The 1153433-nt window shown below is 46.7% G+C and overlaps 2 protein-coding genes and 2 long non-coding RNA genes across 9 annotated transcripts; 1 reads left to right on the top strand and 3 right to left on the bottom strand.

The window, feature by feature from the left end:
• Positions 1-202459: 202459 nt before the first annotated feature.
• Positions 202460-203208, bottom strand: LOC138580433 (uncharacterized). Its single transcript, XR_011304254.1, has 3 exons — positions 203077-203208; positions 202836-202930; positions 202460-202592 (listed from the first exon to the last, which is right to left on the bottom strand). It is a non-coding gene; the product is annotated as an uncharacterized lncRNA (long non-coding RNA).
• Positions 203209-207351: 4143 nt separating this feature from the next.
• On the bottom strand, positions 207352-486491 carry LOC138580432 (bactericidal permeability-increasing protein-like). 2 transcript variants are annotated; one of them, XM_069650972.1, is made up of 16 exons: positions 449136-449357; positions 410072-410182; positions 395466-395580; positions 364051-364179; positions 354322-354477; positions 354165-354228; positions 353718-353778; positions 333549-333640; positions 331374-331550; positions 319538-319597; positions 316071-316238; positions 269168-269235; positions 252172-252214; positions 242042-242105; positions 241862-241938; positions 207352-211513 (listed from the first exon to the last, which is right to left on the bottom strand). In XM_069650972.1, exons 2-16 carry the CDS (start codon positions 410172-410174, stop codon positions 211478-211480), a joined length of 1413 nt encoding a protein of 470 aa, XP_069507073.1. In that variant the 5' UTR covers positions 410175-410182; positions 449136-449357; the 3' UTR covers positions 207352-211477. The 2 variants fall into 2 exon arrangements, with proteins under 2 accessions (XP_069507073.1, XP_069507074.1); XM_069650973.1 differs by lacking the exon at positions 449136-449357 and adding an exon at positions 486361-486491 and having other exon boundaries at positions 211343-211513.
• A 13265-nt stretch (positions 486492-499756) lies between these two features.
• Positions 499757-1124374, bottom strand: LOC138580431 (uncharacterized). The gene is made up of 3 exons (XR_011304253.1): positions 1124184-1124374; positions 993048-993162; positions 499757-500057 (listed from the first exon to the last, which is right to left on the bottom strand). It is a non-coding gene; the product is annotated as an uncharacterized lncRNA (long non-coding RNA).
• On the top strand, positions 529852-985928 carry LOC138580430 (filamin-A-like). 5 transcript variants are annotated; one of them, XM_069650966.1, is made up of 48 exons: positions 529852-529954; positions 635491-635934; positions 757626-757874; positions 758569-758666; positions 759060-759207; positions 759453-759571; positions 773558-773635; positions 775551-775713; positions 775819-776019; positions 779146-779283; positions 779437-779563; positions 781021-781157; positions 781926-782119; positions 782442-782555; positions 783213-783356; positions 783585-783708; positions 811403-811563; positions 822268-822358; positions 822560-822729; positions 825395-825512; positions 825804-826066; positions 844023-844620; positions 845163-845336; positions 846053-846215; positions 846696-846856; positions 860000-860170; positions 860346-860469; positions 860619-860775; positions 877436-877625; positions 877828-877851; positions 893897-894144; positions 895085-895177; positions 902377-902479; positions 902951-903091; positions 903284-903412; positions 913711-913884; positions 916674-916835; positions 917110-917313; positions 931240-931392; positions 931499-931621; positions 944312-944578; positions 950747-950884; positions 952522-952637; positions 958427-958559; positions 972861-973037; positions 973138-973356; positions 973439-973639; positions 984657-985928. In XM_069650966.1, the coding sequence occupies exons 2-48, from the start codon at positions 635643-635645 to the stop codon at positions 984842-984844; spliced, it is 7860 nt and encodes a 2619-aa protein (XP_069507067.1). In that variant the 5' UTR covers positions 529852-529954; positions 635491-635642; the 3' UTR covers positions 984845-985928. The 5 variants fall into 5 exon arrangements, with proteins under 5 accessions (XP_069507067.1, XP_069507070.1, XP_069507071.1 ...); XM_069650967.1 differs by lacking the exon at positions 529852-529954 and adding an exon at positions 531249-531263; XM_069650969.1 differs by lacking the exon at positions 877828-877851.
• Positions 1124375-1153433: the final 29059 nt, after the last annotated feature.

The following is a 1153433-nucleotide window of genomic DNA, read 5'->3' as shown; positions in this document are numbered from 1 at the left end:
GGTTTCCCACAATACAAACAACGCTGTTGTTGTCTTCTTTTGTCCCGCTCTTGTTTTGTTAATGGAGGCCGTATCCCTCCAATCTGCATGGGTTCTACAGCATTTTCAGGTACACGGGGTGTGTTTTCCCTTGGTCGAACATACACTGTCCGAGGGTCCGTCTTAGACCGGTCTGCCTTTCGGTCCTGCAACTGGTGGTCTAGCTGCACCAGATTTATGAATTCTGCACAGTCTCTGGGTGGATCAACCACCTGGGCTAAGACGTCCTTCAATTCGCCTCGTAAGCCTCCATGGAATAACGTGGTTCTATTGTTTTCTGGCCACCTAGCTTCGGCAACCAGTCTGTTGAAGGTAGCAATGTACGTTAAGAAGTCCTGATTCCCCTGTCAGAGGGACAAGAGTTCATTGTCTACTGCTTGTTCCTGGGTATGGCGAGCAAAAGGTTTTTCCATTTCTCTCTGGAACCCCCCAAAGTCATGTAATAGAGGATTGTCATGGGTTACCAATGGCACCGACCAATCTGCTGCACTACCACTCAGGTATGATAAAACAAAAGCTACCTGAGCTTGGTCGTTTGGAAATGCTCCAGGCCTACAAAGAAAATGAAGGCAGCACTGATTGATGAATGCCGCATACTTCCGTGGGTCGCCTGAGAACCTTTCTGGTGGTGCCTAGGGCACTGTTCCAGGTAACATGATCTGTACCGGAGTGGGTGGTATGGCGGGCTTTTGCATCGTTGGATTGCTTCCAGGTAGAGGCGTCTGTCCTGCCTGTGATTGAAAGTATTGCCTGCTAATCTCTTCAGTGCGTTTTTGGTCACTATTAGGTCTCTCCGGAGGGCATTAGTCTCTTGTCGGGCAGAATGAACGTCAGCACGAAGCTCTCCTAGTAATTGGGCCAATTGGTCCATTTCTGATGTCTCCATGCCGCCCAGGTGGATTTATTATGGTAGGCTTTGCGTTCTGTTACGCTCACCTGGTATCCACAGGGACGCCACCCAGCCGGGTTACTCGCTGGTATGCTTCTCAGCTTTGCCCTGATGTGGTCTGCGGGGAAGGTTCTGCCTAAAAATACAGGAGGACTGTGTTCAAGACTGACCGACTGGGGTAAGTATTCTCCCTCCACCCCCGTATGATTTCAGTCCCTCTGGTGCCCTCTCATCACCTTGTGGTAAAATTAGGCGTGCTCTCCGTCCTTCCTTCTTTGCAGGGGCGCATTGTCTTTCATGGGTGAGTGCGGTCCAGTTACTTCACTGACACCGGCCGTTTGATATTGTTCAGGTAGGTCTTATTGTTGTTCTTTAGTTTTGTTGCTCTCATGCATGCCTTTCTTTGTTTAAAATGTCTCTTTTTTCTCCCTTAGGTATGCAGAGCTTCAGCGTGGCGAACTGGCTTGGTTGAGCCCCGCTGGTAAATGATGGTGCATTAAGAGCGCTATGATGCGGTAAGGAAGCGCTATGCGCAGCGCTGCGAAGTCTTGCCTTTGCTAACCTGTGTTTTCCTTCCTTGTAGGTCCCGGTTTTCTTCAGCGCGAGTTGAATGTCCGGAGTGGTGCCAGCCGAGAGGTAAGCCTTTTGAGCAGTTCGTAATTTGTAAATGTCTCTACTGCTTTCTTTAATGTTGCCTCTATCTTCCTCTTTCAGGTCGTTCTGTATGGGAGGCGTGCAGATTCGAGGAAGCTGTTCTCAGTAGCTGCAAGTGTTTAAAGATGAAGACTGCAGGTAAGATGCTGCTGCTAATGATGTTCCTTTTGTCTCCTTGCAAGTTCTGCTTCTCCGAGGTTCGAGGGAATAGATGGACACGGTTAGCGTCACGTTGCAAGCTGCAAAGTAACGCGAAGCGTGTTGTCTTGCTCAGGAGTGGTTTAAATAGCCCCAACAAAATAGTCCACGTAAAGTGTTCCCCAGGCTACCACACCCGAAACACTAGACCGTATAGCTTGGTTCTTAGGAACCAAGCTATGTGGATGCCTCCATGTTGGCTGACAATATAATTAAGTAGTTCCCAAGCACATTGTTTTTCATGGTGTATGAGCCTGGCACATAGGCGCCAGGACTGGCCCCATGAGGGCTTTTGAAGAGGATGCCAGGCTCTAGAGGCCCGAGTCCTGACTCCACCTGGCCAATGGGTTTGCCAGAGGGGGTTTAGGGCGAGGGTCTTGACAGGCACTCAATATCTTCTACATCAAATTGCAGAGTCCAATTTGACTCTTGCTGATGATATAAAGGTTCGGATGGAATTGAAGAATAAACCTTCAGAAAGTGAGCCATCCATGCCTTTTCATCAATCAGTGATTCTTGTATGTTCAGTTATATTGGTGTGCAGGGGACGGGAGTGTCTCAAGTGGTAGACACTGTGTTTGACAGCCCTTAAATATGGCAGTAATAACGTTACTGCTGCATTTAAGGGCTACCGCCCAACTTGTGATGAGGCCCTTAATCTACACTTTAGGCCTCATCAAAAGTTGGGCGGTATCCCGAATGGGATACCGCCCAACTTTATTTGTGTTACTGCCCCCCCGTCCGGCATTATTACCGCCAGATCATGGGTTGGGCAGTAAACAATATTCCCCATTCCCCATTGGACCCAATAGGGAATTTTCAGTGCAATTACCTCTGGCGGTATTACTGTGTGTTAATTGCACAGAAAATCAGCATTTTCCGGCCTATTTACCCCCAGCTCTGAGCTGGGGGTAACCACGCCATACTCATGATTGGGCATACTCTTAAATGCAGCAGTAAATCCTTTACCGCCCAACTTGTGATGAGGCCATTTCTCTTTATCACAGAGACATGGATTCCTGCATACACATCACGGTCAGAGCCTCTCTGACCATGTTGCAGAACTCTTTTTGTCATAGCCCATGTCCCCTTTGTCGGAGAGGGGGTATTCCCATTCTTTAAGATTCTTTTTTCTCACTTATGTCTTCGCCTTTGGCTCTCCCTACTTACTCTTCTTTTGAATTTTCCTACAATATTTTTTCTAAATCCTATCCTATTTCCTTCTTGCTTATCTATTGATCTCCTGGCCCCGTCAGCTCCTTTTGTCATGACATTGATCATCTTCTTTCCTATATTCTTCCTTCTTCCACCCCTATAATACTGTTGGGTGACTTCAATCTTCACTTTCTGTTGACACACTCCACTCTCCCTATTCTCTCAATTCTTGACTCTCATTTTCTTCACCCTCTTTCTACTCATCCATCTCACATCTCTGGCTCCTGTCCTGATCTTATTTTTACTTCCTCCTTTCCTGCCTCTCCTGTTTCCTCTCTCCCAGTCTATCTATCCGACCACTATCTTCTTTCTGTGCCACTGTTTCCTCAAGTTTCTTCACGTTCTACTGTCTTTTCCTCTGCGTCATCATTCTATCGACGTGATTTACATAACTTTAACTCTTCACTCTTTACTTCCACCTGTATCTCCGTCCTTCCTCCCGATTCCTCTTTTCCATCCCTAACAGCTGATGATGCTGCCTCTACTTTTTCTTTGTCTCTCTCTGTTCTTCTCTTGATTCACTTAACCCCTCATCGCCTTTCCATCCCACTCGTAAACCTCTCAACCATGGCTTTCTTCCTATCTTTGCTCTATGCACCATTTTCACTGTTGTCTTGAAAGATGCTGGCTCTAGACCAACTGTACGGCAGATTATTCTTCATACTTTTCCCACCATGCTCTCTATGATGGCTGTCTACTCTCTGCTAAATGTCTCTATTTCTCTTATCTCCTACACACACAGTCTGCCCACCCTATGTGTCTTTTTCAAATTATTCATTGTCTTTTGTCTCCTCCCTCCCTTGACTATTCTGCTAATTCTACTCTTTCAGCCTCTGACTTCACTCAATTTTTCTCCTCTAAGGTAGCTTCTCTTCTTTCTGACATTAAAGCTTCCATCTAGCCCGAAACTATGACTTCTTTCATTCCTGCCTCCTGTACCTCTATTTCCTGCTTTCAACCAATCGTCAATGCCCACCCCACTGCCTCTCCTAGCAATCCCTTTTGCACTCATTCTCAATGTCTACCCTCCTTTGGTGTCTTACCTCACCTCTTTTTTTCAATATCTGTCTCTCAACCTCAACTTTTCCCTCATCTTTTAAGCAGGCTTCCATCATCCCAATTTTAAAGAAACCTACCGCTGATCCATTACTTGTTTAAAATGTTCATCCTATTTCCCTGCTTCCCTATCTCTCTAAATTACTTGAACGGTTGGTCTATTCTCAGGTTTCTACTTTTGTTTCTAATTCTTCTATTCTCCCACAATTCCAGTCAGGCTTTCGCCCTTGCCACTCCACTGAAACTGCTCTCCTTTCTGTTTTGAACTCACTACTTACTGCACGCTATTCTAAACATTCTTCCCTTCTTATTCTTCTGGTGCGTTTGACACCGTCGACCACTACCTTCTACTGGCGTCTCTTTCTTCCTTTGGTTTCACAGGCTCGTCCTTTCCTGGTTTAAATCGTATCTGTCTCAAAGAACCTTTTCTGTTTCATGGGCTGGCAAATCATCAAAATCTTTTTTACTTGCTCAGAGCGTTCCGCAAGGGTTAGTCTTGGGCCATTATCTGTTCTCTCTCTACACTTCCTCTCTTGCTGGCTGTCGTTATTTCTTCGTTTGGTCTATCACACCACTTCTATGCTAATGACACTCAACTTTTCCTTTAATTTTCTTCTTTTTCCTCTGAGATCCGCCACACTCTTTCTGCTTGTCTTCTAGCCATCAAATCTTGGATGTCTTCTCACTATCTCACACTTAATGATGGGAAAACTGAGGTTCTCTTTTTCCCAGCTAACACTCTATCCCCTCCTCCTCCATCCGTTATTTCCTTCCCCCCATCCCAGCTTCCAATCTCGTCTACAGCTCGAAATCTGGGGCTCTATCTTGACTCTAATCTATCTTTCTCTCACCACATTTCTCTAACATCGTGCGCTTGCCGCTTTCATCTACACAATATCCATAAAGTCCATCGTACTTTTACTCTTCTAGGTCCTCTACACTGGAACATTCTCCCTTACTCTCTTCATTCTCTTTCTGTCTATTTATTTTGTAAGTCATTGAAGTCTCATCTTTTTCAACATGCTTGATTGATTGTTTTCTTATTGTTCATGCGTATCCATTTTATTGTACCATTTTCCTGTTCTCTGTACAGCGCCTTGGCTTAAGGCGCTATATAAAACATAAATAAATACAAATATCACTGTTTAACATCAACAACTGTAGTCATCGATTACCCTGGCCGGAGCATGTAGTAAGGCCATCTGAATAACTACTTGCATGCCACCAGGGACAAGAATCTACAGGTGAAGTGGTCCATACTGCCCACATCTGGTTGTCAAAATGTATGTTAACTATTCCTTTCACTTCCAGGTGTTGGTGGAAATCTTTATTTATTTCATTTGTAAAGCGTTCAACCACCCGGAGACTCTAGGAGCTGGTTACAGTGCAGAGTGTGGGTATATGCGCGCAAGGAGGCACGTAAAGAGAACAGCATATTTACAGTGTAAAACAGTCCAGGCTGGTCTGTGAGAATAGGAGTCTTGAGTTTTTTTTTAAAAAAACCCAGTAAGATTGTTCTGATCTTAGCTGATGTGGTAGGGCAGTCCAGATGTTGGTGGCAATCACTAGGAGGCTCAGCCCTCCCGATCTTTTTAATCTGATCTCGGCGGGATCAGATGGTGGGAGTTGATGTAGCGGGTGGGTGGGGTTGACTATGCCCTGGTGATCTTTTGTGCAAGGTGCTTCGGAGCAGTGTTAGAGATGCATTTGCGGGTGATGGCGAATGATTAAAGGTGATATGCTTGTGGATCTGGAGCCAGTGCGCATTTCTTCTGGCCAAGGTAATATGCTCTCTTTTGGAGATGTTCAGCCCTGCCCTAAGGGCATTGTTTTGCATGACCTGCAATCTGCTGATGTATGGGCTGATGTTCCGACCAATAGCGTGTTGCAGTAATCGAGTTTGAAGCCTATAAGGGCCTGTGCGATGGTGAAGTAGTTGTTGGTTGAGAGGAAGGACCTACAACCATTGATAAATTTAATAGTGTTAGCAACCGAAGATGCAATATCATTGACCTGTCTCATTAGTGACAGGGTGGAGTCAATGTTAATGCCAAGGGTTTTGACCTCATGTGACACAGGGATGATAATGCCGTCAATGACAAACGACTTGTAAGGTGGATAAGGTTTGCTAATAATGGATTGTGAACCAACCAGGAGGATTTCAGTCTTGTCATCGTTTAGATATAACATGTTTGTAGCCATCCAGGCTTGGATCGTTTGGTAGATACAGAGCAGTGAGTTGGAATCAGTTGAGAAGTTGCCAGTCAGTGGGAAGAGGAGTTGAGTGTCATCAGCATAGTTTGTGTAGGAGATGCCTAGATCTTCAAGTATGTCTAAAAGGGGCTTGGTGAAAATATTGTATAGTGTAGGTGAGACACAGGAACCTTGAGGAACCCTGCAGGAGACAGGACTGGAGGGGGGGGGGGCTGTCGCTCTGTCTGAGAAGACTCTCATGGTTGTGTTAGATCGAAAGGAAGAAATCCAGGCGGTTGCTTCTGCAGAGAAGTGGGCAGTGGTAATGAGGAATGGCACAGGATTTGATGGTCAACTAGGTCGAAGGATGCCAACAAATCCAAGAGGAGGAGGAGTGCCGCCTTACCTGAGTCTTTGATGTTTCCCAATTGATTTTTTAAATCAAGAAGGACTGCTTCCGTTCTGTGGCCGGGATAAAAGCCTGACTGGCAGAGGCTCAGGCGATTGTAGGATTCCAGATGCATTTGGATCTGGAGCTAAGCCGCCCAGTCCAGTATTTTAAGAAGGAATCGGACTGTGGTGATAGGGCAGTAATTGGAAGGAATGGCTTGGTCTAGCGTGGTTATTTTTAGTAAGGGCTCAACCGTCTTTTTAGTTGAATGGTACTGAGTTGGATGCGAGGAGGAGTTAATGAGGTTAGAGAAGAAAGGGGCCAGCTCTGTGGCACACTCCTTGATGATTGAAGCAGGGCAGATGTCGCCTTGATATTTGGAGGGTTTGAACCCTTTGGTGATTAGAGTGACCTTAGCTAAGGAGACTGGTTTGAAGATGAAGGGATTTGGGCAGTCAGCAGTGGGTGGGCGGTCAGGTGGGGCAGGGCTGACGTTTTTTAGATTTATCATATGCTGGAGCATCTCAATTTTGCCAGTGAGGGCGTTTTTGAATGTTGAGGTACCAGGAACTGTCTTTGGTGCAGCAGTCTGGTAGTGGAGCGGGGGATTCAAGCTCTCGTAAAATAGAAAATGATGACTACAAAAAATGATGACTACAAAGCCTCAACCTTGGCTCACAATTCCAAATGCAGGTTTATCCCTGACTTCCAACTCTGCATGGAATGTCAAAAGCAGCTTGAATAGCTTAAGTTTTTATGCGAGGTCCGACGCCTACAAGAGTAATGTAAGCTACCAAACGTCAAATACAAAATTTGCTTGCAATGCTGTGTGTAACCACACTTCCAAAAACACATCCTTCAAGAAACAAGGAACATGCTGACACTAGAGCCTCTTTCATTCAGAAAGCAATGGACCAGTTGTGGAAGGAGATGGCCCACATCCTTGCCAAGCCCAGTTGAAGTTGTCAACCTTCAGTATAGAAATTGGTAGATGGAGGCAACAAGCAACCACATGAACGCTGATGTACATGTCACTAGAGTGGTGCGCACAACCATGTTGGCATGATGTGTAGAGCCACAGACCAGGCCAGAAGAGATGGTTGTTGCCAATGCCAACTCCAAATGGCCAAGAACAAGGCAAACTATGTTGACTGCCTAAATGTCGAACCGCAATCCAACGAAGAAGAAGGGTAAGTGTTTTATGTCTGCTCCACAGACAGCAAACTCATCACAAGCCTACAGTATCTTGCTGTCAGAATAAATGCTTTTGCTAGAAGAGCTCACCTGTGCCTTCTTACGCATGGACTTTCTTTCTGGGATTTCTGTTAAGTGCCAGTTTCATGGAGAAAGGGGCGAGCCTCTCCACCCTGGCTATTGGCAGAAACTCAGGCCAGGTAGCCCAGGGGAAAACTGGCAAGGAAGGAAAAAACCTACGAGTTGTTAGGCGAATAGTGGATCCTGATGAAGTAGCTGGCGGTAGAATCTGGACAATAATCCACTGAGCGAGAACAGAGGCTCTAAACAATGGCAGTTTGGTAAGTAGATCCAAGACAGGGAGTTGGAGGGAGGATCAGGAGCCAGAACGAGAGAGGTTAGGAGGACAAGGAAAGGGAGGCAGGAAGGGTGAAATACGGAACAAGAGAGACAGGCAACAGAGTACCGAGTGCTGAGTTGGACAGAGAACCAGCGTTGAGATGCAAGATGCTCCTCTCCGGGCTTCTGGGCTGGCGAGGAAAGCCCGAAGACTAGACCGCTTAATTTGTTTCACTGGAGGAAAGTGGAGGACCATATTGGCAGTAAAAATGGCACCAGCGATTCGGAAGCAGAGTCTCCAGGCAGACCATAATGACCACGGACGGTGAGGTATGACACCGGCCAAAACCAATTCTCAGTGACAAAATTAATATTGTCACCATCAGAGACTAGCGCCTCTTTCAATGTACTGCTGAAGAAATTCAGTCAAATTACCCAAGTGTCAACACTTGAACCTACTATGGTCAGGATCCTAACCTTCAGATTTTGCATACTTATCCCATTGCTAGGATCTTCACATCTGAACTAGAGCACAATGACTGCAAGACCACAGACATGGCTGAATAGGCTGCTCAGCACAGAGGCAGAATGTCAGGACCAAATAAAGTTAATCTCTAACACAAAGGAATCAGTGGCAGAAAGGGCAACATAGGTAAGCGCCACATAAGCAAGACCGTCCAATCCAGTGCAGTCAAGCACAAACACACAACATTTAACATGTCGGACAAAGTCAAAATAACAGTTCTTTTAAAAGGCAAGCATCATAGAAATCATGGAAAGCCCTCACCCTGGCGTTCTCAACAAAGCTATCCGGCATAAGGTGGAACAACTAGGTTAAGTCTACATCTCTGTCTACATGTGCCTTCCGCGCCAGGTGATTGATTCGTAGAGGAAGACCCATTGGCCCTCAGTACACGTATGGCTCCATCATGTCCCAAACTTGCTTTTTGCTGGAGGTTTTTCCTCCACATCATCTACAATAAATGGAGGAATTATCAACAGTGGAATTGCCGTGGTGAGCCTTGCAGCAGAGGTGTGCAGTCATTGCAGGAGAGAGGAGAGTCTGTTGTTGTGCTCTACTGCTGAAGGAGGTGTGTCTTCATTACAAATACCTGAGCACAGCGCAGAGAGTGCCGCTGAGCTGTGCAGCATAGGTGTGCAGTCATTGCAGGAGAGAGGAGAATCTGTTGTTGTGCTCTACTGCTGAAGGAGGTGTGTCTTTGCTACATATACCTGAGCACAGCACGGAGCGAGCCGCAGAGCTGTGCAGCAGAAGTGTGCAGTCATTGCAGGAAAGAGCAGAGTCTATCGTTGTGCTCTACTGCTGAAGGAGGTGTGTCTTTGCTACATATACCTGAGCACAGCACAGAGTGCGCCGTGGAGCTGTGCATCAGAGGTGTGCAGTCATTGAAGTCTGTGCAGGCCGGGCAGCGAGAGCCCGGAGAGACGGCTGATGGGAAACTTCCTTCCTTCATCTGAAAAAAGCTTGCTGACTAACTTGGAGGTTTGCTGAAGGTAAGATCACGACTGAAAAGACTGTTGTACAAATGGGTGTACAATCGAGGTGTGTTACTACATTGACATTTTAACATCTGGCATTCGCAGTTAAACCTCACGGGTCAGAGCAGGGATGTCATTTCACCAAAATGCCAGGGGTAGCAGAAGTGACATCACAATGCCAGGCCCCTGCAAGTGACACCACAGGAAGTGATGTCATTTGACCCCACCCTGTGTGACATCAGAGGAAGTGATGCCATTTGACCCCACCCCAACACCACATCACAGAAAGTGGCATCATAAAGCATTATCCCTCAGTAGACTAAGAAAAATATAGTTATGATATCACTGTATTGTGACATTTCATACAAGAATGGATCATCATATGTAGCAGTGTGTCAAGGCCCATGTTGCCATAGGAAGTGCATGAACCCAAATCCCCCCTTCATGTGGATCCACCCTGTTATTTCAACAGGACTACAGAGCGAAATCACATTCTGTCTCAAGATCATTTTTGCATTGGAAAACTCAGTGGTGACGGTTTTTGGTAGTAGGTCTTCATAGCTGGCAGGCAGGAATGCACATTCTCACAAAGAAGAAATTCAGCATTTTGCAAGTTAAGATAGTGTTAGTTTATTCAAACAGTAACACTTAAACCCCCTTCTCCTCCAACCACTACTGACTACCGTGCCTGGACTGCAAGTGTGGAACATTAGTGCTACTTCTATGTTAGTTGCCCCGTTCTGGTTTTTTTATTTTTTAAATCTGATCACCCTACCTGTCCATCCTTTGGAATATGATTATGGGTTACTCCCATATACTACATACATAAAGCCCCAACATCTTTTTTAGTAGCACTCAGACTGGACGTCTTCTCTGCTGCTTCTAATAATTAAAGGCAATGGGCCTCATTCCGAGCCTGGAGGTAAGGGAAAAACGATGCCGGTAAAGGATTACCGGCATCGCTTTCCGGTACGGGCTATTCTGACCTGTCAGACTGCTATTTACGGCACCGTAAACTACGATGCCGTAATTATCGGTCTCGGGTCGCGCGCGCACCCCACCATGCTGAAAGTTGCGGCATGGTGTAAACTGGAGCTGATCCCAAGTAAGGAGCACACGTAAATAACGGCCTCCTTAAGGCCGCAAAGTACCTTACCGGCATGGAGTACATACAGGCATCTCAGAGAAGGAGTAAAGAACCCTGAGCAGTGGTACCCAGAGCCACAGGTGCACACAATCAGCACAGGTGGAGGCAATGGAGTCTGCCACAGCAGAAAAGGAGCACACACCACACCCCCTCCCACACCAAGATGAGACCAATAGTGGTAGCAGCACATGAAGCAGGAGGCCCTGCCAGCAAGGGCACAACCACAAGAACTACACCAACAACACCAGGCCCCCCCACTGAGGAGACAGTGGAATTGCCGTGGTGAGAAGGAGGGGGAGACAGGCCCAGCATGCAGCACCAGTGCAGACTCTGTCACCACCCCAGCAGCCCCCATTCCAACGCAGCAGGTCCGGACCCTCAAGGAAACCCCTGAGCAGATACACCCCCCCTATCAGCTTGACTGTGACACCATCACCACCATATTTGGGCCGCAAAATAACGCGATAAGCGAGCAGCATACAAATACACACCGCTATCCCGGCACAACTGAAGGTGTTGCCTGTGCCCCACACCCATGCCACAGGCACCTACCAGCACACAGTGGGGCCCATGCATGCCATGTCACAACCGTCCATTACACGGACGCAGAAACAAGTGCTGGATCACCTCCCCAAGCATACAAGGGGCTACAAATCCCTAACATGGACTACACAGGAGATATACGACACAAATGTTAGCCCCCATGCATTGGCAGGCATGCCAAATTACATGGGTGCCCCTGACAGCACCCACGTGGATTAGGTGGACCAGCATGTCATGCAGGTGGCGGATTGCAACTGCAAGCAATACCACTCCCCCAACGTACAGACGGAATGCAACGCAAGCAAGAACATCACACATGGGTGGGCCCGACATTAAGGAACAACTCATGACTCAATGTGCCAGCTGAACTCCACGCTACCGTGCCGCATGGGGCGACATGCAGGATGACGTGCCTGGCTGCTTGGTGAGTCGTCTGACTGTGTCATGCCAGTGCATTGGTGCCATGAGGTGGGTGCCTGCATGAACAAACTGGGTCGGAATGATGAAGCCAGTGCACGATGTTCATCCCACCAAACACTGTGCCACAGAACCAGTGTACCGGCACATGAGTACAGATTCCCACATCGATGGAGTAAGGCACACACCAAAGACACCATTACCAACATCTGACAAGGCCAAATCCCACAACACATGCACCACTCATTGGCGGCCCCCACAACCGTAAGGGCATATAGGAAGACGCACTGCATATGTATAATGTGGCTGCCTCCAGCATGTCACCACACCAGAGAGTCATCCCTGGGAGTGGATTGGACTGAGGGCAGCAGGGATACCACACCACATCACCGGTTCGCCACACCCATAGGAGTGGTGGAATTCACCATATTATGGATCAGAGCAGTATGATAAATATGAGCCACTGACTACAGCCAACACACCCAACTATGGATTCACACAGTACACAGCACTTCATAGATATAACATCAAGACTGCTGCATGCATCAACGAAGTACGTACCACGAGATGTGTGTGCCATTGTTCATGGACCATCTCGTAGACGCGCCCCCCTACAGCATTCCATTGCACTGGACACATATTGTGGCCATGAATGGCCTGAATACATCCATGGACATGTGCGTATGGGCATCAATGACCTGCTGCCATGTCAGACAAGTTCAGTCCTCCACCATGACATACCAAACACTTACCTTAATTGGCTAGACATGCAGGTGTTGGTGGCTGTCCCTTGATACCATGGTACGGGACCCTGTCAGAAACCCACAGAACAGGCCCGGGGAGCCCTGAAATACTGGCCATACCCGTGCATGCGTGCAGATGAAGCAGTCACCTGGCTTGCATAAGGCACATATGAGTTGCCGAAGCTGGACTGGTGGGGGACCCATCCACTGGAATGTGGTGTCCAAGACCCCCATGTCATGTGTAAAGCTGGACAAAATGTGCATCCCTTGGAATGTGGCTCTGTCCACTGACATGGGACTGCTAGCACCAGATGAAGATGGAGTGAAGGAGGAGGAAGGGGCAAGACAGCATCATGGAGGCGGTGCACGGGAGGGACATGTCGTGTGGCAAACATTGGTTGGACATAATAACCACAATACAAGTCAGCAGAGGGCGGCATCACATGGGCACACAGGGCACTGGGTGTGCATATACTTGTAGACCATGCACTGTCAGACATCATTATACACATGCTCAATGATGAATGTCCACAAAGGTTAAACTTTGCAACTCCAATGGTGTGTTGAAAATATAAATGGATGAGTGTGAACATTCCCTCCACCCTCCCACCCACCTCCCCCCAACTCCACAACAAACCCTCACCTCCCACGCGCTTCCCCCCAACTCCATAACAAACCCTCACCCCTCACCCACCTCCCCCCCAACTCCACAACAAACCCTCACCCTCCACCCACCTCCCCCCAACTCCACAACAGTAGTCCCGTGTTCTCCATTAAGGGCACATGTGGCAGCAATGCAGATTAATCCATGCTCCCGGGGCCCGGGGGAGGCATGTCTCGGCGCCGCATGGAACGCAGAGTACGTTGCGGCGGGCTTGCCGGGGTGGATCGGCTGGATGAGGGCGTGTCCTCCTGCTGAGGCTGCTGATTGGTATTCGCAGCCTCAAGGGCATCTGTAATGCGTCCTAGGATGGCACATAATCTGTTGCTGCTCTCTGTGACCGCCTGACGCATTTCCCTGAGCTCATCTAGCCACTCCACCCTGGCCTGGCGGCTGTCCTCCATGAACCCAGTGATGAGGGCAGTCAGCTGACTTGCACGTAGTGCATCCATTGATGCTTGTTCATCCCTACAGGGTATTGGGCCTACATGCCCTGGCATGTCCTCGACTGGGGAACTGGGACCAGGATCAGCGTCTCCCTGTGTATCGGCACGTGCACTACGGCCAGGTGTTTCAGGCTCCTGTTGCGCTCACCTGGCTCCCACAGGGGCGTCGGTCAGACCCAGACACCTGCGGTCTCCACCCACGTGATGCGTAATGCAGCGTTGACTGACTGGATCTGCCCTCCTAATCTTGTCTGCTTAACCCGTAGAAATATTCTGCTGCAAGTGGAGAGATGGATTTAGCCACTTGTAGATTCAAGTGATGGCACCCCCACAGTCCTCCCCAACTAATCACCTCTGAAATGCCCTCACAGCAATCTCACCTTATATTCTTGAAAGATGAGCTCTCCATCCTGCGTGGATTTGCAGGGGCGCGTCGATTCCAGTTACTTCACTGGTTTGAAGGCTCGGGAGAGTTCCGGAGAGTATTGACTCTGAGGTTCCTGGTGAGGACCAGTAAGTACTAAGTTCATACAGTTCAATATGTCTGATGTTCACTCTTGTTCCCCCCTTCCTTTCTTGTCTTGCAGCTGGCTCGTGAAAAGATGCTCTTGTGGCAGCTGGTGGCGCTCAGGTAAGAGTCTGTATTACCTGGCGCTGTCCAGTAAATGGTGCACGAGGAAAACGTGTTGTTTTGTCTCTCTTTACAGATGCGGCACGTGAAAATATGGAGAGTCACAAAAGGATGCCTCCGGTGGTAAATCAGGTAAGTCTATGGTGGTAAGAATTATATTTGTTGGTTCCCTCAGCTCACCTTGTGGTTTTCTTTTGTCTCCTACGTGCCGAAGTTCGGCGAAGAAATGATGGAGGCAGCGCCGACCCGAAGGATGCTGTGAAGAATGGTGAGTATGGCGCGGCGCTGCAGCTGGAGGTGCGGCGCGTGCAGAAATGATGTTCTTTACAGGTCCGGAGACAAGATGGATCCAGAATCAGGTGTGTAATAGAAATAGGTTTGTTTTCTAACCTTGTCCCTTTCTTTCCTCTTTGTTTTAGGAGCTCTGGATTCGAGGCGGGCGTGGCAGAAGACTGGATGCAGGCTGCAGGCACGGTGAGTGTTACACTGCTGGATGCAGAATAACGTGAAGCGTGTGTTGCTGGTCGGGCGCGGTTTAAATGGCCTCAAAAGTAGTCCCAGGTAAGAAGTCCCTAGAACCACACCTGAGTAAAAAATTGGCCCTGTAGAAAAATAGTCCCTTTCAGGCTTCATGTTGGATTGGAGTCATTTGCAGCATGGTCTACCTGAGGTAAGTAATGACTATGAGCCTGGCGCCTTAGGCGCCAGGACTGATTCCTACTATGAGCTTGGCGCCTAAGGTGCCAGGACTGAACCCAGATAGCCCCTAGCCGGGGCTGCTGAGGTTTTACTAACTGTCTAGATGCCTGCTCCCGGGGCTGATGGGCTTGGTCCGGATGCCTGGGGGTAGGCATCATGACAGCACTCCCCCCCCCCAAGGCCCCTCCTAAAGTTGTTCTTCCCCTGGGCCCTGGTTTGTCTGGGAAGTTCCGATGGAATCTTTTCACCAACCGAGGTGCATGGACGTGGTCACTAGCTTCCCATGACCTTTCTTGTGGTCCGTAGCCCTTCCAATCGATTAAAGAAAAAAGTTTTGATTTAACCATCTTGGAGTCCAGGATATTTATTACCTCAAATTCAGGTTCTCCATCTATCAAGATGGGGTCGGGTGGTTTGGTTAATCTTGTTCCTGGTTGAACTGGTTTTAAAAGTGAAACATGAAAGACAGGATGAATGAGCATATTAGAGGGTAATTCCAATTTGACGGCTACCGGGTTGATAATGGCCTTAATAGTGTAAGGTCCCAAATATCTAAGGTTAAAAGTCAGAGTTCTCTTCAGAGGTATGTGTTTTGTAGCCAGCCAAACTTGATCCCCAATCTGGTATTGTGGAGTTTCACTTCTATGTTGATCAGCATTCTTCTTATATTTCTCATTTGCTTGTTTCAAATGTTCTGTTGCCTCTTTAAAGGCTTGTGTAATAGTAGAATGCAAATGACTAAATGCAGGCATTTCTAAATGCTGAGGCGAATCTAGTTCTGAGGTTCGAGGGTGATGTCCATATATGGTATAAAAGGGGCTTTGTCCGGTTCCTGAATGCACAGAGTTATTGTATGCATACTCGGAAATCCATAAAATATCTTTCCAATTACTTTCGGTCTGGTGTAGCCAGGGCTGGACTGCCCCACCAGGACATCCCCTGGTAGGCCTCTGGCCGGTAGGGCCTCTTTTTGAGGGGAAGGATACACACATGCACATTAAGCACATGTGATTTCACCTCAGCCTGGGTGGTTTGCCCTGAATGGCAGGCGCTGCAATTATTTTTCTTCCCAGCAGCTGGGCTTCGCCCGCGCCTACACATGAGGTACTCCTGGGCTGGGCACCTGATTGGAACCGGACGTGCCCTGCAGCCCAAGCTGCGCACAGTGCCCCCATTGGCAGCGCACGCATCCTGGCAGGTCAGCAGGGTAGGCTGCAGGCGGCCTGTCCGGGATGCGTGACAGGCTTAGCAAGCCGCAAGATCGATGTGGATTGTCAACTAAGGAGGTAAGCAAGACGCTGAACGTCACTATCATGAAGGAACTTTATCTAGGGATTATGTGATCTTTTGCTCAACGGATCTCGTTCCTCGAGTAAACAACTCCCCTCCCTGGCCTGCCCCTCCTTTAAGTTCCCTTAGTCTAGACCCACTAGACTCACTGTCTGAAAGTAGGGGGACTGGTGGCTGTCAGCGAGGGCCTCCACCATCGACTTGGCGGCCGCTTTGTAACTCTACTTCTATGGTAGGTAACCCACACTCTCCTTGTATTGAATCTCCAGACAGTACACACATGCCCATGTTTCATAATCTGCCGCACTGGTATCGAACAAGAACGTTGCGCAACCTAAAATCAATTCACCCTGGTGTTTGTGTAATAGAACTTGTACTGTGTAGAATAGATTTTAAAACTGCTGCCATGGTGTGACAAGACCCTAAGCTGTCACACGTTTCCTCAGTTTTCAGCCTTCCCGTCTCCATCACAACCAACTCGCTGAGATCATATTACCTCAAACACGCCCCTAACAATCTCAAAGGTATAAAAAGTGGGAAACGCACGCACGTATGTTGCGAGATTGTCACGATACATACAGGGGTGGACTGGGAACCAAAAGAGGCCCTGGAAATGATTTTCAAAGTGGCCCCATACCACACATTTTAAGTAATCCCAACCCTTTTCCTATCAGAGAATGTGAAAATTAAATACAAAATAGGCCCAGCGTGCAAAGGCCCACCGGGAAATCTACAGAGTACCCTGTAGGCCAGTACAGCCCTGGATACATACGGTATGTCCCTCGCCTGCCCGGGCCGGCACTGACCATGGAATTACTGGAGAGCCACTAAAAAGGGCGGCCCGACCAATCCCATGCGCAGAACATCACCGGCCAGCTCCTAGAAAGCCAATGTCCTCTTCTAGGCGCTTCAGCAATCAAGGGCCAGACTCCCGGGTGTCTTTTGGGCAGACTCCTTGAGTTTACATAGGCATAGATGAAAATGCCCCCTCACCCTCCCATACCAGTGAAGTGTCTTCCATACACAGAAGAGATGGCAGGTCTCAAGAGTGCGGTTTTACGTCACGGAATTTACTCACTTCCGTCACTCATCTATTCATGTGTCTGTTCTAAAATTCATACAATTCAACCGCCGCCCCCCCCATCCCCATCACTCATAAAGGGGAACTTTCTTACTGTACCATGTCTTGTCCTGGAGTCTCCTCCAGCCGATCAGAGGCAGAGGGCTCTCCCTCCCCAGTAGCATGTATACCCTATGGGAAGGGTCTGACATGTGGCCCTACCCCCACGGGCCTGCCTGGCCAGGAGCCCCGCATGGCTTGTTCGGCGCCGCCGGGGGGGGTGAAGCAGAGCCCACTGTCGCCCTCTCACCGCTCTCGCCCAGCAGTGTACTAGTGTGATGTTTGCTCAGAGCAGCTGCCGACGGGCCCGTGAAACGTATTCACACCGCGTGGGCTTTCTGTTAGCAGTAGGGATGCGGATGTCGGTACATTTCATTTTTTTCAGTGTTACTGCAATCAGTTGTCAGAATATTGAGCAAGTATTTAACATTCCTCATGAGGTACCATTATTTTGGTCAATCCTGCTTTATAATGTAATCTATTGTTTAAGACCAACAGTTTACCAAGTTAAATGCTAGGTTTCATTTACGATTTCTTTTATTTGGCTTTTAAATATGTTTGTTAACGCTGGGGGAAATGTGTATTGTTTATTTTTGGGGTATATGATAAATGCTATTAAGTTGCATTGGGTTCTTCGCCTTATCACTGTAAAGCTCCATGTTCCTACTCGGTTTCCTTATCTGCGAAAGTTAAGCGTTAATGCAGCTGACCGGCCCTAGTCCTGGGGCCTCCGGAGGGCCGCGGGGCGCTGCACAGGCAGCCACAATTGACGCCTTCGCAGATCAATAACCACTGCATTTGTCCATTTGCCTTTTTCTGCCAATTATTCCTTTCCGCATGTACCCCACTGCGTTTGCTCTTTTCACACAATCAATTGGCATGACACAGTATTTCAAATGGCAAACTTGGCCGCAGTTTTATTTCCATGACAACAGAATTATTTGTACACATTTGTGAACTTCAGTCTGCAAGTGTGGCGCTTGCTTGCCGGATTTCCCTAGCTTCCCCCTATACTTTGTATAGTAGGCCCCCAACTCCCCCGACCCATTGTACCTGAGCCTATCCTGCCCGTGCAGGTGTCCGTGGGTGGGGAGAGCGCCGTTTGTTTTGGGGGAAGCTGAGCCTCATTCGTTACCACCAGACGCCCCCGCCGTTTAGGCTGTATAGTAGGCCCCCAACTCCCCCGACCCATTGTACCTGAGCCTATCCTGCCCGTGCAGGTGTCCGTGGGTGGGGAGAGCGCCGTTTGTTTTGGGGGAAGCTGAGCCTCATTCGTTACCACCAGACGCCCCCGCCGTTTAGGCCCCCAAGAGGCGCTGGTTCGGAAGAGCGAAGACCCATTCCGTTTCTTTCTGGCTCGTCCGGAGTCTATCATTTGTGCTTGGTTGCCCAAACACCGCCAACACTGTCCCATGTAGCCCTGGCCGTCCTGCGACAGCGACGTCCAGGTGTCACCCTCCTTCCTTGCCCTTTCGTGGGTGGGCGGGTGGAAAACGAAAGCCTTCTGTGGCGGCGAGTCGGCGGCCGGGTCCCACTGCAGGAGCGAGTTGACTCTGCAGCCCGGCCCTGCCGCTTATAAGGCGCTCGCCCCGCCTTTTTCTTTTGCGGGCTTTTGGGCTGTTTTGGCGCCCTGGCGCCGCTCCGCCCCCTGCCCTCCTTTTCCCAGGGGGAGGGTCCCAGGTTACCGGCGACATGACCCCGCAGCGGTTACCATGCTGCCTCCTCCATTTTGTTTTTGGGTCTTTCGTCGTCAGCGACATAACCACTGCATTTGTCCATTTGCCTTTTTCTGCCAACTATTCCTTTCCGCATGCACCCCACTGCGTTTGCTCTTTTCACACAATCAATTGGCATGACACAGTATTTCAAATGGCAAACTTGGCCGCAGTTTTATTTCCATGACAACAGAATTATTTGTACACATTTGTGAACTTCAGTCTGCAAGTGTGGCGCTTGCTTGCCGGATTTCCCTAGCTTCCCCCTATACTTTGTATAGTAGGCCCCCAACTCCCCCGACCCATTGTACCTGAGCCTATCCTGCCCGTGCAGGTGTCCGTGGGTGGGGAGAGCGCCGTTTGTTTTGGGGGAAGCTGAGCCTCATTCGTTACCACCAGACGCCCCCGCCGTTTAGGCCCCCAAGAGGCGCTGGTTCGGAAGAGCGAAGACCCATTCCGTTTCTTTCTGGCTCGTCCGGAGTCTATCATTTGTGCTTGGTTGCCCAAACACCGCCACGCCACTAAGTGGGTTCTCGCCCACTGTGGCTCCCTCCTTCCTCTCTCCCACTCGTAACTCCAGCACTTTGGTACAAATGTTCCAGAAAAGAGCTCCATCTCTTTTGCGGACAGGTGTACCCCATCTCTAAGAAAGTACTTGGGCGCCTTTCCGTTGCTCAGGCCATGCCTGATTTGATGGACCCCTCTGCCCCTGCAGAACTTTGCAATGGCCCCATTCAGCTTCCTCCTTGATTTCTCCACTGCTGAGTGGTTCTTGCCCCCCCTCCATTGTGCCCTGGGGATAACTTCCGACCATATGATCTCTGTTTCGCCCAACTGTGCCGAGATCTCCTGCAATGAGCTCGTAATGTCCATCAACCAGACCCCCTTCCCCAGGCTGGTCAGGTCGTTCCCTCCCAAGTGTATCACCAACACCTCTGGCTTCGGCAATTCCTGCACTGCCCTTTTAGCTGAGCCCACTTCATCCCTGGCACCCTGTGCCCTTAATCCTGAACTCACTGGCTGCTAGCTCCTCCTGTTGCTGAGTCCAGCTTGCCTTGGCCCTTGAGGCGAACGAGTCTGACATACCTTTCGAAACCACCATGAGGGAGGCGCAGGTCAAGAGTAGGGTAGGACTCTTTCGGTGTACTATATAGCCCTTCAAACCAACTATGCCTTCTGCCCCCTTCTCCCGTTCCTGCCCCTTGCGTCCTCTACTGCCTCTGCCGGGTTTTACACTGCTACTTACACCACGACTCATGCACACTGCAACCTGCTTACTGACCCCGGGGGGATAAAGGCTGAGTCGGCTTTGTTGCTTTGTTAAGTTACCGTCACACTCTCAGTGCCAATGCTGTACCCACTCCATTGTTAAGACGCCAAACCATAGACAATGCTGCCTCACCCGATTTACCTTGTGGATTCGGCAATGCCTGCCACGTGGCCCCTGGGCACCCCTTTGCTACTCATATTATCCCCTGGGTCAACTGACACTATCCCTATACCAAAGCCACAGTTCACCAGCCCTAGCCTCCCCATTACTAGATTCTCTATTGACCTTGGCCCACTGAAAGGCTGCGCCTACCTTGCTGACCTGCTTGATCAAACCTGCTCCGGAAGCCACCTCGAGCCCCCAAATGCCTACCTTGCCCCCCATCTCAGCAACTGAGGCCCTTCTAGTACAGGCCGTGAACCGCAGTTGTTAGGTTTGCAGCCAGACACTTCCCCACTGCACTACATAACATGGAGAAAATTACAAACACGCGACAGTGAAAAGTCCCATTCCGCTACTGTGAGTTTTGGGGAACACTATTGTATTGGTTCTTGGGGGTAGAACTTGCACCCTTTAATTGCTTTCAACCCACTTTTGGACGAAAAACATCCTCTTCATTTTGTGAGTGTGTGGATTTTATGAATGGCCACTGCTATTCGCACCGTTCAATTTGGGTGTTTATGTAACACAAATAAACTGAAATGTGTATATTCCACCTTGACCTGCTAATTTCAGGTGATGCACCTCCCCTTGTATTTGTCAATGCGTCCCCCCACTTTAATTTTTTGGGCTTGGCCCCAGCAGCAAATTGCACTGCCGTGCGCCCCAACTGAGCACAGCAATAGTCAACCTCACCTTCACTTCGCCCCAAGACGGTTCACCCCCAACCTGGGCACAGCCACCTCACCTTCACCCCCGTTGCTGCCCCCTGGCTTGATATACCCCTTTTGCTCTAGCGTTTGTACTCTGATCTTACCAACCTGTACTGACCACACCCTAAAAGCGACCCACACTTCCGAGCGTCCCCCTGGCGCTATGTTGTTGCCATCCGCCCCCAGTCCGTTTGTAAACGGAACATGCCGCTGGCCGGCGTATCCTTGCTGTTAACTGCCTGCTCTGAACATTCCCCATACTATACTCAGAAGCCAGCGGCACCACAGCACCCCTTCTTACTCCCAAAACGGCCCCATGTGAGTGACACGGACTCTTCAACTTAACAAGAGAATGCGGTGCCGACGCCCACGCAGTTCATATGCTAATCCATTGTTACACCTTGGTCTGTCGCGCAATTGTCTTCCCACCGCTGCATGGTGCCTGATCCACCTTGCAAAAGATTTACTCCTGCGCCTGAAGCACTGGAGCCCTCCAAAGGGTCATAGCCTAACGTGTAAACTGGATACACCGCAATAAGTCAGAGAAGTTACCTCGCTATTGAACTCACAATAGCCTGCAACCGGCAACACAATCAAAATGACCGCAATGAATAATTCTCTTTCCCCTTATCCTTGCCATCAAACCACCCCATGTGATCGAGCAGCCCTTTCCTGCTACTGAACAGCACCTTTACAACCTGCCTGGTTCCGCTACGAGACACCCGCCCGTAGCCGACCATACAACGAGATAGAATGTCAAAACTCCTCTTTTCCCCCACCGTTGAAGAGAACAATGTCCCCTCCACATAGCTCAGCTCAGAGCCAAGCCCCTTACTTGTAAATCACCAACACAAAGTCAATCCCCATTCTCTGCAACCCCTGCTTCTGAACAACTGTTTTCACCTGGTTCGTCTGTAGTTAGCAAGGCGTTTAGTTGGGAGAGACTAGCCAATTATCTGTCATTATTCATGCAGCATGCTTGCACAGCCCTATGACCAGCACCCGCTTAAGTCGCTAGAAATCACTGATGCAAAGTGCCCGCCCTGGGCGAATATAATAAATTAGCATATATATAGCACTATGAACCCTCAGACTTCTGAGCGCTGCTCATCTCCCTGGTGTGTGATGACCATTTATCGACTTAAAGGTTGAGTTTGGTTGTGGGGGATGTTGTCCCTTGGGGAGGGTGTGCAGCCACTTTTTAGCACTCGGCCCCATACCATTATGGCCTCGCTGACAACGATGGAGCAGTACCCCCTGAGTTGGGCAAGATCCCTCAGAGAAAGTGGTTACGCGTCGGTGTGCGTTTCGCTGCGTTCAGAAGCTGCCAACCTGCCAGCAAATCATAACATTATAAAAGGAATTAACATCGCACCGGCTGTATATGGACCTTCAGTGAAACGGCGATTTAACAGCACCCCCAGGCGGTGGCACCGCTCGCCTCCAGACCAGCAGAGGAGTCCACGCCAAGGTACAGCGACCCGAGACAGGTGCCATCTGAGCACGGCTGGCCATCCACGCTGTGTGACAATCTTAACAAAACGAGCCCAACCTTATTGTCTTAGATTTCTCGTTTGCAAATCCACCGTACCTAAAGTTCGGTCAGCTACCATGCAATTGAACCCATTGCTGTTTTCGCGACTTTTCCCTTTCCCCGCTACTGTTGTGACCTAACTCCTGATTGATTCTCTCTTCTCACTAGACTGTGCCGAACCGAATAATGGAGAGACTTTTGGCTTTAATTTTGCTGATCTCAATGCCCCTGTGCTCGGAGTCTCCCCTCAGTAGCTCAACCCTTGAGGAGCTTGGCTCGAACATAAGAATACAGGTATTCAATCGAGTAGTCAGAAACAACCACGGCCACGAGTTCTGGTTTCCCCCCGCCGGTTTCGCCCCACAGGATTGCCGCATTGTTGGGAATACTTCAGTTTTGGGGCAGATGGCAAGACGAACAACCGCCCGCGGCAGTGATGACAATGGTCATGGTAAACTCCTACAGCTTCCTTCTAGTAGCACCTCATCGTTGTTAACAGCAGATGGGTGAAATGACCATGCGCATTCAACCCTCCCTGCCCGACAGTTACGGCATTCTTGTGCCGCACCGCACATGGCGTGGCTCCCTACCCACAGAGCTGCTAATAATACCACGCCACCTCCTTCGTTGTACCGGCACACTACCACCGCTTCTATAAAATAACCGCTCCCAACTTCATGCTAGTGGCCGTCATAAAGAACTCTGCTGTCTTAAATGGCCACCCCCATACCACTACAAGTTCCAGGCTGCGCCGGTGTATAGCGGGGAAACGGTGCAGCTGGTGACATCCACTCATCAGGTCACCCCCACTTGTAGACCGACCGTTAAAGCGTGACGCCGGGCACCCACCCGCGAACACATGCCACCCAAATATCACACGTGACCATTCTACCCATGTAACACACAACTATTGGTGAGCGGGGCCCGTCGTGTAAGACAGTTATGGTTGCTCTGCCCGTGTTTTAATCCTTCAATTCTGCCCTTATGGCGAATCAGTAGGGGGACCACCCGTCCTCATTATCACCCAACTCGAAAGTATTGCGCCCCGCATTGATCCGTGACAAAGCGCCTGGGGCGCTGTGGCGCCCCACTTTCAGCCCGTCCCCCCGCGTACTCCAACAGGGTTAAAAACTCCCCAAATGACGCCTCACCCTGAGCGTGCCCCTGCGCATCCTGATGATAATTTAGCATCCGCACCCATCAGTCCTGACCCCTATTCCGCCTGCCAGCAACCCTGCGGCCTGTAAAGGGCGGACCCATTCCCCGCTCGGTTATTTGCACCCACCCTAATCCCCCCATGCCAAGGCTGAGTACTGGAAACTGCAACTACCACAATGCAATTTGGCAAACAACCCGCCGTGCTACAAGGCGCTCACCCATGCCTCCGTACACTTTCTCATTCTACTATGCAATTCCGTCCTGGACCTTCGTTTGGACCATCAGACCCGCCACCCCCGGGTCGTGTCTTCCGCCCCCTGTTACCTCGCAGCTATGCGGTCGTAAACCGCAGTCAGCCAGCCGCCTTTCCCTGTGTGGCAACCCGGACCAAGTGCTGATAGTGGGGGGAATGCCCGCATCACTTAAGCCTCGCGGCAAAAGCCGGCGCCCCGCGCCGCCCTTCGCTCCCAACCCGGTGGAGGAAATGCCTTGGCCTCCAAGCCTCCCGACAAAGGGTTGGCGCCTGCCGCCACCCATCAACTCCACGCCCTACCTTAGCTAAGCCTGCAGACCTCCGGGAAAGACCACTGTTCACCAGCTTCCCAACGACCGACTCCTTCCCGGGCTGGATCTTCTGGAACTGCCCCCGCCGGACCGCTTCCTTCACAATCCGCCAACCGGAAATCAGGAGCTGGAAAAACGAAAGCCTTCTGTGGCGGCGAGTCGGCGGCCGGGTCCCACTGCAGGAGCGAGTTGACTCTGCAGCCCGGCCCTGCCGCTTATAAGGCGCTCGCCCCGCCTTTTTCTTTTGTTAGCCCTTCGCGGGCTTTTGGGCTGTTTTGGCGCCCTGGCGCCGCTCCGCCCCCTGCCCTCCTTTTCCCAGGGGGAGGGTCCCAGGTTACCGGCGACATGACCCCGCAGCGGTTACCATGCTGCCTCCTCCATTTTGTTTTTGGGTCTTTCGTCGTCAGCGACAGAACAGGCTCTCACTTCGCCTCTTGTGTTTGCGACCTCAATGCCACCCTTTGCCCTTGCCATCGCCGCCTTGTTCTCAATGCCACCCTCGCCTCTAATCTGTTCCTGACATCTCTTAACCCATTCCTACACCATTCGATACCATGACATGTGTGTACATTACATTGTGGATGATTGAACTCAGTGGTACTTATTTTATTGACATCATAAATATGAAATGGCAAGCATCCACTCCTGGCTGCCACTACTCAAACCTCCAACATGTATGTTTCATCGGTTGCAGCAATCTGTCAGTGGCCCCGCCCCCCTTGAGCTGGGATGGGTTTACTCATGTATTTATTCATTTATGTGTGTGTTGACATCTGGCTGAGTTCACAAATGGGGTTTATATGTTGGGTGTCATGTGTATAGCGCCCATCTGCCAATGTTAAGGACTTGTAGCGCTTTGGGCAGTCTTGATGTAAGAAGACTACCAAAATGCCAGTGGTGCACTGTATATGACCACTTTACATTGCAAAGAAAGGCATGGCGGGTGCACTTTGAAAGGCATACACTTCTGGACTGTGCATAGAATCATAGAGGCTGCATTAGAATGCGAAGGCATAATGATGTATTAAAGGGCATGGGATGCATGCAGGGCTCATTAAAGCGTGCAAAAAACATGCGGGTAAATGAGGATAAGAATTGGTGGGACGCCTTGGGCTGCATTGTAGGCCCTGGAAGGCAGCGAGAAGAATAACGCTGCACAGCAAGGTAAATTAAAGACACGGGCGGGATGCATAACGTGGAGAAGTAGTGTTAGAAAGACGGGTGCCACAAAAAGCTGTAAAATGTGTGTTGAAGGCATGTACGATGCATTGTGGCCGGTTTTGCATAACATGGCTCTGCAGTCTTATATAAGAAGCATTTGGTGCCCGGTCACTGAAGAAGCATTTATCGACAGATGTGTCTCTCCCGCGAGAGAATGGTGCTAGGGGCCAAGGTCAGACATTTCCCCATTCGGGCGGAAGGCGGCAGCGCCGCACTAGGCGCTATATACGACCCCACTCACCTCCCAGCCACTTGGAAGAGATGTTCTGAAGCAGGGTGAAGGGATGCAAAAGAAACTGACCAAGAGGTCGCTGCCCGCCAAGGAGCAGATGAAAATGTTGGTGGCCGGGCGTCCGCATGGGCCTCTTGCACACCATGATGAACACCACCAGGCTGTTGCCCAGCAGGGCAAGGGTAAAGATGAAGATGTAGAGGACCAGGAATACCACCTTGACGCTCGGGGCAACTCAGGCCAGGGATGTAGACCAGGGGCTTGATGCCGTAGGCTGCGATGAACTGCTGCCGGGTCATGTTAGTGCTTGTGGAGCAGGCGGGTCAGCACCTCAGCAGTGACGTTGAGACGGCCATCCATGGTGGGTCCACAAGGTCCTGCGACAACACTGCTGCACTGGAGTCTGTGGGAGTACCTAAACCAGCTGCAAATGCAGGCCATCAATAAATCCTTCAGGTTGGCGCAACTGCTTTCTATCCAATGAGGAGGGGCCGCATGCATCTCTTGCCCATTGGATTCACTGTTAGGATTATAGCTCCTTGAAGTTCGGGCAACGATCTACCTGTCACTCAAGGTGGATCACTGAGGGGGGACAAAGGAGGGGGGCGGGGTTTGTGGAGAAGTTTGCTGTGGACCCAAATCAGCTGCATGGGTGCGGGCATCAAAAATTCTACCTGGTGCGGCAGGCAGCTGCTTTGTACCATTTGAAGCAGTGACGCGTCTTTCGCTCCTTTGCGCCAATATTAGGATTATAACCCCTAGAAATGTTCCCTGTCAGCAAGGGTGAAGCGTGCAAGGTTTGCCACCCAAACGCAACAACATGGGGTGGCCAACAATTACTCTACCTGGAGTGTGTAACTTTTGCTTACCCCCTACGGCAGTCACGCACCTATGGCCCCTTCTGCAAGTTTAGGACTATAGCTCCTTGAAGTTCATGCAACAATCGATCTGAGGTCTAAGGCAGATCAGTGCCGCAAGGTGGGATAGGAGTCTGAAGGGGTCCCCACTTTTGAACCAAACGCAGTTGCATTTCATGGCAGTAACTCTGCCAGACGCGATGGAAGTTCCTTCGGTTTTATAATGCTTATAAAATCAAGCGGCATTTACTCTACAATCCACAGTTCTTCTGCCGTAGTTGCATCTCTGGCGGCAGAACTGGGTGGCGGTCCCGTCCCTGGATAGGACTACATGTTGCGGGACATGAAAAACTCGTCCAGACGTGGTGCATGTGCTTGCTACCAACCAGGGTGGCGACACATCCATATAACGCCCTTTCCCGGCATGTGGATTGTATGAGTTACTACTGGAAGGACACCTGGGCTGGGTGCTGCGAAGGGTGCTGGTGTTTGTGTCTGTGGATGTGTGTCCGTGATGGGGTGTGTGGTGCCGTAGTTTTGGGGCTGTAACAAACATCATTTTTTTATCCATATATGATTAAAATATGGTTTAAATTCATTGATGTGGACTAATTTTATTCAACATCTTCTTGTGGGATACTCGCAAGGCCCTCATAGAAGGGTTGGACTCACGCGCTGTGCTCGCTCCTTTGGCGAAATATGGGGCCACTTTGAAAAGAAAATTCCAGGGCCACTTTGAAAAAAATTCCAGTGCCACTTTTGGTTCCCAGTCCAGCCCTGGGTGTAGCATGCAACGTAGGTACTGTTCAAGGGTCTGGTTGGTCGTCTCCGTCTGACCATCGGTCTGGGGATGGTGACTGGTTGATAACCTCACGTCGATTTGCGCCAGTTGACAACATTTCTTCCAATAATGTGAAATGAATTGACTGCCCCGGTCAGAGACCAATACGGAAGGAAATCCGTGTATTCGAACAATGTTATCGAGGAACTCCATGGCCAGAATTGAAGCAGAAGGTAATCCCTTTAGAGGAATAAAGTGGGCCATCTTGGAACAAAGATCCGCAATAACTAGAATGGTGTTAAATCCATTACATGGAGGTAGGTCTGTAATAAAGTCTAACGATAAGGTGTGCCATGGTGTAGGCGGAATGTCTAAAGGTTGGAAGAGGCCAGCTGGTTTTTTCTTCTGACTTTTGTTTTGGGCGCAAATGCCACAAGACATTACAAATGACTTTACGTCTTTTCGCCAGGTGGGCCACCAGAATTGTCTCTTAATTTTAGCTTCAGTTTTTGCGATACCTGGGTGTCCTTCCATCAGGGTGTCATGATAATTGGAGATGACTAGTTCTTGTAGTTCCTTGTGTGGTAGAAATAGCCGCCCTTGATAATAAGGTAGGTCATTGATGATTGAGTAGTCTGGGCCTTTCTTCACCCAGTCCTGCAAGGCTGTTGGATCGAAGAGTTGTTGGATCTTTACTTGAAAATCCTCTAGTGTCTGTAGAGTGGTTATGCCAAGAATTCTTTGTTCAGAAATTATAGGCACCGTTTCCAGGTTCGCATATGCTTCTCCCATCCCTATTCGGGATAAGGCATCTGCCTTGCCATTTTTACAACCTGGTCGATAAGTGATCACGAAATCGAACTCAGCAAAGAACAATGCCCATCGAAGTTGACGCGACGATTGGGCCTTGGCTGTTTTTAAATACTGCAAGTTCCAGTGATCGGTGATTACCGTAATGGTATGCCTGGCACCGAGAAGATAATGCCTTGAAGGCGGATTTGATGGCTAATAATTCTTTATCGGTAACCGCATAGTTTAACTCGGGTGCCGAGAACTTTCTGGACCAAAATGCTACTGGGTGAAGTTGACCGGTTTCAGGATCCTTCTGGGACAGGACAGCTCCCATGGCTAAACTGGATGCATCAGTTTCAACTATGTATGGAAGTTCGGGGCGTGGATGCTTTAAGACAGGTGCAGACGTGAATTTCGCTTTCAGCTCTTGGAAGGCCTTTTCAGCTTCTTCGGTCCACAAGAAGCGTTTGTTTTTTCGCAAAAGTGCTGTGATAGGGTGTACAACATGTGAGAAATCCGGAATGAATCTGTGGTAGAAATTAGCAAATCCGAGCATGCTTTGTACCCCTTTAACTGAACTGGGTGATGGCCACTTGAGGATTGCGTCCACCTTTCGAGAGTCCATTCGGACTCCTTTTGGAGTCAGGATAAATCCAAGGAATTCAACTTCCGTAGCATGAAAAACGCATTTTTCCAATTTTGCATATAACTTGTGCTGGCGTAGTTTCTCAAGGACTGCACGAACGTGTTTCACATGGTCTGATTCTGAAGAGGAGTACACTAGAATATCATCTATGTATACAACAACACAGACGTCAATGAGTTCACGAAGGACATCGTTCATAAAATACTGGAAGGCTGCTGGTGCATTGCACAACCCGAAGGGCATCACCTGGATATCGAATAACCCGTACTTAGTGCGAAAAGCAGTCTTCCATTCATCGCCTTTCTTTACACGTACCAGATGATATGCCCCTCCGAGATCTAATTTAGTGTAGATGCAAGCGTCCTTTACTTGGTCTAGTAATTCGGGGATCAGAGGCAATGGGTATCGGTTCTTAACCGTGATCTGATTTAATGTGCGGTAGTCTATGCACGTTCTGAGGTCACCTTCCTTTTTAGGCACGAAGAACAAAGCTGAAGATGCAGGGGACTTTGATGGACGAATTAAGCCATTAGCAAGGTATTGGTCCAAGTATTGTCGTATGTGAAGGTTTTCGTGTTCCGTAAGGGCGTAGTTCCTACTACATGGAGGTTGTGCACCGGGTATGAGATCGATTTGATAATCGTATGATCTGTGAGGTGGTAGGGTGTTTGCCTGTTCCTTTTGGAAAACATCCTGGAATTCTTGATATTCCTGAGGTAACTGCACGACTGGAGTAGCGACTGTGGCCAAGCCTTGGTTCAAGGGTTTTTTTGGGTAAAAGTATGTGCACAATCCGGGAAGGTTATTCTCTTCTCTCGCCAATCAATACAAGGATTATGTGTTTCCAACCAAGGTATCCCCAGTATTATTTGGAACTGCGGGGCTTTGATTAAAGCAAACACAATAATCTCTCGATGCCCATCCTGACACATTAGTGTCATCTCTGCGGTGGAATCAGTTACATGCCCAGAGGCAATTTCAGTTCCATTGACTGTGGTGATGACATCCGAAGTGGTCTTTTTGCAGAGAGATAGATTCATCCTAGAAGCCAACTCGTGGTCCACATAGTTTCCTATGGCCCCGCTATCAATGTATGCCCTCACTGCGTGCATAAGTGATGGCTGCCTTAGATCTATAAGGACCATTGGTATGATGAAGTGCGAGGTCTGAGTATCCTTCTTCAAGCTCGGCAAACGGACCTCTACGCTTGTCGGCGTGGTCGTTTCCCAAATCAGGCTCTGTTTGATTTTTATCAGCAACTCCGAATACTTTTTTAGATTTTTTTATAGGGCAATCCCGTAGAAAATGTCCTGAGGCCCCACAGTACAGACACAATTGCATCTGCCGTCTTCTTTCTCTTTCCTTTTGAGTTAAGGGTCCCTTGACCCCCCCAATCTGCATCGTTTCTGATACATCTGTTCCTTTGAGGGTAACATTGGGTTTAACCAATACCCGATTCTCGAACTTAGCTCGATCAGCCTTTCTATTCTGAAGTCGGTGGTCTAACTGGACCACTAAGTCTATATATTCTGCACAATCCTGAGGTGGGTTCACAACTTGGGCCAAAACGTCTTTGAGTTCACCCCGAAGTCCACGATGAAATGATGTAATTCGTTTTACCTCTGGCCATCCGGTTTCCACCACTAACCTATTGAAAGTGGCGATATAGGTTAGTAGATCCTGGTTACCTTGTAATGATAAAAGTTCGTTATCCAGGGCCTGTCCCTGTGAATGTCTGGCAAATAGTCTTTCCATGCTCAATTGAAAACCTTGAAAATCCCGAAGAAGAGGGTCATCCTGGATAACTAATGGAATTGACCAATCCGCTGCGCTGCCACTAAGATATGATGGTACAAAGGCTACTTTGGTTTGGTCGTTCGGAAAAGCTCCAGGTCTGCTTAAAAAGTTCAAGCCGCATTGGTTCATAAACAAGGTGAACTTTTTTGGGTCCCCAGCAAAACGTTCGGGTGGAGCTAACGGAATGCTCCCTGGTAGAACCACTTGCACAGGATTGCTCGATGAAACAGGAGTTGGATTCCCTCCGGGTAATGGTGTTTGCCCAGCTTGGTTTTGCAGTAATTGTCTAGCAAGATCATCAGTGCGCTCCTTTGACACAATCAGTTCTCTCCTGAGGGCATTAGTCTCTTGGCGCGCGGAGTGCACTTCTGCCCTAAGTTCCCCTAACAATAGGGCTTGTTGGTCGGTTTCTGAGGTTTCCATAACGCGTGGGTGGGGATTTGTAGATAGGCTTCGTGTTCTGTTACGCTCACCTGGCTCCCACAGGGGCGTCGGTCGGACCCGGACAGCTGCGGTCTCCACCCACGTGATGCGTAGTGCAGCGATGACTGACTGGATCTGCCCTCCTAATCTTGTCTGCTTAACCCGTAGAAATATTCTCCTGCAAGTGGAGAGATGGATTTAGCCACTTGTGGATTCAAGTGATGGCACCCCCACAGTCCTCCCCAACTAATCACCTCCGAAATGCCCTCACAGCAATCTCACCTTATATTCTTGAAAGATGAGCTCTCCATCCTGCGTGGATTTGCAGGGGCACGTCGATTCCAGTTACTTCACTGGTTTGAAGGCTCGGGAGAGTTCCGGAGAGTATTGACTCTGAGGTTCCTGGTGAGGACCAGTAAGTATTAAGTTCATACAGTTCAATATGTCCGATGTTCACTCTTGTTCCCCCCTTCCTTTCTTGTCTTGCAGCTGGCTCGTGAAAAGATGCTCTTGTGGCAGCTGGTGGCGCTCAGGTAAGAGTCTGTATTACCTGGTGCTGTCCAGTAAATGGTGCACGAGGAAAACGTGTTGTTTTGTCTCTCTTTACAGATGCGGCACGTGAAAATATGGAGAGTCACAAAAGGATGCCTCCGGTGGTAAATCAGGTAAGTCTATGGTGGTAAGAATTATATTTGTTGGTTCCCTCAGCTCACCTTGTGGTTTTCTTTTGTCTCCTAGGTGCCGAAGTTCGGCGAAGAAATGATGGAGGCAGCGCCGACCCAAAGGATGCTGTGAAGAATGGTGAGTAGGGCGCGGCGCTGCAGCTGGAGGTGCGGCGCGTGCAGAAATGATGTTCTTTACAGGTCCGGAGACAAGATGGATCCAGAATCAGGTGTGGAATAGAAATAAGTTTGTTTTCTAACCTTGTACCTTTCTTTCCTCTTTGTTTTAGGAGTTCCGGATTCGAGGCGGGCGTGGCAGAAGACTGAATGCAGGCTGCAGGCACGGTGAGTGTTACGCTTATGGATGCAGAATAACGTGAAGCGTGTGTTGCTGGTCGGGCGTGGTTTAAATAGCCTCAAAAGTAGTCCCAGGTAAGAAGTCCCTAGAACCACACCCGAGTAAAATATTGTCCCTGTAGAAAAATAGTCCCTTTCAGGCTTCATGTTGGATTGGAGTCATTTGCAGCATGGTCTGCCTGAGGTAAGTAATGACTATGAGCCTGGCGCCTTAGGCGCCAGGACTGATTCCTACTATGAGCCTGGCACCTAAGGCGCCAGGACTGAACCCAGATAGCCCCTAGCCGGGGCTGCTGAGGTTTTACTAAATGTCTAGCTGCCTGCTCCAGGGGCTGATGGGCTTGGTCCGGATGCCTGGGGGTAGGCATCATGACAGCTCCCCAGAGTCACTGCACAATGCCGGGGGGACATTGCTGGGCTCTGGGGTGTGGACTGTGGGGTAGAACTCCTCCTCGGATGCCCCACAGATGGACAAGGGACTGTGCACATTCTCCTGAGTTGCCATAGCTGCCACCTCCCCAGCAATGCTAGACTCCTCTGACCCTGGAGTGGGCATTGTGGCAGGCGCCGATACAGGGAGGGTTTGGGATGGTGCATCCTCCACTGACCTTTGGGGAGCCGGGGTGGCTGTTTTTGTCCGGGCTGGTATGCGTCAGACCCTGCCTCTGCCCGTGGAGGTGGTTGGACGGCTTGTCTCGGGCTCCCCGCTCTCATGCTCAGTGCCTGTGGGGGTAGAAGAGAGGGACGACATGAGTGATTGTTTGAGACGCTAATTACATTGATGGCTGCATTCACATTTCAGTCATTTGGGGTTTGTGGCCTTTTGGCGTTGCAACAGCACTAGTACATATGCATGTGTATGACATGGACGCAGGTGTTGGAGTGACTCATCCTGCCCTGGTAATGTGCAGTCTGGCTCGCACACTGCCGAACCTGCTGCACAGTGTGCATAATGGGATGTGCAAGTTAGTGCACTATGGTTGATGTGCGTTATGTACTTGCACTTGTCCCTTGATTGCGTTGCAGTTGGCTCTGCATTATTTGGATGGGGGGGAAGGCAGCATGACAAGGTGCCTTTGACAGCCCTTGGGGGAGTATACATCATGTAAATGCCATTGCCAGTGTTGTCTTTGGACACTCGCCTCCATCGGCAGACGACGTTGCCCCGCACTCCATATCGCTGACGTCCTCTATCGATTCAGTCCCGATCAATGAGGCGCATGTCTCCTCCCATAGCTCCACTCTCATTGGGGAACTTGGGCCCCCTCCCGTCTGCAGTGCCAGACTCAGGTTGGTGCAGAGGAGGCTCCACACCCACACCCGCAAGTCATCCCACCGCTTGCGGCAGTCCTTGGGAGTGCGGGGGGTGGTGCCTACTGCGCTCACCCTTTGGGCGGTTTGTGCCCAGATGTTTTTCTTCCGGATTATTGGCTCTCGGCGCATGTTGCTGCTAAACACGATGTCAGCGTGCTCCGCCAGGTTGTCCACCATTGCCTGAAGCTCTTCAGGGCTGAATCTCTTCTTGCGGAGCCAGTCCTCAGACTTCTTTGGGGCTTTAGGCATTGTTCCTGGGTGTTTGGTCCTTTTCCAGACTTTGGATTGCTCTCAAGGGTGCTGCCTGATGAGGGTGGCAATGGATTGTGTTTTTAAAGATGGCCGCCGCGCTCCTTCCCATTCCTGTGCGATGACGTTATTTCCGCTTCCGTTGTTTTGCGGTGACCGTAATTTACGGGATCCGTAAATTACGGTCACTGGTATTTACAGACGCTGCTGCTTCCGTGGCGGTGTTGTTAAGTACGTCTTGCAGCATGCCGGTAGGGGGTTTTACAGGTCATTTAGCGGCATGCCGCTAGGTAATTTTCCGGCATGGCGGAAAGCGCGTGCCCGCAAAGTCGTAATGCGCCGCAATTAGCGGTCTGTCACCAAGCCGGTCTCGTAGTTTCCGCCATGCCGGAAAGTACCTGTACTTACCTCCAAGCTCGGAATGAGGCCCAATGTCTCTAGGAGGCAACTAAAGTTCTCCTGGTGCCGTTAGTTCTGTGGGATGGCACTGCGGCCTCAGCCGTGAGCAGCACACACGATGAGGAGGACCCCCACGGCAACTGTCCCCACCCAGCACTGAGCACCCTCTCACCCCCTCCCCTAACCTGCTCACACACTATCAGTCTATCACTGTGTTTTAGCAGCCGAGGAGCTTGCTCATTGGTACACGCGCAGCCACAAGGCCACGGGGGAGAACCAGTGAATCACATGTGCCGCTGTGAGGCGAGGCTAAATGTATAAAGTGCATAATACCATACCTGAATTCGGTTTCTAATCTTGCTTCCAAGACCAGCGGGTTGCCCCTGTGCTATCCTCCATTCACTAGTTCAAAAACCCTAAACATTCTACAGCTCATTGGGCATTTGTTTCAACTCCCCCATGCGAATCACCACTGCTACCCTAAGGGCATAAGGAAACTGAACGCAATCAGTAATCAAAACCCTCACTATATCCTAAAGCCGAGCCTCAGAAGTCCCGCATTGAGTGAATCCATAATTACAATCCTTGTCGACTTACAACTACATATATCCTTAAACGGCTCAACCCTCGTCATTCTCGGGTAACCAGAATTGAATTAGTGCTTCAACCATTTGTACCCTGAGACCCGACTACAACAATGCACAGAATTAGCAGGAATGCAGCTGTACATGTAAACACCAGGTAAGTGAAAATCCGAATTCGCAGTACACCTTTTAAAATAACGCACCCTGTCACATGAAGGCACCACTTGCAATAAGTAATATACCCGTCCGCCAGGCAGTTATAGTTAACGTATGGGTGGATGCTGCATTCTCTGTCTTACAGATAAGTGCGAGGAGAGTGATACTCGAGTTGATAGGTGAATGCTAGTGTCGGGATTTGGGAACTAGGGTGTGCCACACTTACACAGGCATGGTGATTAGGTTAGTGCGACCATTTTAGGTGATCGGGAGGGGGTGTTGTATGGTATCCCGCATCCCATGGTAGCTTGTGGGAGGCAGTGTTCGGCAATCTTCAGAGCCACGCTCACTTAGATGCCCACTTGCCGAACACTGCCTCCCTCAAGCTACCATGGGATGCAGGATACCATACAACACTGCATAAGTAGCAAAAGTAGAGAAAGCAACTCCCATATGAAAGGGAGCCAAAACGCCCCAAAACAGCACTCTGGAGACAACTGTCTGATCACAGCAAGACCTCGATATCACCTCATATCACTGCAACCAATGGCTTGCTGAGCGATATTACACTTCAATTAAAGGACTGTATGGTCCGCTCCGGAAACTTAGAAATTGAAAACAGTGCTTGGCTGGGTGCAGTTTTGAAGGCCACAGAGGTCACGTTACATTATGACATATGGTGTGTCGGTGCATAGTAATTAACACAAACGTTGCTTCATCTATGCATTAAATATGTTCCTTGAATACTCCTATTACTTACCGTGTTTTAGCAGCCCAGCCCTACCAAAAAAATCTGGATTGAAAGTGGATTGCTACTGGATTTTCCCAAACATTTAAATCCTTAACTGCAGAAACTCCCATTGTACTCAGCGGATTGCTTTTGGCTTCCTTTTGGCTTAATGCACCCTGAAATATGTTAATTTGCAATCCTCAGTGGAATGCAATCTCAAAACACTCCAAGCAATCCAATCCCCAAACAATCCATTAAAAATCCAAAAGCAATCCAATCCCTAAACAATCCATTAAAAATCCAAAAGCAATCCAATCGCCAAACAATCCACTACAAACCCAAAAGCAATCCAATCCCTAAACAATCCACTACAAATCCAAAAGCAATCCAATCCCCAAACAATCCACTACAAATCCAAAAGCAATCCAAACCCCAAACAATCCGCTACAAATCCAAAAGCAATCCAATCCCCAAACAATCCACTACAAATCCAAAATCAATCCAAACCCCAAACAATCCACTACAAATCCAAAAGCAATCCAGACCCCATACAATCCACTACAAATCCAAAAGCAATCCAATCCCCAAACAATCTATTACAAATCCAAAAGCAATCCAAACCCCAAACAATCCACTACAAATCCAAAAGCAATCCAATCCCCAAACAATCCACTAAAAATCCAAAAGCAATCCAATCCCCAAACAATCCACTACAAATCCAAAATCAATCCAAACCCCAAACAATCCACTACAAATCCAAAAGCAATCCAGACCCCATACAATCCACTACAAATCCAAAAGCAATCCAATCCCCAAACAATCCATTACAAATCCAAAAGCAATCCAATCCCCAAACAATCCACTACAAATCAAAAAGCAATCCAATCCCCAAACAATCCACTACAAATCCAAAAGCAATCCAATCCCCAAACAATCCACTACAAATCCAAAAGCAATCCAATCCCCAAACAATCCACTACAAATCCAAAAGCAATCCAATCCCCAAACAATCCACTACAAATCCAAAAGCAATCCAATCCCCAAACAATCCACTACAAATCCAAAAGCAATCCAAACCCCAAACAATCCACTAAAAATCCAATCCACAAACCATCCACTAAAAATCCAATCCCCAAACATCATATAAAAATCCAAAAACAATCCAATCCTCAAACAAGCCAGCAAAAATCCCAAAACAATGCAATCCCCAAACAATCCTATAAAAATCCAAAAGCAATGCCCAAAATATCCTTTAACAATATAGGCATTGTTTCAGTTTATGACCTGGAAATAAATGTAGGAGTTTAACAAAAATAATATTTACTATAATCCTGAAAAGAAATGCTTAAAAAACACATTTGGTGCACCTGGTTGAATTGGGCTTTAAAAGCGCCACATGGCTTAATTGCTGCCCATTTCAGACAGTTGCATTTTGAAGTGCTTTTAGAGCAACAGTGATGACTTATTAGGTCACAGTCATTTAGGTAAAATAGCCATGAAAGTCAAGACCATGTAATGGCATATTAACTATATTTAAAAAGAAGCGACACATTTTTTTTCACCCCACTATATTTATTAAAAAGAGGCAGAGGTTCAATCGGACACTGTGTACATAGCACAAAAACACGACTGTAGCAATCCCAAACACGGGTGCTTTACAATTTAAAAAGAAAGGGTGAGAGGGGACCCAGAACCAGTCCAGTGGAGCCCAGCCGAGGGAGCAAGGGTGAGAGGGGACACAGAACCAGTCCAGGAGGGTCACACAAGTATGCAGGCCCACCCCAGGGAGCAAGCAAGTCCGTTGGAATCCAGCCCAGGGAGCAAGGGTGAGGGCACCCAAAACCAGTCCAGAAAGTCACACGAGTATCCAGGCCCAGCCCAGGGATGCAACGAGGGAGAACCAGTGAACACCACATGCTGCTGTGAGGCGCAGCAAAATGGAGGGACCCAGGCACACGCCGCACTGTGCTGAGTAGGTATGGCCATGCCCCTCAATTGGCCACGCCCCCTCAGAGGTCACAAGAGATTGGCAGAGGTGCCAGCCAATCAGCAGAGGTCCCTTGTGCGACCTCTGGCGACCCCTAAATGACGTCCCTGGCTCCGGTGATTCATGGAATCACAGAGGCGGAATGGTAATACGGGTCCGGTGGTAGCCTGCCGGTTTTTCCGGCACAGTTATCGCCAGACTCGTAATGAGGTCCTATGTCTATTGCAGTGTTTTTGTACTTGGCGGTCCGCCATCTTGTTCAGGGATTTGACCTATCGATATTCCTGCTTGTGTGGATGTCATAGTGTGTAAAATGTTAAGTATATCTGTGATTAAGCAAACTAGACATTTGTAATGATATGTATTGATGTTTGTGCACTATTCCGATGTAAAAAAAAGTGCCTCGAATTGCACCAAATGAATAACGCATCATCTAGCATGTACCTGTGGTATGGCAGTATCGCATCCTCTAGTTGATGGTAGTGCGGCCTGATCGCTCTCATTTGTGATGTCACATGCAAGTTTACTGCCACGTCGGCTCCCTTACTCTAAGCCATTTAGCAAGTGTATACTTAATAATATCTAAGTGCTTGCATTGAGCCTAGGATTATTAGTATGATTCGAACTTCCATGTGCTCGCATCGTGATCAGTTGTAGAATCATTCTATCTCCATACATTTGTTTTGGTCACCTCACTAGGTAAAAAGTGCTGTTGTGCCTATAAAACCACATTAGGTATAATTTTGCCTTAGTGGCCTCCAATGATGTTGGGGGATTGTCTTTGAGACAGCTGTTCTCAGATGACCAGTAAAATGCCATTGTGCTGGTGTAATGCCTAAAGTGCATTGGTGCTCTAGCAGCGCTGTATTGGGTTGGACGCCCCTTCATATGTAGTATAATCAACTCATGATCCCAATGTTCCCAATTATTAATATATATATATATATATATATATATATATATATATATATATATATATATATATATATATATATATATATCTTGTTTATTTTTTGCATTGCTCGCCCCTTCGCCCCAGCAGCCCCTTACCAACCTCACCCACAGACGACCCCCGATGCACCACAACACCACAAGCACAACTCGGCAGGGGACGAACGTGAGCAGTGACTGGACATGTGAATCGCCACTAAGCTTTGCTTGCTCCCGAACCTTACCTGCCCCATACAAGCCCCTCGAAAGGGGTGCGCTATCCCAGGGCAGCTGGCTGGCCTGTGCAGTGCCCAAAAACAACCTGGGGAGAAATGCTTTTGCGTACCCCCCCAGGACTCCCTGGTCGTCTTGGAATTAAATGCATCTGCATTACCCCTTGTAAACCACAAGCCAATGGTTTATTGGAACTCTGACCAATATCATCAACATGGTGAAAAGTTGGAACTTGAGCTATAAAGCTGTCCTTCTCATTGGCCGCCCTGCCACCTTGATCACACGAGCACACAGCTCCCTGACCCCCGCTGAACCCATTGCCGAGGCAATTGAAAAAAAGAGCAGAAATAACACATACATGAGCAGACACAGGTAGGACAAAGAATCGAAATTCCAGGCAGGAGACCAAGACCTAATATGAAAAGTATGCCCAAAACAAACAGTTTTGCCTTCTATGTGACACCCTGATGGACACCCACCCCGACAAAACAATGAGAATTGCGGAGATCCTCCAGGGCCCGTGATTTGCAAAGCATCACATTTCAGAAAACTGTCCGGACATCCCTGAGCGTTTGTAGGAGCCAGAGGCTATGCACCCAAGAGTCTGCCCACTGGTTGCAAGTACTGCAATATTATGTGTACAGAAGTGGACAGGGCCTCAGACTGAGGTGAGCACTTTATGTGGTGACTGCAGGGAGGCTTAATTAGGGAAGGGTAGTGGATTGTAGATGATATGAGGATGTTTGTATTGGGTGTATTATGCTGTGTTGTGTGTGGTAAGCCCCTAGACTCTTGGGTGCACGGCCGGAGGCCATGCACCCAAGAGTCTGCCCACTGGTTGCAAGTACTGCAATAGTATGTGTACAGAAGTGGACAGGGCCTCAGATAGCTGGCTTACTGAACCCAAGAGTTAGTGCGCGGATATATCCTCAGGCGGGCAGCCTTCATTAGTGTAGGATAGGTACTGAGGAGAGCACTTTATGTGGTGACTGCAGGCAGGCTTAATTAGGGAAGGGGAGTGGATTGTAGATGATATGGGGATGTTTGAATAGGGTGTATTATGCTGTGTTGTGTGTGGTAAGCCCCTAGACTCTTGGGTGCAAGGCCAGAGGCCATGCACCCAAGAGTCTGCCCACTGGTTTCAAGTACTGCAATAGTATGTGTACAGAAGTGGACAGGGCCTCAGACGGTTGGCTTATTGCACCCAAGAGTCTGCCAATTGGTTGCAAGTACTGCAATAGTATGTGTACAAGAGGGCAGAGTGACCTCTGACGGGCCCATAGGATCAGAGCTCACCCTCGAGTACTTTAAGACGAGATAGCTGCACCTTTAGGTGGATGGGGTGCGGGATTCTCTTACTCTAACACCAATCAATAAGGACAACTCAATGGTTTGGCAAAGGGAAGTCTGTTTAATGACAAGTATACTTCCCCAATATTCATTCAGACAGCAATAATTATAGTCAAAATTCATCATCATTGATGTGTAACACTCAAAAGCTTGTCATGCAATTCTATTGGTTGGAAAATGTAACTTAAGTATAGGTGCTATATCTGTATATGGTAACGGAGTGTGAGGATTAGATAACTTTTATCGGGTGGGCATCTACGCCCATCCCTCTACATCACTCGTGCCAGACGTCACTAAAAGTATGACGTCTCATTGGTTCTAATAGCTATAGGACCCTAGATTATTTGGTCCATTGTGATTGGGTCGGTTACACCCCTAGGCATAAATCTCCACTTTAATTAGAAGCATACAGAAGGGTCACCCAGATGCGGTATGGCCCAAGATTCACCCTGCCTCCCTTCCATCAATCAGTACTTTAGGTCTATGTGTCAATTAGTTGGCAAAGGATGGCCTCGAAACTGTAGCTTCTTATCAGGAAAAGTTATGGCATCCTCTGGTTTTGGGTTGGTACCTCTCCGCCCCTGGCTGTACACGTGTTAGTACACCGTGAATCTGCTTCATTTTCCTTCTATTTGCGCATTTGATTCTCCCTTCGGCCTGGCCACCTGCCTGGGCCTCCTTATCTCGACCTTCACGGGGCAGGCTGCTATGCTCTTAAGTTTCGATTCTCGAAGTTGCCACTCTCCTCCCTTCCTTGGGTTGACCTCGAATTCCCAGGCATGAGCTGCTTCTTGCTAAATTTGATTCCGCTGTTTCGTCTGGCTTTGTGCTGGTATACGAATCCTGGCCTGTTTGACCTCTAGCAACCTGGGTTAATTCTGCTTTTGTATAAAGTGGCTTTGCACTTATATAATGTGCTTCATTAAGGTAGATATATAGTTGGCGTTTGCCGCTCTATTCTTCTACTTAAGCATAGCAAGCAGTACTGTTTCCTTAGCTTCTTGAGTTCCAAGCCTATTTACTGGCGTTAGTTGCATATTTTCATCCTGCTTTATGGTTAAGTTTCTTTATATTTCCAACATCGCCTCTTCTTCTAAGTCCATTACATCTTTATTCATAACATTTCGTCTTTGCGTGTCATCTTTTGGTTGTCGTTTCGTTCATCTGTAAGCCTGTCCGGGCCCTTGTGTCGTCACCATTCGCCTTCTATTAAGGCCCTTTGGGTCTCTTCTGGGACAGTTTGCAAGTAGTCTTCATTTCGTGTCAGCTGCTGGTACGGTTGTCTCAATGGGTACCTTACTGCCCATGGTTGTTTGATTATTGGCACTTCAACAGGTATTGCTCTTCTGATGGGCACTGGGCAGAGCCCTAGTGCGGCTCTCTGCAGGTTTATTTGCTCATCAAACGTCACATATCTCGGTGTGTGCATTCCTGGTACTTCAAAATGGGTGGCTGGAGTGCAGGCCATTTCTGGGACCTCCTCTACATATGTGTTCAGTTTAGTTTAGTTTATTATCTTATATAGCGCACCTAACCCAAGGGCATCTGTGCGCTTTTACTTAGAAACATGGTATGTTACAGGATACAATACAGATGATACATTTACAAGGTATGTTACAGGATACAATACAGATACAGTACAGATGAATAATTTACAAGGTTACAATATCAGGCAGGTTCCATAATTACAATAGGTTTAAAGTACACTTGAGAACAGGTTGCAGTTTCAGGCTGGAACCAAGATAGCAAAGAATATACAAAAATATGCAGCTAACTGTGTACAGAAATGGATAGGGGCTCAGGCGGCTGGCTTATTTGTGTGGGTTGTGGCCAGTGCGCAGATTGTTGGGTACATGGCTGTGTTATGTTGCGGTGGTTGTGTCAGGGCCTAGAAACTTGGATGCATGGCTGGAGGCTGTAGGCTATGCACCCAAGGGTCTAGGACCTGGCCACAGCCACCACATTATAATAGAGCTGTGTAGTCAATATTGTGATAGTGGTGTATGGATTGCACATATATGTGTACAGAATGCAATGTGCAGATTACAAAGAAGTAAGATACCAATAATAGTATACTTACTGTTTGTATTGTTGAGAGTCTATGTAGTTTTGATATAGTATGTTTAGAAACATGTACAGGGCTTAGGTGGCTGGTTATTGGAGTGAAGAGTGTGGTGACTGGTTGTACGTATTGGAATACTATGTGTATAGAAGTGGACAGGGTCTCAGGTGGCTGGATTATGTGTGTGTTTTGTAACCTATGTACCGATTGTTGGGTGCCTGGGTGTGTTATGTCATGGTGATTGTGACCAGCTACTACAGTCTTGGGTGTATCGGTGGAGGTGATGGAATTACAGTACAGAATTGGACAGGGCCTTAGGTGGATGGTTGATGTGTTGATGGTTGATGTGTTTAGCTTGTGGCCACTGAGCAGATTCCTGGGTAGTTTACTGTATTATGATGTATTGGTTGTGGGCAGTTAATAATAGAGTCTTGGGTGTAGAGGCTATGCAGCGAAGAGTTTGTGCATTGGTTGGAAGTACTATAATAGTATCTGAACTGAAGTGGGTAGGGCCTCAGATGGCTGTGTTATGTTTGTGGGTGGTGGCAACTGGGAATATGTTTGCATGAATGACTTATTATGTTGGAGTGGTTGTGTGTGGCCAGGGACTAGACTCGTGGATGTATGGCCGGAGGCCATGCACGCAAGAGTCTAGGCCCTGGCCACAACCAACGCAACATAATACAGTTATGCATGCAAACATTGTGTTACCGGTAAATGGATTGCACAAATATGTGTACAGAGTGCAATGTGCAGATTGCAAGGAAGTATGACAGCACTAATTGTATACTTATTGTTTGTATTGGTGAGGGTCTATGCAGTTTTGGTGTAGTATGTCTAGAAAAGTGTACAGGCTCTTAGGTGGCTGGCTTATTGGTTTGAAGAGTGTGCTGACTTGTTGTACATATGGGAATACTATGTGTACAGAAGTGGACAGGGTCTCAGGTGGTTGGGTTATGTGTGTGGGTTATGGCAGTGGAGAGATTGTTGGGTGCATGGCTATATTATGCTGTGGTGATTGTGAGCAGCTATTAGACTGTTGGGTGTATGGCTGGAGGCCATGTACCCAACGGTTTGTGTATTGCCAGTAAGTAGTGTAATAGTATGTTTCCAAAAGTGGACAGGGTGTGTATCAGTTGGTTTGTTGGACTGTCCTTAGATTCCTGGGTGTACTAGATTGTATGCAGTGGGATGTAATTGTGCTAGCTACTATAGTTTTAGGTGTGTGGCTGGAGGCGATGCATATAGGAGTGCAACAGTGTGTCCACTGGTTGAAGTACTGTAATGGTACGTGTAGAAATGTGAATAGGATTTCAGGTGGCTGGCTTATTGGAGTAAAAGGAATAGTGCGCTCAAAAAAGTTATTATACCGTTCGTTCGGGCAAGTCGTTATAAGCATACGTTGATCGATCGTAAACATTTTTCCAATGCATCTTACCTTAGTTTTCCTCACTTTTAAAGATGCCAAAAGAATATTTTGGGCGTGGCCATTTTGTGCTAATCTTATTTGTGGATCGATCGCACTACGCTTAAGTGAGCTTTCGTCAATAAATCAAAACACCCACCCCCCAAGCTGACATCAATTGTCCCAACGATCTGCTCCAGCTATTTTCATTACGTTCATGGCCAGCGTAGTGGAACGTTCCATGTTAAAAACTGACATGCTCACACAAAGCATACCTTCTCTGTCTTGCCATAAATAGCATTTGTTGAATGAATATTTCAATAATACATCAACAATAGTTTGCAATGTTGCAATGTGCAAGTGCTTTTATTTTTCAAAAATGTTCGCAAGACATTATAAACTCCAGGAAACAAACAATTTTTTTTTATTTTGCCAGTAAGTTGTAGTTGACAATGTTTTTTGTCCTTTTGTGTCCTTGTCTTGCCATATGGAACAGTAGCAAAATAATTCAATGATTGCCCTTGGTGCTTCGGGTGGGAGAAGACAAGTCTTTCTTTGCGTTTTAAATGGGGAACGTTCTTGCTTCCCCGGCGTCTTACATCATGAATGCTGACATGTTGCACCTTTTGCCGGAAATGCAAATGGACATATAGGGGCATATCGATCGTCCCACATAACGCTGATCGAAAAAACACTGCTTATGGTAATCCTCCAATGTTGGTTCCAGAATCCGTCTGTTGGCACTTGGAAGCTGTGACACGGGCAGTACAGTAGAAAGTATCTCCAAACAAAACACAATAACAATACATTTAAGTAGCCGTTTTTTAATTTAATATAACAAGTAAGCGTATAACTCATAACTGTTCGAAACCTACTCATAAGCACAACACAACCAATATTTAACACACAAATGAAAACAAGATGTACTATTTGATACCATGAGTTGCGTACAATTTGAGCGCTGTGAATTAGGTATAGCTCCAAATGGGATGGAGAAGCACATGGAGAAAACGCAGAAGAAATATAGCAACCATTCAGCTTGAACCCCAGACAGATGTCATTGTAACGAAGTTTGCAAGATTATTGTTCGAAAAGGGATCACAGTGCACACAGACAACGTTTACCCCACCGTCCGTTAATTATTATGCACAGAACACTCCATCCTACGTGTTTTTAATACCAATAAAAATGTTATGTAAACTTCAATTTACATAATTTCTGGAAATTCCATGGTTAGGTTGTTTCCACGGGGCAACCGCTCTGTACGACGTATCACACACTTTCACACTAACTTGGCGGTACATGACCGGTCTGAATATAGTTAAAGTTATCTTTTCTTTTTTTTTCCATTTCCCACAATGTATGTCCGTTGAGCATTGATGCGTAGTGTTGAAGGCTAAATTACAATAAGCACTTGTCCTATTCAAAGGCAGACACTTTTAGGTTTCGATTTCGGGAAATAATGCAGGGAAAAAAAAGCATTGAGGCGGAACACTATTAGGATATTATCGTGTATTTCGCAATGTAACTATTGTACTTTGATAGACCTTAGCATTAGGTACATGGAGAGACGATCGTACCTTACACACGGTGCTATGAATAGACAGATGAGCAAAAAACAATTGTAGAATTACGCCCCCTATGTAATACTGTTATGTACAGTGTCTTACGAATCAACGGTGCATGTTTAGACCCTGTGTGTGACAGACTGTGTGTGTGTCAGACGGCTGAGCATACATGTGTGGCAGGGCAATCTTAAGCAATTTTGGGGCTCTGGGCATGGACAACTTTGAGGCCCCCCTCCAACAAACCAAAGGAATTACTTTAAAACTTTTAAAAAGATTATAAGTGGGACACGGTTTTCAAATAGTGTTTCCATTAGATATCGAAAGAGTAAAGCAGAAGTTTAAAACTGTAAAGAGTAGAGCAGACTTTAAAATATGCTTGCCCGATTGCTGCTCTAGCCTGTATAATCTATTCTGTCTCCCACCCGTTCCACTCAAATGGCCTACATAAGAAGAAAGATCAAGTAATGGGCTAAACGCTGCCACTGGCATGCGTGGAGGCAAATCATACAGAAGACAGTACAGTTATGTACGAGATATGGATGCATTCTGTGCTTGAGTTGTGGCCACTGGGCAGATTATTCAGTAGTTTACTGTATTATGATGTATCGGATGCGGGTAGTTAGTAGAGTCTTGGGTGCAGAGGCTATGCATCAAAGAGTTTGTCCATTGGATGGAAGTACTGAAATATTATCTGAACTGAAGTGGATAGGGGCTCAGGTGACTGTGTTATGTTTGTGGTTTGTGGTAAGTGGGTAGATGTTTGCATGCATGGCTGTATTATGCATTCAAGAGTGTAGGCCCTGGGTACAAGCACCACAGTATAATATACCTATGCAGTCAACATTGTGATTCTGGTATATGGATTGCAGAAATATGTGTACAGATTGCAATTTGCAGATTATAAAGAAGTATGACACCAATAATGTTATACTTACTGTTTGTATAGTTGAGGGCCTATGCTGTTTTTGTACATGGTATGTGGAAATGTAGGAGTAATCGTTGTTCATTCTCTGTGATAAAAGAAAACATAACATGTTAGGGTAGGTTACTCATGATGTTGTATTGTATTGCATTGCAGACATTTGTATACGTTTTGGACCCTCATAATTAGTTCTTCAAAAGTACCGTGCTTTAAACAAGGGTTCTGTGCAATATGCACAGTTCCTGTGTTTCTTTGCATAATCATTGGGTCTGTGGGAAAAACAACATGCAGGATTTTAAAAAACCCTTCTACGTTCATTTGTTGTTATGTTGCACAGTCCGTTTTAGTGACGTATGCACTGGTTACAGCAATTTTTAAGGTGCACTGTTGCAGTAGGAAGAATTGAAATGGTGTATGATTTGTCTTTTGGAAGTGGTGGTAGTATGGTTACAGTTAGATACCAGTTGGCATATTCCAACTGTTTATCTGTTTCCTCTTCTTAGCAGTATTTCTTTATGCATTTGGTTGCTGTTGACGTTTTGTAAGTACTGTGGCATTGCACAGTAATATTGCAGAATTGTCGGTTAGATACCTGTTGGCGTATTCTAACTGTTGATAGTTTGGAAGTTGCTGAGGGTATGTTTGTAGCACTGTGGTTGCTGAAGATTGAGTTTGGCAGTTTGAATGCTCCAAGTAATTTGAAGTATTATGGTTGCAGTTAGATACCAGTTGGCGTATTCTAACTCTTTATAGTTTCTCATTTTTGCAGGGTATGTTTTCAAGCATGTGCATTCTTGTTGGTACATTTACATTTTTTACTATTGTGAAGTGCCTTTGCAGCACTATGGGTGTACTTACTAATATTTCCGTATTTCTTGCATTGGTATGGGCACTGTTAGACAGTTGTTGCCTTATTCTACTAGTTGGAGGTTTCAGAGGTTACTGAGGACAGTTTGTAAAGCCACATAGTCAGTACTTTTTTTTAAAGTACTCTGTAGGAAACAATATTAGTGTGTATTTTCTACACTTATTGTTTTTGTGACTGTAATCATTGGGGAAAAAATTGTATAGCTGGCAAACTGAAGTATTTGTTAGAGAGTTGCTGTATGCTAAGTTGTTCCAGTTCCACAGAGTAGAATATATATATTTTTTTGCAATTACATATGTTCTGGTGGGTGTTGGGGAGTAGGTTATTCTAATTTTGTAGATTAGTGAGTACATTTTGGTTTCAAGAATATTAAGTAGGCATTTGCAATATTTGAGGGTAATCTCTGCTTTAGAGTAATGGAAGTACCATTGCATTCAAACCACCCACATTGCTTTTTAATGTATGCAGTATAGTGGCCTGCACTGGTTGTGGCGCCTGTGTGGTAGATTATGGCTACTGTTATGAAGGTTTTCTTACCAAGTGATACTTGCCTGTGTGTGAAGCTAGTAATGTTTTCGGTTCCATCTGCATTGTATTTTAAAAGCATTACTATTAAATATTGGCTATGTGATTGTATCTGTAAGGTGGAATGATTATCAGAATTGAAAGTAGTACATAATAAGCTATGGTTTGCATTTTGTGTGAATTGCTGAAATGGAATGGATTCACAGTTAGGTTTAGATACATAGACAAAGCACTCGTTAGAAACTTGTTCCTGTGCCACGTGGCTGCAGAGAGTGCATATATATTTCCACATGTATGAAATCTGGAAGATTTCATTTATAGGTATGTTTATGCTTTCCAGTACTTGTAGTAAGTACATTAGAAATTCCTGTGTGTTTATAGTGAATCTCACCATTCCAGCACAGTAGTCCAATTCCTGTCTTATTCCTGAGACACTGTTCTCAGGATTGTTTGTTGCATTTCTGTGAAGGAGTAGCATTTGTAAACACAACTGGCCCAAGCCGTTTAAGAAAATGTTTTCAACAATTGGTGGCAATTGGAATAGAACATTGATTGCTACATTTGCATTGCAATTTACGCCAGTTGTATTGGCAAATTTGAATGGACCAGATAGTTCTGTGTCTGAATGATTTGATGGAAGTCCACATGGTTTGTTTGAAGAGGTAGTTCTCTTTGTTTGTGCAGTTGGGTATGTATTTTCCTTTTCAGTACATTTTTCTTTGGGTTCGGTAATTGATGGTGTATGAGCTGATTTCAATTTCTTTGCTGGTACACTCTGGCTGGGCTTCCTTGCGCCTCCTTCAAGGCCCTTTGTAAATAACAATCTCTCGCTGGGGTGTCCAAAGTTTATCTTAATTTTTTTTTACATTTGTATAGAGCAGCCCTTGGCCATCGTGGCAATGTTACTTGCAGGGAGCTTAGTTACAGGGAGCTACATTTTTACATATTTTACATTGATAACACATAATACAATCAGCTAGTTACAAGTACATTTTCAGGTTAGCAGGGGATGAGGCTAGCAGTCCCATGGGGACTGTGGTGTTGATCAAGCGCACAGAGTGGTTTCATGGCTTTGCGGAAGGCAATGAGTGAAGCTCCTGCACGAAGAGTAGTAGGAAGGGCGTTCCAGTGTACGGAGGCAAGGTAGGGGAAGCTAGCGCCTCCTGCTTTGGCTCTTTTTACCCTGGGCACGGTGAGCATGTTTGCATAGGGTGTTCTGGTTGGCCTTGTGGATGTGGTGGGGTGGATTCTTTGTGATAGGTAAGCCGGTGCAGAGAGGTGGATGCATTTATGGGTGAGCGTCAGGGCTTTGAATATAACCCTCTCATTTATTGGGAGCCAGTGGGCTGATTTTCTAGCGGGTGTGATGTGTCCTCTTTCAGAGGTACCTTGGGCTACACGCAGAGCACTGTTCTGGATTACTTATAGTTTTTCCAAATTTTTGTGAAGGTCCCTAGGAAGGGTACGTTACAGTAGTCCAACCTAGAACCAATGATAGCTCTGGCTATGTTGGTGCAGAGAAAGGGCCTAGCCGCGTTAATGAGTTTTGCCTGGTAAACTGCAGAAGAGGCAATCGCATTCACTTGTCTAGTCATGGATAGGTTGGAATCCAGATAGACTCCAAGAGTTTTCACTCTGTCAGATACTGGGATTTTGATGGAGTCAATGATGAAGTGGCTAAACTGACTGTCAAGATTTTTGAGAGTGTCAGTGGATCCTACCAGCAGAAGTTCTGTCTTGTCAGAGTTGAGGCAGAGTCTGTTGACATCCATCCATGTTTGGATGGTGTTGTAGATGTTGTTAAGAGTCGTGCAGTCTGTGTCATAGTTGCCTGTGAGTGTGAGGAGGATCTGAGTATCGTCAGTGTAGTTGGTGTAGGAGATATCCATGGCATCAAGGATGAGAAAGAGGGGACGTGTAAAGATGTTGTAGAGAGTAGGGGAAAGGCAAGAGCCTTGAGGCACTCCACAGAGCATGATGGTGGGTGAGGCAGAGGCCAAGTCAGAGAAAACCTGCATGGTCCTACCTTGTGGGAAGGAGGTATCCAGGCAGTGGTGTCAGGGGAGAATTTGGCTGTGGAAGTAAGGTGGTGGCATAGGACATTATATTCTACGAGGTCAAATGCCTCAGAGAGGTCGAGAAGTAGGTGTAGGGCCGGTTTACCTTGGTCTCTCGCATCATCAAACTGGTTTTTGAGGTCAAGTAGGGTGGTTTCTGTCCCGTGCCTGGGGCGAAAGCCAGATTGGCGTAACCCTAGAAGTTTGTTCGCTTCTATAAAGTGTTGCATTTGCAAGTACTGTCAAGAACCGTTGCCTGCGTCTATTCTGGACTTCGTGGTCCCTGACCCATAGAGGACTGAATGCAGTAATCCTCCCAACATGGCCGCCTGATACGGAACGCAGCCTGCCAGTCTTTGCGCTCCACGCTTTGCACACTACTAAACAGACATGCCCCCGTGGCGCTCCACGTCTCAACGCTACCGCTCGCTGTAGTTGGACCTGTGTTGCCGGAGTTCGCTCGGGGCTTTTTCCAGTTCCTTGAATCCCCCTCCTTCCTTCCTTCCCTCTAACTTACCTCCGAACTTCCTGGATTTTCGCCCGCCCTCGAGTCACGGCGTTCCGTGCCTCTGAGCCCGGACACTATTCCTTCCTGGTTCCGTCCTGACTTCTGAACGTATCCTGGAATTGAAACATCTTTCTCATGCTGGAACCCGAAGACCAGCACACAGGCTTATATAAGTCCCGGACCGTGCAAAAGAAGTCACCAAAGAAGGTCACAAGCAAACAAGAAAAACAGGTGAGAAGGGGAAAGACTTGTGACAAGTATGCTGCTTTGTTATTGGGTGAGGTGGGGTCAAGTGTGTTTTTTTTTTAGGAGGGGTCAGATCTAGGCTTCCTTGAGGCAAGAGGGGACTTTTCCTGTAGCAAAAGAAGCGTTGACAAAGGCTGTTAGGAATGGAGCGAGGGTGTCCGCGCAGTCCTTGATAATTGCAGCAGGGCAGGAGTCACCCTTGCAGTTCAAAGGCTTTATATTTTTCATGAGGTTGATCATGCCCTGCTCCTGTATGGCCTTAAATGAGAATAGGGGAGAGGTGTCAGGAGAGGAGGAGGGGGTGGGAGGGCTTTGCGAGCACGTGTTTGGTGTTCTGGATTTTGGTTTGTAGTGAATTCAGCTTGTTATGCATGGCTGTTTGGATTTTGTCACTCCATGCCTTATCTTTGGTGAAGTTTTGGGGGGTGGGTGTGGGGATCTCTAGTTCTCTGAATATGGAGAACATTTCATTTGTGTTAGACTTGGCGTCAGAGATTCTGGTTTGAAGGATTTAGCTTTGGCGTGGATGATGGCTTTCTTGTACTCCTTTGAGCGTGAGTTAAAGTCTTGTTTGTCTTTGTCAGCGTGGGTGGCTTGCCAAAGTGTTAGGGTGGCACGTTTGTCAGTACGGCGTCTGGGTGAACCATGCATGGTGTGGCTAGTAGGTTTGGTTTTTTCGAGGTTTGAGCAGGGTGATGGAGTTGACCGCTGCTGTGATAGCGGTGTCATAGGATTGGGCGAGGGCCTCTGGGTCATTGGACAAAGGGGGTCTAAAGGCTGACCCCTGGAGGAATGGTAGGAGTCTTTCTTTCGTGAGTTGGTGGGCACTTCTTGTGAGGGTGGGAGGGAGGGGGTCAGAGGGGGAAAGGAGATTCTGGCAGTGGGGATGCCAAATGTGATGACCTGGTGATCAGACCAGGGGGTACAGGTATTGCCTGTGATTGAGAGAGGGCAGTTGTGCTGGGCGATTCAATCCAGTGTTTTGCCTAGAGTGTGGGTGAGGTCTGTGATAGAATTGCTGAATCCTAGAGTCTCGAGGGCTGAGTTGAGTGATTTAGCGGAGGGGTCTTTGGTGTCGTTCAGGCATAGGTTGATGTCACCGAGTAGGATGGCTTTGGTTGGTTTCTTTAAGTTGTCTGCCAAGAGGTGAGTGAGGGAGGGCTGGAAGTCACCTATGGGGCCTGGAGGGTGATAGACAAGGTGTATGGGTATGGTACAGTGATGGGAGAGGCTGAGTTTCAACTGGAGATAGTCACTGTTATTGTTCATAGTTTTGTCCATCTTTCTGATGGAGAGGGAATCTTTGGCTATTAGAGCAACGCCTCCACCGTTTCTTCATACCGCAGTTCCGTCCCTCGGTCTGTCATCCTGCTCTGCATGGTTTGCCGCTCCTTCTCGTGCATCGCCTTGCCCAGAGTGTGTCTCAGTGTTCCACCTTTTAACCATGTGGGGGTAGCTAATAGGTACCAGGTGTTTGTAATTAAGGTCAAGTGCCTGACACTGCCTGATCTTATTAGTGGGACATGTCCAACGTATTGCATGGGTGGTACTCCTTTCAGCCTCAGACCACTTCTTACTCAGTGTTTGTGTAGGAAAGGCAGGGATCTGGGAAGTTGGAGTATCCTATAATGGGACAGGGGTATTTGAAAAGAGGGGACACCATGTCTCGCCATCAGGCGTTTCTCCCCCACTCCTCAAGGACTGCTCACCCAGGTGATCCTCCCGCACTTGTCCACCCCAAGGATCTGGATCCAAAGGCGATTGGCATGCACTGGCCACCTGAGCAAGGGATCGCAGGAGTCTAGGCAGTGAAACACCCTCTGTTTTTTTACAAGTCCCACAAATTGTTTTGCCCAATAGCCGATAACATTTTGGCAATTTTGGACAGCACTGATACAGAGCAAGATGTATCTACATTCAATGTGTTCTTAAGAGTGTAGATGGGCACTTTACCCCATGACCTTAACAAACATGGAGAAGGTTGGATACCTCAGGGGCAATGCACTCAGCCATATGAACAAGAGGATACTATACTACCTGGATTTAATCTCAATTCGAGCACTTAGAAGCTGCAGGGGTGTGGCATTAAGCAAGATATAAATGACTGATAAATACAAATAAAAAATAGAAGTGGATGAAAAGCATTATCCTGGCTATGGCTTGGAATCCCAAATCCGACCTTAGATTTTGATGCTGCATGTATTGAGGAGGTTTCAAAAGATGTTGGTAATCCATATTTTCCCACAATGGATAATTCTGGACATTTATGGTGTCGCCACTGTTCAGCACCATGTAGGGCTGCCGTCTCACCCTTTCTCTACTTATTTCCAATATGGGTGAAATTGCCTGACTGCCATACTTATGAAAAAAATGCAAAATTGACTATATTTGCTGCAGCAGTGCAATTTTCCACTTGGTGATTTAATCATAAGTACTCATCCCGCTTTCAGACCTAAATAGTCCGAATTGATTTTGGACCCTACCCATCTTGCAGACAATATTCCTAATGGCTAATCATCTTTTTGATCATATCGTCAGTCAATATCAATTCCTCTGAAGAGTAATGCTGCTCGCAGCATCCATACAGGAAGTCAAGGGGTTAAGACTCAGTCACTAGCGTGACAAGTCCTGTGCTTTTTTGTTAACAAATTATCTAATTGGCAAAGGAACCAGTGAAGAGGAAGGCAGTTTTTCCAGGAAAGGGTTGGCCCGAGGAGATTCTGGCACCATAAGGTAGTGAAGAGGAGATGCCAACCTCCGGCTCGTGTTTGATAGGTAGAATTCTTGTGCTGAGCAGAGAGACTTCTTGCAGATCCAGGTCATGCATAAGAAAATAAAAAGAGCACTGATAAAAGTGTTGTTTTAATAGGCTTTGGTGTTTGAGGTGGAATGGTGTGAATGCCGGAGTGTGGTGGGTGACCAGGTTCTATAGTTCTGAGAGTGACAGTAATAGGAAACTAGCTGGCAAGGTTTGATGCTCCAGTACTCTATCCATTGATCCTATCTGTGCTCGCAGTCAGGGAATAAACTCAATAGTAAACTTACCTCCTGAGTCCAGAGTAGTGTGTGAGCAGGCGAACCCAGTTACCTCACTGGCAATGTTGATGTCTTGGCTGCTGGGAAGGAGCAGCGGGGATATGGTTCTGCCCTCCATGTGTGACAATCATCCAGGAAGGTGCCACTGTCCTTGGGACCAGAAGGAGTTGGTCCTAGGCAATCCTGCAGGCTAGGTTGCACAGGAGCTGCAGTGCTTTTGGTGTGAGCAGCAGCAAAGCACATGAACTGACTGGTGAAGGTCCAGGGCAGTGAGGTGGTGTCTGCCGGCCTGTTTACAGTGGCCTAGGGTGGATGCAATGTCTGTTGGCCTGGAGGTGCTGGGTAAAAGCAGCGCCCAGTAAGTGTTGCTCGGGCAGGCAGCGCAACAGTGACTGTTCATCTGGAGCGGATTTGAGTCATTGCAGACGCAGTATCCACAGGAGTACAGGGCTCTGGTAGGGGCCATGCTGTTCGGCGGTCAGCGCACTGTGTAAGGAAGGCATGGTATCAAAACAAGACAGACACAAGTGATCACACTTCAAAGGTGTTTATTAAACTGTAATAATGGGTGAGATGAACGCCTAATCTAAACCTAAATCTAGGGTGGGAGCAAGCTACGACCATCAAATAGTAACAATACAGTCCCAGTGGAGTCTAGTCAAATAAAAAGGGCCTATACTAAGAAAAACCTATTGCCAATCCTTACCACTATGCTACAAAATAGTGTGGGATTATGTTCACAAGAAAAGAAAGAAGTGTTCACAAAATGATAAGTCAGGATGTTTGGCCGGGGTCTCCCTTTCCCACATTTGAAGCACGGGACAAGGCGGGACAGTTGAGCACAGTACACTTCTGTGCTCTCCAGCCCGAGCTTACAGTTCCTTTTCTCAATATCAGGGCCTTCTGTACCCAAGTCTCTTTTATGCAAAGTCTCTTGCTTCAGAGGGCCTGATGTATCACAAACCACAAACAAAGGTTCCTTCTATTAACCTTCACGTTGGGTGATTACTCTTCACCTGAGGATCCCCCTCAGCCAGGCTCTGATCCTTTTCACAACGTTAGTCTACCTCAATCGGGCTCAGACCAACAACTCACTGTGACATCCCTCAGTCGTGTTCACGTTTGTCACCACAATGCAGTTCACTTAGCTTTTCAATTCACAACATGCCAAAGACTTTCGACTGTACAAGGAGCTTTGACCTGACCCTTGTATGACCACTTTGACATCTCCCGCTGGCCTCCCCTAGGGCCTCTTGGTTCTTGTAGTTTTCTCAGTTCAACATATCCTCCATGTTCAGAGGTGGGGCATTCGTTGAGTCTTTTGAATGAGTGCCCACGCAGCGCTGGACCACTCTAACCCTGATACCTCATTTGTTCACAAAGATCTTTGTCTATTATCTTCTTTTCTTTACGCAAATGTTGCCACTGCAACCTTGAGTTTAACACAGTCCAGTCCACTATCTGTGGCTGTGTTGATCTTTCTGGCTTTTCTTCTGCTGGAGACAAGGACCCATACCATGGCGGAAAACTCTTTTCCCGGCCCTGACTATCAGTGTGGGAGGGCCCTGTGTACCGTTAACATCTGTCACACGGCTCGCCAGCTGCGATTCCCTGTCTTACTGTCCTTTTATCGAAGGCTTCGCGGTTCTGGGTTGAAAAGGGCAGGGCAATTCCCTCCTTGTCGTCCTTTTGGTATCCACCGCCTTGCTCCTCCATTTGAACTGCCTTCCCAAAATAGCTGCTTGCTTGTGCATTCGGCCTTGCTCAAAGTCTGATCTTCTGCTCTGCCTTTTATCCTTGTGGGGAAGGGAAAGGGCCGTCAGGTATTGGGAAGAATTCTCAAAAATGTGTTAATTTCCTCCACCGTAGAGACCTACAGCAACTTTGCTGGATTTTGAGGACTTGTTTTTTGCCTGGAGAGAGTGAGACCCTTTTTCCCACTCTCTCATGTATTTTAATGTGATTTTATACACTGTGTTTCTTTTTGGTTGTGGAGTCCAACCAATTCCATAGGCATCATCTTTTACAATTGTGTCACAAAGTACCTTCAGTGCAATGCCACAGGGAAGTCTTCCAGATTTCCCAAGGTTTAAATACCTTCTCTGGGATCAACTACTGTTTCCCAGAGCAGTGGAGTGAAATTGACTTCACTTAGTCCTGTAAAATTCTAGACCCCGCACACCCTATCTTACAATAGAGTGCTGGAGGGGTTACTTAGTATCCCCTGTGTCTAGTTACTCTTGTAGCATGTATATTTTACCCTTTCCTCTGAGAATGGCTGGTGGCAGTGTTCTTTTTATGAACACGGCATGTTTTACCCCACGCAAACTGCTCGCAGCTCCGGTAACATTAAATCGCGGGAGCCATGTTTTTCAAAATGGCGCTGAGCCTCCTTTGTTAAAATGGTCCCTGGTCTTCTTTGTTCGCCATTTCTTTGTGGAAAGGTCCTTCTCGAGTTTTTCTCTGCCCGCCAAACTAGGTTTGGTCTCTTTGTTCATTCGCCTTTTGTTGGCTTCAGGAGTGAAACCCACCTCTGGCTCCAGAGTGCCTGGGGTAGGCAGGAAGTGAGGGAGGTGCCCAAAACTCCCTGTGCTTAGTCTCCTAGGAGACACAAATGCACTCTGTGGTGATTGTCTGGCTGACTGTCCGGCAAGGACAGCCACCCTGCTGGGTGAGTGACAGCTAGGCTGGAATGAATGGGAGAGAACTGCAGAAAAGGCGAGTCTTTTGGTTTGGAAGGCAGAGTTGACCACTGGACGAAGGAACCGAAGAAGAGCTTGAAGAGGGCGCCTGCTGCAACTCCTGGACCATTGGTTTGCCCGGTGAAGCCCTGCTGCAGTGACTACTTGCCAGGTTCGCATCAACAGAGAAGCACTGCAAGGACGACTTCTCCCTTTGAGTTGGTGGGACCAATCAACTCCCAAGTAAGCCACTTGGACACCCATCTCGGAGCTGGTTGAATTTCCTCAGAGTTGCTGCAGGAAACAGTAGAGCCTGGGAGAGGGACAGCAGATTGTGTGTGTTGCTTGTAAGCTGGCCTAAAGCTTTTGGAAGATCCTCTGGACTGCCACGAAGCAGGACTGACCAAGCCTGAACCCCCTCAGTCGAGTGTGTGACCTCAGATGTGAGGAAAGTCCACCTTGACAGCCAGGAACCGCGCTTATTGCTAGTTGCTGTACCGCAAGGAGATGAAACACGAAACAGCCACTGAAAGTAAAGTTTGCTGGTTGCCAGTTTTGACAGTGCCAGTACAGTGCAGGAGTCCCCCGATGTCCTCCCTCTTGTCCCCACGACTGAGGCCCAGGAACAGTGACACCTGCAGAGCTTCATAGGAACAGAAGTCTTCAGCTGCATCTTTTCTTCTTTACCAAGGTACTATAAAACAAGTCTAAGAGAACTTACCTCTTACTGTAGAATTGTTTGTAACTTCCACAACTCACAAGTCTAATCAGCTTGTGGCCCTACAATTGATTCTTCTATTCTTCAAAGACTCCAAAGAACTTGTGCAAAGACTTTTTCATTACTTACCAGAAGTGCTTTATCCTATCCAAGACATTTGCCCATTGACTTTGGCTTAGCCTATTGAATTGAATGGTGGTCAGTCAAAACCTCGAATTTATAAATCTCGAAAAATATAATCTCGAATGTATTTGACCTAAAATAAAAAATCTCGAAAGTCATAATCTCGAATTTTTTCCAGCAATCTCGAATTTATGTCAATAGTTCAGGTAAGTGCAATACAAATAATGAACCAAACCACATATTATGCTTTTTATTCTTTGTATTTTCCTTAATAACTTGTTCTAAAGTAATATAGAGTATATAAAAAAGTATTGTGATATAACATATTTAATGTTTTATACATCTATACATATAAAGAAATATAAGGTTACAGATATGTTATTTTAAACTGAGTAATATTTTCTAACATGTAATACATCTATTATCCTCTTGATGGTGGTATTGCATCAATAATAACAGTAGTATACATTTTAACTTTGTGTTTGTTTACTTATTTAAATGCACGTTACGTAGTCCTACGTAAAGCGTAAGGGCCATTTTTAAAGTTCATATTGTATCGGTTTCTGCAGCGGTCGCGTCTCCGGCAAGGTGTTCCTGGATGTTCATGGATTTTTCTGGGGTTTTTTTCCTTGGATTGCCGATTTTCACTGGATTTACTTGGATTATATGGACTATGGATTTTCAGCGGATTTCCTGGATTCGATGGACTATGGATTTCTAGTGGATTTACTTGGAGTTGCTGGATTATGGATTATGGCTACAACGTGGTATTTTTTTCAATGGGTACCTTTTTTTGGAGTAGCATTGGCTTTTTTGTCTGCATGCAGACTTTTCTTGTTTTGTCCCATGGAATTTCTTGGTTATTTTTTTATTTCGATCGCGTTTTTCCTGGATGTGTACTCGGATATTTCTTGGCTTTTTTTAGGTAATAGACTGGTTTTTCTCTTTCGCGAACGTGTTTTTCCTGGATGTGTATTTTGCCTTTTTTGATGGTTTTTTGGGTTTATTTCCAATGGATTACTGTTCCAGTTCCTGTATTTTGCATCACCAGGATGTTTTATTCGGAATCACTATCGCCATGGCACAATGGATTGCACTTTTACCCGAAACGTGAGTAATTTTTTTTAACATTTCAAGTTGAATGCTACAGAGTCTAAGAAGGTTTCTTTATTTTGGGGGTCAAAAGCTTCTATTAACTGTACCAGTTTTCCTTCATAGTCTCTGTATTTTTTTCTTGGTTGTGCCTGGTTAGCTAAGGAAACTGTGTGTGCCAATTTAAATTGTTGGTGTTGTTCTTCATCTTGCAAGTCTCGTAAAAAATGCCACAATGTGGGGTTATTGATGTTAAAGTGTTTGTTGAACCTGCTGTGCCATCCCTCCAGGGCGTTATTTGTTCTAGGTGTATTTTCTATGGTTGCCTGATAACAATTCCAAAAATGTAATGGGTATTTTGGCCTTCTTCGTGTGCCACTTCTGGTTAATTGTCCAATCCAGGTATTTTCAAAATAGTCCAACAAATCACTAAATTCCTCCTCATGATTTTTGTAAAACGCACTGTCAATTAAATGTTCATAAAAATCAATTACATAATCTATTTGTACAAATGCCAATGCAAAAAGTTTTTTAATATTAAACTGGTAGCAACTGTCCCCCGTGTATTTTTTGTTTAGACCTAATTTCTGCAATTTGCGCCATATGCTCTGCGTGAAGTGGAAAAAACATCATTGAATTCGTGTATCCTTGAAAATTGATGTAAAACCTTTGATTTGTACTGTCTCATAATCCATGATTATTGTTGTAGGGTTTGCCTCAGGGATAGTTTGTTTAATTTTACCAAACACGATTCTGTACGCCTCTTGAGTCTTTTTCGGCATTAATGTATACACAAGTGGAATTATTTTGCCGTTTATTGTGCCATGAATGGTGTAAAACTGGAGGAATGGTTGCGGGCATACCTTAAAAGTTGCGTCACTTTGCCATTTGTCACTGTTAGTCAGATGGTGGAAATTACTTGCAGTGGAGAATACTAATATTTTTTCGTTGTTTAAATCAAGTGTTGCTTGGTGAAAAATTTCTCAATTTTTTGTTATTTTTAATACATCAGGGATTGTAATGTCTTCAAAAAGCCTTGGTACACGTGGCATATTTTCTTTTTGATTTCTAGCTCTGTTTATTGTACGTTGCATCAACTTCTCAGCCGGTAACTGTGCAGCGATATGTCTTGGTAATTGGTCACATACTTTTGACACAACCGAGCCACTTGGTTCCCCGAGACTTTCTTCAGCCTTTCTTTTTAGCTCTGAGAGTGTTTTTTTAATATTATATTTGTTTGGTCAGGTAGATGATTATGTTCGTTTTTACTGTGCACATTTGTTCCCTCAGTAATAGCTCGAGCGCTGCATTTATTTTTTTTATATTCGGCGTATTTCCAGTATACACGCTCATTCTTCTCATACTCCTTATGGTAAACGTATCCGTTTAAAGTCAGCTGTTTTCCTCCCTTTTGATTTGTCACAAATTCCATTTTGTTTTCCATTTCTTATTCTAAAACAAACGGAAGAAACGTTTTCTGCATTATATCTCTAAGTGATATGCTTTTTTACTGTTTATCCACTTGAATGTTTTATAAATAGTACCTGTTGTATTGCGAAGTAAACCCAAGCGATTTCCCGCAGTACAGCATCAAATGTCGTCCTGTCAGGTAATGACGGTTTGGCAATATCGTTATTCCAATCTTGGTTCCTGAACAAGGTTCTTTACTCTTGCTTTTCACCTATCAGTTTAACCCCTTCTAAACTCTTGATTCGATTACGTATGTTGAGAGTGGGGTCGGGGGGGTGGGGGTAGTGGGCGCTGGCTGCGGGGTGCCGGGTAAGGGGGTGGAGGACGGGGGGGTTGGGGGAGGAACCCCCCCATCATAAAATGCTAATTTTGTTTTTTCTTTATTTCTACTTACGCATGTTCGTATTTTTTTTTCTCGACATATACGTATTCGAGATATTGACCCTTTTAATGCTATGTATATATTTTCGATATTTTATTTTTCAATATTTTTTTTTCGAGATTTTTGTAGTTCGAGATTATTTTTTCGGTATTTTGACTATAAACCAAATTGAATGACTCTTCTAGTGGACTCTAAAAGTATTTGCCCTGCTTATGACTATTTGTAATTTCTTGTAATAACCTTATAACCTTTGCCTTTTACCAAACTTTTTAAGAAGTGTTCTGAATGCAAACAGTAAGATATTAATGTCCCCAGCACCCTTACTACTGAAGTCACCTGTGGGTGTATGTTGTGTCTGTGGGCCATCCCAAAAGGGTCTTGTCTGATTCAGAAACTCAGAGTGTACAGTATTTAAATATATTTGTGTGTTACTATTCAATTGCTCCCTTCTGAAGAAGGCTTCATAACTGACTGATAAATAAATTATTAATTGTTTATGCAAGAAACCTTGAGTGTAAGAGTTTATTTGAATACCTGTAACTGTGAATCTTTGTGTAACTCCACTACAGCTCACATTTCCCCTCTTGAGATACGCCTGGCTGCTCAACACGCTACCAAAACAGCGTAGTACAAGCTTACACCAAAGGTTGGGTTGCCTATACCTGTAGTCATAGTTGCTTGTAGTGTTCCCAGAGGGTACTGCATTCAAACTTTGCCTAACATCAGGTGTGTGTAGTTATCAGCAATTGCCTGACTCTGCCTGACGCTTGTGTTGGGACATGTCAGGTAAACGGCTCTGGTGTTAGTCCGTGGTCTTTCGCAGTGTGAGAAAGTGTTATTGTAAAAAAAGGGCGGAGGGGTAGAGTTTCTAAATATCCTACGGGGTAGGATGGGGAAAAGGTGTCATAAGGAAGGGGGAACCACATCTCACCCTTCGGTGTCCCACTTTCACTCCCCGAAGACCCCCCCATCCAGGTGATCCTCCTGCACTGGTCCACCCCAGGAACTGGATCCAATAGTGATGGCCGTGTCCTGACCACCTGGAAGACAGATCCCTGTGGACTAGCGGGTGAGACACCTTCAGGTTTCTCACAGACCCTTCCTCCATGCGATGTAGCTGCATCTGTTCCACAGGGGAACCGGGAAAGGAAATCTACATTCAACTGGTCTTTTCCTTTTCGGTGTTCCACAGTGAAACAGTAGGGTTGCAGGTCTAGAGACCATTGCATGACACAAGGGTTGGAGTATTTGCGTTGGCTAATCCAAACTAGGGCAGACTGGTCTGTGACTAGTGTGAATTTCCTTCCTAGGAGGTAGTATCTAAGAAGGATAATGGCCCACTTGATGGCCAGGGCCTCCAATTCCAGCACAGAGTAATTTCTTTCATGTGGGAAATGTTTGCGACTTGTAAACAAGATGGGATGTTCTAGTTTGTTGAAAACCTGAGATAGGACTGCTCCTAACCCTGTAAGGGAGGCGTCTGTTTGCAATGTGAAATCTTTAGAGATATCTACTACCTTTAGGATCGGGTTCTGACACAGGGTTTGTTTCAAGGTGTTATAACACAAGGATGTTCATCCCGATTCTTGATAAAGGGACTTCTATAACTGGTAAAGGATTCAGAGGGGCAGGTAATGGGATGTGCGTGCTGGTTTTCTGTCAGGTTGTGCATGCCTGGATAAAGGTCTTTATATCAGCGTGCATAACTGGGCAGTAAAATCTCCCACTGATATGTGCCTGGGTTTTGAATTGTCCTATGTGCCCCACGGTAAAATGGGAATGTGTAATCTCCAGTACAACCTTTTCGGTGGGTTTTGGGATTACTAACAGCGTCTTTACTAAGCTTTCTGTAGATGTTTCTCTTCTATACAGCAACCCCTGCATTAGGAAGAAATAGGAGCTTCTCTTCTTTATACCTTCTCCTTCAGGCATAACTTGTAGGAAAGCTTCAGCTAGGCCAAGATAGATTGTAGGCTCTTTTCCCCTCCTTTCTTCAATGTTAACAGGTTAATCAGCGTCCCCAAAGCCTTGTGTACCTCTTTCTGTTTTGCCTGGTTCACTTTCCGTAAACTGAGGAAATAGAGCCTTTTCCAGAATTCCTTGACCAATTTGATCCCCATGATGTACTTCAAATGGGATTTCACCATGATTCTGTAAGAGAAACTTTCCGTCTCCCCAATATTCGGGACCGATGACGCCTGCTAAAACTACTATACCGAACTTCCATTCTAGGCCAGATTTTGGGGCCAACCTTATGTAACACCTCGGAGGGGGTATCAAAACCAAATCAGTAGGAATCATTCCTCTGTTCTCAGGGGGAATAACGGCTTCCCTACTGCTACAGACATTGAAACCTATTGACTCTTTAGTGGAAACAGAGCAGCTAGAGGCTCTATGACTACGTTTTTGAAATTGTAGGGTCCACAATTTGTTTCAATTGAGTCACATCCCACTTCTGGCACCATATGTAAGGAAGGCATGGTATCAAAGCAAGACAGACACAAGTGATCACAGTTCAAGGGTGTTTATTAAACTGTAAAAATGGGTGAGATAAACACCTAATCTAAACCTAAATCTGACATGATATGATATGATAGTTTATTTATATAGCACCTATACACAATGTGTTTCAAAGCGCTTCAAGGCAAGGGAGGCAACAAGGGAAAATACAATTACATTCTTGCAGGCCATGAACAGTAAGGATTTGAAATTAACTACTGTATTCGGCCTGATGACATTTCAGATAGTGCAAGAGCTAAGACATAGATAAGGAAGGGAGGAGGAGAATCGGAAGGAAATGGAAACAGGCGACTACCCTACTAGGCCTGACGACATTTCTGGTAGAGCCGGAGAAAAACAAAAGGTAAGGGAGAGGGGTGCAGAAAGGGAGGGGAGGAACAAAACAAGTGACTATCATACTAGGCCTGACGACATTTCAGATAGTGCTGGAGGGGGGCGGGGATAAGAGGAAAAAAACAAGTAAGGGGATGGGGGAGGAGACAGGCGAGGTTGCTATCATACTAGGTCCAGGGACATTTCTGATAGAGAAAGTGCATAGAAGAAAGTAAGGGGAGGAGGGGAGGAGATAGGAAAAGGGAGAAAGGGAGAGGAGGAGAGAACAGAGAGTAAGCATCAAAAAAAGTGAAGAAGCAAGAGGGGAGAGCGAATACAATTGCAGAAATCAGTAATAACACATAATGTTGCAAGCCAGGATACAGGATGAAGATAGGAACAGCATGATTCAGGGAAACCATGAGTACAAGATGCAAAGGAAGTCCATCATGAGAGCTGAGAAAGGGTGACGCAACATCAATCAATGAAGTCCATAAAAGTCAAATCCAGCATTGGCCACTAGATGGTGATGGTGAATCCAGAATGTATCAGGACAAACTCCTGCAGAAGTATGCTGGAGAGGTGTGGGAGGGGTGGGGGGGCAGGGTTGAATAATCAAGCAAAACAGGCAACACCTGTGTGCGAGAAGGTTGGGGGGCATAAGGGAACATCACGGGGGAACCAGAGGGGGTGGGGATGGCCTGTGGGGACAGAGGGAGTAAACACATGTTGGTGCATGCTTATCTGCTGTCTGAGCAGGGGGTCGGGCCCTGGATCCTCCTGATCTGAACATGTCCAAACAGGAATTGCCCTTTTCTTCATCTGCCCTTCACTATGGACTCCCGGGTGAGAGACGCCCTTGATCTAAGAGTTAAGAGCAAAAGTAAGAGGCAGGGCTAAGAAAGTGGGTGGTGCTTAGGCCAGGTGATCTAGATCCACTTGCACCTGCTCCCCATCTGCAAAGGAAAAGAGGCTGGAGGGCTCCTTAAGTAGGGGAAAAAGAACGGCAACCAAGAAGGCACCAGGTGGACGGGTCTTGCTAAGTGGGGAAAGAGAGCAGTGACTTGGAAGGGACCAGGTGGGCAGGGCTTAGGACAGGTGACCTAGATCCACTTGCACCTGCTCCCCATCTGCAAAGGAAAAGAGGCTGGAGGGCTCCTTAAGTAGGGAAAAAGAGCGGCAACCAGGAAGGCACCAGGTGGGCGGGGCTTGCTAAGTGGGGAAAAAGAGAGGCAACCTGAGAGGCCCCAGGTAGGCGGGGCTTAGGCCAGGTGACCTAGATCCACTTGCACCTGCTCCCCATCTGCAAAGGAAAAGAGGCTGGAGGGCTCCTTAAGCAGGGAAAAAGAGCAGCAACCATGAAGGCACCAGGTGGGCGGGGCTTTGCTAAGTGGGGAAAAGAACAGCAACCTGGAAGGCACCAGGTGGCCGGGGCTTAGGCCAGGTGAGCTAGATCCACTTGCACCTGCTCCCCATCTGCAAAGGAAAGGAGGCTGGAGGGCTCCTTAAGTAGGGAAAAAGAGCGGCAACCAGGAAGGCACCAGGTGGTAATTTACATTTACATGTCAGGTAATTGGCTCTGGTGTTAGTCTGTTGTCTTTCACGGTGTCTGAAAGTGTTTGTGTAGGAAAAGGGAGGGTGTAGAGTTTCTAAATATCCTACGGGGTAGGATGGGAAAAAGGTGTCATAAGGAAGGGGGTACTGCATCTCACCCCTCAGTGTCCCACTTCCACTCCCTGAAGACTCCCATCCAGGTGATCCTCCCGCACTGGTCTACCCCCAGGAACTGAATCCAATAGCAATGGTGGTGTCCTGGCCATCTGAATGACAGATGCCCGGTGACTAGCCTGTGAGACACCTTCAGGTTTCTCACAACTGACAGCAGCTGTTTTTCAACTGCCAGCGGAAGTCCAGTTTGGTCGGAGTGTGTGGAGGAGCATAGGAGCGTGTGGTTGTCTCCCGGCGGGTCCAGGTCTGCAAGGGGACCCGGCCTGCTGGTAAACCCTGGCAGCGAGTATAACGCTGAGGTGGTGTGCTGTTAAGGGTGGCCTGGCAGAAGGCAGCATTAGCGAAGGGTGTGGCGGCCCTGCGCTCTGGAGAAATGTTGCAGTGATGGAGACCGGGCCAATGCAAGCTGTACCTACATTGGTGGTAGCGGGGCGTCCGTTCCTCATCAGCTCTCCGTGGGTATGGTCATCATTACAAGGAAACAGAACGTCCCATGGTTAGGCACAAGGTGTGAGCACATATCAAGGGACCTGAGGGTGATGGACCAAGAATTGTGGGCATGGTTTGTGGACCCTGGCCGGGTCAGCGCTCACAGGGGTGTGTAGTTGTGTTGGGGAGGCCGGTATTTTGTTGTTTGTGCTATATGTTGTGGCCTCAGGTTTAATAATGTTGTGTACTGGGGTTGGTCATGGGTGAATGTTTGTTTTGGGTCTGGCTAGATAAAGGTATGAATGTTTATGTTGTGACCCCTGTGTGCTATGTCAGTGACATTCTAGTGCCTATTGTATTGTGATAAATGGTTTTTCTTTTCAGGTGGTTAGCTTGGACATGTGGGAGTGTGGTTGTTTCCTTGTTCTTTTATTATTATATTGACATTTCCTGCTGGGGGTGTTTTTGTTTTATGGCGATTGGACATTCCGTGGACATGTGGGTGCGGGGAGCGGGCTATGCTTACCTGTAATATTTTTTATGTATTCTTTTAAGATCTTTCTTTCAACTTTTGCCATTTGCTTGTTTTTGCTCCACAATTTTGGGTTTTGGCCACGTGTTGCATATGTGCATGGAGTGTGTTGGGTGACTTGCAGAATGCCTGGTGGGTTCTGCAGGTTTGTGGTGGGTGTTGGTTACAGCTGTTTTTTGTAGGCGTTTTCACTGTTGGTTACAGTGTCTGGCGCATAAGGGAACGCCGGGCAGGTTCTGTGTGTGTGGTATTGAGTTTGAATTTTCACTATTGGTTACTGTGTGGTGTATTACAGAATGCTGGGTGGGTTCTGTGGGTTGTGGTGTTGAGTTTTCACTGTTGGTTACAGTGTTGGGCATATTGTGAAACGCCGGGCAGGTTCAGTGTGTATGGTATTGAGTTTCAGTTTTCTCTGTTGGTTACAGTGTTTGCCGCATTACGGAACGCTGGGCGGGTTCTGTCAATTGTTGTATTGAGCGAGTTTCCACTATTGGTTGCAGTGCCTGCTGCCACTGTTGGTTACAGTGTTGCAGTGACCTATTGTATGGGGGAGTGCGTGTGGTAACATGTTTACATTGTCCACCTGGGAATATTACAGTTTTTCTTCTTTGCTGGAACGTGTTTGCGTTAGGCGTTTAGACCATGCTATCTCTTCAGGCTTCCACGTATGTGGGTGGAATGGTATTGGTGTTATTGCTTCATGGACAGTGTTCATCGCCATGGGTTTTTCATAGTTCCTGTTGTGGAGTGCATTGGTATGGCTCCACTGTGTTTGGTGTTGGGCATGCATGTGGTGGAAATTTTGCGAGCATCTTCATTGGTCTGTGTGCTGGCCACACATAGGTTATGCAACAGTTGGTGTGTGAGATGTGGATCCTTCCGTTTGTGATTATTAGGGAGGGAGAAGTGTTGTAATGGGCTTTAATGTGTGAGGTGGAATGATGTGATGTCATGTGGAATGCTTGAGTCTGGTTGGTGACCAGGTTCTATAGTTCTGAGAGTGACAGTTATAGAAGACTAGCTGGCAAGGATGGTTGCTCCAGTACTCTATCCATTGATCTTACCTGTGCTCAAAGTCAGACAATAAACTCACCATTAAACTTACCTTCTGACTTCAGCGTGGTGTTTGAGCAGGGGACCCTGTTACTTCAAGTGTCTGCTCCATATTTTAAATAGACAGCAATGGTTGAAAGGGTCTCTCCATGCATGAAGACATGAAAGCTGATGATGCTTAGATGGGATCCCCAATGCTGTGTGGGCGCTGTCTGGAAAACTAGCTTCCTTTGCTATGTCCTATTGATCCCACTCAATTTTCTGTCAGAGGCTCCAGATAAAAGGAGTGCCCCAAAGAACTCGAGGAACATAGCCACATTAGTTGCGCAGAGCCCGTCCACAAATAGATAACACGGCAGGTGATTTCATGATACAAACTGCATCTCAACTCACTGATTGTCATAGAATGGGAAGGTGACCTCCTTCCACCCACTGCAACATTTTCCTCAGTAGATGGCCATGCACCTCACTGACACGTGACTTAGGGAAACAGAATACATTACAAAGACATAATCTAGCACAGTGTCCCAGCGGTATTAAGGCCAACCTCAAGTAATACCCATCTGTAAATACATGAAGGCATCCTGCATTGAATCATAGTAGACAACTGATGCCAACTGAGAACACGTCTTCCTCAACCACTAGGTCACAGGACTTGCATACCTTGATTGCAGATTCACGATATTGGGTGTCATTCCGAGGTTGGTGCTAAGGGAACAACAATACCAGTAAAGGAATACCGGCATCCATTACCGCTACGGGCTATTCTGACCAGCCCGACCGTTATTAGCGGCATCGTAAAGTACGGTGCTGTTAATAGCGGTCTGGCCGCGGGCACGCGACCCACCATGCCGGCAATAGCGGCATGCCGTAAACTGGAGGAGATCACAAGGTAAGCAGACATGCAAATAACGGCTTCATGAAGACGTTAAAAGTTGTTAACGCCATGCCGTAAATACCGGCATTGCAGACCTACCGTAAAATGCCATGTGCAGTGATCCCAACTGCCACATGTGCACACAATCAGCACAGGTGGAGGCAATGGAGTCTGGCCCACTACAAAAGGAGCAGACCCACACCCCTTACCACACCAAGATCAATCCAATAGCAGCATCAACATATCAGCAGGAGGACATGCATGCATTGCAACACCAGCAACAACACCAACAACATCAAGAACCACAGAGGAGACGCAGCAGGAGAAGGAGGGTGAGACAGGCCCTGCATGCCCCACTAGTGCATTCAGCTAACCACGCATGCAGCCCCCAATCCCAAACATCAGAGCCAGTCCCTCCAACCCAACCCCGCAGCACAACCACACCCTGTACCGTCTGGACTGGGACACAGTCAACACCATTGTGGACATGAAACACGACTGTCAGCCAGATTGAAATACGCATCGCCATCCCCCCTCTACTGAAGGTAGTGTCGGTGCTCCACTTCCTCTCAACAGCCACCTACCAGCACACAGTGTGGCACATGCATGGTATATCCCCACCCTCATTCACTTGCATCCTGAAGCAAGTGGCGGATGGCCACCTCAAGCACACATCAGAATACATATCTCTACCACGGACTCCCCAGGAGATACTAGAAACAACAAAAGGTGGCCTCCATGCCATGGAGGTGGTTTACCGCAATCACAAACTATACCACTACAAACAGGTGCAGATGGAAGGTGACGCAAGCAAGGTCCTCACACAGTGTTGTGCCCAATATCCCGGATCAACCACAGGAATGCTGCATGTCACCATGGGAATAACTAGCGCAAAATGCCAAAAATTGCAGAGCCTACTGCCAACGCTCACCATCAGAAAATCCGACACAACAAATCACGAAATTCACGCAAACACATCACTAGGCGCACACAATGCATGACCTACAATACAGCAGAGCACACCGTCCATCATCTTGAAGATGCAACCCACACCATAATTCCATGGCACAGGACACATTGAGGGCCTAAAAATGGCTTGCATACAACCAGGGACATATGCATGTGACCAATGATAATCTGCCGGCAAGTGTGACTAGTACAGCTGTCCATCATCAATCGCATGACATTTACCTTTAATTGCCTCTCATGCAAGTGATAGTGGCTATCCCTTGAAGCCGTGGCTCCTCCCCCCTGTCCGAAACCCACAGAACAGGCACGAGGAGGACCACAATCGTTCCCATACCCATACCGGTGTGGACATCGAGCAGCCCTTTGGCCTGTTGAAGGCACAAGTTTGCTGCCTCAGCCTGTCGGGTGGGGCACTCCTCTACAGGCATGAGAAGGTGGCCAAGATCATCATGGCATGTGTCAAGCTGCACGATATGTACATCCGCTGGAACGTGCCCCTGCCCGCTGACATTGAACTGCAACCATCTGGTGATGATGAAGGGGAAGAAGAAGATGTGGCTGGACATCATCGCGGTGGCGATGCACAGGAGGGTCGCACTGTGCGCAAGCCAGTGATTGCACAATATTAGTGACACACATGGCAGCAGAGGGTGACATGATGGTTGGACAGAGGGTACTGGGTGTGGGGTTACATCTACACTAAGCACTGTAACTGAATAAATGACATGTGCGCAATGAAGAATGTCCACCGAGGACTTGTTTTTCACACAACCGGTGTATTAAATGTAGCAATGTAAACGTAAGTGACGAAACCCTCCACCACCCAGACTGCTCAGCCTCCCTAGCCCTGTAAATAGGACTGAAGTGTCCCTCCGTATGCTCAGGAGCAGACTGCTCCGGGGTGGTGGCGTGCTCCGTATTGAGTGACGATAATTGGGGGGATGCGGGTGGAGTTGGGGTATGGACCACATCCGAAAGGTCGTCCTCCATGGGGACCAGATGTCCTACTGTGTGTCCTCCACAGTCAGGGGTGTCGTGGCTGCCACCTCCCCAGCCAAACTCGACGCCTCAGATGGTGGTGCCTCGCATGTATCATCAGGCTGGGCAATGGGTGGAGGTGGTGGTGGTGCTTCGCACTCCACGGGTCTTGGTGGCACCGGTGCAATGGGTGCCGGGGGTGGCTTGCATCTCGGTACACGGCGCCCGCTGGGTTGTCCCCTCAACGTTGAAGGCCGGTTGCTGTCATCCTGTGACCTTTTCCGGGGTGTGGCCTGTGCAGGGGTTGCGTCCTGCCCATCGCTGTTATGGTCAGTGCCTATTTTGGACATGCACGCTGTGTGACTCGTGCCATTTCCTACTTTGTGTGGTATGTGTCATGTACGATATTGCCTTGCACCAGGCATCTGCATGTGTCTGTGATGCATCAGCTTCCTTGCTGGGAGTGTGTGTGTGGGTGGGCGACCATAGCTTAACTCTTTGAACTGACATATTGGTTGAATTTCATCAGATTTGGCATTGCAATGTTTACTTTGGACACTCACCTCCATCGCCCGATGTTGTGGCGCCACACTCCATCTCGCCTACACCTTCGATTCCTTCCATCCCTATCATGCTTGCGCATATGTCCTCCCATGGGGTGAGCTTTATCGGGGATCTGGGACCTCCTCCTGTTCCCATGGCCTGGCTGCGATTAACAGAGAGGATGTTGCGCACCCTTAGTCGCAGGTCGTCCCAGCGCTTGCGACAGTCTTTTACTGTGCCTGGTGTGTTCCCCACAGCACTGACCTTCTGGGCAACAAGTGCACAGATATCTTTCTTCTTTAGCACTGCCCCTTTCTTCATGTTGCTAGAGAAGACTATGACAGCATGCTCCTGCAGTGTGACCACCAGCATCTGCAGCTCATCCTCTTTGAAACATTCTTTTCGCATGCGGGCAGCTCCCTTCTTCAGGGCCTTAGGCATAGTGGTCTTGGAGGTGGATGTTTTGGAAAAATCAGCAGAGTCCCAGGGGTCCTGTGTGGTGAGGATGGCAATGGATTGTGTTTTTAAAGATGGCCGCCATGCTCCTTCACGTTCCTGTGCGATGACGCTACTTCCGGTTCCGCTTATTAGCAGTGACCGTAAATAGCGTATTTAGCACTAATGACGCATTGAACAATGTAGGCAGTGTTATCTGCGCAATGCTTGATGCCGCTAAGGGCATTTTGGGAGCCTTTTACGGCATGGAGCTAAATACCTTACCTGCATGGCGTAAAGCTTGTGCCCGCGAAGTCGTAATAGTCCTCTATTAATGGACTGGTGACAGCACGGACACGCTATTTGCACCATGCTGGTAAGGGACGTTACTTACCTCCGAACTTGGAATGACCCCCATTGACTCTTAAGTCAAAGTATGTAACTGCACATTCACCATGCCATTGGTATCAAATGGTAACTGTATTTGTTGCTTTAAGTATTGTCTTGAATCACAAGAGGATAAATACACTTGTCCAGACGAGGTTGATAACCTGATATTCACACATCCGAATGATAACGCTGATACCTGTACAGAAGTGAAAGAGTGCTAGGACAATCAATATTCAGTTTCTCTTGCAACAGCTTGGATGCCGTTAACTGTGCCCAAACTATTCTCAAGATGATTTGGAGAGACAGGTGAAGTCAATGGTCAATTCCTGGTCGTTGGGAGACCCAGTCCAGGGTTTCCAGGGACAAGGTGAGTCCTTCTGTACTGCACTCCCACTCCATGGGCTTTGCTGGCACCTACAATGGATCCTTCACCTCCAGTAAATAGGAGCCAGTTCCAATGCAGCCAAGAGAGAGACCTTGGTCCAGCAGCAGCAGTAGTTCACCCCCACTGTACCCTTGGGATGGTTAGGGGACAGAGCTCCCATCTGCTTTGGAGACTTTCTTTCTTCATCTGTATGGCAGAAGACCTGGAGACAGGCTGTACTCCCAACAGAGGTCCAGTGAATGCATCTTGGCCTGTAACATACCAAAGATTAATCAATTTAGGAGGGGGGCCTCTCCCCTTTTAATGGCAAACTGTCACTGGGGATTGGTCCAAAGAGAGCCAAATGTGAAGGGTCCAATCCAGGTTGTTGTAACAAGTGACATTTGCCTTTATGACATCACCCCTAGAGAAGATTGCCTGTATAAAATGGAGTGGGTCAGAAAAGGGAGATCGTCCAAACCGAAACCAAGATGGTGGGGCCCTTCTCTCAGGCTACCTCTGCTCTCTGGCTAATGTAACCTGCCCCCTTCCTTTGCCTGCTGACTTCAAAGGAGCTCCAGTGGTCAGCACTCTGGTGTTAGAGTGCCTTTTTATGTCAGTGCAGCCTTTTTAGGCACCAATTCCCAGGAGACTTCCTGGAGGACGTTCCTTGCCTTGGCGGGCTGTTAGGCAGAATTATATGCAGTACCCTTTGGGAACACCACACACAATTAAGACTACAAGTGACAGTACAAATTCACCTTTGGAACAAACCTGTACTACACAGTAAAGTGGTAGCGATGGCTGAGCAGCCAGACTTATCTCAAGAGTAAATGAGCAGTATCAATAGTTACACAAAGGACAGCAATTACTACGATTCAAACAAACACTGACTCAAGGTTTCTGAGTAAAAGAATATACATTTATTTACAGATCAATTGTATAACATTTCACCAAAGTAAAGCAGTTCAAAAATCACACTCTTAATACACTACACCACACCCAATAGATTCTGGACAAGCTAGGCTCAAAATGAAGTGTGAGCAAAATGGCACTCCAGCAGTTTAAAAGGGAGGAAAAGACAGAGTAAGCCAGAAATTGAGTAGCACCAACAAGTAAGTAAGCAGGGCAATCTAGAAAAAGGAACTACAGTGAGGAAATCAGATTCAAACAGGGCCTGGCACAAAGTCAATGGGTCAGAGTCTTTTGGTCAAGATCACACAGTTCAGGGTAGTTTGCGGTTAAGTCATTGCCAAGAATTCCGGACGAAGTTGGTTGGCAGAAAAGTTTGTTTAAAGAATGGGAAGGACAAGCCCTCGGATTGCCAAAAGGTTTCACACACTTTTACCACGGCTGGACGAAACAAACAACCGGATTTGAACAGTACCTTAAATGGAGAAGAAGGCTGTAGCTGAGGCGGATGTTCCTGGCAGGTCCTGCAGGCTCACGGTTCCTGAAGCGACTGTCGGACTGACACAAAGTAGAAAGACTTCACTGGAGGGTGCTGCACTGCCCAGGGAAGAAACCTCAGCAGAGCAAAGCAACAAATAAAAGTTGTGCTCCTTAAAACACAATCAGGGTCCGTTCCTCCTGGCTATCCGGCTCACTGTAGCTCTGTACAGCAAATTCGACCAGAGAAGGGAGCCTTGCTTGGGGTTTGGGTGAACTGGTTGGTCCCACCAGCTCAAGGGGAGAAGATTCCTTGCAGATCTTCCTTGTCGTTGGAGTATGAAGATTCGGACCTGCAGCAGGGCTTCACCGGGCGGTTCAGTCGTTGTAGGGGTTGTCTTCTGTCAGCTCCTCTTCCGTTCTCTCGTTCCAGTGGCGACTCTGCCTTTACAGCCCCAGAGACCTGCTTTTTATGCAGTTTCCCCCATTCACACAGCATGGCTGTCAACCACACAGCAGGGTGACTGTCCCGCCGGGACAGTCACCACAGCCAATCAGATCAGAGTGCGACATGGGTCTCCAAGGAGACGCTGTGCAGGGAGTCCTAAACCCCTCCCTCACATACTGCCCCCTCCCCCCCAGACATACAGGTGCCTAAGGAGGGCTTCTGTGTAGGAGAAGGCGACAGGTCGGCGAACAAAGGAACCAAACCTGGTTTGGCATGCAGAGTAAAACACGAGAAATACTATTACGAAAAGAAATGATGAATAAACCCAGCCGGAACCGTATAAAAACGTATATGGTCTAGTGGGTTTAAGTTCGAGGCTACCAAGATAGCCTAAAACAATACCAGGGTTATTTCAGATAACCGCGGTAGGAAAAATAGGGTAGTTACCACTGCCACCGCCAAGTCTTAATGAAAAGGGAGAGAAACAATGCTCCAAGAGAAACAGACATAAAGGGATAAGTATTAACCCTTTCCAGAACTCTATTTAGGATAATTTATACTGGGTCTGTGAGTTTTAAAAGAGACTGATAAAGTCAATGGCAACTGTACATGTTTCTGGGAGACAGTAGTCACACCCAGAAAAATGGGGTCGGAGTTGGGAAGTCAAAAAGACAACCCTGTGTCACTGCACTGACGGTGCTGTGTAACACACAGTAAAAAGATGATGCCTATGGAGTAGGTGAGGCTTCACAGTCTATGAACACAAGAAAATGTTAAACACACACAGCAGAACACATGTAAGAGTGGGAAAAAAGACTCACACTCTTACCAGGTGAAAAAAATAAATCCTAGAAATCCAGCAAAGCTGCTGAGGGACTCAGTAGGTAAGGGAAATTAGCCATTCTGCAGAATTCTCCCTAACACTCGCTGCCCCCGAACTAAGGGACAGGAGGATTTAATCCACTCCTGGATGAATCTCTACCTCTAGTCGGTTAAAAACATCCTAGAGAATGGGGCGTGCTTGGAGCCATAGTGGACGGACAGGCTCTGTGAGAGCTCCCGGCCGCGGCCACGCAACCGCCACAGATGCCCCAGTGATAGTGAAGTGTGCAACCTATCAAGCAATGTAGCCGCTCCGAGAGGTATGCAGGAGCATCCAGCCCAAGTTTCGGGGTCCACAATGGTGCGGAACGGTTAATTTGAGGAGACTCTTCACGACGCGGGAAACATCTGAGTTCCTCCGGCAAGATGGCGACCGTCGTTTGTGCCACCAGTGCATAAGCCAGGCACCCACCGCACTCTGAGGCTTCGGCACTCAGCTCCTCCCAGCAGCCGTGAACCCGCACCAGCTACGGAGCACCAAAGTAGGTGGATGGTTGCCCCGACCGCCCGCCTGTGGGCTAGCAGGCTCCCTTAACCCCTGATCAGTGCCGGGGCCGCTGCGTCCCTAGGAGGGTAATCCCAGGTCAGCCCTGGATCCAGCAGCCTAAACTTGCCCCTGGGGACCTGAAGTTCCACCCGCAGCCCCGGACCCCCGCCGGCAATGTATTAACCCTCAGCACCCCTGAGCCCTCCCGGATCCTCACCGGAGCGCAGGAGAACTGCCAAAGCATCCAGCCGCCTGCGGCACCCGCCCTCCTGGAGCGTAGTGGGAGTTGGATCTGGGGGAGGGACCCTCGACCCAGTCCCCCAGCTCGACCGAGGACTTGCAGTGAGCCCGCAGCGGGAGGTGAACAATCCGCTCAGCCCCCCCACCCTGCAAGACTGGTTCTCACCTCCTGAGCTCACACGCCCTCCTCTAGCCATCGACAGCCTCCTCAGTGCCGAGGGCTGCATGAAGCCGGCTCCCCAGACCAAAGGAGGTGATTCCCCCAGTCCGCGCTAATATTTCTGTGCCAGGAGATCAGCGCAGCTCCTCAACGCCCCAGGACTGAGTCCCCCTCTTACCTGGCCTCTCCCTCATCAACCGAAGCTGGCCCAGAGACTGGGGCCTTCCGGCCAACAGAACCCCCCCTGCACCTCCACGCCGGCAGGGCCTGGGCTGCTAACCCCAGCCCCTCCTGCCCCCCCGGAACCTCAACAATTACCTCAGGTATTCCTCATCTGGGCCGTGGGTCGGAGGTTCCCCCCCACTCAACCACCTCAGCAGCACCCATCATCAGGAGCCGGCGAGGACGCGGAAGGTAAGGCGGCACCTGCTGCACCTGGAGGAACAAACACCCAACAGCCGGCCGGGATCCCCCCAGCTGCTGGAACCGCCACGTAGGCAACCCATACAGGCAGCCGGGGTTCCCCCTAGAATCCCTCAAGTCACCGTTTGGGAGGAGGAAGTCAGACCCTAAAGGATAGCCCTAGAGCGCAAAACACAGGGCTCATCTCCCCTCCCACCCAACTCTGGACTCTTGAAGCACCCTGCCTGGAACTCTCCCCCACCAATATAACCCGAACAGAGCTTGGACTGAACCAAACACTCCTGCGGCGACCCCATTCTGGACACATAACCCGCGAACTGCAGTCTCCTCCCCGGTAAAGCTAGATGGGGGATGTGGGGATCCTGTGAGGGCTGCGAGTGGCGCTAAATTCCGGCCTGACCCCTTATTGGGCCCCGGCTCCCTGGACGCTCCGCAGCTTCCGTTGACTGGCCTGGGACCGGGTGCCCGAGGCTGGCTCTGAGTAATCTCTTGATAGCAAGGGCCTAGGGATCTGTCATGATCTCTGCTTCCAAAAGGTCAGGGTTTTCCCAACTCCCTTGGAAGCAGATCCATAACCCAGGTTCCGAGTGCCAACCAGTCCCAATTGGGACCTTTTGGACCCAGTCCTGGCGCCAGTGGCACCAGGCTCATAAATATGCCCAGTCCCAGCGCTGGAAGCGCCGGGCTCATAATGCTTGGGTGGACTTACCTGCAGCAGACCATGCTGCTTACTTGCCTGCCAGTTGAGCCTCTGATCCTCTTCTGTTTGGAACTACTTTTCCTGTTGGGTGGGGCAGGAGCCACTCCCTAGATTCAGAACACTGGAACTCTTCTGGAAAGCAGGAACTCTTTTCTTACCTAGGCGTGGCTGTGGAAGGAGACACCTAAGCACTACAGGAGGCTATTTAAACCACACCCGATGGATGAATCTTGCTTTGCGTTATTCTGCATCCTCTGCAGCAGAACGCTCATCGTGTCTTCTGCATCTGATCCTGGGCCTAAGGAAAAAGGCTTACCATCCTGAATCCAGTCTTCAGCAACACCTATAAAGACAAGAAAGAACAGGTTAGCATTACGGTCTTCAGTGACAGCTCTTCACTTACCTGGTCCATCGGCTGTCACCAACGCCTCGCGCTGCATTCCGGCATCTGAAAGACAAAGGCTTACCTACTCTTCGTGCGCTCCGGAGGTCTTCACACTGCATTCCGGCATCTGAAAGACAAAAGCTTACCAACTCTTCGCACGCTCCGGAGGCCTTCGGCGCTGCATCCCGCATCTGAAAGACAAAACAAGGTGCGTTTAAAGACATTGGGGAACTTTAATACTCACGTGCCATTACTCCTTTCCACATCTAACCAAGTGGGTATTCCGGCACCCTGCAGCCGCTCCGAACTTGTACCTGCAAAATAAAAAGACAGTTAGAGCGCATCGTGAAGCAGGCAACAAGCGCTTACTTACGTGCTTCCAGGCGCTTCTATTCATCACACGGGCTCCATCTTCAACTCACTTCAGCCTGTCATCCGCCATCGCCGGAACCCTGCAAAACAAGAAACATCATTACTAAAGACTTTAAAGACATTAGAATTACTCGAAACTTACCGTTCGTGCAGTAAACGACGGACAGCAGTCCTCTGAAGTCAAGAGGCCTGCTCCCCTTATCCAGTGAAGAAACTGGTTACAGCACCCTGCCCCGAGGCAGATGGAGAGCACGGCGTTCACTTACCTAAGGTGAGAGCGTTAACCTTTGGGGTTCTACAGGAGAAGAGAAAGGGAAGAAGAGAGAGACATTCAATAACCCAGTTCCTTAATCCCATATTTTCTATCTGCAGACATCTTACCCTTCAAGTCAGACATACAGTGCACAGAGGTCCAGCCCAAAGAGCCAGCCGTGTGTTACACATCACCTTTGCAGATACGGTATACGCACAGTCAAGACCAGCGCCTCTACGGGAATCAGGTGAGCGTTACAGAACGCAAAGCCTACCACAAAACTCCCGTCCAGGCGCTATGGAAACCTCGGATACCGACCAGCTAGCCCAGTTACTTGGGGAACTAAGGGCAGAAGTGCATGCAGCCCGTCAGGAAACGAACGCTCTAAGAAGGGAACTGATTATTTCCAAGGAGCGAACAGATGATCTCGCTAGACAATTGCTACAGTCACAAGCCGGACAGACCACGTTACCCGCATCTGGGGGAAATCTTCCTTCTACATCCTCTATGAATTCAGTGCAGATCAACCTACCTGGGAATGTACCTCTGGCTCCGCCCGAACGATTTTCTGGTGACCCAAAGAGGTTTGCAGTATTTATCAATCAGTGCCGGTTGCATTTCTTATGCCGGCCAGCAGCCTTTCCAACTGATCAAGCTAAAGTAGCTTTCGTGCTTTCGTACCTTAGTGGTAATGCGGCAGACTGGTCGATCCCTCTAGTAAATCAAGATGATCCGGTCCTCCATGATTTTCAAGCTTTTCAGCTCAGTATGGAAAAACTGTTCGCAAGACATTCACAGGGGCAGGCCTTGGACAATGAGCTTCTTTCGTTGCGACAAGGTAATCAAGACCTTTTGGCTTATATTGCGTCTTTCAACAGACTGATAGTGGAAACTCAATGGCCTGAGGACAAAAGGATTACGCTGTTTTATAGAGGTCTACGTGGAGAGCTCAAAGATGTGTTAGCCCAAGTAGTGAATCCCCCACAAGATTGTTCGGACTATATAGACTTAGTCGTTCAAATAGATCACAGACTGCAGAACAGGAAGGCCGATCGTTCCAAGTTTGATGCTCGAGTATTTTCCAAACCGCCAACTCCTTCCAAAGGAGTAGACTCCGGGGAACCCATGCAAATAGGGGGTCTGAAAGGTCCTCTAACACAAAAGGAGCGGGAAAGGAGAAAACAGTTGCAATTATGCCTCTATTGCGGAAACTCAGGGCACTTTCTTCGAGACTGTCTGGTGAAACCTGCCAAGAAGGCAGTAGGAGCTGCAGTTACCAAAGTTACAAACTATGAGCAGGGAAACGACCTCGCCCGACAAGAATAGAGGTCCTCTTGCCGAGCGTGAAAACCAGTTCCGTGACCTCGCATTTCGTGATACCTATGGTCCTCATTAGCCCTGATAATCCGGATCGATTACATGCAATTGAAGCTTACGTCGACAGCGGTGCCATCGGCAATTATGTGGATCATGAAATGGTTTTGAGGATGAATCTAACTCTTTGTCCCAAGGCTGTAAAGGACGTCATTACTACAGTGGATGGTACGGAGATAGCCTCCGGGCCAGTAAAGCATACCACTCAAGAGGTGACGCTAGTAAGTCAAGATGGACACCATGAGAAGATCGTGTTCGATGTGATCAAGGCCCCTCAGTTTCAGATTATTCTAGGAATACCTTGCTTAGAGAAACACAATCCTCTGATCGATTGGCGAGCAAGAACGGTCCAGTTTCCAGAATGTGTCTCTACTTGTCACCCTACACCTGGTGTTGCACTGGCAGCAATTTCTTCAGAGACTCCCCAGTTACCTCCCGAATACCTAGAATACCAAGATGTTTTCCGGTAGGATCAGGCTAACTCTCTACCTCCTCATAGGTCTTATGACTGCCAGATAGACCTGATACCTGGATCTACTCCTCCTTGTAGTAGAATTTATGCCCTCACCGAGCCTGAGAACCTTCACCTTCGACAATACCTGGATCAATACCTGGCAAATGGGTTTATTCGTCCTTCCAAGTCCCCTGCTTCTTCAGCTTTGTTCTTCGTTCAAAAAAAGGAAGGAGACCTTAGAACTTGTATAGATTATCGCTCCCTGAACCAGATCACCGTTAAGAATAGATATCCGTTACCTTTGATCCCTGAACTCCTGGACCAAGTCAGAAAAGCATGCATATATACAAAGCTGGATCTTAGAGGAGCTTACCACTTGGTACGAGTAAAAGAGGGCGATGAATGGAAGACGGCCTTCCGCACCAAGTATGGGCTATTTGAATATCAGGTCATGCCCTTCGGACTTTGCAATGCCCCGGCCGCCTTTCAATATTTTATGAACAATGTCCTCAGAGAGCTCATAGATGTGTGTGTTGTTGTTTACATTGATGACATCCTCGTTTATTCTTCATCGGAATCTGAACATCGGAAACACATGAAAATGGTCCTCGAAAGATTGCGTCAACACAAACTTTTCGCTAAGTTGGAAAAATGTGTTTTCAACGTGACTGAAGTTGAATTCTTGGGATTCATATTATCACCTGGCGGAGTGCGTATGGATTCAAAGAAGGTCGATGCAGTTCTCAAATGGCCATCACCATCCTCTGTAAAAGGTGTGCAAAGCATGTTAGGCTTCGCTAACTTTTACCGCAGGTTTATCCCCGAATTCTCTCGAATAGTCCAGCCCATCACTGCCTTGTTAAAGAAAAACAAACGTTTTGAATGGTCTACCGAGGCGGAACAAGCTTTCCAGGATTTGAAGACTAAATTTATCTCTGCACCAATCTTAAAACACCCTCGCCCCGAACTCCCCTACATCGTGGAAACTGATGCTTCAAGCCTTGCCATGGGGGCAGTTCTATCACAAAAGGACCCGGTAACCAATCAGTTGCATCCCGTGGCATTTTGGTCCCGCAAATTCTCGCCTCCTGAAATCAATTACACGATTACTGACAAGGAACTTCTGGCTATCAAGACTGCCTTTAAGGCTTGGCGGCATTATCTGCTGGGGGCCCGACACACCGTTACTGTGATTACGGATCACCGAAACCTGCAATATTTGAAAACCGCAAAAGCCCAATCCTCTAGACAACTCCGTTGGGCATTATTCTTTGCCGAGTTTGACTTCATAATTACCTATCGACCTGGTACAAAGAACGGTAAAGCTGATGCTCTTTCTCGGATGGGAGTGGAAGAACACTTGATCAACCCTAAACCTGTACCAATCATTCCCGAACAAAGAATTCTGGGTGTAATCGCCACAGAATCCATAGAGGAAGTTAAGGATAAGGCCAGGCAACTTGTAACTCCAGCAGACATACAGAATTGGCATCTGCAGGGAAAGGACTTTGCAGTAAAGGACAACTTATTGTATTTCCAAGAACGATTATACCTACCCAGCACAGATTTACAGAAAAAAGTAATCTCTTGTTATCACGATTCTTTAATGGAAGGACATCCCGGTATGGCCAAGACCTCAGAAAAGATCAAGCGCTACTTCTGGTGGCCGTCTTGGAAAAAAGATATCAGAGACTTTATAATGTCCTGTGGAGTATGCGCCCAAAACAAGAGTCAAAAGGAAAGACCAGCAGGCCTCTTACGCCCTATTGACATCCCACATCGCCCTTGGCATACGCTTTCTATGGACTTCATCACCGATCTACCTCCATGCTCCGGATACAATACGATTCTAGTAATCGTGGACTTATTCTCCAAGATGGCGCATTTCATTCCGCTCAAAGGCTTGCCAACAGCAGCAACTCTGGCCCGAAAATTTCTCGAAAAACATCGTCCGACTGCACGGTTTTCCTTCGGTTCTAATTTCGGATCGAGGTAGTCAATTTATTTCTCATTTTTGGCGAAGTTGCTGTCGGTCGGCTCAAATTGATGTGAGACTATCGACCAGTCACCACCCTCAGACCGACGGACAAACCGAGAGGACCAATCAAACTCTGGAAGAGTATTTACGCTGCATGCTGCAACAAACTGAAAAAACTTGGAAAGACATCCTTTGGATAGCCGAATATGCCTACAATAACTCTGTCCATTCGGGAACTGGGAAAACCCCGTTTTTTCTTTTGTACGGCAGTCACCCTCGAACCTCGGAGTTGGATCCCCTCCAAGATCTTGAAACACCAGCAGTAGACTACCTGCATTCTACAATCACCCAAGCCTTTAAGGAAGCTGTTTCTCACCTTCAAAGGGCTAAAGAACAATACAAGAAAGGAGCAGATCAACATCGGAAGGAAGCCCCTCAATATCAAGTAGGGGATCAAGTCTGGTTATCCACCAAATATCTACCTCTAAAAGGGCCACGCACATTCAGCCCAAGATACCTTGGTCCCTATTTCATCACTACCATAGTAAACCCAGTAGCGGTCAAGTTGGACTTGCCCCCGCACATGAAGATACATCCGGTCTTCCCTATTAAAACCCGTGCAACCTCAAACCCGACTAACTAAATCTCCAAAACCTATCCTAGTTGATGGAGAACTCGAGTTTGAAGTCAAAAGCATTCTGGACTCCAAGATCTCCAAATCTAAACTATTTTACCTAATTGACTGGAAAGGCTACGGCCCCCAAGAGAGATCCTGGGAACCTGCTGAATATGTCCACGCTCCTCGCCTAATCAAAAGATTTCACCGAACATTTCCTGACAAGCCAAAACCCCCGGAGAAGCCTGGTTTGGGAGGGGCCTTGAGGGGGGGTACTGTCATGATCTCTGCTTCCAAAAGGTCAGGGTTTTCCCAACTCCCTTGGAAGCAGATCCATAACCCAGGTTCCGAGTGCCAACCAGTCCCAATTGGGACCTTTTGGACCCAGTCCTGGCGCCAGTGGCACCAGGCTCATAAATATGCCCAGTCCCAGCGCTGGAAGCACCGGGCTCATAATGCTTGGGTGGACTTACCTGCAGCAGACCATGCTGCTTACTTGCCTGCCAGTTGAGCCTCTGATCCTCTTCTGTTTGGAACTACTTTTCCTGTTGGGTGGGGCAGGAGCCACTCCCTAGATTCAGAACACTGGAACTCTTCTGGAAAGCAGGAACTCTTTTCTTACCTAGGCGTGGCTGTGGAAGGAGACACCTAAGCACTACAGGAGGCTATTTAAACCACACCCGATGGATGAATCTTGCTTTGCGTTATTCTGCATCCTCTGCAGCAGAACGCTCATCGTGTCTTCTGCATCTGATCCTGGGCCTAAGGAAAAAGGCTTACCATCCTGAATCCAGTCTTCAGCAACACCTATAAAGACAAGAAAGAACAGGTTAGCATTACGGTCTTCAGTGACAGCTCTTCACTTACCTGGTCCATCGGCTGTCACCAACGCCTCGCGCTGCATTCCGGCATCTGAAAGACAAAGGCTTACCTACTCTTCGTGCGCTCCGGAGGTCTTCACACTGCATTCCGGCATCTGAAAGACAAAAGCTTACCAACTCTTTGCACGCTCCGGAGGCCTTCGGCGCTGCATCCCGCATCTGAAAGACAAAACAAGGTGCGTTTAAAGACATTGGGGAACTTTAATACTCACGTGCCATTACTCCTTTCCACATCTAACCCAGTGGGTATTCCGGCACCCTGCAGCCGCTCCGAACTTGTACCTGCAAAATAAAAAGACAGTTAGAGCGCATCGTGAAGCAGGCAACAAGCGCTTACTTACGTGCTTCCAGGCGTTTCTATTCATCACATGGGCTCCATCTTCAACTCACTTCAGCCCGGCATCCGCCATCGCCGGAACCCTGCAAAACAAGAAACATCATTACTAAAGACTTTAAAGACATTAGAATTACTCAAAACTTACCGTTCGTGCAGTAAACGACGGACAGCAGTCCTCTGAAGTCAAGAGGTCTGCTCCCCTTATCCAGTGAAGAAACTGGTTACAGCACCCTGCCCCGAGGCAGATGGAGAGCACGGCGTTCACTTACCTAAGGTGAGAGCGTTAACCTTTGGGGTTCTACAGGAGAAGAGAAAGGGAAGAAGAGAGAGACATTCAATAACCCAGTTCCTTAATCCCATATTTTCTATCTGCAGACATCTTACCCTTCAAGTCAGACATACAGTGCACAGAGGTCCAGCCCAAAGAGCCAGCCGTGTGTTACACATCACCTTTGCAGATACGGTATACGCCCAGTCAAGACCGGCGCCTCTACGGGAATCAGGTGAGCGTTACAGGATCAACCCATGCCACTTGAACTGACGAGTCCCCTCCCCTCAAGGATCAAAAGTGAGAGAAATACCTTGGAAGGAACCGCAAGTATCGGACCGGCACGGGCCTCCCCTTCTACCCTATTTGCACGGGGTCCCACTGCATCGTCATGTCCAAATCCAATAAAACCAAACGGACATCTCAATGCTACTAAACATGCCTGCTGGGGGGGAAAAAAAACAAGAAGAGTGAGCGCAACGAGGGTGGGCCCGTACCTGCTCTCCCCGAGGGCCAGGCAGCCATGGCTTCCCAATCTGTCACAAAAGCTGACTTGCATGACCTACTATCGGCTCTTACCAGGGAATTCCAGAAGGGCACGGAAGAAGTAAAGAGCCAAATCGCTCGTCTGGATAAGAGAGTGGGGGAGATCGAATCGAGAACCGAGGAAATCGAAACTACACTATGCGAACAGAACTTCGAGATCGGAGAAGGAGCTGACAGAATTAGGGCCCTGGAGAGCAGGTGTGAGGCACTCGAAGCCAAACAAGAAGATGCTTAAAACCACTCGAGGCGGAACAACATCAGGATACGGGGAATTCCAATTGCGATCTCGGAGAAAGAACTCCCATCTTACGTATCCGATCTCCCCCGCCATATCATCACTCTTCCAGATGACGCTCCCCTGGAGCTCGACAGAGTGCATAGGGCAAGACCCAGACAAAATCCCAATGGTGCAGCTGACGTACTGGTAAGAGTCCACTTCTTCAAGCTTAAGGAGGAGATAATGCAGGAGGCCAGGGCCATGGAACGCATTCACTTCCGGGATTCAGAGATAGCCCTTTTTCAAGATTTAGCAGCATCAACACTAGCAAAACAAAGAGCCCTCAAACCCATGGCTGACTGGCTGCACGAACGCAAGATAACCTACCGCTGGAGCTTTCCCTCAGGCCTCACCTTCACTTGGGAGGGGCAAACACAGCAAATCCCGTCCCCGCGAGAAGCAGAACTATTTATGAACCCGGACGCAGAGGAAGAGGTCCCCGGGAGCTCGAACCACTCTCCCGAGGGGGCTAACAGGGAGGCTCTCTGCTCCTGGTCCCGGGTAGCGGGTCGACGTAGGGAGCGTGGCCCGTCCTCCAGGGGGAAGAACATCAACAACTGCTGAAGGCCCCACCCGCTCACATCCTGGAGACTCCTCCTCGGTGGGTTGCACTCATTGAATTAAGCGGGCCGGGACTCCCTGGGTGAGAGCCCCCGGACGGATGACCAACCCCCCCGGGGCCCCGTCTCGGAGTCCAGAACTGTACAATCGAATTGGCCCCCCAGGGCCTAGCCGGAATAATCCCAAGGCAACAAATTCTATACCCAGAGTGACCAATTGTGCTTGATCCCGACCAATTGTGCTTGATCCCGCACTGCAACATTCTCACTGACACAGCACGAGACCCTCGGGTCTCCCAACCAGCTGGTAGCCACGGCCCGCCCGACAGCCCCGTTGGTAGAAGGCTGGTCTGGATACCGATATTTGTTTTTTGTTTCAGGTTTGGTTCTAGTTCTTTTTGTTGGTTTACCATGGTCAGAGGGAGGGGGGAAGCTGGAACCGAGGAGAGGGCTGAAAATGGGGGGGAATCGGGTATCAGGGTGCAAGTTGCAAGGGGGCTCGCCCCTCTACACGGAACCGGCACAACAAGGGCAGCTCATCCCACCGGGGAGATTTCAGACTTGCAATCGGATAAAAGCAGGATAAATCTGCCAATCAATCCAATTACAAATCGCCCTGCCGAATAGGGAGCTATCAATGTTGACCTGGAATGTACAGGGTCTGAATGCCCCCCGGAAGAGTAAGTCCGTGGAGCACAGGCTCTCCCAATTGGCACCCGACATCATATGCTTGCAGGAGACTCACATCCTCGGGACCGACGAGCGCCGCATCTCCTTTCAATGCTACTCAAAACGGTACTTTGCTTCTGCGGGCCTCAAGAAAAGAGGGGTTGCCATCTTGATAAGCAGAGACTTACCTTTAACGAATATCACTATCAAGAGAGATCCAGAGGGGCGGTATATACTGCTGAAAGGTCTACTAGTAGAGCTGCCCATCACCATAGCAGCCATATACTGCCCGAATACAGCGCAGAGCCTATTCCTTCGTAACCTCCTTCCCATACTCACAACCTTCACTTTAGGTTAGCTTTTCATAGGGGGCGATTTTAACTTGACTCCGGACCCAAACCTGGATAAAACGCTCCCTCCATCCAAGGAGGACTTTGGCAAGGCTCTCCTCATGGCAGAATTCCTGAGGGAAACCGACACCATAGATGCATGGAGATGGGCCAACGTTGGGGCAAGGGATTACACTTTCTTCTCCCACGCCCACCTAGGGCATTCAAGGATCGACCTGCTGCTTCTCTCCAGCTCTCTCATCCCCTGTGTTGAATCCATCCAAATAGGACACAGAGCCCTTTTGGACCACGCACCGGTCATAATGAAGCTGAAGGTACAGAGCTTTCCTGAGCCGACTCAGCGACAATGGAAATTACAAGACAGATCTTGACAGACATAGCGATCAGAACGGAAATGGCAGAAGCCCTCAAGAACTAGTTCAGGGAGAACACCACCAAGGACACATCAATTTCCACGATTTGGGATGCCATGAAACCTGTCATCAGGGGTACGGCAAACGACTGCACCGCCCGGCTCAGACGTCTACGCAAGCTACAACAAGATAAACTTGAGGCGGGGGTGATGGAAGCAGAACGTATCCTCAAACAAGGCCAGAACAGGAAAGCGAGCTGTGCGCTCCAAAAAGCGAAACGATCTCTAGAAATGCATTTAGCGGACGAGGCGGCCAGAGCACTAACATATACCAAACAGTTCTACTATGTGCACAGCAACAAAGCAAACCGGCTCCTGGTGCACAAGCTGAAAAAGCTGCACTCGAGAAACACTATCCAATGTCTCCAGGATGCACAAGGGACTCCTCGCTACTCTAACTCGCAGAAAATAGAAATCATGACAGCGCACCACAAGGGAATCATGTCGGGTTCCCCTACGGCCACTCACGCACACGCTAAATACCTCGCAGTTGTACAGCCGGACGACCCACACCCTCAACTGACAGCCCTAGAAGTCCCTATCTCCGCAGAAGAAGTGAGCGAGGTCATAGCCAAATTGAAAAACTCAACTCCAGGTCCCGACGGGCTCACAGCCCAATTTTATAAGAAGTTCTCATACATCCTGGCACCCCATCTGGCGGCCCTCTTCAACTCTTTCCTATCATCAGGAACTACCACCCCCTCGATGGAAGAGTCGCTAACCGTGCTGCTACTGAAACCTGGAAGGGACCGGAGTCACTGTGCCTCTTACAGACCCATCACCCTCCTGAACTATGATGCCAAAATCTTTACCAAAACCCTGGCGACCAGGCTGGCTCCCTTACTCCCAGCCATCATACACCCGGACCAGACCGGATTAATTCCGGGCCGTAGCACCCACGACAATATAAGGAGAACCATAAACATTATCGAATCGGCTAGCAGGAGGGGGCTGGAATTGATGGTGCTATCACTCGACGCTCACAAAGCATTTGACATGCTAGACTGGGGCTATATCCAAAAAACATTAAGTCACTTCGGCTTCGAATTTCATAAAATGGACACTAGCGAACTACCAGCACCATACCACCAGACTTAGAAATAACGGGACCAGGTCTGACAAATTCAACATTTCAAGAGGCACAAGGCAAGGATGTCCCCTATCCCCCCTGATCTTTGCTCTCTCCATGGAGCCGTTCGCGAACAGGGTACGTCAAAATGCAGAGATCCAAGGCCTGGCAATCAATGCCCAAATATACAAAGCCGCCCTGTACGCTGACGACATCCTCTTAACATTGACCAAGCCCAGGGGAATCCATGAAAGCCCTGTGGATGGAATTGAAGGAATTCGGGGAAGCATCAGGATTTAAAGTCAACCTCTCCAAGTCGACAGCGCTGAGCATTAACCTGCCTCGTTCTCTAACTACAGATTTGGAAAAAGAATATCTTATACCCTGGGCGAAAAAGCAGTTACCATACTTAGGGATCCAGCTGCCAGGCATGCTCAACAGACTATACAAAGCTAACTTTCCGCTGCTCCTCAAAGAGCTTAAGAGTGATCTGCTACGCTGGCAGAAACAGGAGATCTCCTGGTTCGGGAGAATCACGGCCCTGAAAATGAACCTTATTCCTAGACTACTCTACCACTGCTCAGCCTTACCAACTACCATCCCGAAGCAAGCTGTACAGAAACTGTAAAGAAGCATTATGAGTTAAATTTGGGAAGGAATACAGCCACAAATCCCAAGGAACTCATGCTCCGAGGACGGGCGATGGGAGGATTGGGGGCGCCTGATGTTGCCAGGTACATCCTGGCCACATAGCTCTCGCATGCGTTCGCCTGGCCACCCACTACTCCGAAACCCCACTGGCTGGAACTGGAAGAGGCCTGGAGCACAGCCCCGATAAACTCTCTACCACACATGAAACGCCCCAGCGACCGTGCGGTCATGGGGCCTCTGACGGCAACTGAAAACACAGTGACGAGCTGGAGGAAGGAGGCACAGCTGTGGAAAGTCCGCAGCACAGCAGGCCCACTCACCCCGATCTGGATGAATCCGGAACTCTTGCCGGGGTACAACCCCAAGAACTTCATGAGGTGGAAAGAAGGATGCCTGGAGAGGGTGCAAGACTTTTTCGAGGGGGGAAGCCCCCTGGACTTCGAGGCCTGCAAGGTGAAATTCAACGTTCCGGAAAATGAGAGATTCAGATACACCCAGCTACGGCACTGGCTCTCAAACAGGGTCATGAAAAACCTCGGAAGCAGAGACCTCACAGCCCTGGAGCAAACCCTCACAGCGACCCCCCCAAGGGGCAGAATATCATCCCTCTACAAGATCCTCGACAGAACTGACCCTACCCGCAAGGAGCCGTATATGCTCAAATGGGAGAAAGACATTGGGAGGCCCATTGAACCGGAGGAGTGGGACCACATCTGGACGCGAGCACACAGAAGCTCGAAATGTGTAGCCAACAAGGAGGGGGCATTCAAGGTATGCTACAGGTGGTACCGAACACCAGAATCACTCAATAAATGCAATACGTCAATCCCATCGTCGTGCTGGAGAGGATGCCCAGACAAAGGCACACTATTCCATCTGGACATGTCCCAAGGCCACCCAATTTTGGAAAGCCGTGCTGGATCAAGTCAACATGATCACAGGCCTGACAATCCCATGGGATCCGGGCATCGTCCTACTAGGAGCAAGCGGCGAGGGCCAATTCCCCCTATCTGGTCATAGAGCAGATCTATGTGCCCACCTGTTGACGGCCGCTAAGATCTCGGTGGCTAGGCTTTGGAAAAACCCAGAGGGTCCGGCAGTACAAATGTGGTGGATGAAATGTTGGGACATAATTGCGGCTGAAAAAATAACTGCCCTCCGGTTTGGAAACAGAGACAAATTCTTCCAGACGTGGGCCCCTTTCCTGGACTACTCACAGAAATACCCAGGCCTGGCCCGACAACCTTCCTCTCTACGATGGATGGACAGACATGACTGGAAAAGGAGGGTGGAGGGGCACAACAGAGGTGTTGACCTTGGGAGTCCCTCTCCCGCCCGCAAGACAAGAGACGAAATAACGAAGGCCCAGGACTTTGCGGTCCCTTCCCCCGCCCCTCCCACAATACGCTCCTGAAGCATAAACAGCCGCTCCGAGCTCTTAACCCAACTATGGACTCCTGCCTGCGCACTCCTCCCCTCCCTCCCTTCCCCATGGACATTTCTCTGACCTGTTGTTGTTGTTTACGCTTTCTTTGTTTAATTACCTGTACTTACAAGCACTGTAACGCTATTCGCAGCGCTTTCAACTTAGATGCCACAAGTTACAAGCTGCTTGTATAAAACCAATAAAAATATGTTTAAAAAAACAAAAAAACATCATAGAGAGACCATCAGCGTTTTGGTGGTGACATCCTGCTCTGTGCTCATTGGTGAAATCAAACCCATGCAGGCAGATTGACCATTTTAGAAGTTTTGGGTTCCCCCTTTCATTTGCATTAACCATCTCAAGGGTTGGTGGTCTGTCTGAATCACAAAAGTAGATCCATACAAGTATGGTCTAAACTTCTTCAGAGACCACACAATGGCAAAACATTCACGCTCTATGGTTGCCTCTCTTGTTTCTGGTTCCATCAGTTTCCTAATGATGAAGCAGATGGGGTGCCCCCTACCTTTCTCATCCAGTTAACAAAGGACTGCACCTATACCTGTATTGGAGGCATCTGTCTGCACAATGAAGGGTTGGTGATAATCAGGAGCTCTTAGGACTGGAGCTTGACAAAGGGCTTTCTTCAGGTTTTCAAAGGCTTGAGTGCACTCCACATTCCATCTAACGTTTTTAGGGAGTTTTGGAGAGGAGATCACATTCAAGGGAGAAGCTATGGTCCCATAGTTCTCTATGAAATTCCTGTAGTACCCAGTGAGACTTAGTAGTAGTAGGGGTGGCCCAGTTTTGTACAGTTTGTACTTCACTAGGCAAGGGTCTTATTTCACCTCCTCCCACCTCATGACCAATGTAGAACACTTTACTCTGACCAATTTGACATTGGCTTGCCTTTGTGGTCAGATGGGCCTGCTCAAGAGCCTGCAGAACATATCCTAAGTGATCAATATGTTCTTTCCATGTAGGGTGGAACACTGCAATGCCATCCAAGTATGCCATGCAGAAGTCCTCCATCCCATTCAGAACTTGATTGACCATCCTTTGGAATGTAGCAGGTGCATTCTTTAGTCCAAAAGGCATAACCTTACACTGGTCGAGGCCTGCTAGGGTTGAGAATGCAGTTTTCCCCTTGGCATGGTTTGTCAGGGCTATTTGCCAATGGCCTGACGTCAGATCAAATGTACTGAGGTACTTGGCTGAACCAAGTCTATCCACCAGTTCATCTGTCCTTGGCAAAGGATGGGCATCAGTCTTAGCGACTGCATTTAGTCCACACAGAATCTCAACTCCTTGGATCCTGCCTTTGGTACTAGAACAACTGGACTAGACCATGGGCTTGTAGAGGGCTCTATAACCCCGAGATCAAGCATCTTGTTGACCTCTCCTTTGATGTGGGATCTCACATGTTCTGACATTCTGTAACCTCTGCTTTTCACAGGTAAACAGTCATCAGTGAGAATATCATGCTGCCCCCAAGGGGTTCGGCCTCGTGAAAGTGAAAACAGGGAGGCAAACGGATTTAACAGAACTTTGCACTCCTCCTGTTGTTCAGATGTCAGTTAAGAAGAGAAATTGACTCCTTCTATTTTCTCATCCAAAGGATGGCCTCCGAGGAGGTCAGGTATAGGTTCACTCTCCTCCTCCTCTTGAGCTGAAGCTAGAAGCAAAGCTCCCACTTCTGGTCTCGAGACATATGCCTTCAAACGGTTGGTGTGAAAGACTTTGGGAGCCTCCTTAGGTCTGCCTAAATCCACCAAATAGTTCACCTCTCCAAGTTTGCCCACAACCTTGAAGGGTCCTATCCATTTGTCCTGCAAGGCCCTCTGCCTTGTTGGCACCATAACTTATACAAGCTGGTCTTGAGTAAACTCAACCATGCTGGCCTTCTGGTCATGCCAATGTTTGACCAGAGCCTGACCTGATTTTAAGTTATCACTAGCTTCTGCCATCATGTGTGACATTCTCCTCCGGAGACCTATTACATAGTCAGTCACTCTGACTGGTTTGGAGGAAGGAGCACTCTCCAACCCCTCCTTAATCAGGGCCAATAGACCTCTGACTGGATGGTCATAGCGAAGCTCAAAGGACTGTAACCAACTCCCTCCTGATGGACTTCTCTATAAGCAAAGAGAAGGCATGGCAGTAGAAGGTCCCACTTTCTTTTAAGGAGTTCCTCTAAAGCACCTATCATGCTCCTCATAGTTCGATTAAACCGCTCTACCAGTCCATTTGTCTGTGGGTGGTAGGCTGTAGAGAACTTGTAAGTGACACCACAGTTTTTCCACATGGCTTGCATGTAGTGGAACATAAAATTGGATCCCCTGTCGGATATCACTTCCTTAGGAACCCCTACTCACCAAGTAGAGCCTTAGCCACAGGCTGAGCCGTAACAGTTCTCATAGGTATGGCTTCTGGGTATCTTGTAGCATGGTCTATTACAACCAGGATAAACCTGTTCCCTGCTCCCTAAAGATAGGGGAGGGTCAAGGGGAACAACAATGTTGATGCCCACCCTCTCGAAAGGAACTCCCACCACTGGGAGAGGCACCAGGGGTGCCACATAATTGGCTCCACTCTTGCCAGAAGTTTGGCAAGTGTGACAGCTCCTACAGAATTTGTCAACTTCTGAACCCATTTTAGGCCAGTAGAAGTATAAGGAGAGGCTTTCCCTGGTCTTTTTGAAACTCAAATGACCAGCCAAAGGTATCTCATGGGCCAACTGCAGGAACTGGAGTCTGTTGGCAAGGGCCATTACAATTATTTTGTAGTCCCCAGGGATAGACTCAGTCCGTTCTCTGTAGAAGAGGCCATCTTCCCAGCTTAACCTATGCTTTCCATCTACTTGCCCATCAAGTTGGTTAGCAGCCTGTTGTTGAAGACCTTCGAGAGTAGGACACTCTCTTTGTCCTCTGCTGAAGTCTGCCCTGTTGGGTCCACCTTCTGCCAGTAAAGACTGCAGCTCAGGATGGTCAACAGGGTCAATATCTCCAACCAAAAAAGTGTCTTCCTCCAGATCTGACTCTTCAGAAACTGGACCAACCACACATGGTTGTACCTCACACTCTGCCTCAGCAGGTGGAGGAGTTACAGGTATGACTTTGGACAATCTTGGGGACGTCCTTGTGGGTAGCACAGGGGTGCTATCTAACTTTTTCCTTGAGGTCTTGGGTTTCCCCTGTGCCTCTTTCTTTCCAGAAATTGCAGTGAGCAACTCCTGTGGAGTGGGAGTGATAGTTTCCTCTATCAACTCCTCTGGAGAGCCTCTTGAGGTCCTCTCCCTTGCAGGCCTAGTGAGCTCCTGTCTCCTCTTACTGGGAGATCTGGGGGTACTAGACACAACTCCAAGGGCTTTCAGGTCATTACCCAACAGGACTCTCCCAGGCACTTCACTCTGCACACTAGCAGGTATTTTGACAGTCATATCATTACACTGGATGAGAGCTGGTGACTGGGGAAGCATTTGCACAGGGCCTCCAGCTAACTTGGTGAGGCGTTTGGGTGCCTTGAAAAATGATTCATCCACCACAGTTATGCTGGCTCCAGTGTCTCTGATGGCAGGAGTCTCCTGGCCATTCACAAGAACACTATCTTTATAATACTCTTTAGTATTATCTGGGATGGAATTATAGACATCTAAATTCTGTTGTTCCCACAAGCACAGGGACACTAAAGAAATACTAGCTGAGATGAGACTCTCATGGGTTCATCAGCCAGTAGGTGAAAGTTTCCACTTGCAATAGGTACTTCTTCCTCTGGGGAGAAGGCTAAGGAGACAGTGTGGACCCCTGAAGGTTTACCCTTACATCTGGAATCCCCTTTCACATGGTAAGTTGACCCACAAACATAACATTTCGCAAATGTCTTGATGAATGGGGGTTTGTTCTGACCTCCATCTGGTTTGGGTCAAGATGTTGCACTAGCCTGATTCGGTTTCCCTTGTGGTTTACCCTTATGTTGCGGTTTGGGGCCCTCTTTTGGATTGGAGGTATTAGAATTCTCCTTGTTATCTTTCTTTGGCTGCTTTCCCTCATCCTTCTTCTGAGTTGCCCCAGAATCCTTGTGAGTAGCCCTGTTGGCAACCCACAAGTCAGCAGCCTTAGCTAACTTCTTGGGATATATCTCCTTTGAATCAGCCAAGTACTGTCTAAGCTCAGGAGAGCAGGCATCATAAATTGACTCCAACATAACAAGATTTCTCATACCTTGATAAGTGTTCACTCTGTAACCCTTAACCCAATCATCTAAGTTTTTCAAACATTGACATACCCAGGTAGCCCAAGGGGTACCATCATGCTTTTTGAGGGTCATAAACCTCTTAAGGTACTGGGAAGGGGTCTTCCCAAATCTAGCAATTAAAGCTAGCTTCACACACTCATAATCCATCCTATCCACCTCCCCCAACTCCATCACAACATCAGATGCAGCAGTGGGTAGCCTGGAAAAGAGCCAGGGAAGCAACTGATTCCCTCTAATGTCTTGAATCCCATGGTTATATTCAAACATTGCCAACCAATCCAAAATATTAAGCTTAACCTCATACATACCCACAATTTCTTTAGGCATACAGGGTCTCTTAGGACTGGAAGAGCTAGAAGACTCTGGGGGAGAAGCATTTTCAATAGACAACTTTTTCTATTCTAAGGAATGGTTCATCTCCATTTCTCTGATCTTAAGTGCTTGATGCTTTTGTTCAGTTTGAGCATTTAAATGTTTAAATTCCAATTCAAGCCTCATCTTTTCTAGAGCAATGAATTCAGGACTGAGTGTAGGACAGGTAGGGGTCCCAGTGGACAAAGGTTAAAGTTGCTGAACAGGTAGGGGAACAGTGAGGCTTTCATTATGAGACACCTCTGCCTCTTCTAACTCATCAATAGTAGACACATTATCATCCTCATTATTTTCCACATTTGCTGAGGGGTCAGGTATTATAGACCCACCCTCCAGACTTTGTTTCTCTAACAACCTTTCAATCAATTCAGACTATTTGACTTTAACAGAGAGATTCCTTTCTCTGCACAGATTTTTCAGATAATCCACAGTATAACTAAGGGGGGTCTCCTGACTGTAGCTTTCCATATCAGACATGATCAATATTGCTTTTTAGTGATGTTAGCCTTGTGGTTAGTTGATCCAAGGTAATAATAGCACTCTAAGTGTAATCACTATACTTGATCCTCGCTGCTGTACACCAGTGTTAGGCAGAATTATATGCAGTACCCTTTGGGAACACCACACACAATTAAGACTACAAGTGAAAGTACAAATTCAGCTTTGGTACAAGCCTGTGCTACACAGTAAAGTGGTAGCGATGGCTGAGCAGCCAGACTTATCTCAAGAGTAAGTGAGCAGTATCAATAGTTACACAAAGGACAGCAATTACTATGATTCAAACAAACACTGACTCAAGGTTTCTGAGTAAAAGAATGTACATTTATTTACACATCAGTTGTACACCATTTCATTAAAGTAAAGCAGTTGAAAATTCACACTCTTAATACACTACACCACACCCAATAGATTCTGTACAAGTTAGGCTCAAAATGAAGTGTGAGCAAAATGGCCCTCCAGCAATTTAAAAGGGAGGGAAAGACAGAGTTAGGCAGAAATTGAGTTGCACCAACAAGTAAATAAGCTGGGCAATCTAGAAAAAGGAACTACAGTGAGGAAATCAGATTCAAACAGAGCCTGGCCCAAAGTCAATGGGTCAGAGTCTTTTGCTCAAGATCACACAGTCAAGGGTAGTTCGCGGTTACGTCTTTGCCAAGAGTTCCGGACGAAGTTGGTCGGCAGAAAAGTTAGTTTAAAGAATGGAGAAGGACAAGCCCTCAGATTGGCAAAGGGTTCACGTACTTTTACCATGGCTGGACTAAACGAACAACCGTATTTGAACAGTACCTTAAATGGAGAAGAAGGCTGTAGCTGAGGCGGACGTTCCTGGCAGGTCCTGCAGGCTCACGGTTCCTGAAGTGACTGTCGGACTGACACGAAGTAGGAAAACTGGATGGTCCTGCACTGCCCAGGCAAGAATCCAGCAGTAGAGCAAAGCAACAAATAAAAGGTGCACTCCTTAAAATGCAGGCAGGGTCCGTTCCTCCTGGCCATCCGGTTCACTGTAGCTCTGTACAGCAAATTCGACCAGAGGAGGGAGCCTTGCTTGGAGTTTGGGTGAACTGGTTGGTCCCACTAGCTCAAGGGGAGAAGATTCCTTGCAGATCTTCCCTGTCGTTGGAGTATGAAGATTCAGACCTGCAGCAGGGCTTCACCAGGTGGTTCAGTTGTTGTAGAGGTCCTCTTCTGTCAGCTCCTCTTTGGTTCTCTCATTCCAATGGCGACTCTACCTTTCAAGCCCCAGAGACCTGCTTTTTATGCAGTTTTCCCCCATTCACACAGCCTGGCTGTCAATCACACAGCAGGGTGGCCGGGACAGTCACCACAGCCAATCAGATCAGAGTGAGACATGGATCTCCAAGGAGAACCTGTGCAGGGAGTCCTAAACCCCTCCCTCACATCCTGTCCCCCTCAGGCATACAGGTGTAAGGAGGGCTTCTGTGTAGAAGCCCGCGAAATGTCGGCGAACAAAGGACCCAAACCCCGACGAGAAAGACTTTTACAAAAAGAAATGGCGAATAAACCCTGCCAGAACAATATAAAAATGTATATGGTCTAGCGGGTTTAAGTTCGAGACTACCAAGATAGCCTAAAACAATACCAGGGTTATTTAAGATAACTGCGGTAGGAAAAATCGGATAGTTACCACTGCCACCAGCCAAGTCTTAATGAAAAGGGAGCGAAACAATGCTCCAAGAGAAAAAGGTAAAAAGGGATAAGTATTAACCCTTTCCAGAACACTATTTAGGATCGTTTGTACTCAGTCTTTGAGTTTTAAAAGAGACTAATAAAGTCAATGGCAACTTTACATGTTTCTGGGAGACAGTAGTCAGTCCCAGAAAAATGGAGTCGGAGTTGGGAAGTCAAAAAGACAACCCTGTGTCACTGCACTGAAGGTGCTGTGTAACACACAGTAAAAAGATGATGCCTATGGAGTAGGTGAGGCTCCACAGTCTATGAACACAAGAAGATGTTAAACACACACAGCAGAACACATGTAAGAGTGGAAAAAAAGACTCACACTCTTACCAGATGATAAAAATAAATCCTAGAAATCCAGCAAAGCTGCTGAGGGACTCAGTAGGTAAGGGAAATGAGCCATTCTGGAGAATTCTCCCTAACATGGACAGAGTTGCCCTGCCTGCAGGATAATCAAAGAGGAAGTATCCTGGCTATTGTACGACATAGCAGCTGTGGAGAGAGTTAGGCCAGACACCACTAATTTCATAGCTGGGTCCTGTTCACAGAGCTGACACTAGTGTAGCATCAAATTGCTGTGGCTGTATAATTGCAGTCACCATGCCACAACTAAGCATCATTTGTATTTACAGATTTAAGTGCCATCAGACTGACTAAGCCATAGAATTATTATGATTTAGATCAGAGGTACAGATGATTAAAAAGCTACTTCCGCTGTGAGAACTTTGTGTTGCAGCAGCAGTCAGGAATGCACATGCAACTTTTGAATCTGCCCTGTGTCACTGCAGAGCTGGCAAAGGTACATTTTTTTGCTATCATTTTGGCATGGAGCATTTATGAAAGAGGGTGGTTCTGATTAGCATAACTCCATTTCAATAACAGAATTACCCATATCATTTTTTGATAATAAAAATCTAGGGCTGTACCATACTAGGCTTCTGCATCGGCTTACTTTTTTTTTGTTTAAATACACCCTGTTTATACACTTCTTGTGATGCCTATATTCTCCCATGAGGCATTATGGCTCCATGGAACAGGTATCTGAGAAACATCAATTGGCAGATGGCAATCGTTCACAGTTGTCATGCAGCAAGCTGCATTCATAAGGATAAGGAAGGTTATACATCACATAGAGAATTGACTGAACTGCAGTGATATCATTTTGGTTTTGCAGACAAACCAGAGCAATGATTAAACCCTAGAGGAAATGTGCAAAGTGCTCAGGTTGACTGGTCTAAAATTAAATTCAGCAAAACATGATTTTGGCAAAAGGGAACTAACATTTTTCAGCATAGTTTCTCAAGGTCTGGTATGCTGCCTACCCACAAGAAAGTTCAAGTCAGAGCAGAAACCCCTCCCCTTTTAATATAAGCAGCATGTGTCCATTTCTCAGAATGTCCAGCTATTCCAGTCATTATATGAAAGACTTTGCCACTATGGCTGTGCAAAATTGTTGAATTCCGTTCCATCAGCCGCAGAAGCAATATCTGTAAGAATGTGATGCTTTTCGCCGCAATCCGCCACCCTTGTGTATCAAAAATAGTGGTGCAATGATTCTTGTGCTGTCTCGAGAACCGAAACCAGCCATGCAAAATGTATTGTTTCCGCTGTGTGAACCTAGCACAGATAAAAAAAAGAGCGGCACACTGTTTCTCGTGCTACTGCATGAAACTAGCACAAATCGAAAAGAGCGGCAAGAAGTTTCTTGTCTCGTGCCGTTGCGCGAACCAACCACGAATTGAACAAAAAGCTGCACCAACTTTCTGATGCCGCTGCACAAACCCAGCACAGTTAAAAAAATTGCACATTTTCTCGTGCTGCAGTGTGAAACTAGTACAGATTTAAAATATGCCTGTGCAAAGTTTCTCGTGTCTCTGCCTGAAGCTAGCACAGATCGTGGAAAAACATAAAACATGCAAAGAAACTACCACATATCAAAAAAGACCTGCACAAAGTTTGTCATGCTGCTGCACAAAACTAGCACGGATCGAAAAAAGACCTGCACAAAGTTTCTCATGCCTCTGCACGAAACAAATAAGGATCAAAAAAAGACCCACATGAAGTTTTTCATGTCACAAACTTAGCAGGGAGCGAAAAAAAACCACCCAAAGTTTCTAGTGTCACTGCACGAATCTATTATAGAATTGCTAAACTGTGGAAAGATTCTTGTGGCACTGCGAGGAACTAGCATGGTTTGGAAAAACCTGCACAACGTTTTGTATGTCGCAGCACGAAACTAGCACGGATCGAAAAAAAAAAGACCCATGCAAAGTTTCTAGTTGCGCTACACGAAACTAACATGGAAATGAAACACCATGCTCTGCGTGAAACCGCACAAAACATTTCAGTGGTAGCAGAACCATAATTCTGATTTTGCCCAATGGGCGGAAGCGGATTCCAGTGTGGATTACACGCTTTTCGCTTTGCAGGTGAAAATATCACTCACCCCTATTCGCCACTACCAGTGCTCCCCTTGAGGGAACTAATGAAACACAATGCACCATTCTATTAGTCGGCTGTGCGCAAAGTAGTGTTTCAGAGAATAAAGCAGAATACAACCTCAGCAGACCACATGTTCATTTCATTCCCCCAGTGTGCACCAAAGTGATGGTCGATACTAGTCCTATTGGGCTAGGGGGCATTTTGGCCCAAGACAATCCAGGGAGAGGTCTAATTCTGCTACAAATTGAAACATATTATCAGCACGAAAAGGAGAGATTGCCAGTAGTGTGGCAATGCGAGCACTTCTACATGTTCCTATTTGGAAAACTATTTACCAACATAACCGATCACCAAATCTTACATCCCTTTATGGAAACTCCATGTGCAAGATGAACAATGGGGCCTCTGATTGCAAGAATACGATTTCAGGACATTGCACAATCAAGAGGAGTATACTCCAGATGATCCTATGTCCAGACACACCAGATCATCCATGATTATTGTCAGTAGTGAAAAAATGCATCAACTTTGTCACTCGACCGATGCCTGCTGAGTTTGTTCTCACACTCAAGTAACTGAATGTACCAAATGACCCCACCCTTTACAAGGTGGTGAATCTCATGTCATCCCGATGTTTGCAGCTAGTCATGGAAACCAGTATGTTCCAAGATGGCCATTTGTGCTTCCTCCTCTGCGAAGGATAAGGAGACAGTGTGGACCCCTGAAGGTTTACCCTTACATCTGGGATCCCCTTTCACATGGTCAGTTGAACCACTAACATAACATTTTTCAAATGTCTTTATGAATGGTGGTTTGCTCTGACCTCCTTCTGGTCTGAGACCAGAAGGTACACTGGCCTGATTCGGTTTCCCTTGTGGCTTACCCTTAGAGTTTTGTTTGTGGCCCTCTTTGGAATTGGAATTATTTGAATTCTCTTTGTTGTCTTTCTTAGGCTGCTTTCCCTCATCCTTTTTCTGAGTGACACCAGAATCCTTGTGAGTAGCCCTGTTGGCAACCAACAAGTCAGCAGCCTTAGCTAGTTTCTTGGAATCTATTTCCTTTGAATCAGCCAAGTGCTGTCTGAGCTCAGGAGAGCAGGCATCATAGATAAACTCCAACATGACAAGATTTGTCATTCCTTCATAAGTGTTCACTCTGTAACCCTTAATCCATCCCTCTAAGCTTTTCAAACACTCACTCACCCAGGTAGCCCAAAGGGTACCATCATGCTTTTTGAGGGTCCTAAACCTCCTAAGGTACTGGGAAGGGGTCTTCCCAAATCTAGCAATTAAAGCTAGCTTCACACATTCATAGTCCATCCTATCCACCTCCCCAACTCCATTACCACATCAGATGCAACAGGGGGAGCCTAGGGAATAACCAGCAGATCAACTGATTCCCTGTGATTTCCCGGAGCCCATAATTGTGCTCAAACATAGCTAACCAATCTAACACCTCCAATTCAATTTAGGTTCATACATACCCACAATCTCTTTAGGTATCCAGGGCCTTTTTGGACTGGAAGATCTAGAGGATTCGGGTAAAGAAGCATTTTCCAAAGACAATTTCTTCATCTCTAGCTCATGATTGAGCTCCATTTCTTTGAGCCTTAGTTCTTGATGTTTCTGTTCAGTTTGGGCACTAATTCTTTTGAATTCAAGTTCATGCCTAATTTTTCTAGTGAGATAAATTCAGAACTTAATGTGTAACCACAGGTTGAGGCCTTTGAGAAGGCAGAGGGCCAGAGGGAGTTACATTGTCAGCCTCCTGTTCCTCATCTGCTTCAACAATAACATCATCGACATTATCATCCTCAATGTTTGCTACATTTGCTGGAGGAGTAGGCACTACAGCCCCACTATCCAGTCTTTGTTTTCTAACAATCTTTCAATCATTTCTGATTTCTTGCCTTTGACAGGAAGACTTTTCTGTCTGCACAGATCCCTTAAATAATCAGCAGTATTTACAAGGAGGGTCTCCTGGCTATAGCTTTCCATCTTTGACTTTTTAAATTAACTTTTCAGTGATTGTTAAGCCTTGTGGTTAATTGAACCAAGGTACTACCAGCACTCTAAAATGTAAATCCAATACTTGTATCCTCACTGCTGTACACCAGTGTTAGGCAGAATCCTATGCAGTTCCCTTAGGGAACACTACAGAAGATTAAGACTACAGGTATATTCAATAAATTCCCTTTGGTATCAGTCTGCACCACAAAGATTTAGTTGGTAGCTGTGGCTAAGCAGTCAGACTTATCTCAAGAGGGAGATGAGCAGTATTCAGGGTTTACACAATAGGACTGCAGTACTATGGAACAAGGAAACACTGATCAAAGCTTTGTATCAAAAAGAATATATATATTTATTTTACACACTCTTAAGTTCACACACAAATCCCTATCATTAAAGCAAGTTAAAACAGTCAAGAAAAGTATACACAACTCCTTAATTAAATTGTAGACAAGTTTGAGCAATAGTGAAAACTGAGCAAAACGGCACAGTGTAAACCAAGCAGAAATGGCACTCTAACAATTTCTTCAGAGGGAGGGAAAGGACAAGTCATACAGAGTTAGACTCCTAAACACACCAGCAACACTTCCCAATTAGATTGTGAGCAAGTTAGGCAAGGCAGTACTTCAGTATAAGCAATACTTTGAACAAAACCGAGCACAATGGCACTTCAGGAATATAGAAAGGGGAAGGAAAGTTGGTTATAAGAGTTTAGGTGCACCAACACATTTCTTAATGACAAGCAATCTAGAGAAGGCAGTTGTAACAGATTTAGTCAGAGTCAAGAGGCCTGTGCCAGAGTCAATGGCACAAGGCAAGTGCCCAGGATAAAACTGTTCTAGTAGCTGCAGTCAAGTCTTTGTTTAACGAGTTGAAAAGGCGGTTGTAGATGTAAAAAGATAATGTTAGACAAAAGGGGCGGCCAAACCAGAAGGTAAGTAAAGGATTTAAAACACCTTTAGCAGTACCCAACTAAACGAGAGGCCTGGCGGAACAATGTACCTTGAAAGTGGAAGAGGCTCCTGCGGTGGTGGTAGTTCCTGGCAGTTCCTGCAGTTTGGGATATCCAGCAGAGGAAGAGAGACTCTCATCATGCAGGAAGGTTCGAGTTACTGCACTGCCCAGGGATGAAACCAGCCGCAGTGCTGCCAAAACGGAATAAAAGGTATGCTCCTTTTAAATCGCAGTCGTGGTGGACGGGTGCCTGGCTATCTGATCTCCTAGTGCTTGGCACTGGCAATTCGACCAAGGCAGGTCCTGGAAGGTGATTGGCAAACTAGTTGGCCCCACCAGCTCAAGGGAAGAAGACTCTTCAGGTGAAGATCTTCTCAAGTCGTTGGAGAAAGGTGGTGAGGATCTGCAGCAGGGCTTCACCGGTGGTTCAGTCGTTGCGGATGTCTTCAGCTTCTCTCCTCTTCGGTTTCTTAGTTCCAGTGGCGACGTCTTGTCCTCCAGTCCTCAGGACCCTGCTTTTATGCAGAAAACACCCATTCATACAGCCTAGCTGTCACTCATACAGTGGGGTGGCCATCCTGGCGGGATAACCCCCTGGCCTATCAGGGCAGAGTACGACTTGGGTTGCCTCGGTAACCCTGTCTAGGGTGCCTATTCACCCTCCCAAACATCCTGTCTACCCCAGACTCAGTGACGCCGAAAGGAGGGCTTCTGTGCAGAAGCCCGCCAAAAGGACGAACAAAGGATCCCCGACCTGGGTTAGGATTTCAGAGAAAGACACGAGAAAGAATTAATATCAAAGATCTGGCAATAAAAACCTACCGGAGTAAAGTTAATATTAAAATAAACCAGCAGTATGTTAGAGGCTGTCAGTAAAAGTGGTAGCCTTGAACAATGGGAAAATCCCGTAGGGAAATATTTGTGGTCGAATATTTACGATAGTAACCGCTGCCACCAGCCAGAAACTCCTGAGAGAGGGACTGTACGGTAGTACCCTCTCGAAAATGAACACCAGGGAAAAACGATTAACCGTTTCCAGTACTTCCATAGTAAGATGGATTTTACTGGTTTTGTTCATAACTATTGACTAGTAAAGTCAATGGGGATTTTTTTACATGCTCTGGGAGACAGTAGTCAGTCCCAGGGATTGGAGTCTATGTTTGGGGGTCGAGGTGACACCCCTGTGTTACTGCACTGAGGGTGCTGTGTAACACATATGTAAAAAGATGATACCTATGAGGGTGAGAAAAACCCCATAGACCATAAGCACAAAAATAGCCTAAAACACACATCAGCAACATGTCTAAGAGTGGGAAAAAGAGTCTCACTCTTAGCAGGATAAGAAAATAAACCCTTAAAATCCAGCAAAGCTGCTGGGCGACTCTATAGGTAAGGGAAATTAGCCTTAGAAGAGAATTCTCCCTAACAACATCATGTGGTTCCTTTTCCTGGACCATGCTGTGGAAAGGACTGTAGGGACATGTCATCTGTGTAAGCGCACCAGCCGTCCACATTCACTGGAACCACTGACCATGTCTGAGCTATCAGAAACAATGTGGAAGAATGTAGCTGCTGACGGTTGTGAACCACTCCGGGATGACAAAACTTGCTGGTTCTCATGGATGAGCGTTGCACTTCTCCATAGTATAGATGGAGGCATCCACTGCAATGGCAGCTGTTATTCCTATTTGGGATGACGTCAATGTGGAGCTCTTCTTAGATATTAAAGTATATTAAAGTCTTATCATGGCTCATCCTTCAGCGGAATTTAATTTAATCTTTCCTTGAAATAAGTGCTATGTTAAGACCGGAAAGTTACACATTTCTGGCCACAAACCAACAGCATGGTGGAACGGTTTATGGGTAGACTGAAGAGAGCCGTACAAAATAGTGAAAGTCAAGCGCTATGTGCAATGCTGAGGGAATGCAGAATATCCCACGCAGCATGACCAGAAAGTGTCATGCGGACCTTACCTTGGTACGCAAGACTTGCTAGAGATTTCACTTGCTACCACCGTTCAAGTATTCTGAACATGACACAGTCAAAGCTAAGGATTGCAGTAGAAAAGACAAAATGAAGACTTCTGCAAATTTGAGACATCCTGCCAATGTGCCCCCACCTTAAAGTGGGGGACCCGGTACTTGTTTGCAAATCCTGTACCACCAGGAAATTGGACACTACCCTTGATGCCTCCCCTTTGCCAGCACTTAAGTTAAGGATCATTGATAAGTGCAGTAACCCCTGAAAGTGTCACCACAAAGAATGCTTCTCATTTCAGAGGTACCACCGAGACGCTCGCTATTCCCCTCAACTAACTCAGCCTCATCACCTCCCCTGCCCTTCACCTGTCAATCATGATCTTCCTATCCTATTCTGAAGAGAGTCTGTAACTTCTGCTTCACCTCCCACCTGTTGTACCTTTGAACCCTGCAAGGTGCTGCTAGGCCCTCTAGATGGAGCCAGCTCTGAACAAAAATGTACATAAAATAAAATACAAATATGATAACCATTCCACCGGGTCATATAGGAGGAGCAGTGAGCAGGATTATACTTTGAATGATGCCTACCAGGCCAGTGAAAGACCAAGGGGTGTCACTTGGCGCTCGTTCAGACTAATTGAAGAGATGTGAGAGTTTCATGGTAGTACTTTCCCACCTGTTGAGGCTTCACATATCAGTTCAGGGTTTCTGGGTTTTTCAATGTCGTTCCATCTTTAGCTTCACTCATTTGTTTGTTAAGATGGCCTGAAAAGTACAAACATTTTTACAGAGGCTCTGTAGCCAGAATAATCTGGACTCAGGAATGGAAATAGACAACGTGAAAGGCAAAGCCCAGCTTTATAAACATTCAACTAAAGCAGGGACAGCATAAAAGCATACAATGTCGTCACTCTCAGCGTGCTTATCAAAAACAACAGTTTTTATACTCACTATTTGTCATAGCTGACATCATACAGTAATATTACTACGGTTTACAGGGAGTGGTTAAGGGGATTGACTACTCATCCCATAGGGGTTAAACTTCTGATTGGGTAACAACCATCTGATGGCTCTTCCCGTGACCACCTCTAAATTGAAACTAGCAAAAAGACATCATTTCTACAATAGATTATTGGCTGGCATAATAGGTACTGGGTGGCCTAACATTGAGGTTTTTGATTGGTTGGCTTTCTACTGACCAGCTTTGGGCATCTGACAGGTCGTCAAGGCATGAGCCAGACAGGAGTCGGGGCAAAGAGGCCCATGAACTGCTTTCCCTTCAACTAAAGAAAATACCATCCCTCGCTCCTAGGCCATGAGCCAGGGTGATATCTTTGTAGTTGGCCTTGTACAGTGTCTCGTGTCTGGGAATATGCATAAGGAGTGAGGCAGGTGTACTATCTGTATTCATTACTAATGAATAGACAGTGTTCTTCAATTATGGGTCTTGTGTGATGAGGCCGCATGTGGAATTATTTCACTCCGCATTTATTAGGATTTTAGCTAATATTAATGTCAGTGTTATGGTTTCATTTACCACTGGGAACACTCTTGGGTTATTCTTCATCGAGTCTTTTGGCTACTGGTTGTCCTGTACCTGGCTTACAAAGGCTGGTTGTTCTTTTAATGAACCTAAGACTATGGGCCTCATTACACGGACGGCGGTAAGGGTTAACGGTCACCGTTAATGGCAACGGTGACCGTTAACCCTTACCGCCGTACTACGAGGTCCCTTAGCGGGTTGGTGCTCTAACGCCTGCTTTTTGCAGGCGTTAAAAACCAACCCGCTAAGGGACCTCGGAGCTAATTACGGCACCGCAAAATTGCGGTGCCGTAATTAGCGCCTTCCCCATTCCCATAGAGCCCAATGGGGCAGAAATGGGAATAGGGAAGGGCAATGGCGGAAGGGGGATTTACCGCCCCACCGACCTTGGGATGGGGCGGTAAATCCCCTTACCGCCAAGGCGGTGCTGGTAATTTACCGGCATGGTCCAGGGTGCTAATTTTCGGAAAAGGGGGATGCCCATTACTCTCTGCATTTCTATATTAGTCTGCTATATTTGTGTATCGTTCATGTTGCATTCAGCTTATGTTAGTATTTTTCATGTCTTTTGGATGCTATGTTAATATTCTTCATTTATAAATGCATATATTATCTAGTGTTTGCGTTCTTCATGTTGAGTGCACATTTGCTTTGAGTCTAATGCATGCATATGTATTGTTTCATTGTCAGTTTGTTTATTCCTGCCATTTTGAGCTTAGATACTATCCATCTCCTGTTGTACCTGCTTGGGATATGGGTGGTACGGTTGCCTTAGTTAGTAAAATTTCTCACCTGTGCAGTATTGGGCCAGAAGAGGGGCAGTATCTATTGATGACGTAAGCATCTGCCTCACAACATGTTCCTTTGATTTCCATTTCTTTTGTTATGCCGATGATACTCAGATCCTATTTCAACTGAATCTTGAGCGAGATGGCACTTCTAATCATCTAAAGACCTGCTTAGCGGCAGTCATTGTTAGGCAGAATTATAAGCAGTACCCTTTGGAACACTACACACAATTAAGACAACAAGTGACAGTACAATTTCACCTTTGGTACAAGCCTGTACTACACAGTTATAGTGGTAGCAGTAGCAGAGCAGCCAGACTTATCTCAAGAGTAAGTGGGCAGTACAAGATAGTTACAAAAAGGACAGCAATTACTATGATTCAGGCAAACACTGACTCAAGGTTTCTAAGTAAAATAATATATATTTATTTACTTATCAGTTGTATAACAATTGACCTTTCTAAGCAAGTTAAAATTCACAATCATAAATACACCACACCACTTCCCTTAAATTCCAGACAAGTTAAGCTCACAAAATGAAGTGGGAGCAAAATGGCACTCCAGCAATTTAAAAGGGAGGGAAAGACAAAGTTATTAGAAATTAGGCAACACCAACAGGTAAGTACTCTGAGCAATTTGAACAAGAGAGACTACAGTGAGGAGATCAGATAGAAAAGGCTTAGGGCCAAAGTCAATAGGTCAAAAGTCTTTTGCTCAAGATCACACAGTTCAGGGTAGTTCGCGGTAAAGTTCGTGGCACAGATTCCGGACGAGGTTGGTTGGTAGAAAAGATAGTTCAAAGAGAAGAGAAGGACAAGCCCTCAGATTGGAGAAAGATTTCAAACACTTTCACCGCGGCTGAACAAAACGCACAACCGGATTTGCACAGTACCTTAAAATGGAGAGGGGGCTGTAGCTGAGGCAGACGTTCCTGGTAGTTCCTGCAGGCTCACGGTTCCTGAAGCGACTGTCAGACTGATCAGAAGTAGGAAGACTGGAGGGTCCTGCACTACCCAGGGAAGAAACCAGCAGCAGCGCCAAACAACGAATAAAAGGTGCGCTCCTTAAAACCCAAGCAGGGTCCGACCTTCCTGGCTATCCGGCCCACTGTAGCTCTGTACAGCGAATTCGACCAGAGGAGGGGTCCTGGCTTGTAGTTTGGCCGAACTGGTTGGTCCCACCAACTCAAGGGAAGAAGTTTCCTGGAGGATCTTCTCTGAAGTCGGATTCGGAGATTCGGACCTGCAGCAGGGCTTCACTGGGCAGTTCAGTCGTGGTAGGGGTCCTCTTCTTCCAGTTCCTCATTGGTTCTTTCGTTCCAGTGGCGACTCTTCTCTTCCAGTCCTAGAGACCTGCTTTTTATGCAGTTTTCCCCCATTCATACAGCCTGGCTGTCAATCACGCAGCAGGATGGCTGGCCTGGCAAGGCCAGTCCCCTTAGCCAATCAGTCAAGAGTGCGACTTGGGTTGTTAAGGCAACCCATGGCAGGGGTCCGAAGATCCCTCCCTCACATCCTGCCCCTCTAGACTATCAGGCGCCTTAAGGAGGGCTTCTATGCAGAAGCCTGCGAAAAGACAGCGAACAAAGGGGTCATCCCCTGTTTGGCGCACAGAGAAAAACACGTGAAAGACTTTAACAAATAGAAATGGGGAATAAACCCAGCCGGAACCAAAATAAAATGTATTTGGTCAAGCGGGTTTATGTTCGAGGATAATATAATAGCCTGGAACAATACCACGTTTATATAGTATAATCGCGGTAGAAAAGGTAGCGTAGATACCACTGCCACCAGCCAAGTCTTAATGTTAAGAGAGCAAAACAAGGCTCCAAGAGGATAAACGTTAACCCTTTCCAATTCTCCATGTAAGATGGGGTGTACTGGGTCTGTGTTTTAAAGTGACTATATAAAGTTAATGGCAACTTTACCTGTTTCTGGGGGACAGTAGTCAGCCCCAGAAAAATTGAGTCAGTGGGAAATCTCAAAGACAACCCTGCGTCACTGCACTGAAGGTGCTGTGTAACACAGACAAAAAGTGGTGCATATGGAGTAGGTGAGGCTCCAGTGTCAAAGATCACACAAACAGCAGAAATACACATAGAAAAACACATGTAAGAGTGGGAAAAAAGGCTCACACTCTTATCAGGAGAAAAAAATAAATCCTAGACATCCAGCAAAGCTGCTGGGGCACTCTTTAGGTAAGGGAAATCAACCATTTATGAGAATTCTCCCTAACAGTCAGTGACTGGATGGGCCAAAATTGGCTCAAGCTAAATGACGAAAAAACAGAGTGTCAGTGGTCCGTTCAGACCTCGCCTCCACTCTGAGTGGTGGATTTTTGACCACCTGATCATGGCTTTCTGCCTTCTCCTGTGAAAATGGTAACAAACGTAGGCATAAAGATCTCTAGATACCTTTTATTGGAGGCTCAGTTCCATCCTTAGCACCAATTTTCTTAAACTGATACAATTGAAAAAGATCTTACACTACATTCCTCTTTGTTTTCATGCCAAAGTCATCGCTGCCACAATCAATGGCAGCCTTAATTACTGCAATGTGGTCTTTTTGGCTCAACTGGCCTACTTACTCATTGCTTGCTGGTTCTGCAAAATGCAGCAGTTCGCCTGGCAAAGGGCATTCCTTACCCATTTGTCTGTCTCTGTGGCCCGACAAAACTTGTACTGGTTGCGGATTGCAGCCCAGATCTCTGTGCATTATACACTCTATACTCCAAAGTAAAGACTGTCTGGCTCTACAGGAGAAAGTTGCTCCCTACTGTCCCAATCGTCTTCAAGTTTTGCTTCTCAATCTATTTTGAAAGTCCCACACTATTGCCTGGAGCAATGTGGTGGACGCCCTTTTTCTGAGGCTGGTCCTAAATTATGGAACTCTCTTCCACTCTCCTTACGAAAGATCCAGGATTTTCATCTCTTTAAGAAGAAATTGAAGACCCACCTGTTTGCCTACGTTTCTCTTCAGTTTTTATCCCTGCATTCCTTTAGCGCCCTGATGCCACTGATGAAGGTTTATGTGCTACATAAATGATGGATTGATCGATTGTCATTTCCTGTATTTGTTTCATCCATAAAGGCAGACAAGGGGTTAAGGATAGCTTTTTGAGAAAGTAGTGTGTTGGTGGGCGGAGCGGGAAAGGAGAAGAGGTTTTTGGGAGAGAGTTGACCTGGTGGGTTTCTGGCGCTGAACGAGGAGAGAAGTGGAGCTGCCAAGCTGCTCTCCTGCATGATGGGGAGAAGGTCTGGGTGAATTGAAGATAGTTCTTGCAGAGCCATGTGGTTCATAAGAAAATAAAAAGAACCCTGAGAAAAGGTACTCACCTGAGGTGAGCTAGTGCCCCATGCAGGCCAAAAGGGAGGACTTTGAAATGGAATAGTCCCATGGGCATCGAGAAAGCTGTCTTTTCTATGTCAGGTCAGTGTACTGGGACCTGACAATATCCCTTGGTTGAGTCTAGGGTTGATAGGAATGTGACACTTCCGAGTTTATCAATTAAATAATTGATGCATGGCATAGGATAGGCATTGAAGGCGGAGATGGCATTGACCTCTCTGAAGTCTCAAAACCTCCAAAAATGATCAGGTTTAGTTACCAGCAAAGGGAGGACCATGGGCTTGAAGAGGGTTTGATAATGTTTGCCTTCAGCATTTCTTTCACTTCCTCGACCACTCTTTGTATGTTTTCTGGTTTATGTGAATCTATAGGGTTTTAAATGGAGCACCTTTCCCTACAGAGTTCTGATATAATAAGTGCCATGCACTCTCCCTGGCTTCTCACAGAATACATCAGGGAATGCCATAACCAGGTCGTTTAAATCTTCTTGCTTCTGTCTAGATAGTTCTTGAGGAATAAGCTCAGAATTGTTTATCTCCTCCGGTACCAAACAAGACAGTATTGAGGCAGACGCAGCGGAAGGATTTTCTTTCCACTCCTTTAATAGATTTAAGTGGTAAAGGTGGGTCTTTTGCTTCTTTTCAGGCTGGGCTATTTTATAGGTACTGGTCCCTGTTTGCTCTAGTACCTCATATGGCCCATGCCACTTTGAGACAAGTTTATTCTCAGAGGTAGGTAAAAGGACTAATACCTTTTATCCTATTGAAAAGGATCTTAAATTTACCTTCTTGTCATAAGTGGACTTCTGTTGGGCTTAAGCTTTTTCCATGTCAGTGTAGACTAGATTTCTAACGAATTTCACATGCTCTCGCAATTGGGTAGCTGTTTGTGAGAGGGGAAAAGGTGCCTCCTCCCTCTCTTCCAGGTCTCCCGGAGCATGTGTAAAACATCTCTTGGTTCTCTACTGTACAGTAGTTCAAAAGGAGAGAAGCCAGTGAATGCCTGGGGGTTTTTTTTCTACCGCAAATAGGGCCCAGGGGATTATGCTATCCCATTCCTTTCCATTCTTATCTACCAATTTTCTCAAATTCATCTTAAGGGTTTTGTTAAATCTCTCTACCAATCTGTCAGTTTGGGGATGGTAAACTGAGGTTCTTACGGTGGAAATATGTAGTAATTCTTTGACTTCACCCATGAGTTTGCTCATAAAATTGTATCCCTGATCAGTTAGAATTTCCTTAGGGGAACCAACCCTAGATAAGAATGGCAGTAGGTGTTTTAAGATTTGCTGGGTTGTATTGTTCCGCATAGGGAACGCCTCCAGGTATCGGGTAACATAATCAACGATTATGAGAACATATTTATTACCAAATCTAGAGGTTTCCAACATTCCAATGATATCCATCCCTATTCGGGAGAAAGGGATTTCTATAATTGGCAAGGGGTTTAGAGGGGCAGGTAAGAAATATGTGCGCTGGTCTTCTGGCATATTTCACATGTCTGAATGAAGTTCTTTATGTCAGCATTAATACCTGACCAGGAGAATTTCCCATTGATGTGAGCTTGGGTTTTAGATTGTCCTAAATGACCCCCTGTCAAATGAGAATGGGCAATCTCTAGTATGATCTTATGATGGGTTTTGGGGAATACTAATTTAGTTTTACTTAAGCCTTCTCTGGATGTTTCCTTCCTATATAGTAACCCCTGTTTCAGTAAGACAAAGGGGCTCCCCTTTTCTAGTCCTTCACCCTCAGGAATCACTTGTAAGAAAGCCTCGGCGAGTCCTGGATCATTTCACTGAGTGAAGGCTAGATCGGGAAGGACGGTAGGTTCTTCTTCCCTCTTTGCCTCAGTGATGGATGGTTCATCGGCCTCTTCTCTAAGCTACCTGTCTCAGTTTCTTCTGGTTCACTTTCTTCCTTAAAACAGGGAAATAGAGCCCTCTCAAGATTTCCCTGTCCAATTTTGTCCCCACAATGTATTTCAAATGGAGTTTCGCCATGGCTCTGTAGGAGAACCTTTACGTCTCTCCGGAAGTCGGGATCTAAGACACCTGCTAGGACTTCCAGACCAAACTTCCAGGCCAGGCCAGATTTTGGGACCTATCTTATATAACAACCCTCAGGGGGTATTATAACAAGGTCCATGGGAATCACCCCTCTTTTCCATGGAGGGATAGTAACTTCTCTGGTGCTACAAATATCAAAGCCTATGGATTCTTTTGTGGCGGTAGAGGGATCTGAGGCTCTGTGACTAAGTTTCTGGAATCTTAGGGTCCTCCAATTTGTCTCAATTGAGTCGCATCCCATTCCTGACACCACATGTAAGGAAGGTATGATATCAAACAGTGAAGACAGACACAAGTGATCACAGTTCAAGGGTGTTTACTGAACGTCAATGGGTTGGTTGAATGCCTATCTAATCCTAACTCTAAGGATGGGAGCAAGCTACAACCATCAAATAATAATAGCGCAGTCCTAACTCAAAAGTTCCTTTATTCTCAAGATTTCCATATTCACAAGTTCGCAATTGGTCTCCTTCATTCGGGCTCAGACAATGGATCTCCGTAGTTCAGGCTCAGACCCCTTTAACCCAATATTCACAATTGGTCCCCCTCATTCGGGCTCAGACCACGGATCCCCCTTGATTCGGGCTCCGACCCCTTTAACACAATTTTCACAATTGGTCTCCCTTGTTCGGGCTCGCACCATGGATCCACCTCGTTCAGGCTCAGTCCCGTTTAGCACAATGTTCACAATTGTTCTCCCTCGTTTGGGCTCGGACCACTTAAACTCACTTTCTAAGTTTTCCTCGTAGTACCAAAAACCAAAGACTTTTGATTGTACGATGGATTTTGCTTAAACCATTGCAGGACCACTTTGATTCACTTAATTTCTCATTCTCAGCTTTTACTTTTACTTCTCCCACTTCTTATCTGATTACCTCACATAGACCTTCGATTGAGCAAACCTGCGGTGCCGGACCACTCTGTCACGTAGCCTTCTTTGTCAAAGTTCAAACATCCATCCGCAATTAGGCTTTCCTCGCGTCTTTCATCACACGCATTACTAATCTTCGGTTTTGCTCTCTTTATACAATGTTGCTGCTTGCAACCTGGACTACAACACAGACGGGCCTTGTTTCAGTTTCCCCAACTCACCAGCTGTGTTGATCTCTCTGGCACTTCTTTGATCTTAGAGCTAGGGACAGTACCAGAGTGGCTGCTGCTCCTCCTTGAATCGGTTAGCCATGCAGGAGGGCCTGGGTATCTCCGACACACAATGCAGGATTCTTCAGTCTGGTTTTCTGCTGGAAAGATCAAGGGTATCTCCCTCCTTGCGCACGCTTTTTGGTTTACCATCTTTCTTCCTTCGTTCAGCTTCTGTCCCAAAAACGCTGGTCCTTTGTGTACTTTAACACGCTCAGAGTGTGCTCTCTAGCTCCGCCTTTTATATGTGTGGGGAAGCTTAATGGAAGTCAGGTGTGAGTGATTACCAGTAATTGCCTGACCTTGCCTGACTATAGTAGTGGGACATGTCATGTACTCTGCTTGGGTGTGAGTCTGTTTTCTCCCAGTGTGGGCTGTCTGTGTAAAAGTGTTTGTGAAGGGAAAGGGCGGGTAGAGTTCCTACATATCTTACCAGGTAGGATGGGGTAAAGGTATTGCAGGGAGGGGGATACTGCATCTCACCATCAGCTGAAACACCCCGAAGACCCCTCACCCAGGTGATACACCCGCACTGGTCCACCTCCAGGGTCTGGATCCAAAGGCGATGGCCGTGCCCTGGCCACCTGAGAGACCAGCGGAGACTAGTAGGTGAGATACATTTTGGTTTCTCACAGCGCTAATAGCATTGTGCGGCGGAATTAGCGCTGCATCACAACATGGCGTGAACGCACCCCCGACTCCGGCAGTAACGCTATTAGCGCCTGATGGCAACTGCACTGAAACAAGGGCTACTGCCGCGAAAGCAGCGCTAATAGCACTACTGCCGAAGATCCGGGTATTATTGCCGCCAGCAGAAATTGCATCACCGCCGGAACGTGAATCATTACGTTGGCGATTTTGAAAAACACAGTTAAATATCTCCACTTCCTGCAGCCATCCGGTTCTGGCAAGCAGCAAAGATGTCTCAGGAGAGGATAAGGGGCAAGGTGGCCAAAAATTGCCTTCATAAACCCAAATTTAGGAAGGGGGAGCAGATGGTCCTCACAGATGAGGTAACTTCCCACTGCTAGGTACTCAATGGCAGTCGCCAATGCAAGACCAATGGGTAGCACCGGACTGCAATCTGGAACTCTATCATCCAGAAGGTTACAGCAGTCTGAAGTGTACCCCATGATGGAGAGGATTGCCACAAGTGGTGGAATGACCTGAGGGTCAGGATGCAGGGATTGCTGTCCTAACACCGCCTGGAGTCCCTGGCGACAGGAGGAGGCACTGTTGAGCCACTGATCCTCACTGCTTGGGAGGAGAAATGTAGCACTGTGCTGGACCTCGAGGGGATAGAGGGAGTCGGCAGTGCAGAGGTGGGGGCCAGCAGCTAGGAGGCAGGAGGTGAGTCAACCCCCCAAACAAATGCATGCACAAATGATAGTCCAGCATAAGATGCCCCAGTGGACAGGGACACAAGTCAGCAGACCCAGAAGCTGTGCCTGCAAACAGGGCAGAGTGACTGGACATCAGCCACCCTCCACAGCAGCCATGGGGCAGGGCACCAAGGCCACCCCTGAGCGTCACAGCAAGTGAACCAAACAAATGCTATATGCACCACACCCCTGCAGGTGCACTGTATGCCAGTGGGATTGAGGTGCTTGAGCGATCACAACACCGTGCAGTAATCACTCCAGCATGTTGCAGGCCCAGCATGGCAGACAAGCCACAGGGACGTACATGTCCCACACACCAAAATGTGCCCAGCCTGCCAATCACTGTGCACCACAGTACAGCCCTGCTGGCTACACAGCAGTGCCCCATAGAGCCATGGCAGTGCCATGGAACAAGCCACCCCCCCACCATGTGAGTGCCACCCGGGGAGGGTATGTGGGGCCATGAAGGACTTCCGGGGTTCCTGTCATGAAGGCCATGAAGGTTCCTGTCTTGGCGCCGCGACCTGCACTGCAAACGAGTTGCTCACCCAGCGGAGGCACACTGCACCCGAACAAGCACTAAATAACCAGTGTGGTGCCCCTTTTGGTTGAATTTCTTCACCTGAACTAAGCCGCGAAAACATTTTCAAATGACTCGCAAGCACAACTAAGGGGCCAACACGTACCCTGTGCAGAAGTCTGATTAACAGTGGCATCTGCAGTAGGACTGAAGCCTACATCCATACATCTAGGACCCTCCCAAGAAGAGAAGACACCAAATAATTGGGGCACTGGTCCGCATGCATGTAAGGAAGCTATTTCTAGCTGTAAAAACACCAACAGCAACATAAATGGTTAAGCTGTTTTCAGCCCTGATGAAAGTGGTCTCCTACCACTGAAACCGGTCGGCTCATCACAACACTGTACCTACATACTTGAACGCAATATGTCAGAATACAGTACGATCAACCCTAATGAAGATACGGACTGATCAAGGACCATTACTGTGTATAAAACACACAGAAATATAGGAAAAACTTTCTAAATTAACAACAGCAAGACAAAAGAAAAAAACAAAACAGAAATTTAAAAAAAAGCTGACGCGAGGACTGTAGGTCCCAGATATACGAAATATACCCACCTCCCAGAAAATACATTAATCAGGGATAAGTGGGGGTCTTTTAAAGAAAGAACCTGCCCTCCAGGGAAAACCTAATAAAGTCAATGTTGCTTCATCTTGAGGACAGCCTTTTATGACAAAACAACAGAAGTGTTTCCAAAACCTTTTTGTTTTTTAAGGAACTATTATAAATAAAATTGCCCAAATCCTAACGTGAAGACACAATATCCAAGGGAAGATTTGGGTATTTGACCACCCTTATGGTCCAGCACGTGGATACCGGGCCATGAAGGACTACAAGCATGCATGTCAGAGATAAACTGCCCCAACATGCACACCCTGCCCAACCCAAACACAGGGCAATGACCAACAGGCCATGGGTCACACACCCATCGCTAAAAGAAACCACATGATCCTGGACCCACATGCATCCTCCCATGACCACCTATGCCCATTTGTTAATATGTGTGGGGTCACACTCTGTACCAAAGCAATTGTGTCTTGCATGCCATCACACATGGGGGAACCATGCATGACAACATTTCCTATGTCTGCTACAGGCACTCACGCATCCCCAGAGGTGTCAGAGGAGGATGATGCCAGCCCATTAGGGAGTGCCGCTACCAGGCCCTCAAGGTCTGCCACAACCACCCCGCAAAAGCCCACACAGGCCACACCAATGCATATGTCCCGGTGCATGACACTGCACCGGAGCAAGGCCAAGGCAACACCCACACCTCAGGCCACCAGTAGCAGTGCAGGGCACACTGCACCTACTCCCGCAGCCAGAGCCCCTGACATTGAGGCCACACCTGCTGTCAGGGCAACCACGGAGCTACAGGTGGACAGCAGCCCAGTGACATCACCTGCCGAACAGCCACACTCCCCAGAGAGCCCTTTATGCCGTCAATGCCAGCACTCCCTGGAGAGCACTCTATGCCACCAGCATGCACGTACACCCGAGCCAGGCATGGATACTCCCCCATATGGCTCCCCTGCTTTCAGTCCTGAGCCAGTGCAGAGCCCCTAAACACCACAGCACACTTCTACATGCAGATTGCTATGCTGATGAACAGGGCCGAGACGGCAGCAAACACATCTTCCCTTACACTCTTCGACCAACATGTCAGGGAGATGACAGAGGGCGTCTCTGCACTGGCAGAGGCCATACGCCAGAGCACAGAGGTGCAATAGCAGCAAATCATGGATCAGACTCCGTCCCATCCACGTTATGCACACACACCTGCAGAGGGGTCACAGCAGAGCACCCCGAGGCAACAGTCAGCACGCCTTCTGTGCCCACGATCACCAGGGGCCGGCAGGGGTGATATGATATGATATGATATGGCATTTATAACGCACCTATACATACGTGTTTCAAGGCGCGATGAGGCAAGGGAGGGTAAACAGGGAGGACAGAGACAGCGATCCTACTAGGCCAGGTGACATTGAGATTGCGCAAGTGCAGGTGAAGGGGGAAGCGGAAAAGTGGGGGGGAAAGGGGAGGAGGCAGTGCAGTACATAGGATAACAGAAAAATAAATAAGAAAATAGATAATAAAGTGCAGCCAGCTGGTGGCAAATGCAAGGGTAAATGCAGACATCAGGTGTCAAGTGCTAGTAGAGGCTGTAGGGATACAGGAACAGACCCCGAGTGCAAGCGTTGCCAGGGGGACAGTGCAGGTGTGCAACTGGCAGGGAGGAGACCTGGACCCGAGATCAGAGGGTAACCAGGTAACCAGTGCAGTTTCAGATTCAGACAGGAGATCAGTAGGGGAGAGGAGGAGATAATGCAGAAGCAAAGAGGAAGGTTTTGAGGTGCTTCTGGGAACCAGAGATGGTTCTCCTCAACTTTCAGGGAGGCAGGGAAACTGTTCGAGATGGAGACCCCAGCCGAAGACAGAGATCTATCACCAACTCGTTGCTTGGAGAAGCGACTGACCCTGAGGGAGTTGGCGGCGTATGAGCGAAGAGCTTGAGAAGGAATATATTTAGGAAGAGAGAGTTGAAGGTATTGAGGCCCGAGGCCCCAGAAGGCCTTGTGGACAATGCAGAGGGTTTTGAACTTAATCATCACTGCCAATGGGAGCCAGTGCAGAGATTTCAGTCCTGGAGAGATACGATCCCTGGGCTTGAGGCCAAGGACAAGACTTGCAGTCCTGTTTTGGATGAGTTGCAAAGGGCGGAGCGTGGAAGCAGGCACATTTAAAAAGAGGCTGTTGCAGTAGTCCGGCCTAGAGAGAACCTGAGCTCTGGAGACAGTGAGCATCTGGGGGAAGTAGAGGAAAGGAAGAATACCCATGAGGAGGTGCAGCTGCTAGTGTGACTTCTTAGAGACGTCAGAGGTGCGAGGAGAGAAGGAGAGTGTGGATTCGAAGATGACCCCAAGGTTTTTAGCTTCACAGGTGGGAGCAGGAAGAGGGCCAAGAGAGGCCAGCCAGAGAGTCACAGGAAAAGAGGGAGCAGGTGTGCTGATGAGGAGAATCTCAGTCTTAATGGCATTAAGGCAGAGATCATTGGTGGCACGCCCCTCCTGGATGGTGGACAGACATTCAGAGATGAGAGAAGGAGAAGAGGTGGCAGAAGGGAGTATCATCTGCATAGCACTGAAAGTTGGGGCAGAGAGTGGCAATGGGATGGGCAAGAAGTGCCAGGTATTGGTTGAACAGCCAGGGAGAGAGGTTAGACCCCTGGGGAACACCATAGGTAGAGATAAAGATAGAGGAGAGGAAGGTCCCAAGTTGGACCTGGGAGGGTCGATCGGAGAGGAAAGAGGTAATCCAAGCCAGGGCCTGATCGGTGATACCCAGGTTATCATGGAGACGGTTGAGCAGGGTGGCATGGTTGACCATGTCAAAGGCAGAAGAGAAATCAAGTAAGATGAGGACACACAGGGTATTGGAATCGAGGTTGGAGAGCAGGTCTTCACGGATGTTCAGGAGAGCAGTTTCTGTGCTTCTGGCAGCTCTGAAGCCAGACTGATGGTCATGGAGACAACCAACGGATTCAGCATAAAGATTAAGCTGGGAGATGGCTAGCTTTTCCAGGAGTTTGCCTAGGAAAGGAGTGATGGAGATTGGACGATAGTTAGTCGGGCAGGAAGGGTCAGCAGAGATTTTCTTAAGAAGAAGGTGGACAAGGGAGTGCTTCAGGGGGCGGGGAAGACTCCAGTGGTGAAGTAGTGGTTGCAGAAATCAGCCAGAGCAGGAGCCAGGGTGTCAATGTGGTCCTTGATGGTTTTGGAGGAACAGGAGTGAACTGTTTTGACGAGACTCTCATAGATTGGACTTGTCTAGAAACCTCGTTTGAGGAGAACCGGGGAAAGGCAGAGAAGGAGGGAGGAGAGGTGGTCAAGGAAGAGCCAGAGGAAGAGCAGGGAGTAGGGGGAGTAGGGGAAGAGGAAGAGAGAAGACAGGATGTCCTGAGTTTTAGAGATGAAATGAGAAACCAGGGCCGTGCAGATGGCCTGGGAGGGGACAGGAGAGGTAGAGACTGCAGCAGGATGGGCAAGCTCGTTGCAGATTTTAAAGAGTTCGGCCGAGATGTTGGATGCAGCAGAGATACAGGCTTGGATGTGGGCTCTCTTCTTGGTGCGGACGGGGAGCCGGTATTGCCTTTGGAGCAGGCGGCAGGCCAGTTTGTCAGAGGATATACTGGAAGCACGCCATTTCCTCTCAGCCACCCTGCACCTGAGTTTAAGGATGACGAGGTCTGAGTCATACCAGGAGCTGCACTTGGCTTTGGGCTTCAAGCGGATCCTCATGACAGGGGCAAGAACATCGAGAGTATCAGATATAGCAGAGTGGAGCATGGAAAGGGATGTGTCAGGGTGTGAATCAGCCAAGTGGGGAGGAGGGGCTGAGAAAGTGGCAGCGAAAGCCTTAACTGACACACGCTTCATGGGGCAGATAACCAGGTAGGCGGCAGTGCTGGAGTTGGCTTGGCCTGAAGGGTAGAGAGGGTGAGATGGGAGGAAAGGAGAAAGTGATCACTCCAGGAGAGAGGAGTGGTGGGAGAGATCAAAAGGGGAAGGTCTGAAGAGATCAAAACATCCAGAGTGTGCCCTGCAGAGTGAGTTGGGCCAGAGGGGAGAATAAACAGTGAGAGAGAGTCGCAGAGGTTACGAAAGAGTGTAGTGGAAGGACAGAAAGCAACCAGGTGGATGTTGAAGTCTGCAAGAAGGAGGAGTTGAGTGGTTGAGACCAGGAGGGAAGAGGAGAGGTCCGTCCACTCAGAGAGAAAGGAGGAGATCTGACCAGGTGGCCGATAGATGGTAGCCACAATAAGGGAATGGCCAAGAGAGAGAGAGAGCCTGCAGACAAGGCATTCGAAAAAGGAGTAGGCCTGCGTAGGAATGACAGAGGCAGGAATCCACTCAGGGAAGATCAGGGCTACACCCCCTCCTGAACGGTTGGATCAGGGCGCAGAGAGGATCTTGTAGCCATCAGGAAAGAGAGTGTCAAAGCCTGTGACAGAGCTGGCCGTGAACCATGTCTCGGTGAGACCCAGGACATCAAGGTCAAGTTCCTCCAGTTGGCGGCAGATGTCAGAGGAGTGTTTGACAGCTCCGCAAGTGTTTAGAGTGGCAATATGGAGAAGGTTGCAATCCTTGAAAGACTTCCGGGGAGGTTTACAAATCAGAGGTACGCCCTGCAGAGGTCTAGAAGCAGCCCGAGGGGGGGCAGAAGAGGAAGGAGGAGAGGGCAAGGTAACCAAGGAGGAGATAGCAGGGGTAGGCAAGGAAGCCATGGAGGGGTGAGAGGGGACAGCAGGAGAAGAAAGGAAATTGATGAGGCGCAGGAAGCGTCTATCAAAGAGGAGAAGGTTGGCTTGAGGGCCTTGGACCAAGACGGTTCCATTCAAATAAACATTAATGATGACCTTAGAGGAGTGGAAGGAGGCCAAGAGAGCCTCCCACCGGGTGCCACTATTAATGGGAGTGGAAGAGAAGGGCGAGAGCACAGAGACCATATGTAGGGTTCATAGGTCTGGCGAGGGAACGACAAAGAGGATGTCGGTGAAAGTTTACCTGGTGGAGGCACTGGTATAGGTGTCAGCGATAGGGAGACCTGGGTTGGAGACCAGGATGTCCTGTTTAAACTTCTTCCTACCAGATTTAGTGAGGAGAGCAGGATGGTCGATAGAGAAGCAGTTAGAAAAGATAGGAGAGACAGCAAGCACCATAGAGTAGTTAGGCAGAGGAGAGAATAGGAAGGGAGTGGGAAGGGATGAGGGAGGGAGGCGGGGAGAACACTAGGGAAGGACACAGGGAGGAGCGCAAGCAGACAATACAGAGAGAGATGAGACAAGTCGACAATTGGACAAGATGACATGTGCTTACATAGTGGTAGAAAGGTTTGCTAGGTGAATGCTTTGCTAGGAGACAAAGCCACAAAACGGCACTACTATCACAATACAATTTTAAAAACAGGAGAAAACACACCCAAGTTTGAGAGTCCTGAAAAGTGGGGAAAAGGCCTAGGTTTCACAATGCAATTTTAGACAGTTCCACAATGCAATTTTAAAAACAGAAGAAAACACACCCAAGTTTGACAGTCCTGAAAGTGGGGAAGAAGGCTTAGTTTTCACAATGCAATTTTAAATAGTTTCACAATGCAGTTTTAAAAAACAGGAGAAAACACGCCCAAAGTTAGAGAGACTGCTATATGGACAGGTATGCAGGGTAGAGTAAGGTTCTATACCTAATCCGGGCCATTCCTACCTTACTTGTTTCTGCAGGTTGACGGCTGGCCGCTGGCTTCCCCTACAGACACCTGCAGACACAACCTGGAGCCGCCTCTGTAGGAGCCACCTTTAGCTGCAGGGGATGCTTGGCAGGGGGCTGCCCGGGGAGGGCTCCTTTAGAGGGCCCCACGGGCCAGTGGGAAGGTGCTGGGTGGGATGGGAGGCTGGTGGAAGAGGGAACACACAACGGGATTGAAAGGGAAGAAAGGGAAAGCACCAAGTGCAAAACACAAGAAAAGGCACACACGGAAGTGGGTTGGGGGATGTTGATGGCCTACCACATGGCACCTGGGTGGCTGCTTAAACGAAAAATGCTGAAAGCGGCGCCAAAGGGTGAAAAAAGCAGCGCTCTTACCTGCGAGGCAGGAGCCACGCCGGAGCAGCAATGAGGGTCGCTGACCCTAGCAGGAGATAATACAAGGCCCAAGGGCCAATGGGAACGTGCTGTGAGGGATGGTAGGTGGGTGGAAGAGGGAACACACAACGGGATTGGAAGGGAAGAAAGGGAAAGCACCAAGTGCAAAACACGAGAAAAGGCACACATGGAAGCGTGTCAGGGAGGGAGATCGCCTACCACACGGCACCTGGGTGGCTGCTCAAACGAAAAATGCTGAAAGAGGCGCCAACGGGTGAAAAAGGCAGTGCTCTTACCTGCGAGGCAGGAACCACGCCGGGTGGGAAGAGACCATGGCTGTGATAGACTCTGGATCACTGATTTCCTTGACTGGCCATATTGTGGAGTTGGTGGTGGGAGGGGGTTGGGGTACAGTGTGATGGGGAGTGGGTGGTGGGAGGGTGGATGGTGGGAGGGGGAATTGATGGTGGGAGGGGGAAGGGGGATAGTGTGATGGGGGTTGGTGGTGGGAGGGAAGATAGTGTGATGGGGAGTTGGTGGTGGGAGGGAGAGGGGAAATAGTGTGATGGGGAGTTGGTGGTCGGAGGAGGGGCATAGTGTGATGGGGAGTTGGTGGTGAGAGGGGGCAGGGGGATAGTGTGATGGGGAGTTGGTGGTGAGAGGGGGAGGGGCATAGTTGGGGCACGCCATTCTATAAACGCCATGACAATTCATCAATGCGAGGTCATTACTGATTGTGTCATTGTCATGTTTATTGATTGGGGGATGTCACACTGTGGCTCGAGCCATGTGTAAGTGTCAAAGGAAATTGTCTATCAGTCCCTGGCGTGCCATTCTCCCATCCCTCACGTCATCTCTGGCAATGCATGCATTTGCCTCTGCTACAGGCACTGCATCCTCATCCTCTGGGGGTGGCATGTCCACGTCAAGTGGTGCAGAACGGTTTATAGTGAATATGTTGAATGACATTTTTTCGAAAGCCCGAAAGCCATAATGTTGAAAAAAATGCCTTTTTTTAAATGAGGGGGTTTCCCCTAACCTTCTGTTTTTTTATTTACAATTTATTTTTACTAGCTAAACAAAAAAAACATACAAATACAAGAAAACACATTCAAAACATTTTTTTCGCCATTCTTTTTTTCGACATTATTGCATTCAAAAACATTTTTTCGACATTTTAACTCGATACCATGCAGAACATTTCTCCTCCGGCAGATATTGTGCAACATTGCACACCTAGGCACAATTTTTTCGAGGCAGTAGAAACGTGCCTTTAGGAGTCCAAAGGTATGCTCAATGCAGACCCAGGTCCTACTGTGAGCATGGTTGTAGGCATTCTGTTGCAGTGTTCGTGGATCACGCACAGGGGTCATTAACGTCTCCTCAAAAAGCCCAATTTAGACCCCAACATACCTACTAATTATAGGCCCATCACAACCGTCCCCTTTCTCCTTAAAATACTAGACAGAGTGGCATACCTCCAAATTCAACAACATTTGGAAGACAATAACCTCTTAGGCCTGCGACAATCTGGCTTTAGACCCAGGCACGGGACCAAAACTGCCCTCCTGGATCTAAAAATCCAAATGGATGAAGCCAAAGACAAGGGCAACTTGGCCATCTTGCTCGTGTTGGATCTCTCCGCAGCCTTCGACTCAGTTGACCACCAAATTCTCACCCAACACCTTTCCTCAGCTGCCGCATTCTCACAGAATGCCACCAATTGGATTCGGTCCTTCCTGTCGGATAGGTCGACTAGGGTCTTCGCACCTTTGGCTGCAGCTGACCCGGTCCCAATCCAATGTGGAGTACCTCAAGGTTCTTGTATTTCTCCCACGCTTCACAACATCTCTACCAAGCTCCTTTTCGACCTACTTGACGAACTGGGTGTCACATATACCAACTACGCGGATGACACCCAGGTCCTCATCACACTCACTGGGAGTTATGAGAAAGATGCTGCAAAACTTAATGAAATCTACCTTGAAATTCAAGCATGGATGGCCACCCATAGTTTCTGCTTGAACAACGACAAGACGAACTGCTCATAGTAGGATCCTAGGCCCGCCTTAATTGGACCAGAGGTACCAATTATTTACCATTGATGGCAATATCATAAAAGTTTCAAAAGTAGTCAAAACGTTGGGCGTGTATCTCGACTCCACATTATCGCTCAAAAAACAAATAAACGCCACGATCTAATCCACAGCCTATACGAATAAACTCATTAACGTATGTAAGCCATTTCTCTCAACCTCCAGCTGCCTCACGCTATCCAGAGCATTGATATTGTCCAAACTAGACTACTGTAAAACACTCTTCCTGGGCTCCACTAATCACAATTTGAACAGACTCCAGGTCTTACAGAACAATGCCCTTAGATGTGCCCGTAACCTTCCCCACAAGGCCCACATCTCTACCATCAGTAAGGAAGTCCACTGGCTCCGTATCCGGGATAGAATCAAACTAAGATTGCTCGTCATTACACACAAATGCCTCTCACTGATGGCTCCACGCTACTTATCTGACAAATTCTCCAGACACACTTCTTCCAGGCCTACTAGAACCCCTTACATGCACCAACTGAACATCCCCAAATTCAATCTTAAAACGGCAGGTGGATCCAGCTTCCCTGTGTTAGCAGCGCAATGCTGGAACGCACGCCCCATTATAATCAGGGCCGAAGAATCACTCTGGTCTTTCAGAGCTAAGGTGAAAACTTGGCTCTCTTTGCAGTAAGAATACAATGCCTACATACATGTAATGTATTGTGTACTGCACTCTGCATCCTTGTCAAGGACCACACTGTAACCCGGTCCTCCTGCTACCTACTGTATTATCTTCCTTTGTATTTCGTACGTGCAACATTTCTGTAACTTTTGTTGTTCCACAAGAATAATGCACCCAGTTACCCTAGGGTTTGGCTGTGCTTTATAAATAAATAAACTAAACTAAACTAGCCAGGGCAGCTGTGGGTATCGAGAGTCACCTGCATGGTGGAGGCACAGGCATTAGTCATGGTGTCGTGTGTGCGGTTGGACTTACACAATATCAGGTCAATGGGCTACTTGTGCATGCAGATGGGCCATCATTTCACTGCATGTGCCTAACCATGCAGTGTCACTTGTGCCATGCATTGTTCATGCTTCACATGCACCCTGTTCCCTTGCAGCATATGTTACATAGAGTGTCTGTTGGTGACATGTCCAGCGGACATGGTGGCTGTCATGCGGATGTGTATTCACACCATGTATGAGGCATGATGCTGCGTTCCCCATGGATCTTCCATGGGCATCTAGTGACAATGGGGGGGCATTGCGGGCTGGGCGCATATGGGTGCATGGCCGTGGCACTGGCAGGGATGCTGTGCTGTGTGGGATTTTGGCCATTTGTCTTATTTTCAAAGACCCATTTCTAAGGCCCTTGTCCGCATCCATGACGCTACATTACCATGAAGCTACTGCCACAACCTGACCCTCCGAGGTGCTCTCAGGTCACTCAGACATGATTCTGGACAACCATGACTCTTGCTCTTCCCTCTCTGTGGGATAGTTCCCTCCTTCGGTCAACCATTTCTTATTCCTTCATTGATCTTCACTCCTCCTTCTGCTTGCTGTAACTGGTCTCCCTGTTTTCTCTCTAATGCCCACATCCTGCCACCTACCTCTACCTCATACCTCTTTCCTTTCACTTATGTAACTTTACCATAGCCATTGAAAGTCAAATTCGGGTGTGTTTTTTGTAACAGAAATTTGGGTGTGTTATTGAAAGTCAAATTCGGGTGTGTTTTTTGTAACTGAAATGTGGGTGTGTTATTGAAAGTCAAATTCGGGTGTGTTATTGAAAGTCAAATTCGGGTGTGTTTTTTGTAACTGAAATTTGGGTGTGTTATTGAAAGTCAAATTTGGGTGTGTCATTGAAAGTCAAATATGGGTGTGTTATTGAAAGTCAGCGGCCTTTGATGTCGTCAATCATGAAATACTCTGCCACCACCTTAAATCAGCTGCACACGTCTCCGATAAAGCTACAACCTGGATTAGCTCCTTTTTAGACAATAGATCTATGCGCGTGTTCTCTCCACTAGCAGCCGCCCCACCTGCACCTGTCTCCTGTGGCGTGCCACAAGGATCTTGTGTTTCACCCACGTTGTATAACGTGTTCACCAAACCTCTCTTCGATATCTTGGACTATCTGGGTGTCACTTACACCAACTACGCTGACGACACCCAGATACTAATCCCTATCTCAGGTTGACTTCACGGCTGACTCCCTCGCAATCAATGTCATCTACCAGGTCATCCAGGCATGGATGGCTCAACACAGACTCTGTCTTAATGACGAAAAGACTGAGCTCCTTACTCTTGGTTCGCCACAAAAACGTACCAAACTCGACCCTGCATTCAAGTCCTTCATCATCGATGGGAATATTATCCCAACCGCCAAGGACACAAAAACCCTAGGGATCTACATTGACTTGACCCTATCCCTGACCAGACAAACTAACTCAGTCTCTTCCGCAGCGGCATATACCTGCAAGCTTATTACAGCCTGTTGCCCTTTCCTCTCGGCAACGAATTGTGTCACCCTGGCTAGAAATCTTGTATTATTCAAGATTGATTACTGCAATGCACTGAACCTAGGCACCAATTGTTGCAACCTAAACAAGTTACGAATTGTCCAAAACAATGCGATTAGAGCTGCCCTCAACATTCCCAGGCGCCAACACATATCCGACACCAGACGCAATATTCGCTGGCTCTCAGTCCCACACCGTATCTCCCTGAAAACCCTGGCTCTTACCCACAAATGCCTTCATAACCAAGCTCCCTGCTACCTGGACAACTGATTTGCCCTCCACAACTCCATTAGACCCCGCAGAATGGCTCATTTAAACTGCCTTGAGGTTCCACGTTTAAATCTCCAAAGATCAGGTGGAATTAGCTTCCCTATCTTGGCAGCTAAACTCTGGAACACGCTTCCTAATGAGCTTAGAGCAGAACCCTCATTCCCGAGATTCAAACACCTTACGAAAACCTGGCTGGCCGCCCAGGACATTTAGCTCTGGGTTCTCTGCTTAATTTGTACATGTATGTATAATCTGCTTGTCCTCTCATTGCTATTACTATACCTGTAAATTCTGTATTATACGTGTAAACTTTGTAATTATGGTTCTGTCTGTTTTTGTTATGTTGTAACTAAGTGATGCGCCCGGTTGCCCCTGGGCCTGGTGTGCTATACAAATAAATAAAATACAAAATACAAATACAAAATACAAATTTGGCTGTGTTTTTTGTAACTGAAATTTGGGTGTGTTATTGAAAGTCAAATTTGGGTGCGTTATTGAAAGTCAAATTCGGGTGTGTTATTGAAAGTCAAATTCGGGTGTGTTTTTGTAACTGAAATTTCAGTCTGTTATTGAAAGTCAAATTTGGGTGTGTTTTTCACATTACTTTTGTGGCCTCAATTGTAACCTGCTAGCCCAGTGACTTTTCTCTAACGCTTTTCTTGCATATTCCTCATATTGCCACCGTCTCTTTACTTACTCATGGCGTTATCTGTGTCTCCTATCTACTCCAACTGTTTCTCTATAAACTATCCATCCCCTCTCACCAAGTCTGGTAAGAAGAAATTCAAAAAGGAGATCTTGGCTTCCAACCCAGGTCTCCCCATCGCTGATACCTATTCTAGTGCCTCTGCCAGACAAACCCTCACTGACATTCTCTTTTTCGTTCCTTCACCTGATCTATGGACCCCTCATATGATCTCTGTGCTTTGCCCTGTCTCCTCCTCTACCATTAATGGTGGCACCCACTGGAAAGTCCTCATGGTTTTCTTTGACTCCTCCAGAGTCATCATTAATGTCTATGTGAATGGCACTGTCATGGTACAAGGCCCTCAGGCTAATCTCCTCCTCTTTGATAGACGGTTCCCCCGCCTCATAAACTTCCCCTCATCTCCAGCTGTCGCATACTCTTCTCCTTTGGCTACCTTGCCCTTCTCTCCCTCTGCCTCATCTCAAGCTCCCTCCTCACCTCCTCAGGACGTGCCCCTAATTTGTACCCCTCCCTGGAAGGTTTTTAAGGTTGGCCACCTGATACATCTTGCCACTCTCCACTCTCGCTCTGCTGTCAAACACTCCTATGACATATGCCACCTCCTAGAAGAACTTGACCTTGTGTCTTCGGTATTACTGAGACTTGGTTTACGGCTAGCTCTGTCACGAGTTTGGACACACTCCTCCCCATGGCTACAAGATCCTCTGCGCCCCCAGACCCAACCGGCCCGGAGGGGGAGTAGCACGGATCTTCCCCGAGTGGATTCATGCCGCTATCATCCCCACTCAGACTTACGCCTCTTTCAAATGCCTTGTCTGCAGGCTCTCTACCTCTCCTGGACACTCTTTCACCATTGCAACTCTCTACCGGCTCCCTGGTCAAATTACTAAATTTCTTTCTGAGTGGGCAGACCTCTCTTCCTCCTTCCTGGCCACAACCACTCAACTCCTCCTTCTTGAGGATCTCAACATCCATCTAGATTCTCCCTGTTCTTCATCTGCGCTCTTCTGTGACCTATGCAACTCACTCTCTCTCTCGATCCTCCCCTCTGGCCCGACTCACTCCACTGGTCACACACTGGATGTCTTGATCTCCTCTGGCCTCCCCCTCTTTACTCCCCTCACCACTCCTCTATCCTGGAGTGATCACTGCCTCCTCTCCTCCCATTTGTCCATCTCCAACCCCCCAAGCCAAGTCTTCCCTAAGATTGCCACCCACCTTCTCAGACATCCGACCCATGAAGCGTGTGTCAATCGAGGTTTTCGCTGCCACCTACTCCCCTCCTCACCCACCCCAGGCTGACGCACACCCAGACACAGCCCTGTCCCTGATGTACTCCTCTATCTCTTCTACTCTTGATGTTGTTGCCCCTGTCATGAGGATCTTTTTGAAGACCAAAGCCAAGTGTAATTCCTGGTACGACTCTGGCCTAGCTACACTTAAATGCAAGTGTAGGGCGGCTGAGAGGAAATGGCGGGGTTCTTGCTCATCCTCTGACAAACTAGCCTGTCACCTGCTCCAAAGACAATACCGTCTCGCCGTCCGCTCCAAGAAGCGACCCCACATCCAAGCCTTCGTCTCTGCGGCATCTAACAACCCGGCCGAACTCTTTAATATCTGCAAGGAGCTGGCCAACCCTGCTGCAGTCTCTTCCCCCCTGCCCCCTCTCGCCTCCCAGGCTCTTGCAATGGCCTTGCCTCTTACTTTAATTCGAAAACCCAGGACATCCTGTCCACCCTCTCCTCTGCCCCCCTCCTCTCCCTTCTCCCTCACGGCTTGCTGACCCTACCTCAGCCACCCTCCCTCCCCCTTTCTCCTCCTTTCCTCTTTTCCCCTTGGATGAGGTTGCTAGACAAGTCTGAGCTGTGAAAGTCTCATCAAAACAGGTCCCCTCCTGTTCTTTTAAAATCATTAAGGACCACATTGATACCCTTGCTCCGGCCATTGCTGATTTCTGCAACCATATTTTTGCCTCTGGATCTTTCGCTTCCCCCTTGAAGCACTCCCTTGTGAATCCTCTCCTTAAGAAACCCACAGCTGATCCCTCTTGTCCGGCCAACTACCGCCCGATTTCCAATACTCCCTTTTTGGGGACACTCCTGGAAAAGCTGGCCATCTCACAGCTAAACCTTCTTTCTGACTCTGTTGGCTCTCTCCATGACCATCAGTCTGGCTTCAGAGCTGCCAGAAGCATGGAAACTGCTTTCCTGAACATCCATGAAGACCTGCTCTCTAACCTGGACTCTAACATTCCCTCTGTCCTCATCCTTCTCGATCTCTCCTCTGCTTTCAACACGGTCAACCATACTATCCTGCTCAATTGTCTCTGTGACAACCTGGGTGTCACTGATCAGTCTCTTGCCTGGCTGACCTCTTTCCTCCCAGGTAACACTTGGGTCCTTCCTATCCTCTATCTCCCTATCTACCTGTGGTGTTTCCCAGGGGTCTAACCTCTCGCCCTGGCTTTTCAACCAATATCTGGCAACTCTCGCCTACTACATTTCCATTTTCTGCTCAAACGTCCAGTGCTATGCTGATGACACCCAACTCATTTTCAGGCTTCCTTCAGCCACCTCCTCACCTTCAACTCTGATTGCCTTCTGCCATTCAAAACTGGTGTGCTGCCAACGATCTTTGTCTAAATGCCAACAAAAGTGAGATCCTCCTCATTGGAACACCTTCACCACCTTTTCCCCTCACTCTCTGGCCAGCATCCCTTGGCCTTCCTCCTACCCCTAGCTGCGAGGCTAAGAACCTTGGGGTCATCTTTGACTCCATACGTTCCTTCTCTGCACACATCTCTGACGTCTCCCAAAAATCAAACTTCTTACTGCACCTCTGTAGAGTTACTCTGCCTTTCCTCTCCTTCCCCCAGAAGCTCGCTGTCTCCCAAGCTCTGGTTCTCCCCAGGTTGGACTATTGTAAGAGCCTCTATCCAAATCTACCTGCCTCCACTCTTCGCCCTTTACAACTAATCCAGAACAAGACTGCGAGACTTGTCCTCAGCCTCAAGCCACGGGATCGTATCTCTCCAGCTCTGAAATCCCCTCATTGGCTCCCAGCGGATGGAAGGATTAAATTCAAAACCATGTGCATTGTTCATAAGGTTTTCTGGGGTCTGGCTCCCAGTGGATGCAAGGATTACATTTAAAACCCTCTACATTATCCACAATGCTTTCTGGGGCCTGGGTCCAAAATACCTTCAGCTATCTCTCCGTAAATACCTCCCTTCTTAAGCCCTTCGCTCCTCTACTTCTAATTCCCTCAGGATCAGTCGTTTTTCAAAGAAACGAGCCGGTGGCAGATCTCTGCCTTCAACTGGAGCCTCCCTTTGGAACAGCCTCCTGTCCACCCTGAAACTTGAGAACCATCTCCGGTTCCGGAAGCACCTCAAGACCTTCCTCTTTGCTGCTGCCTTTGCCCCTCCTCTCCCCTGCTGATCTGTTTCTCTCTCTCGGCACCGTGCACCTGGCCACCCTCTGTCCTTCGGGCCCAGGTACCTGCTCACCATGCCTCCCCCCTGCACTGCCTCTGGGCCACCTCCGGCACTGGGATCTGTGTCTGTACCCATACAGTCCCCTACTCTCCTTCTGCACTTATCAGATATACCCTATCGTAATAATCATGCACTTGCCACTTGTTCTGGCTGCACTACCAGTTCCACTGCATTTATTATTTATTTATTTATTCCACTTATTATTTATTCTGTTATCTTGTCTGTTCCGCACTTTCCATTTCTCCCCTTCAATGCACTTTCCCCCTTTTCTCTTTTCCATGCACTTGCGTGTTCTTAATGTCACTATGCCTAGCAAGATCGTATTGTTGTTTTCCCATGTTACCCTCCCTTTGCTTGGTTGCGCTCTGAAACACCTGTGTATGAGCACGATATAAATAAAATATCATATCATATCATATCATTGCTTTGGTGGTTGCATGTTGCATTGTGGTACCTGTAGTCATGTTGGTGTATTTGGTTGATGCTGTATGTGTACTACTGCTTCTCCATTCAGGTAAGTCCGACATGTGCATGCTCCTTGGTCTGTACTGTGATGTTGGTGCGATAGGTGGTCAAGTGCTGATCTAGCATTTGCGTGTCATGCCAATTTTTGTGTGGTCATTCGAACCCAACCCCCCATTTCGGCATGTGACCCACAGCGCATGTGTTCTAGCTTTTCTACTTACCCACTATCCATGTGCGTTGTCCTCTGTGCCTCTCCATGTATCCAGGCAGTGTGCTGTTCTATAGGCTGAAACATGTCTGGGGATGCTTGTGGTCTCGTGCAAAAGGGATGTGACCTAGCAGTTCGGGCTGGACTACCCCATTGGGGGTGGGACCAAGCCTGATTTGCATATGGTTTTTCCCCTTTTGTAATGGCTTGGCAGGCGAAGAACGATGGTCTGGAGGGTTGCCCAGAGCAATGCCAGAGGTCAAGATTTATTCTAAACCTTCCAGCCATCAACTCTTTTGTTTTGCTATTGTCACCCCGAGTGGGAAGGGTATGCCCAGACGTGGGTCCCTTGCCTGCTGGGCCTAGAGACCCATGCTACTCCTCACTGATGACGCCCAACAAGGCTGAAACATGTCTGGGGATGCTTGTGGTCTCGTGCAAAAGGGATGTGACCTAGCAGTTCGGGCTGGACTACCCCATTGGGGGTGGGACCAAGCCTGATTTGCATATGGTTTTTCCCCTTTTGTAATGGCTTGGCAGGCGAAGAACGATGGTCTGGAGGGTTGCCCAGAGCAATGCCAGAGGTCAAGATTTATTCTAAACCTTCCAGCCATCAACTCTTTTGTTGTTCTATAGGACCATGCCATCATGGGTGGAACCAGGGTAGCAGGCTCAACAGTGGTGATGATGAGGTTGGGGTCTCAGGTCGCCTGCACATTCATGGAGTAGTATTGCTTGCGGTTTCGGTACACTGCTTCGTGGGCCTGGGGGGCCACGAGCACAACATGGGTACAGTCCAGGGCAGCAATCACATTTGACATTTGGGCAATGGCATAGAACTGTGCCTTCATGGCATTGACCTGGGCTGGGGTGGTAGGCAGCAAGATGTGCAATTGCCACAGGAGGGCTTCAATCACCTGGCCCAGAACTGCATGGAATGCGAGCTGTGCCATCCCATGCATCATGGCCACAGAGTGCTTGAAGATATCAGTTCCAAGGAATTGTAGGACGGACACTAGTTTCAGCAGTGGGGGCACAGTTGTCCAGATGTTGATCCGGCTCTCTATGTCCTCCTGTATTGTATTATGCAGCTCTATTATGGTCTCCCTGTCGAGGCGGTACTGGGTGACCAACTAGCTGTCAGTGAGGGTCCAAAGTGAGGGTCTGACCCTGGGGATCGGGGCAAGCCCTGTATGGCCTCTCTTTCTCCTCCTCCTACCCACCCTACCCCCCTGTGCCCTGTCCTGGTTGTCCAGCCTCTCTACTTCCAAGCGCAGCATGAGCAGCTGCCTGTCCCCGCTCATAGTGGCTAGTGGCCGCATGGTGTTGGGTACAGTGTTTGGGGGTAGTGGTGTACCTTATGTAGCCCTCTGGGTTGAATTGGAATCACCAGTGGCTTCTTTTCAGGCACCTGTCCTCATTTACCTCCAGCTGGAGCCCAGAGGTAACTGTGCTGTGTTATCAGCGGTTTAAGCACTAATACCACCGGACATGGACTTGTGATGCGGCTGTGTTTGTGCCTCGTGTGGCCGTCTGTAATTGCATTGCTTGTAAAAGCGCCAGATGTAATAGAACTGGCCAATTTTCCTGTGGCGGTGTTTGCGCCGGTTCATGATCCGACAAAGCGGTCTTGGCGGCACTAATTTCCGTTACCACCACATTTAAGGGTTACCGCTGGACTTGTGATGAGGCCCAAAGTGATTTATGGAGCTCCTTGTGTTTGCACTAGATTATTTTATATTGTTAATAATTGACACATACTTCTGGTAAGGCACAGTTTGTGTTTATTTAAAGTGTATTCATGTTTGCAAGGTCAGACATGTGGTTTGTGTGTCAAGTTCACTGATAAATCTTCAGTATTTTAGTTTGCGGGGTGTTAAAAACAAGAACAAGATTTTAAAAATTGCAAAATTAAGTAAAACTGTTTTGTGTGTAAATGTATTAGATGTACTTGGCAATGTTTACATGTTCTAAATGCTGATAGCATGTGATGTGTGGGTGAAGAGATAGAGCCACATGCCTTGTGTTTATGTATCTTTAGAAAACAGCATATGTGTTCTAAACAATCTGCTTTAAATGTGTCAATTCTTAATGTATGAGTCGTATCCCGAAGACCTCCAAGTCGACTGCAATCAAACCTGATCGAGACATGATTCCTGGCAATGTATATGACATGGCGGAGGGATCCATTGTAATCCCACTGACCTATCAAAGGCATCTTGCCCTCATATAAACATCGGACCTCATGATGAAGACAGAGTGGGGGAAGGACCGTAATAAGAGTTTCATGGAAATACAGTGGGCACAAATTCTCCTATGCATTGAGGGTTTCCCATAACACCATGTCAAATTAACACAATTTAACCTGCTCTATAGAATATATATGGCTCACGCCAATCCATCAACGATTATTCTGCACTATTACCCAAATACATTGATGTAAACACTTGAATGCTGATTTGATGCGTACATTTTGGAATTGTTCGCTAGCCCAAACATACTATGGAGTGGTCCAGAAAGTAGAGAAGATAGGAATAGAAGAAGTTGCTTCGGATCCCATGATTTGTTTATTGGGGTTGTGTCACCAGAAACGACCACAAAATGCAAACCTTGGTGCATAAATCTAGCCACCATTCTGGCGAAATGCAGAATAGAAATGGCTTGGAACGCTCCAGGAGGCCCACGTGTGGAGAGATGGTTGGTTGACAGATTTAAAGAGGTGATCATCAGTGGAAACTGAGGTTTTGAGAAACTTTATCTCACAAATTCTTAATGAGCTCAAAGGCAATTACAAAGCTTGGATTGGGTTTTGACAAGGCCTACTTTATCCTTCGGACAACAGAACGCCTCGCAGACATGACTGTATCTCTGTGTGGACCATGACTTTCAATTCTGTTTTGTTCATTGTTAACCAGAGGTTACTGGTTGCACTGTGGTGTATTGCAGACCCAGTTCAGTATCCTTTCCATTAAGGTGGATAAAACTAGGGGATACAGTCATCAATGTGGGAAGAGAGGGTATGGAGTGGAGAAAAATATCCTTTTTTGTGGTTCCATGACAGGAGAATTGGACAGACATGTTTTGTGAGTTGACATGGGGCTCAGCTCTGCAATGTTGGATGGCATGCTATTCAGGTTGTTGTGTTGATAATCAATAAAGATATATAAAAAACACAGTTTTTAGTTTATGAATAGCCTATCTATTCGATTAGATCCATCTTATGTCATCATCTTAGCATTTGTGACTTCTTGTTCCACAAATTGGATGTTTCTCGGGTCACCATCCTTTGTGTGCTAAAAACAGTTTATTTTGCAAAAATATTTATAACAGTACTAAGGATGGACTTTTACCCAAGTAACTGTTTCTATTCCATATTTCCTATATAAAAGGTAATGAAATAGGAATTTCAAAAGCTGAAAGAGAACATTACATTTAATGGAGTTCAAGATAGTAGTCATTTATAAAATTATGGTCATGGGCTATTAGATTAAAAGTTATGTAATGTTTGCAATTTTAATATTCACTCTACTAGCGCATACATGAATGAAGGTGTTTGTTGTAAGATTTTGAGGATAATCCTACTAAATAAATTAACAGAGTGAACATTTGCTTTATGTAGCTATATAATTTCAGTGTCTAGTTTGCAGTTTGGCACTTGCTTAATATAGGACAAAAAAAATAACTATTCGCCTCATTGAGTGTAATGAATGTGTTCCTTCACAAAGCTGGATCTCTTTAGATCCCTGGCATTATCAGCCACGTTGTGGTGCCATTTTGTTTAGGATCATGTTGTCCTCAAGTCATTATGTCTATTTCAATGGTGTGGCCATGTTGGAGAGGGATTATATGTTCATATATTGAACTGTGATATTTACATATATTTTTCAGACAGAGTTTGTTATGAGTAATCCATCTATGAAGAACACCCTTTAATTTCCAATGATATTATATACTGATACAGTGCTCCATGTCATGTCACTTCTTCGTTCTGCAGCATTCATACAGCTGATGCGAGCTGCAGCCTCCCTGTCACCACGAGGCCATGACCATCTTCCTTGCAGCAACGGACCCCCAGGTAAGCCCATCAGGGCTTTATCAGTGTACTACATCGCTCCATGCGCTACATGTAATTTCGGCATCAGTTTTACCTCGAATTGCTGTGTGAGTGCCTGGTGTAATTGCGGCTTGTTTTTTTTGCTGCTTTTTCAACATTTCATTCCTTTTACTTCTGGGTGGGCCAGTTAGGCAATTGTCTTTGTGAGGCCACAAGCCTACTCCAATATGGCGGTTGTCATTTCTTGCTACCGACTGCCTCCCCAACCCACCTTGCCTTGCCTCTGATTAGCCATCTTAATCAGCCTTAATCCAATGAGGGAGCCGGCAGACTGAGCCGGCCCCCTCAACAAAGTCCACCACTAAGGCCCCTGTCTGGCTCTGTCTGGAGCTGGAGGGAGGCCGCTCCATGCCGCCGCTTCTGTAACTTGTCCCCCAACCCACGCTGCACATTAAACAAACTAACTGTACCCCTGCATTTCGGCACCATGTATAATTTGCAACTATGCTTCAACGGTAAACTGCCCAGATCACCTGCTCCTGGATCACAACCCTTTACCTGGTTGCCTGCTGAATCCAGCCTGTCTTGCCCTACAGCCTGTCTGCAATCTGTATCTTCTTCCCACATTTTACGTATATTTTGCTTTGTACTGTTTCCATTTCTTTTTGCAATATCGAATCTAGGTGTTCTTTTTAAATCACTGCATCCTCCATTTTGTGCTGTATCTAGTGCTTTTTGGTAATTTCGAATCTAGGTGTGCTTTCTAAATCACCACATCCTCCATTTTGTGCTGATTCTAGTTCTTTTTGGCAATTTCGAATATAGGTGTGCTTTTTTAAATCACTGCATCCTCCATTTTGTGCTGATTCTAGTGATATGATATGATATTTTATTTGTATCGCGCTCGTACACAAGTGTTTCAGAGCATGACAAGGAAAGGGAGGGGAACAGGGGAGAACAAAACAACGATCTTACTAGGCCCAGTGAAATTGAGATTGTGCAAGTGCATGGGAAAGGGAAAGGGGAAAAGTGCATGGAAGGGGGAGAGTGGAAAGTGCAGAGCAGAGGATAAACAGATAAATAATAATAAATACAAATAAAATATATAATGGAGCAATAAACATGGGTAGTGCAGCCAGCAAGTGGCAAGTGCTTTGTTTACGGCAGCAGAACTGGGTAAGTCTGATAAGTGCATAAAAAGAAGAAAATGGGTGGATGGGGGACTGTATGGGTACAGATACAGTCCCCAGTGCAAGGGGTGGCCGGGAGGCAGTGCAGAAGGGTGGCAGGGTGAGCAGGTAACTGGGCCAAGGGGACAGAGGGTGGCCAGATGCACAGTGCCAAAAGAGAGCAGATAAGCAAGGGAGAGGGGGAGCAAAGGCAGATGCAAAGAGGAAGGTCTTGAGGTGCTTCCGGAACCGGAGATGGTTCTCCTCAAGTTTTAGAGTGGCAGGGAGGCTGTTCCAGAGGGAGGCCCCGGCCGAAGACAGAGATCTACCCTTGGTTCGTTTCTTTGAGAAACGACTGACCCTGAGGGAGTTAGAGGTAGAGGAGCGAAGAGCTCAAGAGCGGAGGTATTCGCGGAGGGATAGCTGAAGGTATTTTGGACCCAGGCCCCAGAAAGCATTGTGGATAATGTAGAGGGTTTTAAATGTAATCCTTGCATCCACTGGGAGCCAATGGAGAGATTTCAGAGCTGGAGAGATACGATCCCAGGGCTTGAGGCCAAGGACAAGTCTTGCACCTGTTCTGGTTTAGTTGCAGAGGGCGAAGAGTAGAGGCAGGTACATTTAGAAAGAGGCTGTTACAATAGTCCAACCTAGAGAGAACCAGAGCTTGGGAGACAGTGAGCTTCTGGGCGAAGGAGAAGAAACAAAGAGTGCCTCTGAGGAGGTGCAATAGGAAGTTTGACTTTTGGGAGACTTCAGAGTTGTGGGTGGAGAAGGAAAGTGTGGAGTCAAAGATGACCCAGAGGTTCTTAGCCTCAAGGGTGGGGATAGGAGGAGGGCCAAGCGAGGCCGGGCAAAGAGAGAGAGGGGAAAGGATGGAGAAAGGTTGCCGATGAGGAGGATCTCTGTCTTGCTGGCATTCAGACAAAGATAATTGGCGGCACACCAATCTTGAATGGCAGTTAGGCAATCAACGATGAGGGAGGGAGAGGAGATGACCGAGGGCAGCCTGAAAATAAGTTGCAAGGTATTGGTTGAAAAGCCAGGGCGAGAGGTTAGAACCCTGTGGAACACCACAGGTATAGAGGAAGAAAGAGGATAGGAAGGACCCCAGTTGAACCTGGGAGGGTTGATCAGAGAGGAAAGAGGTCAGCCAGGCCAGAGCCTGATTGGTGATAGCCAGGTTCTCACGGAGACGGTTGAGCAGGATGGTATGGTTGACTGTGTCGAAGGCAGAAGAGAGATCGAGTAGGATAAGGACAGAGGGAATGTTCGAGTCAAGATTGGAGAGCAGATCTTCACAGATGTTCAGGAGAGCAGTTTCCATGCTTCTGGCTGCTCTGAAACCAGACTGGTGGCCATGGAGACAGCCAACAGAATCAGAATGAAGGTTAAGCTGAGAGATGGCCAGCTTTTCCAGGAGTTTTTCCAGAAAGGGAGTAATGGAGATTGGGAGATAGTTAGCCGGACAGGAAGGCTCAGCTGTGGGTTTCTTGAGAAGAGGATGCACAAGGGAGCGTTTCACAGGGGAGGGGAAGAATCCTGAAGAAAAGGAATGGTTGCAAAAAGGGCCGGAGCGAGGGTGTCAATGGGGTCCTTGATGGTTTTAGAGGAACAGGGATGAACCTGTTTTGATGAGGCTTTCATAGATCGGACTTGTCTAGCGACCTCACTAGGGGAGAAGAGAGGAAAGGATGAGAAGGAGGGGTGGGTTGTTAAAGGGGGGTTAGTAAGTGCAGACTGAGGGGGAATAGGAGGGGGAGGGGAGGAGAGGATGGACAAGATGTCCTGGGTTTTTGAGATAAAGTGAGAGGCAAGGTCATTGCAGAGAGCTTGGGAGGTAAGAGGAGGGGTAGAGACTGCATCAGGGTTGGCAAGCTCCTTGCATATTTTGAAGAGTTCAGCTGAGTTGTTAGATGCCGCAGAGACACAGGCTTGAATGTGGAATCTCTTCTTGGTGCGGACAGAGAGTCGGTATTGCCTTTGGAGCAGGCGACAGGCCAGTTTGTCAGAGGATGAACAAGAAGCCCTCCATTTCCTCTCAGCCGCCCTACACTTAAGTTTAAGTGTAGCTAGGTCGGAGTCATTTTTTAAAAAAGTGTTTTTATTGGCATTTGTATGTAAACATAGAGCATTTAAATACAGGTTATTACTTTCATAACATCTGGTATTGTCATATGTCTGCCTTGTAATTGGTATTTAAACATTGAACAACAATTAACTATAACTGTCCTCCGGTCGTGTCATCGCTGTTTCTCTCTCGCCTTTTATATGTAAGTCTTTAGTGAGATGCAAGCTCTTTGTCTTGGGGGATTTTCATTGGGGGGGGGTGTGATCACTATCTTGATAGCAATGTTCCAGTTGTGCAATTAGTGATTGTGTGCTGGCTCAGGGGGGTTGAAAGTTTGTCGAGAAGATCATATCTCTCAGTAGAGCTTTCCGCGCTTATATCACCTCCCCCTTGCATGTTCCCGGCCTCCCAGGCTTTGGTTTCGGCGGAAGTCCATCCCTCCATCTCTTTGATCCAGGATTCATGCCTAGGACCTCTGGGTGATTTCCAAGCGATTGCGATCGTTCTCTTCGCGAGGATGCACGCCATATCCATTAGCTTTACTATGTGTTTGATTTTGCTTAGCCTGGGGTGTGTACCCAGTAAGCATTCCTTTGGTGTCCACTCCTGCTTTTCTGCAGGTTAGTTTAATTTTTTACCAGAATGTCAGTGATTTCGGCAGGTCCAGAACATATGAATTATGTCTGCGTGTTTGTTGCAGCACCATTGGCATTGTGGCTGGGTCTGTTTGCTGAATCGGGCTACCCTGTGTGGGGTCATGTAGGTTCTGTAAAGGACATTCATCTGGATAAGTCTGAACCTGGCGTTTCTTGACACCTCCTTTGGGTATTGCAGGGCTCTGCTCCATTCATTTTCGGTGATAGGAATTCCCAGGCCTTTCTCACACTTTTCTTTCAGATGAGCGCTGCATGGGTTGGGTCTGTCTATTAGTTGGATGTATAGTCTGGATACTGGTTTCCATCCATCGCTCAGGTTGTACATCTCCTGTACAAGGGGGTTTGGTTCTGGTTCCTCAGGCCATGTGTTCCAGTTCTTCTTCACCGTGTGTTTCACCCGTTGGTACCATAGGAATTTGCTGGTTGCCAGACCGTCCCGTGTTTGTAGTGAGTCAAAATCTCTGAATTTTCCTTCTTCGAACATGTCTCCCCATGTGTAGTGTCCAGACTTTTCCCAGCTTCTCGTCGCCGGTAGGTCAGTGGGTGTCTTGCAGACGTCCGCTAGTATAGGGATTTCGGGTGCGAATGGGTGCTGTAGCCCAAGCAGCGAGCTGGCCTTGTTCCAGGTTTGCCTCCCTAGCTTCACTATCATGGGTGGGTCGGGGGCCCAACCTGCGGGTTCCATAGTGTTTCTTTGAAATATGTTGGGGCGGTCATTTGCTGTAGTAGGCCCGTTTCAGTTGTTGGCTCGTCTGATAGCCACTTTGCAACATGGCTTAATTGGGCTGCTAGGTAGTATTTCTGGAGGTTGGATAGTTGTATCCCCCCTTCTTTGTATGGGAGTGTCAGTATGTTCAGCGTTAGTTTGTGTCGGGACGAGCCCCACAGGAAATCCCTGATCAGGGTTTCCAGTTTACGGATGAAGGGTTGGGGTATGTAGTAGGTTATGCTGGTGAAGTAGTATAAGAATCTCGTGAGCATTATCATTTTGGTGATTGACGTTCTGCCCATCATGAAGAGTGGTAGTTTAGACCAGAATTTAATGGATTTGCGTAGCCCTCCCATCACTGCCTCTGTGTTGCATTCATGCGTGAGTGCTGGTGTGTGCTTGATGTTTACTCCGAGATACCGGAATGTTTCTGTTTGCCATTGGATCCCAATCGTGGGTAGATCTTCCGTTTTTATTCCCCTGAGCCCGGCAAGAGGAAATGAGCATGATTTCTGTCTGCTGAACTTTATTCCGGAATATCTTGCAAAATTGTCCAATATTTCCAGCGCCATCGGGGCGTTCACTTGTGGATTTCTTAGGTACAGGAGTACTTTGTCAGCGTACAGCGAGATTATGTTGTCTGTCCCGCCTACCCTGATCCCTGCATCAAAGAGCTGTTTCCTAAAGTAGATGGCTATCGGTTCCAGCCCTAGGATGTATAACGTTGGCGATAATGGGCATCCTTGTCTGGTTCCTCGTTGTATTGCCCAGGCTTCCGACACCGTGCTTCCAGTTTTTACTCTCGCCACAGGGGCGTTGTATAGCACTTTGACCCACCGGATGAAGTTCTCCCAGAGTCCATATTCCCTTAAGGTCTCGATCAGCCACTCCCAGAATATGGAGTCGAACGCCTTGATAGCGTCTAGTGATAGCACTGCTAAGTCTTCTTTGCTCTCCGTGGCTTGTGCCATTACGTGTTGGAGCCTCCGTAAGTTAGCTGTGGTGTTGCGGCCCGCCACAAATCCGTTCTGGTCCTCGTGTATTAGGAGTCCTACTACTCTCGCTAATGGCTTAGCTAGTATGGTAGTTAGTAGTCTACTGTCGTAGTTTAACATCGCTAATGGGCGGTAGGAGTCGCACTCATTAGCTGGTTTGTTAGGTTTGAGCATTGGTATTATGAGGGTTTCTCTCATGCTTCTCGGTAGTACCCCTGTCTCGTATGCCTCGAGGTATACTTCATGGAGTATCGGGGTAAGGGTTGTTTCGTAGGCCTTGTAGAATTCGGATGGGAGGGCGTCGCTTCCGGGGGTTTTGCGTGTAGCTAGAGATTTGATCGCCTCTGAGATGTCCCCTGCAGTGATCGCCTCTTCTAACGCCTCTCTCTGTTCAGTTTGGGGAGTCCAATTTCTGCTAGGGTGTCTCTGATGTCTTCTGATGGGACTTGTGCGTCATGGGCGTACAATTTAGCATAAAATTCAGAGAAAGTGTCATTTATTGCCTGTTGCGTCTTCTGAATTGTTCCATGTTCATCTTTAATTTCTTTCGGGATGTGCCTTGGGTGCTTTCTCTTGCATAACAGGCGAGTATTCTGCCAGGTTTATCTGCTTCCTTGTGTGCCTTAGCCGTGCGTGTCGTGAAGTCGAACTTGGATAGTCTCTGCCAGGCGAGTCGGCAGTCGTTCCTGATCCCTTTCAGCTTCTCTTCCTCCTCTTTGGTTTTGAGCTCGCTGGTTTCCAGTTGTTTTATCTCTTCCTCTTTGTCTTCTAGCTCTCTTTTCAGTTGTTTCCTGACGCCCCCCCGCTTCTGCTATTATTTCTCCTTGTGTCACCACCTTCATGGCTTCCCACAGTGTTCTCCATTTCTTCACGGTTCCCGTGTTGATGCTTACATATTCTTCCAATTTTTTCTCCTAAGATTTCCTTTAATGCGTGATCTGCCTGGGCTTCTGTGGGCATGCGCCACATCGGGCTGGGGGTTTGGGACCCTTCAGCTTTATTTGCGTGAGTAGCGGGGAGTGATCTGAGATTGATCTGCCCAGATAGCTTGCAGATTCCACTTGCGGCGCTAGTTCCCTGTCTATGAACAGGTAGTCTATTTTGGTGTGGAGGCTGTGGGGGGATGAGTAGTATGAGTAGCATCTATCAATGGGGTGCAGGTCTCTCCAGATGTCGACTAGGTCAAGATGCTCAACCATATTATTTAGTGCCCGCAAGGTTGTGTTGATAGCTGCGGTGGTCCAGACCTGTCCATTCCTCCATCTTTCACACAGTTGAAGTCTCCCCCCATAGGAAGGTTCCTTCCCTTTGGTGTGTCATTCTGGCGCACATCTGTTTGAGGTGGGTGGGCATGCTGTGGTGGGGGAAGTACGAGTTTACTATGCATATCCTGGTGTTTTCTATTGGGCCCCATACCATCACATATCTGCCTTCTTTATCCGTTTCTACCCCCAGCGCTGGAATGGTACCTCTGGACTCACCCATGTGTATACTCCGCGTGCATATTTCGAGTAGAATGCTCTGCTGCCTTGGCCCCCCCAGCGGTCCGTGATTTTGTTCATGGCTTCCTTCTTAAATTGGGTCTCCTGTAAGAGTGCGATTGATACTTTCTTTCTCCTTAGAAAGGAATGGATTTGGTTCCTTCTTAAGTAGGATCCCATCCCCCTGACGTTCCACGTGATTACTCTGATTTGTGTTTCCATTGCCTGGCTGTGGATTTGTCTGTGGTTCGCCCCCAGTTGCGTCTGTGGTGTGGCCTGGGTTTCCGATGTTTCGCATCCCACGTTATTTCTATAATCCTGTTGGCTTCGAGTACCAATGTTGTCTCATTTTCCCTTTTTTCGGGAATTTCGAGGAGGAGGGCAGTGTTAACAATAATACAAAAAACGTAACTAGAACTGGTGTGCCCAGCATGTGTCATCGCTGTGCAGAGCTCGGGCGCGCTGTCTGGTCCCGTCTGCGTTTCTAGTGCGAGTGGGGTCGTGCTGGCAACTGACCTGCACTAATCTTTTCGTGAGTTGGTGCTGTGTGCTTGTCTGTGGGAGGCTGAGCGAGTCCCATAATCATTTAGCTGCCTCATGTTGATATGGTGTTTCTGTTTATCCGGTGTGCTGGTCTACAATCAATGTCATGGGTAGGAATTGAGGGGAGCGGTAAGCAACAACAGGCCTAGCGCTCTTTGTGGGCTCTGCTCTGGTTTTCTTGGGAGGACTCTGCACTTCCGCTAAATTACTGTGTTCCATCCACATGTTGGCGGCTGCCGGTGTTTCCAGGAATATTGCTCGCCCTTTATAGATTACCTTTAGCCTGGACGGGTATAATAGCATGTACTTTAGGTTCAATTGTCTCAGCCTGGCCTTGATTGGGACAAATGCGTTTCTCGCCCTTTGTACCGATTGTGTATAGTCTGGGTAGTTGGTGATCTTAGAGTTATCACGTTCTATCATTCCGCCCTCTCTCGAGAATATCAGAATTACTTCCCTGTCTCGGAAGTTGAGAATCTTTGCTATGATGGGTCGGGGATACGAGCCCGGGTGTGGTTTCTTTTGGAGTGGCCGGTGTGCTCTCTCTACGTGGAAGCCTTGCGTTAGTTTTTCTGCCCCGATTTCCTGCTGTATTAGGGCTTCCATGTAGGCCGTCGGGTCCGAGGTTTCTGTTCCTTCTGGCACTCCGAGTATCCTGATGTTGTTGCGCGTAGAGCGTCCCTCTGCCTCCTCAGACCTTGCTTCCAGAGTGGCCACCTTTCCTTTGAGTTCCGTCATCTTGGTCTTCAGGCCTACAGTGTCCTCTGTTGTCTCTTGTACAGATGATTCTATGTTGGTGACCCGTTCTGTGAGGTTGCGGGCATCCTGGCGTATAAGTTGGATGTCGGCTTTCACCTCGTCTATTTTAGTGTCTATAAACATTTTCAAGGCCGCTATTGCTTCAAGTACCTGATTGTCCTTTCCATTTTCCTCTACACTGGTCAGGTGGGTGGCGTCTGTTGTCGTTGTTTGCATGGTGGGATGGGGTTTTGTCGTAATGAAGGGGTCCATCTTGGCGGCCCTCCCTTTATTTCTAGATGTGGACATTATGGAGCCGTGTGCGGCCCCTGCTTAGGTTAGGCGTTACTTCGGTACTTATTTTGTTCGGGCCGGGTTTGGCCGGATCGTGGGCTTTGGTTTTGGCTTGCTTTGGGGTTGTTTGTGCTTACTTCCTGCTGGGCTCGCTGGTGTCCCAGCACGCAGTCCTCGGTATCGCCCCGGTTTGGGTTGCTTTAACGCAGGTTCTTTCGTTATAGTGCTTCTTAATGCAGCCCTTAGGAGGTTCTTGTGGTGCCTTATGTTAATACCACCGTGGGGGTTGGCTTCTGGGCAATGCTGTGGGGATCTGGTGATGTTGGGTCTTTGTGGGGTGAGTGTTCAGCTATGGATGTAGTCTCTGTTGACCCTTGGGCAGATCTCAATATGTGGGTCTAACGCAGGGGGACTCGCTGGGATGCGCAGTTTATTTGGGTTAGTTATATTTCTGTTACCTCAGCAGCAGCGGCTCACCTTGATCCTGCTTGTGTCGGTTGGGCATCCCTCTATGCTTCACCTAGTGCTTGCTCCCCTCTCGTCCTCGTAGTCCGTGGGGTTACCAGGTGCGGAGGCACGCTCCTAGTTCCGGCTTCTTCCCTGTTCTGGTTGTGCTAGGCCTTCTCAACTCTGTGGTCCGAGTTGTGGATCTGGGCTTACTTGCCACCTCGATCTGGCCTTACGTGCTCTCTCTCTTCTTTCAGTGCCGCAGCAGGGTCCGGGCTCCTCTTCTTTAATGTGGGGGCACGTTTCGGGTTTTTCTGGTCTGTCACGGCATGGGGCCTACTTTCTTACTTCACCCGGCTTCAGCGCTATGGCTCCCCTGCTCTCACTCCGCAGCGATTCTGCGACATGTCCACCCTCCTCTGATGGGCCTCTGTTGGTGTCCGATCCCCTGGGATTCCCCAATTCTGGCGATTCCGATAAACTTCTGGGTTGTTGGTGTACCTCCGAGCTGCAATCCAGTCTCAGCTGGGTCCGCTTTTCAGGGGTTTTGGTGCCGGGTTAGGGCGGCCGCGCTCGTGGTTTCACTGGGTTCCCTGCTCTGTTGTCTCGGTGGCCTTGTTATCTGCTTGGTGGCCTGCCCCGTTGTTGCTGCCACCGTGCCCACCTTGTCGATCGTGATGTCGGGCCGTGTGATCATGCGGCGCCCTCCTCAGCCTCGGAGCTCACCGCAGGGGCGCTGTGTCGCCTCGGCTCCAGCCGCTGCAGTCTGCTGCCTGGGTTTGTGGGGGTAGAGTGTTCACTCTCTCCCCCGGATGCCGCGATGGTGACTTTGCCCGCCTTTGTGCTCTTGGGATGCTTTCTGGCTGGCTTCAGATGGTCTGCTCAGGCCGATCGCTGCTAGTGTTGCATCAGTGGCTCCCTACCCGCATCAGTTGAGTTACTCCGTTGCGCCTGCCATTTTGAACAATGCTTCCCGGGAGTAGGGGGAGGCCAGTTGGATGGATTTTTCGGGGTCTTCCCGGTTCTGATTTTTTCCAGGAGCGCCAGCAATGTGCAGAGATTCCCTTCTGCTGCCTCTGGACCAGCTTCTCAAGTGTTATTTTAGGTGTTGGACACCTTTTAAGGATCTGATTATGGCGACTCGGCCGGAGCTCGGCGTTTCTGCCTCCTCACGCCATGAGCACCAGGCCACGCCCCGCGCTAGGTCGGAGTCATGCCAGTAATTACACTTGGCTTTGGACTTCAAGCGGATCCTCATGACAGGGGCAAGAGCATCAAGAGTATCAGAAATGGAAGAGTAGAGAAGGGACAGGGTTGTGTTCGGGTGTGAGTCAGCCAGAGGAGGAGAGGGGGGAGAGAAGGTAGCAGCAAAAGCCTCAACGGACACACGCTTCATAGGTCGGATGTCCAAGACGGTAGGTGGCAGTGTTGGGGTGCGCTTGGCTTGGGGGGAAGAGAGTGAGAGATGAGAGTAGAGAAGGCAGTGGTCACTCTAGGAGAGAGGAGTGGTCAAAGGGATAGAGAGGGAGAGGCCAGAGGAGATCAGGACATCAAGTGTGTGTCCTGCAGAGTGCGTCGAGCCAGAGGGGAGGATAGAGAGGGAGAGGGAATCGCAAAGGTCGCGAAAGAGCAGAGATGAGGAACAGGGGGAATCGAGGTGGATGTTGAGGTCACCAAGGAGGAGTTGAATGGAAGAGGTCAGGCGGGAGGAGGAGAGGTCATCCCACTCAGAAAGAAAGAGAGGAGATTTGCCCAGGGGGCCGGTAGAGAGTAGCAACAGTAAGAGAGTGGCTAGGAGAGATTGAGAGCCTGCAGACAAGGCATTCAAAAGAGGAGTAAATCTGAGTGGGAATGATAGTGGCAGGAATCCACTCGGGAAAGATCAGGGCTACACCCCCTCCTGGCCCGGTGGATCTGGGTATGGAGAGGATCTTGAACCATCAGGGAGGAGAGTGTCAAAGCTCGTGACAGAGCTGGCCGTGAACCATGTCTCCATAAGACCAAGGACATCAAGGTCCAATTCTTCAAGGAGGTGGCAGATATCAGAGGAGTGTTTGACAGCAGAGCGAGAGTTGAGAGTGGCAAGATGAAGAAGGTTGCCAGCCTTAAAGACCTTCCGGGGAGGGGTACAAATCAGAGGTACGCCCTGCGGAGTTGTGAAGGTAGCCTGAAGAGGGGCAGAGGAGGAGGGAAGAGTGGTGCTTTTTGGCTATCTTGAACTTAAGTGTGCTTTTTATTCTGTGCACTGTTGCCCTTCCTTTGCACACCTCCTCTGTGCCTGCCTGGCTGCTAGGCCGCTAGGTGAACTCATCTGCACTGTGCAGCTCCCCTTCTTATCTCTCTCTCCTCCTCTATGCCCATGGCACTCTCCATTTCTCCTATCTATTCTAAAAGCTATTCTATCACTTATCCTACCTCTCTCACAATGTCTGGAAGAAGGAAGCTGAAAAAAGCTCTCCCAGACTCTAATCAAGGCCTACTTATCGCTGACCCTTACATCAATGTCACTTCCAGACAGACTATTTCAGACATCCTCTTCACTGTCCCCTCTCCCATCTGGTCACCACTCCTGCTCCTTTTTCCTCCTAACCGATTAATGGTGGCACTAGGTGGGAAGTACTCCTTGCATACTTCTCATCTTCTAGGAGCATCATTAATGTCTATCACAATGGCACTATCATGGCCCAAGGTTCTCAACCTACACTTCTCCTTTTCGACCAGCTCCTTCCTTCTCTCTTAAACTTCATCCTGTCTCCTGCCACCACTGCTTCCTCTCCCCTCACTTCTCCACCACCACTGATGGTAGTACCACGCCTGTGCACCCCCTCGGAAAACCTTTAAAGGTGATAACCAGCTTCACTTATATACTCTGAAAGCCCGTTCTGCTGTCAAACAACCCTCTGACATCTGCCTCCCTCTTACCAAGACCTGGTTCAATGCCAGCTCTGTCACTGCTCTTGACACTCTCCTTCCTGAGGGCTACAAAATCCTCTCCAAACCCTGACCCAAAAGGCCTGGGGGTGGAGTGGCACTGATCTTCCCTGAGTGGGTCCCTGTCTCCATCATTCCTACTCAATCCTACTCCTCTTTTGAATGCCTTGTCTGTAGGCTTTGGGTCTCGCCTACTCTCTCTCTCATCCTCGCCACTATCTTCAGACCTATGAAACCATGCTCGCAAATCTTGACTCCAACTCTCCTGCTGTTCTCATTCTCCTCGATCTCTCCTCTGCCTTTGATACGGTCAACCATTTCATCCTCATAAAACAATTCTGTGACACCCTCAGCAACACTGGCTGGGCACTGGATTGGCTGATCTCCTTCCTCACTAACCGCCCTTCTCAGCTGCCACTGGGCCCTTTCTCCTCTGCCACCACCTGCTCCACCTGTGGCATCCCGCAGGGGTCTATCCTATCACCATGGCTCTTCCATATCGATATCGGCCCTCTGATCTTCTCATTTCCAGTGTTATGCCGATGGCACGCAGCTTTCCTTCAAACTTCCCACTACTTCGCCCTCCTCCTCCTCTCTCATACCAGGCTGTCTGTCCGCCATTCAGGCATGGTGTGCAGCGAATGATCTCTGTCTCAATGCCAGTAACTTTAGATGGGGAAACTGACATGCCCTTAAGACAGTCGGTACTGGGAGGCTTTGTTTTCCTTAGCCCTTTCCAATGTTGCAACTTTTCTGCAACATGTAACAAGTGTACAATGTACCTTCCAGCATAGTGCACTTGGGTCTTTTAGTCATTTTCAAAGGCCCTAGATACTCTCGAAGGATATTTTAGGAGAAGTGCAGATGTGCCTTGGACAGGACTGGTGGCGACTTATCATGTTGTATATTTTTAACCCTTTCCTGCCAGGTAAAGTGCGATTACCACATTTGGCACGAATAGGTGACCTGGCTCCAAAATGGCCATGCCACAAGGCTCTTTGGCCATCTTGCCCCTTCACCTTTCCCAAGTCGAGCCGACCCGGGTTAGTCCTTATTTGGGCATGCATTCTCCCACAAAACGCCAAGCTTTTGCTGGCTTCTGCATGCCTTGTGTGTGTGCCTCCAGGATGTGGGCTGGGATGTCTGTTCCCAATACACATCCTGGCTGCCAGAGAGTCTGGAGTGCTGTGAATGCCTGGGACCACCGTGGTCCGTGATTGATACAGGCATACCATAAGTGGACGTGAACAGATCTCCCATTGGGTCCTCTTCGTTTTGGCGCGAAGGAGATTCTGGATAAGAGAAGGCCCCAAACACCCATACGATGTCGATCTCTGGAGTTCTTACTGAACGAAGGATAGGATAGGATAGGATCCAAGTATCCTGAAACTAAGAAGCTGAGTCGAGTAACGGCTCGTGACCCGCTGGAAGGTTTGGCACCCTAAGCCCGCTGTCGTCCCGTGGGACACCTCTGCATCTGGTTGTCTAAGAAGGTCTGCGAAGACGCTTTGACCCATTGGAATAGTGGGACCAACTATTCTCGGCACCGTCATCAAACCCTGCAAGTAAGCCTTCTCGGATGTGTGCCTGGGCCAACCGGTGGGCTGACCAGTTTACGCAGACTCTTTGCTGCGATACCAATGCCGTTTTCAGGAGGCCCTCGAAACTTGTTACGTCGCTAACTCTGTGTTCACGGCACTCTCACTCCGAATTTCGTACACTTGACCTTCTCATGTCTGGAGTAAAAAGTGTGCGCCTGAACTAGAGTATACGCGGTTGCCATGTCGCCCAGCCGTGGTGACGAACTTTGCAGGTGTGCTGCATTTGTGCCTCTCTTACCCCTGAAGCCTGCTGCAGTGAAACTGGCCTGATCCATCCACTAGGAGCAGAGAAATCATCACTGTCTCGTTTGGGAATCATCACTGAATCTTCGTCGCTGAAAGCTGCAGAGCCGCCAAATTGCTGCACTTGAACCTGCAACCGAAGTGGACTCGACTGCCGAAGTTTGGTCCGGAGTGCACCGGGGGTCGGTGAGTAATCACAACCCTAACCGGTGGCCCCTAGTACCTCCATCCATTTTTATGCATGAGTGGCCCCTGGTGACCCCTCTCCTTTCCGCTGCTAATGCTAACTAGCGAACTATTCCCAACTCTTGGAATCGACTCTGCCCTCAAGTGGAAACCCTCCTCTTTTTCTCATGTGTGTTTTTATAAATGTGGGTACCCTGTTGCATTTATCTTTATTTTTATGTTTTCTAATTTATCACGTTTGGATTTGATTACACTGTTTTTCTCTGTTTGTTATTTGGTTACTTTTTTGGATTAGACAAGGCCCTGAAGAAGGACTATTAAGTCTGAAATGTATTGGCCATTCCATGAGGTTTGCTCTTAAAAAAAAGCAACAATACATTGTCTTTTTGAAGCTCCAGAATAAATCACAGAATTTATAATCGCACATTGGTTGAATTAAATTGTTGAGAAGTTAAAATATTTGAAAAGATCCCAACGGGATATAAGGGTGTGCGGCCCACACCGCAGGCAAAATTGCCTAGGTCTCCCTTTACACAGTCTATTCTCTTCGTGCTGACACGCGGTAGCACGAGTTAGTGGGCTGCACCCCAAAAGCAATACTATCTACTACAAATTTATGTGAAAAACAAGAGAATTAGCGGTGCCCGCTCTAGTCCTCAGTCCTTTCTCTGTATCTCACACTTCCGTGTAATTCAGAGCGGTGGCACGCAAAAATGGCATATGAAGATATCGAAAAACTTACAGATTCACAAGCTACCATTTTAGGTTTTTCAACTGATGAGGCAAACACCATCCTTGGTCTAATCAAAGATACACATTCAGTGGCAGCAAACACAGACCCGAACAAGAAGATCAAACAATTGGAATATCTCATTCATAGAGAAATCAATCGCAAATTGCCTGCAGTAACACTTGGACGCTATTATAAAGCCCAACGCATCCCGCAAGGATTAAGGATTGGCCTGAAACCAACATTATGCAAAGAAAATAAAGAATTTGTAAAAAAGTGGGAACAGATTTTAAACAGATGCTCACTTGATCTCATTCTTCTTACCATCCAAGAGCTGTCATCTAATTTGTCCACCTTAGAGAAAGAAATACAGGAATTAACTGAGGAACTCACTGAACTTACTAACAAAGACTCTTTTGCAGACATTCTAGCAGACATTAACACACGACTTGAAGGTTATAAATCGGATTTAGAAGCAAGGAAAATAAGCAAATTTTGGCGTGACACGTTTGACTACTTACAAGACGAGGTTTACACCTGGGCAGATGAATATCAGAACCAACCCCCTCAATTTAAGAAACCCCAGACTGAACAGAGCAGTTCAGACACAGATTCAAGCAGAGAAGAAAATCCTCAAAACCAACCACAAGCATCAGGGAGTAGCGACAGTACAGCAGAAAGTGGTCCCAGAGCAAGAAGAAATAGTCAAACTTTTTAGACAACAGCAAAGGAGGAAGAGAACGAGGAGGGGGAAGAGGAAAAGGACCTGGTGTCCAGACGAGATTTCAAACACGGACAACTTAGTAGTAAACATCTCTAATAGAACTCTAAGTAATCAGGAAAATAGAGTACTAGAGAAATGTCTGAAATTTGTACCTACTTATGGTACTAATTTGTTTAATACAAAGATCGAGTTACACAAACCTACATGCAAACTCAAACTGAAAGTGTTTTTTGCTGAAATGGAAAGTGAACATCATATTGACGAAAATCCGTCAGACCTAGTTGAATTCAAACCTAAGAGTTCCTTTGTGGCCCCCATCAAAGTTCCTGCAGTAGACATTTTTGAAAAAATGGTCCTTGCAGGCCTGAAGAAGATACATTTCGGCGCACCTAAATACAAAAACCTAAGTAGAGGTGAAATGGCTATTATTAAAGAATTATAAATGAATGAGAAGATTACTATAAAGCCGACATACAAAGGAGGGGCATTAGTAATCATGAATACAGACGATTACAAAAGAGAATGCCTACGACAGCTTAATGATCACACAATTTATGCAAAAATAGACCATGATACGATCAATAGAATCAAAAAGGACTTAGAGTCAATACTCACAAGAGCGGAAGAACTAGGAATGATCACACGTAAAACAAAACAGTTTTTACAGAATCCTCGACCTAAAACACCACACTTTTATTTACTTCCGAAGATACACAAAGATCTGAGCAGTCCGCCCGGAAGACCAATTGTGGCAGCAACAGGAGGGATACTACAACCCTTGGGTACTTATATCGATTATTTCCTACAACCGATCATACAGAAAACCAATACATACGTTAAAGATAGTAATCATTTTTTGAACATTTTGGAACAGATTCAACTTGAAGAGCATGACATCCTGTTTACAATAGACGTTAACAGCCTTTACACCAGTATACCTCATGATCTTGGGCAAGCAGCAGTGGAATGGCTCCTACTACAGGAAGACAATATAGGAGCATATAAAGAATTTATTTTGACTTTACTCACCTTCATTTCAATGAATTCTTACTTCACTTATGAGAAAGAATACTATCTCCAGACATCAGGAACGGCGATGGGAGCCACCATGGTACCCGCATACGCCAATGCATTTATGCATCGTTTTGAGACCGAACATATCATCGAAAAAAACGAATGGAAGAACCAACTAAATGTGTGGTTACGATATATAGATGACATCTTCGGGATATGGAAGGGAACCAGCGAGTCATTGCAAGACTTTTTCAATCAGACTGACACCCGTATACAATTTATTGCAGAAATAGGTAATCCCAATATTCACTACCTTGACGTGGAAGTAAAGGTTAACCAACAACAAATCACAACCTCACTGTACACCAAGCCTACCAACAGAAACAATCTACTGCATCGCATGAGTTTTCATCCGCAGAACACGCTACGCAATTTACCTTATGGACAAATGTTATGCCTGAAAAGGATCATCAGTGACCAAGGTGAACTAAATCAAGAATTGCACAAACTGCAGAAGAAATTACTTGCTCGAGGATATCACCAAGATGAATTAGATCAGGCATCATCTAAAGTTGCAGTTAAAACCAGAGCCAGCACACTAGAACAAAGACCTAAGAAAGATGCTCCTACAATAGTGTATGTGTCAAGATTCTCCACTCAGAGTGCACAAATAACGAGATGCATTACCAAACATTGGTCCATACTCACTAGCGATGAACGTACAACAACTTTATTTCAGACCAAACCTGAGTTTGCGTATCAACGCTCAAGCAACCTATGTGACCTTTTGGTCAAGACCAAAGACAACAAAGACAGACAACAGAAACACAAACGACAGGGAACCTACCCATGTTTGAATTGTAATAATTGCAACAGCGTCATTAAAGGGAACACAGGATCACATCCCCATTCAGGAGAATAGATCAAACTGAGACACTTTGGGACATGTGACACCTAGAATTGTGTCTACTGCATACGTTGTCCATGCGGACTATGTTATGTAGGTGAAACTGGACAGAAATTAAAAATCCGGATGAACGAACACAAGTCTTGCATACGCAATAAGAACTTCAACTCAGCGGTTACCAGACACTTTGATCAGAAACAACATGCAGTGGGTCAATTAAGATTCCAAATACTAGAAGTATTGAATAATCAACAGCCAGGTATTGATCCAAGAAGAATATGTCAGCAAAGAGAAGCGTTCTGGATAGATTGATTGGGCACTCTATCACCTAGAGGAATGAATGAAGAATTTGACTTGAACTGTTTCCTATAAATCTAATCAACCTATGAAACATTTCACCTTACAGGCAACCCCTCCGGGTTGTTTAAACATATGAGACGCATATAAGCACCATCTAGAGCACCATCTAGATGACATTCTACGAATGATATCTCCATTTTTGGTATTCTATAACCTATACAGTTCATTCTGATATGAAATCACAATTTTTATGATTTTGAGTATTGCGCATATGCGTAATTTTTTCATTTGTGAATTTTAATTTTTAATTTTTTTATTTATTTTTATTTGTGTAATTTCTACTTAAGTCTAACTGCATTTAATCTTGGTTGGTTATAAATATATTTTTGTTGAGGTTTTGCATGCATGTCATGCAATATGATATATATCTTGTTGATAAGGCACCATAATTCAAGCTATCACAGATATGAACACATCAGATTTATAAAGTTGTGTGTCTATCTAATATCGACACTGCATCAGCCAGAATGAAAGATAAAATCCGCTTTATAGTCTGATATAATTAGTATATCAGCAGTATCAAATTCTAATGAGCATGAGTAATCCCTTTTTCTTTTTATGAAGCCCCACGCAAAATGGTGGTATTTACATGGACAAGCAGCCATGTTGGAGGTGGCAGTCACCATAGCAACCGTAGCCTCACTCCCGGGGTAACACTCACTGTTTACTTAGGTAGGAGCCGGCAGCAAACAATGAGTCAGCACGAAACGGCATTGACACAACACTGACATTGCACACGAGGTACGTGAAATGCACTAATTAGTCTGTTTAGAACTCGGTAAAGTACCGCTTGAGAATTAAAGAATGTCACGATATCTAAACATGTCCCTGTATACTTAAAGAACGTTATTGCATTTAAACAGGCCAACGTGTGCATTTGGACGAGAATGGTTGCGCCGCACACTGAAGCGAAAGCAATTACGCTTGTGAATGGCATTTTTTGAAAGGTTAGATTTTTGATTACGAGTGTAAGCCGCACAATAGTAACATCTTCATGCATGTGCTCACATAGAATTTACTATTAGGCACAACAATATGGCGTTTAGTTCACTGGCATTCACTTGGATAGTATGCACGCTTTCACACGAGGTGCATCAACATATTAGTATATATGCACGAAGTAGTGGATTTAGTAAAGGAGAGAACCACATACTTAATGTGATATCGCAATAAACATGTTGGTGTATTATATATGCAATGAAGAATGTTCATGTATATCTTTTTCACCTCTTTTTCTCATGTGTGTTTTTATGTACATGGGTACCCTGTTGCATTTATCATTATTTTTATGTTTTCTGATTTGTCACGTTTGGATTTGATTACACTGTTTTTCTCTGTTATATTAACAAATACTGATGTTTGTTATTTGGTTACTTTTTTGGATTAGACAAGGCCCTGAAGAAGGACTATTAAGTCCGAAATGCATTGGCCATTCCATGATGTTTTATCTTAAAAAAAAGCAACAATACATTGTCTTTTTGAAGCTCCAGAATAAATCACAGAATTTATAATCGTACATTGGTTGAATTAAATTGTTGAGAAGTTAAAATATTTAAAAAGATCCCAACGGGATATAAGGGTGTGCGGCCCACACCGCAGGCAAAATTGCCTAGGTCTCTCTTTACACAACCTATTCTTCATCGCCTCACCCACCTTCCTGAGCTGCTACAGACCCTTGAAGAGACCCTGTTTTGCCCATTTGAACTACCGTGTGCGCTAGCATTGCATGTACATTTGAGCATTAGGCACCACTCTTCTTAGGGATTGGAGTGCCTCTTAGTTAGGAGTGTGTTGGATGCAGAAGGGACTAAAGACTATTTGCATTGCCTGTTTCCTTCCCCTTTTATGTTTTAGACCCATTCCGTGCATTAACCCTTCAGACCCCATTGGTCTTGTATATATGTATTTAGATAGGATGTGTTGGCTTAATAGTATTACTGTGATTTGATTTGTGTGTTGAAACTCAAAGGCCTTGAAATAAATGTATTTGTATTTGTAATATATCTACACCTGAATGGGAGTGATTTGTAAGTGTCCTTTACTCTGTCTGCTCATTGAGGTCTTTCAGTCAGCCTCACCCCTCCTGAGGTCTAGTCTTTACCGCTGCCAAGCTACCTTGATTGGTCTGGCTTGTCCACAAGGTTACCCTGTTCCAAGAAACTAGGCTGGACTCCTGAACCTCTGCCCACCATGTCAGAGTTCAGAAATCCATCTTAGCAACAGGATACCATGAAAACACCAGCAAAGAACTCCCAAAATCACTGGGATTATATAGGCAAATGTCAGAGACCTCATATCTTTATGCAAATGCAGGCTACATTTGCTATGGGCTCTCTTAGCTAACATATGAGCCCTCCCATCCTCCATTGGCTGGCTTGCTTGTCAATCTACAAGCCCACACGACTTAACTTGGCATCCCTCACTTGACTGGCATATAGGCTAATTAAATTTGTGTGAGATCTTACTGACCTTTATTATAAATCCTTTGATGTCTAGAAAGGAGCAGTCTTTATCAGATCACCAGAGTCTTTTTGGCAGACTATGCCGTGTTTTTCATCTCATTTGTTGCAAACCAAGCAGCTGTTTGCTCTAATTTGGTACTTTCCCAGACCTCTAACTGGCCCCCGACCCATCAATGTCAGAATTGCTGCCAAGAAATTCTAAAAATATGCACCAGCTGCAGTGAACTATCCATGAACTGCTGTTAGAGAATTATTTACTTATCTTTGCATGACTATGTTTTTTTTCACCATCTTGTTTTCTGTCAGCCATTTTAGAATCTAACCCCGTCTGAATATTTGGCCTTTCTACCAAATGGCAACCCTATCTACTTTTGAGAATAACTTTTTTTTATGTCCAATTCCCAGACTATATTTTCGATATTCATGATATATGTGTACTACCTGAGATACCCTCCATTGCGTAAGGCATTCTGACCCTAAAAATATATGTCACCCTAAAAGTGCTTTTTTGGCCTAAAAATTGCCACAGTTCTGATTTTTGCAATACTGGAACTATTGTTCAGCCTAACAAGTAAGTTTTCTGCATTCAGTTTGAGGGGGCGTATGGTCTAGCAAGTCTAGCCCCTCCTGATGAAGAAACCGTGAACGAAGCTTGCTGCATCCCCCTGGACCGTTGAACAGCCCGGTGAAGCACTGCTGCTGTGCTGAAACTCCTTTTTCTGATCAAAAAGAGAAGCTCCGGAAGGGACAACTTCTTCCCTTGTGTTAGTGGGACCAACTAACCCTGAGACGAACTCCACTCTGAACTGGCTGTACTTCTTTGTTGCTGCAGGAACCGAGTACCAGGGGTCGAGAAACCTGTAGTCGAGTGCAACGTCTGTGATCTGGCCAGAAGCTCCAGGAGTCTCCCCAGGACCCTCCAGAAGCAGGATGACAAGAGCTTGAGTCCCCTCACCAAAGTGCAGGACTCAATGATTGAAGGAAGCCCGACCGGTGTCCAAGAACCACGGTGGTGCTATTTACTGAGCGCTGAAACCGCAATGTGCTGCTGATCCGAAAAGAGCCCGTAGCTGCAGCCGACCTCTGTATTGCTGCTGCAGGAGTCCCCAGAAATCCTCCCTCTTGTCCCCACGACTGAGGCCCAGGAACCAAGGATCTGCATCGCTGCAAACAGAAAGAAGCCAGCTGGACCATCTTTTCTAACTAAAGGTACTGTTCTGACTTTGGGTACTTACCTCCATGTTTGTCACTTGCTCTTCTCAGTTGCTCTTGCTCTTCGCAGTAGCTGCTTTTGTAGAGTTTATTTCAGCTCTACCCTTCACAAGTCTAACAGCTTGTGACGCTACAGTGATGTTTCTTCAACACACTCTCTAACTTTGTGCAAGGCTTTTACTATCTAAGAAGTGCCTCAGCTATATAGACTTTGCTCCAGTTGACTTTGACTGTCCTGGCTCCCTGCAGACTCTTCTATTCCATTTGACTTTGATCCTTACTGTCCCTCATAGGTGATACATTGGTTTTCAACTAATATAGCTGGTAAAGGTTTTTTATCTAGACTTAATTGGAATATTTAAAGTGCTCACATGCTCTGAGAACCTATTTAATCTTTTTCCTTTCTTTAATCTTTCCTTTCTGCGAAATCAGAATTTACAAAGTGTACTAGTGTATATAAATGCAATTACTGTCCTAGTTAGTGAATTCCCCTCATGGTTTAGGAAGTGTGTAATGAGCATCTCTAAAGAGTATCTACTAGCTTTGTGATAATTCTGAACATGTATTTTAAAGTGTATTTGATTGCTACATATATTGCCCTTTTTAAAGAATGCTTATTTAAAAACGACCGTTAAATAATAAATAATTATTTAAACTAAAACCTTGAGTGGAAGTGCTACTTTGATACGTGTATTTGTGGATTTCATTGCTACAGCTCTACAGCTCACATTTACCACTCTTGAGCTAAGCCTGGCTGCTCAGTCAAACTATAAACTTTTGTAGTACAGGCCTATACCAATAGGTGGGTTACCTAATACCATGAGGACAAGGGTTGTGTAGTTTCCCACAGGGTTACAACATCAATTCTCACATAACACTCAGTTGTTCAAGAACATGATTTTTATAAGAGAAGTAGTATGCCCCTGTTTGCTAAAGGAATTTTATTTTGAACTACACGTTGCTTAAATATATTGTAGAAAAATTGCATGTGATGGTTTCAATTCCTGCTTCTAATCTATTCTAGAAACACTGATACAAGCCAACACGTGTTTCACTCAAAGTGCTTCATCAAGGAAATTGTAAATGCGCTTTATATTATAGTGATACGAGTAAATAAATATCCTGTGCCAATACTTGATCAAAGTGTTAGGGATGTTAAAAATGAAAGATCCCATATTTTAGGCAGAGAAAGTCAGTAATATGAAAGATTAATAATTTGATATGCAGGGCAGTAGTAAGCTTATTGTGGAAAGAAAACTCTCAAAAACATAAAGCTGGCATCATTTAGAAAGACACTAGTATGACTGCTCCTTATTATGCTCAGAACCGCATTGTTAATGGGTGCCGAAAAAAGTGAATGGTTTCCCAAATGTTCCATGTCTGTGAACACTAGATTGACAACATCAAATTATGCCAAGGAGCAGGGCCAGTAAAATACAAGGTGAGAGTGGGTGTAACGCTCACCTGACTCCCACGGGGGCGCTGGCCTGGTTCGCGCTGCTGTGACCTCGTCTAAGGTGATGCGCAGGGTTCGGAAGACGGACTGGACCGGGCCCCAGATCTGGCTTGCCTGACTCGCAGAAGTATCCTTCTGTAGGTGAGAATAGGGGGTTAACTGTCTGCGGGGTAATGCAATCGGCCTCCCACTTACCCCTCTCACCCTCCTCAAAACACTTCTGTGCTTCCCCGTAGCGTCTCACCTTAGGGTCTGGAAGGACGAGCTCTCCATCCTGCTTCTGATGCAGGGGCGCGTTGGTATCCAGTTACGTCACTGGATTTTCGGATGGGTGAGAACCAAACTTGCTTGGCTTCCAGGTAAGTTTTTCTATAAGTGGTTCCCCTTGTGTCCATGCATTAATGTTCTAATGCTAGTGTCTTTTTCCCCATAGGGGCTGGGGTACGGAATGCCGGGGAACAGGCACCGACCCGAGGTGAGCGGTGAAATCCTTATGGAAATCAGGTAAGTCTTTAATGAGCGTTTTGGTAATGTCTTTTCATTCACTCATTAACGCTGATGTCTTTTTCCCCTTAGGGGCCGGGGTCCGAAAATGCCTGGATGCGGCGCGGACCCGAAATGAAAAGGGAATGACCCAATAGGTAAGTCTTGACATGGAGTTATAGCTTCCCTTTTCCCTTCTTTCTCTCACCTTTGTTCTTGTCTTTTTCTCCCTATGCGCGGGGGCGCGACTGCGAATCCGGATGGTCGCTGCTGAACATGGAGGCGCTCTGTAAAGGTGAGTAGAATGCGGCGCTGCAGCGATCAATGCGATGTGCTTTTAAAAATGAATGTCTTCCTTTTCAGGATTGTCGGCGAAATGTCTCTGGGATGCAGATTTAGCAGGTGAGGCCTTTTCCTTCTTCTGTTCTCTTGTTCCCTTCCTTTGCAGGTGATTCAGGATGCTGGCAGGTGTGGCAGAAGTCAAGATGCAGTAGCAGACACGGTGAGCGTCCAGCTGCTAGATGCAGAACAACGCGAAGCACGTGTGGCTGATCGGGTGTGGTTTAAATAGCCTTGGAAGAAGTTCCTAGAATGTGTCCTTCCTCCAATCAGGTATGTATCCTTCCCCGACCACGCCCGGGTGGTAAATGAGTCCCACATAGTTCCTTTCAGGCCTCAAGGAGGCCGGGGTTCTGCAGCATGGTCTGCATCAGGTAAGTGCACCCAAACACTTTCATAATGAGCCTGGTGCCTATGGCGCCAGGACTGACGTTTTCTATGAGCCTGGCGCCATAGGCGCCAGGACGCTGTCCAAAGGGCCCCTATAAGGGGTTGCTGGGACCTTCCCCGGGGACTTGATGTCCGCTTTCGGGGACGCAGGGCCTGAGCCGGCCCCCCGAGAGCGGGCATCGTGACAGTGGGTCCAGCCACAGCCCAACAAGCACTTAGGGACTTCCTGCAAAATCTCTGGGATGACCGCATGAGGCAAGCAACGTAATGGCTGGGTCCCATTGTCCTCATCAAAAATTATGTTATGTTATGTTACTTGGCATTTATATAGCGCCTTATGTATCATTGGTATGATCTCAAAGCGCTGGTAGGTTGAACGCCCTCGGGAACCGCAGTTCAAGTCAGTAGAGAGAGAGAGAGTCGTATAGTGCGTGGGCGCACCAGATGTGTGCAGCTGGTGTGCTAGTTGCATGATAGCTGCTTCTTAGCGGTAAGTGTGGTGGTGAAGAAATCAGTTGGATGTTTCAGTCTGAAGGGTGGACACCCAGGCTGAGTTCTGGCTGCGTTAGGCCTGAGGAGACGCCTAAACTGGCGGTATGTGCTCAGCTAGCTGTGTTTTATTCGGATGATGAGTAGTTTGTGGGGTTGTGTTTGTATGAGAACAGCTATACCGAATGTGTAATAGTATAGCTGTGTTCTAGTTGAGTGATGGTGTATAGGAGAGAGTAAGCGTAGTAGTGTGATATGCTGGTTATCAGTAACGCGCCTGTGACCCAGCGTTCTGCCCGTTCCATCTACTACATCTGCTCATCCGTTCTATTCATTCATCGCCTCCATCCACTCCATACATTTGATTCACTCCGTCCATCCACTTCATCCGTTTCATCCACTTCATCCGTTCCATCCACTCCATGCGTTCTACTGAGTCTATCCGTTTTAGTTACATTATCCGTTTTAGTCTTTCCTATTTGTTCGATCGGGTCCCTTTGCTCTATTGTTTTCTTTGTTCAACAACATTGGGTTTCTGTTTCTTGTGGCTATTTATTCCTTTTGTTCTAAGCGTCGATTCTTTAGGGGAAAAGCCACATTTTCATTAGCTTGCGGAAAGACAAGTGGTCTTCGGTTTGTCGAATGTGGGGTGGAAGCGAGTTCCACAGAGTGGGGGCCAAGGCTGAGAATGAGGATTCTCCTAACCGGACTGAGTTGGTGTTTGGTATCACTAGGAGGAGGCAGAGATTGATCTTAGAGTGCACGGTGGGTGGTAGGGTTTTAGCTTGTCCTGTAGGTATAGCGGTCCGGTTTTATGCATTGCTCGGTGGGGGATCTACAAGGTTTTGAAGGTCACCCTTCATCCAACCGGGAGCCAGTGGAGAGTTTTGAGAGCTGGAGAGGTGTGATCTCTTGGGCCAAGTGCTAGAAGCAATTTGGCTGCAGCGTTTTGTGCTCTTTGTAGTTTTATGAGGTGGTATGCTTGGACTCCGAGGTAGAGGGAGTTGTTTAGTCCAGTCTTGACATTACAATAGATTGGACAGCGGTGAGTCTGTTGGGAAAGGAGAGGTACGGAAAAATGTGTCTAAGAATTTTTAGCTAGTAGTGGCAGGATTTAGAGACTTTGTTGATTTGGCGAGAGAGGGTTAGGTCAGAGTCAAGAGTGCATCCAAGGTTTTTTACGGAGGTTAAGGTGGTCGGTGGATTGCTCATGGATAATGGCCAGGCTAGAGGGTGAGGGAGAAGATCGGTGTTGCCACACACCATGATTTCAGTTTTGGTGGGGTTTAAGAGGAGGTGGTTTGTGGTCATCCAGCGATCAATATCAAGGAGGCATCAATGAAAAAGCTTGGTTTGTGCGTAGACTTGCAAAGCTTTAACAGTATATATTCATAGACAGCTATCTGCTGCCCAGCATTTGAGAGCTGGAGCTCAATGCTTCATTAAACGAAGATGTTCTCTAAACTTGATATGAGGGATGCATAATAAACCTACATGAAGAATCAAAATCTTTCACTGCATACATCACCCTATCCAGCAATTCCTCACATTAAGGTGCACTTGCAAGTCTTTTGGGCTGGCCTTGGCAGTATCTGTCTCCCAGCAAATGATGGTCTCACTCTTGCAAGATGTCAGAAATGTTGCGTAAAAAATGTGACACTCAAGAAAGTGCTTCAGAGACTACAATCACACAACAAAAGTGGCGATCGCTGGAAGGTTTGGAATGTACCTTAACCTCTGTCAATTGCTCTGGGAAACCCTACAGACCCTCGTTCTTCAGCCTGCTAAACCATTACAGAAAGGGGAAAGACCATATGCAAATCATGCTTAATCCCACCCCAAAAGGGACAGTCCAGACCAAACTGCTTGGTCACATTCCTTCTGCACAAGACCACAAGAAACCCCAGACATGTTTCATTTGGCATCATCAGTGAGGTGTAGCTTGGGTCTCTAGGCTCAGCAAGCTCAGGACCAATGTCTGGGCATATCCATCCCACTTACAGTGACTATAGCACAACAAAAGAGGTAATGGCCGGCATGTTTGCAATTAATTTTGAACTCTGCTATCGCTCTGGTCAAACCTCCAGGCCATCGTTCTCCATCCTGCTAAGCCATTACAAAAAGGGGAAAAACTATATGAGGCCATAAAGTTCCAGAGGGAGGTTTATTAAGGTTGCAAAGAGAAGACCCCCTCCACACCCCTAGCTTAATGCTACCAGAGGCCTGTTTGGGACAGAAAGCTTTGCAGCAGGGTCAAGCACTATAGAATGTGCTCATGGACAATGGTCTCACAATGTATGCACAGCATGCAGTGCACTCCATGATGCAATCCTATGGCTCCTTGACTGAGCTGCGTGCACGCTTAAATGAACGAGCGTGAAGTGGCACTTCGGCCCAGAGCAGATGCCCTCACCCCCGGCTCCCTTACCCGACAGGCAGCCACATTTTCCTCACCATTGTAAATATTTGCCAATATATTCTTGTGACGAATAAAGTACAGCTCTGCCCAGTGCTTTAAATGGAAAAAGTACAGGTACTCACCAAGCTACAAAGCCAGACATTCCGGCACAGCGCTTTCGGCACCAGCCTTATTGGTGCAGCACCTTGGACCCAGGTCCCTTTTAGGTGCACCCTGTTACTTGCAGGAAATGCCCAGTGAGATTAAATGATGTGCCAAGGATCACACACTTTAGTAAAGCAGTGTATCTGGTAGCCTTTCACACAAACGTCCAGTTTGCTGCTATGCTTTGTATTAAGAAAATGCGAATATCTGTATAATAATAATAATAATAATAATAATAATAATAATAATAATAATAATTTGGCATTTATATAGCGCTACGAACCCTCAGGTATCTGAGCGCTGCTTATTGTTACCCACGGTGTGTGGTGCTAATAATATATAATAATAATATAAAAAGACTTTCTTTTTTGTGTACAAGAGATATCACAGCTGTAAACTAAGCTTTAAAAGGGGAGTTTTATCATTGCTCGCTTTCATTGCCTAATAAGAAATTCGGTAGGTAACTGGAGCTGTGTGCGAGTTTTCATTCGAAAATGTTCCATTTATTAATGTATTTATTTATTTGCATTTATAAAGCACACAATCGGCCCTGGCGCATTGTGGCGCTGTTACAAAAGGCTTGCTTAGGGAACATGGTACAGCGAGCAGCTAACATAAGGACTTGCATGGTGAAGACATGATATAGTTAGAGGATAAATACAGTCCATCAGAAATCCAATTATTTAACATTTACATATTAGAACAGGCGCAGCTAATAAGAAAGAAACATCTTAATGAAGTAATTTCCCGGGCTTTACTAATCAATCCCTGCTCCATCAAGGGACACCAATGGTAATAGGTGAAGCCCACTTAGGGAAGCAGTGTGCCGCGCCCGCGTGCTGAGAGCACAATAGCTGCATGTTTGTCTCTCCTTTTGTTCTACAGGGTGGACCCTGAAGGAGACATTATGGGCACTGCAGGTGGTGAAGAGAGGAGGAGGGAGGGGGCGCTGCTTTCCCCAGCAAAGACTGGCAGAAGCCTAGTCCTCTTAGCTGTGATAAAGTGAAATGAAAAGCTTTAATTTTCACCTAGCTACATTACCAGTACTCTCTTCCAGGAGTGTAGACGTGCAGGTACTCAAATGCTCAAAAATAAGACGTGCAGGTACTGGGGGCCGGGTAGGACCGGCCCATTAGAAGCACTGGCGGCAGCACCTTGTTGCATGCACCAGCTAACAAACCAGAAAAACACTTGTTCAGGTTGCGTGTTGCGTTGCATGGCAGTGACCAGAGCGATAAGGATCCGCTGTGTGTGCTGGAGGCACACCTGCAGCTGAACCTAAGTGCTGCAGCTAAGACACTGATGGCATCACAATACGGCGGAGTACCAACAACCCGCAACGCCACCCCCCACCCAACAACCGGACCCAATGAAGAAACCACCTCTGATCTTCATCCGAGTAGCATCAGAGCAGAAACACCAAGACTAATCAGCCCTGTTATCAACTTACTAGACCGCTTCAATGAAGAAGCCGATCTCATCACCACCGCACCCCCAATTCAAATACTTTGGAGCCACCACCTCATTATTCCGTTCATAATCACAATGGCCGCTCTGACAAAAAAGCAACAAGAAAAGCAACCCATCAGGATGAAAAGAAATTGGAGAACCATAAAAAACTCCAATCTAATCGAGCTCCTAGAACTCAGCAAACCACAAGCATCAACCATGGAATAAGCAGACCTAGACAAAAAAGTTGCCCTACTTCATACCTGGATCGCAACAACCCTTGACGATACCACCAAAGAAAAGCCCTTCACCCCATCACACAAAAAAACTACAGAAAAATGGTTCACCCCACTACTCAACGCCATGAAAAGGAAAAACAGAAAACTAGAATCTGAATGGAGGGTCAACAACAACACTGCAAACAAATTGAAATACCTACAACAGATCCGCGCATATAAAAAGGAAATACAAAAAGCGAAGAGGAAACATTACGACAACCAAATCTTCAGAGCACCAAACGCTCAAAAAGAACTATTCAAAATCATAAACAAAATAAAAAACCCACCGGCCTGCAACAACACGCCAATCCCATCGTCAAAACTTTGCGAGGACCTCGGAGACCACTTCAAAAACAAAATAACCTCCATCCAACACACCATAAAAAACAGACCAAGCATTCACAGCTCAAACCCCACCAACAAAGACGAGGAACGCGCAAACAAGCTACGAAACTTCCCAGAAATATCAGTTAAGGCTTTCGTCAAACTGGTAAACCAAAGCAACAAATCAGGCTCTCCTGAAGACCCTTGCCCCCCGGACATATACAAAACAATTCTTAAACAAGGAACCCCCATGGAATACCACAGGAACTTCCTCAACCTCTCAATCTCAACAGGTAAAGTAACGCAGGCCTTCAAATCGGCTTACATCAAGCCACTACTCAAAGACACAACAGGAAACGTAGAGGACTTATCTAACTACAGACCCATCTCCAACATACCCTACATAGCCAAACTGCTAGAAACGTACTTCTACCAAATAACCCAAGAATTCATAGAAGAGCATTGCCTACTAGACCAGGCACAAGTTGGCTTCAGACCCATGAGAGGAACTGAATCGGCTCTCCTCCCAATATGGGACGACCTAAAAACAAACGCAGAATCAGACAACAGCACCACCCTTATTCTCCTTGATCTGTCTGCAGCCTTCGACACTGTCAACCACGCCATCCTCATAAAGAGATTAGAAGGATTAGGGATAACAGACACTGCCCTACTATGGATCAAATCCTTCCTAACAAACAGAACAGAAAAAATATGGATGAAACCTTGTAAATCCAAACCCAGAGTCTCCACGTGCGGAGTACCACAAGAATCATCCTTCTCCCCACTTCTATTCAACATCTACATGTACCTATTAATCAAACTCCTAAAAAAACACGGCCTCACATGCTACAACTACGCCGACGATACTCAAATAATCTTCAACATACAAGACACCCGAGAAGAAAACACCACACTAGAGAATTGCCTTTGTGACATCTTCAACTGGATGAACCTCAACCATCTCAAAATCAACCCAGGCAAAACAGAGATAATGATTGTTTCAAAAAAGGGAGGAGACATCAACTACATCCCCTGGCCAAGAGAGCTCGGCACCACACCAGAACCAACATCAACTGTAAAAAACCTATGGGTCCTGATGGATAACAACCTCACTCTGGAGCCACAAGTAAACTCGGTAATCAAGAAATGTTTCTTCCTCCTGCGAGCAGCAAAAAGGATCCTACCGTTCCTGTCATTCGCCAACAAAACACTTACCATCATCGCTCTGATCATGTCCAGAGTGGACTATGCCAATAGCCTATACCTGGGCATGCCCGAACGACTTCTAAAAGAACTGCAACGGATACAAAATGCAGCAGCCAGACTCCTCCTCAAGCTACCCAGAAGAGAACACATCACACCCGTGCTAAAAATACTACACTGGCTACCACTGAAACAGCGAATAAAGTTCAAGGCCATGTGCATCACGCACAGAGCAATACACAAACAAGGCGCAGAATTCCTAAGCGACAAACTACGCCTACACCAACCGACAAGAACACTAAGATCAAGCACCGACATACGCCTGGAACCAAAACCCTACAACAGAAAAAAACTCGGAGGATCGTCTTTCTCACACCAGGCACCTAAAACCTGGAATGACCTACCTAAGAATTTACGGAATACAACAAACCACCTAGCATTCAGGAAACTCCTCAAATCATGGCTCTTCAAAGCATAACCGCAACGGAGACGCACTAGAATGCCCAGACATTAAAACAATGACGAAAATAACTCCAACCTTGACCACTCTCAAATTGGACAAACACTCAAACCAAAGAACCAACCACTCGACAGAGCATAAGACATCATGGAAAATAGCCACAAAGGAAGGCTGCAGAGACTGACCACATACCTAGACCCACATGAAAGCCCAATTGACTCTCCGACTCGCACGTACCGGACGAACATATCCAGACCAGCAGACGCATCTAGATAGACGCTGGCCTGCGTCGCATCTGGATAGGATCGATTGAAGGATAACATGCCCGCACCTAGAAAAAGCGCGAATGCTAACATGGGCCACACCTGGAGTTGTGAACACCAGCCTGCGTGGCGCTCAGATGGAGTTGTGAATGTTAGCATGCCCACACCTGGACCAGTCTCCAGACACTATTCTGCGCCGCATCTGGGTGGGAGTATGAGTGTTGGCATGACCACACCTGGATGGAGTCCTGAGCGTTGGCCTGCGCCGCGTCTGGATGGGAATGTGAGGGCCGGCAAGTGCCACACTCAGACAGAACTGTGAATGTTAGCATGGTAAAGGTCAGGTAACCCACTAACCAATATAAACTCAAACTCTGCATACTTATCTCACTAAAAAAACTCACACAACCATCTCTCGCACAAGCCGCATGCACTTCACAACACTGCAACAACACATAATCCGGAACAACAGCACACGCGGACTGACTCTGATCCGATACCCGCACCAAAGCTCAGCACCCGGTGTATACCGAGTTGAAGCTGCCAAAAGAACACCACTCTTCTCACTATCCTACTCCCTTCTTCACCTTACTAACCCATCCCACCTTTATCGTTTACAGATCCGCCTGAGCGTCTGGGGACCAATTCCCTTGGTGACGGTGCGCGGTACAAATATCTTTAACATTTAACATTTAACATTTAACATCAGAGACAGAGGTGGCACTGGCCTACATCAGAGACAGAGGTGGCACTGGCCTATAGGGAACTCGAGATTTCCTGGTAGGCCTCTGCACCCCGGGCCTCTTTTGTGTGGTTACCTATTTTATTTCCAAATGTTCTCATAGGAAGATAGTTGGGTTTGCTGAAAATGTGTAATATGGGGCCTCTTTTTGTTGTCAGTCTACCCATGTCTACTGGTCGTTGTAGGTTGAGAATTCATCTATGCTTATTTTGAAAAATATATTGCTCGATAGCGCCCTCAAGCTATCAAAAACATATATATAACATATATGTAACATATACATAACAGGCAAATTGACGATGAAACAGCGTGCAGAACACAACAAATACATGAAACAAACTTTGCTTCTATTTCCTGATGTACTCGGAGACATCCTAACGGGAGGGCAAAGGGGGCACGTGCCCCGGACCCCTCCGTAGCTGAACGATAAACAAGTCAGTAAATGTGTGTTTTTTTTTTTTTACAAAACATAAATAGCACATGATATTTTAAAGTGTGCTGAGGAGGCTCTACGCCTGCTGCCTGGCTGATGACAAATCTAGTTCTGATTTGATCAATTAATCCTGCAATGGGTTCTTTGTTCATCATAGCACATTCATTGTGTGCGTTCACTATTGCACAACTTGTCAATTGTGTTCACCTTTGTTCCTGAAAAATATGAATCACGTGCAAATGAATAGCCAAAGTTGACATGCATACTAATAAGCTTCAGTGCCTCAATGGTCCGGAAGAATTCTCAGTGTGTTAAACGCATGCTACAGAGATTTATGCCCATATACCACATTATATTTGCGAATCCCAGCAAGGACGAATTAGGACTTGATTACACGTTTAACAGTATTTCCTTTGAAAATGCCACCAAATTGATTGACCATCACCGCGTGCAGTAACTTGAAGGGTATCCCTGATTCTGAGACACGCAGACCCTTGAGCCATTATCCATATTAGGGTCCTACATAACTCTATAGATTAATCCCAAATCATCTCATGCGATCATTTCGCATGCAGTGATGCATTTGCGTGGCAGTAATTAAAGGAATGGTTTGGTCAAAAAATATTATTGTCGCTATGGGTCTGCCATGTGCTTTTAATCATAATTCGATCGATCGTATAAACATTTCCTATGCACCTTACCCGAGTTTTCGTCTCAGGAAGCAGGGCGCGGCCATTTAGTGATAATCAACTTGCCGCATCGTCCTGGGTGACCTGCGTTTGAGGCACTAAATCATATCCCCCGCCCCTGAGCCTGACATCACTAGACGCGTACCGCCCATTTCACAACGCCAAAGCACATCTCGTGTCAACATTCTCTGCGCCTCAGCTAATGATGTGTCGCCATGGAAACGGCAGGAAGCCTCTTTCCTCGACAAGTATAAACAGAGCGTTTCACAACAGACAACAGCAGATTTTATTTTCCATTCCTTTCGCTGTATTTCTTTGAGTATTCTGTGACTCGTTTCTGTGCTCTGGTCAGCTTCCTTCGTTGCTTGTAGCCCGTGTGAACAGATACCAGTACGACCGCTATAAATTATTTTCGTTTCTTTACCACACAATGGCAACAATAATGCCCTACCTGTATGAGGCCGAGTTTTCCGAGGAGGAATTACTGGAAAGAGCAAGATCTGTAGACGATGGGGATTTGGACAACAGTTGGGCGGATGTTTCAGCAGATGAAGAGCCTGGGCCTAGTCGCATGGACGGTGTTTCCACCTGGTGTACCTGCAATCGGTGCACGCTAATGCCAACCGAGGTGGAGAACTGCTACTGCCGAGAAAACTCTGGATGCTTGTCTTACATATCGCAAGGCGATCCACAGCCGCAATGCGTTATCGAGCTGCCAGACTTCACGGCAGTTTTGTCTCACGCGGTCCGTGTTGAGGATTTTGATGGTGCTTATGCACGAACTTCGCACAACAGTTCGCCCTCGTAATCCAAGTAACGAGTAAGTGTAGTCGGGTTGTGATGTCAGTTAGGCCACTACTATTTCTTGGTTCTCCCCTATATTCTCGTAACTTCAAGATATCATTGTCATATCCGTTTAGACTTGCAATTCTCTAGTAATAGTCGCATAAAAGTCATTCAATATTGTGCAGTGTCTAGTTATCATTTTTCATGGCAAAAATGCCATTGCATACAAGAATTGTCATTGACAACTAAGGTTTAATACACATATCTTGGTCATTTAAAAACAGATTGTATCTTTCTCTTTCATAGGTGGTACCGGCTGGTGGCCTATCGTTCGTACACATGGTGGCTTCATGGGAGGCTTGGACACCGCATTCGACGAGTAATACCCGCCTGTGTCATTGGCGCCATTAGACAAACTTTCCCCAGCGACAGTGGTCAGTACAGGGGATTTTCCCTCACTGAGCTGCAACCAGACCTTTACAATGTCTAGTATTATTGTGCCATCAAAATAAGAAACCAAATAAAATGCAACATATTTTTTATCAATGGTTGTTTCAGTTTTTAAGTGAATCAAGTGTGTCTCCATTCAGCAGTGTTCTGGTGCCTTGTCTGCACACCTCCCGGCCCATCCATCCCACCCCCCACTATGAAAGGCAGTTTGCACCAGTGGATGTGCGCTGCCATGGGGTGCTGTCAGGGGCGCGAACGGCCAAGGTGCCAAACAACGTGTACACTTCAAAAGGTATCCTACGCCCAGGGGCCATTGCTCACATGGCCTCCTCAGACCCTGTGTCTCCAGGCAGGCCTCCCCTGAAGCAGAACGTGCCCCTGCAATCCACATAAGTGTGTCTCCATTCAGCAGTGTTCCGGTGCCTTGTCTGCACGCCTCCCGGCTCATCCATCCCACCCCCCACTATCAAAGGCAGTTCGCACCAGTGGATGTGCGCTGCCATGGGTGCTGTCAGGGGCGCGAACGGCCAAGGTGCCAAACAACGTGTACACTTCAAAAGGTATCCTACGCCCAGGGGCCATTGCTCACATGGCCTCCTCAGACCCTGTGTCTCCAGGCAGGCCTCCCCTGAAGCAGAACGTGCCCCTGCAATCCACATAAGTGTGTCTCCATTCAGCAGTGTTCCGGTGCCTTGTCTGCACGCCTCCCGGCTCATCCATCCCACCCCCCACTATCAAAGGCAGTTCGCACCAGTGGATGTGCGCTGCCATGGGGTGCTGTCAGGGGCGCGAACGGCCAAGGTGCCAAACAACGTGTACACTTCAAAAGGTATCCTACGCCCAGGGGCCATTGCTCACATGGCCTCCTCAGACCCTGTGTCTCCAGGCAGGCCTCCCCTGAAGCAGACCGTGCCCCTCCAATCCACATACTACCACGACATATACACGTCATTCATTCACAAACACACCCATTTTTGTTATTCTTTATAAACCACTGGATATTTACCATGAGGACATATTTCAGCACAGCAAGTCAACTCGTGAGCGTGCTACTCTGTGACCGCTTCGAGTTAACTCGTCAGTGTGCTACCTGTGAACATCTCCCTGTTCTCCTGCCACTAATTACTCTGCTTGCTGAATCAAACTGTTTGTTGGTCAAGGTAAGGGCATGTATCCTAATCATATCTCCTTCATTTGTAAATTTATATCTATTCTGAAGTATCTAACTCTGTACTGCTATGTTAAGTTGTATCATTGCTATTGACTTGAGTTTCTTGTGTTATGTTATCGATATATCAATTTTTATCAGTGTCAATTGGCATCGTATTGCATCCATCGCGGACCGTGCCTATAGTATAAGCATGTTTCCTTTTCGTGCATGATAGAACATTCAAGGGACGAGTAACATGTTCTGATTTTCAACACATCAATGAATCTTTTGTGAAATTTATCCTATAATACAGCCGCACACGCTGTACTGGTTTTGCTGTGGTGCCCAAAAGAAAGCGTGCAATGAACAATGTATGGTCCAATTCATTCTTTTTCACATGCTTATGCAAAATATTTTTTTAATAATGTTGACCTTTATTTTGCAGAATTTACATCAATGCCTGAATGTTCTATTTTCGGTTGCCCTTCGAAGGCCCATGACAAATCCGAAGGCATTACAATGCATGTATTCCCTAAGACTGTTGATCGAATAAGAGAATGGGTCAGACGTTGTGGATATCCACCGGAAGACCTTGAAAGTAGAGTCAAACAAGTCTTGGAGGACAAGAGGGGTAATCGATACCGCATCTGCAGCCGGCACTTCTCCCCGGATATGTAGGACACATCCTTGTACACAAAGAGGAATCGATTGAGAACAACTTGGAAATTGCTCCCAAACGTTATTCCGACTTTACTTGTGAAAATGCCGCCACAGGTGAATCACTCTTCCAGATTTAGCTTTACGCCTGTATTTTCGGTGTAAATGCCACTTATAGTACTTTCCATATTTATGTGATTGAATAGCTGTTGAAATAATGACTTTTTTGCTAAACATCAGTCCTTGTTTTGTAGAACCCACATAGAAAATTGATTTACGGAGATTGGGTACTAGGCTATATTGTGCATTTCAATAAGTGTAATTTTCTCATATTCAGTCTCCTTAAATGGCATTTTGTAATGTTGGAATTTCTAAATCGAATAATACTTTCCCTTTACCACTCCATGACTATCCACCGAATATGAAGGAACAAGATTCAACATCCATGTCTTGCATGGCGTCATCAACTACTTCGAGTGCATATCAGGTAATGTTACCTAGCTATTCTGTTCCAGACTGGTTTTATGCACGGAATTCTAGATAATGTGATCATATTTTCGTAACGTATCATTGCATTACACAATGTTTCTTTACTACTTTACTGTTGATATGTACCTTTGTCGTCTTTCCAAATTGTGTGTCCCGTTTCCAATCTTTTCGACCTTACTAATGCAAGTACTGTGTTTCAGGGAGATGCTGCAGCCTCCACTACAATTAGAACATCCCTCTTAGTCGATCCGGTGCCAGTGGCATGGGTCTTCATAGCTCAATAGGACAAGATAATCTGATCATAGTTTCATGTTGTGTAATTGTTTTACACAATGTTTCATTCCTACTTTACTATTGATATGTACCTTTGTCGTCTTTCCAAATTGTGTGTCCCGTTTACAACCTTTTCGTCCTTACTAATGCAAGTACTGTGTTTCAGGGAGATGCTGCAGCGTCCTCTATAATTACATTATCCTTTGTGGTTGTTCCGGAACCAGACCTTACAGTTGATCTGGACCCAGAGGTATGTGCACTGACAGTACCATCGAATGAAAGAAAGTCGGTCTAATTAGATGTGTAATGCCAATGACTTATTTTAAATGGATACTATTTTTTGTAGGGATGTATACAAGATCCGTATATTGAACTGGAGGAACGTGTATCTGAGTCAGTGCGTCAGTTTGCTGATGTTAGAGTAAAGAAGGTTTCAAAGAAAAGAAATAAAAATAAGGTTAGTTATAAACACTTTCTATTGTTGGCAATAGTTTTGTGCTAAGGCCTTCATTATATGCTTTTTTTAATGTCAATTGTACAACACTGTATGTTGGATTTACACTGAACATCCCTTTTCCTATCTGTCCTGTAGTTGCCCGATGGAGCACGGACTATGCAGACACAGACAGCGATACAAATGACAGATGCGGCTTGCCAAACTGTTTTCACCATGGAGGAACTATTCATTGAGGTGCGTCGTGTTCACACTCGAGATGCCTATGTCCAATGGCCAGAAAATTAATTTAATAAGACAGGCGATTCCTCCAGCAAAGTGTTCTTTGACCATTGCTACAATGCGCCCGCTCCGCCAGAGGAAGGTGAAATTGAATTTATAGATGATAGTTTAACATTATTAGATGAGCACTTGACACAATCTACACCCGCCAAAAAAATGCCCCCCAAAAAACAGTCCACATTGATCTTTTCTCCTATCCATTGTCAAGTAACAGATGTTGAAATGACAGAAACTGAAGCATCTACACTATTGACCGACGAAACAGACAAAGATATCGACTATAGTATGTCCGGTTTGGCTGATATGTCCACAACGGCTCACTCCGAATCCACAGTATTGCCAGATGACAGTATAATAAAAGAGGCCAAATACATAGTATTCAACAGCAGCTTGATGGAGATTATACAGATGCTGAAATGTGTGCATTCAGTGGGAGGGGAAGTATGTGGAAAGCCATTTGTGAGCGTGACTCGTCTATCACAAGGCAGTAACCTCAAAATACATGCCACCTGTGAAAAGTCACATAAAGCATTTTCATGGTCTGCTCAACCAATGCTGGGGAAACTACCAGCTGACAATCTACTGTGTGCAGCAGCTTTACTTTTCAGTGGCTCCAGTTTCATGAAGTTATCCAGTTTCTTTCAGTTTGTGGGACTCCATTTCATTTTCTAAAATGCAATACTACAAATACCAACGTGATTATCTATTCCCTGCCATTAGTGATGCTTGGAGAATTGAACAATTGGCTATTTTAAGTACATTCCCGACTAACGGTTTCAGGCTAGCCGGCGATGGACAGTGTGACAGCCCCGGATTTTCTGCTAAGTACTGCACCTACCATCTTCAGGACATGGAAAGTAAGAAATGTGTGAGTTTGGTGGTCGTTCAGGTGTCCCAATGTAATCCTCGGTGGCCATGGAGAAACTTGGTTTTATAAAATCACTGGAAGATCTACAATCGAGGGGAATGCAAATCCACCTCATAGCCACGGACATACATGTTTCAATAGCCAAGACAATGAGAGAGCAGTATCCAAATATTAAACATCAATTTGATGTATGGCATGTTGCCAAATCAATCAATAAAAAAATCTCGTCTGCAGGGAAAAAAAAGGTTTGGAAGGTATTTTGCAATGGTCCCAGTCTTTCAGCAACCATCTTTGGTGGAGCTCAAAAACATGTGATGGGTCTGTGGAAATTCTACTGGAAAAATGGTGGTCACTAATGCACCACTGTTCCAACTTTCACCACTGGACAGAAAACCAACATTTCCACCAATGTGAACATGGCCCTTTGCCCCAGAGCAGGCACGGAAGAAGAAGTGGTTGATCACATCTTCACCTCCACACAAAGCCCTTGAGAAGATTGTGTTTGATAAAACTCTATCAAGAGATCTTAAGGGACTCACAGAATTCTGTCTCACAGGAGATTTGGAGGTGTTCCACAATATGTGCCTAAGGTACAGGCCAAAGAGCTTGCATTTTGGCATCCAGGGGATGAAATGCCAGACTTTACTTGCGGTATTAGCGCATAACGAGAATGTGGGCCAGGAACAATCTAGGACTGCAGGAAATTTAGGGATGCTTCGCTACACTATGGCCTTTACGAAAAGAAGCAAAAAATGGGTTGTCAAACCAGTATATGAGAAAATGGAATTTGATTTTGTGAAAGATCTTATTGTTAATGTCGTTGAGATGCATACTCATGGAATCGCGCACAAATCTGTTCAGAGCACACATACATTGCCACAAAATATTGCCAGCGTGCCATGTCCACCCAAAGCAGAGCTTGTTAAATCGTTCAACTCCCGGTTGAAATGATTACCGTCTGTTTTTATTTTTGCAAACGTTTTTTCTATAAACTGTACAAATAAAGTATGCATTTTGTCTTTCAAAATCTATCCTCTCAGTCCTTTTCTTAAAAATATATTACAATTTTTACGATTGCTTTCACATTGCACAGTTTAGTTGAGATACTGTGGGACCTTTGTTTTTCGTGTTAATGACCAATGGGTAACAGTGTGTAAGAATATTTGGGTTTTGGCAGTTGACTTGCAATAAAGTTCTGCAAAAAGCTGAATAACTGCTGGACCTACAAAAGGGATTAGACCTAGGCCACAAAACATTCTAGGCATGGTAGGAGGCCATGAGATAAGCAGAGGTGGCCCTATTATTAGACACATTTTGACTCCGTTTTTGTGTTACACCGACTATAATTTGGGAATAGGGGGCATTCTGTCATTGGAAAATTTCACCTACAGCTGAGCAGCGCCATGAACAACGAGCAGTGATAGCCCCCAGTTTTCTGTGCCCGTGCTTCAAAATTCATGTTATCATGGATGCGTTGACACGGGATGTTGCAAAATAAGAATGTATGTTCATTTTGAGTGAAGGTCACCAGCTTTGAATTTTTGCTTGGGAGCTGGGAGGCCCACACGTCCCGCGCACAGAATAAGGTTCTATTGTTTTTTTACCTTGAGAGACAGGGACATTCCGAAAGGAATTGAATTGAAGGGGGGTGTAATAACGTATGATATGATAAGGTTGCCCGTTCCAAAACTGCACCTAGTTACATATATGTTCAGTTTATGAGAAAACGTTGACACGAACGGAGGAGACTGCATTACGGTCTGCATTACGCCTAGAGAATGGAAATGCCGGATATAATGTAAGTTTCTCTTTAGACGATTTCATACCAGAACTAATCGAAATACGAATAGCTGACCGTTACTGCTGGGTGACATTGTACTTGTTCGTTCTGTTTGACATAATGCAATGAAGTGCTAGTACAACCTTTGTGTGCAGGGCTATCTACCGGGCACATGGGCAGGCCAGCATCGAGACGCATGTAGACCACCACTCGTTTCTCCCTGGCTCTACGCTAATAAATCATAACATAGTTTTTGCACCTCGAATTCTTGCCCCAGTTTACGCATTACGTTTATAGCTCAACATTCTCATTCGCACTATCCTCGGAAGCAAATAGCAGAGTACTTTGATATTCCACGTTGTATTCTCTCGGTTCACATTGTGTCACCTCTGCGCTAATAAAGGAAATGATTAATTGTAATAAAGATTGGCTATTGAGACACTTTTTTTGATTTTTATCTTTTGCAAACAAGTACATCGTGCCGTTCTGCGATTGTCATCTATTCCAGACCCCGACCGATGGCTTCTTAAACCGCCAGCTGCAGCTATGCGTCAATCACTGGATCTACTTGACCGTATTTTGGGACGACAGACAAGGTCCAATATGTCCGTACGCAGTACCAGCGATTAGGAGCAACATAACAACCTTTACGGTGGTCTAGTGCCAAGTTGAAGCACCAGCCCTGCATTTCACCGTGCGACCGAAGTGCTTTGTTTACCCAAATCAAACACCCTGTGTACCCAAAAGGAACAGCGCGTGACTCACGATAAACATTTGTGGATTTATGAAACGAGAGCAAAGAAAAAAAGTTCCATTTGAATTGATTAGGTCAGACGCTGAATGTCATCAAAACATTTAATGACAAATAAATGTACTTTACCAATTGTACAGTCTTGTTGTTTCCTTTTAAAGTACAGTTTCATATTCCTAATTGTGACGCGCCGCGCTGTGCGACGATGTGTCTTGTTTTCTGGGTTCCGGGTTCCACGTCTAGTTGCGTAGGTGACGACTGGGTGTGTTTGGCCACGCTGCCCAGCAACGTCACGGAGAGAGGCGGAGAATATAAATGATTTGGTGAGCGCTCGCTCTGTCCTGCAAATGCCTCCAGGTGCTAACCGACAATCATTAAAGGAAGCGGGTTGGCAAAACCACGATTGACACGCAATGCTGTCCCAGGGGTAAGCACTCCACTAATTGCTTTTACGATTCTTAGCAGCTGGAAATCTGGTATGGGAGTGTGGGCTAGCCAATTGTAAAACTTTGCTTTCCCATAGCCCCCCTCTCCCCCGGTCGGCTGTTTCCCTTTCTCCTGATAACGAGTTACCCAATATCCATTTGCTGGCAAAGGGTGGAGGAGGAAAAGAGTCACTACATCCCTGTAAAAATATTAGTCTACATCCCAGGATCTGGGAGGTGCGCAGCAAGCTTGCTGTGTAGGCGCTGTGAGGTGACTGTGGGACTAGGTCCATTTAACCTGCGCCGAGGTGTGCTTGATAGGAGTGTTGGCCCTCCCTTCCCTCGACCATGGTTGCTGTGCTTTGAAGCATGTTACAGACCCAGCAAGGAAATCTTGACTGCTCCCAAGGAATACCATTGACTGCGATGGAAAATTCTACGGCACAAAATGACCTGGGCCCGAGTAGTGATGTTGCAACCTGGGCTGAATAAGGAAGGGGGTCCCGTTGCGATCAAGAATAATAAACCCACTCGCTGGAGCACCTGCATCAGAGGCAAAGTCCCAGCTAATAATACACCCTATGGAAAACGGCCCTCCAAGAGGTTGCACAGAATGCATTACAGCTGATCACAAGCAGCTGGATGAAGGTACTGTAAATCCTAGCCCTAAAATTGCTTATGCCTTACCCATTCATTTGGAACCATGGGGGTCCCCTCCATGGCAGCCTGAAACTGGCCCACGGCAGGTGTTCATCTCGAATGAGCAGGACTTGGTGTCCGATGTTTCTATTCTGGTTCCCGCGATTTGCCACGAACTGGGGAAATGAGTGAGACTCGCACTTGACTTTATGTCAAATCAATGGGTATTTCCAGGCCCTTTTGACGAGGAGGCGGAAGTTGCAGAGGTTCTGTTACATCAACCAGCTGTGCTTAGTGCCCAGAACAATGAGAACACTGGGGCTTCTCCTGTACGCAACCTTACAACAAATCTATCTCTTTATTGAAGAAGCCCTGAGGACTACGGTGAGACTGTAGCCCCCGGGAGGGGAGATGGGAAGGTTCACTTGTCAGCTACGCCAGTTAAGCCTGGGGGATCGGACCACAACCAGGAGCATTCGGTGGTCGATGAGTTGTCATTCCCTCGTTTGTTGGACTCTATGGACAGGGGATACAATAATCTTAACTTTGAAATGAGGGAGGTGCGGACAGTTTAAAGGATTGATGTGCAAAGGTTAATTTCATCAAAGGTTTTATTACTGGTAGTATTATGAAATACCACCATACCCCGGTGAACCCCAGTGAAAAGATATTGCAAATACCACACTGCCACTCCCCGAAAGCCCCTAACCCTGACTTTGATATGTGGCTTGTTGCTCCCCTACCCTCCGAGAATATCTCGGTGGTCGACCCCTAGACACCAACTAGGAGGATAAGTTTGGTGGAATCGACTCCCGATAAAGAGCCTCGCCCAACTATCTCTATTCTTGGTTAAAATACTGTGGCTCTATGGGAGAGGGAATGTGGGTCTAGTAGCAATAGCAATATGTTTGAAATCCCAGCGGTAATCCCACAAAAATGATCATTCAGGAGCAAAATCAAGGAATGTAAACCTAAAAATCAGGTAAAATCTAAAAATTTAAAAAACCTGGAGAAGCGTGCTAATAACGGCTTCAGGAAATTAACTTGCTGTGAGTACAGGAGGGGACCTAAAAGGGCAAAGAGTGGAAATGAAAGGGGCCCAGAGGAGTTAGAAGTAAACAGAACATGAACATGTCCCTCTAAGGCCATGCTTGCAAAGGGGGACCCTGGGGGGAACGCGAAGCGTTTCCCCTCGGGGAGGTTTTTGGCGCTGCACACGGCCAGCGAGTGGCCGTGGGGGGCAGAGCGTCTCTCGGGTATTTAAGGGGCCAGGGAAGGTTCGGGAGGCAGGTGACAGTTGGACTTGGCGATTGTGAGCAGTCCGGGTCATCTGCTCCCGAGCCTTCCCTGTTAGCGGTGGTTTCGTTTTTGGTGCGGTGAGGTAGCATAGGTGAGGGGATTAGAGTTAGTAGTGGGGGAGGTTAGGCATAGTTAGCGGGAGCATTTCTGCGTATTTTTTATAACTGTATGCTACATTTACAAAGTGGTAGCATAGTCGGGGGTACCGTACATAAGGTGCCCCCTCTTACCGGTGTTTCTTTTTCCTGGGGGTGCTGCCCGTACCAGGGGGGGCGGGAGTTTGTTTCTGCCTTGTCTCCGGGGGGTTCGGGAAGTGGGTTTTGTTTGTAGGAGCGGAGCGTGTTAGGCCGGTCGGCGTCCGCCCCTCTCAGTCGCGGGTCCTTGGTGTGTTTTGGGGGAGGGGGTTGAGCCTGCTTTACAAGCCCGGCTCATAGCAGGGGGGCAGCTCGCTGCCGTCGCTCGTACAGCATTAGGGGAGAGGGGGCAGGGTCTAGCAGTGGAGCGACCGGCAAAGGCATTGGGTTAGCGCTGGGGGGGAAAGAATTGTGGTTATATCCCTCCGCGAGTGCCCGCTCCTTATTCAGTTGTACGGGAGCACGGTAGCTGTCTTCTGTCAGAGGGGGCAGTGCGGGAGCCTTAAAGGGCCCGCATTATATTGACAGAGGAGGGAGTGCGGTGCGCACGGCAAGCCGCCAGAGGGCGAGTGTCCCGCGGCCTGCTGTCACAGAATCTGGAGCCCGGGTGCAGAGTTTTTGGGGTTTATTGGCGCTGTTGGGGGGATAAGGGGAATTAAAGAAGGGGTCCACAGGGCAGGTTAGTTCAGGGGAATTAAATGTTTGGCACCAAGTGGGGTTAGCAGGTAGGGGGTTAGGTAGGGGGTTAAATAAAAAATAAAAAAATAATAATTTTTGTGCTTGGTCAAGGGATTAGTTATCTATTAATCTTATACCTTGGGTATAGGTATTTTTTGTTTCCAAGGTAGTTTTGGTCTAGGGGCAGTTCTTTTTCCTGGGTTTAACAATTTTCTAGGATCTTGTCCACGGGTAGTTTCCGGCTCGGGGGCTTAGCTAGTTAGCGGCAGGGGCATAAACCTAGTGCACAATCCAGATTAGTGGTGCACAATGGTGGGGCAGGGAGCCAGCAAGAAGGGCTGGTAGACACTAAGGCTCTGAGGGAGGCCTTGGAAATAATTAGTAGGGCATCTAGGGCCCGGTTGGAAGGGGCAGTGGGGGAGGTCACTGGGGGAGATGTCACGGGTGACGGGGGGATAAGTGGGGGTAGGCCGCAGCGCAGAGCTGCAGCTGATGGGGCTCTTGCGACAGTGGTGGCTTGCAGCCCTGCGGCGGGGAGAGGTGAGGTATGGGAATACAGGGGCAGGAAGATGAGGAGGGAGATAGACAGGAGGGCGTCCGGGGGAGAAATGAGTTTGGGTGGGCAGCCATCAAGGGAGGGAGTGATTGATAGCCCTAGGGAAGATGGGAGTGCTCAAATGGAGGTGGCTCAAGGGAACCACAGCGGGGCCAGGGTTGGGGCACAGAAGGGGGTGGCAGGGCAGAGGGGAAGAGGGGGTAAATACTTGCAGAAGAGTGCAGGTGGCAGAAGGAGGGAGAGGTTCCCATCAATGGAGGAAGTTAGGGTGGGGCGCGGTACGGCCCCCCAGGTAGGAGGAGTGAGGGCGGAGGGCGCTGCGCAGCCCCCACTGGTCAGGTGGAGGTAGAGGGTTTTAGAGCGGCCCCTCCTCACTCAGCGCATGGAGAGCCTAGAGGGTGCAGCACGGCCCCTAGCAACGAGGACTCCAGGGTGGAGGTCGGAACGCCTCGCCCGAGAGAAGAGGACCAGGCAGGGGTTACCGCAGCCCCGCCGAGAAGACGTCAAAGGAGTGGCGGGGCGGACGCCCCGGGCTCGCAGGAGGAAGATCAACTCGATTGGGGCACGAGCTTGCACCCACAATGGTATTTGAGGGGTGATGAAGTTGGTTTGGAGGATTATGTGGGGCAATGGGAGGTGGAAGGTTATAGGGCGGTAGGGGAAAGGGGGGAGGAGAGAAGAAGTTGGTGGGGGGATCTGGAAAGGCAGGTGCAAAGGGGTCGGGGGGCAAGAGGGCGGGGGAACTGTTGGCTGGGTGAGTCTGCTGACATGTTTTATCCCCGCAGTAGGAGCCCTCTAAGAAAAGAGATGAGGAGCATCGGTGTGGACGCCAGACCGCAGACGACAGGCGTGGAAAGAGGTGAGCAGGAAAGGGAATGGTCATCTGCATGGCAGAGAGGGGTCACAAGATGGGGGATGGGAAATGAAGGGTCTGGATTGCAAGGAATAAGGAAAGACGTTGGGGTACAGGCCATGGGAGCCTTGGGGGTTGAGAGGGGCAATTGCTCAGTGGAGGTCCAAATGGATAAGGTGGTGGAGCCATTGGTGCTCGAGGGGCAAGCTGGGAAAGAAAAGGAGTTGGAAGTGAAAGGAAAAGAGAAAAAACTGCCATACATGGGGATAACAAAACCGTTGGGGGCGCACTTGATGGCAGCAACCAGGGAGAAGATTCAGGCAGGGGAATTTGTAGATGTTTTTAAATTACTCCATAGGGAAGTGAGAGCTAAGGAGGGGTCTAAAGAAGAAGAGAGGGAACTGGCTTCGCGCCCAAGGGTCCCGGTAACTATTGAGAATTGGACGTCAGCATTTATCATTTATGCCAGTGTTTATTGTGAAAAATTCCCGGAGCGTTGTGTGGCCCTGCTTAAATATATGGACGTAATTAGGAAGGCTTTCACGAGTTTTGGGGGCTTTGCCTGGGTAAGGTATGATGAGGAATTCAGAGCGAGAATGGCGTAGGACAGTCAGGTGGTCTGGGGGGAGATAGACATGGATCTTTGGCTGCAATGGATGGCTCCAACGAGGCCTGCCCCGACATTGCACACAGCAAGTGGGCTGCCGGTGCCTTTCCGGCCCTTTCTTGGTCGCCCTGCTCAGGAGGGGGCAGGGGGAGGAGGCAGAGGGCAGTCCTCAGCAGCATGTTGGGCGTTTAATAAGGACGGCTGCACAAGGACCCTGTGTAGGTTTAAGCATGAGTGTAGCAAGTGTGGAGGAAAGCACCCTCTTACTCAGTGTTTCCAACAGGGAGACAGGGGGAGGGGGAGAGGTTCAGGTAGAGGGGTTGTGGGGAAAAGCTTCTACGCCAATTAAAGTGGGGGTGCTGCAGAAATGGTTACAATTTTATCCAGACAGGGAAGGGGCGAAGATTTTGAGTGAGGGGTTTAGTCAAGGTTTCAGATTAGGATACCAGGACCCAAGGGTGCGCCGGTGGGCTGAAAATCTGAAGTCAGCCAAAGAAAATGTAGAAGTGGTAAGACAAAAATTGAGCAAAGAAATTGCGGTGGGAAGGATTGTAGGGCCATTTGATGACCTGCCGGGTGACCTAGTTATATCCCCACTGGGGGTGGTGCCCAAGAAAGCTCCGGGGGAGTTTAGATTAATACACCATTTGTCATGGCCGGAGGGCATGCCAGTCAATGATTTCATTGCCCCGGAAGAATGTGGGGTTGTATATGCAAGTGTATATGCAAGTGTTGACCAGGCAGTGGAGCTGGTAAGGAAAGAAGGGCGAGGGGCCTTCATGGCCAAGTGTGACATCAAGGCGGCTTTCAGGTTATTGCCGGTGCACCCGGAGGATTTTTGGTGGTTAGGTTTGCAGTTTGAGGACCGCATATACATAGACAAAGTCCTGCCAATGGGGTGCGCAATTTCCTGTGCGCTGTTTGAACGATTCAGCTCCTTCTTACAGTGGGTTTTTTCATTTAACTCGGGTTGGGAGAGTGAAAATCTGGATGATTTTCTGTTCATTAGTGGTGCGGAAAGAGAAGGGGAGTGCAAGGGAATGCGACAGTTGTTTCAGGAGCTAATGGAGGAGTTGGGTGTGCCGTTAGCGGAAGACAAAACAGAAGGGCCTGCAGTGGTGTTGACATTTCTGGGAATTTAACTGGATTCAGTGGCCATGACCTCACGCTTACCGCACGACAAGGTGAGCAAACTGGTGGTGCTGCTGGAGAGAGCGGTAGGGGCCAAGAAAATGACGCTGGTTGACATGCAGAGATTGGTAGGGCATCTGAATTTTGCATGCAACGTGGTGGCCCCAGGATGGACGTTTTGTAGGAACATGGCAAGGGCTATGGTGGGAGCAAAGTGCCCACATCATCGGATAAGAGTATCGGGGGCAGTGAGGGAGGACTGCAGAATTTGGTTACGTTTTTTGGAGAATTTTAACAGGGTGTCAATGTGGTTGCAGGGAGACCCGGTGACATGGGAAGTACAGATATTTTCTGACGCAGCAGGAGCAGGAGGTTTCGGAGTATTTTGGGGGGGGGGAAATGGTGTGCGGAGAAATGGCCAGATCTGTGGTTGAAGGAGGGAAGGAGTATAGCATTCCTTGAATTTTTCCCATTGCTGGTGGCATTGGAGTTGTGGGGGAAGGATTTGCGGGATAGGAAAGTGAATTTCAATGTTGACAATGAATGCGTGGTCCATGTGGTAAACAGGCAGTCAGCAAGTGATCAGAGGGTGGCAAGACTCATGAGAGAGTTTGTGCTGCGCTGCATGGAATGGAATGTGGTGTTTAAGGCAACACATGTGCCATGGAAGGATAATGGCATCGCTGATGCATTATCTCGTTTTCAATGGTAGAGATTCCCTGGATTGGCTCCAGATGCGGATCAGGAGGGGCAGCAGATTCCGGAGGAGCTGTGGAGGATAGGAAGATGAGAGCGCTGGCTTTGGTGGAGGGTTCATTGTCAGGGGCGTCTAAGGAGTCATACAGGAGGGCCTGGGAGGATTTTATTGGGGGGGAGCACGTAGTTGGAAGGGTAGATGGGATGCGGAAGAGCGGATGAGGGATGATGTCATGAACTTCCTCCTGAGGTGCATGGACAGGGGCTGGTCAAGAGCAACTATAGCAGGGAAGTTAGCAGGAATTGCTTTCTACGGGAAATGGTTTTGGGGTTTCCAGCCGAGTGGGGGGGAAATGGCGAGTAGAATGTTGGAAGGATGGGCAAGGGAAAGTAAGAGGGACAGGAGTAGGCCGATATCGGCTGAATTGCTGCAGAGGTTGGTTAAGGCAGTAGGAGGAGTTTGCTGGTCGATATGGGAGGGGGAGCTTTTTGCGACCTGTTTTACGTGGTTATTCTTCGGGGCTTTTCGGGTTTCGGAGTTGGTGGGGGGAAAAGGGGGTCTGGGGGATTGCAGTGGGAGGATGTGCAAATTACAGAATCGGGTTTGGACATCAAGATTAATAAGTCTAAACAGACCAAAAGGGGAAGGGTTCTTGGGTTTTGTTGGGTCAGGGGAGCAAGGATTTATGCCCAGTGCAGACAGGCAGGTTGTGGAAGGAGCGGTGTGGGGGTAAGACAGGCTTGGTGTTTAAGCATGAGGATGGGACGCCGGTTTCAGCGGCACAAGTCTTGGGGGTATTGCGGAAGGCTTTGGTAGTGGTAGGAGAAAAGGGAGAGGATTTTGGTACACATTCATTCAGGATGGGCGCAGCATTGGAGGGTAATAGGTTGGGTTTCTCGGAGGATAAGGTGAAAAGTTTGGGGCGTTGGAGGTCTGGGAGATACAAGGGGTATGTCAGGGAGTTTCATAAAGGGGAATTTCGAAGGAAGGTGGCAGAAGTTAGTTGACAACAGGGTGTGGGGAGAATGTATTATGGTAGTAATTTTGTAATTTCTTTTTCAGATGCTGTGCGAAAGGAGGGGCAGTTGGCGCAAGTGTGGATTGTCGGCAATTCAATTGTTAAATGTGCTGGGAAAGAAGCGGATAAAAGGGTTGTGGGCAGGCAACTGGGGTGTAGCTATAAGGATGTGGTGGTAAGATGGCACAGGTTAGGGGGCCTGCACTGGGACCAGTTGCTGCCTATGTTGGCAGGGTTGCGGGAACGCTACGGGGCGCCAGAGGTGTTGATTATTCATGCTGGGGAGAATGACCTGCTAAGGGATATGGGGGTGGCTCTGCTAAGGAAAATGAAAAGGCATTTAATCTGGGTGCGGGAAATGTGGCCTCAAGCGGAGGTGTTGTGGACTAAGTTGTTGCCGCGCAGAGTGTGGAGGGGAGCGAGGAGCGAGGGAGCGATAGAGCGGGCTAGAAAAGGGATCAACAGAGAAATGGTGAAGTTTTGTGCCTCTGTGGCGGTGCAAGTGATGGAACATAAGGAAATAGTGTATGAGGGCTTCATGATCTTTAGGGAGGATGGTGAACACTTTTCGATTTATGGAAACAATCATTATCTGGCGGACCTGGGCTCTTGGCTGGGAGATTGGTCAAAGAGTTGGAAGTAAAGTGGTGGGGGCGCAGAAAGAACACCTCGGGGGAGGGTTTTTCTGGTGCCGGGGGCATGGCCCCTTTTGATGTGGGGGGAGGGAAGCACAATGGGGGAATGACACGGGAAAGGATGGGGTGGTGCTGTTTGCACAAGCGGGCCACCCCGGGGGAACAGGTATTGAGCCTGGAGGGGCATGGCCCCAGGGAGAAAGTGGGACGCCTGGAAAAGGGGTAAGGAGACGGTAGGGTCCAGGGGACAGTTAGGGAGGAAATGGCGTTATTTAATTATTTAATTGTTGGGGGAAAATGAAAAATGTGTAATTAGTTAATTGGTTGTTTAAATATTTCGTTAGTCTGTAAGGCCATGGAGCCAGGTAAGCGTTTAATTGTAAGCTTTGGCCTGTCACATTAAAGAGACCTTTTCCACTTTTAAATGAGTCTGGGTTTTTGTGCAGTAAGCCAAAAGGGGTGACCCGGGGGAACGCAAAGCGTTTCCCCCGGGGAGGTTTTTGGCGCTGCACACGGCCAGCGAGTGGCCGTGGGGGCAGAGCGCCTCTCCGGGGTATTTAAGGGGCCAGGGAAGGTTCGGGAGGCAGGTGACGGTTGGACTTGGCGATTGTCCCGCCCTCCAACCCCTTCATTTTGGTTTAGGTCTGGGGTCTGGTTTATTAAAGGAGGGGGGACCATTGTATTTTGGTTATGCAGGGGTTTTTTTTACGTCCCATGTCAAGTTTTTAGGGTTTTTTTTGGTGTCTGTTAAGGGGCGATTGGGTGGTAGTTTTGTGTGACAGGTCGGGGCATTAGTGAAGTTGTGATGTAAAAATGTCTGTTGCTGATGTGGCAGGTCAGACTGGCTGCAGGTCATAGGAAGGGGGAGATTGGTGTAGAGGGGAGACTGAGGAGTATTGAAGTGGTTCTGGGCTCCGGGGGCATGGCCCCTTTTGATGTGGGGGGAGGGAAGCACAATGGGGGAATGACACGGGAAAGGATGGGGTGGTGCTGTTTGCACAAGCGGGCCACCCCGGGGGAACAGGTATTGAGCCTGGAGGGGCAAGGCCCCAGGGAGAAAGCGGGACGCCTGGAAAAGGGGTAAGGAGACGATAGGGTCCAAGGGACAGTTAGGGAGGAAATGGCTTTATTTAATTATTTAATTGTTGGGGGGAAATGAAAAATGTGTAATTAGTTAATTGGTTGTTTCAATATTTCGTTAGTCTGTAAGGCCATGGAGCCAGGTAAGCGTTTAATTGTAAGCTTTGGCCTGTCACATTAAGCAACCTTTTCCACCTTTAAAGGAGTCTGGGTTTTTGTGCAGTAAGCCAAAACGCCTGGGGTTCCATTACTCATTTTTTTGTCCCCGTAACTACGATAAGTGAGTCCTTTAACTTGAGCAACATCTCAGTGTATTCTGACTTTGAAGGTCCAGGCCAAGATGGGGACCAGGTACAGGGAACCATACCGTGGGGGGTCGAAGAAAGTTGAACAAAAGTTGGTATTGGCAAATGTCACACCTTGCTTGAATCGTCATTAATGGAAGGGAGGGAAGGGTTGAATCAAGTTGCCCTGAGAACCCAGAGCTTGAATGTTGTTTCCAATATTCAGGACCTTGGAGGAAAAAAAAAGGAATTGACTTCAAAGCCATCACAAAAGGTTTTCCGCAAATGTTCAGTAGCACTTAGCCCCCAATATCAGCCCCTAAAACGGGGGTCAACCCTGGCACAAAAGCGAAAGAATTTAGGCCGTGGTGTAAGTAAGGGAAACCACAAAGTGAAATTTGAAGAGGAGCAACATTATGTTTTTTGTGGGGCGTGTGTTTGAAGAGTATGACAATAACCCCTTAAATCGTCAGCACATCTTGTCTGTGTTCTCTGATGGGCCACGTTTAAGGTTAATTAACTCTAAAGACATCAAACAGGTGTTTTTTGTCTATGAAGACAGTTTGAATGTTGTAAAGGTGTACCTATAATCAAACACAGTTAATAATGAAATTCTTGCTGAGGGTAAAGCCTTGTCGTCAATGGGGTATGAGATTTTTAAAAAATGTAGTGGTATCATTATCCACCCCCGACAGAGACTGCATGAGTGATAATCATACTCAATGACTGACAATTAACCTCTGTAATAAACCGACCCATGGCCCCCAGAAGTTACAGTTTAATAAGGTGGATGGAGAGAGAGAAGCTAAATATGACTGGGTTAGGATTGTGAACTCATTGCATGGGGAATCAACCAGGTCAGACCCTAGGCATGATTGTCTTAACATCGATGATGTCTTGGAACTCTAGGGATGTTGCTAATATATCTAGACATAAAGAGGAATTGAGAGCATTCTCTATTGTTAGCCTTCAGGAAACACTTAAGTGCGACTCACCTATTATGGACGGTAACAAGGTTTTTGCAATCAAGGCTGAACGGGGAGAAAGAGGCCGCCCATATGGCGGGCTGCTGACAGCCATTAAACACAACCAAGGAATTGAGGGTACATTAATGAATTCAACAAGAAAGGACATGCTGATCATGCTACTGTTCTGGAAGCCATCGGCATCTGATAAGTATTCAAAGGGCCTCATTACAAGTCTCGCGCTAACCCTGCCGGTGCTATCGGCGGGTTGCCGACCGACTTGTAAGATTTACCGGTGGCTGGCTTGCTGGTAACACCGGGGAATAACAACCCAGGCGCTCCGGAAAGTCAGGCGCCGGAAAATTGTAATTCACCATTCCCATTGAGTACCTAGCACTCAATGCGAATGGGGAACATGGAAGCACCAGCACCATTAATAATGGTGCCGGTGCTTCGGTTATGCCTTGCTTATCATGGCTGATGTGTCCGGCAGGGTCTGCCCTGCCAGGCACAGCGGCTCCGGTAAGCAAACCTGTAGCGTACCATTCCGGAAACAACGGTGCCGGTATGCTTACCAGCACTGTTGTTTCCGGACCGGCACACTTGTAATGAGGCCCAAAGTGTCTTATATTTAATGTGTATTTCAATCCCGAACATGTAACTCTGGAGGACTTTTTGCTGGATTTCTCCTACTCCATGCTTGGAGAAACTCCAGAGGAAGGCGCATATGTTATAGTTGTGGGAGATTTCAACTCTAAATGTCTCGATTGGTCATAGTATCAAAAACAAGGCAGTTTGGATGTTTCAACTAAAAAGCTCCACAATGGAAGCCTGATTTGTCAAGTACCATTGACATGGGACTTGGTCCCACTGAATGGAGTTTTGCAGCCGGATATTCATCCTAAATTCTTGTGGCATAATTCTCTCTGGCGTTCGACTATAGACTATGGGCCTCATTACGAGTTTGCAGGTAGCCATGCCCTTAACAAGGGCATTGCAACTTCCAAACTCGGTCCGGGTCCTGCTAAAGGGGACTTAGCGGTCCATTCTGACCTTGGAGGGCCTGGTAAATCCCTTCGAGGGACCCCATAGGGCTCAATGGGAATGGGGAGGATGCTAACAACGGGCCAATTAATTACAGGCCCGTTGTTAGCATCCTGGTCTGCTAGCGTGTCCCGCTAAGGATGCCTGATCTGACCAGACGTCCTCAGCGGGACCCGCTGCAGATCTCATAATGTGGCGGCCCGGAATGAACGGGCCGGTCCCTTACTGGCACCGTTCATTCAGCGGCCGCCACACACCTAATGAGACCCAATGTTTTTGTGTCCTCAGAGTTGCAGGGAAGGGGTGGCTCCTTGGAGGTATGGCGTACCCAGTTAATCGATCACTCAATGTTAGTGTTTGAGTTCCCAGCTCTGTGGTCTTGTTATGCTGGCCCAGAGGAGCTGACATTAACAGTTAATCCAAGGGACCAAAGTGTGCGCTGGGAACATAGATTTGCACGAAAATGTAATGGGATAATGGAGACGAGGCTCCAGGAGAGTCTCCCCTGACTATGTAACCCTAATAGTTTTGGACCCATTGTCCAATTAACACTGGGAGTTTTATGCTCTTCGAGGTCACTGGCAAAAGGCACCTGTTCGGGCGCCTATGTTCACGCATTTGATAGTGCAGTAATGCTACGCAAGAAAGAGCTGAGGTTCATCAGGGGTCTAAATAAAAATAGCCAGTCATTCCTCGCTGACATTCATAGGTATATTTTGTTCCGATGTCACAGCAATTATCCCAACCTGACTTTGCATGGAATCTTCTCGAAGATGCAGACTTCCTAGCTGCCAGAGTAGGAGCAGCTCTTTGCATTTTGAACTGGATGTGGGCTTGGTATGAAAAGTGTTTTGCAACCAATGTTTGTTTTTTGCTGCATCAACTAAAAAAGGCCTTTTTGCTAATCTCGTGAAGTAGGCCCAAATCAAACAAAGCTTGTCAAGGCTGTGTGGAAAAGAAATTAACCAATGCTTACTGGACTGGTGATGTTCCTTTCCAGCTGCAGAGTCGGCTCAATGTTGAATCTTCAATCAACTGAAATGCTGTCCTTGTTTCCCAAGCACAGGAATGCAAATGAAAACTGCACAATTCTTCTCGCAGTTGTGGCAACGTCTTCACGATGGAGGAAGGTGTGCTTAGCTGCTGCAGGTCATGACACATGCTGTGCCATGATGTTTTTGTCTTCAAGGTGCTGTGCTCAGTCTGAGGTTGTGCTTTACATCACTTGTCTGGTCTGGGGATGCTCATGTATGGTTGGTAGGTGCAGTTGTCGAGGAGTCTGCTGAGACTGCACTGCCTTGCTACCGCCAGCGGTGGAGCGACTGGTAGGCAGGAGGCAGGAGTATGTGGAGTGTGCACACATTGTGTGTCTAGGAGAAGTGCAAAATACAAAATGTAAGTTGTCTGCATTTGACATTGTTTTGCTGCTATGTCATTGCAGAACACTTGCTTCCTGCATGGATTTCTACACTATTCTAAAACACTTCTTTCTAGTTCTTTTCCTTTTAGGTTTTCTAGGGTTATATGCTGATTTTCTTGTTAGGGTGTGTATATTCACTTTGAGTATTTTATTTATGTAAGTATTAAGCAATCATTTAATCACTGATTTTATGAATATGTAATAATATGTATCATTTGATAACAAAATGTTTGTGAAAGGTTTACATTTTTAAAACCAAAACACAATAAAATATTAATTTAAAAAAGCATTGTCTTCTGATTCTGTTAAAGCTGCTTCTGAACATGCTGGGGGGCTTCCCCAAGATCACACATATTGTTTTTGTAGATTTTTCTAACTTCCTGGCTTAGCAATTAGAGATGTTTCACACACTGGGCCTCATAAGTATGGGGGTGCAGGAAAAGTGGTAGTAAATGTGGTGGTCATTTTATTACCACCACTTTTCCTGCACCGCCAAACTACAAGTTTGCTGGTGGAGGTTGACTGATTTACCTCCAGCCAAAAGCTGGAGATAAGTCGGGTCCTCACTAGCAAAAAACAGCTGGTATTAATGGCACCAGTAGCACTGGTGCCGGTAATACCGGCAATCCCCCTCATGGAGTCGCTCCATGGAATTGGGAATGACTTCCGTTGCCGGCATCTGTAATACCGGGATATCAGGAGCTAGTAATGGAAGGTCCGTTTGCCGGTATCCCCCCGGAATTATTGGCAGGATACCGGCAAACCTGTAATGGCCCTGTATTGTCTATCAACTGCTGTATTTGCAAACATTGACTCTCTGTTAACACACATCAGATGTTGTATAGGTCTTTCCAATTACATTTTTGCACATTACTGGCTAGGTAAATTTTCAACGTCCTACTTGTCTCATAGGGATGAATGGTTACCTTAACTGTTAATCACATTCATGGCTGCGTTCTGTGAATATTATACAGTGCCAGATTCAAATGGCCAAACGAGGCCTGTACCCTTACCTCCACTTGTCTGTGTACATAGCAATATTTACTGAGAGCTCTTTTGGGTGGTTTTAAGAATGGCTAGAGTCTGCGTTGGTAGCAGATGATGTTGTTTACAGTCTCCCCTTGACTCGAACTCATAAAGAAATTATCATTACCGTTTAAATGCATCTTCATACTGTTAACAGTGGCGGATAGCTTCACTGTCGCATAACAGAGCACTAGACCTTACACTCAGCTAAGCTGGGAGCCGGGGGAAGCCCCCCCTTAAACTCAGAGCTCGAGATGGCCGGGGTGATCCTAAAGGGACAGGCAACAATTTGGCACCCAACATGGCGCTGGAGGGCTCCCTGACCTGTCACTAAGTCACAATCGATACATGTGCCTTGCCTTGGCCAAGGGGGGCATGGTTCAGTTTAATTAAATACGACTTTTCCTGCTGCTTATGTTTTTGTATTTTCAGGAAGGCCTTCTCCATCATTAAAAAGACATTTAGATAAGGAGCCAAGAGAGTGCATACTTATCTCCGCCAGGAAAGCACTGTTCAAACAGATCTCCCGTGCAGAGAGCCACGAAAGTTCGTAACATGTGGGTGCATTGCAATAGATTTATTAGGAACAAACACCTGATTGAACTGTACACCATTAGTGCTTCGAAAAAGTGCACAGATGCAGGTTATCCTTCTGAAGGTGCGACAGAACGGGTCCTTGAGATTATGGTTGATGGGACCTTCTATTCATTTCCAGATTCAAAATAAATTCCCTTATTATGCATTAACCAGGGGAACTCCTGGTTGTATGCATATAAAATATAAAGGGCCAATCAGGTTTTTTGTATCTGGGTGCCACAGCTGAGAACGTAGATCTCTTTACCTAGAGAGGTACTGTATGCAGATATGAAAACACCCTCAGTGAAAAGCAGAGGCAACTTCAGGTGCTTAGCATATTGTGCACATCAGGCTGGGATTACCTATGTGCCTAATTACTGAGCCAGAACTTTGGCTGCCAAGAGAAAGGTATGTAATTTGGTTCCCAAATGGGCTGCAATGCCCTGCAGGTAATGCTAGGCATGGCCATTTAGTTGAGGCGCCTTGAAGCTATGAAGAAAGGCTAGGGTTTCACCCCATCAACGTTAACTAGGTCAATAGATGATAGAGCTTATCTTCTCTTAAAATATCAATATGACAAACTGCGCAGGTGGACACTGAAACAGAAAGCAGAAGTCCAACCGCATGATACTAGGCAATCAGCTCAGAATCAGGAGAGAGCTTATGAGTCCATTCAAGTTGACTTAGGCTTACAGACATCATCATCATGTCATGTAACAAAGTTCCCCCTCCCAAATGGTTCACATGCGAGTTGGCTTGTGTGCAAGGTGCGGTATCTAGAATTGGTTCATTGATGATTAAAGAGTCCACAAAACAACAAGTGTTAGAAAAATCCCAAAAGCAAACACCAGCAGGCTCCTCCTCTGTGAAAACAGAGGGTGTGAAATATCCTCTGCTTTACTTGAAAGGGTTCCCCAAGAGAATGCCTAAGACATTCTTTGATGGTTGGCCAAATACACATCCAAATATTGATTAAGTGCAATAAAATGTCACCCAGATAAGGCGAGAGAACGCCTCCCTTGAATCAGACTGAGGTGCTGTGAAATAAACCTTCTCTGTAAGACGTGATGGGCTTAGACCACAGCTAATCCCTTTCCTGGGGGTAAAGCATTAAACGTGTAATGACCGTGAGCATAGCATAGTGAAGTAGGATTTCACGCAAACACAAACAAATGCAGAGCAAAAATCATGTGTGTGCTTTTGCTTAAGCCCAGCGCCAGCAGCTGTAACCAAGTATAAAACACCCCTATATTAGACACATATAATATGTGCACATAAGAGTGAAAGAATACAAAGGTGCTCTCCTTTTAATGTATGTCAGTGTGACTTGATGGCCATCTGTGTAGCATGCATCACACTCTTTTCTTCAAGCACTTCATTCTACTAGGCCTTGCAAAGCCAATGCCAGTTTACTTATATGAGGGGAATTCTGACATGAATTGGTATTTGACCTTTTGCTCCTTCTTCCCAGCAGGGCAGAATGGGTGAAATTCCAGGACAGAATCTTTCTTCCTTGGGCATCTCATGTCTGCGGTCATCGGTGAGAATTGAGGTGCAAACTTCAAATAGTATTCAGCTAGCCCCAGAAGAGATCAAAACTCATTTTTATTCTTTGGGGCATGTGCATATAGTGTTTCCCATTTATTCATCTTGATCTGTCATTGTATCTTTTTAATTTGACTCCTGCCGCTTGTAGAGATTCTCAAACCTCTGTCAGCGCTTCATCAGGCATTTTCTCATCTATAGCATATATCAGGATGTCATACTGGAAGTATGAAACCTTTCCTACTTTGTTGGATTTTTGGGACCATCACCTGTTGAAAGACTGACACGGCATATGATGAGCCAAATGTTTCTCCAGTATACTGAAAGGTTCCAAACAGTGTAATTAAAGCCATCACAGGCCTTGACTGCATGTCTAGTCAAATCTGATACTATGCATCTCGCATGTCCAATTGACAGAGGATTCACACTCTTTTCATCATGACTATGAAGTCGTTTATGGTAGGTAAGGTGAAACTGTCGATGATCACTGCACAAGTTGATGATTGATTGTGTTATTTTTTATTAAAACCACTGGGCTCAGCCACTCCAATGACTCCACTGGTTCTGTGGTACCCTTGTTCTGCATTTTCTGTATTTGTTCTTCAAGTGCACAACATTAAGTAGCCGATAAATTGCGAAATGTATGCATTAACGGAACTGCTCCAGGTCTAATTTATATTATGTGCACATAATCCTTAATGCACCCTAGAGAATCAGAGAGCAGTTCTGGATAGTCTTTTTTAGAGAAGGAATACTCTTGTTGGTCTACTGATAGTACTTGATTGATGGCACTGGGGTGCAACTTATTTTCTATTTTTCCTGTTCATCCCATCCTACAACCGCTGTTTCATTTCTTTGAGAAATATATCTTTGTTCTGACTATTTTCCCCTGGAATTTCAAGCAACCGTCGATGTATCTCAGCAGCGGAATGCTGGTCACTCTACATTCTTCTGGATGTTCTCTCGATTATGCACCTCATCCTGAGTTGGGTGGTATCCTGGCGCTAATTTCGCCGGGATACCGGCCAACGCTATTAGCGTTACTGCAACTCGGTCCGGCGCAATTTGCGCCGGATCCCGAGTTGTGGTGGGGCGGTAAATCCCCATTGCCATTGGGTTCTTGGCGCTATTAGGTAAAACTCCCACTTTCCGCACAACTCAAGATTGGGCAGAGCGGTAAATGTAGCGGTAATTCCATTACTCAGGATGAGGCCCTATGACTTTATGTTGTTTGCCATTGCATTACGTATGACCATGGGCAGTATGGTTAGATATGAACGAGAGTTGGCCAGGCCTCTCATCTCCTCCGCAGCTGCCTGGATTATACAATGTGGTTTTTCTTTTCTGCACTTGCCATGTTCACAATCAGTATCATTTGCTTCATCTTCCAATGACTCCTCATCGGTTCTGACTGCTCCTAATGCTGCATGTGTCAGCAAAGCGTTTATGCATTATCTTTTTCTGTCTGGACACATCCTGCTGTTTCTAGCTGCCTGATGCTGTTCCACTGATGACATCCCAGAATGTCTCTTTTCTTTTCCAGTCCTTCCTTATTGTGATTTTGATGCCTCGGCTCTTCTTGGCTTCTCCTTACTTGTGCTGTTGTACTTCGCTGGCAAGAGCGTTTCCTGCCATTTCTATCTGTTTTTGTGATGTTTCTGCAGGCACCCTAAATATATGAATCAGTTTGTCCAGCGTGAGTTCTTTTTCATGTATACATTTGTCTTGGATTTTCTTAGTTTTGGTGTATACCATTAACAGATCTCAAATCATGCTCTCAGTGTTGTTCCCAAATTCACACATGTCCGCCATATCATGCATTCTGCTGATATAATGTCCTACTGATTCCGCATCACTCACATGTCATTGAGCTGCTCATTGCATCTTGTGTATTCATAAATTCTTTCTGTGTCAGTCTTCGGAGTGTCGAAGGTCCCGCCTCATTACCAATTATGTCATGTCCTATAGTATTGATGAGGCATATACTTGATGAGGATAGATATGCAATGCTTTATATAAACATATTGGCAGATCGTTATACAATTATACATGTTTCTGAGGAGTAGTGAGAACGCAGAGCTTCTATATCTTCTGCTCCTTTCATAATGTGTTCTCTTGGGAGCGGGCTCTTCTCGCTCCCTCTCCCTCACGTCTTCTCGCAGTATTTCATCTCCACAGCCAGCTCCACAGCCAGCTCCACAGCCAGCTCATACTTCATATTTCCGTTATAATGGGAGACAAACCAGTCAGCAAAGTTCTGTTGGTGATCTTAGGGTGCTTAGCAACCACTCAGCAGTTACTAAACACGTACCTTTTCTGCCCAGGCGGTATGCGTCGCATCTCAGAGTAGCTCCAAGTTAATTTACTTGCACTTGAGACTGGAATGGCACATGGAGGAAAGAGTCTCAGACTTGTGGAAAGCACTTCACAGATTTGCTTTGGCTGGATGGAGTGAAGGTCAGAGTGGCCACTCCATTGTTCCTCTTGCAGTGACACCAGGAACTGGCTTAGTTGGATTACTTTGGGGAGTAGCTTAATTTTTCCACGATAGATGCCAAGTTCTCTCGATCTTTTAAGAGGCATTTTACAGTACGTTTGAGTGGGTTCCATGTGTTCTGTATTAAGCTGGGTCTTTTGTCTTTCACTACCTCGCTAACACCCTTGAGACAATCCATTAGATAGAGTCCTGTACTCTGTCTTCAGGATTAGGAAGGGTCATAGAAATGTAGCTGCGTCCCCTCCCAAGAACTCATGACCTAGAATACACCGCCAGAGTAAAATATGTTTCAAATACCATGAGCTGTTAAGATTTACAGAATGTTTAAGTTTGGCCACAGTCAATCCATCGTAATCTTTGATGTGCTTTTGCAGAAAACTATTTCAGACTGTTAACACTTGATACTAGCTGGAGGTAAATGAACACAGGTGCCATAAATTAAGCCACAGGTCATCCCAATCCACTCAAGAGGGCTGCATAAGGCATACCCCTTCCCCACACACTGTTTCCAACACCATGCTGCCAATAGCCATTTTGAGCTGGGACATGCAGCTGCACATGCTGCTCCTGGATGCAGAGATGCAGCACAACCAGGCCAGTGTACAGGGAGTACAGGTAGGAGGAGGAGGAGGAGGAGGAGGAGGAGGAGGAGGAGGAGAGCCCAACCAAGGCATGCACCCATCCCCAGGGTCAGGCCCTCACCCTGGACCCTCACTGACACCCAGCTGGTGACCCTGTACTGCCTGAACAGGGAGACCATTACAGGAGGACACAGGGAGCAGGATAGACATCTGCACAGCTGTGCCCCCACGGCACAAGCTAGTGTCAGTACTGCAATTCCTTGGTACTTGCACCTTCCAGCACGCTGTAACCATGATGCAGGGCATTGCACAGCCCACATTCTGTGCAGTACTGGCTCAGGTGCTGGATGCCCTCCTGCGGTATGTGCAACACCACATCGCACTGCCCACCACCGCACCCCAGGTCAATACCATGAAGGCGATGTTCTATGCCGTAACCCAACTGCCCAATGTAATAGCAGCCCTGGACTGCACCCATGTCGCGTTGGTGGACCCCCAGGCCCACAAAGCAGTGTACAGAAATCGCAAGCACTACCACTCGCTCAATGTGCAGGTGACCTGCAACCCCATCCTCATCATCACCCACTGCTGTGCCTGCTACCCAGGTTTCACCCACGACTCCATGGTACTGTGGAACAGCACACTGCCGGGATACATTGAGAGGCACAGAGGACAACAGACCTGGATGGTGGGTGAGTAAATCTGCCTGCACGCATGTACTGTGAAGCACCTGACCAAATCGGGGGGGTGGGGTCTTTGAGTAATGACACAAAGCATAGCATGACAAGTAAATGCAAATGTAGTGCCTGGCCAGCCCCTGCACCAATGTCAGAGTACGCCCAGGGAGCAGGCACATGTCGGACACACCTGGATGGACATGCTGATGAACACATACAGCAGCAATCCAAACCACACACATGTATTTATTTTTGTTTATGTATTTTAATTTTTATTAAGCGCTACACTCCCATGGGTCTAAGGGCGTGACTACAGGTACCACAATGCATCATGCAGGATCCAAAGCAATACCAAACAAATGGTAACATTGCATCACACAACTGCAGCCCTGCCAGTGCCACAGCTATGTACCCACATATACCCACGCCACAATGCTGCACCACTGCCCCAGAACAGTAGGGAAGGCCGATGGAAACCCAGCATGTCACATGCAAGAGAGCCATACACAGCCACAAGACCACCTACAGGAACACATGTCACCAACAGACACATCACAAAACATCTGCTGCACTGTAACAGGGTGCATGTGATGCCAAAAGAATGCACGATACCAGTGACACAGCATGCACAGACATTGTAGAGGCACATGTCTTGTGATGAAGGCCCATATGCATCCATATGATGTCCTTTGCCCTGATAGAATATGTAAGTCCACCCCCACTCATCTCACAGTGACTAATGATTGTGCCTCTCCCCATGCAGGTGACTCAGATATCCGGAGCTGGCCTGGCTGATGATCCCTGTTCATGATCCGCTAACACTTCACGACATAGCATACAACCATGCACACAGCAGGACCTGTGTGTGCATTGGGCACACCTTTGGACTCCTGAGGGCACGTTTTCACTGTCTAGATCGTACAGGCAGAGACTTTATGTACGCTCCAGAAAAAGTCAGGAAAATAGTGCTTGTGTGTGCTATGCTACATAACATCTGTATAAAGAGGAATGTACCCCTACCCCCTGATGTGGACATGCCACCCCCAGATGATGATGACACAGTGCCTGAGGCAGGTCACACAGCAGGCAACGTCAGAGATGACGTGGGGGATGGGAGACTGTTTCACCAGGCACTCATTGAACAGTTTTAATGAAGTGATGTGCCCCAACGATCCCCCTCCCTTCACCCACCACCAACTCCCCAGCACCATATCCCCCCTCCCTCCACCAACCACCAACTCTACAGCACACTATCCTGCCTCCCTCCACCCACCACCAACTCCCCAGCACACTATCCCCCCACCTACCACCAACACCCCAACATGTCCACTGGGGACAGGAGTCGTGTCAAGGTCCCTTCCGCGGCATCTTCTCCCTCAGGGCTTCCCCCAGTGACTTTTCCCCCAAATTGGGTTGTGACCGGCACCTAGGTGGGCTGGGCTGGGCGTAGGGGGTGGCAGAACTGGAGGGTATTGACCCTGGCCCCGGATGTGTTGCTGGGTGAGTTTGTTGCTCTCCCGGGTGGCCTCTGCAAAGGCCGAGATCCCTTCAGTCATCTCCCTGGCTCACTGCCCATACACTGTCAGGGCAGCAGTACTGGCAGACACCACTGCCCGGCTCCAATGGCCTCCATCTCCCTTTGCCGCCTCTCCATTTCTCCCAGACTCTGTAGTATGGCTTGGCTTGATGGTGTATGTTGGATGGGACTGGGGCTGTGCAGAGGCACAGAGCTGAAGGCCGGAGAGCCATATGACGGTGCGTCCTGATCCAGCTCAGGTGTTTCGACATGCTGGCGGAAGTGAGGGTATCTGGGGAGTGTGGCCCTTCTGCAGGCTGTGTCACTGAACTGATGTCCCCCTATGTCTCTATGGTGGATCTGCCAGGAGTTTTGTCCTCTTTGAATGACACTGCAGCTCTGGGAGTGCGTGCAGTGGCCTTGGAGGTGCTCCTGGTGGCTTGTGGTGTTGGTTCAGGTCCTGCAGTGTCACCTGCAGGCGTGGCCTTGTGGGTCAAGTTGTTTCACGCTGGTCCATGCGTCTAGGCATAGCTTGTGTGTGCCTTTGTGGGGTGGTGGTGGTTGTGGCTGACCTTGAGGGCCTGCAGGTGCCACTTCCAGATGGCCCTGCCACCTCATCCTCCTCCGATTCCTATGGTGACTGGTGTGTGCATGTAGGGGACATGGAAAATTTGGTCAGGCATGGGTTCACCACATGTGTTGGCAAGCAAGACACATTTACGTTGGTACAGAGTGGGGCACCACACATTTGGGCAGATGGGCATGGTTGATCAGGGGACATTGCATGTGGGCAGAGCACTGTGGGGACGGTTGCTGCAATGTGTGTTTGTGACAAAAGGCCAGGTGGCCTTTGGCCTGTGTGTGCGGAGGGAAGGGTGTCCATGCTGGGGCAGTTGATGTATAGAATGCATGCTTGTGGCCCTTTATGCCCTCACATCCCCTCCCCTGGTGGCACACACTGTGTGGGTGTGGTGGCTATGTCTATGGCAATGGCATCGCTCCATGGGGGGCTACTGTGCAGCCAGCAGTGTTGTGCTTCAGTGTACCGTGATTGGCTAGCTGCACCCATGTCAGTGTGGGGGGGACATGTACTTCCATGTGGCTCGACTGCCATATCAACATGGGGCTGGCCAACTGGGCCCTCAACATGTTGGTGTGACTGCTGCATGGAGGCATGGTTTCTTATGCACCACAATCCCCGCTGGCACAGGGCACAACAGCAGGGGTGTGGTGTGCATGGCACTTAGATAGGTCAGTTGCCACCCCTTCATACTGCTGTCACGCTCTGGGTGCCCTTCGTGCCCTGCCCCATGGCTGCTGTGAAGGGTGGCTGATGTGGCACCCCGTCACTTCACCCTGATTGGCCGGCCCAACTGCTGCGTCCGCTGACATGGATCCCTGTCAACGGGGGTAGTCTTATGCTAGGCTGCCGTTTGTGCATGGACTTGTGCTGGGGGGGGTCGACTCACCTGCTGCCTCCTGTGGTGTTCCTCAAGGGTCATCCTTTTGACCACTACTCTTCAACATTTACATGACCCCAGTCATGAAACTCATCAAGGAACACAGACTCACATGCTACAACCATACAGATGATACTCAAATCATCTACAAAATCGATACCAACAAGAATACGGAACAAATCTTTACCAACTGCTTCACACAAATCAACACATGGATGACCAGAAAACACCCTTAACCCAGGCAAACCTGAAGTCATGAACACACACATCAACCTCCCTATACAACAACACATACCAGGCCCAACTGAAATGGGAGCCAGACCGGGAGACTCCAAAGTAGTTACAAATCTCTGAATGTTGATGCACAACAATCTAACACTGAAATCTGAAGTCAACCCAGTAGTAAAGAAATGCTTCTTCTACCTATGCACTATCAAGCGGGTACTATCCTTTCTCACCTTCCCACACAGAATACTTGCCATCATCTCCCTCGTCATGTCAAGAATAGATCGTGCCAACAGTATCTACCTTGGAATACCAGATTACCTCACCAAAAAACTGCAACTGATACAGAGTGCAGCAGAAAAAGACCTCCTAGGACTCACAAAGAGAGAACAAATCACACAAGAACTAACATCCACACACTGGTTTCCGTTCAAGAAGAGGATATGTTTCCAAACACTATCTATTGTTCACAGAGCAACTCATGGCCAAGGAGCATAATTCCTAAAAGAAAAAATCACCATCTAGAGACCGAAAAGAACCCAGAGGTTTAGCACGTCTTGAACACAAAACATTATTCGAAAATTTAAAAAGGTGGATCAGCCTTTTCAACCATCTCAGTGGAAGTCTGTAACTCTCTCCCAAAGGGAATACCCACAATGAAGGAAAACCTGCCCTTCAGGAAAGCACTAAAACCTTGGCTCTTTCATCTACCAATCTAACTCACCACAGCATACCCAATGGTCAAAGAGAACAACACAGCTTTAATGGTCTGACTGGTGAGGAAAACAGACACTGGCAAGTGGCGGCTGCTTATTTAGGGTGGGGGTCCCTGGGGAGGGGGGCAATTCAATAAATAATTATAGCTGCAGGCAGCGTCGGTGTGAAATGGCACATGCCCGTCTGCCTGTGACATTTCGCACCGTTTTCTCTTTTAAGATCCTGCGCTCATTTGGTTCTTGTGTAATGTAGCGCCACGTGTTTCACTGAGTGTGGTTGGGGTGGAGTAGGCAGCGGGTGCACAAGGGCCTGAGCGCCAAGGTGCCGCAGTAGTAGGGCCCGGCTGGGCCATGGTTGGCTTGGCTTCCTTCTGTGCATCAGTGCACGCTGCAGACAATACGAATGATGACCGTGTACATAGAGAGTAAACGTTCCACCACTACCAGCGTGACTCGTGCCCACGGATTCATCTCTCCACTCTTACCTGTTAGCAGCAGATTGCATTCTGGGGCTTGTAGGCCACGTGCAGAACTACAAGTCCAGCTTGCAAAGCTCAGGGCCAAATGACAGAGGTTTCCTGCATTTAGGCCAGAGGGTGGCTCTTTAAACAGCTCAGTGTTGCCTCGAGCGCCTGCTGCAGTGATCTGTGTGAGACCTGACATGGATATACAAAATGGCAATAGTGTTATTGTGAGTTTTACGGTGGGCGTTGGGGAGCACATCATGGTTCCCTGTGGTCCGCGGAACAGAGGGCCATATATGGTCACAGGACACACGGCCTGGGAAAGGGCAGGCCAACTAGGGTGCACTGTGCACTAGCCCACACAGCTAGTCGTATATGCGCACATGGGTGCTGTGGTGCCAAGGGTTTACCCGAACAAGAACTTGAGGGCGCAAGGTATTTTCAGCTTTCAGGGCACACACTTTCCACTTTATGTACTTTTTCTTTCCAAAGATCATATCAGCTACGATATGGCATTAGAAAGGACGGGTGCTGCTCACCCTGATATGTTGCCCCTCTTGTAAGTGGGTGCTCATGAGTTGGGCAACGTGGATGCCGTGGGCTGCCCAGTTGGCACTGTGTGGGCAACGTACCCATGTGAGGGAAATCCAGGGGCATGGGCAGGAGAGCTGTATTGCGCATGCACACTGTACCCATTGACTGTCAACACACTGCGTGTTGTTGTTACCGCTATTTACACAATCTGTTGTACAGTGTTGTTTTGTAACTCCTTCAGCTGTTGAACTGCTACATCAACCGCGGGGGCACTTGCTCATCTCATGCTGTGGAGTGCAGAATGCACACTTTATTTCTCCTGTTCCACTTGCAACTCTGCGCTCGTCTTCCAGAGAGAAGGCAACCCCAAGGGCTTTATAGAGGCAAACCTAGGAGGTGGGCCCGCTTTACCCATGATTTCATTATATTTCAGAAACTTCCTCGGTGCAGCTGTCTCGCGGCATAGCTGCAGTTTCACTCCGTGTCCCGTGCCACACCTTGCCCCAGTCCTGTCGTCACTTTGCATGTTGGCCCATGTGGTCCAATAGTTATGTGAGAACCTGTACCACAGCCCTCGCGCTGTTTTGCTAAGCGCTTTACATGTCGCCTTTTTGTTGTTTTTCTACGCCCATCCCCCAGCCACTGGTAGCTCTCAGTGTGAACACTGAACACCCTTTCTCTGGACTCTGAATGCAACACGTAGATCAGCAGCAGCCAACTCCGTCAGCCGCCAGGTGTTTGGGCCTACACAGCTCCCTTCAGCTCATGTCCTCCTAGCCAGGTCATCCTAGCCAGTGCTGCAGGACCTGGAGTTGTAGGCCAAGTCAAATGGAGGGTGACAGTTTGGCTACCACTGGTTTCGCTGTTCCTAAGAAGCTGGGTTGGCCTGGTCTCTTAAAAGAGGGCTGCGGCGGGTGTGCAAGGAACTGTTGGGTCAAGCTGACATGGGGATACCTGACCACTGTAACACAGGCTCTGCTGCAGGGCTTCCTTGCATGGGATAATAGAATAGCGGCGCTAGTGATGTTGAGGGAATTCTTCTCACCCGAATAACATACATAATGGCAACATACCTCGAGTTTCCTTCACCCAAATACATATTTAAATCCCTGGTGAAATCGGAGAAGTCAAACTTCATTTTGTAAAGCGAAACAGGAGATGGGAGAACCTCTACTTCGCTGACAAAGAGGAAGTAACAACAATAATAACCGTAAAGTGTGTCAGCGGAAAAAAAAACAAATTATGGAGGAACCCGTCTATAGAACTAGGAGGGGGGCATCCAAATTCAGAACCACAGATCAAACCATACCAAAAGCAAAGAAATTTAGAAACCATGAACATTTTATTTGTATTTCATTATATGTTTAAAATATACATATTAAATCATGTTTAGAGCTCATTATCTGAATAATACCATTTAATTAGAAAATTGAAAAACACAGTACTTTTCTAAAAACACGACTGATAATTCAGTCAATGCTAACTTAATGTAGCCAAGCAGTCTGAACGTCATGTCGGTTGAAGGGGATCATCCAGCTGGCGGTCAGAGGCTACGGCCACATTTAACAATATAAGAACCGCCGTAGCTTACTAGACAAGGGGCCTCATTACGACCCAGGCGGATTTCGCGGTGCTAAATGCACCGCGAAGCATGGCGGAAAGCCGCCGATAGCGCCATGGGGGTTGGCGGATTTACCGCCCCATTCCGACCTCGGCGGAGCGGTAAATCCCCAATCCCCATTCTGCCCTTCCCCATTCCCATTTTTGCCCCATAGGGTATAATGGGAGTGGGGAAGGAGTTAATTACGCCACCGTAAAATACGGTGGCGTAATTAACAACGAGGTCCCGTAGCGCCATGGTTTTCTCCGGCTGGTAAAACCAGGCGGAGAAAACCTCCATGGCGCTACGGGAACTCGTAGTATGGCGGAGAGGTACGCCATGCACTACGCTGGCGTAATACCCTCTCCGCCAGGGTCCTAATGAGGCCCAAGGTAATGTTGGTTACTTCTAAAGTTAAGACCAACAGAAAAAGGAGGGGTGCCGTACGTCAACTACTATACTGTCATGACCTATTGAATACACTGGGTCCGACATGTAAACAGACAGTAGTTTCGATGGTACCAGGCATCTAAGCTGATTCACAATTGATGCCCATCTTCTTCAGAACGGTGCACTCCCATCAGATGTATGCCACAGGATTTTATAATGTGGAAAACTGCATGTATGAGGCGATAATGCGTTCAGCTGTAAAGATTTGTGCAGGCTGAATCCATAATTTTGCCTAAAACATAAAACAGAAGTAGAAAGACACACACATCAGTCATACGAATTCAAAAATAATTGGTGCAATAAATATTACGCTAAAACTTAAACATTTACGTAATAAACTAAAAATATGGTTTTGGTAGGAATGATCTTGTGAATAACGAACAGGGAGAGTGCCTCCCTCCAAAATGATAAGGCAAAAAATCCTCCAAACTTGATAACGGGAGAAATGGGTATAGCAATTGAATTCTTAAATTACCATTATCTCAACCTTGAACGCTGGTCACCTTTTCCCGAATGTGAATCCTGAGAAATAAATGTAGGCCAGCAAAACCAGTTCTCTATGAAGTAGAACTGCGGAAAACAAAAAGCGACAAGTAGGGACATGTTATGATCACAGAGAGGCAATGATAAATTAGAAACCTCTCGGAAAAATAGAAAAAGACCACCGAGGTGCAGTCCTTCCCAATGTAGCCATAGGGCAAAGACATTCTGCTCACCTGAATAAGGATAAACAAGGCGAAAAAGACATTGATCTTGACATTGTGTTGCAGGCGACAGATGGCATCAAGGCGTCTGCAAAAAGTTGTCCTATCAGGATGGAATGTTGTTCGGCGTGGCGTAATGAGCACACCAAAAACTAACTAGATAAATAAATAAATAAATAAACAATATGCCGCCAGTGCAAGGTGTTATCATAACACAACATAATTGTTTTGAGATGGTTGGCCTGATAGTAATCGAATTGTGTTCCCAAATGTTTCGAAATATTTCAACACAGAGCAAAATGCTCAGCAGATGTGGTTGCTGCCGTGCTCATAGAAGTGTCAATAATGCAAAAAAAGTAAAACATTCCTGAATGTTTTAAAGCGTTTTGCAGAGCATTTTCAGCAGTTAACTAAAACAATAAATGTGTTATAGGCGATGCATGTTATTATAACACCCATGCAGCTGACTAGCAGTTTCCCAACCATTAGTAAAAGCCAGATATATCTGCTTGGGAACAATATCCAAATAATGTCCCGTTTTTCAAAATGCACGTTGCTAGAGGCGCAGAGCCTCGGCTTTCAGAATGTGGCTGCAAGCCTTACAAATATAAAGTAGACAGATGGACACGAGATGCATGTAGACAAAGGCAGTAGTACCTCGGCTCTTAGCATATGGCTGCAAGCTTTCCAGTAGTTAAATGAACAAGTAAAACAAAACAAAACAAAACATCCCTACCCGATTTACCTAAACAATGTTAGCGTCTTGAAATTGCATACATCCATGCCCCCGGGATTTCAATGAATCTCACGAGAGTTGTCAACGGCAGGGGTTTAAATAGCCAAAAGGGCGGATGACAAGGTAATTAGTCAAAATAAGCCCCAGCTGGAAGTGCATGTGTACGAGCCCAAACTGGGAAGGGAAAACACACTTCTCCCCGATGCTGTGCAGTCCCAAAGACTCCAGCTGAGGCAATAGCAGTAAGCACACGTGCTGTAAAGTAAAAAAGCGTCAATCTGCAAGATCGCCTCGTGAGCAGTAAATCTTACTCGGGGGCACATTTGCAGGCTACTGCAAGAAAGTTGCACAAAATGTTCAAATGAATGATGGCTGTGAATACTATCATTTTGTAACCTAGAAACATCAATTTGTAAACCAACAATGTCTTCAGTTAAGTGGCAATGGATTTCTGACAAAGAGCAGAGCTGGGTTCAGGAAGAAACTTGCCAAGTCTGGGGTTTGATTTACAGAGGGCTGTAGCTTTCTTTTGAAGCTCTGCCCTCCACATGTAGGGTGACGGATGGTCCTCCTCGTTTCTTAATTTGCTCCATTTCTGTTAGGTTTGCGATTCCATATCCCCTCCGATAAGAACCTGCATGAATGGCCTGGCACACCGGCGTGTTCAGGATAGCAGGATGCCCGGTCAGACTTCACTGCATTAATGAAGGTCCTCCTACTAATTTTGTTAGCTCTACTGGAAAATGCATAAACGTGGTGACAGACAGAGCAGTCCGCGTGGGTAGCCCTACCTCCCCGGTTCACACGCAGACCTTCCACGGTCTCCAGCTTTGTTCTTTTTTTGTATCCGGTATGTACTACCGGTATACCTTTAGCTGTCTTCTCTGCTGGGTGTTTTTTGCATTAGTCACACTGCTAGTAGACTCTCGCCCTGTCATTAACGTCTTTCCTGAAAAAGGAATATGCAGCAATGACCCTCTTGACCCCACAGGGCTGATATTTTATTGGGATCTCTAGTTCTTGTGAAACCATTATTTTCCCTTCCATTAAGTGTTTCTTTTTAACCTCCCCCTCGGTTTTGTACTGAGCTACATTCGCAACTCTGTCTTTGTGGGGCTTGTTGTGGCTTAAATTATGGACCTTTTTGGTAGTCGCTTTGAACCCTCTGAACCTTTTTGAGAGTTGGCATCCACAAGAAGAAAACGATTGGTTGACTGTACGATTCTATGTCACTGGACACCACTGTTCCAGTCTAGGCTTTTGTTTAACAAGCAGATGCATTCTGGGAGTTGTAGTCCGTCCACTTCAGTTGAACAGATTGGGCTGTGCTCATTACAGCAATGATTAGCAAAAGGAAAGCCCAGAACTGGAATCCTGCTATCTTGTCGGCATCTCATGTAGTCACCATAAGATACATTAGTCCACAGGAGACCTGGCTGCTGATGTCTTGAGAAGTATGGGGAGGGAGGATAGCTCAGGGCCCAGGGGCAACGTTGTCTTGGAAGCAAGGCAAAGCGGTGCAAAATAGGTCGTCTTTGTCATTAATCATGTTCATGTATTGCTTATTTCATTAAACCAATAGAAAGCATTTCCTTTATATTCCATACTTTTAGTGAACAGAGAATACAAGAGGCGCTACTGTTGTCCTATTAATATTAATTTGTGAGGTAGAATCTGTGTTCCACTAGAGGAACCCCTCTGTTCTTATACCGATCCATAATAAGACGAAAGATCTTGCTAATGTTTAGAGATGTAAAAGGACACAATTTGAGATGAGCTAAAGTCTTAGGACGAATAGAACACCCAAATGTCCCTTGAAGTAGAGCTTGTCGTGTCGCAAATTTGCATTCCTCGCTTGCACACTGTGGAATTGGAGCACTAAGCACTTGCTCAATGGTGGGTGGCTGGACTGGCGCCGCCCAGTCACAAACCACCACCGGTCTTGCAGCGCATCACTCAGTTGCGCACATGACTGAAAAACAGCCCCCACACAACTATTCTTTGGAGCACACAGCCCAAAGACATTTGAGGGAACATTGCTGGACAGGCACACAAAATCCCACATAAGGACTCAAACATCCGATCTCACACTGATCCACTCCACTTAGAAGCAAACCCAACACACAGTGACCGTTTTTTCCAAACTGACAAAAGCAACACAACAGCAAAAGCACTTGTGCACTCTGACTCTCCTCCAATTAAGAAACCCACCCATTTCTGGGTTTTTTTCAGAACCCGAGAGTGCTTGGAGACCATGCAAATGGCAGCAGTGTGAGGTATAAATCACATTAACATAACAAATCAAAAACATCAACATCGCTGTGCTGAAGGCCACCCGCTCTATCTGCAGGCAGCCCTTGCACTATCTCAACATATCATTGCATCCCCCTGAACCCACATTGCCTCAACTCACAATGTATACATACTGATTACCCCTTGTGCATATTCTTTTATATATATATATACATATGGCCTCATTACAAGTTTGGTGATAAGCAGCGAAGTTGGCGGTAACTCAGTTACCGCCAAATTTACCACTACACCAAATTCTGAGTTTTGTCCTGGAGTGGAAGATTTGCCTCCAGGAAAATCCTGAAGGTAAATCCTCCAACTCAAAGCCAAAAAATCAGCAGAATTGGCAGAATTACTGCCAAAAATGCCCCATTGAGTCGAATTGACTCAAATTAAATGGGGAATTACACCACCACCACCGCTTGTAATCCAGCGGAAATTCCACTAGACCTTGGGGCCTCATTACGACACTGGCGGTAAGGGGTTTACGCCAGCGTTAGCTGCGCCGACCCCTTACCGCCAATTACGAGGTCCCTTAGCGCCATGGAGCTTTTAACACCCGCTTTTAGCGGGTGTTAAAATCCATGGCGCTAAGGGACCATGGAGTTAATTACGCCACCGTAATTTACGGTGGCGTAATTAACGCCTTCCCCACTCCCATTATGCCCTATGGGGCAAAAATGGGAATGGGGAAGGGTAAATGGGGATTGGGGACTTACCGCCCCGCCAAAGTCGGAATGGGGCGGTAAGTCCGCCAACCACCATGGCGTAAACGCAGTTTACGCCATGGTGGTAAAGTGACGGCCCAGGCGGTAACTTACCGCCTGGGTCGTAATGAGGCCCCAAGTGTCGGTAACAGTAAATCAGTTTGGTTCAGGGTACGGATGTTTCTTCCCAATTTCCTCTTCTACCCCATCCCCATCCTAAACTGGACCATTCTACAATTGCCAACTACCTACTGTAAGGCACCCACTTTGGGACTGTTCCAAACTCTGCAATGTTTTTTTATGCATGAGTTTCTGGTTGAAACCCAATGTCTAAATGTTTTATACCCTTGTGTTCGGTGGAACTTGGTGCTTACTGGCCATTTTCCCAGACATTTCACAGTGTATTCCTGCTCTTTGAAATTAATTTCATGTGTTTCTAAATGTCAGCACTTTCTTACACTCAGTACTGCACTACTAATGTGCTGCAACCAGAGGCATAGAACAAGACAACATCCTAGCTGTTAATCCGGATTCATTTATCTACAAGGTATGTTGCATTTTACATGGTAAAGCTTTTATTAGAAACCCAAAGCTATCAATGTAAAAGATTATTTCAAGGAAATGAGTAGGAAAAGTTCACAAAGAGTTAAACAGTAGATTAAGGACAATGTAACAACAATGCACACATATCTCTCCAGTGACAAATTACACAGCACAATAAAATTAACAACACACATAGACAAGACATAATAACAAAGTTATGCTACACACATAGGTTCACAATTCAAGTCCAAACAAGACCCTGAAAATTATAGACAATGCGTCCACCATAATATAACACAACAGGGATGTATTATATCCATATTTAGTTGTAAACATGTCCTAAGTGTTACTGTGTATCAAAACGTCAATGACATTGATCATGCTGCCAACTGAAGTTTTGGCTGTGGAGGCGGGTCAGATTTCATGCCCGCTTTCTTTAAGGCAAAATCGTATTCTGTTACCAGGGAGAGTATGAAGGAAAATCTAAAAATCTACAGAAAAACAGAAGTATAACCTCTAGAGGCCTACCAACAGAGTTAATCACCAGTATATTTCATAGCAATGAAAAAAGGAAAAGCACACCTTTCAGTTTGCACGCAGCATTTGTGGAGTCAGAAGAGCCATCAAATAAAAATGAGTGTCCACACCCAACATCCTGGGGTGAACCACATACTGAAAAAAGAAATTCAAACCATCAACCACTGTGATGTTCATTTGAAATTTCCAGGGATTACATGGCAAAAAAGGGAGGAGGTAGGATTGAAAGGAATTATTCAAAATCTTTAGTCACCTAAAAATTTAAAAACCAACAATAAACAATGGCCGTGTAGCCATACAAAAGCATCGCCATTTAAAGAAAAATAAGTGCATTAGGAATCATGCGGTTAAAGGCCGAAAACTCAGGCCGAAAACTCACTACTGGGAGCCAGCACGGTTAATTTCAGCACTGTTGGATGATTAACTGGAACTAAACCCATGGCCAGCACACCGTCCATCCATAATGCAAGGCACTCCGCAACAATAGTCTGTCTTCGCCCGAATACGTTCTAGGTTTTGAGGGCGACAAACAGCAACACTAGTGCAGCAGCTAGAGAGTATGTAGACAGTGCATATGGCCACGCATAGCAGCCATGATGAGTTGTAATATTTATTGTGCGTGCAACATTAGAAAAGTCACGTGTGCACCAGAGGGTTTAAAAATAAACCGCATTTGAATCAAGAACTGCTACTGTGAGATGAAAAATTGTAAGTCGAACATGGAAAACACGATAGCCAGCATTATTTATATAACAATAGATTGTGGGCATCTCTGAAAAAGCAAAACAATTTACAAAGACATAACAGTATAAATTAAGAAAGGAACAAATTCCATATTCAACCTATGATGGCTGACCATTGGATGTCCTCATTCAAGCCCATTTGATGTGCAATTAGGCAGCAAATCCAAATTTGTTCCAGTCTCAATAGCGTCCTGTTCATAGAGTAATTATGTCCGTCAGGAAGCAATTTATCTATGACCATCCATTTAAGGGCATGATCTTTATGGTTACATTCTGTAAAATGCATATAAGAGTGTGAAGCGCAATTAACCGGTGCATTCCTACAAAGGGACTCATGTTGTAAAAAATTGAAATGTACTTTTATTTGCCTAAAATGCCATACACTATAATGAATATTGCATTTGTATGCTCTGTAAAATCTCTTTTGCTTCCAACCTCCGAATGTAGTGAGTAAAGTATTCCTTATCTCAAAAACTGCCCAGAGCAATCCCTGCCCTTTTCGCAAAATGACATTTTTGAATCAGGCAAATAGTCCAGTGCAAATTTTCTGTATAAAAAACAAAATCATTAGGATTTTTGGTTCATTCAGAGTTTGATGAATTATCATAATTTTCAAGGGATCCATTTGGAGAGTCAGGTGGGTGGGAAATGCAGCATTTTGCATACCTGTGTACACATGACTACTGTCACTTATCTATATACTGAAGACAACAAAACCTATTTTCTCTATTATTATTCTGTCATTAGTCCAGGCACTTCTAATTAAAATGTCGAAAGGTTATCCCCTCCCTGCAAGGCATTTAATAATTTGAATAGAAAAGCTGCACTCTTATGCAGAGGGTGCTCTTCTGAACACAGCATTAAAAGGATTAAAAAAAATAAAGAATGTTAAATTCAAGGCCTTCAGAGTATTCCTACATAATTCTCCCCGACCCCTGACTGATTGCTCTTGCACGACCCATTATAGAGAGATGTTTCGACAGTCATGAAAAATTTAGCTGAACTGCACCTCTCCCTTAGGTTTATGATTGAACATCAGGTGCACATTCTCTCATGAGATACTTATTGCACATTGTATAAATTCTATCCAGAATTTAAGAATTTTTGACAAAGAAAAATGGATCTTGGATAGCCCAAAAAGAATATTTCTTTTGATTTCCTAGATAGTCTTGTGGGTGATTACAGATATTTTGATCCCAGTTCGTCCAGCATGAGGATTTAAACTACTTGTGCCTGCCATGAAATAAACATCTGGGATTTGTTGCCAGTCCAGCTTTTTATGATCTCTTGTCTAGTAAAGATCATAACATTAAAGATATGTTTCTGCTCTGTGCATGCCCATTCTTGGTCGTCTTCTATATTGCCTAAAGGATAAGGGAAGGATACAAAATAAATGGATTTGGGATTAAGACTTGTGGCAACAGGGATTGTATAGCTGACCAGCATTTTTGTAAGCAACTACATCGTACTATTGAATGTTTAGAAAGTCCAATATCTTCATGGCATCTGATACATCTATTATTGTTTTACATCCCCATCTAGAAAGTCTTCTGGGCTTTTAGTGTAGTCCGCATTGTTTATAGTTTTGATTAACTTTCATAGTTGGTGCTCAAGCTGAATTAGGAAGATAGTCCATTGATGGTTCTGAGTTGTTGATATGGATTTCACATGCCATTTCTTTTCTCCATCATAAAGGAACTTCATCAGCTACTTTGGAGATTTGTTGATTAAGGAGAGAGTAATAATCGGATCTATAATTATCTATCCTGAAGACAAACCTCGATTAGGTCTTCTTCACTTAAGACATTTTGATGAAGGGCCCTATTAGCAGTATACATACAGCAATAAAGTAATTGTTATTTTTATATCAGTAGCTCAAGTGAGAGATATTATTGAGTCTTAGTATATAATTCCCCTGCTCTCTATAATGGGTATGTGTCAGATAAGTGATTCTTGGTGGTTTTGCCTGAAAGTGGTCAGTGGATGTCCATTAATAACCTCAAATCCACAGGGATTGACAGGCTGGTTGATGAAGGATTCCCCATCTCTACCACCAAAGGTATTTTCGGTAGCTAGTAACCGTATTGCTTAATGTAACTGGATGCGGTTTAGGCATACATGTTCATAATCCATGCCTACATTCTGCACACTGACAACTTTGTATATCCTTTTTCAGATAGAGCTTATTCAATGCACTTCTTGGTTCAAGGAGAGGATACAGGGGAGAATAAATGCTAAAAAAAGCCTTTCAATTCTGTGGACTATCTGCAAAGTTTCCAGATGTCATCCCATTCACTATAAACTCGATGGTTCAGCTCTGGACTTTCCTAGAACAAACAATTATATTGTGTTGTTTTAGTACAAACAGTAAATGTCAAGTGAAGCAAAAGTACAACTCCCAGAATGCACTAGGATGGTTAATGAAAATCAAGGCTTGGAAACATGTGGCTCTTAAGGCACTGCATCATCTGATTTCCATCTGTGTGAAGGTAAGGAGAGAAGGAGAGAGAGACACACAGAGAAAGACAGAGAGAGAAAGTGAGGGGGATTGGCTTATGGCGAAGATGGGTGTGTGGTAGAAGACATTTTGGTAAGGCTACATTTATAGTAGAGGTAGCACAGTAGGAGGGAATGGGTATGTGGTGTAGGTAAGTGAGAAGTTCACAGTTTTGGTAGGTTTATGAGGATGGAACTTTGGTAGAGGTGGGCTGATGAAGATGGCTCTTGAATGGTGGTAGGTCAGTGACTGGTTGGGATCTTCATTCTATTCTTCAGCTCACCACCCCTATCAGTGCTGGTGCCACTTCTGTAGTTTCTTGCATATTCCATTGCCATTGTTTCACGCGGTGCTTTGGTCAGTACTGCACATCTGTAGTGATCAGCATGTGGCCCTGTGGATACAATTTGAAACAGTTAAAAAGTGTACAGGCATGGCAAAGCATTGTTCTGCTCTGAAACATCCTATGGGCATCAGGGCACAGTGAAAAGGGCAAAGCACCAAGAGTATAGCATGGAACTAGGAACGCAGTAATGCACCTTATGGGGGGAGTGGTAGCTGGAGGATGAAGACACCAGGAGTGGAGCCGGAAAATAATGTGGTGGGTACAAGGAGAGGTGTGAGGCATTAGCAGAGAGGTGAGTATCAGGAGCAGGGCTAATCCCAGAAGAACAAAGACGTAAGTTAAATAAAGGCAGAGGCAGTACGGACAGGAGAAGAGTTATATTTAGTAATGTCCAAGAAACAGCAGGCACTGCTTTCCTGGCCTCTTTCTCCAACTGCAACTGCAACCAACTTCAAAACATATTCTAGAACCCCCAAACAGGAGTAAACATTAACAGAACCAGAATCTCTGGCATCACAATATACGACTAGAGATTCTTCACTACAGAATAGAAAAACATAACAGTAATACAAACATAATGATAACAAACATGAAAGGTGATGCAATACTTCTAAACCTAACACATCTCCTCCCTTTACCTTTACAACAGATTAGGCATTTCACTCAGAGTAATAATCTTTGAAACGTATTGGCCTTTTCCTGGCTCTACCTTTACACGTTTCTAATCCTGCGGTCAAACCATCCTCACTGCATTCATTTTCATTCATTTCACTTCCACACTCATTTGCCTCTTCTCCCATGGTCTCGTCATTCAAATTAGCTTCACCTCTATCCATAACATTACCCTCACCAACACTGGATGAACTTTGTGAACTTTTGACCAACCTTGACATAGACCAACACTCACCTCCTTCTAAAATCACCACATTTCCACGCACAGCCGCAATCCTTCTCGGTCCTAGGTACTTACTCTCCACACATTTGGAACCTAACCGAGGATTCTTTATCAAAACAAAATCACCTACTTCAAATTCTACTTCCTCTACCCTTGAAACATCATCAAATCTCTGTTTGTACGCATTTTGTGCCTCCAATATTAGTCTCCTAACTTCTTGACGATCCACAGCCACACATCCTGCCATTTCCAACCAACCCGGACATAGCTTGGTTCCAGGTTGTCTACCTTTTAATGACACAAGAGGAGATATTTTTGTGATAGAGTGAGGAGTTATGCAGTAACTCCATACCATTTCCTTGAGAACCTTCATCCATTCCAACCTTGCACTGAACGCTAGTTGTACTCCCCCTTTTATGAACCTGTTGGCACACTCGACTAAGCCATTGGCCCTAGGATGATATAGTGCAGTGCAAATATGTTTGATACCAAACTTCCTTAGAAATTCTACCATCCTGTCAGAGCAAAATTGTACTCCGTTGTCGGTTATTATTTCCGTGGGAAATCCCTTCCTGTAAAATATGTCCTCAAGAAATGAGATTATCTCCGTGGTAGTAGCCTCTCTGAGTGCTCTCCACTCTAACCATTTGGTATGATAATCTGCCATACCACCAAATATTTGTAACCATCACCAAGTCCTTGAAGAGGACCCACCAAATCAACAGCGACTTTTTCCCATGGTTCACTGGGTACTTGCACAGGAGAAAGAGGTACTTCTCTTACACATTTCCCTTTGTCACTTTTTTCAAACTCTTTACAAGACCAGACTTTCTTTTCAACATCGCTATCCATGCCTGGCCACCAGAATGACTGTCTTAACAACCTCTTGGTCCCCCCCATGCCTAAATGTCCTTGGTGAGCTAGATTAACCAAATGGGATCTAACGCGACAAGGAGGTACTACCTTCCTTCCCCTCCTAAGCCTACACCCATCCTCAGAAAAGCTTAGTTCCAATTTTACTTCAAAATATTCCAAATTTTTCTTATTGGGTCAACCCTCAGTGGTCCACTCCTACACTTTTATCAGAACATCATCCTCTTTGTCTGCTTCCAACCACTCACCCTTGCTTACCGCATCACACGCAACCTCAGCTATAGTCAAATCCTGTTCTCTGGATATCTCAACCATGTTCTCATTCTCCACAGGAAGTCTAGATAGGCAGTCAGCAACTACGTTCTCTCTACCCGGTATATAACTCATTCTAAAATTGTAACCCAGCAAACCTACCATCCACCTGGCAATCCTGGGCGAAGCCTTGGCCCAATCAGAGCTGTTCATGAGGTTTATTATCCGTTTTCACTTTGAATTCTTGGCCCCATAAAAAAACTTGAAATGAAGTATTGCCCAAGATACCGCTAGTGCTTCTCTCTCTATTACTGAATAGTTTCTTTCTGCCCCCCTCAATGGTCTCGAGGCAAATGCTATAACATGCTCCATTTTACCTGAGTCAAATTGAGATAATGTGGCACCCAAACCTAAGAGACTGGCATCTACCGACAGTGTGGTCTTACTTCTTGACACAAAACCACCTAGTGATGGAGCCTTGGCGATGCCCTCTTTTATGGTCGTAAAAGCTAATTGACAATCCTCTGACCATTTAAAGTTGACAGCTTTGTTGAGCAAATTTCATAATGGGGACGAAATAGAATGCAAACCTGTTCACAAATTTGTGGTAAAATTCTGCTAGTCCCATAAATGATCTCAATTGATCTTTGTCAACAGGTGCTGGGGCTTTACAGATACTCTCCACCAATGTGCTCTTTGGCGATATGCCATGACTGGAAATTTTATGTCCCAAATACTCTACCTCTCTGACCCCAATCTTGCATTTACTCCTTTGTACAGTGAGTCCTGCCTCTCTCAATCTTACCAACACACATCTTAGCACCCTGTCATGCTCATTTGCATTCTCAGCATACTCTTAAATGTCATCCTGAAACACTGTCACTTTTTCTATGCCTCTCAAAACCTCTTCCATTACTTTTTGAAAAACTGAAGCGGCCGAAGCCAAACCAAAAGGCATTTGAAGAAACTTAAATGTGCCTTCCGACGTAACAAATTTTGTCAAATGCTGACATTGCTCAGAGAGAGGAACTTGTGGTATGTAGCAGACAAGTCAATTACAGAAAACCATTTGGGTTCTCCCAGTGTGGCCAAAGTTTCTGCTATGATGGGGAGTGGATGTCTCTCAACAAGGATGTTCTTGTTCAACCCCTTAAGGTCAACACAGAGCCTCAATTTGCCATTCTGTACCACCAATACATTCAATTACCCCCGCCGGAGCCAGATCACTCAATTCTTCACAAAGCTGTTCCCTCGTGTTCAGGGGAACCTGTCTCACTTTATGTATTATTGGTTGGGCATTCATTTTGAGTTTGATGTTGTGTTCCTAGTTTATCTGTGAAGACTTCTGCAAACTCTCTAGACCATCTGTCGTCCATTTCTGCTATAGTTACAGGTTCCGCCGCACTTGCTTGTATCCTCACTCCAAGCTTCCTCTGCTCATCCCAACCAATTAGTGAGGCACCCTTTCTCGCAACCAGAATGTCCGCTGTGCACTTTCTGCCCATGTATGATACTTGCCCTTGGAATTGTCCCACTATTTCAATGGCAGATTCACCATAGCCACACGGCTGAACATCGGCAGATTTAAGAATATTCAGTCCCTTTCTTAGCTTGTTCTTCAGGGTATCTTCTGATATAATGGTCCATGGTGAAGCTGAGTCAACCTTCATTTTGATGTGATACCCATCAACTGTGAATTTATCAACATGTCCACTCTGTTCTCCTGACGTGGCAGAGATTTGAAAGATATGTCTCTGTGTTACTTCCTGAGTCGGTGCTGTAATTGGCGCACTCGTACCTACCCGGTTCATCTCACCACATTGTTCCCTTTGTTCCAGCATGTTAATTGAATAGTCTCTACACACATTGGCAAAGTGACCTTTGCGTTTGCATTTAAAACACTCCGCAAATCTGGCAGGACACGTAAAAAAGTTGGATCCATGTTTGGGACTACCACATTTGGTACATCTTTGGTTCCACCCTTCTCTTCTATTTGTGACAGGAGTCGACTTCTTCCTTGGTCCTACCGCACACACGGCATGTGATACTTGTTTATCTACTTTCATCTCTTTAATATATTGTGTGGTCTGCTCAATGCTCCTAGCAAGTTCAATTGCCTGTTCCAGGGTAACATCTTTGGCCAATAGCTTTTCCTGTACTCTCATGCTGATAGTACACCTCACCAACTGGTCCCTTATCAAGGAATCAGCCAATGTCTCAAAGTCACAGGTGTGACTCAATGTCCTGAGTGATGCAATATACGACTCGACAGATTCCGATGCCTCTTGAGCCCGTTGAAAAAACTTGTGATGTTCAAATGTTACATTTTTCTTTGGCTCAAAGTGTTCTTCTATCTGCTTAAGAGCTATTGAGTACTCATCTGTGTCTCCCACATCCACACTTTGATTTCTTGAAAGTCCGTCGAATACGCTGCGTCCTACTGGTCCTAATTTATGCACTAACAGGGCTTTTTTTCTCGCTGCGCTAAATCTGTCCCCTCCTATGGCTACCACATAGTTTTCAAATATGCCCTTCCATCTATCCCATCTGATGAGGGGACGGCCTGGTTCAGCCAGGAAAGGTGCAGGTGGTGGGATGGCTGCAGCCATCACCTCTGACTCAGTGGCTGACAGAGTGTGTGTGCAAGTTTTCTTGATATGCAATCACAGGATTGATTTAATTGCAGACAAGATTTAATTGCACTTGTAGTTCCTTAGCCCAGAAAAAAAGTTCTGCTTTTGCTGTGATGTCACAATTGCCAAGGAATGTCCTGCAGCCTTTACAGTACAAGGCTGCTTTTGCTGTGATGTCACAATTGCCAAGGAATGTCCTGCAGCCTTTACAGTACAAGTGTGCTTTTGCCTTTATGAGGTCCTTCACTAGTGCAGCTGATTAGAAAAGGCTTTCCCTTTGAAGCAGTTGCTGCTAGGTAACTGACATCACAATGCTCAGGAGAGAAGACTGTGGACTTGTGTAAACAGGCCACGCACCTTCCAGAACTTCTGCATGGTGCGTAGTTGACTGGGCAGAGCTAGAAGTGATGGCGTGAGGGGCCTCGCGCGGGTGCGAGCGAGGACGAGCCCCTCCTTCCTGCAGACTGGCATTGGCCTCGCATGGCCACACGCAAGCGAGTCTCGGGTGAGGGCGAGTCCCTCCTCTACTCTACTCGCCGGCAGCGCATGAGCAAGCCCCTCCTGCCAAACGGCTTTGACAGCTCGCGCACCCCGGCCACTGTCCCCCAAACACACCTCCTGACCTGGGACGTGGGGGCGGGGTCACAGTGCGGTGCCTGCTGTTTAGGCTTCCACCTTCTCGTCCCTCTTGGTTCCTCTGACTTTCAAGAAGGGTGGCATGCACGGCTGGGCTGCAGACCAAGAAGCAGGATAATAGCCGGTGCAAGGTGCCGCACGCTAGGCTGAAGTCCTCGTCGCCAATGTTAAATAAAGGCGGAGGCAGTACGGACAGGAGAAGGGTTTTATTTAGTAATGTCCAAGAAACAGCAGGCACTGCTTTCCTGGCCGCTATCTCCAACTGCAACCAACTTCAAAACATATTCTAGAACCCCCAAACAGGAGTAAACATTAACAGAACCAGAATCACTGACATCACAATATATGACTAGAGATTCTTCACTACAAAATAGAAAAACATAACAGTAATACAAACATAATGATAACAAACATGAAAGGTGATGCAATACTTCTAAACCTAACAACGTCCCAGTGAAGTTAGGCACCAGGAGGAGCACAGCTATGGGGGAGGGCACCATAGTGGGCATAGCGCTGGAATTGGGATAGGGTAATAGCGGAAAAGCAGAAGAGGGTGGCAAAAAAAGAGTGGCGCGGTATCAAGAATCCATAAATATGGTGCTGAGGCTCCATAGTCCTTCTATGTGTAGAGGTCAGCTGGACAGCTAGAAAGAGAATCTCTGAAAGACATGCGAGTCTGAAAGGCCTTTAGGGTTGGATGGGGATAGTAATGGAGAAGAGGCAGCCACATGTCAGGCCAGTAGTACCAGGACAGGCATGCACATGTTAAGTCCATTAGAATGGAGCAGAGTAAGCCTGTGTCAGGCTAGAGCCTCTTAAAGGCAGCATGAGCCAACTGTCCGTCTGGGGCTTAGGCTCTAGAACAAACTGAGCGGGGACAGAGCCTGTCACAGGTTTGATAGCCTTGGAATACTCCATCTTGTTTGACCACAAAGTGGGGAACTTAAAAGTCAACGTACTATTTCTAAATACAAAGGAGTCGGACAAAATTGTGGCATTTCAACTGCAAGTTTTTATTTCACAAAAAGGAAAAGGACATTTCTTTCCCTGCAATTAGAGGGTTTGCCCTACCTAACTGAATTCTAGCTCGGGGCACCCTACCACAAACAAAAGGTATTCAGCGAACAAAAGAAGGTCACAAGGAGAATTACTCCCTTTTCCTGGTTCAGCCTTTGGGCTGTTTTCTAAAACAGCTTCTGATTCAATAAAAGGTAAGACCAGAAGACGGTGTCTCTTCTCCTGGTCAAACTGCTTAGTCTCAATGGCTGTTTTCGAATAGTCTCTGGTGACAGCTGTGAGGGGTCAGTAATGCAAGGCGGACAACTGCTTGTGTTTTTCTCAGAATTAAGCATTTTATTAAAGAAAAAGGTTCAAATAACTTGCTGAACCTACTCTATCAGGGAAATCCCTACCTAGTCTAAAGTCTAAGGGAATTCCTAACATAAACTAATTGCCCCACACAATAAACAACCAATCATTCAAGGAAAATCATAAGCAACATAAAAGAACAAATAAACATTAATGTAGATGACCTTCACCTGACCTGGGTGAAGCCCCTCCCCAGGTTTGTTCAAAGTCAATGGGCCTCATTACGACTGTGGCGGTAGCCGTGCCGGTAAAGCCGGCACGGCTGCCGCTGCAGTCGTGAAAATACCAGCACCTGGCAATGGGGACTTACCGGGGCATTCCAGCCCTAACGGGCCCGGTAAATCCCCATTGCCGGATGCCGGTAATTATTACTCCCCATTCCCATTTGAGCCCCATAGGCCTCCATGGGAATGGGGAGGGCGTATGCACCGGCATTATTCATGAATGGTGCCGGTACATCCATCGAGGTCTGCTCGCGAGTGCCGGTTCGCCTACCAAGTCTGACCTGGCGGGCAGAAAGGCACCCCCGAGCAGAACTCGTAGTATGGTGGTACGGTGGCAACGGTGCTGGTTTGTTGTTACCGTACCGCCATACTTGTAATGAGGCCCAATTTCTTCAAATGTTCAAAAGGAAACGTAAAGTCTTGAACCAGTTCTTGTAAGTTCCAAGTAAAGCAAAAGTTCATCAGACACAAATCCACTGGTAACAATTCTTCAGCTTTCAGTTGAAAAGATCCCCTTCCAATTCAAGCCATGAAAATATCACTAATGGTAATCCTGGATATCCCTGTTCCAAGATTGTTTTGCTACAGTTCAAAGAATATAGTAACACGTTCTTCATCTACTACTTGACAAGTGCTTATGACCTTTGGTGTGTATTTGGTATAATTGTCAGGATGCTTCTTCTTGGGTAGTTGCTTTCCTCTTAACAACCACCCTTCTACTACTGTTACCGTGGGAACAGAATCTTTTGTTCCACAGTATGCCACCCAACTTCAATGTAACATCCACTGACAGTATTATACACAACCACAGTTCTGGTAGTTCTGCTTCAATTTTGTACTTCAAGATTGTTGGGCAATTTAAAGACAAGTCTCTTCGACATATACAGGTAGGCAAGGCACTCTTCTTTCCTATGCTACAAGAAAAGGGCATCCTCTTTGCCTCTTCTGCCTTACTACCACAAGTATAACCTGTCTCTGCTTCCACACTGACTAGCTCTCAACTTCAACAGTCTCAGCATTACAGATTATTGGGTCAATCTTCTTACAAGCACCCAGCCACCTACCCCAGCTTTATTCACACTTTCTTGGTTCCAGTAGCTAGCTCAAAGCTGTATTGTCACACTTCCAGCTTCAAATAGAAATGTCACACTTGTATCAGAGGACACTGGACCTTTAACAACTTCATCAGTTAGGTGGATACATTTAAACAAGGGTTTCTTCACTATAGAAAGGGTTAGCCTCTTGGCTTGGGTAATGCTTATTCTTCTCGGTAATACAACAATGTCTGGGTTTAAAGAATATTTGTTCTTAGTGTTATAAGCTTCACTCTTCAAAGGTAAAACAGATTTAGGCACACACGACCATTCTTAAAGGTAGATCGTTAGCCTTAAATACTTGGAAGTGGTCTGACTCCCACATGTTATTATGGAGATGCTTTCTAACTCCTGTCGGGAATCACAATAGGCCACATGCGACCTTCCTTTGATGCTGTAATTGTAACAATTATGAAATTCAATATTAGGTTTTCAGAGTGTTTAACAAGCGATCCCTCTTTCATTAGAGACACACGACCACTCCGGCAACATTAAGAGTTTACCAATGGGAACTTTTACTGGAAGTGCGTGTGATACATTTCGATTGTATAGAATAGCTTTCATGACAACAAACTGTTCCTACTTGCTTCTGCTCTTACGCAAGTGAATTTAGAGTTGGTAACAGTTACTGGCAAGGGTTTCTGAGTGATCCTGAATGTGGAGCTTCACTCACCGGCTCTAGGAACACTGCGGTTGCGGGCTGCTTCAACTTCCCAACTTCTTCCTCTTCTACTACGGCTTTAGGCATACTTGGGACCCATACCCCTCTGCAGCATGGGTGCCTCACATCCAGCAAGGCCAACTTGGAGTCTCTTACACTCCTGCATACCTCGGCTTGCTTCTTGCTATGGGCCGTCGGGCTCCAGCACGGTCAAGGCTTTGCAATTACAGACCCTAGGCGCACCTGGGAAGACCGTCACTCTCAGCTTGTCTCTCTCAGTGCAGCCACGGCAAGGCAAGGTTTGTGAACACAGGGCTCCCTCAGAACTTCCAGGGGAGATCTGCTGTCTCCATGTCCCGGCATCCCTTCTGTCATCACACTTCCTCATGAACTGCCAGCCTCGTGCCTTTCTGCTTCTGCTACTACTGCAAGCCCTCCAGCTCCTACTCCCTCTCCGTCTCCTTCTGCCACTCCTTCTTTCCTCCATCTGCTGCTCCAGCCTTTTATGCCTCTGAGGTGGGGCAATTAGTTTCAGGAGAAGGCCATTACTATCAATTGACTCACCCTCGTAAAGGCTGTTAGGCCTAATTGCCTGTCTTCTATATCTGCTTGGCCCTTCAGCCCTTGTCTCAATCCTACTGGATTCTGGGACATGTATTTTATTTTCTCAACTTCAGGTTTTTCTATCTCTTGTGTAATTTTAAGGGTAGATTGAATTCCTGTAATACTTTTAACTGAGGCGCTATAGCTTTTAACCTTATTAGAGAAAAATGGTGTAGAGAAGGCAACACTTTCATTATTCCTTGTAATGTAACTTTGGTATTGAGGAGGGCATTTTAATTTAGGGATCAAAAGGATTCTTTGTTGTAATAGAATAGGCTTGGGTATTACAACCATAGATTTTACCATCTTAGATTTAACAATAGGTTGCGAGATGTTAAAATGGTAATAAGCCAACCTCTTCTGGCATAGTGGTAAGAGTCTCCTTTTCGGAGGAAAAATACTGTGTCTCCTCCCACGGAATCGCCTCACTACCCTGGGCCCCGTCTCCACTGAGGTGATCCTCCCACAGTACATTGCCCCCAGGGTTGGGATCAGTAAGCGTTTGCCTTCCCCTGGCCACCTAGGAGGAGACTTTAGGCAGGATTTTAGTGAAGGATCTGCACTGTTCTATGGCATTTATTCCACTCAGGAGGTTTTACAACCATGTTTTAGCTCACTTCACCCTTCACAGAGGAAAAATACCCATTTGCATATCAGTCTGGTCGCACCCACAAGGGCAGTCCAGCTGAAATGCTAGACAACTCTACTGTGAACAAGAGTATCATCTGCAACCCCAAACACGTGTTTCGGCCTTGTTGGGCCTCCTCAGTGAGGTGAAGCTAAGATTCTCTAAGGCACAGTGAGCACAGTGAAAAGGGCAGAGCACCAAGAGTATGGCAGGAAACTAGGAATGCGGCTGGTCTAGCCTTTGGGCTGTTTTCTAATAATCTTTTGAAACAGCTTCTGATTCAACAAGAGTTGAGACGAGGAGTATGACTCCCTTCTCCTGGTCAAACTGCATTAGTCTCAAAGTCTGTTTTCAGATAGTCTCTGGTGAAAGCCTTTAGGAATCCTTGCAGTTACTCCCATGGACTTTCCTTGGCTCGACCAATTGTCCAACAGTTCTTCCTTTTCAACACAATGTACTCTCCCAGGCTTCCCTGGTCTTCTCCTTCAGCAATTAAACCAGGGAGATCACTCCCAAAGTGTCCTTGGCTTCGTCCATTATTCTTAACAGCACTATTGTTAAAGAGACCACATTGACTTCCTTGATTCATAATGTCTCTCTTAGGATTATTGTGACGCGGAAGAATCCTCCCGAGGCACTCTTCACTTTTGAAATCTTCCATTTGATTATTCTGATGAGGAAGATTAGTCTTGATGCCTTCCTAACTTGTGGTCATTTTGGCACTGTTACTGTGACGAGGGGAATTGGTCCCAAGATGTTCTTCAGTCTTGATACCTTATCGGTAATTACTCTGACCAAGGAAATTGCTCCTGAGGTGTTCTTCACCTTTAATACCTTCTCAGTAATTACTGTGATGAGGGAGATTACCCCCGAAGTATTCTTCAGTATTGCCCAGGCCACTCCTAGGTCTCACGTGACTCCTGTTACCTTCTTTCTCATAGGGGCACGTCACCAGCTCTTCCAGGGGTGCTGGTCTCACGTCTTCTTGCTGATTGCTCTCAGCGTCACTCACTCTCTTGCTCTCCCGTTGGCTCCACAGTTTATTGGGCTTTTCTGTGCCAGCGTAGTTGAAGGTCTGGACTGTCCACCTCCCCGAGATCACGCCACCATTAGCCTGGTTCCAGCTTCTGCATAGGTCAGTTCTACACTCTAAGACAGGGAATTCCTGCAAGCCTTCCACAACATCCTCACCTCGCTTCCACGTTCCCAGGTTTGAAACTCCTGGGTTTCAGCAGACTGCCTTACCTGAGACTTCACCGTTTTGCTGGAGCTGATGATTTAGGGCCGGTCCCCTGTAGGAGCTAGGGCACACCAGCAAAACAATACGCAGAGGCTGCCAAGTCCAAGCAGAAAGACAACCTGATAGGGGTAAAAATCCTTGTAGATGAAGCAAGCGGTTTGTAGCCTTTCAGAATGATGCAGGAGAGAAGAGTTGGTAGCAAGGTTAACGATGGCCAGCAGCAAGGAAGCGCAGCAGGAACAAGCAAAGAGTGAAAGAAGGAGGGCAAAGTGAAGGCAAGAAACAGAAAGAGCGCTGAGGCAACAAGGAAGGTTGTGATGCACAGCTTATCCGGAGAACAGCACCTTTGTTCTGAACGGTGTCTGTCCCCGCCTCTGGCGACATGTCAAAGTGTCGGCACCATCTTCTGAAAACAGTTCCCCTGTTGGTTGGCGATGTTGCAGTAATCCATCACCATTGGTCCCAAAGGGACCAGGGTGTAGGCGAAAAACGGACATCATGCCCCCTCGATGCCTTACTCCTCAAGACTTCCAAGGATGAATTCTATGAAACTGTTGTGTCAAGGTAGGAGGGTGGACATGTCGAACAGGTCCCCAGGTACGATCGGCAGGTCCATACCGTTTACAATCAATAAGATATTGTAAGGTCCCTCTATAGAAACGTGAATCACAAATTTGCTCTCCCTCATATTCCAGATGTTGGTCGGTTATCATCGGAGGAGGTACCTTCTTGGGTCGGTGCAAGCTAGATGGTGCTGTATATGGCTTGAGCAATGAGGCATGAAAGACAGAATGTATCTTCTTCCATGATGCTGGAAGCTTTAATTTAAATGCCACTGGATTGATTATTCTGCTGATTTTGAAAGGACTGTAGCATTGGGTGAAAATGTATCCTTGGTAATACGTGAGGGTAGATAGTGACTAGAGAGCCTGACCTGATCACCAGTCTGATAAGAAGGAGTATGGGATCTGTGGAGATCAACGTATGTCTTGGTCTGTGCTCTAGCCACTTATAAAGATTGGAGTTCTTGTTGTTGAATGTCTTGTAACTCCTGTAGAGTCTCTTAAACTGCAGGTACCAAAGAGCTGTGCGTTGGTAATTACCACAACCAAGTACGATGGAAGTCGTAATTGCAAAATAACGGGTCTTGCCGATGGATGAATGAGTTATTGTAAGAAAATTCTCGAGATGGTAGCAGAGAAGCCCGATTGTCTTGTGTAAACTGAGATGAAACGGCAGAGATATTGTTCTAGCGTTTAGTTCGTTCTTTCTGTCAATCCATTAGACTCTGTGTGATAGCCAGAGGATAAACATCTGTTGATGACTATATTCTTGCAGAGGGCGGTCTAGAATTTGGAAGTGTATTAAGACCCTCGATTGGAAATGATGGCCTTAGGAAGTCTGTGAAGTCTGAATATGTCCTGAAAGAACATTTGACTCATCTCAGAAGCGGTTGGTATAGTGGGACATGCAGAAAAATGTGCCATTGCATCAATTGCTACCATGATAACTGTCTCTCCTTCTGCACAGGGTAGATCCACAATGAAAGCTGTGGCAACTGATTTCCAAGGACGGGTTGCAAGGGTAGGTTGAAGTAACAATGGTACTGCTATTGTGTTCCTGACACTCAGATATTTCCTTCCCTGACTTGTTGCGGCGCTTCTACTGTTTCGTTCCACTGCCGGAGATGTGATCTGTATCAGGATTGACATTATCCCTAATCTTGGCATCTACAGCTCGTTTTGGCTCTGGCTTCTGCCATGAATTTCTCCTCTGAGACACTTATTTGGCATCCTGCTCCTGTGACTTGTCCAAAAACTATGCTCTCCTAACTTCTTGCGTCTTAAAATATGTATACCTGACTGTTGCTTCCTGCACTGATCCTAATCTCGCTCTGCTATCTTTCATACCTTTTGTAGCCCCATTACTTGCAGGTGAAGCCTTCCTTTGCTCCTGTCAAATTGTGCTTGGAGGCCCCTGTTTCCTGACTTTTCTACTTCTCTACCTTTGCTGCATCACTTATTTCAGCCTATAGCGTCCTCTCTCGACCCTAGTCTCTGCACTCTTTTTCTATGTTTATTTAACTTCTTGCTACTGTTTTGTTCTCCACATTCTTCTGTACTCCTGTTGTGTCCCTTCTTACCTGTGATATGGTTGCCCCATTTGCCTGCAAACCACTGCTGTCTGCATGTCTGATGTAGCCCACGATTCCATGAGGTGAGGCTTTTCCAGTCTGCACTCACTTACCTGCCTGTCACTACTACTGTCTGCATGTCTGATGTAGCAACCCAATCCAAGAGGTGAGGCTTTTCCAGTCTGCCCAGCCTGAACTCACTTCCTGCTTGCTTGTCTAAACTGCATTTCTGGCTACTTAATGCAGCCTACCTGCTGTTCCTGCACTTACCCAACTTGTGTTTGTTTTTTGTAACCTCTCTCCTCTTCAAACTTGCACTCCCCTTCCTCCCCCTTCATGTTCTAGCACTTGCACATTCCAAATAATCTCATGACCTAGTCAGAATGGTGTTTTTGTTCCTCCCTCCTTCCCCTCCCCCTGCACTTTCCCTCCTCCCCCACTCTCCCCTGCCCTCAAGCTATAGCACTTGTACCTTCCGAATGTTTCAAGACCTTGTAAGAATGTTATTGTTTTTATTTGTAGCCCTTCCTTGTCCCCTTCCCTTCCCTCCCTTGTCTTGATACGCCTCGAAACACATTGTTGTATAGTGTGCATTACAAATGACCAATAAATAAATAAATAAATAAATAAAATAAGATCAATAATTTGCTGACTGGCTTAGATCTGGGTGTCCTCACCTGAGTGCAGATTTGGTCATACGATTTTACATTTTGCTGCACATATGGCCACCAGAAGTGTCTCTGTACAAGATTCAGGGTTGACTGTATACTTCTATGTCCGCCTATCCTAGAGTCATGACACATTTTATGCACTTCTTGTTTTAGCCACTGCGTTGGTATACATAAGGCAGTGCCTTTAAACAATAAGCCGTCCCTATCGATAAGATCTTCAACATATGGCCAGTTTCGTGAAGCAACCAGGTCTCAGTAGCCTTTCTAACCTTCTGCAAAAAGGAGTTAACCTCAAACACAAAGGACTTTTGTGGAAACATCCTCTCTGGGGTTTGCTGCTCCTTGGGCAGACCACAACGCACCTAGATAGTGCGTCTCTAGGGTTGTTCTGAGGTCTAGGGATATATGTTAAGCGGAATCGAAACTGGGAGAAAAGATACGCCCATCTAGCATGTCGGCTGTTTTTGCAAACAAATGATTGAAGGAGTAGGTCTCGATGATCAGTCCTGATCTCTGTCTCTGTTCGGCACCCAGCACGTAGTGTATCCATTCTTGACATGCTAACTTCATTGCAAAAAGCTCCTTTTCCAATATTGAATAGTTAATCTCAGACGGTAATAAGGTCTTGGAGTAGTAAGCCAAAGGATGCTCCTTGTGATCATTAGAAAGTTGTTTCAATACTGCCCCTACAGCTCTGTCTGAAGCGTCGGTTTCCACAATGAAGGATCTATGAGTATCTGGCTGACTTAGGACTGGTGAAGTAAGGACTTGATTTAAACTGTAAAAGTCTTGTTCAACTTCTTGATCCCATTGAAAGGATGTTTTCTTCTTTAAAAGAGAGGTCAAGCGCAATAGCTTTTGGGAAAAGAAAGGTATGAACTTCCTGTAGAAGTTGGCTAGATTGAGAAAATGCTGCACTTCTTTAACAGACATCAGTGCTTTCCAGCCCCGAATTGCCTTTAACTTACATGGGCCCATTGAAACACCCTCAGGAGAGAGTATATAACCGAGGTAAGGCACTGAAGGAACATCAAAAAGGCATTTCTCCAGTTTTACTTGTAACTGATTTGTCTGTAATCGTTGAAGCACTTCAGAAACATGACGGGTGTGGTCTTCGGGGGAGCTGGAGTAAACCAAGATGTCATCTAACCAGACTATTAATGAATAGAACAGGAGGTCCACAAAGATATGGCCCATAAATCTCTGAAATATGGCAGGCGCATTGGCTAATCCAAATGGTATTATTGAGTACTCAAAATGCCCAAAGGGCGTACGAAAAGACTTGTCTCCATGTTTTATTCTGATTAAATGATATGCACCCCTGAAGACGAGTTTGCTGAAAATACAAGTCCCTTGAACTGCATTAAGAATATCTAAAATCAATGGTAAAGGGTATTTATAACAGTGTTTAAACCACAGTAATCGAGGTAGGGTATTCATTTTGAAGCTTCCTTTTTTGGTATCAAAAACGAGAGACACCAGCAGAAGAAATGAATTCTCTAAAGAGTTAATTGGCTAGGTTCTCCTGTAAATAAGCCTTTAGAGCTTCCCTTTTCAGTGGAGTCAAGCAGAGCATATGATTGAACAGCACAGTAGTTCCAGGCAAAAGCGTAATGGCAAAATCTTCCGCTATGTGGGGAGGGAGGGACTTAGTAAGCACCTTCTTGAATACTGACTTGTAAGTGTGATATTTTTCAGGGAGGGCACAACAGACCGACAGCGTAGATCTGCTATTGAGTGTAGGTGGCATGGTGATCACAGAGACTGCAGCTTTGTCTTGGCTACAAGTAGAAAGGAAATATTCAGAACCTAGGTAAGTTGGTATCCGGTCAAATGTTCGAATGCATTTGATCGAATGACAAAATGCTCGAGTCAATTTGACCGAAAACAAAAAGGTCGATTTTTTTTTAAAAAGTATATATTTTTTAGATCGACGGCACTCATCTGCATAGGTTATTTGGTGTTATGGCCCAGATCAAGCCAGAAGCCCAGGCGGTGGCTGTGTCTCTAGATGCCGAAAAGGCGTTTGACTCTGTGTCATGGACGTACCTGTTCATGGTGCTTGAGAAATTTGTACTAGGCCCTTACTTCCTGAAATGTGTCAAGGTACTATACACTAACCTGAGAGCTAGGGTGTTGACTAACCGCACCATGTCAGAATGGTTTGAGCTGGGGAGAGGTACGAGACAGGGTTGCCTGTTCTCCCCCATACTGTTCGCCCTGACAATGGAACCAGTTGCACCAGCAATTAGAGAACATCAGGTACGGAGGGGTATATGGATGGCGGGCCTGACCCAATCAATATCCCTATATGCAGATGACGCCCTATTATACATCCGGGAACCGGACACACATTTGGGTTCAGCGATGGAGGCAATGCACAAATTCGCAGAATATTCGGGATACAAAACTAATCGTTCTAAATCTGAAATTTTTCCCCTGACCCCAGCTACTAGATGTCCAAACAACACGCACGGCCTACAATGGTCCCCGGACAAGATAAGATACCTGGGGGTTATAGTGTCGGGAGACAGAACATCCTTACTTTTGAATAACAACGAATCCCTATTGAATACGATTGCTACTAAACTCTGCTTCTGGGCTAAACTTCCCATTTCACTTATTGATCGGGTAGGTATACTAAAAATTGTCATTCTTCCTAAGCTACTGTACATATTTACTAACATTCCGATTTGGCCTGGTAGGCGGATCTTTGACACTCTTAGATCCATGGCGGTGGAATTTGTCGGGTGCGGGGGGGGCGGCCAGGATGAAGTGGGAAAAAATGGTGGAACCATATAACAAAGGTGGCATAGCAGCTCCTGATTTCGAATTGTATTATCTAGTTGCACAGGCCTAGTTTGTTAAGCACTGGTATGATGAGCAGGACACCTCACCCCACATTTGCCTAGAAAAGCACGCTGCACGCCCAACTGACATACAGTCAGTCATCTTTGAAGGAAAACACAGAGATGAATGCCCATTCGATCCAGTTAGTACAACAGCACAGGCATGGTCCAAACTCTACCGTAGGCTCGGGGTGGAGACACCTTACTATGCTGAGGCCCTGTTCTGGAACTTCCCCGGTATAGCACCCACATACGATCCAGGTATACAAAACAAATGGGACCCGGAAGAGGAATTCAAAATCAAAGACATATTCCCTTATGGCAAATTTATAACGTTGGAGGAATTTAAAACAGGGATGGGAAGTGACCAATTGATGATATTGCAATATCATAGAATGAGAATGGCTTTTAAGGCTAGGTGGCCAATGTTCCCAGATGAACCCCCACCACACCCATGCCTGCTGACCCTGTCAACCCGGTCGGGAACAAGTGTCTCATGGCTATATGCGGCCGTGCAGGCTAACACTCCAACTGTAAATGTAATGAAGGCCTCCTGGGAAGCAGATCTGGGTGAAAATATAAATGACAGAACCTGGAAGAGGTACTGTGAATTGACCAAGAGGGTATCCATGAACGCGGGCCTTACGCTGATCCAATTTAAGATGTTGAACAAGTTTCACTATACCCCCAAAAAAGTTGCGAAGTTTACAAATAACAGTCCCGGTAAGTGTCAGAAATGTGGGGCGGATCAGGCTGATTCGATACACATGTACTGGAGCTGTCCTCGTGTGCATGAATTCTGGGGCGAGGTAGCAAACATTCTAGAGGAAGTAACTCAGATACCGGCAGACCTCACACCACAAAAATATCTGTTTGGGGATATTGGTAAACAGTCAGAGGTAACAAGAAGGCTCTTTAACATTGCATGCGCAGTGGCAAAAAAGTGCATTCTGCAAAAATGGAAGAATGCACAGGCACCACAAGTGAGCCACTTTCTTAAGAATAATTTAATTTTAGCATTTATATTGATGAAATTGAAATAAGAAATTGATGTATGTCAATGAATGTGAAGAACACTATGTAATGTCACTCCCGAGTTCATGTAAACCGAAGAACATTTGGGCCCCGTTTAGAATATATCTATGCGAAGCAGACTCGGCCAGTAACAGCCCGGCAGGGCCCAGTGATGTGTCAAATGAGTAATACTGTTTATTCTGTTATATAACTGAACTGAATGTTGCTGTTCCGGATATATGTGATATGTGATGTTGTGGCAATGTTATGTACCACAAGCATTAAATAAAGTTAAAAAAAAAAAAGTATATATTTTTTTTTTTGCTCTAGTATAGGTTAAAAAAAGGTATTTTAACACCAAAAACTGGGGTTTCGGGGGGACCCCCCCCCCCCAAAAATTATTCAACCCTTTTTTTGGTCAAATTGACTCGAGCATATTGTCATTCGATCAAATGCATTCAAGCCTTTGACCTATAACCAAACAAGGTATGTGCTCTCCAATTTATATAAGGATTATTCATGATGATTCCTAAAATGAGTAGACGATATGCAGCCTGGATGATGTCATATGCCAAGGTTTCCACATGCTGGCATATCTACATTTGTAAGGGACAGGTATAGGTGGTAATGGGTCCGCTTTCTAGGAGTCTACCATCAACTCCTTCTACCGGATACCTTTTCTTACATAAAGGTATTGCCATGTGAGATGTCCAAGTGGAATCCATAAAATTGCCAGCTGCACCAAAATCCACTAATGCTGATACCTTGATGGAGTAGCAGAGAGAAGTAGGTCTACTGTCAGCACCAGTAAGAGAGTGGTTTCTTTCAGAGCTGATTGAAAAGCACTGTTGTCTTGCGAGAAGGGACGTAGGAATTGCTCCCGGTTCTGTGTCTCTGCTAGGATCAGGAGTTGGTGTTTTCTTTTCTCTTAGGGGCCAGATGACAGGACCTCAAGAGATCAGAAGATGATCCACAGTACATGCACAGACCATTGGTACAGCGCCTATTCCTTTTTTCCGGAGTTAATAGACCCCGAGCGGCACCTATTTGCATTGGCTCTGGGGGTTCCTTTTTCACTTCGGAAGGTATCTGGAGCTGATGGAAGCCACGTGAAGGCCTTTGATGTTTTCTTTGTCATTCCTGACGTCGCTCCTGCAACCTAGGGTCGTGGTACTCCACACAACTTGTCTTTTAGTTCTTCAGAAAGGCCACATCGGCATGAAGAAAAGCATGCTTCACCAATCCAAGTTGCCTGCATAGCCATGTGTTTGAATTTTGTAGTGTATGCAAGCAGATTCTTTTGTCCTTGATGAAAGTCCAAGAGGTCTTTCTGCGCTGTACAGCCGAGTTCTGGATGATCAAACATCTTCTTGAAGGCAATCACAAATGCAGCATAATCATTCAAGAGAGGGTTGTCAGTCGAAACCAATGTGGCAGCCCATGCCAGGGCACTTCCTGACATGTGAGTGATCAAAAAGCCCACCTTAGACCAGTCGGTCTTGAAGGAGACTTGTCTGAAAGCTCCTTATGCTTTTTTGGTCACCTTCATATATTTCTACCAAAGTGGTAGATCCAGAGAATCTCATAGGAAAGGCCTCCCTAGCCTGTAAGGCTTGTCTGAGGTATAGATTTTCAGTCTTCTGGTTTTGAAACTCAAGTGTTAGGTTTTGTACAGCTGCCTTCACATCATGCAGGTCTGCCATCTTGTCAACAGATTTTGGGCGTCGCAATCTTTTTGTAGACAGCCTAACCTGAGACTTGACAGTTTTGCGGGAGCTAAACAGATAGGGCCTGTCCTATCCAGCAACCAGGGCTCTTCGGAAAAACAGAGTACAAAGGCTGCCAGAAAGGCTAAGTCCAAGGAAAAAAGACCTGATAGGAGTAAAAACCTTGGAGATGAAACCGCCGGTTTGCAGCCCTTGAGAATGATGCAGTCGGTAGCCAGGTGAACGATGGTCAGGAGCAAGGAAGCGGAACAGAAATGAGCAGAGAGTGAAAGAAGGAGGATAAGGAGGTATATAGAAGGGGCACAAGGGAAGGCAAGAAACAAGGAAAGAGAGCAGCGAGACAAGGAAAGCTGCGGCGCGCGGCTTACCCGGAGAACAGTGCCTTTGTTGTGAATGATGTCTGGCGATATCAAAGAGTCGGTGCCATCTTGCGGTTGCCGGCGATGCCGAAAAACAGTTCACCTGTCGGTTGGCGATGTTGCAGTAATCCATCTTCATTGATCCCAAAGGAAGAAGGGGCATAAGCGTAAGCTGAGACCGGGGTTAACAGACTTCATGCCAGGTTCTTCTTTCAAGGAGCCCTTCCTAGCTTGTTATGTCCTTTAGCTGTTTAGTCCCCAGTAGAGTACTGCAGTCTTTCCTTTGTGTCCATGAACTACTCTTCGTGTATCCTCAGTGCCATCTCTTCCTAATACTATCGAGAGCTGTAAAAGGAGTAGCTTGCATAACTCTTTCAATCTTCATCCTCTCAGTACCTTTAGGAGATGGCTCAATATTAGTTTGCATAGTCTCAAGGGTAGGAGGGGTACGGAGTCCCATCACGGAATGGGAGTCCTTATCCCCATGAGGGGAGTCTGTCCCTGTGGGGTCCCACTTTCCACCAACCCTGGGAGGAATATTGGGTAGCGGCCTCACCTCCCTAGCCTCACAGGGAAGGGCTCCCCTGTGGGGAGAAGTAACGAGATCCCATGAATCGTCACACCAGATACTGTAACCCTAATGCCCTATTACTGCATGCACATTTTTATGTTACTTACTAGTAATCTTTGAGTTCTACACTTCCTCGTCACAGCTCATACTTTAAGAGCATGAGTCCATGTCTGGGGCAGAGGAAACTGCACTAGCCCTAATATTTAGCACAATCTTTATTCTCTTGCATTGCCTTGAAGCCATGTACCTAGAAATTCACTGAGGTGGCCTTTAGCAATGCCCTAAGCAGTAGCATATCAATCAAAAACACATCCTGATGGCGGGAGATGGAATCCAAGACTGAAACAAGCAAGATTTCACCCAACTGTAATGAAGATTACTGCTTTATAATCGAAGCATTACTGCTTTAACCTCCTTTCTTGACACAAATTGCACTTTAGGAAGACAAAACAAGCCTCACTGAATCTTCGATGGTTATGCTTCATTTCCTGCCAGAAGCTCAACAACGCAAGAGACCACAGAACCAACATTCAACAGTTATAGAAGAACCCCCACCATAAGCCCATATTTAGAAATAGAAAGAGCTCAGACAGAGATATACCCGACCTTCAAGCAGCTGCCTGTGGGAGTTCTCAACCACTCGATGAATAGTACAGTCAGGCGTAGAAGACGAGACAACCAAATCAGCAGATCAAACTAATACAACCACGGGGTCACAGTAATCAGAGACCCATTCAAACTTCAGAAACAGAGCAGACCAAAAACAAAACACTTTGCAAAATGGCTGAGAAATGAGAACTCTAAACAAAGGCCCCATTGGAGTGCACCCAGCAAGAGAAGTACAACACCCGTCACTAGCGAGCCATGTCACAATGGTCAATTTCAGCTCAAAATGAAAAGGAGGAGGGACAAAATGGGCCACTGGACATGACTAACCACAACCCAAATACATACAATCAAACAGGTTCCAAATGATTAAGGAGCCTTGGAGCCCTGATCGGAAAAAGATCAATGGCTACAACAAAAAGAATACTGGTTCTGATCAACCGATACTACTCCCATGCAGACGATGACTACCAGTGCAATTGACCTGGTCTTAGGCTGCAGCACCAGGGCCATCATGCCTTACAATGGAGAGCCATAAACATGGCTTTCCCCTTCCCCCCATCAAGGGGAAGATCTGTGCTATTGAGGGAGTTGTTTCCAGCCACCTGCAAGAAAAATTAAGTGTGAAAAATACAAGTACCAGAATCCTTAGAGACACTATAGTCAATTAACCTGCTACACCTGAAAAGGAAATGAAGTCAAGCCTGAGAAAGTAAAAAAACACAGCCTCCCTGAAGATTGATGGAGTCATGAAAAAGTGCGTTTGGAGGAGAAGCTAATGCAGGAAAACTTGAATGGCAACAGAGTGCGTGCCTTGTCACTAATTCTTAAACATTACAATAAAGCAACTCTAGGCAGATTATTATGGTGACCTCAGCAGGAGCACAGCACCCACAGTTACAGGCCTTACAATGCAAAAATAAGGTCCCATTATGTCAACACGGGAGGCGGCTTCAGTCTTTGCACCAGTCTGATCCTTACCCTACAGGATTATGGTTGAAACACTGGGTTCATTGGTGACAGGCTGATACAGCCTCCTCCACCCTGCACCTTTCTCCCACTCCCCCAACAGGCACAGGTAGAGGCGCCTCTCAGGAACTAAAAACGAGTATTCAGAGATGTATTCCTGCAATATTGTCTCTGAGTACCTGCATAGAATTGCAGAAGGAAGCCCTCATCACAACAGGCGTCAAGGCCCAAAACAGAGGCTATTGGACAAGTATGTAACTGAAGATTTAGCAAAGGTTTGACTGGATATATTCCATTACCAGAGAAATACACCAGAAAACTAAGCTAGTTAGAAATGTGCAAAAAGTAGCATTAATCAATGCTTTGGGGGGCGGGCTTGACTTAGAACAGCCAAGAACCTCCCCCCGAACCCCACCCCGTGTTCATTAAAGCTATTAGCACGCCTTGGCCTCCAGATGTGATGCTAATTTTGATTTTCTTTTTTTTTTTTTAAAGTAATCAAGTCTGCACCTACAGGCTAGCCCAATTTCCTTTTTAACAAAGCTAGAAACCAAGATGGTCGTCATGCAACATAGAAACGGGTGTAAGACCCTCTTCTAGGTTGCTGTCGGCATCTCAGGAGGACGGACCAGGGATGGATTGAAGCCGTGGCCTATGGCTAAGGGGCAGGGGAAGAGTGGATGGAGCTTGCAGGGATGCAGGGTGTGCTCTATCCATTGGGGGTTGGGAGGAGGGGAATGAGAAAGGAAAGAAGACAAACATAAAAATGATTGACAGGGGAGAGGCGCAGGCAGCCCACAGTGGAATGCGGCCTGATTCTGGCTAACCCACCCCCTCCCCAGGGTGTTAATTCAGGTTCAACTATGTCACTTAAAAGTATGGAAATAGGTACAAGGGATCTGCACGCATGGCACTTCGTGTTTATATGTTCTTGTAAGAGGTCAGGTATATCCTCTCTCTTTAGAAGTCAGGTATATACGTTCTCTGGGATGGGGAAGGGTTAAAAATAGAGAGGGTTCGTACAGTTGCTGACTCCCCTTCATAAGGTGAATACTCTGACTTGTAAGGGTGACAGAGGGGGATGCATGTAAGGTACCATAGTCCCTAATACTCAATATGTAAGAATTTAAAAGCTCAGTGTCTTTATTTTGCAGAATGAATGGATTGAAGGAGCGTGTGTTAAATAATATTAAACGTGAATCCTTCAAAGGGATCAGTGTCCTTAATGTTCAAGTGGGATACACAGAAAAATTGTGATAAAATGTGTAATGCACCTAAATATACTGTTAATACATATTAGCACTAATTATGTAGCCTGTGGGCCCAACACCAGCAAAATGGGCTTTGCTATAGCATAGCTTTTGTTATTTGTACTGACTCCCAGCACTTTTTAGTCATGCAATTAAAAAGGTCGGATTATGGGTAGGTTTGTGGTTTGTGGGAAGCAGAGGGGTTGTTTATAAATTGGCTCCCTGAGAGAGGTTGTGTGTTTTATTGTTGCCTATTTGCGCTTTTGCATCTGCTCGTCTGTGGTATGCATTAGCAGGGCCGGCTGGTGAATTTTTTAACTGGTAGGGCATACAGGTATGTGCCTAATATGCATGAGTAACCGAGGGCAGTGAGGGAGCCCGAACCATACACAGGTTTTTTTGGGGGGTTCTCCCTTCCCGCAAACACATTCAAAATAATGGGTTCAAATTGTGCATTTTACAGCACTTTCTGGGAAAATAAATTATAAAATGTCACACCGTTTAAAATCAATTTCGTATGGTAGCACATGAAAAATCTAAAAGATGCAACTTACAAGCCATGCCGAGGACCATTTCCCAATGTATTTTCATTATGCCTTTGCCCCCAACCTATGCTACTACTGCCAGCCAGTATGTCATGCCACAGAAAGAAAGTATATCCAGATGGCTAGGCTGGCCTACATTAGATGTTGGCAAGTATCAACATTTGTCATGTTTGTTTTACCCTTGATGCACAGTTAAAATGCACAGTAGCTGTGCATCTAGGGTAAAGCAAAGTCAAGGTTTATTATGTGTGTTAGGCAAGATTGTATGTAGTAACCCTGTTGGAGACTACACCAGCCTTGTCCTCTTGGCAATAGGTAACCCAACCTTTGGTATAGGCCTGTACTACACAAGTTGGTAGTGTAACTGGGGAGCCAGGCTTATCTCAAGAGGCGTTAATGTGAGCTGCAGGGGTTGTAACATAGAGTTTCACAGTGACAAGTATTCAAAAACACTTATACTCAAGGTTTCTTGATTAAAATAATTATTTATTAATTTAACAGTCAGTTTTAAAATAAGCCTTCTTTTGAAGGGAGCAATGTGCAATACTTAAAACGCACTTCAAAACAACACACTCCTTCAGTTCAATAAAGTAAGTAGATACCCTTTTGGGATGGCACACAGATACTTCCTACACCCTGAGGTGACTTCAGTAGTTCAGTAATTAGGGCACTGTGGACATTATTATATCACTTTTCACACTTAAATACTGAGGTTGTGGCAAAAAGGAAAAAGGTTAGGGAAGGAAACAATGGTTAACACGTTTCTCAAATAGGTAAGCTTTTTTAAATCCGCCAATGCAATGTAGGCTAACCCTTTCCCAGCTATACAAGTAAGGTATGTATGACTTTTTGGAGGAACAGTTAAACACAAAGTTGTTCAAATGTTCACTAATGTATGGTATTCTCTTCTGTTTGTAAATAATGTCTGTACCTTGTACAAATGTATGAACAATTGCCTAATCTGTCTGTAACCACGCCGTGATACCCCAGGGTCTGGGTGTGTAACAAATGAATAACAAAGAAAAAAAAGTCAGAGGGTAAGAAAAGTCTGCACGGAGCCAGGACAGGTAATCTCAATTGAGCAAAGTCTAGCGGCTGATGCACTTGGGGCAAAAGTCTTGCACAATGTTAAAGAGAGTTTTTTTGTAAAAAGAGTCACTGTTGGGTCACAAGCTGGGAGGCTTGTGAAGGGCAAAGCTGCAAGCAACTCTGCAAAGGGCAGCAATGCAAGTCTCCAGTCAGAGCAAGCAAACTACACACAAGAGGTAAGTACCCCTGGTTTCACAGTACCTTGAGTCTGAAGAAAAGGTTCCAGCTGGCTTGTGTTCCTGTTTTAGTCCTGCAGATCCTGTTGTTCCTGGGCCTCAGCTGTGGGGACAAGAGGGAAGACGTCTGGTGACTCCTGTAATATGGTTTGAAGGTCGGCGACAGCAATGGGCACATTTCAGATCAGCTGCTCTTCGCGGTTTCAGCTACTCACAAATAGCACCATTGCTGTTCTTGGACACCTTGCGGACTTTCCTTGCTTCTGGGGTCCAGTACTCGGTCGAGGTGGCTCAGGCTTTGCTAGTCCTGCTTCGAGGGAGTCTTGAAGATCTTCCAGGAGCTCGGGTCCAGCTTAAAGGCGATGCACTCGATTCTGGTGTTCCTGTCCCCTGGCACTCGGTTCCTGCAACAGCAAAGAAGTACAGCCAACAGAGAGAGGGGTTCCAGTCGAGTTTGTCTTGGGGCTGATTTGTCCCACCAACCCAAGGGGAGATTTCGCTCTTTCTGCCCTTCTCCAGTCAATTAGAAATTCAGGGCTTCAGCACTGCAGCAGGGCTTCACTGGGCAAACCAATGGTCCAAGAAGGTGCAGCAAGTTTCTCTTCCAGTTTCTTCTTCGGTTCCTTCATCCAGTGGTCGACTTCCTTGCAAAAGACCTAGCCGTTTATGCAAATTTCTCCCATTCATTCGCAGCCTAACTGTCACTCACACAGCAGGGTGCTGTCCTCCAAGGACATCCAGCAAGCCAATCAACTTTGGTTGCATTCCTGTAACCAAGGGGACTAAGCACAGGGAGTTTCAGGAACCTCCCACGCTTCCTGCCCTGCCAGACACGTTGGAGCCAGAGGTGGGCTTCACCAGTGAATCCTGCAAAAGACAAAACAAACAAATGGGCCAAACTTGGTTTGGCATACAGGGTAAATCTCAAGAAGGACCTTTCCAACAGGAAATGGCATAAAAAGAAGACTCAGACATTTTGACAAAATGGGCACCCATGTGCGCAATGCTGCAGATGAGGATTCAGCCTGCGGAAGAAAACGCACAATGGTAGGAAAAAGTAAACCACTGCCACCAGCCATAACATTTAAATGTTACATGAGAAGGTAGACAAAAGGAATACTAGGTAACCCCTCCAGCACCCTATTGTAAAATAGTGGGTGCTGGGTCTACCAAGAGAAAAAGGTAAGTTAAGTCAGTTTCACTTTACCACTTTTGGAAACAGTAGTTTATCCAAGAGAAGGTATTTAAACCTTAGCAGAAATCCAAAGGATTTTTCTGTGACACTGTGCTGAGGGTGCTGTGTGTCACAATACAAAAAGATGATGCCTATGGAGTTTGTCAGACTCCAAAACCAAAAGAAACACAGAGTTAAAATCAAAGAAAAATACACGAGAGAGTGGGGAAAAAAGGTCTCACTCTCACCAGGATAAGAATCAAAAGTCCTAAAGTCCAGCAAAAGAGCTGGGGGTCTCTAAGGTAGAAGGGAATTAACACAGAATTGAGAATTCTCCCTAACAATGTGGAATGACTGACCTACATTCAATGTAGGACAGTCTAGCCAAGTAACAACCAGAGCTGTCAACTGATACACCAGACGCGGGTTCAACCCACAAAAAAAAAACTTGTGGCGGCAAACTTGTCAGAAAACCCACAAGTAGGGCAGGCTGAGAAAAACAGTAATCACTTACCAAAGTGTGATGACCGTTTTAAATTCCAAGCAAGTCTATCATCTCTGCACAATGGCTTTACTGAGGCCTGTTTCTGCCAGTGGCAGAGATTTGACCACTTGTGATCTATTAAAGTTGGCAGACTTTGCACCCCAGAAGTGTATAGCCTTGATTTCACATCTCCCAAAAAATAGTTTGAGTGCTTTGGAGTTCTACATTTTGAATGTAAATCTTGCACTGATGTACAAGTGTTTAAACTTGGGTTAATTACAAGTCCATATAATTGTGTTTGCACCATCACTACAAATGTTCATTACTGATGTTTCAATTTGTTAAGAAAGTCACTGCTAGTAAACACATTCCCAGAGCAGCTGTACCCAAGATCACAAGTCACTCCAGTGCAATCCCATCATATCTAATTACCTATTAAAGGGTAACCCAAAGGTCCAATGCAGTGCACACTTTATCTGAGTGATGCAAATAAGATGACATGCTAATCACAAATCACATCTAATTATCAGCTCTATTGGAGAAAATACACTTGTTTATGCTATTAAACACTGTTACAGAAATGTAACTGTGTTTACTTCTAATTCTAATGTAACTGTACTCAATGTCTTGGGTTCACAGTGCATGTTGTCCTTTAGTGAGGTGGGCAGAGATATACAAATGATGCACATTTTTGGAGTGCAGGCTATGGGAGTCTGAGCAACGCATAAGTGACCCGCGAGCCCACTGTGAAAGGTTAACATTTATTGCTAATAGCACTTGTCATGTTTGCTTTACCAGTGATCCACAGTAACTGTGTGTGCATCAAGTGTAAAGCAATGAGAAGTTTTATTACGTGGATAGACTGGCCTACATTGAAAGTAGGCAGGAACAGCCTTAACCCTAACAGCACCCCAGGCGAAACATGGGAGCTACCCTAACAGCACCCCAGGCGAAACATGGGAGCTGGAGACTTTTCACTTCAAAAGGGTGGCTCTAGTCCTTGCTTTAGGAGGGCTCAAGTCTCCCACTTTGAGGAGGTTGCAGGAAGAAGGCAGCACTCTGCCTTGATGTCTGATAGCCAAGCCCTGGCCTCTGATGGGAAAGGGTGCTACCAAGACCCTCTCAGATTTCACACCTGGGAGAGCAGACTATTTACAGTTAAACATTCATTATCATGGCAGCAGCAGCAAACATACAGTGGCAGAGAACAAAAGCCCGTCAACACCATATCAGTACACTATCCCCATAACGACGCGCTTTCAAATCTGTCATGCAGCCACACTTCACACTGCAGCCACGTGGCTCCACCACGCCAGCTCAGGGGGACACCCCATGCAAAAGAAAAGCTCCCGGCACGAGCATGGGAAGCTTTCTGTCATGGGGAGCAGGGCTGACCCGGGAGATTCCCACAGCTGCTTCAGGAGACTTGGCGCGAGATTGAATGCGGAAACAGGCAGCCTTGCATCCTGTTCAAAAGATGTCCAAATATGTCTTGCAATTTACAGACATTCTTATGTGGCCAACTTCCATTACCCACTGAAAACGGTATCCCTACAAAATATCCCCACCAAAAATATTGCTGTACATATGGCCTTTTGTCTCGACATAGGCAATATTTTGTGGGGGCGGGGGTTGTGGGGGTGTCCCCCGCACATTTTAAAATAATGCCGGGGTTGTGGGGGTGTCCCCCCAGGGTCAATGAGTCAATATTGCTCCAACAGAGGATCAGGGAACCTTTCACTGAAATGGGGTGCCAGCTCCACACCAGCTCAGGGAAGCCTTTCAAAGGCTGCCCCATGCTCGTATGGCAGCGGACCCCTATTAAAGTGAAAAGCTTCCCACTCCTGCACTGGAGCGGAGAGCTTTTCACTTAAATAGGGCAAAGCCACCATGCCAGCTCAGGGGGAGACTTTGAAAGGCTGAGCCATGCTGGCATGGCAGCAGTTCCCTATTCAAATGAAAAGCTCCCCACTTCCATGCTGGAGTGCTGAGAGCCAGCACGAGAGTGGGCACTTTTCATTTAAATGGATTGGCTCCACCGCGCTAGCTGGGAGGAGCCCTTGAACGGTTCTCCCGAGATGGTGTGGCAGCTGCGCCCTTTGCAACAGAAAAGCTACCCTCATGCTGGCGGGGCAGAGGTGCTCAGATTAAGTTAAAAGCTCTTCCCACCGGGGTGAGAGGGGAGGTTTTCACCTATTTAGGGCACCATTGCAGCGCCACCATGGGGGAGCCTTTTATTTTACATAGGGCTCTCTCACACACACACACACACACACTCTCTCTCTCTTACTTTGACCCGCACATTCACACACCATTCATACCCTACAAAAAATAAAATACATAGATACATGCATACAATCCATACATGCATGCATACATAATACGACCATTTCTTTTAAATACACTAACCTTGCCTACATGCCTCCACATGCACCTGCGCAGTCACAGAGAGGGCGTAGACACGCTGCCTGACAGGAGCGAATACCTCTCCATTCAGTCAGCACGTTCACGTTGAGGCTCCTCTCCTGGTCAGGTAGCGTGTCTATGCTGCTGGCATAATAATGAGAGCCTGTGCGGCCAGTCTTCCAACGCCCCCGCCGGCTCCCATTATCTGCCACTATGTTTGTGGCAGAGCTCAAAGGCGCTGCAAAAAACAAACAAAAAATTGTTTAGCGGGGGACTCAACCCTGCCGAGAGTCAGGCAGCATAGTCCGCTGTGAAAATAAAGGACACATAAAGGACACAGGAGACTGTGCTGCCGGCCTGCTACTCAGACAGGTGACAGTGCCTTGCACCCATAGTAGCGGGTCACCGTTGTGCATTAGGGTTTTGCTGGGTGTTACTGTTCAGCAAGTGCAAACCCAGCCCCTGCATGCAGATTACTGTAGGAGTATGGTGAGGTGTCAAGAGTGTGCCAAGGGCGGGTGATAGAGTTGGGGAGTTTGAGGCATGATCAATGTGTGTGATGCCCATTCTATGGAGACAGGGTGGCAGGTGGAGGGTCGTACTGTCGAGATGTGCAGGGTAAGAGAGTGATATAAATCTGTTAGCCATAGATTAGAAATTAAAATCATTCAAAACACAGGAAAGATCCTGGACGCCGCAGTCACTGTCATACACTCAGTCATTAATGAGGCCAGTAGCTATTGGAGTAACACTGTCCCTAATGTTACTTTTTTCTCACTGACCTAAAAGGGAGCCCATCTCTAATTTACCATTGCCCATTTTCCATCATTAAGACACAGCTCATCAGTATGCCACGTGGTAACATTCACACTCTGAAGGAGATTCTAACCCAACATACTTACTGCATGACCAGTCCTGTGCAGGGGGGCCTCACAGGGATCATCCATTGACATTTGCCATCGCTACACACCACTTGCCTTGTGGAACAGAGGGTCATTCATAGAGAGCGCTCTGCGTCTTCACTCATAAGCCTACACGTCCTAAGCACTCCAGGACGCACCTTATGTAGGCTATGACTCACACAAAAAGTGAAAAAAGACTAATTTGCCTGATTGAACCTGGACTCAAACCCTGAAATTGATGTCAGTGAGAAGTCCTCACACACATGGTGTGAATGGCAATGAAATGCTGCCACAATTGGGAACAGCTTGCCAGCAGTGGCGTGTGGCACACTCTTAAGGGTGGCAAGGCTCGTCCACACTTACCTGGTTTACAGTGACAGTGGGTGTCACTAGTCTGAGGTTGGCAATGGTGGGCAGGGGAAATCCTTCACGCAGCTTTGCTGGAAAAGAAATTCAGGCATAGGTCAAATATTTAGCCCCGTAAGGTGACCCAAGATAAGCAATGTGGTGGAGAGGCTCAGGTAGAACGAAGAGGGGCCTCACCGTTCACTTCTGGAATCACGACCAGCTGCAGGGCCCAAAACAGCATTGTCTGGAGGGTCTCCACCTGTAGATGTCAACAAAAGGAATTGTTATGGTGATTTATAGAGCACTAGGGATGACTTCACTCAGGGACGTCATTTCACCAAAATGCCAGGGGTAGCGGAAGTGACAACACACAACCCTTGACCCCTTGATGACATCACAGGAAGTGATGTCATTTGACCCCACCCGAAAGTGATATTGCGGGAAGCGATAAAACACGACTTTTCACTCGTTGACAGAACAGGAAGTGGCATCACATAGCATTGTACACTACGAAAAATATGGTTACGATATCACTATATTGTGATGTACATTTCACACAAGAATGGATCGCCATATGTATTGTTAAGATCAGTGTATATAGGCCCATATTACTAAATTACTGTGAATGCAAGCAGACATCCATGACCAAATGATAATGAGGTGTTATTATATAGCACTTACGCTTAAGCGCTTTTTATAGAAATAATATACACCCAATATCACCCAACCTGTCTTGGTACTCATTTATCGACCTCAGAAGGATGAAAGGCTGAGTTGAGGCATTTAAGAACAGACTAAATCAGTGACTCACCCGCTAAAGTGTGCCTGAAATAAACCTTTAATGAGTCTAGCAATTATTGTATATAATTCCAGAAAGACACATTATTTGGTATTCCTATTCTTTCTTATTTAGGATCTGTGCTGAAAGTGTTAGACTTGTGGCACTCCTTTTCTTATTTTTCTTATTTTTTTTTTTAAAGAGGCCTGATCAAGAAAGCCAGCCACTCCAGAAGTAAAGAGCCACATGTTGCTGGCCACAGCCCAGGAGCTTGCATTACCAAAAAAAAAAAAAAAAGTATAATTTTTCTTTTTTTTATGGTAGAGGTCGCAGTTGCGACCTCTGGCGACCCCTAAATGACGTCCCTGCCTTCACTAGAGACAAACCTGGAGCACAGCCGAAAATCGGGTGTCTCAGGCCAAGAGTTCTGGGGCAGTGTGGGGGCTTTGCCGGAGACGTGCCAGTCTCTGCCTCAGCCTTGAGGGCCCTACAAAGGTGCTGGCCTCTCCAAATTCATCAAGCATGCCTTCAAAGTGGCCTCAGTGTTGCAGTCACCAATATCTGTGGTCTTTCCTGGATATCCACTGACCTCTTTATTGTTTTATCATTATCTACCTGACGTAATTAATGGACCCTGATTATATCAGGACAGACGTAGAGGAAACTTTTTTAAAACAATTCTTTTTCATGAATGGTGGTTTGTGTACATATTCTGACCCAGATATATTGATCTAGCCTGCTGTAGCGGCCGTGTAGTTATGGTTAAGTTGCTGAACTCATAGAAATATTACTTTTTGGGTGACTTATAACTTCACCCCACCCCCCGGATGAATCCTTACGATACTTTGCAAAACAATTTTTATATGGCCCGTCACAATGATTTTGCAAGGTTTGGTGCGGGTTTGTTAAAGGGGACAAAGTTACAGGGGGGTCCCAAAATGTGTCCAATTCCTTGTGGATGCAATGGAAAAAGAATTTGCTCACGCCTACAGCCCAAACCGCTGGACGGATTTTCACCAAATTTGCGACAGGAGCGGCGGCTTGGTCCCAAAATCATGCTTTTGTAAATTTGGTGTAAATCCATCCAGCAGGTTTGAAAAAACTGGCAAAAAGTAGGTCCAAAAGAATTTGTGAATCAGAGAGTGCAGTTAAATCCGCAGACATCTAGGCGCCTGCTGATTGGACAATTAAAAACATGAGGTGCGTCATTTTTGTAAATGATCGCCATATTGGATACGAGGACAGTCGCTGTTGTCTGCAAGCATCACGTTAAAATATATAAAAAAACACAACATTGCACTTGTCAAACTAATGCAACAATCTCTGGGGAGGTGAGAGGTGATGAAGAGGGAATGGGCCATAAAAAGCCAAAAAAAAGGTGTTTTTTCATCTCCAAAGTCTGGATGTTCGGGGACAGCCCTGTGATGTTCGCGAACATCTCAGATGTTCGGGGGGCTTCCATACATATTTCTGCATTACAGGGTTGGTGAAAAGCAGTTATTGGATGGCTTATAACTTTGGCACCACTCAATAAAACTGCATGAAATTTTGCAATATTGTGTTGGATCTGATCTGTTTTGCCAAAAGGGAGCAAAATTAGACGGGGGGTCATACAATATTTTAAAGGCTTATGAATTTGATGTCCTTTGACAGATATGCACAAACATTTGCAAAACGATATTAGACCCAGATTTGAATATTTTTGAAAAGGTTGGTGGGATTTTGTCAAGTGGGGGCCAAATCAGATGGGGGTCTCAACATTTTTAGATGGCTTATAACTTTGTTGCGGTTTGACGAATGTGAACGAAACATTTCAGAAAGATTATAGACCCAACCTTGAATGTTTGTGCAAAGTCTGAATGGATTTTGTCAAGTGGGGGCTGAGTTATATGAATAGTTTATGTACATACATTTTGACACTTTAAAAAAATAAAATATGAACGGATTTGCAGCAAACTTGTGCAAGGAACATTGGCAAGGAACTGAAAGCATGGTTTTGCAAATGTGTCCTTGTTTTTCTTTTTTTTTAAAGTGTCATAATGTAGGTAAAAAATAGTAATATACCTTTGGTGACTGTGACCATGGGCAGTGGCCAGATTGTCCGAGTCATGGCTCAAATGTCATTAATGACATCACAAATTCAAAATGTGCTATATAACTAGACGTGAACACTGTCCTATGTTAAGGTACTTTCCTTAGGGTTTGGCCTCAGTTTATGGTGCACATACATGGGGAAATAGGCATGCCTCAAACACACAATTGATTTGTATACACAATGAAGAACTCTAATATTATTGTCATTTTCTGGAGTTTGTTGATATTTCCTACTTACTGGTGTTTCCCTGTATGTGCCTCAGATTTCTATACATTGTGGCTCTTCATATGTTTTGTTTGTACTAACACAAGTGTGTATTAAGCCTTGAATTGTTAGCTATGCATTCCATAATTAACATAAGTAAACATTCTGATAGGGTTGAAGTTATTATTTTACTGGCCAATATTACCAATATGCTGTACTTCTATGGTGCATGGTGGAGCCATTGCCTATGTGTATGTATGATTAGGCTGTTGTAAATTAAATCACTGCTGACTTGTACTTGATGAGCTTAACTTTGTAGTATTTATTTGATGAGAGTCCGCAGGTGGGTGCACGCTCTGATAGCTCAGCTTACAACTCGCATGGTTCTGGAATGCTCTCAATTCCAGAACCATGCCAAACTGGAACATTACAAAGACATTACCTCACAACTCAGTCGCTAACTAACATAACATCTCCCCGCCTACATAACACCCCAACAGAAACAGAAACAGGAAATAGGGTGGAAAGATGGAGAAAACAAAGAGAACAGGATGGCTAGGGTAAAAAGAGAACACAGGGAAAGTATATCGCCATAAATATTCAAAGGATATGCATCATGTAACCACGCTCTGCACCGCAGGAGCCATAGGTGTTGTTGGAGCCTCATCATGCGGGAGATCAAGCCTGTAAAGTCTAATAATAAAGTCTTTCTTAAAGTCCTGTATGATTCTTCTGTTCTTAGGTGACATGCCACCTCTCTCAGATGGGTCTCTGCTACTCCTGACAATCACCTGTGATTTTTGTACAATACAATCATCATCCAATATCGTGTTCTTCTCCGACGGTATCATATCATTACATGACCATCTCTTGCCATCTTCCAATATCACTGATTTTCTTGATGCCTTCACAACTCTTTGGGGAGCCCTAAATTTGGATTGACCCTTCATCACTTTCTTGGGCTCTCTTACTCAAATCCAGTCACCTTCTTTAATCTCACTCTCTGCTACATTTTTAATGGTATCATAATACTCCTTATATTTGGTTTGCCTTTCCTTCATTATTTTTACTGCCTCTTCCATATCAATTTGTTTGTGACTTCTTGATACCAACCAAGCAGGTTTAAGTCTATTGGATGGCGTCCTCCCTCTCATTATTGTGCAAGGTTCCTCCTCAGTTACTGAATGTGGGGTCATCCTGTAATTATTCAAAGCTTCTTTTAATGTGTCCTTCCAAGGCAGAGCATTCACAATTGCCAACTGTATGATGCTCTTCACAAAGCCATTCATCCTTTCACCAAGGCCATTAGCCATTGGGTGATAAAGAGAAGTTGTCTTGTGTTCAATTGCTCTTTCTTTCATAAAAGTCTGTATTTCTGTTGACATGAACTGAACACCATTGTCTGATAGTATTCCTAGCGTGTCCCCCTCTCTGTTGAACATGTCTTCCATAAATCTCACTATCTTTTCTACAATGCCCCATGGCACCCATTTGGATGTGTAATCCAACAGTAAAATAATATACATTTTCTGAGCCTCCAGAGTTTCATAAGGTCTTGTGATGTCTATAGCTAATTTAGTCCATACTGAATGGGGAATGTCAACTGGCTGTAAAGGCGTACACCTCACTCTTTTTCCTTTGTCACTGACAGCACATGCCGTGCACTCGTTAACTAACTCTTCCATCTCACTCCACATACCTGGCCAACAGTAGTTTTCACTCATTCTCCTCTTAGTGAGACTCCTTCCGAAATGACCTTCATGTGCAAGATCTATTCTTCTTCTCCTCAATGTCACTGGTGGAATGATACGATCACCTCTATGGACACATGTAGCCTCACATGAAATTTAATTTCTTATTTGAATGTACGTCTTAATACTTTGATCCACTTCCTTCCAATCCCCTTGAATGGCTTGTCTCAAATAATCTTGTTCACGATCTTCCGCCACTGCTTTGGTCCATTCTTCTCTGGATATGCTTGGATTTACGTGTGCAATGATACACTCTGCACTATGGTCATCATCGAATGCCTCAAACCCCTCACGGTTTTCACCACAAACCCAGGGTCATCTTGAAAAGCAGTCCGCCACAACATTGGATTTACTCGGAGTGTATCTCACACTTACATTGTACTGCATAATATCTAATATCCATCTCTGGATCCGAGCTGACACCAGATGTGGACTCTTCGAGTTTAGTACATGGATCAACAGTTTGTGATTAGTTCTTAACTCAATAGGCAAACCCCAAATGAGACTCCTAAAATGTTCTAATATCCACCTCAACCCAAGTGCCTCTCTTTCAATAGTGGAATAGTTCTTCTCTGCCCCCCTTAGTATTCCTGATGCAAATGGCACCATTTTGCCCTCCTGGATTTGTTCTAGGGCACCTCCCAAACAATGTTACTAGCATTCAGTGAAATTATATTTCGAGCATTGCAATCGAACATCTTCAATGTCGGTGCTTTATTTATACAAATTCTTTATTTGTTCAAACTCATGCCTGTAGTCTTTTCGATTCCTTGTCTAACATAACCTGATGATAGTCTAAAGATTAATCAAGAGTTGTGAAAAATGTTGCTGGTTTCATTGTTGTCAACATCTCTCCGATGTTAGGTAAAGGGTGTCTGTCCACCCAAATGTTCTCATTCAACTCCCTTAAATTTACGCACATTCTGATGGAATCATTGGGTTTACGCACAATCACAATCGGGGAGAGCGACTCTGAACTTTCAATTGGTTCAATGATATCTTGTTCACACAGTCTTGTAAATTGTTTCTGTAACGCTTCTCTTGTGCCTCTGTGAATATGTCTTACTCTGTGCGCAACTGGCTTGGCACCTTTTTTTAATAGGATTTTGTGTTTGAAGCCTTTTAATACACCAATGGTGTCAATAAACACTCTAGGAAAACTCTTTGCCAGTTTCTCACCAGCGTCACAACTGTCTTCGGATATACTCAAAATGGGGATATTCTCTCCAGGATGTTTTCAGATTTGTAATGCGGCTTGTTCCCCTATCCAACAACCGATGAGCCATTTTCCACAACATTCAGTTTGCAGTATGTTTTTCTTTGTTTAAAACATAGGTGTACCCAAGTATATCCAATGATGTTAATGGGAGTCTTGCCATATCCTGTTGCCCTCACTCTTGTGATTTGCAATTCATCCCACCTGCCATTCAATTCCTTAACATAAGTCTGTATATCAACCATAGACTTGCAATGGCACTCCATTTATCTGCATGGGCACCCAAGGCCCTTGATTCTTTTCACTCGATGTGAGGGTCAAAATCTGGACTTCCTCCTCTATATCATCTATGATTGATAGTAAGCTACTCTGACCTCCAATTTCTTCCAATGCTTTGATGCTTGTGTTATTTTCACTCATAGAATGATTGCCTTCATTCTGTATTCTGCTTGTAAGTTATGACCCAAATCTTCCTCTTCCTCTGATATTGCGACAAACTTTACCAAAGTGACCTGTGTAGCCATACATGAAACATTCAACAGAGTATGCTGGACATTCTCTCTCAATATTTGTCTGTCTGCTCCTAACACATGTGTAACATCGACCTTGCATTCTATTTACAGGTTCCCTGTCTTTCCTGGGATTTGGTTTGAATTGTTCATCATCATCTTCTTTACTAATGCTAAAAGTGTCTCCTCATTGTTCTCTTCTTTTTCATCTTGGATAGATTTAATTTCTTGAATCTCCATTTTATTCTTCATCTCTTTCATACATTTTTCGCCCAGTTCCATTGTCCTAGCTATTTCAATCGTCTGTTCCGAAGTCAGGTCTTTTGCCTGCCATAACCTCTGTCTTAGGTGGGGATCTGCAACATGTAATACTAATTGGTCCCTCAGGTTTTCATAAGCTACTCCTGTAAATCTGCATGTTGAAATTAAACCCCTTAATACTGCAATGTAGGCATCCACAGATTCTTCTTTGTTTTGGCGTCTGGAGAAGAACTGGTATCTTTCAAGGATAATGTTACTTTTGTTTCCAAAATGTTTGGATAGCCTGATTAAAGCACTTTCATACTTTCTACTACTTGAACCAGACCATCTCCTGATGCACCATGTGGTATATATTGACCCACTCAAAGGCATTGCCTCCACATCAGTAAGCTGAATTTGCGCAGAAACAACCACAAAAGGGTTGTGCTGGCTTCTGTGAGCGCCATGGCTCAAAACTGCGTTTTGCAACAACAGCTAAAATGGCTGCACCGTCCTGACAAGCACACATCGGGCAGGATGGAACCAGGGGGCACATTAAAGGAGATTGCCAGTGGGTTCTCACATAAACAAAAGGAAGAAAGTGGAAAAAGCAGCGTTGCTTTGCTGCAAAAGCCAAAATATCCATTGAAAAGAAACCCTTTTTCACGTTTAAAAAAAAATGCACCTTTGATGCTAATTCCCCTTGTTCATTAAAGTTACTGTGATTAATAAACCCTAACAAGCCCTGCCTGTTTCACTGTGCCTCAGAAAAACTAGGCATGATTCTGAATGGACAAGCCCAGTCAAACCAACTCTACAAAAATCAACCAGGAACTTTACTTTTACTTACACGGGAAACATGTTCATTTTGTTTGTAAAAGTATCCAAAATACAGCTGTTCAGAGAGAGACTCTAACTAGCTGAGCCATGTCTGTGTCAATGTATCTGTGCTGCAGACCAACTCCAGCATTCAGGAGAATAACTATAGCTGCAAGACAGTGTGTGAATCTGCCGGAGATGAAAAGTTGAATTTAAGAAGGAAAGGCTGCTGCACCAGGTGTAAAAAAATGGGCTTTTGCAAATTAAAGAAAAACAAATGCCTGTGTTTTGGAAAAGTACACTGGTGAATGAAAGCCTGCCAGTCTTTAGCAATATGAAGGGGTTTGTTGATGGTGAGACTAAATAACATGGGTTATTTTATGCAACCTGCTTGCTTTAATTCTGGATCTGAGATCAGAAATCAAAGATTAAAACTAAGGTGGCTGGAGCTGCAAGTTGAAAAACAGGTTTTCTGCTTGGAGGGGTGGCACCAAAAGGAGGGCTTCCTCTCAGCAGATACTGACAACCCTCTGATAATTACGGGGTTGAACAGACTTTTGTCTCTGCTGGGACCCAAACAATGAAGCTCCCAGGGAAGGAAGTCTGAAGTGTGAATGGGAAATATAACTTCAATCAAGGGAGAAACCCCCACCATGCTCTAAAGGAAATGACAGTTGGCAGCAGTGAAGGACAGAAAAAAATGGACACAGGAACAAAGAGACTGCCATTTGTTCCCAAAGACTATTTCAGGAATAAACTTTAAAGACTTCTATCTTTGCAGCAGTTTAATTGATTTTTTTTGTGCTTTCATTTGAGACATGGTGGAAGTCACTGACACATTGTGGACAGAAAGGGCAAAGTATTGAGGATAAATCGAAAGGTATCAATGCTGCAAACATACATTTTTGTACATGCATCCCTTGGGATAATTCGCATCTGTGTATAAAATTATGGAATTTAGGCCAAATCTTTCATGTTTAAAATTACCAAAATGTATCAGAAAGACGAAACAAGGTCCCACAGACTTGAGGGCTGGACTGATATGTGCTGCACATAATATGTAACCTGAGTATATAAGTTGGTAAGAGATCGCAATTGTAGAAATGTATGTTTTTGGCAAAATCGGATTTTAAGTAAAGAAAATGTGTGAGTTTGTGAACATTGTAAAACTCACCTCATAAACCTGACATCATTCCTTTGGAAAACCAACCAGTTGAGAGCAAGGCGGAGACTAGCACCTCTGCCCAATCCAACTAGTTTTGGGCGTGCTTAGTTAACCCTACCCAGCCTATAATTTGATGATGTCATTTTGCACTATAAATAAGGGTCCCTGACAAGACAGACAGAGACTCTTCTGGATTTCCTGCGCTGCTTTCCTGTACCTGGCATCTTCCTGATCCAGATCCAATTACCAGGCCAAGCATTGCTGATCCTACTCCAGGGCCACTCCAAAACCCAAGCAGCGCTGATCCCATTCCAAGCCAGGCCTCCAATATTAAAAAAAAAAACACTAAATCTCCCATTAACAAGGGGAAAACTGTGGTACCTTTGGCATCCTGATCCAGCCTGGCCGACTGCCACTCACTGCATGCTGCTGCAATCCTGCTACCCTGATACCTGTATTATCCAGTGACCAGAATTGCCAGTCCAGAAGTGCTTCCCAGTAACCAGAACTGCCTACCTATTTCCCAAGTGCCCTGCCGTTTAGTGACCAGAACCGTTGACTGTCCAAAATCCAAAACCAAAAACTGGACTGTGAGTATCAATTGCCACCCCATCTAAACCCATAGCCTATCTTGTCTTGGTCTTTATCCCACTCACAAAGTCATCCTATCCTTATCCTGATAACTTGTAAAACTGTCAGAATCATTCTTGCCACCCTGCCATTGATTTCTAGTGCTAGCACCATCTCTTTAGTAATTTTGTCTTGCGAAACCCTAAGCTACTAATCCTATTTCGAGTGATTGGACTGGTTCTGCCAGGGTGGGCGCTGGGGTGAGGGGGTTGAACTCGTGAATCAACCGTAGAGCTTACTGTGTCCCTCTTTGGTGGCCTAGCCTGAATACTCTAGTGTAGAGTAAAACTATTCTTGTCACAGCTGATGTTCTTTCCTTTATTACGCCTTCATTACTCAAAGTGCACCTTCTTAGCTCTTGCATAACTTGCATAACTTATTCAATTTACTAGCTAGAGACTTACTTTCACTTCCATAGTGTACCTATGGCCTAACAGGTACCATTCAGGTCAGGTAAGTGTTTCCTTGTCTTTTAATTACAGTGCTGACCCCCTGCCATGCACCCCTTTCACTAAGGATGCAGGTATCATCCCCCTCTCATTGAGGCTGATGATCCCTGCATCGATAATCAGATCTATCGCTCGGTATCCTCATCACAGCCTCTTGAACCCACTCTTTGCTGGTCCTGTAGCTCCTCGTTATGGCAAACTCTGAAACCTCCATGAACACTGAAACATGAAAACCGAAATTGGCTACTGATTTTTCATTCCTGTCCTACAAAGCAATCCAAGAACAGCGCATCAGATTCCTACTAAATATTCTTGCATTGCTTACCTTATCCTCCCATCCTTCATTCCATGCACACATCTCATCCTCTACCTAGTTTCACTCTCGCCATCCATTCTTCGTTTTGTACGCTCACATTCTCTCTCCTCTTCCAATCTCTTCCTACTGAAAATGGCAAGAGAGACACTTTACCTTGAAAGGGCCGACATCAGAGTGAGTCAGTGACACGGTGAAGCTGGAAAAGAGAGCAAACAGGAGTTATTGTAGGCCTCAAAAATATGCTTTATGGAGTTGCAGAAAATGTCAGGTCGAAAACCACCCAAAAGGTAGAGCTGTGCTCCCAAACCCCATGGCAGAATAATAAAGGATTTGTGAATTTGTGGCACTGTTGGAGTACAGAGGATTGTTTCGAATCCAGCAAATGACTTTCATAGTTTCACATTATAAATGTGTCTGATGTAAAAGCCAGCTGTGCATTGGCCCGTCTATCCTTCCCAATTGCATGATGCCCCCCTCCCATGCCATCACATCCAGGTTTCGGTAAGCCAGCTATTACTATATCTGCAACATCTCATCATGTCGAAGATGCTTCTGGTTCAAAGGTACTCACCTTGGAAGCAAGATGAAGTGGAGCAAGCCAGGTTCAATCCCTGGGTCCGTGTTTAGAAACCTCTGGGTATAAAGCGCGTTATAGATAACCAATTAAAATATTTAATTGAGCTGGAGAGAGAACTATGCTTAGTTGACACAAGGTTCTGTCTTGTACAAAATAACCCAGCAAGAGAGAAAAGGCTGGCTTCAAAAGACCCTTTGCCATCTTTTTGGAAGATCACGAAAGCAAAGTCTGCCTTTCAAAGTAATTAAAATTATGAAATTCAATCTATAATTAGGCAGTGGATGGCCAGCTGCTCCCTGGTGTTACCTCCAGAGGGGTCTGTACAAAGTAACCCACCACGGCTTCTCCCCAATCCCAACTGCTCAGTTTGGGATTACTGCCCACAGGCAAGTGAGCCGCACAGAGAGAAATGGTGTTTTCAAGCATGTGGCTTTGGAAGTGCTCAGATAGCAGTGTCTGCCAGGGCTAGAGGCATTAGGCAACCAAATCACATAGAGACAAACATAGGGTGGATGGAGGGAGCAGGCGGCGACCAGGCTGCCACCAACAAAGGGCTTCCAGATTCGAAAATGGCAGCCCCATTATTTGTAACTTCAGCCCGCAGCCCTCTAAACTTCCATACTAAACTGAAGATAACAGGTATGCGGTTTAACACTCCCAACCAATCCCCATTGCCTGATCAATGAACCTACACAACCAATCCCCACTGAGTCCATTATTGTTGCAATTACCCACAGGCCCAGATTACAAAAAGAGCTGGCCCTTGGGAGACGTGAGGGAATTTGGAGACAAGTTGGTACCATGTAGCAAGAGAGTGACTGAGCAGGAGTAAGGAATCAAGAAAAGGTTCAGAAAGAGTTGGAGGAGGCCATGACCTAGAGAAGGAAGGCAGCAGATGAGTAAAGACAAGGGCAGGTGTTGACAGTAGTGGTGAACAGTGAGGTCCAGAGAGAAAACCCAACCCGAGAAAGCAAGAGGCTGTAAGGGGTGCTAGGTGGTGGACGGCAAACCAGCGGGGACCGAGTGAAGTCAGGATACCAGAGCTAGAACAGTTGAAAGCCTTTTGGTGCTGGGGCCAGAGACTGGTCAGGCAGGAATCTAAAGAACGGAGAGAAGCTACATAAGAAACCATAGAGAGGCTATCCGAGAGCCATAATCTAGATCGAGTAGAACAGACAAACCCACCAAGGAAAATAAAGAACATCTGACGACGCAGGAGTAAGTAGAAGAATGCCTGTGCTATAGCGCCCATGGCCAAAGGCTGAAATGTTGAAGGCCTGAAAATACTCTTGGAACTGATGGGGAAGAAATCAACAGCCATTTGTATCTTTGGAGAGCTCTCATCATCAATAACTAAAGAGGGGTTCAAGGATCCGTGATCCACAAAACAAGTGTGTGGGACTCTGTTCCAGCTCTGCAAGAACCACCTGTCGTGACCAAAAACTCTGGTATGCCCTTGTGGTAGACCACGGCAGTCATCTCTGCGTGAATTGATACTGAGCCCTAACAAGATTCATTGCAGCTGTTCAGCTCCCCTTGCTTCCTCGCCCTGCTTTAAGGAGACACATCAACTTTGATTACACTCTAAATCCCATCCCAGTGATTTAAACACAACAAACTTGGTTTGTTAAACACTGATTTATGTCACAAGTCCTCTATTAGTCCCTCACATTATGACATAGATTTGAACAATGTAAAGAAATGATAATCAAGTTTTATAATCAGTTTTTAAAGAACATTAGTACCCGGCGTGCTGTTGGAATCCAGACAGCTGCATACCGATTGGTGCCTTTACGAGCCTTACCCTATGGTAAGGCCGGAGACGTTCATCTGTGCTTCGTGTGCTACTCCCGTTCATTTTACAAGCGCCCACCATGGCGGCCATTTATTTTGCGTACTATGACCGCCACGAAAAGGGATAACAGATTACGTTTCCCAGTCCGCAGCTGCCATTTTTTTAAATGCTAGGCTCAGGCCTGTAACTATGGGCCCTGCGGGAATTACTTTACGCGGTAATGGCCCACCAACTCAGGGATAATTGCCTTCGTAAATGTTTACTTAAACCAAGCAAGCATAGTAAATAAGAATTCTAACTAGGATATCCCAGAAACAACGTTTTAAACCCTCAAAGAGACCTTCAGTGCCCCAGGAAAACTTTGCTAAGCATAAGTGATGAAAGGTAATCTTAATCAGGCCTTAGATATTCAACAGCAAAATTTAGAGTATACTGTTGCTTTCTAGAGACTCATAATGACTGTGTGATATTGGTTTAAAAGAGCAATATTTTTAATACGACGTGCTTTTAAAGTACCACCTAATTATGAGTCAGGATCACCTGGGATATGTATCCATGCAGTACTTTGATTGTACACAATGCTGTAAATAACACATGCAATCCCAACTCCTAACAATGTGATAGTTTAGAAAAAGGAGGTATTTAATATACCACAGGTTTCTACCATTAGCAGCATACTCATAACGAGGCCTTAGTCTCTGAATGGAAAATGTCACCTGCTTTAGTCGGAAGACATTGGGGGTCATTGCAGGTTTGGTGGTATCCCAACAGTAATTACGGTGGGATACCAGCAAACGGTATTACCGTTTCCGCCACCCGATATCCCGGCATTGCTGGGATATAACAAGCAGCGAAAATACCGGTAATTCCCCTTTCCATGGAGTACCATGGGACTCCATGGGGCGGATTGCCGGTATTTCAGGCACTGGTAATACCGGTGCCGGAAATACCAGCTGTTTAATGCCATTGTGGATCTGAGCAACCTCCAGCTCTTATCTGAAGGAAAGTCGTGTTACCCCCACCAGCAAACGTGTAGTTTGTCGATCCAGAAATGTCACTACCAGCACCTTTTTTCCAGACCGGCAAACTTATAATGCGGCCCAATATTGTGCAGACTTTCACAGTTATGGACTTGAGAATTCGTAATTTTGGGTTGCAATGGAGTGACCTTTACTTCATTTTAATCTTTTTAGCTTGGTCTTATCAAGGAACATCTCTGGGGAGAGCAGGCTTTTCATTTCGGTTCTCCACTTAGCGCCAAGCAGCTGCAGCATTGGGGCTACACTTGGTGATCCCGAAATATCCCTGGACACAGAAGTAATAACTTCTGTTGCACTGACCTAGATTCCAAGCCTGTGGGAACTCTTGCCAGCAGGCACACAGTTCACCTCTATTGAGAAGTGGCACAGGCACAATGTCTGTAAAAGGGATTTTCCCTTGGCCCTGCAGGTAATATGGAAGCCCCTCCAAGAGCATCTGTAATCCCCCAGCTGGGAGGATACGCGGGCGGATGCAGAAACAAATGCATCAAGGAAAACAACCAGCCTTGACATGGACACCTTTTCATTAACTACAATGCTATCAAAAAGCCCACTGCCAGATATGGGTCTTATCAGTAGGCATCCATTGTTTAAAGGCACCGAAGGCGGAGAGGCGAGAAAGGCGGAGAGGCGAAGAGAGACAGTCAAAGAGAGACCCTCTAATTTTGCTGCAGACTGTTTTTACTTTCTTTCTGTGGAGGCGGCGTTGACATAAGAAATACCTTGCCTGCCGCGCAGCAGCGCAGAGAGGCGAAGAGAGGCAGTCAGAGCGAGACCCTCCCATTTTGCTGCAGTCTGTTTTTACTTTCTATCTGTGGAGGCGGCATTGACATACAAAATCCATGGCCTGCCACAGAGTGGCGAAGAGAGGCAGTCAGAGCAAGACCCTCTAATTTTGCTGCAGTCTGTTTTTACTTTCTTTCTGTTTAGGTGGCGTTGACATAAGAAATACCTTGCCTGCCACGCAGTAGTGCAGAGAGGCGAAGAGAGGCAGTCAGAGCGAGACCCTCTCATTTTGCTGCAGTCTGTTTTTTTATTTCTATCTGTCGAGGTGGCATTGATATACAAAATCCATTTGCCTGCCACGTAGCGGTGCAGAGAGGCAAAGAGAGGCAGTCAGAGCGTTCCAAGTCAGTTGAGTGCTCGATGCTCTGTGCGATTAGTCTGCCCCTCATAGAGAAACTCTGTGGAACTCTAAAGGTGTGAAACGGATTACTCCATGACTAGGATTAATTTTGTGCGGCTGGGGTTCTTATTGTATTCGACCTCCTATTTTTAAAATAAATTTCAAATTTTGTAATAATATTAGTCAGCCATTATGGAGCAACTCCATACATCGAATAAATTTGGCCTTGACGGGAAACTACTTTTTTACCTGTGAAATCTTTGGGAACTGTGCCTTCCTTTTTCCTTCCTATTTATGGTGTGCTACTATAGATGGAAGTTAATCCCTAAAGTCAGTGGGAAATAAAACGCCCACTACTTCAAGGCATCACCTTTTGGAATTGATGATACCTGGAGTCAGAGGAGTAAGATTTTCTTTTCTCCACCATCTCGCGGAACGGAAAATAGTCTCTCTATATATGGTTTGACTTTAAGGGCGCTTATTCCCTTTGATTTCAGGATGGATAGTCCTGTTATTTGCTACATTTTGTCTGGTGACTGTGGGCTTCGAGGCCTTTCAACTGGTTATAGCGGTATAGTGTTTTGGTCGGTGACTGCAGGCCCTGGAGCCTTGGAACCGATTGTAGGTTGTCTGGATGGTGACTGCGGGCTCTGGAGTCTTTGAGCCAACAGTAGGGTGTTTGGTCGGTGACTGTGGGCTATTGAGCCTTTGAGCCAACTGTGCATAAGATACGATCTCTTTGTTAAGGGAGGTTCTCGTATGTCGTACGCATATACACTGCAAAACATTGATGCCACGGAAAAAAAAACAAGGGGCAAACCAAAGTTGAGCAGGACCCTCTTGCATGCCGAAATCCAAAGAAAGAAACTTTGGAATTGGGCAGCAAAGGGGTAGTAACTGACATCAGATCTATTGGGGAAATAAAGATGGTCAAAATAATCTGTCTGTGCCCCATAATGCGATGGAGTTGGCTCTTGTCCACCCGCAGGAACAGTAGAGAAACAACAAAAGAGATCAGGAGATACTCCCAGTAAATTTCAATGAACTCCCGTATTCAGCCATGGAGGAGGAACCCTTGCAAATGGAGGAAAAGGGCAATGCTACTACACTTACCGATTCAATTCACCTGATGGGTCAGAATATAGAATTGGATAAGGATATTCAAACTGGGCCTCTCTCTACAACAGAGGCCCAAGTTCATTTTGACCAATCTGCAGAGAGAACCTACTCAGCCCACACAAATTCCAGACACACCATTAAAGAAAGATCAAGAATCAATAATCATGCAGGACCAGAATATGCCCCTAAGGAATAAGGGAATTATGATAGACATTTTGAAACAAAGTGAAGTAATATTGGTTCAAGAAACGCAAATACGAGAACCAGTTATGGCTATCCCACTAAATCTATCAGGTTGCCCTATTATGTATCCCGAGTCGCTAAATTCCACAATTAACTCCTCATCGCCCTCTGTAGTTTCCTTTGTAAATCCTACCACAAGAATGTCATTTGGTTTGAATCCCCATGGGTCTCTCTTGCTTGAAATCACTTAGTCCTAACACAAATATTTGAAGCAACAGTGAAAAAACTGAAAAACAAGCATTGTTATTAAAAGCATTAATAGAGGACATAGAAGAAATAGAAGAAAAGAAATCATGCAGATGACTCCTGCCCAAACCTTGGAACAAAATGGTCATCGAGATAATAGGAAAATTGATAAATGTACATTGGTTTTATCGCCACACATCACAACATCTGAGGTGATCCAAATGGAAGTGATCTCTAATGATGGAGAAAAGAGAATAGATTATCCATTGAACTCAAGGACTTTGGATATGGTTATGTGACCTCATACTTCAGATACTCATAATACGATTGAAACAATAGATCAGCAGAATTTGGACGTTGAGGAGCCCCCTTTTCAAATATTTACAAATAAAAAAACAAAGGCAGATCAGAATGTGAAGAAGCCTAAAAACCAGCCCTCGTTGACAGAATCAACACATAATGGTTCAAGGAAGTTCTTAGGCGCGCTGGCTTTCCCTGCTCAAAATCAGGGTCTCATGAAACTAGACAAAAGTAAAAATAAAACAAAAAATAAGAATCCAATCTCTGCCTCAGAACAGCGATTAACAACAGGGAAAGCATAAGCAATACATAACTGATCAATTGATGAGGATTTGTGTAATCTCTCTGCTTACTCAATATCAACTCATTCATTGCACCTTTACAAGGCCAGGAGAAGCCGATAGAACATTTAGATTGCACCACTAAAAAAGGGAGTCAGACTCAAAGGAAGGGGAATATGAGAAGAACTAGGAGCTCCGAGCTCCAAAAAGAAATCTATTTTAAAACCCCCATAATTAAAAAAAATAGGGAACCTGTGGCCAAAGGAAGGAACCAACAAAGGGATGATTACTTTTCTCTATACTTCTATATGAAAGACAGACAAAGACATGATCCATATCCCAACAAAATTAATTCCCTAACACTTATGGGAACAATAACGGGATTAGAATCAATTTGACCTAGACACAGCCCAGGTACGCTTTCTTGATCATAATACTCTGGACAAAGTAAAACTAGTGGTTCCTTCTAAACTGGTTAGAGAAGCTTTATGGGTGGCAAAGCACCATTTCATAGAGAGGGGATCTAGGTTAGAGAAGGAAATATTGGAACACAAATTAGCGTATGTAAACCCACAGATTGGGACTCCTCGATTCAAGAACACTCACCCAGAATATTTACCTTTGTGTATCTCCTGTCAAGGATAGCAGGTAAATTTAGTAAGGGAAGTGGCTATTATACATCCCTCAACTACTAGTGCTCATACTGATTGGTCATGGCTACAAGGTGCTTTAGGGAAACAAAGAGACTTCTCACGGAAATCATGGCAAGACTCTCCAACAAAAAAGATGCTCCGATCAGCCTCATGGAACACCAGAGTCTTCAAGCACCTGTTGACACAAAGGAATAACAACTTGGCTGAGGCAGAAATCATTTTATTTCAGGAAACATGGCTTTGGGAGTCTCCAGTTTGGTTAAAATAATGCAGTTTGCTGGGTTCCGGCTATCAAAGGTCAAAAAGGGAGGCCTTTAGCTGGTTTACTAACGGCTTGTAAATTGGACTCAGGACTAACCCTGGAATCTTGGGCAGTCCCACGTCCTTTTATCCAGCTCACGAGACTCCAAGTCCCTGAAACTAAGGATTATCCAAGAAAGCAGTATCTTTATTAAATCTATATTGGAATACGCAAGTGATTGCAGATAACCATTTCATAAGAAGACTATGTTGGATATTTTCCAAGTGGATGATAGTGTAGGTACGGTCCTCTTAGTGAGTGATTTGAATATTAATTGCATTAATGTAGGAAATAATATGAAGACTTCTAGAGCGCGGCGATGGTTGCAGATAATGTCTAGTAGGATCTTTATAATGTTAAATGGAGCCTTCAAAGGGGATATTCCCCCGCAACCAACATGGAGACGCTCCTCTCATTAAACCATAATTGACTACAGATTCATCTCTATATAAACGTTTAATGAAATAACTGATTTTCGAGGATCTTTCCAGCATTCAAGTGATCATGCAATTTTAACAATAAATTGGCACCAATTCATTTCTCTCCCTACGAGAACCACTTATAAATCATAAAGTGGAGATTGAATTGGGGAGAAATAGATTAAAACATACGGAATTCAAACTGGAAAAATTAAAGGGGTATTTAATGAACAAAAAACAATACCTAATAAATAATGGTGGCCAAAAAGATGATTATGTAAGGGTTCTAAATTTGTTTACACAAAACAACTTGCTTGTTCATCAAACTATTTTCAAGCATAGACATGTATTTGACCCGGAAGCAAAACATACTAAGCTAAATCTAAAATCTAAATGGCTCTTCATAAAAAAGGAAAACAAAAATTTAGAAATTTGGCAAAAATGCATAAGCAAACGATGCTCCAACAAGATGGAGAAGCTATGCTGTTCCTCATAAATGCCAAAACAAGTACACTAACATGGTCACTCTTGAAGCTGGCCTCAAACGACCTACCCTTTCCGTTAATGATAAACTCAATTCAGGAAGAAGAGTGGAAAGTTTATTTTTGTAAACTCTCTGAGAGAGTACAGAGCCAACCTCAGAGGAAATATAAATCACGAGATGATCCACAAAAGTTAGTGATCGAGGAGGAAGATATTTTATAAGAAATTAAAAGACTAAGGGGGTCATTACGACCTTGGAGGGAACCATGCCGCAATTTGCGCCATGGTTACCCCCTTACCGGGTACCGGGTCTGGGTTCCTTGAATGAGGAATTACCGGGCCATTCCAACCTTGGAAGACCCGGTAATTCCTCATTCAAGGAACCCGGACTCGGTACATCCCCATTCCAATTCGAGCCCCCATAGGGCTCAATGGGAATGGGGAGGGAGCTAACAACGGACCTGTTAATAACGGGACGTTGTTAGCTCCCTGTTCTGCTAGCGGGACTTCTATATACCAGGCACCCTTTGCGGGTCCCGCGAGCAGACTCATAATGGGGCGGTAAGGGGTTGACGGCTCCGGCACCATTACCGGCGCCATTGACCCCTTACCGCCGAGGTCATAATGACTCCCTAAGTGCTTACCGGGCCCTAGGTACAAATGGGCTAACTAATCTAATGTTCAAAGCTCACCCAGAACTATGGGCATCCATTGTAGATTTAATACTTATTCAGGTGCTACAGGAGAAAAGAATTCCCTTGACATCGAAGCATTCCGTTCCAATTCTGATCTTCAAAAAGGAGATAGAAATAACCCGCTAAACTACCATCCAATAGCCCTACTGGACGCACCAGGCAAGCTGTTTGCGCACCTGTTGTTAAAAAACGTAATGAAATGGATAGTTGAAAATTCCCATTTTGATTTTTGCCAATCAGGCTTTATAGCAGGGATTGGAAACACCCAAAATCTATTAATATTGTCATCTATAAAAAAGAAAGCAATCCAAACAACTCAACCAGTTTATGTAGCATTTATTGATTTTAAGAGGGCGTTTGATTCTATACCTAGAGAACTACTGTGGAACAAAATAAAGGAGGCAGGCTGTGCAGATTACATCTTGAATTCGATTATACAATTATACTCTGAGACACACATACAAGTCAAATTAAATATGGAAGGATTTAAGGGATCTAGGGAACTATTTCACCCAAATAAATTCCTTCCCACCTAAACTAGGGACAAAAATAATAATATCATGACTGATATATCTGGATGATTTGGTCCTGCTGGATAAAATTCCAACAGGGCTCCAAAGAAAGTTGCAGGGTCTAGAACAATACGCAGCGGAAAACTCTCTAAATATTAATGTAGAGAAATCTAAAATACTTGCACCAAATAAAATGTATTAACCTTTATTTCGCTGGCAAATATGTAATCAACCCCTGCAGATTTCAAGAATATACATACTTGGGGCTAAATATAAATATCAACCCTATTGAAAATCCCTACAAATTGGTGGTGAGGCAGAAGATGGAGACAATGGCGGCACAAACAACCATTCTCCATAAAAAATGTGGTGTGTTTTCAACTGTCTCAGTAATCACTTTTTATAAACAAAAGGTAGTGCATATAGTAATATAAGTGGCGGAGACAAAGCTGGTGGAGCATAGACCAAACTGGTAGAGATTAGAAAGCTTATATCGAAAGAGAATATTATTACTGCCTAAAAGTTGCCCTATCCAAATAATTCAATTTGAATTGGGCCTACCATCATTGAGAGGGATGGTGGAATAGCGTATGTTAGCATTATATAGGAAATGCTTTATAAATCATCTCTCCAATACCTCCTTGTTATCTGCAATAGTGCAAATATTAACAACACAGACAGATATCTCATTAAAGTCTTTGAAAAATGAATGAAAGGAGTTGATGGTAAGGGCAGATATTGACTTTGATCTCTTATTACAAGATCTGGATTAGGTGGAAAAAAAAGCTTTATAATGATTGGATAAAGACCTGGGAAGAATGCAATAAGTATAAAGTATTTAGAATAGGAATGGTTACTATAAAAGCTCTTAATCAAATGCCAATGTATTTACAACAATTCCCTAATTCTAGATGCAGGAACTTGTTTTTAAGACTACGTTTAAATCTATGGTTGACTAGAGAAGTATCAGGAATGTACTTGAAATGACCAGCTGAGAAGAGAACGTGTAGATTCTGCGAAGAACGGAAGAAAGTAGAGACTATAAAACATTTTAATCTGTCCTAATTTAATGATGCAAATGAGACCGTTTTTCCGCAGATACTTTATGGACTACACATTTTTGACTGCAGATAAAATGTGGGAAATGATTTTTAGTGGCCTCTCGGTCTCAAATTTATTGAATTGATTATATTCTATTGTATGTTTGATGGAATTAATATTGAAAGGCTGAACATTGACAACCAAAAAATAAAATAAATAAATAAAGGCACCAAAGGGGTCTATGGGATAAGCAGTGGGCAATGTACTAGTACAATCATCCTCTACCTCCCATTTTTAGTGACCCACACCTCATCCTACTCATTGGGGTTGAGGGGTATTTTCCCTCACTTACCTTTCCAGCGACTGCTTGGAAGACAAGGATATCTGCTGGGAATGAAGTTACCGCATAGGTGGAAACCTTAGTACCCCCTGCTGGTCAGATGTGGGTTGTCCTGAATACAGCGCATTCTGCAGCGGTTTGCAAACACTAACCAAGTTAGCCCCGAATGACAGAATTGCCATTGTTTAGGATCTTCTGCTAACCTCTGAAGATCAGGAAAATAGAACCAAGCACTTACACATTTTAATGAGCCTTGACTCCTTGCAGCCATGCACAGGTGCTGTCACAACATCAAAACAAATAGAAATTGTGGTGTAAAGATGGAGACTCCACATCTAATAACACTCGCCGCATGCTTGTATTGACACACATAACAGTTTGATTCATTTCATTTGTGGCTGACAGCACTTTATGCGGCCATGGACAGTCACATTTCTCTTACCTAAACATCACACTGAATCATCACATGGCAGACCCAGCATGGTAGGGTGTAGACTCAGGGAAGTGAGAATAAATGGACTACTACAAAGATGGAGGTCCACTGCATCAAATAGTGCCAGTTGAGGAGCTTTCCATCTAAATCCAATATAGCATTGAGGATGGACGGAAACCCAACTCCACGGCATGTACTATGGAGATACGGAGGAAATGTCATGTGCAGAGATCCACTGGCAAAACAAATGTCTGCTAAAATTCCTCCTTCCGGACAACCGCTACTGATGAGAGACAGTCAGGTGTTTGCTAGGGCACAGCCCTGGCACTAATTGTCTCAGACACAGTTTGACTATAATGTGCTGTTTTGGCAACTTCATTATTTTCACTGTCAGTCACATAATAAACACCTGTAGAATTGGAGCAAAATATAAATGATGATTATGTTTAAAGACACACTTAAACATGTGTCTCATGTCATGACACGACAAGTACGTTATTTAATGTGCATGTTGATTGGTATTTGTAAATCACACATCTCCTGTAGTGAGTACATCCATCAACCACTCTAAGCAGGTGGGAGATGCTGCTTTAACCCCTTATATGTTGACAGCATGTGTAGCAGTCATGGGTGGTGGCAACAGTGGGTGTGTCATGGGCGTGTTAGAAAATATTTAAGCCCCGGCACTTATTTGATAACAAATTAAGCACCAGAGAAAGCTCCAGAACGCGTGTATGGTACGGCAATATGCATCTCCAAAAACCAAAAGATGAAAGGGTGCTCCATTGCTTTACCTAAAGAAGACACGTCAAACAATGTCTGAACAACATTCAACAGTGCTTTATCAGGGGATGAGTTCAGCAATCATGACAATGACTCTGGATAGGAGAAATGTCTCTGGCAATAAAAAGGAATGATAGCAAAATAGTGCCCCTCCCCCCCCTTTTTACAAAACATAACACTTGTAAGCAAACTACCAATAAATAAGAAGTCCTTGCAATGGTAAATCTAAATAAATGAAAAGTAAATACATTTGGAAACCAACGGATAATGATTAGGGTCAGCCCATGAATTATACCCAATACACTCCTGTTCTTAATGCTTTTAAAAAACAAGTATAAGGGAATGGGCTCCACCTCCAGAGCCAGTCTGAGACATGGCCTGTCAGCACCAGAAGCAGTGTTAAGGATCGACCTACACGTCTAGAATGTCAGGGCCTGACCCCACAGATTTGGATGGGTTCCCCAATGCCCCTGGTTGAAGAATCAATCCCACGAGATTTAAGTTGCTAGATGGGAGTGCCTTCTCAGCATGTGTTACGGCCCAGATACTCCGCAACGAAGTCCCCGAAGGATGGCAAAGCACAATGACTGCCACACTCTCTTGACTGCCACACAAGTTATATTAAATATTAATGGCGTTGTATTTAGGGATTGTATTGAGATTTTTTGCCATGCACATTTCCAATTTGTGAGTTTGACATAAAGCGTTCCACCATGCTCTGGTAGAGAGCGATCGAAAGTCTTTCCAGTTTGCAGTAATACATTTTAATGCTATGCATATGAGTAGGTCGTATAATCTAGCAGAGTCCGGTGGAATTTGCATTGTGATGGCTACGCTTCCTAAGAATATACTTAAAGGAGAAAATGGAACATATACAGAGAAGATGCGCTGAATACATTTCCAGATATCGTACCAGAATTTGACAATATATGAACATTCAAAGAACATATGCATATAAGTGGCAGGAGAAAGGCCACATGACCAACATTTAGCGTCGTGATTCGGGTTAGTCTTCGCTAATTTATCCGGAGTAATGAATGCTCTATGTATAAAGAAATAGTAGTGTTGTGTAATGTTAGCTGAGACTGATACTTGTTTGATTTTAGAAAACAGGCGGTGCCATATGTGGTCCTCAAACTTATATCCTAAGTCAAATTCCCATTTGAGACGAATAGGACAAATATTAAATGTTGAGGTTAGCATATTATATATTTTTGAGGCTCTGACCTCACCTGTCATGGTTAGCTGTAGTAGTCTAAGGGCGTCTGGGGAAAGAATCTCATAGGAGAAATGATTTAGTGCATCAAGGCAGGAGTTGATTAATTTATTGTAAAACTGAAAGTCAGTCTTGGGTATGTTGAATAAGGTAGAGAATTGTTGGAAGGAGAGAATAGAAGGACCATCTATAATGTGTTGGATGAATCTAATTCCCTTTCCAATCCATGCTTTACGATTGAGGATCTTTTTATTTATGACAATATTTTTATTATGCCATAGTAAAGGGGATAGATGTTTATTGGGATTTTTAGTATGGGGGAAGAGAAAGGATTGTAGCGCTGAAACGGATGCTTTAATAGGTTCTGAAATGTTCTTAGGAGAAATATTAAATATGTATATATGGTCAGTAATATCGTGTGGATGAACTATATGTTTCTCTATTGTACACCATATAGGGATATCTGCAGATTCAGGATCTGTGAACCATTGGCGAGATTGTTTTATGAGAAATGCAGAGTGGTATAGCTTAAAGTCAGGGAATTTAACACCACCCATTTCATAAGGTGCTTTGAGTTTAGTTAGCGCAATTCTTCTGCTTTTTCCTATTCCCCAAAGAAAATTTAGTAGTATGGAATATATAGATTTGAAAAAGGAAAGGGATAGTGGAACGGAAAGGAGCTGAAGATAGTATAGTACAATAGGGGATAGCATCATTTTGATAGTATCCAACCGCCCCCACCAGGAGAGGTAAAGAGGGGACCATTTGGATGTAAGGTCTTTCAGGGTGTCCAATAGTGTTTTAGTATTGAGTTTGATGGTTTCTTGAATTGTAGGGGCAAAACGAAGTCCTAAATATTTGATGGATCCACTACACCATTTGAGGCCAAAAGATTCAATGTCATGCTTGAGGCAATAGGGATTTAATGGCATAATTTCTGATTTTTGTCTGTTAAGTCTATATCCTGATACATGACCAAACTGAGATAGAGTTTCTAAGAGGTTAGGTATATGGAATTTAGGGTTTTTGATCAGGATAAGAATGTCGTCTGCATAAGCAGCAATTTTGGTTATTGAGGTGCCTACTTGAATCCCTGGGATATTTTTGTTTAATCTTATTGATTCCAGCAACGGTTCCAGTGAGAGAATATATAATAGCGGTGAGAAGGGGCAACCTTGCCGTGTGCCCCTGAGTAAGGTGAAGAATGAAGAGGTTTGTCCATTTAAATAAATAGCGGATTTGGGGGCTGAATATAGAAGTTTTACCAGTGAGATAAATTTCTCGCCAAATCCGTGCCAGCGTAAGGATTGGAACATGAAATTCCAGTCTACAGGGTCGAAAGCTTTTTCCGCGTCCAAAGCGATGGCAGCATATCCTTGTCTGTCTTTTTTGTTCTTAGCTACTAGACTAATGGCATTCAGTAGGAGTCTAGCATTTGTGGATATATTTCGTCCTTTTACATAACCTGTTTGATCTGCTTTAATCAAATTTGGGAGGGAAGATTCGATTCTATTAGCAAGTATTTTAGCGAAAATTTTGCTTTCTATGTTGATAAGAGAAATGGGTCGGTAGTTACTGGGGAGGGACGGGTCTTTGTCGGGTTTAGGGAAAATGATCAGTAGAGCTTCTGAAAATGATCCAGAGGTGGATTTTTGCGATATAAAGTATGAAAAAAGAGTTTTGAGTTTTGGTGTCAATATATGGGATAAATTGATGTAGAATTCAGTTGATAGTCCATCTGGACCGGGTGCCTTGCCCTTGCCCAGGCTGTGGATGGCTTTAGTGATCTCTGAGGAGGTAATGTCGCTCTCAAGGTGAGAAAGGTCTGATCTAGGGTATGAAGTACGACTGATGTTTTTAAAAAAGGAGTCAATTTCATCTTTTGGAATAGAACATTCTGGAGTGTATAAATCCGCATAAAATTTTCTGAAGCATTCTAGTATAGCGTTAGGACGGTGATGAGATATGCCTTGAGTGTCTTTGATATGTGATATTTGAACTCTTTCTTTTTTAGTTTTTAAATATGAAGCCAGCATTTTGCCCGCTTTGTTTGAAGTTTGGTATATCTTTGTTTTATATTTGAGTATGGTTCCTGCTGCAAGTTCTGTTATTTCTTTGTTAATTTCAAAACGTAATTTTATTACTTGTCGTAAGTTTGTTGAGTTAGTGTCTGCATAATAACTTTGTTCTGCAAGGGTGAGTTTCGAGTAAAGGTCATCTATATGTTTTTTCCTAAGTTTTTTGTTCCTACCGGAGAGGGCCATTATGTGACCTCTCAAGGCGGCTTTGAATGCATCCCAATTATTGACAACCGAGGTATCACCATCAAGATTGTTAGCAAAGTATTGTTGAATGAAGGCTTGAACTGATTGGTTAAACTGTGGGTCATTTAGAAGGAAGTCTTTAGCTCACTGTCCCTTTCACAGAGAAGAAATTTCCCTGCATATCAGCCTTTGTCCTGCCCAGGGGCAGCCCAGCGCCGAAATGCTAGGCAATTCTCCTCTGAACAAGAGATTCCCAGACCCCCCTTTGTTTTGAATAAATTAACTTTGGGTTTCACCCTAAGTTAACAGGGCGATCCAGACGTGGACCCCTTGCTCACTGTTCTTAGAGAGGCAACAGTTTCACCTCACTGATGATGCCCAACAAGGCTGAAACACGTGAATGGGCTTACTGATGGTACTCTTGTTCAGAGGAGAATTGCCTAGCATTTCGGCGCTGGACTGCCCCTGGGCAGGACAAAGGCTGATATGCAGGGAAATTTCTTCTCTGTGAAAGGGACAGTGAGCTAAAGACTTGGTAGAGTCTCTCCCAGGGGTTATTCACCCAAGAACAAGTCATTGGGCTGTGTTCGTGCTGGTAGAGAGATTCCCAGACCCCCCTTTGTTTTGAGTTTAAACACATTAGGTGGGAGGGGTTGGGCTATGTTGGCAGGTTTTCTTAATTTGTCGTATTTGTTATTCAAGAGGCTTGTTTAAACGAATTAAGCGAACACTCATTAAATGCTTTGCGATTCCTTGGGAGAATCTCTCCCATAGTGTTGTGTGCTTGTTTGTGAATAGGTATCATTATATTGTCTGCTGATGTATTTATGTTCTACCATTGTTTGTCAGAATCTTCACGCAAATAGAATGTGAACTTTTACAGTATAATTACAATATTCTCTTATAAAGGATGTGCACATACTTCTAGTTGGTATACCCCTAAAACTCTATAATAGGAGGCCATGGTTTCCTTCCCTGGCGGGAGTCTCGACTCTATGGCACTTGGCCATCTTAGCAACACTGATGATAGTGTGGACTCTCTGGCACAAGCCCATTTCTTTTCTAACTATAGGAGCTTACACGCATTGATGCTACGCCACCCTTTACTTCGCTGGCAGTCGGTTGGACTTTATGGTAATAAAAAGCCATCTTCCCTTTCACTAGCTGGAAGGTGGACTCTGTGTTGGTAGCAAAATTTCACTTTCATGCCATAAAGCTGGAATTGCGGTAGTAAAAGCATACTCCTTCACTAGCAGTAGCCTGCATGCCATTGTTTGTGTTCCCATCATTCCCTGCCACGCACTCTATGGTTAAAATCCAGTAACAATTTCACATTACTCACTTATTAAGCGCCAAGGAGCCGCTGATCTTCTGTTCAGAAATGAATACCTGCCCCTTCACAGTGGAGTCCTGCAAAGAGAGCAGACTTTGTGTTATCACACCCCAGTGCCTCAAATGCATAGAAATACAGTGTGAGGAACCTCACCTGTCCAAAGATGGCAGGGCTTTGGATGCACATAGGCGGCAGCACCTGGCATGCCCATTTCACAAAGCCAGAGGTGCCCCACGGAGAAGAGAGTACAGAACATTGCATTCATATAGAGTACAGAGCTCTGGGTGCCCGCACAGAGTACAGATACATGCCCATAAGGTACAGAGATACAGAATGCACCACCACACATGCACACAGATAGACTACAGAGCCATGAATGTCAACAGAGTACAGTGCCCTTAGAGTGCATATACCTACATGCCTATGGAATACACAGCCCATGTGCCCACAGTGTATGGATGATTGCATGCCCACGACATAGAGATTCAAGTGCACAGAGTATACAGATGCAGGTGCGCATGCACACTATGCACACAGGCACAGTGCTAAACCCAGCATGCCCACCAACAGGGCACAGAGCCTTGGGTGTCCACCCGCAGAGTACTGAGATCTAGAAGCCTATGGGGTACAGAGGCCCAGGTGCCCACACATTGCAGATACCTACAAGTCTATGGATGACACATCACATACATCTACATGCCTAGGAAATATAGAGCCTTAGGTACCCGCAGAGATATCTACATGACTAGAGGTACAGACCCTCAGATGGACACAAGAGTAGAGAAGCAGGTGCTCACATATAGAATGCAGAGCTACATGCCCACAGACAGAATGTAGAGTGGCAAAGCCCAAATTGTATGGCTATCTATGTGCCTATGGGGTGCAGAGCCACAGCTGCTCTGGGGCACGGGCTGATACATAAAGGTCATCAATGATAAAGCAGGCATTATATGTATTAGTGGCTAGACTGGCATTTTGGTACAAGCGGTCCAGTCATTTCTTACTGTGGCATGACATTTTTACAGGGCATCTATAATAGAGTAAGCATGACAAGTGTTATTACCTGTCTAGCCTGGCATTTGGGTGCAGCCAGTATAGCCCTTTCTTACTGTGTAATGGCATATTTTCTGGGCATATATACAGAAGTAAGCATCACAAGTGTTATCATGCAGCTAGACTATCATTTTGGTGCAGCTAGTCTAGCAATTGATTACTGTGGCTTGACATTTTGAACTGGGAATCGCTGATAAAGCAATCAGAAGTGTAATTAGCTGGCTAGACTGGCATTTGGGTGCGGCAATGCCAGCCTTTCCTTACTGTGGCATGGTATAATTTTCTGGGCCTCTACGATTAAAGTAAGCATGATAAGTGTTATTCGGTGATCAGATTGGCATTTTGGTGCAACCCATCTCGGTATGTCTTACTGTGGCATGGCATATTTTACTGTGCATCATCAAAGCTACAGCACACATAAGTGTTATTACATGTCTCGCCTATATTTTGCAGCCAGTTTTGACATGTTTTCTTATTGTGGCATTGCATTTTTGATAGCATAGAAGTAAAGTAGCTCAGCGGGTTGAGCACTTGATGCTGCAATCTATGTGTGATCTGCAGGTTTCAGGTTCGAATCCAAGCAAGGCCAACTCAGCCTTTCATTCTTCTGAGGTTGATAAATGAGTACCAACTTCGGATGGAATGATAATTGTATTAAAATATGTGCTATGTATAGTGCTTTGGTGAAAGCGCTATATAAATAACAAATCATTATCATGAATCAAAGCATTATTGCTCCTGTGCATTGTTGGTGACTTGCATCTATTGGATTTTTGAATACTGTAATATCGCAAACACTGGCAATGCGGGGGCTCTACTAATCGTATAATGACAATACCTGACATGCAGCTATTACTGGTATAATATGGAAATAATTGGCCATTCAATGCTGAAGTGGCATTTCCACTACCCAAGGCATTTTGGTGAATCGACAACCCAGCACCCCTGGACTATTAGGACATTGAGTATGGCAGCATGGCTTGTGCCCTCACTTCATAAACTCTGTTCCATACAATAACTGGTCATTTGACATCACGGATGCTCAGAGCCTACATGGGCTAGTGCTTGGAGCATTCCTGTTCTCTTCACACAGCAAGCGTGGAACAGCGGTTGAGGCCATGTATATGTGGGATGTATAAAGGACGAACCTATGAAACCTAGGAAGCAAGTGAACGCTGTATCTAGAGGATGCACCCAAGAGGGTTACAAGTAAGTGTCCAGGAGTAGCATATGGCCTGGAATGGATAGGAGAAGCCTGGCTGTGGGGGTCTCAAGAGGAGGTAAATTAGTGTTGAGTGGAGCGATTGGAAAAAGGTTCTTTTTTGACGAACAGGGCCTTCATCTCCATCCTGAAGTGTAGTACATAGTGTTATCTGAATTTGCAATGCGTTCAAGAGACAGGCTGTGGGAAGGAAATGCACATTTCCTGTTTTTACCCTTGCATGTTTCCTGTTTTCGCCCTCTTGCAGTTCTGTGTTTCTAGTCTGGCACTGACATGGGTTCTAGTGTTGTGCTGGTCTCCCGAGATGATGTGTTTCTCCGCCAGCTAGAGTGATGCTTTGGTTGTGACTGGTGTGCAGGTGATGCATGCCGTCTTGAACATAATGCATGCTTGTAGGTGTAGACAGTGCAGCTCCCTGAGCAGGGGAGGGATGCAATCACATGTTATTAGTCCTGTGATAAAGCATGCTTCAGTGTCCTGGATGGCATTCAGAGAGACCAAGGTGGCATTTGGAACGCCTGTAAATAGGGTTTTGCCACCGTCCAGGTGGGAGATGGCCGTGGTTTGGAAAAATGTCTGGAAACTCTTGGTAGGGATGAAAGTCTGGACGTTGTGGAGCGGCACCAGCTGGTACCATGCTGGTTGGGTCTTCTTGGTGATGTGTGTTTTGAAGGAGATGTCATGCTAAAGGACGCCCATCTTTTGGTACAGGCTTCTGGGCACACAGACCTTATGGTGGTCCATTATCAGTGCAAACTTGGAGCCGCACACCAAGTATCCAGCACGCAGTTGAGGGAGAGCATCCTCCTGGTTTGCGGTTTTTCCTTAGTGCCGTAAGTGCCGTAAAGGCAGTGGTCGAAGTGGGCGGGAGCGGTCTGACGGGTGCTTTTCTACTTTTATTTTTTAAAGTGTTACTGTACCTATACTTTCATTTTAAAAAGATACTGGTCTGGAATGTGTTACTTTTAAAATATAAGTGTAAGAAGAAGTTTAAACTTGTACTTCGGTGCACTGCACTGAACATTCCCTTAAACAGCAGGTTTGTTTGTTTGGGGGTTTGGATTGCGCGTGGCAGGAGGCGTGGCGATGGGGCTTGTGGGGACGATGGCAGGCTATCAGGGAACCTAGTTCCACTACTTTTCATACACTTAGACGACTGCATAAATGTAGTAATGATGCAAGGAAAGGAAGGGCTGGAGTGGAATAGTTTAAAGAGAAACTCTATGCACTGGGGTGTTAAAATGGATTTCTAAAATCTTACCTGGTGAACAGATTGTAGAAGACCACCCCAGCTATAGTGAACAGGGGAACTCTGGGAGTTTGGCCAAACCAATCAAGGTAAGCATGGAGAGTGGTCAAGGCTAAGTCTCAGAAGAGGTGAGTGTGGTCAGGGGTCCACAATGAGTCTGCACTGTGAAATACATGATGATTCTACTTAGACAAGTCAGTACAAAAATACTCTATTTATTATAGGCCCCAAAAAAGAATCGAGCAGGTAATATTATCACACAACACTATAAATATAAAATATATATACAGTCAGAGTTGGTTAATTCAATGCATACAGTTCACCATTACACATGAAAGGAAAAGTCCACGGGAAAAGAAGCCCCAACTTTATGAGTCCAACCCTAACTTGAATGGTGACTTGTGCCCAAAAGTTCACAAAGTACCTTTAGACGATGGGACAAAGTTAGTTCAGAAATGCACATGCAGCAACTGGAAGTAGAGAGGCAGGACAACCAGGCCAGGGCACAGGGAGTACAGGTGGGGGTAGATGGGAGCATAAGCAGGAGGAGGACAAGAGCCCAGGAAAGGCGTGCACCAATCTCCAGGATTAGGCCTTCACCCTGAGTGCTCACCGACAGCCAGTTGGCCACCCTGTACCACCTGAACAGGGTGACCATAACAGAGTTGTGAGACACAATACAGGACAACAAAGGGAGTAGGATCAACATCGTGACAGCTGTGCCCACACTGCTGAAGCTAGTGTCTGTCCTACAATTCCTTGGAACGGGCACCTTCCAGCACCCTGTTGCCATGATGCACGGCATGGCACAGCCCACATTCTGTGCAGTGCTGGGCCAGATGCTTGAAGCCCTCCTGTGGCAAGTGCAACGCCACATCTCACTGCCTACCACCCCAGCCTGGATCTGTGGATGCTGGTGGAGTGGAGTGCTCTCTGGGGTCTGTAGCCCTTTGGCAGGTGGTGACACCAGGCTGGTGTCCCCCTGTGACTCCACACCCCTGTGACTCCACAGTCGCCCTGCCAGTTGGTGTGGCTTTGGTGTCTGTGCCTCCAGCTGCAGGTGTGGGTGCAGTGTGCCTTGCGCTGCTCCTTGTGGCCTGTGGTGTGGGCATTGGCTTGGCTCTGCTGTGTTGCGGTATTACACGGCAAGACATCTGCCTCGGTGTAGCCTGACTGGGCCTTTGCAGGGTGGTGGTGGCAGACCTTGGGTGCCTGGATACACTGCTCCCAGATGGGCCTGCAACCACCTCCCCCTCTGATGCCTGCAGCAAAGTGTGAGTGCCTGTAGGGGACATAATAAATGTTATCAGGTATGGTTCCCCGACATGTGTTGGCATGCGAGAAACATTTGCTATGGTACAGAGTCGAACCCCACACATATGGGCAAATGGGCATAGTTGGTCAGTGGAGATTGCATGTGGGCCCAGCATCATGTGGGTTGCTTGCAGCGATGAGTGTGTGACACATGACCAGTTGGTCTTTGGCATGTGTGTGGGGAGGGCAGTGTGTCCATTTTGGGGCAGCTGATGTCTGGCATGCATGCAGACGTCTGGCATGCATGCTTGTGGTCCTTCATGCCCCCACATGCCCTCCCCTGGTGGCACTCGCATGGTGGGGGTGGGGGTGGTGGCTTATTCCATGGCACTGTAAGCTCTATGGGGCACTGCTGTGCAGCCTGCAAGGCACATATCAGTGTAGGGGATGTATACTTCCCTGTGGCTTGTCTGCCATGCCAACATGGGGCAGGCCAATTGGGCCCGCAACATGCTGGTGTGACTGCAACACAGTGTTGTGGTCACTCACGCACTCCTGTCCCGCTGGCACAGGGTGCACCAATAGGGGTGTGGTGTGCATGGCATTTGGTTAGGTCAATTGCCACCCCTTTCCGCTGCTGTAACGCTCAGGGGTTCCCTTGGTGCCCTGCCCCATTGCTGCTGTGGATGGTTGACTCACCTCCTGCCTCCTGGCTTCTGGCACCCGCCTCTGCACTGCCGATCCCCTCTATCCCTTTTATGCCCAGCACCGTACTGCATTTTTCCTCCCAGGCGTTGAGGACCAGTGGCTCCACAGTGCCTCCTCCAGTTGCCAGGAACTTCTGGCAGTGTTGGGACAGCAGCCCCCACACCATGACCCTCAGGTCATTCCACCGTTTGCGGCTGTCCTCTCCATCATGGGGTACACTTACCACTGCTGTCACCTTCTGGCTGATGGCATGCCAGATGGCTGTCCTACGCTGTCCAGTGGTCTTCCTCTGCCGATTTGCGCAGGCGATGTTCTGCCACCTTTTCAAAATGGCCACCGCAATACTTCCCATTCCGGCGATGACGCAATTTCCACCGGCGCTATTAGCGCTGACGCTAATAGTGCCAGGATCGCTGGCGGTAGCACTATTAGTGCTGTTTTTTCCGCAGTAGCCCTTATTTCGGTGCAGTTTCCACTCGTTGCTAACAGCGTTACCGCTGGAGTCGGGAGCACGTTCGCGCCAGGTTGTGATGCAGTGCTAATCCTGCCACACGACCCGGCAGTAACGCTATTTCCACTATGCAGACATTACACCAGATTACCGCCAGACTTGTGATGAGGCCCACTGTGCCACGATTTATTTCAGTTGCATAAACAATTTATATCTGACAGCGGATCCTGTGGGGCATTTACTGTGCCCATGCCCATTTTACTTCCCCAGAAGGTCAGGCATCACCTTCATCCAAAGACTTGGCGCCCTATTCCAGTTGTAATTCCAGACCATGAAAAATGCTTGTAAAATTGCATCTGAGACACTCAAGCCTCATCTCTCTTCCTGCATTCAAATGGGTCAATTGGCTTTATGTGAGATTGAATATCCTTTGCAAACACTGGGCTTTTCTGAGACAATTTCCCGCTATCCCGCCGTCGACTGACACTGGCTATGATAGCGTTAGATGCAGTAAAGGCCTTTGACATGATGACATAGCAACTTCTATCTTTGTTTCTATTTGTTAATGTTAATGTTAAAGGTATTTGTACCGCGCCCGTCACCAACGGACTTGGTCCCCAGGTGCTCTGGCGGATCTATAAATGACAAGGTGGGATGGGTTAGTAAGGTGAAGAGGGAGTAGGATAATGAGTGCAGTGGTGTTCTGTTGGCAGCTTCAACTCGGTATACACCGGGTGCTGAGCTTTGGTGCGAGTATTGGATCAGTGTCAGTCCGCTTGTGCTGTTGATGCGGCCTATGTGTTGTTGCAGTGTAGTGAAGTGCGTGCGGCTTGTTGTGCAAGAGATGGTTGTGTGGGTTTGTACTTAGTCCAACTCAAGTATGAGGGAGCTGTTTTCAATTCTAAAAGAACTAGAGTCGCCCACTCTGGATATATGCACAAAAGACAAAGCCTGGTGCACGGAGATACAACAAGCATTGACCAATAAAGTCACCATGCTTCAAAAGAAAATTGCGGCTAAAAAAGCTACCCTCAATCAACCACCAATACTTAACACCAACCCACCCCCAATGGAACAAAATACAAGAAAACCTCTATCCTGGAGATGGAAAAGACTATCCTCTCTCTTAAGCCTTCCAATTGTCAAGGTGACCTGTGCCCGGCACAACTCATAAAAGATGCTGCCAGAGAACTTTTGCCCTTCATATCTAAGCTCGTGAATGCCTCATTCACCTCAGGAATTGTGCCATTCAACATGAAAGAATCATGGGTAGTGCCCCTACTAAAAAAACAATCCCTCGACCCCCTCATCCCCACCATTTACCGCCCCATAACAACAGTCCCCTTTCTGCTAAAAATCCTGGACAAGATAGCATACACTCAAATGCAAAAATTTCTAGAACAACATAAGCTCCTAGGAACAAGGCAGTCCGGCTTCCGCCCACAACATGGAACCGAGACTGCTCTCATCGACTTGAAGGCCCAAATTGATGAGTTAAGAGGCAAAGGCCAAACAGAACTCCTACTTTTGGATCCCTCGGCCACCTTCGACCTTCTAGACCATAAAGTCCTCTGCAACCACCTTAACTCTGCAGCTCACTTCTCCAAAGAAGCCATACTATGGGTCGAATCTTTCCTGAATCAAAGGACCAGGAGGGTGTTCTCCCCTCAGATGCAGCGGATCCTATTCCGATCCTGTGCGGTGTTCCCCAAGGCGGCTGCATATCTCCGACACTATGCAACATATTTACCAAGCCCCTTTTGATGATCTGGAACTTCTTGGTATCACCTACACTAATTATGCAGATGATACCCAGATCCTCCTTCCACTTTCCGGGGATTACAACAAGGATTTGGCCTTGGTAAATATGGTGTATCTCATCATCCAGGCATGGATGGCAACCCATGGTCTATGCCTGAATGATGACAAAACAGAGCTAATCATTCTAGGCACGCACTCCACCCTCAAAAATCTAGGCCAGAAATATCATGGCTTCAAGATCGATGGAAACACTATCAATGTTGCCAAGGAAGTGAAGACTCTTGGCTTCTACCTAGATGCCACCCTCTCCTTCAACAAACAGGTGAACTCTCTGGCCTCAGCCACAGCTTACACATGTAAGCTTATCAGAGCTGGTAAACACTTCATCTCTGATGAGAACTGCTTGATCCTAGCGAGAGCCCTAATTTTATCCAGACTCGATTATTGTAATGCCCTATATATTGGGGCTAACAAATTCATCCCACATAGAATACAAATTCTACAAAATAATGCCTTGAGAGCAGCTCTTGGCATCCCTAAACAAACCCACATCTCTAAGACAAGGCGGAATAACAACTGGCTGTCGACCCAAGACAAAATTTTACTGAAAGTTTCCTCCCTCACTCACAAAGCCCTGAACAATGCGGCGCCACCCTATCTCTCTGATAGATTCACAGAAAGAAGATCATCCAGACCCTCCAGAAGCTCCTATGCCAACACCCTTATCATTCCGAGATTTAAACTGACTATGGCCGGAGGTGCTAGCTTCCCCGTCCGGGCGGCCCAAGTATGGAATTCACTGCCCCAAACAATACGTGCTGAGAAATCCTACCTTAAATTCAGAGCAATCGATCAACTAACCAGCACCCCCTGCCATCCTCTTGCCTTAAGTATAGATACATATTGTATACTGTAAATTGCTCTGTACTGCTTTGCCCGATGCTACACTACCGGCAAGCATTATATAAATATCATATCCTGTATATAACCTATTGTATAAATACTGTATAATACCTGTATATAATGCACTGCATTGCTGCCTATCCTGTCTATAGTATTTTCACCATGTAAAGTGCAACATGTAACTATTGTAACCCTTGTAAGATTTGCATACCCTGTGCTGCTGCGCCCTCTTACCCTCGGGTCTGGTGCGCATTATAAATGAATAAAACAAACAAACAAACAGACAAATAATGAAAAATGCATCACAGAGAAACCCTGTACAAAGGGCATAGTGATGGCTGGAGCAGTCCTGTTGCAGGGCGTGTTACATAGTCATGATCACGCTTTCATTGAATGGGGTCAGGCAAATGTATGCATGTCCTCAGTGAGACTCATTATAATTGGCTATACGACATGTGTCCTAATGAACAACTTCTTTTCTAGCTACTTCTCACAGTCCTGGGGGTTCCATTTGATAATGTCACCTGGAAAAACTCGGCAGGTAGGTGACTTTTTTTTTTCCTGAGCCCTAAAATACTTACCCGAAAATTCTAGGAGGGGTATCATTTTATATTAAAAACTCCCATCGTAGAATATTTGCAGAAAGTGTTAATGCATTTTTTGGCGAATGTCGCCCCCTTTTGTCCATTTCCTAGACGACTTTATCACTGGGCTCCATCCTGGGGCACTAGGCATGGGAGGCCTTTCTCACCCTGTCTCTTTCTCGCTATGAAACCATTCTTAGAAGCATGAAGAGCAGACGCCGGCAGTCAAAGTGTAAGGTTTCAAATTATGACTATGAGTTTGGGGGTAACAGGCGTTTGGGCCGCAGCAGAATTCATCGAAGTAGAATTCATCACATTTTTTTCATCGGATTTTGTCCCAAATAAATGTGAGGGTGGGTTAAAGATAATAATTAATATTCCAGTGACCACAATTTGCTGAAAACAACATGGGCAATCCATAACAGTCAACACCTGCAATATGACGCTCAAATTGAACCCAATGCGCAAGGAAATCGACTGAAATTATCAGCAGAAAGAATAAGATCTTTGAATGAAAATTACAAAAGTAAAATGGAAAATACAGAGTTCAACATGACACAAACTCCAGATTATCAGCCTTTAGTGAGCCCGTACAAAATTAAGAACAAGCAGAAATCTAGCAATAAGGTACATAATATTCATCAGTACGATAAGATCTTAGTCGCAAAAAGAGCCCTGGTGAGACGCTTAAAAAGAGCAGCAAAACGAACAAACAACCCATTGGCTATAAAAGAGGCGATTATGGAAACGAAAGCATACAAAGCATGGCTGCGAAACCACTGGCAATATATGTACCAATTAGACTCGGAAGACATGCTACGCAAGCTGGGGAGCAAAAACACAGGTGAATTCTGGGCCTTGATTAAATCCACAGGGCCGCATCCGTTGACGTCGCAGGCAAACTGTGTACATGAAAAAGCTTGGAAAGTACACTTCACAGAACTTTTTCACAGCTCTCTAGAACCAATCCAAACACCAAGCAAAGAACCCGTCACGGCATGGTGCTCCCTGGAGAATGAAGAAGACATCAAGGAAATAATTCGGAAACTAAAACCATCTTGTGCACCCGGCCCTGCCGGAGTCACAAACGCGGACCTCAAATCATTTCCAAATGAATGGATTCCATTCATTAGCAATGTCTTCGCAAACTATACGAACACGAAATCAGTTCCAAGCTCTTGGAAAACATCTGTGGTGGTGCCGATCTTTAAGAAGGGCGACAGAGCGGATCCAGCCAATTGCAGGCCGATTGCGCTTTTAGACTGTATAGGGAAAGTCTATGGCATGCTACTGCTCCACGAATTCCAACATTGGGCAAAATCTGCATCATTGCATGATCCGTTCCAAGTTGGTTTCCAGAAAAATGCCGGGACCTCTATAAACATCTTGATCCTCAGCCTCATGAAGAGCAAGTCTTTTGAATGTTCTACAAAAATCTACCTAGCCTTCATAGACCTGTCTCAGGCTTTCGACAAGGTCGAAAGGAAATTACTCTGGAAAAAGCTTCAAGAGGCTAATTGCCCAGCGAACATCATGGGACCTATAAAGGCTTTATATTCCGGAACATCCATGCGGGTAAAACTAAATGAAAAAGGTATCTTATCGGAAAGCATCCCAATAAAGAGGGGGGTAAAGCAAGGGGGCCCTTTGGCGCCGGCTTTATTTATAGCCTTCGTTGGTGATTACAAGAACTCAACGGAAGCAGTGAAGGCTTTTCCCCCAAAGGTGGGTGGAACTCAAGTGCCAAGAATTCTCTATGCAGATGATATCACTGTGATGGACCAAACCCCGATTGGCCTTACGCGCCAATTAATCAATCTAGATGAGTACATTAACATCAACAAGCTTAAGATCAACATCGGGAAAACAAAGGTAATGATCATGGGAAAAAAAACAAAGCAACCCAAAATAAGACATGGCACCTGGAAAACTTGCCGATCGAATCAGTTCAAGAGTTCAAGTATTTGGGGATCATGCTTGATAACACCAGGCAAGAATCGAGCATGCAAAAGCACACTCCTTGACCATACAAGCTAGAATATTAGATAACAGATTTGGACGTTTTTCGCTACTACCGGCCTTGAACTTTTACAAAAACAAAGTCATTCCCTGCTTGACATATGGCGCGGAAGCCATGCCCATGTTGCCAGGTAAAATCTGGACAAAGTTTGAAGGCTTTTTCTGCCGATCTTTGCCATCAGTCCCTAAATCTACATCTCTACCAGCAATCAGAAAAGAACTGGGACTGATCTCCCTAAAAACAGCGGTGGACAACAATAGACTATCTCTCTATAGAAAAATCCTTCTGGAAGAATCTCCAACATTATACAATCTGATGGCCAAATAAATAAATTCAGGCAAGTCAAAAATGCTAACATCATGGGCAACAGAAAATAAGGAGAAACTAAAATCTATTGCCTGCTCCGAAGAAGATATGCTGATGAACCCGCTTAAAGTAAAGAGAAAATTGAAAGAACTAGATTGATCTCTACTCAGGATCAAACAGCAAAGAAGCAACAATGTCCGGGAGTACAATTGTATTGGCGGGATGTCATTGATAGGATTGATCTGATTTATGGAATAAACTTACAAAGGTCTGCAGCTAATATAGTTCTATTGTCACATAAAAATAGATGTGTGCGTTCTAGAAAATGTACTTATTGGATTGATAGGGCAGTGATGGTAGCAATTAAATTAATTCTCAGAATTTGGAAAAAGAGGAAAAAGCCTAATGTCGAGGAGTGGTTAACGGAGTTGCATATTCTATCACAGTATGATAAGGTTTCATTGGAAAATAAAGATAAAGGTGAGGAATACATAAAGTTATGGGGCCCATCTTTGGCTCTTTATGATTAATGTGACAGTGGAGCTGATCTGGTGGATATGTCATCTGAGGAGGAAAGGGGGATAAGGCAGAGGTGATGGTGTTTATTTTTTTTAATTATTTTATTTTTCTCTTCGCCCCACTTGTGTTGTCTCTTGTGTTGTTCTGTGTATATTTGTCAGTTTGCTGTTATGTTTCGCAGGATAAAGCTATCATGACAGATTGAAGATGTATGATGCTTATATTGTTCTGTAAATTAGGTTGTGACGCTTTACTGTGAGACATTGTTTACTTTATTGGTAGTTGTTGTTGTTCATTGCAAACTTAATAAAAGTGTTTTAAAAAATTCCCAAGCAAACCGCTGAGACAACTCTTCATAAAAGCGAGGCTAAATCTCTTGCCCACAAATGAAATTCTGCACATCAGAGGCTTAAGTTCATCAAACATATGCAGACTGTGCAAAGGCGAAGACGCTGCAGAAACAGTTCGACATTTTCGACATTTAGTTACCTTATGCCCAACATACAAGACATAATACAATCGTATTTGACAACTGTCCTGGAACACTCATCACTGCGCGAAGAGGAGGCGTGGTGGCCTCGCCTGATAAGAGGAGAAAAAGCTGCCTGGTCAATTGCCACAGTGAAAATTTTGCAACATGCTCTGTCGTTGATCAAGGAACATGAAAACGAAAAAAACAATCGAGAAATCAACGGAGAGCAATGAATTTTGTCTATGCCTTGTTTATGTAAAAGCGAAAACAATCGACAATCTTGTTAAAATCAAATGGTTTTTGATAAATACAATTAAAAAAATTTAAAAAATTAAAAACAAAAAAAAATTATAATAATAATTAATGTAGAAGTATTAAGAGGGTGGCTGTGGATGGGGTTCCCCCTACATATATTTGCGGCTAAATATATCAGTAAAAAAATTAAAATGGGATCAAATCTGTTAAATTGGGAGTAATCTTAGTCGGAACATAATTCCCATTCACAAGTCAAGTAAAAATATACTTTCTCTAACACTGGCCTATTTTTGTAATCCATACTCCATGGCGCGCAAATTGAGATCATCTTCAGAAGAGGCGGTATTATTATTATTAGATCTCCTTCCTGTGGTACCCAGCTGCTGATACCACTGATCAAAACATATCCCTGGAGCAGCCTGGGTGGAAGCACAGGGCAAGCTCCGCTGTGTCCGTTTTTCTTGATTTTTGTTATGCATATTTTTACTCCCTATTTTTATTTTGTGTAAGTATTTGCCTGTTTTTAAGGGGTGAAAGTGGCTGATACGCCGCTTATCTCTAGGGCTCTGTATACACTTAAATGTTCCATGGTTGAATAGCAGAGCCTGGACTGGAGTGGATGTTGCGTGAACTCAATTATACCGGGAATATTGTTCTCCAAGGATTTATCGGATAAACTCAAGCTAGATAGTGAAGGCATGTTAAACAAGATCAGAAACTCCCGACAGTGATGTTACTGTAAAGTCTTCCAAGGTGGGGAAAGCCTGCCACGATTAAAATGATAAGCGCCTCCCAGGCGATCTCAATGTCACCTGGCCTAGTAGAATCGCTGCCTCTGTCTTCCCTCTGCCCGCCCCCCACCCTTGCCTCGTTGCGCCTTGAAACACTGGTGTATAGGCGCGTTATAAATGCCATATCATATCATATCATATATCAGGAGCTGGAACCCCTCTGCATGCTGCCAGCACCACTATAACATTCTCGACTCCACTCTTGTTCGGTTGATATTGCAGAAGAACTTCCAAAAATGCATGAAATTGGGCAATACGAATATTCCTGACTTCAATGGATACTTTTTGGCCTCAACTTGGGGCAGGCTCAACATTGGTTTGGGGCAGTAAATGGACACGATCTTCCACTATGGCTAAGGCTTGAAGGCTCCCTGCCTCCCTTAGATTTGGCTTGAATGACGCCATGTTATCCCAGATCTAAATACGTTGCTTTACACTTCATGTCTTAATGAGTGGCTGGAGTGGCATAGTAGGGGATGGGTGGCCTGCAGGCGTCTGCATGGCATAATAAGGTGATTCAAATCACTAAGGCTATCCTGTTTTGGGAAATGGTGTCAGTGACTAATTACAGAGGTAGGTCAGCTAATGTGCCTTTTGGATGTCTTCAGTATTGTCTGGTAGTATATGTCAAGCGCTCCTCATCTACCATTGTTATGACCAAATTAATTATATTCCTGTTTTACAGGCAAATCTTTGTGGCAAGGGGGAATTACCTTGGACCTCAAAAATGTGCACCACCTGCCCCCCTTGACAAGTGAAGACTTGTATTCTCAATAAAATGCTAAGGCCCAACGAGAACTGACTTGTGAAAGTAATTGAGGGGAGGATTTCAAATGCATATGGTCTGTCGAAATGTGGGTTTGAATTGGGGTGCACGACGCCCTTGGTGAGGACTGCAGCCATTACATAACAGCAATGTTCTAGTCAGGATTAATGGGTGGTCCCTTTACATGGTGGAAAGCTTCTTATCCCATCAACATGTTGAGCAGCTAGTGGACGAAGGACCTGCTCGATGGAGTTTGGACGATGTTTGTGATAACTATCCGTAGGTCTATGGCCAACTCACTTCTTGGCAAGTTGGGAGAATGCACTCTGGGACAGTTGAATCGCCTAAGCTGCTGAACGTGTGAATTAATGTAGGGTGCAACCCCGGTCCTTCTATTTGTAGAGGTTTAGCCACCATCTCCCCTAGTGCCTGGCCTAATGGAATCTCCTTCTTCGTAGACTGGAAAGATGCCTTGCCTGAACCCTGATGGAATAGGCTAGCCATGTGGCCTAGTGTCACCCATTTATACCTTCTGGTCCGAGCATAGGGCGCACCCCGATTCGAACATGGCCAGAGGGAAACCCAAGTGTGCAAGGTACCCCAAGGCAGTGTTGCCACAGCAACATATGTTTCATTTTTCATTCCACAGGTACAATGTGAAAGCGGCAGCTATGGTAATTATTACGCCACTGTTGAAATTCCAAGTAACCTGCTTTTCCGATTTGATGCAGAGTCCATTCTGTTTTGCATAGTATTATTACTCCAGGATGGGTGCTTTATTTACACTTTGCTGCACACCAGGTGCCCGTGTATCCATGAAGAGGTTTAGAATCAATTTATGCCATCCCTTGTGCGTCTTTCATCCCTCGCCCCACTCCCTCCCCAGGTCCGTTCTCCTTGTTTTGGGAGTTTCAAAATCTCTGCTGACTTGTGGTGTGTTGCCTAGTGATTGGCTGGATGTGCCTTTACTATAGTTCATAATGCACTGACGTCTTGTTATCTTCATTAACATTGCAGTGCACAGGCTTCCTGTGTTGCGGAACACATTTTGGCATCTCCGATGTATTGACTGCTGCTTCTGACTGAGTGTTTTACAGAACCTTAAAATGACTTCTTAAATATAGTTTTGGACCATCACTTCTGCAATGTATTTGGTATTTTGTATAATATATGAAATTAAGGTTTTACGCATACAAATAGAGTTCAGGGTTCAGGGCATGATTAAGGTAATAAGGCAAACGGCTGTGGTGCAGCCATCATGAGGGGCAGGTGCTGGGTGAGACATGGGCTGGGGCATTTGATGTCCATGGCGTAAACGGCTGTTGTGCATCCATCATGAGGGGCAGGTTCTGGGTGATGCATGGGCTGGGGGCAGTTGATGTCCATGCTGCAAACGGCTGTGGTGCAGCCATAATGAGGGGCAGGTGCTGGGTGAGATATGGGCTGGGGCAGTTGATGTCCATGGCGTAAACGGCTGTGGTGCAACCATCATGAGGGGCAGGTGCTCGGTGAGACATGGGCTGGGGTCTGGGGGCAGTTGATGGCCATGGTGTAAATGGCTGTGGTGCAGCCATCATGAGGGTCAGGTGCTGGGTGAGACATGGGCTGGGGGCAGTTGATGTCCATGGTGTAAACGGCTGTGGTGCAGCCATCATGAGGGGCAGGTGCTGGGTGAGACATGGGCTGAGTGCGGTTGATGTTCATGGTGTAAACGGCTGTGGTGCAGCCATCATGAGGGTCAGGTGCTGGGTGAGACATGGGCTGGGGGCAGTTGGTGTCCATGGCGTAAACGGCTGTAGTGCAGCTATCATGAGGGGCAGGAGCTGGGTGCAGGTGTTGTCCATGGCATAAACGGCTGTGGTGCAGCCATCATGAGGGGCAGGAGCTGGGTGCAGGTGATGTCCATGGTGTAAACGGCTGTGGTGCAGCCATCATGAGGGGCAGGTGCTGGGTGAGACATGGGCTGGGGGCAGTTGATGTCCATGGTGTAAACGGCTGTAGTGCAGCTATCATGAGGGGCAGGAGCTGGGTGCAGGTGTTGTCCATGGCATAAACGGCTGTGGTGCAGCCATCATGAGGGGCAGGAGCTGGGTGCAGGTGATGTCCATGGTGTAAACGGCTGTGGTGCAGCCATCATGAGGGGCAGGTGCTGGGTGAGACATGGGCTGGGGGCAGTTGATGTCCATGGTGTAAACGGCTGTGGTGCAGCCATCATGAGGGGCAGGTGCTGGGTGAGACATGGGCTGGGGGCAGTTGATGTCCATGGTGTAAACGGCTGTGGTGCAGCCCTCATGAGGGGCAGGTGCTGGGTGAGACATGGGCTGGGGGCAGTTGTTGTCCATGTTGTAAACGGCTGTGGTGCAGCCATCATGAGGGTCAGGTGCTGGCTGAGACATGGGTTGGGGGCAGTTGATGTCCACTGTGTAAATGGCTGTGGTGCAGCCATCATGAGGGGCAGGTGCTGGGTGGGCCATGGGCTGAGTGCAATTGTTGTCCATGGCGTAAACGGCTGTAGTGCAGCTATCATGAGGGGCAGGTGCTAGGTGAGACATGGGCTGGGGTCTGGGGGCAGTTGATGGCCATGGTGTAAATGGCTGTGGTGCACCCATCATGAGGGTCAGGTGCTGGGTGAGACATGGGCTGGGGGCAGTTGGTGTCCATGGCGTAAACGGCTGTAGTGCAGCTATCATGAGGGGCAGGAGCTGGGTGCAGGTGTTGTCCATGGCATAAACGGCTGTGGTGCAGCCATCATGAGGGGCAGGAGCTGGGTGCAGGTGATGTCCATGGTGTAAACGGCTGTGGTGCAACCATCATGAGGGGCAGGTGCTGGGTGAGAAATGGGCTGGGGCAGTTGATGCCCATGGCGTAAACGGCTGTTGTGCATCCTTCATGAGGGGCAGGTTCTGGGTGATGCATGGGTTGGGGGCAGTTGATGTCCATGCTGCAAACGGCTGTGTTGCAGCCATCATGAGGGGCAGGTGCTGGGTGAAACATGGGCTGGGGCAGTTGATGTCCATGGCATGAACGGCTGTTGTGCATCCATCATGAGGGGCAGGTTCTGGGTGATGCATGGGCTGGGGGCAGTTGATGTACATGCTGCAAACGGCTGTGGTGCAGCCATCATGAGGGGCAGGTGCTGGGTGAGACATGGGCTGGGGCAGTTGATGTCCATGGCGTGAACGGCTGTTGTGCATCCATCATGACGGGCAGGCTCTGGGTGATGCATGGGCTGGGGGCAGTTGATGTCCATGCTGCAAACGGCTGTGGTGCAGCCATCATGAGGGTCAGGTGCTGGGATAGACATGGGGTGGGGGCAGTTGATATCCATGGTGTAAATGGCTGTCATCGTGAGGGTCAGGTGCTGGGTGAGACACAGGCTGAGGGCAGTCGATGTTCATGGTGTCAACGGCTGTGGTGCAGCCATCATGAGGGTCAGGTGCTGGATAGAGATGGGGTGGGGGCAGTTGATGTCCATGGTGTAAACGGCTGTGGTGCAGCCATCATGAGGGTCAGGTGCTGGGATAGACATGGGGTGGGGGCAGTTGATATCCATGGTGTAAATGGCTGTCATCGTGAGGGTCAGGTGCTGGGTGAGACACGGGCTGAGGGCAGTCAATGTTCATGGTGTCAACGGCTGTGGTGCAGCCATCATGAGGGTCAGGTGCTGGATAGAGATGGGGTGGGGGCAGTTGATGTCCATGGTGTAAACGGCTGTGGTGCAGCCATCATGAGGGTCAGGTGCTGGGTGAGACATGGACTTGGGGCAGTGAATGGCCATGGTGTTTCAGCTGGAGCACAAGAGGTCTGCACAATAGTCAATGCTTCACTTAGGGGAGAATTATTTGGAGGAAGGGATGGGTTCGGTCTGAACAAGGCAGTCAAGAAGCATTTGTAAGAGAATGAAGTCAGGTGTCACAGTATGAGGGTCGTGTTGGCACTGCTATTGCCAAGGCAGGTATACGGTTGAACATGAAGAACCACACCCATAAAGAGGATCCCCCAGAAGACGGGTTGTGTACAGTGTGTGCTGCATGAGGAAATACAATTCATTAGCACCCTGGAACAGCACAGCGGCCAATCAGGACATGAGGACCGAGACGAGGCAGCGTCCACAACATTCACTCACTGCAGCATCCCCAGAGGCATTTTCCCTCTCGCCTCCCAACCCCTCTCTATCATCCAGCTTCTGCCACCATGCTCAATCTTCCTCTCCTGCTCTGCCTCCCTGCCCTCAGGACACTCTGCAATGTCCTGCCCATGGCACCTCTTGTCCTCTGCCACTCAGCAGGCATACTAATATCATCCCCATGCATGTTTACCTTCGCCCTTTTTTCTTGACGTTTTACTGCTCACTACGATTTTGCCAGCACCCAAAGGGTGCTAATGACAATAATGGCAGAACCGACGCGGCTATCACAGTGCGGCCCGCCACTTTTTCGCTTTGCTTTGCAACCATTATATCGCATTGATCGTCTCAATAAGACTCATGTTGCAGTGCATAACCTTTCACTGCAGCGCCACTACGGCCAGCATCTCCAAGCAGCATCGGTTCGATCCAGTTTACAAGCTTGTCAGTTTTTCGTCACATGCTGACAGCGTGCACATCGCAATCAAACTACACCTTTGATAATCTTAACACACTACCAGCATCAGGTCCTTTCAACAATTTGGATGAGTGCTGAATGTAGGACGACGCACCTAGCTGCATATTGCACACCTGGGCCGGGACAAAACGTCATGACCTGCCTTGAGAGATTCCTCGTGACACATAGGAAGCTTCCGACCCGGCCACCTGCCAGCGTTTGGTCTCCTAGTGACAGTACAAGGTCTGTCCCGCGATTTTGACCACCCTCGATTTTTAACATGTAGCTCATCTGCCACATTAGCAGTAACTTTGGCCCTGAAGAAGGCTGGGCTCATCAGAATAGATCGAGCCACCCCGGCCGAAACTCGAGTAGACTGTTCCGTCAGCTAAAAGGTGGCAGATTTGCTCTGTCGTAAAGGCATGTTTGAAAGTTACTAGGCAATAGATTGCACTATATGCAGAACTGGACTAAGAATCATATCCTGTCAGTGAATTGCAGGTGTTTCTTATGATTGTCTGTATAATCAGGTTTTCTACTGTTTTTGTACAAAATTCAAATTAGGATAGTATTCTGATTTGGAAACTCTTTGTTACCATGTGTGTCCTTTCCCGGTGACACCACGGCTTCATGCTTTTTTGGTGATGTGTGTGGACCAGACAGGAGACTGGTCTTAGCTATGCATTTATGGATTCAATTATAAAGGTATGAACATTTTACGTATTGTAATTGTATGATTGTGGTAACTTAAGTTTCATATATAGCAACTTAGTGTCTATCCTTGGATAGATGTTTAAGTATGAACAAACACGCATTTTTGTAATTTACTGTGGAATTGACCTTACTGACGTCTAAATGAATAAGAATATGGCAGACGAGATTGTTTTTTGATATTGTCTTTGATTTTCCACTTATTTCGATGCCTACAAAGGAAGTCTGTGGAACACCTCACATTTTTTGGTAATAATGCCCGCTGCAGCAGATCAGACAGGCCTGGTAATGGGCCACAACCATGAGTAATGCCCTGTCTTCACTTAAGCAAATACTTAGGGCTGAAGGCCTTTTAGCGACCAGTACCTGCCGTAGTGCCATGCATATTTTAGACAGAACGGGCCCTACATTTATTTTTGAGCCCCAAAATATACCTTCCTAAGCTTATGAATGTGTTAGAGCACATCCATGAATTGTACCAATCACGGGAGGAGGGGGCAGGATAGGAGGCTTCGGAAAGAGCATCATCTGTAGTCAGCACATTCTGAGTGCTATGCGATCACTCGAATAAGTAGGTTAAGGAGGAAGCTGAGGTTTAAAGGTGAAGACTGAGCCATGGTAGGCTTTCAGGAAGCCTTGTCCCGGAGTGGTAGGCTGTCTTGGGAGAGGTAAGCTCAGATTTAGCATAGAAAGATGAGGACAAGAGAGATGTAAGGTGGCCTGAAGCCCAGGGAAATGTTTGGCCCACTGGCTGGGGAGGATCATAGGTGTCAGGTGGAGGCCAGTGGATCATAGGTGTCAGGTGGAGAGGGCAGTGACTGTGAGCCTGTGCCCGAAGACCAGGGAAGTGACTGTGAGCCTGTGCCCGAAGACCAGGGAAATGTTTGGCCCACTGGCTGGGGAGGATCATAGGTGTCAGGTGGAGAGGGCCGTGACTGCTAGGCTGTGCCCGAAGACCAGGGAAATGTTTGGCCCACTGGCTGGGGAGGATCATAGGTGTCAGGTGGAGAGGGCCGTGACTGTGAGGCTGTGCCCGAAGCCCAGGGAAATGATTGGCCCACTGGCTGGGGAGGATCATAGGTGTCAGGTGGAGAGGGCCGTGACTGTGAGGCTGTGCCCGAAGCTCAGGGAAATGATTGTCCCACTGGCTGGGGAGGATCATAGGTGTCAGGTGGAGAGGGCAGTGACTGTGAGCCTGTGCCCGAAGCCCAGGGAAATGTTTGGCCCACTGGCTGGGGAGGATCATAGGTGTCAGGTGGAGAGGGCAGTGACTGTGAGCCTGTGCCCGAAGCCCAGGGAAATGTTTGGCCCACTGGCTGGGGAGGATCATAGGTGTCAGGTGGAGAGGGCCGTGACTGTGAGGCTGTGCCCGAAGCCCAGGGAAATGATTGGCCCACTGGCTGGGGAGGATCATAGGTGTCAGGTGGAGAGGGCAGTGACTGTGAGCCTGTGCCCGAAGCCCAGGGAAATGTTTGGCCCACTGGCTGGGGAGGATCATAGGTGTCAGGTGGAGAGGGCAGTGACTGTGAGCCTGTGCCCGAAGCTCAGGGAAATGTTTGGCCCACTGGCTGGGGAGGATCATAGGTGTCAGGTGGAGAGGGCAGTGACTGTGAGCCTGTGCCCGAAGCCCAGGGAAATGTTTGGCCCACTGGCTGGGGAGGATCATAGGTGTCAGGTGGAGAGGGCAGTGACTGTGAGCCTGTGCCCGAAGCTCAGGGAAATGTTTGGCCCACTGGCTGGGGAGGATCATAGGTGTCAGGTGGAGAGGGCAGTGACTGTAAGCCTGTGCCCGAAGCCCAGGGAAATGTTTGGCCCACTGTGAGGCTGTGTCCGAAGCCCAGGGAAATGATTGGCCCACTGGCTGGGGAGGATCATAGGTGTCAGGAGGTGGGGGCCGTGACTGTGAGGCTGTGCCCGAAGTCCAGGGAAATGCTTGGCCCACTGGCTGGGGAGGATCATAGGTGTCAGGAGACGAGGGCTGTGACTGTGAGGCTGTGCCCGAAGCCCAGGGAAATGCTTGGCCCACTGGCTGGGGAGGATCATAGGTGTCAAGAGGGGAGGGCTGTGACTGTGAGGCTGTTGCAGAAGTGTTAAACAGCTTAGCTGGAGCAATGCTTTCTGCCCGCATTGCAAGTCCCGTGATTACAGCAGGCACCACAATGAGGAAAGGGCACGCCTGCACCCAGGGCAGCTAAGCTGTCAAGGGCCTGTCGGGCGGGGGATGTTTGCTATGCCCTATGTATTTGTCTGATGATAAGGGTATGTTTTAGTGAGATTGGGAAAATAATGTACTTGAAAATGTGCTTGAAAACTTGGAAAGTTGGAAAGCAAGCAAGTCTGTTTGTGCAATCAAACGCAAAGGCTCACATGTCCACAGAGGGAAGATACGAGCTAGCTGCTCTGTCCTCTGCACCCGGCCACGCTGTGGGCTGCAAATCCATGTTCAACAGCCTAACCGGCCGTAGCGTGCTCTGCAGGAGAGTCAGGTGGCTCTGAAGCATGAGGTTTCCGGTTTCGCGCATAGCTAAATTGAGGATCTCGCACCAAACGTAACACATGTCTTCTGGAACATGGCTGAGGTACAAGATATTTTGAAGGTTCTGAAGTTCTGAAGCCTGGACTCTCTATGGCACCTGATGATCTGCGGTATGCGTTAGGGTCGCTTGATTTAGTGTGACCTGAATCAGCTGCTGCTGCGAGGAGAGGTGGCAGCCAGGCATGATTGGGTTGAAAATAAAGAATGCTGTTTAAAGTTTCCTCTGCTCCGTCTCCATTTTGTCCCGCCCACTCCCGCTCATCGCTCCCCGGTCCCCAGCTCAACCTGCAACCAATTGGCCCATTATTTCAAAACATTAGGATGCTGGGGTGGCAATGGGACTTCCGAGTCTGTTTCTGTGCTGTGACTTTATGACGGGAAATTTGAATGGGCGGAATTCATGTTCTTGACTCTTTCCTATTTGCAGAAGTGCAATAGGAAACACTGGTGGAGGAATCTCACACTGTGGGCACTGCAGGAGTAATCTCACACTGAGGGAAATGCTGAAGGAATCTTGCGCTGTGGGCACTGCTGGGAGAATCTCACACTGTGGGCACTGCTGGAGAAGACTCACACTGGGCACTGCTGGAGAAGACTCACACTGTGGGCACTGCTGGAGGAGTCTCACTCTGTGGTCACTGATGGAGAAGTCTCACACTGTGGGCACTGCTGGGCGGATTCCAAGCTGTGGGCAATGCTGGAGAAGTCTCACACGGTGGGCACTGCTGGGGGAGCTCACACTGTGGGCACTGCTGAAGGAATCTTACACTGTTGCCACTGCTGGGTAAATCTCACACTGAGGGCACTGCTATAGGAATCTTACACTGTGGGCACTGCTGGGGGAATCTTACACTGTGGGCACTGCTGGAGAAGACTCACACTGTGGGCACTACTGGAGGAGTCTCACACTCTGTGGTCACTGCTGGAGAAGTCTCACACTGTGGGCACTGCTGGGCGGATTCCACGATGTGGGCAATGCTGGAGAAGTCTCACACGGTGGGCACTGCTGGGGGATCTCACACTGTGGGCGCTGCTGAAGGAATCTTACACTGTTGCCACTGCTGGGGAAATCTCAAACTGGACACTGATGGAGGAATCTCAGACTGCGGGCACTGCTGGAGGAATCTCAGACTGTGGGCACTGCTGGAGGAATCTCAGACTGTGGGCACTGCTGGAGAAGACTCACACTGTGGGCACTGCTGGGGGAATGTCACACTGTGGGCGCTGCTGGAAGACGCTTTACACTTAAGGCATGTCAAGTCGAATTTAACAATGAGGGTTCCTCTGGTGTAAACTCACAATGGGGGCACATCACTTACAAGCTCGCAACAAGGCCACTGCTGGACAAAGATTGCACTAAGAGCACTGCCAAAGGCAGCATGATTTTTAGAGAAGAAACAGACCGGTGAAGAGAGGGTGCCAGGAATAATGACTCGCAGAATGAAAGGTGTAACTCGCTCTTTGGCCAGACCCCAACTGCATCAATGTATCACAGATATGACAAGAGATATTCTCTCAGCAGCCATTCAACCCGTATCCAGTTGATGGTTTCGACGAGACAGAGGTCTCACCAATGGCCGAGGTTGACTGAAAATAAAGCCAGGTATCGATGACGTCATTAGGAACATCACGACATAGCCACGTTAGCCATGAAGAAAATATGCATCCATTCATGAAGCTACACAAATATGCACTAGTTTATTGCTTGCAGACATGAAAAACATGCTTATGACTCCTGTAGGTAGAGGACGCGACATTTACATAATGCTAAGAATCTTTCCTTTCTTTCGTCAAAGCAGAACCGGAAGATGCAGAATATATGTGGACCATGCTTGCATATGCTTTACTGCAACTAACCATAAGAAGCCATGGAGACACATTGGGAATCTATAGGGTGACTGAAGTGAATCAGGTTGCAAAGACAGGCCTCAGATACATGCAATCGGAGACATGATCCCTGCAGCACGAGGCCCAGATCTGGTGTTCACAGTCAAGGACAGGAGTGGGTGGAAAATTCCTGACAGCAAGCCACTTGCAAGAATTCAGAATAAAATCCTCATAATTTCATACAGAAGAGCTTCGTATCGCAGTACTCTCACACGTGACCCAGTAGAACAGAGCAATACTCATTTACTTGTGGTGGGGAGAGAAGCTGTTCCCAGCGAGACAGAGTGCAATGATACAAATGTTGCCCACCCAAACTGCAACCTGCAGGCAATGTCTCAGGCTCAGGTGATAAGAGAGTGGTGACAGCCCTCCATGTTCGTTCCCATCACCTTGAAAAGGTACACTCAGCTCTGTGACCAGACAGGGTACCAGGCCTGAGAGGACCCACTCTAGCCAATCCAGAAGATCTATTTGTGACGTGGTATAAACTGTTGCACGGGCCAATGGTCTGCCTGCGACCTGGCAACAGTGTAGTTTGCAACATTTCGGCAATCTCAGGCAGAGTAACCTGATATGGGGACCCAATCAAAATACTAATGTATAGTTTTCGTATATGTAGCCAGCCCAAACTGACCAATCGGGACACCCCATAGATTTTTGGGGTGGACCTGATTTTGTGATGTCATACTTGTAAAAAAAACGTATGACAGGATCAGAAGCTGAGAATGCTGGAGAATGATTTGTCCTGTGAGATCCCTGTCTGGTTTGGATACTAAAGACAGTATATTTTGCCCCATGCCTGAGTCTTTCATTCTTGCGCTGGGGAGTCTTTGATGGGCCCAAGTTTCTCTGCTATGTATCTGGACAAATGCTGTGAGGTCCCATCCGCAAGTCCTTAACAGCTGGCAGCAGAGGATGGTTGCTACATTCGATCGGCAAGAGGCGTCTCGTCCTGCTGCATGCCTGGAGGGCTGTGAGGTGACCCGCGGAAACCAAGAGTGACATGGCAAGTACACACCATGAAGAGGTCATCAGGAACCACCTTGGAGAAATTCCTGCCCAGTTTATGTGGGACGCCCAGCAGACCGGAAAGGCAGAGGGCAGGCTCGAGGAGAGTCAGTGCCCGAACGACAAGAGCAGACCACACAGTGTAAGTATAGACTCAGATATATAGCAAAAAGGGGAGGATGAGAAAAGGTTTCGCTTGATGTTTGTGTTGGAGTTTTTTGTTTGGTAAGGAGCGTTGTTGTTTAACTTTTGTTCTTGGCTACAGAACATACAGTCATGGGGAGATCAGTTTGGGTAGTCAGTTTAGATGATTGACTTAAGGGTACAGATGAAAATAGGTATGTAAATATCGAATTTCCTGTGGGTTTAGCGTTATAGCTTTGGTCATGGATTATGGTATTCCTGTGTGTAGGGTTTAGCAGATGAAGCTAGCGTGTATCACGTAAGGTGCGTTCCTGGTTAAGTCTTGCAGAGACGTTTTATCTATAAGGCGACGCTATAGATACAGGACCACGTGAATTATTGGTGTTCCCTGGTGGGTAGGCAGGAAGGCGGCTGCGTTTATGTTATCTGTGTTCTGTCAGGTCTGTCATTGAGTTCGGGGAGTGTATGGGTGGACATATTGGAAGGACAGGTATCAATTATTTTTTTTAGGTGGATAACACTATACACAAAGCTTACAAAGGGAAAAAGATATGCAAACAAATGGCCATATTAGAGTTGAGGAAAATGTTTCAGGACGAGGTTGGGGTTCTGGCACAGTGACAGTGGATGCTGAGCCAGCAAGAGGCAGAGAGTGAATCGCCCTTGGCTCCTCCTCCTCAAACAGAGAGCGAAGGAGCAGCAGCAAGAACCCAGGGATTAAACCTTGCAAGGGAGTTAAAAGCAGTGGCAGGATACACCAATCCCACATTTTCACCTCCAGTATACAGTAAGAAGGAGGGCAAAGCGAGGCTGAACAGGCGATTAAGGGAGTGCAGAACGCAGGCAGTGAATGTAAGGAGCGCAGCAAGATCCAGGCAAGGGTGACAGAAAATTACCTGGGCAAAGGGGGAAGCTTTAAGGGGCAAGAGCCAATAGTCCCAAATGAATGTGTAGGTGGACAGATATTGCTTAAATTGGAAAGGAGGGTCGCAGGAGAGGCAGGGGGCATCAACAGCGAAGTAGCAAGTAACACGGACATAGAAGAGAATGGGCAGAAATAATGGAGGAAGTAGAAAGACAGGAGAGGGAAGAGAAGGAAGAGAATGAAAGGGTGGGCAGAGAGAAACAGAAAGTAGAAGCACGAGCGCGAGAGGAGCGGGAAACGAGAAGACAGTGAACTTGAGGAGATAGCAAAAAGAAAGGAAGAAGAAGAGAGGGAAAAGCAAGTGCAAATAAAGAAGGACAAAAGGAACTTGGAAGTCCAACGACTCCTTAGGGAGTGACAGCGCAAAGAGGAACAGGGACGCTCTCTATGGGTGGCAGAAATTAAGGGGGATTTAGCATGTTTAAGGGATAATGAGGAAGAAGAGACAAATAGGAGGAAAGAATGAGGCAGAAGCAGGAAAAGCAGCAAGGGTACCCCATGGATAGACAGAAACAAGGTTGATTCCTCAATGAGGGGGGAACGCGGAAGTACAGGCCAAACAGGAGGAAAGCAGCAAGGAGACGCAGTATTGAGAAGGCTTAGCTTTGAGGAGGATAGTGACAGTACCGATGGGGACACAGGATTCAATGATGATTTATTAGGGAGTGAGGATGACAAAGAGGAAAGACCCTCTTACTGCTCCCGAGGGACAAGCCCAGATAGAGACACAGTGTGGGGAGACGATAAAGACATGGACGGACTAAGGGAAGACAGGGGAACGGCTGCAGCGTCCTAAAGGTATATCGCACAGCACAGGCAATATTACCCCATGTGTGCAGAGGCTTAGAGATCTGCCTGGGCGGAGGAGAGGAGCATTTCGTTTACCGCCACCAACGACATCGGTGGACAAAGCAGAGGGATAGGACTGACACAGTGTCAACTATAAGAAAAGGGAGGAGGGCGACCTCAATATATGCCATGGCAGCAGATGGACAAAGACAATTTGAGATGTAAACTACCATTGTTGACTTGTGGGGCTGGGAAGTGGATCTGTGAGCTAGAGAGACTGACAGCAGGGACAACATTGGTAGTGGGTGACATGAAGAGTTTGCTTTCAGCAATTCTAAGGAAGGTTGTATAGAAAAGAGCTGGTTACCCGTAGTGACAGTACAGAACATGGCACATGGTGGTTCGCCGTTCAATAATTGTCGAGCGGCCATTTGGCACGCTCTGAGGGTGCAATACCCAGATACCTCACATATTAGGGTGATTATGGCATGCAAAATTAGGGAAGACGAGGATCAACTTCAATATATTCAAGCTATTCAAGAGAAATGGAGAATGGAGACACGTGCACTGTGGGACAAAACAGTGGGATTATTTTATCATATATTGTGTCAGGGATTACCTGAACAAGTGCAAAACCAGTTTAGGAAACTAGTGGGGATGGAGGCCAAGCCATGGTCGGATATTCAGCTGACTATAGTACACTATTGTAGGCTAATGCAAGAGAGCACAAGACAAAAGCGTAAGGGCAGAAAATAGGAGGCAGCAAAACTAGTGCAGACAAAATTATCAAAATATACAATGGAAGGGGCGATGTTAACCAGCGGGGAAGGAGCAGATATGCTGCATAATCAGCACAGACTGCCACCAGCGAGGGGGAGGCTTTGCAGGGTGGGGAGACAAGAATCAAGGGTTTAGAGGGAGAGGAGGAACAACCAGGGGAAGAGGGTATGGACATCAAATGCAGCAAGGACCACAGAGGTTTCAGGGGGGCTATCAGAGACCAATGGGGGTTCCCCAAAATGTTGGGTGTGCAGACAGATAGGTCACATTTCACGAGTGTGTAAAAGCAGAGGGGGTACATAACAGAATGGAGGAATGCCACACCAACCCACATACCAGGCAGAACAGGCATACTATTATGCCCAGGACCAAACACAGCGACAGGCGCAGACCCAAGATGCGTACATGCAAGCATTTCAGCCTATGACACAGGCACCGCAAATGCAGGGACCCGTACAGCCATACCCGCATGCGCCACCTGAACATCAGATGCAGAGACACATGCAGCCACCACAAGCAGCACAGCAGGATACTGGGACACTGACACTCGCAAAACTCTATGGGATCAAAACCCATTCGGAAGTTGGGGGGGCTACTGTTGTGGGGGGCAACCCATTCACAGGGACAGGGATGTCATTATACCCACAATAGGACACTCCACAGACAGACCTGATGTATTCAATCCCATCGGTTACACCCAACCCAGCAGAGGAACCACATATAGGGGTGAAGATAAGTGACAAGACTTTTTCCTTTCTTGTGGACACAGGGGCAACTAGATCCTGTATCAGGGAAGGGAGATACCCAATGTCAGGCATTGCCATGAATGTGCAGGGATTCTCTGGGGCAACAGACTTGGTTCCTTTTACAAACAAACGCTCACTGTCATTAGGGGAGCATGAGTTTTGCCACAATTGTATTCCCGACAGACACCGGTGAACATAATGGGAAGGGACAAAAAAGGTAGCAGGCGCCCCTCTCTCGAAAGAACAAGGCATGATAACCTGTTCAGTGATTATTAACCACATTGAGAGTTCGCAGCCATTGCTTTTTGCTCACTGTACCTTCACAGATGGGAAATAACCATTTGCATATCAGTCTTTGTCCCGCCCACAAGGGCAGTCCAGCACCGAAATGCTATGGCAATTCCTCTCTGAACAAGAGTACCATCAGCAACCCCATACACGTGTTTCAGCCTTGTTGGGCATCATCAGTGAGGTGAAGGCTCAGCTTGGTCTCTGATAGCCCCCCTGAAACCTCTGTGGTCCTTGCTGCATTTGATGTCCATACCCTCTTCCCCTGGTTGTTCCTCCTCTCCCTCTAAACCCTTGATTCTTGTCTCTCCACCCTGCAAAGCCTCCCCCTCGCTGGTGGCAGTCTGTGCTGATTATGCAGCATATCTGCTCCTTCCCCGCTGGTTAACATCGCCCATTCCATTGTATATTTTGATAATTTTGTCTGCACTAGTTTTGCTGCCTCCTGTTTTCTGCCCTTACGCTTTTGTCTTGTGCTCTCTTGCATTAGCCTACAATAGTGTACTATAGTCAGCTGAATATCTGACCATGGTTTGGCCTCCATTCCCACTAGTTTCCTAAACTGCTTTTGCACTTGTTCAGGTAATCCCTGACACAATATATGATAAAATAATCCCACTGTTTTGTCCCACAGTGCACGTGTCTCCATTCTCCATTTCTCTTGAATAGCTTGAATATATTAAAGTTGATCCTCGTCTTCCCTAATTTTGCATGCCATAATCACGCTAATATGTGAGGTATCTGCTATGGCAATTCCTCTCTGAACAAGAGTACCATCAGCAACCCCATACACGTGTTTCAGCCTTGTTGGGCATCATCAGTGAGGTGAAGGCTCAGCTTCACCTCACTGATGATGCCCAACAAGGCTGAAACACGTGTATGGGGTTGCTAATGGTACTCTTGTTCAGAGAGGAATTGCCATAGCATTTCGGTGCTGGACTGCCCTTGTGGGCGGGACAAAGACTGATATGCAAATGGATATTTCCCATCTGTGAAGGTACAGTGAGCAAAAAGCAATGGCTGCGAACTCTCAATGTGGTTAATAACCACTGAACAGGTTATCATGCCTTGTTCTTTCGAGAGAGGGGCGCCTGCTACCTTTTTTGTATTTTTGAAAGGAACTTGGGGTTGGTCACCTTAGGTTACCTGGGGGCAACCAGACGTGGACTCCCTGCTCACTGTGCTTAGAGAGGCTCAGCTTCACCTCACTGATGATGCCCAACAAGGCTGAAACACGTGTATGGGGTTGCTGATGGTACTCTTGTTCAGAGAGGAATTGCCATAGCATTTCGGTGCTGGACTACCCTTGTGGGCGGGACAAAGACTGATATGCAAATGGATATTTCCCATCTGTGAAGGTACAGTGAGCAAAAAGCAATGGCTGCGAACTCTCAATGTGGTTAATAACCACTGAACAGGTTATCATGCCTTGTTCTTTCGAGAGAGGGGCGCTTGCTACCTTTTTTGTAATAATGGGAAGGGACATAATGAGTAAGCTCTATATGACCATCTCATTTACAGACCAGGGGATAATGTGTTTGACACCAGCAATTCAAGGGATATTATTCAGCCATATTGGGCCTCATTACACGGTAGGCGGGGAACCATGGCGCTATTAGCGCCATGGTTCATGCCGGTAAAATACCGGCACCGCCTTGGTGGAAAGGGGAATTACCGCCCCATTCCAAGGTTGGCGGGGCGGTAATTCCCCCTTCCACCATTGCCCTTCCCCATTCCCATTTTTGCCCCATAGGGCATAATGGGAATGGGGAAGGCGCTAATTACGGTACCGCAAATTGCGGTACCGTAATTAGCTCCCTGGGTCCCTTTGCGGGTTGGTTTTTAACGCCTGCAAAAAGCAGGCGTTAAATTCCCCAACCCGCAAAGGGACCTCGTAGTAAGGCAGTAAGGATTTACCGGTACCGGTAAAATACCGGTACCGGTAAACCCTTACCGCCTACCGTGTAATGAGGCCCATTGTGTGTACACAATACATTGGGGCGTGCCAGCAGACATTGAACTGTTCCAATACTGAGTGGAAGTTTTGATGGCATGGCTTCCAGGGATTCAGGGAAAGCTATGGCGATTACCCAACGAGTATATATTCAGGCCAGAAGTTTCATCAGATGAGCCTGAAGGGATTTAAACCTTTACCCCACTACCATATACATATTTAATTAATATTTTCAGTATTTTTTCAGTATTATGGTTCTCATTAAAACATACCTCTCTGTTTTGTCTTCGGTAAAATGACTGGATCCCGAAGGGTACGGGTTGACTGACGTGACTGATGAAGAACTGTCCCAGCACGATCGATTAGATCACGAAGTGGTGTTTGACATTGCCATGAAATATTGGGTGAGAATACACTACAGGGAAGTACCACAGAGAATGTCCATGTTGCAGAAAGCACCATCACCATTTCTCGAGGAAGACTTGGGGAGGGTACCCAGTGTCTTATGGACCAAAAGTCCCCATGACGTGGGGCTACTGAAAGGGGTTGGGCAGTGAAGACAAAGCTTAAAGCAGGAACAATTTTACTGAGGGCAAAACAGTATCCCTTGTCAAGAGAGGCAGATGAGGGCATATGAGACAATCGCAGTTAGTGAAAAAGGGCATTCTAGTACCATCGGAATCACAGTGCAATGCTGCAGTGTACCCTTTGAAAAAGGCAATAGGGGTTGTGGCATTTTATACAGGACTTGCAGCCTTTGAACCAGATTGTTGAGGCAGAATTTCCTTTAGTTCCAATTACAGCAACAATTTTGTGTAGCATTCCGACGGAAGCTACCCACTTGACGGTGTTAGATTTGAAGAATGCTTTCTTCTCTATACCACTTCATATAGAGTCACAGGACTTGACTTCATTCGTATATAGAAACCTGAAGTGGAAACACACAAGGCTACCTCGTGTGTACTGTGAGTCCCCCTCCATATTCAATAGGGTCCTCCAGATGCACCTAGGCAACGTATAATTGTAAAGTACCATCATACAGTACGTTGACAACATTTTGATCTGCAGCAAGTCTGAAATGCAGTGCAGAAATGACTCAGTGCACATGTTGACAGTATTAGAAGACAAGGGGTACAAGGAAGATAAGGCAAAATTACAGTATTGCCAGAAGGAGGTGCTGTACTTCGGACAGCTAATCTTGCAGGAAGGGTGGAGAGTGACACCAGAAAGGGCAGAGGCAATTTGTAGGACGCCGACACCTACAACAGTGAAACAGTTGCAACAGTTTTTAGGTCTCTGTAATTATTACAGAGCTTGGGTGTTTCACTACAGCACATACACAAGACCTTTGTTAAGTGCACTGAAGGAAGCACAAAGATGGGAAGGCACCCTATAGTGGACAGAAGAGTTGACAGATGCCTTTGAGGAGCTGAAAAAAGCAATATGCACAGCACCCGTGTTAGGGATCCCAGATTACCAGGACACATTTGATCTGGTCTCACACTCCAATGGAGTAGTGATGACCGTGATACTCACACAGAAGACTATGTTAGGACACAAGCCATTGGCATATTATGGTGGGAAATTAGATCCAGTAATGAAGGGACATTACCACTGCAAGCAAGCACTGGTTGGTGCAGCATTCGCACAAGAGAAGTCAGCGAGTATCACAATGGGGTGCAGCACCACTCTTTTTCTGGCGCATGTTTGCAATACTCGAACAACCCAAGAGTACTTTGCCCATGCAGAGGGCTTTGGGGTCTGAGGTAATCCTCTCAAATCCAGCCACAAAGGTAGTAAGATGCAGGAGTGTGAACCCGCGTCATTTGTAGCAGAACCAATAGAGGAGGGAGACTACATACAGTATTGCACCACATACATGGAACTGTATGATGACCCTCCAAGGGTGGGAGAAAAGCTACTTGAGGAGAAGTGCTTTATATTGACAGTTCGACAATAGACCAGACTACGGGAGAGAGACAGCAGTAGTGAAAATAAAGACAGATGGGACAGCTGAAGTAGTAGCAAGTGCAGGGTTGCAAGCAGCAGAATGAGTGGCTCTTATACTGGCATGAAAGCAGAGCAAGGACCAGGAAGTGACAGTGTATTCAGACTCAGCCTATGTGATGTCTACAGTACACTGTGGGCTGTCACGATGGGAGAGGAGGGGCTTCTGACGTGCTGATGGCACGCACCCCTATTGGGAAGACTCATAGAGGCGCTTCAACTCCCAGCAGACATAGCGGTCTTGAAATGCCAGGCCCACATGAGGGGGGAGGACCCCGTCTCCAGGGGCAACAAAGCAGCAGATGCAAATGCAAAGCGAGCAGCATATTTTGTGATATTTCAGACTTTGATACTCCATCCCACACACGTATTTGTGTGCATACGATGGTGTTACAAGAAGGGTACAGCGCGCTGCCAGTGATACAGATAACGGAGTTACAGGGAAGTGCACAGAGGAAAGAAAAGTAATTATGGGTAAAAAGGGGATGCTCTATATCTCCGTCAGATGCCGCATGGCGACAGGAAAGTACAGGCAAGCTGGTGATTCCACTATTATTATTACAGACTGCACTCACACAACTATACCATCCTACCCACGTGGGGAAGGATGTACTTGCTGCTCACATTGGGAAAGATTGGTTTTGTCCCAATTTAGAGGAACATGTGGCCACCTTTGTAGAGAGTTGTATTAGCTGTATGCGTTTTACTGCAGGTTATACCTTAAGGGTAGTGAGAGGGGCCACTCGGTCCTTTCCTACACCTTAGATTACATTGATATGATCCAAGTCTATAAGGGCTACCGCTATCTAATAGTTGTTGTGTGCCCATTTTCCCAATGAATCGAGGCCAGTCTCTGTTCACACCTCGATGCTCTTAGAGCTGCAAGGTTCCGGGCTAGAGAGGTTTTCCCACACTGGGGGGTGTGCAAGGTACTATGGTCTGACAATGGTCCTCACTTTGCAACAAAGTATTCCAGCACATAACAACTTTACTCGGGATACAGCATACATTTTCCTGTGCTTACCACCCACAAACGAATGGAGTGTGCGAATTCCTAAAATGACCTGTTGAAAGAAAAAATAGTCAAAATAAAAGCAACTCTAATTAAGAGTTGGCTACATTGTCTGCCCTTAGCCCTGTTCGCATTGTGGAACCAGCCTGGGTCCGACCACCATTTAATGCCACACAAGGTGGTAACCAGACGGCGTATGTGACTCCCTCTGGCTCCTCCCAATAGGGCTTTAACTGATGCAAATTCTGTCTCTGATTTTTTTGGCAAAGAGATGTATGCATATGTAGCTTCTTTGATGGCTAGTGCGCCTTTTATTTCTCGCCAACGGCAGGTATGGCGGAAGAGGTCAAAGAATAGTGAGGAGAACAACATCCAAGATGCCAATGAAAATCACTCAGCACCACCACTACTTTCCCTGGGGACTCAGTACTACTAAGGAACTTTATAGGACAAAGTACAAGCCTAGGTTTAGTGGCCCCTATACCGTGGAGGAAGCAACCGATCAAGCAGTGAAAATACAGGGAAAAGAGCTTGGAACTACATTGGAGATGTAACAATCTATCAGGCAGGGACCTCTCCCAACCGCGAAGAAGACGAGGGTGATTTGAGGCAAGGGGGAGAACCAAATAGAAGGCCAAGACAAAGACAAGCAGACGAGTTGCAGCCAAGACTAACATGCTCTAGAGCGACAGAATTAGGGCAAGGACTTCCCATACAGCTAGATTAGGCACACTGGGCCTCATTACACGGTAGGCGGTAAGGGTTTACCGGTACCGGTATTTTATCGGTACCGGTAAACCCTTACCGCCTTACTACGAGGTCCCTTTGCGGGTTGGTACATTAATGCCTGCTTTTAGCAGGCGTTAAAAAACGAATCCGCAAAGGGACCGGGGTGCTTATTACGGTACCGCAATTTGCGGTACTGTAATTAGCGCCTTCCCCATTCCCATTATGCCCTATGGGGCAAAAATGGGAATGGGGAAGGGCAATGGAGGAAGGAGGAATTACCGCCTTCCCAACCTTGGAATAGGGCGGTAAATCCCCTTTCCTCCAAGGCGGTACAGGTAAATTACCGGCATGAACCATGGCGCTAATAGCGCCATGGTTTACCGCCTACCGTGTAATGAGGCCCACTGTCTTTTTCTTACAAATAGCTATTACCTGGGCCTTCCCACATTGAGAATCAAGGAGGGAGAATTACCAGCTGCTGTGGTACTATCCTTGGCTCCAACAACAAAGCAGCACCAGTGAAATCAACACAGCCAATGAGTTGGGGAGACCGATACCAGACCGGGCTGTGTTGAAGCCAAGGTTGCAAGCGGCAACATTGTATGGTGGGTGCTCAAGCAAACAGTGTATGAAACGCATATGATAACCAACGCAAGAAAAATTGAACAACAGATGAATGATTGAACTTTGAAACCAAGATACTTTACCTTTGACAGAGTGGTCTGGCACCGCATGTGTGCTCATTCGCAGGTCTCTGTAAGGTATCCAACTGAGAGTTAACAAAGGTGAAAGAGTGGCAAAGACAGGTCAAGCAAAATCCTGTGCACAATCGAAAGTCTTCGATGTTGGTACTGCCAAGAAAGTTGATGGCAAAGTAGATGAAGTTGGTCCAAGCCCAAACGAGGCCGATCAATTGAAAGCATTGGGTTAAAGCAAGTTTGTGTTAAAGAGAATTAAGTTGGTCTGAGTCCAAATGAGGGCGATCAATTGAAATCTTTGGGTTAAAGTAAGTTTGTGTTAAAGTGAATTAAATTGGTCTGAGCCCAGCGAAGGGAGACTGATTGAAGAGTTTGTGTTGAAATGGATCTGAGCCCAGTTGAGTGGGATCCGGGGTGAACCGTGAATCACCTTAGAAAATGAGTATGTGTGAAATCCTAAGAGGAAAGAAATGTATTGTTTGTTTGTTGCATCAGGCCCTCTGAAAGAAGAGACTTTGAAAGGCAAAGAGACTTAGGCACAGAAGGCCTTGATGCTAATGTTTGACCTGCACCCTCGTGCTAGAGAAGCCAGAGACTGTGCTAAGTGTATGCCGCCCTTATCCCATGCTGAAACGTGGAGAAGGGAGGCCAACGGCCTGAATTTCCTGACATATAATTTTTTGAACATTTCTTTCTTTTGCATAACATTGTTTCCAACAATATTTGTATTTGGAGCTAAGGATTGGCAGTAGGTTTATTAGTATAGGCCCCTTTTATTTTATTTTATTTTAGGAGTGCGTTGTTATTATTTGATGGTCGTAGCTTGGTCCCATCTTTAGATTTAGTATTAGGTAGGCATTTTTTCAAACCCAATTGAAGTTCAATAAACACCCTTGAACGGTGGTCATTTGTGTCTGTCTTACTGTTGATACCATGCCTTTCGTACAGTAGTGACACAAAAGGAGTTGCCATGTCCCAAAAGGGGACCAGTAGAGATAAGGGGAGAACCAGGATGTTGGGAAAAACCACAGATGCTGGTGTATGGACAAGTATACACAGCTGACGGGTGGAAAGAAGGAGTGGTGGGGAGCCAGGCGCATGCGCTCCTAACAGTTCCAGTTCGAGTAGTACAAGTGGAAAATGACAAATGCCTGAAAGAATGGGAAGTAAGCGCAAAGTTTCTAACATGGGTAGAAAACAAAGCTGGGCCAATGCCCATATTACCAATAAAAGGAGCAGAATTATGCTTCGAGGAGGATGGCCCAGTAAAGGTTGGAGAAAATAAGGAATGTAAGCAGACAGTAAAAGTTCCAGGTATGATGGTTGGAAGAGCAGTATTAATGGATCAGTATTGAGCCTGCGGATCAAAAGCATGCGTGAAACTACCACCCAACTGGGAGGGACATGCTCTACAATTACACACTGGTGCATCTGAACACACCAGTGCTAGTAGTACCCCAGAAGGACATCAAAGTAGATGGATTTCCCAAGATGGACTCTAGTAGGAGAAAGAAGAGGTATGTAGAGCTGACCAGAGTAAAGAGGGGAAACTATGCATCATCAAAAATGGATGAGTCCCTGGATGCAATACCACCAGAGTATAGACTGTTTAGCAGAACATAAATATTCTTTGCATCCATCATGCCAGCAGTGCAGGCCAGGACAAACTCAAAACGGCTCCATATAACGAAGTGGAAGCTAATGCAGACAATAAATTTGACCGTCAAGGGATTCAACACAATCAAAGAAGAGCTCCGAGCAGTGAGGGTTATAAAGCTACGTTTTTTATTCCAGCAAATGATAAAGAAGACGGCACAATCCCAGAGGCGGTTACCAGGTTATCAGGTTATCAGAGATGCATGCCAAAATGGAGGCAGAGACGAACGCTGCAGGAAAAGATGAAGGTTGGCCGTCATATATTTTCTCATGGATACCACCATGGATGGCCAATCTACTGAAGGTATTAGAAGCAGTGCTAGCATTAGTATTACTGACCTTCTGTGTCATCAGAATATGCATCACACAATGCCGAAAGACAACTGAAAAGAGTATAGGGATGAAAGAACTAGTAGATTTGGAAGCAGACAACAACAAAATAATAAGGGCTCCAGATACGCTGAGGGCCCAAATAACAGACTGTCCTGTGTTTCTGGTACCAAAGACTATTGGGGAAAATTGGTTTGGTGTAACCCTGAAGGAGACTGCAGTTACGTTATATGGAGTATGGATATTCATGCGAGATTCTATGGACACCTAGGGGGGGTGACAACGAACTGGCTCCCGAAGGTGAAGCTGAATAAGGCTGGAGGTGTGGTCGACAAGTCAGCCAGAAGGGGATTAAAGAGAGGGTCCGAGGAATGGCCCTTATGACCCCGATGCAGATGTCGACTCTCAGAATAAAAAATGAAAGCTGTAACTCGCTCTTTGGCCGGTCACCGACTGCACACATATCACAGATATGGCAAGAGATATTCTCTCAGACAGCCATTTAAACCATATCCAGTTGATGGTTTCAAGGAGACAGAGGTCTCATCAATGGACTAGGTCGACTGACAATAAAGCCAGGTATCAATGACGTCATTAGGAACATCACAACATAGCCGCGTTAGCCATGAAGCAAATATGCATCCATTCATGAAGCTACACAAACGTGCACTACTTTATTGCTTGTAAACATGAAATAAATGTGTATAACTCATGTAGGTAGAAAACTGATACATTTATATAATGCTAAGAATATTTCCTTTCTTCCGCCAAAGCGAAACTGCAATATCCAGAATATACGTGGCCCACACTTGCATATGCTTTATCGCAACTAACCATAAGAAGCCATGGAGACACATAGGGAATCTATAGGGTGACTGAAGTGAATCAGGTCGGAAAGACAGGCCTCAGATACATGGAATGGGAGACATGATCCCTGCAGCATGAGGCGCAGAGCTGGTGTTCACAGCCAAGGACAGTGACGGGTGAAAAATTCCTGGTTCCAGAGGCAGCAAAAGCCCCCTGCAAGAAGTCAGAATACAATCCTCATAATTGCAGACAGAAGAGCTTTGTTTTGCAGTCCTCTCACATGTGACACAGCAGAACAGAACAATGCTCATTTACTCGTGGTGGGAAGCAAAGCTGTTCCCAGCGACACAGAGTGGAATGATACAAGTGTTTCCCACCAAAACTGCAACCTGCAGGCACTCGCTCAGGCTTAGGCGATCAGACAGTGGTAACAATATGAAACATGCAGCCCCCCAGGTTCATTCCCACCACCTTGAAAATGTTCACTCAGCTCTATGATGAGACAGGATCCCAGGCCCGGGAGGGCCGCTCTAGCCAATCCAGAAGCTCCATTTGTGAGGTAGTATAAATGTTGCACAGGCCAATGGTCTTCCTGTGACCCAGCAATAGTGTAGTTTGAAACATTTAGGGGTATACTCAGGCAGAGCCACCTGATATGGGGAACCAATAAATATACTAATGTATAGTTTTTGTATATGTATTTAGCACAAACTGACTAATAGGGACATCCCATAGGTTTTTGGGGTGGACCTAATTTTGTGAAATCATACTTGTATAAAACCATATGACACATGCTGAGAAGCTGAGAATGCTGGAGAATTATTTGTGCTGTGTGATTCCTGTCTGTTTTGGATAATAAAAACAGTATGTTTTGCCCCATGGCTGAGTCTTCCGTTCTTGCAGTGGGGAGTCTTTGATGGGCCCAGGTTTCTCTGCTATGTATCTGGACGAATGTTGTGAGGTCCCATCCGCAGGGCCTTAGCAGAGGGCACGAAAAAAAAGGGGCCCACATTTGTAAATTGCAAACATTATTTTTGACAAAACTGTTTGAGCAGTCCTTGTGGGCACAATTTTGGGTACATCTATTGCAGGTGGTGGGACTTAAATCACTTTGGGCAAGTTACATTGTCAAAAAACATAATTGAACTGGCTCACATTGGCCAGCAAAGGTGGCCCCATGGGGCTGGCAGTTCATGCGGGTCAGTCTAAGCATGCCTTGAAGAATCTCACACAACAGGCACTATTGGAGGAAGCTCAAACAGATAGCACTGTTGAAGTAAACTGCCACAGAGGGCACTGATGGAAGAAGCTGGAAGTAAGGGTGCTGCTTGATAATGCTCACATGGAGAGCACTGCTGGAGGAAGCTGTCAGTAAGGGTGCTGCATGCGGAAACTCACATGGAGAGCGCTGCTGGAGGAAGCTGTCAGCTTGAGGCAGCTCACATGGAGAGCACTGCTAGAGGAAGCTGTCAGTAACGGTGCTGCATGTGAAAGCTCACATGGAGAGCACTGCTGGAGGAAGCTGGCAGTAAAACCACTGGTTGAGGCAGCTCACATGGAGAGCACTACTAGAGGAATCTGTCAGTAAGGGTGCTGCTTGAGGAAGCTCACATGGAGAGCACTGCTTTCGGAAGCTGGTAGTAAGGGTGCTGCAGAGCACTGCTGGACGAAGCAGTAGGAGCGCTGTGTGAGCAAGTTCATGAGAGCAAAGCTGGAGGAAGCTGGCATTAAGAATGCTGCTTGAAGAAGCTCACACAGAGACACTGCTGGAGCAAGCTGGCAGTAAGAGCGCTGCTGTAGTAAGCTAACACAGAGAGCACTGATGGGGGTAGTGTGCAGTAAGAATGTTGCTTGAGGCACCTCCCAGAGAGAGCACTGCTGGAGGAAGCTACCAGTAGGAGCGCTGTGTGAGTAAGTTCACATCAGAGCACTGCTGGACGAAGCTGGCAGTAAGGGTGCTGCTTGAGGTAGCTCACTGTTAGGCAAGATTGTATGTGTTACCCTGTGGGAGATGGCACCAGCTTTGTCCTCTTGGCAATAGTTAACCCAACCTTTGGTATAAGCATGTACTACACAAGTTGGTAGCGTGACTGAGCAGCCAGGCATATCTCAAGAGATGTCAATGTGAGCTGTAAGTTTGTAACACAATGTTTCACAATGACAGTTATTCAAATAAACACTTATACACAAGGTTTCTTGATAAAACAATGATTCATTTATTTAACCGTCAGTTGAATAAGCCTTCTTTAGAAAGGAGCAAACATGTAACACTTTAAAATATACTTCAAAACACACTCTTAGTTTCTCTATCAGGTGATACCCATTGGGGATGGCACACAGAGACTTCCCACACCCTCAGGTGACTTAAACAGCTAGGACACTGTGGACATTGATGTATCACTGGTACATTCAGAGCAATACTGAGTTTTGTGCCGTAGGGTAGATATGGGAATGAAACAATGGTTAACAAATCATTCATAAACTGGTAAGTACTTTTTGAACCCTCCAATGCAAAGTAAATTAACCCTTTCCTGGAGGAAAGGCAAAAGCACAAAGTCAGAGGTAAGAAGAGTCTCTCAGGGAGCCAGGACAGCCAATGTATGTTAGTTGAGCAAAGTCTAGAGGAGCAGAAGATCTTCTTGTAGGTAAGTAAAAGTCGTGCACAATGGTTTTAGAAAAGTTTGTAGAACTGAAATCACTGAAGGGCCACAAGCTGGGAGGCTTGTGAGGGGCAAAGCTGCAGGTAACTCTGCAAAAGCAACCAAGTCAAGTCTAACTGAGAACTAGCAAGGCTACACAACAAGAGGCAAGTTCCCTTAGTTTTACAGTACCTTTGGTTTGAAGAAAACTGGATCCATCTGGCTTCTGTTCCTGTGTAGGCCTGCAGATCCTGTGTCCCTGGGCCTCAGTCATGGTGACAAGAGGGAGGAAGTCTGGGACTCCTGCACTATGAATGGAAAGTCAGTGGCAGCAATGGGCAAACTTCAGATCAGCGGCAATTCGCGGTTTCAGCTCCTTGTGGCTCTCGCAAACAGCACCACTGTGGTTCTCGGATACCTTAATGAACTTTCCTTGCATCTGGGGCCCAGCACTCTGTTGAGGTGGCTCAGGCTTGGTCAGTCCTGCTTCATGGGAGTACGGAGGATCTTCCTAGAGCTCGGGTCCGACTTAAAAGCGATGCACTCGATCTGGTGTTCCTCTCCCTGGCAATTTGATTCCTGCAGCAGCAATGGAAGTCCAGACGAGTTCACTTCGGGGTAGCTTGGTCCCACCAACCCAAGGGGAGAAGTCGTCCATTGCAGGGCTTCTCTAGTCAAGGCGAATTTGGAGCTTCAGCACAGCAGCAGGGCTTTGCCAGGCAAACCAACGGTCCAGGAGTTGTAGCAGGTGTCTCTTCCAAGTTCTTCTTCAGATTCCTGCGTCCAGTGGTCGACTCTGCCTTCCAAGCAAAAAGCCTTGCCTTTTATGCAGGTTTCTCCCATTCATTCGCAGCCTAGCTGTCACTCACACAGCAGAATGGCTGTCCTCCAATATCCAATGTGCATTCTCTGTGATTTTTTGCAACAGTGAACCTCTCTCTAGCTAATACCAATGGGTCGAAAATCAAGTGATTCACGAATCATTGTTTGTGAATTTTAACTGTTATGTTTTGGTAACCATGTCCAATTTGACACAGGTCTTCATGTTTATGTTCTATATGATTGTTTCTCACAACAGTTCTTTTTCATTATTACTTTTTTGGTACACTGTATTTGCTTTAGAAGCAATTTCACCTTTAGGGGTGCCATTATACTTTCTTAATATTGTATTGTTAATCGTGAAAACAAGCCCAATTTTTCAATATAATTAATTGAACTTACTCCTCAGTCTGTTTATGTGTTTCCTTTCGGACAACTTTTGGATTTTATGATTTATCCGATCAATAATATTGGGGATCTCCAATTAGGTTCTGTTTAATATAATGAACATGGGGCATACCCCTTGGTAGCAGTACCCCCTTTTCTGATTGTCTCCAAGGACAGCCAGCCAGCCAACCACCTTTGGGTGCATTCCTGTAACCAAGGGGATTACGCACAGGGGGTTTCAGGCACCTCCCCCACTTCCTGCCCCTTCCAGACACGTGGGAGCCAGAGGCTGGCTTCACCAGTGAATCCCACCAAAGACAAAATGAACAAAGGGACTAAACCTGGTTTGGCACGCAGAGTAAATGCCAAGAATGACCTTTCTAACAAGAAATGGCAAAAAAAGAAGACCAGGGCCATTTTGACAAAATGGGCACCCAAGGGTGCTTTACTGCAGCTGCGCTTGCAGCCCGCGGTAAAAACACACAATGGTAGGAAAAAGTAAACCACTGCCACCAGCCATTAATTGTTGAAAGGGTAACATAAAAATGTTAAATGATCAACTAGACAAAGGGGATACTAAGTAACCCCTCCAGCACCCTACTGTAAGATAGTGTGTGCTGGGTATAGAAAGTTACAAAATGTAAGTAAAGTCAATTTCACTTCACTACTCTTGGAAACAGTAGTTTCACCAAGAGAAGGTATTTAAACCTTTGAGAAATCTGAGAGACTTCCCCGTGTCACTGAAGGTGCTGTTTGTCACAATGTAAAGATGATGCCTATGGAGTTTGTCAGACTCCAAAGCCAAAAAGAAACACAGTGTTCAAATCAAAGAAAATGCATGAGAAAGTGGGAAAAAGGTCTCACTGTCTCCAGGTTAGAAATTAAAAAGTCCTAAAGTCCTGCAAAAGTGCTGGGGGTCTCTAAGGTAGAAGGGAATTAGCACATTTCTGACAATTCTCCCTAAAACTTACACAGAGAGCACTTCTGGAGCAAGCTAGCAGTAAGAGAACGGCTTGAGAACGCTCACATGAAGAGCACTGCTGGGGTCAACTCACAAAGACGGACATTGTTTGCTAGGATCAAAGCAGGCAGGGTAGGGTGCCGGTAGAGGAGTGTTGGATGCATACAGAGATTCCTCCAGCAGTGCCCAGGGTGTGAGTGGAATGGTGTAAGCAATGAGGTGCAGCTTGAGCTGGGTAGAGCACAGGCAGTGAGAGTTGAAGCATGACAAGATAGGCTGTAAACTGGTCTGTGTGGAGGCACGGCTGCAAGGGCATGGTGCAGACATTTAGGGTATGGAGAAACTAGACATGAGAGAGTGAGTGCTAGAAAGGCAGCTGTGTAATGTGATGACTCTGCAGGAGTCATCACTAGGCCCCCGCCTAAAATTTCCTTCCATGTGTCCAGGGCAGCCACTACCTGATCCTAACCCTGGGGATGGTATCAGGAGGGAGGATAACATAGGAGGAGATGGCTGTCAAGGGGAAGTGGCAACTCCTTTAGGAGGGATGCAATATTCATCCTTTTCTGAGGATAAGAATATTACAATTCCCAGATACGTAATGGCATGTTATCATTGCTCAATTCCCTCCCTTGGAACTACCCAGAGAAAATGTTGTGATAAGTCAATGATCAGACTTACATGGGCACCTTGGGAGTTCAGGACTTAACTGCAACACCCTCTCATTATCATGAGACTATCTTAGATAGAGATCCTAATCTCAATGATAGACCAGAAACCTCGTTTCCAATTTCTAACTCTGACAAATTTCAGTCTTCAAAACAATCTGAACGAAATAAGTATAAAAGGGTGAACATCACAAAGAACGTCATGGAGAAATGAAGTGCAGCTGAGAGAAAGTGGGAGCGGTGCAGCTGAAGCAGACCAGAGTGCTGAGATCGCTGTTAGAGCAGCGGTAGGCCCAGCTGATGCTGAAGAAAAACTGGCAGCCGGAGAACCGTGCAGTGTTCGCAGCTGGAAGCAGCAACAGAAGAGGGAAGCCAGATGAAGGGGAGACGTGTTCCCATTCAGGCAGGCACTGCTGTGAAGTGTGAGGTAAAGCAGCGAAGCACCGGAGCTACCGGGGCTTCAGAGGTAGAAGCAGTCCCCCAGAATCGGGCGGACGCTGTCAGGAGAGTGGGAAGACCACGGAAGGTCCACCCCCTCTGAGGTGCAGTCCACTGAAGTCGAGAGGACACTGTCAGGAGAGCAGGCAGACCATGGGAGGTCTGACGCCTGCAATAATCAAGAAGCAGAGAAACCAAGTCAATCCGGTGAGTTGGCCTAAACCCAGAGTTCACACCGATCTGCTCTGAAAAGACTGTTTCATAAGAACAGAACATTTTGAATACCGAACAAAGAAAGTAACACAACAGCGAGCCGGGCATAATTCCTCATGTATGAGATATTAGCTAGAGGTAGCCTATGACCCACATTGCCAACAGTCAACAGGCTGTACAGAAGCTGCATATAACAAACAAGGGCATAATTCCTCTTTTGTGGGATACCAATTAGGGAAAACCTACAACCCGCATTACCCACATCAAGCGGCTGTACAGAAGTAAGAAAGAAGCAACAAGGGCGCAATTCCTCTTTGGTGGGATATCAATGGGTGGGAGAGTTTGTAACCGATATTGCTAAGAGTCAAAAGACTATAAAAGATGCAACCACTGTTCAGCTCTCCTCTCATGGGATGCTGGTGTGGAGAGTTTTGGGAACAAATATTGCCACAGTGAACAATTGTAGTTTTAGGAGTTTTGATCCTGGCAGGCGAATAAACCAGGTAAGGGACCAATAGTAGTTAGTCCTGGCAGGCGAGTGGACCAGGAAAGAAGAAGATGATTTCAGACACTAAATTTGTGGCAAAAAGGTGTGGCAGAAAGAAAGTATAACTACAATGATCATTTCTTTACAAACTGCCATTTCGCGTCAGAAGTTGTTTGCAATCCTTTATAAACTGTTGCTTTGTAAGAAGAAGTTCATTACTATCCTGACAGAAGTAGTCAGTTGTAAAAAGAAGTGTGGTATGTTTATAATTGCTCTGTATCTTGAAGAGAACACTTTCTGTAATTTATAAACGGTTGATTGATGAGAAAGGCATTGGCCTTGACAGGAAGGGTATCGTGGAAGATATCAATTGCTTTAAAGTGGAACAATAGTGTTATGGGAAAGAAATGTGCCTTATCAAGAAGGAACTTGTGAAGAATAACAAGTGTTTTATTTTGGAAACAATTGTTTATGAAGAGACATTTACTTTACCCAAAGCAAGATCGTATTGGGAGAAAAGGAACTTTTGTGTTGGACTAAAAGGAACTTTGTTGAATCTGAACTGTTTTATGGGCCTCATTATGAGTTCGGCCGGTAGCCATGCCGCTATTGGTGGCATGGTTGCCGCCGAAATTGCATCCGTGTCCGGGTCCTCGGAATGAGGACTTCCGGGCCATTCCGAGTTCGGATGGCCCGGTAATTCCTCCCACAAGGACCCGGACACGGTCCTTCCCCATTCCCATTTCAGCCCCCATACGGCTGAATGGGAATGGGAGAGGGAGCAAACAACGGGCCATAACGAGATGACCCATTGTTTGCTCCCTCTTCCCCTCGCGGGACCCGGTAAGCACGGCTGGTTTTCCCAGGCGTGCTTAACGTGTCCCGCGAGGGGACCTCGTAATGTGGCGGAACGGGTTGAACGGCGCCGTCACCTTTTACGGCGCCGTTTAACCCGTTCCGCCAGGGTCGTAATGAGGCCCAATGAGTGTTCCTACATTGAGCAAGGGGAAAGAACACAACCCGGCCAAAAGGAGTACTCTTTGAAATGTAGGGGTGTTGAATTGAACATTGCCAAATATTCCTTATATTATTTTGTTGATGTATTAGTGTGAAGGTCAGAGACGTTTTGGACACTAGGTCATCCTTCTTAAGTTTAGTTTGCCGGGTAGGGACATTTGTGTTAGGATGGGGAAATATATGAGTTCATCTCACCCTTTATTGTTTAATAAAATGGCAACATCAGAGAAAACTATACATTTGTGTCCTCCTCCCATTTCTGACCCCTCACAGTAATCAGGTAAATACAAGTATGGGGCAGGCCGTGCAAAATATTGAGCATGGTATGGAGCAGATATGGACGGTGACAGGGTTTAGTGCAATGCGGACAGGGCAGAGTACAGACCGGTTGGGGTGCAGGTAATGAGGAAGCCAGGGAATTATGCGGGCAGGACAAACCGCAGTCTTGACTGGACGCAGTGCAAGCAGAGTAGGGTATACTCAATATGCGGTGGAGGGGGTGTGCAGGGTAGTGTAATGTGCCGGAAGGACATGGAGTGGGGTAATATGGCTGAAAGAGCTTGAGGCTCAGGCAAATAGAGGTTGAATTAGCAGAGGGTTGAGTGCAGAAAACAAGGGGACCTGGCAGAGAAGAACAAAAGGGGGACATATTAGCAGGTAGGAAAGGAGGGATGAAGGTAGGATAGGTGGAAGTTTGGGGTACAGGCGGTAGAGCAGCATAATCAATGTATGTTGTTAGTGCACAGTTGGGTGCAGGTAGAGAGGAGTGCAGATAGCCCAGAGTGCAGAGAGAGAAAGGGGTGTAGGAAGGGGTTGCAAGTGGAGCAGAGAGAACTGCAGACAGAAAGAGTGTGCGCACAGGTCAGGGTGCAGTGCAGGCAAGATAGGGGGCAAGCAGATAGAGTTTTAGAGAGGGTGTCACCGGATGGGTTTGGTCGCTCTCCGTGGGACTCTAACATTCCCCTCTACTAAATGTTTCTTCTCCGGCTTCTTTGTTCCCCCTTATACCATACTTACAGCATCTCTTCCCATTCACATCAGCAGGATCTGCTTTACAAAGTCTGCACAGGGGTACTTGCATCCGGGGCTCTGTTGATCAGAGGCAGCCCCACGCATGGATGTGGCTGGTAGAAGCAGGATGGGCACTGTCTTCCCCAGAGAGAAGCAGGCGCAAATCGAGCGCACTAAAAGCTGAAACATACACTTTTCCAGTGGGACAGCAGCCTATGTCACCCTATCGTCATGACTGAGAAAAGCTCTCATTTACATGCAGGCAATCTGAGGGCTACACTTCAAAAACACACACCAAATGGCAAAAGCTGATCGTACACCTCCACCCCGATCTGTAAGATGCTGCCAGATCAATGCTTGTCACTCACCAGTTGCAGAAGAAACACAGGAGCCAGGGTGGAGTTGCGGAGGATGACGAAAGCTGCGACGGATCCAGAGGCTGCCAGGTCCAGCCTGCCCGGCTGGCAGGTCAGCATTGGCTGCTTTAGGGCCGAGAGGTGCAGCATCATCGGCATGCTGGGGTAACGCTTGGGTAGCTGTGGAGAAGCAGGGGAGTGAAAAGGTTAGGGGGTGATTACTTTGCATTCTCAGTGACCATCAGTAATCTGCAAGGGGATATGGACAGTGCATGGATTTCTCAGTGGTGATCAGCTCCAGGGGCAGGTGGACAATGTCTGTATGCAGCTCGGGTTAGGTTCATAAGTAGGGTTCTTTGCTCACAAGTGTGAATGCATAGACAACTCTGCTGTACATAGAGCTTCTAGGAGGAGATGGTAACTTAACTAAAAACGTCCTGGACTAAGTTTAAGAGTGGGATAGCAAAAGGACAACACAACGCACCTCCCCCACATGTGTGAGGGCAGAAAACTGGAAACCTGTGACTGTGAGGTCCCGTGTCTGTACCTGCCAATAACACCTGTGCGCCTATGGCTGATGAGATTAGTGGAGATTTGTGGCTATGATGGGGTAGGATGGGGCAGTCCTGGGATATCTGTCTAATCTCTGAAGTGGTTTATACGTCGCTGGGTCTGAAATGTACATGAAAAGGGAATTGGCAAAGTATTAGAAAAATCATTGAGTCTGAATAAGGGGGCTGCTGCTTTGAAATTCTGCAGAGTCTGTCTGAGTCTGTTAGTGGGGGTGAAATCTTCAGTTCAAGGGAGCGCTTGCTGTTGCCTGTTATCTTGACCCTTCTGGGAATAACCTGACCAGCGCATACGTTCTTCCTCTTCTTGGATTCATGTGTATTGCTGCTCGCCACTGTTACTAAGATGAAAGGACTCTATGCCTGGAGGGGAGAAGATGGATTGGCGAATTCCAACAGGAAGTCACCACTACTTTTGATCGGCAAAGACAGCGGACCCAACATGAAGAGCCAGAAATGCAAAAGACCTGGAGTATTGGTAAAGGGCACAGTTTAAAGCCTGTCAGCACTAACCATCCCAAGAACAGAATAACTGTGAAAGGAATTTTGAGGCACTGAAAGCCTGGACCCTACCTAAATTGCAACCCCTGAACATCTACTGCACCTTTTTGTAGCAAGACGTATGATGTCTGCACCCACAAATCTGCACATCTCAGCAGCTCCAGCAGATCAGATCCTCTTCTATACCTCAACTCCTGCACTATCTTCCACAGACCAGCTCAGCTGCAGAACATCTCTATTGCCATGGAATCCATTTCTGCATCACCAGGGATTGGCTTTGAGTATCAAAATAAATGACTGATATCTGCGGGAACCAGTCAACGATTCTGGGCTAAGGTGTCCCCCTCACTTGGGTCTCTCAGGTGAGGCACCAGAGAAAACCCTAACCACAGACCACTCTTTGTCATCGGACCTACACTTAACATTGTGAACACTGCAACATCAGGACCAGTATCCCATCAGGACCAGTATCCCATCAGGACCAGTATCCCATCAGGACCAGTGTGAAGCATGTGCATCTCTGCCACGGCTTCCAAATAGAGACAAACTCTTGGCTCAGTGGATACAGGCCTCAAAGGGCCCCTTCCTGCTACCACCCAGTTGGTTGTTGGACATTGTTGGGGACCCTAAAAGTAGGATCACAAAACTTAAACTCACCAAAATTCTTTTTAAACAATTTACTTACCTTTAAACTTCACAGTCACCGTACTTACCTTCACAGAAGATTGTATAGTGTATCTTGATCTGCCCTTCTTCCCTCCTAAGGGTAGACCCTGGGCCTCATTCCGAGTAGGGTGGTAAGGGATACCGGGCACCGGTAAGGAGACCGGTGCTGGTAATCCCTTACCGCCCTACTACGAGTTCCCTTAGCGGGTCCCTCCTTTAACGCCTGGTCTGACCAGGCATTATGGACGGGACCCGTTAAGGGAAATCAGAGCCAATAACGGTACCGCAAATTGCGGTACTGTTATTAGCTACTTCCCCCTTCCCATTGAGCCCTATGCGGGCTCAAATGGGAATGGGGAATGTTTTTTTCAATGGGCACTTACTGGTCCTGCAAAGGTCGGACTACACCGGTAAATCCCCATTGAACGAGACCGGTACCATTATTGGAGGCAGTCATGGCGCTAATAGCGCCATGACTGCCTCCAATCTCGGAATGAGGCCCATGTCTGCTCAGTCACTGCTACCACTGGGTGAGCCAGCATGGTGATAATGATGCACTTAGCAAGATGGAGACATAGGGTGATAGATGATGATTGTACGAGCCTAGGCTAGACAGTGATATGGGTCAACTTGGTGAGATTCCATCAGAAGTCTTTCTTTGACCTAATTTACTACTGAATTGGACTTCTGCCATGATGCCAATCTGCTATCCAAGTATGAAAGCTTCAAGATTTGTATGTTTCAATACCACATTAACTGAGGCTCCTTTCTTTCCCAATGTTTTAGTCCTCTGCCTAGCATCCCTCTTCCCCTCTTTTATTCCATCCTTCGCCCTCAGTATTCAATAAGATCAACGTCTTTAATCTCAGGAAAACATTGTCAAATTTGACCAGCATGGTCAGCTTTTCAATATCAAACGAATTTGGCCTTTATTAACTTTGTATTCACTCAGACCTCTCCTTATAACTGTCCCCGGTTAAGCTTCAACTATTGTTCCTCACTTTGTGGGTGTCCTCCAGCAAATGCCATCTGGCCCCTCCAATCTATTCAGGACTCACGAGGTAGGGTCCTTTCTTACTACATTAGTCCACACATTTCACCTTATCTAGCTTATATATACTGGCCCCCTTTCTCCTCACTTCCAAAGCCACTGTTTTCTTCACAGTATTCAAATAATTTTAGCATCGTGGTCCATACGATCTATCAAATCTTATTGAACAAAAATAACCCACTTTCTGCCTTGCGATGTGCTTCTTTTGTTCAAGAGACCCTCCTCCCTCCTGTTCCATTCCTTTGCGCTTCTCGATCCCACCTCAGACATGCCTTATAACTATCCTTACTCTCTGAAAACATAAAGCTTTCCCCAACTTATCCATCAGCACTATGACCTTCTAGTGTCTATTACGTATTACTTTCTGGTCATTATTGCAGGTACTGCTCTTGTTTAAATTCACCTGTAATTATGTAAAGTGCCTTGGTTAAAAACACATCTGAATCAAAGGATTAAATAAATAAATAAGCTGGTGGGATGATGCTGCGGGGGCAATGGAAATAAAGAGCAGGGTTGGTAGTATCTGATGGTGTAAAGATGGGGCCTGCTAGAGGCCACATTAGAGGATAACTGACAGGGAAATAATGAAACAGGATGAGGTTGCCATGGCACGTTTATGATCTTATTGTCTGACATTTTAAACTTGTTAGATCAACCTCAGTTCAGTAAAGAAAGACTTGCTGTTCACCTACCTCAGGAATAATGGCACCAAAGCTCTCAGTGTTCAGTCGGATTGGTGATTCCTTTGGGATCTGCAAGGAGACAGAGGGATCACTTTCATCGTTGCTCCCAATTGGGTCGAAGGAACCAACCTCTCACAAAATCAGTGGGATCACTAAATCCCCATTTCTGACATCCATGCTTCCAGCGCCTTTTATGCAGATAAACCATGCTCTTATAGCCATCCCGCCACAATGCCAGATCTACATAGAACAAATGGATGTTGTGCTGTTTCTTAATACAAATCACTGCTTGCACTACCAAATCTCCCCCTCTCAATCTCTAGCTCTCCCTCTCGCACAAACACACCAACACACACAGATAATACACACTGGCTAGCACTGCAAATATCTAAGACTTGAGTGCATTGGTAAGAGCTTGCATGGTGAGCAGTGTCAGGAGCTCACACAGTCAAGCTAATGCGGGTGAGACATGTAATGTAAGATCTATCATTACAGAATATTTTAGGCTTATTTGAAAAGGAACATTCATTGCCATGGTAGACCAGATCCTTAGCAGATTATGTAATTCCACCTTCTGCCCACTCAACCCACACAACCTTTGGTTTGCATCCATTCCATCCTTTAGTCAACTGAAAGCATGTAACTTATTTTCTAGCCACCATCATTCACAATGGCAGTTTCTAGAAATATTGTGTTACACTTTTATGACCACCACATTCAGACAATATATGCATTCCAGACCATGCACATATGTGCATGATAAGTAGAAGCACAGGAGAGCGGCTCTACAAATGTAAGACAGAGAATGAGCATACAAACCATTCTACATCCTGATCATATTGTCAATGTGAACAGGGATGAGGATGAGGTATTTTGGAGTCACTGCCTTTTGAACATCCCTCTTCTTAGTAATTTGGATGTATTCAAAGAAACTATGAGAATAAAGGTGTTTCCACTTTGACATGTCTAAACAATCATTTAAGTCATCTGTACTGATAGGTAGCTCTGCTTTCTTTACAACCTAAGATTAGGCACATTTTCCCAAAGAAAAAGAAAAAGGGATTAACAAACACAGGTATTTGCTCCTTGCTGCCACCTACACTGCTTTGCTGATGCATTGTGTTGTATTAGTCATTTGTAGCGTGCCTTTTCCCACTTGTATGGTGTCAAAGCGCTTTGTGGTATGAACACCCTTGGGGAACGCAGTCCAGGTATGGGAAAGTTCTCAGAGGAGGCTTAAGAGGCCTGTGTGCATTTGGTCAAGATTAGGACTTAGGAGCGCTGGCTAGGCTCCAGTAAGCAACCCAAAAGGTCAGGCATGTGGACGGGTGCTGAGGGGGGTCAAAACAGAGTAATAGTGCAGGGGGCTCAAAATGTACCCAGCTAGATGGAAATTTGTCATAGGTTGTCGCTGGATTCTAATGGAAGAGGTGTTGAGGCAAGTCTGGTGTTTCAGTGCGAAACGGTTATGTGACCAGCTAGACCGAATTTGTCATAGACGTAGCTGCATTCTAAAGTGCGTGGATGGATAGCCGTACCTGCGGCAGATGCCCACCGAAGTGGTGCGTTTGTGCATTCCTAAAGCTCAGATGGAACTTATGTTTTCTGTGGCTGTGTCATTTGATCTTCTGTGGGGAAGAAAAAGCCAGCTACCTTCGTAACTAACTTCGACGAAGAAACCTGGAAGCAGTAAATGGATGCAGAGTGGGTTGGTCACCTACAGCTCCAGGCTCTCCAGAACCCACCCATGCCTCAATATATTCCGTTCCCATTGCACTCTGATGATCATAAGGTGCATTTCAGTTTAACTCTGCATCAGCAAAGCCCAGGAGCTCAACTGCTTACCCAAGCAAAACAACTGGTTAATCCAATATATTTATCAGCTGCGGGATTCATTGCGCTTCCTTGAGTATCAAGAGTGACCCATCTGGGCCTATGTAGGGCGCAGCATCATGCCCTATTAAGCCCAGACAAGAGGCATCCACCATGTGTGCCACACTGATGAGCTCTACCATTGTGTTATCTGATCTAAAGAGGGCCTAAAAGCGCAAAAACATAATTTATAGCAAATATTGGGTACAAGGAAAGTATGTGTTATAGCAAAAATACATTTGTGTTTTCAAATGTAAAGGAAAATGTATTGTCACTAAACTTAAAGTGCCCCAGTGCACAATGAGAACCCCTACCGCAAAATGTTATACCCCAGATTTCAATAGAGTTAGCTAGCCAGCAAGAAAAATTAATGGCCTACTTTACGCAATAACAAAATTCGAGCACAATTCCAAAAGCTGAGATAGAAATACAATTCAAGATCAAGCAGCAGAAGTGCTGGACTGACGACCGAAAAAGCGCCAAATTGTGCTGCTGCAAACATGGCGGATGGTCTTTAGCGAGTCACTTCATGAATACCAGGAAAGAGTTGCTGATTCTGTGAGAAGATGTTTTTGTTGGAAGATCACTAATGAGATAGCAGAAATGATAACGTTCAAACATTTAACACTTTCGTTTATAGCGGCACAATCCCACCCTAACAGTGGTATTGAATTGTTCATTAACAAGTGCCAATTTGCCCAGATTTGAAGGGTTAATCTCATCAATTAGAGGTGAACTTCAAGGACCCTTAGGTAATTAGGGGAACCCATGCTGTGAAGTCTTGGAATGGCCCAGGACCACGTGGTACAGGGACAAAGATGTATTTATTTCAAGCACTTACTGGTTGCATTAATTCAGATTGAGATTGATACCCAGGGGTCTTGACTGGCATTAGACAAGAGAAAGACAAGTTCCTGTGTTTCACTGAAATTCCTCTTGTAATCAGTATGTTTGCACTTTGTACCAATAGTCTTCAACATGACTGTAGCTTATGTTACCTCTAGGGGTGTGATTCGAATCAGTGGTACTTTTTTCCGTTTTTATTTGCAAAGTGGAACATGACAGGGATGACTGCTCGAACACCATGTTTTTTGTTCTAGGCTTTAGGGGTGACCGACGGGTCACTGTAATACGGTTTGAGGAATTAATTGGTATATGCAATATATATTCTGCGATTTGTTTTCACTACTGTGATGCTGCTCCCAAGGGGGGTTGACACCAGTCAAAGATTCAACACTGTATCTGGTTCCAAGACACCAGGATTCAGGAAATGCCCCATGAATGTACTGGAATATGACCTCATCTCCTTGATATCCATGCCTGTCCCCTCCGGAAACATCAACAACTTGCTCATCTTGTTCAATTTCACCATGACAGAAATAGTCACCATCCATGCACCATCAAAACTATGCATCATCATGCGCAAGTCTTTTGCAGAAGGTATTCGGAAGACATCTCTGACAGCAAATGTGCTATATGCATGCAAGAAAATAACTCAAGAGCTCAATGACAAGACAATCTAGGTCGCCAGAACTAGGATCCCCAAGGAATCCAACAAGAGCAAAGCACTCCTAAGGCCATCAAACACTGCTCCAAGCCTCTGCAAACCATCAGTTCCCACAATCTAAGGGTAGAACCAGCAAAATAAGGGTGATCAGGCAACTTATTAACAGCCCCATCCCCACCACAGAAATCCTGTTCTCCTTGCAGAACACCCCAAATGGACCAGTTCAAGAGCACCACTTTGGAAGACCTAACCAACCTTCTCACAGCCCGCAAAGCGACCTTCTGTGGAGGCGACATCATCCCCTCATCCTCCTTTGGAAGATCACAAGGGAAGCCTTCACACCACTCCTATGCATCATCAATGAAACGCTATCACAAGGTATCCTCCCTTACACCCTGAAAATAGATAAGCTCAAAGGCTATCCACGGTGAACTCAGAAGATCTGGTCACCTTCCATCCCTTCACAGACCTATCCTTGATAGGAAAGGTCATCAAAAAACGATTGTTCTCAAGCTACATGAACAAAATCACTGAACAGAACCTCCATCAAGAATTTGAGTCGATCTTCCAAACAAGATGCAGCACCGGGACTGCCACCATTCTGGTCTGTGATGATGCTGTACACAGACCAGATAAATGATCATGTGATCATGTCTTCTAGTCCACTCGGCCTCTTAGGTGCCTCCAATACAGTACACCACAAGGAAATGCCCAACATACTGGGCCTATGTATGGGATGTAACAAAGTTGTCATACACTGGTTAATGTCCTACCTCCCAAAGAGACACCAGTTTGTCCTGATGGGTGTCAACCGATCCCTCTGCTACTCGGTATCCTACAGAGTTCCATAGGGCTCCATTCCCTCACCAGCCATCTTCACACCCTACATGAGGTAACTGATGGTCAAACACAACATCAGCATACACCACAAAGTGGTCCTGCCAAAAGTTGTTGAAGAAACTGGGCCATACTTCAATCTAGGTGGCCTTTTCTACTTCGCCATCCACTCCAGCCCAAGTTACATTTGTGATTGTGGCTGGAGTGGACAACCACCTCTTGAGGGAGGCGTGTCTGTTGCTCTACTACTGTTCTTGCTGAGGACTCCATCTCCCAGATTCCCCTGGTACCAAGCACATGCAGAAGACACCTTTCGTGGCTAGGGCTAAGCCTCCTCTGTCTCCTGCTTAATGACGATTATAGGCTTGCAGAGAAGGCTTGCATATAAATGCAACTAATATTTGCCACCGTTCGCCACCAAGTATCGCTGGATGGTGTCTACGTGCTTTCCATTTTAATTATGGGTACTGTCTTTGCTTTGTTAAGTTCCCTTTGGGGGCCTTACTCCATCAACACTTCAGTGCAAACCACACTTGCAGCACTTAGCTTAAAATATTACCATTCCCACAGGTCTTTCTACAACTCTGTCCACCTTGAAGTGGACTAACACGATCAGTTTAAAGAAGGCTAATGTTGGATCAGTCACTACGACGAAATGCATGACAGCTAATCGATAACCACTTCGACATTCTCTGGACACCTGAAACCGGGATTTTCGGCTTCATCCAACCATAACAATTTCAGGTGTTCCGGCGTGCAGTGGCCATAGTTTTCTATAACAGTTCAGGCTCAAGGTGGTACCCCAAACCTTTAACTGTCTGGAAATATATGTTTATCTCAATGACCACAGAAAAGGGTCAGGATGTAGGTGGGATAGTCTGCGGTAGGTCTCCAGGCTCAAGTCAGAAGAATTCATATCTCGTCCTTGATTGTCTTGCAGAGCTCATTTCACAATTCATAACTTCAAGATTTGTTGAGGTTTTAATCTTTGGGTAGACAACTCAATGATTCCATGGCAAATTACTGTAAGGAGTCCCTTTGCTCCATGGGTCTCCTCCAGCTATTCTCTCACTTCTATCTCAGCTGTATTCCTAGAATGTTATTTGGTCTGATCACTTTTTGATTATTTTCTTCTTTTCCTTCACACGCTTTCATTTGTATGCATCTAAAGAAAACATATTTCTTTTGTTAGACCTAAGGTGCTAGTTACAGAATCAGTGCGCACTCTGTGAATGATTCTTTCACTTTTTCTTTTCACACAAATTTAAGCTTGCCTGAACAATGTGATATGTTATTTCAAAACTACAAGTCAGGGTTCACAAACGTCTAATGCCCTGTGAAAATCAGTAAGCAAATAAGGCCACGTCAACCTATTGCTGAATACATTTCTCAAATAAATTCATAGACGAAAGCAAGGTAGCAAAAACCTAAAACAGCCGGAAGGAAACCAACCCACACTCAATCCTTAAATCGCTATAAAAGTTGAATTTGAAAAGACTGAAAATAAATCTGGATGGCAAAGATCAAGACTGCCTCTAATAGAAGTGGCACCCATTTTAACATCATTACCACTATGACCAATCCATCTGCAGCTATACCGCCCACTGCCCTGTCTCTCTTTGTGAAATGCTCAATTTTTAAATCAAAGTAATTAAACTCAGTTTGGCCATGATTGATAAATGACCCAAATGTGAAATTTCTCTCCCTGACAACTTTCCGCTCACTCTCTCCATCAAAGATTAGTTTATGTTGAACAACCCCCGCGGCCTTCTGTTAAAAAAAAAAGAAAAGGACCCTGTGGCGCCGGTTCCCAATCACGGAAGTGAAAGGGAACTGGCGCTGCAGGGACCCAGCGTGAAGATGAAGGTAAGTGGGGTTTGTTTATGTTGGGGGTGTGGGTGGGGGTGTGCTGAGGGTGTGGGTGGGGGATGCTATGGGTGTGTTGTGTGTGAGTATGTATGTGTGTTCGCATGAGAAAGGTGCAAACTTTTGGTAGTTCGCACCTTTCTCATGCGAACGTTTCAGCCGCGGCCAAATCACTTAGATTCTCAGATATTGGGTCAAATACCCTTATCGAGCAATGCAGTGAAAAACTTCAGAGTCATATCTGACAGCACCAAGTCCCTCAAGATTAAGCAGTAGTCAATGGCAACTTCTTCCAACATAGGCTTTTAAAGCGAGTGATGCCTCTGCTCCCCCACCATCGGTGTGCCATTAATGCTTGAGCTATGGTGAACACCCTCCTGGATTATACTAATGCATTGTATTCTGGCCTTCCCATGACCTCGATTAATACACTTTAAAGGGTCCTAAATGCAGCTGTTAGGCGTATCTGTTGTCTGACTAGGAGGCACCATGTGTCAGCTGCAGCCAGTCCCTACATTGGCTCAAGCACTATGAACACATCCAATTTAAATTGACATGTGTGACATTCAAGTTCATTCATGGTCTGGCCCCATCACCCTTAAGCAAATCCTTGCTTCAATATATCCCTTCCCATCCACTAAGAAGCTCCTCACCCTTACCCTCTGACTCCCCCACTTTCTTCTAACAGATGTTGTCACATTTCATATCAATCTGCCAAGCCCTTGAATGGTCTCCCTGCTTAGATTCAAAACCTGCAGTCTCTATTCCCTCTCAGGAGCCAGGTCAAAACATTACTGGTCCACTTGAAGTTTGATGACCAGCTCCCAGAGATGTTTCCAGCAGGTGTGGTCCTCTGTATCAATGGACTCAAACAATCAATGAGACCCAGCACCACCTGAAGGCAAATTGAATCTATGACATCTGAGGAGTGAATGTCCGCCTCTTCCTCACAACAGGTTTGAGGTCAAGTGCCTACTTAAAGTTCAAAATGACAAATGTAGAATGTATCCTCATTGGAAATTCAACTAAGTGCGCCAATGTTCAAGGTTTACTGTTGAAAATGGAGCTTCATGAATTGATACCACAGCTCACCCGCAGAGCACGATCACTTGGGTTCATCATTGATAGTGGCCTCTGCATCAAGGCTTGCATCTCCAAGAAAGGACATTTTTCCTGGTGTTAGCTCACTGTTCAAGCCTTTACATTAGCCTCATACATCATTACAGTTGTCAAATCCCTTGTCCACTACCATCATAACAGGTCCAACTCTCCACTCGGACCTTGCTGAAAGTCATCCAAGATTAAGCAGCCATTCTCGAAAGGTGCAAAGAGGTTTGACCAGATCATGCCGTTCCTCAGGGAGCTTTACTGACCACCCCACTGAGCTGGCATCACCTTCATGATCTATTTTTTGCCAACAAAGCAGCGACAGTGAGGGTACTCAGCTAGCTGCCTGAGAAACCAACCAGCTGCAGGGGTTAATGCAAATCAAGAAGACATGACATTGCCAGTAGAAACAAGAAAATGCAAGAAGCAGAATACTTGCAAGCCACCCTTCCTATTCTACTTATCTGTATTCCGGAACAACATATCACCTCACCTCAGCCCTCGATCCTGCCCTCAGAAGGGAACTCAAGACACTCTTCTTCAAAGAACATTGTGTCTTCTGATGAGCACTGGGTCCTGATCACTCTCTTGTCCATCAATAGGCGTTTAAGTATGACTTTTTCAATGACTTGTTTGGTATATTCTCTTTTTCACTGCAAGCTAATGAGCCAGTTTAAGCTTTTTAATTGGTGTAACACAACTTCATAGTTTTAAGGAAATCTTACCATTACATTATTTGTTACTATTGCCTTGTTCCATAGTTAACAGCTAATCTCACATTAAAGTGTCTTCTGATCTCTATGCACACCAGTTCACACTCTTGCATTGTTACATTGGTTTTGTGGTTCATTAATACTACATTTCCCAATATTCTTAGCGGGTGCTGCCATTACATTATTATTCAGAAGCATCTTGCAGATACAAATGCCGTGTACTATGGTGAGCGTTCCTTAATATGATGTGCATTCAGGTTATTGTGAGAACGTTTTGGAAGTTAAGTTACTCGTTTTGCACATTCTTTTTCCTTCCAAGCTAGCAAGCCATTTTCAGGTTGTTAAATGTCTTAACAGAACTTCATCATTTTAAGGATATCCTATCATTATTTTATTGTTACTATTGCCCATTACGAACAGTAAATAGCTGTGCTTACAATAAAGGGCATTCTGGCTCCAAGGAACGACATCATGCACTTCATCATTGTTACATTACTTTTGTAGTTCATTAATACTAAAATTCCCAATATTCCAACACTAATGTAGATGTGCACACATGTAAATCCCCCCTTTTAACACTCCCATGTCATACTTTTCATAAACTATTTATAAATGGCATTCTTAACCTATCCTATGAATGCCTAGTAGCCATTATTAACTGGACAGGTGCCAACATTTTGAAAATTAACCCAGATAATACTTACATTCTGATCACAAATTCCAACCTGGCGACTCTCTCATTCTGCCCAGAAGGTTTCGGAAAATGCCCTGAGCCCAAACATGAAGTACAGAATTTGGGCGTCAACGTTCGTTCAGCAGTACCTAATTCGATTTCAATCCATCATTTTATTCTTGAAAATGAGCCTGATATTCTATTCTTAAAGTAAACATGTGTGCCTGGCACCTCTGTCCAACTAGATTTCAACTTAGAATGTCTACAGCGTTGGGAATAAGCCAGTGACCTGCGCTACAAGCAAGGGATCGTAGAGAGCACTGAGTCGCAATTGAGACAGTCGGGTAGGCTTCCCTAGCATGCCCCAGATTTCAGATATACCAAAAACACACAAGGCTGATTACTTGTTTTCTCAGACTGATTACTTGTTTTCTTCAATGATTGTATTAATTTGAAATGATCTAATATATCATGTAATACTTACAAAAATTAGTACATGATTCTGGAATTCTTAAGTAAGAGGCACAGCTTGACCCTTTGTGGTAGATTTGGTAGATTTCAACATACCTCAATAATTTACAGTCCAACCCACTTTGATAGACAAAATAAAGGGGTAAGAGTGTTAAAGCAGTGAGTAGTCAGGCTTACTTGGATCTTCTTTAAACTACTATGACTTCCACTTACTGTTAGCAGCAGCACATTCAGCGCTAATTCTGCCGGAGGAATTAACACTGACTCCTAATTCGGCAGTATGGTAAAAGTGGCGGTAATTCCGTTGCCACCACTTTTAACACATATCCGCCAGGCTTGTAACAAGCCCAATAGTTTCCTCTGTTAAACAGTCAATGGACAATAACTGCCTCAATTAGCATTGTAATAAAACTGAAATATTTATAATTAACCTTAGGACCATGATTAAATCAACTCCAAACTCCCCTACTTCTTTTACAACTGGTTGCAATCCACTGTAGAATTTTCAGAAAGTCAAAACATTGGGATCTATTTTTGCTTCTCATTTGTAATTTGCTTCAATTTGTTAGCTAGCAATATAAGGTATTATCTGCAAATGTTTAAACAAATTACAACTTATCGCAATGAAATACATTTAAAAACTATTGCTCACAATATTATCGGAGCAAATTTACCTTATTCTAATGCCATCTATATGGATGTCAATAAGAGTCTGATATCCAGACTACAGATTCCGCAGAATAATGCTGTCTGAGTGGTCACTCAAAATCCTTACTTAATCCAGGTGTCCCCTGTTCACCATCAACTGCACTTGCTGCCTGTATCATCCGGAATAAACTTTAAGGGGGGACCCTGCTTATGAATGTGTCTATAAAACAGCTACTCAGCACTAAAGCATCATATACTAAATAGGGTTCTAAGACCTAAAAATAATCTTCTATTTGCCATCCAAAAATGCAGACTACAATCTACTGGAGGGAAGAGCTTCGCTGTACAAGGCCCTAGATTATGGAACTGCCTGTCACTCGATCTTAGGGCTGATTCAAACCTTTAAAAAAGCTTGCAAGAAGTTTGTTTTTGATAAATGTTACCCTGCGAAATCCTCACCCGAATTTGCCTTCATTAGGCATCACTCTTATTCCTTTGGGTTTAACACTATATAAAAGCATATAACATAACATAACTACCCTTTCCTTGTCCTCTACTCTGACAATACACTCTCACCCTCTATTGGGCAGCGCTCTCTTGCTTTATAGCTAGGGTAAAACTCTGCGGGGAACAAAGTAAAAAAAATAATAAAAGGTTCCTCTGTGCACACGGGTGTCTGAAATCAATGCTGCCTCTCCAGCACTCCTCCTTTCATCGCCAAAGTCCCCAGGCTTCTTCATTAGAGGTGCTTCCCTAGCGGGTAGCGCCCAACATTACAGCTGCCTCCCAATACCAAAAGGCTCACCCCCTGTCAGGCGCCCCACAAGGACTCCCCAGGCCACTGCTGGCAGAGGCCACTTTGGTCGATGAGGTTTGTGGGGCCCCCCATTACACTAGGTTCTCTCTAAAGTGTATACCTCCAAGCATACATACATGCAAAAAGACCTGACAGGGTGCCACAACTAAGGCTTCACATCTTTTCCCGGAAATGTTGACTGGAAGGTCTTTTATAGGCTTATTTCATCTGTATATACTGCAATCAAACTGGCAGACTTTGTTGTGAGGATTGCTCTTTTTATATCTTTTCCAAAACATACTAACGTATTCTGTGCAAATGGTTAGCATTGGATACATTCTGTCAAGGTCCCGTGGCAAGGGAGTCTCCCATATGAAATGAAACATTGCAAGAGATGGACCTGGAGCAACACCACGAATATACTCACTAACCTATTCTGTGCAAATGGTTATCGATGGGTACAATCTGTCAAGGTCCCGTGGCAAGGGAGTCTCCCATATGAAATGAAACATTGCAAGAGATGGACTTGGAGCAACACCACGAATATACTCACTAACCTATTCTGTGCAAATGGTTATCGATGGGTACAATCTGTCAAGGTCCTGTGGCAAGGGAGTCTCCCATATGAATGAAACATTTTGAGCGATGGACATGGAGCAACACCACGAATATCCTCAATAACCTATTCTGTGCAAATGGTTATCGATGGGTACAATATGTCTGGATCTCGGTATGTCCAGACAGGTAAACTGGAAGAGGGTTGCTGACCCTCTGATTCTGCTAGGGGACCTTAATTCTGCTTTTAATAATAATCCGGTCATCATCTCTCCTCGCTAAAATGCATTCACCCACAAGGCTTGTTCTGCTGCCTGGCGTTCTCCAGAGTATAGTAACTGGTGACTGCTGCAGAGCCATACCCAAGGACCTAACAGTATAAGCTTTTATCTCAAGCGCTTGATTTCCAGAAACCCTGATTCATGGTTACTATTATTGCTGATATTTAAGATGTTTATTCTTAGGTTGGGCATAGAGTTTTCATATGTTCTAGAACATTCCTGAATATTATTGTCTACAATGAATTGGCAGCACTAGCACATGTAGAAATAAAATTAATGTTAAGAAACAGTTAATGTTTTCTTACACATATAAATGGCAAGCAGGGCAGAGACTCCTGTCTCCTAATCTGTTGGACCACAAGGTGAGACTCCTATGTTTGGACACAACATATAGACCCACTTTGCAACCTTGTTTGGGCTTCCTATCATGCACCTGTAATTGTTTTTTTATTCGGAAACACCCTTCTTTTATACCTCCACCGCTACCCCATTTTCATCCCCGCCACTGCCCCAGCTTACCATGTTATCTGTGAGGTTGATCTGGAGGGCTCCCGATGTGAAATAGACGAATCCCGCTGAATTGGCAAAAAACTCAGAGACTCCGATGTACAACATCTGGTCACTTTGGCCAAGGATGGAGAATGGTGCAGGGGTATAGGGTGGTTCACTGTGGTGCCCCACGTTGTAAAATTCCCCCTAGAGGAGAAAGGGAGAAAGATGTGAAAGGAATTTGGTGAGAGAGAGAGATAGAACAAGGAAATGGTGAAGAGCAATGAGGGGAGAAAATGGAAAGGGAGAGAGGTGTTGACGGGGTTGCTTACCTTTACACTGCCATTTTGAACAAGTGTTCTACACTCCAACCCATTGACTTTCACTGTTCCCCCCTCACACATCCTGGCACCAATTCAAAGGAATGACCTATATTCAAACGCTGTTACTTTCATTCCAACTCTCTGACCGTCTCTCCCATCCATAACCTTGGCCATGCACTGCAGGAACACAACATCATTTCTTAAACCTTGGACTGGACTGGTATCTTTTGACTTTCCCACCTCCCAGTGCTATGAATTTTAAAACCATGATCTCCACCCAAATCTCTAGCCTCAGCTCCATGATTCTCATTGCCACTCCTACTCCATGACCAATTCTATAATCTCAGATTACTACAACCTTTTGACACCAACTTCACCCCTTTGAACACCGCTCCAACCAAATGCCTCCAATACAAAGTCCTGACCCACATTCCAGCCACCTCACGTCAACCGTCTGATCTTCACTAATAATAATAATTTCGCATTTATATAGCACTACGAACCCTCAGGTATCTGAGCGCTGCTTATTTTTTTTTTACCCACCGTGCGTGGTGCTCATTTATCGACCTCAGAAGGATGAAAGGCTGAGTTTTATCGACCTCAGAAGGATGAAAGGCTGAGTTTGGCCCTGCCGGGATTCGAACCTGTGTTAGCAGGCTCTGCACACATGTCAAAGCGAGCGCTCTACTCGCTGTGCCACTTGACCAGCAATACTTCTCAACTTTCATTCCAACCCAGTTATTCACTTCTTACACTTTGCGTCCTGCTTCCATTAAACCCCCTGCACTGCCAGTATGACCAAAATCAAACAAACTGGCTTTCAAAACAGAACTATTGGCCTTCAATCAACCACCACGAAAATAGCAGTACCCAATATATCCACATTACCATCAAAATATCTGTCTCTGCAATCAACTTCGTAACCATCTCTTGGCCTTATCCCCACTCCAAATCAATGACCTTCACATAGGACCCCTGACTTCAGTTGCAATTGTTCATTCAACCCTCTGATCCCATAACCCATCATTCACCCACAATCTAACTCCCAATCAAAAAACATGACCCTTAAGGCAAGACCAAGGCTTCCAGTGGCTAATTACCTATGTGCCAGACATCATGATCAATGAGATCCGTACTGAGAGCATGCAGCGGTCCTGCCCATCCCCTTCATCTAAACCCCCAGTTACAGCTGCACATTCTACCAACACGATGATTCTGGTAATAGAGCCACCGCCAGGGAGACACCCCGGGTGGTCTATACAAAGTGCAAGATTTGAAATGGTGGCACTGACACAAATGGCCTCATTGGAGGGACTTGTAGGCCTCATATCTTAGGAGAGATATGCATGAGTGCTCCCAATCTAAGGCAGTTCTGAAATCTGGCCTTTCATGGAGATTCCTGAAATGCTCCTAACATTGGCCGGACATACCTCCAGCCTTTATCTGGGTGCAAAAGGAAGCTGTCAAAGAAAGAGAGCATTTCCAGTCTCCCCTGTAGCAGGTAGGGAAGAATCCCAGACCCTCCTTGTGCTGGCCAATCAAGGCCCATCATCTCCAGTGCTGACCAATCTCATCCCTTCACCAGTTTATGTAGTGTATCCATAGATATCCACCTCCCTGGATGCCCTTATTCCTGCTCCCCACTGCTGACCAGTCCCTATGCTCTTTATTCTGTGCCGACCAGTCCCTGCCCTTAACCTTAATTGCAAACCCTGTCAACCACATAATGTTTCAAATGCGGACACGCCCATCTTCCAGTGTTCCACTTAGATCCCTGACTTGTTACTGCCTTCAAATTGGCAGTGCTGAGCAGTGCCAGCCATTAACTCTATTACTTCCCAACCTTCTGCCTTGAATCGCTACACTTTGAGTGAATTGTTACCTTAAAATCTAAGTCCATGTTCTGATCCGTGATCTGTGGGGCAGAGACCAGTGAATAATCGATTTCAGCAAAGGGGTCAATCTGGGCTGAGACTGGGGAAAGAAGCAGAAATGCTGGACATTAATTATTATCCATCCCGGATTCCCCACACCTATGCACTTAACCCCCCCCCCACCCTACTCTCATTTGTCCACCTTCCTCTCACTCCATCTCCACATTAACCGTTTACTTTCTGCTTTGAAAGATTGTTTTGGATGTTTATATAGCACACACTACAAGCAGAGTTGTCTCTTAAAAACCGGCATTTTTGGGCATGGTGGATGAGAAGAGGATTATAAACCATAAGGTTTGCAATCCTATCATTGGGGCATTTACCAGGATGTCTAGAATACATGTTTTCCCTGCCTTTGTAGGTCATCTTATCAAATCTAAAATCCTAACAGCAGGCATACCAGTGAAGAAGCCAGTGAGTGTGGATCACTAGACAGGAATGTTGCAGGAAAGGACACATAGGTGGAGACCTAATACAGCTGTTTCTTGTACTTGAAGACAAAGACAGCATAAGTGTCCCAAAAGGGACAGTATGGGAAGTGTGCAAGGCATGGTGGAGGGGGGTAATGTAGAGCACGCTCTGGAACAAAAGAGAGTGGAAGAAATGGTAGGGGTGTGCATGACAAGATCAAGATATAAGGAAATAAATTGGTTCGGAGCATCACACACACGCGGCCTCAGCACGAGTTGGGCGGTAACCCTTAAATGCGGCGGTAACGCTATTACTGCCGCATTTAAGGGTCCGCCCAATCACAAGTCTGGCAGCATTTACCCCCAGCTCAGAGCTGGGGGTAAACGCACCGGGAAAACTAAAATTTTCTGGCGCAATTAGCGCTGCGCTATCAGTGCATGCTAATTGCGACGAAAATCACTCATTCGGTCCAATGGACCCAATGGGGAATGGAGAATTACAATTACCGCCAAACTCTTGATCCATCGCTAATAGCGCCGGACCGGTTGGCAGTAGCGCTATTAGCGCAGGCGGTATCCCAGAGGGAATACCGCTGGGATACCGCCCAACTCATGATGAGGCCTAAGTAGCCTGTTTACACAAAAGGTATATTTCTCATTGCATAAAACCAAAAATGAGGGAAAGCAGAGGCAAAATAATTCATAGCCGGCAGTGACCACATTATAGTGAAGGCCTTGGTTCACAGCAAACCTTTTTCATGAAGCAGAGTGGTTCCAACAAAAGTCTCAACAAAATAATATCAATCTAGCTAAGGCTACTAGGGTTATTTGTAAGGTTGTCTGCTAAAGGAAAACTGAAAGAACTGAAACTAGAATGACTCTCACAATATCCCTTGTGGATTCGAGGGGCTCAGTTCATCCGACACAGTCTCTGGATGAAGTATCTCTCTTTTTTTTGTTAGGTGTGGTCTTTGGGTAGCTTGAATACGGTGTGGTGCAGGGGCGTGGGGTCACTTATTCCTCGAAGCTCGTGGCATTTTGGCTGGAAGTCTGGGTATACGGTGGAGGAAAATACTGTGATCATATTACCATGTAACCCACTCCCCATAATAATGGGAGCTTCCCTCGAGGCTCTTGTGATGAAGGCATGGTTTCAAAGCAAGACATACACAAGTGGTCACAGTTCAAGCGTGTTTATTAAACTGTAGAAATGGGTGAGATAAATGCCTAATCTAAACCTAAATCTAACATGGGAGCAAGCTACGACCATCAAATATTAATAATACAGTACTAGTGGAGTCTAGTCAAATGAAAAGGGCCTATACTAAGAAAAAACCTATTGCCAATCCTTACAGTTATGCTACAAAATAGTGTGGGATAATGTTCTCAAAGAAAGAAAGAAGTATTCTCAAATGATAAGTCAGGATTTTAGGGCCGGAGTCTCCCTTCTCCATGTCTGAGGCACGGGACAAGGCGGGTCTCTCGAACACAGCACATTCCTGGGCTTCTCCGGCTGGAGTTTACAGTTCCTTTTTACAATATCAGGGCCTTCTGTGCCCAAGTCTCTTTTATGCAAAGTCTCTTGCTTCAGACTTCCTGATGTATCACAAACAAAAGTTCCTTCTATTATTCTTCACATCAGGTGATTACTCTTCACCCGAGGATCCGCCTCTGCTGGGACCCGATCCCCTTCACAACATCAGCCTCCCTCAATCGGGCTCAGACCAACAACTCACTGTGGACATCCCTCAGTTGGGTTCATGGTTGTCATCACAATGCAGTTCACTTACCTTTTCAATTCACAGCATCATCATCTTGAAATATTCAGGAATCTTAATGTATTTTTAAACAATCCTTCGGGTTACCTTCTCCACTTTACTTAGGTCCCCCTCGCTCGGGCTCAGACCTTCCTTCACCTGCCTCCCAAAGCATTTGCCAATTCACACAGAGACTTCCGAAGGGTGGTTAAGTCTCATTGGGTCACTCTGTGATTCTTTGGCAAGTGCAGGTTTCACGCTATGACAATTTTCATGGCGTTCCCCTCAGCAGCACAGTTCACTTTATTTTCACAATGTGTCAAATACTTTCAACTGTACGAGGCGTTTGGTTTGACCCTTGTATGACCACTTTGACGTCTCACGCCGGCCTCCCCTAGGGCCTCTTGGTTTTTGTAGTTCCTCTCACTTCAACATATCTTCCTTGCTCGGGAGCAGGGCATTCATTAACAATACCTTGGCTGTTCACAAAAGACTTTTGTCTATTATCTACTCTTCTTCTAAGCAAATGTTGCCATTGCAGCTTGGAGCTTAACACAGTCTGGTCCACTTTCCGTTTCCTCTGACTCACCGGCTGTGCTGAACCCGTTGTGGTGTTTTTCTTCTGCTGGAGTCAAGGACTGTACCACAGCGGCAAGCTCTTTTCCCCGCCCTGGCTATGAGTGCGGGAGGGCCCAGTGTACAGTTGACATCTGTCACACCAATCGCCAGCTGCAATTCCCGGTCTTAATGTTCTTTTATCGAAGGCTTCATGGCTTTGGGTTGGGAAGGGCAAGGGCAACTCCCTCTCTGTCGTCCTTTTGGTTTCCACCGCCTTTCTCCTTCATTTGAACTGCCGGACCAAAATAGCTGCTTCCTCATGCGTTCGGCCTTGCTCAAAGTGTGCTCTCAAGCTCCACCTTTTATCACTGTGGGGAAGGGAAAGGGCTGTCAGGTGTGTGTAGTTATCGGCAGTTGCCTGACTCTGCCTGACCCTTGTGTTGGGACCAGTCAGGTAAATGACTTGGGTGTTAGTCCATTGTCTTTTGCAGTGTGAGAAAGTGTTCATGTAGGAAAAGAAGGGGTGAGGGTTAGAGTTTCTAAATATCCTACGGCATAGGATGGGGAAAAGGTGTCATAAGGAAGGGGGTACTGTGTCTCACTCATTGGCGTCCCACTTCCACTCACTGAAGATCCCTCATCCAGGTGAACCTCAGGAACAGGATCCAATAGCGACGGCCGTGTCCTGACCACCTGGATGACAGATCCCCGGGTCTAGCATGTGAGACGCCTTCATCATTCCCACACTCTGTACTTAGTTAACTCTTGAAGAAATGAGTTCACCACCTATTTTAAGCAGCAAAGCTGTTAATTGAATCGATCGAACCTGTGTTACGCTCTGCTCCTTGCAACTCTGGGACAAGGCTGCGTCTTAGAGGGGCTTCAAGACAGGGTTGGGGTCCCCTCTCCCTGGTGCCCTGGAATTCCGACGTCATGCCAGGGATGAACCCTAAAGCCTTCGAGCAGTGGGATTCCCAGGGGACCTTGGGATTAGGTGATCTGTATAAAGAAGTGCTCCCCCTTACGCATCTGGAATGTAAGGAAATCTTCTCCCTCTCCGAAAGGGAACGTTTTCATTACACCCAATTAAGGCATTGGATTTCACATGGGGAGGTGCGTCGTGGCGAGGAGAAACTTCCATTTGTATTTGTATTTGTTTATTTGTATTGCGCACCTTGCGCTGGGGCATCTGGGCGCATGGATTACAAGAAGATGGTTACATACATGGTAGCAGTTTCCACATAGAGGCACAATCATAGCACAGAGAGTAGCTTGGACAGAAAAAAACATGTTACATACATACAGGTGCATCATAGCAAAGAATATCTATAGGGGTACAGATGGAATAAATAGTAGCAGGTGCGAACGTTAAGAAGATGACGAGGATGCATCTAGCGCGAATGGCCAGAGTTTGATTTTGTTCTTAAATGCGTGGAAAGTTGGTTCTGTTCTGAGTGTGGTGGGTATTGTGTTCCACAGTTTGGCCGTGAGGACTGGGAAGCTTGCTCCCCCGGCAGTCTGCAGCTTGAAGCTAGGTACAGACAAGGTATGCACATAAACTGACCTCAGTGGTCTGTTAGCAGAGTGTCGCGTGAAGCGATTGATCAGATGGTCAGGAGCAAGGTTTCTTTTGGGCCTTGTGGGCTAAGGCTAGAGTTTTAAGAGAGATTCTGTGCACGACAGGGAGCCAGTGTAAGTTGCGTCTAGTATCAGAGATGTGAGATATCCTCATGAAGTTAAAGGCAGCCCTGATGGCATTGTTCTGAATCACTTGTAGCTTGTCGATGTTTCTTTGGCTGGTCATACATGCTTAGGTGTCAACGTGAGCTGGGGATTGACATACTGTGGGAACCATGGGAACATACCTAGTCCAGGGCTCACAATAGTTCAAGAAATACTGTGTTGAAAGAAAGCTGCACTGAAGGTTTGCTTCTGCTGGTACATGACCCCCAGAGACTGCACATAATACATCCTGAGCACACTGACCACTGTTGGCACAGATGGCGACAATTAGGGGATCTTGCTCATACGTAGTCATTCTGCCCAAATATTAAATCCTACTGGGAGGAGATTAGAGTGCACATTAAATACATCACTGGCCGCCTCCTCCTGAGGGCCCTGGGAGATGTCCTGTGTGATGATTCTTACGCTATGTCAAGGCTGAAAGCAAAGTTGATAACATAGCTGCTCCTGGCGTCCTGGGTGACTTGGGGTAGGTTTTGGAAAATCTCTGAAGGGCCGTCACCGCCTATTGGTGGATTAAGGTCTGGGAGATGGTTGGGCTGGAAAGGATCATGGACTTGGTCAATAATACTATGGTTTCTTTATTTGCAAACTTGGGGTCCCTTTTGAACTTTGTTAAGGAAAAGGAACATTTGTTTTTTTAGACCACAATTCATAAAGTACTTGTCTCTAGATTGAGTGGTTCTCCCTGACTTGTATTTGAAATCCTTTTCATGCTCACATGCAAGAAGTTTGCTGGCTCCAATTACAACACATAGTTCATCTTTTCCCAAATTCTATCATACACAGTCAACTTATTCTTCAATTTATGGTTCATCTTTTCCACTTTTGAAAGTTTGTGTATCTCCTCAACCCATTCGTCAAACAAAGGAGCGATACTCGTATTCCACCCTCGGAGAATCAAACGTTTGCCCACAATCGAGCCCCTGAAGATCAGTTTCTTCTGAGCAGTACTGAGTTCATGTAATTCAGAGTCATCTCCCAATATAATTGTTTTGAAGTCCAAGTTCAGATTCAGATCCAAAATCTTCACACAGGCTTTGCACACATCAGCCCAAAAATCATGAACACGTATACAACTCCATAGCATGTGTTCCAAGGTACCTATTTCATGGATGGATGCAGCCACAACAATTATCACTGTTAGAAAGACCTCTTTTTTTATAACTTTCTGGGCACCAATAAACTCTGTTTATAATTTTTATTTGACGAGATCTCTCACCCAAATTAACCGAACAGAGAGCAAATATCTTGCCAATTTCTTTTTTTTTTATCGTGGGGGTGGAGGGGCTATTGTTTTTTGTGATGTATATTACATTTGTGGCATCCTGTTGTATTTATATGATTATCTTGTATCTTGTTACTGTTTTGTATTTAAAATGTAAATAAATCTGAAAAAAGAAGGTTGCTGGCTTGTCTGTGTGTAGTACTCGAATGCCTTTTTTTCGATTTCGGCGGAATTTAATTCATTTGTAATTGTTAAACTGAAATTTCGGCAATGTATCTGGACTGTTTTCAATTCTCTTTCTGTGCTGTTTTGGCATCGAGATTTCAATAAAATGTACTTCGCACACACAAAAAATCTCTATGAGACAAAGAGCCATGCATCGCCACACATGCTCAGTCTTTGTGGGTGTTAAGTAGTGCTTTGCAGTTCAATCCCTCGATACATTTCCCACCATGGCTGAAAAACTGCCGCTTAACACCCCGGGTCTAGACTCCCTCTCATTCTCTCTGTGGCCTAGCCACAGATATACCATCATTTACCTAACTGCAGGTTGTGACTGGGACCATACCAACCGATGATGAAATCATTTTCAAATCATTTCAGGAACATGTACAGTATGCCTTCTGTTTTTAAAATGTGTTCATCAAGACCATTTTTTTGTTGACGTCGTGTCCTAACTTTGTGTTTTGGTTTCCATTAAATCAGGGCCATCTTAAGCACTTTTGGGTCCCTGGGCATGGACATCTTTGGGGCTCCCCTCCACCAAACCAAAGGAATTAAGTGATCAAGATTATCTGGTCGCACCCCCAACTCCCCCACCTCGTCGCAATCACAACCTATAACGTATAGGTTGATATGCTCCCTCGAAGCATTCAAAATAAGCATGTTTACACCCTTTAAGTCCCCTTTGCCTCTTCATTCTTGCCCTAATCAGAATGTTAAACAAGTAGCATTTGAAGGCCAACATTAGCAGTCTACGAAGAGGTTACTTCTATTCTAGTATACATACAGGATACTTTTGATCAGAAGCATCCAGAAAGGTATGCAGCCTCCAATATTAATGCAGGACCATATGTAAAATAAACCTGTAACCCAGAATAGACAGCTACCTCACAGAATGCAAAAGTGCTCAAGCATGAAGAGAGGAGACCATTTGGAAGGCAAGAGAAAGCTACCCATACTATAGCATGGACAGTGGATGGAGATTCGAAGCTACCTGGAGGGTATCTGTATCCAGACAGACTGAGATTAGAAGTGGGACATGGTTTTCAAATAGTGTTGCCATTAGAGATCAAAAGAACACGCGCCTGTGGTGTGCAATATATCAATGCTCACTATTATAGCAGAAGCAACACTCTAGCCAATGAACCAAAGAGTGAGGCGTTTTTGACGATCATAACCTGAGAAGGAAATCACTCTGAGGGCTGACAATTTTGAAAGGTTTAAGGACTGGCAATGTTCAGAGGTTGGCAATACAAGATTAAATGAGATGCCCAGGATCACACATTGGTTATGGGGTGAAGCTGAGATTTGTGCTAACTCTGCAATTTCTGCATTTGAACAGTTTATTTTCCAGTTCTTACCATGAACTCAAATAACCTAATTTTATAAAAACAGACTTGCAAAGTGCACAAATCACATTTCCAAACATGACAATTGTTTTAAACAAAATATTATAGAAGCTTTTTTTCTCGCAAAATGGGAATTATTCTAGCTTCATTCTCTCCATCATCAAGAGAGGTATATAAGTACCAGCCTACCAATCAATTTGATTTCCCAGATGTAATCTTTTTATTTTTTATTTTAAAGCTTTAAATACTTTGAAAAAACTGGCTTGTGAAATTGCGGAAAAACGTTTCACTTTTATGAAAAAGCAAACCTTTTTTTGGGTCAAATGAGCATACCTTAAAATATGCATGTAACTGGTTGCCCCGGGTGTTGTGCCAAGATCACTGAAATTTAAGTATTGCACTAGAAATGTCATATGGTGTCTTTAATGAAAGTGTGCCCCCTTAGTCACACGTGTTTCGAGCGAGCTGACTTTGCTCTTTTTTCAAACTTGGGCACAAAGTAAACTGTTCTCACAAACTTAAGTAGCACACAAATTGGCAACACAGTTTAATGGTTGTATAAACCATTAGTGTACCCGGAGTAGCAACAGGCCAAAGCCTTGTTATTTGCCTAGCCTGGCGCAGAGAGGAGCGCAATTACCCCAAGCTCTTTCTGTACCTTAAAAAATGCTTGCACAAGGCCTACAACATCTGGTCCGCTCTCTTCTGTCTACCACCCCTTCCACTCAAATGGACTACGTATGAAAAAAGATCAAGTAATGGGCTTAACGATGTTACCAGAAAGAGAGAAGGCAAACCTCACAGAAGACAGCACAGTAAGAGATATTAGATGATTTGACCAGGATCACTGTATCATCTGCTGGCAAAGGCAGGATACAAACATGAACCCTTTGGTTCTTGAATTTGGATACTTATTCACCTCTTGGACTAACAGTTTATGCTTATCGCTGGAAGTGATTGACTAGGTTTTACATCACCCCATCTGAACAAACCCATTTCTAGACCTTCACCATACGGATTACATGTTTGTTTTTATAGCAACCTCTATCTGGTGCAGGTACCTTGCTGATAAGAGCACCTGTTGTGCTGCAAAACCAAGTACATATGCAGGCAGGTTTATAAATTGCAGTCATAGGAAAGGTTCAGCCATCCTTGCTGCAATGTACTATTCTAATCTTGTATATGAACACATATCTCTGCAATGAATGCTTAACACACTGAGCTAATTTCTGAACCATTGTGGCACTCAATGTATCAATATGAATTTCAGCTTTGGCTATTGTACACGATCAACATAATTCCCCCAGGAAGAAAAGAATGCTACAGGGGTTCCGCAGTAGTGAACACACAGACTATGTTTACCACAGTGAAGACAGAAAGCATTACATGATGGATTGGTCAAGGCAGAATATACTTGTCAACAACCGGCAGGCAATAGGATTAGAGCCCCAGCAGCATGTCATAAAATATCCTAACGTGTGCTACTTAAGCCTGGTGAACAATGCAATCTTACTTCTTTAGATCAGGCAGCCTTGTGGGGCCCTCTCCAAGGGGGGGCTTGGGGCAAGTGCCCCTTTTGCCCTCCCATAAAAACGTCTCTGCATTAAATCCTTTCACATTTTCAACCTGCAGAGTTTGCGTCCCCATTACAAATGCCATTTGATCATCCAGTTGTCAGTGATCGAAGGAGGGGGCATCAGATCATTCCGACACATGCATTGCTCCTCGTCAGTTCGAACTGAGCAAGATCTCAAAGGTTTTCTCAGGGCACATCCAGCCTTGCTCCAATTTGAGGCCCTGTGAATCAGGTAGTAGGTGCAAATCGGAGATGCTCCGGGGTCTCACCTCATGTTCTCCTCTGCAAACTTTGTGAATCAGACCTAATGAATGTATGGAAGGATTCATTGAGAGCCCAAAGAAATTGTGAGCAAAGTAAATGATCTTTTCGGAGGTCGTATGCTTGGTGCTCGAGGAGGATAAACAGTGGCACAGCAACATTTGGAGATGGTGCATCTTTGAATGGGCAGAATGAACTTTCCATAAATATTAGAACAAACCGTAGTTGAGACAATCATTTTGAGTGAAATAAGATAATAGCTGAAGACTGACAAGTGTCTCATTTTTAGCTAAAAAGACTGTCACAGCTGCATGTCACAAGAGCACTGCACCAGGAGAAATGACCAACCACAGAGGCTGCAGCGTCCTATTATTTAAGGAAAGCAGCTGGGCCAGCAGTTAATGCAAATGTCAGGAAAGGCTGTTTTTTAGCAGTGGCAGAGGAGCTGTGGACAGAATATACCATCAGAGAACAACAGGCCTGGCTAACAGCAGTGTTGCCGAGGTCAGACGTAAGTCAGAGTCTGTAAAGTAGATGTTCAGACAAGAGGAAACAAGAGGAAAGGCACAGAACAGCACAAGCAAACAAAGAAGCAGGAAAGCTGAGAAGCCCCAGAAGACAGATGGAGCAGAATTGAGGAAAAAACCTTCAGATAGCAATAACAAAATGATGGATGTGGGAAAAGGTCTCCTGTGAGGGGGAATTAAGCACAGAATAGATTCACCGCATCATCCTGCATTGCCATAGCACACATTTCTTTGTTCACATTTATTGAGTCGGGGGAAAATAAATATACAATACAGGCTCCATCTTACAAGCCGGGAGGATCACATAACACCTCACCCTTCATTGACATCCCTCTGAACAATTGAACACACTATACCCTACAGGATACTTTATCCAAACAGCACAGTCAAGATCTTATATTAAGTTTACAGACATTTGACCAAGCATAATAACACTGCTACAAGAGGTAATTTGACATGTCTATCTGCCAGGGCAGGCTTTTTGGCTTTCCTGTCTCAGCCTTCACTGATGTCTGGTCACTGAGCACCTCCCCTACGTGGCTTTACACAGTGGCCCAGAACAAGTGGTGACCAACATTTTAGGAAGCTGGAAGCAACATGTTGCTCGCCAGCTAAACGTTTGGACTCCTACACTTTGCAATAGTGCAATTTAGTTGTACCAACTAATGCACCCTCTATGTTTTATCCCTATGTGTGGTCATGTTTGTAACCCTACTTCATGTTATCAATTCAAAATGTTACTCCCTCGCTTATCCACCACCGTTTCTTGTACTATAATGCACCCCCTTTTTTAAAACTATGGTATATCAGCAACTCTCGGCTACGGCCACGAAAATAAACAAAACGCTCTACGTTTTCGAATCTCTTCCAGATGCAAGTCAAAGGTGAAGAAACCACTCGCGCTGCGCGCTTGGCCAGTAAAGTTCTCAATAATTGTCCAGATATAAAGTGTCCCAAAGTCTTCAACTAATTGGTATTCCAGTTTATTGTCTGGTAATTAAATTAGGAGGAACAGCCAACATGTGTTTCGACTAAAAAGTATTTTTAAGGGTGTACATTAGTATTTCATAAACATGTCACACCATAATAGATACCACAGTAATATTAGTTCAACATTAGATGTTTACCAGTCAGTTGTAAAATACAGATGGACACACATAATATGAAGATAGTTATGTATTACAGTTAGTTACATAACATTTATCGGTACATACCCGCAGGTAGCAGGGTTCAAGGAAGAGAAAAGAGTATTAGGCGCATACAACAATGCGTTATTCTACATGTTTAACAGTGTCTCATTGGATTTTGTGCTACATGTGCTCAATAGTGTAAAAACAGTGCTTCCAATACAGGCCTGTGCAGAGCCCCATGCATCGTGGCTGTCAATTGGTGTCCTTAAATATCCCGCCATGGTTATTTCCATGTATGTTAAATACATGTATGTTGCTGTTATTCTTGCCAAACTTTTTTTTTAAAACTTTTTTTTTGATTTTTCAGTGAACATACAAAGGAAATAAAACCGAACAAAAGAACGAGCTGTGCACCAGTTGATCTCCCACCTCCACCCACCCCCTTTTGCCACTGTTACAGAATTAGATGTGCAATTGAGTAAACAAAGAGAGTCAGATTGTCCGCAGCGTCTCATGGGTCAGTTGGATTGCCTTAGGGAAAGAAAACTAATGGGTCGAAGCGGGAGGCCCTAGTTGCAGAGGAGATTAAGTAGTTCACAATATCACGCAGCCGCATTTGGGAACTTGGTGGTTGGCCTCTTCCCCAGGTCATTGCCACTCTTCTTTTTTGCTAAAACCAAGAGGAGACCCACTAATTTTCGTGTATGAGCCGAGACCCCGCTGGTGAGTCCAAGTAGTGCCGTCGTGGGGTCTTGCTCGATAGTCTCTCCCGCAATTTCAGTTAACTTCCCCAATACCTCTCCCCAGAATCTGTCTTAATGTAGTTTGTTGGAACGCAAGTGCAGTGATAACTTATAAGGTTTGGTCGTGCATAAGAGTAGGAGGTGAAGTGTAAGCGTAGTATTGAAGCCCTATGTGGCGTGCATATGCCAGGAAGTGGCTCCCATGGTCGGCTGTGCCAGGAAGAAGTCCCATGTCTGACGCTTGAGGTAGGGGTATGGTAGCCATGGGGATTGGGTACTGCCACCTGCCAACAGATGCTGTGCCCGGGGCCGGCACAGAAGGATCCCTTGACTTATCCCTCCATGCCCCAGTTAGATGGCAGGGGCTTGTAAAAATAAGCGAGTACCTGCCCATGCCCCTTTGACTAAGAAAATGTAACATGTAACCAGCACTCAAGCACCCTGGTAGTATCATGTCCAGAAACAATGAGTTCAACAACTAAGCCTCAGGCACCCTCATAGTGAGAGGCTAATCAAGTCATGTTTAGGACTTTTAATATCAGGTTGCTCTCACTGTGTGAACAAAATCAGGGTCCCGCTAGTCATGGTACTTGTGATCCTTTCCCTGTAGATCAAGCACAAGCCACAGCAGCCACGGATAAAGGGGAGCAAGAGCTGGATCCAGGAAGAGCGAGGAAGGCGCATGTGAGAAATCCTATCTGTGCCACGCAGAAGATCTAAGATGGTTTCAGAGGTTCCCACAGGAGTGGGGGTGTCTGGAGACAGCAAAGGAGCGGGTTTGGAGAGAGCTGGATGCACAAACAGTAGGAGCTAGAGTCGAAGAAGGAGCAGGAGAAATATAGCTTTAGAGAGAGGGATAGGAGGGGTTGCTGAGTAAAGAGCAGTAAAAACCAAGGAGGAGGTGAAGTGTAAATAGGAGATGAGGAAGTGAGTAGTGGAGAAAAGAAGATTTGGAACATCAAAGGGAGTCAGGATGAGACTTGAAAAGACCTCTTTGGAGAAGTGGAAAGTTGTAAGGAGAAAGTCAGAGATGGAGAGAAGGGGAGTCGAGACAGGTGAGGAGGGGCTGAAGTTGTGAGGGAGAAAGAGCAGGTAAGCTACAAGACTGAGTTGAGGAGGGCTAGAGGAATAAAGTACCTTTTAGATCATCTAGTCCATGCAAGAAGAGTGAGTAGTGGTGTCCAGAAGAGAGGAGGAGGAGGCCAGGTCCTCTTAGACACAAGATGAGATCATTCAGAATTGTCAAGGAGATAGACATGGATGAGGTGTTAGGGGCTAGAGCCACCAACCCATGACAGAAAGGAAGGGTAAGTAGCCTAACTGAGGACACAGTCAAGAACAGATGGTCAACCACCTGATGGAAGCTATTGGATTTGTGTGTCACAGCCCTACTTTCCACCACACTAGGGGTTTAAATTGCGAGCAGACATGCAACCTCAAAACCCTGGAAAAAGGATCTCCCAGGAGTTCAGGATGAGAAGCAGTGGATCAAACCAATGGAACCAGGAAATAAAGAAAGAACGGTTGGGACAAGACTGATTAGGAAGTGCATATATGTCGGAGGAAGGGCTTATCAGATTGGGGATTGTAATGCTTGGGGAATTTTTGTTGTCTCAATTTCCCCCAAAGTAAAGGCCTCCTGTTGTGGAATTATATGTGTAACTGTGCACACGTGTGTAATGAACCTGAATAAATTCAAATCTTTTAATCCCTACTTCTGTGCCAGCCTCATATTGATCCTGTGACGGTTTGTGGCAGATGGTATCAGAAGTGAGATTAATAGAGGCTGACCAAGAAGTCCCACCATGCGCAGCACTGAGGTCATATCAGCTAGCAAAAGGGCTAAGCACCCCTTTAAAGTAGCCCCAGTTTCGGCTGGCTACAACTTACAGCATTGGTATTGGTGAAGTTGTCTGACACCCAAACCACCACGTGGCACATGACACCCATAGAAGTGTCCATACGGATCCTGAGAATAAGCTATCCAGAGAACTTAATGTAGTTTGTTGGAACATTGACTACTAAAACATCAAGATAACATAGATTGGTCCAACTTTATTTCTGTATATGATATAATTTGTTTCCAGAAATCTGGCCTACGGGAGTATGGAGGAGAATGCTAATATTGAAATTCCCACGGCGAAACCAAAGGGTGCCAGAGGGCGTCTGAGTGGGGAGCTGAGAATATAGGAAAAACTGTGCTGAATGCGCAGGTTGATATTTTCGCCCATAAAAGCACTGGCCTACTGTGTCTTAAAATACAATTATCTAATCAACATTGTCTGTTCCTGGTAAATGTTTACAATCACCCTTATGGAAACAATGCTCCCCAGACATTACTTAATCTTGAAACCGTTCTGCATGGGTTCTAATTTTGCACGCAACGATACACATGGGTTCTAATTTTGCACGCGGCGATCTGAGCTTGGCAGGCTTTGATCTGTATGCTGCAGTACGGAGAACAGAGAGAAGCCAAGGTCCATACATCCGGCAAGAAGATGGATGAGCAGAGAGGTAGGTCCATGCGTGCCGGGCATCAGAAGTGCGGACCTGAATATCCTAGGCACAAGCCAGGATGGCCACTCTTAAATACGAGCAAGGGATTTGTTCTGATCCTGGGTGACTTCAGTTTGCAATACAAACATCAGCATGAACTATTGGAATATCTGGAAGAAGAGGATCTAATGTGGGACATACCCATTCTACAGCTGGCTAAACCATCCCGTCAATACAAAATAAAACCTAGAAACAGCACAATGTTATGTAGAATGGGTGTGAGGGCGTGCAATTGATGTGATGTGCTCCCGGGAGCCACGTACAAAAAGGTAAACTCTAAGAGTCATATTGATTATATTCTCTTAGATATGTGGCATTGGGAAATCGCCCAGGAATAAAAGTGCTATCTAGAACGGAAAGGGATCACTTCCCGATCTCGATTGCTCTTAACATTATCACCCCAACCAGAAAGAAAGCTTCTGCCCCTGACAACTCTGTCCTTTCTTCTTCCAATAACAGGAAGAGACTGAAATGGGTTGCAATCAATTTTGAAGTCATCATGCAACATATTTCCTCAGGTATATTGCCCTATATGGAGATAGCTTTTGCCCACGGGCCCGATAATGACGGGAAGCTCTGAGAATTGAATGATAAAATATCAGAACTGTTAAATTATCATCGGACCCAACAGTCCAAAACATCAGACGCTAAGAGAATGCATAAACGTAGCACTGGTTGGTTTGATTTAGAACGTAGAACCAAAAAGCTTGATTTATTAACCATATTAAAATTAGCCAGCCGGTTTGACCAGCGGTGGCTACCTATTATTAGGAAAAAAAATAAGGAACTGGTAAACCAAAAAGAAGAAGCTAAGTCAATCACTTGATGGGAGAATGTGATTACTGCTACATGAATGAAAGATCAAAAAGCCTTTTGGCAAATTGCCTAACTAGACGATCGAGATGAGGGCAATACCTTTTAGTTTGCCATCACTCAAGACACCTGGTACAACCACTTTTCCAACCTCCATAAAGAGGATGGATTGGCTTTTCCTTTATCCAGGGAGAAACGAGAATTTGTTGTTGGAGACAATGAGGGGGGCCACCTAGTATTTTCACTAAAGGAGGTAGGCATTGCTGTAGTATCTCAGTGCGGGGGGGGGGAGGCAGCTGAACCCGATAAAAGTCTGGTGGATGTTTACAAGCTAAAACAAAAGAAATGGGTCTCTTATCTCCAGCTTGTGTTCAACCTTTTCTGCAGGATAAACAGAGCCCCCCCCCATGCCCAGTCTCAGGCAGAGATTGTCCCCATGTAATAGAAGGGGGTTAAGGATGATCCAGGCAACTATCGCCCCATCTCCCTAGTTGATGCTACAGGCAAGATATTTGGCAAATCAGTCCATAAAAGACTAGAGGAATGGGCAGAAGAATCCAACTGCATCAGTAACATCTAAGCAGGCTTTGGGAGAGGAATCCGTACAACAGACCAGGTCTTCAAACTTGCTGCCATGATAGAGAAGTATGTCGTTCTGGGTTCTGGCATGTTGAATGTACTCTTTGTCGACCTTAAGACAGCTTTCAATGGTATCCCCTGTTCTGAGCTGTGGAAGACACTACAAAACAAGAATACCTCTAGCTCCCTGCTTAGTGCTATCTTGCTGCTATACATCGGAAACACTGCCATGGTTAGATGTGGGAGCAGGGAAGAGTGTACTAGGCAGTTCTCAGTAGAGAAGGGGTGAGACGGGGCTGTGTGCTGGCCCCAACTCTCTTTTCTATCTATTTTAATGACATTGTTAGCTATCTAGCGATAGGTCTTGTTGATCCACCTAGCCTAGAGGGGAATAAATCAACATCTTCATGTTTGCGGATGATGCAGTTCTTTTATCCCGAACGCCCTGTGGTCTCATGTTGTGCAGTTTGTTAGGTTTTGTGAGAAGGGCTGAATCGTCAACACTAGCAAAACTAAATGTATGCAAAACACACTAGTATAACCATCCAAATCCGAGGTAGACAAAGTTACGTCATTTGATTATTTGGGTTTTAGATTGTCAAATGGCAAGTGGGGCAAACATATTGATAAAGGCCATTTATCACAGTCTCGCAGCTGCACATCTATCGTGAACTTCACTAAGAAGTTTGTTAACAATGATTCAATCCCTCCATGGAAATCTATAGGTATCAGGCTGTTGGGGCAGTCACTTAAGGAGCAGAACTGTGGGGCCATTATAGACTCACTTGCATAACAACTACAGAAAATACTTATTTTATTAAATATACTAATGCTCTGTACAACTCTGCCCAACCTACTACTGCACCTTTAATTAGGATTGACTAGTGTAATTGCCCTTAAACCACTGCTATTCTGGGCCAGGTTCTGGTCCAATCAATAGATGGGGACTTACCGTGAAGTTCTCATGGCCCTGATCAGCTGTGAAGGAGCCAACTGGCTCCCATGGTTGGCCTACATTCGGTCAAAATTGTATCTTTTTAATTGAGAGCATCTTTGGCTTATTCAGGGAAATAGCAATATCTTAATCAAAGACGCCTCATAGAGAACAGGCACAGACAAAAAAAGGCCACCGATTATTTATCCTTGACTGCCGGATGGACCTATTTGACAATTAAAACTACATGGAACTGTGAGAGCTACATGATGGATATTAAATCCCACTTGCGCGCTTCATTTTCATGAAATTCCATTTTAATATCCTCCCTCTAGCGCACCTGACAAACCTATGGTATAAAACAGAAAATGTTTGCTGCCCTTTTTGTGAAGGGATTATCGAATCTCGCCAACATTTTCTGTTCATCTGCCCAGGGTACTCCAAAATCCATATAGGCAACCTAGGACCTTGCATTAAGAACCACAGAGTACGAACATTACCGAAACCTTGTGCAGGAGTTCTTTCCTCCCGGATGTGGTGTTTGCTGTATTAGATAGCTAAGGCCTGGAGAAGGAGAGAATCCAAACTCGAAACTCCCTGATCAATGACTTTATGTTGTTGGTATTTTCAAGACTTCTCAAGACCTTTCTTCATCGTTACTGCTTAAGCAAAATGGATTTATATTTATGTTATGTATTTTTGGTATATATGTAAAGGGATTCTTATATGAATGTTATTTAACTGTCTGTTTGATTTCATGGTCTTGTACCAAAATAAAGTACTTTCTGAAAATATATATATATTCTTGACCTTCTCCTAGGGCCAACCCTTCATGTGCCCCCATCGACCCTCTATCCCACCACATAGTGAAACTCATAGCTCCCAGTGTTGCTCCATATCTTAATTCCCTCTTCAACTCCTCTCCTGACAGTGCCACTTTTCCATCATCTTACAAGTCGGCTACTGTCATCCATGTCCTTAAGAAACCTGGCTTAGATCTCAACTGCCCTGCCAACTTTCGTCCCATCTCTATTCTACCTCACTATTCCGGAATGCGAGAGCGTGCAGTTTTCAACTGACTCACTGAGTTCATTGACACACACAACCTCTGGCATCCTCTTCAATCTGGCTTCCGACCTCTGCACTCCACTGAGTCAGTTCTCCTCAATGTCCGCAAATACATCTCTTCTGATCGTCATGCTAACGGTTCATCTATTCTTATTCTTCTCGACCACTCTGCTGCCTTTAATACCGTCAACCATTCTGACCTTCCCTCACCACCACCTCTCATAGGCATCAGTGACAAGGCCCTTGCTAGGTTTGCTTCCTATCTCATCCCAGACACTTCCAGGTGTCCTGGAACAGCCTTACCTCCCCACTCACCTCCCTTACTGTTGTGTGTTCCCCAAGAGTCAGTCCTGGGCCCACTTCTTTTCACTCTCTATACCGATGTTGTTGGCATCTTGATCTCCTCCTATGGCTTCTCCTATTAACTCTTTGTTGATATGACACTCAGATCTTTTTTACCTTTCCATTCTTATCTGATGAGCTATGGTCAAAAATGTTTAACTCTCTCCCCGTCATCACATACTTGATGGCATCTCACTTGCTCATTCTCATCTCCACTAAGACTGAAGTTCTCTACTTTCCATCCAAACACTGCGCTGCTTCTTCCTCTCCCCCTCTTTTATTTATTCTTCTCTCCTGACTACCTTCTCTACTCTGCTTCTGCACGCAACCTTGGTGTCGTCCTCGACACATCTCATAACTTCTCACTCTTGATCTCCAAATCTGCCACTGCAGCAAGACTTAATCTCCTCAACATCAGAAAAATATGACATCTTCTTCCCTTCAACACTGCAGAGCACCAACTCTCCTCTTTAGTGCTATCTTGATCTGATTACTGTGCCAGTGTACTCTAGGGCCTTCCCAACTCTGCTTTTTCACCTCTCGACAATGTCCTCAATTTTGCTGTCCATACACTTCAACTTTCCCCGCGTTACCTCCACCTCCCCAGCCCGTCGTCATTTTGGCTAGTTATCTATGAGACAGAGGGTAAAGTATAAACTCATTATCATTATCTTCAAAACTATACACAGACTTCCCTCACACTGCCTAGTGGCCCATCTCACTCCCTACTATCCCCCTCGCTTCCTACGATCATACTCGGCTCATCACATGTCCTGTGCGCTCCCTCTGTTTTCCGCTCTCGTCCTCTCCTCTCCTCTCTGCACTGCTACCACTCTATCTCTATTTAAATGGAACCTCCTAGCTCTCCTTCTTTCTGAAGAACCACTTGCATAGCAATCTACGCCACCACATCTCACCTGTTCTCCTCTCCCTACGACAATCCCACAGCACTTATCCCTTACCCCTTCATCCTAAAATGTTGCACTTCCACCTCCATCCCGTTCCTATATCATGCTCTACCGTCCTTGTACCTTGTTCACGTTTCTACCTCCCCAGCATTATTTGGTCTTATATCCACATCCTCTCACCCATTGTTAAGGACACTGGTCCTCCGCTCTGTAAATCAATGTTAATAGGGTTTGTAAGCATTTTTGTGCCATTATTTTCTCTGTAATTTTCATTACCCAGGCAAAAGGTTACACTCGTAGTAATGTGCAGGGACCTTACGCCAGTGAATTTGTAAGGTCCACTGAACAGCTACTTGGAGGTGCTGCCTATGGCAGCGGCGTAGGGTGGTTGTGTGGCTGTGTGGGGTGTGGTGTGTTGTGAATTTAGCAGTGCATTCTGTACTGGTGGGGAGTGTAGTGCAGTCATAGGTCAACAATCTGAGGAGGCAGTAGCTGTCAAGCTCTCCAATAAGAGTTCCTCATCCATCCCTGCTGTGGCGCTACTCTCGTAGCCCATTTTCACTATGCAAATCCTCTTTGGGGTTGAAGATGAGAGTCCTGTATATGGCGGTATTGGGAGAAATAACGCTGGGTAAGAAGATGGCACTGGTCACGAGGAATCAGCATCCTGAATAGATCATCACGCATGCGCTGGAGGATAGTGGTGCTACACAAACCCTCCAGTCTTTATTGCACATGTGTGCACTGGCAAGAAGGGCACTACCAGACCAATCACAGAGGCCAGCAAAAGGAGGAGTTAACCGCCAGCACCAATGCTTCGCTACTGATCCTGAGAGCAGTTGTTCTCCACCTTGGGATCGTCCACTCTTCAAGCGGTTCTTACCGTGAATTTGTCGGTTTCCCTCGAGTCTTGAGCAATCATCAGGTCTTTCAATTGTTTCTCCTGCACTGGCTCACTGGAGCTTGTTTTGAAGCAGCTTTATTAAAGATCCTAACTCGCACTATAATGTGAGTCCAAGCCTCTCTTGGTTTGACCCGTGAGAGTATCTCGTCAATGAGCTCTATATATAAGAGAAGAAGCCATCAACCTCTCAAAAGCACTGTGTATACCTTCTGAATTAGCAGCTGTTCTGCAGGGGGCCAAGAGACATGAATCTTTGGATAACCATGCTGACCTCATTCTATATGTCTGCCTTATCCCTTAGAGATAGGAACTGAAAGGGGTATTGCCTTCTTCATTACTTCTACCATGTGTGGAGATCTCTAGATAGCCACTGAGATCCTATGATGAGGTTCGGTGGGCATCGCACTGCAGAGTAAGCGGAACAAGGCTATTTAACCCCAACCGTGTCTAAGTAGACTTGTGAGACTTCAGTGTGTGTGTGTGTGAGTCTGCAGGGGTGTACGTCTTACCTTGTATGGTTTTCAAAATGCCTTCCAGCTGCCCGATAGCAGTGTCAACCTCTGGGCACAGCTTGAGAGGGAAGCAAAGAAGAAGCGTTATTATCACCAGGAAGATTGGACTCTACAAGGTTTCTCCTCTGGACACACTCCGTTTTCTGATCATCTTCACCCCAGACTTCACTCAGTTACTCAATGCTCACTTTTAACACTCCTCACTCTTCACACACCTCACATGACACATTATCCATCCCTCTTTCCTCACAAACATCTCCCCCACATGGTCTGTATGCACCATGCTGCTCACACCTCAGCCCTTCAAACCCTATAGTGCATCACATCTCTCACCCCTCAATATCTTACACCCATTTAACTAATTTAATAGCTCACACCTAGAATTCCCTCTAGACGGCTGCACAAGGAGACTTGAGAAAGGCTCCACCGAATAAGATGACTTACATTTGCATTGAGCTGGCCTCGCAGGGGGCCTTCCAGAGCTCCTGTAAATAGGTTGTACAGCCAGCTGCAGACAGGGGGAGAGAAAAAGGTGAGTAGTTGATGGGAATTACATCATTCAGGAAAGGAAAGGAAACATACTTTGTCTGCAGCACATTACCTCGCTCCACCATGGAAGGTGACATGGAGGCCTCCAACATTGGAGCTGCAGCCGGCATTCCACACCGCTGGCCGTCCACTCTCATCATGGGTCACTCCCAGAACAGCCGAGATGGTCAGGCCATCCACAGAGAGGTCAAATGAGCCGCTGTCCCGTCTGTAGAGACAAGCCATTTTTGACCGCGGATAAGGAAACTTATGATTCACTGAGTTGCTCGCGTAGCCATAATTTCATAAATATATTAATAAAGAAAATGACACGCAGCCTAAGGCCTTTGCCAGGAATTGAACCACGCAATCCAAAGCAAATAAATCTAGTTGGCTACTTAAACGTATAACAAAGCACTAAAACACAGGCAAGCGCCACATGGATACAATCACAAAGAATGATGATGCTTCGCCTTACCCGGTCATTTCAATGCTGGACTCTACTCCCTACAGTTGATGTTCCGATTATTTTGTTAGTAACAGCTGCCCTACCTGTGGTCTATACTTAAGGGGTCACACTTTGTCCCACCCTATACAAGATTAATGAACCACAACGTCTTAGAGGCGTATAAGGGAACGATACTAAAACACAGGAAGGTAAGTGCTTGGCACTGGTCTATATGTGGAAAGGAATGCGAAGGTGGGTTCCAGTCAGCACACGTGTCTGAACATTGCAGGTCTGGGTCTGAGTGTGGTAGGTGTTGGTCTGACAGTGGCCGCCGCAGATCTCATGGTGACAGCCATGGGCATGAATACGACAGCAGGCGGCCTCAACACAGAGAGAATGGGTTTGAACATTCAGGAATTGGTCTAAGCCTGGCAAGAATGGGTCTGAACATGGCATGAATGGGCTGAAACAGGGGAAATGTGGGAATGAATGCAGCAGTCATGAACCTGAACGTGGCAGATTGAGAATGAATGCAACAGGCATGGGCCTTTATGTGGAGGTGCATGTCTGAACCTGATTGGTGTGGACGTGAACTTGGTATGCATGGGTTCTAATTTTGCACGCTGCGAACTGAGCTTGGCCGGCATTGATCTGTATGCTGCAGTACGGAGAACAGAGAGAAGCCAAGGTCCATGCATCCGGCAAGAAGATGGATGAGCAGGGAGGTAGGTCCATGCGTGCCGGGCACCAGAGGTGCGGACCTGAATATCCTAGGCACAAGCCATGACACAGAGGACATAACGGGAGGCACTGGGATTATACAAGTAGGCGTCATGGTCAATGGTGGAGGCAAATATGCAACGGTGCAAACATGCACTATGGTGGAGGCATGTGTAATATGTGAGTCAATATTGGTGGTGTGAATAGAGGCAAGTTAGCCATGGGAAGCACCATATGTGCATTGGGGAGGCAAATGTGCCATGGGCACAGTTATGTGGGATATGAGAGGAGGCACTTGTGCAATGGGAGGAGGCATATGCTTGTTTGGACAAGTGCGGATTCATATAGATGTGAGGGCTGGCACATGCAGTGTATGGTGATATAGAAGCATGGTAGATGGGGTGTCGAGGGTTCCCCTATTCAGTAGAGCACGGATTCCAGCTTGGTCTCTAGGCACACTCCAAAGCTGCCCTAGTTCCATTTTTGGTTATACTCACACTCCTTCAGAGGTGCACTGAGTCCACTGTGGTATGCACTCATGCTGTAGGACACCACTTTCTTGTCACAAAGAGAGACAATCTTTTGACATATTACGCCCAGGTCCCACACCTATCTTTCCCAAACTGATCCGCCCCTGCGCGTGTTACCTATGCCATGTACCAACCGAGAAGTGACTGGAGTGTGAGACCGGCCACTGATGCCCAAAAGCACACTGTATATCAAGGGCAATGTTCAGAAGATGGACGTGGCTTGTTCTTTACTCCCAAAGAATAACCTGGTGGTTGTAGTGGGGAGGCCATAGGGAATATATGAGCAGGCACTACGGCATATCAAAATCAGAAAATGAACAAAATAATTCATATATGGTGCCTAACAGAAACCTGCAATGCATTATTCCAGGAAATGGAACCGTAGAGATAAACCCATGATGCTCATCATCAGATCTGGTGACTCCCTTTGAAGTATACACTACTGCATTCAAAAAATGAAACATAGTGTTAAATTGAACAGAAGTTCTTTCCTTTTCTTGGTGACTTCCTTTAATGATGCACGCAGTGCCTTCTTCACAATTGAAGTGGCAGAAGCCAAAGCATTTCGGACCTTCTGTCCTTCATCAGGGCTAACTGTATGAACAATACAAAGATACATGTTTACAGTTCTTCTGTGTGAAAACTATCATACTATACAAGTCAACGTGTAGCTAACTGTCCATACCTGTCTGCTGAGGCACCTGTATCTCTGGTGGATTACACCTATTGATAAAAATGTGAAAATGATGTATATTTGTGTTCTATGGAATTTGGCCTTCCATCTGGTGACTGCCGTGACTATCTAGGGATCAGGAAGATCATTACCCAACAGACATGGGACAGGGAGTGAGTCTTTCACCGTTGCACGGCGCTGGATAATTTCACCCTGCCAACTGAACTCTACTATTGCGAAAGGGAACTTACTCTTTCCATCAAACCCACTGATGCTACAATCAGGTCCAGCAATATACTAACCTGGCTATACTCACTGCCATGTGACAGCAGTGATGCTAGAAGCAGTGTCTCTGACCGCAGGAGATTTGGGTCCATTGATATACACATGTTCTAAGAACAGTTGAGTATTGTTGGGAACTGGGATCTCTACTGGAGATATGGTACCGTTCCCACTCAGTGCAACCAGTCCACATTCAGCCACTCCTTAGGCTAGTGGGAAGTCCTCCTCTCGAGGCCCACACTAATGATGGCCTCTTCCATGAGTCCAACATTCACTATGGCTTGCTTCGGTAAGCCCATACAAGCAGCATCCCCTTTCCAAAGGCTCAACTCCTTAAACATGAAACAACCTTTAGGTTGTGAGAATGTAGTTACCCCAGTGTAAGGGGTGCCTGCGCTCTGCTTTTCTGAGTGCACGGTTGAGCTAGAGTTGTGGGATTTTCCGCCATGCTTTTGGGGACCTGACTTAGAAGAGGAGTGTTGTCCTTCCCATCCTTGTTAACTTCCTTGTCCGAGGATTTCTCATCTGGTTTGGGTTTGCTCGCCTGAGCCTTTATCTGAACTCGAGGACTGACAAACCTGTCTGCAGTTTTTGCAAGCTCCATAGGGTCTGTAATAGTCTTGTCCACAAGATGCTGGTATTGGTCGACCTCAAAATTCCTCATCCCTTTAAATGTGTCAACTTTGTTACCAGCCATCACCCGCTCAGATATTACAAGGACAAGTGTGTGAACGCTTCAAATGTCTGTCCACTTTTCTTTATGAGCTCTCTGAAGCTCTTGGGATGTTCTGGGGATTTACAGAACTTCCTGAGAAGCGCCACCTTCAGGCTCTTATAAACGGGCCTTTCTTCAGGAGTTAACTGAAGAATTGCTTCAGTTCCCTGTGTCGGTGAGTGACTCATCAGGGCTGCACCCCACAGTACCTCCTCCACCTTCTGTTGCTGAAAAGCAAGTTTGAGTGCTTCAAACCAATCAAAAATGTTCATCCTCACTTGATGGGCCTGATTACGAGGTTGGCGGTAACCCGCCAGTGTGACGGGTGGGTTCCCGCTGACCTCATTACACGGTTTCCGGAAACTAGCTTAACGGTGCCAATGGGACATTGCAAGTCCAGGGGGACCGGGAAGGTAGGTGCCAGAAAATGTTATTCCCCATTCCCATGGAGTCCCTGAGGACTCCATGGGAATGGGTTCACGGAAGCACTGTCACTAACGGTGCCAGTGCTTCTGTAATGAGTCTGCCTACTGGGTCCTCTCTGCCCACCAGGGTCAGACCTGTGGGGCGCAGCTACCCGGCAGACAGACTCAGAGTGTGGCGGTCCGGAAACAAGGGTGCTCGTAAGCTTACCGGCACCCGTGTTTCCGGACCACCACACTCATAATGAGGCCCCATAAGTCTGCACTAAATCTTTGGGGATGTGGCACCTTGGCTTGTCCCGGGCACCTTGGTTTGAGCCACTACTGCTGCTTTCGCTAGAGGTGGATCTGTTGGCCTCCTTCTTCTCTTTGAGTGCTCGCTTGCACAGATCTGCAGTGACTTTGTCCCGCTGTTTTTCTTACTCCAGGGCCTGTCACCTCTCCTATAACATGAGCATTCTATACACTACATTATTTACAGCCGGAAACAATTACGTGGCCACTTAGAAGCTGTGCCCATGCCAGGGACCTGCTGGATACCGCACTAGCCCCTGACCTGGATGACACTGTGGGGTGTTGAGAAACCACACTTGCCTCCCTGAGGGGTAGCTGGTGAGAAACACTATTCATGCTGTCTTCCACACCATCTTCCACCACCCCTTATGGAAGATCATCTTCATTGGGTTACACAGGGCCTAGCCCGTCCCCTGGGACCCTAGCTTCTACCCAAACTTGGAGGCTGATCAGCAGCTCAGGTTTATTAATCCTGGGGCTGCGGGGAAGTCCCCTCTCTTGACATAGGACGCGCAGGACATCTTTGCTCATGCCTCTCACAGTCTCTATGTCAAGATCCATGATTATTAACAAATACCTGGCAGTGTTCTAAACATTGACTGCAACAGTACTTTTATCATTGGGTGACTAAGCTGTGCGCAAGGCCCCAAATAGATCCGACCATCTGCCACCAATGAAACAAATCAAATAACGGGGTACCAGTGGGGCAGGGGTGAATATCGGTTTCTAAACCATCAATCAGCCCTGCACCTCTAATACACCAGAATGGATCTGAACAGATTGGATTACACAAGCATACATTTGAAATGATAAACCTCCTTGTCCAGGTTTGGTAATATGGACGGAACAGCAGGCAGCATGCCTCCCTTAAAAGTTGTGGATCGTTGGTTAGTTGCAACACAGCGAAAATACAATTATTAGCCAATGATAAAAGAAGTGTCCTGTCAAGATTGTATAAAAATTTCACAACAGACATTCCTTCAGCGAACACACTGTTGGCCTCATTACACGGATGGCGGTAAGGGTTTACCGGTATTTTACCGGTACCGGTGAATCCTTACCGCCTTACTACGAGGTCCTTTTGCGGGTTAGGGAATTTAACACCTGCTTTTTGCAGGCGTTAAAAACCCAACCCGCAAAGGTACCAGGTAGCTAATTACGGTACCGCAATTTGCAGTACCGTAATTAGCGCCTTCACCATTCCCATAGAGCCCTATGGGGCAAAAATGGGAATGGGGAAGGGCAATGGTGGAAGGGGGAATTACCGCCCCGCCAATCTTGGAATGGGGCGGTAATTCCCCTTTCCACCAAGGCGGTGCCGGTATTTTAAAAGAAATGAACCATGGCGCTAATAGCGCCATGGTACTATGCCATCCGTGTAATGAGGCCCTGTGACTTTCTCTTTACCACTGATCTACAACCTATTACTCTAATGCTCTGTAATTTTCCCTTGCAAGCTGTGCCTTGATGCCTGAGGGTTTAGTGTGCAATACAGATGTAAACATAAATAAATAAAACCCCAGACAGACAGTTCTACAAAGGAAAAAAGATGCACTCTGCATGATGACAGGAGGGTAGTTGGTAGGCTTAACAACCACAATGTTTGTAAAGATCTCTTGGCTTCAGCAAAAGGGGAAAGGGTCTTAAAATGTCTCTAGGGCGCTTCTGGGAAAGACCAGAGTGACATAACCACAATGTACCTTTTGTTGCACATGTTCTTTATGCTCAGCAGGGTTGAGTCTGCTTCAGGGCGCTTTGCAGGCTTCTGTGACAGTGTTTGAGATTGAAGTCAGCTGCGGGTATCAGGTGGCAAGACGGTTCGGTGAGCGAAGCTTGACGAATGGCTGCAGGCTGGCCTACACGACGCTCAGGGTCAGGAATCGTTGTCTCAGTGCTGATCAACGGTTCTGAAGCACTGGTCGAGACATCTCAGATGTCTTTAAGCGACTGCGACTTGACAATGGTCAGTGTTGCAGTCAGTTGCAGATCGAGGAACTCGAATGGCTCAAAAATGTCCTTTAAGGCGGATGGCAGTAGATGCTTGTCGTTGCACTTCTCCTAGCTTTTTCAATGGGCTTGTGTCGTCTTTTAAGATGGACGTCCCACAGCTGTGGAGTGAGTTGCACGCAGCTGCCTAGTCCTTCGTTTCGGGTTCAAAGACCTTCTGTCACTTCCTATCCAGAAAGCTTGCTGCAGAGCCTAGCAGGGCGTTCTGTGGGTGGGCTGGGTACTGGTTCTGGAGCGCCTGGCGGGTCCTCTGAGTTCTTTTCTCTCTCTGCTCCCTGGGAGAAATTTAGGGGAGGGAACTTGGTTCCCTCTTTGGATATCCTATGCTTCCTTCACTGCCGGAAGATGTAAGGCAGACTGTACCTTCAGCCAGGGTCCAGGTTTGAGTTCTTCTTTCTTACTTCTTGTGAAGTCATCAGATAATCTGACAAACGAGAGGCTCAGCCCTCTTTTAAAGCCTTGTGGGCCACAGTGATTGGTGTAGGCTAAGACTACCTTAGTGAAACAATCCTGGGGTCCCTACCAACAATATGTGTGAGGTTATAACCAGAGTGCTTTGCAACAGGAAAGGGTAAAGGTGTGAAACCGGACATGGGGATGTCCCAGAACTAATATGGCAGCACCTTTCTCTCAAAAGAAAGAGTCTTGAGCTCACTCCATTGTGTTACTAAGTCCCACCCATCTTCCTGTCTGTTGTGATCAAAAAGTATCTTTGATTAATGGTGCTCCCTGTGTGGTTTCTGGTAAAGTGGCAGGTCTCCCTAGAAGCTGCAGAGAGACCAGATTTTCTGGCTTCTGCAAAGCACATTCATGTACCTCATGAATGGGGTCACCCCAGCGGGGTGGCCTACTGCAACAATAGATCCAGATATGTCAGTTCACTGTCCTTGATACTAAAAGGGTGGGGGGGGGGTGGCTTCAGGTTGACAGAATTACATATGACAGGCTGTTGGGTTTCCTGCCTCTTTTGTTATCCTCTGCAGCCAGGCCCCGTGTGGGCCTGTTTGAAGTACCCCATGTTGGTATGATAATTGGTCCCACCAGATGCAGGGCCTAACAAAAGAGCAGGGTGGTTCCGTGGAGCATATGTCAGTTAATCAGGCGGACCATGGCAGGGGAATGCTGGTCTTCCCCCTTCTACAAGATGACATTGTGTACTCCTCGGCTGTCATATTCCAATTAAATATGACAGGGGCGGACTGTGCCTGTAGGCGCTGTCTTCCCCAGAGTACACAGGTCTCTGCTTTGTCATGGTGTGAGTGTTGGAAAATCTGTGTGGATTAGTCCCACACATTTTCCTGAGGCCGGTCTACCATCATTCAGTTTATTTAAAAATGCCAATAAAGCCAAGGTGAGTGCACGCCCAGCATGCGGGTGGTTGAATTACTCACAGTAAGTTTGATATTAGAGAAAGAGAGACTTTCAAAGACATTGGAGAAAGGAGAAGTGAAGGAAACCCAAAGTCAAGGAACCCTAATCAAGAGTATATTGGAAAACCAGGAGAAGGGGAAGCCAGGGAGTTGGAAAAGTTGCCTAAGTGAACTGAATGATTTAATGCAAGAGCTAGCTCAGAACTATCTGAAGATTGGCTACTAAGGCTGAGGAAGCCAGTTCAGGAGAAGTGAGTCATTCTCCTGGACATTAGTTGTTTTGTCTTTGTGGTAGCGTAGCTTAGTTTTGGACCGAGTGCAGACTTTACTTTTGGACTTCACAAACTCACAACGAGCACCCTAGTTAGTTTTGTTAGGCAGGGAAACCCATAGACTAAGGATAATGAGGCATTTTTCTTATTATTGCGATAAAGGGATTGTTGAATATGACAAGTTCTGATCTGTCTTCTTCTTCTGACCCGCCACAAGACATAATACTTTGTCAGTATTGTGGTGCTTAGTTTTCTGGACCTGGCTTTGCATTGAATCCTCCAAACACAGTTGAGTAGTATTTTCCTTTTTTGTCTGTCTTTTCCTGATTTTATCCTTGATGCTTTTTAATTGACATTGTGGATACACAATACTGTCCATAGAACACAAATATGCATAATTTTCACATTTCTATTGGTAGGTGTAATCCCCCAGATATATATGTGCCTCAGCAGACAGGTAAGGACAGTTAGCTAGATGTAGACTTGTATAATATGATTGTTTCCACACAGAAGAACTGTAAACATGTATCTTTGTATTGTTCCTACAGTTAGCCCTGATGAAGGTCAGAAGGTCCGAAATGTATTGGTTTCTGATTCTGCCACTTCAATTGTAAAAAAGGCATGGCATGCATCATTAAAGGGGTGTGGTTATACTGTGGAGAAAAACAAGGCGGGCTGTGACAAACATTTACATAGAGTAGCACTGCTGCCCCAACATGTGCACGAGTGCATGGGGAGGAGATAGAATAGTGTCCCATCGCATTCTCCTGCAATTCCCTCTGGGCTGGAGGATATTGCATCCATCTTAGGTACAGGTTCCCAGTCTATGGGTATTATAACATGGGTGCTAATGGGACTGGAGAGGGAACACTGAGGAGCACGAGTATTGTGGAAATGTTGGCCTACGCCAGAACATCTGCAAGCTCTGGACAGACACAGCTTTCATCCTCAGAAAGAAAAGGGGTCTCATTAATGTTCTTTTTTCACAGCCACCCTTTCTCCCCATACAATTCAAAGAGTTTGGGGGCTAGTTTTTCAGGGTGCAGATGTACCGGGAGATATTTAACACCTTTGGGAGTGGTTTTTCCTCATCTGGGCTAGCAGTTTCAACGGAATTTTGGATTACACACCAGCGCTCGTGACCTCTAATGGCTTGCTTAGGCTAGTGCCTTGAGCCATGGGCATGCATCTGTAACACTGCCTCATCTTATTTGCGCTACGCTCGGGTGTCTATAGGTATGTGAGTTGAGTCCATGTTCATTGCATACTTTGTGGATTATGGTAGTTTTGAGTTTTTTCTAAATTCTGTGATTTTGTTGTGCAGTTTGTAGAATTGTGGATACTTCTGGGTCAGAGTTGACTAAATATTTAAAAAAAATTGAAATGCTCAAAATACTAGTTGACTTCTTGCTTTGTTATTCTTTACAGTTACAATCTGGTGTAAACGATTATTTGCAGGTGCTGGTGATTATTGCATGGTCGCTCACGGAGAGTTTCTCTGACTGCCGCAGGACCCTCATGATATATGCAACTGGCCCTTGCTGAACTGTGTTCATAGCAAAACTGGTTTCACTTTCAAAGGGTCTCACCATCAATAGATACATTGGGACCACCTTCAGGATTACTCACACTGTATGGAACTTGACTAGGCTTACATTGGATGCCCTCACACTCTCCAGAACAACAATGGTTCTACCCTGTGGTGTGCTGGTTTTTACCTTGTGATGTATGGACCCACTCCAGAGCTGCATTGATACCACCTCTGGAAGTCAATACCCAAAGTTGCATTGGTTTCTCTTGGGATGTACTCACACTTCAGAGATGCACTGGCCTCACCTTGGAATGTACTCACATTGCTGAGAAATATACTGGTTCTGCCTTGAGGTGTACTGGTTCCACCTTGTGGTGTATGTACACACTCTAGAGCTGCACTGGTACCATTTTAGGAAGTATTCACTACCGAGAGTCACAATGTTTCTACTTTGGGATGAACTCACACTCTACTGTCTTAACCTTTCGTAAATCACACACTCAAGAGCAGCACCAGTTCCTCCCTGGGAAGTACTCACATGAACATCACCTTTACGTGCCAATACCCTGTAATCAGAATCTTGGCGTTGCTGATGGATAACTTTATCCCTGTTCCAGGAGATAAGCCGACCACAGATTCTGGGAGCTGGAAATCCTGAATCTGTATCCTAGAGTGAGAGGAAGAACAGTGTGAAACCTTCTGGGGAACATCCAACTATGTCAATTTTATAATCCTTCCTTATCCACCGCCAACCCCGTCCAGATCCCTTTGGGCACCACCCACCTGTTATTAACAACATCCATCATCTAAGTCTTTAACAGAAATTACCCCTGCACATATAAAACATCTTCCAACCCCTCCAACAGCACCCAGCCTTTGCATGATTCAACACTACTCAGTCCGGGAGGATCTCCAAACACCATCCACCCATCTTCAGTAATGCCAGTTCCCTCATTCTACAACCCCACCCAACCCCTCCGCCCAGTGCTCCAGATAAGATTTGGAAGTGGGAGTTTTTTTACTCCCTGTTTTTAAAGTTGGGAGTAAAATGATTGTTTAGGGAGTAAAATGTAAGTTCAATTCCTAATGGGAGTATATTATAAGTGACTAAAATGATGTTTTTGTAATAATTATTTCTTTGCACCTAGTTATTAATGCATATTAAAAGATAGAGGTTTATGTCTTCCGATCAGGCAGTAATAATAGTACTTTTATCCTATGGTACTACGTGCACTTCTAGTCCAAACATATCCTTCGAGCTTTGTGGGTGAAAGTAGGGGTACAAGGTTCTACGTGTCTGTTTCCTATTTTTTGTTGTGAGTATTTTTACTCCCTATTTTTATTGTTTGGGAGTATTAGCCCATTTTAGGGAGTAAAAGTGGCTGATACATCCCTTATCTGTCAGGCTGCCTCTGCCCTCAACAGTACCCACACCTCTCACACTCCAATAGCGCCCACCTCCATCCATCCATCTCTCTCAATGCATAACACCATCCACCAGCCTCAACCTCCAGACAGGTGATCCTAAATCTGATGCCCAAGAGCAGACAGTAGACAGACTGGTCACAATTCCTAATACAGAATTCAGTTAACTTGTTTCTGCCCCTAAAGAAGGAGCCTGTGGACACCAAGATGGATGCACAGCCCTATTTCTGCCTGCAACTAACATCGACTCATAGCTCCTTTTGTACAACCGGTTGACCCTAACATTCAATTGTAGATGCAGCCCTGAATCGGGGGTGTGCAGGCTGTAACATCAATTAGCTAATGCAATCCTGATTTGGGGGCCCACAGGCTGCCTGAAGTCTGTAACATCAATGTGATATGATATGTCATTTATAACGCGCCTATACACAAGTGTTTCTAGGCGCGACAAGACAAGCAGGGGAAGACAGACGGAGGACAAGAGAAACGATCTTACTAGACCTTGTGTCATTCAGATTGTGCAAGTTCGACAGTGCAATGGTGCAGGGGGAATGGAGAGGTGGGAAGTGCCAGAGAGAGGGAAAGGGAAGTGCAATCAGAGCAGCAATGCTCTGGGTAGGTGCAACCAGGGCAGTGCGGCTCTGAGTAAGTGCAAGGAGGCGGGCAGCTACAGGGGTTAATTACAGCCCCTAAGTGTGGGGTAGGCCCACAGGCAGTGCAGGGTAGACTGATCGTGGAGGAGCCTGCTACCCAGTGAGACTCTGGGGGTAGCCAACTAACCAGTTGGCGCAGCAGGCAGGTAGGTCAGCATGGGAGAGAGAGAGAAAGAAAGAAGAGGAGAAAAAGTAAGGTCATGAGCAGCTTCCGGAACTTCAGGTCATCCGGCTCAAGTTTGAGAGGGGCAGGGAGGCCATTCCAGAGGCAGGCACCTGCAGAGTAGACCGATCTACCCCTCATTCTCAGCCTGGAGAAGCGCCTGACCCTCAGAGAGTTGGAGGTAGCTGAGCGAAGGGCTCGAGAAGGATGGAATTTTGGAAGAGAGCCTTGGATGTAGTGCAAGTCCCGGACCGAGAAAGCTTTGTGAACGAAGCAAGGGTCTTGAACTTGATCCTTGCAGCCAGGGCAGAGAGTAGATGAAGGCAGATTGAGAAAAAGGCTGTTGCAGTAATCCAGCCTAAAGAGAACAAGGGCTCTTGAGACAGTGAGCTTCTGCGGTAAAGTAAGAAAAGGAAGAATACCCCTGAGAAGGTGCACCTGGGAGTGGGCCTTTTTGGCAAGGTCCATGATGTGAGGAGAGAAGGAGAGGATGGAATCGAAGATGACAACAAGGATTTTTGCCTCATAGGAAGGCTAAGGAAAGGGGCCGAAGGAGGGCAGCCAGAGTGAGAAAGGGAAAGCAGGAGCAGGGATCCCAGTGAGAAGGATCTCCGTCTTACTGGCAGTAAGGCACAGATCCTTGGAGGTGAACCAATCCTGAATCGCAGATAGAATATCAGGAATGAGCGAGAGAGGAGAAGAGGCTGAGGGGAGCCTGAAAGAGAGGTCAGTGTCATTGGCATAGCACTCGAAGTTAGAGGAGAAGGTAGAGATCAGGTGGGCCAAAGGGGCCAGGTCGACATTGAAGAGCTAGGGTGAGAGGTTAGAGCCCTGGGGGACACCACATGGGGATAGAGAGGTGGTGGAGAGAAAGGACGCAAGTTGGCCCTGGGAGGGTCGGTCCAGGAGGAACAAGATCAACCACTCCTGGGCCTGATCCAGGACAGAAGGAAGGCTGGAATCAAGATTAGAGAACATATCTTCACAGGTGTTCAGGAGAGCAGTTTCTGTGGCGCTGGATGCTATGAAGCCAGATTAATGGTCATGGAGGAAACCACGAGATTCAGAGTGGAGAGTAAACTGGGAGATGGGCAGCTTTTCCAGGAGTTTGCTCAGGAAAGGAGTGATAGAGATCAGGCAATCGTTTGCTGGTCAGGTAGGGTCGGCAGAAGGCTTTTTAGGGAGAGGATGCACAAGGGAGTGCTTAAGGAGAGAGAGGACGAATCCAGTGGCAAAAGAGTGATTCCAGCAATCTGCCAAGGCAGGAGCGAGGGTGGCAATGTGGTCCTTGATGGTTCTGGAAGAGCAGGGGAGCACCTGTTTGGACGATACTTTCATAGATCAGACTTGTCTAGAAACATCATCGAGTGTTGTCAGGGACAAAGCGGAGAGGGGGAAGCGGCCAGGGAGGAGCCGGTAGATTGAGAGGAGAGCTAGAACAGGATGGCTTGGGTTTTAGAGGTGAAGTGAGAGGCCAGAGCCATACAGGGGGCCTGGGAGGGCCACGGAGAGGTAGAGATTGCAGAAGGATTGGGCAGCTCCTTGCAGATTTTAAAGAGTTTGGCAATGTGCTTGTGCAGCATTGATTTTGAGGCCTGCGCTCAGAAACATTAATGTGCTGGTGCAGCAGGGATTCTAGAGCCTGCTGGCAGTAACATCTATGTGCTGGTGCAGTCCTAATTTTAGGACATTTTCACAGTTTATAGACGTGCGGTGCAACCCTGTTTTTTGGGCCTGTAGAGTGGGCAGTAACCGTGATTGTTGGTTGTGTTGTGTTGTTTTCATACAGAAATATGAGCTGGAGACAACAATAAAGGAAGTATCCCAGAAACTTGAAATGAAGACTGCTGGTATTTATTTCACAACAGGGTGAGTGCATGTATAATAATGCCTACATTAGCACATTCATGAGTTTCTCCTTTCAGTTCACTTTCCTGCCAAGAAAGCACAGCTCTAATCCTGAGCCTCCGGAGGTTGCTTTTTCCAGCCTCGCAGTGTCCCCACTTGGGCCTTGATTTAGAGCCGAGCAGTGCAGAAGCGAAACTGGAGTGACACGTAAAACCATGTCTGCCTAATTAGTTTAGGCTACTCAGAGGCGACTTCATTTAATTAAGTCTTACTATCAAACGTTGAACTCAAAGTGCCTGCCAGTGTTTTTTGCAAAACAGTTTTCTGAGAGCTAATTGCTTAATTGGAGCTGTAAATGCGCAACTGGTGTAATAAAAATTTCTTAGCCATGTCTGCCTTCAGCCACTCGATTTATAAACACTATGCGTGTCCTTCACTGATGTCCTATTAAAAACAAGCATTGGCAAAGCCAACAGATTTGGCTTGTGTAAAAGTATTAGGCATTCACCAGGCACTGCTATTTGAAACCCAGGTAGTCACACCTCTGTGCACCTGCTACCATCAATGGGAAGTTAATACCACTGTGGAAGTGGGTGCCAAGTACCTCTCCCATGCATACACAAAAACCCAAACGGTTGGCATTGCCAATGCGTGTTTTAACTTGCAGCGAGGATGGTGCCAAACAGGAGAGTTGCTAGGGGGGGTGCTAAGGGGGCTATAGCCCCTGATCTTTTGGTTGTAGCCCCGGATAGAATCTCAGGAGCTACAGCCAAAAGACTAGCTAGCCCCCAGTCCGAACAGTTCCGACATCAGCTTAGCCCCGGGTCTTTTCCAGACCTAGCAACTCCCCTGGTGCCAAAGTCCTCACCGCCCCATTGTCGCTGTGCTAATTGACGGTTGCGCTGAACCTCGTGGTTGTGTATGTAGCAACCAAGCTAGGTATCCCTGGAAAACGGCATTTATTTGGGGGGGGGGTGCAAAAATAAGTTTTGCATTGCTCTCCATTTAGCCTGCGCACGGCTCTGCAATTAGCAGGCGGTTTTTGCCACAGCAGGGGGCCACCATGCATATGTGTAGTGGGCTGCAGGTTCAGGCAATAAGGCACAGGACTGTGGATCAGGTTCGTATGCTTTAAAATGTAATTTATAATTAAGACAGATAAAGATTGCCATTACAATCTCTAGGGGCGACGTGCAAGCCGTCCGTCTGCTATGCACCTTCGATCCGCTCATAATTTCCTTCTGTCGCCATCGCCAGCTACACCTGCGTCTCTCATCTCGAGAGACTTCCTCATTATGTCTCGCGAGACGTGTACTCTGCAAGGTGGCTTGCTGCTAAGCAGCCAGTGCTGTATACATCTCTCATTTATGGCATTATTAAAGCGTATGCTTTTGAATGCAATATTGTGGTGCTTTGACCCTGCAGTCCCTGCGGGGTACATGGAGGTGATGGGAGGCCTCACTGCACGCCAATAAACCACACCTGACACACACACAGTGGTTGGAGAGGAAATGCCTTACGCCGGAAGGGTTCACCCCTTTTATTGTATTCCTCACGTGATGTGTGCCAGCACGCTACCGCACGCGGATGCATATCACCACATCCCTTTTATAACCGCCTTCATACAAGCAACATAAACGTAACCCCCCAGAGTAACGCCACAAAAGCTCACATACAAACAATCACGGCTTTTGGCTCATGCCTTCATACGATACACAGATCTCCTTCTCATCCGTCTAGAGAGTCGAGCTCATAGTCCTGCAAGTGTCAAGACTGTGGTATGCTGATGATCTGATTCTCATGGACCAGACGGCAATAGGTCTACAAAGACAATTACCAACCTATCTGCATACATGGAAAGCAAAATTCTGGTACAGTCTAAAATACCGTACAAACGCCAATCCAACATTTCTTGGTTTCTTGAAAGGACGAAAATCGAAGTGGTCAAAGAATACAAATGCCTGGGAGTTATGCTTGATAACAAACTGAAAGAAAACTCTCTCCAAAACTCTCTTCAGGTAAAAATGAGAAATCTAATTGCTCAAACACGGGCAGTGGACAAAAGATTCGGGAAGTTGTCATGGATTCCAGCCCTCCAGTTCTATAAATCGAAAGTAGTCCCAGCAATAACCTACGGGATGGCGGCAAACTTAAACCTGCCGGCTGAGCTCTGGATCCAGTTGGAAGGATTCTTATGGAAATCGGTGTTGCGTTTGCCCAAATCAGCTCCAATTCCAGCGATTCGGCGTGACCTTGGCCTATCATCCTTAGCCTCTGTGGTGACCCAAAGTGCTACACAACTTTACAGAAAAATTCTGTTGCCAAATTCACTTCCTATTTTTCAGGTCGTAGCCCTAGAAATCAACAAAGGGTCCTGCAAACCCCTAACTGACTGGGTCAAAAAAATCCAAATCAAACTAGAAGAAGTGGCTTGTAACGAAGAAACCCTTATCACAAACCCAGCTCGAGTAAAGACCAAACTGGAACAACAAGACTGGATCAACACAAACGACAAAATCCAGTCCTACAAATCCCTAAAGCACCTCCTTCCATCTCACAATCAGTTAAAGGTGCCCCTAAAGTACTGTGAAAAATTCCCAGAGAAAGAACTAAGAAAAACCTATATGCGTGCTCGGCTAAACCTTCACACTAGGGAAATTCTGGCCACTAAAGCGCTTTCGCCTGTATCAAACTGCCAGTTGTGTGGAGTTTTGGAACAAGTTGAAACACTACGCCATCTTCTCATGACGTGCCCAGCTTTAACACAGGAAAGACAAGCTTACATGACACCACTTATCGCACAGCCGTTGATAATGGAAGAAGAAACATGCTGGTTTCGGCTGATAGCAGGTGACTCCACCAGATGGTCCAGGACGGCAGCCAAACTCCTGACAGTGGCCCTAATAAAAGCCAACACGACAGACGTCAGTTAGTCTCCTGCCGTCTTCCTGCCTGGGCCCCCACAAATTACGGAATCTTACATACCCTACGAATCGACTTGATCAAAAGAGGTGTCTTAATGTAGCGGGTTAAACACAAAAACAAAAAAAACAAAAAAAAATTGTCCTGCAACTTGCCCGGCATCTGTTCTCTTCCCACGCATTGGAATTGTGTCCAACACCTGTGCTCCAAAGCGGTCCACAGGTGCACCTGGGAGCTCACAGTCCACCTCTCCATCCGAGAAGTCCATCAGCTGTTCCTGTTTGTTCCCAGCCGCTGGCTGGCTGGTGCTCCTCTCTCTTCTTTGGCAGAAATCTTCCTAAACCACATTACTAACTCTCTCCACCTGCTGGCCGTGATCATGAATCCCTTTCAGAGTGTCACCTTCCAGGACTCAGCTCATATGGAGGGCAAAGCTAATCTGTAGGCCTGCAGTTCCGGATCAACGTCATGTCTGCTATTTGAATCGGGGACAGCTCCATGCCTCTCCTGACAGATTCTTATTATGCAGCTGCTGTTCCTCCCGAACCTTGCCAGCATCAATGTCCACCTCCACCCACCTACTGAATCAGGGTCCGGCACCAAAGATTGCATTTTCCTACACTTCAGCACCTCTGCCAGGGTGATTCCTGCAGCCTTGAGTGGGGTGGTGGGATATGCTGCCAGGAACATCACGGTGCCTTTTCCAGTGCAATACCCTGCTCCAGCGCTATCAGAAACCTTATTGAATGTGCGCATGAAGCGCGCCACATCCCCATTGTCTCTGGGCCAGGATGGGGTGATGCGAACATGCTTGATACCATTGAAAAACGCAAAGTCCTCAAAACTCTTGCCTTGAAACGGCGATCCATTGTCTGACATCAGCATCAGGGGGTTTCTGTGTACGGCAAAAATATCCATGAGCATGGTGTTAGGAAAGATTTCTCTAAGTGCAATTTTCCCTCCATTTTATGGAACCCCCAAACTTTTTGCTTTTGCTTGGCTGACCTAACCAGACTTTTTCCAGTGGAACACAGCCTTCAGCTGCGCTCCCCTGAGATTTTACTAATGTGTTATGGGGAAACGGGCACGTCCTTCAGACTGTCAGTACTGGGAAACTATGTTTCCGTTAGTGTTTGACTTTGTTGCCATTTCATGGTAACTTTTTATCTGTGTGCCAAATACCTTACTGTACTGAGCACAGGGGTCTTTCATTTTATGGCACTAGAGACTCTCTAAGTTATAGGCACGTTGTGAATGCCATATCATATCATATCATAAGAAATTTTTGGAGGTGAGACAAGAGTGCCTAGGAAGAACTGGTGGCAGCAGTATGTTTACTTCTTTTTATCGTACCATACCACATTTATCACGTTTCGTCCCTGACGGTGGCCAGTGCTTAAAATGGCTGTGCCACAAAGACTTTTGTTCTGTCATTTGGCCATCTTGTCCCTTAGCCTCCCCCAAGGTCGAGCTCACCCGGGACTTCCTTATTTGGACATGTAGCCTCCTGTGGAGAAGAAAAAACATCTTTTGGGGGCTCCTGCATGCCATGTATGCTAGTGCCCAGGAAGAGGGTTGGGAATGCCTGGTACCAATCCACACTACTGGTGCCAGGATGTCTGATGTGCCTGAATGACAGACCATCATGGGCCGTGATTGGTCCACGTCTGGCGTGCATGCAAGAGAGCAGATCTTCCATTGGCTATCCAAATCAGAGCACGGCTCGAACTCTGGATAAGAGATGGGGATCTGCATCCATTCCAGATTGGTCTACCGTGGTTCACACTGAACTATGAAAGGAGCCAAGTGTCCTGTAAACTGGAGCCGACCCGTGAACCTGCTGGAAATGCGCAGGAAATGCGCTGGAAGGTTTGGCACCCTGAACCCCCTACTGTCCCATCAGACCCCTGTTTTTTCATCGATCTTAGAAGGCCTGCAAGGGTACTTCGACCCATTGGAGTAGTGGGAAGAACTACTGTCGGCACCTCCTGCCAAAAGAGCCTTCTCGGAAGTGTTCCTGTGCCGTCCAGTGAATTCACCAGCTCTACCACGGGACATTGCAAAGGAGTGTCGCTTTTCTGAGTTGCAACTTGAAACTTGGGGAATCGCTTGCTTGTGGTCCTCAGTCCTCTCCTGCCAGATTTCAAAGGCCTAGCTCCTCTGGCTTGCGAAATAGGAGACTGTGCCATGCCGCGTAGCTGTGCGGTCCCTGTGTCATTACGCTTTGGTGACAGTTACTGTGGGTGTCTTGCCTGCCTGCTCGCCTAAGCCCTGAGTGCTGATGCACCGGTACTTTCTTCGTCCTCCCTTTGTGAGCGGAGTAAAGGCTACTGTCCCATCATGGTCCACCGTCCTGCAGCCCCTGAGAGCCGGAACAACGAGCAACTGCATGATTTGAATCTACCAGCAACCTCGACTAAACTTGGGAAGTTTGGTCCGGAATGTGCCAAGGGGCGGTGAGTACTTGCTTAACTTACCGGTGGCCTCTGGCACATCCATTGTTCTTTTACACACAAGGATTCCTTTAAGATGCTCACTTTGGTTGGGATAGCCTGCGCTTCCTAGCTATTCCCGAACGTCGAAAGTCGCTCTCCCTGCAAGGGCAGACCCCCCCTCGAATAGTGGAACTTTATTCATCATCACCTCAAGCCGTTTCCCGAACTGCTACAGCCTCTTGAAGAGGTACCTTTTTCCCTCCTTTTGCACAACCGCCCGTTGAAAATGCACTGCTGTACTTTTGAGCACAAGGCTCCCAACTTCGTAGGGCTGGACTGCTTAAATTAGGCTTTTGATCCTGAAGTCTGCCCAATGCAATAATTGTGTTAACCCGCCTTCTGTTACAATTTGTGGATGTGTTTTCCCCCTGACAGCATTAGGCTAAATTGATTGTATATATGTTACATAGTGATACCATTGTGTGATAACTGTTGCTCTATTACTGTGGTTTTTCGTGTTTGATTATAAGGCCTGTAATAAATCTATATGTATTTTTGATCTACACCTGTCTAAGAGTATTGTGTGGCAGGTTACTCTGTGTGCTCATTGTGTGCTTCCAATCACTCTCACCCCTCCTGAGACCTAGTCTTGACCGCCCTTCCCAATACCTAAACCGATTTAGGGACCACAAGAAGAGAGATGGTAACTTGTGGGCCACTTGGGTGTGTGAAAGCCTTCATGCTGGAAAGTATTTGTGATGCCTGTTCCCCAGAGCTGAGGCAGCACCTTGCTGACTCTAAGGAACTGGGCCCCAAGACGCTAGCAGTGGCTGCTGACTTGTGGGTGGCCAACAGGGCTACTCATAAGGATTCTGGGGCTCCTCACAAGAAAGAGGTTGGGAAGAATTAAAAGAAGTATGAGAAGGATCATTAAAAAATCACCAAAAGAAGCCCACAAACATAACAAGGGTAAATATCCACCTAAACAACCTTATAGGGCTAGTGAAACCTCTGGACCCAAACCAGAGGGAGGTTATTAAAAACCCCATTCAAAAGACATTTGGGAAATGTGTGGTTTGTGGGTCTGGTGACCATGTGAAAGGAGATCCCAGATGTAAGGGTAAACCTTCAGGCATCCCCTCTGTCAGCTTGATGTGGATACCCCAATGACAGAGGCTAGTTTTCAACCTCAAGCTGAGTAACCCATTGGTGTTCAGGCTAGAGCATTTTTAGTATCTATGGGACTGTGGGAACAACAGAACACTGAGGTCTATAATTCAATTGCTGATAATACTAAAGAGTATTATAAAGGTAGTGTACTTGTAAATGCTCAGGACACCCCTGCCATTAGAGACACTGTGGCCAATATAACTGTGGTAGATGAAAGTTTCTTTCAACCTAAGGAAGTTTCTAAAACTCCCAAAAGGCTTACCAAGTTAGCAGAAGTTCCAGTTGAAATGTGTCCCATATTACCAGCTATCATTAAATATAATGACATGACTGTTAAGATCGCTGTGAGTGTTCAGTCTGAAGTGCCAGCTAGGGTACTCTTGGGCAATGACTTAAAGGCCCTGGGTGTAGTTTTCAGTACCCCAAAAGCCCCCTTCTAAGAAGAGAAGAGAGCTTACCAGGAAGGCAAGGGAGGCAAACTTAGACCTTCCAACTGAGACCAAGGGTAAACCTAGAGTCTCCAGAGGAAATAAGGGCCCCAAGACCAAAACATCCACAAGGAAAAAGGTTCCTGTAGAAAGCCTAGAGGTCACCCTATTACCCCACCACCAGCAGAGGATGAGTAGGTGCCAGAACAATCCCCAGAAGAAGCATATTCTGATGAGTCATAGGTGGAGGAGATTCAACCCTGTCTGGAAGATCTGGATCCAAGAGGCCATCGTGAGCTGCAGACAGAGAGAGGATCCCTCTCTAGAAGGACTGCACTAGGAGGCAACTTCCCAGAGTGAATGGCAAGACCATGGGAAGCATAGGCTATACTAGGAGGATGGACTCCGCTACAGTGAGCATATGGGGTCTATTCCAGGGGACCTCAGGAGACTGGTGGTACCTCAAGTATTGCGATCCAAATTCCTACAGTTGGCACATGAAGTACCCCTGGCTGGTCACTTAAGTTTTAAGAGGACCAAGGAGAGGATATCATTGTACTTTTACTGGCCCAAGATGGGTGCAGAAATAGAGAGACATTGTAGGAGTTGCCACACTTGCCACTTGTCTGGTAAAAGTGGAGCCATGAATGTGGCACCTTTAGTGACTTTCCCAGGTGTGGGAGTTCCTTTTGAGAGGGTGGGGATTGACCTTGTTGGTCCCCTAGTCCCTCCAACTTCTTCATGCAACCAATTTGTATTGGCTGTCGTGGACCATGCCACTAGGCACTCTGAATCTATTCCAATGAGAACTGTTACTGCTCAGGCCATGGCTAAGGCCCTAGATGGTATTTCTACCATAGTAGTATTTTCTAAGGTGGTTTTATCTGACAGGGGGTCAAAATGTATGTCCCACTACATGCAAGCCATGTGGAAAGCCTGTGGGGTCACCTACAAGTTCTCAACTGCCTGCCACCCTCAAACAAATGGGTTGGTAGAGAGGTTTAATAGAACAATGAAGAGCATGATTGGAGCTTTGGAAGAACCACTTGGACCTCCTTCTGCCATGCCTTCTTTATGCCTACAGATGAGCTCTTCAAGATTGAGTGGGCTTTAGCCCCTTTGAGTTACTTTATGGTCATCCTGTCAGAGGCCCTTTGGCCCTGATCAAGGAGGGTCTGGAGAGTGTTCCTTCACTCAAGCCAGTAAGGATTACTGACTATGTGCCTGGCCTCAGACACAAGATGGCACATGTGATGACAGAGGCTTCTGAGAATTTGAAAGCTGGTCAAGCTCTGGTCAAGCATTGGCATTACCAGAAGGCAAACATGGTGGAATGTACCCCAGACCAACAAGTTCTCATCATGGTTCTAGTAAGAGAGAGGGTTTTACAGGACAAATGGGCATGACCCTTCAAAGTGGTGGGGAAACCTGGTGAGGTAAACTATTTGGTAGACTTGGGCAACAACGAGGAGGCCCCTAGGGTCATTCATACCACCCATCTGAAGGCATATGTTGCCAGACCAGAGATAGAAGCTTTTCTCTGAGCCTCTGATCAAGAGGAGGAGAGTGAGCCTCTCCCAGACCTTCCAATGGGACACCCTTCGGATGGGTGAGTAGAAGGGGTAAAACGCTCTACTAATCTGACAATGCAGCAACAGCAGAAGTGCAAAGATTTGGCGACTCACTTTTCTCCTCTGCTCTTTTTTTACACCAGGCTTGACCCCTTAGGGCCAACATAACATTGACACTGGTGATAGTTCACCTGTTAAAAGCAAGGGCTACGGGATGTCAGATAATGTGAGGATTCACAGAAAAGAAGAGTTCAAGAAGATGCTTGACCTTGGAATGATTGAACATTACACAAGTCCATGGGCTAGCCCAGTTGTATTAGTACCAAAGGTAGGAAATAAGGCACTTAGATTCTGCGTGGACTATAGGGCATTAAATACAGTTACCAAGACTGATGCCAATCCCTTGCAAAGGACAGATGAACTGGTGGATAAGCTGTGCCAGCAAAATTCCTCAGTACGTTTGACCTGACAAGTGGTTATAGGCAGATTGCCATGACTGACCAGTCCAAGGAGAAGACAGCATTCTCAACTCCAGAAGGCTTGTACCAGTTTAAGGTCATGCCCTTTGGCTTAAAGAATGAACCTGCCACATTCCAGAGAATGATTAACCATGCTCTGAATGGGTTAGAGAACCTCTGTATGGCATACTTTGATGGCATTGCAGTGGTTAGCCCTACCTGGGAAGAACATCTTGACCACCTGGGGCATGGGTTGGAGGCCCTTCTGCAAGCCAGTGCGACCATCAAAGCAAGTAAATGCCAAGTTGGTCAGAGTAAAGTGGTCTGCCTTGGTCATGTGGTAGGAGGAGAGGAGATTAAGCCCTTACCCAGCAAAGTATAGTCTGTACAAGACTGGGCCGCTCCAACTACTCAAACACAGGTAAGAGCCTTGTTGGGACTTACTAGTTACTACAGGAACTGTAAAGATACTGGTGGGGGGTGCCTGTACTTCCGCTCTCTATATGGTAGAGGAGAGGCAAGAGGACCCCAGCCAAGATTCTCTATTGTGGTAGCAATGGACGAGCAATCAAGGCCTAGCTTCTCAGGAGGTGATGCGGCTGGTTCTTAAGTACAGTGTAGTCCCCGAACTCCCACAAAGGAATGTCCATACACTATATTACTGAAAACACAGTCTTTATATAATTAATATTCAAAGGTGTGTACACGATCACAATAACACACTTTATACTCGGAAATCAACAATGATAAATATATACAATTCTAAAGTGGTACCACCAATGTTATCAAATCTCCTTAAAAGTGCATCAACTGTATGGTTAAAATGTCACACAGATCAATAACGAGGAAACCAGCAATAGAGATAGGAGGGAAAGCAAGATGGTTGAAACAATAGGCAGAATACTGGCCCCTACCGATAGACACAGTTATGTGTGGCGATCCCCCCATCTGGGCAACCTGTAAAATAAAGATATATAGCACAGGCCCAGTCCATATATTGTTCAATAGTCTTATTTCCTCCTTTAATGTTTTACCACCCCCCCAATGTACCTGTTGGAGTAGAGTTCTTCGAAGACGCGTCAAAGGATCCTTCTTGAGTGACTCCCTTTAAAGCAGGAGCCACGGATCGTCGAGAGGCGCCGAAGATGGTGAACTTGGCGTCGAAGGCGTCGATGAGAAGTTCAAGGGTGCCGAGACCACGACGTCGATCCAGGCGGGGCTCGTCAGCGACGTCCTGTGAGGATGAGGTGTGCGGGGCACCTCGGCGATGGATTGTTCAGGACCGCAAAGAGTTTCAGAAGAACTGTGGCCCAACAAGGGCGTTGAGTCATCAAAGTCTTTGTGGCCTTCAGGTGGCGGGAAACCCACCGGGGGATTCTCCTCGGCGTGTTGGTCGTCCTCGACTTTCTCCGGCGGGACAAAGCGGTCGACGTTGCGGACAAGGGAGTCCTTCGATTCAAATGTTCTTAGGCAAAAGAGCGGGCGGCTCCGGTCGTCGGTGGCACGGCGTCAAGTGGTCCCCACGGCTGGTCAACACAACTTCGACAGGCCTCCAGAGGTTACACAAACCTGTGAACCTTGGTCGACGGCAATAGACTTCCACAGCGGCGAAGTCCGGGTGCTTTGCTTCGTTCTCCTCGGCAGTCCCGTCTCGGGTCGGCAGCCTTTCGAGGGTCTGACTTCCAGGGAGCTTCGACGACGGTTAGCGGTGCTCAATGGTCCCTCGGAGCACGGGAAGAGGGCGCCTTACCAGGTCCTCTCTCGGATCAGTCTTCGACAAATTCGGCAGCTCTCAGATCAGGTCGAAGCAAATGCAACAGCAAGTCTTCTTCTTCCAGCTGGGCGTCGAGGATCAGCAGTTCCAGTTACTCTTTAAGTGTAGACACAGCTTCTGAACAATTTCCAGTGGTGAGAGGTCCCCAGATATACTATCCTGTCTCTCATCCACACTGCTGGGTCACACGCAGCAGCCAATCATACAGAAGGGCATTCATGCAGTCAATCAGCCAATCAGGCACACAGTGCATTCAGGCCATCCTCCTCCCTCTCAGACACTCACAACAAGGAATGTGGATTGGGACAAGTACCCATCCATTCAACACTACCCACTGCATTCAGGCCAGTTTCGGGCAGGGCTGTCTCAGTCTTTGTCTCTCATACCAGAAACCAGACAGCCACAACAAGAAGTGCATATTGGTCACACACTCCATTCACCCAGGTCCCACCCACAGGGTGTACCTACAACATACAGTCCCTGGGTAGGCTCCAGCCAGTCTGGACTGTACTTCTCAACAACACCATATATGGAACTTCCACCCAACAGCCAGTCAGGGGGAAAGGACAGAGTCAGGGCTTCCCGGGACTTTGGGAAAACAAGGTAACCGGCTATAGAAAGCAAGAGGCCACAGGGGCCATCTTGTTTTCCATCAGGAATCAACTGATTCCAGTGGCAGGGCCTGGGTATCCCAAAATTGAGGATACTCAGAGCACCTGTCAAATTTAGCATGGAGCTGCCACCAGCCCATATCCTGCTCTGTGTGCAACCCACAGGTGCCCAAAAAAATACACTAGGGGCACAGGGTTGTACTCCCACCCATGGGTGCCCTAAGGGTATCCCATGGGTCTGTTCACCAAACCAAAAGAGAGAGAGCTGCACTGCCAGGAGTCCCACATGAACTCTTGCGCAGAAAACACAACAGAACACACGATAAAAAGACAGTAAAGGACAAGGATACAGAGGCACTGTCCCTCCGATGCATTTCCAGCATCACAGGATCTTCATTGAGAACTCTGGGACCATAGCTTCTCCTCTGAATACTGTAGCTCTCCCAAGTACCCTAAAAAGGTCTGTAAAAAATGTTCCAGAGGCTGAAAGTTGCCCTCTGTAAAGCTATAGTGCTGAGAGCTCCAGATTATACTCAGGCCGTCTTAGTCCAGACTGATGCTTCCAACACAGGGATAGGAGCAGTCTTGATTCAATTTGATAGCAGAGGTAGGGAGCACCCCATCTGCTTTATTAGTAAAACATTAAAATATAGGGAAACACGGTGGGCAACATTTGAACGTGAATGTGTTTCTATTGTGTGGGCCCTGAAGAAATTCACACCATACCTCTAAGGAACTACTTTCAGGATTAAAACTTTAAAACTGACCACCAACCCTTATGGTGCCATCCTGCCTAATTTCGAATTTAGATGTGCCCAGTTGCTGCGTGTGTTGTTCACCATCCTGCCTAATTTCAAATCTAGCTCTGTCATCTGTAGCCTCATCTTCCTCCCGGTTTCTCCTCCTTACCACCTCTATCCTAGTACTCCCCTCCTCTTCTATCTTCCATGTACTGTCTATTTATTGTCGCCCCTCTGTTTCCAAGCTCCCCCCCTTTGGCCTCCCTAACTTCACTAAACGTAGTATGCCCAGTTATACCCCTCCTACACTCCTCTTCCTATATCACCCACCCTCCCACCCCCCTCCACTGTACCTATGTCTTACCTCTATATATTGTATTATCACTGCATAGTAACTTGCTCTGTTTCTACCCTGCCCCCCCACCTACCCACCTTTACCTTATCTATGTAAGGCATTTTGAAAAACTAAGGATTGTCGTAAAACATGAAAGAGTATCACGACTGTTATATGTATTACCTGCACTTATCCCTGCACTTACCCTGCACTGTACAGGCCTTTATCATTCAGAAAGTCAAGGGCTCTGAATGAATGTTGTTTTTTTTCCCACTGACCCCCACACCCCCCGCCCCCCTGAGCACTTTGAAACACTTTTCTGTGTGTAGGCGCTATACAAATAAAAAATAAATAAATAAATACAATTATGTATATGAAAGGAGAAAACCTAAAAGTGTTCAAGTGGTCCATTAGCCTACAAAGATTTGACTTCACTATTGAGCACAGGTCAGGTACCCAGCATAAGAATGCTGATGGTCTCTCCAGAAAGTATGAGCGACTGGATCCAGAGAGCCTCCAGGAGTGGATTAGATCCTAATATCGCTAGTCGAGAGGCTGGGCGGGATGAGTGTTAGGGAGATTTATCATTTTTATGCTTCATCCCCTGTCCTAGTGAGACCCCCAACACATTTTGCAGGACTTCTGGACTTTTTTCTTTTATCCTGAATGAGTGGAATCTTATGGGCTCTGTCTTTTGGACCTCTATTCTTTGTATTTTACCTGTACTATGGAGTTTATTTTCCTCCATAACTCTTAAATCCATCTGTATTTTACTATTGCAGCACACAACTTCCGATGGGCAGTGTTGGTTGGACTCTTAGGGTCTTCCTTTGAGATTATTTTCTTTATCCTACTTAGTATCTCTCCTAAAAACGTTATAGACTGAGAGATTGGCACACACCACCTTAAGTAGAGTGTCAAAGGGATACCTAGTGTCACCCTTCTTTCTGCTCCTGTCACTTTTTAGTCACATAGACAATCTCCTAGTTATGGCTGGTGGCAGTGGACGTGTTCTACCAACTATTGTGTAATTTATGTACCTCAGGCCATGTCCATAGCCTCGGTAGTGCACAATAGGGGCATCTAAGTATCAACTTGGGGCTTGCCTTCTTTTTGTTGCCATTACTAGCCTGGCTGTCCTTTGTTAGCCCTTCTTCTACCATTCTGGGAGGGGGAGGCCATTGTGTGTATTTTGCCTTTGGTGGGAACACTTGTGTGTCTCTGCCGAGACTCCAGAGTGTCTGGGCAGGCTGGAAGTGGGGGATGAGTTTTCCACACCCCTGTCCTTTGCCTGCCAAAGTGCCTGAATAGAACCAACTCACACTGGGGGTCTGGCTGTCCTGACTGGATAGCCAAAGGACCCTTTCTGTAAATTGCTGAGAGAAATTGCAGAGGAGTGTGGGTGGTAGAACTGTATAAAAGGTGAGGCTCCTGGAGTGAAAAGCAAGTCGACCACTGACGCCTGCAAGCCCTTTGCACCACCATGAGGCGACCACTGCTGTCCTGGCCCTGTATTCTTTGTGACAGAGGATTTCCGAAGAGGACGATTCCTTCCCTTTGGCTGGTGGGAACAACCAGTCCCCAGACAAACTTTGATTTGAACCATCTCCCAATGCCTGTGAGTTTCCAGAGCTGCGGAACCCCAATACCAGGAGACCTGCTGCCTATTTCTAATGCATTGTCGTGGAAAGGCCGAAAATGTCAAAACCTTTGCGGAGCCCTCAAGAACATTCCAGAGATTGGATCCAACTCGCCTAGACCCCCTAATCAGAATGCGAGACTGCAGGAAGGAAAGAAGGTGAGCAGGCGAACTGCGTCCTTTGTTGGTGCTGCGGAAAAGGCTCCAAAACCGCACAGTAACCATAGAAGTTGCTTAATGTCATGCCAGAGATCTGCCCTTGAGACTGCTGCTGAGAGATCATGTCCATTGCCCTGCATTCAGTCATCAGACCAAGGAATCCGGAGGTCAAGTCCATAGCTGCAGCATCGCAGAGCATCCACCACAAACATTTTCTTCTAACCTAAGGTACTGTGGGGAAAAGGGTATGCTTACCTGATTACAGAAAGTCGCTCCAGAGCATTGGAGTGCATATTGAAGAGTCCAGGGCAACCCACTCTTACCTCTGACTCAAGCGCTGCCTGTGTCCCTTCAGAGTCCTTTAATAGGCTCTCCAGCGTTGGTTAAGCCTTCTTGCATCTTCCTTCCTAGAGGCTAGAAAGTATCCACAGGAACTTTTGACTTCTACTGCTTTGCAAGACTTTAAGCTGATGAACTGTCTTTGAGCTAGGATTGCGTTTTTGACTTTGAAGACTTGCTGTACCGTGAAACTGCCTCTAGAACCTGAAGCTCTGCAAAGATAGCACTAACCAATTGTTTTCCTTCCCATAAATCACTATCTTGTTTCTGTATGCAGACTAAATGCAATTACTGTATTACTTTGTGGGTGCACAGTATTACCATTAGAACTGTCAAACTCCTGTAACTATTGTATATGTTCAGCAACCACCAACTAAGAAGTGACCCTTTACAAGTATTGTAAAATACACGTACGTGTGTTGGTTTATTGTGCTAAGTATTTAACAGTGACTCTTGTGTATATATAATAAATCTATATTTTAATATACATGGATGTGTAAGTGTTTCTTTGATGTGCATTGCTGACTGGGTTCAGTGTACTTCCCTACACCTCACATCTTCCTCTTAAGATAAGACTGACTGCTCTGCCAATCTACCAAGGTCCTCGAGTAGTACAGACTGATACTAAGAGTTGGGGATCTACAAACCCTGGGATAGTTTACTAAAGTCTTATCCCCAAGTGGGACTTTATGAAAACACTCCTAACAGCAGGACACCTCCAGCTCATTGTATACATACCTCCACTTCGTTTCATGAGCGGCATGTGTTTATAAAAAATATGCTCCTGTGCGATGTAAGCCATCCATCACTTTAAGGACCTCTGCAATTGTTAACATCATTTGAACATTCTGTTTGTATCTTTACAACCCTCCCGGCCCCTCACTCTAACAGCAGCACATGCAATGAGGATGGCCCTCAATTTTCTGACCGACTGAGTGTGCAGTGCAGAGAACCCTGCAGCGCCCATCTTTAAATCGAGACCTTGGTCTTTCGCTCACCTCGCCCACTCGACCCGCCGTGGCCTCATCCGCAGAGGAGTGTGTGGGCCGTTTTTGGTTTTTACAGAGATAAAAAGGCTGGGCGCTGCATTCACTTCCCCATATGCATGGTGGGTGGGGGGGTGGGGAGGCTAACGGGAAGTGGCATAGATGGTAGTGGAGATAAAGCCTAGGGGGCAGAGCCGGCGATAGGCAAGTGTAGCATATGCAGTCGCACTTGATATCGTGCTCATGGGGCCCCACACAGAGGCTGACCGCCAGCCTCTGAGAATCTCCAGCGCTGTAGCGAGTGGCGGATCCAGCCATCGTGAGGCCCGTCGCATGACCCTTCTAGGCCAGGCCTGGCTTCTTTAACAATGCAAAGGCACATCAAAAGAGGGCGGGGCTTTCGTCGTCATGTGCGTTTAGGCCTGTGGAGAAGGTTCCCAATCCCGGAAGCTGCAGTTTCAAAGCTCAGGCAGATTCTTAAGCAAGGCCACACGCTTCCCGCAGAACTGGGTTTTAATGATTTGCAACAGGCCCCTTTCTCCTACCCAGCACACCCTGTATTTGACACTGATGGGCGCATTACCTTGGCAAGAAGGTATTGAGTTAAGATAAAGCTCCGCTTTGAAAGGTTTGCCCAGATATTTGACATGTAAAAAAAAATGGTTGCCTTATATGAATAGGCAAATGCTCTTAATATCTTGCACAACAGCCTGCTGGAAGTGTGTGACAAAAGTAACCTTTATCCAAGTAGTATTTTGCATTGTGGTCATTCTAGCTTTCCATTGAGGACGTGAACAAAAAAAGCAACAACGATATTCTTTTGGCTCTAAGGATTAAGGTATTGTAATGTTGCTATAACATGAGATATGCGTATTTTATAAGTAAACTATCTGAGCTCTGAAGTTTCTCAGGGCCACGTATGAGACACATGTGAGAACGCCATGACGTTCCTGCTTGTTTCTCATTTGGATTTTGGGGCCTGAAGTTTTTACTCTCCCCTTTGAAATTTAGGAAAACTTCATCCCAGAATTCCAGGGAAAATTCGGACTGGGTGGCATTCTCGTGCATGACCATGGCAAACATGAGAGCTCTGCTCTACGAGACATTTTTGTAGGCCATGAAATCCAAACGTTAAACATTTGTGCCAAGTGGAGCTTGGAAGGTATGTGTTCAAGTGGTTAAACTGTGCATGGATTAAAATCCCAGCTTCACTGCTTAACCACAATGTGTGATCCTGAGGTGGTAAATTTTGCATTGTCACTGTACAAATTACCCATAAAATAAACGTATGAGAAGGCTACAGACTGCATCCCAAAACCTGATGGGCAGGAATATTGGGTGAAACTCTGTGTGAGGACTCCAAAAGCTAGTGGTGAATTCGCTGCCCTATTGTGTGGGCCTTGCAGGGTGGGTGTGAAGCCTACTAGTGTCTGGCCTAGTGAGACTCGGTTGCAAATGAGGGGGTGGGGGGAGTGCCAATTCGCTTTTCTTACATATACGGTGCTGTCTAGGCTGCAGGGTCAGCTTTGCTGGGAGTGGTTTATCTGGGTCCGTGTGACATAATTTGCAAATTAAGGTGCCCCGCAATTAATTTGCCTCACTTGGCCCCACAATTCCTAGGGCCGGCCCGAGCAACCTCTTGTACAAAAACAAAAAAACACACAAAACTGGAGTGCCGACGCTGGCGTTTTTTGCAGTTGCCTTACAAAAACAGCAACTTCACACAAACACGCATTTCATCACAAGAGATCCACATGCCATGCAGTGTACGAAGGTTTGGCATTTGGCAGTGTCGCCTACACAATTCAATTTACTCGCGGACCACTTGCACAGCTTCTTCATAACTCAACCCAAAGCATCATTTCAAAAAAGGAGGTGATACAACTCAACCCAAAGCATCATTTCAAAAAAGGAGGTGATACTAGCAAACCTAACTCAAAACAGGGAGCAGAACAGTTTGTTGTCTCACGTCCATCCAGGCTTGTGCTTGGCATTTTGTATTCCCCAGAAAGAACATGCCTTTCCCTTTGTGGTGAATTTTAGGACAATGTTAAGCACAAGACCCTGTGACTCTGAGCTCTGCTTGTTCAACTTGTTGCAGTCTCCTGCCTCTCTCACAGATTCACTTTGAACGGCGCACAGGCCACGCCCCATCCCTGCTCCACCCAAAAGAGGGGCCCGCTAAACACAGACGGCTACAGGCTCAGCAGATGCACCAGCCAACGCAGGGGCGCTAGAGGGGCAACTGGCATAGCGGGCCACCCCTCTGCCCCTCCCTTTCCATTGAACTCACCTCCTCTCGCTGAGGGGGCGGAAGCGCGTGCCCCCCTAGGGTCCAGCCGGAAACAGCCTGGCCTAGGGAGGCACTTAAATAGCTTGGGCTGAGAGGGCCGGGTCTCTTTTCCAGCCAGGCACCAGCAGCCACCCTCCCACCCAAACTGTAGTTGCATAGAGAGGTAGAAGGATGAAGTTTATCAAGGGTTGAGGACAAATCTGATTTTGTTTCTTCAAGTTTGGTGCAGTGGCCTTGTTCACTCCATTGACTAACATGGGAGCGACTGAACTGGCAGTCGGATACCAGGGCGGGCCGTTCGCGCAAGAGCGGAAACAGAGGTGAGATTGGCTCACCGGTTTCGAATGGGACTATGTAATACGGGATTGGCAGAGCCACCCGGGAAAGGATCATGTTTTTGGGACAGCAGACTTGTGGCCTGAGCAAGGATAGGACCACCCGTTAGGATGACTCTAAGAAAGCGAGCGTGTATTTTCCAATAAAATGTAATATGTTTTTCCAAATCAGAAAAAGGTCTCGGCCTCATCTCATTATGTGTGGACAATGTATATGATGTATTACTGGGTAGGGGACCACGTTAGGGGTAGCCCCGCTATGCTCCCTGTCAATGATGTACAGCAGAGAAGGCAAGGCTGCTCTTACTGGTCAACTTTTACCAATCAGAATGAACATGTGTGCAGAAAACTGAGACCCCAAAAGCAATGAGGAATAGGAGGGGAGAGTGATGAGGGAGAAGACTTGCATGTGGGTGATAGTTGATGACTGAGGGTTAAAGAGGTGGGCACGCTATGTAATGTTATTTCTTTTATATTGTGCACTTCACCACCGTAGTGCTCTTAAAACGCTGAGACTTGTGGATTGTGACGCTACACAGGGTGGCACCCAGACTACAGTCTGTGGGGTGAAAAGGAAATCGGGGGAAGGAGAACAGGAAAGAGAATAGTTGGAAAGGACTGGCAGAGAGAGAGAGAAAGAGAGACAGCGTGAAGTACAAACCTAACTCACAGCACGTAGGCAAATGAAGACGCAAGGGTGAGTGATAGTGATCCTTGGGATGAGCGTATAAAAGGTGAAGTTAAGAAGTGGCGTTTGAGCAAAGGGGGTTTGGATGTGGAGCAAGGTAGAGGAATGAGATATGAAAAGTGGAGAATAATTATGATGGAGCACGTTATGAAGTGTGAGGCAAACATTGAGTAATCAACCCAAAGAATTAGGAGTGAGGAGTAAGAGGGAGAAGGGAAAGGACGCTATTAGAAGTCAAGTTAATGACTCATGAGTGAGGAGAAGTGAGGATTCAGGTATGTGGCGGATGAGTGATGAATGAGGAGAAGGAATGCATATCAAATAAGAGGGAATAGGAATGTGGAAAATAAGTTAGGAATGGTGAGAAGGTGTGAGGTTTGAGGAGTTTGAAGGATGAATGACGACTGAGAAAGATGAGGGAGGAGTGAGGAGGTGAGTGAGAACTAGGATTTGAAGAGTGATGAGAAGGGTTTTGGTTAGAGGACGGAGGATGGTGACTGATAACTAACGAGGAGCAAGGTAAGAAGGAGACAAGAGGAGGGAGCTCTTGGGGGGTAAGAAGGGCAAATTATGACTGAGGAGGATGAAGAAGAAGTAAGGTGTGGTAAAGTATGCCTCCTTCACATAACATGAATACCAGAAGGTAAGTAGTTTACGTGTAGGTTTTTTTCTCTAGTTCATAAGTAGAGAAAGCACTGGGACATCCATCCAGCCCACCACATTAGGTCCAACTGACACCAGTAGAACCCAGCACTCCAAACATCCATCAACATTCCACCTAGAATCCCAGTGACATCACCACACCAACAACAATCCTGCAAAGAAAACATTTTATAACAAACATTACAATTGCCAATGGACACCACACCCACGAGTCCATACAGAAGACCCAGAAGAAATATCCTAACAGGCCACCAACATATACACGACAGCAGTAATAAAGCTGTACAGGCCTTAAAACAACTAATGTTGACCCCAGACCCAAACCAATACCTGTACTAAACCCAGAGGCCACAACATAAACACAAACGGCATTAACACCAAAACCGGCCTCACCAAACACCTACCTCTATTTAGTCTTCCTCTTCTACGCATGCTTCATCTTGTATGTATCCCCAAGAATCTGGATCCAGCGCTCGCCATTTTGCCAATCTTCTTGTCTGATCTCCTACTTGTGGCTTCCACCGTCATCCAGCGCACACATTGTAGATCCCCAGAACTCCAGAACTGGCAACCGCGCTACCCAGCAGCTCCAATGATAAACGTCTTCTTGCAGACATATCCTCCGCGCTCACCACTCATGCCGAAATATTACTTATTCCAGGATTGCCCAGTCAATTTGTGGAACCAACAACCTCAGCATGTGTCCCAATCCCACAGTTGTGCTTCTCTGGAACGCAATAACTTCCGCTTCCAGCGCCGGCGTAACATTCATGAAGGACGTTGCATTCCAAAGGAACGTTGCTGCAGCATTCAACGTTGCGTTCCAGCTGATAATGCTGGAATGCCTGTCTTTCTCCAATAGACGCCGGCCCTGCTCCAGCCGACGTCATGAAAATAAACAACAGCACTAAAGGAGCAAGATCCTGCTCGCCAACTGCAGCGTCCTCCATAATGCCGCTCATCCTTCACTGCACAGCTCTCACTCCCGCCTCTAAGAGTCCACAGTGAGGCGGGCCCCTCTGTGTCAGAGCCCCTTTAACAGTCCTACGCACACCCGTGCAACCGCATCCAGCACCTCCACTGCTCCTGCACCCGCCCGGCTTGCAGGGCAAAACGGCCGCAATGTCTGGCCTGCTCGACCTGACCCTTCACCTTACGCTGCTACTGCACCAGCCGCCCCGAGTTACACACGCCAACTACCTCCAGCCAATGTAGAGCTGGACTCCAATGGACTCCACAGGCATCCACTGCACCTGTGCCAGCCACCTCGTGCTACACAGGCCAAAGTGCACCAATGGACTTCTGCTTCTCCACGTCCACCACCACCTCTAGCCGCCTGACAAATGGACTTTGAGGATCCACAACCTGGACCGCGACCTGGACCTCCACTGCACCGCCCGGCCTGCAGCCTCTTCCTGCTTGATGGATGTCTCCCTGGAAGGCAGCGCTTCTCAGTAGCTGCCCCTTCCCAGAAGCACAGGAACCATCCTCATTGCCAGTGTGGTAAACTATGCCTCCTTCACATAACATGAATACCAGAAGGTAAGTAGTTTACGTGTAGGTTTATTTCTCTTGTTCATAAGTAGAGAAAGCACTGGGACATCCATCCAGCCCAGTACATTAGGTCCAACTGACACCAGTAGAACCCAGCACTCCAAACATCCATCAACACTCCTAGAATCCCACTGACATCACCACACCAACATTCCACCTAGAATGTCAGTGACATCACCAGACCATCATAACACTCATAGCCATAATCAGGCCTCAGCAAGATTATGACATAAGGCGGTGCTATGAGGGGTAAGAAATATATGTTTGATGGATTAATGACAATGTCCTAAAATGTACAGTGTCGTGAGTGAGTGAGTGAGGAAGAGGGTTTTGCAGGAAGAGGATGTGTGAAGAGTTAAGGCTGACGAGCGAGAAGGATAAATAAAAAGTAAGGATTAGGATTCAGGAGAAGAAATAAAAATATGTTACAACAGACATGGGACATTCGCATCTGAAATAGTTTGGTTCCTTGTGATGGAGGATGGGGAGAGAGCAAGGCCAACAGGACCTAGAAGCAACCACTGGCAATTCGTGCTTTGGAAAAGGAAGTAACAGAAACTAAGAAGGGGGAACTCAAACAATGGGCAGGAGTTGAGAAGCAGTGAGTCAGCTTGGAGGTCAGAAACACTATGGTCTTGGCTTGGAAGGACATGCCAACCACTCATATGGTCTACAAATTCATCAATTTGGCACCCAGCAGCGGGTGTAGGGCTGGTGCAAAAAGGTTGTGCCTAGAGTCTCAGAAGAGAGCAGGCTGCTGGTAGGGAACCTAGGAAGCCCTTCAAGCAGAGGCGTTGCTAGGGGGGGCTGAGGGGGTTATAGCCCCGGGTCTTTTGGTTGTAGCTCTGGATAGAAACTCAGGGGCTACAACCGAAAGACTATAGATAGCCCCGTGTCCCGCCAGTCGAGACATTAGCTTACCCCCTGATCTTTTCCAAACCTAGCAAAACCCCTGCCTTCAAAAATGCTATATGCAGTTGAAACCTGATGGCGAAATGAAAAGTGGTTAAGGACCTATCTACAGGGCTTTAATGGAAGGAAGGAAACATTTAAGGCTGCGTGGATCAGTGTGGTCAGGGATGCTTGAGATTAAATAATAACAGAAGCATTTTGTACAGAGTAACATTGATGGCACCAGAGACAAGGATCTCAGAGCAAGGAACAACATACTATGGAATGAGTTGGGCAGTGGAGCACGGAGTGAAAGAGCAAGGAGCTTTTTACAGTGAAGACAAAGCATGCACTGCTTAAAATCAAAGTGTCTTCAAAACTAAGTGATAAAGAAAGTATGCTAATTTGCTTGGGTGAAAACAACTAGAGGGAAAACACGTCAAAACCTGCCAGCATCTGAAAGTACACCATCAGAGATAAAGTTGGCAAATGCTGCCATCATGAGAGAGAATTATACCAGAGGTGGCGCTACAAAATACCTGCAATCGTGTGCGAGCTGTGAAATGCATGCTCTCGTGTGGGAGCATGAGCAGAGAGAGCTGTGAAATGCCTGCTCTCGTGTGGGAGCATGAGCAGAGAGAGCTGTGAAATGCCTGCTCTTGTGTGGGAGCATGAGCGGAGAGGGCTGTGAAATGCCTGCTCTTGTGTGGGAGCATGAGCGGAGAGGGCTGTGAAATGCCTGCTCTCGTGTGGGAGCATGAGCAGAGAGGACTGTGAAATGCCTGCTCTCGTGTGGGAGCATGAGCAGAGAGGACTGTGAAATGCCTGCTCTCGTGTGGGAGCATAGGCAGAGAGAGCTGTGAAATGCATGCTCTCGTGTGGGAGCATGAGCGGAGAGGGCTGTGAAATGCTTGCTCTCATGTGGGTGCATAGGCAGAGAGAGCTGTGAAATGCCTGCTCTCGTGTGGGAGCATGAGCAGAGAGAGCTGTGAAATACCTGCTCTCGTGTGGGAGAATGAACAGAGCGAGCTGGGAAATGCCTGCTCTCATGTGAGAGCATGAGCGGAGAGAGCTGTGAAATGCCTGTTCTCGTGTGGGAGCATAGGCGGAGAGAGCTGGGAAATGCCTGCTCTTGTGTGGGAGCATGAGCGGAGAGAGCTGTGAAATGCCTGCTCTCGTGTGGGAGCCTCGGCAGAGAGAGCTGTGAAATGCCTGCTCTCGTGTGGGAGCATAAGCGGAGAGAGCTGTGAAATGCCTGCTCTCCTGTGGGAGCATGAGCAGAGAGAGCTGTGAAATACCTGCTCTCCTGTGGGAGCATGAGCAGAGAGAGCTGTGAAATGGCCGCTCTCGTTCGGGAGCATGAGCAGAGAGGGCTGCGAAATGCCTGCTCTCGTGTGGGAGCATGAGCAGACAGAGCTGTGAAATGCTTGCTCTTCTGTGGGAGCATGAGCAGAGAGAGCTGTGAAATGCCTGCTCTCATGTGGGAGCATGAGCAGAGAGAGCTGTGAAATGCCTGCTCTCGTGTGGGAGCATGTGCAGAGAAAGCTGGGAAATGTCTGCTCTCCTCTGGGAGCATGAGCAGTGAGAGCTGTGAAATGCCTGCTCTCGTGTGGGAGCATGAGGGGAGAGAGCTGTGAATTGCCTGCTCTCCTGTGGAAGCATAAGCGGAGAGAGCTGTGAAATGCCTGCTCTCGTATGGGAGCATAGGCAAAGAGAGCTGTGAAATATCTGCTCTCGTGTGGGAGCATGAGGAGAGAGAGCTGTGAAATGCCTGCACTCGTGTGGGAGCATGAGCGGAGAGAGCTGTGAAATGCCTGCTCTCGTGTGGGAGCATGGGCAGAGAAAGCTGTGAAATGCCTGCTCTCGTGTGGGAGCATGAACAGAGAGAGCTGTGAAATACCTGCTCTCCTGTGAGCATGAGCAGAGAGAGCTGTGAAATACCTGCTCTCCTGTGGGAGCATGAGCAGAGAGAGCTGTGAAATGCATGCTCTCGTGTGGGAGCATAGGCGGAGAGAGCTGGGAAATACCTTCTCTCCTGTGGGAGCATGAGCAGAGAGAGCTGTGAAATGCCTGCTCTCGTGCGGGAGCATGAGCAGAGAGGGCTGCGAAATGCCTGCTCTCGTGTGGGAGCATGAGCAGACAGAGCTGTGAAATGCTTGCTCTTCTGTGGGAGCATGAGCAGAGAGAGCTGTGAAATGCCTGCTCTCATGTGGCAGCATGAGCAGAGAGAGCTGTGAAATGCCTGCTCTCGTGTGGGAGCATGTGCAGAGAAAGCTGGGAAATGTCTGCTCTCCTCTGGGAGCATGAGCAGAGAGAGCTGTGAAATGCCTGCTCTCGTGTGGGAGCATGAGGGGAGAGAGCTGTGAATTGCCTGCTCTCCTGTGGAAGCATGAGCGGAGAGAGCTGTGAAATGCCTGCTCTCGTATGGGAGCATAGGCAAAGAGAGCTGTGAAATACCTGCTCTCGTGTGGGAGCATGAGGAGAGAGAGCTGTGAAATGCCTGCACTCGTGTGGGAGCATGAGCGGAGAGAGCTGTGAAATGCCTGCTCTCGTGTGGGAGCATGGGCCGAGAAAGCTGTGAAATGCCTGCTCTCGTGTGGGAGCATGGGCCGAGAAAGCTGTGAAATGCCTGCTCTCGTGTGGGAGCATGAACAGAGAGAGCTGTGAAATGCCTGCTCTCGTGTGGGAGCATGAACAGAGAGAGCTGTGAAATACCTGCTCTCCTGTGGGAGCATGAGCAGAGAGAGCTGTGAAATGCATGCTCTCATGTGGGAGCATAGGCGGAGAGAGCTGGGAAATGCCTGCTCTCGTGTGGGAGCATGAGCAGAGAGAGCTGTGAAATGCATTCTCTCGTGTGGGGGCATGAGCGGAGAGAGCTGTGTGCAGAATATCTGACCTAATGATAGGGTCACTAAAATCTACACAGCCATCCAAACCTGGATGGCAGCCAACGGCCTCTGCCTAAATGGGGACAAAACAGAGATCCTACTAGTTGGCACCAAAGAAACATCAAACAAACTCCTGCCGCAATACAAATCCTTTAACATTGATAACTCCACCATCACAGTCTCCTCCGCAGTAAAAACTCTAGGAGTATACCTTGACTCCACACTATCCATGACACGGCAGGTCAATGCAATAGCCTCCTCTGCTGCGCTTACCACTAAGGTAATTAATTCAGTGAAACCCTTCTTATCAACAAAAAACTGCCTGGCAATAGCCAGAGAAATACAGGAGGGAAAGCCCCAAAATGTAGCACAGGACAAAGGGCTATCAATAGAAGAAAAACACAAAAGGGAGTCCTGTCTAAAGAAACAAAGTTGATTGCAATTAAATTATATGCAAAAAGAATTTAAAGTGTATCTGCTCCTATATAGCCAGGGCCACAGTAGGCACAACATTGGACTACTGCAATGCCCTCTTCCTAGGCATGTCTACAAAAAAATCTAAAAGAAAATGCAATTCACACAAAACAATGCCCTGAGAGCAGCTCTAAGCATCCCAAAAAGGGAACACATCTCCCAAGCCAGAAAAGAGGCCCACTGGCTACCAATAAAAGAACGTATCCTATCCAAATCCATGGCCATCACCCACAGATGCCTCTCCGCCGACGCTCCGCCTTATCTTTCCGAAAGAATCACCCTCAATACATCCACCAGACCCACCAGGTCGCACCTGACTAACCAGACCTATGTTCCCACATTCACAAGAAGTAAAGCCAGAGGGTCCAGCTTCCAAAACCTAGCACCAAAAAACTACAACACACTCCCCACTACACTAAGGAACGAAAAATCATACCATGCTTTCCGCATACTACTCAAAACCACTCTATTCAACTAACCCTCTCCACCCTCTTCCTCTTCTACGGTATATGACAACTATATGTATCTATGATATGTCCTCACAAAAGTACTGTACCCAATGTTTGTAAGTAACGCCCTGTACTATGTTCCTGCTGTAATCTATGCAAAATGTATGCTATGTACCAAGTAAGACTACTTTCAGCGCCACGGTGTCCCCGGGCAGATGTGCGCTATACAAATTCAAATAAATAAATAAATAGGGTATTAAATCAGAGCTACAAAATTGCAGAATGTCTGGCATCATAGGATAGTATAATATCAGAGGGCAATCTGTAGAACACCTGTCAAATTCGGGCAATAAAAGCGATAAAGACACAGAATACATGCATTTAGGCGAGACCATAATGATAGATGTAAACTGCAGGTGCGCACCATCAGGTGTTTGCGTTTTATGTGTGCAGCATTCTGCAGGAGCAGGTGTGAATGACTGGCCACTCCCGTGTCTGGGTGCACTGCATTAGTGCAGGAGTAGCAGCGGCGGTCACATCAATAGGTGCAGTGGGGAGACAGACAGTGATGGGGGACAACACTGACAAGACAAGTGAGTCTGGGGATTGGCACCGGGCCGCCGGGAGGGCCATGATAAGAGGCAGGAGACAGGTGGGCTGGATGACGAAGCCAGAAAGGAAGGCGCAGGGGAAAGAGGGTCTGCCCTTTGAACTGCTGAAAAGGGGAGGGGGGGGCAGGAGCCCCACAACTGTAAGGGATGGTCATGGTGGCAAGTGGTCCGTGCTGGAGAGCCCCACGTCCTGGGAGCAGCCACAAGGGGAATGTCACGTAGGAGAGGCGTGGATCCCTTTTTAAGCTAATGCCTTGTATCCGTCAGAACCCAAGCAAGGACTGTGACGCTAGCTGCATGGCGGGGCTGTCATGGCGCGTCAGCTCTCTATCTGGTGCTGCCCTGGCTAGCAGCCAGAGGGCAGGTACCCGTGCCGCCATTTCCCCCAGCTGCTCATCTCACAAAGAGGACACTTCGGGTCAAGGAACACAGTCTCAGATATTATAATGTAGTGGGTGGACACCCGCCACTGTATGGCAGACGTGCGGATTCAGACGCTCCCCTCAACGAGAGGAACATCCGGGTGCCATCCAAGTACACGAAGAATCCAACCCCAAAGCAATGGATAAGGGGGGGGTGGCGGGGGGTCAATATCAAAAACAGGAAGGTGGGCCAAATGATTTGCAGAGTGTTTGAGTGGTAGACACACCACCATCGGAGCCTTTTCAAAAAGAAATTCACAAATTCAGCCAGGAGGGGTCCCACGGATTGACAATAAGGCCAATTACAGGGGGAGAAGTGAATGTTCAGTGGTGCCAAGTGCAGCAGAATGGTCTAAAGGGCTCATGCAACAGCACAGCCACCCTCCATTTCCCGCTACTGCTCTGTGATGATATACTCTCGGCGCTCATTCCATGCTGAAAAGCAGTCTGGAATGCATCCAGGATATGGCGGACCATAAGAGAAGAGGGCAGATGAAAGGTGACAACATGCTCCGGCAATTTGGGTGGAGGGGGTAGGCATTTGGGATATGACATGATCGGTGTTGCTCCGTCTCGTCTTGCTTCCAGGGCAAGCCCGTTGCCCCTGAGCTGTCCTCCAGAGACAGGGTGTGATAGAGCACTGGTCTGACCAGTCAGGGAAGAGCATTTCAAGCGACGGTACCACTACTGCACCTTGTATTTTTCTGGGCCCAACATTCCCTTAAATGTTCTAAGGAAGGGCTGGCACCAGCCCTAGGGGAGATGTTGCGTGTTGGTTATGCTTGCAAACAAACACAGCTGATCATGTGAGGGACTGTTGCTACTATGCACCACACCATCCACAGAAGAAAGGCCACTCATTGTGATTGGGTCCATTCTTTCCCATGGGAGACAGATGCTGATTGGACGGTCCTTTGCGGTTCAGTTCTCTGCCAACAAAAACCTATCAGCTCCCATGGGATTTTGTGGTGTCACGCCAACCATGCTTTCCTAGATGAATCAGCAGTTTATGAGATCTCGGACCACTTACCCAGACACGGTGTAATCCACATCTCCAACCACTGGGACATGGTGGGTGCCGGAGATGTCTGGAATCACCATTTTCTGCAGTTGCGACTTGAGGACCTCCATGCCGACCTGGCGTCCTGCAAGAAGATGCGAGTTCAGGAGTTACAGCAGGACCAATGGCTGAAGTGGGTAGGACTATGTACAGTATACAGTGATCCCATGCCTTCGCCCCCCCCCCACACTTCATGAAACCTGAGCCCATCCTCACTCTTCCTACTGCCAGTCCTCCTGTGTGGCCCTCTCTCTGGATCACGCAAAGGCGATAGGCCCCACCAGATGCCACACAATCCTAAATAGACCCAAGGGCGTACCTCTAAAGTTAAAGCACCGTGGCTTGCATTCGCCTGCAAGGGGTGTATTAAGGGGCAGATCCAAGCCACGTGAATGAATTCACAAAGTTCCACATGACAGCTTGCCAGAGAAACTCTGGAGTGTAGACACAGAACCCTGCTTCCCAGGTTCCATAACAGGATGCATTGGACACTAACATCATGCCTCACATTTCCATGGTGATATTTGGGAAGATACCTGAGATGTTCCCTGGCTGGCTGGGTGTCAGGAGTCTATACCCTAGGGCCTGTTTCCCAGGGCGTTGCCAGGAGGAGGCTAGAAGGGCTATAACCCCGGGTCTTTTGGTTGTAGCCCTTGAAAGAATTTCAGGGCTGCAACCAAAAGGCTAGCTAGCCCCGAGTCCCGCCAGTCCCCACATTAGTGTAGCCCTGGAGCTTTTCCAGACCTAGCAACACCCCTGCTGTATCCTAGAGTAGATGGGTTGGTAATTGCTGCATATGTACTTTAAATAAGAGCACCATTTTATGTGTCCCCAACATCTTTGCTTATAGATGGAAGATAATGGTGTGAAGGGTCAAGTCTGGGAGGATGCCTTTATTCTGTAAGAAAGCAGACACACAGAGGTTTGAAACACTACTATCCGTAAACGGGTAGGGAAAGTGATCAGTCATGTTGACCTCTAAGAATTGCTCGTACAGGCGGCAAGCTACAAGCATTACATCCGCGTGAAAGCAAAATAATGTTAACTAAATACATTTAAAATTAAATTATAGCCCAAACAAATAACCACGCAATGAAATACAGTGAAATCGACACACTGGATGTAACACACTGTAACTGCGCTGGACAGAACACAAATCTGTGTAGCAGCCTTTCGCAAAGAGCAGGCCCCCTCAGTGCGCAAGAAGCAGGCCCCCTCAGTGCGCAAGAAGCAGGCCGGCTCACCTCAGGTCAGTGCGCAAGAAGCAGGCCGGCTCAGTGTGGCAGGATGGATGATCTGAGGGTTGAATAGAAAATACACCCCTATGGAAGTCTCAGGGCGACCGGCTGGGTGATCTGGGGGCTCTCTGGCTACATCCCCACACGAGCGGGCTGCCTCCTGAGCTAACTCCCTTAGTAGACGGGGCAGGTACGGTCCCAGCGCTGAAGGCTGCACACACATTCTCTTATGTAGGTGAGAGGATTCAACTAAAACGTTTTCTGAAAGGCCGAAATGCTTAGATCCGCAGTGGGGATGCCCCGGGTGAAGCCAGCATCTGGGCGCGCCCCGCACATGGCCCGAAGCCTTTCTGGGTGATTTCTTTCAAGACCACAGGACTTGTTCGCATCCAGGGCTTCTGGTTCTGGGTGGTAGCTTTGTGTGCAGGCTGGGATAGCGTTTACACTCATTGAGAAGTGCTCTAGCCACAGCTTAGTGTGCCATTTTATTTCTTTCAGCTTTCTTTCTCTCTGCAATATCTGAAGAAGAAGTCTGTGGGACTTCGAAGGCCATGGGTGTGATTTTAGGTGGGGACAAGTGTGTTTGGCCCCGCCCCCTACTTTTATGACACACCAGTTTGTCCTCCTCATTGGAAAGGGGTCTCTTTCCTTTAGATGTCATGTCCTCCCAACATTTTCAGCAAAGTTACTCCACTGAGACGGAGACCGTCCTCATCGGCACACCTGCACCTTCTTTTCCTGCCACTCTCTGGCCGGCCTCCCTTGGCCCTCTTCCTGCTGCCACTTGTGAGGCTAAGAACCTCAGGGTCATCTTCGACTCCACACTCTCTTTCCCTCCTCAAATCTCTGATGTCTCTAAGAAGTCAAACTACCAGCTGCACCTCCTCAGAGGTATTCTTGTTTTCCTCCCTTTTGCCCAGAAACTCACTGTCTCCAGAGCTCTGGTTCTCTCTAGGCTTGACTATTGCAACAGCCTCTTTTAAAATCTGCCTGCCTCTACTCTCTGTCCTCTACAGCGCATCCAGAACAGGACTGCAAGACTTGTCCTTGGCATAAAGCCCAGGGATTGTATCTCTCCAGCTCTAAAATCTCCCCATTGGCTCCCAGTGGATGCAAGGATTAAATTCAAGACCCTTTGCATTGTCCACAAGGCCTTCTGGGGCCTGAGACCACATACCTCCAACTCTCTCTTCGGAAATATCTTCCTACTCAAGCTCTTCGCTCCTCCACCTCCCACTCCTTGAGGGCCAGGCACTTCTCCAAGCAACGAGTCAGGGGCCACTTCCTCACTTCGGCTGGCGCCTCCCTCTGGAACAGCCTCCCTGCCTCTCTGAAACTTGAACAGGACCATCTCCGGTTCCGAAGCATCTCAATACTTTCCTCTTTGCTTCTGCCTTCTCTCTTCCTCTGCCCTGCTGATCTCCTGTCTGATACTGCAATGGTCACCTGGCTACCCTCTGAACTTTGGGCCCAGGACCCTGCACGCCCAGTTGCACACCTGCACTGCCTCCTGGCAAACCATGCACTTGGGTCTGTATCTGCAACCCTACAGTCCCTTTACCTGCACTTATCAGACACATGTTGTCTGCACGTAACCCTTGCACTGCCACCTGCTGGCCACACTACTTGTTTTTGATCCTCTGTCCTGCACTTGCCCTTCCTCCCCTTCCCCTGGCACTTTTCCCCTCCCCTCGCTCCTGCACGTGCACGTTCTCAATGTCACTAGGCCTAGTAAGATCGTTGTCTTTGTCCACCCTTTGTTTCCCCTCCCTTGCCTCGTCGCGCCTTGCAGCACTTGTGTATAGGCACGTTATAAATGTCATATCATATCATATCATTATCACTGTCCAAAGCTAATGCTTTGTTTCCATCTTTGCATAATAGTTTCAGTTAGTCCAATTAAAGGTATCACAACCTGCCTCTTGTGTGATAACCAAAAAGCAAACACAAGGAGGAACAAGTAACAGAGGACTTCCAACGGAAGAACGAGCCACACAGACATAAGAATGTACATTTGCTTTGAATATATGTGATTTAACTTCATGTGGATTACAAAGAAGTCACCTTTTTGTTTTCTTTTTTAACTTAGCCGTTATTAAAACATATATTTCAACCAAATAACATTAAGGGGCTGAACTTAAGTTTGTGATTAGTGGTAAAACGTGGTACTTTAGAATGCTTGATGTGTCACCGCTTCACCAAACTACGATTGTCAGATGTCAATCTCATCTTATAGGCTTGCTTATGTGTGGATGTATTTACCTCGACACAAAAGCATTACCGCATGTAGCCATTACCACTTGCAGAAATTACCACATGTGGTAATATGAAATCCCCATGGCGTCCTATGGGTCACCAAAACAGGGAAGACCTGAAAGGTCCACATGAATGGGAATCATGCCGATTCTTCAAGTTGCTGCCTGCGGTAACAGTATTACCATCTGATAGTATTTCCCGAGGAAATACCACCGACCTTGTAATCAGGCCTTTGGTATATTTTCTCTTTTTGAATTAAAGTTAATTTTCTCGTAGCACCCCAGTCCTGTGTTTTGAATCCCAAAGACCACTTAGGTCTTGGCAGCATGAACCACAGTGTAGGTTTGGTCAGGTGCCATGGCTTCATTGAGCTGCCAGTGTCAGGACCCATTGAACGGTGGGAGGAAACGGAAGGAGCTGCAGCTCAGAAGCAGACAAGTTCCATCTGCTCCTGAAAGGGCAGCTATGGGTGGGCTTCACAATGGCAGGTGTGGGGAGTTGGAGCTGGAAAGGGCTCTGGGACAACAATGATCCCAGTGTAAAACCCTCTGCTGGGAGCGTGAGTAATGAGGATGCATCCAAAGTCTTGAACCGAATTGGGGCTTTTATCCTTAAAGTGGACAACATCACCTCTGTTCCCATTCCATCGCAATACAAATATAATATCATATAATATCAGACTTACAACTATCCATACATTCATTCGCTAAAGTCAATGAGGTTATGGCAGTCTACCACCAGGAAGCCAGTCGTATTCATGGAAACCTTGGTGGCTACAAATGACCACAACAGTAAAGACCACAGTGTGAAAGGTTTAGGCCAAGTTCTTAGGCCTGACTGTGACAAAATGACCACTGCTCGGCAGGAGTATGGGGATGAATAGTGGATAAAACTCCTACTCAGACCAACACTACTACTAATCCAGCATTCATCCCAATCATAAATGTGAAATAGGCAAAGCCGGACAGCTACACCTCCTTTGCCTCTTGTGGTAGCATGGGCAGAGGGCAGGCTTCATTCTTCAGAAGAGATGTGAGCTAACAAGGAAGCTTCCAAACAGCAATAGTACTGAGATACCAAAATAAAAGACTGAGGTGCTCATTACAGATTTTCCAGTATCCCGCCGGTGAAGGTGGTGTGACCTAGCAGTTCGGGCTGGACTGCCCCTTTCGGGGTGGGGCCAAGCCTGATTTGCATATGGTCTTTCCCCTTCTGTAATGGCTTGTCAGGCGAAGAACGATGGTCTGGAAGGTTGCCCAGAGCAATGCCAGTGGTTAAGATTAATTCTAAACCTTTCAGCCATCACCTCTTTGTTTTTGCTTTGTCACCCCGAGTGGGACGGGTATGCCCAGACGTGGGTCCCGTGCCGGCTGGGACTAGAGACCCAAGCTACTCCTCACTGATGAGGCCCAACAAGGCCGAAACATGTTTGGGGATGCTTGTGGTCTCGTGCAGAAGGGATGAGACCTAGCAGTTTGGGCTCGACTGCCCCTTTCGGGGTGGGGCCAATCCTGATTTGCATATGGTCTTTCCCCTTCTTTAATGGCTTGGCAGGCAAAGAACGATGGTCTGGAGGGTTGCCCAGAGCAATGCCAGTGGTTAAGATTAATTCTAAACCTTCAAGCCATCACCTCTTTGTTTAAGATTTAGCAGAGTTACATGTTTGCAAAATGCTTTTCATCATGGAATATTATGAAAGTGAGGTCTGTTAAGCAGATCTCACTTTCAGAGATCGAATTGCTAGCATCGGGTCATATTAAAAAATTTGAAAAAGCTCAGGCTACTATGCTCTAACAGGTGGCATTCCAATAACACTGAGTCTGATTCACAGAGTGTTTTTGAATGGGTTTGCACCATTATAAAATGCTTCTGTGCATTAGGCGGATTGACTCTGATGAAAAGCCCCAAAAAGGGGTTGCTGGCATCTCAATGTAAATGCTATTCTCTGTATCTCTCCTGTTAAGAATGCAATCGACCTGTCCATGATTCTGTTTGCAGACATTCCCAGTGTCTTGAATGCAAAGGTGCAAACTTTCATAATATGGGAAACTAAGCTCCTGGCTCTTACAGTTTTTTGACTAACATAGGAAATTCATTTCATCATTGTTTCTGCTTTTGTGCATTGAATGTATATTGATCAAAAACAATTCTAAATGAATAGTTACAAAATAAATGACACTTGACACTAATCCAGAAGTGACAGTCTGCATCAGACACAAGTGTATAAATGTATTGCTTATTTACACACTTAAATTCATGTGCAATATACATGCTGTTTCTACAAAACCCACCCTCAAGCATGGTAACGGCTGTTTGGAATAGTACAACAGGATTGTTTAGAAAACATCAAAACAGCAGCTCAGATAGGACTGTTAAGCTAAGAGTGGCTTATCCACTAACAGAAGTTTGCTGCTTCTTCTATGTCCCTTGGAGTCAGATTTGTGTGGCGGATATTTATATCTGCTAAAAGCAATCAACCTTATGCCTGTGAAGACAGAGGTCCAAGTATGGCCCTCATAACCCCCACACAACTCTCAGCCCGAAGACTGAGACACAACAGAAGCACCTTACTCTAAGGCCCTTCACCACCAGCGTTAATGTATCGCAGATGTGAGAAACCTTACTCAGGCAGCCATTCAGGCCGTGCCCAGTTGATGATCTGGAAGAGTTGGAGATGCCTTCAATCTAGCAAGTGCATTGACCGCAAATCAAGAAATCAATGATGTCATCACTGACATCACAACGTAGCCGCAGTAGACATGAAGTAAATCGCCATCCATTTATGAAGCTACACAAACATGCATTAGTTTTACAAAGGTAGCGGGCGCCCCTCTCTCGCAAGAACAGACATGATAACCTGTTCAGTGGTTATTAACCACTTGAGAGTTCGCAGCCACTGCTTTTACTCACTGTGCCTTTCACAGATGGGAAATACCCATTTGCATATCAGTCTTTGTCCTGCCCAGGGGCAGTCCAGCACCGAAATACAATGGCAACTCCAATCTGAACGAGAGTACCACCAGCAACCCCATACACGTGTTTCACCCTTGTTGGGGATCATCAGTGAGGTGAAGCTGATGCCTCTCTAAGCACAGTGAGAGGGAGACCACGTCTGGTTGCCCCCAGGAGACCTAGGGTTACCAATCCCAGGTTCCTTAAAAAATAGTTTTACAAAGGTAGCGGGCGCCCCTCTCTCGCAAGAACAGACATGATAACCTGTTCAGTGGTTATTAACCACTTGAGAGTTCGCAGCCACTGCTTTTACTCACTGTGCCTTTCACAGATGGGAAATATCCATTTGCATATCAGTCTTTGTCCTGCCCAGGGGCAGTCCAGCACCGAAATACAATGGCAACTCCAATCTGAACGAGAGTACCACCAGCAACCCCATACACGTGTTTCACCCTTGTTGGGGATCATCAGTGAGGTGAAGCTGATGCCTCTCTAAGCACAGTGAGAGGGAGACCACGTCTGGTTGCCCCCAGGAGACCTAGGGTTACCAATCCCAGGTTCCTTAAAAAATAGTTTTACAAAGGTAGCGGGCGCCCCTCTCTCGCAAGAACAGACATGATAACCTGTTCAGTGGTTATTAACCACTTGAGAGTTCGCAGCCACTGCTTTTACTCACTGTGCCTTTCACAGATGGGAAATATCCATTTGCATATCAGTCTTTGTCCTGCCCAGGGGCAGTCCAGCACCGAAATACAATGGCAACTCCAATCTGAACGAGAGTACCACCAGCAACCCCATACACGTGTTTCACCCTTGTTGGGGATCATCAGTGAGGTGACGCTGATGCCTCTCTAAGCACAGTGAGAGGGAGACCACGTCTGGTTGCCCCCAGGAGACCTAGGGTTACCAATCCCAGGTTCCTTAAAAAATAGTTTTACAAAGGTAGCGGGCGCCCCTCTCTCGCAAGAACAGACATGATAACCTGTTCAGTGGTTATTAACCACTTGAGAGTTCGCAGCCACTGCTTTTACTCACTGTGCCTTTCACAGATGGGAAATATCCATTTGCATATCAGTCTTTGTCCTGCCCAGGGGCAGTCCAGCACCGAAATACAATGGCAACTCCAATCTGAACGAGAGTACCACCAGCAACCCCATACACGTGTTTCACCCTTGTTGGGGATCATCAGTGAGGTGAAGCTGATGCCTCTCTAAGCACAGTGAGAGGGAGACCACGTCTGGTTGCCCCCAGGAGACCTAGGGTAACCAATCCCAGGTTCCTTAAAAAATAGTTTTACAAAGGTAGCGGGCGCCCCTCTCTCGCAAGAACAGACATGATAACCTGTTCAGTGGTTATTAACCACTTGAGAGTTCGCAGCCACTGCTTTTACTCACTGTGCCTTTCACAGATGGGAAATATCCATTTGCATATCAGTCTTTGTCCTGCCCAGGGGCAGTCCAGCACCGAAATACAATGGCAACTCCAATCTGAACGAGAGTACCACCAGCAACCCCATACACGTGTTTCACCCTTGTTGGGGATCATCAGTGAGGTGAAGCTGATGCCTCTCTAAGCACAGTGAGAGGGAGACCACGTCTGGTTGCCCCCAGGAGACCTAGGGTTACCAATCCCAGGTTCCTTAAAAAATATTTTACAAAGGTAGCGGGCACCCCTCTCTCGCAAGAACAGACATGATAACCTGTTCAGTGGTTATTAACCACTTGAGAGTTCGCAGCCACTGCTTTTACTCACTGTGCCTGCTACCTTTGAAAACTAAATTTCAAGGAACCTGGGATTGGTAACCCTAGGTCTCCTGGGGGCAACCAGACGTGGTCTCCCTCTCACTGTGCTTAGAGAGGCATCAGCTTCACCTCACTGATGATCCCCAACAAGGGTGAAACACGTGTATGGGGTTGCTGGCGGTACTCTCGTTCAGGTTGGAATTGCCATTGCATTTCGGTGCTGGACTGCCCCTGGGCAGGACAAAGACTGATATGCAAATGGATATTTCCCATCTGTGAAAGGCACAGTGAGTAAAAGCAGTGGCTGCGAACTCTCAAGTGGTTAACAACCACTGAACAGGTTATCAGGCCTTGTTCTGTCGAGAGAGGGGCGCCTGCTACCTTTGAAAACTAAATTTCAAGGAACCTGGGATTGGTAACCCTAGGTCTCCTGGGGGCAACCAGACGTGGTCTCCCTCTCACTGTGCTTAGAGAGGCATCAGCTTCACCTCACTGATGATCCCCAACAAGGGTGAAACACGTGTATGGGGTTGCTGGCGGTACTCTCGTTCAGGTTGGAATTGCCATTGCATTTCGGTGCTGGACTGCCCCTGGGCAGGACAAAGACTGATATGCAAATGGATATTTCCCATCTGTGAAAGGCACAGTGAGTAAAAGCAGTGGCTGCGAACTCTCAAGTGGTTAACAACCACTGAACAGGTTATCAGGCCTTGTTCTGTCGAGAGAGGGGCGCCTGCTACCTTTGAAAACTAAATTTCAAGGAACCTGGGATTGGTAACCCTAGGTCTCCTGGGGGCAACCAGACGTGGTCTCCCTCTCACTGTGCTTAGAGAGGCATCAGCTTCACCTCACTGATGATCCCCAACAAGGGTGAAACACGTGTATGGGGTTGCTGGCGGTACTCTCGTTCAGGTTGGAATTGCCATTGCATTTCGGTGCTGGACTGCCCCTGGGCAGGACAAAGACTGATATGCAAATGGATATTTCCCATCTGTGAAAGGCACAGTGAGTAAAAGCAGTGGCTGCGAACTCTCAAGTGGTTAACAACCACTGAACAGGTTATCAGGCCGTGTTCTGTCGAGAGAGGGGCGCCTGCTACCTTTGAAAACTAAATTTCAAGGAACCTGGGATTGGTAACCCTAGGTCTCCTGGGGGCAACCAGACGTGGTCTCCCTCTCACTGTGCTTAGAGAGGCATCAGCTTCACCTCACTGATGATCCCCAACAAGGGTGAAACACGTGTATGGGGTTGCTGGCGGTACTCTCGTTCAGGTTGGAATTGCCATTGCATTTCGGTGCTGGACTGCCCCTGGGCAGGACAAAGACTGATATGCAAATGGATATTTCCCATCTGTGAAAGGCACAGTGAGTAAAAGCAGTGGCTGCGAACTCTCAAGTGGTTAACAACCACTGAACAGGTTATCAGGCCTTGTTCTGTCGAGAGAGGGGCGCCTGCTACCTTTGAAAACTAAATTTCAAGGAACCTGGGATTGGTAACCCTAGGTCTCCTGGGGGCAACCAGACGTGGTCTCCCTCTCACTGTGCTTAGAGAGGCATCAGCTTCACCTCACTGATGATCCCCAACAAGGGTGAAACACATGTATGGGGTTGCTGGCGGTACTCTCGTTCAGGTTGGAATTGCCATTGCATTTCGGTGCTGGACTGCCCCTGGGCAGGACAAAGACTGATATGCAAATGGATATTTCCCATCTGTGAAAGGCACAGTGAGTAAAAGCAGTGGCTGCGAACTCTCAAGTGGTTAACAACCACTGAACAGGTTATCAGGCCTTGTTCTGTCGAGAGAGGGGCGCCTGCTACCTTTGAAAACTAAATTTCAAGGTACCTGGGATTGGTAACCCTAGGTCTCCTGGGGGCAACCAGACGTGGTCTCCCTCTCACTGTGCTTAGAGAGGCATCAGCTTCACCTCACTGATGATCCCCAACAAGGGTGAAACACGTGTATGGGGTTGCTGGCGGTACTCTCGTTCAGGTTGGAATTGCCATTGCATTTCGGTGCTGGACTGCCCCTGGGCAGGACAAAGACTGATATGCAAATGGATATTTCCCATCTGTGAAAGGCACAGTGAGTAAAAACAGTGGCTGCGAACTCTCAAGTGGTTAACAACCACTGAACAGGTTATCAGGCCTTGTTCTGTCAAGAGAGGGGCGCCTGCTACCTTTGAAAACTAAATTTCAAGGAACCTGGGATTGGTAACCCTAGGTCTCCTGGGGGCAACCAGACGTGGTCTCCCTCTCACTGTGCTTAGAGAGGCATCAGCTTCACCTCACTGATGATCCCCATCAAGGGTGAAACACGTGTATGGGGTTGCTGGCGGTACTCTCATTCAGGTTGGAATTGCCATTGCATTTCGGTGCTGGACTGCCCCTGGGCAGGACAAAGACTGATATGCAAATGGATATTTCCCATCTGTGAAAGGCACAGTGAGTAAAAGCAGTGGCTGCGAACTCTCAAGTGGTTAACAACCACTGAACAGGTTATCAGGCCTTGTTCTGTCGAGAGAGGGGCGCCTGCTACCTTTGAAAACTAAATTTCAAGGAACCTGGGATTGGTAACCCTAGGTCTCCTGGGGGCAACCAGACGTGGTCTCCCTCTCACTGTGCTTAGAGAGGCATCAGCTTCACCTCACTGATGATCCCCAACAAGGGTGAAACACGTGTATGGGGTTGCTGGCGGTACTCTCGTTCAGGTTGGAATTGCCATTGCATTTCGGTGCTGGACTGCCCCTGGGCAGGACAAAGACTGATATGCAAATGGATATTTCCCATCTGTGAAAGGCACAGTGAGTAAAAACAGTGGCTGCGAACTCTCAAGTGGTTAACAACCACTGAACAGGTTATCAGGCCTTGTTCTGTCGAGAGAGGGGCGTCTGCTACCTTTGAAAACTAAATTTCAAGGAACCTGGGATTGGTAACCCTAGGTCTCCTGGGGGCAACCAGACGTGGTCTCCCTCTCACTGTGCTTAGAGAGGCATCAGCTTCACCTCACTGATGATCCCCAACAAGGGTGAAACACGTGTATGGGGTTGCTGGCGGTACTCTCGTTCAGGTTGGAATTGCCATTGCATTTCGGTGCTGGACTGCCCCTGGGCAGGACAAAGACTGATATGCAAATGGATATTTCCCATCTGTGAAAGGCACAGTGAGTAAAAGCAGTGGCTGCGAACTCTCAAGTGGTTAACAACCACTGAACAGGTTATCAGGCCTTGTTCTGTCGAGAGAGGGGCGCCTGCTACCTTTGAAAACTAAATTTCAAGGAACCTGGGATTGGTAACCCTAGGTCTCCTGGGGGCAACCAGACGTGGTCTCCCTCTCACTGTGCTTAGAGAGGCATCAGCTTCACCTCACTGATGATCCCCAACAAGGGTGAAACACGTGTATGGGGTTGCTGGCGGTACTCTCGTTTCGGTTGGAATTGCCATTGCATTTCGGTGCTGGACTGCCCCTGGGCAGGACAAAGACTGATATGCAAATGGATATTTCCCATCTGTGAAAGGCACAGTGAGTAAAAGCAGTGGCTGCGAACTCTCAAGTGGGTAACAACCACTGAACAGGTTATCAGGCCTTGTTCTGTCGAGAGAGGGGCGCCTGCTACCTTTGAAAACTAAATTTCAAGGAACCTGGGATTGGTAACCCTAGGTCTCCTGGGGGCAACCAGACGTGGTCTCCCTCTCACTGTGCTTAGAGAGGCATCAGCTTCACCTCACTGATGATCCCCAACAAGGGTGAAACACGTGTATGGGGTTGCTGGCGGTACTCTCGTTCAGGTTGGAATTGCCATTGCATTTCGGTGCTGGACTGCCCCTGGGCAGGACAAAGACTGATATGCAAATGGATATTTCCCATCTGTGAAAGGCACAGTGAGTAAAAGCAGTGGCTGCGAACTCTCAAGTGGTTAACAACCACTGAACAGGTTATCAGGCCTTGTTCTGTCGAGAGAGGGGCGCCTGCTACCTTTGAAAACAAACATGCATTAGCTTATTGTAAATAGACACAAAACACATGCTTATGACTCACGCAGGTAGATGAGACACACAGAAATACATATCTCTATATATCGTCACATTGTTCGTCAAAGCTGAACCACAAGATGCCAAAATATACCTATAGCAAGCTTGCATATGCTTGATTGCCACTAACATGGAAAAGCTTAAAGGACAAATATGGAAGCTATAAGAACACTGAAATAAAAGAGAAAGGGGAGACAAGCTTCGAGTACATGGAAGGGCTGGCACAATCCCTGCAGCCGGAGGCAAGCAGAAACAAAGCACCCAGCCAAGGACAAGTGGAGACGGAAAGCTCCTAGTTACCAAGATGATAAGCCACCTGTGAGAAATTCAGACTAAAACCCTCATAATTACAGGCAAGAGATCTCCATTTTGTGGTCTCAAAACATGTGACCCAGCAAAACAAGACAATGCCCAGTCAATCGAGGAGGATGCAGAGAAGCTATTCCCACCAAATCAGAGGTGGAAAGATACACGTGTTGCTCACAAACTGCCAACTGAATGCACTCTCCCAGGCTTAGGTGATCAGAAGTGGCAACATTAGGGAGCACGCAGACCCTCCATGTCCATTCTTATTACCTTGAAAAGGTACACTCAGCCTGGTAACAGTCCAGGGTCCCAGGGCTGGGAGGATCCATTCTACCCAATCCAGAGTCACCTTTCATGTGAAGATATAATATGTTGCAGGAGCCAATGGTCTCCCTGTGACCATGCAACATTGTAGATTGAAACATGCAGAGGTGTTCCCCCCAGGAGGAGCCACCAGATATGGCTATCCAACCTTGATTCTTACCTTGATTCCAGCATTCCTTCTGTCCTCATCCTCCTTGATCTTTCCTCTGCTTTTGACACGGTCAACCACACCATCCTGAGGTATTCTTGCTTTTCTCACTTTCCCCCAGAAGCTCACTGTCTGCAGAGCCCTGGTTCTCATTAAGCACGACAACTGCAACAGCCTCTTTCGCAATCAACCTTTCTTCACTCTCCACCCTCTGCAACTAACTCAGAACACGACTGAGAGACTTGTCCTTGGCCTCAAGCCCAGGGATTGTATCCCTCCAGCCCTGAAATCTCTCCACTGGCTCCCAGTGGCTGCAGGGATCAAGCTTAAGACCCTCTGCTTTTTCTCTCTCTCCCCCCTGCTGACCTACCCATCTGCTGCGCTGACTTGTTGCCTGGCTACCCTCAGAATCACAATGGGCATCTGGCTCCTCCACGACCAGTAGCCACTGCACTGCCTCCGGGCCTACCGCACACTCTGAGCTTTATCTGTATCGCTACAGTCCCCTTGCACTTACCCAGAGGCGTGCTGCCATGGCTGCACTTACTTAGAGCAACTTTGCCCTGACTACACTTCCCCCTTCCCTTCCCCTGGCACTTCTCCTCTCCCCCCTTGCACTTGCACGATCTGAATGGCACAAAGCCTAGTATGATCGTTTGTTTTGTCCTCTCTCTGTCTTCCCTACCTTGTCTTGTCACGCCTAGAAACACTTGTGTACAGGCGGGTTATAAATGACTCATAACAGATATTGATAGTAGAATTAACCCCTATAGAACATATACCTAGTTCTGACCAATGTGAGTGACATCACACCTGGATAAAACTGGGTGACACAAGCTCAGAAGACTATACCCCTGGAGAATTTTTGCTTTTCTAGAGTGATCCATTTCATTTTGTTATATAATAAAGTCAGCAAACATTGCCCCATGGCTAAGTCTGCCGTTCTTGCAGTGAGTTTTTGTTGGGCCTGAGAGTCTCTCTGCTGGTAATTGGGGTGACTGCTATAGAGCCCTGCCGCTACAACACCCCGAATCACAGAAAAGCTCAAAGAAGGCTCAGAACAGGGGAATTACCAGTGGTAATCCCCCCCCCCCCCGCTCCAAGCTGCCTCACGACTGGAGGCAGCCATGTTCCCCCACTGGGGAACAAGGTAAGTGTGGTCCCCCTCCCCCAAACCCCTCCGTCCTCCCCCATCCACAGATTAATGTTTCACTGTATATTAATTCTTTGTTATTTCATTCGTTATAATCAAATAAAACTATAGAATCTACATGCAACCTTTGGCTCTGCAGATGTTTTTAACTACAACTCCCATCAGACCAAGAGAGCGTAGTCAATGGTTAAGGATTATGGGAGTCTTTGGGAGTCTTTTCCAGAACATCTGTAGAGGCACAGGTTGCAGATCTCTGAGGTATAGGAGCACTAATACACTCTCCCAAATACATTTCTTCTTGTGGTTGTGTAACTTCATTCACATCAATTTGTCACTGAGAAGACTTGCCTTGGCCATTGCGAGGAGAGTGGACCTTCACATCAATTGTCATTATGTGTTGGGAGGGTAAGGCAAGAGTTGTGGTACATACCATAATCCAGGCCCTTCTGGGTGATGCGTCCTTTCAATCCAGCGTCAGTCTGGAAAGTGCTCTGGACAGAGCATAGCAGAGCCAGGGCTCCAACCCAAAGCATTCTGTGACCTGTTGTGGGGACAATGAAAAGGACACATATCAGCCACAATCAAATACTATACAGAAACACAACTCTGGAGAGATCTACTTAGCCCCTATTGTAGGTCTAGCTAGAAAAAGCATTGATCTTTCCCCTGGCTCGCGGAGATAAATGTAAGAGAGGGCATTATCGTCCAAAAGCTGTTCCATTGCCTTTGGCTTTCATGAGTCATTTTCCATCAAGAAAAACTCACATGATACCCACAACCCAGTGGGAGACAGACCTATCATGCAAGATCCAAAATATGATTTTAAATATGTTAATAAATAATTGTATTAAGACTTTGTCCAGTCCCATAGACATTGAAAAAATACAATTTTTATGTATAGAAGCAAAGTCTTAATATAATGTTTAATTGGTGTATATACGGTTATATTTAGAGTCCTGTGGGGAAGGGTAGATCCCTATAGGGCTGTAAGAATTATTTTCTTTTGTAATGGCCGCCCTCATCCCAATTAGAAATAGAAAAATGTATATTTCTAGTGGGGCCTGAAGGTGGTTTATAAACATGCCCACAGTCCGCTCTGGGACTGTCGTCTCTGGCAGGACCCTGAATATAATCTCTACGAGTATTATTATGTATTTAAAAGGAAATCATCCTAGGCCCATTAGAAAAGTATTTTCTGTGCTAAATATTTGAAAGAAATTATTCTTAATACTTGCAAAATTAAATGGTGTGTCCTGAAGGGGCGGTCATGCCCTTGCAGGATTAAATGTATTGTTATTTGAGGACCCTCCATGTCCCCATTGTAACTAATACTGCAACCATTTCTTATGAAGATCGGCAGGATGCGTAAAGAACAATGGCAGCGTCAATACGTCTGGCTTTGTAAATGATATGGTATGATATGATATGGCATTTATAACGCGCCTATACGTAAGTGTTTCAAGGTGTGAAATGGAGCAGGTAAGCTTTACTTTTAAAGCCCCAACAGGACAACAAAAATCAAAACCCCCTACATTTTCAAAGCCACACCTATTGACTTTGTAAATGCTTGTAATTTATAATTAGTACTTAGGATACTGGACGCCTGACAGGCTTCCATTCAGTCCTGCATAAATTAGCACCTCACCATGAGAAAAACAAGATAAGACAGATAGCAATTGCAAGAAAATATACAGTGTGGCCTAAGCCAATCAAAAGATACCCTTTCCATCACTGCTTCCCTTCCCCATCAGGGAAGTGAGACTTAAGGTCTCAGGGGTACTCGGAAGAGGTACTTAAATAGAGAATTCCGTGGAACCCGCAGTCCAAATGTGCCACCACATAGTGTTGGAAACTTCTCAGTACACAAGCAATTTGCTGGACATCCGAAAAGTGGGTTTTTTTCTTGATTGAACTTCTGGCTCTTTCTACAGATTAACTTGTGACACGCCCATCCCAATTTAACAACTCTCTGCCCAGGGTAATTAAACACTATGAGGTTCTTGGTAAGCTTTTACGTTGGTCTTGGCCTGGTAGGATCCAAATCAACCGGAAGGTTAAGTTTGGCCATGAACACACCTTGTTGGGGTTGATGGAGCAGCTGCATCCAGTAAAGAATCCTACATTTGAACTTCATTTTTCCGGCATCTAGGCAGCTGGACGACCAGGACACCTGGCTCCATAGAGGCATTCTCCTAGGCTCTAAGTGTACAAACCCAGACTGGAAGAATTTGCCAGCTGGCCCAAGAAAGACAAATGTTGGCGGAAACGTACCCTGTTTGCACACTTGTAGACTTGTACTTTTCACTGTCTTGAGGTTCACGCCCAAAGGCTATCTGCAGGCGCTGTTCTCTGAAGATTTCTTTTGTGGAATTTCTCCAGGAACTCATATTCCCCAGTGTTGATAGTGAGGCCAGGCACTAATCCACCAACGTCCTTTTCCAAAAACAGCTATGCTGTGCGCTTGAAAGCTGCATCACGGGTACCCCCTTGTGGTCTCCCCACATGGTCTCGCCCGATAGACTGACAGTGGGTCCTCCTTCCTTTGCATTGGCCGCCCCTTTCAGTGGGGCATCTGCCAGCAGAGGGCCACGCTCCTCTGCAGAAAGCTGGCGCGACAGATAAACAAAGGAACCACTGAGCATCAGCACTGATCTGTCCTTCCTAGGGAAAGTCCCTTCCTGAGGGAACCAGCAGCCTCAATGCTGCCAAGCTGCTGAGAGCCTGCATGGTCAGTTCTGCCAGTCACCCGGGCAAGGTGATCTGCCGTGGAGAAAAGCGTGAGTGCTACACTAGCACTATCCCACTAAAGTCCTTTATAAACTCTTGTGATTCAGAGGTGGGCATTACATAGGGACTTCCGGAGGGAGGAGGCTGAACATGCTGCTCCCCCAGCCCCATTATAAGACCCATCTTCTCCCCCTCTGATAAGTGCATAAACAAGAATGTGGTGACAGCAGATCCACAGGGTTGGAGGCTGGGAACATGAGGTTTTAGTGTAATGAGATTATCATCCGTAAGTAATCCAGACATCATCCCTGCATCCCTCTTATTGGCTCGAGCCCTTCCTTTAGTGGGGGTGTAAAAAGAAAATAGTATTCACCACAAAATAAGAATCCAGTTAAAATCGGATTGGCAGTAATTTGGCCCATTATGCTGAAATTGCCAGGGCCCTCTCAATTCCATCTTGCAAAAATTGAAGAATAGAAAAATGATGATGCAAAGGTGAATGAATTGATCCTCGCATAAATATGTTCATGTATTTATTTGTTTACTTTATTTATAATGTTCTTATAAAAAGGCATCAGTCACCTGCAGGCGTTGTTATGTTTCATTTGTACACGATAGTTGCAGAGAACACAATTCATGAGCTATTACCTGGATGGGGAGACAATCAAAGGCAGAGCATCCTTTATCCCAACATGGCCTCCCTCCACAGCACTTGGATAGGTTTCCACTGGAGAAGCATTAAAGGAGGCCCTCGTGAATCATCAGCATGGCCCACCCCCGCACATATGTCGATGCATTTTCCAGTACCGGGAATAACTCTGAAGCGCGTGGGGCACAGAATTGTTGAATCACTACCACCAGTCGAAACCCTCTAACATTCCAAGACTATGTGTGTGTCCTGATTGAGGGAGACAAAAAGAGGAAGCCATCTTGAGGGGAAAGGGACTAAAGAATCCTCCACTTAGGTGCCTCTAGCAATTGCTTGAGGAAAATACACCACTGCATGCAAAGCCAGCATGAGACAATCAACAGAATCAGAACCGAATTGGCATGCGCCGGGGTCATCACATGGGCATCTGGTAATTGTTTCGGGGTCACTGATATCAGGGTTGCAGAGATGTTCCTGGTGGTAGGACCCATGTGCTGACAGGATCGGGATCCACATCACCCGGCATGCACCATGACTGCCTGGATCTAACTTCTGATGTTGCAGGTGGGTTATCTTTCACAGAAGCCTATTCCATTGCATGTTATTGATTGCTTTGTGGCTGGCTGGAGTGCTGGGAAGAATCATTAACCACCATAACTGCCTCTCACTTCCTGTCACGTGGTAAAACGTCCTGTAAATGAAGGAGCACGTTGGGAAGGATGGTGCCAATTGTCCACTTTCTTCACATCCATTGCTGTGGTGGTCTGGTATCTTGCATGGACTGTGCTGAATCTCTCTGCTAAATACAGGCAAAAGGATGTATGTGCACTTGAATATTTTTATCCTTGGTGATTTACCTTTGTCTGTGGTTCCTAACACTGGGTCACTCTCCTTGTGTGCAGAGGTGGCACAATGGCATTGAGGAACAGTTGCCCATTTATCCAGCCCAAAAAAGAACAAAAGGGGGTGGGGAGAACCCTCGCTCATGAGATTTCACCAACCCTGCATCTGTTCCACCCAATGCATATCCATCAAATCGCTTCGAATAATCTACCGTGCACTTTAGGGGATTGACCCCAAGATTCTACAAAGCACACTTTGCAATCAACAACAGAGACTCAGCCTTTACTCTAAAAAAAACAGCTGGCTATCAAAATCTCACATTTCTCAAAATGTCTCCTGGCTGGTGCTCTTTCTCAGACCAAGCCACCAAGTCCTGGTAATTACTCCCCAACCTGTCAATAAAATCGAGGACCACCTGACCTTCAGGAAAGCGTGTAAAACCTATTTCTCTCTTTTTGGAACTGAGCACAGCACTGACCTGCCTCCGTCCTGGATAACTTTGCATTGGCTTCACCCGACTCTGCCTTGGATCATCAAAATATCTGTTCAGCCCTGCAAAAACAGCCTACAATCCAGGTTATCGTCAATGTTATTGGGCAACCTCTTAGCTACTTGTCCTGTTAGGCAATACAAAGCTGCAGCACTATCTACAGGCCCACAGTTATCAGTCGATATGAACCACTTCACAGTTCCCACGTAGTCTGCAGCAATGGACATGAAGCACATCCCTATGCCTCGTGGAAAAGACTGGTCAATGCCACATCGAACGTCCATCGACCTCAAACTGAAGCCTCCCCCACATGATCCATAATGTAGACAGCACGCCTCTACTACATGCCTGGCATCTTTTGCAGATAGGGAGGGATACATTGGATGCAGCAACAAGAACACAGCACCACAATCTGATGTCATCTCGGGTCCTGACAAACGATACCCAACACGTGTAATTGTAATTGGTTATTTGTAGTGCGCTTAATACCCAGAGGCTTCTAAGCGCAGACCTGGAGATCGAACCTGTTGCCTGCTCCTTTATACTTAATAAAGTATGTCCTTTAAAACTCATCTGGCGTCTGACTACATTCAACACTGGCGACGAGGGGTACTGAAGCAGGAAGAAGTACCAGAGACGAAGCTCTGCCGACTTCCATGAACTCAACGCAGAGTGTCTGATGACCCAGGCCCCGGACCGCATGAAATGCGGGACGATAGAGGGTCTGGGAGTTTAGGCGCGGGGTGGAGGAAAATGGCGCAAAAGCGTAGGGAGGGGCGTCCGAATGGCGCCACAAGAAACAAAAGCCCAGGAAGGGCAGGAAACAGCACCTGGGAAGGTGCGAATTGTAACAGCAAGGGATCAGGGGGGTAACCCGGCCGCCCCCAGGAAGGAACAAAAGGCCGGGGGGGGTATAAGTAAGCCTGGAAAAGGAGAGGCGGCACAAACCAGGTAAGAGCTCACCTCTCTCGGGTAGGCTCTTGGTACCTGAAGAAAACGTTTGCTCTTGCGGGCTCACGCATTTTTCTACTTCTCTAGAAGTTCATACTATCGCGGTGGTTACAACAGTGCCAGAGCAGGAGCGAACCAGAAGTATCAGCGGGGAACGAACAAAGGATACTTTCGCAGTGGTCAAACAGAAGCGTGCCGACAGAATTCAGACGAGAAGGATGGCGGAAGGAAGAGCGAAGAGGGCCTGAGAATTCTCAGAATGGGCAAGAAAGGCGGAGAAGGAGTATGGAGCACAATGGGTGCTAGAAGTAATGCAGAAAGAGGAAAGAGCAAAGGCAACATCACCTCTGCTGTTCATAGAGCACAGCAGCAGCGAAGGAGAAGAGGAGGTACCGCAAGGACAGAAAAGGGGAAGAGCGGAGTCGAAGAGATCAGAGGAACGGACAGAGGCACCGACCAAGAGAAAGAAAAAAGATAAAAAGAAAGGTACTGTGAATAATAATGTGGGGAATGAAATAGTAAAAAAGTTTCAAAAAATTGCGTCACGGTTTCGGGTAAGTCGCCCAGAACCAATGACAAGAAGAGCAGACGGGGGAAGAAAAGCAGGGAAGAGTGGCAGGGGAGTTCATCAGACAAATCAAGCAGTGATGACGAAGAAAGGGATCACCTAAAGGCTTGGGTTAAATGGAGAGGAGTGGTGAGCAAAGAAAGGCAGAGTGGGGTAGGGGGGGCAGGGGCAGAACCCAGAGAGGCCCCGGTCCCAGCGCCACAGGGGGCACCAGCTGAGTCCAGGGAAGCCCCGGTCCCGGCACCACAAGGAGCACCAGTAGTCCCGGTGCCGCAAGGAGCACCAATTCTACCGACACCACAAGGTGTACCGGTAGGGCCAAACATAGGGGCAGGGGCCACACCACCGGGGGCAGCACCGGCGGTGGCAGCGGCGGAAAATGAGGGGCCGCTTATGACGAAATATGGCAGGCCAACCATGGGTAAAGACGCACAGGGCAGTTCAATGAAAGCGATGGCTTGGTACATAAATGACAAAGTAAAGGAAAAAATCTGGAGGAAGGAATTGATCGATATATTTACATTGTTAGATTGTCAAAAGAGGGGGATGAATGTGGCCCTGGAGGACATAAAAGAGGATGAAAAAAGCTTACTAAAAAAGGGGCCAGTAGTAAGGAACTTTGACAATTGGATGTCGGCCTTCACCATAATGTCTACAATCATATTACAAAAGTTCCCGGAAGACGGGGTAGCTTTAGTGGCATATCAACAGAGGGTGCTGAAGGTCCACGCAGCATTTGGAGGGGATGCATGGCTGGAGTATGACCATGAGTTCAGAAAGGAGATGGACTGCTTTCCGGATATGGGCTGGGACGAAGAAAACTTTAACCTCTACATTTTTAACGTGCTAAAAGATAAATGGGATTCCAAGGAGTGGAGCACAGGGGGGCAGCAGAGAAGGCAGTACTGGCAGAATGATTACAAAACGGATTATAGATCGAGTGGCAGAAGGTATGAATCCAGCTATGACAGGAATAGAGACCAGAGTTTTCAGAGCAGAAATTACGGGTCACAGAGAGGATGGCAGAGCAGCCTGCCCCCGACAACATAGGGTGGGGGCAGTGGGAGCACGGAGACGGCACGAGCGGAACCAGGTCAATGCATGAGCTTTGAAAAGGGGGTACCATGTAGCTGGGGTTGGAAGTGCAAATTCAGCCACAAGTGCGAGAGATGCAAGGGTGACCACAGCAGCTCCAAGTGCACAAGGGCCGCGGCGCCAAGCGGCAGAAGAGATGAGACGCGGAAATAAAAACTGGGACAGGAAAGGGGCCATGCCGGCAAAAATCGAGAGGATGGAACGGTGGCTCCGTAAATACCCCGACCAAGAAGCGGCAGAACAGATCAGGCAAGGCTTTAGAGAGGGTTTCAACATCCCGATAACCGGGCAGGGAGCACATGACATTCCTAGGAATCTAAAATCAGCAAGCGAAAACAGGGAGATAGTGACCAGTAAGATCAGGAAGGAAGTAGAACTAGGGAGGGTAGAGGGCCCGTTCACGGCCCTACCATTCAAAGAATTTTTATGTTCACCACTAGGACTGGTGCCGAAAAAAGAAGAAGGGGAATACAGGTTGATACACCACCTGTCCTACCCCCAGGGTGCCTCAGTGAACGACGGCATCGCTCAGAGCGAGGCGACAGTATCATATTCAGACTTCGAGGAGGCGGTGGAACTTGTCAGAAAGGCAGGGGAAGGGGCATGGATGGCGAAAGCAGACATCAAATCGGCGTTTCGCCTGTTGCCAGTCAACAGCAGATCACAAAGATGGTTATGCATGCATTGGGAGGGGGAATACTTCATCGACAAATGCCTTCCGATGGGGTGCGCCATCTCATGCGCATATTTCAAGAGGGTAAGTTCATTCTTACAATGGGCAGTAACACCGGAGATGAAGGAGTCCATGATGGTGCATTACCTGGACAATTTTTTATTCGTCGGCCCCAAAGGTGCGGATCTATGCACGGCAACCCTCGACAAATTCGTAGAAATAACGAGCGAGTGGGGTTTTCCTCTGGTGGAGGAGAAAACGATGGGGCCAACGCAGGTTATCCAATTCCTAGGTATAGAAATTGACTCAAACAAGGGGAGGTGTCGGATCCTGGAGGACAAGGTGAGTGACGGAGCTGCTGAAGACAATAAAGGAACTACAAGGAAGAAACAAAGCAACAGTGAGAGAATTGCAAGCGCTGGCAGGTAAACTGAACTTCGCAGGAAGAGTCATACCTCAGGGGAAGGTGTTCCAGAGAAGTATCGAGCTGAAAACGAGAGGTGCTACCAAAGGGCACCACAGGGTCGGGCTAGGGGGAGGAATCAAGAGAGATCTGGGAGTATGGGCAGAATTTCTGATAAACTTCAACGGGCGGTAATATGGCGCTCACCGGTGAATGATGAAGGTAAAAGGGTGTTGTTCACTGATGCAGCCGGTGGCTTTGGTTTTGGCGCAATACTGGGAAAAAAATGGTGTGCAGGCAAGTGGCCAAAATCATGGCAAGTGGCGGAATGGACAAAAAACATAACGCTGCTGGAGCTCTTCCCGATATGGGTCGCGTTATGCGCATGGAGGGAAGAGCTAGGGAACAAGGAGTTGGCAGTATGGTCAGATAACATGGCGGTGGTGCACGTGTTAAACAAAGGAAGTGCGTCATGCATGATAGTATTAGAATTAATGAGGGCAATCACACTGGAAAGCCTAAAAATTAATACATGCATAAAGGCGAGGCATATCGCTGGGGAAGAAAATGTGGTGGCTGATGCAATCTCTAGCTTTCAGTGGCAGAAATTCAGGGAGCTGAGACCGGACGCCGACAAGGAAAGAACGCCCACGCCACGGAAGGCATGGGTCCCGTTGGAGGCACTAGAAAGGAAAGCACGGTTGGCCTCAAGGTTGACTCAAAAGAAGTGGGAGAAGAACGGAGAAAAGAAAGGGTCATCGACACGCTGACCAGAAATGCCCTGACATACAAAACGGGTAAGCATTACGAAAAGCATGTAAAAGATGTGTTGAGGGAAACAGGTGGAAAAGAGGTGGAAAAAATTTCAAAGGAAAAAATTTGTGAATTTCTTGAAGGGGCATTTGCCAAAGGGAAAAAGAAAAGCTGGGCAGCAGTGCACCTGGCGGCGGTGGCATATACCACAAAAGTGGAGGGAATACCGGACCCGACTGACAGCGCTAAGATAAAATATGCAATGAGGGGATGGGCAAAATTAGAGGGGAAAAAACCAGATAGCAGGAGGCCGGTAAATTTTGGGAAATTGATAATTCTGCTAAAAGCGCTGCAAGACACGTGCAGCAGCACGTACAAAACCGCGCTGTTCAGGGCAGCATTTGCGCTAGCATACTATGGAGCATTCAGAATAGGGGAACTGGTGGCCAGGAATACGGTGGCAGGAGACGGCCTGGCAAGAAAAGACGTTAGTATGGGTATCAAGGGGATGTCGATAATGCTAAGGAAATCTAAGACAGACCAAATGGGGAAGGGGGGAGCAATAGATCTCAATTGCATCAGAGAAAAGGACCACTGTCCCAGATGCATCACCCAAGAATTCCTGGTGCTGCAACCAGAGGTCGACGGACAGTTATTGATCCATAGGGACGGCAGCGCGCTCAGCAGGTACCAGTTTGAGGCAGTATTAAAACAAGCGGTGGCGAAAGCGGGATGGGATCCAGCCGAATTTGGGACACACTCTTTTAGGATAGGGGCAGCAACCTCTGCGTGGGCGGGGGGCCTGGGAGCAAAGGGGGGTGAGACACATTGAGGGATGGAAGTCGCAATGTTTTAAGAAATACATAAGGGAGGAACTGATATGACACTTATCTCTCCCGTTTCTACAGAGGCCGGACCATACAAATCGGCATGGATAGTGGGGCACTCTTTCGTGACCTGGGCAGGCAGGTGGCTGGAAGAGGTGAAGCAAGGACTACATTTCAGGAACACAATTACGTCATGGTGGGGCCTCCCGGGGATGCACTGGGAGGACATCCACGACAGGCTATCGGACCTGATAGGTTTCAGGGACCCCCCCGAGTACCTGGTTATACATCTAGGGGGGAACGACCTGGTGAGCACAAACTGGGGTAAATTACAAAGGAACATCTTCGAGTCACTGCATAGCATAGCCCGCAGCTGGTAGAAAACCAAGATTTTTATGTCAGAGATAATACCAAGAAGGGTCTGGCATGGGGCACAGAAGAGGCACGCAATTGAGATAGCCAGAAAGAAACTAAATAAATCAGTAGAAAAGTACTGCAAGAGCAGAGGGCTGCATTTCATAAGACATGGTTTAAACCGGAACAATCCGGACATGTTTCATCAGGATGGGGTGCATCTATCAAAGGAAGGGATGGGGGTTTTTTCCGACAACATTTTTAGGGCACTCCAGGAACGGGGTTGTAGGTAGGGTGCTTTTGGGGGGGACCTGAGCGGGCATAAGGAACACCCACTCAGGTGTGGCGGCATGTGCCCAGGAACGAAGGCTCAGGGATAACAAGGACTCAGGAGGAGCCTTGGGCAGCTTCGGAAATGGACACAATGTGTCCAAAAGCATATGGCTGTGTAATTATTGTTGTTGTGTTGTATTTTCTGTAAGACAATAAAATGCCTAAGGCCTACAACTTTTCCATACACATAAATTGTCTATAATTTATTACTTAGGTAGGGATCTGGTAAGAGAAGCAAAGTGAACCCACACTACTCAGCCTAAGAGGAGGGGCACTGCTCGCTCGATCATGAGCGGAGAGGAGGAGAGACGGCACTAGCAAGAGTAACACAGCAACAGGCACCGCAGTCCCTGGCACACATGTCAGAAAGGGAGTAACGGCCCAGTTTGGGGTTTGCTCGCACACAACCGCGAGACACACAGCGCGAGTCCCCGTACAGATGGTGTGACGTCTGCGTGCACTCTCAGCTAAGGTGCCCTAGCAACGCTTAGCGTCGGAGAAAGCAACTCTTGCGCTCTCAAGCCTCAACCCTTTTGTGACGCATGTTGCTAGGCAGCGCAGCAATCCTGGCAAGCTGCATTGAGGAACTTGGAAAGCTTGTGGCAGTATTGCGACGACAAACAAAGCCCACAATACAATAGAATTTAGCAGAGAACAGCTGCTTAGCTGGGAAGCCATCGGTATTCAGGAGTGAATTAACAGTGACGGCCAGATATGTAGTCAAGACTTTTCAACCACACCAGTGCTGTGATGTAACAGAATCAGGACCACAGTGCATTCATAATTCCGCAGACATCAACATCTCCCAACAGAAAGAGGACAGTTGTCCAAATTTTAGTGGACAGCAGGAAAGTGTCCAGTGGCATTTAAAACAAGGACAACGTGTCAATTTGGAAGATAGAGACTATGGCTGCATTTCCACCACCTTCTCCTTTCTTGGCAGAGCCTGGAAGACCTCCAGTCAGATGGGAGAGATAGAAGCGCATGTTCGAGAACTACTTAGTAGCCGTAGGAGGCTTAGCGCAGCCAGGAGGAAGGCACTGCTACTGCACAATAAAGGTCCTGAGGGAGGATGTGTGGTTGACAGACTGGTGGCTCATCAAGAGGAAGGTGCAGGTGATGCAGATGAGTATTTTCTGGCTGTCAAACAAATTGAAGAGCATTTTGAACCTAGGAAAAATGTCACGTTTGAGAGACACACATTCTTTCAGCGTACGTCTGTAGAATCCTAGTGGCTTCTTTGGGAACATTAAGCCACACATGTGAGTTTGGAGACCTGACTGATTTGTTAATTAGGGACCAGTTGGTAAGGTGTACCAACAGTTTAAGAGTTCAAGAAAAATTGCTTGCCAAGGGCATAACGTTAGAACAGGCTGTGGAGCTAACACGCAGCATTGAACAGACGTCACAATAGATGAGGGAAATGAAAGTGGACAAACAAGTGGCGCAGGGTGTTTGTGCAGTTGGCCTGAAGAAAAAGTCACCGGGCCCAGGCCCAAGAAAAGAATGGTGGAATCAGAAGTGTGCCAAGTGCGGCAGCACGAACATGTTGCAAATAGTGCAACCTGCCCTGCAAGATTTGCAGAATTTTCAAGTGCAGACGTAGAGGCCATTTCGGGAACATGTGCATGGAGACCTCTATAAACAAGGTCGGATCCAAGAGAACACAATGGCGACTTACCAAATCAACCACCCACAAAGGTACCCAATGTGGCCCCGCCCATTCAAGAAGGAGTACCATGACATGTTTTCAAGATTTCTGCTGTGTCAGGTGAATCAAGTGATCCTGTAGATGATTTCATATTAGATGGGTGCAGTTTAAAGATGGAAGTTGTCTCTGCGTCTTCATGGACCATATTGTCGGAGGAGACACTCAAGCACAAGTTAGACAAAGAGGTGCAGGATCTAGTTCCTGCCAAGGTGCAGCCCTGTGGCTATGGGGAATCAGCCATTGAGTTGATTGGGGAATTCCAGGGCCATGTATCCTAAAAAGGAAGGGAATGTACGACTAACATTTTGGTTGCCAAGAAGGGTGCATCACTCTTAAGGTGGGAAGAGCAAAGGAAACTGGGAGTGAGAATCCAAGCAAGTGCTGTGACTCCTGTTACCATTGCGGGGGTGGATGACAAGTGGTCTAAGGAATTCCCGGAAGTGCTCACAGAGAATTTAGGAAAGCTGAGAGATTTTGAACACAATATTAAATTGAAACCTAAAGCTCAACCAGTAGTGCACAGAGTAAGGCCAGTTCCACTGAAGATGAGACAGCAGCTACATGAGGAGTTGGTTAATCTTGTCCAGAAAAGAGTTATTGAACGTGCAGAAGCAACTGAGTGGTTATCCTCTGTGTTTCTGGTAACTATAAGCAATGGGAACTTAAGGCTTTGTGTAGACCTCAGGGAACTGAATAGAAACATATCGGTAGAGAGACATCCTCTGCCGATTATTGCTGAGACACTGGCCACACTTGGAGAACCTAATTGATTTTCAGTTATTGACCTTTCAGCGGCCTATCAGCAGGTGCCATTATCTGAGAGAGGTCAACATGTTACGGCGTTCGTCACTCCTGAGGGAACATTTAAATACTTATGCATGCCATTTGGATTGGCCTCGGCTGCCTCTGTGTTCCAAAGGGTGAAGGAGGAAGTGTTGAAGGGATTGAGAAATGTTGCTGTGTTCCAAGATGACATACTGGTGTATGCTGATAGTGAAAGGGAACATGATGTGGTGCTGAGGTGTGTTCTGGAAAGGTTGAGGAAGGCTGGCTTCACTGTACAGAGGAGCAAGTGCAGGATTGGTGTGAAAGAAGTGGAGTACTTAGGGCACAAAATTTTAGGACAAGGAGTTTCTCCCAAGTTTAGTCTGGTAGAGAGCATACGCAAAGCTCCTGCGCCAGTGGATAAAGAACAGTTAAGATCTTTCATGGGTATGGCTGAGTTCTACCACAAATTTGTCAACAAATTTGCCACCATATCTAGTCCTTTGAGGAATTTGCTAAAAAAAGTAGTTAATTTCAATTGGTCGGTTGAGTGTTAAGTAGCTTTCAAGAAAAGTAAGGAAGGCATTGAGAATGCGCTATCATTAGGTGGTTTTGTTTGTGGTAGAAAGACTGTTCTATTCATTGATGCAAGTTTATTAGGTTTGGGTGCCTCATTAATTCAGATCAATTCAGGGAAGAAGGAGCACGTATCACTTTTGCCCTTAGGCCTTTAAGAGGTGCAGAAAAAATTATTTTGTTATAGAAAGAGAAGCCTTGGCTGTGTTCTGGGTGATTTTACATTTTAAGTTTTTCTTGTGGGGTCAAGAATTTCAGGTCAAGACAGATCACAAACCTCTGGTGCAGTTGTTGAGTAGCAGTGGGTGGGTGAACGGTTCACCCAGAATCTCCAGGTGGATGATTGGCTTACAGGGGTGCAATTTCAGGATGTGCTATATACCAGGTAGAGAGAATGTTGTAGCTGATTGTCTGTCTCGGCTTCCGGTTGAGGTGATGGGGGATTCTGTTGGAATGATCAGGGAGGAAGACATGATAATTGCCAATATTGAGAGTAGTGCTGTGAGTAAAGCAGAGTGGCTTGAAGTGGATGGAGAGGATGTGACAGTGTCTAAGGTAAAGGAATGGACCGTAGGAGGGCAGCCTGGTAAAGAAGTTTTGGATAGGAGTTTTGATCGATTTTATAAAGTAAAACAGGAACTAACAGGCCGATTCATGGAATTAATGTGCGCTGAAATTTTCGGCGCAAGCGTGTGAAAGCGTGCGAATTGCAGTGCAAGTACGAAAATCGCAGTGAAACCCGTGCACAGCGATTCATGGAAGTCTGTGTGCGTGTAAATCCCTGGATGTGCGCTAAAATTCTGCATGGCGCACGCTGGCGCACACGTCTCCAAACAGCATGCGCTAAGCGCACAGCGAAAGCGCACATAGCGCAGCGCACACAACAAAAGTAGGCGGAACAGGGGGGCGTAACACGCAGAATGGGGAACAACGCGTGAAAATGTGGGTGTCATGGGGGAAGTACAGGAGGCAAATGCGTGGAACGGCCACACACGCGTCTACAACACCTATTCATGGAATCGAACGGGGCTAATGTGTGCGCCAAAAAAGATGCGTTAATCCGGAAACACGTACGCCAGCAGGAAGCAGGCGTACGTGGACCCGCGCAGCATAAAAGTGCGCGCAAACAACAAACAAGCTCACTCAGACGCCAAGATGAATATACCATTCCTAGCAGCAGTGGTCGTGGGATACCGCAGGAGGAGGACGAGGATAGTCAGGCCCCAAATCTTTACACACAGAACCAGCCTTTTTGGGATGCCTGATGACCAGGTGTATGGGAGGTACAGGTTTCCACCTCACATAATACTCGACCTGGTGAGTGAGTGGGAGGATGACCTCACATCACCCACCCTGTGCTCCCAAGCACTCAGCCCCCTAGAGAAGGTCCTCAATGTACTGCACTTCTTGGCCACTGGATCATTTCAGTGGACAAGTGCTATAGTGGGGGGGGGGGTGTCACAGGCCATGCAGTCACGCTGCCTACACTAGGTGTTGGCCATCATGACTGCCCGCCCATCAGTCCGCAGGCACATATACCTGCCCAGAACACCTGCAGAAAGGCAAGCTGTCGTCCAGGATTTCTATGGGGTGGCACAATTCCCCAAAGTGCTAGGTGCCATTGACTGCATCCATGTGGCTCTACGTCCCCCCCAGGGCATCTGAGCACATCTATAGAAACCACAACCACTGGCATTCCATCAACGTGCAGGTAGTATGTGATGCCAAGGGAATCATCACCTCAGTATATGCCAACTATCCAGGGTCCATTCATGACAGTTTCATTTACAGAATGTCAACCCTAAACCGGGACCTAGAAGCTGGGCGGCATGGCGATACATGGCTGCTTGGTGAGTATAAATGCCACTGCACATGCATGCATGTCAGATACTGAGTAATGTCACAGCCCCACTAATGATACCCATCACCACCTCCCCAGCGGACAGTGCCTACCCTCTGAGCACCCACATGATGATGCTAATTCGGAACCCCACCACGCCAGCCGAGGTAAGATACAACACAGCCCATATTGCAACCCGGAGCATATTGGAGCGCACATGCAGAGTGCTCAAGTCACGCTTTTGCTCCATTGACCGCTCTGGTGGGCAGCTGTTATACACTCCCCCAGTAGTGTGCAGGATCATAGTGGCAGCATGTGTCCTGCACAACGTTGCAACACGCCGGTGCCTGCCGGTGGACATGGTGGTGCCCCCACATCCCCAACCACATGCACGCCCGCTGCGCATGGGAGGGGAAAGGGCATGTGGTGAGGCAGCCCGTACGCAGCTGGTGGCTAATTACTTCACATAAAATCACACCCCTGTGGAGTGCACACAGCCCTGGCACATACCAGCAGACAATCAATGATGATGACATAAGGGACACTCAACTGTCACAACCATACCAACCTGAGATTGGTCACCTGGAAGTGTTACATTGTGTGCATCCCTACCTACCCAAACACCACCAATGCTGTGTCATCAAAAGACATACATCTATGCTGTGAAATTCATTACCCCCTTGCTAAATACAACATGAGAACAGCGCCATGTCACCCAACCCCTCCCCAGCTCCACCACCAAACACACCATGGCATGTCATGTAATGTGAAAGCAAACAAAGCAATGAACAAGACCTGACACAAGTCTCACCAAGTACACTGTCCCTAATGGATACTGCCCACACAAAATATGCTCCCAGTAATGTATAACTAACAGCACACATTACCAAATACTTACCACCAACACAATGCTGCAACACACCATGGAAAAATGCAAAAACATGACAGTACTAAGTTCAAGTAGTGGTAGTCTTACAACCTGAATACGCCAGCACATCGACCCCTTACAACTGTAGAGTGTTGCTGCCACGCAAATGTCTCAGTGTACTGCATACAACATGAACTGCATCTGCAAAGTAGACGGCCTTGTGAAGACGTGAGGAAGGAACCTGCAGATTAGGAGGAAGACATGGATGCACAGGCACATATCAATACACCATGCAGTGTACAATACAACAACAATATCCACTAGGGATGTCTACGCAGTATTGACTACAGACTGCCCACACAGCTCATGGGAGCCCAACGTCACTGTGTAATTCACTGTCACTTGGTCACACCCTTTGCAAGCCCATGGAAACTGGAAGCAGGAGGGGTGTGTGTCTCACGAACCCAAGCATCTCACCCAAACTCAGGACAAGCCTGCATGTGCCCAGCCGAATACAGTGGATGCCCAAGGGAGCCACACAAGGCAACACACTGTAAAAAAAATGATAAAAAATCAAAAATGGCCATGTGGGGGCGGCCACCCAGGAGGTTCGAGGACAGGGTGCACACCAACACCCACCTGCGTGGATGTTGTGAGAAAAAAAAATACCTCCTTGGGCTCATGGCCTGCACGGCTATGCCATTGTGGGAGAACTGCTGTTGTTCTGCTCATCCTCTGTTGCTGCATCAGGAGGCGGTGGCACTATGGAAGGCAGCCCACGCAAAGCCCTGGTATGATCCTCCATGGCAGCAAGCATGCAGGTCTGGAAGGTCTGATTCTGGAGGATTAAAGTGTGGAGATCCCCATGCAGCACATCACGGGTTGCCTGCATTTCTGCACGCATGGGCTCGCGTGATGCCCGGATCTCCTCACGTGTTGTATGCAGCTCAGCTGAGAGCGAACGTGTGAGCTGCTCCAGCTGCTGTTCTGCCCTAACATTTCGGGAAGCCTCAAGATCAAGCAGACTCTGCCTGAGGTTATGGAGTTCTACCCTCAGGGCTTCCCTGTGGCCCTGGGACTCTATTGATATGGATCGAGTCTCCAGTGCCGCCCGTCGGTCCCTGTTGGACGCCAACATGTTTTCCCTGTGTGATTGGCAAATGGAGTCTGTTGCCTGCTGTTGTTGCTCCATCTGCCTTTCAGGGGGGATAATTGAAGTGGCCACCCTCTCCATTGCCTGAGCCATCATTTCTACTGATGCTGCCTGTTGGGTTGCCATACTGTACATGGAGTTTTCCCATAGAGTATTGCCCGGTGGCGCTCGGCCACCGCGTCGACTGGCACCACACCTGTTTGGGGCAAGGCGATCTGCACCTTGCTGTGCTGGCACTGCCTGAGGCTGCAGGACTGCATTCCCCCTCTGATCTGCTGGCCCAGGAACAGGCTCAGATGCCGTGGAGTGTGTCCCTGCATCCGTAACCACCAAAGGCGGACCTACCAACACTGACATCCCCATAGAGGGTTCTACCCATGGTCCAGATGGGTTGGACAGAACAGAATCCCTGCCAGAAACACTTACCAGCGACTGCACATAAGTCTCATCATCCGACTCAGCACCTGAATAGAGGTCTGGGGAGGTGCACCCAGAGGCACCCCTGGACAGTATGGTCTGCAGTAACATTGGGTTTTTACCCACCACACCATGTCCCCCACTGGTGCCCGGTCGTGCCTGAGATTCCTCCTGGGTCAGCACCATCTCCTCAACCTCAACAGAATCAAGTGCGTCATCACCTGCAAAAAATGAAAGACAACAAATGGAAACAGGCATGAGCACCATAGCACACACATAGGCCGTGACAAGCCAGAGATCCAGTACATGAATTACACATGTCCCACATGACTATAACCCTGCCATGCATGCACTGTCAAAGAGTTGGAAGTGGAATCAAAAAGGCAGACACTGGGGAGAGCAAGATGGATATGCAACACATTTGCAGCATGTTGGGTAGCACTGGCATCACACATCAGGCTGTGAGTGGCATGTCCAATACACATACATGACACATGCCACCAAACAGATGTCATGTAACATAGCCACGGTAAATTACAAAACTACAGCAATATGTCAGTGAATGAGTACTGTCACACATCCATGTCACATCGACATGATGCGAAGATTGATGCTGAATAGTTTTGCAAAATATGCATGTGCCACACACTGAAACACATCCAGTGTCCAATAACACAGTCATTGTGGGCTGATCAATGGTTGGTCACTTTAACATTACAGGAAACACCTGTCATCTTCCACATGCAAACAGGCCGTAATAGAAAATGTCTGCAGCCCAATACTCCATCGGCCTGAATGGTGTAATCATTAACATAACCAGGTAAAAGTAGTGGCCCAGTGTGGGTTGTAAACAATGACCGAAGCATATCACATATGTTGCAAAAGGGCAGAATAATGCGTACTAAAAATGGGAGAGTGGAAACAATCAGCCTGAATGAACACTTACAAAATCTGACCAATGTAGTTGCAAGATGACAGTTCAAAGTAAAGTGCACTAATCTGGGCATATTTGGCAACGGTGGGCAGAAGGGATACAGTCATACCCAAATCCAAGGCACATGAATGTATGGGAGGAAGCAAATGGGTGACCCATAACACTCAAGAGTACACACCCTCACCTGGCACTCAATCAGAACCCATCACCCAAACAACATACACATGGATTACACACACACGCATGGGCACTCACCGGACAATTCCTCGTAATCAGGTAGTTCTCCCACACCTTGGATCTGTTCCTCTGTGACAAAGGTCCCAGCAACAGACTCATGTTCAGTGAGTTTGTTGTCCTCTTGTGGAGACCCACCGCCAGTCACCAGAGTAGCGGCATGATTTGAGGCCAGATTGTTCTTTGCTCTGCGTTTCAGGTCATTCCACCACTTGTAGCAATCATCAGCTGTCCGCCTCACAAATCCAAGGGCACTTATGCGGTCCGCGATGGTCTGCCAGTGTGCCCTACGTTGACCAGGTGTGGTCTTGCACCCTGCAGTCACCAACATTTCGTGGCTATGTGCCGACACATAGGTCACAAGTGCATCAAGTTCCGGGTCATTAAAGCTAGACTTCCTTGACGTGCCGGAGTGTGTAACCGTGTCTTGGGTCTCAGCCTGCTGTGCCAGAGCACCCTTCTTCCTCTTTTTCAAAGGTGGAGCAGAGCCTGAGTGACTTACGCCGCTCTGGTCAGTAGGGGCAGAAGCACCGGTGGCCTGGGTAATAGGAGTGTGCTAAAGCACAATGACCATAGGCCTTGGTAAAGGCATTGGCAGAAGTGTGATGTTGGCAGGGGGAATGTCAGTTTGATGGACCTGGACCGACACTGTCCTGGCTGGGAGACTCAGAGCTGGGGTGGATGGAGCTGCAGCTGCCCCTGCAGCCTCCCCACCCTGCCTACTTATGGCAGCAGATGACATAGCTGCCCCAGATCCACGTGGCTTGGTGACACCAACTTGCACCGCCACACGTGGCCTAGACTTGCTGACCTGGAAGTCAGCCTGGGAGTCATCCTGTGCCAGGTCAGGTGCCACAATGGGCTGGTCCAACAAGGGCTGCGCTGGGATGGTGTCAGCCACGTTTCCCTCAACCATGGGGGGGGCATGGATGTCCCAGATTGGTCCTCCACACATGGGGGTCTAGGGGCAGCCTGCAAATCCCGGCCACGTCCCCTACCACGCCCACCACACCCACCACACCCACCTTTTGAAGGTCAGCCACCTTTGCCTCCCTTACCGCTTGGTCACCTCCCAACCATGGCACTGATGTTGTTGTGCGTATGGAAGTAGCAGTAAACTATTGTCCTGGGCAATTGGGGGTGAAAGGGGCAGGGTACTAGATGGAATTCGTACTCTAGCGCTCTAACAAGGCTGTCTGTGACCCCTGGGGGAAGAGGACGGGTCACGCAACGCACAGGCAGCCCAAAATCAAAAAATAACATGCACGCAACCCCTCGTAGACCACGTGCCTGAAAAAATGAACCCACACTACGCTGTGGAACCCAGAAACACAAAAATAAGCGTATGCATAATACACGCAGCCTACAATGACCTCTGAAGGGGTACGCGACACACGGGGCAAGCACAGTTTGTAAATACGTGCGTGACTCACTGTCTGCCTGGAAAAAGAAAGTGAAAAAGACGCGCGTGTGCGCATTGGCATCACCCCCCACCAAAAGAAGAATTGTACGCTGTCTGAGGAGACAGGACAAAAGAAGAAGTGAACGCTGTGTGAGGAAACAGACCCAAAAAAAATAAAGAACGCTGTCAGAGGTAACAGGGAGTACGAACTTGAAACGCTGTGAAATAATCGCGTGTGAACCGACAAGAAGTACAGAATTCACCCACTCGCTCTCCACGAAAAGCACATACATGGGAATGGGGTCCTACACGTACCTTTTAAAGCACCCCACACATACAGCGTCACTTACGCGTGTACGCGCTAAGGCCCTTTCCTCCAATTACATGAGCTGACACTCAGACGTGCAGTTTTTGGACGTGTACGATGAACATGCACCCTTGTTGATGGAAACGCCCGCACGCATCACGTCACTTACGCGCGTTGGCCCTTTCCTCGGATTACACGCATCCACACGCGGACGTGCAGTTTTTCCACATGCGCTGCCACGTCACAAGGGAAATGCCTGCGCGAGTCACGTCACAGAAGCGCTTACGCGCTAAGGGCCTCTGGTCCAATGAAACCGTGTACGTGTGCTGACGTGCTTACGCTCGAAGGGCCTTTCCTCGAATTACACACTGACGTGCAAGATTTTCACGTGCCAAATCACTCCGTATCAAGCTGGCCACGCAACAACACACAGAAGACCACGGTCCTGCCCAGAAGGTCGAATTACTGCCCCCCAGAGCCCTGAGCACGCTCCCACCTGCCATCTGCTGCTGCCTGACTGCCTGCTGCCCACGTGCCCTGCTATTTGCTGCCTGCACGTCAGCCAGGGGTGCAGTTGCTGTGACCACCCCTGCTGGAACCGAAGACTCCCGACTAGGATAACATCACTCCACAGCCCAGCCCCAGGACCCGGTTGCCCACCCACTCCTGCCTCTGGGATTGCCATGTCGGGCACAACACCATCTGGCACCTCTGGCAACCCCCAGCCAGAGAGGCAGAGGGCCACCAGCTTCAGTGCCAGGGAAGTTGGTGTCCTGGTGGAGCAAGTCCCGGGGCAGTATGATGCCCTCTTTGGAAGTTCGCGCCCCGACAATAAAGGACAGACCAGGATCTGGATGGACATCGTGACTGCCATCAACGCGGAGGGGGTGGCAGTCCGCGACTTACACCATGTCAAGAAGCGCTGGGAGGACTTCAGGTCCAGGACCCTCAACAAGGCCCGGTGCCTCTTGAAGGCAGCGGATGCCAAGGGGCGCCGAGGCCACCTGTCCGACCACCAGATGAGGGTCCTGGAACACATATACCCAGCGCTCCACGTCCAGGTCCTTGAGAGGCAGTCCCGTCTGGAATAGAGCTGTGAGTGTACATGCATACTGATTGGAGGCTGTGTGTGTGGTGGTGTGCCAGTAGTGTGCAGGTTGAACATGTGTTTTCGTAGGGCCATGTAGCGATGTGTATGAACAGGGGCGTGAGGCTGCCACATGCGAGTCCTCTTAGGTGTGAGACACATTGATGGTGTATGTGTTGGTAAGCATGCTGTGCAAATGCAGGTGTGGTAGCACACATTTTTGAATTTCTGTGTATGTACGTTGGCATGGTTGTGGTGTCACAAATGAATGGTAGTTCCTGCTGCATGTATCGGCACTGTGTACATGTGCATGTGTGTGTATTTGACAAGTGTGCAACTGTGATGCAACATGGATGCACGTGACACTGATATGTAGAAGGCTGAATGCCAGATGTGACATGTATTGCGATCGCATCACTGCGACAGTTAGAGGAGATGTAGACATGCATGTAAGTGTGGTGGCATGTGTGCATGTCTAGTGCACTCCCTGTGTTTCATGTGATGTCAGGTTCACCTTCGGCTGTTCATGCTGTTGTATGTGTATGGATGTTGCTGCCTGGTGCAATATTGCTGTGGAAATGCTCATGTGTGTGAGTTGAAATGACATGTGTGTCGTGGAGTGTGATGCCATGTCTGAAGTTTGACACTGCCACTCATTCCAACTGTCATGTGTGTATCAGTCCATTGTACAGTGCCCTTATGTCTGTGTTTTATCTCTCCCTGTCTGCAGCGTCAACTGATAAAGAGGGCGGAGAGGTTGCTGTGGAGCACAGCGGCAGGGATCGCACCACCAGCCGGAGACGCAAGGCCCGGCACCCCTCCCAGATTGTCATCTCGTTGGGAAGTGAGGAGTCTGGTGCCGCATTCCAGGTTGTAGCTGCCGAGGGTAAGTCCAAGAGGCAGAGGTTGGCGGTGGACTCCTCTGCAGCAGAAGGGGCAGCTGAGACCCCACAGGATCCAACGGAGGAAGATGGCACAGAGTCATCCAGGTTGGTGGGGGATTGGTGGAGGAGGAGGCCGCAGAAGGGACACACATGGGGTCTGGAGGTGGGGATTCCACTGGTGCAAGTGGTGCAGTGCAGGGGGGGGACAGGAGGCAGCACAGGCCGCCGTGGAGGTGCCTGCGTGTATTCCTGTCCCCGATCCTGTCACTGCATCATCTGGCACCAGCAGGGATGCCTACGTCCAGACCCGTTTTCAGGGAGGGGATGAGCGCACAACAACTGGCCTTCCTCTCCCTGCAGACGTGGCTATCCGGGACCGTGTTGAGCCTATCCTGAGTGGGACATGTGTGGGACATGAGTGGGGGCCCACTGGCAGGTGCCCCTGACTGCTAGGGGGTGGGGGTGCTGGGGGACATGAGTCGGGCTTGCTGGCAGGTGCCCCTGACTGCTGGGGGGAGGGGGGGTGGGGGACATGAGTGGGGGCCTGCTGGCAGGTGACCCTGACTTCTGGGATGTGGGGGTGCTGGGGGACATGAGTGGGGACCTGCTGGTAGGTGCCCCTGACTGCTGGGGGGTGGGGGTGCTGGGGGACATGAGTGGGGGCCTGCTGGCAGGTGGCCCTGACTGCTGGGGGTGGGGTGCTGGGGGACATGAGTGGGGGCCTGCTGGCAGGTGCCCCTGACTGCTGGGGGCTGGGGGTGCTGGGGGACATGAGTGGGACATGGGTGGGGGCCTGCTGGCAGGTGCCCCTGACTGCTGGGGGGTGGGGTGCTAGGGGACATGAGTGGGACATGAGTGGGGGCCTGCTGGCAGGTGCCCCTGACTGCTGGGGGGTGGGGGTGCTGGGGGACATGAGTGGGGGCCTGCTGGCAGGTGCCCCTGACTGCTGGGGGGTAGGGGTGCTGGGGGACATGAGTGGGACATGAGTGGGGGCCTGCTGGCAGGTGCCCCTGACTGCTGGGGGGTGGGGGTGCTGGGGGACATGCGTGGGACATGAGTGGGGGCCTGCTGGCAGGTGACCCTGACTGCTGGGGGGTGGGGTGCTGGGGGACATGAGTGGGGGCCTGCTGGCAGGTGCCCCTGACTGCTGGGGGTGGGGGTGCTGGGGGAAATGAGTGGGACATGAGTGGGGGCCAGCTGGCAGGAGACCCTGACTGCTGGGGGTGGGGTTGCTGTGGGACATGTGTGGGACATGAGTGGGGGCCTGCTGGCAGGTGACCCTGACTGCTGAGTGGTGGGGATGCTAGGGGAACATGTGTGGGACATGAGTTGGGGCCTGCTGGCAGGTGACTCTGACTGCTGAGGGGTGGGGGTGCTGGGGGACATGCGTTGGTGATCAGTAGTGCAAGGTGACATGTGGCTTGGCTGGTGGGCATGCCCATGGTGGATGGGCTGCCTGCAGGACATGACCAGGGGTGCAGGGTAGTCCCCTGTGGTGTGGACTGCCTGCAGGGTCCATGGAGGGTGTAGAGGGAACACCTGGGAGGACCCACACTGCCAATTCACGGGTAGGACTCCCCGCGAACCCCCGAAATTCACGTACCCCGCTCTGACAGCAAAATCGCACGTGAAACTTCCCGCGCACCCCCGAATTACACGTACCCAACTCAAACAGGGCCAATCGCATGTGAAACTTCCCGCGCACCCCCGAATTACACGTACCCCACTCGCACAGGGCCAATCGCGTGTAAAACCTCCCGCGCACCCCGGGAATACACTTACCCCACTCGCACAGGGCCAATCGCGTGTGAAACTTCCCGTGCACCCCCGAATTACACGTACCCCGCTCCAAATGTGTGTGAAAATTCCTGCGCACCCCAGGAATACACGTACCCCACTCGCACAGGGCCTATCGCGTGTGAAATTTCCTGCGCACCCCAGGAATACACGTATCCCACTCGCACAGGGCCAATCGCGTGTGGGACATCCCGCGCACCCCCGATTTACACGCACGCCACTCTGAACGCGTGTGAAAATTCCCGCGCACCCCAGGAATACACGCACCCCACTCGCACAGGGCCTATCGCGTGTGAAACTTCCCGCGCACCCCAGGAATACAAGTACCCCACTCGCACAGGGCCTATCGCGTGTGAAACTTCCCGCGTACCCCAGGAATACACGTACCCCACTCGCACAGGGCCAATCGCGTGTGGAACTTCCAGCGCACCCCCTGAATTACACGTACCCCGCTCCGAACGCGTGTGAAACTTCCCGCGCACCCCACGAATACACGCCCCCCACTCGCACAGGGCATATCACATGTGAAACTTCCTGCGCACCTCAGGAATACATGTACCCCACTCGCACAGGGCCTATCGCGTGTGAGACTTCCCGCGAACCCCAGTAATACACGTTTCCCGCTTGCCGTGTGCTGTGTGGCGGCCCTGTATACTGGTACAGGGTTAGCGCAGCCCTTTGCGCTGGATTGGGGATTTTGATGGCTTTTCCTTGCGTGAGGGGCGTTCTTGGGGGTGTAACTGGCGCTGCTGCAGGGTTGCTGCGCCACTGTGCGCCACGGCTCGTTTTGGTAGCTAAAATCCATGAATACGCTGTGCGCGGAAATGGATTTTAGCGCACACGGCTGGCGCAGAGTTTCGCATGCGCACACTGTGCGCCAGCCGCGTGCGCCACTTGTGCGCTGAATTCTATGAATTACCCCCTAAGTCTCTCTGAAGATGGGAGCAGGCTAAGGAGAGGTTTCAAAGTTGTACCCCCCTCAGGAGTCAGGGGTCGGTTGGTTAATTTAGCCCATCAGGGTCACCCAGGCATTGGGAGCACGAAGAGATTATTGAGACAATCGTTTTGGTGGCCGGGTATGGACAGTGAGGTAGAAAGGAAGGTTTGTTCTTGCAGGGAGTGTGAGAGGAGTGACAAAGGAAAAGTTATGAGAGAGATTCCACTTTCACCCGTGCAGGTTCCGAGTGAACCCTGGAGGAATATTGCAGTGGATCTTCTGAGTCCCATACAAGGGTTAGGAAATGGATTCAAGTTTGTTGTAGTGATGGTCGATTACCACTCTAAATGGTTAGAGTGAGAGCTTTGAGGGAAGCCACTACAAGTGAGATGATAGCATTTTTTGAGGATATATTTTTCCGAGAAGGCTTTCCAACTGAAATAATTACAGACAATGAGGTCCAGTTTTGTTTGAAGAGAAAGAAGGAGTTTCTTACACGCTTTGGGATCAGACATTTGCGTACAGCATTGCATCACCCCAGAGGGAATGAATTAGTTGAACAGGCCAATAGATTTCTCAAAGGAGGAATAGAGTTGGCATTTAGTTCGGAATTGTTGTGGACGGAGGTATTGAAAGAGATGGTTTGGAGTTACTGCATCACACCTCATTCTATCACCAAGGTTTCCCCATTTGTATCGTTGAAGGGCCGTCAGCCAGCCACCAAGCTGTGTCCTGGTTGGTTGGAGTTATCAGGGTGTGTGAAAGTTGACCGACAGGAAGTTATGAAACTGATAACAGAGGCTCAAAGTGAGTATAAGCCCAGATTTGGGTATAAGTGCCTGGGGAGCAAGTTTATAGGACCAAAGAGAATTGCAGCAGTTTGTGGCAGTGTGGTAATTGTAGAAGGAGGTGAATGTTGGTCAAAAGGGAGGTTGGTCAAATGTTCTGCAGTGAGAAATGAAGAAGTGGTGTCGGAGAGTGCTGAGAGAGTGGAAGAGGATGAAGTTCACCATGGCAAAAATGGTGTGGCTGATCAGGCCACGGTCATGGACATGCCTAAAGGCAGAATCAAAAAGATGCCTATTCGTTTTAAGGATTTCTGTTGTGAGTAATGAGCTCAAGCATCATTGTTTGCTATGTATAAGGAGGGAGATGTGTTAAGATAAATTCTTGTGTTGACGTTTCTTGTTTTCTTTTGACAGGGTTCCAGAACTATCTTTGGTTCTGGAACCACTTTTTACTGTTGGTGCGTACTGTGTGCAGTGCCTGTTGCCTGCTCCTTTATACTTAATAAAGTATCTCCTTTATAACTCACCTGGCGTCAGAGTACAATCAACACAGAGCAATACTTGATATTACCTCAGGTACTGTCAACGTTTCTATGAGCATTACAGAGAGAGCTATCGATCAATTAAAATTAGACAGGCCACAGCTTCTATGGAAGAGTGCTACATTTGAAGGTACTGTAAAATTAGTGTACCGAATGTGTGCCTACATATCACAATACACCACAAATATTGTACCTCTGGCTTTCCTGACGTTTTCCCCGGACCACTCCCTTCAGTTACTCTGCCGTCTGAGTCATTTTTTTCCAGCGCCCGGCAATGGGAACCTACCAGGGCATTACAACTCCGGCAGTCCCAGTAATTACTCATTGCCGGTCGCCGGACAATATTACTCCCCATTCCCATTTGAGTCCCATTGCACTAAATAGGAATGGGGAAGACGGTTGGTTTCATGAATAGTGCCGGTGCATTCGTCAAGGTCTGCGAGCAGGTGCCATTCCGCCTGCCAGACCTAACTAACGGGCCTCATTACGAGTTTGGAGGTAGCCATGCCGCTATTTGAATGGGGACTTGCCGGGTCATTCCAACCTTGGAGGACCCGGTAAGTCCCCATCAGGGAAGCCATCCCCATTCCCATTCAAGCCCCCATAGGGCTCAATGGAGATGGGGAGGGAGCTAATAACGGGCCCGTTAACAACGGGCCTGTTATTAGCTCCCTGGTTCTTTAGCAGCTCCTGCAACAGGACCTCGGAATGCAGCAGTAAGGGGTTAACAGCACCGGCACCCTTACCGCTGCACTTGGAATGATGCCCATAGTTTGTTGGTTCAGAAACAATGGTGCCGGCAAGCTTACCAGTACTGTTGTTTCCGGACCGAACGGCAACCTTATAATGAGGTCGAAGCACCGTCTTCGTTTGAACTATTACAAACAAATATTAATTGTTTTCTCAGTAATTTGTTTGATCTATACATTTTAAAGATATTGGGCCTCATTACGGCTTTGGCGGTAGCCATGGCATGGCTGCCTCCAAAACCGGGTCCGGGTTCCCTGAATGGGGAATTACCGGGCCATTCCAAGTTTGGAGGGCCCGGTAATTCCTCCCTCAGGGAACCCGGGCCCGGACCTTCCCCATTCCCATTCGAGCCCCCATAGGGCTCAAGGGAATGGGTGCAGGGAGCTAACAACGGGCCGATTACGACCCTTGTTAGCTCCCTGGTCCCCTTGCGAGACCCGGTAAGGACGCCTGGTTTTAGCAGGCATCCTTACCGGGTCCCGCGAGGCGACCTCGTAATCAGGCGGAATGGGTTTAACACATCCATTAGCGGCACCCGTTAGCAAATTCCGCTAATGTTATAATGAGGCCCATTAAATACTCATACATTTTTCAATAGCGGTTTTCTTCTTGTTTAACTTTTGCTTCCGAGAATCATGTGCATTGTGATTTAGGTGCTCCAAACATGTACCCTTCCTTTGGGAATATCACTTGCTAGCACTATATGCCCCTTCTCACGTTGGGGGCATGCATTTCTAGGGTTTTCCCTTTCAGTAGTCTCAGCTGGCACAGAAGGGAGACATCACCCCAGCAGTTCTACATGCCCAGGGATATCACTCTCTAGTGTACCCAGTTCCCAAAGCAACTGGGGGTTCCCATGTGTTTCTAGATCTGGAAGGCGCCGGCAAGTCTCTGGCACAGATCTGTTTCAAGATGGAGACCCTGCAATTAATAGCACACATGACTTCTGAGGGAGACTGGCTCGCATCAATTAAATGATTTTATGGTTATCTCCACGTTCCCATGAGAACAACAAAGTATACCTTCTTCGGATCTGCTATGGGGATGCAGCATTTGCAATTTACAGTCCTCCCTTTCGGACTCTGCTCTGCCCTAAGAATGTTCAACAAAACACTGGTACCAGTGGCGGGCTTGCGGCATACAGCGGGAGTGGCCACCGGTCTGTACTCGGATGACTGGCTAGTGGAAGGAGTTTCCCAGAAGGATGCAGAAAATAGGTAGTCGAGTAAGACTGACTGGTTAATGACCATTTAAGGTCAGATCTCACTTCCCGACCCCCGAGACAGCAAATGCAGCAGGAACTGACGCATCCTTTAGCAAAGAACCAAGCTCCAGCATAAAAATGGCTTTGGGTGCAAGGATTAATGGCAGCCTTAGTGAAGCCATGGGCAAGGCTCCAACTTTGCTATCTCTCACCTCCTTGCCACTTCATGGGGGCACATGAAATTAATGGATTTCGAAGCCCTGATTCCAGTTACGCCATAGGTCTATCCCTTCTGAGCCTCTGCCAGATCCAGGAGATCTTCTCAGGAGATTCCATCTCAACTCTCTGGAACCCGCTGTCATACCCACGGACACCAGCTTACTGTGTTGACTCTGTTATGGGACAACAAGACTACCCAGGGTTGTAGGACCTCTCAAGTGGCAAGAATGTCATTGAGTTGAGAGGCTGCCCTCAGGGCACTGAAATCCTTTGTGGACTAAATCCATGGAAGAGTGGTTCACATCCGAATGGAGAACACCACAGCCCTAGCCATAATCAACTGGAGAGGGGCACAAGTTCTCAGACACTGGACGCACTGCCTTATGGCTGGAAATATGGCTGGAAAAGATCCCGCTCATACACACGGCTTCCTGTGGGAAGAGGGAGTGTCAAACACTGCAGTGGACACACTGAGCAAGATGTTTCCAGTGTCCCAGAAACTAGCCATAAACCCTGATGTGTTCAAAGTCCTCCAAGAGACCTCCGGCATAGCCCCCTTATTACCTCACAGAAGAAAAACTGCATGTTTGTCATTTGCTCCACCAAATAGTGAGCCCAGGGTTCAGAAGAAATGCACGTATATGCATTCTCTCTGATTCCCCTGTCTCCAAAGTTCAATTGAAGCTGAGGTACAGTCTGGCCCACTTTATACTGATTGCTATGTATTGGGCCAGGAGGTCCTGGTTCCTCCTCCTACTATAAGTGCCATTCTCCCCACCTCATCCTGTTCCATTCCTGGTGAAGGGTGTCAATGCCTATCCCTCCTCTAACAACTGGTGGATGTGGGTGGCTCTTGAGAGTTAAGCACACTGTAAACAAGGTCTCTTGGGGGGAGTTGCTTCAGGGTTCTAGGAGAACTTCAACTCTTCTCCAAGCACGGGTCTCCCTTCTCGTCAGGGTGCCTCAAGAACATTGTGATTCTTTTCGAATGCGGGATCAAGCACATCACCCCGTTCCTGCCTGAGGGATTCCAAATGAGTCCAGCTCACTTTTCACCTAGGGCTCAAAGATGGGCCACCTAAGCATTCAGAGAACGTTACGGTGAAAGTCCATGTATGAGTCCATCATTGTCCAAATCCTCAAAGGTTTTTCATAGCCAGATCCAGTCAGGTATCTAGCGACTGGGTTTTTATCCTTTGACGTGGCGTGTGAGTCGCAGATTAAAGGAAAGGACACCCGTGAGCACACAAGTCAGCTGACTTGTGATGCTGCTTGCTTTTGCAAGCACAGAAGGAAAGGAGGCCCGGCATCAGAAATGCCTGCCAGTGGTCCCCAACCGCCACGTGAGGCAGTAACGCTGCAAAGCGGTTCCTGACCTCCCATTACTCTGATGTGGTGAACGTGGCATGCGCAGACTGTCTTGGGCGCCCGGACCGCAGTGGAAAGAGCAGGTGAGTCTGGGTCTGACCGGGACCCTAAGACCTGCTGGGTTAAGGCTTTGTGAAGTGTTAGGAGGCAGAGGCGTTGCTAGGGGGGGTTAAGAGGGCTATAGCCCCGGGTCTTTTTGTTGTAGCCCCGGGTAGAAGCTCAGGTGCAACAGCCAAAATGCTAGCTAGCCCCGAGTCCTCCCAGTCCTGTAATTAGCTTAGTCCGAGATCTTTTCCAGACCTAGCAACACCCCTGTTAGGAGGAGTAAGGAATCCTAAAGCAGCATGCTGGAAAGACAGCTCAGCAGTTTAGGCAACTCTTGCTGAGATGTTATATGTTTAGACGTCCTGTAAGACTGTAAGCCCTGTAAGCCCTTTGTCTTTTTTTCCCAATTCCTACTGCTAAAGGTGTTGTATATGTTGAAAAGGAGTGTGGGAGCCCCTCTACTGAGAACGAACATGGGTCAAGTACCCTGTTCTATGGAATGTCTTTCACTCAGGAGGATCTACAACCATGTTTTAGCTCACTGCACCCTTCACAGAGGAGGAATTTCCATTTGCATTTCAGTCTTTGTCCTACTCACAAGTGCAGTCCAGCACCGAAATGCTAGGCAATTCTCCTCTTAACAAGAGTACCATCAGCAACCTCAGACATGCGTTTCAGCCTTGCTGGACCTCCTCAGTGAGGTGAAGCTAAAACGTGTTTGTAGACCCTGCCGAGTGGGCAGCTTCCCACAGAACAGGTTATTTGGCAGTGTTTGTTCTCATTAGAGGGGCCCCCAGTCCTGTTTATGTGTGTTGTAAAATGTGTTGTTTCGACCAGGGAATGGGTACGGCTCCCCGCTTTGATCGGTTTGGCACCTTATGCCCCAGTAGTGAAAATCAAATCAAAATGTTGGGAAAATAATAACTTGGCAACCATGCATTCTGGCACTATTAGTTTTACTTTCCCATTTGTCAGAGATGCCAAGTGGATCACTGTTATTCGTGCCACCTGATTCCAGTCCTGTCTTTTTAACAAACATCTTTTGTAAACTGTTATTCCCGAATCAAAATGGAATGTAAGAGCAAAACGTCCAGTCTCACCATGGAATGTGTTGTAGACAATAATGCCAGGACTGGATAAAGGCGACTGATGACATGGGGCCAGTGAGAAACTCTACAGCTTAAGTGATTGGATTGAGAGAGGGCCTGACACACTATTAAACTCAATGGCCTACCTAACACCTATGCAGCCTACAGCATCAAAGCTTCCATTACTGGGTCGCATGTTGCTTTAGGGCTGTATCTAGGCTGGGGGGCAACCTTCCCCTTGAAGAGAAGGAGCTGCCTAAACAGAAGCAAAACAATACAGTAAATGTTTCTTATCATAAGTACCCACTGTCCTTCAGCACCTCACTCCTACAACCATCCAAATGGCTGGTCCCACAACAACACAGCACCTGTTTACCTAGGTCAGTTAGTGAACTTGAGGTTATTACTTCAGTTGCTACCGAGGCCTACCGTTGCGGGTTCAAGTCCCATAAGTGCCACTTGATTTGCACCGAGAGCCGTTACATTTATTTATTTATTTATTATGCAATTGTAAGGCACTTCTACAGCAAGTAAATTGTGTTTCAAAGCGCCCACAGGACAACAGGGAGGGAACATGGGAGTGAAATGCAAATATAACAATGAAAGAAAGAGGTGGTCCTACTGGGCCTTGTGAGCATTCAGAACGTGTAAATGCAGAGAGAGAGAAGGGATGAGGGAGGGGGCTACATGTTGGGAGTACCACAAGGGAAGTGCTGGGTGGTAGGCAGCTGTTAAGTGACTTGGTGAGACTGGTCAACTGCCAATAAATAAGTGCAGGCCTGTGGTGCCACAGGACTGGGGTGCCAAGGCAATTGCTGGTAGCGGGCAGAGGCTGAAGGTGATTGGGTGTGTGAGGCCAGGCCCCGGGTGGACACAGAAAGGACCTAGTCACCAATCTCAGCAATGGTGGGATTTAGCAAAGGAGGGAGGAAGGGAAGGAGGAGGTGGAAAGGAAGTTCTTGAGGAGTTCCCAGAATTTGAGGAGATTCGACTCAAGATGAAGAGGAAGGGGGAGGCTGTTCCATAGGAGGGAGCTAGCCAGGGAAATGGACCAGCCACCATCTCGCTGTTTAGCTAAGCGCTTGACACTCAGATAATTGGTGCCGGAGGAACGTAAAGATCTGGAGGGAGAGTATTTAGTGAGGGCAAGTTGTAACTAGCATGGTCCCCATCCCCAGACAGCATTGTGGATGATGCAGAGGATTTGAATTTGATACTTGCAGCAAACCAGAGCTAGTAGAGAGATTTTAGGGCTGGAAAGATGCGGTCCCTGGGCATGAGGCTAAGGATAAGTCACGCAGCCCGATTCTGGATTAGCTGGAGGGCTCGTAGAGAAGAAGAGGATATATTTAGGAAGAGGCTATTGAAGTAGTCTAACATGGAGAGAAACAGAGCTCTGGAGACATCGAGCTTCTGGGGGAAAGTGAGGAATGGAAGGATTCCTTTGAGGAGGTACAGTTGAAAGTGGTCATTCTTGGCAAGGTCCTGAATGTGAGAGAGGAAGGAAAGAGAGGAGTCAAAGATGTCTCCAACGTTTCTGGCTTCCAATGAAGATGAGGGGGAGAACCCATAGAGGGTGGCCAGAGCGAGGGGGGGGGGAGAGAGCAGGAGTTGCAATGGTAAGGATCTCAGTCTTGCTGGCGTTGAGGTAGAGATCATTGAAAGTACACCAGTGTTGGATTGCAGAAGGCAGTCAGGAATGATGGAAGAAGTAAGGAGAGGATCAGAAGGAAGTTTGAAGAAGATTTGTGGGTCATCTGCATAACACTGTAGGTTAGTGGAGGTGGTGGTGAATAGGTGTGCAAGTAGAGCAAGATAGATGTTAAAGAGGCAGGGAGAAAGGTTGGAGCCCTTAGGGACGCCGCAGGTGGAGACAGAGATGGGGGATGAAAAAGAGCCCAGAATGACATGGGATGGACGGTCATTGAGGAAGGAGATCAGCCAGTCCAGTGTCTGCCTCGAGATACCTACAATATTGTGGAGACGTTTTATGAGGATGGTGTGGTTGACCGTGTCAAATGCAGAGATCAAGTAGAATGAGAACAGTTGGATAGCTGGAATCGAGGGATGCGAGCAGTTCTTCACGGGTGTTCAGAAGAGCGGTTTCCATGCCACTGGATGCTCTGAATCCAGATTGATGGTCGTGTAGGCAGCCAACAGGTTCAGTGTGCTGGGTCAGTTGGGGGAAGACCAGCTTCTCTGAGATTTTGCCAAGGAAGGGGGTGATAGCGATGGGGCAGTAGTTAGCCGGACAAGACAGTCTGCAGAAGGTTTTTTCAGGAGGGGCACACAAGGGAGTTCTTGAGGGAGGAGGGGAAAGATCCAGTAGCAAAAAAATGGTTGCAGAAATCAGCAAGTGCAGGGGCAAGAGAGTCAATATTGTCCTTAATGGTTCTGGAAGAACAGTGGGAGACCTGTTTGGAGGAGACCCTCATGGAGCGGCCAACTCTGGTGACCTCATCAGGTGTGATAGGAGAGAAGGAGGAGAGAAAGGCAGAGGGTATGAGAGGCCACAGGAGGCAGAGGCAGGGGGAAGCATAGGGGGAAAGGGAAGCGAGAGTACTCAGGATGTCCTGAGTTTTTTCAGTGAAGTGTGTGGCCAGTGCATTGCAGAGGGCCTGGGAGGGAAGAGGTGAGGTGGAGACTGCGGAAGGATTGGCTAGTTCTTTGCAGATTTTAAAGAGTTCAGCCATGTTGTTGGATGCACCAGAGACATGAGCCTGGATGTGGGCCCTTTTCTGGATCGAATGGAAAGTCAGTATTGCCTTTGGAGCAGGCGATAGGCCAGTTTGTCAGAGGGTGAGCCTGAGTTCTGCCAATTCTGTGCCGCAGCTCTGCACTTGTGTTTCAGGGCTGCAGGTTCACAGTCGTACCAGGTGTTAGGCTTGGAGGCATGTTTCAGGCAGATCCTCATGACTGAGGCACAGGGCCGGTCTTTGCATAAGGCAGTGCAGGCGGCTGCCTGACGTGCCAGCCTCTTGGGGGGGCGCCAAGAGGATCAACACACAAACATGCTTTTGCATAATTTAATTTTAAAAGTAGTACGTACACCATGTACAGCAGTAATGTTATCTATTTTTTTTTTAAAGTGTTACTCGAATTTGAAATTAGACTCAGTCTGAGAGCACTGTCTGACTCACTGCAAGATGCCTAGGCAGGGATGACATTTGGGGGTTGCTCCCTAACAAAGCCTGACTTGCCCTTTGCGACACCCCAAACATATTCGAAAAGACAGACGTAAAAACAGAAGCTCCGTTTTTGCGTCTGTGCTTTTCAATAAAGGTGTCAGCTTAGTGTCTGTGCCGCTGCGGCGGGCGCCACTTGGTCTCCTCCTGCTTTGAAGAGATCTGTACCTTGCAACCATGAAAAGTTACAGGTCTTGAAAGCACGGGTGAAGGAGCCGAGGGGGTGGTTCTAAATGACATTGGGTGTTTACTTCCTCCTTCAGTTCACATACAAGGAAACACCTTGCAAACATGAAAGCTGGTTCAGAACATCCATCCAGTCTTTTTTTTCCTGTGATACTTATTGCAGAGGAAGCCTCTGCTTGCAGTCAGCACAGGAGGCAGAGCCAAACCCCCTTCGATGTCTGCCGACTGTCGTGCCTTTCACCACACTGGCATTTCCTTCAAGTGCTTGCCGAAGTGGAGGGGAGGTCCTTCCCATGCCGGCCGGACTGTGTGGTAAACTGCAAGGTTCCACCTCATGTATCCCACAGCAACAGGGCATTGAGCGGTACAATTGGAACCTGTGTCAACACACCCAGCATAGCGACTCCAAGAAGATGAGTGATCGAGTCGGTCATAACAAGCAAAGCAATACTAATGAGAAAAGGCCCTGGCAGACTTCAGACTCCAAGGTGATGCGGTTGTCTTGTCTGTCACTGCAAGGACACTGCTAAGATCACCATAAACACTACATGTTTAGTCATGAGCAGTATAAAATGCATACCACCTATGTGCTAATTTGATGCACAGTGTTTTCCCAGGCTAGTGTGGCCTAGACTGAATGGGCGAACCGCCCTTGCAATGACTTTGTCTAATCAGTCACTAATAAAGGCAAGTTGTTTGATAAGTCCTGAACCCTTCACAGAATTATCAAGGCCATCTATGCGCTTACAGCTTCTGCATAGAGTCTAAATAGACCTCGGATGCCGGGCTTGGGCACGTGGACGCGGGGGCTTGTTTTTATAAACGTACTGAATGCTGTGCCGTGGAAAGAGGAACCGTTTCACTGAAGCCAGAGGACCTCACGTGCCTGTCAGACCTGGCAGTTGTGGCTGCAGCCTCTCGCAGTGAAGCCACAGCCCAGGAGCTTGCAACTCAGGTAGAATGCATGTTGCGTTCACCATGCTTTTGATGTTTAGTACATAGAAGAAACAAATTGGCTTTTATTTTATTTTTTGAACAGTTGAGAAATTCTGTCAGCAGCACCATGGTACCTAAAACATTCCCTTCCAGTTATCTTCATGGCCTCAGTGAAAGCTCGGATCGCAATGAAAACAAGCATTGGCAAAGCCAATCTTTTTTTTCTGTCACATGCCAAGTGCTATTCCACATGCTCTCGTAATGCCATTGTATGCCTGGCACAATCGCCATACCTTAAGCATGAATGGCATCAGGGCCTTTCAACTTTTTCAAATGAAAGAGGCCTCGAGCCTCAGGGGGTCCCCCAACAACTGGCTCCCCATGTTGCCAGTCACCAGTCTTGCAACATTGCAATATATTTATTTCACTATTTTTGTTCTATGACTTAAAATATGCACTTTACGGCACTCATTACAAGCTGCATGTCCTCCTCTCCTGGGATATACAGAAGTGTTATCACCTCATGCCTTTTTGAACACATGGAGCTCATTACAAGTATGATGGAGCAGTAAAAAAATTGTCGGTAATGGAATTACTGACACTTTTCCCACACCACCATACTACGAGTATGGCCCTGGAGTGGGGGATATACCTCCAGCATCATGCCAGAGGTAAATCCTCCCACTTTCTGCTGAAAAGCAGCAACATCAGTGGACTTACTGCAGTGGTAATTCCGCTCGTGGTAATTCCACTAAAAATGCCTCATAGAGTCCAAAGGGGTATTAACTCTCCCAACACCACTTGTAATTTGGCAGTAATTTTGCTGGACCAAGTGGTGGTAACAGCAATTCCGTTGGGTGGTATTGCGGTATAGGATTTACCACTGCAATACCACCCAACTCGCGATGAGACCCATAATACAGGTAACATTCTAAGACTGTCACCTAGTATCTAAAGTATGCATTTTCTATTGAATTTGTATTTCCTTCTAGTTATTTATCGAGTGCCCTACTTACAACATTTGCAACATACAATTTTTGTTATTGTCATTTTTGGGGTAGGGGGCGCCAATGATGCTTCTCGCCTGGGGTGCAATCTGGTGTAAGACCGGACCTGCTGGGGCAAGAGTGTCGAAAGTATTAGTGATGGCAAGATGGAGGTTGCTGAGAACGGAGTTAGGGGTAGAGTCTGCTGTGCGGAGAGAGGAGGTGGGTGAAGGTCATTGCAAAGGCAGTAGCAATCACTTGTTTCATCAGATGGATGTACGTGAACGAGGTTGGCAGGGCTAGGGGAGGTGCGGTCAGATGGCAGAGAGGACCACGGTGAGAGGAGAGAATAGTCTGACCAGGAGAGTGGAGTGATGAGTGGGGAGGAGAGCAAAAGATCAATGTGGATAATGGCATCGGGATTGTGTCCAGTCGAATGAGTAGGGCCAGGGGGGATAATGGAGAGGGAGAGCGAGGTGCAGAGGTCACGAAAGAGAGTGGATACCATGATAGAGGAGTCGAGGATGTTGAAGTCACCCAGGAGAAGGAGTTTAGAGTGGTTGTGAGTAGAGAGGGGGAGAAATTAGCCTTTTCAGAGAGGAACAGGTTGGTAGAACCAGATGGCCTGTAGATAGTTGCAATGGGCAGAGAGGAAGTGGGAGAGATGACCAGCTTGCAAACCAGGCTCTGAAACGAAGAGTAAGGCTGGCTGGGTATGATGGAAGAAGGAACCCACTCAGGGAAGATCAGGGCAACCCCACCGCCAGTACGGTTAGGGCGAGGCTTGGAGATGATCTTAAAGCCATCAGGGAAATGGGAGTCAAAAGCAGTGACTGAGCTGGCATTGAACCATGTCTCAGTAAGAGTGAGGATATCAAGATAAAGGTCTTCAAGGAGGAGACAGATGTTGGCAGAGTGTTTGATAGCAGAACATGCGTTAAGAGTGGCTAGGTGCAAGAGGTTACTGCCTTTGAAGGTTTTCCGAGGAGGGGCACAAGGGCGTGGTACAACAGTCGGAGGAGGGGGCACTGAGAGAGTGGAAGAAGGAGTAGCAGGTGTAGGAAGGAAGTTGACGAGGGACAGCAAGCACTGGTCAAAGAGGAGGAGGTTGGGTTGAGGACCCTGAATCAAGATAGTGCCATTCTGATAGACATTAATGATACACCTGGAGGATGAGAAGCCTGCCAAGAGTACTTTCCATCTAGTGCCACCATTAATGGGTGAAGATGTGTGAGGAGAGAGAGTAGAGATAAGATGGGGAGTCCATAGGCCTGGGGGGGTGGCAGAAAAAAATCTGTGTGGAAGTTGCACTGACATATGTGTCTGCGATAGGTAGACCAGGGTTTGTGGTTACAATGTCTTTTAGGAGTGTTTTCTTCAAGACCTCATGAGAGAGGGGGGGTAGGTGATAGTATAGCAGTTTGAAAAGATGGGAGAGGTGGTGATTGTCAAAGGGGCGGCGGACAATAGGAGGAAGATAGAGGAGGGGCTGCACAGCACAGTACAAGCACAAACTCACTGGCAGCCTAGTAGCCAAGGGGAGCAAGAAAACATGTAATGGGAACACTTTAGTACTGAAAAAATTGGTGCAGAAAGGTTAAAAAACAAAGCAGGGTTCGAACTTACACAAGAGGCACAGAATGCAATGCAAAAAGGGGTGCAGTGATGTTAAAAAACACACCAAGATTTGAATTTGCACAGAAGGCACACAAAGCAATGCAAAAATGGGGTGCAGGGGTGTTAAAAAAATACACCAAGACTCGAATTTGCACAAGAGGCACACTATGCAAAATGGGGTGAAGGGAGGTTAAAAAACACACCAAGGTTTGATTTTACACGAGAGGCACAAAAGGTGTTGAAAAGAAGGATTGAGTAAGGGCGGGGAAGCAGAATGGCATAGGCACACCTTGATTCAACAGCTCTTTAGGTTAGAAAAAAAGCGTTAACAGTGTCCAGCCATGACTCATAGGTATTCTTGAGAGGTGCACAAAGTACCAGAGGCCCAAGTTCGTAGGGTAACAGGCTGCACTGCTGTCGTTATATCGGTGGTATGGAAGCGCAATATAAAAACGGGTTTTGATAACAGCTTGGCTTTCCGCGGGACTCGTGCACATTAGTGTCTTTACACACTGTCTGATTCAGAGCAGGGTGTGCAGTAATCCATTTCGTGCCGACATTGAGCGCAGACGTGTCTTTTTGTGTCCGTCCTCTCTGTGAGCACAGGGGAATAGAGTGAATGTAGCACGAGTTTGGAAAGCGGGCCCCAGTCTCCTCCTACTGTCCGGGCTGCAGGTGGCGCCCGAGTTCGCCTCAATGCAAACAATGGTGAATGAGCTTCTTCGCAGCTGGCATGGGGCAACTCGCACTCGCTACTGCTTGTGGATGTGCACATATTGATTAGATGCCACAGCATGAAGGTGCCTTAGTTTAGCTAAAAGCCAGAACTGGCTAAATTGCCCACGTGATGCTGGCAGCCCCGTACCCCGCAGCTATGTTAACATTTCACGTCTGACAAGCGGCAACCTGAGGGGTGTTCGCCCGAGCCCCTTCTTACGCCGCCCCAGCCCATTCCTCCAGACACCCGGATAGGGGCGCAAACACCGCGATTCATTCACTCACCGGATACAAAAATGGCGCCGCGCCAGAATCCGACTCTTAACAGAGGTGCGTGCAGGGACAGAGCGTGGAGATGAGAGGCGGGCGCCCGTCGCTTCAGGAGTGAGAAGGAACCCCCGAGACGCGCTTCTCATAGCGAAAGAACACACACGAGGAAGTGGCCCAGGCGCGGCGGTGGGGGAAGGCGCCGGGCTGTGCCTTAAGCGTGCACCACACATCCCGAGTCCCGTGATGCTGCGTGTCACTCTCGCCAACGGCCCTAGCTGCCTCCACCCTTCCTTCAGAGCACGGTCTGCCTGCATCGTCGAGCTCCCAAGGGGACTCCCCCGAGTTGGGCAATGACAAGTGAATGTGGGGCTTTTCTGTTTGGGTGTGTACGTTTGGAAACGCCTGGATTTAGAGTGATACGTGATGCCGAGAGCCTGACCTGAGGTCTAAGAGATGTCATAAGTAACTCCCTGCCAGGTCCACCCCATCTTCCGAAACCTGAGCAGAAGCTAGTGAGAACATCCTTTTATTATTAGTATTTATTATTTGCAATAAGTGCTACAAGCCCATTGCCAAAGAGCGGCAACAAAAGCCTGGAGCGTGGCCAGTTTTTTTAAGAGGTCCAGGAGTGGCTCAGGCTGAACAAACGGGGAAGAGCTTAAAGGAGGCTTTCTGGCCCAACTCTTGTTTCCAAATTCCTGCATCAAGCTCATTGAGGAGGTAGAGATAATTGCGGGTAGCCAATCGGTAGCCCTACAGATGTGTTGACCTACAGCACCCACCAGCCCTAGCCAGGATTGTCAATGGCGAGGGATCGTGGGAGTCTGGAGCCAAAACATCTGGAGGGCTGCAGGGCGCCCACCAATGTGTGATACCTGAGAACGAGGCCCAACCTTGGCACTGCTGCCATGATATCTAAGAATGCATTTTGGATTATGTGGCCGTGAAGTCTTTTTTTCCCCCACTTGGTTACCCAAAGAATACCCTACACGGGTGTACTGAAAGATCTATACTTTAAGAACAAATTACACATAGTATGAACAAAAACCCCCAGTAATGGCCAGTTCCCACATCCCAACTAGCCTGGGGTTTCCAATACCTGCAGGTAAGCGCATCAGAGGGCAAAGGAGTGGGAAGAAAAGGGGAACAGTAGACAATAATAGCACACAGTAATAAAGTCATGTCAAGGACCCCGGGTGCCCACACAAAAGCCTGCCGCAATATTCCTTTGCCCCGCACAATAGTATTATTAATAATACAAATGTGCACCATTTAGCGCCTAGAAGGAGGAAAGGGGTGGACACTTGAGAACACACAGCCTGAGGCCGCCACAATTTGGATTACATTTAGACTTATGGCACCTGATTGCACTCCTGGAAGCATGAGAGTTGTAAGAATGACATTGCTCATACTCAGGAGTGTATTGAAAAGCTTTAAAACGACATCTAAAATCAGGGGTGCATGGTGAAATTCAAGTCATTGGCCTAAAACTCACTAGACCCAAGGGGGCCAGAAGAAAGGTGTGCCGTGGCAGGGAAGTAGATGCTTAGTGAAGTTAGGAAGAGTTTAAGGTGACTTCACACGTTCTCATGGGTATCAATGGACAAAGTCAGTAGGCACATCCGTGGTTATAGGGTCAAGGAAGGTAAGAGCCAGTTCTATCCCATGCGTGCAGAGAAGACAGCAACTGTTCCCTGGGGAATGCCAGATGAAACTCTGAGAGCTCCAGTGCCAGGTTTGAGGCCCCAGAAAGGGAAGCAGCCAATGGCGACAAATGGCAAACGTGGCAGAAGAGAACCTGCAGACAGTTACGACCACAGCTCTTATTTTACAGATGCAATTTACAGGATCCAGTCACACAGGGACTTGAACCCTGGACCAACGGCGGCCCGGACGGTCAAAAAAGAGGAATAATCAGTCTTCCCAGGAGTGAGACACACCAGCAAGAAGTAGATGCAATGGCATAAATGGCTCCTAGAAGACAGAGGAACCTAGCCAAGCAGATTCCAACTGTTTATGGAGGGTAAAGGGGTGCAGCGAGCCAGCAGAACACAGTCCCACAAAGAAGACTAGAGTGGAGGCAGCCCCGAATGGCTCAAGTAAACAGGAGAGGTGTGGTATTGGGGTCCCAATACCATTATGGGATATCAGCTTCCTACACCAAGAAGGACAACACAGGCGGTAAAATAGGAATACAGTGCTATAACGGCTCAGAGATGGTCCCAGAATAGGTGGGCCAGACAATCAGGAAGACCAGGAGGAGGAAGAGGACACCCCAGGAGGGGCACCCAGCAGCCAAATATCCAAACCGGAGATAAGGTAACGAGAAACAAGCCCAGGCAATATGGCCAAAACGTGGTCTCAAAATGCAACAGCAGCTTTTCTTTGCCATAATCCTCCAGCCGGTAAAAGTAAACCTGCAGCCCTCCAAGAAATATCAAGCAGAACTGAGGGCAGGATCAGGCCTCCCCTAAATAAACCTACACACTCATCACCTGGCCTAAGCCAGCCATCCAATCACACACTAGGAAACATAACAAGTTTTGGCAGCCAGCCAAACTGGTTGGACCCAAAAACCACCAAATGTTCAGGTCCAGCTCCTATAGGATGCATAATCCTGTCATCCTCCCTTGTGTCCCTGAGAAGTGTTCTACACACAGCCGCACCCCCCATCAAGGGTCTATGAAGATACAACCTCCTCACACTAGCCCTCATCAACCTTCACTGGCTCCCACTGCACACACAAATCATCTTCAGGTCTTGCTGCATCATCTATAAGGCATCAAGTCACCCAGCTACCTCGCGGATAAACTCTGCATCTCTGGCAGACAGCGCACCACCAGAAGCCAGGACACGTGCAGAATCGAAATTTGCCTCTGCAGAAAGGAAAGGACCAGAAAACAAACCTTCTCTGCCTATGCCCCAAGACTATGGAACCTCCTCCCCATTGGCATCAGACTCGCTTCCACGCTCCTACAATTCAGAAAAGAACTCAAGAGCCAACTCTTCAAGGAGTCTCTCCTCGACCACTAGGCCATCACGGCACCCCATGCACCACCTGGATTGCTAGACGCTGCCTGCCCATCTCCTCCCCACCACCCGGTACAGATGTACCCCTCCTCTGTCCCCCTCTGTATCCTACCCCTGCTGTATCTGCTGTATATCTATTATGTTGTTAGCACTGATAAACACTCCATTAGGCCTCTGTAGTGTTGTACACCTCTGTAAAGTGCTCCGTTATGTATCTGTATTGGTGCATTCCTCTGTAAAGTGCTCTGTTGCATCTCTGAGCTAGGTCCGCGCTCAATAAATACCATAATAATACATAATAATAATAATGGCCTCTTTAGTGCCAGAGGTTGATCAAACCCACTGTAGAGGGTGCAAGGCTGGGCTAAGAGTGTATCAAGGTGTGCACATTGGCCATTTTAGGCATGCCCCATGGTTTCTGTAAAGAAAGAACGTTCTCAAAAACAACATGGCTGAGAGCAGAAATAAAAAAAAGACATTTGTACCCCCATGGCTACCACAAGGGTACATTGGGTTGCTAATGTGGTAAATCAGTGTGCACCCTTAGTGCACCTGAAACTAAATTACAGCTGCCACCAGCCTACTCCGTAAAACGAATGTAGGGTGATATAATCACCTTATGGTCAGAATGGGGTGTTTCAAAAGGAACGCTGTCCTATGAGCCACATGGGCTCCCATAGGACCAAATCCTGAAAAAGATTTGCAGTGGCAGGGGACATCAGTAGAAGTCGCTCTGTCCATAAAAAGAGGTCAGAGATCCTAAAAACCAAAGGGGAAAGAAGCAAAACATTTAGGGGTCCAGCACATGGACACCTTCCACTCTATACACACAGACACCTCATCACCATTGCTGCCAAAGTAAAACCTGCACACTTTCTAGATGATGCATGTCCTCTTTAAGCCGAATCCAATTGCATCACTACCCACGCTCCCCACTGGCTCAACATCATCAACTCATGTCTCTAACATGACACTATGTATGTATTTATATATGTATTTATCACGCGCTGCATCCCAAAGTAATCAGGGTGCACTATCCCCTCTGCCCTGAAAACTGGACACATTTCACTCCTCAAAAAATCATCTCTCGACCCGACTCGCCCTGAATATTACCGCTGCATCATTATCCTCCCATACCGTTCCAGAATCATGGAATGCTTTGTCACTACCTAAATGCAACACATCCTCCCTACACACAGCCTCCTCAATTCCTTTCAATGTGGCTTTCGACCTGCACGCAGCACAGAGACTGCTACTAATCCTTAATGACCTCCACAGCATCACTGACATAGGACACACAGCCCATCTCATACTACTCGATCTCTCGGCAGCCTTCAACCCCATCGACCACACCATTCTACTCAACATCCTGCATGTTGATCATAGATGGCCTGATTTCTAGGAGCCGATGTCGAATAGTGATGGCCCAGTACCCGGGAATGAATGTTGAGCAATAATTACTTGATATGTGAGGGTGATGGCCTACTATCTTGTAATGAATGTTGGACAAAGAGGACCTGATATCTAGGAATGATTATGAGCAGTGAAAACCTTATCATTAGGAATGACTATACATCAGTGAGGCCTGACATCTGGGAATAAATGCTGAGAGTTGATGGCCTAAATCCTTGGGAATGCAAGTTGATCACTTATTCTGGGAATGCAAGTTGATCACTTATTCTGGGAATGCAAGTTGAGCACTTATTGTATGATAATTGGTAAAGGATGCTGAGCCGGTGAGGGGTGAGGGTGGCTTTATATTTGAGAATGTATGTTAATCAATGCTGGCATGGTGTATGGGAATGAATGTTGAGCAGCAATGGCCCAGTATCTGAAATTAATGATGTGCATTTATGGTCTGAAATCTGGGATGCTGATCAATAATGGGTTGACATTTCGGAACAAATGTTGCGCACCGAAGCTAAGATAGCTGGTAACAAATGTGCAACATTGATCGCCTGCTACCTGATATTGAAGGTTGAGCAGTGATTGCCTCTTACCTATGCATGAATATGATCAGTGGAGATCAGATATTGCCAAATGGCTGTGGATCCATGATGGCCTGCTATCTGGGAATGCATGTTCTATACATATTGTCTGATATCTAGTAATACATGTTCAGCAGAACTGGCCTGATCCGTATGAATCCATGTGGTGCAGTAATGGCCTGATGTGTGGGAAGGGGCGTTGGGTAGAGTTAGTTAGCAAGTTATCTGGGAGTTAAGGTCAAGCAGTAATGGAATATGAACGCTGAGCAGTAATGGAAGTCGTCATAGGCACTCTTTTTTGATACTCTCTTGCAGAGAAGGTCAAGAGAAGCTATTGCAAAAAAGCAGAAATCCTTCTCAAATCGCAATGTAAGTGGGTGGATGTTAAGCAGCTCATCCAGTAAAGTGAAGGATGCTGATAGTTTGAACAGGACAAAGGAAAACCTCTGTGTCTTGTCCATGGACCATAGATCCTCAATTAAGTAGAACAAGGTGGTCTCAGTCCATTATGTAACTGGGTGGCCTTAAGAAAGCTTGTGACCTTTGAAATGATCAAATACCCAGGATATGACCTCTCTCTCTAATATTGAAATATTGAAGACTGTAGACTTGTTGATAGTTGGCCAGAAGTTCAGCATTCAATCCTGTATTTCTTCAGGAGTCTTCTTACCTGGGCCCTTTCCCAAGACTATGGGACTAAGCCTTCCAAAGGGCAAGAGAGAGCCAGCATGGCCAAGTAGCTCATCAATTCTGCCGCTCAGCACTCACACTTCTTAAGGATATGTGGACCTTCACTGCTGAATTAACATTAGTTCTAGATCTATCTGCTGCTCGAACTGTGCCCAAAGTTACTCAAGACGACTGTGACATTTGAGTGGAAGTGGAAGGCCACTGAATAGAGCGGGGCTGGGCATGTGATTACAGTATAGGCTTTGGCTTGCATCCTAAATTGCTATGTCCTTTGATAAGTGGCAATGAGGTGTATTAATATAATCGTGCCTTTGGCAGAGGCCAACCTGGGTAAATCACTTACAGCAATGGTGTCGGAAGACTGTTGAAAAATGGTCCGAAGATTTATCTCCTTGGGTTCAGAAATACCAGAGTACAACAGGAGCACATGATAACATTTGAGAATCTCCTTCATCTTCCTCAGTTAAGGAGCTTATAATACCTGCATGATTGGGTTTGAGTGGATGAGGAGGTCTTTTACCCACTTCTCCTTCCCGGAGCTCCATCACGGCACTACATCACTCTTCTAAGCAAACCTGGGACAGACAGACATTGTGTTAGGGACCTTGCCACGAGTGGACAATGTGAGGAGTTTGGGGACCAGGTGTGATGCTCTTGGGCCCCATGGACAGACAGTGTGAGGAGCTTGGGTAACATGCAAAAACACATGTGACAAGCATGGGGTACCATTATAGACAGGCTGGGGAGTGTGGAGCATGGCGACATACAATGAAGCTGAAGGTCGCTTACATTTCTGTCAGGCAGGCTTTGGCCCACGCATGGGAACCGAGTGAATTATGATTTCGGTAGGGGGGCGTGGCTATCTGGCCATGGAATAGGACATGCTTCGTGAGGAGCTCCTGATGATCCGACTTTATTTTTGCTAAAGTTACCCGCTGAAACTGTAACGAGCGCCTAGAACTTTGGGGATCAGGCGTCGGAAGCTGCACGCTAAGTGGAGTTCGTGGGAGAAGTTCATGGTCCCAGGGAATCGTGAGATATATATGTTTTTGTTGGTACGGCTGTGTGGCCACTTCGGTGCCAAGATGGCGGCTAACAAAGGAGAGGCCTCCGAGGAGAAACAAAACTGATTCCCCGGAACTGCGGGACATGGCTGCGGACGATTGCCTGGAGGATGAGTACAACAGGGCAATATTGAAAAGTGTTCGAGATAACTCAGAGAGAGTGCCCGGCCCGGCGTACGCTAATGGAGCCTTGGCGATCTGACTGCAGGAGGAGATAGCATTGGATACTTGGGCGACAAGGCCTACGGAAGTTGAATGAGGAGTGTGAGGCCATAGCCCACCCGAAAGACAATTCGAAGTGCCATCTTGAATGTGAGTTAGGAGACCTGGGTGCCAGACTATTGTCGGACCAAGGACAGTGCAGCAGCTGCACCAAGACAGAGCCGTACAGGAGTGGAGGGCAGCGCCATGTCGGCGAAAGGGTTGAGAGTCAAGTCCAAGCAACCCACGATGGAGGTCTTTACGAAAACGCAGTGGACCCCCTCAACATCGGTGCAGAGCATGGTCGTGACTCCCGCAGAAGAAGACCCCTAAGGGGATAAGCACCAGATCCTGGAGGCTATAACGGGACTGAGTGCTAAATGGGACTTGGCAATGGCGGATTTACGCACAGCTCTGGAGAACAAGATTGATGCTGTGGGTACGGAACTCACCCTGTTGCGTCAAGATGTCAGGGCACTTGCAGAAAGAACTAGTGGTCTGGAAAGTGAGGTGAAGGTTAACACCGACGTTAGCACGAACAATGCGAAGGAGATTCATGTTTTAAAACAACAGGTTGCTAACCTGGAAAATCGTGTGGAAGAGGCGGAAGGAAGGTCGAGGAGGAACAACATACGTGTGGTCGGTCTGCCGGAGGGGAAGGAAGGCCAAGACCCCACAAACTATGTGGAAAACATAATCCTACAAGGGATTGGAGCAGGGAATCTTTCGCAAGGATTCACGGTGGAGCAGGCGCATTGCGCCCTAATGAGGAAACCCTGGCTGGGGGCCCCGCCAAGACCGATCATCGCGAGGTTCCTGAATTACAGGGACAGAGAAAAGATCCTCGAATATTTTCGTAAGGGCGGTACGATAGAGAGAGCATCCACCAACAACACAGCATACCCGGACTATACAATGCTGGTGCAAAGGGAGAGGTATAGTTACGTCGCCGTCAAAAGAAGGCTGAGGGTGGCGGGAGTCAGATATATGCTGCTGTATCCGGCATGATTGAAGGTGCTACATAAGAACAAAGCGCTATTTTTTGATACCCCGGAGGATGTTGTCACATGGCTGGACTTGCAGGGTTGCCCGGAACAAGAAGCGGATCGTGATCGGCAGGAGCATACCCAATGAAGATTTTGTAATACGGACATTATGAGGGTGAGTGGGAGGAGGATCCTGATTGTACAGGGAAATTGTAACTGGCTGAACTTTGAGCAAAATCCGAGCCTGGTGCTCGACATGGACTGGAATATAGTGAGTGTAACTGCAATTGGTAACTGTCTAGCATCTGTATGCGTAATATTTCTTAAAAGGAGCAACAGAACGTTGACGACCTACCCCGATAGATTATTAGTTTTAGCGGCCATTAGGGCGCCTTTACCCTACTGAGCCCTGACTAGAAGCTTGTGCTAGGCAGGGCTAGATGTGGGCGGGCCTGAGATCCAGGAATGGAGCTGGGCAACAGTTGGGGAGTTTTGTTTCGAGCCTATTTGGAGGAATCAGCGTGTTGCACTCGCGTTGCATGAGTGGGCGGAATTGGCGGAAAATCGGGGGGGTGCTTATCAACGACCTATGGGAGACCTCAGGATAATAACGTGGAATGTCAGGGGCCTTAACAGTTATTTGAAAAGAAATAAAGTCATGATGTATCTGAAAAGGCAGAAAATAGATATTGCACTACTACAGGAGACGTACTTGACGCGAGAGAAGTTGTACCTGGTTAAGAGAAAGTGGAGAGGGACTGTGGTGGGCTCGCCATACCCTGCATACGCTCGGGGTGTGTTGATCTGGGTGGCACCGCTTGTCCCGTACCAATCAATACAAGAGGTAGTTGAAACTGATGGAAGGATGGCTATATTGCGAGGGCTGGTGGAGAGCAGGGAGGTATACATAGTAAACACGTATGCCCCCAACCAAAACACAGCAGCATATTTCAGAGCTCTGTGTACCAACCTTAGTATGTGTATAGGGAGCGCGGTGATCTGGGGTGGGGACTTTAATTGTGTGTTGAAGCCTGTGGTGGACAGATCTGATGGTTGGGTGGGTAAACCTAGCCCGGCGGCGAGAGCGTTGCAGACACTGCTAGTCGATTTTGGCTTTACAGATGTGTGGAGGATGAAACATCCCACTGAGAGGCAATACTCGCACTATTCAGCCCACATCAACTGCACACTAGGCTTGATTATGTCTTTGCTACAGCAGATGTGATGTCTGAGATTACTCAAGTCGAATATAAGGCTAGGGTCCTCTCAGATCACTCGCCCCTGATCCTCGGATGGCAATATAGCCCCCCGAGGGCGAGGATCCCTACATGGCGCCTCCGAGCAGAGGCGCTTAAAGATCCAGACTTTAGGGAAGATATAAGGGAAGAGATTACTAACTTCTTTGAGGAGAATACTGGGAGTGTTGATTCTGCGGGCACATTATGGGAAGCTTTTAAGGTGGTGATGCGGGGGGCGGTCATTGCTAAGTCAAAGGGGTTACAGGGTGGGGTCTTGGCTGACCTACAGAGGATGGAAACTGAGCTAGAAACAGCATTGAAGAACAGTGACGTGGACACAGAGCTGGTACTCCAACTACAGCAACAATGTGCAGGGCATTGGGAAAGACTCTGCAATCTCAATTATAGGAAATATGTTGAGAGGCAGCATGCGGGGGGAGATAAGACAGGCCACCTTTTGGCCTGGCTATACAAAAGCGAGACCCCTAGGCCTCCGATTAGGACCATTATTAGGAAGGACGGGGATGAAGTGGCCACACAATAGGGGGTTAACAAAGAGTTTGCGGATTATTACAGAGTGCTGTACGGGGATGATGAGACGGGTGACCAACGCAAGATAATTGAAACGTTAGAAGACATAGGGCTGCCCAAGATCAGTGAAGAGGAGAGTGAGGAGCTAGATGAGCCAATTACGTTAGAGGAATTAGAGGCGGTTGTGAAGCAGTTGCCTACCAGTAAGACCCCGGGAGCAGATGGGTTCCCCAGCGAATTCTATAAAGTATACAGAGAGGAAGTTCTCCCCCCAATGCTGGACATGCTTAACAAAGCATTTGAAATTGGACGGTTGCCTGAGTCGCTCAGAGAGGCGATCATAATACCGCTGCCCAAGCCCAACAAACCGGAGCATAGATGTAGCTCCTACAGACCTTTGTCGATGCTAAATCAGGACAGCAAGATTCTAACGGCTGTCCTGGCAAATCGATTGCAGAAAGTGATTGGTAGACTGACACATCCTGATCAAACGGGTTATGTCCCGAATAGGAATATAACACACAACCATAGGCGACTTCACCGGGTGGTCGAATGGGGTAGCAGGAATGAAGGTGAGATGGCGATAGTCTCTCTAGTTGCAGTTAAAGCTTTTGATTCGGTCAAGTGGTCATGGCTATTGGCTGCCTTGGAAGGGTATGGAATGGGGCCGGGCTATATCAGGTGGGCGAAGATGTTGTATAGTGAGCCGCTTGCCAGGGTCCGAACTGGAGCGGTAATATCCGAGAGATGGCAACTTGGTAGAGGCACCAGACAAGGGTGCCCCTGGTCCCCGATGCTTTACATTTTAGCCCTGGAGCCTCTGGCAATATGCCTTAGGGCACAGTATGATGCGATAGGCATTGAGGTAGGAGGGGAACGACACTTGATATCCTTGTACGCAGATGATTTGTCACTGTACTTGCAATACCCAGAAGAAAATCTCCTATACATACTTGAAGTGATGGAAAGGTATGCAGAGTTGTCGGGCATAGCGGTGAACCCCCAAAAGTCTGCCAAATTCCTGCTAGGTAACTATAAGGGGACCCCTGTAGATAGACTACCGATGCTACAAGTACCATGGGCAACTAACTCTTTTCGTTACCTGGGTGTAGATGTATACCACACGGTGGAGGAAGAACATAGACATAATACAGAAGTAGCCGTTGAGAAAATTAGGAACAGCATGCAGTTCTGGGCAAAGCTGCCCTTGGCGATGATGGGGCTGGGGGCTATGCTCAAGATGGTAGTTCTACCCAGGCTCCTGCATTACTTTAGTAATATCCATACATGATACCCAAGAGGTTTTTCAGTAAATTGAACAGCATGTGTAGGGACTTCCTGTGGCATGGTACCCGAAATAGAATGGCGTTTTGGAAATTGCAGAACTTTTATGAAAACAGAGGTATCAGACTGCCTCATTTTGAGGTTTACTATTTGGCGGGACAGCTACAGTATGTGGCTAAGAGGCTCTCTGATGAAGTGAGCCCTGAGCACAGGGTGCTTGGACAGGACTGCGCCCCGTTTTATTTGAAAGAAATTATCTGGCTGCCTGAAACCGAAATGAGGGGGCGTCCTGTGATGTTGAGGTTTGGGTGGAAAATCTGGCGTAGGGCATGTCGTTTGATAGAAGTCCCATGCTCGTGCCTCCCGCAGATACCGCTGGTTGCTTTGACAGGAGGGGATAATCAGTTGAGGGTGATTATTAGGCCCTACTGGGAATCGGTGGGGCTGGTAACACTAGGCGATGTTTGGCAAGAGGGGTCAATTAAGGAGTTTATAGAACTCAACAAAGAGGCGGGGCTACATACGGGCCAATATGACACGTACATTAGGTTGGTGTGGATGATTAGGAACACCTGGCCAGAGACAGTGTTGATAGAAGAACCAGATGCGGTTTTGGGAGCAATATATGATATATCCGAAGGAGGGCATGAGATCTCAAGACTGTATGAGATGGTGATGGCTAAGGTGGGGAAGGAATTGACACATCTGAGACTGGACTGGGAGGCAGAAGTGGGGGCCCCAATGGAGGATGGGGTGTGGGAGCGTGCCCTGGGCTATCACAAAAAAGTGTCTAGAAATGCCATATTAAAACAAATACAGCTGTATGTAACGCATAGGGCATACATGACCCCCTTGAGGATATCTAAGTTTCCAAACACTGGAAGACAAGCGTGTCCTAAATGTAACCAAGAAAACGCTGACATGGTACATATGTTTTGGTCGTGCCCGATCATTGGGTGTTTTTGGGGAGAAGTAGCGCAGAAACTGGCTGATAAGGGGGTTGCTTTTGTTATAGACACGGCCTGGGCCTGCTTACTGGATTCTCTAGGCCACGGAAACTCAAGCATATTGAGAAACTGAGAGGTCTAGCCTATGTGCTTGCAAAACATAGGATTGCCATGGGGTGGAAGAAATGCCACAAGCCTAAGGTGGATGTATGGTGGAAGGACTTGCAGAAATGGGCGGAAGCTGAAACGGTGGCATGGCAAGAAGCGAGTGGCCTGGCTGGAGAAGGGGAGGTGGGCACCTTGTTGGCTTGGAAATCGCTAATAGCAGAATTGTTTGGAGTAATATCAGATCCAACAGACTCCGAAGAGAACGAAAACCGGCCGCATGTACTAGACATTGAATTAGCTTGACAAATAGGTTCATGGGGGACGGAGGGGTTGTTTTAGCAGTGATTAAGATAAAATGATGTGTAATGGAACTATTATGATTATGCTGCTTGTTTGGTTTGTATTGTTTTGTTTGCATAAAATCAATAAAAGAAATTAAAAAAAAAGAAAAAATGATTTCGGTACTCGATGACCTGGCACTAATGCAAGATCGCAAAGAGGTCAGAGTCTTGATTCTCCTTGGCCTTTGACATGATTGATCATGCTATTCTACTACAGCGTCTTAAACAAACTGGGATGACAGGCATACCTCTGGCCTGGATTGTTTCTTTTTTTGCAGAGCGCCGGCAGATTGTTTCTCTGTTTCCGTTTGCCTCTGCCCCCTTTTCAGAGACATGTGGGGTTACTCAGGGTTCCTCTCTGTCCCCTCCACTGTTTAAACTGTATTTGCGTTTTCTTGCTGACCTCATCTCCTCTCACGGCATACGCTTTTATACGTATGCCGATGACACTCAGCTGATCTTCCGCTTCGGTGCCTCGGCCTCGGGCCCCCCCTTTGAAAATTGAGGGGGTGTCTTGCCGAGATTGGGGAATGAATGGCAAAGAACTGGCTAAAGTTAAATGGGGAAAAGACTGAGGTCCTTGTAGTGGGCTCCAGTGACCTTTTGTCCTACTGGAATTCTAACTGCTGGCCTAATTCGTTTGGTCCCTGTCATGCCCCAAGTAGGTGTGTGAAAAGCATAGGGATAAAACGTCTCTCCTTTGGCTCACGGGAGGCTCACATTTCCTCAGTTTGTAACGCCGGTTTGCTGAGGCTGAAAATACTGAGGAAAATCCTGCCTTTCTTGCCGCCTACTCATCGCTCTTTGGTGGTTATGGCCTCTGTCATGGGCTCTCTGGATTACTGTAATGGCATCTACTTGGGCCAGCCTGATTTTTTGATCCAGAGACTCCAGACTCTTCAAAATTCTGCAGCGCGTCTGCCTCTGGGGGCCCCTAAACTCTCCCATTCTAACCCGATGCTAGCTAAGCTTCACAGTCTCCTGGTTAGAAGCCGGATTAAATTGAAGGTCCCGTGTATTGTGCACCATTTGGTCCAGTCCATAGGTCCTGCCTTTCTTAGCTCTAAACTCACCAACTATGTACCGGTGTGAAGGCTTCACTCTACAGGTAACAGCCACATTTTCATAAGGCTAGGCTCGGAGGACGCTCTTTCTCTGACATGGCTCCCACTTTGTGGAATTCACTCCCACTGAGTTTACGTGCTATACCTGACCATTTATCTTTCTGTAAAGCTTTAAAAACGTTCCTCTTTTAGGCTCTTGATATGCCCCTTTTTCCGGTCTTCTAGTAGCGCCCAGATGCCTTCAGGAGAGGTTCTTCTTGCGCTTAATACATTTAAATACATACATACCTGATAGGCGCTTCAGGCACATGGAAAGGCCCAAATAAGGAACATGGTTAACAGACAGTGTGGGGAGTTTGACTTGTGTGCAAACCCACTAGGAGTTGTTCTCACTGCAACACCAAAGCCTGCATTCGATTCAGCTCAAAGCGTGCACTATATGAAAAATATAATGTTACCTTCCATGCTGCTCACGCAGTGCAGGGCGCCAATGGTTGTTAATAACTCTACATATGAATAAATGTCATATGTCCGTTTCTGCATACATTTCCACCATCCTTGGACGATCTGGGCACCATGGGGCAGTGCTGAGTTGGACCCTCATTTATTATCACTGATCCGCTCCCAGAGCCGGGTCTAAGTTCATTCTATAAGAGGCAAGTAACAACATAACACCTGGCTTAGACTTGTCACTCCAATCCCACAATGAAAGAGTTCCGCTGCCACAGAGAATTCCAAAGTGCATTTAATGTAGCAACCAAACACTTTCCGAAGGGATTTAAATCCATGTCTCATTTTTGAGTGACCTTCCATTACAAGCTCATCGCTTTGTTCCACGAGCTTTATCACTCAAGGTTCCCTTTTGAATTTTCATTCTCATAATGTTTATTTAATCCTTAATGAATGTGTATCCATTATTATTATTTCTAGACCCGAAGCCCGCGAGGAGGGGAAGGGCATGGGTGTTGTGCTCCTGCCTAAGCCGGCTGAGACATGTGCAGTGAGTGTGGTGGCACCGGGCCCTGCTCTCCGAGGAGCAGGGGAGGAGGCCATTGGCACCAGTGCCTGCCTAGACTATCGCAGATCACATTATTTTAAAGAAGGGCTGTGCTGCTTCCTTGGACGCTTTGCGCTTTTTCCGAGGGAGGCCACGGTGTCATCTCCTAAGCCATTGTGATACTCTGAAGACAAATACCCCCACCCAGGTTGTCCAAGTGCAGACGCTTACCCACAAGACCACATAAAAGTGTCATCAAAACACATGTCTCTTACTGGGATTTTGTTTTCCTGGGAATATTTCACTGTAGATTGTTGGGATAAAAAGGTGGGTACCTTTTACACTTTGCCAGCATAGTTATTGGAAAAGCCACCCTCTCAGGTCATTTTCTAGTGTTGATTAATGTTTTTTTAAATGCCAATGCTATTTTGTCTGGTGCACCTTCTTCTAAGGGGAAAGGACAATTGAATCAAACGTGTATATTTCACTTTAAGATACGTACACTTACTGTGCATATATTCATAGGTGCCAGCTTTTGATTTTTGCTATGGGGTTAGAAGTTCCCACACCCAGGGATGTGAGTAAGCCGTACCCATCTCATAGTCGAAACACCACATTTTACAGCACATTTTGCAGCAGGAATGGGAAAAAACATATGATTTACAGGAAGATATAAACATAACATCTCAGCAACAGTCACCTAACCTGCTCAGTTGCTATTGCAACATTCTGGTATGGCATCCCGTGCTTCCCCTTTCAATTCCTGCGCCCCGCCAAACAGTTGTGGCCTGCTCACACCCTGCAATGAAGGCTCAGCGGGTACATTGATGAGGCTCCCTTCTCATTTTGTCTGCTACTACAAAATAAAGCCTGACTCCTGATATTGCCACATAGGTAAATGTTAACAGTGACAAATCATATGCTGGATCTCACATTGTATTTTCTGCCTTCCTAATGGCAATGTGTTTTTAATGTAACTGCCCATGATATTTTGTATGTTAAAGACTCATTCTGTGAAATCATTTTCTGTAATATCACGGGTCACCATTTATGCAAATAAAGGAGCCCAGCACATTTTATGCCATCCAGGGCCCTGCAAATCCTAGGGCGGGCCCTGGCACCTGCAGCCCCCAGCATCATTGTGTCCCAGGGAGCTCTCTTCCTGCTACCCAGCAGCAGCACAAGCAGAAGCCACACCCCTTACCACCAGCCCATGTACGTCAGTAGGGTGTTTGGCACATGGAGGCAGGAGAACAATGTTGTGTAATATTTGGTATCCCGTATCTTTCTGAGAAACCCCTGTCTTCGGCTGTCTTCGGGCCATAGCTGATTGGCTGTATTAGCATCAGCACCGCCCCCGTTAGCCCATCAGCCATGCTGTTCATCTGTTAGCCCTATTTTTCATATGCGGGTTTGTAACAGTGTATGTTAAATGTGAAATGTTAAAGGTATTTGTACCGCGCACCGTCACCAACAGAGTTGGTCCCCAGGCACTCTGGCGGATCTGTAAACGAGAGGTAGGATGGGTTAGTAAGGTGAAGAGGGAGTAGGATAGTGAGAGGGGTGGTGTTCTGTTGGCAGCTTCAACTCGGTATACACCGGGTGCTGAGCTTTGGTGCGAGTATCGAACTGATCTCAGTCCTCGTGTGCTGTTGGTCCGGCTTATGTGTTGTTGCAGTGTGGTGAAGTGCGTTCAGTTTGTTGTGCGAGAGATGGTTTTATGAGTTTTTGAGTGAGGTAAATATGCAGGAAGTTTGAGCTTTTTGGTTAGTGGGTTATATGACATTTAACATGCTAAAATTCACATTTCTGTCTAAGTGTGGCACCTGCTAACCTTCATAATTCAATCGAAGTGTGGAACTTGCTATCCTTCACAATCCTATCGCGACAATAATGACAGAAATACAATGTAAGACACTTGTACAACATTCTTATAAAACTGTCCATGAAAGAGCTAACTTGCCCTTGCCTTTAAGAACCAGCAATGACAAAGTGATTCAAATAGCTAAAAAAGAGTTGCGACATGCAATCAAACATATGAACTGGGTGGAACGGATGAACTGGGTGGAACGGAAGAACTGGGTGGAACGGATGAACTCGATGGAACGGATGAACTGGGTGGATGGAAAGGATGAACTGGGTGGATGGAAAGGGTGAAGTATTTGGATGGGATGGGTGAAGTATGTGGATGTAACGGGTGAAGTATGTGGATGTAACGGGTGAGTATGGGGTTGGAACGGGGAAGTATGTGGGTGGAACGGGTGGAGTGGGTGGAACGGGTGGAGTGGGGGAACGGGTGGAGTGGGTGGAACGGGTGGAGTGGATGGAACGAAAGAAGTGGATGGATGAAACGGGTGAAGTGGATAGAACGGATGAAGTGTGTGACGAAACGGGTGAAGTGGGTAGATCGGGTGAAATGGGTGGAACGGGTGAAGTGGATGGAGCGTGTGAAGTGGATGGAGCGTGTGAAGTGGGTTGAACGGATGAAGTAGGTGGTTGAACGGATGAAGTAGGTGGTTGAACAGATGACGTAGCTAGATGAAGTGGGTGGAACAGAAGATGGAGCATAAAACGATCAAAGTGCATAAAACGATCGAAGTGCATAAACAATCGAAGTGCATAAACAATCGAAGTGCATAAACGATCAAAGTGCATAGAATGGTTGGAGTGCATAGAATGGTTGGAGTGCATGGAACGATTTGGGGTGCATGGAACAGTTTGGGGTGCATGAAACTGTTTGGGGTGCTTTGAACGGTTTGGGGTGCATGGAACGGTTTGGAGTGCATGGAACGTCGGAGTGCCTGGAACTATAGGAGTGTGCTCGATCTCAAGCACCTAAGGTAAACAACCATATCATATCTCCACGCTTACTCTCTTCTTCACACCACCACACAACTAGAACACAGCGATACTATGACACCATTTGGTATAGCTGTTCTCATACCATCACTTGCCTCATACTGCCCATCATCCCAATAAGCACAGCTGGTTACACACCATCCAGCCTAGGCGTTCTGCTCAGGCCTAACGCAGCCAGAATCGGTCTGGATAACAACCTGCCAGAACAAACACATACTCTTGATCTCCCAACCACCACACCTACCGCTAAGAAGCAGCCATCACACGAATGCCACACCTGCTGCACACATTTCCGTTGCTCACACGCACCTTATGACTCTCTCTCTCTCTCTCTCTCTCTCTACTGACCTGAACTTTGGTTCCCGAGGGCGTTCAACCTACCAGCGCCTTGAGATCATACCAATGGTACATAAGGCGCTATATAAATGCAAAATAACATTACATAACATAGCATACCATTGATCGTCAGTATGAAATGCCTCCCGGGTCTACGACTGCCCAAATCAGGACTCTCAAATGTGCTTATAAATCGTGGTTAAAATCTTACAAAAAAAACTTGAGTTGCAATTTTGGCAGAAACTTGCCATTTCTGCCTTATCTGGAGATGTTAATGGGATACGGCAATTGCTCTCGATGAATAAAAACCGCAATCTATCTCTAAACTGTATCAATGAGGACACATGGGTGACACATGTGAAATCCATCCTTGGATGGGTAGAACCCACAGCTAATGCTCCTCCGATTCCAGATGCACCATGGGATTGCAAAGCATTTGTACTTGATATTATTACTATTATTGAAAATCTGAAATCTTTGCGCGCTGCTGGCCCTGATGGCATTTGTAACCTTGTTATCAAGAGTGATCCCCCACTTTGGGGCGCAGCTTTGCATATCCTCTTTACGCATATTGGGAACCATGGATCCCTTCTGCCGTCATGGCGACTTAGTAATGTATTGACTGTTCATAAGAAAGGTGCTTGGGACGTGCCATCCAACTACCGTATGTTAGCCATGTTAGATTCCACCTCCAACATTTTCACCAAAGTACTTCTTTATAAATTGAAATTGTGGATATCCGAAAACAAGATTCTGCCTCAGAACCAAATTGGTTTTAGGGACAAATCAAGCACATCTCACAATTTGCTCATATTGAGTTCTGCTATTGAACATTCTTGGCAGCGTCGCAAACTAGATGTACATTGTGCATTTATTGATTTTTCCACCGCATTCGATACTGTGTGTAGGAATCGCCTGCGGCGGAAACTCGTTGCCTGGGGGATTCCTCTGGGCTTGCTCCATATGCTGATGTTGCTTCATGAAGACACATCTGTCCGCATTCGCCTAAATGCACTAGGAAGACTCTTGAAACCGATAACAACACTCTGTGGTGTTAAACAGGGGTGTATGATTGCCGTCCCATAGACTATGAACTTTGTTTTAGCAATGAAGGAACAGCTCCTGTTGGCGCAAACACACAGTGCAACCACACTCTTGTGATCCCTGATAGGACGAAAGGTACGACAGCGGTGATGAATTACTACTGGGTTTGTGGCCGACAAGCCTAATAGCACCTCCCACCATCCTGGACGGGCAAGCGTTCACTGGCCACCCTGCACTCAGTGCTACTAGTAATCCTGGAAGAACACCTGAAGGGAGAAGAAATGCCTGTCAAGGTGCCAACAGCCACTCCAGCACCTAAAGAAGCAGAAAGAAGCTTGTAGATCACACAAGAATTTGACGATTAAAACAGTGGGAAAGAAAGAAGAGATCCAACTATGTCGCAAAAGACTCCTCCACAATGCTCAGAAGAATACCTGAAGAGTATTGACTTTTTAGCTCAGCAGAGACTTTCTTTTCATCTTTTTTGGCTTCTGGAGTACAAGCAGCTGCTAACGCCAAGTGGGTTGAAAATGTTGGGAAGCAGCTGCTGCACTTTTGTACCCCAGAGGATGCTGAGAATGGGTCACTATCCCACGTCATCAGAATGGGTCACTATCCCACGTCATCGAAGTGGTGCACAATCTAGGTGTTCAAATGAAGAAATAAGGTTGAATTCAGAACACTGATTGGCTATTGCTTGCCTTTGATTGGGACCCGTCATGGCTGGAGGCAGCAGTAAAAATACTGGTTCCTGTTATCGTATTCTTCTTGGTCCTCTTCTGCACATGCCAATTGGGTCTCAGATGTTATGTTAATATAGTCCCTAATAGTGCAAAGATGATGGTATCAATTGGGGGATCTAAAACACCTTGCCATACAATAAACAGCAAAACTCAAATTAATATTTCTGGGGTAGTAAATATGTCAGGCAGGGGTGAGTTTGTTACTGTAGAAGTAATGAAAGGGGGGAATGTTGGGAAGGAGCTAGCGCCTTCCATCATTCCCAAACGCTTTAGGACTAGGCAAGACTTCTTTTAACTGTTTCTAGGCACGGGGGCATGGCTAGACAGCCATGTGATAAGCTGGGATTCACTGCAGCTCCTGCAGATCCAAAAGAATCCTGGAACATGCCAACACAATATTCATTCATATGGCACCAAAACTGACATACAGCCGTAAGAAGATACACAGCGTATGATGTCCGACAAAGGAATTGAAAACGTGTGCAGAAACGGCAGCTACAAGACAAAGTTCGGGTACGGGCACTCGCGGATGTCGTGAGAAAATGGCCGCGTGCAATGGATCAAAGGAAATGAGACCAGTGCCGTGGGACCTGCTGAGGGACTGGGAGAGTGCTCCCCTCACGACCGGAGAAAGGGAGGACTCCGCGCGAAGGCTAAATGACCTGTCAGCGGGCGGGGAACACCTAAATGCGGTAGGTGCCTAGCCCCTGGCGCGAATCCACAACACGCAAGCTGGAGCTGCGAGCAGCAGCGTGCGCGTACTGCGACCGAGGACCAGACAAATCACCTGTGGCAGCGGTGTACCAGCTGTCCAGCTGCCGAAACTCCCCTGGCTGAGGGGAGAGTGGTAAGGGCGCAGGAGCAGAGCGGGAGGTGGTACTGATCCCTGGTGGGCAGCACAGGAGCGGCTGTTGAAGGGAGCGGGCTCGGGGAGCAGCTGACACCGCCAGCTGTGAGCCTGGGTCCCGCAAAGTAATCATAAAAACCCCGATCTCCTGTTGTGACACTGAATCCTACCTGGGCCCGGACATGCACCAAACTGCTGGGCTCTTTCTCCCGTGGTGATGCACGGGCAGCGGACGAGAGGCGGCAAGGAGCAGTAGCCGGAACCGGGTGTGCCCCTTTGCGGCCTCCTGGCCAGCGCGCACAACAGCATAGACCGGGTCCTGGGTCCGCCAAAAATACGGCTGTAGAGCCTCGCTCCCCTCTGTGTACATCAACAAAGGGGCAGTGGCACAGCCGGGGACAACGGCAGACCAACCAAGGTGGCGGCGGACCGGTGGGCGGCTGTCCTGGACAACGAAAGACCCCAGTGCACGACAGAGCCCTAACACGGAGGCACGCAATGTAGGCCTGCCCATTAGGGACCATACAGGAGCTGGAGACAAGCACTGAGACCCCAGACATACAAGGGCTGCTAGCTAAACTCATAAGACACTGCACTGCACCCAATCCACCTGCGTGGTGCTTGTAAACAACCAATAAACCGAGTGCGCAGCACTCACACTACTCAACCTAGAATAGACCGCGACTGGCACTAAGGAGCAACACAGGAGCATTGATAGATCTTCTTGCGCAGCGCCAGCACTATTGTCAGAGGCAGTGATGTGAAAGAACGCCTGAACCTGAATGATACGCCACCATAGACCACAAGTCAGAGTTAGCTGCTGAAGGCAACCGGAAGCTGGAAAGGCCCCTGCATGGGCTCCTGCCATAGAAGTGCCCGATAAAAGAAACCATGGTCCCCTACAAAGCGAGTGATCTGCTAACAGGAGAGTTTTGACACTCTCACGCAAGGACAGGGACAGGGCAGGCGAGTCCTGAAAAACTGAATCCCACCAGTGAAACGGCAGCACAAGAACACGGACACCCTTCAGGCTGGCTGACACAATAGGGGTTGCAGGAGGAGGCACACACAATCCAAACCGGAGTGTGCCAGAGCTGTGGAGCCTAACACAGGCTCAGGAGACACAGACACAGAAGCAGGCCAGCCCATTATTGGTGTGATTGGGCAAATGGAGTATAGGCTCAAAAGGATTGCACAAGGCCAACCGAAGAGGTAAACAAAAACAGGAGGAACAATAAGGGAGAAGCTGCCAAGGCACCTGATGGTGCAGAAAGTACTGAAAAACAGAAGATAAAGCGCTAGAGCACAATCACCACACACACATGTGCTCCACACGCCCAAGGGAAGCACCGTGCCACGCAGAAAACACGTGGAGGAGGAGAAACTGGCAATAACTAATCAAAAGAGATCCCTGCCGGCGCACAAGTGGGCTGAACTAGCGCAGAATAGTAAACTTACCCTTGGCGATGGACCAAGGCATTGAGGGGTGCTAGGATGGCCTCTAAACTGCCAAAATCAAAAGGGAAACAAGCAACTAGGGAGGACTTTACTAAGACACCCCAAGCAATGGAAGGGGCCAGAAAGAAAGACAGAAACACACAACAGGACACTGCGCCAGAGAGAAGCGATCAGCAAATCCTAGATGCGATTGCAGACCTGAAGGCGGCCTGGGAAACTAAGCTTGAGGCAGCCATGGCGGACCTCAAAATATCACTAGACCTCATAATTGGAGCGGTGCAAGAGGACGTGAACATCCTGCGATAGGATGTTAAAAAGGTGACGGAACTCACTGACGATTTGGTAAAAGCAGTAAGCTCCAACACAGGGGCCTGCAAATCATATGCCTCGGAGATCCATATACTGCGACAGCAAGTGTGCAATCTGGAGAGCAGAGCTGAGGAAGCCGAAGGGCGGGCCAGCAGAAATAATATACGCATTGTTGGGCTCCCGGAAGGCGAGGAAGGCCCAAACCCTACGGAATACATAAAGACAATGCTGCTGCAGGAGCTACAGGGAGGAGCACTCACTCAAGGGTTCGCAGTGGAGAGAGCGCACAGGGCTCTCACCAGAAGACCACCACCTGGAGCCCCACCAAGACCGATAATTGCCAAGATTCTGAACTATCGAGTTAGGGACAAGATCCTTGAATTCTTCCGCAAAGGAGGCACAATACGCAGGGCGACGGCATCCATCACGGGATACCCAGACTATACGCTCCAGGTACAGAGGAAATGGCTGAACTTTGGGATGGTGAAGAAGAAGCTACGAGATGCTGGCCAAAGGTACATGCTGATGTACCCAGCAAGGCTGAAGGTGCTCCACGAGAATAGGGCCCTTTTCTTCGCAACACCAGATGAAGCAACAAAGGGGCTGGACGGACAGAGCTGTCTGGATGAGATGGACCGGCAGACGGAGGATGGACTAGAGAAGTGAAGCAGCGGACCCGGGAACCGAGGTGCTGTATGACCTGAGACAATGGGACTAGATTATAAGACAGAGCACACAGAGACGTAATAGAGCATTCTAAGCCCAACATAAGGAGATTAGCATGCGCAACCCACTGAGCATAACGCAGGAACAAAGTGAACCCGCTTTCACACCATAATAGTTTGGATTAGATAGGCTACCGATAGAGTGGTAGCCGCCCTGCTGTGTTCCTAGTACCGGCTAGCCGAGACAGGGCTAAATGCGGGATCACCTGAGATCCAGGGATGGAGCTGGGCAACAGTTGGGGACGGATGGGGAGGGAGGGGGGAGTTGAGGGCATTATTGGGGGAGTTGAAGTGTTATGAGTTGGGAGTAGTAGCTAGGATAAAGGGGAGGGACAGTTTGAAGTTGGGGAACAAGCCTACATAAACGAGCGATGGCCTTCAAATAAGACCTGGAGACTTGCAAAGGGAGGAGCGGGATGTGATTGGATTATGGGGGACCTTAAAGTAATCACTTGGAATGTTAGAGGGCTCAATAGCTACCTAAAAAGGAATAAGGTTATGATGTACCTGCGCAGACAGAAAATAGATATAGCCCTAATACAAGAGACTCACCTCACAAAAGAAAAATTAGAGGTGATCCGGAAGAAGTGGAAGGGGACCGTTGTCGGTGCAACATATTCTGCTTACATTAGAGGGGTGATCACCTGGGTAGCACCGCATGTCCCATTCCAGTTACTACAGTCCACAGTGGAAGCAGATGGGAGGATGGTTGCAATAAGGGGGTTGGTGGAAAATAAAGAAATATGATTCATAAATACATATGCCCCGAATCAGGACACAGTGGTATATTTAAAAACCCTGTACAACAAAATGAGCATGTATTTGGGGGGGTGAGGGGGGGGGTGATGATCTGGGGGAGTGACTTTAACTGAACACTAAACCCGAAAGCAGGTAGATCAGATAACAAAATAGACAGACCCACCCTGGCTGCTAGGGCGTTGCGGACACTGCTGACGGATTTCAGGTTCGAGGACGCATGGAGGGTGCGCCACCCGCAGGACAGACAGTATTCACATTACACAAAATTTGCACACTAGGCTAGATTATATGTTTGCCACACAGGAGCTAATGACAGAAATAGTACAGACAGAATACAAAGCGAGGGTCCTATCAGACCACTCGCCATTGGTCCTAATAAGGCAATACTGACCCCTAAGAGCAAGGATACCAACGTGGCACCTCAGAGCTGAGGCATTAAAAGATAAAATGTTCAGGGAGGGCTTAAGAGAAGAAATAATAAATTACTTTGAGACCAATACCGGCAGTGTTGAGTCCGCTGGCACGCTGTGGGAAGCCTTCAAAGTGGTAGTGAGGGGGGGTAGCCATAGCTAAGTCCAAGGGACTACAAGGAGGGATATTAATAGAACTACAGGAAGTGGAAAAAGAGCTAGAAACAGCGCTGAGCAGAGAGGGTAACACCAAGGAAGATACTGAAACCATACTAAGGCTGCAACAGAAATGTGCAGGACACTGGGAGAGACTATGCAATCTAAACTATAAAAAGTATGTAGAAAGACAACATGCGGGAGGAGATAAACCAGGGAGGGTGTTGGCATGGTTATATAAAAGCGAGACGCCAAGACCTACAATTAGAGCATTAACGAAGGAGGATGGACGTATAGTGGACACCCAAGAGGGCGTGAATCGTGAATTTCTAGAGTACTATCAACAATTGTATGGGGATGAAGGGGGAAGCGACTGCAGAGAAATAAGGGAACATAGGCATGCCACGAATCAGCACAGAGGAGCGAGAGGATTTAGATGTCCCGATAACCTTGGAGGAGCTAGAAGAGGTGGTAAAGCAGCTACCCACCTGCAAGACCCCGGGGCCGATGGTCTCCCCAGTGAATTTTATAAAATGTATAGAAACAAGGTGCTTCCCCCACTATTGGCAATGCTAAATGAGGCATACGAAACAGGAAGGTTGCCAGAGTCCCTGAGGGAGGCGATTATCATACCGCTCCCTAAACCTAATAAATCCTAGCCTGGCAAGGATTGTGGATTCTTCAGAGCGCTGTCAATGCTTAATCAAGATAGCAAAATGCTCACGGCGGTTCTGGCAAACAGAATGAGACGGATCATTAATAAACTAATACACCCCGATCAAACTGGATATGTGTCAAACAGGAATATATCCAATAACCTTAGACGACTTCACCGAGTCCTAGAACACACGAAAGGGGGCGCGGGGGAAATTGCAATTGTATCATTGGATGCAATAAAAGCCTTCGATTCAGTCAAATGGCCTTGGCTGATTGCAGCCCTGTCCAGTTATGGGATAGGGCCTGGATATATTAAATGGGTCAGACGGCTTTATAGCGCACCGCTGGCCATGGTTAAAACGGGAGCAATAATATTGGAAATGTGGCAACTTAGTAGGGGTACTAGACAGGGATGCCCATGGTCCCCTATGCTGTATATCTTAGCACTAGAGCCCCTGGCGATATATCTAAGGCAACAGTATGACATAATAGGAATTAACATAAAAGGGGAGCCGCACTTAGTCTTCTTGTACGCTGACGATATGCTGTTGTACTTGCGATACCCAGAAGAAAACCTACAATATGTTTTGGAAGTGATGGAGCTATTTGCATCGCTATCTGGCATAGTGGTGAACCCCACAAAATCATGTATGTTTCCGCTGGGTAGATATGTAGAGATCCTGTGGGATCAACTACCAGTTCTACAAATACCATGGGAGGTCACCACGTTCAGATATCTCGGGATAGACATTTACCATACGGGGGAGGCAGAGCACCAACATAATACTGAGAAAGCGGTCAGGAGTACCGAAAATAGTATGAAATTCTGGGTAAAGCTCCCCTTGGCGATGATGGGAAGAGGGGCAATGCTGAAAATGGTAGTTCTGCCAAGATTGTTGCATTATTTTGGGAACATACCATATCTGATACCAAGGCGATTTTTTGATAGGATTCATAGCATATGTAGGGAATTTCTCTGGCACGGGACAAGGAACAGAATTGCCCTTTGGAAGTTACAAAATTCGTATGATAAGGGGAGAATAAAACTGCCAAACTATGAGATCTACTATTTAGCAAGCCAACTACAATATGTGGCAGAGTGGCTATCAGAAGATCCAACCTCAGAATCTAGGTTTTTTAGACAGGTATGTGGCCCATCCTTCCTGAAAGAAATGATATGGTTGCCCAAATCAGATATGAAAGAGCGCTCAGAGATGATGACACTGGGATGGAATATATGGCATAGGGCCTGTCAGATAATGGAGAACCCAGCCCTGTGCTCCCCGCAAGTGCCACTTGTCGCATTGACAGGAAATGAAGGCCAATTAAGGAAGACGATCAGGAAACACTGGGATCCGGTAGGGATAGCAACAGTGGGAGACATATGGCAAGAGGGGAGGATAAAAGAATTTGGGATGTTGGTGGAGGAAACAGGGTTGCATACGGGACAATATATCACATATCATAGGATGGTGCGGTGAATCAAAGAGACCTGGTCCGAAATAGTATTAGAGGAGCAACTGGACTCCGCCATAGAAATGATATATGATATAGCAGAAGGAGGGCACGAGATATCCAGGATATATGAGCTGGTAATGTCCAAAGTGGGGAAGGAAGTGGTACAACTGAGACAGGACTGGGAGGAAGAAGTGGGTGCCCCTATGAGTGATGGGATGTGGGAGCGGGCCCAAGGGTTCCATAAGAAAGTGTCAAGGAATGCAGGACTACAGCAAATACACCTGTATATAACCCACAGGGCTCATATGATACCCCAGAGGATAGCTAAATTCAAAAATGCAGAACAACAAACATGCCCTAAATGCGGCGAGGAAAATGCTGGGATGACACATATGTTCTGGGCATGCCCAGAAATTGAGAATCTTGGGGAGAAGTAGCCCACAAATTAGAAGAAAAAGGGATTAAGATAATTGTTGAAATAGCATGGGCATGTCTGGTAGGGGGGTTTCCTAGATCACGTAAACTTAAACATGTAAGTAAACTAAAGGATTTGGCATATATACTTGCTATGGGATAGAAGGCAAGCCAAAGGCCAAGGATAGAAATATGGTGGAAAGACCTTCAGAAATTAGCAGAAGCTGAAACTGCAGTATGGCAGGAAGCTAGTAACACTGGAGAGGAGGAAGAAGCAGAAACCCTGACAGCCTGGAAACATTTAATAGCCACACTGTTTGAGCCCACTCAGAACTGGTCGAGTGAAGAGAACACAGTAGAGGGAACCTCGCTGCAAGATGATGAAGCAGATCATGAAGTAATGTAGGCTTGGTTGGGGGAGAGGGAACGGGAGACGCAGCAGACATTGTTTGAGTTGCAAAAAATGTGTAATATTGTAATATGTACTGCAAGTTTGGTTGTTGGTTGTTTGTCTAAAATAAAAACAATAAAATTGTTATAAAACAAAAAAAACTGTTTCTAGGCACTACAAGAGACCAGGGGGGGAGGGGCACTAAAAGAAGTCAGTTATGATTTAAATATAAGGTGTAAATAACTATTAGCTGAATACATTTGTAAGTGTTAAATTCTATTTAGTTTTAAAATCTCAACGCACGATAGAAGCAGGCTCTCTGCCAAAAGGTATGTGGCCTGCGCTAAAAATAGATTGCAGAGCTCATGCTGTGTTGCGTCACTGAGTAGCTCTGGCAGAGCACACAAAGTGGCTCACCAGCTGTTGGCTGTCTGTCAAAAAGCCCATGCAGGCTAAGGTCTATGCACACAATGCAGAATTATGGAAAACTAGGTTTAAAAGAAATTACAGGACCACATAAAAACATGAGTAGAATGAATGAAATAGGGAGAGCTTGACAGGAAAATGTTTTTGTATATAAATGTTCATAATGTAGCAAAATGATGAAAAACAGGAGCTACGGTGTATTCTTGCATATGCTAGCAGTATGTTAAGTAGCATGTCCTAAACGGAAATCCGACCATGAAGGAAGGAAGACTGCACCATCCCTTGTAGGGAAGAAGGACGGTTTTGGCTAGAGCCATGCCCATATCCAATGACCAAGTTAAGAGTATATAAGTTCCTGTCTGGCTCCAGTCTGCAGGAGCTTGGAACAGAAGAGGGACAGAAGATGCCGTTTGGGGAGCAGAGTTATTTGTCCCATCCTCATGTCTCTATAGAATAAAATTGTTATCCTTGCAAGATAAGACTCTTGGCCTTGCTTCCCTAGAGGGGTGCATTCATTCTGGTCTGAGCATGATTAGGGATACCCGTATAATTAAGGGGTACCCCTGTAAGTTGGGCTACCCTTACAGGTGATTTAATAGACCCCAAACAGAGAAGATAAAAGTGGTAGTCATTTAGAAGTGTTGTTAGAAAGGAAACTTCACACAGGTGTAAGGCTCCTAGCAGCATAGCCAATACCACACCAAGTGTGGTTTGAAAACCATAGAGTGTATGTGAGGTTGTGTTAGTAACAGTAGCCCCTGAGGAAGTTCTATGGACATGTGCCAATGTTAAGAGAACGAACATGTTGGTTTAAATAGACTCACTAAACACTATTGGGATTAGTGTGGTATACCTGTGTAAAAGACTATTCATGCCAATTGTTCGATAGAGGTATGATAATTGAATAACATATAACTGTGAATTGTGGCACATTGCATTTGTAGCTTTGTTTTTAGGATTGAGCTTAGATTTTATGATTGAAGCTTCCTGTATGGTTAAGTGAAGTATTACTGCTGTTTTGATACACCTTAACATACTGTTATATTTTTGTAATGTCTGAATTAATTATTAGATAAATTAAAAAATCATGTACTGAAAGCAATGACTATCGTATCCTATCTGTAGCAGTCCACCCAGGTTTCAAGTGTTTGCTTGCGTGTATTGTCTAGGGGTAACCTGAGTGTTGCATGAACAAAAGTCCCTGGTATCTCTCATAGTATTGATGTGACTAACACCGCCTACCACCACTCCTAATCCGATCGTAATACTGCCAGGCCAAGTGGCGGTAACGGTAATACAGTTTGGGGGTATTGCGGCAGAATTTACCACTGAGCTACCACTAAAGTCGTAATGAGGCCGACTACTGTACACTCCTTGCTTGGTTTTCAGGTTATACTTTTTACAGGGTTTATCAGCATGCTTGTCTGCCTTGAATACCCTATTGATTTGTTCCTCTAAGGAGCCTCCAAACATGATTTACTCTCCAAATAGAGGTTGCATCAATGCTGATTTTTGGTGGCACTCTGGATGCCAATCCATGAAAGGCAATTGGCAGAATTGTGACAAAGTTGCCCTCATGGTCATAGCATCATGGCTGATGCTCGGATTCCAATGTATGCAAAGTCTGATAGCAGGTCGACATGCGTCCTCATGTCTTTCAAGGTCAGGGCAAGCACCTAGAGATTGGAATGGATAATGTGGGCAACTATGCATTGGGAGATCCAGGACACGATTTTTAGAAATGGAGGCACAGATGCGAAACAAGTCTGTCTCTCAATTTCTAAAAATCGTTTTGGATTGGGTGTATTTGTACATCTGTGCACCCCTCTTGAGAAGAGGGGTGCACAGATGTAGAGGTACACCCAACCCAGAAGGATTTTTAGAAATGGAGGTACAGATGCAAAGCGAGGGAGGGGGCAGGGAGAGGCAAATGAGACTGTTTGCATGTCTCTGAGTGTGCACGTGGTGAGGGTGAATGCTATGGGCGGGTAGCGGAGGCGTATGAGCCAGCACTTTCTAGTAGAGCTGCCATATTTGAAATGGAGCAATGCTGGTACTCCTCAGTTAGCTCACTATACTCTTGATGGGATAGTACTGCTGTAACAGGGCTTCTATAATTGTTGAATCTTCTCAGCGATAATACTATACTTTTGTTGAGGCAATGCTAGTTCATCTTCGTGGGGCTGCTATACTTTTGATGGGACAACATCAGCACTTCTCAGTTGAGCTGCTACACTCTTATTGACAAGGCCCCAGCACTTCTCAACAGATGTATTTCTTTTTATTTTAATTGGTTATTTATAATGCGTGTACTACCTAGAGGTTTCTAAGCGCGGACTGAGGGAGTGAACCTGTGATGCGCGGGATCGAACCTGTGTTGCTCTGTGTCGTCTTGCTTCCAAGGCGAGCACGTTGCCCCTGAGCTATCCTTCCGATACTCTAAAGATCTGAAGTACATTTAATGATACAGAACCAGAACTATTGAGCAAGTCTGTCATCATCAGAATAACTCAACACTGTCGTGGTTATACAAGAGCTCATATATTAAAAGGGATGGAATTACTCAGAATGTAGCAGCACTATTCAATAACCCAAAGTTCTTAAGCATAGAAAATACTACACTTCTCACCATTGGGACAGTACTGGCACTTCTCACAGAGGCTTCTACACCTTTTATGGGGCAGCACTGATCCAGCCTACTGCTCACATGCTCAGAATTGTCACTTCTCACCAGGACTGCAACACTATACCATTGTGTTCTGTATGTTGAGTGCTTCTTCACCACCAATGTGGATTCATGGCTCTCTCCCAGTGTCTAAATAGTAGATCTGGCTACATTCAATTGGCAACAGGCATGTCCGGAGCTGCCTGCTGTCCATAAGCTGCCGCTCAGGATGTTGGGAGCCATGATGGGGCAAGGGATAGAAGGCTCGAGCCTGTCGGATAGCAGAATCAGCAGGGTCTTAAAACCTGCTCACTCCTTCTGGAGGGGCCATGGGGCAAAATGAGCCTGATCCCACATACAGGGGGTTGTTACCCCTTTATCTCTCCTGAATGAAAAGATGAGCTCTCTCAGACACAAGTTATCACCCCTGCACACACATTGATTGAATATGGTATGGATCTATAGATCGAGAAAACTGGACTGAAGCTTCAGAGTGTTTTAACAGAAATATAATTGACTTCCCAGATGGGAGACTGACTCCATTAATATACATGGGGTCACTGAGATGACCAAGAGTGAAACTGTACATTCAGTTGTGAGATTACCAGCAACGGTTGATACTATGCTCCAAGGAGTGAGGTGCCCACTCAATATATCACACTGCTTATAGGTGTGAGACCCATCCTGAATGCTTGTCCAAAGAGCCTTGGCCAGAGTTTCACACTGAAGAAGTGAGCATGTGATCCGGGCTCTGCAGCCCACACACACGCAGGGGATTCCCATGCTCCCACTTGCGAGATTTGCACCAAATTAGTGAGATTGTGCTCCAAGGTAGGAGGCACACGCACAGTCTTTGCTCTGACGTTTCACACACTCACAGGATGGGACGGCATTTCGTTCTCCCATCCTAGTTGTGTTGCTCTGCCTTTTGAGGGCTACTACAACCTGGATGATTATAGAGGGGTGGATTAGGGGCAGTGATGGCCTACTGGAATGCAACTCGAAGGCTTAAATCTCCTTCTTACTTGACTTTAGTGTATGCAGCACATACTAGCCAATGTTTCCACTGTTCTGCGCTGCGCGCGCCTCCACCCCCACACACCGTTGCACCAAGTTGGCAACTACATGCAAATTTGCGGTGCTATAACTGCCAGTGATGTCACTTCCTGTATTTGGGCCACCCCGGAAATTCATAAGTAGGCTCCCCTGGCTATGACTAGGAGCCTAACCGTTTCTCATTGGCAGTTGCCTGGTCAGGTTTTTTATTTTCTTTAATAACAAATTTTATTGGATTTTTGCTTCACAAAACACAACATACAAAACACAACCATATATCCTTGTACACAAATAGCATTACTAGAGCAGTGCGACCAGGTTCTACAATTTTATTCGCATATTTAGAGACACAGATGGAATAAGATACAACTGGGGTTGAAACAGTGAACCGCAGCAGGTGATAGAGTTTTACTCCTATGCCATGGCAGACCAGCGCCCCCAGGTTCGGTGGTTTGAGCTGTGCGTGTCTTACAATGTCTGTTCCCATTTCTCTGAGATTTTGTCTGCTTTGCCTGGACAGCCCCTTGCTTGATAAACTCGACGCTCCATTGGGATGATGGCGTCTACATCTGAGGTCCATTGTTTGTAACTTGGCGTAACGTCTGAGCCCCATAGCTGTGCTGTGTTTCTTTTGGCGATTCCTGTGGATGTTGAAAGAAGTAGCTGTTTGAAGCGGGACAAGATTCCTTGTTGCTGAAACGGTCTATGACTATGTTTCTCTCAATTGGCGTACACTCTGGCATGTCCGCTAGCTGATCCCTGTGTGCACTGAGTGCATGCTGTAGTTGCCCACAGTGATAGCTTTCGGTGGATGGAAGTTCATATGTGATCAGGATCTCAGTGAACAGTTTTATCTGATTATTTGCATATATTTGCTGGACGGTGTGTATACCGGCTGCCACCCAATTCGGCCACTTCAGGAGGTTACAGAGAACTGTGAGGTGGGCATTGTTCCAGATGGGTTGGATTGGGGTGAGTTTGTTGCTCCATCCTATGTGTTTGTGTGATTCCTTCCATACCAGGGCCAAGTGCGCTACTATCGTGTTTTCGGGAGGGCAATTCTGTCTAGTGTAGAGACTTTCAATCGGGGACATATCATGTCTTGCCGCTAGTTCGGCTTTTATGTGTGGGGTGGCCGGGTCACCATGTAGTATATCGTTTACTGTTGCCATTTGAGACGCCCAGTAATATACACGGATATTCGGGAGACCTATTCCCCCCTCGCAGACTAAGCGTTGAAGGGTTTTGAGAGCTATTCTCGGGTGTTCCCCCCCCCCCAGAGGAGTTTACACATTGTATTGTCTATTTTGCGGAACTCTACGGCGGGGATATGGAGCGGGGCATTTTGGAGGATGTATAAGAACCGGGGTAGGGCTAACATCTTAAAAAGCGCTGCCCTGCCTAATAACGTCAATGGCAGTGCTTCCCAGTGGATCACATCTTGTGCGTATCGTTTACTTAACTGATGTAGGTTATGGGTCAGGTAGTGTCCAGCCTGTTCGTGACTATGATACCCAGATAGTGAAACTGTGTGTGTACAATTTGGTATGGGGATTCAGACAACGGTATACAGTCTACTCCCTTCACTGGGAAGAGCACAGAGTTGGCCCAGTTCACTCTGAGACCGCTGAAGTCTCCATAGTTTATTAGTATTTGGGTAACTATAGGGCAAGAGACCGCCGGGTCTCCCAAATATACTAGGAGGTCATCTGCATAAAGGCATACCTTGTCCTCCCAACTTGGACTCCAGCGGAAGCCAGTCCACGTGGTCGTGCCCCTCAGAATGACTGCTAATGGTTCTATCAGTAATGCAAACAGCATTGCCGACGGCGGGCATCCCTGCCTGGTGCCTTTTCCCAGTCGTATGCTGCACGAGGGCCAGCCATTAACTCTTACTTCTGCTGACGGATTGCTGTAAAGGAGCTGTACCCATTTTATAAATGCTTCCCCGAATTGCATTTTACGCATTATTGCCCCTAAGGCCTCCCAGTAAACCGAATCAAAGGCCTTTTCAAAGTCCTTTTCAAAGTCTATGGCCAATAGTGCCAATGAATTTTGTAGCGCGGGAGCCCTTTCCAGGGCCAGATGCAACCCGCGAATATTCATTCTCGTTGACCTTTGGGGCATAAAGCCGCATTGGTCCGGGTGGATTAACGCTGTAATAACTGTTTGTAACTTATTGGCTAGTACTTTGGCCAGTATTTTGGTTTAACTGTTGATTAGGGATATGGGCCGATAGGAGGTGCATTCATCCGGGGGCTTGCCCTTTTTGGAGATCACTATAATGGTGGCTTTGCAGAGATCAGGTGGGAGCTCGCTCTTTGCTAGGGAGTGTTCGAACATATTGAGTAAATGTGTAGGTATGTCTAGATGATTAACCTTTTTCCGAAAATCCAGTGGGAAGCCGTTGGGTCCCGGGGTTTTGCCTGTTTGGAGTTGTGTGATGGCTGCAGATATTTCATCCACTGTTATTTTACTGTCTAACATGTTGGTTTGCTCCACAGTGAGTGTTGGGAGATCGATACCATCCAGCATGGTGCTGGTTACTGCGACAGTGGGGGGTTTATAAAGATCCTCGTAAAACTCAGCAAAGCGCTCAGCTGTGTCTGCGTCGGAGGAGACTAATTCTGCATCCGAAGTCTTGATGCACTTCACCTTCTGATGACCTTCATCTTGCCTCTCTAACCATGCGAGCATCTTGCCAGCCTTTTCCCCAGTTTCATACAGGCGTGCTCTCATGGTGCTGTGCGCTTTTTTAGCACAGTCCAGTGATAGGTTATGCAGGGTCTTCTGCGCCAGTATAAGGGCGCGACATCTCGGGGCTGCTGTTAGCAATGTGTTCTAATTCTTTGGACACCACTTCCGCTTCAGCCTCGATGATTCGTTCACGATGGGCCTTCTTCTGGGCCGATGTCCACGAAATGATTTCACCCCGTGGCACTGGCTTGTATGCCTTCCACAGAATGCTAGGGTCTTCAACCGAGTCTGCATTTAATTCGAAGTAGTTGGAGGTGGCTACCTCTATCTTCTCTTGTAGATCTGGGAACTCCAGATAGTACGAGTTCAGCCGCCATGTGGGAGGCGGGCGAGGCCGCTCTGTTTCCAATGCAAGTAGTAATGGGGAGTAATCGGAAATCCCCCGGGGGAGGAAGGATGCTATTCTGGACATGGAGGCGTGAGCTCCAGAGTGGAATGAGTATTCTCGAGCATCTCTGTGTAGTTCTCGCCATGTATCGCATAGCCCCATGGCAGACGCGAAAGAGGCCAGTTGGGTGATAGTAGTTGGATTTCTGGCTCTCATGTGAGTACGATCTAGCGCGTTGTCCATGACTTCATTAAAGTCTCCTCCTATTACCCAAGTATCTGCGGAGTTGGTTGACAGGATGGGGGTAATGTCGGTTAGCAGAGTACTGAGGAGGGTCCGTGAGGAGTACACCGCCATGAGAGACAGAGTTTGATTCCAGAGTGTTGTCTGGATGTGTACATAGCGGCCTCCACTATCTTGCATTATGTGCTTGATCTCCAGTGGCAGCCTTTTATGAATTAGTATGAGCACCCCTCTCGCTCCCATTGAGAAACCCGCGTGCACCGCGGTGCGATAGTTAGATCTTTGGAAGAACTTGCATATATTTCCCGCTAGGTGCGTCTCAGTCAGGAAAGCTATGTCCGGGGAATGCCTGTTTATGTGTTGCAGTACCAATCTTCTTTTGATACAGGAGCCTAGCTCGTTCACGTTCCATGACATTAATAACAGTTTCCTGTCATTCAAACCAATCATATGCGCCATCGAGTGTCTGAAGTTTATATGCGCTTGTGCGTTTCTGTGAATGTAGTCGTGGTCTTTTTAATGCATCTGCCCTGTTCTTTAGGCTCTTCATACCGTTGTGTACTAAACCTTGTATAAAAGCCAAAAACTCTAACTCCCCCTCCCCATACTCCTCCCCCAACTGAAGTATCTCTCGGCCCATCATAACTTTCAATCAACCAAACTTTGTCCTCATGCGCTCGCCTCGTTTTGCTTCGCACCAGGCAGTGTGGCACCTGTTTGTGGTGCTTCGGGTTTGTGACCTTGTTCGGGGGGCGGCTGTTTGGTGGGCCGCCATCTTGATATAGCTTGTATCTTACTGTACTTTGTGGAGCGAGGGCTTCAATGCGTTACTTTTGCAATATTTCGGGCATCTTTCGTGTTCCTTACAGCTCTTTATGCGTTGCCAGGCTACGGGTTCTCCAGTTGTTGTCGTTGCTGCGGCTCCATGTCTGGTGGACGCTGAGGGTGCAGTCCATCGTGCCCGTCTCGTTTCCTCCCCTCCGGGCCCCAGTCACCGTCCAAATGCCTCTCGGCCCAGTTCCACGCCTCCTTAGGGTCTGTGAAGTGCACCGTTGTGCCTTTATGATATATTTTAAGCTGGGTGGGGAAGATTACCCCGTATTTAACACCCATTGAGTGCAGGCGCTTTTTGAGTGGAACGAATGACTGACGTGCCTTTTGTACTTCTCTGGTGAAGTTTGGGAAGAAGGTGATTTTTGATCCGTTATACGTGACTGATCACTTGGATCTTGCTAATTGCACCACTGCGTCCCTATCCCTATAATTTAGGAATCTTGCAATGACTGTGCGCTGTGGTGCCCCAGGGACGGTTTTGCCGGATGGGATGCGGTGGGCCCACTCAATGGAGAAGAATCGGGAGAAGGATTGTGCATCATACGTGTCCACCAGCCACTTCTCGAGGAATAATTCCATAAATCTCCCTCTGCTTTCTCAGGAAGGACAAGTATTCAAATGTTGTTTCGTCTGGATCTGCCTTTGCTGTCATCCACTCTCGTTTCCAGGAGTTTAATGCGTGCTAAAATGCCAGACATGTTGCAGTTTATTCCCCGCAAACTGTCTTCGGTTTCCGAGATCTGTGCCTCCGCCTCCCCAGTGCGTGAAATCAATTTCTGCAGGTCATGCCTTAGTAGGGACACGTCCGCGCCGATACTGTCCATCTTCTTCTCCATTGAAGTTCTGGACCTGGCGATGGCACTCATTATGTCTCTAAGGGAGATATCTTCCTCCATGCAGTCAGTCTCAGTTATCGGCAGCGCTCCGGGGAGCGGGTTGTTGGTGTGGTAGCATACTACTCAATTCTGCTCTGCGTAGATGTTTTCCTGGGATTGTCTTTCCTCGTTGTCAGGTAAGTGATGCAGTGGCAGTGAGGCTTTGTCCCTTATAACCAGGGAGAAGCAGTGAGTGACGGGACGAGCAGATAGGTGGGTCCGTTGGGACAAGGATGGTACCGCTGGTTCCTGGCGCTATGCGGCTGATGCTCTCGTGGAGCTGCGTCAGTTGTGTTGGTAACGTTCCGGTGGCACTGCACGTCTTGGGTGAACACAGTTTGCAGGGCTCCTTCCGGATTTAGACTGACTATGGGATTACACGTGTGTGTGCTCAGTTAGTATTGTTCATCTCGCGCTAATCTGCGGTGCTTTGCAGTTCACAAATAGGAATGTGCTTTGCTTGTTCACTGTGCAATGTGTCAAGGGTTACCGCAGTCCGCAATGCACCTTGAGTTCCGCCTCGTGTCTCCTCCCAGGGCGAGGGGGAATGAAAGCCCCTCTTCTGCTGCCAAGATGTGACACCGCAGAACACCTCAATCCTTCACTCGAGACAGCAGTGTGCCGGTGCGCGCAAGGGCCCACGCCGCGGCACCTCTGTCCGGTATGGGTAGTGCTCTGAGGCTCGTCCGGGCGGCTGGAGCCGTCCCCAATAGGCCCGCACAGAGCGGGAGTATGCAGTGCAACAGCGCGTTACTTTGGTGGCCTGGGGTCAACGCCACGGGTGTTTAGTATCTTCTTCTCTCGACTTAAATGACCCTCGGAGGACCTGTGGGGGGGCCTGCCTCCTGCCTCCCCCCAACAGCAGTGAGTGTATAGGTTTGTGCTTCTGTTGCCTCACCTGGCCCCCTTGATGCTTAGAGCAGCTAGTTGTGTGTGAGCACGGGAGGGGGGGAGAGGGACGGGCAGTATCCTGTCTTCTTATCCTCTGCCTCCCTTTTTCGCACCACCCCCACCTCCTTACCACATTAGCTCTCCTCCGGTAGTAGGGCACAGTATCACTGGGCCGGCGGTGGTGTGGCTGCAGCAGGCGCTCGACGTGGAGCGGAGCGCCCGCGAGCCCACCACAGGTCCTGGCAGAATGGCGGCCACTGCACTGCACCCCAACAACTTCACAAAAGCGGGCACGGTAGATCCTGGGTCCTGCCCGTCACAGAAGCAGGGGCCGCGGTGGGGAGCCCCCAGTGTCGCAACAGTCAGAATGATGTCCTCAGGTTCCAGGGATCGACAATGGAGCGCGCGAGCCCAAGCTCTTCCACCGTTGTAATGCGCGTTGTCTTGCCCGCAGCAGGTTGGGTGGGCAGGGAATCAGTGAGGTAGCCTCCGATCCGCCATGCGGAGCACACCGCCGGATCCAGTCCACTGCACACTGGCGTGGCTTCTCTCCGGGCCGCAGCACTGACGTGTGCTAAGCGCCCCGCATGTCTCGTGCGCCGTGCTGCCCCCGCTGGGTGTCCGGGTCCGTAGACACCGCCTTACACGCACCGCAGCGCGTCCGGAGGCTCCCGCTCCGTGTTAGCGGTGGAGCGACACGATGCGGGCAGGCCAGGCTGCACCTCCCGCCTAGTCCTCACCTAGCTCAGGGTGCAGTGATGACTGTGCCACCAAGAAGGGTCAAGGCGTCTCGTTCCACCATGGGGCAGTAATTGTCTGTTCTTCTCCGCGCTGACTTTATTCAGCGGCGCCTCCCCTACTTCGGCTGCAGTGTCGCCTGGTCAGGCGCAGACAACTCGCCGATCTCTGTGGCGCTTCAGTTCGCTGGTGCCATTCCTCTTCACTCTTACACTGCGGCGGCCATTTTGAGCGGCCGTTGACAACGCGAGCTGCTGCTGTGATTTTCTCCACGCCTGTGCTCCGATTCAGCCTCTCACTGTCGCGCTCCACTGCGGCACCGTTCCCCAGCACGTGGGTGTCGTTTTCAGGCTAGGAAGTGCCCGCTTTCACCGGATAATATCAGGATTCAGCTGGCGGACCCGGGAGCTCTGAGGGATCACGTCCTCATCTCTCTCGCTGGCCACACCCCCCGATTATCCTGGTCAGGTTTGTTGATACTGCAGTTGATGTCAAATTACTTTCCCTATTTCTCAATATTGAATTTTCGGTGCAATTGCAGCACGGACATAAGGCAATTGCAGCGTTCAGCGCAGAACGGACGTGCTTGGTAATTCTTTTCAGTGCCTCAATCTGCCATCGAGTCTCTTGATACTATTTAACGACTCAGAATTCTTGAGGAAAGCCGGCTGCCATTACATAAAATGACCAGAAGAGGACAGTGCAGGTTTACACAGCCTTAGATTTCCCTGGACGGAGCATGACGCTTAGGCGCGACCGATTCGGCGTGGGACATTTCGGCGCGGTTACTTGTCCGCAGGTCCCGTTTCGGCGCGCCCTTTGGCCGCAGCTGGATGTTTTGGCGCTGCAAGTGCACTATTCCTGTACATGAGTCCACTTCAATTGTTGCTGCAGCGTCGTACTCATGTTTTGGCACGATGTTATGAACCTGCACCTGTAACATGATTAAGTTACAGGTGCAGGTTTATACATTAAAAAAAACGGCCCGAACTGAACATGCACAATATATAAACATTAAAAAGTTAATACAATAAAAAAAAATCAGTGGTGTCAGGAAACCTGGCCTGCCAGACCTCGAGGCCCAACACTTAACCATAAGGCTACAGAGGTTAATGCAAACTTGTAAAACAGCAGTTTATGTGCTGGGTCGCGAACCCTGGGGAACCAGGGTTCTGATACATATTTGTTCTTTTTCGGCCATGAGCTATGATGACCGAACATCCCTCTGGAATATGATTTTCTTTTCTCCCACGGCATGACACTTCCGTGGCCTCCCCTGTACTTCCGGGTGGTACTCTACAGATGCAGTTGACCCCTGATTCCAGCAAAAGGAAAAGGATGCTATCACCTGCGGGTGGCGCAAATCCTACTCCTCCTACTCCTCCTAGCCTCACTCCTGCTTTCCTTGCCAAACTACCAGAAACAGACATCAGTGATGGGTGGGACTTTTACGATGTGTAGCATAAACATTTAGTATGACTATTCATCGACTAAACGGATACACCAGGACATGTTGCCCGCCTTCACCCACACATTCCCATCATTCTGAAGGGAGGGCACCCATCAAGCTACGAATGTCTCGTTTCGCCTTTCCTTTTAGAGCCAGTGTGCCACATCCCCTTCAGATGCAGTCCAAATCCAGCCAGATTTGCCAGCAAACATATCCTTGCCATGGGTTGCCATGCCTGGAACAGAACCTGCAGGCGTGCGCAGCCCTCACCTGATCCCTGGGCTCAGACTCCCTCTTGCACCACCAGGGGAGTTGCTAGGTCTGGAAAAGACCTGGGGCTACGCTGATGTCGGAACTGTTGGGACTGGGGGCTAGCTAGTCTTTTGGCTGTAGCTCCTGAGATTCTATCTGGGGCTACAACCAAAAGATCAGGGGGTATAATTGCAATTGGTGCTTTATAACGCGCTTAATACCCAGAGCTTTCTACACGCGGACCCGGGGATCGAACCCATGGCCCGTGTTGCTCCTTTCGTCTGGCTTTCGTCTTGCTTCCAAGGCGAGCGCGTTGCCCCTGAGGTAAGACACTGATAATCAATATGTCCCATTTCTTGCTGATGAGTGGCCAGTCTTGGACTTCTTCAGACACTCTGGCAAGGAGAGCTTATAACTGTCAGTTAAGACGAGGGGCCTTCTGGGAGGCACACGAGTATAATATGTCCTCTTTCCTGTCATTTTGATAAAATAGATATTTGGTATTTCTGGTGCATTTTATTTCTGCATAGTTTTTGTTGTCATGATTGTATAGTAGGCCAATCACACTGGCCGATCCAGGTTTGTGAATCACCAAACTCCAGCAATCTAGCAAAATGCCCGGGGGAGTTACTTGGGCATGCAATGGCAATTCCTGGCATTTAAGGTGAGGACCAGGGTAGATGATAGATCAGATTTAAGTTCTTGGAATACCCGGCCATATCATGCCAGTACGTGCTATACAGCAGGAGTACTAGGGTAAAGATGTCCTATTTCCTGGGCATATGATGTAAATAACATGGCGTGCGCATGCTTTTAGGTCTTAATGCATCTGTCCATGTGTGCCAATGTGCTGCCAGTAACTCGTGTAGGGTTGCAGTGGCTGGCCTTATGATCTGATCTTAATACACGCGTCAAGGCAGGCGCTTAATGCCCCCCACCCAACCAAGTGGCTGCTGGTATGACAATGGGTAACTCAGTGAGTTAAGCGTCAGCTGCTCTGGTTATGCATTCAACAGGAGGGTCACAAGTTGGATCCAGTCATCCTTCTTCAGCCAATAATTGGAGCACAATCAGATGCAATAGTTGTAACAACAGTTACTTCTCGGGCTCTCTGTGCTAGAAGGTGCTTCATATAATATTATTATGGCAGCAGCTTCCTGTCCATAGCTCACTTCCACGTCCCCTCCTCTCCCAACCACCAGGACCCCTAGAGCCGAGGCACAGCAGGCAGTTCATTAAAGATCTCTCAGAGTTCAACATTGCCAACAGCCACTCATCATCTTGCCTCCCCAGCAGCGGGAAGGGGCAGGAGGCAGACGCTGGAATTACGTGTGCTTGGATTTAGGCCAGTGCACATTTGTATGGCTGGATGTTTGTGTATGCGCATATGTGTATTTGTGAGCGTCTATGGGTCAGGGTGCTTGCATCTATGCGGTGTATGTGGGTGATGTGTGGATATCTGTGTGTGTGTGTGTGGGTGGTGTGTGGATGTCTGTGTGTGTGTATGTGGGTGGTGTGTGGATGTCTGTGTGTGTATGTGGGCATGTGTGGATGTCTGTATGTGTATGTGGGTGGTGTATGGATGTTTGTGTGTGTGTATGTATGGGGGTGGTGTGTGGATGTCTGTGTGTGTATGTGGGTGGTGTGTGGATGTCTGTGTGTGCGTGTGTATGTGGGCATGTGTGGATGTTTGTGTGTGTATGTGGGCATGTGTGGATGTCTGTGTGTGGGTGGTGTATGGATGTCTGTGTGTGTGTATTGGGGTGGTGTGTGGATGTCTGTGTGTGTGTGTATGTGGGTGGTGTGTGGATGTCTGTGTGTGTGTATGGAGGTGGTGTGTGGATGTCTGTGTGTGTGTGTGTGTGTGTGGGTGATGTATGGACGTCTGTGTGTGTGTATGTGGGTGATGTGTGGATGTCTGTGTGTGTGTATGTGGGTGATATATGGATGTCTGTGTGTGTGTATGTGGGTGGTGTGTGGATGTCTGTGTGTGTATGTGGGTGGTGTATGGATGTCTGTGTGTGTGTGGGTGGGTGGTGTGTGGATGTCTGTGTGTGTGTATGTGGGTGGTGTGTGGATGTCTGTGTGTGTGTATGTGGGTGGTGTATGGATGTCTGTGTGTGTATGGGGGTGGTGTGTGGATGTCCGTGTGTGTATGTGGGTGGTGTGTGGATGTCTGTGTGTGCGTATGTGGGTGGTGTGTGGATGTCTGTGTGTGTGTGTGTGTGTATGTGGGTGGTGTATGGATGTCTGTGTGTGTGCATGTGGGTGGTGTGTGGATGTCTGTGTGTGTGGATGTGGGTGGTGTATGGATGTCTATGTGGGTGGTGTGTGGATGTCTGTGTGTGTATGTGGCTGGTGTGTGGCTGTCTGCGTGTATGTGGGAGGTGTGTGGATGTCTGTGTGTATGTGGGCATGTGTGGATGTCTGTGTGTGTGTATATGGGTGGTGTGTGGTTGTCTGTGTGGGTGGTGTATGGATGTCTGTGTGTGTGTGTATGTGGGTGGTGTGTGGCTGTCTGCGTGTATGTGGGTGGTGTGTGGATGTCTGTGTGTATGTGGGCATGTGTGGATGTCTGTGTGTGTGTATGTGGGTGGTGTGTGGATGTCTGTGTGGATGGTGTATGGATGTCTGTGTTTATGTATGTGGGTGGTGTGTGCTTTGTAGGTATGTATCCAGTAATAAATGTTTCCACTTAATTGTATACATTCATATTGGTATGGGTGGCCATGTAGGAGTGCCTGCTTCTGTGGACTTGTGACTACGGCATGTGTGTGTGGTATTGCATGTATATGGTTGCAGTACAGAATGTGGGCATCATTACAATACACGGATTGTGAGGGAACTGCCTGAGCATATGACGTGAATGCCTCGCCAGACTGTAGGAAGCCAATACCTGACACGAGGTGGGCACCAGGACATACAAAGGTATAAAACAGATGAGAGCGTGGGTGAAAGGTGTTGGTCATGGACTGGCCTATAATGACACTACCTGGTATATGGTTCCAGCAACCAGCACAGGAAGGACAGCACAGCAAGGATCAAGCTAGCAAGCGAGACTTATTCTTGGCCTCAAGCCCAGGGACCGCATCTCTGTGGTGTTGAAAACCCTCCACTGGCTCCCCGTGGCTGCAAGGATCAAATTCAAGACCCTTTGCATTGTTCACAAGGCTTTCTGGGGCCTGAGACCAACCTACCTTCAACGCTACCTACCTAAACACTGTCCCTCACGAGCCCTCAGCTCGCCTACCTCCATCCTTCTGCGGGTGAGCCGGGTCTCCAAGCACAGATTTGGAGGGAGATCCTTATCCTCAGCAGGTGCCTCCCCCTGGAATAGCCTCCCTGTAGCCCTACGTCTGGAGTTGGATCTCCTGAAATTCCGGAAACTCCACAAGACCTTCCTCTTCTCCTCTTCCTTCTCTCATTCTCTACCCTGCTAACCTAGTTCTTAGTCCTTTCCCTCTCTCCTCTATTCCTTACAGCATTGCTGACTGGCCGCCTGGTGTACCGTAGAGTCTCACTGGTCCCCGGCACCCCCGCCAGTCCTCACTCGCACTTGCCTCAGGGCCCTACACCCCACCCACACTGAATGCACTGAGAAATTAATCAAGAGAGTGGCTCTCTCTGCACTTACCCCAGTCTCAACCGACCGGGTGCACTTGATCCTCCCCTCCCTGTGACCCTCTGTGCACTTGCTCGATCCATACGCACTATGCCTGAAGATCGTCTGTCTGTTCTCCCCTGTCTTCACTCCTAATTACACTGTTCAATTTGCAGAATCGCCACAAGGCCTATTTGCTATATCCCATACTGCTAAATGTATTTTATGCACTTAATGTGCAGACTATTATTGTCTCAGATTTTCAGCTGTGAACAACTGTTGTTTTTCCCCGTGTTCCCACCCTCCTTGAGAGCTTTGAAACACTTGCCTGTGTATATGCGCTATATAAATAAACAATACCATACCATGCCATTTGATGGCTATACATGGCATAGTGGGCAAGTACTAGACATGACATTGCAACAGTGCACGTGTATATGACATTCTAAACCACACAATTGTCCACACTCTCCCAATAACAGCAACTGTATACAACCCATACATTTAAAACACACCAGATCAAATTGCTTTGCCAATGCACGTTTTCAATGTGCTTAATACTGCATTCACACCGTTCCCAATTGCTGCCATTTTCGGAAGATGAGTGAAAAGAAACTCAGAGGGCCCATTGATATGCTAATTTCTGGTGACGCCACAATCAATAGGTATTTTTTCAACTACTGTCTATATATATATATATATATATATATCGTTGCAGGTTAACTATACAAGTTACATGTGTATGCCTGTAGGGGAAGCAGAACTTGTATACTTACAGTGTAATGACATATATATTTGCACAGGTAGAACAACAAACATTTACATATATTTGACAGGTGTTTATTTTTAAATGATAATAAGCATTAGGGTATCAGAACCCTGATCCCCTATATTCATGACTCAGCACATAACCACAGGGCTAAAGGAAGGTGGTGGTTTACATGTAAGCAAAACACATATACATTGGTTCCAAGGTAACATATTCAATTGCAGGCTAGGTATGACACTTGTCCATATTGACACACGAAGTTCTCTCTGTCCTAGTGGGTAAGTGCTGGGCCTGGAGCCTGGGCAGACCAGTGTTCAAGACTGAAGCATTTATTTTGGAATTTCATTAATTTGATGTATGTGCTCGTTTGGTGCAGGGCTTTAAGGCCCAGCTGCTAAATGTTAGCATTTAGCAGCGGACCGTGCCGCCGATTCGGATAACAGGCCTGTGAGCAGCGGATTATTCTTTGAAAATGAAACACGTTGACTGGCTGTGTGTACCCCAATAGGTGTCAACGTGCAGCAGTTGTAAAAAAGAAGCCATTTACATTTGGCAAGAGGGCGTTTAGACGCGGCTGCAATGTCACCTGCCTCTAAACATTGCTCGCACCAAAACGACGACGCCGGAATGGCTTTCGTCCAGTGGTCGAAGTGAGCGGGAGCGGTCGGGAGAGGTGCTCCTCTACTTTTTTAAATGACCTTTTACAGCTACTATACTTTTATTTTAAAAAGAAACCGTTCTGGAATGGTTTCGTTTTAAAATAAAAGTGTAGGAAGAAGTTGAAACCTTCATTTTCAGTGCACTGCACTGAACGTTCCCTCAAACAGCAGGTGCAAGTGTTTGGGGGTTGTATTGTGTGTGGGAGGGGCCGGCAATGGGGTTTGTGGGGAGTGGGTGCAGGCCATCAGGGAACATAGGTCCACTACTTCTTTTCATACACTTCGACCACTGCTTTCGTCCCACTATGGCCGCACTGAGACACTGCGCCCAGAGTGGCGCACCAAACTGGTCGCCGAAAGGATGGTGCTGAAAGCGGGTGTACCGTTCTTTGAATAGGTTCCAAGCTCTTCAGGTGGGTGTGGCCCTGGAAAGTAGAACATCTGTTTGTTTCTGGAGGGATCGTTGTTAACTACGCTTAAGACTTATCTCTGTTTCGAAGCCAGGGATCTCGCTTTGTTACTTTTACACTGAAGGCCTTGCTCCATTCTAGGCTCAGAGGCGAACCAGGGCCATCTTAAGTGATTCGGGTGCCCAGGGAACAGACGCATTTGGGCCCCGCCAGAAATGAAGGGGGACAGCATCTCCGGCCTTAATCATAGTTCAAAGCTTGTTTTCCTGCCCCAGCCGCACTTAAAATAAGCATGGGCACTCCCTCCAGGTCCCCTCACCACCTCCCTCCTTGCAGGAGTGAGAATAATAAACACCTTGCATTTCAGAGGCAACATTAGCAGTCCATGACTAGGGCACCTGTGTTTTTCCACAGGTACAGGACACCTTTTAACAATAGCAGCCACGAGAAAGGTATATGGGCAGTAGCAGAACGCAGACCAGTAGCCATATGAAAATAAAATACCCATAACCCAGCAGAGTACTCAGATGAGTGCATCATGTAATGTGCAAGTGCTCAAGCCTAGGTACAGGAGAGGGACTGTCAGGGGTGCACACCAAAACACGGGGAAAGAAGCTACCAGGACGTTGCACATATCAAGACACAGAAAGAGTAGTAGAGGGCTGTTGCCACGAGGGAGACAATAAACACATGCCTTTGTTTGGTGTGCATCTAAATCACTGGTTTTCAAACCTTTTAAGAAAAAGAAATTGGCCAGTGGATTTCTAGGACCTGCAGGGTCCACCCTCTGGAATGGTTCACCCCATGCCATGAGATCTATGGAGAACCACCTTTACTTCCAGAACAAAAATACCAAAAACCTTCCCCTTCAAGAAGAAACGTTGGCTTAGAATCTTAATATTGTCCACTGGGTTCACTCGTATCACTCCTAATGAACTCTTGTGATAACATGAATATTTGAACGTGGAGTGATCAATTATGTACTGGACATTGCTCTATTTTGATACCCTGTGGCCTTGCATGGAAAGACCACCCAGCCCGTGTTTTCTTGGAAATTTGGGATTTGTTGTTTTTCTAAATTTCAAATTAGAAAGAAAAAAATATAAGACCCAGAATCTAAAGGGGAAAAGGAGGAGATTGAGAGCTGTGCTTTCTATGCACTTGTATTTGTATAATGTGCTTCCCACTACCCCATGGATTGCTTAAAGGCATGGTCTAGTAAAAAATGTTATTTAAAAAATAGATAGGCAACATAAAAAAAATACTAGCATTCTCTTTTTTAAAACTTCCTATGTAAAATTTTGAGCTATTCAAGCTCAAAATTCGCAAAAGCAAGCACATGGGCGCATCCATTTTGTGAAATGGATGCCCTCCTGTGCTGGCTTTTGCTTTTGCGGCACTAATGAAGGAAAAGCCAGCCAGCTGTAGTAAACAAAAGCTACCGCTGGGTGGCTTTCCCTTCATTAGTAATGTACGCGGAGGACGGGGACCGGAGACCAGAGCAGGAAAGCTGCAGCTGAATCTCGGTAAGTGCTATTTATTTTAAAAAAAAAATAAGCACTAGCTGCAGTTTTTTTTCTAAGTTTTCCGGGCTGGAGGAGCCCGGAAAACTTAGAAATAAAACCACAGCTTTAAAAACGTCGCTTTTGAAGTGACCGCAAACATAAATACAACGTTATTGTGTTGGAAAACGCTGCAGTTTTTCTTTCCAAGTTTCTCAGGCTCCTCCGGCTCGAGAGCCCCAAATGGGAAATGCTAAATGCTGCGTTGTTTCTGCCTAAATCTGCTTTCCCAAAATGGGAAAGCAGATTCAGGCAGAAACAACGCGGTTGTTTTCCGCAATGCAGCATTGTTTCTGCCTAAATCTGCTTTCCCATTTGGGGAAACATCCTTTCCCATTTGGGGCTCTCGGGCTCCCCGTGGGGAGCCCGAGAGCCCCAAATGGGAAAGCAGATTGAGGCAGAAACGCAACGCGGTTGTGTTGGAAAACGCTGCGGTTTTTCTTTCCGAGTTTCTTAGGCTCCTCTGAGCCGGAGGAGCCTGAGAAACTTGGAAAGGAAAAACAGCAGCGTTTTCCAACACAATAACGTTGTATTTATGTTTGCGGTCACTTCAAAAGCGACCGCAAACATAAATACAACGTTTTTAAAGCTGCAGTTTTATTTCTAAGTTTTCCGGGCTCCTCCAGCCCGGAAAACTTAGAAAAAAACCCGCAGCTAGTGCTTATTTAAAAAAAAAAAATAGCACTTACCGAGATTCAGCTGCAGCTTTCCTGCTCTGGTCTCCGGTCCCCGGCCTCCGCGTACAGCACTAATGAAGGGAAAGCCACCCAGCGGTAGATTTTGTTTACTACAGCTGGCTGGTTTTTCCTTCATTAGTGCCGCAAAAGCTAGCACAGGAGGGCATCCATTTCACAAAATGGATGCGCCCATTTGCTTGCTTTTGCGAATTTTGAGCTTGAATAGCTCAAAATTTTACATAGGAAGTTTTAAAAAAGAGAATGCTAGTATTGTTTTTTTTATGTTGCCTATCTATTTTTTAAATAACATTTTTTACTAGACCATGCCTTTAAGTGATCTGAATGCTACCCCTTCCCTCCCCGGCCCTCCCTGCTTTGGTAGTACTACAAAAATACCCTGCCTGTGCTTAGCACTTTTGAAATGAGACATCAAATGTGTCACTGCTTCTCCAAACACATCCTAAATGGAATCAGTTTCCTTGGATTCTATAAATGGCAAGCTGAACTTTTTTGACTGTCCAACCACTGAAAAATAGTGAAAGCGCTTTCTTCCTACAAAGTGCAAAGTATTTACTGAACTAATGACCTGCCTGTCGAATGTCTCAAGGAGATCTTCTTCTTTAGGTCTGTGGGGTCGAATGGAAGCTCCAGGATCAAATGACGGAAAAGCCACGTTAGCCCCAATGTGTGAAAATACATTTTTAATGGAAAGGCACAATGGCAAACTGAGAGACATCTTTCCTTAAAACTTCAAAGCTGCTAAAAGTGCCTAGCAAATCCAAATACATGTACTTCTGCAGTTGAGACCAGGAATATGCTGAAAAGTACAATCAGATTGCAGAAGGGGAAGGCATATTACATTGTTGGCGGAGAGACAAAAGGCAGTATTTTTCATTGAAACTGCCATACGTCAAAATGCTGTGCACCCTGAAAATTGAGAGTACAAACTGGGCCTCCATGCAAAATTCTAAGACATGTTATAATTTTCATTTCAGGTGACTAAGGTCCCCTTTTCAACACAGAAATTGACATCATGTTCAAGGGGAAAAGTGGGTGCAATTTGCAACTTTAATGAAAGACTTGGAGATAAATGGCCTCTTGCTAAAGTGAACATATCAGTAAGAAGGGCATTGAATAGCAATGGCAAGTTATTAAAAGAAATAAAAGGCTTCACATGTAATACATGCCACACATTGAAATGCAATATGTAAATCTCTTATGAGTCCATGAAAGACATGATTGTATGTTGCTGGGCAGAATACTCGAGTGACATCCCCCATTGCAGGTCTGCTTGTGCCTGTATCTGGAAGTTAGATCTCTTTGAGGCTCAAACAGAGGGACTAGGCTCATGCATAGCAGGTATTTACGACTGGCTGATCAACAACAGAGCCAGCCTGGATGAGTGCATCTCTGAAAGAAATGCAAACTGTAGATTTGAAACATGGTGGACTCAAGCTTGCAAGGGCTAGTGACAAATATCAGCCCAGCACCTTGATGTCCAAGAGGGCAGAGGCGGGCCATATGCTGGAAGATAAAATATTTTCAGCATCCTTTAGCTCTCAGAGAACAAAGGCTAATGCATTTACTCCAGCCTTAAGTCAACATTTGGGCTCAGAGACTGGAACAAGATGTTGTTGCATCCCAGCAACTTAAATTGAAGAAATAAAACTACAAACGGTCTATGTTAATTATGTGACCAAAGACTTATATTGGAAATGTCCTCTTACTCAGTACATTTTGAACTGTAATACTTACGGGGTCTGGACAGATGTCATTGTAAAGCGGATTACAAGGCGGTGGTGTTGATATGACTTTCATTCAAATGCGATTTGGGGAATTTCAGTTACAACCTAGAATGGGTTCCTAACTTCCCCAGAAATGTCCTGCATCTGAAAGTTGGGAAACTAATGCCTTCTTAAGTTAGATATATGGATAGGTAATTTCACATTTCTAACTATGATAATTTATGCATAAAGGGCAAAATTCCATAGCCTGCACATGCAAAATGCAAACACAGCAGTCATATTGAAAAATTCACCATGAGTAGGGGAACACAAAAATCTATATATTATCATGTTCATTTGTAAAATGAAGAAAGTTGCCATGTAGTGACCTTTTAGGTGAAAAATGTAAATGCAAAATGACGAACTCCTGATGGGTGGATTCATTCTTTCCAAAAAGTCTACTTCAGAACTCCAAGAGCCTATCCATAAAAGAGGGGCTGAGCCTTGGGAAAGTGGTGAACTGTAGGGGTCATTGGAAATTCAGGACTAATAAGTTAACACCTCCTGGTTTTTGTAATTTGGGGTGTGGCATAGCGGGTAAAAAGTGGCTACAGAAGCCAGAAAAGGGGGAGAATTGCCTGAAATCATCTGGGTACCACCTTGCCAGGACAGCTGCCTAGAATGGACCTGACAGAATCCTGACAGAACTACATGGTACTACCTGGGTTGGAAAGGAATCTAAATTGCTGCAGGATTAACTTTGCCTGAGGAGACAGACATTGGGATATATTGCAACAGGTGGGGACATGCACCAGGAGAGGGGACAGAGGCTGAATAGAGCGATTGGGCTGGGGGGATATCCCTGACTGGTGGTGTATTATGTGTCCCTGTCCGATTCTTGCTGATTTTCCTGAGCACGAAATCCAAAGACATCCCATGTAAGTTGTCTGTCCAACAATAATCAAGTCTGTGGGGGATCTGCTGCATTCATATGTTCCCTTGATAGTGGGTGGGGCAAACTACGTAGATCCTTAGCATATTTTACTGAATAATAGTAACCTAATTAGCTCCCATATAGTTTGACGCAGGGGGAGGTCAGGGCAGTTTTAAACCTCTGCCCTCTTTCTAGCACTAATTCAAGTTATAGGAATTTCAAATAATTGCACATTCCCATTTTTTTGTCAATCCCAGGCTTCCCTAAAGGAAAGGGCTATCCCTGTCCAAAAATGGAATTCCTAACTGCCCCCATTCCTTAGCTATAGCCTTTAAGCAGAAGGGTGCTGAATGTCACTGAAGGACTGGGTGTGGTGCTGGGTAAGAGGAATGCATTGGTAAGTGCAACCAGGTGCAATTTCAACTTGACAAACGTAGTCTCGATCCTGAGAATGAGCATGTGACTCTGATACAAGTAAAATCAGATTGCTATGGGGTGAAGAATGAAGAAGAGTCTTGTGAATCCTAAGTAGTTTCACAAGTGTGTTTACATTTTATAAGTGCTAGCATTTTCCAGTGTGCAGGGAAATTAAACATCTAAATTGCTGCACGTGTGAATTTGCCTTTGAACAACAGAGAAATGTTCCATGCTCATCTGGTAATGTGATCAAGAATTCAAATTTTCAACACATGCGTCATAGAAAGTCCTAATTCTATTAAAGACACAGAGGCGAAGGATTATGCTTCTCTTCACTTTACTTTCTCGAGCAGCATAACAATAACAAAGCCAAATGGACAATAAAGGGAAGAAAAACTACAAATCCCTGCAGTTCAAGTCTTTAGTAGACCTTTTTATTGGTCCAAAAATAAACATTTGTCCTTAAACAACCAATAGTCCATATCCATCTCCATAAACCTTGACCACCACCTTTCAGCCTCCTCTTTCTTTCGCTGGTCTTCTAACTGTTGCATTCCAACCGGTAAATGCTTGACCCGTCTCCAACTCCAGACTGTAAAATACAATTCTGCCTCTTTGGCCTCCGCCATGGACCCTGAAACAATAAATAACAATCCATGTATCCAGTCTTTCTGGGTGGGTAATTGTGTTGCATCAGACATTTGTATAACAATTGATTGTATTATAAATCACATCATCACATTTCATCATTATTCAGGATTAGTAGGGTGGGATAATCCTTCGCCTCTGTGTCTTTAATAATGTTATGACTTTCTATGACATATGTGTTGAAAATCTGAATTCTATGTCAAGACCCGGAGCCTCGGATTATGCTTGTTTAAAGCTTACTTACCGCCAACCTTGTCACCATTTCGACTGGTTTGAAATAAAGTGTCTTCAAAACGGACTCATTTGACCAATCTGCTGTTTTCGTGATGTCTTCCATTCGATCACCTACATTAAATGGCTTAGACGCCATTGCACACCTTGCTTAATGGGCGCCATAACACATAACGTCAATGCCTGCCTGACTCATTACTCATCTCATCCATCTCACTAGAATGTCTTCTCAGTGCAATGAGTAATTGTGTTACTCCCGCAGGTCGTATGTCCTTTGTCATGTTTATATATGCCTGTAGACACCTGACCAAGCCTAGTGTGGGATGACCCGGGAATGAAACATACTCTATAGTTCTCAGATACGTCTTTGTTCTCTTTAATATGTAAAACAGTACCCCTGTGGGTGTAAAAAATGTCCTATAAATCTCTAATGCTCTCATGTCTGAAACTTGTTTGCATGATAGCAAACATAAATGCACTGTCAATTTTGCTGATAACTCCTTCCTAGATAACTCACTGTTGTCAGGACATGAAGTAAACATTTTGACCACTCTATCCACATCCCACAACTTATCGTATTTCACTATGGTGGGTCTGAGCATTCTGACTCCTTTCAGTAGTGTGCATATCAGTGGGTGATCACCTACTGCCATACCTTCTACCCGGGTTGTATTAATGGTCCTGTAGGCTTAGCTTGCGCTGCCATCTGTGCCCAAAAATGTGCTACCTGGACTTCATCTGTTCTAGCTGGATGTATGTCCCTCTCCATACACAAGCTATGCCAATTCGCCCATGCTGATCTGTAAGCCTTCCTGGTCCCCGCAGCTCAGGCTTCCTCAATGATGTGTTCAGCCTTGCTCGATAATCCCGGCCTAGTCCAGAATCCCCTGAGATCGCCCACGTAACAAGGTTGAGGTTGCCCGATCTCACCAGTTGATGAATGTCCCACGCAGGGTCCTGAATTATTGTTTCGATCATCGGTAGAGCAACTGTGTTGTCGTATGGCATCTCCAGCAGATCTGGCAAGCATGCTTGGCCCCCCATGCCGGCATTATCATGATTATCGACACTCGTTGCCTCTTCACCTGAGCTAGGGTTCTCGCTACATTCAGAATGACATGAATGCATACTCCAGGAGGGGGCCCCAATTCTGCAGGAAAGCATCGGTCACTAACGCTTCGGGGTGCAGTCTCCAGCTGAAAAACCAAGGCAACGGTCTATTCTGCTTCGATGCAAATAGGTCCCTCCTACATGGGCCCTATCTCAACATCAGTTTCTGGAAAACTCCCTTGTCCAGCCTCCAATCGCTGGCATCTCTTATGAACCTGGAGTTCCAATCCGCTACCTCATTGAACTGCCTGGCAGATATTCCGCCATCACAGATATTCTTCTCTGGAGACATAAATACCAGAATTCCTTCACCAATTCTGCCAACTTTCTGGAACTCGTGTCACCTAACCTGTTTATGTATCTTACTGCGGAAACGTTGTCCATCTTGAAGAGAATGCAACATTTAACTCTCTCTTGTGTACAACATTTTACTGCAAACGAGCCTGCCAGAAGCTCTAAACAGTTTATATGTAGATCTAACTCTTTGACAATCTGCCTCCAGTTGTCAGATTTCCATACTGGGCCCCTCAGCTACATATGCTGGCATCGGATTCTATTATCAGGTCTGGGATGAGCCAAATATTGCTCTCCCATTCCATGCCTCCATATGCTGCAGCCACCACTCCATTTCCTCTCTGACCTCTTGTGAGAGAGATACCTTCTGTTTGTACGACATGCCCCTCCTGAGATGTTGAATCGTCAATCTTTGAAGGACGCTATAATGGAGTTGTCCTGGGAACATTGCGTGCATTGAAGATGTCAAACGTCACAGTAGCCTGGCTATCTCCCATAGCGATATCATTTCCATGGTTAGAGAGTTCCTGATTTCTTTTTTGATGTTGTTCACCTTGTGTAATGGTAGACTCAGTGTACCTCGAGAGGTGTTCACTAAGAATCTCAGTAACTCCATGGACTGCTCTGGTTGCAGTAGTGACTTCTCCCAGTTCACCAGGAAGCCCAGCTGCTGTTGCAGACCCTGTGTGATGTCTATCTGTTTCTTGTTTGTTTCCCTGTCTTGACACATTATGCAAATGTCATCTAAGTAGATAATCAGTCGTATCCCTTGTTCTCTTAGATACGTCACTACTGGTTTCATCAATTTTGAGAAACACCATGGGGCCGACGCTAGCCTGAAGGGCAGACATGTGAATTCCCATATCTGCTCCTTCCATCCGAACCTTAGGAATCTCCTCTGATCCGCCGCAATAGGAACCGTGAGGTATGTGTCCCTGAGGTCTATCCTGACTAGCCAATCGTCCTGCTGAAGTATTTATTTAATTATTTGCATTTGTTAAGTGCACTTGCAGCCCAAGAGGCATCGAGGCGCTGTTACAGAGGATACAAAGATTTAAGATTACATATGGGTGCCAGAGGCTCTTAGTTACAGAGGATACACATATTTAAGATTACAAACGGATGCCAGAGGCTCTTAGTTACAAATTGGCAGGCATATAGGCAGTGGAGGATACAGATTTAAGTCACACAAAGAGTCTGGTTTTGATAGCCTTACGAAAGGCTAGGTGGGACTCAATGAGTCTTAGGTGAGGAGGCTGGGCGTTCCAATGCGTGGCTGCTAGGGTGGGGAAACTGGAGCCACCAGCGCGCACTTTCCGAGAGGTAGGCCTAACAATGGTGTTGGCGTAGATGGATCTGAGCGGTCTTGTGGCAAAGTGCATGGTAATTCTGTTAGTCAGGTAGGGGGGGCAAGTTTGTGAATGCATTTGTGGGTGAGGGCAAGAGTTTTAAAGACAATTCTTTCTTTAACAGGGAGCCAGTGTACTTGCCTTCTGATTTCGGAGATGTGGTTTCTCCTTGCGATGCCGGTGGCTGCCCTTAGAGCATTGTTCTGGGCTAGCTGAAGTTTGGCGAGGTTTTTGTTGGAAGTCCCGACGAGAAGGGCATTACAGTAGTCAAGTCTTGATCCGATGATAGCCCTGGCAATCGTGAGGCAGCTTTGACAGGCCAAGAAGGACCTGGCTGCGTTGAGGACTTTGGTGTAGTAGGCTGACGAGGCGTTGATGGCCTTGACCTGTCTGTCCATCGACAGGTCGGAGTCAAGGTAGACTCTGAGTGTCTTAACATGGTTTGAGACCTTAATTGGAATATTGTCAAAGGTGAAGGAGGCGTACTGTTCTCCAAGATTGCTGAGAGTGAAAGGTGAGCCAATAAGAAGGAGTTTGGTTTTTTCACCATTGAGGCAAAGCCAATTCTCCGCCATCCAAGATTGGATGGTAGAGTAGATAGAGGAGAGGGTGTTGGAGTCTGCTAGGTAGTCGCCCGTGAGTGGGATGAGTACCTGCGTATCGTCCGCATAGTTGGTCTATGAGATAGCAAGGGAGTCCAGGATGCTGAACAGGGGCCTCGTGAAGAGGTTGTAGAGAGTGGGTGCGATACAGGATCCCTGAGGGACACCACAGGTGAGGAGGCTGGGGGTGGCGGCGGCAACTTCAGAAAAGACTTTCATGGCCCTTTCTTGGAGAAAGGAGGTGATCCATTGGCAGGCTTTAGGGGAGAAATTGGCTTGGGTGGCTAGGTGGTGACACAGAGGGCCTCATTACGACCCTGGCGGAAATGGAAAAATGATGGCGGAAATGCAATACCGCCATCGAACACCGCTCGTTGCGATTATGACCCGTCACCGTAAAGTACGATGCCATTAGCGACACCGCAGTGAACGGCAACGCTAACTGCACCAAGTACGCGCACGCGCGCCTTGCAAAACCGGAATCACCGCCATGGCGCAACGGTACGCGAATTCTGACCCTAGCGGACATGTAATGAACGCCATCAAGCACGTCGGAAAGTACCATTCCGCCATGGCGAGAAATACGGCATCGTGAATCAACCGTAAATGGCCCACTGAGTGCCTGTACTCCACTCCCTGGCCACATTGCACAACCCCTGGCAGGCGCAATGTACTCACACTATGCAACCAGTGAAATCCACAATTCACCCATGCATGCCAACGTAGAAATGCATGCAGGGGCTCAAAGCGCCCCGTGAGTGGGCATCCATGTACGGCATGCCACCATAGCCGTACTGATGCAGCACAGGCATGTGAAGGTACAATACATCAAAATGAAAATCAAGAACACATGACACAAAACAACAGTAGTCCCCCATCGCTTGCCACCAGCGCAAGGCAACATCCAAAACAGCAACCTGAGGGGGACTGCACCAGCCCTGTACTCTTGCCAGTAAACAAACCAACCATCAGCAGAAGCATGTACCACACAAGTTGGCAGAGTGACTGAGCAGCCAGGCTCATCCCAAGAGGGGCCGATGGGAGCTGCAGGGCACAGATGGCATGAATACAGAAGCGATTCCAATGGACATGACCCCAGTCCCCCTCCAACAAACGCACGCAAACACAGGCACCTGTGACCAGCCACATTCTGAACATCCCATCATTCCACCAATCGACCTGGCTGACAGGCACCAGTCGGCCAAAAGCCAATCCCCCGCCCCTGAACAGCACATCATGTAAACAGTCACAATGGCAGCCCCTATCCGTGACCATACTGTGCTACGTAGGCAAACGCGGCCAGTACAGTACCACACAACTCAACTCAGAAGGCGGAACACAATGCAGATCATCTCGCAATACATACCGCCACAAATCGAAAATCGCTACATCACCTGCAAAGAATAACGCAACACGCCAAATATCGGAATACAATTTAAATGCACATCCAAATGACAAAGGCCTCACAGCAATTTGCAAAATAACACCAAAACATCCATCATCACCGAGGGCTGCATCTGCAATAATTGACCAGCTTCCACTTGTGTGACGCCCTGTACCATCATGGCACACAGGGCCTACATCAACGTTCCAAAAGGCAACATGGAAGCGGCAAGAACCGCAGGTCCGTCCCATGAGGCAGGCACTAGTCCAGCTGAAAGGCCGAAATGTTGCACCTAGCCACCAGTACAGCGTAAGGGCATGTGGCCCATTGGCGATCGTCCCATAAGATCGTAATGCTGCTCCACTGATTCACCCGAAGCTGCAGGTGTCGAGAGTAAAAACCATCTGGAGGAGTGGCGTACAGATGGCATCTGCAATAGGGCAGGAGATACCTGTCACCCAAATGAAACACAAATTAACCGATTGCATTACGGGACTCATGATGCATTACAATCTTCATTCAACACACCAAATCCAGACCCATATGCATGCTAGCCCACTCCAAAGGAATATACACACCCCTAAATCAATATCGATTCATAACGAAATCAATCGAGGTAAATACACCATTGGCAACGTCGGTTACTGTGCATGCGTCCGTCAAGACAGAACCCATGACATGGGATTAGTAACGTGCCTAGACACAAGTGTATGAAGGCGCGTCGAGACAGGGAGGATCCGACAAGGGCAGATAGACGTAAGTCCCACTATGGCAGCCTTGCATCACATAGCGCAGGGGAAGGGGATTGATTCAAAAAACCCATGTACATGGCAGACCCTAAATGGAATCATCTGTCCATGCATCCATTCATCATTCCCTCATCCCGCAATGAAAACGCATGAATATTCACTCACATTATATTTGAAACTTCCATCGCGTCTGTGCGTAATGCAGTCTGCAAAAACCACTGTGCTCCTGGCCGGATCTGTAGTGTTGTGAAGCAAGATGGATTTGGGAACGTCCTGCCTTATCGTCCACTACGCTATTGCGCATCCCATTCAATTCATGTCATTCATTGCTTGCTCGTTATGGGCCCTGTCCCAAGGACATTCAACAATAGAACGTTACATTTCCAGGCAGACCTGTGGGCGTCTCCTCACCGCTACTTCGAAACCAAAAATGCTGGCCTTCGAATTCCACACTTGCAACATTACGTCGAAAAGGCTTCTGTGAACGCTTGCATTCACAATTACATCAATGTAGTGCGGCTGTGTGTCATAATGCTAACTGGCTGCAATCACAAATGGGACGCCACGCCCGTCGGTGAAGTTCGTTACTGTGCTGCATGAGGGTCGGCCATCGATCGAGCCCTACATACCACTGACTCTTCACAGGTATGTAAGCGGCTGCAATCATAGCATGTGTAACAATGGGAGCATAGCATGAAAATCAGTCAAAGTACATCACACTGCCATCGGGATTTGATACATGATTCCTATCCCAAGATGCCATGCGGCCAAATGCAGCCTTACGTGCGGGACGTGCTCGGCCAGAAGGGATTGCATCTGCCACAGATTCATTCAATCAGCACAGGTGGAGGCCATACAGGCCGACAGCACATATATAGCAGACACAAACCCCTCCCACAACCACTCGCACTCCAAAATGCTACCGGCAGGACTAGCGATGTTGGCCCTGGGGGACCAGATAGCACTGCAAGTGCTACAACTACAAGAAGACGACGAACAACAACAGGTACAACAACCGGGCGCACAGGGGAGACGGAGGAGAAGGAGGAGGAGGAGGGCAAGGCAGGGTCAGCAAGGCCCACAAGCACTGCCACTACCACCACGCAGGCGGCCCGCAATCCCACGCCTCCGAGCACATCCGTTCAACCTCACTGCTGAGCAGATCCACACCCTCTACCGTTTGGACCGGGACACCATAATCGCCATTGTGGACATGACACATGCTGACCTCGTGAGCATGATAGATAGCCCAACCGCCATCCCACCCCTACTGAAGGTGGTGTCTGTACTCCACTTCCTGGCCACAGGCACCTACCAGCACACAGTCGGACAGTTGCATGGCATCTCACAGCCACTGTTCTCACGGACACTCTTCCAAGTGCACGATGCCCTCCTGAAGCACGCCGACGACCACATCACACTACCACGCACGTACCAGGAGATTACCAACGCAAAAGTGGGATTCCATGCACTTGGCGGCATCCCGGGTTGCATTGGTGCCATCGACTGCACCCATGTTGAATTGGTTGTCCCACATGCCATGGAGGTCCAGTACCGCAACCGCAAACAATATCATTCAATCAATGTGCAAATGGTGTGTGACTCCAACAAGATCTTTATGCATTGTAGTGCCAGATTTCCAGGATCTACCCATGATTCTATGGTCCTGAGGAACACAAGAATACCACGCTACATGGAGCGACACGCAGGGCACAGATCCTGGCTACTCGGTGAGTCTCATTCCATGCATGACATCGTGGCCCATTTGATGCGTCAATGACCTTGCAGGAAGGGGGGGGGCTACTTAGCACTATCATTCCACTGACACCCTTTATTCGTCTCATACAGGTGATGCCGGGTATCCACTGAAGAGATGGCTCCTTACACCAATCCGGAACCCACAGAACCAGCATGAGGAGGACTACAACCATGCCCACTCACGTACCCGTGTGGTCATTGAACAGGCATTCGGCCTACTGAAGGCTCGTTTCCGCAGCCTCAGCAGGTCTGGCGGGGCACTCATGTACAGCCATGAGAAGGTATCTAAGATGGTCATGGTATGTGTCATGCTGCACAACATGTGCATACGTAGGAATGTGCCCATGCCCCCTGACGCTGTACTGCATGCACCTGAAGATGATAATGATGAGGGTGGGGATGTGGAGGCACCTCAAGGAGTCCATGAGGCACAGGATGCACGTGCAATCCGACAGAGCATCATAGATGCATGCTTCTAGCAACCACGCATGGTGCCTATTACATGGGAAGGGGACCTGTGGCACTGTGTGTGTGTAGTACGGGCACATTGTGGACTGTACGCCTATGAGGGCCTCGTACGCAAATATCAATGTCCACACATGTCATTGGATGATAATGAAGTACTGTATTGTTAATGTGATTTGATTTATACACCCTATGGACCCGCCACCCAGTGAAGCCCAACACACCCCCTCCACCCTACTACCTCCCCCCCCAACACCAGTGTCCAAATATGCATGCTGTCCGTGGGTAGACGCTATTGCAAGCCCCCTCTACGGGTATCAGGGGCACCCCTGCCCGTGGAGCGCAGGTTCCTGCCAGATCTGCGTTGGGGGCTGCCCTGGACGGAACTTGCCACGGATGATGACTCTGCCTGCTCGCGTCCATGCATGTCTCTGAGGGTTTGTGAGAGCTCCGAGAGCACACGGCGCACAGCAGCAAGTTCAGCACAGACGTCTTTGGACGTCGCATGCAGTTCCCCCCTCAGGCTCTCGGTGCTTTTCTCCATTTGTGCTCTCAGGCTCTCGGTGCTTCTCTCCATTTCTCCCCTGAGGCTCTCACTACTTTTCTCTATTTGTGCCCTGAGTGTCTCGGTGGATGTTTCCATGGCTGCCCTGGAACCCCCGCATTCATTTGCATGGTCCTTGAGTAGCGTGGACACTTCCTGCTGTTGCTCGATCAGCAGGTCGAGGGACTGTTGCCTCTGCTGGGCCATGGACATTTGCGGTGGTGTGACAGGGGGGCTGCTCAACACATGTTGCCTTGGCACAGGACTTGTGGGGGTTGGCCAGTCGTCGTCTTCAGGGTGCCCCTGCGTGGTTTCGTCATGGTGTAGGGGATGGGACATGCAGGGGGATTGGGAAAGGTCATGGATGGTACCTACGTCGCCAGCACTGTTTTCCGTGTCGGAGCATGCTGGCATGACAGCTGTGTCACCTATGGTGCTGCTACCACCAGAGGCAGTGCCATCAGATACGTTCTTTGGGGGGACCTGTGGTGCTGGGGTTGTGGACTTGCTGGCTACTGGGGTGCCTGTTGCAGTCCCCTCCAGTGTGCTGCCACTTGATTCCTGCTGCTGCCGTGTCTTGATCCTTGCACCTGAGGTGGAGGCTCTTGGGACGTTGGTCCTGGCCCTCTTTGCAGGCGTGCTGGTCGGGGTGTCCTGCAGCTCGTCGTTGGTATCGGACCCTGTGGTGGAGTAAAGAGGGGCGAGCGTTAGTTATGGGTCTGTGGGATTTGGAATGGCAACGTATCATATGCATTGGGGTGGTACATGAGGGTGATTTGGGACTGGGCCTTGGAGGTGGTCTCATTTTCGTGTGGATTGAGGATGCATTCATTTGGCTGCCTGCAGTTAGGGGGTGCATGCTGCACATGTAGGGGTTGTTTATGGCATCTTGATTAATTTGTTTATTCTTTCTGACTTTTAGAGGGCGCTGTCAGGGCAAAGTATGTATTGCACTATGGGGTCACATGGTACTGCACATGTTCGTGCTTTGTGGATTTCGCATTGTTTCTCTTGACCAACCTACCTGATTCTCCGGATGTCGGCACTCCTTTCTCCATCCCTCCGACTCCCTCTATGCTCTCCATTCCTATGGTGGAGGCGCAGATATCCTCCCAGGGGGTCAACTTGATGGGCGACTCTGATCCCCCCCCGGTAGCTGTGGCGATGTTCCTGTTCGCAGAAAGTATGCTGCGTACGCGGATCCGCAGGTCGTCCCACCGCTTGCGACATTGCTGTGGCGTGCGGGGTGTTGTCCCCACCGCACTTACGCGCTGTGCCACCAGGGCCCATATGGCCTTCTTGTTGGCAAGGGCCGTCCTGGTCATTTGACTGGAGAAGACGACGGCGGCATTTTCCTGCAGGGTCTCGGTCAGCACGGTCAGTTCCTCTCGGGAGAAGTGGACCTGCCGCTTGCGATCACACGCTTTCTTGGCTACCTTTCCCATATTTATTTTTTTAACTGGGGTTGCTAAGGTGTTGGGATGTGTGTCAGGGTCGGATTTTTAATGGTTGTGTTGGGATTCGGTTTTATAGTTGTGCGGCGTGCTGTTTCCCGTTCCGGCCACATGCTTTTACTTCCGTTTCCGTATATTTACGGTGCCCGCTCATTACGGTGCCCGCTCATTACGGTGTCCGCTCATTACGGTGACCGCTGAGATGGGTGGCGGTATTGCACCTGGTGCAGCGTACGGCGGCGGTAAGGGCCGTTTTGGGGTCATTTCCGCCATCGCAGCCTTTCGGATTCCGCCATGGCGTAATGCTCGTGCCCGATGGGTCGTAATTAGCCGCAATTTGCTCCTTCGTGCAATGGCGGAAACGCTATTTACGCTGTTGCGGTCCGGTCAGTCACTTTCCGCCAGGGTCGTAATGAGGCCCAGAGTATTGTGGTCAACCAAATCGAACGCTGCAGAGAGGTCAAGGAGCAGTAGTAGGGCAGGTTTGCCTGCGTCTCTGAGATTGTCCATTTGGTTTTTAAGGTCTAGGAGGGCCGTTTCAGTGCCATGGCGGGGGCGGAACCCAGATTGTCGTGGGCCGAGGAGACGGTTGTCCTCTAAGAACTTCTGGACTTGCAGGTAAGCTGCTTTGTCCAAGATTTTGAGCAGGAACGGTACAGTCGTGATGGGCCTGTAGTTCCCCGGGACGGTTGGGTCGAGTGAAGGTTTCTTGAGAAGTGGGCGTACCCAAGCTTCCTTAAGTCCTGATGGGACATGGCCTGATTGGAAGGATGAGTTGATAAAGGCCGTAAGGAAGGGGGCTAGGCTGGGTGCGGAGTCTTTGATGAGGTTGGCGGGGCAGGCATCACCTTTGCAATTGGAGGGTTTAATGGAATTGAGCAGGGTGATGACCTCTTGCTCGGTAATGTTTTTGAATTCGAACAGCGGGGAGGACGTGGTCTTCGTGGGTGGTTTAGCGTGCATGTTCGCTATAATGTCGGAGAGGGCTTTTTGGTGGCCACGAATTTTACTTTGGAGGGTGTTGAGCTTCTCTAGCATGGCAGATTGAATGCTATTACACCATTTGTCATATTTGATGATAGAGGAGGGGGAGGGGGGCCAGATGGTTTTTCGAGTTCCCTGAAAATGGTGAAGAGTTCCTTAGATCCTGATTTAGCGTCAGCAATCCGGGTTTTAAAGGAAGCAGCCTTTGCCAGAGTGATGTTGGTCTTGTATGATTTGGAGAAGGCTTTGAACTTCTGTTTAGTGGCTTCAGACGGGTTTGCTTTCCATGTGGATAGTGCAATCCTCTTCTGTGCACGTTGGTCAAGGAGTTCTTTGGAGAACCAAGAGTTGGCATGTTTGGTTTTTTAGCTTTTTTGAGAGTCAGGGGCGCAATAGCATCCACAGCTGACGTGATGACATCCTTAAAGGTGTTAGCTAAGGTATTAGGGTTGTTTGAAGAGGGGGCTTGAAGGGCTGGTTTAAGGAGGTAGGGTGCCTGGTTCTCAGCTGTGAGAAGGCGTGAGCTTCTGGCGTACGTGGCAGGGCATGGTGGTGGCGGAGAAAGAGCTACTTTGTTAGTTCCGAGGTTGAATTGGATGTAGTGGTGGTCGGACCAAGGAATAGGGCTGTTGTCCTTGATGAGAAGGGAGCAGTTGTGATGGCTGACCCAGTCAAGGGTGCGTCCTTTGATGTATGTGGACTGAGAGATGGAGTGCGTGAAGCCTAGGTTGGAGAGTGCCTTCTTGAAGTGTTTCGCAGGGGAGTCTTTGGGTTCATTCAGCCCTAAGTTGAGGTCACCGAGGAGTAGAACCTGTGAGGTCTTTTTGATGTTGTGCGACAGTGCAGTGATAAGGGTGTCGTGGAAGTCGGGGCACGGTCCTGGAGGTCTGTAGACAATGTGCATGGATATAGTGCAGTTGGCTGAGAAGTTAATTTTTAAAGGGAGGTAGTCGCTGTTGCTGTCAAGGATGCCTTCAACTTCTCTGATGGACAGGGTGTCTTTGGCGATGAGGGCGACGCCTCCATTTCGCTGAGAGGTGCGGTCTTTCCTAATGTCTCTCAGGAGGTGAATACCCTACATATTGAAGTGCCTATACAACACACAACTGTTCAGTCCATTTAGATGTATAACTGGTCTTAGCTTGCGTTTCTCTTTTACCAAAAACCTATCGCTTATGTAGCTCCCTGTTTGGTCTGACAACTGTCTTGTGGCTGCCTTCTGCATCAAAGCCACTATTTCTGCGTCCAATATCTCCCTGTCCGTTGCGTTCTGTACCAACTAGTTTGGCAACCTTTCCTGAATTGGTTTGCAGTGAAAATCTATTCAAAAACCTTGTACTGTATTTATAACCCATGCATATGATGATACGTCGTGCAAGTGTTGTATGCATTGTGCCAGCCTCCCGCCTACTGCAGGCACTTTTACTTTCACAAACTGTGGTTCTCTGTTGTCACCCATGTTAGGTTGCTGCTGGCGCTCTAGCTGCGTACCGCCCCTTCCTCTCCCCCTTCTTCTTGATCGGAAGAAAGGGTTTGGCTTTTACTTGGCCTGCCTCCACTGATTTCTGTTGTTGAAGGACCTGTTGTATGTAGCGGCTGGCCTCCCTGCCCCCTGCTCTGCCAGCCCGCTGTGAGAAACCTGAAGGTGCCTCCCTGGCTAGTCCCAAGGGATCTGTCATGCAGGTGGCCAGAAAATAAGTATCGCTATTGGATCCAGTTCCTGGGGGTGGACCAGTGAGGGAGGATCACCTGGATGGGGGCTCCTCGGGGAGTGGTATTGGGACACCGACGGGTGAGACGTGGTATCCTCCTTCCTTCAACACCTTTTCCCCATCCTACCACATAGGACATTAAAAACCACTGCCCCTTCCCCTTTCCGACACGAACACTTTTGCACGACACACAAGAGAACGGACTAACTTCAGAGCCGTTTACCTGACATGTCCCAATACAAGGGTCAGGCAAAGTCAGGCAACTGCCCCGAATCACACACAACGACTGCCCTTTCCCTTCCCCACAGGGATGAAAGGTGGAGCAAGAGAGCACAGTACGTGCAAGGCGAGAATGGCAGACAGCACAACAAGATGGCTAATCAGGCGCGGCAGTTCAATAGAAGGAAAAAGGTGGCAGGAATCGAGAGGATGGCGAGGAAAGATGTGACCTTGCCCTTTTCGTTCCAAGCCCACGGAACCTTCGTGGAAGAGAACCTAAGACTAGGAAAAATAGCACAAGTGTCTTGCAGCAGATGTCAACGGTTCATGGGGCAAGGCTAAGTCAATAAGCAGGAGCAACGGAAGCTCCTGGGACCGTGGTACCGGCCTTGACTCCAGAAAAGCTGAAAGCCAAGCATTTCAGCACAGCTGGTGAGTCGAGGGGAGAATCGATAAGAACCGGGCAGTGTTGAGTGAGAATTGCAAAGTGGCAAGTTTGAACAAAGTTTAATTAACTGTAAATGCGCTGTACAAAGTGTAAAGGGGAGACCAACTACAAAGGTAAGCCGGCACCACTTGGGTGCTAACTCAAGAGACTCTGGTCGATCCCCATCAGAGCAAAACTATGGGTTCCTTTAAGGCCATAGGAGAGTCGCAGAAAGAGGTCAAAATGGCCCTAAAGGAGGTCTAGTAAAATCCTCATACAGTCGACAGACTTTTATCTACAAATTGTGTGAAAGCAAGGGAAGTGAATCCCGCAGACTCAAGTGAATATGAAGTTGGCAAGAATGAGCCCGACCGAGGGATGCTGACGAGAGGGGAAAAGTCTAAATTCCTGAGAAACAGTGTGTTGACAGAGGTAAACCTGGGGTGAGGGATGTCCACTATGAACTGTTTGAAAAGACATTGAGAAACCAAGGGAAGTGAAACCCGCTAAAGAGAAGAGAAGGGTCTGAGCTGGACCGAGGGAGTTCCGGCTGAGATTGAGAAGGATCAGGGCCCAGAAGAGGGGGACCCAGGGGTGAAGCGATCACCCTACATGAAACAGTGGTAAGCAATTGAGAAGGGTCAGCGCCCAGAAGAGGGGGAGCCAGGGTTAAAACCATCACCCTACGTGAAACTGTGGTAAGCAAGTGAGAAGGGTCAGTGCCCAGAAGAGGGGGACCCAGGGGTGAATCCATCACCCAGTGAACATTGGAAACAAACTTTCATTTGTTAAAGGAACTTTATTTTGGAACTGTAGAGGCCCTCAAAAGTGAGAGAACCTAGCTATCCGGGGTCTTGATATCATTAAGGAACTTTCTAGGGGTTTGCGCCCAGAAGAGGGGAATCCCAGGGTGAAAGTCGTCACATTTTAATACGTCAGGTCCTCGAAGGCAAGAGACTTTCAAGTGAAACGAGACTTGGCCATCAACGGTCCTGATAGCTGGAACAGAACTATCATCTCGTACTAGAGAAGCCCAAGTCTGTACTGTGTTCCAAGCTCCCATCTTGCCCCGTGCTCAAAACGTGGGAAAGGGAGACCCAAGCTGCCACATACTGACATATTGAGAAACCCTTTTTCTTTTCTTGTAAACTATCCCGCACCAATTTTTGTATTAGCTGTGAGGTTTGGCAATAGGTTTCTTAGTATAGGCTCTTTTATTTTGACACAACGCCACTAGGACTGCCTTATTTTCATTTGATGGTCGACGCTTGTTCCCATCTTAGATTTAGGTTTAGTTTAGGCGTTCTTCCACCCTGCAAACATTGTTCAATAAACACCCTTGAACTGTGATCCCTTGTGTCTGTCTTTACTGTTGCCACCATGAGTTCCTCACACTGCCCAAAAATTTGCTTTGCAAACACCCTTGCGCCTTGTCAGTGGTTGCGTACGAGTTCACAAATTTTGTAAGCTCCTTTATAAAGGAGTCACCAAAATGCTTTTCTTTTGCAGCTGACGCTGTTTCAGATGTGGCTAGCTCACTGAGCTTGGGGTCTATTTTAACAAGGACTGATTTGTACCTCTCTGTCAAGAGTGCACAGTTTGCGTTGCCTAAAAGGCAAATAACCCTCTGTGCCCATTTATCGTGGGGGTCTATGACCTTGTTCTTTTCTTTGGCCTCCGCCACCATTTACAAAATCTTGGTGAGGGGCCCCACGATGTCTACCATCTTGTCCTGGCAGGATCGCTAAAACCTATCTAGACCATTTTTTAATGTCCTTTGCATATTTGCTCATAAATGTTAAAATGTTTTCATCTATCTTCGGGATTTCTGCTATACCCTCTGGAAGATGGGGTTTTGGGCATTCCGCCATAAGTTTGTCCCTGGCCTCTTTTGTTAATGGTGTTCTTAGCTGTTCTTTAAGAATGAGGCTATTTTCGCCGGTGACTCCTACTCTGCGGAACATGGATGTATTAGGGCATCCGGGTCGAAATCATCCCCTGCATCCTCCTCTCTTGTCTGTTGTTTTCTTTCTATTAGGAGCTCCCTCTTCACTAGATGATGATATAACTTCTACCTCCTCTGAGGATTGCTCTTGCCACTCGTCATCCACCTGTGAGCTCTCCGAGGATGTGTCTTGCCACCTGCTCACTATCCTCTTGCACTTCAATGCTTTTTACTTATTCTCTTTTTTCTGTGGTGTGCCTGCGGGGGTCTTGGTGTCTCTCGCCTTACGGGCTCTTTTTTCCCCCTTTCTCTCTGCCGTGTCCACTTGCCCTTCTCAGTTCCTCCATACCCTGAGAGAACTTTATCCAGTCCTCCATAATGGCCCGCCAATGGGATCTCCCCAATCTGGCTGCCAGGGCCTTTTGAATGATATGCCCCATAATAGGGTGGCTCCTCTTTTGGCTCACCTGAGCCCCACCTTCTTCACTGGAACTGGCCATTCTATTAATTCCCCCTATGGAATCTGCCACAAAAAACTCACAAACAGGGTGGTTGGTCTTGAACCCGTCCTCAAAGATCAACACTATTGTGTGTGCAGTGGTCCCTTGTGGCTTATAAAGCCCAGCAGGTTTTACTTCGCACTGTGCCCGTCAGATAATGCTTTTTTGCACGTTATATGAGGAGTTACCTGCAGGTGGCTCTGTAATGCTCTGTCGAGCGAATTTCTTTCCTGATGCTCGTAGCTTTCTTTCAAACACCTGCTGCGCTTCCTGTTTATGTGCTCCGACACGCAGTGCGTTTTGCCGCGTCAACCAAAAGATTTCCCTCTGGGATAAGGCTCTCAACGGCCTATACTGTTGCTGCAGGGATCGATGTTGCAGCGAGATGTGTGGCGCATCGGAAATGCATATTCCAGATGCGCCTCACCGAGTTCCGTGTCTGCTCTGCCCACTAATGTCGGTCTAGCGGCACGGTGTCTCGAGAAACGCGCGACCGTTAAAATGAAAAGTTTTGTTAACGTTTGCGAATATGCTCTGCCTCCGTAGATCTAGCGTGCTGCACTCATGCTGCAGTTCTTCACATGTTCATGCTGTTGGCAAAATATATTCACCTATTCAACACTTTCAGAAAAATACAAGTGGCTCACCGAGCAACAAAGTAAGAGGAGGCTTCAAAATGGTGGTCAAGCTTTATGGAGATGGTTATGGACTATTGCTTGTTTAAGGACACATGTTTTTTTGTACCAATAACAAGATGGACCTCAAGACTCAAACTACAGGGATTTGTAGTTTTTTTATTCCCTTTATTGTCCATTTGGTATTCTTATTGTTATGCTGCTCGAGGAAATAAAGTTAAGAGAAGCATAATCCGAATCCGGGTCTTGGCATAGAATTGGTTAATTTTCACATAAAGGGGAAAAGCCCACTGCGAGGACAAGGGCGCTGCTGGTTGGAGCTGGGGGAAAGTGAAAATTGCTTTTGTTTTTGTTCGAGTTGCTGAGAGGATTTTGGCTCCGCCCCCTGCATACGAGGACTATAAAATTGACACCAGCAGCCCTCGCGGCAAAAAGCCCGCTGCGAGGTCAAGGGCGCTGCTGTTTGGAGCTGGGGGAAAGTGAAAATTGCTTTTGTTTTTGTTCGCGTTGCTGAGAGGATTTCGGCTCCTCCCCTTGCATACGAGGACTATAAAATTGACACCAGCAGCCCTCGCAGCGAAAAGCCCGCTGCGAGGACAAGGGCGCTGCTGTTTGGACCTGTTTGGCCGGTCCGGCTGGATGGCAGGACGCCCAAAAGACAAAAAAACTCCCAAACGCATCAACCTGCAATCGACCATAAATACCCATAAAGGGAATCAGGTGGGTCAGACCCCATAAGCTTGATTGCGGGAGGCGAACCTACACTAAGAAACGTCTTACGACCACTCACACAACCTGATAATCACCCAGACCCACTCGCCATTATTGGCCCTGAAACCTGGGGAAGGGAGACTGTTGGGTCTCGACCCCTTTGATCCCGCCCAATGACAATTTGCTATTTTTATTGCCTTGGAACCTGGCCTTGGAACTTGGAACTTGGAAAAGGGAGACTGTTGTGGCTAGACCCCTTTGATCCCATCTCCCGACGTTTTTGACATAATTAATATACAAAGGCAACAAGGCAGCATAATTCACAAAAGTGGCAAATCAAATCTGACAAAATTGTTTACCAACTGGAGCACGCCCGGTAAACGAACTAGAGAAACAGTAACGGAAACTGGAAAATTACACAATAACTAAGCACGAACGGTCTGAAACGTCAACCTCACTTGAAGGTCTCACACCGACGTGCAATCACAACGAACACATGACATCCCAACAGTCAAACGTAGACCCAATACTGGCTGCTACACAAGGGGATCAACCACTAACAAAGGACCACATTGAGGATACTACGCTATCCCATTACAACAAGGCTGCTCAAGCTGTGCAAATCACTAATCCGAGTTCTGAAATTAAAGACCTCAATCAGGGGGGAGGAACCCCCACTGTTCACGATAGAGGTGAAATTCGGCAAGCAAACTGGCTTGAGCCTGCCACTGGAGGACACACAACAAAAACCAGTGAATGAAGAGAGAAACCTGGGCACGGATAATCACACAATCCATCCCATAGACAACACGATCGAGATTGAGCAATTACCTCAGACTCAGGAAAGCAATGCCGATTCAAGGGAAAGGAAGGGAGCCTCTTCACCGAAGACAATTGAAATACCTGATACAAACAAACAAGAGACAGAACCAACAAGGAAGGACAATTACTCAAAGGAAGGTGCGTTAGGCAACCCATCAATCGCACCAGAAGTAAGACTAAACGAACCAGCAGAAAACACACTCAAGGAAAGTGAATTAAATCAACTACCTGAAGAAAACCCAAGGACAGAATCTAACGCCTTGGGTAAACAGCCTGATAAAGCAGTAAATGGAACCCATAATGCAACAAATGGCAGAACAACAACTCCCAAATAAATTAGAATGGACTTCATCAGATACATGGACTTAGATTAAAAAAAACATGGAAACCTCGAACATTATCCTCAGGAGACGCCCAAGACAGAAACAATCATTTCTTTGGAAAACAATCTCTACTAAATTGGGGCAGGGGAACCGTCAACCATACACCCAAAAAAAAGCCCCTTAAAAACATTACATTAAACGAATCCCTGACGCGTTATTGTTGGAAAACTCTGCTTTAATGGACAAAGACCCTCTGACCACAGAGATGGCAACACAAACTATGGAAGGGGTAAAGAAAAATAAGTCAAATCAAACAGATAATTGGCAGGAGCCAGACTCGACAACGAAATCCCTGACGCGTTATTGTTGGAAAACTCTGCTTTAATGGACAAAGACCCTCTGACCACAGAGATGGCAACACAAACTACAGAAGGGGTAAAGAAAAATCAGCCAAATCAAACAGATAATTGGCAGGAGCCAGACTCGACAATGCCACAATCGTCAACAGAACCCCCTCAAACACTGGGGGAGCCGGTTCTCAAGCCGAGGCCAACGGGACAAAAATTAGAAAAGGACCACTTTCTGATTATCACCACCATGGCAGCAATATTGACCCCTTATAGGAAACTGCACGAAGATGCCACCGACACCTTAAAAGACCATAATACTTTGTTAGCAATGGTACACTCGAAGACAATCTTTATTGAAGGATTTATAACGGCCATACAAATGACATGCAAGACGTCAAGCAAAGAATCTCTGATATGTTGCATACCATACTGGTACCTATAATGAAAGAGAGGGAAAACCGGTGGGAAAACCCCAGAAGAGACTCACTAGGAGGTCCTTACTTTTCCACAATACAACTGAATGAACTAGCGAAAGAACAACCACAAATGGAGAAAAATTCCAATGAAGAACAATCGGAAGAGTGCCCTCAAAAAACATCAAAGAGAAGAATTCAGAAGGGCCAAAAAATTCTATCGAGGACCCAACAACGTCTTCGGTGGAAGGACGAAGTAATGTAGCCCTGTCACCTGCGGTGAATGGCAGCAAATGAAAAAACAAAGACAGTGATCCAATGTCAAATAGTTTCAAAACTCTCCCATCTAACGAAGTACAAGATAGAGAGTCACAGAATAATGATCCACAAGAAAACACAAAAAAAAAACACAAAGAAAGACCAACAAACACAACTAACAACCACAGATACTTCACAACCAGAAAGGGAAAACGAAACACCCAAGGTTGACTATCAGAATTCGAACCTGTGCGAAATCTTCAAAAAAAGAACGCTAACCAGAAGGTGGTGAACGCCTTGGTCCGGTCAAAGGTGAAAACTTCCATTAGGGAACAGAATGTTAGACCTACGCAAACAGTACAGGTAGTTAAAAAAATGAAAAATAAGCCCCCCAAGAGATCACGGAAATCAAACAAAAGTAAAACATTTTTCAAATGTTTGACTGTGCCAAAGGAAATAGCCACAATTACAGCCACTCAAAATACCTGGAGGTGAAAAGGGCTGACACGCAGGTAAAAACGAGTCAAGAGGACGAAGAGGCAGCAGCAATCGACGATTCAGAGTTGGAGTTAATGGACTTCTCCACATACTCCATCTCGGACGGAAATTATACGACCTCGAGCGACTCAGAAGAAGATGAACCCGAACAAGCAAACGAGGAGCGAGCAGAGACTAAACAACCAGAACAACCTAAATCAAAAACATTGCAGGAAGGAAATGGAATAAATGAGCAGAACTTAAATAAACCAGAAGTACCAAAAAAGAAAAATAGCATAATTGATTCCGGACTCGTAAATAAACTAGTCTGTAACAGTACAAAGGGCAGACAAAAGAAAACACTGAAAACAGCAGTGATAGGAGGCTCAAGTACTCCAACTAAAACTCCAACATTGAAGCTGGAAAGCCAAAACAAAAATAGTGCCCCGCTTACACTGAAGATCAAGGATTACAACACAGAAGAAAGCGATCACAACATGGGAAACGAAAAATTTGTGACCAGTCCCCTGAGATTACCAAAATGAAGGCTAAACCCTGAAAAGAAGGGCAGAGGACTCCTCCTGCAAAGACTAGAAAATACAAATGATGGACTTATTCTAAACAGGACCAATGTACTAAGATTGTTCCACCGAATTTCCCGATAAAACTTATATGGACAGAATATGGCTTTCAACTTGCCCGCAAGTTATCCATCAGTTATTACTATCAGAAGAGAGGACCATATGGAGCATGGGATTTAAGATAACTGAAAAAAATAACAAAGAAGTTGAACCGGACGCACTCGAACAAGAAATTCTTTCAAAGAAAGCCTGATTTCAAGAGGCGTACGACACGCACAAAAAAGCCATGAAACAATCCCAAGTAACTCAACAACAGGAGGGAGAACAGGAGAGATGTGAATGGCTGGCAAATTGAGCAGCGGGAAAAATGAAAACCCTATAGTGCCGAATAGAAAGCCGAAAGGAAACCTAGTCCCTTATTACATGGAATACAAGGGGATTCAACCAACTTCTAACAAAAAATGAATTTGAAAAAAACATGCCAGACATATTATGTTTGCAAGAAACTTGGTTGAGAGAAACTCCCCTGATTGAAGGCTATTCAGTAAACATACATCCAGCAAAGAAAGGGGAAAAAGGAAGACCAATGGCGGGTTTGCTGATAGCAATAAAAGAGGAACTAAATTGGAACGTGATCCACTCATTGAATTTGTCACCAGATATTCAAGTTCTAGTTGTGGAAATACCTGCGAGTCCAAATGATCACCATTCACAGCACTTATTGCTGATGAACATATACTGGATGCCGGGAGCCAAAGCAAATAAATCACTCCCGAAAGAAGTTGCAATCTCAATCGATGACCTTAAAACCAAATGGCATGACCCTTGGATTATACTGGGGTGATCTAAACTGCACTTGTCTTGACGAAAACAACAAAGTACTTCAAGACGCACCTAAAATGGTGATAATTAAACAAAAAAGAGGAGTCCACTGGAGATCCACCCTTCTATCTAGGGATTGTACAATTTTAACTGGAATCACGCCAGGCGACATCCCGGGGAAACCGACATGGTGAGGCCAGAAATCGGAAGCCATCCTAGATTATGTTACAATTTCATCTAACTTGTCAGCATTTATCCAAAAACTTGAGGTACACACCACGCAGTCAAGTGACCATAACCCAGTCAAACTTACATGTCTAAAGGCCTCATTACATGTTGTGCTGTAAGGGAATAACGGTACCGGTAAGCGATTACCGGTACCGCTAAATCCCACACCTAATTACGACCCGGACTTGCCGCTATTAGCGCAACCGGTAAGTATGGTGCCACTAATAGCGGCAAGTCCGTGTGCGCGTGACCCCCAGGTCGGAATTAGCGGCATGGCGCTAATAGCAAGCCATCACAAGCCATGCGGATATGGCAATAGCGGCATGGGAAAGACCCAAAAATCCCTTACCGGCATGGCGCTAATACCGGCATCGCGAACCACCCGTTAAGAGACCTGAGCAGTGTTCCCACCTGCCACAGGTGGACACATCCAGCACAGGTGGAGGCGGTGGAGACTTACAGCACAAAAGAGCACACCACACCCCTTCCCACACCCCTTCCCACACAAAAATGGTTCCAATACTGCCAGCATTACATGGGCTGGAGGACATGATTGCAGTTCAGCAGCACCAACAACAGGCAGCACAGAGGAGACGCAAGAGGAGGAGGAGTAGGAGTAGGAGGAGGGCAAGACAGGCGCTGGAAGCACCACCAGGGCACCCAGTAATACCACAGAGCCAGCCACCAATTTCCAGGATCCAAGCCAGTCCATTTAACCAAACACCTGAGCACATACATACCCATACCGTCTGCACCGGGATACCATCACCAGCATAGTGGATAAGATACATGACGACAGCGTGAGCCTCATAGACATCAGAACTGCAATCCCCCCTCTAGTGAAGGTGGTGACTGTGCTCCACCTCCTGGCCACAGGCTCGTAGCAGCATACTGTGTGGCAGATGCATGGCATCTCACAACCAGTATTCCCATGCACGCTGAACCAGGTACACAATGCCCTCCTGAAGCTTGGACATGAACACATATTCCTGCCACGGACTGCCCAGGAGATAGCAAACACCAAATTTGGCATCTATTCACTTGCAACCATCCCAAGTAGCATCGGGGCCATCAACTGTACCCATGTGTAATTGGTGGTCCCACATCACAATGAAGTATTCCACCAAAACAGAAAATAATTTCACTCAATCATTGTCCGAATGGCATATGAGGCAAATAAGAGAATCACACATTGTTGCGCCAGACATCCCGGATCAACCCATGATTCAATGGCCCTGCAGAACTCCACCATACCAAGCAACATGGAGCGACAAGCTGGCCAACAATCGTGGGAACTTGGAGAGTAGCAGGGCATGCACAGGGCGGTGTGATGGGGGGGAGAGAACGATACACCAACTGTGATTTGGCTGTCGTGCGTGGGCCAAATGGTCATACAGATGTACGTCAATGTACATTGGGGGACGCCGCAATGTACTTGAGAAGACCCCACATGAAATGTGAAGCTGCACAACATTGAATACAATCCACCATTTGAAACATTACACATCCATCCACACCCACATTTCACATCATGCCACTCCACATAATACACAAATCATCAACATGCCATCAGGTCAGTCATACAGAATTTGGCCAGCACAACATCAATATCGCAATGTGCCCTAGAATGCATGCAAAGGGATCACCCCTAGCCATAGCATCTGACCACAAACCCATAGCACCACTGAAGTGATGCTTCGCAGCATAGCAACATGGATGTAGGAATGGCAGTACACTGCCATAGCGGTACGAAAATTGCCTGGGCCCAAGGACACCTGAGACCTGGCCTCACCCAGGACATTTCCATTACTGTCGGAGGCATGTTTCGGCCATGTCGACTTGCATGGTCTAGCTCAGCCTTGTACATTGCAGTCACGCAGATCGTCTGCATGCATGCTGTCAGTTGGGCTTCCAATCACAATGCAAAGAAGATATGTGTGACATGTACAGGCCACAGCAGAGGTGGCCGGTAACAGGTACCCATTCTTCACCCCATGCAGGCAAAGCCGGCCATCCCCTGAAGAGGTACCACTTAACCCCTGTATGGAACCCACAGAAACAGCAGGAAGAGGACAACAATATTGCACATACCCGTACCTGCGTCATGACGGAGCAGGCATTCGGCCTCTCCAACACACAGCTCTGGTGCCTAAGCCTGCCGGGTGAGGCTCTCCTGTACGGCCATGACAAAGTGCCGAAGATAACCATGGCATGTGTGATGCAGCACAAAAAGTGCATCAGACTGAATGTGCCTATGCACCCTGACATGCAAGCGCCAGATGAGGATGATGTGGATGGTGATGAGGATGGTTGAAATGTCCCGCCAGGACATGCAAGAGGCAATGTCCAGGAGGGACACGATGTGCGTCAGCATCTGATGTATCAGATTCCATGAGATCCAAGGTAAAACTATTATGGATGCAGATGGGTATTTTTGCCCTGATGCATGTGGTGAGTCCCACAAAGAACCATCTCCCTAATACAGTACACATACACAATGATGATTAGCAAGGCTGTGTTTCAACTTTTCAACAGTGTATTGTGAACAAAAATCAAACAAAAAGTGCATGGCCCCAACTGTGCAAATGACCTTACCCCCCTCCCCCCACAACACTCCCAAAAACACCCTTAGCCCCCTCCCCCCACAACACTCCCAAAAACACCATTACCCCCCTCCCCCCAAAACACTCCCAAAAACACCCTTACCCCCCTCCCCCCACAACACTCCCAAAAACACCCTTACCCCCCTCCCCCCACAACACCCCCATGTGAGCCTCATGGTGTGTGCATGTCCTGCTCCACATGTGCCACCTAGTCCTTGCTGGCCCTAATTCGCAGTGCCTCCTCCGCCATTGGGTGGTTGGAATGTGGCCTTTTTGGTAGATGGGGGAGCAGGTGTCGCAGTGTGTGTGTCCTCAGTTTCTGTCTGTGATCCTGTAGGGGTGGGAAATGGGGATTTTCAGCGTTTATGGATCAACATGTCTTATGCTGAATGCTTACGTCATGCCACTCTATGCATTGGGGCCTCATTATTGTGGATTGTGGTAAAGGGGATGTCGGGTGGGTCATGCATGAATGGGTCTGTGTTGCACGTGTATGTGGTGATGCATGCATGTATGTTTGTGGCTGGATCCATGGCCTTCATACGGACACATATTTGGGGGGCACCTCACACTTCACTGTGCATTTCTTGATATATACACTCACCTCCATCGGATGAAGTGGCCACACCATGCTCCATTTCTCCAACACCCTCTATGGATTCCACTCCAATTGTTGATGCGCAGATCTCCTCCCACTCACGGAGTTTCAGAGGTGATTCGCCGCCTCCTCCTGTGCCCATTGCCAGGTTGCGGTTGACGGTCAGTATGTTCCTGACAAGGAGCCGGAGGTCGTCCCACCTCTCACGACAGTCCTTGACTGTGCGGGTGGTGGTCCCCACCGCACTGACTTTGTTGGCAACCTCTGCCCAGATGGTCTTCTTCTTGAGGATGGTCTCCCGCCGCATGTCATTGCTGAAGACCACATTTGCATTTGCCGCTAGTGTCTCAGTCAGCATAATCAGCTCCTCATTGCTGAATTTCTCCTTACGTTGGCGCTCAGCAGTTTTTTTTACCGCCTTGGGGATCTTTGGGCTGTCCTGGATGGATTTGTGTCCGAGTTTCCTGGAAAGGGGTTCTGGATGCGGAGGGTGGCAATGGATTGTGTTTTTAAAGATGGCCGCCGTGCTCTTTCCCGTTCCTGTGCGATGATGCTATTTCCGGTTCCGCTTTTGTACGGTGACCGCTAATAGCGGTGACCGCAATTTGCATGCAGCGTGAAGGCGGAGGTGCTATTAGCACTTTTTGGGGACTTTTATGGCATGGCGGTAGGGAGATTACCGGCATGGCGCTATGCTTGTGTCCGCATACTCGTAATGGTCCGCAATTAGTGGCCTCTTGCGAGGGCGGAGACGCAAATAACGCCATGCCAGTAAATGCCTTCATTTACCGCACAACGTGTAATGAGGCCCTAAGTCTTCCCGTGAAAAAGGAAATGGAAATGTTCCCATTCAATCTGGAAATCAATTCAGGGAGAAACAGACTAAGAATGAATCCAGCGAAACTCCCAACGTTGAACGGAAAACTGTCAACAATGATAAACGAATTACAGTCACAGGCCGTCCTGCAGGTCATTGATTATATTCCATTGCTAAAAAAATTCAAATCGCAAGCAAGCCCGGAAGTGCAAAACCAACAATGTCACACCGGCACGTATATGACCGAGCTGTGGTTGAGAAGAAAGGAACTTTGAGGAAACATCTAAAACACCTAAAGCATTTAAACGAGGCGAATAAAACCGTGGAAACACGGAAATTAAAACAAAAGTTTCATAATTGGATGAAGATGAACAAGAAATACAATGTTCAACCACGACTCGCAGGCTATGATAAACACGATATGCAAGAGAAACACTGCAGAGTCGTGGGCCTTGATAAACAGTAAGGAGAAGCTCCAAGACGCTTTAACATCCAACTCAGTTCCAGGGAAACAATGGAAAGCACATTTTAAACAAAGACAACCAATATCCCAACCTCTAACAAACAAATGGATTTCAACGAGAATGGATGAAAATTTGCTGGACATAGATAACAAATGGATTTCAACGAGAATGGATGAAAATTTGCTGGACATAGATAGTTCGACCTTAGAACTTTCATCATCAGAAAATTAAAGAATTCAAGAGCACCGGGACCCGATGGGTGGATGAATGAAGGATTGAAAAAGGACACAGTGGAATGGGCAAAAATCTTACATCAATTGTTCAAATACATTTTGCAATCAGGAAAAATACCAGACTCATGGAAGACGAGTGTCGTGGTGCCAATTTTCAAAAAGGGACTAAGAACTGATTCAGAAAATGATAGGCCCATTGCCTTACTAGACGTGGCAGGGAAAATCTTCGCCACCATACTACTAAAATCTTTGACCAAATGGGCAACGCAAACTGGCCACAAAGACGAATGGCAATCAGGTTTCGTAAAGGGACACGGTACCCCATTAAACATCTTTATCTTAAACCTATTAAAAGTGCAAACCCTTAGAAATAAAGAGGCAAAATTCTATATGGCCTTTATAGATCTATGAAAGGCTTGCGATACAGTAGATAGAGAGAGGATGTGGAGAAAATTAATCAAATGGAACTGCCCGGAAGTTCTCCTTTACAATATAAAGGAGCTACATACAAACACTTCTATCAAAGTGAGGCTAAATAAAGCTGGTCTCCTGTCTGAGACAATTTCCACGATAATAGGGCTTAAGCAAGGTTGCTCCTTGGCTCCAGAACTATGCAACCTGTATTCCTCAGACATGGAAGATGCCTTTGTGGACTCAAGAATTTTTCCGGCAAAACTTGCTAATGTATCAATTGGAAGACTAATGTACGCGGACGATATAGTCCTAATTGATCAGACTCCAATAGGACTTCAATGCCAATTAAGAGCTTTGGAGTCATATGTAGCCAAAAACAAAATGACTATCAATTCGGAAAAATCCAGGATTCTGACTTTTGCCAATACTAAAAAGGGGAAAAATACAAAACACGCTCAATGGTACCTAAACAACAAAAAGATAACGGAAGTGTCTAATATTACGTACCTGGGGTTCTGCGTCAACACTGACAGAAACGAAGCCCCAAGATGTCAAGATCTGAGAAACAAACTCAGTCGATTCTTCTTGAAACCCCTCATAGACTTTTTTCGAGCAAAGGTGGTGGCAATCCTCACCTACGGATCGCAAACCTTGCTTCTCTTGGACGCCAATATATGGTCCCGCCTAGAAGGCAAATTCTGGAGAACAACCTTGGGATTGCCAAAATCTTTCCTAATGCAAATAATTCGAAGAGAACTGGCACTATCCTCTTTGAAAGTCATTGCAGAGTGGAAGATAATGTCTTTCTTCAGGAAATGCCTTGAACCATCAACAAAGGGGGGATTTGCAGCAATAAAAAAAGCGATGGTTGAGAGGTCGGAACCGATACTAGCTGAATGGGCTAAGGCATGTCAGATAATCCTCCTTAACCTGAACGAAACGGAAGAGTCTCTATTAAGCAATCCGGACCAAGTGAGAAAAAAAAATGTACACCAGAGACTGGATGGAAACATTGGAAGACCTCTATAAATATAAAGGCTATGAAGATTTCTGGGCAGTTCCGCGAAAACTGAACCGGCAACCAAAATACCTAACACTATTCCCTAATTGGTTTTTGAGAATGGGCTTTTTAAAACTTCGCCTCAACCTTTGGCCTAGTAGAACAAACCATTACAGAAAGAGAGGAAAAGAAGAACCAAAGGAATGTAGATTATGCAAAAACGCAAAGACGGTGGAATCCCTGAAACATCTGCTACTGGAATGCCCAACCTTGAGAGGGGAAAGACAGACCTATTTACGTCACATCTGGCAGGATTATAGAATTAAGGAAATTGATCTCTGGTGGTCACACTTTGTGGAAGGAGACAAGATTTCAAACAACCTTGTGGTAACAAAATTTATGCTGGTTATCTTTTAAGAAAATCGAGGGAGAAGATTAAAATTCAGGATGACGACAAGGCTTCGAAGCATAGCGGCCTCACTCAGTTACAAGCATTACGTAATGTAAAAGAATAGAAAGAGAAAAGAAACTACGCTGACCCTTGTACAAATTTCTACTAACATTTTTGCATATTTTTAGAATTGTGGATCTTAAGTGTAAATTTAGCTGATTTCCTTCCTTTTTTTTTATCGATTAATTGTTTTATTGACTTTGTTCACCTGAGTTCTTTTCCTTCTTTTCTTTTTTTCTTGGTAAAATAGCCAAAGGTTTTCCTTCTTGTGTAAACCAAAGAGCTAATAAAAAAATAAAAAAATAAAATTAAAATAAAGGGGATTGTGGGACAAGTGGTTTGCACTGTTTATTTGCCCTATGTTCCGTGTGCATGAGACAACAGTAAAATTAGAAAAGTACATGTTGCATTAAGGCTTTGTTTTGTGCCACAGAAGGTGGCGTTTGCAACCCTTTGGTATAAATATACATTGAACCTATCCATTAAATACATATTCTTTCTGTGGTTATTTGCTCACTGGTGGCACCGGGGGAGGGGTCTACATGGCTCTATATGAGTCATTAGCAGGGCTAGATTGAATCTAAGAAGAATAATCGAGGTGTTGGGTGGCACCTTAATTGGCAGGGGGAAGGAACTGCCAATGTTAAGGGTAATCTTCCAATATATCCCTACAGGTCTGCACTGAGAGCGTGCAGAGGGAACACGTTGAAATACTGTACCACAATGTCTTAGGTCGCTGACTCCATATATTAATGAATGGTATCTCATGATTGTTGATTGAATATCTACAAGCTCACATTAAACATAAAAATCACCAATGTGTGCAATCATATCCCGTCACCAAAAATAATACATATTGCACAAGACTTTAAGCAGCAAGGTATATTAAAAAATAAATGTGATTGTTCATAATCCAAGCTATGCTTCTTGAGGCTTTCTGAACAAATTTCAAATATACAAAATTTACACCAACTAGTTTCGGCTATGCCTATTGCAGACATGCTAACCTTCCCGATTTAGGCGGGAGACGACTCCCGATTTTGAACTGAAAAATATTGCTATTTTTCACGTTCTCCCGCCTAAAATAATTCTAGCCCCAATGTATGCCTATGGGGAAATTAATGTCTCCCAAATTCTCTCGTGAACTCTCCCTCCTACGTGCCTCAGAATGTTGCATAGCTCTCAAATCACATGCTTTTGGCGGGTGTCACCCCCCTTGTAAAGGGCTGACTCACCCGCCAAGCCCCCTGCACGCCCATTCATTCCAATGGGCGTCTCACCCGCCAAAAACAAAATTGCATGATTTCACCCGCCTTTGCGACACAAACGGTTGAGAGCTATGAATGTTGGCATGTATGCTACTGTATTTGGCTGCATATATATATATATATATATATATATATATATAATATTATATTAATTATTTGTCAATGAATGACGTTACAAAGATTAATGTAGCATTACAATACAAAAAAGACAGCGCATTTGATGTATTCAAAGACTATCAAATAGTATGCTGCAGCCACCACCTGGTTATTACCAGAAACCCTCTATGACTTGTGCGATTACAAATCAAATATCTAGTCACTTCTGAGTGTTACCAAAAGTGAAGCAAATAGATCGTTTTTCATTAAAATACACATTTTGAAATTGTGTATGTTACAGGTCCATAGTCACCTCATCTCAAACAGTTGAATGCTGTATGCTATGTTCTTCTGCGGTTAGGTAAAAAAAAATTTCTAAGAAAGGGGGTGGGGGGGATCTTTGCGGTTGCACATAATTGTTCACAGTGCACCACCTTCCAAGATGGCGCACGCTGAGACCAATCCCCTTTAAATCCCGTCATGCAACGCGGTCTTCTTTCCACTGGTACGCCTAGACCGGCGAGTTCGCACCGCCCGCATCCAAGAACGCGGGTGAAAGTACTGCGCTGCTCACTACTGCTCAATTTTTACAGTAAGTGGTCTCCATTAGATCTATAAGGGCGCACGCCCACTTATCCATTAGGTTTAGTTTGTTGGCTCAATACTTATATATTAAATGAGCCCTTCGCTATTCTTAGTGGTGCACCGAATTCCAAGATTTGACAGGGTTGGGTTTTCTTTGCATTAACGGGACCTGCCCTGCATTAACGGGTTCGTCCTCGCGTGCGTCTCCAGCATGACAACGCGAGTAATCAGTGACAAAACCAGTACAGTATATAGTAATGCAGTCTATTCTGCAAGACACCCCCCCCCCCACACACCAACTATTTGACGGAGCTAAATGCGCCCCCTCCCCTTTTTTAAGTTAACTGCTGAAGAACATTGCATTCGATTGTTTGAGATGAGGTGACTAAGGACCTGTAATGGACACCATTTCAATATGTGTATTTCATTGAGAAACTGTTATTGTACCACAAATATTTAATGTGATTTTTATTTCTCTCTATAGGCTGCACTTTTGGCAGCACGCAGAAGTGATTAGATATTAGATTTGTTATCGCACAAGTCTTAGAGGGATTCTGCTAATAACCAGGTGGTGGCGGCATACTATACAATATGGTAGTCTTTGAATACATCAAATGCGCTGTCTTTTAGGTGTCTGTGTACATATGTTGCCTTGCCAGGTCTTTTGGCCTAAGGCGCTATATAAATAACAAATCATTACTTCTGATACACACCCCGAGGAAGGCAGCCAAATACAGTGGGCATAGCCGAAACTAGTTGGTTTTAAATCTGTGTTTAACATTTTTTTTTCTAAAAGCCTCAAGAGTCATAAGCTGGATTATTAACAATCGCGTTCATTTTTTTAATGTATCTTGCTGCTTAGTCTTGTGCAATATGCATTATATTTGGTGATGGGGATTTAATTACACAATGGGGAATTCTGTGTAATGTGTTTGTAGCTTTTCAATCAACAATCATGAGATGTCCTTCATTAGTAAACTGAGCCAGCGACCTATATTTGTCTATTGTGTCCAGCGGTCCATTCCTGAGCGCACATATATGATTAGCATTGACTTTTTGTTTAGGCTTTGACACAAATTGAATTTGTCTAGCTAGTGAGTTGTTCCAAGAGTATACTTTTTTTTTTTTTTTTTTAATACGTCTTTGTCTAACCCTGGTACTTGGTTTAATTTGTTTAATTTAGGTCCTTTCCTGATTTTGTGGAAGCCAGGTGTCGGGGCAAAACGTGCAGCGACTTGCCCAGTAGCCAGAAAAGGCTCGCCTACGGCTTCTCGGAATCCCTGCAGCTGCGCGTGTTTATATTGACACCCCGTAAGGTTAGATTCCACTGAGCTGCCAAGAGTGATGAAGGGGGGCGCCCTTTTGTAAGGGCGTGGAGCATTCTTTCCTCCACGCCTTGCATACATCCTATCACTTGCCCGGTGCATTCTAGTTCTATTTGCTTTTGAACAGATCTGGGAGAAATTATAAAAATCTTAAATGTATTGAATGAGGGGTTTGCGCTATTTTAAAATTTACCTTACGGGTCAACTTAATGAAGAGTCAGAAATATTCAGTTGCATGGGGGAGCAGTAATGGGATCAGGATGCGTTTATGAAAAATGTAATGATGCCGATAGTGAATGAGCGGGACGGCAAGGGGAGATTTAGGCAGGCGAAGGGGTATAAGTGCCAGAAGGGCCTCAAACGAGGAGGTTAAAGGGAGACTGCAGAGAGGAAAGGACAGTGAGAGGTGATGGGGGGGTGGGGGGGGAGGGGTGAGGCGAGAAGTGGAATCGGGCTATTATTGTCTGCGATGCATTATGAGCTATTTTAAACCAGCCACGAGTTCTACATAAAGTATTAATCGGCCCTTGGCTGGGTGAATAGCTGATGGGTTAAGTGCTACCCTCTGACATGGAGCACACTTCCACTTCAAAAGTTAAATGCTTGCGTCCCTTCATAACAAAATCAAACTTCCATGCCATTAAAATGGGTAATGTATTATCATTACTATTTCAAACAATAAAAATAAAAAAATGGGTAATGACTACAGCCCTGCGAAGCCCAAGTAGTATGACATGAAGCACCACATATAAAGCTGCTAACCTTTCAATACTGTTGTGACTCAAAGCATTGACCTGTATAGCGGGAAACTACTTGCTCAACAGAGCACTTCCACTCTAGGCCTCGGGTCCTGCGACATTTTTTTTAGACTGAAAGTAACCAGCTTTTGATATTGGCTGTTTAATCTATTTTTGTGTACAGACATGTCGCTAGCTGTGGCGGCTGGTGAATTTTTTTTAAAGTGGAGGGGCACATTTATTTGTCCTGCTATGGCAGAGCTACCTAGTGTAGCTACGGATCCCAAAACCCAAAGAAGAGTTTGGGGGGGTTTTTGCCCTCCCGAGAATTATTTTAAAATAGGTGAAAATGGTGCATTTTAGAGCACACTTTTTAGACAAATTGGGTAAAAAAAGCCAAACACTTTGCAATTGGATTTTGCAGGCACTCGTGACAAAAATCTAATAGATGCAAGTCACCAACGGAGCACAGGAGCATTTCGCCAGCACATTTTCATGCCTTTTCCCACAATGCGTGCCAGTATTTCACACTGGCTCTGCCCATACGTTTCCATGCTGACTGCAAGGCGTATACCCTATTACCATATAAGAGCTTATTCATGTTTGCTTTGGGCATGATGCCAGCAATGGCACTAAGAAAACATATCCATGTTTGTTCTGCAAATATATGGCAGTATCCCCCTTTACAAATATACTCCAGTTGGCTTTACCATTTAAAATCTATGCCAAAGCATGAACAAATGTCCCAACTGGCTGTACTAAAATGCCAGTCGAGAGCTGCATAACACTTATCATGCTTGCTTTACCAACGATGCCCGATAAAAATTGCCATACCAGAATACACAATGACTGAACTGGCTGCATTGAATGCCACTCTAGCTTCATAACACATAATTCATAATAACGCTTAAGCTTGTTTTACCAAAGATGCCCAATACAAAATGTTATATAGGGCAAAGACCTATATAAATGCATTAGGGGAGTCTCCCATGATGGCACATCGCACTCCTGACTGCCAATACTTGTACAAACACCATCTTCCCCTTCACACTTCCTTTTCCTTGTATCGCTCTATCCCCTTCTCCACCAATCCTCAATATTTAACTTCCGTTGTCAAAAACCATTAATTGGGCAGGCACCACAAATGCTGCCCATGCTCTGGACCACACCCTTTGGGTCCCACCCAGTATCTAATTTGCTGCAATATGTGTCAATCTGTCTGTGCAGAATCCACTTCTGCTCGCAATTAAATTACTCCTCCCACTGGCACCAGTGCAACACATGCAGATATGCCTCAAAGAAAACCCCACTACAAATGCAATTCTTCTATCCCCAATGGGAGGTGTGAAGTGTCTTTCTGCAGCTCTCGCCGACAGGAAATCCATGCATAATATCCCTGATGGAGATTTGACATGCCCCGTGGGATGGGTTACCCATAATCTTATTTGATCCCATTATATAAACCTTTCGCATCCCAGTTTATGCTTTGCCTAGATTGACTTATTTACCTCTATGGATCAGCTGAGACCCTCTGTGTCCATCTTCCCCACAATCGATCACTTTCCTTCTGCGGTGCGGGGCATCCTGAGTGGAAGTTTCTCCAAGGCGGCTTCTGTTCCCTTCAGTACATGCGTATCAACAGTCTCCAGAGGTCGCCTTGCAGTCACCCAGCTCATGAAAGGCAATTTCAACAATCCGATAGTACTGGCCGAACTATCCTCTGCTACCATATGTGAAAGAGCAGGGAAAAAGCCTTTGTGCTCAAGGACCTGGTTCGCTGGGAAATCCCAGGCTGAAAGACAATGTAAATGGCAGTCTGCTTTAACAATCCATATAAAGCGGGGATAGTCAAAAGCATCCAAATTTCCAGAACTGTCGTTTTGCGTACAAACGCAACCTTTAAAACCGAAAAGACTCATACATGTGTCTGTGTAATCGCATTGGCAAAACCTACGGGGTCGGGTGATTGGTTAGGGGAAGTAGTCTATGTAAACAAAATAGAGGTTTGTATCTTGACTACAATGTTTCTGATGGCCACATCTTGGACCACCTCTAAATTGATAAAAATAAGACATCAAAAGTAAAAATGATTGGTTACTGCAACATGCATCTAACCACACCCCATGGAGCCTTTTTATTGGTTGGTATTAGGCTTGCCAACCTTGTCTCATGTGGTTGTTCGTCATATCAGCACAGCAGTGAAATAATTAGTAAGGATAAGGAAACCCAAAGATTTGTCTTGAGCTGCTATTTGTTATTCCTTAGACCAGGAGCCAGGTTAATCCCCTTTGTACTTGTCCTTGGTGTGTCTCAAATTCTGTGACTGTCTTGCGGTCAAGGCAGTTATCTTATCTGACTGGGCTTAAAGAATGGGCAGTGTTAATTTGCATGTCACGTGTTGTAGGACCTTGTTTGAACTTATTTAATTGTGAATTTAATATTTTCACCAGTGCTATTGCTTTCTCTGAACACCGAAGACTTAGTCGAGCTATCTTTTGACCAATGTTAGACTCCTTATTAACAGTCACCAGGTGGTCTAACATTGGTCAAAAGATAGCTCGACTAAGTCTTCGGTGTTCAGAGAAAGCAATAGCACTGGTGAAAATATTAAATTCACAATTAAATAAGTTATACGGCTATTCACTCTAGACTGAAACTAAGATAAGTCTTTTTGTTGGGAACCGTTATTGTTGATTCCTTTTGCAGGGCTATCCAATCCTTCCGTATTTCCACCATACCTTTGTAAGGGGGTTGTGCAGCAAGTGCCTAGGTCTGTACTTCAGTGAATTCGGCAGTTTGATTTTCATGGAGTCTGTGTTTCTATTCAGTTCAGTGCATGCTATGACGTCCATTTTTTCAGATGCCGGTCAGTTACGGTTATGTGTATACACCGAGCATCAGTTTGTTTCATTTCTACGTGTGCATTAGCGGTGTTATGTTCTTCATGAAGCAATTGAAGTTCTTGCTGTCTAAATGCAAATTTGACCTATTCTTGTATCTTCATGGTGGATGTATATTTACTTCATGTCCAATGTTCAAGTGTATGCATCCTTTGAACTTCTATCTTCTCATATGGTTCTGGTCCAATCCCTGTACTTGGGTAAGGCTGATAGGGTTGCCTTAGTGAGTAGCACTTCTCGTCCAGCAGTAGTATGCCAGGGAGGGGCAGATGCGAAGAATGACTTCATTGGCCTCTCAACCCCACACCCATATATATTTGGCCACTCCTGAACTCTGTTCAATTAAACAATACACATCCTTCTCTGGGAGAGACTGTCAGCTCGTTGTGCGGCTGCTCGACAGTATCTCTACGACTGCTTCGACCACAACATGGTAAGTACTGCACCCCTCCCCCTCTGCTAAGATGGGACTATTGGAGAGTGACTGATCTGGGGATGTGGAGACCCTGGCCCACTTGGGGGGGGGGGGGGGGGGGGGGGGGGGAAGCAAGGTTGGATAGGCCCGCGTCTGGGGGATTGCGGGCAGCAGATGGATTCCTCTCCCCTACTTAGTTGGCTATGATATGTTCACTCTAGTATTCCATGGAGTACTAGACAAAGTGATAGTCTATCAAGGCAACCACATATAAAGTGTCAATGGACCTCGCGCCAGTACCGCCTCTCACCACCAGTAGTGGGCACTACGTTTCAGAAGCCCTGATGGGTGTGGATCAACGCCTCCAACTTTTGACCTGATTGGCTTCCATTATGGCGCATGAGGCACACCAAGATAACTGGACACTGCCCCATTCAAACCATGGTAACTTATCTTGTTTTTGGCACTTTGTATGCAAGCCATTATCCGGCATGAGGTGCAGTGAGAATGTTAGACATTGCACTATTTAAATATTTTTCTGCATTGGTTCTATCATATGCAAGCATACATAACTGATGCTGGCTCACTATAGAGCCCTGACATTGCAGGAAGGCTGCAGACAATGTATACTTGCCCCTGACTTAATGCTCTGGTTCAACAGTGTTTCAATGCACCATTCCTAAGAGTAATTAAATAATGCCATGGATGTGGCAGCCAGGGAGATTCAGGCATTTTTCTTGTAAAAACATAGCCTGATATCAACAATGGAATTTTAAGTAGCCCTATACACATTTTAGAATGTGACGTAACCACGACACGCATCCTTCTTTTAAATCGCTAATTTCATGATTACCAGTGGAGTAACTTTGCTGAAAATGTTGGGGGGGACATGACCTCTAAAGGAAAAGGTGCCCCTGCCAAATGAATGGGGGCAAAATGGTGTGCCACAAATGTTGGGGGGTGGGGGATACAAACACCCCTGACCCCCCCCCCCCTAAAATTATGCCCATGATTACCTACAATACCTTTTCATACTGGTTGCTTCCGCTTTTAAGACTCCTTGCACTTAGGTTTGTGGTCACCTTCCCCGCAACACTGTTGCGGGGCTAGTATTTGTCTGCGTGAAAACCTATTTTTACGTACTGCTAGCATTGCAAACTATTTTCCAATGGGTTAGCCTGATGTATTGCTTGGTGGCTGTCCAGGACTGAATGCCATGCACACCCGCCGCCGCCAATGGGGATTACATTGAATGGTGTTAACTTTGTGCAATGTCCAGCACTGTCGTGTTCTTGTCACTGCGTGGCCATCGTAAGAAGCTATGGGACTTCAAAAGCTAACGATCGCAGCATGAACGGTAACAAAACGTGGGTGTTGTGTATAATGCATTTTAAGAAACTAACGTGAGTGCATCTTTCACACGGGTATGGCTACATATTTGCTTGGCTTGTAAAGGCACTTCAATATTTACAGTAGGGATTACAGGGTCACCAGCTCTGACCTGCTTTAAAAATTATCTGCATTCTACTAATCAGCTGTTTGCTCTTGCCCCTCCCTCGTCTGGATAGTGTTGCTCTGTGGCCTCGCGCTTCAGATAAGCCACCAACTTTACAGAAAGTCTGCAGGCCAGTCCTCTCTCACTGCCTGTACCACGTGCTCTTGTGGCACAGCCCAGACATGGTGCGGTTCAGTGGGATCTCTGCTAAACACGGGCTAAAACCAGCCTTCCAACTACCAGAAGTGGGGAGTCTGGGAATGCTCGGAATACTTGCCAGTAATCTTAATTACTCCGAGTCCTTCTCTTCCTCCTCCCATCACTTATCAATGAGGTGCCCACCTCTTTACAGGAACCCTTTTTCTACTTATTTATTTTCATTTGTATAGCGCACTTGCAGCCCATGGGCATCAAGGCGCTGTTGCAGGGATTTTGTAGGAAATTAGACTAAAAGGAACCGGGCGACCAGAGGTCTCTTGGTTACAGAAACAGGCTGTATGATGTGCAGATGTTAACAGTTAATACAAATGATCAACAGAGTTACATACAGAAGAGTAACACATGCTGACGTTTACATGTTGATGGTGGAGATTTTCAGTCAACGTTTGCTTTATGGAAAGCTTGGTGGGACTTGATCGTTCGCAGGGGGTGGGTAGTGCGTTTCAGTGGGTGGCTGCAAGTGTAGGAAAGCTGGAGCCTCTGGCGTGGACTTTGCAAGTTTTAGGCGTGACGATCATGTTGGAGTAGCCTTTCCTGAGAGGTCTTGTGGCGGTGTGCTTGTTGATTCTTTGAGCCAGGTACGGGGGTGCCAATTCATGGAGGCATTTGTGGGTGAGGGCAAGAGTTTTGAAGACAATTCTCTCTTTGACCTGGAGCCAGTGGGCCTCCCTTCTTACTTGGGAAATGTGTTCTTTTTTTGAGGTTCCTGTGGCCGCCCTGAGGGCATTGTTTTGAACAAGCTGGAGTTTGGCCAGATTTTTGCAAGAAGTCCCAACAAGGAGGGCATTGCAATAGTCCAGTCTGACACCAATTATTGCCCTGGCAATGGTGGCAGTTCTGGCGTGATAATCCTGCTGCGTTGAGAACTTTTGAATAGTAGGCTGAGGAGGCTATGGCATAAACCTGCCTATCCATGGTCCGATTTGAGTTGAGGTAAACTCTAAATGTCTTGACGTTGTTGGAAACCTTGATGGGAATGTTATCAATGGTAAATGAGATTTACTGTTCATCGAGGTTGCCCAGAGTGATGGGGGGACCCTATGAGCAGAAGTTTAGTTTTTTTCACTGTTGAGGCAGAGCCAGTTGTCTGCCATCCAAGATTGGATAGTGGAGTAGATAGAGGTGAGTGTTAGAATCTGCTTCATAGTCCACAGTGAGTAGAATGAGCACATAGTAGTGTAAGCATAATTCGTATACAATATGCCCAAAGTCAAGGTTGCTGAACAGGGGTCTCGTGAAGAGGTTGTATAGCGTATTAATTTCCTGTGGCACGGGGTGGCGCAGGCTGAGTCGGAAGACTTTCATAGCCCTTTCTTGAAGAAAGGAGGTTATCCAATCACAAGCTTTGGAGAAGTTGGCCTCAGAGGCTAGATGGCGGCATAGTGTTGTGGTCCACCAAGTCAAAGGCTCCAGATAGGTCTAGGAGCAGAAGGAGCACAGGTTTGCCTGTGTCTCTCAGATCGTCCATTTTGATTCTTTCGGTCTTAGAGAGCCGTTTCGGTACCATGTCGCGGGCGGAAGCCAGATTGCCGCAGGCCCAGGAGACGGTTATCTTCCAGGAATTTTTGGACTTGCAGGTAGGCTCCTTTGTCCAAGATTTTGAGTAGGAATGGGACAGTTGTGATGGGTCTGTAGTTCCCAGGGACCGTTGGGTCCAGGGATGTTTTTTTAAGGAGTGGGAGTACGCAGGCTTCCTTAAGTCCAGTTGGAACGTGGCCAGCCTGGAAGGATGAATTGATGAAGGGAGCTAGGATGTGTGACAAGTCTTTGATGAGTTGAGCAGTGCAGGCTTCTCCTTTGCAGTTAGAGGGTTTGGATTTGCGCAGGACGATAACTTCCAGCTCGGTCATATCTTTAAAGTCAAAAGGAGGTGACGATTTGGATTTAGTGGTGAAGGAGATTTCCTATGCATGGAGATTTCCTATGCATGTTGGTTATGAGGTGGTGGTGAGCTTTTTGATGGCCGCAAATTTTAGTTTGAAGAGTTATGCTTGTCTAGCATAGCGAATTGAATACTATTACACCAGCCTTCGTCCTTGAGGAGTTGACTGTTTTTCCAATTCTCTAAAGATGAATATTTCTTTGGACCCTGATTTAGCATCATTGCTCCTTGAGTTGAATGCGGCTTTGGCTAGGGTGACAGCTTTGTATGAAATGGAGATGGCTTTGAAGGCACCTGTTAGCTTCAGAGGGGTTAGCTTCCCATGCGGAGAAGGCACGCCTCTTGTGGGAGCGTTGGTCAAGCAGTTTAGAGAACCAGGTGTTGGAATGTTTAATTTTTTGGGCTGTTAAGGGCGAGTTGAGCAATGGCATCAACTACTTGGGTGACTATCTCTTTAAAGGTGTTGCTAGGGTGTCTGGGTTTTTAGAGAATGGGGCTTGTAGACCAGGGACACGAAGAAACGGTGCTATGTTTCCAGCTGAGCTGTCAATTGGCTTCTAAATCCTTCAGGCCCGCCCCCTCTGTCCATAACAGCCCACCTACCCCAAGACCCAACAGTAAGTAAAGCTGATCAATAGACCCATTCTACACTAGGAAGGGCGAGGTGGGAATCTCGTGCTGGGACAAGAAAGAAGAACTAAGAGTAATGAAGATTACCAGTAACTAATAAGCGCATTACCTCCATTCGAGTGAATGGGCCGAGCCCAAAGAAACAGCACGAGGCAAATGGAAAAGCAACCCGAGCAACACTAATTTATTGAAATATACTCCAGACCGCAGCAACAAGATATTTCACAAGAGCGCCACACTCTAAACACCTGCCCCAAAGGCTCCCACCTCCTGGTGGTGAAGATTCAAACCATGATGGTTAATGAAAGTGTTTGGGTCAGACCAGGTGGTGGTACAGCAAATGTCCTGGATAGGAACACCAGGCTTCAGCCCAGGATGCAGCCATCCGTGCATGGGCTTGCCTTGCACTCCAGATGGAAGGGGTGACCCCACGGAGGTGTAGCCGAAGAGATGGCATCTCTGAGCCAACGGCTGGTGGTGGGCACATACTCCTTCTTCCTGGAGACTGCCCCCCAAATGTGACAGAGGCTAGGAGAGGAATGAAAAGCCCTCTAGTGTGATCCAAATTGAGCAGAACTGCCCGCTGCAGGGTAACATGAAACCTAGAAACCACCTTGGGGGGGTTGGGGGGGACGGATGGCACTTAAACAACGCATCGTGGGGGAAACCACCAGGAAGGGTGACTCGCAGGAGAGGGTACCAAGCTCCCCAAAACGCCATGCTGAAGTGATAGCCACCATGAAAACCACTTTCAAAGTAAGGATGCAAAGGGAAACATCCGGCAAGGGCTCAAAGATGGAACACAGCAGAGCCCGAAGGAGTAGTGAAAGGAGGGCAACCCAGAAACAGACTGGCCAGGCAAGAGAAACTCTGAAGAAGTCCACCCACCAAAGTGACCACCCACACTCCCAAGGAATCAGATTGCAACCCACTGAGCCCACAGGGTGGAGACGCAAGTTGAACCCATCCTGAAGAAACTGCAGCGCAAGAGCCCCTGAACCCAAGCAGGAGGTACCGCCATGAAGCAGACGCAGGACATGAAGTGCCTCTCTTAGGCCCTTAAGGTAGAACAGGGTTTGAAATTGCCAGGAGCTGGAAGCTACTAAGCTCCTGGTTATACCAAAGGGGAGCCTGGTTAGCTTGAAACCAACAACTACTGGGAGCTGCTTTGGACTTCTGTGGCTAAGGAGAATAAAGAACTCACCTGAGGGACATTTGGAGCATATTGGATAATATAAAATGGACAAAGTTAAGTTTGCATCTTGCTTAAAGTTAGATTTGCTCTGCGCTACATATTGGCTCCTGTTTCCCCACAGGTAGCTGCTGCCTAACTGATTATGCCTGATAACCAGGAGCTTCCTTTTGCTTCTGGTGAGCAAATCCCAATTTTGACCCCTGTAGAAGGACGCCGGCCCCTCGATGTGAGAAACCACCTCGTCGGAGCCCCCCAGAAACTAGATGTGCCCTTTCAGTCGCCAAACCCCGCGACCAGTTGGGCCCACCACCGGGTCCAGACTCGTTGAGGGGCAGCATGGGGGACACAGCCAAGTCCTGGAGAGGAGGAAACCAGCACCTGTGATGCCAAAGCGGAGTCCCGGATGCGCAGTAACGCCTTCTCAATGAGGGTTAGGGGCAGAAGGGCATACAAGAGCCCCAGTGGCCACGGAGGCCAGAGCATCCACCCCCTAACCCACAGACGGCAACCTGGCGAATAACCAGGAGACTGAAGAGGCAAACAAATGTGGAGTTGCCAGAGCCCTGCAGATCCTAAGGACCACCCAATCCCCAGAGGGCAACACTCTGCTTGGGTGATCCGCCACCACATTCTCCCGGCCCCTGACATGACCTACAGACTGAAGAGTATGGAGGAGAAGAGCAAGAGACCCCAAAGACTGAGACAGGGCTCACCTGGTGGATGATCGTCTGAGCGGAAGAGAACAACATGCCCTTCCAAGACCAGGAAAAAGGACTTGATGCCTGAAGGCTGCTGAGAGTTCCCTCCATTTGGAGGACCTGGACGCATCCCCCAGGAACCACCTCCTGCCGTTCCTGTCCCAGGACCACCACCACCCCCATCAGGCTGCCGTACATGGTAACAATGATCAGAGGTCAGGCAAAGCAGGAACCCCACCAAGAGATTTGGCAGGTGCAGCCACTGTCGAAGCTGATCCCTGAGAGACTCGCAGGGATAGGAGCTTCAGTCAAGAGATGACTGCTTCCAGAACGTGTGGATGTTGAGCAACAGGGGACGATGGTGAAGTCTTGCTCAGGCAACCAGGAAGACTCATGCCGCCATGTACCACTGAGCCTGAAGAAAGTCCCTGGCCGACTCAGAGCCAGAAGATGCACCATGCAGCCCTGATAAGGGAAAGAACATAGCCCTTCACAGTCCAGAACCTGGCCCCAATGCACTGACGATCCTGTGAGGGCTGCAGATGACGGCTATGCGAAACCCCAGCGAGGTCAGCAGGGCACAAGTAGACCAGGTGTTGCAGCAGAAGGTCTCTTGACACCGCTTTAGTCCGGTAGCCAACTTCAGACCCAAGGGCAAGGTCCGGAACTGGAAATTGCCCACCGCAAACCTGAGAAACGTATGGTTAGGCCAAATGGGAAAGTGCAGGTAGGCGTCCTGACTATCTAGGGGAAACCAGGAAATGCAAGTCCTTTAACAGAGGAATGACCCTCTGAAGACACTTCACCTTGAACCTCTGAGTCAATATGTGTTGGTTCAAGACCTTGAAGTCTATAATCGGATAGAAGGACCCCAAAGAGTTGGGCACCAGGAAGACAATGGAGTAAACCCCAAGACCACCTTTCTGATCACGGCACTAGCCAAAGGACCCCATTGGAGCGAAGTTCCCTTGGTGCCTGCTGCATGGCCAACCTCTCGAGTAGGCACCTGGGAAGGGGTGCATCTGTCACAGAACAGGGAGACCAATTCCAACTTGTACCCCCCCTACCTGACCAGACGATTGACCCAGGCATCCGCTGAGAGCTGGGATCATTGCTTACAAAAGAATGTCAGGTGGCCTCCAACAAGCCCAGCGTCAGGACTTGTGCTGGTGAGGCGGGGGGGTTCAGAGGGGTCTGATCCCCTTCCCCCTCCCCCAACCCCCAGCCGGAGTAGACTGGGGCGAAGTCCAGAAAACCTATTAATGGGACACCTGAAGAAGGTGGCACTTACCACTGTCAGTCGACCTCTGGGAATCGCCCATGTTGTAGGTAGGAAGAGTGGAAGGTGACACCCCCTGCTATGAGCCTGGAAACCCTCCTCCTGCAGGGCCTTCTTAAAATGCACAGGAGCCTGTCCTCTGACACCCTACGACTCCCCCGCCCCCCTTAGGAGGGGAAGAGGACAGCAAAGGAGAGCGATGCTCCACATGCCTAGATTTGGAAGTGCGTTTTTCCATGGCGACAAAAGTTGTGGTTTGGACAAAAGCAACCAAACTCCTACTGTGCCTGACCAAGCAGGAAAAGGACTGGTTGCCCAGTCCAGGAGGCCAGCTACATATTGTAATCCCAGCGAGGAGTACAAGGAGACCGCACACACCCCGACCCCTCCCCCCTTTCTTGCTTACCTCATGGCCTGAGGTGATCACACCCCAGGCAATAGACCTGCAGAGCGAACTGATCCCAATGCCCCCCCAAACCCTGCCCCCACCTGGGGCTGGCTATCTCTATCACCTCCCCGGCCGTGCCGGTGGTGGTAGGAGGGTCCAAGCACCCCGTCTGACACAACGGATCCCCTGAGAACGCCTGCAGGCCCCTGCTCAGCAAGGGTCACTCAAGGCAGCGGGAAACCGGAAGAAATCCTTCTCCCTTGGCTATGCCAAGGGGGGGGGGAGAAGCGCAGTCCCTGTTGGGTCTCAAGGAAGGTGGGCTGTTAATGCCTGGTGAGAGGTGGAGGGGGCGGGGCCTGAAGGATTTAGAAGTAGAGGGTTCTTGTAAATGAGATGGGACACCTCATTGAGTGCTGGGACGAGTAAGAGTGGAGGTAATGTGCATAGGGTGCTCTGGCATGGAGAGGGTGGAATTCCAGCCCGCCTTAGTGAGTAGCGGAGACTAGCGTCCAGGATCCTCTTAATGATTGGTATTCCACATGCTGCAGAGTATACCGGATAGTAGAATTTGTGTTGCCCCCTCAGGGTAAGCGGAGGCCTCCGCTCCACGCCTGTTCCACTTTTGGCTTCTTTTGAGACACAAAGGGGGTCAAGTGCCACCCAGTAGTGAGGGTGACTCTTGGATGTGATCGTGCCAGTACCAGCGGTGGAATGACGGATGGGAGGGAAACACAACTGTTATTTTCAAGAGCCCACTACCTCTCAACGCCTTTTACTCAGTGACTGACCCCCTTCTCCGCCCGCCCCATCATTCGGAGCAGCTTTTCAGAAGCACTGGCTGTCCCTTTGTCTTTTGAGTGCTCAATCCACCTCAGGTGGCCCAGCTATGAAGATTTGTGGCCATCTCAAAGTGCTTTGTCTTTCGGCTGCTTGCTTAAATGCGAGGTTTAGTCCAACCCATAGCACGATTTTAATGGCCCCTTCTTGAGACTAAGTTACACTTGTGCTTCACCTATAATTGTTTTCCCACATTCGGGAGGGGCGGGGTTTACAGAACCAAAGGTTAATATTAGAAACGTGTTGTGCTACAGAAGTGGCAGTTAATAGAAAAGACCCCAGGAGAAGATGTGGAAAGACAAATCTGGGCACCAGCCGTGTGAGCGAATCTGGAGACCACCAGGAAGAAGGGGCAGGTTGGGTGTGCGCCAAGAGCCCTATCTACCATCGCTCCCCTCCTGTGCTCTCTTCTGGCAGTCGCTTGTGGTTACAGCTCCTGCGGGTTGATTTCTGCCTGTGGATAGTCTTGTTCGCACTGCTGGTTTGTTTACTGGCGTTTGTCATTGTAGTACCTCAGGGTGGGCTTTCCGTTATTGGGTGCAACATTTGTTCCGTTTGCAGGTGGCGGCATGGGGGCACTGCAATAGTCCTGTCTCGATACCACCTCCACACTATCAGTGGCACGCAGGGCGTTTGAGTGGCCCATATATAATGGTGGATGGGAACAAGCCTATGCAGAAGAGTTGGTTTTATTGGTGGGATTGTTGGAGCTTGAAAGGGGCACTCGGCTTGGAAGCGTTTTTATATGAATAGGATCCTGGAGTGGGGTGGAGATTCCATTGACATTCCAAGACAGTGGTTCTACAGTGGAGAAAGATGTGTACCGTCTGTTTAGACATTGTCACCATCCGAGGTGATTCTCACGAGTGCCACTAGAAACCTTGCAGGCAACCTGAGCCCAGGTCTTTATTCACCAATAATGCGAGTGGTCTGTCCTTTAACCTTGGCTTTGGTAGACTATGGAGGTCCTCAGAGTGCCCTACCTATAGGCCAGGGGGTGCACCACTGAAAAAAGAACGGTCGAATCCGCTACAGGCAGCTCTCAAAAATCCTAGTAGTGTAGATTCTGTCGGCCTGACTTCCAGCATCCGGAATCTTCTGCAGCAACGCAAACCTTGAATTTGTCTGCAATAATTGCACCATCATGGAATCGGGAATCCTCAGCTGTCTAGTTTTTGCATCAACCGCGTGAAACTCACGTGAAAGGGTCTGCAATGTTTGTCTCCAGATGTTTTAGACTAACATCCCCCACCCCCCAATATGCTCTAGGTAGCATAGTCCATGGTGAGGCATCACAGGCGTCTTGGTACAAAATATCTAGAGGCTAGTCCGTTTGTAGATGCTTGCTCTGGTTTCAAGGGATCACAAATTTTGAGCAGTGCAGTTTGTCTATATTGATTAAGTGTCGTTTGACGTTGCCTGGCTTTCAACGTCCTGATATTGCGAACGTTGGAATATGCAGCGCTGTTGTCTTGTGCATCTCGGGAGGATAGCTCAGGGGCAACGTGTTCGGCTAGGAAGCAAGACGACACGGAGCAACACAGGTACGATCCCCAGGTCTGCGCTTGGAAACCTCAGGTTATTTATAATGTGCTTAATACCCGATCATATCATTTCAATTAGCACTGCTTTCAGGAGTTTGTACATGAATTCTTTTTTTTTTTAAGTTGGAAACTGCATGACTCTCCCGGCCTGTGCCAGATCTAATCATTGCTCCCTTTTGAAGTGAATGGAGTCCCCCGAACCCCACCTCTTCTGGATAGACCGCACAGTCCCACAGACTCGTGCAGTCTGACCCACAAACAATGGCTTGTCACTCCTGCCTGACACCCATAGCGCCAAAGACCTGAAACTGAGTCTCACAATGTGTCTCTCCCTGGGCCAAACCCATTGGCGTTATAGACTGGAATATAAGTTACCTTCAGCATATTCTCCAAACCCCCTGCATCTGGCTGCTGTGTGGGGAACAGGCTTTCTACTTCTGCCTCAGAATGTCCGATGGTTCGGTCGGATCAAGGGGTGTTGGGATAATAATTGGTGTAGTAACACTGTGAGACTATACAACACTCATCTGTTTGGTATTAGATGACCCACCTTGTGGTATAGGTCTGTACTACACAAGTTGGTAGTGTCTCAGCAGCCAGGCCCATCTCAAGAGGGGTAAATGTGAGCTGTAGCAATGAAATTCGTATTTACAAGTACCACTTATACTCAAGGTTTCTGTTATCAATAGTTATTTAACATCTATTTTTAAATGAGCATTCTTTAATAAGGGCACTGTATGTAGCAATCAAATACTTTAAAAATAAACTTTTCAGGATCAGCACAAGTTAGTGGATACTCATTGGATATGCTCTTTACACCGTTCCTACACCCGTAGGTGACTACATTCACAAGGACAGTAATGGCCTTTAAATATCGCTAGTTCTACTTTGCAGATTCTGAGGTTGCATAAAGCAAAGGTTAAAGGAAGGGAAAGGTTAAAACAGGTTCTCAGTATAGGCGAGGACAATTGATCCAGACAAGCCTTTCCCAGCAGTAACAGTCTTCAACAAGTTACCACCTAAGAGGGACTGAAATATCGTCAATGGGCTAGAAGTCTGCAGGGAGCCAGGACAACCCAAGTCAATTGGAGCACAGTCTATGGAGCTGAGGCACTTAGTCTTGCACAAAGTTAGTTTGTACTGACCCCTTGTAGGGTCACAAGGTGTAAAGCCTGTGAAAGGAGAGCTGGTATCAACTCTCAGGAGCAGCTAATGTAAATCTAAACTGAGAAGAGAACAGCCAAGACAATGGGGTAAGTACTCCAAGTCTAAATGGTACCTCTGGTTCGAGTAGTCCAGCGGGATTTTGTCCTGTTGCAGCAGTGCAGACCCTGGGTTCATGAGCCTCGGTTGTGGGGACAAGAGGGAGGACGTCTGTAGGGCTCCTGCGGCTGCATTTGGAGGTAGTTTTCATCTACGGGCGCTTTTCGCTTCAGCTGCACTTTGTGGTTTTATCGCTCAGTAAACTTCACCACTGCGGACCGATTGGTCTTCCTTCACTCCTTGGTCTTCCTTCACTTCCTGGGCCCTTGAGTTGACTCTAGCTCTGGTTGTCCTGCTTCTGGAGGGTCCTTAGATTCCTGGAGCTTCTGGCCAGATTTCAGATGTTTCACTCGACTATGGATTTCTCGGCCCCTGGCACGCTGGTCTTGCAGCCGCGAAGTACAGCCAATCGGGGAAGATGGTTCAGTGGAGTTTGCCTCAGGTTAGTTGGCCCCACTAACCCAACCCGGAGCTTCTCCTTTGATCAGAAAAAGGAGTTTCCGCACAGCACCATGGCTTCACCAGGCAATTCAAAGATCCAGGAGGAGGCACAAACTTTGTTCACGGTTTCTTTGGTGTTTCTTCCAGTGTCGACTTCCTCTAATCCCAAAACCCTCACCTTTAAGAATGTTTCTCCCATTTATGCACAGCCTAGGCTGTCCTGAAAGGCCAGCCAATCGGGATTGGTTGCATTCATGCACTCCTAGAGACAAAGGACCGGGTTTTGGGAACCTCCCTCACATCCTGACGCTCCAGACCTGCTGGAGCCAGACGCGGGCTTCAGGGCTAAAGCCTGCCAAAGGAAAAACTAACAAGGGCTCAAACCTGGCTCAACAGAGTCAAACCATAAGAAAGACCTCACAAACAAGAAAATGGTGAAAAAAGACTGGGGCAATTATGACAAAATGGTCACCCATGGGGGCTGTACTGCAGCTGATGATTCAGCCTGCAGTAGAAAAGCACAATGGTAGGAAAATTAAACCACTGCCACGAGCCATTTAGAGTAGAAGTAGTGAGGGTAACATTAAAATGTTACATGAGAACGTAGGATAAGGGGCTACTAGGTAACCCCCAGCAATCCATATAAGATGGTGTGCTAGACCTTCAAAGAGAAAAGGTAAGTAAAGACAATTTCACTTACTATTCTTGGGTACAGTTCTCACAAAACGTATTTAAACCTTATGAGAAATCTAAAGGATTTCTGACCCTGCACTGAAAGTGCTGTCGCCATACAAAAAGTAGGTGCCTACGGAGTTTGTCCTCATAATCGGAGGTAGCACATTCCGAGTCGGGTCCAAACTCTCACGCCAGGGTTAAAATTAGGTCTTAAAATCCAGCAAAAGAGCTGGGGCATCTCTAAGGTAGAACGGAATTGGCACAGAAATGAGAATTCTCCCTAACTAGGGGTGCTGGGTAGGCTGCCGGGCCTGTTACTCCCTTAGCTTTGGCTACTCTCAATTCCTCGCATTCCAGCTGTCAATCATGCAGCACTGCACAGGTTCCTGGCAAGCTGTCATACAGATTTGGTTTGAATAATTATGTTTAACCTCCTCGCCTTGCGAGTGATAGCTGAGCCGGATGGAGTGTGGATCAGGATAAATGGTGGCGGAAGGATTATGGCTGTCGGGCATCCTCACAAGGAATCCTGTCTGCTGTGTTATGGGAGGTGGGTGGGGGAGGCCCTGGGTGGCTCCTTATGGTGGGGCCCTGGTGGCATATGATGGTGAGGGGCAGGTTGTATGATGGGAGGCACTAGTGCAATACTGTACTGCCTGTGATATTATGTGGGGCAGGGAGCTGGTGCTATGTAATGTGCAGGTATGTATAATGCTGTGTAGAGGTGCTGGTGATATATTGTGCGGGGGGTGGAATGTGATGTGAAAAAGCACTGGTGGCATTTAGTGATGTGCAGGGGGTGGTTGATATTTCGTGTGGGAGCTAGTGACATGTGTAGGGTGCAGGTGATGACGTGTGGGGCTGGTATGTGATGTGTGTGTACCCTGGTAGGTACATCGTTGTGTGGGGGGGGTAGGAGCTGTGTGATGTGGAGAGGCTCTAGTGATATACTGTTAATGTTAAAGGATATTCTATTTTTGTTAAAGGATATTCTATCACCACCAGAGTGGTCCTCTGGCGGCTCTGGGGTGGGGTTGTGTTAGTGGGAACGAGCGAGGTGCGAGAGCAGTGATGTGCCCTTGGCAGCCTCCGCCCGGTTGGCTCTGGGTGCTTTCCGTTCAGTAGTCGTGTGCTGTTCTGCGAGTCTGTGTGGTTTTGGGGTAGTGAAGCTTGTGTGGTTTGTTGTGCTTAGGGTTGTGGTTGTTTGGTTGGATTTTGAGCGGTGTATGGAGAGGGGGGAAATTGTTAGTCGGTTAGTTATTGGCATCGCTGTCTAGAAGTGATGTGCTAAATGTCCAGGTTCTTTCTAGGTGTGTTGCATGAATAGATCTGCATTTCTATCTATATCCGGTACTGTCTAATATTCACAATCCTTTCTATATATGACACTACATCTAACTGCGATGTGGAGGGGCACGGGTGACATCGCCTGGGGGGGAGGTGAGAAGGCACTGGTGATATTGGTGTTATATCTTCGGCTGGAGGGCCCCGGTGCTATGTGATGTGGAGGGCGCAGGTGATGGCGTGTGGGGAGGCAGCTGGAGGGTACGTGGTGAGGCCGTGGTGATGTTTCGTGACGTGGAGGGGCGCGGATGATTTATCTGGGTGGGGTTCACAGGCAGCTGCATCTCAGGAAATTGGGGTGGCACTGAAAACGGTATAGTCTGGTGAAGGGTGTGTCACCAACCGTGAGGCCGCAGAGTTCTCGGAGGCCGAGTGAGAAACGAGGCTGTCACGCGCCTTCTGGAGCTCAGTGGCGCAGGCTCGGGGGATAGTCAAGCCTCCCTCCCCCCTCCCCGTTTCTGCCACCTCATTGCGCCTCCACCCAGCATTTCCCCACCTACTAGCGGCATGCATTTTATCGCCGGGCAAATGCACGTGCTCCAAAAGCGGTTCATTTGTCCCCGTGAAAGCAAAATAAGAGGGGGCAGCATCACCGGGCCACACCACCCTGAGCCCCTGGGGAATGTTATGTTGTGTGCACCTGTAAAAACATTATACATTACAATGAAATAAATAACCATACATGAAACTTTAAGCAAAGCTATCCCAAAACGTGACTTCCATGAAGCTAAGCACAACCGGCCGGCGCATTAACACACGTACACACAACACACGTGTCAGGTGGTGAATAGCAACCAAGCTTGCAAATAAGCTCTCACAAGTCTCGCTTGATACCACGACGTGAAATCTAGTTGTGGGCTCGTGTGCATGTGTTGTGGGTTTATGCGGAGCGAGCCTAACTCTACAGCAAGGGAGCACAGTCGGAGTGTGCAGAAATGGGGATAGAATTCTATTCAAGATTCTACCTGAAGGGTGGGGCGAGGGGATAGGGAGGGTGGCAGGCAGGAATGTAAGATATGTTTGGCAGGGAAAGGTAGACCTAGTCTTAATGTGTTGGTGGGTTTGCCGCTGTGCACCTGTGGAATCTATAGTCCTACTATCGGACCTTGCGAGCTGCCCTGTTGAGGCCTTGGGTCTGCATCAGTTCCCTCTGACTTGCTCTGCTAAGAAAGGACCAAGGACGGTTATGGGCGTTACTTCTCAGAAGGGCTGTGAGGAGTGTGCTGCCAAGTCAGAAACGGGGCAAGGGCTAGAATGTGCAGTGCACACGGGATGGGCACTCCCACTGCATGCTCCTCCCCAAAACAGAAGGAATTTGACATTGCCCTGGAAAACGTCTACTCGGCCTCTGCCTGTTCGCAACCCTGCACATGACACTGGGCATGATCCTGGGAGACCTCTTCCAGACTCACACAGCTTTCCCCGGAATTGGCACATCTAAGTCTGACACATTGTTTTGCAAAATACAGAACCGGGAGAGTGGGGGTGTCCCCCACCCCTTGTTGGTATTTTGTGTTTGCGGGGGTGCCCTGCCCCCCTCTTCCGTGGGAGGCACCGGCCAGAGACAAAATAAAAAATCGAATGTGCGTTTAAATGTGACCCGAACAGATGAATTGCGGTCAGTTTGCTGTGAGAAAAAAAACGCTCAAACGACCCCGACCCTTCCCAGAGTGTAGATTTTGAATGGCAGACTGTGGTTGTTAATATGGCTGGCTATTTCATCTGTGGGGAAAGGCTGGTCTCTTTCCTCTCTCAGGGCTGTTGAACAGTATACATCCACATACTGTTATCTCAAGACCAGTCGGCATCGGCGTCATGTAAGGAGTTTTGGTCCAGGTTCTATGGTGACAGCTGTGGTCTCTGGAGACGTAAGGTTGAATCAGGATTTCCACTCGTACCGACAGTGTAGCTGCAAGAGAATCTACACACTGAAGGGGGCCGCCATCTTGAATATGCCATGGGGCTACTTTATTCATTAGACCCCCCTCACTCCCCTCCCTCCACGCGCTTCCTGGCGACGGTGCACTCTGGGCGATAACCTCATAAGGAATAACTTTTCTACAACAGCCAAGATTGGCTCCTTACATAAGTCATGAAATGGAGCCGCCTGCAGCAGCAAAGTCACTATAAAGTGGGTGAGATCCTCCTCTTAAAGGAATCACTTTGAGATTCTTGTGGAGAAGCATCTTTGGGAATCGTCTTTAAATCATGATGGATTAACTTAAAGAAGAGTATTTCACTGGAACCTTGTTGAGCTAACGGCTGGCTAAGTTCTCATCCATTGGGGTACAGACTAGGACCTCCAAGGAGTGTGGACACTCTCCCGCAACACTTCTAGGGACCATTTGAAGTGACCTGCTGGAGGAAAGCCTGATTGCTGCTGGACACTGGTACCCAGTACTGCCTGCTGATGCAGTTAAACAGGAGAGCAACCAGAGACAAGAGGAGATATTGCAATCCAGAATCGGCATACATGCATGGTTCCTGTACATCTGTAGTGCTGCCGACCTGGCATACGGATCCCCACCCACTTTATGGAATATGTCAATGGATTGAGTATGTGAGCTACCTATTTTTTCCATCCACATCACAGAAAATGTGGGCGTGAGTTTTCTATATTCAATGATCCAGGGCCGTAGGAGACCCATACAATCTTGCGGGGACAGGGGACACCTTGGGACTTTGCTTGTTTATTTATTGTGTTTTAGTCCAAGAACTCGACTTTTTCACCAAAAGAAAATGGCAAATAAGTATATTGGGATCATACCGAAATACCTCAGCCCTTCACTGGGAAGCCCAAAATAGCAAATTTTGAGAGCCCAATTTCATCATATATATGTGCGGGGGGTGGTGGGTGGTAGAGTGGGTTAAGATAATTTTAAAAAAAAGTGGAGTATTTTGCGAGGGTCACCCCGCCACACCGCATGTATTTGGTGAAATGGGGTAAAATTATTATTCAGTATTTTGGGCTTCAAATTTGTTCAACATATTCCCGTAAATCCCTCTAATGGTATGAATTTAAAAGGCATGGAACGGTGCTTAGTTGGTTTAAATGTGCTAATCACTGGCAATCAAAAATCAGCAGCACATAATTTCATTGGACAACATCTCATCCCTGCTTCCCCTCTGTTCCCCGTGACTCAAGGAAGTAGTCTCCTGCTCCAAAAGAGATGGCATAGAGCCAGGTGACATGCCACATATGCAACCATTGCTGTGCTGAAAGACCATAGAAAAAGGGATCCTATAAGATGGGACTCTGTGAGATGCATTCATTCCAATGCCTTTTGTGAATTGGGCATCTCCTTACTTGCGGCAAAAACGCTTTGAGAATCTGGCCCAGTGTGTCCACACACGAAAGGACAGTATGAAATATATAATTCATTCTTAAATATGAGGGTTTAACTCACACTTCCCTATCTCTTTTAAATAGCTGTTCCCTTTTTAATCCCTCTGTCCTCTTTGCTTGTTTTCCTATTTAGTAACTGTTTCTACTTAGCTATCTGACTATGTTCATCCCGCCATTCTGCCTAAAAACGCTCATTAAAGGATTCTGCACGTTTCCATCAAACTGACTGAGCAGGGATAGAAGCCATGCCACTCGAGATCTGGATGGGCCTAAAGGCATAGCAAAAAGGAGTCCATCACCTCTTCCAACGCAAATCTCGTCTGGCATAGGCGACTCCCGTGAGGGGGCGGGATACCCTGGCATGACTGAGTCATTGAAATGCCCATGCCAGCCAGCCAATATGCAACACAGCTTGTGTAGAGTATAGGGGAGCAGATAACTTGACACATGGGTGTCTGAACCAAGGATCTGAATCCCAGTCCTACATGCTTTCCCACAAAGAATGAAACATTTAAAAGCACAACTATTAAAATGGCCTTCAACATTTCTCTTGTCGCTGTCGCATTGCTCTCTCCAGTTGCTTCAGGCTTTCCCATGGTGCCCATGCTATAATGTGTGGATAATAGCAACCCTCTGGCATTCTTTTGTCTATTCACCTGTGTACTGCAAAAAATGACATGAGTCCTAGTCCCCCCCCCCCCCTCCCCAGAGACACACTCTTGCAATTTGGGCTTTACTGTAACCCACCCACTCGCAAGGATGCAACACTCTTGTGCTCCGCAAACACCTGACTGGTGGAAGGTGCTCTTCTTGGATGTCCTGCACAGTTCCTCAGGCTGTTCAATGTTGCTGTAGCTCGCCATGGAGACCAGTGGCCTCAACACCCTTGGTCCGAGTCCCTCTGCACTGGAAACACAAAACCCACTGCTGGTTAATTGGGTCAGCAGCCTTCCACATGCCTAGCCCTTGTGTTGCCTGGCCATCATGGCAAGTTACCAGGGCTATCTCCTTTGAAACCCACCATCACATCATAGCGCCCAGGGCTGGGATCTCCACAATAGCTAAATCCCCCTTGGTCTCCTAGGAGCTGGCCACTCAGGATAAAGTGACAGGCTTCAACATTTGGCAGCAGGAACCAAATATTGTGGTAGTTATATTTAATTACAACAGAGAGATAGTTCTAAACTTACAGAATGCCGCTCCAGATTAAAAACCAGCTCTACTGAGACAGTGCATTTATTTAAATACTGCCTACTTTTTAAGGGCACTGGTATTTTGGGAATCAAATATCTGAATCTACGACATGGTGATTAGGCGACCTCAGCTGTTAAATGGTGTGATTAACTAGGCATATGATGGCTGCGTCGGATAAATGCCTACCCGATTCCTATACAAAAGGCAAAGTGTTGGCTTGCCCATGCTTGTGTTGAAGAATTCAGTACAAGAAACAGATGGGAAGGCATATATATTATAGCACCCTAAAAGTAGCGTGGTAAAGCAAAAATGAGGCTACCTACACACATTGTTTTCCCCAGAAATTGGGGGTTTCAGGTGGCCCAACTGTGTATGATTAACTGTTATTCAAGTCACTATTCCCTGTTATTCAAGCCAAGAAAGTGCATTCTATCCACCACTTGCATGCACAAGACCACAATGTGCACAAGATCTTCGGGCGCACACAGATCTCCACTCTGCGTGCATTTACTTACTGTAGGTGCATACAACTGTTAACGAGGATATCAACACTGCAACTCCCAGAACGTGAAGAGCTTTTGGCTCAAAGGTAGCAGCCACACATTTACACGAGATGCCCACCCCGCGACTCCCTTCCACGTAATCCACCACCAGGGTGTGCAGCCACAATTGCAAGACTCCCGGAATGCCGAAGGGACTGGTCTGCACAAAGGAGAGCGTTGCTGCCACGCGTTAACGGCACGTGGCGTGACCCTGTCGGGCAAAAACAAAATGCATGATTTCCACCGCAGATTACACAGGTGGGGGGGGGGGGGGGCGAATGAGGGCATTTATGGGCCCCCCCCCCGGTGACTGCGTGATCGATGATGAAAGGAAAAACGGCAGAATGAGCAGCATTCATGCTAACTGCATAGGCCTGGGCGACCCGGACATTTAAGCAGGAGTATGACTAGACGTTGCAACTTTAATAACAAGTATGCATCAGTGATATCAAACAAAGTTTGGCTCAATCTAGTTTATTAACTAAGTCATTAATAAAGGAGTTAACAGGCGCATTACCTTAACTACAGTACTAACTGGAGATTCACAATGTAAAACAACGCTATTGGAAGTGACTGTCTCCCTCGATAAGTTAACACACTGTCAGACAGTGACGCACTCACTGGAGCATGTGTCGCTGCCTGGCTTGGCTTCTCCTTCGTACTGAAAGAAGGCTGAGGCTGCGCAGCAGTGCACTACGCAGGCAGGGCATGTGCAGTTTTTTGTTCCCTTGGCTGGGCACATTTCTTATGCGTAGGCGCGTGCCAGTGGCGTAACACAAAATGTGGGGGCATACCAGCGAGCCATGCTGAGGGCCCCCCAACTCAGCAACAAATCACGGGTCACGCCACACTCTGGGCCGGCCTAGATGATCACGCTTGCGCAATACGCACAAATGTGCTGTTGAAGGGGTATGCCACACACTGCACTAGGAGAAAGATGTAAATGTGCTTTAATGCAACATACAGCAGACTTTCTGAGAAATTGGCTAAAAACCAGAGTGTTTGCAATGGTTTTGTAGGCTAACAACAATGCAATACATTCAATCCACCAACAGTGCACAGGAACATTAATGTTTTGCTATTAAAAATGCCATGCCACAATGAAAACATGTCCAACTGGCTGCACAATGTAGACCAGTGTAATAACATTACAGTAAAGCATGCCAGACCACATTTAGACATACCTAGACTGGTTGCACCAAAATGCCAGTCTAAGCAATAACCATCAAGAAAACACACACTCAAGCCTGCGTCTCTGTGGCCTCCAGCAACATGGCCAAAGTCTTGTAAGTAACTGGTCAATCCTGTTGCGGTCTTTACCACTCCCATTCCCTCCCAGGCCCTATGTATAGCTCTGTTCTCTCATTTCTATGCTAAAGACATCCAGCCCCCATCTCCTCTTCCTCTCTTGGTCCCCCATTGGCCAGCTCTACTTCTCTTCCTCCTCTTTCTCTCTGACAATACCTGATTTTCTAGACAAGTCCGATCTATGAAAGTTTTGTCCAAACAGGTGCTACCAGGCTCCTCTAGAACCATGAACGACCATATTGACACCCTCGCTCCAGCCTTGTCCGATTTCTGTTCTCACTCTTTCACCACTGGAATGTTCCCCTATCCCCTTAAGCCCCTCCCTTGTGCACCCACTCCTCAAGAAGCTGTCTGCCTTTCCTGCTTGCCTGGCAAACGATTGACCAATATCCATCAATCCTTTCCTGGGCAAACTGTTGGAAAGAACTGCCATCTTCTTACACTCCACACTGAATATGTTGGTTGTCTCCATGACCATCAGTCTGGCTTCAGAGCTGCCAGAGGCATGGAAAATGTTCTCCTGAACACCTGTGAAGATCTGCTCTCTAACCTTGATTACAGCATTCCTTCTGTCCGCATCCTCTATTTCCTCTGCTTTCGACACGGTCGACCACGCCATCCTGATTAATCGACTCCATGAGAACCTGGGCATCACGGATGAGGCCCTTGAGTGGCTGACCTCCTTCCTCTTGGACTGACCCTCCCAGGTGCAACTTGGTCCCCTTCTCTCCGCCACATCTCTCTATACCTGTGGCGTTCCCAAAGGCTCCATCCTCTCACTCCTAGTTTTACAACCTCTTCTTGGCCCTTTGACCCACCTGATCTCTACCTTCTCTTATGCAGATGACGCTCCACTTTCCTTCTGGCTCCACTCGGACTCCTCTCATTCCCGACTATCCGCGATTAAGGATTGGTGCGCATCCACGATCTCTCCCTTAATGCCAGTAAGATGGAGATCCTTCTCATTGGGACCCCTCCCCCTGCTTTCCCTCTCGCACTCTCTCCGCCCACCTTGGGCCCTCTTCCTTTGCCTTCCTGCGAGGCAAAAAACTTGGTTGGCATCTTTGACTCCACTCTATTTCTCTCCTCACATCTTGGACATCACCAAGAAGTCCCACTACCAGCTGCTCCTCCTCAAAGGGACTCTTCCCTTTCACACTTTCCTCCAGAAGTCCACTGTCTCCAGAGCCCTGGTTCTCTCTAGGCTGGACTACTGCAACAGCCTCTTTCTCAGCCTGCCTTCCTCTACTCTCTGCAACTAATCCAGAACAGGACTGCGAGACTTGTCCTTGGCCTCAAGCCAAGGGATCATATCTCCAGTCCTGAAATCTCTCCACTGGCTCCCGGTTCCTGCAAGGATCAATTTCAAGGCCCTTTGCATTGTCCACAAAGCTTTCTGGGCCCGGGACCACACTACATCTATCGCTCTTTCAAAATACCTTCCTACTCAAGCCCTATGCTCAGCTACCTCCAACTCTCTAAGGGTTAGACACTTCACCAGGCAGAGTTGGGGGGGGGGGGGGGGGTAGATCTCTCTCCTATGCAGGTGCCTCCCTCTGGAAAGGCCTCCCTGCCCCTCTCAAACTTGAGCCGGACCACCTGCAGATTCGTAAATGGCTCAAAACATTCCTCTTCTCCTTTGCTTTCTCTCTCTCTCCCCTCCTGGCCTACCTGACCTACCTGTCTGCTGTACCGACTGGTTGCTGAGCTACCCTCAGTCTCACTATGTCCAGACTCTTTCTTGATCAGTCACCCCTGCACTGCCTCTGGGCCTACCACGCACTTAGGAGCTGTAACTAACTCTACAGTCCCTTCTTCTCCTTGCACTTCCTAGAGCTGCACTGCCCTGGCTGCACTTACTCAGAGAATTGCTGCTCGGTTTTTCCCTTCCCTGTCCCTTGCACTTTCCGTCTCCCTTTCCCCTTGCACTTCTCGCTCACACCTATACGATCAGAATGACAGGAGGCCTAGTAAGATAGTTTGTCTTGTCCTCCCTCTTCCCTTGCGTGTCTTGTTGTGCCTAGAAACACTTGTGTACAGGCGTGTTATAAATGACTTGTATCATATCATTTTATCACAGATGCCCAGAAAAATATACAATGCCCCAGTAAGAAACAACTAGTCTGGCAGCACCCAAATGCCAGTCTAGCCAGGTAATTACACTTAGCAGGACTGATTTTCTCAGAAATGCCTGTTATAAAAAAGTCATACCAAACTGAGGAAGGACTAGACTGGCTGCACCAAAAGGCCTCTCTAGCCACTAATACCACATATCCTGCCTGCTTGGACTGGACACGGACAACCATTATGATTTGTCACACAATCCGGCCTCCCCCAAAAAAATCCCCTCTCCCTCCCACCCCTACCCCCAAAATCAGCTCCTTAGCCCAGAATTACCTCCACGTCACTCTTCCTTGTCCCAGAGCTTACATATGAGGCTCCACTCATAGGGAAGTACTGGGAGGAGGTAGAGTGGGACTAGGAGTAATGAAGATTACAAGTAGCTAAGTGAGGCATTACCTCCATTGTACCTTTTGCCTCATACACAAGTAGTGGGATGAGGAAGAATAGGGCTAGGAGTAATGAAGATTACCAATAAGTAATCAAAGCATTAAACACAAGTAGTGGTGCAACACCATTGAGTTGACTGGGATTCAGCACTCCTCCCCACCGAAATGTTGGGCTATGTTGACTCGACCTGGCTGACCTTCAGAGCAGTTGCCGGACAGAACAGGACAAAGATGTTAAACGGCACCTGGATTTTGCTGTTAACAAGAGCTCAGCAGTTATTAACAAAGCATTTCACTGTTAGTACCTGCAATGAAATGCCAAATGTTTTGGCCAATTGAAATCCGTTTAGTACTTGCATGCCAGGGGAGTGATTGGAAGGGTAGAGAGGGAACAGGAGACCACTCGATTCTCGCAGCAGTCCATAAGTGGGAACTTTAAACCTTAAAGGAGAGAGTTAACTGCTTGTAACATTGAAGCTGCACTAGAATAGTCTCGTTAAAATGCATAAAGAAATTGGATGCCCCCACACAAATAAGTTTGCGCCTCTCCCATTTGATGGGTTACCCCCCCGAAAGGTTTTGTTGCACCCCTGAACACAAGAACACACACCATTCCCCATATACACACATGCACACCCAGCTCTCCATAGATTTAAGTGTGCACTCTTTCACCATACACTCACCCGTCATGGGGTTAAGGGGAGCCCTATTACTGCAAAAAGAAATTTTCTTTTTGAAGTGACATTGACTTCATAAAGAAATGATTTCCTTTAAGGACTGAACCATAACAGCAATTTCTTTATGAATGCAGAGTGACTTCAAAAAGATGCTGGGGGTCATTATGACCCTGGGGGTAGCCGTGCCGGTAATGGGCAATTGCGTGCCGGTAATGGGCAATTACCGGTGCATTACAGCCCTAGCGGCCCCGGTAATTGCCCATTCCTGGGCACCGGAAAATATTATTCCCATTGGACTCAATGGGAATGGGGAAGCCGGATGCACCGGCACCATTCCTGAATGGTGCCGGTACATCCGTCGAGTTCTGCACGCCGGTGCTGTTCCGCCTGCTGGGCTGAAAAACACCCGCTTGCAGAACTCATAGTTGGACGGTCTGGAAACAACGGTACCGGCAAGCTTACCAGTACCGTTGTTTCCGGACCGGCAAACTCATAATGAGTCCCACTGTTTCTTTTTGAAGTCGTAGGTCTTCTCCAGCCTAGGGTCTTCCATTGCATGGAGTGGGGGATCCCTCGGTTTTCAAAAAGAATGTTTCTTTTTGTAGTCACTGCCTTCATAAAGACATTATTTCTGTTACAGAAATAATTTGTTTATGAATGCAAAGTGAAATAAAAAAAAATCATATTTTTTTCTCCAAGAGGGGCTCCCTCCAAGGACGTGCTGGTGCTCCCCGCACCGCAGGGGCCCCTGTTGCTCCAGTGGCGTGGGGCAGCATTAACTTTTGTAAGCAAGTTTAGTTACATGACGCTGCAGTCGTATTGAACATGCTGCGAGCAGCATAATCTGAGGGATGAAAGCTATATCCCCCCAGAAGAACAAACTTTTTCATACATCCGGGCTAGGCAATTTCAGTATGAAATGCGTTCTTAAACCAGCAGGCCCCATGGGGCCAAAAAACGGGCAGTGCTGGAGTATGTGCTCCAGGGATATTAATAAAGCAAGGAGTACCGAGTCTCTGCCACAGAGTGGGAAGGCTTTCCTTGTGTTGGAGCTTGCCTTTCCTGCGTCTGTGTGAGTTGGAGTCGGAGTGTTAAGTGGGTTTGTGGAATGTTACTGTTCAAGTTGATGTTCTAACTATGTAGCCTGGGTGGTGGGAGCCAGAGGGCTGTATGCCCTAATTCAGCTTTTATTCCCTTTTGAATCTGTGCTTTACATCTGATTAACTTCATGCTTAATACATTTACTGGAACTACCTGCATCTCTAAGAAACCTGCTTTACAATCGAGTACATGCTTCACAAACCATAATATGCACCGGAGAGCAGAGACTCCCTGCCATAGGGGTAGGGGGGTGGGCAGGCTTGGGGCACATGGGGCCAGGCAGAGTGAGCAGTCTTGGACTACATACACTATAATATGCCCAGGAGGGCAGAGACTCCCTGCCATAGGGTCACGGGGAGTGAGCAGGCTTGGAGTACTTGTTCCGTGCACCAGGAGAGCGCAGACTGTCATATGCTAAGACATTCTCACTCCTCCGCCCCCTCGCAACATTGATGTTGCTTTGATGTGGGTCCACGGATTGTTGCCGCCCCAGCCTCGCCGTCCTTTCAGAGCGGCTAATGCATACGTGCCTGGCAGGTGACGGCACCGACATGTGGTTTTACGCTGCACATCGTCTCAACCATGCATCCCAAAGCCGTTTGTTTGCGATGCGGGAGGGCTATGGAGGCTGCAGGAAGACTCGATCGGTCCCGAACCTGCCTCGCTTTACAAAAGGACAGTCCGCCCTTGCAAGAATAGGGCTGGGTTAAAGAAACATCAGCCTGGAAAGGGACACACAGATCGAGGTCCAGAGGAAGCGCCTAAAAAGAAAACCATCCGAGGAGCGGGCAAAGGAAAGCTATTTGGGAGGTGGGCAAAAGAGTGGAAGCGGGCTTCCATTCTTGGAAGCAGTGACCCGCCTCGTGCAGCCGAGGCCCTGCCATATCCGGCAGCGGGCCCCGTGAATTCCAGGCATGAGTAATCCGTGTCTGGTAGTCGTGTGGTCAGCCATCAATGGAACATTTCCAGTCGCCCAACTCGCCCCTAGCTTCCAGTCTGGGACATCCTCCCTCCTCCCTCCCCCCCCCCTTCCCAACCAGCCCTCTAACCCTGGCTCCCAGGGAGCACTTCCAACCTGGTCCATCCACCTCCCCGCCGAGCGCACTCATCGCTGCAGTCTTTCTTCCCTGGACACCTGGTTGGATATGGCGGGGGAATATTAGCCAGTATCTGTTTTTCTACGTTTATCCTTTTGATTTCCTTTCATGGATCCGGTTTACCGGGCCGCGACACGTGACTGGGAGCCATGGTCTACACTTCTTGACATTTTACTGGCTTCTGCTTCCTTCCTGATTGGATTATTTTCCTTTCCTTGTAGCTGCGATTGCGGTGGGAGTTTGCCTGGCCCTCGCTCACCAGAGCTCGGCCCGCCTAGCGCTCTTATTTATTTCACTCGCGGCAATCGCCGACTGCAGTCTGTCCTGGCCACCTGGTTGTGTCTCAAAGGATTGGACTCTGCGATATCATGTGCCGTTATAGGGCAGCCAAAGGAGGCGCAGCAGGCGCACATCTTGCGCGACTAAGTCGAGCCACTTTCCGACGTTTCCGTAGTGGGTGCCAGACACAACATACTTGCTGTCGGTTGCTCTCGCTTGCACTACCGGCTTGTGTTGCCGAAGTGTAGGGTGCAGAGTAACGCCCATCACTTTAAGCCTGTTTCTCCGCGCTTTTGAAATGCCAGCTACCAAACTCCTGTTCCGTAGTTGCCCATTCGGCTCATTGCAACGATTTGCATGTGACCTTAGCCCCGCCATTACATGTATTACGGAGACGTGGCTTGGTGGAACATCCGGCCCTTCTCTGGTCCAAATACTTCCGCCCAATTTTACACTCTGACCGACCCCCACCCTCTAGGATTGGAGGGGCATCACAGCCATTTTTAGCGCTTTGTACACTGACTTCCTGCTTAACATCAGCCACCAGATTAACATGGAGGTTGTACCAGTATGTTTTCATTCCCCCCCCCTCCAACTTGTATCTGCTGGTCTTTTACTGCCCTCCCTGGATATTACCTCTCCTTTATTGATACTATTTTGGGACTTTGTAGCTGACATTCAGCTCCGACATGCTCCCCTCCTTATTTTAGGTGATTTTTAAATTTTAAGGTCAATGAGGTTTACCTTAAAGTTCAATACGTCCTCTCCTCTGAAAGTTTCCTTCACTCGAGTCAGATCCGCTCCTAGGCGAGATAACACCTTGGACCTAATTGTTTTCACTACATTCGGAGGTTAAATATACCCTGCCTTTCCGGTTATTTGGACTGATCCTTGTCGAGTTTTATTGGGACTTTAGGGTCCCAAAGTTGGTTCCAAAGGGCCATGCCATTCTTCGGGGGTGGTGTTTCATCCCACCAGATGACCTTGTTGCGTGATCTGCACTCAGCATCCAGACTGTGTAGATCTTGACGCACTGACACTAGCTGATCAGTTGGCCCCTCCGAAGAGGACTAGACTGTTGGCACCGCCATTGCAACTATGGTTCACTGATGAAGTTCAGGCTGTTATTCTGAAACGCAGCTCGAGCTTAAATGAACTCTCCTATACTCCCACTGCCATGATGCCTTGCAGTACCATCGCACCATCATTGGCGCCAAACGATCCCACTATGCCTCACACATTGAAACCTCGATCTACCACTCCAAAGATCAATGTAAAGTTGTTTATGGTCTCCATTTCGCTGCCACTTCTGTCCCTCTTTATGGATAAAATCAACATCAGGTCTAACTTCAACCCTGCACACTCCTGTGTTCCGCCCTTGCTCCTTATGGAACGTCTCACCACTGCTTCTTGGTCTGTCCTCTACTTTGATTCATCCATGGCTATTTCTAAATTAAAGTCCTTCTCTCCTCGGGCTCCTATCCCACTCAATATATTGAAAGGCATTGTGCCCAGTTTTATTCATATCCTGACAAAAGCTGTCAACACCTCCCTCTCCACAGGGGTCATTCTTACCCCCCCTACTCCCCTGCAGCCCCTTTAAGCATGCAACCATCATCCCGCTGCTTAAATCCTCCTTGGACCCTCTGATTCCAGCTAACCTTTGTCCTATTTCTCTTCCCTTTTCTATTAAGCTTGAGTCTCTAGTCTGTCCTTTTTGATTACTACTTGTCTTGAAGAATCTTTTTCACTCTTCTCAGTCTGGTTGCCATCCTGGGTGTGGCAGTGTCCTGGTCTGTTATGAACGATCTGGCCCGGACCCATGCTGCTCAATCTTTGTTGCCTTTTGATACTATCGATGGCTGCGGTCTACCTCTCTGGCACCGTCCTGGCCTGGTTCTTTTCTCGGACTGTCACCAACTACCTTCTCCAACGGCTTCCCTGGCTGCTATTGTGCACAACACGCAGATCCTGGTCCATCTTGACCTGTCATAACTGAGTCTGCATGTTTCCATGCCTGTTGAGTGGATGCAGAGTATGCTCCAGCTGAACAGTGAAAAGACTGAGGTACTGGTGGTGGACCCCCTCGTCCTCTACTTTCTGGGCCTCTGACTTCTGGCCCGCCTCTCTCACGTCTCCCAGTCTCTGACCTAGAGGTTCAACTCTTTTCCTCCCATTCTATGGAATCCCAGGTCAGTTCAGTCAGCGGGGCTACTGGCAGCTCGAGCTCATCCCGCCAGGTCCTTCCCTACATCCAGCACACCTTCAAGCCCTGGTGGCCTCCTCTCGTTTCATCTTCAGTTGTTTTTCTTGCCCAACCTGCCTACGTGATACAGCGCCTCCAGGTTCTTCCAAATTCGGCTGCATGTCTGGCCACCTCACCCCCTGCTGTTCTCACATAGTCTCAAGCTGCATTGGCTCCCAGAGGCCAAGCTCATCGCTGGTTCACTATGCCTTCTACAGGCAAAGAGCAGAATGTTTACAGGGCAAATTTCGGCCTGGCGTTCTGCCGACGCCAGTATTCTCTCCATTCCCACAGTGAAATATAGCCGCATTGGGGGGGGGGGGGGTTATCTTTTCCGTGATAGCTGCAGGCATTTGGAACTCCCTCCCACGCCCTCTGATCTATAGCTAACCACCTGGCTTTTTGTAAAGCCTTGAACACTCCTTTTCTAGATCTTTGACTATCATCCTGCCAGGCGCACAAAGATGCCTTCAGGCAAATGATGCGTTTAATAAATGTCCATCAAATGCAATTCCTGCTCGCTCTCCCAGTTACACCAGAGTGTACAGATTGATCAGCAGCGGAGCAACATGGCTGAACATGTTGTTGGGGGTGGGGGGGGGAGGGCGGAGCGGGGGCTTGACATCTAAATGAAAATGGCCCCTGCCAAATGACTGGGACAAAATGATGGTGCAACTAAAGTTGAGGGCTGGGGAACACCCTTGTTCCCCTAATATTACACCAATGTTGATTTACCCAGTTCACCCAACTCATCCAGCTAGCACCTACAGTCTGAGCCACTTGCCTTCATAAACATCAACTAACTCGGCTCCTTCAGTGTGGGCCATTTTCCCCATCCCACACTTGCAAGCTCCCATCTTGATCCACTCTGGACCAATCTCGTTCCTACCCGGCATCCTAAAACAGGCTCCTAATTCCATCACTCTTGTGCATCCTCCTTCCTACTAGGTCTCCTAACACACCATCTCGACCCCCCCCAACTCCCTCCAGTCTGGGTCTTTAACCTTCTTACACAGCTTCCTAACACTTTTCCAAGCTCCCTGTCTGGGTCATTCACCTTCTTACCCAGCCTGCCCGCTCCCTCCAGTCTGGGTCCTTAACCCTCAACTCCCAGCCCCACATTCCCAGTCGTACAACTGTTTACCCAACCATGCAGCTCACCCTGTCCATATGGCAGATCAGTCTTTAACCTGCTTGCCAGGCACATTGTAGTAGAGTAGTGTGGCATGCTCTTGGCAACGAGGGGTCTGGGTTTGGTGGGTAGACATAGAAAATGCAAGATGGCATTGCTGTTGTGATGTGTGCATTTTGCAATGACCTTGCCATTGTTTCTAGTGGTTTGTGTCAAGAGCACTGGAGGTATTTGTCTCCAGAAGGGATATGAACTCTGGCGAGGGATTTGTTAATCTCCCCAATTACAAGCCAGACTAACTGGGCAGATTGCGTTAAGTGTCAGCAAGCAGTTAATATGTATTGTGCAACTTGCGGTTACTGCATAGCGAAGTTGTCCGTCCTCTAGCTTAGTGAGTCATAAGCATGTTCTTCGTGTCTAAGAGTAATGTGGTTGAGGGGGGGAGGAGAGAGCCAGCGACTATATACACCTAATTTCTGTGTCGATGAGGGTGGGACCAGTGCAACAGGTGCCACGTTTAGGACTCCCTCTCCAAATACTTGCATGCTTGCAGTGTAAGGGTGTGTTGGTCGGGACTGTGAGAAGTAATCTGAGATAGAGCTACAGGTGGAGATCCTGATGCTCATTTGGAGCCTTAAACTGCAAGGCGAAATAATGGCAGCAGACATCCAGGAATAAACAGTAGAACTTCCATAAGTCAATGTAAGTTCTCTTGGACAGTGGTAGCAATGGGTAATACCTCACACCTCCAGGAATGGAAAGCTGACAGCGGAGCAATAGAATGGCGCCAGTCCCCAAGAACACAGCAGGTTTTCGAGATTCACGGTGCAATGACATTTCTAGGGCACCTGGCAGTGAAGGGTACCAAAAAAAGCCCTGCAGGTTACCTTTCTTGATATACTAAATTTCCTCCTTGATGTACTAAATTTCCAGACCTTACTGATTTGGACACAGAACTTAGCTACCCATCCTTGCCAGAGTGTTTGAAGAACTCATTCAGACAAACCACGCTATACAGTACCCTTCCTTGCCAGGGTTATTTAGTCCTTATCATTCAAACGGTGATCTGGGTTACTTGTCCTTACTAGGTTGAGTATTCAGACCTCCAGACTCGGTCCAGTATCAATGACCTACCTGCTTTTTTCAGTCTTGCAAACTCGCTGCAACCATGGGAGTAGGTTATCCACAAAGCATCTTGGACCCCTTTTTCTAGAAATGTACATTCAACTATTGTGCCTCGCTTATCCACAGGCCAGGCTGAAAATGGCTGAGGGCAGGGTCGGACTGGGACAAGAAATAGTCCCGGACACTCAAAAGTTGCCCATCCCTTGTGACCCTTGACCTCTGATACCACCAGATGTGATGTCACTTGACCCCACCCAAAAGTGACATCCCGGGAAGCGATGAAACACGACCTGTCACCCCAAACAGGAAGTGGCATCAAATAGCATTGCTCCTAAGTACACTGCGAAAAATATGGTTATGATTTCACTAATGTGATATACATTTCATACAAGAATGGATCACCATATCTATCATTAATATGTGTTTAGATCCATATTGTCATATTACTATGAATGCAAGCAGACGTCCAAGGCCAAATGATGTTGTTGTATAGCACTCGCGCTTAAGCTCTTTTATTCTATTTTTTTTTATAGAACAAATATACACAACATCACCCAACCTGTGTTGGTACTCATTTATCGACCTCAGAAGGATGAAAGGCTGAGATGGCCTTGCTGTGATTCGAACCTGAAACCTGGAGATCACACACACATTGCAGTAGTGACCGCTCAACCCACTGAGTGATCATATCGGCTATAGTAAAAAGAGCAATTACTCTGTAGTGGCTACCATTAAACTGGTAACTGAGATTTACAGTTACCTTCATCTGAAGGTCTGGTGCAAAGTTGGCCGCATGCTGCAGCAGCCTGTGAATGATGCATGCATCATAATTTATGATGTGCAAATCAATCAAAGCAAGGTAACATTTGTTACCTTGATGAATTATGCCGTTACGGGTGCTTTTTGTTCAAACTGGCCCAGGCGTAGGCAGAAACCGGCCCCCAGGGACTACACATGATTTCGGCCCGGCCACGGGCTGAGTGGCAGATGGGTCAATCCGACCCTGGTTGGGTGCCCATTTCAACATGGTTAAGGGGCAGCGAGACCTGCTTAAAGCAAAGTCTGAGGCACCTGTGGGGGTGCATACATGACGATGGCAAAAAGCAGAGTAATAGCCTCTGCTATCACTAGATTGCCAGTTGGCATGGAGTCTAAACACTAAATGCCCACCAAGAGTCCTAAACACTTGTCAGCAAGTGGCTGATTTGGTGGAACCAGTGTTAGAAGGCAATTAGGTGATAACACTATGTATATCCTGTGGGAAGAGAACTCTGCTTCTAATGGAGTGCTGCAAAGTGCACATTTTGAGCCCCAGAACGAAAATTGAGAAATTAGTATATTGCTGTTACAAGACTGCTGACCGGCAACATGGATGTGATGAATCAACTTCTGGGGCACCAGTGGTCCAGCGAATGAACATCGGTTTCTAAACCAATCCGCCCCAAACCTCTAAGACACCAGAAGCGATCCAAACATGTAAGTAAATTACCTTGTCCAAAGTGGACAGAACGGCAGAGTTACCTCTGTGGTTGTGGCTCATTTGTCATTTGCAACACAGCAAAAATAGAATTACCCAATGATGAAAGGGACTGGCCATGTATAAAAATCTACTTTATTACAACACCGTTCTAGCACACTACAAAAGACAAGCCATCTTGTGAAGGAACCCTTTCACAAAGGAAAGGGATGCACTCTGGATACTGACGGAAGGGTAGTTGGTAAAGCAATCTGTAACTATTCAAGGTTATTTGGTTTCAGCACCAAGGGGTCGTAAATGTCACCAGGGGCCTTCAGAGTAGGACCGAACCACAATGTTGCATGTAGCTGGTGCTTGATCTTGATGCTCAACAGAGTTGCGCTGCTACTAGGACGTTTTGTAGCTCCTGCGACGGAGTTCAAGACTGGAGACCACTGCAGGTGTCGGGCGGCAGGCAGTTTGGCAAGCTAGGCTGGACGGCTGTAGGCAGGACTACACAGCGCCTTGGTCAATAATCGTTCTCTGCTGGTTGGATCTGGAATGCTGGTCGAGGTCTTGGCTGGCTTTAGTGACTGCAGTGTGACAATGCTCAGTGGTGCAGCTGGTCGCGGTTCGAGGGCTTGGATGCTGGTTGTGGCACTCCTAGCTTGTTCGCTGGACTCCTTTTAAGGCGGACGGGCCAAAGCTGAGGAGATTGGTTGCAGGCAACTGCCTTGTCCTTTGGTCAGAGGCTCTCTGGCACTTCCCACCCAGGAAGCTTGCTGGCAGAACTTAGCTGGGCACGCTGAATGGTGGCTGGGTACCAGTTCTGGAGCTGCCGGACGAATTCAGTATCTTCTATTCCCTGGGAGATGTTTAGGGGAGAGATCTTGCTTCCCTCCTTGTAATCATGGCCGTCCTTCACTGGCAGAAGCTGTAAGGCAGACTGTACCTTCAGCCAGGGTAAAACGCAGTCCTTGAAGTCCTGGGATGATCTGCCAAGAGGGTCTCAACCCTCTTTTAAAGCCAAATGGGCCCCAGTGATTGGTGCAGGCTAAGCCTAACTTAATGAACCAATCCTGGGTCCCCACCAACCATCTTCTGTTCATGAGGTCCTAACCAGAGTAGTTTGTAGCTGGAAAGCTAAGTGGGACAACATGTACTAAGTCCCACCCATCTTCCTGTCTGTTGTGGATCAGTGTCTCTGGTTCATTTTGATCTGTGGCTCCTGATCGAACCGCAGGTCTCCCTTGAAGTTATGGCGAGAACAGCAGGGGACTAGGCACAAAAGTATGGCGCCAGTGGTGTGTGGGCGACAGATGTGGCGGTGGAGGGGGGGGGTCACATAAGCAGGAAGGGGGGGGCGGCTGTTGACTTGCGGAAGGCGAGTGGTGTCCATGTAGTTGCATGAACTCAGACAGGGAGGGGCAGTTGAGGTGCAGTGGGGTCACTTGTGGTGCGCGGAGCATAGTGAGCCTTTTGAGTCTGCAGGGTTGGTAGAAATGGGCCATTTTATATTTGGCAGATGAAAGCTCATTGAAATGTATGGATGATTAAGGGGCTTGGTGGCGAGTGGGAGCTGATTCCATGGCCGGTGACGCCCAACAAAAGCATGCGAGTTGAGGGATACCAGAGGTAAGATGGGGCTGGGGGTGAAAACAGCATGGGTGGAGGTAGCCAAGGTGTCCCTGTCTTTAGGCGGTGCATGAGGTAGGGAGATGGCTGGGCACGGTACAGGAAGGGCGGGGACGAGTGGCTTTAGTAAAGGAATCCAATCAACATGATACTGTGCATGCCCCTCACTTTCAGGATGGGTGGTCTCCCAGGGCATATCACTCTGCTCCATGCCCAACCAGGCACCCAACATCATGCCAGCTCTCCAAACATGCTCAAAGTATCATTGGGCTTGTATCCACGAACACCATGTAGTCTGTTAAGAAGAATGACACTGGCAGCTAGTTTCATTGGGGGGGGGGGGTGGTGGTTAAAGTGCTAAGTGGGAGGTGGAACTCATTAACATAACAATAGAATGTGATTTCACCAGAAATTGGCAGTATGCACATTCATGCAATTGGCTTTGCGTAACCATACAAAGTTCACAGGACGAATGGCATTTGCCTTTACCAAAAACCAATACCAATGTTTTCCCTGGAATCCGCTTTAGTTGTGCGTTGTATTACATCAGGTTATTTGGTGAAGTGCCTGGACTGCGACACCTGGCGACTGCGTTTCGAGTCCTGAGGTTGGTGTAAAAGATGGTCAGTTTCTTTGTTTTACACACCCCTCCTAAAAATACCTGGGAGACTGCACCTGCCTTCTGGAAAGTGTGGGGCGGGGAGGGGGGTGGCGTCCAACAGCATGTAGCCTCGACTTGAGCCCTGGGTTTACTGGGTTTACTGAACATGAAAAGGGATAACCAGGAGCAGCTTCTCTCACTCCCCTGCAGTCTCTCGGAACCTATATTCTAATGCACATATTGCATGCAGCTGCTACCTGGATACTGACCTCCCACAAAACTCTGCCACCTTTAGTGAGGATGATCCATATTAAAGTCGTTGAAGTGGGCCAAATTCAATGCAGCCTCAATGGATTGTGGGATTTAGACCCTTGGGCACCCCCTATACAAACCTTGGAACTCCGAGCAGGTCGGTCACAACCCTCACCAGTGTTGCCAAGGGTCTGCTGTAACAGTGCCAAAACACATTCAAGCTGCTGCCTGATCATGGGGTAGAGTATGAGAGGATGGGGTACATCATTTCACACTCCATTGTGGCACCCGACTAACTGGCCTTGGCTCCACTGTGGCCCATTCTCCAACATACTACCGAGCCCATGACCCAAGGGTTGTAGTCCTTCCCACCCAATCTGGGGTTCCTCACTCACCCATGAATGGCGACTTACCTGTCCATCTCATTCTACCACCATCTACTGTATCTGGTATGGGCCTCTTCCGCATACACCAGTCTAGCATGCCAACGCTGGTGCTGGCTCACACATGGGCGCTGCCCCTTCCGAGCTGCAAAATGAGTGACCCCTGTTGAATGAATGAAGTTTCGTGCAGTAGGCCGGACCCTGTCCCTCAAAGTAAATGCACCCAACCTAGAGGCCCGAGCCAATTGGAGCGTACCCTTGACTATCTTATTGAACATTTCAATGAGGCCATTTTGCCTGACAGTATAGAGCAGTGGTCTCGTGATGCACACCCTGTGGAATACGTGACCAAATTTGACTTCAACTATATGCCAATGTGCGTTAGCGGGATCACAGGAGCCCAGATCCCTGAATACCCAGTCAGGTGAATGTATTACACAGGTGGCAATGGCATCACAGGCCCATGATATTTTCGACCACGTTGAGTGGTACCATCCTAACAAACATCTGTGGACATGACACTGGCCCAATGATAACAAGGTCCAGCTTTAATCATGGAATGGCAGGGAATGGTCGCGAAGGCGCGTCAGCTCTTGTGAGGTTGTTTGGTCTTAGCTCGCAAACAGAACTTTCCAGTTGCTTGTCCATACTGGCCCACCAGTACCATTCCTGGACATGCTTGTTTGGACATGGGTCTGCCAGGATGGCCACTGTACACATCAATATTGATGGATTGCCACATTTTAGGGTGGCAATCGTCTTGTCCCTGAATAGTAGCCCAGCAGCTATGCACAGTTAATCACACAATTCACCAAATGGCTCTGCCATAATGGCAGCCCTGTCTGCGCCACCCTCAGAGTTCCTCACCTTCTGCTGCTCCATGTCGAAGTCCCTGCTGTTGATACAGAGGCTGAGTCATGATGGCACCTATGGTCCGCTGCACTGCTGTGGCCCAAGAGATGTCTTCCACCTCCCCTTCAGGACCCTTTTAATAGCAACCCGGCCAAACAAATCAGTCATTTTTGCAGCTCTCTCGAAAGCGCTAGCCTGAAATTGTACTCCTGCAACACCAGTGCCCCCCAAATTCTGGATTAAGTGCATGGGCAAGGGACTTCTGGTCAGTTTTAACCTTGAAGAGTATGCACCAGGCCCAGCGCTTTCATTGGCTATACCAAATAACTACCAACTAATTAGAATGGACAGAGTGGCAGAGGAGGCGGGCTACCTATCGTAGCTAAAACTAACCTTGCTCTAAGACCCTCAACTTTATCCCCCTGAAATCATGCAAACTACTCACTGCCAACTGCCTATCTCCAACTGTTGTGCTCTATCTATATATTTAATATACAGGCCCCCTGCCCCTAGCGGCACTTTCGAGGAGGACCTATCTTGCTGTTTGCTAACAATATAAGACTCATCACAACTTTTAATAGGTGACTTCAACCTAGGGTTCAACGACCCAGAGGACAAACGTGCCCAAACTATAGCAACCATACTTGAGGGACATGGCTTAACTCAAAGTCCTTACTCCAACACACAACAAAGGAAGCACCTTTGACTGGGTTGCCAGATTGAATTGTCCTACTAATATCACTAATACCACCCCCAACTATGGACAGACCACCACCTTATTTCTCCCTAACATTAGCCAAAAAAAATTACATCTGACCATCTCCTGCCACTCCTCCTTCCTACCAGCAACGCTCTCCCGAATAACCTCGACCCAAATCTCCTTGTGGAAACCTACAATAAAACGATGACCAAGGCCCTGGACTCCTTGCCCCTCTTAAGCTATGTAAGAGCAAACTGACACATCTCAATGCATGGTTCACACCCCACCTTAACGAAATAAGATTACAAAAAAGGAAACTGGAATCCCGATGGCGACACTCCCTGTATTGCAAAAATAAAATGCAACTCTAACAACTATAAAAAAAGAAATCCTACATACAAAAAAACCCTATACAACAAAAGACTATCCAATGCCAGTTCTAATACTAAAGAACTGTTTACTATTCTTAGGGAATTAGAATCCCTGATACCTCCTCCAGACAATACCCCTAAAGACAAACAATGGTGTACTAGTATTCAGAACGCCCTAGCTAACACGATAACAACTCTTCAACTTCAAATTGCCAAGAAAAAAGCCTCCCTGTCCTCTAGTGAGCCACTACCCACCAGCCTAACTGAAAACCCGACACGCCCTGCTCCCTTCAAATTTGCAAAAGTATCCGTCCAGGAAACGGAAAAAATGATTAGATCTTTAAAGCCATCTAACTGTAAAGGTGACAGCTGCCCAGCCCAACTAATTAAGGATGCTGCAAAGCATTTAGCCCCTTTATTGCTAAACTGGTCAACACCTCCTTCTCCACGAACATCGTCCCAAGTAACTTAGTCATGTGTTTTTACCTCGCCTCAAGAAACAAACCCTTGACCCCTTCCCCCCCCCCCCCTCCCCCTCTATCCCCACTAACTACAGACCGAAGCGGATTTAACGCTCGCCAGACAGACAAATGGCGAGCGGGCCCCTGTGCCAGGCCCCGCCCCTTCCACACAGCACAGGGCCCTTTCTGCTGTGACGTCACTCCAGTCCAGCTCCCTGGACATGATCCCTCTGATCTAAACTTCTGTTTAGACCTATTTAAAGGGCAGTGATTTGCTGCTGCTTCGGTGCTTTCTTTTATAGAGGAATGGCACCATTCCCAGCTCCCAGCAGCAGGGACCCATTCACCTCCACCCCTGCTTCCTGTATGTATTTAGCCTCACCCTGCCCCCACCACCCCCGGGGGGCACTCTTGTTCAACATATGCAGGTAGTTTTCACCTCTCCCTGGCGTTTCTTCCACCCCAGCCCTGCGACCCCTTCGCTGAACCCCACATACCAATCTGGAACCATTCCAGGCCCCGGCTCGGTGCCATTGCCACATGGCCCCCTGCGCCTGCGCATCCACTTGCAGGGCAGTAGCCTCCGCTCCGCATCACACATGGACGCCGAGCTCTTGTGCTACACACCGCGCGTGCGCGCCCCACAGACACTCGCCTGCCCCGCTCCACGCATGCGCGCCCGCCCTGACACTGTCTAGACGCGCATGCGCTTTTAAATACATTACGAGCAGCTCCATTTCATTCCATGACGGCACTTCACCTGACTCAACGCACACGGAGGAGCTGCCCCAACCTCATCTACATTAAGCTAGATACAGGTGAGCATATTCCAGCCCCCCTGTAACTCCTTTTCAGGAAAGTAACCATTTCCTCTCTTATGAAGCCCTGGTCAGAGCACCAGCTCAACACATGGCAGTGTCATTCACTAATACAGCTCCACCTTGCCTTTCTTTCTTTTAAATCCTTATCCACAGGGCCGCTTTAATCGACCCGAACACTCAGGCCATTATTGGGATGTAATTTACAGCCTGTGACTCCCACGCACAGCCTATGATTAATCACCCCCACAGAACTCTGGAAGCACAGGAGTTTCCACGCAGCTTCTAGGCCAAGTCAGTTACTGGACTTTGAGGGCCCACAGCCCTTCACTTTTCTATTATAGCAGCAGCAATATGATGCTTTTTATCCTTCCACTTGTAATTTTTATTTCTACAGAAACACTTGGTACTCTCTTCTGAGTGGACACTTCTTCTGAGTGGACACTTTTGTCTTTGTCTATCTTTAGGGAGACCTGCATATATAAGGCCCCAGAAGAAGATTGTGAATTAGAACAATCGAAACGTCCGTGATCCTCGTGGGAAATTGATTGCATACCACATTTAAGGACCACACTGAATTTTCTCCACTGTTTAATAGACGTCGGACCAGTCTGTCTTGGTCAGGGATCAGCTACAGCTGACCACATTATCTAACCATTGTCACATAGACCAATATAATTGTCTCTATCCACAATAACCCGGTTAGGGCATTATATCTATGCCTCATAACAAAAAGGACTTTGTGCTTTCCTAACCTTACCGGTCTGTCTGAATGTATTGTGAAAAAAATAGGAATTGAATACAATACTACACAGCATTGAAACTATGAGATTGTGACCTCTATGAAGTAATATTGTGTACTCCTCTAGTTCAATTATAACAATTACAGAGAATCGTTGCATATTGTTTGTACAGACCCGAGAAGAATTGCAGTTTTTCTGCATTGTTCATCTTTATCTTTACCTATATACACACACAGTTGTTGACCTGTTTTTGACCAAGCTATGTCAAGTTAAAATCATGGTGTTTCTCTGTGTTGTCTCGTTTATCTGAACACTTGATGCTTTCTTTTTTAAGAATAAAACTCATAAGACTAGCCACCAAAATAATAAAGAGGCTACCAAAAAACCAGTCCTAGTTAATGGTTGTTTTTTCACCACATGATTAGGAATTATCACTAATGCGTGGGTCCCTTGGGAAGGTTTAAATCACAAACTGCTCAAAAATAACTGCAGTACGCAATTAGAGAGGACAGGAACACCTAATATACACATACCTTGATTTTCCAGCCCACTAGTTCCTGTCCGACTTTAGGGCTGTCCCTCCAGTTACAAGTATTGTTGTAGTTGCAGCTCAGCAGTTTTATAGACCATTGCCTGACTGTCAGCAGGGTCTCTGGGTCACTATTATAAGTGCAGAGGAGAGCAGTGTGGCAATCTGTTAGCGGGCGGATTTGCTCAACGTGTGTTTGGAAAACGTGAAAGCCCTTGGGTCGGCCGCGAAGCGCTCTTCTGGTCCAAGCCCTTGCCTTAGAAGTGGCTCGGTTTATCCTGGAAGTCCAATTTTTTTTTTGGCTAAGGTCCTACTGTGATGGGAACAGATTGAGCTCAGATTACCCAAGGGCACCCCCTCGCTGAAAGACGGGGAGCCTTTAATGCATGTCCTTGACACGTGTATTTTTTATAAACCCCGTTTACGGCTCTAGTTTAGCAATTTATATGGGCATGTTTACAATTAAATGTGCTTTTTTCCTTTGAATATAATTGTCCGCACTAATGAAAGATTGCCCTAGACACCGTTTTTCCTACTAAAAAGCATGTTTTTAAAATAATTTGTATCTCGGTCTGAAGCGCTTTAAAGGTGTAATATATTGGCGCCCACTTGCTCGTGTAATAACGCATGTATATTACACGGTTCCCAAATACAAGGCGGCCTTTGGCCACAGACAGCATCGTTGTGCCCCTTTCAAATTACAGTTTGGAATATGTGTTTAAAATACTTATAAATTAGCCACTTCAAATTACATTTTGTAGTAGTTATTCACAATGCTTTTAAAATAGCGATTTATTTTCTAAGGGCCGGATTTACAAAACATGTTTTCATTGGGACTTTCCAGTGTTAAAAAAACATGTGTAAATCAGGCCGTATGTGTTTCTCTTACAGGGAGTGTTTTTTCACGGCCATACTCTATCCCCCATAGAAATGATGCATAATACTCTGACATTAGAACAACTTCTACCCCGCTCGCACCCAGAATACCACCAGACCTAATCCCTACAAAGACACATCAAGGTAAAGCTGCAACAGGGTAGCAGAAAGAGCATGTTACGCCATGTTACTGGACTAATACCAAGCATTGCCTGTTTCCAGTTACTCAGACCCCTAGGTAACTGTAATAGACAACGTAATAAAAAATAGCTTTTGTCCCTAAAGTTTGCCATTGTGCACCTATGACCACAATTAACTCCACCCACCCAAAGCTCTGCCTCCATGACCTGCCCACCTAGGGCCCTGTGTCAGGTGCTGCCCACGTGGCCCTTTGGTCTGTAGTCGGTGGCAGATTTAAGGCAATCACCACGGTACCTACCCTTCCTCAGGATTATAGATCGAGTGGCCTACTTACAAATCCAGCAATATCTTCAAACGAATCATCTCCAAGGCTCCCGCCAATCTGGTTTTAGACCACAACATGGCACTTAGACGGCCTTAATAGATCTCAAAACACAGATTGACGAGCTCAGCGACAAGGGACATACTGCCATGCTGCTCCTCCTTGACCTGTCTGCGGCCTTTGACTTGATGGACCATGCAATCCTTTGTGAACACTTGGTATTGGCGGCCCACTTTTCTAGAGAAGCTACAGCCTGGGTCCAGTCATTTCTAGACAATAGAACAATGGGATTTCTCCATCGGCATCAGCGGATCCTATTAAAACAGTATGCAGTGTGCCCCAAGGTTGCGTCTCGCCAACTATGTATAATATCTTTACGAAGCCCTTATTCAACAGACTGGGTGTCGCCTACACTAATTATGCAGACACCCAGATCCTCATTCCACTTTTGGGCAATTCTCTGATACGGCCTTCGTAAACAAAATATACCTTATTTAGGCATGGATGGCAACGCATGGCCTCTGCCTGAATGACGAGAAAACAAGATCCTGCTCCGCTGCCAACCTGAAAAGTCAACTCTGACTAATCCGCATTTAACATTGATGGCAACATTAAAGTAGCTAAAAAAGTGAAACCGCTAGGCTTTTACCTTGACTCTACCCTAACATTGAAATAATAGGTACATTCTCTAGCATAAACTGCCTATACCTGCAGACTTATCAGAGCCTTCCTAACTCAAGCTAGCTATATTATCCTCGCCAATGCCCTCATACTTTCCAGATTGGATTATTGCAATGCCCTGTACTTAGGAGTCAATAAATGTATCACGTACAAAGTTCAGATATTGCAAAACAATGCTTTGAGAACTGCCTTGAACCTCCCCGCCAGAGAACACATATCCAATATGCGAAAAGAACATCACTGGCTAAAAATCAGGGACACAATCTCACTTAATACCGCTTTGCTAACCTTCAAGTGCCTTAATAATGCAGCCCCACCTTACCTCTCAGAATAGTCAAAAGAACATCAACAAGTCCTACCAGAGTTGCCAACTCCCACTGTCTCTCAATACCGAGATTTAGACTAAAATCTGGCAGAAGTAGTTTCCCTGTTAAGGCAGCCCAGTATTGGAACGCACTCCCACTTGACCTCAGAAAAGATCAATCCTACTACAGCTTTAGATGTAACATTCTCACTTGGCTACACTCTGACCACCTTGTTTGACAATGTACACTGTATCTGCGACAGTGGCCGAAGTGTACGAAAAGAAGTAGTGGAACTATGTTCCCTACTGGCCTGCACCCACTCCCGACAAACCCCATCATCACGCCCCTCCCACACACAATACACACCACCAAACACTTGCACCTGCTGTTTAAGGGAACGTTCAGTGTAGTGCACTGAAAGTGCAAGTCTCAACTTCTTCCTACACTTTTATTTTAAAACGAAACCATTATGGAAAGGTTTCTTTTTAAAATAAAAGTATAGGAGCTGTAAATGGTAATTTAGAAAAGTAGAGGAGCAGCGCTCCCGACCGCTCCCGCTCACTTCGACCACTGATCTGCGATTATCTGATTCTATGCTCCCTTTTGGTTCCTTCCCGATGTATATTCACTAGCTAGACCTGCTGATTATGTATTTCCTCCATGTATGTATTCCCTCTTCATTCTGCAACTCTGTAACCAAGCTTGAAGTGCCTTGTATGCTGTGGTGCTCGGTTACCCAAGGGTCCGGTGTGCATTACAAATTAATAAACCACAAAAATGAATTTGAATAGGTCGACGGGCCACTTTAAAGCCAGGGCTGCTTCAACTGGAGAAATTCCTGATTGGGTAAAAATGACTGACGCAAATGCAATAGTTTCTCTCCCCTCCTGCTAGTGGGTGGGATGATTGCCAAAGCTGACGTTGCTCACTTTGGTGGTCATAACTGGTTGCACATTAAACCTGCCCAGGGTGGTTGTAGTGGTAATCTCTTAATGTTTTGAAAGCCTTTCTGCACTCATCTAACCATCTATGCACTTTCCATGGAGAAATCCTGAACAAACTTGTAGCACAACTCTGGCAATCCTGAAAGCACATATTTAGCGACGCCTAGTTCTGAAAAACAAGGACAAATCTCCTCCAACAGGCTTACTTTAGGGTACGTCTGGGCTGTACTCGCATGCCCCTAGTACATCAACTAAGGTCCCTAAACTTGCATTTTGTCAAATCTGCTCCATTGCATGTGGTCAACACATGCATGAGTACTGTGTCATGCTCTTTTGTGAAGATCAGGATGTCTTCCTTAAACCACTCCTCCATAAGCTGCTGGAACACAGCTGAAGTGAAGGCCAGACTAAAAGCATGTGCTTGAGCCTGAATTTCCCCAGAGGTGTAATGAAGAGGCGGGGCCTCCTCTCCGTACACAATTGAATCTGGTGGTATGCACTTTACAAATGAGACCCTGCACCCCCCCACCCCCCTCAACAAGGTTAACCTCTTGGAATCCCATGGCGGGAAGGCCTATGCTCCCAAATCCTTCGTTTAAAGGCTTGATATCTTCGTAAAGTCTAATGGAGCCGTTTCCCCTTCTGGCTATCATTATGTATGCCATCCACTCGGACTCTGCTCTTTCAATCATATTATTGGCACAGAACGTATCTAACCTTTTCAATGGCCATTGAAGCGAGAGATGTTGTGCGCTTCGGGGCATGACGCGCTGCTCCTCTGTTCAGGACTATTTTGTTCTTTCAGTTTCACCGCTGTTACCTCCACGTACTTAAACCAAATCTCATTCTCGATCACTTGTTTAGTGAATTGCAATCCAGTTTGATAACTGGGGTGCCCCTGTGCATCACCCACAATTTTCCACGGATGATCTTCTCCTTGAACTCAATTTATATGAACCCCCACAATGTAGATCATGGTGCCCCAGAAGCTATAGGGTTAATATTCGGGTCCAATTCTTCCCTAAACATAACCTGGTGTCTTTACTGACATTGTTTTAGTGGAGCCATATTTGGCTTTCATACTCCACATACTGCCATCCACTCACTTCACACCATGGGGCCTCCGTCCTCATCCACATTGGCAATAACTGGTCACTCCTTCTGCCCATCACCAGTTGAACTTCTTTTTCCACAAATCTCACATCACGGAGCCGCCCTGACAGACGCGTGCCAAAGGACCCTTTGTGCTGCCCTTCCAGCATATGATGTTGCAGACACAGCATTGGTGGTCCCAACCACTGCACCTCAAACATGCATTGGAAGTGTTTTACTTACTGTTTTTTCAAATTGACATTTTTTTTATGGAGTAAAAAGTTATTCTCACTCTGAATTGGGGTATTAAGGTGGAGGGGGAAAGTTTAACTCATCTTTCTGTAATTCATACTTGTTTGCACCTAATGGTTAATGCACATTAAAAAGGAGGTTTATCTGTAAGGCAGTAATAGAGCTTCTTCCTATGGCATTGCTCTGATGGTACCCCTGCTCCGTACGTATCTGTGGGGCAGCCAGCAGCATCCTTTTTGTGCGCAGTTTCCCTTTATTTTTTGGGAGTATTTTTTACTACCTCTTTTATGCTGGGACTTTTTGCCGGATCTCGGAGTAAGTGGCTGGTGCTTAGGTTTGAGTCTAGCAGTAAGTCCTCATCACGATGTTCGTTTTTCATTTACCTCACTTTGCCTTATCTGGATAAGGCACTACGATCATGAAGTATACGGTTAGCAAGCAGCATTCGTAAGAGTTAGAATGAAACGCTAAAGCACAAATGTTAATTTTACATGGCAAAAATGCCAGGTTGTAGTAGGCTCAAAGCACCTCGGGAGTGGAATTCCAGAGGCTGGCAGCCTGCACAGAGCAGGACCCGTCGAGAGCCCAACATACAGACCGTTACAAGAGTGCGTTGGGTTCGTGGGGACGTAGGAGTGGTGCTGTAGATAAGTAGGTGCTAGGCCATAACATGGTGTATGCACTAATGTCATTTGAAGGGGATGCTGCTCTTTACAGGAAGCCAGTGTAGCCTAGGCAGAACTAGGTGGGGGGGGTTTGGAAATGTTTGTCTAGGGGTGTTTGTAACTATCCTGGCTGTTGTAATGTGTAGAACCTGTAGCTATTGGAGAATTCCTGCATCAAGGCAATCGGAGTAGAGCAATCTTGAGACTTGCCCTACAGATAAGGGTTGTATCGGCAACATTTAATGCCTAAAAATAGGGAGTAAAAATACTCCCAACAAAACAAATGGGGAAACATACCTTATGCCCCCGATTCCACCTACGCAGTTTGGATCAGTAATGCACCTAATACAACAGGAAGAAACTACTAGTATAACTGCCTGATCAGAAGACGTAAACCTGTATCTTTTAATGTGCATGAATAACTAGGTGCAAACAAATTACAAAATCAAAAATCGTACCACAGGTTTTGACCTTTAAAGACGGGGAACGTTTTGGATAGATTTCGGTTTTACTCCTCAGATAATGTTGTGCCATCCATTTCTCAACCATGTTGGAAGCGGCTTGAATTGTTTCAAGATTGAATTCTTAATCCGCACCCAATCGAAAAATGATCTGCTTATCAGCATAGTTTTGGAAAACTTGCAGGGGCTTAATATAAATGTTAGGGCGATACTAGACCCGTGAGGAACAGGTTCACCTGGTTCGAGTTCAGATGTAAAGGATTCAGTTATGAACAGTCTGATTTCTTCGGCTGGAAGAAAGCCATTCCACAGCACTTTCAGAAGCTTGAAGCGTTGTCGCAATAATGCGTGATCAGTGGTGTCACATGCAGCAGAAGATGAGTGATCTTGGCGTGCTCTTGTTTCTCTGATCGAGGGCACCTACATACATCTCCCAAGGTTCTGGCGGGGGTGACGGAATGTTCTGTCGGAAGTGATGCCAAGTGGTGCTCTGGGTAGGAAGGCCCGACAAGGGCTTGTCGTTCCACTGAGACAAACGGCTGCTCTCACTCGAGCGTTCCCTGCTCAATTACATTTTCGCTTGCCCACAGCTCCGATCATATTTCTTGATTCCCATGCCAGAGTGATGGAGTCCCTGACAATTTTGTGGTAGGGCATGTTCACTGAGAGCGTGTTTCGTTAACAGTACGTCGGAGAGTTGGCCCCTGTCAGAGCTAGGGTGCTCATTAAAATCGTTAGAAACCCGAGCTGCAAGACACGCAGGCAATTTGTAATGGCACCAATCTTGTGGACGGTGGGCTGCAGTAGCTCCGACAGGACTGAACGAATCGGCGGACACTCCCTGTTCAGGAGTATGAGAGGGACTAGAAAAGGGTTGGTATGCTCCTGAACAGATGGAAATGTAATATAAAAGATTGGCGCTGTACCACTAGTTTGTTTGCTTTTAACTGAGTGCATTTAGTTCAAAGGTTTTAGAAACGTGTTTGGACCCTTTTGCTTTCTCCTGAGCTAGGTAAAGAATCGGCTCAGGCCGGAAGCACTGCCAGGTTCCCAAGTCTCAGCTAGGCACACACACAGCAGCCGCGGCTCTGCAGGTCGTTAAGGTGCTGAGGTTCTGAACACATTGCATGATTTTGTTTTCAACTCAAAAGCTCGCAAATCACCTCTGATAAAGTGAGCAATATAAAGCATCCATTTAAAGATTTGTTTATATATTTGACTACTATCTTGACATGAAATAAAGTTGCTTTATGTCACTAATCACATTTTCAGCATCTTGAATAACAATGAGCTGGAGGTTTGCTGCAAAGAATATCCATACTTACCTGAGTTTGGGTATCGTTTTCGGCCAATAAATATCACAACCAAAATTGATCAAAGCTCACCATTCGATCAGACCCTGGAACAAAACTAGACCTGCATCTTGAGCAATTGCCCCTAATCTGAGGTTGGACCAGAGCAGCAGACGGGTAACTCAATTACCTCTATGCATGGATTTCAACCACCCTGAACATACTGGCCCATAACATGGGCAGGAGGCCAAATGGTTAAACCTGCCCACCCTGCCACTACACTAATCAACTGCAAAAAAACCTGATACATGAGAATCGGGAGGGAAAATTACCTTCATATGGGCAACATGATTTACCACCGATAACTCCACTCTACAGAGCAAAGTGTCATATGTATGCCTGTCTCGCTGCCACGATGCCCAGCACTCCTGTGAGAATTCCTTTGGAAGGACCAAAAGTCCAATCTGTTCGATAAATTACAAACTTTTGAGAGAATCATGAAAAATCTTCGTCCCAACAAAGTCCATGCCAGTAGAGTGCAAGCAACTGACACATTTCGGGGCTTGTTCAGTGTGTATGTATATTTCTGATGTTTGTTAATCTGCTTAGAATCACATGCTGTGCATAGGTCCGACATTCAGTGGTCACTGCGGAGTATTGCATTTTGTTTTTCGTAGTCGTAAAGGGGACGTCGACAAGGCGTGCCTGTAACACTATCCCTATAGTGACGTGCATTGTACCCACAATCCCTCACGCGTCGACGTCCCTCAGATTGTTTTTTTCCACCCAGCTACTGGTCGCTTTTATGCGGAGCTCCTTGAGAGACATTGCCAAATAGTTTTAGACCTTTGGTCGTTTGTTATTAATATCAATAGCGTAGATCCCTCCCTCGACGCAGAGCTGTTTCTCCGCCGAGCAAGATCTTCGACGGAAGGACGAGCAGAGGGGATCCTTCGGCGCTGCCGAACACGTGGCCTGGCCTCGCCGGCCATACACAGTAGGGAGAGTGGGGTTGTGTGGTCTTTCTTTCTCTTTAAGAATGCCTTTCTCTTCCCCTCCCTCTCTTTCGAGGTCGTAGTCTCACTTCTTGCCCTCAGCTATGGAGAGGACGCCATTTAGGTTTTGCCCGCTTTGCAAGGGTAAATATACCTGGAAGGATAAGCATAAACGGTGCAACCGTTGCTTACCCCTCGATCACTAGGAGGACGCCTGTGCGGCTTGTAAATTACTAAAGCCCAAAAGTCTAAAAGACTGCAGGGTCAAAAGGTGGGCGGCCTACGCCATGTCTAGGCTTGACTCCTCGCCCGCTGCCGCCACCGCCGAATGTGACGAGGACAGTGACTACACGGCCCCCGTAACGGAGGTTGAAGACCTCTCAAAGGAGCGTTCACGCTCATTGTCGTCCGTCCCCGGCCCGCCCGGCTCACACCCAGTTTTTGGGGATGAACACCCCGGCGACAAGGACGCACATGGAAAAACACCAAAGCACATACCCCCGGCACGCATTCGTCGAAGACAGCCATAGCGCCAACGGGGGCGCCGAGCCCACCGGCGTCTTCCGCCGACCGTAAGGGTCGTCAGCCCTCCCTGCCTCCGCGACAGGCGACTGGGCATTCTAAAAATAAGGGCGCTAACACCAAAACCTCCGGCGACGCGCATCGTAAGAGCGCTCACGTTGCCAGCAAGGACTCGACGAGCAAGGACTCGACGTTACATAGCGCGACGGCGACCGATCCCTCAGAAGAGAGAATGATCGCCGAAAGCCTTGCGCGCAGAGCATCTAAGGACGGCCAGAGATGTACGGGTAGTGAGACGCCGAAAGCCGCGCATAAGGCCAAAGATACGCCAAAGCGCCGGAAAACAGATCAGGCCAGTTCCCGATGCCGACGAAGGCCCTAGCCAGCGAGAAGGCTACTCAGAAGGCGAAGGCTCACTTGCTTCGATGTTATGGAACAGAACCAGACAGCTACAGGAGGAAGAAACTCCCTTTTCATTCCCAGACCGTCCTGGCCGACCTCAGTGGACCTTTGAAAGGTTCCAGACCTGTATGGATAAACTAGACCGGTTCATGTCCATCCCAGAAGACAGGGCACCCAAGAGACCAAGGGAGGCACCCCTGGAGAGTCCAAGGGCTAAATACCAGAAGTTTTATAACCCCATACAGGAGGACATATACTACTACGACCTGACTGAGGAAGATACCCTCTTCAAGGAGGAAGATGAGTTCACCTATGTTGAATACCAACAAGAAGAGGACGGTTTTCACGAGGACGCTAACCTAGGTGAGGAGGGATTCCAGGAGGACACAGGCGAAGGCGACCCAAATCCCTGGCAGTCACCAGCTAGGTCTACAGACACAGGCAGTAGCAGTATAGTCATCAGGTTTACTGAAACTACACCAGTCAGGAACCCTTCGCCTGTTGATGATCAACCCACCTTCAATGCACTGCTGAAGAAGGCAGCAGCACATTTTGAAATTGGGGAGGTCACCCCAGACACTGATTTTGTGGAGAGGATTATCAAGGAAAACCCCCCCACTAGCCAAATTATCCCCATCCTCCCCTCAGTTAAGAGACGTATTACCCCTTCTCTGTCCACTCCTGCACTGGTGAGAGGGGTCAATCCGAGGATTGAGAAACTGTTCTCTCCCTCTCAATCGGACCCATTATATATTAAGGGTCACTCAATCCCGGACTCCCTGGTCGTAATTAAACACCAGGAAAAGGGCCGGAGTCCCACTATCTATCAGTGAGGCACCCCCAGATAAAGAGGGGAAGAAGCTTTATGACCTAGCCAAGAGAATCACCACCTCTGCAGCATTCTCTACCAGAATTGCCAATAATAACACACTATTCGCAAGCTACGCGGATGCTCAATGGGGAAAGCTTAAACAGGACATTAAAGAAGCTCCTGAACCCCTAAGAACTCGTTTGCTGGCTACAGTTAACGAGGGTTCTCTGGTCAACCAAAGCATCGTCAAGAATACCCTGGATGCAGCAGAGACAGCTGGCCGCACTTTGGTACAAGGAATTTTGCTGAAGCGTCACGTCTGGCTTCGCAATTCCGGGTTTAAGGCAGAAACGCAAGCGTCCCTTATTAATAAGCCCATAGAGGAGTCCAACCTCTTTGGGAAAGCAGTGGATGACGCGCTGGAGAATGCGAAGAAAGAATTTGACACAAAGACCTTGGACCAAATTTCTAAACCACCTAACAGGTGAGGATTTGGTAATAAGAGCTTTTTTCGTGGCCAACGCCAGCAACAAAACCAACAATACTATTCTGCCAGCAACTACCAAGGAAATAGTGTCCAGTAAATCAGAGGGGTCAACGCCGCGGCAAAGGGAGAGGCTGGGGTTCCACCCCCAGAGACTCCCAAGCCACCAACACCACCAAGTGACGCGAAGATTTGCGTCCCCTCCCATGCAATGCCGGTCGGGGGCCGGTTAACATCCTTTCTTCCAGCATGGGAGGGAATAACCTCAGACTGCTGGGTACTTTCCACCGTAGCCCGTGGCTACTGTATAGAGTTCAACAGTTCCCCAACATACAGACCCCCGAAGGGATGCCGCATGACACCAGAACACCTCGCCATCCTTCTCCAAGAAGTGGACCAACTGCTGGAAAAAGGAGCCATAGAGGTCGTGCCTCTATCTCGGGTAACGGAAGGGATTTATTCAGTTTACTTCCTTGTATCTAACCATGCGCCCTGTATTAGATCTGCACCCGGCGAACAAGTTTGTCAAACCCCAAATGTTTCGTATGGTGACCTTACAGGAAGTGATCCCACTGCTAGCACAGGGAGATTACATGACAACACTGGACGAAAGATGCATACTTTCATATTTTAATGTTGCTAGCGCACAGAAAATACCTCAGGTTCATGATAGAGGGCAAACGCTACCAGTTCAGAGAGCTACCCTTCGGCATAGCATCTGCACCAAGGGTATTCACGAAAGTACTGGCAGTGGCAGCGGCCCATCTGTGCTGGTTATCCATCCCAGTATACCCTTACCTCGACGACTGGCTCATAACCGGGGATTCTTACGAGACATGCTTCTCAAACACCCAAAAGACTGTAGACCTTTTGTTCCAACTGGGCTACTCCATCAACGAGAAGAAGTCCAGCTTAGACCCCAGCCAAGTCAAACAATTCCTAGAGGCTCTAATTCGAACAAAGGACGGCCTAGTCTTCCCTTCCAACGAGAGGGTCCAAAACATGCGGTTTCAGATCCCCCAATATGTGGCAGGTCGAGAGGTGACGGTGCGCAAAGCGATGCGCTTGCTAGGAATGATGGCGTTGTGTATTTATTTGGTACCTCACGCGCGCCTGCGCCCAATGCAAGAGTGGCTCAACAGCCAGTGGTGTCAGGCCAGCGGACAATGGGACAATCTAGTGTTGGTCTCGCAGGCCTTGGTTCTCTCGCTACGGTGGTGGACAAAGGAAAACCTGATAATAGGGAAACCTTTAGCCACACCCGCGGTGGAGGCCACTCTAACCACGGACGCATCCCTCACAGGATGGGTGGGGCTCACCTATCCCATCAGACTGCTCACGGAGTGTGGACTCCGAGTGTAGCATCCAAGCACATAAACCTACTGGAGCTACTGGCGGTGTTCAAACACTAAAAGCCTTCCAATAACCCCTACAAGGGAAGACAGTGATGGTCCTTACAGACAGCACCACAGCCATGTACTACAACAAGCAGGGGGGCACCCGCTCTCCAGGACTGTCCAAGCTGTCCCAGAATATATGGAAGTGGGCTCTCAGACACATGTTCCTACTGTCACAACACGTACCAGGGGAACTCAATCTGCTAGCAGACGAACTCAGCAGAGACTCCCCCCCCCCCCTCCCCCCCCCCCCCCCCCCGCCCGAAGAGTACGAATGGCGATTGCACGAAGACATTGTCTTAGACGTCTTCACGCAATGGGGATTCCCCGAAATGGACCTGTTTGCAACTCTGGAGAACTCACAATGCCAAAGTTACGCCTCCAGGTACCCCCAGAACCAGTCCAAGGGGAACGGTCTGTCGATTCAATGGTCAGGGAAATTTGTTTACGCTCCCCCCGACTCACCTTCTCAACAAGGTTGTGCACAAGATGCACCAGTAACAAGTCACCATGATACTAGTGGCCCCTATGTGGGCCCGGCAGACATGGTTCGCTCACTTGATGGAGATGTCTCGCTCTCCCCCAGTGAGACTTCCCTGCCCACACAACATGCTGTCACAGGACAAGGGCAGGACACTGCATCCATGCCCTCAGACCATGAACTTAGCAGCCTGGCTCCTGAGATCATAGAATTTGGACATCTACAACTCCCGCACCGATGTATGGACATCCTCAGGGAAGCCAGAAAACCTAATACTCGCCACTGCTATTCTAGCAAGTGGAGAAGATTTGTCATCTGGTGTAGAGGAAAGAGCATCAACCCGGTTGACTGCTCTCCCACACGAATTGTTCTGTACCTGACCCATTTATTGGATTCAGGTCTAGTGTTCAATTCCATTAAAGTCCACCTGGCGGCACTTTCTGCAAACACCACTTCCCAACTTAGTGTCGTGGTGGAAGATCCCAGTTATCAAGGCCTTCATGGAGTGGGTAAAGAGAATACACCCTCCGATACCCGGATGGGACTTAAATGTGGTACTTACCAGACTCATGGGCTCGCCATTTGAACCCATGCACAAGGCAACTCTTAAGGACCTCACTTTTAAGACTGCTTTTCTAATAGCTATCACCTCCATTAGGAGAGTAAGTGAACTAAAGGCTCTTTCTGTTCTAGACCCCTTTGTAACAGCACAAAAGGATAAGGTGGTTCTACGCACACACCCAAGGTTTGTATCGAAAATCATCTCGAAATTCCATGTAAACCAGTCAATAGAACTACCAACGTTCTTTCAAAACCCTTCCAACTTGGGAGAAAAAAGTCTGCATACACTGGATGTACGCAGAGCTGTCATGTTCTACATGGAAAGAACCAGACCACTGAGAGACTAATCAGTCCTTTTCTCTGTGGCAATTGGAAGAGAAGGAGATGCAGTCTCAAAGTCCACTATATCTAGATGGATTGTTCCATGCATCACTCTGTTTCTCTCTTGTTAAGAGAGAACTACCCTTCAAGCCAAGAGCACATTCTACTCGAGGCACTGGGGCATCCATAGCATTCATTGCAAATGTTCCCCTTGAGTCCATCTGCAAAGCGGCTAACTGGAGTTCTGTGCACACCTTTACAAAACACTACTGTCTAGATGCACACTCTAGATCTGACTCCCAGGTGGGACAGGCAGTATTAAGACATCTTTTCTCTACTGTTCCTTCTCATAACTCACCGCCAACTCCGGGTACTGCTCGCTAGTCTATGCACAGCATGTGATTCTAAGCAGATTAACAAACATCAGAAGACACTGCATTACTTGCCGTAAGAGCATTTCTGGTGGTTTTATCTGCTTAGATTCACATGCGCCCACCCTTCCTCACCGCTCGGATGGAAGGAACATAGACATCTTTCTACATCTCTCTCTTTTCTGTACTCCCTCATGTATAGAAGGCTCCCTCAGGGCAGAAAATACAGAGGGACCTCGACGCGTGAGGGATTGTGGGTACAACGCATGTCACTATAGGGATAGTGTTACAGACACGCCTTGTCGACGTCCCCTTTTCGACTACAAAAAACAAAATGCAATACTCCGCAGTGACCACTGGATGTCGGACCTATGCACAGCATGTGAATTTAAGCAGATACAACCATCAGAAATGCTCTTAAGGTAAGTAATGCATTGTCATAATCGATTCGGCACACACCCGTCAGAACGATGTTCAGACACTACAGCCTATGACGTGGCCTGGACTCCATTGCAGTAGACTACCGCCAGAAAGTCAGCTATTCCAGCACCACCTATAAGGGGACCATCGCTACCAATCCCTGCAGTCAAAGTAACACCAGGCTGATGACCAATCCCTGTACTTTCCATCCCATCTCGATAGTTTTTTCTTACTACGGTTTACGGCATAATCTAGCATGTTCACCAGAAGAACCATGTCTGCCCCAACATCTACAAAGCGATATCTCAAACTGCAATTCACAGCCTATTTGCTATCCCTCGACAACTCATTGAGCAAAAAAGTCCATGATGTCACTTGGAACCCACGGCGGTCCCCACCAATGCATCAAACTGACAATCTCCAACGCATCCTTTCCTACAAAAATCCTTTGTTTATAAACCAGCAGCTTGGAACAGGTGCAAAGCATCCTCCACGTGCGCATAACACTTATTCAGGCCAATGAGAGGGAAATAAAATCTAATGCTAAAAAGGTGCAGACGCTAACCTACCTAGTGCACTCATCCTACCATACACCCCTGCCGTATTTGAAAGCAACAGCCAGAAAATGCTGCTAAATGATTGAAGGGCATTGCATTAAAAGGAAAAGCCCTACACTGATCACTTCTTTATTTAGCAACAACACATATCCTTACTAAACCCTCCTTTCCTGTCACTGGGCTGTGACCAGTTGGTAAGGTTAGCCTCAAAATGGGTGTTTGCTGTTGTAAGTTGCTGAATCCTGCTTCCCTGTCACTGGGCCCTGCTCTACTGCATCAGTGGATCTCCTCCAGGTCATTCTATTTATTCGGAAATGGACATTTACATCAGACTAAAACGATGATATGAAACACAATTTGTACATCGATGCATAAGTAAGATTAATCAAATTTAAAAACAAATCATTTGTTTTTTTTAAATCAAACCAAGCATACTTATTTACGACTGACGCTGCAATAGAATGGCTTTCAATATAAGAATAAACGCACTGTGCAGTGAACAAGTCGGAGTTGATAGGGCAGGGGAACCTCATTTAGGGGTCTCCCTTGCAACTTTTTTAAAACATTTTTTGTAATGCAAGCTCCTGGGCTGTGGCCAGCGCCATGTGGCTCTTTACTTCTGGAGTGGATGGCTTTCTGTGTTCAGCCCCCTTTTAGAAAAAAGAAAAATAAGAACAGGGGTGACACCAGTGTACTTTCAGCACCCTAAATAAGAAGGAATAGGAATACCAAATGTCTTTCTGGAATTCTATACAATAATTGCTGAACTCATTAAAGGTTTATTTCAGGCACACTTCAGGGGGCGAGTCACTGATTTAGTCTGTTCTTAAACGCCTCAACTCAGCCTTTCATCCTTCTGAGGTCTATAAATGAGTGGGTGATACTGGGTGTATATTTTTTCTATATAAAGCGCTTAAGGAGAAGTGCTAGATGATAACACATTATCATTTGGTCATGGACGTCTGCTTGCATTCACAGTAATTTGGTAATGGGCTTATACACACTGATCTTAACGATACATATGGCGATCCATTCTTGTATGAAATGTGCATCACATTATAGTGATATCTTAACCATATTTATTGTAGTGTACAATGCTATGTGATGCCACTTCCTGTTTTGTCAACGGGTGAAAGGTCGAGTTCCATTGCTTCCCGAAATATCACTTTGGGGTGGGGTCAAATGACCTCACTTTCTGTGTCATCCGGGGTCAATGGTCATGTGATGTCACTTCCGCTACCCCGGTATTTTGTTGAAATGATGTCCCTGGGTAAGGGAACATGTCTCACTTCCCAACTTAGTATTGGAGACATTTTCTTTCCTTTAAAATGGCATAAGCAGGGCAAATAAAATCTAATGCTGTAGGTAGTGTACAATGAGCAAACGCATTTAAGGTCAATAATAGAATTACTATGGAGAGGGCACTATCTCTTGAAGTTTGCGCTAAGACAAATTGCCCTTTGCCTCTGATTTATGAACCATTGGACATAACCTGGCTTATTAACAAGGACATTGTGATAAATTGTACACGTTTTTTCTATTCGATTTCCTTCCTGGAATTTGCTTTGAAGGAAAATGCTATCCACCAATAGCCTTCTCTCTGCATTGCTAACAGTTCACTCCTTAATGAAGCGTGCAAGTACAAGGATGCTCAAGGAATGATATGTATTTTAGCCAAGGATTTGTGCTACATGCCATCTTCTACCAAACGTCTGGTTAATGCCATTGAGGATTTTCCCATAATCACGACCAAAAAAGTAATGGTTACAATATGTGGTCTTCAATATGTCAGGTCACATTCTTCATGTAGGAGACATACTGAGAAGCCCAGAGGCATCATTTTCCTTGAAATGTGGTTTTACCTGGGCTGCCTTTGTGGCATAATGCCCCCCGATGGCTGCACCATAAATCAACCATGGTACCGATTTGGCCTCGATCTGAACCATATGAGCTAGTGGCAGGCCCACCTAATTTCATATTCAATCGCACGATTGAACCATTAATCTGCAAAGCCTTGGCTATTAGTTTACCCTCGTATCACAGGAAGTTAAGCTGACCCAGTTCATTTTACTAACTTTAATTGAAACTGCATTCCCCAACTTATTACTACCGATGCACATTACCTTCGATTTTATTTATCTATGTTCATTTTTAAGACTTTTAGTCCCATTTTATTGAACCCATTGACCAATATTTGAAGAGCGTGCTTTGTTCTTGCCCTCAGGGCAGCATCATCTGCATACAGGAGCACATGTCCTGCCCTCTTGGGAACATAGCTCGTCAAATTGGACAGTGCACACGGTAGCGAATTTATGTAAAGACTGAAGAGTAAAAAAGGGGCTAAAATGCACCCTTGTCTCAATCCTTAATTTAAATGCCTGGGTGGTTTTGCCTTGGTTCCCCGTTTTAACTCTGATAAATTTGAATGTATTGTGACTAGGATGTGCCAAATCGCCACTGGCATAACCGTGCATATAAAGCTTTCCAAAGCTTGCCACGATTGATGCGGTCAAATGCTGTTGAAAGGTCCATAAACCCATGCTTTTTAAAGCTGTTAACAAATGTATCCAAAACTAAGCTTAGGTTCATTATTTGATTGGTCATGCCTATGCCCTACCGAAAGCCACACTAATACTCCATTAAGATTCAGTTCTGCTACAAAATCCATGATCTTTGCACGCAGCGCCCAGCCAAACCACTTTGCAGAGGTGTCAAAGGGATTGGCCGGTAACCTGCTGGATTTTTTAGATGGCTTTCTTAAAGCTTGACATCGTTGCCTCCTTTGAAGAGTTCAATATGGTTTTCTGATGTAATGTTAAATATTGGGGTAGCTTGCTGCACCTACACTGCCCTATCCTGCTTGAAGAACTCGATTGGGGCCGATTATGATCCCAATGATTTACCGTTCGCCATCCCAGTTAAAGCTCTGGATACTTCACTTAGTCAATGCTAAAATGGCATCACTATGATGCCTTAAATTGTGCTCGAGTGTCGCCAACTGTTATATACAGTTTACCTCACCAGGTCTATTTGGTAATTTGTGGATTTACCATCAATGTTGAGTCCATTTGCAATCGTTTCCAGTATGCTTTTTGGTCACCTATGACCTCTGCCCTACCTAGGTGCAACCAAGCCTACTTCTAATGTCGTCTTATGAAGAACTCCGGCTGCAGCAAGTTCCTCCTGGTCTCTACTTTTTTTTTTTTTTTTTTTTTTTTTTTATTATTGCTTTAACCTATTGGTTTTAACAAAAGATGCTTCACTTATGCTTTGTGTTTTGCTTTGTGTTTTGTACTTGTACTTAGGACACCACTAGTCCCAACCGGGCTTTGCCCCGGCTGTAGTTTCTCTTGTACTACTTTCAATGGCCGCTGCCGTCTGGAGGGTTGATTTTCTTTAACACTCCCTCCAAGAATTTGGCTGTCGACCTAGCCCATCTTGGAGAATCTCCTGCGATCAGACGGAACCACAAGGTCTCTTCGTCCATTATTGTTAGATCTGAAGTGAGTGGTGCCAAGTACATTTTTCTTTCACCTGCTAAAGCTGGACAAAACATGAGCAGGTGTCGGATTGTTTCTATTTGGGCATGATCGGCGCAGAGCCGGCAATGCGCATTGGTTCCTGGACTTCTGATAGCCGTAATTTTATTTGTATTCAATAAATTCAGCCTGGCTCTCATGAAAATTTTTCTCAGGTTCTTCTCTGGAAATTTCTCGCAATAATTCAGAGGGACTTTTAGACGATTTGTAGTGGGTGGCAGATGTTTTAGTGATTTATAGCGAAGAATTTTTTCAGTGGTGCGTATCCAATCTTGATTTTCCAGTTTTTTCTTTACTTTTCCCGGGTTGCTCAGGAGCGTTTCTGTTGAACAGGCCACTTCTTCTAGGCTTTCAAGAATCTTTCTTTCCCAATCACATAAGGGTTTGCAAGACTTTTTTGCAATTTCCGCTTCCATGATACGAAATATCGGCAACGAGCTAGGTAACAGGATTTTTCTGTACAGTTGGACAGCACCTTGGAATATCACTGAGGCTAGAGAAGGTAACCCCAAGTCTCTCCGTATGGCAGATATGGGGGCAGAATTTGGTAAGGATAACACTGATCTCCATATGTGACCTTCCAACTTCGCCCAAATTTCGGATGGTAGGTGTAAATTTGACGCCATGCCGTAAGTTAAAGCTGGGACTACTTTTGATTTGTAGTACTGCACGGCCGGTATCCAGGAGAATTTTCCGATTCTTGTCTACAGCACGGGTTTGGGCTGTGAGTCTTCGAGTTTTTTCCCATAATGTGTGCTGCAAGGCCATGTCTTTAGTCGAGTTGTCCAACTGCACACCCAGATATTTAAATTCTTTTACTGCCTCAATTTTTGACTTCTCCAAAAACCAGGAGTGAGATTGCTGTACTCCCCTTGTATGTTTGCAGAATGACATAATTTTGGTTTTTGTTGTATTTATCTTTAGGTTGTTGCTCTCCATGTATGCTGACAGATTGGCTAACTGTCTTTGCAGGCCTATGGCAGTCTGGTCCAACAGAATCAAGTCGTCCGCGTACCATAGCCTTGAAATTTTGACTTCTCCCAACTTAGGCGGGAAGGCTCGCACGAGCTCCTCGGTGGTTTGGAAATCGCCCATAAAGGCTATGAATAGAGCTGGGGCCAACGGGCAGCCTTGTTTCACTCCTCTCTTGGGTTCAATCTTGTCTGAGAGTGTTCCTTGTTGGCATAATCGAATTCTTAGAGCAGTCTTCGTGTGGAGGGACATGATAGGATCCAAGATCTCTTTTGGACATTCCCAGTTTGTTAATTTCGACCAAAGTTTTTGACGATCCACCATATCAAATGCCTGAGATAGGTCGATCATGGCCATATGGACATTGGGGGCGCCTTCCTTCACCTTTGCTTTGATTGTATTAAGGACCAGAAGATTGATTCCTGTTCCCGCTCCTTTTTGGAAGCCTGTCTGAAAAGTGTCAGTAGCCGGCGAGTTCTTAGCCCATTTCTTAAAGCGGGTGAGTATCAGTGACGCGAAGATTTTTCCAATAATATCTAATAGGACTATGGGCCTGTAATTGGATGGTATATTTCTTGGTCCCTTTTTATAGATGGGAACAAGTACAGCCTCTGTCCAGTTAGTCGGTATCTGTTTTTGATGTACACACTGTTTGAACAGTTCTTTAATCACCCTCGCCCATGCTTCAGGGTGTTGTTTCAGATCTATGTTAGTTATACCGTCTGGTCCGGGAGCCCTGGATTGTTTCAAGCTTCTGATTGCCTTTAGAATCTCTTCTAGACTGGTGATATTCGCCCAGCCCACGTTTTCCTCCTTTGGGGGTTGGTTTTGCGTAGTGGAGAGGGTGCCAGAGGTCGGAAGTGCGTATAATTTCGCGAAATGAGTGATCCACTGCTGTTCTGTGACGTCACACAGAATCTGATTTGGTTTCTGTCCATTAACGGTTTTGAGTAGTGACCAGAAGTCACGATTGTTCTTGGACACACAGACTTTCAGCATTGCTTCTGCATCGTTCTGATAGAGATTTTGTCGTTCTTGCTTAAGCCATGCTTTGTACTTTACTTTACCTTCTTGATGTTTAGCCCAGGCTTCTTTGGTGTTGCTTTTTTTTGCCGCTCTTTTCAATTTTGTAAGATCTTTACGTTTTGCGACCAATGTTGCATTAAACATGTGTTTGTGTATGGGTTGGGTTCCATTCTTCCCCCCAAAGCTTACTTTGTGGGGTATCAATAGCGAGACATATTCTGGTTGGGACGCTTCCCTAGCGCTGTTTATCTCCATATGGGTTTTGCGAAGCTTGCTCTCCAATATGTTTATGTTACCGGAGGTCAGCCGAATTCGATTTTGTTGCGTGTTGACACCAATTACAAAGGGATAAAATGATCGCTCTTTGGTTTCACCCCTCCACGACAGAATTAGGAGGTTGTGGTCACTTTCTCTGGTTCTTTCCACTTTGAATTCCACAAAGTATGGAATCAAACCTTCAGTAACAAAGATGTAGTCGAGATTTGCCGCAGCCGGCGCTCTCTCCCAGGTTGGCGTCTGCACTTCGAGTTCTTGGAGAGAGGCGACGTTGTGAAATTGTCTCGATTTCATCAAGTCCATCCATGCTTGACCTCTTTTGTCCCTTTTCCTCAATGCTACTGCCATCGTGTTGCCTATCGATTGTGTTCCACATTTTGCATTGAGATCCCCACAAATGATTATATTGGGGGTGTCGAAGTTTACTCTGATTTCGTCTATTGTTGTTGCAACTTGCTCACAAAATGTTTTCGTAGCTGTTTTTTCGGGATTCCAATAAAGGTTTATTATGACCAGATCAGGGCTCATCTGGACATTTTTCCCTTGAACCTGGGGATTCCACTTTGTTAGGATTGCCAGCATACCATATTTTTCACAGATGTTGATCTTAGGTGAGATTCCTGAGCCTAATCGAATTGCTGTTAACAAACCTCCAGAGGGTCTTCCTGATCCAGGTCTCTGAGCTGGCGAAACTTCGATACTGTATCCCTCGAGAGTAGGTTTCTCTGTTAGCCATGTTTCTTGCAGGCAAATTAAGTCGAAGCGGTTCAACTTTACATCGCTGGGCTTCGTTAGGTGACTAAATCCTCTTGTATTCCACGACGCCATCTGAAGAGAGGTCTTTTCCTTAAATTGGTCTGGGACCGTTACCTGGATCTTGTTATTGACGGCGTCATGGATTGACTGCTAGGCCTTCTTCTTACGGCCGAAAGTATCTGCAATCCATTTCCAAGGTTTGGATGACGTGGAGGGGGATTGAGCTGGTTTGAACTCTGTCGCCTGATCCCTCTTTATGTAGGCGTTACGTGAGCTTTCCACTCGTCGCCTTGGCGTAGTGAATGGTATGTGATGATTTCTGTCCCGTTTCCGGGGGTAGTCTTCCCCTTTCCCTCTTTCTTCTCTGTCTCGGCCAGCGTCCAGCTCCTCCTTTCTATTTTTTTTTGTCACATTTTCTGATCTTGTATCCTTGTCAAATTTCGAGGGGGCATATCTTTGAGAGCCTGTCGTATCTTCATTTTCCTTTAGTTTTTCTAATTTTAAGCCCAGACACTGTAGCTCTTTTGCCACTTCGAGAGGCCATTCTTGCAGGGCTTTCGACCTTATGTGTAGGTATGCTTTAGCTTTATGGTCTTTGTGGTAGGGTTCCACCAGAACCAGGTCCCTTGTTGATAGATGCCGCAATTTGTCAATTTTTGCTGTAATTTTTAAGACTGTCCTTCTATTTAGGACCATGTATCTATCTTTGGATGACAATTGCTCTAATTTAAATAGCGATGTCCCTTCGAGTTTTAGGAGTTTTTTTTCTGCCAGTTTTGATCGACCGTAGTCCTTTTTTTTTTTTTTATAGGAATTAATCCTATACTTTCTTTGCTCGTGATTAGGGATCCGTTCTTCGCGACGGTCTGTCTCTTTTTTAGGGACTGGCTTCTCTTCCGTTTTCTTTAGGGTTTGGATAGCCTCCAAACCCGTGGTGGGGGTGCTAGAGCGAGATCTACCATGGTCGCTTGGAGCCTCCACAAGTGTAATCCTCCTTGCTCCAGACCGCGTCCTAACGCAAGCCGGCGGGGTAGCTATTCTTGGATGCTGCGGGCTTAAAATTTCCTCTTCAGCGCAGGCAAAGTCGTCAGAAGAGTTAGATGAATCGAGGGCGTGGATCAGCGTGGGAGACCTTTGTGCGATTTCGGGGGGATCATGCTGTGAGTGATTTCCCACTGTGGTCGCCTGTCGCTTTTCTTTGCTGGAAATGGCTCTGTCGGATCTGTCGACAAGGGGGTCCACAGAGGAGGTAAGAGATGTTTTCACTCGAGTGTTTGGGAGACTCTTTGGAGGAACACACAGGAGGGGGCTCTCCATTGCATGTTTCGTCATGTTTTTTGACTGCAAGACTCGACTCCGACACACCTCCTGGTAATTTGGCACGGGCATTCGTGAAAATCGGAGCCACTTCTGTGACTCTGGCCATCTCTTCCGTTTGAGTACTTTGAGAGGTCATTGCACGTGTCTGCCTGGTTTGTCGATCCATCTTGAGCAGCTTGTTTTCGAAATTCGTTAGTTTAGTTTCAAGGCTCCTTTGTATGGTATTTGAGTTCCTTTCTTCTGCTGTTAGATATCCTTCTATAAAGGTCAATTTATCCTTAAGTGAGGTGATCATGGACGTGTTGTCCTTTAAGGCCTCATGAATCGCCTCATACAGTTTGCTGAAGGGGTTTAGCGCTATTGAAAAGGCTGACATGATTGATAGTAAGTCAGCCTTTTTTTTCTTTTCTGAGGGTGTTTCTTTCTCGAACCCTACCGGGATGTCACTTGACCTCCTGTTTCTGGTTGGCGTGTAAAGTTCTTTTTCGTTATGGAGCTGATTGGATTTTTCAGAGAATCTTTTGTCCCCTCCTGCAGTCACGCCTTGTAAGCTGGCTGAAGTTTCCGCCCATGATATGTTACTGTGTGCCTGGCTATGCGATCTATTCCACGCCGCTTGTTCTTCGACGTAGGACTGTCTTTCGCTTGGTTTGAGTCTTGTCTGAGTCTCTTGATTAGCCATGACTGCTAGTGCTTGACATTCAGGTTGGGCTAAAGTGTCTTTTTTGCTCAATAAGCTGTGTGGACCTTCACTGACTACATTTGAAGGGTCTAACGTTTGATGGTCTCTTGCCGTTTTTTTTTTTTTTTATTGTCTTTTTGTTTTGAATCTCCTAAGTGTGGTGTCTCCCCACTTGGCTCACTAGTGCATTCATCATTTGTCCTTGGGATGTTTAATTGTTCTGCATTTTCCTCTGATGTCATAAGGTCCTTCGCACTAATTTCTGCCGGGGACTTTCCTTTCACGACTTCAATATTGTGCGTTCTGTTTGGTGAAATACAAGCATGCCATTTGACTCTTGGTAGTGGTTTTTCCTTTGTCTGATCAATTTTCTGGGCTTTACACGGTGAGGGAGGCTCTCGGATAGCCGCCAGAATTTCAGCGTCTGACATTTCTTGGTCTGTGGCTTGTTTTTGCTTTGTTTGTTTTATAAAGTAATCCCTCAAGGAAGCTGAGAGTAACGCTGTTTCTTGTCTTTTCGAAACTTCACCCGTTTGAGGGCCTACTTTCCGGCATTTCTTTTTAGGTGGAATATCATTCCCTGCCCTGGCTTTGCCTCCAGCCTTCTTGGTTTTTTTGAAGATTTTTTTCCTTGTAGTCGTATCTCTAAGTTGTTTATATTCTTCGTCCTGTGATGTAGACTGATCAAATGACAGTCATCTCACAATTTCCAATTTGATCCCTGGGCCCTTTGTTCTCTGGATTTCTGGCCCTTGACTCTTGTACGAGATCTTCTTTTTCTTGTTGTACTTTTTCTAGTTGAATTCTTTGGGCTGTTGTTTCTTCTGCTGATGGATCTTGGCTGGATATGTTTCCGCCATCCGACATTGCCTCTATGAAAACGGAGTCATCTGCGTAGTCCCCCGACCCTGGCTCCTCTCGTTCTTCATTTTCGAGTGTCTTAGGGGAGGGAAGCCTTTCCGACGGCGAAATGGCCTGCTTTTTTCTGTCTCTGTCCTGCATGTTTCTGTCTTTGGCCACCACAGTTGGGGCCCTTTTTCTGACGCTGTTATGAACAATGGCCATTGCCAGGCCTCTCACCTCTCGGTTCTGGACTAGGTCATCTTTTTCACCTGTGCCTACCATGCCTATCCTCATGTCTTCACGCGGCATTGGTGTAAGATGCCGTTGGTGCATGGGTTGCCCCATGTCTCCTTCCACCTGAAGAGTCCCTAGCCATGCAGACCCCAGCCGAGGCCGTCCTCCGACAGCTTCAGGCCTGGTGTCACTCGCCGAGGCGGTACGCTCGCGGGGAGTTTGTGTGGAATCCGTGGAAGGGGCAGGGGTAGGGCCTTTTGTTCTTTCCAGGTTTAGGTTGCCTTTCTGTTTATTTACGGTCGCTTCTTGGAGGGAGGTCTCGGGTGGCACATTTAGATCTATTTGGTCTCCAGTTTTCACCCCCCTTACAGTGGCTGCAGGATTCGCTGGGGCCATGATGCTTATGTTTTTTACTCCTGAGGTCCGTGGAAAAGCATCTAGAGACTGCCCCTCTTGTGAGACATTTAACATGCTGCTGTTGTGTTCTAGCATCGCACTGTTGGACTGCTTGCTGGCCACCCTGTGGCCATGTTCTAACTGTATTTTGTCGCTGCGCATCCACCTCCCGGCCTCCACTTCTGTCGGTGAGGGCGGCGCCATTCCCTTTTTGATATTTTTGAATAGTCGTTCGCTTGAGAATGACACGCGAACGGGGGTTGTGGACGCTCAAGTAAGGCAAAAAGTCTTTAAGCGAGACTTGCGTAGGATCGAGATATTTACAGTGTCTTAGTGTCTTGTTCACAAATGTCCCCGGAGCGGAGCGGCGGGAGAGACAGCAAAGGAAAGGTGCAGGAAGGGACTAGAGGTAAGGAAAAAGAAAGAGGGAAGAGGGAAGGGAGGAGAGGGAAACGGAAAAGGGATAGGGGGATAAAAGGAGGAGGAGCGAAAGGGAGGGAGAGGGAAAGGGAAGAGCTTCGGTTGCTGCTCACCGCTCTTTGCTTCTGGCTCCGTTTATCTCTCTCCGTTCTTCGATCTTCGGCCTTAGGCCTTAGGCCACTGGACACTAGACACACTGTGCCGCACACCGCGCCGCGCTCCGCGCGTGCGCAGTGATTTTAAAGAGTCTTTGTGGCAATAGTAGACACTGTCACAGGAATCACGGAACGAAACGCACAGAGGTCTGTCCTCCGTCCTCACTAGACACACTGTGCCGCACACCGCCTGGTCTCTACTTTGCTTTCTCAGTGCAGTCATGAGCCTATCCTTAGCCATCTTGCATTTCCATTGAACCACAATGCTCTCATTGTACTTTTTGACCTAGGAAGCATTTTCCTAAAAGCCTGGCTAGTTGTTGGTATTATAATTTCGTAATTTCCTGGGCTAATAGGTTGGCCTAATCAGTGCTACTGGTATGCAAACACATCTGTGTCCAGGGTTGAATGTATGGCCCCGGCTACATGTTGATCTAGGTCAATGTTTTCCCAACTTACTGTTTTGTACAGACCATGCCCCCCCCATTCTCTGCTGGCAAAGATGATTCCCCCATGTTCCTTATTGTCAGGAAAATGGCAGCATGAACACTTTCGATCCTGATGACCACCTCAAAATCTCTAACCCGCTACCAATTTTCTGCACCTGGTGTGAAATACTTTTTCAACAGGGTCTAGCGTTTACAAAAGTAGGCTTTCTTGGATAGGACTAAAATCTCCAGTTTACTTCCCTAAACAACTTCATTAAGGGTGCCTGTAAAGGTCTTTACCCTATTATCAATGCTAGCCTCTTAAAGCCTATGGACGGATACCAAAGACAAAATGTCTGAGACCAAATGTCCTCTTCTCCAGCACCATGGACATTTCCACTGTAGTTTCCCATTTTAAAGTGATCATCACCCACTAAAAGTTTATTAGACGGGGGAGGATCTAAAGGGCCTTACTAACTCTAGTAAGGGCCCCCAGTGGCATTGCCACAAAGGGAGTTGTAGAACTAGTAGAGCGTACTCTGTGGTGCATAGCACCTTTCTATATTTATAATCAAATATGGGCACACTGACGCTTTAGTTTCTGATTTCTTAAAACACTTGACACTTAAGTTGCCACACGAGTGTGGTTCCTGCCCTTTATATACTATGATGCCTTTACACTGAAGGCTTTGACAGTTTGGAAATTAATTTTGTGCAAAGCCCATGTTTCCTGGAATAACCATGTCAGATTCAGAAGTGCCATAAATTCACTTCCAAGCCCAGCAATGTTCCATGAGACCATTTTTATAAAGCACAAGCAATTGCTAACTTTAGACTGGGGACGTGTGATGCATCCATAGAGCGCGTCCTTCACCCTGCCCCTTAGCACGGGGTGAAGCAAATCTGACCTGTGCATCTTCTAGGAGTATTTGATCCAGATCCATCACATTCATTGGGCATTGAGGACCATTAGTACCAGGATTCTTCAGCTGTGCAGATCCAGAAGTGTGCATATTGGGAGTGATGTCATACAGTGGTGGTATGTGCCAGGTGTCCTGTAGATGGCATATATTATGCTGCATGTCCTGATACACTTCTACGCCTCTGTGCCATTTCGTCTGCACAGTTCATTTTAGCTGCTTGAAGATACTGGTTTATCATCCCAAACCTCAGACTGCAGCCACCACAATGCATACAATCCCATTAGGCTTCCTGTAACAGAAATCCCCATTGTTTCCATCACTGCCTTAATCTTTTATAGGAATTCTTGTTGCCATGATTCAGGCCTTTGAAGCAACACATGGCGTTTCCCTCCATCCCTCCTAATGGATGCACCACTGCTGGCTCCTGCAGATTTCCTGTATCTGTGCTTTCAGGTGACTTGGGGTGCATCGGGGGCAGCTGTGATGGCTGACCTGTGTTGGCCATGTCAGAAACCCTGTTTGATTGAAGCATCTGGTTTGTCATCTGTGCTGCTTACTAAATCAACCAATAGATTCACTCCCCCGGCGACGCTTTGCCATTCGAATCCCCCGTCTGTAGCACTGCTAAAACCTCCTCCTTTCCTGGCACTTGCCCGTGTTGGGCATCAGTTTGTCTTCCATGCAGTGTCCTTTGCATTGAGTGGATGTTCTGAATGCCCCTGTGTGTGATCTGTTGCTTCCTTCACCCCTGGCACTGGACCCTTGCCCAGTTGCAGTGAGTGGATGTTCTATGTGCCCCAGTACGGCCACTGCTGAGCTCTCCTCCCCTGGCACTGGCCCATGACCCTTTTGTAGTGGCTGGGTGGTCTGTGCAGCCCAGTTTGTAACGTTGTTGCTGACTTTTCTTGGCCTTTCGATCTATACTGGATTGGTTGTTCTGTGAGCCCCGCGTGTGATCCTGCTGAGCACTGCTATATTGGAGTCATGCTCTCTGGCCTGTAGTTGATGGGTCCTGCTGAAATAGGCTTCCTTGGCACCAGGCTATGCGGGAGTGGGTGTCCTGTGTGCTCCCGGTTAAAATCTCTGCTGGGCTGCCTTTCCTGAAACTGGCACTTTTGGACTGAATGGCTGATCTGTATGCCAGTGTGTAATTACTACTGAACCCTCCGCCCTCTTCCTGGCATGGGACACTGGCTCTCTTGTAGTGAGTGAATGTTTGTCGACTAATGTTTGTAACCCCTGCAGAGCCTCTTATATGGCACTGGATCCTGGCGTGCACTAAATTGAGGATGTGTTCGCCAGTTTGTAAAGCCTGCTGAGCTCTTCTTCCCTGGCAGTAGTTGCTGCTCCCTCCTCCCCCCAATGTAAGGAGTGGATGCCAACTGGAGGCCAGTTTGTAATATTAACTCTCCTTGTCTGGACACTGCTATAAAGTGGAGTGGATGTACTTTTGCAGATTGTACCATTGCTGAGGCCTCTCCCACTCTCCTCCCCACCGAGGTACGGGAACATGGCCCGATACATTGAGTGGCTGTTCTGTTTTTCCCAGTTTGTTTTCCCTGCCCTGTTTCTCTGGCACTGTTGCAGAGGGTCTGTTCTGTGATTATTCCACTGCTAACCCCTCCACCAGACACTGCCCCAGAACGGATACAGTTGCTATGGTGCGCCCCCTTCCATTGGACCCTGGCCAATCGCTGCTGAGCCTCGGTCATTTGGACGCTGGCCCGATTGCAGCGATATCAGACGCTCTGTGGGACCAAAAGAGGCCCTGGAAATAATGTTCAAAGTGGCCCCATATAACACTTTCTCAGCAAGCCCAATGCTTTTCCTATGAGAACATTTGGAAATGCCACATAAGAGGCCCAGGGTGCAGAGGCCGTTCCCTATAGGCAAGTCCACCACTGGTGGCAGCATTGCGGAGTGGATGGTTTGAGCCCCAGCTGGCACCCCTGCTCAGGTCTCTGGCCCTGCAGGGACTATAGTTTAGTAGATGGTCGCTGGGCCCTGGTTTGCAATCCCCTTTTGAGCCCCCTTCCACTGGCACAAGAGCCTCATGGAGTCGATATGCTGTAGGCCCCAGCGTGAGTCTGCAGAGCCCTCTGCCACTCGGCCCTGGCCTCTTTGCAGGGTGGATGTGTTGCCCCATCCCTGTAGTTGAGCAGCTGGCCTGGATTTGAGCGCGGCAAGTAGGACACTCGCCGGAATAAACGTGAAACAATTTATTGACAGCAGCCGGGTAATGCTTGCGCGACCCCCGCCCCCTTCTTTTATGACTGCGGAAATCATTATCCATGTGTCTCCCTTCGCTGTAACAAGTTGGAGAGCTTGAGGAATGCTCGGCGAGCCGACGCACTGCCAACACACACTGCTCCTGGGCCTGGCGCCATTACCTAGGCATTTCTCGTTCATGTAGTTACTCGCCCGGCCCTCGATTGCAGCCTTTCTTTCATGTGGAGGTTGGGTTCTTGTGCCTGCAGACGTCAGTCTCCCAGGAAAGATCCTGGAGGGGTGACTTTGCGCTGCCTCGCCCTTTTCCAAAGCTCATAAGCCTGGAAATAGAGCCATGCAGGGTGAGACACAAGTGACACAGTGATGACAGTGTACCAAAAGGAGAGGTCCAAATGAGATTTGAGGTGGAAAAACTTTGGCCACAAGCTTTATTGTAACAATAGGTATGGCGCAAAAGAAAAAACAACCATAGAACATCAGAAAATGAACACAAATATTTTGGGGCTCAGACCCACGTAGGGCCAACTTGAGGCTGATCCCTGCTGCCCTTTATGTAAAAAGCTTGTGACGTTTGGACCCAGCGTGTGAGCTGTGTCTTGTCTCCTTTTTGATTTTGCAGCTTACTTTACTCTTCATACATTTTGTCTTTTCCATGTCTGTGGGAGGGGGTATGTGCGCTTTGGGGAATGTGCATACCTGCTTATCGCTCTGGTGTCCCACTTGTGATGTGGCCCCCTGAGGGGTTTTTGGCAATATCTTTACCTCTGAATTCTGGAGCATTGGGTTGCCTTTACTAGTCTTCAGTTTGGGGGCAGTGCCCTTCCCTTGGTCTTTGCAGTGAGACTCTATTACTTTTCCAACTCCGAGGTGTGTTCTTTAGCTGAGGTGAGTTTGTTTCCACCTGCAGCCAACCTGATCTACCTGGTGGAGAGGTATGCCTTTCATCAACCTTTAGAGCTTTCGCACGCTTTGAGGCATGCGCATACCTTATCGCTCTGGTGTCCCACTTGTGATCTGGCCCTCTGAGGGGCTTTCATCATTTATCCCCAGAGGTGACTTCTGGGGCATTGGATTGCGTTCACTTGTCTTCAGTTTGGGGGCATTGCCCTTCCCTTGATCTTTGTGGTGAGGCGTGTGAGCCTATTCCACTGTTTTGGCATCCTTTTTAGCCCACTCTGATCCACTTGTGATACGGCCCCTGGTGAGGCGCTATTTTCCATCCTCAGAGGTGGGTTCTTGAGCTTCCACTTGCAGCCACCTGATCTGGGGTTGGGGCTTGTGCTCACAGGGTGAAGTATTGCTGTTCTCTTGGCTCATGATCCACTTGTGTTTGAAAACCCCTATGTGTTACTGCATTGTTTCTCCTCGGGGGTGGGTTCTTTGAGCCATTGAATTTGTATATTATAATTTGACCATTTTTTGCAGGCGTTTTAGTCTTGGTTTATAACAATTTTGTGTTTTTAATTCGCATTTTCTCAGCTCATGATCCACTTATGTTTGAACCCCCACCCCCCCCTATGTGGCGTTGTTGCATTTTCTCCTCTGGGGTGGGTTCTTTGAGACTGTGTATTAATAACTGAGCATTTTGAAGGTATTTCAGCCTTTTGGCGTTCACTTGGCTCATGAACCACTTGCGTTTGAAACCCCCCTCCACCCCCATGCATTGTTTCTCCTCGGGGGTGGGTTCTTTGAGCCATTGAATTTGTATATTATAATTTGACCATTTTTTGCAGGCGTTTTAGTCTTTGTTTATAACAATTTTGTGTTTTTAATTCGCATTTTCTCAGCTCATGATCCACTTATGTTTGAACTCCCCCCCCCCCCCCCCCCCCTATGCGGCGTTGTTGCATTTTCTCCTCTGGGGTGGGTTCTTTGAGACTGTGTATTAATAACTGAGCATTTTGAAGGTATTTCAGCCTTTTGCCGTTCACTTGGCTCATGAACCACTTGCGTTTGAAACCCCCCTCCACCCCCATGCATTGTTTTTCCTCGGGGGTGGGTTCTTGAGCACCGCCTTTCATCAACTTACTTCAAGTTTAGCATCCTGTCCTTTGTTTTTTTTGGTTATTTACTTGATTTGTTTTGAGGCATTTGCCTTTTAAACTATTTTTGCTTATTTCTGTGACCCTAAGCCATTTCATTTGATCCCCGATTATTCGTCGATATTACTATGATCTGGCGGCAGGGAGGGTTTTTTTTAGTCGCTGTCCTGCAGCTCCAGCTTGCTGCCACGAAGTGTGTACCTTCCGCCGCTCGAAGCTCGCTAACTGACTGGCCCGCAGGGAAATCTGGAGATTTTTGCATTCTGCATCGTGGGCCTTGATTTCCACATGTTCTCGTGGGAAAGGGGTTGGGCTCGGGGGCAGCTTTTGGTGGGGGTCGGGGCCAGTGTGGATAATGGGGCCCCAGCGGGAGGCTGTGCACCCCTCGCTCCCGCAGTGTTGGGTGACAGTTTTTAAAGACTCTCCTTGTTTTCAGAGCAGATTTAGAAGCAGGTTGCTGAGCTGTGATTATGGTACCCCTGGGACCTGCTGGAAGGACTGGACCCTCCATAGATGGTACCATTGGGCTGGAGAGCATGGCTTTAATGCGGAAGTCCCACACCGGTTTCTCAATTCTAGGTAATATTCGGAGATCACCCCTAGAAATGCCGAAGGAGCAATAGCACAAAGGATGGCGGCGCCTGGGGCTGAGCTTGTTGAGCGCCCAGTGCTGCCATGATACTACACATTCTGAAGGGCCCATCTTATGCCCCACATGCAAGCCGACAGAAGTCTAGGTCTCCTGCGTGCCAACCAGTCCCATGCCATTCCAGAGATGCTCTGCTATGTGTTTGTTTTCTTTGCATTCCGAGACTCGCAGACCTGGGTTTTTAATGGGGGCATTTCCCAGAATGGGCAGAAACGCGCAGGGCTGAAACATCCTCTGAAATGCCGCTGGCCTGTTATGCATGCGAGTTACCTACTCGTTTTTCTCATTCATCAACCTTGGTGCAGGGGGCTAGCTAGGTACCACATGGTTTCCACCGCTAGGCATTCGTCTAAGGCGGCAGCAGGCGCATTAACCCTCGGAAATGTTGTAGACTGGAAGGCTTGACACGGAAGGGCATCCCGAGCGCCCGGGTGTTGGCCGCTGTATGTTTCGCATCGCATCAATCTACCCTCGTGTATGGGTCGCATATTTCATGCGTGGTTCCCCGCTGGTGCTCGCTCGTCCTTCCATTGTTCCGAGATGTCTGGCTTGCTTTAAGGCTTGTGTCTTTGTAAAGTGTTGGACCTGAAGTCTCGGAGTAATTTTCATCGATACGGCATTGGTGTCCCTCATTTAGGACAGATGTGCTGCAGGCTGGCTTATCCGATTACAGGGATGGCATAGGTGTCTAGTAGAGATCAGAACCTTTGCTGGGGGGACCGACGTTGCACGGTTTTACATGGCGCTAGCTTTAGGGTGACCAGAGGTCCGGGTTTTCCCGGGACAGTCCGGGGAAATCACCCTCCGTCCCGGGAGTTTTTTCATTTTTGAAACCCCGTCCCGAGTTTGCATGTTTGGGGGTGTGTATGACTGACCCCTAGTGCGGGCTCTCTAAAAGAGCCCGCAACCTGTTATGTCCTCATATTGGCTCTCTGGTCTGTAGAGGCTAGAACACACTATGCTGAATATTTCGCAAATGTAACAGTTTCACATAATTTATTCTTTGAAAAAAGAATTAAAAGTACAATTTCTAAATATACATATGTACAGGCAAACCAAATGAAACTAATGGCCCTAAAGTCAAAATCGCAATGAAAAGACAGAAAAGGGAAGAAATCAAAGGATTCTGAACAAGTGCAGCTGGTAGCCGTGGTAGCCGTGCTTTGTTCCCTTGGCAACTCATAGCCAACACAAAGCCACACCTGCCCTGCAACCACAAGAGAGGAGACACGCCATAGTGCTCCTAGTGAAAGGTAAGCCCCACGACTGAGCGATGCATAGCAACTAGCAAACCTCTTCCCTCCCAAACCTACCCACTTTCTTCTAAAGCTAAGCAACCATAACTTGCACTACCACCATGCCTTGTTAAGACGAACACCCAGGACATCAAAAATGACATCACAAATGTCATTGACCTTACATATCTGGGCCACTTGTTTTTGTTCACTAACCTATGTAATCTAGGCGGTTTTGTTCACCGACAGTCAAAATATGAAAATGTTGTGCATATATATATGGGCAATAAGCAGACCTCGCACAACTAACATGATGATTAACTTAAATGTTATTGACATTTTCTATTCTTTTAGTTTCCCTGCATGTGCCTCTAATTTGTATGCACTGCGGGTCTTTATATGTATTCTAACACACGTATGTAGTAATACTTCAATTAAGTATTTATTCCGGGTTAAACATCTGATAAGGGAGCATTTATTTTACTAGCCAACATTACAGGTTACAAATATTTCACTGCTATGATTCATGCTGCAACCATTACTTGTGTATGATTAGGTTCCTGTATTAACAAAAACACTCAGCTATAATTTGCTTAGATGAGTACCTTTAATACATGAAGTACTTCATGAATAGTCTTCTGATCACCCCTGGCATCGTGTTAACATTGTAAACACAACCCCTTGCAATAACTTCATCAAAATTATTTTCATTTGATATCAGACATTTGTGATGTCATCTTTGATGTTCTTGAGGATAATCTTAGTGCGCGTTGGCAGCGCGTTTTATGGTTGCTTAGTTTATCATGACTGGCACATTTCTGGGGTTTTGCGGTTTTAGTTGAAACATAACGTCCATTTAACGTTTTTACAGAATTTTATGGGCTAATTTGCTACTAATTCCTAATATATCCCAATGTAGCAGCTTTATCACCAGAGTAGAAAGTTTGACCTTAACACTGCCATTTCCCACCTCCCCCCACCAACATTTTTAACACTTTTGCAACTTTTTCCACTATGTGTTCGCTGACGTTTGGAAATGTCATTGTGGACTTTCTAGACTGTCGCATGACCACGTGTTCGCAAATGGCTCGGCGCTTCACAAACAGTTAGAAACTGCATTTTTAGATCTAGGGAGTTTCAAGTGGACAAGGTACCCTTGCACCGCTCCTAGACCTATTTTTACTGCATTTACAATCCAGGACTAAGCACATGTTTAGAAGAATATTAGCAGAACTGCTGTTTATCTTCAAAATGGCATCCGCTATTGTCACACCTTCTTCCCAGGAGCCACCGCCAGCTTGAGGGCCTACACAATGGAAGAAGCGCAAACATTAAGAAAACAATCAAGAGGACCGGGAAGATAATGGCTGCCTCTAGCGCCCAGAGAGAATCATGGGTGTGGCAGTTTATTACAACTGTTGGGGGTGGGCGGGGGGGATGTGTACCTAAGGGTACCAAGTTGAAATGCACTCAGTGCAAAGTTGTACTCGGTCGCAGACAACCTGGGCATTAGTCCTACGGGACCACCTCCTGCGCCGCCACACTAAATCCAACCACCGGAATGCTCTGCTCTCAAAGATTGTTACTGTCTCAGGAGGTAGCAGGCTCTTACTCAACCACCTCTTCCTCAACCAATACTAGCACCACACTGGCTACTCCTGTGTGGGAGACAATCCCACCATCTACCTGGTAAGCCATAAAAGAGGCTGAGTCCTATCTTTCCAAGACAACAGTACTGTGTATGTACTGCAACACCACTCTGCAGAAGTGCTTTCAAGGCTGTAATCCAGGAGCATGAGAAACACTGCCCCTACCTTTAACGCACGGCCAACATTTTCCCCTGCCCACCTGCTCCTCTATCTGGGGTTGGTGCCCCTCCCCTTCATTTCCCTCCCCCACATTACTTCCTAGCCTCTCAATCAAAAACACAAGTTCCTTTAGGAACCACCTTTCATAGTTTACAAATGGAAGTAAAAAAATAAGCTTAGTTACATTTTTCTGTGAAGTAGTTTAGTTCAATAATCTCCAACAATCCCCGTGGCATTTTATATATGCTAGTGGAAATAATGGACAATTATATACTAGAGAGAAAGCACAACCATAATCCATGGCCCTTCAGGACTATCCGCAGTCCCCTCTCTAGGCCATGCATTATCAAACCCAGATTGCACGTGCACTCCATGGCACAAAACAGCCCATCTGCGCTGTTTGCTGTTAGGTTTGTAGCAGTCTTGCCTGCTTTGAAACAGTCACATATATATCCACCAATACCTTCAAAAGGTCTTCATATAAACCTATCAACATATTAAACTTGCACACAACTGCCACTTAAAAAAAGTTTACCAACTCTTTTGCATATGCATTTCCCTTGCTTATCTGCAAAAATTGCACACTGCTGCTATAAATGCTCATATGAATTGTGCAATAAAAGAAGTGAATGAATGGAAAGCGGAGTAGAGATTGTCAAGTGCTCATTGGAGCCCAGAAGTAAAGTGCCAACGGAGGTCAAGGTAGGAGGATACTAGCTACCTGCTGGGGCAGAGGAGTCCCAAGGTGTGGTACACAGCTGTCACGCGCTAAACCCACAAGGGCAGTGCTGAAGAGGGGCAGGGACACTGCTGGTGTAAACTAGTTATAGGGCCTGGAACCTGTAAGGTTCAATCACCACTCAAGTAGAAAAGGAGCAGGCAAGCTGTTTGAAAAGGCACCAGCCGAAGAGACCTGCTTCCCGCTCTGTTTCAAAAAGCATTTGACAATGACAGTATGGGAGTTACAGCAGCAGAGGGCTCTAGCACAGCTGTATTTGTGATATATTGTAGTCCTGGCAATTGGCAGGGGCCAATGTACACACCGTAAGGCTGCAGCCATATGATCCCTGGGCTTTAGGCCAACATTAAGTCTTGTCGCCCTATTCTAGATTAGCCAAAGGGGGTGTACAGGACAAAGGGGGAGGTTGAAGAAGAGGTTGTTGCAATAGCCCAGCCTACACAGGAACGGGGCTCTGCATACGGTCAGCTTCTGGGGGTAGGTGAGGAACAGCACAATGTCTGTGGAGGGCAAGCTGAAAGCGTGAGCTTTTCTTACATGCTCCAAAATATAAGTAGTAAAGGAGATAAAGGACTTAAATATGACGGTTTGGACTCGCAGGATGGTGAAAGTAGAGGGCCCAATGACAGTGGCCCTAGGATAGGAGAAAAACGGGGTACAGGTATCCCAATAAATCTGTCTTACTGGCATTGAGACAGATGGCTAGCTGCACACAATGCTTTAATGGCGATCAAACAATCTGGGATAGAGTATAAATGAGTTCAGGGAAGTTTAGGGAAAGCAACAAAACACTAGAAGTGAGAGACATCTGGTGAAACAGAGGGACACAATGTATATGGAAGAGCCACAATTATAGGACAAAACCCTGGGGGTACTCTGCAGGTATACAGTGAGGTGGTTAAGTACAGCAGACAGCCCAGTTGCAGCTGGCAAGGGCGGTTAGTGAGTATAGCCAGTGCCCAGTCCATGATTCTAATGGTATTGTATAACTGTTTTTTGAGGATACAATGATATGGCATTTATAACGCACCTATACAAGGTGCTACGAGGCAAGGGAGGGGGAAACAGAGGGAAGATGGAACAATCTTACTAGGCCAGGTGATGAGATTGTGCAAGTGCAGGGGAGGGGGAAAGGGAAGGGGCAGTGCAGTACATAGGATAAACAGTAAAACAATAAATGAGTGCGGCCAGCTGGTGGCAAGTGCAATAGTAAGTGCAGACATGAGGTGTCCAGTGCTGGTAGGGGGTTGTAGGGATACAGCCCCCGAGTGCAAGGGTTGCCAGGGGGCAGTGCAGTTTCAGTTTTGACCAGGGGTTCAGCAGGGCAGGGGAGAAGAAAGTGGAAGCAAAGAAGGTCTTGAGGTGCTTCCGGAACCGGAGATGGTTCTCAAGTTTCAGAGAGGCTGTTCCAGAGCGAGCTCCCAACTGAAGAAAGATTTACCAACTTGTTGCTTGGAGAAGTGACTGACCCTGAGGGAGTTGGAGGCGGATGAGCGAAGAGCTCAAAGGCAGAGTTGAAGGTATTGAGGACCCAGAAGTCCTTGTGGACAATGCAGAGGGTTTTGAACTTTATCCTCACAGCCCCTGGGAGCCAGTGCAGAGATTTCAGTCCTGGAGCGATACGATCCCTGGGCTTAAGGCCAAGAACAAGTCATGCAGTCCTGTTTTGGATGAGTTGCAGAGGGCAGAGAGTAGAGGCAGGCAGATTTAGAAAGAGGCTGTTATTGTAGTCCAGCCTAGAGGGAACCAGAGCTCTGGAGACACCGAGCTTCTGTGGGAAGGAGAGGAAGGGAAGAATACCTCTGAGGAGGTGTAGCTGGTAGTGACTTGGACGTCAATGGTTCACCGTGTGAAAGATGGAGGAGATATCAAGAAGCACTATCCTCAATTGTACTATCAAATACATACTTTATAGTACTCCATATTACAAATACTGTATACTCCCACCTGCAGTACCTATAATTACTATGAACTAAGTTGCCAGTGAGACATCGGGTGAGCCAGAGGGATGAAATGCATATGGAAGAGCCACAAACCTAGGATAAATCCCTGTGGTACTGTGTACTCCACTACCCCACTGTGTACCTGCAAACAGCCCAGTTGCAGCTGGTAAGGGCGGTTATAAGGAAAACAAATATCAGTCCAGTGCCTGGTCCATAATCCTAATGGTATCGTGTAGCTGTTTAATGATACAGTTGACCGTTTGAAAGGCAGAGGAGACATGAAGGAGCACTGCGAATTGTACTACAATCATAAATATCATATACACTTTAATTGTATCATTCCACCATATTACAATCACTGTATACTTCTTTTATTACCTATAATTACTAGATTGTGTTGACAGTTGCCAGATTTTGGATGGCATGCCCTCAATCTGGCCACAACACCACCATAGAATTAAGCAATTATAAGTGTGTACAATACTTCACCTAACTTGCCCTGAAGCCCATGTAACTGAAATGATGTCCGGACACCAATGTTGACCGTGGACTCGGTGGCATCTGCAAACACTTTTTTTTTCCCAAATCTTTATTCCACTCCCCTACCCTTTCCGCGCCTTCTTTCAGCCATCAAATAACCCTAAACGTGTTTTCCAGACTTTTCCCCAGCAATTCATCTGCGGACATAAGTTGCTGTCTGCAGATCCAACATGGCGACAGTTCCAATAAATGACGCACTTCACGCTTTCACCATCCAATCAGCGGGCGTATCTGATGTCCAGACATCACGCTGCCCCATGATTTGTCCAGGGGGGTGTCCCTGGACCGAATAGACTCTGCCCCCGGAACCAGATATCACTAATGTTTACCTACTTTTTGGCCATTTATTAAACTACTGGACAGATTTACACCAAATTTACAAAAGCACACTTTTGGGACCAAGCTGCCACTCCTGGCGCAAACTTGGTGAACCTCTGTCCAGCGGTTTGGGCTGTAAACAGGAGAACACTTTATTTTCCTTGAGTCAGTATTTCCACACATTTTGGGACCCCCCCTATAAGTTTGCACCACCTTGATGAAACTGCACAAAACTTTGCAGAATCCTTCTGAGGGGGCCATATACTTTGGTGATTCGTCCGGGAGGCAGTTATAAGCCGCCCAAAAAGTGCTTAAAGTATTTCCTTGATTAAGCTGTGGAAGTTAAGTTTCCATACTACAGGTGCTAAGACTTGTCCAGGTAGTGGCAAAATGGGCCCACACCTTTGTCTGCCATGGAATGAAAAAGGGCATCCAAGGACAGGAATGGTGAAGGGGTGCAGTTTTAAGCCACCATGAAAAAGATTTCTAAAGTTAAGATGCGGGATGAAAGGTAGGTTTAGTGTGTGATAGTTCGCATTCATGCAGCATCACAGAGCATTCAAAGAATATTGCTGATTGGAAAAAAGAGCGAGCGCATAATGCTCCTGAGAATGAAGGTGTAACCCATGATGGCAGTTTCTCTAATAAAGTACCAAAAAGTAATTAAGTGCTTGCATGGTGGGTTTGTGTGCTCAGCATACCATTGAAGTATGGATGCTTGATGTCTGTTAGGTGTTACCAATCTGCCAGACAAACATCTGGGATTGTCCAGCTAGCCGTCAGAAGTGACAGCTCAAAGTGTGGAAGGTGAATGCTGTGGACCTAAATGGGAAGGAGTGTAGACCATGACTGAGTGCAGCATTTGTATGCCAGGTCCTGCGGCCTGTGTGTGACTTGGATGGAACAGTGGAATTTACTATGAAAGTTTAGATAAACGTGGCCAAAACCTCTCATTGGTTTAAGCAATTTCACACTAATCCTCAATACAGAGGACCCATGGAACGAAATAACCCACACGCCTGAATAGAGCAACTTCCTTTTCATCATGAGAGAATTAAATAAGTATTGTCTTGACTGCCTTGTGGTTGGAGCATTCGGGCCTGTTTAGCAAATACCAGCATTTATGGTGGGTTTAAAAGGGCATTAAAATCCTATTCCCCTGAAATATGAAAGTAGAATAATCAATTTGAGCCAAGTCTCACATGCCACAGCGCCACCTACAGATCACATAGCAAAGCATTGTGGGTATGGAAATAGCCCAAGTGCAAGCCTTTTGCTCCAGGAAATGGTTTTATCAGGCACTGATACTTTATACATGGTGGAGGTCTGAAGAACGAGTTGGACACGTGGACATTTCTCTAGGTTTATTCCAAATAGTAAAAAGATCTAATTTGCCCTGTCTGTATGGGGATGTTCCCTACCTAACCAAACTAATGGTGCTAGTCTGTCGTCAAGATTTCAAAACAAAAATGTCCTCGATCCAAAACCTAATCCTATCTGACCCTACCACTAAAACTGAAGCTTGTCAATTTCTGTCTTCTGGCTCCTTCGCGTCAGCGGTTTGTCTTGCAGCTTTCTTTCCAGTGTTTCTTCGTTCAGTTACTACAAATCTTGATAGTTTCATTAACTGGAAAGAAGTTCTTTGGGAATATTCCTTCCGACTCCCAGTGGCTTAGCAATGAGCTCCTGTAGTTACCGATGGAGCTTCTAGGTCTGTTTCAGACAGGCTGAGACCCATTTATCTGCAGATATCTCATTATGGTTTCTCCTAATCTAGTTTCTTGCAGGGGTCTTATTTTCCTTCGTTCTTTCCTTCCATTTGATTCTCCTGCGGTTTAGATGCCTCTTTAATACTGGTTGGACACCACCACTCCTGGCGCCCCTCTACTTGGCTCCCTGCTGTTTTCTTGGGGGGGGTTAACTTCTAGTCTTGATTGAAAACAACTTTAAATTCTCTTAATGCGGCATTCCAACTTTCCCCAACCAATAGCTTTGCTAACTTTCTCCCTCATCCGATGCCGTCCGGCTTCGTCAGTCTCGCAATCATAGTCCTCAACAGCGTCACTTGGGAACGGCCAAAATATGTCTTAAATCTTGTCCTTCTCCCTTCTTGGACTGTCGTATGTCATGGTGAGAATGTTCAGTGAGTGTGCTTGTGTGGAGTTTCTCCCAGCCCAGGCAGTTGGAAGCTATGCAGCCTGGGTGGTGGGAGCCAGTGGGCTCCTGTCTTGTCCTAATTCGTGTGATCTTAATAAAGGAACAAATATTACATTGTACCTGCTCCCTCCAGATTCCTGCTTTGTATAACACGTGAAGCATGCGCGCATGCATGGTTTAGCGATTTACACACCTTTTTGATTCTGACAGCAGTATTGTGTGCCTCCCAGCAAAGTGAGTTTCAGGGCGATTTCTGTCCAATGGCCTTTGTGCCATTGGATTTTACAACATGCAGCGCATTTCAGGTGCATTTTGTCATGTTGATTTGTTTGTGCAGAGCTGGTCTGGGGTGGGATGCCTGCCACATCTCGGTTCTTTTGAGCTATTCATGGATTTATGTGATATCTTGTTATAAGAACAACTCATTTTATGTTGTAGTTTGAGGGGGAAGTTGAGGTGTCATAGGGAAGATGGAGACTGATTATTTTGAGGCACTTTACATTGTAATACTAGCTTAATGAGAATATAGGTTTGAGCCCTTTCTAAAACTTTCAAGCTTTTGTTTTTGACCAACAGCATCACCAATCTTGTTATATTCCAGTGTGGTTGCTGGGATTCCATCTAATATTTGGTTGTGGGAACATTTTCAACATCTTATGGTGCAATCGATTCATTGGTTATTAGTGTGGCTCTCATCTCACCCTATAGCTCATTGGTGGTCCTTGTTTGCCTGCCAGCAGATTAGCAGCTGGTGGTAAAGGTTTTCTTAAAGTTGGTAATCTGTTGCGCCATGTTGTGTAGTGTGAAGCCAGGATATGCTTTCCCGTTTTGATTCCTGTTTATTTATAGCGCACCAAACACGTGGGTATCTAAGCGTGTTACATGGTTGCATTAAAAACATGTAGCAAAGTTACAGAAAAGCACATGCATGAGATTTACAATGCATTATTACATTACTGTATTTGCGGCGTTACTTTACAGAAATGTACAAGGATGGCTGTGTAATACAAAATTATACATCATGAGAAGAGCCATATTTTAGTCTAATTTTTTTTGTTAAAATCTTTTTTTTTTCTTTCTAAAGCTGTAGTAGGATGGTTCTGTCGGCAGGGAGTTCCAGTTTGGCTGTCAGTACAGGAAAGCTATCTCTCCCCTCCCCCCTGCTTTCTGGAGCTTGTATCTGGGAACCTTAAGGCAATGGGAGTGGTAAGGTTCTAGTAGGACGTTCTGATATGTTTTTGCAGAATTTGTCAGCTAAATATTTAGGGGCCGAGTTGGAAAGGCATTTGTGGGAGAGAAAGATTCTGGCCTTAACTGATAGCCATTTAGTGTTATGTCTGACATCTGCATGTGCTGTGTTTTGGGAATACTTTCTTGGAGTATTTGCAGTTTATTTACCTATTTGACCCTAAGTATAACACATTGCAATAGTCTAGGCACTTTTACCAAGGTGGTACAGCTTGCTGTAGAGGAAAGGTTTATAAGAATTAAATAATTTGCATGTGTAAGCTGTGGCCGAGGCAGTGGCATTGACTTGTCTGTTCAGGTTGAAGGCTCAGTCAAAGTAAAAGCCCAAGGCTTTTACCTCTTTGCATATTTCGTTATTTAATGCGTCAATGTTGAATGATTTAAACTGGTTGCTTAATTTGCTTAGTCTTACTGTGGAGCCAATGAGGAGCTCTGTCTTCATCATTAAGACAGAGGCCATGAGTGGCTATCCACACTTGGATAATAATGTGCATTTTATTAAGCAGGGATCGCCAGTGATCAGAATCAGTCATCTTTATAGTTAGTGTAGGTGACACCCAGACTGTCAAGGTAATCAAAGTGGCTTGCTGAAAATATTGTACATCGTGGGAGAGGCACACAACTCCTGTGGTACTCCACAGGTGATGTGTGCAGGCGCTGCAGAGGCAATAGGTGAAAAGACCCCCATGAATCGATTATCCAAGGAAGATTGAATACAGACAGTGGCTTCGTTGGAAAAGTGGGTGGCTGACATCAGACAATTGCATAGCACTTTGTGATTAACTAAATAAAAAGCAGCTGAGAGGAGGCGCTTCCCTTTGTCTTTTATCTCATCCATTTGATTTTTCAGATCAGAGCCGTTTCTGTGCCATGTTTAGGTCTAAAACCTGACAGAGTCCCAGGAGATTGTTGGCTTCAAGGTAGGCATGTATCTGTAGGTAGGCTGCCCTATCTTCAATTTTCCAGAGAAATTGAACAGTAGGTATTGGTGGTCTGTAATTGGTAGGAATGTTGGGGTAAGATTAGGTTTATTTTTAATGAGGGAGGACTTATGCATCCTTTAGATTGGTTGGGACGATACATGAGGCAAAGTAAGAGTTTATTAAGATGGTGATGAATGGGGCTTTGATTATTGGTGCCGGGCACATGTCCCTCTGGCATCTGGATGGTTTAGGGGAGGCTATTATGTCCTCTTCATGGATGGAAACCAGGGTGAATTTGAACCAGTTGCATGCTTTTATGGGAATAGTCTGCAACTCCTGCAAGGGCAGGTCCCTAGTTTTTTGGCTTCCATTTTTTCTTGTAAGATTTGTTTTTAGAGGGTATGACGTTCTTTCATAGTCGGGCATATCAAAGCCTGCAGTTTAAACGTGTTTGACAGTTCATCAATCTTTTGGGTGGGAAAGGGCAGATACGTCGTGGGGGGGGGGTTGTGTATAGTTAAAAATAGGTGCAGGAGGGGTGGTTTGGGGGGGAGAACCCCCTAAAATTTGATGAACTGTCAAACACGTTTATATTGCAGGCTTTGAAATGCCTGACAATGAAATGACATAGAACCTTAGAGCATGTTTGATATTTGTACAGTCTTGTCCGTGATGCAAGTTTCAGTAGGAGGCATGGGGGACCCTAGTTCTCTTGATGAAGAGTTCTCTCGTGCTTGAGTTGGCTTTATTAATTGTCGTTATAAGTGTCTTTTAGTTTGCAGGATATTGGATTTATATATAGTGGTGATTTTAGAATTTTTCCTTGTTCAAGACTGTAGGGTAGTTTTTCCAGAAGGCTTCTGCGCTCCCTTTTTTTCGTCATGTAAGGCTTTAAGATTCAGGGTGAACCAGGAGTTTAGGTTTGATCTAAGTTTACCTTTGCACATTTTTAGGGGTGCTATTTTGTCAATGGCCTGTTTCAACGTAGAATTCTAGTAGAGCTACTAGATCTGCTTGGTCTGAGCTGGTGGAGGTGGGATTGGTAATAGTTTGGAGAAACGGTAGTAGATTGTCCACTGTTAGTACGCTAGTTTCTAGTAAGATCCTACGCTAGTTTCTAGTAAGAGCCCGGGGGGGAGGGGGGGGGCAGGAGGTTCGTCAAATTGGGTTGTGAACTGTCTTGTAAGGTGGAGATGAGGTGATGGTCAGTCCAGGCACAATGTTCGTTGAAAGTTATTTTGGTATCACAGTTGAGGTCAGCTAACAGTGAAGTTTCTTCCTTCAGTATGTGTTGGCATGGTCATACAATGGGTGAAGCCTGCTTCAGCACTTGCTAATCCGATCACCGAATTGTCATTGTACGAGTCGTTGAGTCCTAGATTAAGGTCTCCTAGTAGTATGATTTGAGAACTAGGTTTCCTATTTATGGTGAGTAGTGAAGTGATGGCTTCCTCAAAAGTTAAGGCCAGGTGGTCTATATGCGAGGCACATAGTTATATTAGAAAAGATTGTAGTTCGGGAGGATATCTTGCGCATCCTCCCGAACTACAATCTTTTCTGTTTACTTGCTACAAGCTCTGTGGGAAGCTTGAGGGAAGATTACTTTCTGCCAACCTTTCTTTTAGGTTTTAAGAGTGGTAAATGGCGCATGCAATCCAATAGCGATCCCACAAAGAAACCGCTAGCATAGTTATATTAGGTGGCACTGTGAGGGCAAATTTGACGGTCAAGAGTTCTCCTGAGGGGAATGGGAGATGTGGGAGGACCCTTAATCCCAATTTAGTTTTGGCAATGCCGCCTCCTCTGGAAGGTTCTCTTTCTAGCCTTAGTACAGTATAATTTTCTGGTATAGCTAGTGAGTGCTGCTGCATGAAGCAAAGTCTCGGTAAATTGGTTTGAGACAATGAGGTCCGCTATGTCTAATGCATGAGCTACCATGGATGTGGCATTGATCAAAATACCTTTGGCATGTGGTGCGTTGTCAGGTAGGTTTGGAGGATGGAGCATAGTTTTCTGTTGAGTTAGGTTATTGGTAGAAATATCATGGTTGAACTTTTTTCATTCTGATATTTAGTGAAGTTTGAATGTTTAGTTTGTCACTGTGTAGTTAACGGTTGATGAACATTCTGGATACAAGCCTGTCATTTCTGAGGTTAGTGGCGCATGGTTGGATAGGCGTTGGCTGGTGGCATATAGTTGGATCCATTGAGCTGCGGGGTTGGGGGGGGGGGGGTAGTAGACCTGTGGGGCTAGTGATTGTTTTGCCAATAGAAGTGGGAATGCCGGTGACTGGTTGTAGGGGTGGTAGGAATGTAGTTGGTTGTGGTGTAGACCTAGTAAGAGAAAGCAGAGGTTTAGGAGGCATGACCATTGTGGTGTTTGCTGTCGCCCAGGTGTTGTGTATCTGGAAGTTGGCAATAGTCTGTGTTATGTGGAGGCATTGTTGGGATGCTGAGGGAGCTGACTAGCAGCCGTATGTATAGAGTAGTTGTGGTGAGGAAGTACATGACTTGAGGCACAGGAGTGATGCGCACAGGCGTGATGCGCACAGGCGTGATGCGCACAGGCGTGATGCGCACAGGCGTGATGCGCACAGGCGTGATGCGCACAGGCGTGATGCGCACAGGCGTGATGCGCACAGGCGTGATGCGCACAGGCGTGATGCGCACAGGCGTGATACGCATGTTCGGTGGAAGTTCTGTTGGTTGGTAGGGAGGGAGGGCCAGGCGTGAGATCATGCAAAGGAGGCTAGAATCGACTTTAGCATTTCACAATGGGCAGCAGCAGTAACTAGCAAGTGACTATGGCAAGATGCACATTTACAATGGGGTTCGGGGGGGGTTCATAGTGTTGAACAAGTGGTTAGCCGTAGCGGTTGTTTGTGGGCTTACCATGTGAGACGGCGGATATGTTGGTGTAGAGCTCACGTTGGTAATTGTTGACCGCGGTCATGGAGTGGTGCATGCAAGTCTGTTCTGCATGAAGGGAGGGGTCATCTTAGTTCGTAGTACTATAGTCTGGTTTAGGTGGCAGATGAGCTGTGCTTGGACAGGGGTGGCCTTGTGCTAGGGGAGGTCTTTGTGATCATTGAGCTTGATGGTGGTTTTTTGTTTTGTGCAGTAAGTTTAGCACTAGCCCTATAAGGTCATCTAGTTCGGAAGGGTGGCAGTAGTGTTTAAAAGGTGTTTGGTTAATTTTTTGTAGTTTGAATGTAGGTGCTAGGCCAGAGTAGGGCGGCCTGTGCTCAAGCGTGGCAGGCTTGAGACCCACTGGTGGGTATAAGGTGACTTGTTAAATTTTAGTGGTTGTGAGTAGTTGGGTGGTGTCCCCTTGGTTCCACATTTGGGTGGCCCTTTGCTGTGTTGGTGCATGTAGAGAAGGGAGGTGCTGCCTTGTCCTTCCTTCTTGGACTGTGATGTATTGGTGAGAATGTTCATGGTGTCTAGACTGTTCATGTAACCTTAATGGAACATGTTACAGCTTGCCTGCTGCCTCCAGAATCCTGCTTCATTATATGCCTGGGTGTTGTCCCGGCGTCAATATTGTAGTCTCTACAACCTCTTGTGTAAGGTATGGGTCTCCTGCCACCTCATCCTTGTGGGTGGCTTCACAGGGTTGGGCGCCTGCACTGTTGGATTTCCATGCCTTTTCAACCTCCACACGGCAGACCCGCTCTCAGCGCCTCGTTCTGTTATCTCACTCGCACTCTTCTGCCGCTGGGAAGTTTCAGTTCTCCCACATCTACGTGTTATGGTGTAGTTGCACAGGCCCATCAGGGTGCTTCTGTGGTCACGCCACCATGTCGGACGACCTCCGTGTCGTCCTGCCGCCATTTACTCCACTGTTTACCAAATGGGACACTAGAGACCTGGTATACCAACTCTCTCCAAGCTTGGTGTGGGCTACGCTGTTTGCTCCACCCCTCCAAGACATAGCGATGTCGGAGGACATCCCTTGAGTATGGCACTCGTTGAATCTGTTTGTCCTTATGTACAAGTTCACGTTGAAAGGGGTGTTCCCTTTTTTTCGTCAACTAATCCCACATTACTTGAAGCCAAACAAAAGGAAGGCACATTACTATTTACTGAAGGCAATGCAATATAGGCAGACAGGGTTGCTTGCACTTGGAGTTCCTGTGGGAATGAGTGCTTGTCCCCTAGATGGGGTCACTACCAGTGAGGTCCAGAGTGAAGCGACAAATGCTCTTGATTAAGTTTTATCAACCAAAGACTGAAATTTCTCAAGGCTGCAGACTACTAAATACCTAGTCACCCTTATAGGGATCATCCACGCAGCATTGTCTTGACATACTTGTGGTTGGAGCATTGGGGCATGTTTAGCAAACACAAACGTTATAGTGGGGTTTAAAAAGGCTAGAGATACACCCAACCAAATACAAGAGTGAATGTACATAGATATCCACCCAATTGGGTCACCAGACAAAATTGAATAGACTTTGGATCAGTGTTAACAGGAATAATCCTATTGAAATTGGATCAGTGTGAATATTTAAAGAAACATCTGGCTAGAGTGAATATGGAGGGGAAACTGCTGCAACATTTGAACAGCGAACATATGGAGACACCACTTTGAAATCACGCCAAGGTTCACACCTACACAGCTGTGGGATCAGACTAGAATGAACCTCGATACATGCAATGCCAACATTAGGCAAACGTGAATATACGGAGACACGCCTAAGGTATATACTATCCCAGAGGTAGCAGATGGAGGGCGTGGGGGGGGCGGCATACATCACTGATGTCAGATCTGTGAATTGGCACCAATACAATTGATTGTAACAGACCAGAGACGAGCCAAATTGAGAAATATGGCCAACTAACTACATAATCATAGTTCTGAAAGGACTGCTGATACATAGGTACACATTGTATTACCATACCTGACAAGAGGAATGTACAGCGAGACACAGCATTGTGACCTATATGAATAGTTACTCCATGCGCAACATCACAGCAGTGTTGCTTGTTGCTATAAAACTGCACATTGTGCTATTCCACCAGTAGAAGTAAATAATGCACCTACATAGACTCATCCATCAGATTGAATTTATAGACCCATTGTAACCTTGAGATACTCCGTATATAGGGCAAAAGGGACCTGTGATATATTACTACAGTTGTAACATAAATACCAATTCAGGCCGAACAAAATATGGAGACCCCTTACTGTGACATCAACTCGCGGGGGGGGCATACAAGTAGACACTCCACCAGTACATCTTCAGTGTGACTAAAGAAAGATGCTCCATTGTGAAACCATACCAGTATGAATATATAAACATGCACATGTATTAGTGGGCCAGAGTGAACATATGGAGAAACGCTCAATTGTTAACTCCGAACACACTGAACCTGTGTGGTTGTGGAAGTGTGTGTGTTATGGGTTTGATTTTGATTGTCAACCCAGCTACTGTACCATCTCTCTCAAGCTAGGTGCCATGATGCCATGCACCTCACCCTTGACCCCTCTTGGTCCCCTCGTGTTGTATGTGCTGACCGACTTATTTGCGGTAATTGCATCCTACGGAGCTTGCCTTCACCTGTCTGGTGTTTGTGTGTAGTTCATTTTTCCTGTCAGAAGTGAAGTGATCTGCACAGTACATGTTTGTTTTGGGGGAAACTACTGCTAACTATGTTAATGGATATATTTTACATACCATGTGCCGACCCCCTTCTCGCCCTATGTGCTGACTCGTTTAACCCAGAGCCAGCCCTCTGCCTTTGCCAGGGGTGTTTCATTGACCCTCTGCCACTTGATTTCCTCCAGGTGTATTGGAGACTAAATGCTCTTGCTATGCTTTTGTATTCTAAGTGATTAAGCCCTGCAGACAACCTCCCTTGTAATTCTTCTCCTGGATGCACAGCCCCTGCAGCTCCCCCCCCCCCGCCCCCTTGCCAGATGGAAGCATAGCAGTCTTGCAGTGTTTGGCATGTTCTACATTGTGTGAATTAAGGCATGGTAATTATCGAGCTCCCCGTTTACACGCAAGAGGAACTGGGCCAAGGAAGTCCCCTGTACCAAAACCGGAAGAGTCCAGCCATGTGACTGTTTATTCAGAAATCATCAGGGATTGAGATGACCAATGCAGCAATCTCCAACACATCAGTCTTGAGCCTGTCGTCCATGTTGATGTGACGCCACAAAATCGACACCTGAAAAACCTAATGTGGATCAGGATTGGTTGGTTGGGTATGCTATATACACATTATATAGGGTGTTCGGTTGTACGCAATCAATGTACTATCTGGTGGCCCCTCTTACTACCTCTAAATGTTGCCTTTGAAAACATTTCAGGTTACTGTGCTGTGATTGGGTGCTGCAATAAAGTGTGAGCTGAAGGTGGATAGGGATTAGGCAAATAGGGTCTACTCAGCCTTGGAGCTTTGGAAAGTTACCAGACAAAGTACACATTTTCAAGGTGGTAATAACCCCAAGGGTGCTGCATGTTATCAACCTGTTACCATCACTGATCTCCAAGTCCTTGAGACAGAACATTCGTCTTTGAACCTGGCATTACTTTTGTATCCTCCTGCCTTCGGTTGGATGGGAACAGCCACCTGTGTCTGGCTCCAATGAATAGGCTATCTTGTAGGTTTGAATCACGTGTGTAGGCACCACAGATTTGATTCCTCCTGCTTGCATTTGAGGATTTTCTGTTTGTTGCACATGCAGGTGTCCCATCTTTTCTGTTAACTTGAAAGCTTTCCTTTCCTGGTCTCCATGGCAAGGCTGTGCAGTGGCTGTACTGGGTGCCTGGTCTGCACGTCTCAGCAAAGTCAGCATGTTGCGTCTCCCTCTGCTTTCGATCCCTTCCAATGTCTTCATTTCAATGTGGCTTCCATCTTGATTTTCATGGTAGTCAGTGAATTGCAGTTAATCGGCAAGCGGTTCATATGTATTCCTGTGGTTTCTGCATAGCAAGAGTCAGTTTTCTAAGTATAAGCATGTCTGCCAGCAATAAATCTGTCATTGTCATAATTTCATGCAGGGATGCATGTGGTCAGTCATGACATCCGCTTACTTTGAGGTTGGTCGACTAGCTCCCTCGATTGCAGGTGAATCTCCAATTACTTAATTCAGCTACAGTCTAAATTGCTGTCTAAGTGAAAGCATTTTTTTCACACCTGCGATACATAGCCTATGAGGAGGAGCGCAGCTCAGGAACCATGTACACCTTTTGTTTCTCTGCTGCGTGGGTGAGTGGGGATAGGTGCAACAAGGGCCACGTGTAGTTCCCCCCCCCCCCCCCCCACCCCCCCTCTTCAGTTCCCCCTCTTCAGTTCCCCTGCCCCTCTCCCCTCTGGTCGATAGATTGACCACACTTTGCTGGCAGTTCTCTGTTCATGTGCGGCTTTGAGATCCATAATTTTACCACTCCTCCCAAGTGATTGTGATGCTTCACTTGCTCGTCAAAACTCCATGTCCTGTAGCGGTAGTCTCCTTCGGGCTTGCGCTATACCAATCTTCCCATATAGTTGCAGAGAACTGTGGGAAGTTAAAACATTGCTTCAGATGCAATTACAATGTCGCGTCGTTTTTGTCTCTGTCCAGTAATTTCATCCCCATATGCTCAATTTTCTTGCACTGTGCCATAGCTACTCTAACACAGAGTGCTAGTACTACTAGCACTAAGGCAGCTAGGAGTACCGTCAGTCTGCTAGCCGTCCACAATGGTATCCTGGAAAAGATGTTATGTCAGCCAAACCTCACCTTCTCATACTGTTTGTCAATGCCTCCATCTTGGTGTGAAGGTCTGATAATGGCTCGATTGCCTCTGTGAGGGTACCATTCTCAGTCGTGAGGGCATGTATGTGCAGCAAGATGGCCCAATCTTGGTGCACACTCCTCCTTCCATGGCTGGGAGGAGATCCAAAACACATCTGTTCTGTGGGGTCACCAGTCTGACGGGTCGGTTCTTCTTTGATAGCATTGAACACCTTGACTGAGTAGGTCTCATCTGGTTCCCATCTGGCTGGAGACATTTGGCCTGAATGCCTGACGATAATTTCAGTTCTGCTGAAGTCTGTGCTCTGTTGACAATGATGGGTCGACAAAGATTGCAGACACACTGGATCCGATGCCACCAGTTTCCTCTTTACTCTTGTCGGCTATTAATTTTGGGGAACCAATTTTGGGGAACCAATCTACTTATATCACCTTTTTTGAGGCGCTACTAATGATGGCGTGTTCAGTTGTACTAGAGGGCATATGCCTTCCCAGTCAGGCAGTAGTTGCATATGTGCCTTAGACCCGCAGGCCTAGTAGTGATCGACTGCCATACCAACCTTCATACCCGGTATCTTTGATGTTTGCATCCTTTGTTCTCTCCATTCACTGGACCGTCATTTTGGAAGCATTCTCGATTGGCATAGGACTGTCCTCATTCTCCACCCGTGTGAGCAGCTTGGTGCTTGCTGCCATTCCTTGAGGCAGTTGTCTTTTTCATTTTGTATCACTAATGCCGGAATTGCCAAGAGTGGATGTGCTTTGTATCCCACCACCCATCCTTCTGCTGTGAATATTAGCCCATATACCAGCATCTGAGGTCTCTCCCAGCATCCTGGCAGCCCTCCCATCTCCTTTTGTCTTGTCTTTGGATATTGCAACTCTTCTGGGTCACTGTTCTGGCTGCTTTGTTCGGACCATCTGGAATGTATTCTATTGTCTTCTCTGTACTCTGCTATCATTTCTTGTCTTGATGTAGCTATCTTCATACAGGAATGTCTTCTGTGACATCCATCTCGGTGTGGGCCTTTTTTCTGAAATCGACCCCTTGTTGTGCATAAGGCATTGTGCTCTGTTGGGATTTCTGTGGCCATGAAAGTTCTTCAGGCCCTCATGGCATAGGGGATGAGAGCACACAACAGATGTCATTCATTGCCTCTCTTCCCCTCCTTGGTCATGTGGTGATACCACACAAGACACATGGGCTTAATCGGCTAGATATGCATTTACATGTTCAATCTGTCAGCACTTCGCCAGTCTCCTTACCTCTTGGGCTGCAGTCGTTGCTTGGTCAGATATGGCTTCAGTCATAGCAGAAATAGGGGTTGTGTTAATATATACTTCAGTTTGTGCGTGAGACAATGCAACCTTTTGTAATGCAAAGAGGTAGGGATGGCAGAATACTGAAAATATCGATACAAATGCTTTAGCTGTAGCTTCCATGCCTAGTAGAGGTGTTAGTCTGGCTCTACTATGAATGGGCTGTCAAACCACAGCTTGTGCCACTAAGTTCCTCAAGAGTACTCCGTCTCCTGGATAAAGAGGTGGTTGTTTGTTCTACTGGTGCTGTCTTCATCCGTCTTCGACCTCCCCACCCTCCACTGTTCAGCGAGGAGAGGAACTAGCCATCATTGAAGCAGATTCACCATTTAATCACCAAGAACAGTGACTGTATTTTGGGCATCTGTCAATGCTCCAGTGGGAAGAGCAAGTGGGAGGTGCATGCATAATGTTGCCACCTCTTGAGTGTTGAATGGTTGTCCGATCAGGTTGATTCTGCAATGTGACCAATTCTAGGGGCAGCCAATGAAGCCATCCATTTTTTGTCAATTATATCTTTGCAATTTTCTCTTTAAGCAGGCCATTCTTGCGGGTGAGAGCAGGAGAACGTATGCTTTAATCGCCAGCACGGCTCTGATGTGCTCATAAACGTTGTTTGAGGAACATTGTCTGACCGCAGGACCTAGTGCACACCCCCATTGTGGGAACACCTCCGATGAATGACGAACTTGCATTGATTTTTTTTACAGATATCTTCTCTATGGTTGGATTCCAGGAGTAGTCATTTTGTTCCTCACAGATCTTTGGCACATTTTGCTTTTGAAAGAGTGCTTATAATGCGCAATCCACTTGTCCTCTGTTACTAGATTGCATAGACTCACCTTCTGTGGCCTCTCGTTCGTTTATTGCTGTCCAAAAGTCTTACATTTCTTTAGGCTAGACGCACCATGTGTTCAGCATCTTTCTGTTAAAGTGCAATCTTGTACCATTTCCGCCAGTTATTATATTGCATCTTTTTGTTTTTTTCTCTATCCTTTTCGGCTCTCATCGAATTACCAGCCTCCAGAGCTCTTAACTGTTTTCTCAGTTTTTTTTAACCACTACGGTGTCTTATACATGCTTCTTGGGTAGACCTTTCGCTGTTCCTTAATGTTTTATAGGGTTGCAAAAGTGCGTCATATGCAATCAGAATACCGTCACTTTTGGTTCCTGGTATGTCAGAGGTTGTCATTTTATTTATTTTCTGTCCAACTTTCTTAACTATCCATAAACATCCACGGCAACTGAACCTACTGTTGCAGCAAGAGTAACTTCGGGTGCCCAAGTTGTAAGTAACTGCCACATTGGTGCATTAAGTGATTGCTACCACCACTGAATAAGAATTTAAGTAGCGACTGCAGGCTTATTGGCATTTGAGAGCTCTAAAGAGTGCTTCTTGAGTGACTCATTGTGCAATATGGCTTGCTACCACATATAAGAAATGAGTGGCTGTGGTCCTCTGCTTTTGAACTCTTGAAGGGAAAAGGAATGAGATCTGATTTGTGGAAGCATGCTTTGTTGGGTTATTTGCTTGCTGTCATTGACTGAGTAGAGTCCCGAGTGACTGGGCCGGCGTGCCTTTGAGCTCTTTTGTGCTAGCCTTTTGCTATAAATGGATTTACCTACTAAATTGCCCCCACTCTTCAAAATCTGAACAGTTGGTTGCTCGGGAGGGACACAAAAGCAAAACTGCGACCAAAACCTTAAAGATTTTCTGCCCATTGCCTATGAGCTCCCAGTGAAAAACTGTCTGAACTGTGTATGAATTCTGTTTGTGCGATCCAATAGGAAATCAATTGATTGGTAATTTATTGTTGCTCTGAGTAATTATACCTGCCAATTGTGGATCATTGAAGTCGGTGTATTATGTTGCTGGCCATAACTAGAATCTGCAATTTTGAAAGTATTCTCCAGCTGTAACTGTAAAGGATAACCGGCTAAAAGGAGAAATGATAACAACCTGGAAATCTTGGTCCGTACTATTTCCACTGACCTGGCTATGTTGGTCTTCTGAAACGCCAACAACATAAATGGAGTACTCAAAGGACAATATACTTAAAATTCTAGGAAACTGCAATTTCTGGAAGTTGCAACTTCGGTTGCCGGTAATTGGATAACTGACTTTTATCCCTATGCTGGATAGAGCACAGAAATTAGACACTTGGTACCCCACACTGCATGCGTTTTGAAGGATCTGGAGAATCTAACTGATATTAGTACTCTGGAAGGTGGAGGTGCTATGGGTTGTCAACTCTGAATTGAATGATGGGAATCAAAATAGGTTTGTTTATAGATCAAATACACGGGTGTTGGAAGGAAGGGTCTCCTTTCTGGAGTGGCCCAACACCAGGTTCTCCCTTCGCAATTATTAGAACTACTCAAAGTAAGATTGCACATGGATCGGATTCCAGCAGTCCAAAAATAAGCCACCACTGCACCAAACAAAGAAGCAGATGATGTTAAGCTGCCATCAACATCTCTCTGCGCTAAATACAATTTTAAGTGCATTAGTGTAACTATATCTGGGTCAGTCGGGGATTGCACACATTTCCTCTCAATTAAGTCTTGACCTACTAAGCAATTGAGCCATGGCTTCCAAACAGATGGCCCCAAAATAATCTCACAAGCAAGTAGATCTGAGACAATAGATTCCCCCATGAGAAATGTTGCCCTAAAGGCGAAAAAATTGATAGCAGACAAACGGTCGAAAATGGAAAAATGGCCCAAAAAAGCATTAAAAATCTGCAAATGGTGAGGAATTGGCTAAGAAATAACGAAATTAACATGTCTACGTAATTTGCATTTTCAGATGAAGTAGCGGAATCTGATGGTGGAAATTATATGGCTCCAGGTAAAATTGCCATCAACAATCAAAGCAAAGTCTGCCCACAAGTTCTCGAAGTGCCCCGTAAATGCTCAAAATCTCAGCCTTGCAGTAACTAAGATGGATGTGGGCATAGTCGTCACCCCAATTAATGTGAGTGAGAAAGTGGTTAGGGATACAGCTGTAACATCTAGAGCACTAACCATCCCTTGATGCCAGCTGAGGCATGGACTAGGTAATTACCGGACTGTGCTGACATCAGGGCTGGGGGATTAGGTAGAGGCCAAACTTCCACCATAGCTACACAATGCCAGCAGGAATTGGTGGCAGAGCCATGGCTAGGCAAGGGAATGCATTAAAGGCTATGTACTCCGAAGTGGCTGATTAGCTGTGCAAGGATCTAGCTACCAAGATAAGAGGTGTAGTACCGGTGGCTACATCCCAACCTAAAAGTACACAAATATCCCCACCAACATCGGCAAGACTGCTGGCCTTCAATTTATAGTTCACAAAAAAGTACAGCAGAAACCTACTCCCTTGAATAGTCCTAAATCAATTGGATCTTTCACAATTGGCTCAAGACCCCAAATTCATCCAATTAATCAATTTAAATAAGCACATAAGGCAGCTACAGTCCCAAGTTTCAGTCAATGATTTGGGCAGTCTCGAGTTTGGCTTGCCAGGAGACTGTAAATGAGTGGGTGAGGGGAAATGGGGCCAGTAATATCTCATGTGTAGCTCTAAACAAATGGGGAAGGGGACATCGAAACTGGGTGAAATGGAGAACAGGATTTTATCCTTGTCAATTTGTCCCCGACAACGCTAAATGTAGTCTTAAATCGGGCAAATATTCTAAAATTACTTGGGCAAATGACTACTCGGGGATATTGTGTGAGCTTTCCATTTGTTGCCCACACTGACTTGGTCGCAGTCCATTCAAGAACAATATTTGAAGAGGGGAAATTAGATATTGAAATTTGGATCTTTAGTTTACTTTGAGAGGAAGGAAATTAAATACTACAAATGGCTAATAACGGTCAAATTGATAGAGTAATAAATCGGAGGAATGAAAGATGGAATTTACTTAGATTGGCAAATGGTGGGGGTCATGTTCTGAATAAGCTGTACACTCGAGCAGGCTTGAGCTGGAAATTTGGAATGGGCTAGTGAATTTTCTGAAAAAATTGAAGGGGAACCTAATTTGTGCCTGAAGCAGTGAAATAAAATTACTGGGCTTTTTGAAATATGAAGCAGTGAACCAACTCTTGAGTGTGACATTGTAGTGTTCCAGGAAACCTGAGTTACCTTTTTGAAATTTGGCTGGACGGCTTTACTATTAAACAATCTGCAACTAAATCTGATGGTGGTAGACCATCGGGAGGCTTGCTGATTGCCACAAGGAACTCAAAAATAAAAGCTGTTTAGGTATTCTTAAATAACATCCTAGCCGTAGCAGCAATAAGAATAAAATCTGTCACATTCCATCTGTATTGGAACCAAATGCTTGAATTGGATCTATTTCTGAAACCTATTGCTGAGATACGAGGGTCATGGCTAATGGAGGGAAATTAACATGTGATTATGGCAGCTGATTTTAATTCGTGTTGCCTGAATATTGGGGGGAAAAAAGTATGCCAAAACCTAGTGGGAATAAAGAAGTCCATGTTTAAAGAGTGGGATCTGCCAAAAGCAAATGAGAGCGTAAGGAGGGATTCTAATACATTGAAAACTTTGAAAAGCAGTACCCAATCTTCCAGTATTGACTGTTTAAAAATCTATGCTCTAAGCGTGTAGTAAATTTGAGATCAAAGATTCTGTGCTGAGAAATCCTAACCTACTCGGCTGTATGTTTGAATTCGGTATGGTAGTACAACACATCTCGATAAACCATGGAGAGCTGGTGAGCAACCCTGGGGGCAACAGAGTTCGGAAATTTACAAAGGGTGGAATCCCTTTGGTAGCAAAAATTGACTACTTTCTCACTAAGGGCCTTATTGGAAGAATTAAAAACTGCATGTACTTTAGTGGATTGAAGTCTTTTCTGGGGAAAAGAATTGCCCCAAAACCTTAAATTTAATAGGCCGTCACATAGTCATATTTTTCATAGAGGTGTGGGAAAAGAACATATCACGCCAACAATTGCAAATACTGGGGTTAAATTAGACCAGTGCAGTATATAGAAAGAAACCAGCTCTACTCCAAACTTAAGACATTGGATCCGTTCCCATAGAGCTTTAATGGTTCAAATGGATGGTGAGCACATGCTAAATGTACTGCTCCAAAAGATTCATGTAACCTTTGGTCATGGATAAATAACCTAAGATGCAAGCAGATAGAGTAGCTGCATTAGTGTTGAGGTGCAGGTATTAGAATAATGCAAATGGTAATATGCCAGCTATAAAGAAAAATGTTAATGTAGCATATGCTGGGAATGACGATGGTGGTTCAAACCTAGTGCTTGAGACCTACAATTTGAGTTGGAGGATATAGAGCGTCTGATATCCAGTTTCCTCATCCAGTGCTGCTGGCCCAAATGGTCTATCTAATGCCATATGAAAACTGAATAAAGGTCCCTGGTCAATACTTCTATACCAACTTTTCAGGGATATCTTAATACATGAAGAAATGCCAGCTATGTGGAAAGAATCCATAATTCCGATTTTATAAGACTGCAAAGACCCATCTAACTATAGACCAATAGAGTTACTAGATGCAGATGGTGAAATATTTGCATAGGTGGTCTTGGAATATTTGGAATCTTGGGCTGAGGAATTTAGTCAAATCTACAAACCGGTTTCAGGAATGGAATGTGGCCTCGCAAGCACCCTGCTAAAAGTAAGTGTCCAATTGCCAAATCATGCCACAATTATATGCAGCTATGACTGACTTCTCTAACGCATGATATGGTCAATTGATCTCCACTTTGGTGAACATTTAAAAAAAAAATGGGGGGGGGGATTCCTGACCCACCTTTGTCAATATTGGAATCCATCCATAATGATACTTGGATACAAATAAGGTTGGATTCCTCTGGGAAAAAAATTAAACCTCAAAAGGTTTGAGGCAGGGCTGCATCTTGGTGCCCTGCCTCTGTAATCTATATTTGGCAAACCTGAAGGGAAGTATGCAAGTCCAAAAATAGGAGGATTTTGTTGGCTGGCATATGCCGATGACATTGTCTTAATTGGGCTCCGACTGCTAGATGCCTTGAGTGGATATGCAAAAATGTATTTAGTAATAAATGATAAATAACATGATCCAGTTTGGAGGTAATGAAATAAAAAATGTACTTCAAAATGGATTGATGGGTTTGAACTTAGTTCAGGAGAGTATATACTTGGGTTTCCATATTGCCATGCAGACTGAGAACTATCAAGAAAATTAATAAGGGTGATCAATTGACTTACCAAATGACATTCTTTTTTTATTAAACCATTACTGTAATATATTGGAAAGGTTTCCCCTAAAATTTTGTATGATTTGGAAATGGACATCTTGTCATATGGGAGAAGTTTGAACATTGTATATGGAAAGAAGTGTTCAGTCTTCCCGCTTACATCTGTGCGATGAACTGGCTATGCCCTTTACAATTTTGGTTTCAATATAAAGGGATAATACTCATGGGGAAAATATGGTCATCAAACAAGCTCTTGCTGAATGATTTATGTAGGATCATTGAACTGGGGACTCCCAGCCCTTTAAGATGAGTAGCAATACCCTTGATGGATGAGGATTTGAATCAAACATCAATTTTTCAAATGACACAAATAGCTTGGCAAAAAGTTAGTCTGTTTTAATGTAATTAAGTAAAACGGGAGTTCAACGAACATCAGCAATCGTTCGATACTCTACTCTCAATTCATTTAAGAAAAATGTTTTATAGACCAAATGTGTCACTACTGACGTACAGACCTGCGTCATTACCAACTTCATCCTACGTGACATGTTTCTAAAACCTATAGAGACACGGGATTGGCTCTAAGTGAAATACTAATTATAGGCATAATATCTGTATAGAGGAACAGACCTAATTGGATAGTCAACAACACATGGGACATTTAAGCCCTCCCTTTTAAAATGGCTACTATGAACGTCACTAAATGTATGACATCCCATTGGCTACACAACTATAGAACCCCCCCAAACTACGTGGTACTCTACAATTGGCTGGCTACTAACCCCCCGTCAACTTTCCACCTACGTGAGCAGCATGCAGACTGAACAACCGGGTGAGCTTTTCTTGATACCAGCTTCCCACCAATTAAAAGTACTCAATCACCTCAATGTCAATTAGTCCGAAGTTGGCCTTGAGTTTGTACTGTTCTCTGGGATTTTTTTTAAGGAGTATGGATACTGTCTGGCTTCTGTGCGTAGGTGTGATCGCCTCGTGCATCCAACTTTCTTCCATCACGTGACTGGACACCATGAGTTAAACCTTTTTCGTGTATTTAACTGCATTTTCCAACAGTCCTCTGACATCTTTGTTTATTAACCTTCTTGAACAGGAGCTTCTGTTCTTTCATGTTAATTGTATCTAATGTCAGACAATTTTAGTTCTGATAAGACTTTGGCTCTATGGTTCATTCAACTCCTTAGCTGAAATATATTCAGTTAATTCAATTGCTTTTGTAACCAACACTGAATTCGAGGCCTTCTTTGTTCAAGACTGCTATATATGTAGTGGAACCTTCATTCTTTATTTAATCCATATGTATCTGAGGTATCTATGTGTATGTTGGCGCTTGCCGCAATCCATTTACTATAAGCATTTGTCTAGCTTCATAATTGCTTTGCTGCTTGCATTTCATTGCATCTGTACACGTTTAAACTAAGTTTCTTCCATGAGTTTCATCTTGATCCCAAAATGTCACTTATCCTTAGTACTTCATTTTTCATAAATAGTCTGCCTCTCAGGTCTGATTTATCTTCTATCTATGGAATCGATTCGGTTTCGTATGACGTCACCATTCATTCTGGTCATTCAGTTTATTTGTTTCGTCAGGAATCGCAATCAATCGGCCATCATATTGTCTTGAATGTATGGCTTCCTTAATGGATACTTTGTCTCCTATTCTCTTGGGTATAGGCATTCTTATGGGTACTGCAGAGTCGTGCTCTTCTTGCCTTCTGATTGGTGTAGTATGTCGCATACTTTGGTTCATACTTCTCAGGTAAAGTAGGTGGGGTAGGGGTACTTGGCTCCTCTAGATCATGCTCGTTGATCCCCAGAATATGTTGGGAATAATGGTGGGATGCAGAGGACATTCTATATAGAAGTGACAAACAACAAGATCTGATCGCCAATCCTCTATGGGGTAACAAAGGATGAAGGAACTAGAATTGATTTATACTATTTTGTGGGCTCGGAGATTAAAGGTACACCAGTCTGTCTGCAATAGACTAACCTTTGGGTTTGCTGCCCAAATATCTGGTGCAATTTCCCTGCTCTAGGATGAGAGCAGTTTGTGGTTCTTCCTTGATCTCTTCTACGGGTAAATTGTATATGCCCAAGACAAAGCAAAATCCACTGACTGCTGTCTGTAGCTATTGTAAAGAAAATTGGATCATACAAACGCTAAGGCATGTAGTGCTTCAATGTCCAATGCCTGGGGAAAAAGCAACTCTGATATGTTGTCCTAAGAGAAGGGTGTTCAACTGATATTGGAACCAGCTGAACACTGTTAATGAATAGTTTTTAACTGCAGAAGTTAGAAGCAGAAGTTAGAAGTATGTTGGTTGAATTAGGTTTAAAGATGAAGTGAATTATTTTATATCCAGTGTCATATTTATGTATACATTTAATATGGAATGAATATGCTTTGAACATAGTATCGGATCTTTTTAGAGTAATATTTTATATTTGATCATGTAATTCTTTGTGAAGCCTTGTATTAAAAACAAAGTAATTGGCTCCAGGTTTGTATCGCTTGTAGGCACCACACATTTGATTTCTCTTGCTTGCATTTGTGTATTTTCAGCTTGTTACACACACAGGAATTCTATATCTTCTGTTGACTTGAAACCTTTCCCCTCTGTCCTTGGAAAGGCTGTGGACAGTGGCTGCATTGGGAGCCTGGCCTGCACTTCTCAGCAAAGTCTGCATGTCATCTCTCTGCTTTTGATCCCTGCCAATGTCTTCATCTTAATTTCAACATGGCTGTCTGTTAATTATGGTACAGCATCAGCAATCAGTTCAGATGTATTCTTGTGCAACTTGCGGTTTCTGCATAGCAAGAGTCAGTCCTTTAAGTTATAAGTGTGTTCTTTGTGTCTGCCAGCAATAAATCGAAGTGTCTGCATGACATGCAGGGATGCCTGTGCTTCATGTGTACACATTTGTCATCGTCAGTCGTGGCATCAGATTTCTTCAAGGTTGCGGTCAGTCGACTTGACTTGCTTTATTGATTGTAGGTGTCTCTTCAATGACGTCATCAGGATAGGGTCTAAATAGCTGAGTTAATAGCATTTCTTACAACTGTGATTCATTGACGATGGGGAGGAGGAGCCCCGAACAATGTACACCTTTTTGTTTTTCTGCCACCGAGATGAGTGGGGTAGGTCCCCCAAGTTTACGTCTCCCTCTGTGTATGGCTATTAATCTGAATGTCCAGTTTGCTCCTATGCCGGAGCTCAGTATCTATGTGGGGGCAGCGGGAGTTTTGGTTTTATATTCCAACTGATTAGTCTGCAGGCCCTTCTTCATCTCTGCTCCTACTGTTGCATTGAAAACTAGACCCCCGCAACCCCTGCAGTTTGTCTGTGACGCCTGGAGGGCTTGTGTTGTAAGAAATGCTCCAGTGTGTAATGTGTTCATGCTTATGCTGTTAACATCCAGTGCATACTCTTCTGACTCCACTTCTCTCTCGCCCTAGGTGACGGTTCCATTAACCCAAAGCCAGCTCTCAGACCTCATTTTCCTCCTCCCTGCGCCGGACACCGAAGGCATTAATTGAGCAGCTCGTAGGGGTGCCTGTTGCAGTTGGGTGTCAGAGGTGCAAGAGCAGGAGCTGCAGACAAGGTCAAGATGCCGGTTACCGAGAAGGACTTGGCGGACGATGCGCCATGGAAGAGGATTCAGCAGAACACGTTCACCCGCTGGTGCAATGAGCACCTTAAGTGCGTGCAGAAGCGCATCGCCAATCTGCAGACGGACCTGAGCGATGGGCTGAGGCTCATCGCGCTGCTGGAGGTGCTGAGCCAGAAAGTGATGTACCGCAAGTACAACCACCGGCCCACCTTTAGGCAGATGCAGCTAGAGAATGTGTCGGTGGCCCTGGAGTTCCTGGAGCGCGAGAGCATCAAGCTGGTCTCCATAGGTAAGGAGTCATCCACCTGGTGAGGCGTGGAAAGGGCGTAGTTGAGAGGATGTGGATGACTGCTTAAAATGTGTCCTTTTGCAAGGAGCTTTCCATTTGGGGTCTATAGGGAAGAGGGTCCTACTGCTGGCCATGTGAGAAAGTATTAAACTTCAGTGCGTAAAGAGTGGCACTGAGGGCATAGCCTAACTCACCCTGGTGCCCTAGAAAGAGGCATTGGGGTCATAAGCTGGTGATGAGTGGGTGAGGTGTCAAACCAGTTCCCATGGGTAAGGAGGTGGGTTTGCTGTGGTACAGTAGGTGGTGGGAGGGTGTGGTTGTAGGCCTCAACCGCTGCAAACTTGTGAACCTGTCTGAATTTCTTTGTAGCGGCATAAAACTGCCATCTAACTTTGGTGCAGGATAAGGGGATACTGCTGCTAGTTTTGTGCCAATGGCACCTCGAAACCTGGCAAAGGACTACTGTAGGTGCAGGCAGCCGTGTTGCCAAAGGGATGTCTTTCCTCATATGAATGTTGCAACAGGGTATCCGGTTCTGGATCCACCCTGTCTGATCGAGGCCATGTTTATATGCCACTCCTTAGTGTGGGGTGGTGGAAAGTGGGTGGGGTGATGGTGCCCACCTGCTACTCCCCTGGAGGATTTTGGTTGGTGTAGCTTCCACTGGGGTGGCACCCTGTGTTTTCTGTGGGACCACCTCTAACATGTGTAGCACTAAACACAACCAACATTGAGCCCAGAAGTGTGTGGTTTTGGGGGGGGGGGGGAGAGGGAGTCATGCTTTTAACTGCAGCACCACCCTTGAATGGTTAGAGGGGCGGTGCTGCAGCTGGGCAACCCTAATAGCACATGACAAGACCACTGAAAGGAGTTGAGCATGAAACATGTGCTGGGATGGGTGGTGGTCTGCAGTCTGTGGGACACTGGTTGCCCTACTTCCTCTCTGGATTCCCATGTGCATTCCGGTCACCTGTTTACCCCGGCAGTGCAGTCGCATAGCAGCACATGGGGCAGGCCGCCACTATTGCCAACTGCCCCTGACCATGGGTGAACTTTGCAACTCCTAAATATCCCCTGCCTCCCACCTGCATTATCTAGCTACCTGCTTTCAAAAGGCTGGGGAGGGGCGGCTACTGCTGCCCATCGATATTGTATGTATTTCAGCCACTCCTTAAAATGACAATTTAAGGCCCTCTGTAGCTATTGTTGGCATTTCATAATGTCATGGTAGTGGCCATTTGCTCGGTTTGTTGGGTAGGCAATGTTTGCTGGGAATGCCAGTTTGGGCTGTGGCCCGTTCATGGTTTGTGTGGGTTATGCAGTGTTAGTGGGATGCCAGTCTGGTGGCACTCTCCTGTATGAGGTGTGCAATGGGTAATGTGGTCAACCCATTCCTGATAGGGTGTGTACTGATTGATCGGACTGCATGGGTGGTTATTCCCTTGGTTTGCCTGTATGGGGGGTGGGAGGAGGGGCAGTAGTCTGTTGCTACCTGATTGCAGTGATTAAGAATGTCAGTGGTAGTTTACTCACTCTGTATGGGATGGTCTGTGCCCCTCCCACCCCCCTTGCTAGTTCTATGAAGTGGACAATGGTCAGTAGGAAATGCAGTGTCAGGTTGGTGTACCCTTCGCTCACTCCCGATAGGATGCAGGTTTTCTTGAGGGTGGAGGTGGTTGCTACACATTTATTTTACTGCTCCAGCATAGTGCCCGGCCAAGCTGCCTCTTCTGCAGATTAATGGTACTCCTTGCTTGTGTAAAACCAAGCGGATGCAGAGTGAGATGGCCGCGTTGGACCAGACCTCTGCACCACGTTGACACCAACTGCTATATATTGACTCTCTCCCAATGCACAGCCATGGCCCCTGATCTGGTGGGAGCGCCCAGTGAAGATCCCTGTAACAGGTGCAAATAGTACACCTGGAGAGGACAGTGAAGTCCCGGCGAGTGGAAACCCAGACTACCCAAGAGTGGGGCTCAATCGTTGCAGCAGTGGGCGAAGGACCACACATGGGTGTCCTGTGACGGTGTCCAGTCAACTCGTCGAAAAAAAACTGGTCGACTGCAATTTGGTCGACGCAATTTGGTCGAACCAAATGGTCGAATTTTTTTTTATTTATATATTTATTTTTCGGGTTTTCGTTTAGTTAAAAAAGGGGTTTTTAGAGAAAAAAAGGGGGTTGGGGGGGGGGGGGGGGGTACCCCCCAAAAAAAAAATTTCGACCATTTGGTTTTCGACCAAATTGGTTCGACCATTTGTCTGGTCGACCAATTTTTTTCGACGAAATGTCTGGCAACCTCCTGTGACATCTGTGGACAGCCACTGCACGACCGAGAAGTGTCAGGCAGTGGCTGCCAGGGATTGCTTGGAGAGCCTGGGCCACAGAGCAGTGATATATGGTGCACCCTGCAGGGTCAGCGGCAACAGGCTGTGTGGCGGTGAAAGCACCTTCAGAGTGGGAGAGGCGGGAGAGTGCTGGCTCGGACAACACCCCTCCCAGCCCATATGATGGTCTTGTGTGGGCGCCCATCAGAGGTGGCTGAACACTAACGGGAGGGGCTACAGCATCATGTGCACCCCCCCCCTGGCTGCAGTCTTGGCCCAGTTGAGAACCACACTGTGCTTGCATTAAGCGGGGAAGGTGCCGTGCCAGAGTGGAGCCTTGTTAGTGGGCTGTCTGTGAAAGACGTCTAGACTATTTCTATGGAGCTTGTTGCATTCTGGGCAGAGGTACAAACCTCCTTGGGTGCCATCACTGAGATTCGCGAAGGTAGAAAAATGGGTGGAGAACCTGGGATGCAATCAGCGAGCAGTGGAACTAGCAGATGTGAATCAGAGCTTGAAGGTGGAGAAAGGAGGTGTGGAGAACAGCAAAGGGAGGATCAATCTGCGGATATGGCGTCTCTAGCACAGAGGCGGTCACCGAGGTATCTGAAACTCCCGTTGACCCTAGTGCTAAAGAAGCTCATGGAGGTGTCCGACAAGTCTGCTTTGACACGGTCCACAGGGGTGATGGGGGACGAATGTTCCCTGCTCAGTGGTGGTGAAATGCCACTATTCTAGGGACATGGAGGACCTTATTCAGAGCCTGAGGTGGGTGACCTGGACTGGGAGCGTGCCTCAGTAAACCTTTTCCAGGACTGATCTACCTACACTCAGGAACCGAGGATGAAATGCAGGCCCCCCAAGGAAATGGCTACAGCAGTAGGTGTGATATCGTTGGCGGGTCCCCTTTGCCCTCCCTTTTGAACATGGGTGGAACATGACCTTGCCGGGGGAGAAGGCAACCCAGGTACGGGCGAAGTTGCCAACGGAAGGAGCTACCCAAGGCCGAGATGGCAATGCAAGTTGCACAAGCCTTTCAACAGCACCTTTGTGCAACCCAAGGGACGTTGGAAGGAGACTGTTGCTAGAAAATCAAAGATCCAGGCGACACAATCGAAGGTCTCCAGCTGAAGGGGAGTTTGAGAGTCCATTGCTGTTAGTTTGTTATATTGGTGTTTGATGAGATGGCAGTATCTACATTACCCTAGTGATCTGAGTGTCTGTTCACTAGGGTAATGTATGGTGCCCTGGGTGGGTTTTGGGTCCCTGAATTCTTCTGGCTCCTTTTGTCTAGTTGCCGTTGATTTGGATCCCTTTGGGTTCTGGTGATGTATGGGGTGATGGTGTCATTTCCCTTTTTTCCTCCTTTATCTTTCTGCCTTTGTCTTGCAATGTCCAGGTGTCCTGTATATTTGTCTAAGGTTTCTGGTGAGTTAGCTGCCCTGTAGTGGCCTGTAGCGAGGTATAGTGCTGGGTATGATTTTTGTCATGTTTTTGAATGTTTTGTTTTGTTGTGCTTGTCTCTGTGCTCCCTCACTGTGTTGGCATTTGATGGCATGGTGGCCTGTTGTGGTTGCATGTAACCTTTCTTCCTGTTCTGTTGCAATGACCATTTTCTAAAGATTTCTTGGTTTTCACGTTTGTTGTGGTTTGGGTTGTAGGGGCCCTTGCCCACCTCCGACACTTTTCCCAGTTGTTGGTTGGTCACGATTGTTTGAATGTTGCTTTTTAGTTTTGGGATGTAATGTTTTCTTGGCAGTTTGTCTGTATATTGACCGGAGGTGGGTGAGTGTGGCTCGTTCGGGGTGTCTGGTTGCAGAGTGGGTTGGGGGAAGTTCCTAATGGGACAGGGCTGGGAGGGGTTTTCTGAATGTGTGCTATGGTGGACTAGTCAGAGTTGGAGAAACAAGTCGGAGAGACACCCAGGAGTGTAATAAACGTCTAGGGGGGGGGGGGGGGATAAGGACCTAGACTTCCTAAAGTATGGGGGAACCCCTAGGAAATTGGGACGCTGTGTTGGGGAGGAGCAGCTAGAATTGTAGGAATCCGAAGTCTGTGGAAATGTCCAGAACTGGAACACAGCTGTAGTGGAGAGGTTCTCGGAGCCGACAGTGCTAGTGAGAGCACCTAGAAGAGGAGGAAAAAATGGCAATTGGAGAGACCCTTAAGTGTGATAGATCAGCTATGCAAGTACTTCTAGATTCAACAGTCTCCTTGTGGACCCCTGCTTCTTGGGCCCGTTACCCAATCCAGTTAGTAAAGTAAAGAATTTAGGAGTTATCCTTTCCGCTTCTTTGTCGATGTCTAACCAGGTCACGGCAGTGTGCCAGTCCACCCACCACCAGATTCGAATTCTCAAGAGGGTCATGCCCTTGATCCCGGAAGCCCTCTGCCCCCCTGTGGTGGCCATGTTGGTCCTCACACGACTGGACTATTGCAAGATCTGTCTCAACCTATCGACCTTATACACCGCCTTCAGCGTATACAGAACCTTGCTGCTAGGCTGGCCACTGGCTCCGCTTATGGTGCCCACATCATGCCAGTGCTTCGCCAACTGCATTGGCTCCCGGTGAACCAGCAAATTCATTTTATATCTCTGCATTGTTCATCGGGCAATTCATGGTCAGGGAGCCGAATTTTTGCAGCTTAAATTTACCCGATACCGTCCGGACAGGGACCTCCGCTCTGCTACTTCTAACCTGCTTACTGTCCCTAGGTTTAACCAGGCAAGGCTCGAAGGTAGAGCCTTTTCTGTCACTGCGGCCAAACTTTGGAACAGCTTCCCTGTATCTCTTAGGGCCACTGTTAACCATCTAGGATTCAGAAGAGCGTTGAAAACTAATCTGTTCTAAGCCCGACCACTCCATTGGTCTTCGATTGGGTAGCTTCCTTTCCAGCGCCATGATGCCTTTGGGCGAACGTGCGCTTTACAAATGTTAATAACAGCCAGTAAAAAGGGCCACAGATTTGACACATGGCAGACGGAATAAACGCCAACCTTCGAGAACTCTCTGCTGATTGAAAGCACACAAATTTGGGAAAAATTGTTACTTTTGAAATGCCACTTATTTTATATCCAACACCATAAAATCTATTCATTTTCACACATCTTAAGAATATTACATTAAGAAACAGATAACATAATTAATACATCACTAAAATACAACTAGAAATGAAGTTCACAATACTGTAATTGTAAAACTATTAAAGCGAAAAAACGATTTAATGCTAAAATGAATGCGAGATGTCTAGACCAAAATAGAGCGTACACCAATTCAAGATGGATTTCAGAATTGAGTAAACAAGTTTGAGCAAGCTGAAATAATGACAATATTTCAATGTTTTGAGTTGTGTAATAGTTTCAAAAACGACAACTCTTGGTTGAGTCCGATTCAGTAAATGATGCCCAGTGCTCAGGCCTTTCCCTAGTTGTGAAGTGACCAAACCTAAAACACATATGTAAAACACATAGTGCTCATGCTCTGTTGCAAGAAAAATGAGTTCTACAAAATTCTTCCCTTGTCCTAGGGAATAAAGCCTATTCCGTGTTAGGTCCGTATAGTTTCAATAGTAATTAGCCAGTCGTGTTTGTTTTTTACACTACAAGATCGCTTTTATGAGTTCTTCAGCATTTTAATCAATAAAACAGACAAGAACACATTCTTTGCCTCTACCTATGAACACATGCATGATTTCCACCACTATTCGACCCAAATACACATACAAGTTACTGGGCGAGTCTTGAAATGCGAAACTTGGAAGCTGCCGCCATTGAAGTCTAGCATGTGAAGAAACTAGACACGGCTCGTGCCCGATAATGGCATTTGGCAAAGCTAGAAAAGACAAATGCAGCTTTCCAGACCAGTCTTTGTAGGCAGTCTAGATATTCACCATGATCCAATAAACCCTCTTACCTATAAAGAATAGGCTGCATCTTCAATATGTGGCAGTTTATTGCTGGCAACAATGAACCTACACACCTTGGCATAAGCATTTCCTGTGGGATAGAAGTGGCTGGGATTTTGCAGATGGAGAATCCTTCCGCATAACTATAGAATTACATGGGTTATAACCCAACTATCTAATTTCCAAAACTCTTTCAAAGTTTTCTTTACCACCTGCGATCTCTCTTCATTCATACAAGAGAGCTTACGGGCGCCAGTTCCACAGACTAGTCTGTGTAATGGTAAATTTGGTAATGGTGTAAATTCAGATCTGAGTGTATTCCTTGACTGAGCTGCTAGTTTGCATTGGTGTAATGCAAGCCTACAGGGGTAGTGCTTCTGCCAGTTCAGTGTCTGACCTCTGAGGTGTCACTAACATGGCACACTCCAGCCAGGGACTCCTTCCCCTGACGATAACGCTTTTTATCTTTACTAAACCATGGGTTCTTTTATTTGATTAGACCCCCACTCATCTTGCACCCAACCTTCACAAACACCCAGAGGCGTTGCTAGGGGCGGTGGGGGGGGGGCTAAAGGGGCTATAGCCCCTGGTCTTTTGGTTGTAGCCCAGGATAGAATCTCAGGATCTACAACCAAAAGGCTAGCTAGCCCCCAGTCCCGACAGTTCTGACATTAGCGCAGCCCCGGGTCTGTTCCAGACCTAGCAACACCCCTGCACCCCATGTCACAATGGACTAGCAACCAGGCCAGTGTGTATAAATAAGATATTTCATAATTTATGATTTTATGAAGGGAGAAAATATTCAAAATACAACCGCCACTAATATGTGGCAACACAAATTCAATGCTTCCTACAGAACAATTGGTTCAGAAATCCTAACCCAGTTCACACAGATCTTTAATGGCAAAACAGGAAAAACAGTGAGTCAAGTGATGGTGCTACGGTTTAGCACTCACCCCTGCAACACTAACCGCCAAACATCAGCTAACTTCCCTTTGAATGGAAGGCAGTGGCAAGGCGTAAGGATAGAGAGAAAAATCGGATTCGGAATAAAGCCCACCACCCCAAGATGGGAAGTTGGAAAAGAAAATGAAAAACCCGTTTTTGGAGCTGAACAGCAGAATCAGTTTGGATTTTTACTTGCACAGTTACTCAGGAAATTTGTGTTGCTACACTGGAGGAGATGAAGCTTAGAGACTACTAATCGGCACACATAACGTGGAAATGAGGTAGGTAAATCTATTTTGGGGCGAAAGCGAATGCAAAAGGAAAATATTAACGGCAAATGGAAATTCGATTTACACAGGATTTACAATGACCGGTAGCAAAGGGTTTAGCTTTCGAAATCGGTTTTCAAGGACAATGACTGAGGCACATAACGGATAGGATTCTAGACAAGAGGTTGCTCTCAAATGGTCCACGGTTTGAGTTTTTATGGGACTGATGCAAGGTAGCAGTTTGTGGGGCAGTGCACACAATACACGGGCAAACTCAGTTTTCAGTTAGACTAATTCTGTTGAGGCTATACTTTAATGACTATAGTTATTAAAGAAAGACACTAGGCACAACTGTGTCCATTTCGAATTTTAACCAACTCTTAACGTGAATTTCATAGGGGAATTACTTGATTTAATTCAAAATAATGCTACAGATTTATGTAGACAACTGAGATGAATCACAGGTAATACACAAACCTACACCGGCTAATACAGATTCCACTATCTAGAATCTATCTAGATATCTCTCTTCTCGTCAGCCTGGCGGGCATGGCAGGAGCCCCCGCAGCGGTCGACTGCAGGACCAGATGAGGCATCGTGAGGATCGCCGCTGCATCATGAGCCTCTGCACAACGCTGGCCTAGAATCTAGCTTGCGTGTAAGTAAGCACAGGGAATTGCAGCGTAATTGCCTCATTGCCACCATTATATCTGCAGCTTACCCAATCCAAAATGGCTGCACCATTTCCCAAACTCTTGATGTCCAGACCTACTGTTTTTGCGACCTGCTGATTGGCTGTGCCGCGCTATCTAGGTGGAACCCCCTGACCGAAGGCAGAAGCCAGCCGCTGTCCCAAAGGGCCGCATACATAACGGCCTGTCTGTGGCTGTCCGTGGTGGGCCGTTGGCGCATGGCGTATTACTCTGTCCCATAATCCTACAGCCTGTCGCGAGCCGTTGGAACATAATGCCATGACCGCTGAGCTCCACTTATGCTTGAGGTAAGAAATCACTGCTGCAACAGTTGACTTCTGAGCACGACATCCACTAAACTCTCCCATGACACTCCGTCATTCCGAGGCTTGTGGGAAGACTGAGAAGCATGCTCACATCGGAACTTTTTGTGACAGCCATTTGCCGACATGTCACTTTCAGTGAACAGTGATTATAGAACGTATTGTTTGTCATTTGCGCCTTGAAATGCATTGTTACCCTTATCCATATATCCAGTTATAGTGAGCTTAAATTAGTGTCCAGAAATAGCACCATAGCAGTACTAGAGTCTAAACACTCTATAAATGAGTGTTCGTCTATACATGCTGCTACAATATACCCGGCACATCCACTACCGTCTTAGCCGGATTGCACCATAGACTTTCCATAGCATTTTCTGTCTACGTGAAGAATTGGCGCCTTCCGCCAGGATCAGACTTCTCCCACATCTCATTACTAGCACTACCTCATCCCTTGCTGTGGCACTCCTCGTATATACTTGCGTATATATCAGTACCTATTGGAAATAATCTCCCTAACAGCTACCTCAGTAGATTTGCCTATTTGTGTGCACCATAGCCAATTTTGAATCTGCTTATCTGTGTGAATTCCAGCCCAAGCTATAAGCTAAACACCCCAACTGTACCCCAGCAGATCCCTACCATGCTTACCTGGTTCACCCTCATGTTCCCGTTTTGTGTCATGCAAGATAGTGTACCTTCCAGCGGAAACGACTACATAGATTTCAATAATGGCCTAGACAAACCCGCATGCCCGAGACTCTTCCCCATCCCCTGCCCCACACCGTTCCTGCCCACTACACCACCCTTCCCACCTAGCTACTACCAAAGCCATACTACCAGTGACCACCTTGTTGACACTCTAGCTAACCTCATTACTGACAACTCATGTCACCAGCCTAGACTTAGCCTACCATGCCTGGGTGCTGGTGCCAGTCCCAATCACTCCAAACCCATTAAGTTTGCAACAACTAATCACCTTGGCTACATACTCACCGTCAACTCTAACCTCACAGACCGTAACCTTAGACTAGGCACCAGACTCTCCCATATGAATAGCAACCCATTAGCCAAACTCCTTACTAAGACCAATAAAAATAGCACATCCCCTAACAACTGCAAACCACTCCCTTTAAAAGGAGCTCTAATAAATGTCAGGTCCCTTGTGGCCCATACTAGAGAGATAGCTGATATCATCCTGACCGACAACCTCGACTTCCACGCCATAACAAACTTGGCTACATGAGGCAGCAGGACCCTATTTAACCCTAGCTATTCCTGACTACTCCATCCTCAGAGCCAACAGACCTAATGCTCGTGGAGGAGGCGTAGCTATTTTAAAATCCTCACTAGACCTCAGATCAGTCTAATCTCCAGTAAAATCATGTGAACATCTCATAATCAAGCAGCAGACTTCTCCCAAAAGTACAATCTCCATTCACCTAATATATAGGCACCCAGGTCATCCTGGATCCTTTGAAGAAGACATCACTTCTCTAATAGCTGAGAACTCTAAACCGTCAGCACAAACCATCATCCTCTAAGACTTCAACCTTGGGTACAATGATTCTAATGGCCCCTCAGCCTCCTCCTTGGCCAACAACCTAGCTGAGCATGGCTTCATACAACTCCGTTCTCAACCCACTTATCGAAAAGGTAGAATTATCGACTGGGTCGCTGTGCTAAATTGCAATATTACCTGCAAGGCCTCCCTACCTCTCACATGGACTGATCATCTCATCTCACTAGATATCAATAACCCAGAACCAAAAAAGAATTCCCCCATTCTACCAGCCTGTCCTACCAGGAATAGGCGCAACATTACTGTTGAAGCCTTAATACACTTGTTACTTCCCACTCAATGCACTTCCGGCCACTGCTGACCTGAACCTACTGGTCAACACCTATAACGATTCCAAAGCCATTGACCATATGGGAGGGAGGGATGGAGTGAGAGAATATATTTGTCAGTCTGGGTTTAGACCCCAACATGTAACAAACTGGCTGTGTCGACCTCAAAAGCCCGATTGATTAACTTAAAGGCAATGCCGCCATCCTACCTCTTTTAGACACCTCGGCAGCTTTCGACTTGGTTGACCACGAAATCCTCGGCAACTAGCTATCATTAGCAGCTCCCTTCTCCTCCTCTGCTGTCATGTGGATACAATCCTTCCTCTCTAATAGAACCACGAGGGTCTTCTCCTGCAGTGGCAGCTTACCCTATTCCCATCACATGTCCCACAAGGCTCCTGTGTTTCACCCACTTTGTACAACATAATTACAAAGCCACTCTTTCACAAACTCGACCACCTGGGTGTTGCCTACACCAATTGTGCAGATGACACCCAGATACTCACCCTATCTGGGAACTACAACGCTGACGTTACCCGGATCAACAAACTTTTCACCATCGTTCAGGCATGGATGGCCACACATGGCCTCTGCCTGAATGATGAGAAAACCAAACTCCCCCTTGTCGGCTCACCCAACAACCTGCTGAAACTCTGCCCTTAACTACAATAGTATCATCGATGGAAACACTATTCCCATTAAGTGTAAAAACTCAAGCACCAACCTCTCTAAACAAATCAACATGACTGCCTCCGACACTGCCTACACAGGTAAGCTGATCAGGGCTTGTAGACCTTTCTTGTCCTCCAATAGCTGCCTCATACTGGCCAGGGCTCTTGTACAGTCTGAATTGGACTACTGCAACAGTCTTTACCTAGGTGCAAACCAATCCATAATCAAAACTGCAGGTACTCCAAAATAACTCTCTACGAGTGGCATTAAATATTCTCAGACGAGGGCACATCTCTACTATTAGAAAATCATGCAAATGGCTCTCCATACAACAAAAAATCGACCTAAAAACTATCTGGCTCACATGCAAAGCCTTGAACCACCAAACCCCCCACTCCCCGCTACTAGAACAAGATTCTCCAACACCTTATGCCTAATGGTGCTCAGATTCACCCTAAAAAAAAGCTGGAGGAACTAGCTTCACGGTCCTTGCCTCCATACTTTACCACTGAACATCTAATCAATCTCTACCTTTCAATCATTCAGAAAACATGTCAGCACATGGTTACTGAATAAAAACTAACAATCACTCTCCATATCCCTCCTCCACTTGACATTCTTGCCTTGTACTTTAAATGTGATGTATAACTAGTAAAATGTATCCTGTAACCGCTTACCTACGCACCCTCTTACCTCCGGGTCTGGAGCGCTATATAAATAAAACAAACTATGGGAAGGTGAATTAATTCTGGCAATTGGGATTTTCAATGGGGTCATCTGCTACTTAAAAAGTAAGCCTTGGTTTGGGATTCTGGAAAGCCAGCTGGATCTCGGGACTCTTGACAGCGAGGCAAGGGGTCTGGTCTCTGCACTCTGCAAGATGGTAAGGTTCAGCTACCTCCCCTCCGTCCTTCTCCTGTCTCCCCGGATTCTTATCTCCCCTGTGTCTAGTACAGTCCCCCCTTATATAGCCCAAGGGACATTATTCATTTTACAATCAGGCAGGGGGAGGGAGTACTCTAGAATTAATCGTACCCTGGGATAGGATAGCCTACCACTCCTCTCTCCGCCCCCTGGCCTTATTGGTTCAATGGGAGAGAGCATCATCTGTCTGTCATTTATTATAGTTTGTTCTCCGGTCAACTTTTTAGCAAAACTGAGTTAGCAGAACTTCAAACTTGTTTCAGGGGGGTCATAGGGAATTGGGCAAACCGATCGCCAACTCTGTGCGAGGTAGCATGGCCCCTTGTTGTCATTGTCTTGAAATGCATAACAGTTATAACTCTGCAAATGACTAAGCATGTTCATACTCATTTTCAATCTTTCCACCAATGTTCATATTTGTCTCATTTATAAATCACCCAGAAACGAGTCTTTATTGGCCATTTCAGTCCACATGGTCCTAGGAACATGCGCTTTGTCTCTAAACTGCCTGGAAATCACATGGAAAGAGCAGAAAAGAACTTGTCTTATTCTGAGTGCCAGGAGAAATGCCTAAAATGAATGAATCGTTTAATGTCAATTTGGAGGATCTGTCACATGGAGGGCTGTGCTTTATCCCCCCCCAGCCAAATGTCATCCCCTGGCTCAGCTTCCAACAAAACTTGTATTACACCCTTGTCAGTTTGTCCTTGGTAGTGAGTGCAAAAGGAACTTCTTGATCAAGCTCTGGCCACGCTAGTACTGCATTCCACTCTGGCAGGGCAGAGCATTGGAACGCCCTCTGCCACATCACATTGCGGAATGTTTCACTTATAGGTGCAACTTCCAGTGGGAGGCAAGGCTTTCAATTGGGTTTTGTGTCTGAACCCAAATAAGGGTTTTTGTGGTATTCTGAGCCTTTTCCAAGGTGATTGAAGTGATTGTGGGGGAAAACATGTACATGGCTTTAGTTAACACCCCACCCACAACATATTTCACTGACATTTTCTGTGCGAGCAAAAGCTATTGTCTGCTTTGACATGGAATAAAAGCAAAAGCCACGCTGTTTGTTTTCATTTGCAGTGTTTTAGAGCGCTGCTGTGCACATGAAAGGGAAAACAAAAGCCATGTCGGGTTGCATTGTTGAAATCCTTGCCCCTCATGTGGTTCAGTAAGACCAGGCCATTTTGGATGTAGTGCATAACTTTGATGTTCAGAAGCAAGAAAAGCAAACGCAGAGCTGTTCTTGGAGAAATGTTCAAATGCTTGCCACCCATGTGCCAGGGAAAGCAAAGCCCAGCTGCTTTTGGTGGTAAATGTTTAAATGGTTTTTACATTTTTTAGGTGACCTGGATTTTTGCTTCAGGGCCTTAAATGCACCCCACAGAGGGATTCTTACCAGGCAGTTCTTCAGGTGTTCAACCATTGACAAGTGCTGCTTGAAATGAGGCTCATGACTCTAAAATACCTATACCAAGCTAAAGACCAGGGGCGCCATCAAATGCTAGCCCTATGTCTGGCTTTTAGCTGCCATTGGTATGCCAAGGCTCCAGATGCCTGGCTTTCGGATGTACTGGGAGAGCAGACCCAGTTACCAGCAGGCAGCCATGGTCTGATCTTTGGGAGCCTATGGGGGTTGAAGATGCTTCAGACCGTCCCATAGTGGAATGCATTGCTAAATGGGGACCCATTAGAAGTTCTGCTTAGGGGAGTTTTAGCGTATCCTTCAATGCCCCACCCCCTTTCAAAAGACTGTTGAAATACTCCCATTTTAGATGGGTGGCGGGGCTAGCTATGGCCTGCTTTTACTTATCACCTGGCTTTCACTGTCGCTGGAGCCAATATTTTTTTTGTGGCAAGTGGGGCTGAAGTCGAGGGTAAACGTGGGTAGACGTGAGTCACTACTTTTTTCAAAGCGCACCATAATATGCTAACTTCTGGTGGCACCACATTCAATCGTTATGTTGAGGAGCACCCCCCCCCCCCCCCAAGGAAAGCTTCTGAATGAGTGCCTCCGTAAAGTGTGCAAGAACTGCGTGAGTTTAGGCTCTGATCTTGGTGGTATTTTTGGTCCCTGGCTTACTGAGCACTGTTGCTTTAGCGTGAAATGGTGAGTTTACTGGAACCTGCTGCTACATAGAACTAGGAAAGAACAAAGTAACGTTCCTGGAGGACTGTAGTGCTGTCCTAGCCACAGGACAGGCAGATGCCAAGTTGCTTGCTGCTGTTGCTTGGGGTATGGTTAGACCAGTCGCACGTGAGTAGCGCTGCTAGAGCTCATGAAGTGAGTTGGTACTGGATGAGAGCTGAATGGATTGAGACCATGTTTGAGCTCCCCTGTTCTGCACAGCGCCCTCACTGTGTGCACGCGATCTGTTGCATGGTTCTAGGCTTGTGGCGTATAGTATTGAAACACTACTGCACCTCCCTCTAGTGCAGACAGTGACAGTTTCACAGAAAGCCAAGCCCTACTTGCCTGCCATTCAAGCCACAGGTCTTACTTGGAGGCGGGCAGTGAAAGGGGGATTGGGCGGTCTGTGGAGTTCTGCCCCCCCAACCCCCCCACTCCATTGCTGTGGAATTCTCTGGAGTCAGAGTGCAGGTTTTTGGCCTGTGGTGTATTAAAGGATCGGAATTCTGCTGTCCTATCCCTGAAGGTTGGGGAACCATCTTCACTGACTTTATTTTGGTCCAAGCCCACTTGCACATCTTCCTTGTACCTGTTTTCACCACAAACTCTGACTATTGCGCACACCTCTTCGATTGGTGTCCTGAACTCATTGTGTCGTGGGCGCGAGGACTTGGCGGTGCCATTGGAATGCTGCAGGTGTCCTGCATTCAGTGGCAGTGCCTTGTCTTGTGAAACATGCCTGATCCTGCCTCATGCAGTTTTGCGACCTGATGGAAGCGTGTGATCAATGGGTGCTTCCCTGCCCCCATAGTCGAACAGTACCAGATAACAAATTCTTGGTTTCCTTTCTCTATGGACCATGTTGGCGAAATGAATGGCAGAATTGGTCCTTGAAGGGCTGTCTGTTTTCCACTGCAGTCACAAGGAACCCTGGACACCATGCATGCTGCTAGCTGGTCATAGCTATGCTTTAAGGATCTTGGAAGGGCGGGGGTGCACTACCTAACTCCAGTACAGTGCGGTCACATTAGCAGGAATACCCCCTTGGTGCCAAGAACTGGTACGGCACAGGTTACTGCCATGCACCAGAGTACAGGGTTTAGAGCTCTGCTGGTCCTCTGCTCATTGTGGCTGATGTACAGTAATTGGGACCTGTTTTGAAATGGTGCTCACAGGGATTTGCACCTTTTTAAAAACCACTCTGCCTTTCCAGTGTGCTGGTAAATGCAAGCTGTAAAACTGCCTTTTTTGGAGGGGTTATGCGGTTTGCTTGAACTTCAATATCAATGGGACCCACTGGCCCCTTTCCTGGAAGTGCTTGGGGGTGCCTTATTGTCTGCCCTCTTGCTCGAAAGATAAGCCAGGAAGTGTCTTATCGCGAGGGGCCCATTACTCTGGGCGCTATTCCCTTCACCCTTTCAGCTACTGCAGTCTTTCCATGCGCATTGTATCTTCTTGATTAAGCTGCATCCTGCCCAAGAAACCTGTAATGTGCAAGCAGTGGCTAGTTAATACTTGGAAGGAAGCGGGCTGCTTCTCGCGCCTATGCCCTACTTTGGTCTGCATACACAACCTATACACCTCCTACCTAAAGATCCTTTAACAAACGTTTTTGTTCGCGCCTATGTTTCAGCGACTACAAAAAAAGGATCATGGAAACCATGTCGGATAAGCATTTTCAATAACCTAAAGTGCGTGAATTATGATTTTAATGACAAAAAATGTAATTTACACATTTTCTAACGGTGCTCTCCATACTTTCCTTCAAATTTGTATCTACCCCTCTGATACTGCCTCAAACCCCCGCTTGCCAGCAACCAACAAGCCAAGTATGATGAATCCAGCATTACAACATATTCATTAGTGTGAGGCTGTGAGTTTAACATCTAGTGGGGCAACATGCTCGGTCTATGCTGAGATAATCCCTTAATCCTCTATAAACTGCTGTGCCACTCGGCAGTCCCAGCTATGCCCCACCTCTGCAGATTTCCTGCCCCCACCATTCCTCGATGCTAGGGCCCGCCGTTAACTTCGGGCATCACAATTCTATGCTTGGCCAGCATGCAAATTAGGGCTTTCATTTTGGCGAGATGTGCAGCCCCTCTTGCCCAGGAGCAACCCCAGTAAATGTACTTCTATGGGGGCCACCTGCATGGCTATACCACTTCTACCACCGCTAGAAACCCTGTTTGCAGTGTGACTTGAACTGCCTTTATTACAGGGCAAGCCAAAAACGCATGCAGTAGCTATGCATCCAAGTCTGCGCATCTTGGACATCCTCTGGGTCTTGGAGGATGTGTCTCCTTGGAGCGTTAGATCTTTTTTGCTCAGATAAGGTTCTCCTGTAGCGTAATTTAGATATTTCCGGGATTTATATTTGTTTTTTCTTGTATCGTCTTGGTTGAACCTTGGCCTCCGGGTCGTCTTGTTGGGTGCGCATATACAAATAAATAAATAAAAATAACAATCCCTGACTGTCTGCACCATGGAAGCAAGTTCTCTTCTGTCAGGTATGCCCTGTGAATGATGTATATAGGTGCATAAGTTTAAACCTGCCATTCCATGAGATTGTTTTTTCGTGTAAAGCAATATCCGTGCCTGCTCCACATCCCACAATGCACTGCTCAGCACTGCCTCCCACATAGCCCGTACCCCAAGGTCCAATGGATTTGTTCAGGGACGGTTGTAAAGTCTGGCGATCAAGTGGCCACCCTCTGACATGTCGTACCTTGTCTTTCACACTGGGTTGATATACATGCTGCTATAAAATTCGGGCCATCTGTTTGCTATCGTACGAAAATGCGCCCTTATGTATGCCAAACCGTTCGCCAAATGCAGTGAAGTACCAGTCAACTTATCGTCTTAAAGTAGCTCCTCGCGTATCTGCCCAATTTACTTCCCAATGTTTCTTGAGTCTCTGTACACAGATTGGTTGTCTGGGGAACACGGCTACCAGTGGTATATGTTGGGAGTACAGATCCCTAATATCTATGTATCAAAGCACACAGCATTTTGTCGAGTGCCCGGAGCTGCAGTTCTGGATGAGTTGGGCCACAGGTATCTTTTGTAATATCGTTGGACCAGGGGCTGCAAGAGCGTCGTATCCAATGATGTTAAAGGGAACCTTCACAAAGTAGAACCACCATTTTCAGGAGGCTGCCCTGCTCGCCATCGACAAATGGAGCTTCTTCCAGAAGTGGATGGAGATGCCTGTGTAATTGCGGTCATTTGAAGTCTTAAAATCGTGCCAAATCTTTAAGCTAAGGTGTCTAAAGGGGTTGGTGGACCATTTAAGTTCCACTCTGTCCCCCTCAGGCCTGCGATTGGGTACACTGAGCATATATACAGCTTTGCTTTGTTAGAGGCAGCACAAGCGCCATTTCCAGACGCCGTCCCTGCCACAGCCCGCACTGACTTCTGCAGTGTCCCTGGGCGCTCTTCATGGACTGCTTCCCTGCCAGCTGCCACTGACCCAATTCACAACGCTGAGCACTACCAGGCCCACCTGAATCAGAGCGCCATTTGAACCTGGGCCTCATCTCTTTATTGTCCGCACCTGCACCCAATGGCCCCCCTGCGCCATCAATTCATGCCCCAAGTGGTCAGTTCTTCTTCCCATAGGGAATAATGATGAAACCTCCCCGGTTCATCCACCTTCACTCTCAGCATTGCCAGCGTGTTCTCTGACTCTCTTGGCCCCAGAAGAAGGCGTTCACTTATTCTGCCGAAACGTCTGCAGCACACAGACCCAGAACTTGTATGGACTGTTCATTACGCCGCACCTATACCCCTAACATCCTAGACGTAACTACAGCAAAACATAAACCCTTTGTAATTTCAACATGCAATCACTTTAAACATTTTCACTAGAAAATATATTTTGCATTAAAACTATGCAGAAAAATTTTACATATGAGTAAAATGTGTTTTTTCACCAATAAGGTTGTTTTTTCAAACAATGGCTGCCCCAACTATATGGGTATCTCAAAGGGTCTAAAAACCAGTTTGCACTTAAATCATTGATGCAACTTTTTCGAACTATAGAGGGAAGGACAACCCCCTAGTCAGTCTGCATTTGGGAACAGACATGATTTGTTGTGGCAATAGTTATGCTTGAGAGCAAATACACAACATCCAGCATGTACTGCAGATTGACCTCCGGGTGCTGTGTATGTAAAGCAGCAGATCATGGGCTTACAATGACACCAGATGCGTTGTCCCATCTATAGTGATGTTGGTGTATTAAGGAATGCTGCATTTGGTTCCAGGGCAAGAATGAGTAACCTTGGGGCCAGCGGGCATCCCTGCTTGGTATATTTAATAGTTCCCATCACAGATTTATGCCTGCCAGTCTTCACTCTGGCCATGGGCCTAACCTAGACCAACTTCAACCGTTACAGAAATACCTCACTGAAGCAGAATGGCCGTAAAGTGGCATAAATCCAGTCCCACTTGAGTAACGCCTTGATGGTGTCCAGTGAGGCTATTGCACATGATCCTCGAGAGGCATGGTCCTGTCAATGTCTCTGGTTCCAGGAGATGTTTCTCCCTGTAACATAGCCAGTCTGATCTGGGTGTATTGGTTCCAGAAGATGTTTCTCCCTGTAACATAGCCAGTCTGATCTGGGTGTATTTGTTAATCTATTTGCAAGGAGGGTCGTGAAGATTTTACAATCTGATTGGCCATTGATAAGGGTCTATAGGAGCCACATTCGAAAATTGGTTTATTAGACTGAAGTATGGGTATTTTAATTGACTCACTCAAGCTTGGGGGAAGCAACACCACTCTGTCTGCCTCCTGCAGTGTCTCCAGGAGAATGGGTGCTAGTTCTTCTACCAATTCCTTATAGAATTTGCTGGGTAATCCATCCTCTCCAGGTGTTTTGACCAGTTTACTATTAGCCAACAAAATAACCGTGATTGCACTAGAATAGCAATGTTTTTCCAGAGTTCTTGTATCCAAAGTTTTCGCGTGGATGCCTATATACACTTCAGGTCTATGTGCACCTACGTTGTGACGTTGGTGATCACATTAACTTGGGTTATAGTCGGTCGACCTGTTCACTTGATGACGCCTCCATTAGTCGGACGTGGTTTCAATGGCTGCCTAAGAGTAACGTTTTCTACACCTGCAATAAATTTATGGTAATGAGGGGCCTAGAAGTGATGTAAATCGTCATTTCTGTCTTCGAGCTGCAAGTCTGGTAGGGGGTCACAAGGGCCACACTCCGCAGAGACTTAATGGTGAATTTCAGTTCTTCGACCGAGTTTGCCATCAAGAGTGACGACCACCACGTCCAGGTGAGGCAATTTGATTTGGGAGAAGGCCTTTAGTTTCATCTCACCACAGCCGCCATCCAATGAGTACAGGGAGCCATAGGATCTAAAGGTGTCGTTGATGGGTCTGCTCTGGTAGATGTTACAGCAAAGACCACTGGTAGCAGTTTTTAATTCTCACTACAGAGGCCCAAAATCCCTCCCCCTACCTTGATTATGTACAAGCAACAGGGCTGACTGCCTCCTGAATTCAAAATGGTGCATTTTAAAGCACCCGTTAGACAAAACTGGAAAGCCTTAAGATTGCATGCTGTCCTGAGTGACATCTCCGCATCTGTCACACATTCGCCTGAGGTTACCTGTCGGCCTTCTACGTTAGGACTTGTCGGTCACTTTTCAAGGGATTGAACATGGGATGTGTATCCATAACATTGCACACTGCATTGCTAACCACACGGTTCATGTGCATGATTTACAGGCAAATGATCTCAAGCACTATTGATAATGCAGTCTTATGTTGGATGTACAATCGAACGATCAACTATAAACCCCTCAATAGGGGTTACGTAAGATTCCTGTGCCGTTAAAGATCGAAGGGGCTTTTTTGCCCTTCTGCACTCTTTGCTTATGGCAAAGACCACTAATTGCATCAAATTATTCATGCGCATTTGTTCTTATTTAAACAGGATTACAGCAAGGGCCACTATTGGGGCAAAACTGGACCAACCCTTGTGTATGGATGGACCCAGTCTTCAGGCAATCCAGAACCGTTGCTCGAATTGTCATATGCTGCTGATCTATCCGACATTACTTCAGTGCTCCACTTACACTGGCTCCTGGTGCAAGCCAGCATTCATTTCAAGGTTGTGATGCCTCGTGCCAGGACCTCTTCCTACCTAACTTCCGAAGGCTCTCCCTGTACACCTGCCAGGACGGAGTTTGTGCCAGCCCCACAATTGTGAATCCAAAACGCACCCTTAAAGTTCAGTGGTGGGAAGAGCTTTCCAATTCAGCAACGACCAGGAAGTCCTTCCCTCCTGACATGCAACGTGAACACAACTGTCTTTCAGAAAGCCTCGCAAACAGCCCTTTGCAATAGTTGCAACATTCTAAAAGGTCCCATCCATCCGATTCAGTAGTCTTGGTGGTTTCGTGGCGGGGACTGGAAGGGAGGTAGACTATAGCTGTAGACACCCTCTGTAGTAGTAACATTTTATATCTAGCAATTCAATGTCAGGTTCCACCTGTGAAGCACTAGAGTAGCTGCTCAATACCCAACTAAGTGTGTGTCTTGGGATTCCACAGCATGTTTTTATGAATTAGATTTTGCACCGATTGGTGCTCTCAAACACAGATCCATATGCAGTCTCCTGGACTTCTCGCAGGGCAGAAGATGACGTTTGTAAGGAACACCTTGGGTCTGACTGTTCCACTTATATCCTTTCAGTCGGGTGAGTGCAAGTGTTTACGGTCTTCGTGCTCCTGGGTTACCGAAGCAAACCACTTGTGAAACTTGATTTGCCCAAACATTGAGCTATGGTCTGCCTCCGCGACAATCCAACCTCTTGCGCCTGGAGTCTGCCTGTACCTTGTACCCTGATCGGTCTGTGGCCCGCTCTACTTAAGATCAATTAGTCTTTTCTTGATAGCACTTTTTTGTGCAAATGCCATGGGTTTAACTAAACCCACAATTTTGTTTTTGAACTTTAGTTTCAATGTAGAAAAAGGACATCAATGTAAAAGGCAGTAACAAATTTACAAAACATTATATACAAATTCACAAACATCAAAAACAGTACTTTAGGAACAAAACCCACCCTAACCCGCAGTTCACATCTCATTATCTACAAAATCAAATTCAATACAGTTCCAAAAACTTCCCCCATATCTTTGCAAACAAACCAGTCTTGCTCTGGTTCCTATATACAAGTTCCTCCGTAGCTTAGCCACATTTCTTTCTCTAATGTAGCAGCAGATTTCCAATTTCTAAGGATAGTTTTGTTACCCACTGCAGCCCCTCTAAATAACAGTTTCTTTTGGCATTGAGAGAGATCATCCAAGATGGAATCATTCCCCAGAATTATTGTCTCGAAATGAAAAGCAATTGTCACATTCAGGATTTCTTCACAAATTTCACCGACATCGTTCCAAAACCCACAAACCTTCACAAATCCCACATGTTCCATCGTACCATTCTCATGAACACATGCCCAACATTCCGGACCATCTTTTAAACCTCGCCTCCATAATTTTTCCGGGGTCCAATAGACCCTATTCACGATCATAATTTGTTTTGTCAGTTCAGTCAGAACCTAAGGAACAGTTTGACATTCTCGCACATCCTTGTCCAAATTCCCAGAATAATGTCCGTGCCAATTCTCCGACTCCATTCAATTCTTAGCAAATCATTGCCTTTGTATTCAAGCAGAATCTGTCTGTCCGGCTCGCTAAGCCGCCCTCATTCACCAAAGATTTCCTCGTAAGAAATTCTAGGCTCAGACTATTTTGAAAATCAATCACACCAACAGCCAACTTCAGTTTCCTGTAGCCTGAAGTCTTGAAAACTTCAATGCGATATGCTTTTTAAATCTCTAGCACTTTTCCACTCGCCCACAGTGAAGAGGTCACCAACCCAGCAGACGCCACCTAAAAACCATTCAGGCCAGAATATCGTTTTACCATTCAGTTTGATAGAGGGATTCATCCAAATTGACGCATTCGGATCTCTGCATGCATTCACACCCAACAAGACATTCAAATTCTTCCAGGAATTTCTCAATGATGTATTCAATCTATCTTTCCCACCTTTCGATGCTGTGGTTAACAATGCCCTAGGTGACAAAGGACCATTAGCACTCTCCTCGGTCGCAGCCCACACACTAGGATTTGTCTCCATGAAATCACAATTTTAAGGCTAGATAGGCCCTGAAATTTGGTACTCCTAACCCACCTTTCTCCAATGGTAACTGTAGCTTCCACAAACGCAATCTTGGCGGTTTCCTGTTCCATAAGATTCCTTGTATAAGCCTGTCCGATTCTTTCCCATGAGAAGCCTCAATATTCAATGGGATCATACCCAAGATATAGTTGATTTTAGGGGCAGACACCATCTTTAAAGCATTAACCTTCCCCAAAGCGAAAGATTCAGTAAACTCAATCGTTCCAAATCATTTTTTCCCAACTAAATCCACATCTAATGCGCTAGGCTAAAGTCTGCCTTGAAACTCCAGTTGCTGCCAGCTTTTAGTTTGGAGTTTACACTCCATTTTTGCTGTAAGTGCCGGACTTGAGGCATTGTTACTCGTATGGTGTGAAGAGCGAGATAGGGTGCCAGAAAAGCAACCAATTTGATCCCCATACACCATCACTAGTCGTCACCAAAGGCATCGCTTGGTGTAGAAACACAGGTGGTGGTTGTACACATGAAAGCACCCTCCCATCAGTGTTGCCTCTACTCAGGCTTCCCCATCCTGCAGCATGCTAGTTGGCACAGCTTTAGGTGCTTAGCTAATCCACACAGGTCTAGACCCAAAACGTATGCCCTTGTGTATCTGGCTATAGGGCATGTGCCACTTTACACAATTCCACCCTGGCTTCCCAACAGCACTAGCCTTTCTCCCCCTGCAGACAACTAATGAGCACCAGAGTCCGCCATGGGACCTGAGGATTTGACTGATCGTTTACTATTGCATTGCCCTGTAGCCCACTATTTGATTAAATCTTCATGTCGGCTGCCTCCTGCACAGTGCCTCCCTGCCTGGACGCTTGCCTCCTCTGTATCACCACATTATGTGGGACCCAATTGCTTGTTCATCTTTGTGTCTAGAAAATACAGACAAATCCACCAACACCCTCCCACTACTCCTTAAAAGTACAGTGCTGTTCTCACAGCATTGCCTTATCGACCACAGCTGTCCAAACCACTTATACCCTGCACCCTGCCGATGCCCACCGTCCCCTGAAGGCACCCCAATGATAGTCCTCCCTATCCTGAAACATTGAAATTTTGACCCCCCAGCCCCCTCCAACCTTCAGCCAGTGTCACAACTGTCTACTGGCTTCATAAATGAATGGTTCCCCAACATACACCGGTTTTTGTTTAAGGCTCGCCATTTCCCCTGAACCATCTATAGAGTAATAGCCATTTAGACGCCAACCTCTTGATAGATGGGCATTTTCTTTACTCTGGCCTTTATCATGCTGCGTAGCGCACCACTGTGAGTTGTGACTTGGATTTGCCCATTCCCCCACACCAAGCAAACCTTCATCTTCCAAAGCTGACATCCTATGTCTTAATCCCCCACAATAAATTTCCAACATCTGGTTGTGACCTTGTCCACCAGTTGTGCAGGGCCCACAGACCTGGGTTCAAGGCATTCTCAATTGGGTCCTTGGGCACTCTGTACCACAGGGGCAATTTCTGGCAATATTAGAATGGGTAACCTTTGAGGTAACACTTTACTCCAGTGTGCAGTGCAACACGTGTCATTTTGCCTTCAGCGACTGGGGCTGGGGGACGTCAATAAGTTAAGTGACCAAACTCCACTTTTGAGATGGTTTTGATTATTGAAGGGGTGGCCCTGTTGCCATCCCTGAAGAAAGTCTTAAAACCAGCCATATAAAAAGTTCACTGAAACCACTGCACACACTTGCGCTTGTGCCTTGAGTGACTTAAATGTATTGGTTGCATGGCCCAATTGCTGGTGGTTGGAAGGACTTGAGCCGCTGTCGCATAATGTATTTGTAACCGACCCATAATTGCCAGAGAAGAGCAAGAACCTTGCAGAAACACTAGCAACGCGATTATTTTGGCTTGCATATTATAGATAAGGTACAGGCATTTGGCAATCACTTGACATAATACGATACCACCGTAGCATGGCAATTGCTGGCAAATGATTACCTGGGTATATCGGTGCCTGGCAAAAGCCCATCTAAAAGTCAACCTTATGGCCTTGCTAGTGCAACAGATTGGGGACACATGGTTTAAGTAAAGTGGCTGTTGGGTGGCATTGCACCAGGTGCTGATCACATGACCTTTCAAAGGCTGCCCCATAAAATACCAGTTTGCTATTTTGGCCCTATAGACCTAGCTCCCGCACAGGCTGTTTTGGGTGGAGGTTCATAGTGGGTGCAAATGGCCCTGGATAACGGTTTGTAAAACCCAAATACCCTTAAATTGTCGTCCTATCCCTTCTCATCCTACCTGTACTCCACCGTCGATAGTTTTGGCTTTAACTGGTGCAAATGCACCGCCTATCCAAAACTATAAATGGGCTGGGAAGATAGATGTTCACACCTCCAAAAAGGGGGCCTTGCCTTACACCAGGGTAATACTAGTTTGTAATTTATGGTTGCTGTTTGACAGCAGCGAGCTCATAAACTTCAAATGAAGGGTATGCTGTACACTGTAGGCAAGATCGCCCATATTCTGAAACTATGCCCTGCTGCTGCTGCAGCAGCAAGCATTTACGAAGCGCAGGTCCAATGTTAACAAGCACGACTGGCTGAAGTCCGTTTTGGCCGTCGGCATGTTCTAATCTTTTGACTGGACCAATAAATGCAATTGTATGCAGCAGGTCAGCTACAAGACTTGTGTACCTTGGCTTATACCGAATGACCCAACAAAAGATTGGTCTTGGGCACTGCTTCTCTTGTTCCTTCAAGATGGGGTGGGGGGGGGTTGGAGGGCTTTGAAGAATCAACTTCCTGGGCACCAGTGGTCCAGGGATGAAGATCTGGTTCTAAGCCATCAATCAGCCCCACACCTCTACTAAACCAGAAAGTTTCCGAACAGATTGGAAACTCAAGAAAATTTAAACCTTGCCCAACTTGGACGGAACGGCAGGCTTAGCTCCAAGGTCGTGCATTGTTGGTTAGTTGCAACACTGCGAAAATACAATTGCTGCCCAATGATAAAAGGGACTGTCCAGTCAAGGTTGTATAAAAATATCTACTTTATTACTATCACAACAAACAGTTCTAGCACACTACAAAATACAACCCACCCTGAAAAGGAATGCAGAGGACAGTTTTAAGAAGGAAAAGGATGCACTCTGGATACTGACAGGAGGGTAGTATGTAATCACAATAGTTCAAGGATACTTGGTTTCAGCACAAAGGGAGTAATGGGTCGCAAAATGTCAATGGGGGGTCTTTGGAGAAGGACCAGGGGGACAGAACCACAATGTACCATGTGCAAGTTCTTGGTCCTCGACTGGGTTGATTTGGTTTCATTGTGCTTTGCAGCTTCTGCAAGACTGGAGACTGCTACGGGTATTGGGCAGTTCAGCAAGTGAGGCTGGACAGATGCTGCATGCTGGCCTACACGGCAGCTTGGGGTCAGGAATAAGCTTTTAGCTGGTCAGCGGTTCTGAAGCACTGGTCGAGATCTTGATGACGTGAGCGACTGTGCCATGTTAGTGCATCGGTTGCTGCTTGAGGGGCTTGAATGTCCTTCAAGGTGGATGTTGGTTTATGCGTGTTGATGCACTCCTAGCTTCTTTACTGGGCTTGTCCTTTAAGGCGGATGTCCCAAAGCTGAGGATAGTATTGCCGGCAACAGCCTTGTCCTTGGTTTGGTTCGGAGACTCTCTGGCACTTTGCACTTAGGAGGAAGCTTGCTGCAGAGCCTAGCAGGGCAAGCTCTGTGCTGGCTGGGTACCAGTTCTGGAGCTGCTAGAGGGTACCCTGGATTCAGTATCGCCCTCTGTTTGCTGGGAGATGTTGAGGAGGGATCTTGCTGCCCTTTTTGGAAATCCTGGCCTTCCTTCACTGACAAAAGCTGTAAGGCAGACTGTACAATCAGCCATGGTCCAAATGAGCTCTTCCTTGCAAAGCCTTCAGATCTTCCTAAAAGTCAGTGCTCAGCCCTCTCATAAAGCCAAATGGGTCCCAGTGATTGGTGTTGGCTAAGCATACATTAATTAACCAATCCTGTCCCCACCAACACTCCTGTATGCGTGAAGTCAGAGCCAGAGGGCTTTGCATCAGAAAAGGTAAAGGGGTGAACACATGGCATTCTACGTCCCACCCACCTTCCTGTCTGTGGATCAAAGGGTCTCTCTGGTTAATTTAGCTCTGTGGTTCCCGATTAGGCAGGTCTCCCTTGAAGCTGCAGCCAGAATAGACTGTCTCCAATCCACATGCTCGTACCTTCTGAATGGGGTCCCCCCACCCTTTGCGGGGGTGACTACTGTAAATACATAATCCCAGCCATGACGAGTCACTGCCCTTGATGCTGAGAGGCGAGAGATGGCTTCAGGTTGGCACAGTGCATATGAAAGGTGTTTGGGTTTCCTGTCTCCTTCGTTTTAGCATCTGCAGCAAGGCCTCCTGCGGCCCTGCTTGAATTAACTGGTTAGTATGCAAGGCTGCCACCAGCAGCTAACCAAGGGATGGGCAGATCCACTGAGCCTTTGTTAGTTAAGCTGTGCATGGCAGGAGGAAGGTTTGCCCTCACCCTTCTGAGATGCATCATGTACTCCACCTGTTGGGTCGCAACTAAATGATGGGGAGGACAGCACCTGTAGGATATGTGCACCCAGAGTACACTGGTCTGTTGTGCAGTGAGCATAGGAAAATGTGTGGGTTAGCCCCACACATTGTCCAGAGGTTGATCTACCATTACATTCATATTTCATATAGAATATATATATTTTTTTTAAAAGCCCATGCGAGCACACACCCACCTTGCAGATGGTTGAGATCCTGACAGGGGCTGTACAAAAAAATCTTAATTTACTAAGGGCTCCTGTGTTCGTCCTGAGTTCATAGCAACTCGCTGCAAGCCACGCCAGTTCAGCCGTTGGCAGACTTGGCTCCCAGATAGGGATTTGAGACTGAAAGCAACTGGTTTCAGTTCGGTATAGCCTTGCACACCCCAGACACTCTGCTCTACTGGATGTATGGGGTGCATTTAAAGGCCCCAAACAAGTCTTCACATGAATGGCATGCATTTTAACCACAAACTAATGACCTGGCTTTTCTTTTGTTTTTTCAAGTAAAGTTAAAGAGCCATGTGGAAAGGGGCCTACCTGTTATTACCAATGGACAAGCTGCATTTAATTTAGTAAAGGAGGAATCGAAGATCCCTGTCACATGGAAAACAGACTTTTAAACATTGTAAACAAAAATGGCCTGCACATGTGTGCAAATAAACAGCTTTCAAAAATAAAACTGAAACGCTGCTCGAAGAACAAAAACAAAACATGTGTGGGTTGACAAAGAGCAATGTATATTATGTTTCACCCACAACTCCAGTGGCATTTTAAGAGCCACTTTGTCTTCATGAAAGAAATGGCAGCCCAAGGAAAACCTGTTTCTGGCTGTAGTTAAAATTTCAAAGGAAATCTTCTACTTCCACCCTGGATGTCACATCTCCTATTTAATGACCCCCGTAATAAAATGTGTTGCTGAAGGTGTTGAAAGCCCAGTGTCCTGCAGACCTGCTGGCTCTGAAAGCAGGGGCTTCAATGGGAAATCATCCTTGGCTGGAGCATGACTGAAGTTGCAGCCCCCAGTCTTCACACCTTTTAAAGAGCAAGGTTCCAGCATAAAGGATACTAAAATGCTCTGGGCACTGACTGACCCAGTAAAAACAAAATGGCCTGAAAGCAGGAACTGCCATTTGTCCCACATGAACATTTGCAATTAATAAAAGGACCATTATCATTTAGATCTTTTTTTTCTCAGCAACCCTAATGTGGATTTAATTCATTGTACTTTTATTTTTTAAATTTCATTTCCAGGTGGTTTTGGGGATATAAAATGCATTTTACCTGTGACTCTGGGAACTGTAACGGCCAGTTAGACTAGGTTTCTGGCTGATAGGAACATGTTCCAAATGTGAGTTTGTGGTAAATTAAATTAGGGATATGCTTAATTATATATTCGTAACTGTTGCTGTTTTTATGGAAACGGCAGAATGTGCCAAATGGCCATGCTACATTGTACGGATTTGGCTCATCTAATTCTCCATGATCAGCTAAAACAGAAAATGTTTAGTATGGCAGTTGCTGGTTAAATTATGATGTTGTGATACATAACTAGTTTTTGCCCAAAAATTGAAAGGAGAACAAAGGGGTGATGACAATGGGAATAGACATGTGTTGCTCCACACCCCTAAACCAATCCTGACTTTGAGGCTGGGTTTGGGCGGAGAGAGTGGGGTAACTGTCCAATCCTAGTGGCAGGGATTATTGCAGGGTACTTCCCAAGATTGTAAAATTGGTAATGTCATTTCTGCTAAAGGGAGGGGGGCTGCACTAGGACAGGTGATACTCACAAAAACCAGTGAGCGAGAAAGGAGACAAAAGAGACGACCAGGAAATCTGCGGTAAGGAGACACCAGAGGAGATTGCTGAGACTGCATCTGGGTGGAGCTGTCTATTTCTAGGAAGGCCTCAAAGCTGACTGGGTCCTGTGGTGGAGAGTGGTAGGGCCATCTTTGGGAGTGGAGTGACCAGACCCCTGCCCTATCTTTCCAGAGTGTCCTGAGATGCAGCTGGCTTTCCTGAACCTTAAACGGAGGCTTGCTATGTAAGTAGTACTAAGCCTTGAAAAACCAAAAGGTGGAAGTTAGCTTGCATTGAATCCTTTCCCTTTATAGTGGGGTGGGGTGGGGTGGGTGTGGGGTGGGGGGGGTGGGGAGGGAAACTGTGTAGATCTTTAGCCGGTTTAACCAAAAATATTTAATTTATTCCCCATTTGCCAGAACATTATGGGGTGAAGATTGTTAAAATTCACTTCCCAGTGTGTGCAGAAAACTATAGCCTATAAATTAATTGGGTAATCCTTGTCCAGCTGACCTTGACTCTATAAGGAAGAGGAGTGTCTTTGTTGTTAAATCAATTCATCCTTTTAATCCAGCTTCCTCAACACAGGCTTTTCAGTAAGGGGGGCGGGCAGGGGGTGGGGGGGTCTGAAATCCTAAATTCCCCAAAGCATTCCAGTTTTTCTGTCTGACTTCCCAACATAGACCAAAGCAAAGGGGGTGGGAGGGTCTGGACAATAAAGCAATAAATCACCCTGTGTTTATTTTAAAACAAAACTGTGGCTGAAATCGTCATGACCATGATTTTGAACCAATCTTGTTCTTCTTCTGCTAGCCTTCTGCATGAAAATAAAAAACTCGCACTACTAAAGAGCCTTGGGCATTGATCAGTGTTATTATTTTGTGAAGTGAAATTTCAGAAAGTAAGAATTGTCTGTTCTTAAATCTTTTTGTGATTTATGCTTAGAAAATGTAATAATGTTGTGCCACAGAAAGTGGTTTTTACATTTTCATGCTAATTTCTATTACTTTCAATACCAATGTATTTCCCGTATACCGGCCTGGTTCTTGGCTCAGGGGCGAGGGATCCAAGGTGCATGATGTTTCTGTGATCAGGATAAATCTGTTAAAGTTTTTAACCACTAGAGTGGGGAGGGAAGGGACTCCATGTTGAGGGTGGCTTCTCAATAAACTGTTACAGATGGACGTTGATACGGTGGACACTTCGAATGCTCGAATGTTCAATGAGCACTTGCCTTGGCCATAGGCGGGTCTCTTACCCAGGAAGCGGTGCAAATTGAGCTGGATTTTGAAGCACGTCAGTGGCTAAGATCGTTCAGGTCTGATGGCCGAGCTAGCTACTGTCATCTTGGAAACGGTTAATGATTTTCTCAAATGAGAGAACTGCAAGTATGCATCTCTGTGGACCAGAATGTTGCTTCAGAATGACCTTTTCTAGCTCTTGAATCGCCTTCTGTTTACTGGCATGGAAAGTCGGTCATTTGTCTTTGTCCTTTATCTCGCTGTGGCATTTTCTGAACTCCTGTGGGCTTAGACGACCCGTAAGGGCAGTTTGCCCATAGTGTACTCTGCCACCTTCTGTTTGAAGGGATAGGCAGCACAGTGTTTTGAGAGATTAGACAAACTGACTTCCTTTGCTGTAAAGCATCAGTCTTCAACCTTAGTTCTCCAGATGTTTTGACCACCACTCCAGTCAGCCCTAGCCAGCATTGCCAAAGGTGAGGGATCATGGCAGTGTTGGTCCAAAAGATTGAGACCGCAAGCATCTAGTCTTTGAGTGTACACCTCTAAAACAGAAAAATCTTTACTGCGCTTCTATGATAGTGGTGGTTAAATATTGCAAACCATGGCACTGGAGGTCAGGGGCTCTTAAGGTTGGCAGCCAAAAACCTATATGCCAATGGTACTGCGGGTTCGCTGATTTACCAATCTGGCCGTTCGTATCCATACTCTCCCTCCAGATGGCTTTTACAGAATTAATTTTGTAAAGTTAAACCTTTTGGCCCATGCCTTCTCTTTGTTCCTTGTTCAATGCAGGCAGGGCAGTGACAGAGCAGGAATCCACTGGCAGAACAGGCGCCATGGCTTTGTGCTCACTTGGCAAGTTTCTTGGCCTCGGGAATGACTGTAGCTTCCGCAGAGCTTTTTAGGGTTGTGGCGTCCGTCCGATATGGTTTTCAGAATTGTTCTGCTTAATTGTCTGCCTTCTGGGACAGGGCTAACTTGCAGTGGCGTAACACAATGTGGGGGGGGGGCCCCCTGCCAGCATTGCGCAGGCCGGCCCACACCCAACTCTGCAACAAATCATGGGTCACGCCACTCAGTGCTGGCCTAGATTCTCACACTTGCGCAATAAGCATGAACATTCTGCTGAAGGGGTAGGCCACACACTGCACTAGGAGAAAGATAAATGTGTTTTAATGCAACATACAGCACACTTTCTGAGAAATTGGCTAAAAAGCCAGAGTGTTTGCAATTGTTTTGTTGGGTAACACCAATCCAATACATGCAAGTCACCAACAGTGCAAATGTCCAACTGGCTGCACAATGTAGACCAGTATGGATATAATTAAGCATGCCAGGCCACACTTGGACATACCTAGACTAGTTGCACCAAAATGCCAGTCGAAGAAATAACACATCAAGAAGAGAGCACACATGCAAACCCACATCTCTGTGGCCTCTAACACAGCCAACCTCTTCAAAATCTGAAAGGAACTGGTGTTGTGGTCTACACATCTCCTGTTCCCTCCCAGGCCCTCTGTATGGCTATGGCCTCACACTTCTCTGCTAAAACTCGGGACATAATTCCTCTAATGGCCCCCCTTTGGCCATCTCTACCTCGCCTCCTTTCTCCCCTTTCTCTGACAACACCAGACTAGGTTTCTCAACCAGTTCAATCTATGAAAGTGTCCAAACGGGTGCTCCCCTGCTCCTCCAGAACCATCTTGACGCCCTCGTCTGATTTCTGTAATCACTTTCGGCACTGGAATATTTCCCCTCTCCCCTTAATCACTCCTTTGTGCACCCACTCCTCAAGAAGCCATCTGCGGATCCTACCTGCCCAATCTCCATCAACCCTTGCCTAGGCAAACTCTTGGGGAAAGCTGGCCATCTCCCAGCTTACTCTCACCACTGAATCTGTTGGTTGTCTCCATGACCATCAGTCTCGCTTCAGAGCTGCCAGAGGCACAGAAACTGCTCTTCTGAACACCTGTGAAGAGCTGCTCTCTAACCTTGATTCCAGCATTCCTTCTGTCCTCATCCTCTTGCGTCTGCTTTCGACTTGGTCAACCACGCCATTCTGATCAATTGACTGTGAACCTGGGCATCATGGATCAGGCCCTGGAGTGGCTGACGACCTTTCTCTTGGACCACCCCTCCCAGGTCCAGCTTGGTCCCATTCTCTGCCACCTCTCTACCTGTTGCATTCCCCAGGGCTCTATCCTCTCACCCTGGTTTTTCAACCTCTATTTGGCCCCTTTGGGCCACCTGAGCTCTACCTTCTCTAACTTTCAGTGTTATGCGGATGACACTCTGCTTTCCTTCAGGCTCCCTTCAGCCTCCTCTCACTCATTCCTGACTATCTGCGATTCAGAATTGGTGCGCCTGCAACAATCTTTGCCTTAATGCCAGTAAGGTGGAGATCCTTCTCATTGAGACCCCTGCTTTCCCCTCTTCCTTAGCCTTCCTGCAAGGCAAAGAACATCTTCGGCTCCTCTCACATCTCGGACGTTGCCAAGAAGTCCCACTACCAGCTGCTCCTCCTGAAAGGGACTCTTTCTTCCCTTTCACACTTTCCACCAGAAGCTCACTGTCTCCAGAGCCCTGGTTCTCTCTAGGTTGGACTACTGCAACAGCCTCTTTCTCAATCCGCTTTCCTCTACTCTCTGCAACTAATCCAGAACAGGACTCTGACTTATCCTTGGCCTCAAGCCCAGGGATCGTATCGCTCCAGACCAGCCATCTCTCCATTGGCTCCTGGTGTCTGCAAGGATAAAGTTTAGATCCTTTGCATTGTCCACAAAGCTTTCCGGGGCCGAGGCCCGCACTACGGCCTACACTCTTCGAAAATACCTTCCTTCTCGAGCCCTTAGCTCAGCTACCACCAAGATTAGATGCTTCTCCAGGCAGAGAGTGCGGGGTAGATCTGCAGAATGGCCTCCCTGGCCTTCTCAAACTTGAGCCGGACCACCTGAAGTTCCGGAAGCAGCTCAAAACGTTCCTTTTCTCCTCTGCTTTGTCTCCCTCCCCTGTTGACCTACTTGACCTACATGTCTCCTGTACCGACTGGTTGCTTGGTTACCCTCTGTCTCACTGCATCGAGGCTCCTTGATCAGTCAACCTTGCACTGCCTCCGGGCCTACCACACACACTTAAGGACTTTTAACTGTAACCCTACAGTCCCTTGTGCTCCTTGCACTACCTAGAGCCATACTGCCTGGTTTTCCACTCCCCCATACCCCCCCCCACCCTTTGCTCTCGCACGATCTGAATGACACAAGGCCTTGTACGATGGTTTGTCTTGTCCTCCCTCTATCTTCCCTCCCTTGTTGTGCCTAGAAACACTTGTGTACAGACGCCTTTATAAATGACTTGTATCATGTGTTTTATCCCAGCTGCCCAGAAAAATACACAATGCTACAGTGAGGAACGGCTAGACTGACAGCACCCAAATGGCAATCTGGCCAGGTAATTGCACTTGGCAGGACTGCTTTATCAGAAATGCCAAGTAAAAGTCACACCAAACTGAGGAATGACTAGACTGGCTGCACCAAAATGTGCCTCTAGCCACTAATCCCACATGTCTGCTACATGGACAACCATTACTTTATCACACAATCCCTGGCTGACTGAAGCAGTTGTGCACAGAACAGGACAGATGTTAAACAGCACCTGGGTTTTGCTGTTGACCAGGCCCCAGAAATTACTAATGTAAAGAATTTCACTGTTTTACTACCTGCATTAAAATCCCGCATTTTCTAGGTATTTGAAATCGTGATGTGGGTTTAGTACTTGTCTGCCAGGGGAGTGATTGGACGGATAGAGGGGGAACAGCAGACAGCTCATTCTAGCAGCAGTCCGTAAGTGGGTGCTTTCAGAGAGTTAACTGCTTGGAACATTGAAGCTGCACTAGAATAGTCTCATTAAAACGTGTAAAGTTAAATGCGTCCACAGAAAGTGCGCCCATTGCCCGTGAAGTTGGCGCCTCTCCCAACATTTGAAGGGTTAGCCCCTCCCGAAATGTAGGTTTTGTTGCTCCCCTGAACACGAGCAAACACCATTCACCATATGCACACACGCACAACAGCCATACATTTCTGTGCACCCTTTCGCCATACAGGCACTCGGGCAGCTACCCATACATTTGTGTGCACCCTTCCACCATACACTCACACATGCACACGTCATGGGGTTGAGGGGTGTCATTATTACTTTAAAAAGAAATTGTGTAATTTTTTTTTAGGGAACTCTTGACTTCATAAAGAGTATTTCTGTTAAGGACCAAACCATAACAGAAATCATTTCTTTAGGAAGGCAGTGTGACTTCAAAAATCATAGGGCCCCACCCCCACCGCATGACATAGGCCTCCATCCTAGGGTCTTCCATGTCATAGGGTGAGCCTTTGGAATTCAAACGGTTTCTTTTTGTAGTCACTCTGCCTTCATAAATGAATTACTTTTGTTACAGAAGTAATGTGGTCATGAATGCAGAGAATTGAAAAACATGGTTTTTTGGGGGGTAGGGGGGCGGTGGGGCCCTCTCAGAGGACATGTGCTGGTCGGGCCCCCTGGTTTCGCCGATTCTAGCTTGTGGCATGAGACACTCGTATGACCTCAATGCCTCATTGATGGCAAACGTCCCAGGCTTTGAAGCTGGTCTTCATCAGCATGGACTGCCTCTGAGCTGCGATGTCGCATCATGTTCAGTGTCTCAGAAATAAGTTTAGCCTTTTGTGCTGGTTTGTTGGGGTGGCGGTTTCTGGCAACTGCAATGTGTGTGCTTCAGTTGCATACGTTTTTCGGAAAGAATTAATTTCTACTTGGCCACGTGATGCCTTTTTGTAGGGTTTCTTCAGTGCTTGGTTTGGTGTGACCGTTGCGTGCTCGTCTGCTTTGTGGTTCTGCTCGCCTGTTACTGGAAGGGTTACTGCTTGGTGACATGAGTCACTCTGTGCCCCATGCATGCCTAGCATTGCAAAGGATTGGGCGTGCTTGGGACCCACTTCCCCCTCTGTATTTAGGCGTGCTGCGGTTTGGCTATTTTGACTACCTTCAATCTTGGGCAATCGCAGTATTTGGCAACCTCAAGGTTGTGCCCAGTTTGTAAATGGATTGGTGTTAGTCTGCTGTGATTTGTGGCTCCTGGGCGAGGCACCTTGACAGTCCAGTAGCTAATATATTATTCAGAACCTAATTTTCTTAATGCCTCACTTGTATGAGGTCCCAGAGCTTCCGTTGATGCTCGGCCCCGTTTTTCATTGGCCCCTTGGCTGAACACGTTTGAGACACTTGATTCACTCATGGTTCCGAGTGGAACCAGTCTTTCCTGGCTTCCAATATCGCAGTGCTACAAAGGGTGCTCGAGCGCATGGATGAGTGATGACTATACCCCTTAAGTAGCGGGTGCATAGGTACACAGATCACTGCCACTATGCCAATGTGGTTCCCTGGCCGATTGCACTTCAGATCCTGCTGATGGAGGGTTGCCCCTAGACTGTTTCGCACAGTGTTCCTCACCCCAGAGCGTCCGTTGTTGCTTCAGGTTGCCCTGTCCCCTTCAGCAGCCTTGCATTACTTGCCCTAAAGTGGCCTTGTACAGGCAGTACAGAAGCAACTGACATGGGAAGACGTTACCACTGGACCCTCGCACGTCAGGGTTTCTATTACCACATAACTGATGAACGATATGCATGCATCATTATTGGCCGACCCCGAACCCTCACCCGAAATAATGTCTCACCATTTTGTGAAGTGTTGGCAATAAAAGGCCGTAGGATTTTATTGTGCAGATATGGTTATGAAGATAATCGCATCATAATTATATCATACTTTTGGGCACTGGGTCCTGAGGTGGCCCCCTCTGGCCTGTGCCGCCACACGGCAGGTTACCGGCTGACTGTGTTCCCCCGAAAGTATCTCCTAGTAACAGCCCCTGAAGGACAGGTTTGCAGTAATTTCTCAAAAGAAATGTTCCATGCCCTGGTTTGATAAGTGAGTGCCGTCTTTGTGAAAAAGATCTGGGTCACCCAGGGTAATGGCCGGGTGTTTTATGAAGCCCAGCCCTCTTGCTGCGCAGAATTTCTCTAGCCCCTTATTGAGTTTTCTTCTAGCAATGTCTAAGGATTTGTAGCAGTTGGACCCCTGCCATTTCTTTCTGGGTAGGATGGCCGAAAGGTATATTTCTGTTTCCCTCCAGTTGTGGGAAATGCCCCCTAGGGAGGAGCAGATTTCTTCAAATAAAGTTTCTCCTTCCTGTGTTACCCAGATCATTGCCCTCTAGATGTATTATCGGAAATTCTGGCGGATCTCTGTATGTGAGCAAATCTGTTTCGTGGATGTCGGCCCACCGAAGGCCTCTAACACCAAAGGGCGGACCTTCTTTGGTTTCTTCCGCCCATCGGCCTGTTCTGAAGACTGAGTGGCCGACGATCCATGCTGATTTGAGTGAGTTCTTCCCTTTGCCTGTTGGTTCTGCAGGAGGGGGGGGAAATGAAAGGGGATGGCTATATTAGCTGTGGTCTATCTTTTGTAGCAATCTGACTTCCATCCCCATATGTTTTTAGCTGTAGTGGTGCCAGGCCTCCCTGCCATGCTGAGGTGGCAGCACCTATTCTAATCAAGTGGGTGCCAAAGCCCTTGAGTCCCTCCCTGCGTTGCTGATTGCTTTCATCAGCACCCCTTTAAATTGGTAGCAGCTTAGTGCAGAAGCGTCCATGTGGATAAAATCCCCCCCCCCTTTGGGCCTTTGTGCGTAATAAAGGTTGGTAATACATACTGGGCAGTTTATTACCCGGAAAGCCCCGAAGTAGGCCAGAAAAAATGCTGTTTTTAATAATATCTCATATGGGTGCCAGCATGTGGCTTCCAACTGGTCTATTTTTACCAGTTTGTAGAAATCAAAGGGGCGGCAGGTGTCTACCTGGGGCCCTTCCACTCTGGGTCATCCTTTCATAGCGCGCAGTAAATGAGGGCGTTCTGGGTGGGATCTGAGTCACCCCGTCATTTTGAGAAATGAGATTGCTACTAGGTGTCTTTTTGCCCAGTTAGGTTTAACCCTGTGGCCCGAAATACTGTTTGCAAACACTGTATTCAGCTCCAGTAGTGATTGCCAGTGCTTTCTCTGCCATCTCTATTAAGAACCCTGAGCCACGGTTCGTATTTTCTATGGGCAGCGAGTTGGTGGCACCCGTTTTTGAGCTGCCTGGTTTTTGTTGAGCACCCCAGCCATTGCTCTTTGGCGCTGGCGTTGATGCCGTTATTTTTGTATTCCCATTATTTCCCAGCATTCTTCTGGTATTGGCATCTGTTTGTGGCGTGCGGCGCTAGCTCCCAGAATCTTGGTCACTGAAAGCGAGATAAAGCATCTGCAATATTGTCTGCTCCAGCGATGTGCTTTGCTTTGACCACAATGTTTTCTTGCAATGTGACTGCTGTAATGGCTCGTAGGACTTTCAGCACTAAAGGGCATTTAGTGGATGTTCTGTTTATGGAGCCTACCACGGCCATGTTGTCGCACCAGACCAAGAGTTCGTGTTGGCTAGCTGCCTGCCCCAGATGTGTAAATTAAGCCAGATAGGGAAATATTTCTAGGAGGATGATATTTTTTGTCCACCCTGCCGCTTGCCATGTTATGGGCCAGTGTCCTGCCACCCATTCTGAGTCTAGTATGGCTCCAAACCCCCTGCTCCCGGCTGCGTAGGTGAAAAGGACCCTTTTTGTTCATGTGTTCAATGGCGTACGCCAAAGTGATGTCCCGTTAAAATCTTTAAGGAAATTCCCCCAAATTTCCAGATCTTGTTCCCCTCTGTGCCTAGTCGAATGTGCAGGTGGGGTTTGGTGTAAGATTTGATTTTTAGTTCAAGACTTTTGGAGAATACCCTCCCCTGAGGGATGATTCTGGCTGCAAGTTGAGGCCTCCTGCTAATGACTGAATTTATTTTACTGTGCCTTTGTCTTTTGTTGTCAGGCTTTGTATTTTCTCCAGTAGTGCTGCTATTTTTCGGAATTCTGCATAGGCCCCTTGCGGAGTCTATTTCAATGCCTAGAAAAATTATGTTGGCTTTGGTCGTTTTTTTCCGCTGCCAGAGGGATACCACACTGTGTGGCCATTTCTTCTATCTTTGCCAGGGCTCCGCTGCTTTCTTCAGAATTTGCTGGCCCCATTACCATGAAATCAAGGTAGTGTACTATCCTGGTCCCTGGTCTGTTTTTTGGAAAGCCCATTGAAAAAAGGAGCTGAATTGCTCAAATGGAGCGCGAAATACTGCGCATCCCATGGGGAGGCATCTGTCTACATAGAATTTGTTTTTAAAAGTAAGACCTAGCCATTGCTGGGAGTCTGGGTGAACTGGCAGTAATCTGAACGTGGATTTAATGTCCAGTTTGGCCATCAGGGCGTTCGTGCCACATTGCTGTATGAGTCTTACCGCCTCTTGAAAGTGTGTATGATGCCGCGGATTCTGTGTGCGGAATGCTGTTGTTTAGTGATTGGCCTTTAAGATAGGATAGGTGATGAATTGGCCACCTTTTCCCTGGTTCTTTTTTGGGGACCAGTCCTAGGGGCGATATTATGTACTCTTTGAGAGGCATGTGGTCCCAAGGTCCCACAATCCTGCCTAGTAGTAATTCCTTCTTAATTTTGCTTTCCACCATTTGCGGGTTGTCCCTGGCTGACTTCAGGTTATTTGGAACATTCTGAGACCCGATGCCTTTGAACGGGATGAAAAAACCTTTGAAAATCTGCCAGATTGCTTTACTGGTTTCTGTTTGGGTAATTCATGAGCCTCTCTAAAATTGTTTGGATTGATGGGGGTACAGCCCGGTGCCAAACATAGGGTTGGCGGGATGCATTTGACGCTACTCTTGTATTTTTGGCTGGCAGTCTGGTGCAGTTGCTTGCTGCGTGGTCACCGTTGCAGTTTGTGCACGTGCGTTTGTACCAGCATTCTTTTCCCCATGTGCACAGGTTTTTCTGAAGTTCTTACATGGGATGTTGGCTTTTTGAGTGGTTGTTCTGCCTGTCGGTATTAGACTTAGCCGCCCATGGCTGTTCGGGTTTTTTGTGGTTTTTCATTGTTGGAGAATCTGGGGCCCTGTCAGTTTTTGCTATTTTTGGTGTTGGTCTCTTCTGAAGGAGGCTCTGCGTTTAACATGTATACATCGTTCTGGACCTCGTCCCATTCTATGGATGGCGTCTGACATGCTTCTCCTGAATCCATTATCATATGCAGCCAAGTTTTCCCTTTGTGAGCGATCTTTTTTTTTTCTTTCTTCTCTGATTTTATCCACATATGCCCATAATTTTCTGCCATCATTGGGGAATTTTTCTTCATAGATAGTTGCCAAGATGGCAAAAGCCTGTAGCGAGTTGTCCCAATTCTGTTCTACCTGGGCGTTTCTGGCTATGGCTTTCTATCTTTTTTGGATCCCTAAAAGCATCTTTCCCTTTGCGTTGGGCTTCTATAAGTGAAAAAGATTTCGAACTCTTTCGCCCATATGGCTTATTTGATTGTAATGTCAATGTTGCATGCTAAACACCTTTTGTATCTGTTGAATATTTCTGTTTGAAAAGATTTAAGTTTTGGGTCTAATTGGGTACTACTAATCATTACCGTGACCAGTGTGTTGTTGCTGCTCGCTCCTGTCTGTCTTGGTGTATTTGTATTGGGGGTTGACCATGCTTTTAAAGCACCTGTTGTGTCAGGAGCTGCCGTTGTTGGTGTAGGTAAAACTGTAATGGCTGCTGTTGTTGGCACCTGTAGTATTGGTGTTGCTGGGACTGGTGCTGCTGGAGCTGGAGCTGGTGGGGGGGGGGGGGTGGTAACCATGATGTCTGGTATTAGTGGTATGGTGGGGTTTGTGTGCCTGGACTCTGCTGTGGGAAGTGTTTGTTTGCTCCTAATTTCTAGCAAAAATTGGTGCATCTCACTCATATTCTCGTATAATTTAGTTAACTTTTCCCAAGCCTTCTGTAGACTTCCTTCTCTTTGATGGTGTCGTCTCGTTCTCTTGACTGGTTGGTATGGGTAAGCCGTACATATTTTCTCTGACCCAGGCCCAGCCATAATGCTCTGCTGCCTCCATGGCTGCTAGCAAATGGGGTGATCTGGGTTTCTGGGAAGGTGTTGGAGGTTACTGTGATTTTCGCTCGGGACCCATGATTTTTAGGCCTGCAAAGCTGAAAATGACACGGCCGCCTGCGTCTGGGCACTTTGTTTTTCCCCCCATGCTCGCTCGTGCCGGCTTTGGATCTTGCTTCTGCACGTGTACTCCCCAGGGATTCTTCTGTTTCAGTGAGGTTTTCGCCGCTCGCCTGTAAGTTTCTGAACAGTGCAATGTTCAAAGAGGGGAGAAAAGACGCTGCGTATACAGTGAACTTTTAAAGACTGCTAAAGAAGCAAAGTGTGGAAGACGCTGGGTGAACAGCGAACCTCCTGTTTGGGTCCCTGTAACGCTCACCTGGTATCCACGGGGACGTCACTCAGCCTGTTCTGACCTCTTACGACCTCAAACCCTTCCCTGGAGTCTACTCGACTGGAGACTGGGCCTGAAACACAGGATTGGTAGAGTTTAACTCCCTATTGTCTGTGTGCTTGAACCCCTTCTTCCCCGGGGTCCAACCCTTCCCTTTGATCCACAACTCACCTTGTTTTCTTGGATAATGTGCTCCCCGTCCTGCTTTCAGCGCAGGGGCACGTTGATTGATGCGGGCTCGTTGCTGCCTAGTTACTTCACTGGCAAGAGTCCGACAGGTAAGTATAATGAGTCTTTTGAACAGTTCTCTAACTTCGTTCCTTTCCTTCCTTAGATGATGGCCGGTGTCCGGGGATGGCGACGTGCTGCTGAGATGAGTAGCGCTGAAGGTGAGTGAGAGCGCGATGCAACACTTTCGTATTTGTATTGAACGGAGTTCTTTTTCTGTGTCTTAGGTGCCGCAACGTTTTCAGCGTGAATGCCGGTGAAGAAGAAATGCGGTGAGTAAGTGCAGTATGCAGTGCCTCTAGATGTTTCCACACTAACCTGGAGTCTTTGCCTCCGGAACTTCTCATCCATCTGCAAGAGGGAAGAGTTCCCCCAGAGCGGCTGGGATTCAGGTAAGCGTTTGAAGCTCGCACAGTCTTTAAAAAATAAGCAAAGATTTGCTGAATGCTTACTAATGCCTTTTTTCTGTTTTCCCTTTTCCTTAGGAAGTGGCGTGCCGGGATGGGAATGACACCGCCGAAGATGCTCGCAGAACAGAAGGAACGATGAATGATGGGCAGAAGCACCGCAAGGTAAGGCTGTTCCTAACAGTGTTCTTGCAGGAGCTGAGCGCAGAACAAAGATGCAGGCCTACTGGAGACCGATCCGAACACGGTGAGTGTCATGCTGCAGGTGCAGAAAACACAAAGCGTGTTCCTCAGCCTGGGCGTGGCTTAAATAGTCTCTGGGTATCCCAGGTGTGTCTGGGCTGAACCACACCTGAAAGATTAGACTGCACATGCAGTTCTGGGAACCGAAATATGTGGGGCATCCATCTTGTCCCCATCAATGCACTACAAGTCCAATCCCCAATGTTATCCTATGGGAGTGAGTGAGTCTGGTGCCACAAGCGCCAAGTCTGACTCCAAGTGGGTCTTTGGAGGGATGGAGAGGCCCTTGAGGGCCATGTAGGTGATCATGGTCTGGCTCCAGCCTGACATCTTGGAGGGCTGGGGACATGAGGGGCAGGAATCATGACAGTCCCCGTTCAGGGTCCACAAACAGATTGTGTTTTCTTAGAGCATTCTACTCTTATTTATAAGACCCAGGGAAGCCCTGGGTCTTTGTGTATAGTAGTGGGGGGCTGTGCACCAGCCCCTGGCCGGATAACTAACATGTCTGGCCCCCTGAGGAGGGGGCAGGTCTTTGAACCTGGGCCCTGCCTGACTGTTGGTTTTCCTTGGGTGCTTACCACCTTGTTGCTTGGAGGCAAGGTGGGGCGATTGTTTGCACCTCACCTTTCCTCAGCTTTGTGTGACGGACTGCCTGTCTCTGTAGCTTGTGGGGGAGAGGAGCACGCGTGGGGGCGGGAGCTGCACCTCTCCTGGCCTGCTGAATGGTAACATCAGTTACCCTGCCTCGCCTTGGGTGGCCCTGCGGCATTGCCCAGAAGATGCCGCATTAGATGCTTGAGACTTCTGCACACTGGTTGGACCTAATGTGTGTTGGTGTGGCGTCCAGACCCTAGATATGCTACATCCGGCGACTGAGTTAATAATAGGGACTCTTTAATCTCTGCCTTTTAATCTTGTTTGTGGATAACTAAAGACGCTTGAGTGAAAAGGCAGCAAAGGGGTCGGTTAGTGTAGGTTGATGCAGTGAAGAGGTGGAGGGCAGGGCAATGGCCTTCAAGTCTTTGAGGTCGTTTTTGGTAAATTTGTCGTCAAGCTCAGCATTACAGCTTTTTCAGGTCGAGTGTTGCATCATGCAGCCACTTAGCAGTTGTAGGACCTGTAGAGAATAGCTTTGAAGTGCTAAGCAAAAGTAAAGCGGGATAGGGTGGGAGTCTCCTTCCAGGGGGGAGGGTGACACTGACATTGGAGGTTGTGAGTGGGGGTGCGTGGAGGGAAATGGGGGCGGGGGGGCGCGGAGAAAGCACAATCCATGTAAGCCCAGAGAATGCAGGTCTGACGGTCAGACTAGCGCACCACAGTTGAGGGCAAAATGTGGGTTGTGCCCTGTCCATTGTGTTTGCAATTAAAATTCAATTAGCAGGAGCTAAAGCCAGCTCCTGGGTGTCTGGCATCACCCAGAAGGCAGGAGCTACCGCTGGGTAAGCGGGAGCCAGCAGTCGGCATACCTCGAATCGAACTTCCACATGAGATGCACATTAACCTTTTGTCCTTGATTCGTTATGAAGTGTATTCATTCTGCTACATTTGCATACTCAAATGTAATGTCTCATATGCATGTTGTATGGTACCGATTGGCCTGGAGAGCCAAAGGTAGGCCCTGGTACCTCCAATCTTACCAGACTGTCCTAGGCTAGAAGCAGGAGCTAAATAACTCCACTCCCCTCAATTTCCAACCCTGGATACAGTCTCCTGTTGTTGGTCTGTGATAGCGGTAACCAGTGCTTTAAGTGGGCCAGAGCCCGGCAATCTCCAAAAAGTGGAGCCGAGCCGGGGTCCTGCCGGGGGGCCCCGTCACACCACAATTTTGGTGGGACACTATCCCACCGCAACGGCAGATGCGCCTGCCATGAAGTGAGGCAAGCTGAAGAAAGTGCCAGCCAGAGTGTCACTGTAGCTGGCTGATACTTCTGTCGGGCACTTCCTCTGGTGACCCTTACACAAGGGAGTCACCAGAGGAAGTTTATTGTCCCTTTGGTTTTCCCAGGTCGCTGATGCGTCTTTAACACTCAGCGAACCTGAGGATTCCTGTAAATATTTCAAGGTTTATAAAAGATGAAATACCCAATTCAAGCTATCTTTTATAAAGCTTTCACGGACAAAGACGCCTCGGGCTTCGTCTATCGTCAAAGCTTTATAAAAGATGGCTTGAATTGTGCACTTTTCAAGCCATCTTTTATAAACCTAGAAATGTTTTTGAAAAAAATATGGCTTGAAAAGTATGCAAACCATTAGGTACGCACACAAATATATAAATATTATTTATTTGTGTGCGTACCTTACTATGGCTTGTGTACTTTTCAAGCCATCTTTTATAAAAGGATATTTATAAAAGATGGCTTGCATAGTGCACAATCATGGTAAGGTATGCATACAAACATATATAAATGCTTACATGCATTTATATATTTGTTTGCGTTTCTTACTATGGTTTGTGTACTTCCTTAGGCCACGCCCCAATATGAGGGCCCCCTCGATTTCTTAACCTACTTGAAGCCCTGGCTGTAACTTGCTATCAAAGCTTTATTCTCTGGCCACAGCTCAATGACCACGCTGGTAATAACACTTGGGTTGCCCCTGTGCACTAAAACCTGCCTGCTTACACGCTTGAGGACTTGCCTGGGATTCTTACCCAATGCTGCATGCCTGGAGGAGCCTGCAGGCAGCCTGTGCCAGCGGCTGCAGTGCAACTGAGCATTTAGCTGTGCCGACGCCATGCTGAAACTTCTGGGCAATGCTGAAGTGCCTCACAAAGCGAGGCAGGGTAACTGCGGTTACCATCAGCAGGCCTCTACACCAAACCCCCCCCCCCCCCCCCCCCGGCGTAGAGACACGCAGTCTACCCAGCACAATGCTGAGGAAGGGTGAGGTGTGAGCAAGAGCAATCACCTCACCCTTCCTTCATGCAGCTAGATGCTAAGCACCCAAGGAAGCCAACAGGCAGGGATCAGGTTCAAATATCTGCCCCACCCCCCCCCCATCCGGCCGGGGGCTGACGCATAACAGCCCCCACTACTATACATATCAAAGACCCAGGGCTCCCCTGGGTCTTATAAATACAGAGCGGCATGCTCTGAGAAAACACAATTAGTTTGTGGACCCTGAACGGGCGGGGACCCAAACACACAGGAGGTGCACTGTTGACTCCAAACCTTTGCTTCTTTACCACAAAACCCTCCCATCCTACAAAAAAACGGGAGAAGAACAAAGGAAAAGTAGTACAGGACACTGGGACGTAAGAAGGCGGGCACGGGCCAGTGGGGGTAACCCCAAGACCCGGCGCCCAAAAGTATCTGTATTATTGTTTGATATGCGATTATTATGTGCATAAACATATCTGTACAATTAAAAAGCTACGGCCTTTTATTGCCAACACTTGACAACAATGTGTGAGCCAAATTATTCTGGGTAAGGGTAGGGTTTGTTTAAGTACCATGATGCATGCATATGGGTTCAGCAGTTATGAAGGAGTCCCATTCTTTCAATTCATCAGGCCTTCCCTACTGTGTGGGGGAGGGGATCGCTTGGTAACTCGGCCTTCTTAAACATAAAAACACAGGCGGGACCTGTTCTGCAGAACAGCCAACCCGGACTCCTGAATGGAAACCTTTGTTCCCCCTTCTCCCTCTTGTTTGGCTGCGGCAGCGGGTCAGCACTAGGCATCCGCACTATTCGGAGAGCGCCAGTGGAAAAGTGATATGTATGTGGGGGCATGGGGGGGTGAGGCAGGGGGTATTCTAGAAGCTCTGCTCTGAGTCACGCGGAACAGGAGTGTGGTTCCATGACACATCAGTGGTTGCAAGGCAGGGGTGGCGACCGCCCCCGTGCCCAGTGCATCCCCATGCCTCCTGCTGGTGCCCCATTGCCACCCCCTTCAGCTGCCTCGGCCACTGAGCTCCCGTCAGTAGATGGGGCAAGATTTTCTTTTAGCCACCATTCTGGGTGAAACCCCTATGTTTTGCGATTTCGTTTTCTTATTCCCTATCCACGCAGCAACACACTTTTTCATGCTTAACCTTTTTGACAATTCGTTTCATTCAAGTAATTGCACCTGCTACATGTGTAAATGAACATCCTCGTCCTTCTTATACACTTCATCTATCCTTGTATCATGGACTATCGACTAGTAACAGAATGCAAAAACCAAGGGGAGGAACCAGCACTGCTTATGTAATCGAAATAAAACGTCACTGGTGTATATAGAGCGTTAAGCAGCTCCCCATCATAACCACGGAAAGGACCTGTCATGCGGCCAATGGTGTACCCCGCGATCCTCATTTTGACTTTCAAAATGTGTAAACTGACGCCATTCTATGTCAAATTTCGGCATCTCGCCCTTAAGGCTGCCTCGATCTTGCTCATGCAGCCACGTAACACAATTTCGACCACCATTTTCGTGTACCTGGTTTTGTGCCACTACTACCCGAGCTGCTACCAGGCGGTGGGTTATCAATCCCGAAGACTTTTCCTCTAGTTGGTAGCAGGGACGTCATTTCACCAAAATGCCAGGGTTAGCGGAAGTGACATCGCACAACCCTTGACCTCACATCGCAGGTAGTGATGTCATTTGATCCCATCTCGAAGTTGCATCACGGGGTGATGGAACGTGACATTTTTCCCCTTCATAAAACAGGAAGTGGCATCACATAGCATTGTTTGCTAGTGCACTGCGAAAAATATGGTTACTATAAAGTCATTTCATACAAAAATGGATCACCATGTATCATTAATATCAGCGCGTATATGACCATTTACCAAATTACTATGAATGCATGCAAGCAGACGTCCAAGACCAAACGATAATGTGTTATTATATAGCACTTACTCATTTATCAACCTCAGCAGGATGAAAGGCTGAGTTGAACTTGCTGGGAGCCGAACCCACAAAGCACACGGACATTGCAGCAGGAAGCGCTCAACCCACTGTGCTATCTTGCTGGCTTTAGCTATCAGAAAACGAGCCACTCAAACGCAGAACCACATGCTGCTGGCCACAGCCCAGTACCTCAGTTTAAAAAAAATATATAGCAAGGGAGACCTCAGGGGCCGTAGGTGTGACCCCTGGCGACCCCTAAATGACGTCCTTGGTTGGTAGTGCCTTTCAGATTCTCCACCCCTCCATCACCCGAATGCACCACCAGCGGCTCCATGGCAAATCTACCACGTATTCTCTTAATTTATGCTGAAACTTCTTTCCAATATGTCTGTAGGAGTCCACCTAATGTGAGAATGTGCCTGGGGTATGCATCCAACAACCTGGGGTTATCGTCCAATTCACTTCATGGAACCTTTCAGGAGGAAGGTACCATTTGTACATTCATTTAAAGTTATTTTCTTTCAATTGCACGAATCTAGATTTCCCTGCCTTGGTCCAAATATTCTTCCATTCTAGCTCATCCAATGGGGTGTTAAAATCTTCTGCCCTGTTAAACATGAGGTTCAACTCTACTAGCACTGAGATCCTTGTACAAAGCAGCCACCCTACATGCAGGGCTTTCCCCTATGAAAGATTGTGTAGTTTCCCTTTTAGCCTGGTTTGCCACTCTCCTAGCCGCTATTCAATGTTCTGGCTGTATATAGCCAGATCTATACACATCGCATACTAAACAGATCTGCTTAAACGTATCCAAGTTTGAATAATTGGCCTAATCGCTCTAGCCCCCTTCTATCCATCTGTTGAATCTACCAACTTGGTGTCCCTGGGGAATTCAGGTGTAGCAAATGCGGGTAAAGGGGGATGGGAAAGTAGTCTATTTACAGGCCGCCTTATCCCAATTGCTCAGCATAATTCTGGTGGATTTATTGGACATTTGTATGGCGCCTATACACGGGTGTTTCCAGGCGCCAGGTGGCTTGGGAATCTATCACCAAACCAGTTATACTGGCCTTGTGATAATCCTACCATGCAAGACAAGGTGGTCAGTGTAAGGGGTGGGGGAGGTGGGGGAAGTGCAGGGGTAGGGTACCCCTAAGGGTGGAGGCCGCTCAAGAGGGAGGGGCCAGCAAAGGAAAGGATCTACCTGCATGGAAGCAACCAAGCCACATTTCTTTCTCATTACGGTTGAACACCATTCATGCAAGGGGGAAACGCAATGGAAAAATGTTTCTATATTCACCCAGTTTTTAGGAACCAGTCTGCCATTCCTGCTATCTAATAAAGGAGCCAATTGTGCCTCATGGGTAGCTTTCTAGGTCCGGAACCACAGGACAGCCTTTTTCCCTTGCTGCCATTAATGCTAGACACTCTTGGAGGTTTCTTAGCCCATATAAACCTGAACATCTTTGATCACCCCTTTGGGGATCTAAATTGGAGAGCCGGGAAAACCTAAACCTTGGTAGGAAGGGAAGGGGTGGAGGGGTCGGGTGGGGTAAGTGCTAGGAGTGCCACATGGATGTGCTAGGGAGGAAGCGCTGTTAAGTGACTTGTGAGTGGTCATCTGCCAATAAATAAGTGCAGGCCTGTAATGGCACAGGCCAGTGAGTGCCAAGGCGAGTGCTGGGAGCGGTCACAGGATGAAGGCGATTGGGTGAGGCCAGGACCCCGGTGGACACATGGGCACTGGTCACCAATCTCTGCAACTGTGGGATTTAACAATGGGAGGGAGTTGGTGAAAAGGAAGGTCTTGAGGAGCTTCCAGAATTTGAGATGTGGCTCAAGAGGAAGGGCTGTTCCATAGGAGGGAGGCAGCAGAGGAAGCGCTTGACAGTTCATGCCAGAGGAACGTAAAGATCTCGAGGGCCCCAGCCCCAGAAAGCCTTAATGATGCAGAGGGATTTGAATTTGCTTGCAGCAACTGGGAGCCAGTGCAGAGGTTTGAGGGCTGGAGAGAGGCGCTCCCTGGGCTTGAGGCCAAGAAGTTGCGCCACCCTATTTGGGATTAGAGGGGGTGCGGGGGGGGGTCATAGAGAAGAGGGTAAATTACGGAAGAGGCTAGTGCAGTAGTGTAGCCTAGAGAACCAGAGCTCTAGAGACGTTGAGATTCTGGAGGAAATTAAAGAAATGAAGGATTCCTTTGACAAAGATGAGTTGAAAGTGGGTCTTCTTGGAAAGGTCCTGAATATAAGGGAGGAAGGACACAGGGGTAGAAGATGACTCCAAGGTTTCTGGCTTTTGATGGAGAAGGTGGGAGGGGCGTAGAGGGTGGCCAAAGTGAGGGTGTTGGGTTTCTGTCCCAATCTTGACTGGCGCAGAGGCAGCACAAACACCTACCCATTGGGTCTTGGCACCTGGGACTGTTATTACCACATGCCACCTCAACCTGCCTGTGAGCGAGGGTTAGTGTCTGTTGTTTGGATGGGTAGAGGAATTCAGGAAAACTGGAAAGAGGGTTGGGGATTGGTAGTGGATGGGTAAGGGGTTTTAGGGTAACATTCTCCTCGACTCCTGCTGCTGGTTCCAGAATGTTTACTCCGCCCTTGCTCTCATGCACTCCACATTCATACTATGTGCCAGAGGAGTAGTGCCTTTGTACTGGAGCTCCTAAACAAGAACACTGTGGACCCTGTCAATGGGTTATTGCCTGAATCAACCAACTACATAAGTATGCGGTTATAGCTTTACCTAAACACTTGTAGTAATGCTCAACTGAGTTCTAGTACACCCTGCATTCACTCATGCAGAATCAACCTCCCGCATTAACATCTATGCAGGAATAACCTCCTGCAGTAACACCATGCAAGGTATGTACAAGACTTCTCAACGAGAAGGAACAAAATGTGAAAACACTGTCCCAGTCTCCTGGCCTGTCCGTGCTGCTTGGGCATGCTGTCTTGATAACGTGCTGAATGATCGCTGAAAGATACCATAGCAAATATAAGAAGTACGTGCGGTCGCTGCATTCTGCTTTCCTTAATGCACCCAAGACTAGATTGGTAAACGTGACACACAATTTTGGCTCGGCAATCACGTTCCTCATGGTTGCTGTCAACTCAAGCGTATGCAAATGTTCCTAATGTAACATGCAAGGGCTGATTAAGGCATGCAAGTCATGCAGGGATCATGCATAGCGTTTTTCGTGCATTCGCCCCCAGTCAGGAAGTCTCTGCCTCGCCTGCGTTCCTAGCCGCATATTCGGCTTGTGTGCGACTTTGCGTTCTCAAGTGCACTTGCTGCAGAAATAATGGCAATGGACTTATCTTGTTGATGTATGCGGGGCCTGGGGTGATCAGGCGGGAGCTTGTGCCCTGTGTAAGCGTGCCTGCAGGAGCTCAGTGAAACACGTCCTCTCCCTCCAATCTCTGGAATTGAGTGCTTTCACTAGAGCATGGCCTGCGCAGTAGCTCGGGTGTGGCAATCTCTACCGGCAGGCTTATGCACAGCACGTCCTGCTGGGTAGTGCAGTCTTTGGGTTGTTCTCCATCCCTGAGCCGCCTTCCTGCAAAGGGGGATGGAGAACTTGCCTAGAGTACAATGTAGTCTGCCCAAGGACTGCTTTAACCCCTCCGATGCCTCCCATAACAGCAGCTACCTGCCCAACGGCCCCAGGTACATGCCGAGCCCCGACAGAGGGGGAGAAAGAGTAAGCCGGAGTCCCAATGGGAAGGGTCTCCGTCTTGCTGGCCTTGAGGCAGAGATCATTGGGGGCACACCAGGACTGGATGGCATATATGCAGACATGAATGATGGAGGAAGTAAGGGGAGGGTCAGATGGAACTTTGAAGAGTTGTCCTTAACACTGGAAGTTAAGGGAGAAGGTGCAAATTAGGTGTGCAAGCAGAGCAAGATGGATGTAAAAGAGCCAGGGAGAAAGTTATGCACCTTGGGGGTTCGCCACAGGTGGAGTTGGAGCCCAGAATAATTTGGGATGGATGGTCATTGAGGTAGGTCAGTTAGTCCAGTGCCTGCTCCGAGATATCTAGGGTATTGGGTAGCTGTTTTTTGAGTATGGAGTGGTTGACCATGTCAAATGCATAGATCAAGTAGAATGTGAACGGCTGGAAAGTTAGAATCAAGAGATGCAAGCAGTTTTTCATGGGTATTCAGAAGTGCAGTTTCAGTGCCTCTGGATGCTCTGAAACCAGACTGATGGTCGTGTAGGCAACCAACAAATTCAGTGTGCTGGGTCAGTTGGGGGAAGACCAGCTTCTCTAAGAGTTCCCCAAGGAACGGTGTGGTCTGCAGAAGGGTTTTTCAGCATAGGGCTCACAAGGGAGTGCTTTAGGGAAGAAGGTAAAGATCCAGTAGCAAGAGTGGTTGCAGAAATCAGCAGAGGCAAGATACAATGTCCTTGATGGTTCTGGAGGAACAGGGGAGACCTGTTTGGAGGAGACCTTCATGTGTGAACATCTCTGGTGACATCAGGTGTGCGTAGAGGCAGAGGATGAGGCCAAGGTGGAGCGGGTTGGGGAGGGGGGCAGGGGGATGTGTGTAACGGTTCTTGCAGACCAAGCTCTCGCAGGAAGAGTAAGGCTGTGTGGGTATGAGCAGAAGGGACACACTTGGGGAAGATCGGGCAAACCCACCGCCAGCCAGCATGATTGGGGAGAGGCGTGGAGATTATTTTATAGTCATCAGGAAGAAGGGAGTCAAAAGCAGTGACTGGGCTGGCATTGAACCACATCGCGGTAAGAGTGCGGATATTGATGTTCAGGTCTTCAAGGAGGAGGCAGATGTCGGCTGAGTGTTTGATGGCAGAGCAGGGCCACTGCCATCCAGATATTGTCATGTGCCTGGCGTCTGGGGATAAACCCGGTTTGATCTAACCCAATAATCCCTGGGAGCATGCCTGCCAACAGAGTAGCTAAAATCTGACATAAACCTAGTTTACAGGTCATAACTTTACGAGGGCTTCCCCTGATGCAAATGTTGTTCCTCCGTGAGTGATGCTCAGTCCTCCAGCTTGTCCTGCACAGAAGCTCTGTATGTTTCCAACAGTCACCCTCTGCTCTAATTGGTCATGGGTATTTGCCCTGATCACAAAGTGGTCTCCAGATCTTCCAGCTTGTTCCGCTTGTTGAACATTGTGGCAATTTTTGGAAAGACTCTTTTCAGCTGTTGGCCAGTGGCTGCCATCTTTCTGAATAGATTGAAATAAATATGCGATGTCTCCCTTTGTGGCCGGCTGCGCGGCTACATCTGGATTTAGTGTTTGGTCCAGGCCAGATGACCCAGTTGGGGTGGTTCCATGTGTTTAAAATCGTGGCAAAAATGGCCGTGGACACATCGCGGCAGAATGGCTGTGGTTTTGCCACTGCAATCCATGTAAAGGATGCGGGGGACACCCCCACAACCCCCAGTCTCCTGAAATGGCATAATGGGGGTACACCTTTAACTGGTCAAACCACAGCATTTTTGCCTTGATTTTATCACTGCAAACCGTTGGGGCCTGCTTATGCGGTAGAAACATTTCTTTAATAGAGGCTGCTGATCGGTCTCTCGTTTTACTTGCTCTCATGTCTGGTACCTCCTTGACTTCTACTGTACTTACCTTACACCTTGTAAGGTAAGATTTTTCATATCGATGATCAATGTTCCTGACCTGTGTCAACCCCAGAACATTTTGCTTTACTGGTGGATTACTTTTCCCTATACCTCAGTGAGTGGGAAGGGTTACTGGAGTTACAGGGTTACAGGAACGGTGGGAAGGGTCACTGGAGAGTAGAGTTTGCATAAAATGGTGAACAGTTGACGAGAATTAGACTTGGCGCTTTCTCTTGTTGTAGCTGTTGGCTTTGCGGTGTGGCTTTTTTGTACTCTTTGGCGAGAGAAGTGAATTGGACTTTGTTAGCTGAAGGGTTTCCCTCCAAGTCGCTGCAGAACGTTTTAGAGTGCGCGAAGCAAGGAGCTCGGGGGGTGGGGGGGTGAACCATTTAGAGCAGGTTTGGCCTTGTGCTGTTTGAGCGGGGCGAGTACATCAACTGCTTGAGCAATCGTGGCGTGGTAGAGATCAACTATGGCCACAGGATCGGTCAGGGTTCTTGAGGTCTGAGGAATGGTAGGAGGTGGTCCTTGGTTAATTTCTTGGTGCAGCGGGCTAGGCCATTAGGTTTTATTGTGTGGCAGGAGAAGGGCTGTTTGCTCATCAGTATGTCAAAGGTGATGGTGTGGTGATCTGACCACGGGCAGGTCGAGAGGGTCAGGTAGATGTTGCAGTTGAGATCAGAAATCCAATCAAGGCTGCAGCCATTGATGTGGGATGGGTCGGTGATGGAAGCCAGCATGATCGAGGGACATGGCTACACTTTTGACATGTATGTCGGAGGGGTTGTTGAGGCCCAGGTTCAACTAAGATGGAGCTTGGTTTTAATGAGGGATTGACGTTCAAGATCTTCCTCAAATGAGGCGATGGTGTCAGATGAGGTGGAGACTGATTGTGCATGTTGGAGACATATGCTTGATGGGGAGTGTCGCAGTGGGGGGGGGGGGTAGGGCTCAAGTTGTTGTTTCTGATGGCAATGGTGTTTTTGAAGAGTGCGATGCTGCCACCTCTGGTGAATCTGGCGTTCCGTAGGATGGCGTAGCCAGCGGAGATGGCAACGGATAAAGCAGGCCAGCTGCGACCTGGAGCTATGTTTCGGATATGGCAAGCACTTGGAGGTCATGCATATTGGGGCATGAGCTGGGCCTGTCTTTGCGTTGATTAGGTACATTTGAGAGGAATGATATCGGTAGGAACGATAGGGTGGTGAGGGTTGTTTTGGGCTGGGCGAGGTGGGTGGAGGGTTGGCCATGTGTGTGTATGGAGGAACTTGTTTCTGTTAAGGGATTGGGGAGGAGCTGTGGATGGGATAGTGGGTTGGGTGTGGAGTCTCCTGATTCAGCATTTCAGACAATAGTTCATGGTGGTGGGTGAGTGGTGGAAGGCTCGCCAACTCGGTTTTGCTTTTCCTGGTCCGTGTTATACAGATTCTAAAATGGTGTTGAGTTTATACATACCTTTTTTAAGTTGATGGTAGCTCCTTTAAAAAGATGCAGGTTTTACTTGCCTTGAGTGTGCCATACTAAACTAAGCTAGTTATTGCTTTCCTCAGTGTTCCACTGAGCTTAAAAGCAACTGTAATAGTATATTACAACCTTATGTTTTACCTACCGAGAATAGCTGTGTGCCATTCTTGGTGTTGTATAGTTTTAGCTGACCTTGGTCTGCCTGGAGCATCCTAAATTAGTGCAGAGTTCTTTCTCATTTTAGACTGTTCCACTGAGCTGAAAAGTTATTGTATATTACACCAAAATATCTCACTTAGTATGAGTCTTCTCCTGAATAATAATTTTAAGTTTCTGTTCCTTGAATGAGTGTTCCACTATTCAGGAAAGTATCCTGGTAACCGAGTTGGTTGATTATGTGATTTCTTTGAGTCACTGCATAACTGACAGGGTCTACTACCGTTGACTTACTGAAAAGTAATCTAAAGGTAACCTGTGGTTTTACTCCCCATGAATAGGTGCCTTATACTAAATGTGTATATACGGTCTACCCTACCTAGAATTATTGTTTGGTATTCTGAAGGTTTTATGCTTTGGTCTGTGTACCTTCAAGCATTGTGGAGTTTTTATAAATGTTTGACTCTATGACCAACTTGGCCTACTTGTATTTATAATACTCCATTTTCTATAATAAATCTAGTTGTCAGTGTTTCTATTGAATCCTTGGTGTACTGCAGGTGCTATGTTCTTTCCTACAGCCCTATCTACCTCCTAAAATAAGCCTGGCTGCTCTGTGTATGCAACTTTGAACTCTGGTGGTACAGCCTTATACCAAGAGTGGAGTCTTGTACTGTCTGTTGAATGGTTTTACTAAGCCATTAGTTGGACTTCAGAGAAACTGTCCTAGCATCCCTGACCAATGTAAACCTGTTTGTTTTTTTTTTTTTTTTTACCTCTACAATTTTGTCTTTCTACAGCCGGGGTCTGCAACGTTTGGCTCTCCAGATGTTTCAGACTACAAACTACCTCAGCCCTAGTGCATAGTCGGTGGTCGGAGGTCCTGGAAGTAATAGTCCAAAAGATCTGGATAGCTACAGGTTGCAGACCCCCAGTTCTGCAAACCTTTGTGGTCGTGAATCTTCACCCCATCTTGTGGGGGACAGAAAGGGGGGGCGGTCCCTGCCCCTCACCCCCACCCTCTGCCTCTTCCCTACTACTCTGTGGTAGAGCCTGAGCAGGCAAAGCCTGTCCAGAATCTGTAAATGCTCACTCAGCAGTGCTGTTTGGGCATTTACAGAGGTTACTGTGGTTGGCCTAACTAAATTAGCTTCAGACACCACTTGTTAGAACATCCTGGCTACACCTCTGCTACCAATCCAGTGACAACTCCCACCATCCCACTCCCCTTTTTCGGATGCAGCCAGAGTACCATTTGTTCCTTTTTTCCACTTCCACCACTATCCCTACAGTCTGTCCTGATCCTCCGTTTCTATGAGTAAAAATATTGTTGCTGGGTCCTTATATAGTGGAAGCAGTCACCATGGTCCCCTTTGGAAGAGCCTTGTTCCCCTTTGAAGTTCTTTGGGCCCCCGACGGGCGCCAGCTGAAGTTTGAAGACCACTAGGCACTCTGGGCAAAGAGGGCACCAGGTTACATGCAGGAGTCGGCTAGGCTCTATTGGCCTTTTGTCGCTGGAATGAGTTCTCAGAGTACCCTTAATAGACTGAGATCGTGGCGGGTAGCCAGTGATCTGAGGCCATAGCCATCCACTTAAGCTGGGCTGCATGTCTGAAATGCAAACCGGTTTGAGGAGCGCTGCCGAGTGCAGACGTAACATGTGAGTGCGGGAAGGCATGGGGAGTGTAAGGGGAGGGAGCAGAGTGCCGCATAACGCTTCACAATGAGCTGGGCTTGGCGGGCCCCTCTTGGAGGAACGGAAGCCGGCAGTAGCCCTCTTCCGAGCCTGCCGATTGCTCCAACATTCACCATATAAGGCAACAAACATGTTGGAAAGTGTGGTGATTAGCGGAGGGGCCTGACGCGGAATGGATTCTTTTTTGGCTGGGGTGTGGCTGCTGCCTCATCCCTTTTAGCTGCTGTTTCAGGAGTTTTTTTATGCTTGGTTTCTTTGAAATCTAAAACAGTAGCTCTGCCCCTCCTCCCCTCCACCCTTTCCAGTCACTGCAGAAGCATTCCCACTGACGTCCTCCAACTTTTCCTTTTGAGTTTACAAGGCACGACTCTAGGTTTCCTTTTTTTTTTAAAAAAATGTTGTTGAAGTTGAACACCACCCCAACGCCGCCGAAAGACTGCACTCGACTCATTTTTTTTAAAGGCATTATCCCACACTTCCCCCAAATATTCTAGGACTGGAGTTGTCATTGCACCATTCCTAAAATATGTTGATGTGGTTAGTTCCTTTTCAAAAAGTCGCCCTGTTTTTTACAGTGCTAATATCGCAACTGCTGGCTTCAGGGCCAGAGCAGAGCACTTCAGGGTCACCCGTGCAGACGTGGACCCAGGCTGTCCTGCCCAGGTTTCCTTCACCCCTTCTTTACTTTATTTATTTGCTATAGCGGCAATGGACCCATGGGCATAAGGGCACTGACAGACGTAAAAAAAAAAAACATCAAGAGCAGGAGTCCGAGAAACAAAGGGGGGGGATCCACAAGGATAAGACTCTAAGGCCTTGCTTTACACATCCTGCTTCAACTATTGTCACAAGTAGAGGTGTCACGGTATTTCTTTTATGACGGTACGATAACCTTCTTGCCAAATGACGGTATATCATGGTTATCGCGGTATAGCAGGTGGAGTTAAATAATCTTAACAAATATTTTCTAAAAGGTCATACATTGACAGATGTATCTCAAACAAAACCTGGCACCCAGGGCCAGAATTGGGCTTTTCAACATACTTTCCACTGAAATGCCTTGCTTCCACCAAACAAACACACGTGTGGAGAGGAGGGGGTGGGGTGGAGGCCTGCTGCAACTGGCAAAGCAAACTGAATAGCTTTTCTTAAGTGGTCATTTAGGCTTTTTGCTCCCCGACTGGCTACTGGTGAAGATGAACATGTTGCCATCTTGATAACCTGCATGCCACAGATCAATGGAGGCTGATGGTAGTATATGCTTGTGTGCGCGCTCTTTCTCTCTTTTTCTCTTTCTCTCTTTTTCTCTTTCTCTCTTTTTCTTTCTCTCTTTCTCTCTTTCTCTCTTTTTCTCTTTCTCTCTCTCTTTTTCTCTCTCTTTCTCTCTCTTTCTCTCTTTCTCTCTTTCTCTCTCTTTCTCTCTCTTTCTCTCTCTTTCTCTCTCTTTCTCTCTCTTTTTCTCTCTTTTTCTCTCTTTTTCTCTCTCTTTTTCTCTCTCTTTTTCTCTCTCTTTTTCTCTCTCTTTTTCTCTCTCTTTTTCTCTCTCTTTCTCTCTCTCTTTCTCTCTCTCTTTCTCTCTCTTTCTCTCTCTCTTTCTCTCTCTCTTTCTCTCTCTCTTTCTCTCTCTCTTTCTCTCTCTCTTTCTCTCTTTCTCTCTTTTTCTCTTTCTCTCCATTACAGCCTTTAGTTTACTTGCGGTCCAAAAGGTGTTCAGTAATCACTGACATGTTACCTTTTGGTATGGCAGCAGGGAATACCCACAGAGATGAGTGAATTTCGCTTTGACTTATTATATGTAAATTCAATGATAGAACCAGGGAAATCCCCCATTGCCATATGTTTAGAGAACATTATCCATTATAAATATATGAACTCCAAAGCCGCCAACCCAAGTAAACCCCTTTACTTCTTGGCACTGTATCTATTCTTCCTATTGCTAACACATTGATTTTGTGTAAGGCACGTGTGGTTTATGGAATGGCATTAAAAACTGCTCCAACTGAAACTACTTGGCAGACGGCACATCCAACAGTGCAAAACCAAGACTGCGCAGCAATTGCTTACTGCAGCCTTTCCAAATCAGATTGAAAAGCACACTTAAGGGTATGAACGGTATAACGGTATAAACAATGTGACGGTTATTATTGTTCAATTAAGTGGTTCACGGTATCTTTAACGGTATACCGTTGCATCCCTAGTCACAAGGCAGATTAGCTGGACAATACGCATCCGACTGCACTGCTGTTCTAGTTGGAGAGGTCTATAGTGGGGCTTTAGGAAGCGGGCCACTTCATCACTTTTGGGGCCCAGGGTGTGAACCTATTTAGGGGTGGAGCCCTCCACCTAACCAAATGTCTTGAGGGATACAAAATATCTGGCTGCAGCCCCTCATTGCAATCACAACCCATAGCTTTGTGCTGCCCTGCAGTGATCAAAATAAGCATGCTACTCCCTTTCAGTTTTCTTGGCCTCTTACTTCTGGCTGTAATCCGAATAATAAAGTAGCGTTTCAAGGGCAACATTGGTAGTCCACAATGAGGGTACTTGTGGTCTAGCTAGGTACATGACGCATCAGTAGCAGCCATGGGGAAGGTACACAGTCATAACATAAATGCAGGACACACCCATCTTATGCAAAAGGTGCACACAATCAAGAATAGATACTCTGATTAGCTGCCTCACTGAATACATGGATACAGAAGACCAATTCGAAGCAAGGAGAAGGCTACTCATACTATAGACGGTGGATGAAGATTAGAAACTACCAGGAAGGGGTCTGTATCCAGACGGACTGAGATTAGAAGAGGGACATCGTTGTCAAGTAGTGTTGCCATTGGAGATCCAAGGAACCGTGCCTGTGCCGTGCCGTATAACAATGCTCGCTATTATACTTGAAGCAACACTATTGCCAGTGAAAACACGAGGGGCTTTTTTTGAAGATCCTACCCTGAGAATGAAATTGCTCTCAAGAGTCACTATTTTGAAAGGTCTAGGGATTAGCTATTTTGAAAAGCTAAGCAATACACGATTAAATGAAAAAGGCGAGGATCACGCATTGGTTAAGAGGTGACGCTGGGGTTTTCACCCACTTTGCAATTTCTGCACTTTACTGCTTTCTCCAGTTCTGTGGGATAGTATCTGCCGACAAAAATGAAGAGCAAACGTAGGCCTCTAATGTTAAATACATTCTTTTGTTGAAAAGACACACTGGCAGAATGGAAAGCCAGCCTCAAACTTTAACATGGCGAAGGTGCTTATGAATTCGCACATGTATTTCTGCAGTTGAAAAATGTGAAAAATAAAATAGACTGCAGAAAGGCACATTGTGAATGCCAAAATAGCATTTCTCTTAATCTGCCACTGTATAAAGGCCTTTGTCAATAAATATACTTGTGAGAAATGGGTTTTGCATGCGAAATTCAAAGCTATGAAAAATGCTTTTTGTTATTACAAGTGATCATGTGCAAACCCAGAAACTCATCAAAGTGGGGGCTTTGGCAGCTAAAAAAAAAATGCATGAATTCAAATTGCCCTTGCTAAATGGAACATATTTCAGATGCAATTCTTAAAGAAATTATGGGCCCGTGTTTAGCTGAGCCACCCATTGGTAAGGTCTGTGTGGGTATGGGACCCTTGATCTAGCCTGCCCACACTTTTAGTGCATTTTCTAGCTTTCTCGTTTTTTGTTTGGAGCCTTTGCCCTCGTTTGCGTCCGTCTCCCTCCTTGCCCCTGCCCTTCTTGCCGCTGATGGCTCTTGCAGCCCTTTTAGGCCATCCTCACAGGATAGCCCTCCCCTAAGGGCCTCAAGGCAAAGGGCTGCTCCTGCAGAAGCAGCTCCAGACCATGTTTTCCCGCCACATCAACAACTGGTATGGTAAGTGTGGTCCAGATGGGGACTACAGTAATTACTGTATTCCCGAGAAGCCCTACCACTCTACTTACTTGCATAGCCTAGTACACCAATGTTGGCCAGCTAGGAAGTATTGTACTAATCATTGCTTTTATTTTACTTGTGTCCTAATTTAGGCTTTTCCCCCACTTCTGTTCTGTCCCAAATCTGGGTTGCTCTTCTCCCACATAGGCGTTCATTTATCTGCTGCTCTGCCTCAAATCTACTTAACTAATCTACTGCCTCTAGTTTTTTTTCTGTGGGCTGTTCATTGGCAAAATGCAGTACGGAAAATTCTATTTGTGGTGACTCTACCCTTAATGCTGACCAAGGTCATACCAGACTCTGCCCCGTGCCTTACCACCCCCAAACCAGACAGTCCCCTCTGCAGCCCCTACCCATCAGCCGACGTCTCACCACAACAAAGGCGATTGGGGCAGCCCATTGGTGCAACACCCACCACAACCCACTCAATGCCCTCCCCACCCGAGGTGGAGGCCTAGCAATCATAGCTAAGATCAGCTTAGACATGAGAATTATCACAACTACCTCTTTGAAATCCTGTGAATGCCTCACGGTCAAACTAGGCATCGCTAATTCACAAACACTAAACATTATCATTATCTACAGACCACCAGGCCCTATTGGAACCTTCGCTGAGGACATCTCTACATCCCTGTCCAATAACCTAAAAAATACATCCCAAACAATAGTGCTAGGTGACTTTAATCTAGGCTATAATGATATTAAGGATATCCAATCTACAGCGATTGCCCTGACCCTGAAAGAGCTAGGATTCTCCCAGAAAGTTAATTTACCCACCCACAATAAAGGTCGTATCCTTGACTGGATAGCAGAACATAACTGTGAAGCAAGTATCGCACGCTCCGTACCTCAGATCTGGACTGACCACCACTTGCTATTATTCACAGTGATGACTAACCCGGCTACTGCCCAGTCCTCGCTTGCCCCACCCTTGCCCATGAGGAACAAAAAACTCATGACAGCGGAAAATCTGATGCCCATCATAATACCCAAACTGAACTCACTCCCAGACATCATGGATTCTAATGTTAGTTGAACAGTATAATGAAGCCATGAACTCAGCCCTCGACCACATAGCTCCGCTCAAACTAAAACAGCAAACCGAAAAAACGCCTCAACTCGTGGTTCACGCCTCATCTAAAAAATCTCAGGCTAACCAAAGGAAAACTAGAAACCATTTGGAGACTCTCACCATCAGTCGAAAATAAACTTAACCTTTCCAAAGCCTCCTCCCATTACAAGAAAGAAATACTATTAGCCAAACAAACGTATAATACTAGAATATCTAGATCTAAATCTAGTGCCAGAGAATTGTTCAGTATTCTGAAAGAATTGGAAACCCCCATTGTACCTCAAGAAAACTGCACCAAGGATAAAAAATGGTGCTCTAGCATACAACTTGCCCTAACAAACAAAGTAGCTAATTTACAAACTAAAATTGCTCTCAAGAAGGCATCTCTAATGCCTCACACCCCCCGGAGCTCAGCGCCACCATCACAGCCCAATCAAAAAGCCCGATTCTGCTTCTCCAAGGTATCTACCATCGAGGTAGAAAAGGTCATTCTGGGACTTAAACCGTCCAACTGCAAAGGCGATCAATGCCCAGCACAACTTATCAAGGATGCTGCACGAGAACTATCGCCATTTATAACCAAACTTATCAATTCCTCCTTTACCACAGGCATAATACTGAATAACCTGAAAGAGTTATGGCTTCTGCCACTATTGAAGAAACAAACCCTCGACCCTGCCATTCCCACAAACTTTAGGCCCATCACGACTGTGCCCTTTCTTCTAAAAATCCTAGATAAAGTGGCCTACATGCAAATACAAAACTTCCTAGAATCCAACCACCTACTCGGAACCCGCCAATCAGGATTCCGCCCGCAGCATGGGACTGAGACAGCTCTAATAGATCTTAAAGCCCAAATAGACGAATGCAGAGACAACGGCCAAGCAGCCCTACTCCTCCTCCTGGACCGATCTACGGCTTTCGACTTAGTGGACCACACAGTCCTATGTAGCCACCTTGACTCTGCAGCCCATTTCTCTAATGAGGCTATAACATGGATCAAGTCATTTCTGAGTAACCGGACTATGAGTCTTCGCCCCATCAGCCTCAGCAGACCCGATCCCTATAACCTGTGGTGTACCACAAGGATCTTGTGTCACCCACCCTCTACAATGTCTTCACGAAGCCCCTCTTCGACGAAATGGATCATCTGGGTATCGCCTACACTAACTACGCAGACGATACCCAGATCCTCCTCCCGCTCTCAGGAATTTACTCCAAGGATTTGGCTCTAGTGAACAGAATCTATAGCATCGTTCAGGCATGGATGGCCACCCACGGCCTATGCCTGAACGATGATAAAACTGAGATGATCATCCTAGGCACCCCAACATATATATCCAAACTTAGCCCTGACTATGCCAACTTCATTATTGATGGGAACAACATAAAAGTATCTAACGAAGTGAAAACCTTAGGATTCTACCTAGACGCCACCATGAACTTTAGCAAACAAGTCAACTCTCTAGCCTCTGCTACGGCATACACATGCAAACTTATCAGAGCTAGTAAACAATTCCTCTCCACAGACAGCTGCATTACACTTGCCAGAGCCCTTATACTATCCATACTGGATTATTGTAATGGACTCTACATTGGGGCAAATAAACAGACCATTCATAAAATTCAAGTCCTCCAGAACAATGCCTAGAGAGCAGCACTCAAGATTAACAGAAAGGAGCATATATCCTCTATAAGAAGAGAACACAAATGGCTCTCCACATCTGATAAAATTCAACTCAAGATCGCCTCCCTCACCCACAAATGCCTCAAAAATAAAGCACCACCATACCTTATGGACAGGTTATGTAAAAGAACCTCATCCAGACCCACAAGAATAGCTAACGCAAACTGCCTCCAAGTCCCGCGCTTCCAACTCTCCACTATAGGAGGTAATAGCTTCCCAGTCAAGGCTGCACAGTTATGGAACTCCCTCCCCCAAGACATCAGAGAACCTCAACCCTTCACCAACTTCAGACAGAACCTAACCAGGTGGCTGAGAGCCAATGACATCTAACTACTCTACTCTAACCTGCACTACCCTTTAATTGCTCCGCCTCTGACTCCTACTCTCCGCTCCTGGAGCTCACTTACTATGCGATCGAAGTTCCATGTGCAGCACATCACTCTGACATTGGTGTCCCGATATGTCACATTGTACATAATTGTATATTACTGCCCGATAACTATGCAGGAAACAGGCACCTGTTTCCCTTTGTTGCTGACCTCTCCTTGTACTTACTTGCCTACTGTAACATAGTTTGTCTGCATTTCCTTGTACATACCTGCCTATTGTAATACTGTAGATGTTTGTATTTTTTTTCCTACTTATCATGTACATGTAACTAAGCTGAGCATATCCTTGTCTGTTTGCGCCCGGATGCCTCAGGGTGTGGCGCGCTATATAAATAATAAACTAAACTAAATAATAATAATAAACTAAACCCCTTACCTGTCCAAACCCTCCCCAACCACTGCCTCCCCTGCACAGAAATAAAGCAGCTTGGGCTGCAAACAACCTGAACACCACCTACAGCCCTCTGCACCGCACTATTCACCTCCCTCCTACACTGAACACCTTTTAACTTACCCCTCTCCCTCACCCCCCATGGTAATGCTACACCACCCCTCGGCCACCACCCTACCACTATCCACCACACTTCAGAAACCTCCCTCAGCGCAGCACACACAGCACTGGCTAACACAACCCTGTCTGCAAACCCTCCCACCCTTCTGCATACCACAATGCCCCTCATAGGCTGTTCAGACCATACTGGTGACAATAGATCCCCCTCATATTGGCCCCACTAACTCGTCACCCTGATCCTACCTCTACATCCTTCACCCTCCCAACCCTGAGCACTTTTCTCATCCCCAAAACACCCTTGCCTGACCAGCACTCTAACCCCGCGTCCCACTGAACAATCAACCAGACTACCAGACCCCCAAGCACAACCACCTCCCTCTCCTGAGGCCTACCACACAGCAAAACCATCTATCGTCCGTGCTCATCAACGGCAGATTGGTTGCCAAAAATAAACCCATTTCTTCATCTCAGCTGAAAACGAGGACTACTTATTCATCACGGAGACCTGGCTCTCTGATTTCTACCCTACCGCACAGTCTTTCCTCCTGGCTACCACCTGCTTGTACACAACAGGTCCAGCAGGGTGAGGTCCTATCCATCCTGCACAAACCACACATGTCCGTAATTTCCATGGAGATTCTGCCTGGTGACTCAAAATGCAAATCGTTCCTCGCAGAGTTCTGCTTCAGCCAATCAGTCACCCATAGTTTGTTTCTCCTATATAGACCACCTGGCTACGGTCTCCACTTTGCAGATTATCTCTGAATTGCTCTCCTGCATGCTGATCCAGCATCCTGAACTCGAGTTTTCAGCATATGGTTTCACAGCAAACCCCATTACTTGCTCCCTCACTGACCACCTGGAAGCTCTCGGCCTCTCTCAATTGATCTCACATCGCTGGACGCCTTTTGACACATTCCTCTGCACAGCTGACCAAGTTTCCCTTCACTTTGCCTGCTCATCTTGTCTGATCAATCTGAACAGGATAGCGTGGTGATTTTCTCCCCCAAACCACCGCCCCTACAATCCCCCTCCTGCACCCCAGCCACCTTCCCTCTTTGGAATAAACAAATTCCAGACCTGGTCAATTCCCTCCTTACTCATCCAGACCTCTCCTGCAAGGAAGGGTACCCCTACATTGATCTTTGACCATTGGCTCGGCCATGCCATGATCCCCTCGCGCCTCCAGACGATCGACCACCCCCCCGCTCACCACACCAAAAGTGGTACACACCTGCTCTCAAAGTGCTCAATACCCTCAAGCATCACCTAGAGCGAGCCTGAAGGCCCACCCCCACCCTTCATAAAATGCCCTTTGAAAGACTGAACAGGGCATACATGTATGAAAGCTAAAACAAACCTTTATGGGAACAATCTCCAACTCCAAAAACCTAAGCAGGGATCTCCACAAAATCATAGGGAATTCAATTTCCCCAGCTGTCTAACTCCCCTCCCCCCGGAACTCTAAAGCACTGAGCTATCAAACTACTTCCATAATGTCGTGCTTGAAAGACACTCCTTCAATAAAGCCCTCAAAACCTGACTTTTTACTGCTTTATCCTGAATACCGTGTAATCACAAAGTAAATGAACTGTTCTCCCCAGGCTGGGCTGGCTGCATCTTTGGCCTCTCAGGCTCTCTTATATTACCTGACTGTGGCGACTGTTTGCGGTGTCCCAGACCCCAATCCTGTGACATGGGTAGGAGGGTGTGAACAACTACACCAGGCAAACCGACAGGAATACTGGCTAATCACAATTATTGTAGAAGCACCTGTCGAACACACTCACAAGGCTTCTGGCTTCCCATGTCGACTAGTTGGAACATAGACTAGTGTTGCGGCAAAACCGTGTTTTTATCTCCCCCCCCCCCCCCCCCCCCCGCCAGGCGCCCTAACATCAAAGTGCCTTCAATTTGATATGCTACATATATTGCATCACTCGAACAATACATATCAGTATACAGCTAGGACTACAACAATCGGGCCGTGCTGTTAACATAAACTCTCTGCCTACCTACACCATACTACGCCTATACACCTCTTGACCGTAGAATGGGGCGGAGTCCTATGATGTATTCGGGCATGCTGAACATGTCGCTAGCACTGACTCCACCCTCCGCCTTCTCGGCACCCATCCAGGTGCCTTAACTACACCTTTTCTACTGGAGCCTGGCCAGCCCTGCAAGATTTTCAGCCAAATGCATGCATCATTGTGTTCCAGGACCTCCAACACTCTCGACTTCGGTCTTCTGAGGGTGTTCCCACTAACCGTGCATTGAAACTATTGTAATGGTAAAAATTGCCACTATATAAATGACAAGTACAATACAAAGAATTGTATGCGTCGGTTTGCTGATGCCTGTCTTTAAGTTTCAATTCCTGAGAGCCCAGTTGCAATACTGAAAACTTAGTGATTCTGGAACTTTGAGGGCCTGGTCTCTGGGAGAAGCAATAAGATGACCATTAGAAGTGTGAGAACAAAGGGCTAATGCATTTACCCCAGGCTTAAGTCAATATTCGGCCCATAGACTAACAGATGCGGTAGCCTCCCTGCAGCTTCAATTTGAATCTTCTAATGTAAATATATGGACACATAATTAACAATGTCCTTTTACTCTACTTATAGGGTTTTTGTTAAAGGTATGTATACCGTGCACTGTCACCACTGCTGTGGTCCCCATGTGCTCTGGCAGATCTGAAAAGGAGGGTGACAAGAGGGGGTACTAGGGGGCGTTTGTAGGGTGTAGTGGGAGTAGGAAAGTGAGTGAAGTCTTGCTGGCTGCTTCAGTTCGGTTTGCTGAGTTGAAGTGTGCTTTTTTTCGATCGGTGCCAGAAGTCCCATGTGCTTTTGTGGCGGGTTATGTGTTAGTTGCAATGTGGTGAAGTGCGTGCAGATTGCTGTGCACAGGTCGTCGTGAGTTTCTGTACGTTGAGTAGATGTTGACATTTTTAAGGTATGGTTATAATGGTTTTCAAGTATTGATTACTTACCAATTTCGTCTTTGCATTTCTGCGCCCAACCTCCACGGCCATCCTGTGTTTGGTACTCCAACTTGACCGCCTAGCTGGCAGGCATTCTGTGTAGTCTGAGCTCTGTGTGGCTCTAGTGGCTTGTGTTTCTAGCTCATATTCTGCTACTTTCCCTGTGGCAGGTGTAGTTTTGTTCACAGGACTTGTCCCTTATCTAGCTTTTATAATGGAGGGGGAAGCTTACAGATTGATTCCTACCGGAGTAATCATGGTTTTGTATTGGTCCTTTCCTCCTAGTTGATTCCTCTTGAATCTGGAGCAAAGCCAGGTTTAGTAATATTCTGAACTCCAAATGACCTTGTTGCGTATGGTTTTTAGGTTATTCCAGGTTGAGGTTGCCAGGTGAGTGAAAGATGATCCACTGAGTTTACTGTTTTAAGCTTTTGTAACTAGGCGAATGTCATTGCTTGATCGGAGTGATCTTGTTGGGTGGTAGATGGTTATTTTATTCTTTTAGGAACTCTGCTTCCTGGCAGGGTACTGCTATGTGCGTTTTGCACATCGTTTTAAACTTTATTCTTTTATTGGCAGCCAGTGTAGCATTTTCAGCGCTGCGGGCAATGTGTTCTCTTTGGGGTAGTCTGAGCAAGAGTCTTTCTGGTTCTGCTGAAGTGTTATTTATTTTTTCTTAACAATCGTCCTGGCATTCCTAGGCTCAGGCTGTTGGCATAGTCTACTCTGGACAGGAGTGCGATGATGGTGAATGTTTTGGGTGAAAGAGAAATGGTAGGATCCTTTTTACTGTGTGTAGCAGGAAGAAACACTTCTTGATTACGGGGTTTACTTAGTACAAGTATTTGTTGTCCATCAAGACTCCCAAGTTTTATACTGTCATTGATGGAGTTGGTGCTGTACCCAGTTCCGTTGGCTATGGGATGTAGTGGTTTTCCTCGCTTTTAGCTATGATCATTATTTCAGTTCTTCCCTGGTTGAGTTTGAGGCTGTCGAGCTCTTGTAGGCAGTTGAGCGTTGTGTTCCTGTATGTCTTGTATTTTGTAGACTGAGTCATCTGTGTAGTTGTAGCATGTGAGGCTGTGTTTTTTGTTGCGTTTGATTAGTGGCATTAGGTATATATTGAATAATGGGGAGAAGGATGATCCTTGTGGTACTCCGAAGTTGGATTCTCTTGTAGTAGTTTTGAATGGTTTGATCCAGTTTGTCCTATTTGTGTGGCATGCATTTACAGGCCCTAATGGAAACCCCCTTCACCTAAAAAGCGCATTTAAACATTGACACAAAAAAACGCCTGTGCTCTCCTTCCCTGGCACGTGTGGCAAGCAGTTGAACACTGCATTGAAAAACTGCTCTACAATTGCTTTCCTTTCATCTGAAATACCAGTTATGCGCTGCATTGAAAAACAGCCCTCCATGCTTTATTTGGGCAATACATCAGGAAATAGCCTTGTATTGCAGTTCATTCACATGAGGGGCTAAGATTTCACATCGCAACCCAACACCGCTTTTGTTTTCCCCTTCATGTGAATGGCAGCCCTCAAACACTGCAAATGAAGGGAAAACTGCTTGGATTTTTCTTCCGTGTTAAATCAAAAGAACCCTGTGCGGAGGGTCTCTGCCTCCATGTATCAACTACAATTGTAAACCCACTCGAGGATAAATCAAAAATCCCCTGACTTACTGAACCACACTTCAAACTTTGGTTCAAATACAGCTTGCACACTAAAGAGGAAAATCACTTAAAAGTTACAGTGAAAGGGTAGCTTTGCTTGCATAGAATTGTTGGTGAATAGGTTGTGGGTGGGGGCTGGCAAAGCATGTACGTTCCCCCCCCCTCACAAGACCTCATTGAACTTGGCAGAGGTCCAGGAATACCAGTAAAACCAGTTTGGCTGGAAGTCTTGCGTCCCACTGGAAGTCACTTATCAGTGAACTATTCTGCAATGACATATGCAGTGGAAGAGGGTGTGATAATTACCTGTTCCACCAGACTAGAAGGCATCACTGGCAGAAGAGAACGCCAATGGGGCTAATGTTTGACCGAGAAGTGCAAGTTCCTCCAGCACCACTTTAAAGGACAAACTGTCGAACTTCAAAGGGTGCCATAAGGTTTCTTTTTTTTTTTTTTTTTTTTTTTTGGAAGCTGAGCCAGGGAGGGACAGTTTGCTGTGTGGGATGAGGCACCGACCCCATATGTGACAGGCCTCCAAATTGATATTAAATTAGAGATTCATCTTAGGTATTTTTCCCCAGCACTCAGAATAAGAAAGGTCATTTAATGCTATTTTTCAATGCAATATCCAAGCAGATTTTAAGAGACTACATTTTCCTAGCACTCTGAACTGCTGGAATGGCCAATCGAGACTCGTTTCTGGCTGATTTTAAATTCAGACAAATTTGACAGTTGGTGGAAAGAGTTACATTCTGAATATGCTTCATTATTTGCAGAGTGATCACTTTTATACATTTTTGTTAAAATGACCAAAAGGTGCCCAGGGGCCATGCTACCTGAGTCGGCGACCGGCTTGTCTAATTCCCCATGACCCATTGAAACCGCTCATCTACTTCCTTATGGCGGTGACTTGTATACATTTGTAGTTATGAGGCATAGCTCAGTTTTGCTAAAAAGTTGGGCAAGAGAACAAAACGGTCAAATGGCGATCCCTTCCCCTGAACCAATAAGGCCAGGGGGCGGAGAGAAATGGTGCTGTCCAATCCGGGGGTAGGGGTAATTTGAGTTCTCCCACCATACCCCCCCATATTGTAAAATAAATCTCATCTGGGCTATATAAGAGTGGACTGTACTAGACACAGGAACACACACCTACATAAAAACCGGGGAGACATGAGAAAGAGAGAGGCAGCTGATATCACCCAGACTGCTGAGGCCAGACCCTTGCCTAGCTGTCCAGAATCCCATCCAGGAAAGCGCAATGACCAGATCCCTTGCCTAGCTATCCAGAGAGTCCTGAGATCCAGCCTGGCTGTCCTGAATCTAATCCAGGAGAGTGCAGAGACCAGGTCCCTTTCCCAGCTGTCCAGAGGGTCCTGAGATCTCGCTGACTTTCCAGAATCCCATACCAAGGTTTACTTTAAGTAGCAACCCCAGTCCCAAATTTCATACTCCTTTCCTTGTTGCAACATTATCCCATTGAAAATCCCAGTCCCAATTTGTCAGTATAATCCATTCACCTTTCCATAGAAGAATCTGTATTAGCCTGTGTATGTTGGTGCATTCCTTGGATCTTTCAGAGTTCTGGATAAACCCTTAGCATTATTTGGAAATCAATTTCTTATTGAGATTCACGTTCAATATTGCCATTCGAAATCAACAATTTTGTGTTTTTACTCACTATAGCCTTTAAAATAAAGTAGAATTAGCCTCCTTGTCACTGAACACTGAATCTGCCTGTGCATTACCCCAACTTGCATCTGTCCCATTGAAACCCCAAACTATAGTCTCTTTGAGAGCAATCCATTGTGCTAGCATCTAACCTGTTATGTGCCTTGACAGCTAAGCCATTTCCTTAGCTGCCTGTCATTCCAAATCATGTAAAATTAATTTCCATTGCCATGTGTATTTCTTCTATTGCATTTGCTGTCTATCTTCATATCTTGTTTCCATGTTCTGTGTGCGGATTAGTAGTCTGTGTTTCTCAAAGTGTAGCATTCTGTCCCGTAGCCGTGTGCATAATGAGCGAAATCTGATTCTGCCGCTTTGCTCCTGAAACAGGTTTTCATTTTTCTGACCTCCCATCTTGTGGTGGTGGACTGTATTCCAAATCTGATTTTTCTCTATCCTTACTCCTTGCCACTGCCTTCCGTCCAAAGGGAATGAAGTTGGCTGATGTTTGGGGGGTGAGTGTTGCGCGGGAGTGCTTAACCTTAGTGCATCACCTGCTTTAAAATTATTTTTCCTGTTTCGCATTAAAGATTTATGTGAACTGTTAGGTTTTCTGAACCAACTGTTCTGTAGGAAACATTGCATGGTGTGCCACACAACACCGGTGGTTGCTGTAAATTGTATTTTGAGTATTTTTCCTTTTTTTTTCTCCATGAAATAATACATTAATAAATAACTGATACACATTGGCCTGGTTCCTAGTCCATTGCGACACGTGGTGTTTGTAATTTGTAAATGCGGGTGCGAGATGGGTTGGACGCCTACTCAAAATAACTTGTGGGTTATTAGAAAAGCATTTTGTGCGCCACGTTCATTGTCCGGGGAAGAGTCCCTGGCTGGAATGTGCTGTTTTAAAACCGTGACATTCGAAGGGATTGTGTCCTCTGACGTATTCCTTATCTTAGATATCTCTTTCCAGCTTTGCTGGCCTCGGAAATTTTTTCTCTCTAGAGGGCGGTGCGCGTCGACGTCCGCCGAGTCGATGTCACTCGACAGCCGCCGTATCGACGTCATCCTGCCTATAAAGGCCGCGCGCAGCATCCGTTGCTCAGTTCCGTTTTTCCGCGCTTACTCAGTGCCAATATCGTTGCTCAGTTTCGTAGAGAATTATTCCAATTTCCTCGAGATATTCGATCCATATTCGATGGCTTCCTCGTCTGAACCGACGACCCCTCGGTCCGGTTTTAAAAAAATGCTGAGACTGTGGGGAAAAAAAGATGTTGCTGACTGACCCTCACAGGGTCTGTCTGTGGTGTTTGGGAGCTGAACACCATTGTTCGGAGTGCGAGGACTGTATGTCCATGACATCTAAGGCTCTGAAGGAGCGTAGGGGGAAGCTGGAAAAAGGTAAGACTTCTAAAGCTTCTTCTTCCTCGACGAAGTCGAGACGTTCGTCTCCTCGTCACCATTCGCGCTCCAGGTCTCGAAGCTGGTCCCATCACTCCTCAAGATCGAAGCACTCGAAAAGGAGACGCCGAAGATCCCCCTTCTTCGTCCTCCTCTTCCTCTTTCACCTAAGAGAATCCCTTGCCCCACGAAACATAGTTCCCGTGCTGAATTGGAGGAATTCCAAAAAAATATGATGAGCGTCTTTGAGAAAGCGGCCTCGACCCCCCCCCCCCGAAGACTGCCGAGAGTGATGCTCTTGTCGAAAGACCCGAAGGTCCAAAACGCCGCGAGTTGCAGTACCTGGCGAAGGAAGCTTCTCGAGCGCATCACGAACCCTCGAGTAAAGCAAAGACCTCGAATCCTTCTTCGAAGGTTCTGTCGACGAAGGTTCCGTCGACGCTGAGGTCGGTGTCTTCGACGCCGTTGTCGAAGGGACCTTCGACACACTGGTCTGTCGACTCGACGCCATCCTCGACACCGGCGTCGACGCCAAGGAAAGTCACGGTTGCGGCGCACCCAGTGGCTATTCCCAGGTCTTCGATTACGATGTCGTCGAGATTGTCGACATCCTCAAGCAGAATTCCAATTCTATCGAGGACCTCGAGGCCTCCACCTTTGTTTTCGACGCCACGTTCGAAGCCGTCGACGACATCAACGTTTTCGACACCGATTACAAGTTTGGCACCCTCTGCCTTGGAGATGGGTTTCACACCCTTTGTGAGTTGAGACCAATTGAGAACAATGTCCTCAATTATGGAAGAGGGAGAACTATCTGACCAAGAAGAGACCTTTGAGTTGCAGGGATCTGCAACCCCGGTTCAAGAGGAGTTATCCTCAGAGGAACGCAGATTAAAGGAACTCCATGACTCCTTACATGAGGCAAGTGGTTTAGACACTTCCCCAGAAGTGGAGTTTGCTAGGCCAGACCCGGGGGAGCATGCTGAAACCCCTTATAGAGCCTTAATGGCCAGGGTCACAATTTATGGGGTGGTCAACACCTTCACAGGCTTTCCAACAGGATGACCTCATGGATATTCTTGATAAAGGTCCACAGGAGGATCCTGTAGTACCTTTTCATAAAGCTATTCAAAGAAAAATCATGACGAACTGGGAAACCGCAGATGTCGTCCCGGCAGTAAATAAAAAACTGTCTACTAAATACAGGGTATCTTCTGCAGACCCGGAGTTTTTGTCCAAACACCCATCCCCAGAAAGTCTGGTGGTACAGGCAGCATCTTCTACTGACATCAAGACTGCTTACCCTACCGTCCCACAGGACAGGGACGATAAAAAATACGATGCTATGGCTAAGTCTTTTCGGCATGTAGCATGGAGTTAAAATCTATTAATGCTACTTGCACCCTTGCTAGATTTAGCCATACACTTTGGGAGTGTGCTTCTACAACGGCTGACTGCATCCCGGAGGGAGAAGAAAGGGAGGCGTTCCTAAATATCATAAAGGACGGTAAAGACGCTATGTGCGAATCCCTCCAGACGGGCATTGATTCGGCTGACAGTATCAGCAGAGCAATGGCGGCAAGTACAACAACCAGGAGATTTGCTTGGTTGAGAAAGTCTGGTTTTGCCCCAGATGTGCAAGCCAGGCTCTTGAATATGCCATTTGATGGCTCTTCTTTGTTTGGGAAAAAGGCGGATGACAGTTTAGAGAAACTGCAAACATCAAAGGCAGCAGCAAAATCCCTAGGCGCTGCAATCCGTCAGACACCTTTTCGTCTTACAGGAACCTCTGCGAGAGGCAAGTCCTTTTGCTTCTCCGCATTCGGAAGAGGTAGAGGACGACCGGCTCAAAGGGGACAAAACTACCCGAGGTGGACGGGGTAGATATTCAAAAGCCGCAGCAACCTCAGGTGCCTCTTTACCATCGGCATCTGCTGCCCCAAAACCACTCTGAGGACTTCCCTCACAAGACACCTGTAGGAGGCAGGTTAACTCAACATCTGGCGGAATGGCAGGCTATCACGTCAGATGCTTGGGCATTGGAGATAGTTGCACAAGGTTACTGCCTGCCTCTCCTACGCATACCTCAGTCATCCACCGGGGATCAGCTCTCAAAAAGCTCCAGATCTGCTCCTCTTGCAGGAAGTTTTAGACCTGCTAGAGAAAGGTGCCATAGAACCGGTACCTGTAGCGGAGAGGAACAAGGGCTTGTACTCCCCTAGAAAGACAGAGGACTGAGACCCATCTTGGACTTGCAAGAATTGAACAAATTCCTCAGGAAAGACAAATTCAAGATGGTAACTCCTTTTCTCAGATCCTTCAGGCCCTTCAGTTCCAGGACTGGTTGGTATCTCTGGACCTTCAGGACGCTTATTTCCATGTGCCAATCCATCTCAAACACAGGAAATACCTGAGGTTCGCAATTGGCACCTCTCATTATCAATTTCGAGTGCTGCCATTTGGGCTGACCTCCGCCCCGAGGGTCTTCAAGTTAATGTCGGTAGTGGCTGCAAGTCTAAGGAGGGAAGGGATTCAAGTCTACCCCTACCTGGACGATTGGTTGATCAGAGCTGTATCTTTGGAACAAGCTCAGATCCAACTAAATCACGTGTGCCACTCCCTTCACAGACTGGGCTTCTCCCTCAATTTAATGAAGTCACAAATGATACCATTGCAGAGACTCCAGTTCATCGGAGCGATTCTGGACACTTCCCTGGGAAAAGCCTCGCCACCAGAGGTGAGGGCTCAAGATATTCTACAGATGGTCACCAAGTTTCAAAATGCCCAACGTCTCCCAGCCTTTGACTTTGAGTTTGCTAGGCCTCATGGCATCCTGCATTTCCTAGTGCCAGAGGCTCGCCTGAGAATGAGATCCCTCCAGTGGGCACTGAGAACTCAGTGGTCACAATTCTCAGGGAGAATGACAGATCTTCTTCAGGTTCCCGACAGGGTGGCTCGAGACCTTCAGTGGTGGGCCTGTCAGGAGAACATTCTGAAAGGAGAGCAGTTTTGGCAACCCTGGCCGGAGATAACAGTAGTCACGGATGCCTCACTGACGGGGTGGGGAGCCCACGCCAACGACTTGACCATCAGCGGTCGTTGGTCTCCATCGGAGTCCAGACTACATATCAACCTGTTAGAGCTGAGGGCCATCAGACTTGCGCTGAAGGCTTTTCTGCCATCTGTACAAGGAAAGAATGACCTGATAATGACGGACAACACAGTGGCCATGCACTACCTCAACAAAAGAGGCGTAGGATCACTACCTCTGTGCACAGAGGCTATGCAGCTCTGGTTTTGGGAAATCCAAGAAGGAATCTCTCTATCGGCAGTTCACCTAGCCGGAGAGAAGAACTTGACAGCGGACGCTCTGAGCAGGCAGAGCACAGTCTCCCATGAGTGGGAACTAGCTCAGGAAGTCCTTCAAGAGATCTTCGCCCTTTGGGGAACCCCTCAGGTGGATCTGTTCGCCACCAGTGTCAACAGGAAGTGCGATCTGTTCTGTTCAAGGGAATTTCCCCCGAGAGGAGCTCTGGGAGACGCATTCATAGTGGACTGGGAGTTTCCGCTCCTGTACGCGTTTCCACCGGTCCCCGTCATTCCTCAAATGATCAGGAGGTTGAGAAGATTCCGGAGAACCATGATCCTAATTGCCCCGGATTTGGCCAGGAGAACGTGGTACCCGGACCTTCTAGACTTGTCCATCTGCCCTCCAATTCGACTTCCACTCAGAGAATCTGGTCTCACAGAAGGGAGGTCGGGTTCTCATCCAGACATCAAAACCCTCAACCTTCACGCTTGGCTTCTGAAAGGATGAGGTACAAGGATTGGGACCTCCCGTTATGGAGGTGTTGCTTTCGGCAAGAAGGCCAGCAACAAAATCTTTATACCGCTGCCGTTGGAACAGATTTTGCAGCTGGTGTAGGGAAAAGAATATCGATCCCTTTTCATGTGGTACACCAATGGTTTTGTCCTTCCTACTTTATTTAGCGAATTCAGGCCTTCAAGTTGGCACCATCAAGGGCTACTCGCAGCGCTATCCATCTTTAAGCGCACTGCAGAAGAACATCCTATTTCAAGTTTCCCTTGGTAATACAGTTTCTAAAGGGGTTAACTAAAGTTTATCCCCCAAGACCATTCCAGGTTCCCCTATGGGATTTAAATTTAGTCCTAACTTTCCTGTTGGGCACACCTTTCGAACCACTCCACTCTAAGATTTCTTACCCTTAAGACTGTTTTATTAGTAGCACTTACACCTGCTAGAAGGGTGAGCGAGTTACAAGCTCTTTCTTGTAAACCCCCTCATACAATCTTTCACAAAGACAGTTGTTCTGCAAGTGAAGCCTAATTTCCTCCCAAAGGTGGTTTCTGAATTTCATATCGCACAGAAGATTACCCTTCCATCTTTCTATCCTCCTCCCCATCCGGGGAAAGAGGAAGAGAGGTTACACAGGCTGGACCCAAGAAGGGCTTTAAGTTTTTACATTAGACTGGCTAGGATAAGACAAGCAGACCAGCTGTTTGTAGGCTACGCAGGTCACAAGCTGGGGTTACCGACAACTAAGCAGACAATTTTCAGATGGATCATTTTAGCCATTTTGGAATGTTATAAACTGGCAGGAAAAGAGCCCCCTCAAAATCTTAGGGCTCATTCAACCAGAGGTATCGCAGCTTCATCGGCCCTCAAAAGGAGAGTGGCGGTTAGAGACATATGTGCGGCTGCCACATGGTCGTCCGTCCATACCTTTACACGGTTTTACAACTTGGATTCCTCCTCAGTCAGGAAACTAGGTTTGGAAGGGCAGTATTGCACTCTATTCATCAATAAGAGGAAGCATGAAGTCAGTACTCCCACCTCCAATAACAGAATACTGCTATGGGAGCCTATCTAAGATAAGGAATACGTCGGAGGACACAATCCCTTCGAAGAACAAGTTACTTCTTACCTTGTAACGTTCTTTCGATGGGATGTTCCTCCGACGTATTCCTTATCGACCCTCCCATCCATCCCCGCAGTACTACTTCCCTTGTTGTTGCAGCTTACGCTCCTTCAGGGTGATTAGTCTAGTCCAGAAAATTATTGTGGGCTACAAAACGGAACTGAGCAACGGACGCTGCACGCGGCCTTTATAGGCAGGATGACGTCTGTCGATACGGCGGCTGTCGAGGGACATCGACTCGGCGGATGTCGATGCGCAGCGCCCTCTAGAGAACATTTTCCGAGGCCAGCAAAGCTGGTAAGAGATATCTAAGATAAGGAATACGTCGGAGGAACATCCCATCGAAAGAACGTTACAAGGTAAGAAGTAACTTGTTCTTTGTTGGGAAGTATTTAATCCACAGGGCTGTCGGTGATTCCGATTTCTTCTATTCTTCCGATGAGGATTTCATGGTTGATTGTGTTAATTGCTGCGCAGAGGCCCAGAAGTATTGGAGCTGTGCTTTTGTTTGAGTCTGCATTAGTCTTTAGATCATCCCAGATTGAGAGCAATGCAGTTTCCGTTCCCCCTCATCAGTCTGAAGCCTACTTGTGCTTGTTCCAACAGTTGGTGCTCCTCTATGAATTCTTGTTAGTCTGTAGATTTATGTCTTGAGGTTTAGCTGGGTAGGCAATGTTGGAAACGGGTCTGTAGTTGGAGGTCTTCCACACTATCCTTGAGGAGCGGCTTGATGTATGCAGCTTTGAATGATTGCAGTACTTTCTCTGAAAGTGATTGGTTGAAAGGGTTTCTGTAGTATTCCATGGGAGCTCCTTGTGAGGATTGATTTGTGCATGTCTGGGGGGAGGGTCATGGATCCAGGGGGAGCCTGCTTTCTTGCTGTTACCAGCTTGACTAATGTCTCAGCTGATAATTGGGGAAACTTCGGAGTTTGCTCTGGTGATCCACTGATGGCTGGGTAGGTCACTTGGTCTGCTTTGTATGATTTGTTGGATGGTGGTGGTTTTGTCTTTGAAGTAGTCTGTAAGGTCATTGCACAGCTTCAGTGAAGGTATCGGAGCATTGTTGCAGCCAGGAGGGTTCCTTATTTCATGTATGATTTTAAACAATTCCTTTTGGGTGTTGGTGGCTTTGGTGATTCTGTTGTCATTTCTTTTTGGCCTTATATTTATTTCTTGTACGAGTGGATTTATCTCTGGAGGTAGTTTCTTCACCTGATCCTTTTTTTTTTTTTTCCCTCCATTCGAATTCAAGATTCCCGTTTTCCTTTTCATAGCGCAGGGTAAACATTTTGCTGTCATCTTTTGCATGATGGTGTGAAAAGGTTTTCCTTTTGAGATCCCGCTGATCGTTCCAGCAATCCATTAATGAAGTAGTTTGTTTTTTTAATTCGATGTCTGCTTCGTCTAGGGTTGTTGTCGGTGGTTTCATTTCTAATTGTTCTGCTACGTTGCTAGCTCTGGTTCTCCAGTTTGTTTTCATAATAGTTGAGGGGTTTGTCTTTTTTGCTGTTGTCGTGGGGAGTGTGATCACGAATGGAATGAGGTGGTCGCTCCGGAGGATCTGTTGTGGTGGCATTGTGGCGATTTTTGTTGGCGTCCATGTCATGCAGTGTGGGTTGCTCCTTTGACTAGCTTATGTAGTTTCATTGTCTTCAGTTGTTTGACTTGTGATTTCATTGAGTTGGCGGGTTCTTCATCAAACCAGATGTTAGTCTCCAAGCATTACCAGGTGTTCCTGCTTGGTGGCTAGGTTGGTGATGGCTTCAGACACTGTCAGTGAAGCTTGCATCATATGTTGGTTGTCTGTAAACCAGGACTAATTTGAGGTTTATTTTGGGATTTGCTGTCAGGTGCTCCATGTATTCTGCTTCCTTGCAGAAGCGATCTGTTAGGTTGATTGTCCGGTTGATAAATTATTTGTCATGTTTTCCTGTTTTGCTGTGGTTGCTTGTGGTGCCCTTGTGTTTTTGTGATGTAAGGGGTGAGATTTCATTCCTTTCCCCTTCTTGGGTCATCTCTTCCTGCGGGGTTACGGTTGGTTCTTGTCATGCTTTCACGAATTAGCGCTGTATAGTTGTCGAGGCGTTTGAGATAGTGTTAGATATAGGGATTTATCGTGAGAGGTTTGGCTGCAGTGTTGGCGTGTTCAGTATTTGTGCAGGTTTCGGCTGGAGTCGGAAAATAGTACAAACCAACAGGACACATGCCCATTTATCTTTGCCAGCGTCCTGCTCTTTGACTGGGAATCTTCAGCGTCTTTGGTGCTGCAATAGCTCGAACTTTGGTTAGAGGCTGTAGCCCGCCTGTAGGACTTTGTGCTGTTTGATTGGTTTTGTCCTCTGGATATGTCATTTTCAAGTTGATTTCTAGGTGGTGACGATGATGTAACTTTCATCCAATTTCGATTTGCAGAAACAAGTTGGATCCAAAAATGTGTTTGTAGCTTCCCAGAAAATGTCATTCAGGGGTTGGGAGTTGATGGCTTATTAAATTACCTGGGTAGAACATTTCACATTTCTAACTGATAATTTGCGTGTTATGGGTGAAACACAATATAGCTCGCATTTGCACTACTCTGCTGAAATGAAAAGTTCCACAGATCTATCATGATTAGGGGGACATTAATATCTAGGTGTTATGTTTACTCATAAATTACAAAATGTCTTGTGACGTATGAGAAATCTGAAATGTAAAACTCCAGTAGGTGTTCCTCTGTCCCATCAATTCAATCATAGGCTCTTGGAGTTCTATCGGTAGGGGGAGATATGGGGGGTGGCTGAAAGAACTGTAAGGGTCCAATGACAATTCAGTGCTCATGTTCTCCTGAGCTCAATATTTCGGGAATGTGGCTTCTAGAGTAAAAAGCCCTTGCTCTATGGGGAAAAGATCTCCCTAAAATCCTGAAGGTTACCACCTTGACAAGAAAGAGCTCATTAAAAAAACACTTGGTTGAATCTAGACCTAACTGCCTGACTTTACCTGGGTGGAGAGGCCTCAACGTGGAGAATAAACCTTGCATGGGAGACAAACTGGGCAAACCTAACAAGCTGATTGGGCCCTATGATTAAGGAGAGATGGATGCTGGTGACTATCTTGTGACTGGTTTGACCAGACCCCTGTGCTGTCCAAAGATGAGCCCTGCCATCTTTCCAGGGTGCCAAAACAAAGGATTCCAGTGTGACTAGATTAATCCAAATGAAAGTGTGTGGGGGATCTGCCTGCCTTCATATTTTCCCTTAACAGTGAGTGGGGGGAACTTGGCATATTTCACTGAATATTTTAATTGGCTCCCAAATGGATTGCTGCTCTGGCCTCTACCTTGCAGGAAGTTTTAGAGGTCTTAAAGTAATTGGTACATTTATTTTCTGGTGAACCCCAAACCTCTTTAAACTAAGGGAACAAGATGTCTTTGCAAAAATGAAATTCCTGTCACCACTCCATAACAGAGGGGTGCTGCATATAACTGATGCTTGGGTTGTTGGTGCTGGGGAGAGAAGTGCTTTGCAAAGTGAAACCACGGCTAATTCTCTATTGAAAAATGTATTCTTTCCTGAGAGTAAGTGACCCTGATATAACACTCTATGTATTGCTTTTGGGGTGAAGAAGGGTTCTGTCAAAGATATTTTCAAAGGTTTGTGTGACCTCCAACTACTAGCATTTTCATTTGTGCATGGAATTGGCACGCAGAAAGGGCTGCATGTATAATTTATATTTTTTTTGTGAAAACCCAAACTGCAGTTTTTTTGATCTAAACCTTATCAAGTGATATAAAAGGAGTGTTGAGGCTTTTTGTGCCACAGAAGATGGCTTATGAAACCCTTTGGTATAAATATACATTGAACCTATTGATTACATATTTCTCTGTACACTGGCCTGGTTATTTGCTCATTGGTGGCACACTGAGGGATCCATGTGACTCTGAGCAATTACCTGGGCTAGAGTGAACAAAAACAAATAACCAGTGCTATGTGGGATGCTTTAACTGGGGAGGGAGATAAACTCCTTGTGCTAAGGGTGGTCGCCCAATATAGCGCTACATACCATGACCTAAAATCCTATTTTATGGAACTGATTTGGAAAGTACACATAATCGACATGACATTGTTTTAAAACTGTTATAGAAGCATATTATGCAAAATTGCAATGATTCTAGCTTGTCTCAAGTGAAGTATAAAAGTATCTGCATGCTAATTGTGAACTTAAAATATTTTATCTGGGTGTTCTTATATTTTGAAGCTATAAATATGCCCAAAACACAGGCTTGTGAAATTATTTGACATGCAGAAACGAGCCATCTGTTTTGCTTCAAATGAGCAGACCTTATAATGTGCTTGCCAGAGGCCCTACATATCTGGTCTGCTTTCTTCTGAGAAGGAAAACCAAAGGAAAGGCCGAGTCGGCTGGAATTTGGTATTATAATCTTGCCTATGAACACAGATTTCTGCAATGAGTGCTTAACATACTGAGTGATCTTCTGAACCAGCACTCGGTTAATATGCATTTCAACTTTGGCTGTTGTACGTGATCAATATAATGGCCACAGAAAAGTGGGAATGATACAATTGTACTGAAGTGAATGCACAAATGATATATCCCACAGTGAACACCAAGCATTATAGGATGAATGAATTGATCAGAGCAGAATGTACTTTTTTTAACAGTTGGGCCTGGGCAGCATGCCATAGAATATCCTGACGTGTGAGATTTAATTTTGGTGAACAATGGGAACTGACTTTAGCTCCTGCAACCTTGGGGGCCTGGAGCAAGTGCCTCTTTTGCTCTCCCACAAAGACGTCTGTGGTCGTAAGTATGGCACTGTGCTACCACACAAGTTTATACCGTCCAGCGCCACCTATGGGACTAGGAACAGACTGCGTAGACATATTGGGAGAGCACATGGAAGCATCGCCCTCCAAGAAAATGGTTCCTCACGCTTTACTGACTTGTGCATATTCCAGCTCAAAATGGATGAATCCCTGCACAGATTAAACCTAAACAGCCATCTTCGCCTACGGTTACTGAATTGCCTGGTGGGACTGTAGGGGAGGCACCGTGGCTAAGGCCTTTCTCGACCCATTACAAGCACACTACCAGCTGAACTGGCCAGCCCCAGTAGCGGACATGGTTTGGCTCGTTTTTTTTTGGCTGGCTGTACTGATGTCTGCTTCAAGAGTGGGTGAGCTGTAGCAACTTTCACTGATTCGCGAATGCACTTTGTCTCCTCGTTCAGTTCACTCCCTCGTCTAGTGCACAAGTCCAGGGGTCTCGGGTATTGCATGTGGCCTGCGGCGCCAGTAGTTCACCTTGTACATTCTACTCCGGTTCTATGTCTTTGCCACCGTGTTTTATATAGTTTTCAATTTAATTTTTTCAGTAAAAATTCCGTCAAACTCCTGCCGCCAAATTGTATAAGCCTTTGTTGACAATGGTGACGTGTGTCAAAGCACTTTCGGCTACAGTTGTCTTTTTCAAAACTGCTGGGTTTGTGGCCTTAATTTTGCACTGGTAGTTTTCACCCAGAACCACTCTTAAAATCCGTTGCTGCTTAGTTTCCCATTTTTTTATCGCATTGCGCAAATGCGGCTAGGAAACCAATCTGAGTCAACATGAATCTGTGGTGCATACCTACCACGTCAAAAGCAGACTGAGATCAGTAGCTGACCTTGTATGGAGAAGCAGGCTGTTTACTAAGCATTTAAACCTCTACTTAAGCCATGTTCGTCCCTTTGAAGCTGCTGGGTACAAACAAATGCCATGGCTTTTAAGCACTGGCGGATGTGGACTGTGGTTGTCAGCTGGCAGACTGAGCGAGCCTCGTGCGAGCTGAGACCAAACTTCCTCTTGGTGGTTGCGGTGTTCTTGAGCATGAGGCCTTCTATTGAGGGCCACATGCGCTGTTGAATAACTCTAACTTGCCACTACAAGCAAATGCTGGGGTGGCAGCAATCTGACCTAGATAGGACAGAGCTTTAAAATGAACTAAAACAAAACCTTGTACTCGGCAGGGATTGATGAGAATGACTGATATTTTGTGATTTGTAGCAGTCCAATGATGTTTGGTGGAACGGCTGTCAAGTGATTGTAAAGTAGTCCAGAGGATTGGGGGTTCACATCACAGCTTAAAATACCCAGGGACCACCAAACCCTCCCCTGGCAATGATGGAGGACTCCGCCATGGGGCAAAGCAGAACTGCCTTGTGTTTTCCACACACGGGGATGCTACAGGAAATACAACTATCTCCAGCAATCGCAGCTCCTTAGCCTGCGTCGCAAGCATTTATCCCGAAATGTCCGTTTCAAACCCTTCGCCAAAAACATAAGTTCTTGCTCTGGTGGGTAGCTCGGATAATAACACCTATGAATGTCCCCATATGAATCGTCCAACTAGTCCTTCCATAGCGGGTGGGTTTGCCTGAGACTTCCCCAAAAACGATCTATTACGTTGTTGCAGGGCTACCATTGGCCCATGCTCCATTACACACCACCCCAGGATTTGTGTGCCCTGATTGGCTGGAGCGGTCCTCCTCAGCCCTGGGACCCTGTTCTGTTCACAGCGCTCGGTGTACTGTTTCAAGGTCATGACTGTCCCAATTGTTGCCACTGGTATAGCCAACTAGCCTGGGAGAGTGGCTGCAGGTTGCAATGTTTGGTGGACAACTCGTGTAAAAATGTTGTCTTCACTGGGAATTGCTTCTCTTCCCACCATGGGTAAATGGCTATTCGGCTCAGTCACTTTGGTGAGGACGGCAAAACTGAGCTTCTGTCTGTAATTAGGATTTATTGTTGTTTTGCAGGTGGTTCCCTGCTCTGCAAGCCAGGAATTTTCCTCTTGTCCTTGGCTACGATCACTGGCCCTGTGCTTCGTGCTGCAGAGTCTGCATCTTTGACCCTTATTCTGAGGTCTGTGGCTTAAATTTGCTAAAGGGACCTTATGGTTACAGGTAAAACCAAAAATCCTAATTTGCCAGTTGTGCTAAGCAACCAGAACTCGCGCCACTACGGTGTACTGTTAAGACTAACACCGAGGACATCAAAGACGACATCAAAAATGTAATTGACGGCATATCTGGGCCACTTCTTGTTTGCTGACGTATCTAGGCCAGGTGGTTTTGTTCACTGACAGTCAGAATGTTAAAATTCAAAACGTGCTATATAGCTAGATGTTAAACTTGTCATGGGTTCTTAAAGTACTTTCCTTAGGGTTTGGTCTCCACTCATGGTACACACACTTTGTATACATGCAGATTAACTTTTATGTTAACATTTCGTGATGATGCTGTTTCTTCCTTACTTTAGTTTCCCTCTGTGCCTCTGATATGTATGCATTGTGGGCTTCATATGTATTGTTTGTACAAGTTTTATAAAAAAGAATCGGGGTGGGAGATCCGAATACAGCTGTGTGGTTTTGAAACTACAATTTTATTTCAAACCAATCTTTTGCACAGATTTTTCAATTATTTACAAGACTTTCGATAAGCACGAAAGTGACACGGACAGGTTTGATTATATACATAGGAAATACAGGTAAGTATCAACCTCTGAAATATCGAGGTAAAATCCCCACCATGGAGCACAGGCAAAAAATGACAGTTGGGTGAACACAAGACTGAAGGTGCTACCCAGGACTGTAATTGGTCCGGGGTAAATAAGTGTACACAACACTATCTACAAAACATACAATGGGGGTTAAACAGTTGTCACAGATTATCGACATGCGGGATGATGGACCAATGAAAGCAGGGGTGTGTGCGTCAACTGATGTGTCACGGTTACAGGCTCGAGGAGTACCCAATCGAAGGGATTGGGAACCACGTGACTTGATTGTCCCTTAGAGGAGCAGCCGTAAACCGAAAGTGAAAGAGGGTTACAGATATACAGCTCTATTACTGGGCCTTGTGAGGGCAAGAGGCGGAGTTGCCTGGATGTGAAAGGACTCCTGAATGCACAGAGTGATGTGGGAAATGTAGTGTTTATAGGCATGGTTGCTAATGCCAAAGTGTAGAAAACGCACTACGTGACATTGCAGCTGTTTTCGGATCTCTCACCCTGATTGTTTTTATATTAATACATGTACCCTCCTGGCCGTATCAGGTCCTTGCCAGGCACCCTGTAGATTTACTTGTTTGTACTAGCACAAGTGTGTAGTAAGTCTTGAATTGTTAGCTAATAACAGCCGGTCCAATGTCAAAGCGAGCACTCTACTCGCTGTGCTATCGGTGCAGAGCTTGCTGACACAGGTTCGAATACCGGCCAAACTCAGCCTTTCATTCTTCCAAGGTCGATTAATGAGCACCACACCGTGGGTAATAAACAGCGCTCAGAGGGTTTGTAGCGCTATATAAATGCTAAATTATTGCTCAGTAACGTTTTATTTTACTATTCCAAAATTACAAGATTATAAATATTGTACTTCTATGGTGCATGCTGCAGCAATTGCCTATGTTTTATGTATGATTAGGTTTTTGCAGTTGTATTAACACTCCAATGCAATCTTTAGATGAGTACATTCTTTAATAGATTAAGTGGTTCATGACGGGTCTCCCGATCCCCCTGACCTCTTGTTGCCAACATTATAAACAAAACACCTTGTAGGTACTTCAAAATTAAGTTCACATGTGATGTCGTTGGCGATGTCATCAATGACATTTGTGATAGCTTTGTCCTGGGTGTTCGTCTTAGCAGTGCACGGTCGCACAAGTTATGGTTGCTTAGCTTACCATAACTGGTGAATTTCTGAGGTTTTTCAGTTTTACTTGTAACCATAACATCCCTTTAACAAAGTTTTTTTTTTTTCCAGTGAATTACATGGGTTTTACCAGTGCATGCTATTTTCCTACAATTTACTAATATCATACTTAAACCAATGTAGCAACAATTTACGAAGTTTCACCTTAAAACTGCAATTTCCCATCTAGCATAATTTTTAACACTTCTATAAACTTTTTTGCAATTTTATCCATTGTTTTTGCATTGTCGGATGTCATTGCGGATATTCCAGACAGTGCCATGTGACCATGCACTCGCACAAATCTGTCTACGAACGCGTTCACACTTCGCAATTGGGTCAGTGCTTAGAGTACTGTTCGAAACTGCATTTCTTTTCTCTAGGAACTTTCAAGCTCAATATGTACCCTTGCACAGCTCCTACACCTACTCTTATTCATTATACATTAACAATCCAGTACAAAGGACATACTTGGAAGATTATTAGCCAAACTGCTATTTATCTTAAAAATGGCATCAGCTATTACAATCTCTCCTGCCCAAGAGCCAGCACCAGCTGGAGGACCTACACAACAAAGTGCAGTACTTCCAAAGACCATGAAGAGGACCAAGAGAATTAGGTAGAGGGAGTGCCTACCTCTAGCACCCAGGGAGAATCATGGGTGTGGCCGTTATTTACCACTGTTGCGAATGTACCAAAGGCTAAAGCAAAATGCACAGAGTGCAACTTTGTGCTCTGTTGCAGACTACCTGGACCTTTTTTCCTACGGGACCACCTCCATGCGCTGCCACACCAAATCCAACCACTGCAATGCTCTGTTTGTTCCTTTCTTTGCATGTATTAGGCTGTCTTCCTCTGTCGTCCTCAACCAATACTGTAACCACAAAGCCTACTTCTGTGTGACACCAAATCCAACCAGCTACCTTGCAATCAAAGGGACTGATGATCCATATCTTTCAAAGACCACAGTCCTGTGTATATACTGCAATACAGCACTGTGCAGGGTGGGGGGAAGCAATTTCAAAGTGCTTTTTGTTAGGGAGAATTCTCAGAAATGTTCCGATTCCCTCCACCTTAGAGACCACCAGCAACTTTGCTGGATTTTGAGCACTTTAATTTTTTTTAACATGGATAGAGTGGTGCATTTTCCCACTCCACCGTATTTTTTTTTTTAAATTGTTTTTATTGACAATATTCACATTCGGTTAGGCCAAATGGCCAATTTGACCAGCAACAACTGTTGGTTAAATCACATTGTCAGTAACGTTTTCTTTTTTCCATTGTCTAAACTCCCTTCCCATTCCCCCCCCCCCCCTCCCCACCCTCCCTAACAATAAACATGCCAGGTTTTTAGAAGAAATGCAAATAATTAGTTTATGGGAGAACACTTGCATACCACTCGATTGTCCAGTGCATTCCTTGAATCAGTGGGGTACTACCGGAATACCATTAAGCACGGGTAGGGCCAGGTCTTTGAGGGGTGTAAGGATGTGTTAGGTTTGCTTCTAGTCTGTCTCCATTCTACAAGCGCATGGAAACACAATCATCGTGCAATAGGACAGCTGTCCATTCTTGTATAAAATCAGGTATGGTATCATTTGCTATTGCAGTCAATTTTTCATAAGTAAAAATTGCCCTAAGTTTGCAAAGCCACTCCTCTTTTGTGGGGGCCAAGTTACTTTTCCATTTTTGGGCTAGTGCCAACCTCCCCGCTCGCAACATAGCCCCGATGACCCTGGGGTAGCCATTTACTTCCGAGTCTGGCGTGGGGATGCCCAGAAGGATTTCCAGCGGATGTAGTGCCGGACAAAACCCCTCGATGTCCTTGATCCAGCTAAGCAATTCCGCCCAGTAAACCTGTATGGCCTGACAATCCCACCACATGTGAAACCAGGTTCCCCGCTGGTGGCATCCCCTAGGACAAAAAGGGGAAACATCCCGAAACATCCTTGACAACAGGGCTGGGGGGCGATGCCAGGAGTGGAGGACCTTGAAGCTGTGTTCCATGGCAGCTGTGTACAGGGAACCCGTGAAAATGCACTTAAAAACATCCCTCCAGGTGTGGTCGTCAAGGGACATCCCCAACCTTTCGTCCCAAATGCGCTTACCCTCTAGGTCAGACGTTATTGGTACACTATAGAGCTTGGACAGTGAACCCTTTCGTGATGTGCTTTTAGCCAGTATAAGTTCAAACGGGGTGAGGGGGCGACCAAGCTGCTCGGACCACTGGGTTTGGGTCAAGGTCCCTTTCAGCCGCAAGTATTCAAAGACCGTGGGGGGCCTATCTACCAAGGCATCGGCCAGGTCTTTATACTCTATAAAGCCCTCTTCCCGTGAGAGCTGGGAGACTCTTTCCAGGCCCATATCAGACAAGGCCTGCGTGTCCCTAAAACCCCTTGTGCCCAGGTCTATGGGCGGTCCCCAAAGCGAGGACAACGGAGAGGGCCAAGACGACAGCAGCTTATTTGCCTTACTGGGTTTCCATGACGCCCACAGGGCTGCCAGGGTGGGATGCGTCTTGAGCTGGGATGGGAGGGTCCTAGGAGCGGTCCAAAGAAAATCCCTAACCTTCCTCGGGTGAGCGTGGATGTCTTCGATATACGTCCAATCCGTTCGCATTTCGGCCCGCATATGTTCCAGCATCACCCTGAGCTGAGCAGCTTTGTAATAGAGCCTGAAGTCGGGAAGTCCGAAGCCCCCGTGAGTCTTTGGGAGAGTCAAGGTGGATGTTTTAACCCTCGGTCTTTTACCGTTCCAGATGAAATATAGGATACGGGACTGGAGAACCTCAAAAAAGGATTCGGGTATTACAGCGGGAAGAGCCGTGAAGAGAGAGAGAAGGCGTGGTAGGATATTCATCTTCACCGAGACCATGCGTCCGAGCCAGGAAAGCGTGAGGGGTGCCCATCTTTTAAGGTCACTACTGACCTGAGCGAGGATTTCCGGGAAGTTGCACTGGTATAGTTGCGATAGATCTCTGGGGATGACGGTGCCCAGGTATCTAGTGGATTCTCGTTCGATTCTAACCCCCATAATATCGGCATTATTCCCGATGTCATGATCCCCCGGACCCATGGGCATGATACTCGATTTAGAGGTGTTTGATTTTAGCCCCGAGAAGGAGCCAAAGTATTGTATGAGCTCAAGCAATCTCGGTAGGGATTTTTGAATATTGGTTAGGTAGCTAAGTATATCATCTGCAAATAGGGAGAGCTTGAATTCACACTCACCGCACCGTATTCCTGTGATTTTCGAGTCAATCCTAACCGCTATAGCTAGGGGCTCCATTGCCAAGGCGTACAGGAGAGGGGACGGGACATCCCTGCCGGGTGCCCTTGGAGAGGGAGAAGGGCTCTGAAGTACCCCCATTAACCAGCACTCTCGCCGAGGGTGCGTTATACAGTGCTGCGACCCACCCACAGAAATTGTCCCCCAGACCCATCCTCCGAAGCACCTTGATCACGTATGGCCACTCGACACGGTCGAAGGCCTTTTCTGAGTCAAGTGAGAGGAGGTACCCCTCCATTTTCTGTACAGATGTTTCGTGCATAAGGTCAAGGGTTTTTCTTATATTATCAGACCCCTGGCGCCCCGGGATGAAGCCCACTTGATCCCCATGTACCAAGGTAGGGAGGAGTTTTGCCAATCTGTTCGCCAGGAGTTTGGCCAATATTTTTACATCGGTATTAAGAAGTGATATGGGGCGATAGGACTGGCAATAGGCGGGGTCTTTGCCCTCCTTAGGCAGGACTACAATTAAAGCCGACATCGTTGGAGGGAGAGAACCCTGATCCAGTGCAGCATTGAACAGCTTAGCCAAGAATGGGGCGAGCGTAGACCTATAGGTCTTATAGAATTTAACTGTGAAACCGTCATCTCCCGGGGCAGTGCCACTCTTCAATGAGGATATGGTATCAATTACTTCTTCAGGGGAAATGGGATTTTCCAGTGTCTCGGCTTTGTCCGGGAGAAGGCCCGGGACAGGGAGGGAGTCCAAGAACCTGTCGACGTCTTCCCCATCCCCCATATATTCGGCGCAATACAATTTCTCGTAATATAACCTAAACTGTTCCGCTATTCTGGAGTCCCTTGCCGTAGAGTTCCCCTCCACGGTGCGGACTGAGTTCACCCTCCTGCTTTGCCTGAGCTCACGGAGTCTCCAGGCTAGTATCCTATCCGCCTTTTCCCCTTTTTCCATGTATTTTTGTTTCAGAAAAGAGCTTCCTCTCCATTTGTCCCACCTGTAGGTCGGCCAATTTGGCTCGCAGCCTCTGCAATTCCTCCCACTTCCCCGGGAACATCTGTGTTTTCAACTTCCCTCCTGGTTGGATAGCTTCTATCTTTTCCTTCAACACTTTCTCTTCCCGGTCCCTCTCCCTCTTTTTCCCCGACACAATACCAATAAGGGTGCCTCTAATAGTTGCCTTAAATGCCTCCCACACCCCCATGGTGTTGACCTCCCCGTTGTCGTTGAGGGTGAAGTAATCCTCTATGGCCATCAGGAGGGTTTGGCGTATCTCCTTGTCGTGTAAGAGGAGGTCGTTGCAACTCCACCGGGATCCGGCTGCCGGGGCAGGGGGGAGGCCAATCCTAACCTTTACCATGTCATGATCTGTCCAGGGGACAGTTTCTACCCCTGAGCTCGAGACCTCTCCCTGTAGTGCTGTGTCTACCAGTATGTAGTCTATACGAGAAAAAAATGCGTGTGGCTTAGAATAAAAAGTGTAGTCCGGGTTCAGGTCTTTCTCAGGTGAGCACGTATCACTGAGCCCCAGTTCCCCATTCACTTTTAGAAAGGCCGACGCCAATTTTTTGTGGTAGCGGATGTTGGGGCAGGGGTTCACAGATTTCCTGTCCCTCTCGGGACAGAGCACCATATTGAAGTCCCCCCACCAGGAGGGTGCCCTCAGCGAACGCCATTATTATCCCTTTCATACCCTCCCAAAAGGTGTCCTGCGCCTCATTTGGCGCGTATATGCAAACCAAGGTGAACAAACGTCCTCGCACATCCCCTTTCACCATGAGATAACGACCCTCCGGGTCCACCCTTAAAGCTTTAAACCCAAAATGGGCCCCGGGTGATACCAGCAAAGCTACTCCCCTCTTCTTTGCCTGGGTAGAAGCCATGTACACCTGATCTATGGTTTTAGCCTTAAGTTTAGGCTCCTTCCCACGAACCCAGTGAGTTTCCTGCACGAATAGGAAATGTAACCTTGTCCTAACAAATTCCCTCATAAGTAGCGACCTCTTCGTTGGCGAGTTAAGCCCGCGGACATTCAGAGACCCCACTGTCAAGAATTGAAGCGAATCATCCATTAAGGCTTTAGTCGTCGCTCATGACTCCTTTTTCAAAAACGCAAGCATTGTTGCTCCCATGTTGCTTTAGCAACCCACGGTGGGCTCAAAGCCGCCTCCGGGGTGCAAGATAGTCCCAAAAACTTGGCTTTCTATAACTGTCCCCCCACCAACCCAACTCCCCCCTCCCTCCTGATCGCCTGGTTGTGTTGTGGCATCGTCCCAAGAACTCACACCAGGCCACCAATGTCTCCCCCCCCCCCGCCCCCCTCTCCGGGCTCATAAACTCTCCGTAAACCCCAACTCGAGCCCCCCCCCAGGATCTATGCAAATCATGAGTTACAACAACCCCTCCATCCAACAGCAACAATTATTGAGTTATTCGTTGATCTCCGTTAGCCCGCTTCAGCCATTCTGGGAGCCCGGTGACACTGGGGCAACTCTCCTGAATTTCCTCTGGCCTCGGACTCTGCGCCTTTCCTTGGAAGCTTTATTCTCTTTCGGGCCTGTCGGGAAACGCCCCGGGTCTTGGTTCCCTGGCCCCCCACTTGGGCTATCCAGGAGTTCGCCTGAAACTCTCTGGATGTCGTCTTCAGTGACCAAGGCGTGTATATATAGCCCTCGAGTTCAAAAGAGTGAAAATGGATACCCCCACCTGTATCGGACTCCCCTGGATTGGAGCATTTTTGTCAGCGGGGAGCAAAGGCGCCGTCTCGCAAGGGTGAAGGCCGAATGGTCTTGATACACCGAGATCTGGGCCCCCTCCCAATCCACTGGGCCCTTCTTGCGTGCCAGTTCGAGGATCCTGCTTTTCTCAGAAAAGTAATGAAATCGGACTAGGATGGATCTGGGGCCCCTGGAGGAAGCCCCTGCTCTATGGGCCCTGTCAATGGTGGGTTCATTGGTGTTGGCCCCCTCCTACAACCGCGTTAACAGCCTTGACGATGTCTGCCTGTGTTTCCCCGTCGCGCTCCGGGAAGCCCAGGAAGGGTAGGTTACAGCGCCGTTCCCTATTTTCCAAATCGTCCATTTTTAAAGAGCATTTCTCTTCTCTTCTTTCAAGTTCCGATAGGCGCATGTCAAATTGTGTCTCGAGGATATCGCTCGAGGCTGTATTATTCTCCAATGCCTGGACCCTGTCATCTATATTGTCCACCTTTTTGTCTAGGGTGTCCAGCCGTAGGGCAATATCCGCTCGGAAGCCTCTGATTTCTTCCAGCAGGGCCGCCATCCCCTTAGAGACCGTGCTTGCATCAGCGGATTCCTGCTGCGTCTGGGCCGCCATTCCAGGGGCTATCATGGGTTCGGGAGGTGAGCGTGAGCGGCGAAACTTCTGTAGGGACTCTCTCCAGGTCATAGGCCCTCCCCGAGCTCTCCTGTTCCCCGGGCTTATCTTCAAACGTTTGTAGTGACTGTGGTCTGCTTCTCACCCCAGCTCCTTGGGGGGGATGGGGCCACTGTCAGCCTTGGGGGCTGGGGGTGGCAATTTCGTCCTTCGACCCGCACCGTTCCCAAGAATGGGGGTCCAGGCACCACAGTGCTCCCCAACGTCTCTCGCCCCTATCAGAGCCGTGTTACAATATGGTGCTTCAGAGGCAGGGCGTGCTGTGAAGGGGTCTTGAGGTCCTCTGCCTGTCCCACAGTGGAGCCTTGGGGAGGTAGTCCCCCTCTGCCGGGCCCCGTGTGCTCCTCAAGTCCAGAGAGCTGCGCAGGGGGCCCCTCGCTGTCCCCGGCCCCCCCGGAGTTCGTATGCTCGCCTAGGGCAGTTTTGGCCTCCCTCTTCCTTCTCCCTCGGTTATATAGACTCTCCTGGCGGTCGCCCAGGCCGAATCCCCTTACCTCAGAGGCTTGGCTGTGCAACCCGGCCTGTGAGCAGTTCTCGTGCGTAAGCCCCGTCCGGGGCCGCCGGGGTCCTCTCGCTCTCAGGGGTGCGCCTCCGCTCCCGTCTCCTGGATTGCGGAGCTATCCTCGTCCTGGGCCCCTGTCTTGTAGTGCCTCCCCTACGCACCTCCAGGGCAGCCGCGACTGCCTCCAGGCTTGTCTCTCCGGCCTCCGGCGATGCCCGGTGGGGGCGGGGGCCGCCCGCCTGGGTTGTCTGGGCCTCTACAGGCCTCGCTCGGGCCCGGGCTCAACGCCGATCTCCGAAGAGCCGCAGGGCCGGCAGGGGGAGGGGCCTCTGCCGCTCGTAGCTCGCAGGTTCAGAACTCCGGTTCCGTTCCACCCCGGGAACTCAGACTTGGGCCAAGGGTGCCCCGCACCTTCGTGTTGGCGGGGGTGGTGTCGGCTCTTCACTCCGGGGGGGGCCCGGGTCCCGCGATCAGCGCCCTGCTCGGGAGACGAGCCGAGATGCGTCAGAACATCTCTGCGCCCCCTGGTGGATCCTCCATCGTATTTTAATGTGATTTTGAACACTGTTTCTTTTGGTTGTGGAGTCTGACAAACTCCATAGGCATCATCTTTTACATTGTTGCACAGCACCTGCAGTGCAGTGACGCAGGGACATTTTCCAGGATCCCCAACGGTTTAAATACCTTCTCTGGGATAAACTGTTTCCCAGAGCAGTAAAGGGAAATTGACTTTACTTACAATTATAACTCTTTAGACCCAGCACACACTATCTTACCATAGGGTGCTGGAGGGGTTACCTAGTATCCCCTCTGTCTAGCTCCTCATGTAACAATTTTATGTTCATTCCACGATGAATGACTGGTGGCAGTGGGTTACTTTTAACTATCATGGTGTGAATTTACAGCGGGCTGCGTCGCAGCCGCCGTAAAGCACCCAAGGGTGCCATTCTTGTCAAAATGGCCCGGTCTTCTTTTTTTGACATTTCTTTGTGGAAAGGTCCTTGAGATTAACTCAGCACGCCAAACCAGGTTTGATCCCTTTGTTTTTGGCAGGATTCACAAGTGAAGCCCGCCTCTGGCTCCAGGGTATCTGACGGGGGGCAGGAAGCAAGGGTGGTGCCTGAAACTCCCTGTGCTTAGTCTCCTTGGAAACAGGAATTCACTCTGTGATTGGCCAGCCACCCTGCTGGGTGATTAACAGCTAGGTGGGAATGAATGGGCGAAACCTGCATAAAAGGGGAGGCTTTTGACTTGGAAGGCAGAGGTTACCACTGGACGAAGGAACTGCCTGCTGCAAACCCTGGACCATTGGTTTGCCCGGTGAAGCCCTGCTGCTGTGCTGACACTCCAAATCTGTATGGACAGAGAAGCCCCTGCAAGGACGACTTCTCCCCTTGAGTTGGTGGGACCAATCAACTCCAAAGTAATCCAATTGGACATTTTCTGAGTGGGTTGACTTTCCATAGTTGCTGCTGGAAACAAACGCCAGGGAGAGGAACACCAGATTGTGCGTTGCTTTTAAGCTGGCCAAGAGCTCCAGGAAGATCCTCTGCACTGGGAACTCCCAGGAAGCAGGACTGACCGAGCGTGAGCCCACTCAACAGAGTACGGGGACCCCAGAAGCAAGGAAAGCCCAGCTCAACAGCCAGGAACCGCAGTGTTGCGATTTGCGGTTGACGCAAGGAGCTGAAACACTGAACAGCCACTTGTTTGAAGATTGCCAGTTGTGAGCAGTGACTGTCCCATTGCAGTGCAGGAGTCCCCAGAAGTCCTCACTCTTGTCCCCACGACTGAGGCCCAGGAACAGGGAGATCTGCAGAGCTGCTCAGGAACACAAGTCATCTGCTGCACCTTTTCTCCAATACAAAGGTACTTTAAAAGTCTGAGAGAATGTACCTCTTCCTGTAGAGTTGCTTGCAACTTCTAATAATCACAAGTCTTAACCGCATGTGGCCCTACATTGATTCTTCTTTCTTGTGCAAAGACTTTTCTTACTTACCTGCAAAGTGCTTCAGCTCAGACTTTTGCCAATTGACTTTGGATTAGCCTGTTCTACTGAATGACTCTTATTAGGGGATCTGAAAGTATTTGCCTGCTTAAGAATATTTGTCGTCTCTTGTATGTTCTAATAACCCTTTCCTTTGACTTACTCTCAAATGATCCTAAATACAACAGTGATATATTAATGTCTCCAGCACCCTAGCTATTGAAGTCACCCATGGGTGTTGCTTGTCTGCGGGCCATCCAAAAAGGGTACTCCCTGATTTAGAGCTATTAACAGTGTGTATTTTGAAGTATATGGGAGTATTACTGTTATTGCTTCGTTCTGACGAAGGCTTACCTATGAAACCTTGTGTGTAAGCATTTAATTGAATACTTGTCACTATGAATCTCTAACTCCCCGACAGCTCACATTGACCTCTCTTGATGTATGGCTGCTCAACACGCCACCAACCTGTGTAGTACAAGCTTATACCAAACTTTGGGTTCCTATTGCCAGGAGGTCAGGGTTGTTGTAGTGCACTGAAAGAGTACTGCATACAATTTTGTCCAATAGTTTTAAAGCTGTAATCGAGGAGCATGAGAAACACTGCCCCAAACCTTGGCTTATGTTCTAACCTCTTGCAAAAAAATACATTGAGTTCGTTTTAGAAACGCCTTTCACAGTTGGAACGAAACAAAAAAATTAGACTCATCTACTTTACATTTCTCAGTAAAGTACATAGACTCTAAGATGTTCCAACATTTCATTAGCATTTTTGTTATGCTAATGAGAATAATGTGGGGTTCATCCCCGTTCCAAGTACTGGAATGGGGGATACCGGCCCAGCAGCCCAAGTTATCTGCCCAAGCGAAGTGTCTTTGCGCCCTGAGCCCTGTGGGCTACCGTTTGTTATTAATAACGAGGTCTCCGGACCATAATTGCCATTTCAGCCCCTGCAATGGGGGATGATGGCCATTGGCCCCCCCCAGTTACCAAAGCGGGAACTCTGGGTGCTAAAAACAAGGATTTGCCTTCCTACAGCGGGATGCCTGGAGTGTCCTGCTGTAGGAAGGAAAATCCTTTCCAAGATGGCCACCATGGAAAGAGAAGTCAGGGCTCCGTACAGAGCCTCCCCTTCCCTTTCCATGGTGGCCTGCAGAAGGCGAAGAGAACTCCCAGGAGCACTTTTCTTTTTCTTTTTTTTTTTCAAACCTATCCCACTTTCGAATGACCTTACCACATAGCAAGTCTCAGGTGGACATGGCCAGTGGCCGGATTGTCCGGGTCATTAACATATCCCATGACCTGGACAATCTGGCCACTGCCTATGGCCACAGGCTATACCTCAGTCACCAAAGGTATATCACTATTTTTTTTGTACCTACATTGACACTTGCCAAAAAGATAACACCTGCACATTTGCAAAACCATGCTTTAAGGTCCTTGCCAATGCTCCTTACATGAGTTTCCTTGAAATCTGCACACGTTTTATATTTTCAAAGTGTCAAAGTAAATTCATACAATAGTCATCTAACTTGGCCCCCCACTTTACGAAATCCATTCAGACTTTCCATTCAAGGTTGAGTATATAACCTTTCTTAACTTTTCTCCACATTCGTCAAACGGCAACAAAGTTATGTCATCTAAAAATGTTGAGACCCCATTTAGCCCCCTCTTGACAAAATCCCACCAAACTTTAGAAACCTATATTTATAACTAAAATCGTTTTGCAAACTTTTGTGTAGATTTGTCAATTGGCACCACATTTATAAGCTTTCCCAATATTTTGGGACCCCCTCTAATTTTGTTCCCTCTTGAAAAACAAAATAGCTCCACACTTTCCAAAACCATTCAGCATCGGGTCTAGAGAAAAATTCCAAAATGTCATGCAGTTTCATTGAGTGGCGCCAAAATTACAAGCCATCCAAAAACTGCTTTTCACCAACCTTGTAATGCAGCAATAGGCATAGATGTCCCCGAACATTTGCAGTGTTGACGAACATCACAGGACTGTCCCCGAACATCCGGACTGTTCGCAAACTTCAGGGATGAAAAACACCTGTTTAATAGCTTCTTACAGCCATGTCCCATTCCTTCCTAATCGCCCCTCACCTCCCAAGAGATTGTAGGATACATTTGTCAAGTGCAATGTTTTAATGTTTTTACTGTAATGTTAGCACACACCGGCTGCTGTCCACGAATCCAACATGGCCGGCGTTTCCAAAACTCTGGCGCACTTCACGCTTTTCACCATCCAGTCCGGGGGGCATGTCCAATGTCCACCGACATGCAGCCCTCTAGATGCCCATCAGCGGGCCGAACAGGAAGTGGGTCTGCGGACCGAACCCAGACATCACTAATTGTTTTACTTTTGGCCCATTTTTTAAAAAAAATGATGGATTTATACTAAATTTACAAAAGCACACTTTCAGGACCAAACCGCCACTCCTGCTGTGAATTTGGTGAAAATACGTCCAGCGGTTTGGGCTGTAGACGTGAGCACAATTTTTTTTCTTTCTTCCCCCCATGGCGTCTATAGAAAAAATAGGTTTTGGGACCCCCCACAACATTGCCCCCTTTACAAAACCTCAACAAACTTGCCAGAAAAATTTAAACTGGGCCATATACTATTTTTGCAAAGTTTGGTAAGGATTCGTCCAGGGTGAGGCAAGTTATAAGCAGCCCAAAAAGTGCTTCTGCGTGGTTGCAAGCTTGCTTTGTATGACATTTTGCTTTCTTGTGTTTGGCTAGTGAAAAGGAAAGGCTTCTAACGGTATGTATCCGTTCTCGAACTACAGAACGGTGTAGGAATATTCGTGTGTGCACACGTGTCTGTGTAGCTTCGTGCAGGGATGTGAGTTCACTTGGTGACTAACGTTACTATGTCATGGTGGCATTAATGACTTCCGCACAGCTGGATATTGATCAGGAGTCCACAGGGTCCAGTGATGGGGCACCTGTATCTGCAAAGACATCGGCTGGATGGGGTTTGTACGGGTGCCGAAGAGTACCTGCTCACATACGTGGAATGCACAGCTGCCCACCTGGGGGTTGGCTAAGAAAACTGGCATCTGGCATTTCTCGTCCTTTGGGCAGTCGTGCAAATGGGGGACACGAGGGCCTGTGGGGGTGTGGGTGTGTAGTTTCCCAAGTGGGTTTAGGGGAAGCTGTTTGAACAATGAGGAAGAGGAACATTGCAGGGGAAAGGCTCCAAAGAAGCGTGGCGATGGGGGTGGGAGGGGGTTGGAAAGTGTAGGTAAAGGGGACGAATGTTCATCGTTTGGCATTTGTTGTCTAGCTACTGACACGTTTCTGTGCCAGTGCCTCCTGTGGTCTTGAGGTAAGTTTAGTAGAGGGCTAGCGAAGCCCCTTATATGGATAAATCTGAACAGTGTAGCCCACGAACCCCCTCCTTTCCCAAGTGCTGACTCAGAAGTCTGGTCGTTTGTGCGTTCTGCTATCTCGTAATGTCATTCCTTATTACAAGAAGTAATGCTCTGGGAGCCGTTAATCGTTCAGGAGACTGCCGCCGTGGCTCACCACAGCCTCGCTCAAGATTTGCTCTACTCTCCTATACAAAATCCGCGGAGCATCGCAATGCTGGCCTGGAAGTATGCGCTCCGCGGCAGTAGGGACCGCATTCTGGTCTGGATGAGTGGGAACGTCCTGGTGTGAAAGACTGGTGGGGTGACGTGCTCTAGTCCAGGGTTCGACAGGGGTAGGGGCCAGTGTCCCTTCGCACTCAATCGGCAGACTTTAGTATATGCGCATTGTGGCATATCTGTACCTTCGTGTGCAGGCATGGGCGTCCACTGCAGAGTGTTGCTGAACACGGTTTCCCGCACTCCTTTCCGTGAAGCATATGGTCCTTTAATCATGCTTGCTTATTGAGTGAAGGGAGTACACACGGGAGGAGGCATGACTGTTACTGGAAGTTAATATTAAATTGGCTAAATGCCCCTCTTATGCTACCAACACAAGTGAAAAGTCCTGCCACAAGCTGCTCTTGCCCTTCACCAAAAGATCCCGTGGAGGTTAGAATCCACAATGCCCTGTTTCTATGCTTTGTCCAACCTAGCCTGTTGCTATGGTGGTAATGCTGAAACATGCCCCTTAAAGGCACAAGTAGGCCCTCATGGTAGCAAATAGATTCTTGCCCAGGTGCAGGTGACTGAGCAAGATGTGGTGCTGGCTACCCAGCCTTTAGCCCGCCTCACATGAATGAGCATTATAACATTGGCTCATCAGAAGGCCTCAATTGTTGAGCTAGTTTCCTTCCCAACATTTCAAATCGGTGTTCGCTTTCTTAACCATGTACCACTCTAAAAGGCTCACCCCAAGGATCCAAGCGCATTCACTGACTTTTGGGGGGCTGTAGCAGGCGTCGTCAAACCTTCCCTAGTTTTAGCTTCTGTTGAGCATCTTGACGAGTGTACATGCCATGAACACCTTTAACAGTACAAAACGAATGGGCTCTAATGCCACATTACAGCCCGGGACAGCTTGGTGAAGCTTGAGTCAAGAGGAGTGCATATCTAGAATAAGCTACGAGAACACCCGACCTCTACCCGAGGGGTGTAGTACCATTATATGGCTAAATGACAAAACTGCAACTAGAAGGTGGATAAGGTGCTCGGAACCATGCAGTGGGCGTTGTTGCCCTGGCAGAATGTTGGCAAATGGAGACACTGGGCACAGGTGTAGAATGCTGGGTGAGGAGCATCAAGCTTTGTAACTGAACTATAAAACCAGATCCGTGCCGGGCCCATCGTTCTTTGTAGGCCTGAAACTTCAGCCTGGGGCTGTAAACACAGGTTTGGCTGGGGTGCCATGTGTTGTCAGATTCAGCCAGCGATCCGAGCAAGCTGATTGGTTGGCTTCCTCACCTCGGGTGATAATACCCTGTTCCATGGATTTCACGATCCAGAAACTGCCCAGGGTCCAAGTTAAAAGGCCCAAGGCCTGGTTCTTTTACCAGCCAGTAAAGGCAATGGAACGTGGTGGTTTTGCTATTACAAACCTGAGGTTTTGAACCAGGGTGCAGAGTGCAGTCATTTTGTCTGAAATACCGGGCCATGGCTAGTAGGCCACCAGTTCTTCATGCCTGCCATGGAAATGGAAAGCTAGCTGTGTACAGAACCTTATTCCATTTTCATGGCATGATCAGTCTGTTGTAGTGATGGGATACCAAGGTGGCACGTGGGGCTGGAGGAGGGTTTGGTGCTGTGGTAGCTGCCTGGCCAGTGAGTGTGGGATGCGAAGGAGGTGGTTGCACACAGCGTGCAGCTTGTGCTGGACCTGGGCTTGCAGCATGAGATTCAGCTGGGGCTTGGAGGAGCCTGCCGGGGTATCCATTTCTGGCCATTAGTGCCCTGAAAGCCTAACTCAACAGCCCCGGCTAGGGCAGGTGGCCATGGTTGGTAATACTACCACCAAGGCTGAAGACTTTGGTCACCCGGGGTGCGGAAGGGTGATAGCTGCCAGACCCCCAAGCATTTTTAGGGAGTTGGTGTGCCCAATGCAGTGTGTAGCTAGATTGCTGCACACCAAATACTGTGGTGGGGCAGTGTGGGCTGATGAAAGGTGGAACATCCCACCTTCAGCTAGTGCAGATAGATGGGAGTCCAGAGATGAAAGTCCACGGTGCTGGAGCCACACGATTGTGCAAGGGGCGTGGATCTAGTGGGCATAGGATGTAGAACCAGAGATGGGTCCGTGAAGTGGGAAGGGAGAATGTTGGCTCTCACCTGAGGCGGGAGTTCTGAGCGCCTATTGGCAATGGTGCCTGCATCGTGCCTGGCTGAGGCGCAGCGAATGTTTTCAAAGGGCACTGTCGGCAGTTAATGCCCTTACCGACTCGTTATTTGGAATATTGCCAGTCCTTTGTAATGTTATGATGCTCTGCCTTGCAGTGATTTAAATATAACGTTCATCACAAGATGGATTACCAAAACAATGTGCGTGTAGACCAAACCTTTTGGCGAATTCCTGGCCAACACTAAATGTACTTTAAGTTCCCTGGCGCACCCCCATTTGGGAAATGTGGGTTGTAATGGGGCGCGTGGCTCTGCTGCTCTAGCCTGTCCTCGAGCCAATCCCTCGCGTTTAACAGGTCCGCATTCTGCAGCGCTCGGAATAGAAGCCGAGCGAGGCATTTGGCAGCCAGCCTGCAGCGGAATGGGGAGTTAATTGCCGAGTTCCTGGACGACGTCTGGAAGGCGGGGGGAGGGGGTGGGGATGGGGGGGGGGGGTGGGAGTACAGCGGCCAATGAGAGCTGCGGGCAGCACAGCTGCCGCGATTGCCTTGCTGACATGCTGCTGTGGGATTCCTCGGGAATGCAGAAAACTTGCAAACATCCACAGTGAAGCACGGTCTCTTTTCTGCCGGCAACCAGTGCCCTCTTTTGCAAGCCGCCGGTGGTAGTCCTGTGGAATGTGGACCGCCTTTTACTGATCATGTCTTTGCTGATGTACAAGCCTGCCCCTGTGCATGGCACATGCAGCCCCTGCCCCCCGCCCCATCTTTGCACACCTTGGTAACACATCGAGCTAGGGTCTATCACGCGGAGCTTCTCTGGATACAAAGTCTTAACAAGGAGGAAACTGGCTCCAGATCAGCCCCATTGGATTCATACCTGCCTCTTCCACACTAACTTTCTACTCCGGCCACCCTTTTTTTTTTTTTTTTTTTTTTTTTTTTTTTTACAGAACCGTACATGCACCAGGGGGTGCCAATCTGACACAAGTATTACTGTAGAAGACCTCTTTGTATTGCATTTCTTATGCTGGCAGTGTGGAAAGCACTAAGCGGTGGCCTGGTTCTCACTGCTGTGCTAGGCTGTTTTCCGAGGCCTTGTTGCCTCTCACTGGTTGGCAGTCTGCCCCTCCGCCTTACAGGAAGAGGGTGGGAGTTTGACCAATGGTGTCCAAGGGGGCTAGGTTCCCCCTAGTGAGTCTTCTTCCTTGGCCCCAGTGTATGGGTTGCATCTCGCCTACTTGATGGTTTCTTTGTGTAATAGGCCAGCCAACATCTTGGCTTCCGAGAGGTCTTGTTGAAACTTGCTTGTTGCAACTCTGGCCTTTCTCTGCCTACATCCCATACTCCTTCATGCCCCCTACCCACCCCCCCACCGCCCAGCATAGACTCTGCAATCAAAGATCCAGGATGACCTATGTGGCATGGTTGACTGCATTACTTTGTGAAATACTGTTAAACTTGGCAAGCGGAGAAGGTCACTTGTAACAATTCAGAGGCTTGGGGACAGATGAATAGGTTTTTAGTTTGGGCAGTTGGGTGTCAACACCTAGAAGCTGAAACCATTCTATTAGAGTGCAGATTGGGAGGGATGGCATGAGGGACACTGCCTGTAGGTCTAATATGCCCGCCCATTGACTGTCCAGGGCCATGCTAATCCCTGTGGCCATTACCAACCAGTTCTTGCCCCTCCCAAAACTACTACTCGTGGGAACGATTGGCTTGCTTTAACCAAGCCTTATCAAACTTTGCACTGAAGTGCCTGCTTTTGGTTTTTTAAGTTGTCCTTTGAGAGTTAATGGCTTAATTGGAGTTGTAAACCCACTACTGATGTATAGCCACTATTTACAAGTGGTGTCCTTCACTGAAGTCCTGTAAAAAACGAGCTTTGGCAAAGCCCACAGTCAAAGCCCACAGTTTTGGCTTCTGTAAGTATTAATCATTCGAGGGGATTGGGTCCTCCGACGTATTCCATATCTGACAGTAATCACCACAGCTGTGTTTCGGAAAATCTTTCGGCTCCTGCGTCGATGACGTCGATATGCTGTTGTCGCGGGCCTCCGTCGAGCCGACGTCACCGGATGAAGTAGGACGCACAACGCCTGTAGCCTCAGTTCTGTTTTTTTCCACTAACGTGTTCGCTTCAGAGATCTCAGTCCGCCTCGGTTCTTCTGAGTTCTGTTCTTTCGGTTCCTCAAACCTGTTAGTTTGTGAAGATCTATGATGTCTCTGTCTTCTACCCCGCGGCTGGGTTTTAAGAAGTGTCGGGACTGCGGGTCCAAGATGTCGTTGACTGACTCGCACAACACCTGCCTCTGGTGCCTCAGTGAGGCCCCCGATACGGATGATTGTGTAGACTGCCAGTCGCTTACGTCGAAGGCCTTACGGGAGCGTAAGGCTTTCTGTAGGTAAGGTGGCCAAGCCCCAGAAGTCGAAATCCACCGGGCTCTCGACTGACGATTTGAGGGGCGACTTTCCGCATGGGTCCGGGGGTGTCTCGGTCCCGGAGTGCGTCCCGCCATTCCTCTACCTCTTCGAGGCACTCACGGAAGCGCCGTCACCGGTCACCTTCCTCGTCTGAGGACTCTGCCCGTCGGCGGTTGGCTTGTCCCAACAAACATTCCACTCCTCCCGAATGGGATTCATTTCGGAAGATGATGCCGATTTTATTTTTATATTTTTTTTTATTATTTTTTTTTTCTTCAGTCGCAGGGCTCTGGTCTGTCTGCACCGTCGAAAGACTCAGACCGTGCTAGAGATGCCACTCACACCTTCAGGCTCGAGCGGTCATCGCGATCACCGGGCGCCTTCGAGGTCCCGGTCGGACAAGGATGGCCTCTCTAGACATGCCCGTTCCTGGTCCTCGACGTCCTCGACGCCCTCGAGACCGTCTGAGCCTGTGATGTCTTCAAAGAAGACATCGACGCCTTTGGTACCGAGTTTGTCGGGACTATCTCGAGGCTCCGCCTCCGAGAAAGCCATTGGCGCCCTGGCTGTCGAGGGACACGCTCGGGGCTCTGCCCTCAAGGACTGTCAAAGCCGTTGATGCCGATTCCATCGACTCCTTTCAAGGCTCTTTTGTTGGAGGTACCCCATGGCACGGTGGAACCCTAGAAAGGCTCTGGCCAATGCTAAAAATGTCTATCCCTTTTTCTGTGCCCTCATTCCAGCTTCTGGATTATATTTCTGAGGTGGATGAAGTATCTGAGGAAAGGTTAGTTCCTGATGAGGTACCAGACCAGAGTTTATTTGGTCATAGCCAGATTGAAGAACTTCGTCAGTCGTTGCATGACGCCAGTGGTCTGGACACCGCTCCGGAGGTGGAGTTCTGTAGGCCTGAGCCTGGCACCCATGCCGAGTCCTCGTACCGGCGCCTTATGTCAAGGGTAATGGAATACTTGGGGTGGTCTGCGCCACCTGTGGATTTTCTGCAGGATGACCTGACGGATATCCTCGACCAAGGTCCAACAACTGACCCGGTACTGCCATTCCATATGGCCTTGCAAAGAAGGATGGCAGCGGCTTGGACTGCTCCGGAGATTCTCCCGGCAGTGAGCAAGTCTATGCCATGAAAATACCATCCAGCCAGTAGCGACCCCTGCTACTTGTCCATACCCCACTCTGGAGAGTTTGGTGGTGCAGGCGGCTACAGCCCCAGCAAAGCAGGCGTCGTACCCTACCATCCCTCCTGATGGGGACGACCAGTGTTTTGATGGCTGGGCGAAGAAAGGGTTTTCTTCAGGGGGTATGGCTTTACAGGCAGCCAACTCCATGTGTGCCTTGTCACGTTTCACGCACACTCTGTGGAACTGTTTCGTTGGCGGCTGATCATATTCCCGAAGGGGAGGAACAGAATGGTTTTCTTGCTATGGTGCAGGATGGCAAGGATGCCCTGTGTGAGTCCGTTCAGTCGGGTGTGGACATGGCAGATTGTGTCAGCCGGTGCATGGCGGCGAGCACCTTAATATGCAGGTTTGCGTGGTTGCGGAAGTCGGGGTTTGCTCCTGATGTGCAAGCCCGGCTCCTCAACATGCCCTTTGATGGTGAACATCTTTTTGGTGCAAGGCTGATGAGAGCCTTGAGAGGTTCCAGACCTCCAAAGCTGCAGCAAAGTCATTGAGCGCTGCAGTTCACCAGCCTCTGCCTTTTTCGTCCTAGTGGACAGCAATGGAGGGGAGATTCCTTTCGATATCTGATCCTCCTTTAGTAGATCGATGGGAGCTGCAAGTCAAAGGGGCCAATGTAGCAGTACCAGAGGTGGCAAGGCCGCTCGGGCAGTTGCCTCTTTACCCTCAGGCAATGCCGCTTCAGCTCAGTCATGAGGCCATGCCCATGGTTCGCTGGTTGGGGGAAGGCTGGCACAGCATCTTGTAGAATGGCGTGCCATTACTTCAGATGTGTGGGTTCTGGAAATCCTAGCCCACAGCTACTGTCTTCCTTTCCGGCAGAGGCCTCACGACAATCGGAGTCCGGATCCGCTCCTTGCGCAGGAAATAAAATCCCTGCTGGAGAAAGGCACCATAGAACTGGTGCCTGTAGCGGAGAGGAACAAGGGATTGCATTCCCCTTATTTTTTTTATTTCGAAGAATGACAGGGTTTGAGACTCATCATTGACTTGCGCGGTTTGAACAAGCTCCTCAGGAAGGACAAGTTCAAGATGGTTACTCTTTCTCAAGTCCTCCAGGCCCTTCAACTTCAGGACTGGTTGGTGTCTCTCGACCTCAAGGACGCTTGCTTTCATGTGCCGATCCATCCAAACCACAAGTAGTACCTGAGGTTCGCAGTTGGAGACTCTCACTTTCAGTTTCGGGTCCTGCTGTTCGAATTGACCTCTGCCCCGAGGGTTTTCACCAAGCTCGTGGTGGTGGTGGCAGCATATCTCAGGAAAGGGGATTCATGGCTACCCCTACCGGGACGATTGGTTGATCAGGGACCGCTCTCCCGAGCAAGTCCTGGATCATCTGTCAAGTCACCTGCCACTCCCTTCACAAGCTGGGCTTCTCCCTCAATTTAAAGAAGTCCCACTTGATGCCAACTCAGCGGCTCCAGTACATCGGAGCAGTGCTCGAAACATCCCTGGGGCTGTGTTTCCCCTCCCCAGGTGAGGGCTCATCACATTCAGGAGATGGTACACAAGCTTCAACAGGCCCAGAGTCTCCCGGCGTTCGAGTTTTTGAGGTTGCTTGGCCTAATGGCATCCTGCATTCTTCTGGTGCCAGAGACCAGGTTGCGGATGAGATCTCTGCAATGGGCTCTAGATGCAGTGGTCACAGTCCTCTGGCAGGATGTCGGACCCCATGCAGGTGCCACCCTCGGTTGCACAGGACCTTCTGTGGTGGGCCGATGAAGGCAATCTGATGGCGGGGGGGGGGCTCCGTTTTGGCTACCCTGGCCAGAGGTGACTGTCGTGACGGACGCATCCCTCACGGGATGAGGAGCTCATGCCAACGAGTTGACAGTCAGCGGTCGTTGGTCTCCGGAGTCCAGACTCCATATAAATCTGTTGGAGCTGAGGGCTGTCAGGCTTGCCCTGAAGGCTTTTCTGCCGACTGTGCGAGGAAAGAATGTCCTGATTCTGATGGACAACAGTGGCCTTGCACTACCTCAACAAAAAGGGGGGGCAGGGTCACAGCTCTGGTTCTGGGCCATCCAGCAGGAAGTTTCGGTCTCGGCAGTTCATCTGGCTGGCGATGAAAATGAGACGTCAGACGCTCTGAGCAGGCAGAGCGCAAAAGTCTCTCGAGTGGGAGTTGGCTCAAGAGATTCTCCTGGAGATCTATACCCTTTGGGGGACCCTCAAGTGGATCTCTTTGCCTCAGTGCGAAAGGTTCTGCTCGCAGGAATTTCCTCCAAGAGGAGCCTTGGGAGACGTGTTCGTGGTGGAGTGGTCCTTCCCACTGCTGTACACGTTTCCTCCAGTCCCCGTCATCCCGCAAGTGCTGCAGAGGTTACGGAGGTTCGGTTCCCGAATGATCCTCATTGCTCCAGCATGGGCCCGGAGGACGTGGTACCTGGACCTTCTCAACTTGTCCATATTCCCTCCACGTCGTTTTCCCTACCTAGCCGATCTGCTCTCACGGGAGGGACGGGGGTCAGGTTTTCCATCCAGAAGTCAGATCCCTCAACCTTCACGCTTGGCTTCTGAACGGTTGAGGTATAAGTATGGGGACCTCCCTGAAGACTTGATGGAGGTGTTGCTTTCAGCCAGACGACGGCAACAAAGTCCCTGTACCGTTGCCATTGGAGAAAGTTCTGCGACTGGTGCAGGGGTAAGAATGTGGATCCTGTTTCATGTGACATTCCTGTGGTTGTCTTTTTTTGCTTTCTTTAGCCCACAAGGGCCTGCAAGTGGGTACCATTAAAGGTTACCTGGCAGCGCTGTCCATATTTAAGCGCTCGTCTGAGTGTTCTGATTTCAAATTAATTTCTCAGTTTTTGAAAGGGCTCGCTAATGTGTTGCCACCGTCACCTTTCCAGATGCCCGGGTGGGATTTGAAACTTGTTCTAAAGTTCCTAATGGGTGCTCCGTTTGAGCCTTTACATTCTTGTCCTTTGAGACTTAACCCTTAAAACTGTATTATTAGTTGCGGTCACTTCCGCTCGCAGAGTGAGTTAGTTACAGGCACATTCAGTTAAGCCACCCTTCACTGTGTTGCATAAGGACAGGGCTGTCCTTAGAGTTTGTCCTTTCTTCCGAAAGTGGTGTCAGAATTTAATTGAAGCCAGAAGGTAATTCTTCTGGCATTTTATCCTCCGCATCCTGGTAAGGAAGAGGAGAGTCTCCATAGGTTGGATCCTAGGAGAGCTTTAAGTTGCTACATTTCACACATGTCCCGGGTCAGAGTGGATGATCAGCTCTTTATAGGTTACGCTGGAAGGTGTTTGGGACAAGCTGTTACTAAGCAGACTTTGTCTAGATGGATTATCTTGGCAATTTCTGAATGTTAACGCTTGGTGGTAAGGACCCTCTGGTGGTCTTACAGGCCCATTCTACTAGGGGTTATGGCTGCCTCTACTGCCCTGCAGAGGGGTGTTCCTATTCGTAACATCTGCGATGCAGCCATTTGGGCTTCGGTCCATACTTTTGTACGACACTACTCCCTAGATTCTATCCATGGGCAGGATCTGGCCTTTGCAAGGCGGTCCTTTACTCTAAAATTTGATTGGGCATTCTAAATTTCTATATTCTAAATTCTTTTTACCTCCTCATGCGTTGGTGCTGCTTTGGGAGTCTGTCATAGATATGGAATACGTTGGAGGACCAATCCCCTCGAAGAACAAGTTACTCTTACCTGGTAACGTTCTTTCGATGGGATGGTCCGACTTATTCCATATCGCTCCCACCCTGCCTACCCCGCTACAGAATATCTTATGTGATTGCAGCCTTACGTTTCCGTAAGGCTTTCTGTGGTCATACTGGCAGAAGATTGGTGACACACATTCTGGGGAAAAACTACAACTGAGGCTACGAGCGTCGTGCGTCCTACTTATAACATCCCGTGACATCGGCTCGACAGAGGCACTCGAGGACAGCGTATCGACGTCGACGGAGGACGCAGAAAGATTTTCCGAAGCAGCACAGCTGTGGTGATTACTGTCATAGATATGTAATACAGCGTCGGACCATCCCATCGAAAGAACGTTACCAGGTAAAAGAGTAACTTGTTCTTTGCTAGGCACTGCTATTAGATACCCAGGTACCTGCACAATTTTGCACCACCATCAATGGCCAGTAAATTGCACTACAGCAGTGCCTGGTGCCTTTCCCATGCCTACACAAAAGCTCAAACTGTTGGAATTGCCAGTGCTTGTTTTTATTGCCGCCTAGGTAGCCAAGCATTAGTCGGAAACAAGCTTCATGCAGAATCCTGGAGGTAACTAGAGTTGCTTGCTGCGTAGATTCAGTACAATATTGCAGTCCTTTGCTCCCCGGTAAGGCAGTTCTTTCTTACCTTTGCATGCCCATTGGATTATTGGCTATTCAGTTTGCTTGTGGTGTCTACAGATTTTGATGACTCATTCTCGTGCAGGAACTGTGTGCATGCAGATCCTGAGATCAAGTAGCTTATTACCTATGTCATTCTGTTGGCACTCGTTTTAGTGCTCTCTGTTTAGGAGCCACAATGCATCAATCGCAGTACTCTTGGCTTTCTTGCTTATACAGTAGCACACTGTTTCGTGATGCACTAACCAGGAATGCTCTTAGCCAGGCCCTCTGTAGACTGTTACTTTGGCTAACATGCTACAATGTTGAGACTGGCTCAGTCTGGCTCATACTGGCAGAGCTGCTATTTTTATATTGGGGTTTATTATATGGTTCTCCTAACTGGTCTACTGTTGAAAAGGGGTTTGGGTTCCTGCTTGCTTACTAAATTCATGACAGGAAAGAAGGCCAGGAAACACCACAATCCTCCATTCCATTTCGGACGAATCCCTAACGGACCCATGATTGACAAATACGTTGAGGTTACCCGTCAGAATACAGACCAGGTGCAGTAAGGAGCGATCACTGTCGATGAGTCACAGGCCATTGTCGGAGACCTATATGGACAGCCTGGACTAGAGCACAAAGAAGCCATGCTGCTGACATCGTTGGACACAGCGACATGGCGTTAAACATGATGCACATGTGCCATCTGCACTTCGGGGCATAAACCCACTCAATACATGAACACGAGCGCACAGTTCTGTAATTGGAAGACGGATACGTAGACCTACTGTGAACGCTTTTATTATTTTTGCCAGTAGCCAAATGCAGTAACCGCAAGAGATCCTGAGCAAAGCTTGCATATGCTTAAACAGGAGTAACCCTGTGGAACTGCATGAGCGCTTATGGACCTGACGGAGCCAAGTGTGACTAAGCTATGGAGAATGTAGTATAGCATAGACACTGTAGAAACTGCGTTATAAGGTTTAGGAAAAGTACAGCAGGCCTCGGGCCTCTGAGCAAGAGATGAGCTGACTCAGGCTGGACAGAGCAAGACGTGAGACTGGACCCGCAGGCAAATTCAGGAGATTTGGATGTCACCAGCTGCAGAAAATACTAATCAATACTTGAGCTGCAGAGCTCAAATCTGTGGTCTCTGAACACGTGACGTGGCCGAAGCGGACAACGGACGGTGGTTGGAAATGAGAACGGTGTCAAGCAGCCAGACAGAATTCAACAAGTCTGCAACAAGTGCTGCACCAGACAGAATATTCTCACAGCAAATTTGGTACATACAAGTTACAATACAGACACGATTGTTCTCATCACCTTGAAGAGGGACACAGTAAGTTGTCATTGCATATCCGAGGCCTGGGGGCATCAGCTCTAGCCAATCTCCGTTTAGTACTTTTTTGGGGTGCGTAGCAATGGGCAATAACCAGTAAGTCCACAACATTGCAACAATGTTATAGTTGACTGGGAATGAGACGGGCCAGCCACCTGACATGCAAGGGGCAGTAGGATCATTTTTAGTGTGATCTATATGATATAGAATACTCGGTACCCAATCACTTGGCCCAATAGGGATCCTGGCGAAGGGCCCAGGAAGTGCTAATGCCAGTTGGGAGCAAAACCGGCTTGCCAGCCGAGGAAGAGCGAGAGGTTCATGAATATTTTCTGTTCCTGTGCTGGGCCCTGTTGGTTTTCTCTGTAATAAACTGCAGTTTGAACTTGCCGTTGACAGCCCTCAGTGTATACTGAGGGAGGGTGTTGGGCCATCCAAGTCCACTAACTTCAAGTGTCCCGGCATACCTGGGGGCTCTTCCTAACACCGTGAATCCCTTTCTGATCCTTGACAGTAGCTCTGCTGTTTCCATAAGTCAAATGAAGCATTTGCTTGAACCCTAGCCCACATCTGGTTTACCTTCACACCCGCACGTGACCATTATGACACTTTAATCACCAGAGGGACATGTAAGGACTACCATTAGTCCAGGGCTTAAAACATCCTGTACTTTCACTTTGGCAGCTTTTGGCAAGCAAGTGTTTTAGAAAGTTGCAAGGAATTCTCTTTTCCTAGTTTATGCTATGGCTCCACAGGACCCAGCTAGTATGGGCTATGTGCTTGGCCTCTAATATAAATGGATGCTGACAACAGGGTAAATTATATGTGCAGTGTTGCATTTGTCTGGACTGAACCATCTATCCCACCATGGGGTTGGATGGAATGTTTAAAAGAAAAGAATGGTAGAATAGAACCAAACATGCCTACCCAAGAATGGGCTGGGCAGGAGAGCGGAGAATCCAAAGAGGACTTAAAATAAAAAGTTGAAAAAGGACAGTTTGAGAAGACAAGAAAAGGGAAATGTACCTGGGTTGTCGGGGTGTTGCTGCCTCGAACAGCCCCATGCCCTAAATCCAGAAAATTCTGCTAGGCGGGGAGCTGAGCAATCCAGAGGGGCGAGCTGGTTGTTGGGTGCAGCTTGGCCATTGGACAGGTTCTGCAGACGCCAATGCAAAGTGGTGCCTGGCGCAGAACGTGTGTGTGGGGGGGCACGCCAGACTTCCCAGCTGTACCTCTAGACAGCACGCCTCATGGCCAGTGAGGTGGGCCCTTAATGAAGGTCCTTCTGGACGGTGTATCCTAGGCAGAGCCTGGGAAGTGAAGAGTGGAAAAGCCCACTCCACCCAGGAGGGCGGAGCAGTGAAGAATAAACCACAGGTTGGACTCGCCAGGTGAAGACAAAATGCTGGCCTTCTCCGTTGAGCAGCCTAGGTGAAGGAGAGCCCCCCCATGCCAATGGGGCCCACCCTGAGCATTACCCAATGCCATTGGGCGCTGTGGAGATTAAGGGCAGAACCGGCAGACCCCCAATCATGCAGGGAATCACCTAGGACATTTAAACTAGCACTGGCTGCGTGGTGAGTGCAGGTGGCCCCATTTTGTGAATGGAGACCACACTGAAGAAAGAAGGGCCAGGCCCCGTTCATCCACAGGGTACAAGCCAGTAGCTATCACAGCTACCAGCAAAGTCGCCAGCCTTTCCTCCAGCAGACTTCCCAACCAGCACCACTAAGGACCGACCCAGGACAGTACTGTAAAGGGGTGACTTCAGCAGTCACCCCATTGTGACATTGTTGTATGTGTTGTGGTATGTAAATGTTATAAATATTGAATGTTAAGTAGGTTTTTTAGGGAGTAGGGGTTTTAATGGGTCATGTTAGTAGCCTTTTAAAGGTGAAGTAGGGGGTAGGATGCTTAGGATAACTAGTTTTGATTTTTTGGGGGGTGTTGGACTGGATTTGTAATCTGGATTGGGCAGATGTTTAGGAGGCCACCCTTGTTAAACAGGGGACACTTCTGGAAAGATAGCCAGACCAATTAATGACAGCTTGAAGAACAGTCAAGGCTAAATCTTAGTAGACGTCTGGGTCGTCAAGTTGTCTCCAATGAGCACACAGTAAAAGACCAAGAATTGCCATTAGACAGAAGTATACAAACATTTATTATAGGCGCAGTAGCCATTCAAATGAATTACAAAATGCAATAGTAATACCACACAAGCAACACTATTTGTAATATATGCACTCACGGGAGTTAGTACGAGAAAGGGTGCACGTGCATGGCACCAAAGAGATTGCAACCCCAAGTCCAGTCCTAAAATGTATGGAGCCATGTGCCCAATGTTCGATGCGTGCCCGGTTATGCATAAAATTCACAAAGTACTTTTAAAGGAACTGGAAAAAGTTAGGGGAATTGTGAAAGGGTGAAACAGATTCCAAGTCAGGTGAGAGCTGTTCCTGACTTTGAGGGATTTCAGGAGCGACTATTGCCAAAGCAAACCAACATGACCTTAAATGCGTAAAGTAGTTTGGATGTTACAAAGGGCCACTGGTAAGCGACTTCACTACTCACTGCCCAAGCTCTGTTGTGGTCCAGACTTGGCAGGTCTAGAGGTGGTTGTCGAAGGTACGATTTCCCGCCCTCTGTTCAGCTTCCACATGCACAGGTGGTGCGGGAGCAGATACAGGTCCGGTTTGGGACAGGAGCGGTTATGATTCAGATGAAAAACAATGAAAATATTGATGCAGGTCTTGAGGGCACAAGAATGCGTGAAAACCACCTTCAGGGACTGACCAGTGACGCAGGAGCACCCAAGTCTCGTGGCATGACGTAACCTCCTTTCTCGCGACCCAAACGTGCTGGACTAGCTTTGGTAGAAAGGTGCTCTGTTGGATAAGCTGGAATTCCCCAAAGTCTCTGGTTGAAACGACACTACTGCATGGCAACCAAGGATTAAGCTGGACAGTCCACTGGATGGCCCAGGGACACTTCGGAACACTCATTTGCAGAGTTAACAGGAGGCATCGAGGAGTTGTTCCCACCACTCCAAAGCTTCTTTGCAGGTTTTATGAAAGATTTCCTTTGGGTGAAATTTTCCCTCCATTTATGGACCATTCAAACTTTTTGCTTTTATTTGGCTGGCCGACTTTTTCCAGTGGCGCACAGCCTTCAGCTGCACTACGCTGGGCATTTGCTAATCTGTTAAGGGGAAACGGACACGTCCTTCAGGCTGAGTACTGAAACTAGATTTGCCTTGTGTGATGCTGGAAATGCATCGGAGGGACAGAGCCTCTGTATCCTTGTCCTTTACTGCTTTTTATCGTGTTCTGTTGTATTTTCCGCGCAGGAGTACAGGTGGGACGCCTGGTGGTGCAGCTCTTTTGGTTTGGTGTACAGACCCATGGGATACCCTTATGGCACCCATAGGAGGGGGGGGGGTTCAACCCTGTGCCCCTAGTGTTTTTGGTCACCTGTGTGGCCCACAGAGCAGGGTACGGCCTGGTGGCACACCCATGCTGAATTGACTGGTTCCCTGAGCGTCCTCCATTTTGGGATTCCCAGGCCCTGTCATTGGAATCGGATTCCTGATGGAGACAAGATGCCCCATGGCCTCTTGCCTTCCATCGCCTGTTACCTTGATCTTCCGGAAGTCCCGGGAAGCCCCGACTGTCCTTTCCCCCTGATTGGCTGTTGGGTGGAAGTTCCATATATGGTAGTGTGGGGAAGTGCTGACCAGACCGGCCGGAGCCTTCTCAACGACCGTATGCTGTGGGTACACCTGTGGGTGGGACTTGGGTGAATGGAGTGTGACACATATACACTTCTTGTTGTGGATGTCTGGTATCTGGTGGTTGACACAATGACTGAGACAGCCCTGCCCGAAACTTGTGTGAATGCAGTGTGTAGTGTTGAATGGCATGGTACTTGTCCGAATCCACATACTGTGTTGAGTGTCTGAATGGAGAAGAATGGCCTGAATGCACAGTGTGCCTGATTGGCTGGCTGAATGCCCTTCGAAGTGATTGGCTGCCTGAGTGTGGCCCAGCAGAATGAATGGGAGATCCCCAGTATATCTGGGGACCGCTCACTGCTAGGAATCATGTTCAGAAGCTGAAGTCCAAACTACGAAGAGTAACTGGAGTGAACTGAAGCTTGACCTTCAAGCCCTGCTGGAAGAGAAGAATTGCTGTTGCTCTTCATCCATCTGAAAGCTCCTGTGTCTCCAAGGATTGACCCAGAGAGGACCTGGTAAGGCACCCTCTTCCCGAGCTACGAGGGACCATCTTTGGCCAGCTGATCATTGCCAAAGCTCCCTGGTAGACAGACCAACTAAAGGTTGCCGATCGTTGACTGGGACTGCTGCAGAATCCCAAAGAGAAGCGGCCGGACTGTTGTCTGCCACATCTGCCGCCGTCGCCGACCGGAGAACCGTGCTCCCGTTGCCAAGAACTTTCAATTCATGGACACGCTCGTCCACACCACCGCCCGCCTTATCCGTCTGAGAAGGCCAGGCCGTCGACACGCCAGTGGGTTTCCCTCCACCCAAAGATCAGACGCTGACGACCCAACGCACTTGCTGGGCCAGTTCTTCAAACTCTTCAGAACTATGGACATCGAGGTGTCGCGCACACCTTCCTTGCACGACGTTAATAAGAGTATTCTGCCATTTGTTCTACTGCTTTCCTCTTATCTATTGTTGGTTTGCTTTACAAACTGATTTGGACATTTAATCATTCAGTTGATGCACTTTAAAGAGATTGAATAATAATTGTGGTACCACGTAGAACTGTATAGATTTGCCATTCTCGATAACCGAGAACAAAAGTAAGTTATCGTGATATTGTACATAACCTTGAATATTAATTATATAAATAGAACGGTATGCGGACATTCCTTTGTGGGTGCTTGGGGACTACACTGTACTTAAGAACCAGCCTGCATCACCTCCTGAGAAGCTAGGCCTTGATTGGTCGTCCATTGCTACAGTAATAGAGAATCTTGGCTGGGGTCCTCTGTGCCTCTCCTCTATCGTATAGAGAGTAGAAGTACAAACCCCCGCCCCAGTCTTTACACCATGTTCTTTGACTGTGTTGCCATTTCTTGGTAACTTTTTTTAATCTGTGCCTAGTACCTTACAGTACCACGTTTAGGGGTCCTTTTGTTTTATGACCATAGACACCCTGCAAGGATTTTTGGTGATTGTACTAGTGTGCCTAGGACGAACTTGTGGCAGCAGTTTACGTTATTATATTATTTTGATTTCGCTTTTATGACCCATATTGCGTTTACCGCGTTTGTCTCAAGACTCGGGCCAGTGTGGAAAATGGCCGTGCCAGTCTTTTGTTCCGTCCTTTGGCCATTTTGTCCCTTTGCCTTCCACCAGGTTGAGCCGACCCGGGAATTTCTTCTTTTGGCACACAGCCTCCCGTGAAAACCATCACTTTCATGGGCTCCTGCATGCCACGTGTCCTAGTGCCTAGGAAGAGAAATTGGATGCTCTGTTCCAATCCACACTACTGGTTTTGGTATGCCTGAATGACTGGAACCAATGTGGACCATGATTGCATGCAAGAGCAGATCTTCGATTGGGTATCCCAGATTTCAGCACATAATTTATCTTGGATTAGAGAAAGGACTTTGCATCCATTCCAGGTTGGTCACTTGAAATTCACACGAATTACAGAAGCCGCCAAGTATCCTGAAACGCTCAAGCAAACCCAAGGAACCATTTGAGACGTGCTGGAAGGTTTGGCACCCTGAGCCCACTGTTGTCCCGTCAGACCCCTGTAATTGCATCCTCATTGAAGGACTGCAAGGGTGCTTTGGCCCTTTGGAGTAGTGGGAACCACTAGACTTAGCACCTCCAGATTACCCTCCCAAAGAGTCTCATTGGTAGTGTTTCTGGGCCTTCCAGCGAACTGACAAGCTCAAACATTGGTTACCACTTGGGAGCACCAACTTCCAGAGTTGACACTTAAGACTTGGGAATCACCAGTTTGTGGTCCTAGCTCCTCTGGGTCACACATGCGCCACACTGCGAGCATTTGCGTTCCCTGTGACACCCTGCTGTGGTGATAGTCGTTGTTGGAGCCTTGCCTGCCTGCCCCTCTGTGCCCTGAGAAGTGCGGCACTGGAAATGTCCTCTTCAGAGCTGAGAAAAGGCTTCTGTCCTGCCACGACTATCCTCCATTCCTGCAGCCGCTGACAGCCGGAGCGATGTGCAAATGCAGGGGTTAAACCTACAAGTGACCAGGCCTAGACTGGAGAAGTTGGGCCCGTACTGTGTCGAGGGTCAACGAGTACTTGAATCACTTACCGTTGGCCCTCTGGCACATCTATTGTTAGTTGCGTACGAGAATCCCTAAAAAGATGCTCTCCTTAGCTGGGCTAGCCTGCGCTCCCTTGCTATTCCTGAAACCCAAGTTGCTCTACCTACAAGGGTAGACCATCCTCGAAATAGGACACTGTTCACCTCAAGCCCCTTCCTGAACTGCTACAGCTCCCTGAACTGCTTTCTCATTGCGCACAACAGTGCATTTTCAACGCACTACTCTTTTGAGCATAAGGCTCTCCACTTCGTAGTGCTGGACTGCTTAATTTGGGGATCGATTCCGAAGAACTGCCTAATGAATGTGTTAACCTACCCTTCTGTTGCAGGTTGTGGCTGTGTTTCTCCTTTACCGCATTAGGTTAAACATAACTATGTATGTTAAATAGTGAAAGGCGTGTGTGTTGAAATTGTTTTTATATTACTGTGGTTTATTCGGGTTTAATTGTCTAAGCCTATTCTGTGGAGTCTTACTGTGTGCTCATTGTGGGCTTCTGATCACTCACCCCTCTTGAGACTTGGTCTTGACCACCTGCCAAGCTACCGTGATTGGTCTGGCTTGTCCAGAAGGGGTTCCTGTTTCACTAAACTAGGGTGGCCTAAACTTCTGTTCACCAGGTCAGAGTACAGCAGGTCTTCTGAGATCAATCGCAAAGTAGGGCACTACTGGAACAATGGGATTCGGATGCCAGCCACCTTCAGCGTTTCTCAGGATAGTCCTTTGTTCTGCACCGCTTGTCAGGATACTTGGTTCCATTTGGAGGTCGGTTCTGACATGTTGCTTATCTGCTGGAGTGAATGCATGACCCCGCCTCATACCCAAAATCTGGCGACTGCTCACACCCGGTTCACCATTGAAGATCGGCTCCATGCATGCACACCAGCAATGCTGCAATCGGGGACTACTGGGGTTCTCGTGCACACCAGATACCCTGGCACCAGTAGTGTAGATTGGGATTACAGTGCCAGCCCAGTTCCTGGGTACCCGCACACATGACCTGCAGGGACCCGCAAAAATAAAATGTGGACACTAGCCAGAGTCATAAGCCAAGTGCGGTAAACTTGGTATGGCTCGGTAAAACGTTACCAAATAAAAGAAAAAGCTACTGCTGCCACCAGCCTGTTCCGAGGGTTCTGTGTTTATTCATTGGCTATTTTTTTGTGCCATTTTTTTGGCCAAAAATTATTTGCTGAAAAAGATTGAATCTTTTATTAGGGGCCCCCAATTCCGATACACCACCCCACACATTATGCACTCTCCCTGCCCCCCATTTTTTTAGATTTTGCTGGGGAAAAAAAGTGTGCCTCCGGGGGAGGGGGGGGGGGGACTGCGATGAATGAACGTCCTACTGCTCCAAGGCACACAACTGTACAATCACCAAACATTCCTTGCAGGGTGTCGGCCATAAAATGGATCCCATTGCGGAGTACTATAATGTACTTTGCGCAATGCTAAAATATAACAAGTAGCAACAAAGTCGGAATACTAGGAGAAACAACGTTGCTCTATACTGACAACCTAAAGGACGTGTCGGTTTACCCAGAACAATGAGCAAAAGCCCAGTGGAGTGCAGCAGAAGTCTGTGCTCCACTGTAAAGTCAGGTCGGGATACTGTAACAAATACAAAGTTTGGTGCTCAATTGACTATGGATGTAAAGTTACTTGGAGATCTTTGCCAATTCCCAAGGGGGTGTGGGGGCAAGGAGGATGAACCCTGGCGTGAGGTAGTGGGATAGTGTTGTATCCAGTCTTAGGCCATCTAGTGAGAGGAGACCACCCGAAGAGGCAATTCTCTGGCCTCGCACGCCATGTGGGTGGTACCTGAGTTTAGGTAGGCGGTCTGTTGCGTCACTCATGCTATGGGTCAGAGACCCTCCAAAGAGTGAGTTGACGTAGCAGGTTCTCATTTGGATGGAGCTCATGCCAAGGGAGAATCCTACGGCGGGGGGGGGGATTAGTGTATATAAGTGGTTTCATAAATAGTGGGGTCCCCTTTGGCATCACTATATAATGCACTCGTATTTGTCCATTAGTATTCTAACAACTCTGGGTGTGTCCCATCCCCTATGAGAACAGTGCTTTTATTTAGCAGGTGCAGCACCCCTCCCTTCCCAGCGGGGTGCGGGTGGCATCCATGGGAACTGCCACTGATCCGTGGATGGGAAGAGAACACCCTTGCGCAGACCATGGCTGGGAAACGGAGGCTATATTGGTCTTCCAACTCCCTTCCATGTTTAATCCGGTCCTGAGATCTGGTGGATTAGGGTGGGGGAAAGGCCCCCAAAATAACCTACCTCAGGCCGCTTCAATTTAAAATGTATGGCTTCAAGAGCTCTGCCAGCTCCCCCTTGGGATGTTAACTTTGATTTCTCTACATTGACCCTTCAATGTAGAACATTAGCGCCAATTGGAGAAGAGCGCTGCTCCCCCTCTTCCACCCTGCTTTAAACCCAGCTGCAGAGGCCATTTTGGTGTCTTGCATAGTGTACCAGAGACTGCCCAAGGACTGAGTATTGGGATGTTTTGATGGGAGGCGTTGCTCTTTCTCCATCAGATTCTTGACTTTGAGAACCATAGTGCCAGCTACGCCTCCTGATGGACTGCAATGTTGCCCCTTAGCCTGTCATGGCATCGTTGCGTGTATAATGTGTTTACTGTCTTCTGGCAAGTGAGGTGGAACAGAACATGGAAGGTGAAAGACCGTCCGATGTTTATACTTCATGTACGAAGTCTGCAACTAATGAGGGGCCTGGGATTGTAGGAATGTAAACTGTAAATAGTCTGCCATGGGCAGAAACTGGTGGAAGGTGTCTGGGATGAGTTGCTTCTATGGCACTGGGGGCAGCACTCCTCTGCCTTGCGTGCTGTACGAAACATCGTCCGGCCTTGCTACCTTACTGCAACCAGTGGCATTGTTCCTTCTGTTTTTGGATGGTTTCCACTCGGTCTGTTCTAGTTCTGTTCTCTGCGAATGTTCTGACCCCGAGCTAGGTTTCTCGTTGGAGCCTGCCCTCCTGTGTGGTGCACTTCCGGAGCGCCAGCCAGTGCTGGGCCCCAAAGGCCAAGGCCAAGGATGAAGGAATGGAGCCAGGAATGTGTTTTCTGAGAAGTTGGTGGGAGTGGAGTGGAGTGGAGTGGAGTGGAGTGGAGTGGAGTGGAGTGGAGTGGAGTGGAGTGGAGTGGAGTGGAGGGGGGGCGTGTGGTTTGGTTTGGTCTTCATTGCCAGGAAGCTGTTAGGAATGCGATCTATCCCAGTCTACATTCCTGTGTTCCAAGTGAGCTTGACGCAGCAAGTATTTCTTTCACAACATGTTGCAAGGCAAAGATGAGCATATGCCATCTGATCTATCTGCAATTCGAATGCTCCGCCTACTGCGGGGGACGGAAGTCAACCTGCAAGGGTGTGGCCCAATTAGCTTTCAAAGGAAGGCATCGGTTGACTGAAGGCATGGTGCGAGGGTAGGGTGTCGGGATTCGGACCCATCTGCATCCGTTTGAAGTATTTGGGTAGTATTTCTCTTCCCATGCGTACATTGGCCTTCAGATGTCCACATTTGACACATCAGCATATTGGTTTTTGGTAATGTTTATGGCTAGATTTGGTCCCATTTTCAGAATTTGCTTGTGAGGAGCACCTGTGCTGGCAGAAGTCTGTTTTATTTTGTTCTAGCCTGTAGCTGTTGGGCAAGTCGATCCTGCCCTTTTTGGAGGACTAACTACCATTTTTAGAATGGTCCTGTGGCAGAAGGAATCAATGGCTGAGTAGCAGGGTTGTTGCTGCTTGCTTGGTGTGACTGCTGGTCTTGCACCTTTGTTTAGATGTGCTAGTGGGTTTGAACTTTGAGGTCTGTGAGGGTATGTAGATGACATTGGCAAGCAGTGTCCCATGTTCACGCTACTGTCTGTGCAAGATCCAATGGTTATATGCGGATCAGTAATCTGGTAGACTGCAAATTCCAGCTGTGCAGAGCCTGCAGGCCCACACCTGGAACTGCTTACACCGCAGCATTTTACTGCTCATCTTCACATCTGACGTGCTGCAGGTCTAGCTAGCCATTCCTCATAGCTTAAGTTGGTCTTTGGGGTGGTGGGGGAGGGAGCATTTATGGTGAAGGATGTAGGTTTAATGCAGGGATCTAACCTTTGGCTACCCAGATGTTTTTGGCGAGTCAGGAGTTTACGATACTTGCTCCAATAGCACTTCACTCCCCTAAGTCTGTACCCTCTGCTACAATGCCTGCTTATTGAATAGTACAATGTGCTTGAGGGGGCAGGGGGCAGAGTAAACTGGTGGGATTGTGTCTACTAATGGACAATGTGAGGAGCTCTCAATTCAGGGATTGACTTACATTTCCAGTAATGTAGATCTCGTAAGGTAGCGCAAGTAATGGTCTGCATGTTCTCTGCAGCTATACTAAAATCGCATTGGGCAGATGCCTTTGCCAGCATGTGGAAATGTCATGAAAGCTCTGGCACTATTGGCTTGCGAATGCCTGTGCACAGTTGTGAACGTGATGGCGGTGCTTAATCATCAGTGTGACTTCAGGAAATGTGCTGTAAATGAGTTGCCTACTTGGAAGAACTTCTAGATCTGCAAGGAGGGCTTACAACAGTTCATTGGTGGAACCTAGTTGCAGAAACCCAGAAAATTGTGTTGACGAGGCCATGCAAGAGATGTACCTTTTTTTTGGCTTACTTCCACCAGCTGTACAGATATCAGATGTACAGCAAACCTTGGCCAACCAAATGCTGCGAATACTCCTAGTGTTTAGGCTCTGAATGTCCTCCCTTCACGCAAAGTGTGGCTTAGATGGCAGCAAGAGGTGCCTTAACCACAACATACTGCTTTTTAGGCAGTGCACCTGTACCTTGATTTGCCTAGCTCGGATTACCTTTGTTTAATAGTTGGCAATTTTCTTCCAGGTTCTTGCTGAATGTAGTCACTTTAACAGGATCCTTGCATGTGCTGCAACATAACGGGACACTCCAAGCACCAAGAGGTTGAAGCATCTCTGCATGCTGCAGCCCAGAGGTCACGCTAGCTTCTTTGGCCTGCTAGCTTCTAGTGATCGCAGTAGCTTTGCTTGCGGGCAGCTTCCGCGCAACCTCGACAAACCGCCACACGTTGGGACAACCCGGCTCAAAAGAGTCTTGCAAAGTGGTTGCCTCTGTTGGCTTGGCTTCCCCGAGATGGAGTTCTCTTATGGGTTAGCTTAAGACTCCATGATGTTCCCTGGCGCCATTCCTCACCTTGTCGGAGACATGATATTGGGTGCTTTTCTTGAGCTAATTCTAATCTGAACAAGGTGTCTAGATTCTGGTTTTCGACTTCCATATCCCTTCCTGAAGCAAGGTGTGAGCTCACTAAGTCATGGTATGGCGTCCAGTCGGGCCGCCTCCTGTTGTGAGAGGGCGTGTGGTGTTCCCCATTGTAGAGCTTGCCTGTAACCACCACAGGTAATTGTTTGAAAATGTATGTTTTCCAATGTAATGTGAAACTCTGATTCCGACCGCCTCAAGCTAGATCTGTCTGCAGGAAGGAGGACTGCAAGTACCAAACATTCCTTGTTCAAAAGCTCAATCAATTGCCATAAGTCGCTTTGGCGTTTGTGCCAGCACTCTCAGCCAGAGATTTTCGTTTGAAGAGTAAGTGCTGAAGGACTTTGAGCCGGGTTGAGTGCCGGCATCCACATCTTGGAACTGTGCGAGAGAAGGGCTGAAGGGATGGAGCATGGTGTGGCAAGGTCAAGACGGCCTCCGCCTGGCTGCAGTGTAACATACCAGGATCCTTCTGGAGAATCAGTGCGGGGGTTTGATAGTACTGTTAATAGCTTGTAGGTGCACTTTCGCCACGAGTGGCATTTTACTGTTGCAACATTAAAGGTGGAAGGATGATAGTTGAAAGATGCAGTGGTGTGAGAAATTGCCTTTTGCTGTTAGGATCGATGGGGAAATGGTGTGAGTTGAGCACTCTGGCTGTTTGAAGAAGGAAGTGGGCATGATCCGGATTTGGGCATACGCCGCCTAGGTGCAGTTTTGGGTTCCTCGTGAACCAGTTGGAATGCTTTTTCTGAGATTTAAGTTTTTATTTTCAATGTACATCAAGAAGTGATATAAATCATCAAATAAAATTATCACTACATCACAAACCTAAATGAATCCTATATATGAATAACACTTTAATCTACAACAAAGAATTCAAAAATAGAGGGAAAGGAAAGCAGGAATAACACATGAACAGAGAACCATATAGCAGCTTTTATCAGTCAACATTATCACCAATTAGATCAATAAATAACGTTCTTAAAGCTGTGAATTCAAAAGTTAAACAATGTAAATGCCTTCTTATGTTGGCATGGCACTTTCGAGGTGTCTAGATGGCTGGTCGCGCACTGGTTTGGAAGCTGTTAGTAATATGTACACAGCAGGGGATTGTTTGAATAGTGGGGCCATAAGATGCTGTAGTTTCAGAAGCCAAGAATGCAATGTGAATGATTTTCTTAAGTCCCTGGGAATGTAGGTGGCCCCAAAATGCTAGGCCAGTTTCATTGCCATACTGGCTCTTAATGAAAGCAGTGAATGGTTATTTGTAGAAGGGTATAATCCTAGGCTGCTACATGTGATTTACCTCCTCAATCTTTTTAAATTGGCAGTTTTTTAGCTCACAATCCAGACACGCCATTGACTTGGTTCCACAAGCCTGTATCCCCTTGATGGTCTAGCTTTTTTAAAGCGGCACACTGATCAGAAGTGGCACATCTGAAAACGGCCATGCAACGATTGACCAAAATGAAGGCAAACTTTAATGTGCCACCGAGAAATATTGGGCGCCTCAATGAGGCGTGATCACAGGATGGGCGCAAAGGTGCTGCACCGTAATCGATTGATTCAAACCTGAAATAAGAACAATAAAAGCACTTAATACTTTTAATCATAATAGAAACTGTATTGCATGATATAAATCTTTAAAAAGAGGAAAACTGAACTTGGCCTAGGCATTTTAGATGGAGCCATTCCTTGAGGGCACCTCCATGTTGAAACTACTTAACCGTGAATGTGACCATCTGCTGCCACTCGTTTGGTCTCCGGGTTAGTTGCTGCTAGGTTGCCAGGTGGCAGAATGGTGGGGATAGAAACTTTCTTTTTTAAATGGATAAGATTGCCTGGGTCATTATTTATAATTACTGGTCAGCTGTTATCTTTGAACCAATGTAGTACATTTGAGAAAGTTTGAAGCATTTTATGGCAAATCCTACTTTTAATTCTCAGACAGCAAAGCAATAGTCGATGGCAACCTCAAGCTTATCCTGGGCCTCATCTGGACCCTCGTTCTACATTACTCGATATCCATGCCCATGTGGGATGAGGAGGAGGATGAAGAGGTGAAGAAGCAGACACCCAAGCAACGGCTGCTCGGATGGATCCAGAACAAGCTGCCCCAACTACCAGTCACCAACTTCAGCCGCGACTGGCAGACGGGAAGGGCTCTTGGTGCTCTGGTGGATAGTTGTGCTCCTGGTAAGGTGCTGTGAATAACTTGGCAGAGGCACTTTTCTAGGCATAACCTTAAAGTGAATGTGAGTGTATAATGTAGGTCTTGCTGTTGCATAATGTGAGCGTAATGTGGACTGCAACTCTGGTGCACTGCTAGACTGATATATCGCGAGTTCTGTGGGTGTGAAGCCTGGTGGCTGCCTCTCCAGTAGAGGTCTGAACTAGAAATGGTGGGTCCTGGTGCAGAAGGTGAGTTTTCGGCTGATGCATAGAGATCAAGAGATCTTCTTGCATATGGTCACTGGTATAGAATGGCCGCAATGCACCAAAAGGCTTTAGAAATTTTTACTGAAAGTTCCTGATAGTTCATGCCCATTCTGCCTGTAGATGGTGCCTTTATAGGGTCGGATGACTGCAGGCGGGGGCGGGAGAGGTTCTTTATATTGTTCGTTTTAGTCGTGCCTTTATACCTTGAAAGAATGCACTACAATAAGATGTGGGCTGTGTTGGTTGTACTTATAAATTTGACTCAAGACACCAGTAGTGGAGCATGGTAATATTTGAACTGGTTTGTAGTAATGTATCTTATACATTTGTGTTCGCGCTGCTTTTTGTGGCCACTCAATGTTGCACTCCTAAGCGTGCCTGAGCTGGGTGGTGAATTTACTGGCACAGCAACATGAAGTTCTTTTAGTGAGCCTTGTCTATTTTCCCTCAGGTCTTTGTCCAGACTGGGATTCTTGGGACACCAGCAAGCCAGTAGACAATGCTAGGGAGGCCATGCAACAGGCTGATGACTGGCTGGGCATCCCTCAGGTAGGTACAGCTGATTGTAACTTCGGTAGAGTTCTGTGGGGTGCTGGGACAGTCTTGATAGTCTTGCATGTTTGTGCCCTTGGTCTCGCAACTTAAACAAATGCACGTTCCTGTTGATAATCCTTGTAACCTAAATTATGAGTAGAACCTCCATTATGATTTCACTCCCACTAGCCCTCATTCCTCCACCCCAAGATTTAAGTCCTTGAACAGCAATATAGCTACCTCTTCTACTCTGGGATTAACTGCAAGTGTGGATGCTCTTTTTTTTTTTTTTCTTTTGTTTAAGCATTCACTACCCTCCAGATCTTTGCCCTGGTAATGGCCAGTGCTCAGTGACGGTTTCTGTCTACCATGTGTTTTCACATCTTAATGGTGGAATTTGCCTTACAGGTGATCACTCCTGAAGAAATCGTGGATCCCAATGTGGATGAGCACTCTGTCATGACATACTTGTCCCAGTTCCCCAAGGGTAAACTGAAGCCTGGTGCTCCCCTGAGGCCCAAACTCAACCCTAAGAAAGCAAGAGCGTATGGGCCAGGTGAGACCGTGTTTACATCACAAGTCCTGTTTTTCAAATGTTCCTTAAATAGTTGCTTTGCTGAAGGAGCATTGTTATCTTTTGTGCCCTGTCTTTAGGATCTGCAGGCCCAAAAGGAGTGGAATTACTTTAATCTTCCTACTCTGAATTTACCAGTTGGAATTGAGTCTTGGTTTGTGACAAGTTGCCCCAGGCATAGATAACTGCCTTCCCTTTGACAGATTTAATTTTTTTAATTCTTATAGGCGTTGAGCCTACTGGAAACATGGTGAAGAAGCGTGCAGAGTTTACTGTGGAAACCATCAGTGCTGGGCAGGGTGAGGTTCTCGTATATGTGGAGGACCCTGCAGGACACAGGGAAGAGGTAATGCTGAATGCCACCCATTGAGTACCTGAGCTGGAAAACCCTTACTTGCAAAGCCAGTGTGTTCAGTCTAAGGTTGCATGTGAACGGGGTTTACCACGAATGTAATATGAAATGTGGTTGTAGGTATACTACATACAGTAACAGAACTACAGAAGCTTTAAAGATAAACTTTTTAATCTGCATTGTGCAAACCTGACCAGAACATTTTTTGCTTTTGGCCCTATGTGGGTTTATTGCAGGGACTAAGGCAAAACCAGAAGTTGATGGCTGGAAGGCTTTGATTAAATCATAACCACTGGCACAGCTCTGGGCAACCATCCAATCGTTTCAGCCTGCCATCACAGATGGGGATGGGGGGGAACCTATGCAAGTCAGGCTTGGTGCCACCACAATAGGGGCAGTCCAGCCCAAACCACTAGGTCACATCCCTTCTGCACAAGACCAAAAGCATCCCCAGACAGCTTTCGGCCTTGTTTGGCGTCATCAGTGAGCAGTAGCTTGGGTCTCTAGGCCCAGCAGGCTTGGGGACCCACATCTGGGCATACACATCCCACTTGGGGTGACTAAGGCAAAACCAAAAGTTGATGGCTGCGCCATAGGAAACCAAGCTGCACCTCACTGAGGACCAACGAGGCTGAAACATGTCTTGGGTTGCTTGAGTTTCCCTGTAGATCAGTGCTGGATTACAGTTCGGGTTGGGCTGCTCCCATTGGTGGCAGTACCTGACTTATTTGCACATGGCTGAACCCCTTTTGCAATGGGGCAGACAGGCTAAAAGTGTCTTATGGAAGGTTGCCCAGAGCAGTGCCAGTGGTTCAGATTAATTAAAAACCCTCCACCCGTCACGTTTCTGGTTATTGCAGGGAATAGCCTGAATTGGATGACCGAGGTTTAATTCCACAATGTCCTAGTCCTCTCTTCTTGCCTATGCCGATATGCAGATTTTGTGGCGCCTTAAGGATATTTTACTAATTATTCCACCTACTCACACTCTAGAACACAAAATAATTTACGAGTACTACATCCAGTGTATGAGGAAAGCAGAGTACTATTTTTATGGCAGGCTTTACAAACTAAAAGTTGATGCTTTGCCGGCTACCAACATCCTATGCACTGAGCATTCTACAGCTAATGACCCCCTAAAATACGTTTTGGATGGTCCTATCCAAACTACTACACCAGTGCATGCAAGTCGCCCAATAGCAGTCTTGACCCACTGCAAACCCGCCAGCGACCCTTAAAGCTACCACTTGATAACTGGTTTCCTTTTAAACATGGTGAACTCGTACCTCGCCTAATCCCGCCCGCACTGCAAGACGCTACTGGCCTCCAAACAAAGGTCTCAATCCTAACTAATAAACTCCCATCGCCCTTTCCTTAGAAAAGTTCATGAGGGGGGGCCCTGTTGAGCAGCGACAAGAATAGCTGCCTAACTAGTTAAGTATCACGGTTTGATTCCACGGCACACGCCAACTAGGAACTCCTTTCCCTACAATGGATGTGGTGCACAAAGCGTAGACCTCAACCTGTCTCGCACCCAACCTCCACAAACACCCTGTCTCACAATGGACTAGGAACCAGGCCGGGGTGTACCAATAAGATATTAATGTATTATCCAATGTAAAGGAGTATAATCAAAATACAGCAGCCAGCAAAGTTGTGGCAACACAAAATGCAATAATCTCTACAAAACAACCAAGTTATGATATCCTATTACAGTAATTCAGACTTTTAATGGCAAAACAGAAAAACGATTTACCACAGTGATGGCACCTACGGTTTAGCACTCCCCCGCCCCCTTGCAACACCCACCCCCAAACATCAATTAAACTTGATTACTTTGAATGGGAGGCAGTGGCAAAGAGTGGGAATATGGGGTAAAATCAGATTTGGGGTAAAGCCCACCACCGCAAGATGGGAAGCCAGCAATGAGAGGGAAAACCTGTTTTTGGAGCAAAAGGGAAGAATGGGGTTTTGGTTATTTCTCACAACTGCTAAGGGACAGAATAGGACATTCGTATTGCTTACACGAAAACTGGTAAAGTTTTAGCGAATACTAAACAGCACATCAGGGCAAAATGGCAATGAAGTAGGAAAATCTGTTTTTGGAAAGCAAATGCAAAGGGGAAAATGCAGTAGCAAATGGAAATTAGTTTATATTGGGACTTAAAATGACAGGCAGCTCAGGGAAGGGGTTTAGCTTACAATAGGCAAAACTCTTTTCAGTGACAAGGACAAAGGCACATAACTGGTAGAGTTCTAGGCAAAGGTATTGCTCAAAATGGGGACAACGGTTTGGGTTTAATAGGACAGATGCAAATAGGAATTTGGTAATGCACACAATACAAACAAATTCGGGTTTTAGTTACAAGGAGAGTAAATCTTTTGAGGCAACACTTTAATGAGTATAACAATTAAATAAAAACACCAGGAACAAGATGGTTGATTTTGAATTGCAACAATCTTAAACCGTGAATTTCAATAGCGGATTTAATTGATTTTCGTAAGGAAAATACTAAGGATTTACCCAGACAACAGAGGTTTTTCAAACTAGATATGCTAACATACACAGGCAAACACGAGATTCTTCTATGGGGAGATGACTGAATTACACTGGCAGTTTGGGGTTTTCAGTGGGGATATTGGATGCACTGCTACAAAAAGGAAGGGCTTGTACCATTTTAGGGTTGGGGGTTTTATGCTACCTGCATAGCAAGCCTTGGTTTAGGATTCAGGAAAGCCAGCTGGATCTCAGGACACTCTGGACAGATGGGAGAAGGGGTCTGGTCACTCCACTCTCAAACATGGTAAGGTTTCAGCAGCCTGCTCTACGTTTTCCTTCTCCTGTCTAATCCTGTTTTTGTGACTTGTCATTTCTGCTATATAATGGGGACTGTACTAGGACATCACTAATTTTACAATCTAGGGGCGTACCCTGTAATTACCCCGGCCACTCGGATAGGACAGTTGCCATCCCTCTCTCCACCCCATGTCTGGATTGGTTCAGGGGAGGAGAGCACCATCAGTCTGTTTGCAATTATTACCATTCTTAGTTCTCATTACAACTTTTTGGCAAAAACAAAGTATGTATTATGACGTCATAATTATACTAGCCACTGCCATATGAAACATATATTCGGGTTTTAGCTGGTCATAAGGAATTGGGTAAGCCGATCGGAAATCTGTACGATGTAGCATGGCCTTGTGGCACATTTGTCACTTTCATAAAATGTACAACAGATATGCGATTTGATGAAAAGGTGGAAATTGAAATTAGGAGCATTCGTGATCATTTACAGATTCATAATTGTCACATGTTCAGATCAGCCAGAAATCTAATCTAACTGGCCATTACAGTTCTCGAAGTCCCAGGTAAATGCAATGTATATCCTTAAAACCACCTGGAAATGACAAATGAAATAAATCCTTAGTCTGATGGCTGCGCAAAATGCCAAAGAATGAAATGGTCTTTTATATGAATGATGAGTGTGTGTCTGTCAGCAAATGGGCTGGCCGCTCCATTCCCCCACAGCCATCTGGTCCCCTGGGTCAGCCTGTGACCAGTGTTTTCTTTTTTGTTATATGCGGCCCTTTGAAATTGGCAGTTTGCTTTTTGCAGTGGGTGCTATCATGGCGCGCCCCTTCTTGTCCTGCTTCAGCCACATTTTGCCTTCTTTGAAATCTCTGGGCACCTGCCATCATGTCTGCAGACTAGGGACCCTCAGCAGCATCACACTTCATTGCAGGATTGTTAGAGGATAGGTTTGATGTTCAGCAGGATGTGGAGCTTGTCAGGGTGAAGGTCCTACCTCAGACCGAACCAGATTTTCCTGAAGTCATTTCAAAGGTGACTAGAGTTTTGTGGGTGAAATATAAGCTTTGGCCATGCCCCCCCACCTCCAGTTCTGCTTGACATTGTCTGTGTGGGCAATGATATCTTTTTCCATTGTGGCTTTTTTTAAAGCCAGTTTCATTTGCAAACATGTCCAGGCTGATTTTGCTTTTACTGTTTGAAATCCTGTCTTGCAAGTCACGGGATTCTTTGATTTCTCCTTCAGTGAATGTACCTTTCTGGTGATCCATTAATGATGGGTAGGCCCCTTTTCGCCTGGTTCTTTAATTTGACATGAGCAAGAAGAAAAAGCAAGGCTGTTTTTGGTTGCAGTGTTTAAATGCTGCTGTCCAGGTGAAAGGGACTTCCGTTTGGGGCCTTTAAATGCACCCCACAGAAGCCCTGTAACCACATAGCCTGAATTCCAAGGCTTTAAATAACTGCAGTGAGTGCAGCACATTGCGGGGGAACCTATGCAGTGTCACTAGAGCGATCTTGGTCAAAATCTCTGCACGATCAGGTATGAGATTCCCCCCCGCCCCCCTCTTGAAATAACAGCCTTGCAGACTGATAGCAGAGCGGGCCCCTAATCTATGCGGCTAGACAGCTGCTAGGGTAATACGCAGGAAACTGAGCCGGCAATTTAGGGACAAGCTCCAAGGACTTCAAAGAGCGGTAGGGCGGCCCTTGCACATTCACTCTTTCCGCTGCGTATTACAGCAAACCTGGCTGGACAGCCCCACCAGGGACATGCGTACCGGAGCCAGGCTTACGGACCATTAAATAACAAAATACGGGCGGCCGGAAGGCCGAGCCCGGCACACTTGCCTGATCTGCGCCTCGCTCATACACACGGCCTCAGCTGGCACTGGCCCGTTAATGGTATGGGTGCTGAAATTAACTGCATAAGGACATTTCACAGCAGAGTGCAGGCACACCCATCTGCCAACCCAAATTTCAATTGCCACCTGCTGCTGACAAGACCCCAGCTGCACCAGAGGACTTGGCTGACACCAGCCTTGTTAAACATAACAATTTGCCCCAAGGACACGAATCCCACAAACTGCAGTGACCACAATTTGGAAACACTCCAGCATAGCGGCGATTAGGTGCAGGTGGCTGAACATCAGTCGCCCACTAAGGCAGCAATTTGAACAAACCACAACCCCAGTACACTTGTCCATTACCACTACCAACACATCCTGTGCCTGTTTCCCATTGAACAAGGAGTGCATGCTTGCCCAAACCACTACCAGAGCCTGAACAACACTGCTCCTCCAACTAGGGGGGGCGGCGGCAAGAAGGGCCCCATGGATGCATTTGCAGGCACATCCCGGCCTGCCCACAGTACCTACCCTTTGACACCTGTTCCTCCACCAACCCGGCCATTGATCCGTATATGGCCGCAATTCATGCGGGCGGCGGCTAGACCATATTGGCTGAACTGTGAAATCACTTGTAGCAAAACTCGAGGTAGAGTGAATGAATCACACAGGCAAAAAACTGGGTTCGAGGCCTAGAAGATACGGTTGTCAGGCGGAAAGTACATTGAACAGAGCTGAAAACTGTACAAAAATGTGGTGACCTATACCTAGAACCAGTCGCGCCGCAATATCAGGATAGTGGGCGTATCAGAGAGAAACCACTGAATAACCCCATGGAGAATTTTGCTGAGGACATGCTACGTGCTTTGTTCCCGGAGGCACAATTCTCTGCACAATTCCTTGCAGAAAGGACGCACAACTCTCTGGCTCCAACCCCCAAACCTGGCGGCCATTCGCACAAGTATTGCCTGCCTCCTCCATTACGTGACCTGATATGCAGACTATCCCGAGAAAAGGGCCCCCTTCAATTCGACTCGACCAGGATACATATGTACCCAGATTGTTCAACTGGAGTCCAAATGGCCTGTTGTAACTTTGACCAAGAAAAACGCACTCTACGAGAGACAGGAAAATACCGTATGCCATGATCTTACTGATCTACAAATACAACATGCTGGCAGAACCCACTACTTCGAAACCCCAGAGTGTGCCTCATCCTACATTGAGCAAACCATTCCAACACTAATTGACTTAACCCACATGGCATTTCGTCGCCTGATCATGTGAACTGTTGACTGTCAAACGCTATCGCCAGTTCCTTGACTGCAGCCAGAATGAAACACTGTGTAGCTGCTCTCATATTCTCCCCCCCCCCCCACATATATACCTTGGGACTCTCTGTATGGTGGTTGTGGGAGCACTAGACAAAGTTCAGAATTTCTTGCTGATGTTCGCAGGACATCTCCCACTGTTTAGAGATGTTATCTTTTGGTTATGGGGGCAACACTGTCGTGTTTGAGGTCCAGTGAGGGTGGGGGGGTGGGGGTTGGGATGTTAAAAGGTTTAAAACACAAATACGGTCACACATGAGCATTTGTTGGGCAGCTATTGCACGGTCACTGGGGAGATGGATTCTCTTCGGTTATATGATGGGGGAGTGATAGTCAGTCCATTAGAATGCTTACATGGAATATTAGTGGTCTGAATAATCCCATCAAGGCTAGGAAATAGAACTGTATGCCAAAAGGCACAGAATACAAATATTAATGCTGAAAGAGACCCATGCGTTGAGCAGAGTGGCTGACTTCTTTGCACGCAGCTGTGGCCCCCAGAAATTCACAACCAATTACTCCTCACAATCTAAGGGGGTGGGGGGGTTCTCATTCATTACTCCTTGGGCTATTGGGTGGGGGGTGTCTCAAACCCTGTAGATACATTAGGCAGGTATGTCACTGTCTGGGTTGACTTGCATGGACAACCCACTGTGCTCATTAACACATATTGTCCAGATAATTGATCCAGAGTTCTAACTTAACATCATAAACCTGATATCCCCATAGACAATACCTGGGTACTTTGGGGCAGGGATTTCAACATTCTGGACCCACTGTGACAGGACCTTCAGAAACCCCTGTACATTGACCTGACCAGCTCATGCTATTACCCAATCAATGATACCTACCCCTGATTGCCATATGGTGGGAATTATACACCCACGATGAAGAGTTCACTTTTCACTCATCCATAACTCGGGATCACGTATCGATTTTTGGTTAATCACACCTGATTGTGCATTCAGTAGTGTGGAGTCCAATCTTCCCACGCACAATCTCGGATTACACTCCCGTACTACTTGACATTAAGCGGACACTTAAGAGCCCTAACTCTGGGGAAATTCCCCCGGCCTGCCTTTGCGATGCTACTGTAGTGACCCCCCACTGACAGATTAGTTTTTGGAGCGTAGTTAGGGTACATTAGACACACTATCCATGGTGTGGGAGGCATTTAAAGTCTATCTGCGAGGCCAGATTATATCCAAGATGCATGGCTCCCTTTGCACCATCCGCAGAAACCTCCAAACGGCCAAAGCTAAAATGCGCACACTGGAAAATGATTATGCATTAGCTCCTCCCGAATCAACACTGGCTCAAATTCACAACATTTTTTAGAAACTAGCCAACAGATTCTATGTCACTAAACTCATCAGAGGGAGGAAATATGGCGAGGGAGATAAGGCCAGTAAGTCGTTGGCAAGATTGATCAAAGCTGAAAACGTGAGACAGCTAATCAGTACATGTAACTGTGAAGACCGGAGGGGGGGGGGGGTGGGGGATCTGTACTTACATTCTCTATATGGTAGAGGGGAGACGGAGACCTCTGCCAAGATTCTCTAGTATTGGTAGACGTAGTAAAGCAATCGAGGCCTAGCTTTTCAAGCAGTGATGCAAGCTGGTTCTTAAGTACAGTGTAGTCCCCAAGTACCCACGAAGTAATGTCCACACACTATCTGTTAAAACAGTCTTTATATAATCAATATTTAGGGTGGTGTACATGATCACGATAACTCACTTTGTATGCAGAAATCAACAATGACAAATGTATATACACAATTCTACAGTTGTACCACTAACGTTATTAGATCTTCTTAAAGTGCATACGATCAGAATGACACAGATCAAAATAAAGATGAAACCAGCAGTAGAGAGGAAGGAAAGCAAGATGGTTGAGCAATAGGCAGAATACTGGTAACTACCGTGTTAAACACAGCTCCGCATGGAGATCCCCCTCCCCCTCCACCTCCAGCCCCCAACCTGGGCAACCTGTAGAAGAAAGATATAAGCCCAGTCCATATATTGTTCGCACTAGACTTTTCAATAGTTCTGCAACCTCAAAGTACCTGGCGTTGTAGCATTCCACATCGGGGAAATCGACAACCCTTCTTGAGTGCCCTCCCTTTAAGGCAGGAGAACGGTCGAGCTACGACAGTGAAGTGGCTGTGTCGTCCCTAGCGGTGCTAGTTGACGGGGAAAGCGTACGTCCTGCAAGGAAGAGGCGTGCGGACCTCATGTCAATAGTTCTGGACCGCAAAGAGTTGAACTGTGGCCCAGCAAGGGCGTCAAGTCGTCGGTGTCTTTGGGTGGTGGGAAACCCACCAGTGGATGCTCCTCAGCGCGCGACGGTCAGGCCTTCTCCGGCAGAGATGCAGACAGGCATGATCACGCAACATTAATTTGGAAGTCGAGATGTCAACTGGAGTGGCAGAAATCACGATATAGCAGAAGATTGATTTTTTTTAACAGTGTAATTGTGGTAGACCTGTAATAGCAATTTGGTTATTGTATGTAGTGTTCCCCTGAAGAAACTCCCATAATAACTATTTTGAATGAGAAGGAGCGAAACATGTCGGGATCTATAGAAAGTGAATGAGTGAATAAGGTCATTAGAGGATGTAAAATAATTTTTTAATTGTAATTAGATCAAGTGGAGAGCTAATTGGAAACTACAGTTTTTTGTATACACTACTACTTTATCTACTAGCTGTTTAATAACACAAGTTCTACAAAACTGAACTGCACAAATTAAATGATGGAATAAACTCTTTTTTTATTGATAAAAAAGTAGAATTGGTTTGCTGTCTGTAATAGAAATGTATTGAGTACAGGTGTCAGCACGCTTAATGATAAACGGCTGTACACTACTAGATGTTACAACGACGGACACTGGTTATGACACTAAACTACACAGGGTTCTACAATGCATGACCTAAAGGAATATTTTGGTTTTTGTATTCTCGTTAGATTTGAGGGGGACTATTCCTTTTGGGTCGTTAAATTACCCTCTAGTTTCCACATGTTCGGGCTTCTCCGGCAGGATACAGTGGTGACTATGCGGACGAGAGCGACCTTGGGTCAATGAAGTTCTTAGGCAACGGGAGCACGGCGGCTCCAGACGGCGGTCGGCGACAGTGGTGGACAATAGTCCGGGCGCTTCTCCTTGGAGTTCCGCAGCAATCACTGTATTGGGTCGGCAGCCTGTCGAAGGTCTGTCTACCAGGGAGCCTAGGCAAAGATCAGCTGCGCACGATGGTCCCTCGTAGCTCGGGAAGAGGGCACCTTAACAGGTCCTCTCTGGGTCAGTTCTTGAAGCACAACAGCTTTCAGATTGTGAAGGAGAGCAACAGCAATTATTCTCGTCCAGCAGGGCTCAAGATTAAGCTTCAGTTACTCGTCGTAGGGGACTTCAGATTCCGAACACAATTCCTAGCAGTGAGAGGTCCCCAGATATATCTCCCATTCGTTCCGCTGGGTTGTACTCAAGCATCCAATCACGACTACGGGCATTCATGCAGGCAGCCAACCAATCGGGTACACAAGGTATTCAGGCCATTCACGTCTCTCCAGACATTCGCAACAAGTTATTTGTATTGGGACAAGTACCGAGCCATTCACCGCTCCAAGCTGCATTCATACCAGTTTCGGGCAGGGCTGTCTCGACCATTGTGTCAACCACCAGATACTAGACAGCCACAATATAGAATGGATATTCGTCACACACTACTTCACCCAGGTCCCACCCACAGGCCTACCCACAACATACGGTTGTTGAGAATTCTCCAGCCAGTCTGGTCAGCACTTCCCCACACTACCATATACGTAACTTCCACCCAACAGCCAGTCAGGGGGAAGGGACAGGCAGGGCTTCCTGGGCCTTCGGAAAGATCAAGGTAACAGGTGATGGAAGGCAAGAGGCCATGGGGGCCATTTTGTCTCCATCAGGAATCTACCAATTCCAATGACCGGGCCTGGGCATACCAAAATGGAGGACGCTCAGGGCACCAGTCAGTTCAGCACGGAGCTGCCACCAGCCCATACTCAGCTCTGTGGGTCACACACAGGTGCCCAAAAACATACACTAGGGGCACAGGGTTGTACCCCTACCCATGGGTGCCATAAGGGTATCCCTCGGGTCTGTTCACCAAACCAAAAGAGACCTGCACCGCCAGGAGTCCCACATGAACTCCTGCACAGCAAACACGACAGAACACACGATACAAAGCAGTAAAGGACAAGGATACGGAGGCCCTGTCCCTCCGATGCATTTCCAGCATCACAGTGACCCACATGGGGAAATGTGTGGTAGAACCTGCAATTAAGTGTTTGCCGAATTTTAATCTTCACTGTATACAAATATTGATACCATATCTTGCGATCTCCCCAATTATATATATATATCTGCAATCCCACTACCCGCTCTAATCAGAGGCAGCTAAAACTCTAGAGGCACCCTTTACCACTAACAATTATTTCTCCTAGCATTATTGTACGAGGCACAACGGGGGCTCTTCCGCCATCATTTAGGTCTTTTCTGTTTTACTCAAACCAGACTCCCACAGGAAGTAGCTTCATACTGCCAACTCAAACTATTTGCCAAAGTCCTTGCTAACCACTTGCAACCCTTCATGACTCACTTGGTAGACCCTGATCAGGATTTATACCCACCAGATCGACCTCCCTGAACTTGCGTAGACTGGCCTTGGGATGTAATTGGGCTACAATAGCGAACAAGGTTATTGCAGCATCATTGGATGCCAAGAAAGCGTTTGACAGTGTCATGACAATATATGTTCGCAATTCTCAAGCAGTTTGGGTTCGGCCCTCAATTCCTGAGTTATATTCAACTTCTCTACACCAACCGCAGTGCCGCTGTCCGAACGAACTACCCTTTTGAATAAATTCTCCCTAGGCAGAGGCACATGACCGGATGCCTTTAGATCTCCCCCCCCCCCTTATTTGCCCTCACAATTAAGCCGCATTAATTTGCTTTAAACACTTGCATAGATGCGTTCCTATTAATGCCACACCCCAACTGATCGCTGTTGCTGACGCCCTACTATACATTTGTGACCCCAAATCAATCTTGCCCCAGTCATGAGAGATGTCCACAAATCTGAATTGCCTCATGCCTGCCAAGACACAGTCCAATGATCTGATGGGTTCTGCTGGGCCCCAACATTTATCTATCTAGGCGTTGCGGTGTCATTGATCACTGATCCCTGTATGCAAACTATCTCAAACTATATTTACATCAGTTAGATCTGGAACAACCTCCCAATATCAATCTATGGGCAGATAGTTATTGATAATGATTGTTCTACTTAAAATGTTGTACCTATTTAGTAACATTCCCATATGGCCTGGGAGGATTTTCTCCTCCAAATTGCAATCGATGGTCTCCTTGTTTGTTGGGACGGCTAGAATGAATTGGGCAAAGATGAACAAACCATGCGAAACTTGAGGCCTCTCGGCACACCACTGCAAAGTACACTGTTTGGCGGCTCAGGCCCAATATGCAAGATATTGATTCTCTGCCTCGGACGACTTTTTACATCTTAAGGTAGAAAGGTACACTGCTTCCCCTACTGATCTTCGCTTGGTCTTATTCTCTCAATGCTACACAACCAGGTCGAATGAACTAGCGTCCAAGACCACAGTAAATGCGTGTCCAGAGTATTTAAGAGGGTTAACATTGATATGCCCTACAGCAACACTGCCCCCTGTGTCGTTTCACTGGGATAGCCCCTACGTATGACCAGCCTTCAGGAACACATGGCACCCCCATGCCCAACTAAAACTAGGCAACCTGTTCCCCAACAGGAAATGTGTGTCACTGGCCAACTTTCACTAAATTGGGACAGGGACCGTTGAGGGCCCTTCAATATCACAGAATGAGGGCAACATTTCATAGACGATGGCCCTCCTTTCCTGGGTGAACCAGAGACTCGCCCATTTATGACCAACGCCATGGCACCTGACTGGATTAGCAGTGGAACCTCCAAATTTTACAAAACAATACAAACTCTCGCTCCCTCTCGTAATTCCATGAAGGGTGTATGGGAGCGGGACCTGGGTTTGTCATCGACGAAACTCAGTGGGCCAAATACTTAAAACGGTGTCAATCACTGCTAACTTGAGATTTAACCAATTCAAGATCCTGAGCCACTTGCACCTCACTCCCAAAAAGTGGATACATTCTCCCCTGATGTATCTACTGGCTGCCCTAAATGTCCTGCCCAACAAACCGACTCGTTCCATTATGTATTGGGCATGCTCTCACATACTTCAATTCTGGGAGAAGGTGGCCAAGGCTATAGAGGACATCCTTGATGTCCCCATTCCCCTTTCCAATACCTGTTTGGCGAAGTGGAAATGTCCTAGTTAGAATGCGCAGGTTATTCAACGTGGCCTGTGCAGTTGCAAAAAGGAACATGCTCAAATACTGGAATTCTAAAACTGCACCCACATTGAAATGTTGATTAAGGACATGATATATGTGAATAATGAAGGCTTTATACAAAATGCCTCTCCCACCGGCCGTCAAATAATTTGGTCACCATTCAGAGCCTACCTCGCTGAATTAGAGACCATATCACCGAATAACTCTTGAGAACCACGTAGTGCGACTAATAAATTAAAGGCCCATGTATTCACAATTGTACCATTGTAATGAATTGACCAAATGTATTGTACTTCATGTTCTGACCGTCTTACAAATGAAAAGAATATATTCAGAAATGTGTATGAAAACTTACTTGCATTAAAATCTAAATGTTTCGCTCCTATTAAATGATGAATGTACAAGTATCTTTGTGGTTTTCTAAGCTCATGTACAATTTAGTCGTGCAAGTTTAAGGAAATGCAAATTTCAAGTATGTCCATAGCCCAAAATAAAGGTGTGATGTTTTCCCATAAACTAAGTGAAAATTCCTTTGTTGCTGGGATTTTTTTCTCTTATGATTTTAGGTGAATTAATTATCCCAACTATTTTTGTTCCAAGTTAAAAAGGTGATTGGAGTTCACTTGCATTTATTTGTTAGAAAAATGTTACAATGCATATGATTTAAGTTATCCACGTTTCCAAAAGAGTTGATGGGTAAAGTGTTATAAAGTAATCCCAAACTTATTTTTAGTAACCACTATTTTTTCTCTGCAGTAACTTGTCAAACCTCTATTCAGATTAACATTTGTATTAATTTAGTGTATGTAAATAATAAAATACATCCTCTGGGCGAACTGCAAAAGTTCATGAGCCAGCAATTACTAGCCCACAAAGATGGTCCCAGCTGGCCTCCGGACCTGCTACAGCATGTTACCTGGAGGATATTAATGTACAAGTTCCTACTTGCTCCCCAATTGCTACAACCATCCAGGCACCCTGTTGTAAACCACAAATAAAATTTGAAATCCAGTAACTCTGACCGGAAGCACTGAATTTGCTTTCTTTATGGACCCTTGGGCCACTTATATAATTCCACATATCACGATATGTAGTAAGTATTTATATAGTAGTCGTCTTTGGGGGTATCCTGTGTCCTTCTGTACATAGGAGCCCCCACCAATTTAATGTGAGTATTCAACCTGTACACAATACTTCCAAAGCAACGCTGCAGGCTTTGAGGTTGTTGCATATAGTGCCATGTTAGTGAGACCATACATGAATCTAAATGCGGATACATCGTAGACCACTGTGTGCACAATCCTGCATCCTAGCCATGGAAGTAAAACGGTTAAGCATTGGCAAAACAGAAAAATCTTATGCGTGCAGTAAGCCAATTACTGTTTTTGATTGTGCCGCTCCCTTTGTCCTGGAAAGATGGTTATCGGACCTCGCATCTTGCAAGTATTTACCACCTCTATAATCTGGGTGTTCACAACCGTGCCCTGGTGGCTGCCGTTCAGCTTTGTATGCCACTCTTGGGCTCGGGTGTCTGCTTGGCCTATTTACGGTGTGAAATCCCTACGAAATTGACCCTTTTTTACTACTTCACAGGCCAAAGTTACAGCGAACAATGACAAGAACAGGACTTTCTCGGCCTATTACATCCCGAAGGTGACTGGTATGCACAAGGTAAGAATGACTGCTAGTGTGCTGGCCTGGCCTGCTTTTTTATTCTGTTCATCTTAAAGGTATTTGCACCGTGCACCTTCACCAACGGAATTGGTCCCCAGGCGCTCTGGTGGATCTGAAAAAGGGGTCGGGGTGGTGGTAGGGTCAAGTGGAGGTAGGAATGTGAGAACGGTTGTCCTGTTGGCAGCTTCAGTTTGGTTTTCACTGTGCGCTGAGCTTGGTGAGATTATCGGATCGATGTGGGTCCTCCTGTGCTGTTAGTGCGAGTTATGTTTGTTGCAGTGTGGTGGAGTACATGCAGTTTGCTGTGCGGAGAAGTGGCGCTGTGAGTTTTTGTGTGGGATGTATGGGGAAATTTGAGTTTTGGGATTAGTGGGTTTTTTCTTGCCTCCTAGTTCCTGCATTTCTGTTCCACTTGCTTGATCGGCCTATGGGATTGGCACTGTAGTTCGTCCATGTAGTTGATGGGGTGGCAAGTCTCCATCAGAACTACTTCGAGGCTTGTGTACCAGGTTGATGCACACATTGTCCCCAACCTGGTATTTGTGCTGTGTATTTTACAGGATTCAGCTCCCTTTTTTCCCATTCCCCTGTTGGTGATATTTAGCTTTGCCTCGACTAAAGGTGTGTTGACATGTAATAACCTTCTTTCCTGATCTCTAATTCCTTAGTGTGATCCTAACCTACCTGTTTTTTTGTTAGTATAGTGATATGCCGTAAAAAATAGTTTCCGCTGCATATGTGCCACATAGGCGTTCCTTCTAGATATGGGGTTAAGAGCCAGGTTTTGAGTAGTTTTCTAAGTGGGTGATCTCTCGTGTTGTGTTTTTTGGTGGCTATTCCAGGTTATAGGTGCAAGGTGAGAGGATGAGGCGCCTCCGAATATTCTTTTGTGGTATGGTTTGGTTCTGTGCGCATGTCGCTGCTTGATCCGAGTTGTTTTGTTGGGCAGTAGACGTTTTATTTTCTCTTTAAGGTACTCTGCTCCTTGTCCATGGGTGCCAATACTGGAGAAATCTGGGTGGTGCATGAACTGTTATAACATTTTCCTTTAAAGTTGCATGCATATGTATTGCTCCGTCTCCTCTGAATGGCTGGAGGCCACCTAGCTTTTTGGACTTTGTAACGGCAGTTAGTACAAAATGGTTATGGACAGGTACACTGGACCTAAGCAATCTTTCATTCTTCAGAGGTCCAGGAGATTACAAATATAAGACTGAGATGTGGTTGGAGATGCTGATCTATATTACTCCCTTGTGAACCGCCTACATTTCCTAATGGTATAGCTTATCCTGTGCCTGCTCCTCCCTGAAGATCCTCCCTGTCAAACACCATTTCAGTTTCTAATGGGTGAATACTGACCAATCCAGACTTAGCCAAACGGGCTGGCCCACCCACAGAGGATGAAGACTGGAGAGTGTAGCAGACTTCAAGCCAGTTGGCCCTAGTTTAAACTCTGGGTCTTTGGTGCCTCGGAATTAGCTTATGCCCACAACTGGCATTTTGGTCATGCTTCGTGGGCCAAAACTTAATGGCAAGGACTTGGGCTATTCAATGCAGTAAGTGACTACACGCCTGGAGAAACAGACTTTAGTTGCAGCTGCCTTCACTGTCTGGCCAATTAAAGCACCCTAGAACCAAAAGGGGAGCTTAAGTGGCCATGTGGGCCACTAAGGCACTACATCAGCATTGCTGTGGCAGAGGGAACGTCCCTTTTGAACACAAGCCAAAAAAAGGAAGACTGATGCAGATATGACACCAGAAAGCATGCCACCTATAAAAGTAAGCCATGGGGCCTTCTGATCTCAAGATAAGTCTGTGTGAAGGCAGACTTTACTTTCTCTAGTTCTAGTTGATTGTGAACAGCGTCCCTTCCTTTGTGTGATGGTCTGCTTTTTGGGTCACTCTTCTTTAGGTCACTGTACTGTTTGCTGGTCAGCACATAGCCAAAAGCCCCTTTGAGGTGAACGTGGATAAATCCCAAGGCGATGCCAGCAAGGTCACAGCTCAGGGGCCTGGCCTGGAACCCTCTGGAAACATTGCTAACAAAGCCACCTACTTTGAAATCTTCACTGCAGGTATGTCCTTTTAGCATCCAATCCCATTGCAGCTGCTTGACAGTGCATTGTGAAATGTTGGGAAGCTGGGCAATATTTTGAACAATGCTGTCTTTCCTCTTTAAGGAGCAGGAGTAGGTGAGCTGGATGTGACTATCCAGGATCCAAATGAGAAGAAAGATACTGTGGATAAACAGCTGGAGGACAAAGGCAGCAGCACATACCGCTGCACCTACAAACCCACGTTAGAGGGGGTCTACACCATCTACATAACCTTTGGGGGAATTCAGATACCAAAGAGCCCTTACACTGTAACCATTGGTCAAGGTAATGCACCTCACCACAATACCTGGGTGTATTCAGAGTGCCTTGCCACTTTTCTGGTGCAGTGTTTTAGTTTGTACTGACCGTTGTGGCGCTTCTCTTGCCTGTCTCTGCCTTGTAGATTCTTCTCCTTTCCTTTTCAGTGTAATAACTTTGCTCCCCTGACCAGAATCTTTTTGGAGCAGCCTGCATCTGCCGCTTTTTACGGTGTTCGGTTAAAGGTTCGACACCAAAAGGATCGAATGACCAAAGGGTCGAATTTTTGAAAAATTTGTTTTTCGTTTAGTAAAGTTTTTGCACCAAAAACTGGGTTTTGGGGAGGACCCCCAGAAAAAAAAAATGTGACCCTTTGGTTTTCGGTCCTTTTGATTCGACCCTTTGCATTCGAACATTTGACCTGGCACCGTACACATAGTGCAGACCTAGATGTGAAGCAGTCGCCCACTGTACAAGGGGATAGAGTTAGTACAATATGCATATGGCCTGTGTAATAATCATGCGCCAGCGGATGCATTGCCACAAGTTGGGCATGGCTGATGCAGGGGCCTCTGACCTGGTCCACAGTGGAGTCTGCCTAAATCAGAAGACTGGTTTACATAATGGTGTAATGAAACTGGTAGCATGCATGGTTTTCTTCTCACAGATGTGACATGGCATTTATAACGTGCCTATACACAAGTGTTTCAAGGAGCGACGAGGCAAGGGAGGGGAAACGGAGGGAAGACAGATCCTACTAGGCCAGGTGACATTGAGATTGCGCGTGCAGGGGAAGGGGAAAAGGGCGGTGGAAGGGGGTAGTGCAGTAGATAACAGTAAAATAAATGGAGACAATAGTATAAGTGCGGCCAACTGGTGGCAAGTGCACAGGTAAGTGCAGACATCCGGTGTCAAGTGCTAGTAGGGGCTGTAGGGATACAGAAACAGTCCCGGAGTGCAAGGGTTGCCAGGGGGAGCAGTGCAGGTGTGGGGGAGACAAGGGCCTGAGATCAGAGGGTAGCCAGTTTCAGATGAAATGAGTAGTGTCCCGGGTGCATGAGCTGAAGCAGTTTCTGAATTCAAACACACCCTGATTTGAACTGCTTGAGACTGCGATGGGCCACAGCCTAGGGTACTAACTAGCTTGATGCCCCATTCCTGATTAATCTTAATCCATCCTGGTGTATTGTTTGGAACACCTCTTGGTTTATGGGAGTGGCATGGATGTCCAATTGAGCATAATGACACGAAAGAGCACTTGCTATCATTGTCTTGCTGTCTGACATTAGAAAAAGCCAATATATGGAATTTAATTTGCCCACACTTCATGGTCTCGGTTTCCTTTAGCAACAGATGCTAGTTTTAATTTCATAGACCAATCCTCAGAGGAATGGTAACTGCACCTATGAATGCAGTAGGTTATGGTGGTTGTGGCTTCCAGCTCAGCCTAGTCTAACTAGATATCCAGGAAATAGTAGCCAGGAATTTTCAAGGATTTCTTGGGCGTGTTTGGAAGGGTCCACCAGGGTGGTTGTGATCAGTCTGGTCACCTAGCTGCAACACGTGCTTTAAAGGCAACTATCCAGAAACTCAAAGCATTTCAGATATTCACCAACTATTACAAGAGCTATTTGTTTGCCCTCAGTATGGCCAGAAATTGTGATAGCCTGGCCAAATAGGGACAATCTTTCGACAATGTCTCTGCCTATAGACCTGACTTCTGTTATCTGAACTTTATGGCGGTCTTCAGTTAATTGCCATGGAGTCTTTTAGAATCCAGATGAATACAGTTAGTATGGCTGCATTTGCGGTATAAATGCCCTCTTGGATGTTCTAACGCTACGTCTGAGGTTCTTGGCCCCTAATGCGACTGCCTTATTGCCAGGGGGTGCTCCGAGCTGCAAGGCAACTGTTCGTTATTCCTATTTCTTGCTTTTGTCATTGCTTTCTTGCAAATCTTTGTCTTTCTTCTGTCATGCTTCAGTCTCTCTGTGGGAGGAGCCCAGCTCTCGAACTCTTGATGTCTCTTCCTGCAGTTTCATCGTAGTGGTAGGTGAAAGTGTGATGCACAGTCCGTGCATGGGTGTGTTGTGGGTTGTGCAGAGCATAGGTGCCAGTTTCTCTCCCACCTCTCCTTTCTTTGAAGATGCTGTACAGCGTGACCCCAGTCAAGCATCAAGCTTCATAATGTTGAAATGCTGGTTGTTGCCACCCAGTCTGAGAAGGCCTTAAGCTGTGGGTTGCTCCTCGACTAGTAGGACTGACCAATTCAATGATTCCATAAAAGCCAGGTTGTCTGCTGGAATTGGAGTTGCCCAGCTCTCATTTTGGCTGTCTTTAGTCTTGCCCTTCTACTAATTCAGTCCATACCCTTGAGCTGTGGGCTCTGATGACCCTCCTGAAAACATGCACCAGACTAACCTGCTACAGACAGTGCTGCAAACCATTTGCACTTGATTGTGCCTTTCATTTAGGGAGTTGGGGGAAATGCATGCCCAAGAGAAAGTTATGCCTACGCTCCTGCCCCATATCAGTCTTGTCCCAAGAGGATCCAGGACCTTGACCAATTCCAACTAACCAACTCTGTAGTCCCCTCCCTGATAGACTGGTCAGCCATATACACAATATGGGAAAACGCCTGCTGGAACACTCCAGAAACAGTGCACCACACAACTCTACTCCTGCATGTTGGGCTGAAATAATACCAACTAACCAGTACGATGGTAATTTGTGGTGTTGGCCCCTTCTGGAAATGCACACATGGCTAAACCCAAATAACTAGAACACGACTCGGTTCTGCTGTATGCATTGGCGCATGCCTCTCCCTTCCCAATAATACTGCTGTGCCTTTTGCAGGATCCATTGCCAAGAGGCTTCACAAACAGATAGTTTTACAAGATCCAGTTACGTTATCCCACTACATGTCGGTAGGCTGTTGCGCCACTAAAGGTCCTCTTGTGGGAGGTACTTGTATCTTTGTTTTGGCGGGGTAGAATGTTTTGGGTGGTTGCTTGTGATATCCCCTGTTTTTGCTATTGAGTTTCCACTGAAACCTCCTTTGCTTTCTGTTTGGCTCAGCTGGTCTTATTTACCCTGAGTCTGGTGGTGGAATGACCATAGAACCCGTCCTGTTAACCTATTTTTCCCTTGCAGCTTGCAACCCTACAGTCTGCCGTGCTGTTGGCCGTGGCCTGCAGCCAAAAGGTGTTAGAGTGAAGGAGACTGCAGATTTTAAAGTGTATACACAAGGAGCTGGCAGTGGAGAGCTGAAGGTGGTTGTAAAGGGGCCCAGTGAGTATGGTCTTGGAGCACTCTTTGGTCTTGCAATGCTTCTGTTCCTGGCGATTGTCATCTGAGGTTGTGAAACTATTAACCGAAATAACTAAAGTGTATCGGGGTTGAACAGATGCTGGCAATCTAATACTTTCTCACTCTCTAATTTAGAGGGTGCAGAGGAGCGTGTCAAGCAGAAAGACCTGGGAGATGGCATGTTCTGGTTTGAATACTACCCGACTGCTCCTGGAACCTACACGGTCATGATAACATGGGGAGGTCAAAACATTCCCCGGAGGTAAAGACCCCTTTACAAATATAATTTGTCTGCCAACAATATTAAGCTTGTTTTTTTTTTAAGGTTTCATCCTTCAATATGGCCAGTCATTCTGGCACTTGCTCTCCCTTGGCCATCTTGATCATAAAATAAGAAAAGTGAGCCATCCCACTTTACTACGTCTTTGACCATAGGTAGGGTAAAACGTTGAAAACCTGACCTTGAGCTAATGGCTTTATGGCTTTGTGCTCCTATTTAATAAATGAACAGTGGCTGTGGTAGCTGACTTGGCATTTGCGGGGGGGGGAGCAGAGGAATCCTGACATGCCAAAACTGCTCTAAAGTAGTTTTGTTAACTTCAAGTGATTGTGTAGAATCTAGTCTTGTCTGTGTTGTGCTAAGGCAGCTTTTAGCCTTAACGCTCATTCTTTCGCCACGATACTGCCCTGGGTGGGGTGCAACAGAAGACAGAAAGTGGGGTTGTTGACTGTAATGGGAGGAGTGGGTTAACCCTTACTTTCAATGGGTATACTGCACCCCAGAGTCTCAAAGATCTGCACTGGAGCAAATTGCGAGATGTGCCCGAGCATTTAAGATTGAACCTTCTGTTGTGGCTGATTCACAATGCGTAAAACGGGAGCAAATCTGGAGATGCCTGGAGCATTACTTTTTCCTTGAGCGCATTTTTGTTAATCTGATTTTGTTTAAGCATCTTGGATGCTCTGGGCACTATTTCCTCATTTCAGTCTTTGAATCCGGCATAAGACAACAGATGTGAATCTAAGGTGCTCCTTGGCATCTCTTTGCTCCATCGAAAACCTTTGAGAATAAGGCTCTATACATCTGATCTTTTCTAGGTACAGCTTTGGGAGTCTATAAAAGATCTGGGTTGATCCATAAGGAGGCAAAGATGACCTATAGGAAGGATGAGTTTATATGGCAGTATGGTTAATGGCCGTGCAAGAGGGATGTTTATTTCTTCTACCAAGAGAGGCAGCGTGACTGCTTCCAGCCACACTTTGCCGCAGACGGCTGCAGTGACCAGTTTTAAGACCCAGTACTTGCTAATTATGGGGAGCAAAGGGTGGAAGCCACATTGGAACTCCTTTCTGGAAGACTGGATGGTTCTTGAAGCCTCCCTTTTGTTGTTCAAATGAGGCGATCAGCATGCTGGACACAGGCCCAGACCCAACCATCCTTGGGAGGCAGGCCGACATGCTGGCATCACACTACCTTGCAAGCTGTGATGTAAGGTGGTCCACCCATGTACTTTGTTAGTGGATATAGTGGAGCACTACCACTTGTTAAATGTTCTTGAATAAACTGCTGACTTTAGATTTTCTAAAGACAGTGGCAAGAGGTTTGACAGGACACAAGGAATGCTACCACTGTGTTTAGAAAATTGACTTGTGTGGTGGCTTGAGCTGTAAGCCATCGTTTTGATGTATACTTACGTACTGCCCATTTTCCCGTGACAGCCCGTTCGAGGTGAAAGTAGGATCAGAGTGTGGAAACCAGAAAGTCCGGGCATGGGGTCCAGGTCTGACGGGAGGCGTAGTTGGAAAATCTGCTGACTTTGTGGTGGAGGCCATTGGTGATGATGTGGGCACTTTAGGTAAGTACCTGGTCTCTTTGTAGTGGCATGGAATCCTTTGTCCAGTGTTTGTTTGGCTCCAGAACTATTGAACATTTAGTTTCCCCACCATTTGGGCTAAATCTTTTTTTGGCCCAATAAACTTGCATAAGCAACTCCCCATGCTGACCCGTTTATATTTGAGTGTCCTGAATAATGCTGACCTCTTCATTCTGGTTTATGTTCTTGCCCTGATCTCTCCATGATGAATTGCTCCGGTAGTCTTTTAGCTTTTTGTTGGTTTACTTGGTATGTTTTCAGTATTCACAATGAATTGTTACATTTTGACCTCTAGCCTGAATTTACCACCCTTCCTTTTGTGAAGCTCTGCAGATTATTTTATCTGAACCAGAGACTACATTATCAGGCTGCTTTGACTGCTGGGGTTACTGTAGCATGCAATCGGCAGTACAAAAGCTGAAATCCTTGACGGTGGTCGCCATGTACTGTAAACATGCCATGCAGACGGCTCTACTTGCATATCCTTGAATTAAAATGAGCGGCCCTTCTGGTGTGTGACATCCAGAAGGCCCTGTCGATTTGGTTGCCATGTCACATGACTGTTGGAATTGCTCCAGGGGAACAGTGAATGGGAAGGTTGGGTCAGCATGACTGTGTACAGTGATGTATTATATTTTTTTGCATAATGAATGTCTCCCAGCAAATTGTTTAAATTGTGTGGTTTGGACAGCCAGTCCTTGCTGTGCAGGAATGGAATGTTTTTTTCAAGATTTCTGTTGCCTTGGGCAGGCTTCTCAGTTGAAGGGCCAACGCAAGCCAAGATAGAATGTGACGACCGTGGCGATGGGTCCTGTGATGTCCGGTACTGGCCCCTGGATGCTGGCGAATATGCAGTTCATGTCCTGTGCAACAATGAGGACATCAAGCACAGCCCCTTCATGGCTGAGATCAAGCCTGCACCCAAGGACTTCTACCCTGAGAAGGTAACTGGATTGTAACTAGAGACCACGGGTGGCAATTTCTAATTCACAACTATTAGCAGTTTCGGGGTGAAACGTACCTTACAAAACACTGCTTTTTTTATTTTTTTATTTTTTTTTACTCTCGTTTTGGAGACATTTTGATCAGGTATTGGAAATGTATGGAATCACATTGTGGGGGGCAGCTTGCTTGTGCCCCTTTTAGAGACGCATCTTTTCATCAACCAAGAGTGGCCTTTTGACATGCTTGGTTTATAGGGGAGTGCATCCGTTCAAGCTTGGGGCTAAACTGTTCAGTGTTAACTGGCATTTCATGTCTCTGTAGGTAAAGGCTTATGGTCCTGGAATAGAAACTACTGGTCTCGCAATCAACAAACCAGCAGAGTTCACGGTTGATGCCAAAAATGGAGGGATGGCTCCCCTGCAAACCCTGGTTCAGGTACTTTAGTCCAGATCTCTTCATATGAATAGTGCCCTTGTGTATGGCACTTCTGTGGACTTCTGGAGGCTCTAAACACTGCAGGCCCAGCTCCTAAGATTGTTGAGCTGCTGAAGAAGAGTACAATCCAAATTGCTACCTTTAGGGTCTATTAACCTGTGAAAAATATGACCTTGTGAATGGAAAGCACTTTTCAAAACATCCCCATCATAGAATTGAATCCTCACATTGCTAAATGACCAAATCTCAGCTAAGCCGGTCTTTTTGCACTGCAAGGCATAGGTCAACAAATCCTGGATGCAAGGTCCTCCATGGCAGGGCTCTTAAAAATTAGCCTTTGAGCACTTAACCTCATGGATGGGTTTCCTTGTGTCCTTATATCACAGTTGCACTCATGTAGGTGTCTTTGCCCAGAAACAGTCCTGTTTGCAATTGTGGGAAGCAACACTGCAGGGGATGGGTGGCGGGGCCGGGGGGGGGGGGTTCGGCACGGATGGTGACATTTGGGGGACGGGGTAGAGGGGCTTAAAGCCTGTCTAGGATCCCATGAGTTGACCGGGATAATTGTTGCAGGAGAGAAACATTCTTCACGATCCCACCATGGGGGTCTCATGTGGTATCGCACAATGTTGCAATCATGGTGTGATCTCTTCACAGGACGGTGACGGCACACCAGTTGAGGTAACCACAAAGGACAATGGCAATGGAACGTACAGCTGCTCCTATCAGCCAAAGAAGCCCCTGAAACACACAGCTGTGGTGTCCTGGGGAGGGGTGAACATTCCCAACAGCCCCTTTAGGGTAAGTAATAGACTACTACAGCGGGCTAACCACCTATTCTGGCTTTCTAGCACGGGGGCTAAATATTAAACTAAGCTTAAGTGTACTATACTTTATAGATGTATCTATCGCACATATTCTTCAAACTTGGCGAGGAGGGTGGTGCTCAGTTTCCATGTCCCCATTCGCTACATTTGCTCACTGTCATATGATGGGCCTGGGAGGTTAATCGTCCCTTTATGTCCACAGATGAACGTTGGTGCTGGCTGCCACCCCAACAAAGTGAAAGTGTATGGGCTAGGTGTGGCCAGGACTGGTTTGAAAGCTCATGAACCCACCTACTTTACTGTGGACTGTGCAGAGGCTGGGCAGGGTGAGTTCTGTCTTTGCCAGGCATGGTGTTTCCTCTAAGCTTTTCTATGTTGCTATTGTGTAGCCTTCACATGTTGTGGAGTATTGGAGCGTCCGTGAAGTCTAATCTCAAACTGGTGTAATTGTTGTTTTTGCTAAGTTCTGCAGTGGTCAACGGGAAGGGGCAACATAACGCCATCTTGCTTGTGTCTTGAAGTTTGCTGTGCGAAACACTATGGTCTTTGTCGCTGCTGCTGCATGCACCCCTCATGAAATGGCTGCCTTCATTGGGCGAGGAAGCAGAGTTCATGTGTGGTAGGAAGGGTCAGAACTAGTCCCACCTGTGAGAAGCAAAGGTATGCCCATTTAGGACCACTGTAGCCGCAAGACTTTGATTGTTTATTTGTATAGCGACTAGACTATACACCGTGTTTCAAAGCGCTTCAAGGAGGGAGGGAACATGGGGTGGGGGGAGGAATAATTACATTCTTACAGGTCCTTGAAACAGTACAGAATGTGCAGTAACATTACTATGCCTGACCATTGTTGCAGTACAAGAGTGACGAGGATTGGTAGGATAGGTGGGGGGGGTCTAGAAGGGGTAAGGAGAGGAACAAAAACAAGTGACTATCCATAAAAGGTCAATGACTGTTCATGGTAGTGCTCGGAAGGGGGGGAGAAAACAAGGGTAAGAGGAGACAGTCAAGCGTATATCACTGGTCAAGGGACGATGATAAAAGTGCATTAGATATAGTTAGAGGGGTGGGGGGGGAGAATGTAAAGTAAGACTCAGATGAATTGCCTAGATATAGAGTGCATGGCCACCCTGACTGTCCACCCTACCTTCTGGGGGCCATGTGCGCAAGCAGATGGAGATGAAAGTGGAGGACTTGCACAAGTATGCTGACGAATCTCACCCATGGCAGGGTAAGGGTCTTGACTGCCTAATAATAAATGGTAAGTCTGAGGCTTATCAAATGCAATTCTCAAGGCAAGACTCCTAACAAATTTCCTTCCAGTTCACGTCTGTTAACCTTGGTCTGTCTGCATACGTGTTTCATGAGTCGTACAGATTCCAAACTACAATGCCTTGTTCTGTCTGGTGGTGGGGGGACGGGGGGGGGGGTGGTGAAGCTGCATGTTGCATTGGAGTTTCATCTGATCCGTACAATACTCTGCAGAAATCTGCAGCTTCAGGCAGACTGCCCGCTTTACTTTTTCCCACTGAGCTTAACTGGCAACAGTTCTACAACTATGCTGCTGGTTCACACCTGGTTACCCATGAGAGGAGCACAAATTCATTTACTACTCCCATAAAGCTAAGGTCTGGTACTTCTGGCATTGACCGGCTGGCCAGTTTAATATGTGGGTAATCGATAATGCATTCATGGGTAACAAACTTTCCATTTAAATAACGGTTGTAATTTCAAAATCCAACCACTTGAGGGCGCCATTATAAAACCGCATAACCTATATATGAATAACTTATTCCATATCCCATGCTGGCTATGGGGGCTATCACCTATTTGGATGTGTGATGTCCCAGATATGTATTAACGTAACACATGACAAACTATTGGTGCACTGCATTATTGCACTCCAAGAACTATGCACCACATGTATGGCATATTGCAATGTGCAAACTAAATGCATGTGTAGAACATTGAAGTGCTACGATTCATTTTGAAGGAGAAAATGTCCAGGTAATCGCATTCAGGGAAATCCTTTCAAATGGTGTGGGTAGGTGATCCAAACTGGCGAACTGTTATAATCTAGGCGTCCCCTCCATAACACCTTGCATTTGACTACAGATTAACTTGGATCCTTCCACCTCTGTGTAGTCGCAAGGGATGGACGTTGGCTGGGAGGTAGTGGGGATATGGGGCAGTGTGAGCCCAGATGCATGCTGGCTTAAGCTTGTTTTCAGAGGTCTTGCCAGCTACCTTTTTTTATAAAGGTTTGCAGGCATGCCACTTTCTGGCATTTGTGAAAGCTGCTTGCAGCAGCTGCACCAGTGACCCAAGTGCCTTGTCACATTTTGGTGATTTCAAGTCACTTGCTCACACCGTCCTCCATTAAATATGCTCCAATTTGTATAGAAAAGGTACATTCTAATTTGAAATGGGTTGTACAAAACTGTAATGGACAATCTGAAGGCTGATCTGGTGGGAGGTGCGGGGGGTGTGCTGATAGAAGGGGAAACCTCCCTTCAGATTCAATATCTTTGGACTTGACAGTAGGTGGTGATTGTACTTCATACCCTTTCCACTGTACCTTTTGGGGTGTCCTTTCAAGGACTGCTCGTGGTGTTTTGCCGAGCAGATCATAAAGCTTGCTCCAACCAACCGGGATACTCGTGTGCAGGCCCCTCATGAGAGATTCTGCTCTCAATGACCTGTCCCTTTTGCGGCATGCATTCACTGCCGGGGACGCTTGGCGGGAATAAGGGTGTGATGTATGGAGGAAAGGGAGAATGGAGAAATGACCCCCCCCCCCACTTGTCTCCATACGTTTGCGGGACCATCAATGCATCTTGACAAATGGAAGATGTTTGTCGAGAAAAATAAGTTCAGATCACTTCCCTATGGGGTAGTCGGACAGGTTTTTCAAATCTTCCTGGCCAAACCTCTGATCTGCATGGGAACTGGACTCCAGTGAGAAGTGCTTCCAGAACTGTGTGAAGTCTCTTGATGGCTCCATGCCAGTGAATCCTGGGGGTATCCAAAATGTAAAACCACCTTTGGGTGCTGGTGGCCTTGGCTGCCTGGGTACCAACGGGGGTATTGCCAGAAGTGTCAAACAACCTGAACGTCTCTTACCCATGGTTACATTTTAATGGTCTGCCATATCCAGAACATGCAAGCTTCTCAATCTGAGGGATCCAGGAAAGGCTGGGAGCTCTTGAGATGTAACTGTCATTACCCTACAGAGAAGTCTGCGTGCACAGAACTATCTTATCCTTGATAAATTGTATAAAGGGCTCCTTACGGTGGAGTCTGCATGGAAGACTGCATTCTTAGTAGCTCTTTAGCTAGGCGCAAGGCAGAGCTGCAGAGTGAAATATGTGGAGGTGATGTGTTCAAAGAGCTTGTGTATGAATGCGTTAGTTAGAATTCTAATGTCTGTGCTAATTTCCTTCAACCTTCGAGACCCCCAGCTCTTTAACTGGACTTTAGGACTTTTTAATTTTAACCCTGGAGTGAGTGCCCTTTTTCTCACTACCTCTCGTGTTTTGACCTAATTTGGATTATGTGTTTGTTTTTGGAGTCAAACTCCATAGGCATCTACTTTTTGTATGGTGACACACAGCACCCTCAGTGCAGTGTCACAGAGAAATCCTTTAGATTTCTCGTAAGGTTTAAATACCTTCTCTTGGGTGAACTACAGTTCCCAAGAATAGTAAAGTTAAATTGACTTTACTTACCTTTTCTTTGTGGGTCCAGCACACACCATCCGAGTGCGGGGTTACTTAGTAGCCCCTTTTCCTACCTACTCATGTAACTTTTTTGTATGTTACCCTCACGACTTTAAATGGCTGGCAGTGATTTCATTTTCCTACCATTCAGCCTTTCTACCGCAGACTGAACCCTTTGCTGAAGTATTGCACCTCTGGGTGACCATTCTGTCAAAATGGCCCAGTCTCCTTTTTTCGCCATTTTGTGTTTGAGATATTTGTTGGGTTTTACTTTGCACGCCAAACCAGGTTTGACCCCTTTGTTCATTTGGCCTTTGGCGGGCTTCAGTGCTAAAACCTGCCTCTAGCTCCATTGTCTGGAAGGGCAGGAAGTGAGGGAGGTGCCCGAAACTCCCCTGTCCTTCGTCTCCGGGGAAACCTGAATGCACCAAGTCCTGATTTGGTGGCTGTCCTCCAAAGACACTATGCTGTGAGTGACCGCTAGGCTATGCATGAATGGGCGAAACCTGGTTAAAAGGCTAGGGCTTTGGGACTGAAGACAGTCGACTACTGGGAAGGACATCCCGATGAAGAAACTGAACAAAGCTTGCTGCATCCTCCTGGACTGTTGAACTGCCTGGTGAGGCCCTGCTGCTGTGCTGAAACTCACTTTTCTAATATGATATGATAGGTTATTTATAATGCACTTAATACTCTGAGGTTTCTAAGCGCAGACCCGGGGATCGAACCTGTGTTGCTCCATGTGGTCTTGCTTCCAAGCCGAGCACGTTGCCGCTGAGCTATCCTCTGAGCTAATCGAGCGAATCTCTGGAAGGGACGACTTCTTCCCTCTGGTTAGTGGGACCAACTAACACAGAGACGAACTTTGCTGCTGCAGGAACAGAGTGCCAGGGGTAGAGTAGAAGGTCTGTAGTAGAATGCAACGTCTGTAAGCTGGCCAAAAGCTCCAGGAGTCTCCCTGAGGACCCTCCAGAAGCAGGAGGACCAAAGCTAGTCACCTCACCAGAGTGCAGGAGTGAAGGAAGCCCAACCAGTGTCCAAGATCCACAGTGGTGCTATTTACCGAGGGCTGAAACCGTGAAGTGCTGCTGATCCTAAAAGAGCCCGTAGCTGCCACCGACCATCGAATTGCTGCTGCAGGAGTCCCCAGACGTCCTCACGCTTGTCCCCATGACTGAGGCTCAGAAACCCAGGATCTGCATTGCTGCAATTAGACAGGAGCCAGTTGGACACTTGCTCTATCCAAAGGCACTGTTCTGACTTGGGGTACTTAGTGTCTGTAACTTGAGCTTCTCAGTTGAGATTTGCAGTGGCTGCATTTATAGAGTTGATCTCGGCTCTAACGTTCACAAGTTTGACAGCTTGTGGCCCTACAGTGATTTTACTTCAACAAACTCTAATTTTGTGATGTGCCTCAGCTCCATAGACTTTGCTCCAATTGGCTTCGGCTGTCCTGGCTCCCTGCAGACTCTTCTACTCCATTTGACTTTGATTCTTACTGTCCCTCATAGGTGATGCATTGGTTGTAAACTAATATTTGCTGGGAAAGGTTTTTATCTAGACTTCATTGGAAGATTTAAAGTGCTCACATGCTTTGAGAACCAGTTTAACCTTTCCTTTCTGCAAACCTCAGATTTTACAAAGTATACAAGTGATATATAAATGCCATTACTGTCCTAGTTAATGAAGTCTCCTCAGGGTGTAGGAAGCATCTCTAAAGAGTATCTACTTGCTTTGTGTTTCTGAGTATTTTAAAGGGCATTTGATTGCTACACATTGTCCTTTTTTTAAAGAATGCTGATTTAAAACTGACCGTTAAAAAAAATTATTTTACTAGAAACCTTGTGTAAGTGATATTTGGAAACGTGAATTTTATTGCTACAGCTCACATTTACCCCTCTTGACAAGCCTGGCTGCTCAGTCACTCGAACAACTTGTGTAGTACAGACCTATACCAATAGGTGGTTACCTAATACCTAGAGGACAAGGGCTGTGTAGTCTCCCACAGGGTTACATCAATTCATGCCTAATGAAGAGTAACTAGCAACATGTGAAGATCAAATTGAGGTAAGAGTCGATCGTATGACTAGCATCTAGTTTTATTCCTAAACTGAGACCAGGCCTGAAAGGAAAGTATAACATTGCAGTGAGGCTTGTAGTTGGTGCTGTGCCCCAAAGGTCCGTGATATCTTCCATTTACTGCAGTATTGATTCCTAGTGGTTTCTTGGCAAGCTTCCTGAAGGATGGTCCAGTTTTCCTTCTGTTCTACATTCACATAGACTCTAGGTTCTTGGGAAACTGAGAGCGTAAGGTAAGCGCAAAGTTCTACTAAGCCTGTCCCTCTTCACAGAGGGTTCAGGACAAGAGGAAGGATCAGTTTTCACCACTCAGTTATGTTCAATATATAGCATTTCTTCTGCAATTAAGAGGTTGTTTGCTAAGTCCTACAATTCTGCGCTCTCCTGAACTGGTGGACGGCTCTGCCCAATAATGGGATTGGAGGTAAAGGGCATAGAAAAACAATCTTCCAGGGGAGCAGAAAAGGGTCTCCCTTAAATTAAGTGCCAGAGACTCGTACATCAAATATTAAATATTGTGCTTTCAGAATATCAGGGGAGGGCTGTCAATTTGAAAAAGTCCTATATTAGGCCCCTGTTGAGTTACCACTCGTAGATGGTGTTGGTCATTCTGCACAGCACATCTGCAAGCTTACAGCAGCCTGATTATTCTGCTATGGCCAACACACTGTGCTCCTGTAGATATGGCTCAAAATCTTGAAGGGCTGGCAACATGGCCTTCAGCTTCCTTTTGTGCAGACTAGAGGTCATATGCTTAGAAGGCTGGCTGTGATGCTCCACGCTGACTAGTACTCATCCATTCTGCTAGGAAGGGTCCAAAGTAGGAGTTCAAACTGAAGATGGATTTCTTAAATTGGAGTTGAGGAGCTCAAGTCCCAAGGTGGCTGGCACCAGGGCCAATTGGGTCTGGACATCCTGCTTCCAGTGACTGCAACTGAAGCAGTGTCCATCTCTTGCGTAGCCTGGCAATGAGGATCACCAGGACACAAGAGGATTGGAGGTCGAAGTCTCTGGAGAATCGGAACATGAAGGGCGGGGGGGAGGCTCTAAACCTGTTGCAAAAACATGATCAAATTCACCCCATCACTGGGGGGGGCGGCAGTTGGGGCTTCCCATTCCAGGTGTCCCGCACGAGTATGGCACTGGGGGGGTGGGAGGGGTGGGGTTGAGATGAGATACTTCAAATTGAGACCAGTGCAAATCTCAGTTCAAAAACTATCCCCATAACCTTGATGCCTGAAATGGAGAGGAAGCCCTCAGCAGCCAGTCATCTAGGTAAGGGTATCTGGATGCTCTCCTTCCATAGCATGGCTGTGAGCAGGCCTTTGACAGAATCATGGTGAGGCCAAAGTGGAGGACCATGTACTGGAGGCTTTCAGAGCCCATGGAGAACCTCGAACTAGCAGGCCAAATGAGGATATGCGCACGGCCACCGCACATCAATCCCTTTTATGCAGGAAGGGCAGAATCTGTGCTGTTGTCATATTCTTTGAGCAGGTAGGAGGCACTAGCATAGGCTGAGAATTGGCCTTTTACTCACGTTTAGGAATGGAATTGGAGGCTTTTCTCTGACCTGGGGCCCCCTCCGCTGCTGAGATCCAGTAGCTTGCCATCAGGCGGAAAAGAGGAACCAGCGGGAGAGGGAGTTTGAAACTGTCAGAATTCAGGGCCTGAAGGGATCTCGGGTGATGGGCATCAATTAGTCCTCATGATCACCTAACCTAATGCAGTAGTGAGGTGGGACATCTGCACTTACTGCTTTGTCTTGTGGATGGTGAATGGTGAGTTGGGGGACAAGGGGGGGGGGGGGGAGAGTCCAGTCCTGGTTGGGACCACCAGCAGACCAGACTTGCTGCATTTTTCTGTCCTAGGAGTGCTGCTGGAACCTTCCCGCCTTAAGGGCAGAGAAGGATGGCGTTTTGGTTTTGATGGCGGTTAAAGATTTGGGCACAAGCATGGTCAGGATTTCCCTTCAAGTTCTTCTGTTGTGGCATGGAACGGCACAATTCCATCAAAGGGAAGGTTCAGCCCCATCTCTTGAGCATCCTGAAACTGCATAGTACTTTTTAGCCATGCGTGTCGGATGTCTGAACTGATGCACACCTTTTAGAGGTGGTCTATAAAACGTTTTCAGCTGCCACCAGCATATCTCCCACTGCAATCTTTGCCTTGGCACCTTCAATAAATTAATCCATGCTGCATGGCTGTCCCTTCCTAGGGACGAGACACTTTTTCACCAGGAAAACCTTCTCCCCCCTTTCAATTTCAGTGTGCAGGGGTGCGGCCCTGGTAGCATGCGCTACCCTGACTCCACCCTCCAGTGCCACACCTCAGTCACCTTTTCTGCGTCGACAGGAAAGGGCCAGTCTCACCAGCGCTCCTGGGTTTGACTTTGGCCATGTAATACCACATGCTCTTCCCCGGATATTTCTTATCTTTTTGTCTTCTTTCTTGCCATTCAGGTAATTGGTCCTCTGGCGCCACGCTCCTCACTGGCGCATGCCGACTTCAGCGGGCTTCAGCAGGTGTCTAGCCTGCAAGGGACTCTTCCCTACGTCCAACCCCCACACTTTTTTGCCTCCGCTGTCTTGGCCCTGACCACGGCTGGGAGGGTTGTACCGCATGCGATCCACTGATTCCATGTGCACTGAAGAACAGGCTAGCTAGGTGGAGTGAGCTCTTCGAAAGATTACCTCCAGAGGACTTGAAGAACTTCGTCAAACAGATCGAGGCCGAAGGGAGGGCCACTGTTTTAACATCGCACCCCGTAAGGACGACTCCTTCCCAAGGAAGCGTCTGAGCAGGAGGAACCTCTCCGGTTCTCACACCAGTGCACATTCCGAGGCTAGTCCAGCTACCGGCCTTACGGCCAAGGGGTCAGTAGATCCTTCCAGAAGTAATGGTGAGGGACCGCAAGGTTCTTTTACCAGGTACACACCCGAGAGACAACACCCTAATACTGGCCAAGTCTGGGGGTGCCTCCACGCAGCAATGCCAGCGACACTGCCAAGGGTAATACGCATTCCAGGCCTGAGGTGCAGGGTAGGTCTTTTGCTCCACCACCGAGTCTTGGAGGAGCCCGGGGGGCCAAGCACCACCACTTTGGCATATACAAATTGCGCTCCGGCTCCAGCAGCCCCCACCCACTCCGTCAATATCACCTGCCACTTCTTCTACCTCTTCTGCCTCAGACTGGTTCTTTGAAAGGTTCCTGGCACTTATGCAAACCCCTCAGATGGGGGCCATCCTGCAGGATGCAGTCGGGGACTTGCTCCCTCAGGTCACTCCACCTGCGCCCATAGCCACTCTTCCTATGGCTCCGGCACCCCTGTCACCAGTGCTGCCCCTACCGATTCCAGCTTCCCTGCCTCCCACAGCACAGGCTCTGCAGCACCCTCTGGCTCTGGTCTCCACACCGCAGCCCACGGCGCCTAGCATTCCTCTCCCTGCTCCGGACCAGCAGGGTGCCAGCAGGACACCCTGGTGGACCCAGATGACGAGGAGGTGGACCCTGACACGCCGTCGTCCGTTAAGGCCTTCCATGAACCGCTTGCAGGTTTGGCAGAATATTTGGGCCTTGGATCCACTCTTGCTGTTGGCACACCCTCAACCGCACTTGTCGATCACTGCGGCGTCGCTCTACTCTATGCCTCAATCGTCCTCTGCCACCTTGTCCTCGGCGCTGCTAGGCAAGGCAGAGAAGATCTTGGAGGCATACCGGAAGAAGCTGTACTGAAACGCCTCTACACCTGCGTCAATCCAACACGGATGCCAGGCTGGCAGCCGTTCACCAAAGGCTTTGTCTGGAAATGGCAGATTTCCTTCCAGAACTTACGGTGCAAAGCCAGGCACGCTTCAAGGCTGGCCTCGGAGAAGCGAAGCTGGTAGCGCAGGACATCATGGAGTCTACCATGGCCCACATCGATACCTCTGGCTGGCCATATGCATCCCTATGGGCATGAGAAGGACTGCCTGGCTTTGGGCTATTAAGTTTAACCCTGATGTCCAGGAACGCATACTGGACCTTCCATTTGATGGTAGGGACCTCTTTCACTCTACCAATGAGGAATTGGATAAAAAGAACCACTCGCAAACTGTAGTCTTTATCCTAACAAAGGCCACACCCAAGGTCTATACCCAGTCGCATTAACGCTCTGATAAGGGGTGGGCTTTCGGCGGGTTCCAGGGCTTCCAGGAACTGAGGTCTAGGTAGTCTGACCGCTCTGAGTCGGCACTGGTGCAGACAGAGGGTCGGGGGGAGGGGGGTAGGGGGCAAGGGCTTTTTTCAGTTCCCCTCCGCAGCAGCAGCTTTGGAGGGAACAAAAGCATGACGCATCCCTTCAGGTCCCTGTGTCTCTGGTGGGGGGGCAGGCTTGCCTTTCACATGCAATTTTGGCACCAGAACTTTTCGGACACCTTGATCCTCTCGGCGGTGTTAGGCAGAAACCTGTGCAGTTCCCTTAGGGACCACTGCAAAAAGTTTAAGACTACAGGAGTAAGCGGTAAACCCAATTTGTAGCAGTCTGCACCACCCTGATTTACCTGGTAGCTGTGGCTGAGCAGTCAGACTTCTCTCAAGAAGAGTTAGGCAGTATATAGAGTATACACAATAGGGCTAAAAATACAGTAGAACAAGCAAACCATGACCAGAGCTTTGGTATATAATTAGTTATTTAAAAAACCACTCATGAAAATACACTGGCACTAATTTATCAAGCAAGTTCAAACAGTCACTATAAGGATATACACCTCCCTAGTTAGTTATTCGACAAGTCTAGGTTAAGACACCACTTATTTAGCAAAACAGAGGTGAGCGTGTAACCGTAGATGGCACTCCAATAATTCATTTAGAAAGGGAGAGAAAAGGCAGAGTAGGAAAATACAGTACCAACACTTTTAAGAAACCACAGCAAGTCAAGAGCAGGGTCTACTGTAGAGCCAAAAGTTCATAGGCCAGGCCCACTCTTGGAGAGAGCAAGGCAGAATGTGCCCAAGATCACAGTGGAAGTGCACTCAGTCTTTGCAGAAAAGTCAAAAAGAGGTTGGATCAGTTCAGAAAGGTAAAGTTAGCAGGTCTGAGGTCAACCCAGTGAGAAAGTCAAGGATTTACAGGACACCTTGGACAATCTGTTGCAAGGGAGACCAGGCGGGACACAGTACCTGAAATGGTGTGAGAGCTCCAGCGGTGGCAGTTGTTCCTGGCAGCGGGTGCAAGTCGTGGCTTCGACCAGAGGAAGTGATGATCTCTACGAGGAATAAAGCTGGAGGTCGTTGCACTGCCAGGGAAGAAACCAGCCGCAGAGTTCCCGATTAAAAAGTACAACCCTTTTATTCGCGGTAGTGGTGAAGCGTGGCTATCCAGCCGCCAGGGTGCTTGGCACGGGCGATTCGACCACGAGACGTCCAGGAAGGCGAAAAAGGCAAACTGGTTGGTCCCACCAGCTCAAAGGGAAGAAGATTCTCCTGGAAGATCTCCTCTCTCGTCCGGAAAGTGGTGAGTTCGTACAGCAGGGCTCCACTGGTGGTGGTGTAGATGGCTCAGCTTCTCCCCTCTTCGGATTCTTTAGGTCCTGTGGCGACTTCTGAAGTTCCAGTCCCCAAAGCCCTGCTTTTATGCAGAAAAACCCCCATTCAACAGCCTAGCTGTCACTGAAACGTGCTAAGTGGTGAGCCAGGCGGCTCACCACTGGGCCATCACACGAGTGCGACTTGAGTTGGCAAGTCAGTCCAGGGTGCCTAATCCCCCACCCACACATCCTGTAGACCCCAGACAGAGTGGCACCATTTGGAGGGCTTCAGTGGAGAATTCCACCAAAAAAGTTTCAGAGGTGAACACAAACGCCATTTTAAAACCGAGTCCTGGCAAAAAGACCCAACCGGGGAATAAATATTGAATAAATAACCCGGCGGTATCTTTAACATTGCACCAAAAAGTGGTGCGTTTAAAGTCCATGAGAAAATCCCATAAATATTCCGGTGGAATATTTCGCATTATATCCACTGCCACCAGCCAGACTAGACAAGGGGGGGACTGGACAGTGTCCCCTTGGAAAACAGACCCAGGGGCAATCTAATTACCCCTACCAGTACTTCCACAATATGATGGTTTTGTACTGCTTCTGTTCACAGTTTGAGACTAGTAAAGCCAATGGTGACTTTACATGCCCTGGGAGACAGTAGTCAGTCCCAGGGTATGCAGTCTATGTTTGGGGGTCACTATGACACCCCTGTGTTACTGCACTGAGGGTGCTGTGTAACACACATACCAAATACACATGAAGCCCTATGGAGTAAAAGACCCCATAAAACACATTTACAGTCAAAGGACATTCTAAAATCATGCCTAAGAGTGGGAGAAAGAGTCTCACTCTTAGCAGGAGAAAAAATAAACCCCTAAAATCCAGCAAAGCTGCTGGGGGACTCACTAGGTTTGGGAAATTTAGCCTTAACAGAGAATTCTCCCTAACACGCGGTATCCTTGGGGTACCGCCACCGGTCCCTCCCGCAGATTGGGATGGAAACTGTTGGCGGAGATTCAGTCGCTCGGCGACAGCCAGGCAGTGGAAGTCCCAGCCTCCCAGAGAGGATTTTCACCAATACGAAAGAACCACCAGGCCGGGCCTGAGTTGTGCTGGACCTATCCACCCTCAACCTCCTTCAGAAATTCATGGTTACTCCAGCACTCATTGCGGAGATGCTAGACAGGGGAGACTGGATGTGCTCCCTTGATCTGAAGGATGCTCATCTACACATCCCGAGTTTGGCAGCCGCATCGCTCCTTCCTGCGCTTCAGGATCATGGGCTGTCATTGCCAATACAAGGTGCTACCCTTTGGCCTCAACTCAGCACCCAGAGTATGCACCAGAATCATGAATGGGAGTGGCAGCCCTCCTCCCAGCCCAGGGCCACCACGTCTACTAGTACCTGGACGACTGGCTTGTCAGGGTGAGATCACTGAGGTGATCAACACCTCCGCACTGATGACACACTCCACGACCTGGGGTTTACGATCAACCTCAAATCTCAGCTGCAGCCCTTGCAAAGCCTCACCTTCCTGGGCTCATCTTGGATAAGAGCTCTGAGATGGTCTTTCCCTCTGAGGACAATATTATGGCCATCAAGAGAGCCACTACTCGCTTCCTTGCCAGAGAAGTGACCTCGGCCTGGTGGTATCAACACATAGCAGTGCCACACATGAGACTCAACGAGGAGATTGCAGCTGCACTTCACATCCTCATGGAATCCGGAGAAGGGCTCCCAAGCGGAGCCGGTCAGCATCCCCCTTCTCTCCACGTGGACCTCACGTGGTGGTTCAGGCACTGCAACCTGTTGATGGACAAGCTCTTACGGCAGCTGACCCTGCAGGTCACCATCACGAAGGATTCCTCCCTGGAAGGCTGGGGGTCACCCTGGACAGCCAGAGCGTCCATGGAGTTTGGACCCGGCAGGAGTTTCGTATCAACTGGCTGGAGCTCAGGGCCATCTGGCTGGCTCTTAGTGCTTTCCTTCCGCTCATTGGGGGCAAGACAGTCGTCCTCCAGACCCACAACTTCACCAGCATATACTATGTCAACAAGCAGTGATCTCAGGTCCCCGCCATTGTGCTGCCTACTGGTCAGCATGTGGGAATGGGCCCTGGAGAAAATCTACCTCGCGGCCATCCACCTCCTGGGGGAGGCCAACTTTTAAGCGGACAGGCTCAGCAGACTGGGAGCGACAATTACAAATGGCAATTGAACAAACCGGTGCTTCTGGAGGTCTTCAGCCGATGGGGACATCCTCAAGTGGATCTGTTTGCTTCCTGGAGCAACAGGAAGTGGCAACTGTTAGTGTCCTGGCAGGGCCCATGCTCCCTGAGCGACGTTTTACAGATACGGTGGGACGGCATGACAGCCTATGACTTTACTCCCACACCCCTGGTTCACAGGGTAATCCGCAAGATAAAGGAATGGTGTCACCTCAGCATCATTCTGAAAGCTCCATGTTGGCTGGCGAGACCGTGGTTCTCCGAACTGCTCAGCCTTACGAACAGACCCCCCCCATCCCCCATACACCTTCCGATGGGGCCAGACCACAGCAGGGGGAGCGAGGGGGGGGGGGCAGGGTCATCTACCCCAGTTAGCTCTCAGCGTGGTTCCTGAGCAGGTCACTCCAGCATCTGCGCATATAACAGCTAACCTGGCAATCATTCAGGGTGCCAAGAGCAAGGCTACCAGGAGCCAATACAAGAGTAAATGGACTAGGTTCTGTCATTGGGCGGTCTCGAAGATTGACCCCTTTACGTGCATATTGGATGTGCTCTCCTCAGCACATCTCGCGCACTCAGGAGTACATGTGGACACATGTTGCACCATCTGTCAGCCATTGGGGCCTACAGAAATTTGGAGGAGGAAGTCTTCTCATTGTGCAACCCGATGGTCAAACATTTGGCGGGCCTATCCAGGCTCTACCCACCCATCAAGAAGCCACACCCTGTGTGGGACCTCAATGTGGTGTTGGGCGCCTTGACGCACAAACCCTTTGAGCCAATGTCTGCGGACATCAGGCTGGTGTCTATTAAAACATCTAAGTGTGCCCCCACCTCCGTGCGCAGAGTCAGCGAGATCCAGGCTCTGGTGACCTCAGAACCCTATACCACCTTTCACAGGGATAAGGTGGTCCTGCGGACACACCCCTTGTTCCTACCAAAGGTACCCTCCGCTTTCCATCTAAACGAGGAAATACTCTTACTTATGTCTTTTGCTGACCCGAAGGACGAGGCTCCGAATATTGCACTGTCTGGATGTTGGGCGTGCTCTGATTCTATCTGGACTGGACCAAGGGCTTACGCAAGGCGGACGCACTGTCACCTTTGGTAGATCTAGGCCCGGGTATCAATCATCCAAGGCCTCTATTGCATGCTTTAGTGGTTGCAGCCATCAGGGAGGCTTATGAGGGGCAGCACAAGCCACTGCCGGTTAACATTCACGCCCACGCTATCGGGGCCATGACCACGGCCATTGATTTCCAACGTCCGGTTCTGTGGCAGGTCATCAGGGCGGCCACCCCTTCAGCTTTCTGTAAGCATTACTGTTTGGATGCTGGCTCAAAGTCAGACGTGGCCTTCGGACAGGCGGTTCTAAGGAACCGATTTGCTTAAGGAGGATCTCCTCTCCACCCTGGGGCTACATTGTAATCGCCCATGCAGTATGGAGTAAAGGGGACTGGGACGCAAGAGTAATTGTTAGTCACCGTAGTGACTAACATACTCTTAGTCCTTAGTCCACTTTCCTCCATATGTCTCACCATCCTCCCTCCCTGCCCCCAATGCTGGTGTCCATTAGGTAATGTTAAATATTGTCGACGTGTCAATGGGGAGTGAGGGTAGCGCATGCTCCCAGGGCTGCATGCCTCTAAATTTAGAGGGGGAAGATTTTTTTCTGGTTAATAAGGTTGTCTCCCATCCCTAGGAAGGGCCGCCCATGCAGTATGGAGGAAAGGGTACTAAGGATTAAGTGTACGTTGTTACATGCTTCAAGAATGCCTTCAGTATTTGCCTTGCAGAGTTGTAATGAGGAATTGCCGTAATGCTTTACTTCATTCGCAAGATCTTTTTCAGGAGAAAGTGAGCATGCTGCTGTGTGGATCACAAGGACACCGTGACAACTGAACCTGCAGGTAACTGGGGCTAAACAAAGCTTCTCCAAAAGCCAAGATTTGTCGTCCCAGCATTTTGTGGAAGTTGTATGGGGTTTATTGATGCCCTCAAGTTGCGTTTCATAGGGACCCTGTCGGTGGTTTACACAGTTGTGCTGAGGCTAGCACACCAGTCTCGAGTGATACTGGTTCTGGCAGTCCAAGAAACTCAACCCTCTTTGAATCTTTTCATGGTAGACTGATGGGTGACTTGTTTTCATCTTCCTGAATGGACAGAGTGATCCTGGGAAGAGCAGACTCTCTCCCTAGAGAAAGTGCTGTCCGAGCCTGTTGGGTAAGAATTGATGCAGTCACACTGTGTGACTACACAACACGTATCTGCTTGATATTTGGTTACCCACATTTTGGTATAGGTCTGTACTACACAAGTAGTGTGACTGAGCAGTCAGGCCCATCTCAAGAGGGGTAAATCTGAGCTGTACAAATAAAATCCATAAATACAAGTAACACTCAAGGTTTCTGTTATAAATAGTTATTACTTTTATGTCCCGTCCCATTTCCTCCTTCCAAGGGACGGGAGACGCAACTGTTTTCACCAGAAAAAACCTTTCTCTTTAAATTTAGAGGCACGCAAGGGGTGTGGCCCTGGGAGCATCCGCTGCCCTCTGGTGCCATACCACAGTCCCCTTTTCCACATCGACGGGAACGGGCTGAATTCACCAGCGCTCCTGGGTTTGGCTTCGGCCATGTAATTCCACGCACGGATACTGTCTTTGTCTTTATCGTTCAGGTGCTAGGTACTTGGGCATCACGCTCCTCCCTGGCGCCTATCGACTTCTGCCGGGTTCAGCAGGTGTCCATCCTGCAACAGGCTCTTTCCAACTAAAGACCCCCACGCCCTCTGCCTACGTTGCCTTGGCCCAGACCACAGCTGGCAAGCTTGTACCCTATGCAACGCGCTCTCCACGAGTTCTCTGAAGAACAGACTAGCCAGGTGGAGGGAGCTCTTCCAGAGATCGCCGCCAAAGGACCTAAAGGACTTGGTCTATCGTTGAACCAAGCCCAAGGTAGGGCTGCTATTTTCCAGCGCACCCCGCAAGTGAGACTGTCCCAAGGACTCGCCCACTGGTGAGGGACCGCTCAAGGTCCTCATACCAACACGATTACCGAGGCTACATCAGCTACCTGCCGACAGGCCAGTAGATGCTCCCAGTGACAGTGCTGAGGGACCAGAAGGTCTTTACCGGGTCTTTGCCTGAGGGGCCACACCATAGTACTGGCAACATGTCCGAGGGGGCACCTATACGCAGTTCTACCGGCAGATCTGATGAGGGCGAAACACCTACCAGTCCTCGGCCTGAGGAATTGGGTAGGCCCCATGATCCACACTCAAGCGTCCTGGGCAGGGCCCAGTGGGCTGAGCAACACGATGCAGGCACGTGGAAGGCAGCATGTCAAAATGGCCACTGTGCCAGACATTCCTGACATCCGCCCAATACTACACCAAGGCAGGGAATAGGTAGAGGAACATGTGTCTAGGTAGGACTGTGGCCTACAGCTTACACTTTTTTTGTGCAGGGCAGGTTTCCGCTGCGTCGTATGGGCAGGGCACGCAACGGCTCTAGCAACCGCCTGCTACCCCGTCAATAACGCCTACCACTCTGGCCTTTGAGGACAGATTTTTTTGAGGTTCCTTGGGCTCATAATCTACCCTGATGGGAGTCCTCCTCTGGGGCATCATCAGAGATGTGCTCCCGCCAATGGCCCGGCACTGCAGGCACCAGTACAGGCGCCCCTGGCCCCTGTGCAGCTTCAGCCACCCGCTCTGGCCCCCCAACTGATCGGGCAGGCAGTTGAGTACCAGCCTGCGGCTCCGGTCTCCACACCCCCAGCCTTTGGCTCCCAGCACCCCCTCCACCATTGCTGGACCAACCGGTCCCTCAGGTGGACACGGATGAGGAGAACCCCGACACTGTTAGCCAAGGCCTTCCACAAACGTCTTGCAGGGCTGCCAGAGTACTTTGGGCCTTCCTCAACCCGAGGTTGAGCAACCAGCAGAGGGGGGTCCTCGCAGAAGTCCTCACGTTGCGTCCCACAGCAAGAACCGGGATCCCAAGGCAGAAGGACGTGGTCGCCTTGGCCAAAAAGGGCTGGCTTAAGCCACGCCTGGATGCCAACTACAGGCATAAGGAAGGGGATACACTCTTGCCATCAGCCCACCCTCAGCCGCACTCCTCGGTGATTGCTGCAGCATCACTATACTTCAAGCCGCAGTCGTCCTCTGCCTCTTCCTCTGTGGCGCTGTTAGGCAAGTAGGAGAACATCTTGGAGCCATCTGGGAAGAAGCTGTATTCCAACGTGTCCCTGCATCTTTGTCAAGCCAATGCGGATGCCATGCGGACAGCCATTAACCAGAGGCTTTGGCGGGAAATTCATCCGACGCAGAGCCAATCGCGATTCAAGGCGGGGCTGGCAGAGGCGAAGACGGTGGCACAAGACGACATGGAACCACCATGGCCCACGTTGACACCTCTGGCCAGGCCCTCTGCATTGCCACGGACACGAGAACAGCCTGGCTCTGTGCTACTACATTCAACCCGGATGTCCAGGAACTAATCTTGGACCTTCCGTTCGAACGGGGTGACCTCTACCACTCCACCACAGACGAGGAGCTGGACAAATAGAATAACAGCTTACAAATGGCCAAGTCTTTATCCATCCTTACAAAGACAATGCCCTAAATGTACACCCAGTCACGGCAGCGATTTGTCGAGGGCTGTACATACGGAGGGTTCCGCGGCTTCCAAGAGCGGAGGTCCAGACAACCTGACCGTTCGCTGACCCAACATCAGCACAAGCAACAAAAGGGGAGTGGGGGAGAGTAAGGGCTTTTTCCAGTCCCCCCCCCCTTCTCCGCAACAGCCTCAGTGGGAAAGAAGCCATGACCTGCGGGTCCACGTGTCTCAAGTGGGGGGCAGGCTTGCTCTCAATGCACATTTTTGGTGCCAGAATTTTGCTGACCCCTGGATCCTCTCCGCTGTATCCCTTGGGTACCGCCTCCCTATCCCAGCCTCTACACCCGCTTCCCCTACTGTCCCCCAGGTTGGGGGACAGCAACTCTTTTGGCAGAGATCCGGTCGCTCGACGAGAGCCAGGCGGTGGAGGAAGTCCCAGCCTCCCAGCAAGGCTTGGGCTTTTACTCCAGGATTTTCGCCATTCAGAAAAATAACCAGGTGGGCCTGAGTTGTGCTGGACCTTTCCACCCTCAACCTCTCCTTACTTCTACAAAAATTCAAGATGGTTACACCAGCTTTCATAACGGAGACATTGTGCGAGGGAGACTGGATGTGCTCAGTGGATCTGAAGGACGCGTACTTGCACGTCCCGATCTGGCAGCCCCATCGTTCTTTTCTATGATTCAGGATCATGGGCTACCATTTCCAATAAAAGGTGCTTCCTTTCGGCCTCAACTCTGCCCCCAGGGTCTTTACCAGGCTGAACACAGTGGCGGCCCTCAGGTCGCAGGACCACCACATCTACCCGTACCTAGACTGGCTCGTCAGGGCAACCTCTCCGGAAATGGTGCACCGCACTTCCCACGCTCTAATGAACACGCTGCACAAGCTGGATTTTTCACTCAACCTCCAAGTCGCAGCTGCAGCCTACACAGAGACTGACCACCTTGGGCCTCATTTGGGACACGTGCTCGTCGGAGCACAAGATCACAGCCATCAAGAGGGCCACAACGCACTTACAAGTAAGCAGAGAAGTGACCTCTGCCTAGTGGTACCAGCACCTACTGGGTCTCATGGCAGCAGTCCTTTTGGCTGTCCCCCACACGAGACTCAGGATGAGGATTCAGCTGCACTTTGCAGCAGCTTGGAACCAGGAGTGAGGCTCCCAATCAGATCAACATTCCTCCGTCGCTTCGCCAGGACCTCACATGGTGGTCCAGGGACTGTAACCTGCGGACGGGCAAGCCCTTTCCAGCAACCTACCCCACAGGTCACATCACCACGGACTCCTCTCTCGGGTTGGGGGGGGTCACCCTGGACAACCACTGTGTCCATGGCACCTGGACCCGACAGTAGTACCACATCAATTGGCTGGAACTGAAGGCCATCTGGCTGGCGCTCAGAGCCTTCCTTCCGGTTATCGAGGGCAAGGTCGCCCACATTCAGTCCAACAACTCGACCAGCATGTTTGTCAATAAGCACGGAGGTGCCAGATCCCCTCCACTGTGCAGACTGGCAGTCAGCATGTGGGAATGGGCCCTGGAGAACATCTACCTTTCGGCCGTCCACCTGCCGGGGAATCCAACCTGGAGGCAGGCAGGCTCAGCAGACTGTAGTGGACAACTATGAGTGGCAGTTGAACGACCTGGTACTGCATGAGATCTTCAGCAAATGGGGACACCCCCAGGTGGACCTCGTTGCCTCTTGGGACAACAGGAAGTGCCAACTGTTTGCCTCCTGGCAGGGTCAGGGCCTGGTCTCCCTGGGCGATGCATTCCAGATTCATTGGGACGGAATGACAGCATATGCCTTCTGACCCACACCGCTGATATACAGGGTGATGTGCAAGATCAAGGAGTCTCGCCACCTCAGCATTGTTCTAATAGCCCTGTGGTGACCAACCAGGCCATGGTCCTCGGATCTGTTCAGCCTCTCGTACAGAGCACCCATTCGCCTCTCCCTGGGCCGAGCACATCTTCTGGTGCAGCACAGGGGCAAGGTCATCCACCCTGCTGCACAGAAACTAGCCTCGCAGCGTGGTTCATGAGCAGGTCACACTGTCACGTCAGCCTTTCCCAGGCTAATCTACAGATCATACAGGGCGCCAGGAGCAAAGCTACCAGGGCCCAGTATAAGAACAAGTGGCCAGGTTCTGCCACTGGGCAGACTCATCAACATCTCCCCCCTTGCATGTACCTTGGACGATGTGCTCTCCTTGGCGCACCTTTCCCATTCAGGCGTGCACGTGGACACTTGGGGGCGCTTACTTGGCAACCATTGGGGCCTACAGAAGCTCAGAGGTCTTTTCCTCTTCCAACCCGATTGTCAAACATTTGACAGGACTCGCCAGACTACCTGCCCATCAAGAGGCCACACCCTGTGTGGTACCCCAACATAGTCCTGGGTGCCCCTGCACACAAACCATTTGAACCAATGGTATCCTTGGACATCAGGCTGGTCACCATTAAGACTGCCTTGCTAGTGGGCCTCACCTCAGCTTGCAGAGTCAGTGAAATTCAGGCGCTGGTCGCCTCGGAGCCCTATACTACACGTCACAGGGACAAAGTAGTCCTGAGACTGCACCCATCATTCTTACCTAGGGTGCCTTCTGCATTCCATTTGAACTAAAATTGTGCTGCCTATGTTCTTTGCTGAGCCGAAAGACGAGGCACAGTTCTGCACTGCCTAGATGTCGGGCGTGCCCTGAAATTCTACTTGGACAGGACCAAGGGCTTCCGCAAGTCGGGCGCATTTTTTGTCCCATTCAGTGGATCAAGACCAGGGTATCGGGCCTCCATAGCCCATTGGATGTTCTCGACCATCAAAGAGGCATGCAAGGGACAGCATAAGCCACTGCCGGCCAACATGCATGCCCAGGCGGTGTGAGCCAAGGCAATGGCCATCGCATTCCAGCAGCATGTCCCCTGGCAAGTCATAAGCAGGCAGCCACATGGGCCACCCCTTCAGCTTTCTGCAAGCACTACTGTTTGGATGCCAGCTCTAGATCAGATGCAGCTTTCGGACAGGCGGTTCTTAAACCTGTTTGCTTTAGGAGGGTCTTCCCTCCACCCTGGGGCTACATTCAGTTGTAATTGCCCATGCAGTATGTAGGAAAGGGGACGTAAGAGTAATTGGTCACCAAAGTGACTAACCTACTTAGTCCTTAGTCTCATTTGCTCCATACGCCCCCCTCCTCCCCCCCCCAATAAAACTGGTGTCATTAGGCAATGTTAATCTATTGTCGATATGTCTATGGGGACTGAGGTGTGGCGCCGGAGGGTGGATTCAGGCCAGCGCATGCTCACAGGGCCGCACCCCCGCTCACCTCTAAATTTAAAGGGGATGAAGGTTCTTTCTGGTGAAAAAGGTTCCGTCTCCTGTCTTGGAAGGGACACCCATGCTGTATGGGGGAAGGGGACGAAGGACTAAGGGTACGTTAGTCACTATGGTGAGTAACTTATAATTTATTTAACACCAATTTTTAATTAAGCCTTCTATAAAAAGGTAATTCATGTAACAATGTAAATATACTTTAAAAGTACTTTTCAGAATCGGAACAAGTCGGTGGATAATCTTTGGACATGCTTCTTACACTTCCTACACCCTGAGGTGACTTCAATTATAAGGACAGTAACGGCATTTATATATCACATGGGTTATACTTTCCAGATTGAGGTTGCAGAAAGGAACTGTTAAGGAAGGAAAAGGTTAAACGGGGTCTCAGTGTGAGGACAACTAAATCTTCCCTTAATCTAGAATTCCCAGCAATAAAAGTTCACAACAAGCTACCACCTATGAGGGACGAACAATATCAAAGTCAATGGACTAGAAGAGTCTTCAGAGAACCGAAGTCCATTGGAGCAGTCTATGGAGCTGAGGCACTTCTTAAATCAGATGGTCTTGCACAAAGTTGGAGAGTTTGCAGAAAATCACTTGGAGGGTCACAAGCTGTTAAGCCTGAGAAAAGAGTTGGAATCAACGCTAAAGGTAAGCCACTGAAATTCCCAACTGAGAGAAGCACAGCTAAAAGACAATGAGCTATGTACCCCAAGCTTAATACCTCTGGTTTGAAGAAGAGTGGCCCAGCTGGATTCTGTCTTGCTACAGTGGTGCAGACACCTTGTTCCTGTGGGGGTACTTCGGTCGTCGTAGGCAGCTACGGGCTCTTTTCCATTCAGCTGCACTTTGCAGTTTCAGCACTTAGTAAACAGCACCAGCGCAGATCTGATACCTGTTGGGCTTCTTTCACTCCTTGGATCCTGCACTCTGGTGAGGGGACTCAAGGTCTGGTCGTCCTGCTTCTGGAGGGGTCTAGCCAGATTGCAGATGTTTCACATGACTACAGATTACTCGACCCCCTGGCACTCTGTTCTTGCAACAATGAAGTACTGCCTGTCGGGGAAGAAGATCCAGTGGACTTCGTCTCGAGGTTAGTTGGTCCCACTAACCCAAGGGGAGAATTTGTTCCATCCGGAGCTTCTGTTGATTAGAAAAACTAGTTCCAGCACAGCAGCACGTCCTTACCGGGCAATTCAAAGGTCCAGGAGGATGCAGCAAGCTTCGTTCACTGTTTCTTTGTTGGGTGTTTCTCCCAGTGGTCGACTCTGCCTCTAGTACGAAAACCCTCACCTTTTAAGCAGGTTTGTCCCATTTATGCACAGCCTAGGGTGTCAATCACACAGCAGGGTGGCTTTCATGAAAGAACAGCCTGCCAATCAGGATTGGTTGCATTCAGGCACTCCTAGAGACAAAGGGGGGAGTTTCGGGAACCTCCGTCACATCCTGTCCTTCCAGACACACTGGAGCCAGAGGCGGGCTTCAGGGCTCAAGCCCGCCAAAGGGCTCAAATCTGTTTCAACACAGAGTAAAACCCAAGAAAGAACTCCCAAACAGAAAATGGCCAAATGTTAAGGGCCCTTTTGACAAAATGATCACCCCTGGGTGCTGTACTGCAGTTGAGGGGGTCAGCCTGCTGTAGAAACGCACAAGGGTAGGAATATTTAAACCACTACCACCATCCATTTTAAAGTGGTGTGGGGGTGGGGGTGGGGGGGAGAGATAACATGGTTACATGAGAGTTGGATAAGGGGCTACTAGGTAACCCCCAGCACTCCACGTAAGATGGTGTGTGCTGGACCTACAAAGAGAAAAGGTAAGTCAATTTCACTTCACCTTTTCTTGGGTCCCAAGAATAGTAAACTGGATAGCCAAGCCCCTTTGATGAGCAGTAATTACCCTTGAGAGGGATGGGTATGCAGATCTTATTCCTACATCAATAATGGAGCGGACTCAGGAAGTTGACAAACTGCAAACTGTTTTAATATCAATTATCTAAAACAAGGAGCATAACGAACATCATTGCAATTGTTTGATCTTCAAACTCAAAGTACTTTGAGAAAAAACTGTAGTTTTTATAAGCAAAATGTGTCCTCAATGACATCTAAATCACGTGTACTAACATCCTCCTACGTGGCAAACTACAAAAATGTATGCATGAGTGATTGGCTCTGAGAGAACATCTATATGATCCATACTAGTCTTAAAGTGTAACTATGTGATTGGTTACTCAACATCAGGTGGGGCAACTAAGCCCTTTCTTCCAAATGGCCAGTATGAACGTCACAAAATAAATGATGTCCCATTTGGTTTACACACTATAGGACCCCTAAATACGCAGGTCCTCTACAATTGGTTGGCATTCTATTCACCTTCAGTACTTTTGCACCTACGTTGGCAGCCTGCAGGCTGGCCATCCAGATGCTGGTACGGTTGCCTTAACTTTAGCTTCCCAGCAATTAGCGTATCAATACATCAACTCGGTCTACTGTCAATTAAGCCTTTGAAATTCGTCCTCGAGTGTTCTTAGCTCTGAGAAAATTAGTGAGAAGCAGTCTGCCTCTGTGCATAGGTGTGACCACCTTGTTCATCCAACTTCATGCTTCCATATGACTAGAGACCATGGAATTGAGCCTTTTCGTGCAATAATATTTTCTATTCTTCTGACTTCTTCCTTGTTATGTTCATGCCTTTGGATACACAATCATGTGAAAGAACAAACTCCTGTTCAAAGTCAGTTCACTCCAGTTTTGAGAAGACCTTGGCTGCTTGGCTCACTCAACCTCGCCTTTTGCTGACATTCTGCTTGTAATTCAATGTCTGCTTTTTTTTTTAACTGCAACACACTGAACTGAGGCATTTTGTGAATGTCCAACCTGCATTAATGTTTAGTGGAAACATCATTAATTCTCTCATTCCTATGTATGTATACGTTGGGGCTTGCTGCAGTTTATTTACTATAAGCTTAGAGCTAGCTTCACGATTACTTTGCTTCTTTGGTTTCTTTATGCTGTATGTTGTAAAATGACTTGATATCTTCTGTTTCTGTGGCATAAGTTTCTTCACCTTGAGCCCAAGATGTCACTTATCCTTGTTGCTTTCTTGATGCCTTATAGAATATCTGCATTCTCTGTTCACTGCACCTTTTATGTATTTCATCTACAGCTTTGTAATATACTGGCAATGGTTACTGACGCTACCATTCATACTTGCCGTGTATTGGCTCTGCTTCTTCAGGAATTTCATTCAAATGGCCATCATATTTCTTTGTATACAGATATGGTTTTCTTAGTGGGTACCTTGGATCCCAGATTCTCTTGGGGATTGGTACTCTTATGGGTACTGCAGAGTCCACACTCTGCTCTTTGTTGATTCAACTGTTCCGCATATGTCACATATTTTGGTTCCCAGCATACAGGTAAAAGGGGCGGGTTGATTGAGGTGGGGTTACTTGGCTCCTCCTCTACAAAGGTCTTTAAACCTTATGAGAAGGGTAATGGGATTTCTGTGACACTGCACGGAAGGTGCTGTCACCAACAAAAAGTAGATGCCTATGGAGTTTCAGACATCAAAAACACAAAATCCAAATCTGGTCAAAACACGAGTGAGGTCTCGCTCCAGGGTTACAATAAAAAAGTCTTAAAGTCCAGCAAAAGAGCTGGGGGTCTAAGGGTGAAGGGAAGTGGCACAGAAATGAGAATTCTCCCTCACAGTACCATACCGAAGCCACAGTAGAGCCCGAGGATTCACTGGGTGGTTTGAGGAAGTTGACATTGCCTGTGAACACTGGCTGGACTAATCAAGTCATTGGAGGTACAATTACAGTAAGCAGTAGTGGAATGACTGTTCAGAGTCTAATGTCCTTCACAATGTCCCAAAAGACCATGTCTCCCTGATTGAACGTACTATGCTGGAAGTTAAAGTCCACTTTACAGAATAAAGGCCCCTGGGGTGAAGGGCTATAGTTGCCCAAACTGGTACAGGGATTTTAAAGATCTTAGGTCTGCTGTCCGATGGCAACCCTGCTGCACTGGTGATGACCACCAAACCAGCCACAGCCAGTCTGTCTGAAATAGGGCAACCAGAGCCTCCCCACCACTGTTTACCTGGCACATGTTGGATACTCTGTAGACTTCAATCTCCAGAGGGTATCTGCTGAAAGCAGGAGTCAAAGTATGGGGATTTAGTGCTCTCCCAGGGCAGCCAGGTTTAAGGCACAAAGGTGTTCCACTCTACACTGAGGATCCATCATCTTGGGGACCTGGCCATATAGGGATTGGTGTGGTGAGAGGACGCTACAGTAGGGTGACCCAACACACTGTGTCTCAATCAAGGAAAGCTCTGAAGCAGCAGTGCTCTTCCGAACCTGGCTGGGGTATTGGCCCTCAGGACTTGGATGATTTAGCAGGCCTCCTTGGGCACACTAAAACTCCAAAACATGGTAACCGGGGCGATGCATTTTATTTAGTATCCAAGAATAAATCTCTAGCACCAGGAATCGCAGTCTGTAGTATTGTTATTACAAAAATGCATATCATTACTCTACGAAGTACCTTTATATGTTAAATCGTACACAATCATGACACACCTACTACACTTAACATACCAACACTCACTTTCCCCATCACAGTACACAAGCAAAAAAATATGAATTATGTTTATTACATTAATGCCAAAGAGGTCGAACTGTTCCGGCCCAAATATAAGTCACTGTTATACATTTTAGTTGGTTATTTAACATGGCAGCACTCGCTGTTTAGCTTAGGTAGGGTAATGCATGACACTGCACCATTTAAATTACTCTACATCTACCAGTTGGTTCAGTGTCCCTCAGACAGCATAGCCTGTCTAGATCCCTCAATAGAGCTGGCAGTGAACCACCTGAGCAACACCTCTGGGCAAACCTGATAGGATCCGTTGGTCATGCAGGGTTGCTGGACCAACTGCCAGGCTGGCCTTCGGGCAAGTGGGCGAAAGGGAACTGACCTTGTAGCGCAAAACAGCTACTCATGGTCTGGTCCCAAGTAGGTCAGGCACAAGATTGATGTCCACTACTGAACTCCTTGCTGCAAGAGTGGCCGCAGGTGCAGCCCCTAGTAATGGGCCATACTGCTGGATCGGGAGAATAAAGGAGCCATTGGAGCATTAGGTGCCTGGCAAAGAATTTGGCATGGGCGTAATGAGTGCGCTTTACCCGATCGCATGGACTGGCGATTGGAGCCCAGGAATACTTGAGGGAGGGGCCAGTGCACTTGTTTCTTGCATGCACTATCAGCAAGCGTATTTGGTCTCTGGAGTGCCCCATCCTAACACATTAGGGATAACAGTCCAAAGGTATGGAGGAAGGGAGATGGGATGCAAGAATAAGGGGTACATTATACCATGATCCTGTTATCTACACCATGTCCTAGATGGTAAGGCAAATGTTGGAGCGGCAATTCAAGCCTAGTATATATTAACAGTTTAATCACAGACCAGTGAGGGTGTGTGGTCTTGCCCCACCCCCCCGAACCACCAACACTTGTACCTTGCATAGAATATTGGCCAGCCTAATGGATTTGATATTGGACAACCACATTAAAGCATGTCTTCAGGCTGGTCTGCTTGACGCACATGTAATGCCGCCTGGAAGTGGCATCCCCCGCTTAAGCTCGTACTCTATGGACCATTTTGTCACCAGTGCCATGATTGGGGTTCCTGGTCCATGGCTTTCTGGAAGACTTCATGCACTTCTCTATTTTATTGCTGAACATTTATTTGTATTTTATTTAACACTTGTAAAGCGCGCCTAACCCGTAGGCATCTGGGCGCTGGACAGATATTTACAGACATCGTTACAAATGCATAGAATTGAGCAAACATATAATATAATGTATGATTTATAATGTACAATATTTACAGGTCTAGCAGATATTTTGCAAGAAGCCCTTATTGGGCACAAAGTGTTTTCTGGGATTTAAAGGTGCTAATGTTTGAACGGGAGGAGCCAGCTTTTGAGTTTTCTGTGGAAAGATGTGTGATGGGTCGGATCTGATGGCAGGGAGTGTATTCCATTCTTTGGTGGCTGACTGGAAAGCTGTGTCTGCCATCCTTGGAACTTTTGTATTTGGGAACTGTGAGGAGACAGGCTGTGGAGGCGTGAGAATGTTTCTTGGATTGTGTAGGGGTTAAGGGGTTAGTCTGGTATTTGGGGGCTGTTTTAAGGCACAAGATTACCAGATGGACTACTTTAGGAATGATGAACAGATTTAATAGAACAGTGGTCTGTGGCAGCCTGTATTTGCAGAAATAGGTGGTGGGAGAGGGCACCTTGTGTGGGGGAGGCGAATGAGGGAGATGGTTTTACAAGGTCCAAGCTACAAACCTGTAGCGACCTGTTAAAACGTGCGCCGGGGCCTGCAATCTAATGAATTGACCCATTAGTGTGGAGTATATTGTATTTAAGTTGGTCTCGTGTCTTGTTCTTTGCATTTTCTTGCTGAGCAACAGTTCATTGAAGCATTCTCTTTGTGTAGGTGATGTGAGCATTGGGATAAAGTGTGCACCAGGTGTGGTAGAGCCAGCCGAGACAGACATCGACTTTGACATCATCCGGAATGATGATGACACTTTTACAGTCAAATACACACCACCAGGTGCTGGAAGTTATACCATCATGGTGCTCTTTGCTGATCAGGTGAGGTTCTGAGTACCCAGCACTTTTATGCATGGTCTCCCCGAGTGCAGTATGGATATCGTTTGCAGCTGTTGGATGGGTTGCATACACTCCTGTTGGGACCTAAAAAAGCAGGTGATTTACTGGTTTTGTATTTCGAGGGGTATGTGGGAGCAATCCAAATTTGTTGTGCAGATGCAAGTAAGCAGACCAGGGATTTGTACGGTGTTTTCAGAGCTTGTAGCATCATCACTATAGCCATGCCACCAGCCCCCCTTCCACTACCTACAATTTGAAGAGTCCATGCCCAACAGAGTACTCCTGCCCGCATTGTAGCTGGCTTCCTACTCGCTGTGAATGCAGCAATTTTCATCTTTCACAGTTGCCATATTTAAACGTGCTAACGGCCAATGTTGACTCAAGGGGGCATATTGTGCATTAGAGTGCTGCCACGGTTGAGGGAGCAAAGGTGTGGGACTGCAGAGATTGCCCGCTGGCAAGACTACCATTTCAAGTCATACAGCTTTCTTGGAGAGCCAAAGTAAAGACCCTGATATAGTAGGTACTTTTTAATACTAAAACTCAACCACTCGCCACTTGAAAGCCCGATCAGGCAGCACAGCAGAATAACCGGCCCAATTGAAGTAAGCATTGCAAAACAGGCCTAGTCTGATAGCTGGCATGGCTGGTTATCCGTCTCTTCCAAATCTAGCACAGGCAAATCGCTAGTCCTTCATGTAGCCTCCAAAGGCTCACTTGCAGGGCTTGAGTGCACCCGCTACAATGACAGTACTTCCAGACCCATGTGAAGGTTGGACTTGAAGGAAGATGAAGTAAATTATCTAATGTAGAATGTACTGTCTTGACAACAGCTGCAACTACTGAAGCCGTCTTATCCAGGTCCTTCAACTGCAAGCACTCCCCCAGTACACCAAATTCGGTGCACCCTTCAGAACCTTAGTCTGCAGCTTGTTTTGATGAGCTTCACCTGCAGTCTATTCCACAAATAGGTGGGCTATGGTGGAGCCGAACACTTCTGAGGAGTCCAGTTATTCAATGGGGGACTCTGCCGTAACACCGATGATACTCAATTCTTTGTGATTTAATAATTCTCCATATTTTACTCCATCTGTGCAATGGCGATGGTTGGTAAATGTGTTCTGCAGCTCTATGAGCCAGAGGTTCCAAAGCCCCATATTTGTAGACCTTTTGGAAGCAGGACTTCATTGTAAGACTCTGGCATTCAAAGCATCTGCTTTTTTATTTTATGTAAGCCGTTCAAGGATTCCAAAATCTGTTATTCCCTGCTGCAACATATGGACTCGTGATTAGTCCCACTTTTCAACGTACAGGTGTGTTGCTGTTTCCCAAATAAGGCTTGTCTGACCCATGGATTTATTTTTCTGCTTTGCCTTACTGATAGCTGTGACCAAAAGGGAACCACCAGTCCGGTGCATCTAATCCCTTCCAAACTACATCTAGTGTCACGTAGGCCAAGTGGACCTCCAACGGTATGCAGTAATAAAATTGCGGCAAAAATATCGCCTTTACAAAAAGCGCTGCAAAAAAGCTGTGGTTTGACCCGGTAATGGTGTACCCCATTATACCATTTAAGGGGAGTGGGGATGTCCCTCGCTCCCTTTAAATGGTATAATAGGTCTGAGGGTTGCAGGGGTGTCCCCTGCATCCTTTACATGTATTGTGGCGGCAAAACCACAGCCTTTTTGCTGCGATTTTAACACATGGAACCCCTCCAACTCCAGTGTCTGCCAACCTAGGAACGCCACTGCTCCCTCACATGAGAAATGCAAAATTGTTTTTCCATAACTTTACTTCCGTGTGTTGTCCCCCCAGCATATCTTTGTTCAGTTACTTATTGTTGAGGCTTGGTACTGCATCGCCTGCATATTTAGTTTGGGGTTTAAACTAAATAGTAGTTTTAGAGTAGCACACACCTTCAGTGGAGTTTCTGCAGGAATACAGAATTTTACATCCATGTTACTTTTGTGATGTGTACTGAACACGCTGGTAGTGTAAGTTTCACCTTTCTCAGTGCACTGCATTATACCTTTTTACTGCAATGCCATTTTTAAATGGCATATACTAAAAATGGCTGTTCCTTTGGTGCACGCAAAGTTCTTTTGCATTTTGTTGACATTTTTCCCATTTCAAATTGATATTGATATTTTATTTCTCTCGCGCTCATACACAAGTGTTTCAGAGCACGACAAGGGAAGGGGAACCGGGAGAACAAAAACGATCTTACTAGGCCCAGTGACATTGAGAACGTGCAGGGTAGAGGGAGAGGTGGGAGAAGTGCATGGAAGGGGAACAAAAGGAAAGTGCGGAGCGAGAAGGAAAAAACAAAAATAATAAAATAAATAAGGCAACAAACAATGGGAGTGCAGCCAGTAAGTGGCAAGTGCTAGGTTTATGGCAGCAGGCCATGTAGGTCTGAAAGTGCAGGAAGAAAAGGGGAGGGCTGTATGGGTACAGATACAGACCCCAGTGCAGGGGGTGGGCCGGAGGCAGTGCGTGAGGGTGGCAAGATGAGCAGGTACCTGGGCCCGGAGGACAGAGGGTGGCCAGGTGCATGGTGCCGAGGGAGAGTAGAATCAACCGGGGAAAGGGGAGGAGAAGGCAGAAGCAAAGAGGAAGGTTTTGAGGTGCTTCTGGAACCGGAGATGGTTCTCAGGTTTTAGAGTGGCAGGGAGGCTGTTACAGAGGGAGGCCCCAGCCGAAGACAGATCTACCCCCAGCTCGTTTATTTGAGAAACGACTGACCCTGAGGGAGTTAGAGATGGAGGAGCAGAGTGCTAGAGGTGGGAGGTATTTGCGGAGGGATAGCTGAAGGTATGTTGGACCCAGGCCCCACAAAGCCTTGTGGACAACGCAGATGGGTTTGAATTTAATCCTTGCATCCACTGGGAGCCAATGGAGAGATTTCAGAGCTGGAGTGATGCGATCCCGGGGTTTGAGGCCAAGGACAAGTCTCGCAGTCCTGTTCTGGAGTTGTAAAGGGCGGAGAGTAGAGGCAGGTAGATTAAGAAAGAGGCTGTTGCAATAGTCCAACTTGGAGAGAACCAGAGCTTGGGAGACAGTGAGCTTCTGGGGGAATGAGAGGAAAGTAAGAATACCTCTGAGGAGGTGCAGTAGGAGGTTTGACTTTTTGATACATCAGCGATGTGGGCGGAGAAGAAGAGTGTGGAATCAAAGGTGACACCAAGGTTCTTGTCTCGCAGGTGGGGGATAGGAGGTGGGCCAAGGGAGGCCAGCCAGAGAGTGAGGGGAAAGGAAGGTGATGGTGTGCCTATGAGGAGGATCTGTCTTGCTGGCATTAAGGCAAAGATCGTTGGTGGCACAACAATCTTGGATGGCAGTTAGGCAGTCAGTGATGAGAGGTGGAGGAGGTGGCCGAGGGCAGCCTGAAAATGAGTTGCGTGTCTGCGTAGCACTGGAAGTTTGAGCAGAAAATGGCAATACAGCGGGCGAGAGTTGCCAGGTATTGGTTGAAAAGCCAGGGCGAGAGGTTAGACCCCTGGGGAACACCACAGGTGGAGAGGAAGACAGATGATAGGAAGGACCCAAGTTGGACCTGAGAGGGTCGATCAGAGAGGAGAGGTCAGCCAGGCCAGAGCCTGATCGGTGATGCCCAAGTTATCCCGGAGACGGTTGAGCAGGATGGTATGGTTGACCGTGTCGAAGGCAGAGGAGAGATCAAGTAGGATGAGCGCAGAGGGGAATGCTAGAGTCAAGGTTGGAAAGCAGATCTTCACAGATGTTCAGGAGAGCAGTTTCCGTGCTTCTGCCAGATCTGAAGCCAGACTGATGGTCATAGAGACAGCCAACAGAATCAGAATGAAGGTTTAGCTGAGAGATGGCCAGCTTTTCAAGGAGTTTGCCTAAGAAGGGGGTAATGGAAATTGGGCGATAGTTGGCCGGACAAGAGGGATCCGCTGTGGGTTTCTTGAGGAGAGGATGCACAAAGAGTGCTTAAGAGGGGAGGGGAAGGATCCTGAGGCAAAGGAGTGGTTGCAGAAGTCGGCAAGGGCCGGAGCGAGGGTATCAATGTGGTCCTTGAGAGTTTTTAGAGGAACAGGGATGAACCTGTTTTGATGAGGCTTTCATAGATCGGACTTGTCTAGCGACCTCTTCAGGGGAGAAGAGGGGAAAGGAAGCGAAGGAGGGTTGGGGGGTGGCTGGAGGAGAGTCGGTGAGTACCGACTGAGGGGAGAGGAGAGGGGGTGGAGGAGAGTGTGGACAGGATGTCCTGGGTTTTTTAGATAGTGTGAGGCCAGGGCATTGCAAAGGGCCCGAGAGGCAAGGGGAGGGGTAGAGACTGCAGCAGGGTTGGCCAGCTCCTTACAAATTAAGAGTTCGGTCGAGCTGTTAGATGCTGCAGAGACACGGGCTTGAATGTGGACTCTCTTCTTGGTACGGACAGAGAGACGGTATTGCCTTTGGAGAAGGCTGACAGGCCAGAAATTGCCAAGTAAGGTCATGCACCTTGACAACAATCCAGCCAACCTGCTTTTGAAACCCAGAACCCGTGCTGCTCCTTCGGGCACCAACATCCACTCTAGTCTGCTCCCAATTAGTCCTCTGCTGCTGGCACTGAGTTCAAGTAGTCTTCACCCTTTCCTGGGGTCTCCACCTGAGCCTTGCCTAAACATCTGTGGAAGCCTACAACTTGTAGCCTGGGAGCTACATTATCACCACATATTCCCTGTCCTATGGTGTCTGCTGTTGCAAGCTGGAGTGTGGCAATAGAGATGCAATTTATTCATACTCCCCATCTCTGACTTGCATTGGGGCGTGAAGCCCACAGGTTAACATTCACCAGGCCAAAGGTGTTGAGGCTATAGGCTTCCCTATACTTACATAAATGTCTCCAGGTTGGCCAACACAATCATTTGTAAGTTGGTCATCCCTACGCTGATGCAAAAAGTAAACTCTATTTGTGGGAAGGCTCCTTCCGGAATAAGTTTGTCTTCACCTTCTCCCTTTCTGCTATTCCCTACGGGTTCCAGAACCTCTCCTAGAATTTATTTTTTTGACTTGCACCTCTTAGGTTGCCTCAGGGTCTCAACATCCTTTTTGGTAGCTCCCTTCACTCCCTGCATCCTTCTCCACGGCTCTTGGAATTTGCATATGACTTCCATGATCTCGGATGCTTGGATTCGCAAGATTCCCCATGGACCTTGGGCTTTTTAGGGTTTCACAAGTTTGCTCCAGAAGCTCTGCTTTCTTAAGGTTGACCTATTCCTCACTAATGTCCAATGAGGCCAAAACACATCTGGGGATACTTCTCATGCAGAAGGGATGTAACCTAGCAGTTTAGCCTGGACTGCCCCTTTTGGAGTAGGGGCAAGCCTGGCTTGCATATGGTCTTCCCCTTCTGTAGTGGCTTGAAAATGGTCTGGAGGATTGCTCAGAGCAGTGCCCATGTTTAAGATTGATTGTAAATCTTCCATCACCTCTTCGTTTTAAGTATTTTCTGCAGGTCACTCATGGACCTTGGTTTTTGAAGGTTTTCTTGACCAGTCCCACCTGATCAAACTTTCACAATCTTCCTCCACTTTACTGCCATTGAATCTGACCAGGATCCTGAATGAGAGGAAGGTGTTTCCCTTTGGTCACTGGCATGGTGCCGTCTCTAAACAGTAGTGATGGTAAACCATTCTTCTTGGCTTGCTAATTCCCATGGGAATCTGTGATGGGAGTTTAGCTCTAGACCAGGCCCCTACCGTGGCAGCTCCCAGGATCTTCCTCCAGACTTCATCTGAACAGTCTTTATCCAGCCAGTGACCTGCCCATCTCTTCCAGACTGTTCTCTCTCCAGATTGTCCAGTTCTCTGCAGTGCTTGTTATGGACTTCTCTGGCCAAGGGAGTGGTGCATAACCAGTGCTCTTTAATAACTACTCCCAAAGGTGGATAAAAGGGATGGGAAGAGTTACGAAGAACTGTTCCAGTTGGTTACCCCTAATTTAAATTTCCTGTTTGGATTGGCAAAGAGGCTGGATTACGTGAACTAGTTAATCCTTAACTAGTAATTGACCTTTGTTGGTGAATTACCTTTTGTGGTAATGGGTTGAACTGCAAGGTTTGAAAGGAGCTTGTGTGCAGTACCATCTCGAACATGGCTCTTCAGGTTGGTAGCTTGTGCAAGCTCACTTGTCTGACTGGAAGGCAGTGCACTGTGTGGACTGTACACACACTTGGACATCTTCAGATGTCCTTTAGTAAGCAATAGTTCTGCAGGTGTCGGATTCTGCAAGGCTGTTCCCTTTGCTTTCACATTGATGTAGCAGTTATCTGGAGTTCAGACAACTCGTCACACTGATCAGAACAGTCTGTGGGGTGGGGGAGGGGGCAGATAAAAAGGATATGGAAGCGATACAGGCTTCCCCTGACCAAGAGACAGAACTCGGCTTAACTGGATCTGGTTTTAGCAATTAAGGATTTAGGCAGAGTTCCCAGCATACCCCTTGCTGCTTTTGATCTGGACCTATTTCTCAACTAGGGAATGGCTCCAAAGGTTTCCCAGATATACAAAAGTTTTGGCTGGGGCATATCTTCTACCACCTACCATAAGGCATACAGCATTCCGACCTTGCATTCAGGATTTTGCTCATACACCCTAATCCGCATCCCTTTCCGAAAACTCAGACCCAGCCAAAAACAGTTTGCATTCACACAGCTCATGAATGCTCTGCCCAGAGCCCTTGAAAGCGACTATATATGGCTATTCATTTGACTATGCGAATAACAAGGGGGTGGGGAGTCCTGGGTGCCTCTCTGCCAGACACTAGTCCTGGTTACGAGGGCTTTAGCCAGAGTCTTTGGCTCACTATCTCTCAGAGGAGAAATATCCAAAACATAAGTCTTTGTCCTGCCCTGGGGCAGTCCGGCACTGAAATGCTAGGTAATACTCCTCTGAACAAGCGTGCCAACATCAACCCGAGATTCTTTTCACTAGACACGAGGAAGGCCAACAAAACCTAGTAATATATACTAATGCTGTCCTAAACCAGAGTATTTGCCACCATTTGAGAGCCTTGCAGACTAATGTCCAGGGTGACTGAATTGCCTGAACTAATAATGTTAGTTTTTGCTCTCCCTTTATGCAGCGCAGTATGGAGGGAGTTTACAGTTGTATATCACAAATGGCCCAAGGGACAGCTCACCAAATTGTTATTCAGACTACAGAATGAATTGGCAAGCAAACAAGATGGTATGCCCCTAAACTAATACCCATGCGTTTAAGTGGGGTGCCCTGATTAGCAAAAGGAGGAAGCAACTTAAAACTGATTTAGCTATAACTTTTAAAAGGCCATGCCAGTGGAAGAATGTTTCTTTTAAGAGATGCAAGAATATAAAAACTGGCAAATGGGGGGGCGTTGGGGGAAACCTGGTGAATGTGGTATTCTGGACTGATTTTTATGAATTGTGGGGCATAATTAAGAAATGAGCTTAAATTAGGATCAAGGCTTATAGTAAACAGATTTAGCTGGGGAAACTTATACAGAGGACTAGTTACAGGCCACAACTGCAAAATGTAAAACAAATAGCCTGGCCATCAACCTCTGTGTAATTTCAGGGCAAGGACTTAGCAATTTATCTGACAAATGAGTTGTGTGCACCTGGAACCTCATGTCCTAGCCAATATTGTAATCTGTGCTGAATTTTGTGCCAATTATCGTATGCTGGTATTTAACAATATAGTGAGGACGGGTTATCTACTCTGTTGCTGTTTAGAGGCTTTTTAGTCCCAATATTTGAGGCTTACAGATCCCCTAGCTTATACTTGCACTTCTGGCTGGTGTTAGTAAAATATTTGTTGCAATTATCCTGAAAAGACTGACCAAATGGGTGAGATCCTGTAACCTTTTGAGAATCGTGCTCAACACTTCACAACATACTGATCCTTCAAGAATGCAGTTCTGCTCAGGCATTTAAGGATCGACCCACTGCCCTGTGTATGTGGTTTTTGAGTTGTCCTCAGTTTGCAACACAGTTGGTAGTGGTGGCGTAGATTGTTGGGGTAAGGCTAGACCAACTAGGTGACCTCACTGATAAAATTGCCACAAGGAAAGGTGTAACAAAGCTTTAGTTTAGGTCCATTTGTATTCAGTGTGTACATGGCTGATTCTTACAATTTAGCAAAATCGTCTCTTCCCAAAATTGAGCTTGCTCATCTCCCCAGGACCCCGATATGCTGATGTTTGATATTGTAAAGAAATGGAAATGCAAGCCTCATTAAATGCTTAAAGACTTTAGACGCTAATCATTAACTGTCTACACAGGAAAAAGTAACTTTTATATTTACAGAAGGTAGGACAAAGGGGTTTAAAATGCTCTTGGGAGCGCCCCATTGGAGGTGATTAATGAGTCAAAGTGCGGAGGCTTAGAAATGAATCAAAGCATCAGATACATTATGCTCAAAAGAAACCATAGTGTAGCCTGTCTAGCTGTGGTTTTGTGGGGCTTGAATCGCCAGCACGCAAGTTTTATGCAAGCTGATTGTTTATACCCCACCTATTTTAATATGGACTGGAAGTGATAATCTGACAATGTCTAAGGATATCTAAAAGAATGCACTGCAGTGGCACTCCACATTAGGAGCTTCTAACAGCCCCCCACTCGTCCAAAGGTGCAAACTATGGTTGGTTTCTCTAACTAGAAGTATATGAAGATGTTCCACATTTAAATCACTGCTATTAAAGGCCATTTCAAGTGGCAAAAACTCTAAATTAATTTGTTTTAAATAAACATTGTCTTTTTTAAAGACATTGATTTCTCTGAACTTTGACAACCCTTTACCACCTTTTTGAGAGGCCAAATCTTTTATCTGGCGTTTTGTGCATAGGAATTTAGGCACTTAGTTTCCATTTTATTTAATGGAGAAACTGGAGGTTATTGGCCCCAGATGAGATTCTTCTGGAGTATTGTTTGTGCAGGCTATAGTAGCCCCTCTGCGATTGAAATTCTGAACGGGTAATTCAAAATTGCCTGTCCATTGAGTCTGAAAGCTTTTGGCTAGGCATGAGCAGCATGCAGATATCTTGAAGTACTGCGATTTTGCAAAGAGGAATTATTCGAACCGAGCATGTATATATTCCAACGTATTGACACCATGGATTACTAGTGTAAGGTTTTTAATTTTAATGGAATTTTTGATGCAACATTGCATGACGAATTTACTCTAAAAATCCACTTGAGTGCGGCTGAAGTGAGTTGGGAAACTGTAATAAATGATACTGCATTTGTACATCTTAGTTGTGTGAAGTCTTATTTGTAAACCATGAATACGCATAAATAAAGCCTATGTTCAGTCAATATTTTCATTAACTCAAATGGAACCTTTTTTCCAGTTGTAGTATAAACTAAGGTGTGCTCTTCATTGAGGGAAGCTGCCATGGCTAAAGCCTCCACGTGGCTGTCAAATGGACTGCACAAGTGTATTGGCCCAGAGGTGGGAGCAGAAGTGTTCCTGCTGGTTGAGCTTTATCCTGTGGTTGGTCTCTAGTTAATTCACATAGGAAAGCTTGTCCCAATTAAATGTGGATTGGGCTATGTTGTAATGAACTGCAGAGCAATGGGATCAAGTTGGGGCTCCAGGTTCAGAGTAGATTAGTTTGGCCCAGTGTTGGTGACTGGCAGAATTTGGCAGTGTAACCTTAGTCTGGTGTATATGGCTGCTTAGATATCAGGCTACGTCAGTGCACTTTAATAGTGGGGAAGGTTTAGCTAGATTGCAGGGTCCTCCTAGTCCTGTTGTCTAAAACAGTTAACTTGAACTTCTGGTCTATTCATACATTTCATGGTGTCAATCTGGCTTGGCTAGCATTCATATAGCACCTATTCTCGGACCTGCTCCACCCACCGCCAAGTGTTTCCTATGACATGGGATAATTTGTGATCAATTGTACATTGTTTGGCCATATGATTTTTTTTTTGTTGTATATTTAAGCAAATTAGGATTTACTGGCATTCTGTGGTCCGGAATTGATATTCAAGCCAGCCAGAATACTGAGGCTCTATGTAGCCTCAAACTAGAATGGTCCAGAAACTGGTGATTCTTGGGTGTGGTCTACAGATTGCCAAACCCAATCACCTCTTGGTGCACAGTGGCAAAGGAAGTCTTAAACATCCTGTGTAAAGACTAAAAGACAATTAGTTATGCCATAATTGCAGTTAGTCTCATCCTCCATGCATAGGATGAGGGTAGGACCAACATTCTTGCTTTATGTAGGTCTCCCAGCTATATATGAAGATCTGTAACTGTCAAAGTGCTCAAAAACAAGAAAATGTGCCTCTGGCGGTTTGACTATCAATCTCGCTCTTCAGGCTTTACTTTCAATGCCTTTAACAGCAAAACAGTGGTCATGGGACAGATTATTACCTTGTGCCTTCCACTGTTTAGGTCCTGTGCAGACTGCAGTCAAAATGAGTACTTTGCAGTCTCTCAAGCTACAATGTGTCTTGGTCAATGTCTTCAGCTTGAAATTGTCTGGGAAGGTAGCAAGGGTATGGGGGCATTGCTCATTATATATACTCAAAGTTCTTGGTGTATTGTGTTGTGTTCTAACAAGCTTGCAGGTCTCTTCACCATAGTGCCAATTGGCAGGGGGCAGAGAGGTTCCATTGATCAGGATTATGGTTGCACCCTTTGGAGAGCCAAGTTGGTTAAAAAATGTTCTATTATTCTAATGTCTTTGTAGGTTACTCCAATGAGTCCCATCCGAATAAAAGTGGATCCCTCTCATGATGCCAGCCAGGTTAAGGCAGAGGGCCCTGGACTGAACAAGAGTGGTGAGTTTGAAATCTCTGCAAGCTAGCCAATGTGAGTAAGGTTTTCAGCTTAACTTCACATCCGGGAGTTCCTTGCCTGTAATGTACTTATTGCATCTGAAAGTGTTTCAGGAATTTTAAATCCAGTAGTCCGATGTGCAGTCACTGATTTACCAAGTCAGATTTACTTCTATGTATAAAATAAGCACATTTATCTTTTAGGTGTTGAAATTGGGAAACCTACGCATTTCACAGTGAACACCAAAGCTGCTGGCAAGGCAAAGCTGGATGTTCAGTTTACTGGTACCACCAAAGGGGAAGCAGTGAGGGATTTTAATATCATTGATGACCTTGATAATGCCTACACTGTCAAGTACACGCCAGTGCAGCAGGTACGTTTGTGTGCTACTTGTTAAATGCCCTGTACGAGAAACTAGGAACTGATCAATACACCATTACTGCACATATTTTATGATATATGGGTGAACACGCTTGTGGTAACGACTACCGCAAGGTTTCTTTGAGTTAAGTAGACTAATGTTGCTGTATGCAAGCCGATGGTGGTTGGCTTGCTAGGACAATGATTTGCATTGCAAGTAATGAACGTTATGTGCATCCTTGGTGTCTAGTTAGAAACCCTATGGGCTTGGTGTATTCTAGGACTCTTGACGTGTGGTGTGACCAGCTGCCTTACTACAAAACAAATGTATTTTGTTTTTGCCACGGGTGTCGGCTTCTCACACCAATTCCATGGCAAAGCCTAGCGAACCTGGTTGTGCCAGTGGTTTTCACTTATTGAAGTTTAGGTCAAATCATGACAGACTCCAAAAACCGGACCACAAATCTTGGTGGTTTTAAAATTTTGCCCCACATCTTGAGTCTCCTCTTATGCTTTCACCAATCTCATGGATGTTTTAGGGGTCCGTACTTGGGAGAATTCTCATTTCTGTGCTAATTCCCTTCAACCTTAAAGACCAACAGCTCTTTTGCTGGAGTTTAAATTTTAACCCTCGAGTGAATGAGACTTTTTTCTTACTCATGTGTTTTGACCCGATTTGGATTGTGGTTCGTCTGTTTTGTGGAGTCTGACAAACTCCATTGGCATCTGCATTTTGTATGGTGACACACAGCACCCTCAGTCCAGTGTGACCGAGATATCCTTTGGATTTCTCACAAGGTTTAAATACCTTGTTTTGTGTGCACTACTGTTCCCAAGAATAGTAAAGTGAAATTGACTTTACTCGCGTTTTCTCTTTGTAGGTCCAGCACACACCATCTTATGTGGAGGGTTTGGGATATACCTAGTAGCCCCTTATCCTACATTCACACATTTTTTGTTACCCTCACTACTTTAAATGGCTGGTGGCAGTGGTTTTATCTTCCTGCCATTGTGCCTTTGGTACCTCCAGACCTTCTGTCAACATGGCCCTGGTCGTCTTCTTTGCCATTTTCTGTTTGTGGTCTTTCTTGGATTTTACTCTGAGCCAGGTTTGGGCCCTTTGTTTGTTTTTGCCTTTAGCAGGCTTAAGCCCTGAAGCCCGCCTCTGGCTCCAGTGTGTTTGGAAAGGCAGGATGTGAGGAGGTTCCCAAAACTCCCCTGTCCTGTCTCTAGAAGTGCATAAATGCAACCAGTCCTGATTGGCTGGCTGTCCTTTTACGACAGCCACCCTGCTGTTTGAAAACCTAGGCTGTGCATGAATGGGAGAAACCTGCTTAAAAGGCAAGGGTTTTGGGACTAGAGGCAGTCGACCACTGGGAGATACCGTGAACGAAGCTTGCTGCATCCTCCCGGACCTTTGAATTGCCCCGTGAAGCCCTGCTGCTGTGCTGAAACGCCTTTTTCTGATCGACAAGAGAAGCTCCGGAAGGCGCGACTTCTTCGCTTGGGTTAGTGGGACCAATAACCCCGATTAACTCCACTGGACCATCTTCCCTGATTGGCTGTACTACTTCGCTGCTGCAAGAACCGAGTGCCATGGGTCGAGAAATCTGTAGTAAGAGTGCAACGTTTGAAATCCGGCCAGGAGTCTCCGAAGGACCCTCCCGAAGCAGGACAACCAGAGCTAGAGTCCCTCGCCAGAGTGTAGGACACAAGGAGTGAAGGAAGCCCAAGCGAGAACCGCAGTGGTGCGGTTTACCGAGTACTGAAACTGCAATGTGCCGCTGATCCAGAAATGGACCATAGCTGCCTACGACCTCCAAATTGCTGCCGCAGGAGCCCTCCAGATGTCCTCCCTCTTGTCCACACGACTGACTCCGGAACCCAGGTTCTGCACCGCTGCAACAGGACAATCCAACTGGACCCCTATTCTTCAAACCAGAGGTACTGTTTAGACTTGGGGTACTTACCTCAGTGTCTTTTTTGAGCTGTACTTTTCTCAGTTGAGACTTGCAGTGGCTTCCTTTTCACAGGCTTAACAGCTTGTGACCCTACAAGTGATTTCTACAAAACTCTTGGTGCAAGACTTTTATGATCTAAGTCTTAGACTGTGTTCCAATTGACTTTGGCTGTCCTGGCTCCCTGCATACTCTTCTAGCCCATTGACTTTAATATTTCTGTCCCTCATAGATGGTAATTTGTTTTAGATTGTTATTGCTGGGAAAGGCTTGTCTAGATCTCATTGGAAGATTGAATTGTCCTTGCCTATGCTGAGAACCTGTTTTAACATTTTTTCTTCCTTTAACCTTTCCTATCTGCAAAGTATAACTAGACTAGAATATTGCTAAACCTGTTGTGAAGTTGCTAATCTTTTTGTTGCTCCACAAACTGTACTCTTAATAGGCTGGTATTTCAAGCTTTCTGCTCCAGTGGATATTAACCCATATTGCCTCTAGCTAAAGATCACACCACCCTGCAAAATGGTAACTTCAGGTTAAGGCGATGTAAACTCCTGACCGAACATCCTTAAGTAGGGGGTGTTGGACTAAATGTTGAGAAACAACTTGTTCTGTTGCAGACGTTGCAATATTGTAGTAAAATGAAAGCATGTTGAACTATCTAGGAACGGAATGTGTCTGCATGCTGTTTAACATTACATTTTCTTACTCCTTATTTAGGGTAACTTGGGTGTGAATGTAACTTATGGTGGGGACCATATTCCCAAGAGCCCATTCCTTGTTGGAATTGCCCAAACCCTGGATCTCAGCAATATCAAGATTTCGGGTCTGGGAGACAGTAAGTTTGTAATCTGCCTCTGTGGCAGCTGGTTGTAATTAACTCATGTAATAGAATGCCTTTGCTTAAGGGACAATGTGATCTCAAATGGCTTAAAGTGGCATTTATACTTGGTACTTGCCCAAGAAGCAGTTTTACTTGCATTTGCAACAGATTGGGTTAATATTTTCGTATCTGGGGACCAGTGATTGATAACTTCATATGTTTTATGCCTGTGGAATGGGAGGAATTTTAAGTGCTACAGGTGTTGCTTGAGACCATTATTTTGATGCACGTGTCTCATATTTACAGAGGTTGAAGTTGGCAAAGACCAGGAGTTTACTGTTAAATCAAAGGGTGCTGGGGGCCAAGGCAAAGTAGCCTCAAAGATCACTGGCCCCTCCAACAAGTCTGTGCCCTGCAAGGTTGAACAAGGAGTAAGTCCTGACAACAGCACTGTAAAGTTCATCCCTCGGGAGGAGGGTCCGTACGAAGTGGAGGTGACCTATGATGGTGTGACTGTTCCTGGAAGCCCCTTCCCAGTTGAAGGAGTTCCACCTACTGATCCCTCAAAGGTATGACTTTATCAGTTTTCCTTTAGAAAAACTGTTATGGGGTATATTGCTAATGAAACTTGTTTTTCTGGTGTTGGGGTTGGTGTTCTACGTGGATGCTTGGATGCACTGTGGCTTGCAATGACTGCTGGGTCTTGTAAATACTCCACTCTTTTCAATGCTCATGGTGTCCCAGCAGGAAAGGATGGCCTTTTTTAAAAACATGAAACCAGGGCAGTTGCATGGCTGCTGCTGAGCCCTTTTAGTTTCAGCCATCCCTTTTCTCAACCCAGTAGGAATGGATGACTTAAGACAGTTTGCGGGGTCTTCTAGATTATCATTCTGTTTCTTTAGTAGTCTTTGGCTCCCGCTCCTCCCTCTGCTTACACCAAGTGACATCGCTGCATCTCTCATCCATATCCACATGTGCAGACCCTTAAAAGGTACCCGACAGATGGTTGGATTACTGATTTGGAGTGTGAAGCTCTGACTGAGGAAACATTTTGTGCAGCTTAATTACTGAGTTTGTATTTATTTGTATTTAGTTAGCGCTTTACTCCAAGGCGCTTTACAAGAGGAACAAGCAATACATGACAAATGAATCTGAACCAGAAAACAGTACACGGAACAATTTACATTATTGATGAGAGGTGCTGAGGGAGAGGGACAAAGTGAGAGAGGGGGTGGGAGGAGTAGGTTGAGTCAGTGAGAGAGGAAGCAAAGGATGCTAGGGGGGTGAGTGGAAGAGAAGATTTTAGAGAAGTGCAGAATGAGTAGCGGGAAGGGGCACAGGGTGGAGGAGAGAAGGAAGAGATCCGTGGAGAGAACTGGAGGGAGGATAGGTGGGGAGGGTCAAGGCCATAGAGGGATTTGAAGACTAGACAGGTAATATGGTACCAGTGCTAAGAGGGTAACCTGTAATGGTTGACCTCAAGGGTAATTCAGTAGTCTTCACCCCTCCCCTTGGGCACATGCTCCTCAGATCATGTACCAGGGACCTACATGGGATCCAGAACCGTTTTACCCAGAGTGATGTCCACCTAATACCAGGACTTGCCATAAGACTTCCCTTTGGCTCCTCAGATGTTTGGGCTACAGCTCCTAGCGGCACAATGGTGAGGGATCATGCGAGTTGTACAAAATCAGGCGAAATGCAGGGGCCAGACCCCCTGCTCTAGCAGGATCCTATTCATGGCTATAGTGGGTCGAATCCCCTGAAAGCGGGGACAGTCTACCGTAATTGACCCGTTCAACCATTTGCATGGCTGAGGACCCCCTTTGTGGCCTCCTGCTTCAATGCAAGTGTTGTCCTGCCTCCAGCTATGAAGTGTACAGACCCTTCACGTCAACCCAAGAGGACCCCTGGTTTTTGCTCAGCACGTGCTGGCTCGGTTTCTGCTCCTTTGGAATCATTTTAAGATCCAAATCTTTCAGGGTTTCAACACCAGTTTGGTGAAGCTCTTGACCTGATAAAATGGTCTGTTAGGTAAGAATTGGTGCAGTCACACCCGTGAGACTACACAACACTTAACTGATTATTGGGTAACCCACCATTTGGTATAGGTTTGTTCTACTCCAGTTGGTAGTGTGACTAAGCAGCCAGGCCCATCTCTGTACATCCTACCCCAAGGAGACCTATGTCTCCGACAAGTAAAAGAAACTTGGAGCAACCAGGTTTGCAAAATGAAAGGTTGTTGGAAGCTACTTTGCAGGCCATGAATTTTGCTATACAAACTTTGGGGAAACTCTGAATCAATTGATAGAAACAGACTATTTTGATAAAGTATGCATGCGTGGCAAAATATTGGGATGGCTACTGGTACCAACTTACATTTAGCAGGCTCCATCATGCAAAAAAAGACAGGGATGTCAACAGTGGCTGTGGAAACATCTCCCACAACACAAATATCTGGCTCGGTCATTCCGCATATTGAAGGCATTATTGTAGAAAATCTAGAAAATGAGAGGGACTTGCCTGATGGTGAAATTGCAAGCAGGTCGGAATTTAATGTGGTGGCACTGAAATCTACTACGCTTAAAAATAGTGTATACCATCTTTACCACCAGTAAGGGGGAAGCAAATAAAACTGATTTTTAGATAGTTTACCATTGGGTGCAGAGTGCCACTAAAATTGTTGCGAACTCTCGCGCCAATCAATTTTTTAAAGCTCTCTCGTTACCAAAAAAACCACTATTGTGGCATTGCAAGCAATAAAAGAAAATATAAATAGCAGTTGCAAAGCCATTTTGGAGCATGCACTTCCTCAGCCCATAGACTATGCACCTCTGAATGCATTGATGAAGGAAGTAAACCGTCATGAAGCTGAAAATCCACAGAAAAAGTGGAGAGGCAGAATTGGAGCCCCCTAATGTGACAAATTACACTGACGGATATGAAAAATGAAGAAGCTATGCGGGCATATAGATTGGAAATTAGAACGGCAGTTGATGCATACATGTCTGGACAGTATGCACCAATTCCCGCAAGCTTAGATAATGTGACCATTATAAAACCATTGGCATCTGCTGGAGTGATTGAGCAGAATGTAAGGTCAGAGGTACATCAACTGGCCATAAAATACATGGACCCCCCTACAAATTGGAGGGAGTAATACTCAAGTACATTTGCCTCCAAGTCAACCTCCTCTAACTTCTTTAGTAGCAGGAGGTGACCTAAATTCTAGGGGAAACCTGCATATAAAAACTAGATAATCAAATCCCGCCAGCTCTTCTGTTGAAGCCAGTGGAGAAAAAAGACCGGCAGCGTATTCCCTAATCTTGGCTTGCAGACCACCACCTTACAAGCAATATGATCTTAATAGGAAATCAGTTATGGCCATTTTTTCTGAATTGCCGCAGTTGGACGATATTCAATCAACGGATATTGAATAGGTGGAATTTGTAAGAGATGAGAATCTCAATATTGTGAGATTGTGGCTGAATTCCTGTGTGGTGCAAAATCACATCTGGTCAACTAAAACAAATCTATACAATTTGGGATTTGAACTTGTAATAAAAAATAACACCACGCTCACTTTCTAACAATGTCCCATCACATTCAGCAAAACAAACGGGGGGGGGGGTGTCATCAGAGCAGGGATCACAGGGAGAAAATTCAAAGGTCAGCATGTGCCATTGTAAATGTGCCCATGAACATCTGTAACTAGATCTTGTGTGTTGCCAGAACCAGCGTTCCCTGTTGAGTTGGAATACCAGAGGGTTCACCCACCTTCTTAATAATGACTCCAACCAGCTCAGAATGTATGATCTAATTCTTACAGGAGACCTGGCTTATCGAAACCCCAGTTTGGAATGGCTTCGACATTCATGTCAATGCTGCCTATAGACCATGTTCTGGCCTACTTGCAGCCATAAAAATTCGTAAGGGAGTGTCTTCACAATTATGGGCTTGTCCAAACAAGCGCATGCTCTTGGTGAAGGTCCGAGTTGAGGGAATGCAGTCTCTCACTTAATAGTGGCTGGAGATTTAAATATCAATCTCCTAACCAAGAAAACCACTACAAGCGAGGGCAGAGCATATAGATGGCACGTGCTTAGTAAATCCCGGCATTCATATATGCTAAATGGCATTTTTAAAAAAGATACACCTCCGAGGGCAACCTGGCATAATGGTCAATTGGAATCAATCATTGATTACATCTTTGCGAATGATACTATGCTCCCAATGGTTTGAGTTTTGTGGTCAATAATGCTGAACAGAGTGATCATAGAATCTTAACAATGAAATGGAGGCAGAAAGATCTGAGAAAAGCTAATCATACTGGTCACCAGGGAGGTACTTTGCAAGTAAATCCGGGGCTCAATAGACTCTGATGGTCGGATGATACCTTATACCAATTTAATCAATACATGGTAAATTCGATAAAAAAAACGCTACTGATATAGATATGGCACTACAATATAGTAACGCAATGCAACTTTTTTAGAATGTAAGATCGAATTTGCACCAAAAAGGGAAACATCGACATAGTTTTGACTTAGTCTTAAAACTAGAAAAAGCTGAGAAGTGTGCCGAATTGAGACAAGCTGAAGGTATCCTCCGGACATTAGATGCTTACTTGCAAAGAAAATCAGAATGAAATATGCCAATTGGGTAAAATGTCATCGGGTAAAAATGTATCAAAATGATGGTGCTGTTATGCTGAGCACCCTGGCAACAAAAAATACTGCAAAAATGTGGTCCATAATTAATTGTGCTACGGGGACTTTGCAAATTGCACCTCAAGCAAATGCTGTGACTGAACAATCTTGGGTACGGCATTTCCTTGAACTATACTCAGTCCCGCAGGGTGTGAAATCTTTTGATCCCAATGTTTTAGAAGACCATTTTGAGATTGAGTTTGATTATGAAGATATACTATCATTAATAAAAAGAGCATCCAATTCCAAAGCAGCTGGACCAGATGGTCTCAAACTATGCTCTAAAGCTTCATCCTGGGAGGTGGACATTGATATTGTGTACCATCTTTGCAGCAATTAATGCAGCCCAAGCTTTACCGCAAACATGGACGCACTCATTACTGTTCCGATAATCAAGAAGGGCTATCGCCAAGCTCCTAGTAGCTATCGCCTGATCTCCCTTGATGTTTCAGGAACATTTTTTGGCAGATTACTATTGAGGAAATTTAACGCTTGGACTAATAAACTGCAAATAAGAGTCATCAATCGGGATTTGTAGCTGGTTCGGGAACAATCCCAAATATACTATGCCTAAATTTGATTAAGAACCATTACGCTGCCCGAGGCCAGCCTCTTTATATAGCGTTTATTGATTTTAAGACAGCATTCGACTCTATAAATCGAGTGCTGCTTTATAAAAAGCTAGTAAAGCATAATTGTCCAAAATCTCTAATTCCTCTGTTATTGCATGGAAGAACAAAGCAGGTACGATTAACCTACGACGGTCTACTCTCTGCAATCATCCTGATTATGAGAGGACTGAAACAGGGGTGTCCGCTGGCCTCAAGTTTGTTTAACTTTTTTATATTTGATATGGGAGACATCTTTACAAACATCTGCTGTGACCTCCCAAAAGTAGGTAACAAAGTTAGTTATCTGCTTTACACAGATTTAGTATTGCTGTTGCAAACTCCATCTGGTTTACAACAAATGTTAAATAAACTGAATCAGTATACATTAGCCAATCACATGCAAATAAATTCAATATAATCCCAAATTTTAGTCTGCCATAACACTCGTAAGCGCAAGACAAGGACCTATACTTGGACAATTCAAGACAAGGCACTTGAAGTGTTGGAACATCATAAATATTTAGGTTTCACCTTTACGCACTCCGCTAAAATGAAGAATGAGAACTTGGTACTACAATGCAAACTACAGATGCTGACCTCGCAAACTAAGATTCTTGTGGCCAGATTTGGAAAATTCTGGATCAAACATGCATTTTCCTTTTATCAAATGAAGACAGTCCCTATATTACTATATGTAGTGGAAGCTGGAAAACCACAAAATCGGCAATATTGGGATAAAATAGAGGCCAAATACTGGAGGCAAGTGCTACAATTACCAAACTGCACTCCTCTTCCGATGATATGCTTTGAGTTGGGCTCATTATCACTGTATGCGCAGGTCTTGTGGAAAATGTGCGCTTTTTTGCGGAAGTGCCTGTTAGGACTTAACAACGTGAATGTCCTAGGTATTGTAGCACAGGTATTGCTTTCCAATTTTTAACTGGATTCTCCAGAGATTGGAGCACATTACTATATAATGAAATGGCTGATGCTGTGGTGAGCATTGAGACATCCAAATTTAGCACAAAAAAAATCTATGAATGTGATTGGATTAGAAGTCTAGCGGCCTGTCAGACGTTATAAGGACTTTGATATCTCTGTACGGATCAAAAAGATATGGTGTGATGGCTAAATACTTAATTAAATGTCCATCTCCCCATATATTCGCCTTCATTTATGGCACACCCGAGAAATATTGCAGAGGAGAAACTAAATCAAGTTAACTCAAAATCATTGTCGTTATTGTGTAGATAAACAGCAAATGGAAACTTTGCAACACTTGATTGTGGTATGTCCTTGTCTAAATGTGCTTGGAGCCAAACTATTTCAAAATGTATTTATGGTATTTTCTGATTTGGATGGGAGCACAATTTGGAAACTATTGTTCACAAGTGCCATATTGGCCATGAAGGTTGCGATTGTGCACTTCCTTGAAGCTACAGTCCCAGATTTTGAGCCAACATAACAGCATTAAGGGTCAAAGAGATTATAGGTAATCAGTCTGGAGTTTAGTTTTTCAATAGATGGTATTCATATAATCCATTTGCTTTTACTTGCAGTAATGATTTCTTTTTTAGTCATGCTTGGTCCTTTTGATTTCTGTATGTTTGACTGAGAGGTTATGTAAACATGTTTATTGTGGCTGTTGTGAATTCTTTAGAAAATGCATAATTTGCACACTTGTATAATGTGTATGTTTGCATAGATGTTCAATGTCTGTATAGATTATAGTTTTTTCTTTTCTCTGATTGCAAAATGTAAAATATTTGAAAAGTTGTTTTCAACAACTAACCAAATAAAAAAAGTAGAGCTGTAAAAATGAAATCAGTAAATACAAGTAACGCTTACACTCAAGGTTAGTTATTTATCAATTTTTTTAAAGTTTTTTTTTTTTTTAAAGCCAATTTGTAACAATATAAATATACTTTAAAATCACTTTTGAATCACAACAGGTTAGTGGATACTCTTTGGATATGCTTCATACACAATTCCTACACCCTGAGGTGAGTTCAATCACAAGGACAGTAATGGAATTTATATATCACACTAGTTTACTTTGTAGATTCTGAGGTTGCAGAAAGGTTAGGGAAGGCGAAAGGTAAGACAGTTTCTCACTACATGTGAGGACAGCTAAATCCTCCAATGAAGTCTAGATAAACCTTTCCCAGCAGTAACGGCATACAACAAGCTACCACCTTTGAGGAACTAACTATCAGTCAATGGACTAGAAGAGTGCCTTCAGGGATCCAGGACGGCCAAATTATTTTGACAATCTATGGATCTGATGCATTTCTTGGCTCAGTCTAAAAATCACTTGTAGGGTCACAGGCTGTTAACCCTGTGAGAAGAGTTGAAATCAACTCTTAAAATGGTAACCCAATGCATTTCCCAAGTGAGAAGAGCACAGCTAAAGTAAATAAGGTAAGTACCCAAAGCCTAAACCGTACCTGTGGTTTGAAGAAGTGATCCAGCTGGATTCTGTCTTGCTACAGCAGTGCAGACCCTGGTTCCTGAGCCTAAGTCGTGGGGACAAGAGGGAGGACACCTGGAGGGCTCCTGCAGCAGTACATGGGAGGTCGTCTGCAGCTACGGGCTCGTTTTGGGGCAGCAGCACTTTGCGGTTTCAGTGCTTAGCAACAGCATGATGCGGATCTCGGACACCAGTTGGACTCTTTGCTCCCTATGGCCTGCACTCTGGTGAGGGGATTCTGGATCTGGAGGTCCTACTTGCACAGCAGGGTGGCTGTCCTGCATGGACAGCCGGTCTATCACGACTGGGTGCATTCAGGTTACCAAGGAGACTAAGCACAGGGAGTTGAGGGCACCTCCTTCACTTCCTCCCCTGCCAGACACACTGGAGCCAGAGGTGGGTTTCGGTACTGAAACCCGCCAAAGGCAAAACAAAAAAAGGGTTAAACCTGGTTCGGCGCATGGAGTAAAACCCCCAAGAAAGACCCCCGCAAGAAATGGCAAAAAAAGACCAGGGCCATTTTGGCACTGGTCACCTATGGGTGCTATACTGCAGCTGAGGATTCAGCTTGCTGTAGAAAAGCACAATGGTAGGAAAATTAACCACTGCCACCAGCCATTTAAAGTCGTGAGGGCAACGTAACATTTCTTTACATGAGGAAGTATTTAAAGGGGCTACTAAGTAACCCCCGAGCACTGTACATAGATGGGGTGTGCTGGACCTACACGTGGAAAAGGTAAGTAAAGAGAAGGTATTTAAACCGAGAAATCTAAAGGATTTCTCTGTCACTGCACTGAAGGTGCCGTGTCATACAAAAAGTAGATGCCTATGGAGTTTGTCAGACTCCCCAAAAAAAACTGAATCCAAATCTGGTCAAAATACATGAGCAAGGGAGGAAAGACTCACTCTAGGATAAACATTAAAAAGCCCTAAAGACCAGCAAAAGAACGTTGGGTCTCTAAGGTTGAAGGGAATTGGCACAGAAATGAGAATTCTCCCTAACAGTTTTCGGTTGTGTTCCCATGCTGGCCGGTCAGTCCAGTTATGAGTTGGCTGTGTTGATTTCTGTGGATGTGGCTGTGTTGATTTCTGTGGATGTGAGCACTATTTTTATTTTTGTTGCCGGGTTCAGTTTGAGGTTTTTCGTTGTCATCCAGTTGTAGAGGTCTGTGAGGCAGTTTTGTTCCTGGTTCATGGTCGTCTTGTGTCAGTTGTGTCTGCGTAGTTGCAGACAGTCTGTGGGTTCGAGCGATTTTCATCAGAGGGTACATGTAGATGTTGAAAAACAGTGGAGAGGCTGGATCCCTGTGGAACTCTGCAGGAGATATTTTTGGTATTTGAAATGAACGGTGGTAAGTAGGTTCGGGTTGTGAGAAATGAGGTTAGCCACCTTGGTGCGGATTGCTGTATGCCACATTTAATCAGCCTTTTTTTTTTTTAGTCTTGCGTGGCTTACTGTTGAAAGCCGCAGATATGTACAATAGTAGAAGGGCTGATTGGGCGGCGTCTGCATTTATATTCAGGTTGATACTGATAGGAGCGCTGATTCTGTTCCTCTCGTTGGTCTGAAACCAACTTGTGACTTGTCGAGTTTGTTTCAATGTATTGAAGTAGGATTTTGTACACATGGTTCTCCAGGATCTTCTCTGGGAGGATAAGTTGGATATCTGCATGTAGTTGCTCGGGTCTTCTGCCCTTGGATTTCTTTTTTTTTTACCAGTGGTTTGATGTATGCTGATTTGAAGGCACTTGATAAAAATCCTGCAACATTGTTTTTCCTGAAGTCCACGAGGTAAGAATTCATGAAACTATCCCTTGGTATACAGGTCCCCAAAGGATCTTGATACAATGGTATCCTGAACCCAGTAAGTACCATAGTCCCAAAACACTTTTATTATATTAAAATATACATTTATTATATTAAAATATACATTTATTATATTTACACCAGGTAGATACTTCACTTAACCAACAAACAGGAATTCTTAATACTTTTCAAAGGGCATTACTTCAATAGTCGTTGCTTGCAGTCAATTGTTAGTTTGACACTATGAACAGTTCTACTGCATTATCGGTACTACCGCACACGCGTTACTTCAAATATACAGTAATTGTATTTAGTTAGCAAAACCATGTTAGTCTTTTAGGAAGGAGAAATGTTGGTTAACCACACAGCAGTAGAGTTTAACCTTCTAGAGACAATTTTCAGGCTAACTAAAGTTTTTAAAGTCCAATCCCTAACTATACAAAAGTCTGCATCGGAGTGGATCCAAAGTCTTAAATAGCAGAACACAAATGTTCCTCAGGATACTTTCAGTCTCTTGGATAAGTTACTTGGCAATGGCACAACAAGGGGTACCCTGCAAAAGGACTTGCGAAAGTGACACAAGCTTGCGTCAGAGGTAGAGTGGACACCCCTGTGCTCACTCCAGTCACACTAGAGCGACTTTGGTTCAAGGCAAGTTATACTTTTCAGCCCACAGTACCTTAGGTTAGATGAAATGCTCATAGCTGGGTTATGCTCTGTGCAGCAGCGACAGACAAGTCTCCTGAGTACTTGCTCTGGTGACAAAAGGAAGGACTGAAGGTGATGTGTCGGCAGCAGTCTCAAGAGGGGACACTTGGAATGGATTTCTTCCGTCTCCTTGGTCGGTCTGTGGTTTTGCTGCCTTTTTCTCGGCACCAACAAAGGACGGTATGCACCCAGTCGGTCTTTCGCTTCTGTAATCTGGTGAGGGGACTTGGATGAGTCGGATCGTGCCTCTGTAGGTCAAACTGGAGCTCACCAAAGTTTTGGATGGATTTGGCCTCGCAAAGACGTTGCACTGCAAATGGGTTAGAGGTTGTCTGGTATTTGCGGTCTGCAGCTCTGGAAAGGCACAGCACCTTGGGAGATGGCTCAATTTGTAGTTTCCTATGGCTGGTTGGTCCCACCAGCCAAATACAAGTCTTGTTCGGAGCTCCTCTGTCATGCAGAAAAACAGGGTCAGGACAGCAGTGATTGGAAGTGTCTGCAGGAGTCTCTGGTCGTCTTCAGCTTCGGCTCCAGTGGTTGACTTGCCTTTCACCTCAGGAACCTCCCATTTTAGTCAGTTTTCCCACTCCTCTGCGAACTCAATTTTACAGAAAGGGGCCTGTGGCTGTCCAATTAGGACAGCCAGACACTCCTCCCCCTGTAATTGGGAACTGGTTCCATTCAGGCACCCTGACAAAGTGCATGGGAGTGAATAATTCCTCCCCACTATCTGTCCAGACACTGGCGCCTAGGTGGTGCAAGCAAGGTTTCCCGCCAAAGTCAAAACATACATGTCCCCCTCCCAGAATGATAGAAGGGGTAACCAAGAACCACAATAGAAATGGTGAAAAAAGAAAGGAGCCACCATGTTGGAACCTATTGTGCACACAACCAAGACTTTGAATAAAGTCTGTGCTAAAAAAAATAGCACGATGGTTGGTAGAACAGATGCACTGCTATGACTATAGGGTTGTCGGAGCAGAGAAAAGGGACTAGGTATCCCCTTAGCACTCCACATAAGGTTGTGTGTGTTCTATCTCTCATAGTGTAACGTTTTAGGAAGGATACAAGTATCCCTCTAGCCTTAAGAACTGTAGTTAGTAAGGATAATGAAATGATCTTAAAACCCAAAGGGTTCCCAGCAACACTGCACATAAGGTGCTGTATGTTGCAAAGGTTAAACACAGGTGCCTTTTTTTTTTTTTTTAAAGCGATATGGAGGAGAGCGGACTCCATAGTAAAGAGAAAATGCAGAACAGAATTTTAAGTCAGAGCAAATAAGAATGAATGAAGGGGGATCGGGGGGGGGGGGCGAGGCTCCCTGCTCACCTAACTGAGCGACTGTTATTCCCTGAGTTCCTTCCCTCCTCGAACGCTTTGAAAAACTTGCCGGTGTATAGGCTCTATATAAATGAGCATTACCATACAGGATAGAAAGAAAGGTCCAGAAATCCAGCAAAAAGTGCTGGGGGTTTCACTAGGAGAGGCGATTAATCTCCCTAACGGAGGTTGATGTCCTTGATCCGTGTGGCCACGGTTTCTTCTGTGATTGGTTCTATGCACATGCATTTTGCCGTAGTCTGTTTCGCCTGTCTGTGGTATGGCAGTTGTGATTGTACTAGCCTGGGTTGTGTTGGTCTTCATTGTTCTGATTTTGATGTCCAGTGGTTCTTTGTGGATTGTTTGGCGATTCAACTCTTGTGGCGTAGTATTTGAGTGCTGCTGATTATACAGTCTGAGCTGTTTTTGACATTTTATTTTGTCCTGTCGGTTGTGCTGTTTGCTCCATGTTTTTGCCATTTTCAGTTCTTCTGTGACCCATTTTGCAGCCGGTTCCCTTTTTTTGCTGTGTCTAGGAAGGGTTTTACTTGTGCCAGGTGGTCTAGGGCCTCAGTGATTCAGATGTTGAGTGTGCTCCTCTGTGTCTAGGGTTGTTTCGGTGGGTTCTGTGGTGCTGGGTAGGGTTGAGTCTAGTATTTGTCAATTTGTGTGCCTGTACAACAAGTAAATTGTGTTTCAAAGCGCCCACATAGCAACAGGGAGGAAACATAGGATTGAAAACAATGTATATACTGGGGAATAAAGACAAACCTGCTAGGCCTTGTGAGTATTCAGAACGTGCAAGTGCAAAGAGAAGAGGGGTCAGGGAACGGTGGTAAGTGTTGGAATGTCTGTGCTCGTGGGTGAGTTGCAAGTATAGCAAATGCTCGGGAGCGTTGAGCTGCAATTAGTGTTTAAGTGCAGGCCTACAGTGGGGGTAGTACAGTGGGTGCCGAGGCAAGTGCTGTATCTAGGCAGAAGCTGAGGCGATTAGGTGCGAGAGGCCAGGGCCCCGAGGACACAAGGGCCCTGGTCACCAATTGTAGCAACCTTTTGAGGTTAGCAGAGGGAAGAAGGGAAAGGAAGTGAAAAGGAAAGTCTTGAGGAGCTTCCGGAATTTGAGGTCTGGCTCAAGACAGAGGAAGTAGGATGTTTCACAAAAGGGAGCCTGCTGAAGTAAGCGATCTGCCTCCGGCCCTCTGTTTAGCAAAAGGCTTCACACAGTTGATACCAGAGGAACGTAGAGGTCTAGAGAATATTTAGTGATGGGAAGTTGCAGATAGCATGGTCCGTGGCCCCAGACAGCCTTGTGAATGATGCAGAGAGATTTGAATTTAATCCATGCAGCAACCGGGTGCCAGTGAAGAGATTTCAGGGCAGGAGAGATGCGGCCCTAGTCTTGAGGCCAAGGTTAAGTCTTGCTTCCCTATTCTGGATTGGCTGGATGGGTCGTAGAGGAAGAGGGTAGATTAAAGAATAGGCTATTGCAGTAGTCCAGCCTAGAGAGAACCAGAACTCTGGTAACATTGAGCTTCTGGAGGAAAGTAAGGAAAGGGAGAATTCCTTTGAGAAGGAAGAGTTGAAAGTTGGACTTCTTGGCAATGTTCTGAATGTGAGCGAGGAAAGAGGAGTCGAAGATGACTCCAAGGTTTTTGGGATTCGGATGGAGAGGGGGAGAGCCCTTAGACGATGACCAGAGTGAGGGGAAGGAAGAGGGAGCATGGGTCTCAATAGGAAGGAACTTTGTCTTGCTGGCATTAGGCAGAGATAATTGGAAGTGTACCAGGACTGGATAGCAGGCAGTTCGGGATGATGGAAGAAGCAAGGGGGGGTCAGCAGGTAGTTTGAAGAAGAGTTGAATGTCATCCGCGTAGCACTGGAAGTTGGGGAGAAGGAGGAAAATGCGTGCCAGCAGAGCAAAGTAAGTGTTAAAGAGCCAGAGAGGTGTTGGAGCCCTGGGCCCACCACAGGTGGCTAAGGTGGCCAGAGTAACCTGGGACGGATGGTCAGCTGGGAAGGTCAGCCCGCTCAGATACCCAGGGTATCATGGAGCTGATTTTGAGTATTAAGTGGTTAACTGTGTCAAAGGCAGAGGGGAGAGAGTCCAGAGATGTGAGGAGTTATTCATGGGTGCTAAGAACGGTTTCCGTGCCTCTGGATTCTCAGAATCCAGATTGATTGTTGTGGAGACCCCCAACAAGTAGTGTCAGGTAAGTTGGGTCAAGGCCAACTTCAGGAGTTTCCCAAGGAAGGGGTAATAGAAATGGGGCGATAGTTAGCTGAACAAGTCTGGCTTGCTGAAAGTTTTTTCAGGAGGGGTGCACCAGTGAGTGCTGAAGGGAGAGGGGAAAGATCCAGTAGCAAGAGTGGTTGCAGAAATCAGCAAGAGTGTGTGCAAGAGACAATGTTGTCCTTGATGATTGTGGAGGAGCTAGGGGAAACCTGTTTGGAGGAGAACTTCATTGAGTGGACAACTCTGGTGACCTAATAAGGTGTGACCGGGGAGTAGAGGAAGGCCGTAGGAGGCAAGGGGGGTGTGCCAGTGGTTGGGGGAGAGGGTAGCAAGGGTGCTGAGGATGTCCAGAGGCTTGTGTGGCCTGTGCGTTGCAGAGGGCATGGGAAGGAAGAGGGGAGGAGACTGCGGCAGGGTTGGCTAGTTCCCTGCAGATGGAGTCTGTATTGCCTTTTTGCACAGGCTGCAGGCCAGTTTGTCAGAGGGTGAGCCTGAGGGTTGCCACTTGCGTTCCACAGCTCTGCACTTGTGTTTCAGGGCTGAAGTTAGGAGTGGTACCAGGTATTGTGCTTAGAGGCAGGTTTCAGGTGGATCCCCATGACGGGGGCGAGAATGTCCAGAGTGGTGTTAATGGCCAGATGGAGGTTGCTGAGCAACATCAGAAGTAGTCTGTGGTGGGAGAGCAGGGAGGGGTGGTGGATGTGAAGGCAGTGGCTGACACCTGTTTCATCAGGCGGATGTACGTGAACAAGGTTGGCAGGGCTGGAGGAGGTGTGGTCCGAGCCAAGGGGACCCAGATGAGGAGTGGTCTGACCAGTGGGGGTGACTGGGAGGTTAGTGAAAGATCAGAGTGGAGGGCGGCATCAAGGGCGTCCAGGAGTGTGTTGAACCAGAAGGGAGAATGAGTGAGTTGCAGAGGTAAAGGAAGAGAGTATTTGCTGTGACTGAGGAGTCGGTGGATGTTGGTCACCCATGATCAGCAGTTTAGAGGTGGTTAAGAGTAGCAGAAATCTGCCCATTCAGAGAGGAACAGGGTGGTAGCACCAGGTGTCCTGTAGATGGTGGTGATGGTCAGGGAGATATGACCAACTTGCACACCAAGATTTCAAAGGAAGAGCAAAGCTGGGTAGGTATGGGGGAAGGAAGGAACCCACACGAAGATTAAGGCAACCCCACTGCCAGCATGGTTAGATCGGGCTTGGAAATAATCGTGTAGCCATCAGGGAGAATGGAGTCAAAAGCAGTGACTGAGCTGGCATTGAACCATGTCTCGGTGGGGGCGGGAATGTCTAGGTCAATGTCTTAAAGGAGGCAGATGGTGGAGTGTTTGTTCGCTGAGCGGGCATTAAGTGTCGCCAGGTGAGGGTCTCATCCTAAATTTAAGCCATCCAGGTCTAGACTCTTCCAGTGTCTTTTCTTGCTTGCATAAACTATTGCCTTTCCGGCCAGTACACTGGTTTGGAGTGTGATGTAGAAAGGTATCTGGTAATGGTCGCTCCATACTACCTGTGTAGGTGGCGCTAATGTGCATAGTCCTTCACTGCAGAAGATTGCATCCAGGGTTTGTGGTGGCTCCATTTAATATTTGCTTGAAGTGCAATCTTACCAGGAGTGGCAGAGGAGTTCACTGCGGTTTCATTTATTTTCAAACCAACTCTCCCTATGGGAATTGATTCTATTCAGGCAATCGTGTCGTGGTAGTTTTATAAAATGGTGGGTTGTCTCCTAGTTTTCTTTATCAAGTTGGGGCTGTAGGATGGTGGTCTGTCAGGAGGAACACTATGTTGGTTTGGTAGTTGAATCTTGATGAAGAGGAATTCGGTCTTCTGTCGGTTGGGTTAAATGGAGCGGCTAGGATGTGGTCATTGTTTATGATTGCGATTCCGCCTCCTTCGGTTTTCTGTCAGCGTGTGGATTTTAAATTGTACGGTATGGCTTCATTCACGAGGGCTTTGTAATTGTCAGAACCAGGTTTCTGTAAGAGCGTGTCTGTGCCTCTTTCGCTTAGTAGGTCATGGATTTCTAGTTTTGCCATGGATCCAACGTTGAGCAGGCTGCAGTGTTTTTTTTTTTTTTAGTTTTCCTTGTGGGTTGTTTGACAACACAATGAACAGACAATACAGTTGGGTTTCCATTACTGGTGATTCTCTCACGGTAGTGGCTGTTGGGATGAGGAGTTCTTTGGTGGTCAGTCTCTTCGTAGTCTGATTAGATGGATTTAAGGGTTATTTGTGTTTGCTTCATTCCGGCTGGTGGTGCTGTCCTTTGTTCCAGTCTTTGGTGGTGTGGGGTGTGTAGAAGGTAATGGATTCAAGTTTGTACCTGATTCTTGTTGGAGTTTTGTCCATGGTGTTCTCCAGGTTGGGGTGGTTCATAATTTGTTTTGCTTATTGTCTGTTTGTTGCTGGCTGGGTTTGATGTGTTAATTTCCCAGCAAAATATTGCCGTATGTTTGCGGCAATATTAATGCATGGAACCTGCAGGGGACACCCCGCTCCAAAAAACCTTATCCCCACAGAAAATATTGCATATGGCCGTTCCCAACAACCATATATACAGCAATATTTTTGGTGGGGATATTATCCGATACTGCTGGTTGTCCGTCTTTACTTACAAAGGAGTCGTATGTGGAGAGGTAGCGAACAATGTAGTCTGTCTTTGCTCTCTTCTTTGTATGTGTCCTTGGGCCATTTCTCTTCACCAGGTTTTGAGTTCTTGCTGAGGTTTCTTTTTCTGTTGTCCATTATGGCTTATTTGTCTTTCTTGTGGCGAGGCACAGTGTTTGAGTTGTGGGTTGTATTTTTTGAGCGGGGGTCCTCTTTGGATTGGTAGGTTTCCTGGTCCCTGGAACTAAGTGTTCACTGTTTGTGGTTGTAAAACCACGGGTTGTTTACCCTTGTGGCTTTGGATGTTTACCTTTGTGGCGTGATGTGGTTTTTGGTGTCCTTTTTGTGGATAGTGTGGCCCTTTGGTTGTTGTAGGGTCACCTGTCTTGTTCTGAGGCTTTGGAGTTGTCACCCGTTGCTGTTTTGGCTCACTTTGGGTGGTTGAGTTTTGCTTTGGTTCATTTGAGTAACCGGTCTCCACTACTGGGTGGGGCTAACTAGGGCAGTGGGTTTTAGGGTTGACTATGGGGTTGTAGTTCCATTTGATTATTAGGGTGCGGGCGCGAACAGTGATAAGCCATCCATTGTTGTGGTATATAACCTATGGTTTGAATACAGCAGTGGAGGTATGACCCCTAGGATTTAGACATCAGAGCGGATGGGCAACCCCTGGGTTGTGGACACAGCAGTGAAAGGGAAACAGCTAGGATTGGAACACAATAGGGGAGAACACCTGCAGTAGGAGGAACAAGTGATGGGAGAAAGCATCTTAATTGGAGATGCAGTCAATGCACTGTCCCTAGATTTGGGATACCTGGCCAGTGGGTGAAAAGCCTGGATTGGAGACAACAGCAGACAGACACTCCGACCTGAGGCACCTGAAAAGAGGGAAAACGCCTAAACTGGGGACACCAAACTAAAAGCAGCAACACCTAGATTTGGGATGCCTGGCAAATGGAGAAATGCCTAAATTGGAGAGGCAAGTAATATAAAGTAAACCAATATAAAGCCTAACAGTTGGTACACTGCAGTGAACAAATTATTTACTCGTTGGCTAACTTTGTTGTAATATGTTGTGTATGAGAAGAGTGGTAGGGCTTCTTGGAATAGAGTAATTGGTGTATTCCCCACTCAGTCCACGCTTACCTTGTCAGTCACTGCTGGTTGACGGCTTACTTCCCAAGCGAATATGTGCAAACACAGAGCAGAGTTGCTTCTTCTGGAGCAGCTCTTTGCCTTGGGCCCTTAGCCGAGGGCTTCCCAGGCAGGCTTCCCTGGGTCCCGGGACTGAAATGGGGCTGTTGGCCCAATCGCGGAGCATGAGGGGCTGGGAGGAAGGCAGGGATCCAAGGGTGCAGGGACAGACATGGGCGAAGTGCACACGCTAATGCGAAATGCAGCAAAAAAAAAACCAAAAAGCACTAACAGGCAAACCGGGTCGCAGACCCAGAACATGACTCTGCCACCATCAAAAGCTGAAGTAGGCTCTGGTACAGGCAAGGGGAGAGGACACGGGAGACACAATGGGCTGGTGGGCCCAATCATGGAGCTCGACTTAAACAGGCTTCTTGCAAGAAAACTGACAGGTTGCATGAAGAAGGGGGTCCCTCCATCTGGCAAGGTAGGATAGCGTAGGATGATGCAAAGAAATTTGGCAGAAAGTAACTATTTCGTTTGTTCCGAGTATGCTTGGGAGGTAGCATACAGGTATCCCTAAAAGAACGGGACCGGGTCCTCACCGCACTCGATAGATGGCTTGTGTTGCGAACTGTAAAATAAGTCATAAAGGGGAGATGACTAGTGTGCTGAGGGACTCTCGTAAACCCAAAACTACATTGCATCAGGGACTCTTGGCATTCCTGGTAGCGCACCACAAGGTGGGGGTCCTGTCCTAGGAAGGCATGGAGCCAAAACGAAAAGGTCTCCCTACACTGGCACCTTTTTTAAGGAAGGTCCAGTGTTGCCTGTGTGAATGGTGCACAGATTTGTTGCTTGGGGAGTAGGGGTGGCTTTTTCTGCTTGTCCATTTGACTGATGTTTTGGTTGCATTTTCTCCTACAGGTTAAGGCCTATGGTCCAGGATTAAAAGGAGGCAACGTTGGTGCTCATGCCCCTTTCACCATTGACACAAAAGGGGCTGGCCTTGGTGGCTTGGGCTTGACGGTCGAAGGCCCGTGTGAGGCGAAGATAGAGTGCCTTGATAATGGTGATGGTACTTGCTCTGTGTCCTATCTTCCCACTGAGCCAGGTGACTACAACATAAATATCCTTTTTGCTGAGGTGCACATTCCCGGCTCTCCCTACAAGTCTATGATCGAACCCTCTTTTGACCCAACCCAGGTGAAGTGCTCTGGCCCTGGACTTGAACATGGCAGAGTACAGGAGGCTGGTAAGTTTAGCGTTGACTGCTCCAATGCTGGCAATGCTGAACTCACCATTGAAATAATCTCGGACAGTGGCATGCAGGCCGAAGTGCACCTCCAGGACAATGGTGATGGCACCTACACAATCACTTATATTCCCCTCTATCCAGGTGTCTACACCATTACCATAAAGTATGGAGGCCAGATGGTGCCTAACTTCCCAAGCAAGCTACAGGTGGAACCTGCTGTCAACACCAGTGGAGTTAAAGTCTATGGACCAGGAGTGGAAGGCAAAGGTGAAGTAGCACTAAGTGGTGTGAAAGGATTTCTGGTGGATTATGGTGGTTTCCTGTAAATTTGAGAATCTCACAGGGTGTTTTTAATTCAATCCATTTGATGCTAATTAAGGATTGGTACATAGTAAATCCCATGTATTTGAAGCCTCAACACTTGAATTGAGCCCTAAAGCAGTGCGACTATTAGCCTTTTGTGAAATCTGCATCCTGAACTCTAATCCAGTGTCTCTTTAGAACTAATTCTTGGGTTATTCGTCTCATTTTAATGCGTCAAGCCTTTTAATCTGAAGACCAACTACACAATTAATAATTGATTAATAACCAAGGATCAGAAACATGTAGTCTGAGGGTGCCATTTACACCAAAATGGGAGTTTTCAGTGTTTTGCCCACCTTTCTGGATTTCCTATTGTCTGGGTGTGAGTGATGTCATGGAGGTTTTTTCAGGCAGAATATTTGCTGCAATTGCTTAGCTGTGTTTGAATAAGGGAGTTCGAATACATGTCTAGGAGGTCAGATTCTGATCTGTTCAACCTTTTGCAGGAGTTTTTCGTGAAGCTACTACAGATTTCAATGTGGATGCCAGGGCCCTTACCAAAGTCGGAGGACCTCATATTAAGACCAGGGTCTCTAATCCATCTGGCAATCTTACCGATGCCTTTGTGCAGGATAATGGGGATGGCACCTATAAAGTTGAATACACGCCCTACGAGGAAGGTGAGTGTGGAGACTGTCTTTCAGACTTTAAGAATGGAATGGGAGGTGTTCACCAACTTGGGGGCAAGTCTGACGGGACACAATGATGCATTTGCTTTGAAAGATCAAACTATTGATATCCCTGGATAGTTGTAATGAGGGCCGAAATGCTAAGGGTCCTGAGTTGAAAGCGCTGTAGGAGTTCTCCCAATCAAGACATTCAAGTGAGTTCTGCAGGGCTGGATCCTTGTGTCTGTAGAAAAGTAATGCATGCACTGAGTGGAGGTGCATTCAAAGCCATGTTGGGTCTAGGTTCTGAATACAGGGTCTACATCAGGTCATCATGTTCATACAACAAACTTTGCAGTATGATATGGCATTTATAACGCACCTATACACAAGTGTTTCAAGGTGCGATCTTTGTTCTGTAAGGGGATGCAGCTGGTCGGGAATGCAATATGACTTCTCAGTACACCAAGGAAAAGGAGCAAAGAGAGCGTTGAGAGCCATGGTACTTTATAGCTGCAATGATCTGTCGTTCAACCACTTTGGGAATAAAAAATTGTATGCTACGTTAACAGGGTTTTGTAATTGCCTTAATGTCTATTTGCTGAAACCATTTGTTGTGAAACTTGTATGGCCTAATGTAGTGAGGTCCATATAGAAAATTGAGCTTCAGTCCAAAAGCCTTGATGTGGCTTGGAGACCAAACATGTTTGTTTTCTGTTGCTTTTCAGGCCTCCACTCTGTTGATGTTACATATGATGGAAGTCCTGTGCCCAAGAGCCCATTCAGAGTGCCTGTGACGGAAGGCTGCGACCCCACCCGGGTTAGAGTTCATGGGCCTGGAATTGAGAGTGGAACTACCAACAAGTCCAACAAATTTACAGTGGAAACAAGGTAAGCTCCCACAATTTTCTGTGGGAAATGAGCACTTAGGAAGTTGGGCAAGGCCCAGTGCTGAAAATGCTACGGGTCGGGCGACTTCTTTTCTGATGGTGACACTAGGCATTATCCAAGGGATTCTTCATGTTCATGTGTTTTGCTCAAACATCAAAAGTTTGAATTTGTCTTGCTGCATTTACAGTTTTTTAAAATATATTTAAATTCTTTTTACACTCCTTCAGGTAGATGTTGGGTTGGGGGTCAGGCAGTGTCAAGAGGGTGATGTGGTTAAGAGGCACGCGGACGCCTCCCTCCATTTTGCAGCAGAGTGGTAAAACATTCACACTTTCTGAACTTGACAAGCCGACAATTCTGCTTTGGTCCAAAATAAAGCAATTGGGATTAGTTTGCAGAATGTCTAAGGAAACTAAATTGTGGGTGGAGTGTGCCTGTAAATGTTGAATTCATTTGATTTTTGTCCCCCCTGTGGCACAGGGGTGCTGGTACGGGAGGTCTGGGACTGGCAGTTGAAGGGCCCTCTGAAGCCAAGATGTCATGCACAGATAACAAGGATGGCAGCTGCTGTGTGGAGTACATACCCTATGAAGCTGGGACTTACAACCTCAATGTCACCTATGGTGGTCATCAAGTTCCAGGTGAGACTTCATGTTGCACTTGATTTCTTTCTGTGCTATTAATGTACTTGCCACAGCCCCTTACTAGGTTGACTGTGGTCGTCTTAGGTGGCGTGCAGGCCTGTTAAAGTATTCTTTTTCCAGTACGATTGCATGAGTTAAAACCTCCCCTACTGTCCAGTGTTTAGGTTGAGGACGGGGGTGGGGAGTGGTGGTTACTTTGACTTTAGTTGCATTAAGTTGGTTATCAGTTCAATCCTATGCTCTCACGAAGATCTCCCTTTTTCCACTCTACTTTAGTTAGCTTTTTGCTATTATATTTTTAATTTTGTATCCATTGCTAACTTTTTCAAACCTACCATCAAGTTCCTTAGTTATTGTAGGAAAAATCGGTCCATAAACCACCTGTTTTTTATGCTTGGAGGTTATTAAATGATTGGCAAGTGCATGTGTTAAACCTTCAAAACGAATGAGGAGCCTTCAATAGCAGTAACGGGCGATGCTGCATCCTCCATGATTTATTCCAGTTGGGGCAAATGTGTTTTACTTTTTAATTCCTTTGCGTCAGGACATAAACCTTCTTAAAATGCTACTGTCAGGACGGCATGCCAGGGAAAAGGCAATTGGTTTTGACCCTTGTCCCATACTGTACAGCTGAACTCCAATGCATCAATGGTTAGTTCAACCTAGACTGAGGGTATGTTGGCCTGTTCTAGAATGACTAGTGAACACTGCGGGCCAATTGCTCGAAACAGCCACCATCCAGGTGGTGGATGATGCACTCCAAATCATGTGTAAGGGTGACTCATGCCTCCTCGTCCTTAACCTCTCTACTGCATTTGACACCAGTGACCACCACATCCTTCTCTCCCTCCTTGCTGACCGGCTAGGATTCTCTGGCACTACCCTTAATTGGTTTACCTCCTACCTCTCTGGCAGATACCAGGCAGTCCAAATGAACTTGTATTCTAACCCACCACCGGTCTCCTGCAGAGTCCTCAAGGAGGTGTCTGTTTCCACAAGCTCTCTTGGTCCTTTCCACCTGTAGAAGGCAGGTGAAGGTAGAGCGAAGATTTTTTGGTAGGCTGGTATATGGTAATCCTATTTCTTAGGTAAGTCGGGGCCGTCCCATAGATACATTTTATGGCACATAGTCAATACTTTAAAAGTGATTCTAGCCTGTATTGGCAGCCAGTGCAGTTCCCTTCTAGCCATAGAGGTAGGTTCATGCCTTTTCATACCATAGATTATGTGCACAGAAGTGTTCTGAATTTTCTGCAATCTGAGGATGTCTTCTCTGCTGGCACGCCCTAGTAGAGCATTTCAGTAGTCTAGACGCGGCAAGGTAACTGCTCTTACTAACTTAACTCGATTTTCTTTAGAAATTAGGGTGGGCAACTTGTCTCAGTACTCGGAGATGATATCGGGTGTTTTTTTTCAATGGCCTCTACCTGGGCTCCTGCATCCAAGGAGGCCTCTAGGTGTGCACCCAAGGTTTTTACCTTGTCGACCACTTTGACAAAGCTGTCCTCTACCATAACACTGGCAAAGGTAGGAGCTAGTGCCTCTAGTTTGTTTGTTTTTTGTTTTTTTTGGGTCATAAATCATTAGTTCCGTTTTGCCTGCGTTCAAACATAACCAATTTGATGTCATCCAGTTCTTTATCACTCTGTAGACTTCGTTTAATCTATGCTGATCCTCCAGGTAATCTCCTGACGGCTCCATATATAGCTGGAAATCGTCTGCATAGTTAAAGCCTAGCTTTTCAAATTCTCTAGAGTGGAACAATGTAGATATTAAAAAGCAGGGGCGACAAGCATGCTCCCTGGGGGACACCACACAAGATAGTTTCTACCTTAGAGGATGCGTCTCCCCAGTGTACCCTCGATCTTCCTTCCTCTAGGAAGGACCTAACCCAATTTATCGTCTCGGTGGCCAAGCCACCCGTATCCGACAACCTATTTAGTAGGATCTTATGGTCCAAAAGATCGAAGGCAGCGCTAAGATCTAGAAGTATTAGCAGTCCTGATCTACTCCTTTCTACCCAGGATAACATAAGAGTTTGGAGGTCCACCAAATCGCTTTCTGTGCCGTGAAAGCGGCGAAAACCTGATTGTCTTTCGTGTAACCTATTTGTATTTTCGATATAAAGTTGAAGATGGATTGTAGCAACTTTATCAACCAGTTGCAACAAGAACAAGGTGTTTGTGATTGGTCAAATTAGTGGCGTCTTTAGGATCTAAGCCAACCTTTTTTAGGAGAGGTGTAACTGCCACTGTTTTGATAGCTTGTGGGACCATACAGTGTCTGAAAGAGGCATTCATGAATCTGCATAAGAAAGGAGCAAAAATGCCCAAATGACCCAAGATAATTTTGGGAGGTAAGAGGTCTCCCGGGCAGCTAGTCGGGTTCATAGTCCTCATGATACCTTCAATCTCTACAATAGAGATCTGGAAATTTGAATCCTATGTGAGTATGTTTTAATTCCTCTTTTAACGTAGGTATCTGTTAAATTGAACTTTTAGTTTTTACGTTCTGTGAATTGAAGGCGGCTTTACTTAAGGTTTGGTTTTGCAGCTCTCTCCTAATTTTGTCTTGGGTGCTTTTCAGTTTGTTAGCAAAGGCTGTGTTCTAACGCAGTCCACCTCTGTAGGAGTGATGGTGTGGTTTAGAACTTCTGGCTTCTCCCAGGATCTAAAAAGGCGAAATAGTTCCTTAGTGTCCTCTTCTGATTCTATTTGGTCATTGTAATAGGTTTGCTTAGCTTCCGTGATAGGCTTCTTTGTATGTTTTCTCATGGGATTTCCAAATGGCCTTATTCTTTGGATTTGGGTCTTTAAGCCAGATTCGTTCTGCGCATCTTTTGGTACCTTTCAATTTGGTCAGCTCTGGTGAAAACCAGTTATGTTGCTGTACAGAATTCCTGGTTGTTTTTAGGTTTCAAAGGGGCCACGTCATCCAGCAAACTGGTAATATGCGTGTTATATTCCTCCACCAGTGCATCTGGGTGATCAGATTCATTTGTTTTGGACATAAGAGCATTCATGCATTCCCATAGATTATCAGCGGTAAAAGCCTTGTAATTTCTGCGCATAATTTTACGCAATGGTTTGTTACGAAGTGCCTCTGCTAAAGCTGCCGGCATTTGTAAAATATTGGTGGGTAGGAGTGTTTCTTGGGAAGACCAGAGTTTATTACAGTGTGCCTCAGCAAACACTGCTGGTATCCCTGGTGTCTTGATGGGTAGTAGTGTTGTCAGTGAGCGGCTGCTGGCATCCATGTGGTATTGGTGGATAGGAATGTTTTTTGTTTGGCGAAAGTTAGAGGGTGAGGATTCAAGAGGGGGAGGGAACAGCCAAGTTTTGAGGGCCTTTCTGAATGCCAGGTGGCTTTCAGTATAGCAAATGTGTAGAGGTAGAGAGTTCCAGATGAGTGCTTGGATGGAGAGAGGGGATCCACCTAGTCTGGTGGAGTTGTAAACTGGGACCACTAAGATGCTGTGAGATCTGAGACTCTGAGGGGTGGTAGAGAGTGATTTTGTCTTAAAGGCATTCAGGGCCGGGGTTGTGTATGCCTTTTGAAGGTAGTGCGTCGACCAATGGAGAGCCAGTTAAGGACTTGGTGTAGGGCTGATGTGTTCTCTGGGATGTAGGTTAATGAGCAGACATGCTGCAGCGTTTTGGATTCTTTGCAGTTTCCTTAGTTGAAACGCTGGTGCGCCTAGGTAAAGGTAGTTTAGGTGGGAGAGGCTGATGGGGATGATGGCTGAGAAACGGTGAGGATATGTGAGGTAAGGTAAGAGATGGAAGAAACTGGTTTTAGATAGTTAATGTTTTGGGAGAGGGGTAGCTTTGTCCAGTGTGCATCCATGGTTTTTCACTGAGGGGGAGGTTGCGAGTGGGGTCCTAGGGATTGTGGCCATGGAATCGGTTTGCAGAAAAAAAACATGCTCCTTCCCAGACTATGGTTTCAGTTTTCTCAGGATTGAGGATGAGGTGGTTGGTCGTCATCCAATAGTCAATATCCAGGAGGCACGATAACTGGTCTGGATGATTGGCGCGTGGCAATTTTGGGATTTTAAGGATGATCTGAGTCATCTGCATAGTTGTAGTAAGTAAGATTTTGGGAGCGGATGAGTGCAGTCTGAGGGTTTACATAAACAAAGAGCAGGGGGATAGGGATGCTCCTTGTGGGACCCCCTTGTTACTGGTTGTGAGGTGGTGAACTGGTGGCAGAGCATGATTTGTGGGGGATTGGAGATGGAGATCCATGCAAGGGCAGCATCTTTGATTCCGAGTTTGTAGCCTGTCTAATAGGATGGTGTGATCAATGTTATTGAAGGAGGCAGATGATTTGAGGAGGAGTACAGTGCAGCCTTCTACATCTGCTAGGTAGTCCCAGACACACTAGGGAGGATTCTCTTCCTCTGAGTGGTCTGACGCCCGATTGCGCAGGGTCAAGGAGGTTGTTGGCTTCTGTGAAATGGCCAAGCTGCTTGTATGCCATGTGGTCCATGAGTTTGGCCATGAAGCGGGCGTTGCAGATTGACTGGTAGTTGTGTGGGAGGAGTGGGTAGAGTGTATGGTTTTTGAGGATTTTGATGTAGGCGGTTTTTGGAGCTTCTGGGAAAGCTGCAGATGTAAATGAGTGATTGAGGATTGAGTGCGATATAATTCCTGCACAAGTTGAGGTTCATTTTTGCGGGTGGGGTGGGCGGGTGTCCTCCGGGGAGCCTAATGGGCGTCTTTGTGCTAGGAGCGACAGGAACTCCTGATGTGAGATGGTAGCGAGAGTTTAAGGTTTGTATCGAAGGGGGGGGTTTTGATGAGTCAGCCGGTGGGTGGGTAGGGGGCAGGGACCCGTGTTCCAATTTTTGAGATGATGGCAGTGTCTGTTAATAGCAACATTGTGGAAGTATGCGGACAAGGTTTCACATAGGGATTGGTAGACTGGTGGGGTTGGAGCAGGCCGGGGATTTGAATTCAGAAATTATTATATGCTGTTCCTTGCTCAGGTTGTGAGCTTTTAAGATTCTGTTCCTATAGAATACTTTCTTGGTTTTTCTGATTTCCCCTCTGTATGCTCTCCTTAGTCTTGCTTGGGTGGTTTTTGTCTGGGCCGTAGGGATTGTTCTCCAGGGCTGTTCCAGACGGTGCTTGAGTGTTTTTAGTGATTTGAGGTTGGCGGTGAACCACCTGGGTGTGGGTCCTGATTTCTGAGCGGTCTGTTTTGGAGGTGTAAGGGCGTTTGAAAGCCAGAGGTGGTTGGGGTGGTGGCAGGTCCTTCCTGGAAGGAAAGGGGAAGGAGTTTGCTAGATCTTGGGTGATAACGACTTTATTCCATAGCGGAGTGAGGAGCAGGGGTTGGGGGGTGGTCGTGTGGCCTTGGGTGCATGCTGCTGTGGTCCGTGGTACAGAGAAGAAAGTTGCTGAGTGATCAGTCCATTATCTGGGACGTGGGGGCAGTGTGAAAATGTTTGTGGTGCTGAAGATCGCATCGAGGGTGTCCTCCAGTGTGGGTGGGTGTGGAGATGTGTTGTCAGGTGTAGTGATTCTAGATTGTCTAAGTGATCGGGTCAAAGGGTTTGAGGGTGAGTCAAACCAGATGTTGAAATCCCCTAGGGCTCTAGTGTTGGATGAAGGTAGAGGTTGGTTGCCTGAGCTTAGCAGTTGTAGCCAGGGGTCTGCAGATGAGTAGGAAGCTGTGTGGTGGAGGTTGAGTTGCAGTTTTACCAGGAGGGATTCATAGTCTGTTGTTGGTTGAGCTGTCCTTGGTGGGTACTGCTGTTTGTGTAGTATCACAAGTCCTCCACCCCTTGGCAATCTGTAACCGGGTGGGAAGGCCTCGGTTGCAATGGTCTCGTGATAGTCAGCAAACCAGGTCTCTGTGATGAAAAGGATGTCTGGATTTTCTTCTGTGATGAAGTCAGGTGTGGAATTGATTTTTTGAGACTGACCTGGCATGGATGGGACGCAAGAGTTGGTGGGGGTATCATAGCAGGTGGGGTTGGGAGTGGTAGAAGTTGGGGGTGGCTGGAGGATGGGGAAGAGTGCGACCAGTGGTGGGTGTTTGGAGAAGGGGGCAGTCGTGGTTGGCAGGGGCAAAGGGATGGGCGGTGGTGCAGTGGGTTGGATGAGGAACAGCAGGGATGGAAGAAGGGAATAGGGCCTTGGACCGGGTTGGGTGTCGGTGGGGAGGTTTGGGCCCTCTAGTGTGGTGGCAGGGGTTTGCTCTCTGGGCTGTACAATGGAGGTGATGGGAGGGACTTGAGGTGGTCTTGGTCTGGGCATTTGCTTGATTTTTGGGTAGCCTATGGGGTGTGGTGAGAGTGGGAGGGACTAGTTTTTGGCCAGGGCTGCTCTTGCTGCGCTGAGACTAGGGAAGAACGAGTTGGAGGTGCTATTTTGTTGGGTAGAGGTGCGAGCAGAGGGTGCAGATGAGTGGTTAGCGGTGGGGCTGTGGTTGGTTGGTCGGTTGTTTCACATGGTCGCCAGGCGGTCTGTTATGTTCTGGGGGCCAATAGTTTCTGCTCCCTCCATCTTGCTGCTCTTGATTGAACAGAGCTGGATCTATGTGTGGGGCATAGCGGATCAGGGGGGATGAGGGTTGGACCAGCGAGGGGGTTAAGGTGATGGGGTGCAGGGTTGGGATGATGGGCTGTGTTGGTGGGGTGCTGTTCTAGGGTGTGATGGGTAATTGGACCTACCAGTGCACCAGCGTACAGCTCTGATCTGTCTGCATGGTAGGTAACTTGTAGGAAGTGTACATGTGTCTGTAGAGGGTCTCGTCCAACTGGGGTACAATGAAATATTTACCTGTCCTTGGGCACCTGGACATGGCAATAGGGGTGGGTTTGGAACCCTGGATGGAGGATGAGGGTGCACCTAGCTGGGGGTACTACAGGAGAAAGTAAAACTTAACAGTACCTAGATTTTGGGAAGTTGGGAGACTCCTAAATGTGTAAACAAAAGTGCATATAAATACAGTAGCACCTGGATAGTGAGAAATACCTAAGTGGGGGTTTCAACAAATGTACAGTAGAACCTTGATTTGGGTCACTTGGAAAAGCAGTGAAACACCTAGATTGGGGGGTGACAGGGCTAGTAGCCGGACAGTCAGTATTTTGTATTTATTTTATGTATATAGCACACCAGGCCCCAGGGCATTTAGTCGTTACAAGGTTTGGGATACCAGGGCGAGGGGAGTTGCTTTTGGTGTGATCCTATGTGATCTGCTTCTTCCTGACCTATGTCAGAGTATGAGACTTGTCTAGCTTAACCGTCTACCTAGATGCAAGATCTGGATAGGGGGCAGTCTATCTAGACAACAATTTGATAGGTTGCTAAATTTAACAGTAGACAATGATTGCTGGTCCCCCTCCCTCTCTGTCCAGACCTTGCCTAACTCTGCTGGTTGACGGCTGCAGGCACCAGAGGTTAAAACAGGCCAACACGGTCTGGAGCTGCTTCTGCTTCAGGTTCTGTTCTTTGCCTCTGTTCCTTCGCTGGAGGGGCTGCACAGGCAGGGGATTTCCCTGGCTGGTTGCTACAAATGGGTCTTGGTGGTTCAGTCCGTGGAGGGGGGGGTGGATGAGTGGCTGGCTTATGGAGGGGAATGAGGAAGCTTGGTTGAGGGGAAGGGACAAGGGGCACTGTGCGCGCTAAGATTAAAAGGCCCGAAAAGCAACCCAACATGCCCAGGCGATGTTGCTCTTGAGAAATACAAATCACTGTTTGCTTGCTGCTTCCTGAGGATGGGGAGACTCCAAGCAGACCCCTCTTACACTCTAACCATGTCTACTTCTGGAACACTATCTGCACTTCAGGAAGCCATCCCACAATGGACCAGCAACTTTGATGCTCCTATCCAGATGACTGCAGGGATCCTTACCCTCCATCCATCAGATCTGGTAAAGATAACTATCACCTTTTGCTTGAAGGAACGAGTCTCCCTGAAGCTCCTGACTGCCTGGTCCAGAAGTGGGTGCCCCTTTGCTGCTTGAGCCCTGACGGCACTCCACACTGTCTGGACCTTTTTCTTTAAGGACATCTGGAAAGAAAGATACCTGGCTCCATTCCACTGACCACTGCCCCAACAAATCTTGAAAGCTCTAGTGGTGTTATATTGTTTTTCAAATGTGTGACTATCCCCAGAAGCTGACACGTAAGCAGAGCAACTGTGAAACCCTGCATGGCAAACTAGTGATGGGCAGCTACTTTGCCTTTCTGCTGCCCTGGCTCAAACCCTTAATTAGGTAGGCATTCTTTTTGTTTTTCCCCTCCCAGGTTCTTGGGATCCCACTTGCATTGGTGGCACTGAAACCCTTGGTTGCCAAACATGCACAGGTACTGTCCCAGAAAGCTATCTGCTACAGAACCGCTTCTTGGATCCAGGGTATTTCTTTGTGCAACGGCATTGCTGGAGAGTCATTTATACTGCTGCATCTTTGGGATATCCCTCTTCCACAGAGTGTCTTCTGTGGCCAAGACTACACTGAAATGTTAAACTGCTTTGTATATTTTTATGAGTTGAATGAACTACTGCAAAATCCTGCCAAAATAGGCAAGTGAGGTGCCCTTGTTATCGCAAACACATTGGTTTACCCTAGGTATGAAAAGTGTTGTACTTGCAGCTGTATCTTTTCCAGGACAAATTCATTGCTGAATTTTTGAGAATGCTTAACCACGCTATTTAACTTTTATTGTAGGGTTATTTGCTTTGTAAGGTTTACTTTTTTTTAAACATTTTATTAGTATGTCAACAAATACATTTCGTCACAATATTTTACAGGGGTGTTTAGCAAATTCATGTTTGACTACCTATTGAATATACAATTTTAAGTAAACTTTACAATCAAATGTACCCCCTTGGACACACTAAACTTTCCATTTATGTAAGCAGTACAATAAAAATATAACCACTTTCTTTTAGGACACATACACAAGACTTCACACAGACAAACACCAGACTAATCTACTAATAAAGATCAGGATAGATGTAAACATTCTATAAAATACAATTGGATCGATAAGGTCATGTTAGTAGCAATGTAATTGATTCTCCGGGTCTGGAAAGCTAGGAAGAAGCCTTCAGTGGAAGACTGGTTAATGGAATTGCAGACCTTTATCCAACTATGAAACTCATTTAAGGCAAAGGGGAAAGAGGAATACATTTCGATATGGGGCCATTCAATACCTTATGACTGAATACCTAAGATGTGGATAGTGGGATACTTTCCCTATTTTTTTTCTCTTAATACCTCTTATTAGTAGATTAGTCTGGTGTTTGTAAGGTTTACTTAACTGTTGATAAAACACCATGTAATGAATATTTTATATAAAAACGAGCTTAAGTACCTAGCTTTGCCCGCAATGTCCATTCTCAGATTTTTTTCATGTTCCACCGAAAAAGTTAAACAAGCCACTAAGTAAAAACGCTATACATTTTCATTTATCGAACAATTGTTAATTTATCTCCGAATTTCCACATGAATGTCATGTTTGTATGCTAACTCTTATTTACTCGGTTGGCAGTGGTGGCCATTTTTGCTGCTAAACGCACACTGCAAATAATCTGAGTAAGCATACAAATATGATATTAGTGAAATTAACATTTATCGAGTTTATTGCAAAAGATCAATGAAAAGACACTCGCTCTCTTTAAAAAAAAAATTGGAAAAGAGAAAACGCAAGACCAGTTTAGCATAGATGGGGCGATGAGCACTTTCTACAAATAACCTGTAGATGGTGCACAGAACACCAACACGCAATGCCGAAAAAATTAATTCTTCTCTGGAACAGGATGACCTATCAAGCTAGAAATGGTTGCATTAATTCAGCAATGAAATAAAGAATATTCCGTGCAAAATTCATGACACCAGACCTCACCGTTCATGGGGAGTTGCGTCCCCAAGATCAACGCCACATACAAACAAGACTTTGTTATATATATATTCGATAGTGTGGACTAGCTCATTTGAGATGTGTAGTGTACTTTACTTGTTAACCAGCCCTCACGCCTACGAAGGGTAAAGCCTGGATTGCATTTCCACAATACCCACTTGAATATCTTAGTGAAAAAGAAGGGAATCCCTGGTACTGAAATAAGGAAAATGGAACTAATGTCAGACCACGACTTGGACAGCTAACGGTTGTCCACAGCAAAGCAGATGTGCCTTAGTTTGTAAATTGCATTGGTATGTGGGACCATATACCAGTAGTCTCGTTATGTGAAGGGTCCATCATAGTGCATCATGTTAAACCGGGTCCAGAGGGATGGTTAGTTTGCCTTTATATTAAGGCATATATTAGGGGATTAGTCTAAGTATTTGTTCTGGGTTTTTATGAACGGTGGCTGAGTTGGGCCTACAGTGCCGATTTTACTACCAATGCGGATTGCAGCCACTGTAACCTCCACTGTAAACTGTGGAAGTCCACGTCAAAGATTGAAATGTTCAGTTCCTGGACCAATCTTTTCCTGTACACAGGATTTACGTAATGTTGTTTGAAAATGTGGACTGGGCACTACTGTGCAATGAGAACCTGCACAAATGGACTGAAAAGTTTAAAAATACCCCCAACTAAATGAAGGACATTGGGGACACTGAGACCTCCTCCTGCATTCACTTAAAAGACTTCATCCTAGTTTCCTTCCCCTGAAATATGGGCTTTGCTGGCCACCCCCTCTAAAACAGTTGCGGGCCTCGGGTTGGTTTCTCACACTTCAGTTGTCCTTGATATAGGTAACCTTCCAAATGACTGAGGGCTGCCTATGAGCGGCCTTGATGGGCCAAAGTAGCTAGGTTAAATAGACATTATTTCATTATTTCACCAGGAGCAATGTATGGAAGTTATCTCATCAAATGGGGTCCTGACAACCAATATGACTGTAGCATGAAGGGCTGCCTTAAAGGGAGGCCATTGCAAGCCCAGTGAGGTTGGTTTCTTGTGTCTTGCAGGGAAATCCACCAAAGGTTGGCCATTTCTAGAAATAAAAGGCTTAGCTTTTTAACAGATGAAAATGTGCACTTAGTCGAGCACTTTATATGGAATCTGAAAGAAAGGGGGAAGCATCAAAAATATAACCCAAGATTTTACATCAGGAAAGGCAGATGGAACTTCTGACACACAACTTTGTGTCAAATGGGAAACGACCACAAAACTTCAATTGGGCAATTGAAAAATGTATCTTTGAGGAATTTAACTCCAGGAAGTGGGACCCCTCCCTATCCTCAATTTCCCTTGGTTAGGAAAGTTGTTTTGCTGCTTTCTTCCCAGACATCTATTCAACACCCTTTCTTTTTGATTTGTTTTGACTGTGAACCTGACTTTTGGAAGAGTAAAGACTTCTTCTTTACTTCGCTTGTCTTTTCAGATCAGTTAATAAAATGTGGTCCTTAGTCTGAGCTTTACGCTCTAGCTACCTTGACTGGGTGTAGCTAGACTTTAGTGTATTTCCTGTTCACCATAATACATTGGCCTCCAAAATCCACCCCAGGGTAGGCTTTGGGAATCCATCTAAACACCCCTGAAGGCAGCACCAGGGAATCGCCACCACTGACACAAGTACAACTGTCAGCTGTGGACGGATACTTTGCAATCTCCACCCTCCCTTCCCTGGGTACAGTGAGCAGATACAATGGTGCATGTAATTGACTAATCCCTACAGCACACTAAAAAGCATTGCATGGGAACCCAAGCAAACTGCACCAGTTCATTCCTCCTGGCCACGGGATGGACAAATTCCGTCAAGGACCACCTCCCACTTCCTTCTGGCCCCCTGATTGGGAGCACCCCCCTGAAAACCAGCCATGTATGCACACTTGTACTATGCACTTTAGGGGCGAGAACTAATCACCCATGGCCTGTAACTTGCAGAGTTGCCTACCTAATACATGCATATAGCACTGAACTAGCTGCGTGGCGCGCATGGGCATATCAGTCCAGACAAGGCCATTCAATGGCACATTTGTTAACACATGCCACATACAATGTAAGAATGTGGCTATTGTTTTGTGGGAGGCTCTAAATCTGTCCCCTTTCAGATACTGCTGCCATACTGCAGCTCCCAAGTGGGACCCACTCCTTCCAGGTTTGTCTTGTATTTTCGATCATCCATTTATTTTATTTATTTTTTTGCATCCTCGCAGCAAATGCCATATAATAGTATACCACATCACTGAATGGGGTGAAAGTCCCGCCCCCCCTCGCCCTTGCAATGTAGGTCTCTCACCAGCCCAAATTTTAGCAAGGATGCTCCTATTGGCTAGCCAGGATTGTCGCAATTAAACTTGCAGACTGCAAGTGACCCAATTTCCCCTCTAAGCGCACTTCTCCACTCCCTCAAAATAAATGTAGAACATTGACGCTCACTGTCCTTGCTGCTTGCCACTATTCTTGCCATGATCCCAGATGTTCCCCATTTGGGCAGCATTCAGCTGCATGGACACTTAGAGAGCAGTATGATTCACAGCTAGAGGAATCTTGCATCATCCCAAGGACTAGCCTCTAATCTGGAAGGGAGGAGGTGGGGGTTCCAAGCTACTAGCCAGCAATTGTCATTTATCTCTCAATGTTCCTCATACACCACACGTCTTAATCCCCAAGTGTTCCTTTTCACTATCCAGTGGCAAGTGCACATTTTGAAGCTTGCTCTAGTGTTCTCCATTGGTTTGTTTTCAGACCGGCATTGAGTGCAGGTAGAAGTGTCCACTTGTGGTACAAGTAGGGTTCACCAGTGGTGTCATTTAATTCACAAGTTTCTGCCTTGAGTAATGTGCTGTCCCACACCTTTTACAGTTTCAAAAGGACACTACTGGTGCTGGAAGATGAGCAAGCATGAGGGGGATGTAACTGTGCAGGTCATGGGGAATGTTGGTGGAGTTCTAAATGTGTGAAAGCCTAAACTAAGTGGCTACCGGCCATGTCAAACCAGTGCATTGGCTCTTCCCCCACCCCCTCATGTGTAATTTGTGGATTGCTGCTTACTTGGGCAAGAGTATATTTTGAGTAATGAGCTCCTTGCTGGTGTTCCCTGTTGCCCTCATTCTATCTTCAGTACCTACTGATTGTGCCCCCAGACCAAACTAAAACCAAACCTTGGGTAACGAAGAGCTAGAACCAGTTTGGATTCTCCTTAATTGTTTCGTGGTTCCTCTTCCCTCAGGAAGCCCATTCAAGGTACCAGTGACTGATGTGGTGGACTGCTCCAAAGTTAAATGTAATGGCCCCGGACTGAGCCCTGGAGTTGTACGTGCAAATGTCCCACAGTCCTTCAGTGTGGATACTAGCAAGGCGGGTGTTGCCCCACTGAAGGTTAAAGTGCAAGGACCAAAAGGTAAGATTTATTTTGTTTTCCTTTCCAGAGAGCCAGATCTAGTTTCAAATCCTTGTACCAAACTATTTAGTAATGGGAACACACAGCACTAACATATCTCATTAGCCTGTCTTTCCCACTTTTGATATTCAAGTCTTGGCAGTTCCCTACCAATTGGTGTGAATTTGTTTTGCAGGTGTGGTTGAGCCTGTTGAGGTTGTCGACAATGGTGATGGTGTCCAAATAGTAAATTATGTGCCAACACGAGAAGGCCCCTATAGCATATCTGTCCACTATGGTGATGAAGAGGTTCCACACAGGTAATGTATCTACTAGTGTTTGCTTTAATACTTAAATGCACTGGATGATGAACGCTTCATCCTACCCATTATTGTAAACCTTAATGCAACTAGATGGCTGATTCTAATCCTTTGCTCCTGGGCGGGTGGGGGCACCATTCTCTTTACAGCCCATTCAAGGTTAAGGTGCTTCCGACACATGATGCAAGCAAAGTGAAGGCTAGTGGTCCTGGACTGAACACTACTGGAGTGCCAGCCAGTCTGCCTGTAGAGTTCACAATCGATGCCAAGGATGCGGGCGAGGGAATCCTTGCTGTCCAGATCACGGTAAGTGCTGTTTTAGTAGCTGGGTTAGATTTTTAGAAATAAATCCATGCAACAGTCTCCTAAGAATAGGTGAAGTAAAGTGGCTGCCTAGATTTAGTAAAAGGTGCCTGCTGATTTGTCTTCAAACAACAATTTTCATTTACTAAGTTTGGAACATCCCTGGTGCTGGCTGCGTCTCTAACATCTGCCCAAATAATGTGTTCTGGATGTCATAACTACTTAATTTTCCATTGTCCAAAACCAGAGGCACCATTTTAGTTCCTCTTGCCTTGCACTGCATTTTCTTGAGGTAGGGAGGGGGCAATCGAGGTATGATCATCAGGGTGTCGTAGAAAAATGTCACGCAAGGGGAGGCTAAACCTGCCACAGTGACCAATTCTAATGCAAATGATGTGGGGACGTCAAGTAGCTTCTGAAACTGCAAGCCACCAGAAAAGCTGGTGTAGTTCTTCGGGACTGTTTGGTAAGAATTTGTAGAGTCCAACTGGTGTGGGACTTTACAATTCACCTCTTGATATTGGGTAACCCACCTATATAGGCCTGTACTACTAGAGTGACTGAGCCGCCAGGCTTATCTTTAGAGGAGTAATGTGAGCAGTAAAGCTGTACAATGAAATGAGTAAATACAGGTATCAAGTAAACACTTGGGCGTGGTGTTGTGCGCCTGTAATCAGCATGATACAGAGGCTGAGGTTGGTGAGGGGTGGGGGGTTCGAGGCTGCTGTTGGTTGTCGACTGGTGATCTGCGCTAGAGCTATCCTGAATATATTCTGTACACACTTACACACTTAAAGTTATAGTATAAATATTTATGTATACACAAAAGGCTAATTTAGACAATCTTTAGAAAGCAGCAACTAATGGTAACAATCCCAGAGTTGGGATTCAATTCAACAGGAGCAATAAAGGTGAACTTTTCTTATGTTAAACCTATTCTAGAACACTGAGTGACGTCATTTGAGGTCCGTATTAGCACCTATTTGTGATCACCATTACAATATTGAGTTTCATGGAGGGAAAAGGTAGTTGGATCATTACAAACTTTGTAAGTAGTAAAATCGATTCTCCCAGAGGGATGTAGGCAGTCTTTTATCCCAGTGACAAGTGTTCAACAATTAAAACCTGCAAGGGAAAAAGCACTGCCAAAGCCAATGGGTTCAGAAGGGGGCCATTGGGGAGCTAGGACAGCCAAAGTCAATGGGACAATTCAACGTTCTGAAAATCACAGAAGCTCAAGAGGAGCCACCTTGAAGAAGCACAAGCTAGGAGGCTAGTGCAAGTGAGTGGAGGTCAACTCAGAGTTTAAAAAAATAGTGCTCCCCAAGCCAGTAAGAACCACAAATGGCAAAAGGTAGATGTAGCCTGTTAGGCTGAATTGCATGCAGTACCCTCTGGGACCACCACATACAATTAGGACTACAGGTGTAAGCAAAACCAACCTTTGGTATAAGTCTGTACTGCAGTTTTGTGGTAGCGAGCGGAGCAGCCAGGCTTTTCTCAAGAGGGAATGTGAGCAGTACAAGAGTTTACACAGAGGTCCTACAATCAGTGGTTCAAGTAGACACACAAGGTTTCTTGGTAAAACACTCATTAATTTATTGCACAATCATTTAGAAAACATTCACTAGAAGGAGGCAACTTAATATTATACACAAACACACTTCATTATCAACCCAATAAGTGTCTGAACAAATTAGGCTCCCCTGAAATAGGAGATAAATGGCATTTCAGTTACTTTCAATGGGAGTAAAAAGTTAGCAGAATAGATCACAAATACTTTCTTAGGCAGTGCAAATAGTTTTAGTTCACTAGAGGACTCGCTTCAGTTCAATAGGCCTAGGCCAAAGTCAATAGACTAGTGCCTTGGATCGGAAAGGGCAGTTCTTGAAGTAAACAGTAAAGTCTTGTCTTTGCCAAAGTTCTCAGAAGTAGTTTGTATGAAAAATAATCATATGTTGGGTCACAAGCAGATTAGGCCTGCAAGTTGGGAAAGTTCCACAAACTTTCACTGAGAGGTGTTCTCTCAATTGGGTTGGCATAGTACCTTAATATGAAGCAAAAGATGCAGCTGAAGACGTTGGTTCCTGGCAGTTCCTGCAGATCTCACTGTTCCTGAGCCTCAGTCGAGGGGACAAGAGGGAGGACGTCGGGACTCCTGCACTGCACGCGATCGTCGGAAAACGCTGACAAAATGAGTCCCTTCAGTTCCAGTAGCTGTAATTCAAGCCCACAAGCTGGTGTCCTTCCACCTGGTTAATCATAACCATCTCCGAGAATGGTATCCAGGTGGCTTACGGGTTGATTGGTCCCACCAACTCAAAGGAAGAAGTTGTCCTTGAAGGGGCTTCTCTGTTGAGATGAACTTGGCAATTCGGCCCTGCTGCAGGGCTTCACCGGGCAAACCAACGGTCCAGTAGTTGCAGCAGCCGTCCTCTTCCAGCTCGTCTTCAGTTCTTTCGTTGGTGGTCGACTCTGCTTTCCAGTCCAGGAGCCTCTCCTTTTAAACCGTTTTCTCCCATTCATTGCAGCCTGGCTGCCATTCAACCTGCAGGATGGCTGTCCTTGCCGGAGAGTCAGCCAGACAATCACGCCTGAGTGCATTTGGGTCTCCTAGGAGACTAAGCATAGGGAGTTTCGGGCACCTCCCTTACTTCCTGCTCCCCCTCGACACTCAGACACCAGAGGCAGTCTTCAGTCCTGAAGTCCGCCAAAGGCATAGAAACAAAGGGACCAAACCTGGTTTGGCGTGCAGACAAACACTAGAAGGACCTTTCCAAAAAAGAAATGGCGAAAAAAGACCGGGACCTGTTTTAAACAAAGGGGCGTAAGGCCGGGAAAAATCATGGTAGTTCGTTGTAAAACCACTGCCACCAGCATTTTCGATAGAAAAGGGTAGCATTTGGCTGTTACATGAGTTTCTAGACACAGGGATACTAGGTAACCCCTCCAGCACTCTATTGTAAGATAGTGTGTGCTGGGTCTAGGCATTTAAAGATTAGTAAATTCAATTTAACGTTACATTCTCTGGGAAACAGTAGTTTATATCAGAGAACGTATTTAAACCTTTGGAAAGTCTACAAATACATCCCTGTGTCACTGCCCTGGGTGCTGTGCAAAACACATGAAAAGATGCCTATGGAGTTATCTTAAAAGAACAGAGTAAAACGCACATCAAAATACATGAGTGGGGGGAAAAAAAGTCCCACTCTTCCCAGGTTAAAAAAAAAAAATCAAATCCTCAAAATCCAGCAGAGTTGCTGGGGGGTCTCCAAGTTGAAGGGAATCATCACATTTTTGAGAACATAGCCAAAGCCTCATAGTACCTCTGCAGCAATGGATTCTCCTTGATTCACCAGCCTTTTGTGGTTTTGGTGCCCTTTTCTTGGCACCAAATAAGAACCAACGGCTCTGGTTGGAAGTTACTTGATCCCTTGGTTTGCACTCTGGTGAGGATGCTCTGTAGGACGATGTCCCGCTTCTGTAGAGTCGTATGAAATCCATACACTCGATGGTCGGGGGTCCCTGAGCATTGGGATTCTGCAGCCTTGGAAAGTCACAGCAAGTCGGGGGTTGCTAGTCTCAAAGCTAGTTGGTCCCACCAGCCCAAGTGAGGAAGTCATCCCTTATGGGTCTTCCCAGTCGAAACGAAAATGGGGTCAGCACATCTGCAGGGCTTCACCAGACACTTTGCAGTCCAGGGGGGTGCTTCTGGCGTCTCTTCATGGTCTCCGTCGGATGTTGTCCTCCAGTGGTCATCTCTGCCTCTAGTCCCAAAAACCTGGTCTTTTAAGCAAGTTACCTAGGGGTGTCAATCACCCAGCAGGGTGGCTGTCCTGCCGGACAGCCAGCTTGCCAATCGGAGCTGGTTTCACTCGGGCACACCTAGAGACAAAGGAAAGGGACATTTTGGGACCATCCTTCACATCCTGCCTTTCCAGACACTGGAGCCTGGGCGGGCTTCGGAGCTGAAGCCCTCCAAAGGCAAAATGCATAAAGGACTCAAACCTGATTCAAACAGAGTAAAAGCCCAGAAGGAACTGACAAAATGTCAAGACTACAGGGGCCATTTTGGAAAATGGTCACCCTTGGGTGCTGTACTGCTGCTGAGAAATCTGCCTGCAGATACATGGCACAAAGGTAGTAAAAAAAGAAGCAACTGACACCTTCAAGTTAGTGTAACAGAATGTTACATGTGAAGTGGGATAAGAAGTTACCATGTAACACCAGCACGCCACATAGGTGGTGTGTGTTGGACCCACAAAAGAAACATTATGAGAAGTACAAGGGACACTGCACAAAACGTGCTGTCACCATGCAAAAAGCAGATGCCTATGGAGTTTACCAGGCTCCATTAAACAGTAAGACACAGTCCTAGTCAGGTCAGCACATGAGGGAGTGGCTGGGAAAAGTCCCACTTGCTCAGGAGTAAACCTTAAAAAGCACAGAGTCCAAAGAGCTGGGGGTCTCTAAGGTTAAAGTGATTGGCACAAATGAAATTTCTCCCCGATGGGGATTCTGCATAAAAGGTGAGGCTTTTGGGACTACAGTCGACCACTGGAACAAGGAACCCAAAGCAGAAGACTAGCAGATACCAGCAGCACCTTCCATGACTGTGAAAGCACTGGTGAAGCCTAGTAGCTGTGCTGACCCCATTTTCACATCGATTGGGAAGAGCCACCAAGGATGACTTCCTCCATTAGGGTGGTGGGACAACCTAGCCTGGGGACCTTCATTTTGGCCCATCCCCTGACTTGCTGTGAGGCTCCTGAGCGGCAGAATTCCAATAACTGGGGTACCTGGACGATTATCGAGTGATCATCTTCTGACCAGCTAGTCAAGTGGCACAGCGAGTAGAGCGCTCGCTTTGACATTCGTGCAGATCCTGCTAACACAGGTTTGAATCCCGGCGGGGCCAAACTCAGCCTTTCATCCTTCCGAGGTTGATAAATGAGCACCACACACCGTGGGTAAAAATAAGCAGCGCTCAGATACCTGAGGGTTTGTAGCGCTATATAAATGCCAAATTATTATTATTATGAAGATCGAATCTGGCTGAACTTTGCAGGCATCCACATGGACCTCCAAATGCAGAAATTACTCCTACGTCCCGTCCCCTTTCCTCCATACTGTATGGGCATCCCTCGCTAGGGACGGGGAGACAGAACCTTTTTCACCAGAAACAATCTTCTTCCCCTTTAAATTTGGAGGCGCCCAGGGTTGTGGCCCTGGGAGCAGGCATTCCCCTGACTCTGCCCACCGGTGCCACTCCGTCATCTTTTACGCGTCAACGGGAATGGACCGTTTTTACCGGTGCTCCTGGGTTTGGCTTCGGCCTTGTAATTCCACACCCTCTTCCTGTCTTTGCCTTTTATCAGGTACTCTGTCCTCTGGCGCCATACATCCCCAGTGCATGTTTTCGTCCTTGGGCATCAGCAGGTGTCCAACCTGCAAGGGGCTTTTCCCTACGTCTGAACCCCATGGCCTTTGCCTCTGCTGCCTTGGCCCTGACCACAGCTGGTCCGGTTGTACTGCGTGCAACATTTATTTTGCGCGCTCTGAAGTACAGGTTTGTTCGAGCCTTCGCCACCGAGCTATTGCCTCCAGAACACTTGAACTTTCAGACAAGTCACGGCCCAAGGTAGGGGTTCTTCATAAGCAGCCCACAAGGGCGACTCCTTTCCTAGGAAACGTCCAAGCGGGAGGGACCGTCCAGGTTCTAATACCAGCAAGGGTACCAAGGCTGTTTCAGCTACCGGCTGCCATGCCGACGGAAATCGCTGAGGGACCACAAGGTTTTTTTACCAGGTGTCCACCCGAGGGGCCACGCCCTACTACCAGGCGAATGTCTGAGGGGGGGGGTCTATAGGCAGCATTACCAGCGACACAGCCAAGGGCACGATGCCTACCAGGCCCCGTCCTGAGGTGCAGGGTAGGCATCAAGCTCCACCGCCAAGTCCTGGAGGAGGCTGGGCCCAGGGCGGCAAGCACCACGATGCAGGTACGTGGCATGCAGCCCTACAAAATGGCTGCCGTGCCAGGCAAGGTGGCAGCTCGTCCAACACACCACCTTTCATGGAGCAGGCGGGAGAACGAGTTTCGAGGCGGGACTAGTCTTCACCAGGTACGTGGCTTACAGCATATCCTTCAACGTCACAGGGCATATACGCCCAGCAAATGGCAAGGCAGAGTACGCCCAGGCCTCAGCAGCCCCCGGGTCCTGCTCGTTCGCTGGTGCCACCTCGCACCCCACCAGCCTGTGAGGACAGGTTTTTTGAGAAATTCCTCACGCTTATGAGATCCCTGCAGAGGGGAGCCATCCTTCGGGATGTGATCAGGGACATGCTGCCTCCGGTCCCTCCACTAGCACCCACATCATTACACCTGTGGCTTCTGCACCTCTAGCCCCAGCTGCCCATGCCAGACCCCACAGGGACAGTTATTTTGCCTCCAGCTGCCCAGGTGGTTCCATACCAGCCTCCACAGCAGCCTCAGGCTCCGGTTAGCACACCTCAGCCTTCAGCAACCTGTACTCCGCTGCCCGCTCTGGGCTACCAGGACACACTGGCAGACACCGATGAGGACAATCCCGAGACACTGTGGTTAACCAAGGCATTCCATGAACGACTTTCAGGACTAGCTGAATACTTGGGCCTTCCACAACCTGAGGTCAAACAGCCGGAGGTAGGGGTCCTGGCGGAGGTCCTCACTCTACGCCCATAGCTTGAACAGGGATTCTGATGCAAAAGGACGTTGTAGCCTTGGCCACAAAGGATGGCTTAAACCCTTCAACACAGGCCACGAGCAGGTGCCTAGAAGCCAAATACAGGCAATTGGAGGGGGATACTCTTACTGTCAGCACACCGTCAACTACACTCCTCGGTGATTGCTGTGGCCTCCATCTACTTCAAGCTGCAGTCTTCCTCTGCCACCTCATCCTCGGCACTGCTAGGCCAGGAGAAGATCTTGGAGTATGGAAAGGAGGTGCGTTCCAATGCCTCTCTGCACCTTTGTCAGTCTAATGCAGATGCCATGCTCGCAGCTGTTAACCAAAGGCTTTGGTGGGAAATGGCCGACTTCCTTCTGGTGCAGAGTCAGGCGCTCTTCAAGGCGGGGCTGGCAGAAACAAAGATGGTGGCTCAAGACATCATGTAGTCTACAGTGGCGCATATAGACTCCTCAGTCCGTGCCATCTGCATTGCCACAGATATGAAAGACTGCCTGGCTACAGGCTACCAAATTCTACCCGGATGTCCAGGAGCACATATTGGACCTTTCATTGGAGGGTAGCAACCTCTTTCATTCCACCACCGATGAGGAACTTGATGCGAACAGTTCCTAGACTGCAAAATCCTTATCTAACCTCACCTATCCTCACGAAGTCCACGATCAAGACGTACAGCCATAAGCACCAGCGTTCCAACCAGGGGCAGTCCTTTGGCGGGTTCCGGGCCTTCCAGGAATGATCCAGTCATTTGGACTGATCTCCAAGTCAACACCACTGCAAACGGCACAAAGCCGGGAATAAGGGCATCTTTCAGTCCCCCTCCTCAGCCCCAGCTTCAGAGGGGAAAAAAGGCATGACATTCCCCTCCGGGTCCACATGTCTCGGCGGGGGGGGGGGGTGGGAAGATTCAGGCTTGCCTTTGCCTTTTGCGCACAGTATTGGTGCGCAGACCCTTGGATCCTTTAGTGTCCTCTGGCTACCGCCTACCATTCCCTTCCACTCCTTCCTCTCCTCCACTTTCAGTTTGGGACAAGAACTTGGTTGGAAATTCGATCACTTGTCTAGAGTCAAGCAGTGGAAGAAGTCCAGTCTCCCGGCGGAGCATGGTGTTCTACTCCCAGAATTTTTGCCATACACAAGAACCACCAGGTTGGCCTGAGTTGTGTTTGACCTGTCCACCCAGAAGCTTTCCCTACCGCTTCAAAAGTTTAGGATGTTTACCCCAGCGCTTATTGCAGAGACACTGTGCAGGGGAGATTGTATATGCTTCCTGGATTTGAAGGATGCTTACCTACACGTCCCAGTTACGCACCCTCATCCATCCATCCTTCCTGAGATTCCGGATCATGGGGCTCCCATTTCCAATACAAGGTTTTATATTTGGTCTCAATTCGGCCCCCATGGCCTTTACCAGGCTTATGAATGCAGTGGTAGCACTTCTCGGGGCTCAGGGGTGTACCATGTCTATCTGTACCTACACTACTGGCTCATCGGGGTGATATTTCTAGAGGCGGTCCATCACACCACCTCGGCCCTCATGAATACGCTACACTAATTGAGATTTTCCATCAATCTCAAGTCACAGCTGGAGCCGACAGTCTACTGGTCCTGGGCCTCATATGCGCTATGAACTGAGTCTTTCCCTCGGAGGACAAGGTAACTGCCATCAAGAGGGCCACAAGTCATTTTCTCAAACGAGAGGTGACATCAGCATTGTGGTACCTGTACCTCCTGGGTATCATGGCAACATGTCTTCTGGCAGTGCCCTACACAAGGCTAAAAATGAGATTACAGCTGCATTTCACAGCCTCAAGGAGTTGGGAGCATGGTTCCCAAGCGGAACTTCTCAGCATTCCTCCTTTCTCCACCAGAACCTTGTCTGGTGGAGCGCGGACTGCAACTTGAGGATGGGCAGGCCCTTCAGGCAACCAGCACCTCGGAATACCATCACCATGGACTCTTCCATGAAGGGTTGGGGAGCTACATTGGGCAACTACAGCATCCACTGAGTCTGGTCTCTTCAGGGACAAGAGGCCCATATCAACTCGCTAGAGCTGAAAGCCATCTGGCTTGCTCTCAAGGCCTTCCGGCCTCTCATCCGTGGCTAGACGATCCTAATCCAAATGGACAACTCCACCAGCATGTATTACATAAACAAGCAGGGTAGCACCAGGTCATCTCTGTGCACCTTGGCGGTCAGCATTTGGGAATGGGCTCTGGCGAAAGACGTGCACTTGACAGCGATCCACGTCCCGGGGGAGTCAAACCTGGAGGTGGACAGGCTCAGCAGGTTGGGTGCGGACAATTAACAAATGGCAATTGAACGATCAGGTCCTTCAGGAGATCAGCAGATGGGGTCATCCACAGGTGGATCTCTTTGCCACCACAACAGGAAGTGCCCTCACTGCGCATCCTGGCAGGGGCAGGGTCTAGGCTCTCTGGGTGATGCGTTACAGATGCAGTGGAACAGTATGAACGCCTATGCCTTCCCTCCCACTCCCCTGATAGGTGATCTGCAAGGTAAGGGAGTCCCTGCACCTTGGTATCAGTCTGGTAGTTCCTTGATTCTCTGAGCTGCTCAACCTGTCGGACCAACCTCTGCACCTTCCACTGGTCCAGATAATCTACTGTCACAGCAGGGGGCACGGTCATCCACCCCGTGCCACAGATGTTGGCCCCTGCAGCGTGGTTCCTGAACAGATCACACTAAAGCATCTGCGCCTCTCGCAGGCTAACCTAGACATCATACAGGGTGCTAGGAGCGATGCTACTAGGAGCCAGTACAAAAGCAAGTGGACTAGGTTTTGCTACTAGGCAGAGTCTAAGGAGGTAGATCCTCTTACTTGCACATTTGACGATGTGCTATACTTTTCAGCACACCGCACACTCGGGGTGCAAATACACATGGCGCACCTATCTGGTGGCCATCATAGCCTACCGAAACTTGGAGGATGTTTTCTGGTCCTCCAACCCGGTGGTTAAGACATCTGGTGGGCCTCACCAGGCTCTACCCGCTATAAGAAGCCACACCCTGTGTGGGACCTCAACATAGTGTTGGGCGCCTTGGCACATAAACCCTTTGGGCCAATGGCGTCTGTACACATCAGGCTAGTCCCTATTAAGACGGCTCTTGGTGGGTCGCTGCACGCTGGGTCGGCGAGATTCAAGCTCTGGTGGCTTCGGAGCCGTACACTACCTTTCATTGGGACAAGGTGGTCCTCAGAATGCATCCCACGTTCTTGCCTTAAGTAGTCTGTCTCGCCTAAACGAGGAGATGGTGCTACCTACTTTCTTCGCAGACCCCAAGGACGATGCCCAGAGGGTGCTGCACTATCTGGATGTTAGGCGCGCCCTAAAGTTCTACCTGGACAAAACCAAGAGCTTCTGCAAATCTGAGGCTCATTGGGTCGAAGCCAAGATACCAGACTTCCAAGGCCTCCATAGCAAGGTGGATGGTTTCGGCCTCTGAGGGGCAGCACAAACCACTTATGTAAATATGCATGCCCATGCTGTTTGAGCAAAGGCCACGGCTGTCTCGTTCCAGAGGCACGTCCCATGGCAGGTCATCAGCAGGATGGCCACGTGGAGCCACTCTTTCGGCTTTCTGTAAACGCTATTGTTTGGATGCCAGCCCCAGGTCAGACGCAGCATTCAGGCAGGCAGTATTAAGGAACGTGTTTTCTTAAGGAGGGTTACCTCTCCACCCTGGAGCTACATTCATTTGTAATCGCCCATACAGTATGGAGGAAAGGGGACGGGACGTACAATTAATTATAAGTTCGTCACCGTAGTGACGAACGTACTGCTAGTCCATAGTCCCCTTTCCTCCATACATCCCACCATTTTCCCCCCTATAAAACTGTTGCCATTACAATATGGTAATATTGTTGACTTGTCAATGGGGACTGAGTGGGGCCGGGGGTGGGGGGGGGGGGTGTCAGGGGAGTGCATGCTCCCCTGCGCGCATCGAAATTTAAAGGGGAAGATTTATTCTGGTTAAAAAGGCTCCGTCTCCGGCGAGGTACAGCACGGAGGAAAGGGGACTAGGCGTACATTAGTCACTACGGTGAGTAAATTGTACTCTTTCACCAAATAAACCCTCATCAGAGTTCAGGAGCGAGTAGTTGCAGAGAATTGGACTGGTGATAATCGTTTCTTCTCTAAAAAAAAAAGCTAAAAAAAAGAGCTGCTGAAGTGAGCGCTGAATCCATTGCTGCGATTCCTTATCCCAGAGATCCCCCCCCTGCATCACCACGACCAAGGAGCAGGAATCCGGGTCTGCACCTAGAAGGAAGCCAGGTACAATTTCTTCACTTTCAAGGTACTGTGGGGCTTGGGTTGTAATTCTCTTGCGACATTTTCGGTGCTTCCTGGCTTGGGCAGAGCTGTTTTCTTCAACTGAGGGTTGACCTCGGCTCCTTTGTGCAGAACTTGCAGCTTGTGCACCATCAGGTAGGATCTCCTTGAGCTCCTCGTTTCTTCAAGAACCAATGACTGGTTAACTTTTCCTCTGAGGATCTTCATCAAAACTGGAACTGTCCAGTTGACTTGGGGTGTACTGGTTTCCCAAAGGTCCATCTTCTTGATCCTACTGGCTTTGGCAGTGCTGGTTCCTCCATAGGTTTTAATTGTTAACACTTATATTGCTAGGAAAACTGCCTATATCCCTCTGAGTCTACCTGTTAGTCATTGACCGCTCACAACTCCCTAAAATGAGCCTGGCTGCTCAGCCTCTCTAACGACTTGTGTAGGACAGCCCTATATTAAGTTACTTCCCTAATACCAAGTGAAGTCTTATGAAGTCCCCCAGCAGTTGGACTTCAGAAAAACTTACCCAACAACCGCCACTTTAAAATGCTATCAGCTGCCACTCTTTACTATACTGTTCATTGGCCTTAGAGAGGTACGTTTGAATCCAGTACAAGTTCGACACCCTGGTTTTATTAAGTAGACTGAATATGAATTATTTCTTTCTGCCATGTTTCATTCAGACATATCAAAGCTCTGGGAGATCTGGGTTGGTCTTGCATTACTTTTCACTGATCTCCTATGGTACCTGGCAGCACAAACACCGGCAGCCCAACAGTTCATGAACTAAACTGTAGAAACTTGGTCAATAATTTTCTATCTTGCTAGACTTTTGCAGGTGGGCTTGTAATAGTATTGGGAGCGTTAGCTCTCCCACTCCAACCTTTGTGTATGTGGTTATAAATGAATGTCTAAAGAGTGAAATTTTTATTTTTGGTACTGCAGTTATGAAAACTTTAAGATGTTGAGTAAATGTCCTGACTGACATAAGATTTGCATATGCGGCTCAGATTAAGCCCTAGAGTTTTGGGTTCCTGACCAGGAAAGACTTCATTGCTGGCAATCCCTGCAAACAACTTATTTAATCTATTTCAGTTCATGCCATTTACTATTATAACTTTCATGTTCCATTGCACATTTATAAGGATTTTCCAGAGCTTTTTTCCATCATAAACACGACTGTAGTCTTTTTTCAATGTAGACCGAAAAAGTGATGGGTGGAAGGTATTAAAGAAATCTGAACCACTGACACTGCCTGAAGACCCAAGCTGCTACTCGCTTGAGTCTGAAACCTGTCTGGGGATGCATGTGGTCAAGTGCAGAAGGGTTGTGACAAAGCAGTTTGGGCTGGACTGCCCCTTTTGGGGGTGGGAACAAAGCTGATTTGCATATTAGGACAGTAAAGTCCTTCCAACACTTCCTAGAAATCATACCTGTGGCAGTACATAAGCTCAACTCTTAGTATAAGGCTGTACCACCTGAGAATGTGGGTAGCATGGACATAGCAGCCAGGCTTCTGTTAGCAGGGAGAGGTTTTAGCTTGGTACAAAGAAATTGTAGCAGACATACGGTCCAAAGAAGCACTATGGATGGTAAAAATGAAGAGTTTATTTAAATACAAGTTGACCAAGATAAATCTTGGGTAAGTCCAATCAATCAACCAACTAGAAACCAATGCAATACGTATGGGATACAAACCAAAGTATAACCTTATTGAGAATACAATCTGTAGTCCAGGTGAGTCAAACTTACTAAATTACTAAAATCAGTAATTCAAGGCTAGTAGACCCTATCGGTCATGCAGTGACTCAGTTATTGAAATCACATAATAAACCAAACTAACCTTATTACAAGTATACATCTTGCAACATTACTTTTTAGAACTCAGTTCAAATCTACTAAAATTACACCTACTTTATGGAGGGGCCTCAAGCTACTCAATGAGAAGTATGAACACTCAACTATTTTAGAATGCACTAAGCAAATCTGGGAAAGCAAAACCCACTTTAAGAGACGCAATGTATTTCCAAGCAAGTAATTGACCTATTGGTACAGAACTATAAGCTACCCACCAAAGACCAAACTTCAGCCAGGATCTTTCACACACAGAATCGCAGAAGACCCAAGAAGCAACAAGTAAACAAATGGCAAAGCAAGCCCACCATTCTAGCAGAATGGTGGTCCTGTGCATTACCGAGGCTGATTTGACAGCCTGCGAGTGATGACTACGTCATACAAGTAACACCACTGCCACCAGCCATTCACGCAACTATAGGGATGGAAATCCCAATTTACTTCTAGTGAATATAAATTTGCCCAAATTTTTTTTTTTTAAAAGGAAGCCACTGCATTTAAAATGCTGTGTGTTGCCATAGTGGATTTGTCAGTCCAATGTTATAGGAAACTAACTCCAATCACCCACTATGGAGAGACAGTCGCCCATAAAAAGAGTAAGACTAGGTGAGAGGGGAAAAAGATTCCCACTCTCCTAGGGACATGGTAAATTAATGACCAAGTCCAAGCAAAAACCTCTGGGGTTGACACAGGTCAGGATGATTTATCATAAAGCTGAAAATCTTAACCACCACATGGTCTTGGCAGGCGAAGAATAGTCTGGAGGGTTACCCAGAGCAATGCTAGAGCTTAAGATGAATTCTAAACCTTCCAGCCATCACACCTTTTGTTTTGCTATGGTCTCTTTAATGTAGGTAGTTTCACCTAAAAGCTTTGGCCACTGCCTTGCGCTCTTCCAGCTTACTTTCAAAGTCCATCAGCACCAACTGGAAGTCATTTTATCCCTTCCAATGCTGAATGGGTTAGAGTACTGTTTGTGAATGCTTTTAATGCAAAGTATCTCTGTAGTAAAGGAAAAGTTGTATTGCCCCAATGGCTAATGTGCACTTAATGTTGAGCTCAATTCTGTTACCAAAAGGCATCCTTCTCACTTTACTCTGCCATTGGGTCGGCTGTGCCAAAGCAGCAATATGGATGTTTGCATTTTTGCAACCCTAATTGGCTATCTCTGCTAGCAAGTTTGGCTCCCCCTCCAACCTGCTCCATCTATTGAAGCAAATGTCTGTACTTTTTGTTCGGTTCACTGAATGGCACCAAGAATGGCCATGTTGGAACACCAATGTGAAGATTTTTACTAGTTTGCTGATTGGGAATTTTCAAATGAAGCCATACTATGGTGAAAGTAAAATTTATGCTGGAGCAAAGTGAGTTTAAAGGGTCAACCTTCCAAAGTAAGACATTTAACTAAAAGTTGGCTCATTTAAATTTCTGGTTTACCCAGTCCTCCCTTGGCCGTGTCCGGGTTGTACAAACATGCCAATTTTCAGTCCATGTCCCCCACCCTACCCAGCAGTTGTACTTTTTGCTGGGCAGCGTTGGAGATGTATCAGTTTTATGCTTTATCCACTCTCCTAGTAGTGAGACACCTATCACTTTTTGCTGGACTTTGGGGCCTCTTTCTTCTCCTGGATGAGACCAGGCTTCCCTCCACCCCCGTTCATTGTTTGGTCCAACCATGGGAACTTTGTTCTACCTTATTTTATGGTTTCTTGCTTTACTCCATATCTCTTAAAGGCATCTGTGTTTCACTTTTGCAGCACACTGCACCTTATGTGCAGTGTTGCTGAGGACCCTTTGGGTTCTCAATTTATATTTTCATTTTCCTTAACTACAGCTCTTAATGAAAGAGGGATACTTTGTATCCTTCTTAAATGTTTACTTTTGAGAGATCAGCACACACCTTGTGGCGTGCTGAGGGTATACTTAGTATCCCTTCTCTGCTCCTGTAACTTTATGGTTAATGACAACCCTTTAGTTGTGGCAGTGGATGTGTTCTACCATAAGTTGTACAATTTTCCACAGCAGTGTGTATTCATAGCTACAGTAATGCATAGGAGGGTCACCTATGTTTTTTTTTTTTTCCATTGCTTGTGTGGTTGTCCTTTGTTGGCCCTTCTAGCATCCTGGGAGGGGAAGGTCTTTATCCGTTTTGTCTTTGGCTGAGCACTTTGTGTAGCCTGTCAATGCTCCAGTGTGTCTGGACAGGAAGCAGAGGAGGATTTTGTAACTCGCCATCCTTTGTTTGCTGATATGTCTGAATGGAACCAGTTCCCCTTGGGTGCTGGCTGTCCTGTCTGGACAGTCACCCACCCCTTTCTATAAACTGCAGCGAGAGTTTGCAGAAGAATGAATGGAAAATCCTGTGGCAGAAGGCATCTGGACCACAGAAGATCTGAAGCAGAAAGACCAGAGACACAGGCAGGTCCTTCAGTAACTGCAAAGAGACCACTGCTGTCCTGACCCTGCTTTCTAATCGACACAGGAGCACCAAAGAGAACCACTCCTTCCCTTTGGCTGGTGGAACCAACAAGCTGTAAGGCGACCTGCAGAACAAGCTGTTCCCTGACGTGCTGTGACCTTCCAGGGCTGCAAACTGCCAGTACCAGGGGACCTCTGACCCACTTGCAGTGCAGAGTCTTCCTGTGAACAAATCCATTCATAACTTTAAGCTCAAGTTGGCCCTCCAGAGGCAAGATCCCCCTCAATGTCCCCTCACCAGAGTGCAGAACTTCAGAATCAAGGCAGATCGGGCAGTAATCGTTCAATGTTGGAGCTAGTAAAAAGGCACCAAAAGTTGCAGACTGACGTGGCAGTCCGACAAATTCCTTGCTGAGGGTGCTTTCTTGTGACTGCTGCTGCGGCATCCCTTTCAGTCACTCCTTTTGGCACCATGACCAAGGAACAGGAGACCGGGTCCACTGTGGCTGCACAGGAAAGAAGCCAGCTGCCCTTTCTTCAGAACTCATAGGGTACTGTGGGGCTCAAGGTAATACTTACCTCAATCCACCTGGTCACTGGAGTGCTGTATCCAGCGGTTGGGTGTTCACCCATAGCCCAGGCCTAACAGCTTGTGCAGCCATAGTCATTTCCATATTCACTTTTTTATTCCACTAAAGCATTCTACTTGAAAGTAACTATCCTGTGGAACCTAGCCTTTTCTGCTGTTACATGACTTTTGCATCCCTCCTCAACTTACTTTGAAGAACTCTTAAACTAGTTGGGGAATGGACTGCTAAAGTATTAGAATAATTGAAAAGTATTACTAAGTAGCATAGTGCTAAAAAAAAAAACGTTTTCCTTACAACTGAATATTGTCTTGAGAGACTTTATAAAGTGAGTTCTCATTGAACTGTGTTCATTGCTGGAGCAAGCCACTACTATTGAAGCCTTTACCTGGAAGTGTTGCTTCTATTTTCCATTTGTGTTGGTAGTCTAAATTGGATGTACTTATCTTTGCCTTGTGTATATAAAATATATTTCTCCAGAACTACAAGTGTTTGAGAGTTTCTTTGGGCTAATGTATTACTGGGTTCATTGTACTTGCCTACAGCTCACATCCTCCTAAAATAAGCCTTGCTGCTCTACTAGTCTACCAAACCTTTGGGTAGTACAGACTTGTATTAAGAGTTGGGGCCTGTATACCAAAGGATCGTATAGTCTCAGCTGCTGGTAGACTTTCTCCCCTAACAGGCAGTATTTACAAACTTGCAATACTGGGGTCACTGGTAGCAACCTATTCTTTCTGCAGCCCTCTGAGAACTTTATTCATTCCAGGATCCTGAAGGCAAGCCCAAGAAGGCCACCATCCGTGATAACCAGGATGGCACCTACACGGTCTCATATGTACCTGACATGACTGGACGTTACACAATTCTCATTAAGTATGGTGGAGACGAGATACCATATTCTCCGTACCGCATCCGGGCTTTGCCCACTGGGGATGCCAGCAAGTGCACAGTCACTGGTAAGTGGAACAAAACAAATTTGTCTTGTTTCTATTCTTTTGTAAGAATCAAACCATACACACTTGGCTTTTTGTGATGTACACGTCTCTATGCAGCACACTTAAATAGCTGGTCTTATTTATTTTTTTGTGTGCACTTTTTCTCCCCGCTGTTAATGTCTGTCTCACTTATCTTTCCTTGCTCTTTCACCTCTCACCTCAGTGTCAATTGGCGGTCACGGGCTAGGTAAGCCACCATGCTGGTGCTCCTTTCTTTTTGTTGTTTTTTACTTTGGGAATGTATGCAGTGTGGGTGGTTCACAGCAGTTTCCCATACTTGCTTTTTGGTCGTTTGGGCTGTGACTGAGCAACTATGCAAGGAATTTGGCTTACACTTTAGCTGGGACCGTAAGCCTTCAATTTACATTGCATTTATTAATGGCACAAAAGCAAGTTTTCACATGGGAGTAAAGGTCGGAGAGGGACAGATTAGCTGGATGGTTCTCAAATCTTAAAAGGGGCAGTGACATGTTTTGGTAACTGCTGTGAACAATTCAAGTGACACCTGTAAGGGGGGCTGCCAAACGTGTGGAGCATGAAGTTCAGATCTCGTGTATTTCGCTGATTGGACTAGATTTCTATTGGGACCATTTCACATTGGGTTGATGGGGCAGTCTCCCGAGACTGATCTAGTGGTAAACAAGGTATCCTGTTTGACCTGGGTGTGAAGTGCCTCAGCTGAAGCTGCATCTGAAGGTGTTTGCTTGGTCGCGGCACTCGTGACTTAAGAACACCACCAGGACTAATGTTTCTGTTCTAGACCAGAGGGAAACCTATTGCACGTGCTTGCCGTTAACTGATATCATGCAGGCAGCCAACGTCCAGAGCTATTAGCTATGTCTAGATTCTTTGACCACTATTGCTCTCAAACTGGCTTCAGCTAGTTTGTGCCTACGATCTTTGAAATTATGCTCCTGAACCACAGTGGCAGCCTTCCTTGTTTGTCTTGCAGTACGCAGGGAAAGTTATGGCTGTTGCTTGAGCATGCCTGGAGTCTGGGGTTTTCTTTGGGAGAGGATGTTCTGGGATTGTTAAGCCTGCAGAATACTGGAGTGCTGGTGGTAACGAAGTGTGAATAATCTAAATTGACCTGGACAGTCTTGTGACTGTAAAGTAAGAAGCTCTGTACAATGACTTTCTATTTCTGCCCAACGGTCAGCCCTTACCTGACCATACTTTGCTCTTTACCTGCCCCTCTAAATAGTTTCAATTCTTTCTTGGATTGTGGCTCTAATCCTTGTTGGCAAACCTTAAGTCCTCCCCACCCTTCGCACCTACCAACCCCAACATGCCCAGATCCTTAAATCAATGACTTTAAGCTCAATAGATTCAAGGCTCAACTTTGACCCAGTGCAAAATGGGACTTTAAAAAAAAAAACCTGCATCAACACGCAGACCCATACCGTGATACCGGCTTTTGCTTCTCCAAGTTGATGACCTAATCCCTGCTGAGGTTATTGTTCAACCCCCCTGGCCATCTCCAACCTGACTGGCAATGGCCATACTTGCAGGAGTCCAGAAGCCCCCATTGCCCCTCAAAGCTGTCCACATGCTTCCTTGCAAAACCTATAAATTCAACTAGCACCCCATCCTCTGAGCATTTGTTGGGACAGTCTTTCTAAAGTGCAACGAAGGCCTTCATAAAACAATACATCTGAGGCAGTGCATAAGCTCCACTCTTAGTATAAGACCTTAGCACCTGAGAATGTGGCGGCATGGACAGAGTAGCCAGGCTCATTTTAGGCGGGAGTGCTGTAGCTTAGTACAAAGATTGTAGCATACATATGGTCCAGGTAAACACTAAACCAAAGTAGACAGATAAATCTTGTTCAAGTATAACCTCCTCCTATAAACACAATCATAAAAACCAACTCCATACCTATGGTATGCAAACAAAGGTATAACCTTATTTGAAGGAGCAAGAAGCAAGCCATGGTGAGTCAAAATTAAGGTTATATTGCAGGATAGTAATCTACCATTCTTGGAAGAAGACCAGGTTAAATATACTTTTAGAATAAAATCAATATTTCAAGGGTAGTTGATCCTGTCAGTCATGCAGTGACACTTGATTATGAAATCCCATCATAAACCAACCCTGTTGCAAGTATATTCATTGCAACATACTAAATTAACTCGTATACTTTCTGGAGGGGACTTAAGCTACTCAATGATGAGTATGAACACTGTTAGAATGCACTAAGCAAATCGGGGAAAGCAAAACCCTATGACACTCGAAGACAGGCACAATGTATTTCAAAGGAAGTAATTTACCTATTCGTACACAACTATCTGCTATGCAATATCTAGTTATACTCTCAAGAAGTGTATAATAGTTTCTAAGGTAAGTAAGAACTTTATGAAACTCTTAGAATAGCACCAAAGCAACTTGGAGAAGCACAACCCAGGGTTACAGGTTTAGAAGAGCACCAGCTAATCAAGGTGATTAAGACCTATATACTTTTTTAAAGGAGCCTCCAGCTACTTAGTTATATATAAACCCTAAGACTGTTTTAGATCTGTATGAAGCAGACCAGGAGAGAAACAATACCCAATGTACTCTTACATCCCGTCCCCTTTCCTCCATACTGCATGGGCGTCCCTCACTAGGCCGATTTCACTAGCGCTCCTGGGTTTGGCTTCGGCCATGTAATACCACGCACTCATCCCCGGATACTTCTGTCTTTTTTGTGTTATCATTTGGGTACTCTGTCCCCTGGCGCCACGCTCCTCCCCGGCTCATACTTCAGCTGGCTTCAGCAGGTGTCCAGTCTGCGAGGGGCTCTTCCTTGCATCAGGTCCCCATGCTCTTTGCCTCTGCTGCCTTGGCCCTGACCACGGATGGGAGGGTTGTACCGCACTTTCTTTGCATGCTTTGATGAACAGACTAGCTAGGTGGGGTATCGGGTATTAATATCGCCACATATATGGTCGCCGTAAATAATATCGCCGGCAAAATGTCGTGGCGATATTATTTGGGTGACCATATATGTGGCGATAGGGGCACATTTTTTTTTTTTAAATAAAAAATTGGGGGTTGCGGGGGTGTCCCCAGCATGTTCCATGCAATAATGTCTCCACAAAAAACGACCATTTTTCGGCAATATTTTTGTATGGCAATATTTTTGTGGTGACATTACATGGAACCCTAGGTGGAGGGAGCTCTTCGAGAATCTTAGAGTACTTGAACTTTGTTGGACATAAGTCAAGGCCCAAAGGAGGGCCGCTCTTTTCCAGTGCACCCCGCAAGGGTGACTCCTTCCCAAGGAAATGCCCGAACGGCAGGAACCTCTCGGGTTCTCAAACCAGCACAGGTACTGAGACTAATTCAGCTACTGGCTGCCAGGCTGAGGGGGGTCTGTAGATCCTTCCGGAGACGGTGCTGAGGGACCACAAGGTTATTTTACCAGGTGTACACACGAGGGGCTACGCCTTTGTACCGGCAACATGGCCAAGGGGGTGCTTGCACACAGCAATGCCAGAGACGCAGAGGGCGACGCGCCTACCAGGCTGCGGCCTGAGGTGCAGGGTAGGTCACGGCTCCATTGCCAAGAGTCCTGGAGGAGGCTGGACCCAGTGAGCCAAGCACCACGTCTTTGGCATGTGGAACGCAGCTCAACAAGATGGCGGCAGCACCAGACAAGATGGCCGCTCGGCCGATCACGCCCCGAGGAACAGAGCAGTTGGGAGAATAAGTTACAAGTTGGAACTGGTGTCAAGCAGGTAAGTGGACTACAGCTTATCAATCAGCAGGGCAGGTTTACCCTGCAAACAGCTAAATGGAGTATGCACCGGCCCCAGCAGCCGACCGCTACCCTGTCATTATCGCTGGCCTGCGAGGACCGGTTCTTTGAAAAGATTGTCACGCTCCTGAGATTTCCTCAGATGGGGGACATCCTTAGGGATGTGATCAGGGACATGCTCCCTCCAGCCCTTCTGCCTGTGCCTATAGTCATTGCTCCCATGTCTCCAGCTCCGCAGGCTCCGGTGCACCCCCTGCCTCTCGCATTTCAGGTGGTTCTGTACCAGTCTCTTCTGGAGCCTCTGGCTCCAGTCTCCACACCTCAGCCCTCTGCGCCCAGCTCCCCTCCACCTGCTCCAGACCAGCCGGATGCCCTGGTGGATACAGACAAGGATGAAGACCCTGGCACACCATCGTCTGTCCAAGGCCTTCCACAAGACTTGCCGGTCTGGCAGAGTACTTGGGCCTTCCTTAACCCGAAGTCTAACAACCAGGGGCAAGGGTATTTGCAGAGGTCCTCATTCTACGCCCTGCGGCCTGAATGGGGATCCTGATCCCGAAGGACTTTGTCGCCTTGGCCAAAAAGGTTTGGCTCAAACCCCACTCGGCCCAGCCTGTCAATCGGCGCCTCAACGCCAAGTATAGGCAAATGGAGGGGGATCCACTCTTGCTGTTGGCCCACCCTCAACCGCACTCTTGCTGATTGCTGCAGCATCCCTCTACTCAAAGCCTTGGTCGTCCTTGACCACCTCGTCCTTGGCGCTGCTAGGCAAGGAGAACATCTTGGAGGCCTACAGGAATAAGCTTTATTCCAACGCTTCGCTGCATCTTCGTCAATCCAACGCAGATGCCATGCTGGCAGTCATTAACCAGAGGATTTGGTAGGAAATAGTGGACTTCCTTCCAGAACATCTGGTGCAGAACCAGTCCCGTTTCAAGGCGGGACTGGCAGAGGCTAAAAATGGTGGCACAGGACCAAGGGCTTCCGTAAGTCGGATGCACTGTCACCTTGGGGGGGGGGGGGGGGGGGGTGAAGGCCCGAGAATCGGGCATCCAAGGCCTCCATAGCACGGTGAATGGCTTTGACCTCAAGGAGGCCTATGTGGGGCAGCACAAGCCACTTCTGGCTAACATGCACAACCCACGCTGTTGAAGCCAAGGCCACAGCCATTGCATTCCAATAGCGGGTCCCGTGGCAGGTCAGCAGGGCGGCCATCTGGGCCACCCATTCAGCTTTCTGTAAGCATTACTGTTTGGACACCTGCTCTAAAGTCATTCAAGGCTTTCGGACAGGCGGTTCTAAAGAATCTGTTTCCTTGAGGGTCTCCTCTCCACCCTAGGGGTAGTCGTTTTTAATTGCTCATGCAGTATGGATGAAAGGGGACGGGACATAAGAGCAATTAAGTTACTCTAGTGACTAATGTACTTAGTCCCCTTTCCTCCATAGGTCCCACCATGCTCCCCCTAATAATACTGGTGTCATTAGGCAATGTTACATATTGTCCAGGCGTCAATGGGGATTGCGGAGTGGTGGCAGAGTCAGGGAGCACATGCTCTCAGGGTTGCGCGCCTCTGAATTTAAAGGGGGAATGTTTTTTTCTGGTAAAGGTTGTCTCCCGTCCGTAGCGAGGGACTCCCATGCAGTATGGAGGAAAGAGGACTATGGACTAAGTATTTTAGTCACTGCGGTGAGTAACTATTCATTTACACTTTAAGACACCATGTTTTTCAAGGCAGGCAAACCCTATTGGTAATATTTTCAATTCATTCAGTTGATCAATGGTAAAACTGTACCAACACATTCCTTTTTAGAAGGGGGGTCGGTGGGGGGACACCATTCAAAATTAGTATAGAAACTTCTACACTTGCAGGTGCAGAACGCAACTCAAAGGTAAGCATAAACTTAATGACACTTTGTAACTTATTTTAGTGATAGTTGCCACACTAACATCTTTAGCAAGTAAGTACTTTTACACTGGTTATACTTTCATGGCAGAATCATTTTCTTATCCCGTCATTCCCATGTCTATTGCATGAGTTCTCCAAGGCGGAAGAGGGACCCAAGTGGTCTTGGTGCCAGCTGTAGGCAAGTTGAGATGGGATTTGGTTGCAGGAAAGTTAAAAGTTCCAGTAAGTATTCACTTTCAGAGTTGGTGTTCGGGAACTTCTGAGAAGTCTCCCTATGTGTTCCAGCATTAGGCTTGGGCAAGGTGTCTGGGCAAACTCCCCACCACATGAATCATCCACTCGGCCTCAAAGGACGCTCACCAGACTTAAGATAAGTATTACCCAAGCCCACACAGTACCTTAGCGGAAATTTCAGAGTGGATACCTTCAGGATGCAGCTGGACAGGACCTAGTCCCTGGATTCTTCATCTGGAGATGAAAAAACTGGACACTGGATGGGAAGGGTTCAGCAAAGGTTTCTTCAGATTCCCACGGCCCTGTGGATTTGGTGACTTTTTACAGCAGCCAGACGAACGAATATTGCCAACCGGATTCTTGTCACGCTCTCGGTCCTGCACTCTGGAGGTGCAGCAGGAGTCCACCAGTTTCACCTAAATTCTGCACTCTGGCTCGAGGTCCCAGGTTTTTCGGTTTTGCAGCCCAGCAAGGTCACAGCACGTGGTGGGGGGCCTCAAAATGCAGGTGGTTTTGAGACTAGTGGATCTCACCAGCCTCTGGGTAGGAGTCGCTGCGTTCAGGGCCCCTAGGTCGATTGGAAGGAAGGGTTGCATCAGGCTCTGGTTACACAGCTGGCGCTCTGGTTGTTTGAAATCACTCCATAGGTCTTTTCTTAATCTTTGGTTTAAGCTCCAGTGGTCTACTTGTCAGCAGGTTCCAGGTTCGGAGTATTTATCAGGAACTACAACACAACTTCTGCAATCTCTTCCTGCATTTTACAGAAAGGGGCAGTCTGGCTCTCTAATCGGAACAGCCAGCCCCCCATTGGGACTTGATACCTTTCAGGCAAGGTGGAGGACAAATGGCTGCAGAGTTTTGGACTCCTCCCTCACGTCCTGCCTTCTCAGACACTCTGGAGCCTATGCTCGGCAATACAAAATATTCCTGCCTAAGACAAACCTTCCACCGAGGTCTTACCTGCCTAGAATGGCAGGGGAAGACCTTGAACAAGAATACTTGAAAATGACAAGGAACCCACCATACTCCTACGTCCCGTCCCCTTTCCTTCATAATTATGGGACATCTCTCCGTCATGTGGGACGGGACTGGAGCACATTGTAAAAAGCATCCAACATGTTTTTCAAATATGTTGTCCTTCCTCTTTCTTGCGCGGGGCCCGGCATGCGGCTGTAACCCCGCCCATCTCGGCTCTGCCCTGCACATCTCCCATCAGTCCTTTTCTCCGCTTGTTCGGGACTGGACACACTTGCATCTGCGGAATGCCGCAGTTCCCCTCAGGTGATGACAAAATGGTGGCTGTTCCCGCCACGACCACGGCGGCCATTTTGGGTGCTACCCCTACAACTACGCCATCGGCCTCAGGTGTAGGGCTTGGTTCTGTGGATGAACATAGAGTTCCTTGTGCGCCTCCTTTTCAGCCAGTTTATGACGAATGCTCAGATGCCTCTTCCGCACAATATTTCGTTGCCTGTGGGGGTCGGCACCTTTGATTTTTGTGGATACATCGGGAGATGGGCCGGTGTGGCAACCCTCCCCGTTGTGTCCCTGGAATTATCCTCCTCATGAGAGGCCTCCTCGGTACCAAAACAGTCCCCGGAGGACGCCTTTTTCGGGAAATTATCAGACCCTCATGCATACCGACCCCATGAGGGAATATTTCAAAGGGCTTTATAGGGAGATATGTCCATCTGCGTCTCCGGTTCCACCCGTTCCTCCGGTGATTCCGCTGGTGCCTCCCTTGCCTACGGTGCCTTTCGTGGCCCTTCCGCCTTTGCCCCCATTGTCCCCTGTGGACAAGGCAGTGCCCGACAAGGCTCAGCAGGATCCTGACCTGTTGGATGAGGTGCAGGGCGATCAAGACAACGAGGACCTGCCCTGCTCTTGGAGCCTTTCATGACCGGGTAATGGACATGTGCTTTTTGGATATTCCGGTGCCAAGGGACCCGCTCCGCAGGAGGGCGTGCTTTCTGGGGCGTTCACCATGTCTCCTTTTGGAGCGTACCAGCCTATTCTTGCAGAAGGACTTTCTGGCCGAGGTCCGTAGGGTCTGGGAAAAGCCACACTGGACTTTTTGTCAATAAGAAAATTGACGCGCGATACAAGCTGCATTCTTCAGAAGAGGTTGCCCTGTTGTCTTGTGCCCCCACCCCTCCTCCACAGTGGTGGCTGTGGCTACTTTACAGTCCAGGCCTACGGCATCCTCTTCTACGACGGCTACTCAAGTTCTGTGGAAGGACAATCTCCTTTCCTCCCTTGGGAGGAAGATTGGAAAGGTCTGTCGCAATTTGAGGAGTTCATTCCGGTCGAAGCTGGAAGATTTTAAGGTGGGATAATCTGATGCCAGGGTCCTGCCCAGGATCTCCTGGAGGCTGCGGCTCACCACGTAGACACTTCGGCTCGGGGCCTTATGCTGGGGGTTGATACCTCCCGACAGGCGTGGCTGCATGCCACCAAATTTTCAAAGGAAGTGCAGGACAAGGTATTGAACCTTCCGTTTGACGGTAAGGAGCTGTTCCATTCTACAACGGATGTGGAGCTGGCCATGACGAAGGACAGCACTCAGACAGCTAAATCCTTGTCGGTCCTAGTTAAAACCTCCTTTAAGACCCAGAGGCCGTTGTTGCAAAGTTGGCCCTCCTCTGGTTTCAGGGGCTTCCTAGACTGGAAATCTCAGAGTGAATACCCCTTCGGGGAATAACCGCCGGAGGCAACAACGGACCGCTCCTCAGCCTCCTCCGGTTCGGGTGGCAATACCACTGAAAAACCTACAAAATGAGGGTTCTCCGCACTTGCACGAGACCCCAGTGGGAGGACTCATTGCATCTCATTGGGAGGCGTGGCAGACCATCACCGAAGACAGGTGGGTCTTGTCGGTCACTCGGGCGGGCTTCCGCTCACCTTTACCCCCTACCCTTCAACCCTCCTTTCCAACAGTTTGGGTCGTCCTCCCTAAAAGCTGAGTTTCATCGACTGCTGGACCTCAGAGCTGTGGAACCCTTTCCCCTTGGGGAGTGAGGGAAGGGTTTCTACTCCCGGCTGTTTGCGGTGCCCAAACCCAACCAGGCTGGCCTGCGCACCATCCTAGACCTTTCCCAGTTCATCTTTTCCTACCCCAAGAGAAATTCAAGATGATCACGCCCGGCCAGATACGGTCCTCCGTGCAAATGGGCGATTGGCAAAGCATTGTGGACCTGCAGGATGTGTACATGCATAGAAAAAGGGGGAGGTTCCCAAAACAAGCTACCTAATGGTGTCACACTGCTAGGCTGGTTAACATGAACTGAAATGGGGCAAAAGTGAATCAGTCTTGTGTCAAACAAATATCACAAGATATGCACCAAGCTAGTATTGCAATAGAACAATTATTTGGTTTTATTTTTCTAATACATGTTAAAAAATTGGAGCTTAATAGGTCCAAAATGTTAATGGAACAAAACAAAGGGAAATCACAATCCTATAAGGCAAAAGTCATGTGCAAACAATCACATAGATCTGTTGGCTTAATTCAAGTTATACATCAAACCTATTGTATTTTCAAAGGTGATGTTAGTAGTGACAAGAGTGACTTCATAATATAGACATCGAATGGTAATACTTCTGTATAAACCAGAGTCGGGACAGTATGTAAACATAAACCCGTGTGGGGGAGTGTGTCGACAGGATGATTCTGTTTCCAGCCTTAAAAGAATACAGTCTTCAGAGATATAACAGGTGACTGATGTCCATTAGATGAATATAGGACCAGATGAGGCTTTCGTCAGGCCACGGAAAAACGACAGCTGAGGCCCAGGTGTCGTATTCTTCTTAGTGAGTATAGGATGTCTAGGGATGTATCTCTAAGGACAAACAAAAATATGTTAAAAACTAGCTGCTATGAATGGCAAAAGTAACACATGCCATAACAGTTCATGTGAAAAAACAGCCATTGTATTTCATATATAGTGTGCAACCTGGGTATATTCATGGTTAATCATGTATATATCTGTTATTTAAATCGCCATTGTAATTGGGCTGTTGGAAGTATATTATTTATCTAATTTGCATTTGCGTGTGGAAACAGTGATTCCATCAGACAAAGAATGGAGATTAATATAATTGCCCCATTCTGTGCAACACAAAAATGTGGTTCCTTACGGTTGAACTTCACCGGAATGTTCTTTTTAAATCACACAATCTGTGTCAATATTTCATAGGCGTCTCGAGGACCGAAGATGCCTATGGTAGCCATTCCTGGCTGTATGAAAGACACAAGGTGCAGACAACCGCACATTTGTGCGTGATCAGAAGTATATGTTTTTCTGTTCCATCTTGCATGAATACATATATATGTTGCTTCATACCTTGGATAGATCATCGCGTGGATATAAATGTAAACAGCACAGAGAGGTTCAGAATAAGTGTTCCAGTGATGCTGCTATTATGCGTACCAAATATAACGCGTGCAGTCCTGCCGTTCTGAAAAGACCCGAACGGATGCAAAAGCTATTACATAGAAAATGCTAGTATTGGTTGCCGTTGAAGAATCTAATCTATTCGTGGGTAAGGGAGAACTTACTTGTGGGTTCAAGCCCTCGGTACCTCTACTGCGGTGGCATCACCATTAGCGAGTTCGTCCAATAGGTCATATGCGTGCCAAATCTAACGCGTGCAGTAATGCCGTTCTGAAAGACATGAGAGGATGCAAAGGCTATTAAATAAGGAATGCTAGTTTTTGTTGCCGTGGAAGAATCTAATCTATTCGTGGGTGAGGGAGAACTTACTTGTGGCTTAGAGCCCTCGGTTCTTCTACTGCGGCGACATCACCATTACCGGGTTCGTCCAATAGATCATGTGATGTTTGTCACATGGTTAAATACTCACGTGTAGACGTGAGCAAGATGTAAAGGAAAACGCCCATCTTTAAGTGTCTAAAGGATGCCCTGCATCCATTGGCATAATGGCATTGACCAAAAACAGTGCGGATCTAGTAAGGGGGAAGAAAAGGAGTCTAGTGTCTAAAATGACCCCTTTATTGATTTGAAGGTACAGTGACCGAAAAAAACGGTACAATGTGGAAGGTTTACAGACACTTTGCCAATTGTACACAGGTCCATAGGCAGAGTATACTTTAGCAAAGCTAGCTCGATGTCTTGCTTGTGCTTCATATTGGCCATTTTGGAGTTTCTAATGCGAGCCATGTATGTGGTGGCGCTATGATAATTAACAAGGCTCTAAAACGCAGATGAGGCCGCATGTATGAATAAAGAGAGGGGTGTGGCATATGTCTAATACTTGTCTGTGGCAACAGACTTGATAAGAGATATTCATAGGGTAGCCGGGCCATTTAGGGGGGCTTCAGAGACTGAGATCCACTTGGTGATCTCTTTGAGCTAAATGAGATGGAAGGCTTTACTTATTACGTGTAGGTGGACCAAATTGGTGGATAGAGGCGGAAACCGTGTGTTAGTTGTGCTTACATAAGCTTCTCTTGGACAAGGCCAATTGTGGGAGAAGAGGCCATGTGTAATTATGGCATAGGAAACGATTACTGATGAGGCAATATATATCGGGGAACTATTTGTGTAGGAACAGGTTCCATTCGATATAAAGATTTAGACCACCCTTCACCGTATCTTGCTTGTAGATCCATTTCTGCTCCAATTTCCGCAGATTCAAGTTCCTATCACCTCCTCGGGGATGAGCGTCAAGAGTTTGCAGCACAAACCATGTCATATCATTGTGAGAATGTTTCATCTTGTTGAAATGATCTACTAATGGTTTGTCTTTAATATTATTCTTGATGCACGAACAGTGTTCTCCTATTCGGGTCCTAACAGTACGTTTTGTTTTGCCAATGTACATCAATTTGCATGGGCAAATGATGCAATAAATGGCCCATTTGGTTGCACAATTAGAGAATGATTCTAAAGTCCAAGTCCCGGTTTTTAGCTCGATACTTAACATTTTTTGTAAAATTACACATTAGACAATTTCCACATTTGAAGTGGCTTACCACCAGAGGTAAACTCCATAGTGTTTGTGTAGGTGTTTTTGTAGGCTGTCTGCGATATGTGTGTACTAGTCTGTCACCAAGATTTTGTAACCGTTTAAAAGCAAAACGGGGGGGTGGAACAAAAAAGGACTCTATTTATCATTTTCCAATTTTTTAGAATGGATCTTCTCAGGCCGTTGCTAACGGGAGTAAAGGTTGTCACACACGTGATTTTATCCAGTTTGGTTCGATCTTGTTTGGAGAGGCAATCAGCTCTTGGATTATTTTTTGCCCTCTTAAAAGATCTCCTAATAGTGTGTGGAGGATATCCTCTGGCTGTTTGTCTTTTAGTATTTGACTATGGACTTGAAAATCTTGTTTTTCGGAGCAGTTCCGCCTGATCCTCAGGAACTGCCCAAAGGGAAGGTTTTCTTTCAGAGATTGAGGGTGGAAACTCCCAAAATGGAGCAACGTATTCTTCTGAGTAGGCTTTTTGTAAAGACTAGTACCAACAGATTTGGCCAACTTATATATGGATCATTTTGAGAACCTCCATATATACAATGACACCAACCCTTTTGGCAAAAACATCCACACATGACATCGCTATATCGATGACGTATTCATGATCTGGCGTGGTACCATGCAAGAACTCACTAGCTTCAACATCTGGCTTAACCAACGTGAGCCTTCTCTTCTTTTTACCTGGCAAGCGGACAATAGAGAAATAGCTTTTCTGGACCTTCTCATATACCGCACACCCAACAACGCTATTGGTACTAGTGTTTACAAAAAGCCTACTCAGAAGAATACGTTGCTCCATTTTGGGAGTTTCCTAAAATACAACTGTCGGTGTATCTGCTGATCAGGTTAGCGGTGACCCCCGATCTTCTTCACTAGGGGGAACAGCAGCTGTGACACCCCTCCCCACAATCGCTCAGCTTGGCGGCATGGTGCCGGAGTTCAAGTCATTAGAACATCTTAATTTGTCTGCGGATAACATGCGTATTATCCAGGCAGCCAGAAAACCCTCGACTAGGTCCCAGTAAAGAAGCAAATGGCTCAGGTTATGTCATTGGTGTTTAAACGAGCAGTTGGACCCAAGGGTGGCTACAATTGACAGTACTGTCCTTTGTATCCTTAGCAGAGTCGGGTGTTCACGAACCTATCTTTCAGCGGTTTCCGCTTACCTTTCTACGGACCAATGCTCTTACTCTCTGTGTAACCCAGTGGTTAAGAGGCATTTTGCAGGCTTGACAAGCTTTTAGCCTCCAGTTCGTAATCCGCACCCAACGTGGGATCTAAATGTGGCCCTGATGGCGTTGTGCCATAAACCTTTCGAACCGATGGCCATGGTGGACCTCAAGCACCTGTCATGGAAAGTGTCCTTTTTGGTCGCTGTTACGTCAGCAAGGCGTGTGAGTGAGCTCCAGGTTTTGTCGGTGGAGCATCCCTTCTTGGTCTTTCACAAGGATAAGGTGGTCCTATGGACAAATCCTGCATTCCTGTCGAAGGTGGTATCTGAGTTCCATCTAAACCAGTCGATCTCCCTGACGGTCTTTTTTTCCGAACCCTGCCTCAGAGGCTGAAAGGTTTCTGCATTGTCTCGATGTCAGAAGGGCTCTTAAGTTCTATCTGGACCGAACAGCCGAGGTTAGGAGTTCTCAACTGTTTGTGATCTTTGGGTAACTCGCAAGGTAAGCAGGCGTCTAAGGCGACTATTTCTCAGTGGATTGCCGCCTGCATTACGGAGTCTTACACCGTCAAGGGCTGAAGCCTCCTAAAGGTATTCATGCACACCTGTTGCGGGGCAAGGCAGCTGTGGTTGCCTTTCAGAAATGTCCCCTGGGAGACCATCGCGAGGGCGGCTACTTGGGCCTCCCCATCTGCTTTTTGTAAGCATTGTCTAGACATGAGCTCAAGAGCTGATGCTCAGTTTGGTCAGGCTGTTCTGAAGAACCTGTTTCAGTAAGGGGTTTTTCCATCCACCCATAGTTCCTGTTAGGAGTGCTTGGGAATCTCCCATAAAGTATGGAGGAAAGGGGACGGGACATAGGAGTATAACCAGGTTACTCACCGTAGTGACCACCTTACTCCTAGTCCATAGTCCCCTTTCCTCCATACGCCCACCCGCCGTCCCCTCTAATAAGGTTCCTCTGTTATTGTTAAGAGTTCTTTGGTTATTCTAGCATGTATATGAAAGAAATTAATAGGGGCAACCAAGCCTAAGCCCAAAAGGTATAGGAAACTAACTACAATCATACACTGTGGCGAGACCTAAAAAGGTCAACCATAAAGAGTAAAAGGTGAGTGGGGGGGCGAGGGGTGGGGAGATTCCCCTACACCTAGGGACAAGGGAAAATAATTACCAAGTCCAAGCAAAATGTTCTGGGGTTGACACAGGTCAGGAAGCTCAATCACCAATATGAAAACTTCAAGGCAGCTTGCATCCCTTACAAAGCACCAACCAAAATCTTTCTGCGCTTCTGGAGATGGAGTAGGTTTTTCTGCGAGACGATCTCCTTTAAAAACAAGAAACCGAGAACTGCAGGTATGGGACTAGAAAACTGGCAGTGTCCCGCTGAGCACCTTGTATCTAGTTACCAATGCACAAAACGCCCCCATCCTGCACTCCACCCACCCTCCACTTTACACTACTCATATGGCTATGGTCCCTGCTGCCCAGCTCACTACTACCCCCCCACCCATACCTGTAACCTCAGTCCATCCTTTGTGCAGCACTTGATTACTTGCCAGCTAAGTGCATGCTTATGAAATGCAGAACTAAAATGTCTAGTAGTTTGTGTCCTGGGTAGCCAATGGGAGAGCTAGTCATAAGCAGCGTCTTACATGCTGACCCAATGCTGTAGCTTTGTGCTTCGGTACATGGCAATCTGCTTTTGTAATCCAGGAGTACTCTAGTGGGAGCTAGTCCGCATGCTTACTTTAAGCAGTTGCTAAATGGGAGCCTCAGGTGGGTGGGGTACTGTGTATACATTTGGTCCATTTTAAAGTATGTATTCATGGCTAGGCTATAGTATGTTACTGATTCATTAAGATGGTCCACACTAAAGTAGCTTTAGCTTTCCAGAAGATGGAAAAAGCAGATAAATCCATCAAACAGGAAGTGCCAGTTGGGATATTCCATGGAGTCGTCCCAGAGCGCTTAGTTGCTGAAGTTTAACTTGTTTGGCAGACTCGCAGGTACTTTGGGGGTCAACGACATTGTTAATGAAGCCGTGGTACATGCTCTTAATGTAGATCATGCACAAGATGAGTGGAACATAGTCGACCAATTGGTAAATCTGTTCAAGCTGTGCTGTCTCGCGTAACATTCAACACCACACACTCCATGAGACCACTGGAATGAGTTGGCAGTGGTGCATGTTCTTGGTCCTCCCTGACATGCTGCAGTCTATAGCTCCATGTCTGCCTGCTTCTTCCAGCTTTGGGCACTAACTAGCTGTTGCATTGTGTACTTGCCTGCTGCTGTAGACTACAAGTGCAGTCCTCAAATGGTCAAAAGCCTAAATGCCAACCAAAATGTTTCCATTTTGGAAAATGCATTTTGTGCTAAATTGGTATGATCTACCATTTCACATGAAGCACTGATTGGGTTTTGCATAAATTGCTGATATGGGGGTAATGGTGGCAGCTTGGATATTAGTTTCAACCTGGTTGACAAGCGAGGAAGGTCATCCAAAATTATTAACAGCACTGACTGTTGTGTGTGGCAGAATAGATTTCTTTCAGCTGGATGTTCGTCAAGCTGAGTGGCCGGGTATCATAGGAGTGGTGCACGGTAAGACGAAGGTAGAATTGCAGAACAGGACATGCAAGCATTTGCACCTGGCCATCAGGGTACCAAGAATAGTAAGAACCGTGACGGATGAGGCTAGTCAACCTTTTTACCCAGTGAGGCATTTGCCAAACAGACTTGGCTGTCATTCTCTCTGGTTTGTTTGAAGACCAGAGGTCTACTGATTGTTTACTGCTGTAAACCGCATCTCATGGCTGAGGACCTTTCATGCAAACTGTTTGTTTGCAGCTCTTACAACCGCTGCCAATTCTGTTTGCATTGATTTTATTTTTTGCTTTTTATATATTGTTTTTTCCCAGCGTAAGTTTGTATTTGCCGGTCTCGCTTTAAAACAGTGAAGTCAAAAAGCAGCACTAGCAGATGTCCTAACTTTTAACTTCACGTTATGTATTCATAGTTTCAGATGTATTTGTGTTTTTTGGGACATTTTTGGGATGACAAGAGCTCCATTGTTTTCCAAGCATGCACGTCACCATAACAAATCCAGGCGATTGATGTGAGGTGCACTTGTGCATAGGCCTTTCGTTTACTTTTCACCTTTTTTTCGGACTTGTCAGGGGCTGGTATTGGACCAACCATCCAAATTGGTGAGGAAACCGTCATAACTGTGGATACCAAGGCAGCTGGCAAAGGCAAAGTGACCTGTACGGTCTGCACCCCCGACGGCGCTGAGGTAGATGTGGATGTTGTGGAGAATGAAGATGGTACCTTTGATATCTTCTACACTGCTCCCCAGCCGGGGAAATATGTCATCTGTGTGCGGTTTGGCGGTGAGCACATTCCAAACAGCCCCTTCCAAGTCACGGTAAGTGCGGCATCTACCTGGCAGATATTGGGGAGTAACATGGCATTGTAGAATGGCCTGCATGATTCACAGCCATGTTTGACTAGCATGACTTTGGAAGCTGTGGGAGGTGGGGCTTAGCTCAGGCTTGCAAGTGACTTGAGCAATGGAGGTTTCGGTCAGATTGTGCAAATGTCGATGGTACATGTGGCAATTAAATGAGGCCACTGAGGGCCTCATGGCTGTGTTGGCAGTGCATGAAAGTGGCGGTAATTACTGTATAGCCAAATAACTTTGGCGGAATTACCAGTGGCAGAATTACCTAGTTGCAATTGTTGTTTCTGGAGGATTCAATCCTCTAAATCAGTGGATTTACCACTCTGTAATTCCGCTGGTGGTAATTCTGCCAACAATCCCCAGTGGTGTACTGGGGACGCCACAAATTGGGGATTTACATGCATGCCACCACTTGTAATCCCATGTTAATCCCACGGGACCAAGTGGCGGCAACTGTAATTGTTTGGCGGATTTACCACTGAAATACAACCAAACTTGTAATGAGGGCCGTAGTGTCTCAGCCACAGAGTGAAAAGTTTGTAATTTACTTAACCACTCAAATAAACTAACAAGTAGTGTTTGCTGGCATAAACCATCCATTTATAATTTGTTTTCTGGAGCACTTCCATGATCCTTTGTTACGTGAAAGCTTCATCTGATAAGCAAGGATATAACAAAGTTCCAATTTCTGGCCATGTCACACACCAGGGTGTGCCATGCGTTCTCATTCTCTAGAGCTTGCTCACTCGGTCTCCTCTTTCCTCAAGCAATGCCAAATCTGATTGCCTTACTGTTCTGTTGCAGGCTCTTTTGCTACTTCAGTGTTCCTTTCCATTAATCTTGACACTTTGTATGGTCTAGATTTCTCCACTTTTCTAACTTTTGCTTGCCCCCCTCCACACAGGCCTTGGATGGAGAGCAAATGATCCCTCAGCAGATGGTTCCGCAGCAGCTAGCTCCATCTTACGCATACCCGCCTGGCATGCAGCAACCCTGGGTACCCTTCCATTTGAACCAACAGTAACTGTATCTCGTGTCAATGAAAAGCCACCCTGGTGCATTCCGGGGGTAGTGGAAAGCCATGGAATTTAATGCAGGGACACTAACACCACTGGAGTCCTTATCTGCACTCAAATCTTTCCCTAGACAATGCGTCACTGCATTTGCACCTTTAGCTTCCAAGGGGGGGTCACACAGCTGAATCAACGAAATAGATTTTGGGTCTTCATCATTGAGCAATTGGGGGCCGAAGTGGTCACTGCAACTGGCATGCAGCAATGCGTTTACGTAAAGGGCCATATCCTGCTGCATATTGAAAACATCACTTTCTACAGCGCCTAACTTCAGGGATGCCATATGCATTTGCTCTTTTACTCTACTGAGCATGCAGCCCTCTTTGCTGGTAGACCAACTCTCCACAATCCATGGCAAGGCCTCCCCTCCCCTGCTGGGAATGCATTAGTGTTGGCGTTTTCCTACATGTTCCATTGACTCAACCTTTCATCTATTACTTAATCAAATTCAGCTGGGGTGCTGGTTGTCGGGCTTCGTCTTTGTGCCTCCATCCTCCTAAATCATCCATTACGATTTTCCTAGTCACCTTTGTGCCTGCTCACACCCTCCTACTATTCCCCCCCCCCCCTCCCTTCCTCCGTCACAGGAATTGGTCTGTTTTGCCTTCATACCATCATGGGGGTGGGCCATCTTGTGGAAATGTTTATTGTGATCATGTGCACAGTTTACAAAATGTCTATTTGTATTACTTTTTGTTTACTAAGGATGAACAATGTATTATCTGCTCAGAGTTACCGCTGATCCTACCGGAGGCATAAACTAGGTTGGGACTGAGCATGCAAGGCCCACCCAAAATCTGTAAATGTCCACTCAGCAGCACTGTGGGGGCATTTACAGACGTTGTCACTGCAGTGGGACCAACTAGATTACATTGAAGCCCCAGTTGTTAGACAATCCTGGCTGCGCCTCTGAATCCAGTCTTAGATTACGCCTCTAACCCCATGCAACCAAATTAATCACACTTGTCCTCATTTGAACATGACATTTGTGGTATCCACCTTTTTAATTGGTAGTGGCATTTTGACCAATCAACGGTAGCTTGATCTTCCTGCAACAAAGATTTTAGGCCACCCTGGTTATGGTCAATGGGGAGACTGAGTTTAGCCCAAACCCAGTCAAGGCTTGGTCTGTGTGAGTGGTCTAGGGCCAAGCAGAATAACACAATAATTTGGCTAAGATACTTGACCCAGTTTCAACCAAAGTTAAGTACAGAGGGAGTTAGCACATGGGAATCTGCACCCAATGTCCCTCTATGTAAAATGGGGGGGGGGGGGGGGGAGAAATGGGGTTATTTACCACCTTCCACTAACTCTGATTTTCCCAGCTCACACTGGGTTGTCTGTGAATCACTGGACACATCTTCTGTTCCTTGTTTCGGGGGGTAGGGGGGGTGCAGGGGTTGCAGGTTCAAGCACTACTTTCGTCGGGTTCAACTTCATGATCTCAAAACTATGAGTGCAGACCCCTTCAGGGCACTTCACAGGCTGGAGGAAGGGGAGTTCAAGTGATGGTCACCACTTGCGGTGCCGACGGGCGATCTTTCAGGCGCAGCTACAGAAGCAGCTCCAGCACAGCTTCCTTTGATAGGAAGCTGACATTTCGGGAGGTGAGATTTATGACACAAGCTGGTGACCCTGAAGCTTAATGTAGAACGGGGACTGCTGCAGCGGTAGCCCAGGAAGGAGCTTGTCAATTCACAGGCCGTCAAGGGATGCTGCTGAAAGCTCTGGGGGCATGCAACCTAAAGCAGTAGTCCAGACTAGTTGGTACCAGAACTCCAAGGGTCGAAGCACCAGCAATGGTCTTGCCGAGATCAAGCAGAGCTCCATGGTCCAATCGCTCAAGAGGATACAGGTCAGCTGCTGAGGTCTTCCTCTGGTCGTCAGGTGGGCTGCTCTTCGTGGTAATCTTGGTTTCAATGTAGTTCTGAAGAATGACTGCCCTCTTATCCAAAACTGGAGCGGGAAGCAAGTTCGAGCCCACCAATGGTAAGGGTCTGCACCATTTAAAGTTACTAGTTGTCCAGTCAAGGATAACTACTGGTTTAGTGTATGGCCAACAGTAGACTTACTGGTACCAGTGGACATGAACTGGTACCAGAGACAGCCTCGTCCCTTTGGCTCACTAAAGCAGCAGCGTTCCCTGGCAAGTGCATGACCTTATTTGGGATTTCCTGACTTGAGGGTAGGAGGAAAGCCAAACTTCAATATAGCCAAAGAGGGTCTAGACGGCTCGAGAGTGCCCGAGCACCACAACGAAGATGTAGTCGCTGGGCGCACCAGTTCGAGTTTTGTTAACAGTTTTGTTACTTATACAGTCTTCATACCACTACTGCTGAAGAAGCACAAGATGGGCGCATGCTACAAGTCGGGGGGCGAAGAACCCGATTACTCCCGTCAACAGTCTCGTAACCTCGGATTGGCATTACTTACAGGCTCCAGAGGAGCAGCTGCCAGCCGGGCTCGAAATATTGAACCGATGGCGTCACAACTCAGTGATGTCGTGGAACGTGAGAGGGATGAGCTCATACCTGAGACTAAACCGAATACAGTCCTATCTCCGCAGGAAAAAGGTTTCGATTGCGATGTTGCAAGAGACGCATTTTACGGAAGACACCATGTCCAAATTAACAGATCGATGGGCTGGGACCGGGAGAGGATCCCCCCTACTCTAAATACTCAAGGGGGGGTGCTCACATGGGTGAACCCGAATGTGCCCTTCCAATTGCAAGGATTCGAGTCCGATAAAGAAGGGAAGGTATGTAATAATGTGGGGCACTATCGAGCAGACCCCAATTTGCTTAGTCAATTCGTACTTCCCGCAACATGGAATACCATCACACCTTAGAGCAATATGCTCACGGATGGCACACCATCGAAATAGGACCTTTATATGGGGGGGGGACTTCAACTGTGTCATTGATGGCTCTATGGACCAGTCAGCACCACCCTCCCCCCCCCCCCCCCCCCCTCACCCCCCCATCTAAGTAACCCTGCAGCATGCGCTCTGATAGAAACGCTGCAACAACTCGACTTGGTGGATATTTGGAGGGAACAGCATCCTGCTGAAAAGATCTATTCTTACGATTCAGCCCCGCACAAGATCCACACGAGAATCGATTATCTGTTCATCGACGGAGAACAAATGCCATTGGCAGAAACCACGGCATATTTAGGAAGATCAATCTCAGACCACTCCCCACTGATCATGCAATGGCAACTAACGGGGCCTAGACCACCAATCTCCATGTGGAGGCTGCCTACTGCCGACGCGGAGTTCAGAGAGGAGCTCGCTGAAAAACTAGAAGAATACATTGACATTAATAAAGGCTCAGTATCTACCTGGAGCACATTGTGGGAAGCCATGAAGGTGGTGGCTAGAGGAGAAATATCAAAAGCTGGAGGCACTCGCAGGCAATTGAGGACTGAACTCTAAGCACAAGAGGAAGAGATCTCCCGTCTAGAATCCACCTCAGCCATTACTCCAGAGGTCGAAATTAAGTTGAAGGAAGCCCGCGAGAAATGCCAATCTTTCTGGGACAGATTAGAGAAGTTTGACTTCGCAACATACATTACCAGGTCTCAAGGAGTCCGACAAACCCAGCAGACTGCTGGCCTGGCTGTGTAAGCGTGAACGCCCCAGGCACCTCCCAACGGAGATACTGGACGAAAACGGGATACGTCACAAGACACAACTAGAAGTTAATGAAGCGTTTGCCAAATTGTACTCCAGATTGTACTCCATGACACACAAATAGACAGATGAAATTAGAGATACACTGGATGAGAAGGGCCTCCCCAAATTATCCAGCGAACAGAGGCACTGGAGATGGAAATAACAGCAGAAGACGTGACGGGAGCAATCAGATCGCTGGCCACGTGTAAGGCTCCCAGAAGTGACGGCCTCCTGCCTGAATTTTACAAAACATACGAATCCACCCTCACCCCAATCCTCCACGAGGTCTACCTAGAGGCCTACGAAAACGGGGTCTTACCTAACACTATGAAAGAGACAATAATTATTCCCATGCTCAAACCAAACAAACGACTGACTGACTCTTATCGCTCTCTGGCCATGTTTAATTATGACGGCAAGATTCTCACCACTGTGCTGGCCAGCAGACTCGCTAGGGTGGTAGGGTCCCTAATCCACGAAGACCAGAATGGTTTTGTTCCAGGACGTAATACCACAGCCAACCTGAGAAGGCTTCAACACATTATGGCCGAAACCTACGAGAATGAAGAAGACCTAGCAGTACTATCACTCGATGCCATCAAGGCCTTTGATTCTATCTTCTTGGAGTGGCTCGTCGAGGTGCTGAGGGGGTTCGTGTTTGGCGAGGGCTTTGTCAGATGGATCACAGTACTCTATAATTCTCCTGTGGCAAGAGTTAAAACCGGCAGAACGGTGTCTGAATCCTGGAAAATACAAAGGGGCACCAGACAAGGGTGCCCACTGTCGCCCATGCTATACATATTGGGCCTGGAGCCGATCGCCATATATTTTAGGAAACAGTTCTTTGACGCTGGCATCAAAGTGGGCAACGAACATAACATAATATCCCTATACGCAGACTGTCCTTTTATACTTGAAAGATCCCCAGGTCAACGCACCAATCACATTGGATGTACTAGACAACTTTGCGAAATACTCTGGGATCAAATTCAGTAGACTGAAATCCTCTGCCTTTCCCTTGGCTAGCCTGTGAGGCATAGAAGAAACTGATCTCCCGGACATTGGGATAAAGTGGCAACTTGACACGTTTCGGTACCTAGGAATTAATGTGAGCCACACCCCGATAGTCACACACGAGCACAACACGGAAGTAGCAATAACCAGCCTTCGCAGATCCATGAAATTTTGGTCTAGACTCCCACTTGCAATGGTAGGCAGAGCAGCAATCGTTAAGATGATGATCCTCCCCTGATTTCTGTATTTCTTCGTCAACATATGCCACTACGTCAGACCGCCCTTCTTTAAGAAATTGGAGGCACTTATCAAGGACTTCCTATGGGGACCCACCAGGCATAAATTGACTTTGGCTACCCTATCCCTCCCGTACAAGGAAGGGGGAATACAACTCCCAGACCTCCAGTTGTATTATCTTGCGGCATAGCTTAGCCACGTGACGAAGTGGCTCTCAGATGATCCATCAGCCGAGCTGGGACTATTGCGACAATCTCCCTCCAGAATATTCCCCAAGGAAACTCTTTGGAACCCTCTACGTCAACCCCCAGATGCCCCCCTGATCGTCGAACTTGGTGGGCAGATTTGGACCAGAACCTGCTACATCAGGCAGGTGAAACACCCTTACTCTCCAGACAACCCCATTCTGGTTGACGTGTGCAGAACAGAATCGGATCCCTCCACAGCTTGGAGGTGGGAGGGCTCCGGAATTTACACATGAGGGGGAGGGGGGAATATGTTTGAGGAGGGCGAATTCAGGGATTTAATCACTGCAGGCTAATGAAGGGCTATCAAGCGGCCAATTTCTCTGGTATCACCGGCTCAAAAACAAACCGCCAAGAAGATCTGGTGCAGCTGGCCGGAGGAACCCACCTCAGACCCACTGTTACAGATGATGCACGACCTCCCGGATGGCTGGAAACCGGTCTCTCGACTCTATCAGAGGCTCATCGACAAACCCAACCCCAAAAGTGCGACACTGAAGGCGAAATGGGAAACGGACCTCGAAACTACGCTCACAGACAAGGAATGGGAAAGGACGTTACTATACCCCAAGAAGGTGTCGAGAAACTCCAGATTCGGTCAGATACAACTAAACGTCCTATATCGGACGTATGACCCCACACAGGGTGGCCTCCTTCAACAAACCAGCCTCCCCGGCTTGCCCATGGTGTGGGAACGACAAAGCTGATCTGATCCACATGTCCTGGACCTGCACCAGGACAATGGCGCTGTGATCCAAAGTTAAACAGACCTGCACAGATGCCGGGATAAGCAGATATGAATGGACACCCAGGGAATGCTTATTAGGGGTCTACCCCAGACCAAGCATGTTAAGTTGATGGACATTGCATGTATCCTTGCAAAGAGAACTATAGCCATGGCATGGAAGACACCAGGGGGCCCTAGACATGAACGCTGGATGAAAGAACTAGAGAGATGGACTGCAGCCGAAACCAGAGCCTGGCAAGATGGAATCATCTCTAGCAGAGACATTGCGAGTGGCACTCTAGACTCTTGGAAGGCCCTCCTGAGAGATATACACTTCAGTGCAGACCATAAACCCCCTAATAAACCCCACCACTTTGCCATAACTGATCCCTCGCACTCGCCTGGATATGGTGCTCTTCTTGACCGAGATCCCTCCCACTTCCCGTGATATCGGAAACCCCTATTTGCAGCCAGGCCCACCTAAGTAAGAGGAACTGTTTCGCATGAAGACTGTTTACGTTTATTGTTTGTTAATTTTCTTGTATTTGTATGCATCCAATACAAATGCCAATAAAATACGTTTAAAAAAAAAAATGGCCAAAGAGCAAGTGAAAAACCTTGTGGCACAGCCGTCTTTGGGTGCTAGTCCCTTTAGTGGCCAATCGCAGTAAACATGAACAGTAAAAACCTCACTGCCACCAGCTTGCCTTGGGCACAGCCACTAAAAACACAAATGGTCAAGAGTTGTAGGAATTTTCACTGCACTGTAAGGTGCAATTTGCAAAATGCAGGAGGTCCAAAAGTGTCTCCTTGACAGTCTGGGGACTACCAAGTTTCCCCAGAACAGTGCGCAAAAGGAACTGAAGCAGAGGACTTTTCTTCCCTTCAAATGGTTGGGACGGGTTCAAAAACGAGCAAGAAAAAGTGAAAGTCCATGGAGATAAAGGTGCAAAAGAGAACCCTATTTTAGTGGTTATCCCCTGTAGTCCCCATTACCCAACATCTTTGGTACACTTGAAGTACCATGCTTTGCAGAAGAGTTTTCCTTTCAGGTAGAATGAGCAGTAGAGCTGGTGGGTCTTGCTTTCTTTCCAGTGATTGTTTTTAAGCATGTTCTCACATCCTCCAGTCCTGACCTTCCATCAAGCATTTATCTACCCTTTCGTATTCTGTTCTACTCCCTTTAAAGACGTTACTCACAATGTTTTACTTAACTTTCTGCAGGCTACTGACCGCCCTCTGATGGGAGTGAATGGATTGGATGTGGCTGGCTTGAGACCGTTTGACTTGGTGATTCCCTTCACAATTAAAAAAGGAGAAATCACAGGTACTGTTCTACTCCAATGTCTACAGTGTATGCCAGAGGTTTGCTTAATTGAGTTAACAGAGAACGCCTCGCGTTACCAGAGAACGCCTCCATTGCAATAATTGGGATATCTGGGCTAAGGCAAACAACCACCCTTAAGTGTAAGGCGGTAACAAAACTGAAAAAGCCATGTCCCACCAGCTGACAGTATGCGAGTGACGTATACGCTGGCCAACCAATGATTTGTGTTCTGTTAATCAGTTGGCCACAAAGTGAATGGTTTGTAAAGAGCTCTGTAAGTGAGTGATGGTTTGTCGTTGAGTCCTGTCATGATTTACCCATGTCTATATTTTCAGGCCCTTAATGTAAGTCTTTTTCTTTCCTTAAACTAAGACTTTTTTGCCCCCTTAAACTAAGTAAGCTATAGTTGGTAATGAAGATTTGGAAGTCCTACATTTCCCCATTTGATTTCAGTTTACCCCCTCTCGGCAGGTGAAGTACGAATGCCATCTGGGAAGATGGCTAAGCCCAATATCACAGATAACAAGGATGGTACAGTGACCGTGCGGTATGCACCTGTTGAAGCTGGGCTTCATGAGATGGATATAAAGTATGACAACATGCACATACCAGGTACGTGCCTGGGAGGAGTCTGCTTGGTTTTAGCCAAAGTAGCTTTTACTTGTAGGAAATATCTGTAAATTCATAACCTTCTCTCCTTCAAGCCCCTTCCATTGTTGGCAAACCTACCCTGTAGATTATTTCTTGCCATTTATGAAAAGGGTTTTCTCTTCACTTAATGATGTGCTTTCTGTTCTTCCCCAGGAAGCCCCTTACAGTTTTACGTTGACTACATGAACAGTGGCCATGTGACTGCATATGGTCCAGGGTTGATCCATGGCACTGTGAATAAGCCAGCTGTCTTCACTGTGAACACGAAAGATGCTGGAGAAGGTGGGCTAGCTGTTTAATCAAATAGTTAAAAGTTGTCATTCTTGCTAACAATCGCTAATTGTCCCACTTACTGTGTTTAAGCTTGATGCAGAGAGGTTGTCAAATGAGGTTGCCATTCATTGTATTAAACTCATTTGCAGGAACAGTTGTGACCGCAGGGAATCTGCACAGATAACTTACTTTGCTGATGGGCATTTACTACACTAAAATACAGCATGATTGGAAGTGAAGACTTTCTTGGTGATCCAGGTTCAATACTGTTGGCTAGGATCTTGATTGACTTGGAGGCAACGGGTACACTTTATTTGACCACATGCTTACTAAAATGTAGGGTACCTTGATGGGCTTACCTCACTGCCTAATTAGCATTCTTGATTGGCACCATGCAGCATCGCCCCTTTATTGGCAGCATCGCCCCTTTATTGGCAGCATCGCCCCTTTATTGGCAGCATCGCCCCTTGATTGGCAGCATCGCCCCTCGATTGGCAGCATCGCCCCTTGATCATTGGCGTCATGCATACAGTGTCACCCCTCGATGATTGGCGTCATGCATGCACCATCACCCCTTGACTTTAACGATAATGCTGGTGATAATCGGGGGTCAAGACCTAAAAAAGCAAGTGGGTACTCATTAACATACCAATTGAATGTGTCATCGCCAGAAAATGTCATATCCAGTTGCCCTCTGAAAAAAGTGGGATGGCAGGGGGTGTTTCTGTCCACACGCATGTACTCCAGACTTGAGCCCTTGTGCTAGTGGTCGAATTTGGGAATCGGCTGGTCTAGAAAATACCAGCCAAACTGCTTGGTTGATATGTGGCTAGATGACCCTCAAGTGGTTGGTCTTAAGAACAGATCTGAAGCATATGGGAAGACTCCCCCCCACCCCCATCACCCATTCTCTCTGCACCCTCCCAAACTGTAGCTAGTTAACCTGGCCCACTAGCCTGGACTCTGCCTAATTCTGATATCAAAGATTCACAACTTGGGCTTCTGGCACTTACATTTAGGTGAGAGAATGGCACATGCTCACCTTGAAGTCGTCCTGCCCTACAGCACCAGGACACAAGATCTGTTAGGCAACGTTTGAATTATGCAAACACTGTCTGTGCTGAAGAGAAAATTAGTATTCAGAACACTTGCAACTTGGTATCCAGTCTGGATGTAGCACTCATTTGGCTCACACGTGCCCCGTGATGTATACAGGTATGTGCTGATGCATACGATTAAACGGGTGGCTTTTGGGAAGCAAACTAGTTATGTTGAACAGGCTAGAAAATAGACTATGGAGTCTAGTTGGGTAGCACTGTAAGGCTTGCGCAGGAAGGCTGTGTTTAAGGATAGAATCAGTCCACACAGAGCAACACAATTCCAGTTAGATCAGCAAGTACAAAATCTAAAATGATTAGGCTGTTTAAATGCACACGAAGTAGTCAAAACCACTAGGCAAATATTTTCACTTACTACATACATTTAAATCACTTTTTTTCTTCTTACAAGAGCAAAACGGGTGGAATACATGTACTTGCGTCCAGACCAGCGATTATTTGGGCCTAGTGCCTTAAAGTCATCTGTTCCAAACCCTATACTTTTCATGGTGGTTTATTATATGATTGAACGGTGCCAGTGGATGGGATTCAGAGTTCCAAAAAGTTTTTGATATTTCATGCGAGTAATTATCTCCATCCCAATATAGACCAAGGTTGGCCTAGGAGGGGAATCCTTGATTAGACCAAAATCGATTGAAGTCCGTAAAGAGGTGGGGGACATGACTTTACACCCATGTATCCCTATAGGGAATGGGGGGGAAAGGAACTGGGGTTGACATACCCACTTTACTCAGATTGCTCTAAAGACCATTGCTGAGTTTCCAGATTCCATTGGTGACCCTTCTTCTGTGCTTGGTCTGGTGGTCGTAGGAGGCCCAGGGGTCACAGTTGCAGAGGTAACTTTTGGGCACTGGATTTAGTTGGTTTGTGATCAAGGCAGAAAATGCAGCTGGTGCATTTTTCCACGCATTTATATGCAGGGGAAATCCCCCTCTGCAGCTATATGTATGTATATTTAATTCTATAGCTTCCACTAGTTTTCGGCCTATGCATAGCATGTGCTCTAAGCAAATCCCACAAGCATCATATATAGATATATCGATCTACATCTGAGGCTTGTAGAATCTGCTTTAGAGCACATGCTATGCATAGGCTGACAACTAGTGGAAGCTGCAGAGTATTTGTTTTCAAAACTCAAAGGGACGGTGACAGGGCGTGTCAGTAATACTATCCGTAGTGTGTGATGTCTACTGTACCCACGGTGCTTCACGCGTCGGTCACTCAGATTGTTTCTTTCCGCCATCATAGTTGGTTGCACATCGCAGAGTTCCTTCTTGGCTATCGCCGTTGCTTAGAAAAATTAAACTGATATTAAAGGACAGAGATGATTCTGTCTACTGCAAGATCCTCGGTGACTGCGAATTATCATAAGACTACTACAGCAAGTCGTCTCAACCAACATTTGCCACGGCGCCGGAAGGCCACAACCTGCCTCGGCCCTCACAGTAGGGAGAGTGGTTCATGTTTAGTCTCATTAAGAGAATGCAATTTCCCTTCACGTATTTTGCCAGACTGCCGTACATATTGGAGAATACACCTTTTTACAGGGCCAAAATGCTTTGCCTACCACGCCATGCAGGCTGTTGCCGCCATGGACGTCTAGGAGCCTCCAGCGATGGCAGTATAGACGTCTACAGTGATGATGGCGATCAGGCGGTTACCTGCATGCAAGCCCTGACCCCAACAGGCAGGCCGGCAGTTCTGGTACGGAGACAACACCCAGCGGCACTAGCATGACCAAGTCGAACCACACAACTCCCACAGACAAATGTCGACCATGACGCCGACCGGAAAGCCACACATGGTGTCAAGGGGGAGGTCTGACAGTTCCCTGACCTCTGGGCCATCGCGTTCGCCACATGACAGGCCCCCAAAACAGACCAGTCAGTTTCTGACTGTCTAAAGCCACAAAGTCCTCACACGTTGACGAACGGATGTCGAAGGACACATCGAAGTTCAGCGCTCGAAGCTGAGCAAGCTCATAAAAAAACACACCCCAGACACTGTTAAAGATGTCAGAAGTCATCTAAAAATACAGCAAAGGGGCTATATTTCAGGGGCTATGACCCAGGAGAGGCCCTCATTTCCGGGGGGGGGGCTATGTACCATAAAAGATCCCCTGCATCAGAACACCCACCCCCTGCCTCTGTTCCCCTAGTAATCACAAATTCATCTCAACGGATGGCAGACCAGATTAAGGTCATGAGGCGTATGTCCTCCCTAGCTAATTTTTTCGATGACCATCCTGAGGTCTTGCAAAACCTTCAGGGTGCCCCACACAGTGGGCCAGTAACTACTACAGCAGTTGCCCAGCCTTCCACCAAGAGGGGGCGCCCAGACCTCACACAAGCTTCCACCTTGCAGCAGGATTTAGGTCAGCATGCTTATTACACCATGCAGGACTCTCAAGACCCTGGAATTTACTTAGACCCAGATGACCATGGGGACATGGGTAATGTTGACCATTTTATGACGACTCTGATATGTCATCCAGTCGCCAGATCACTCAGACCCACCAGTGGATAACCAAATACAGTATGACCTGCTCCTAAAGGTGGCAGAGCATTTCAAAATCGATGCAGAGACACAAGTGGATAAGGGCTTTGTTGAGGACATACTAGGGGATAAGAAGTCAGCTACCCAATGTATCCCCTACTTCAATCAGTACAGACTCATCCAACCCTCTCTGATTACTCCTAATCTAACACGGACAGTCAACCCGCACATTGAGAGTATTCTTGCTAGCACCCTCAGACCCCCTTTAAATCAGGGGACAGTTAAAACCTGACTCTTTAGTGGTGAACTACTAGAAAGAGCAGGAATACCTCTGGCCTCTTCTGAAGCCCCTCCTGATAAGGAGAGTAAAATGATTTACACTTTTGGATGAAAAGTAGCCTCTTCAGCAGTTTACCGGACTAGAATTGGTAAGAAACCAACTTTATTAGCTAGTTTAAAACTGCCATAAGTGGGATGAGATGGCCGAGCAAGTAGTGTCGGTTCAGGAGCCCCTTTAAACACGTCGCTTTCCATTGCAAAAGGGTAAACAAATGGCAAACTGCATCCTCAAGAACAACTTGGATGCAGCAGACAATGCAGGAAGAATAGCAGAGGTCACGTTGTTCAAACCGCACCCGTGGCTATGCCTGTCTGGCATCAAGCTTGAGACTCTGGCTACTGCAGAGGACGAGCCAAATACCCCTACCAAAAGCTTTGCCCCATGTTGCCTATATGTTGGAAACCGGAAATTGCGACCTGTGCAGTACGAGTGAGGATGCCTACATCGCAAAGAATTCTTGAGACAAGGACTGAGAACCCTATATGCATTCACAAAGAAGTAATGGTCTTCTGGAGGGAGTCCCGGAAGAAGTATTAAAATTAATGAGAATAAGGACTGGTGACGTCACGTGAAGCAGAACTGACACACCTAGAAAAGACACAAATGAAGAAGCAGCATGAACATTCTATAAGATCTGAAGAGGAGGTGTTGAAAGTTAAGCAACATTTTGGGTTTGAAATGAAGCTGCTCGTGTGAAGAAACACAGAAGTAAATGCGTTGCCATTTACAACTGTACAGATGCTGTAACGCATGCAGACTAATCCTGAGGCTGGCTATGTAGTGAATAGAGTGCTGTGATACACCAATGTGTGTATGTATATATGTATAATATATAATTTTACTGGATGTTCCACAATGCATTTTAGCAAACTCGAACCCGGTGAATGGAAAGGGCTTGAAGTGTGGCACAGTTGAAAATAGCTGATGGCGAAGGAGAGTTCAAGAAAGGCTGAGTGGCACAGCACCAAGAGTCGAGGCCATCGTGAGCCTGGTCGTCAAGAAGCTACATGAACGTCAAACTTCTGTTTGAGGTGAAATGGAAAAACACTGAAGGTGTCATTTAGTAGTTTTATGCAACAAAAAGCTGAAATGTGGTCTCCAGTCACAGGATCAGATGAAAATAGACTGTGGGTCGAGCTACACTGAAACCAGAAGATAAGACCATGCCACACTCCCTTTTCTCAGGCACAGTGAGCTTCTACAAGGTCGAGTTCAAAGCTTAATTTGAATGGCAGACCGCAGGAGTAATGATGGATGTTGGGCTAATTGGGTGGGGAGGCATGACCAGGCCGACCCTCCTAGCACCTGGGGTAACCAGCTTGCATGCTGCTAGCAAGTGGAACATTCCAGAAGGGTACAAGATTGCCAACCATTTATAGAGGGCCATGTATCAAGGAGCCCTATAGTTTGTGTTACCTATAAGGTGTCTAGTATTAGTATGACACAGAAGATGACTTGCACTTGGGATGGGCTCTGTTGTCCATCTAACAGAGACCCAATCACGATTCCCGTCGGTATGGAATGTATAGATGTTCCCGTTGAGCCGATCACATCCCCAAATAGGTTTTCTTAGTTTGCCACGTAGTGTGACGTCAATGACTGGTTTTTACAATAAATGTCTTTTTTCATGAGAATGCGAGGTTATGATGTGCAGCATCCGTTGTAACTCCCTGTTTTAGATAATTGTTAATAAAACAGTAAGTTTTGCCAACTTCCTTAGTCTGTATAATTATTGATGTATGAGTAAGTTCTGCATCTGATCCATGTATTGCTACCTCGTCTTAAAGGGCCTCAGGGTTCACTACCCTTCTTAATATGCCCATAGAGCCCAACGTATTTGGCAAAGTGGTGGAAGACTCTCTAAAGAGCACAAAAGAAGAATAAGACACCCTAAAATCATTGGGGCAGCTCACCAATAAACCTGCCGGACAAAGAGGGGGCTCTAATTGTCACTGTTTAGAGGACAAAACTCAACGAGCATCTGGTTACAACCAGGGTCAAAGCTCATCCTGGGGTTCATCTCTGGGACCGTCCTCTCCAGGGCTTTCAAATAGGCCAAAGAAGGTCTCGCAGTAGGGGGTAGGTTCTCCTCCAAAGGTGCCTTACCCCCCACCCACCCACTAGCAAATGACCACCCACTACAGGTTCCCTCCCATGGTACTCGGGTACTTTCGACCGTGGTGGGCGATTATTGCATAGAACTGATAAAGCTCCAACCAGCCACCCACCAAGACAAAGGAACACCTCGCAGAAACAAAGTATCCTGTTGGAAGAGGTGACAGCGCTGCTCTTAAAAGGACGCTGTAGAAATCGTCTTAGTGAACCAGGTAAACAAGGTTATTTATTCTATGTACTTCCTTGTGCCAAAATAGACCTCACGAGGCACCCCGTCTTAGATCGGTGCCCTGCAAACACCTATGGCAAGCCACAGAAATTCTACATGACAACACTACCGGAAGTAATCCCACTACTAAAGTGGGGATTACATGGCAACCTTGGATATGAAAAATGCTTAATTTCATATTTCAATGTTCCAGCGCACAGAAGATTCTTGCATTTCAAAATGGCGTACCAGCACTGCCTATTGAAGGTGCTACCCTTCAGCATAGCCTCCACTCAAAGAGTATTCACCAAGGAACTGGCAGTGCATGTTCGCAAGGAATCCAACCCGGTGTACCCTTATTTGGACGACTGGCTGATCACAGGGAGAACCCCCAAATTTGCAAGCAAAATACCCAAAGAATCCATTTACTTTTTATATTGGGTTTCTCAATCGAGACTCGAGCCTTGTACCAGACCAAACAGTTCCTAGGAGCTGTTGTAAAAACAGAAGTTGGTCTTGTCTTTCCATCGAACGAAAGAGTACAAAAGCTACTGCGGCAAGTACCTCAGTATGTAGCCAGTCGCCAGATAACCGTAAAGCAATGCGCCTAATCAGAATGATGGCATCGTGAATTTACCTGGTACCACATGCACAATGGCGCATGCACGCGATGCAGGTGTGGTTGGCGAAACAGTGGTGTCAGACAAGCGGTCAGTTGGACGATCTAGTGGTTGTTTTGCCAACCCTAGTACAAGATCTACGCTGGTCGACAAAGGAGAAACTGTTCAAGGGAAAACCCTTTCACGACCCCAGTGGTGCAGGCGGTTGTCGAAGACTCATCCCTCACTGGGTGGGGCACCCATTGCCTTCATCTCACAGCACCTGGTCTGTGGACTCAGATCACAGCACAGAATCGCATCAACTTTCTCTACATCTAGCAGTGCTCAAGGCATTACAAGCCTTCCAAGCACACCTGACCGATCAGACACTACAAATGCTCAGACAGCACCACTGGTATGTTTTACATAAACAAGCAGGGGGCCACACACTCTGTCGGTCCAGGCTAGCGCAAAAACAATCTGGAAGTGGGCACTTGAGTGGGGCATGTTTCTAACATCGCAACATGTTCCAGGGGAACTCTATTCTCTAGCAGACTCACTAAGCAGAGATCCTCTACCGGAAGAGCAAGAGTGGCAACTCGACAAAGATATCGTAGACTGCTTTTTCACACAATGGGGCTACCCCCCCTCCCCCCTAGACTTGTTCGCAACAAGACAAAACAAACCATGCCCAGACTTGGCTTCCAGGTTCCCCCAACATGACTCCAATGGGAACACTCTGTGGATGAACTGGTCAGGGAAAGAACGCGCCCTAGGTTTTCACTTAAGTTCATTTCAAAGTTACTTGTCGGGCCATCGAACTACCAGCTTTCTTCCAAAAGCCATCCAGCTTGGCTGAGAAACTCTGCATACTAGATGTAAGGAGGGCAGTCCTTTACTATATAAACAAGACCAGACCGCTAAGGAAAACAGACCAACTGTTTGTCTCCATAGCTCCAGGCAGGGAAGGAGACTGCATGTCCAAAAACGCCATCTCCATATGTATAGTAAAATGCTACTCTATCAAATAAAACACTGCTATTCACACAGAGAGCTCACTCCACCAGGGGTAGAGGAGCTACCTTGGTTTTTATCACAAACATCTCACTGGACGCCATTTGCAAAGCAGATGCATGGAGCTCTACCCAACTATTTATTTTTTGGCCAAAGATTTAAATAATTTTAATATGCATCATTTGTTTAGTTTATTTGATAATGCGCGCCAAACCCAGGGGTAGTCGGGCGCAGCAGTCACAAGAATACTTAAGCTTAGGTTACATACATGCAAAGGATACATACAAAGGATACATACAGGAGAAACATTATATAAGTTATTAACATATTTACAATAAGAATATACAAGAGATGGCCACATTTTAACCTTTGGTATTAAAATTATTAGGTGTAGCTTTGAGCATTAACTTTAACTGCAACCGTTCAACAACCCTTCCCCTGTCCCCATGCCCCTCCCAGTTCCCCAGTGGCATGGACCAGTCCTTCTGCTTTCCGATGAGATTGTTGTGTTCTGGTTAGTTGACTTCTGCCTAGGATCAAGGCTCCTGTACTTAGTTTGTCAGTGCTCAGTTTTGAATCGCTCTCAACAGGTTTGGCCTTAAAGTATGCGTCTGTCTCTGACATAGTCAAAGAAGGGGTCCCAGGTTGCCCGGAATTTCAGGTACTTGCCGTCCTTCAGGGCCCCTCCCTTCTCCATGGTCATTACGTTCAAAGTTTTCACTCACCAACATGCTGTTATTGGGCCTTCTGGCTTTTTCCACGCTTCGATCCAATATTTTTACTCGGCACTACTGCATTGACACACTAAGCAGATTCCCAGGTGGGACAAGCAGCGCTAAAACATCTTTGCCGCTGTACCTTCTCACAACCCACTACCTTCTCCAAACACTGCTCGCTGATCTATGCATAGCATGCGATCTAAGCCGTTTACACAAGCCTCAGAAGGGGATACATTACTCGCTGTAATCATATTTCTGATGCTTTTATCTGCTGAGATTCACATACGCCCACCCTTCTGAGTAGAAGGTGCATAGATGTTTTCTGGCCTTTATCTGCTACATAATCTGCTTTCTATACCTGTACTCGAGCTACACTTCATGCAACCTCATGTCAGAAACAGAACAGTCTGAGGGACCATGGCGCATGAAATACCATAGGTACAGTAGACCTCACACTAGGGATCGTATTACTGGCATGTCCTGTCGACTTTCTTTTGAGTTTCGGAAACGAATATTCTGTAGCTTCCACTAGATGCCAGCCTATGCATAGCATGTTAATCTAAGCAGATACATAACTCACCCTAATCGGATTTGATGCTTGTATCATGTATATCTATGACCCACCCCCACATGCGCTTCGGAAAATGCTTTTTTTTTTTTTTAAATCTGCTTTTTTTCCACAAGATCATCAGTGGATATTTTAGCTTTGGTCTGTCGTCGTACTTGATTCGCAGTTCTAGGCTTTTTTCAGCTAAACACTTGTGAAGATTTCTTCTGTGGAGCAGGTGACCTCAAAACATCTCCAGGAAGTGAAGACTGGTTGCAATGGGGGTCACCACAATCGGGTGACGATGGGACATCTTCAATGGACAAAGGAGCAGGCCATGCATGGTTTCCATCAAGTCTAAAAGATTGAAAATGCAGGAGGAAGCATCTTTTAGCACAAGCTGAAGATCCTCCACGTTCCAAAGATGCACTCGGAACGATGACTGCTGCTCTCTAGTAGCACAGTCATCTTGGCATGCTAGCAACTCTAACATGTGCAGTATTTGAAAGGGCGCAGGACTATAAGGTCCAAAACATGGTAGAAAGATCTGCTGCCACAGCCCATCTTGTGCATATTGCAGTTGCAACCAAAAAGTTAGGATGCAAAGTACCTTAACCACCCCTCACTTTTTAAGGTGGTGTGCAGCTTTTAAAAATAGGTTTGCCAATACTTGGTCTTAGACCTCATCAATTTCCCTACAGGCATTGGCAGAAAGACAAGGGAAGTAAAGCGCAGGTCTATGGGAGGAAAGCAGCAAAAAAAAAAACTTTCTTAAGAACGGAGAAAAGGTTGATCTTGCAAGGATACTAGTTTCCAAGCATAGGTCCCTTTGGAGAGTTCAAACTTTAATCAATAGTGCTCGCAAAAGCTTGGGGATGTATCTTTGCAGTAAAGGTTAAGCTACCAAATCCAACTGGGGTGTGGTGTGGTGGGGAGGGTGGGGGTAGGGGAAAGGGGGCACAAGAAATGGCAACAAGCCAAATCTTTAATTGAGGCCTCGGAGAACCTGTAGCACGCAATACATTGAAGTTACCAAATGAGTGTTTGAGGTTAGTTGCTGGCTTCTGTTGATGGCACATGTTTTGGTTAACCAATGAACTATTGTATGTTTCATTTTTTTTTTCTCCTAACAATCCTTTTTGTTACCTTAGGTGGCTTGTCATTGGCCATAGAAGGTCCTTCCAAAGCAGATATTGGCTGCACTGATAACCAGGATGGTACCTGTACAGTGTCTTACCTCCCAATGTTGCCTGGAGACTACAACATCCTAGTCAAATATAATGATGAGCACATTCCCGGCAGCCCCTTTGTTGCCAAAATCACTGGTAAGTCCTCCTTGGAACAGTATTACTATCGCTGAACAAGAACGCTAATAGTATCCAAACTCAAATGATCATGGACATTGTGTATTATAGTACAACTCTGCTCGCACATTTGTACTAGTGTGCATGATTTGGGTGAACTGATAAATGCACTTGGTGGCCGAGTCTTGTCAGGGGAGTATCCAGCCTTGCATGAGTAGGGAGGAGGGGAAGAGGGCGAGCCACGAAATATCCTGCTACTTCCCCTCCCAAAATGCAGTGCAAGTGATTCCATACAGTCTCGTTTGCATCCCCCCACCCCATCAACTTTTTTTTGATATCAGTGGCAGATGACATTTTAACACTTACACATGAGAACTGCAAGCCCCTTGTTGATGCACAACACATCTATTAGAGCTCTGACCAGACTGTGAGGCAAAATACACGCAACCCTCCAAATCTGCATATGTATTGCACCAACAGATGTGACTTCACAGAAATGGACATTGCAAGGAGCATTATCAGTCTTTGATACTTGGAGGCACTAAACTGCCATAAGCCAAGTGTCAAATTATTTTGTGGTGCAAAATACCTAAATTGCACTATTATATATTGTCCAACTCTATAGTCATTAGGCTTTTTTTAATTATAATGGCAGTCATGATATATTAACATAAGCTATGAAGTGACTCAGAGCTGCAGATGGCACAGTGCGATTAAATGATTTGCCCAGGACCACACACTTTGGTCAAATTGTGAAACTGTCATGTTATAGTGCATTAGTTTAGCGCCTGATGTACCATTGGTATGATCTCTAAGTGCTATGCGTTGAATGCCCTTGGGTGATGTGGTCCGTGAGTGGCCAGACACATGGTGGGTCTGGGTGGCTGGTGGGAAGGTGTCATAGCAGCGGGAGGCGGTGTGGCTGGAAAGGATGGAGCAGTTGGAGTAGTCTGGGATAACGTCTGTGGGCTCAGGGAAATGAGGCGGTCTGGTGAGTACGAAGGATGTAGGGCGTCTAAGTATAAGATGATTCCGGACCCGGGGAGGTGGGGGGGTAGAGGTGTGGCTGTGTAGCTGGAGTTTGAGACTCAAGGTGGGTGTCCAGACAAACTGGTCGAAAGACATGTGGTCGACGCAATTTCATCGAAAACCAAATGGTCGAATTTTTTTAATTATATATTTATTTTTGGGGTTTTCGTTTTTAAAAAAAAGGTTTTTTTTAGAAAAAAAGGGGGTGGGGGGGGGACCCCCCAAAAAAAGGGTGAAAATAAAAAAAATTAAATTTCGACCATTTGGTTTTCGACCAAATTGGTTCGACCATTTGTCTAGTCAACCAATTTTTTTCGACCAAATGTCTCGTAACCCTCAAGGTGCTCGATTGGTGGCGGTGGGCCTGGGCGCAGTGCGTGCTTGCTTGCCGGCAGGTTTCTTTTGTTTGCTGGTTGGAAAGTGAGTGGAGTGGTTGTGTTCAGGATATCTGTTCAGAGTGTGTAGTTGCTGGGTCAGAGTTGAGGGGGTGGGGGGTGGTCTTGGTTCATGCTCCGTTTTTCAGATTGGAATTCTTCTTTTTGGTAGTGTAAGGGAGCATTGCAGCATGTGGGAGTGTTCAGTTCTCGGTGGGGTCACTGCAGGTAGGGGAGCCCTTTGGTGTCTCACGCCACCAAGATACCCCTGACCAAAGTCTGGTAAATGCAGTGACAGCTAGATTAGAGATGGTGGTATTTGCAATGGTACCTACAAAGGGGAATGCACTTGTCTTTGCTGCACTTACTATGTCATTCGATGCTGGTTGACTGCTGCAGGCCTCACAGGCCAACACGGTCTAGAGCTGCTTCTTCCAGAGCTGCCCTTTGCCTTGGGCCCTTAGCTGGAGGACAATTTAAGCAACTGAACACATCTTCACAGGTTCAGTTGATGAAGGTTTTGCTTTGCATTTCATGTGCTTAAATACTTTATAGTAATGCTTTGGAAGCAATCCACATAACATGATAAACTAGCCTTTCATTATAAAGTATACATCGTCATAGAAATCTGTGCCATAAGAGTACAGCTTTAGTCATATTCTCCCCATCCTGCATGCAAAGTCACAATAGTATCATGCGGATTAATGTGAGCATAACAAATCCCCTCCCCCCGGGTTTTAAAACCATGGTCATTTCATAAAGAATGCAGCATTAGACGCCCTTCTCACCCATTCACATTTCTTGGGGGAGAAATGTCCCTGCTAGTATTCCCCTCCCCCCCTATTAATGTCTAATGACTCCCATTGTAATGCTCTGTGCCAGGACAATGGTGCTGAGTAGGAACACTCTGCCAGTGTGGGCACCTTTCCCATTCGACATCCTGTGAGGGTGCCAAACAGAAGGTTTCACTGCAAAATGTTCCGGTATGGTTCTAAAAGCCACGGGGGTGGGGGCGGGCACAATCTCTCCCCCTCCGCATCCCCTAACCCCCTGGCCCAGTCCGCTACATTGTCTTGTGACCCACTGGGTCAAATGGTTTCTGATTGCATTGAAACCATGGTAATGAGGCAGAATCGTACCACTCCGGTCTTGAGCAGCTCTTACATCTTTACCTAATGCAAAAGGTTAGTTCATCAAAAAATGTTTTACAAGGACTTCAAGGTGCTCTTGCAGTGATCTGTGCTGGCAAATTCACTTGCATTGATTAATGTAGACTATCAAAGGCAACTGTTGCTGGCTTTACGTGGAGTTAAATTGTAAATGCCTGCTACAGCAACTAACTGCACGTGGCTAACCATGCATATTGCTAGATGGTCAAATCACCCGTTGCATTTGTGCTCATTATAGGAGATGATAGCATGCGTATGTCCCACCTGAAGGTTGGTTCCACTGCCGACATACCCCTCAACATCACGGAGACAGACCTGAGCCAGCTGACTGCCACCGTGACCCCTCCATCTGGTCGCGAGGAGCCATGTGTACTCAAGAGGCTCCGTAATGGCCATATTGGTAAGTTGTGTCTAATGATCCTTTCTGTGGAATCACATTGTCTTGTACGTTCTTCAGCTTCTCAATCCTGTCCACATTATGGCCTTTGTCCTTCAATCTCTACTTGCCGAGGTCTGTTTTGCACACTTCATCCACAGAGATTTCACATGTTTTTCTGGCATCTAATGGGACTCTGTAAAGTGCCAGGCACTGCACAGAGGCTACAGTCTAGATCTGACTTTTAAGCATTACTTGTGTTGACCCCCCCACCCCCATTTCTGTTTAATGCCAATAGGTATCTCTTTCGTGCCAAAGGAAATTGGAGAACACTTGGTCAGCATCAAGAAGAACGGGCTGCACATCCCCAACAGCCCCATCACTGTGATGATCAGCCAGTCTGAGATAGGAGATGCCAGTAGAGTGATTGTCTCTGGGCCTGGCCTTACTGAAGGACGCACTTTTGAGACCTCAGAGTTTATCATCGACACAAGAGAAGCAGGTACGGTGCTTATTGATTTGAAACAAGTAGTTAAATACCAGTGTACCGTTCTGGAGAGGTATTTGGGGCAATGCCTTAAACCTTGCCTCAGATTGGGATGGCCTAAGATGTATTGCAATTTAACCCAACCTAGGTTCACCTACTTTGTGTTTGTGGTGATGCAAATTGGCCATAAATCGCTTTAGTCGTTGCACGTGTCGATAAAAAAATTAACTTGGATGCTTTGTGAATGCAGGTCTACTTAACGGTATTACCCAATTGATCGAAATAATGTGAACGAATGGTAGATTTGACTGAATTTGTTCACTACCATTAGTTTGTTTTTTTGGCATTTACACTGAGGGCAGTCCAACTGCAAACAAAATTTTGCCGGCAGACAACCCAGATCCTACTTAAAACTTCTAGGATCTGTGAAAATATTAAGTAGTGCATCTGTTTGCTTTAGACATCTTAGTCCGTGTTACTTTATAGTTTCATGGCTTCTGTAGACTGAGATTATATTTTGGACATTTGCCACTTAAAAAAAATTAGCCACTATGATGGAACGTTATATTTCACAGAGCAGTGTTTAAACCCTTACTGGTCCACTATTCTGAATGACGGGCAGCATGTTTTTAACCATTGGAATATTTGGGTCCTGTGGGAAAAGTGAATACAATATTCTGGTGCTGGAGATTTTCCACAGCCCTCTGCGGGTTCTGAAACTGTCATAAGGCTCACACAAGTGTAACCACAAGTATCTTTACCCTTGCTTGGCAGATGTAACAAAGGAGTCTTTGCTTCACTTGGGTGAAGGCAGAAGATTGCTGGACAAAAGAAGTGAAAGTACCTTGGTGTATAGACCGAGCCCACTATTAAAGCTAATTGTAAAGCCTATGCCAGGTGGCCAACCCTTTATATTGTAATACTAAGAGTGGGGAGAAAAGGGATTACTGCAAAACTGGTAAATACATTCTCATCCAAGATCACCCTGCCAGTACATGGGTTTGAGTTTTGTGTGTTACGACACACATGCAGTACCAATCAGAATTAAATGGGTCCACATGCCACCCAAAAATACAATAGTTATGTGCCAAGCCTAGCAGGTCACACCATTCCCCACTGAAACACAGTAGCACATTGCAAGTGTCCAATGTCAAGCTTCTCCTATGTGAAAAGTGAATTGCAGTGATTTATATTCAGTGCCCTAATACATCACTGGTACCTGCTCAAATTAATTCTTTGCTGCAACCTCCAGGGCCTAAAGGAGGTGGGGTCGGGGGGGTTGAATACCAAAATTAAAAGTTTTCAGTTTGTAAGGGTTCAAAAGTATGTATGCTTTGCCTGCAGAAAATGGGACAAATTCCATGGGCAAGCTGCAGTTATGCACAAGCTACATGCAACGGGTCCACCTCACCTAGGTGCAGTCAAAGAAGCAAGCATTCCAAGAAACCGGGGCAATTTGCTCCCACCCCACTGTTGGAGTTTTCCTAAAATCCACTGTGAAGTAAGACTTCATAAAACGATCACAATAGTTTGTGGACCCCCCAACTCTTGCAATCAGTCTCTACTAATCATGGAACCTTGGTACAGTGGCAGAGCAGTCAGGCTTATAAGTGGAAGATTCGTAAGAGGAAGATTTTTAGCTGTAATTGAGTACACTGAACCTAGTTAGTAATGCAATTTAAAGAAACACACATCAATGTATATTAAAATAGTTTTTATATTTACATAAAATATTCTTTAAGTCATGCAAATTAATAAGTTGAACTCCTCACGTGCCCTTGGCCCTGATGGCTTATCCAATCACCATCTCAAAACAAACCCAGAAGCATGGGTTGAGTTATGTCATACCATCTTTAAAGTGATCTGTGTCCAAAAATAAGTGCCTGAGACATGGAAAACAGCAACCTTAATCCCCATATATAAACAAGGGAACAGATCAGTGCCTTCTAACTACAGTCCCATAGCTTTACTTGATCTGCAGGGGATACTCTTTGCAGGAATGCTCCTTAAAAATCTAACCAACTGGATGAAAGCCTCCCAACGAGGAGACCCCACACAAACTGAATTTGTCAAGGGGATGAGCACAAATGTCAATCGACTCATTCTGAACCTTGAGGCAATTAAAACAAAGACTAACTTGCATGCAATCTTTATAGATCTAAAGCAGGCCTTTGACTCCGTGGATTCAGGTATTTTATGGGACAAATTACAACAATGGGACTGTCCGCAGATACATTGGCAGCCATCAAAACACTTTACTCCTACACATCAGTGAGAGTGTGCCTATCGGCGAAAGGGCTAGTAACAAGGAAAATAGTAACAGCAAAAGGCCTGAAACAAGGCTGTGCCCTTGCAGCAACACTCTTGACATATCTCGTATTGCAATATCACAAGAGATTCATGCCTTTACGCCCATCCTGAATGGCACCCCCGTCCCATGGCTGATCTACGCTGACTATTTGGTCTGCTGGACAAAACCCAGATAGGTCTTCAGAGACTATTAGATGGTTTCACGGCATATGTTAAATCCAATAACCTAATGATCAACATCGCTAAATCACAGGTCATGACCTTTACCATCCAAGGATGCAAATAGAAAGTTAGCAGTGTACCTACAATCAACACGACTAACCCAAGTTCAGACATACAAGTACTTAGGCATTCACCTCAACACAAGCATTTGTGAAAGTGATTGGGAGAACATCCTCTGAGCTAAAACACTATTGTTAGCCTGTCAAGGAGTAATGCTGCCCAAAAAACAGGTATTTCTCTATGCGGCCATTACATACCTTTTTATAGGCAAAAAGTGATTCCCACTCTGTTATGGTGCAGAAACCATCTTGAACCTCTCCTGCCATACATGGGATAGACTGGAAGGCTTATTCTGCCGGAAAGTGCTGGCACTAACAACTTCATTCCTTATCGCCAGAATACGATTTGAAATGGGTCTTCAATCCATACAGTCACGATTTCTATGGAAATCTCTTGACTTAGTCATCCACTATTTTTCGAAATATCTCCCTGCTTTCAAAATCGAGAAGACACATCTACCCACCTCAAACAATTTTCTACTGAATAAATAGACCATCTGTATAGGATGAATTCATGAACTGGAAACCTCATTAGAAACATTAAAATGCAATCCGCTAGCAGTAAAGAAAAAAAGACAAAAATGAAGATTAGTTACAGGCGCAGAATCTGAAGGCACTCAACTATCCATTAATTGTCTGGTTGAAGCCCAAAAGCTGAACCAACTGCCTCCATACCTTCAGCATTTCCCGTCTCCAAAACAATGTGATCTCTCCCTACGCCCTGAGGCTCAACCTTCTGCCAGCACATGAAGTTCTTGGTTAAATGAAACAATTGGGAGGCTCACCTAACACCTGCTGTTTTTGCCATAACACTCAGGTTGAAACACTACACCATATGGTGATGAAATGTGAGGCCTTAACTGAGATGACGGATACACGCAGCCTCTATTGTTAGGGAGAATTATCATGTGCCGATTCCCTTCACCTTGGAGACCCCCAGCAACTTTGCTGGATATTGAGGACTTGATTTTATTTACTTGGAGAGAGTGTTAACCTTTTTCCCCACTCTTGTATTTTGATGTGTTTTACTCTTGTGTTCTTTCATTATGGAGTTTTGAACAACTTCATAGGCATCATCTTTTCATTTGCGTCACACAGCATCCTCAGTGCAGTGACGCAGGGAAGCCTTTTAGGCTGTCCCAAGGTTTTGTATACCTTCTGTGGGATAAACTGTTTCCCAGAGAAAGTAAAGTGAAATTGACTTTACTAGTCTTCAAGTTCCTAGACCCAGCACACACTATTTTACAATAGAGTGCTGGAGGGTTACCTAGTATCCCCTATGTCTAGAAACTCATGTAGCAGTCAAATGCTAGCCTTTCCTCTCAAAATGGCTGGTGGCATTGGTTTTACAACGAACTACCATGATTTTTCCAGACCGTGAAAACCGGTAGCATTAAATCGCGGGAGCCATGTTTTTCAAGATGGCGTTTGAACCTCCTTTGTTTAAACTGGTCCCGGTCGTCTTTTTTTTCGCCATTTTCTTTTTGGAAAGGTCCTTTTAGAGTTTCTCTGCATGCCAAACCAGGTTTGGTCCCTTTGTTCTTAAGCCTTTGGTGGGTTTCAGTCTGAAGACAGTCTCTGGGGCAGGCAGAAAGTGAGGGAAGTGCCCGAAACCCCCTATGCTTAGTCTCCTAGGAGACCCAAATGCACTTTGGTGTGATTGGCTGGCTCACTGTCCGGCAAGGACAGCCACCCTGCTGGGTGAGTGGCAGCTAGGCTGGAATGAATGGGCGAAAACTGTTTAAAAGGCGCGTTTCTTGGTTTGGAAGGCAGTCGACGACTGAAAGAATCGAATAAAGAGCTGGAACAGGACAGCGGCTGCAATACTGGACCGTTGGTTTGCCCGGTGAAGCCCTGCTGCAGGTCTGAATCGGCAAGTTCATCTCGACAGAGAAGCCCTTCAATGACGACTTCTCACTTGTGGGACCAATCCATTCGTAAGCCACCTGGATACCATTTTCGGAGCTGGTTGCATTTTCCTCAGAGTGCTGCAGGAAACCGAATATCAAGGCAGAAGGCCACCAGTGTGTGTGCTGGACTACAGCTACCGGAATTGAAGGTTTGCCTTTGCCAGCTTTTTTGACCAGTCCCTGTGCAGTGCAGAGGTCCCCTGACATCCTCCCTCTTGTCCCTACGACTGAGGCTCAGGAACAGGGAGATCTGCAGGAACTGCCAGGAACAGATGTCTTCAGCTGCATCTTTTTCTTCATTATAAGGTACTGTGAAAACCTGACGGGGAAAACTTGCCTCACTGCGAAAGTGCATGAAACTTTGGCAACTTGCAAGCCTAGTCAGCTTGTGACCCAACATATGAATCTGTCTTTTACAAACTACTTCTGAGATCTTTGGCAAAGACTTTTCCATTTAACTTCCACAACTGCTTTATCCTATACAAGACTTTAGCCACTTCTCTTTGGCCTAACCTATTGCATTCTCTGAACTCAAACTATTTGCACTGTTTTAGAGTAACTGTAATATTTGTTTTATTAACTTATGCCTTTTTGCTCCTACTTCAAATGCTCTGCCATTTTTCGCCTCCTTCAAAGTAGTTTAAATGCCTCACAACCTGATCTTGTGGAGTACTAAAGTGTGTGTGTGTGTGTGTGTGTGTGTGTGTGTGTGTGTGTGTGTGATCTAGATTGTCTCCTAGTTAATGTTTTATAAATGAGTTTTACTAAGAAACCTTGAGTAGAAGATTATATTTGAATACTTGCAATTCTAGACCTATAACACCCTTACATCTCACATTCCCTCTTGAGATAAGCCTGGCTGCTCAGCAGCGCTACCACAACTGTGCAGAACAGACTTATACCAAAGGTTGGTTTTGCTTACACCTGTAGTTCTAGTTGTGTGTGTAGTGGTCCCAAAGGGTACTGCATACAAACTTTGCCTAACATCTATCACGAAACAACACCGCGCTCGCTCCTGAGGAGCGATGGAACTCTGTACTGTTGGGGCAATGAAAAAACTGATCTTTGCAGTACTGCAGTTCTGGATTGAAATTTCGAAAACTTGGGTGCTATGGATATCAACTGGAGGAAGACTTTTTGGGACTTTTTGCTTTGGCCCCTTTTCCTACCTTTTCTTTTATGTAAATGACTAAATGAAAAAAAAGTTTAAACTAAATTCATAATAAAAAAAGATGCCTTTAAATACTTAGTACATTTAACCAAAACACACAAATACTTGTAGATATTTTTGAAAGGCCACTGCTTAGTTTGTAGTTGCTTGCGATTACAATTGTTGCAGCGTTTGCACGAATGACCGTTCTACCTTAACTGTACTACCGCGCACTTGCATAAGACGGAAGAAACAGTAATCACATTTAGTTAGCAAAACCACATACGATAGTCTTTTTGGAAGGAAAACAGTTTGTTAGGTAAATACTAGCCGAGCTTAAGATTCTAGAGGTAGTTTTTTGCACAGCAAGGCTTTTAAAGTCTTCAACACAACCCTAGCTAAAAGGCAGTTTGGAGAGGCTCAAAGTCTTGTAAAGCAGCAGAACGAAAGCACCTGTGGATATTTTCTAGTGTCTAGTACTAAAGATGCAAGAAGATCAAACCAATGTTGGAGACCTGGTTAAAGACTGTCTAAAGGGACACAAGCCGCAGCTTAGGTCTGAGGTAAGAGGTGGACACCTACGTGCTCTAACGCTCTGGCACGACGGTTTGCATTAATAGGTTTGAAGAAATATTTGTGGCTGGATTCTCCTTGATGTGGGAGCACTGGACCTGACCTATGGATTCCTTTGTCTGATTACAAAAAGCAGGACAATGGACGATCTCACAGCAGCAGTCTCGAGGATGGACCTCTGGCACATATTTCTTCAGCTCTTGTCAATCTGCAGTTTTGGCACCTTTTCTTCAGCACCAACAAAGGACATGATTCGCACAGTCAGTCTTCTTTCGATTCCTGGAATCCAGCACTCTGCTCAGTACTTGGATAAATCCGATTGTGTCTCTGGAGTTTCACCTGGTGCTCAACAAAGACTTGGATGGATTCGGCATTTCAAAGATGTTGCACTTCAATTGGGTCAGAGGTCTCCTGGTATTGGGGTTCTGCAGCTATGGAGAGGCACAGTACCTCGGGAGATGGCTCAGATTGGAGTTAGTCTCGGTACAGGTTGTTCCCATCCTCCAAAGGGAAGGAGTCCTTGAGTTCCTCTGTCGCACACAAAACATGGTCCGGACAGCAGCGGTTGCTTCATTGTTGCAAAGGGTCTGCAGGCGTCTCTGGTCGTCTTCAGTTTCCAGCGGTTGACTCGACTTTCACCTCGAACCTCACCTTTTATTCAGTTTAGCTCTCACTCCACTGCAATCTCAGGCCGACAAAGGGCAAGGGAGTGAAGAACTCCTCCCCCCACCCCCTTCCTGCCTGCCCAGACAAACTGGAGCCTAGGCTGGGGACACTCAAGGGTTCCTGCCAAAGACAAAACGCACAGAGACCTCCCTCTCCCAGAATGGTAGAAGGGCTAACCAGAACAACCACGCTAGGGATGGGGGGGGGGTGGAGTGAGTAAGGAGCCACCAAGTTAGAACTTGGGTAGCCCCATTGTGCACAACCAAGACTGTGAACACAGTTCTGCAGTAAAAAAATAACTTGATAGATGGTAGAACACATCCACTGCCACCAGCCATAACTAGAGGGTTGTCTTTGACTAAAAAGTACCAGGAGCAGAGATAAAGAAGATGCAAAGTATACTCTTGGCACTCCAAATACAGTGGTGTGTGCCTGTCAGAATATAAAGCTTCCTTTCTTCTCCTGCTGTCCCTTCTTTCCCTTCTCTGGATCCCTTGCCTCTGCCCTCTGCCACCTCTCTTGCTTCCCCTACTTCTCCGGCTGCCCTGTTGCCTCCAGCCTCTGGCACCTTCATCCTCCTTGGCTACCTTGCCCTCTCCTCCTTCCTCTTCTGCCCTCCCTCTGGCTCCTTCTACACTTCCACTGGGCATACCTCTAACCTGTACCCCTCCATAGAAGTCTTTCAAGGTTGGCAACCTTCTCCACATTACCACTCAACTTAAGCTCAGCTGCCACATTCCAACATCTGCAATCTCTGGGAGGAACTCTACCTTGACGTTATCGTTATTACCGAAACATGGCTCACAGCCATATTTGACACTTGGATCTGGGTGCAGAGAGTATCTTGTAGCCATCAGAGAGAACAGTCTTGAGGGGGGTGTACCCTTGTTCTTCCCAAAATGGATCCCTGCTTCGATCATTCCTATACAGGTCTAGTGCTCCTTTGAATGACTGGTCTGCAGGCTCTATCTCTGCTGGCCGCTCACTGTCGCTACTCTCTACCAGCCAACTGGTCAGATAACCTCCTTCCTGTCGGAGTGGGTGGACCTCACCTCCTCCCTCCTGGCCTTGACTTCTCAACTCCTGCTTGGAGACATCAACATCCACCTGGATGCGTCCTGTCCCTCTGGACTTTGGCAACCTCTGCAATTCTTTCTCTCGCTATTCTTCTCTGGCCCGACTCGCTCTGCAGGGCACAACCTGAATGTTCATCTCCTCAGACCTCTCCCTCTAACCCTCTCACCACTCCTCTCTCCTGGAGTGACCACTTTCTCCTCTCCTCCTACACCCCTTTAGGCCGAACCAACCCCTGCACTGCCACCCACCTTCTCGGTCATCCGACCACGAAGCGTGTGCGGCTTTCGCCGCCACTTTCTCTCCCCCTCATGCACCTCTGGCTGACTCTCATCCTGACACAGCCCTTGCCAACCTCCATTTTTCTGATACTCTCGATGTACTTGCCCCTGTCATGAGGATCTGCTTGAAGCCCAAAGCCAAGTGCAACTCTTGGTAAAACTTAGACCTCTTTACTCTTACATGCAAGTGTAGGGTGGCTGAGAGGAAATTGCTGAAATTTTGTGCAGACAAACTGGCCAGCCACCTGCTCCAAAGGCAGTACTGACTGTCCACATTAAGAAGAGCGCTCACATCCAAGCCTGTCTCTGCTGCATCGAACAACTCTGCAAGGAGCTGGCCAATCCTGCTGCAGTCTTTACCTCTCCTGTCCCCTCAGGCCCTCTACACTTCCTTTGCTTCACATTTTATCTCTAAAACGCTAAAACGCAGGACATCCTGTCCTCTTCCTTTCCTTTGTTCACCCCTGATGAGGTTTCTAGACTAGTCCGATCTATGAAAGTCTCGTCAAAATGGGTTCTTCCCTTTTCATCCAAAACCATCAAAGACCACATTGACATCCTCGCTCCAGCCTTGACCGACTTCTGCAACCTCTCCTTTTCCTCTGGAGCCTTTCCCTCACCCTTGTGCACCCTTTTAAACCCTCAGCCATCCCCTCCTGCCCAGCTAACTATTGCCTGATCTCCATTACTCCTTTTCTGGGCAAACTCTTGGAAAAGCTGCCCATCTCCCAGCTAAACCTTCACACCGAATCTGTTGGCTGTCTCCATGACCATCAGTCTGGCTTCAGAGTGGCCAGAAGCATGGAAACTGCTCTCCTGAACATCCGTGAAGATCTGCTCTCCAACCTTGATACTAACCACCCTTCTGTACTCGTCCTACTCAATCTTCTGCTTTTGATACTGTCAACCATGCCATCCTGCTCGACCGGTTCCGTGATAACCTGGGTATCACTGATCAGTGCCTGGCACAGCTGACCTCCTTTCTGACTGTGACCCTCCCAGGTCTCTAGCTGTGGTGTTCCCATGGGGTCTAAAATTTCTCCCTGGCTGTTCAACCAATAGCTGGCACCTCTTGCCCACCACATAGCACTGAACGTTAGAGCAGAGAGAAGCTATGCGATGACTCTGCTCACTTTCAGACTCCACTCAGCTGCCTCTTCTCCCTCTCATACCAGATTCTGTTCGCAATCCAGGAGAGGTGCTCCGCCAACTATCTCTGCCTTGATGCCATTAAGACAGAGATCCGCCTAATCGACTGACCATTCCCATCACTCTCTGGCTGCCCACCCTGCTCCCACCTGTGAGGCTAAGAACATCTGGGTCATCTTCAACTCCACACTCCTCCACTCCTCTCCTGATGTCTCGAACTCTAACTACCAGCTGCACCGCCTCAGGTATTCGTCTTTTCCTCAGAAGCTCACGATTTCCAGAGCTCTGATTCTCTCTAGGCTGGACTACTGCAACAGCCCCTTTCTTAATCTACCTGCCTCTACTCTCCGTCCTCTACAACTCATTAAGACTAGGACTGCAAGACTTGTCCTTGACCTCAAGCCCAGGGATCATATTTCTCCAGCTTTGAAACTCTCCATTGGCAGCAAGGATCAAGTTCATGACCCTCTGCATTGCCCACAAGGCTTTCTGGGGCCTTGGACTGCAATACCCCCAACTCTGTTGAAATATCTTCCTACTCCAAATCTTCGCTCCAACTCCTTGAGGGTCAGTTGCTTCTCCCAGCAATGAGTTTGGGGCAGATCTTTCTTCGGCTGGTGCCTCCCTCTGAAACTGCATGCCTGCTTCTCTGAAATTTAGCAGAACATCTCTTATTCAGGAAGCACCTCAAACTTCCTTTGTGTCTGACTTCTCTCTTCCTCACCCCTGCTGACCTCATGTATGATACATGTACTGGTCACCTGGCAACCCTCTGAACTTGGGGCCAGGACGCTGCCTGTCCAGCTGCTTACCCGCACTGCCACCCCCTGCACTTATGGTCTGTATATGTAACCCTACAGTGCTGTTCCCTGCACTTGCTGTCTGCACCTCTTACACTCGCACTTGCCACCTCTTGGCTGTACTACTGTGTTCTGATTCCTTGTCCTGCACTGGTCCACCCTCCCCTGGCACTTCTCCCCTCCACGCTCCCTTCCATTTGCACATTCTCCATGTCACTAGGCCTAGTAGGATCGTTGTTCTTGTCCTCCCTCCGTTTCCCCTACCTTGTCATGCCTTGAAGCACTTGTTTTATAGGTGCATTATAAATGCCATCTCATACAGACCAATCATTAATCATTTTATGCAGGTCAGTTTATAAGGAGTTAGTGGCTGCAAACCCGAACCAGTTTATAGCAGATAATGGAATTGGGTATTGAAGGGGCCAGGCCCTAAACCTTTTTCCAAAGTAGGCCCTGCAAGACATTCAAATCCGCTGCTGCGGAGGCTGCAACAAAGGCAGTAGGCACTGCAGGGATCGGCCCTGCAACTGCATCGACCCAGGAATAGGGGGTGGGGGGTGGTAAGCACCTCCGGTGGAAACTCCACGAAATGTGGACCCAGTTCCTGCTTTGGGGAAAATCGGAGCAGATCTATTTGAGCTCTGACGACAGTAACAATGATTTGTCTGACTACATGGACCATGAAGGAGGTGAATCTGAAAGCAGTGGGACTACATCCCCTGAACACAAGGAGGCACGTCAGTCCAGACCCCATGCCACTGGCTCCTTGCGTCCCTCAGCCGAGGGATGTGTTGCTGGATATTCTAACGACTGCACACACTGGTTATGGAGATTCAGCAAAGGATGCTCGCCGATGCCACCACAGGGCTCAACCTTGGAGGCCTCTGAAGAGTCTAAGGGAGGGTGGGGGTGCAGACCCTTGACGTCATCCGACTCCTCCACCCCTGCATCGCGACCAGGCTCCAACTGGAGCCCCGGCCCTGCACACAGGCACGGACACGGCAACCATGGCTACAGGCTTAGAGGACGACTATTTTGTGCCAGCTGACAGGGAAATACCACACGTGGATGAGCCCCATGGGGCCTCCCCACCAGATGAAGTTGGATCCTTTCATTCCATGATGTCCAGAGCCTCTGAGCTGTTTCAGGTATTACCTGTGGAGCCTGAGGGATTCCTATACCAGCAGTGTGAGTCAAGGAGAAAGACCTGACAGTTCCTTTACTGGATGACATCTGGGAGGAAGGCCTGGCGCTAATGAACCAGAGTATGTCCCCGCCCAAGTATGACAGATTGGAGAAAAAGTACACAGTACCAGATTCAGCTCCCAGGGGCCTAAGATCTCAGCCAACGCCCAACTCTGGTCTCGGCTGCAGCCAGGAAGCGCCTAGCGAACCAATCGTCTGCAGCCATGGTACCTCTGGACCAGGAGGTGAAGATGCTGATGCAATGGGCAAGAGGATAATCTACACAGCAGCCTCTACCATCAAGGCAGCTAACGCCCTGGCCATGTTGTCCCGATAGGACCGGGAACTACTGCACAAGCTGGAACCTATTCTAGACTTCCTGCCAGAGGATGACAAGGTTGAGGCGCTAGAACTATTTTTAAAGAAGTGGCCTCCAGAAGGGTTTCTGCCACATGGGGAACAGAGTGGCCTTGCGTCAAGGCTGGTTGAAGGCAAACTTCCTCAAGGACTTTCAGGCTAAGGTACTGGATATGCTGTTAAATGGTGAAAACCTCTTCGGCAAGGCAGTCGACAAGTCTTTACAAGCCATAAAGATGGACACTGCACGCTCCCTGAAAAACCTACAGCAACGTAGACTGTCATACATTTGTTGGTCCATGGGAATACCCAGCAGATATTCCAAGGGTTATATTACTCCGTACCAACGGCCTTCACGCTCTGCCACCCGAAGTGTACAGGGGTTGCTCTCAAGGCAGCGTAGAACCACGCTGGCACTGCCCACAGGGCAGGACACCTACCCCCAAGCAAGCCTGAACCGGCTGTGGCCTCGGGCCCCCACTTATGCACCCCAGTGGGAGGCCGGTTGACAAAGTTAGAGTGGAAGATTACCACAGACAGATGGGTGCTGGACGCTCGCGGACAGGGGCACAACTTAGAGTTCCAACGCAGGTGTCCTTGTGTTCCACCAGTACAGAGACAAGAACACTGACCACAATGTGATATATAAATGCCATTACTGTCCCTGTGAATGAAGTCTGGGTGTAGGAAGTGTGTAAAAAGCATCTCTAAAGAGTATTTACTAGCTTTGTGCTGATTCTGGAAAAATATTTTTAACGTATATTTGATTGTTACGTAGATTGCCCTTTGAAAGAATGCTTATTTAAAAACTGATGTTAAATAACTAAAACCTTGAGTGTAAGTGTTACTTGGCTACTTGTAGCTGTGAATTTCATTGCTACAGCTCACATTTACCCCCTTGAGAAGCCTGGCTGCTCAGTCACACTACCAACGTGTATAGTACAGGCCTATACCAAAAGGTGTTACCTTATACCAAGAGGACAAGTGTTGTGTAGTCTCCCACAGTGTTACTACATCAATTATTGCCCAACAGGCGCCTTCTCCCAGCCCTCTAAAAACGCCTGTATTTAAGCGGTATGTCAGTAATAAAATCGCGGCAAAAATGCTGTGGTTTACACCTGTAAAGGTGTACCCCATTATACCATTTTAAGGGGAACAGGGGTTGCGGTGGTGTCCCCCGCATCCTTTACATGGATTGCGGCGGCAAAACCACAGCCTTTTTGCTGCAATTTTAACACATGGAACCATTTAAGCAGCACCAAAAGATGGAAGTTCACCCAAGGGGCAAGAGGGCAGCAAAGCAGTCACGACTGAAAGAATGGATGGTGGTGACCCCAGGCAGACATTATGGCTGTACTGGTGGCCCGCCACTCATCCAGGCCATGAAGGCGCCCCACCTCAGAGGCAGCACAGTAACATCCCAGAAGAGATTCTCAAGATGGTAGTCACTCCAACCAGCAACCATTTGTGGGGACGAGGGATTTGGTTAGTAGTTACGTAAAGTTGAATTGTACTGTGCACTGCTACCACCCAGGGGTAGTCTGAGCTTAAAAAAAGGGCAGGACAAAGGAGCCAGGTTCCAGCCATTCTGATCAAGCCAGGTCCTAAGATTCATTATCCCATCTAGATGGAAGTGCTCCAGCAGCGAAGATATTTGAGGAATGGACAGGAGGGTTTTGGCTGGATAAGTACTCACTTGGTGTCTGGCTTAATCCAACCCTCGACTCCCACCAGACCGACCAGTCTAAAAACCACCAAACCTTCATCCACACACAGATGTGCATTAGTTGTCGGGCTAACCCAGTTTAGCCTACTCTGGACTGGGCTCAGAGCCCACAAACAGCTATTTTAGGCCTACCTCAAGGTCCACATAAATGGCCAGCGCAAAATGGCGAGGAGAACAGCTTAAATACATTGGTACTCCCATAGCTACCATACTAGTACATTAGGCTACAAATGCAATAGAAATGGCTGCACCCCTGGTGAAGCTAAATTGTGATGGACCAAAATGGGGTGCTTAAGCACACTTACCTTGGTAGATTAATGTCTTACATCAAAGGGCTGGAGTGGCAGGGGGGACTTTGGTGGGCACAAAAATAGTCCATACCATGGAAGTTGGTAAGAAGGAAAAAGGGGGTATAAAATAGGACAAGAGCCCCCCCAAAAACACGTTGTGCTCTAATAAGGTATTTGTTTCTCTTTTAGGTTATGGTGGTCTGAGTCTATCTATTGAAGGTCCCAGCAAAGTTGACATAAACACTGAAGACCTCGAAGATGGCACCTGTAAAGTAACGTATTGCCCCACAGAACCTGGAAACTACATTATCACCATAAAGTTTGCTGACCAACACATCCCTGGTATGTGTTTACACTTTGTCGTCCTGTGTGCTCCATGGTAGTCTTTGAAAGAGGCCAAGGTGAGTTTAGGTACAGCATTTGAGCAAATTGTTTGGTTATTTTTCAGGAAGTCCTTATTCGGTGAAGGTGACTGGAGAGGGACGCCTTAAGGAAAGCATCACCAGCAAGCGTCGGGCCCCATCTGTTGCGAATATTGGCAGCCAATGCGACTTGAGCCTGAAAATACCAGGTAATTGATGTTTTTGTCCTGAGGCATGTTATGTAAGATTTCTCTTTACAGCACCTTTCCCTCCAAATGTATGGCCCCCTCCAAACATTTTTGCTTTTATATATTTTTTTTATTTGAACTGCTGTATTTGCAGTGAAGACATGGGGAACCTGACTTGTCCTTCTGGCTGTCAGTACTGGGAAACATTGTCAGACTTTGTTGCCACTTATCATTGTACAATGCATCTTACATTGCAGTACAATGGGCTTCACCTTTTGTTTTGCCCTAGACTAACACTGAGAGGATTTCGGATTACTCTAGGTGTGAAGACCGTGCCCCAGCTTATTCTAACGATGACCGAGGAAGGTCCGACTAGACGCTCTAAATCTGGCGAAAAATCATCTAGGGTGTCGAGAGAAACCTCTCCGATACCTCACAAAAAGCACAAGACAGGCCGATCTGTGCATAAACCGAAGGAGACACCAGACAAAATGGTCAGGTGCCAAACCATCATCAAAACCTTTGTCCAATGTCTCCTTAATGCCTTTGTCGAAGACTTGCTCAACACCAGTGTCAAAGGTGGCGTTGAACCTGCCTCGCCAGTGCTTAAATCTAAAGCTTGTTCAACTTTATCAAAGCCAGCGTCTACAATATTGACACCATCAATGCCTTTGTCGAGGGCAACATTGATTCCGGCACCAGTATCGACACCTTTGGCAAAACCAAGGTCAATGCCCTCACAAACAGGTAACATTTTTCACCCTGTGCCAAGGAAAGACTTTCCGGTATATGGCCTCTATGAGGAGGAACAATCCTCGGATGAGATTTCCCCTTTTGAGGTAAAATATGGAAAAGGGGATTTTCCTGAAGAACTAATTGACCCTCAATCTAAAATGTGTGACCTCCGACTGTCTCGAAACAGCTAGTGGTGTAGATACGTCACCTGAATTGGAATTCGACAAACCTGACCCAGCTGATCATGCAGACTCTGCATATAGAAATATTATGAATAGGGGGGTGGAGTTCATGGGGTGGAACAGAAATGCACCCACCTACAAACAGGATGACATGACAGACATTCTTGGTCAAGGTTCCTTTTGTTACTTTCACACAGCACTTCAGAGGAAGGTTATGGCTGCATGGCAAACCCCAGAATCTGGACCAGCGGTGAACAAAGATTTTGCTAGGAAATACCTTCCTCTGACCCTGACTATTTAACTAAGCATCTTTTACCTGAAAATTTAGTAGTCCAGGCAGCTACATTCACTAGACAATCGGCATACCCTTCTTTTCCCTCAGATAGGGACAACAAGAGAATTGATGCCTGGTCTCGCAAGATTTTTTCTTCGAGCAGTCTGGCTTTAAAGTCATCAAATGTGACTTGCACCCTTGCAAGATTCACATACACCCTGTGGGAATGTATTAGTGCAGTGGCTGAACACATTCCTGAGGGCGAGGAATGAGACTGCTCCCTTGCGATTGTGAAAGATGGAAAGGCGGCTATGGCAGATGCCTTCAATCAGGACTGTACACTGCAGCAGTTACACAGCAGGATTTTTTGATCCTCTGGAAGTGGCTGTGGGTGTCTTAGCTCTTATTCATTGCATGTTCGATTCCAGTAATCTGCTTGTCTTCATCTCAAAGATCCAGCCCTTTTGTACAGGGACCCAGCCCATTGGCATTCATGCCACATTCAAATGTTGGGGGGTGGGGAGGTGCCTCCCAGTTATAACTGGTTCCAGGCACGCATGCCAGAAGACGAACAATGGAGTGTCCAACTCATCACCTGCTTCCTGTCCTCACACTCTGGAGCTTGGGGTGGTCTTGGGCAGGGTCTCCTGCCAAAGATAAAAGTCACAAAGGCCTTTCACACCCTGAATGATAAGGGGGGGGGGGAGGACCAAGAAAAGTAACTGAAAAAAGACTGGTGCCATTTTGGGAAAATGGTAACCCAAAGGTGCATTACTGCAGCTGTGGAAACAGCCTGCAAGTAGTTGCACAGAAATGGTAGAAAAGGATCCACTGCCACCAGCCATTTAGGTTAAGCTTGTCACTGTAACAGCAATGTTACAGGAGCAGTGAGAAAGATGCATTGTAGCCCCTCAGCACTCCACATAAGGTAGTGTGTGTTGATCTCGCAAAAGAAAAGGTAGGAAAGATAAGTGTTCTTCTATCCTTGGGAACAGTTCTCGCGCAAAATAAAAAAGGAAGCCCATGGTGCGCCCCAGAAACACTGCACAAAGTGTGCTGCAAAAGTAAAATACTGATGCCTGTCATGACTCGTGAGAGTGACTGCGTGGGGAAGGAGTCCCACTCACTCGGGAGACAAACCATCAAAAAAAATCCAGAAGTCCAGAGAAGTGCTGATGGTTTCACAGGTGAAGGGAATTTGGCATACAAATGGAAAAATCTCCCTTACAGCTGCCGACCAGAAAAGAGTTCAAACCTGCAACCCTTGTGCATGCAGGAGCCTAGCTGAAGGTGTGAAAAGTGACCTCTGACTCTGCAGAAGATGTGCCAAGCCCCAAGTACAAAGGATGAGTTCGAACGATACATGAGCCCCTGATCTCAATTTTAAAAGTTTGTTACTTTTAGGAACTTTTACAACCGATTGGCTCTGCCATTGCTTGCACAAGCATTCAGAAAGTTGGGCACTTGTTAGAATAACTTGGAACTCTTCATTGGACCCCAGAAGCCCAACACTAATTTTCCCCTCTAACGGTTTCAGAGGCCACCCTCTACCTGCCCTCCCCAATCCAGGAGTCGCACAATAAACTGTTTAATGTTCAGCCTTATTTCAGATTCTTATCATGCCGCTTAGATGCCGCCTCCTGTGCCACCAATAAGCCAAGAACCAGGCAGGTGTACAGAAAATATATTTGAATTATAGGTAATGAGGTTCGCATTAAGACTGCACACACCACCTTATCTGTGGCTCACAAACTTGTTTATACATATCACACAAGTTCATTTGGAAAACACAAATCACAATACTCTACACAGATATCAATTGGAGGATTAATCGACACTGGTCCATGAACAAAATCAATTTACATATGCAGTGCTGTGCAATTTTGATTTTTCCTGCACGCTTAATAAGCCTAGCAATTATGTTTACAGATTTGTTCAAATGCATATGCAATTAGATCACCCAAAATGTTGCTTCAAAATAAATACCGGGTGACTAACTTTAAAGCAAGACCTGCATCACATTATCAGTGTTGGATACATGAGGTCTCACTTTTGCAAAGCCCTCCCCACCCCCGCAAACTCCAAAAACCCAAGTATCAATTGCATGCAGAACCCTTCTATTCATAGGCCAGACCGAGGGCGTGGGGCCACTTTAGAAGTTTGGTTTTCAGACCCCCCTCACTTAAAGGCCCATGTTGGGGAAGTTGGACTGTTGGAGATTTTTTTACTTTGGGGACAAGGACACCCACTTTAAAGAAGTCGTGGACAACAGGAAAAAATTACATTAGTGTACAGTTTACAGCATACACTGGGAATTACCTTTAATTTTGCTTGTTAACAAAAATAGACAAATATGCAGCGCCCCCCCCCCCCCCCGTTCCACATTAATGGAAAATAACCCACCAATGAAAGGGAATAAGTTAATTGGATCCCCATGCTGACCGTTTGTTAGACAATGTACTTTTGAAAATCTCTGGGCTTGGCACTCTGGGACTGAGCAGAGTTTGTAGGGAAAAACGGGATTCAAGCCAGCACTTGAATCTCACAGCACTTCTCTTTGGCTCCAGTGAAGAATCACAGCCTCTGCTTTCTAGTCTCCCCAGCAATAGAAATCGGCACTTTTCCAATTTTGCCCCAGATGAAATTTCCGTTCTTCTTTGGTAATATTTTTGCAGCTCTTTCTTAGTCATACAGTTAAGGGGGGCAGGGAGGGTGGTATTTGCTGCTTTTGATCCCTACAAATAGGCAAATACTCTGGAAGAAAAATGGTGAGTAAAAATACTCAACAGAAAATAGGAAATGGGCATGTAGGACCTTGTGTTTCTGCTTTCACTCACCCAGCTATATGAATGTTTGGACGAATGGTGCATGTAGTACCACAGGAAGAAACTATTATAACTGCCTGATTGGAAGACGTAAACCTGCATCTCTTCATATAAATGAATAAATAGTTGCAAAGAAATAATTATTACCAAAAAGTTGTTTTTCACTGAACTGTTTTAATCTTCTTTAAAATACTCCTATTGGGAATAAGTTACATTTATACTCCCAAAAAAAATATACTCCCACTTTCAAATCTTATCTGGAGAACTGCTCATAGTGCATTCACTCTATATACCAGGGATCACACAATCCAGATTTAAATATTGTGCAGTACCTTGCAAGAATTATCACAAATTTGATTGGTCCTTCACTCAGCGCCCCACCCTAGAAAATGCCCCCCACACCTGCCCGCCTCCCCCCCTGCCGACAGATGGGTCCCTGAGGTGGTGACATTTAAATTATGAAAATAATGCCGGGAGGTGGCAAATCCACTGTCTAGAATGACATTTGTTTGTTACTTTGCAAGGTTTCACCTAAAAGGGTCCCTACATGGTAATTGTCTTTATTTTACATGTAATCCTTATGTATATATTTCTGTGATCCTCATCGTGACAAATCTGTGGGTCTCATGCCCGCACCATGTTGCATGCGCAATTGGTGGATTTTTCCTAATTACATGAAACCGATAGCAGTGATAATGATCAAACGTTACCACCGTTTTGTTTAGCCACTATTGTACCAAGCTTCAGATTCTTCCCACTTTTTGGGTGGGGAGCTGCAATTGCGTTATGGATCGGTACAAAATTAGCTTAAAAATAACAGCTTCCACAAATCTAACTATAACCATTCATCAATTGCTAAATAAAATCACATGTCCAATGTAGGTTGATGGCCACATTCATATTATATTCAGTTTCACTTCAAAAACAGTCTAGCTCTTCGATTTCCTTGATGCCTTTTAATACAGAACCTGTTAGGCAGCAATGTTGACACTGTCTGCAGTAAATCCTCTGGCCTTTTTGTACTTTGAAAGTTAATGGGCTTCTGGTTGTCAATAATTGGGATGCATAGCCCACACTGAGATCTCCCATTGCAGGTGGATCCAGGCCGGCCCTGTGATGTCCTAATGTCCTGAGGCCATGCTAACATTTAGCATTCTGTCAGTTCAGCTACCCTTAATTGCATCCCCTGTTTGCACAGAGCCCCCATACATTCCATTCACGCACTGGCTGGGCCATTTGCCATGCAAAGAAATGAGCATTCAGAGACGACCGATCTGGCAATGGGGGAAGTTTGTTTGGAACACCATTAAGGGCAGGCCACACTGACCAGAATGCTGTACTACGTTTGTCACTATCTTTAAGCATGAATCCTTTCTAATATGTTAATTTGGCAGCTGGACACTGTTCTGTTACTTTACAGTTGCAAAACATACACACTTCAGAAAGTTTCAATTTTTGGCCATTGATTTGCACACAGATATTTTTTATTAATGTTGGAAACTTTAAGGCAGGGCTTATGTATTGGAAGGTGGGCCTTGTGTCGCTTTTGGCTTTAATACCCCCCCGGCCAGGTCCCCTCTGTTCACAGCATTTCAATGTGTGGCAGTTTCAGTGAAATGCATGCTTCATTTATCTCAGCCAGCAATGTTATGTGCCTTTCTAATCTTCACTCTTATATTTCTTTTCAGCATTATCTGGATTTCAAATGCAGAAAGACGCACACTTTCCTTAAGCCATTATTCCTTGTGTCTTGCTGAGGATGACACACTGGTTCATTCACCAGGCCCTTTCACTGTATTGCAGTTTATTTTAGTCCTGTTATTTTCTTTAGTGTGCCTGTCCTTTCGATGCAATGTCTCTGGCAGCAGAGGTCTACTTGGCCTTTCATGAAAGGCCGTCATTTAACACCACACCCACAAACTCTGTGGAGCTTTGAACATTTGGGCACACGGCCCCATACATCTTGGAAATCGACTTCTAAAGTTAATATGGGGACTCTGTGGACCTGTAGTGCTGCATACTAATACTTTCATTTGTAGGGGTTTATGTAATTTGCCCTACTCCAGTGTTTATGTGGATCTTGTATGTAGTGTGTGCTATTACATGCTAGTTTTTCATAGTGTTATATGGCATAAATGAATGATTCTGATGCTTGTGAATCTGCTTAGAATCACCTGCTGTGCATATAATCCGACATCTAGTGGTAATCGCGTGTATTGCATCTTTCTTTCAAAGATCAAAAGGGGACGTCGACATGGGCGTGACTAACGCTATCCCTAACGTGACGTGTAGTGTACCCAAAATCCCTAAAGCATCGAGGTCCCTCAGATTGTTTTTTTTTTTCCATCCACCTAGTTGGTCGCCTTATGCTGAGCTCGCAAGAATTAATATTGCTCAATAGTGTTTGTCCCACGGTCTACAGTCGTCTAGTCTCCCGACTACTACTTTTCGATGACTGCCTCGTGGACTTCTGCTGCCGAAGACGTTCACTACGGCTCGGCTACTGGTGCACTGATACGCATGGCCTCGGCCCTCTGGCCAGGCCCTTCAGTAAGAGTGGGGCCCTGGGTTTATTATTTTTCAAGAATTCATTTCCTTTTCCCTTCCCGGTCTGGCACCCGTCTCCCTCTGCTATGGAGAGGATGCCCTTTAAATTTTGTCCATCGTGTAACAGAAAATGCCCTTGGACACCCATTGCCATTGCAATAGGGGTCTACCTCGAGACCACGATGAGCGTTATGGGAAGTCCTGCAAGATTTCATCCCAATACGTTAAAGGACAGGCTGACAAAACGGTGGGCGGCCTATGAGATGCAGGCCAAAAGTCATTCCCCATTGGTGCTGTCACTTCGGATGATGAGGAATCCATCGGCAGCCATGGCTCGAAACTGGAAGCCATAGACCTTTTGGGGAACCATCAGATTCCCAGATGCCCTTCCCTGACATACAGGCCACCGGCACTGTTATGGGGAGTTCACACCCCAGCGACCAGGGCGTGCGCACACCACCTAAACACAAACACAACCGCAAAGGCCTCCTCGACGGAAAGGTTAAAGCGCGTTACGCCAACAGGCCCGCCAAAAACTTCAACAGTGTCTTCTGAACCTAGCGGTTAGACGCCCTCCAGCAGTCTTCTCGGAATGCAACTGGGCTTTCCTCTCACAAGGGCATTGCCCTAAAACACACCGACACGGCGTGCAAGCACCTAAGGCTTCAACGTGGAGACCTGGCATTCAGCCGTCGAAAATACGCTGGAGTCTCGCAAGCTATTTCAGCAGCAGGAGAACGCAGTTGCGTCCCCTCTAGTCAAGAGTATTTGAGAACCCTCAGCCTCTCTCAAAGGCTTTATCAGGGGAAAAAAAGTTCTGCCCAGTCTTTTCCATCACCAGACCTGTCTGCATAGTCCATGTGTACTAGGCAGAAATTTGAGAAGGACAAGATGGCCCAATTTGTAGACTTCTCAGATAAATATATTACTCCCAAGGGAAGAGGACTCCTGCCCCATTCCACAAAAATTGCAGAAACTTCCCATTCCTATACAAGTCCACCAAGAGGAGGTCTTTGCTCAGAACAGGATACATGAGAGGACTATCATTTTGATGAGGATACGGCTGACCTGGACTGGGATCAGGATCAGCCAGCATATCAGGGGCCTTGGCTTTCAGCCACACATAACCCTGACATTATTTGTCTAGATCCACCTTCACCTCAACAAAGGCAGTCATCCCCTGTGGATGACCAAATGTTATTTAATGCCATTCTATAGAGCCACAGATCATTTTGATATTGCTACACGTGAGGCAGCCCCTGATTCTGCCTTTGTTGAAAATATTCTCAAGGAGAAGTCTCCCACTAGTCGAGCTATTCCATTACATAATTCAATAAACACCCAGCTCCTACATTGTCACCATCCCTCACAAGGGCAGTCAACCCTCTACTTGAACCATTAGTCTGCCCCTATGTATATACAAGGTCATGCCACAACTGACTTCCTGGTTGTTACAACCACTAGAAAGAAGGCAGGGGTTCCACTGTCCAAAGCAGAAGCTCCCCCGGATAAAGATTGCAAAACACTTTATGCCTTAGGGAAACGTATTACATCTGCTGCCTATTCTACCAGAATAGCTAAATATGACTTTCCTCACTAGTTACAGCAATGTCCAATGGGGCCTGCTCCAGGAAGGCCTTCAAGGGGTCCCAGAGCCCACGGAATCACGCCTGCTGGTGGTAGTGACTGAGGGCAGACCGTTGACCCATAATATATTGAACACTCTGGACGCCGCTGGACACTCTAGACCAGGGGACTCTACTTAAGAGACACGCCTGTCTGAAGAACTCAGGCTTCAAAACAGACTCATGCCTCTCTGATTAATACACCTGTCGAAGACTCAAACTTATTTGGCAAGCCTTCCACCAGCGGGGAGGCTCATTGTCGCTGTTCCTTTTTGTGGGCAATCTTTCTCCCATGGACAATATGGCTCTGGAAGTACACCGTGGTCCTCCGGCCAAGGCTCATGCCACAACCACAACAACCAGTACCAACAGAGGGGTCAGTATAGAGGCAGGAACTCTGTGGTGGAGGCCAGGAAGCCTCTTGGAGTAAAGTGACTTGCCGGTTCGGGTCCACTCCCATGCCTCCCTGGTCGGGGGTCGCTTGTCATTAATTCACGCTTGGGCAGGGATCACATCAGCCCAGTGGGTGTTAGAATGTTACCCATGGCTACTGCATCGATTTCACCGGCCACCTCGATACCACCCACCAAAGAGCAGTGCCTATGCACATCCTGCTGGAAGAGGTGCAGATCCTTCTGGAAAAGGGTGCGGTAGAAGTTGTCCCCATTCACCAGTTAAACAAGGGTATTTATTCAGTGTACTTCCTTGTACCCAAAAAGGATCTCCCCATGCACCCTGGATTAGACTTGCGCCCAGGTAATCCCACTGCTGCTGGGGATTACATGGCCACATTGGATATAAAAGATGCATACTCGTATTTCAATGTTGCCAGCGCACAAAGTACCCAAGGTTCAGGACACGCACTATCAATTCAAGGTTCTTCCCTTCAGCATTGCCTCAGCTCCACTTGTGTTCACGAAGGTACTGGCGGTAGTAGCTGCTCACCTGCGCAGGCAGTGCATCCTTACCTCGATGACTGGCTCATAACGGGAGATTCGTACGGAACATGCCCAACAAATACCCATAAGACAGTAGATTGCATCTTCAGCCTAGGATTCTTGATCAAAAAAAGGATCCAGTCTAGACCCCAGCCAAGTCAGTTTTTGGGGGCTCTAATTTGTACCGAAGACTGCCTCATCTTTCCCTCCAACGATGGGGTTCAAAACATGCTGTTCCAGATCCCTCACTATGTAGCCAATCACGAGATGACCGTTCGCAAAGCCAATGCGACTGTTGGGGATGATGGCCTCCTGCATCTACCTAGTTCCACATGCTTGCCTGCGCCCCATGCAAGAGTGGCTATCGAGCCAATGGTGTCAGGCCAGTGAACAATGGCACGATCTAGTGGTTGTCTCTGCAGCCCTTGATCAGTCTCTGCAGTGGTGGTCAAGGGGAAACCTTCACCACCCCACAATAGAAGCCACAGATGGCGGGGGGTGGGGAGTTCACCTCCACCAGACTGCGCACAGCATGTGGTCCCCAGCAGTAGCATCCAATCACATAAACTTGTTACTGCTAGCAGCGTTCACGGCCCTGAAGGCTTTCCAAACTCACCTCCCTGGGGTAGAGTGTTCTAATCCTCACGAACAGTACTACGGACATGTTTTAGCTAAACAAGGGGGCACTAACTCTCTAGAACTGTCCAATCTGTCCCAGAACAGATGGAAATGGGCTCTCAAACACAAGATGTTCATCTTCACGTTCTAGGGGAACTCGATCTTCTGGCGGACGTACTCGACAGACTTCCCCCTACCCATAGAGCACGAGTGGCGACTACACAAGGACATTGTACTCCACGTCTTTGCAGACTGGGCCTTCCCAGAGATCAACTTGTTTGCAACTCTGGAGAACGCACAATTCCCAGATTACGCCTCCAGGTAACCTCAGAACCGCTCCAAGGGTAGTGGTCACTGGATAACATGGCCCAGGAAATGTCTGCTTCCTAGCCCCCAAGGATTCCCCTGCTCAACAGAAAAGTGCACAAGATGCCACAAGAGCCAGTCAGGGTGATTCTGGTGGCCCTGCCAGCATTGTTTCTCCAATCTCATGGCAATGTCAGTCTCCCCTCCAAGGAAGCTGCCATGCCCATACAACATGCTGTCTCAAGACCAGGGGAAAGCACTACATCCATGCCCTCAAACTCAACTTAGCAGCCTGGCTCCTGAGGTCAGTTCAGGCACCTCCAACTCCCACAAAGATGTATGGACCTACTCGGGGAAGCACAGAAACTTATCAGGCATTGCTGCTCCAGCAAATGGAAACGCTTTGTCATCTGGTGTAATGGCAAAGTCATCAATCCTATTGAATGCACACCAAGTCATATTGTCCTGTACCTAACCCAACTGTCGGATTCAGGTCTGGTTTTCAATTCCCTAAAGGTCCACTTAGCTGCTCTTGCCACATACACCACGTTCCGGAATAAAGTTTCATGGTGGAAAATTCCAGTAATGAAAGCATTTATGGAAGGGGTAAAAAAAGCTCATCCACCGCCCCTCCCATTTCCAACCCAGCTCTGGGATCTGAACGTTGTACTTACCAGACTAATGGGGCCTCCCTTTGAACGAACCCATGCACAAGGCTAGCCTTAAAGCACTCGCCTACAAGACCACCTTCCTGGTTGCGATCACCTCGATAAGGAGTATTGGTGAACTGCAGGCCCTTTCAGTTCAGGACCCATTCGTCATGGTTCACAAAGATAAGGTGGTCCTACACACTCGCACAATTCGCACCTAATTTATTTTAAATGTTAGTGGGATACACCCAAACTGCGCCACCGAAATCTGGTCTGCACAAGTCCTGGGTTAATCCCTGTTACAGTTCTGCGGACCTGAATGCTCGCGTCGGCACCCTTTTCGCTACACGGGTGCCGATGCGAGGAATCTGGTCCACAGAACTGTAACCGGGATTAACCCGAGACTTATCGGATCACAATTCGAACAAAATGATTTAATTTGCCCTTAAAATAGGTTCTGTTTTGAGAAAGGCCCTTGAGAGGCCGAAACGCGTGTTAACCAAAGGGGCAATGAAAAAATAAAAGGTTTTGCTGACTGCAATTACAGTGCCTAAGGACATTTATTTTTAGAGCAGACCAGATTTCGGTGGCGCAGTTTGGGTGTATCCCACTAACATTGCACAGAAACCAAGGAGGGGGAGGGTTAGGGGGGGGGACTGGTCCTTCCATGAACTACCACACCAACGTGACACCATAACCAATTGGGTGGTACATTAGGGTCGCCGGCATAAGAAGCTGTACCCAGAACAAACCCCCAAAACAATACCGACATTTATTTTAAAGTTCCATGTAAACCAGTCATAGAACTGTCCACCTTTTTCCAGAACCCCACTAACGTGGCAGAAATAAGCCTCCAGACACTAGATGTGAGGAGAGCAGTTATTTATTATCTGGAAAAGACCAAGCCACTAAGAAAAACCTGTTTTTCGTTTTGCTGGTAGAGAAGGGGCCCTGTCTCTAAATCAGCTATTTCATAGTGGATCGTAAACTGCACCTCACTGCTACACTCTTGCCAAGAAATCTGCCCTTCATGCCTAGTGCACACTACTCTGGGCACAGGGGCTACCATAGTATTCATTGCTAATGTTCCTCTTGTACATTTGTAAAGCAGAAACCTGGAGTTCTGTACATTACATGCCTTTACACAACACTACTGCATAGATACACACTCTAGGTCTGATTCTCAGGTGGGACAAGCAGTGCTAAGTCATCTTTGCTGCTGTTCCTTCACACATCCCACCACCTCCTCTGGGTACTGCTCGCTAGTCTGTAGACAGCATGTGATTCTAAGCAGATTCACAAGCATAAGACCTAGATTCACATGCGCCAACCCTTCCTTCCCCTCGTGGAGTAGCGGGAACATGGACATTTTACACCTACTCTTCTGTACTCGCGAACTGAGGCTTTCTCACGGCAGAAGAAACCCAACCAGAGAGACCTCGACGCGTGAGGGGTTTTGGGTACACTACACGTCCTGTTAGGGATAGTTGATCATGTCAACGTCCCCTTTCGATCTTCGAACGAAAGGCCGTACTCCGCAATTACCACTAGGTGTCTGACTATATGCACAGCATGTGAATCTAAGCAGATACAATCCTCAGAAATGCTATTATGGCGCGTATTGTATGTCATATTTTTATAACAGATTGTCGAAGTGTGTTCTATGACTTTTCACTGTTTGCTCATTGAGGACTCCTTAGAGTTGTCACCTCCTAGAGACTTGGCCTAGACCACTCATCTAGATACGGTGAACTGGTTTGGCTACATCTCAGAGTTCTGGCATTAAACTAGGTTGGCCTTTTATACATCTGTCCAGGCAGAGTATGGAAATTCAGTCCTAACCAGGCTGTAGGATCCGAGAACCTCTTGTACATTGGCTGGTGTTCTCTTTAACCCATTATAGGGCTTCAGTGCAAAAGTGTTTGAGTAATTCTCCAGCACTATGCATCAATTGCACATTATATGCGTGTCCCTGTATTATAACTTGATCAGCTTTTCCTACCCTCTGCAGAGATTGACATCCATGATATGACTGCTCAAGTAACCAGCCCTTCTGGGAAAATCCATGATGCCCAAATCCTAGAGGGGGAGAACAACACCTACTGCATCCGCTTTGTGCCCACTGAGATGGGAGTCCACACAGTTAATGTGAAGTACAAGAGCCAACATGTGCCAGGCAGTCCATTCCAGTTCACTGTGGGGCCCTTGGGTGAAGGTGGTGCTCACAAGGTCCGCGCAGGTGGACCTGGCTTGGAAAGGGCAGAAACTGGAGTGCCAGGTACGTAGTCCATTTTGGCCAGGTTGGTAAACTGGTACAATCCCGTGTAGAAGGACAAGTCTAGGCTTGCCGAGACCCGATAAAAGCACATACTCTTGATTCTGCTCTTTCACGGTTGAACACTTGTTTGCATAGGACTAGGACACATGCACATTTTAAAACCCTTCAGACATTTTTAAAGGGTGTCTTTCTTAATGGGCTATTTTACTTTGTGCATGCGTCTTATTTGTTCTGTGCATGAAAGCGTAATTACTTTAAAGGTTTTTGGTGTGGGGTTGGATTAGTTGGATCCCAGATATGGGGGATGGTGGGAGGGTAGGTGATGAAGAGAATGGACTGCGGAAGGCTTTGCTGTTCTTGTGGAGGTGCAGGTGATACCGAATCCACAATGCTCCTCTATCGTGCCAAAGCATTCTCAGCAAAATGTCCTTCCATGAATGTGTAGACTAACATCGCAATGCTAATTCTTGTATTTAAGTTTCCTACAAAATGTAGATTTGAGACTGTGTTCATTTGTAAATCAAATCCCAGTTAACTTGCTGTGTTTGATGCCAATCTAGTTTGATACCAAGAAAAACGACTCAGCTCCGGTTTAAGACTTGATTGTTTAATTGCACAATCTGTTACAAAGCCCTTTACTTGGTTACGCGTTTCGGCTCCCACGAGCCTTTATCAAATCAGGGCCAATAATAGAACTATTTGATCCGTACGACTGTTGTCCGAAATATAATAGGGACACATCCCAACGGTAGAAAAAGCTGCCGCTCAGAAATCCCTCGCGTCGGATGCTCGAATGGTGAAGGCTTTCGGCGAGGGATTTCTGAGCGGCAGAATTTTCTACCATTGCGATTTGTCCCTATTATATTTCGGACAACAGTCGTACGGATCAAATAGTTCCATTATTGGCCCTGATTTGATAAAGGCTCGTGGGAGCCGAAACGCGTAACCAAGTAAAGGGCTTTGTCACAGATTGTGCAATTAAACAATCAAGTCTTAAACTGGCGCTGGGTCCTGGAGTTTCTTGTTTTTCCTGTTACTTTGTGGACGGTATGGGCTTAATATCCGTCCAAATCCAGTGACCTGCGACAATTGATGACAACCAATATTGCCTAATTACCTGACATTTAATAGGGATTGAAAGGAGTCGCCTGCCAGAGCAACTTTGTCAAAAATAAGCCCCACAATCTTACATTTGAAACCTAGTTTGATACCAAGTCATTGTATCCGAACACCATGCTCTCCTGCATGTTAGTATGTTTTTGCACTGTACATAGCTTTTTAGGTCAATTACACAAATGGTGCCCCACTACAGTTCCTAAAGCCCCACTCGGGCCCAAAGGGTACCCTGAAAGTACTGTTTGAAAATCATATGAAAATGGATTACCAAGTTATCCCTCCAACATAGGGCAAATTAAAAGGTATGGGCAAGGCTACGATTCATGTGGGTTGGAGGGACACCAATTCGAGCAAAGCCATGTTGGATAAGATTTTCATATTGATGATAAATCTTCCTGAGCTGTGTTAACCCTAGAACTGTATGCTTGGACTTGGTAGCTATTGTACCTTGTCCCTATGTGAAGGGGAAGCTCTTCTCTTCCCCCCCCCATCCCCCTCCTCCTAGTCTTTTACACTTTTTAGAAAAAAATATTTTTGGGTTACCTTTTTGTCCCTCCATAGTGTATGGTTGATGTTGGTTTCCAACAACTTTTGGGCTTAGGGAGGGTTGCCCCCTTAGGCTCCTCTGTTAATTTTTTTTAATGTATTTGTGTGAATTACTGTTCCCAAGTAGTAAAGGGGGATTTCACCTTATGTGGAGTGCGGGGGATGCAATGTATCCACTTTGTTACTTACCTGGTAACATTGTTTTTCCTTGCTTGAAAGGAACAACCTCCCATTTTGGGGGGTGGGAGGGGTGTTTATGTGCTGTCCTGTATGGACAGCTGTGGTGCTGGAAAAGCATTGGAGGGACAGGGCCTCCATATCCTTGTCCTTTACTGCCTTTTATCGTGTGTTCTGTCATGTTTTCTGCGCAGGCGTTCATGTGGGACTCCTCGCGGTGCAGCTCTTTTGGATTGGTGTTTAGACCCATGGGATACCCTTATGGCACCCATAGGTGGGGGTGTAACCTTGTGCCACTAGTGTGGTTTTGGGCACCTGTGTGGCCCACAGAGCAGGGTACGTGCGGGTGGCAGCTCCATGCTGAAATGACCGGTCCCCTGAGCGTCTTCCATTTTGGGATGCCCAGGCCCTGCCATTGGAAGCGGTAGATTCCTGATGGAAATAAGATGGCCCCCGTGGCCTCTTGCCTTCCATCGCCTGTGACCTTGATCTTCTCGAAGTCCCGAGAAGCCCTGACTCTGTCCATTCCCCCTGACTGGCTGTTTGGTGGAAGTTCCATATATGGTAGTTTGGGGAAGTGCCGACCAGACTGGCTGGAGCCTTCCCAAAAACCTTTTGTTGTGGGTGCGCCTGTGGGTGGGACCTGGGTGAATGGAGTGTGTGACGAATATACACTTCTTGTTGTGGATGTCTGGTTTCTGGTGTTTGACACAATGACTGAGACAGCCCTGCCCGAAACTGGTATGAATGCAGTGTGCAGTGTTGAATGGCTGGGTACTTGTCCCAATACACATTCTGTGTTGTGAGTGTCAGGATGGAGAAGAATGGCTTGAATGCACTGTGCGCCTGATTGTCTGGCTGACTGCTGAATGCCCTTCTGAGCAATTGGTTGCCTGAGTGTGACCCAGCAGAATGAATGGGAGATCAACTAGTATATCTGGGGGCCTCTCACTGCTAGAAATCGTTCAGAAGCTGAAGAGAAACTGAAGCTTGACCTTGAAGCCCTGCTGGAAGAGAAGTAGTGCTGTTGCTCTACTTCATCAATCTGAAAGCCGCTGTCTCTCAAGGACTGACCCAGAGAGGACCTGGTAAGGCGCCCTCTTGCGCTACGAGGGACCATCGTGCACCAGCTGATCTCTGCCAAAGCTCCCTGTTAGACAGTCCTACGAAAGGCTGCCGACCGGAGACGGGGGACTGCTGCGGAATCCCAAGGAGAAGCACCCAGACTGTTGTCCGTCACCGTCTACTACCACTGTCGCCAACCGGAGCCACAGTGTTCCCGTTGCCTAAGACTTTCGATTCACGGATGCGCTCATCCGCACCGCAGACCACCTTATCCCGCTGGAGAAGGCCAGGCCGTCGACGCGCGGAGGAGCATCCACCAGTGGGTTTCCTGCCACCTAAAGACCAGACGCCGATGACACTACGCCCTTGCTGGGCCACAGTTCTTCAATCTTTGCGGTCCTGAAATATCGACATCCAGGTGCCCCGCACGCCTCTTCCTTGCGGGATATCTACGGTCCGCGTCGACTAGCCCTGCTAGGAACGAAGCTGCCACTCCACCGCCGTAGTTCAACCTGTTCATTGCCGGACGTTCGACCCATGGCTCCTGTCTTAAAGGGAGTGCACTCAAGAAGGACCGTCTATTTCCTGACGAGGAACTCTACAACACCAGGTACTTTGGGGTTGCTGAACTATTGGAAAGACTCTTGTGAACAATATATGGAATGGGCTTGTAATATCTTTATTCTACAGGTTGCCCAGGTTGGGCGGGGGGGTGGGGGGGACATCTCCACACAGAACTGTAATGGTAGGGGCCAGTATTCTGCCAATTGTTCTAACCAACTGCTTTCCTCTTATGTCTATTGTTGGTTTCCTTTACAAACTGATTTTTGACATCTAACCGTATAGTTGATGCACTTTAAAGAGATCGAATAGTAATTGTGGTTCCACATAGAACTGTATAGATTTTCTATTGTACATAACTGAGTACAAAGTGACTTATCGTGATATTGTACATAACCGTGAACTTAATTATATAAAGACTGTTTTAACTAAGTGTGCAGACCTTCATTTGTGGGTGCTTGGACTACACTGTACTTGAGAACCAGCCCACATCACCTCCTGAGAAACTAGGCCCTGATTGCTCGTCCATTGCTACCAACAATGGACAATCTTGGCTGTGGTCCTATGTGCCTCTCCTCTACCATAAAGAGAAGTACAGACGCCCCCCTCCAGTCTTTACAACAGCCAGACCACCCCTTGCTGAAAAATGCTGGGAGAGAATGCAGAAGTTGTGCTGTAGTTCCTGATAAATACTCTGAACCTGCTGACAAGTCTACCAATGGAGCTGAACCCGAATAGTAAAATTAAATGACCATAGCGATTTCCAGTGATCAGAGCCTGCTGTGTAATCTGAGTCTGCTGGTACTCTTCCTTCCAAATGATCTGGGTGTCCGGAAAACACTGACCCAAAGCCCGGTGAGATCCACTAGACTCAAGAATACATGCATTTTGAGCCATTTCATGTCATGCTGCTACCTTGTAGTGCTGCAATACCCAAATACCCTCGGAACTCAAGGTATTCCGAATTGCGCTGAAACTTTGACATCCTGCTGGAACTCCAGGTTCCCCCCACTTCCCAAACCTAATGCCGTTTACTTCACCTACTATAAGAATGTTTACCAACTGGGTCTTGCTTCCCCTAACTTGCTGTATAGCCTGTCTAGAAGTCTGCCTTGGGTTTTACTTGCCTTGAATAGCTGTGTATTGTGGGTGTTATTAACCTTGGTCTGCATTTACCCTCCTACAGTATGTTTGGAGAGTTATTACTTACCTTGGGTGTTCCACTGATCTGAAAAGCAACTGTAATAGTTTGTTACAAAATTAGGTCTTGCTCACCTGGTATAACAAGGTTATCCTAAATGTAGTTGTCGGTTCGTACTGTTCCGTTAATGTGTGTTCCACTAGTCAGAAAAGTAAACTTGTAACACTGGTTTGTGCCTCCCCTGAATCTGCTTAGAGCATTTCCCAAAATGTCACAAGGTCTATTAATTACCTTGAAATACTGCTGCCTTCCTTAAGTGTAATGGGGTTTTACTGTCCCTGATTTGCTTAGTGCATTCTAAAATAGTGTTAGTACTCGTCCCTTTGTAGTTTAAGGCCCCTCCAGAAAGTAGGAGTTTTACTCACTCTGAACTGAGTTCTAAAAAATGTTGCAAGGAGTATATTTGTAATGGAGTTGGTTTGTTATGTGATTTCATAACTGAGTCACTGCATGACTGACAGTCTACTACCCTTGAAATACTGACTGTATTCAAAAAGTATATGCAACCTGGTTTTACTCCCCAAGAATAGCGGATTGCATTCTGAATGTGTAATAGTTTTGACTTGCCTTGACTACTTTTATTAAGGTTGTATCCCGTAAGTGAGTCGGTTTTTATAAGTGTTTACATATAATGTGATTGTACTTATTTACCCAAGATTCATCTTGTCCTACCTGTATTTAAATCATTTATTTGTACAATACATAGTGTTTCGTTTCAGTGTTTCTTTTGGACCGTATGTATGCTACAATTTCTTTGTACCAACCTAAAGCCTGCTCTCCCTCCTAAGATGAGCCTGGCTGCGCTACCATATACTCAGGTGGTACAGCCTTATACTAAGTGTCATGTCTTGTACTGTCTCAGTTGTATGGTTTTACTAAGCCCTTAGTTGGACTTCAGAAAAACTGTTCTAGCATGCCAATAATGTCTGTTTTTAGCCAGGACTAGGCTTAAACCACAGTTCCAAATATTGGTATCACCTGGAACCCTCAAAATTGGTAAAGTGGTTCATGGACTCTGGTCCTGACTCATACCTTTTGTACGGGTGATGGTAGCTTACCTCTGAATGGACCTTTACTTTGACTAATTGATGGGCAATGCTTAGATTGCTCTGCTGGAGCATTATACCTCAGTAGTGCATTCTACAGCCATACTAATGAATTCAGTTGCTGGTTCTTAATTGCAGCATGGGATCTGATTGTTGGCTTGCGATACTTTTAGAATGTTACTGATCCTTTTGGTTTAGGCGATGCTACAGTACAGATGGTTCATTATAACCAGGCTGCCCCCTGCATTTTTCTGGAGTCTGAAGTAGTTTGTTGTAAATGGTCCAGTGGTTGATACTTTGAACACCATGTTGGTTATTGACATGCAAAAGGGTGTGTGCAAAACGGGTCTCATCCCACCCATACACTTAGCATGAAGTTAGGAAATTGATCAACTATGAAAGTAAGGTGTTTGCTTTGCTTGAAGGAAAATCTAAACTCTTGTCCTTATTTTGCAGCGGAGTTTAGCATCTGGACACGTGAGGCAGGAGCTGGCGGTCTCTCCATTGCTGTGGAGGGTCCCAGCAAGGCTGAGATAGCTTTTGAGGACCGGAAGGATGGTTCATGTGGGGTGTCATACATCGTGCAGGAGCCTGGTAGGTGGTTGTTGCTTGCTGTCCTTGCATGAAATGTGTTGCGAACATGGTGCATCTGTCCGACTTTACAGGCAGTGTGGTGTATTTGAGCGCAGAGGTTGGACCAGGTGTAAAAATCCCTTGCAGGTCGACTAGTTGGCTTCCTAGAACACCACATCAGTGAAATACAAACACAACCAAGCAGTGGATTTATGTGACAGCTGCAATCTGCTGGTATTCCATCAGCAAAGCAGGGCTATCTACATGGTTGGTGTAACGCAATTGTTAGGTAGCGAACTACTAAACCAAAGGCCTATTCCGCTAGACTAGATCAACCTGGGCCACACTTAATGTTTACCACATGTCCCATTTGCTGACCGGTTCGGTGCATATACTCGCAAAGCTGCACTGCATGAACACAAACCAGAGCAGATTCACAAGTGGGGCAAGCAGTGCTGAAATGATTCTTGACAATGCAAAGTGTTAATCAAAGATTCACATCTTAAAGATTAACCTGACTTTTTGCAACATCCATCGGTTTCACAGTCACCAAAGCTAGCAGGTGGGTAGAGCATTGACCTTTCTACTTGGTGATATATTGTGATTATAAATGTACAGCTGAGTAAACCTTAAAAGAAAATAAGATGGGGTGGGGGGCCATTGTGGATGGCACATTGTGTGCAATTGATGCCTAGTCCTTTTGAAGCCGCACTGAAACCTTTGTGTAATGCTGCAGGTCAGCCACTGCATTAACTAAACCATACTATGCCAAGCTAGGGAATCTAAAACTGGTGCAAGCAAAAATACTGTTCCAGGTCAGTAATGTTGTTATTGCACTAATGCCCTAATCACGCCATGCCCGCTGGCTGTTAAAACCAAGACCTTGCAAAGTTGACAATCCTGTTCATTACCCGCATACTATATAATTTGTGTAATCGTGTGGTGTGGGTATAACCCTATTAGACCTGCCTTTTTGGCTGAAAGAAGTTATTACATTCGGTGGCATAGGCGGGAGAGTTATGTGGATCTCATGCTTTTGCACATTTCCAGCCCCCTCCCACTGACCGAACCCTCTGCAGCAAGACTGTTCAGCAAAGTGCAGCGCATTGTCGCGAGCTGGTGAAGCTAACTTGTTGAGCAACAATGAACCCGCAAAAAGCTTTAGTTTAAGAAACCCTCTCCCACAGTGGTAATGGATTATTCTTGGGCTAATTGCAGAACATATTGTGAATTATTAATCACATTTGCTTCTGCTAAAATGAACTTTGTTAGTTTCTGAACCGGAAACTATGATGTATTTTTATATAGCCCCGTTTTTTTAAAGGGCATTAAATAGTCGGCTAAAACTATTCATGCTGAGCAATCACTTTTGGTAACATTTTGAGCCCAAAGATTGTTGTAGCAAAGCAAAGTAGCAGCACCAGATTGAGCATTACTTTGCTTTCACCAAATGTGGTCGTCTTCTGCAAGACACCCTATAGCCCTCGAGGCTAATGTTACAGCAATTGCCCCGGCCCTGCAATTTGCAGATTCGATTTTTGTTGCAAGTGGTCACATTCTAACCAATACACTATATTCTATAAAGCTTTTGCCTTTGTTAATGCAAACCACCGAAGATGACTTTATAGCCCCTTTACATCTGTACATTTCTCTTGCAGGAGACTATGAAGTGTCTGTGAAGTTCAATGATGACCCCATCCCAGACAGTCCATACGTCGTTCCAGTGACCACGCCATCAGATGATGCCCGCAGGCTCACTGTTGCCAGTCTTCAGGTGAGGCACTGGGAAAAACAATCTTCCTCGCCCCCTTACAAGCCAGGGCTGGGGCCTTCACTTCTGACTCATGGCTAGAACCTGAAGATCTAAGTAAGGGCTTATTCAATTGCACCAGGGTCTGCAAACTGTGGCTCGGTAGTGCCAAAGATTGTATACCTTGGAGTTGGACAATGAGACCAGTGTAGAAGGGGCATCCTATTAAAAAAAAAAAACTCAGTTGGTGTTCGCAGAGTTTTCTGAAGTCCAACTAATGGCTTAGTAAAACCATACAACTGACAGTACAGAAATCCACTCCTAGTGTAAGGCTGTACTGTACCTGAGCATTTGGTAGCGTAGACAGAGCCGCCAGCCTCATTTTAGGAGGGAGAGGGCGGTAGGATCAGTACAAAGAATCTGTAGCATACAAATGGTGTAAAAGAAACACTAATGCACAAGTTTTATTTTAAAAAATAGATTTATTATAGATACAAATAGGTCAAGTTAAATCTTGGTGGGTAAGTACCAGGATACTTTCCTGAATAGTGAAATACACATTTATGCAACACTATAAACCTATGACTACGTTCAGGATAACTCAGGTGAACTAAGGTTGTAATAATTTATTGCTTTTAGTTAGGCAAGATTTTAATAGCAGCGATGCATCTTCCTGACCTGTGTCAACCCCAGACCTTTTTGCTTTTACTGGTGGATTACTTTTCCACCAGTTCTCACAGAATCTTTTACTCTTTTCATGGGTGTCATTTTAAAGACTCTAGTGTCTTTTTAGTTATCCTATGAGAACTTTTTGGCAATAAGTGCCTACTGTTGCTGGGTTGCCCTAGGGGATACAATTTTAACTTTTTCTGGCTAACCTTGTGATAACTACAGTTCCCAACGGTCGAAGGGGTCTTTGGATCCCTTTTGGCATTTTATTAGGTGATACCAGCACCCCTCACCTTAGGTGGAGTGCTCGGGGGATACTGGGTATCCCCCGTCTCATTTTAAATGTAACATTTGTTATCAGGACAAACCTGCCTTTAATGGCTGGTGGCAGTGAACCTTATTTCCAGTCTCAGTAAAGGCGCCCATGGGTGCTCATTTTACCAAAATGAGCCAGTCTTGTTTTTTCACCATTTTAGTGTTCCTTGTCCTTTCTTTTTCCTTCCCCTGACATCCAGGGCAGGAAATTACTTTGTGGGATTCTATCTTCGGCAGGAGTCCTGTGGACTCCCTGCCCAGGCCCAGAGTGTCTGTGAAGGCAGGAAGCAGGGGAGGAGTCAAACTCTGCCGTCCTTTGTCTTCCAGCCTAAGTGTGAGAATCCAGTTCAAATTGGGAGGCTTGCTATCCTGAAAGGATTGCCAACCCTCCCCCCTACTCCCCCCCCCCCCCCCCCCCAAGGAGGCCGGAGAGCCTGCAGTAGCCCTTCCTTCCAATCGACCTGGGACTCCCGACCCTGGTGAGCCCCACTAGACTCAAGAAGTCCTGCATTTTGAGCTATCCCACACCGTGCTGCAACCTCAAGCCATTGTGCGGTGCACGGTCTTCTGAAACTTTGTGGGCATCCTGCTGGATCTCCGGAGGCACGATTCCAATCTGCAAGATCCAGCACTCTGGTGAGGGGACTTCTCAAACAAGAATCCAACTGGCCATATTCTATACATTTCTAAGGTAAATCACTTTTGTAACTGTTCACTCTCAGTTACCAACCAAGTTCTTTTGCAACTAAGTAACTTTCAAACACGTATTCCCTTTTTCCCCTTTTCTCAACGAAAGGCCCAATCCTTAAGTCTTTCCCTTATTCTTGGAGCATGTGGCAGAATGGGGGTGGGAGTTCACTAGGGTCTAGTGTCTAACAGGCGGGTCAGGATAGGTTAAGTAGCAAAAGTCTGAATTCCTAAGGAAGACGTTTAGAACAAGTAAGTACCTTACTTTATAGTTGGGTGATGGTCCAGGGGCTATCCAGAAGACACCATGGGAGGATTCCAGCAGGGGCCTGGGTGAACTGGACAGGCCTCCCAATTACATTGGACACCCCAAAACTACACCGGCATCACAAGAGACTTAGTAAATGCCCAAGCCAACACAGTACCTCCGCACAGAAGTGTTTGTAGCAGGACAACTTCAGGATCTGCAGCCAAAAACCCAGTCGATGAATTCCTTGTCATGAAGACTGGACACAAAGGGATTTCGCAGCTGGGATAAACTGGGAAGGCTCCAAGCAAGAGTTTATTTGCGGCTGTGGTTTTGGTGCCCTTTTCAGGAGCTAGGAGAAGACTATCGCCAGTCTGATTCACAACGCTGATCTGGTCCAGCACTCGGGTGAGTTGACTTCAAGGACTCAATTTGTGTCTCTGGAGGTACAGCAGAAGGTCCCAGGTTTTTGGTTCATAAAGATACAGAAGACTGTGCCCTGCACAATGACCAAAGGTCATAGGGTTTTGGGGGTATTGCAGCCCCTCAAGGTCGCAGCGTAACATGGGATGGCTCAAAATGCAGGTCTTAAGTCTAGTGGATCTCACCAGGCCCTGGGTCGGTATCGCCCTTGTCAGGATCCCCATGTTGCTTGGATGGAAGGGTAAACTGCAGGCTCCAGTTACGCAGTAGGCTCTCCAGTTGCTGGAAATCATCTCAGCCGGCTTTTCTTAATCTTCCTCTTCGGTTCCAGTGGTCGACTACCTCTTCAGCTTCCAGGATCCAACCTTTATACAGGAATCCAGGCAATAAGACAGGCATGCAACATTCAAACCTGAGGGGGTGGCAGTCCTTTCAGAACAGTCAACCTCCCAGTTGCTACTGCATTCCAGCAGGAAGGCTGGAAGACTAAGAACTGCAGAGTTGTGGATGCCTACCGCTCATCTTGCCACCCCAGACACTCTGGAGCCTGGGTGGGCTTTGCCCAAGGTCTTCCACCAAGACTGACAGGGGATGGGGGGACGGACCAAGAAAGGACTAACTCGAAAAGGCAAAAAGACCAGGCCATTTTGGGTGCCTTTTTACCACAGCTGTGGAAACGGCCTGCAGTAACAGTAAAGGTGCACTGAATTAGTAAAAAGGTTCAATGCCACCAGCCATTCAGGGTACGCTTTTCCTTATAACAGGAATGTTAGTTAGAATGAGAGGGGATACACCATCTCCCCAGCACTTGACATAAGGTGGGGTGTGCTGGTTTCACATCGATATCCTTTCTAAACTTGGGAACTGTAGTACTACCAAGGTTATCCAGAGAAAATTAAAAGTGAAGCCCAAAGGGCAACCCCGCAACAAAAGTTATATTCCAAAATGTTGTCAAAGTATAAAATCCGAAAGACTGTCTTTAAAAATGACACCCATGAAGAGTAAAATAAAGTGAGTGTGGAAAAAGGTCCCCACTCAGAGGTATAAGGAAAAATAATCCACCAGTGCGTTCTGGGGGTTCACAAGTGAGCGAGGTTTAGCACTAAACATCGCATCTTATTTAACAGTTCAACAATGATCTCAAAGTGTAGTGCTTTTGGTGTAGGGGCTTGAGGCAGGTTAGTTGGAAGCAAGTTCCCAGGGAAGGTTAACAGAAATTGTGTAACATGGAAGGGATGGAGTCAAACTGGCGCAGTCTGATGGGCAGGATGCGCTGTAAAACATGAACTGGAAAGTGTACACAGCTGAACTGGCAGGGTATCATTGGTGGCCATCTGTGCATCTTACATTCCTTTCTATGCTCACCCTATGCAACTGGCTGAGTCTACAGGAACACTTCATTGGTGGTTTTCTAACAATCTAGAATTGTAGCTTTCATGAGGCTGTTTCTACCCAACTGGGGTTCTTAATATTGACCTCTTTGGTATGCAAGACTGGCCACACCCTTTGGCATTCCCTGTGTCCTACCAAACATATGTTTAAGCTGCTTTCATTCCTTTGCTGCACATGTGCAAGCCTGAATTGCCTGTTCACACCTGCACATGCAGTAGTTGTGTCAATGTTTGCTCTTAACATTTCAGGGACACAATATTTGCTGATTCAGAATGGGGTGACAGTCACTAAACCATTAAAGCAAGGTCCCACCAACCTCCAGGGGAGGTTCTGTAAACCTAAACTAACATGTGCTCAGTTTAGACCATCGCAGCAAGCAACTCTTCAGATGAAGTAGGAACAGTGAAGCCAGGACAGACAGCATAGTCACACACTCACCCAAAGATGCAGAATGGTGGAGGAGACATCCCCCCCACCCCCCCTTCCCCCAAGCTGGCCAAAGAAAGGGGCGGGGCTGTACATGTTTTTCTCGTGTCTCTCTTAAAGGCTTGTAACAGACTCTTTTCTGTCTGTATGCTTGGATCCATGGTGCAGCTAATGCTTTAAAGAGGAAAAGTTTTGGAGAGCACTGCAGTGGTATGGTGCGCGCACCTTTGCTTTGAGATTGGGGGATGTTGGTTTTAATGGGATTGTATTAACTTAGGTTGCTAAGTTTGCTATACTTTTGACACACCTAGACACACTTGTGTACAGGCGCGTTATAAATGACGTATGTATCATATCGCTATGCTGGCAGAGGTTGGCCTCGTGTTCAGGTTTGACTGGAGGATTTGATGATTGGAAGGTTGCTACAATACCACAGAGTGCCTCCTGTCAATCTTCTCCCTCTTTAAATCTTTTAGCTGCACACAGGTAAGATTAGGGTTTGCAGCCCCTGGCTTTTAAGGCTGGTATTTCGTTTGCGGTTTAAGTGGGAATGGTTTGCTGAACTGCCACTTCTAATTTACAATTTCTGAGGAGCTCTTCAACTAAACATTTGTCATAGTGCAATGCCATGGTATCACACGGCAGTTAAAAGGGTGTTCCAAAATGCATTTGTAAATTGTCTTTTTAAAGATTTACATTTTCTAATACAAATCTCCCCTTGTCTAATTTCCATGCAATAAGGCTTTCCAGACGCTCCCCCCGAATATGTATTGTGGCTACTTGATGTTTATTGGATGAACCCTGTGGTTGCCTTCTCCATTGCTTCCTTCCTTTTGGGTACTTTGTGCCTTTTGTTCCTTTGCGTTTTCCTCTCATACATGCCAACAGTAATTTCACTACAGAGACAATAGTCCAGTCTGGATTTTAATGTTGCATTGTAGGACCTTCTTAGTTTGGGGTTTATAATGAAAAGCCCAGGACTAAAAGTCCTAGAATGCAAAGTTAAAACCAGTTCTGGACTGGTGTCTTCCCCAATGTAATGGATAATGTTGGTATGTATGCTTGGGAGTACTTCGGCTTTTATTCTGCACACTGCTGCCCCACCTCACTCTGGAGTTAGGAAATTAAGGTTCACTGTTACCAGTCAGCTCTACATAGTTTTGTTAAACATGTTTTGGTTCATTAAAAGGTTTGAAGGGATTGCCATTGAGTAAGGCATGCAATGTCTTCTTGGTTATGCTTTCGATTTAACCTTTCTTTGGCCTTTGACTCCTGATTGGGTATACCAGTGGCTCCTTGTGCTTTAGACCTTCAGTTGGGGCAGCTCTGAGTATCAGATACTCTTGGCTTTGCAAGGGGTTTCTGCTTTACCCAGAGTAGCAATAACCCATGCAGGGCACGGGGTGGCGATGGGGTAGGAGTGATGGAAATAAGGGGAAAGATTTTTCGCTGTTGGTGCTATAATTCAGTTTCTTATAAAGTAATATCCTACTTTGGGATTCCATGCGATACTAGTTGTAGCAAAATGGTAGTGGGTTCACCCACTGTTTTATGAAAGGAGGCAGGCTGATTGGTATCTGGTAATCCTACCTGTGCTCTTGTCGTGGAGCAGTTTTCGTTTTTTGTCTTACTAACTCTTGTGATGTGCTCCTAGGAGTCTGGGTTAAAGGTCCACCAACCAGCCTCTTTTGCAGTAAGTCTCAACGGTGCCAAAGGAGTCATTGATGCTAAACTGCACAGCCCTTCAGGGGCCCTGGAAGAGTGCTATGTGACAGAGATTGATGAAGGTGAGATGGGTACTGTTCATGTGGTTTTCACAGAACAAAGTGCCTTACTTTTTGTGGTAATGATTTGTATTGCACCTACATGCAAAACGAACTGTAGGGTGAAAGCAAAGTGGGTGGAGGTATGGACAAAATGGGTTGGATTACAATTTGAAGGGTGTGGATTTAAAATCTTGCATTTCATGTAAACAGTCTATATTCCTAAATCTTGCAGAGTCAAAGTCTTTTGTACTGTGGAGTAACTTAACCACTTGCTCTCTAGAGGTTTATAGAGCAAAAGTGTCCTATCTGTGTTGGGGACACTTCCATTCAGTGTCTCTGGTACTACTAGTCATTACTTCAAGCCCGCAAAGCCCCAAGTGGTAGTTGTGACTGTTATGATGGATGTTAAGATGGGTTGCTGAACTCTGACCCGGTGGGCAGAGGTTTAGAAAGCCAGCCTAGTTTCTTGGAGCAAGGTAACCTAGACAAGCCAGACCAATCAAGGTAGCATTGGCGGTGGTCAGGACTAGGTCTCAGGAGAGGTGAGGGTGATCGAAAGCCCACAGTGAGCACACACAGTAAACACCACAAATTGCTGTCTGGTGTATATATCATAAATACATATACATTAATTAAAGTCCTTTTAACAAAGTAAAACTCAACAATATTTACAAAACTAACACACTAACTAGGAAACAACAGTAACTATTGGCCTAAAGGAATATTGCACAAGTAGTGAACCACAACCTGCAACAGTAGGGGATAGTCGGAGTGCGAATATACGTTAGGCAGTACTTCAAGAATTCAAAACCTAACGAATGGCAGTCCAGTCACTACGAAGTGCTCAAAAGTACATTCAGTGCTGGAGCACTCAATCGTGCGGTTTATTATCAAAACGGGTCTCTTCAGTGCGCTATAGTGACTCAGGAAGGTGGGTGAGGTGATGAAGAATAAAATTCCACTCTTCAAGGATGGTCTCCACAAGAGGGCAGAGCGATTTCTAGGAATCTGTTGGCAGCACAGTTACCTTAAAGAGTGGCTCTCAGACACGTGTGCGTAAGTCTTTGGATACACCAGGGGCCATGACCCTCAGCGCACTCCAGACCAAACTTCACCTATCCAGTTTGTTCGCAGATTCGAATCCTGCAGTTTCGCATCTTTTCAGTTTTCTGGGGCTGCGTTCTGGGACCTCAGTCCATGGTGTGACAGTGGTGGTTTCACGGCTTCTGGTGAAGGGATCGGGCCATTTCCACTGCAGCTAGTCTTTGGGCACAGCAGCAAGGCATCCACGAAGATAGTCACCACTGCCGGGTGACACGGAAACCGCATATGCTCTGGTTCAGGCGGACTCCTAATTTATTCCCTAGGAATGGTAGGTTTACGAAACTTGGCGGCAGAGTGCCTTTTACCAAGGGCACATGCTCCCCAAAGACTCAAGTCATTGGCCATTCCAGAGCAAAGATCCCGTGCAAGCTGGTCCGTTCACTGGGCGGTCCAGGATCATTTCCGAAAAGGCTCGCTTGCAGGTTAAGCTGAAGTTGCCGAGAGTAGTTAGTCCCACTACTCCAACAGTTTAAGCTCCCTTAAAGGCCTTCTGTGATCGATGAGAAACTGGGGCTCCAACGGGACAATGGGGGTCAGTGCCAAACCTTCTGTGGGTCACCAGCAGTTCCATGATTCTGCTTCTTTGGTTCAGGATACTTGGCTCCTTTACGGAGTTTGGTGTGAAGATAGATCGACCTGGAATGGGTGTAGGGTGCCTTCTCTTATCAAATCTCCTTTGTACCGAAACAGAGAAACCAATAAGGTCTGTTCACATTCAGCCACCCCAGACGTGCACAATCACAGATCACGGTGGTCCCAGTCATCCCAGCACACTAGACAACCTGGCACCCAGGACGTGTATTGGAACTAGGCTGCTCCAGCCCACACCGTGGGCATGCGCACAAGGCATGCAGAAGCCCACGAAAGCTTCGGTTTGCGCGGGGGTCTGCATTGCCAAATAAGACATTCCCAAGTCTGTTTGACCTGGGGAAGGCAAAGGGACTAAATGTCCAAAGGACCCTGTGGCATGGCCCTTCTAGGCACTGTCCACTGTCCTGGGCCAAACGCGGTTTAGACCATAGAAAAGTCAAAAATGCTTTAAAAGCAACTGCTGCCACCAGCTCTGTCCTGGACAAACTTGTACATTCACCAACAATCCTTAAAGGGTGTCTAGGGCCTTAAAAATGAAAAAGGGACCCCAGCACACAATGTACAAGGGACCCCAGTGCACAATGTACAGGAAGGTACATTGTGCACTGATAAAATGTTAAATCCCAACGGAGAACAGCAGAAGGCTGAGCTCCACTGGTGAAAGTCAGGCTAGGTGGGGGGGGGGGGGTCACAACTAAAGGGAAAATTGGCCATACATGGACATCTGTCTTAACAATGGATTTCTAAAATCGACCTTAAGATTTTAGAGGCCACGCTAATTGGGTGAACAGGGAGTTTTGAAATTTAGCCAAAACCCATAGTGGGAGAACAGCCAAAGCTTTATTTTAGGAGAGGGTGGTCTTGGGGCCCCAGTGAGTTCGCACAGAATAACACAATGGATCAGCTTAGACGTACGCATAAAATAGGTTTTTATTAGGCCTTTAAGAACACACTAAAATTATACTTGGGGGGGGGGGGGGGGGGGGGGGGGTAGTATTACACAAAACCATATACCACAGATCTATACATTCACCCGTAGGTTCACTTACAATGCATCAATGAATAATTGACCAGGTAAGTAATCGGATGCAGTTAAAATGAATAGAACCAGCACAATCACAAGTCCCATTTACTTAAGCCGTCCCACCCTGTGGTGTACGGGGCCTAATGACCAAATGTCTGGTTCCAATAGGTTTCTCCAGGGAAGGTATTCTCTAAAAAGATGCAATGGGCTAGTGGTGGCAATTTCCATCAGTTCAAAACTACTTAATGGTGGACTAAGTATGTATCTAAAGACTGGCACGTTTTCCACTCTTCATCCCAAGGCTAGCCCAGGTATAGGATACTTGACCTAGGTTTGACCAAACGTAAATAAAGAGGGAGTTAAGAGACGAAAGGGCTTTTTGCACCCAATGTTACCCTTTGGATGATGACGGGGGTCGGGGGGGGGGGGGGAATGAGGGGTGGTCAGCAGGAACAGTTATGTTTCTTACCCCCTGACTCCGTTTCCCCAGGGACTTCCAGATTATCCGTCATGGGACCTGGTAAAATCCCATTCTTCTGTCCTTTTTTAGTGAGTGATGCCCAGGGATTCCAGGTTGAAGTGCTTCGCCCAGTTGGTCCAGCTTCAAGATGCAACACCAGATGACTATGGGGTACAGACCCCTTCAGAACACTCCACAGGATGGATGAAGAGGAGGTCCAGTGACGGTCACCACTTGCAGGTAGCAAGGCAATCGTCCGAATGTGGTCACAGAAGCAGCTCCAGCAGTTTCCTTTGATGCTAGGACACTGACCTTTCAGGAGAAGGTGAATTATGGCACAAGCTGGCAACCGCCAAAGTTCTGGTCTTCAACACACTTCTCTGGCAAGGCAGCCCACAAGGGTGCTGGTCACCCCACCGTGCAGTCCAGGGTCACACCCGAGGGCTGTTGGGGTATGCACCCTCATTGTCATTGAGACAAGCTGATCCCACTAGTCCAAGGGCTGAAACGCACTTGGATCTTGTAGGATATTGCAGAAGGAACAGGGCTTCACTGGGCCCGACACTGGAGGGAATGCAGGTCCACTGCAGAAGTTGTCCTCTGGTTGTCAGCGGGCTGTTCTTCTTTGGATTCTTTGCTCCAATGTTTCTGCAGAAGCTGTCCTCTTATCCGGAATTGGAGCTGGAAGCAAGTACAAGCCCACCAATGCAAAGGATCTGCAACATTGAATCGGGCAGTAGTTTTCCAATCTGGGACAACCATTGGTTTCACATCCGCCCAGCAACAGACTCTGGCACCAAACATTCCCAGACCCCTCTGCTCACAAACTCGCTAGCCCGCAAAGCAGCATGGCATTTCCTGATCTGAAATTCAATTTTACTGCTACCACCAACTTCTCTTTGGCTCATAAAGTGAACAAAACCCCCAAAAGATAGTTATATTGATTCTTGGTATACCCACTGCACTGTAAGGTACTCTGCAATAACCAAAATAAAAGAATTGCAAAGAGAAACTGTATTGCAGTCTGACTGGTTAAACAAGCAAAAGAAGGGTGCCTCGTTGAAATCAATGGAGGGAAAGGTGTAAAAGAGAATGTTTCCCAAGCAGCCCTGATGTAACTCAGTGGATTCATTCACAAGTACACAATTCTTTTTGTCTATACTGAAGAGGGTCCACATGCTGATTGCCCATTCCTAATATAAAGATTATATACAAAGGGACGAACAATAATTACCAGGAAACCAGACTTTGTGAATCAGAAGTTACAATGTATCAGTTGCTTATTGATTTTTATGAGGTTTTTTTAAAGGTGGTGATTTTCCGTGGAGGGGGGAGCGGCAATAACTGGTAAAATGCTTTTCGGTTCTGATGGGCGAGCTCCCAAGACCAAGCGGGACCAGTATTGCGAATGGTGGCAGTCTTTGGCAGGAGACACATCCAGTGTGAAAGGGCCCATAAGGCACAGTTCCTGGTTTTCTATTGGCGAGGAGACGCTCTTGTGAAGATGAAGAGTAGGCCTTGTGATGGCGAAGAAAATGCCTACCTAGAGGGTCTGTGCAATACCATGGGACTGGTCGCCAGGTCTGCAGGTTGTGGCCGACAGTTTCCAGAGGATGGGGCTTCGCAGCATGCAGTAAAGCACACCAATGCAGATGGGACACCCAGGCCCTTTGGAAGGGTGGTTTATTTTTGATTTGGACACTTCCATTTCCTGGATCGGAGCAGAAAGCAAAGGCCATTTGGTTGCTGCCAGGTTTTCCTCATTCTCTGGCACGGGATGCCGCTTTGGAAGAAGGGATGGGCTTGAAAAGTGGATGTTTAAGAGAGGCCTAAGAAATGCAACTGCACCTTTTTTAAACTCTCCTTCCTGGTCAGAAGATTCAAGGCTGTGCCACCTGGAACCTCTCTGGCAATTGGTAATAGAATTGGTGCTTCCCTCTGGTTCTACGAATATTTGTGTTAATGGGTGAGGTCAAAAAAGGACCCATCAAAAATGTATTTCACCTAGTGAAGTTTTACACAGGCAAATCCATCACCAGCTTAGCCACATGACTAACAGGGAGACTAACGGGGTCCTTTGGTTTGCCACCACTGGTGAAGTTAAGGTCTCAAGTCAGAACATTTGCAAGCCCAGGAACGCCAGTTAAAAGTACAGGGGGACTACCACTTAAGGCTCTTGTAGTTTCTTAAATTTTGTACGATTCTGATGGCTTTTGTCTGGTGTCGAGGCATTCCAAAAATCAAGGACTTTGTATTGACTAGTCTAGAATGGTTATAGGTTAAAGGTTCGAATCAAAAGGTTCGAAATCCAATGGGGTTGAAACAAAAGGACCGAAAAACAAAAGGTTTGACTTTTTTTTTTTAGTAATTTTTTTTTTTTTTTTTTGGTGGGGCTCCCCACCCAACCCCAGTTTTTGTGGAAAAACCACTTTTTTTTACCTATATGGAAACCCCAAAAAATATATAATTTAAAAAAAAATGTAACCTTGTTTTCGGTCCTATTGACCCGAACCTATTGCATTCGAACCTTTTTGTAATCGCACCTTTAACCGGACACAGTCTAGAATGTTCAATTCTTGGAGGGTTTTATCAGATTTGCTAATGACTACAGATGATGAATGAAAAATGTCACTGATGTTCTGTGCCAATCTTGCTTGTAGTACTAAGGTGTCCAGAACACCGGCTGTAGAAACTGTGTAACCAGGAAACACTAAAGGAGAGGAGGCTCAAATGTAAGGCAACTGATCAAATGGGACCAGGGAATCTGCAATACCAATTAAGGAACACGCTGCAAAGTGAATTTACTATGCAGGCACCAGATGTTGTAGTCTAATCCTGAAACACTGATTAGATTGTAATAAGTGTACTCTTATGCCCCCGTCCCCTTTCCTTCATACTGCATGGGCATCCATTCCAAGGGACGGGAGACAAAACCTTTTTCACCAGAACCTTCCCCTTTAGATTTAGAGGGGTGCAGGGTTGTGGCCCTGGGAGCATGCGCTGCCCTGACTCTGCCCTCTGGCGCCACACCTCGGTCCCCTTTTTCACATTGATGGAACGGTCCGAATTCACCAGCACTCCTGGGTTTTGCTTTGTCCGTGTAATTCCACGTGCGGATACTTCTTCTCTTCTGTCTTTTTATCATTCAGGTACTCGGTCTGCTCCTCCCCGGCGCATGTCGACTTCTACAGGATTCAGCAGGTGTCCATCCTGCAATGGGCTTTCTAACTTCAGACCCCCACGCCCTCTGCCCGCGTTGCCTTGGCCCAGACCACAGCTGGCCAGCTTGTACTGCTTGCCACGTGCTTTCATCTAGGTCTCTGAAGAACAGACTAGCCGGGTGGAGGGAGCTCTTCCAGAGATCGCCTCCAGAGGACCTGAAGGACTTCGTCAATTATCGATCCAGGCCCAAGGTGGGGGGGCACTTTTCCAGTGCACACCGCAAGGGAGACTCCTTTCCAGGGAGGAACTTATGAGGTTCTCATACCAACACGAGTACCAATCAGCTACCGGCTGGCAGGCCGGGGGGGGGGGGGTCATTCAATCCTCCCATTGACAGTGCTGAGGGACCGGAAGGTTGTTTTACTGGGTCTGCACGAGAGGCCACACCCTACTACCAGCAACATTTCCGGAGCGCCTATTGTCATGATGCCTACCTCCAAGGAGCCAGGTCCGACCCAGCAACCCCAGAGGCAGGTATCATTTCCCCCAGGGGAGTGCCAGCGGGCCCAAGCTGGGGCCCTTTGGACGCAGTCCTGGCGCCTTAGGCGCCAAGCTCATGTTGGACCTCTGTCCTGGCGCCTTAGGCGCCAGGCTCATAAAGCTAGATGTGTTCAAGTGTTTTAATGTGCACTTACCTGATGCAGACCATGCTGCCACATCCAGGCCCTCTTGAGGTCTGAATAGGAACTACTTTACCTGTGGGACTACTTTCCACCCGGGTGTGGTCGGGGAAGGATACATACCTGATCGGAGGAAGGATACACACTTGGAACTTCTTCCAAAGCTATTTAAACCACACCCGATCAGCAACTCACGCTTCGCGTTGTTCTGCTCCTCGCAGCTGGACGCTCACCGTGTCAGCTCCTGCATCTGGACTTCAGCCACGCCTGTCGGCATCCTGGGTTACCTGCAAAGGGAGACAAGAGACCTACCAGCTAATCTGCACCACGGAGACATCACCGACGATCCTGAAAGGGAAGACATCATTTTTAAAAGCATTTCGTTACGATCGCTGCAGCGCTGCATTTCACTCACCTTTCCTGCATCACTTCCTCCATCTTCAGCAGCGATCATCCGGATACACAGCCATTTCCCAGAGCCTAGAGAGAAAGACAAGAATAAGAGGTGAGAGAAGGAAGGGAATAGGAAAAGCCCAGTTTCCTTCTAAGACTTACCTGTTGGGTCATTCCCATTTCATTTCGGGTCTTGCTGCTTCCAAGCAGGACCCCGGCCCCTATGGGGAAAAAAAGACAGACTTTAGATGAGCGAATGCAAAAACATCACCTGAGCGCTCATCTAGGACTTACCAGATCTTTACTGGAACTGCACGTTTCACTTCGGGTCGGCGCCATATTTCTGGCATTCCGAACCCCAGCCCCTATGGGGAAAAGACATCAACATCAGCGCTTTGTTGCAAGAAGTCTCCAAAGGAATCTTCATTCATCACCTGAAAAAAGACAATGAACATTATTATTTAAAGCTTGAACTTTTGAACTTGCAACAGAACTTTTACAGCGCCTTACCAGTATAATCAAGCTTACCTGAACTCCCATCCAACCTCAATCCAGTGAAGTAACTGGGTTCAACGCGCCCCTGCGTCAGAAGCAGGATGGAGAGCTCGTCCTTTCAGACCCTAAGGTGAGACTTCACGGGGAATCGTGGAAGGGTATCGTGGAGGGTTGGAAGAAAGTGGGAGGCTTGAGCATAACTCAGTCAGTAGGTAATACTCCCTTTTCACGCACAGGGGAATATTCCTGCGAGCCGGAGAAGCCAGAGTAGAGGGCCCTTCCTGTCCATCTTCAGAGTCCTGCGCTTCACCATTGAAGAAGCATCAGCACTCGAAGCCAGACCTGCGCCTCCGTGCGAATCAGGTGAGCGTCACACCTATACGCAGTTCTACCGGCAAATCTGCTGAGGGCGAAACGCCTTCCAGGTCTCGGCCTGAGGAACAGGGTAGGCCTCATGATCCACACCCAAGAGTCCTGGGCTGGGCCCAGAGAGCCAAGCAAAATGGCCGCTGTCCCAGACATGTCTGACATCTGCCTGATACCGCACCAAGGCAGAGAGCAGGTGGAGGAAAGTGTCCAGGTGGGACTGTGTGGCCTACAGCCTGACATTCATTTGTACAGGTCAGGTTTCAACTGAGTCTGTATGGGCAGGGTACGCAATAGCTCCAGCAGCCACCCGCTACCCCGGCAATATCGCCTACCACCCCTCCGCTTTGGCACTGCAGGCCCCAGTACAGGTGCCCTTGGCCCCTGTTTAGCCTCTGCCGCCTGCTCCGGCCCCTCAACTGATTTTGCAGGTGGTTCCGTACATGCATCTGCTGCAGCCTCCGACTCCTGTCTCCACACCCCAGCCCTCTACTCCCACCAGCCCTCCACCGGTGCCGGAACCACCAGACCCTCAAGTGGACACAGATGAGGACCCCGACAGTCCCCAGCCAAGGCCTTCCGTGAACGTCTTGTGGGGCTGCCAGAGTACTTTAGGCCTTCCTCAACACAAGGTCTAGCAACCATCCGAGGGGGGGGGGGGTCCTCGCCCAAGTCCTCATGCTATGTCCCGCAGCAAGAACAGGGATCCTGATGCAGGATATGGTAGCCTTGGCCAAAAAGGGCTGGCTCAAGCCCCACTCGGTCCAGCCGGTCAATGCCGGGACGCAAAGTACAGGCAGATGGATGAGGATACAATCTTGCTGTCGGCCCACCCTCAACTGCACTCTTCAGTGATCGCTGTGGCATCACTATACTCAAAGCTTCAGTCGTACCCTGCCTCCTCCGCGGCACTGCTAGTCGAGGAGAAAATCTGGGAGGCGTATGGGAAGAAGCTGTATGCCAACGTGGCCTTGCATCTTTGCCAAGCCAATGCGGATGCCCTGCTAGCAGCGGTTAACCAGAGGCTTTTGCAGGAAATTGCTGATTTCCTCCCAGAGCTTCCGGGCGCAGAGCCAATCGCGATTCAAGGTTGGACTGGCATAGGCCAAGATGGTGGCGTAAGATGACGTGGAGTCCGTTGCCCACATTGACACCTCTGGCCGGGCCATCTGCATTGCCACGGACATGAGAACAACCTGTATCCGTGGTACTAAATTCAACCTGGATGTCCAGGAATGCATATTGGACCTTCCGTTTGAAGGGGGTGACCTCTTCCACTCCACCACGGACGAGGAGCTGAACAAAAAGAAACAGCTCACAAACTGCCAAGTCTTTATCCATCCTTACAAAGACAACGCCCAAAATTTACACCCAGTCACAGCAGCACTCTGACAAGGAGCATACATACGGAGGGTTCTGCAGCTTTAAAGAGCAGAGGTCCAGGCAGCCTGACCGTTCGCCGACCAAACATCAGCGCAAACGACAAAAGGGTGGGGGGGTTGGGGAGGGAGGGGGGGAGCTGGGGGTTGAGGGCAGGGGGAGAGGGGTGAAGGGGGAAGAAGGGCTTTTTCCAGTCCCCCCGCCTCTGCAACAGCCTCAGAGGGAAAGAAGGCATGACACGCCCCTCCGGGTCCACGTGTCTCCACTGTGGCAGGCTTGCTCTCCATGCACAGTTCTGGTGCCAGTTTTGTAGACCCCTGGATCCTCTGTAGTGTCCACAGGGTACCGCCTACCCATCCCAGCCTCTCCTCCCTATTCCCCTCCACTCCCACAGGTTGGGAAAGCAACTCTTTTGGTGAAGGTCCGGTCGCTCGTTGAGAGCCAGACAGTGGAGGAAGTCCCAGCCTCCCAGCAAGGCTTGGGCTTTTACTCTGGAATTTTTGCCAAAAGAACCAGGCTTTCCCGAGTTGTGCTGGGCCTTTCCACCCTCAACCGCTCCCTACCTCTGCTATTAAAGCTGGCGTAACCTCTTGAATTTTTGCAGTGAGATGTGCAGGGGAGACTGGATGTGCTCCCTGAATCTGAAGGGTGCATACTTGCACGTCCTGATGCGGCAGCCTCATCGTTCTTTTCTACGATTCAGGGTCATGGGCTACCATTTCCAATACAAGGTGCTTCCATTTGGCCTCAACTCTGTTCCCATGGTCTTTACCAGGCTGAGGAATGCAGTGGCGGCCCACCACATCTATCCGTACCTCAACTGGCTCGTCACCGCTTAATCTCCAGAAGCGGTGCACTGCACCTCTCATGAACACACTGCACAATCTAGGCTTTTCGCTCAATCTCAAGAAGTCGCAGTTGCAGCCTACGCACACTGACTTTCTTGGGGCTCATCTGGGACACAGGCTCAGAGCGTTTTTCCTTCGGAGGACAAGATCATGGCAATCAAGAGGGCTGCTGCGCACTTACTTAGCAGAGAAGTGAATTCGGCCTGGTGGTACCAACACCTACTGGGTCTCATGGCAGTGGTCCTATTGGTTGTCCCCCACACAAGACTCAGGATGAGGAGAATACAGCTGCACTTCGCGGCATCATGGAACCAGGAACGGGGCTCTGTCGGAAATGATTGTTCCTCCTTCTCTTCGCACATGGTGGTCCAGGGGACTGCAGCCTGCAGACAGGCAAGCCCTTCTGGCAAACTACCCCGCAGGTCACCATCACTACGGACTCCTCTCTGGGGATGGGGACACTCTGGAAAACCATTGCGTCCATGGCACCTGGACCCAGCAGGAGTAAAACATCAATTGGCTGGAACTGAAGGCTATCTGGCTTGCACTCTGAGCCTTCCTTCTGGTTCTTATGGGCAAGGTCGTCCTCATTCAGACCACTCGACCAGCATCTTCTATGTCAACAAGCGGGGAGGTATAAGGTGCCCTCCACTGTGCAGACTGGCGGTCCAGGGGAGTACAACCTGGAGGCGGACAATTATGAGTGGCAGCTAAACCACCACGTACTTCAGGAGATCTTCAGCAGATGGTTACACCCCCAGGTGGACCTCTTTGCCTCCTGGCACAACAGGAAGTGCCAACAGTTCACCTCCTGGCAGGGCCCCGGCTCCCTGGGCGACACATTTCCGATTCAGTGCAACAACATTGCAGCATACGCCTTCCCGCCCACACCACTGATAAACAGGGTGATATCCAAGGTCAAGGAGTCTCACCAACTCGGAGCTGTTCAGCCTCTCAGACCTCCCAATCGCCTTCTGACAGGCCCAGCACATCTTCCAACACAGCAGGGGGGCAGAGTAATTTCACACCACAGAAACTAGCCCTTATTGTGGTTCCTGAGCAGGTCACGCTAGGACACCTCAGCCTGTCCCAGGCTAATCTGGAGATTATAAAGGGCACTAGAAGCAAAGCTACCAGGGCCCAGTTTAAGAGCAAGTGGTCCAGGTTGTGTCACTGGGCAGACTCCAAGGATATCAACCCCCTTGCATGTACTTTTGACGATGTGCTCTCCTTCTCGGCGCACCTCGCTCACTCGGGCGTGCAGGAGGACACTTACTGCACCTACTTGGCAGCCATTGGGGCCTACAGGAACTCGGTCTTCTTTTCCAACCCCATGGTCAAGAAGCATCTGACAGGTCTTGCCAGACTCTACCCGCCCATCAAGAGGTCACACCCCGTGTGGGACCTCAATATAGTGTATGGTGAAGATCTTGGAGATTTGTCGATTTATTTACCTACCTGCGTAAATTCCCTCATTAATGAAGTCAACAAGTGGCCCTATTCATGTTCACTTCTATAAATAAATAATTTCTCTATATACTTTTGATTTTTTTGTGATATGTGCTTTCAACAATGGGTACAAATGAAGGTCTAGTATGACTGGTGGTATAGTTTATATGTTAAATTGAATGATTTATTCTGTTTTAGCTACCAGTTGAGTATTCACTGACAGCTTGCTAAACCATTTTATAACTTTAGCCATATGGGAACGTCTTTTGTTGTATGTTAGCTTTTTGCTCCATTGTGTTCCGAGGCTGGTCACCATTAAGACGGCCTTGCTAGTCGGCCTCACCTTGCAGGACAATCGAAATCCAGGTGCTGGTCGCCTCAGAACTCTACACTATGTTTCACAGAGATAAAGTAGTCCCGCGGACACAACCAGCATTCCTACCTAAGGTGCCTAAAGCATTCCATCTAAATGAAGAAATGGTTCTGCCTACGTTCTTTGCTGAGCCCAGAGTTCTGCACTGCCTAGATAACGGGCATGCCCTGAAATTCGACTTGGATATAACCAAGGGCTTCTGCAAGTCGGACGCACTTCGTCACCTTCAGCTGATCAAGACCGGGGTATCGTGCCTCCATAGCCCTTTGGATGGTCTTGGCCATCAGAAGCGTACGAGGGACAGCATAAGCTACTACTGGCCAACATGCACGCACATGCAGTCTGAGCCAAGGCAACGGCCATCTCCTCCCAGCGGCATGTCCCCTGGCAGGTCATAAGCAGGGCGGCCACATGGGCCACCACTTCGGCTTTCTGCAAGCACTACTGTTTAGATGCTGGTTCTAGATCAGACGTGGCTTTTGGACAGGTGGTTCTTAGAAACCTGTTTTCTTAAGGAGGGTCTCCTCTCCACCCTGGGGCTACATTCAGTTGTAATCGCCCATGTAGTATGGAGGAAAGGGGATGGGACGTTTGAGTAATATGTTAGTCACCATAGTGACTAACGTACTCTTAGTCCCCATTCGTCCCATCTTCCCTCCCCCCCCCTCCCCCCCCACCCCACCCCACCCCCCCCCCCCTTATAAACTGGTGTCATTAGGCAATGTTAATCCATTGTCGACGCGTCTATGGGGACTGAGTTGTGGCACCAGAGGGAGGAGTCGGGGCAGCACATGCTCCCAGGGACGCGCACTTCCAAATTTAAATGGGAAGGTTGTATCTGGTGAAAAAGGTTCTGTCTCCCCTCCCTTGTAAGGGACGCCTATGCAGTATGGAGGAAAGGGGACTAAGAGTACGTTGGTCACTACGGTAAGTAACTTGTATTCAAAGTACAACAATGTGTACTGTTTATGAATCACTTAAATATGCCTTTATGGCTAGCAGTTGCTTGAACTTCAGCAAAAGTGGGAAATATGTTGAACACAATCTACGATTAGACATTTCCATTTTTAATCAACAGATGCATATTTTCTAGGAAAACACATTTTTCCCATCAATGTGAAATGATGAATTCCTACTGATGCAAAATGTGTGATTTTTGCATCCTAAATTGGGGGCGGAGGGGTTAGGAAAGTAATCTTTATTTTGGATAATCTTAAACTGATTCTGAACAGAGCATGAAAATTATGCATCTAACTTTCCAGATAGTGCTGTACAACCTTCCCAACTGCCTTATAAATAAAGCAAGTGGGTTTAAGGGTAATAACCAAAGCAATTGCAGAGTTTACATAGAATCCTACAGCTTGGGGTTGTACCAGCTATAGTTTGGATTTCTTGGAAAAACCTGGGTACACCCAGTTTGCCACACTGTATATGGTGGCACACACATTGGCAGTTTTTATTCATGAATCAAATGACAAGTCCCCAGTAGATTGAGGTAAAAAGGTGGACTCCTTGATTGGCTGCTGTCCAAACAAACATCGGAAGGTTTGGCTTGGAAATGGAGTGTGTGAATATTATCTTCAAGTCAGGGACTAAATGTCCATGTGAAGGAGGAAAGCCATTGTTTGGTCTGTGGGTAGTTTACATACCAATGCCTAGTGCTAGAATACGGTAGTGAACTCTGGCATGCTGACAGTAGGAACAGCGTAAATGCTGGAGGTAGCACACAAGGAAATGTTTGGACACTGTCCTGTTCCAAATTCAGTAAAGCAGCCTTGATCAACGGAGTTCACCCTTTTGTGAAGGCAGGTCAACCTAGTCTAGTTTGAAGTGTTTAAGATTCTCTTTGATGCTTGGAACCTACTGTATGGTATCATTTGTCAACACATAGTTTGAGATGGGGGCGGGGGGAAGAATTGCAGGGGTAGAGGGTAAACCTAGCATGGGTAGCCAGTCACTGGGATTACTTAATTTTGTTTAACCATTTTACATTTTAGATAAGTACGCAGTGCGCTTCATCCCCAGAGAAAATGGCCTCTACGTGATTGATGTGAAGTTCAATGGATCCCACATTCCTGGCAGCCCATTCAAGATTCGGGTTGGCGATCCCAATCAAGCTGGCGACCCTGGCATGGTGTCTGCCTATGGTGCTGGTTTGGAGAGGGGCATCACAGGTATTGCAGTGAATGCCGTGCCCTGGGAGTTTGACTCCATGGAAGGTTCCGTAGTCTAAACGAGCTCACTTTTTTTTCTTTTCTTTTTCCCCTTTTGCAGGAAATGCAGCAGAGTTCATTGTAAACATGACTAGCGCTGGCCCTGGAGCATTGGCTGTCACAATCGATGGGCCATCCAAAGTGAAAATGGACTGTCAAGAGTGTGCAGAGGGATACAAGGTCACATACACGCCCATGGTCCCTGGCAACTATCTGATCTCCATAAAGTATGGTGGACCCTATCACATTGTGGGAAGCCCCTTCAAAGCAAAGATTACTGGTGAGCTTTTGACGTTTGGGGCTCGTTAGCTACAAGAATCTTGAGACCTATTCAGTTTACTTACTGTTTTCCCACTCCACAGGATCTCGTCTAGTGAGCAGTCATAGTAACCATGAGACCTCATCTGTGTTTGTGGACTCCATCACCAAAGCAGAAGCTTTTCCACAGCAAAGTGCATTGCCAAAGTTGTCCTCGGATGCCAGCAATGTGGTGGCCAAGGGGCTTGGCTTGAACAAGGCCTTTGTGGGCCAGAATTCTTTCACCGTTGACTGCAGCAAAGCAGGTTAGTGCCTGACGAGTGGGCCCTTAATTTATTCTACTCACTATGGCAAAATATTGTTTGCCTTCTGCTTAGAAGGTAGACTGTCATTTTGAAATCTGGCTTTCAAGCGTATGGCAGCTGGGGAAATGTGTCAGATTGACTGTTTTGATGTGATTATAGGGGCAGGTTCGATTTAAATGCAAGAAACCATGTTGTGTACATCACATCGGTTTCTCAAAATGGCCTTCACAAAACAGCCTGGAATAGGACAGCATCTTGTCTTGTACTATTCAAATGTAAGTTGTCTGTATGTTGACTTGTAGATGTGGAAGTGCTTGAGTCACATTAGCTGTCACTGCCTTCGCACAGATTAAGATTTTGTTAAGTCCCTCTCAGGCCAACTGATTGTGCATCTGCTGCAAAGAACCTATGATCAGGCATAGGGCATACCTACTTATTTGCCCATAGGATTACCCCTGACCATGCAAAGTACTTGAGGGCTTCTGCACTGTTCTTCCATGTGCATACCTTGGAAATAATTGACTGCCAACGTGCACACATTGAAAGATGTACTTCCAAGTGGGTCTAAAGCAAAGGGGCTAGCCAAGGGTTGCTGCTCTGTTTTGCAGTACATACAATAAACCCAATCAAAGCATATTGTCAAAGACTTCAGTGTTAAATTGCTAGTCTCTTCTCTGCAGGTGTCATGAATTTACGGATTCTAAAGGGCGATTACCACTATTGTAGCCACAGCAGGACATATGTGGGTCTGCTGGTATGTATGTTTGTGGTAGCTACAGAGCCACTGCATCCTTGAAGGTTATAGGCACCTGAATGGTTAGAATGACCCACTCTTAATATGGTTGCCTTCAATACGTTGTATGTCATTTCTCCATTTATATGATCAGTTTGACTTGTCATTTGGTCCTGTGAGACAACTGGTGTCTGTCTGGATTCTCAGCATGTAAGCGAGCTCTGAACTCTTTGACTTGAGAGAACCTATTTCTCATAAACCTTGCCAACATATGAGAACTCCAGGAAGAGCAAACTAACTGTCTTTGAATGCTCGTAATTGGCGAACCTTGAAATTTAGTCGGCCTGTAATGTAATTGACCGTTGACATTCTTGACTCCAATTTTAGGATGGTTCTGACTTGTAAATGGGATTGACAAACCTCTTCCTTCTTGAAATGGTTTGTTCATGGAACTGATGGCTAGGATGAGGATGATTAAGGCTACACTGTTGCTTAAGGGTTCTTTGAGTTGGTCCCAGAGCAACCAATATTGCTCTTAGTTTGAAGCTAGCTAAAATCTTGGTGGGGATTGGGGGGGGGGGAGGAGAGTTAAATTATCCCCTTTACTTGTGTATATTAAGTAAAATATCTGGTCTGACGGCCCCCTAATCCATAATCTGGCCCAGTAGCATTTTATCCTTGGGTGAGAATGCAATTGGTAGGTTGACTACATAAGATAGCTTTGCCCCATATCATACAGGACGGCAAAGCCCCACCAATTTGCAAACTATCTGCCCAGCCCTTTTGATTTCTTGAAGGAGGGGCAAGCAATAAGATTGGTGCTAGTTGATTTCAATGAAGGTAGAGATTCATACCACGAGGCGGTTGATTTCAGGTAGCTGGGGTATTTCTCATAAAGACACTTGTGAAGTAAGGTCGTCGCTTTGAATTGACATCGGGTCGCGACCGGTAGCCAGTTTTATTCCTGCCGATAGGTTGATATGGCATCTTCTTGGGACTGTTTTGATGACCCGAACCGCGTCGTTTTGAATAGTCTGAAGGCGGTTGATAAGTTTTTTTTTTTTTATCGGCCCCTACTAGGTGTGCGTTACAATAGTCTATTGATAGAATAGTTGCCCAAGCGATGGCTTAATTGTCCCAGTTCAGATATGGACGAATGATCCTAAGTAGCTTTAGATGGTATGATCAGTTTTTGGCAACTAGGTTCACATGGGATTCTGCACTCAATGTGCAGTTGGTTTGTAGAGTTTTGATTTTCTTCACTGAGATGCTAGTTCTCGATGGAGAAGGACTGGTAGCAGTTAGAAAGTTTGGCCCTAGCTTGAGAGGAGTTAAAGATGAGGAGCTCAGTCTGGCCCTTATTGAGGCACATCCAGTTATCCGCCTTCCAGGTGTCTACTTGATTATAGATACGTTGAAGGAGTAGGCTGTTGATGGGTGGTTAATTCCCTTTCTCCATTTGCAGAAGAATATTCCTACGGGCCAAGCAAACTAAGCTAGGTGGGCCAGTCCAGTCCGTCATCTCGGCCCTACGCGTCACATTGGTGGAGACCGCAGCTGTCCAGTCCAAATCGACGCTTCTGTGGGAGCCAGGTGAGCGTAACACCTTCCAAGATGATAAACGTTCCTCCATCTCCCCACTCGGACCTTACTTGGTGGTCCATGGACTGCAACCTACGGACGGGGTAAGCCCTTTCGGCCGCCCTCTCCGCAGGCCAACCTCACCAGACTCCTCGCTCAAGGGCTGGGGAGCCACCCTGGACGATCTTTCGGTCCACTTCACCCGGACTCGACGGGAGCATGAATACTACATCAATTGGTTGGAGCTGAACGTCATCTGGCTAGCGCTCGGAGCATTCCTACCATTTCTCAAGGGCAAAGTTATCCTCATCCAGGCAACTCGACCAGCATGTACTACGTCAAGCAGGGAGGCACCAGATCCCCCTCCTGTGCAGACTGGCGATCGGCATGTGGGAATGGGCTTTGGAAAACGTAATTTACCTCTCGGCAGTCTACCTTCCAGGGGAATCCAACCGGGAGGCGGACAGGCTCAGCAGGCTGGGAGTGGACAATTACGAGTGGCAGCTAAACAACCTCATTAAGGAGAGCTTCAACAAGTGGGTTCATCCCCAGGTGGATCTCTTTGCCACCTGGCACAACAAGAAGTGTCCCTCAGTTTGCACCCTGGCAGGGTCAGGGCCCCGGCATTTCACCACCAGTGGACCGGCATGAAAGCCTACGCCTTTCGGCCTAGCCCCTGATCCACGGGGTAATTTGTAACATCAAAGAGCCTCACTGACTCCTCATTCTGCTAGCTCCATGGTGGCCGGCCAGGCCACGGTTTTCGGAGATACTCAGCCTCTCGGATGCCCCCATAAACCTTCTGACGGGCCCAGCACATCATCTGGCACAGCAGGTGGGCAGGATCATCCACATCACGCCAAGGAAACTAGCCCTCACAGCATGGTACCTGAGCAGGTAATCCTTTGGCACCTTAGCCATTCACAGGCCAATCTGGAGATCATACAGGGCGCCAGGAGCAGGGCCCAGTACAAAAGCAAATGGACCAGATTCTGCCACTGGGCAGATTCCAAGGAAATCGACCCCTTGGCCTGCAGTTTGGATGACATGCTCTCCTTTTCAGCTCACCTCGCTCATTTGGGCGTGCAGGTGGACACCTGCCCCACATACCTTGCTGCCATTGAGGCTTACAGGAACTCAGAGGAAGGAATCTTTTCCTCCTCCAACCCTAGTCAAACATCTGACTGGTCTTGCTAGGCTCTACCCGCCCGTCAAGAGACCGCACCCTGTGTGGGACCTTAACATGGTCTTGGGCACCCTGGTGCACAAACCATTCGAGCCAATGGCGTTCATGGACATTAGGCTGGTCACCATCAAGACGGCCTTACTAGTCTCTTACCTCGGCTCGCAGAGTCCGTGAGATTCAGGCACTGGTCGCCTCTGAACCATATACCACCTTTCACAAAGACAAGGTAGTCATGCGGATGCACCCGGCATTTCTGCCCAAGGTTCCATCTGCATTTCACTTGAACAAAAATAGTCCTCCTTACGTTCTTTCTCCAGCCCAATGATGAAGCGGAGTGCTGCACTGCCTGGATGTCAGGCGTGCCCTAAAATTCTACTTGGACAGGACCAAGGGCTTCCTCAAGTCTGCTCTGTCACTTTCGGAGGCTTGAGGCCAGGCTATCGGGCCTCTAAGACCTCCATAGCCTGCTGGATGGTCTATGCCATCAAGGAAGCATACGAGGGCCAGCACAAGCCGCTCCAGGCCAACATGCATGCCCACGCAGTCAGGGCCAAGGCAACGGCCATCTCATTCCAGCGCCATGTCCCCTGGCAAGTCATAAGCAGGGCGGCCACTTGGGCCTCTCCCTCGGCATTCTGCAAGCATTACTGTTTGGATGCCGGCTCTAGATCTGATGCAGCTTTCGGACAGGCCGTTCTCAGGAACCGATTTGCTTAAGGAGGGTCTCCTCTCCACCCTGGGGCTACAATCGGTTGTAATCGTCCATACAGTATGGAGGAAAGGGGACGAGACGTAACAGTAATTAGAAGTTACTCACCGTAGTGACTAACGTACTCTTATTCCGTAGTCTCCTTTCCTCCATACGTCCCACCAACCTCCCCCCTAATACTGGTATCATTAGGCAATGTTAAATCTATTGTGTGAATGGGGACTGAGGAGTGGCGCCAGAGGGCGGAGTCACGACTGCTCCCTGGGCCCCGCCCCGCATCTAAATTTAAAGGAAGAACCTTTTTTCTGGTGAAAAAGGTTCAGTCTCCCATCCCTTGGAAGGACGCCCATACAGTATGGAGGAAAGGAGACTATGAACTAAGAGTACCTTAGTCACTACAGTGAGTAACTTATAATTTTCTCCACGTTCAGTTGTATTACAGGAGATGAGCTGAACTGTTAGCAGACGGTCTTCATTTCACCCATTGAGGGGGGGTGGGGAATGCCTAGAACCTATGGACCATACAATTGAACAAGTGGGCTGATGGGACCCTTGGCTGCTGCTCCTTTTTATAACCTTACTCTTTCCACTTAGGTTACATTTAGTCAGTTTGAATGATTCACTGGTGTTCGGGTTTGGATTTGACTGTTTCGTGGGCTTTGTGGCCTTCGTTATGAGGCACAACTCATCTCCATTAGGAGTACCTGTTGAGCACTCCTGGGGAAGCCATGGCTAAGACTGTTGAGATGGATTTTTAAAATCAACCGTGAGGGGAAGATTTTAGGAGGCCTCCCTAGGTATGGTAAACGGGGTCGCAAAGCAGTTTTAAAGTGAACGGTCTGGGGCCGCATTTACACAACATGCAATAATTCACCTTGGACAGTATGTAAAGTTATTGGGTTTTTTATAATGGCACACTAAGAAATGAAATGAGGGTAGTAATATATAGATATATATATATATATCATTTTTTAGTGTGCCATTATAAAAATATATATTATTCCAGTGGATCCACTTTGAATGCATCATTCGATTTTAACCAGTTTAGTCCAGTTATTAATCGGATGCATTATAAAAACGAATACCACATACAATCACACTTTCCTTTCACTTAAGCAGTCCAGCCCTACGATGTTTTGGCTTATTGTCCAAAGGTCACATGTTCCAATAAAAGTTTCTCCATGCAAGGTATTTTCTAAGGGTGTAATGAGCTTGTGGTAATTTCAAATTGCTCAAATATGTGGAATAAGGATTTTTCCATAGACTACAAGGTCTCCTTTCTCCAGACCCAAGGGTAGGGTACTTGACCCAGGTTCGACGACAAAAGAGAAGAGGAAGTTGGGAAACAAAGGGCTTTGCAACTAATCTTCTCCTATGGAGGACAAGAACCCCCCCCCACCCCCCCGTCACTCAGATTTTCCCAGGTCAGATAGATTGTCTGGGGGGAAGAAATGCTTGACTTGAAGGCGGGTCTGCATGCTCACCCAAAGAGTAGACTTGCGCTTGTGCCGCTTCTTTTCTGGCAAGCAACAGTGATTCAGCGATGTAGGGGTTCTGGTGCTAGCTGAGCAGAAGGGTTGGAGTTTTGGCAGGGTCCTGAACTGAGGGCTAGATAAAATGCCTAGTGGCCTTCAGGGTTTGTGCTAGAAATAAATGTGAGTGGGCAACCCTGATATGTGGATTGATGGACCCAGAAAAGGTGTGGGACAATAGGCGGGTGCCTGGTGTAATGAGCTATGCTACCCTCCCATTTTCAAGGTGGGAGGGGAGTCACAATCTGCAATCCATGGGGAAACCCCCAAACTGGTATCGCATTCACTACAACGGAGGCTGTAGAACCAGGCAGGGGCTTGGAGCACCTCCATATCGCTCTGAACCAGAACTTATTCAAAACAAATGCTATGTGGTCCCTTAAAGTGGTTTGTGGTAGGAAGTGGAAAAATATGCCACATGTCTTGGACTCTTATAAAATTGCCAACCTGTAGAGCAAGAACTGGCCAGGCGGGGGTCTCTGGTGCCATCCACCTGTTCTAAGGAGTATGCAAGTGCTGCCGTGTTTAAATGTGCAGTCCTATAGTGTAAACAAAGTGCTATATAAATAAAATCCGAACCCAAAAAAGGCTCTAGACACAACCGAAACCATGCCTAATCTCTACTGAGCTTTGACTTCATGAGCTCCAGTGCAGACGGGAAATGGAGCGTGCAGGTAGGAGCTTATTCACTGTATAATTGTGATTTTGCCATATAAATGCTGCTGCGCAATACACGCTCTGGTGCCATTCCAGAAGAGGTTGAACAGTTATGTATGGATAAGTATCAACATGCTGCATATATGAAACACTTTAAAGCGAATGTGCTACTCAACAGCTTCTGGCTAGCATGTAGTACCTAGCCACTCGCTGACTAAAATCAGATCGACCCCCTTTCTATAAGGCCAAAACACAGGCTACCTTAGCCCAGTATAAAAGTAAATGGATCGGCTTCTGCCACTGGGCAGACTCCAAGGAAATCGACCGCCTGGCATGTACTTTGGATGATGTGCTCTCCTTTGTGGCGCACCGTGCCCACTCCGGTGTGCAGGTGGACACCTGCCGTACATACCTTGCAGCCATCAGGGCTTACAGGAACTCTGAGGAAGGGATCTTCTCCTCCTCTAAACCTATCGTCAAACATTTGACAGGGCTCACAAGGCTCTACCCGCCCATAGAGGCCTCACCCTGTGTGGGACCTTAACTTAGTCTTGGGCACCCTGGCGCACAAACAGTTTGTGCCAATGGCGTCTGCGGGCATCAAGCTGGTCACCATCAAGACGGCCTTGCTAGTTGCCCTCACCTCGGCTCGCAGAGGCAGCAAAATCCAGGCGCTAGTCGCCTCGGAACCATATACAAACTTTCACAGGGACAAAGTAGTCCTGCGGGGACACCCAGCATTGCTGCCCAAGGGGTCGTCTGCTTTCCACTTGAACAAGGAAGTAGTCCTCCCTACGTTCTTTGCCGATTCCCAAGGATGAAGCACAGAGTGCTGCACTGCCTAGATGTTAGGCGTGCCTTGAAATTCTACCTTGACAGAACCAAGGGCTTCTGCAAATCGAATGCCCTGTTTGTCACTTTCAGAGGCTCAAGACCAGGCGATCAGGCCTCCATATCCCGCTGGATGATCTCGGCCATCAAAGAAGCATGCGAGGGCCAGCACAAGCCACTTCCAGCAAACATGCATGCCCACGCAATCAGGGCCAAGGCCACGGCCATCGCATTCCAGCGCCATGTCCCTTGGCAAGTCATAAGCAGGGTGGCTACTTGGGCCACTCCCTCTGCTTTCTGCAAGCATTACTGTTTGGATGCAGGCTCTAGATCTGATGCGGCTTTCGGAACCCATTTGCGTAACGATGGTCTCCTCTCCACCCTGGGGCTCCATTCAGTTGTAATCCCCCATGCTGTATGGAGGAAAGGGGACTGGACGTATGAGTAATAAGTTACTCACTGTAGTGATTTACGTACCCTTGGTCCCCTTTCCTCCATACGTCCCACCAACCCCCCTGGACCCCCTAATACTGGTGTCATTTTGTTGACACATCAATGGTGTGGCGCTGGAGGGTGGAGTCAGGGCAGCGCATGCTCCCAGGGCTGCACCCCCACACCTCCTAAATTTAAAGGGTAAGGTTTTTTTTTTTCTTCTGGTGAAAAAGGTTGTCTCCCCGTCCCTTGGAAGGGACGCCCATGCAGTATGGAGGAAAGGGCACTAAGTATGTTAGTCACTACGGTGGGTAACTCATTTCTTGCTGACTGGGTAGCATCAACATTTTTGAATACTCTTGGAAGACTGTTAGCTGAATTGTTCATTCCTGATCCCTAATCAACCTTGTGTGTGATCTTACACAAATGTTGCAGGCACTAGCTGTCATTACCTTTGCATAATCAGTCTGGCATACTGGGTATCCAGCTCTTCTGGCAGGAACTGGTGGTTTATTTACCTTTCTCAATGCAGAATGTCAGTTAACGACTTTGTAAGGAGTGTTTGTAAATGAACTCAACGGTCACTTTTTGTAAAACTAATCTATTTAAATTGCAGCTCTGTACAGTGAGCATTTTAGTAGTTGCAGTAGGTAGGATGCAAAACTAGGCGCACTGACCTGTGAACGCAGAACCCCAGCCATAAAGGTGTGGTTGACTCCGTGCAGCTCAGCCGGGGCCAGTACAACTCTCTGTGCATCACACGCTTGCTATGACCATCTACAGCATTTCCTTGGTGCAGGAATAACCCGGTTGGCAGGTATTGCTTTAAATGTGGATGTCGCTCTCAATCGGAGGCTGTGCTTTGTAGATTGAGCATGCGTTGTGCTTTTGTTGCTCTCCAGTCCTTGCTTGGAAAAACTGCTAAAATACTGACATTTGCCCAAGTGCTTAATTTCAAACTATACAGAACTATACTAAACATTGTTGTAGAAATTCGACTTAGTTTGAAAGGTATTTACTTGTGTGGATAGAAACTGCAGCTGTGCTTGTTCCATCGGGATGCCCTTGAGAGAACGAGCACACCAGTGCTTATAACTTAAATCGAGCCTAAAATGTGTTTTGTGATGTCTGCGATGCAAGGGGTCACAGTTGTAACTGTGGTTCGTAAAAGGTAAATTCCCATTCAAACTCGTAAACCCAGACTGATTCACTAAACTTGGATGAGTAGTTTGTCTTGGATAACCTAAAAACCTCCTGGGTTGAAATGTGTTTTGTTTTTTTGTTTTTTTATAAACGAATGGGCTTTCAAATTAATATTGGCACTATTATTTGCAAACAGTTTCATAACTTCAATTCCAATCGCAATCCAGGGGTGTGATTCACACAATTTCCCCTCCCGTCATGATGGGTGTATTTTAAATTCTTTAGTCACTATTCTAGTATGTAACACTAAGGCAGAAACTGATGTTTTGTTTAAGGAATTGAAGCGAGACGGTTTAGACTTTGCGTCCATGTATAGATGAACTGCCTGTTGGCAGGTTACCATAGTTACAAGTGCATTGCAATGACGGATCTAGCCCTGCTTCCACTCCAACAAGCGCCCACCTTTTTTCCTTTTTTGACTTAAAAGCATAGATTTTTTTTTTAATGTCTGAGCTGCAACCAATTCCACCTTGATGTTGTTGTCTGCAATCCACTTCCTCCAGAGGACTAGCTTTGCAGAAACTCGGGTAATGCATATTGTGGATGGACAGAGGGCAGGACAGGGTTAATTTGCTTAACACGTTTTTTCAGACGTTAACATGCCTCTCCTTGGGCATTTCCGCTCAAGTGACAAATGAAGTTGGCAGACCCTGGTTGAAGCATATTTCCCAGAAATGGCTAAGTGGCCTTGAGAGGAAGCAAGGGAGGGCAGTTCTCTCCCGCAAAACCTCACTTCATGGAGAGAAGCTATGTGTCCTAAAACACTCCTTTTGGTGCTCAGTAGCCATTACCATATGCCAAATCGCGTCCAGGCACACTCTGGGCCCGGCCTGTTATCCAGGTACTCGTGTCATGGGAAAGGGGGAACAATGGAGGCTTTGCCCATCAACAGTATCACATAATGCAGACAATTACTGATGCCTATATCCTGGATGCTGGAGTGCAACATTGCAGCCAGGTGGCTTGCCCAGCAGATCTGTAGCATCAAGTTTGTTTCCTGGCTTGCAGAGAACTGGTTCTTAAATGCCAAGAGTATCTATGCTGGTAACCAGTATAGCTCACGCTGCCCAAATGGTCAGTGGGAAATGCCTAAAATGGAGCCTACATTTAGAAGAGTTGCCTAGAGCCATGCGAAGTAGGTTCAAATATGCCCCCTCGTGCATGTCGTAAGCAACCATATCCTAACCAAACAAATGGTGCATTCTAATTAGAATCGGTTATTGATCGCTTGCTTAATTCCCAGATGTTTCCAAGTGCCGACCTGGGGTTTAAACCTGCTGCTCCACGTTGTCTTGCTTCCAAGGCGAGTACGTTGCCCCTGATCTATCCTCCCGAGTTGTACTCTGCAGAGGGGCACAGGAGTTTAATAAAATCTTACAGAATTTGATTTGCAATCCTTTCCCTTCGTTAAGAGTTGCTGGCCCTCAAGTTGAAGGCTCCCATCATTGATGGGTTGGGTGACTAGGGAAAGCATGTCAATTGTGGATGCTGTTGGTTGTTAACTCGTGATCCTGTCAGTACATCACAACCAAGTGTTTAGAAGGGATTGCCTGATTAATACATGCAACATTGTGTTTTGAATTGAGTATATTTAAAAGTTAAGCGTTTGAATGGTGCCTTTCTGAGAGTTATATTGAAAGTGGTGCAAACGTCAATGTAAAGTTTAACTTTCCTTGCAGAGCAATTGGGGCTGATCTGACTGATCAGAATCTTATTTTCCACTCTGATCTACCACCTTAAATCTCCACCTACACCACTTTTCCTCCAGACTAGTTGGAACACCCCCAGCAAAGGTACAATGTGCCAGCACCGAGACCAAGTAACTGTGCTGTAAAATCCTGAAGGTGGTGCATTTACGAATGATTCGTACCATAATGACCATCTGGTTTGTGATGGAGGAGATGCTACTTCGCCAGATTAATGGCCCATAATCCCCAGGTGCCCCACCATGAGTTGACTGACCAGCCCCTTCTGACTGGCTTTAGCTCAAAATGACTTCTTAGTACTTTGACTCAAACCCAACATACCATTTGACTAATTGGCCTGGATCACGCTTTGGAATTGGTTTACTGGGAAAAGAATGTGTCACTATGCAGGGAAATTCATACTTGACACTGCTTTCAAGTTTTAACTTTGTCTATTTGTTCCTTTAGGAAACAACATGCTGCTGGTAGGTGTGCACGGTCCAAAAACGCCCTGCGAGGAGATTGTTGTGAAACATTTGGGTAACCGTGTCTACAACATCACATACCTTCTGAAGGACAATGGAGACTACGTTCTGGTTGTGAAGTGGGGGGAGGAACACATTCCAGGAAGCCCCTACCGTTTATCCGTGCTGTAACTTGCCTGTGCTCAAATACGCCACACTGCCACCCACCTTCCAGCCAGAAAGTAATGGCTATCTCACTCTACCGTCTTTGTAAAGCTGCTTTATGACTACTTGCCTGAGGGGAGACCGGTTTGTGACCTCAGACTAAATTCACATCATGGTCTCGACTTCTCCTGTGCAAAGATGGAAATGGAGTGTTCAGGTGGCTCATGGGGAAGGGTGTAATTTTTGTCATTTTTTTGTACGATTTTTGTATGGATATTAAGAATGGTTCTTTCGAATGCCCCTTTTCAGGAATTCCCCCCTCCTGGCCTGTTCGTCCACACCATCTAGAATCTTTCTTTGTATTAAATCTCTGTAGGCAAACTTTGAGAAAGGGAAGCACCATTATGAAGAGGGAGGGAGGGAGGGAGGACGGACTGACTTGCCTTCCTGGTAAAGTAACAATCACCCTTCTCCCTTTAGACCAGGTGGCTGGGGCTTGATGTGTCCCTTTGCACTTTATTGGCAAATAGTGCCTCATTGCCAACCCCCAAGTCATATTGGTTTTCATTTTGGGCAGTGTTTGTGGGAAGTTGGGAGGGGGGGGGAATTTGGGAGTGGCAGAAATGGCTCTTGAAAAACCTACCCCGCCTGTCAGGCTTTAACTGTATGGGTGGCCCTGTTCCGTTGTGAGAAGGGAGCGCCCTTGTACATGTTGAACCAGATGATCTTCCACATTTCAACTGAACGGACACTAGTTTTGCTGCTTGGTTTTTCTTCCTGGATTCAGTGCCTCTCCCTCATGACTCCTTTCCGTCATCTGTCTGTACATCAAGCACGCCATGCAGGTTGTGGCGACTACATCCCGTACCTCGAGCAGTTCCACTGTCCTGTGAAAGCTAGATCTGTTTGGATCCGATTTATTGGGGCACTGGTCTAAAGGAATCTGTGTGCATTACTGGCCATGCAGAGAAGTGGAGGGTTGCACTCTCATTGCTGCTGGGTTGTCTGCTTACCAGCTAACTAAAACAGTACTTTTTTATAAATATATTTGTGTACATGACTACAGTACTTGCCTCCTCATGATATTGAAATAAAGGTCTGCTAGAACTCATGTCTGGTAGCATCAATGTTGTCTCCATGAGCTTTGACTGAAGTGGCAGAGAAGCAAAAGACTAGAGTTTCTTGGCGATGGAGGAAGAGGGCTCAGAATTCGGAAGGCTTAATTTGTGGAGAATAATTGGTTGGGGGGGGAGGGGGTTTTGTTTATGCACCATTGAAAGATTGGCCATTTGGCATCCGTAACTGCTTGACAAGCTACTGTGCACGACTGATTCAAGCTTTAGGGCTTAGCGTCCTATGGTACGATCTTCAACTTTGCTTTTTTTTTTTTATTTGTTTTGTTTTACAAAGTATAAACCTTTACAAAAGAAACACAAAATACACATTTTTTACAAAAGAGATTCAAGAGCAATTAAAACAATTTGAGCAATTTAAGAAAGAAAAGAGCAGATCCTAGTTTTAACACTAAAAGAATGTCCAAACTAGTGTTGTACCATTCCTATCTTAAACATGAAACATTTACATACATTTATATATATATATGTATATGTGTGTATGTTTTCCTCTTCACATCGATTTTCCTATTTCGATTTTTTTTAAAAATCGAAAGAATTACTACACTGTGGTCAGATTACATGTTTCGGCCAAAAATTTCACAATAGCCAATTTCAATGTATTAAGTTTACCATACAGCATATTCCACCATAAATCTTCAATATCTACTCTAGAAGCATTGTAAATAAATTTATCGAATATTTCAAGTCTTTGGATTGCCAATGCCTGACAATGTAATAGCAGATGCTTCAAGGTTTCAGAGGATTCTTTGCTGTAACAAAAGCGGCAGGGAATTATTTGTCTGGTGTTTGAACGAATTTCTAAAATTTCCCCTGTCAACAAAACATTGAAATGAAATCGCATGTATGCAGCTCTCCTTTTAGGATCAGGGAATTTAACTAAATATGATTCCGGGGTACCCATTTTTTTCCCGTCATAAATGATCTGCTTATAGATCCTGGAGGACTTAACCCGTTCCATTGACTGTATCCAGTCCAGTGATTGAAGTTTTTCCTTAACTCTCAATGGGTTAATCAGGGACTCCAACGTTAAGCTAACTGAGTCAAGATAATTCAGACAGTCTGTTTTGTAGGTTCACCAACCACTTTGAGGTCGAAGAACCAGTTCTTAGTCTACAGCCCATCAATGAGTATAAATTATCTTTAGCAAGTAATAAATTCCGATAAAGGGTTAGTCTCCAATTTGATTTTATTATCGAGGGACAGAATACCCAACTCAAAACGGATGGCTGACATTGGAACTCCCTACGGTAGACAATACAACATTTTTCTCCAGATTTTGGATTCCAGTTTGGCAGCTAATTTGTGTCGGAAATGGTAAAATTTCTAAACCATATAACAGTTTGGGTAAAACTTTAAGGTTGTAAAACATGATTACCGGATTCACAGAATACTTGGAATATTTGGTAGCTACCTTTTGCATTTGATAAATAAGTTTGTCTGCTTTATCAAGATAGTAGTTCCAATATATGTGGACATGGGATCCACTGAAGATGGGAAAACCCAGGTAAAGTGATCTAATCTTTAATAATGGGCATCCATCAATCTTCCATGTGAACACAGGAAGTTTTTTCCAATTGGTCAAAGAGATTACAACTGTTTTTTTCTCATTTATAATCAGACCATTATCATCCACATATTTTGAGAACGCCAGCAGTTTCCGCTGAAGACCCACTGGAGTCAATCAGATGTATATCGTCAGCATAGGCTTTCCAGGATATTTTCCCACCCTCAATCCTAGGTGTCACAAGCGACGCTGCCGTTATAGGACCATCCACATCTCTTATGTATAGATTAGAGAGTGGGCCCAAACAAGCACCCCTGTCGCAGGCCATTACTACTTTGGATAATCCGTGACAAATCCCCTGAGAGGTTTAATCGAATTTGAATTGAAGAGTCTTCATGTAAATTAATAAGGATAGTCAGGAGTCCGGGAGGGATGCCCATTAAAGCCAGCTTGGACCACAATCTTAGCCGGTCCACCTTGTCAAAGGCAAGGGAAAAATCAATCGAGGCAAGATGTATGGGAGTGGCAGCTTTCTTACACGCCTTTTCTAAGAGGAGAGTAAACATTAAGCCCCATATCTCCGTACCCCTCCCTTTTCTGAAGCCAAATTGTTGCATGCAGAGTATCCTATTTTCTAACATCCATTCTTCAATTTTCGAGAGGACTATTCCTGCAAATACTTTTGAGTCCGCATCCATAATAGATATTGGGCGGTAATTACGGGGGGAAATTCTGTCCCCTTTTTTTATATATCGGGACTATATAAGAAATCCTCCAGGAAGGTGGGATAGTACGAGCTAGCATGATATCAGAAAATAATATATAGAGAGCCTTGGCCCACAATTCTGCATTTTTCTTAAGAGTATTATTAGTGAGCCCATTTGGGCCTGCAGCCCTAGAGGTATTTGAAGCCTTGATTTGCTTTTCAATTAGTTCTACATCAAAATTGCAGTGCCAATTTCCCATTTTAGTTGTTTTAAGGCTATTTGTCATTGCAGACTTTCCTGCATACAGGGTGGAGAAATGAGAGACCCAGACATCCTCTTGGACACACACGGTTTGTTGCTTAGCCTGTGTTTTTTCTAGTGAATTAATTAAGGTCCAAAGTGCCGGGCAGATGGGTCCCTGTATACAGTTATCGCTGTGTTGTCTTTCTCCAGCATATGCATCCTGTGGCATTTCAGCCAATTTTTTTTTGCTTGTTTAATAACCCTGATTGCATTTAGCTTTATGTCCTGTTGATTGGATTTTTGGATTGCTCGAATTTGTCTTGGTTTCATTTTTTTTTTGCTCTTACCATAGGATCGTAAATATGTGCGTGCTGAGGCCTTTTATTTTTTTTGGTTTTATAGAACTGTCGATTAGACATTTTGCATACTGACTGAAAAAGGGGAATATTATTTGTCTTGTGACGAGCGGCGTACAGTCATGTTCATAGAGAAAGGTGGCATTAAGTTTTCCTATATTACCATTATGCCAACAAATCTGATTACCACTGCAAGACACTGTCATAGGGGTTGGAAGGGAAACTTAGATTTGTTTAACAGGGCTCCAACACAAATTGGCCACCAAAGTTCTGTGATCACTTGTGTAAACTTCACCCACACAGAAATCGACACAGTAGGCTGCAAGGCGCTCTGACAAAAACATATGGTCTATTGCTGATTTTTGTCTGCCATTCGACCATGTATACTCATTTACTGAGGTTTGAAATACAGGGTTCATATGGATGAGTCCCCATGAGAAAAATAGTTTGGACCAAATGTGCCCCTGCATGCTTTTACGAGAAGTAAAAAAGGGAGCACCATCAGAGGGTCCTGAAAGACCCATAGATCTAATTGAAATAGAGCCCATCCTCTTAGGCATTCCCACACCATGCTTAATTTCCTAATTAAGGTCACCCAGTATTATAATTTCAAGACCTCTATTTGAGTAACATGTTCAAAAGGCAGGTATTGATTGGTGGCAAAAAACTTTTCCATTGCGTTCTTTAGTGGATTATAATAGATATTCATTACCAGCATGAGAGTAAGACAATTCAGATTCCTATATTCAAATATAGACACCAAGACACCACTTACAGGATTTAGTACTTCCAGGATACGTGTTCCATTGGCTATTTTCACTGCTGTCAATAGGCCACCGGATGGTTTACCTCGGGGCCCTATTGCGTATTGATATTGGCATTCAAAACCATCCAAATGAAGCGGAACACTCAGCCAAGTTTCTTGGATGCAGATTACATCCATAGATTTAAATTTGATAGATACCTCATTCGAGGTCATTAAAATTGAGTGGCCCCTAGAGTTCCATGATAGAATTTGCCATGACTGCGAGAGATCGGAACCTCTAAAGTTTCTTTTGCATGGTCTGAATTTGGGAAATAGATTCACGCAGGGATAACGCTAACCACCTCCAGTCTTGATCATCGCCACCTCTTGCCTGAGTATTCGCGTCCCTATTCATACGCCTCTCCTCCTGTCTTGGTGGAGCAGTGGGTATCTGATCTTTGGAGTCCCTATCATTATCCCAACCATAACTGAAAACAAGAATATCATACCCCATTTTGTTAAAGTGCTCCGTCTCCTGGGTTATGAGGTCAAAGATATTTTGGGACCTTGGGACTATTCTCACGTGATCCATCCGTGAAGGGTGAATAAAATCTACCAAGCTGATATCAGCGGATGAGATTAGTCTCAATTTTGGGATGTCGTTAAACAGAGAAAGCACACAGTCCCTATTTAGGGATGGTGGATCTCCAATATCACACAAGTTGTATAACAAAATGCTTGGATAATCAGGAAGTGCCGGTTGTCGCCAGGTCATATTACGCAGGTCACTATCTTTAATATGAATTGGAGGTACAGGGTTTTGGATAAAGCCGGTATCCCCATCATGATAGTGTTTTATTTGACCATTTCTGGAGTTAGAAGGTTGTTCCAATAAATTCTCCCGGACCCTTTGAGGGTTGTCCCTCATACTAAGCTGAGTTGTCTGAGTAAGGTATTTCGGAGGGTGCTCATCCTGTACATTGGTAATAGAGGGAGCCTCCTCATGGGCCTGCTGGGAGTTACTATTTCCCTCGGCTTGGCTTTCCCTTTGATCCTGAGTTCTAAGCTTGGATGCATCTGGTAACAGATCCAATAGAATTTTTTTAACGATGGTAGGTAGGTCACTATTATCATTCTTCAAACCTTCTGCAGATGTTTGTGGAACAATGTCTAACCCCAATGATACTTGCTCAGCAACCTCCTTTTTTGTTTTACCAAAGTCCATTTCTGAATCAGGGACCTTGACCGGCAAAAGCCAGGAGACCACGTCCCCTGTTACTAGGGGTTCAAAATTGCTGATCCTGGGTTTGGAGGTAAAGCCCAATCTGTTAGATTCCAGGGATGTCATTGGGGCTTCCTCATTCTGATTTAAAATTACCTGTGGTAGAATTTGGCTTGAGGTACTCTTTTCGAGGACTGTGTAAAAGTTAGATAATAGAAGCTGTTTTACTTCTTTATCCTCCCCCTTCAAAATTGGTGCCCCGAATTTGCTTTCGAGCCCAGGAATTGTATTTCCGCCAGTAGCATTTCCCCCCCCCCCCTGTTCGATCTTTACATTTACGTTTTTTGTGATTTTTTTTTTTTTTTTATTAACCAAGACAGGACTGGTGGGTTTTAGGACGGGGCTAACATTTTGCACCTGCAAAGCCTTGCGACTTTCCTCATTTAGCTGTATCAAGTCACAGTGCCACCTCGCTTGTCACGACTATGCTTTCTTTAATTTCTTTTTGGGCCATGTCGGGGAGTAGATTCTTTTTTTTTTTAACTGCCTTTTCTTTGCTCTCAAAGCCATCAGTTTTTGGCGTCTTGAAAGAGAGTAGCCTTCGCAATCTTGAATTGATACATCTTCAATGTTTTGAGAGCCCACAAACGAGGTGTTTCCATCTTTGGATTTTTCCAAAAGATCTATTAGAGCTGATGGACTATCTAGAGGAACTGGAGGTGATTTTAAAGTCACCACACCTTTTTCACCGTCCCTGTTGGTTGTTGTACGGGAGGGGGTCAGAATCAGTGTGGAAACATCCTGTTCTACTTTGTTAATTTTTTGATATAGCTCTTTCATTATTGTAAGGATTTGATTTTCCCCTTCGTTACTTGTTTTTAAACTGTTATTTGCAAGAGCAAAGTCAGTCATTGTAGATTTAGTTTCTGTTGTTGGCCGATAGCTTAGGGCATTGCATGTTTGAGAACTTTGGGTTTTGGCTATCCCATGAGGGGGGATAGCTGATTTCCCCACTCCTGGGATATCTTTACCAATGTTGCCCATTAAGAAGCCTTCCACACGATTAAGTTTTGCTTGAGAGTCTAATACAACCCGTTTTAGATCTTATTTCCCAGTGAGTCAACTCGTGCCCCTTATCCAGGAGATTCAGTATCCTAGAAATTACTGGCAAGGATTCCTCAAAATGGTCTTTGTTCCCCACAATTGGGGAGCTAGTTAAGGAGCCCCTTGGAGGGGGGGAATGACTTTTGGGTTCAGAACTCGAATTTTCATTTTGCACCTTTGAGCCGCTTCCACCCTCTTTTGCATGCAAGGCTATATTTTCTTCCAAAGGCCATTTTTGGCCCATATCAGAAAAGATTGACGCTGAAGGAAGAGGGAATTTCACATTTGCAGAAAACATTCTATGTGGAGCCATGGTCTGAATTCGAGGAAGGGAATTATAGAGGTGAACCTTGTCAACACCATTTCGTGCTGCGTGGACAGGGGTGGAGGGGCCTCTTGAGAGCATTACACGTTTGCTCAGTTCTAATTTCAAAGTTCGTAACATCATTGACACATCCAGTTTTGTACCCTCAGATTCCACGAATAGCTCCACGGACTGGAAATCAGGCAAAGTATCCTGGATACTACTTGTCTGCATCGCAACGTGAGATTCAAACGATAGGCCCACCGGAGTGAATTTATCATACTCCTCCTGAGTCATTACCCCTATCCTTTGCATGTACCTGCACAATCAAGTGAGATAATTCCACTTCCTGTACTATGTTTGTTATTTTGTGATTATTAGTTGCCACAATCCCCAGATGGTCACTGTCTATATCCACCTCCTGTCCCACAACCGTAGAACTCTCCTCTTGTTCCTTTGTACCAGTTCCCATCACCCCCTCAGTCTTAGTTTCAGCCATATCATTTCCATTTTTTGATACAGGGGAGTCGTGGCCCTCATTTGATGGATCAATATTAAGGGTTTTTGTGACCGGAGTCGGAGACAGATTTTCCCATTTCTTAAGATTGTGGCCATGGTGAGAAGAGAATTACAGAGGACACACCTTTCACATTAACCAGCGACTCACCTCCACCACAACCTCCTTGGACTCAAGATTCGAGGTTCAGGCTATAGCTTGGAGTGGGCTGGAGAAAAAGCTCAGGAAGATGGGTTTTCTATTGAAACGGTGGGTGGTAGGCACCTATTAGTTGACCAGAGTGCAGCAGAATCGTAACTCGTAATTGTTAACGTGAAGTCGCAGTGGTATATACTGCATACAGAGGAAGTACCATGTGTGGGGACACCTACAAATTATTTTAATATTCTTACCTGCCCTCGCGCCGCACCCCCAAACAGCCAGACACTTACGGGGCACTTCCGGTTGCGCGATAGTCAGGCAGAAGTAGCGTGGCCAGGCAGCAATGGGAGGGGCCAGTGGAGGGAACTGCAAAGAACCAAAAAAAAGACTGGTGTAAGTAACGCGGTCAAGGACGTGAAAGCCCTAGTGATCAACACATTAACATTAACACAAGCGAAGCACAAAGAGCACAAAACAAAGAGCAGGAGCTGCTAAGAATTACTTTAGTAAAATGCACAGTCAGAGTAGAGCCGTGGCAAGTTACGCCACAATTCAGATGAATGGACCTTCTTGCCGACGGCCGCGTTCGTTTCAATAGTGGCTGGGAGCACGAAGCAAGGAACACAGCCAAACAGCCAGACACTTATGGGGCACTTCCGGGTGCAGAAGTAGCGTGGCCAGGCAGCAATGGGAGGGGCCAGTGAAGGGAACTGGATCGGGTGTCAGCAACTGAGGAATGGACTTGGTAGAGTCTCTCCCAGGGGTTATTCACCCAAGAACAAGTCATTGGGCTGTGTTCGTGCTGGTAGAGGGATTCCCAGACCCCCCTTTGTTTTGAATAAATTAACTTTGGGTTTCACCCTAAGTTAACAGGGGCGATCCAGACGTGGACCCCTTGCTCACTGTTCTTAGAGAGGCAACAGTTTCACCTCACTGATGATGCCCAACAAGGCTGAAACACGTGTATGGGGTTACTGATGGTACTCTTGTTCAGAGGAGAATTGCCTAGCATTTCGGCGCTGGACTGCCCCTGGGCAGGACAAAGTCTGATATGCAGGGAAAGTTCTTCTCTGTGAAAGGGACAGTGAGCTAAAGACTTGGTAGTCTCTCCCAGGGGTTATTCACCCAAGAACAAGTCATTGGGCTGTGTTCCTGCTGGTAGAGGGATTCCCAGACCCCCCTTTGTTCTGTATGGGTGAATGTTTGTGTGTGTGCTGAGTTGGGGGGTGGGGGGGTTTGGGTCTGTATGGGTGCATGTCTGTGTGTGTGCTGAGTTGGTGGGGTGGGGTGTTCGGGTCTGTATGGGTGCATGTTTGTGTGTGTGCTGAGTTGGAGGGGTGGGGGTTCGGGTCTGTATTGGTGCATGTTTGTGTGTGTGCTGAGTTGGGGGGTTTGGTTGGGGGTGAGGTGGCCATGGGGCATAGTGTTTGGTTGGGGGTGAGGTGGCCATGGGGCATAGTGTTTGTTTGGGGGTGAGGGGGCCATGGGGCATAGTGTTTGGTTGGGGGTGAGGGGGCCATGGGGCATAGTGTTTGGTTGGGGGTGAGGGGGCCATGGGGCATAGTGTTTGGTTGGGGGTGAGGGGGCCATGGGGCATAGTGTTTGGTTGGGGGTGAGGGACATGGGGCATAGTGTATCTAGGGTCAATAAAATATATACAAGTTAATTAAACAGGCGAGATACAATAACTAAATAGAAATAAATTATAACAATGGAAAATGTGTAGTACAAAATGTAAGTTTGAAATGCAAATAAAAATCGTTACCCCTCAAAAACATTCTTTTTCCATGTGTTTAGTACAAATTGGGGGTTTAAAAAGCCTCCTGCCACGCCCCGCCTACCGCCCCGCCCACATTTACTTTTCGGCCCACTATAGCCCTCATGTAAGGTACTTTTGGCCCTCTGTCAAAATCAGTTGTGCACCCCTGGCGTAGAGGATGTGGGTGCAAGAAACCCCAGAGATATTTTGAATCGGAGTGTCTTATTAGTCTTCTCGAGTTCGGATCCCGAAGCGGAGAGCAGCAAGGTCGGCGTCGCGCTTCGTGATCTTCATTGTTTTCGACTCCCGATATCCTAATCAACCACAAAAAGCTGCTATTCACTCCTCATCTTTCTCAATCTCAGGGAAATTCCATATGACAAAGCCTGCTCGTCATTCTGTTTGGCCTGTAGCAGAGGCTGAAGACTTCCAGATTTTTTCCCCAATGGTACTTATGGCTTTGGTGGTAACCGAATTAATCTGCACACTGTCTAACCGGATTACACAAGATTTAGCTTTTTTCGACAAATGCCTAAAATCATTTTCTCTCCTGTTGTGTTAAGTGAAGGAGTAATGCAGAAATGATTCCTAATGGCCATGTTTATGATCATGTAGGTGTAGAGGGGCATTTAGCAACTTAAGATCAGCATAGCTATGATTTTTAAGAATGCAAGTACTTTATAAACCTGTTACCCATTTCGGAGCAATATGTAAAGATTCATTTGCGGAAATGTGTAGGGGAAAACCTTGTGACAATCTGCTTTTTGTTGCACACTGTTACTTTGTGGTCCATTGAGGACACTGTAGCAGCCCAGCTTTAGTGAACTTCTCTGCATCTTATTTGCTAGGCCTCATAGGGTCCCATATCGTGTATGGTAGTTCAGTAGTATCCTTCCAATATGGGATAATGACCATTCTGTCCTGAGTTTAGTGTTTAATGGGCTGTGTTGCAACTATTTTGTCTTTATCAAACCAGTGTGGAGGTTTGGGGGAGACTACACAAGGTGCTTGCTATTGTCTTACCTTCTCTGTTCCCTATATATTTGCCATATATGGAGCCGAGATCTGCGTGGTGTGTTGGGTAAGATGGTGTAGAGTGCAACTGGTGTGGGACTTTACAAGACTGATCTGCTTGGTATTACTGACCCAACTTTTAACATAGGCCTGTACTACACAAGTCATTAGAGTGGCTGAGAAAAAAGGCTTAGAAGGGGTACTGTGAGCTGTAGACCAGAACAATGAAATCAGTAATGACTAGACAAGTGAACACTGACGCACATTAAAGTTATATTACAATTATTTATGTACATAAAGCAAATGAATCACACTAGGATATGCAGCAACTAATAGTAACATCAAATCTAATAGTAACATCAAGTAGGATTTCAGAATCAAGTTATTAAAGTAGCAATAATGCAGATAAGTACATTCTTTTTGTACACCATTTGCAGCACACAGTGACTTCATTTAAGGTTAGTAGTAGCACCTACGGTTCACCATACAATATTGAGTTCGTAGGGGAAAAGTTAGTGTAGAATAGAACACTGTAGCACTGTAACAACGGTATTTTCTCCCAGAGGGATGTTGGCAGCCTTTTATCTGAGCAATAATGCGGTTAAAACAGTTAAAACCTGTAAGGGAACAAGCACTGCCAAAGCCAGTAGGGTTCAGAAGGGATGCCTTTCGAGAGCAGGACAGCTAAACTCAATAGGACACTTCTAGTTCTGATGCAATCTTAGAAAAAGTTAGTTGGACAGTCAGTTAATTGAAGTAAACTCCAGGCGCTCAAGTGAGCCTACCTGAGGTGCACAAGTGAATTGCAGTAATTCTAAGGGATAGAAAGGAGCACTCCTAAGCTAGGAAGTGCTAGGTTTGGCTAAAGGTGGTTAAACCCAAAGCCCCACAGTACCTTGGAATTGAAGCATATGTTCCAGCTGACTTCCTCCTTGATGCAGCACAGCAGACCCTTGTTCCTGGACCTTGGCCGTGGTGGTGAAAGGAAAGACGTCTCGTGGGCTCCTGTGGCAGCACTCTTGAGGGACTCAACTTGTTTCAACGCCTTTGTGATTTTGGCGCTTTTTTCTCGGCACCAAAGAATGACCAGCTCTTTGGAGTTTCCTTGATCCCTCGTCCTGGGCTCTGTTTAGGAGACTCTGGATGAAGAATTCCTGCTTCTGGAGGTCCTTTAAGATGCCTGAAATTCTGGCTGAATTCGGTGTCAGGAAAATGTTGACCTAGTCAGTGGTCCAGGTACCCCAGATATTGGAAAAATTGCAGCCCATGAAGGTCAATGACTCGGGTTGGCCCAGAACTATGCAGATCTTGAGGCTAGTTTGTCCCACCAGCCGAAGGGAGGAAGTTGTCCTTGGCGGAGCGTCCCTGTCGATGGGGAAAACTGGGTCAGCAAAGTTGCAAAGCTTCACTGGTGCTTTTGCGGTCCTTGAAAGTGCTGCTGGCGTCTGTCTTCTTCGGATTTGATGTTCCAGTGATCACTCTACCTGTAGTCCCAAAACCCTTGCCTGCTATGCAAAATCCCATTCATTCACAGCACTAAACTGTCAATCACCTGGGGGGGTTGTCCTCTAGGACTGCCACCCGCCCAGTTGGAACTGGTTTCAGCCAGCCATGCCTACAAAAGACAGAAGTTTCGGGGTCTTCCTTAACTTCCTGTTTCCCAGACACACTGTGGGCTTCATTGCTGAAGCCTGTCGGAGGCAAAACACACAATGGACTAAAGTCTGATCTAAAAGGAGTAAAAGCCCAGAACAAACAAATAAGAAATGGTGAAAAAACGACTCGGGGCCATTTTGGTTAAATGGTCACCCATGGGAGTTGTACTGCATCTGAGAAATCCTCCTGCAGATGCATGAGACCAAAGGAAGTAAAAAGAAACCAGTGCCACCAGCCATTCAAGTTAGTGTAACAAAAAGCTTACATGAGATGAGGAGTTACTATGTAACCCCCCCTAGCAAACAAATAACAGAAGGTGATGTGCTGGACCCACAAAGAAAAAAGGTAAGTAAGGCAAAGGTTGTCCTACTATTCTTGAACTGTAATTCACACTAGAAAATATATTTAAACATTTGGCACTGCACAAAGGGTGCGGTCACTTTATAAAAAGTAGATGCCTATGTAGTTTAACTGACTCAATAAAAACATAAGGAACATAAATATCTTTGTCAGAGGGAAAAGGCGTGAGTGTCATGATGCCTACCCCCGGGCATCCGGATAAGGCCCTCAGCCCCGGGAGCAGGCATCCAGACATTTACAAAAACCCCAGCAGCCCCAGCTAGGGGCTGTCTGGGTTCAGTCCTGGCGCCGTAGGCACCAGGCTCATAGACATTACTTACCTCATGCAGACCATGCTGCAAATAAATCCAAGCCAACGTGAGGCCTGGATGGGACTATTTTACTACAGGGACTATTTTTTACTCTGGTGTGGTCCTGGGGTACTTCTTTCCTGGGACTACTTTGGAGGCTATTTAAACCACGCCCGAACAGCAGCACATGCTTCGTGTTCTGCATCCAGCAGCGTGACTCTCACCGTGCCTGCAGCCAGCATCCAGTCTTCTGCCACGCCCGCGTGCCTGCAGCCAGCATCCAGTCTTCTGCCACGCCCGCCTCAAATCCGGAGCTCCTAGAATAAAGAGGAAGAAAAGGACAAGGTTAGAAAACAAACTTATTTCAAATTCCTCACCTGATTCCGGATCCATTTCATCTCCCGACCTGGAAAGTACATCAGTCCTGCACGCGTCGCTTCGCCAGCTCCAGCACAGCGCCATACTCACCAGTTCTCACAGCATCTTTCGATCCGGCACTGTCCATTTCTTCACCGTACTCCGGCACTTAGGGGCACAAGAATAACAAGGTGAGCCAAGGGAATCAACAAATAGCTCTTACCACCAAAGACTTAGCTGATTTACCACCGGCGGTGGTATTCTCCAAATATTCATACGCCATATCTGTAAAGAGGGAGAAAAACACGTCAACGCATGCAATAGTTACCGGACAGTGTTGGGTAACGCAGATTCTTACCTGAACGCCAGCAGCAGCTACGAGACCTTCTTCTCACGAACTCAGTTGCAACTTAAGGAAGGAAGGGGACAAGAGTGAACATCGGGCACATTGAACTCTTTGAACTTGATACTTACCAATCCCGCCTGGGACTTCAGAGTCAATGCTTACCAGAACTCTCCCAACGCCTTCAAACCAGTGAAGTAACTGGTATCTACGCGCCCCTGCAAGACACGCAGGATGGAGAGCTCATCTTTTACAAACATAAGGAAAATACTTCTTCGGGTCCAGCAGACAAGATTAGGCGGGCCAGTCCAGACAGTCATCTCTGCACTACGCATCATGTTGACAGAGACCACAGCTGTCCAGGTCCGATCGACACCCCTGTGGGGTCCAGGTGAGCGTAACAATGAGTGAGTGGCTAAAAGCCCACTCAGAAGGTTAAAATCAAAAAGGTCCCAGATTCCAGCAAAGGGCTGTGGGCCTCCAAGGTTAGTGGGAATTGGCACATAAACTGAAAATTCTCCCCAACAATTGCTCTTCCCCCCCCCCCCCCCAATCAACTAAGGGACAGGAGGATTTAATCCACTCCTGGAGAGACAATCCACATTTTGATTACACCCTGACCTATGCTCAATGGTAAATTCAAATCTTTGGAGGCTGATGGACCATCCGAGCAGTTTTTGATTTGCCCCTTCATTTACATTAACCATCTCAAGGGTTGGTGGTCAGTTTGAATTAGGAAAGTAGAACCATACAAGTATGGCCTAAACTACTTCAAAGACCATACAATGTCAAAACATTCACATTCCATTGTTGCCCACCTTGTTTCTCGGACCTTTAGTTTTCCACTGAGCAAATGGGGTGTTTCCAGTCTTGTTCATCCAGTTGGCTCAAGACTGCCCCAATCCCTGTATTTGATGCATCTGTCTGTTCAATAAAGGTTTGGTTGTATTCTGGAGCTCTCGAGACTGGAGCTTTGCAGATTGCTTTTTTCAGCCCTTGAAATGCCTTGGCACACTTCATTCCATCTGACATTCTTAGGAAATGTTGAGGAAGAGATGACATGCAGGGGAGAAGCGATGGTGTCATAGTTCTCAATAAAATTTCCTTAGTACCCAGTGAGACCTAGAAAGGCTTTTACTTGGGTCTGAGTAGTAGGGGTGGTCCAGTCCTGTACAGCTTGTAATGTACTAGGCAAGGGCCTAATCTTGCCTTCTCCCTCATTCCCAAGGTAGACCACTTTGCTCTTAACAAATTGCCTGCAATACATATCCTAGGTGATGAGGATGGTCTTCACAAGTGGGGCTGAACACTGCCATGTCATCCAAGTATGCCATGCAGAAGTCGCTAAGCCAATCGGAATCTAGTTCAGTCCTTTGGAATGTAGCAGGTGCATTATTTATTCCAAAAGGCATAACCCTAAACTAGTGTCCTTTTGAGGTAGAAAATGCTGTTTTCTCCCTGGCATGGTCTGTCCGAGCTATTTGCCAATAGCCTGAGTTCAAGTCAAAAGTGCTGAGGAGCTTGGCATATCCAAGTTTGTCCACCAGCTCATCTGTCCTTGGTTAAGCATGGGCATCAGTCTTTGTGACGGCATTCAGAGCCCTATAGTCCACACAGAATCACCTCTTTGGTTCCTGCTTTTGGGACTAGTACAATGGACTAACCCATGAATTGGTAGATGACTCAAACCCCAAGGTCTGGCATCTTGTTGACCTCTTACTTTGAGATCTTATTTGTTCTGACATTGTATAGCCTCTGCTTTTGACAGGGTGATTGTCACCAGTGTGAATCTCCTGCTGGCCCAAGGGTTCAAGCCTGCTGTTGGAGAAAACAGGGATGCAAACTGCAGCAACAGGAAGAGTGCATATCTGACTCGGATCTAAAGAGAGTTTAACTCCTTCAATTGTAGCATCTGAAGGGTGTCTCCTGAGGGGATCTGCTTCCTCCTATTGATCAGAGGCTTGAATCCAAGCTCCTAGTTCTGGTCTAGACATTGGCCTTCAATCGAGACCCTAGGGACTTCCTTGGGTTGCCCAAGTCCACTAAATTATTAAACTCTCAAAGATTCCCTTCAACTTTGAAGGGTCCAATCCATTTTTCCTATAAGGCCCTCTGCCTTGTAGGAGCCATAACGAGAACTAGCTGTTCTAGAGTAAACTCCACCATGTTAGCTTTCTGATCATGCCATTGCTTGATCGGGGCTTGACCAGCCTTAGTTTTGAGGCTTCAGCAATCTGCTGTACCATCCTCTTTCTGAGACCTAGTACATAGTCAGTGTCAGACTGACTTTTTGGAAGGAGGACTCCCAACGCCTCTTTGATCCGGGCCTGGGGGCCCGTCTTATGACGGGATGGCCATAGGAGCCCAAAGGGGCTCAAACACACTACAGCTTGAGACACCGCTCTAAGCAAATGGAAGGCATGGCAGGAGAAGGTCCCACTTTCTTCTCAGTGGTTCTAAGGCACACATGCTCTTCATTGTCTGATGATTCAGCCTCTCCGCCAACCTATTTGTTTGGGCAGTGGTAGGCCGTTGAGAACTTAGTAGTAACTCCAGTTTTTCCACATGGCCTGCATGTATTGGGACATAAAATGTGACCCCCCCCTGTCAGATTACTTCCTTAGGAAAACCTACCCTGGTAAAAATAGCAAGGAAGGCCTTAGCTACTGCTTGGGCAGTAATAGTTCTCATGGGTATTGCCTCCGAGTACCTAGTAACATGATCTACTACAACCAATATAAATTGGTTGCCTGAGGTGGTTGGAGGGTCTAGGGGACCAACAATGTAAATCCCTACCTTCTCAAAAGGAACTCCCACCACTGGGAGGGGCACTAAAGGTGCGACATTCTTGGAACCACTTTTGTGAGAGGTCTGGCAGCTCCTACAATGTTTACCAACATCTGCACCCATCTTGAGCCAGTAAAAGTAAAGAGCCTCTTTGGTACTCTTGGAACTCAAGTGACCAGCCAGAGGTATCTCGTGTGCTAGTTGTAGGAACCTTTGTCGAGTGTCCTGGGGGACTACCAGTCTCCTGAAGTCCCCTGGGGTGGGCTTTGTGTAGGCTCACTGTAGAGGACATCCTCCTAGTAGTCTGATTCCCTGGCTCCTGCCTTTCCAGATGGGAAGTGGTCTGTGGTCTTATACCTTCTATTGTGGCACACTATTTGTCCTCTGCTTGCAGAAGGTGGACCCTCTAGGGCAGATTTCAGCAAAGTCTGCACCTCAGGATGGTCTCTAGGATCCTGATCTACCAAGCAGGGAAGGAACTCCTCTAGCTCTGTTTTCACCAGTAGCTGTGTCTACAAGAGTTTGTTCAAGCACCAACTTGGCCTCAGCTGAAGGGTGGTGTTCACTGGAGTGACCTGGGACTTTACTCTGGGGGAAGTCCTTTTGAGTGCAGGTTTGGGTTTGAGACCCTTTGTCTTCCAAAAGACTCGAATTCTCCTTGGTCTCGTTCTTCCCAGAAGTAGGTTGGCCTGCTTGTCTGTAGCTGTGATGTCCGTTTTCCTTTCCCCGTCAGTGTTCTCTGTCCATTCCAAAAGTGACCGAGTGGGTTGGATCTAGCCTCTGTGGGCAATGGATGCCATGCACTCAGGCGGGGAGCAGGGAAGCTGCCAAGCCATGTAACCACAATATCTGGAAAAAGAGTTGGACGTGTAAAGGTGAATGCAGGGGCGCAGAGCAGGGGAGGAGGGTCGCAGAGTAATTTTGATCCTCTAAGAGCTGTTTCTGCTCGACAACTTGGAGGGATGAGATTCTCTGATCATATTAAAAAGTTCAATGTTTTAAATGTAATACCCATATATAGAAAGAAAATTTACCCTGAGCTCACTATCCAGGCAGTGTTCAGTAGGCATGTGTTGCAGATAAAGGGAATGCTTACTGCCCTCCATGGAAGAACGAAAGGCAGAACAAAAGGCATTCATGCAGGGGGGGTGATACCCCAAAGTCTACTTGAAGTGCTAGTCATCTCTTCCTCTGCCTCCAGATGAAGGAGCCATTTCAGTAGAAATGGATTGAAGGCGGTGCAGTTTAGACAGATTAACTGCTTTGGACTATGGACAATCTCGGATCACCTGAGTTGGTGTATTCACAGCAAAATGCACAGCCTGGCCACCTGGCAACTCTGGGGTCCATTTTAAAAACCTCATGGAGAGTGGTTGCAGTGCTCTGGGCACTGGGCTTCTCTTAGACAAGTGCTGTTGGGCTCTTTGCAGTATCAGCATAGTCTTTTTTTAATTTATTTTTTTAACTGGCACCACTTCTCCAGTCTGCCAACCCTTCATGCAACTCCTGTGTACCCCTTCACCCCAGACTTTCAATGAATTAGAAACCCTAACCAGCTGTGGCATCTCCCCTCAACATCTTTCTGGGATCCTGCGTCCTTGATACCAGATTACTACTATCCAACCCATCCTCTACAATCCCTTTGTGGATCCCAATAACCTTTCTCACTACGCCCAAATACTTTATTGCATAGTGTGCCATCGTATTACTGCCTACCTGAACTAACATCCTTGCAAAACACTCCAATCTAGGTTCAGCAGCAGGCCCTTCACGGAAACGACACTCCGTCTCAACCTCCATCTCTGTCCACCACTCCTCTATCCTTCTGGACTGCTCTGCTGCCTTTGACATTGTTGACCATTCTTCTTAGTTTTCAAAATTGACATCTCGGCTGTAGACTAGATTGCCTCCCATCTGACCACTGCTTTTAGATCTCTGCCCACCTCTCTCCTGCTGGGTGTTCAAGGATGTATTGGGCCTACTTCTTACCACATTAAACTCTTCCTTAGTCTGGTCTTACCATCTTTCTGGTAATGACTCGAATTATTTTCTCCTTTTCTATTTTTCTCACTGACCTATGCTGCCAAACAGCCAACTGACTTTCCCATCTGTCACTATTTAACAATTGGGTACCTCCTCTGGTGGCCAGGTTTAGCCTCTATTTGTAAGATTGTCTCACTACTTGTACTGTAATTTTGGTCGGTAAAATCACATGTAACCCAATTCTCGCTTCATCCTCCTGTTAGGAGTGCATTCCTGGAACGGCACAGCCTTTACCTGGCCAACTCTCCTTCCGTCACCCTCTTTGCACCCTGCTCTCTGAACCCCAACTCAGTCTGACCCTGCTGCATTGCCTACCGTTTCTGCTCCCTTGCCCGCCTTATCACAGACAACTGTAAACCATCCCATTCCCGCCCAAAAAGAAACCACAACATAGCATCTCCTGCCCTTCAAAACTGCTGTCAGAACACGCCTTTACAAGGAAGGGGCACCCTAAGTCTGCAGGGGTATCGCCACTCCAACTAGCAACAACTTTACACATATGTTGCACATGTACCAATACTCATGTACATAACCTATGTTTACTTTGCAAGGTCCCCAATCAATATTCCCACGTGCATTTCCCTCCCTGCTCCACCAGGTTAACCAGCATACCTTCCTCACCCTTGGTAAAGCACAATGGATGGAATTGCTATGCTCTGGTTGTCTTATTGTGCAGCACTTCTAGTCCAAGTGGCCACCCTCCAATTCAATAACCTACAAAGTGAAAAATGCACTCTTCTCTACCCCCGCCCCCCTTTCTGGGCGGGAGATCAGATCATCTCAGAGTACCTGGGGCTTTACAGCAGCATATTTATGCAGATCGCTGTGTGGATGCAATGTCCTATGACTGCTTGAGGATGAAGAAACTCCTGGTTTAGTTAGGGATGTGCACATGCTATAGGGTGAACAAAACCACTGAGTGCTATGGGAACTTGTTTGGGTGGGGAAGGGGGGGTATGGGGTGTGTGGGGGTGAGCATTCAGTAGTGAACTGTCGTTGAGAAAAGTGTTGCAGAGTTTGTTCAACATTTTCAGATGAGCTTAAGGGCAAACGATACGTTTTAAGGGACTCCAATGTGATTCAGATGTGAGATGAAATGCAAGATACGAAGACGTTTGGGTGCAAAACAGCATGCAGAGTTCTAAAGAGGAGGCGAGAATCTCATTTCATCCCACTCCCCAAAGAGCTGAACTCCATGATTTCTATGCAAGGGCTGCTGCTTTACTGGTTGGATATTTTTTTACATGCGATCCCATGAGGAAAAAGGATACTGCTCTGAGCAAAAAAACGAGAGTGCAATAGAACCATTGGGAAGAAACTATTGCTGGGATTAGACCGCAAATCCAATGTAAGCATAGGTGGCAACTGAACTGGTCTACCACTGCACCCTCCCTGTTAGCCAAAGCAAATTGGAAAATGGAGTAAAAAAGCTTCTTTTGGCTAGATGGAGAATTCAAAGATCACATTGGGAGCCTTATGAGCCTTCCCAGAGCGATACAAGGAACCCAATGAAAGTATCATAAAACCCAGATACGTTTTCCCTATACTGCTGCCTCTGCTGTCTGATGCTTCGAACAAAGATATAATGTAATCTACAGGAGAATGTCCTCGATCCAGAGAGATGGTGGAAAAAGAAGCCCTTGCTGTGACTGGAGACCTTATCAGTGGAAACATGCAGCCCACACACGTTCCTGTGGTGGGGAGCGGGTAGACTACTTGAAATTAACCAATGGATCAAGAGACAAGTGAATCCTCATTCCAGGGCTGCACATTAAAAAAGATGGAAGCACCTGGGGACCAATGATGCCCTCCTCACCACACTGGGATGTACACAGAAATGAACGAAGGCACCTGGGAACAATGCACCTCCATTTAGGACTATAGTAAGAATTCAATTAAATCCAGAGAGAATTCCTTCTTGATCTTTGACACTGAATCTATAGAAATTGCAGGGGGCAAGGGATTGTCCAAGGGGACCTTTGAGGCAAAAGACTGGCTAGATTAAAAATACAACAGACCCCTCTGGAGAAAATGGAACCTTACTAGGCGCAGACCAGGAAATTGATGGGCCCAATTGCAGAATAAAAACCTACCCTAACAGCTTGACTTAAATTCGAATGAAAACCTCAGGATACAATGCCTGTGGATTCTCAGCCTGGCCTCCTGTTAAACCAATGTATATTTTGCTAACCAAAAGAGCAGTCAACCAGGGGTCATGTGATCTTTCCAGTTCGATTTCAATAAAGTGCTTGTGGGTAGAGACCACCTCTGAAGGTGCTGAATGGAGAATGCAACGCCAGAGCTCAACGAGAAAACAAAGTACGCCATCAAGCAGCAAAGGAATCCTCCATGTACTCAATCTTTACACAATTGTATTGTATGGGGCAACATGGTGCAGGAGCTCAACCGTGGTGTCTATGGAACTTCTTCCCATCAGCAGGCAGCTGCAGAAGGACACCAATGTTTTGGATTTCGAGGAACATCGCAGACCACTGCTGCTCAAAGAGGTGTGGGTGGTTGTGGTTGAGACAAGAGTCTCTTCTTTGGTCTTACGATAACCGCCTACAGGTCACAAAAGCAACCCTATAAGACATACTTGGAACAAATTCATCTCTCACTGACCCATTCCTGCTTCAGATTCAATGGAAAGGCCATTTGTATGTTGTAAGATACTCTATCACTTTGTTTTAGCATTTTAAGTAGTGATGTTTTTCTGAAACTCTGGATGCTTCTAGCTACTTAACTGCATCATGATAGAATCCCCCCAACATCATGGTTCAGACTATTAGTTATAATTACATATCAGTGACTACAGCGTCTGTGCTGCTTGACCAAGACTCTTGTGAGTGCCCAAAGCCCATGAGCCACCCTGCTAAAGGGCGGGTGGGTTTCAATATGTAAGTTTGCAACTGAGTAGAGGGGTCCTGTCTTCTGTCCCCTTCTACAAGTTTCCATTGTTGGCTGCAGTGGCGTTATGAAGACCAGCTCCCTCATAATACAGTGGAAGGCGCCCTTTTCCAAAGAACGATTTATATTCTAATGCAGCACTTCATGCTGGCTTCCTCCCACTTCGAAGTGTTGTGAAAAAGATGTGTTCCTTCCAAGGTATTTAAATTAAGTGGGGGGTTTGGCGTTGGGTGGGGGGTTGTGGGGGGTTTCCCCCCACATATATGGTACAATTGACCTTCACAATTCGGTCAATTGTGAAAAGGTCAATTGTCATTCGAACAGTTGTAAAACGAACAATTTGTATACAACCGTAGTAAGAGAGGCTGAGTCAGCCCTGCTGTGGGAACTGATCTTGCCAAGTGCAGGCTGGCCCCCTGTGAGCAGCAAATCCTAATCCTCTCAAGTAAAGGGGCAGCATGGAGACCCTAGAATGTTTACACGAGGGGCTAGAATTGCTGCAAGTGCTCTCTTCACACGAAAAGCAGTAGAGTTGAGAAAATGAAAACTATGGAAGTATTAGCCTAGAGTGCAGTCAAAATGAGACTGCCAGGTTACTGAGTGGCAAAAGTGTCTGCATTGTGAATCTTTGTGCTCTAAGCTTCTGGCAACAAGGCTGTTCCTCCAACTGCTTCCTTGAGCTTGCCATCTGAGACTACATGTGCACATTTTCATGCAACCATGTTTTCTTTTTTTTTCCTTCTAGAAAAGGTGACAACCATTTTCAAAGACAAAGCAATATTCGTCGAACAAAGGTTCCGTTTTCAGTAAAATGAGGAAAACAAATGCTTACGGCTGCTTATAAGGCACGTACTATGCACGGGTACTTCACCTGTGTGTTATCGGGGGACCTGTTTCACGAGGGGAAGCTGCACATCACAAAATATACACAAGGAAACGTGGTACCCCCTCCCTTTTGCACTAATCAAATGTTTGTGGTACACTTGGTCCCAGCTGAAGTCCTCACAAATTATCAGCACTTAAAATAAATATATTCTTTACAAATACTGCAATGGTTTAATTATTTTTTCATAAAGATAGTTCTTATAATGCAAAACATGAAAAATTCATTGACGAATTTCATTAACGTATTTAGGCCTAACTTTAACAGACATGAAAAGCAAGAAAACTATGTTCTTGCCTCGGGTTTGGTACACCACTGTGTGTGTGTTCTCTCCAAAGCCACCAAATCAAGAGACTTATTTCACAATAAAATTGTTTTGCACTAATATGTAGCTTTTTTGCACAGTATATTTTTTTTGCAGTATGTGTTGGTATGTGTGTGGTTGTGCTGGATGAATGGTTGGTTGTAGACGGTATCGGCTTTGAGTCGGTTGTGATATGCAGGACACATGGTATTGTCTACTAGCACAATGTTGTCTCTATGCATTCAATGAACAATTTAGATGCAAAGTCATGAGGGTCGCACCCCTGCAGCATATGCAAGTCCCTCCTGGAACATAAGGACAAAATATTGTATCTATAATCGGTATACCTATTTACTTGATGCTAAAGTATTTTTATTTATTGACTTAGTATTTATGCTTATAAAAGTTCTGTTAAGAGCTATGTACAATTAAAATAAAAATGAGGACAACAGTGATTTCCCGGGACTGTCGTTTGGTTGTATTGGTGAAATGCTAATAGAAAGGTTTTTAAAAAGACAGTCTGTAAATATAGCACGGAATGGACTTGTGGCACAGAGGGCTAATTGGCAAAGCCCTGGCCAAAAGAGGGAGCGTCTCCAAATGTGTGCAGCAACAATTGCACACGCACAAAGCTTATTGGTGGGGGCTAGGGGGAGGGGGGCGGTTTAAGCAAATGGATGGCCGTATTCAAGTTGTGGAAAAAGTTTTAGGAAGGGGACCTGGTGTGGTGACAATATATGCTGAGCCAGAGAGGTAGTGCGTATCGCCCTCGGCTCCACCTCCCTCATCTAACAGAGCGAAGGAGCAGCAGCGGGAACCCTGGGGTTATACCCCACAAGGGAATTAAAAGCGGGGGCAGGTTACACCAATCCCACCTTGGCACTTCCAGCAAGAGGGAGGGTCAAAGCGAGGCTGAACAGGTGACTAAGTGAGGGCAGAGCGCAGGCGGGAAATGCAAGGAGTGCAGCGAGGTTAAAGGGGAATGATCCAGTGAAAGAACCAAGCCTTTATGGAAAGGAGCCCATAGTCCCGAATGAATGGGTAGGTGGACAGGTATTGCTTAAATTGGAGGGGAAGGTCACAGGAGCGACTCGTTGCGTAAGCAAGGAACCTACAAGTAACAAAGATGCAGAAGAGGCGAGAGAATGGGCAGAGATAATGGAAGAAGTAGGACTGGAAAGGGAAGAGAACGCAGAGAGAAATAAAGTAGAAGCGCAAGAGGAGTGGGGAGCGAGAAGACGGAGCTTGAGGTCATGGCAAATAAAGGACAAGAGGAAGTTAGAAGTTGAGCGACTCCTCAGGGAGTGACAACGCAAGGAGGAGGGGGATGTGCTCTAAGGGCCACACAATTAAGGATTAGTTTAGCACGTTTTGGTGATGAGGAAAAGGAGACACAAGGGAGGAGAGAACTAGACGGAAGAAGGAAAATTAGCAGGGCTACCCCACGGATAGGAAATGAGATCACTCTCCATGAGGGGGAACGCATAAGTATGTCAATTGGGAGGAAAGCAGCAGGGAAACATGGTATTGAGGAGGCTTAGCTTTCAGGAGGACATTGACGGTACTGTTGGGGACATTGGGTCCGATGACTGTTTATTGGGGAGTGAGGATGTAGAGGAGAGGCCCTCTCACCGCTCCCGAGGGGCAAGCCCTGATAGACACTGTCACAGGAGACGACAAAGCCATGGACGGATTAAGGGAAGATGGAGGGGGGCGGCTACAGCGTCCTAAAGACATATCGCACAGGCAGTATCAACCCATATGCGCTGAGGCTTAGATCTCCCAGGTGAAAGAAGGGAGAAATTCTAAGGCATTTACACAAAGCGGAGGGATAGGATGGACTGTGGTCCACTATTGGAAAAGGTAGCAGGACAACATCAATATATCATGGCAGCAGATGGGCAAAGACAATTTAAGGTATGTTACCATCGTTGACTGCTGGGAAGTGGATATGTGAGCTAGAGAGACTGACGGCAGGGATGACATTAGCCATGGGTGACATGAGTTTGCTTTCACCAATTCTCGCGGAGTTTGCAGACGATGTATGGAAAAGAGCTGGTTACCCCGTAGTCACAGTACAGAATACAGCGCATGATGGTTCGCTGTTCAATAACTGTCGAGCAGCTGTGTGGCACGCTCTAAGGGTACATTACGCAGATAACTGACATTCGTGCAATTATGGCATGCAAAATGAGGGAGGGCGAGCATCCACTTAAATATATTCAAGCTGTTCAAGAGAAATGGAGGTTGGAGACATGTGAACAGTGGGACAAAACAGTAGGGTTATTTTATCATATATTGTCAGGGGTTACCGCAACAGGTGCAAAAGCAGCTTAAACTAGTGGTGAAGGCGACCAAACCTCGGAAATTCAGCTTTCTATAGTACACTTTTGCAGGCTAATGCAAGAAAAAAAGCATGCGGACAGAAAATGGGAGGAAGCGAAGTTAGTACAGACAAAATTATCAAAGTATGCAATGGAAGGGGGGATGTTAACCAATGCGGAAGGAGCATGCATGCCCCAGGCGCAGTACACTGCCACCTGCAGGGGGTGGGGACGGAGATATATCTATATCAAGGTTTTAGAGGGAGAGGAGAAGCAGCCCAGGTAAGAGGGTATGGACATTAAATGCAGCAAGAACCAGAGGGATTTCAGGGGGGGCTACCAAACACCAATGGGGAGACCACCGCAGTGTTGGGTGTGCAGACAGATGGGGCATATTTCTTAAGTGTGTAGGAGCAGAGGTGGAATGCCGCACCAGCCCAGGTAACATGCAGAACAGACTGACTAAAGACCAAACAGTGGGGGAAACAGACTAAAGACACATACAAGGAAACATATCAGCCAATGACACAGGCACCACAAATGCATGAACCAGTGCAGCCATACCCACAAGCACCACCTGCACAGTGGATGCAGAGACGCATGCAGCACAGGACGCTGGGACACCGACACTTGCCATAGGATGGACTCCCATTCGGAAGCTAGGTGGGGGTGACTGTTGTGGGGGGGGGGGGGCCAACCCATTCAGGGGGGCGGGGATGTCATTCTGTCCACAATAGGGCAGCTCACAGAGTGACCTGATGTGTTAAATCCTATTGGTTACACCCAGCCTGGCGGAGGAACCGTGTTTAGGGATGATGGGTGGCAAGACTTTTTCCTTTCTTGTGGCCACTGGGGCAGCTAGATCCTGTATCGGAAAGGGGAGACACCCAATGTCAGGCAATGCCATGACTGTGCAGGGATTCTATGGGGTGATGGATTTGGTTCCTTTTACAGACTAACTCTCACTCTCTATAGGGGAGGATGACTTGGCTTTGCCATTATTGTATTCCTGACAGACACCAGTGAACATAATGGAAAGAGACAGGAGTAAGCTCAATATGATCATCTCATTTACGGACCAGGGTATAGTGTGTTGAACACCTGGGATTAATTACATGAATGTGAGGGAGATTATTCAGGTATATTGTGGGCACACAGTATGGAGTGGGGTGCCAGCAGATATTGAACCATTCCAATAGAGAGTAGGGGTATTGGTAGCATGGCTTCCAGGGTTTCAGGGAAGGCTGTGACGATTACCCAAAGAGTATATGCGTGGGCCGGAAGTTCTATTAGACTACCCTGAGGGGGAAAGTGGTCGCAATAGAACTCGAGGCGGCAATAGTGGGGGAAGACGGGATAACATTGCATGGAACAGATGATGCAAGACAATCTTGGAGGACAGTGATTGCAGTGGGGGAAGGGGTACAGGTTGACTGATGTGACGGATGAACTGTTTCAGGACAATCGATCAGATCACGAGGTAGTGTTTGACATTAGCATTACATATTGGGTGAGAATAAACTACAGGGAAATAACACTGATTGGCTGTGTTGCTGAAAGCAACATCACCATTTCTTGATGTAGACTTGGGAAAGCTACCCAGTGTCTTATGGACCAGAAGTCCCTATGACGTGGGTCTACTGAAAGGGATCCAGGCAGTAAAGATAAAGCTTAAACCAGGGGCAATTTTACCAAGGGTGAAACCATCAAGAGAGGCAGATGAGACCATTGCAGCATTTGTGAAATGGCATTCTGGTACCAACAGTCACAGTGCAATACTGTATTGTACCCTGTGAAAAAGGCAATGGGGTAAGGGTGGTGTCATGGCGTTTCATACAGGACTTGCGCCCTTCACATCAGATTGTAGAGGCAGACTTTCCTTTAGTTCCAAATCAAGTGATAGCTTCTGTGAGAATGCTACATCGAATTATCAGCTTCACTGTAATAGACTTGAATACGTTCTCCATACCAGTTCATGGTCACAGGGCTTGACTTCCTTCCTATATAGAAACAGGAAGTGGAAAGACACTAGGCTCCCACAGGGGTACTGTGAGTAGCCTTTCTTAATCAATCCTCCAAATGGATCTAGGCAACGTACAAATGGAAAGTACTGTCATACAGTACGTTGACAACAGTTTGATATGCAGCAAGTAAGAAAAGCAGTGCAAACAAATGACACGGTGCACATGTTGACGGTGTTAGTAGAGAAAGGGTACAAGGTAGATGAGGCAAAATTACAGTATTATCATGAGGTGCTGTACATTGGGCATTTAATCTTGTGGGAGGGACAGATGGACACTGGAAAGAGGGGAGGCAATCCATAGGATCCCGAAACCTGCGACTGGGAGGCAGAGGCAGCAGTTTTTAGGTCTCGAACTATTGCAGAGCTTGGGTATTTGACTACAGCATGTACACAAGACCTTAAGTGCACCCAAGGAAGCCCAAAGAGGGGAGGGCACACTACAATGGACAGAAGAAATAACAGATGCATTTGAAGAGCTGAAGAAAGCAATATACATAGCTCCCGTGTTAGGGATTCCACATTATCAGGACAAATTCTATTTGTTCTCACACTCCAATAGAGTAGTGATGACTGCAGTGCTCGCACAGAAGACTACTTTAGGACACAAGCCATTGGCATACTATAGTGGGAAATTAGATCAAGTAATGAAGGGACAGTACCCTTGCAAGCAAGCATTGGCTGCTGTTGCATTCACAGTAGAAAAGTCAGCAAGTATCGCAACGGGGTGCAGTGCAACCCTTTTTCTGGAGCATGCTCTTTGCAATACTCAAATGGCCCAAGAGTACACTGACCACACAGAGGGCTTCAAGGTACGAAGTGTTACTATCGAATCCAGCTATAAGGGTAGTCTGCAGGACTGTGAACCTGGCAACATTTGTAGCTGAGCCTATAGAGGAGGGAGACTACATACATGGAGCAGTGTAACGACCTTCCAAAGGTGAGAAAAGCCACTTTAGGGTGGACCAGTGCTTTACATTGATGGTTCATTGACAATAGACCAGACCCCGGGGGAGCGACACACTGGGATGCGACACACTGGGACAGCGATAGCGAAAATAAAGACAAATGGACAGCTGAAGTAGTAGCAATTGCACGGTTACTGTCACGTTTTTCAGCAGAGGCAGCATAATTAGTGGCTCTCATTTGCATTAGAACAGAGCAAGTGCCAGGAAGTGAGTTTTATTCGGACTCTGCCATTATGACAACCCAGAGTGTAAGGGCTGCCGACATGCTAATAGCATGCCAGTGCAGCACGCACTCCTATTGGGCACACTTAGAGGTGCTTCAACTCCCAGCAGACACAGCATTCATGAAGTGCCAGACCCACACAAGGGTGTAGGTACCCGTCTCCAAGGGGGTATCACAGTGGCAGATGCAGAAGTGATGCATGCAGCATATTTTGTTGATATTTTGATATTCCATTCTTCATGCTTATTTGTGTGCGCAAAATGGTGTTTCAGGAAGGGTTCAGCGCGTTACCAGTGACACAAATAATGGCGTTGGCGTGAAGTGCGCCAAAGGAAGAAATAATTATGGGTGAGAAGGGGATGTTCTATATCTCCATGAAATGCCCTAGGGCGAGAGGAATGTACAGGCAAACTGTCATTATTTCAGACTGCACTCGCACAATTACACCATCTTACCCACGTGGGGAAGGATGAACTTGCTGCTCACATTGGGGAAGAATGGTTTTGTCATAATTTAATGGAACATGTGATTGTATTTGTAGAGTATTGTCCCCTGCAAAAGTTTCACTGTTGGGCATACATTGAGGGTAGTGAGAGTACTCGGGTGAATCAATTGTATGTGGGTTATTTTGGAATTTATTTCATTATATTTTCGATATGCCCTCCTCTCAGGATTTTTTGGGGGTCAAACTTTAAAACTGCTTCACAGATTAAACATTTTCATAATCTTTATTCCATCTCTGTCCACAGGGTTTAAAATGTCTGGCCAGAAAAACAATTCGGAACTGCCAGTAAAAACATGCCGTAGCGATTTCTTCGGTTCTCCTGAACACTTAACTAGTCTTCCAAGTTTCTTAAGGGACTCAGTTCAGAGTGTGGAGTCATCCTCATTTTCTCTTCTTTAGGAGGATCATTATCCAAGCTTCCACCGAGTTTCAAGTTTGTCTCATCTGGTAGGTTGGAAAGGAAAAGCCTTTTTGGATTCAGAATAGTTTTTCTGGACAGAAATTTTAAACCCTGTGGACAGAGAAATGGAATAAAGATTGTGAAAAGGTTTAATCTGTGAAGTGGTTTTAAAGTTTCACCCCCAAAAAATCCCGAGAGGAGGGCATATCGAAAATGAGAAATTCCAAAATAACCCACATACAATTGATTCACCAGAGTCCTTTAATGTGTGAATACAGTTAATAAGGGTACACTCGGGTGTAAGACCCTTTTGGGTCCTATTGGTGTAAGGGGTAGTGAGAGGAGCCATACCTCGCCCATTAGGTCTGTTTCTACATCTACATGTAGATTACATAGACCTGCTCCAATTATGTCAAGGCTATCGCTATATGATAGTGGTTGTACCCATTTCCCCAATGGATCGAAGCTGGTCTCGGTTCACACCCCGATGGCCTTAGTGCTGTAAGGTTCCTGGTTAGAGAAGTTTTCCCATGCTGTGGGGGGGGGGTTCCCATGCTGGGGGTGGGGGGGGGGGAGGGGTGCAAGGTCCTGCGGTCGGATAATGGGCCTAGCTTTGCTAAAGAAGTATTCCAGACACAACAACTTTACTGGGGATACAGCATAGGATTTCCTGTGCTTTGTCATCCACAAGTGAATGTGATGTGCAAACGCCTAAATGGCCTTTTGAAAGAATAAATAGCCAAAATAAAAGGGATTCAACGCAATCAAAGAAGAACGCTGAGGTTGATGGCACTACAGAATAGATATGTTTTAGATCTACGAACAGCAAAGGAAGGAGGAGTTTGTCCAAGATTGTGTCGTCTTGCTGTACATTCCTTCCAGCAAATGATGACCATGGAAAACTCACTGAGGTGGTTATCAGATTTATTTGAACATTTCTAAAGCGCACCAAACCAGAGTGCATCTAGGTGCTGGTTTGCATGACAGTGGTTACAGGGTTTCAGAAAAGGTAATACATAGGTGCCAGTTAATAGTTGCAAGGCTTAGTTGTAGTTTATACTAGCGATACCTGTACAGCACAGGCTAACTAGGACTGAGTTTGGCTGCAATAACTGGGAAACTACTCCTGCCTGCTTTCTGGCGTTTGTATCTGGGGATATCCAGTAAATTTGAATAGGCAGCTTGGGTCGGTCTGGTTGATTGGACTTTAGAGATTTTTCTGGCTAGGTAAGTAGGGGTGGTGTTTGAGATACATTTGTGGGTCAGTGCTAGCATGTTGATCATGTGTTCTTGGACTGTGAGTATGTGGATATTCTGACTGGCTGTGGATGTCTTTTCTCGCGATGTTTAGCGCTGTACTTACTGCATCATTCTGGATTACCTGAAGCTTGTTGCATGCATTGGTGACTGCAAATAAGGTATTGCAGTAGTCGATCCTGGATAGTATGAGGGCTCTGGCGAATGTGATACAGCTTTGTGGAAAGGAATTGTCTGCAGGCATTGATCAGTTGTGCAATGTTACTGCTGCTGTTGCAATGGTATCTACTTGTCTGGTTAGAGTGTGGAGTCTAGGTACACTCCTAGGGTCTTTACCTCTTTGGCAACATTGGTGTTCCCATCGATGATAAAGGCTTTGTATGAGACATTGTGTTTAGCTGATATTGTGTGCCAATAAGGAGCAGTTCTGTTCTCATCGTTAAGGCAAAATCTGTGTTGTGCCATCTACATTTGAATGTTTTGGTATAGTTTGCTTTAGCTTGCTTAGTGCGTTGGAGTCAGTGTCGTGATCACCAAAGATTGGTTGGAGGATTTGGGTGTCATCCGCGTAGTTAGTGTAGGTGACGCCCGGGACATTGAGGAGGTCGAAGAGTGGTTTGGTGAAGACATTATATAGGGTGGTGAGATGCAGGAGCCTTGATGCACTCCTCCTGTGACTGGGGTGTGTGCTGCTGAGGAGGAGAACACTCCTTGTACAGTTGGTTAGGAAGGAGGCAAAATGGAGACAGGGATGAATGCTGCAAGCAAAGATGAAGGTTGGATGTCGTATATTGTCTCATGGGTACCAACATGGAGGGCCAATGGACTGAAGGTCTTTGCAGCAGTGCTAGTATTAGTATTGCTGACTTTCTGTATCAGAATATGCATCACACAATGCTGAAAGACAACTGAATAGTACTGGTAGACAGACTCAGAAGACAAGATAATAAAAGTGTGAGATACACTGAGGGTCCAGATAACAGGCTGTCCTGTTTCTGGCTGGATTATTGTTAAAGTATCCCTACGAAACCAAAGATTGTTTGGGAAAATGTGGTTGGTGCAATCCTGGAGGAGACTGCAGTTACGCGACATGGAGTTTGGTTGATCTTGCGAGATTCTATGGGCACCTAGGGAGAGTGACAAAGATATGGCTCCCAAAGCTGAATAAGGTTGGAGGTGTGGTTGACAAGTCAACCAGAGGGGAATAGGAGAGAGGGTCCCAGGAATGGCCCTTATGTCCCCTATGTGATTGTCAACCCGAAGAATGAAAAGTGTAATTGGCTTTTCGGACAGTCACCGACTGCACCAATGTATCACAGATGAACAGAGATATTCTGCGACAGCCATTCAAACCATATCCAGTTGATAGTTTTGTCATGATTCCTACCCCTCATGTCCCCAGCCCTCCAAGATGTCAGGCTGGAGCCAGGCCACGATCACCTACATGGCCCTCTCCATCCCTCCAAAGACCCACTTGGAGTCAGACTTGGCGCTTGTGGCACCAGACTCACTCACTCCATAGGATAACATTGGGGATTGGACTTGTAGTGCATTGATGGGGACAAGATGGATGCCCCCACATATTTCGGTTCCCAGAACTGCACGTGCAGTCTAGTCTTTTGGGTGTGGTTCAGCCCAGAGACACCTGGGATGCCCAGAGACACCTGGGATACCCAGAGACTATTTAAGCCACGCTCGGGCTGAGAAACATGCTTTGCATTTTCTGCACCTGCAGCGTGACACTCACCGTGTTCGGATCGGTCTCCAGTAGGCCTGCATCTTTCTTCTGCGCTCAGCTCCTGCAAGAACAAGAACACCGTTAGGAACAGCCTTACCTTGCGGCGCTTCTGCTCATCATTCATCACTCCTTCTGTTCTGGGGGCATCTTCGGCGCTGTCATTCCCATCCAAGCACGCCGCTTTCTAAGGGAAAAGAACAGAAAAAAGGCATTAGTAAGCATTCAGCAAATCTTCGCTTATTTTTAAAGACTGTACAAGCTTCAAACGCTTACCTGAATCCCAGCCGCTATGGGGGAACTCTGTCTCCGCAACTTCTCATCCTTCTGATCCTTCTGCAAGAGGGAAAAGACACTCCAGGCTAGCGTGGAAACATCTAGAGGCACCGGATACCGCGCTTACTCACCGCATTTCTTCTTTATGTCCGGCATCCACGCTGAAAACGTTGCGGCACCCTAAAGACACAGAACTCGGTTCAATACAAATACGAAAGGGTCGCCTCGCGCATTGGGCTCTCACCTTCAGCGCTACTCATCTCAGCAGCACGTCGCCATCCTCGGACGCCGGCCATCTAAGGAAGAAAAAGAACGAAGTTAGAGAACTGTTCAAAAGACTCATTATACTTACCTGGCAGACTCTTGCCAGTGAAGTAACTATGCAGCAACGAACCCGCATCAATCGGCGCGCCCTTGCGCTGAAAGCAGGACGGAGAGCACACTTTCCAAGAAAACAAGGTGAGCTGTGGATCAAAGGGAAGGGTTGGACCCCAGGGAAGAAGGGGTTCAAGCACACAGGCAATGGGGAGTTAAACTCTACCAGTCCTGTGTTTCAGGCCCAGTCACCAGTCGAGTAGACTCCAGGGAAGGGTTTGAGGTCGTAAGAGGTCAGAACAGGCTGAGTGACATCCCCGTGGATACCAGGTCAGCGTTACAGGTTTTGAGGGCACCGAGGTCTCATCAATGGACCAGATAGACTGACTGCATTGCGAGGCATTGTTGATGTCGTTGGACATCGACACAGCTGTGTTAGTCATGAAGCAAATATGCGTTCATGCATGAAGTTAGACATATGCCCTAGTTTATTACTTCTAGACATGCTAGAAAAACAAGCTTGTAACTCTTGTTAGAGGACGGATACATTTACATAATGCTAACATCCTTTCTTTTGCTAAAGCGAACCTGCAAGACTCAGCATATACCTGGACCAAGCTTGCATATGCTTTATTGCAACTAACCGTAAGAAGCCATGAAGACACATAGGGAGCCTATAGGGTGACTGAAGTGAATGGGGTTGGAAAGACAGGCCTCAAACATTGAAGGGGAGACGCATGCCCTGCAGCACGAGCCGCAGAGTTGGTGTTCACAGCCAAGGACGGGTGGGTGGAACATTCCTGAGGCATCAAGCCACCTGCAAGAATTCAGAATAAAATCCTCGTAATTGTAGACAGAAGGGCTCAGTTTTATGGTACCTTCACACGTGAAGGGAAGGAGAACAGGACAATGGGATTTACATATTGTGGGAAGAGAAGCTGTTCCCAGCAAGCCAGAGTAGAGTGATAAAAGCGTTGCCCACCAAAAACTGCAACCTGCATGCACTCTCCTAGCCTAGGTGTTCAGACCAGTAGCAACAATATGGAACACTCATCCCTCCATATTTCTTCCCATCACTTTGAAAAGGTACACTGAGCTCTGTGACCAGAAAGGGTCATAGACCTGGGAGGACCCACTCTAGCCATCCATAAGCTCTATTTGTGAGGTGGTGTAAAATGTTGCACGTGCCAGTGGTCTTCCTGTGACCCTGCAACAGTGTAGTTTGTACATTTTGGGATTGGTCTCAGGCAGAGCCACCTGATCTAGGAATTCTATTAGTTAGTGATTGTACTGGTTTCTCATATGTAGTTAGCCCTAACTGACCAATGAGAACACTGTGTATTTTTTTTGGGTTGAACCTGATTTTTGTGTTTTCACTCATACAAATGTGACACAGGTTCAGAAGTTTACATTGCTGGAGAATTGTTTTTCCTGTATGATCCCTGTCTTTTTTGGACAAAGACCGTAAAGTGTGCCCCATGGCTGAGTCTTCTGTTCTTAAATTGGGGAGTTTTTGATGGGCCAGAGATTCTCGGCTAACTAACTTCGGTTACTGTTATTGCGAATCCCCAATGCCTCTGGCATACAACAAAGCTTTACATTAAACTGTTTTACAATTGAACATCAGTGTTTTAGAGGTTTCATTGTCAAAATATACAACATGTTTGTTTAAAGAAGAAGAAGTTGCTGATAAAGGAACAGATGGAGTTTTTCATGTCACTGCTGCATTAAAACAAGGTATTTTCTCAAACTTCACCTCACAATAAAAGGTCACTTTACCTCCCGAACTGGCCCGGCACCCAGAATAGTTCTCTCCACTCGCATACCCCTTCTGGCTCAGCGCTGTCAGGCAGTGTGTTAAAATGTTGGTGTTGTGCGTTTTACCAGAGCCACAATTGCTAGATATAATGTACTGGTTAACGTGCTTCTTAAGCATAGTGTGGTACACCACACCAGCAATGGCAAACCGCCCTCCTGGTCCCTATCCCTATTATAAAATGCACAACTCTAATCTCCCACTACGCCAGTTCTCTTCCACCTGCTTCCAACAAAGTGTGCGAGGTAACCATACCTCACCCCTTCCAACAAAGCCGGCGAGATAACCATACCTCCTGTAACACCTAGCCAGCTTGCCTCCTTCCTCAGATGCCATGTCTCTACCTTAACTCATCAACTAAACATTGCACTCTGGAATGCTCAGCCTGTATGCAATGCAACTTCTTTTATCACTGACTACTTTCACTTGAGCGTTCCTCCCCTAAACCTTCATGCTATCAAGGAGGATTTCTCCCTTTGACACTGCCACTCTGGCAGGCCTACACAGCTTCAAACCATCCTTAATTCACTCTCTTGACTGACTGGCAGAGGTGTCTGACATCTACTCTTCCTGACTCAATGCCTCACAGATCTGTCGCATACTCTTACCTTTTTTGAATTCACCATCTCTACTATTGCTCTGCCTCACTCAGTTCACATCTCCATCTATTGCCCTCCCGGTCCTGCTGTACCATTCTTTGATAACCATGGGCAACATTTTGATTCTCTTTCCACTAAACATCATTATTCTTCTAGGTGACGTTAACCTTCTCCCTCCAACCACTTCTCAGAACTCTGAAATTCAGTCTTTTCTAAGTGTCCATGCTCTTCACTCAATCCATAACTAACCACACAGCAGGTAACTCTTTGGATTTTATTCATCTCCACCTCTCTCTCAGCCACTAACACTACTGTCACGCCATATCGGATCACTCAATTATTTCCACCACCATCTCCTTTCCAACTTCTAACCTTTCCTCACCACTTGCTTCATCTATTACTAAATGGAAATGTAAACCTTCTCCCATTTCCCCCTTCTCTCTGACCTACCGTTCTCACTCATCCTTCACACCTGATACCTCATCCACCAACACTGCCTTCTCCAACTTCCAATCCCTACTATGACTCCTCTCACTTCGACCGCTAAGTCACCACCACGGGTCACCCCATTCATACGCTCTCTCCACACAGACATGTCATCTGCTGCGCAAATGGAGGTGTACCCACTTGCACAAAGACCTGAAACTCTACCCTGAACACTCAAGTCCACTCTTGATGGAGCTAAAGGGAAATTGGTTCCATGTCATTTCATCGCGGGATGTTTTTTCACAGGGTTTTTTTTACTGCAAATTTGTCATCAAAAAAACCCATAGAATTTTTTTTTTTTTTTTACATTTATGTTTGGGGGGGTCCCTCCAACCCCCATTCCCTTTCAGTTTTATCTATTGCCAAAAACCCACATCCCATAGATATTTTTTTAACCCCCCCAGAAAATTTCTATGGGTTTTTTTGGATAAAATATTTGCGGTGAAAAACCCACCAGGAAATTCTACCTAAGCCTCGCTAACTCTCACTCCATCCATCTTTGACGGCTACAGAGCAGCCTAAACTCACTCCTAAGTCTAGGACTATCACCTCCACTCCACAGCTAATGACCTAGCTGAATACCTCACTGCAAAAATGACCAAAATTAGAAACCCTCTCCCGACCTTCCTCGCACTCCCTCCTTTTACATTCTACCTAACTACCATCATCCTCTGCCTCCTTCTCCCACTTTAGTCACACTAATGCTGACAGAGTTCTATCTCTGTGACCGCTAACCCCTCTTGTACCCCATCAAACCCTTTTCCTCATCAGCTATTCAAGCCTATTGTCCCTATAGAGGCCTCTCACCTTGCTGAACGCTTCACTCTGTCCTACAACGCCACTTGCTTTTGAAACAGCCGCAGTCATCCCTCTCCTAAAAAAGCAAGGTGCTGACCCAAACCTAATGGCTAACCTTTGCCTTGTTTCTCTCCTTTCACACTACTCTAAAGTGCTCAAAAGGCTTGTGTTCAACCGTCTTACTAATTTCTTAGACATCCAGAACCTTCGAGACACCCTGAAAGCAGGTTTTTGCTCCTGTCACTCCACGGAAATGGCTATCATGAATGTGTCCAACTACATTGCCTCTCCTAAGCACTCAAGCCTATCCTAATACTCCTTGATCTGTCTGCTGCCTTTGACACTGTCGATCACTCTGATCTCCTTAGGTATCAGTGATTATTTTTTAATTTAAAAAATATATGATTGGGGTAAGGAAGTAAAATGGGTGGGGAGGAGCTTGGGGTGGGATTATTGAAATGTCTAATGGGGGGGGGCTTGGAGGAGGGAATCACTACAAATTTTGTGTTTAAGTTTTGTTGATGTTTTTGTTTAACATTTTTCAAAAACATCGTAGATCCATCTCCCTAATACTCTTCCTGCTTGCGATTCACGATCAAGCCCTTTCCTGGATTGAATCCTACCTTGCACATCGCCAATTCTGTGTCTCCTGGAGCAACAACTCTCAACTCATTCCTCTAATTGTTGGTGTTTCGCAAAGCTGTGTCTTGGATCTTCTCTTTACACCTCTGCTCTTGGGGCACTTATATTCGCCTTTGGGTTCTCGTACCAACTCTTTGTGGACGACCGAGATCAGAGGCGAGTTCAGGAAAAGAGAAGATTTGTCTATCAAAATTTCCAACTCTCTCTGCCATTAAATATTGGATGGCTTTGCACGCCCTGATGTTAAACTCTTCCAAAACAGAGGTACTGTTCTTCCCGGCCAAAGGCTCTAATCTCTTCCTCTGCCTATCCAGTTACCACCTGACACACTCCCCTGCTATTCTTCAGCTAGAAACTGGTCTCATTTATGACCCTTATCACACCTCCACTACTTTCATCTCCAAAACTGGAACAGCAGCTCGCCTCCGCCACCTACATTTTAGGAAAATCAGGCACCTTGTTCCTTTCAACACTTCCAAGCATCTCTTAACCACTGTTCTCTAAACTGAACTACTGAGCCAGTATACTCTTTGGTCTACCCCCCCCCCCCCCAAACTATGCTTTGTCCTCTTGACAAGATCATTAACTTCACTACCAGGACTCTTTGAGCTCCCTCACTTCACACCTACTTCCTCGCACTGTCACAATGCTGGATGGCTGTTGCAAAATAGTGCCAGATTAAAATGTCTTCTCCTGGTTCACAAATCTAGCCACAGTAAGGCACTACTGTAGCTATCCAACTCTATAAGCCCTCTTGTAATATCTGCTCTCTCGACTACCTTTCTGGCTCCTCACTCTCCCTGTGAGTCCTTTCTCTCTTCTTTCTCCACTTGCATGGAATTCTCTCCCCTCCTCCCACCCCCAGACATCTGAGAAACGGTCCACATGGATTTGTTTGAAACCAAACTAAAAAGCCTACCTCCTCACTGCTGAGTTACCCTCTGAACCTACCTCTGCCTGCCTGCTGGCTCAACCCCCCCACCCCACCTTCTTTTGTTGTTAATAGCATGGTTCCTCCTGTATATAAATAAGTGTGGCTTCAATTTCCCCAAATGGTTATCGTACAGTGTCTTGTATATGGGAAGGAATTTGAAGGTGTTAATGTCTATCCGTATGGTGCCGGTGTAAGTGTAAATCCTGTGCTTTTCGAAACTGGTGTTAGAGCCCAGCATTTTGCAAAGCCTTGTCAGTTGTGGGAGGTTGCAGAAATAATCATAGTCCTCTTGGCGCCAAGGTAAATAAAACCTTTAAACCATTTTGTCTGGATTCTTTTTCCATAGGCTTGTTCAGTGTAGACATATTTGATGGAGTTATCAGAGTTCCTCTTGTAACAGTAAATAGTAGCTGTCCTTCTGAGCCTGCTGAAGCCACCATAGTACCCTCTGCACTGGTGAGTCATTGGCATGAAGTACCCATTCTCTCACCAGATGCCCTCCCCTCAGCCAGGAGATGGTGTTTGGTACTGTCAAGGTTCCGGCGGTCAATTATGTCTTTGATTACATCAGATCTGATGGACTCCTTGGTGGCATTGACAATGCAGGAGCCATGGCTTTATACTGAGAGCTAGGGCTAAATGTTAAGATGATAGGCCGCATTCTTGTGGCTTCCCCTGCCACTGGCATCTTTTAAACACATCCTCCCCCTGGTCCTGGCTGAACATAACACACAATCCGCTTACAGTGCTCAGCACCTGAAAAAAGGAGACCGAATTTTATGAATGTTACCAGAAGTTGGACATTCATGCTTTCTCAAGAGACAGAACTGGAATTGCACAGATTCTCGGACACACATTATGACAAAAATAATAGACCTCTTTCTCACACCAGGAATCTTAATTTTCACTAGTTGATGCCATTATTAACCAGACAAGTGGTCCTCATTTTGTAGGGAAGTTTACCTCCTAAGAAAAGATGCAGAGCAGGGCATCATTTTGAAACTCATAAGCTACTGCCTATGCAGAGCAGTTGGTAAAATATGCGTGAAACACACGAGAAATGTTTTTCATTCATGCTAATAAAAACTAACTGACAAGGCCTGAGATTAACATTTCAAGTACTAGAAAATAACCTGCAACTTTTGTTAAAATAGGGGACTGCTTAACCTGAGGAGAAAGAACAGCTTCTAGAAAGAAACACATTTGCATTTCATGCTGCTGTTTTCAGAGAAAATATAAAAATCAAGGAACAGAAAAATGTACATTTTACAAACCTGAAGGGGTGGATGGGACCACATTAAAGGAAACCAGAACTGAACTCTTGACATTTGTATTCTGCTCATGCCACCTCGCCCCAAATGAGATAAAAACAGATTCCATGTTTCCTCAGAGATAAACTGGCGGGGGATAGGGCCATAAATATAACAACTTGACCAGACTGTAAATCTCAAGCTGGTGTTTATGATTTGTATCTGGTTATGATGGGTTTAAGATAATTAACCAATGGGGTGGGGGGCGGTGGGGGTTCAGTGCGACCAGCCAATCTGTTTGCCTAATCTGATCTCACGCCCTCATGAAGGAAGAAAATAAAATATCTGGACAAACAAAGGTTAATCTGAAGACTCTACAGACCTGGCCAATGGGGGCAGAGACCAGTCATAAAGCCCTGAAGTACCAAACTTCAAAGACTTTATCACTGCCAGGCCTCTGGGTCGTAAAGATTAGTCCCAAACTTTTAAAGAACTGAAGACTCCAGCCGCTCTGTGGATGACAGACAAAACTGCAGATGTGATTTAATATTAGGAAAAATGCAGTAGGATTCACTATTTCACCCATAATTCTTCAAGAGAAACGTGTAGAAAGTTAATTTTTCTTTTGCAATGTTCAGCTAGAAATTGTCTATTTTGTGGCAGGAAAACAAAATTTGTGCAAGGTCATTTACAGTATGCCAATTAGACACTATCATTTTGTCGCAAAGAAATGGCACACACTAGTGTCATAATAGTCCTTTGATATGGGAAAATAATTTGAATATAAATGTTTTTTTTATTTTTTTATTGTTAATTTATAATATGCTTCATACCAGCGAGTGGTTTTTAAGCGCAGGTATTGGGATTCGAACCTGTGTTGCGCTGTGGTGTCCTGCTTCCAAGGCAACCTAAGCTATTCCTCCCCCCCCCAATGTAGAAGTGAGTTAAAAGGAAAAAAAATCTATAACGCAGTAATTATTTTCTCTATTATGACAATTGCATCAATTGATTTGTGCCAGACAGCGGAATCTTGTGAGTCAATTGGTAAAGTGGTAATATGTGTAGAATTCATTTAGAATGTAGCAATATTCATTGCAAGAAATCCCTGCGATGACATCACATTAAATGGGAGGGAAATTGGGTTCAGAACTTGCTCCCCTCATGCTGCCCTATGACTGTGGAGGCGACATGTCTACTGTGATGTCACTTTTTGAACACTGTCCTATCACAAACATTCGCCAATTAGATTGGCGAAAGTATACACACCTCAAAAAGGTGGGGTTACTGTTCTAAGATTCAACACACTCAAGGAGAGACATGGACAGACTCACTCAGGCACTGACTGATGGAGAGAGAGAAGAATCGATAACACGAAGGAATTGATTGCTCTCCTTTTGGACCCATTTTGGAATATCACCAGCATCCTGAAAGTTAGGCCTAGAAGGAGTTAAAGCCCAAGCCTTTTTCTGTGGAAGAAATATCAGACCGGCTATGGAGGAAAGCTGATCCCATCTTGCTGATTAATGCCCACCTGTTCTTAGAGGGGAGAATTGAACCAGTCCTTAAGAGGCTGCCCACCTGTCTGTGATAAAGCCAAAAGACATTCATAAGCAAGCATGTTCAAAAGGGGGAAACCATTCAATGGGGAGTGATACTATAATGGGAATTAGAATAGGATCCTGGCCGTGTGTTGTATAAATACCTAGCTATGCCAGGGCATAGTGATGCAAGTATATTCCAGAATGGGCATGTGATCAAACCATTCTGGAATACAGAACCAAGAGTTGTTTCTTGAGCTGTGCCAGTTGAACCTCTTACCTTGGATATGTTGGGGGACCTTTGCTGTGCTGCTTCTTCCAGCCAATAAAACGTTAAGTAAACTCATCTGGCGTGTTTACTTTAACAATAATGGCGACAAGGATGGGATGAAGGTCCCTGTGGAGCCGCCCCCGCTTCACCAGAGGATTGTGCACGGTGAGACCCCCAACGCCAGCTGATTGGGAGCGGACGACTGCCCCTGCCCTGAGCCGTGAAAGGGAAGCGGTGCCTACGCTACTGCAGCGTTTCGGCTGCTCGTTCCGAAGCTGTGTGCTCCCCGCCGAGGAACGCATTGGGTTGGATTGAGAAGGCTGCATGCATTGGTGGCAGTGACTGGCTCGGTCTGGTAGGCGGCACTGTGCCTCAAGTGAGGTATGGCAACGGAGCGCTGAGAGCCCGCGAAACCTCCCACACTTGGAGGAGTGCTCAGGGGCTTGTATTTCAGCCTGCCCCCCTTTTCAGCTTCTGTGAGTGAAGGTCAGGCAGCACTGCTGGACAGTCAGTGGTCAGTGAATCCGCATTGCGCTGCGAGCAAATTTCCCCACCTCTCCTCGCAGGAGGCTATCGAATCTACCCGTCCAGGGCCCTTTGGGAAGGCGGTCCCAGGATCTTGTTTTTTCTACAATTAAACGAGGTGAGACCGTGCTGGGGAGTCAGTGAATGGTTTTGATCTGGGCAATTCCCGAGGCCACACTGGTGAAATTGTGCAGGGAAGGAAGCACCAGTCTCCAGAGGTACTGGTCTAATTATTTCCAAGGTCACACTGGAAGGGTAATTTTAACTGCTTGTGTGGTTGCTGGAAAAACGTTTACTGAGAAAACAGTTGGCAAAGTTGAAGTACTGCAAAAGGGATGCTTGACATTTTGACAATAATTTATTTCTCTATATCTAGAAGTGAAATCCCAGCATGGCGCTTTCAGGAGTTCCTGGTCCCCAAGTGTTCATGCCTACTCCGGGTCCACCAAAGAGCAAGTGGGCACCTTGGAAAAAGAGGTTTTTACACTATGTCGAAGCCACTTGTGGAAATGGAATGTCAGTGGAACGGAAAGTGTCAATGTTAATGCATTTTCTAGGGTATGAGGGACAGAGGATATGACACTCTCCCAGACATTCCTGAACTGGACTTGGAAGGGGGATCTAATGATTTTGATGAGGCTTTATATAAGTTGGACAAACATTTTGAAGCCAAAACAAGTACTGTTCTGGAAAGGTATCATTTTGCAAGAGGTTCCAAAACGATGGTGAATCTGTTGAAGACTATATTACAGTCCTAAGACATTTGTCTCTTAACTGTAAATTTGGTGGTGGTCTAGATGAACATATAAGAGATCAGTTTATGCTACATTTTTCGGATGACAAAATTTGTGAAGAGATTTGGTTAAGAGGATCCCAATCTAGAGGAGGTTATAAGCATTGCGAAAAGGATTGAACATACCTTACTGTGTGTAGCTAAATTGTCAGTTAAAGAGAATAAGCCATCGCAAATTACTGAGGTCTTAAGGGTGGGTGATAAGGAAGGAGCGTTTCTTAAAGAAAAAAAGGAACAGAGAACCAGGCCCAACAAGCGTTATGAAGCTACTCAAAGCAAAGGAGGGGGAGGTGACCAGGGAAATAGACGTGTTCAGCATCAAGATAACACGCAGGTTAACGGAAAAAGGGAAGATGGGTTGTGTTTTAGATGTGGCAGTGGACGTCACTTGTCCACATCTCCTATATGTCCAGGAAGGCGTGTGAATTGCGGCATATGTAAGAAATGGGGTAATTTTGAAAATTGTTGTAAGAACTATTGTATTGGTGTTGGGAAGGGATCTTTACTTATTGAAGAGTGTGACGGTGCATCATCAGAGGAAGGTGATGTTTCGGAGAATGAAATTGTTACTGTGCACATGGTACGGTGCACTGGGCTTGATGAATGTGAGCACCCCTCTGCCTGGATAGAAGTGAATGGTCACCGGGTTAAAATGTTGGCAGACTCATGTTCAAAAATAACAATGTCAAGAGTGGTGTTTGAAAATGTGATAGGAGGTTCTATAAAACATTTGTTTCCCTCCGACAAAGTCCTTGGTGGGTACAATGGTGACAGAATGGAAATGTTGGGATGTTGTAATGCTGAATTCAAGTTTAAAGGCAGAATGACGCATGGGAAAATTTATGTCACAAAAAGGGGAGAAACTTTGTTTGGATGGAGAGAACAGAGGGGATTATGCATCAAATTGGATCCTAATAGTGAAGAACAAGTACTTAATGTTGTCAATATGCCGGGGTCAAATAGAAACAACCCTAAAAACCATGAAATGATAGTGAAATACCCAGATGTTTTTAGTGATAATGTAGGATGTCTCAAAGGGATGGTGCACAAGATTGTTGTGAAAGAGGGAAGCAAACCAGTGGCGGCTAAACTTAGACCGTTACCTTCGTCTATGCGGAAGGCTGTGCGTGAGGAGCTAATAAAATTAGAAAAAGAAGGCATCATTGAGCCTGCTAAGGCAGTGGAGTGGATTTCTCCTGTGGTCGTGGTGAAGAAAAGTCGTGGAGATTTGAGAGGATGCATCGACTTAAGGGAACTCAATCGGTGTGTTGTACCCTGATCGCCACCCGCTTCTAAACATGGGAGAGTTGTTGAGCAGAATAGGAAGTGCAAAATGATTTGCTAAAATGTTGTAAAGTGACTTCCAGGCTTCTTGGGATTACTTGTATGTTTATTACAAGTACTTAAATCAGAGTTACATGAAGTTATATACATAAGTGGATAGGACATAACACTGGCTCCCATCACCCAGGCTGGGGAGCTCTAACTGGCTGGGTGTGGAATCCTTAGGTAAACGTTCCGACATTCACAAGGCAACACTCCACATGACATCACCAGCTTTCACATGCAGAGACGAGCACATCACAACACATCTTCCTTTACTGATAAACATTACAAACACACTCGGGCACGATATAACACATCTCCTTCCTTTACTGATTCACACTGCACCCACACAGATACATCAAATAGACACAACATATCTCCCTTCTCAAACGTCAACACACACGGACAAGCACACCACAGCATATTCCTCTCCTTTCCACATCCATCACCAGCATGGGGAATATCAATTCGGAGGGACACTCTCCCTACTTCTGTAGGCCACTAACCCTACACACCCACCTACACCTTCAAGAATCTTGGATGATATCTCCAATCGCACTGGTGGATACGCTACCTCCAAATACTCTAGCAGAGGCGCTACACGCTACCTCAAAATATTCTTGTGGAGGCGCTACCTCCAATTACTCAGACGGAGGCGCTACCTCCAATTACTCAGACGGAGGCGCTACCTCCAAGTATTCTAGCAGAGGCGCTACCTCCAAATACTCTAGCAGGGCCCTACCAAATGACTCAAGCAGAAGCGCTACCTACACATACTCTGGCGGGGCATACCCCCAATTACACAGGCAGAGGCGCTACCTCCAATTACTCAGGCGGAGGTGCTACCTCCAACTACACTGGGACCCTGGCAGGGCACTAGCCAATTACACTGACGGAGGTCTTACCTCCAAATACTCCAAATATTCTAGAGGAGCGCTACCTCCAATTACACTGGTGGAGGTGCAACCTCCAAATACTCTGGTGGAGGCGCTACCTCTAATCACACTGATGGAGGCATTACCTCCAAATACTCAGGCGGAGGCGCCACCTCCAAATACTTTGGCAGAGATGCTACCTCCAATCACACTGGCGGAGGATGTCAGTGGAGTATGGTGTTTTCAGGACGATGTTCTCTTATGTGGAAAGGATGAGGAAGAATTGAAAGGGAGGCTTGGTGTGGTACTGGAAATATTCAAGGCAAGGGGTATAACACTACGTGGTATAAGTGTGTTTTTATGACTAGAGTGGTTGAATATCTGGCTCATGAGATATCACAACATGGACTCGAACCAAAAAAGAATTTGGTAGATTCCATTATGAAAACTCAACCGCCTAAGAATAAGGCAGAATTGAGGTCATTTCTTGGTACTATTGAATTTTATCATCGGTTTGTTGAAAATTATGCTGACACTGTAACCAGTTTAAGAGCATTGTTAAGAAAGGGTGTTGAATTTGATTGGACTAAAGAATGTGAGAAAGAATTTGAAGAGTTTAAAAGAAAGATTGATATGGCGAAACCTTTGTCGATGTTTGACACAAGGAAGAAGACTATTCTTTCGGTTGACGCCAGTGATACTGGCACAGGAGTGGTGATGTTGCAGCCAGATGTTGATGGCACGGAGATGGTTGTGATGCATGCATCCCGCATGTTCTAAGGGGCGGAACTTAATTATTCTGTCCTGGAAAAAGAAGCATTGGCGTGCCATTGGGGCATAGAGAAATTGAAGAATTTTGTGTGGGGCCAGGATTTTACGTTAAGAGCTGATCATAAGCCACTTAAGTCTATTTTTGAAAGTAAAGGTCTTGACAAGGTATCAAGGAGAGTTGCCTGTTGGGTAACAAGATTGCAATGTCACAAATTTACCATAGAGGTGGTAGCAGGTAAAGAGAATGTGCGAGCTGATCATGCCTCCAGGGTGAAAATGGAAGACTGTGTAAGTGAGGGCGGTGACAAAATGTGTGGTGAGAGTGAAATGGTTTTTGCAACTGTGGAAGCTATTATCCAAAAGCAGGAATGGATTCAAGTTTTGGAATGTGATGAAATGTGGAAACGTATCAACCTTTGTGAAGGAAGGATGGCCGGAGAAGAGATTACTGTCTGGTGAGGAAAGGTCATTATGGGAAGTGAAAGTTGAACTGTCTGTGAAAGAGAGGTTACTGTATCGGTGGGACCAATTGGTGGTTCCTGGATGTCTGAGGGGAAAAACTGATGAGATCTGCTCATCAAGGACATATTGGCGTGTGTAAAACAAAAGTGATAAAAGCAGATTACTGGTGGCCAGGAATTGACCGAGAAATTGAGAGAGTGATTGGTGCATGTACGGATTGTGTAAAATCTGGGAAAAATTTGTTGCCGGTGTCCAAACCCATGGGAAAGACGAGCACACCCGAGGGAGTCTGGCAAGACTTAGCAATAGACATTTTGGGTCCAGTAGACATGGTTGTGGGTAGAGGAAGGTTTATCCTTGCGCTAGTCGATACTTGCTCAAGGTGGACTGAGTTCAAGATTATGTGAGAAGTCGCATGTCAATGCATTATAGAATTCTTGGAAAGCGTTTTTGAGAGGGAGGGCCTACCCAGGAGTATTCTCACAGACAATGGTCCGCAATTCTTGGGAAAAATGTTTCAAGAGTATCTTGATAAAAGTGGGATTGAACACAAAAGGACTCCTCTATATTATCCCCGAGGAAATGGTATGGTTGAAAGAGTTAATCGTTGCATCATGGAGGCTATCCGAGGAGCGAATGCGTGTGGTCTAGACAGGAGAGTGGCTGTGAGAGAAAGGTTGTATCCGTTGCGCATGGCTCCAGGTCTTGAGACAGGTGTGAGCCCTTTTGAACTCATGAGAGGCCGAAAGGCAAATACAGTGGTGACTCCTGCCTGGTTGGGCAGAGCAAGAGAAACTGATGTGGTTGTGGATGTTGTGAGAAAAAGGATGGATGCACAGAAAGAAAAATGGGTGAAAAAAGTCAATGAAAAGCATCCTAGAAGAAAAATGGTGGTTGAGGTTGGAGACTGGGTCCGAATAAGAAAAGCTGTGATCTCAAAGAAAGGAGTCTCTTTACACTGACCCTGTTAAAGTTACGCGTGTTTTCAGAAATGATGTTGGGTTGGAGAGTGGCCAAATTTGGAATATGTCCAGGGTTGTGAAGATTAAGAGAATTTACTTTTCAGGTGTGTGAAAATAATAGGAAAAGTTTGTTCCAATGTTTTTTTTTTTTATAAGGGAGGGGGGTGTGTTGTATAAATACCTAGCTATGCCAGGGCATAGTGATGGAAGTATATTCCAGAATGGGCATGTGAGCAAACCATTCTGGAATACAGAACCAAGAGTTGTTGTTTCCTGAGCTGTGCCATTTGAACCTCTTAACTTGGATATGTTGGGTCTTTTGCTGTGCTGTTTCTTCCATGCAATAAAACGTTAAGTAAACTCACCTGGCGTGTTTACTTTCACAGTGTCCTTTGTTAGTACTGAGTGCATTCTACGAAGTTAGGTAATATGTCAGAGTTGTATGTGCTTCTGGGAAAAACACATATACCGATAGACTAGTTCCATTGTGCCTACAGTGAGATTCCCACACGCTTTCTCTGAGATGTCTAGTGTGGTAGAATTTTCTTTTTTTTAAAAAAAAATGTAGATCTAAATTATACTTGTTTTACCAGTTTTTACAAGTGTTGATTCATCAAGCAAGGTTTAAAATGAAAGTGGAATGAAGTACAATTAAGTGAGATGAAAATGAAATGAAATTGAGTGAGATGCAATGAAGTGAAAAAGTCCCCTAATGGAATTGAATTGTCTTTGCCCAGGTAGTACCCTAGCATTTGTTGTCCAAGTTCAGGCTCTCCAAAAAGTGCAATTACTGACTTAGTGTTTGTGCCATTCATCAGGTAACTCCACCAGTAATCCTCAGTTTGCAGCCTAAATTCAGTGAATAGGTGTCCCATGAATTTTCTTCTTTCATGAACCAGCCCATGGCACTGGATCAACAAGTGTCTTATGTTTTCTGTTGTATTGTCTCCGTCACAAAACCTGCATTGCTCTTCAATCGAAATTCCCCTGATTTTCCGAATTTCATTAGTTTTCAGCAGGTTTAGCCAAGCTCTTAAGAAGGTTGAACGCAGTCTTTTGTTCAGAAACTTCATTGTCATGGGTTGGTTGATCTTCCGGGCATTAAGTGGTAGATGTTTGGTAAATTTGTTTTTGCCCGCCTTGTCCAGCGTCTGACACCAATCCCATTCTTTTAGTTTTTTGTCCGTCTGTTATTAGTTAAGAATTATTGGGAAGTAAAATGGACAGCTCACTGTGTGGATACCTAGAAAGGAATATAATTGAAGTAATTCCTGGGTATACCATTGAGTAGAATACTGATGAAGCGAAGTTGTTACAGACCAAAGGGAAAGGGTGATTATTCGCTACCCATTATCTCACTGTTTAAAGATTCCCATTAAAAGTGAGAAAGGTATGCTTTCATACAATTTTTAAATAGGTTAGATTCCCTTCCGTGATGTTTCTATGTGTATGTTAAACATGCATTTTCTTTTTTACAAGCCTTTTACATGCCTGAATGTCCAGTAGTTTGTTGCAATTTAAAATGCTGTTGAAATTCTGACATGTTTTTTCAGTAAGGTAGGTGGTATTTTGAATAAAGGGGAAGTAGCGAGAATTGGATAGACCGGGATATTCGAAACTAATTTTTTTTTCACGAACAAATGATTCCTCCTGGACTCTCATGCGTTCAATTCATGGTGTATGTGCACTCAGGGTGAATTAAATAGCTATATACCTATGGTAATGTGTGTTACTAAAGTCTCAATTTCCTTAACTGCAGCATTGAAAACTGAAGTGACTATTGTGAATATTTCTTATTGGATTTTTATGAAAAAAGTTTCTTTCTGATTCAATTATTTCTAATTTGTTAATAAATAGATCTGTGCAACCCTCTGTTTCTTGTCCTCGAAAGGGGAGGGAAGCTGTAAGGAATCCATGTTGTTAAATTGGGGTTCCCAGATTCATAAAAGGAACTTGATTAAATAAAGAAAAATTGTGCGCACCTTGTTTGGGGTGGGTGGAAAGCTCCTCGGATTTGGATATCACCCTATTAAAACATCCTAGAATTTTCTCTCCCTTATAATATCAAGAAGGTGCCTCAGGGTTTGGTGCGCTATATAATAAAATTTAAAAAATAAGGTACGTGGAGTCAACAGTCTGTGAATCAGACAACTTGCGTTAAGAAATAATGGTTAGCTTGACGTACCGGTTGCATATGTTACCGTTTAAATTATCAATTTCACAAGCAATCATGTTTTCTGGATGTTGGTTTTGAACTGAGAATGTAACCTCAGTCACTCTGCATCATTGGCATGTTACCACATTAGAGAACCTTGAGCCTTGATAAGGTATACATAAACTTTAAAATACGGTCTCCGTTTCTTGCTAGGAGCCAATGATTTGTAAGGCTGGACTCCTACTGAGACAGTGCATCCTACCACGACACAACAGCATTTCAGAAAATCACACAGCCCCTTTTATGAAGAGTGGCAGGGTGCACAACAGGAAGTCAAACATTGGGGAAAACTGAAGTCATGCCTTTTAGTTTGAAAAGCTTTCTTTTGTTGTTTTTCCTACTATACCTATTCAATCAAAACAAAATCTAAATGGGGCCAAAGCCCTACTAACAAAGCACTTAGTTGCCTCTTGGAGCCATGCTAGTTCACTGGAGCAGTGTCTGTCTGTAACATGTCAGTAAATTGCTCTTTGCTCCAAGCTACACTGTTTTCAGAAAGAAAGCAGAAGTAATTCTGAGGTGCAAAGAAAGTGGCATATTCTGCTGACAAAAAGGAGGTTGTGTTACCACTAACAGAAGAGATGTCATTTGACCCCACCCTGAAGTTACATCACAGGAAGCGATGGAATAAATCCTCCCCTTCCCCCCTTAACAAACCAGGAAGTGGCATCACAGAGCATTGTTCACAGGTACTCTATGAAAAATAAGGTTCCAATATCACTGTATTGTGATAAACATTTTGTACAACTACGGGTCGTCATATGTATCGGTGGGAAAAAAAACATGCTATAACTGCAAAAAGCAAAATACATAGTCTGAAATGGATGCTTTTTCTACTCTTAATGATTTTTGGAGTGTTATCTGCATTGTGAATTTGAGGTGTTTAAGAACAGACTAAATCAGTGACGCACGCCCTGAAGTGTGCCTGAAATAAACCTGTAACGAGTCTATTTAGTATTTAGTATTTTATTTATTTCTATAGCGCACCAGGCCCAGGGGCATCCGTCTAGCAATTATTGTATGGAATTCCAAAAATACACCTTATTTGTTATTCCTATTCTTTGTTATTTAGGGTCACTGCTCAGTGTTACACTTGTGGAAACCCCTGTTTTTTTTTTAGAAGCCTGAACAAGAAAGCCAGCCACTAGAAACAAAGAGCCACATGGCATTGGCCACAGCCCATGAGCTTCAATTTGTAAAAAGAAAAAAAGTTTTTTTTAAAAATAAGGGTAACAAGGGAGACATCAGGGGTCGGAGGTGCGACCCCTAAATGACGTCTCTGGCTTTTACATTCCCAAAGGGATTAAACAAAGTGCAAGAGACCGACCTTCTGCATACATGGCAACCTCTTGAACACAGTTCCCTTGGTGATCAGTGAGGTGAAAAAAAATCTCAGTTTAAACATGTATCTATAGAACGGATACGGGCACGGCACAGCTATTCTGATGGCAGTGGTTGAAACAAAACGAGAAACGACGTGAAATCAGTGGGTCTTGACCAGAAACACAGGCGCAACAAGTACTAAAAAAAATAAGTGTGCTGAGAGCCTGGGCTGCCAAGATCATGACGGGTAATATGCAAACGTTTAGCTCTTTGCGATCAAATTTCATATTTGTACTTTTCCAGTATGTTGTTGCAAGCGGCTACATCAAGCAACCATCGTCAAGCTTCTGAGGGCGAGTGTGAAGGCTAATGAGAGGTGGAAAGCAACAACAGATCCACCTTCAAACCGGCTTGCTGAATAAGGGGCAGAAATGCAACATATATTTAAGTACAACAAGCAGGGGCGCTGAGTACGCGGTTGCTCTGGGGCTGGGCAGCCCCCGGCAGAATGAAGTCGGGGCTGAGCCCCCCTGCCATGGGCCGGAGAAAGAGATGCAGTATGGATGGCTCTTTGTTCCATCCATACTGGCTCTCTGTCTGGTGGCCCAGGTGAAAGCTGGGGAAAAATGTTTAAAAATTGAGGGACGGGTGCAAAGCAAGAGGCTCTTATCTGTCCCTCAATTTCTAAACATTGTTGGGTGGGTATTTGTACACCCCTCTTGGAAAGAGTGGGGCACGGATGTAGAGGTACACCCAACCCAAAACCAATTTTTAGAAATGGAGGCACAGATGCAAAGCAAGTCTGTCACTCCATTTCTAAAACTCGTTTTGGGTTGGGTGTATTTGTACATCTGTGCACCCCTCTTGCCAAGAGGGGTGCACAGATGTAGAGGTACACTCAACCCAAAACGATTTTTAGGAATTGAGGCACAGATGCAAAGCAAGTCTGTCCCTCAATTTCTAAAAATTTTTTTGGGTTGGGTGTATTTGTACATCTGCACACCCCTCTTGTCAACAGGGCTTCTATAATTGTAATACTATGCTTTTGTTGACGCAATGCTAGTTCATCTTAGTGGGGCTGCTATGCTTTTGTTGAGGCAATGCTAGTTCATCTTAGTGGAGCTGCTATACTTGTGATGGGACAACATCAGCACTTCAGTTGAGCTGCTACACTCTTATTGACAAGGCCCCAGCACTTCTCAGCAGATTTATTTATTTGTATTGGTTATTTATAATGCACTTAATACCCAAAGGTTTCTAAGCGCAGACCGAGGAATCGGACCTGTGTTGAATGGACCAAGGGATTGAACCTGTGTTGCTTCCTGTCGTCTTGCTTCCAAGGCGAACACGTTGCCCCTGAGCTATTCTCCCAAGACTCTGAAGATCTGAAGTACATTTAATGATAGAGAACCAGAACTATTGAGCAAGTCTGATATCATAGTCATCGTCAGAATAACTCAACACTGTCGTGGTTATACAAGAGCTAATATATTTAAAGGGATGGAATTACTCAGAATGTAGCAGCACTATTCAATAACCCAAAGTGCTTAAGCATAGTTAATGTGAAAATACTACACTTCTCACCGTTGGGACAGTACTGGCACTTCTCACAGAGGCTTCTACACCTTTTATGGGGCAGCACTGATCCAGCCTACTGGACAGCTTCACTTTTAATGGCACTTCTCAATAGGACTGCTCTACTTCAATATGAAATGACCAACACTACCCCACAGGGAATTGCATACTCTTGATGCCACTGAAGCAGCACTTCCAACACCCACAGCTGCTTATTTTTAATGGCACAGTGCATGTACTTTACAGCCACCCTGCCTAACATTTAAACAGACCGAATTGTCATTTCTCAGCAGGACTGCAACACTATACCATTGTGTTCTGTATGTTGAGTGCTTCTGCACCTCCAATGTGGGTTCATGGCACTCTCCCAGTGTCTAAATAGTAGATCTGGCTACGTTCAATTGGCAACAGGCATGTCCCGAGCTGCCTGCTGTACATAAGCTGCCGCTCAGAATGTTGAAAGCCGTGATGGGGCAAGGGATAGAAGGCTGGAGCCTGTAGGATGGCAGGATCAGCAGGGTCTTGAAACCTGCTCACTCATTCTGGAGTGAGGAGTCATGGGGCAAAATGAGCCTGATGCCACATACAGGGGAATGTTACCCCTTTATCTCTCCTGAATGAAAGAATGAGCTCTCTCAGACACAAGTTATCACCCCTGCACACACAATGAATGAATATGGTATGGATCTATAGATCGAGAAAACTGGAGTGAGAATTCAGAGTGTTTTAACAGAAATATAATTGTCTTCCCAGATGGGAGACTGTCTCCATTAATATACATGGGGTCACTGAGATGAACAAGAGTGAAACTGTACGTTCAGTTGTGAGATTACCAGCCACAGGTATACTATGCTCCAAGGAGCGAGGTGCCCACTCAATATATCACACTGTTTAAAGGTGTGAGACCCATCCTGAATGCTTGCCCAAAGAGCCTTGGCCAGAGTTTCACTCTGAAGAAGTGAGCATGTGATCCGGGTCTGCAGCCCACACACACACGAAGGGGATTCCCATGCTCCCACTTGCGAGATTTGCACCAAATTAGTGAGATTCTGCTCCAAGGTTGGAGGCACACGCACAGTCTTTGCTCTGATGTTTGACACACTCACAGGATGAGACGGCATTTCGTTCTCCCATCCTAGTGGTGTTGCTCTGCCTTTTGAGGGCTACTACAACCTGGATGATTATAGAGGGGTGGAGTAGGGGCAGTGTTGGCCTACTGGAATGCAACTGGAAGGCTTAAACCTCCTTCTTACTTGACTTTAGTATATGCAGTACATGCTAGCCAATGTTTCCCCTGTTCAGTGCAACCCCATCCCCCTCGCACCAAGTTGGGAACTATGTGCAAATGCGGTCATATAACCACTGGTGATGTCACTTCCTATATTTCAGCACCCCTGGGAAATTCATAAGTTGGCTCCCCTGGCAACAAGCTAATAAATAGCCAGGGACGTAAAGATCCACTGCTGGTAAAGACAGGCAGCAGCCAACTCCCAAATGGGTCCTCACTTCCGGGAGCACTACATAACCAGTTCCTTTTAACCGAACGTCTCCACGCAATCGCTGCTGCTCCGCCCAACGACGTTGATGGATTCAGGGACTTAGAGCTGTGTTATTAGGGCCCTGTGGTAGAATGTCAACTTTAGGTTAAACATGGATCTATGCCCCCACCGCCCAAAAACGCTGACCCTGTAACATTTTGCAGCTTATTTCCTGACAATCTGCGATGATTCCGCTAAGAAATCGCCTCCTTCTGAAGCCTAAAATCCTACAACAAGCAGCTGTCTGCTTTTGGGGAACAAATAATCACCCACTAATGGAGTGCTTGTGTGCCTCGTTGATGACACTACCAGAGCCCGTAACCTCTGGTGACGAGGATGGTCTGACCATGCGGCTGGCTTTCTCTGTGCGCGCATGGCGTGCTCCCATCTGGGGAAGCGAGCATGATCGCTGTGGTGGTGGTCCACAGCCTGATGATGATGATGCTACTGCTGCTTGGTTCCTGCTCACGCCTGGGGGAGAGTAATCGCAGTATGTTGCAGTGAGGTGAATGTCTCCCGTCGGATGGGACAAAGGGACACAGCCTGTCCCTGCTGCACTGCTGGGGCACGGCAAAGCTCGCTCTGCTCCCACATGGGGCCGCTGCACCATGGTAATTTAGAAATATGCTCCCACTGCGGGAGACATGGAGTGGCGTGGCCTGTGTGCCGCTGCCACCTGGAGATGGAGGTGTGACAGATCTGCTGCCCCTTGTGCTCCCAGATGGGGGCAAGACCCCCCCCCCTCTGCAATGATGGGTGACATGGGTCCTCCCCAGCAGTGAGGGGTGGGAGCTGGCATGATGGAGACACACGCTCCACCGCCTGCCGCAGTGGAGGACGCTTGGAGGAGTCTGATTACGGCACAGTGCAGACTGCACTGCAATTGGAAAGGGGGCCCTGGGGAGCACGTGGTATGCGTTGCTCCCTGGGGAGGTTTTGGGCGCTGCTCTCTGGCCAGTGACCTGGGTCGGGAGTATAGTGCCTCCTAGGTCATTTATAGGGGTGCCAGCGAAGGTTCAGGAACAGTTGGCGGTTAACGCTGTTCCGTGTTGCCTGGACTGTTGCCGGCCATGCTGCTGTGGTGGCTTTGGGGGCACACTGGAACAGTCATGGTGGGGATAGGGCAGGGAGTATTGGAGTGGGCTTTGCAGTCCGAGGCTAGTTTTAAATAATTATAAATTAGGGGGTGAGGGGGCAGGCTTAGCGTTGTGGGGAGGAGGGATGGGTTTCGTGGCAGGCAGATGGCAGCCCTGCCTCATGGCTTGGATTTATTATGCTGTCTCGAGGGACGCTATAAAAAAAAATTCTAATAGGAAATTAGGCTGAGTAGTGTGGGCTCCCTTTGCTCCCATTACATGATCCCTACCTAAGCAATAACCTAGCAGACCAATTTTGCTTGCGGAAAAATTATAGGCCGTATGCATTTTATTTTCTTACAGAAAATACATAACAAAAACACCAATACACAATCATTTGCTTTTGGGCACCTTGTGTCCAGTTATGGAGTTGCCCAAGGCGCCTCCCGAGTCTTTGTTACTCTTGAGCCTCCGTTCCTGGGCACATGCCGTCACACCTGAGTGGGTGCTACCCCACCCGCTCAGGTCCCCCCCCCCAAAAGCACCTCTACCTGCATCCCCGTTCCTGTAGTGCCCTAAAAATGTTGTCAGCGAAATCCCCCGTCCCCTTGGTTGACCGGTGCACCCCGTCCTGGTGAAACATTTCTGGATTGTTCTGGGAGAGCCCATGTTTTATGAAGTGGAGCCTTGTGCTCTTGTAGTACTTCTCCACTGCTCTATTCAGCTTTGTTCTGGCTGTCTTGATTGACTGCCTTCTGTACGCCCCGTACCAGACCCTTCGTGGTATTACCTTGGACATAACGATTTCAGTCTTCCACCAACTGTGGGCTATGCTATCTAGGAATTCTTGGGTGATGCATCTGGGACAATGGTCCTTCTGCTTGATGCAATCGAGGTCTATTGCTCTCCCCTTCCCCGCTTGGTTCGTTTTGGATTTCCTTAACATTATAGACATACCCTTGCTTCCCCTACTAATATCACTCCTTGCCAGGCCACTCCCTGCCACCGTGTTACTGGCCACTAGCTCCCCTACCCTGAAGGCCCCATAATATGCCAGAGCGAATGCTGCCCTGAACAAAGCTGTCTCTTGTGTGCTACTGCATGTATTTTGCAATACTTTTAACAGAATCACTAGCTTCCCCAAAATTCACTGGCCTTCTGCTGTCTGGTTTCTTCCCCTCCAATTTTGCCCAACCTTTCATAGCATATTTAATTCTAGGGCTGTCAGTTGGATCCGGTATGCCGGCCACTTTCGTGGTGTATGCCACTGCGGCTAGATGTGCTGCCGCCCAGCTTCTCTTTATCCCCTTGGCAAAGCCCCTTCCAAAAATGCACACATTTTTTCTGTTGAAATTTCCCCCACATCTTGCACTCCTGTTTCAACCAACACAACTTTTACATGTTTTTCGTAATGCTTACCCGTTTTGTACATTAGGGCATTCCTGGTCAGTTTGTCAATGACCCTTTCTGTTCTCTGTGGTTCTCCCATTTCCTTAGGGTTGACCTTGTAGCCAACTGTTCTTTCCTTTCCAATGTTTCCAATGGGACCCATGCCTTCTGCGGCATGGGCGTTCTTTCCCTGTCGGCGTCCGGTCTCAGCTCCCTGAACCTTTCCCACTGAAAACGAGATAAGGAATCGGCCACCACATTTGCTTCTCCAGCGATGTGTCTTGCCCTTATGCATGTATTCATTTTTAGGCTTTCCAGTGTGATTGCTCTCATCAATTCCAACACTATTGGGCATGATGCACTCCCTTTATTTAACACGTGTACTACTGCCATGTTATCTGACCATACTGCCAACTCCTTGTTTTTTAGCTTCTCCCCCCATGCACACAATGCTACCCAGATTGGAAAGAGTTCCAGCAGCATTATGTTCTTTGTCGATTCTGCCACTTGCCATGATTTCGGCCATTTTTCTGCACACCACGTTTTTCCCCACTATTGCGCCAAAACCAAAAACTACCTGCTGCATCAGTGAACAATACCGTTTTCTCCATCGTCTATGGGTGAGCGCCAGATGACTGACCCATTGAAATACCTCAGGAATTCTGCCCATACTTCCATGTCTCTCTTAATTCCTCCCCCTATCCTGACTCTGTGGTGCCCCCTTGTGGCCCCTCTTGTTCTCAGTTCAATGCTTCTTTGGAACATTTTCCCTTGTGGTATTACCCTCCATGCAAAGTTTCGCTTTCCCGCTAGTGCTTGCAATTCTCTTCCTGTCGCCTTGTTCCTTCCTTTTAGCTCTTTTATTGTTTTCAGTAGATCTGTCACTTTGTCCTCTGGGATCCGGCATACCCCCATGCTTGAGTCAATTTCTATCCCTAGGAATTGGATAACATGTGTTGGGCCCATTGTCTTTTCCCCTGCTAGTGGAAAACCCCACTCAATTGTTATCTCTACAAACTTGTCCAGGCTTGCCTTGCATAGCTTTGAACCGTTGGGCCCCACAAACAAGAAGTCATCCAGGTAGTGCACTATCCTGGCCTCCCCCATCTCTTTTGTGACTGCCCCTTGCCGAAATTGAGCTTACACTCTCAAAGTATGCACATGAAATGGCACAACCCATTGGAATACATTTGTCTATGAAATATTCCCCCTCCCACTGCATACACAACCATTTTTGAGATTTGCTGTTGATTGGCAACAGCCGGAATGCTGACTTGATGTCCGCCTTTGCCATCCATGCTCCTTTTCCTGCTTTCCTGACTAGTTCTACTGCCTCCAGAAAATCAGAGTAGGTTACTGTTACATCGCTTTGTGCAATGCCATCATTTACAGAAGCCCCTGGGGGGTGTGATAGGTGGTGGATTAGTCTGTAGTCCCCTTCTTCCTTTTTTGGTACTAGCCCTAGTGGTGAGCATCTAACATTTTTAAATGGTAACCTGGAAAAAGGGGCCCCCTACCCTACCCAGTTTCACCTCTTTTTTGGGGATTTTCTTGGTCACTATCTCCTTGTTCTCGGTCGCAGATTTTAGGTTTTTTTGGAGTGTCCTGTGCTCCTTGCCCTGTAAATGGTATGTTAAAACCCTCTAAAAAACCCTGCTTGATCACATTCGCAGCTTCCTGATCTGGGTATTTCTTGAGCCACCCTTCCATTCTCTCAATTTTTTCCGGTGTGGCTCCCTTCTCGTCCCAGCCCCTAGTTTGGCTTCTCATTGCCCCTGCTGCTTGGTGCTGCTGCCCTTGTGCACTTGGAGCTGCTGTGGTCGCCCTTACATCTGTCACACTTGTGGCTGAACTTGCACTTCCATCCCCAGCTGCATGGTACCCCCTTCTCAAAATTCCGACATTGTCCTGGCTCTGCCCTTGCTGCCCCCGTGCTCCCACTGCCTCCGCCCTGCGTGGTTGATGGCAAGCTGCTCTGTCACCCTCTCTGTGACCCATAGTTCCTGCTCCAAAAGCTTTGATCCCTTGTTCTGTCATAATTATTCTCATCTCTTCTGTTATTGTATCTATAATCAGCTCTGTATCCGTTCTACCAATACTGCCTCCTCTGCTGTCCTCCTGAGCTCTGCTCCCTGGTTTCCCATTTTTCTTTCAGTACATTAAATATGTAGGGATTAAAATTCTCCTCATCCCATCCCATCCCATCCCATATCCGGAAAGCAGTCCATCTCCTTTCTGAACTCGTGATCATATTCCTGCCATGCATCCCCCCCCCGAACTGTGTGTACTTTTAGTACCCTCTGCTGATATGCAATTAATGCTACCCGGTCTTCTGGAAATGTCTGCACTATAATTGTGGACATTATGTTGAAGGCTGCCATCCAGTTGTCAACATTTCTTACTACTGGTCCCCTCTTTAGTAGGCCTTTCTCATCTTCCTTTATGTCCTCCAGCACCACATTCATCCCTCTTTTTTTGTCAATCTAGTAAAGTATAAATATCAATCCATTCTTTCCTCCATATTTTCTCCTTTACTTTGTCATTTATATAGCAAGCCATTGCCTTCATGGACCTGCTGTGCGCATTTTTACCCATTGTTGGTCTGCCATACTTGGTCATGATTGGGCCCCCTTCCTTGTCCGTTGCACCTGCTGCTGCTACCACTGGTGGTACCACCCCTTGCGGTGGGTTCCCTGCCACTGGTGCTGCTATTGCCCCTGTTGGAGTTGTGGATTGGTCCCTATTGGTACCCCTCCTGGGTTTGGCACTACCGGTGCACCCTGTGGTGCTGGGACCAGGGTTTCCACAGGTTCTGTGCCTGTCCCCCCTACTCCCCTCCGCTTCTCCTTGCTCACGACCCCCCTCCATTTTACACAGGTCCTTAGGTGATCCCTTTCCTCATCCTCGCTGCTCCCTTCCTCTGATGACCACCCCTGCTCCTCCCTGGCTCCGCTATTGCCTCTGCCCCTTCTGCCATTGGTTCTGGGTGACTTACCCGTACCCGTGACACAAGTTTTTACTATTTTGACAATTTTTTCCTCCACATCAATTTTCACAGTACCTTTGTTTCTCTCCTACCTCTTTTTCTTCCTGCAACCTCCTTGGCTCTTCTCTCCTTCTCTTCTGTCCTTGCGGCACTACCTCATCTTCTCCTTCACTGCTGCTGGGTTCCACAAAAAACAAAGGTGACGCTGCCTTTGCCCTCTCATCCTTTTGCATAACTTCCAGCACCCATTGTGCTCCATATTCTTTCTCCGCCTTTTTTGCCCATTCACTGAATTCCTTGGCCCTTCTTGCCCTTTCTTCCGCAGTCTGACTTCTTTCTTTCTGCAGGGCTGACTTCCTCGGAAACATCCTTGACTTCCTTGAAAAGACGATCTTCTGGCACTTTTTTTGCCCTTCTTGAATGTTCTGCCCGTGTCTGCCTCTTTAGATTTGATGCTTTCCTTCGGTTGGGCCTTTCACACGTTGCTTCTTGTAAACACTAAGCTTGGTTGTGTTCCTTTAATGTTTTTTGTCTTTGCGAGCTGCCGCTCCTTCTGCAACTTAGGCCACGCCCCTTTGTTTGCCGTGTCTATGTAGACAGACAAACTTGGTTCGCGGGCTTCCCTTGTTGTGCTGTTTTGTGGGCGGGTCCCTTCTTCCAGTATGCGTCACCCTGCTCCGGTCGCTGTGTACCGCTTGCCTTCCCAGGACGCGCCTCGGATCTCTGCGGTGCCTTCTGTTTTCTCCTTCGAAGGCCTCCGGCGGTCTTCTCCTCGCGGCTGTGCATGCTGTTCATTGCACCCTGCTGCCCGCCTCCTCACGGTACTTGCTGCGCCAGTGGTCTTCTCGCGGTTCCGACAGGCTGGTCGCCGCACCGGCTGCCCGCTTCCCCACTGAACTTACTGCTCCAGTGGTCTTCTCACGGCTCCGCACACTGCTGCACACGGATGCCTGATCCTGCACACATTTTGGAGATTCTGCCGGTCTTCTTCTCACGGCTTCACACGACGGCCCGCTCTCCAACACGGTAGGTGAAGCAATGCCTGCACGTTCAAGCGAGGAAAAAAACAGTGAGCCCGCAAGAGCAAACGTTTTTGCCTGTATGTTAAAAGGGGAAGTAAAACAGTGAGCCCGCAAGAGCAAACATTATTCCTGTTCCCTTTTCCAGGCCCTAGGAGCTTACCCGAGAGAGGTGAGCTCCTTGCCTGGTTTTTTCTGCTTACTCCTTCCTGGGGTTACTTATACCCCTACTCCCTTTTGTTCTTCCCTTGGGGGCCGGGCTTCCCCCGGGCCCCTGCTGCTAACACCTCACACCTTTCCCAGGTGCTATTTCCTGCCCATCCTGGGCCTTTTGTGTTTCGGGACGCCCCTCCCTACGGCTTTCGCGCAGTTTCCCCCCCACCCCGCGCCTAAACTCCCAAGCCTTCCATCGGCCCATATTTCATACAGCTCGGGGCCTGGGGCAGAAGGGCCTCCTATTATCAGCGGGGGCAGATTGCCGGCGAGCACAAGAATCATAATGTGCGGGTAGCATCAGTGCTTTTTCATTTCATGTTCCATTGCAATGAACAGAATGTTGCTTCAGGAGGGATGTTGGGGGGGGGGGGGGGGGCCTCTAGGGTGCGGTTTTTATCTTCTCAAATTGGTGCCTCGACACTGCTGCCCGCTCCCGCCCGGTAGTAAATAATGCCAGTTAGCAGCGGGCAACGGCCGGCAGCTTTATATGACGAGCTGTTAGAGAGAGCAGTCCGGTGCCCTCCTTTGGGAGGGCCAGAGAACAGGAGGGAATGTTATTGTTTGGGCATGGCCAGGGGCTCCCTGCTGTTGGGTGTCAGTGCTCAGGTTTGGTACGTGGGGGTCAGCATTTGGGGGGGAATGAGGGCTTAGAAAAAAGGGGTACATTTACTAGTAGTGTTACAGACATAGGGTTGTGTTGGTTTTCTGATCCCCCTCCATTTTGGGTTTATAGAGAGAATTGGGCAATTCCCCTTTACCGCCCATGCTCCCGGTTTAGCAAGAGGGCACTCTGTTCCCTGTCAGGTGTTTTGTTCACCACGGTTTGCCTATTACGGGATCGAGAGAACACTCCCACCCTGCTTCAAGTTTTGGGGTGGTGCAGGCAGTGTTTTTTGTGGGGCCATATTGGGGGGGCAGCTAGCGGGGTGTTATGAGACTGGCTTTGCCAGGGGGTAGTGGCGTATGAAGGGTTGGCAGCCAGTGGGTAGTTTATGGGGGGGAGAAGAGGCCCGAGCAATTGTGAGGCATGGGTGTAGGGAGCAGTGTGTGTGGCATGCTGGGGTGGGTGCCACCCAAGGAGGACCACAGGGTCATGTTTGGGGGTGGTGTCTTAGGGGTCAGTATGTCCCCAGGTTTGTCCACAGGGGTGAAGGGAGTTGGCGGAATGCCATCATCCCAGTAAGCAACAGCATGGGGAGGGGCAAAGGAGGCCCCCCTACCCCCCACAGCAGCAGCAAAAGGGGACCAGGACATCCCAGGACTGGATATCACGGTGAAGGGAGATGGCTGGAACGCTGTCACCGGCAAAGAGTGGGGAGATATTTTGGACGGCTCCAGCCCCCACCCCTCAGCGACGGTGCAGTGGCAATGGGGTGTGCGCCCCGCGCTATGACAGTGTTGACAAGGAGGTGAGTGAAGATTTGGACTGAAGGTGCATTGGTGTTTGGGAAGGGGAATGAGGCATTGGGACCCAGGCCTGTCATAGAGCAACGAGCGGGAGGGGGGTGTTTGTGGTTGTATGGCCCCTCTGGTCCTTGTGCTTTAGGAGCTTGTCGATACTGCCAGCCCTTGCCTTTTTTCCAGCCTAGTTAATGGTCGCCCCACCCGGGACAGGGCAGGAGGGGGGAGGCGAACAGAAGGCAGCCAGCAATCTGCAGGGGGGTGGGGTTGCAGCAGGAGGAGGGGTAGCAGTGATTGGATGAAAGGGGCACTAATAAAGAATCTTTGGGGATAGGTACATATCCGGTTGTTGCCGTTCACCCAAACCCAATTACCTCCCAAAGTAATGTTTTGTCGTAGTCATTGTGAGTTTTGTTTGGCTTAACTGAAAGTTTGGGTGGGTGACAGTTAAGGTGGATGACAGTTGAGCTGGGTGAATACAGGTCAACAAAGAAGTTTCGATTAATGGGGAAACTGATGTTCAGGGATGCAGAGAATGTCATTTAACTGGGAAGGCTTTGATTGGGAGAAGGAAAGGTGAATGGGAAGGGACGAGCATTGTAGAGGAGTACCAAAGGGAGGGCATATTGGAGGCAACGGATGAGGGGTGCAGAAAAGCACTCGTGTTGATGCAATGAGGGTATGAGAGGGGACTGGATGAAGGGGTTTAAGTTGTGAAGGGGAGTTTTGTTGGTATGGTTGGAGAAGGGGAATAAATAAATAAATAAATGAATGTTCGTGGGGATAAAGGGCAGAATTTGGTGTAGGGCTCTGCAGTCACAGTTGTCGATGGCACAGATATGGGTGGAGTTATACATTTCTTGACCTAGGAATGGAGATGCTGGGTTCCAAAAAAAAAAGAAAGAAGGGAAAAGGTGAAAGGAAGTGTTCAAGGATCTTTAGTGAAGGGGAAAAATGGTGGGGTGCAAACGGGGCTATATCAGAGGATGTGCACTCTGGTGAAGGGGCGTAAACAGAGCAGCTCATTGGGGGATGAAAGGAGCAGTGGTGTGTGGATTGAACTGCATGGAAAGGGGGTGCACGGGTGTCACAATGACGGGATAGTGAATCAATGAGATGGATAAGATTCAGTGGCACAACAACAAAACAGTGGCACTCACCTCCTCGAAGTGTGTGCTACAGCGGTAGTAAATGAAGAAGGCTCTATGGTCTCTTCACATGACTGTAATTCTTCCTAATGATACACCCCTCTGATGCTTAAAAATCACAATCCAAAGGAGCAATTCACTTGAAAGGGCGAGGTACCCTACCACAGGATACCCCAGGCTGGAACACCAGCAGGGTCTGGGTCCCCTGGTTATTGGCACCTCCGTCAGTTCTCTCCTAGAAACAGTAAGGCGAGTGATCAGAATCTTTGGGAAATGTCCATCTTACCGCCTCCCGTGTTTCTCCCGTGTCCTGGTCTGTAACTGAGGTAAGCTTACCTAAATTCTGAATGTACAGTCCTCTAGGAGTCCTGAGATGAAGTTAATGTTACAAGGGAGGAAGGTTAGTAAGGAAACTAACCCGATCGAAACGAGGGCCGCACTAGGGACGAGTTGATGCACCCTGTGGCAACAGCAAAGCTTCCAAATTGTCCAGTGCACAAGCGTAACGGAGAAGTCCGGAGGCCAGAACCAAGTGAAGCAGGAAAAACAGGTAAGGCAGGCTGGCTTAACACGGAGGAGCGGATGCTCCGTTGCTTGCGGACTGCAAGCGGAACCAAAGGGAAGCAGGAGTCAACTCCATGCAAGCAGGTACAGAGACACAATGTAAGGCAAAGGAGTGCGGGTGCAGGCTGTGGTCGGTCAAGGTGTCCGGGCGGAACGAGTTTTAAATGGAACAAGCAGCAGAAATCCACAGACAGGCAGGTCGGCAACAGGAGCTTTATCACAGAATGCAGCAACATAATTGGTAACGAGGATCAAAAAGACTTTAATCAGAAGCGCCCGGGGATCAGAGACGCCGTGCTTTATGGGAACACGGAAGTCAGTGTTTGCGAACGCTGCGTAGGGTGTTATGTGATAACTCCTAGGTTATCGAGTTGACAACCGGCATCTGCCTGATCATATACATTGCCATGGCGACTTCCCTAACAGTCTCAGCACACGTAGAAAGGCTTTGCAACTGATCTGTAAGCCGTAGAATGGCGCAAACCTTTTGAGGCACGGGTGTATGAGAGGAGCAGGGGGGCTGTGAGGACTGGCAGGACCAAGGTTGCAGGTACAGCCCCTGGTGCAGTGGGGGAGCAATAACGAGCGGTGCATGGTAAGGAGCTGGGGAGAAATTTGGATGGCTAGGGCGAGTACAAGGCAGTACTCACGAAGGAGTGCGTTGGTTGGTAAATGGCCATGAGATGCTGTTCAATATGCTTGCCCCTAAGCAAATGCAGCTCGGATTGGTCTGGGGTTAGTGATTGGCACGGAAGTGGAGTGGAGGTAGGTTATGTTTGGAGTGATGAATATGGGAAAGTACAGAGGATGGTTCTGGCAACATTTGTGGGTCATTGAGGGGAGAGCACACTGTTGGTAGAGTAGACCAGGGGGTGATGTCTTCAATTAGATTTACTACATTGACACCACATTACGTTCCGGGGCTCTTAGCTTATCTAGGGAAAATAAGTAAGGGGAGCATCGGTAGGGGGCTCGGGATTGGAACTAATTTGTTTGATTACAGCTGAACGCTGGTGGGCAGGCTGTATCAGGGAAACCAAAGTAAATGAGCATGTGGAATAAGGGTAGGAGGGTGCAGCACAAAAAAAGCTGAAATAATATATAGGTAAAAAGGTCCAAGGTGCTGGCAAAGGGCTTATTACGGTTCAGAGGAAGAGTTTATGCGGGGGAGCAAGTGGGTTAGAGGCATCAAAGGAATATGAAGGGGATGGTGAAAAGGGGGATTTTAGCAGGGAAAGGAGAAGTATGAAGAAGTGGGGTGAACAGGATTTAGGACGTATGGTCCAAGGGGTTGTGCGTCTCAGGGATACTGGTACAGGGTTACGCTGGCCCAACTGTTGGGATGTTGTGAGACGTTGAGGTTGGTGTAAAAAAGAAAAGGGAAAAGAAGGTATCTGTTTCAGGAAGGGAGGGGCAGAGTGGTGCCCTGTTCTGAAGAGGCACAATAGACATACACAGAAGGACTAACACTACGTGCTAGTGTATGGGGTCAAGGGTGGGAGAAAGGGACCCCAGTGAAATGTGTTAAGGGTTTAGGGTTTTTTGAGAGCACGGGTGGCATGGGAAAAGGGAGCATGTTGTTTGGGAAACATTAGAGAGGGTGGATTGCCAGAGGGGGGAATTGCAGAACAGTGAGAAGGAGCAGGGTTTGATGTACATGGAAGGCTGGGGCCAAAAAGAAGTGAGCAGATTATAGTGATGAGCGTTGGGTAGGGAAGAGGAGTATCAGAGTGCATTAAGGTGGTTAGAGTTTAATTGGTGTGGTGCCTAATTTGTTTTTTCTCTCAAAGATGCGGCAGGGGGTGGTGTTCTGAAGAAGAGAGTAAGGGACGGGGTGCTATATGTAGAGTGTCTATTGATTGGGGGGGTATACAGGTTTTTGCGTCAAGTCTATCAATGTACTGATTTCTAAAAGGGGGGACAAATTGGACTTGACCAACTACCGACCTATAGCACTAACTATGCCACTAGTAAGGTTTTTTCCATCCTCCTAAAGAATCTCAACTGTGCTATCCGGGAACTTAATCTTTTGAGTCGGTTCCAGGTGGGGTTTCGAGAAGAGTTGGGCACCTCACTCAATGCGTCCATCTAGTCAGATCTTAGACATTATGTTCATCATTCCCAAGTGGTGGAAGTCTATCTAGCTTTGCTAGATATGACTATCACCTTTGATGGTGTCATAAGGTCCAGGCTTTGGCACAAAATGCTTTGCTTGAACATCCCTCGTAAATTGGTTCAATTGATTGCCCTACTTCACTCGCATTCTCCTGCTGTTGGACCTCTCAGCTGCGTTCGACTTGGTGGACCAGGACAAACTCTGCAACTCACTTGCCCGTGAATTTAATTTCTCTGGGGCAGCCACTGCTTGGGTGAAACCATTCTTAACTGACCGCACCTCCAGAGTGTCCATAGGCAAAGAAGCAGCCAACCCCATCCCAGTCCCCATAGGAGTGCCCCAAGGCTCTTGCCTTTCTCCCACGCTGTATAACGCATATACCAAGCTCCTTTTCTCAGCACTTGACGATATGGGTGTCATATACACAAATTTTGCGGATGACACCCAGATCCTTATACCTCTTACAGGCAACTATGACCAGGACACTTTAACAATCAATAAAATTTACGTCATCATACAAAACTGGATGGCATTAAACAGCCTATGTCTTAACGATAAGAAGACGGAAGTCCTCATCGTAGGAGCTCCAGCCAAATTAGCAACCCTTCAGCCAGAATATTCAACCATCAACATCGACGACACCAATATTCCAGTGTCAAAACAAGTAAAAACACTGGGCGTGTACTTCGATGCTAGCCTGACCATGACTAAACGGATCAATGTACTTTCCTCCTCCACGGCCTACACTTCCAAATTAATTGCACTCAGCCGACAATTTCTGACCCCAGCAAACTGCCTCACCCTGGCCAGAGCACTGGTCCTATCGAAATTGGACTACTGTAATGTATTACTACTGGGCACCTCCAACACCAACCTAGCCAAAATGCAACTTTTGCAAAACAAAGTCCTGATGGCAGCGCTAGGCATAAAAAAATCAGACCATATATCCAAGACCAGGAAAGATGCCCACTGGCTCCCCATCAAAGTCCGCATCATTTTCAAAACATTATGCATCACCCACAAATGCATTACAAAAAAAGGACCTATCTACCTCAATAACACTCTGCATCCTAAAACTAACATAGGATTACTGAGATCCAACGACAAACTCCTCCTGGACACCCCTCCCCCCCCCCGATTCAAAACCACAAGAGCAGGGGGCAGCAGCTTCACCACTTTAGCCCCCAAACACTGGAACACCCTACCCATCATCATCAAAAAAGCATCCTCCTTCACGATCTTTAAGAAACAGCTAAAAACCTGGTTATTCAACCAATATTAGCACCCAAAGATAGGACCCCTTCCATCGGATACTGTTGTGAATACTTAGGCCACTGTATATTGTTGTGAATATGTTGTAACCTATATCATGTAATGCAACTAATGTAATGTTTGAATGTGACTAATTTCTAAGCTATCTTATAACCTCGCCGTGACACCCGAGGGTCTGGGCGTGTAACAAATAAAAATAAATAAATAAATAAAAATACCACCATAAGAGTTCGCCTGTCTGAGGATGGTGCTCTGTCGCCGGAAATACTCACTTGTATTGGGGTGAAACAGGGGTGCACCCTGGCACCTATGCTCTTCAACCTATACGTGTGCGATGTTGAGGGACTGTGGCAGGGTCCCTCCATTGCACCGGCTAGGTTGGGGAGTGTTAGGCTGGAGTGGATGGCCTTCGCGGGCGACTTCATACTGCTTGACGGAACCCTGCGAGGCATTAGAGCTAAGATGCAGCTTTTTTTCCAAATCTGCCCAGGACAATAATCTTTTGCCAAATGCCTCCAAGGTCTTGGTTCTATTCTGTAGAACTAAGTTCCAGCACTGTGTCTGGACTATGGGACCCGATAGTGTTGAACAGGTCAAGACTCATCTATTTGGGCTATTATTTATCAAACCGGGTTAGTATTGAATACTGGAAAAACATTTTGGCCGACAAAGCTAAACCTACTGCTCAAATGAAGTTTTTGAAGCAGAAAGTTTGTAAATTTTCCTTGTTGCCCTTGAGGCGTTATTATCTAGCCAAATTTGAATCTTTTATTCTGTATGGTCTTGACCTATGCTCCCACAATATGGGTAACGTCTTAAACATTCTCCAAGGAAGGCTCTGGAAGGACGTACTTGGCCTTTCGATGGCTATTCCTAATGCGATCGTTGGACACAAGCTGTGTCTTGTGTCCTTGAAGGCCAGGTATGTTTGGAGACCGCTTTCCTTCTTTAGAAGAATGATTGACCCTCCCAAGAATTCCCTTTACGAGATCTTAAAGGATAGTTCCGGGACTTTTTTTTTTATTGTCCCTACGGTTCGGCCATGTGTTTTTAAGCATAAATCGGTAGATCGTAGAAAACTTTCCTATTGACCTTATCCGACTTTTCGTCCATTAACGCACTCGAAATGAGCCGCCATTTTGTGATAATCCTCTCATTTCCCCCCATCGACTTGGCTCACCTGCGTTTGCGGCACTAAATCAAATCCCCCGCCCCTGAGCCTGACATCAGCAGACGCGTACTGCCCATTTCCCAACGCCAAAGCACGTTTCGTGTCAATAATCGCTGCGCCTCAGCTAATGAAGTGTCGCCATGGAAATGGCAGGACGCCTCTTTCCTCAATAAGTATAAACACACTGTTTCACAACACACAGCAGCAGATTTTCGATTCCATTACTCTCTCTGTGTTACTTTGAGTATTCTGTGACTCGTTTCTGTGCTCTGGTCAGCTACCTTCGCCGCTTCTAGGCCTTGTGAACACCTGTACCATCTCTGTAAATTATTTTACTTTCTTTACCACACAATGGCTACAATAATGCCGTATATGTACGAGCCCGAGTACACCGAGGAAGAACTACTGGAAAGGCAAGCACGCGAAAACGATGGGGATTCGGACGGCAGTTGGGAGGACCAGTCAACGGAAGAAGAGCCTGGACCATGTCGCATGGACGGCGTCTCCACCTGGTGCACGTGCAATCGGTGCGAGCTAATGCCAACTGAGGAGAACTGCTGCTGCCGTGAAAATTCCGGGTGCTTGGCCTACATTTCGGAAGGCGAGCCAAGTCCGCAATGCATCACCGAGCTGCCAGAGTTCAGGGAAGCCTGCCTCTCACGGACCGTGTTGAGGATGATGATGGTGCTTATGCACGAACTTCGCGGCACTGTTCGTCCGCGTAATCCGAGTAACGAGTAAGTATACTCTGGTTGTGATGCCACTACTATTTCATGGTCGTCTCCCACATATAAAATTACATCTACATATCATTCGAATGCATGTAAATTGGTTCCATATTGTGCATTTTCTAGATCGAATTTTTTTCAAAGCAGAATGACATTTTTTACCTGAATCGACAGTGATAAGAAAGTTTTGTCATTTTAATACAGTTTGCATCTTTCATTTTCACAGGTGGTACAGGCTGGTGGCCTATCGTTGCTTCACTTGGTGGCTTCACGGGAGGCTCGGACACCGCGTTCGGAGAGTAATACCTGCCTGTGCGTTACTTGCCATTAGACAACATTTCCCCAGCGACCGTGGACAATACCGCGGATTTTCCCTGGATGTGCTGCAACCGGAACTTTACAATGTGTAATGTTTATTATTTATGTTCAATTGAAATTAAGATCTAAAATAAAACCCAACATATATTTTAACAATGGTTATTTTGATTTTTTAAATGAATCTAGTGTGTCTCCATTGAATAGTCTTCCTGTGCCTTGTCTTGTCACACCACATGTCTCCGGCCAGCATCCTCCCTCACGCTGGCCGCCCACCTTCAATCCACATAACCGTTGAACACATATGCAGCAGACATACATATGTTATTTTGCGGGTTGGCATCAAGCCTCCCGGCCTTGCCTCCTCCCCCAAAAATACTTACCACACCACTTTGTTCAAGCGTTGGCAATAAAAGGCCGTTGTATTTTATTGATACAAAACATGGTTATAGGTAAATAATCAATATAGTTGATCATAATAAATCATCCTTTTGGGCACCGGGTACAGAGATGACCCCCTCTGGCCCGTGCCGCCTTGCCACCACAGGCCAGCCTGCTGCTGACTAACTGCCTAGGCATCCAGGGTCTCCAGGGTGAACTGCACCCATATATTCTCCTGGGAGGGTGAGGTATTTATAAACTCACCCCCCTGCCTTCCATGTACTAGATCCTGCAGCCTGCCTCTTACATGCAGTTAGATGGCCTCTCCTTGGTGAGGCCCTGCGGCAAACGAGTCTTGTCTGCACGACCACCGCCCCAATCCACCCCCCCGCCCTATCAAAGGCAGTTCGCACCGGGGTACTTGCGCTGGCAAGTGGAGCTGTCAGGGAGCGATAAAGGCCAAGAGGTGCCAAAGACCATGTACACGTCAAAGTGGTCTATAGAGCATGGGTTGTTGTTCCCATGTCTACCTCCAGACCCCGTGTCTCCTGCCAAGCATCCCCCCTCATGCTGGACGCCCCCCTGCAAACCGCATAATGCCACGACATATACACGTCATTCATTCACAAACACACCCCTGTTTCGAATTCTTTATAACCCACTTCATATTTCTAATGAGAACTTCTTTGCGCTTTGCTAGTCAACCCGTGAAGGTGCTGGTTATCTGCTCTTCGTCTCTGTGAACTTCCGTGACCACTTCGAGGAAACTCGTCAGTTTGCAACCTGTGAACTGCTCCCTGTTCTACGACAAGAAACTACTCTGATCCCTGCATCTAACTGTTTGTTCGTCAAGGTAAGGCCATGTACCATAATCATTTTGCGTCCAATTTCTTTTCGTTCAAGACAGTACATGCAAGGAACTAGTCACATGTTCTGAGTTTAGTCAAATTATTTTTCTATTTTTTTAAAGTTATTCAAATACTTATCCGCATGTGAATAACGTGTATAGTTCCAAGAACCAAAACGAACCTTGCATTGAACCCTCTGTCATTTAATTTTTTAACACATTGGTATTCATATAGAATTGTTGATCTTTACTTTTCAGAACTTTCCACAATGCCTGCCTGTTCCATTGGCGGTTGCCCTTCGAAGACCCATAAAAAATCTGAAGGTACTATAATGCATGTTTTCCCTAAGACAATAGATCAGATAAGAGAATGGGTCCGATATTGCGGATATCCACCGTCTGAGCTTGAAAGTAGAGTCCTAGAAGTCTTTGCGGACAAGAGGGGTGATCGATACCGCATCTGCAGCAGACACTTTAGCTCAGACATGTACTCCACATCATTGGTAATAAAGAAGAACACACCGCGAGCGAAGCGAAAATTGCTCTCAACCGCTATTCCCACTCTATTCGTCCACATCCCTCCACTGGTGAGTCAAGTTTATGTATTTATCTCTCGGCCTTGCGGTAGTGTGTAGCATTAGCTAACAATAATTTCCCCATTTATGTATCCACTCAATATGAAGGCGGAAGATTCTCCATCCGTGTCGTTATTGCAGTCATCAGCCACTTCAAGCGCCTATCGGGTAATCTTACTTGGCTATTCTGCCACTGACTTGTTTTAGGCATGTAAATCAATAGTTTTAATTTATCGTGTAATTATTTTACCTAATGGTACACCCTTGTACTCGTCCTCTAGTCTTTGTTTTCAGTTATAATTATTGTTATCCAAAATAATGCAAGTACTGTCTTTCATGGAGATGCTGAGGAGTCCAACGCATTGACGACAACCGTTGATGTCACTCAGATGCTCGAGGTATGTTTCCGGACAGTTCCATCGATGGAGATCATCAGATCTTGCATTCTTGTAGCGTGATTGTTACACACAATGTTTCTTTCGTTTTTAGCCATTGATATGTCCTTCTGTCGTCGCCCTCCTATGTGTCTTCTTTTTTCAATATTGTGTTCATTACTAATGAAAGTCCTATGTTTCAGGGAGTCGATGGAGCATTAATCCAAGAAGAAGGGGGAGCATGCAGTTACGGGACGGCGCAACAGCTTGCAGAAGTGTGCACCGCAGTTACATCGTCCCTTGATGTTCTTATGCATTTCGAGGTATGGATACTGACAGTTCGATCAAGCGAAATCATATGACGTGATTACATCCGCTATACTTCCTTCTTTATTAACGCAAGTGCTATGTTTCAGGGAGATGACGGAGCTTCTTCTACAAGAACATCACCCCTAGTAGTTGATGCAGATCTCTGGGTGGTGACACTTCCAACGATCGAGCAAATCGAATCATATTTAGATATCCATTATTTATTTTAGACAACTGATCATTTGTGCAGGTCTATTTAGATGAGCCGTTGACGCCTGCACAAAGTTTATGTTCTTTTTAACAAAATAGAAAACCATACTAATGCAATGACTGTGTTTCAGGGAGTTACTGAAGCATCATCTTCAATAATATCATCAATGGAAGTCTATGAGGAGCCCGAGGTATGGATCTTGACAGTTCCATCTAACTAGATCAACAATGCGTGAATAATTGTCGTTTGAATGTTCTACACAAAGCGTTCATTCGTGTTTTGCTATTGAGATGTACGTGGGTATTGGTCCCCAAGTACATTTTGTGTTTTCAATATTATTATACATACTAATGAAAGTTCTATGTTTCAGGGAGTCGATGGAGCGTCAGTGCGTGATGGATGTGCTTATCATGAAAATATAGTCGTTGCAGCGCAAGAGGAAGTGGAGACATGCACACACGAGTCGGAGCAACAGCGTCCTGATGTTGAAGTTCGAGGCAAGAAAGTTTCAAAGAAAAGAAAGCAAAAGAAGGTTAGTGTCCTGGTCACTATATTATGTTGTTTTTCACTGTTAATAGTTCAATACTGTAAGTTGTGTTTAAACTGAACATCCCTTTTCCAATCTGTCCTCTAGTTGTGAGTGGGTGTACGAACTAGATCTACACAGACAGTGAAGCGAACGAGAAATGTTGCTTGTCAAACCTTTTGGCAGGGACTTGAGACTGGAGATGCATCGTGCCAATGGGAAGAATATCAAGTGATTGACAACGGAGCTATACCACCACCAGCCATTGATAGTGAATGTCCTCCTGGTAGTTCGGATGCAGTCGGAGATCAATTCACAGAATCCACACCCGCAAAAACTAAGACCGCGAGAAAGTTGAAGAAATTGTTTTATTCACCCATCGCCGGAGAAGGAACAGATGTTGCAATGGAAGAGAATGAAGTGGACGACAATGAAACACCATCAATATCACTGAACATAGCGGAAGACGATATCAGAGATTCTACCTTTCATGTGAGTGACATGTCCTCAACGTTACAGGCCGAACCAGCTGGGATGCAGAGTGACAGTATAAGGAAAGAGGCCAAATTCATTGTATTCGATAGTTGTTTGATTGATATTATTATTCGGATGAAATGTGGGCATTCGGTTGGTGGGGAAGTATGTGGGGAGCCATTGATTAATGTGACTCGTGCAATTCGAGGCACTAACCTTAAAATACATGCCACCTGTACAAAATATCATCCTTTCTCATGGTCTGCACAACCCATGCTGGGGCAACTGCCAGCAGGCAATCTACTTTGTGCAGCGGCTGCACTTTTTAGTGGTTCAAGTTTTAAAAAGTTAGAGTCTTTCTTTCAGTTTGTGGGAATCCATTTCATTGCGAAAACTCAGTTCTACAAATACCAAACCGATTATCTATTTCCAGCCATTAGCGAAGCTTGGAGAATGGAAAAAATGTCTATCGATAGTACATTCGCGGGCAAACGGTTCAGGCTAGCCGGTGATGGACAGTGCGAAAGCCCAGGATTTTCAGCCAAGTACTGCACCTACCACTTTCAGGACATGGAAAGTAAGAAAATTGTGAGTTCGGTGGTCGTGCAGGTGTCACAAAGTACATCCTCAGTGGCCATGGAGAAAGTTGGCTTTGTAGCATCATTGCAAGAACTACAATCGCGGGGAATGGTGATCGACCTGATAGCCACGGACAGACACGTTTCAATTGCCAAGACAATGAGAGAAGAGTACAAAAATATAAATCACCAATTTGACGTTTGGCATCTTGCAAAAACAATCAATAAGAAAATGTCGGCTGCAGGTAAAAAAAAAGATATGCAAGGTATTTCACAGTGGTCCAAGTCAATCAGCAACCATCTTTGGTGGAGCTCAAAAACATGTGGAGGGTCGTTGGAAATTCTACTGGAAAAATGGCGGCCAGTAATGCTACACTGTAGCAACGTTCACCGCTGGACCACAAACCAACATTTCCACAATTGTGAACATGGCCATTTGTCCACAGAGGAGGCACGGAAGAAGAAGTGGTTGATTCCTTCATCACCCACTCACAAAGCCATTGAAAAGATTGTATTTGATAAAACTATAACAAGAGATTTGAGGGGACTCACGGAATTCTGCCACACAGGAGATTTGGAGGTGTTCCACAATATGTGCCTAAAGTACAGGCCAAAACGATTGCATTTTGGCATGGAGGGCATGATAAATCGGACTCTTCTAGCGGTCTTGGCACATAACCATAATGTTGGCCGTCAACAAAGTAGGACGACCGGAACTTTAGGGACGCTTCGCTACAATAAGGCCTTCACTAAAAGAAGTAAACAATGGGTGATCAAACCAGTGTTTGAGGATATGCAATATGAGTTTATTGAGAGACTTATTGTTGATGTCCTAGATAGGCACATACATGGAGTTGTGAGCGAACCTGTGCAGGGGACAACTGCATTGCCACCCAACATTGCCTCTGTTCCATGTCCACCTAAAGCAGAGCTCATTGAGAAATACACATCACGGTTTAAATGATTGTAATTTGATTGTCTGTTCTCTCGAGTCTCCTCATGTTGCAGGCCCATTGAATATGTGTATCTATGTAATGTGTAAATAAAAGTGATTGCTCAGTGTACATGCAATGTGTCTATCCAACCTTGTTCATTTGCGCATTAAATTAAACCAAACAGTAATATAAATCATTTTTCAAAAAATATAGAATGTCTCCGTATTTATGGTTCTCTGGGGCTGCAAAGCACGCAGACAAAATGCAAAGATGGAGTGTAAATTTCAAGTCCTGTGAGATGGCCTTACACTGAATGTAGCTAACTAGGAATGTGTGCTCGTTCAAAGTGAAGGTCAGCTGCTTTGATTTTTTGCTCGGGTGCCGGAATGGCCCACAACTCAGTATAAGGTTCTATTGTTATTTGACCTTGACAGGCCGGGACCATCCCGAAAGACTTCTTTTTGGGGGTGTGGTGCAATAACGTAAGAAACAATAATGAATAAAATTTCAGAAACGATAGCCATTTAATGTTCGTTCATTAGAAGAAATAACGTCGGCATAGAAGGAGTGGTATTTCCGGGCTGCCCTACGCACACACAATGGAAAATGCAAATATAATGTAAGTAACTCTTTAGATGAGTTTATACCGCAATTTAATTACTATACAGTAGCTTTAAAGACTGGTTAAGTTGTACTTGTTCGTTCTATGTGGCATATTGTTTTGTACCGCGCACTATCTTGAGGAGAACCATCTCCTTTTACGGAAGCACCTCAAAACCTTCCTCTTTGCTTCTGCTTTCTCTCTCCCTCTCCCCTGCTACAACTGGTCCACTGTCTGCGACCTCGGTCCTGGGCCCTTCCACTCTCCACCTGCACTGCCTCCCTGTCAACCCCTGCACTGGGGGACTGTCTCAGTATCCTACAGCCCCCCCTTGACGTATAATACCCAGTTGCACTGTCCTAGCTATGCAATAATTTCCCGACCTAATATATAAAATGAATAATTTTAATAAAGATCTGATGGTGAGACTAATTTCATTTTTTATGTTTTTAAAACGGGTACATCCTTCATTATTGTATGTGTCACGAGTACCAGACACCGGCGGATGGCTTTTACAACCGCCAGTTGCTTCTCCGCGTGAACAACGTTACCACCCTGACCATTTTATGGGACGATCGCCAAGTACAAGTATGCCCTTACGCGGTACTAACGGCTAGATGCAACATACAGACCGTTGTGGTGGCCTAGTGCCTCGTTGTTGGAACAGCCATGCGATTATCAGTGCGACCGAAGAGCTTATTTTATCGTAAACCAACACCCTGTGTACTGCACACGAACATCGCTTGCCTCAAGACGAACTATTTTGGATCGAGAGCAAAGAAAAATGCAAATCGCTGAATATTCTCTAAACATTTGATGTCCAATAAATGTACTTTGCCAAATGTACAATCTTGCCGTTTGCTTTTAAACCACAGTTTCATATTCCGAATTGTGGCGCTGTATTGTGAGATGATCTAAGACCCTGTGTACAGCAAAGGAACATCGCGTGCCTCAAAACAAACTTTTTGGAACGTGAGCAAATAAAAATGCAAATCGCTGAATATTCTCTAAACATTTGATGTCAAATAAATGTACTTTACCAAATTTACAATCTTGCGGTTTGATTTAAAAGTACAGTTTCATATTCCGAATTGTGGCGCGCTGTGTTGTGAGCTGATCTGTGTTGGTTTCCGGGTTCTGTGTGGAGTCGCGTAGAAGACGCCTGGGCGCGTTTGCCTACACAGCACAGTCACGTCACGGATAGAGGCAGGGAATATGAATGTTTTGATAAAGTCTGTTTCAGGGGCGGGGGATTTGATTTAGTGCCGCAAAAGCAGGTGAGCCAGGTCGATGGGGGGAAATGATAGGATTATGACAAAATGGCGGCTGATTTCGAGTGCGTTAATGGACGAAAAGTCGGGTAAGGTCCATAGGAAAGTTTTCTACGATCTACTGATTTATGCTTAAAAACACATGGCCGAACCGTAGGGACAATAAAAAAAAAGTCACGGAACTATCCTTTAAATTTAGCTATGCATGCCGGTACTGTTCCGTCCATAGGAGAGTTTATAGAAGGGATGAACTCAGTACTGGCTGGCATTAAGGTTTCTCACGAAGATTTGGTGCTAAGACCGGGGCACATTAAAAAGATCTTGTTTATGACAGACTGGTCTGAGACAGTGGATTGTATTTCTTCCTATGCCAGCTATGAGGAATACTCCCAGTTTGTCCATTCAAAGGAATGTTTGCAGTTGTATCTTCAGCAATTTCCTGTTCCAACATACACACGAATTACATGCACTTTAGGCTAAATCAATTGCCTGTTTATGAGAATATCAGGCATTGCAGTGAGACGAATATTTCGGCTGCTTTGCATACATCTGAGAGCAAATGCAGGTTCTGTGGAGTAATTGACTCTCGGGGAAACCCTGAAGCACTTGGTTGTCGTCTGCCTGTTTTTTGATAAGGAACGTGCCAAATGCTTCAGGGATAAGATCGCTGACATTTCAGAAGTGTCCAGGAGCTTGTTCTGGTGTCGCTGCATGTGGGATACTAGCAGTTCTTTGTCCTAGCTCTGAATCTTTCTTACCTTTCTGAACTCTCAAGTGGATAACAAACTCTGCTGAATATATTGTACTGAAAGGAATGTTTTTCTGTTCGATCAACTTAATTTTGTTTGTATGATTAATTGTTTCCTTGTGATTCAATGTGTGATGTATGTACTTCATATTTTTATGGAAATGTCTGTTCTTTTTTTTTAATGGAAAGTGTTTTTCTTTGCTAATGTTGTGTAAGGTTTCTTGTAAACTATATATGCAACAATAAAAATAAATAAAAAATAAAGGTTTTATTGCAGTTTCAGTTGAGTTTCATTGGTGGGGATGGAAGGGGTTGATGGCTATGATTGTGTATAGAGGTAGGTGGTCGGAGGTCAATGGTTAGATATGAAGTTGCAAAGGGGTTGGTGTTCAAGGATGGAGTTGTAATGGTATTGTGTGCGATTTGATAGGGGGTGTTGGAGCTAAGGGGTGGTGGGGAAATTATGGAGGGAGGATGAGTTGAAGAAAGATTCTTTCACTTTGGGTATTTTATATCTGGGTGGGTGAGTTTTTATTAATAGAAAAATAGGTGATTGAAGAATTAAACTAAGGAGTAAATGTGAAGTTAATAGAGGGGTGGGGCAGAAGGAACACCTCTGGGAGGGGTTTTCTGGTGCCGGGGACATGGTTGGTTAAATGATGGTTGGTTGAAGCCAGAGGATTATTTTGGTCAAGAGGGTGCTCAGTGCTGTTTGGACAGACAGGTTAGCCTGGGGTTACAAGAGAGGGGAAGAGGTAGGGAAGAAAGACGGGCGGTGGCTTGGGGAGAGGACATGGATAAAGTTTTGAAAGATGTGTGGGAGTTGAAGGGGGAAAGAATATTTGAAGGGAGAGCATGGGGGAGTGGAAGTGGCGGAAGTGGGTAAACCTACATGTTTTTTGTGTAGTCTGTAAGCCTGAGGAGCCAGGCTAGCGTAGTTTGTAAGCCGTGGCCTGTCACATTAAAGCGACCTTTCACACTAATGGTGAATCTGGGTATTTTGACCAGTTTAGCCCAAAAGGGGTCCCTGGGTAGCACACGATACGTGTGGGCTCCCTGGGGAGATTTTGAGCGCTGCACTTTGGCCAGCGAGCTGGGCTGAGCGTAGAGTGCCTGCTAGGTCATTTATAGGAGTGCCGCCAAAGGTTCAGGAACAGTTGGAGGTTAACACCGTTCTGTGTTGAGCAGGTGTGGCCCGGGACACTATCTCCCTCCCGGTGGGGAACACAAACTGTCCAGTGTACAACCGGCTGCGGAGGGAAATGCTTGTGCAGCCGGTCCTGCTTGAGGGGGAGCTGGAGCACGGCACCTGGGCCGTAGCTCCCTCTCACGGTACCAGTCTCCCTGGTCCACAATATGGCATGCTCCTGCAGGGGGAGCCTACACCGGATGCAAGATGGACCGCTGCCCTTTGCTGCCTACTGGGGGAGTGAAAGAGTGGCATGGATTTTGTTGCTCCAGCCGCACTGAGGGAACGGAAGGCTCCTGCATGGGGGAGCCTGGACAGAGCGCGAATAGGACCGCTGCCCACAGGGCTGCTGGCCTCAGCTGCTGCTGTCCACACACTCAACTGGGGGAGCCTGGAGCTGCACGGAAGAGACTGCTGCCGGAGATGAAAGAAAAATGGTAACTCCCACCTGGGGGCGAAGGAAGGGTGTGACGGACAGCTACATCACTTTACTTCTGCCTGCGGGAACAGCGTGTTCTGGGTAGCTCGTTTGCAAACTTTACTTGGGCAGCACTTTGCCAAGAATCCTATGGGTGATCATGCTGTATACAAACCCCATTCATATAAATATGAAATTCCCATAATTAGCAGAATTGTAAGAAAACTACCCATGTAAATTGATATAACTACCAATGCTACGACCACTCCTAACCTATATTTACCACTGGATCAGTTGCTGGGCCTTAACCAAACTGGGACACACCCTGTCTTCCATCAGCTCAACCTACACTTTAAATGCATGTCTTTTTACAAGTAATATGGGATTTGCCTGCACTCCATTAACAGAATGATCTGCTGTACACCTTCTCAGCTTTTCATAGCTAACGTTGTTGGAGCTTTAAACTTGCAACCTAAACCCCATTCAGAGATGCATCACATACATTGCCCTTACTAGCTGGCTGACAAGAAACCTGAATAAAAGCAGGGCTTCCAAATCACTGAGCTCATTAAGCAATCTGGCCTTAACAGCCTTCCTTCCCGCTCACTCTTTTTTAAATATTTATTTCTTTTATTGTTTGGTTTAAGAAAAGAAAAGTACACTTCAGAGCAATAGGCAAGATGAAAAAAACACTTTAGACAAACCATATTCCATTCATAGAACCATTTCTATTGATCAAAATGCATTCTAAAACGGATTTACATTTAAAAAAAGTATCTCAAAAGATCGAATTACAAAATCACAGAGCCCACTTGCCCGTATTTTGTAATTTGATCTTTCGGGATTTCACCCGCTTGTCTCCCACACTGCCTTTATGTATGCGGGTGACACCCCTGCAACTCATAATACCAAAGTGGGGGAGCATGGGACACCCGCACAACCCCCGCTCCCCTGTTAAGTATTATGGGCAAAAGATCTAATCTGCTATGCATTTTAGATTTGATCTTTTCGTTCATTACCTTCTAAAACACCATAAGAATGTTTCTCATAGGTTAAAACACATCCTAATGAAAAAAAAGAAAAAGAAAAAAAAAGCCCCCTTTAGTCCCAGCACACTAAATCAAACCAAGCAAGAGTAAAACAGAAATTCACCCATTCAAAGGTGTCAAAACCCTTGCACCCCCTCAACTTTTGCAGATAAGTTGTCAATTCCCCAGGTTTAGTGCTTTAATATAACCTGTCACTTCCACCCCCACTGAAGTCCGAGTTGGGCTTAAACACCTTTTCCACACATTACCCGGGTCGGTCCATTCAATATGCATCTTTCCAAAATCTATTACTCTGAGAATAGAAATTGCAGGACACGCCAATAAGAGATGTTTTAGAGAACCCAATATTGGCGTAACAAACCGTTTTCATGCTACAAAATCCTTTACATCTGTAACAAATTGGAGGCAAGGAGCCAAAATGCATCCTGGTCTCAGTCCCGATGCAGCCTGGATAAACCTAGATAAGTCCATGTCCTTATTGAATCGGACTCGTATCCCTGACTTTTCATGAAGGCACGTTAACTTCAGGAGACCTCCCAGCAGCCCCAAGCTGCCAATTTAGCCCAGAATCTACCTTGATCCACCCGATCGAAGGCTGCTGATAGGTCCATCGAAGCCACAAAGTTATCTCCAACTTCCCCCCCCCGCCCCCAGGCCTCTTTTTGTAAGGCACGCAATACCAAGCCATTCAAGCTGGTCAAACACCCTTTCCGAAAGCCTGTCTGAAGCTTAGTTGGGTGCCTGATGGCCTCTACTGACTCCTGTAAATGTTTGAAAATCGGGGACGCCAAGATTTTTATATCTACGTCCAACAACTTAATTGGCCTTTTATTTTTGGGGTTCTCGCATGCACCTTTTTTATTTTATTTATAAATGGGCACCACCAGACCTGTGTGCCATGCCTCTGGGACAAATCCCCTAATCACAATATCCTTAAAAAGAAAATGTAAGGCTATTGCTTGTGGCCGAAGATTTGATTTTAGAAACATTTGTCAGCCTGTTAGGGCTAGGAGCCCTAGATTCTTTACTTTGCCTAATCAGGTACTTCTTCTCTATCTCAGTACCAATTACCGGGCTCTCACCTTCCTGAACATGCCTTTCCGTGCCCTGATACACATACCCACCCAATCTTGCAAATAACCATTGGAAATGTTCACAGCAAACATTTTCTGGCACAGGATTTATCTGCACCAACTGGTTAGCGCCTTCTTGTGCATTGACGATTTCTCCGAAAGCTCTGGAATCGTTATTAATTAAGATTCTCAACATCTGTTCCGCGTCATTCTGTGGCAATTTCACCTGGTATCCTTTACAGGAGTGTTGATTGGGTCTCAACCCCCCTCATCCAACACCCCCAAGATGACGGATGCCACCCATTGAAGCAGCCCAACAGACCATACCTGGATGATGATGTATTTTGGGAGTGGTTAATAATGCATGCAGGATACACAGGAACCACTCCAGAGCCAGGGTTATCAAAAGTAAGTCGTCTTTATTTGTTATAGTAGGAAAGGTGAGATAGATCAAGTGATGTGCTGCTGTTACCCTTGGCTCTCTCCATGCAAGTCCCCAACCGTCAATCCTGGAACCCTCACACTCCCCCTCCAACCCTCTATTCCAGGCCTCACACAAACACTCATAGCTCCAGTCTCTTTAAGACCGTCACACAGCTCACATAGCAGATTGAATACCAAACACTAACTTAAATCTAGGCACTAGGTTACATCAGATGACATCACAAAAGTAATCCTGAAAAGGTGAAATGGCTGAACACCCACCCACCCCCCCCCACCCCCGGAGACATTAGCCAGGTGCAAAACAACACACATGCTTGCTCACATCGAAAAAGCGATTTAGCAAAATGGAAGCCACAGCTGCATTGACAAGATTTGTGAAAGCTCAAAACACAGGGCCGATGCCTGATGCACTGACTTTTCTGAGCGATGTGAAACAGGCCTGGCAGCATGTCCAGTCCTACCAAGGACACTGGGGAAGAAGGCTCGAGTCAGCTGTTATGATACAGCACCTGCAAGGACAAAAAGGCTGAAATCCCTCATAAATGCCTGCAGAGAAAATCATTTGAACGGTCCTTGAACATGTGAACACGTGACGGAGCTGGAGAACAAAGCCCATTCAGACAGATAAGGTTGTTCCCATCAAATTGAAGACAGAAGATGAAAATAATTGATTACAAAATGAAGGCGAATGGAGTGTCCTTGCTCAAGGTCTGGGAAGTCAGAGGGGTGAAACAATAATGGGAAGCAGGCGGTGCTCTAAGCTCACTTTCCCCACCCATCATGTTTGCTCACATGCTGGCAACCTTCCTAAACTGACGAAGCTTGCACTGTGCTGGTGGGTGGTGCCAGGTGGAGCTACCAGATATATGCAGACCATCAAATTATCTGTCCCCTTGAGACTGCAATTGTGCCTATACTGCTCACCCAATCCCATTTCGCGTAAGAGCAAGGAATGTACCGTTTGGTTGTGAGATCATGGCAGCTTAAAACTCACTGCCCACCTGTAATGAGCTGAGAGTACATTTGGAGCTGTGGAATCTGTGTGCGTATCCCTGCTTAGATTAAATAAAGCAGCAATTTGTCAAATTTCTAGATTCCTCCGTTTCTTGGCATGAGGGTATTTCCGTTGAGCCCATCTCTGTTTTCCTAACTAAAATTCAGAGGTTTTTATAGCTCTGCTTCACCTTATTTATTCTGGACCTCCTGCATTCCAAAGAAAGACCTGATGTTTTAATCCATCTGATTTGGTTTCTCATTTAGTTTTCTTTCCCCTTGCTAAAATTTAATTGTATTTATGTATATGGACGCTTTTCCCCCTGTTCATACTCTACTCTCTCCACTGACCAATTGGATTTTTGACACCAAATCAGAAATTACAACATGAAAATGTGTCACATTGAACATATCCATTTTCCAATCGTACGTCGAACAATTGAGCATCTCACACAAGAAATGTATTCATTTTCTCCATCTATTTATCCGATCAGCTAATTATATTTCTGGCAGGTCTACCCTCTTATTCCTAAGCATACTGTGGGACATTGCATACAGGGACATGCCAAAATCAGCCCTTAAGATTGAATGATCACTTCACGAGTTTTTCAGGATCTCAAACACTCTTTAAACAGCTATGTATCAACAAATATATAGTCCAAAGTAGACTTGTTGTCCCCTCTGTGCCAAGTTGGGTTATTGTTTAAATCCCCAAACACATTCAACTTTTGCAGCCCTATAGAAGACCGTGGAACCATCCAATGCCACCACACCTGTAATTTGTGGTCCACCAGAACCATATCTGGAGTCGCCCCCCAATTCTCTTTCCCTGAATCCAAGTCATGGCATGTGGCATTAAGAGCTCCAGCCAGAATAACACTTCCCCCAGTGCAAACTTTCCAAGTCATTATCCCATCCACTATAGCTTTCAGAAACGATTCTATTGGTGCAATAGCCCTGTGCCAATACCTGTTTATGATCGATCAGGTAGGTGTTCCCTTGTTCCAACCAGGTCACTTCAGTGGCATGGGCCCCAAATAGGAGTTCAAGCACTTCTTTCACGACCAGGCCTTGTCCTGAACGTACTGCTTTTACAAGACCCCCAGCTGCACGACCACCCTTACTCGGTCTTGCCGCTTGAATGAAAACCGCGTAACCATCCAAAATCGAGGCCTGAATCAGCCAGGTGGTCTGAAGGAGAATGCAGCTGCCAAATGTAAACAAAATCTCATGCTTCCACATGTGATATCAGATGGGCACGCCCTCTGGAATTCCAGGAGCATACCTTCAAAGTAATATCATTGTTAAAGAGGCTATGCACTGTAGCCCCCTATTGAGGCTCCCATGTTTTGGAGAGCAGAAGGCACCCCCGATCAGTTCATCACTGTCGTGTTCCTCTCACTCTAAATCACAGAGCAAAGGCCATTCATTAAGTGAAAACTCCCCTTCTGCACACATTTGCACATGCTTAAAACATATATGCTACAAACACAAACATGCTCGCAGACACCAACCCGCTTTTCTCTCTCACAGGCACAGGCACCTTGTCATTTTGATTTCCTTACCTGTTTGCCTCGAGCATCCCACACAGAGTGCCAGCAAACAGGGGGCCAGAAACTTCAGAGAATAGGATTTCATGCATTGCGCATGTCGGGGGCTCCGGAATGTCCACGCCCCGATACTTTCTGTTCGACGCAATGGCAGGAGGATGTGCAGGAGCACCCCCCTGCCCATCCCTGCAATGACCCGGCCAGCAAGCCCAATGGTCCATGCCTGGCTGGGAGAGCTGTGCACCCTAGCCAGCCATTGACCATTGGGCATGAGTTAATTTTCGGGATTGTAAATAGCGAGAGCGAGCTCCTCCATAATGGGCAGATGGTTGGCAGTTCACCGCCCAGCTGCCCATTATGGAGGAGCCGCCCCTGCTGCAGTGTCACCCCAGCGAGCCCCCACGGGGGGAAAGGACATGCTCGGCTGCAGCTCTCCCTTTGAGAGTGCTCGTGGAGCGAGCCAGAGGAAGAACAAGGCCACCCCTGAAACACGAACAGCCAGCAGTGGACACCAAAGAACACAGCCTTTCCGCCCTGTTGCAGAACAAGTGCTTTTGCTTGTGGTGAAGCTGCTGGTGAATCAGGGAACTGCCAGCAGGACCCTTACCCACCACAACAGAGTACTCTGGCCTGGGGGCGGGACTCCTTTAGGGGCAGGGGAAAAAGGTGGGAAGGGTGGAGCAGCCAAATCTGCTGCAGCACCCTTCAGTGAGTGTGGCGAAGTCCAGTCCGACTGGAGAGGAGCGGTGGGCACCATGTGTTCTAATCGTGTTTGTGTTTTAATTGTCTATATTTTAACATATTCCAAATGATTTTAGCCTGGAGCTGCCAGCCTTAAAAGGTCCTATAGCACAAGGACCATATACATATGAACCAACAAGAAAAATAAGTAAACTACACCTTACTAAGGTTGGCGCTCCCAGTTATCTCCCAAGTAGGGCTGTTAAGTTCAAGTGTGATTATTTTTTTTCAAATATTTAATCTTTGTAAACAAATACTTTTACTCATTGAGTATGAAACACAATTTTTAATTCACAACTCTGATATTTCTATTTCACATAGCTTTTGTTGCTTGTAAACAATTGAGCAATCATCATACTATAGGCCTATGATGTACATTTGCCAATGCATTTCGGTAGAACCTTTGTCAGGGCTGTACATGGGCTTTTTGTCTAATGCTCGGTTTTAGTTTCGCTAATTATAATATAAACACAAATGTAGGCAGTTCACAAGATTAACACATTATGCAAATATGTAAACAAAAAGCACATACCATCCATAATTGTGCCATCCGATCCATCCCAACATGTAACGAGAGATATAAAAAGAATGTTCAGTTTTAAATGTCATTGCAATCTCGGTACCTGCATTTAATTCTGTGTTAAAAGACATACCGAGTCTGATGTTAATCGGACTTCTTAGCGCGTGTAAACGCTCGTGTAGAGAGAAGTGTCCTTGCTGAAAATTAAAGAAACTATCAGTCCGTATCTCTGTATACAGATCCTTTCTATTCAGTCATCGAATCCCGAGCACTCACCTCATATTCTTGCTTCGAACTAGCCGATATGAGCCGCGCGAACACGCGCTCGCGCAGACTGTGTCTCTATGCGTTGTCATGGAGATGTTGCGAGGTGTCGTGGTCCAGCTGGAAGGCCGGAGCACGTACGCCTCGCGCCCCACCCTTGGGCCTGCACCCGAGGGCAGGGATGTCTCCATGGCAACGCCGGCTGCCTGCAGTGGCATGTTTGATGAAACACTATGTGTGGCGATTTGCTGATCGTCTGAATTAATAAAGGTGTGAACCAAGTGGCGGTGAGTATGTGTTGCATAATGTTAAATCCTCTTAAATATTAGTCATCTCAAATCCAAGTCAGTTGAACTACAATCTGTGTGTTGAGCTACAAAGCTAAAATAAAATACAGTATAATTCAAACTAATATTAAGCACAAAATCAAAACACAATCGGGTTGTACACATCCAGAATACATCAGGGTATTTTACAAAATCCAACTTATTACAATAAGAGTCATAGGAGTTCAGAGGAGTCTCTATAAGAAGCAAATAAAGTTGATCTCCTCATTTAGCCATTTCGAGGTAAAGGAGCTAAACCAGTCTATCCAAAAGTTCTCACGTTGGTCCAATCTCTTCTGGAAATTCTCATGTTGATCTTTTTTCTGCAATACCTCCAAAATTACAAACTTGATTTGGGCCAAGTTGTGATGTTTGTCCTGCCAGTGCCTGGCCACTGCCGAATTTCTGTTCAGATTACGTGTACAGGATCTATGTTCGTTCCATCTGGCCTTGACCACCCTCTGTGTCTGGCCCACATAGTATAGGCCGCACGGACACTCGATCACATATATGACGTGTGAATCACATGTGGCATAACTCTTTAATTTGATCATCTCTCCCGTATATGGGTAGTTGACTGATGTTCCTTTCATTATGTAACTACAGTTGCTGCAGTTCAAACATGGAAAAGTACTGATGCGGTCTGTGGTTTTCTTTTTCTGTGCCAGTCTTGTCTTGACTAGTTTATCTTTAAGATTTTGACTACGTTGGTAGGCAAATGTGGGGACCTCTTTAAACAAATGTTCCACCTGTTGATCACATGTAACTGTGTTCCAATGTTTTTTTTAATTATGGCCTTGATGCGGTTACTCTGTCTTGAGTATTTTGGCACGAACACCAATGGTGGTGTGGTGTGGTGTCCTTCTTAATTTTTGTTTTGAGCAGATCTCCCCTGTTCTGTGATGTTGCCCATGCTTCTGCTGCTGTAACTTCTTCTTTTGTGTTTCCCCGATCAAGAAATTTCTTACCCATTTGCTTAACTTCCTTCTCAGTCAATTGGATCACTCACTAGTTTTTTTACTCTAAGCATTTGGCTATATGGCAGATTTTTGATCAGACTTGGTTGATGAAAACTCAATGCTTGGAGCAAGTTGTTACAATCTGTTAGCTTTCGGAAAATGGTTGTCTGGTATTGTGTATTTGTTATGAGAATTTTAACATCCAAAAAGTGTATGCTCTCCTGAGAATATTCGTGCATAAACTGGATCCTGCTGTCAATGCTATTCAGATATTAAAAATGTTTTTGTAATTGTAGTTCAGTACCTTTCCACACTCCAAAGATATCGTCAATATATCTTATCCACATGCTTAGATGTCTCCAGCGTTGATGAAGAAGTACATGCTCAGTCTCGAATTTATGCATGAATGCATTTGCATATACCGGGGCCATCATCGCCCCCATTGCTGTGCCTGCTACCTGGAGATAATACCTGTCTTTGTATCCGAAATACTAATTATTATTTATAAATTTCAAGAGGGCCATAATAAACACTTTTTGTGCTGGTATATCTGCTTCTTTAAGTAGTATCCATTCAACTGCCTCACTTTCAAAATCGTGGGGAATAGAGGTGTATAAACTCTTCACATCTATTGTAAAACAAATGTTGTTAGGGTCGAATGGTATTGAGTTCAAATGTTGGAGAAAATGTGTCAAGTCCTTGATGTACGTCTTGGTTTTTTGAATGAGTGGCTGTAGATAGTAATCTATGTAATTTCCAAGAAGTTCCAATATGCTGTTAATTCCTGCCACTCTCTGTCTGCCCGGTGGTTTTACTAAATCTTCATGCACCTTTGGAAGTGTGTAGAAGTGTGGAATTTGCGGATGTAAATTTGTCAAGAATTGTTTTTGTATTGTGGTTAATCCATTTTAGTCCTTCTGCTTTACTGAGTAGTTCTTCCAAATTGCATTTGATTTCTGGTGTTGGATCGTTCTGGAGCTGAGCATAAGGGTTTGTATCCCCAAGTTGTCTCTCACATTTTGCTTCGTAGTCTGAAGTGTTTAAGAGTACGAGGCCACCTCCCTTATCTGCAGACCTCATCGTTAGTTTCTTCTCCATACACATCTCGAGTCAATTTTAGTTCATGTGGTTTCATATTTCTTTTCGTATTATGCCTGAAATGCATTTTTTTCTAAGTCTCTTGTGACCTGCTTTTGGAAAATATCCACTGAAGGTATTGTTATTGGTGGGGTGAATGTGCTCTTGCGTCTAAATTCTTTCAAGTCTTCTGCACTAATCTCTTGTGCTCCTTCTTGTTCAAGTTCACTAAAGAAAACTTTCAACTTCATTTTTCTGATGAGTTTATATAATTCTATCTTGGAATCAAATAGTGTACTGTCATATGTTGGGACAAAACTCAGGCCTTAATGCAAGGTTTCTGTTTCTTGTGCTGAAAGTATTCGAGTTGACAGGTTAATCACTGTTTTCTTTTGTTGTAGTCTCGTGTTCGGTTTTTCTCTTCCCCCTTCTTGTTCTTTTCTTCCTCTGTCTAAAAAAGGGGCTCTACCTCTATTTGGCGTTTCTGTTGTTCCAGAAGGTCGTGAGGTGCTTGGAAGATTTTCTTCTTCTGTATCTCTAGTCTCTCTCTCTGTGTCCGTACCCGAACTTGATGTCTCACTAGTGTTTGTTGGTTTAGATTTCCTTACTGGGGGACCATATTTGTCCATCCAACTGTAGACTTAATACTCTCGTAACTGTGTGCGTAGGCCTCTTGGAATCCTTTGGCTCTTATGAGATCTACCCAGGGTAATTGCATGTAATTTCCGATTTATTTCTAACTTGAAAGACCTGAGCAGTGAAATTCAAGATGTAGAAAAAGACCTTGTGGCTACACTAAACAGAGAAGAAGTGGATAGTATTCTGGAAGAGAGTAACACCAAATTGGCTGGATATAAAAGAACTTGAAACTAAGAAGATCCGTAAATTTAAAAGGGACACATACAACTATTTAAAAGATGAAGTCTACAGTTGGATGGACAAATATGGTCACCCAGTAAGGAAATCCAAACCAACAAACACTAGTGAGACATTAAGTTCGGGTACGGACACAGAGATGGCCCCGTCGTATGCAAATGCATTTGTGCATAAATTCGAGACTGAGCATGTACTTCTTCATCAACGCTGGCAAGGAAATCTAAGCATGTGGATAAGATATATTGACGATATCTTTGGAGTGTGGAAAGGTACTGAACTAGAATTACAACAAAAAAAAATGTATATCTGAATAGCATCGACAGCAGGATCCAGTTTACGCACGAGTATTCTCGAGATAGCATACACTTTTTGGATGTTAAAATTCTCATAACGAATACAAAATACCAGACAACCATTTTCCGAAAGCCAACAGATCGTAACAACTTGCTCCAAAGATTGAGTTTTCATCAACCATGTCTGATCAAAAATCTGCCATATAGCCAGATGCTGAGTCAAAAAACGAGTTATGTTATTTTGCATTTATATAGCGCCTTATATACCATTGGTATGGTCTGAAGGTGCTGGTAGGTTGAACGCCCTTGGGAACTGAAGTTCAGATCAGAAGAGAGAGTTAAAGGTGCGTGTGAGCACCAGCTATGTGTGCAGCTGGTGCCGTATTTGTGTAATAGCTGCTGCTTAGCGGTAGGTGTGGTGGTTGAGAGATCAGGAGTATGTGTTTGTTCTGGCAGGATTTATCCAGACCGAGTGTGGCTGCGTTATGCCTGAGGAGAACGCCTGGCTGGGGGGTGTGTAACCAACAGTGTTTTACTTAGTGCTGTGGAGTATGCGGCGGATGTTAGTATGAGAACAGTTATACCGAATGGTGTCATAGTATCTCTGTGTTCTAATTGAGTGGTGGTGCAGAGGGGAGAGTAAGCGTGGTGGTGTGATATGTGTTATATGTTCTTTCAAAACGTTCTCTGCATTCCAAACCATACTATATACGTCATGCAGTTCTATGCGCTCAAGTCCTTTCCATGCACTCCTATCCACTCCATGCATCCCAATCTGCTCCACACACTCCGGTTCGCTTGATGCACTCATGCGCTCCAGTCCGCCCCGCGCGCTCCAGTGAGTGATCCAATTGACTATGAGAATGAAGTTAAGCAAATGGGTAAGACATTTCTTGATAGGGGATACACAAAAGAAGTAGTTACAGCAGCAGAAGCACGGGCAACATCACAGGACAGGGAAGATCTGCTCAAAACAAAAATTAAGAAGGACACCACACCACCATTGGTGTTCGTGTTGAAATACTCAAGACAGAGTAACCGCATCAAGGCCATAATTAAAAAACACTGGAACACAGTTACATGTGATCAACGGGTGGAACATTTGTTTAAAGAGGTTCCCACGTTTGCCTACCAACGTAGTCAAAATCTTAAAGATAAACTAGTCAAGACAAGACTGGCACAGAAAAAGAAAACCACAGACCGCATCAGTACTTTTCCATGTTTGAACTGCAGCAACTGTAGTTACATAATGAAAGGAACATCAGTCAACCACCCATATACGGGAGAGATCAAATTAAAGAGTTATGCCACATGTGATTCACACAACGTCATATATGTGATCAAGTGTCCGTGCGGCCTATACTTTGTGGGCCAGACACAGAGGGTGGTCAAGGTGAGATGGAACGAACATAGATCCTGTACACGTAATCTGAACAGAAATTCGGCAGTGGCCAGGCACTGGCAGGACAAACATCACAACTTGGCCCAAATCAAGTTTGTAATTTTGGGGGTATTGCAGAAAAAAGATCAACATGAGAATTTCCAGAAGAGATTGGACCAACGTGAGACCTTTTGGATAGACCGGCTTAGCTCCTTGACCCCGAAATAGCTAAATGAGGAGATCAACTTTATTTGCTTCTTATAGAGACTCCTCTGAACTCCTATGACTCTTATTGTAATAAGTTGGATTTTGAAAAATACTCTGATGTATTCTGGATGTGTACAACCTGATTGTGTTTTGTTTTTGTGCTTAATATTCGTTTGAATTATACTGTATTTTAGCTTTGTAGCTCAACACACATAGATTGTAGTTTGACTGACTTGGATTTGAGATGACTAATATTTAAGAGGGTTTAACATTATGCAACACATACTCACCGCCACTTGGTTCACACCTTTATTAATTCAGACGATCAGCATATCGCCACACATAGTGTTTCATCAAAACATGCCACTACAGGTAGCCGGCGTTGCCATGGAGACATCCCCGCCATCGGGTGTAGGCCCCGGGGGTGGGGCGCGAGGCGTACGTGCTCCGGCCCTCCAGCTGGACCACGATGCCTCGCAACGTCTCCATGACAATGCATAAAGAGACACGGAGTCTGCGCGTGTTCCCGCGGCTCGTATCAGCTATTTCGAAGCAAGAATACGAGGCGAGTACTCCGGTTGCGATGAATGAATAGAAATGATCTGTATACAGAGATACGGACTGATAGTTTCTTTACAGCCCTGATGAAGGTTCTACCAAAATGCATTGGCAAATGTTCATCATAGGCCTTAAGTATGATGATTGCTCAATTGTTTACAAGCAACAAAAGCTATGTGAAATAGAAATATCAGAGATGTGAATTAAACATTTGTGTTTCATACTCAATGAGTAAACATATTTATCAAAGAATAAATATTTGAAAAAATCACACTTAAACTTAACAGCCCTACTTGGGAGATAACTGGGAGCGCCAACCTTAGTAAGGTGCAGTCACCTTATTTTTCTTGTAAGTCCGGTCCGACGCCATGCTGCCAGCTCAACAAGAGGTTGGGTCCTGTGAGAAACCTGATGGTACTCTCCCACCTACTCCGCCGGGATCTTCCATTCAGGTGGCCTGGGAAGGGCCATAGCTTTTGGATCCCGACCCTGGGGTGTACAAGCGAGGGCTGATCACAGGAGTGGTAGGAGAATACACAAGGGCAAGACATGGAATTCCCCCTTTCCCAATTATACAACAACCCACTCTCCCTCAGTCTTAGTGGGTATTTCCAATCACACCCAATCTCCCCCTCCCCATAAGTACTGGGGTGAAGAAGAGTCAGTTGGGAGCAATGAGTAGTACCCTTAGAAACAACAAAGGAATACAACGTGAGGCCTACCATGTAACACCTTTGAATTGTCCTACTAATAGAGTTGGGCAAGGTCAGGCACTTTATTACAACTGTGCACATCTGACTCCAATTGACTCACCTCCATTATAAAAAGGTGGTTCTGCCAGAAGTGAGGAGCGAGCTGGAGTTTGACAGGACCCGGAGAGCAATAGAGCAGGGAGCCGCAGTAGGAGGAGAAGCCTGGGGCATCCGGAGTGGAGAGGTGTGCTGAGATGCTGGACTGGTGTGTGTGTGGCGCTGCAACGTGGCTAGGGAGCTGTCTCCAGAGAGCCGGAGTGAGGCAGACTGCGCCCTGAGTCCAGAGAGATACTTGTTCCCTTGGGACATGTGCTGGTCCTAGCGGTATCTGAGGGGCAGGTGGTGAGACCCTGACCTCGACCTAGTGTATCCTGAGACCGCTCGCCAGCACCGCACTACCCGGTGAGTTTCGTGAAAGTGAAGAGAGAAAGTCAGGAGAGTGGGGGTGGCTGGAGCAGAAGTCGAAACGGTTCCATGTGTTAATATACCCGCAAAAATATTGTCACAAAATTATCGCCATATTTTTGCGGCGATATTAAGGCATGGAACCTGCGGGGGACACCCCCGCAACCCTTGCATTATTTATAAAGGAGCAGGGGACAGCCCTGTAGCCCCTGCTCCCATAAACCCCAGTCCCTCGAAAGGCTGCCGACCGGTAATGGGGACCAACGAGAACGTGAAGCCCCCGGACATTGACGCCGTCTAAGTCCATTGCCGTCGACCAGGGTTCGGATTATTGCCGTAACCGCTGGAGGCCCGTCGGAGCCGTGTTGCCCAGAAGAGGGGACCGCTTGATGCCGTGTCACCGGCGACCAGAGCCACCCATCTCCTTTGCCTAAGACTGTTGAATCGAAGGACTCCCTTATCCGCACTGACGACCGCTTTATCCCGCCGGAGAAAGTCGAAGACGCCGATGCGTTGAGGAGAATCCGCTGGTGGGTTTTCTGCCACCCAAAGACCACTAAGATTTCGACGACTCGACGCCCTTGCCGGGCCACAGTTCTTCAGAAACTCTTTTTGGTCCTGAACTACCAAACGCCGAGGTGCCCCGCACACCTCATCCTCGCAGGACGTCGCCGACGAGCACCGCCTGGAACGACGATGTGGTCTCGGCACCCCTGAACTTTTTATCAATGCTGTCGACGCCAAGTTCACCTTCTTCGACGCCTCTCGACGATCCGTGACTCCTGCTTTAAAGGGAGTCACTCAAGAAGGATCCATCAACGCCTCTTCAAAGAACTATGCTCTCCCAGGTACATTTGGGGGGGGGTAGAAACATTATAGAAGGAAATAAGACTTCTAGAACAATATATGGACTGGGCTTGTGATACATCTTTGCTTTACAGGTTGCCCAGGTGGGGGGGGGGATCTCCACACAGAACTGTCTAGTGGTAGGGGCCAGTATTCTGCCCATTGTTCTAACCAACTGGTTTCCTCCTATGTCTATTGTTGGTTGCCTTTATTAAGTGATCTGTGTGACATTTGACGAGAGTATAGTTCATGCACTTTAATGGGATCTGATAATATTGTGGTACCACTTTAGAACTGTATATATTTGTGCTCAGAAAATCTACAATGGCAAAGTGAGTTATTGTGATAGTTTACATAACATTGAATATTAATTATATCAAGACTGTGTTTTAACTAAAACAGTGTGTGGACATTCCTTTGTGGGTGCTTGGGGACTAAACTGTACTTAAGAACCAGCCTGCATCACGTCCTGAGAAGCTAGGCTTCATTGCTTGACCACGTACCAATAATAGAGAATCTTGGCTGTGGTCCTCTTTGCCTCTCCTCTGCCATATAGAGAGCAGAAGTACAGACCCCCCCCTCCAGTCTTTACACTGCCCCCATTAAAAAACTAGTACATCCTGACAAGTAGAACTGTTTGTTAGTTGAACTTCGTAAAGCGGGGTCTAGGCTTGGGTAAGGGACCCCTAAGAGGCCGATTAAAGACATGGTTGAACTTGGTGAAGAAAGACCTAGACTTGTGGGGAAGGGAACTGTGTCTTTTTAGTTTGGAATTTGAAGGATCGAAGCTTGTGGAAGGGAACCCCAAGAGACGCAGAGACATTGTGAACTACATTGACTTATGGCAAGAGCCCTATGTGGAAGGTTCCAAGGGTGACCCTTCTGAGTTGAACGATTGTAACTGGCAGAATGACACCTTAACATCAGCGTAAGATCACGTAACCACGTCACGCGTCTAACAAAAGCGTCTCCATGACAACGCTCGTACTTATTCACTAACAGCTCGCGGCCAGATTAAAACCGCGTCTTACTGTGTCTCTGCTTTCAACTCGACACTACGGGGTAGGTTAATCATTAATGTGTATCTATGCCCATTTTAGTGTGTAAGGCTAGTTAGTAAATACCATTTTGACACTTAGATTTCCTTTGTTCGACAGGCGGGACTCTTTGCGCTCTGTTGGTTTTTCCATGGAGTGTAAGCATACACGTACCTAGCTTACAGCAACGTTACTGGCAGCCCTAATGACTTCCATCTCCATCTTGCAATAGAATGAAGATAGCTTTAGCATGTTATGAGGTAAGCTTTCACAGTGTTATATTAGTTTCCTTTAAATAATATTAGGTACGTTTTAGATATCTTACCACTGCATCATCCTACCTGCTTTACAGATGGGATTGTTATAAGTGGATTTATATTGGAATGAAGACCTCTAACAAACAGCACGTGCAACAAGATTAGTAACGCACGTGCCACAATAGTTTTTAATGCAGCAATATATACAAGCAGGTATGTGTTTCTTTACCATTACAATGTAGTAAGCATAAATTGGCATTCTTAAACGGGACGACCATTGTTTGTATGATGATGCAAGATGTTGGGTCGCATTAAAATGATTACACTAGAATGTTTCACAGATACACATCTGGGTACTCTCGGAATTCTCGAGATTGCATATAGAAACTATTAAGTTATTTCCGATATTTCTGAATTTTTGCAAAATTATGGCGTAACTCAACGCTTGATATGCATTGAAATATTATGAGGATAATAGTAACATTATTATGATGAAATAGTGACAAGGACAGATATAAATGCAGATTTTGGTTTTATTTGAGATGGTCATTTGTGGCTAGCAATGAAATTGGTTTATGTAAATACTCGTTATGACTGTTTTTTCTTGTTTTCTCTGTGTATGTTTTTTCCTTGTACTACAGAAATTCGCCCTGATGAAGGACCAAGTATAGGTCCGAAATGCATTGGCACATCATTTCTGCTTCTTCTTAACAAATGAAGTAAAGAATCAATTTACTAAAAGTTTTGTTTTGGATACATTTTTTTCAAGAGCATTTTTGTGCCTTCAGGCACAATTTTCTACAACGTATCTATTTACTTAATATGAATGAATTTAATTTCCTTCAGTAGTCTTCACTACAATTGGCGACCCAAGGTCTGATGGCAATTCTTTCCCATCAGACATTTATGCAACTCTTCGGTACACCCAGTATAGTGTATACTGGTTTACTTGGTGACGCCATTAATCGCCTGTTCTAATTAACTAGTAGCCATACGAATGCAAAAAGAAACTCAGCGGTGCCCGCCCTAACCACTTTTTCTTTGCCGTTCTTCTCCTTACACTAAATACGGGCGGCGGCACGCACTACAAATAATCGTCAAAATGTCATATGAAGAAATTTCTAAAATTACAGATAAACATGCCCAAACTATGGGATTCTCTACAGAAGAAGCAGAAGCTATCCTTAATTTGATCAAGGATTCTAGTACAAGTTCAGTGGAAACAGATCCAACTAAAAAAATCAGACAACTAGAGTATCTCATTAGAAAAGAGATCAATCGTAAACTTCACGCTGTAACATTAACCAAGTATTATAGAGCTCAACGTATTCCTAGAGGATTACGGATGCCTGTACGTCCAACTTTATGCAAGGAAAACAAGGAATTTGTTCGAAAATGGGAAAACATATTGAACAAGTGCTCACTTGATTTAATTCTTTTGACCATACAAGAACTTTCTAATGAACTGAAATCTACCACAACTGACATTGATACTATTAAATCTAAATCTGAACTAAGTGATTGCTTGAGTAAAGATGAAATGAAAAACATGCTGGAAGACATTGACAAAAAACTAGAACAATACAAATCAGAACTAGAAAGTAAAAAGATCCGCAAATTTAAAAGAGATACCTATGATTACCATAACGACGAGGTTTATACCTGGATGGATAAATATAGACAGTCTGGACAACCTCAACATTCTAGGAACTCCTCTGATCAATCCAGTTCAGACTCAGATATACAATCTCGCCCAAGTACTTCAAGAAGGCCTACTCTCCCTAATGAAGAACAAACTACTGCCACAGAGGATACTGTAAGGAATGACGATCGAGCACCCAGAGAAGAGAGACTGCCTAGGCAGTCTTTTTTAGACAAAAGGAAAGCAAGAAAAGAACCAGGAGGGGCCGCAGGAAAAGAAATCTCACAGAAACCAGAGGCGCGATATCCGAACAGGAGAGTCTAATCATCAATATATCCAAACGCAATTTAAGTAACGTTGAAGAAAAAATCCTTCAAAAAGGACTTAGCTTTGTACCAACTCACAGCACGAGTCTTTTTAACACCAAGGTAGAACTTTTTAAATTTGTTCGGAAATTGAAACTGAGGGCATTTTTTGCTGAGATTGAAATACCCGAAGAACAAACAACCAATAACTATCTTGAACTTAAATCCAAGAGCTCTTTCATACCACCTTTACCACACGGTACAATTGATATTTTTCATGAAGCTGTCCTACGAGATCTGAAGAAAATTTCCTTTCAAACACCTAAATTTCGTAACCTCAATCGTAGGGATCTGTCGGTCATTAGGAATTTGTATGAAGATGAGATGATTACCATCCGACCAGCAGACAAAGGCGGGGCCCTGGTGGTGATGGACTCTGCCGATTACAGAAATGAATGCCAGAGACAATTAAATGACATCAACATCTATAAGTCTCTACCTTGTAACCCAATTAGAGAAATTTCAAATAAGCTTAAAATCATGCTTGAAATGGCAGAAGAGAATGAATGGATAAGTGAAAAGACGAAAGATTTTTTGACTCAGAAATTCCCTCAAACTCCACACCTCTATCTACTTCCAAAAATCCATAAATCTCTTTTGAATCCCCCTGGTCGACCAATCGTGGCTGCCACTAATAGCATTCTCCAACCTCTTGGCATCTATATTGATACGATTCTGCAACCAATCATACAGAAACATCACACCTATATCAAAGATACCACGCATTTTCTGAACAGATTGGCTAACATTCAATTGGAAGAACATGATCTCCTAGTAACCATTGATGTTAACAGCCTATATACCTCGATTCCTCACTGTCTTGGCAAACAAGCAGTGGATTGGCTTCTATTACAAGAAGAAGAAATAGGGGCATGCAAAGAATGGATTATGATGTTGCTTGACTTCATTGCACAAAATGCTTATTTTCAATATGATAAACAATACTATTCACAAATTAGTGGCACGGCCATGGGAGCCACCATGGCTCCAGCATATGCCAACTCATTCATGTTGAAATTTGAAGAGGACCATATTATCAAACATCCAGTCTGGCATCAATATATTAAACATTGGGGCAGATACATTGATGATATCTTCCTAGTGTGGTCTGGTCCACACGCAACTTTAGATTCATTTCTGGGATACATCAACTTGATAGATGAAAGAATCCAATTCACGTATGAAATAGGCCATCCTAGTGTACACTTTCTAGATGTTCTAGTGATTCCAAATGCACCATCATTCAACACAGAGGTCTATCATAAACCAACTGACAGAAACAACCTTCTCCACAGGATGAGTTTTCATCCAACAGCTACAATAAGGAGTTTGCCATATAGCCAATTGCTACGTATTAAAAGAATCACTAATATAGACTCTAAATATACGCAAGAAAAAGAAGAACTATTCCGTAAATTCAAAGCAAGAGGCTTTAAAGAAGATGAACTGAATCTGGCTGTAGAGAAAGCAGATATGCAAGAAAGAACTCATTTACTGGAGACAAAAGTATCCAACAGCAAAGAGAATCCATTGGTGTTCGTTAGCAAATACAGTGTTCAGTCATCTAAAATTAAGAAGTCAATTCTCAAACATTGGCCGATGCTAACTTGCGACGCGAAAATCCAGAATTTGTTTCAAGAAAGACCTGTCTTTGCTAATCAACGGAGCAGCAACCTGAGGGATTTGTTGGTTAACACCAAACCCAAAATAACCAAACAAGTCCTGTCAAAGAAACAAGGGACATTTCCATGTATGTCGTGTAATAATTGTAATAACATCACTAAAGGTGACTCAGTCACACACCCCAGAACTGGACAAATAATAAAAATCAAGGACCACTCTACTTGTTTGTCAGAAGGAGTCATATACTGCATCAAATGCCCTTGTGGCCTATTATACATTGGACAGACCAGCAGAAAGGCACGAGTAAGATGGAACGAACATAAATCAAATGTTAGAACCAACAACCAACATTCACCAATTGCTAGACATTTTAATCAAGCTAAGCATCAGATAGCACAAATGCGATTCCAAATTCTCGAAGTAGTACAACTGAAGAACATCAACACAAGTGCCACAAAAAGACTTGAGCAACGTGAAGCATATTGGATCGAGAGACTCGATACGGTATCACCACGTGGTCTTAATGAAGAACTTAATCTATATTGCTTTTTATGAAAGAGTTATCATCCAGTTGATTTTGCTTTGTCTTAACTTTTTTTCTTTTTTTCACAGGAAATACATTTAGTAACTAATTACACTAGCTGTTGTCAAGTCAGATACAAGACCCTTAAACACGCCATAGGGGTGTGTAGATAGGAGAGTAATATTGATGAGAGACTTTTAAACATGCCATAGGGGTGTGGAGCTAGGAGAGTAATATTGATGAGAGTGGCATAATATTGTAAGTAACTGCAAGTAATGATTGGTTTAGTTTTGATTACTCGTGTAGTCCGTCTCTTCTTGGATAGACATACTTGTGTAACATTTGCATTTAACTCAATAGTACTCACATGTTGAAAATCAGGATGATTTATATGCTTTTTTTATCTGTACCTTTTTTTTGCATTCTGCGTAAATAGGTTTGGTACTGATGGTTTTTTGGATGTTTTGAATATGTCATGCAATGTTTATTATTTGATCTGCACTATTCTGTAATTTTTGTAATTTATTTCCTATTATATCTGTATAACAACTTCCGTGGCTTAATGCACGGTTTAGGTAACCCCATTAGAGTTACTTATCTTGTTTATTACCTTGTCTGATTTTATTTTATTCTGTCATAAGTATTGCAAAAAAAAGTAACTGTTTACTGTAGACTGTGTATGCACCCACGCACATTTTTGACAGTATCATAGTTACTCTAATTATTATCAGCCGTGCTTTACACCTCGTAGTCTAGTTGCCACTGTATATATCAACACAAGAGCACTGTCACGCCATTAGGTAAACATTGCATAATGAGTACTTGCAGATAACGCCCGCGCTCTATTAGTTTATTACTGTTGTTTCACTGCAATTGCAACTTCGCGCTGGTGCTTTCCTTGCTAGTAGCCCAGAGTTTCTAGTTTTTTGTAATTGCTGTTGTATACACATCTCTTTAGCAACAGACAGCATTGACTCGTTGCCATGACTCTGATTAACATCAGCGTAAGATCACGTAACCACGTCACGCGTCTAACAAAAGCGTCTCCATGACAACGCTCGTACTTATTCACTAACAGCTCGCGGCCAGATTAAAACCGCGTCTTACTGTGTCTCTGCTTTCAACTCGACACTACGGGGTAGGTTAATCATTAATGTGTATCTATGCCCATTTTAGTGTGTAAGGCTAGTTAGTAAATACCATTTTGACACTTAGATTTCCTTTGTTCGACAGGCGGGACTCTTTGCGCTCTGTTGGTTTTTCCATGGAGTGTAAGCATACACGTACCTAGCTTACAGCAACGTTACTGGCAGCCCTAATGACTTCCATCTCCATCTTGCAATAGAATGAAGATAGCTTTAGCATGTTATGAGGTAAGCTTTCACAGTGTTATATTAGTTTCCTTTAAATAATATTAGGTACGTTTTAGATATCTTACCACTGCATCATCCTACCTGCTTTACAGATGGGATTGTTATAAGTGGATTTATATTGGAATGAAGACCTCTAACAAACAGCACGTGCAACAAGATTAGTAACGCACGTGCCACAATAGTTTTTAATGCAGCAATATATACAAGCAGGTATGTGTTTCTTTACCATTACAATGTAGTAAGCATAAATTGGCATTCTTAAACGGGACGACCATTGTTTGTATGATGATGCAAGATGTTGGGTCGCATTAAAATGATTACACTAGAATGTTTCACAGATACACATCTGGGTACTCTCGGAATTCTCGAGATTGCATATAGAAACTATTAAGTTATTTCCGATATTTCTGAATTTTTGCAAAATTATGGCGTAACTCAACGCTTGATATGCATTGAAATATTATGAGGATAATAGTAACATTATTATGATGAAATAGTGACAAGGACAGATATAAATGCAGATTTTGGTTTTATTTGAGATGGTCATTTGTGGCTAGCAATGAAATTGGTTTATGTAAATACTCGTTATGACTGTTTTTTCTTGTTTTCTCTGTGTATGTTTTTTCCTTGTACTACAGAAATTCGCCCTGATGAAGGACCAAGTATAGGTCCGAAATGCATTGGCACATCATTTCTGCTTCTTCTTAACAAATGAAGTAAAGAATCAATTTACTAAAAGTTTTGTTTTGGATACATTTTTTTCAAGAGCATTTTTGTGCCTTCAGGCACAATTTTCTACAACGTATCTATTTACTTAATATGAATGAATTTAATTTCCTTCAGTAGTCTTCACTACAATTGGCGACCCAAGGTCTGATGGCAATTCTTTCCCATCAGACATTTATGCAACTCTTCGGTACACCCAGTATAGTGTATACTGGTTTACTTGGTGACGCCATTAATCGCCTGTTCTAATTAACTAGTAGCCATACGAATGCAAAAAGAAACTCAGCGGTGCCCGCCCTAACCACTTTTTCTTTACCTACTGGTAAGACTGCCTGAAACCAGCTGTGTTTTACATTTCCATTTTAACCACCATTTTTCCTTTAAGAAGACCCCTTATCACATTTGGTTTAAGAGTGAGGGCAAGGATAGGTTTACACAGATAAACTTTGGTTTTGGATTTACGGACATCCACGGCACATGGAATCATCCATTGAGGGATGCCCCATCTCTAAGGAGGTTTCAAGTTAGGCACTACACCAACCCCACAAAGTTTGACAATAAAGGATTCCAAACTGTTACTTTTTTGAGTCTGTGTCTCTCTTGATACCATGCCTGTCTCACAGTACACAAGTAGACTGCCAGCATGCAGCAGAAGTGGCCACCCGGTGCTGCTTTGCTTGCTAGAGGGGGGCCCAGCCCACAGGACAATGGGCCAGTACTCTAATAAATGTAGATCTGGGTCATGGTGCTCGGAATACTTATGGCCACTGATGTGTGTGTGTTGTACTGTCGTCCTGCATGCTGTGTAATGCTTAAAGTGGACCCAGTAAATGGCGGGTCATTTGTGTATTACCAGCCACTCTAGTGGGCTAATAAAGTGTTTTGGGGGTGGGCCATGCCCAGTGCCCACCTGCTGGGTTTTTTACATATATGTGGTTGGTGTCTGAACCCCTGTAACGAGTTGCATGATCGTAACGGGTTTACAAGTGAAAACAATGGAATGCTTTGCCATGCACGTGCTGAAAACTGTACGAGTGTTACATCATGGTCTTGTTTGAACACATACCCTTGGCGTGGGAGGCTGTCACTCGAGCCCCTCCTGGGCTCGTGCAGTGTCACGTGCTCTGCACTAGTCGAACACACCACGTGATGGCTCTAATGACAGGGGCGCATGCCTTCCCGTGTGCCAGTTACTCGCCAGCATGGAACCCGAGTATCGTGTGTGTCTCCTCCTGATTGACTCTGAGCCCCAGCACTGCCAGAGCCTGTGGAAAAGGGCGAGGCAGCGCAAAGTCACCCCCTCCAAGAGCTTTCCTGGGAGACGTTGATGTCTGCGGGCGCGGGAACCCAACCTTCACAGGCTGCAATCCAGGAGCAGTGTGTGTGTGTGTTGACAGTGCGTCGGCTCGCCGAGCATTCCTCAAGCTCTCCAACTTGTTACAGCGAAGGGAGGCACATGGATAATGATTTCTGCAGTCATAAAAAGAGTTTATTCCGGCGAGTGCCCTACTTCCTCGCTCTCAAATCCAGGCCAGCTGCTCAACTGGGGGGCGGGGGCGGGGAAACCAAAACATCCACTCTCTGCAAAGAGGCCAAGGCCGAGTGCCAGAGGAGGGCTCTACAGGGATCACATGCTGGGGCCTACACAACATCCACTCCACTCCATGCCATCGCCAGAGGCTCTTGTGCCAGTGGAAGGGGGCTCAGAAGATATTGCAAACCAGGGCCCAGCGACCATCTACTAGAGTATAGTCCCTGCAGGGCCAGAGAGCTTAGCAGGGGTGCCAGCTGGGGCACACATAACATCAGGGCAGTTTCTAGCGAACTCGGTGCCCAAGGTCAAAACATTAGAATGCACCCACCCTCCCCCACGTCACTCCCAAACTACACCTATGTGTTGTGCGACAAAACCCCTCCTCAATAGGAATACATAATTGCTATATAAATGAAGCTGGTTTCATTACATTGTAATTCAAGTACTTTACAGAAGAAGTCTAATGTGAAAACACAGCTGTTGCTGCTCAAGTAAATGTTTTTTCTGTCACCTGCTCTTAGGGAAGGCCTTGCCTGAATGCAGTTTGAAACTGTCCATACTGGCACACTGCAGTGTGGCCAGCCTGCCGGGGTCTGAGGGCCCATTGACCTGGCCCTGTGTTGCAGGTGTTCTATTTGTACCACCTTAAGAGCTGCACTGGATATAAACAAAAGAGTACACATTGCTTCGACTAGACGTCAACAGAAGTGGCTCTCCGCCCACAATAAAATACAGTTAAAAATGGCCTCCTGGCAGATAAAGCTCTAAACAACGCTGCCTCTACCTACTTAATAGACAAATTGATGAGAAGAACTTCTAGTAGGCCAACAAGAGCCAACAATACCAACTGCCTTGTCGTACCGAGATTCAGGCGCACCAAGATTGGTGGCAATAGTTTCCCTGTGAAGTCTGCCAAACTCTGGAACTCCCTGCCCCACGACCTGAGAATAGACCAACCTTACCTACATTTTAGAACCAGGTATATCACCCACCTCAACCTGACTGAAGCGAGACAGATTCTCACTACGGCCTATACAATATTGATATACTTAGCTGACACTGCATTTCATTGTAAATATTCTTGTAGAATTGTATTGTACAGTTGTGAAATGTATACAATCTGTAACTTGAGCATTGATACCCATTTCCTGCCTGTGTGTAACCCTACTTGTACCATTATGTTGTGACACTGTGAACTATTTGAAACTTTGTAAGCTTTGCATCTTCTTATTGCTGCGTCCTGCTACCTACGGGTTTGGTGCGCATTAGAAATAAACAAACAAACAAACGTCACTTGTATTTCGCAAGGGGCAATGCTAGACTAACCATATGAATTATTTTCTCATATAAGGTTATCATTCCAAGATGGACAGTCTGGTACACTCTTATTGTACTCTTTCAAAATCCCTCTCTGAGAGTGGGAACGGGGACAAATAGCAGCAATGAGGATTCCTGTATGCTTTGTATTAAATCACATTAATGTGTCGTCCTGGGAGGATAGCTCAGCGGCAGCGTGCGCGTCTTGGAAGCAAGACGACACAAAGCAGCAACAGGTTCGATCCCCGGGTCCGCGCTTAGAAACCTCCGGGTGTTTAAGCGCGTTATAAATACGTAACTAAGACAAAAAAACACAATTACGCAACTAAGAAAAACAATTCCTGTAACAGCGCCTCGATGCCTGCGGGCTGTGTGAGCGCTTTATAAATGTAAATAAATAAATAAATAAATACAGAGCATTTCAGCACTATGACAGTGTTCAGAGATCTCTACATTTGATAAAAAAAGTCTGTGATAAAAGGATTGTATGTGTGAATCTCTAAATTCATAACTGATACATGGCTTGGTGCTCACATCACGGTTCACAATACTCACCCTAACATTAAAATGTTTGTAACCATGAACCTTACATGCTCATTTGGATAACTTACGTTTTTGGATTCAAGTATAAAATGGCTGCAACATCACCCACTCAAATGGGTACAAGGGCTCTTTTGCTTCTGAAGAATTTTTAGAGGAGATAGGGCTGGGTCTCAGTGTGGGCATGCCCAACCCCAATACAGAAACATCTTCAGGGAATTATATCTACAGACAGGGCAGGATCCTGCCCAATAAACAATGCACAGAAAGGATTGTACCTCTTTGAAACGTTAGCCTGATCAGTAATAAGCTGATGCAGTGTTTTAAACAAAACCGGCTTCGAATGCATGGTAAAGAGTCCACAGTTCCTCAGCCACTACCTCCTCACTATTACATAGGCCTCTGGGGTTATTTTGGCAAACACGAGCAGGCCAATGCTCTAACAGAGCTGGAATTAGCATCTCTTATTAATGCTGGCCTGCAGCTAGTGAACATCATGGTGTGGCGGTGCAGAAAGGGCAATCGGCCTAGTGGATCTGCAATTTGAAGCACCTTATTTGATTGCTTCATGTGTTTAGGTGTGGGCACAGTATGGCATACTCGTCAGAGCCACATACACAAAACATTCCGGTGTGCTCTTGGATGGACATTGGGCACAACAGACAAAAACATGTATATGTGCTGTTGCATAAAGGAGCACCACAAAGACACCATTAACCAACTGGGTGGCGACTTGTGCAGCGCACAAATCATTGCTGCAAATATATCACTGCATTGATTTGCCATGGACTTCTGTCTGCATGGTGACAGAAAATGAACTCTACTTTCCTAATCAGCGTGCCAAGTGACATTGAGTTGCCATCTGCTGTGCGCGAGGCAATGGTTGGCATGTTTAGAAAATTAAAAGTCCTTTAATGCTGAGCAAATGCATATAGTCCATGTCCCAAAGCAGCCCCTAGAATACTTAAGCAAGAAAATAACCTTCCCAGAGATGCGCCATATGTAACTAAAAGTAATATACTAAATAAAACGTGTTGGTGTGTCAAATAAAGAGACATGAAAATAAAGAAAATAGTTTAAAACTTTTCTGTGTGGCACGTTAATTCTCTTGAAAGAATGCATAGGTTTGGTCAGCTAACTGATACTTGCGCCATGTTCAGTTCTTAACACTGAACTGTTAAGCACATACTGTGTGAAAACAATGGCTTGTTAAGTGAGCCATCACTTATAAATTGCCCCACTTGAAAGGCTGTCAGCACAAAGAATGAGGTGTATTACTCCAGAGCATCTCACACGCTACGTTTGGAATATGCATTCCTTTGTTTGCATATTCCGAACGCATCGCAGTCATCCACAAGTCTGCAGCCAAGACAGCAGCCAACCGCACATCTTGCAGAGGAGCACTTTCCGCCACAACAGGCTGCTTAATCTGTTGTCCACAAAGCTTAGACGCAGCTTTCTGGGTGGACCTGAAAGGGGCCCTAGGGGTCCCTCGTGATATGGAAACAAGGCAATAACCATACACGAAAGGATGCGCCAGACACGAGGTTCAAATTCCCAATGCTAGGGTTTATTGCAAGCAAAAAATAGTATCAATTGGCCAATTCTGATCTCACGCCCCGCGACGTGAGTTTCCTAGACCTCGAGGGACGGAAGAGGGCGAATTATGTACATCAGTTACATATATACAAAATACATATCATACAATCATCAATGTCATGTTTAACACCCATCTTTATTAAGTTCCTTTGAACTCGGGATGACGATGGGAATATCCGACGAGTATGACGATTATGACACTTTCGATGTCTATTCTAGTAACAATGTGCAATTAGAAAGTGCAGAGGCATCTTTTAGTTGTTGAACAGAACACAGTGGTTCTGTTCTTGGAAACAAGCTGCACACGGGGGAAGAGCCACATTCCAAGCCTTGCTATCTATGAGGTACTATTCGTGTCCTGGGAGCGGACACGTTCTAAAGGGTTTTGCGAAGGGGGGCCGTAGGAAGAGCATAATTCAAGCCTTTAGCTGTTTTATTCTAACATATTCTACCATCGTACGAGACTGGCTGGCAGCTGTGAAGTGATTAAATGCCCTGCAGCTCTCTCCCAAGGCTACAGAGAGGGAGCGTGGGCATTCCTCTCTGGGCTACTCATGAGGAGTTTCAACAAACTCTTCAGTCCCGCGACCTTATCCTTTCATATTCAGACAACAATGTTAACAGTTGAGCAGAGTAAACAGAATCCGCAAGAATTGCAAGCTGCAAAGCAGTTTTTAGACAGAAAGCAATGAGCAATGGTTAACAAGCAAAATGCGATTCTTGCTACATTTAAAATGGCTGCTCGTTGGTCAAGCATAGCAGTTTATATTTCTATAATTCGGTGCATAAGACGGTTGGCCCACGGCCATCAAGTTACGTCTATCATTCAAATGAAGGGAATTCATTTTTCCAGATTGACAGACCCCTTACTGTGCCCACCTCCTGAGCTATTAACCTCTGCGGCCCAGGCCGAGAAACGGGGCTGCATAAAATCCACTCCGCAATGCTGCCAGGGAAGGAGGGCTCCGCAGGGTTCACAGAGTCCCACAGAGCGCCTGATATCGCAACAATGGGGCCAGCGTCCAAATGACCGAGGGTGTCCAGTCAACTGGTCGACTGCAATTTGGTCGACTGCAATTTGGTCGACGCAATTTGGTCGAATGCCAAATGGTCGAATTTTTTTTTTTTTATATATATATGTGTTTTGTGGGTTTTCGTGTGGGGAAAAAAAATAAAAAAGAAAAAAAAGGGGGTTGGGGGGGGGACCCCCCCAAAAAAAAAAAAAAAATGGGTAAAAAAAAAAAAAAAAAAAAATTCGACCATTTGGCATTCGACCAAATGGTGTCGACCAAATTGTCTGTCGACCAAATGTTTTCGACCATTTGACTGGTAACCTGACCGAGGCCAGAGAAACAGGGCAGGGATCACAAACTGGGGAACATAGAACAGCCACTCAATGTATCGGGGCCAGGTTCCCATACCAAGGTTGGGGAGGAGAGTGGGGGCAAAGAGGCCACATCAGTGGTACAATCTGGGACACAGAATGTCCAATCTGCAGGCCCAAAGTACACCCACTCCACTTTATTGCAGTGTCCAGACAAGGAGAGATCTCCCTATTACAAACTGGGCTCCAGTTGGCATCTGCTCCTTACATTGGGGCAGTTCCTACTGCCAGGGAAGGAGGGCTCAGCAGGCATTACAAACTGGCGACCACACATCCTCAATTTAGTGCATGCCAGGATCCCGTGCCATGTAAGAGGCTCTGCAGGGGTTACAAACAGAAGTGCACAAGCATCCACTCACTACAATAGAGCCAGTGTCACATGCCAGGAAAAGGGAGGGTGTGCTCACTGCAAAGTGGTTCGGGATCCTGCCACACCCCCTCCCCTTCCTACTAAATTCATGACAAGAAAGAAAGCCAGGAAAGAAACTCCATCATCCTTTCAATTTCGGACGAATTCCTAACAGAGCAATGATTGACAAATATGTTGAGAAGTATCCCCTCAGCCAGCCATACAGACCAGGTGCGTTACAGATCCATCCCTGTGTGGATGAAGAGCCACAGGCCATGGTCAGAGAGACCTATATGGGCAGCCTGGACGAGAGCACCAAGAAGCCATGTTGCTGACGTTGTTAGAGACACCACGACATAGCAGTGTTAGACATGAAGCACACATACCGTCCGCACTTAGGGACACAAACACACACTTGAATACATGAAGAACACGAACGTACAGTTCTGTAGTCAGAAGAAAGATACATAAACATATTGTCATTGGTTTTATTATTTTTGCCATTAGCCAAATGCAGTAACGCATAAACCGGAAGGTGCAAGAGATGATGAGCAAAGCTTGCAGATGGTTAAACATGAATAACCCTATGGAAATGCAGGAGCACCTATGGGACCTGACAGAGTCAAGTGTGACTAACCTATGGGAAATGTAGTATTGCACGGACACTGTATAAACCACATTATATGGTTTAGGAAAAGTACAGTAGGCCTCAGGCCTCTGAGCAAGAGACAAGCTGAGCTGATTCCGCTGGACAGAGAGCAAGATGTGTGACAGGACCCGCAGCCAAGGTCAATAGATATGGATGACATTCAAAGGGACCAGCTGCAGAAAAGGGAATACATCCTCATAATTCAGAGCTGCAGAGCTCAAATTCGTTGGCTCTGAACACGTGACACGACCAAAGCAGATAATGGACAGCGATTGGCGGTAGGAATGGAGAGCCAGTCTCAGGCAGCCAGACAAAGACTGCAACCAGTATGCAACAGTATGCAACAAGTGTTGCGAAGAGCAGGAGGGCATTCTCATAAGGTAAAGGTGGTGCACACAAGTTACATTACAGACACATAATCGTTCTCATCACCTTGAAGAGGTACACAGTGAGCGGAGAATCATTGCGGATCCCAGGCCTGAGGACATCAGCTCTAGCCAATCACAGTTTAGTATGTTAGTGGTGGGTAGCAACGGGCAATAACCAATGGTAAATCCACAACACTGCAACAATATTATATTTAGTGAACTGGGGATGGGACATGCCAGCCACCTGACATGCTAGGGCCAGTAAGATAACATCTATAGTGTCCTTTATAGGATATATAGTGCCCAGTAACCAATCTCCGGGCCCAAAAGATTTTCTGGAGAGGGGCCCAGGCTGTGATGAAGTGCTGACGCCATTTGAGGGTAAAACCGCCTGCAAGCTGAGGAAGGGCGAGATGTGCTTGGATATTCTCTGTTCCTGTGCTGAACCCTGTTGGTTTTTTCTGTAATAAACCGCATTTTGAACTTGCCGTTGACTGAGTCCTCTGTGTATTCTGGGGGAGGTTGTTGGGCCTTCCAAGTCCACGAACTTCCAGTGTCCCTCTGGCATACCTGAGGGTTCCTCCCAACAGCTCAGTAGGAATTACAAACTGTGGCAGATCACCCATTCAGTCCAAAAGTACAATTTTCAGGAAAGGCAGCCCATAAGAGATTTTACACAGGAGCACACAGAACACCCACTCCCACATAGCCCGGTGCCAAGGAAGCCTATTTCAGCAGGAGCCATCAACTAAGGTCTAGAGAGCATGGACTCCAATATGGCACAGTGCTCAGCAGGATCACACGCGGGCCTCAGAATAACCAATCAACTATAGATCCAAGGTAAAAGGCCAAGAAAGAAGTCAGCAAAGTTACAAACTGGGTTGCACAGATCACCCAGTCACTACAAAAGGGTCAGAGGCCAGTGCCAGGGGAGGAGAGCTCAGCAGTGGCCGTACTGAGGCACATAGAACATCCACTCACTGCAACTGGGCAAGGGTCCAGTGCCAGGGGTGAAGGAAGCAACAGATCACACACAGGGGCATTCAGAACATCCACTCAATGCAAAGGACACCGCATGGAAGACAAACTGATGCCCAACATGGGCAAGTGCCAGGAAAGGAGGAGGGCTTAGCAGTGCAACAGATGGGGGATTGGAATGGTGAGCATCGCCAAAAGTGGCCGGGGGAGTGAATCCTTTATTGGTTGATTTAGCAACCAGCACAGAGGACAAACACTAAGCTTCAATCAAATAGGGTTTCTAAAATGGTCAAAACAGAGGTCAGCCATCACAGCTGCCCCCGACACCCCCCAAGTCACCTGAAAGCACAGATACAGGAAATCTGCAGGAGCCAGCAATGGTGCATCCATTAGAAGGTTGGCAGGATGGACACGTCATCTGTTGCTCCAAAGGCCTGAATCATGACAACAAGAATTCCAATAAAAGATGATTGATTAAGGCAATGATGGACACAATGGGGATTTCCAATCTATCCTTTAAGATTTTTTCTGTTACAAGAATCCTATCGTATTGTATGTATTGTGGTGGCTGCAGTGTGAGGTTTGGGATGATAAACCAGTATCTTCGAGCAGCTAAACTGAACTGTGCAGACGAAATGGCACAGAGGCGTAGAAGTGTATCAGGACATGCAGCATAATATATGCCATCTACATGACACCTGGCACATACCACCACTGTATGACATCACTCCCAATATGCACACTTCTGGATCTGCACAGCTGAAGAATCCTGGTACTAATGGTCCTCAATGCCCAATGAATGTGATGGATCTGGATCAAGTACTCCTAGAAGATGCACGGGTCAGATCTGCTTCAACTGTGCTAACGACCAGGGTGAAGGACGCGTTCTATGGATGCATCATACACGCCCCGCGTCTAAATCCCAATAGTTAACATTTGCTTGTGCTTTATAATGGTCTCATGGAGCATTGCTGGGCTTGGAAGTAGACTTAAAGAACCAGAATTTGTGTGATTTCTGAATCAAGCAGACATTCTGTTATTCCAGGAAACATGGGCTTTGCACATGATTCAGATTTCAATTTTCGAAGCCTTCAGTGTAAAGGCTTCGCCTAGTATAAGGGGCAGGCACCGCTGTGGCCTGGCAACTTAAGTGTTAAGTGCTTTGAAATATAAGAAAAAAACAAATATTCTTCAGTTTGCCCATGCTATCGATTATAGATGTAGAACTAGGGGATGCACCGAGTACCCTCCCCTAGATGTAGAACTAGGGGAGAGTACTCGGTGGAGCATAGCTCATTTCTATAACTCACTTTGTGGCAATGCCAGTGGTGGGCCCTTACTAGAGTTAGTAAATGTGTAATGCATTCTGCAAGAGTCCCTGTAGATCCCCGACTAATATTAAACATTCAGTGGGTGGTGATTTTAACTTAAAAATGGGAAACTATAGTGGGAATGCCTATGGTGCTGGAGAAGAGGACATTGTCTTTGGTATCCATCCATTGGCTCTAAAAGAGTCCAGCACGGATAATAGGGGAACGACATTCACAGACACCCTTATTGAACGGGAGTATAGGGGAGTAAACGGGAGGTTTACGTCAGACATCCCAAGAAAGCATACTTTTGTAAACGATGTACACCATTCAACGATTGATTATTTCATTCCAGGTGCAGAAAATTGGTCATGGGTTAAAGATTTTGAGGTGGTCATCGCGATCGAAAGGGATCATGATGCCCTTATCCTGATAATAAGGAACGGGGAGGAATCCTCTTTGCCAGCAGAGACTGGGTGCGAACATGGTCTGTACAAAACAATGCGTTGGAAAAACATTGACCCAGAGCAACAAGTAGGGGGAGGGGGGGGTCATACATTCAACCCTGGACGACATAGAGATGTGTTTGCATACCACTAGCACTGATGAAGGTAAAAGGTTGGCCTGGGAAATTATAATACCAACAACTAGCCAGGCTTTTAGGAAAAATGCATCCGAGGTCAAAAAGTACAACAAGGAGAGCATTGTGGTTCAATGCAAAAGGCAAGATGACTAAGGATAGGATCATGACTGCACTGATAAAGCAAAGTAGAGACCAGGAGGCAATCACTGCAGCCGAAGCTCTTCATAAGAAGACTTTAAAAGTCAGGAAATTAGAACTAGCAGAGCAGGCTTGGTTGAGCTTAGAAAGGGCAGCGGTCACAGGTGACCAAAAAGCATACTGGAGAACGATTGCAAACGGACTAAACATTGATGGTAAATCCGCAAATTACCAAATAGATCTGGCAGGTGAGGTAAACTGGATAGAACATTTCTCTGCATTGGACAAAGTGTTCAATCAGGGACACGTGACCTAGACACCGATCAAGTATACATTTTCGAGCACGATTTAGGGCATTGTAGTGATGCCATTTTAGCATTGACTATGAGTGAAGTATCAGAGCTTTAACAGGGATGTCGAATGATAAATTCACGAGACAGGATTCATCCCGATTGAGTTCTTCAAGCATGATAGGACAGTTTGAGTGCCAATAGCTACCCGATATTTAACATATTACATCAGAAAACCATAGCGGTCTCTTGGAAGGAGGTGATAATAATTGCAAACTTTAAGAAAGCTAACAGACACGATCCAGCATGTTACCGGCCAATTTCTTTAATTGACACCTCAGCAAAGTGATTTGGCTGGGCGCTGTATGGAAAGATCATGGATTGGGTAGCGGAGAACTGAATCCTAATGGAGTACCAGTATGGCTTTCGAGCGGGCATAGGCACGAGCGATCAAATAATGAACCTAAGCTTAACTTTGGATACATTTGTGTGGTGATAAAAGCACAATATATTTGGGGTTTATGGACCTTCAACAGCATTTGACCACATGAATCGTGACAAGCTTTGGAAAGCCTTATATGCACTGGGAATGCCGGTGGCGATTTGGCACGTTCGAGTCACAATGCATTCTAATTTATCGGCAGTTAGGACGGGGAACCAAGGCAAAACCACTCAGGTATTTAAAATATTCAGAGGAGTCGGACAAGGGTGAATTTTAGCCTCTTTTTTTACTCTTCAATCTTTTTACATAAATTCACTAACATGCGCACTGTCCAATTAGCCGAAGGCAGGACATATGCTCCTGTATGCAGATGATGCAGCCCTGATGGCAAGAACAAAGCACGCTCTTCAAATATTGGTCAATGGGTTCAATGATTATATGCAGTGGGGGTACTGGGAACCAAAAGAGGCCCTGTAAATACTTTTCAAAGTGGCCCCACATTACACATTTTCAGCAGGCCCAACCCATTCCCTATGGGAACATTTGGAAATCACACAAAAAAAAGGCCCAAAGTGCAGAGGCCTACCGGGAAATCTCTAGAGTTTCCTGTAGGGCAGTCCACCCGTGATTATATGGGACTAAAAGACTTAAAAATGAGCATAGAAAAATCTAAGGTAATGTGCATCGGCAGTAGTAAACAGTTGGGGAAATGCAGTTTCGATCGAAGGTAGGAAAATGGACTGTTTCAGCTTCTTTCCTTACCTGGATGTAACAATTTCCTGTGATATAAGGGACTTGCACAGTAAACAAATAGCCAAGGCTTTGCAGATTAATGGTTAAATTGTGAGATATGGTACCAAATGAGGTGGGTTGCCACTAGATCATACTGTTCGGATTTATCAGGCCAAATCGGTACCATTGTTGACATATGGTGCAGCCATCTGGGGTATTATGCAACAAAGGCAGCCTGGGTAAACGATAAACACATTTTATGGAAAATTATGGGTTTGCATGAGGGCTTCCCAGGATATCTCCTACATGAAGAATGTGACTTGACATATATTGAGGACCACATACCATTGCAGCCATTACTTTTTTGGTTGCAATTATGGGGAAATCCTCACTTGACATTAACCAGACGTTTGGTAGAAGATGTAATATCCTCAAATATTTGTAGCACATCCCCTTGACTACAATACATAAGATCTTCCTTGAGCATCCTTGGCCTTGCACGCTTCTTCATTAAGGAGTGAACTGTTAGCAATGCGGAGAGAAGGCTATTGGTGGATGGCGTTCTTTCCTTCAAAGCAAATTCAAGGGAGGAACCCGAATTAAAAAACTGTATAGTTTTATCACAAGAATGTCCCAGTTGTTAATAAGCCACGTTCTGTCCAATGGTTCTCAAATCCGAGGAAAGGGGCAATTATTCTTTGTCTTAGAACAAACGTATTATTCATAAGAGATATTGGACCTCATTAGGAGTGTGGCGGCCACGGAATGAACGGTGCCGGTAAGGGACAGGCACCGTTCATTCCGGGCCACCACATTATGAGTTCTGCAGCGGGTCCCTCTCTTCACGCCTGGTCAGACCAGACATGCAGAGCGGGACCCTCTAGCAGACCAGGATGCTAACAACGGGCCTGTCATTAATGGGCCCGTTGTTAGCATCCTCCCCATTCCCATTGAGCCCTATGGGGGCTCAAATGGGAATAGGGACGTTCCGGGTCCCGCGAAAGGGAATTATCGGGCCCTCCAAGGTCGGAATGGCCCAGTAAATCCCCTTTTGCAGGACCAGGACCTGAGTTTGGAGGTAGCATGCCGCTAAAAACGTCATGGCTACCTCCAAACTCGTAATGAGGCCCATTGTTTCCTCGCCAGACCGTAAATGTGTTTGCTCATGGTACAATGTAGACGACCTACAGCTTTTATGCTTTTTTGACTTCTAGTCTTGGCTATTCAACTCCTGACTTGTTCACTGCACAGTCCATTTATTCTTATATTGAAAGCACCCTTCTATTGTGAATTCCGTCTTTATAAATTAAATAGTGTATGCTTTATTTTGTTTATTTTAAACTTATGATAGTGATGTCTGTTTTTAATTGCATCTATTTTATTTATGCATTATTGATGAGGTAAAATTGTGTTTTATATGGTTTTATTCTGTGATGGAAATTTCTATTTCTGAATGAAGAAAGAAAAAGACTGGGGCACCCCGGAGATCCACTGACTGCAGTACAGCAGGATCTAGTGACAGGGAAAGAGGATTCCGCAAGCTAAATACCGCAGCAAACAGAAGACCCATTTTCAGGCTAATTAATGGCAGGGTAGAGGGGCTCCATGGGAACACTTACCAGGGCCCTTTCTGCGTTAAGGACATGGGTCAGGGGAAGGAGGACTACAGATTTGGGCACCGAGAACATTCAAACCGTACCAATTGGGTCAGAGCGCAGTGCCAGGAAGGTAGGGTTTAGTAAGGCTATGTGTTGTTGCGAAAGAAAGAAGTGATCCAGTTGAGTGCTGTTTCTTTTAATGCAATGCCCGTCAATCATTTTGGCAGAATTTTTCTGGCTGGTGCTTTCAAATAGGGCAGGGGTGCATGGTGGGAGAGCATTTGGTAGGTTAGCTTCTGTGCCTTTTTGCTTTTTAGCAAGTCCCATTGACAGGTTGGGTTAGATTTAGTTTCCAACCTCATTGGCCTGAATACGTGTTATGGGCTTGTGCAGGAGGTTTCCCCAATCTGCTGGTTTATGAACACGCTTGAGGATTTTTGTAGGGAAGGTTGTGTTATAGACTGGTCAGTAGTTTGATGCATCGGTGGAGACCGCCGTGGGTTCTGAGAAGAGGCTCAATGGAGACTGTTTGGAAAGCATGCGGGACAGTGCCTTGTTCAATCAATGAGTTGTTGAGGGATAGTAAATAGGCTGTGAATTGCAGTTTGAGATATTGGGCCTCATTACGAGGTAGGTGGTAAGGGATTACTGGCACCGGTAAGGACACCGGTGCTGGTAATCCCTTACCACCCTATTCCGAGGTCCCTTAGCAGGTCCCTTCCTTAACGCCTGGTTTTACCAGGCATTATGGAAGGGACCCGTTAAGGGACTTCAGAGGTAATAACGGTACCGCAAATTGCGGTACCGTTATTAGCGCCATCCCCATTCCCATTGACCCCTATGGGGGCTCAAATGGGAATGGGGAATGGTTCCCGGAATGGGGATTTACCAGGTCCTCCAAGGTTGGAATGACCCGGTAAATCCCTATTTCGGGAACCCGGACCCAGTATGCGGTAAGGGGGTAGCCATGGTGCTAATAGCACCATGGCTACCTCCTTCCTCGTAATGAGGCCCATCGTTTTGTAGATTTGGGGGGGGTCATGGATCTTCTGGTGAACATGCTTGATTGGCTGTCGACCGTGGTTAAAAAATCATGTATCGAGGTGGGACGGAAAGTACAGGGATTGGTCATCAGCCTGGTGTTGCTTTGACTGCAGGGATTGGTAGCAATGGTCCTCTTATAGGTGGTGCTGGAATAGCTGGCTTTTCTGGCTGTAGTCTACTGCAACGGTGTCCCCAAGCTCTGGAGATGGTGTTGGGGCTGTGTTATAAGCTGTAGTGTCATTGAACTGGTGGATAAGTTTCTTTCTGACTGTGCTGACTGAATGTGGTGTGTGTGCATGGGATGGGGTCTTTTTCCACTTTGACCAAGTCTGCTCTGTAGACCTGGACTTATTGGTGGTAAATAATTTTGCCTGTCTGAAGGTAATTTTGCCTCCCGATTCTCATGTATCCAGTTTTCTTTTTTGATTAGTTTGATTTCAGGAGGTATGGGAGGTGGGGGGTTAACCATTTGGTGACTTGCCTCTTTTGCGAGAATGGAAAGGGCATCTTATGGGCCAGTAAATTGAGGGTGGTTGAAATCCACGCATTGAGGTATTTGAGTTATTTGACTGCTGCTCTTGTCTAACCTCCGGTTAGGGGCAGCAGTTTCCGTTGCTCAAGTGGTATGCCTAGTTTTAACTCCTTGCAGGGTCTGATCGTAGTTGGGTGCGCTTTGATCGATTTTGGTGGCGATATTTCTCAGCTGAAGATGCTGAAAACGATGACCAGAGGTGGTCCTTCACTGGCAGAAGCACTACCTAAAAGACTGTAGTGATCCTTTGGTAGGAAAGACCCCATCAAATGTGTGTCTAGCTGCCACGTGAGTGCGGCCTCTACCTAGTCGCGTGTGGTGTAGGGCACCCGGGTTTGCGGCCAGAGATTTAGTATCTGTGCCACCCTCCTTTTTCCAGCCAGAGGTTGAAATCTCCCAATATGGCGAGTTATTGGCGCTCTACCGAAAGGTTAGCATTTGCTACCGCTTCTGCCAGGTTGCTTCTGCCAGGTTATCAGTGAAAGAGGGATTCCTTGGGGGAGAGCGGTTTGTAGATAATGAGGAAGTGCATTGTGCAAGTGGGTAAAGGGGCACAGAGTAGGAGAAGAGATGCGTAGTCTGGAATGTTGTGCAATTTCTCCGCCTTGGTGAGTCTTATCGTGTGGTTGATGATGGCAATGTGTGTAGCTGCCAAATGATCCTCTATGAGCCAGGTCTTGGTGATGAATAGAACATCTGGTTGTCCACCCTCCTCCCTCCCCCCACCCGAGTGAGGTTCTATTGAACGGGTATTGATGAGAAGGAACCTGGCCCTGATGTTTGCTTTGTGGCTTCCAACTGGATTGACCTGGGTTGTTCTATTCTTAGGGGGGAGGATGTGCAGTTCTGAATTCTCGCTGGAATTGCATTTATCTTCGAAGAGACTGAGCAGATCCCTCCTGGGGCTGGGATATTGCTGGCGTTTCTGTTGAAAGTTGATTGTCTGGTGGTGTTTAATGATTAGATGGTGTGATCTTTGCTGGATCCTGAAGTTGAAGGTTTCGGATTATTTCTCGGTTCAATTGATGGGGCCCAGAGAAGACACATGGTGTAGTTGTGGATGAGAATCATAGTGGCCCATTGTTGCTTTTCATGCCTTGGCACAGTCCCCTTGTGTCTGTTGTTGATGGCTTGTGGTGATCGTCTGTTCATGGTGATCTTGTCTGGGGTTGTTTGGATTACCTCTGATGTTGGTTGATTCAGTCGTGTCTTGCAAGAAGACCCCTTGGCTTTTCTGAGCCTCTCCCACGGTCTTTCCACCCTTAGTCATGGTGGTGTCCTTAATGTGTGGTAGGGCAGGATGCTTTTAGCTGCCCTAGAAAGTAAAGGCTGTTGGGGTGGTGATGGGTGGAGATTTGGGGGCGGGAGGTTTTCCCAGGAGCACAGGCCCAGGAGAAGCTCCCAGGGTAAGTCACGTCGAAGCCCCAGAGTAGAGCACAGTTGATAAAGTAAGGATGAAAGCATGGCAGGGAAGCACATGGATGTGAAGTACAGTGGGGAAAACCTTAAAAAGGAGGTACAGTGGGGTCTGGGTGAGCGAGATGCAATAACCAGTTGATTCAGACTATGCTGGAGGAACACCTGGGTTTGAGGGAATTCTTGGATGCAAAAACACCCAGAAGCAAGATACATTGGGGGGTGGAGAGGGCGGGGACCTGGACATTGCAATGTTATGAAGGAGGCGGGGAGGCCTGGATGAAAGATACAGTGTGGGGTTCACACAGATGCAAGATACATTGGCTGCCAAACAAAGAAGGGATCACCCACATGTAAAGAAATCTTGGGACTCACACCAGGCAAAGTATCCTTTCACACCAGGCACGAGTCCTGAAAACATGGAAGTGGGGACACATGACCGCATGTAATGGCAAGTGACAGAAGGTGAACAGATGCTGAAGAAGTGAAATGAGCACATTTCACTCAGTGGGTCTTTTACAATGCAAGAAAGTGCACAAGACAAATATGCACTTGCCTCTCACAAGATTGTGAACACCGGAAAAATAACCAGAGAAAAGCGTTTCCTATAATGTTGCTGGCAAAGTGTTAAAAAAGTGCACCTTATAGACCAGAAACCCTAGGGAGGTAGTTCACTAATCCTGACCATCTTGATTTGAATCCTGGCTTTGGCGCCATTTAGAGCAGGTCGAAAACACTAAATTAATTAAACAGAGCAATCTTTTTTTAATTATGTCTTCTAACACCCAGGGGGTGGACAGTGTCTGCTCTCGTGTTCCCTCGTCTTGACCCGGTTTTGGGTCAATCCCATTTAACAGTCTCCTAAATTATCACACAAGGCACAATAAATGAAGTTCTAAAAAAGGTGTACAAAAAAGGCAAAATCTGCTTTTCAAGTGTATATGCCACCTGCCATTTACGCATGACTGGTGACAGACAAGGGATTGCTCCGGAGCCCACCTGTGTGCAGCAGACCTAGGAGTCCATTGCATGCGCCGGAGCAGGAATGCTGGCGCTAATGCATGCGCCGGAGCAGGAATGCTGGTGCTAATGCATGCACCCGAGCAGGAGTGCTGGCGCTAATGCATGCGCCAGAGCAGGAATGCTGGTGTTAATGCATGCGCCCGAGCAGGAATGCTGGCGCTAATGCATGCACCCGAGCAGGAGTGCTGGTGCTAATGCATGCACCCGAGCAGGAATACTGGCGCTAATGCATGAACCCGAGCAGGAATGCTGGTGCTAATGCATGCACCCGAGCAGGAGTGCTGGCGCTAATGCATGCGCCCGAGCAGGAATGCTGCCGCTAATGCATGCGCCCGAGCAGGAATGCTGGCTCTAATGCATGCGCCCGAGCAGGAATGCTGGCGCTAATGCATGCGCTGGAGCAGGAATGCTGATGCTGATGCATGCGCCAGAGCAGGAATGCTGGCGCTAATGCATTGGCCGAGCAAGAATGCTGATGCTAATGCATGCGCCCGAGTAGGAGTGCTGGTGCTAATGTATTGGTCGAGCAAGAATGCTAATGCATGCACCCGAGCAGGAATGCTGGCGCTAATGCATGCGCTGGAGCAGGAATGCTGATGCTAATGCATGCGCCAGAGCAGGAATGCTGGCACTAATGCATTGGCCGAGCAAGAATGCTGATGCTAATCCATGCACCCGAGCAGGAATGCTGGCGCTAATGCATGCGCTGGAGCAGGAATGCTGATGCTAATGCATGCACCAGAGCAGGAATGCTGGCACTAATGCATTGGCGGAGCAAGAATGCTGACGCTAATGCATGCACCCGAGCAGGAATGCTGGCGCTAATGCATTGGATTTTGGAGTGGGTGGTGGTCACAGAATCGGCATGCTCGATCCGTGCCTTTACCCCACAAAATACACAACTATAAAAATGAAGTGGTTCATACACATACTTTCCGCGCATGTCTGTAAAGAGATTGAGCTCCAGAAGTTGAGGACCAGATTTGGATTACTTTCGCAGCATGCTTGGGTGAATGGTGTCTGTCCTACGTAGGAAGCGGTTACATGTAATTATAACTAATGAAATAAAAACGAATGAACTAACCCCACCCCGAACCACCCCCCACAAGTTTTAAACCCTTTGACGCCAAACCCCCTGTATTTATTCTTCGTTATTTTTATGGTTATTATTTCATTCGTTTTTCCCCCCATTCTGGCCTGGAAGGTCCTGGCTGGTGACGTGGTCTGTGCACATCTACTGGCGTGACTGCCGTTCAATGGTGTGGCATACTAGGCACACACGTCCCCAAAGGCCCAGGGCAGGAGCAATAGACTGCAAGCCTTGCTGTACGGCAGACTCTCCCCCAGCCCTATCCTCCCTTCCGGGGCACCAGCCTCCGGGTAGTCTCTGCATGCCCCCGCAGACCGGCATGCCTCGGTCAGGACCAGTGGTGCACCTGGATAAAAGGAACTAGGGGTACCCGGGCTGTATCCCAAAAGGAGGGAGTGGGCTGGCCAAGCAGATGACCAGGGGAAGGAAGCGTGCAGCTGGGGTGAAAGCAGAGGACCGGGGTCACAAGGCTGAACAGTGAAGCAGGGATTTTAATCCACTCTGCAGATTTACCCACAAACCTTCCAAGATTTACTGGGTACAAATAGTTTGGATTTGAAGGCTGACAGTCACAATGTCTTTTAGAGTTGACTTACACAAAACACAAATTGCATAATAAAGCCACATGACATGTAAATCCTTATAGCAACATGTGAATATAATTGTGGCTTTAATTTTCACGTCCTGAATAGTAAACTATAAATCCCAGACTGCAAGATAATGCCAACCTGAACAATCGAGTTAACCCCACAGTACTTCAATACTTTCAGCGATGGAAGACATGTAACAAAAGAAGTTGTGTAATCAACTCAGACGTGGAGATTCTTTGCAGCAAACCTCAGGCTCATTGTCATTCAAAATGTTGATAACATTTGATTAATGACATAAAACAACTTTATTTTTTGCATTTCAAGATAGTAATCACACTGGATATAAACAAATATTTACATGGGTGCTTTGTGTTGGTCACTTTAACTATCATAGGTGCTTTGCGAGTGCTTTGAGTTGGTTGTTCCATCGTGCAAATGAAAAGCTCTGCAGCCGATGAAAAGAAATGAGTCTGCAGTACCTTAATGGCCTGCTGAGCTACGGATGCTGTGTGTCTGCCTAAGAGAGACTTGGGAAACTGGCAGGGCTTGAATGTCCGGCCTGAGCGTTTGAACTAAAGGTACGCTCTGTAAAAAGCAAACGAACTAGTGGTATGGCGTACCAAGGTTTTATATCACATTTCCATCTCTGGTCTGGAAAAGTTCTGCTCAAACGCCGAAACAGGGCGCGCCCGCCGATTGGCTCTTGGAGCGGAGCCTGCGAGGGGGTAGTGCAGCCCACCGTACACAAGAGCTGTGATGTTACAAATTGCCTGCGTGTCTTGCAGCTCGGGTTTCAAATGCTTTTAATGAGCACCCTAGCTCTTTGTGGCAGGGCCCAACGCTCTGATGTACTGTTAACGAAACAAACGCTCTCAGTGAACGTCTCCTACCACAAAGTTGGCAGGGACTCCTTGGCCCTGGCATGGGAATCAAGAAATAGGATAGGTTGTGGTCGGAGCTGTGGGCAAGCGAAATGCAAACTGGCAGGGAAGGCTCGAGTGAGAGCAGCCGTTTGTCTCAGTGGAATGCTAAGACCTAGTCAGGGCTTTTTACCCAGCGAACCACTTGGCATCACTTCCGACAGAAAATGCAGTGCTTGCTTGTTCCCCTCACTCCGCCAGAACCTTGGGGAAGTATGTAGGTGCCCTCGAGCAGAGAAACAAAAGCACGCCAAGATCACCCATCTGCTGCATTTGGTAGCATTGATCGCGTATTATTGTGTCACCGCTTCAAAGGGGTTGCTCTGGCTTCTGAGAGTGTGGAATGGCTCTCTTCCTTTCTTAGAAATCAGACTGCTCATAACTGAATCCTTTACATCTGACCTCGGACCCGGTGAACCTGTTCCTCAGGGCTCCGTGTTATGTTGTAGGTCTTGTCTTGTCACTGGCCAGGAGTGCTTTCTATCAGAATGAGCTGATTGACAACTAAGAGACTTTACAACACTCGGGTATCGCCCCCACATGATCACCTAAAAACATAAGCAGAGTTTTCCAAAACGACGCTAATACGCAGATAATTCTTCAAATCGAGGTGGATTAAGACTTCAATCTTAAAAAAATGAAATCTCCCTTTAACACGGCTGAGAATGGATGGCACGAAATTGGCTGGGTCTCGGAGTAAAACAGAAATCTACTATCCAAAACGTTCCCTGTCTGGTCATCAAAGGTTAAAAGCCGTTGTATGATTTTTGATTCAGCACTCTCCATGATGCCCCCCACACCACCAAGTTAATTCACTTTCTCCCTGATGCAGCTTCAGCAGATTTCCCTTCCCTGCCTGAATCTCACAGTGCCGCCATCGCATGAGCATGTATGTGTTGGCTCAAGATTGCACTACTCCAATTGCCTCCATGCTGGAATTCTCCAATCCTCTCGCCCATCAGCTACAGGTTCTGCAGAATACAACAGCCAGGATCAGGGTGATTGAGTTGCATGCATGATGTGTGCATCATCAATTATGTATGATGCATGCATCCTTCACATGCTGCTGCGGCGGCATGCGGCCAACTTTGCACCAGACCTGCAGGTTAATTTAACTGGTCTGCTGTTAAATCTCAGTTACCAGTTTAATGGTATTCACTACAGAGTAATTGCTCATTTTGCTATAGCCAATATGATAGCTCAGTGGGTTGAGCGCTCGCTGCTGCGATGTGAGAGTGATCTGCAGGTTCGAATCCCAGCAAGGCACTCTCAGCCTTTAATCCTTCTTAGGTCGATAAATGAGTACCAACACAGGTTGGGTGATATCGTATGCATATTTGTTCTATAAAAAGAGCTTAAGCATAAGTGCTATATAATACCATATTATCATGTGGCCTTAGACACCTGCTTGCATTCCCAGTAATATGACAATATGGATCGATAAACACAGATATTAATGATACATATGGTGATCCATTCTTGTATCAAATGTACATCACATTAGTGAAATCATAACCATATTTTTCGTAGTGTATTTAGGATCAATGCTATTTGAAGCCACTTCCTGTTTTGTCAAGGGGTGAAAGGTAGTGTTTCATCGCTTCCCAGGATGGCACTTTCGGGTGGGGTCAAATGACATCAGTTCCAGTGATCTCATCAGAGGTCTAGGGTCGTGAGGCGAGCCCCATTTTTGAGGCAAGGAGTGGGCCACTTTTTCTTGGGTGTCTGGGCCTATTTCTTGTCCCAGTCTGACCCTGGCCAGGATACCAACACCCCTAGACATACACACATTTTCCCCGTCCTGCTTAGGCTACACTGGCTTCCTGTAAAGTGCCGCATCACCTTCAAATGACTTATTTTTGGGCATACAACACGTTATGGCCTAGCACCTACTTATCTACATCACCACTTCAAGTGCTGCAGGTCCCCACGAACCCAACAAGCTTTCTCTTTTAATGGTCTGTATGTTGGGCTCGGGACAGGTCCTGCTCTGTGCAGGCTGCCAGCCTCTGGAATTCTCCACTCGAGGCGCTTCGGGCCTACAGCAACCAGGGACGTCATTTAGGGGTTGCCAGAGGTCGCTCAAGCAACCTCTGCTGATTGGTGAGCAACCTTTGTCACTCGCGTGTGACCTCTGATTTCCTCCAATCAGAGGAGGGGACGTGGCCACAGCTAGGATCGGAGCAGCAGCAGGAAGCAGCACGTTCCTCCAACACTCTTGTCCTTGGCGTGGTGAAACTGGAAAACATGGTAAATTGGGGAGGGGTGCTGCTGGGTGCTCTGTCTTGCTCGGTGCTCTGTGATGCTGGGTTGGGTGCTGGGTTGGGGTCGGGACGGTAATGCTTGCCGTGAACATTCGACTCACTTCGCGGAGGCAGTTAACAGCGGGTTATGCTGTCTGGTCACTATGGTGGACCCAAGAGCGGCCCGGACACGGCCAGGCTGGTTGCACCAACGCGCCGATGATTATCCAGCAGGATTACAGGCGCGGGTTGAATATTCAGTATGTAAAGCACACCAGGTGCTGAAAGGGAACTTTATGAAGTTAATGAAATGCTGGGCCCGTGTCCCGGGGACACTCCATCACGCCTACAAGACCTGCTCTTTGCCCGACTCTCGCACACGCTTGCCTACTGCAGCGGAGCAAGCTTCCCGCGCATACACTACACGGCGCAGTGTGGGCAGCAGCAATGCAAGCGTTCAACACACACAACGTGGTGCACTGTGGGCAGCGAGGGTGCAAGCTTCCAGCACACACACCACTTTGTAAAGCATGAGCAGCATTGGAGCAAGCTTCCAGCACACACACCACTTTGTAAAGCATGAGCAGCATTGGAGCAAGCTTCCAGCACACACACACACCACTTTGTAAAGCATGAGCAGCATTGGAGCAAGCTTCCAGCACACACACACACACACCACTTTGTAAAGCATGAGCAGCATTGGAGCAAGCTTCCAGCACACACACACACACACCACTTTGTAAAGCATGAGCAGCATTGGAGCAAGCTTCCAGCACACTGCCTATCCGCCCCTGTCGCCCCAGAATGTGATTTCGCTCTGTAGTCCTGTTGAAATAACAGGGCGGATCCACATAAAGAGGGGATTTGGGTTCATACACTTCCTATGGCAACATGGGCCTTGACACACTGCTACATATAATGATCCATTCTTGCATGAAATGTCACAATACAGTGATATTGTAACCATATTTTTCTTAGTGTACTGAGGGATAATGCTTTATGATGCCACTTCCTTTGATGTCACGTGGGGGCATGGTCAAATGGCATCGCTTCCTGTGATGTCACACAGGGCGTGGTCAAATGACATCACTTCCTGTGATGTCACTCTTTGGGGCATGGCATTGTGATGTCACTTCCGCCACACCTGGTATTTTGGTGAAATGACGTCCCTGACAGCAACCTGGCTTTATTCTGAAGACGTTTCGCTTTTAGTGCTTCTTTTTCTCCCCCTCACTAACCCTACTTTCTGACCGTATACTTAGAAACCTCATGATAGTAGTGCCTTATCCAGATAAATAGCGAATACATTGTTTTTCGCAGGGTGAAGTAAGGTAAACGAGAAATCGTGATGAGGGCTTCCTGCTAGACTCCAGCCTAAAGATAAGCACCAGCCACTTTTACTCCTCGGGATCCGGCAAAAGGTGTCGGCATAAAAAAGGAGGGAGTAAAAATACTCCCCACAGAAAACAGGAAACGGCACCCAAAGAGGATGCTGCTGGCTGCCCCACAAATACGTCCAGACCAGGGGTACCATCAGAGCAGTGCCATAGGAAGGGACTCCAATATTACTGCATTATCAGCAGAGCTATCTTAAGGTCAAAATGCACTTTTTAATGTGCATTACTATTAGGTGCAAACAAGTATGAATTACAATAAGATACATTTTTTAGAATTAAACTATATTTTTCCCCTGCTTTAATACCCCAATTCAGAGTGAGAATTACTTGTTTACTCAGTAAAACATATTATAAAACAGTGAGTAAATTATGTCCACTTCAAAATCTTTTCCAAAGCTCCCGCAGGCCCCTTCAAGGGCAGGATGTAGCAGGCCCCCATAGATGCATTCTAGATTGAGTGCACACACTCGAAGATCAAACCGGGGCCCATAATAAGCACATACATGCAAAGGAACCCTCCCATGTTCCCTTCTCAGTTCCTTTCCTGGCAACATACAACCCTCAAGTCCTAACATCCGCAGACATGGACAAGCACAAAATATAACTTAACAAAGAATTGTGAAAAATGCGACCAAATGCAGAGAGCCGCATGTCTAGATTTAGGTAAAAAGGAGAGCCTAGGTGGCAACTATGCATCAAGGAAGCAGCTGTGTAGACTCTGGGCTGGTGAGCTAAAATGTGGACTCTCTGGAAGGTCGGTGAGCAAGGTTGGGAGACTGACAGGGAGATTGTGAGAGAAGATGCACCTGGTTAGCCCCCTTTCCATGTGCAAAAACCCAGATACCTGCTGATCTGGGCACTTGTGCAACATCGCCTGGAGGAGCCACCTCCTGGTACTGGGAAGAGCAGGAGATGCCCTGATGGGCTGAGCTCTACCTGCAACAACCTAGATACACCGGTGCACAGACATGCAGCATAGCCAATGTTAGGAGTGTTGGCGATCTACACATTGATGGGGGCTTGCGAACCCCACTACGCAAAAGCTAAGACTTGGGCACTGTGCACATGTCGATGCCATACGTTTCTCTTTATGGCAGCTGGCTGTTGCATGGGTGCGCAAGTTCCCACCATTGTGAAACAGTGCACCTGCAGATTTCCTGAGGCCACGGAGCTTTGGTGTGGCCGGGGACAAGGCCCCCTTGACTCGTGGAGGAAGGGCCTTGCGTGATGTGTTGGGGGTAGGGAGGAATAAGATAGACACCTCAGTCTAGTGGTGCACTCCCGACTGTCCCGTTTTGGTGGGCCACAGGTCTTTTGATTATCTTCTCTGCGTTCTGATGTAGAAATGCCAGAAGACCCTAGGGACCTTTCCTCTAGATACCACATCCCTCCCCACTGGGTCCACTCGTATGGGAGGGCTAGTTTGGTTTGTGGTGCCTGGTTCCTAACTAACACCCTGTCTCCAGGGTTCCGGTTACTGTTGACGGCCCGTTGGGCACAACTTTCTCTGTTGTTCCGTGCTTGTCTTTGATTCTCAATGTGTTCTCTGTATGGCTCTGGGGTGCACCAGCTGTGGTGGACAGGCAGTCCGTCTTGTATTGGGAGCGTGAGCATGAGAGCGGCTGGGCAGATGTGCGTTGATGAGTGGGACATCTGCCGGTACACTCGTAGGAACCGGTATACCTCTGGAAGCCATGATGTCTGTTGCTCCTTTGCAATGCAAATTACATTGTTGAGCGATGCCATGAAGCGTTCTGCATCTCCATTCGCTTGGGGGCAGTACAGGGTGATGCGGTGATGTTGGATGTTCAGGTTTTCTTGGAATTTGCAGAGCTATCGCCCTTTTAATGGTGGCCCATTGACACTTTTTGACTTTTGGGGTATTCTGTGTATTGCAAACATCTTTTCCAGGGCAGTGATGATGGAGGTCGCATTATTGGATCGGAATTGCTCCACTTCTGCGTACCTTCTGAACTTGTTGATGGCGATGAGTAGGTATGCTTCATTGGCTACTGAGCAGATGTCTAGGCTTATCGTGTCCCACCTCTGTTGACTGCAAGAAGGATTAACAATGGGCTCTGGAGGACTTTGTCTCTTTGTGGCTTGACAGACAACACATGCGCTTACCAGGGCTATGACTTTTGTTTGGGTGCCAGGCAGCCACACTCTTGACTTGAGGAAGGCTTGAGTCTTGGTGATGCCCTGATGTCCTTAATGAGCTAGACACAGTGCTTGCTCTTCTAAAGCTAAGGGTAGAGCAATCTGATGTCCTTTCAGTATGATCCCCTTCGGTGAGATTGAGGGTTCATGTCGTACCCCTAGTAGATGTTGCAACAGTTTTTGAGCTGCTGGGGTGTGATATTTTGCAGCTGCCAACAGGTTCCTCCAGTCCCCAGAAAAGATGGATACCTTGACTCGCTAGAGGCGCAAGTCTCGATCTGTTGCACTGATTATTTCTTCCAACTTTATCCGTTTCGACCTGGTGTACGTGATTACATGATAAACGTGTTTGTCTGTTTCGTGCATGCTGTCTTGTTCTTCTGGGGTGGCTGGACGGGGGTGTCTGGACAGGTAGACTGCTGGGTTGTCGCTTCCTGAGCTACTTCGATGTCAAATGGTTGGAGTTGAAGCATCCTGCGCTCAAGCTTGGCTGACGAGTGTGGGGCTGATCCCTTTAAGATGGGTACGAGGGGTGTGTGGTCTGTAAATGTTGTTACATGGTGTCCCAGTAGGTATACCTGGAAATGCTGGCAACCCCACAGGATGGCAAGAGCTTCCTGCTCAATGTGAGCATAGTTCTGTTCTGTGCTGGTCAGCACATGACTGGCGAACGCTATGGGGTGTGTGTTCCCCTCTTGGTCAATTTGAGTGAGCACAGCTCTGAGTCCGACTGGGCTGGCATCTACTAGTAACTCTGTTTTGTGTGCCGTGTCGAAGAATGCCATTGTGCGGTTGGTTAGCAGGGACGCTTTTATGCACCGAAATGGGTCTTCTTGTTTGGGCCCCCATGTGCAGAGAACCTCTTTCTTCGTTAGGTGTCTGAGTGGAGCTGCAATGGTTTGGTATAAAGCGGCTGCAGAACAAGGCCATCCCCATGAAGCTTCGAATCTCTGTTACTGTTGTTGGGGGATGGGCAATTTGCACATCACTGACCTTTGCTGGATCTGGCGACACTCCTTTGGCATTGAAAACGTAGCCGAAAAAGGACAGTTCAGCCTTGCTAAATTCACATTTTTCAGCATGTAACGTGAGGCCAGATACTTCTAGGCGTTTCAGGACTGCTGTTAGGCATTAGTTGTGTTCATCTGGGGACGTGCCATACACCAAGCTGTCGTCGCTTACGTTTGTGGTGCCCGGCAGGTCTTGCAGAACTTTGCACATTTTGTTTTGGAAAACCTCTGCTGCCAACGAGATACTGAAGTTAAGCCGACTGTACCACCTGAGTCCCAGGTGTGACGAAATGTTTGTTATGTACCTGGACTCCTTTGCCAGTCGTATTTGGTGATAGCCAGATCAGAGGTCTAATTTGCTAAACTCTTTTGCACTGGTCAGGTCCACAATTGGCTAATTGATCATCGGGTTGATGTGACGCTCATGCCCAATTGCTTGGTTTCGCAGCCTCATGTCAATGCATATTCTGACAGTGTTTGGCTGCTATGGTTTTCTGTGACCCACAGTGTTGGTCCAGACATCTTTTCTATGATGCAGAGGTTTTCCAGCTTGTTAAGTTCTTCCTTGACGGCTGCCCTTAGGTGGAAAGGGACCCTCCGATGCCAGACAGCTTTGGGTTCAATGGTCTGGTCGATGTGGAGTGTCACTGTCTAGTTATTTAAGCAGCCAATGCCTTTAAATAGATTTGGGTGTTTAGCAATGATCTTGTCGACTTCCAGCTGCTGGAGTTGGAGGGTGAAGTGGATGATGTTCAGCTTTTCTGCCATTCTGCAGCTCAGTAGCGTCTCTACGCTGGCGTCTACTACATAGATCCTGGCCCTGCAGGCTTCCCCATTGTATACGATGCTGGCCTTGAATGACCCTTTCACAGGAAGGGGTGTTTCACTCCCGTATGCATATAGGCAAACAGTTTTGCACTGGATTGTTGGTTTGGTGTCCATCGTTTCTAGTTTGTGGAGCGGTGTCACGTTCACTGTTGCACCGGTGTCGATTAATAACTTGGTTGGCGCGATGTTCATGAGTACTGTGCAGGTTGGCTGGAACTTGCGTGACTTCTTTCTTGACTTGTCATGTTACTCCAGTGTGGAAATGAGATGCACCCTTTCACTTCGATGTTTGTGGCGCAAGGCGTGTTCTCGGGATAACTCGTCCTCTGAGTCTACAATCGCTTCGCTATCACTGCTGCTTGCCCGCGCTCCTCGCTCTACTGTCCTTGCCTCGCCTCACCTTTTCGGCTGGTTTGTTGCCCTCCCTTTGGCCTGGGGTGTTCATGTGAGTGGGACGCTGAGGTCTCCTGCTGCTGGCTGGAACTGAGGCAGAACGAGGCAAAGAGGTTTAGCTTCCCACATTTTCGACACACGGCCCCAATGGCTGGGTAGGGTTCATCGCGTGTGCCACGTGCCTCCACACCATTTTCACGAGTGCTACGGCCTTGGTGGTTGGGGAGGTAGTACAGGGTTCTGAGTGGGTGGTCGTCCTTTGGTCTCTACCACAGCAATATCGGTGGAGTTTTGTTCTGCATCGATCAGTAGGCGACAGATGGCTGCTTCCATTGCGGCTGCTTGCAGTCTGTTCTCTCCCTCTGGCGCACCATCTCGAGAATGCAGTCTAGGGAGATGTTACATTCAGATAGAATGTCTCTTCGGAGCTTCTCGGGTGATATTCTGTGGATGACTCGCTGTCTCACAGAGAATTCCTCATTGGGGAACTCACATCCTATGGCCAGTTCACAGATTCTCGAGTGTAAATCGTCATCCGGCGGCCGCTGTCTTGTTAGTCTGAGTTGAAACAGTTCATAGTCGGGGTTGAGCTGGGGGCAGGACTTCCCATTGAGTGCGGTCCTCTTAGTAGGGTTTGCTTCTCAACATCTCCTGTGACTTTGTTGGACTTGAGGCAGAGCTCGAATAGCTGCAACAAGAGCTCCCACCGGATGGATGCTCTTTCAGCGTACGGGCCAAAGGGTTTCATGAACGTGCTGGGCGCTGAGTCGTGCCAGGGGCTCCTGTCTGGCGGTGGGCTTGCTGTGCTGGGACACTCTTCCGGGGACCTATTGAGGCTGTCAGTGGGGTTTGTTGTTCATCTGCCATTTTTTGTTGCACTGGGTGGCTGGCTGCCTCTTCCTATGTGCTTCTCCTGTCACTCATAGTTTAGTGCGCTCGCGTGTGCTTTTGAGGCCTGCTCACTCCCTCTCCTCCTTCTTGCGGCATGTGCATTGCAGCTGGCTGAGAGAGAGGATTAGCGCTAACAGAAGCATATGGTGTTCCTGGCCCAGTGCATTGGGTGCTTATCTTCACCTAGCGCGCATTGCTGGTGTGCCCCGGTGGCTTGTGTTGCTCGCTGTCGTACTTGGCAGTGTTCCTGCACTTTGCGCCACTATTTTGTGTGTTTCGGCCACCAGGGGGTGCTACTGCTGGGAGGTCGCTCCTCTCACCTTCTGTGGTGGTGCAGCAGGGTGAGGTTGCGCTGCTTCCTATGTTGTGCTGCCTTGCTGCCTTTCTCCCCTCTTGCCTGTCTGCTGCTGCAGGGCTGTGTCCCTGTGGCTGCCGGCGGAAGGCCCTCTGTACCGCGGTTCTCGCAGGAGCTGGGATCATCCGCCTGCTGTCTGTAGCAGGGAGAGAGATAGTGGGGCAAAGCTAACGGGGTCTGAGATCTCCTTGTCACCAATGTGGTGTTGCTGGGGACCTGACCTCCTTGACTCTGGGAGGAAGGGCCTGGCATGTTGTGTTTGGGCTAGGGAGGAATTAAGACACAGACACATCAGTGCAGTGGTGCTCTCAAGACTGTACCGTTTTGGCGGGCCATCAATCTTTTTATTATCTTCTCTGCATTCTGACATAGAAACATCAGAACGCCCTAGAGACCTTTCCTCTAGATACCACAGGAGCCAGGAAGGATAAAAGGGGCATGTGAAAGAATGGTGATGCATTGCTGTAAAACAAAAAGTTGCAGGAGAGGTTGTTGTTGGTCAAATACCTTACCCATGAGCAGGATGCAAGCATGGCCTGAATAGCAGCAGAGCTGGAGAGTACACCCATGGTATCTGTAAATCAGATAGTAGTGATGTTAGTGTTGTGGTGAGAGAGAAAGGTAGCCTGGGGATCCTCAAGGGGGCAGGGATTACAGAGGCCTGGTTGACAAAAAGGTGTGCATGTTTGAGGTGCAGTGGTTGGGACCACCGATGCTATGTCAGCAACAACATATGCTAGAAGTGCAGCACAAAGGGTCATTTGGCACGCGTCTATAGGGGCGGCTCCCATGATGTGAGATGTGTGGAGGAAGAAGTTCAACTGGTGATGGACAGAATGAGTGACCAGTTATTGCCAATGTGGATGAGGAGGACAGAGGCCCCATGATGTGAAGTGAGTGGATGACAGAGTATGAAAGCCAATTATGGCTCCAACTAAAGAATTGTCGGTATAAGACACCTGGTTGTGTTTAGGGAGGAATCTGGAATGATTGGATTGTCCAACATTAACCATGTAGCTTATCAGGCACCATGATCGACATTGTGGGGTTCATAGGAATTGAGTTCAAGGAGAGGAAGATCCGTAGACAATTGTGTGTATTGCACAGGGGCACCACAGTTATCAAGCTGCATTGCAATGCACTAGAACAGGTGATGATAGTGTAGAATGAGATTTGGTTTAGGTACTCAGAGGTTTTCCATAACACAGTGCTGAAACTGAAAGGTTTCAAGGAGGTCTTGGGAGGATAGCTCAGCGGCAACGTGCTCTCCTTGGAAGCAAGACAATACAGAACAAAATGGGTTTGATCCCCGGGTCCACGCTTAGAAACCTCTGGGGATTAAGCGCGTTATAAAAAAGCAATGATATCATATCAAGAACAAAACAGTTCTGGTAAGAGGAGCAGTGTCTGTCACGCACTGGATGCGCACAGTACCTCTTTTGTTTCAATGGCCATTGAAAAGGTAAGTAGACAAGTTTTGTGCCAATAATATGATTGAAAGAATAGAGTCTTCTGAGTGGATGGCATACATAATGATAGCGCGGAAGGGCAATAGCTCCATTAGACTTTGCGAGGATATCAAGCCTTGAAACAAAAGGATTTGGGAAGATAGGCCTTTCCACAAAAGGTTCCCAAGAGGTTCACCTTGTTGGGGGGGGGGTGCAAGCCTATATTTATGTTTCTCATGCTTATATTTGTAAAGTGCATACCACCAGGTTCAATTGTATCTGGAGATGAGGCCCCTCTCCTTCATTACACCTCTGGGGAAATGCAAATGCAGGCTCAAGCACATGCGGTTAAGCTTGGCCTTCACTTCAGCTGTGTTTCAGCAGGTTATGGAGGAGTTGTTCAAGGGCTTGAATAATGATAAGTGTTTTAAGGAAGACATCCTGATCTTCACAAAAGGTTGATGAGCATGATGTGATTGTCATGCGTGTATTGAACACACACAATGGAGCAGGGTTGACATCAAACAAGAACAATGCCAGTTTAGGGACCTTAGTTGATGTACTAGGCGCATGTTGTGAGTGCAGCTTATATACACCCTAAAATAAGCCTGGTGGAGGAGATTAGAGATGCCCAATTATGAAAAAACAAGGACAACGTATGTGCTTTCAGGCTTGCCAGAGTTGTACTAGAAGTTTGTCAGGATTTCTCCATGGAAAGTGCATAAATGAGGGAATTGTCGAAGAAGCGCAAGAGGTTCATATGGTTAGATGAGTGCAGGAAGGCTTTTGAAACATCAAAAGAGATGTTACCAGTGCAATCACCCTGGGCATGTTTAACATGCACAGCCAGTTTTGGTGTTCATTTCACCCATTGGCAGGAGGGCTGAGAAGATGTAATTGTGTTTGTATCTCACACTCATTTTTACGCAGTCAGGAATTTCTCCACATTTGTAAAAGAAGCCCTGGCCTTCAAGTGGCCTGTCGACCAATTCAAATTAATTTTTGTGGTGCATCCCCATCAAGGTTAAAACTGACCAGAAGCCCCATGCCCTCTTGGTCCAGAGTGGCCAACGTAGAAATAACAGGGGGCTCTGGTGTTGCAGGAGTACAATTTCAGGATTGTGCTTATGGCAGGGCTGCAAAACATTACTGATTGTTTGGCCAGGTTGCCACTAAAGGCTCCTGAAGGGGATGTGGAAGACATCTCTTGGGCCATAGCAGTGCACAGGACCATAGGTGCTCTCATGACTCGGCCTCTGTAGCAGCAGGAGGGACTTCCAGGTATGGAGCAGCGCCCTATCAAAAAAATATGCTCGCCCTATCAATATTGTCATGGCTTAGTGTCTATCTTGGCAGCTCATGACAAAACAAGCATGTCCGATAATGGTACTGGTGGCCCGGTATGGCCCAGCAACTGGAGGAGAATACCTACTTCTGCATGAGTGCTCAGACTGACAAACCTCACACAAGAGCTGAGGCATCTCTGCGACCGGTGAGCATGCCTGCCATTCCGTGATTTACGCTGGACCTGGATATCATTGAGCCAGTGTCATGCCCACATATGGCCAACCAGATTACATGCTCATTTTTGTTAGGATGGACAGCCACTCGAAGGGGTCTGAAAAATCATGGGCCATGGATGACATCGGCACCTGTGTAGTAAATTTACTGGAAAGGGTATTCAGGGATGTGGGTTCCCTGTGATCCCGCTAACGCACATTGGCATATAGTTCAAGTCAAATTTGGTCAAGTAGTCCATCAGGGTGTGCGTCATGAGACTAGTGCTCTATACTGTCAGGCAAAATGGCCTCATTGAAATGTTCAATAAGGTAGTCAAGGGTACGCTCCAACTGGCTTGGGCCGCTGGGGTGGGTGCATTTCCTTTTCAGGGTCTGGGCCTACTGCACGATGCCTCATACAACAGGGATCACTCATTTTGCAGCTGGGAAGGGACAGACCCCGTGTGTGAGCTGGTTCCAGAGTTGTTGGACATGCTAGGTCTGGTGTGTTCTCATAGGTGGGGGCAGTTGTGACATGTGGAAGAGGGCCATACCAGATACAAGAGGTGGTAGAATGAGAGGAAGACACATGAGAAAGACACCATTTGTGGCTGGTGAGTGGGTGAGAGTGAGGAACCCTAGATCTGGTGTGTAGGGGAGGGCTAAACCCTCCCCACAACCCCTCTTATGGTAGACAGAAAATATGGTAATTAGGGCCAATTCTTCACTCTCCTGTCCAACATTGTAGAAATCAGGACTCTTGTCTGTTTAGGTAAGTTAAGTTGCCCTTATTCAAGCTAAAAGTACATTGGAAATAGGGGTCACTGCGCACATTTGTTTTGGGTGGCATGGGATATGGAAGGTGTGCTTACAGTTTGTAAAAACAAACATAACATAAGACGTTAGGCCATACTGGGCCTCATTACGAGTCCGGCGGTACCCGTGCCGGAAATTCCGGCAGGTTACTGTCGGACTCGTATTACCATTGAGCCACCGTGATTCCCGGAATCACTGGGGCATTACAACCCCGGTGACCCGGTAATTCCGGAGGCGGAATTCGGTAAATCCCCATTCCCATGGAGTCCCATAGGACTCCATGGGAATGGGAAAGTGGAAACACCAGCACCATCTTGTAATGGTGCCCGTGTTTCCACGTCTGCCTGCAGGCGGGTGGTGTTAAACACGCCAGGTCAGACCTGGCGGGAATGACACCCCCCGCCTGCAGAACTCGAGATCAGCCGATCCGGAAACAACGGTGGTGGCGGGTTTACCGCCACCGTTATTTCCGGACTGACTGACTCGTAATGAGGCCCACTGTGTTTAAATATGAAGAAGGTTATTCACATTCAGTAGACATTCATCATTTTAAAAAGGACTCCACAGTTACCTCACAAATAGAGGCTTTTAATCCAATGGGAGGTTAAAACTATTTAGCAACCACAGGGAAAGTGCTATGTGCAGAAATTCAAGGTTGACTGAGATTAGCTGGAAAAAAGGTGCAGGCAATTCAGTATTTTAATAGCAAGAATGTGTTTTTCAGTGGTATTGTTCATGAAACAGAATTGGCTTACATTCAGAAAAGATAAGATAGAGAGGAAGATAGTCTATCTTCTGAACATTGTGTGCTAAGAAGTCTGGAACAAAAGGTGTTGACTCAGAAACGTGTTTGTTTAGCGTGAGAATTGCAACACATTGCATGGTCAAGTGAAATTTGGGAAAATATCTAGATTTGCTAATTTGCATAAGAAGTTGTGTGTTTCAGACTTGCCATTTTCTATTTTTTTAAATTGCAAGTCATCCTTAACAGCAATTTTTTTTTTCCAATGGAGAGTCAATGATAGTTTGACCCCTTAGTAGAAGGACCAATGAAAATGTATTAAAAATTAATGCTAATGAGGTGTTATTTATATAGCGCCTTAAGCCAAAGCACTTTACAGAGCACATATTTACATACAATATCACCCTACCGAAATTGGTTCTCATTTATCGCCCTCGGAAGGATGAAAGGCTGAGTTGGCCTTGCCGGGATTCAAACCTGCGACATGCAGATCACGCTCAGATCGCAGCAGCGAGTGCTCAACCGGCTGAGCTATCTTACCAGCTAAAAAGTAAGGTCCAGATTTGCAAATTAATATTGTGCAATCCTTTATTTGCTATAATAAATGTCTTTAAAATAAGCAGGATGGAGTTCAAACATTTTTGACTGACCAACTGTGGCTGCTGTGATGGCTTCCAGTTGACTGAAGGTAAACCTTGCTGTGTGTACAGATCCAGTGTCTGGTGAGGCTTTTTTAAAAGTATGAACAAGCCCGGGCCTCTGGTACAGGAGGGAAGGACTAGAAACCTTTATTTGCAAGGAAAAGGATGTGGAGGGCCGTGGGCTCGGTTGGAGGATGGCCCACAGTGGAGCCAAGGCCAGTTAGTCAGGTGCCATAATGGAGAGTGTGAAGTGATGTTCCCCATCCTCTCATACCTGACCCCATGCTCAGGCAGCAGCTTTCCACAGACACGTCGTCCTCAAACCCTTGCCTGTTCTGAAGGTATTTCGGCACTGGTACAGCAGCCACTTGACGACACCGGTGAGGGCTCTGACCGACCTGCTCAGAGTTCCAAGGTTTGTATTGGGGACGCTCAAGCGTCTAAATGCCACTATCCATTGAGGCTGCACTGGGTTTGGCCAAATAACTTTACAGGGGGGTCCCGAACTTAGTTCAGGACAGTTTAAGCCCTGACAGCTCATTTTATAACACAAAAATAGGGCTTCAACCTACAAAATTGGTTGTGCAACTGACCACATTCACTCATATATTATGAAGAGAATAAAGTAGGTCTCCTCGCTGATTCTGTAGTGGCAAGTGTGTACTAAATTCAATAAGAAAAGGGGACAGGGAGCGGTTCTACGCTTATCCTGCCTGACACAAACTATCCCTAGTCAGTGCTGGTGTGCCGCTTATCTAAAAGTGGATAGAAAAGGAAGACTAGTCAGGCTATTTGCACATTGCTGTTCTGATGGTCTGTATAGGCGGGCACCTACTAGTTGTTTATAGTCGGCGCTATCTCGTTCATTTCTTCTGTTTCAACTTCGGGTATTCCCATCAGCGTTAAAAATCGATGTGGAGTAGTCCCGGGACACTATGCATTGAATTTGGCCCACTTCCACGACTTTAATATGATTTGCTCTTGCTAAAGGGGGAAGGTGTGTGGGAGGTCAGCATCCAGGTAGCAGCTGCGTGGAATATGTGCATTAGAATATAGGTTCTGAGAGACTGCAGGGGGGTGAGAGAAGCTGCTCCTGGTTAGCCCTTTTCATGTTCAGTAAACCCAGGGCTCAAGTCGAGGGTACACGCGGGCGGACGGCATCCCCCCAGGTATTGTAGAGGCGTGTGTAAAACGAGAAACATTGACTGTCTTTTTTACACTGCCCTCGGGACTCGAAACGCAGTCGCCAGGTTTCGCAGGCCAGGTACTTCACCAAATAACCTGATGAAATACAACTCACAACTAAAGATGATGAGTCAGATTTCAGGACTGCCTGTTCCAGGGAAAACATTGCTATTGGTTCTTGGAGTTTAAAACCTGCACACCTTTTAATGTTCTCAAAACACTATTAGAAGAAAACATCCTTGTAGTGAGGAGGCGGACACGAGTGAAAGTAAGATTATGCTACTTTATTGTAACAGAGCCGGCCGGCACAACTGCTCCTTCTCCCTCTCAGTCAACCGTCGCTCTCGTCACGCGAACACCCGTCTCCAATGATAACTATGAGGGAGGGGCTCACGTGACGACGCGCGCGGCTCATCACATGTATTGAATGCTATTCTCTACATATCTTCCCCTTTTGAATGAAATTAAACATTTCACACACCAAACTTACAAAAGAACATATTACATTTTTTTCCCAATTAAGAAACTATCAAGACATAACTGCTACTGTAAACTATACTAGAAACCTAAGATAATGTATTTAATAAACACCACTGTTCAACGCTCTTTTAACCAGATGGGTTTAGACCTCGACCTGCCTGTATTCTTGACTTCGTCGTCCTTCCACTCATCTTTCTTCCCACAGTCACCTCTACTACGATTCTCTACTCTCTCTTCTCTCTCATTCATTCCCTGCACTTTCGCAATCCTTCCTTTAGACCATACTTCTCCACCTTCCAAAATTACAACAGACTTCTTTACTGCAGAAATTGTCTTAGGCCGCAAGTATTTACTCTCTAAGCATTTGTTCACCACCCTGGGGTTCTTCACATATACTCTCTCCTCTACTTTCCACTCACGTTCTTTCACTTTCTCCTGAACATTGAAACTTGCTATATTCCTTTCTTGGTTGACATTTATGAGTCTCATTATGCGTGCTCTATCTACTTGAACCACCTTGGCCACACCTAACCAACCCGGACACAATTTCTTTCCCGGTTCCCTCCCTTTGAGGGATACAAACGGCGACACTCCCGTCACCGAATGTGGTGTTGTTACATAACTCCATGTCATTACATTCAAAACCTCTCTCCATGGTTGCTTCCCTCTCATGGCCAATTGTAAACCTTCTTTCAGCCAACGGTTTACCCTCTCAACCAGACCATTCGCTCTAGGATGATACAATGCCGTTTTGATGTGTTTTATACTGTAACTACCAAGAAATTTCTTCATAGCTTCTGACACAAATTGAACACCATTGTCCGATACCAGTTCAGTTGGAACTCCTTCTCTAAGAAATATCTTTTCCATAAATGCTATCAACTCTCTTGCAGTGACTTCTCTGACCGCTTCCCACTCAACCCATTTTTAATGGTAATCCACAAGTACAAACAAAAGTCTTAGACCCCCACCTAACCCTCTTATAGGCCCCATGATATCCACTGCAACCTTTGACCAAGGTTGACTTGGAACAGAATTGGGAACTAATGGGGTCTCACGCACTACTTTGGTCTTGTCACTCGCTTGGCATAACACACAATCCTTCACCCACCCCTCAGTCATTTTGTCAATCTTAGGCCACCAATAATCCTTCCGCAATTTCCTTTTCATGGCGCCTTCACCAGGGTGACCCTCATGAGCCAGTTCCAATAGAGTACGTCTGACTGACTCTGGAGGATCAAACCACCTCCCTCTCCTCAGTTTATTCTCATACATGTTCAATTCCTCTTTTAGTTCCCACCAAACATCAAATTTCCTCTCTAAATCCTTCTTTTGAGGCCATCCCTTCACAGTGCACGCCTTGACTAACTTTAACTCCAAATCAGATTCTTCTCCCTTTGACCACATCTCTTCGCTAATCGCATACAACACTTCAGCCACAACTGATTCCTGAATGTCGCTCTCATCGACATTAACGGTATTATTCTCAATGGGCAGCCTGGAAAGGCAGTCTGGCACTACATTTTTCCTTCCCGGCAGAAAACTCATCTCAAAATGATATGCCTGTAATCCTAATCCCCACTTGCTTATCCTAGGAGAGCCTAAAGCCCACCTTCCACTCTCAAACAACTGTACTAGAGGTTTGTGGTCAGATCTGACCGTAAAACGTCTGCCCCACAAAAAGTATTTAAAGTGTGTGATGGCCCAGAACATAGCTAATGTCTCTCTTTCGATGACAGAGTATTTACTCTCTGGTGTCTTCAACGCTCTGGATGCAAATTTCTTTATTCATACTGGTTTTACGGATTCCTCTCACAGCTGCCACTTCGCCTTCTTGTTTTTCTCCTTTCATTGTCGCCATGTATTTATGTGTTTGCTCCATCCCTCTGGCAGTCTCCACCGCCACCTCCAGAGATGCATCTTTTGTCAACAATCTCTCCTGTATTTTCAAGTTACTAGTGCATCTCACTAATTGATCTCGTATCAGCGAGTCTGTTAATTGACCAAATTCACATGTGTGACTCAGAGACCTCAATGCTGCAATAAAATTCTCCACTGGTTCACTGGGATCCTGTGTTCTCTGGAAAAACTTGTCTCTCGAACGTTATGTTTTTCTTCGCTTCAAAATGAATTTCCAGTTTTCTTTCTGCCAAGGTATACTGATCCACCTCACCTTGGCCTTCTAGCGGAGGCTGAGGGAGACCATTGTATACACTGCGACCCTCCGTGCCCAAATTATGTAGAAGTATTTCTTCTTTTCTGGACGCAGCAAATTTAGCCCCTCCAATTGCCACTAAATAAGTGTCAAATAATTTCTTCCATCTGTCCCATCTTATTGGTGGGACACCAGGTTCCATCAAGAAGGGTGGAGGTGCAGCCATGCTAGCTGCTGCCATGTTGAGAAACTCTGGTGCCCCTAATTTCCTCTCAATATGAAATATTAACTTTGGAGCAGTGCAGACAATACAGAGATATTTTTCTAGTTTATTTTCCCACTGTTTTTATTTTGATTATTTTTAACTCCTTCTCTGTAAGACTGCAACTTTTTCTCTCGGTCCCAATCAGAACATAGCCTCAGTTTGTTTACATTTTCTTTTTCGTGTGGCAATAGGGCATGTTTTGTCTCAGGTAGTGGGCGTATCACAGGAAGCAAGGCTTAAGAGGCAACTTGATTATAGATAGCGCCGCCGCAATCACTCTCCTGCCTTGCGGTTCGCTCACCTCCCCGCTCCCTCAGTGCCCCTCCTCACCTGTCAGCTATCGGTGGCCGGGGAGCGGGGCAGGGTTCCTGAAATTGCTGCCACTCGTGAGCGAGCCGTTAACAGGCTCTGCAGGCACCTCGCACTGTGCTCCCTCCCAGTCAGAGGCACAGGAGGCGCCGGGGCTCACAACGTGTGGCCTTGAAGTGGATCGTGCTCCGTCGCGGGCTCTGTGTGTGCGCAAATGCATTCGTTCTGTGCACTTTAAGCCAATTGAATGACATTTGCATATTTCACTTTGATATGCTAATTTCCGGTGACACACCATTCCCATTGCGTGTTAATGAGTCCCGCACTTTTTTTTTTTAGGACTTGACCCCTGACACCCACTAGCTGCCAGTGTCATTACCAGGCTACATGGTGTAAGTGGCTACAATCCCAAAGATACTTTGAGCATGTTTGGAGAGCTGGCATGAGGTTGGATGCCTGGTTGGGCATGGGGCAGAGTGATATGCCCTGGGAGACCACCCATCCTGAAAGTGAGGGGCATGCACACAGCCAGCACTGCTGAACAGTATCATGTTGATTGGATTCTAGGTGCTTGCTTGCATCGCATGCTCCTTTTTTATTTTAATTTGAAATATTTTCTTTATTGAGGAAAAGCATGAGCACAACAACTTTTTCCAACGAGTAAACATCATTTAGATGATATAACATAGTATTTGCACATTTTCCTAATACATGTCGCAATAAGCCGGCAACCGGAAAGAGAGAAACGAAGAAACAAAAGAAAGAAAAGGAAAAGGGAGAAAAGGAGGAGAAGGAACGGGGGAAAAGGAGAGAAAGAAAGAGAAAAGGGAAAAAAGTGACCCCCCCCAAAAAAGGGAGTGTTTCAAGAATACAAGTCATTAAAGATATGCGCTTCATTTCTAGAGCCACGCTCGTCTCTCTGCCCTTCCTGTACCGTGCCCAGTCATCTCCCTATTCCACGCACCCCCTAAAGCCAGGGGCACCTTGGCGACCTCCACCACTGCTGTTTTCAACTCCCCAGACCCCTTGCCTCAGGCATCCCACTCAACTCACGGGCTTTCGGCTCACTCTCCCGCCACCAAGCCCCTTACTCATGCAAACACTTCAATGAGCTTTCATCTGCCAAATATAAAATGGCCCGTTTTTACCCACCCTGCAGACTCAAAAGGTTAGAGGTATGCCCAGAGCACCACTGGTGACCCCACTGCCCTTCCCTACCTGTCTTAGTTCATGCAACTCCACTGACCGGAGTTCCGCAAGACAACATCCCCCCTGGCCCCCCTTACCTGACCCTCAGCCGTCACGTCCGTCGCCCACGCGCCACTGCCGCCATACTTCCATGTGCCCACTTCTTACTGCACTGAACCTGGCATGTCCAAAACGGAACACTTCCCATACAGGAAAAGTGGAAAGCTGGGATGGCATCAGGGCCTTTCAACCTTTTCAAATGAAAGGGGCCTCAACTAAGACTCAGGGGAGGCAGCAACTGCACCCATGTTGCCAGTCAGCAACAAGGCAATATATTTTCTCCGTTTTCGTTCTGGGTCTTAAAATGTGCTCTTTGCAGTGCTTGTATTGAAAGCTGCGTTTTCTCTTGCCACAGGATATACAGAAGTGTTATCACCTCATTACCTTCTAACACTGGTTTCTCCACATCAGCCACTTGCTGACAAGGAAGGGTTTAGAGCTCTTCAGTGTACATTTAGCGGCTGATTCATGGAATTATGTGCGACGAAAAACGGGCTTTGTGCGCCATTCTGCACACAAATCCCCATTTGTGAAACAGGGATTTGCGGGCAGAATGGCGCACGAAGCCCTATTTTCGGCGCACATAATTCCATGAATCAGCTCTTTCGACTCCCTGCCGGCTGTCTGTCTGGTGATAGCAGAGGCTATTAACCTCATCTTTGTCGCCATTGGTACCTCAGACGGTTTTCGCTCTTAGCAGAGGGCCCCAACCATCATGTTGAAATGGGGCCCCAACCATCTTCAGCCGGGCCTGTGGGTAAGCGCATGTGGAAAAGCGAGGCAGGTTGAACTTATATTTCTAGCAAAGGGCTCTCTAAGCGATGCTTTGTGGATAAAATACTCCTGGGCTTGCAGCGAATTTGCCAGGCTGAAAAAAGCAGGTAGGCCGTCGATACAGGACCGAGTCTGGAGGTCTGATTACTGCTCCTAGTAAGGACAGATAGCCCAGATCACTTTTTCTGTCCGAATCATGATGGTCAGGAGAAGCTAACCCCGGCAAGGAAGGGGTAACCTATAGCGTGGATTCTCTGAATGAGGGAGTTCTTTCGCCTCACGGTTAAAGGCTCCAAATGCGCACGAGGGTCTCCGCTGACTCCATCTGAAGCCCTCCTGCTGAACTTACTTCTCACAGTCTCGACCAACACATCCTTACACGGCAAGCAAGCAAGCATCCCCTCTGGATACAAGTACCCCAAGTGCTCCCGACACAAGCCGCCTAGAAACAATGGGCCTCATTACACGGAAGGCGGTAAGGGTTGGTGACCGTTAACCCTTACCGCCTGATTACGAAGTCCCTTTGCGGGTTGGTACTTTAACGCCTGCAGGCGTTAAAAACCAACCCGCAAAGGGACCAGGGTGCTAATTACGGTACCGCAATTTGCGGTACGGTAATTAGCACCTTCCCCATTCCCATTATGCCCTATGGGGCAAAAATGGGAATGGGGAAGGGCAATGGGGGAAGGGAGAATTACCGCCCCGCCAACCTTGGAATAGGGCAGTAATTCCCCTTTCCTCCAACGCGGTGCTGGTATTTTACCGGCATGGACCAAGGTGCTAATTGAAACACTTGGGTATAGGTGCGTTACAAAGTCCATATTATATCACACATCAAGTTAAAACTATGAGAAAACAAGTACTGTAAGTTGCATTAGAAAATAAAGTTTCGCCAAGAGCATGGCCACACCACACTACTCCACTATAATGCGCCTGAGCGGGCAGGTTAAAGGCTGGCCCGCAGAATGGACTGGGTGAGCTGCAAGGTTGGGTAAAAGGTTGTATGACTGGGAATTTGGGGCTGGGAGTTGTTTTTGATGGGTGGTTATGAGGGTTAAGGGCCCAGACTGGAGGGAGTTAGGACGCTGAGTAAGAAGGTGAATGACCCAGACTGGAGGGTGCTTGGAAGTAGTGTTAGGAGGCTGGGTAAGAGGGTGAATGACCCAGACTGGAGGGTGCTTGGAAGTAGTGTAAGGAATATGGGTAAGAGGGTGAATGACCCAGACTGGAGGGAACATGGAAGTAGTGTTAGGAGGCTGGGTAAGAGGGTGAATGACCCAGACTGGAGGGAGCTAGGAAGTAGTGTTAGGGGGCTAGATAAGAAGGTGAGCGACCCAGACTGGAGGGTGTTTGGAAGTAGTGTTAGGAGGCTGGGTAAGAGGGTGAATGACCCAGACTGGAGGTAGCTTGGAAGTAGTGTTAGGGGGCTCGATAAGAAGGTGAATGACCCAGACTGGAGGGAACATGGAAGTATGGTTAGGAGGCTGGGTAAGAAGGTGGGTGACCCAGACTGGAAGGAGCTCGGAAGTAGTGTTAGGAGGCTGGGTAAGAAGGTGAATGACCCAGACTAGAGGGAGCTTGGAAGTAGTGTTAGGAGGCTCGGTAAGAAGGTGAATGACCCAGACTGGAGGGAGCTTGGAAGTCATGTTAGGAAGCTGGGTAAGGAGGTGAGTGACCCAGACTGGTAGGAGCTTGGAAGTAGTGTTAGGAGACAGGGTAAGAAGGTGAATGACCCAGACTGGAGGGAGCTTGGAAGTAGTGTTGGGAAGCTTGATAAGAAGGTGAATGACCCAGACTGGAGGGAGCTTGGAAATAGTGTTGGGATGCTCGGTAAGAAGGTGAATGACCCAGACTGGAGGGAGCTTGCAAGTAGTGTTAAGAGGCTGGGTAAGAAGGTGAATGTCCCAGGCTGGAGGGAGCTTGGAAGTGGTGTAATAAGGTTGGGTAAAAAGGTGCTCCCAGACGGGAGGGAGCTTGGAAGTAGTGTTAGGAGGCAGCGCAAGAGGGTGAATGAACCAGACTGGAGGGAGTTTGGAAGTAGTGTTATAAGGCTGGGTAAGAAGGTGAATGACCCAGACTGGAGGGAGTTTGGAAGTAGTGTTATAAGGCTAGGTAAGAGTGAAGAGGGAGACAGGATCCTGCCACCACCCCCACCTCCCGTCAAGTTAATGACAAGACAAAAGGCCATAAAACACCACAATCCTCAGTTTTATTTTGGATGAATTCCTAACGGAATACGTTGAGAGGTATTCCCTCAGCCAGCCATACAGACCCAGTGCAGTACAGATCTATCCATGTCTGGATGAAGAGTCGCAGGCCATCGTCAGACACCTATATGGACAGCCTGGACTAAGCACCAAGAAGCCATGTTGCTGACATCATTAGAGACACCATGATATAGCAGCATTAGACATGAAGCACACATGCCGTCCACACTTCGGGACACAAACACACACTCGAATACATGAACACGAGCGTACAGTTCTGTAGTTAGAGGACAGATACATATACATACTGACATTGCTTTTGTTATTTTTGCCATTAGCCAAATGCTGCCATGCAGAAACTGCAAGGCACAAGAGATCCTGAGCAAAGCTTGCAGATGCGTAAACATGAATAACCCTATGGAACTGCAGGAGCACCTATGGGACCCGACAGCCAAATGTAACTAACCTATGGAAAATGTAGTACAGCATGGACACTGTAGAAACCGCAATATAAGGTTTAGGAAAATTACAGCAGGCCTCAGGCCTCTGAGCAAGAGACGCGCTGAGCTGATTCAGGCTGGACAAAGAGTAAGATGTATGAGACAGGACCTGCATCCAAGGTCAAGAGATACGGATGACATTCCAATCCCCATACGACAAAGGGACCAGCTGCAGAAAAGGGAATACATCCTCATGATTCGAAGCTGCACAGCTCAATTTCGTGGTTTCCAAACATGTGATACAGCTGGAGCAGACAATAGACAGTGATCAGTGGTGGGGAAGGAGAGCTGGTTTCAGGCATACAGATACGGACTGCAACAAGTATGCAACAGTATGCAACATGTGTTGCGCCAAGCAGGAGAGCATTCTCATAAGGCAAACGTGTGCAATTCCCGTGAGGAGAGGACACTTTGTTTCTTGCTGCTGCTGTCTTTTTTCAACGTGCGCTGGGAGTTCTAAGAACTCGCGCATTTCGTATTTCCAACTCGCCTGCTCGCTCGCTTCCAGGAGGAGGCGGAGCGCTGTGCCGTCACGTGACTGATCACCTGACCTATCCAGGCACAGAAAACAGAGCCCAGCACACCCTTGCGGCGTTAAGCCCGAAGGAGTAAAGGCCGCTGGCTGTTGTGCGGCTGTTTGGCGCTGGAGGTGCCTACAACGAGGATATTGCTTCCCTCTCATAGTGACCAGCTCGAGAGGAGCTGCACAACGATGGGTCACTTTAAAAGTGAGAACTCAGACTCAGGGGCGGAAGAGCGAGTGAAAACCAGGCAACAGGTAAGGCAGCGTGTTGCTTCTGATCCGGCTTTGGCCAGTGGATTGTCACCGATTGTGGGCGGCCCTAACAAAGGTATGTTGCCTTGGAAACAAAGCCGTCTTGTCTTCTCAGCAAAAAAAGCACATGTGCAGGACCAGCCCCAAGCACCGGCCATACAAGAAATTACTTCTATTGACCTGGTACACGATGAAGGGGATTCTGGCAATACACTGACGGAGGCCCTATTCAACCCAGACCTAGAACAGAGCCTACCTGTGGCGGATAGGCCCCAGGGGGAACAGAGTCAGCACACCTTGCCGAGTGACCCAGGGGGAAAAATATACCTGCAAAACCCTTTAAAGGCAGGGTCGTCCCCGCACGGGTCTCATTGCTTGGAAATGCCCGGTGGGGCAGAATCCTCGGAAGGGGGGCGAGACACACACAAGGAGAATCTGGTTGTGGAACAGTCCTATGCTGTGGCCCCAACAGGTATGGCTATGGGAGCAAAGGTAGAAGGGTCAGATTTTTATGATTCAGTCCCATCCATGAACAAGGAAGACCTGAATGAGCAACAAGGGTCTGTACTCCCCAGCATACAATCAGAGAAAATTAGGGAAAATCTGGAAATTATACCAACTCAGAAGGAGGTGATCACAGAATTTCCAACTACAGAGAATGACCTGTCTCAGATGTATCCTGCTACTCTGGAGAAATCTCCCAGCCCACGACAAATCCATTTAAGCTCTGGAAGCAGTTTCACCGATATGGATTTAAGTGTCGGTGACTGCGGGGAGCACAGGCCTGGTTCTTTGCAGGAAACCTACCCCCAAAGTGCTGGCATGGACAGGGCCTGTGAAACCCTTAGTAATACGAGCCTCGCTTCCAAATTAATCCAGGATATCTCAAACCTCACGGGCAAAATAGTGAGAGAAAAAAGGAGAAGTTTATCGTTCATCAAGGATAAACTAGCTGTGATTGATGATGAAGTGGATTCAGCAGATCAGTTTCCTTCGAACTCCTCACAAATAGGGGGTAATTTGCATCAAACCCCAGGAATTAGACAGAGGGATTACAGAAGCCAAGCCTCCCAAAGGGAGGCGAAAAAGGCCCACAAGCTGGGCATAGATGACATCGCTCTAGAAAAAATAAGTGATCTGTGCTCGAAGGGAAGGCAGGAAGATCTAGCTCACATCCAAAATGTGGTGATGGCATAATTAAACATTACGCTTGCTTCTTTTTTGAAACTTTACGAGACTCTAAATGAAACTTTGCAGTTATTACACCTATCAACAGTAAAAACTGAGGAAGGGATGGGTGAAATAGTTAGTTTCACAAAGCAATTGGATATGAGATTACAAAAAGAGTCGGACCTCTCACATCAATGGCAAAATCGCCTATGTGATTTGGCGCGTCAGGAGTCCAATGATAAGCAACTACTGATGGAAGCCATACTGGATGATCATAAATGGATAAGAAAATTGAATCAGCAATCCGCCTTAAGATCAGACCCAAATCGAAGTCCTATAAGGGACCGGGACCCGGTAGATCCTAGGAGGAAAGACCTGGAAGACCGGAGAAGGACAGACCCGGAAATGGCCAAGACAAAGGAAAAAGTTGGCGGTCCCTTAGTATTAGGGAAGGGCATAAAGACGTCTAAACCTACTAATCCGGACTGCATCTTGATAGTAGAGGATGAGGAGGTAAAATCAAGCTTTGCGATCTTCAAAGAACCCCCACAGCAATTGGGAAAAAACAGCACTACGGCAAAAGACCCTCCCCATAAAGACCAGAAAGAAACAGGTCAAAAGAAAGCAAAAAAACAGGTATGCAAGCGTAAGGCTAATGGATCAAGAGCCTTCTTAAGAAACATCAACCTGCCTATCGAGGAGCCGGAAGAGCCGTTACCTAAGAAGCCCAGGAGAGAACTTAACTTGTTGAGTGTATCGAAGGAAAAAGTTGTGCAGACGATCCCTCAAGATGGGGAGTCGGTTCTGCAAAAGAAAAACGGCCGGGACACAAGTGGCTGTCTGAGTGATCTCATTGAAATAATTGAGGAAACCAGAGAGGAAGAGATGTGGGACGACATCAGCTTATCAGAATGGCAAGAAATTGATAAGCAGTTAAATGATGTCCCGACAGGAAAAGAATCAAGAACAGAGGAAGAGCAGCGAGTGAATAAGCTCACTGGGAAAATAAGGAAAAACGAAAACGATAAACAAAGACAGAACCGTTCGCATTATCGCAAAGACGAACATCGGAATGCCATAAGGAACACACGGGACAGGCATCAAGTAAGTAGATCCCATCGATGGTCAGAACAACGAGACCGTGTCCCAAAAGATGAGAAGGAAAACGCTAAAAGGAGGCCACGGGACAAGTACCGAGAAAATCGATCTCATCGGTGGTCTAAATCGCCGTGTAAATCCCGTGACAAAAGATCTCAAAGGAAAAAAGATTGACACTAAAACCCAAGAACTACGATCAATCTCACGGGACAAGAAAAGGACCCCGAATAATGCAACAAAAAGTAGGGACTTATTAAAACAACTAGAAGCCAGACGAATGGCTAGACGTCAGACAAGTATAGGGAATCTTCCGAGAAAAACCCCAAGATACAGGAGTCCTGAAAAGTCAATGACAAAAGTTCAGCAAGGGGTGAGATGGGAAACCCCAGTTGAGTATGAACATTTCCACACACTGAAACTGGAACGGATCTGGAGAGATAGACGAAGGATAGTGCTGAATAGGAACAAGGTGATGTCAATACTTAAAGATCTACCAACAAGTCGGAAAATCCACACTGATGATGTGGCAATTGTGGAATTCATTGATGAAGAAAAGCCGGACGTGGTCCTACTACACTTGACAACAAGAAAATTGAAAGATAGCTTACTGGATGTAAAGAATAACCTGGAGTCTTGGGGATATAGACTTACTGACCCAGATAATAAAAGTACCTGGAGAGAGGCAAATACCCACAGACCTGTCGATGATAGGGTGGAAAAATTATAAAAACCCGAGAAAGGAAACCCATTAACACGCGACAAGAAGAGAGGTCGAACCAAAAGTTAAATACCAGGCAAGATTGCCTGGATACAAGGGACCGTAGCTCAGAACCAGTGCGTAAAATAAACAGCACCCAGAGGTCAACAGATAACCAACTAACAAATCTGAGATTTACAGTTGATAACTCAAGTAAGAAGACAAAACGGGCAGGAGTCAGTAATCAGACACTGACAAAAGTGGAGAGCCGAGGACATACACCCAGTATCAATCCAGAAAAAAAGCGACAATAGACCGACCACATCGGTGTAGGAACCAAATCCCTTTTAGCCTCATGGAACACACGGGGATTCGTCCATCTATATTCGGGAGAAAGTAACTTCCTTGAGAAATATGAACTAATTTGCATACAAGAGAGCTGGATTAGAACAACTCCCGTATGTGAAGGTTATTTGGTCTATATAAATCCGGCACAGAAAGGACCTTTGGGAAGACCCCGGGCGGGGCTTATAACCTTAGTGAAGGATGACTGTCAACTCCAAGTCTTAGACCATCTGACGCCAAATCCGCTTCTCCAAATACTTAAAATAGTGAAAAACAGAGGACGGTATGAAAAGAGACTCCTGTTAATAAATACATACTGGAATGTCTCCGAACTAGCTACGGAGAATTATCTATCGGATTTGACGGTGGCTCTTGACGCCTCAATGCGAGAAGACAAGGACCAACTGATTATCATATGCGGGGACCTGAATATTAAATTGCTGGATAAAAATGGCTTGTTACAAAGAAGACACAATCTCCCGAACAATGAAAAACGCTGGCTGGTAGAAATGGACATTCGAGAGTTGTCAATGTTGAATGGCCAAACAGCAGGTGATATTCCGGGAGCGGACACCTGGTTTGCGAACTCAACGAAAGCCTGCTTGGATTATTGCTTTGTCGCAAGAAATACATTGCCTTGGATAAACTCCTTTAAAGTTGTCCCACAGACTCGTAGCGACCATGCTCTCCTTGAAATTGAATTACTCTGGAAAACGGAAGAGCCGGAACATCAAATCATCCCCGAAATGGAACTATCATGGGGACGTAACAGGCTGAAAATCAAAGCAAGGACAATCCCTCAACTAGCAGTCCGGCTAACTCATAACTTTGAAGTTAACCATGAAACAGCGGAATATGGCTGCCTACTTAAGGAGTTTGAGATTAAAAAGGGATTAAACAAAAAAAAAGATTTTACGAGGAATCACGCATATAGCAAAATCCTGGTGGAAAAAAGAAGGGAACATCGTGCAGATCTGAGACATCTCCAGAAAAGCAGCCACATTAACAAAGAGGAACGTATAAGACACTGTAAACAGTCTTATAAAAATTGGCTAAAATCCACTAGGATTTGGCGAGCACAAGCAGATGCCGAGAAAATGATGGCAGCAATAACTACATCTAACTCTAGGTCCCTGTGGGAGATAATCAATAAAGGGGATGATTTTCAGTCAGCCCTGACAGCCAGTAACGTCTCAAAAAAGGACTGGGTAAAGTTTTACAGTGATCTCTTTCAGGAGAAAAGCCCAATAAAGACCAAGAAAAGTTCGGGGAACGAATGGCGTATTGATATAGACAGGGATGACATTCTAACAAGAATTCAAAAATTGAGTTCATCGCGAGCTGCCGGTCCAGACGGCATCTCGAATTCAATGCTGAAGGAAAACAAGGAAGAGTGGGCGGATTTTATCCTGGTACTATTCCAGCAGATATTAAAAACAAGATCAATCCCACACTCTTGGAAAGAGGCCCTAATTGTACCCATATATAAAAAAGGAGATCGTAACAATCCAAGGAATTACAGGCCCATCGCCCTCCTAGATTCCATAGGGAAACTGTTTTGTTCCATCTTGCTAAGAGATCTCAAAAAGTGGGCAATTAGGGAAGGGATTTTGGACAAAAGACAAACAGCTTTCATGAGTGGCGTCGGAACATCATTGAATCTATTCATCTTGAATATGCTAAAGATGCGGGTACTAAAACAAAAAAGGAATATTTACCTGGGCTTCATTGATCTCGAACAGGCCTTTGATGGGATCTGTAGAGAACTGCTTTGGTCCAAACTCAGGAAATGGAACTGCCCGCAAGATCTGCTACAGGCCATTCAGGAACTGTACACTTACACCTCAGTTCAGATAGTGGTCTCAAAAGGAGGAGATCTGACAGAGAAAATCTTAACCACCAAGGGCATAAAGCAAGGGTGCGCCCTGGCACCTTTCCTGTTTGTTTTGTACCTAGCAGACATGAAAGAATCACAGGAACACATTCGTGCATTCCCCCCAGTATTTCAGGAGGAAGCCCTCTCATGGATCATCTATGCGGACGACGTGGTATTTATGGACCAAACTCCCATAGGTCTGCAAAGACGCATGGTGGAATTCAAGTCTTACTTAAGCAAAAACCATCTGTCGGTCAACGTAAAAAAATCCATGGTCCTAATAATGCAGTCGGCACGAGGTCCTAATATCGGTAAAAATAAAAAGGGCTTTACATGGTCATTGGACAATCAACCTCTGCAAATAGTTGATTCAACAGTTTACCTGGGGGTCAGAATAAATAAAAACATCAATGAGCAGGGCCAATTAAACTTTATCAAAGAAAAGCTGATGAAACTCTCTAATCAAGCTCGAGCCCTGCACCGACGCTACGGAACCTTTTCAATGATGCCACTAATCATATTCTACAAGCAAAAAGTAGTGGCAAGCATAACATACGGAGCTGAATCATTGTTAAATCTTCACTGGAAAACATGGGCGGTTCTAGAGGCTTTTTTCTGGAGAAGGGTACTTAGGCTTCCGAACTGTCTCCCTGCATCGATAATAAGACATGAGTTGAGATTACAATCAATGGAGTCAATAGTGCTGTGGAAGACCCTCTCGCTATTTCGAAAATGTATCCTTGATAAACCTCCCATTTCATTCGAATTACTAGCGAATAAAGAGGTAATCAATGCAGATCCGCATTTCAATTCTTGGAAACAGAACTGCTTTGAAATTCTGGAACATCATCATATCAAAATGGATACGCTAAAAGATAATCCCGAGAAAGCAAAGAAAAAAATACGAGAAAATGACTGGATAGCCACTGACAATCTAAAGAGGGAGAACACAAAGTGTTATTATATCATCTGGGAGCGCAAGGCACTGAATGATCCTCCACCTTATCTCCGAAGATTTCCCTCTTCAAAATATAGGGATCTCTTGATGAGAGTCAGACTTAACATCCTGCCAACAAGAGAAGTGCAATATTTAAGGAAACAAATTCTAAAGGAAGCTGCTAGTTACCGCTTCTGCAATGCTCCGGACATCTTGGAATCAGTAAAACATTGGACGCTTTCCTGTCCGGCCTTAATCACCCGAAGGAACTTATACCTAGGAGATTGGGTGGATAACATAAATATATTGACAGATGAGGATTATTGGGAACGAGTTCTGACGGTCCAAAAACTTGGTCCGACCCTGGAAGTACTACGATTCATAGAATCGATATTAAAAGGTCTCGAGGGTAATGATGAAGTGGAAGAGGAGGTTGAATCTTCGTAAGGATGGTGGGGTCTGGAAAAGGACATTGACTATTTTCTGGGTCTTTGTTAAAGGTTGAAAATTTATTTAACCAATAAAACATAAAATAAAAAAAAAAAATAAGGCAAACGTGGTGCACGCAAGTTACAATACAGACACATAATTGTTCTCCTCACATTGAGATGGTGCACAGAGAGCTCAGAATCATTTCAGATCCCTGGCCTGGGGACGTCAGCTATAACCAATCACAGTTTAGCAACCTATGGGTGAGTAGCAGAAGGCAAGAGCAAATGGTAGGTCCACTACTCTGCAACAATTTAGTAGGTTGGATTTTGGGGAAGGGATAGGCCAGCCACCTGACATGGAAGAGCCAGTAGAATAACACATACAGGTTGTCATGCTCCTAACGGCCAATCCCACATAGCGATAGGTTTTTGGAGAGCGGCCCGAGTAATGACGGAGTGATGACGCATTTGTTGAACAAAATTGGCCTGCGCGCCATTTTCTGTGTGAGATGCAGGAATTTACTGACTTCTTGTATCGACCCCTGTTGGTTTTGGCTGTAATACAACACGGTTTGAACTTGCCTTTGGCTGAGTCCTCTGTGTATTATGGGGGAGGGTGTTGGCCCCTCTGAGTCAGGGGATTTCCAGTATCTCTCTGGCAGACTTGGGAGTTCACCCCATCAAATGGATGAATGACCCAGACTGGAGGTAGCTTGGAAGTAGTGTTAGGAGGCTGGGTAAGAAGGTGAATGACCCAGACTGGAGGGAGCGTGGAAGTAGTGTTAGGAGGGTGGGTAAAAAAGGGCTCCCAGACTGGAGGGAGCTTGGAAGTAGTGTTAGGGGGCTGGGTAAGAAGGTGAATGATGCAGACAGGAGGGAGCTTGGAAGTAGTGTTAGGAGGCTGGGTAAGAAGGTGCTCCCAGACTGATGGGAGCTTGGAAGTAGTGTAAGAAGGCTGCGTAAGAAGGTGAATGACCCAGACTGGAGGGAGCTTGGAAGTAGTTTTAGGAGGCTTGGTAAGAAGGTGAATGACGCAGACTGGGTGTCTTGGAAGTAGTGTTAGGAGGCTGGGTAAAAGGGTGATCCCAGACTGAAAGAAGCATGGAAATAGTGTTAGGAGGCTGCTTAAGAGGTTGAATGACACAGAGTGAAGGGAGCCTGGAAGTTGTGGGAGGAGGCGGCGTAAGGAGGTGAATGACCCAGACTGGAGGGAGTTGGGGGGGGGGGAGTATGGTTTGTCTTAGGAGTCCTAGTAGGAAGGAGAATGCACAAGACTGATGGAATTGGAGGCTGTTTTAGGATGCTGGGAAGGAACGTGATTGGTCATCAGTGGAGTGAGATGGGAGCTTGTGATAGGAGAGGGGGCGGGCACAAGGCAAATGGGACACATTGAAGGAGCTTGAGTTATTTGATGGTTTATGAAGGCGAGTGGCTTAGACTGTAGGATCTAGCTGGATGACCTGGGTAAACTAATAAACATGGGCGTCCTTTTAGGGGGGAGACAAGGGTGTTTGTGTCCCCCCAATGTTTGTGGCAGCAATGTGGCTGGGGCCCCTTTAACATAGATGGCATACAGCCCTCCATGCCCCCCACATTTTCAGAAAAGTTACTCCACTGCTAATCAATAGGTAGACTCAGGGGGAGGTGGGAGGGCGAGCAGGGAGGTGGCTGGACCAGGTTGGGAGAGCTCCCTGGGAGACCTCCCTGGGAGACCGGGTTAGATGGCTGGTTAGGAAGGGGGATGTACCAGACTGTGGAAGCTAGGCGGTTGAGTTTGGTGACTGGGAATGTTACACTGATGGCTGACCACAAGACTCCCAGACACAGATTACTCATGCCTGGAATTCACTGCCCGCTGCCGGATATCGCATGGCCTCGACTGCACGAGGCGGGGAAGGAGGCACCTCCGCGTCACTCTGCTTCCAAGACTGCAAGCTCGCTTCCACTCTTTTGCCCACCTCCCAAATAGTTTTCCTTTGCCCCCTCCTCGGATGGTTTTCTTTTTAGGCGCTTCCTCTGGACCTCGTCCTGTGTGTCCCTTTCCAGGCCGATGTTTCTTCAGCCCAGCTCTATGCTTGTAAGGGCGGACTGTCCTTCTGTGAAGTGAGAGGCAGGTTCAGGGCCGCGTCTTCCTGCGGTGCTGCCCTGCAGCCTCCATAGCCCTTCCACATCGCAAAGAAACAAATGGCTTTCGGATGCCTGTTTTCGTGAAGATGTGCAGCGGACACCGCTGATTCTTGTGCCCCCAGTGTGAGGAATTCGACCATCCGCACGGGGAGTGTGCACTCGCCTGGGCTGTTTTGATATATTTTTTCAAGAAACGGAATGTTGGTAGTTAAACCTCTGGGAAATGTGTGGGGCCTATCCGCACACATTTCCCAATGCTCACTGTACAAGAAAAACTTAGTCAAGTGTACTCTGGGGGACACAGTCTATCTGCACAGTCTTCCTGTAAAGTTCATGCGGTGAGGCCCGGGGCAAAACATTTGGTGAGGCCCCCTTACAATTTTTTTGCACTCGGCCAGCAGCCGCACCTGCGCAAACAGGAGACTCGAGAAATCTCCCCTTGAGTTTATGTATAGGATCCCAAATACAGTTAAAACTACAACTCCAAATCAACTACAGCAAAGTTAGATTTCTCTACTGAAGAAAAGTTTATGCCAGACTAACCTTTGTATCATATGCATAAATATATATAGGATGGCATGAGCTCTCCACTCCGCCTCCTCCAATTCTCTGAGGGTCAGTAACTTTCCAAGCAAAGAGTTGAGGGCAGATCTCATGGAAACAGCCTCCCTGCCACTCTGAAACTTGAGCAGAACCATCTCCGGTTCCGGAAGCAACTCAATACCTGTCTCTTTGTTTCTGCCTTCTCTCTTCCTCTCCCTTGCTGATCACCTGCCTGGTCACCTGGTCAAGCTCTGAATTCGGACCCAGGTCCCTGCCTGTCCTGTTGCAATCCTGCACTGCCTCTTGGCTCCCCTGCACTTGTGGTCTGTATCTGTAACCCTACAGTCCCGCTCTTGCACTTATTCTCCACCCGTTGTCTGCACTTATGAGTACCCACACTTGCCACCCGTTGGCTGCACTCTTGTTTCTCCTTTTTTCCTGCACTTCTGCATCCTACCCCACACTCGGCACTTCTCCCCTCCCCATTCCCTGCTCTTGACCGATCGGAATTACACAAGGCCTAGTAAGATCTGTTTTTTGTTCTACTCTTTTGTTTCCCCCTCCTTGCCTTGTTGCGCCTAGAAACACTTGTGTCCAGGCACGTTATAAATGCCATATCATATCATTAAGGAACACCCTGCACCTGTGTGCACATTAAAACACACAACATACACAGTGACAAATGATATACAGTGGAGGCTGGTACATTTCTGAACTTAAGAGGCTTAAATGTTTGTACCAATTAGGCAGGATCAACAGAGCACAGTGAGGGAGCCCAAACCAAACAAGGGTTGCTTGAGGGGGGTTCTCACCCCCAAGAAAATGTTTGAAACATTGGGTTAAAATGATGCATTTTACAGCACTTTCTTTGCAAAATTGGGTAGAAATCCATACAGTTTGCAATTGGTTTTTTATGAAAGCACATGAAAAAACCCAATAGTTGCAAATCACAAACCATGCACAGGAACATTTTCCAATACATAGATATGCTAGTATACAAATATATGCATCCTTGTTGTTCCCATTCAGGCTGCATCAATATATGCCATTATTACCATGTACGGACTCCCAGCCAGTAAAAATGCCAGGCCACAAAGTATATCCAGGCTGACTGTGTACCATAAGTGTTACTGACTGGATTGGCCTTCATTCAATGTGGGCCAATTTAGCCAAGTAGTATGTTTGCTTTAACCTTGATGCATAGTCCTGTGCATCAAGGGTAAAGCAAAAAGAGTACTGGCAATGTAACAGTTTAGCCATTTGTGTATATATGGCAAAGGCACTTCTGTATTGGTATTAGCTGGCCATTGATAGTGCCGGTGCAAAACGTTTTGAGTACATGAGCAGCTGATAGCAGTGCCTGGCAAATGCCTAATACTTATACACAAGCCAAAACTGTTTTTTAACTGAACTTCAGCAAAAGACAACATGCAGGGTGTTTTTAAATTGAGTGGCCAAAGACAGACCTGATTAAGACATTTTTATTACACCAGTTCCGTGTTTACAAATCCAATGAAGTCATGAACTCTCAGAAGACTCCTTTGAGGAAACACTTGCAGGCACATTGAGGGCAACGTTTGATGACAAGACATGTTTAAAGCTAGCTCAAAGAGTTCCAGTGAGGAGGTGTTTTGGGTGGGGAGGGCAGGAACTGGGTGAGAATCGCCATAGGGATTAGCATGGCCATGAGAAGTCAATAGGTGGGCAAATAACTAAACAACATCTAAATGTCCCTCCTCATGTGGCATTTCTTCCTATCTGTACTCAATGCTATCATTGGGACGGATCTTCCCAGACCCAGGGTCTGGCAAATAATTACTCACCAGATTGGAAATGCAGCTCCACAATCTGGGAAATCTGTGCACTATATGTTTATTTTAGAATGCGGTGGAGTGTTCGTGCTTTAAACTATGTTGGGCAGGGATTTGAACCGTGGCCACTAGGTTCCAAAGTGAGAGACTTCCCCACAAGACCACTTGAGGGTCTGAGCAGGAGCCCTATTAAATCCCTTGTCAATGTTGCACTGTACTGGAAATATTGTTGTGCATTTTTTAGGTTTAAAAGAGGTGCAGATTTTGAACTTTGCTGATGATAAATCCTCTGAGTGGAAGAGGCAAATGTTCATGGGGTGACTAAAATACCTGCACTACACCCTCCTAATCCTCCCGTCGCTTGGCCCGGCCTCTTTCACTGCGGTAGGAGGGATGCCCCAGAAAAAAAGTCTATTTCCACCACTTTCTGTTCGCTAAAGCAATAGTTTTGGCTTATTGGTGGCACACCTAATAAGCCAAGCAAAAAGAATGTCATGCAGTTGCGCAACACAATTGAGCAGATCGGGCTCTAGCACCTTCCTGAAATGTTGAGGTTTGTTGACTCAACCTGACTTCATGGACGGCGTCAGCCCCTGGTCACTTTGAGGCAGAAGGCCTCTTTCGATGTGTCGCCAGCCTGTAGCACTTGTCAAGGAGCAGCATCAGCATCAAACATTCAGAGCACAAAAACCTATCCATGCGATATCAACAGACTCACTTTGATAAAGCCAAAGTCTTCACTTCTGGTCTCAGATCTTTGATGGCCCACCTCTCCCGAGACAAGCATAGCATTATGAAAGTAAACAGCCTCTTAAATGGGATGAAAGGTACGACTAGTGGCCAAAAGCAAGGTGAAATAGCTTTTCAGCTTCCTAGCTGGGCTCAGGGAATTCAGCGGGAAATGGGAGCAGGGCTGGCTGAAGATGTGTCAGGGATGGTGGAGTCCCATTTCTTTTTGATGTTTGGGGCACCTGTCCCCCCCCCCGCATTAAAGCCCTGCAGCCACAGGTACATCAAAGCATCTCAAGAAGGGGGAAGGCAACACCTTCCTCCGGCCATGGCCAGCCTAATCACGATATCAAAGGCTCCATGAATCAGCCCTGCCTATTAAGTTCTGTGTGGTGGCAGGGAATACTTATGAGTTCATTGAAGCAGGCCTGCAAAGAGGCCTGTTCACAGAACTAACAAAGGGCAGGAAACTCCAACACATTTTTGATATGCAATGTGTCAGCTTGAAGTTAACGCCCACCCCTCTGTATGAAGGGCAGTGAATGTCATGTCTGGGACAACTTTTACGGAAGGCAACCCCTGCAGGGTGAGCCCCTTTCAGAGGGAAGAATTATTGGATGTGATGGAGACAGAAAGTCTGTTCTCGCCACAAACTTCAAGGGAGACCTGCACTTTGATCAGGAGTCACAGAGAGCTCAATTAACCAGAGAGACACTTAGATCCACAACAGACAGGAAGATGGGTGTAGTACATGTTGTCACCCCTTACCTTTCCTGTTGCAAAACACTCTGGTTATGGCCTCACAGATAACAGAAGATTGTTGGTGGAGATCCAGGATTGGTTCAATAAGGTACGCTTAGCCTGCACCAATTACCGGGCCCATTTGGCTTTAAAAGAGGGTGGAGACCCTCTTTTGGAATATCATCCGACTGCTTCAAAAGGAGTAAGAACGAGGAATTATTTGGACCGTGGCAGAAGGTACAATCTGCTTTACAGCTTCCACTAGAGAAGGAAGGCCAGGATTTCCAAGAGGAAGGCAAGCTGCCTCCCCAAAACATCTCCCAGGGAACAGAGTGAGATACTGGACTCAGAGGACCCGTCCAGAAGCTCAGAACTGGTACCCAGCCAGTACACAGCATACCCTGCTAGGTTCTGCCAGCAAGATTCCTAGGTGGGAAGTGCCAGAGAGTCCCTTAACAAAGGACAAGGCCATTGCCTGAAAACACTCTCCTCAGCTTTGGGTCATCCGCCTTAAAGGACGACACAAGCCCAGTGAAGAATCTAGGAGGAGTGCCACAACAAGCATCAACCAGCGTCCATCTTTTTAAGGACATTTTTGAGGCAGTCGAGCCCTTGAACTGTGACTGGCTGCACCACTGACTGTTGTCACACTGCAGTCACTAAAGATGTCCGAGACGCCTCGACCAGCAATCCAGATCCACCAACCATCACAGACAATGATTCTTGACCCCAAGCCGCTGTGTAGGCCAGCCTGCAGCCGTCCAGCCCGCCTCGCTTGCCGAACTGCCTGCTGCCAGATACCTACAGCCGTCTCCCGCCGTGAACTCTGACGCAGGAGCTACAAAGCATCCTGGAACCGACTCAACGCTGTCGAGCATCAAGATCATCACAAACACCAGGTGCATTGTGGTTCTGTCCCCCTGGTCCTTCTCCGAAGGCCCCTAGTGACATTTACGGCCCCAGGCTCCCTTGGTGCTGAAACAAATAACCAACAGTTAAGACTGATTGCTTTACTGACTACCCCCCTGTCAGTATCCAAAGTGAATCCCTTTCCTTAGTGAAACTGTCTTTTGTCTGTGTTCCTTTACAGAGGGGGTTGTATTTTGTAGTGTGCTAGAACGGTCTGTTGTAATAATAATGAAGTAGACATTTTTATACAGCCTTGACTGGACAGTCCCATTTATCATTGGGTAATAATTGTATTTCGCTGTGTTGCAACTAACCAACGATCCACGACCTTGCAGAGATAAGCCTGCCGTTCCGTCATGTTACCAAAATTGGACAAGGAGGTTTAGAATTTACTTGTTTCCAATCTGTTTGGATCCCTTCTGGTGTACTAGAGGTGTGGGGCTGATTGATGGTTTACAATCCGAAATTCATCTGTGGACCACTGGTGCCCCGGAAGTTGATTCGTCACACCCAGGTCCTCTAGCCCGGAGCCAGGACAGGCCCGGCTCTAGAAATTTCCATCTGGGTGGGCCAGGCCTGCGATCAGGGGGCTCACTTTCCATTGTGTGTGGGTGTATGAGTATTCTAAACAAAGTGCTGGCAATAAACCAGATTGCCCAAATCCGTGATCCAGAAAGAAATTTCTTCCCAGATCCGGACAAAAATACATTTGCACTGCTCTACAAAACAGTACAGAGAAAGAAGGAAAATAGTGTTGCAACATCTTCCCTTGCGATCTGCTCTCCCCTTTCTGTTATATCAACTTCTCCACTTCTCCTTCACCTTTCAATCCCCAGTCACCTTCAATCAGCTCCCTCTGACCACCATTCCTATTTACCTCCACTCCCACCTACCCCAAAAAACCCCACCATGTCTTTCTTTGCCTGGCTGGGGAGAATCAAGTGTGATGCTTCCTCCTCCTCTACAAGGGCTGAGCAGTGAGGCCCCCAGTGTTTGTTCCATCTCAGATGGTGTGCGCTCAACAATGCCACCCTGAACACTGTGACTACTCCCAGCAGACCCCAGAGAAGGTGCTTGTGGTCCCGCCATCTTGTTGTAAAAGACAGCCCCCTCCAGAATACTGAAACAATGAATAGACATCATGTTTCTTACATAATGACATTTTGAAGCCCAACATTTATTTTTTTGTTGCATTTTTTAAGAACATTTTAATTGAGTTGAGTGCACTAGGGAGTGCTAGCATGCAGGAGAGAGAGCCAGGGTTGGGGGGGGCTAGGGGGGGGTAGGGGTGGAATCTGGAGGCAGACGGTGCAGGTTGAGGGGTTTCCAGTTTCTTGGTATCTCTCCCGCTGGGGCTTGGCAGGGAGGAGGGGCCCTGGCTCCCCTGCCATGCCCCTCTACAGCATTGTCTGGTACATACTGTTTACATACTGGTTAAAAAATATGCAATTGTCCATGATGGCTTTTCGTTTGATGTGTTTACTTTGATTTGCTATTGAATTTCACAATTTTGTTCAATACATGTGGCCTGATATTTTCCAAGAAAGGTGAGTGTGTTCTTGGCAGGTCCTGACATAGGCACCTAATTTTGGCTGGTAAGGGACACTGTGATTACATGATTTGCCTAGGATCACACAATTTGGTTAAGCGGTAAAGCCAGAATTTGAGACTAGCTTAAATTTTAATGCTCAATTTTATACAATTACTTTAAAAAGTCACATGATAAACCAATCTGATAATCTCATCATTGTAGAAACGTGTTGATAAAAAAGAATAAAGGAGCCATTTTGTTTTGAATCCTAAATTGCATCACTCCTGTTTGCAGTTTTCTGCAAAAGGGCCCCTCCATGCAATTGTAATTGTTTCCACCAAGTACTGGTAAAGTAAAGCATAAAACACTGGTAAAAATCGCCTTTGATCTTCACTTTTCCACTATGTGTCTGGAAAAGTGTCAATCCCTCCCGCAATTAAAGGAATAGTGCACTCAAAAATGTCATTGTCCCGATCGTTCGGGCATGTGGTTTTAAGCAAACTGTGATCGATCGTAACATTTCCCATGCACCTTACCTTAGTTTTCCTCACTTTTACACATGCGAAATCAATGAGTCGGGCACGCCATCTTGTGCTAATCTTATCCGTGGATCGATCGCCCTAAGTTCAAGTGCCCCTGCAGCACTAAATTATATCACCCGCCCCTGAACATGACAATACTAGACACGTATGGCCCATTTTACAACGCGAATGCACGCCTCGTATCAAGTACTCTGTGCGCCAGCTAATGACGTGTCGCCATGGAAATGGCAGGATGCCTCTTTCCTCAATAAGTATAAACAGACCGCTTCTCATCAGACAACATCAGAGTTGGTTTTTCAATCGTTTCACTGTCTTTTTTTTAATTATATAGCCTGTGACTCGTTTCTGCTCTGTTCAGCTATCTTCGTTGCACGGAGCCCCTGCGAACAGATACTTATACTAGCTTTACTATTGATTTCAATCGTTACTTGAGTTTGATTTAAACATTTTGTATATAAGGGCAACAATACAGCCGTACAAGTACGAGCCGGAGTATTACGAGGCAGAATTAGTTGATAGAGAAAGATGCAGAAACAATGAGTCATCGGACAACAGTTGGGAAGATGAATCACTGGAGCCTGCGCCTAGTCGCATGGAAGAGGTATCCACTTGGTGTACCTGCAATCGGTGTGAGGTCATGCCAACCGAGGAGGAGAACTGCTGCTGCAAAGAAAACTCTGGATGCTTGGCCTACCTATCGGAAGAAGACACACCATTGCTATGCGTTACCGAGCTGCATAACTTCAAGGCAGCCTGCCCCACAAGGTCCTTGTTGAGGATTATGATGGTGCTTATGCACGAATTTCACGCAACAGTTCGCCCTCGCAATCCAAGTAACGAATAAGTGTACTCTAGATGTGATGTCATTTTGACCACTGAGGCCACTAACATTTCATGTTTTTCTCCTATATTGTCGTAACTTTGATCCAACACTGCCTAATGAATGTAGTCTGCCAATTCAATACATTTCTTGTGCTTTTGAGAAATCAGAGTGTTCATCTTATGTGTCTTTAACTAAGAAACAATATTTGTCTGTGCCTCAAACGTTATGGATTGCATGTGTGTTCACCTTTGTATTGTGTGTACACTTCAAAGCCCAAGTTCATTGATCCATGAAGTAAAGTTTGTACGGGCAACTACGCCACAGGATACAGGGTGCACTTTCAAGTAAGGTTTGTACACTTATCAGGTTCATTTAAATACAGTATGTATGTTTCTCTTCCACAGGTGGTACAGGCTGGTGGCCTACCGTTCATTTACATGGTGGCTTTATGGGAGGCTTGGATTCCGCGTTCGAGTAATACCCGCCTGTATCATTGGAGCCATTCGCGCCAAATTCCCCAGTGACAGCGGACAGGGGATTTTCACACACTGTGCTGCAACCTGAAGTATACAATTTGTTTTATATTTGTGCCATCAACAACAGCAACAAAATAAAATACAAATGAGCTTTTATGAATAGTTGTTTCAATTTTTCAGTGAATCAAGGACACACTCACTTTTCTATGATATGATATGGCATTTATAACGCGCCTATACACAAGAGTTTCAAGGTGCGACGAGGAAAGGGAGGGGGAACAGATGGAAGACACACAACGATGTTACTAGGCCTGGTGACATTGAGATTGTGCAAGTGCAGGGGAAGGGGAGGAGTCAAAAGTGCGGCTGTAAAGGGGGATGGGGCAGTGCAGTACATAGGTTAACAATAAAATAGATAAAAAAATACATAAAATAAACAATAAATAAATAAGAGACAATAAATAAAAGTGCGGCCAGCTGGTGGAAAGTCTATGAGGGACATGAAAGAATGGTTGGTGCCCTACGCTCACCTACTCCACAACAATCCATACCCTTCCATTATAACCCACTAGAGTACTGGGTGGGTGGGAATGGCCAAGGTGCCAAACACCATGTACACTTCAAATGTATCTTCTGCAAAGGGGCCATTGTTCACATGGCCTCCCCAGACCCAGTGTCTCCAGGCTCCCCTCTTGCATACCCCTGCCCTGCAATCCACATAAGTGTGTCTCTCTTCAGCAGTGTTCCGGGGCTTTTCTTCAGGCCTCTTGCCCATCCATCCCCCCTCCACTATCAATGGCAGTTTGCACCTGTGGCCCTGTGCTGCCAAGGGGGCTGGCAGGGTGGGAACGGCCAAGGTGACAAACACCATGTATGCTTCAAAGGTATCTTTTGCACAAGGGGTATTGTTCACATGGCCTCCCCAGACCCAGTGTCTCCAGGCTCCCCTCTCGCGGACCACGGCAGAAACACATCATACATTCACATACACACCCACTTTTCTAATCCTTTATAAACCCCTTGATATTTTGCCAGAGAACATATCTGAGCACTGGAAGGCAACTCTTTATCATGCTACCTGTTCTCCTGCTACTCGCTCCTCTGGTTGCTGAATCTAATTGTTTGTTAGTCAAGGTAAGGCCAGGTCATCTATTAACTTCTCTATATTCATCTATTACTGATCTCAACATTTCTATCTATTTCGACCGAATGTACCCAGTTGTGTAATTTTCCTTCATCTCAATGACGTTACCATTGTCTAATGTTTCAAGTGTTTTGATCTCGATATATAGCACATTTAATCAATGTCCATTGTAATAGAATGGCATCTTTCTTGCTTTCTTGCATCAATCTCATGCATAAAGTACAATTGTATTGTAATTATTTATCATTTTTTATACAGATCTTATAGATATTTCAAGAATGCCTGCTTGTATGGTTTTCGGTTGCCCTCATAGGAGCCATGTCAAAAGTCAGGACACAGTCCTGCATACATTCGCAAGGAATATTTAATAAGAAGATGGGTTTGATATTGTGGTTTTGCAGCGGACGAAATTGAAAATGGAGCACAGGATGTCTTGGAGGACTTTGAATGCCAATCGATTCCACATATGCAGCCTGCATTTTACAGACGATATGTACAACCAATCGAAGTTCACAAAAAAGCGTTGACCCAGAATTTCTCGGAAATTGCTTCCAAATGCAATTCCAACTCTATTGATGCACACGCCGCCTCAGGTGAGTCCCGGGTGATGAATTAGCTGTAGGCAGTGGGGCACTGAAAAGGTAACTTCATGAACGGATTGGTGCTTTTGGTGTAAATGTGTCTTACTAAAGTTTTCACATTTACCAGATTGTATTACATTTTCACTATACCACATTTTACTATACATCTGTCCCTGGTTTATGGAGCATCAAATGAAGTAATTATGACCATAGAAAACAATGCCAAAGTGCCCTTCAAAAGAAGCATAGTTTTTTCGTAATCGGTTTCTTGACATGCCCATTTCTTTAGGTGAGCATACTGACGGAAGCACATACCTTTGCAAGTGACAAAAACACTGACATCTCCTGTATTCCAATGGTGAGCCCTACAGACATGCAGAAGTTTATATTCTCGACAGTTGGATCTTCCCACATATCTAATGCAAATCTAATTTTCCCTTGTACCACTTTATGACAATGCACTGAAAATGTAGGAGCAAGATTCTGCATCCATTTTTTTTCCAGAGTCAACAACAACTTCAAGCGCCTATCAGGTAATTTTATTTCACTTTTCATATACGAGAATATTTTATGCTTGGAATTTCTAATAATATGAAAAAGTTTATGTATCCTGTCGGTTGTTTATGCTAGGTGGCATTTATGGGTTTCTCTTTATATGTACAATTGTCTGCATCCCATTGTCTCAGTTCCATTTTGCTGTTTTCATCCGTACTAAAATAAGTACTGTATTACAGGGGGATGCTGGTACTTCGACTACAATTACATCGTCCTTTGCAGCTAGTCCAGCGTATGAGGTATGCATACTTACATTTTCCTTGAATGAAAGAAAGTAAATCCTACATACAATGTTATTAGACAGTGACGTGCATATAAACGTGCAGTGTTTCAAACTTTTATGATTTCAGTTCCAACGTTACACTTCCTACCTAATGCAGAATAGATTGCAAAATATTTGAGGCAACATTATAATCAGTATGTTTTGCACGATGATCTCTGATCAAGTATACTTGCCATCTTGGATGGCTTTCAGGTGAAATTTGAAATGCATATTTTGACTAAATGACGTACACTGTTTGTGAGCATTTGTGTGTAAGCGGTGTGTGCGATGAAAGTTTTTAATTTTCAATAAGATTTGACTTTTTTTAAAATGAATATTCTATTCAAGGAAACTACACAAGGTGTGGAATTAGAAGTGGCGGCACATGGATCAGAGGTGAACATAAACTACTATTGGATTAAATTTGACATCAAATAGCATTTGTAATACATTTTTATTTATCTATTTATTTATTTGGATTTGTAGAGCGCACTGCAGCCCAAAGGCATCGAGGCGCTATAAGAAGAATCTAAGTAGGCTTGATTCAGGGTCACAAGAATACGGCCCAACAGAAGTATACATACAGGTTACATGGTTACAGATACAGAGTTGGACACAGATACATACCAAGTTCCAAAGTTACAGATACAGAGCTAGATACCGGATAAAAACATGTTCTGTCATACAAAGAGCCAGGTTTTGATGACCTTACGAAAGGCTGTATGAGAGTTGATTAGCCTAATGTGAGGAGGGAGGGCGTTCCAGTGGGTGGCTGCCATAGTTGGGAAACTGGATCCGCCAGCGTGAGCTTTGCGTGTTTTGGGGACAGATGTCCGGTTAGAGTATGGCGTTCTGGCTGGCCTGGAGGCAAGGGGTTTGGAAATCCTTTGGCCAAGGTAGAGAAGGGGCCTGGTCTTGGAGACACTTGTGCGTCAGTGCAAGGGTTTTGAAAATGATCCTTTCCCTAACTGGTAGCCAGTGGACCTGCTTCCTGAGCCCTGAGATGTGATCCCTACATGATAGGCCAGTGGCGGCTCGGAGAGCGTTGTTCTGCACTAGTTGGAGTTTGGCAAGGTCTTTGCCTGAGATTCCTTCAAGAAGGGCATTACAATAGTCCAGTCTGGATCCAATTATAGCCCTGGCGATGATAAGGCAGTTCTGTTGGGTTAGGAAAGGTCTTACTGCATTAATAGGTTTGGAGTGGTATGCAGATGAGGATGCTATAGCATTGACCTGCCTGTTCATGGTCAAGTTGGGATCCAGATACACGCCCAAGGTCTTAACCTCTTGAGAGCCGGTGATAGGGATATTGTTGACGCTGAATGAGCTGTAGTGTTTGTCCAATTTGCCCAAGGTAGCCAGGGAGCCAATCAGCAGAAGTTCCGTTTTCTCAGTGTTGAGGCATAACCAGTTTTCTGCCCTCCAAGATTGGATTGTTGAGTAAATGGAATTGAGGGTGTTCAAGTCGGACAGGTAATCACCCGAGAGGGGGATGAGCACTTGGGTGTTACCAGCATAGTTAGTATATGAGATGCCCAGGGCGTCCAAGATCTTGAACAAAGAACTTGTGAAGAGGTTGTAGGTGGGAGCAATGCAAGAACCCTGCATTTAATGATGCTAGGGTTGGCACAGGCGGATTTGGAGAAGACCTTCATAGCTGTATCCTGCAGGAACGAGGTTATCCAGTTACAGGCTCTAGGGGAAAGGTTAGCTGCAGTGGAGAGGTGGTGGCAGAGGGTCTTGTGATCTACCAGATCAAATGCTGCAGATAGGTCTAGTAGGAGAAGGAGCTCAGGTTTACCTGCGTCTTTGAGGTTGTCCATCTGGTTTTTGAGGCGAAGAAGGGCCGTTTCAGTGCTGTGCCGCGGCCGGAACCCTGACTGCCATAGACCAAGAGGATGGTTGTCTTCTAGAATGCCGTGAGAAAGGGGGCTAAGGAGGGTGCACAGTCCTTGATGACCTGTGCCGGGCAGGCATCTCCTTTACAATTGGATGGTTTAATGGATCTGAGGAGAGCAATGACTTCAGGTTCACTCATATCCTTAAATTCAAACAGGAGGGACTGGCTAGGGATGGTTACAGGTGGAGAGCTCCTGTGGTTATTGGCTATAAGGTTGGCAAGTGCCTTTCGGTGGGCAAGGATTTTGGACTGCAGGGTGTCCAGCTTGTCCAGTAATGCAGACTGGATTTATTTACACCACGCCTCATCCTTTTATGTAGTCATTTTTTTAATTCAATCTAGTTGGTTCTGTTTGTAGATATTTAAATATGTTTACTAAAAAAGAAAAGGTCAGGCGTGCACTCTAGTTCCCAGTCATTTAATCCTTAGTATTAACAGGGTTTTATCCCAGTAATGCTAAAAAATAACAGAGTTAAATCCCACAAAATGTTCAGAAATTATACCAGGGTTGAATCCCAACTGCCAGTTCAAATGCACAGTAGTTCTGCTCCTCCAATCCCACAAAATGTTCAAAAAAATATACCAGGGTTAAATCCCAACTGCCAGTTCAAATGCACAATAGTTCTACTCTTCCAAGTACTTTTGAGTCTCCAGCTCTCTTCAGGGAGGCTGAGTTTCTTTTCAGCTGTTGCCAATTACTTTTTTAATAACAGTCTCAAGGAATTCTGGTCTTTGTAGTGATGGCACAATGTTTTGTTCAAGAGACCAGGAACAAACTCCCCTCCAAACAGACCCATTTTACCCAAAATTGGGGGGTGGGGGAAACTATGGTTATGGCTCTCCAAAGTGAGGGCATGACAACCCCCGATGCTGCTACCTCCAGGCCCGGGCTTCCTGCAACATTAAGTCAAAAAGAAAAGGTCAGGCGCGCACTCTCGTTCCCAGTCATTTAATCCTTAAACTAGTATTAACAGGGTTTGATCCCAGCAAAGTTACAAAATAACAGGGTTAAATCCCAAATGTGAGTGGTAACAGGGTTAAATCCCACAAAATGTTCAAAAGTTATACCAGGGTTAAATCCCAACTGCCAGTTCAAATGCACAGTAGTTCTGCTCCTCCAATTCCACATAATTATACCAGGGTTAAATCCCAACTGCCAGTTCAAATGCACAGTAGTTCTGCTCCTCCAAGTACTTTTGAGTCTCCAACTCTCTTCAGGGAGGCTGAGTTTCTTTTCACCTATTCCCAATTACTTTTTTAATTACAGTCTCAAGGAATTCTGGTCTTTGTAGTGATGTCACAATGTTTTGTTCAGGAGACCAGGAACTAACTCCCCTCCAAACACACACATCTTACCCAAAATTGGGGGAGGGGGGAAAAAACCATGACTATGGCTCTCCAAAGTGAGGGCATAACAACCCCCGCTGCTGCTGCCTCCAGGCCCGGGCTTCCTGCAACATTAAGTAAAAAAGACAAGGTCAGGTGCACCCTCTAGTTTCCAGTCATTTAATCCTTAAACTAGTATTAACAGGGTTTAAACCCCGCAATGTTAAAAAATAACAGGGTTAAATCCCAAATGTGAGTGATAACAGGGTTAAATTCCACAAAATGTTCAAAAATTATACCAGGGTTAACCCTGTTACCACTCACATTTGGGATTTAACCCGGTTATTTTTTAACATTGCTGGGATCAAACCCTGTTATTACTAGTTTAAAGATTAAATTACTGGGAGATAGAGTGCGCGCCTGACCTTTTATTTTTTGTTTAAATATGTTTGTTTGCGTGTAAATGAAATGTGCTTGATTTAAACCATATAAAAACGTTTTTCTTTCAGCTTGCTGGTGCAGTTGTGAAAGGGAAGACCACGGTTTCAGAGAGAATCAAGAAAACAAGGGTAACTAACAAACAATTTCGTTTTCTAGACGTGTTTTGGGCTGGCGTTTTCTTCATTTTTAAAGTGCTATCTGCTGTATGTGTGCTATACATTGAACATGTTTTCACAACACATCTCCTTGAGGCCCAGAAGGAAAAGAAGTATAAAGACACAGACAACAAATGAAACCAAAGATGTCGCTTGCCAAACAGATTTCACCATGGAGCAACTACTATTTGAGGCGCAGCATGGTCCAGTCAATAAGCAGACTCGTGATGCTTATGCCCAATGGCCTGAAACTGAATGCAATGTGACCGGCAAAGCCAGCAAAGTGTTCTTGGACCACTGCTACAATGTGAGAACTTGACAAGATGAAACTGAATATAATGAAGATGCATTGGAATTCCTCGCAGACCACTTGACACAATCTACACCTGCAAAAAAAGTCCACCCAATAAACATTCGATGTTGATGGTTTCTATAATTCGTGGGCAAATAACACAAGCTGAACTAACAGAGACGTTAGTGCATAGATACAACCGACACGTGTTTTGACCACCTGGTCGTTTTCAAGGCCTATTTAGTTGGTTCAATGGGGTGTCCCTTGGTGAGGTAAATAGTTTCTCAGACATAGCTGAGGTAATATGTTGTAAATATTCATGGGT

This window comes from Ambystoma mexicanum, chromosome 3p, assembly GCF_040938575.1.
Source record: "Ambystoma mexicanum isolate Mex_15411 chromosome 3p, UKY_AmexF1_1, whole genome shotgun sequence".
Taxonomy (NCBI): domain Eukaryota; kingdom Metazoa; phylum Chordata; class Amphibia; order Caudata; family Ambystomatidae; genus Ambystoma; species Ambystoma mexicanum.
Note: the sequence above shows the minus strand (reverse complement) of the source record. Positions and strands in the feature narration are given on the sequence as shown.

Excerpts from the sequence above, each read along its gene's own strand:
- LOC138580432 (XM_069650973.1), bottom strand. The coding sequence starts at position 410,174 with ATGCTTTGGGTTGGAGCCCTGGCTCTGCTATGCTCTGTCCAGAGCACT. Across the intron at positions 269,236-316,070 it reads CTGTGTTTCTTCTGCAACTG|GACTCCACTGTGAAGGGGCA; the intron begins GTGAGTGACAAG and ends CTCTCTTTGCAG. Across the intron at positions 241,939-242,041 it reads CGTGATTCCAGAAGTGAACG|CAAAGCTGCGTGAAGGATTT; the intron begins GTGAGGCCCCTC and ends TTTCTTTTCCAG.
- LOC138580430 (XM_069650966.1), top strand. The coding sequence starts at position 635,643 with ATGCCGGTTACCGAGAAGGACTTGGCGGACGATGCGCCATGGAAGAGG. Across the intron at positions 846,216-846,695 it reads AAATTTACAGTGGAAACAAG|GGGTGCTGGTACGGGAGGTC; the intron begins GTAAGCTCCCAC and ends CCTGTGGCACAG. Across the intron at positions 973,038-973,137 it reads TTTGGAGAGGGGCATCACAG|GAAATGCAGCAGAGTTCATT; the intron begins GTATTGCAGTGA and ends CCCCTTTTGCAG.